Below are 979,378 nucleotides of genomic sequence, written 5' to 3'. Positions count from 1 at the left end.
AGTTTCCTCTGATTGAATAACTTCAGTGTCTTTAAGATCATAATTCTTTACTCCAGAGTGAGGTGAAGAATTTGAATAGAATCAGAAGATGAGATATAAATGATCAAATTCCATCAATTCCTTGTTTGAGATTTTGTGATTATACTCAGTGGGGTAAATTTAATTATTTGTTTCTAAATCAGATTTGCTGAAGCACTTTGCCTTTCCTGACAAATATTCTCCTGCAAACACTTCAGGTTTGCTCCAGTAGCAAATATACCTATTGTTATGTTGTCTCTATCCTTGTCTTTACAGTGTGAGGGTGCTCAGTTAAGAAGGTAAGTTAAATACTCTAAAATAATTCCTTTGATACAACTAAGTTTTCTGATCTTTGGAGTCTTTATTGACTGTGTTTTTTCTTCATTTTCCATTTTTCACATCCCACATCCTGCCTATTCCTCTTCATCCTCAAATTTGCCTTTTTTTTGAGAATATCCAGGCCACCACCCTCCATCTCTTATCACCTCACATGTGGACTATGACAACAGCCCCCTGACTGGCCTCCCTGACACAATTGTTTCCCTCCATCTAATTCTTCTTACCAGGTGCATGTTCCAGAGATTCTCCTGGCCTTAGTTTTTATTATGTGCTCACACAGATTTCTGCCCTTGCTAGCCAAATTTGCTCATCAGCTAAATAGGACTTACTTATTTCCCCCTCAGTCTTTACATGTGCTATTCTCCACATTTGGGAAATTGCCTTTTTTTCACTACTTGTTCCCTCTGTTCCAAACTTAACTCTTGCCCAATTCAGGACTGAATCACCCCACCTCACTTATCAGCTCTGTGTGTACGATATTAATTTTTCTACACTGGACTGTGTTTTTCAAATACCCCTTTCTTGCATTTGATGTGTAAAATACTTGAGAACAGGGACTTCAATTTTTTAAACATATTTCTATCATACTTTTTGTAGTGGACAGTACACAGTGGGCATCTAATATTCACAATTGACTTTGGTAATATCTGGAGAAATGTGTTTGATTAACTAGCAGTGAGCATTTGGGAAGACAAGCTTTGATGGGTGTAGGTGATTTTACAAGTTCTGATTTCACAGTAATTAGAGTGCTGAATAACCTTCTTAAATTGCCTATGGCTGATTTTAGTTCTAAAAAAGACAAATTTGATATGAAAGAGTTTGAAGTGAATTATTGTTTATCAAACAGCCCCATATATTCATCAGAGTGCCTTGATGTTCAACACTGTGACCTCCTATCAAACATCTTATAACAAAAATGCATGAGTCATAGAGAAATTTGAGCCAGACAATTTTCAACATTAAATTCTCTCCCAGAAAAGAGCAACAACGTTTGCAAGTGTTCAAACTTAACTGGACACTATGGAACTATTTTCTGTCTTAACTTCACTCTGGTTTTATCAGATCACTACCTCACCTTGGGAAATGAATACAAGGAGCGTAAAGATTTATATGTGCAATTTTCAGGATATTTCCCTTGGTCATTATTTAATTTTCTAGAAAACGCTTGGTGAAAACCAACTAATTTATTTAAAAATAAAAAACCAAAGGGCAGTAAATTCTTGAAACCAGTGGTTCTATATACTTGTAAGCCCTTCAACCACCAAGTGCGTCAGGGAGTCTCCTTCTTTTACTTGCCATAATTTCCTTCTTTCTCACACCAGCCATTTTCCAACTTGTTACAGAGGTAATCCACAGGATACTACTCATTTCCGTGTTCTCTTGAAAATCCTGTATAAATTTCTTTCATAACGGAACTGTTTCTCCTCTCACTGAAGCCTATTTCCTACTTTTAAACAGCCACAGATCTTCAACAAAATATCAACTTTTCCCATGATGAAAAGTTGGGTTCGTCTTATCAGAAGCCCTCAAGTGTCATTTTACCCATTTTTAAATGAGAGTGATTGATTGAAAGCAGAACACATTTGGATCTAATTCAATTAAGACTTAGAGGGGATGAGGAGAGATACCTTCTTACGTCTTTTCAAGAACCATCCAGCTACCTTTCAGAGTCTCCATAGTTAGATTGGAGCCCATAGTTTGCCAAACCTGCTGGATTTCACACTTTGTCGAATTAAAACCATGTATGTGTTGTTCATCTCCCTGAGCACTATTTTTAATGCAGTTTTCATTTCCTATGTATCTATTGCTTTTGTGCATTTCTCACTTGTCTCATAATTATTTCTGACATTTTCAGAATTTTTCACCTTAAATAGCCTCAGTTTTAAAAAGTAAGCATACTGTTGGTGGATGAGCTATATAAAGTTGTTATGAATGTATGGGAACTAGTTGCATCAGTATTTTTCTAAATTTCCAAAATCCATTTCAGTGAAAAACTGAGAAGAAAAATTTTTCCCACTGTGAAAGCAACTGGAAGAATGCATCATGTTCTAGACTAAATACTTATTATGCCCATATGGGCTATATCTTTTAAAAAAATCTCAGATGAAAATTGAATTTTGAATTGCCATCTAGAAATAAATTTTTATAGATAGTGTACACATTGGTTCCTGAAAATGGTAGAAAAGGTTTCTTGTCAAGTTCCCCAACACAAGTGTGAATGCTCTGTTTTTGACTACCTACTAGTAGTGAAAGGACACATTGTGGCCAGCCAACTCAAATTGCTACCCACGTTTAATCATTGTAAATAAAGGAAGCAGAGAGACCCATGTTATATTTTCAGAACTGGCATGCTCAATACAGAACTATTAGTTTAAAAATACCACTGAACATTCTGTTTGAATTAATCTAGACTTCTGTGAAAAACAAACTAATAAAAAGTACAATTGGTCACTTAAACATGTACTACTCATTTCATGCAGGTTATTAACTTAGTAATTACACATATCATTAAAGAACAATGAGAGTAAATACAACATTGTAACACTTGGAAAACAGTTCTGAATCGATAAATTTCCATTTTGAAATACCTAAAGTTTCTACAGAAGCAAAATCACTTTTCTCAGTGGAAAAAAAAAATACATCTATGAAACACCTATGTGTTGAACAGTACTTTTTAAAGGAGCAACTAATTGTCCCACTGTGAAATGAACATGTATCACTGCTAAGGTTTCACATACTGTTGGTGCATAATGCATTTTCTGAGCAGCTGGATATGGAAAAGCAGCAGAAAAACAAGTACTTTGAACAAAACCCATGGATTATAGGGAATCACTCATGTAAAGAGGTTGAAAGAAATAAAACATGTTACCTAATGTTCTCTTACACATTTGAGTTTCACAATTACAAGGACTGGGAAAATTCTTAATTTTTACACACTGTGTACATTTGTACTTGTTTATATTTGCCCCAAAACATGATTTAAGAACCATATACAAAATGCCAGAATGAAACTCATTAACAATTGACCCCCACAGGAATCTTTGTGGAGAGCACACCCAAATTAATTCGAAGAACATAAATTAGTAATTCACAATAAATACTAGAATAGGGGCACATTCCTTACAGCAAATTCACAATATTTTAGATTATTCACAGGGATTTTCTGATATGGTACAGTCACAGTCACAATGTGAGGGTAGAGAAGTTTAGTCTATAAAATATACTCATTGAAGCACCAGGAATAGAGATACTTCTGAAGGAGCCTTGCACACATGGCCAAGCAGATATTGTGTATGTACAGAATAGTCTGTTTCACAACTACATTTCAGATGAGAATCACTGCAATTGCTGCTCTACCACTAGTAAACTTGAATCATTTAGCACTTCATCTGTGAATATTGTTGTTTCACTTCTTTTCTACTGCTGACGCTTGCAGTCAATATTTATTTAAATTCAAACTCCAACGATGTTGAAATAAAAGTAGGAAGATGTGAGCATCTTCATATAAAGCTTATAGCAGGTCAAGAGATCATTTGGAAAAAATCCAAATCTGATTGTTAGCAAACAATAAAATGCATAACTTAAAATGTGTTTTCAAATTTGTAAAACTTTGTTAATAGGCTAAAATGCCATAAGGTTTGTTTAACACCATCCTAAAAGAACAGCCTATCTATTCATTTGCTTAAGAAATGCACATTGTTTATCTACCTACCAGTTTGCCTACAGAAGATGTGCTTGCTTAATAAAACTAAAGGCTCTCATTATGAGCTGTTGATTTAGTACACAGAAGTTGTCCATTATGTTGAAGAAGTTCTAAACGTTTCAATCACATTTTTTCTTAACTGATCTTCCTCTACAAACAATCTTCCACTTGGGATGCCTCAACACTTCTTTCTTGATAATTCCTGATTTTCAGTTACTCTATAGAAGTTCTCTTTTCCCCTTAAAACTTAGTTCAGAAATTTCAAATTCAGTTAAAGTCTTTAAATTTCCTGCTTTCAAATAACATGTAAGTACTGAAATATTCATAAATATTAACTTACCTACCAAACTTGCAGTCTAAGTGGTATCATAAAACCTACTCTATAGAATAGAATTTAATATTGTTTTCTTTTAAGGAAGAAATCAAAACTGTACATTGGAACAAGGTACTATACTACAAAAGCAGGTCCTTCTATCCCCCCACTATTCTGGAAATGTAAACAAAAAAATTAGATACAAAAGTGATTTCTGTGCCTTTTTCTTTGAACACCTTTTCAGCACCTCAATGTTATTAGGTGTACGTTTTGCTTGGTATAGCAGAAATTTTGTATGCTCACATAGCTGTTCAGAGGACTTCAGATTTTCCGCTACCAAATATCACTGGTGAAGCTAAGCTCTTTGGATGATAAAGGTAGCAGGGAACTGTTCCTATGAAATTCCTGGGTATCTTTCAGGGCATTATTAAGGGGTAGCTGTCCATTGAGTAGTGTCGGAGGCAGGTTACAATAAGTGTGGTGGTTGCCTAAGGAAGGTACTGGCAAAGTGGTGGTTGGCATCTCGTGTTTATAACCTCTGCAACAGTGCCTCATTTGCATCGAATCTGAATGGTGGAACTCTGGGAGATCAGCTTGAGATGACACCAGAGAGGCTGAGGTACTGGTCATGGCAATAGATGGTATAGGCTGGAGTTCTCCAAAAAGTCCTTGTTCTGCGGAGTCCAGAACATGACACTGAGAAAGCATTTCTTTTTTCCTGATGGGCATTTCATATACTAAGTGCTTCCAAAACTTAGAATTTAATTTGCTGCTCTTGGGTCCCTTCCACTTGATCAAGGACAGAAGTTTGATGCTGCGCTTTAGTGACTCCACTTCCTGGCAATTCACCTTCCCCTTTAATTCTGTACATTCAATCAAAATCACTTTGATTTCTCCACTGACTAGCATGTTATGGAGTCTGCTTTCCAATTCGAAAACACTCCATCCTCGTCTGAGAATATAGTCTGGAGTTAGCACGATAATAAGTCTTCTGCTTTGCTCAACACATCTTGTGAGATCTTCAATGTAGGCTACAAATCACAGAAAGAGAGAAAGAGTAAAACAAAGACATTTCCAGTCTTTAAAGCATTAGGTTTGCACCCTAGTATAGCAAAGATCCAGTCTTTCACTAAGGTACATCACATTTTCTTTTCTTGTATTGCACACTCAGAAAGCTCATTGCCTTAAAAATAAAAATGAAAAAAAAACCCAAGCTTCTAATACTTTTCTTTCCCCTCATCATTACTTACAGTGTTCTGTTAGCTATATAAACTCTGACTTCTTCAGAGCTTAGGTGTAGTTCAGTTATTTTTATTTACTTAATCATTTAATTCAAGGCAGGCTTCCAGGCTAGTACTCTAAGTGAACAAGCAATCAGCGGGTTGATGAAGAGAGAAATGGAACCTTTTAATGAAGGTCACTGTATTTATGGGTTTGGTTTGCTTTTCCCCCAGTTTCCAACTACTAAACAAGTAGAGGGTCTATGTATATATAATATATATATATTTTATATATATATATATATATATATATAAAATATATATATATTATTTATATGTATATATAAATATATAAATACTTCAAAGATAATGTGACTGATAGAGATGGTGGAAAATCTCTTCTACAATCCTAGCTTGTTTCTCAGAATACCTTCTGTTCTTTGCAACCTTACGTTCTCCATTTTGCCCTTCAAACCCGGAGATAGGGAAGTGGTGTGTGTGTGTGCCCATGACTTTAATTTGAACCAGCTGCTCTTTGTTCAGAGGAGGAGTGAAGGGTGGAGTCGGAGGTGGGGGATGGTGTGGAGTGAACAGTAAAGGGGGAGGAGTCTATCAACTGAGAAGTCTTTGCTCTACTTTGTGGAACAATTCTGAAAGTGAGGTGAATAAGTTATGTCCTTTTCCTAGTAGAAAAACACTCAACGAACTCTAGATTTGTTTATCGCATGGAATAATCCTTTTGCAACCGTGCTTCCCAAAGTCTTATCCGCCAAAAAGGGAAACACACACATGTGTTAACAAATGGAGACTTGGACACAGGTGCTGCAACAGAGAGCTGTCTTTACTAAGCAGAGCACAAGGCCTTGTCTAATGTACAGTGCCCTCTAGCAGAAGCAGTGCTTACAGAAGCATAGCAACATTTGTCACTGCAAATCTGCCCAAGGTTACAGACTGCTTTCAAGGAGTCACGTCCAGTACACAGTGAGGGGCCACCAAACAGCCCAGTACAAGCCATTTGAAAAGAGAAACTTATTTTACAGATGCATATTTTACAGATGATCTCTCTTTTCCAGGATTTTATTTCTACCATTTGGCAGCAAGAACACTTTCACAAGTGAAAAAGAGCAAATTTTCTATACACCCTACAGATAAACAAAAAACTTTTTGAGAGATACACAGAGAATTGCCCATTTAACAATTTGTTGTTATTGCTGTTTTGGTTTTTACTTAATACATTTCAGGACTTTTTCTCATGCAGTAGTTACAGAGACTGTATCTGAGGGAATAAGGCAACTTCTAAGTGGGGAGGGAACCCATTAAGAATTTTATGCATTTTCTTTTAGAGATCACGTTTTCAAGGAAATAAAATCAGCATTGAAATCTGCAAAAAATAAAAATGAAAACAAAAAAAACAAACAAAAATACCACACAAGTAGCAATGGGGAAGTTATCACTCTGTAATTGTCATTTAGAGAACTGGTGAAACAGAATGGAAGGAAAGGTAGAAAGTTTCAATAGAGTGGAAAAATATTATCCCAATGTATCAACAGCTCTGACTCTTCATTTTCTTCCTTTCTTTCTGCTCCCAAAAAGAAAGAAGTTATGTGGGAAGCTTCATCATTAGAAGTTGGATCTGTAAGATACAGTAAAATAAACTATCATGCATCTTTCCCATTATTCTTTTCACCTTTCCTCCAAACAAAACGAAACAAAACCAAACCCCAAACTTATACATGGTATAAGTGCAGGAGTCCATGAAAACACAATTTTACCAGGTTATGTATGAGTTAATTGTTATTTTTACAGAAGAATTCCTTACCAAATGATTTACCGAGGAATTATTCCAAGTAGCATTCTTCCCTCATTAATTGTAGCTTTACATTTAATTTTTAAAAATTGATCTGTACAAACCTTGGCAGGAGCACATTTGTCACAGAAACTATACCTCTATGAACAACATTGTTTCTATGTGTTGGGATGTAGTTTATTTTTAAACTATACTTTTAAAAACAAAAGGTATAAGCTATACATATCTCTATCCACCTCAAGAAAATTACAACTCAAGTGTTCAGTCATAAGAGAAACTATACACATACACACTAATGAATTTGACTGGGATGTCATACGCTTTGGCTTTATTATCCTCTTTCTCAATTGGGGAAGGGAACAGGGTACAACATTTTCCCCCATTAATATTGTTCTCCGCCTTCACCAGTCTATTACACTTTGCCATTTGACAGCTAAGCAGAATGCAAAATTTAGGGTTTGGGGGGCTTCTTAGAGATTCATTAAACAGAATTTTCACTTGCCCCCAGAAGGAATGCCTGTCAGGACGGATCCCACTACACTCAGCTGCACAGGGTGTGGGTGTTGAAGGGAACCTTGGAGAGAGGGAGTGGTCCCTGTCTCCTGCATACTACGCTGGCTGTGCTTATCCTGGCAAAGCCTAGTGGAGAGTTGAGGCAACCATCCAGATAATTCCGGCTGAAAACCTGCTCTGGAAGAAAAAAAGGTCTGAATTATCCTGGTTTGCCCTATATATACATTAATCATATGCACTGGAGTCAGTCAGTCAGTACATCTAAATTTTCCCTGGGTAGACACAGCCCAAGTGTCCCAAAGAAAACATGAGCCATTTTCTTGGGCCCTGAATTTCGTGTTCCATTTCACTTGGTGAAAAACCAAGTGGAAGTTTTCAGATGTGAAGCCCACATTTCACTTCTTGGGATGGTGATCAGTGGCTGGGCAGCAACCTCAATGTTTGAAAGCAGCTGGGGAGGTGCCTCTAAGGAAAAGAAGGCGAGACTGTGCCCTAGCTTCCATATTCTGGCTTGTTCTCTCTGTTTTTCTATGCTTTTTTTCTCATTCTCACCCTCTTTGCTCCTCTTTCTTTCTCCATTTCTTTTTTTTTCTTTTCCTGTGCTGTCTCTCTTGTCCTTTTACCTCCCTCTTTGCTTTCTTTCTCACTTTTTTCTCCCTTCCCCTGTTGTTTTACTCTCCCTTCCTCTTTTGCCTATCTCCCTTTGCCCCCTTTCTCCCTCCCTTCCTAAATCTTTTCTTTCTGTCTCTTTATCTTTGGGAAAAAACAAGGACCTAAACATCATGAAAAGTATAAATAAATTAGCAAGGGACCCAACAGGTAGAGTTAATATTTTTTACTTGCTAATCTTTAGCCAGGCAGTCGTTGCTGGCTCCTACACAGCAAGTGCCCAAAATAATTTTCCCCTTACCCTGGGGCTGCATGTCTGTATCCAATGACTGTGAATTGGAGCCTGATCCATTAGGACCATGTCCTATTTTTGTATGGCCTGTGAGCTAAGAATGATTTTTTAAAACATTTTTAAAGGGTTGTAAAAGAAATAAAGAATATGATGCAACAGAGACCATATATAACCTACAAAGCCTAAAATATTTATTCTCTGGACCTTTACAGAGAAAGGTTGCCACCCCTGAATTAGAGACCAATCAGGATGTTTAGGTTTGGAAAAGTTCCAAATAAACTAAGCAGAAACAGGCATCAAGTTAAGGCATTGCTGGTCCATAGCTAGTGTAGTCCATGACAGGCAGTGGTGTTTGTCATGGTAGGGCTGTGGTTTTGTGGGAGACATGTTAGAAAACTTCAGAAACCGTTTTAAAAGGTTTCTTACCACGAAGAGATAATAAAGAAATGTTTTTCAAAAAAAAAAATCCCTAAATCCACAGCACATAAGAATACTCGCTAAATCTTGCCCTGACTTGTTCAGGCAAATTTAGCAACTGAGTAGCAGGAATCCCTTAAAAGACTCTTTTTTTCCACATAAAAATATAAAGTATCACTTAAATGAAAGGTCATTATTTCTTTGCAGATTTTGGTTTGAAGTAACTTATGATGACAGAAAAAACTAAAGAGGGTTGTGTCTGACAGCATTCTGCTTCTCTAAACAAGGCTATGAAACCATGCTAGATTATCAGCCATGAAACAAAGCTATTACACTTAACCTATTTGTGATCTTCACAATTTTGTAAAAAAACAAACAAACAAAACGGACAGTTGTATAAACCAAAATTCCAGTGTATTTAGAAAAATAGAATTCAATCTACAAAAGTGACTTGAAAACAGGACACATTAACAAAGCAAAATGTAAACTGAAGGAAGAAATAAAAGGACAAAATAGAAGCAGAAAGAATATAATGGCAGCCCCAAGAAATTGCTTCTAATGGGGTGTATGTTCTTTCCCAAAGAACTCAGTACTCTTAAATGTCAGGCTTTGAATCTACTGCAGACGTAGGCAGAAGGACAAGGGGAGACCACTCTCATTAATGAATTTCTATGTGGTCTTGCTACTGCCTACTAACCATCTGATTTATCAAACTAATCAATTAGCTACTTATAAATTATCTTTGTGTTGACACTTCCACTTATGTCAGGATCATTATTAGGGGCAGATAGCATATTAAAAATTAAAAGACAAATAGTCTGTAAACAAAAGCGTAACTTATTACTTTGCCAGGTTCAAATAACAGAATCTTGGTAGGCTTATATTCACAGTTATGTACAACCAATATCAGTTAAACAGACAAATCATTAGGGTGAGATAGGATGCATCAAAACTGATAATACCCCACCAATTTTAGTGAATATTAGTTAATTGATAGCTATCAATGGTGATATTTATTAAACCTATGGATTAATATATCAATCCTTAAAATCAAGACAATTTCTGACAATGATTGAGATTGATCCACTCCTACGACTGGTGAGGAAACACCAGCAAAAATAATACAGATTTCACATGTATCAAAAAAAGTGTATTACTCTGCACTAAATATTTGGTAAAAAATTATTAGACCTCTGGTATAAATAGAGGCATACAGTGAGGTACTTTATAATGTAGTCTTACTGAAAATACTACCTGCATTTAAAATAATGACACTTAATACTAACCTATTGAAAGAGATACAGGTTGACAACCTCACTCTTTGTCTTGGCCAATGTTGCTAAAGCTTTTGGGCCTTGCTTCTGTCTCTGGCAGATGTAAGAGTCTGTGTTGTCTGCCACAGAGATTGAGGGTACAAAATTTTTTATTTAGCCAGGTGTGTGTGAGGGGAGTAGGGGGCTTTCTAAACAGTGTGTGATATTACTTGCCCTACAAAAACCTTCCCTGGCCCCTCCTCCCAGTCCTTGGCTTGATAATTCATAGTTCACTGGGCTAAATTTTTTGGCAGGATTTTTGTTTTCTATTGACTAGCGTAAATGTTCTAACTGATTCTGATTAAAAAGTTGATCAACAGTTAACATGGATTTGTTGAGTCCTTGTGAGTGCAGGGAACCACAATTTATTTACAGTTTTGACTTTGGAGGCTGTATTTCTGGTAGTGAATCCTTTACTTTTGCTATAGCATTTCACCAGTGGATGGACAGGGAAGCATGACGGTGGGCAGAATTTACTCTGGAATGTTGTCCACATCTCTAAATTCTTTCTCTTCCCTCTTTACCTCTTCACTGAGAATAGAGGTAAGTAATAGAACACATTCAGATAATACTAAAAGAAAGAAAATGTGGAGAGTAGCAAACAAAGAGAGTCTGCAAAATATCCTTCCCCTCCTCTTTTCCCCCTTAAACTCATGCCCTAAAAATTTGTAGGTATAACTAATTCTAATCAGTGAAATCTTGATAAATATGGAACAAGACAACTTGCTCCTTATATAGTCTTTTCTGTGGTTCTTTTGGTAATTAAGACAATTTTATCCTGGTCTTCTACTCTTTTTTAAGGTGTCTGTTCTTTGTGCTATCCAAAAAGTAGATTTCCTGATTGAAATTCTACACAATGGATTCTTCCTTTACCTCAGACTTTGATGAGAAACCTCAGTCCATTGACCGCAGTACTTTGCTGGGCATATTGGATACAGTTCCCTCTCTCTTGACTGTAACATGAAGGGGATGGTGGGCATATCTAATTTTATTCCATGTGAGTAAATTGTACACAATGTGTTAAATTTCCATGACTGTGCATGTCACCCCTGCCTCACACTTTTTAGGTCACAGACGTTAGATTGCCTGGAAAAGGAATTTATTACTCCCCAAGGACAATTTCCTTGAATGGTATCCAATATGTCCAGCTATTAGAGGAACTATTGGCAATGAGTAGCTACAGATCCATGTACAAAAATGTTTTTTGCATGCCTCACTTCAGAAGTGACTAGGGATCATGTGACACCAGATGTATTCTCTAGTCATTTGTCATTTCAATGTCAGCACAATCACATGGCCATTAAAGAACTGAAGATTAGAATAATGAGGAAGGTCTAGCAAATGCAAGAATGTAATCAGACATTATAATTTTTCCCTTAAATTACTGAAAGAGTCCTAGGATTCTTGAGTGAGAGAAACTCATAGAAATTTGAGCATGAAAACAAATGGAAAGACAATTTGATATTTGAGGCCAAATTCATAAATATAATTTCAATAGACATGGCTGATCAGCCATACGCACGATAATATTTTTCGCTCACTAGTGTCTTTCTCTGGTGCAATAATGCAGGAAGAACTCACACAGAGATCCTCATAGTCTTCCTATGATTAGAAGAGGAAACTGAGCTAAAAGACTTTGAAAGATTTTTTTCTCTTTAATGTGCACTTAATCATCTATAGATTTTTCTAAAACTTCAGCCAGAACTAGCTCAATTTATAATTGTTAATCAGTATTGCACATGCACTTTTAAGCACCTTGCTTGCTTTCTCTTAAGGGCAAACAAAAGCTACAGGATTGGGTTGTTTCTACTTTTAGTCTTGGAGTACTATTCTCTCCATCTGACCAGTTGATTAACTTTTATATTTTTATGTTTTTAAATCTCTGCAGAAACACTGAGATAAGATGGGCTCAAAAGCCTAAATGGTACTCATCCAAAAATGTCCCCAATCTCAGGATCTCAACTGCACAGCTGGGTTCTGTTGGTCACATGTCAGCTTCAGAGCACATCTGTTCATTCCTAAAGGATCCACTAGGCCCTATGAACACAATGTGCTCTGTGTAGAGTACTTTACACCACAAAACCCAGCAGCTGCATGGGTGAGAAAATCTCTACTTCTCAAGTTTGTGTCTCTAGGCAGTTTGAGTAGAGTGTTTTCTCTCTGGCTTTCTTTTGGTTGCTTGTCACTCCTGACATTCAGATGCCTGTTGGCAACAAAGTTGCTTTTGCTATTCTACTACAGATGTTTCTAGCCTGGGAAGAGACAGACCAAACTTTTACTGGAAAGTAGAAATTCTTGCCACATTCAGGCACCAAACCTGAGAAAACATAAGGAAGATCCTGGCCACAGGCTCAAGAATGGAAAGGTAGGTCACTGCCAGGAAAATGTCCAGATCTGAAGACTTTTAGTTTTAGCATTTAGGAAAAATGTTTGTGTCAAATCTTCCCACCTGTGCTGTTCCATGATGGTCAAAGGACACTTCTCTAGTAGGGCATGCGAGAAGGGTACAGTTACCTATACCTCACCTTGGAAAGTGAAATCTTTATATTGAAGCTTTTTGTGAACTCATGGTCATGTGTGCATTGGTGTCAGGGGGAGGGAGAAGGGTGAGGGAGACCCATTCATGTACTTCTGAAACTGTATACATTGGAAATATTTGTGTGTTGATGAGGTTGAGTTGGAATACCATGAGAGTGGTACAAAAGAAACTGAAGATACATCAAAAGTGAAGGCATTAAACATGAATGGGTTTATGTCATAGACTTCATTAGTTTGATTCATAGAAAATTATTGTTGTAGGTCAAGAATGATATTATGAAGTCTGCTTTTACAATTCTCAAAGGCCTCATTGCTAGTTTTTAGAGGAAGGAGCAGTCTTGGGTCAACATGTTTTAAATGAGATGTGAGGGACAAACGTAGCTTATAATATTGTAACTACTTCCCCCCCCCGCAGGAATGTGTCTATATTTATATAGCATAACCTGTTAAATCTGTACCAATGGCTGCAACTACAGACCACAGAAGCTTCTTTAATAACACACATACACCAAGTCCAAAATGTTCTACTCTGTCATTCATGTGTAAATCAAGTATATTATTCATATACTTCATCGACTTCCTGAATGCGTGCTAAAAATGCCAAGGAAAAACTCGTTAATCGTGACATGGTGACGGCTCAGCCAGCTCTGAAATGTTGATGGAAAAGAAAAATGGTCAAAGGGCCTTTTTAAGAACCTCTGCAGGTTACACTCGCAAATCGGAATTCAGAGAACATGAATTTCCTCGTTCAGGAAGGAAGGATTAAAATCAAACACCCTCCAGTGGTTGCATCTAAAAACTGCATAGTTGTCCCAAATGGCTTAGTTGTAAAAGGAGTCTTCCTGTGTACCACTGAGTACCCAGGATCCAAGTCCCTGCTCAGTCTAATTGTTGTGCAATCTCAAAAAAACTAAAATGATCTTCTATGGACTATAAAAATCTCTCTTCACCCTAATAACATCATCTTGGGTATTTTTATGTTGAGTTCTTTAAATGCCAGGGTATACGAGGTGACAACCTTCTATTATCTCTTGTGTAGTGTGTTATAGTCCTCAACTAAAATCTTGTAGTTTTGTGCTCGGAAATATGGCTTGTGTAAGCCTCATACCCCATGACCAAGGAGGACATTCAGACTTGTCTGTGATACACCAAAACAACTAATCGATTTCAATCAATTTAGCCAATCAACTAGCTGACTCAATGAGGTGTAAAATAGTCTACCACCTGTTTGGCTAAATTGACACAGCAGGTTGATTCAATTGACCTGTCGTCATCAAAATAGACTATCTGAGAGAACTAAGAGAACACGTTTGGGGATGCATCTCTCTCGCTCTCATGCTCTCTGGGTCTCACTCTCACCCATGCACAATAGCTGCTTCTTTATATAATAAACAAGTGTCATCTACTGAGTCTCAGGTAAAGTGGCTTGCCTGTGTTCCATGTTGTCCCTATTTCCTTTTCTGATGTGCACAATGTTGAAGCATTGTTTTCCAGGTCAGAAGAAAGATAATCAAATTTGATGTGTTCAGACATGAAGGGTGACATTTTTAAGTCACTTAGTGGGGTTGATAAAGACTGTCTATTGTGGTGCCAACAATTTTGTAATGCAATAAGGCAGAAATTGAATTCATATTGAATCCTACTGAAGGTGACTTGACATAGAGTATAAATTCCACTTTGGTAATGATATTACTTTAATACAATTTAGTACACTATCACTCTAAAAATCGATGTTGCAGAATTTTGATAGTTAACAAGATGCTCTTGGCAAAAATGCAAAAAATACATAGGAATCTAAGGAATTAAACCAAAAAATAGTAAAGGGATATTTTTGATATTTCATTAATGATTGATCAACCTCTTGTAGATATTATTTCTAATATCTGAAAAAAATAAAAGTAATATACACATTAAGACTGAAACTATTCCTATTAATTACATTTTTTTCTTTCAGCAGAAAGCTCCTTTTTTAGATTTCATATTCACTTTGTTAAAAAAATGCCTTTCAGATACTGTCATGTAAAAATTAAAATTTTTACTTATTTCATTCTTATTATTTCCTCTTGTCTTAAACCAATACTATTAAAACAAAATCAACAAGCATCTATGAAGCATATGCTGAGTTCAAGTATTTTGGTAGATGATAACAGGGGTATGAAGATGAATGAGAGACAGTCCTTGCCCTCATGGAGCTTATAGTTTTGCTGAGAAGATAAGACAAATAGCTGGAACACTACATTAAAAAAAGAAAATAATACAAAATATCACAGGAGTAAGGAGTACAAAATTTATAGTCAAACAAGTGATTATACACCACATACTCTAGGGCTAGAGAAATTATTATGGACTTTTCACAGAGGTAGTGTTATGGAGAGTATAAATAGGATTTGTAAAGGTGTAGAAGACTAACATGAACAAAAGTGTTGCACCAGACTGTAGCAGTGTTTAGCTAAGGGTTAATGGATTTTATACTGTAAGAAATGGTGAAGAATTTAAGGTTGTTGAATTAAGGGAGAGACATGATCAAGGAGGTATACATATTAGTGGGACTAGATGCGTAAGAGGAAAAATAGGGAAGGCAGAGAGTAATCAACATTCAGGAATGAGGTGATTAGGACCTATACTAGAATGGTGGAAGTGGTAATGGAAAAGATGCAATGGACACTGGATTTGGGAGAGAGATACAAAAGAATCAAAAATGACTCTGAGGTATCTGCATGTTACTTGGGGCTCGATCAATGTAGAAGTGGTATTTAAAGTCATGAAAATAAAGGAAATTACAGAAAGAAAAGAGGAGAGGATCATGGGAAGAAATCTGGGGAAATATTACATTTGTAGAAAGTAATGTACCAGAAAATATTGTCTGGTTTCTTTCTATGCATGTGTAAGTGTGCATACTCATGTGCAAACCCAAACATATACAGAAACATATGCACTCTGAAAAAAGAGATGAACAGCAAAACTCAGTTGTTTCAATTTGTTTCCTGTCAGTTTAGTGACCACGGTGGACTTCTGATAATCTGAATAAAAGTTATTGAGGAATAAATAGCGTGATCTAGAGGAGTGAGAACCAGAATCAAACAGATATATGTTCTTATTCCATCTCTACCATTTGCCAGCTGACTGGTCTTGGACTTCTTTCAGGCCTTATTTCCTCATCTGTAAGATGAAGATAACAGTACCTGCTCTTTCTCCACATAGGGTTATTGTAAAGATGAAATGAAATAATGTATGTGAAAATATTCTATATACTGTGAAGTACTAAATATATAAGCTTTTAAATTTTCGTAGCCCATGTGTATAAATTACCATATTCTGATTTGTGGTCACAGCTTAATCTCCCCCTCTCAAGGATATTAATATAGACATGCAAATGAATTCTAGCACTTTTATGCTCCCTCAATGGCATTTCAAGCTCTTCGAGGGCAGGGACCATATCTTTTCTGTATTTACCTCACACTTTACTGTGTACAGTACTCTGAACAGAAACAGGAAAAAAGTATATATTTTTACTTGAACCTGAATTTATTCTGTAAGCTCAAATATAGCTTTCAATACGTAGCATAATTTAAAAGTAGCACTCAAGCCTACATAGTCTAGAACTTCTTAAAAAGAATTTAAATACACAGTGAAGGTGCCATACGCCATGGCCTCACTTTCATTTTTAAGTGGATTTTCTTCTGCAAATCTGGAAATGAGTATTAAAGCATAAATTCAGAGTTATTAGTGACAATGATTGTAGGTATAAGTAGAAGCACAATGACAGAAGACCAGCCTTGGAACTGAAATGCATTGAAAATCTGAAATGCAAAAAATCTGAAATGCAAAAAGTCTGAAATGCAAAAAAAAATCTGACTTACACACATTTTTTTAAACGATCATCATTTTCTCAGAACACTAAGGCAGTATAATAAAGCACACCATTAAAGCACAATTTAAAAACCATACCTAAAATATAAATGAGAGTGCCTTTTAAAAAAATTTGGATGCTAGAAAGTCAGAACACAGGTATTGGGGAAAAAGTTGAATTTAATAAAATCTCCTATAAGAAAAACTATCTAAATACTTGGCTCTGACATTTGAAGTCTCCACATAACTTAAGTGAAGCCAAACTTTTAAAATATAAAACTTGAAAGTACTTACTTCCACTTGGAATTAGGTCTCTTTCTGGGATGAAGAGTTTATATCCATAGTGTTTTTCTAGCACATCTGGCAGTATTTCAAGAGCAAACTGCTCTTCTTCAGGGTTGTCACATTCCAAAGTATCTTGGTCCACTTTTGTGTAAGAGAGATAGGCATCATATTCCTTGTTGTCTTAGAAACAAAGAAAAACAAAAGGGTTGTATGTATCATTAGGTTCGCTTTAAGTACTAAATGTCTATAATCATTAACAGGCTGGAATAAGCACTATAATTAGTGACTATCATTAATAACTGGAAAAAATAAGTCACATGCAATGCTATAAGAAATCTGGTACATTTCAACATAACTTAGTTATAGTCATAGGGTATGAACTGAAACTGTTATGCAGTGGGCAACATATAGTCAGGACAGAATAAAAGAGAACTATTATTTGTGACTTTTGGTGTGAATGATCAGCTCAGTGTGTTTGAATGCAGGACTAAATAGACTCATGGATTTGAACTCTTTCTGTGCCAGTTGGCTTGGCTCTGTTACTTGGTCACAGACTATACCTTGTTTGCACAAATATGTGTAAGAGATCCAAGAGGGGCTGGGCCCTAGAGTGTGGAAGATCGAAATAATCCAGCCTCACTCCTGGAGACACTACTTGTAGCACATGCCATACTTCCAGTTGGTTAGTGTCGTCATCCTCATATACAAAATGCAGTTCATTACCAAATATTAGAGAGAGCAGCTGGGTTTTATACAAGTGCATTGCCTGTTATTCTTGTTCAATCCATGGCCAACTAATTTGACACAAGCTACCAAAAGAAGCCTTTGTTTCAGAATATACATCCTTCCAATATTGCCAAATTAGGTTTTCCCTTCACACATTTAGTCAGAGAGTTAACTGTGCTTTGAGAATGTATTTTTTTCTTCCTTTGCTGTATTGGCTCAGAGCCAGTCTCCCCAAAGAGAAAACTCTCTCTCTCTCTCTCTCTCTCTCTCTCTATATATATATATATATATGCAGTTTTTTCTCAAAGTATTAGTCCCCGCTGGTTTTAGAAGGAACACATTGGAAAAGTTATAGTGGTTTTCAAAATTCCCTTATTTATAGAAAAAAATTTAAAAGTTAATGTAGTGAACCTAGACTCATATGGAACTATTAGTATTTATTAAACCTAGTTACTTGCAAATAATAATTTTAAAAGACGAGCAAACATTTCAGGATTTGTTTCTAAAACACAGAAATATTTTCCATTAAAACAGACCTGATTAGAATATAGCTAAATCTTGACCAAAAGTTAATTTACAGGATGAAGCAGCCACTCACTTCCCTATACCACTAAAATTTGGTTCTACCTGCTGAAAGAGGAATATGTGATAGGCATATAAAGAGATATAAATACCCTATGGTAGGAGTACGCAGGACCCCCTGACTATCTAGTGATAACTGAGGCAGGATTATATTGTTCTAAGTCTAGTAAGATTCCAGGCTTCACTACCCCCACATGAAAGGAACTCTGCTTATTTATGTTAAGATGGTGCCTGAAGCCAGGAGGCTTCTCTTTAGCCTGTCCTCTAGCTGGAAAAGACTTCTGTGAACCTTGGTTGGGTACTTGATTGCCTAGAAGCAGATGCACATGAAGGACTGCCCTGATAGTTGAGATCACTTGGCTTACAAATGGGGCACATTCCGCTGTTATGCATAAAACACCACTTGGAAGTGAGAATGTTCATAAGCAATGCTAATGTAAGAACCTCCTGGTAATCCTAGCACCTCTGCCCCTGTTCCAATCAAGCTCAGGATGCATCTGCAGGCCCTTGACTTTCTCCAGCTATAATTACTCACCTGGGACTGAGAGCTGCCGATGATACACAGCTGGAAGAATAAAATAGGCCAAAGGACAAACAGATCCATTTCTATGAGCAGAATGTATTTCATTGTTTTTGATGGATGGTGTTGCTGCCTCAAACTCCATAATGTTAGACTAGACCCTAGTTTCCTCTGACTTTGATAACTCTATCTTACAAACCTCCTGAAATTCAACAACTTATTAATTCATTCAACAGTGATTTGTTGAGCATCTACTATGAGCTAGCCATCTGCAATGACTACCTGACTCTTTCACCCATCTGGCCAGAACTTCTAGACTCTTGCCACATTGCTTGTCCTGACTATGACTATTTGCCCTCCAACCATGCCTAATCTCACGTATTCCTGGTCCTATCCTTACTTGCTTCACCTATACTCTAATATAGGTGATGCTACAAAGACTTTTTTCCAGAAAAATATTGCTATATTTGCATATCCCAAGTCAAGTTATGAGAAAGAACATGGATGTCTTTGATATGTGTTAACACCCAACACATCTGGATAACAAATTGTACACAACATTCTAGAAACACATCATTCTTTGGAAAATGGTTGCTTCTGGTTTCAGTCATGTCCCTTTAAGGTGAACTAAAGGTGAAGAGTTTATGGTAGCTGGCCAGAGCAGGAAGAGAGCTCTTAAAGCCACCATGTCAGATGTCCCAGAAGGTCTAGGGTGCCAGCTAGTGAGCAAGCAGTGATGCAGATGCCACAGTTTTAAAAATGCACTTCAGCTCTATGTAGACAGCCAAGAAAACCTCATGAATAGCCACAGCTGTTGCTCACAAAGAGGAGCAAGATGGATAGAGCAATATCAACAATATGATGCAAGTAAAGTTTAACAGCAAGTCCTGAAAATTGTTTTAAAACCGAATGGCAATTCAGCAACACCACTTTGCTAGGTGAGGCTAATGAGCATTCCTCTGTGTTAAATCATGCTGACTAAGCTCAACTGAGGAACCAGAAAACAGCACAATGGAGACAGAACATTATAAGGAAGAGGGCTCGCACAGTAGTCACCATAGGTATGCTGTTCCCAATGAAGAGAGAAGTTATGACAAAGGGAACCAAACTCTCTGTGGAAGAATTTTCCTGTTATCACACTGTCCTTCCCATTTTAAAATCTCATTTTAATCCTGTTCACCATTAGGAAGCCATTCCTGTTTACAATGTAGTTCTTCTGGGGCTCTGCTAAACACAGTGCTAAATCCTTAGCTTCTAAAGTGCAAAGACTGTGTAACTTTGTGGATTATTGTGTCTTCAATGTCTACTATACTACCAGTGTGTGTGTGTGTGTGTGTGTGTAGGGTTAATCCAGGTGAAGAATATATATAAGTATATACATCATTCATAGTGCTTGGCACACAGTAGACACTTAATAAGTATTTAATGACTGCATAATTCAAAGATGAAATAAATGAAGCAATCATTGTTTGATGAATTGAAATGAAATGAATTATATCAAAAATGTTTAAGAAGTCAGTTTGATAGATTTTATTTTATAAAAAATATGGCCTTTTTATAAGAACTTTCAGGAAATGCTACTATAGATATGAATCCAAGAGAAAACATGAACAAAAAGTACATGGGTAAAACTATGGTGTGTCTATGAGATGTCAAAATATTTAAATAAAGAAATGAAAATTCAGTAGGCTATCTAGCTGACATTTGGAATCATGAAACTGGATATTTCTAGAAGGGCTTTCATATTCATTTATTCATCCTCACTACATATCTGCTGACTTTTTAGTATTCTATTCAGCTAGTACAGAGATTGTGTGTTTAAAGTCCAAGTTTCCATGTAGGAATATAAACTTTTAATTTTCCTTCCTGCTGAAAATCCTTGAAGTTCCCGCCCAATTGAATTTTTCCCTAAAATAATTGGTTTGGAACCAATACACACAATTCTCTAACCAAAATGCTCTAGATTACTTGTCATCTTTGGCCACATGGGTCACATTGGAGATATAGATGCAAAATGTCCTATGATATTAGCATGAATTTAATCTTACAAATATGTACTACAACTGATCAGTTAGTCTGGATTATTGGATGTGGGTGATGAAAGTAATTATTTCAGATTAACTTCATAAACTATATCACCTCTTGCAGAAAGTATTAACATATTGCTTGTAATCATGACCTAAAGCAAATGAATCAGAGCAGACTCCCTTTCATGTACTTTCATATAGACAATGCATCTTTAACATTCCCAGTTAGATACTTTAGCCATTTGTTGGCACTTGGGAACCAGTGAAATTTTCCTCAATAGCATATTTCATCTCATTATTTTATGTGTACAGGTTAAGAAGTCAGATTTTTCAATATTAATTATTGTACACAGAAACTGAAGGTAATTGACTACATTTTCATACATATTGTTGGAGCATGTAATTATCATCAGAACAGGCCCTAATTTCTCATATTGAAGATATATCTAAATAAGGGTCTTTGGTACTTTTGAATAGGCTGCTATAATCATTAGGTAAATACACTGCTTTGATAATGAGCATGCATCTGTGTTCACCAAACAGCATTTCTCGAATTTACTGTGAAAACATAAAAGTCAATTAAAACACACTCATATCATTGTTCATATCATAGTAACAATAAGACCAAAATCAAAGATTCTTCAAAAATTTTGATGTTACATTCACCACTCTGCCTTTCTCCTATCACTATAAAAATAAAACAAAATCATAAACTGCTCTCCTTTGAGGATCTCAAAACAAACAAGAGCTCTAACTTTCATTATTCCAATAGAATGAAAACTAAAATTGAAATCTGGCTTTTTAAAGGAATGACTTACAATTGAACTTCTTTTTTATCTTGGCTTACCTAAGGCATTCCATACACATGTTTCCAAGGCTTATAGTAGTTTGTGGGCGAGGACTGTATGCATAAGGAGTGATATGTCATGATTTCTTATTGGTATTGATTGGAAATATGGTAATTTGTTCTCTTGAAAAATTAAATCATTTTTGAATGTTCAAAGAAACAAGGCTCAACACAACGTTTTGTTGATATTTCATATATAAGATTTTCAAGGGCCATAAATGACAAACAGAAGAAAATTATAAGCCACATTCTGAATTTTTTTCCATTGAGGTCACCTTTGAGAATTGTGCTACAATCATCCAAAATATATCAGTCCAGATGTACTATGAGCTTTAAAATGAGTATCTCCATAGCTTTTAATATATTTTTTGAATAATTTGCTTTTTTCAATGCCAGGAAGAGCTAAATATGATCTGTGCCTAAATTTGAATCTTCTGGAAGAAAAAAATGAAATTGATTCTTAATTTGTTTCTTAATAAGGGAAAGGGCTTTGACAGCAATTGTTTGATCTCCTGACCAACTAATAGCTCCTTGTTAAACTATTTATTTTGGAAATAAATTTCAAGAAATAAAACTATTTTAAAGAACACCCATATATTCTTTACCCAGGTTCATCTATTAATATTTTCTCCCCTTTGCTGTCTTTCTTGATAGATTAATACCATTTTTTTCTGAACTATTTGAGGGTAAGTTGCATTAGTCATAGCCTTTTAACTCTAAATTTTTCATCATGTATCTCCTAAGAATAGGGATATTCTCTTACATAATCACAAATTCATGCCTTTTAATTGAATTTGAACAATAGGAGACAGCTTACCATCTGCAGTTTCATCACCTCCAAAATGCTGTCGGTAGAAGAGCATCAATTCAATATTGTAGCATTTGTAGATGACCACGAGCAGTACAAGGAGGAGGAAGATTGCTCCCAGGCCTCCTGCAAGTTCAATTTTGTAGATTAAATCTGGAACAAATAAAATAAACAGGAAAAGGTAATTAAATCAGCAACATTGAGGAACTTCCCATATTTCTAGTCTCTAAGATGTACAACCCATTCTGTTTTTCTTTACAGAAGATTCTTGCTTAATGCAGTAAGTAGATGTGTTCTTGATACATTTGTGTAAATCAATTTCTTGTTAAATTAACTCTCTTCTAAATATTTGAAAAATTTTACTGTTGAAAGTGATGTCTATCTGAAAAAGAATAGTCTCTCCCACTTTGTTTTGAACACATCTAGACCTCACATGTATACTTTTGCTTTAAATGTACTTCAGGAAACTATTAGAGCTGCCTTTTACTGGGTTCAGGTCCAATATTTTGTTGTTTCTGTTAAATTATCTTTTGGCTTAGCAAGATTACAATCTAATACTTCTTAGGCCACAGGCCCTATTCTTCTACAGGAGAACAGCATCATAAAATTATTCTCAGAATCAAATAAAAACCAATGAGCCTACAGGATTTAACTGTTTCATTTAACCACAGTAGAATATAATCCAATAGAAGGTAGGCAGGGGAAATTAGCTTATCCATTTCCCCTACTTATCTGAATAAATGACTATAATTTGTATGTGATATAATATGCCCAATGGTGCTAAAAGAGAATGAGAAATCTAGGCTAATCACTTGGCCTATTCAGCCAACACCAGGCTACCTGATAGCAGCCTTAGGCTCTTCCAGTGGGGCACCCCTAGTACTCTGAGAGTTGGAACAATTAAATCAACACATAATGGAAGGAGACATAGTATATCCTAGGCCCAGGACATAGTGACTTACCTGTAGCTTAATTAGTGATATTAACAAAATCTAGGGTGTATCATCAAAAGAGGGGATAGCATCATGGAATTTAGAGAAAGGGGAAGTCAGAGAAGAATTTAGAATATGAATTCAGCAATGTCCAGAGGAGAAATGCTGAATCTGAAAGACACTAGACCAGAGATATTTTCCACTGTGTGACAGGGAAATTCATTGGTCTCAACATAATACAGATAAAACTATCTTAAAAATTAGCTAAGCTCCCCTTAATCTAATTCCATAATTACCAAGTGACTCTTTTATTATTAATTCAGCTTACCACGTAACTACAAACTGAAAAAGGGAGTGGTATTTTAGTTTGTACATCAGTTGCTTATGAGTTTGCTTGGCATCAATCAGCCTCCCTGGATGGATCAATTCTGGGGTAATGCCAAAAGCAAATTGATGACCATGACAGACTGCCATTCTTGAAGGTCTCTTGACAATAAAATCATGAGCCTTTCCCTGGGATTGTCCCTTGTCTCTATATAGGCTTATTGCTCAAGATAAATTAGGCTCAATATAACAATAAGATTAAGAAAAAAGATTAACATATATAATATATACTACAAGTAATGTATATTATAGATAAAATTTTCTACCAGTCTACTATCTATTCTCTAAGTAATCCTTTAGGGCAAGAATTGTTGGTCCAAATTCATCACTGAAGAATCTAAGACTCAGTAGTTTAATTCACTTAACCAAGGTCATACACCTGAGTGGCCAAGATGGGACTTGAGCCCAGATATTCTAACTTCATATTTAAGGTTCTTTTTATTCACCACAGTTTTGTAAGCTCCTCTGGAAAGTGACAATGAAATTCCTTCTCCCTCTTCCTCCATAGAACTCTTGGTAATGCTTCTCGAGAACATGTGACCTGCAGTGAATTTTGGATTCTTCTGCCCTTTCAATTCCAAGGAAAGAAGCTAAACTACAATTGCCAGGCAGAACGATAGGACCGAGCAGATCTCAGACAGTTTATTGGAGGGTATTGAAGAATTCTGTAGCTATATCAAGAAGGAACGAGGGGCTCCTTGGAGTCCAGCATATGAGAAGTTTTAGGTTTTGTAGGGAGATAGAGAATTTGGTATTTTAAAAGAGGTGGAGTAATAGAGAAGATGGTAGTGGCCAGAGACAGCATGGCCAATGAGGAGAGTCGCTGAGTAGAAATGTAAGAAATATAAATGTATTCTTTTTCAGTAAGGAGAGAGGGAGAAGGATAGAAAAAAGAAGCGAGTGAAGCTGTTGTGAGAGACAAAATATATTAATAAGGAGCATTATGAGGGGCCACATAATGAGTAGGGATAGGAAATTGGAATCTATCTCTGTCATGCCTGCTGCAAGAGGTGGTCATTTGGAAAATTAGGCCGCAAAATTTCAGGTAAAAATAATCCTACCTCATATTAGCTCTGCCTCCTGCCCTCCCTATAGAAAGTGTCTCCCCAGGAACAACTCCTGCCTCTATGTGGGTGGTAAGGCAGGCTTGCTTATGAGACCTCTGTGGGGCTGCAGTATCACAACCTTTGCTTGTTTTCTTACTGTTTTATCAATTATGCATTCTTTTTTTATTCAAAAAAAAAGAATATCAAGTGTCTTTATTTTTTTTTAACATCTTTATTGGAGTATAATTGCTTTACAATGGTGTGTTACTTTCTGCTTTATAACAAAGTGAATCAGCCATACATATACGTATATACCCATATCTCCTCCCTCTTGCGTCTCCCTCCCTATCCCACCCCTCTAGGTGGTCACAAAGCACTGAGCTGATCTCCCTGTGCTATGCAGCTGCTTCCCACTACCTATCTATTTTACATTTGGTAGTATATTTAAGTCCATGCCACTCTCTCACTTCGTCCCAGCTTACCCTTCCCCCTCCTCATGTCCTCGAGTCCATTCTCTATGTCTGTGTCTTTATTTCTGTCCTGCCTCTAGGTTCTTCAGAACCATTTTTTTTTTAGATTCCATATATATGTATTAGCATAAGGTATTTGTTTTTCTAGCCAGTGTTAAATTGACAGGACAATATGATTTTTTTTTTGTTTACTCTGAAAACTGAATTCTCTTTGATCTTAGGTCATTGATTGACTTGATTCAACATGTTTTTCCTGTTGTAAAATGTTCATTTAATGTTGTAATTTTGTTAACTCTCTGTCTCTGTCTCTCTCCCTCTGTCTCACTCTCTGGTCAGAACAGATTTCAACTGTTTTCAAAGTCACTGAATGGGATTTTTTTCCACCAATTTCTATGTTATTTACAGAGTAGAGTTGCTATTAGATAGATGGAAAACTTCAGCAGCAGGAACAATTTGTGCTCCCAAGTAGCAGACACCTTTTTCAGCAGTAAATTTATGGAAGAAAACTGTGGTGTGAAAAGTACCTTTGTGGTTTTGGGGTCCATTTTATAAAAATATCTTTGAAAGATATGACCTAATGATGGCTGTTTACATTGAAAACTGTGGACTGAGTCCCTGAGACTCAACCAGTATTCTTTGATTCAGCCCAGGCAGTCACATTAAAAGGGAAACATGTATCCTATAATCAGAGGGCAGAATTGCCATCACCCAGTTGACACCTAGCTTTTCTTTTGTCTTCTGTTTTCAACTGCCATTTTCCATCTCAGCAGGATCTATACTTCTAGGGACATTTCCTGACTGAGAAGGTGAAAGTCATTTTATTTGGACTGTGTCGTGTATACGCTTCACAAGGATAGAGATAGCCAGAACAGCAAATATTTATGGGATTGTAACTTTTTCCAGGCACCCAAAGTACAAATATAGTTCTTTTTAACCTTCTTAGTTTGAACCCAGCTAGTTCTTCACTTTGAACATGAAGATCAGACAGTATAGAATGGGACAAATAATAGCTGAAGTCAAGGGACTGGAGAGCAGGAAGACTGGAACTATTCTAAGCTTGCTCATAATTTGGGAAGCAGGTTAGGAGATCCCACCTGAGGGTCTCCTATACAGGTTGGGGGTTCAGGGTGGGGCAGTAGCACTAGAAATGAAGAGAAAGAGAGAGTCATTGATATGTCTCTGTTTGTGGGAAAGGGAGTATGTGCAGAGAAGGCATAATTATCAGAATTTTCCTAGCATTAAGTTCAGAGTCTTGGTTCACAAAAAAAAAAAAAAAAAAAAGAATGAATTTCTTACTAAAATGTTAGTTGTACTTGTTGGCAAATAGTTCATTGGAGAGTGAGGGCATAGCAGGTTAGTAAATGAAGGTAGAAGATGCATAGGTAAGAGACATCTTGCTTTGAGAATGCCTGACCCTGTTAATTGCATATATTAGACATGAGTTTTCATTTTACGAAAGGCCTTTTCACTTTGTGAAAGGATTCATGAAATGTTTCTTCTCTATAATGATCACTTATGGCATTTTTGATATTTCACTTATAGATCATCAGGAAGCTATTGTTCCATAAAACGAGCCATACTCATATTCCAGGTGGAAATCCTGTGGCTACTGATGCCAGGCTATGTTGTGATAAAGCCTGAAAGGTTCAACTCCAAAGGAAATAACTGAAATTTTGCAATACGAGCCAGAGTTCAGTCTGATTTAATATGTTGGATCAGGACCATAGGGCTTCTTGTTATTTTCTGGACCTCTACCATATTGTCGAGAGCTCCTAAAGAAAATGGAGTAAGGGAAGATGAACTGCATCCTTTTGCAAAGCACAGTGAAAACATTTAAATGCTACCTAAAACAGAGAGTACAAACTGGTATACAATGGGCCAGAAAAAAGGTTTTTGTTGGTCTATACGTTTCCCAAAAAGTAGATACTAATATTTTAAAATAAAAATATTGCATATCCGGGCTTTCAACTTCACTTGAAAACCCTGAAGCTCTCATAACCTTAGGTTCACATTTTAGCAAGCATGGCAATAATCTAGAAAAGAATAGTGACTGCCCTTTAAAGCAAGGCATGTTTCCTCTAGCCTGTGTTTAATATCAAGCCATCTTTTTCTTTTAATTTCAATATCTGCCTGGCTATTGAGGTCTTTGAGTTTTTATCCCCCAATCTGGAAATTGAATGTTTTGAAAAGAGAAATGCATTCAGATAACCCAGAATAGACACTAGTCAAGACCAGATCTCAGGGAAATCCTCTCTTTACCAATCCCTGTTACCCATCCTCTATCCTATTGCACCTGTCCTCTAGGAGGACAATTTTCACCCAACAAATGTTTTTGAGCACTTACTATATTATATGTGCTAGGGATACAGCAGTAAATAAGGCAGGAAAAAGTCCCTGTTCTTATGAAGTTTATATCCTAGTGTGTGTGTGTGTGGGTGGGTGGGTGGGTGGGGGGGAGACAAGAAGAAAACAAGTATGTAATATGATATCAGATAGTAGTAAATACAATAAACAGAAATAGAGCCAAGTGAGAGGGAAAAGAAGGTGATGGGTAGTCCATCGATGGATGAATGGATCCAGAAAATATGGCATATATACACAATGGAATATTATTCAACCTTAAAAGAGGAGATTCTGTCATTTGCTACAACATGGATGAACCTGTAGGGCATTATGCTAAGTGAAATAAGCCAGAGAGAGAAAGATAAATATTATAGTGCATGGTATCACTTATATGTGGAATCTTAAAAAGAAAGCTGGAGTCACAGAAACAGAGAGGAGAAAAGTGGTTGTCAGGGGATGGACGGTGGGAGAGGAAATAGGGAGAGGTTAGTAAAAGGGTACAAACTTTCAGGCAGATGAATCTGGTCTGAGGATCTAATGTATAACATGGTGACAGTAGTGGATAACACTGTACTGTATAACTGAAATTTGCTGGGAAGGTACAACTTAAATGTTCTTACACACACAGAAATAAAATGTAGGTGTGTGAGGTGATTGATGTGTTAATTAACTCAATGGGGAGAGTCATTTCACAATGGACACATATATCAAATCATCACATTGTACACTTAATCTATCTATATATCTTACAATTTTATTTGTCAGTTTTACCTCAATAAAGCTAAAAAAGTTTTTAAAAGAAAGTGATTGGGTAGTACTATTTTATAAAAAGTGGCCAGGGAAAGGCCTATTGAGTAGGTAATATTTAAGCAGAGACCTGTATGAAAAGAGGGAATGAGTCATGGGAACAGCTGGGGGAAACAGCAGTGTTCCAGGCAGAGGAAATAGCAAGGGCAAAGATCATGAGCCAGGACTGTGCTCGGTGAGCATGAGAAATAGAAAGGAGGCTAGTGTGTGCAAGGTTTGAGGCAGATTGTGGTAGAAAATGAGATCAGAAATGTCTTGAAGGCCATGGAAAAGATTTGGGGTTTCATTCTAAGTGTAACAGCGAGGGTTCTGTAATTGGATGGTTCTAATTAGGGAAATAATATGATCTGACCTAGATATTAAAAGGATCACTCCAGATGCTGTGATGAGAATAGACTGTGAGGGGACAAGGGGGAAGCAGGGAGACTGTTCACGGGGCTATTGCAGTGAGCCACGCAATTGTTGCTGGTGGCTTAGACTCAGGTGATAACAGTGAAGATGGGGAACGTGCTCAGAGTACATATGTTTTAAAAGTAGAGCCATGGAATTTGCTGGTAGACTAGATATAGCGTATGAGCAGAGAAAAGAAGAAGTCAATGATGACTCCAAGGATTTTGGGCCTGAGCAACTGGAAGGATGGTGATGGAGATGAAGAAGGCAACTGGAGGATCAAGTTTATAGGGAGGAGAAATCAGGAATCCTGTGTGGGACAAGTGAAGCTTGATATGCCTGCTAGATATGTCTACTAGTGGAGTTTTTGAATAGTTGCTGAATAGGCAGTTAGGAATACAACTCTGGAGTTTAGGCGAGAAGTCCAAGCTAGAGATATAAATTTGGGAGATGTCAGCATATAAATCGTAAGCAAAACTGAGGTGGAGATGGAATTGAAATCATCTAGGGAGTGAGTGAGAAAAGAGGACCTGAACCCTGGGGAACTCTAATATTTAACGATTAGGAAGATGAGTATTAATATTCGCAGTTATTCATGACTTAGACACATTTCCTTGCAGAAACCATGGGAGGCAGCAGTTTTGCAGTGTACCTTGGTTTCTAGTGTCAGATTATTAGAAATTTGAAGGGCTGCTAGTGGTTGTTTACTTATTAAAGGGAAATGGATTTATTTTAAAACTCAAGGCTATTTCTGTCTCTACTGACTGACTATATGGTAAGACCCCCATTATTTTTCCTCAGAGCAGGCTTTTTTTTTTTTTTCAAACATCTTTATTGAAGTATAATTGCCTTACAATAGTGTGTTAGCATCTGCTTTATAACAAAGTGAATCTGTTATACATATACAATATGTTCCCATTTCTCTTCCCTCTTGCATCTCCCTCCCTCCCACCCTCCGCATCCCACCCCTCTAGGTGGTCACAAAGCACCGAGCTGATCTCCCTGTGCTATGCGGCTGCTTCCCACTAGCTATCTATTTTACATTTGGTAGTGTATATATGTCCATGACACTCTCTTACCCTGTCACATCTCACCCCACCCCCTCCCCATATCCTCAAGTCCATTCTCTAGTAGGTCTGTGTCTTTATTCCCGTCTTGCCACTAGGTTCTTCATGGCCTTTTTTTTTTTTTCCCTTAGATTCCATATATATGTGTTAGCATACTGTATTTGTTTTTCTCTTTCTGACTTACTTCACTCTGTATGACAGACTCTAACTCCATCCACCTCATTACAAATACCTCCATTTCATTTCTTTTTATGGCTGCGTAATATTCCATTGTATATATGTGCCACATCTTCTTTATCCATTCATCTGTCGATGGACATTTAGGTTGCTTCCATGTCCTGGCTATTGTAAATAGAGCTGCAATGAACATTTTGGTACATGACTCTTTTTGACCTATGGTTTTCTCAGGGTATATGCCCAGTAGTGGGATTGCTGGGTCATATGGTAGTTCTATTTGTAGTTTTTTAAGGAACCTCCATACTGTTCTCCATAGTGGCTGTATCAATTTACATTCCCACCAACAGTGCAAGAGTGTTCCCTTTCCTCCACTCCCTCTCCAGCATTTATTGTTTCTAGATTTTTTGATGATGGCCATTCTGACCGGTGTGAGATGATATCTCATTGTAGTTTTGATTTGCATTTCTCTAATGATTAATGATGTTGAGCATTCTTTCATGTGTCTGTAGGCCATCTGTATATCTTCTTTGGAGAAATGTCTATTTAGATCTTCTGCCCATTTTTGGATTGGGTTGTTCGTTTTTTTGTTATTGAGCTGCATGAGCTGCTTGTAAATCTTGGAGATTAATCCTTTGTCAGTTGCTTCATTTGCAAATATTTTCTCCCATTCTGAGGGTTGTCTTTTGGTCTTGTTTATGGTTTCCTTTGCTGTGCAAAAACTTTTCAGTTTCATTAGGTCCCATTTGTTTATTTGTGTTCTTATTTCCATTTCTCTGGGAGCTGGGTCAAAAAGAATCTTGCTGTGATGTATGTCATAGAGTGTTCTGCCTATGTTTTCCTCTAAGAGTTTGATAGTGTCTGGCCTTACACTTAGGTCTTTAATCCATTTTGAGTTTATTTTTGTGCATGGTGTCAGGGAGTGTTCTAATTTCATACTTTTACATGTTCCTGTCCAATTTTCCCAGCACCACTTATTGAAGAGGCTGTCTTTTCTCCACTGTATATGCTTGCCTCCTTTATCAAAGATAAGTTGACCATATGTGTGTGGGTTTATCTCTGGGCTTTCTATCCTGTTCCATTGATCTATATTTCTGTTTTTGTGCCAATACCAAACTGTCTTGATTACTGAAGCTTTGTAATATAGTCTGAAGTCAGGGAGCCTGATTCCCCCAGCTCCATTTTTCGTTCTCAAGATTGCTTTGGCTATTCGGGGTCTTTTGTGTTTCCATACAAATTGTGAAATTTTTTGTTCTAGTTCTGTGAAAAATGCCAGTGGTAGTTTGATAGGGATTGCATTGAATCTGTAGATTGCTTTGGGTAGTAGAGACATTTTCACAATGTTGATTCTTCCAATCCAGGAACATGGTATATCTCTCCATCTATTTGTATCATCTTTAATTTCTTTCATCAGTGTCTTATAATTTTCTGCATACAGGTCTTTTGTCTCCTTAGGTAGGTTTATTCCTAGATATTTTATTCTTTTTGTTGCAATGGTAAATGGGAGTGTTTTCTTAATTTCACTTTCAGATTTTTCGTCATTAGTGTATAGAAATGCAAGAGATTTCTGTGCATTAATTTTGTATCCTGCTACTTTACCAAATTCATTGATTAGCTCTAGGAGTTTTCTGGTAGCATCTTTAGGATTCTCTATGTATAGTATCATGTCATCTGCAAATAGTGACAGCTTTACTTCTTCTTTTCCGATTTGGATTCCTTTTATTTCTTTGTCTTCTCTGATTGCTGTGGCTAGGACTTCCAGAACTATGTTGAATAATAGTGGTGAGAGTGGGCAACCTTGTATTGTTCCTGATCTTAGTGGAAATGGTTTCAGTTTTTCACCATTGAGGACAATGTTGGCTGTGGGTTTGTCATATATGGCCTTTATTATGTTGAGGAAAGTTCCCTCTATGCCTACTTTCTGCAGGGCTTTTATCATAAATGGGTGTTGAATTTTGTCAAAAGCTTTCTCTGCATCTATTGAGATGATCATATGGTTTTCTCCTTCAATTTGTTAATATGGTGTATCACATTGATTGATTTGCGTATATTGAAGAATCCTTGCATTCCTGGGATAAACCCCACTTGATCATGGTGTATGATCCTTTTAATGTGCTGTTGGATTCTGTTTGCTAGTATTTTGTTGAGGATTTTTGCATCTATGTTCATCAGTGATATTGGCCTGTAGTTTTCTTTCTTTGTGACATCTTTGTCTGGTTTTGGTATCAGGGTGATGGTGGCCTCGTAGAATGAGTTTGGGAGTGTTCCTCCCTCTGCAATATTTTGGAAGAGTTTGAGAAGGATAGGTGTTAGCTCTTCTCTAAATGTTTGATAGAATTCACCTGTGAAGCCATCTGGTCCTGGGCTTTTGTTTGTTGGAAGGTTTTTAATCACAGTTTCAATTTCAGTGCTTGTGATTGGTCTGTTCATATTTTCTATTTCTTCCTGGTTCAGTCTCGGCAGTTTGTGCATTTCTAAGAATCTGTCCATTTCTTCCAGGTTGTCCATTTTATTGGCATATAGTTGCTTGTAGTAATCTCTCATGATCTTTTGTATTTCTGCAGTGTCAGTGGTTACTTCTCCTTTTTCATTTCTAATTCTATTGATCTGAGTCTTCTCCCTTTTTCTCTTGATGAGTCTGGCTAATGGTTTATCAATTTTGTTTATCTTCTCAAAGAACCAGCTTTTAGTTTCATTGATTTTTGCTATTGTTTCCTTCATTTCTTTTTCATTTATTTCTGACCTGATCTTTATAATTTCTTTCCTTCTGCTGGCTTTGGGGTTTTTTTGTTCTTCTTTCTCTAATTGCTTTAGGTGCAAGGTTAGGTTGTTTATTCGAGATGTTTCCTGTTTCTTGAGGTAGGCTTGTATTGCTATAAACTTCCCTCTTAGCACTTCTTTTGCTGTGTCCCATAGGTTTTGGGTCGTCGTGTCTCCATTGTCATTTGTTTCTAGGTATTTTTTGATTTCCCCTTTGATTTCTTCAGTAATCACTTCGTTATTAAGTAATGTATTGTGTAGCCTCCATGTGTTTGTATTTTTTACAGATCTTTTCCTGTAATTGATATCTAGTCTCATAGCGTTGTGGTCGGAAAAGATACTTGATACGATTTCAATTTTCTTAAATTTACCAAGGCTTGATTTGTGACCCAAGATATGATCTATCCTGGAGAATGTTCCATGAGCACTTGAGAAAAATGTGTATTCTGTTGTTTTTGGGTGGAATGTCCTATAAATATCAATTAAGTCCATATTGTTTAATGTATCATTTAAAGCTTGTGTTTCCTTATTTATTTTCATTTTGGATGATCTGTCCATTGGTGAAAGTGGGGTGTTAAAGTCCCCTACTATGATTGTGTTGCTGTCAATTTCCCCTTTCATGGCTGTTAGTATTTGCCTTATGTATTGAGGTGCTCCTATGTTGGGTGCATAAATATTTACAATTGTTATACCTTCCTCTTGGATCGATCCCTTGATCATTATATAGTGTCCTTCTTTGTCTCTTGTAATAGTCTTTATTTTAAAGTCTATTTTGTCTGATATGAGAATTGCTACTCCAGCTTTCTTTTGATTTCCATTTGCATGGAATATCTTTTTCCATCCCCTCACTTTCAGTCTGTATGTGTCCCTAGGTCTGAAGTGGGTCTCTTGTAGACAGCATATGTATGGGTCTTGTTTTTGTATCCATTCAGCCAGCCTGTGTCTTTTGGTGGGAGCATTTAATCCATTTACATTCAAGGTAATTATCGATATGTATGTTCCTATTCCCATTTTCTTAAATGTATTGGGTTTGTTATTGTAGGTGTTTTCCTTCTCTTGTGTTTCTTGCCTAGAGAATTTCCTTTAGCATTTGTTGTAAAGCTGGTTTGGTGGTGCTGAACTCTCTCAGCTTTTGCTTGTCTGTAAAGGTTTTAATTTCTCCATCGAATCTGAATGAGATCCTTGCTGGGTAGAGTAATCTTGGTTGTAGGTTTTTCTCCTTCATGACTTTAAGTATATCCTGCCACTCCCTTCTGGCTTGCAGAGTTTCTGCTGAAAGATCAGATGTTAACCTTATGGGGATTCCCTTGTGTGTTATTTGTTTTTTTTCCCTTGCTGCCTTTAATATGTTTTCCTTATATTTAATTTTTGACAGTTTGATTAATATGTGTCTTGGCATGTTCCTCCTTGGGTTTATCCTGTATGGGACTCTCTGTGCTTCCAGGACTTGATTAACTATTTCCTTTCCCATATTAGGGAAGTTTTCAACTATAATCTCTTCAAAAATTTTCTCAGTCCCTTTCTTTTTCTCTTCTTCTTCTGGTACCCCTATAATTCGAATGTTGGCACGTTTAATGTTGTCCCAGAGGTCCCTGAGACTGTCCTCAGTTCTTTTCATTCTTTTTTCTTTATCCTGCTCTGTAGTAGTTATTTCCACCATTTTATCTTCCAGGTCACTTATCCTTTCTTCTGCCTCAGTTATTCTACTATTGATCCCATCTAGAGTATTTTTAATTTCATTTATTGTGTGTTTCATCATTGCTTGGTTCCTCTTTAGTTCTTCTACATCCTTGTTAAATGTTTCTTGCATTTTGTCTATTCTATTTCCAAGATTTTGGATCATCCTTACTATCATTATTCTGAATTCTTTTTCAGGTAGACTACCTATTTCCTCTTCATTTGTTAAGTCCAGTGTGTTTTGAGCCTGCTCCTTCATCTGCTGTGTGTTTTTCTGTCGTCTCATTTTGCCTATCTTACTGTGTTTGGGGTCTCCTTTTCACAGGCTGCAGGTTCGTAGTTCCCGTTGTTTTTGGTAGTTGTCCCCAGCGGCTAAGGTTGGTTCAGTGGGTTGTGTAGGCTTCCTGGTGGAGGGAACTAGTGCCTGAGTTCTGGTGGATGAGGCTAGATCTTGTCTTTCTGGTGGGCACGTCCACGTCTGGTGGTGTATTTTGTGGTGTCTGTGGCCTTATTATGATTTTAGGCAGCCTCTCTGCCAATGGATGGGGTTGTGTTCCTGTCTAGCTAGTTGTTTGGCATAGGATGTCCAGCACTGTAGCTTGCTGGTCGTTGAGTGAAGCTGGGTCTTGATGTTGAGATGGAGATCTCTGAGAGATTTTTGCCGTTTGGTATTACGTGGAGCTGGGAGGTCTCTTGTGGACCAGTGTTCTGAAGTTGGCTCTCCCACCTCAGAGGCACGGCCCTGATGCCTGGCTGGAGCACCAAGAGCCTTTCGTCCACACGGCTCAGAGTAAAAGGGAGAAAAAATAGAAAGAAAGAAAGAAAGAGGCTATAATATAGTGAAGTAAAATAAAGCTATTGTAAAGCAAAGCTATACAGACAAAATCTCACCCAGAAGCATATACATATACACTCACAAAAAAAAGGAAAAGGGGAAAAATTAATATCTCCTGCTCTCAGAGTCCCCCTCCTGAATTTGGGCTGATTCGTTGTCTATTCAGGTATTCAACAGATGCAGGTACATCAAGTTGTTTGTGGAGCTTTAATCCGCTGCCCCTGAGGCTGCTGGGAGAGATTTCCCCTTCTCTTCCCTGTTCGCACAGCTCCTGGGGTTCAGCTTTGGATTTGGACCCGCCTCTGCGTGTAGGTCGCCTGAGGGCGTCTGTTCCCCGCCCAGACAGGACGGGGTTAAAGGAGCAGCTGCTTCGGGGGCTCTGGCTCACCCAGGCCGCGGGGAGGGAGCGGTACGGAGGAAGAGCAGGCTTTTAATTGTAACACTATATACATTTTGTGCAATTTTTTGTTTCATGTTTGAGCTTTGTCTTTCTTTGCACCCTCACTTCCCTGAAGACTATAAGCCCCACACAGACTTGGGGATGTCTATTCCCTAGTACCTAACACGATGCTTGCTATACATGATCCTCAGTAATAAAAGAGAACATTATTCATTTATTAACCAGAATGAGTTCTAAGTGCCTATTAGTGGCCGGACACTGTCCAAGTTGCTGAGGATACAGAGGTGCAGCAGAGTCCAGCTTGGAGGATCTCTAATCCTAAAATAAGACTGAGATGGACAGCAACAAAGCGATCCTTGCAACAAGGTATCTGGACATAATCAATGTCTGCCCTTCAATGTCTGCCCTTTTTTTTTTATATCCTTTGTTTTATTGAATCCTCTTAACAGTCCCCAAAATGAAAAATCATTACACCAAGGGAAAAAAAAAACTTAAGGTAGAGCCAATGTAGGATCTTGGGCCAAATATAGTATTAGGTTAGGATTCTGGAGACTGGTACTTAATATGCTGCCTATTACAAACTGAACCAGCATTCTAGAAGCAATGGCTCCTTTGTCCCCATGAACAAGTGGTTGCTTAGTGGATACAAGTTATCCAAATTCCATTTAATAACAAATCTTGTTTGAGCATGGTATATTTCACACCATATCATTATTATTTGAACCTCAAAGTGACTCTACAAAGTAGGTATTTTTACCCCTATTTTATAGATGAGGAAACTAAATTTTAGGATGTCTAATCAGACAAGTTAGTCCTACTGAAGTGGGTAGCCAAGGCAGTGACTGAACCGGGATCTCCTGAAACAGGGTCTCCTAGTTTCACTTTCTATATTAGACTCCTCTATACTTAAATACTCCATTATTTTAAGATGAAATCAAGTCCAACAGAGTAAGAAATGGTGCTAGAGAGATAAAAGCAGTATTCTCAGAATAATGACATTTCCCTGCTTCTCCTAGAGCTGCTGGTCAACGTTACGTATTAGGGCTGGTTGGAAAATAGAAATTCCATCTTGGCTACAAGGTACAACTAGTGACCTTGCTGATTGAGTCTGTTCTAGCTCTATAGCCTAGACAAAAAGAACACTGATTGAGAACATTTGTTCTGTTACATTTACAAAACCTTTGCCAGATGCACACATACAGAAAGTATTTAGCCTTTTGCAGTAATCAGGAGTTGTTTCAGGGTAAGAGCCAATCTCAGAAGTTGCTCCAGCAGCTGGGATTGTTGTTCCTATGTCTGCTTTTATCTCTTTTATTTGTAAATTTATAGTTTCTTTTCTTTCCTCATTGTGTACAATTTCCACCCCATATGGAATCAACTCTAGAGAGGGAGATACATAAATGCCAAAGTATTTAAAAATATATGCACCTGCTGAAGGCCTTCAACACCAGGTCATATCATGAAATATTGTTCATGATCTTTATTATAATAATTGTAAAAATTATATGATACTATCTATGATAAAATACTATTTTATTTATATTTTAGTCAGGGAATAAAGAAGTGATTTTGTTTCTCATCCAATAGTAAAACCCCTAGTATTTAATTTAAGCAATATAGGATGAAGTGAAATATAGAGAAAATGTTGAATATCAATGCCTATCAAATTTTATGTAACACTTATAACCAAGGTATATTTCATCTCACTGGATTTAACAAATAACAACATTTCATTTCATTTATCCACTTCCTAATGGTATGGAAGATCATAGGAATTTTATGCTAATATCCACAGCAAGAGAGAGATATTTCCTTAAAAAGACAAAATGTTTAATAGACATTTATACTAAATGATAAAATCAGGCCAGGAAACATACCTAACTTCAATAGTTACTTGGTAGGTAAACAAACTATAGTAACAGTTATTAAAAAAAATACCCTTTTTACGCAGCAGAACACTTGCATGTTTTCGTCCATTTCGGTTTTCCACATGGCAGGTATAATTTGCCAGGTCAGCCTCCACCACTGAATCAAAGATGAGTGCCAACTCAACTTCTTTTTCTCCAAGATGCTCTTTGAGGAGCCTGAAATAAAGGAAAGTATTCTTGGCTGAATTGGTTTCATCTGGGGAGAGCCCAGCCATGCAAGGACTAAAGATGGTTACGTAGCTTACTAAGGTCTCCAGTGGGCTGGAGAGTCCTGACAGGGTGTATGTGCAGAAACTTGAAAAAGAAAACACAAAAAGTGACTCAACGCAAAGATCAGATGGAAAAGGAAAAAAGTGAGGAATTCACTCAGCAAAGAGAAATATTATCATGCCACTAGGCTTTGATAAATGAAGCCAATATGATTTGTGTGGCAAACAGGAGGAGACGTTGGACTCCATATTCTAAGCTGAGCCTATGGAAACAAATTGGATTTTTGCAACACGGCATGAAAGGAAAAATGTCTGGAGAAATGTAGAGTTTATGTCAGAGGCTAGAGTTTTGACAAGAGGGGGTAAGATGGTAAAGAAATGGGCCTTGAAAATGACTGCCTTATGAGAAGTAAACGAAGGGTGTTTAGTGGCCTTTTATCCCCAAATATTGGTGAGAAGCCTGTTCTCTACTTTCTCCTGCCTTCTGTCCAATGCAGGTATATATCCCTAATCCTCCAATGACCTACCATGGCCCTGCTTTCTCCCGACATTGCTCGCCATTTGTCTTTCTCCTTCCCTCCACACCCTCCCATGCCCCTAGGAGGAACTGCCCTATGTGACATTTTCTCATAGTGCTGCCTTTTGCATTCTCAAGTGAAGTTGCAAAGGGTCTTGAATGGCCAGTAACAGTTGTTCTTCACAGAGGAGCTGAGTTGCCAGGAACCTTTCCTGAGGAGTGTGCCTCTTGTTTCTCTGGAGAGTTATATTCTTGCCAATGGCCAGCTGCCTCCTGGGTGAGGTGAAAGTAGGTACACTGCCTACTTTTACTTTCTATCTCCTGGTTTTGACCAAAGAAAGAGCAAATTGTGAGTCTAAATAGTGGAAAGCCTGCTGTTAAGTTCTGGGGTGAGGTTGTTAAATACATGAATTTGCAAGATGGAACATTTGGGACATTTAAAGTAATTCTCATCTCCTTTTTGACACCTGGTTATGAAGGTGGAGAAGAACATTCAGATTTACTGGCATTTAGCATAAAGTTGGAAAAGACAACTGTACTCACAGAAAACTAGGTTATAAATATGGGCCTCCCACTTACAAGCTCAAGCTGGATTCTTACAAAGTAATTAACTCAATGGCACCTTAATATAACTCATCTTTAAGTTGGGAAAAATACCTACCATACTTAACTTTGTTGTGGGGGTAAAATGATTTCAAGATTAAATGACATATGCAAATGCAAATGAATGTTATTAAACACCAACATTTCATTATCCAAAGGTGAACTGTTTATAAATTTTGGCTCCTTGAAACATATTTGTATTTATACTTATTGATATTTCAATTTGGTTTGGATTAATCTCTTCTGGCTCCCCTTTAAGAGAAGGAAAGGCTTAAAGTTGGGTTGGTGGGAAGGGAGTTCTTAGAATCTGAGACTCTCCCGTACTGAAATCCTAAACCCAGATTATATCCCAAATAGAGATGCTTTTAAAATTAACCCTATTTCTGTTACCTTCCAATAATATACATATCAGAGAGTTGACAATACTGGTATTTGTAACTTGAGTAAGTCTCTTTAGTATAATAACTTTCTTAACCATATTTTACTGGTAGTCTATTCATTTTTTTCTTCCTGGCTGAACTTGCAGTTTTCCTCTCTTTCTCCTCTCCCAACATGTACCTAAACAAGGAAAAATGGGAATTTACTGTCCTAATGGTTTATGTTGAATTTTACTCTATTTTCCCCCTGCTATGTGTATATCACACTATACACAATTCTTTTAGTTCTGTGTGACCTGCTATGGGATAACCCCCTTTAGGCCAGAAGCTGCTTAAGCACTGCAAATTAAGTTTGATTTAAAGCTTCACATGTAGGGCAGCCACAGCCTTTGCCAGGCATAAGGCAGAAAGCTGATCCTGTCCCTCCAGACAAAGCCTTTCCCTCTTCATTTCTAATGCAGTTTCCAAAAACAGCTCTTCACAGACTGCAGAAAGAATCTGGAGAGAGGATTTGAAAAATGATCCTTCATCCATCTATTAATATATATGAGGTGTCTTAATTATCAGCTCTTGAATATCTAGAGGAGACCTGCTTTTTTGGAATTAAAGAGCAAATTGGCGTTTATGTCTATAAATCATTCTGCAGAGCAGTCACAATTTCCTAGCAAATATTGATATGTAACAATCTATCAATTATTCTTTGTCATTCCCCTGAGTGCCTAGCTCTGGGATAGATATTTGGTGTAAGAGAAGTATAAGCACTAAAAGACCAGGTGCCTGCTCCCAGTAAGCATTAAAATTTAAACAAGGAGACAAAATCTACACAGCTGAAAAAATTATAGGCGGAATGAGGTAAAACAGGATGGTACAGTCATCCTTACAATGGAATTTCAAAAAAGGGAGAGATTATTATTTACTAAATTAGCTGGAGAAGCCTTGAGAAGACTCTGCCTAAACAAAAGGAAGAAGGAAGCATTTTCTAGGAGGGAAGATAGGAACAGGTTTTTGCAGAATGTTTGAAAGAGAGACACTGAAGGGACTGGTTTTGGAATGGAGGATACAAATAAGGGGGTCTTGGGATATACTTCAAATAACTTCAGAAGTATCTCATTCCAAGGATCAATATTGAAGGCAAGTTATAGGCAACAGTGAACACTGGCAAAATAAAAAATACTAAATTCAGGTGACAGAAATCACTAGTTTCAAAAGTTTTATTGTTGGGCTTCCCTGGTGGCGCAGTGGTTGAGAGTCTGCCTGCTAATGCAGGGGACGCGGGTTCGAGCCCTGGTCTGGGAAGATCCCACATGCCACGGAGCAGCTGGGCCCGTGAGCCACAATTGCTGAGCCTGCGCGTCTGGAGCCTGTGCCCCGCGACGGGAGGGGCCGCGATAGAGAAAGGCCCGCGCACCGCGATGAAGAGCGGTCCCCGCACCGCGATGAAGAGTGGCCCCCGCTTGCCGCAACTGGAGAAAGCCCTCGCACGAACCGAAGACCCAACACAGCCAAAAATAAATAAATAAATAAATAAAATCAAGTAAAACTTTAAAAAAAAAAAAAAAAAAAAGTTTTATTGTTAAGACCTATTACTAAAAAGTAATACTAGAAAATGTTTGGAAGTTGTCACTCACATCCTTACAAGAGAAAAAGCAAACAAAATGAAAGTCAACAACTTTTCATAGATCCATCAGAGAATTGAGGTCACAGGGCAAACTCCTGCCCCCCAAATTTGAGATAGCTAGACAAATACTGAGAATCACAGTGTACTGGGAGAAGAAACCCAGGAGCAGGAATCAGTATGAATAAAAACACTTAAAATGTAATTGATGAGTCACTGTAGGCCCAATATGGACTAGATTGAGAGTTAAAAAAAATTTAAAAAACTCCATGGGATCTAATCTTAGGGGTGCCCCGTACTTTCATGAGTTTTGCTTCCAAGAGCCTGACCAGAGTTTCAGGGTGAAGATCAGAGAATCCTTTATGCTTTTGGCAGGGGAAGGGGAAAAGCAACTATCTTGAAATGAGCCCAGAGCACTCTTTCTTCTTAAAAAAGGCACGCCCTCAAGTGAAACTCTTTAGCAGAACCTAAATTACTTGGGTTTTACCGAAACTGGAGGGAAGAGAAATATCCAACTCCAGCCTCCTCAAGCCTTCCTGTCTCATCTAAGAAAAGGAGGAAAGCTGAGGAATACTTGTAAAGGTCACAGCCTGAAGGTACAGGTTCATTGAAAGACTAAGACTTTACCATAGGATTATAGGATACTTACCACCACACCAATCAAGCTCCTGTATGATTACAAAGGTTTTCAGCTGAAAAAACTGCAAAGCTCAGACCCTATTTAAGAAGCAGTCTCTAGGAAAACTGAAAGAAACAGTGGAGACATAAACAAGTACATTATAGGAAATTTTAGCCTCTTACACCTACGACTACAGAAAACAGTAAACACAGCCTAACTCCTAGCCACATAAACATAAAATCTCACAATAAAGACTTATTTACTTCAGTTCCTTTTATCTGATACATCACATCTGGCTTTCAATCAAAAAATGATAAGGCATGTTAAAAAGAAAAAAAGTCTGAAAAGACAATGCAAGCATCAGAACCATATTCAGGTATGGCAGAGAATTATCAGAATGGGAATATAAAATAACCATTATTAATATGTTAAAGGCTCAAATGGAAAAAGTGAACAACATAAATCAATAGCTTGGTAGTATAACCAGAGAGATGGAAATTCTAAGAAAGGCTCAAAAGGAAATGCTAGAAATCAAAACACTGTAATAGAAATAAAGAGTGGCTTTCATGGGCCATTAACAGACTGGACGTGGCCAAAGAATCAGTGATCCTGAAGACAATCAACAGAAATCTCCTAAATTGAAACACAAAGAGAAAAGAGCATGGCAAAAAAGGAACAAAACATTGAACACCTGAGGTATAACTACAAAAGGCGTAACATACATGTAATCTAAATACCAAAAGAAGAAAGAGAAAGGAACAATATAAATATTTGAAGTAATAATAACTGAGACTTTTCCAAAGATACCAGACCACAGATGCAGAAGTTCAGAGAATACCAAGCAGAGTGAATATTGGAAAAGCTACACCTTGATGCATCATATTCTAACTGTATAAAGTGAAAAAATGAGAGAAAATCTTGAAAGAATTCAGAGGAAAAAAAATTACCTATAGAGGAATAAGAATAAGAAATACATCAGACTTCTCTTTAGAAACTATGTAAGCAAGAAGAGAGTGGAGTGAAATATTGAAAGTGTTGAAAGAAAATTACTACCAACCTAGAATACTGTATCCATTTATCCTTCAAATGTGAAGGAAAAATAAAGACTTTTTCAGACAAATAAAAACTGAGGGAATTTGTTGTCAGTAGAACTGTCTTGCAAGAAATGTTGAAAGAACCTCTTAAGAGAAAATGAAAATGATATAGGTCAGAAATTTGGATCTACATAATGAAAGGAAGAGTGTTAGAGAAGGAATAAATAAAGATGAAATATTTTATTTTTCCTATTCATAATTGATCTAACAGGTAACAGTTTGTTTAAAATAATAATAGCAATAAAAGCAGTTATAAGAAGTTCTGAGGATCTAATATACAGCATGGTGACTATAGTTAGTAACGTGTATTGTATACGTGAACGTTGCTGAGATTAGATCTTAAGCATTCTCACCACATTAAAAAAAGTTAATTATGTTAGCTATGTGAGCTTAACTAATATAATGGTATATGTCAATTATACCTCAATAAAATAAAATGAGAGTGAAAATGTAACCTGCAGAATGGGAGAAATATTTGCAAACCATGTATCTGATAACGGGTTAATATCCAAAATATATAAGGAACTTTTACAACTGAATATAAAAACAAAATCAAACAAATAACTTGATGAAAAATAAAAGGGACTAAGGACCTGAACAGACATTTCTCTAAAGAAGGCATACAAATGGCCAACAGGTATATGAAAAGGTACTCAACTTCACTATCATCAGGGATATGCAAATCAAAATCACAATATGATATCATCTCAAATCTATTAGAATGGCTGTTACCAGGAAGACAAAAGATAAGAATTGTTGGCAAGAATGTGGAGAAAAGGGAACACTGTATACCAATCGTGGGAATGTAATTTGGTGCAGCCATTGTGGAAAAGAGTACAGAGATTCCTCCAAAAACTAAAAATGGAACTACCATATGATCCAGCAATCCCACTTCTGGGTATATATCAAAGGAAATGAAATCAAGATCTCAAAAAGATATTTGTACTCTCATGCTCAATTTAGCATTATTCATAATAGGCAAGATGTGGAAACAACTTGTGTCCATCAGTAGATGAATGGAAAAAGAATATGTGGTTTATGTGTACAATGAAATATTATTCAGTCTCAAAAAAGAAAAGAAAAGAAAAGAAAATCTTGCAATTTATGACCACATAGGGGAACCTGGAGAATACTATGCTAAGTCAAATAGGTCAGACAGAGAGTGAAAAATACTGTATAATATTACTTATATATGAACTCTAGACAAGCCAAACTAATAGTGACAGAATGGTGGTTACCAGGAGCTGGAGGGTGGAAGAAATAGGGAGACGCTGGTTGGTAGATGAACTGGGGAACTGCTGGTCAAAGAGTACAAACTTTCAGTTGTAAGATGAATAAGTTCTGGAAACCTAATGTACAGCATGGTGACTATAGTTAACAATACTGTACTGTATCCTTGAAATTTGAGAGGAGAGTAAATCTCAAGTGTTTTCACCATACACACACAAAAGTGATAACTGTGTGGTGATGGATATGTTAATTAGTTGATTGTGGTAATCATTTCACAATGTATACATATACCAAAACATCACATTGTATACCTTAAATATATACAATTTTTATTTGTCAATCATACTTCAATAAAGATGGAATTTTTTAAAAATCAAAAATGAAATAGAGGAAAGAGATTGGATTCCCCCCAAAATAAAAAATAAATAAATAAAATAAAATAAAATAAAAGCTTGTAATTCTTGGAACATATGGTAGTTCTAGTTTTAGTTTTTTGAAGCACTTCCATACTGTTTTCCACAGTGGCTGCACCAATTTACAATCCCACCAACAGTGTACTAGGGTTCCCTTTTCTCCACATCCTCTCCAACATTTGTCATTTGTGTTCTTTTTGATGAGAACCATTCTGACAGGTGTGAGGTGATCTCTCATTGTGGTTTTGATTTGCATTTCCCTGATGATTAGCGATGTTTAGCATCTTTTCATGTGCCTGTTGGCCTTCTGCATTTCCTCTTTGGAAAAATGTCTATTCAGGTCTTCTGCTCATTTTTAATTGGGTTCTTTGTTTCTTTGATGTTGAGTTGTATGTGCTGTTCCAGTTTCCATTAACTGTAAATAGTCCCTTAAACCAAATTGAGTCCTCCTTTGATGACTAGGTATCTTGCAAGTCTCTGGGTCTTCATTCTGAGTATGAGTAATCATTATCCAGGAATAATGATTGAGAACATCAATAATAGGAGACAGTTTTTAAAAACCCTCTTAAGGAAACAAAATCTTTATTTTAGTGTCATTTGCTTTTTAAAAAATTCCTGTTAAAGCCTTATTAGTCAAAGACCAGGATCAAGCCCGTAGGCTGGCACAATCAGATTTGTTTACTGAATACACTGTGGAAAGAACGCTCCAGAGGAACTGTGGATTGTTTCTTGATTGAAGAGAAGAAGAAAGCATCTTTTGTAACATTTGGGTTCCCACTAAAGATTCTGAGGATGGTCTAAAGAAGCAGAAATAAGTTCTGGATTGACTGCAACTTCTGAGGCAGTTGGTGGTATGGGGGGAGGATTGAGTAGGAATTGTGTACTGTCATGAGGTGGAGATGGTTTACTAATTGGGTATTCCCAGTAATATGAAAATAGCAAAGCAGGTCTGGGCATCACTGGTAAGAAAGCAGTAGTCACTCCAAAGAGGTGGGGGTCATTATGGCATTATACAACTGCTGCATGACCTTGGAAGAAACAGTATTTTCTGTTAACTTTGCGGCTGGTTTTATCTGTCTGTCCTCCCAGCCTGATTAATAGCTGGGCTGCTTATTCTCAGTCCCAACTGATTTTTTACTCTTTCAGTCCCGGGCAGGTTTTGACTCTTTATATCCTAAATGTGGACTACAACAGATCATTCTGAGAGTTGATGATTCTTGCTAGCTGTGTTCTGATAAAGTCAACGTAGCTCCACTGGAACTGTGAATCAACTGCCCAAGGACAGCTCTTCCTCAGTCACTAAACCTCAGATTTTTTTATCTGTAAAATAAACTGATATGATTTATCTCAGATGGTTATCATAAAAATCCAATGTAATTTAGGATATCAAAATGTTTCTGCAATGTACTGTGTAGCATAGAAACATGGAGGAATTATTATTATTATTATTTACTAACTATAGTTTCTTGTCTCGAGCAGCTTACAATAGAAAACACCATATTTGAGACTAGGCATCTATAATCTGCTCAGTAAATGAAGAGAGATAACAAATATGTCTTAGGTAGCCTTTAAATATTTCATGCATACGTCAAGGCTAAGACCCACTGTGGAAGTGGAACTGTGGGTAGTAGAGTCACCACTCCTCCAAAAATCATCCTTCAGATAAATGGTCATTAAAGCTGCCCTTAGGTAAAACTATGCTGCTTATGAAGTTTACTTTTCCATTGAAGCCTCCTTATGACTTACACAATCTACACTTAAATATACATATGATGAGTTTTGAAAATTATTTAAGTCAAGGCAAAGTGATCAATCAATATTCCTCCTTCCAGTGGGATGACCTGAGAGTGGGAGAAAAGAAGAGATGATGTGTGTGTTGGGGGATTGTTTTGTTATGTTTTTAGCTCAATTTTGGGGCAGCCAGAGCAGGCTGGGTGTTTCAAGGCACTGAAAAAGCATGGTGGGAAGTTGCCAAAACAGAGCTCATCATTTTGCCTTGGGGCTGCCTGGGGAAAAATTAATATTCCCAGCTCCATATTATTTGTTTAAATTGGTGAGATATTAATAGGTTATTTCGGATCTTTAACATAGACTCACCCTATTTTAAGAATAAAATCTTTTCATACCTGTATCACATTCCCTTCTTTGTTAAGAGCATTTCACTCACTCAAGAAAGGTATGTTAAGGTAAAGGGATGGAAACAGAAGGCTGGAAAATGGTAGAAGCAGGAGTGAAAAAAACGAAACTTACAAGCGAACAAAGCCCATATGCAACTTGTAGCCTTTTAGGAATTGAAAGTAAATTAAATTATTTGCATTTTAAGAAGCTTGTCTGAAAAGCCTTAAGATAAATTGAATATGTTTTTCAGGTCAAGAATTATACAAGATTTGGTAAACTTGCTTTATGGTATTGCCTGGGGGAAAAACATTAGCTATTGATAGGGAGATTTGTAAAGTGAGATTTATAATCAAAAATTACTCTCCATTGGGGCAAAGCAATTGCACTGAAATTCATGCAGTCTCCATCAACTATCAGATGCAATTCACAACCCTGCAGGGAAGCTTAAGGACTATTATTTCTTGTTTAATAGGATTAGTTCAGTTTCTCTGGCATTTTTTATTAACACTGTGGAATATGTACCTCACTGTAATTTTTTTAAAAAAATTCTCAAGCCTCTGTTAAGATTAATTAAAAGGAAGGTCTGTAAGGGTGTGGAACTGGGTTGGTCTTGCTAGATGCTTATACCCAAAGACTACTGTTCATGAACTGTCTTATCCCACTTTGCAAGCCGTTCGCATTAAGTTTAAACAGAGGGACAGAAATTAGGAAGTCCTCTCCTAATGATAGTTTCCACTGGGTCTCCTCCAAATAATAATTTGACTTCTCTGAATAGACATGGTAGAGCTTGTAGAGAGCAGCTTGTTGCAAGGACTTTAAAATGGTAGATAAAAATAACCAGATTTGCACAACTGTAGCTTATGCTACTGCACATGCAAAATTCCCTTAACATCCCCACAGATGACATCTTTTGGAGTCAGTGGAAGCGTTGTGATGCAGTTGTATGGGATAGGCTGGCAGTTGTGATTGGATGCTACGTTTGGGTTCAAATTTCCTTAGGGCTCAGTCTCTTAGAAACATCATGGACTTTGGTAGGATTATGCCAATTTCTGCCTAAAGGGAGATAAAGGAGAATCTGTATGCCCAGAGTGGAGTTTGAGTTCTTTGGCAGCAGGTTGCAAGTAAGGAGATACAAGGAACTATGGTGGTCAAAGTAACCCAGAGAACAAACAAATAAGAACTCCAAAACCCTGGTCAGGATTCGATCAAATCTGCTAGTCAAACTGCAAGAGAACTGCTGAATACAGAGGTTGCACTGACTATAGTCTGAGCGGCATTATTTCATCAAGCCTTTGGTAAATATCCAAGCTTTTCCCTTAGGCAGATTTTTTTCTTCAAAGTCTTCTATTCCTCTGGGGCAATACTAAGAGATTAAAAAGTACAACACATACTTCTAGGATCAAGCTGCTGCCCAGGAAATGGAGAACCTAGGCAGCATGGTCAGTCGTCTTGCCAGATCCATTGCCTCTGCAGCAGCTTCTCCATAAGTTAACTTCTTAAGAGCAATTAATTTACATCCCCACTTCTTAGATCTACTGGGCAGTGCACTTCTGACATATGTGCACAACACAAGAGCTGTGATTCAATTAAAATATGAAGTAAATACAATACCCTTTGGGAGAGCTATGCATTCAGAAGGAAATTTTGTTTCCAGAAAAGCTTTTGAGAGGAATCCTCTACTTCACATCTCCAGCATTCTGCTGTCAGAACGGTTCCCTTTGGAGAATATATGTGGGCTATGAAAGAATGCAGATCTTTTCTTGATTGAACTAATGGTATGATTAGCAACTTTTTTTTCGATGAAACTACCAGATTTGTTCCAATCTACCATACTGTGTAAAAATCTTGTTTCAAGGACATTGCTTTTGGAAGCTAGAAAACAGAATCTAGTAATTAACTCGTGTGTTAGCATAAATGGTCATAGCCTGAATGAATTCCCACACCCACACAAACTCCCAAATAGATCATAGATCATACAATTAATATTACAAAATGGCCGACTATATGTTTCTCTTGGCCAGAAATTCCTGCCTTTTTGTTTGTACTTCTCTGAAAGTGTCTCCAGTTAGCTAGTAAGGTTTTGTGAAATTTTCAAAACAAATTCTATGTTACTTTCCTCCCCTGCAAAAATATAGGTATGCACCCTTTGTTACTGGAAGGGTTGCAGATGGTAGAGAAAGAGGATCTAACAGAATCCAATAAACAATGATGTTTTGCAAATCCTGAAAGTTTGACTTCCTATAGCGCTTTAATATCTGGGTGACTCATTTGGCACCTAATACAGTGGCTGGGACTGGATTAAACTGTTTCACATATGTGTGCTTTGTCTCCCACCACTCTAATCATTTGCTGCTGGAGCAGCAGCATGGCCTAACTTTTCTTTTGTAAAATGGTATAACCACTTTGGAGTATAGTTTGGAAGATTCTTAAAAAGTTAGATAACCCTGGAGAAAAAAAAAGACAGTAAGTAAAAACTAAGGCCATTTGAATGAAGTATTGACTTTAGTTAATAATAACGTATCAATTTTGGTTCTTTAATTGTAACAAATGTACCATAGTAACTTAAGATGTTAATAACAAGAAAAACTGGGTACTGGGGTATGTAGGAACTTTCTATACTATCTGCCATGGAATGAATGTTTATCCCCCCTCCCCCAATTCATTTGTTGAAATCCTAACTAACTCCCTAATGGGATGGTATTAGAAGGTGAGGCTCTGGGGAGGTGATTAGGTCATGAGAAAGGTGCTCTAATGAATGGGATTAGTGGCCCTATAAAAGAGACTCCAGAGAACTCTCTGGCCTCTTTTGCCATGTGAGGACATGTGAGGGTACAGTAAGAAAATGGCCATCTATCAACCAGGAAGTGAGCTCACATCAGCCATTGAGTCTGCTGGTGCCTTGATTTTGGACTTCCCAATCTCTAGAACTGTGAGAAATAAATATTTGTTGTTTAACCCACCCAGTCTATGGAATTCATAGCAGCTGAACAGAATAAGATGCTATCTTTACAATTTTTCTGTAAATCTAAAATTATTCTAAAAAATAAAGTTTTTTTAAAAAAAGCTTAAAAAGGAACTAAAACAGTTAAATGTACACTTACTGTCTAATTCATCCATTCCATGTCTAGACATTTATCCAGGAATAAAGGAAATATATATGCATGCAAAGATGCATACATGTATGTTCATAGCAGCTTTATCTGTAATAGCCCTCAAACTGGAAACAACCCAAATGTCCATCAACAAGTGAATGGATAACCAAATTGTTTATATCCATATAATGGAATAATACTGAGCAATGAAATAAAAGAATGAACTACTGATACATGTAACAAGACAGATGAATCTCAAAATAATTGTGTTTAGTGAAATAATCCAGACAAAAAGTACATACTGCATGATTCCGTTTATATAAAACTCTATAAAATGCAAACTGATTTATAGTGACAGAAAGATAAGTGTTGTTTTGAAAGAAGGGCAGGAGGGGGGCATTACCAAGGAGCACCAGGAAACTTGTGGGTAATTTATATGTTCATTATCTTCATTATGATGATGATTTCATAGGCGGATACATATATCAATCAGCCCTTACAGATTATACACTCTAAATTGTGTGTTTATTGTATGTCAGTTATGTGCCAATAAACCTGTTTATTTTTTTTTTTAAATCCAATTAGTCATGTATAGGAAAAGGGAAATAATTATCTTAGGCTCATATAACTACTACCTTTGATCATTAAACATAGCTCTGAGCTTTTTGGTAGTGGAAATTTTGCTTCTTTGTACCACTGTACCTACCACTGGCTGTCTGGGGACCAGTTTCTTTCTCTGAAAAATGACGAGTGACCCTTAAAGTCTTTTACAGGCAGATATATTGAGAATAATTCTAAACATGTATCTTCTGAAATAAGTTAAAATAAATTCATTTGCATTAATTTCATAAACCTTAACTTGAAATTGGCTAATAAAGTGATACCTATTAGGAACCTTAAAGATTAAATGGGAATTAATAGTTAAGAACTATTTGTAAGTAGTATACTGATTATTTTTTTCTGAGTATCTGTTTTATGTCAGGCAATCAAATAGAAGTATTTTTTTTTTAATAGCTTTATTGAGATATCATTTACATACCATACAATTCATCCATTTAAAATGCACAATTCACTGTTTTTTAGTATATTCACAGATATGTGCAACCATCAGCACAGTCAATTTTGTAACATTTTCATCACCTCAAAAAGAAGCCTTAGACTCAAAGGGCATAGAGATTCCTCTTGGGGTGATGAAAAATTTCTGGAACTAGATAGTGGTGGTGGTTGCACAACATTGTGAATGTATTAAATGTTACTGAATTGTACACTTTAAAATAGTGCATTTTAGATTACAATATTGTATCCAGCACACCAAAACCCACTCCATAAAACCCACCCATATACTTTAGGTACTTACCCTTATTGCTCCATTCTCCCAGCTCTAAGCAAACACTAATATACTTTTGTCTCTATAGATTGGCCTATTCTAGGCATTTCATATAAATGAAATCATATAATATGTGGTCTTTTGTCACTGACTTCTTTCACTGAGAATGTTTTCAAGGTTCAGCCATGTTGTAGTGTGTATCAGTACCTCATTTATTCCTTTATATGGCTGAACACTATTCCACTGTATGAATACATCACATTTTATTTATCCATGCATCAGTTAATGGTCATTTAGGCTGTTTCCACCTATTGTCTATTATGAATAATGCTACTGTGAACATTTATATACAAGTTTTTGTGTGGATATATGTTTTGATTTCTCTTGGTTATATACCTAGGAAGGGAATTGCTGATACCTCTTGGTTTAACCATTTGAGGAATTGCAGAAAGTGGCTGCACCATTTTACACTCCCACCAGAAGTGTATGAGGGTTCCAATTTCTCTGCATCCTCGTCAGCACTTGTTGTAATCTGACTTTTTGATTATAGCCATCCTAGTGAGTATGAAGTATTGGGTTGGCCAAAAAGTTTGTTGGGGTTTTCCATACCATCTTACAGAAAAACCCGAACTTTTTATCACATGGTTTTGACTTATCTTTCCCTGATGACTAATGGTGTCAGGTACATTTTCATGTACTTTTTTTCCTAGAAATATGCTCATATAGAGAATATTTTGTTCATATAGAGAATATTTTGCATATAGAGAATATTTTGAATATTTTGCTCATATAGAGAAAGGTGCCTCAAAGTTATGAACCCCTAGAGGGGAGTTATTACATAGACACATGAAGAGAAACTGTCATGGTAGTTATAAATTATACCTAATCATAGTGACTAATATAATGTGTACGTTTTTCTTTTACACTGCTATATATTTAATAAGAAAAGTAAAAGAACACATTTTAACATTAGTTGCACTGAAATACTGGTTTGCTTTCCATTTCATGATTCTTAATAGCGGTGGAGGGGGAGGGGTCCCAATTCCTACTGGAGTGAGAAAAGTACATTATATATCACCATTTCTGAAATCAAAGGGTAACCCCATAGACTGAGGTAGAACAAATTACCTCTTATTTGTACAATGTGGTCATATACATAGGATTAGAAAACCAATAGAATAGATGTCTATATATCAGGGAGGTATCTGTGTAACAGGAGAGTGAAAAGAGGTCTAGGGAGGTACTAACCTGAAAGTCACTTTCAGGATGAGCAGTGGGTACTGGGAAAAAGAAAAACTATTCAACAAGAGTCAACAGTTATTTTGGCGAGTACGGGCTTACTACTGCCAACACAGCTTTATACTTATGACATATGAAAGTTGTCTGTTCCCAGGGAGTAAATGAGCATTTGCCCTGTGGTCTGAAGAGTCACCTACAAAGTTTGGATCTTTTCTGGGACTGGAGAAACAGTGGTCTAAGCTTTGAAACCTTAAAGGAATTTGCTTAGGCAGCTTTGAGGGAATCATTATACCCATGGTATATTCTTAGAACCTGAGAAAACTTCCTTATATTGGAAGCTTATACATTAGCATTTCTTAAGGCAGTCAGCCTCACTCTCTCCACCAGATCAGCTTTTAGAAAATGGAATGATTTGGAGTTGCAATTAAAATCCCAGGCAGAAGCTCTTCTAGGATGTTCCATTGCTTAACTGCAAACACAGCAAAGAAAAGTAAGCAATTCAAGTTCTGTACCTTATTTCACCTTCTCTAATGTGACCTGCCAGTTCCTCAATAAACTTCTCCCCTTTCATCCAGTAGATCATTGGTCCGGACTCTCCACTGAATCCAAAGAATGCTTTGCAAGGGATGTTCAGAGGCTTACCTGAGAATGGCAGAGAAAAAAATGAGCAAATGGCTCTGGTTATCATTGGGAGACAGAAAAAGACCATTTAACATCCAAAGGAAAACTCAGAAGTGACCCATTTTTCAACTCTTCTTCCAATCACCTTATCACTGCAAATGAGAAAATTTTTAAATAGTTACAAGGGCCTCTGGGAAATTTTAAAATTCAATATATTATCAAAAATGAGAAAGTAAAGAAAGTTACTAAGTTTTTAAAACTGCTTATTTTTACTGCCTCCCTCCTAGGAACTAATATGAAAGAATCATATGGAAGGAACCCTCTTTTATTTTCCTGTTTTGAGAATATTAATAACTGCTTACTTGGACTTGCCTTTGAAGTTAACATTAATCAAAGTATAAGTTAATTTTTGATTTGTGAGAAAACATAGACTATCCACTATTACTAAGATTGCATAGGGAAATTTTGTTAATTCTTTTTTTTTTTTTTTTTTTTTTAAGGATTTTCTTATTTATTTATTTATTTATTTATTTATTTTTGGCTGTGTTGGGTCTTCGGTTCGTGCGAGGGCTTTCTCCAGTTGCAGCAAGCGGGGGCCACTCTTCATCGCGGTGCGGGGACCGCTCTTCATCGCGGTGCGCGGGCCTTTCTCTATCGCGGCCCCTCCCGTCACGGGGCACAGGCTCCAGACGCGCAGGCTCAGCAATTGTGGCTCACGGGCCCAGCTGCTCCGTGGCATGTGGGATCTTCCCAGACCAGGGCTCGAACCCGTGTCCCCTGCATTAGCAGGCAGATTCTCAACCACTGCGCCACCAGGGAAGCCCGTTAATTCTGATTATTGTATATTCTGAGAAAAATTGGATAATTCAAATCAAATAAGAATTTTATAATTATAAGAATATCTATAGAAAGTACATGGAGTGAAAACTCAGTCTAACCATATCTTCGATATTCCTTGTGTCACCTACAGTACTTAAATAATTCTAGGCAATACTGCAGTTTTTTACTATGCATCTTTGTGATTATAGCTAAAAACTTTGTTTTAATTATGAACTTATCATCAAATATATAAGCAATTATTTTTTTGCTGGCGTTGATTTTATTTTCTTCTTACAAAGTAAATCAGTAAGGGAAGAATGGTATAGAGAGTACAATCTTGACATTTCTGACAAAGGAATCCCCTAATTCATAAATCATAATATAACATATCATTTTCTCTATAACATGTAATTTTTGCCCTGGTTGGAGCACTAGATAAAGCAATTTCAAAAATATTTTTTTCCTTGTAGAGTACATGGTGAAGTTGTTCCCATTATAACTCTGAGCTGCGTAAAATTTCTCCTTTCTATTCTTAAATTGATCCAAAACTTCCATGTTCTAAGAACCATTACTTTTTGGGAACCTTTCTATTTAATCACCATAACTAGCAGATGGCTTGCTTTGAGGACCATTTTCACCAAGAAACAATTTTAATTGGAGTTAGGGTCTACATTGAGACAGTGGAAATTAAGAAAACCTCATACACATATGGATGCTGGGTGATAGGCTGGGCTTAACCACAATAAGTGTTACCAAATATTGGTCTTTTTATAGTGTAAATTTCTCTCTCAGCAAGATGACTTGTCACGGACCTTTGGGATCATTCAATTACTCTCAAAAGCTTTGATATCAACAGTCTTTCATATATGTCATGCTAATCTGAAACAATGTTATTCATTGTTTCTTTGAACATGTGTTTTGTGATACAAGCTTGTGTAAAAAATGGAAGACAGCCTGGTACAGCTAAGAGATGTGGGTCCTTGTTTTGGATCTATCATTAAAAAGTAGACTCTCTGGCCCTGGGTAGATTACCTAACCTTTTACAAACTGATTTCTCATATATGTAATACGGATGGTAATAATACTTTGGATGCTCAGATAAGACAATATCTACAAAAGTGCTTGGTGAACATGCAAGTCCCATCCAAATTTAGCATGGCTGTGTTTTCCTTCCAAGGCTTGGTCTTTCAAAAAGTCAAGTTTGAGACATAATTCTATATGTGTAATGAGATAGCTAACTGTTCATTTTGATCCTGCCAATCTCATGTCCTTCTTTTATTTATGAGCACCTATGGGGTAATATCCTTTTCTTATCAATGCTCTATAAATATTTCCCAGATTCTAGAGTAGGTGTGATTCATCCAAGCAGGCCCCGTGTTCTCTAAACCCGAACACAGGGTCTTTTTATGCCTTACTGCTCTTCATTCCCATGAAATTAAAGGTTATTATGGAATTCAAATTAGATGGCAAAAGATCCAGAGACTGTGATAAACATTATTATAAGGATCCCAGTTGCTAAAACTACCAGTATATACATTTATACAAATAAATTCTGGTTGTCATTCCTTTGGGCTATGTTGAAAGAATATATCAAATAAAATACCTTTTAGTGATTCCTAGCCTGTGGGTACTCAGGCCTGGTTTGATTTTAATGGAAAAAGACGATTATAGCAATGTGCAAAAAGGTGCCTCCTTGAGGTGGTCTATCAAAAATGACAGCATCTGCCCTTTCCTTGGCACTACACAATGGGTACTGACTATTGCAGCGATTTCTCCTGGGAATGTTTTTACTCTCCCATCAGACAGGTTTTGTTAAATAAATGCAAGAGACATATTTCAGCGGTCTAGTTTCTACAAATGCTGAACAAATATCCTGAAGCCTTTGTCAACGGCTAAAACAGGAAGATGGTCCAATCATCATATGCAGTACTCTGAGGAGAGTCCCAAAATAATCAGCTCTTGCGCCAGATAGTGAGAATCAATGTGTGCCAGGTTGTGAGTACCTCTTCTTTCAAAAGGCCTGGGAGGGATCTCAGCACTGATTGAGCAAATAACCTGAAACAGTCTCTCCAGGTTTTTCTAAAATCTGGCTTATGTGCATGTGCAAACTCATATCTACCATTTGTATCTGTTTGCTATTGTATTGTTTTACCTCCAGATGTTTTCAAAGTCATTCCTATGGTACTGTATATCCTACTAGTAGAGATGACCAACTCATATTTGTATCTAAAAAGGATTGTACAGTAGGTTGAAGACTATCAATACTAGCAATTTCTCTATCACTTTATTAAGTCTAGACCAGTCAACAAAACATATGTTCATACAAAGACTTATATATGAATGTTCATACCAGCTTTATTTGTAATACCCCAAAACTGGAAATAGTCCAAATGTTCATCAACAGGTGAAGGAATACTCTGGTACATCCATACAAAAAAATATTCATCAGGTATGGAAAGGATGAAGTACTGATACATACCATAACATATGATTTTTGAGATTTAAAGCAATTATACTAAGTTAAAGAGGTCAAACAAAAGAGTACATGCTTTATGACTCAATTTATATAAAATTCTAGGAAGTTAAAATTAATCTACAGTTTCTTAAAAAGTTGAACATCTGCCACGTGATCCAACCATTCTATATGAAAGCCTATGTCTATATAAAGACTTGTACACAAATATTCATATCAGCTTTATTTTTCCAATTGAGGTATAATTGACATATTATATTAGTTTTAGGTATACAACACAATGATTTGATATTTGTATATATTGCAAAATGATCACCAAAATAAGTCTAGCTAACATGTCACCACTCATAGTCATGAATTTATTTTTTCTTGTGATGAAGGCTTTTACGATCTACTCTCTTAGCAACTTTCAAAATGCAATACAGTATTAACTATAGTCACCATGTTGTACATTATATCACCATGACTTATTTATTTTATAACTGGAAGTTTGTACCTATTGACCCCTCATTTTGCCCACCCTCCACAAACCCCACCTCTGGCAACCACCGATCTATTTTTATCTATGAGTTTGATTTTGTTTACTTACTTGTTTGTTTTAGATTCCACATATAATTGAGGTCATACAGTATTTGTCTTTGTATGATTTATTTCACTTAGCATAATGCCCTCAACGTCCATCCATGTTGTTTCAAATGGTGAGATTTCATTCTTTTTCATGGGTGAATGATATTTCATTACACACACACGCACACACACACACACACACACACCACATTTTCTTTATCCATTCACCCATTGATGGACACTTAGGTTGTTTCCATATCTTGGCTATTGTAAGTAATGCTCCAATGAATATGGGGGTGCAGATATCTTTTTGAGCTAGTGTGTTCATTTTCTTTGGATAAATACTCAGAGCAGAATTACTGAATCATATGGTAGTTCTATTTTTAATTTTGAGAAAAATCCATACTGTTTCCCATAGTGGCTGCACTAATTTACATTCCTACCAACAGTGCACAAGGTTTCCTTCTTTTCCACATCCTCACCAACACTTGTTATCTGTTGTCTTTTTGATAATAGCCATTCTAACAGGTGTGAAGTGATCTCATTGTGGTTTGATTTGCATTTCTCTGATGATTATTTCATGTACCTGTTATCAATCTGTTGATTATCATTTCATGTACCTGTTGGCCATCTGTATGTCTTCTTTGGAAATATGTTTGTTCAGATCTGCCCATTTCTAAATCAAGTTTTTTTTTTTGGTTTGTTTTGCTATTGAGTTATATGTGTTCTTTATATATTTTGGATATTTACCACCTATCATATATATGATTTGCAAATATTTTCTCTTATTCAGTTGGTTGCCTTTTCATTGTTGATTGTTTCCTTTACTGTGCAAAAGCTTTTTTGTTTGATGTAATCCCATTTGTTTATTTTTGTTTTTGTTGCTTTTGGTTTGGAGTCAGATTTTAAAAATCATCTCCAAACTAACTGATATCAAGGAGTTTACTGCCTATGTTTTGTTCTAGGAGTTTTATAGGTTCAGGTGTTTCATTCTACTCTTTAATCCATTTTGAGTTAATTTTTGTGTATGGTATAGGATATTCATCCAGTTTCATTCTTTTGCATGTGGTTGTCCAGTTTTCCCAACAACATTTATTGAAGATACTGGCCTTTCCTCATTGTATATTTTTGACTCCTGTGTCATAAATTAATTGACCATATATGTGTGGGTGTATTTCTGGGCTCTATATTCTGTTCCATTGATCTATGTGTCTGTTTCTATGCCAGTACCATACTGTTTTGATTACTGTAGCTTTGTAATACAGTTTGAAATCAGGGAGTATGATGCCTCCATATTTGTTCTTCTTTCTCAAAATGTTTTGGCTATCCATGTCTTTTATTGTCCCATACAAATTTTAGGATTGTTTATTCTATTTATGTGAAAAAATGCCATTGCCATTTTGATAGGGATTGCATTGAATCTGTAGATTGCTTTGGGTAGTATAGACATTTTAACAGTATTATTTCTTCCAATCCATGAGCATAGGATATCTTTCCATTTATTTTTGTCTTCTTCCATTTCTTTCATGATGTCTTATAGTGTTCAGTGTATAGGTCTTTCACTTCCTTGGTTAAATTTATTCCTAGGAAGCTTATTCTTTTGATGCTGTTGTAAATGGAGTTTTAGTCTTAATTTCTCTTAATGATAGTTTGTTATTAGTGTATAGAAATGCAACAGACTTTGGTATATTGATTTCATATCCTGCAACTTTACTGAATTCATTTATTAGTCTTAACAGTTTTTTTGTGGAGTCTTTATGGTTTTCTATACATAATATCATGTCATCTGCAAATAGTAACAGTTTTAATTATTCCTATTCACTTTGGATGATCTTATTTATTTTTCTTGCCTAATTGCTCTGGTTAGGACTTCCAATACTCTGTTGAATAAAAATGGTGAAAGTAGACATTCTTGTCTTGTTCCTAATCTTAGAAGAAAAGCTTTTAGCTCTTCACCATTGAGTATGATGTTAGCTGTGGGCCTGTCATATATGGCCTTTATTATGTTGAGGGATGTTCCCTGTATAACCACTGTGTTGAGAATTTCTATCATACGTGGAAGTTGAATTTTATCAAATGCTTTTCCTGCATCTATTGAAATGATAATATCATTTTTAGCCTTTATTTTTTTTGCAATTTTATTTATTTTTTTATACAGCAGGTTCTTATTAGTTATCTATTTTATATATATTAGTGTATACATGTCAATCCCAATCTCCCAATTCATCCCCCCACCCCCCCACCACTTTCCCCCCTTAGTGTCCATACGTTTGTTTTCTACATCTGTGTCTCTATTTCTGCTCTGCAAACCGGTTCATCTGTGTCATTTTTCTAGGTTCCACATATATGCCATTACTTTTTAATGTGATGTATCCCATTGATTTGCAGTTGTTTAGCCATTCTTGCATGCCTGGAATAAATCCCACTTGATTATGGGGTACAGTCCTTTTCATAAATTGTTGAATTTTGTTTGATAATGTTTTGTTTTGCATCTATTTTCATTTGGGATATTGGCCTATAATTTTATTTTCTTGTGGTGTCCTAGTCTGGTTTTGGTTTCATGGTAACACTAGCCTTGTAAAATGAAGCTGGAAGTGTTCCCTCCTCTACAGGTTTTTGGAAGAGTTTGAGAATAATTGGTATTAATCCTTTCATGTTGGGTAGAATCCATCAGTGAAGACATCCGATTCTGGACTTTTGTTTCTTGGGAAGTTTTTGACTACTGATTCAACCTCCTTACTAGTAATAAGTCTGTTCAGATTTTCTTTCTTCAGGATTCAGTCTTAGAACATTGTCTATTTCTAGGAATTTACCCATTTCTTCTAGGTTATCCAGTTTGTTGGCATATGATTTTCATAGTAGCCTCTTAAGATCCTTTTATCTGCATTATCATTTCTAATGTTTCCTCTTTCATTTGTTATGTTATTTTTGTGAGCCCTCTCTTTTTCTTGGTGAGTATAGCTAAAGGCTTGTCAATTTTGTTTACCTTTTCAAAGAACCAACACTTAGTTTCAGTAATCTTTTCTATTGTCTTTTTAGTCTTTATTTCATTTATTTCCACTCTGATCTTTGTTATTTCCTTCCTTCTACTAACTTTGGGCTTCATTTGTTTTTCTTTCTCTAGTTCCTTGACGTATAGTTAGGTTACTTACTTAAGATTTTTTGTTTGTTTGTTTCTTGAGGTAAGCATTTATTACTATGAACTTCCCTCTTAGAACTGCTTTTGCTGCATCCCATAAATTTTGGTATGTTGTATTTCCATTTTCATTTGTTGCACAGTATTTTTTAATTTCTCTTTTGACTTCTTTGTTGATCCATTTGTTGTTTAGCAGCATGTTTAATATTCATATATTTGTGTATTTTACAGTTTTCTTCTTTTAATTAATTTCTAGTTTCATACGATTGTTGTTGAAATGATGCTTGATGTGATTATTTTTGTAAGTTTTAAAATGCTGTGTTTATTTATTTTTTTAACATCTTTATTGGAGTATAATTGCTTTACAATGTTGTGTTCGTTTCTGCTGTATAACAAAGTGAATCAGCTATACACACACACACACACACACACACACACACACACACATATATATGTACATATATCCCCATATCCCCTCCCTCTTGTGTCTCCCTCCCACCCTCTCTATCTCACCACGCTAGGTGGTCACAAAGCACCGAGCTGATCTCCCTGTGCTAAGGGTAAGCTTGATATGATTTTGATCTTCTTAAATTTATTAAGACTTATTCTGTGGCCTAACATATGATCTATTCTGGAGAATGTTCCATGTGTACTTGAGAAAAAATGTTTATGCTGCTGCTTATGTAATGTCCTTTGATTATATAATGAAGCTTGATTATTTTATTCATTGAATCCATGAATATAGAGCCCTCAAATATGAAGGGACGACTGTATACAGTTATGTGTCTTGGTGTAGGTCTCTTTGGGTTCCTCATACAAGGCACTCTCCAGGTTTCTTGGATTTGGGTGTCCATCTCCTTCCCCAGGTTAGGGAAGTTTTCAGCCATTATTTCTTCAAATATGTTGTATGGCCTTTTCTCTCTCTCTTCTTCTGGGACTTCCTATAATGCAAATGTTAGTCTGCTTGGTGTTGTCTCGTAAATCTCTTAAACTATCTTCACTTTTTTCCCATTCTTTTTCTTTTTGCTGCTCTGATTGGGTGAGTTCTACTGTCTTGTCTTCAGGTAAACTTTTCTTTGCTTCATCTATTATAGTCTGATGTTGAATCCCTCCAGTGTATTTTTCAGTTCAGTTATTGTATTCTTCAGCTCTGTGACTTCTGTTTGGTACTTTCTTACATTTTCTATCTCTGTGTTGAAATTCTCATCCTGTGCTCATCCTTTCTTCTCCCAAATTTGGTGAGTATTTTTATGACCATTACTTTGAACTCTATCAAGTAAATTACTTATCTCCATTTCATTAAGGTATTTTACTGAGATTTTATTTTGTTCTTTTGCTTGACACGTATTCCTCTGTTTATTTTCCCTCACCCTCTGTGTTGACTTCTATGAATTAGATAGAACAACCACCTTTTCCAGTCTTGAAGTGGTGGCCTCATGTAGGAGATGAACCTTGTTGCTCAACTCACCCTAGCTTTTGGTTGTCTCTCAAACCTTTGTGATTGTCCAAGCAGTCTATTATATTTTTAATAGCTCCCAGTAATTTAGGGTGTGCCAAGACTTGTCAGTGGCCTAAAGAGGGGAGAATCTCAGTCAGCACTTAGATTCAGGCTGATTGGAACTCAGATCCTCAGGAAGCAGCTTTTAAAGTATTCTTATATAACAGTCCTGTGGATCCACAAGTGTAATCCCTGCTAGCCACCAGAGCCAGGCAATCTGGTGGTGTTCCCTGGGCAAACTTGGGGCTCCAGATGAATCTATAAGCTCCTTACTGGGAGACACAGGTGAGCTGGAGTGAGTCAGAGGGAGAGCACAAAGATGATGTCACCTAGCACAAAGATGATGTCACCTAGCTTAAAGATGATGTCACCTAGCTTTCATTCCTTGAGAGTACCTCCATAGTATCTAGGTGTGAGCCAAATCTGAAGCTCTTGACTCAGGCTGAGGCCCCAGGACTAGCAAGTAGGCCTCTTTCACTGAAAAACTGGAGATGTGTTCCAGTCTGCTGTCTGTGCAGTGCCCTGGGGATGGTAGTCTGCCAATAACCCTCTCTTCAATTGTTACAGTCCCATGGGACTCAGGAACGCAAGCACCCTGACTCCCAGAGCCAGATGATCAAGGGGCATTTGCTGGGCAGCAACTTCAAAAACTGAGGCACCAGATGTAAAATCTGGGGTACCAGACACAGGTAAGAGAGTTCCCTTCTGAAAGATACTGGTGCTCTGGGGTGTGACAGAGAGAGAGCACAAAGACAGTGCTAGCCCTCTGAGGTCTCTGGGAAGGTTTATAGTCAGCCTTTAGATGTGTTTAATTAGAAGTCTGCCCCTCAGGCTGCAGCCATCATGATAAACTAACAGGCCTGTTTCATGGAAAGATTGAGCTTCTGGGTCTATTGTCTCTTCTTGTGCCCTGAGAGTGGTAGCTGTTTAAGAACTCTTTCTCTATTGATTACAGTCTTTTGGGACCTGCAAGCATAAGCCCCACTGACCCTCAGAGCCAGGTGATGTAGAGGTGTCCACTGGAAGCAGCTGCAAAAAGCAAGGCACCAGATGTAAAAAGCAAGGCACCAGATGTAAAAAGCAAGGCACCAGATGTAAAACCTGTGGTACCAGACACATGTAAAAGCTCCCGTCTGGGAGACACTGGTATTCTGGAGCAGGCAGAGGGAAAGTGCAAAGATGGCGCCCACTGAGAAAAGAAAAAAAAAAAAAAAAAGATGGTGCCTGTCACCTTTAGCAAGGAAGAAGGAGAGTGTGAAAATGGCCCTCAACAGCCTCTGCCCCTAGGAGACTGGTGCTTTAAGATTAGCTAATTAATCTCTTTCACATAAAGGCTGGGTGCTTTTCAAACAGCTCCTTCTCTGCTGGGTCCTGGGGTGAGTGAGTCCACATGTGAGCACTTTAAGAGCTCTTTCTCAGTTTGCTACAGCCCTTTGGGTCTTGGGGATATAAGCCCTGTTGGTTTTCAAAGTCAGATGTTTTGGGGACTCATCTGTTACATGCAGGCCTTAAAAGTTGGGGTGATTGATGTGGGGTATGAATCCTTCACTCCTCAGGAAGGAGCTCCAGGTTGGTGACTTCTCTCCCTACTGTGCATTGCCACACTTGGGGTGGTATTTATGGTGAGTTTGTATCTCAGCCTCTCCTACCTGCCTTCTTCTCATTTGCCTAATGTGAAGGAGTTTCTTAGCTAGTTTCTACGACTTTTTCAGAGGAAATTATTCCATATGTAGTTGTTAATTTGGTGTGCCTGTGGGAGGAGATGAATTCAGGATCTTCCTACATCATCAATTCAAACCACCTCCCTGTATCAGCTTTATTTGTAATAGCCCAAAACATCTCAAATTTCAATCAACATGTAGATGGTTACTGATACATTCTACAACATGAATAAAACTCAAAATCATTATGCTGAGTGAAAGAAGCCAGATGCAAAAGTCTGCATATTGTATGATTCCATTTATATTAAATTTTTAGAGAACACATGACTATAAAAACAGAAGCAGATCAGTAATTACTTATGGCTGGGGTCAGGGATTGACTGAAAATCTGAAGGAGGAAACTCTTAGGAAATGATAGCAGTGTTTTAAAGCTGCATTGGGATGATGGCTGCACTAATATGTAAATTTACTAAGAGCCATTGAATGGTACACTTTCATGGGTAAATTGTATGATATGTAAATTTCAGCTTAACAAAGTTGTTAAAAGTTAAAAAAATCCATGTCCTCAGGAAGTTTATGTCTGGGAGGGGAAAGAGGAAGAGGTGAAGGACAATACACAAAATGAATTAAATATAATGCAAGTTGCAAACATGTTATAGACATCTCAATCTTTGTGTTTTAAGAGCCAAAGTCATCACCCTAATCACTGAATTGTCTATGTATAAGTCTCCTGCTAGCCCAAAGAGACTCTGTTTTGCATTTCAAATCCATATAATTGCTCTGGGACAACTTTAAAGGAAACAGAGGCTGAATTATCTAATGTGAGAGAATTGCAGGTAAGAGTGGAATGATAAAATTTATTTGATTTGGCCACATATCTTAATCTCCCCCTGTACGTGGACTTTCCAAGAATTTCTCAAGGGCAAAAATTTGACTTTCAATTTCTTTATCTAGATAGATCTGCCCCTACCTGTATCCGTATCCCGTGATGGGCTATCTTGCCACACAGTTATTCTTCATTCTTTGTTTTTCTCTTAAAACAGTTTTCAACAAACCTCTTTCAAATTGTCCTATTATCTCTATTTCTTGGGATGCAATTTTTTTTCTGTTTGTGTCAGTGGAAGCACACATATGGTGGTTAATTTTCTTGCAAGGTTTGTAATTACTGTGTTTTAATCTACAGTAGGGATTGTTTTCTCTGGGAGTCCTGGGTGGCGAGTGCTGTGGAGGCATTCCCTCAGAGTGGTTCCAAGTTTGCCTCTGCCAAGTCCTTACAAGTTTCACTGGTTTGGAAACAGTTTTTCTGTTAATTTCTTAGCTTGGGGGTTTGTACCACATGTGGGTTGTGTGAATTTAAAGTCCACATCCATGCTTGGTACAAGTTTAGAGTTCCAATTTCTTTGGAGTGTCTCTTCATTCATGACCATGGCCCGGACAGAATGTGAATTTCCTGGTTACTTTCCCAGACCAACGAGCAGAGTTTTCTACTTCCTGTTTCATAGAGTTTCAGGCTTCATAGATTATTCAGGCTTCTAGATTTTTGCTGGGCTCTCAGTTCTAGCTCCACACTTCACACAGATCTGTGGCTCTATCATCTGACCTTGAGCTCAAGCCCTTAGACTCTTAAGATCCTTATCTGATTCTGATAGCCTCAGGAGGTATTTAGCTTCCGTTTATGCTCCCTTCTCTGGGTTTGAGTTCCCTTTTCATTCCTAAAGCCTAGGAATTTCCCTTACTTGCTTTCATGCTGAGCTAAGCATGTACAATCTTTATTTTGACCAGCATTTCTCTGTGTTTAGAACAAGAGATGATTCTTTACCATATCAATTCAGTCTATCATATTAACTAGTTGTATAAAGTTACACCACTGAAATCTATAAGCAGTATATCTTAGGCCTGAATGATCAAGTTAATTTTACATTCATCCAAGGAGTTGAAGGTAGAATTTCTATTCCTGTTACTGCTAACATAAACAAAGGTTTTCCTTTCTTCCCTGGGGTCACACTTAGATTTGACCTTTACAAGATGAGATGAAAAGAGGAGTGGATATTTGTGATGCCCAGTGTAAAAGCCATTCACCTTCTTGCTGTGCTTTATGTACTTAAGTTTGTAGTTTCAACTTTCAAGAGCTTTATTCTTTCAGAAGAGAATGCATAATTAGGGCACACACCTTTTGCTTATTTGCCCATGAAGTGCTGAGAGTGTCCTGGGCCACATGCTTCAGTCCAGTTGGTTAATATTAGGACACACGAAACATAGGGACATGTGTCTCATACTTTCAGTTGTGAGACACATTTTAAGAAGTTTGTTCTAATAATACACTGAATTTGTAAATTAGTTCCTCAAAAACTCATAGCAGAGCTGAGGTTATCACTATATTGATGTCGCTCTTACTCATATTCATTTGAACATGCCCTTTCTTGAGTGAAAGATAGATAAAGGATGGAGTCATAACTTGCGTATGGGGAATGTCCATTAAGAGTCTGTCTGATAGTGAATGTCATCTGTCCAGTGTGTTAAAGAGGGAAAAAGTTGAGAACCACTGATCCATGGATGTGGTTTTCTTGAGTTGAAGAGAAACATATATTCTCTCACTTTGAAAATTTACACACAAATACACACACACAAAGCAAAATAGCTCAGGTGTGGTTGAATCCCAAGATAGTTCTTCATTGCTCACACTGGCCCTTCCTATCAATCATCTAATATGCTAAGTAACCATTTGTAGCCCAAACTATACTGGTGAAAACTCCAGGGTCCTTGATTTCACTGAGATTACAGACTCAAATTGAATGGATCATTGTGATTTAGACACAGGCTCACACAGAAATAAACTGACTTTCCTGAGGTAAAATAATGATCTAGCTTCAATGCTGAAAAACTAATTCATGTCTTCTAATATGTTAATACAGTGTTCAATCTACTATAGACAATGTTGCCTTCCTATTTCTATGTATCTGGAAAAGAAAGAATCCTTGACATTCCAGAGTGATTTTTTTTCTTTATTTGTGTATAATTGCTTTACAATGTTGTGTTAGTTTCTGCTGTATAACAAAGTGAATCAGCTATACATATACATATATCCCCATATCGCCTCTCTCTTGCGTCTCCCTCCTACCCTCCCTATCCCACCCCTCTAGGTGGTCACAAAGCACCGAGCTGATCTCCCTGTGCTATGCAGCTGCTTCCCACTATCTATTTTACATTTGGTAGTGTATGATAATCTCAATAGATGCAGAAAAAGCTTTCGACAAAATTCAACACCGATTTATGATTAAAAACTCTCCAGAAAGTAGGCGTACAGGGAACCTACCTCAACATAATAAAGGCCATATATGACAAACCAACAGCCAACATCGTTCTCAATGGTGAAAAACTGAAACCATTTCCTCTAAGATCAGGAACAAGAGAAGGTTGTCCACTCTCACCACTATTATTCAACATAGTTTTGGAAGTTTTAGCCACAGCAATCAGGGAAGAAAAAGAAATAAAAGGAATCCAAATTGGAAAAGAAGTAAAGCTGTCACTGTTTGCAGGTGACATGATACTATACATAGAGAATCCTAAAGATGCTACTAGAGCTAATCAGTGAATTTGGTAGAGTGGCAGGATTTAATGCACAGAAATCTCTTGCATTCCTATACACTAATGATGAAAAATCTGAAAGAGAAATTAAGGAAACATTCCCACTTACCATTGCAACAAAAAGAAAAAAATACCTAGGAATAAACCTACCTAAGGAGACAAAAGACCTGTATGCAGAAAACTATAAGACACTGATGAAAGAAATTAAAGATGATACCAACAGATGGAGAGATATACCATGTTCTTGGATTGGAAGAATCAATATTGTGAAAATGACTATACTACCCAAAGCAATCTACAGATTCAATGCAATCCCTATCAAACTACCAATGGCATTTTTCATAGAACTAGAACAAAAAATTTCACAATTTGTATGGAAATACAAAAGACCCAGAGTGATTTTGTGCAGCTTTCCCCCCACTTCTTTCTAAAGAAGAAGAATCCTCTTGCCATAATTTTCTAAATTAATTGATACAGCTGCTGGAGTGAATTATAAATTATAGTTGAGAGCAAGCAATTATGAAGCTAAAGGCAGGAAGAAAGAATGCATTTCTTCCAGTAAGATTCAAAAGGAAGATGAAAAGTTGATGAGGCAGAGACAGGCAATGGTTATCCCAGATGGTGGAAACTGCAGCAAAGTAGGGTTTTCTACCCAGAAGAGATTAAGACTTTGTGAGAAAAGAAAGTGGGTACCAAAGCTAATTGACAACTGACTGGGGAAGGAAGAAGACTGGGAGAAAATCCTTGAGAACCCTTTAACTAATTATTTGGAAATGGTGAAAAATATGCGTGTGTGTGTGTGTGTGAGAGAGAGAGAGACAGAGAGAGACAGATGGAAACTTCCTACTGTTTCATGTTTCGCAAGGCATGTAAAGCCAGGAAATCTTTTTAGGGATGATGCCCACAGCTATTTGTCTATACGAGAGACAAGTAGCATAGCAGCAGGCCTCAAAGATGAGACAGAGCACTGTTTTCATGACTAAAAGTTTAAGCAATGAGGTTGCTTTGGTCTATAATCGGCTCTTAGGGATAAGTGGCACAAAGTTCAGTGGAAAATGAAATGTTTAGAGTTACACAGGACTTACCAAGCTGTCACATCAAGTAGCCTCAATCTCAATAGAAGTTTCTTTCACTGAATTTCATCAAGGGTAAATAAACAGAACTCCCTTTGTGACTACATAGCATGCCCATAAACCTTACTTACTTTACCTCTTTCATCTCCTTAGAACAGGGATTGGTTGGCTCAGTGTCTGAAGATGCTTGTTTTCTCATTCATATTTCTGATTCAAGGACACAAGGTATAGGCAAGGCAGAAACACAGCATGGGAAGAATACTGGAGTCAGGACACTGAAATTATAGACCTGGTGGTTTCACTAGGTTGCTGTGGGTTTTTTTGCTGTTTTTTGTTTGTTTGTTTTGATAAGTTCATTCTCCCAAGTAGCCTCAGTTTCTTCTAAAAAATGATAGTCAACTAAGAGAATTTCTAAGGACCCTTTCAGGTCTGACATTCTCATATTTCAAGAAGCTGGCATACAAGAGTGAGTGTTAGGATTTTCCAGGTGGGAAGAATTTCTTCCATTGGAGTACAAGCCCTGGAGTAGCAGTCGTTAGTTCTCTTTGTAAAAGGAAGAGGATGTGAGTCCCTCTGCCTTGGGTAGGTTTTGGCTTTAGCTCCAAGGTCCCTTGGCCCTGGTGTTTTGTGTCTGAGTCTGCCTGCCTGCTGTGCCTGGAGTCCTAGTTCCTGTGTATCCCCCCTTAACCTCTGTTTACTGCAGAGTGAGTTTCCTGCCTATGCACCCTACCTTGCCTTGAACCCTAGTTCCTCTCTGTCCCACTGGACCCTAGCTGCTTATGTTGGCTCTGCTGATCTTGGCTTATGGCCCTGCTTTCCTTGACCCAGTGCTTTCCATATCTCAGTTTGACAAAGGGATTTTAAAAAGTTCCCTATGGGAAAAGACAAAGACCTTGAGTATTAACTCACTACACTAGTAAGTCCAACTCATACTCAGCAAATTGAGATGGCAAGAGAGTTGAAGTAAGCAAATACTCTATCTGTGTGCGTGTATGCAAGTGTATATATAGTTGCAAAAGAATTCATTTGAATTGAATTAATTAATAGTTAAAATTAAATACACATGATTCTCTATAACTTGTTAGGTGGAAGAATAAACAGACAACCCTTTTAATCCTTTAATATTAAGTGACTTCATTTTTTAAAAATTCCCTTATTGATCTAGAAATCTAGGTTTGTAGGGTAGCCAACCTGTGTAATCATATCAATTGAAAAATGATTTAAATCCATGTGAGATTCATATTTAAAGTTATTTTCATTTGTTTCAAAAGTTATTTACTTGGTTTCCAACTATATGGAATTAAATGTTAAGGTTTATAATGTTACGTCTATTCTAGGAACCAAAAATAAAACACAGGGTAACCATTACTTTCTGTAAAGGAGGTCACTTTTGTCATTTGAGAACATCTGATTGGAAACAAATCCTTTTCACTTTCTCCCCTTCTGCATCATCAGAAGTACTTTTGAATCCCTTACTGATAAGATCACAACTTCTGGTACTAGGAATTACTGGCTAGTCAAATCCTGCTGTACCAGTTCAGAGGAGAAATGCATCAATACAACCATGGTAATTCTTACTGTGCATCTGAAGATTGATCCAGGTATTATATGGTGACTGAAGAAAATGATGATCTGTTTTCTGGGTATAATAGTGTGATTTAAAATGTGGTTGTGGAAAGCTTTAAAAATCTACAACAAAATAAAAATAAAAATAAAATGTGGCTGTAGTTTTAACATAGGTGACATTCACTTTGATAAGCCTTGCTGGCTGTTTGCAGGCTGTGACTCCAGAATCAATGTTTAAAATAATCCCACAAGGATCCTTTAATACTTCAGAAAAGGGAAATATCAAGGTTTAATGCCAGGTGAGAATATGAAACCTGAAGCTATCCACAGATTTCTGATCAGATTCATGTCACACTATTGATTTTCTGAAGTCCCACAAGGGTTCTTTTGGACTATTAATTTCCTTTGACAACAAATTCCCCTCGTCTTGCCATTCATTAAACTCTATTTTGCTGCCTACTTGATTGACATGCCTCTACGGTCCTCTTTTGCCCATTTAAAGCCTCACCATTCAAGGTCTAGCTCAAGTGTAATCTATACCATGAAGTCAGCCCTGACTACCCTAAGTGCACACTGACTTATCTCGTTTTCTCTAAAATCTATTTGCATATGTTCATAGGGAGTTAAACATCTAGTTGTGCTCCACTTCATAAATTATTACAGCAAAAATAAGCTAAGCGCCTAATATGTTCTAAGTTAATCCCCAAAGACACCCAGTGAGTGAGGTAGTAATATTCTCAGTTTACAAATGAGCAAATGGAAGCAGAGAGAAGTTAAACATCTTGTCCAAAGCCACAGATAATGAAAGTAGGAAAACTTAAAACCAGACAAGTTTAGCTCCATAGCCAAAGATCCTAACCACTCTTCAATACTGCCTTTTCACAGATGTTTGTCTCATTTACCAATTAAATGTTATAGTCTTTAAAAGTGGAAACCATATTTTATATTTCACTTTCATTTCCATAGAGAGACTAGCATAGTGCAAGGCATGCAGTTGTGCCCAATAGTACTTGCTTGTTTCTCAATATCTTAGCTCAAATTTCAACTTTTCTTATTTTTAAAATTTTCTCTTATGGCATTAAATGTATCTTTGTAAGCCATCAAAATCCATCCATTTTGGAATAAAGCAGCATGCAAATAATAATTGAATGCCCTGCAGTTCAAGTTTTTCCTTTCTTTCCCCAACTCTCTTAAAGTGGGAGGAGGGAACAAAGGAAAAGGAAGAGGAACAGATGTGATCCATCCGTGTTGCCTTTTGAAAAATTCCATCAAGGCACAGTCAACAACAAAATGAGAGGAAACTTCAACGGTTATATGCCTGTGAAAATCAGCCAATGTGCTGTGTCAGGCAATACCAATAAAAGAGGGCAACTGTCACTTTTGCTTTGGATTTTTGGATTTTTATCTTGAATTGTTCTGTGCATGGAATCTTTCTCTGCCCATGTCCATAAATTCCAGAAGAAAAAGAGAGTTGGTTCAATGAATCTAGAAAGGGAGAATAGAACAATTACATTCCTTTCATTTAATAAGTTCAAATAAATTTTCTATTCTTTAGACAGAAGGATACATGAACAACAGAAAATAAAGGATTTTGAAGTTAATTATTACAATTAACAATATCATAATACACAAGAAGTCACCTCCTCTTTATGCCTTTGCTGAAAGGTATGATGATTAATAGAAACAAAGACCCATCATTAAAGTCAGAAATCAAGTTCTGAGTCTTATGCCAGGAACAACATGAAATGAAATTCTGAAAGTCAGTGAAGTATATTTTGGGGATTTCATGTACCTTCCAGTAATTTATCCCCATTCCTTGAGCCATATAATCCCCAGTTCTGGGTCCTCACTTTGTTTATCCTGCAACAACAATGAGCCAACCACCTTGCTGGAGACGGATTCCCCACCCCATCATTCCTCTACCCTTCCCTACTGGTATCCTGCACTGCTCTTAGCCACTCAGACTTGATAGCTTAAACAACTCTTCCCACTGTAACTTTCCACTACAAACTCTTTGTACCTTCCATAGTGAAAAAATTGACTAATTTTAAAAAATAATCCATGATAATTTGCTAATATGGGGTAAAGCTAAAGAAGGGGGTTCTCCATATTCTTCCACATGATGTGTGTTTTTTTCTTTGAAAACTAGTGTACATCTTCAGCAAAGTTTCTCAAAGAGCAGGCCAATATAATATTTGCTTAACAGAGCAGAGCTTTCTAAAATTCCTCTCTACTCATCTATTGACTCTAAGTTCTCAAATCGCTGCTCACAATCTTTTCTCTCCCTCCTCTAAAATTCTTTCCCAATTACACAGGGAACTATCCTGTCTCCTCAATCATCCCCACTCTCTCTGCCCTCTGGATCTAGTCCTATCTTCCTTCCCTTTCCTTTCCCTGCCATTTCCTTTATAAAAGCTCTATAAAGCTGTGATTTTTTAGTATAAAATAATAAATGCTTATAAAATTCAACAGCGCATAAAATTTTTTAAAAATCAAAATCCCCTGTTTTCCCAAAACAGTCACACACTGCAACCTCCCAATTACACTGTTAATTGCTTTGTAAGTATCTTGTAACTAGGCTTCTGGAAACAATGATCTCCTTAGGTTTTGAATTTTCATAGCTTCTACAGTTCCTTGCACAAGTATGCCACTTCATTTCAACAAACATATAACAAGTGCCTACCATGGGCAAAGTCTTTTTCCTTGGTGTTGAGAGGATATAAAATTAAATAATACATGGTTGGTCTCTGCCTTCAAAGATATCATGGTGTCACTACGCATTCTTTATCAAGATAGTTTCATGGCGTTTCTTAGGTTGGTAGTTTTCCTCTCACCTGTTTGTATTCAGTATTATTCTGAACTATTCACATGCTTGCTAGACCAGGATGGTGTTTTATGCAGTCCCATATTTCCCACAGTGTGAATATTATACAAGCAGTAGGCCAGGAGTGACCTAGTTGGAAAAAAATCTCAGAGCCAACTGTTTCTGTCACACCCTCCTCTCTATTTGACTGGAGCCAACAGGGACCTCTCAACATCATTCCACCCTGGCCCATTCCCTACACTCTCTTTCACTTACTCCTTATTGTCAACACCTGATTGAAAACAACCTCTTTCCCCTCCATCTCTCAAGTAGATACTCAAAGATAATTTTCCTTGACCATCCAGCTCAGAAAATGAAGGAAATCACCTTTCCCAGTGCATTTGGGCAGGAAACTGGTTAATGTGAGTTATACCTTATGCACATGTACTGGCCCTCTGCCACACTAACATTCATGGCCATCTGATGGAAGAGACAGCCTATCTGTAAGAAGCCATGTCAGTTTTGACTGAGGAAAGGTGTCTAATTTTCCAGCTAGAAGTGGGCTAGGAAGTCAGCCTGTAAACAGAGGAAACAGGGATACAGCTTTTGGAAGAAATACTCAAGCTGACAATGTCAAATAGCCTCTGCAACTAGGAGTACAGATGGTGATGTAAAAGACCCAATAATCTTGTTATCTCTATTCCTTGTATTCATCATCACAACCACTCAACGAAGATCTAGGTTTTCTGCATATGATTTTCTCCAGAGGACAGACATTGAGCTCCTTGAGGATAGAGAACTGGGTCTCTTTTTCCCCATCCTCTTTAGTAGCTTGCACATTATTAGGCACACAGAAGGTTTGAATTGCTTTTCTGACTAGAATACCCCTAGTTTAAGGGTAGAGGAGATTGCATTCAGAAAAGAAAGGTATGCTTGTTTTAATTAAATCCCTTGTTTTATTTTTCTCATTCAGGAGATTGTGCTCTAGACCTCGGTTTCACTTTCACTGTTATCACTTTTTTAGTATCAGAAGCCACTACGACTTCTAGGTTTTCCTTTAGTAGTCTATTCCCAGTTGCACTTCCTTGTATTTCCTTATCCCTAATATTTATCCTAAACCTTTCTTTTCTTATCTACAAATGACTAGTCTTAGCAATCCCAAGTTATGTGAATAATTTCCTTCCTGCGTTTATATTATTGCCTTGAATATACATTCAAGAACAGCATCTTGTACTTAGCAGCTTCTTTCTCTTCATGAGTCTTTCCTTAGAACATTCTTGCCTTCTCTTTTTGTACTTTATATTGCAGATTTTCTTCTGTTTATCCTCACTCTTCCTGTATGTGTTACAAGATCTATATGCATCATTCCAGATGTTGCCTTTTAAAGGTCAAAATTACCTGAACATAATTACCCATGGTTATCTACAAACAGGCAACAGGGAAAACAGAGTTTACTGAAATCCATAAATGGTATGAAACCATGTTTTGTATATTAGTTTGAACTTCTCTTTATAGTTTTTCCCCCCAAAGATAGCTAAAGGAGCCAAACTGACTCGGCTGTTAATTCCATTCTCTGTCTGTTCACTAAATAAGGAAAGAAAAGCAGTGCAGTAACTTAGCAGGTAAAAGGAAGGAAAATAAGCCATTCAAATGGTGTAACTAATTCCTGAATAGTTGCCAGTTGTCTATATTTTTTCTCTTTGGCCTAGGCATACATATAGACACCTATTCACTCACATATATCCACTTACGAAGATATTGTTCTTTACTATGATCTCTATCTCTCTATCTGTGACAGGGCATTTTCTCCCTGAGTTAATTACGTCTGTCTCCACCATATTCCCCTCATAATATGTATGTATGCACATAAGTTTGTACCTCAAAAATGATCTCAAGTAGGACCTGTTAACCAAAGTAATGCATCTGCTATGTACACAGCTCTGCTGATAGCCTGAAGAGAGGGCAAGAAAGAAAATAATAGAAAATAGCTCAACAGGAAAAGTGTCCATACAAAATCTGCACTTAGTTTTATGGCATATAGTAAAACCTTAACATTAAAAAAATCTGCTGATTTAGAACAAAGATTGCTAAAGCAAGAAACAAAATAGTATAGATAAGATTTTAAGAAGGATATTTAATGTATCACAATCTTAAAAAAAGAGAATGATTTCAAGTTATTTAAAACAACCATTTACATACAAACACTTTGCTAGTTTCCAAACATTCTTGTCTACTTGTTAAGGCTCCACTGGCAAATGAGGTCAGCCTATGGGTGGAACAATTATGATAAGTTATATATTACTCAGGCACAATTGAGTTGACAGATGTTTGTTTGCCATGTATTTTTCTTAAAATTTTTAGACTCAATGAAAAAGTTGTATGTATTTTTTAAACATCTTTATTGGAGTATAATTGCTTTACATTGTTGTGTTAGTTTCTGCTGTAAATCAAAGTGAATCAGCTATACGTATACATATATCCCCATATCCCCTCCCTCTTGCGTCTCCCTCCCAACCTCCTTATCCCACTCCTCTAGGTGGTCACAAAGCACCGAGCTGATCTCCCTTTGCTATGCAGCTGCTTCCCACTAGCTATCTATTTTACATTTGGTAGTGTATATATGTCCATGACACTCTCTCACTTCGTCCCAGCTTACCCTTCCCCCTCTCTGTGTTCTCAAGTTCATTCTCTACGTCTGCGTCTTTAGTCCTGTACTGCCCCTAGGTTCTTCAGAACCTTTTTTTTTAGATTCCATATATATATGTTAGCATATATTTACAATAGCCAGGACATGGAAGCAACCTAAGTGTCCATCGACAGATGAATGGATAAAGAAGATGTGGCACATATATACAATGGAATATTACTCAGCCATTAAAAGAAACAAAATTGAGTTATTTGTAGTGAGGTCTATGGACCTAGAGTCTGTCATACAGAGTGAAGTAAGTCAGAAAGAGAAAGTTGTATGTATTTTAAAAAGTTGATTTATTTTTTAAGCCTGGGATTAAGCTGTATTCTACACTATTTAACAATTTGAAAATCAGCCTGTTGATGTGCGTGAGACTTGCACGTACAGTTTGTCTGGAATGTATTATATTCTGCTCTGTATTACAGTTGTGTATATTGCTGACCTTCCTTACTGTACTTCAAACTTCTTGGCAGGCCCCATAATTTATCTTTTTAACCCCTGCGAAGCCCAGCACAGTGTCTTACACTGAGTATGCTTTCAGCAAATGCTAAATTAATTAAACTAGATTCCAAAACACCTCGTCTAGGCAATACTTCAATCTCTATGTTCCAGGTACTTTATGTAATACATGTACATGTGTTTAAAATGCATTTCCTAATTCAGATTTTTCACTATTTCTGACTTGTCTTTTCACCCAACTAAATCTAAAAAGTGAGGTCATACTCTTTACCTTTACACAGCAAAGTCAGACACACATTTGGTACCACCAAGATTCTTTTGAAAGACATATGGAGAAGAGTGGATGTGGTTAATGTTAGTGATAACATTTGCATATCTATCTTTAACAGACTCAAAGTATATGGAGCTAGAAGGGAACTTTGAGATTATCATCTCACTCTCTCTCTGTGTAGATGAGTAATGGAGGGCACAAAGGTAAATAACTTGTCCAAGAACACATACTAACTGCTGGCAGAGCTTGCAGTGTAATCCAATTGCCTTGACTATAAGCTGAATGATCTTTCCAATACAGCAGCTACCTCTGGTCCTTACACTGAGACCATCGCCATATCTTCCGGCCAGACCTTTTGGCCTTCAATCTCTTCCCCTTTCCAATTTGTCTTGTAGACTTTGCATGTTTTTCTTCCCTAAGCATAGATTCAGTCATGACACATCTCTGCTTCAAAATCTAAAATGGCTTTATTTGGCATTATAAATATACCAATTAAAGTGCTTCTCAATGGGGGGAATTCTGCCCTGGAAGGGGATACTTGGCAGTGTCTGGAGACATTTTTGGTTGTCACAACTGGGGAAGGAAGTGTTATTGGCATCTAGTGGGTAGAGGACAGGGGTGCTGCTAAACATCCTGCAATACACGGGACAGGCCCCCACAACAAAGAATTCTGTGGCACCAACTGTCAATAAGTGCTGAGGTTGAGAAACCCTGTTCTAGATTTAGAGGACTTTCATGGCCTGATCTCAACTTTATTTTCTAACTTTATTTTCCACTACCTTCTGACAACTTAGAAAATGTAAACTACTTCTTATTTCTTGTATATGTTCCACACTTTCTCATTGCCTTGATTTTGCTTAACTTGAAATGTTTTTTTCTCATCTTTCCACATTCTTTCTATTTGTTAAAGACTAAACGATATGTGGCTTCCTCCATAAAAATCTTCCCTGATCCTTACAACTAGATCATTGTTTTCTCTTCTCAAGTCTCAGAAATTTGTATGTAAGCTATTAAAAATATACGTATTATTTTGGGAAAGTCTGGCTGTTAGACTATGAAGCAGCTGTGAGAAAAATACACTAAGTTTGGAGTCCAAAGACTTATGACTTCACCATTTATTAAGCGTGTTTGATCTTGGACATGCCATTTAATCTCACCAGGCTTCAAATTTTTCATCACTAAAACGGGACAAATAATGCCTACTTCCTAAACATGGTGAGAGGAGGAAGCAAAATTATATAAATGAAAGTGCTTTTTAAGTTTTAAAGCACTATGCCAACTTGAGGGATTGTTATTTTCATTGCAAGGGGAGTTAGCCCTTGAAAGGTAGGTAAAGCTTCCATTTAACCTTGTGTAGGGAATAAGAAATGCCATTGACCATACTGCAAGTTTTCTGGCTGACCTTGTGTGAGGGCTGGGAATATGCTTAAGTCTAATTTTCCTCATGAAGAGTACAGTATGTTCTTTATGACTCGTATCTACTCAGTGTGGTGGTAAGGAAAACACTTCCTTTCTCTGGAGAAGAAAGAGAACAGGTGAGTTCACCAGCCAATTATTCACAGCAGGATTGCCAGGGGCAACAGGAGACCTGCAAAACAATTTTTCTGTAGTCAAATACATCCAACTCATAAAGAAAGTCATAATTTACTTCCAGCTACTTGCAAGGGCATTTCTGGAAGTGTTGTCCTTGCCATTTCATAATCCCCACAATGCAAGTGTCCTTTGGTAGCCAAAGTTTGGGAATAAAATATATGAAAGCTAATAAGAAGAAACCTGACAGGGTTTTATTGTTGGATGATAATTTGTCACATTTGCGGAGGCCTGGTTATCTAAATTTTGTATAACACCAATACCTATGGAAATCAGGGCTGGATAAGAGGCCCTGGAGCTTGAGATCATAACTATACAGATGTTTCACACTAGAGGTCACTCTTGCAATCTAAGAACAAAATTCTGAAAATAAGAAAACACAGCAAAACAGAACAAAAAGCAAACACCCATCAACAACAACAACACAACACGGACATGACATCAATGCAAAAACTGAGGATACAGTTTTTCATTTGAAATCTATGAGGATGGTTTTAAAATGATCAAATGAATTGGTAATGTGATGGGCAGTTATTATTGAGTACAGGAGGGAGCTAAAAAATAACAACTGCTCTACCTGGCAGGCAGGCAGGTAAACAGCCTGTTCTTCCATGACTTGGGACATCAACCCACAGCTGCACTGAAGTGATCAGCTTGATACAGATCTAACTAGACTGGAATGACATACACATTTTAAACTGAGTTGCTGGTAAGAGGAATTGCAGGAATTCAATGCAGCAATATAGCAAAGAATAAATACTCTCTGTTCCTGGCTTTCTAAAGAAAAGTAGTTTTTATTGTGAAAGTTCATTTCTTAAACCGATGTCAAATGTCTAAGTGAGTAGATTAGAATCATCCTATGAAGTTGTCTCAAGGACCAGGCACATATTTGTACATAACAGACCACTATGTATTTTATGAGGGAAAGGCTCAAACTCTTCTCCTGCTTCTCCAAACCCTCATCTCTGCTGCAAACTTAATTGGCCTGCACAGTGCCTGAAATTCCAGCTATCATTCATTCCTCAGGTAAATGCATTTTACTTTCATGTGTCCCTTATTAAAACCCAAAATCTCCTGGAAGAAGAAGAGGGGAAAGAGGTAAAGTTTTTTTAATATAAATTTATTTATTTATTTATTTATTTATTTTTGGCTGTGTTGGGTCTTCGTTTCTGTGCAAGGGCTTTCTCTAGTTGCGGCGAGCGGGGGCCACTCTTTATCGGGGTGCGCGGGCCTCTCACTGTCGCAGCCTCTCTTGTTGCAGAGCACAGGCTCCAGATGCGCAGGCTCAGTAGTTGTGGCTCACGGGCCCAGCCGCTCCGCGGCATGTGGGATCCTCCCAGACCAGGGCTCGAACCCTTGTCCCCTGCATTGGCAGGCAGATTCTCAACCACTGCGCCACCAGGGAAGCCCTGAGGTAAAGTTTTTATCATCATTCGAACCTCACTTTTAAGGTAGATTCTCATTTGGGAACCTGGCAATAAAGTCCAAAGGAAGACAGGACATGTGGCACAGGAGGAAATATTGATGTGGTTCAGAGGAGAGGAAAGACAGGTATGGGTGGTAAACATGAGGCACCACTGGGGAGCACTTGAGAAGGGAGGGGAGTACTGAAAAAACAATGAGGTAATAAAGATTTCAAATTTTATCAAGCTAGTAGTATGAGAAAGATTTAAAAATCTGGCCTTGGGCTTCCCTGGTGGTGCAGTGGCTAAGAATCTGCCTGCCAGTGCAGGGGACATGGGTTTGAGCCCTGGTCCAAGAAGATCCCACATGCCGTGGAGCAACTAAGCCTGTGTGCCACAACTATGGAGCTTGTGCTCTAGAGCCCACGAGCCACAACTACTGAGCCCACATGCCACAACTACTGAAGCCCATGTGCCTAGAGCCCGTGCTCCGCAACAAGAGAAGCCACTGCAATGAGAAGCTCATACACCGCAACAAAGAGTAGCCCCCGCTCGCCGCAACTAGAGAAAGCCCACGTGCATCAACGAAGACCCAGTGCAACCAAAAATAAATGAATGAATGAATGAATGAATGAATAAATAAATAAATTTATTAAATAAATAAATAAAAATTAAAAAAATTAAAATCTGGTCTTTCATCTGCAAATTAAATCAATACAAGTATGAAGAAAACTTTTTTATTTTTCTCTATGAAAGAAAGGGATAAATAATGAATAATATTATTAAATAAACTCTAATATATATATATATATATATATATACTAGACTGGCAATAAATCTAAGGAATACTGACACAGTAAGTTTGATCTGCCCAACATATCCTCTTTCTTAATGTGTTTAACAAAAACAAAACCATAGAAATGGGGCTTTGGTTTCAAGACCTAGAATGTTTTGTTACCAAAGCACATTAGCTAAATGTCACCATAAAGCCCCACTGAGATTTAAGCACTTTTCAAGAACTTTGACCTCAAGCGCCTGGGAGAATGATAGGTAGCTATACTGGAATAAGGGAAATCAAATTATAGGACTTGAGTCCAGAAGAGTAGGTGAGTCATTTAGGGAAATTCTCTTTACAATGTACACCTTTGAAGAAAATCAGATGATGTATAAGGTTCTGTCTAAACATCGGGAATAAAGTGGTTACGTGACTCAGTTATCTCAATAATTCAAGCCCAACATAGCCCACTCTTGCCTCAGTTTCAGATTTAGCTCCCTGCCAAATCTGTCCAGGAAATTGACTTCAGAACTCACTTTTCTCTGAATGCACTGATGGAGCCAAAGGCAGTGCAGAAAAAGTGACTCTTACTGAACAATTTAGCCCATGCCAATTTATACTGCTACTTTTACTGTACTTCATAACCTTGGGAGAATTTACCTTTTCTTATTAGTACCAATCACTTCCACAGTGAGTTAAAAGTGGGAGAAATTGTTAGAGAGAAAAATTCTGTTGGCAAATAAAAACCAAAAACTAGGAAAAAATATATAATATGATACTACTGAGAAAAATTCAGTGGCTGCTGGAAGACATTGTAAGGACTAACCTCTGATTCTTTTACCTAGAAAGTAAAAATTGATGGCTAATAATCTGTTCTCTGCAACATAAGAGCTGCCTGACCTTGGAAACTCAAAAAATCTAAGCAGTGACCTAGAGAAAAGGACAAAAAGCCCCAACAAGTTTATGTCCAGGGTGTGTTTCATCCAAAAGAGGTACAATAAAGCCATGTTAAAAATAAGTAAGCTTCTCTAAGAAAAGCATCTCACTTCAATTCTAGGACCCTTGAGAAGGTCACAGGGAAAGCAGAGATTTGTCTAAGACTTGAAGAGGGTTGATTCCAAACCCCATCCCACAGAGGAATGTGGAAGAAGAAAAAAGAGCCATGGTAGGTTAAGCTAATCAAATAAAGAGAGATAAACTGGAGGGAGAATATCTGGGTTCAGGGCCAAAATTATTTACTCATTTTAAAATTCTATGACAGAGGATAAATATCTGTATAACCTGTTGTAAGTTCACTATAATGTATGATCTATGAGGCCAGAAATTTTAATCTGTGATGTTCATTGCTATATTTCCAGAGCCTAGAAGAATAATTGACACATAGTAGGTCCTCAATAAGTATTTGCTGAAAGACTGAATGGGTGAGGGCATCTCTCTAATCTGTATATATAAAATGTAAAATGTATATATCTAGGAATATTGTGAGGGTTAGGTGGCAGAATGCATGTACAGGTATCAATCCAGGTTTTGTGGCCCTAAGGTTTACACAGTTCAAGGGGGTGCCTTTAAGAAAAAGAATACAGAATTATAAGTACAGAATTAGGTATGAAAGTGAATATATTTTTAGAATGAGAAAATAAATCGCTTTATATTACACATTTTGAAAACCTGATAAATGCCACAAACATCATAGAATCAAAAGAATAGTTCCATGAATAAACTATCTGACACACTTTATATTTTTATTCCTTACATTTTTAAACTGCATATACCCTGCTTTCCTCCTATGACAACAAGTTTATAATATTTTCTTTAGACAGAACATAAAGATAATCCAATCTTTCCTCTAGCACAGTTGATTGAAATTTGCTTTTTATTATTGATAAGTTTAGAAGTTTCCTTCAGCTTCAGAACTTGTTATTATTAATGTCATGTAAAGTTTGAGAATTGCTGTCAAATTAGGGGGAAGCACGTACCAACTTTAAAATCAATTTTCTATCAGTTTTCTTGTAGATATAGAATAATCTTCCATAGACTGCTTCTAACCCTATATATGTCAAAGCTTATTTCTCTTACATTCACTTATACTTCTGTTGCCAAACACTTTGGGACGTGTTATTGTTGTAACAGGACTTCTGGTTCTGCAGCTTCAGGTCACTGGGTGAGTCAGCACAGGGGGTGGTAAGATGATTTCCTGGAAGCCATTCCATACTGGGGTAGCTAGCATAACAAAACTGTGAACCCTATGTCCTACCAAACCCAAATTCAATGTTTTGCTAGGTCAACTGAGTCTTCTCAGGTAGATCCCTAAAATGCCCATGTTTACTCCAATGCCATCAGGTAAGAGGGAACATGACTTAACTGAATTCAGGTAAAATATCTTCTACAAATTTTACAAAGACATAGGACACGGGGAGGGGGAAGGGTAAGCTGGGATGAAGCGAGAGAGTGGCATGGACATATATACACTACCAAATGTAAAATAGATAGCTAGTGGGAAGCAGCCGCATAGCACAGCGAGATCAGCTTGGTGTTTTGTGACCACCTAGAGGGGTGGGATAGGGAGGGTGGGAGGGAGGGAGACCCAAGAGGGAAGAGATATGGGGATATATGTATATGTATAACTGATTCACTTTGTTATAAAGCAGAAACTAGCACACCATTGTTAAGCAATTATACTCCAATAAAGATGTAAAAAAAAAAAAAAAAAAAAAAGAAAAACATATGACCAGAAAAAATCATTTCTAAGGCTATTCTCAGAGGTTTGGAGGGAGCCTATAAGGCTTATACTTCATTAACCTCACAACAAACCAACCTCCATGGATATGTGAGTGTACTTTGTAAAGTGCAGAGTGTAATAAAAACATTGATGATGGTGATGATGATTGTATTACAAAATATTTAGCCTAGTGATATTTGTAGAAAGTAACAAGTTATGGGAGAAGCCATACTGGTCTCTTTAAGAGTCATTTCATGCTGTGTGTACTCTACTCCCTGAAAATCCCTGGTAGAAACCATATCCTGATTGCCTGACCTGAATCTCAGGAAGCAGGAAGGAAAAATGTTGACTTGTATAACTATGTCATTCATGCAGTGATTCCATGAAAACGGGGCTCTAGAAACTAGCCCCAGTGATGTCAAAAATTCCCTGGATCACCCCCTTTTATTTTTAGTATGCATTTTTTAGAAAAATATATAATGACAGAAAATATCTACTAATTCACTAATGATTTGAAATAAGCTGCCATTTTATTCATCACAACAGCATTTGCACACAACTCAAAAATGTCAGTGGTATAAATATATGAATAAGACATAATAATGATTCAGTCTTCAGGTGTCGTGTGTGTATATAGCTTCTTCATAACCCCTATAGTTTCTAAGCCAATTCTGACCTGGGAGGAGCGTATGTTAGGACTGTTAATCCAACCCATAAATGGGTGAACTCTGGAATTCATCTTTCTGTCTTGATATTCTTTAAGCCACCGAGTCCACTGTAACTCCCAGCCATTCAGCTGGCACCATATAAACACAAGGCTCAGCCAATCTCTCACCATACACAACTGCAGCCCTAAACAGCTTGCTACTACCTATTCCGAGCACTGCCTCATAATTGACTGCTGATTCCTTTGCCCCCACCCCCAATATTTTTCTTTCTTCCATTGATGGTCCTGATTCAACATTCAGGTTTGGCCTTTGACACTGCATTGTTACTTAGGTTCTTGTCTTCCCTCCTTGACTGACATCTTGGTTTTCTTTTTCAGCTATGTTGCCTTAGGCCACCCAAAATAAATATCCTGTTTTGGCTATGTCTGGCTCCCAGGAACTCCTATTCTGAGGTCCCTAAGTTTTCTCTGGTCCTATGAGTGGAAACTGTATAATAGGACTAGTACATGATATCTTTAAGGTCAGCCCTAGGTGTTCACATGTGCCCTGAGTCAGTCATGGTCTTCTCTGTATCCCTGTCATGTTTACCCAGTTCTTACAACTTCCCACATGAGATTAGTGACTGACCTTGAACTCTAGTCCATTTGGCCAGAACCATGATCCTTTGCCTAATTTTTGCCGGTCCTTCAACTCTTGCTTGATGGGGGCTGGATACGGTGTCCCATATTCACTCATCAACAAGAATTGCATTGTTAGCACTTCATCTGCTTTGAAGTATTACTAGTCCTAAACACCAGATTGGGGCTCCTTGATTGTTTATTAACCATAGTCTGGATGAACCTCTTCCCTTTAGATAGTATATCTCTTTAGACATGACACACTGGGATGATAGCCAATCACCTAGAATCAAGATGTCCAGCTGTGTCAGTCCCATTAACCTTTGTCCTGGGCTGGCCTATCCCTCCTTCTTCACCTACATATGTAGCTGAAGACCCATCTGCCTTAGATAAAGTGTGACCAATTTGGGCACTTGTTTTTATTCAATCATCTATGATTCTCTAGTTATTTCATTTGGTAGCCTTATCTCTCTAACTAGATTATGAACTCCTTGAGGAAAGGAACCATGCCATATGCTTATATATTTCCATGGTCCTGGCTACATATTGAGTATTCTGTTTGAATTTTTCAAAGCAGAGTGAAGATACATGAGTTGGTGAGGTACCAGAATTGGGAGAGGAGTGGTAGTTAAGTGGGGATCCCATCCCAGTTCTCTAATTCTCCTCCTGGACTTAGATGGCACACCATTAGAGAAGACTGTATGCAGAAACTGCAGCACATGCGAAAGAGCAATTAAGTACTTGGGTTTGGAGTCAGTTGTGGGTATTTGGTCAAATCACTTATTCTTTCCACTTCAACTTCCTCATTTATAAAATTGTGAAGATAATATTACTTACTACATAATGCTTCTGTGGTAACTAAATGAGTCATTAAAATGCCTAGCACAGTGCCTGACACAAGTAATGCTCAATAAGGGTAGCTTTTCTATTGTTACTATAGCTACTTGCTTTGTAACTTTAGGCCTAAATAAAGCTATAACTTTTTACACACAGATAATACATATCAAGGAAGCATCTGCATATCTCATTTTACATTGTTTTCTACAAATGTCTAATATAATGACAATAATAATAGCATCTAGCATGTATTGAATACTTATCCTCTACTGGTTCGATTTCCCGCCATAGAAAAAGGCTACTACCATTTAGCTGTAAGACTCATGGAAGTAATATGGACACTCTATAATTCATAGCACTCTGTATTTGGTGGCATAGTGATTTTCAATATGAAAGTTTACTTTGTATCTGACATGTTTTCTCTAAAATATGGTATTTTTTTGGTTTAGTGACTACTTCATTTATCTATTGATTCATAAAATAATGTAAGAGTAATTGTCTACTGGGATTGAGACCAAAACCTAGAAGGTAGCTTTTTACGTAGAAATTAGAAGTAAGAATATTTAGAAACATTTTTTTGATAACTTTAAGAACACCATTTACCATATTTATCTTTGCAATTTTCAAGATACTATGTGAGGAGATATGTACATCATAGTTGCTAAGGAAACTAGCTACATGATATAATGGCTCTTAAGAAATGAAACTAACCTTCCTCAACTTTGGGTGTTTGTTAGTTCCTTGGTTCAATAATGATTCCCAAGGAGAAAGAGAGAGGAAAAAATATCATTTCCAGGGAAAGAAGCCATAAAGGACATCTCTTCCTTTATAAACCACAACGTCCCCCCCCCCCCAGATTAAATCTTAGTCAACTCAGCATCTTATACCTACTGTCCTATTAGTATGATTACTAACAGATGGCTTTATTTGGATCTGCATTTTCATTATTAGCTTCTCTATTGATTTTCACATTATCTGGCTGGGAACGTTTTGATGTTGCTGTACCAGTATATAAAAGCCCGAGAGTGAAAGTAAACATGGGTATCCATTCCAGATGAAAGAGTAAGCAGGGACATACTTCCATTAATCATCTAAGATCTCAGGAAAGAATGAGGTAAAAGTAGGGCTATTGGGATATGTAAGCAACATAGTCCAGCCAGGAGAAAAGATCAGGGGGTCAGTAGTCTTGTGTTCTAGTTCAAGCTATGGGACATCAGACAAATCATTTAATCTCTGGGCTAAATATAGGTGATAATATTTCTTCCTGCATTAAAAGTAGGTGATAATCAAATATGTTTCATCTCCCTCACCCTCTATATTCATTTAATCATCAGATTTTGATGGTTTTACCTACTAAATATCTTTTGAACTGCTCCTTTCCTTTCCATCTCTCCTACAGCAACTTAAAGTCCTTTTTACTTCTTACCTGGATTACTCTGACTCCTAACCAGTTGTAGTGGATTTTAAAAGGCAACACATTTCTTATAGTTCTTACCATCAAGAGATGAATTATATTTCCCTACCCTTGAATCTGGGCTGGCCTTGTGACTTGCTTTGACCAATAGAATGGGGCAAAAGTGACATTGTGCAACTTCTGAGCTAGGTCTCAGGAGGCCTTTTAGCTTCTGTTTTTATTTAATCTCTTGCTGCTTTGAGATTGCCATGTATGTGAACTTCCTACAGCTGCTGTAAAAATTAGCACAAATTTGGTAGCTTGAAATAACACAAATTTACCATATAGTTCTGAAGGTCAGAAGTCCAAAATCAGTCTCAGTGAATTAAAGTCAAGGTGTCAACAGATCTGGTTCCTTCCTTCTCTGGGGGAGAATCTGTTTCCTTGTGTTTTCCAGCTTCTATAGACTGCCTGCATTCCTTGGTTCAGTGCTCTTTTTCCAGCTTCAAAGCCAGCAGTGTAGCATCTTCAAATTTCTCTCCAACTCTCTCATATCTGCATTGTCTCTTTTGCTACTTAAGATAATGTATTCACAGGTTCTGGAGATTAGGACATGAGCACTTTTGGTGGTGTAGGGCATTATTCTGCCTATCACACCATGTAAAGGAACATGGGCTATCCTTCTAGAAGATGAAAAACCACAGGGAGAGGGAGGTCCAGGAAACAGCACAAACGATCAGACATGTGGATGAGGCCCCAAGAGAGATCTACAGAAGAACAGCCCAGCTGAGCACAGCCCAAACTGCTGATGGACAGAATCTTGAGCAAATAAATAGTCCACTAAATTTTGAGGTTTTTTTTTTTTTTTTTTTTTTAAGACAAAAGATACATCAGTCTCTCTGGATCCAAGCTTACTGACTATTTAATTCCTTTTCCATTCTGCTGCTGAAGCAATCTTTCTAAAATGCAATTCTTGCTTAAAATCTTACAATTTCTCCCCTTGGCCTTCAGGATAATGTTAAAGTTACTTTGCATGATATTCAAGGCCCTCCCCAACCTCATGCCTGCCCATTCTTCAACCTTTTCTTTCATTCAGTATTCGTTTCTTAGAAATGTGTATTCCTGCATCAGTGAACTGTTAGCTTGTGTTATTACACATTATAGTTGTGTGAGTACATGTCTGTCTCCCTTCCTTGTCTGGGAATTTGAAGCCATGAGTATTGCCTCACTTACATATTGTAGTGTTTCTTGACCCTTTTAGGGTCCCTGGCTGGGTGTGAAAATTAAACTGCAAAGACAGATGAACAGGAAAAATGCATGAAAATTTATTTAATATAAATTTTATGTGACATGGGAGACTTCATCAGAAAATAAAGACCTGAAGAAACAGTTAGAGCTGAGTATTTTATGCTATGTTTGATGAAAAGTGGGTAGTTGTATAGAAACATGATAGGTTAAGGAATATGAGGTAAGTACAGTAAACGGTGGAAATTTAGTAAGGCCTGTTTGTTCAGATTCCTCTTGGCATCATTTTGTTTTCAGGGATAAGGATGTTCCATTCTTCCAGGTATAGGAAGGGCACCTCTCACTTGAGAGTTTTATGACCCGTTTCTGTGAAGAAGGGTAGGGGTGGGGAGGAGGTCAGAGTGATTTTCCTCCTTCTTCCATTTCCTCAGACTCCTTCAACTTAAAATAATTAATATGCCAAGGTGCCATAGTTTGGGTTAGTGTGTCCTAAACCCCATCATTACGTACTTGAAGCACTTGGCACAGCATCTGGGATATAGTAACAATCAATAATTATTCAATGAACCAGTGAAAAAATAAAAAGTCATTCTGTTTTCGAGAAAGTTCTGTTTTCTGGCATTTTGTAGATTATACGAAACATCTCATTAAAATGTTCCTCCAAATACTAACTAGTGCATATCTCAATGGCTTACTTACTGGTATTTGCTAGTTGTGGAACCATACACATATTATTTTAATTTTCTGTGTCTTAGTTTCTTCACCTGTAAAATGGGGATAATATTAGTTATAATATTAGCAATATTAGTGCCTACTTCATAGAGTTGTTGTGGGGAATAAATAGATATATGTAAAGTGCTTAGAAGCATGGTTGGCACAGAGTAAGTGCTATGTCAGTATCAAGAATCATTAGGATGATTGTCACGGTGGTAGTGTTGGTGGTGGTTGTTAACCCCACAGTCTAGGAGAGTGTGTGAACTCAGTCGAAGATTAGCTGGAACAAAATTAGGTTAGAAATGTAATCTGTGATATTCCCAACAAAACTAATTACAGAACGCATTCTAAAAAAAATATATATCAAAAACAAAAAACAAAAAAACAGTTCTCAATTATTCCTATATGTAGAAAAAAATACTGTGTATCAGTGGAAATCTATGTTTCAGTGGAAAACTTGTGGCCTGTCTTATTCAATCCTGTTCATTTTCTTTGAGCTATTTTGCAACCATATGTAAACTGTAAATTCTGTCTTCCTGGTAGAGGTTTAGTTGATTTCCTTCCCTTCACCCTCATGGAAAAACCAATTTTATCTCCATTTGCAATTCATACCAATACTATATTCCATATACATTCGTGCTCTTCTGTCTTTTCCTTTAAACAGGTTATAACATCTGCTTGGTCCCCTCATATCATAAAAGTAAAATCTTTAGCACATGTTTATTTTATATCTATATGAAAATCATGTTTTTACTTTTTTCTAAAAATTATATTTTAATGGTTTTAGCCCAGTCATGTCTTCCTTTGGTTCCCAGAGGTGACTCTAGACTGGCAATGAAATATGCTGACTGCCTTTCTAATTTGAATTTTGCTCTCCACTAATCTTGTTTTTGGTTTGTTTACACTCAATAAGTTATTCCCCATTGAGAATGTGATCTTATGGTCTGACCATTTGGTGATTTCTGGAAATGGATTGTTTATAGAAATCTATTCTTTGTTAGGTGAAAGATGACAGAGAATATATTTTGTTAGCCTTTTTGATTGGGAATTTGTTTTTATGGTTTGATCATTTGATGACCCCCGTAAATTGATTAATAGTTGTACAGAGACCTTGTTCCTGTTGGGTGAGAGATAAGAGAGAATCCAGTTTGTTAATATTTTCTGATTGTCTATTTTGAACTCAAGTCAGTTATCTTACCCACTGAGAGGAGAATAGCTCTTTGATATGGATCAGAGAGTTATATGTGTTTGTTTACTTTTCACCCATGGCTGAAATTTTGGAATTGAAGCTATAAGTTCTACCTGTGTGAGAGTGTGCTGTGGATTAAAATGTATCCCCCCAAAATTCATGTGGATGTTCTAATCCCCAATGTGACTGTATCTGTAGATAGGGTCATTAAGAGGTAATTAAGGTTAAATGGGGGCATAAGGGTGGGGTCCTAATCTGATAAAACTGTGGTCTTTTAAGAAGAGGAAGACCTCTCTCTCTCTCTCTCTCTCCTTCCCCCACCCTCCCTCCCTCTTTTCCTCCACTGATTTTGCCTTCACAAAGCCAAATCTTAGATGCAGAATAAAAATAAAATAAAATAAAACTTCTAAGTTATCTTTTACACCTAAAACTATCTTTTTAGGCCTGGAAAGACACATAGATTTGTTTTTGGTAAAAAGACAGGTTATAGAAGAAGTAGGTTTATTTGTTATGTTGCATGGGGAGAGCTTTCAAATCAGAAGAGATGCTCAGCCTTCTCTAAGTTAAATTTGTGTGGGTAAGATGTTATTAGTATAAATATTTCAGAAATTGTATACAGTGTGGGAAGTTCCGAGAGATTTGTCAAACCCTTTGGTGCTTTGCCTGATATTAGATGATAGCAGTAGTGTTATCAGTCATAATTTCAGTTATTTAAAAAACGTTAACTGGGACTTCCCTGTTGGTCCAGTGGTTAAGGCTTTGCCTTCCAATGCAGAGGGTATGGGTTTGATCCCTGGTCAGGGAGCTAAGATCCCACATGTCTCACAGCCATAAAACCAAAATATAAAACAGAAGCAATGTTGTAATAAATTTAATAACTACTTTAAAAATGGTCTACATCAAAAAAATCTTTAAAAAAAATATTGTCACAACTTTGACTCTTTAATTTGATTCTTGCATCTTCTATGCCAGGGTTTTCTAATGGGGATTCATATCACTTACCTATGGAGTTTTATTAATATACAGATGTTTAGGATGTACTCCACACTGGATCACTTTACCCGATATTAATGTATTCTTGGTATATTCTTACTCTATGCTTGGAATGTTCATTGTATACTATGTCATGATTATTTTATCTCAAGATTATTTTCTGACTAAAATTATGTTCATCCATTTAAAAAAATTAGATGTAATGTTCACTGTCTTTTTTGAAAATAGGTTTCACCACCATATCTATAATTATTTTGTCTAAACTTTTTTTGGACTTTACTATCCTGTTTGCTTGTCAAAGAAACAACCGAATTTCCTTGACAGTTGCGTTATTCTTGTAATAAACTCAAATCAGATCTTTCACTTTTGAAAGTTATCTGTAATAAATTAAGCACAGCCAATTTACGTCTTTCTTTTGTCATGTTTACATGTTTTTGTTTGTTTTCCTCTGATGCTTCCTTGAAAGTACTTGCAATCAGCTACAGGCCTGAGTGCTTCATTAGCAACAAAAGAGAGACTATCTCAGAGCCCCAAGGAAAGGGATTATGCCAAGTATTCTTGAATACAGGCTTCTGCTAATACAAGATCCTGTAGAACAAGAACTAATTATATATAGACTGAATGAAATGATGTAATTAAAAAATATTCTTGATATTTTAATGTTCTGTTTTCTGGATACATAAGGAAGTCATTTCTCTTTCCTCTTAAGCTTTCTATCACCCTCAACAATTTAGTAGACTCTGCTTTTGTAAACCCAAATTAAACATTTGTAAATGAGATTTTATTCTTCTTATCTGATCCTCAGATTTCAGAAACTCTTATTAAATATTCTTATTTTCATATTGTAGTTATTTGTATGGGTTAAATAAGAATCTGTTCTCCTTTTACTAGGACATAATTAGAAACGTTGGTTATACAACTAAGGACTTGCCTGGGATGTTATATTTGAGAATTATGCTCATTTAATCATATGTGACCTGATGCTTTAAAGGAACTAAGGCTGACTTTATGAAGCCAAAGCATAAAACTCGCTCTCTCGGGAAACCTGGCCTGGAACCTGGCTTCCAGGGTTCTTAGTCTTACAGATGAGCAAAGAAGGTCATTTCCTGGTAGACCAGGAGCCTAGGATATTTTGAAGACCTTAAGAAGAGAGGAATTCACCCAAAAGTATGTGTACTACAGGTGGAATCTGGCTTGCTTCCTAGCTTCAGGACTGCAAATAATAAGAGGCTTGTGAAAGTCCAATCTAAGATGCCTCATGAAAATTTCCATCGAAACAAACTTCAGAAGGTCACATGGCAAATGAACATACTTGCTGCTGCACCTATGTAAGTCATCAGGTCAGATCTAATGACACACATCATATTTTGTGATCAAGATAATCTTTTTCGAGATTGTTTTTGATCAAAGGAGGGGGTAATTGTAACAAAAAAAGTTGTTTTTCACTGGAAAACTATGTATCATCTAGAGCACACCCTTCAGGCCTATCTGGTAGAAATTTAGTTGACTCCCAAACCTCACCCTGGAAAAACCAGTTTTGTCTCCATTTGCAATTCATTTCAACATTCCTTTACTCCATAAAAATATTTGCCCTTTTGACTTTTTAACCAGTTATAATATCTGCTTGGTTCCCTCATATGATATGAGTAAAATAAAATATTAACCTGCATTTATTTTTATGTCTGTAGGAAAATCATGGTTTTATCTTTTTGTGAAAATTATTTTTTAAGAAAATTGCATTTAATTCTTAATTACCTTTCTGAGTTTAGATTATAGAGTTGACTATGTTCTCTCTATCATGGAACTTTATGATTTAACAAAAAAGATTCATAAAAAGAAGTGACTGACCTGTCATGACATATAACTTAAGTGACAACTTAAGTAGAACCCAAGTGTCATTTTAGTTTCATATTCTGTTCTTCATTCATTTTCACTCTGATTCCATATAGCAAACAAGTCTAGGGGATCAGAAGCTGTGGAGAGTAAATAATGACTCTGTCTACCACATGCTAGTAAAACAAGATAGACTTTTTCAGAAGCCATCTTTTCACATATTTGGAGGATGTAATTCATCCCCTAACCAAATCTTATTTTGCCTTCTTGATTTATGCTCCATTCCCTCTTTTCCTGGTTGTGTATACATATTTTAAAACGAATGTTTCTGCCTGTTGGTTTAGAGAAAATTATTCCTTTTTTTAGTTGTATGCAATATAAATTAACTTTCATTATCTTCTAGTTTGTTAAAAGAAGACTTAACAGAGCTGTTGCTTTTTAATAAAACTTGGGTATATCTGTAGGGCCCTATATAGGGATTTTGTGTGTGTGTGTGTGTGTATGTGTGTGTGTGTGTGTGTGTGTGTGTGAAGTAATGTTGGAGACTCTTGATCTTACTCTTGTCACTGTGGTTATCACCCTAGTGACTCCTAATATGAGCTATTCAAAAAACAGGAAAAGACAAGGAAATCAGTGGTGATTGATTCTATAACCTGAAGGGTAGCTACCAACTATAGGTCTTCCTATAAAATATGGGGTTACTATCTCCTACCTCCAGCACGCCTATTGCTCGTCTGTTAGCCATGCATCATGACAGCACTGAATCTCACAGATTACAGTGTCTATGTGGTATTTGCACTTATCCTCTTTCTGTCTATTGTCCACCTTTATTACATATATGTTTTTGACATCTCTTAGTTTGGGTCACAAATCAGAAAATAATGTATCCATAATTTTGATATTAGGAAATGAATCAGAGCTTCCAGATATGATAAACACTCCCAGTTTGCACTTCACTAGTAAAGGGCAGGGGGTATAGCTTTTCTCTCAGTAAATTCTCCTGGAATAGCTTCACTTCTCTAATAAGTTGTAGAATTTGACTATTCTTCACTCTCCATGAGCACAATCTTTTTCAACTTCCACTAAAACTTCTCAGAGGGAGTGTTCTAATTTCATTCTTTTACATGTAGTTGTCCAGTTTTCCCAGCACCACTTATTGAAGAGGCTGTCTTTTCTCCATTGTACATTCTTGCCTCCTTTATCAAAGATAAGGTGACCATATGTGCGTGGGTTTATCTCTGGGCTTTCTATCCTGTTCCATTGATCTATATTTCTATTTTTGTACCAGTACCGTACTGGCTTGATTACTGTAGCTTTGTAGTATAGTCTGAGGTCCGGGAGCCTGATTCCTCCAGCTCCGTTTTTCTTTCTCAAGATTGTTTGGCTATTCGGGCTCCTTTGCGTTTCCATACAAATTGTGAAATTTTTTGTTCTAGTTCTGTGAAAAATGCCAGTGGTAGTTTGATAAGGATTGCATTGAATCTGTAGATTGCTTTGGGTAGTAGTCATTTTCACAATGTTGATTCTTCCAATCCAAGAACATGGTATATCTCTCCATCTATTTGTATCATCTTTGGTTTCTTTCATCAGTGTCTTATAATTTTCTGCATACAGTTCTTTTGTCTCCTCAGGTAGGTTTATTCCCAGGTATTTTATTCTTTTTGTTGCAATGGTAAATGGGAGTGTTTTCTTAATTTCACTTTCAGATTTTTCATTATTAGTGTATAGGAATGCATGTAAAAGAATGAAATTAGAACACTCCCTAACACCATACACAAAAATAAACTCAAAATGGATTAAAGACCTAAAGGTAAGTGCAGACACTATCAAACTCTTAGAGGAAAACATAGGCAGAACACTCGATGACATAAATCACAGCAAGATCCTTTTTGACCCACCTCCTAGAGAAATGGAAATAAGAACAAAAATAAACAAATGGGACCTAATGAAACTTAAAAGCTTTTGCACAGCAAAGGAAACCATAAACAAGACGAAAAGACAACCCTCAGAATGGGAGAAAATATTTGCAAATGAAGCAACTGACTGACAGAGGATTAATCTCCAAAATTTACAAGCAGCTCATGCAGCTCAATATCAAAAAAACAAACAACCCAATCCAAAAATGGGCAGAAGACCCATTAAATAGATAGACATTTCTCCAAAGAAGACCCATTAAATAAATAGACATTTCTCCAAAGAAGATATACAGATTGCCAACAAACACATGAAAGAATGCTCAACAGCACTAATCCTTAGAGAAACACAAATCAAAACTACAATGAGGTATCACCTCACACCCATCAGAATGTCCATCATCAAAAAATCTACAAACAATAAATGCTGGAGAGGGTGTGGAGAAAAGGGAACCCTCATACACTGTTGGTGGGAATGTAAATTGATACAGCCACTATGGAGAACAGTATGGAGGTTCCTTAAAAAACTAAAAATAGAACTACCATATGACCCAGCAATCCCACTACTGGGCACATATCCTGAGAAAACCAAAATTCAAAAAGAGTCATGTACCAAAATGTTCATTGCAGCTCTATTTACAATAGCCAAGACATGGAAGCAACCTAAGTGTCCATCGACAGATGAATAGATAAGGAAGATGTGGCACATATATACAATAGAATATTACTCAGCCATAAAAAGACACGAAATTGAGTTATGTGTAGTGAGGTGGATGGACCTAGAGTCTGTCATACAGAGTGAAGTAAGTCAGAAAGAGAAAAACAAATACCGTGTGCTAACACATATATATGGAATGGTTATGAAGAACCTAGGGGCAAGATGGGAATAAAGACGCAGACCTACTAGAGAATGGACTTGAGGACACGGGGAGGGGGAAGGGTAAGCTGGGACGAAGTGAGAAAGTGGTATGGACATATATACACTACCAAATGTAAAATAGATAGCTAGTGGGAAGCAGCCGCATAGCACAGGGAGATCAGCTGGGTGCTTTGTGACCAGCTAGAAGGGTGAGATAGGGAGGCTGGGAGGGAGGGAGACGCAAAAGGGAAGAGATATGGGGATATATGTACACGTATAACTGATTCACTTTGTTATAAAGCAGAAAGTAACACACCATTGTAAAGCAGTTTTACTCCAATAAAAACGTTAAAAAAAAAAAAAACTTCTCAGAGAGTATGTGTATTTCCATAGCACTGGGGGTGATTTTGTCCCCCTGGGGATGTTTGGCGATGTCTGGAGCCATTTTGAGTAGTCACAACTGATGAGGAGTGCTACTGGCCTTTAGCTGGTAGAAACTAGGGGGTGCTACTAAAAGCCCAGGACAGCCCCCTACAAAGAATTTTCTGGTCCTAAATGTCAATAGTGCTGATATTGGGAAACCTTGGCCTAGTGTTCGAACAATGCTATCTGCCTGATATTGAACTGCTTATATTTCAAATAAGGACTACCCTGAAAAAACAGTTTTCTGACTTTCTTAGAATAAGACTATTAATGTGGTCTGCAACTTAACCCAAGTATTTCTCTTTTCTTGTTTTAGGGCCTCATGATAAGGAGTGGGGAAATTACACAAACTTAAATAACACAGAATGAGGGAAGTAGTATGAGTTTGGGAATGTGCAATACACATAGATGCTTAGTGAAAAAAATCATTCTATAAAGTTAAACAGGTTTTACTTATCCTATGAGATTCAATAATTATGCATAATACAAACAGAGGAAATTAATCAGGAACTGTTATAACTGATGACATTTTCTTTCATCTGGCACTGTTCAGTGATAATTTTGCCTTGTAATCTAAATTATTGACTTTAAAAATCTCCAATGCACAAAACTGGGAACTAGAAGATAGAAACAATATTAAGTTATTTACATTATTCAATTACAGAATAAAGTGCCTCTTTAATGCAACATAAGTCTTAATAAAAAGCTGTAATAATCTAAACAACAATAACCCCGAGACATTTTAAACTTTAAAAAATGAGAGGTATAGTTTATATAGCAAACAGCAGAAAATAATGAAATTACTGTGTGTGTTGTCAAATATTATTTAAGAATAGAATTTTATCTCCTACCTCTTTATTTAGTAAATAAATATGTAGTCACTAAAGCATTATGACTTAGTATCTTACTGTTTTTCTCATATAATAGCATTAGTTGAGGGAAATGAAAACTACCATGTAATTATTATCCAGTTTTGACAAGGTGCCATGTAGTTACACATTCACTTGTTGCTATGTTATTACTGAGGAGGCCATTCATCTAACATTTTTTTTGTGCCTTGGCGGTAGCCCCTGCAATATGGTACCAAACAGAGTCTAATGGTGAAACAAATCTCCCAAGATTTGTAGCAGTAATCTTTAAAAAGCAGATCCCTTCAGTGATGTAGGTTTTCAAGTGATAGAAATTCATTTTGGCCAAAGGGGAAGTCTTTGGGTACGAGGGAATACTTTTCTCCTCCATTGCTTTAGTTAGCCCCATCTTGCTAGCCTTTGAGTAGTTACTAAGTGGATTCTAATGAGCCTAATGCCATCTAGAGAAAGACAACTTTCTGTGCAGTCTCTTTGTAATCAACTCTGACCACCTGTGGTGGTTCTAAACAGCCCTCCTGCCTTCCAACTGACCAGTAAAAGAGCAGTTGTGTCTGAGAGAATATTTATCACCAACAACAGCCTATATCAAACTACCATGAGATGATGAAAGTTAATGTGAATGAACTCCAGTCTGGCCTGTGATGTTTCAGCGATCTTGAAAGAGCTCATTATCTTTTACCAATAGGAGAGGTACCCAGGTGGACACAATGTTTATTTTAAAAAAATTGCTTTAGGAGGCTTTTGCTTCTGGGAAGATGGAATAGATGTACTTTCCCCTATTCCTCCTCCTATGTACAACTAAGCTCTGGATATTATGTATAAAACATATATAAGAAGACTCTTAAAGATGACAGAATAATAGGGACCTCAGGATCCATGGAACGACATGGTGGTGCGTTCTCTGGGTTGTCTTTGTGTCTCACAAATCACAGACTTATTGCTGACAAGCCAGCAACCTAGAAATATCAACAGGCACAGAGAGAAAAAGTTCAATGAAGACTTGCTCTCTTTAGCTAAAGGAGAAGGAAAAGGGAAGTCTACAAAGATAGAAAACTTTTAGACAATAATCACCCTACTCAAGCCATACATGACAGAAAAAACTATGGCCCCACTCATACATATGCCAGCAAAGGTTGATTGGGGAACCTAGACATCCAATCTCAGGATGCTGTCATAAATTTCCCTAACATTCCCATTGGAGAGGTATCAGAGACAGTCAAATAGGAAGCCAAGACTCTCACCCTCACCATCTGATAACAAGGACGACCCTGTTCCCCTCCTTCTGTGTTGTCAATGGACACCATGTGCGGAGTCTGGACTTCTGCCCCCACCCAGCTGTAATGAGGCACCCCTCCACTTTTCCACTGGGTTGCTGTCAGAAGAAGACTTTCACCATTGCCAAGTGATAATGAGGCCACACATACCGCGGTGTCAATGGAGACCATGGGAGAACCTGGAACTGCTACCCATATAGCAGTAGAGAGGAGATCCTCACTTTGGGTGTTAATGGAAGTTGAGTAGTGAACTCAGACTTCTACCTTTGCCAGGCAGTAATGAGATGACCCTCGTTTTCCTCTGATAACCAATGTCAGAGAAAGCTATCTAAAATGAAAAGTTTAAATAAGAACATAAGAGAAAAATGTCCAGATTTAAATTGAAAACTACTAGTCATAGCAAAAACTAAGAAAATCTCAACTAAATGAAAAAAGCTAGTCAATAGACATTAATACAGTAAGTCCCTTACATATGAATGAGTTCCATTCCGAGAGCACGTTAGTAAGTCCAATTTGTTCATAAGTCCAACTAAATTAACCTAGGTACTCAATTAACAATCAGCTATATAGTACTGTATAATACTTTTTACACAAATAATACATAAAAAACAAAAACAAAAAATAAAGAAAACATTTAAAATCTTATGGTACCTTGAAAAGTACAGTAGTACAGTACAATAGCTGGCATACAGGGGCTAGCAATCGAGTGAACAGGCAAGAAGAGTTACTGACTGGAGGAGGGAGGGGAGGTGGGAGATACTGAAGGACTGTCAGCAGTAGGAGACGGAGGGCAAGCTGCAATTTCACTCACACCTGACGGTGATGGCACAGGTTCTGGTTCCTTGCTGGATTCAATTCTATCTACTCTCTTGAGAAAACAATCCAGTATATGTCTGGGTAGTAGCTCTTTTTTTCTTGTCATAGATCACACGTAGCACTGGATTGCATTCTGAACGGCTGCTGCAACCTTCGTGTACCTTTCTACGTTCAGGTCCTATGCCTCAAAAACTAACAGTGACTCCTCAAATAAAGAAAATCCCTTTGCAATTTCCTGCATCGTGAATCTCTTTGGTTCTTCAGTTACTTCTTCTTCCTCTTGTCTCTCTTCGTCCTTTCTCCGGGCCTCCAATTCCATCAGGTCTTCATTAGTAAGCTCCTTGTGTTGCACAGCAAGGAGTTCAATGAAGTCGTCCTTTTACAGATCTAGCTCCAGCTTCTCGATGAGGGTCACTAAGTTGCTGAAGACCTCTTTGGACCTATCATCCACCTTCTCAAATCCATGAAAATCGTGAACTGTGGGCAAAGGTTCTTCCAAACCCCATTTATGGTGACAGCCATAACCTCACGTTAAGCAAAGTCAACGTTTTTTATGGCCTTGTAGATGTTATAGTCCTTCCAAAATTGTCGCAAGGTTGTTCCTGATTTCTCACTCGCCTTTATTGCCTGACAAAAAGTGTGATGTAAATAATATTTCTTTTTTTTTTTTTTTTTTTAAATGGTTTGTTAGAATTTTTAATTAGCTGCACTTTGAACTCCTAGTACCACTGTTTTTTTTGTTGTTGTTGTTGTTGTTTTTTTTTTATGAGGATCTTGAATCAGATGCGTATGTTTGATTGATTGATTGATTGATTGATTTTGGCTGTGTTGGGTCTTCATTTCTGTGCGAGGGCTTTCTCCAGTTGTGGCAAGCGGGGGCCACTCTTCATCGCGATGCGCGGGCCTCTCTCGTTGCGGAGCACAGGCTCCAGACGCGCAGGCTCAGCAGTTGTGGCTCACGGGCCCAGCCGCTCTGCGGCATGTGGGATCTTCCCAGGCCAGGGCTCGAACCCGTGTCCCCTGCATTAGCAGGCAGATTCTCAACCACTGCGCCACCAGGGAAGCCCCTAAATAATATTTCTTGAAAGTCGCTCTAAATCCCTGGTACATAGGTTGGATGAACGATGTAATATTTGGTGGTAGATGCACTACTTTGATGTTGGGATGAAAGTCGTCCATGAATGGGGGTGGCCTGGAACATTGTCCAGCAGCAAAAGAATGTTGAATGGGACATCCTTCTCCAAGCAATATTTCTCTACCTCTGGGATAAAGTGGTGGAAAAACCAGTCCTGGAAAATGGCCTGTGTAATCCAGGCTTTGGGGTTACTCTTCCACACAACAGGAAGAGAGCCCTTGGCTATGTCTTGTTCCTGATCTTAGAGGACATGGTTTCAGTTTTTCACCATTGAGAATGATGTTGGCTGATGTGGGTTCATCATATATGGCCTTTATTATGTTGAGGTAGGTTCCCTCTATGCCCACTTTCTGGAGAGTTTTTACCATAAATAGGTGTTGAATTTTGTCAAAAACTTTTTCTGCATCTACTGAGATGGTCATATGGTTTTTATTCTTCAGTTTGTTTATATGGTGTATCATATTGATCGATTTACGTATATTGAAGAATCCTTGCATCCCTGGGATAAATCCCACTTGATCATTGTGTGATCCTTTTAATGTGTTGTTGGATTCGGTTTGCTAGTATTTTGTTGAGGATTTTTGCGTCTATGTTCATCAGTGATATTAGCCTGTAATTTTCTCAAAGTCGTCTACAGATTTATGCAAGCCCTATCAAATTACCATTTGCATTTTTCACAGAATTAGAACAAAACATTTTATAATTTGTATGGAAACACAAAAGACCCCAAATAACCTAAGCAGTCTTGAGAAAGAAAAACAGAGTTGGAGGAATCAGGTTCCCTGACTTCAGACTATACTACAAAGCTACAGTAATCAAAACAGTATGGTACTGGCACAAAAACAGAAAAGATCAATGGAACAGGATAGAAAGTCCAGAGATAAACCAATGCACCTATGGTCACCTGACCTATGACAAAGGAGGCAAGAATATGCAACGGAGAAAAGGCAGTCCCTTCAATAAGTAGTGCTGGGAAAACTGGACAGCTACATGTAAAAGAATGAGATTAGAACACCCCCTAACACCATACACAAAAACAAACTCAAAATGGATTAAAGATCTAAATGTATGACCAGATACTATAAAACTCTCAGAGGAAAACATAGGCAGAACACTGTCTGACATAAATCACAGCAAGATCTTTTCTGATCCACCTCCTAGAGTAATGAAAATAAAAACACAAATAAACAAATGTGACCTAATTCTTTTGCACAGCAAAGGAAACCATAAACAAAACGAAAAGACAACCTACAGAATGGGAGAAAATATTTGCAAACAAAGCAATTGACAAGGGATTAATCTCCAAAATATACAAACAGCTCATGCAGCTCAATATGAAAAAAATCACTTTGCTGTACACCTTAAACTAACACAACACTGTAAGTCAACTATACTCCAATAAATTTTTTTTTAAAAATCAAGAAAACAAACCACCCAATCAAAAAAATGGGCAGAAGATCTAAATAGACATTTGTCCAAAGAAGACATACAGATGGCCAAAAAGAACATGAGAAGATGCTCAACATCACTAATTATTAGAGAAATGCAAATCAAAACTACAATGAGGTATCATCTCACACCAGTCAGAATGGCCATCATCAAAAAATCTATAAACAATAAATGCTGGAGAGGGTGTAGAGAAAAGGGAACCCTCCTACACTGTTGGTAGGAATGTAAATTGGTACAGCCACTATGGAGAACAGTATGGAGGTTCCTTAAAGAACTAAAAATAGAGCTACCATATGATCCTGCAATCCCACTCCTGGGCATATATCTGGAGAAAATCATAATTTGAAAAGATACATACACCCCAATACTCACTGCAGCACTGTTTACAATAGCCAGGACATGGAAGCAACCTATGTGTCCATCAGTGGATGAATGAATAAAGAAGATGTGGTACATATATACAATGGAATATTACTCAGCCATAAAAAAGAACAATACCATTTGCAGCAACATGGACAGAACTAGAGATTGTCATACTGAGTGAGGTAAGTCAAACAGAGAAAGACAAATATCATATGATATTGCTTATATGTGGAATCTAAAAATGGTACAAATCAACTTATTTACAAAACAGAAATAGAGTCACAGATGTAGAAAACAAACTTATGATTACCAAGGGGGAAGGGAGGAAGGGATAAATGGGAGATTGGGATTGACATATACACACTACATTATATAAAATAGATAACTAATAAGAACCTACTGTATAGCACAGGGAAATCTACTCCATACTCTTTAATGATCTATATGGGAAAATAATCTAAAAAAGAGTAGATATATGTATGTGTATAAGTGATTCACTTTGCTGTACAGCAGAAGCAAACACAACATTGTAAATCAACTATACTATAATAAAAATTAATTTAAAAAAACATATACTATAATGTTCAAGGATCAATTGTATTTCTATAAACTATCATGAATCCATGGATATACAAATTAAAAATACCAAATGAAAATAAAAAATGAATAAAAATACAATGTCATTTCAATCACTAAATTAGATACTTAGGTGTAAATCTAGGAAATCATGTACAAGATTTATGTGCTAAAAACTACAGAATACTGAAGAGATAAAGCTAAAAAGAGGATCTAAATAGATGGAGAAGCACTGTGTTTATGGATCAGAAGATTCAACATAGTAAAAATGTCAGTTCTCCACAAATTGATATAAAAGTTTAATTCATTCTTATCAAAATTCCAGCAAGACTTTTTGTACATATAGACAACATTATTCTAAATCTATATGGAAAGGCAAAGGACCTAGAATAGCTAAAACAATACTGAAAAAGAAGAGAAAAGTGGAAGGAATTAGTCTATGTGATTTCAAGAGCTACTATATAGCTACAATCATCAAGACTATGTGGTACTGATGGAGAGACAGACACATAGATCAACAGAACAGAAATCCAGAAATTGACTCACAAAAATATACCCTACTTAATTTTTACAAAAATGTAAAAGCAAGTCAATGGAGGAAAGATAGCCTTTTCAACAAATGGCGCTGTAATAATGGGACATACTTAAGCAAAAATAATGAAACTTGAAATAAGTCTCACAACTTACATAATAAAATTAACTCAAAATGGATCAAGGACTTAAATATAAAAGAAAAGAAAAGAAAAGAAAATGGTCAGAAGAACCTAGGGGCAAGACAGGAATAAAGATGCAGACCTACTAGATAATGGACTTGAGGATACTGGGAGGGGGAAGGGTAAGCTGGGACAAAGTGAGAGAGTGGCATGGACATATATACACTATCAAACATAAAATAGATAGCTAGTGGGAAGCAGCCGCATAGCACAGAGAGATCAGCTCAGTGCTTTGTGACCACCTAGAGGGGTGGGATATGGAGGGTGGGAGGGAGGGAGATGCAAGAGGGAAGAGATATGGGGACATATGTATATGTAGAACTGATTCACTTTGTTATAAAGCAGAAACTGACACACCATCGTAAAGCAATTATACTCTAATAAAGATGTTTAAAAATAAATAAATAAAAATAAAATAAAATAAAATATAAAACTATGAAACTTTTTGAAAAAAAGTATTGGGGCAAATCTTTGGAAACTAGGGCTAGGCAAAGAGTTCTTAGACTTGACACCAAAAGCCCAATCCATAAAAGGAAAAATGGGTAAATTGGACTTTATCAAAATGAAACATTTTGCTCTGTGAAATACTCTATTAAAAGGATAAAAAGTCAATTTCTTCCACAGATTGGGAGAAAATATGGGCAAACCACATATCTGACAAAGAAATAGTATCAAATCAAACAAAAAACTATAGTATCTAGAATATTTTTAGTAATTTAAAGAGTATTTCAAAATTGTACAGTAATGAAACAAAATAATAAATTAGAAAATGCGCAAAAGTCTTGAAGAGAGATTTCACTGAAGAGGATGTATAGATGGCTAATAAGCCCATGAAAACATGTTTAGCATCACTAGATACTAGGAAAATATAAATTAAAACCACAATGTGGTATCACTGTAAACCTATCAGAATGACTTACAAAATAGTGACACCACCAAATGCTGGGAAGGATGTAGAGAAACTTGACCATTCATACATTGCTTATGGAAGTGTAAAATGGTATAGCTACTCTGGAACAGTTGACAGTTTATTTAAAAATCAGACATGTAAGTACCATATAACCCAGCAATTATATTCCTGGGTATTTATCCCAGATAAATGAAGACTTACATCTCTACATATATATAAAAACCTGTACTTGAATGTTTATATCAGCTTTATTCACAATAGCCAAAACCTGGAGACAATGTAGATGACCTTCAAGGGATAATGGTTAAACAGTTTGGCCCATCCATACCATGGACTCCTACTCAACAATAAAAAATAACAAATCTATGGATTAATATACAACCTGGATGAATCTCCAGGGGATTATGCTGACTGAAAAAAGCCAATCCCCAAAGGTTTTATACTATATGATTCCATTTATGTAACACTCTCAAAATGAATATTTACAGAAATGGATAGCAGCTTAATGGTTGCCAGGAGTTAAGGAGGGGAAGAGGGTGGGAAGGAAGTAGGTGTTGCTATAAGAGAGCAACATGAAGGATCTTTGTGGTGATAGAACTGTTCTGTGTCATGACTGTATCAGCATCCTGGTTGTGGTATTTCACTACAGTTCTGCGAGAGGTTACCATTTGGGGGAAACTGGGTAAAGAGTACATGGGATCTCTCTATACTATTTCTTACACCTGCAAGTGAATGTATAATTATCTCAAATTAAAAAGTTTAATTAGAAAAATTGTTTTTAGTGGGAAAAATGAAAAGAAAGCAGCAAAACAATGACAATGTGATGTTTGGATTTATCTTTCAAGAAATGGAATCTGACGTGTTGTTTGGCTCTGGAAACCACACGTGGTTTTTGGATAGGACAAGCCAGGCTTTTCTATACGTAACTGATATAAAATGTTTGTCCCTTTCCTGTCCTTCAGGGGTAATGAGTTCATGTCCAGAAGACTGGGAAAACTTGAACAATGGAACACAAAATTAGAAATGAATGAGAGATCACTAACATGAAATCTTTTTTTTTTTTTGCTTGTTTGTATAATGTTGAAGACCCCATTTTTTTATCCTAAGGTATTTTGGAGTCTATACAATTCACAAAAATAAGTAATTTTATTTTTATTTAGACATTAATGTTGAAAACATTTAAAAAATCATAAAGAAATAAACTAATTGTGAGCTATAGCTTGATATTAAAATAAAGTTAGATAATTTTAAAGCTATTTGAAATGGATTACAAAAGTAAGCAGTTTTTATTGTTTTAAGTTTTAAGCTGGGGCAACTTAGTAAAAAATTCTATATTTTGTACTCCATTTTTGCTCAAAGAAGCAAAAACTCATTTTGAGAAAACTTCAAAAAGGAGATAAAAAATAAATTCAGTTCAATAAATATATACTCAGATAATGAATCAATATTTTAATTCACTAACTCAGTAAACAATTTACAGTAAAATTAATCTCTTCTAATATATCAAAATGAAGCATCTTATTATTTGTCCTTTTCATAAAAACAAGTTATATTAAATAGCATTATGGTGGGTATAATTTTAAAAAGGTCAAGTATTTTAGAAGTCCATTCATAAAAATGCAACAGGTGTGCTCTTGTAGTTTGGCTTTGTTCTCTCAAATGATAGGAGGAAAAATAGTACATCATATTGTTCTGTTAAGGTAACTAAACTTTTACACAGACACACACACAGACACACACACACACGCACACACACATACCTCACCCCCATACAAAATAAGGGCTTGTTAAATTTCCTTTTATCTGAGACTTAGCTCCTTGGGTTACAACTATTCAGGATAGGAATCAACGCATGAAAATCCATTCTGCTTCATGGCTTGAACTATCTCATCTATCAGGTACAGGTAAGTATTATACAGAAAACAATCTAAGCTTTTTTGAGAGATGTAATAATCTAATTGTTTAAACCTATTAATGTCTTCTTAATTATATATTTCTATGTCAAAAATTACCCTAAAACTTAGTGGTTTAAAATAACAAACATTTATTACTTCACAGTTTTTGTTGTTCAGGAGTTTGGGAGTGGCTTAGTTGGGTGGTTCTGGTGCAGCATCTCTTAAGAGTCAGACTCTCAAGATGTCAGCTGAGGCTGCAGTCATTAGAAATCTTGACTGAGGCTTTAGGATTCACTTCAAGATTGCTCACTCACACAGCTATTAGAAGGAGTTCTATTCCTTACATGGTAGGCCTTTTCATAAGCTGCTTCAGTGTCTTCACAACATGGCAGCTAACTTTCTCCACGGTGAGCAGTCTGAGAGTGAGTGAGAAAGAAGCCACAGTGCCTTTTATGATCTAGTCTCCAGGGTCACACACCACTGCTTCTGCCTTATTCTATTTGTTAGAAATGAGTCATTAAAGCCAGTGCATAATCCAAGGGAGGAGAATTAGGCTCCACCTCTTGAAGGGAGGAGTTTCAAAGAATTTGAGGATATATTTTAAAAGCTCAACTACAGCCAACTCCAGTTTATTCTGGGTATTTTCCCTTGCACAGAGTTGGTAAAACTCATAATTTTTTCACATCAAGTAAGATATCAGTTACACAGATGTGAACCATACACCACAAAGCTCAGTGCCAGCCGAGGAATGGAAAGCATAACGACTCAAAATCTGGGATTTTAAAACTGAAACTTCTAAGAGTTCTGCCTGAGGTGTGGAATCACCTTGTAAAGAGATAGCATGCTAACAGAGGCTTTCCAGATGGAATCCCCACTCATAAACATGGGAGTTCTACAAGTATAGCTGGAAGAGTTTTTGATATGCATGCAGAAAAAACAATCCCATTGTCTACAGCGGCGGTCCCCAAACTTTTTGGCACGAGGGACCGGTTTCGTGGAAGACAATTTTTCCACGGGGTGAGGGGGATGGTTCAGGCGGTAATGCGAGAGATGGGGAGCAGCAGATGAAGCTTCGCTCGCTTGCCCGCCGTTCACCCCTGCTGTGCGGCCTGGTTCCTAACAGGCCATGGACCCAGTACCAGTCTGAGGCCTGGGGGTTGGGGACCCCTGCTCTACAGGCTGTTACTGACGCCAAAACTAACATTTGGAGTAGCAATATCTCACTAGTATATTAACCGTACTAGGGAAAATGGGCTCAAGATCATGTAAATAAACAAGAACTCAAATGGATTATTTTTTCCATTTTTAAATGAAACATATAATAATTCAGAAGTATTACATTAAGAAATATTCATTGTGAAAATTCAGACATTACATATGAATCTGGTAAGAAGTTCAGAAGTTGGCCACTACCCCTAATCCTGGTTCTTTTTCCAGAAGAAGCCCATGGTTAACAGTTTCATGTGTTTTGCTTCTCAGATTTCAATGTATATATGACTCACCTGGGAATTTTGTTAAAATGTAGATTCTGATTCAGTAGATTTGAGATTGGCCTGATAATCTGCATTTCTTTTATTTCCTCCAGCTTTATTGAGGAATAATTGACAAAAGTATATATTTAAAGTGTACAACATGATGATTTGATATACATATACACTGTGAAATTATTACCAAGATAAAGATAATTAACACATCCCACCTTATATAGTTAACTCTTTTTGTGTGTATGTGATGGAATGCTTAAGATCTACTCTAAGCAGATTTCAAGTATACAGTGCCATATTATTAACTATAGTCACCATGCTGTACATTAGATCCTCAGAACTTATTCATCTTAGAATTGAAAGTTTGTACACTTTCACCTATATCTCTCACCCAGCCCCTGTCAATCAGCATTCTATATTCTATTCTCTGTTTCTATGAAAGCACCTTCTTTTTTTCTTTTTTAGTGTCTACATATATGTGATACCATATAGTATTTGTCTTTTTCTGTCTGGCTTATTTCACTCAGCATAATGCCCTCCGGGTTCATCCATGCTGTTGCAAATGACAGGATTTCCTTCTTTGTTATGGCTAACATATACATATACATACATATATATATATATATATATATATATATTTTTTTTTTTTAACTTATTTACTTACTTAATCTACCTACCTATTTACTTACTTACATCACATTTTCTTTATCTGGAGTGGATTCCTTTCTGAATTCTTAGCCCGTGTAGCTTTCTGGGAGAAGAGTGGGTCTTATGCATTATTAACTCATTAACAGTTTACATAGGGTAATAGTATTATACTCTAACATCTCCTTGGCCAAGCAAGTTATAATAATCTTATTAATCGGACTTACATCTGTTTTAGTAGTTTCTAGAAAGTCCATTTTCTTACTTGATGAAAGTAAGTGGCTTACTTTTAAGCCACTAAAATACAATAGATCCCCACTGTACAAGACCTTTAGAATGATGATGATGACGACACTGATTTAAATCTTTTAATGCATCATTACATGCTGAACTCTACTGGAAGCTAGAAGCAAAGTAAGACATACCTCTTAAGTCCAAGATAGTATAGCTCCAATTAAGGTAGATGTTTACAATATCATGACAGAGATGGAGGAGAAAACACAAAATTGGTGACCAAATAATCCAAGAGAAGTCAAAAGAGAACCGCTTCATAAATAATTTTTGGGAAATTAAACAGAACACTTACACTTCCCACAGTGGATAGTAGACACATAGAGCTTATTGTACCAAGAGGTAGAGCTGGCTCAAAATATAATTAGTTCAAGGAGAATTTAAAATAAATTCCTACATGATAGACTCATCATAAATTAAGGACAGATAGAAATATATAGGGATGGCTTTAACTGTTTGAGGTTGACATCATGGATAGCATCATCATAGCACAACTATTTATCTTGATGCTCTTGTCAAGAATAGTGCATCTGTGTGTGTCTGTGCGCAGTATCAGTAGCAGTAGTACGGGTGATAGTAAATAGTAGAAAAATAGGTTGTCATGTGAAGACTTGCTATTAAGTCATGCTGATTCTTTTTCTCCCATATGTCTACTCTCCACCCCAAAACAAAGAAACAAATAACAGGGACACGTATGTGCACAGGTCACTTGCTTCTTTCTTCTCTCTCTACCTGCTCCCTTCCACAACAACAAAAAGAGGAAAAATGAGGACAAAAATGTCAAAGACATAGGTCATTCTCCCAATATTTCAACTTGGACGATAACCTGATAATTGCGATGATGAGGAAAAGCTTCTGACAGATGTGCCATGTTGATACCAATGATCTAATTCCTTAATCAACAAAATACAGTTGTTCGAAGAATTAAAATCAGAAAGTAGTGGTCATTGCTACATACTCTACTGTTTGATTCCTGTTGTTTTCAAAGACCCAGGTTTATGGGTGAAATGGTAAATGGATTCTCTCCATCAAAAATGTGTTCTATTTTGTACCTTGACATTGAAGTAATACAGATAGTGATGAAATAGTATCAGTCTATTCATAACATTTTGCAGCCAAACATGTCCATTGGAATATAAGAAGAGCAACATGGCCTGGACAATATTATAAAGTCCAACAACTCAAAAGTTACCAAATAATTGGCAATAAAGAAGACAATTTCAGAATTAGAAGGGAAATGCTTATTATTTTGTAATTAAAGAAATTATATATGTAAACAGAACAGGATGGGTTAGAATGAGATGTAATATGGTAGGTCAGATGGGATGTCCCATGAGTTAGAACTGTGACAGACCAAACATTGGTGCTTGGTGACTGGGTCCTGGCTTAGAGCCCAGGATGCATGTTTGTCTTCAGTACAGAAAAGTGATACTTGGACACTTGTTAGGAACAGAATCACTGGCTTAATAGATTAGGGGTATGACATAATGTTACTTTCCTTATGTTGGGCTTGCAGCAGTAGGAAACATGCAAATACAATTCTAATGAAAAGAAGTCAGCCTACATGGTCCTAATGGAAAAAGCTTCACTATCAAAACAACATGAGAGTTTTCCACCATTTCAATCATTTCTAAAATTGCTTTAAATTTCTACATTTCCCTGGGGCTTCTGCCCACCCTCTACTCCAGCGATTGTCTGTCTATGGGTTAGTTGGGCAGGACAGGAAGTAAGAATTCAACTGAAGAGTCATCTGTACCTAGATCTCATGGACTGTCCAGATTTATTTTCTTTCAGTCCAAATTCTGATGACAGGAAAAGTTGATGTGTTTCTGAGAGCCATAGTAGCATGTTCTGAAAAGCAAAGCATTTTCCAAAGTGGGAAGTTGATAAACGCCAGAAACATGGCTTTGGGAGTATTGTATTAAAATGAAGCTTGCTTATTTGCAGAAGAACAAACAAAACAAGAAGCCAAAATAAGAAGCCTCTAGTCTGTTTGAGAATAGATGTTGGTACACAAGCAATGAAGGAAGACAAGAAAGGAAGTCTGGGGCTTTTTAATTGTTTAATAAGGAAATATGCTTACTCAAAGTGGTTTAAAAGGACCTTTTAAAATACAGTTTCCAAGGCAAACCACTTATCAGTTTCTCCTTGAATTAATATAGACATATTCCAGATTAATATTGGATATTAAACATGAGCTCTATTCAAAATATCAAAGAAAAAGTTCTCTTCATTCCAGGTTTAAGTCTTCATGTCTCATAAGCTAAGAGAAGAGATCACAGGAGGTAAAAGAAAAGTGGAATTTGAGCCTGTGAAGTGTTGACCTAGAGAGGAAATAAATGGCCTAAAAGAAAAACTAACTCTTGCTTCCCCATTTGGGTAGAAGGAGACCTAATTTCTGTTTTCCACTGACCTCTAGAGATCTAGACAAGAGTTCATAACACTTCACAAAGTTCTTCTGGAGTGAAGAGTTCAAAAGATTTGATCATCCAGCTTCAGCCATCACCTCAAAGGTCAAAGGATGGCTAACTCACAGCCAAGGCACTGGAATCTCCACGACTTGCTTTTGACATTTCTGTGGCTTCTTTTTCACCCCTGGATCTAGTTGGGCACATTTGAAGGATGTTAATTGTAGCCCTCCAATTCTCTAACATAAGGAGTGTGTGTATATGTGTGTATACATAAATATTGTATACACACATATTATGGGAATTAAAAAATAAGGCCCCACAATCAATTTATAAAGGAGATTGATATTCAGCCTCATGACTCATTTCCCCTAATATATGCACAGGCCAACACACATACACCTGCAATGTGCTGGATGGCCTTGTTCTCTTAAACTAAAACATTTAGTCTCAGAGAGAAAATAGTATTTATCTTGAGAAATTCTGAAGACATACCCTCAAGATAAACTTTATATGGATAATACTTATTTGAAGGTGAGGAAGGGAACATATTTTTCTCTTTCTAAGTTTTTAAATTGCTCTACTTCTGTGGGGGGAATAATAGTATGTCCACCTCATTAAAAGAAAAAATTCTCAGCGAAGAAGGAAGGAAGGAAGTGGGGAAGGAGGGAGGGAGGGAAATAAAATGACCCATAGCTGGAGATACATAAAATATAACTGTTATATCAGATATGGTGTGAATCTCTTTGCCTGGATTCATTAACTCATTGAGTTTCAAAAATTTTCTACTTTATACTGCATCTGTGATATGCCATTACTTTGCCAAACGATGGGTAGAGGCTCTTCTTTTGAGTATTACAAATTATTTCTATTATTCTGTTGTGTCAAATTCTCATGTACTTTTTCTTTTGAATTTTTGAATTTTATTTATTTTTTATACAGCAGGTTCTTATTAGTTATTTATTTTATACATATTAGTGTATATATGTCAATCCCAATCTCCCAATTCATCCCACCACTACCACCCCCCACCATTTTCCCCCATGGCGTCCATATGTTTGTTCTCTACATCTGTGTCTCTATTTCTGCCTTGCAAACCGGTTCATCTGTACCATTTTTCTAGATTCCACATATATGCGTTAATATACAATATTTGTTTTTCTCTTTCTGACTTACTTCACTCGTACTTTTTAAATGCCAGGTATAAGGAAAAGAGAAAACCCAAATTGTTAAAGAAAACTAAAATCCAAAAGGAGGGTATTTTCTCGGGACTCCAAAAGTATTCTTTCCTTATTCCAGTACTACACGGTACTACTCAGTTCAGCACCATGTTGGTATTGTGTCTTTTGATTTGTTTAGCTCCTGTTTTGTTTACTGAGCTTTATTATATTGTCCTCTATAACTGTGCATTTATTATTGTCTTCCCATCTAGATTGTGAGGTAAAATTTCCCATTCTCTCTTATTCATCATAGATCACAGCATGGTATTGGGTATACAGTAGATGCCCAATAAAATATTTGTTAATGAAGTGATAACCTACAGTTGGTGCCACAGGATACAACTTCACCAAATCCTGATTATCCCATCCTTTGCTTCCTTCCTTCCTCCCCCCTTCCTTCATTTTTCCTTTCCTTTCCTTTCCTTTCCTTTCCTTTCCTTTTTCTTAGAGTACTATATTTATTGTGGACCTACTATGTATTTTGCATTATAATGGCATAAAATTGTATAAGCCAGAGTTTTTCCCTTCAATGAGCTTACAGTTTTATCAGGAAATAATATTTACATGAGAAACTGTTTAATAAGATTTTGTGCCTTAATAAATGGTAAAGACAATAGGTATTATAAATTCAGAGAAGGGGGCATTACTATGATTCAGTTGGTTAAAGGAGGTCTCCTAGAAGAGACACTATTAGAAATGAGCTCTGAACAATAATATCTACCTCATAGTGTTCTTGCAAATACTAAGCCAGATGATAAATTTGAAGATTTAACACAATGTCTTAAACATAGTTAACAATCAACAAATAGTGTCTGTGATGATGACAATGATGATGATGGGAGAAAGGTGAGGAGAAGGAAAACTGTATTGATGGAGAGGCTGGTAGTTTTCAGGTGGTGGAAAGCATCTAGGCAAACAGTAGATTTTAGGATAAGCATGGTAAGATGGGAGCAGTTAAGTTAAAAGAGAGCACTCATTCTGAGGAATCAAAATAACAAAGAGGAAGGTCCATGTCAAGATTGAGGAGAACTTTGAGTGTCAGATTGATGCATTAAGACTCACTTTTCTATAGGCATTGAGGAACCATTGGCATATGAAAGATTCTCGTTGCAGTCTATTGGATTTTGAGGTCTTCTCACTAAGATTGCAATACCATGTACCTACATTTCCCCAACACAACCTAGTAAAAAGAAAAATTCAGGCAATCAAGTAAAAAATTTTTATCTAAAGGTGTCTATTAAGTGTACTGATGGTTTCTCTTTCTAACTCTAGCTTCTCACCCCATCTTACAGTGATTGAATCAAATGGTTTTCTTGAAGTAGACACAGCAAACATGGCTCCTAAGACATATACTCACTGAAGGCCAAGTGAAAAGATTATGGATTATACTGATTATCATTGTATGGGATCACATTCTCTCATATTGCATCACATCCTGAAATTATAAAACAATAATTAGCTATTAAATTGACCTCAGACAGTCAATGTGTTAAATGATGTGCAAAGCCTGCACATGCTCTCAGGAGGTCTTTGCAGGAGAGTGAACACACAACTGAAAATTGGGAGAATTAGCAAAAGGAGAAAAGAAATAGTTAGAAAAGAGAGGAAGAGCAGTGAGGCAGAGTCATAGTTTTCAACAATCTAACAGAGTAGAAAAGTTACATAATAAACTTTCATAACTGGGAATAACTGAGAAATTGAATCTTCATAGAGAGAAAATATAATGTAAAAAGCACATTGTAAAACCAGCACCTTAGGGGACATGGTGCAAATAAAGATACAGACTTCATAGAATCATAGAACTTAACAAAACTCTTGAAATATCATTTTGTCCTTTCCCCTGATCTTCAAGTAAAACCTCACCTCAATCATCTCAGACAAGAGAGAAACTATGCTGTTTGACACCAAAATGTAAAAGAGTCCAGAGTTCGTAACCTCCACAGTAATGTATTCTGATGTTTGACAGCCTTCACTGCCAGTAAATTCTTTCTCATGCTATAGTGTCATTTCCATTGGCTCCGCCCTCACTGCAGATGGGGAGCATCTGGTCCTAATGACTGCCCTTCAGATCCTAGAAGATCATTACTAAATCACCTCTTAGCCAGCTTTTCTATGAGCTGAACAATCTCAATTCCCTTTGGTTTTCTCTTCTTCAGTTTATTTTCCTGCTGTTTATCATCTATGCTCTGGGATAGCTTTATAATAAGAAAAACAATCTTGCTGTCTTCCATGCCAAATAATCATACAATTAAAGCTCTAACTTAAAAAAAAGAGCATATATCCGCCTTGGCTCCTAGGCCAAGAATATTTTAAAAATTAGCCTCTTTTCCTTTTCTCGATGACAGATGCCAGTGGAAAATCTTACTTAACCTAAAAAACAGTATTTCTCTAAGGAGTTGAACTGTGCAGAAGAATTATTTCTGCTGTGGACAGAGATCAACCTTTTTTTTTCCTGTCTTCATGGGTAAATTGTGAAGTTACATAAAAGGAAAAATTACTCAAAGTGCCACTGACATAGGGAGTTTTACCAACTTACATAGCCCCAAGCAAAGGTTATGTTCCTGAACTCTGAACCCACCTTTCCTAGCTTTCCTCAGTAACCCAACAGAGGTAATGATACAGAAAAATCTTCAGGCCTTCAAATGATAAAGTAACACTTTCCCAAAACCTAAGGGGAAAGTACTGTCAGAGGATTGATAAAATCATAACCAATTTTAGAAACATTTGACCCATAAAATATAGAAAGACAACTCTGAAATTCTTTCTCACTCCTGCAATTCAGATGAAAGTTTTAGGTATTGTTTCTAAGGCAATAGAGTTTACCAACTTAATTGTACATTATGCCATTTACAGAGTCTTGGTGGTTTGTCTCTCCACTTGGAAGCCAGGTTCCTGAGCCCCTGCTAGAATTTAGGTATAATTTTCATACGAAAGAGGTTAAGATTGTAACGTAATTTCTATGTGAGCTTTTTAGCTTTATTCTGTTATGTGGGCACTGGCAACCTCGTGAATTCATAATACGGACGAAGTGATGTACAAATATGGACTAAGTGATGTACAAACCTATTTAGAGAAGAGGTTGGCAAGGAATTCCATTCAGGGTAAAATGCTATCTTCCTCTAAGGGGAGTACAGTATTATTATTTCTATAAAGAGAAGATTTGGGGGAAAATGTCATTTTTTCAACAAATAGCAGGCATTTTCTCCATGCCCCATCAGTTTGATTTAGTAAAAATATGAAGAGTTTGAGTCCCAATAACACTGGTCACAAACAAACAAACAAAAACATATAAGGAACTTTGGTCTTATCCTCTAATAGGGTAATAGCTGGAACTCAACCACCCTGTGAGAGTGACATTGCCCTCCATCACCATGAGGTGGCCCTTGAAATGATCCTGTAAACCAGTGGCTCTCAACTAGGGGGCAGTTTTGCCTCCCAGGGGACATTTGGCAGTCTGGAGTAGTTTTTGGTTGTCACAACTGGGGGGGGGTGCTAGGGCTACTGCCATCCAGTAGATTGAGGTTGAGGATGCTGCTCAACATCCTCCAATGCACAAGATGGCCCCCCACAGCAAAGAAATACCCAGCCCAAAATGTCAAGAGTGCTGAGGTTAAAAAATCCTGGCTTAGTCTCCTGATTTACACCACTAAGGGAGAACAGCTCTTGTTGCAGTTTGGACCCTAGGTCACAGTCTGCCTTACCCAGGATGTTGCTTCTCTACCAACGTGCTGCACGCTTGTCCCTGCTATCTCTCTCCTCCTCCTTACTTTCTGAAGGATGGGAAGACCTGAGAAGACTCAAGATATCTTTCCTTATCTCCCTGGGAAGACAGTGCCAAGTTCTATCCCTAAGGACTGTGTTCTTTCTGTTGCCTATTCTCCAATCTCTAGTCTTGTGGAAAACTCCAGAGGGAGCATATGCCCTTTCTCCGAGGAGATGAGAGGAATACTCCTCTGGAGTTCACAGAGGGCCAAGCTGCTCTGCCCAGTTTCTTGAATACTTCCATTTCTACCCTCAGGCAGATTTCCTATACCCCCCATGTTTGGCCGCTACCTCTTTGTAGTTTCTGGCTACACTTGTATGCACTCAACTCAAGTATTTGTTGGGAAGTTGGGAAGTTACCTACATAGTGATTTAAGCTTGGCTAATTTGTTTTCAAGTTCCTAATGACTATAATTTAGTACTGGAAGCAATATGAATCACCCTGGTTAATCAAAGACTCTGGTTAACTGAGAGTCATCAGAGATACCATGTCAGAACCACTGATTGTTTTATCAAGGAGTTGGAAAGAGACCAAATACACTAAACACTAAAACCATAGCGAACATCATTTAATCTTTACTTGACAATTTAAATGACTCATTAGGATCTTTTATTGCCTTACAGTCATTATTAGAATCCTCTCTCTCTTTGTCTCATTTGCTTGACTGATGCTTGGTGAAGGAATTAGTTCAATTAAGGAATTCTGGGAGACAGAATCGGGCCCTCAATAAAAATTATATGCAGACTAATGCAAGCAGATAGAGGCTACCCCATTGTGGAAATCTATTGTCCAAATCTTGACATTTAAAAAAAAATCTAGAAGCATAAAAACACATGGAAAGCAGAGAGCTAAAAATGAATGCTACCCTCAGTTGCATATTGGATCTCTCAGTTGTAATTTCCTATTATCATCTACCAGTAACTCAGAAAAATGGTACTTTTGCAATGTGAAAGGCTTTAACTCTAGCTTTATTTAAATAACCTACTGACTTTCCTCACCCACCTGGTACTAGGTGTACTATATTCTGTTTTGCCTTCAGCCTTGGGCTCTGAGACCACATGTACTTGGGGATTGACTGCACTGGAAGCTTCACCCTGTTATGCTTTCCCTGACCCTTTCCCAGACATCACAGGAATTCTCTATACTTAGGCAAGTACAGGAACTTGGTGACCAGCTTGCCTGTGACTTTTGCCAAAGGAAAGATCACAGTTGTATTTTGTTTGCTTGGAAAACAGAAGACACTAATACTGAGGTGCCACATATGTTAAACACCTAATAGCTTTATTCTCAGTCCAGCAAATGCTACAAGGTCAGAGAGATGCAGCCCTGAGGGAATCAGAACTTGCCCTCTCTCTCCCTTTTTTCTTCTTGCAGAGCACTTCACTGCTCTACATATTCCCTGTGGTATCACAGACCTGGTGAAGTTGTTGAGGATAGTTAAAGCCATATCTGCACATCTGATTATCAATTTGCATCTTAGAACTTGAAATTCATTTTCTTGCTTTTCGTTTCTTTTTTTTAACTTTTTGTTCTTTTCTTGTCACCTCCCAGCCTGAGATAACCTGCATGAAGCAAGCAGGACAAGTTCCCAGCATTTTAGGCCATAGGCAGTTTCCAGGAGCCCAGACCCCCCGTACTGAACATTTTCTACCTGTTACCATTTCTACTAGAAGAGAACAAAGAGCACAATTCTGAGCACCAGAAAAATTCCTGATTCCCTTTTGAACACTATCTGTTTTTTCTTTTATTTTTTCCTAATGAGAAAGTGCTGTCATTCATTTACGAAGCTGCTGCATAAGATCTGCCATTAGTAGGAAAGTTATTTTCTCATTAATATGAATAAATGTATCAAGTGTTTACTATATTATAGGGATTCTGTGTTTATTATCATGATTTTCCCCAAGAACGCTGCAAGGTAGTATTCTGAACCCTATTTCATAGGTATGGCAACAGGATCAGAGAACTTAAGTGAAAAGTTTATGTTCTTTTTCTTACACTCTATGCTATGCTACTGAAGCACTGGAATGTTCATTCGGTCTAGCTTGTGACCTCGCCACTTATAAAGTCAGCTGACACAGCTGTAGGGTGTGTTGGTTCAGGTCCTCTGAGAAGCAGATGCCATGGCAGGATGAGACATGCCAGAGCTTCATTGGGGGAGGGAACAACCTGTGAGGGAAAATAGAGAGAAGACAAAGGAGGCTGGGAGAGCCAATAGACTGTGATATAGTTCTGACCCTTGTGGAGGAGAGAGGGAAGGAAGGAGGGTTAGTTAATAAGAGTTTTAAATTGCAGAGAAATTCTAAGAAAGTTTCGGCAAAGCCAACGAGGAATCCTTGAGCTAAAGTCATCCATCCAAGGAATTCTGCATCTCCCAGGAACAGGTCTGCCCTAGTGTCCTTGCGATGCTCAGTCACTGGCTGGAGGCAGCCTGTGAGAAGTGTGGCTCCTAACATAGTGGTAGATTCAGAGCATAGCAGCTGTGGCTACCTGTCAGTTACATTCCCTGAGAAGCAGATTTTTATTGTTGCCATGGGGAGATAGACTGGGCTAGGTTCAGGGGTTTATTAGAGGCCTTTGACCTATTTATGAAAGTCCATTTACCATATTTTACTAACCAAGTTCTTTTGAGGATAGGGGTTTTGTCTTACTCATTTCTGTGTCTTTCAGAGCACCCGGTTGGGTCCAAAATAGGTGCTCAGTGATTGATATGGACTGAACATGACTTGGCCGGCAGCAGTCTGCCCTCTTGCAAGGTAATAAAAATGATTTGATGTCACTTTGCAAAAATGAAATGATAATGTCCTTAAATGGATCTTAAAATGAATAGCTGTAAAAAAGCAAAGCTGACAAATACTGCTAATTACAATTACAATCATTAAGAAGAAGAGCAGTAATTATAATTCTTTGCCCTTCCTAACCTAGCCCCCCTTCACAGGATGCAAAGCCTCAAGATTTGAACTATTGGACAAAGCCTCACAAAATCACTGATAAACCAGTGCATACAAACCCAGGCAGACACCTACATATGCACAAACACTCACCCTTCCAGACAGAGCTGTGATCTAATTTCAACTGCGTGGAAGTTGACTCTGGAGTGCAAAGCAACTCTGAATGCATAGAAGAGCTTCCCTCACCCCCAGGGTCACCATTAAAGCAGAGAGAGAGAGAGTGTAAGAAAGCTCTTGTGTACCTGGGGTGAAATCAAGTCTATGTCATGGGCAGGCTAGGAAGAAAAAACAAGAGTGAGAAAGAAGTAAGGCATCTTTGAAGTAAAGAAGGGCAAGAGGGAGAACAAAAGAGGAGAGGGGAAGGAAAAGAAGGATAAACTTATGCTGGAGATCATAAGACATCTGTGATAATGATCTTGGGGTTGACAGGGCAGGCCCAGGCTGCAGATTACCCTTGCCAGCAACTGCAGACACAGGAATTCACTTGTTTAGGCAATTAATCTGAATGAACACCAAGCGTAGTATTACTGACCATGTGTTGAACACTCATGTGCCAGGCTCTGTGCTAAGCACTTTACCTGAGTTATCTCAAATAATTATTTTAATACAACCCTGTGAAGTAGATACTAATATGCTCCCATTTTCAGATGAAGCAACTAAGTCTGCAAAGATATTAATTACCTTGTGGAAGGCCACACAGCTAATAAATGGCAGAACTCAGATGGGAACCCAGTTCTGTCAGATGTATTCACCCTCTACACTAATTTATTCCTCACCTATCAAGACCATTTAGACTATCCAGACTATTTATATTACATTGTATTTGAGACTTTGGGTCCTTAGCTAAGATTAGACATGGTCCCTCCTATCAAAGACCACAAATTTTGTCATCTGATTAGAGAAAGTACACTCAACCTCTCAAAACGGACACACAAAAGCAACCCAGGATTCCAAAAATGACAAAAGTGTATTGAGAGAAGGGAATCATTATGGCAGGTTGGAGACTGGGCTGGGTCTATCGGGCAAAGCTTCCTGAGGATGTGGCAACCTTAAGCCACACAATCAAAGGGAGAAGAAAATACAGCATGGTTTGATGTTTAGGACAGAAATCTGACATCAATTTGTGAGAATAAATGATGCAGGACTTGCTGCAGGGCTGCCTGGAAAAGAAATGCTAAAAACTCAGACTTTAGGCCTGCGAGCTTGTTTCTGAACAAGAGGTATGATGGAAAAGCTTGCTTGAATGTATTATTGTACCATAGGACAACATTGTCAATATGAGCCAGACGGGTCATCATCAGAAAGTGTTACAACTGGGCGGGATCAAATCACCAGCACAAATGGCACCCTCTTGAGCAGTTTCAGCCAAGATGCCAAAGGCTGACTGGGCATGAAAGGTGGCAGATGGACAGTGCTGAAAAGGAGCTTGCCCAGCTGCTGACACTGTGTAATACTTTATCCAGCTGTGAAACTTCTTCTGGGCCAGAGTAAGTGGAATTCTGGGATCATCAACTTGAATCCAGTTTTCTTGCAAAGAAGCAAAGAGCCAGAAGCATGACCCAGGAAAAGCACATATTCGAACTGTTTTCTATCAGCCTGTGGTGTTGTTTCTGTCCTCTGTCGTTGGTCCTTTACATGGATTTGGCCCATCTCTGTAATATACTAAAAGGAACATGCAGAAGCCCTGGTGTAGGCAGCAGCCCTCTGCCTCAGGTCTTTATCTCATTACTCTCCTGCTTGCCCGTTTCCACCAGATCTCCTTTTTCCTGATTCTCAGACCCGAATGGACCTACTCTCTGGTTACTAATATGTGCCTTAGGTCCTCCTCACTCTGACAATCTATTTAGACTTATTTCCCTGGTTTATTTCCATCAGTTCTCTGTATACATTTTCAACTTTCAACTTTGTACACACCACGAACGTCATGAGCACCTGCAGGTGTGGGCAAGAGATAGTCCTGCCACCCACCCCAGCCCTGTAGGGCCCACACTAGTTATGCCAACTTGTTTGGAATCCTTGCCAAGATAGGCGATGGGACACCTGGCATGGAGGAACATTTCTCCCTTGAAAAGGCAGTTTAAAAAATCCAAAAATTATATTTGGTGGCATGCTCAGGCGTTTAAAGGCCCAAAGGGGAATTAGGGGGGACAGAGCCTTGTCAGTCAAGATGATTAATTGTAAGGTGTAAAAGGGGATTGTGTTTCAAGCAGAGCGGGTGATGGCAGCGTGCCCACAGAGACAGTTGTGTTATAGTGGAAAGAAAACTGGCCTAGGTGTCAGGAGACCTGGGTTCTCGCCAAAATCAACCATGAATAGTTGTGTGAACTTGGGTCAGTCCTGTCCCCTCTGAGCCTTGTTTTTTTATCTAGTAAAGAAAGTACCCGATTAAATGACCTTCTGGGGTCAATTCCACGTCTCATCATCTAGGACTAATTGGTTGCTTAATAGGCAAATAAAGAGGGCAGAATTTACTCTTTGTGGATGCCCTGAAACCTGATTTGCCAATGAAGCAGATTTATTGTTGGAAAATAAAAGCAATAAATTGAAAAACTGAATAAGAGAGATCAGGAATTGGACATTGGTTGTGTGTTGTGGGTCCGAGGCAGGGGAGTACAGTTGCTGAGGAACAATTTATGTGGAACAAAGGCTTCTGGTGGACTAAAAGTCCAATAACAGGGTTTTTAATGAAGCTGGAATATATGTGAGTAATGATGTTTAGGTGATAGTGTTTAAGGAATTGAAGGGGCTAAGTTGATGTCCACTGCCTTCTCTGCTATTCTACCATTATGTTGTAATTCCCACTTTTTTGGTGTCTGTTAAAAAGCAAATATATTGCTAGGGGCGTATGGCACATAAATCCACAGTTGATCATTTACACCTGAGCAAAACCTAATTTCTTCAGATTAGCCAGTCACCCAGTAGGGCACTGAGGGCATGGAATGCAAGATAGATAGATGTTGATGGGAGCAGGGGTGGTGGGGAGTGGAGGGCAGGAGTCTGGGTATGAAGAGGAAAGTGATTCAGAATGTGGGGGACTATTTAGGATAGAGATATGGTAACACATCCTGCCTTTCTTCCCTAGTAGGGATCCCTAGGCAGTCAGTGAATACTGTGAGGATATAAGGAACTTGAAGAAACCTTGTGGAATTAGAGAGGGAACAATACACAGAAAGGACCAGAAAGTGAAAGCAGAGGCACAAGCTTTCTAAATATCAATTATAGGCACAAAAACAAACATAAAGAGGTTCAAGCCTTTCTCCTGAGCTCCACACCCATGTATTCAATTACATAATGTACATCCACATCTAGGTGTCCCACCAAGCACCACAAAAACAAAACATGACCACAATAGAGTTATCATTGTCATCCATAAATATTCTGTATTTTCCATCTTGGTTGATGGGATCACCTTCTAATTACCTTGACATCCAAGTCAGAAATGCAGAATTTCTTCCAGAATATTTTCTTTTCCTCATCATTCCATCTCCCTTTCAACCATCACAAAGCCCTTAGATCCAAGTTTTTCCTTTTAAACAATTTAAATATTTTTTACCTCCTCTCTATTCTCTGTCACTGCCTTTGTTCAAGCCCACCTTGCTTAATGCCTGGATGACTGCCACAGCCTCCTAACCGATCTGTCTGTATCCAGCCTTCTCCCATGATAATGCTGTCAGATCCTCCATAATGCTGTCAGAGTAATCTAAGCTATAATTCTAATCACGTTACACCTTTGCATGTCACCATTGGCTTTCATTTGCCTAACGAATATACCCCACACTCCGCTACATGGCTTATAAGGCATGGTTTGGCATTTATCTATCTCTCTGCTCTTGTCATCCCTCACTTTCCTACGTGTTTCTTGTAACTTGCATCAAATTACTACTTATCTTTTCCCAAACCTGCAATGCTAATTCATGTCCATGTGCCTTTGAATTTGCAAACTCCTCTATCCATCACCCATTTTGAGCTAGCCCACTTCTCACCCTTTAGGACTTACTCAGGTATCAGCTCTTCAAGGAAGCCTATATCTCTGCCCTCTCTGACTATCCCCCCAAGAGTTGAGGTATGCTTCCACTGTGTTCTCACAGAATCTTATGCTTAGCTATGCTATAGTCATTGCTATGGTATCAAGAATTTTAGTTATTTTTCTGGTCTTTCAACTAGCTTGTGAGCTCCTCAAAGACTACATTTTATTCATCTCTATATCCCCTACCTAGTAGACTACCTAGCATAGGGTAGGTGTTCAGTAAATGCTTGCTGAATGTATGAATGAACAAAGGAACTTAAGGAATTTATTTTAAAATAAATTGTTGGATCTCATATTCTAACTAGGAAAAAAGTTTTAACGTGCAAATTAAGGATTTTTGTGGGTAGACATATCAACTTGAGAAAATCTCTTTCCCAATGGCCTCACAAACTTATAGGCTGAATAAATTGCAGAACTTGAGATGCCAGCCTAGAGTTCTCCCCTCTTAAATATTTAGAGCCTAAGTCTAGCTAACTTGTGCTTAATTTTCATGAGTTTACCATCTATTTTCAATACTGTATTTAGTCAGCCATCAATTCCCTTTATAAAGAGCTACCCAATTAGGACTCCCACATCACTTACATTGGCATTGTTGCACCTGTCAATCAGTTCCAGCCATTAACAGATTAGTTGGGAAGCAAAAGAGCCAGGGTTTAAGGGAGGGGAAGAAACACAAATGGTCAAACCTGTTTGGCTGTCTTAATTTTTTTTTTTTTACTGAAAAAGCTTTGTGTACCTTAATGACCAGTCCTTACATTATTTTTTAGAACTTTTGAAATGGTTTGTGGCTTTTAGGCAAATAGCTTGTTAGTCCACCCCTGTCTTTTTGGTCACAACTGTGCACAATGAAAGCAAACACTGTCAGCAGTTTAAGCTCCTAAGACAAAAATCTGGTTGATATGATCCTCTTGGATCCTCAATGGATGTGGGTATTTTGAACCTGCTGCAACATTATTTGTAGTTTACTGCACAGGATAAAATCGACTGGAGTAGAAAGAGGAGTCCCTTCATGGCTGATACAGAGAGGTGGGGGGACCTGGGAGAGGTGTCTTGCAGCAGGTCTGTGACTGCTCCATGTTGGTGCTAGGCATTCCTGAGCAGCTAGGCCAGTAAGAGTTTTCTGCAAGTTCATTTGTTCAAGTTAGTTCCTGGCCCTAATTCAAATCCCTAACATAAACCTGAATGAATTTAGATATGAGTTGTATCAACAGTAACAACTACTAAAAGCTCCTCCTATATATTTCACAAAACATAAGTAATTCCTATAGTCTTCAGCCAGATATAAAACATGATAGGGCTTCCCTGGTGGCGCAGTGGTTGAGAATCTGCCTGCCAATGCAGGGGACACGGGTTCAAGCCCTGGTCTGGGAAGATCCCACATGCCACGGAGCAACTGGGCCCGTGAGCCACAATTACTGAGCCTGCGCGTCTGGAGCCTGTGCTCCGCAGCAAGAGAGGCCACGATAGTGAGAGGCCCGCGGACCGCAATGAAGAGTGGCCCCCGCTTGCCGCAACTAGATAAAGCCCTCGCACAGAAACGAAGACCCAACACAGTCATAAATAAATAAATAAATAAATAAATAAATAAATAAATAAATAAATAAAGCATGACACAAATTAAGCAATGTGAATACCATCAAGCTTTCATCATCATAAAAAAAAATACACATGATAGACGTGGGTAGATAGATATGGTTGTGGCTTTTCACAGATTCTCTTTGGAGCTTTAGCAGATATAAATGATGGTAAAGGGCAGACTCCAAGTTTCACATGACTTGACTGGCTGTAATGAGAAACCAATGACTCTGCAGAGGACCATGAAAAATAGAATGCCATACGGTAGCTGTCACTTCTGCCAATAGGCTTCATATCTTGGGTACTTTAAACTCATGGCTTTTTTTGTGTGAGTCTGTGGGGTTTTTTTTCCTTTTTTTCTCTCTTTCTCTTTGTGTGTGTGTGTGTGTGTGTGTGTGTGTGTGTGCGGGGTGGTCAAAGCGAAAGGTGAGGTAAATAGATGACCAGGAGATTTTAGCTGGAAAAATGGAGCTGGGACTGGATATTCTACAATAAAGATGAGCAGTGATGATTACTGGTGTGAAGGTAGAGTAAACTGTAAAATTAAAGGCCTTGTATAGGGAGAAAAATTAATTCTAGTTTTCTATGAGGGTTCACGCTTTTTAAAGACTCTCTAGTTCTATAAGATATTATCTTTAATTCCAAGAACATAGCTCCTCTGCTTTCAGATGTGTTCTAGATCTTCTCTTACTCACCCTTTTAGAATTTCTATTTTCAGTACCTTAATGGTAATATTCTGAGTGCTGCACAAAGGTTCACATCTTCCCTGTGCCGGATTTCACAAGAGCAAGGATTTAACTTGGCTGTGTATGGAAAATGCCCAGTGGAAAGTTATGGCAGGTTGTGTCCCATGCAATGCAGTAAGTTCCTGATGGTCTTTATGGGGGGATTAATAAGGTTATAATCATGATATTAGATTTATTTAAGAAAGAAGTGTTTTGAAATCATATATTGATATAGCATGGGGATATCTAACATGATTTTACGTTTATTTATTTATTTATTTATGGCTGTGTTGGGTCTTCGTTTCTGTGCGAGGGCTCTCTCTAGCTGTGGCAAGCGGGGGCCGCTCTTCATCGCGGTGCGCGGGCCTCCCACCATCGTGGCCTCTCTTGTTGCGGAGCACAGCCTCCAGATGCGCAGGCTCAGTAATTGTGGCTCACAGGCCCAGCTGCTCCGCGGCATGCGGGATCCTCCCAGACCAGGGCTCGAACCCGTGTCCCCTGCATTGGCAGGCGGATTCTCAACCACTGCGCCACCAGGGAAGCCCTGATTTTACGTTTGAAATAATTACTGACTTTTCTCCTAAACACAAATCTGACAAAATCCATACTAAACTGAATACAACTTAATACTAACTGGGAAAATGTACAAGAAAAAGAAAAATAAACCTCCCCAAACAGAACTTGTATTTCTACTAGATTCCCTCTATGGCTAAATTATTAAGCATTCTATGTGCTAATCCAGGTTTAGAAATGAAATAGTGATTTGATCATTAATGCAATTTTCTTCTCTATTACTTTTCCATGAGGCATCACTTCTGGATGTTTCTGGACAAAGAATAAGAGAAAAATATAAACCAGGTCAACATGAAAGCCTGAGCCAGATCAGGGGGATCCCAGGATATGAATTAAAAAGCTCTGTACTTTTCAAAAGAATGTCTACCCAGCACCATACATGGTGCCCACTGTGCACAAAATCTCTGCTACCAAAACTGAAATATTTTATTTTTTAATAAGATTTAACTCAATTGCAATTCAATTTCTTCTAATAGTTTTAGCTTTAATTATTTAGAATTATATTGCTTTCTTTTTTTCTTTTCTCTTGAAAAACCATATTTGAAGCAGTGGTTCATTTCAAATGCTTTTGTATTGATTAGAATTATGCTTCTTCCATACCATAAAAGGGTCTTCTAAAGCAGGAAACCTTCCCAGGTACAAGATAAAATTGTCCATGTTGCTGGGTTAATGAATCTGTAGGCCATCTGAGGATGACAGAGCAGAATCTTAAAATTGTCAGGGTGAAAGATCTCCTTCTTCCCCCTTCAGACTGGCAAACCATCCAGGATAAATGACTGTCTCTTTGCTACTTCAAATTGTCTTTAGTAAAGATGTTTTCTTGTATTAAAAACTCCTTCACCAAAACAGCAAGAAGAACAACATCAAATAAACAAAACAAAACCAAACAAAACCAAACCAAGAACCTTCCAAAAATCTTCAGGGGTACAAAATCCATAATATTTTACAGTACAGCCAAACCCATTATTTTATTTACCTGATGTTCTTCCTTATGTCTAATTGTAGTCTTTCCTGCTTCAATTTATGGGTATTACCTTTTGTTAAGAGAAGGAAAATGAGAGGCAAATTTAAAAGGCAAACTGTTCAAGCTGAGTTTTCTCTATATCAAGTCTGCAAATGAATGAATATAGGGGGGAATGCCAAATAATTTAATACTAAAAACAGACAATTGCCATTCAGAGTTTCTTTGGAGGCTCAGCATCATGCCAGGACAGAGGGATGCAATGGAGTGATCAGACTGAGGGAGTCATTTCAGAATTTCCTCTTTATAAAATTTAAATTTAGCTTTCAGTTTCCTAGAGTGACCATTCCAGATGGTCCAAGTGGTTCAGATAAAATAGAAACTGACCTACAATCACTCTCTAGTTTCTAGGGAAGGGGAAATGGAGCTTAGTTGAGGTTGTTTTTCATTTCTAAATGTCTCTGCACTGAGGTGAGATATATGTACTCCCTTTTCATGTAGACAAAGGTGCAAGAATAAAGGCTGAAACAAAACAAGTGGTATATATACAGAGAGAACACTTTCTTCCCAGTAGGCAGAAAGATCTAATAGTGAGGTAGCTGTTACTGCCTTCCTTCCTTCTTCTTCTAGCCCCTCTCCACTTTCCTTTTCTGCTTTCTCACCATCCCAACCCTGGAAAAGGGAAAGTTATCCATTTAGATTATAATATGGAACTAATAGCCCTCATCTTCTCCTACTACCCAATAGCCCAGAGGTTAGATTTAGAGCCATTTTATATACCATCCCCCTTAAACTTTCAGCTCAGTGACCTTGATGTCAGACATTGAAGATGAAGCCAGGGTGGTGAGTTGCAGCTGTTGCCTGTAATGTGATCCCTTAAGGGAATGCCTGGCCCCTTGTGTAGGTCCCTATAAAAGCAACAGTACAAGGTCAAAACTCATCTCAAATATCACCTCCTTTGGGAAGTCTTCCCGGCACCCCGCCCCCTGTCTCCTTACCCAGTGCTCCAGGGTTTCATGGTTTTCACCTCTATCACAGCATTCATCATGCTACACTATACTGTGTTGATTTCTCTGCCTCCTCTACTAGGCTGTGAGATCTTTAGGGATGTAAACTCTTTTATCTCTGTATCTCCAATGCTTAACATAGAGAGTGGCACAAAACAAACTTTCAATAAATGTTTGCTGAATGAATGCCAGGTTCACTCTAACATGGTCTGTATCTGAGCATCACGGGCAGGTATGTGTATGAATTTCTTCACTGTTTCCAACATTCTACAAAAACTCAACTATCATAAATTTAATATATTATGTTATTATCTAACACCTTGGTACCTCTAATTTATTCATTACTTGTAATTTCTAATTAATTGTATCTAGTATATCATATTAATTTCACATTTTACTTATTATACTTATATAAATTATTCATATATTATATACCAATTATAACTAATAAGTAATTATACTTAACCAAGTAAGGTGTTAACTGAATCAGACACAGGGAAGTCACATTTTGATAGGATCAAAGAGAGGAGAAAAAGTTAAGAAAATGGGTTACCTAATAAATTTCTTTCTTCTTTCTAAATTGAACCTTTCCCCTTATCCTCTTAATCTTACCCCTCCCTTCTCTGCCACATTCCTCTTCCATAAATCATGCCCTCTCTCTTCCTCTCTGCTGGCTACTCTTCGACCAATGATAGGTTCAGTCCTCCCCTATCCTAAAAGAAACTTTCCTTGACTCTTCTATTCCCTTAAGCTACTCTCCCCTACTGTTTACCTTCCTTTGTGAACCCTTCTGAATTGTAAACAGAATAAGTTGATAGTTATAACCTCCACTGTCTTACCACCCACTCATTCCACAATCATTCGCAAATCTTTCCTCTCCTTTCCAATCAATCTTTGCTATTTGATTCCTATCCTTATTACTCTGCTGAAACCTCTCTCTCAAAGGTGACCATAAATTCAATAGCAGTAGATCTTAGAGATTAAGAACATGGGCTTCAGAGTTAAAAAGATTTGTGTTTATGTCCAGGCTGTACCTCTTAACTAGCTATGAGGCCTTGATCAAGTTTCTTACCCTCTCTAAACTTCAGTTTCCTCATCTTTAAAATGGGGGTAAATAACAGTCCTTAATTCACAAGTGGTTCTGAGGATTAAATGGGGAAATTTCCTGTAAAGTGCTTAGCGCAGTAACTGGAGCATAAGAAGTGACCAAAAGCGGTAGAAGTTTAGCATGCTATAAGTCCTGATTCTCTTCAAATTTTATGGTATTTGACACTAGGGACTAAACACCTTCTTCTGGAACCCTGACCTTCCATGGCATCTACAATACTTGAAACCTCCATCCACATTGCTGATGGCTCTTCCTCCTCCTACCCCATCAGCGTGATCATGTCCTAAGATTCTATTAACTCTTTTTTCCTTTCTCAATCTCTCCCTCAATGAAGATGGAAATATGGGTCTTGGATTCAGGAGAGAGGTTATTGCAAGTCCACAGCCACACTCATCGTCATTCCTTCTAAACTGGCTTTCCTCCTGACTTTGCTCTTTTTGTCACTAGTATCACAGATTTGGCTTTGCTGCAGCTACACTCTACCATTTGCAACCCTCTAAATATAGCATATATGCTTTACAGCCTCCACAATTTTGCTTGTATTGGCTTATTTGTTAAACTCCAACCCATTCCTCAAACACCATCTTAAATATTATCTCTTCTGTAAAATGTTTCCTATCAACATGAGTTCTGGAATAATTCTCGTTCTACTACTTTCTAGTTGCGTGACGAGGGAGAAGTTACTAAATCACCCAGCTTCAATTTCTTCATTCAGAGTATGAGGATAATCATGATCCCTAACTGATCAAGTTGATATGAGGATGAAATTAAATGAGAAAAATTTGTATAAAAGTGCTTTGCATAGCATCTCACATATAATAACCACAATAGGTGCTAGTGCTTACTGTTGTTTCTCCTCCTTCCCCCCTCCTCCCCTTCCCCCTTCTTCTTCTCCTGCTCCTTCTCCTTCTCCTTCTCCCTCTCTTCTTCCTCTTTGACTACTACCACTAGTATTACTACTACTATTGATATTACCATATCTTCATTTGGAACTCCAGAGCAATTGAGTTCTGCCTCTTCTATTGAATTTTTCTAATTCTAACTTTTGTTAGAGCTATTTATCTAAATAGTTGACAGCTGTCATTAACCTCCTCCAACTATTATCTCATAAGGACAAGAACCATGCCTTCCTTATCTTACTGTGTAGGGGCTCAATATGCTTTTGCTGAATTTAAGTAAATTGAATCCTATTTCCTGCTCGTCCCTTTTGGCATTAATTTTTGTTCCTTCCTCTTTTGTTCAGTTCCAAAGGAAGCAGTTGTGATTAGTGTAAGAATGTAAGACATTTCATTGTAATATTTTCCTTCTACCTTTGAATAGAGTCTTGCTTTCCTTTGTTTGGTCTCTCATGGCAAATTGTTTACTCAGGGATTGTGGTGACTGGGAGTAAGTGGGCAGGGGACTTAGCCATGCAGTTAATGGGGGAAATTATAGCCCTGATTATAAGGAGGGGAAGGCTTATCTTTCTTTTCTATATACCTTTCAGACACTATCATTTATGTTCTCTTTTTGAACTAGGAAAGCCAGTCAATATTATTCCTTGATTTATTTTGGTGTACATACCCTTAGGCACCCAAAAGCATATAAGAAAAGCAGCAGACACACTCTCTAAAAAGAGTTCAATTTAGCTCTGTAGTTTCTTTCCTGAGCTGTCACACAGAACCCTAAAAGATGAAGGAAGGGAAAGAGTAAAAACTACCCTCATTGGGAGCATTATTAGAGTAATATATAGGCAAAACCATGAAACAAAGTCATTTATGTCCTTGTACCCGGTCCCTCTATTTAACCCCTTCTGTGGCCCTTCTCAGGTGCTGGGCACCAAATGTTTTCTCCCTAAACTCAAATTCAAAATCAAGTATCCATCTCTCATTTATACTCAAGCATAAATTTCTGAGAACAGCTTAGGGAGTTTCATTGCATGTGTGTATGTAGGCATATATTACATTTTAAACAGCAATAAAAACTTTAAGTCTAAAAGATGTTACTTCGATGATTTTAAACATTAGTCAACAGGTATTGAATAGAAGTGGTGGTAGAAACTCTGAGGGTACAGAGAAGCTTTCCTAGGGCTTTTGAGTCCATATCACATAGGTCACCTTCTCTGCCTACATAGAAGGTCCCTACAAACTTGCTGTCAAATTGGTACAGGCTCAATAATAAAATTATTAGTTTTTCCCTTTTATTTGAAAATTTCAAGACCCAAGGTAAGCAGTTGTTCCTGTGTTCATATTATCTGAAGATCAATAAACAAAGAAGAAATGAGTATGCAATCAGATAAGCCCAACTAAGATAATAACTAGGGGTCACTTTGGGTTTATCATATATCCCTGGGGGAAAAATAAAGCAAAGAATAATTATCAATAAACATCTTTTTTTAGATTCCATATATATGTGTTAGTATATGGTATTTGTTTTTCTCTTTCTGACTTACTTCACTCTGTGGGAAGCAGCCACATAGCACAGGGAGGTCAGCTCGGTGCTTTGTGACCACCTAGAGGGGTGGGATAGGGAGGGTGGGAGGGAGACAAAAGAGGGAGGAGATACGGGGATATATGTATATGTATAGCTGATTCATTTTGTTATAAAGCAGAAACTAACACAGACACAAACACACACACACACACACACAAATAAATACATAAATAAATTTATATTAAAAAAATTTTCAAAACAAAAAAACACAAAGACGAAAAATTTTTCTTGAATATAAAAAAAGAAAACATCTTAAGTGAGGACTTATGAATGTATAAATGTGTTAGTTCTCTCTTACATCCATAACATGCTGCATGAAAATCTAGCTGACTTAGTTCTTGGTTGTCCCCTTTATCTACAAAGTCTCTTGGTCTTAATGACTGTATGACAGTGAAAAAAATCTTCAGCAAGGAATGAAATAGTGAAAAATGTTGGTAGAGAAACAGCATTGTAACGCTCAGTCCACTTCATCTATTTTCATGCTTGGCCTGTAGCCCATATTTCTCTTTTCTCTCTGAGAGGTGAGAGAAATTTCCTTGGCTGGGAAGAGAATGAAATGAATGAATGCGTTGATGGTGCACCTTCACACTTGAGCACTAACAGAAAGTTCTGTGCCAAATTCCTTTCCTTATAGCAGCAAGGAAGAGAAACTTAGTTTTGTGTAAAACTTGCACAACCGGGTGTGGCTGAAACTCCTCTCAGGGAGAACTGGCATGTGTGATTATATCTGTCTGGGACTGTGGCTTTCCTAAGTGAGAATGTTAACCATTTTGATTTGTTGTATTTGGAATTATTTCCTCAATAATGACAAGTTTTTACACAAATTATATGGCCTCAGTGAAGGCATATTATAAATGGAAGGGTGAAAGAGCCCACAGCCTATTAGAATTCAAGTATTAAAACTTCTATTCAGCAGAAATAAAACTGAGCTAACCTCTTGCATGATTTGGAATCATTTCCTAAAAGTGAGATGTCTGTTTGGGGGTAAAACAGAAGCGTGATGGTTGCCAAGAAGTGTTATAAAGAAGTTCCTCCAACCCTTTCCTCTACTACGTTCAGTAAAAAATGACAACTTTGACTTCCTCTTGGGGCTGTTAACAAATCTCATTCGATATTGATGGAATAGGAATATTAAAAATCTATGGTCTCTCCAGCAGGCCAATTCCGAGACCTCATGTCAATGTCAAATTCTATCAGCTGTCAAAAGCTAAAATGTCTTATTCCCAGAAATATGTGGAACCCTAGAGGAATGATTCACCCATTACATTTAACTAAAAAGGATTTATTGACCATTTCCTCAGCATCCTGCCCTAGACGTGGTAGAGAATGAAAAAGTATATGGCAGAGCCTTTAATCTCAGGGAGTTTATGAAGACCACACCTGAACATCCTGAAGGTCAGGGGCCAGTGACTTTTTTTAGTTCTGTGTGGCTGTCAGCAGAGTTAAGCCCCAGTGAGTTCAGACAGGATTTAGGCACAGGCAGAAATGAAAAAGAAAGGGAGAGGAATAAAAGAGGACCTGGGAGAGTATGAGAAGATAAAGGAAAGATTTGTGAGACTGAAAAAAGAATAAGATATAAAGAAGGGTGGTGGAAGAGAGAGCAATAGTTAGGAAGAGGGAAGATAACTTGGGGAACCTAAAGTTTAGTCTGCCTCGCCTCTTTAATTAATATCTACACTAACTTTAAAAGTGCTGAATTCCTTAAGTCAAAATCCAGCATCCACAGTTGGGTTAGCTGTGATTTTTGTACTGAATGAGTTTGAAGGAAGGAAAAAGGACAGGGGCTTTTGACATGCTTGAATCCCTTCATCTACCTATCACAATGTCAAGGTGTTGGAAGTTTCTAAGCCTGCACTGAGAGTGAATCTTGCCTTCTTATTGCATAAGACACCAAGGCTTGAATAGTGCCAGACCATCTTGTCTCTTCTAGGGAGGCTAAATTTCCAGTCAATAAATAACTGGGCTACTATATTGCACCCTGGAGAAGCAGGTCTGAGTTTGTTTGTTTATTCATTCTTGAAATTGGATTCCGGATGCTGGAGAAAGGGCGGCTGTTTTCTGAGGAAATTAGAGACTGTGTCAGGGCAGCATGCCCTCACCATCCCTCTCCATTTGCTGTGAAGAAGGACCAGACGGGATGATGGATAGCTGGGGCGTTCATGGCTGTTGAATATGCCTAATCTGAATTCTCGGCAATTAGGGCTATTCAGCTTTAACCCTTTGGCTGGACTATACATTTCACCAGATGCAGCAGAAGCACTGACTAAATCTGTCTTTACCTCTCTGGCACCTCTCATCTGTCTGAACACTTTCCCTCAGATACAAATGTGTTCTATTTAAAAAGATGCTGTGGACACATTTCAAAGTATAGTTATGGAACACACCATTCCCCCCACCCCCTTACCACAGTTAAGTTTTTGTACAAAAACGCTATGTAAGTTCTCTGGGCTGCTTTTCTGGAGATATGCATTTCCTTTCAAGAATTCTTACCCCATAACTGAATCAGATCCCTGCATGAAATCTTCATCGGTCTCCATTCTTCAATCCACATGATGTATGCAAGACTTCCATGTTATCATATAATCACAGAATCTCAGCCAGAGGGAACTAGAGACCATTTAGTTATCCTCATAACTTAAGAAGTGAGGAAATCAAGACCCAGAGAGAAAATGGGATTTACCCACATTCACACAGCAATTTATGGTAGAGCTGGGGCCTTTGACTTGGACAGGAGTAAATAAATGGGGTCATAAGAAATTTCATATTTAATATCTCTGCTTTCCTTTTTTAGATGATGTACTCTTCTAATATTTCAGTTTTCAATTCATTGGCATTTAATTCACTTAATGCTTATTTTCTAGATAGTTTTCTTTCTTTTTTTCCTGAAACCCAAATGAATAATCAATTTTCCACTTTGGTTAAAACCATTAAGGGCAGTTGTTGAATTTTGTACAATTTTTGTTCTTCATAGTGCCTTTCACAGTTCTGGTACATAACTCATTTGATAAATATATGGGGAAGCAGTACAGTTTAGCAAAAAAGTCCTGAATTTGAAGCCAGATAAACCTAATTTTCATCTCAACGCTGATGCTTAACCAGCTATGAGGCCTTGAGTAACTTATGTGCTATACTGGAGCCTTATTTCTGCATCTATAAAATGGAACTAATAATGGTACCTACGTCATGGGATTTTTGTGACAATTGAGGTAATTCATATAGAGTGTCTGCCCTAGTAAGTAGGTAATAAATGGTGGCCATTCATATTACTTAATGAAAGAGTGAGTGTAAGTGAGAGAGATCTACTCTCAACAGGACAGTCACAGGGGAGAGCTAAACAGAGGGTCAAGAGGAGAAATTGAATAGCTTCCCAGCGCCCCCTTGAGTTAGAGTTTGGATTGATTTTTTGCTTTACTGTTGGTTTAAAACCAATCCCTAGAATATCCTGAAGTTGTCAGAGCAAAAGGGGCTTTAGAGATCACTTTGTTCAAACCTCTCATTTTGTACTGTTGCAAAGTGAGGCCGAAAGATAAACTGAATTCACCTGGTCACAAACCTAGTTGAGGTGGGACCATACTTTGAGTTTTAAAGTGTTTCTTTCCAGAACATTTTCTCTATAATGCCTGCTTCCATAAGTCACATCTGATTTCAAACATCAGCAAAAAAATATACTTCAAAGCCACATTACATGATTTGGGCCTTACCTAGCATTTTGAATTAGCCATGCCTCTGCTCCTCTTCTTTAACATGAATAATTAAATGGATGATAACATAATCTGGGGGTAAACTTGAAGATTTAATTCCTAAAGGGTGTGCATATGATGTGTGTGTGTGTGTGTGTGTATCAAGCCTCCCTGCATGTAATCTTGGTGAATGAAATATATGAAAAGAAAAAGAGAATCTGTCAAATGGAAGACAAAACAATTTTACCAAGTCAAAAGCAAACTGCTGTGGCAAGCTGGGCTTTATGGTGTGGAAGAGAGTAGCACCTTGGAGTATTCTCTTTCTTTGGGGAAAGGGAATCTGGAGTGGAAACGGAATGGGAAAGTGTGGCTTTTTAGCCCCTGACTTTTTCTGAGAAGTGGCTAATCTCTTCTTCTGTTTCCTTGCCATGACACTGAAACTGTCCTGTGAACAAATTGTGCCATTTTAAAGGAACAGAGGGGGAAAAAAGAACTCAGCAGCAGGCTGAAGGCATCCTAAAACAAGTTTCAGGAAATGTTTTTGTAAATTGGTAAGTTCAGGATCAAGGAGACCTGGCAGCTGGAAGCCTATGGCTTTTAGCCCACTGGTTAGTCTTACCAAGGCCTGGGCCATTTCCCCCAACACAGTGCAGGAAAAAACAATTATCTTTGAATGGAAAACTATGCATTGTTTAGATCACACCCTTCCACTATATCTGATTCTAATCTTTCACTGTGTTTGAGCAATTTTATAACTTTGTAAACTGTAGAAAACTGATAGCAGTACAAAATACTTCTTGTCCATAGACATGTAAATTGTATCCACTGGATGCCCAGTGGTCTCCCCACCACACACGGACACACTTTGAAGGAGGCCAGTTAGCCTCCATTTACACATCCATTTCAATATTACTGATCTACAGTGTCCTTTTTTCTTGAATTCCCCCTCAGACTAGTTGTGTAACACCTCAACAGTTTCCTCAGTAATGAGTTAGGGAAAGTCTTTAATATTTGTTCATTTTTACAGCTGTAGGGGTGTCATGATTTTACATTCTTTTGTCAAATTATCTTTTAACGACAGACATGCCAAAGATATAAAAGTCCCTTATCCCTTGGCTATCTAGACAACATATACAACAGATAGCAGATTTTGAAAAAGGAAGGCTTTGGTTAATAATTCAGACCCTTCAGATGTAGTTATTGGCAAGTCGTGATTTCCTTGTGTTTGGTAGACTAATCTTTGTTGAGTTAGAGTAAGCAAGCTGGGTCTTTTCACTTTTGAAATGGGCAGCAATACCAATGCACCTTGGCATCAAAGCAGCTCCCCCAGGAAGGGCTGCAAGCCTATTTGCAAAAGGAGCAAAAGGCACAGTCAGCACCAGGAAATGCTCCTCTAACCCCTACTCCACCTCCTCTATCCCCAGACACACAAGATCCAGCAAAATAAAGGGATTCTGCTAACACAGTCTCGCCTGAACAGAGAAAGTAAACTTTCACAGAGATTCTGTAGTCAATGATTTCAGCAACTTAGGTGCCATTCCTGAACCTGCCATATGTAGAATGTCTGAGGAAAGCTGACTTTGTGAAGCCAACTAGCTTCCTTAATTATTGAATGGAGTTCTGGGATGTGTGCTCAGCATACACCTTTGGGCCTATTCACACCCTAGCCACAAAATAATGTGATAAAACTGTTTTCATCAGGGCTCAAGGATAGATCTGATTTCAAATGGTGAACAGCACAATTTCATGTCATCAAGAGAAGAACTTTCTGACTTTCCAAGGATTTCAAGCAACAAAATTAATTCTCAAAAAATGAAAAAAAGAACTTCAAGTTGAAGGTAGATGAGATGTGGTAGGGGTAGTGGGATGTGGGTTGACCAGATGGGGCAGGGAAACATTTTAGTATCCATGGCTCAAATGTCAATTCGTGGACTTCCATCCATATTTTCTAGCTTATAGAAGTACTACCTGATAGACTATTGCCTTGAGATTCAGAAAATATAGATTCTCTCCTTCTCTGCCAGTGGTTACTGTGTGATTTTAGGCTAGTCACCTAACTTCTTTGCATTTTTGATTGTTTTTATTTGTAAACTAGAGTTGTAAGTGTAAAATAGATAATGTTTGCTCTGAATTGGAAAAATCATAATCTTAAAAAGAGGATGTTCATTAGAAGATAATGTTTAAATATAAGTCATTATGGATGATATGACAATAAGTTGTTTCTTTTTTTTATAAATAAAGCAATAAGTGTTAGTCTGGCACAAAGAGCAGTCTTAATTTAGAAAATTAAAAATTTTTAAAAAGGCCATGTCAGCCCTTACTAAAGAAAGGAAGCCTTTTAAAGTATAAGACAGGCTTGCTCTTCAATTCAATTCCATTAAAAACAATAAGAGATAAATATAAAGACAGTTTCTAAGATGAACTGAAAAGCTGTTTCCCTCTTATTATTACTTTATGTTTTCTTGTCACTAGTCCTGCAGATTCCCAGGCCAAACCTCAGGCTTAATAAATTAGGATCTTTGGTGAGAGGGGGAGCAGGAGACTGAATTCTACACAATTTCTCAAAGTGTTTCCAATGAACACTGAAGTCTGATAAATGCTTGGCTTAGAAGACAGGAGCGATTTTAAGGACAGGTAGAGAATAATATTTCAATGGATTTTAAATGACTAGTGTGGAGAACTTTTCAATTTTTTGTGTTTTTATTTCAACACCTAATAAAAATTTTCACCTCTTAAACACAGTTGCCATTGACTATGTTTATATTTAAAACCTTCCCCCCAAACCGAGGAGTCTGAAATTTCCATTCATCATACTTAGAAGTAAAGGGTAACCTGGAAACCACCATCACATTTAAATACTTTCCTCTTTTTACATTGTTCTGGGTTGGAGAGGGAGTTCTGGGTATGTCAGCACAAGTTCCACCTGGGACCACTCTGAACTCAGACAATAGATTTAATGAGCTTGAAATGGGTTGGTGACCTTCTTCCAACTCATTAATGCCTTTTGGCAGCTCTCCTCATTTCTCACTCCCTGTCAACTTCTTTCCAAACACACCTTCTTGTGGCATTTCACTGACAAAAGGATGCATGTGCACCTCAAAAATTGAAAACATCCCTTTCAAAGGCTCATCTGACAAAAACCAGGGTTTGAAAGCATTTCACTGCATCCTTGCTTTTTTCTTATGTCAGGTTGCTCCTACTCTGAAATGTATACAGCTTTGAGAGCCTGTAAATCTGTCTATTATTTTCATTAATACATGCTTAACCTACCTGTCTTTGGACCAGCTAAGAGTATTCCAGCTAAGGTTTTTAACAGAATTTAAATAAAGCACTCCTAAAGCAATGTGCTGTAAATTCAGATTAATACACATTGAGAAAGATTCTGATACACTAAACTTATTTTTCTCTTTTGAGTTATTATGCAGTAGAGAATATTTGAATGGCTCTCTAAACATCTAGGTAGTTCAAGTCTGAACTGATGTTTGAATCTGCAAGAACAATGATTTCTGCTTTTTTCTAAATATTCCAACTCACCCTGAACTCTCTTCTCTGTATACACTCTGAGGCAGCTCCACAGTGAATAGTACTTTATTGTTCCCTAATTGCCATCTTGGGTTCTTTTCACTTCCAACTCTCTGGCCTGTAGGCACTTGAAGACAAGGATCAAATAATCTGTTTCTCTATCCCCCTCAAGCCCCCTAGCACAGAGTGAACAGTCAGGAAAGACGTGTCAATTGATCTGAGGAAAATACACTCCAAATCACAATGGGTTCAGTAGTTATAGGATAAAATGCAATTTTTTAAGTTGCTTTGAAGCAAGTGAGTCTAGAGATGTCAGCACGTGTATTGAAGTCAGATATACAAAATAAGAGGTCTAGTCACTGTGACCACATCCATAGGCAGAATTCATTGCCCCTTCCTCTGTGCTCCCACAGAATGTATTTAAGTAACACTTGTTTGATCCTGCCTAGTGATATAGATAGTTCCAAACAGATATGTCATACCCATTTGACTATGAACCTCTTGAGGGTATGGATTATGCTTAATCTTTAATACCTCCAGGACCTAGCATGGAACCTGGCAAAAAGAAAATAGTCAAGGAGTATTCTGTGATACGTATGTATGCATGTGTTGTGTATGATTCAGGATTAGGACTCTTCATCACTATTTTCACTAAAATGTAAGGATGCCAATGGTTTCCTAAAGCTCCTTTTAGATGCTAGTACTACGGTTCCATAAAAATAATGTAGGAAATGTTGGTGGGAATGTAAACTGGTACAGCCACTATGGAAAACAGTATGGAGGTCCTTAAAAAACTAAAAATAGAGTTATCATATGATCCAGCAATCTCACTCCTGGGCATATAGCCAGAGAAAACTCTAATGTGAAAAAATACATGAACCCCAATGTTCAAAGCAGCACCATTTACAATAGCCAAGACATGGAAGCAACCTAAATGTCCATCAACGGAGGAATGGATAAAGAAGATGTGGCATACATACACACACACACACACACACACACACACACACACACACACACACAATGGAATATTAACCATAAAAAGAAGGAAATAATTCCATCTGCAGCAACATGGAAGGAAATTATCATGCTAAGTGAAGTAAGTCAGACAGAGAAAGACAAATATATATGACATCACTTACATGCGGAATCTAAAAAAAATGATACAGGCAGTCCTGCTTTCTCAGCTTGGTGAGCCTGTGAGGACCTGAGGTGCCAGGGCTGCCTGGCCACCAGGAGCCAAAGCAGGTCTGAGGAGGGTACCAAGGTACCTCTGGAGACAACTCAGTGCTGGGCAAACAACCACTGCCCTTGGCCTCCATGTCCTCCTCCCCCACCTGGCCCCCAGCCCCTGCCTGTCCTGTCCTGTGTGGTGTGCTGGCCCATGCTGAGGTGCACTGTGAGGCAACATGCTCCTTTGGGTTGTGAAGACCAAGATAAAGGTGCTAAGTGGATAAAATCTAAGATAGAGGTCGCAGAATTCATGGGAGGAGACAAGCCATGTGGCTGACAGGGTCTTGGTGCTCTGGCCGGGTGTCAGGCCTGAGCCTCTGAGGTGGGAGAGCCAAGTTGAGGACATTGGTCCACCAGAGACCTCCTGGCTCCATGTAATATCAAATGGCAAAAGCTCTCCCAGAGATCTTCATCTCAACGCTAAGACCCAGCTCCACTCAACAACCAGCAAGCTACAGTGCTGGACACCCTATGCCAAGCAACTAGCAAGACAGGAACAAAACCCCACCCATTAGGAGAAAGGCTGCCTAAAAGCATAATTTCACAGACACCTCAAAACACACCACTGGACCTGTTCCTGCCCACCAGAAAGAAAAGATCCAACCTCATCCACCAGAACACAGACACCAGTCCCCTCCACCAGGATGCCTACACAACCCACTGAACCAACCTTACCCACTAGGAGAAGACACCAAAAACAACGGGAATTACAAACCGGTAGCCTGTGAAACAGAGACCCCAAACACAGTAAGTTAAGCAAAATGAGAAGACAGAGAAATACACAGCAGATGAAGGAGCAAGGTAAAAACCCACCAGACCAAAAATATGAAGAGGAAATAGGCAGTCTACCTGAAAAAGAATTCAGAATAATGATAGTAAAGATGATCCAAAATCTTGGAAATAGAATGGAGAAAATACAAGAAACATTTAACAAGGACTTAGAAGAACTAAAGAGCAAACAAACAATGATGAAAAACACAATAAATGAAACTAAAAATTCTCTAGAAGGAAGCAATAGCAGAATAACTGAGGCAGAAGAACGGATAAGTGACCTGGAAGATAAAATAGTGGAAATAACTACCGCAGAGCAGAATAAAGAAAAAAGAGTGAAAAGAATTGAGGGCAGCCTCAGAGACCTCTGGGACAACATTAAACACACCAACATTCAAATTATAGGGGTCCACGAAGAGGAAGATAAAAAAAAAAGGGACTGAGAAAATATTTGAAGAGATTATGGTTGAAAACTTCCCTAACATAGGTAAGGAAACAGTCAATCAAATCCAGGAAGTGCACAGAGTCCCATACAGGATAAATTCAACTAGAAACATGTCAAGACACATATTAATCAAATGATCAAAAGTTAAATACAAAGAAAAAATATTAAAAGCAGCAAGAGAAAAGCAACAATTAATATACAAGGGAATCCCCATAAGATAAACAGCTGATCTTTCAGCAGAAACTCTGTAAGCCAGAAGGGAGTGACAGGACATAATTCAAAGTGATGAAAGGGAAAAACCTACAACCAAGATGACTCTACCCAGCAAGGATCTCATTCACATTTGATGGAGAAATTAAAACCTTTACAGACAAGCAAAAACTAAGAGAATTCAGTACCACCAAACCAGCTCTACAACAAATGCTAAAGAAACTTCTCTAGCCAGGAAACACAAGAGAAGGAAAAGACTTACAATAACAAACCGAAAACAATTAAGAAAATGGTAATAGGAACATAAATATCAATAACTACCTTAAATGAAAATGGATTAAATGCTCCAAACAAAAGACATAGACTGGCTGAATGGATACAAAAACAAGACCTGTAAATCTGCTGTCTACAAGAGAACCACTTCACACCTAGGGACACATACAGACTGAAAGTGAGGGGATGGAAAAAGATATTCCATGCAAATGGAAATAAAAAGAAAGCTGGAGTAGCAATTATCATATCAGACAAAATAGACTTTAAAATAAAGACTATTACAAGAGACAAAGAAGGACACTACATAATGATCAAGGGATCAATCCAAGAAGAAGATATAACAATTGTAAATATCTATGCACCCAACATATGAGCACCTCAATACATAAGGCAAATGCTAACAGCCATAAAATGGGAAATTGACAGTAACACAATCATAGTAGGGGACTTTAACACCCCACTTTCACCAATGGACAGATCATCCAAAATGAAATAAATAAGGAAACACAAGCTTTAAATGATACATTTAACAAGATGGACTTAATTGATATTTATAGGACATTCCATCCAAAAACAGCAGAATACACTTTCTTCTCAAGTGCTCATGGAACATTCTCCAGGACAGATCATATCTTGGGTCACAAATCAAGCCTTGGTAAATTTAAGAAAATTGAAATTGTATCAAGTATCTTTTCAGACCACAACACTATGAGACTAGATATCAATTACAGGAAAAAAATCTGTAAAAAATCCCAAGCACATGGAGGCTAAACAATACACTACTAAATAACCAAGAGATCACTGAATAAATCAAAGGGGAAATAAAAAAATACCTAGAAACAAATGACAATGAAAATACGATGACCCAAAACCTATGGGATGCAGCAAAAGCAGCTTAAGAGGGAAGTTTATAGCACTACAATCCTACCTCAAGAAACAAGAAACATCTCTAATAAACCACCTAGCCTTACACCTGAAGCAATTAGAGAAAGAAGAACAAAAAATCCCCAAAATTAGCAGAAGGAAAGAAATCATAAAGATCAGATCAGAAATAAATGAAAAAGAAATGAAGGAAACAATAGCTAAGATCAATAAAACTAAAACCTGGTTCTTTGAGAAGATAAACAAAATTGATAAACCATTAACCAGACTCATCAAGAAAAAAAGGGAGAAGACAAATCAATAGAATTAGAAATGAAAAATGAGAAGTAACAACTGACACTGCAGAAATACAAAGGATCATGAGAGATTACTACAAGCAACTATATGCCAATAAAAGGGACAACTTGGAAGAAATGGACAAATTCTCAGAAAAGCACAACCTTCCGAGACTGAACCAGGAAGAAATAGAAATTATAAACAGACCAATCACAAGCACTGAAATTGAAACTGTGATTAAAAATCTTCCAACAAACAAAAACCCAGGACCAGATGGCCTCACAGGCGAATTCTATCAAACATTTAGAGAAGAGCTAACAGCTATCCTTCTCAAACTCTTCCAAAATATTGCAGAGGGGGGAACACTCCCAAACTCATTCTACAAGGCCACCATCACCCTGCTACCAAAACCAGACAAAGATGTCACAAAGAAAGAAAACTATAGGCCAATATCACTGATGACACAGATGCAAAAATCCTCAACAAAATACTGGCAAACAGAATCCAACAGCACATTAAAAGGATCATACACTATGATCAAGTGGGGTTTATCTCAGGAATGCAAGGATTCTTCAATATATACAAATCAGTCCATGTGATAAACCATATTAACAAACTGAAGGAGAAAAACTATATGATCATCTCAATAGATGCAGAAAAAACTTTCGACAATATTTAACATCGATTTATGATAAAAACCCTCCAGAAAGTAGGCATAGAGGGGATTTACCTTAACTTAATAAAGGCCATATATGACAAACCCACAGCCAACATCGTTCTCAATGGTGAAAAAATGGAACCATTTCCTCTAATATCAGGAACAAGACAAGTTGTCCACTCTCACCAGTATTATTCAACATGGTTTTGGAAGTTTTACCCACAGCAATCAGAGAAGAAAAAGAAATAAAAGGAATACAAATCGGAAAAGAAATAAAGCTGTCACTGTTTGCAGATGACATGATACTATACATAGAGAATCCTAAAGATGCTACCAGAAAACTACTAGAGCTAATCAATGAATTTGGTAAAGTAGCAGGATACAAAATTAATGCCCAGAAATCTCTTGCATTCCTATACACTAAGGATGAAAAATCTGAAAGAGAAATTAAGGAAACACTCCCATTTACCATTGCAACAAAAAGAATAAAATACCTAGGAATAAACCTACCTAAGGAGACAAAAGACCTGTATGCAGAAAATTATAAGACACTGATGAAAGAAATTAAAGATGATACAAGCAGATGGAGAGATATACCATGTTCTTGAATTGGAAGAATCAACATTGCAAAAATGACTATACTACCCAAATCAATCTACAGATTCAGTGCAATCCCTATCAAATTACCAATGGCATTTTTCACAGAACTAGAACAAAACATTGCACAATTTGTATGGAAACACAAAGACCCCGAAGAGCCAAAGAAATCTTGAGAAAGAAAAATGGAGCTGGAGAAATCAGGCTCCCGGACTTCAGACTATGCTACAAAGCTACAGTAATCAAGACAGTGTGTTACTGGCACAAAAACAGAAATATAGATCAATGGAATAGGATAGGAAGCCCAGAGATAAACCCACACATATATGGTCACCTTATCTTTTGATAAAGGAGGCAAGAATATACAGTGGAGAAAAGACAGCCTCTTCAATAAGTGGTGCTGGGAAAACTGGGCAGCTACATATAAACAAATTAAGTTAGAACACTCCCTAACACTATACACAAAAATAAACTCAAAATGAATTAAACACCTAAATGTAAGGCCAGACACTATAAAACTCTTAGAGGAAAACATAGGCAGAACACTCCATGACATAAATCACTGCAAGATCCTTTTTGACCCACCTCCTAGAGAAATGGAAATAAAAACAAAAATAGGGGGCTTCCCTGGCAGTGCAGTGGTTGAGAGTCCACCTGCCGATGCAGGGGACATGGGTTCGAGCCCTGGTCTGGGAAGATTCCACATGCCGCAGAGTAACTGGGCCCGTGAGCCACAACTACTGAGCCTGCGCGTCTGGAGCCTGTGCTCCACAACAGGAGAGGCCACGATGGTGAGAGGTCCGCACACCGTGATGAAGAGTGGCCCCCACTTGCCACAACTAGAGAAAGCCCTCGCACAGAAATGAAGACCCAACACAGCCAAATAAATAAATTAATTAATTAAAAAAAGAAAAAAATAAAAATAAACAAATGGGACCTAATGAAACTTAAAAGCTTTTGCACAGCCAAAGCAAACACAAACAAGATGAAAAGACAGCCCTCGGAATGGGAGAAAGTATTTGCAAATGAAGCAACTGATAAAGGATTAATCTCCAAAATATACAAGCAGCTCATGCAGCTCTATATCAAAAAAACAAACAATGCAATCCAAAAGTGGTCAGAAGACCTAAATAGACATTTCTCCAAAGAAGATATATAGATTGCTAACAAACACATGAAAGGATGCTCAACATCACTAATCATTAGAGAAATGAAAATCAAACTACAATGAGGTATCACCTCACACCAGTCAGGATGGCCATCATCAAACTGGATCTTATACCTAAATATAAGAACTGAATCTATAGAACTTCTGAAAGAAACAAAGTAACCTTGGATTAGGCAAAAATATCTTAAATGTGACACAAAAATAAACATGAACTCCAAAATTTAAAAAAATCGATTGTCTTTTATCAAAATTTAAAACTTTTTCTCCTTATATTATACTATTAAGGAAATGAAAGGCAAGTACCAGAGTAGAAGAGAAGATTTTCAAAACATCTGATAAAGAGTGTGGGCCTCGAACATGTAAAGAACTCTTACAACTCAATAATAAGAAGGCAAGTCCCCTGATTTTAAAAAATGGGCAAAATATTTGAACACTTACTTCACCAAAGATGATATATGGCTTGTAAAACTCAATATCAAAAAAGCAAACATCCTTATCAAAGAAGTGGGCAGAAGACCTGAAAAGGCATTTTTCCAAAGAAGATATGCAGATGGTGAAGAGGGACATGAAAAGATGGTTCAGCATCACTAATCATCAGAGAAATGCAAATCAAAACCACAATGAGATACCACCTCACATCTGTCAGAATGATCAAAAAGTCTACAAATAAGAAATGTTGGGGAGAATGTGGAGAAAAGAGAACCCTAGTACACTGCTGGTGGGAATGTAAATTGGAGCAGCCACTAAGGAATACAGTATAAATATTCCTCAAAAAACTAAAAATAGAACTATCATATGATCCATCAATCCCACTCCTGGGTATATATCCAAAGAAAACAAAAACACTAATTTGAAAAGATACATGTAGCCCAATGTTCATAGCAGCATTATTTATAATAGCCAAGATATGGAAGCAGCATAAGTGACCATCAACAGATGAATGGATAAAGAAGATGTGCACACACACACATACACACACACAATGGAATATTACTCAGCCATAAAAAAGAATGAAATTTTGTCATTTGCAGCAACATGGATGGGCTTGGAGGGCATTATGCTTAGTGAAATCAGTCAGACAGAGAAAGACAAATATCAATATTATACATTATCACTTATATGTGGAATCTAAAAAGTAAAACAAACTAGTGAATATAACAAAAAAGAAACAAACACACTCACAGATATAGAGAACAAACTAGTTGTTACCAGTGGGGAGAGGGATGGGGGAGGGGCAAGATAGGGGTAGGGGATTAAGAGGCACAAACTACTATGCATAAAATAAATAAGCTACAAGTATACATTGTACAGCACAGGGGAAATAACCAATATTTTATAATAACTTTAATGGAGTATAATCTATAAAAATATTAAATCACTATGTTGTACACCTAAAACTAATATAATATTGTAAATTAACTATACTTCAGTTAAAACAAAGATGATATATGAGTGGCTAATAAGTATTGGGTTGGCCAACAAGTTCATTCGGGTTTTTCCGTAACATGGAAAAACACGAACGAACTTGTTGGCCAGCCCAATACATGAAAATAATAGCATCGTTAGTCATCAAGAAAATGCAAATTAACACCACATTGAGATGCTACTTCACATGCAGCAGAATGGCTAAAATTAAAAATCTTGACAATACCATATGTTGACAAGGATGTGGGGCAACTGGAATGCTTGAGAGAATACAAGATAGTACATCACTTTAGAAAAGAGTTTGGTTGTTTCTTTCAAACTTGCACTTACCATATGGACAAGCAATTCTTTTCAAGGGCAGTAAAAACATATGCCCTCACAAAGAATGCTCACAGCAGCTCTTTTTCATAATAGCCCCAATCTAGGAAAAACTCAGATGTCCAGGAACTAGGGAATGCATAAACAATTGTGGTATATTCATGCAATTAAAAACATGGTTGGAACTACCAATACATATAATAGCATGGATGATCTCAAAAGAATTATACTAAGTGAAACATGCCATACACAAAATACCATATACTGTATACTCTCATTTTTATGAAATTCTAGAAAAGGCAAAACTATAATGCTATAAAGCAGGTCATTGGTTGCCTGGGGCTAGATAGGTAGGGGGGATTAACTGTAAATTGGAACAAGGGAATTTTGAAGGGTGATGGAAATATCCTACGTCTTGATTGTTGTGATAGTTACACAACTGACCATTACCAAAAATCATTAAACTGTACACTCAAAATTGGTTAACTTTATTTTATTTAAATTATTCCTCAAAGAAGCTGGGATAAAATTTGCAACAAATATGGCAGATGATGGTTTTATATCTTTGATATATATAGAAATATATGTGTATATATGTAGATAGATAAAAATATTAACATCCAAGTCAAAATTTGCCAAAGTACATGAATAGATAACTCAAGAAAAACTACAAATGGCCTATAAACCAAAATCCGAACTCAAAAGTAATACAAATACTAGTAATTGAAATACTATTTTCCTACATAAAATATGCATGTGTATGTGTATTCTAGACCTTGGAGGGTATGGCAAGATGGACACTTACATATACTGCCAGTATGGTTGTAAATATATACAATATTCCTGGAAAGCAGTTTAGCTATGTTATCAAGAGCCTCAAAAATATGTATTCTCTTTGATATAATAATCTCCACATCTAGGACCCTATCTCAAGGTCCTATATGCAAATATATGCTTATTTGCATAGATAATAATTTTAAAATTATTAACAGTAATATTTACTATACTGGTGAAAAATTAGACACAGCCTAAATATTCATAAAGAGTAGTATGCTTAAATAAATTATGGTATATCCAAGTGGTAAAGAAAATCATAACACATAATTCAATTTCCTTGTGAAGAATATTTAACTACATGGGGAATGTTCATAATAAAATATTAAATAAAAGATGGATAAAAACTTAAGCAGTTAGATCTCAAGTTCATAATTTCTCTATATTTATAACTTTATATGAAAACTGGTCAGAAATACACTGAAATATTAAAAGCCATTAACTTCAAACGGTGGGATTATAGATCATTATTTTGTTTATTATTCCTATACTTTCCAAATTTTCTATAATGAATATTTGTAACTTTTATAATCAGCAAATTAAAAACTGTCAACATTATTTTGAAAGTACAGAAACAAATCAAATTTTAAATGTTACTTTTTGGCTATGGAAAGAGAACTTGCATGATCATAGCAGTACAGTCAAGCCCAAATTAACTTTGTGCAGTTAATCCCTTTTGTAGTTCATCTATAGCAGATGGTACATCCCAGATTCTAGGTTAAGCTTTTGCTTCTAGGTTCCCTATCCTATACCAGTTGGTGTGTCCAGGGACTTTCAACTACTTTAGATATTAGTCTGAACAAAAACTAAGGTGGGTCCACAGAAGAAAAAAATATTCCAGAATGAATTTCTGAACCAAATGTTAGTGATTTAGGATTATCTCTCTCCTCTCCTCCCTTTTAAATTATGTTACCCTTCTCCCTCTTACTTAGCAGCATGCAAATTTAAGATATTTTCTAATTTTTTTTTAAATTTCCATAAAATGCTTTAAGTTGTACACAATGGGCCTCATAAGGCTTAGCAGAATTCATTCTAAACAGTCAAAAGGGTTGCCAAACCCTCTCCCTTTAAGGGTTATCCTAGGGATATTTCTCTGCCTTATTCTCTGAGCAGCCTTTTCTGGTAGAGCTTCAAAATCTTGGCTTCATAATGTTTTGGTTTGACAAATTTGTTTCCCTGCCCTGTCCTGCAACATTTAGGTACCTATGTTGTGAAATCTGTCTGGCTGCTGGCTCTTCTTTCTCAAAATTCATGCTATTCTGCTACTGTTGTCAAAGGTCCTACATGCACAGAATCCCCAGTTGTCCCTAGAGTGGGTGAGTCAAGGTGATTGCCCTGGGCCCCTTGTTAGGGGAAATGGGGGATACATATTCCTGGCAGCTGTACAGTTGTTCAGCTGGTGGATACAAGGGAAGTGACCTTTGCCAGAGTATGCCAGAAAACACATGAGGCTCACTTAACATTAATTCTTAACCATCCTCCTCCCGCCAGCACCAAGGCATAAACATTGCCTAGGAATATCCTTCTCCAGTTTTATTTCTCTCTATATAACTGAGGCTGCCTATTTAAAAGTTCTTTTCCATTTTGTGTTATTTTAGCCTGATTTCACTGGATACGAATATGGAACTTGGGTCAGGAAAGCACATAGGATGATTTTTCATCAATGCTCCATTGAATAGCCTTAATAATATAATAGATTTATTTACCAACATGTATCTATTAAGTGTGGAGTGCAAAAAGATGGTTTTATCTGAACAATTTACTTGCAGCAAATAAGCTGTACAAGCAACCTGCCTTACAGTATCTGGGGGAGGGGGAAAGAGAGAATGCAATATGGGTAAGTCAAGAGAATAAAACCTGGGCTTCAAAGACTATCTTGGTCTCTTAGCTATCAATGTAATGATCTGTCAGGACACTACAACAATTCCAAATCATTTATTTTGGGCTTAGGGGTATCCAATTTTTCTGATTTGCAGCATTATTACCAACCTATTGATGATCTGAGGCAATATGGACTGATGGATAATAACATAGACAGTTGTTAGAGCAGAATTGAGTATTGGCTTTCATATCTTCATATTTATGTGATCTTAAGCAAATTAATGTTCCTCTTTGAGCCTTAGTTCCTTATCTATTATGTGGAGTATTAAAATATATTGTACAAATTAATTGTGAAGAATTAGTGTGATAATTAATTTAAAAAGTAGCTTAGTGCCTGGCTCTTAGGAAAGTCTCAATGCTTATTAGTAACAGTAGCAGCAAAAATAGTAGAAGTGGCAGTAATAGAGTTGTTGTTATTATTATGTATTCTCAGCCTGCTATTTCAGTGAGTACTACATACAAATTATTCAATGACATGGTGGAGGCCAGTTTGATAATGTTTCCCTAGAGAAATAAAAAAAGCAAATGTGTTTGGTTATCTTTTTTCTAAGTCTTTTTAAAAAAAGTTTAAGATATTTTAAAAAGTTTTAGCCATGATTGTATTTAAACTTTCATCTTCCTCATGTGAATTTATTTTAGGGGTTGAAAAATTACCTTAGGGTTTGCAATTTTTCCCCTGAAAGTGAAGCTAAAGTCATTAGTATAAGACAGACATGAAAAGTTGATTGGAGGAAAAACAATTACTTTATTTTAACACCAATATTCCCAAATGCCAAGTGTAAATGTAACTAACCAGCAGAACTTTTTACCCCAGTGGAAAGCTCATCCATAAGACCTGCAAGTCAAGCAAAAGTTGTGTAGTAGGCAAACATTGAGAATCTACCTCTAACATTATTCCTGAGGGGAGAGGGCTAGATACTACTGTAGCTGGAGTCTATCCAGTGGGATTCAATTCCTGAAGAAGCAGATAGCCCTCAATATAAAATGGATCTCAATTATAAGGTAGCCCTACCACCTGGACCTTGAGGGCAACACAGACTCATTATTTTATTTATTTATTCAACAAACATTTATTGATCACATAGCTTTGGAAAGTCATTAAAGAAAGGGCCTATTATACAGACTTTAGAAAACAGTGATAGATTTTCAGTGTCTCCTAGTGATAGGGACAGGATGAATTTTTCTGATTGTATTGGGACTAGAGTTTGGCTTCGGTGCCCTTTGTAATTATTAGTGGTGTACTTTCAAGGGGCCAACAGCTTTGAAAGGATCTCACCCCACACTGTGCTCCAATAACACTTGCATCGGGGTTTTTTTGGCTTCTCTGTCTCCTTACCTTTGGTATTTGGAATTCCAGAAGGTTAAACTAAAAAGAAAATATTCCTATTCCAGTGATGTAGACTGTATTACTTCAGAAAAGGTATTAGTCACTGTGATTTAAAGTGATTTAAAGCATAATTAAAGGTACTTGTAGGAAAAATGTCAAATGTAAATAATAAAATATCAAACCAAGCTCAGCAGGCATGGTCTATGTCTTATATAACCCCTATGTTTGACATATCACTTAACCTTAAACATAGTAGGTGACTCCTCCCTTGAAAAATATTTTGTTTCAGAACCTATTCCCAGTGTGAGACAATCATATATACTTGCTAATCTATAAGCATATTCATGGAAGCTGGTCAAAAGCACTTACAGCTTTTCTGCTGTTACAGATGATTATAAAGTAAGTCTTGTACAAAGAAAGTGAAAAATTTCCTACAACTGGAAACATCTTGAACTCTTCAAGGCTGACATAACTTCAGAGCAATGGAAACCACATTTTTGACTGCATCCTAGGTCCTACCACAGAATGGAAAAAGAGATGGCGTTTGGTGGGGGGAGTGGAGAAGTGTGGTCAGCAGAGGGGAAATTATTATAGTCTGGCACTTTAAACTTCTTCAATATAGAGTTATGGGGTGGGTCGGGGGTGGGTACATGCTTTCTCATGGATAAGAGTAGTCTGGAAAATATGCCCTCAATTTTGGCTGAGGAGAGAGATATTTAATATCTTTTAAAAATCAATCAAATCAATCACAATGGTACATACCTAGTGCCTACTATTTGGGAGGAAAAGGGAAGCAGAAGAGATATACCACCTTCGATACAACTAAAACCTAGTTGAGGTGATAAAACATATATAGATTGTGGTAAATCATGTTTCACTCTGCTAGTGCCATTAGCATTTAGCATGAGGGCAAAGATGTGGCTTCAGAGTTACTGCGAAGAAATTCTCTGGCTCAACCTTTCACAGATTGCTCCAAGCAATATTCAATGAGAATATTAAAATAAGTGTTAGGCATCGTTTCTTTTTCAATTTTTCTAGAAGTAACTTTCCACTAATGTTAACTAATGTTACATAGGCCCATCAAAAAAGATGATGGGGATTTTTCAGTCTTCAGCTCCATTATCAAAGAAATCCTTTGCCCATAGTAGGTATTGATACTTGATGAAATTTTGTTGAATAAATGAATTTTTGGTAATTGCCTTTTCTAAAATAATTAATCATATAGCTGGTTTATATTACTCACTGCAATACTCTCATGGCATCTGCTACTTCTGGGGCATTTTGCAGTTTTCCCCATTAAGTCTACATAATACTAACAAGGTAGTAAGGTCATGTAGGTGTTGCACATAAGTATTCTATCATATAACTATGTCTCAGTGCCCTAACAGAACATAAGTTCCTCAAAGGAAGTGACTGGGCTAAGCTTTCTGAATACTTCCAAGGTGACTTCTGGAATCTGCATATAGAGCGTGAACACACTGTATCCTGTTGACCTACTGACCTACTGGAACTTGGCATATATATTCAGAAGGCTTAGTAATGCTAGACTGATTCCTCATCAACTTTTGTAACTTCAATTCTAATTTTGCACCAATGGGTGATTTACATTAGTAAATCTTACATTATTCTGTAAGATTCAGGGGATGTTTTAATAAATTGTACCTATTAGCATGTTGTATTGAATGCTTCTTTTTACCACCACACATCCAGCAATGTGCACTGCTGCAGTCTCACAAAAATGTACCATTTACCACAGAGAAGAACGAGCTCATGTTTCTCCCAAATATACTTAGCACTACTATTTTACTTCTCTAAACACAGTATTAACAGAGCTGATTGCACATTCAAGTACCATGACAGATAGCAAAGGGACCAGTTAACAATCCACACACCCACTTACTCTCTAACCTCCCTCTGGACCTTCCAGTGATTCCTGCCTGATGGAAAAAGAAATTAAAACATGTTCCTCTTAGTTGATCCTACTAAAGAAAGACAGATCTGAGAAAGCAAGTGTCATTGAGCTATGAATCATATTCTCAGACATGTGATTATCATCCAAAGTTTAAATGTCAGCTCTTTTTTGATTAGCCTGGAAGACAGTGACCTGAGGAACTAGAAGATGGGACTGTTATGTACAGACCTTGCTTGGCAAGGGAGCCTGAAGATCCAGTGGGCCTTTCTTGCATCTTCTCCCTCCTCTCTGGAGACTCCATCCCCCCAGCATAATTAATGCACTCAAGTCTTTCCCATCCTCAAGAAATACTCCCTTGATTTAAGAATCCTCTAGTTATTGGCTTCTCCAGAATTCTACAGAAAAATTAGTTGAAAGATTAGCTTACATTAACTGTTTCTTTTTCCTTCCTTCCCAATCACTGCTTTCACTAAGGTCACCAGTGACCTCCACATTTACAAACCCAGTGAATAATCTTCTGCCAAGGTATTATTTCATTACTTGATCTCTCTTAGGTATTTGACATTCTCTCTTAAATTTTCATTTTCTCTTGGCTTTCATGATATTCCTTTTTTCCCTCCTTACCAGTTGGAAGCTCATTTTCTTTCTTTTTTCTTTTTTTTAAACAACTTTATTGGAGTATAATTGCTTTAAAATGGTGTGTTAGTTTCTGCTTTATAACAAAGTGAATCAGTTATACATATACATATGTTCCCATATCTCTTCCTTCTTGCATATCCCTCCCTCCCACCCTCCCTATCCCACCCCTCTAGGTGATCACAAAGCACCAAGCTGATCTCCCTGTGCTATGCGGCTGCTTCCCACTAGCTATCTATTTTACGTTTGGTAGTGTATATATGTCCATGTCACTCTCTCACTTTGTCACGGCTTACCCTTCCCCCTCCCCATATCTTCAAGTCCATTCTCTAGTAGGTCTGTGTCTTTATTCCCGTCTTACCACTAGGTTCTTCATGACCTTTTTCTTTTTCCCCCTTAGATTCCATATATATGTGTTAGCATACTGTATTTAGTGTTCTCTTTCTGACTTACTTCACTCTGTAGGACAGACTCTAACTCCATCCACCTCACTACAGATATCTCAATTTCGTTTCTTTTTATGGCTAAGTAATATTCCATTGTATATATGTGCCACATCTTCTTTATCCATTCATCCAATGATGGACACTTAGGTTGCTTCCATGTCCTGGCTATTGTAAACACAGCTGCAATGAACATTTTGGTACATGACTGTTTTTGAATTATGGTTTTCTCAGGGTTTATGCCCAGTAGTGGGATTGCTCAGTCATATGGTAGTTCTATTTTTAGTTTTTTAAGGAACCTCCATACTGTTCTCCATAGTGGCTGTATCAATTTACATTCCCACCAACAGTGAAGGGTGTTCCCTTTTCTCCACACCCTCTCCAGCATGTATTGGTTGTAGATTTTTTGATGATGGCCATTCTGACCGGTGTGAGATGATATCTCATTGTAGTTTTGATTTGCATTTCTCTAATGATTAATGATGTTGAGCATTCTTTCATGTGTTTGTTGGCAATCTGTATATCTTCTTTGGAGAAATGTCTATTTAGTCCTCTGCCCATTTTTGGATTGGGTTGTTTGTTTTTTTGTTATTGAGTTGCATGAGCTGCTTGTAAATTTTGGAGATTAATCCTTTGTCAGTTGCTTCATTTGCAAATATTTTCTCCCATTCTGAGTGTTGTCTTTTGGTCTTGTTTATGGTTTCTTTTGCTGTGCAAAAGCTTTGAAGTTTCATTAGGTCCCACTTGTTTATTTCTGTTTTTATTTCCATTACTCTAGGAGGTGGATCGAAAAAGATCTTGCTGTGATTTATGTCAAAGAGTGTTCTTCCTATGTTTTCCTCTAAGAGTTTTATAGTGTCCAGTCTTACATTTAGGTCTCTAATCCATTTTGAGTTTATTTTTGTGTATGGTGTTAGGGAGTGTTCTAATTTCATACCTTTACATGTACCTGTCCAGTTTTCCCAGCACCACTTATTGAAGAGGCTGTCTTTTCTCCACTCTATATGCTTGCCTCCTTTATCAAAGATAAGGTGACCATACGTGCGTGGGTTTATCTCTGGGATTTCTGTCCTGTTCCATTGATCTATATTTCTGTTTTTGTGCCAGTACCATACTGTCTTGATTACTGTAGCTTTGTAGTATAGCCTGAAGTCAGGGAGCCTGATTCCTCCAGCTCCATTTTTCGTTCTCAAGATTGCTTTGGCTATTCGGGGTCTTTTGTGTTTCCATACAAATTGTGAAATTTTTTGTTCTAGTTCTGTGAAAAATGCCAGTGGTAGTTTGATAGGGATTGCATTGAATCTGTAGATTGCTTTGGGTAGTAGAGTCATTTTCACAATGTTGATTCTTCCAATCCAAGAACATGGTATATCTCTCCATCTATTTGTATCATCTTTAATTTCTTTCATCAGTGTCGTATAGTTTTTTGCATACAGGTCTTTTGTCTCCTTAGGTAGGTTTATTCCTAGATATTTTATTCTTTTTGCTGCAATGGTAAATGAGAGTGTTTTCTTAATTTCACTTTCAGATTTTTCATCATTAGTGTATAGGAATCCTTCATGGTCTTCCCATTCTTCTTCATGGGCTTCCTCCACAATCATTTAGACACTGGTGTTACCCCTGATGCTGTTTTTACTCTATAGAGTTCTTTCACTGATTTATTCCAAACCATGGCCTATATTTCCAGTTATGGCTGATGACTTCAAGTCTGTATCTCAGAACTCTTAATTGTGTTCCAGACTCATGTTGCAACTTGCTTAAAGACTATTTCCACCTGGATGTCTCACAAGCATATAATATTCAACACATACAAAACCTAACCCATTTTATTTCCCTGAGATTTTCCTCGTCTTATGGTACTAACATGCATGTAGTTTTCTAAGTCAGAAATCTGTAAGTCATCTCACATTCCTCCCTTTTCCTTACTGTTAACATCCATTCACCCATTCACAAAATAATGTTGTTTCTGTCTTGTTAATAACACTAGCATCTGCTTCCTTCAGCTTCATTCGGACTTCATTCTTTACCACATAAATTCAGGTATTCATCATTTCTTGACTGGTTAACAATACTTTCCTAATTGATTTCTTTCCAAATCATGTCAGTCCACTGAAATAAATACCTTCCATGGCTTCCCACTATTTTCAGGATAAAGTTTAAACTCTTTAGCTAAATACACAAAGTTCTTCATGACCTCTTTCCACTCCACTAGCTTTATCTCTATCACTTTTGTATATGTGCACTTTTCTCCAGCCATATCAAAATACATTTAATTCCTCCAAATAAATCACATTCATGCAATTTGAATAACACTAGAGTAATTTGAATGCACTAGAATAGGAGTTATCAAACTTTTTCTGTAAATGGCCTGATAGTAAATAATTCATGTTTTGCCAGCCAGAGAGTTTCTGTTGCAGCAACTTTGCTGATATAGTGTGTGTAAAAACAGTCATAAATAATCCCTAAACCTAATGAATGGGCATGACTGTGTCCTAATAAAAGTTTATTTACAAAAATAAGGGCTGGTCAGATTTGGTCCTTGGGTCACAGTTTGCTGACTCTAGAATTAGAGGACCATATATAAAGAAATACTGTCTTGAATCCTTTTATAGAGCTAAAAACTAATTTTGATTTTTGTGCCAATTGTAATTTTCAAAAGTTAAATTTACTTAAAACAAGGTATACCTGTACTTAAGACACATTAACCTCAGAGAGATATAGGATAAAAAAGTAATTAATTTCTATCCATGAACTATATTCCTGGCCATAATACAAACTTAAGCTTTCCTAAATATTACATAAGTCTGTGTTTTCACTTGGAAAATAAACAATATTCCAAGAATTATTGGCTTCATTGGATTTGACATATTAATTTATCCTTATGGTTCATTTTACCTTTTCCTGATGCTAAAATTTCTTGTAAATCACTTCTCATTTCTAGGTGTTTGTGCCTCCAGAGTAGGGGGAAATCCAGAGTCTGATAATTATTGGGCATGTCAGGGAAAGACTGATGTCACCAAATAAATGCTCCTATGACCGATTATGTCATGGGGCATGCAGATTGAGTGTCCTTACTCTGAAGGAAAAGTGAAATTAGAAATACTTGGAATGTCTTCATTTCTAGGTAAAGTTTTAAAAATCTGATTTTGAAGTTTGATCTAGGGACTGATAATTAAGGAAGGCTATGGTAATTTCCTCCTTAGTAGAAGAGGGAAAATTAGGGGCAAAGCAAGGGTTTAATCCTATATATAAGCAGAGTGGGTAGTTATCTTCTGTGGTCTAGTTCTTGTGAGCCTCCCCCAAGTCTCCCTTACCATACTGTCAAATTACCAAGCATTAGTAGACATGTATTATCATCTCCTCTTTTAGTGTTCTCCTTTCCAGAGAAAAATCTGGAAAAGCTTAGTGTGTTAATTATTCTAGGCAGCATTCCATTTGAATTAAGACAATGATCTTTAAGAATAAACCAAGTAGAGGGCTTCCCTGGTGGCGCAGTGGTTGAGAGTCTGCCTGCTAATGCAGGGGACGCGGGTTCGAGCCCTGGTCTGGGAAGATCCCACATGCCGCGGAGCAACTGGGCCCGTGAGCCACAACTACTGAGCCTGCGCGTCTGGAGCCTGTGCTCCACAACAAGAGAGGCCACGATAGTGAGAGGCCCGCACACCGCGGTGAAGAGTGGCCCCCGCTTGCCGCAACTAGAGAAAGCCCTAGCATGGAAACGAAGACCCAACATAGCAATCAATCAATCAATCAATCAATCAATCTTTAAAAAAAAAAAAAGAATAAACCAAGTAGAAATAAATTGTTATCAAAAGGGACTACTTACATATAGATGAACATGTGAGGGGGAAAACAAACAAACCACTTCAGTCTCGGTTAAGACAGTGGGTATTTAGTTATTTTGTTGTTGTTGTTATTGTTACAGCAGCCCAACTTCCTATATTATAATTAATTTGAATGATTTACCATCATCATCATCACCACCATTAATACTGTCATTTACCAATACACAGAGGATCTAGTTTATGCTTCAGGCTACCAAAACTACTTACAGAAAAGTTAGATACATTTAAGATTTCATTAAATAGATATATTATAAATCCTGACAGTCATATGTATATATCCAGGAAATGTAGATAGCTGTGTATGAAATGAGCCAAGTCTCCTCTTTCTGGGTCTCAGTTTCCTCATGTATAAGAGAGAGAGTTGGACCACATAATTTCTAAGGCTTCTTCCATTTATAAAGGTTATGATTCTAAGAGTCTATAGACTCTACCTTATTTTTCCTTGTGAGTGATTTGGTGAGCTCAACCAAGGAAAAAGAATGGGATTTTGAACATGGTGAGGGGAAAGCTATATTTAAGCCTGAATTATGGCTTCAAGAATTTGACTGTTAATTTTTTTTAATGCTGTGGAAACACCTAACATCTACACTCTCAGAAATGATCCAGTATATTCAGAGAAATCTACTTCTATCTTGACAGAAGGGAATATTGGTTCAAAGTGGTGCTAAAGATAACTATCCTCCCTTCCCAATCCCTATACATTCTCTTCCTTTTTCCTCTTTCATAGGTAATATCTGAAGTGCACTTTAGCTCAATAGGGCAAAAAGTTTCCAAGTGCATGGTATTGTGATCGCTGCCATGCTCTTCTTACTATTCACAGTCTTCCCCTTTCATGTCAAATATCTTCCTTGCTGATGCAAAGTAAAGAAAGAGAAAGTGCTCAACCAGCTTAAAAGTGGGAGGTAGAATTGCTGGACTCATGAAATTCCTTTAAGTTCTTAATCTGTGACTAATCTATCATTACTACACTTAAAAAGAATAGGGCATTGACTCTCATTCCAGTACACCTACCAAATCCAAAATTATTTAATCTGAGAGTGGTTATAAAATGTTGCTAATGTAGCTGTGCAAAAATACTGCTGGCCCCAAAGGAGCAAGTTTCAACAGATATGAAGCTATTAGGAAGACATACTTAAATGAGAATATACTGGTCATTCCCATTGAAAAAGTATATCCATAAGTCAGGATAAAATAGGTTATGCCTCAAAAACAAACAATCATCCAAATATCCTTATCTTAAAACAGCAAAAGTTTATTTTTTATTTAGGTTTCACATACAATGTAGGTTGATGGGGTGGAGACTCTGTCCAAGGTAATCATTAAAAGACCCAGGCTTAAGGAGGATCCATCTAAAAAAGAGCTTCCACAATCAGCAAAGAAAGATAATTGAAAGGCTGAAGCCAACACTGGCAATTAAATGCTTCCACTAAGAAATGACATGTGTCACTTCTGCTCACATTTCAATGACCAAAGTAAGTCATGTTGGCCACACCTAATTTCAGCTGGGCAGGAAAGCGAATTCCTACCATATGGCTAGAAGGACTGAAATATTTCTGACAGCCTTACTGACTGTCACAGAGTATAAGACTGTAAATAATGTGACCAGAATTTCAGATTTAGTTATACTGTCAGATATGTGAGCTACAGCTTTTAAAATCAATGGGCTTCATCATCTTCCACACTAGTTTGTTGTGAGGATCAGAGAGGTAATAGAAAATGAAAAGTATAAGCCATTAATGAAATATAATTTTTAATTATCCATAATTTTATGATGAATTATTTTATCTAAAAATAGGGGCATGAATGCTTCTTCTGTAGACAGTGTAAAATCTCAATTTGTGGGAATTTGGAATGGCAATCAAATAACAGCAACCAATCAGCAATAAGTTACTACTTATAAAAAAGTATATACACAATTACTTACTTGAAATGGTATGGGATTTGACTCTCTATAAAAAATGAAAATATTGCCAATGTAGCCCTGGGGTGAGTGACATACTCCAGAGATCAGGGTCTGTGTTGAGAGAGGGCTGGATGCAATGCCAATTATTTTATGCATTTAACAAAGGTATTAATTCAATGAATTACTGCAATTAAAATTGACCTTAACTGAAATTCACCCAGTTGATATTTCCTGGATTGACCTGTGTAGGGAAAGAGGTTAGGAGTCTAACAAGGCGGTAACCAAAAATTCCCTTCTTGCTTCTCTGAAGGAGCCAAATAACCATTAGTGTTTTAAATAGGTTAAACTTCAGGGATGTCCAAATATTTTTTTCAAATACATATCAGTCACATAATATGCCAGGACAGCCTAACCTGAGTTTAATGATACCCCCCTTTTCCTCCATCACCTGCACCAGGGGTGTTTTGAGTTACCTCAAAAGGTGTCATAAGATTCTAATAAGAATGTTCAAGTAAAGGGATTTTAACTATATTCTGATTTTCCTGTTTTAAACATCAGCTTTAGTGAGATATAACTCATATGCTGTTTTTCTTTTTAATAAATCAATGCTATATGGCACATTGAGGAGAGGCAGAGAATGCCACAAAATCAAAGGGTTTATAGGGGATACTGCTTAAAGAAAGAAGGCGGATATCGCCACTCATGATTCATCTTCTTGAGCAAGATTGTTCTTTCTGAGCAGGCAACAATAATATAAAACAATGTGGTAACTGCTGTGGTTATGGCTGTTATTTTAATTTTTGTCTTTTTCTGTTTCTCTGTGTCTCTGACTCTGAGTCTTCCTGTCTCCCTTACTTACACACACACACACACACACACACACACACACACAGAGTTTTAACGGTTTTATTATCTTCTCTTATTCTCCTATTCAAATTATGTTGATATGCCCTGGGGCCTGGTAGCAGAGGGTACCCTTTGTAAAATCTAACAAATGAGTGAAAGTACTAAAAAGAAGTGACTCCATGAGGGCAACTTTCTGATTTTTTTTCTTCTTTAGGACTTTATCTTCCTTTTAAGAAAACTCTCCACAAATCCCTGGATAAATGCCAAAGGATATAGATATTTAGCAAAAGTTCCCTGAGGAAAAATATGAAATTTTTAATGTATCAATAATGTTATATTTAACAGTCTGTAAAACTTTCTAGGCTGAGAAAATCCAAGACAAATTGACAAATGAGATTTTATATGTCAGTCTTCCAGATTCAACCACAAATAATGGTATGGTGGAAGATACCAAATAATTCATAATGACATAATCCTTTGCAGTGGAATTAATGATTCAAATGTAAATGAACTCTTAAGAAGAAAGGGAGAAAAGATAACCCATTACTCAGAGATCTATACCTTTGGTAAGATGCTGTTTTATTTAGCTGGAAGTCCTCTGGTCCTCTTATATTGTTGGCACAATTCTCCACGGGGTGTCTGGCTCATCTGTAATCCTTAAAATAAATTATTCTGATTTTCCACTAGAACCATGGTTTACATATGCACATTGTTTGCATATGAATGTTCCCTGCCTGTGTGTCAGAGTGTGGAGAATGCTTATGCCTTTCATAGTCCATGGACCTCAAATCTAAGCTACTTTCCCCATAAATCTACAGCTTTAGCCTTAAGGGAGGGTTCTGCTCTGGTTTCATGCTCAGTGAAGTGTTTGATTCATTGCTTTGCATCTCTCTATCTGTACCACTCTCCTCAATCCCCTACTTTGTCTTGGATAGCTAGTACGTTTTAAGTTCTGGATCTTACGTGCATTTTCCCCCCTAACAGGAGCTGGTCTTAAAGATTCCACTTAAAAAATACATTCAAAACTAAAGTAAGCCATTTCCTCCCTCTCTCATCTCTATCTTCAGTTCTAGAGTTATCAAATTAGATAATTTCAAGTATTTGCTGCACCCTTTCCCTCAATGCATATACACAGCCAGATCAATAGGAAGATAGTTCCTCCGGAAATATCTGGGGCAGAATAGAAGTACATTTGTAGAAAGGATGCTCGGAGAGATCATCTAATCCAAGCACCTGCCTTCAGGCTGCTGTCAAATTATTTAGGTCTCAGGATTATTGTATCTCCCCTTGAAGATCTACATAGTTTCCATCCAGGTGTCTCATTCTAGTCTGTTTCACTAGAATAGCTAAAAACCATCTTCCTTATACCCCACTGAAATATTTTTTAACTATAATTTTATCCCACTTCCTTGTTTACTCTTCTACATATTAATAGATAGAAATCAAAGGTTTAAAAATCTCCTCTAAAAATATTTCTTAAACATGCAGACATTATTTTGGTCACTCTTCAAGTCACAACATCTCAGGCTGTTTGGGTTTTCAGGTGTCCTTAATGTGTTGTGTTCTAGCTTTCTCAAACCGCTTTGAAAACTTCTTGTCAAGAGATTATCTGAGGTAAGAGAGGAAGGGCAGCCAATACTGAAAAAAGGAAAGGTAAATAAAGAAAGAGAGCAGACAGCTTAAGAAGGCATATACTTTTCCTGTACTACCATTCACCCATTCATCAAAATCGGAAACCTAGATATCAACCCCTACTCCTTCCTCTCCTTCATGCCACACATACAATCAGTTACCAAGTTTTGTCATTTCTATTCCTAACTATCTCTAAAACCAAGCCCTTTACTTCTCTTCCTCCATCTCTTGCTAACTCACCCCCACCCTACCTGCCAACACACAAACAAACCCTGTGTAATACTCAAGATCTACCCTTCAGCAGTTTGAATGCACATCACTGCAACAGCTCTTAACCAGTCTATTTTCAGTTTGCCATCCAATTCATCTTCCAGACAATACCACAAAATGATATCCCTAAAATGTAAATCTGAACACGATTTCTTCTGCTCAAAATTGTCAGATAGCCACTATTACCTAAGAATGAAGTCTATTTTTGTTTTTAATCTAATCCTAGGAGGCTGTACATGAGTTTGGTCTACCTTACCTGTTTGGCTTCAATAAATATCATTTCTCCATTCATATCAAATGTTCCCCCATTGTACTGGGTAATTGTGCTTCCTTAAACAGGTCACATACCTTTATGCCTTTGTGCCTTTTCACTTCTTGTTCTCCTCTGTCTAGAATATTTTTCTGTCATGTCTCTGTCTTTAACCTGTTTAAATATTATCATCTCTGTGGAACAGTCTCCAATCTCCCAGGCATAGTTTTGCATATGCCTCTTTTTAACTCTTAACTCATAATATTTCAACAACTTCTTTATACCTATACCTCTGGTACTAGATTGAGAGGGACTCTATCTTATTCACTTTGTATTTTCAATGCCTAGTACAGTGTCTGCTGTAGATTTAGTGCTCTGAAGACTTTTTACGACACGTGAATGGATGAAATATTTGAGGATGAAGAGAAGGAGTTGTGATAGACAGATGGCCAAACTGGAGCACATCCTGTAGTTGGCATCTGTACCTTTGTTTGGAAGGCTGGCTTATGTCAGGTTGAGAAATAGGGAACTTGAGTTTTTGAAGTCCTTAACACAATGAAAATGCATGAATACTCTTCCAGTTTAACCAGAAATAGATACTATGTTCCAGGTTTTCAATTCTGGCTTATTAGGAAAGAATGTAAAGGCCAGGGTCCCCTGGGTGAGTAGCTAGGTAGCCAAAGGCAGAAACTTAAAGGTAATTAAAAACTGTGGCCAAGAAGCACAATGAGAGAGATGGCTACATGCAGGTACCTCTTTCTGGGGCCCTTTTCCTGTCCCACTACTTCTAAGCAACCTGCCCTCTGGAGCTTAATACTAGACTCTTATGCCAGGCTCTTCCTGGGTTGCTGCCATTAAGAATATACATGTTCCAGTTGTAGAGTTGGCAATGGTTTTATTTCTCTGAGGAGACTTCTATAAACAAAGCACTTTGTTTTGTTTTCCTCTTGTCTGGCCTCCATCCATACTGGCTTCACCCTGCCCCCACCATTCCCACATGGAAACACTACAAGCCAAGTTAGGATGGCAGCTCTTAGATTCTGAAGCTGACATGACACTCTGAAGATCTTCATCAGCCAAATTACTCTCCATAAATTGCTTAATTTGTGGAATATATTCCATAATCACATTTTTCTCCTGACTACCCTACAACCTCTTCTTCTCCTTATCTCTTTGCCCCATTTCCTTTCCCTTGCTGACAGCAGGTGGTCAGTGGTGTCTTGGAAAGAGAACCTGGCACCAATTCAACCCAAAGCAACAGAAACTGTGATTCAGTTAACTATTATTTGCCAAGTATAGACTTTGATGGGAGACTAGGCTTTTCCTTACTGACTGCATAGATGGCCAGGGCTGAGGGTGGAGGTGTAATGTGGGGAAGTGGTACAGAGACAGCAATATCCAGATTTACAACCACACCATGTCAGTCCATTAAAAGTCAACTTGATTTTTCCATACTTTATTTATAAAATGAGATGAAAATTCCTGGAAAATATTGGCTCAGAATATTTATGGTTAAAATGGCACTGCACCCATTTTATGGATGGGCCACTGGTGAGAGGAGATGTCACAGAAGTCCCTCATAGCAAAGTTGGAAAATACATACCAGAATAGAATTCCTTGGTTTCTTGGTCCTCAGAGCCTATGTACTTGCCAAAATCTCCTCAAAATCAACTTCATTAAAATTTTATTTATATTCAACTTCTAGTTCTAGTTCCATTTTCAACAGAAAATAGGTTATAAACCCATTGCCTGGCTCTGTAGAGCCAAAGGTGAATTTCAGTGGATTCTCTGGTTCACTGGGTATATTCTAAAATGAACTACATTTTCCTTTTAAAATACCAATTTTCCCAACACCTAATGAGTTCACAAACATCTAGTTCTCAAGGATGTGTAATGAATTCTAGAAAGTTTTTAGGAAGCAATAGCCACTAACATAGCATTTTACAGCTGAAAAAAATGGAGGCTTAAAAGATTTACCTGAAGAATACAAATGATAGAGCCAGCCAGTCTCCCACACTGGGCCTCCCTCAGCTTCCCTTTGTGGGGAGCTACCTAAGGCCCTATTAAAGATAAAACAGGCAAGTTTCTTTGCTGCTTTATTTGTTTGTCTAATATTCAGCAAAAATCAAAGGCTTTGACAGTGTGTGGGAAAAGAAGGGGAGGGAAGAGAAAGACAAAGCAAGGCAGAGCAGGCATGGGGTCAGAGGGAGACTTGCTGCTTGTCCAGAATAATGAATGGGTGAGTCAGCCCCATCCCACAAGTGATCTGATCACATCCTGGCTTCCCCATACCACACAAAGGCTATGACACAAGACAGGCAGTGCTCTACTTGGCTTTCTTTGCTAACACTGCCTATCAGCCTATTATTCTGACATTCCCACAGTGTTACTACTGTACTATTAGAAAGGGAAAGGTTGACAGGCAAGGTATATCTAAAGTTATTTCATTAAAGCTGACAGCTTTAAAATGTGCTTCTGAAGGGAAGAAAAAGATATATATCAAATAACTGCATGCTAGTCCTCAAATAACCAATGGGTCTTAAATTTTCCTTCATGGCTTTACCAATTTTACGTACCATGTTTTCCTGGAGCACCTGATTCAATGACAGTAGCAGTTATAGAAAATGATGCACTGCCCAAGGGCTATTTCACATATAGATACCAGGTCTTGTTGAGAAACTTGACATGTCAATTCTTAAAATCCCCAAATCATAGAAACTCTCAAGAACTCACCGAAGTTGGTATGGGAGAAGAAGTTGAAGATGAAGATGTCATTAAAATTTCCTTAAGCCACTGTCAACTCTGGCCCTCCAAACTTATTAAGTCATTATTTTTCTGTCTCTCTCTCTTTCTCATTTGGCCTCCATGTATTTCCCTCTGTATTTCTTTGACTTTATTTTCTCTCAGGAGACAGCATGGTATATTAGAAAGAGTACGGACTTTGGTGACAGACTAACCCAATTTTATAACCTTGTTCCTTTGTGGCTGTGAGACCTTGGACAACAGGAATGCTTATAACTACCTCATGGGTTTGTTGTAAGGATTAAATGAGATCATATGAGTAAAATAGCTTACACATACATAGAAAACTCTTGAATGTTAGTCATTTTGTTTCCCCTTCTCTTTCCCTGCTTTCTCTGTCAGTTATCACCCTTACTCTGCTTCTTTTTGCATAGTCCTGTTGGTACCTCACAGGGTTAATGGGACAGTGTGCACATCCCTCTGCCTTTTACACAGAGTCCAAAATGCCAAGTATCACAGTGATTCCAAGCATGGGATTTGGTGTCAGACTGCTCGAGTTCAAACCCCAGCTCTGTTACTAGCTATGTTTCCTTGGCCAAGTTATTTAACTTCTCTAAGGCTCTATTTTCCCATTTGTAAAACAATAATGATAATACTCCTACCCCATAGGATTTCAGTGAAGATGTAATGAGTTAATTCAAGTTGTTGGCACATAATAGGTGCTAACTAAATGTGCATTATTAAAAATCAAATGTTACCTTCTCAGAGAGGCTTTCCTTGACTATCTATTCAAAATTGTAGCCATTACTCTTACTCCCCTTTACCTCACCATGCTTCATTTTTATTCTTAACAATTATAACCCTCTGACTAAATATATATTTATCAGTTTATATATTTGCTTATTTTTATCTTGCTTCCTCTATCACTAGAACATTACCTCCATGAAAGCAAGCTTTCTATTTTCTTTAATCCCCAACACCTAAAAGAGTACCTGGAACATAGTAGGCACTAAATAAACATCCACTGACTGAATGAATGTATTCTACCTAAGGCATTCCAATAAGAGGAGAATCTCAGCTCTTTCAGGATGAGGGTGGCCATAACCCGAGTGTGGGAACCTTCCTATTGTCTATCGATTCTCCTCCTAGGAAGAGAGCATCTGAAAGCCCAGCTAAGCCCTCTGGGTGGCTGCAACACTTGATTACTTCTCTTAAGTGCAGGCATAAACTCCTACTTACCTGGCAGCCTGGCTGTGAGGCCTGTAATTAAGTTCACTAAGACATCTTGTATTGTGTGGCTTTTTTTTTTTTTTTAGGCTCTTCCCCAGATTCCACTCTAAAAATTTCATCCCCATCAAGTCTTTGCTCAGATCTCATCTTCTTCTTTTTTTTTTTTTAATAAATTTATTTATTTATTTATTCATTTATTTTTTGGCTGTGTTGGGTCTTCGTTTCTGTGCAAGGGCTTTCTCTAGTTGTGGCAAGCGGGGGCCACTCTTCATCGCGGTGCACGGGCCTCTCACTATCGCGGCCTTTCTTATTGCGGAGCACAGGCTCCAGACGCGCAGGCTCAGCAGTTGTGGCTCACGGGCCCAGTTGCTCCGCGGCATGTGGGATCCTCCCAGACCAGGGCTCGAACCCGTGTCCCCTGTATTGGCAGGCAGATTCTCAACCACTGCGCCACCAGGGAAGCCCTGTGTGGCTTTTTAAAAAACATTCTGCTTCCTTTAAATTTTCTTCCCAGGTCATAAAAGATTTTAAGTGGTTTATTACCTTAATAGATCAACCCTGGATCTCAAATCCTGCCTTTTCCTTTTTAGTAGTATACTACTGAAGCAGATATGACAGGTCAGTGAGAGTCAGAGCAACTCTATACACAATGGGAGTGAGGAACAAGAGAGGTTCAAGCCAAGTGGTTCCAGCCAAGTGCCTCCAGGCATCTCCAGTACCCACGTCTACTTGTAAATCACAGGAACATTGAAATGCTACTCTGCACAGTTAGCTTGGTTTCTGCTTTAACCCTGAGATCTTCTGTTGATGTTATACCTGGCTGGGTGTTGTCCACTTGGTATTTGTGAATCTTTTCCCTCTTCTGATGTGAAACTCTGCATTGTCCCCAAAGCTTCCCTTCTGCTTATTTCTGCATAGCACTATTATTTTAAAGAAATATACTGTAGCAAAGGTCAGGAGAGAAGAGGGGATTAGGCTTTAGCTCAGGGAGAAGCCAGACTACTGTGCAGTGGCAAAATGAAGCAGAGGCACTCTATTTACCAAATTGTGAGAGGAAATAGCCCTGAGCCTTATCATTACTCATATATGCTTTATATGTGTGACCTTCAAATGGCAGTAATGAATATCACTTTTCCTGTTGATAAATATTTATTACTCTGTGCTGGTGGGAATCTCAAGTCCATTTGGATTTGATAACTACCAGCTGTGACTTATTAAGAGGCTACATGCCCCTCAGCATGTTTGGCTGCTTGGGTAACTCCTGTTTTTACCCACCTACCAATTTTAGGTCAGGGCTTTCAAAGCAAATATGGATCAAAGAAGATTTCTGCCAGCACTTCTTCACTTTAGACCTGACTCTGAAGGTGAAGCTGAATCTTAATGGTTTCTGAAGGTGAGTTGTGCACATAGCTATTTACTTGGCCACATCCTTATTAACTGCCAGCAACTATATCTCAGTGAGCATATACTACAAGGGTGTCCCATTCATATGAATATGGTAATATCCCATTCTAAAGGTCCATGCTGTGGGTCATTTTACAGGTAAAACATTCTACTGCTGACATTTTTCTGGAGAATAACATCTCTTTGTAGGTTTAAGACTTATCTGGTTTGGGGTTGATGGATTCTCTGGCTCAAGTGAATTATGATGAGCTAACTTCCATAATGTCATAGATCAGCTGTGAAAATAAAAAGCACCCTACTTAGAACAAGCCTGAAAATAAATAGAACTGTGGGGCCCTAAGAAGTATCTGCTAATGAAAACTGGGCCACTTATCTCTAGACTCTATTTTCCTCTCTATTTCTGCTTCTTTTGTTTGATTTTATGGAGGATAGGTTTATGGTAGTGTCTTTGCTCTATTTTCTTTTGTTGGTGGTCGTTTTATGATTGCAATAGAATATGATAAGAGAGGTAAAGAAAGAATGGGTAAAATGCCCATAGACAAGAGAGAGGGACAAAATAGCATCTTTTTTTTTTCTTTTTTTTTTTTTTATACAGGGCATCAAAATAACATTTGGAAAAGAAAAGGTTTTTCTCTTCATAGAGTAGGATGGAGAATGCAATGTCAGAGATTTGATTATCAGGCAGTGTATTTCATCAAATGTGTGGTCCTCAGAAAGCACTATGAACCCATGAAGGTTTATCTTCATACTGACAGTGTGACTGTCTTTCACCTTTTTTCCTCCCTCTGGAGTTCATACTCCATCTTCTCTCTGTGAGCTTGACTCTGTCCTGATCTTTTCCTATCAAAACCTGTGCAGTGCCTTCATTTTCACTCATCAGTAGATGACTGATAACAGTGTGGCATGTTCCCTCTTCCAGGAAGAATACTGTGTAAAGATCAAAGGACTTAAGTGAAAGGAGAAATCTCTGGGAGTAAAGTCTAGGTAATCCAACCAAAAGTTGAGGAAAGACTGAGATGTATGTGTGGACCACAAATGGATATCAGTATCCTCCTTGTTACCTTGAAATCCTACCAAAAAGTATATTTTACTCTAAGTTGCCCTCGCTCAGAAAAAGTCTTCGTACAGACTCTTGAGGAGATTTCCTTCTTTAAACTTGTGGTAGAGACCTCAGCTTAAGACTTGTTATGTCCACTGCTAGAGTTCAGGCAAGTTGGGATGATTACGGTGAACTAGTACAGTTAATTTGTATGAGGGATGAAGGAAGATGGAGGGTTTTGTCCATTTTTTGCACAGGTTACTGAGGAAATAAAGGGAAATAGAGAGGCTGTATGATGTCTGGTGTCCCACTCAGGCTCAAGGATTGCTATCTGAGCCCCATGGAGAACAAGACTTCAGACTGAATCCAAATGAGCTATTTTTACAATAGCAATAGGGAAAGATAACAAAACAAGCAATACTGCTTCAATGCCCAAGTGAAAAAATGCTATAGATTGGGGGCAGAGTAACACCTTCCCCATCTTACCCAGAGTGGCACTGACACAGTGAGACCTGAAAAGACCTTAAGTGTTATCTTGGCTCTTCACAAGGTGTGCTACTTTGAAGAGCACAAGAAGAAATTATCCTAAGCAAGAAATCATGGTCCCACAAGATGGCACGGCAGCAGTGACAGCAGTAAAGTGACATTTTCAAGTGTCCTCTTGCAGAACAGATATTGACAAAAGGCCTGAAGTGGATGAATATGAAAATACTATTTGTGGGGCTTCCCTGGTGGCACAGTGGTTGAGAATCTGCCTGCTAATGCAGGGGACACGGGTTCGAGCCCTGGTCTGGGAAGATCCCACATGCCAAGGAGCAACTGGGCCCGTGAGCCACAACTACTGAGCCTGCGCATCTGGAGCTTCTGCTCCGCAACAAGAGAGGCCGCGATAGTGAGAGGCCCGCGCACCGCGATGAAGAGTGGCCCCCGCTTGCCGCAACTAGAGAAAGCCCTTGCACAGAAACGAAGACCCAACACAGCCAAAAATAAATAAATAAATAAATAAATAATAAAAATAAAGGAATTCCTTTAAAAAAAAAAGTCTTTAAAAAAAAATACTATTTGTGAGCACAGGTGAGAAATGTCTAGAGATTCTCCTGTATAACTAACTGGGTGACACTTTGGGGGAGAGAGTCAAGGGATCCTGAAATATGCACGTGGAAATAATAAGACAGTGATATTGGTACTGATATTACAGTTCATGTGACCTGATTTATAACCATTGGTTGGAGAGGTCTGAGGTAGTCACACTTCATAAACAAGGATGGCTCTACTGATTCAGAACTTGTTGGGTGTGCATCTTGCATCTGAGTTTTCTTCTTTTTTTTTTTTTTAAGCAATGAATATGGCTTTTTGCTTAAGAATCTACAACCTCTTAACGAATCTCCCTTTTGGTCAAGAGTACACATCTATATCAGAGCTATCTTGGTGGAAAAGGGTAAAGCTAACTGGCCCTTATAAGAATCAAATTCACAGCCTTGACCTCATTAGTATGTTCCAACCATCTGAGTTAACTGGCCGTGATCCTGGGAAACGTTTTCCTTCTGAACTCTAGAAACTCAATAGTTTCAGTAACGTGATAAAGATAAGTTGGGTCATGAGTAAAAATTAGAACACTCTCTGAGTCAATGGCTTTAGGCTTAGAAGAGGCAATGTAAAATAAAGATAAATGTCTGCTCTGGGCAGGGATTAAAAACTGCACCAAGAGATAGAGTGGAACCTATACCCAGGGAATTAAAAAAATGTAAAGAAACGTGGTAAACAGATTTAATTAAAACACAGACTTCCTAAATCCATTTTCTGTGATTATTTGTTATTATTCTTAGGAGGTGATTAAGCAGTAGCAGATGTCACTAATACACAAATCGCATTACACATGTTAAATGTGTTCAGTACATAGAAGACCATGATTAGAACATTTCTGCAAGATACTGCTAACTACTTCCTACTTGATTTAAAAGGAAAATTTTACTTTAGAATTCAGAAAGTACATCAAATTTGAGTCAAACCTTGAGTCACTTTCTGGGAAATTATCAAACCAAATTGAACTTGTCCTTTTTATTCAGATAGACAAATATTCATTGAGTGTAAATACATGCACAACATTTAGAATAGGAAAATAACTATTTAAAAATGTTGGCCTTTGCCTTAAAGAATAAAGAGGGTAAAAAAATGAGAGTGGAGTGGAGGGCATTATTCCCTTCTGGCCAATTCAGAAGTTGCTTCACTTAGACAACATTCTGAAATGAAGGTAGTATGGAAGGAAAATTGTGAGATATGTCTTTTTTGCTATGAGGTACTTTCTATTTACAGCTAACATCTGAGTACCTGAGTAGTGTTTATCATGGGCCAGGCATACTAAGTACCTTGCATATGTTCACTTGCTACCACAACTCTATGAGATGGTACTACCATATCCCCATTTTATAGTAAAAGAAACTGTAATAAAAAGATGTGACAAAACTTGCCCAAGGTCAAGGTCATAGGACCAGTAAGTGGTAGAACTGGGACTTGACTCCAGGCAGTTTGATCCTAGTGTCCACACTCTTCACCACCACCCCATGCTGCCTCTCAGTACAGGCGCTGGAAGTATTTGGGTTGTGAATCCTTAAATAATCAGAATTACTTTACTACTTTGAATAAGCAAATACCTTTAATAAGAAAAACATATTAAAGAGAAAACATAACAAAGGCATAGTATGCATACTTTCTTAACTTCCGAAATAAATAAATAAATGTATGTGGTTCAGATTATTAGCAAGTCAACAGTTTCATAGAGTGCAGAGCAATCTCCTGTGAAAGCACAACACATACTTTTCCAGGGTCCTGAACTGTTCAAAACTATGTGAATTTCCAACTAGAATCTTTTTTATTGGAGAGTTGGTGGGAGGGCTACTGCTCCTCACTCTTACACAGCATTTAAATACTCCTTCTATAAGCTTCAATGACATGAAAATGGGAAATTATGTCAATGTTTGTACTTGTGTTTGAGGATGGAATTAGGAAAGGAGCCCTTTTATTGGTCTTCTATTTCAGGGAATGGGAGTATCATGAAAACTGCAAAGGAACAGTATAATTTGTTGCCCAAATTAAATGGTATTCGCAAGACATATTTTTGAATTGATGAAGACATAAGCATCAAGAACTTGTTTCCGTTCCCTGTTAAAGCTGCTAACATTTGTATTTACTCAAAAATATGTAGACTCCTGGTATTTCTTTCAGAATCTGGCAGAATGTAATATTTGTGTCAGAAAATACTACTTCTTTTAGGATCTCCAGAAGAAAAAAAAAAAAAAGAGTTGCTGGCTACTATTACATTGTATTATTCCACTGTCTCTATTTCATTTAAGAGGCTTTGGGACAATGGTCTCTCACCTCTTTGGAAATATGACAGCTCACCACTAACAGCAATTATGGGGAAGAGGAGGAGTTAGAACATCTGCAGGACAACTTTCTAAACCTTTTCTAAGCCACAGCACACAGTATAATTCCTTTTTCTAAAATGCTATGAAAAGGCTTTCAACTTCAAACAACCAGATAATAAACAAATATATCCCCATGTGAGAGATCAAAAGGAAATTTTATATAACCCTATGTTTTGTAGCAATTTGGCAGAAAGGTTATATGAAGCAGACCACTATCTTATGTATTTCCCTGATTCTCTAAAGAGTGATTTAGTAGTAAAGAGAGATTTTTGCTGTCTCATATTTCCTTATTACCTAATTTATTTTCTGTATTTATTTATATAATATTTAGTTAGCAAAGTAATTATTTCAAATTTTATTTTGATGGCTAAAAAGAGCTGAGCAAATCTTCCATTAAACATTTATAACATGTGGTAAGCAAAGTAAAAACTAAAGAAAACACTGAACCTTTTCTAGGAAATGCTAATTACAAGGCCAGTCACATATATGTCCTCAAATTTAAACAATATTTGAGATTATTGTTAATTAAATTTTTGCATGTATCATAGTTTTATCAATAGAGATTACTATGCAAACAATGAAATGAGGGGTTTAATGGGATGTAGTTATTCATATGCAACTTGGAAGGAATGATGGTATTGGGGGTGGGATGATGGTGTTGGGGATGCTGCGATGGGGTCGAAGGCAGGTTGCATTATTTTCATCAAAAATCTCAGGAGAAAAGAGCAGCTTGGCTTAAAGACTCATCAAGAGATGGAGTTTTGTGTTTTGTGTTCTAACTCCATTTCTTGATTGCTGGATGACCTTGAATAAACGTCTTATCTCTCGGCTCTCAGCTTCCCTGTTGGGGGAAGGGGACCAAGTGGTGGTACTATCATGTAGTTGTAGATAAATCATTATTTTAAATTATTTTTAAGACACTCTTCACAAGCATGCAGCAAAAGCCTAACAAAACAATTTCAGATAGGCCAAGAGAAAAAGCACGCATACAAAGCTTCTGGCAATGTCCCCCTATGACATGGCAAAATTTGACAGTACAAACACAATAGTCATTAATTTCACTTGCTCTTTTCTGTAAAGCACAATACTAAATTGTGGTGGGGTGAATGGTGGATAATGCCTCTAGTTTAAAGAAGAACAAACTAAATGACTAACATAATCTTGGCCTGTTTGTTCACTTCTTTGCAAAGGCCTCTGAAGCCCAAATTATTTTACTGATCACTGACTACTAATGATACATGATGTAAATGAGAGATGAATAAAATAAGACCTGCATTTCCAGTTCACAAAGGTCTAAGGCCTGCTTTTAAAGGAGGATAAAATATTTTTGTTCTCCATCTGGAACTCCCAACAATCTTTTAGACAAAAGAACAACTCTCAGATGTTTAGGTACTGAATGAGGACAATTGAATATACCTCTAATTTGAAGCTTTACTCTCAAAAAGCTTTTCTCCAAAGCCAAAGATTTAATGTAACCTCATAATATGGTGTGGGTTTGGTTGGACAAGAGAAGGAGTGTGTAAAAACAAGATACTATAAGACACTAAGAGTTCATCTATATTTCAGCTAATAAGAAATTATTATTGTCTGAAATATCCTTTGATCAATCTGGGACTATCAAGAGACCAGATGTTATGCTAAGCCATAGAGGGAAGCCATCTCTGAAGTATGATGGAGAGCTTTTAAGAGAAATGCAAATCAAAACTACAATGAGATATCATCTCACACCAGTCAGAATGGCCATCATCAAAAAATCTAGAAACAATAAATGATGGAGAGGGTGTGGAGAAAAGGGAAGACTCTTGCACTGTTGGTGGGAATGTAAATTGATACAGCCACTATGGAGAACAGTATGGAGGTTCCTTAAGAAACTAAAAATAGAACTACCATACGACCCAGCAATCCCACTACTGGGCATATACCCTGAGAAAACCATAATTCAAAAAGAGTCATGTACCAAAATGTTCATTGCAACTCTATTTATAATAGCCAGGACATGGAAGCAACCTAAGTGTCCATCATCAGATGAATGGATAAAGAAGATGTGGCACATATATACAATGGAATATTACTCAGCCATAAAAAGAAACGAAATTGTGATATTTGTAGTGAGGTGGATGGACCTAGAGTCTGTCATACAGAGTGAAGTAAGTCAGAAAGAGAAAAACAAATACATTATGCTAACACATATATATGGAATCTAAGGAAAAAAAAAAGGTCATGAAGAATCTGGGGTAAGACGGGAATAAAGACACAGACCTACTAGAGAATGGACTTAAGGATATGGGGAGGGGGAAGGGTAAGCTGTGACGAAGTGAGAGAGTGGCATGGACATATGTACACTACCAAATGTAAGATAGATAGCTAGTGGGAAGCAGCCGCATAGCACAGGGAGATCAGCTCGGTGGTTTGTGACCACCTAGAGGGGTGGGATAAGGAGGGTGGGAGGGAGGGAGACACAAGAGGGAAGAGATATGGGAACATATGTATATGTATAACTGATTCACTTTGTTATAGAGCAGAAACTAACACACCATTGTAGAGCAATTATACTCCAATAAAGATGTTATAAATTAATTAATTAATTAATTAATTAATTAAAAAATAAAAAAATAAAAAAGGATTCCTTGGGACTTATGCTTTTGGCCCTGAAGGAATAACTGGTACTTGACTTACTCTCTCACCATAGAAAACGAGGGAAGTGTACAAAAGATACGGAATAACTGTTTTCAAGTATTGGATGATGGGCAACACAGGTCTCTGACACCCTGGCTTTCTGCCTAGGGGAATATTTTGAACTGCAGAGTAGGGCAAGGGAACTCAAGTAGAAGATGGTGGTCTTGCTAAGTTGAGGAAACAGACAGTGAAGTTTGGGAAGACTGAAGGGGCTAGGATTTACAAGGCAGAGTGCTGGGGAGAATGGGGCTACTCAGAAAAATAGCTCCAGAAATCTGCATGTGGTCCTGTTTCATCTTCGTCATAATATTAAGCTGCACATGCATAGGGTAAAACTCTATACGGCTAGTCAAAGAACAACTACCAGAGAGCTGTAAGCTGAAAAATTCCCAAAACTCACACAGGGTTATGAAACGTTTGAGTCCTGATGTTACTGATTGGAGAAATCTCACTGAATGCCTAAGCCAATCAGCAGAGAATGTAGAAGGGTCTAGACTTAGTAGTAAAATGTCATGCCTAACTAGGAAAAATCAGTCAATAGAAACAGACTCCAAAATGATAGAGTGATAGAATTATCATACAAGGATTTTAAAAGTTATTATAAATATTATTAAGGATTTAAAGGAAAATATAAACATAATAAAAATAGAAATGAAAAATATTTTAGAAAGAACTAAATACAAATAGACATCAAAACATTGAAAATTCAATAGATGGGCTTAATAGAAAATTAAACATTGCAGAAGCAAAGAAAAATGAACTTTCAGATTAAGTAGTAGAAACTATCATAACTAAAGGACATTGAAGAAAAAAGCTGAAAAAATTAAACAGATAATCAGGGACCTGTGAAGCAATATCACAATCTACTATACATGTAAATGTCTAGAAAGGGGATGGGCAGAAAAACTATGTGGATAAATACTGCCTGAAAGTTCTCAAAATTAGATTAAAAATAGCAACCATAAATTTGAGAAGGTCAGTGAATCCCATGTAGAATAAACACAAAGAATAATACACCAAGACATATTATCAAATTACTGAAAATCAGCATCAATGAGAAAAATTTTTAAGCAGCCAAAGGGACAAAAATGTTCCTTGACCTCAAAGGGCACTGTCTTTCTAGAACCCTTGGTTAAACTGTAAATACTTCTTTTCCCCTCAAACTTTACTAAGATACAACTGACATATAACATTGTATAAGTTTAAGTTTGATAAACACTGTGTTTCTCAAACAACATGTTGATTTGATACACATGTATATTGTAAATTGATTATAGTCATAGCATTAGCTAACACCTCAATCAGGTCACATAACTATCATTTTTTTTCTTTCTTTTCTTTTTTATTTTGGTGAAAATATTTAAGATGTACTCTCTTAGCAACTTTCAAGTATATAATACAGTATTATTAAATACAAATACTCTTGAGGAGAGAATACATTATACAATTCAAACTACCCTGTGGAGGAGTTTCAGGATTATTTTGGAATAAGGCATCTGTTGAAGAGTAGGCCCTTTAGGCAATGGAGAACAGGTTAGATAAATGTGAATAAGCCCTGGTATGTGGAGCAACCCCACATGATATGTTACTTAGAGGGGATGTGAAAAGATACAGCAGACAAATTTTATCAACTTTGAAATTTGGACTCAGGATGATTGTGGCCTCAGACTAAGGATCCTGATTGGGGAATTTGGTGTTGAAGATGAAAGTTTTCAAAATTGGAAAGAGACTTGTAACCTTACGGAGTTAGATTTCTATGGTCAGTCCCTATTGAGTTAGCCTATTTTTCTTTAGGCACTAAGCCTGAAATTTCCAAGTCTTGCCCCCAAGTGATCAGTGGCACCTTGGGTAATAGAATATAAACCATGTATTTGGAGTTGCTTCAATAGTGGAAGATTGAGAAAGCAATAAAATATGAATATTTCATACTTGACATATTTTGTTTTAAAGGCAAATTATTAAAATAATAGCACAAATATTGGTTAACTAAACACCTCATTTAAGTTATCACATAGAATAATTTAAAAAGAAATAGAAAACTTAGAGATAAATGTTACCTACTTTTATTATCTAAACACACAGTGATTATTAATCACCTTGACGAAATTGGGACTTTCTTATATATACTATTACAAAAATATGTAACTTTAAAAAATCCATAGGCATTGTCTTTTTTTTTTCAAACATCTTTATTGAAGTATAATTGCCTTACAATAGTGTGTTAGCTTCTGCTTTATAACAAAGTGAATCAGTTATACATATACAATATGTTCCCATTTCTCTTCCCTCTTGCATCTCCCTCCCTCCCACCCTCCCCATCCCACCCCTCTAGGTGGTCACAAAGCACAGAGCTGATCTCCCTGTGCTATGCAGTTGCTTCCCACTAGCTATCTATTTTACGTTTGGTACTGTATATATGTCCATGCCACTCTCTCACTTTGTCCCAGCTTACCCTTCCCCCTCCCCATATCCTCAAGTCCATTCTCTAGTAGGTCTGTGTCTTTATTCCCGTCTTGCCACTAGGTTCTTCATGGCCTTTTTTTTTTTTTTCCCTTAGATTCCGTATATATGTGTTAGCATACTGTATTTGTTTTTCTCTTTCTGACTTACTTCACTCTGTATGACAGACTCTAACTCCATCCACCTCATTACAAATACCTCCATTTCATTTCTTTTTATGGCTGAGTAATATTCCATTGTATATATGTGCCACATCTTCTTTATCCATTCATCTGTCGATGGACATTTAGGTTGCTTCCATGTCCTGGCTATTGTAAATAGAGCTGCAATGAACATTTTGGTACATGACTCTTTTTGACCTATGGTTTTCTCAGGGTATATGCCCAGTAGTGGGATTGCTGGGTCGTATGGTAGTTCTATTTGTAGTTTTTTAAGGAACCTCCATACTGTTCTCCATAGTGGCTGTATCAATTTACATTCCCACCAACAGTGCAAGAGTATTCCCTTTCCTCCACACCCTCTCCAGCATTTATTGTTTCTAGATTTTTTGATGATGGCCATTCTGACTGGTGTGAGATGATATCTCATTGTAGTTTTGATTTGCATTTCTCTAATGATTAATGATGTTGAGCATTCTTTCATGTGTCTGTAGGCCATCTGTATATCTTCTTTGGAGAAATGTCTATTTAGATCTTCTGCCCATTTTTGGATTGGGTTGTTCATTTTTTTGTTATTGAGCTGCATGAGCTGCTTGTAAATCTTGGAGATTAATCCTTTGTCAGTTGCTTCATTTGCAAATATTTTCTCCCATTCTGAGGGTTGTCTTTTGGTCTTATTTATGGTTTCCTTTGCTGTGCAAAAGCTTTTAAGTTTCATTAGGTCCCATTTGTTTATTTGTGTTCTTATTTCCATTTCTCTGGGAGCTGGGTCAAAAAGAATCTTGCTGTGATGTATGTCATAGAGTGTTCTGCCTATGTTTTCCTCTAAGAGTTTGATAGTGTCTGCCCTTACACTTAGGTCTTTAATCCATTTTGAGTTTATTTTTGTGCATGGTGCCAGGGAGTGTTCTAATTTCATACTTTTATATATTCCTGTCCAATTTTCCCAGCACCACTTATTGAAGAGGCTGTCTTTTCTCCACTCTATATGCTTGCCTCCTTTATCAAAGATAAGTTGACCATATGTGTGTGGGTTTATCTCTGGGCTTTCTATCCTGTTCCATTGATCTATATTTCTGTTTTTGTGCCAGTACCAAACTGTCTTGATTACTGAAGCTTTGTAATATAGTCTGAAGTCAGGGAGTCTGATTCCCCCAGCTCCATTTTTCGTTCTCAAGATTGCTTTGGCTATTCGGGGTCTTTTGTGTTTCCATACAAATTGTGAAATTTTTTGTTCTAGTTCTGTGAAAAATGCCAGTGGTAGTTTGATAGGGATTGCATTGAATCTGTAGATTGCTTTGGGTAGTAGAGTCATTTTCACAATGTTGATTCTTCCAATCCAGGAACATGGTATATCTCTCCATCTATTTGTATCATCTTTAATTTCTTTCATCAGTGTCTTATAATTTTCTGCATACAGGTCTTTTGTCTCCTTAGGTAGGTTTATTCCTAGATATTTTATTCTTTTTGTTGCAATGGTAAATGGGAGTGTTTTCTTAATTTCACTTTCAGATTTTTCGTCATTAGTGTATCGAAATGCAAGAGATTTCTGTGCATTAATTTTGTATCCTGCTACTTTACCAAATTCATTGATTAGCTCTAGGAGTTTTCTAGTAGCATCTTTAGGATTCTCTATGTATAGTATCATGTCATCTGCAAATAGTGACAGCTTTACTTCTTCTTTTCCGATTTGGATTCCTTTTATTTCTTTGTCTTCTCTGATTGCTGTGGCTAACACTTCCAAAACTATGTTGAATAATAGTGGTGAGAGTGGGCAACCTTGTCTTGTTCCTGATCTTAGTGGAAATGGTTTCAGTTTTTCACCATTGAGGAGGATGTTGGCTGTGGGTTTGGCATATATGGCCTTTATTATGTTGAGGAAAGTTCCCTCTATGCCTACTTTCTGCAGAGCTTTTATCATAAATGGGTGTTGAATTTTGTCGAAAGCTTTCTCTGCATCTATTGAGATGATCATATGGTTTTTCTCCTTCAATTTGTCAATATGGTGTATCACATTGATTGATTTGCGTATATTGAAGAATCCTTGCATTCCTGGGATAAATCCCACTTGATCATGGTGTATGATCCTTTTAATGTGCTGTTGGATTCTGTTTGCTAGTATTTTGTTGAGGATTTTTGCATCTATGTTCATCAGTGATATTGGCCTGTAGTTTTCTTTCTTTGTGACATCTTTGTCTGGTTTTGGTATCAGGGTGATGGTGGCCTCGTAGAATGAGTTTGGGAGTGTTCCTCCCTCTGCAATATTTTGGAAGAGTTTGAGAAGGATAGGTGTTAGCTCTTCTCTAAATGTTTGATAGAATTCACCTGTGAAGCCATCTGGTCCTGGGCTTTTGTTTGTTGGAAGGTTTTTAATCACAGTTTCAATTTCAGTGCTTGTGATTGGTCTGTTCATATTTTCTATTTCTTCCTGGTTCAGTCTCGGCAGTTTGTGCATTTCTAAGAATCTGTCCATTTCTTCCAGGTTGTCCATTTTATTGGCATATAGTTGCTTGTAGTAATCTCTCATGATCTTTTGTATTTCTGCAGTGTCAGTGGTTACTTCTCCTTTTTCATTTCTAATTCTATTGATCTGAGTCTTCTCCCTTTTTCTCTTGATGAGTCTGGCTAATGGTTTATCAATTTTGTTTATCTTCTCAAAGAACCAGCTTTTAGTTTCATTGATTTTTGCTATTGTTTCCTTCATTTCTTTTTCATTTATTTCTGACCTGATCTTTATAATTTCTTTCCTTCTCCTGGCTTTGGGGTTTTTTTGTTCTTCTTTCTCTAATTGCTTTAGGTGCAAGGTTAGGTTGTTTATTCGAGATGTTTCCTGTTTCTTGAGGTAGGCTTGTATTGCTATAAACTTCCCTCTTAGCACTGCTTTTGCTGCGTCCCATAGGTTTTGGGTCGTCGTGTCTCCATTGTCATTGGTTTCTAGGTATTTTTTGATTTCCCCTTTGATTTCTTCCATAGGCATTGTCTTAACCCACACTAAGTCATTTGTAGCTGTGGAGTTAAAATTCCTTTTAGCTATTGTACTTTCTCCTTTTGCTAGTCTTAGTTGTCCTAGTGAGAGTTTCCTCTTGGTTTGCTTGCTGCACATTCCAGTGTGCCCCCCTTTAGGTAATTTCTGTGGCCTGATACAGATGGTTCTCTGCTTCAAGGTCTCTGCCAACTGATCACAAAAAAGCTCCTAAAATACACAGTCACTCATAATTCTCTAGGCCATGTTTTCCTATGATTATCTCTTTTTTATCCCAACCATCCCACTATGGTTTATTTCTTCTCTAAGGAAGCTCAGATTGAGTGACAGATCTTTTCCATACAATAGCTAAAGGTCACCTATTCACTAAGCTCTGCCATAGACATCCAGGAATGTCTACTAGGAAATTCTGGTTAAAACTGCTTCTTAAGAGTGAAGGGTATTTTTCTTCCTTTGAATTTTTCAGAAAACAATATGCCAGATATCAAAGCACTGTGATACATATTTTCATATGATACATATGAAAATAAAACCAATTTGAGTACAAAGAATACTTCACCCAATTTAAACTTAACAGAACAAAGTTTAAATTCAATAGTATTCCAACAAATGGTGTGAACCCTAATTGAAAATTTTGCAGACATTGAACAAGTACAATAACATACCGAAATTAAGTATTCTAGACATGTATTAGTTAAAGTAACATTAGCTGCAGCAGCAGTTAAACCAAGAAATCTCAATTGCTCATCATAATAAAAATTTCTCACTTATTCAGAGACCCAGGCTCTGCCACCTTCAACACATGGGTTCCAAAGTTACTTTGGGATCCAACATCTAATCAGCAGATGGGGGAATTGAGAGAGAGGACAGAATTGCATGGGAAGTAATGTGCCAGGCCTGGAAGTAAGTTGCATCATCTCCAGAAATCCACTGAAATGGCCACATCTAAGTTAAGGAAGGCTGTGAGTATATTCTAACTATGTGCCAAGGAAGAAAGGGAAACAAATTCAGTGAGTAATTAGACTATCTCTGCCACAAGGCATAATCCTGGGGAAAATGGAAGTGGTATTGGTTACAAAGAAATCCTTGTCACAGGTTTAAGAATACCACTTAACAAATATTTATTGAGTCCCTATTATGAGCTAGGCACTTTGTTAAGCATCAGAACTAAAGAAAAACTAGAATTTACTTACTATCCTTTGTTTATTATGGTACAGTGAGGGATAACACATTTAACTGATTTTTGCCATTCAGAGTGATAAATGTTATGGGAGAGGTAAATACAGGGAATCAAAAATCTTGTCTCTAAAGCGAATACTTCTCATTTACAATTTACCCACCCTTTAGCTCAGGAGAGATGACATTTTTCCCTGCATATTAAGGGAGTATGAGCTGGGTAGTTAGGAAGAAGTCATAACTTTTATCACTTCCTTGCTGCAATGTGGACATTTTTATTTGCAGCCTAGAAGTTACATATACTTCATGAGGCTAAATTCTTGCTTATTTAACATTCACTAAACATTCTGCCTTATATGTCTTAGCAACATTTTTTAAATGAAAAAAAAAGGATAAATTTTTTAAGCTATTGAGGCCTGCTTTTCTGCAGGTCTGCTGTTTTGAGGGACATGAAGGCAGTTGGAGGTGGGGAGTTGTTGTTTCACAGAAATGTCCAGAGATGAAAGAGAAAGAAATTCATGAATATAATAAAATTGCTCTTATCAAAAATGGGACATAGGAGGTTCTTAAAGGCCTCTTTTATCTTCATCATAAAGCAAAAGGGCATCTATAATGCTTTTTCTTTGGAAAATGCATTGATTCTGAGTGATTTTTTTGGCAAGTGCATTGATTCTCTTTCATTCCATTTGCATAAGTGATGCTGTTAGAATACTGCTAATGATAAGCATGTTCAGAGACATAATGGGATCCTGAAATTTTGAGAAAAATGTTCTTTAAGGCAACTTCTCCACTTCTCTTTAAAACTGGAGTAGGTTTGTGGAAAGAAAATTAGGCTAGGTGTCAGAAGAAAATTGTAGTCCCATTCTACCACCACTCACTATAAGAATCTAGATAGCATGCCACTTCATTTCACCTTGCTTCACTTCAGTCTCTGTAAGTACAAAGGATGATGAATAATGCTAGTTATATGTACGTGCGTGTATGTGTGTGTGTGTGTGTATATGTCTGTGTGTATAATAATAAGACATAATAATACCAGTCATATATATATGTGTGTGTTTGTGTATGTGTGTATGAAAGTGTAGCACGAAGATTTTCTAGAATGTAAAACCTACTTTGTTCTTCTTCATAAAATTCATTACAAAAGTGATATAACTTTAATGTATAGAATACAGCTAATCCAAATAAAAATTATCTGTAATCCCACTCTGCAGAGATAACCACTGTTTATGGAATAAACTCCCAAACTTTTCATCCTTTGGTAAACACTACTTCTCAGAATCTTTAACGCTCTTAGTATGTCCTGAGACCACACCCTGCATTAAAAAATTCTCTTCTTTGCACATCTGAAGCACATCCCATTTTCAGAAATAGTCTACAAGCAACCAGGGGAGTATTTTTTCTATTATCAGTGTAAGAGGCATCAGCTATTTCCTGTTTGAAAGACCCTGTGAGCTTGCAACAAAAAGAAAGGGAGTACGCTGATGACTTCATGGTAAGGAACAGGGATTGTATGGATAAGGCTGTAAATAATACTAAAACTAGTGAAATGACCTGAATGGGACAGAAAGATTTATTTCATAGTTTATCTGAACACTCTTGGGAAATAGACAATGGAATATAGCCTTAGTGTTCAATTCCATCCCTTTTTATTGAGTCAGGGGATGTTTAAAGAAATTTATAGAGCTCTTTTTAAGTCAGCATTTTTAGTAAGTGGCACTGAGAAAAGATTATACTGAGGGAGAGCCAGGTGACAATACAGAACGTGAGACATGAGGGAATTTATAATGGCTGAGCTAATTAAGGTGGAGGACACACAGGGAGGTGGCCCCCAGTGAATTATCTGCTCAACATTCTTACTACTGCCTATTCCCCTGCCTCTCTCTCTTTATCAATGACAATTTCAGAGTTCGCAGATCCTATCTTCTGGAACTGAACTGCTATGTAAAAGCCTTTGGTTTGTATAGCAGTGCCACTCTCAGACCCAGAAATCATTCCTGATATAGAAATATGTCTTAGGATAAATCCAAACAAATCTCATAGACTTTGGAACCCAGGAGGAGACCACATTTTTTCTGAGCATACAGAAAAACAACAAAAAAGAATTAAAGAAATGGAAAATGGAGCCTATGAAGAAAGATTTAATAAAGAAGGTGGCCAGAATATCTAGAGCCTAGATTTGGAATTAAGACTAGGATTCTGGATTCTAGAATAGATCTGGATTCTAGGTCCAGATCCACAAATAGATGTGAGCTACAGGAATTAAGAGATGTTACAGGTTGGGTTCTCTGGAAAGAGATACTGAAATGGAATTTATTAGGGCATGCTGGGTGTTTATTAGGGATCAGCACCTGTTGAAGAGAAGAGGAGGAAGTAGGATCATACAGATCAAGAAAAACTGTCGTGCTGGCCAACCCCACAGGGAAGTCTGGAGTATATATGGCTCCCCAGCATGTCTCACATTGGGCTTGGAAGGCTGGGCCTCTCTACTCCCACTGTAATTCATTATTGGATAGGAAGGGTAAGCCCATAGGAAAATTTGCTCTCTGTTGCTGAGACAAACCCTAAAGCAAGTGGCAGCACTCCCATAGATGGACCAACAAGTTCTTCCTTTAAGGGCAGTCTGGGCAACACATATCTCTGTCCACCACAAAAAGGAAGTGAGGTGAAAAAGAGTTAGATTAGATGTTTAAGGTTTCTTTCAGCCCTAAAAAATGATTTTTTTAAAGAATAATAACGTATATCATAATAGACTGGGGTCATTTAAAAAAACCAATCACTGCTGTCAAGAGAAAAGTATAACCACTATATTACAGAGAAAGACATTCCAGTCATTGCTATTAACTTGGTGAATATGACTAATTAGAGAGAGACACACACATATATACACAAACATGCACCTATACATGTCAGGAAATAAGTAAGAAGATACTTTGTGTCAGGGTTTGTAAGATAGTGTACTAACTGCATGTTCTTCATACCCAGAAAGAGCCAAATCCAAGGCACTGAGTTTATTTTATATCATAAATGAAGGACTCAGATTAGATTTTTTGATGATTTTCCTATCCAAAACTCCTTGTGGATAGTTAAAACAGGAAGCCCAGTTAAAACTCACATGTTAAGAATATATTTGGAGGATCATGGCCCAATATGGTTAAGGGAGCAAAAAAGGAATCATACTAATAACTATCATTTAGTCACAATTTACTATGTGTTAGAGATTGTGTTAAGCTCTTTACTTAAGTTATTCTACTTAATTCACATAACAACTCATGAGGTAGCTATTGTAATCTCCATTTTACAGGTTCAGGATCACACAGTAAATGGCAGAGTGTGGGTTCTTATCTAGAAAATCTGATTCTAGAGCCTATACTCTTAACTACTATCTTAAACTGCTATCATATAAAAGAGGGATCTGATTGTTCTCTATGGCTCCAAGAAATAAAATGACAAAACTTCTCAAGGCTCTACACAACTTGTCCGCTGCCTACTTCTTCAAGAGTACTTTCCATTTTACCCCACTATATTGGCTTGGAACAAGTAAAGTTCTTTCCACCTCATAGCCTTTGTATTTGAATATATACTCTGCCTGAAACATTCTTTCCTTTGCTCTTCACCTGTCTACCCTTTATGTCACTCCTTCAAGTAAGCTTTTCCTGACCCCTCTCCCTCAGACTAGTTTAGATACTCATGTTACATGCTTTTATGGTTCCCCTGACTACTTCAAGGCATATATACTTTTTTCAGAATACAATTGTCTCTTTACTTGTTTACTGTTTGTCTCCTCACAGTAAATATAACTTTCATGACAGAAAGGATCACATTTGATCTATTCACTATATTTTTCTATGCTATTTAGTACTTAGCATATTAGGTGCTTGTTTGCTGGCCGGCTGGATAACTGTGTACATAGATAAAAACTACAACCAATGAATGGAAGCTACAAGGAGTCAGAACTGAACTATAATGAAAGAAGCTACTTTGGAATGTACTAACTTCTTTCCATTGGAGATGATCAATCAAAAGATATATAGTCACAATAACAGAATCCATAGACCACTTAATAGCCACAAATTTGTTACATTGTGCTTGCAAGCACTGTGACTTTCCTCTTCCTTGTAAGAAGGAATAGTCTATTTATTCACCCCTGAAGCTAGGCTTGGTCATGTGATGTGCTTTTGTAATGGGACATTAACAGAGTGACAGAAGTAGTGACTTGGAAAGTGTGTGCACATTGAAACTTGTCCTCTCTGGAAACAAGGTTGCCACCATTTGGATTCTGAACTAAACTTGAGAATGAGAGAACAACTGGAAAGAGATGCAGTTGACAGCCAGTAGTAACCACTGGACATATGAGCGAGGCCATATTAGACCACTGCTAGATGATAAAGCCACCATATGACTACAGTCACATAAGTGCACCAGGTAAAACCAGGAAAATAATTGTATAGCTAAGCTTGGCCCAAATTGGTGACTTACAGTATCATGAACAAAAAAAAAATATATATATATATGCTGGTCACTAGATTTTGGAGAGGTTGGTTGGACAGTAATAGCAGAATCAGGGGCCACTGTAGAAGATTTTCCAATAACAGGTAGACGTGTTTACTAGGTGACCTTAAATGACCCTTTCAATCTTAAGAATCTATAATTGTACTGAATGTTTTTTTAAATACTTAAATGTCATTCAAAACAACTGAAAAGTCCCTTTGTGATAAAAATGCACCATAGAGGCTATTCATCCATTTGTTTGGATTTACTGTACATGTCATAATTAAAGAAGCATTTCAGCATTTGATTTGTACTTAAAGCTCACATAATTTTAAATACATTCTCTAAATCCTTCCTAGCAAGCAAAATAACATTTATGCTGAAATCTGTCTCATGGCCTGCTCTATATTTCCATGTATAGACTGCAGGAGTTATAATTCATCCATAAAGACAGCTGAAATACGCACTGCTTTGAATTGTTTTAATCTTGTGCACAAGAGACTGGAGGAGAAAATTAACTGCCGTATGCCACCTCATTCAAAGTATCAGATGGATAATAATAAAACAGAAAACATATAAAATCATTTAGAGCCATTTTAGGACCATATGCTCAACTTCATTGACAACAATCAACTATAATATATTTCAGAAAATAGAAGTGGAGAGAATATAATTCTACTCATTATATTGGGTGTTAGACTCAAAATCATTTGAAAATATCATGGATCTATAGAAATGTAGTTTTTATCTAGAGATAACTAGACTGCTGATTAAGATGAATTTAGTTACTCATGGGGAATGTTTTTCCTCTTTTCTTTTGCCATAACTCAAGCTTCTCTTCCTTCACATGTCACATCCAAGCTCACAGTTTTCAGGGCATCATCCCAGATGCAACAAAATTCATGCGGATTCCTCCTTCCCATTGTACCTATCCAATTCTGTACTTGTCTGTACATATATTAGTAGATAGTGAATATTATTAGCTTTACAAAAACTCACCATAGGTTTCCTTTAAGCAGAAGGAACCCCTAGTGCTACTTTCTTATTTTCCCTTCTCCCTCTCTCCATTTATCTTACTGTATTTTTTTTTGTTTATTTGCAAGAATGTTTTCCTAATTAAATATTAAGTTCCTTGTGGATGTGTGAATTATGTGACTTGAAATATTGGATTAAAATATGGCACATGTTAGGTTCTCAACAAATTAATAGTTGAATGAACAAATGATTGAATTTAAAATACTATGCTACTGACCTTCAAGATGGCGGAGGAGTAAGACGTGATCATCCTCCTCCCTACACATATGTCAGAAATACATCTACATGTGGAACAACTCCTACAGAACACCTACTGAACGCTGGCAGAAGACCTCAGACCGCCCAAAAGGCAAGAAACTCTCCACATACCTGGGTAGGGCAAAAAAGAAAAAACAGAGACAAAAGAATAGGGACGGGACCTGCACCAGTGGGAGGGAGCTGTGAAGGAGGAAAGGTTTCCACACACTAGGAAGCCCCTTTGCGGGCGGAGACTGCGAATGGCGGAGGGGGGAGCTTCGGAGCCACGGAGGAGAGCACAGCAACAGGGGTGCAGTGGGCAAAGCAGAGAGATTCCTGCACAGAGGATTGGTGCCGACCAGCACTCACCAGCCCGAGAGGCTTGTCTGCTCACCCGCTGGGATGGGCGGGGGCTGGGAGCTGAGGCTCAGTCTTCGGTTGGATCGCAGGGAGAGGACTGGGGTTGGCGGCATGAACACAGCCTGAAGGGGTTAGTGCACCACAGCTAGCCGAGGGGGAGTCCGGGAAAGGCTGGAGCTGCCGAAGAGGCAAGAGACTTTTTCTTGCCTCTTTGTTTCCTGGGGCACGAGGAAAGGGGATTAAGAGCGCCGCTTAAAGGAGCTCTGGAGACAGGTGCGAGCCGAGGCTATCAGCGCGGACCCCAGAGACGGGCATGAGATGCTAAGGCTGCTGCTGCCGCCACCAAGAAGCCTGTGTGTGAGCACAGGTCACTCTCCACACCTGCCCTCCCAGAAGCCTGTGCAGCCCGCCACTGCCAGGGTCCCGTGATCCAGGGACAACTACCAAGGGAGAACACACAGCATGCCTCAGGCTGGTGCAACATCACACCAGACTCTGCCGCAGCAGGCTCGCCCTGCATTCCATACCGTTCCCTCCCCCCAGGTCTGAGTGAGCCGGAGCCCCCGAAGCAGCTGCTCCTTTAACCCCATCCTGTCTGAGTGAAGAACAGATGTCCTCAGGTGACCTACACGCAGAGGCAGGGCCAAATCAAAAGCTGAACCCTGGGAGCTGTGCGAACAAAGAAGAGAAAGGGAAATCTCCCCCAGCAGCCTCAGGAGCAGCAGATTAAATCTCCACAATCAACTTGATGTACCCTGAATCTCTGGAATACTTGAATAGACAATGAATCATCCCATAATTGAGGCAGTGCACTTTGGGAGCAACTGTAGACTTGGGGTTTGCTTTCTGCAAATAATTTGTTTCTGGTTTGATGTTTATCTTAGTATTTAGAGTTTATTATCATTGGTAGATATGTTTATTGATTTTGTTGCTCTCTTCCTTTTTTATTTTATATATAGATATATATCTATTTTTTTCCTTTTTCTCTTTTTGTGAGTGTCTATATGTAGATTTCTTTGTGTGAGTTTGTCTGTATAGCTTTGTTTTTACCACTTGTCCTAGGGTTCTCTCTGTCCATTTTCTTTTATTTTACTGTAGTTTTTAGTGCTTGTTATCATTGGTGGATTTGTTTTTGGTTTGGTTCCTCTCTTCTTTCTTTCTTTTTTTATCAATTTTTAATATTTTTTATTTTAATAACTCTTTCTTTCTTTCTTTCTTTCTTTCTTTCTTTCTTTCTTTCTCTCTCTCTTTCTCTCTCTCTCTCCCTCCCTCCCTCCCTCCTTCCCTCATTCTCACTCTCTCTTTCTTTTTTTCTCCCTTTTCTTCTTAGCTGGGTGGCTGACAGGGTCTTGGTGCTCTGGCCGGGTGTTAAGCCTGAACCTCTGAGGTGGGAGAGCCGAGTTGAGGACATTGGTCCACCAGAGACCTCCCAGCTCTATGTAATGTCAAACAGCAAAAGCTTTCTCAGAAATCTCCATCTCAAAGCTAAGACCCAGTCCACTCAACGACCAGCAAGATACAGTGCTAGATACCCTATGCCAAACAAACAGCAGGACAGAAACACAACCTCACCCATTAGCAGAGAGGCTGCCTAAAATCATAATAAGGTCACAGATACCCAAGAACACAACACCGTATGTGGTCCTACCCACCAGAAAAACAAGATCCAGCCTCATCCACCAGAACACAGACAGGAGTCCCCTCCACCAGGAAGCCTAAAGAACCCACTAAACCAACCTTAGCAGTGGGAGCAGACACCAAAAACAAGGGGAACAACGAACCTGCAGCCTGTGAAAAGGAGACCCCAAACACAGTAAGGTAAGCGAAATGAAAAGACAGAGAAACGCACTGCAGATGAAGGACCAAGGTAAAAACCCACCAGACCAAACAAATGAAATGAAAAAAGGCAGTCTACCTGAAAAAGAATTCAGAGCAATGATAGTAAAGATAATCAAAAATCTTGGAAATAGAATGGAGAAAATATAAGAAATGTTTAACAAGGACCTAGAAGAACTAAAGAGCAAACAAACTATGATGAACAACATGATAAATTAAATTTAAAATTCTCTAGAAGGAATCAACAGCAGAATAATGAGGCAGACGAACAGTGAAGTGAGCTGGAAGATAAAATACTGGAAATAGCAACCGCAGAGCAGATTAAAGAAAAAAGAATGAAAAGAATTGAGGACAGTCTCAGAGACCTCTGGAACAATATTAAACATACCAACAGTCGAATTATAGGGATCCCAGAAGAAAAAGCGAAATAGACAAGGACTGAGAAAATATTTGAAGAGATCATAGTTGAAAACTTCCCAAATATGGGAAAGGAAATAGTCAATCAAATCCAGGAAGCTCACAGAGTCCATTACAGGATAAATCCAAGGAGAAACATGCCAAGACACATATTAATCAAACTATCAAAAATTAAATACAAAGAAAAAAATATTAAAAGCAGCAAGGGAAAAACAACTTATAACATACAAGGGAAGCCCCATAAGGTTAACAGCTGATCTTTCAGCAAAAACTCTGCAAGCCAGAAGGGAGTGGCAGGACATATTCAAAGTGATGAAAGGGAAAAACCCACAACCAAGATTACTCTACACAGCAAGGATCTCATTCAGATTTGATGGAGAAATTAAAACCTTTACAAGCAAAAGTTAAGAGATACAGCACCACCAAACCAGCTTTACAACAAATGCTAAAGGAACTTCTCTAGGCAGGAAACACAAGAGAAGGAAAAGACCCAGAATAACAAACCCCAAACAATTAAGAAAATGGGAATAGGAGCATACATATCGATAACTACCTTAACTGTAAATGGATTAAATGCTCCCACCAAAAGACACAGACTGGCTGAATGGATACAAAAACAAGACCTGTATATATGCTGTCTACAAGAGACCCACTTCAGACCTAGGAACACATACAGACTGAAAGTGAGGGGATGGAAAAAGATATTCCATGAAAATGGAAATCAAAAGAAAGCTGGAGGAGCAATTCTCATATCAGAAAAAATAGACTTTAAAATAAAGACCATTATAAGGGACAAAGAAGGACACTACATAATGATCAAGGGAGTAATACAAGAATAAGATATAACAATTCTAAATATTTATGCACCCAACATAGGAGCACCTCAATACAGAAGGCAAATGCTAACAGCCATAAAAGGGGAAATTGCCAGTAGCACAATCATAGTAGGGGACTTTAACACCCCAGTTTCACCAATGGACAGATCATCCTAACTGAAATAAATAAGGAAACACAAGCTTTAAATGATACATTAAACAAGATGGACTTAATTGATATTTATAGGACATTCCATCCAAAAACAACAGAATACACTTTCTTCTTAAGTGTTCATGGAATATTTTCTAGGATAGATCATATCTTGGGACACAAATCAAGCCTTGGTAGATATAAGAAAATTGAAATCACATCAAGTATCTTTTCCGACCACATTGCTATGAGTCTAGATATCAATTACAGGAAAAAATCTGTAAAAAAGAAAAACACATGGAGGCTAAACAATACACTAATTAATAATCAAGAGATCACTGAAGAAATCAAAGAGGAAATCAAAGAATACATTAAAAAATGACAATGAAAACATGATGACCCAAAACTTATGGGATGCAGCAAAAGCAGTTCTAAGAGGGAAGTTTATAGCAATACAAGCCTACCTCAAGAAACAATAAACATCTCAAATAAACAACCTAACCTTACACCTAAAGCAATTAGAGCAAGAAGAACAAAAAAACCCAAAGTTAGCAGAAGGAAAGAAATCATAAAGATCAGATCAGAAATAAATGAAAAATAAATGAAGAAAACAATAGCACAGATTAATAAAACTGAAAGCTGGTTCTTTGAGAAGATAAACAAAATGGACAAACCATTAGCCACACTCATCAAGAAATAAAGGGAGAAGACTCAAATCAATAGAATTAGTAATGAAAAAGGAGAAGTAAAAATTGACACTGCAGAAATACAAAGGATCATAAGATTACTAAAATCAACTATATGCCAATGAAATGGACAGCGTGGAAGAAATGGACAAATTCTTAGAAAAGCACAATGTTCCGAGACTAAACCAGGAAGAAATAGAAAATATGAACAGACAAATCACAAGCACTGAAATTGAGACTGTGATAAAAATCTTCCAACAAACAAAGCCCAGGACCAGATGGCTTCACAGGTGAATTCTCTCAAACATTTAGAGAAGAGTTAACACCTATCCTTCTCAAATTCTTCCAAAATATAGCAGAGGGAGGAACACTCCGAAACTCATTGTATGAGGCCACCATCAACCTGATACCAAAACCATACAAAGATGTCACAAAGAAAGAAAACTACGAGGAGCTTCAAGATGGCAGAAGAGTAAGATGCAGAGATCAACTTCCTCTCCACAAATACATCAGAAATACATCTACATGTGGAACAGCTCCTATAGAACACCCACTGAAGGCTGGCAGAAGACCTCAGAGCACCCAAAAGGCAAGAAACTCCCCATGTACCTGGGTAGGGCAAAAGAAAAAAGAAAAAAACAGAGACAAAAGAATAGGGACAGGATCTGCACCACTGGGAGGGAGCTATGAAGGAGGAAAGGTTTCAACACACTAGGAAGCCCCTTCATGGGCGGAGACTGTGGGTGGCGGAGGGGGGAGCTTCGGAGCCACAGAAGAGAGCGCAACAACAGGGATGAGGAGGGCGAAGCAGGGAGATTCACCCACAGAGGAATGGTGCCAACCAGCACTCACCAGCCCGAGAGGCTTGTCTGCTCACCTGCCGGGGTGGGCGGGGCCTGGGAGCTGAGGCTCGGGCTTCAGAGGTCAGATCCCAGGGAGAGGACTGGGGTTGGCTGTGTGAACAGAGCCTGATGGACTAGTGTGCCAGAGCTAGCCGGGAGGGAGTCCGGGAAAATGTCTGTACCTGCCGAAGAGGCAAGAGACTTTTTCTTCCTTCTTTGTTTCCTGGTGCGCGAGGAGAGGGGATTAAGAGCGCCGCTTAAAGGAGCTCCAGAGACGGACGCGAGCCGCGGCTATCAGCGCGGACCACAGAGACGGGCATGGGACGCTAAGGCTGTTGCTGCCACCACCAAGAAGCCTGTGAGCAAGCACAGGTCACCCTCCACACCTCCCCTCCAAGGAGCCTGTGCAACCCGCCACTGCCAGGGTCCCGTGATCCAGGGACAACTTCCCCAGGAGGACACATCGCGAGCCTCAAGCTGTTGCAACATCATGCTGGCCTCTGCCACTGCAGGCTTGCCCCGCATCCATACCCCTCCCTCCCCATGGCCTGAGTGAGCCAGAGCCTCCGAATCAGCTGCTCCTTTAACCAGATCCTGTCTGAGTGAAGAACAGATGCCCTCAGGCCACCTACATGCAGAGGCGGGTACAAATCCAAAGCTGAACACCGGGAGCTGTGCAAACAAAGAAGAGAAAGGGAAATTTCCCCCAGCAGACTCAGGAGCAGCAGATTAAATCTCCACAATCAACTTGATGTACCCTGCATCTGTGGAATACCTGAATAGACAACGAATCATCCCAAGTTGAGGAGGTGGACACTGGTAGCAAAGATATATATTTTTTTCCCTTTTTCTCTTTTTGTGAGTGGGTATGTGTATGCTTCTGTGTGTGATTTTGTCTGTATAATTTTGCTTTTACCATTTGTCCTAGGGTTCTGTCCATCTGTTTTGTTTTTGTTTGTTTAGTTTTTACTTAAAATTTTTTTTTCTAAATAAATATTTTTTATTTTAAAAACTTTATTTTACTTTATTTTATTTTATCTTTTCCTTCTTTCTTTCTTTCTTTCTTTCTTTCTTTCCTACCTTCCTTCCATCTTTCTTTCTTTCTTTCCTTCCTTCCTTCCTTCCTTCTTTCTTTCGTTCTTCCTTCCTTCCTTCCTTTCTTTCTCTTCTTTCTTTCTATTTTTTATCCCTTTTATTCTGAGCCATGTGGATGAAAGGCTCTTGCTGCTCCAGCCAGGTGTCAGGGCTGTGCCTCTGAGGTAGGAGAGCCAAGTTCAGGACACTGGTCCACAAGAGACCTCCTAGCTCCACGTAATATCAAACAGTGAAAATGTCCCAGAGATCTACATCTCAATGCCAAGACCCAGCTTCACTCAACAACCAGCAAGATACAGTGCTGGACACCCTATGCAAAACATCTAGCAAGACAGGAACACAACCCCATCCATTAGCAGAGAGACTGCCTAAAATCATAATAAGGCCACAGACACCTCAAAACACACCACCGGAAGTGGACCTGCCCACCAGAAAGACAAGATCTAGCCTCATCCACTAGAACACAGGCACTAGTCCCCTCCACCAGGAAGCCTACACAACCAACTGAACCAACCTTAGCCACTGGGGACAGACACCAAAAACAACGGGAACTAGGAACCTGCAGCCTGAGAAAAGGAGACCCCAAACACAGTAAGTTAAGCAAAATGAGACAACAGAAAAACACACAGCAGATGAAAGAGCAAGGTAAAAACCCACCACACCTAACAAACTAAGAGGAAATAGGCAGTCTACCTGAAAAAGAATTCAGAATAATGATAGGAAAGATGATCCGAAATCTTGGAAATAGAATACAGAAAATTCAAGAAACGTTTAACAAGGACCTAGAAGAACTAAAGAGCAAACAAGCAATGGTGAACAACACAATAAATGAAATTAAAAATTCTCTAGAAGGGATCAATAGCAGAATAACTGAGGCAGAAGAACGGATAAGTGACCTGGAAGATAAAATAGTGGAAATAACTACTGAAGAGCAGAATAAAGAAAAAAGAATGAAAAGAACTGAGGACAGTCTAGAGACCTCTGGGAAAACATTAAATGCACCAACATTTGAATTATAGGGGTCCCAGAAGAAAAAGAGAAAAAGAAAGGGACTGAGAAAATATTTGAAGAGATTATAGTTGAAAACTTCCCTAATATGGGAAAGGAAATAGTTAATCAAGTCCTGGAAGCACAGAGAGTCCCATACAGGAAATATCCAAGGAGAAACATGCCAAGACACATATTAATCAAACTATCAAAAATTAAATACAAAGAACAAATATTAAAAGCAGCAAGGGAAAAACAACTTATAACATACAAGGGAAGCCCCATAAGGTTAACAGCTGAACTTTCAGCAGAAACTCTGCAAGCCAGAAGGGAGTTGCAGGACATATTTAAAGTGATGAAGGAGAAAAATCTACAACCAAGATTACTCTACTCAGCAAGGATCTCATTCAGATCTGATGGAGAAATTAAAACCTTTACAGACAAGCAAAAGCTGAGAGAGTTCAGCACCACCAAACCAGCTTTACAACAAATGCTAAAGGAACTTCTCTAGGCAAGAAACACAACAGAAGGAAAACACCTACAATAACAAACACAAAACATTTAAGAAAATGGAAATAGAAACATACATATCGATAATTACCTTAAATGTAAATGGATTAAATGCTCCCACCAAAAGACACAGACTGGCTGAACGGATACAAAAACAAGACCCGTATATATGCTGTCTACAACAGACCCACTTCAGACCTAGGGACACATACAGACTGAAAGCGAGGGGATGGAAAAAGATATTCCATGCAAATGGAAATCAAAATAAAGATAGAGGAGCAATTCTCATATCAGACAAAATAGACTTTATAATAAAGACTATTACAAGAGACAAAGAAGGACACTACATAATGATCAAGGGATAAATCCAAGAAGAAGATATAACAATTGTAAATATTTATGCACCCAACATACGAGCACCTCAATACATAAGGCAAATGCTAACAGTCATAAAAGGGGAAATCGACAGTAACACAATCATAGTAGGGGACTTTAACACCCTACTTTCATCAATGGACAGATCATCCTAAAGAAAATAAATAAGGAAACACAAGCTTTAAATGATACATTAAACAAGATGGACTTAATTGATATTTATAGGACATTCCATACAAAAACAACAGAATACACATTCTTCTCAAGTGCTCATGGAACATTCTCCAGGATAGATCATATCTTGGGTCGGAAATCAAGCCTTGGTAAATTTAAGAAAATTGAAATCATGTCAACTATCCTTTCTGACCACAACGCTAGGAGACTATATATCAATTACAGGAAAAAGTCTAACAACAAAGAGATAACTGAAGAAATCAAAGAGGAAATCCAAAAATACCTAGAAAGAAATGAAAATGAAAACATGATGACACAAAACCTATGGGAGGCAGCAAAAGCAGTTCTAAGAGGGAAGTTTATAGCAATACAATCCTACATTAAGAAAAAATAAATATCTCAAATAAACTACCTAACATTACACGTAAAGCAATTAGAGAAAGAAGACCAAAAAACCCCCAAAGTTAGCAGAAGAAAATAAATCATAAAGATCAGATCAGAAATAAATGAAAAAGAAATGAAGGAAACGATAGCAAAGATCAATAAAACTAAAAGGTGGTTCTTTGAGAAGATAAACAAAATTGATAAACCATTAGCCAGACTCATCAAGAAAAAAAGGGAGAAGACAAATCAGTAGAATTAGAAATGAAAAATGAGAAGTAACAACTGACGCTGCAGAAATACAAAGGATCATGAGAGTTTACTACAAGCAACTATATGCCAATAAAATGGACAACCTGGAAGAAATGGACAAATTCTTAGAAACGCACAACATGCCAAGATGGAACCAAGAAGTAATAGAAAATATGAACAGACCAATCACAAGCACTGAAATGGAAACTGTGATTAAATATCTTCCAACAAACAAAAGCCCAGGACCAGATGGCTTCACAGGCCAATTCTATCAAACATTTAGAGAAGAGCTAACACCTATCCTTCTCAAACTCTTCCAAAATATTGCAGAGGGAGGAACACTCTCAAACACATTCTACGAGGCCACCATCACCCTGATACCAAAACCAGACAAAGATGTCACAAAGAAAGAAAACTACAGGCCAATATCACTGATGCACATAGATGCAAAAATCCTCAACAAAATACTAGCAACCAGAATCCAACTGCACATTAAAAGGATCATACACCATGATTAAGTGGGGTTTATCCCAGGAATGCAAGGATTCTTCAATATACGCAAATCAATCAATGTGATACACCATATTAAAAACTGAGGGAGAAAAACCATATGATCATCTCAATCGATGCAGAGAAAGCTTTTGACAAAATTCAACACCCATTTATGATAAAAACCCTGCAGAAAGTAGGCATAGATGGAACGTTCGTCAACATAATAAAGGCCATATATGACAAACCCACAGCCAACATCGTCCTCAATGGTGAAAATGTGAAACCATTTCCACTAAGATCAGAACAAAATAAGGTTGCCCACTCTCACCACTGTATTCAACATAGTTTTGGAAGTTTTAGCCACAACAATCTGAGAATAAAAAGAAATAAAAGGAATCCAAATCAGAAAAGAATTAAAGCTGTCACTGTTTGCAGATGACATGATACTATATGTAGAGAATCCTAAAGATGCTACCAGAAAACTACTAGAGCTAATCAATGAATTTGGTAAACTAGCAGGATACAAAATTAATGCAGAGAAATCTCTAGCATTCCTACACATTAATGATGAAAAATCTGAAAGTGAAATTAAGAAAACACTTCCATTTACCATTACAACAAAAAGAATAAAATATCTAGGAATAAACCTACCTAAGGAGACAAAAGACCTGTATTCAGAAAACTATAAGACACTGATGAAAGAAATTAAAGATGATACAAACAGATGGAGAGATATATTATGTTTTTGGATTGGAAGAATCAATATTGCAAAAATGACTCTACTACCCAAAGCAATCTACAGATTCAACGCAATCCCTATCAAACTACCTCTGGCATTTATCACAGAACTAGAACAAAAAATTTCACAATTTGTATGGAAATACAAAAGACCCCGAAGAGGCAAAGCAATCTTGAGAAAGAAAAACGGAGCTGGAGAAATCAGGTTTCCTGACTTCAGACTATACTACAAAGCTACAGTAAGCAAGACAGTATGGTACTGGCACAAAAACAGAAATATAGATCAATGGAACAGGATAGAAAGCCCAGAGATAAACCCACGCACATATGGTCACCATATCTTTGATAAAGGAGGCAAGAATATACAGTGGAGCAAAGACAGCCTCTTCAATAAGTGGTGCTGGGAAAACTGGACAGCTATATGTAAAAGTATGAAATTAGAACACTCCCTAACACTATACACAAAAATAAACTCAAAATGGATTAAAGACCTAAATGTAAGGCCAGACACTATCAAGCTCTTAGTGGAAAACAGGCAGAACACTCTATGACGTAAATCACAGCAAGATCCTTTTGACCCACCTCTTAGAGAAATGGAAATAAAAACAAAAATAAACAAATGGGACCTAACGAAACTTAAAAGCTTTTGAATATCAAAAGGAAACCATAAACAAGACCAAAAGACAACCCTCATAATGGGAGAAAATATTTGCAAATGAAGCAACTGACAAAGGATTAATCTCCAAAATTTACAAGCAGCTCATGCAGCTCAATATCAAAAGAACAAACAAACCAATATATAAATGGGCAGAAGACCTAAACAGACATTTCTCCAAAGAAGATACACAGATTGCCAACAAACACATGAAAGAATGCTCAACATCATTAATCATTAGAGAAATACAAATCAAAACTACAGTGAGATATCATCTCACACTGGTCAGAATGGCCATCATCAAAAAATCTACAAAAAATAAATGCTGGAGAGGGTGTGGAGAAAAGGGAACACCTTGCACTGTTCGTGGGAATGTAAATTGATACAGCCACTATGGAGAACAGCATGGAGGTTCCTTAGAAAACTAAAAATAGAACTACCATGCGATCCAGCAATCCCACTACTGGGCATATAGTTTGAGAAAACCATAATTCAAAAAGAGTCGTGAACCACAATGTTCACTGCAGCTCTATTTACAATAGCCAGGACATGGAAGCAACCTAGGTGTCCATCAACAGATGAATGGATAAAGAAGATGTGGCACATATATACAATGGAATATTACTCAGCCATAAAAAGAAATGAAATTGAGTTATTTGTAGTGAGGTGGATGGACCTAGAGTTTGTCATACAGACTGAAGAAGTCAGAAAGAGAAAAACAAATACCATATGCTAACACATATATATGGAATCTAAGAAAAAAAAAAAAGAAAGAAAACTACAGGCCAGTATCCCTGATGAACACAGATACAAAAATCCTCAACAAAATACTAGCAAACAGAATCCCACAGCACATTAAAAGGATCATACACCATGATCAAGTGGGGTTTATCCCAGGAATGCAAGGATTCTTCAATATATACAAATCAATCAATGTGACACGCCATATTAACAAACTGAAGGAGAAAAGCCATATGATCATCTCAATAGATGCAGAAAAAGCTTTTGACAAAATTCAACATCCATTTATGATAAAAACCCTCCAAAAAGTAGGCACAGTGGACCTTACCTCAACATAATAAAGGCCATGTATGACAAACCCACAGCTAACATCATTCTCAATGGTGAAAAACTGAAATCATTTCCTCTTAGATGAAGTAAAAGGCAAGGCTGCCCATTCTCACCACTATTATTCAACACAGTTTTGGAAGTTTTAGCCACAGCCATCACAGAAGGAATCCAAATCAAAAAAAGAAGAAGTAAAGCTGTCACCGTTTGCAGATGACATGATACTACATATAGAGAATCCTAAAGATGCTACCAGAAAACTACTAGAGCTAATCAATGAATTTGGTAATGTAGCAGGATACAGAATTTATGCACAGAAGTCTCTTGCATTCCTATACACTAATGATGAAAAATCTGAAAGAAAAATTAAGGAAACACTCCCATATACCACTGCAACAAAAAGAATAAAATACCTAGGAATAAACCTACCTAAGGGGACAAAAGACCTGTATGCAGAAAACTATAAGACACTGATGAAAGAAATTAAAGATGATACAAAGAGATGGAGAGATATACCATGTTCTTGGATTGGAAGAATCAACATTGTGAAAATGACTATACCACCCAAAGCAATCTACAGATTTAATGCAATCCCTATCAATCTACCAATGGCATTTTTCAGAGAACTAGAACAATAAATTTCACAATTTGTATGGAAACAAAAAAGACCATGAATAGCCAGAGCAACCTTGATAAAGAAAAACGGAGCTGGAGAAATCAGGCTCCCTGACTTCAGACTATACTACAAAGCTACAGTAATCAAGAGATTATGGTACTGGCACAAAAACAGAAATATAGATCAATGGAACAGGATAGAAAGCCCAGAGATAAACCCACGCACATATGGTCACCTTATTTTTGACAAAGGAGGCAAGAGTATACAATGGAGAAAAGACAGCCTCTTGAATAAGTTGTGCTGGGAAAACTGGACAGCTACATATAAACGAATGAAATTAGAACACTTCCGAACACCATGCACAAAAAGAAACTCAAAATGAATTAAAGACCTAAATGGAAGGCCAGATACTATAAAACTCTTAGAGGAAAACATAGACAGAACACTCTATGACATATATCACAGCAAAATCCTTTTTGACCCACGTCCTACAGAAATGGAAATAAAAACAAAAGTAAACAAATGGGACCTAATGAAACTTAAAGGCTTTTCACAGCAAAGGAAACCATAAACAAGACAAAAAGACAACCCTCAGAATGGGAGAATATATTTGCAAACAAAGTAACTGACAAAGGATTAATCTCCAAAATATACAAGCAGCTCATGCAGCTCAATATCAAAAACCAAACAATGAAATACCAAAATGGGCAGAAGACCTAAACAGACATTTCTCCAAAGAAAATATTCAGATTGCCAACAAACACATGAAAGGATGCTCAACATCATTAATCATTAGAGGAATGCAAATCAAAACTACAATGTGGTATCAGCTCACACCAGTCAGAATGGGCATCTTTAGCAAATCTACAAACAATAAATGCTGGAGAGGGTGTGGAGAAAAGGGAACCCTCTTGCACTGTTGGTGGGGATGTAAATTGATACAGCCACTATGGAGGTTCCTTCAAAAACTAAAATGAGAATTACCATATGACCCAGCGATCCCACTACTGTGCATATACCCTGAGAAAACTATAACTCAGAAAGAGTCATGTATCACAATATTCATTGCAGCTCTATTTACAATAGCAGGACATGGAAGCAACCTAAGTGTCCATCGACAGATGAATAGATAAGGAAGATGTGGCACTTATTTACATTGGACTATTAGTTCGCCATTAAAAGAAATGAAATTGAGTTATTTGTAGTGAGGTGGATTTACCTAGAGTCTGTCATACAGAGTGAAGTAAGTCAGAAAGAGAAAAACAAATACCGTATGCTAACACATATATATGGAATCTTAAAAAAAGAAAAAAATTGTTCTGAAGAACCAAGAGGCAGGACAGGAATAAAGACACAGACGTAGAGAATGGACTTGAGGACATGGGGAGGGGGAAGGGTAAGCTGGGACGAAGTGAGTGAGTGGCATCGACATATATACACTACCATTTGTAAAATCAATATCTAGTGTTAAGCAGCCGCATAGCACAGGGAGATCAGCTCGGTGCTTTGTGACCACCTAGAGGGGTGGGATAAGGATGGTGGGAGGGAGACGCAGGAGGGAGACCCAAGAGGGAGGAGATGTGGGGATATATGTATATGTATGGCTGATTCACTTTGTTATAAAGCAGAAACTAACACAGGATTGTAGAGCAATTATACTCCAATAAAGATGTTAAAAAAAAAGAAATTATTCTAGAACAATTGGACATTCAGATGTCCAATTGAAACTCAACCGTTATGTACACCTTACAAAAAAGCTAACTCTAAGTGGATCATAGACCTAGATGTAAAATGCAAAACTATAAACCTTTTAGAAGAAAATAGAAAATAAAATAAAATAAAATACTATGCTAATTAGAACATTCAAATTACAGTAAACAAATATTCTGTGAAAAGCAAGGTACTGTACATCTATTTATTCATTGAGATTCATGGGATGCTTTGTTTATTTCTTTAGTTTATTCCTTGTTTACATTATCCAATATTCCATTTAAGAATTTAGTCACCTAAAAAGCAAACAGGCGATGCAGGAGATGCAAGTTAGGGCTACAGCTGAATAAAGTAATTGGTAAATACTCTCCCAGCAAAGCAACTGTAATGATGGGCAAATTGAGAAAAATAACCATTCAAGCAATCTGGAAATTGACAAAAGTTGTACAACATTTATGCATGAAAAAAATGATGAACTTTGGGTAAGAAAAGTGGGAATCTATGGTGAGGCTTCTCTCATCCTTAAGACCTCTTGTCACCATCACCCTGCATAGCCAAAGCAGAGATTCTGTCAGGGGGTGGTGGGCCATGAGAACTGGCAAGTTCTCTGCCACTATCAATGGTGGCTCACTTGATTTGGAAAGGTGAGCACTGGCAACACTCATGTATAACAGTGTAGTCAGTGGAAGTGATAATCTCGGAGGCTGGTGAGTGAGAAGGACCAACAGCTCTATTAAATCAAGGCTGAAGTCATGGCTTGGACAAATCTATCCCCGAATGAGGGCCCAAGCTAGTTAAACACGTCTGGCCAACCCTGAGGCTGCACACATGTACATACTTATCAGAAGTAGATTCTGATAAGATGTAAAGAGCCCAGAAGGAAGTAAAATCTACAAAGCACCACACACACTGATACATCAGCAAAGGCTTATGGGTCTGAGGTGCTAAGTACAACCTATGAGAAATCATTGGCTAACAACAGAGCTATGTTGACCCAGGAGCAACCTCTATGAAACCAGGCTTAAAAATAAGAACAAGGAAGAAAAACTTAGCAGTGATTTCATAGGCCACAAACTGTGGCAAAATAGACTTCATGGACTTAGTTCAGTCGAGTCACTAAACAAAGAAAAAAACAAACACAAAATAGCAACAACAATAAGCCACAGTGGTGGAGGAGAGATCAAAACCCAGAGTTGCTACAATATTTTATCTAGAATGCTCAGTTTTCAACAGCAACAAAAAATACATAAAACATGCAAAAAAATATGAAAGTATGGCCTAAATACAGGAAAAAAATAAGTCAATAAAACTGATAAAATTGTCCCCTATAGGAAACGATGTTCAACATCACTAATCATCAGGTAAATGCCAATCAAAACCACAGTGAGATATCACCTCACACCTGTTAGAATGGCTATCAGCAAAAAGACAAGAAATGACAAGTGTCAGCAAGGATGTGGAGAAAAAGAACCCTTATGTATAGTTGGTGGGAATGTAAATTGGTGCAGCCTCTATAGAAAACAGCATGAGATTCTTCAAAAAATTAAAAATAGAACTATCATATGTTCCAGCAATTCCACTTCTGTGTATTTATCCAAAGGAAACTAAAATACTAATGCAAAAAGACATCTGCAAACCCATGTTCACTGCAGCATTATTTACAATAGCCAAGACATGGAAACAACCTATGTTTCCATTGATGGATAAATGGAGAAAGAAAACAAGGTATAAATATACAATGGAATATTAATCAGTCATAAAAAAAGAAGGAAATCTCATCATTTGCAACAACAAGAATAGTCCTTGAGGCCATTATGCTAAGTGAAAAGTGAAATAAGTCAGACAGATAAAGACAAATACTATATTATCTCACTTAGATGTGGAATCTAAAAAAACAAACAAAAAATGGACTCATAGATACAAAGGGCAGATTGGTGATTGTCAGAGGGAGGGATGGGGGGTGGGTGGGCAAAGTGGATAAAGGTGGTCAAAAGGTGCAACTTTCAGTTATAAAATAAATAAGTCCTGGAGATTATCATACTAAGCGAAATAAGTCAGACAGAGAAAGACAAGTATCATATTATATCACTTATATATGGAATCTAAAAAAATTGATACAAATGAACCTATTTACAAAAGAGAAACAGACTCACAGACTTAGAGAAGGAACTTATGGTTACCAGGGGGAAGGGTGGAGGGGAGGGATAGATTGGGAGTTTGGGATTGACATGTACAAACTGCTATATTTAAAATAAAATGCCTTTCCATGAAATAAAATAAAATAAATAACTCCTGGAGGTTCAACATGCAGCAAGGTGACTATAGTTAATCTATATATCTGAGAAGTTCAACAAGCACCAGTTAGGAAAAACACAAAGCAATCCACATCTAGATATATCATAAGCAAACCATTAAAAGTTAAAAACAAAGACAAAATCTTGAGAGCAGCAAGGGAAAAATAACTCATTACATATAGGAAAGCATTAATATGATAAATGTTGACCTCATAAGCATGAAGGCTAGAATGCCATATTAAAAGTGCTAGAATTAAATATATGTCTGTAGCTATATCTATATCTGAACAAATAATTCTATATCCAGTGAAACTATCCTTCAAAAATGAAGATTAAATAAGGATGTTCCTAGATTAACAAAGACTGAGAGAACAAGTTGCTAGCCAGAATGTCATATAAGAAATACTAAAGGAAGACCTTCAAAGCTGAAAGGAAATGACACTATACCCAGAGCCACAAGAGGAAATGTAGAATACCAGTGAAGGTTTTAGGTAGGTTAATATAAAACACTCTTTACTTCTTTAAAAGACAAGGTTACATGAAGCAATAATTATAATAGTATTATTATGTTGATCATACATAGATATACATATGACAGTAATAGCACAAGGAAGGAAGGAAATGGAACTTTATAGTTATTAAGTTCCTATATTTTTCTAGAATCATACTGGTATTAATCTGAAGGAGATTCTTTAAATTAAGATGCATATTGTAATCCCTAGAGGAACCACTAAGGAAATAACGTTTAAAATTAGATAAAAATATACAGAGAAATTAAGACAGTACATGAAAAAAAAAATTAACCCAAAAAGAAGCAGTCAAGGGAAACTTAAGAACATAAGAAGACATATAAAATAACAAGGTAAATTATAAATGTTAATCCAACCAAATCAATAATTATCTTAAATGTGGATTGTCTAAATGCCCAAATTGAAAGGCAAAGATTTTCAGAGTGGATTAAAAAAAAAACAAGATACAATTATCTGCTCTTTACAAGAGACACACCCTAATTAAAATACATAAATAAATTGAATGTAGAATGATGTGAAAATACATACCATGAAAACAGTAGCCATAAAAGAGTTGAGGTGGTTACATCAATACCCCCCCCAAAAAAAAGAGACAAAGATGAATATTTTATGACAAAATACATCAGGGAGATATAACAATAACAAGTTTATATGCACCTAACCATAAAGCCACAAACACAAAAAACAAAACCAGAAAGAATTGAAAAGAAAAATCACAATTCAGTAAGACTTGGGGAGCTTTCAGTATTTTGCTCTCAATAATAGATAAAAACAAATAGATAGAACATTGGAAGAAAACAGAAGATGTAAATAACACTATCAAATTACTCAACATAACTGACATATATAGAACTGTATACTCAATGACTACAAAATACAGAATCTTTTCAAGCATACATGAAATATTCTCCAGGGTAGATTATATATGAGCCCATAAAACAAATCAATAAATTTCAAAAGATAAGAATCATACAAAATATATTCCTGAGCCTAACTGAATTAAAGAAAAACACAGACCCAGATGGCTTCCTTGGTGAATTCTATTAAATATTTAAAGAATTGTTATCAACCCTTCAAAACCTGTTTTGAAAAAAATAGAAGAGGAGGAAATACTTCCAAATTTGTCTTCTGAAGCCTGTACTAGCCTGATTCCAAACCAAAAACATCATAAGAAAACTACATATTTTATATATAGTAGTGTGTATATGTTAAACCCAAACTCCTAATTTATTTCTCCCACCCCACCCTCGCTATCCACTATCCCCATTGGTAAACATTAATTTATTTTCTATGTCTGTGAGTCTATTTCTGTTTTTTGAATAAGTTCATTTGCATCATTTTTTAAAGATTCCACATATATAAGTGATATCATATGACATCTATCTCTGTCTGACTTACTTCACTTAATATGATAATCTCTAGGTCCATCCATGTTGCTACAAATGTCATTATTTCATTCTTTTTTATGGCTGAGTAATATTCCATTATATATATATATATTCCACATCTTCTTTATCCATTCCTCTGTCAATGAACATTTAGGTTGTTTTCATGTCTTGGATATTGTAAATAGTGCTGCTATGAACATTGGGGTGCATGTATCTTTTTGAATTACAATTTTCTCCAGATATATGCCGAGGAGTGAGATTGCAGGATCATATGGTAACTCTATTTTTAGCTTTTTTAAGGAACCTCCATACTGTTCTCCACAGTGGCTACACCAATTTACATTCCCATCAATAGTGTAGGAGGGTTCTTTTTTTCTCCACACCTCCTCCAGCATTTATTATTTGTAGACATTTTAGTGATGGCCATTCTGACTGGTGTGAGGTGACACCTAATTGTAGTTTTGATTTGCATTTCTCTAATAATTAATGATGTTGAGCATCTTTTCATGTGCTTTTTAGCCATCTGTATGTCTTCTTTGGAGAAATGTCTATTTAGGTCTTCTGCCCCTTTTTTGATTGGGTTGTTTGTTTTTTGATATTAAGCTGTATGAGCTATTTGTATATTTTTGAAATTAATCCCTTTTTGGTACCATAGTTCGCAAATATTTTCTCCCAGTCCATAGGTTGTCTTTTCATTTTGTTTATGGTTTCCTTTGCTGTGCAAAAGGTTTTAAGTTTAATTAGGTCCCATTTGTTTATTTTTGTTTTTATTTCTATTACTCTAGGAGACGGATCCAAAAAATATTGCTGCAATTTATGTCAAAGAGTGTTCTGCCTATGTTTTCTTCTAGGAGTTTTAGAGTATCCAGTCTTAGATTTAGGTCTTTAATCCATTTTGAGTTTATTTTTGTATATGGTGTTAGAGAATGTTCTAATTTCATTCTTTTACATGTAGTTGTCCAGTTTTCCCAGCACCATTTACTGAAGAGGCTGTCTTTTCTCCACTGCATATTCTTGCCTCCTTTATCAAAGATAAGGTGACCATATTTGTGTGGGTTTATCTCTGGGCTTCCCATCCTGTTCCATTCATCTATATTTCTGTTTTTGTACTAGTACCATACAGTGTTGATTACTGTAGCTTTGTAGTATAGTCTGAAGTCAGGGAGCATGATTCCTCCAGCTCTGTTTTTCTTTCTCAAGATTGTTTTGGCTATTCAGGGTCTTTTGTGTTTCCATACCACTTGTAAAATTTTTTTGTTCTAGTTCTGTGAAAAATGCCATTGGTAATTTGTTAGGGATTGCACTGAATCTGTAGATTGCCTTGGATAGTATGGTCATTTTAACAATATTGATTCTTCCAATCCAAGAACACGGTATGTCTTTCCATCCGTTTGTGTCATCTTCAATTTCTTCCTTCAGCGTCTTATAGTTTTCTGAGTACAGGTCTTTTGCCTCCTTAGGTAGGTTTATTCTTAGGTGTTTTGTTCTTTTTGATGTGATGGTAAATGGGATTGTTTCCTTAATTTCTTTTTCTGAAATTTTGTTGTTCGTGTATAGGAATACAACAGATTTCTGTGTATTAATTTTGTATCCTGCAACTTTACTGAATTCATTGACGATCTCTAGTAGTTTTCTGGTAGTGTCTTTAGGATTTTCTACGTATAGCATCATGTCATCTGCAAACAGTGACAGTTTTACTTCTTTTCCAATTTGGATTCCTTTTCTTTCTTTTTCTTCTCTGATTGCTGTGGCTAGGACTTCCAAAACTATGTTGAATAAAAGTGGTGAGAGTGGCATCCTTGTCTTGTTCCTGATCTTAGAGGAAATGCTTTCAGCTTTTCACTGTTGAGTATAATGTTAGCTGTGAATTTATTATATATGGCCTTTATTATGTTGAGGTAGGTTCCCTCTATGCCCACTTTCTGAAGAGTTATTATTATTTTTTTTAAAAAATTATTTATTTATTTTTGACTGTGTTGGGTCTTCGTTTCTGTGCGAGGGCTTTCTCTAGTTGTGGCAAGCGGGATCCACTCTTCATCGCGGTGCATGGGCCTCTCACTATCGTGGTCTCTCTTGTTGCGGAGCACAGGCTCCAGACACACAGGCTCAGTAGTTGTGGCTCACGGGCCCAGTTGCTCCGTGGCACGTGGGATCTTCCCAGACCAGGGCTCGAACCCGTGTCCCCTGCACTGGCAGGCAGACTCTCAACCACTGCGTCACCAGGGAAGCCCAAGAGTTATTTTTTTTATCATAAATGGATATTGAATTTTATCAAAAGCTTTTTCTGCATGTATTGAGATGATCATATGGTTTTTATTATTCAATTTGTTAATATGGTGTATCACATTGATTGATTTGCAGATATTGAAAAATCCTTGCATCCCTGGGATAAATCCCACTTGATCATGGTGTACGATCCTTTTCATGTATTGTTGGAGTCCGTTTGCCAGTATTTTGTTGATGATTTTTGGTAAGACACAACATATGGAAAAAAATGGAGCTCTTAAAATAACTTAGTAAAATAATTTGGAAAATGAAATGGTATAAAATGCTGTAACCAGAGTATATAAGTAATATACCTTCCAATAACCATTAAAGATGTAGTTATAACCAGAAGAAAATAAGAAAACTACAGACCACAATGTCCCTTATGAATATAGACACAAAAATCATCAACAAAATACTATCAAATCAAATCCATCAACACATGTAAAAAGAATTATACACCAGAAATAAGTGGGATTTATACCATAAATGAAAGGTTTAGCGTAACATCTGAAAATCAATTCATATAATATACCATATTAATAGAATAAACAATTAAAAAACCACATGATCATCCCAATAGATGCAGAAAAAGCATCTGACAAGATCTAACACTCTTGTGACAAAACTCAACAAACTAGGAACATAAGGGAACAACCTCAAATTGCTAATGTACATCTACAAATAACCCACAACTAACATAATACTAATAGTGAAGGACTGAATGTTTTCCTCCTAAGATCAAGAATGAGGCAGTTGTTTGCTTTAGTCATGTCTACTTGACACTTTACAAGAGGTTTTGGCTAGATCAATGAAGGGAAGCAAACAAACAAAAAAAGAAAAAAGAAAAAGAGAAAGAAAAGAAAAGAAAAGAAAAGAAAAGAAAAGAATGTAAAGCATCTAAGTTAGAAATGAAAAACTTAAACTGTCTTTAATCTGGAAATAAAACATCTATAAGAGACTTGGGATCTATTAAAAATGTGCAAAAACAAATGTAGCAAAATTGCAAGATGCAAGATTAATATACAGAAAGAAATTTTGTATCTACATAATTCCAATGAATAATTCAAAAATAAAATTTTAAAAATATTTTATTCACAATATTATCAAAAAGAATAAAATACTCAGGTATAAATACATCAAATGTAGTGTAATTTTTATATACTGAATAAACTACAGAACATTGTTGAGAGAGATTAAAGAAAATATAAATAAATGGAAATACATTCTATGTTCATGAGTTTTAAGACTGACAAAAAAAAAATGACAATTATCCCCAAATTGATCTATAAATTCGATGCAAACACTATTAATATTCCAGCTAGCTCTTTTTTCTCTCTCTCCTCCAGATTTATTGAGGTATAATTGACAAATAAAATTGTATATATTTAAAGTGTACAATGTGATGATTTGATGCACATATATGTTGTGAAATATTTACCACAATCGAGTTAATATATCTATCACCTCACATATTACCTATTATTCTCCTTAGTGAGAACACTTAAGATACACTCTCAGCAAATTTCAAATTTACAAGACAGATAGTATTATTAACAATAGTCACCAGTAACCTTTTTATTGAAATGGACATGCTGATCCTAAATTTTATGAGGTAATACAATAGACCCAGAATAGTTAAAACAGTCTTGAAAAAGAATAGTTATGGAGTATTCACACTTCCTGATTTAAAAACTTATTATAAACCACCAGTGTGGTATTAGCACAATAATGAACATATAGATTCAATGGAACAGAAATGAGAGTCCAGAAATGAAGCCTTACATTTATCATCAATTACATTTTGACTAGGGTGCCACAACAAGCACTAAAAGTCACTCAAAATGGATCATAAGTGTAAGCATAGAAGTAAATCTATTAATTTTCTAGACAAAAACATTAAAAAAAAAACTTTGTGATCCTGACTTGGGAAAAACATCTTTAGGGAAAAAGAGCTTTCTAGAAAAGAAAGCACAATCCATAAAAAAAATTTTGATACATTGAACTTTATCAAAAAAATTTTAATTGCACTTCAAAAGAAACCATTAATAAAATGAAAAGACAAGATGCAGACTGGGAGAACATATGTGCAAATCTTACATCTGTTAAATAACTGTCTCTAGGTTATATAAAGGACCTTTACAACTCAATAATAAAAAGATAAGTGATGTAATTTTAAGGAACAAAATAGTTGAATAGACATTTCTCCAAAGAAGATATAGAAATGGTCAATAAGCACATGAAAAAATGCTCAACACCATTTGTCTTAGGGAAATGCAAACCAAAGTTACAATGAGATACCACTATATGCAAACTAGGATGACTATAATAAAAAAATGTCAGTTAATAATGTATCAGTAAGGATGTGAAGAAATTGGAAGACTCATGGATTACTGGTGGGATTTTAAAATCTGACAAATTCCTCAGTTATACATAGCATTACCTAATGACCCACCCAGCAATTCTACTTTAAGATATATACCCAAGATAAAAGAAAACATGTCCACATAAAAAGTTGTACGTGAATGTTCATAGCAGTATTATTTATAGTATTCAAAAAGTGAAAAATACACAAATGTCCATCAGTTGATGAATGGGTAAACACCTGGTATATTCATACAAGGGAATGTTATTCAGCCATGAAAAGGAACAAAGTAGTGATGCATGCTACAAAGGATGATCATCAAAAGTAGTATACTAAGTGAAGAAAGCTAGTCATATGGGACCATACATTGTATAATTCCATAGGAAGTGAACTATGCTTAACTCATAGTAGGTGGTCAGTCACCACTATGATCTTTGTTGTCTTCAGATGTCTCATGCTGATTCTCCAGGAATGTTCATAGTCTCAGCCTCAGCCAGCCCTCCATGTTATGTGAGCATCAATGCCATCCAGAAGAAACCTTGCAAATGAACTCAGCATATCTCACACTCAGTGCATTTGCATAGCTCCAATGTGCTATCCAGGGAAGAAGGAGCCACTGTATGGTATGGAAAAAGACCAGAAGTGTTTATATTTGGATTTTTCTCCAACTGTACAGCACTCATTCAAAAAAAAGTTTAACCCATTCAATGCAGTGCTCCTGATATTGCTGAATATTTTTGTGTAACCATATTTCTTTTCTCTTATTCCTTATAGGATTGGGCCACATGGTATGTACTCAAGAATTACTATTGATTGATTGGTTGAACTCTGTGAGTCTACTGTTTTCACAGGATTTAGATGAAAGAAGATGCCAGGTCACTTCCTTGGAAATATATTTGCATAAGGAGTTATTGTCTCATGGTACCATAAAAGAGCAGTGTTTTCTTACAAAGAGACCAATGTTACAAATTCTTCTCAGAAGTCTGAAGAGGTTGCCTCCCCAATGAACTAACATATTTATTTCTGCTAAACAGTGGTACCTATGAGTGTAGCATGGTGGTTAAGTAGTAGACACTATGGGGCCAGACTGTATGGATTTTAATCCCAACTTCTCCAGTTCCTAGACTGAATTTGAATCCTGATTTATTCACTTACTCTATGCTTCAGTTACTGCATATATAAATGAACATAATAGGATCTATTTTATAGGATTGTTTTGAGGATTAAACAACACACAGGAAGCATTCAATAAATGTTGCTGACCCCACTCTTTCTCTTCCACAACACCTGCATTAAAGGAGAAAGAAAAAACACAGTGCTATTAGTGGCATAGAGATGATATATAGTCTAATTTCTCCAATGAAAGCCAGTTGTGTAGCCTATTTTCCATAGAGGCCAAGAGGGAGGTTTGTTCTATCAGTACATTCTTTGGAGAGAGTTAATCAAACTAGACTGGCTGACTGCAATGGGTTGCATCACCCATCCTCCTATATTCTTGATCTTTAAAATGTAGTATAGTATAAATAATAATGTAAGACTGTGTCTTATACACCTTTGTATCCTCAATGGCTGATACAATGTTCCTTACAAGAGAGGTACAGGTGAAATATTATGGAGATTCAGAGGAGGGAAATTACTAACAACCTGGGAGGGTGGAAAAGCAGTAAAAGCTTGGTAGAAAAGATGTTTAAGCTGCTCAGGATTCAGACATATCCAGCTTGAGAGAAAAGGAGCTGGGAGAATGTACTATAGGGGGAGGCAACTATGTGCAAAGGGAGAGAGGGAAAAAAAGCATAGGATGTGCAGAGAGGACAGTGTGAGGTAAGATTCATGAAGTGTGGGTGAAGGATACAAAGACTGGAAATGTAGTTTAAATTGCGTAATATGTGTGAAAAGGGAGTTCAGAGGAGTGAAGCTTGAACTACACTACTATGGAGTTTGGATTTTATCTTGTAGCCAACACAGAATGACAGAAGTTCCCTGAAGAAGGAAATGATATGACCAGAGCTGTGTATTAGAAAGATTGAACTGGTAAGAAGGTTAAGAGAAGAAGAGGAGGGTCCAATTTGTAAGTTGTTTGAATAGTCCAGGCAAGAGGTAACTTGGGTTAGAAACAGGGAAAAGGTAATGGGTAATGTAAAGGAGAGGATAGATTAAAGAGAAATTTCAGGAGAAAACATAAATGAGGATTTGACAATCTATCACATTCCTACTCTGCTTAGGCTATGTCACAGTTCAGCATTCAGTACTCTCCACAATCTGTTCCAACTACTTTCTTCAGATTTATCTTTCACTAAGCAAGCCACACGCTCATTCTCCAAGCTGTAGTGGATTGAATTCCTTTATTAAAGCATACCCTGCACTTATCCATTTACTCTCCTTATCTCCACATGTATAAATTCTATCCATCCTTGAAACTTCAGTTCAAATGTCATCTCTTCCATCAACCTCTCCTGATTCTCCTTCAACCAGAATTAACTCCCTCTTCTATTCTTTCCTAGCATTTTATTTTTACCTCTGGTTTAGCATGCACTCCACTTTGTACATACAGTCCACAGTATTTTATCACCAAGAGACTAAAGTTCAAAAGCCTTACCATGGCATCCAAGGTCTCTAACACAAAGAAGTATTTATTTGGTCATTGATTAATTCACTAATTAATTCATCCAAAAATATTTGCGTACCTAATTATGCCAGGCACTTTGCTGAACCCTGCAGATACAATAGGGAAGAAGACAGATATAGTGCTTAAGCTTATGGAACACATATTCTACTGGAAGAAGCAGGCAAAAACAAATAAGTAAATAAACTGATTGAGAGTTATAGTCAGTGATATAAAGGACATGCTCAAGGGGCTGATATTGAGAATGATGTAGATCGAGAGGAAGTTCTATGTCAACAAAGGCTTGACTGAGGATATAATATTTAAGACCTAAAGGATAGGAAGGAGGGAGTTTTGTGGAGGGTATGGAGAAGGGCATTCTAGGCAAAAAGAATAGCATACGCACAGGCACTGAGATAAGAAAGGCCTTGGTACAATACATTCAAAGAACTGAAAGAAAATTGATGTGGGGTTGAGCACAGTGAAAGGTATAAGATGAGGCTGGAGGCTTTGTGTGACATAAATAGACTGGAGAAAATTATTTCAGAATTGGATGAGATTACTTAGAATGCAGAGAGAGAAGAGGACAAAACACTCAGTCCTGAGGCATTCTACCATTTAGAAGGTAGAGAAGAAGAAACCTACACATAAGATTTATTCAAAGCAGCTATTGGGGTAGAAAAAACAACATGACAGAGCGTGATGTTGATGAAAGCAAAGAATATTTCAAGACAAATAGTGAGGTAAATTGTGCCATATGCTACTCAGCTCAAGTAAGATGATGACAGAGAAAGGTCCATTGGATTTTGCATTATGGAAGTTGTTGGTGACTGTGTCAAGAGTATTTTCATTTGAGTTGTAGAGAAAGAAGCCAGAATGGAGTGGGTTGAAGGGTAAATGGAAGCTCATAAATTAAAGAAAGTAAGTGTGGATAAATCTTCCAATGAGTTTGACTAGGATGAATAGCAGAGAAATAGAGAGATAGTTAGAGTAGAGGTGGGGTCAAGAAAGGTTGTTTCTTTTTACAAAATGAGAGACTGGGAAGTAGGAAGGCATGTTAATGTTGTTGGGATTGATCCAGTAAAGAAGGAAAAATTAATGATGTAGAACACGGAGAAGATAAATGAAGTAGCAAAATTTTTGAATAGGAGAAAAAGGATGGGAAATAAAGAGCAGATGAAAGAATTTGCCTGTGACAGAAGGAGGGCTACATCCTCATCTAGAAACTGTGGGAAAGGGGAAGAATATGAATGTGGACAAAGGTAGTATTGTATTGATAGATTTGGGCATGGGAAGATGAGGGAGTGTCTAGATGATGATGATGATGATAACAAACACTTACAGACACGTATTATTTTCCAGGCATTACACACCCACATCCACACCCACCCACATACTTAATCAAAACTATCAGTCAAGTACTATTATTATCTTCATTTTGTAGATGAAGAAACTGAAACACAGAAAGGTTAATAAACTTGCTCAATGTTATGCAGCTGGTATTCACATACAGCTGCAATTCATGCCTAGTCAGTATAGATTCAAAGTTCATGCTTTTAACCATATGTTACTTTTTCAGTGAGGTAAGAGATAAAGTAATCAGATATAAGCAAAGGTTGAAAAGCTTGGATGAAAGAGGAAAAGATATGAAATAGTCATTTTGACAAATGGAAAGGCGAGCATAAAGAGGAATATAGTACAATTACTATGTAGCATTACATGCCTATTTTAGGTTTGAGATTTAATTTAAACAGAATCTAGGCAGCTATAATTAACAGCAGGTTCAGGAAAGTGATGTATAGGTCTCTGTTTCCCAAGAAATTATGGATTCCTTGAGATGAGGAATGTGCTATTTTTGTCTGTATATTCACCAGAGCTTCCTGCAAATAATAGGTACCTAATGTCTATTTAATTGAGTTTGATCTATTGCTCCCAATTAAAATCATATGAGAGGATTGTTAAACAATCGCTCTATGATTCAAAGTCCAGATGCAATAAAATATTGGAAAATTTGATTACATAAAATTTTCTGCAGGGCAAAATAAAAAATCATAGCAAGCAAAAATACAAATTACAAACTAGTTCAAAATGTTACTTGCAACATGCATCACAAAAAAGGACTAATATCCCTCATATAGAGATATGTATTCTTCAAAATAGATGAAAACAAAAGATCAAAATTGGGTAAGAAATATAGGCAAAAACCATGGACAGTTAACAAAAAATATATAAACAATTATTCTTAAATATATAAAAAACAGAGCTCAAGTTTGCTTGTAATAAGAGAAATGCAAATCAAAACCACAATGAGAAAAACTTTCTAATCCATAAGTTTGAAAAACTTCAAAAGTTTGACAATACACTATTGGTGAGGCTGTGGGGGAAACAGGCACTCTCATATATTTCTGGTAAAAGTGCAGAATGGCATTAGTTCTTCAACGGGAATTTCAAAATACACAATGGTGTGGTAGTAAATGTTTGACAGCTGGTTCTCTGGAAACAAACCCAAACCCAAACCAAAAAGCTCTGAGGTATAGCATTTGTTGATTTCCTTGGTGAAAATAGTCTCACCATGGCCAATTTCAAGCTACTAAGTTAACGTCGCTGAACACCGATTGGAAAGAGATGCACATTAGCATACATTTATATAGATTTCCTACCATATAGTTATAATTAACATGAATATCTGAGAGAACATAGCAAATAGCAAAATGTAGTTTAAAAGAATTAGGATTAGTGATGAATTTAGAGTATTCATTGCCTTACTTTAAAATTTTTTTTAAATGGTGAGTTTATAGGATTTAATTTTTACTACTAGCTATGTTTTACAACTAGCTCACAAAATTCCTGAAAATGTAAAAATTTATTCTGAAAAGCCACTATGAACCACTTTGAGCACACTACTGAAATAGCTGAAAAGCTAAATGCACATTTATCCTTTGACCCAACAGTCCTACTTCTAGGAATTTACTTGAAGATATATCTTCAACATACAAAAATGAATATGTACAAGATTATTCACTGCAGGATTGTTTATAATCTCAAAATTTTGGAAACAATCTATGTGCCCATACATTAGAAATCCACACAATGAAGTTTTATGTGGCTGCAAAAATGAATGAGGATAAAGGAACTTGTACATGAATGTTCAGAGCAGCTTTATTTATTCATTATAGCTAAAAACTGGGAACTACCCAAATGTCCTTTAGTGGGTGAATAGTTAAACTGTGGTACATCTATTCCATAGTATACTGCTCAGCAATAACAAAGAACAAACTACTAATACACATAACTTGGATAAAACTCAAGGAAATTTTACTGAGTGAAGGAAAATATCCAGTCTCAGAAGGATACATATTGTATGATGCCATTCATGTAACATTTGTGAAATAGCATAATTATAGAGACAAAAAATAGATTAGTGGCTCTCTAGCATTAAGGATAGTGGGAGAGAGGAAGGGTATGTCTATAAAGAGGTAACTTGAGGGAGTCTTTTTTCTTCCAGCTTTATTGAGATTTAATTGAGATATTAATATGGCATCAATTTAAAGTGTACAATGCGATGATTTGATATATGTATATATTGTGAAATGATTACTAAAAGGTCAGTTAACACTTCCATCACCTCACACAGTTATCATGTGAATGTGTGTGTGGTGAGAACTTTTAAGATCTACTCTCTTTATATACTTTCAAATATATAAAGTTTTATCACATATATAGACTTGTATAACTACAAGTTATAGTCACCATGGTGTATATTAGATACCCAGAACTTATTCATCTTATAACTGAAAGTTTGTACCCTTTGACCAGCATCTCCTCATCACTCCCCGACCTGTCCCTAGCAACTACCAGTCTACTCTCTGTTTCTACAATGATATCATACAGTATTTGTCTTCCTCTGTCTGACTTATTTCACTTATTAGCATAATGCTCTCAAGGGTCATCCACGTTGAAAATGGTAGTATTACTTCTTTTTATGGCTGAATAATATTCCACTGTATGTATGTATGTGTATATATATATATATATATATATATATATATATATATATACAATTTTTTTGTCTATTCACCCATTGATAGATATTCTGGCTGTTTTCATGTTTTGGCTATTGTGAATAATGTTACAACGAACATGGGTGAGTGGATATCTCTTTGAGATAGTGATTTCATATCCTTTGGATATATACTCAGAGGTAGAATTGCTAGATCATATGGTACTTCCACTTTTAATTTTTGAGGAAACTTCATACTATTTTTCATAGTGTCTGTACCTATTTACATGCCCACCAACAGCACAAGTGTTCACTTTTCTCCATACCTTTGAGGAAATCTTGTGATATTACAGTTCAATATCTTGATTGTTGTGGTAGTTATACAAGTCCACATATGTGATAAAACTTCCAAAACCTGAACACACACAAATACAAATGAGTATATATGTAAGTGGTGAAATCTGAATAAGCTCTGTGGATTGTAACAATGTCAAATTCCTGGGTATCGATATTGAACTGCAGTTGTATAAGATGTTAACAGGAAGGCTGGGGGAATGAAATAAAGGACTTTCCTATACATTCTTTGCAACCACCTGTGAATCTATAATTATTTCAAAGTTAAATTTTAAAAAGAATGAGGTTTTCCATGAGCTGATATGAGCTGAAATATATGGAGTAATTTTCCAGGATATATTGTCAGGATATATATTTTCCAGGATATATTGTCAAGTGAAAAAAAATACAAAAGAGAATGCACATTTAATATACTATATTTCATGAAAGAAAGAAGGTGAAAATGTGAAAAAAGAAAAATATGTATATGTATAACTGATTCACTTTGTTATAAAGCAGAAACTAACACACCATTGTAAAGAAATTATACTCTAATAAAGATGTTAAAAAAATGTAATTATATATTTGCTTTTGCAAAATGTGACAAAGGAATAATGATGCAGAAATAAATGAAATTGTTTCCATAAAAGGGCAAAATTAACTGCACAGAAATTCTGAGCTTTAATTATAAGATTTATTGTGGATGTTTCAATGGGTGTAGAAATTCCAAAACTGTGTGTGTGTGTGTGTGTGTGTGTGTGTGTATAAATGCTTTAGGGAATCAGGGTTCACACTTTGGGTGGAGAGTACAAATATAAAATGGAGGAAAGAGAGAATGAAATCTGTGGTTTTGAGTGGAATTAGAGATATTGGTATCAACTCATTTACCTACTGAAAATGTCTAAAATCAATGACACCTCAATAGAAATGAGCACAGGGCTTCCCTGGTGGCGCAGTGGTTGAGAATCTGCCTGCTAATGCAGGGGACACGGGTTCGAGCCCTGGTCTGGGAAGATCCCACATGCCACGGAGCAGCTGGGCCCGTGAGCCACAATTGCTGAGCCTGCGCGTCTGGAGCCTGTGCCCCGCGACGGGAGGGGCCGCGATAGAGAAAGGCCCGCGCACCGCGATGAAGAGCGGTCCCCGCACCGCGATGAAGAGTGGCCCCCGCTTGCCGCAACTGGAGAAAGCCCTCGCACGAACCGAAGACCCAACACAGCCAAAAAAAAAAAAAAAAAAAAAAAAATAAATAAATAAATAAAATAAATAAATAAGAAAAATCCTTTAAAAAAAAAAAAAAAAAAAAAAAAGGTTCCTTTTAAAAAAAAAAAAAAAAAAAAAAGAAATGAGCACAACTGATGCCTAGACATCTTGGTTTCAAAGGGCCATCCCCCACTAAAATGAACCAGTGCTCCTTCCAGGGCTGGGAAAGGGAAAGTACACAGCGAGTCTAGAACACTATGTGCCAGATCATAAGGAAATATTAAAAAACTGATGGAGATATTTCAAAAGAACACAGAAGCTAGCTTGAAGTGTTTCCCACTGGCCTAATTTAGGAAAAAGGTGAGTATTGAAAAAGAATAATATGGACTTATCAAACTTCAAAACTTCTGTTCATCAAAAGAACATGATTAAGAAAGTGAAAAGACAAGCCACAAACTGGGTGAAAATATCCAATCTCAGTCTCTAGCTATATTTTTCTCTCTCTCATCCAGAAAATATAAAGAACTCCTAAAACTCAATGAGGAAAACAAATAATTTAAAAAACTGTATAAAAACTAGTCAAAAGCCCTGAAAAGGCAGCCCCCAAAGAAGATATCTGAATGGCCAATAAGCATATGAAAAAGTGGTCAATATCATGTGCAATCAAGGAAATGCAAATTAAAATCACCAAGAGATACCACCACACACACCAGAAAGGACAAAATGACAAAGAATTATAATACCAAGATCTTACAACTACTTTGAAAAATGATTTAGCAATTCCTTTTAAAGTTGAACATATACTTACCATATAACCTAGTTATTCCACACCTATGTATTTATCCAAGAAAAATGAGTCTATATGTTTACCAAAGACCTTAACAAGAATGTTGATATTAGCTTTATTTACAGAAGCAAAAACCTGGAAATACCCAAATGCCCATTAACAAGAGAATGGATAAACAAAATTTGGCATATTCATGCCATAGAATCTCTACAGCAATAAAATAATGAATTGCTGAACCAGGGACAATATGAATGCATCTCAAAAACGTATTGAGCACAACATACCTCTGCCTGTCCACCACTGGACTGAAAGACATCCAGCTACACTCTGGCAAAACTGACACCCCTACAGTTCTCCAAATGAGCCCAGCATGTCCAGGACCACAAAAGCCATATTATTGATCCAAGGCTGTCCATCCAGTTCAGTTTGCATCTGCTTTATACTACCACTTCAAGTGGTGGTAAGTTCTTTCTTTTATTAAACCTTAAGTTCCTTGAAGGTAGGGACTCTGTGTCATATTTCTGTGTATTCTTGACATGTTTACTTGACAAAATGTAGGCACTGAATAAACTTGTGTTCATTAAAAAAAAATGAGCAATAGGGTGTATACTGTTTGTATCTATTATATGAAGTTCAAACACTTGCCAATTAAATCTATGGTAATAGACACCACAATAGTTCTTAGGGAGTTTTAACTAGAAAGGAACATGAAAGAATTTTCTGGGATGATGGAAAAGTTCTAATCTTGATGTGTTGATTACATGGGTACATTTATATTTAAAAATTCACTGAGCTGGATAAAAATCAATACAAAAAATCAATTGTGTTTCTACATATTAACAATGAATAATCCAAAAAGGAAATTAAGAAAACAATTCCCTTTCCAATATCATCAAAAATAATAAAATACTTAGGAATAAACTTAACCAAAGAGGTGAAAGACTTGTGCACTGAAAAGTACAAATGTTGCTGAAATAAATTAAATACACAAATAAATAAAAAGACATCCTGCATTCATGGATTGGAAGAATTAATATTGTTAATATGGGAATAATACTCAAAGCAATCTACAGCTTCAATGAAATCCCTATCAAAATCCCAATGAGTTTTTTTTTTTTCATAAACAGGAAAATCCATCCTAAAACCCCATATGGAATATGGTACTCTCAGGGAACCCTGAATAGCCAAATCAATCTTGAAAAATAATAAAGTTGAAGGCCTCATACTTTCTGATTTCAAAAGTTACTACAAAGCTCAAGTAATCAAAACAGTACAGTACTATTATAAAGAGAGACATTTAAACCAATGGAATAGAATACAGAGCCCAGAAATAAAACTTCACATATGCAGTCAAATTATTTTGGTAAGGGTGCCAAGGCCACTTAATGGGGGAAAAGACAGTCTTTTGAATGATTGATATTGGGAAAACTGGATATCCACATGAAAAAGAACAAAGTTGGACCTTTACCTTACACCATATACAAAAATTCAGTCAAAATGGATCAAAAATCTAAACATAAGAGGAAGAATTATAAAACTCTTACAAGAAAATAAAGGGGGAAATTTCATGACACTGAACTTGACCATGATTTCTTGGGTACAGAAAGCACAGGCAACAAAAGGAAAAAAAAGATAAATTGGGATTTCATCAAAATTTAAAACTTTTGTGCATCAATGGACACTATCAACAGAGTGAAAATGTAACCCGCAGGAGAAAATATTTGCAAATCATATATCTGATAAGGGATTAATATCCAAAATATATAAAGAACTCCTGTAACTCAACAACAAATAAACAAACCCAATTTTTAAATGGACACAGGACTTGAGTAGAAATTTCTGCAAAGAAGATATACAAATGGCCAATAAATAAGTACTTGAAAAGATGCTCAATGTCACTAATCATCAGAGAAACATAAATCAAAACCATAATGAGATACAATTTCATATCCATTAGAATGACTATTGTGTGTGTGTGTGTGTGTGTGTGTGTGTGTGTAAACAACAGAAAAATGTGTGTGGCAAGGATGTGGAAAAATTGTAACCCTTGCATATTACTGGTAGGAATGTAAAATGGTGCAGCTGCTACAGAAAACGATGTGACAGTTCTACAGAAAATTAAAATTAAGTATATAAGTACTATATGATCCAGTTCTACTTCTAGGCATATACCCCCAAAAATTAAAAGCAGGAACTCAAACAGATATTTGTACACCAATATTTACAGAAACATTATTTATAATAGCCAAAAAGTGGAAGCGACCCAAGTGTCCATATAAAGATAAATGGATAAACAAAAAGAGATATATACAAAAATGGAATATTATTCAGCCTTAAAAAGAAATTCTGATGCTACAACATGGTTGGATCTTGAAGACACTATGCTAAGTGAAATAAGCCATTCCACTTATATGAGGTACCTAGAATAGTTAAATTTGTAGAGTCAGAAAGTAGAATGGTGGTTGCCAGGAGCTTGGGATAGGGGGAAATGGGGAGCTACTGTTTAATGGGTATGTAGTTTCAGTTTGGGAAGATGAAAATGTTCTGGTGATGGTTTTTTAAAAATGTGAATGTTCTAAATGTCCTGAAATGGAAACTTAAATATGGTTAAAATTGTAATAAAAATAATTCTCTGAGATTACATTGAAGATTTGTGCATTTCAGAATGGACAGAATTGGATGAAAAAGAGTCTATGAGTCCACAGTAATACTAATAAAAGAGGGAAGAGCTCCTTCTTATATAAGAATACCAACTAATATATGGAGAAGGACTTAGAAATCACCAGTTGGCCATCACCATTGTAATAGCTGATTCAGGAAAGAATCATCAATGAAAAGTTTTGTGAAACAGGGTATTTAAATTGGCTCAAGGTATCACCCAACAGATTATTCATTAGTTATAATCTGTTGGATTATAATTAATTACAGTGGATTAATCTGTCAGATACTTCCTCAAATAAATGATCAAACTCAGAATAATCAATAATGAGACAAAGTAAATCACATACCTACCTCTTGAAGTTAGGCACAGAGAAGGACACAAAAATCATGCAAGTCGTATTCTAGTCAAAAATGTATAATGTGAATCTAATCATGAGGAAACAATCAGATGAATTCAAATTGAAGATAATTCTACAAAACAATTGGCCTAGTTGCTTCAAAGATGTCAATGTCATGAAATCAATTTTAAATAAATTTAAATTTAAAAAGCTAGGGAACTGTTCTACATTAAAGGAGAAAGACATGATAAAAAATGTAATGCATAATTTTTTATTGGATTCTGGATCAGAAAAATACCATAAAGGACAGTATTGGGACAAATGGGGAGATTTGAATATAGAATATACATTAGATATAGTATTGTATCAAAGTTAAGTTTACTGAATGTGATAATTGTATTGCAGCTATGTAGGAGAAGGTCCTTATTCTTAAAAGGCACATGCTAAATTATTTAGGGGTGAAGTATCATATCTGCAGTTAACTTTCAAATGGTTCAGGAAAAAAACATACTGAGGCACATATGAATACATAGAAATAATACAAATGTGGCACCATGTTAACAATTGGTGAATTTAGATAAAAGGTAATTTTCTCACAATTTTCCCATTTGAAATGTTTGAAATGAACATTTTAAAATGTTTCCAAATAAATAAAGCTATAAAAAATAAAATAAAAATCTCTAAAAAGATATTCACTCTCTCTCCTTAAAGTCATCTACTATGCTGAGGCTGAAGCTGCTATATTTGAAGGAAGAAAGGAATGGCTGGATGACTGGATAAATAGAGTCAGATGCCCTAAATTCTAGTCCAGGTACTGTCATTAACTTGTCATTTCACTTGGGTTTTCTCATGGGTCAAATAGGGGGTGATAATACCTCTTTGCCATGCCTACTTTATAGGGCTGTTGTGAGGATTAAATGAGATAACAGATGGGAAAGTACACTGACAAGGGGAAAAAGTGCTATCCAAATTCAGAACACTCACTGTTATGTCATCTTAGTCAGAATATTTTTACATTGTCTACTACCAAATTCATTTCTGGAAACTGACAATTACTGATTTGCACATTTTCAATGATGTGCATTTACCCCTTTGCTTTTGAAATTCCTGTATCCTATGATGGGTATTCCCTAAAATGATTGATGGCCCTTGCATGCTATCATTAGCACTGAATGACACCACTGGCATCCAAGAGGATTCTGTCACATGCCTGCTTTCTGGGCAGCAGTTCTGCATATTTTCCATTTGAGTCAGTGGTAGTAGTTCTGGTTAAATCAAGTGTAACCAGAGAAGATGGTGAACAGAAGAGAGGTTGGTGGAAGGAAAGAGGAAGGAAAGGTGGCAGTGTCATGAAGAGACTCCTTGGTACATTTTAAGGGAGAGGACCAGAAAGTCTTGACACTGTTATATACAGGTATCTATCTCCCTGGGGTGTTCTTACGTTTCACTAGAACAATCACTTACTGCTGCTCACAAATTTGCCATATGGTTAGTGGCGGGAAGACTGTCCAAAAGTCAATGTCTCATTCACACTGTTTGGAAATACCCAAGTTAATTCTTTTTCAATAATCATTACATGAGGCAGGACTCATTTTTCACTTAATTAATGATTCAATATCCTTGGCATACAAAATGTGCCATAGATAATCTAAGGGTAACTTTTGGTTAAAAAAAAATTAAGATCTTCAAACTATTTCAGAAAGGATAATCAGACATATGCATGCACTTACATTCACTGAATGCCCTCTTTCTCTTGTAGGCTCTGGGAAGAAAGCCACATTTATGACCCATAATTGGCCATTATTTACTTGATAGAGACCTCGATCAACATGGGGACCTAAATAATAGAGACTTAGAAATACAGGTCCATTCAACTGTACCATCTTATGAATAAACGTTACTGGTCAATCTTCTCTAAATTATATCTGCTGCCATTCATTCATTCAATTCTTACAGCTGACTCTAGAACCTACTCTCCTGGCTTATAGTTAAGTGCCCTTTGTCAAATTCTCATTAATAGGAAAAACAAGTTAGATTACGAGGCAGCACATTACACTTGGCCACAGTTCAAGAGAGCTGGGCTCTCTTCCTGGCCTTTATGATCTCAGGAAATTAAAATTAAAAATGTTCTTAACATGCTCACCTATAAAATGGACCTATTAGTTCTTGCTCAACTTTAGTGTTATGATGATGATCAAATCTAGAAATGCATTTAAGGTGATCCATACTAGCAAACATGAACATAGTACTTTGCATCAAATTTTGACTTATGTGAAATACATATCTCCTTCCCAGAAAGCACTAAACCAGGAAAAAGAACCAGACAACACAAAGACAACTTAGTGTATTTTTCAGTTATGACTAATTCAACAGCCAAGATGTCAAATAGCACTCCTAAAATCTCTGTGCATCCAACTTGTAAAGCTTAGAAGAAAGTTTAGAGCCTGGCAAAGAGCAACTGCTAAAATGCCAGAGTCCCTTTTTCCTGGCAGCATTAATGGAGCCCATAATAGCAAAGAGTGACAGCAATCCTGTCAGTAACTATGAGCATGGGAATAAGAGCTGTACAGTGCTTGTCTAGGCATGATGGAACCCATGCTATTTCTAAATGTGATGTTTTGTCCAAGATTAAATATTTGACTCAAGATTTAATCTCTAATACATGGGAGAACACAATCAAGGAAGAATAAATTGAGGAAAACATTGATGAAAGATGTTATTAAATAATTAGGTGGATTTTCCATGTGGTGAAGCATTATTTTGGCCTGAGTTCCCCCAGAGAAGAATGATGTGATTAAATCATGTATTTCTTTAAAGAAACAAAACAACAAAACAAAAAGCAAAAAACAGGCAAAACCTCAAATGGACAATAAACTGATCACATATGATAAAATTCAAGGGGGTTTCATATCACTAGTATGCAGAGAATTATTCAATATTTTCCAAAATGATGAAAGAATTTTACAAAGCTAGAAAGGAAGGAGATGAAAATATTCTCTGTGGGAAAGGTGGGCAGAGATTGGGGCTAGTGGTTAACCTGGCTTGTCTTAGTGCTGTTAGAGTTGATATAGTAACAATTTTAATTATTACTAACACAGTTCATTTCAACTGTGGGATTAAGATAGCTCAGGGTATATATTGCAACTTCCAGCCATGAATCACAAATTATCTAACAAACATTAACTACCACAGTTCGTGAGAAGTCAGTGATTTTTGCAAGTGGGGAAAGAGTTATTAACTTGCCTACAGATGCAGGGTGCCAATGGGGAGGGGCAACCTGTATGAATTTACAGAGGGAGAGGAATTTAATTTGCCTCCATTCTTTTCTCTCTTGATGATTTGGGGAGGGGCAGGAATGAGGGAACAAGAGCAGCAGAGAAGGGTTTTCTACCTTTTTTGTTCTGGAGGAAAGAACTGAGCAAATACAATAAAACTGCATTAAGCAATTAAATGACTAGGCACTTCATGAGGATGCACTGAGCACATATACCCATTTCTGTGTCAGTCACTGAGATAAAGAATAGCAGAAGCCCCTATCCCTGCCCTTCAAGGAGTCCGTAGTCTTTTAAAATGCACTAATTCATATTGTTAATTTTGTCAGTTGTTTTAATAATGCTATAGTTACAAAAGAAAATGTCCTTATTTTTTAAGACATGCATGCTGAAGTATTTAGAGGTGAAACACCATGTATTTTTAATTACCATAAAATATATATGGAAAAATAAAGAGGTAGCAAATGTGGCAGAATATTAATAATTGTAAAATCTAGGTACTTGATAAATGGGTGTTCATTAGATTATTTTATTTGCTTTTCTGCATGTCTTCAAACTTTTATAATAAAGGTTACTTTTTTTTTTTTTTTTTTTTTTTAATTTTATAACTACTTTATTTATTTATTTCTTTATTTTTGGCTGTGTTGGGTCTTCAGTTCGTGCGAGGGCTTTCTCTAGCTACGGCAAGTGGGGGCCACTCTTCATCGCGGTGCAGGGACCGCTCTTCATCGCGGTGCGCGGGCCTCCCACTATCGCGGCCCCTCCCGTTGCGGGGCCCAGGCTCCAGACGCGCAGGCTCAGTAGTTGTGGCTCACGGGCCCAGCTGCTCCGTGGCATGTGGGATCTTCCCAGACCAGGGCTCGAACCCGTGTCCCCTGCATTAGCAGGCAGATTCTCAACCACTGCGCCACCAGGGAAGCCCCAAAGGTTACTTTTTTTACCAATCAGATTAATGGGGAAAAGCCAATTTCAATCATAAGAAAGTTTTTTTTGGCCACACCGCACGACATGCAGGATCTTAGTTCCCCGACCAGGGATCGAACCTGTGACCCCTGCAGTGGAAGGACAGAGTCTTAACCACTGGACCGCCAGAGAAGTCATGACAACAACTTTTGAAAGAGACTTTTAACTTTGATTCTTCATAGTAGCTGAAGCTAAGCTAATATGCCTTGTTTAAAAAGGAATTACAGAGGTTCAAGCAATTTAACAAAGTCAAATAGATTTAAAATAATAGTAAAAATGTAATAAGGAATCACAACGTGCAAGTTTTTATCCTTGTGTGAAGTGGGCCACAAAGTGAACCTTAAGCTGTCTGGCAGCAACATAAAGAGGGAAATATTCAATACAGTGTTTATTTGAAAAAAAATAAACTGGTTACTAAGAAAACATTATGATACTATTAGAGCTAACATTTATTGAGCATTTAACATGTTTGTCAGGAATAGTTCTAAGCACTTTTCACGTATAAATTCATTGAATCCTCACCATAGGGGCTACTTTTTTCCCCAATTTTACAGGTGAGGAAATTGAGGCTCATAGAAGTTAAGTGACTTGTCAAAGTTCACACAGCCAGGAGGTGAAAGAGTTAGGATTTAACCACAGCTAGTCTGGACTAGAAGACTTTAATCTCTCATTAATTCTATTACATTAAAACTATCACATTTTAATCTCTAATTAATACTGTCTCTTTTCCTGGTAAGCGTAACTTTTTCTAATAATGAAACCAGAGAGAAGCATATATTCCAGGAGTTTTTGTAGAGCAAATAATGAATAACATCCTCAGAAAACATCTTTACTGTAAACACAGTGACAAGTTTCATCGAGCTTGTCACGATGATTTATAATTATCCTATCTAGTATTTGTAGCAAATAACTTCTTAGGTACTTACAAGCAATGTGTTTTAAGTAGCTTAAACACACCTCCCTTCATCTGCTAATACTATTAATCTGCCAAGAATAATTGCACCCCTTTTTTTCAGAGAAGTCTTATTCACCACAAATTCTGAATTACTAGAGCCCGAACCTCTGAAACGTTAAAAGTGGTAAGGCTCATTTAGACTTAATTTATACTTATTCTAGATAGGCTCATGCATGTATGGCAGTCTTTGAATGTTGTGATAGATTAAATAATGAGGTCAGATGGTGGGAAATGATTGCTGAGCAGCCTGACAATGCTAAATTCAGCTATGATAGCATACTGTGAATTTGGTCTTGAACAAATCAACCAAGTATTCCACCACCTACATACCTCTATATCCTTTCCTCTACTTATTTCTTATTCACCCCTCTAAGTGGAACCTTTAAACCTAGAACTTCTGTTTAGAGAATATCTCAATGATGAATGTGCAATAAACATGATAAGCAGGACATGGATCTTTTCTTAAAATCTAGAATTATCTGATTATGTAAAATGCAAAATTGAGATAAGCTGCCATTAAATTACAGCATTATAGCACTTCAAAGTCTGGGTTTGTTCACTTCAGGAACACTAGTCATTCATGCACTGAACTGGGAAGGAGGCAGGGGAAACAGGTGGCCTATTAACTAGATCCATTAAACAAGAGATTTATGCATTATATATCCATCTTGAGGCAATTAGGCTGATCTTTTTTTTTTCTTTTATGGCTTCACTGAAAACTCCCGGCAGTAAAGTAATTATTATGTCAGTATCCTAGCATTTATCTATGATATCAAAGGCAATGGACTTTTCATGCATTAGAAGTAAAGTGGACCTCTATTCACTTTTCCCCTGTGAAATTCAGTACTTCCAAGGCAAAGTCACTCTTCTGAAAGATGTGTAAATATGAGAGGTCTAGTGTATGAATGGTAAATAAGATGGATGAGGTAATTTGTTTCAACTGCCAAATCATTGTTTGTTAATTTTAAACAAACTTTAATTATTACCTGTCAAATTTTCATTTGAAAACAGAGTTGCTAACATGGATTTAAACACGTAATATGTACCCGGCTCTGTGTGAAACATGTTATGGGTATTATTTAACTTAATGATCACAACCCTAATAATTATGATCATTATCTATATTGTATAGATGTGAAAATTGAGGCTAGGAGAGGTTACGTTAGTAATCCAAGGTCATCTAGTTAGAAAATGGTGGAACCAGGATTTAATTTCAGACAGCCTAACTCTGAATTCACTACCATGCTATACCATTTGTGATAGGATGATATCAAAATATTTGGGGGGAAAGGAAGAAACAATTCATAATCATTTAGATACCGATGTAAATCAATTTCTAGTGGTAAGTTGGGGCAGACTGCACAGGATCAGGACTCAAAAATCTAGTAAGATCTCTAGATTTGATTAAAGGTCAGGGGTCAGAACATAGGGAAAAGGAACAATATTCTGGAAAATAGGAAACCTGTCAACAAAGAACCAGGTTCCAAGACCTACTGTTTCTAGCAGGGCTGGACCAAGCATGTGATTGAATTTTAAGTGAAAAGAATTTGGTAGGAGTCCAAGTAGGGAGGTTACTGATAAGAGATAAATAATTTTCAGGGACACAGTCATTGAGAAACACTGGGGAATTGATGTACTAAATAGGAAATTGATTATTGGAGAAGTATTGAAGTACCAAGGGCAGCATAGAACCAGTAAGTGAATGAACTAGATCAGTGGTTCTTAACCTTACCTCTACATTAAAACTACCTAGCAAACTTCTAAAAAATTCTGATACCTACAGTATACTCCAGGCCAACTACATCAGAATCTCTGGGAGGTGACATCAGGTATCAATACTTTTCAAAGCTGCTCACTGACTATAATATCCAGACAAAATTTAGAACCACTAAACTAGGTACCAAGTCATGGAGTAACTAGAGCTCTTTATTTTCCCCTATGTAGACACATAAATTATCCCAGAAACTTGGATAGGATTGAACCTACAGGTATGTAATTACTGATCTCAACACTGAAAATTAGAGTAATGCACGCAGGCAAGCATGTCATGTTACTTGTTTCTAAATAATGTCAAATGTCCAGATGGTAGTAAATTTGATTGATGCATGGTTCTAAATATCCAGATGCTTGACATCATGTAGGAAATTATCTTGATGACTAAATAAAATTCAATTTTTTACCTAATGTGTTGATATATACACATTAGGTTGATACACATTAGTACTAACTAATATAGCTATGAGATTTATCATTAAGACTCAGATATACTTTATGTCAAATCACCTCTTTCAAACCAAATAATTCCATATAGCAAAGCTTCATGACACTACCTTCAAGCTTGCCATATTCATAGAATAAATTTCCGACTCTTGAAACCTTAGTTTTGAATTCAATTAAAATTCGTTGATGGTGCACCATGTACCAAATACTTGATTTAATATGTATTGATATATTAGGGATGTATGATATTAAGACCGCATAATTGCCAAGTCAAGAGTTTTTGAGAGGATCAATTGAAATAACATATGTGAAAGAGCTGGTCAATATTAAGTGCTAGAAAATGTTAAAAATTAAAACTGATTTAATGAAATTTCCACAAACCATGTATGTACCCTGTGGACCAGTGGGCTGTAGTTGTCTATACAACTATTACTAAGTGACTTCTTATATTACTTGGTGGTGAGGATGATTTACATCACCAAGACACATGCAGCTTCATGATGAGCACCTAAACATCAGAAGACGGACCTTTCTCTTTAAATTTCTTGGCGTCATATAACTGCAGTTAAAGAGTAAGTAAGTCACAGTCTATTTGCTCTTCCCTGGTTCCATTTTGTTGTTGTTGTTGTTACCCTCCAAATCTCCATGTGAGTTCCTGACCCATTTAATGCAGCTGGCAAAACCCAGATGCTCCAAACTTGAATTCCCTTGCTCTGTTAGAAATAGCTCTAATAGAGGAACTACCTGGTTAACATCACATGATCAGCTAAATGAAATCTAATGGAGGAGTCTAAGCAGTTGCAATTTTAGCAAGTACAGCATTCTAGCCGCATTCCTGATCTGTGAATTTCCCTTCAATTCATTTGGGTTCACCTTTGGACTCATTGAGTCTTTTCCCACTTAAGGTTCTGCATGAATTTGTAACTAAATATCTGTATGTGTTGGAGTAATTTAGGGAAATGGGTTGGCCATAAACTGTTGCTTCAAGAAGAAAAAAATATGGCACAATTTTAAGTTAAAAAGAGGAAAAAAAAAGTCTTGACTCTGTTGTGGTTTAAAATTGAATAAAGAAGAATTTAAGGCTTTGGGGATAGTTTTCTTATGCAGCTGACAGAACTCAAAATTGTATCATTTTTATAAATCAAACTTGACAGGTGATTAATATCTAATAAGTACTAATTAAAGTGGTTTGGAAAACAATTTATAAAACTCTATTAAAACACAGCCAAAAAGCAATATCTGAAAATCACCTGAGCATGATCATCTATCTCAAAATGCAAATGATGACACCAACTCATTGACAAATGTGGTGTAAGCTATATGGGTAGAAAGAAAGATTATTCTGGTCCAACCTGATGAAAAGGTAAATAGAATGATCCATTCCAGACACTTAATTCTTGTAGCACTAATGGGTCCTCAATTAAAACCTTTACAAGTCAAGAAGTTCTTATCAGGGAGAGCAATCATTATGTAGCATATAATAGAAGGAGCCTAGTCAATTAGACCAGCCATCAAAACAACTGCTAATACTGGATAAAGAAACTTGGTACCTTCCATTTAATGTTTTTAGACAATTCATAACTGATCAACTTCTGAATAAGTCCCCCAAAGTATGAATTTTAGGACAACAAATAGAATCCAGTTTTCTAGAATGTGCTTAAAGTAAAAACAAGGATTCTGTAGTCAGGTAGATGTTGAAAAAGTCTGGGTTAAATAAAGTAAAACAATTTTAATTAATGCAGGACTTCTTTGAGGCTTTAATATACATTGTAAATTGAAAACCAAACTGTTTACTTTCACACTCAGTCTGGACACTGAGAATCAAAACCACACCTTACTGTCTATATTAACATGACTTTGCTATTTCATTTTCTTTATTAGCATTTCTTCACTCTTCCAGGATTATCCTGTCCATGCAAATAGTTTGATTATTTATTATAGGAAATTCCTGAAAGACTCACTAACTCTTCAGTGGAAAGCATCCAACAGTTTGAGCCCTAAGATTCTTTGAATCCTATCTTCAAAATCCTTACCTTGCTGCTTACACCAATCCTGGACTGTTGTATCACAATTCTTAGTCAATACTAGTCAAACTCCCACATTTAAATACCCACCATAAACCAAATTTCCAGTTCTTAATAAATTCTGTCCTCACTTTCCCCACTCTGAAACACAGCCCAAGTTCTGTGAAGGTATTTAAGAAATAAACACAACTTTGTTTTATCCACAAGTTGTGTTGGTGATATTCCAGGAGACTTCATAACAGAATCTTCAAGAGGATGGCATAGCACACATAACTTTCTAAATTTGTTTGACTTTCCCCAACATATATATGCATGTACATGTACATGAATGTGTGTGCATGTGCACGTGTGTCTGTGTGTGTATATAACACTTTGCACATTCATACATTTTGAGAAAGGCTGATGTAGTGGAAAGGATCTTGGACTAACATCAGGAAATCTGCGTTCCTGCTTCTAACTACTTGTGGTTTTGGGTAGGTCCCTCCCCTTATCTGGGCCATAACTTTCCTCACCTGTAAATGAAATGATAGGACTAACTGATCTCTCAAGATGTGGTTGAGTATTAATCTTTTTGTTCTACCAGGGAACTCATGGTGAAAGAAATACAGATGTCTGAGTTGTAGCATAAGGCAGGTTGTGGATTATAAACAATTCCTGTCATACTAGCCTTTCTTTCTCATTCAAGAATTAAGATAGGGAACGGCTTCAAGATGGCGGAAGGGTAAGACGCGGAAATCAGCTTCCTCCCCACAAATACATCAGAAATACATCTACATGTGGAACAACCCCTACAGAACACCTACTGAACGCTGTCAGAAGACCTCAGACTTCCCAAAATGCAAGAAACTCCCCAGGTACCTGGGTAAGGCAAAAGAAAAAAGAAAAAACAGAGACAAAAGAATAGGGACTGGACCTGCACCAGTGGGAGGGAGCCGTGAAGGAGGAAAGGTTTCCACACACTAGGAAGCCCCTTCACGGGCGGAGACTGCGGGTGGCAGAGGGGGGATCTTCAGAGCCACAGAGGAGAGCACAGCAACAGGGGTGAGGAGGGCAAAGCGGAGAGATTCCTGCACAGAGGAGCGGTGCCGACCAGCACTCACCAGCCCGAGAGGCTTGTCTGCTCAGCCGCCAGGGTGGGCGGGGGCTGGGGGCTGAGGCTTGGGCTTCGGTCGGATCCCAGGGAGAGGACTGGGGTTGGCGGCGTGAACACAGCCCGAAGGGGGCTAGCGCGCCACGGCTAGCCGGGAGGGAGTCCCGGAAAAAGTCTGGAGCTGCCGAAGAGGCACGAGACTTTTTCTTGCCTCTTTGTTTCCTGGTGCGCGAGGAGATGGGATTGAGTGCCGCCTAAATGAGCTCTAGAGACGGACACAAGCTGCGGCTATCAGCGCGGACCAGAAACGGGCATGAGAGGCTAAGGCTGCTGCTGCAGCCACCAAGAATCTTGTGTGCAAGCACAGGTCACTATCCACACCTCCCCTCCTGGGAGCCTGTGCAGCCCGCCACTGCCAGGGTCCTGTGATCCGGGGACAACTTCCCCGGGAGAACACACAGCGTGCCTCAGGTTGGTGCAACGTCACGCTGGCCTCTGCCACTGCAGGCTCGCCCCGCTTCCATACCCCTACCTCCCCCCGCCTCAGTGAGCCAGAACCACCAAATCAGCTGTTCCTTTAACCCCGTCCTGTCTGAGCAAAGAACAGACACCCTCAGGCGACCTACACGCAGAGGCAGGTCCAAATCCAAAGCTGAAACCCGGGAGCTGTGCGAACAAAGAAAAGAAAGGGAAGTCTCTCCCAGCAGCCTCAGAAGCAGCAGATTAAACCTCCACAATCAACTTGTACCCTGCATCTGTGGAATACCTGAATAGAAAACGAATCATCCCAAATTGAGGAGGTGGACTTTGGGAGCAATGATATATATATATATACTTTCCCCTTTTTCTCTTTTTGTGAGTGTGTATGTGTATGCGTCCGTGTATGATTTTGTCTGTATAGCGTTGCTTTTACCATCTGTCCTAGGGTTCTGTCTATCCATTATTTTTTTCTTTTTTTTTACATAAAATTTTTTTTTTCTTAATAATAATTTTTTATATTTTATTTTATTTTACTTTATTTTATTTTATTTTATTTAATTTATCTTCTTCTTTCTTTCTTTCTTTTCTCCCTTTTATTCTGAGCTGTGTGGAGGACAGGCTCTTGGTGCTCCAGCCAGGCATCAGGGCTGTGCAACTGAGGTGGGAGAGCCAAGTTCAGGACACTGGTCCACAAGAGACCTCCTAGTTCCACGTAATATCAAACAGCGAAAATCCCCCAGAGATCTCCATCTCATGCCAAGACCCAGCTCCACTCAACGGCCAGCAAGCTACAGTGCAGGACACCCTACGCCAAACATCTAGCAAGACAGGAACATAAACCCATCCATTAGCAGAGAGGCTGCCTAAAATCATAATAAGGTCACAGACACCCCAAAACACACCACCAGACGTGGACCTGTCCACAAGAAAGACAAGATCCAGCCTCATCCACCAGAACACAGGCACTAGTCCCCTCCACCAGGAAGCATACACAACCAACTGAACCAACCTTAGCCACTGGGGACAGATACCAAAAACAATGGAAACTAAGAACCTGTAACCTGCAAAAAGGACACCCCAAATACAGAAAGTTAAGCAAAATGAAAAGACAGAGAAACACAGAACAGATGAAAGAGCAAGGCAAAAACCCACCAGACCTAACAAATTAGGAGGAAATAGGCAGTCTACCTGAAAAAGAATACAGAATAATGATAGTAAAGATGATCCAAAATCGTGGAAATAGAATGGAAAAAATACAAGAAACATTTAAGAAGGACCTAGAAGAACTAAAGAACAAACAAACTGTGATGAACAACACAATAAATGAAATTTAAAATTCTCTAGAAGGGATCAATAGCAGAATAACTGAGGCAGAAGAACGGATAAGTGACCTGGAAGATAAAACAGTGGAAATAACTACAGCAGAGCAGAATAAAGAAAAAAGAATGAAAAGAATTGAGGACAGTCTCAGAGACCTCTGGAACAACATTAAATGCACCAACATTTGAATTATACGGGTCCCAGAAGAAGAAGAGAAAAAGAAAGGGACTGAGAAAATATTTGAAGAGATTATAGTTGAAAACTTCCCTAATATGGGAAAGGAAATAGTGAATCAAATCCAGGAAGCACAGAGAGTCCTATACAGGATAAATCCAAGGAGAAACACGCCAAGACACATATTAATCAAACTATCAAAAATTAAATACAAAGAAGAAATATTAAAAGCAGCAAGGGAAAAACAACAAATAACACATAAGTGAATCCCCATAAGGTTAACAGCTGATCTTTCAGCAGAAACTCTGCAAGCCAGAAGGGAGTGGCAGGACATATTTAAAGTGATGAAGGAGAAAAATCTACAACCAAGATTACTCTACTCAGCAAGGATCTCATTCAGATCTGATGGAGAAATTAAAACCTTTACAGACAAGCAAAAGCTGAGAGAGTTCAGCACGACCAAACCAGCTTTACAACAAATGCTAAAGGAACTTCTCTAGGCAGGAAACACAAGAGAAGGAAAAGACCTACAATAATAAACCAAAAACAATTAAGAAAATGGTAATGGGAACATACACATTGATAATTACCTTAAATGTAAATGGATTAAATGCTCCAACCAAAAGACATAGACTGGCTGAATGGACACAAAAACAAGACCCATATATATGCTGTCTACAAGAAACCCACTTCAGACCTGGGACACATACAGAGTGAAAGTGAGGGGATGGAAAAAGATATTCCATGCAAATGGAAATCAAAAGAAAGCTGGAGGAGCAATTCTCATATCAGAGGAAACAGACTTCAAAACAAAGTCTATTACAAGAGACAAAGAAGGACACTACATAATGATCAAGGGATCAATCCAAGAAGAAGATATAACAATTGTAAATATTGATGCACCCAACATAGGAGCACCTCAATACATAAGGCAAATACTAACAGCCATAAAAGGGGAAATCGACAGTAACACAATCATAGTAGGGGACTTTAACACCCCACTTTCACCAATGGGCAGATCATCCTAAATGAAAATAAATAAGGAAACACAAGCTTTAAATGATACATTTAACAAGATGGACTTAATTGATATTTATAGGACATTCCATCCAAAAACAACAGAATACACATTCTTCTCAAGTGATCATGGAACATTCTTCAGGATAGATCATATCTTGGGTCACAAATCAAGCCTTGGTAAATTTAAGAAAATTGAAATCACATCAACTATCTTTTCCGACCACAATGCTATGAGACTAGATATCAATTATAGGAAAAAATCTGTAAGAAATACAAACACATGGAGGCTAAACAACACACTACTTAATAACCAAGAGATCACTGAAGAAATCAAAGAGGAAATCAAAAAATACCTAGAAACAAATGACAATGAAAACACAACCACACAAAACCTATGGGATTCGGCAAAAGCAGTTCTAAGAGGGAAGTTTATAGCTATACAAGCCTACCTTAAGAAACAAGAAACATCTCAAATAAACAACCTAACCTTACACCTAAAGCAATTAGGGAAAGTAGAACAAAAAATCCCAAAAGTTAGCAGAAAGAAAGAAATCATAAAGATCAGATCAGAAAGAAATGAAGGAAATGATAGCAAAGATCAATAAAGCTAAAAGCTGCTTCTTTGAGAAGAGAAACAAAATTGATAAACCATTAGCCAGACTTATCAAGAAAAAAAGGGAGAAGACTCAAATCAATAGAACTAGAAATGAAAAAGGAGAAGTAACAACTGACACTACAGAAATACAAAGGATCATGACAGATTACTACAAGCAACTAGGCCAATAAAATGGACAACCTGGAAGAAATGGACAAATTCTTAGAAATGCACAACTTTCTGAGACTGAACCAAGAAGAAATAGAAAATATGAACAGACCAATCACAAGCAGTGAAATGGAAACTGTGATTAAAAATCTTCCAACAAACAAAAACCCAGGACTAGATGGTTTCACAGGAGAATTCTATCAAACATTTAGAGAAGAGCTAACACCTATCCTTCTCAAACTCTTCCAAAATATAGCAGAGGGAGGAACACTCCCAAACACATTCTACAAGGCCACCATCACCCTGATACCAAAACCAGACAAAGATGTCACAAAGAAAGAAAACTACAGGCCAATATCACTGATGAACATATATGCAAAAATCCTCAACAAAATACTAGCAAACAGAATCCAACTGCACATTAAAAGGATCATACACCATGATCAAGTGTGGTTTATCCCAGGAATGCAAGGAATCTTCAACATATGCAAATCAATCAATGTGATACACCATATTAACAAATTGAAGGAGAAAAACCATATGATCCTCTCAATAGATGCAGAGAAAGCTTTTGACAAATTTCAACACCCATTTATGATAAAAACTATCCAGAAAGTAGGCATAGAGGGAACCTACTTCAACATAATAAAGGCCATATACGACAAACCCACAGCCAACATCGTCCTCAATGGTGAAAAACTGAAACCATTCCCACTATGATCAGGAACAAGAAAAGGATGCTCACACTCACCATTATTATTCATCATAGATTTGGAAGTTTTAGGCACAGCAATCAGAGAAGAAAAAGAAATAAAAGGAATCCAAATTGGAAAAGAAGACATAAAGCTGTCACTGTTTGCAGATGACATGATACTATACATAGAGAATCCTAAAGATGCTACCAGAAAACTACTAGAGCTAATCAATGAGTTTGGTAAAGTAGAAGGATACAAAATTAATGCACAGAAATCTTTTGCATTCCTACACACTAATGATGAAAAATCTGAAGGTGAAATTAAGAAAACACTTCCATTTACCATTGCAACAAAAAGAATAAAATATCTAGGAATAAACTTACCTAAGGAGACAAAAGACCTGTATGCAGAAAATTATAAGACACTGATGAAAGAAATTAAAGATGATACAAACAGATGGAGTGATATACCATGTTTTTGGATTGGAAGAATCAACATTGCAAAAATGACTATACTACCCAAAGCAATCTACAGATTCAATGCAATCCCTATCAAACTACCACTGGCATTTTTCACAGAACTAGAACAAAAAATTTCACAATTTGTATGGAAACACAAAAGATCCCAAATAGCCAAAGCAATCTTGAGAAAGAAAAACGGAGCTGGAGGAATCAGGCTCCCTGACTTCAGGCTACACTACAAAGCTACAGTAATCAAGACAGTATGGTACTGGCACAAAAAGAGAAATATAGATCAATGGAACAGGATAGAAATCCCAGAGATAAACCCACGCACATATGGTCACCTTATCTTTGATAAAGGAGGCAAGAATATAGAGTGGAGAAAAGATAGCCTCTTCAATAATTGAAGCTGGGAAAACTGGACAGGTACATGTCAAAGTATGAATTTAGAACACTACCTAACACCATACACAAAAATAAACTCAAAATGGATTAAAGACCTAAATGTAAGGCCAGGCACCATCAAACTCTTAAAGGAAAACATAGGCAGAACACTGTATGACATACATCACAGCAAGATCCTTTTTGACCCATCTCCTAGAGAAATGGAAATAAAAACAAAAATAAACAAATGGGAACTAATGAAACTTAAAAGCTTTTGCACAGCAAAGGAAAACATAAACAAGCTGAAAAGACAACAACTCAGAATGGCAGAAAATACTTGCAAATGAAGCAACTGACAAAGGATTAATCTCCAAAACATACAAGCACCACATGCAGCTCAATATCAAAAAAGCAAACAACCCAATCCAAAAATGGGCAGAAGACCTAAATAGACATTTCTCCAAAGAATATATACAGATTGCCAACAAACACATGAAAGAATGCTCAACATCATTAATCATTAGAGAAATGCAAATCAAAACTACAATGAGATATCATCTCACATCGGTCAGAATTGCCATCATCAAAAAATCTACAAACAATAAATTCTGGAGAGGGTGTGGAGAAAAGGGAACACTCTTGCACTGTTGGTGGGAATGTAAATTGATACAGCCACTATGGAGAACAGTATGGAGGTTCCTTAAAAAACTAAAAATAGAACTACCATACGACCGAGCAATCCCACTACTGGGCATATACCCTGAGAAAACCATAATTCAAAAAGAGTCATGTACCAAAGTATTCATTGCAGCTCTATTTACAATAGCCAGGACATGGAAGCAACCTAAGTGTCCATCATCGGATGAATGGATAAAGAAGATGTGGCACATATATACAATGGAATATTACTCAGCCATAAAAAGAAATGAAATGGAGGTATTTGTAGTGAGGTGGATGGAGTTAGAGTCTGTCATACAGAGTGAAGTAAGTCAGAAAGAGAAAAACAAATATAGTATACTAACACATATATATGGAATCTAAGGGAAAATAAAGGTCATGAAGAACCTAGTGGCAAGATGGGAATAAAGACACAGACCTACTAGAGAATGGTCTTGAGGATATGGGGATGGGGAAGGGTAAGCTGGGACAAAGTGAGAGAGTGGCATGGATATATATACAGTACCAAACGTAAAATAGATAGCTAGTGGGAAGCAGCCACATAGCACAGGGAGATCAGCTCGGTGCTTTGTGACCATCTAGAGGGCTGGGATAGGGAGGGTGGGAGGCAGGGAGATGCAAGAGGGAAGAGATATGGGGACATATGTATAACTGATTCACTTTGTTATAAAGCAGAAGTTAACACACCATTGTAAAGCAACTGTACTCTAATAAAGATGTTAAAAAAAAAAGAATTAAGATAGGGTTTGTGACCACCTAGAGCAGTGGGATAGGGAGGATGGGAGGGAGACGCAAGAGAGAGGAGATATGGGGATATAGGTATATGTATAGCTGATTCACTTTGTTATAAAGTAGAAATTAACACACCATTGTAAAGCAATTATACTCCAATAAAGATGTTTAAAAAAATAATAAAAAAATAAAGTAAAGGGCCTCCCTGGTGGTGCAGTGGTTGAGAGTCCGCCTGCCAATGCAGGGGACACGGGTTCGAGCCCTGGTCTGGGAAGATCCCACATGCCGCGGAGCAGCTGGGCCCGTGAGCCACAATTACTGAGCCTGCGCGTCTGGAGCCTGTGCTCCGCAACAAGAGAGGCCGCGATAGTGAGAGGCCCGCGCACCGCGATGAGGAGTGGCCCCCGCTTGCCGCAATTAGAGAAAGCCCTCGCACAGAAACGAAGACTCAACACAGCCATAAATAAATAAAAATAAATAAATAAATAAAATTTAAAAAAATAAAAAAATAAAGTAAAATTGCAAAAAAAAGAATTAAGATAGAAATGTAAGCCAGTGAATGATATTATTATAGGGCTGTACTTGGATCTGTTCACAAGTTTTACTTGTTAGCAAGTACTTGAAATATGTCACTAGTAAATAGTAACCTGGAGGATGAAAGTAAAATCAAATTCATACAATACCTGGTACTGAGCTCAATCCCAGCAGATGCACAGCAAGTCATGACAACTGTTAACTGGAGGTCTGCAAACTCTTGCCCCTAATATTTTTCTGGACTGGTGATTGAATGCCTCCTCATTTGTAGAGCACTTTAAAATGATGCTAATTATATTATCTTACATTTGTATAGAACTTTACATTTTGCTGGTCTCTTTTGCTCACATTCTTACTGAACCCATATGATAAAGCTGAGATGTAGATGAAGGAGTGGTTATTGCTCTCTTTTTGGAGATGGGGAAGGAGTTTCACAAAAATTAACTTGCTTAAGGTTATGCAGTAGAAGACCCAGTAGTCCAGTACAGATCTGCAGATTCCATTTCTTTCTTTCTTTTTTTCATGAAAATAATTTTTTCCTTTTTATTACTCATATTAATATCAGAACCTGGCATACTGGGGGCATACATAAATCTTTTTATTCCTTTCTTATTTAGTAAATTTGACATGTTATATTTTATAAATTTAAGGTGTACAGCATAATTACTTTGATACATTTACATATTGTAATACAATTGCCATTGAAGCAATATTTATCACATTACCTCATTGGGGACAACACGGATGGACCTTGAGCACATTATGCTAAGCAAGATAAGTCAGACAAATTCCAATTCTTTATCTTTTCTCCTGCCCTCAAAGTTTCTCCATATCGTCACTCTTTCCCCACCAAAGCCCTATTAAATCCAATGGTCTCTTTATCTGTTCTTTCTTCATCTTTCCATTCGTTCAACAGATATTCATTGTTCATTCCTCTTTCTTGATTTTTCTATCTTCTTCAACACTGTTAAGCATCCCGTTCACCTTGTTCTCTCTCACTGCTTTGCTACTTATCTGTCCCCTTCTCTGGCGCCTTTTCCCCTCAGGTCCCCTAAAATGTGTTTCCCTAAACTCTGACCTTGACATTTTTCTATTACCTCTTTGTACTTTGTCCTTTGGCAATTCCATTTTACTTTAAGATATCAATTATTATATCTGTATGGATGACACCCAAATCTCTCTTTCTAGTATGAGAGAAATACAGATAAAATGCTATAAAAGCTTGAACAAAGAAGTCACTTTCAGATTTTATTTTGTTTTTTAAGGGATGATAAAGTGGGAATCAGAAATTTCCTGGTGGGGATACAGGTTTCCAGTGGGGCCTTAAAGTCTGGAGTAAAATATGGATAAGCAGAAATGGTAGAAAAAGCTTTGCAATAGAGAAAGCAGGGTGGACAAAAGCACATTGGTGGGAAACGATAGAGAATGTGTGGGAAACAGCAAACATTTCAGTTTGCATTATAAAATGATTACAGTAGTGAGAATTAATGTTTGCTGAGATGTGGGGGGAAGTCTTAAGTGATAGACATGGGATTTTGACTATATTTGAACTTAAGGTACTAGCAGGATGACCAGGTTGAATCATCCAGTAGGGAGCTGCATAGGTGAAATTGGAATTAGGAAGAAAATTCACTACTACATTTACAGCATTATACCTGGTTGTTTTTTAGTTTCTTGAGAAAATGATCTGTGGACACTTCATATTGATTACCTACCCCATTATCAGCATTTAGTGTTGATATCTTGGAGTTAATAAAAGAATAAATGATGCCTACTTCATTACTGGCAACATTGCCTTTTAAAACACTCCTGGTCTTTGATTTTCTGACCTTACACAACATATTTCTTGTGTCTAGTGGAAAGGACTCTAGTCTGAAAATCTGGAGCCCAATTTCAAGTGTTCTACTAATACCATCCTAATTTCACTGTATCTCCTCTGTGCCTGGAGTCCTGTTCAACTCTCCAATCTGGGTCAGGTGCCCCTCTTCTGAAATATTTTAGGACTGTGTGCACATCTCTATCACACCACTACTCACTATGCACTTGGGCTGTGGGATCCTTCTAGAAAAGGACTATGTGTTTTATTTCTGTATTACCAGGCATATGCCTAGGACACAGTGGACACTAAAAACAGCATCCAGTGAATGTAGGAATGATTGTTGTTCCAAAGTCTTTTTTAAATATCACTACTTATTCTTGCATTATTGCATTTATTGTTTTCTAAGTGCATGATATTCCAATTAATATAGTGTGGTATCAGATGAATTCTGTCCTCAAATAGCTTTTCATCTACTAGGGGAGATGTGACCTGTATAAATAAATATATATATACATTATATATACACACACAAACTAAAAAGGTCAACCATTTCCAAACAGGTGATTTCACTGTCCCCTAAAAGTCTTTCATTGTAGCCAGGTGTTTGAGATCCTGGATACCCAACACCTGGATGATTCCTGACTTCTCCTCCAGATGTCATGCCATCTTGTAATTATAGGCTAAGTCTCCCCTGTGTTCTGGGGCTGCTGTCAAAGTCGACTCTGAGTGACTTGCTGTGACTTTTGAAAACAGTGCAGTAAGTTCAGAATGATGGATTAAATGAAAAATCTCTGCCCAGTGCAAGAGGAATAAAGTTCTGTCTTGCCAAATCACTGCTGTAAGAGTTACTTGCTGTCTAAATAAACAATATGCACTCGATGAGAACTTGGTCTGGCTTGGGAAAACCAGACAGACTACCAGCTGTCTCCAGACCCTGAATCACATATTCAAAAGAAAATGTTTGAATATGTGATAATATTTATTCAAATCCATTCCTGACTCCTTCCCCTGACTTTTGGGCTTTGAACTCCTCTCAGAAACACATTCTTACACCTTACAAATTTCTAAATCCTACTGCCAACCCAGCAAATTCTCTAGGAATAGATTTTCTGTGAATCCAAGCACAGCTCAGAAACTGTTGTTGTCACATATACTAAAACAAGTCACAAGGATAAAGGTGCAATACTTACAGGTTTATATTTTCCCATTTACTTTTATCAGGTAAGCTAGATCCACTTCCCTGATGCCAGGTCACAAAGCAGATGTCAAGGGATTCAGATCATAGCTGTTCCACCCTCCACTCCTCCTGGTCATGAGTTCCTGGTTTTCGTTTCTACCACACCCCTAGCAGTAATCTTTGCCCAGTCAAGACAGTCTTATGTAATAAATTGAGCAAGTCTTTTCTTCTCTCTCCTACTTTAAATGTTCCAAGGACAGCTCAGATCCTTGGGACTCACTGAAGAGTCCCTTGATCACTCAAGCCTGCAATGAACTCTCAAAACACTTATCAGCTATTGCATTCCAGTCACGCTCCATCCTGCTAATCCCTGACCTGTCAGTTGATTCAAATTTTAAGACCTAAATGTCCAAGTCAGAAAATACTCTAAAATCCTCACTGATTTTTCTTCTCAGTGGTAGAGCTGGCAAATGAGCATACAAGAAGATCCTAGAGTAGTCCAATGATAAACAGAGGTCTCTAAACTGGGTTGCAAGGCACTATGAACTTCCTGATATTACATGCACAATTTTCAGCTTACAGATTATTATTTTCTCTGCAAAGTTTGTACAGTTTTCATTAGATTCTCAAAATGATCTGTAATTGACAAATAGTTAAGAACTATAGGAGGTTTTGTCTTGTGGCCTTATCAGGAAAGTCTTAGTCTGAGGTTCTGTCTTCAGCTGAAAGGATGTTGTGATCAGTGAATGTACTTCCTCTCTGACTTCCCAGGGACTGTGAAGGAGGGAATGGCTACAAATCTATAGATGCCCCTAAAGAAAAGAACTCTGTGCTCAGAGCCTAGGAGCAGCATTATTATTACCATTCATATTTATTTTTTTCTGGGATGTTCATAGTGCTGGACAATTTACAAAGCTCTTCTTATGTACTGCCTCCATTCCTATCTTAACTCTGTCCTTTCTCCCACTTCTCCTTCTCCTCAACCTTGATTTGACTGGTTTGCTCTAGCAGGATCTGCCCTGGAGGCTGACAAAAGTTAATGTTTTAAACAAATTAAAGAAAGCAGGACTTTTGTTTAGTGGCATACTGGTGCGGCTGGTCTTTAAGGAACTTGATTAGGTAGAACTGTATAGCAAAACTTCTATTAACTCTTTCTTCCTTTTGGTGGGTACCACCATCCCACTACACAACAGAAGTTTCTCCTCAAAACCAGCCTTTTATTGCCCACCTTTGATTCTGGGTATACTTCTTATATACTTCTGGGAAATTTCTGCCCATATTTCTTAGTTACACTTAGTGTTGTGGGTTACAATGCAATGTCTATTTCTAACAACATTCTGTTTTTGGACTTTTATAGTATCTATTTCAAAGGTTTACTACATATATGACTTTTTTTTTTTACTTGCTCTGGCAGGCATCTTTCCTTTCATTTGGTAAATGAATAAACCAAGGCACAGAAGGTTCTAGGAAGTTGCTGAAGCAGAGTTGGAAGCAATCTCTTGTTGTCCCACCTGCCTCCAGATTACACTGGATCATATTGCTTCTCCTGCATTGGAAATATTAAACACAGGTGTTCCAGTGGTTATTGCTTCTAAATGATAAACTGGGATAGGCAACTTTTCAAAGTGTTGTCTGGTGAGAGAATCTGGTTATTTTGTCAAAGCCTGAAAGTAGAAAATGTACCAGACATCAAATTCTTCTTAGGAAATACCCACTGAGAGTAGATTGATGTTTGTTAAAACCAGATTGTTTTTGACTCATCACTTTTCTGACAACCCACAGACATGCAGTTAGTGACACTAGCCTTCCCTATTTTACTGTCATTTAATATGATTTGATAGAGAATCTAAATCAATTTGATGGACTCATCTTAAACTTTTAAACATTGCCGGTTTCAATCTAGAGTACAGCTAGATATTAAAAGTTTATACACATGCCTGCCAGCTGTTCTGTTGCCCCCTACTTAATTCCATAATCATCTGTTACTGTCAACAGGAAAGTCAGATATCTTTGTTTACTTTTTTCTAAAATTTTTATGAATTTTTGAGAGAATACCCAACACACAACAACAAAAAAAATGACAGAATTGTTAGGAGGCCAGATGCTTCAATGAAACTTTTTTTTTAGGGACTTTTTTTTTTTTCAACATATTTATTGGAGTATAACTGCTTTACAACGTTGTGTTAGTTTCTGTTTTATAACAAAGTGAATCAGCTATACATATACCTATATCCTCAAATCTCCTCCCTTTTGTGTCTCCTTCCCATCCTCCGTATCCCACACCTGTAGGTCGGCACAAAGCACCGAGCTGATCTCCCTGTGCTATGCAGCTGCTTCCCACTAGCTATCTAGTTTACATTTGGTAGTGTATATATGTCCATGTCACTCTCTCATTTTGTACCAGCTTACCCTTCCCCCTCCCTGTGTCCTCAAGTCCATTCTCTACGTCTGCGTCTTTATTCCTGTCCAGCCCCGAGGTTCTTCAGAAGCTTTTTTTTTTTTTTTAGATTCCATACATATGTGATAGCATATGGTATTTGTTTTTCTCTTTCTGACTTACTTCACTCTGTATGACAGACTCTAGGTCCATCCACCTCACTACACATAACTCAATTTCGTTTGTTTTTATGGCTGAGTAATATTCCATTGTATGTATGTGCCACAACTTCTTTATCCATTCATCTGTCGATGGACACTTAGGTTGTTTCCATGTCCTGGCTATTGTAAATAGAGCTTCAATGAACATTTTGGTACATGACTCTTTTTGAATTATGGTTTTCTGAGGGTATATGCCCAGTAGTGGGATTGCTGGGTCGAATGGTAGTTCTATTTATCGTTTTTTAAGGAACCTCCATACTGTTCTCCATAGTGGCTGTATCAGCTTACATTCCTACCAACAGTGCAAGAGGGTTCCCTTTTCTCCACACCCTCTCCAGCATTTATTGGTTGTAGATTTGCTGACGATGCCCATTTTGACTGGTGTGAGCTGATACCTCATTGTAGTTTTGATTTGCATTTCTCTAATGATTAGTGACGTTGAGCATTCTTTCATGTGTTTGTTGGCAATCTGTATATATTCTTTGTAGAAATGTCTATTTAGGTCTTCTGCTCATTTATGGATTGGGTGGTTTGTTTTTTGGATATTGAGCTGCATGAACTGCTTGTAAATTGGAGATTAATCCTTTGTCAGTTGCTTCATGTGCAAATATATTCTCCCATTCTGAGGGTTGTCTTTTCGTCTTGTTTATGTTTTCCTTTACTGTGCAAAAGTTTTTAAGTCTCATTAGGTCCCATTTGTTTATTTTTGTTTTTATTTCCATTTCTCTAGGAGCTGGGTCAAGAAGGATCTTTCTGTGATTTATGTCATAGAGTGTTCTGCCTATGTTTTCCTCTAACAGTTTAATAGCGTCTGGCCTTACATTTAGGTCTTTAATCCACTTTGAGTTTACTTTTGTGTATGGTGTTAGGGAGTGTTCTAATTTCATTCTTTTACATGTAGCAGTCCAGTATTCCCACTACTTATTGAAGAGGCTGTCTTTCCTCCATTGTATATTCTTTCCTCCTTTATCAAAAATAAGGTGACCATATGTGCATGGGTTTATCTCTGGGCTTTCTATCCTGTTCCATTAATGTATATTTCAGTTTTTTGTGCCAGTACCATACTGTCTTGACTACTGTAGCTTTGTAGTATAGTCTGAAGTCAGGGAGCTTGATTCCTCCAGCTTCGTTTTTCTTTCTCAAGATTACTTTGGCTATTCGGGACCTTTTGTGTTTCCATTAAATTGTGAAATTTTTTTGTTCTAGTTCTGTGAAAAATGCCATTGGTAGTTAGATAGGGATTGCATTGAATCTGTAGATTGCTTTGGGTAGTAGAGTCATTTTTCACAATGTTGATTCTTCCAATCCAAGACCATGGTATATCTCTCCATCTGTTTGTATCATCTTTAATTTCTTTCATCAGTGTCTTATAGTTTTCTGCATACAGGTCTTTTGTCTCCTTAGGTAGGTTTACTCCTAGGTATTTTATTCTTTTTTTCGCAGTGGTAAAAGGGAATATTTCCTTAATTTCTCTTTCAGAATTTTCATCATTAGTGTATAGGAATGCAAGAGATTTCTGTGCATTAATTCTGTATCCTGCTACTTTATCATATTCATTGATTAGCTCTAGTAGTTTTCTGGTAGCATCTTTAGGATTCTCTATGTAGAGTATCATGCCATCTGCAAACAGTGACACCTTTATTTCTTCTTTTCCGATTTGGACTCTTTTTCTTTCTTTTTCTACTCTGATTGCTGTGTGTAAAAATTCCAAAACCATGTTGAATAATAGTGGTGAGGGTGGACAACCTTGTCTTGTCCTGATCTTAGAGGAAATGGTTTCAGTTTTTCACCATTGATAACAATGTTTGCTGTGGGTTTGTTGTATATGGCCTTTATTATGTTGAGTTAGGTTCCCTCTATGCCCACTTTCTGGAGTTTTTATCATAAATGGGTGTTGAATTTTGTCGAAAGCTTTTTTGCCTCTATTGAGATGATCATATGGTTTTTCTCCTTCAATTTGTTAATATGGTTTATCACACTGATGGATTTGCATATACTGAAGAAACCTTGCATTCCTGGGATAAACCTGACTTGATCATGGTGTATGATCCTTTTAATGTGCTGTTTGGATTCTGTTTGCTAGTATTTTTTGAGGATTTTTGCAACGATTTTCATTAGTGATATTGGCCTATAATTTTCTTTCTTTGTGACATCTTTGTCTGGTTTGGCTGTCAGGGTGATGGTGGCCTCATAGAACGAGTTTGGGTGTGTTCCACCCTCTGCTATATGTTGGAAGAGTTTGAGAAGGAAAGGTGTTAGCTCTTCTCTAAATGTTTGATAGAATTTGCCTGTGAGGCCATCTGGTCATGGGCTTTTGTTTGTTGGAAGAGATTTAATCACAGTCTCCATTTCAGTGCTTGTGCTTGGTCTGTTTATATTTTCTATTTCTTCCTGGTTCACAGTCAGAAGGCTGGGCTTTTCTAAGAATTTGTCCATTTCTTCCAGTTTGTCCATTTTATTGGCATATACTTGCTTGTACTTATAACTCATGATCTGTTGTATTTCTGTAGTGTCTGTTGTTACTTCTCCTTTTTCATTTCTAATTCTATTGATTTGAGTCTTCTCCCTTTTTTTCTTGATGAGTCTGGCTAATGGTTTATCAATTTTATTTGTCTTGTCAAAGTACCAGCTTTTAGCTTTATTCATCTTTGCTATTGTTTCCTTCATCTCTTTTTCATTTATTTCTGATCTGATCTTTATGATTTCTTCCTTCTGCTAACTTTGGGGATTTTTTGTTCTTCTGTCTCTAATTGTTTTAGGTGTAAGGTTAGGTTGTTTATTTGAGATGTTTCTTGTTTCTTCAGGTAGGATTTTATTGCTATAAACTTCCCTCTTAGAACTGCTTTTGCTGATTCCCATAGGCTTTGTGTTATCATGTTTTCATTGTCATTTGTTTCTAGGTATTTTGGATTTCCTCTTTGATTTCTTCAGTGATCTCTTCATTATTTAGTAGTGTATTGTTTAGCCTCCATGTTTTTGTATTTTTTACAGATTTTGTCCTGTAATTGATATCTAGTCTCATAGCGTTGTGGTTGGAAAAGACACTTGATATGATTTCAATTTTCTTAAATTTACCATGGCTTGATTTGTGACCCATGATATGATCTCTTCTGGAGAATGTTCCATGAGCACTTGAAAAGAAAGTGTAATCTGTTGTTTTTGGATGGAATGTCCTATAAATATCAAATAAATCTATCTTGTTTAATGTATCATTTAAAGCTTGTGTTTCCTTATTTATTTCATTTTGGATGATCTGTCCATTGGTGAAAGTGGGATGTTAAAGTCCCCTAGTATGATTGTGTTACTGCCAATTTTCCCTTTTATGGCTGTTAGCAGTTGCCTTATGTATTGCGGTGTTCCTATGTTGGGGGCATAAATATTTACAATTGTTATATCTTCTTCTTGGATTGATCCCTTGATCATTATGTAGTGTCCTTCTTTGTCTCTTGTAATAGTCTTTATTTTAAAGTCTATTTCATCTGATATGAGAATTGCTCCTCCATCTTCCTTTTGATTTCCATTTGCATGGAATATCTTTTTCCATCCCCTCACTTTCAGTCTGTATGTGTCCCTAGGTCTGAAATGGTTCTCTTGTAGACAGCATATATATGGGTCTTGTTTTTGTATCCATTCAGCCAGTCTATGTCTTTTGGTTGGAGCATTTAATCCATTTACAGTTAAGGTAGTTATTGATATGTTTGCTCCTATTACCATTTTCTTAATTGTTTTGGGTTTGTTATTGTAGGTGTTTTCCTTCTCTTGTGTTTCCTGCCTAGAGAAGTTCCTTTAGCATTTGTTTGAAACCTGGTGTGTTGGTGCTGAATTCTCTTAGCTTTTGCTTGTCTGTAAAGGTTTTAATTTCTCCATCAAATCTGAATGAGATCCTTGCTGGGTAAAGTCATCTTGGTTGTAGGTTTTTCCCTTTCATCACTTTGAATATGTCCTGCCACTCCCTTCTGGCTTGCAGAGTTTCTGCTGAAAGATCAGCTGTTAACCTTATGGGGATTCCCTTGTATATTAATTGTTGCTTTTCCCTTGCTGCTTTTAATATTTTTTCTTTGCATTTAACTTTTGATCATTTGATTAATATGTGTCTTGGCATGTTTCTCCTTGAATTTATCCTGTATAGGACTCTGTGCACTTCCTGGACTTGATTGACTGTTTCCTTACCTATTTAGGGAAGTTTTCAACCATAATCTCTTCAAATATTTTCTCAGTCCCTTTCTTTTTCTCTTCCTCTTCGTGGACCCCTATAGTTTGAATGTTGGTGCGTTTAATGTTGTCCCAGAGGTTTCTGAGGTTGTCCTCAATTATTTTCTTTCTTTTTTCTTTATTCTGCTCTGTGGTAATTATTTCCACTATTTTATCTTCCAGGTCATTTATTCGTTCTTCTGCCTCAGTTATTCTGCTATTGATTCCTTCTAGAGAATTTTTAATTTCATTTATTGTGTTGTTCATCATTGTTTGTTTGCTCTTTAGTTCTTCTAGGTCCTTGTTAAAATTTTCTTGTATTTTTCTCCATTCTATTTCCAAGATTTTAGATCACATTTACTATCATTACTCTGAATTCTTTTTCAGATAGACTGCCTATTTCCTCTTCATATTTTTGGTCTGGTCGGTTTTTACCTTGCTCCTTCATCTGCTGTGTATTTCTCTGTCTTCTCATTTTGCTTAACTTACTGTGTTTGGGGTTTCTGTTTCACAGGTTGCCTGTTTGTAATTCCCGTTGTTTTTGGTGTCTGCTCCCAGTGGGTAAGGTTGGTTCAGTGGGTTGTGTAGGCTTCCTGGTGGAGGGGACTGCTGCCTGTGTCCTGGTGGATGGGCCTGGATCTTGTCTTTCTGGTGTGAAGGATCGCATCTGGTGGTGTGTTTTGGGGTGTCTGTGACCTTATTATGATTTTAGGCAGCCTCTCTGCTAATGGGTGGGGGTGTGTTCCTGTTTTGCTAGTTGTTTGGCATAGGGAGTTGAGAACTGTAGCTTGCTGGTCGTTGAGTGGAGCTGGGTCTTAGCATTGAGATGGAGATCTCTGGGAGAGCTTTCACCTTTTGATATTATGTGGAGCAGGAGGACTCTGGTGGACCAATGTCCTGATCTCAGCTCTCCCCCCTCAGAGGCACAAGCCTGACACCTGGCCAGAGCACCAAGACCCTGTCAGCCACATGGCTCAGAAGAAAAGGGAGAAAGAAAGAAAGAAAGAAAGAAAGAAGGAAGGAAGGAAGGAAAGAAAGAAAGAAAGAAAGAAAGAAAGAAAGAAAGAAAATAAAGTTATTAAAATAAAAACTAAAAAAAACTAAAAAATATATTAAAAATTTTAAAAATTAAATAGTAATTAAAAAAAGAAAGAAGAGAGCAATCAAAGTGAAAAACAAATCCACCAATGATAACAATTACTAAAAACTATACTAAAAAAACCCCACAAAAAAACAAAAATGCAGACAGACAGAACCCTAGGACAAAGAGTAAATGCAAAGCTATACAGACAAAATCACACAAAGAAGCATACACATACACACTCACAAAAAGAGAAAAAGGAAAAAATATACATATATCTATATATTTAAAAAAAAAGGAGAGCAACCAAATCAATAAACAAATCCAGCAATGACAATAAACTCTAAATACTAAACTAAGATAAATATAAGACCAGAAACAATATAGATGCAGAAAGCAAACCCCAAGTCTACAGTTGCTCCCAAAGTCCACTGCCTCAATTTTGGGATTATTCATTGTCTCTTCACATATTCCAGAGATGCTGGGTACATCAAGTTGATTGTGGAGATTTAATCTGCTTCTCCTGAGGCTGCTGGGAGAGATTTCCCTTTCTCTTCTTTGTTCACACATCTCCTGGGGTTCAGCTTTGGATTTGGCCCCGCCTCTGTGTGTAGGTTGCCTTAAGGTGTCTGTTCTTCGCTCAGACAGGATGGGGTTAAAGTAGCAGCTGATTAGGGGGCTCTGGCTCACTCAGGCCGGGGGGAGGCAGGGGTACGGAATGCGGGGAGAGCCTGCAGCGGCAGAGGCCGGTGTGACATTTCAACAGCCTGAGGCGCACTGTGTGTTCTCTAGGGAAGTTGTCCCTGGATCACGGGACCCTGGCAGTGGTGCGCTGCACAGGCTCCCAGGAGGGGAGGTGTGGATAGTGACCTGTGCTCGCACACAGGCTTCTTGGTGGCTGCAGCAGCAGCCTTAGCATCTCATGCCTGTCTCTGGGGTCCACTCTGATAGCCTCAGCTCGCGCCCATGTCTGGAGCTAGTTTAGGCAGTGCTCTGAATCCCCTCTCTTCGTGCACCCCGAACAATGGTCTCTTGCCTCTTAGGCAGTTCCAGACATTTTCCTGGACTCCCTCCTGGCTAGCTGTGGTGCACTAGCCCCCTTCAGGCTGTGTTCACACATCCAACCCCAGTCCTCTCCCTGGGATCTGACCTCTGAAGCTGGAGCCTCTGCTCCCAGCCCCCACCCACCCCGGTGGTTGAGCAGACAAGCCCCTCAGGCTGGTGAGTGCTGGTTGGCACCAATCCTCTGTGCGGGAATCTCTCTGCTTTGCCCTCTGTACCCCTATTGCTGTGCTCTCCTCCATAGTTCTGAAGCTTCTCCCCACCCCCCCATCTCTACCAGTGAAGGGACTTCCTAGTGTGTGGAAACTTTTCCTCCTTCACTGTTCCCTCCCTGAGTTGCAGGTTCTGTCCTTATTCTTTTGTCTCTCTTTTTTCCTTTTTCTTTTGCCCTAACCAGGTACGTGGGGAGTTGCTTGCCTTTTGGGAAGTCTGAGGTCTTCTGCCAGCGTTCAATAGGTGTTCTGTAGGAGTTGTTCCACATGTAGATGTATTTCTGATGTATTTGTGGGGAGGAAGGTGATCTGCACGTCTTACTCCTCCGCCATCTTGAAGGTCTCGCTTCAATGAAACTTTGAGGGAAAAGACTAGAAAAGTGCTGGATTGGTGCTCCTGGCAAGAAGTAGACTTATAGGTAATAATCTCACCTTGCATGTCAACTGACTCAAATCCTAAAGGAAAATAGTGTCATCAGGTCCTGAATGAATTCGTGTAAATTTAGAAACTATTCACAGAACAGTTTAGGAAAAAAGAGATGCTACAGTTTCAGAGGAGAGCAATTCCCAGTCAAGAATAATATTCAGTCTTGGGTAGGCCTTCCTCTAAAGGCAATTTTCCTGGGAAATCCATTTTTTTGCAATTGATAGAATTTAGTAGATTTTTTTAAAAGTTAAAACATTGAGTACTCTTGTTTGTTTTGTTTTCTGTGCCCACGTGTTTTCAGAAAAGTCCTATAAACCAATATAGCGTTGGCTAAAAAGTTTTTCTTTAAATTCAGTCATCTGTTTCTTTTGGCAATATGTTAGTATAAAGAGAAAAAGATCTGTAACTGCTGAATTTTTAAAAATCTGATGTGTTTGTGTATACTATCTGACCCTAGTTTGGAAAAAGACTCTTACTTGAATTTTCTAAAACTGTTCTCATCTCATGAATTTTATTTTTTTCAGTAAACTTGGTGTGTTAAATATATAACCAAATGTGAGTTTCTTTTTATACCTTTATAGGACTTTCTACGTAAGTAAATTCACAAATCAGAAAAAGAAAAACGATGCTAGATAATGCATTCTGTTTTTTGGTTCAGAAAATATGGGTATTAACACTTCATTGGGCTTGATGAGAGGAAGAAAAGCCATAATTGAAGTACAACTTTGTCCTCTCTGTTGCCAAAATATATAGATAAAGTGTCTTATCTGTAGAAAAACACCAGGAAAATATCTTGCGGACTCAGAGAGACAGCTCTGTTGTAATGGAACCTACCAAAAGAGTCTAGAGCTACTTCTTACCACTGACTTAAAGTCAATAAGAAACCACCAAGAGAGTCAACCAAGACAGCAAAGAAAAGTCCGGGACCAGATGGCTTCACTGGTGAAGTCTACCAAACATTTAAAGAAAAACTAATATCAATCCTTCCCAAATTCTTCCAAAAAATAGAAAAGGAGCGAACACTTCAAAACTCATTTTATGAGGCCAGCACTACCCTGATAGCAAAGCCAGAGGAGGACATTACTAGAAAAGAAAATTACAGGTAATACCCCTGATGAATATAAATGCAAACTGAATTCAACAATACATTAAAAGGATCATACAGCACGATCAAGTAAGATTTATTCCAGGGGTACTAAGCTGGTTCAACAGCCACAAATCAATGATTGTGATACACCACATTAACAAAATGAAGAATAAAAATCATATGATTACCTCAATAGATGTAGAAAAAGCATTGGACAAAATTCAACATTCATTTATGATTAAGAAAACTCTCCAGAAAGTGGGCATAGAGGGAACATACCTCAACATAATAAAGGCCATATATGACATGCCTACAGCAAACAACATTCTCAATGGTGAAAAACTAAAACCTTTTCCTCTAAGGTCAGGAACAAGACAAGGATGCCCACTCTCACCACTTTTATTCAACATACTATTAGAAGTCCTAGCCAGAGAAATTAGGCTAATAATAATAATAATAATAAGTAAATGGCAACCAAATCAGAAAGGAGGAAGCAAAGTTGTCTCTATTTGCAAATGACATGATACTATACATAGAAAATCCTAAAGACTCCACCAAAAAACTAATAAACAAATTTAGTAAAATTGCAGGGTACAAAATCAAAAAAGTAACCATCTTCCTATACACTAACAATGAATGATCAGAAAGAAAACAATTCTATTTACAACAGTATCAAAAAATAAACTACTTAGAAATAACAGAAACCAAAGATGTGAAAGATCTGTACACTGAAAACTATAAGACTTTGATGAAAGAAACTGAAGAAGACATAAATAAGTGAAAAGATATCCTCTGTTCATGGACTGGAAGAATTAATATTGTTAAAATGCTGATATTACCCCAAATGATCTATAGATTCAATGCAATCCCTATCAAAATTCCAATGCCATTTTTTACAGAAGTAGTGTAAACAATCCTAAAATTTGTAAAGAACCAAAATTGTCAAATAGTCAAAACAATTTTGAGAAAGAAGAACAAAGATGGAGGCATCACAATTCCTTATTTCAAACTATATTACAAAGCTACAGTAGTCAAAGCAGTATGGCATTGCTGTAAAAGACACATAGGTCAATGGAACAATATAGAGAAACCTAGAAATAAACCTATGCTTATATGATCAATTAATTTACAACAAAGGAGCCAAGAATATACAATGAGGAAAGAATAGTCTCTTAAATAAATGGTGCTGGGAAATCTGTAGAGCCACATGCAAAAGAATGAAACTGGATCCCTATCTTACACCATACACAAAAATCAACTCAAAATGGATTAAAGGCTTGAATGTTAGACCTGAGTCATAAAACTAGAAGAAAACATAAGTGGTAAGCTTCCTGACACTGGCCTTGGCCAAAGGAAGGGCAACAAAAGCAAAGATAATTAAGTGGGACTACATCAAATTAAAAGATTTATACACAGCAAAGGAAACTATCAACAAAATGAAAAAAAAAAGTTATGAAATGGTAGAAATATTTGCAAATTATACATCTGATAAGAAGTTAATATCCAAAATGTTCAAGAAACTCATATAATTCAATAACAAATATATCCAATAACCCAGTTAATAAATGGGAAAAGGATCTGAATAGATATTTTTCCAAAGAAAACATACAAATGGCCATCAGGTACATGAAAAAGTGCTTGACATTACCAATCATCAGGGAAATGCAAAATCACAAAGAGATATCACCTCACATCTCTTAGGATGTATGTGATCAAAAAGACAAAAGATAACAAATGCTGGCAAGGATATGGAGAAAAGCAAACCCTTGTGCACTGTTGGTGGGGATGTAAACTGGTGCAGCCACTATGTAAAACAGTATGGATGTTCCTCAAGAAATTAAATATAGAACTACCATAGGATCCAACAATTCCAATTCTGGGTATATATCCAAAGGAAATGAAATCATTATCTCAGAGAGACATCTGTACTTACATGTCTATCGCAGCATTACTCACATTAGCCAAAGTATAGAAACAACCTAAGTGTTTGTGGACAGATGAATGGATAAAGAAAATATAATCAGTATAATGTGTATATACACACACAAACAGGAATATTATTCAGCTTTAAAAAAGAAGGAAATCCTGCCATTTGTGACAACGTAGATGAACCTGGAGGGCATTATGCTAAGTGAAATAAGTCAGAGAAAGACAAATACTGCATGCTATCACTTATACGTGGAACCGAAAAGAAGTTGAAGTCATAGAAACAGAGAGGAAAACAGTGGTTGCTGGGGCTGGAGGGCAGGGAAAATAAGGAGAGTTTGGTGAAAGAGTAAAAACTTTCAGTTGTAAGATGTATAAAGACTGAGGATATAATGTATAGTTGATAACACTATATTATATAATTGCTAAGAGGGTAGAACTTAGATGTTTTAACTAAAAAAAAGAAGGTAAATATGTGAGGTGATAGATGTATTAATGAACTTGATGGGGAGAATTCTCTTACAATGTATATGCATATCAAATCATCATGTTGTACACTTTAAAAATCTTATCACTGTGTTTGTCAGTTATACCTCAATAATTTTTGTTTAATATCACATGCCAAAAAAAAAAAGAAAGAAAGAAATAAAGAAAAGAAGCCACAGAGAACAGGTGAAAGGCCCATGTCGAACTACAATATCTACCTTGAGAACTGTTTGATTGGAGCAAATTTAATTACCCATGAAAACAAAAGCTGCCTGTGACAATTTTTCACCCAGAAATGCCATATGGTTGTACTGAGATTAAGGAGAATAACTTTAAAAGTTTGGAATTAGAATCTTGAAGTATTTGCATCACATATATTATTTTAAACTTGGTTTCAGTCAAATTTCCTGTTCCTCTGTTAGCTGTTACTGTAGGAGCCAACCACCTGAAAAAAGGACTTGTATACATGTGGTATATAGTATATAAATATACAAGAGTTCAATTTAAAAAACAAAATATATCCTTTGTAAAACATTCAGTTCAGCATGAGATATTAACAGTCTCATCTACTTGGATGTTTATTTTAAGATGTTTGATACAAAGAAGAGATAGCCTTTTGCTCAATACTGTGCTAAACAGAAGATGCTAAGATAATAATTCTCAAAGCTGAAGTTGAAATATTATTCTTTTTTCTGTTAGTTCACCTGGCTACTAATGAGACAAGTTCAGGGGTCCAGGTGTTATAAAGGCCAATCAATTTCTCTCTAGTTCATCCACACAATCATTGTCTCAGTCTACATTTTGATCTTGGCCAATGAAATGCTGGCTGTTTATTTTGGACAGAACACTTGTGGTTAGGTGGGTAGACGGTTCAGGAAAATTCTTTATGGCTAGAAAAACAACTCAAAACATATGCCCTAGTGAGGCTAGGTGCATAAAGCTTGTTTTGTGTATACAGGACAGCACAAAATAGCCTATTGAAAAGAATTTTTCTAGAAAATTCCTTCCAGCTTTCAAGAAGCAGGACCCAAGAATACTTGGTGCAGAAATGAAATTAGTAAAAATAGACATCATTCATACTCATGACAATATGATGCTTTGTGGACCTGGAGCTAGTGCAATGGAAAACAGTTATCTCAAAATGCCCAATGATCTTTTCTAAGATCCTCAAGAGCTGGTTAAACAGAACCAGTGAAAAACATGAAAAATGCTTATAAGTGAAATGATCTCTAAGATTGCCATGCCTTATAAAGCTCAATCAGATCTTGATCTGCATCCACTCTCTCTATATATGTGAGTGGTCAACTTCAGTACTGTATCTAGTCAGTGTGGTTGAGGGAACTGCATTATTTTTTTTATTGAAGTATAGTTGACTTACAATATTGTGTTAGTTTCAGGTGTTCAGCAAAGTGATTCTGGAACTACATTCTTTATGTCATATCAACAGAATAATCTACTAAATGTGCCCTCTATATGGTGTTGGTAACACAGTACAATCTTACCCTAAGGTAAGGTGTATTTGTTATCTACTGTTGCTGTAACAAGTTATCACAAACTTGATGGCTTAAAATCACAAAAATTTATTATCTTTTTAGCTTTATTGAGGTATATTTGATATACAAAAATTGCTTATATTTAATGTATACATCTTGTTGAGTTTAGACATATGCATACACTCTTGGTACTATCACCACACAAGATACTAAACATATCCATCACCTCCAAAAGTTTCCTATGATCTTTTATGTTTTGTTTGTTTGTTGTGGTAAGAACAGTTAACATAAGATCTCTCCTCAACGTATTTTAAAATTCACAATACTGTGTTGTTAACTACAGGTACTTTATTATATAGCAAGCCAACCTCTAGAACTTATTCATCTTGCATAACAGAAACTTTATACCCAATGAGCAACAACTCCTCAATTTCTTCTTTCCCCATCCCCTGGCAACCACTATTTTATTCTCTGCTTCTATGAGTTTGACTGGTTTAGATATCAAATATAAATGAAATCATACATCATTTTTCATTATGTGATTAGCTTATTTTACTTAGCGTAAAGTCTTCTAGGTTCATCCATGTTGTTGCAAATGGCAGGATTTCCTTCTTTTAAATATTGAATAATATTCCATTGTATGTATTTCCACATTTTAAAATCTATTCACCAATGGTATTTGGGTTGTTTCCATATCTTGGCTATTGTGAACAATGTTGCAATGAACATGGGAGTGCAGGTATCTATTTGAGATCATGATTACAATTATTTTGAATATACACTCAGAAGTGGGATTACTGGATCATATGGTAGTTTTATTTTTAATTTTTTGAGGAACATCCATATTGTTTTCCATAATGGCCACACCATTCTATATTCTCACTGACAGTGTACAAGCATCCAGTTTTTCCACACCCTTACCAACACTTGCTGTTATCTTTTGAGTTTTTAAAAAATATAATAGCCATTCTAACAAGTGTGAGATGATATCTCATTGTAGTTTTGATCTGCATTTCCCTGATAATTAGTGAAGTTGAACACTTTTTCATATACTGGAGGCCATTTGTATGTCTTGTTTGGAGAAATGTCTGTTCAAGTCCTTGGCTGAATTTTAAAATCAGGGTTTTGCTTTTGTTTTTGCTATTTAGTTGTAGGCAGTTCTTATATATTTTAGATAATTAACTCGTTATCTTCAGATACATGGTTTGCAAATATTTTCCCCTATTCCGTAGGTTGCAAATTTATTATATTGTAGTTCTGTAGTTCACAAGTCTGACATGGGTCTCATTTGGGCTAAAATCAACGTGTTGGCAGGACTGCATATCTTTCTTGATACTATGGGGGACAATCTGTTTCCTTGCCTTTTCTAGCTTCTAGCACCTGTCACGTTCCTTAGCTAGTGGCCTCTTTTCTCCATTGTCAAAGCCAACAACAGTGAGTTGAACCCATCTCACATTAAATCACATCACTCTGACCTATTCTGCCTCCATCTTCCACTTGTTAGGACTCTTGTAATTACAATGAGCCCACCAGATAATATAGGATAATTCCAGCTGCAAACTTAATTTCCCTTTTTCATGTAAAATAACACCATCACAGGTTTAAGGGATTAGGATATGTACATCTTTTGAGGGAGCATTATTCTATCTACCACATGGGGTACAGTTCAGCACTACCAAACAGAATCCATTTGGTTTTCGTACAAAACTCATATCTAGATTGTTCTAAGGTGTGTTCAGTGGGATGTGTGTGGGTGCAATGCACACACATACATAAATACATGCATCATACCCACACATATATACACAAAACACACACATTCCCACAAAAATTATTCCATGGTGAAATATGTTACGCAAATGATAGATTAACCAAAATTCAATAGGTTTCCTTATTACATGATATTGCAGAGATTTTGATGGACTAATTAATATTCACTATACAATTCCAAGATGGGGAGAGGGTATGGGGCCATTCCCAATCTCAGCTGATTATAAAACTCTTGTTTGTGAGTGTATCACACTGGACTTTTGGGAAACACTACCCTAAGGTTTTTGACATCTGATTCCAGTTGCTTACAGAGACTGGAACTAAGGTGACTGGATAACAGCCCAACTGGTCTATTCTGTGGCTACAAACTACACTTACTAATTGATCATCCCCTTTGAAATTTTTATTCATTGGTTTTCACTGGTTACTGACTCACTGCTCACTGTCAGTAGAACTTGGAGGCATAGCACATACAAATATACATGTGCTAATATCTCTTACTTTATGAAATTAAACATAATTTATGTATTTTCAAACTTGTTAACTCATGAGAAAATTCTGTTACTTTTGTCAGCCAGAGGCTACAAATGAGACCCCGATTTTATAAAGGCCAATCATCTTCTCTCCAGTTTATGTCCACAGTCATTGTCCAAGTCTATAATTCTCATGTTGGCCAGTGAAAAGCTGGCTTTTTGTCATAGTTGCTCAAACTTTTTCCATGGTTGGCTCATTCATTTCCTTTAGTTTTCAGCCTAAAAGTCACTTCTTCAGTGAGGTCTTTTTTGATTACTCCATATGAAGCAGCCTTTCCCAGTTAGTTTATATCACATTATCTTGTTATTTTCCTTCATAGAAATTATCAGAATCTGTGAACATATTGTATACATATTTTTCTTACCTAATAATTGTCTCTTTCCCCAATGAAAATGTAAGCCCCATGAGGAAAGGGGCTTTATTGGTCTTGTTTACTGCTGTATCTCCAGTGCCTAGAATTGAACCTGACACAAATCAAGTGATCAATAAGTATATGATGACTGAATCACTGAATTCCTATTATATGTATTAGGAAGAAGAAGCTATTTACCGAGGCAAAATTATTTGCCTAATATCACCAAGCCTCTTTGTGACACAGCTAGGACCATATGCCTTGTCTGCTAATGCTTAGAGAATTGTTCTTTGCTTTATAGAACATGATTTGCTAATTACTGGTTTACTAATTACTGTAGATTTACTGTGATTTAGTTGGTAGTTACTAGTCAGTACTTTCTCACATTGCTTTGAGAATGAATCAGTAAGCACTGGTGCTTAATGTGTGAATAAATCTCCCAGGGCTGGACACAGGTAGAGAGGAATGGGAAAGTTCACATTTCTTCCTTTTTAGAAGTCATCAGTAAAGAAATGCTTTCCCTTTTTTTCTTTTCTGACAGCACCTGAGGGACCTCCTATGGGTTGCTCTACAACAATTGTTTCTAAATTCTGGAACCTAAGAACATCTACTGACGACTTTTTTTTTTTTTCTTTCAGAGCTGGCAAACATTAGCTACTTGAAGTAAACCTTATGATATGCAAGTAGTAATGTGAAATTCAAACACAGGTTTTCATTAATTTTGATGAAAGAGAAAGGGTTGAATGAATAAAGCAAAGTGATGTGAATAATGCAGCACTATGCCTATGACTTATGGCTGCATTCGTTTTGGTTACTGTTTCAGAAATCAGTTATTTATGCTTATCTTGGCAATATGATCTCTGAAAAGGACCCTAATGTTGACGATAGTCCCAGATATTGAATAGAATCTAACTGTGGGCCTAGTACTGTCAAGGTTGCTATATGGGGTCTTAAAGAAATAAAAAAATAACCCTCTCCTGCACGCAGGGAGTTTCTGAGTCTCATCTTTCCTTGGGACAAAATGATGACAGTTTGCTTTATAGAAGGTCAGTGGCTGTTTCAGGCAGCAGCACATTGCAATAGAACAGAGGTTTTCAGAAGCCACTCTTCAGAGCAAAGGGGATCTATGACAGTGTCTGGGCTTCAGTGGGATTGGGACCTCATTAGGAATTTCCTTCTTCACTAAAGTTGCCTCCTCTTAATATATTTTTATATTGAGATTCAATTTTAAATTGTTTTTCTAGAAATGGTTCCACTACTAAAAGGGGAATTCAACTGAAAGAGATAATAATTTTTAACTTTTGTGAAGTCCAAACACTACCAATTTGACTTCATACCCTGTGCTTCTTTCAAATATGTGCTAAATGTTCTTTTCAATGTTAACATTAAAATAAATTAAAATTAAATTTCTAATCAAAACTTTAGAAAATTGAGATAGTTAGAGATCCCTAAGGAAGTTTTAAATTAGGGTTGATAAGTGTAGCACTATCAAAGCCATTTCTGAAATGGATCTAAAGACTGCCCATACTCAGTAAAATTCCTTTTCAAAAATTCAACACCTATTTATGATAAAAACCCTGCAGAAAGTAGGCATAGAGGGAACTTTCCTCAACATAATAAAGGCCATATATGACAAACCCACAGCCAACATCCTCCTCAATGGTGAAAAACTGAAAACATTTCCACTAAGATCAAGAACAAGACAAGGTTGCCCACTCTCACCACTATTATTCAACATAGTTTTGGAAGTCTTAGCCACAGCAATCAGAGAAGAAAAAGAAATAAAAGGAATCCAAACCAGAAAAGAAGAAGTAAAGCTGTCACTGTTTGCAGATGACATGATACTCTACATAGAGAATCCTAAAGATGCTACCAGAAAACTACTAGAGCTAATCAATGCATTTGGTAAAGTAGCAGGATACAAAATTAATGCACAGAAATCTCTTGCATTCCTATACACTAATGATGAAAAATCTGAAAGTGAAATTAAGAAAACACTCCCATTTACCATTGCAACAAAAAGAATAAAATATCTAGGAATAAACCTACCTAAGGAGACAAAAGACCTGTATGCAGAAAATTATAAGACACTGATGAAAGAAATCAAAGATGATACAAACAGATGGAGAGATATACCATGTTCTTGGATTGGAAGAATCAACATTGTGAAAATGACTCTACTACCCAAAGCAATCTACAGATTCAATGCAATCCCTATCAAACTACCACTGGCATTTTTCACAGAACTGGAACAAAAAATTTGACAATTTGTATGGAAACACAAAAGACCCCGAAGAGCCAAAGCAATCTTGAGAACGAAAAATGGAGCTGGGGGAATCAGGCTCCCTGACTTCAGACTATATTACAAAGCTACAGTAATCAAGACCGTATGGTACTGGCACAAAAACAGAAATAGAGATCAATGGAACAGGATAGAAAACCCAGAGATAAACCCATGCACATATGGTCACCTTATCTTTGATAAAGGAGGCAAGAATATACAGTGGAGAAAAGACAGCCTTTCAATAAGTGTTGCTGGGAAAACTGGACAGGTACATGTAAAAGTATGAAATTAGAACACTCCCTAACACCATACACAAAAATAAACTCAAAATGGATTAAAGACCTAAATGTAAGGCCAGACACTATCAAACTCTTAGAGGAAAACATAGGCAGACACTCTATGACATAACTCATAGCAAGATCCTTTTTGACCCACCTCCTAGAGAAATGGAAATAAAAACAAAAATAAACAAATGGGACCTAATGAAACTTAAACGCTTTTGCACAGCAAAGGAAACCATACATAAGACCAAAAGACAACCCTCAGAATGGGAGAAAATATTTGCAAATGAAGCAACTGACAAAGGATTAATCTCCAAGATTTACAAGCAGCTCATGCAGCTCAATAACAAAAAAACAAACAACCCAATCCAAAAATGGGCATAAGACCTAAATAGACATTTCTCCAAAGAAGATATACAGATTGCCAACAAACACATGAAAGAATGTTCAACATCATTAACCGTTAGAGAAATGCAAATCAAAACTACAATGAGATATCATCTCACACCGGTCAGAATGGCCATCATCAGAAAATCTAGAAACAATAAATGCTGGAAAGGGTGTGGAGAAAAGGGAACACTCTTGCACTGTTGGTGGGAATGTAAATTGATACAGCCACTATGGAGAACAGTATGGAGGTTCCTTAGAAAACTAAAAATAGAACTACCATATGACCCAGCAATCCCACTACTGGGCATATACCCTGAGAAAACCAGAATTCAAAAAGAGTCATGTACCAAAATGTTCATTGCAGCTCTATTTACAATAGCCAGGACATGGGAGCAACCTAAGTGTCCATCATCGGATGAATGGATAAAGAAGATGTGGCACATATATACAATGGAATATTACTCAGCCATAAAAAGAAACAAAATTGAGATATCTGTAGTGAGGTGGATGGACCTAGAGTCTGTCATACAGAGTGAAGTTAAGTCAGAAAGAGAAAAACAAATACCGTATGGTAACACATATATATGGAATCTAAGAAAAAAAAAAAGATCATGAAGAACCTAGGGGTAAGACGGGAATAAAGACACAGACCTACTAGAGAATGGACTTGAGGATATGGGGAGGGGGAAGGGTAAGCTGTGACAAAGTGAGAGAGTGGCATGGACATATATACACTACCAAACGTAAAGTAGATAGCTAGTGGGAAGCAGCCGCATAGCACAGGGAGATCAGCTCGGTGGTTTGTGACCACCTAGAGCGGTGGGATAAGGAGGGTGGGAGGGAGGGAGATGCAAGAGGGAAGAGATATGGGAACATATGTATATGTATAACTGATTCACTTTGTTAAAAAGCAGAAACTAACACACCATTGTTAAGCAATTATATTCCAATAAAGATGTTAAAAAAAACAAATTAACAAAATGGACTCAAACATTAGTGCAACTTTGGTTATTATATTATTCATTTCTACCATCCACACCATCCATCATCATGTGAACAGTCTTTTAAATCAGATATTCCTATTTTATGTGTATGGTGGGGGAGAGAAGAAGGGGGGGGGAGTAATAAGACAGACTTATCCTGATTTTAATCCTTGCTTTGAAAAATAGACTCATGATTCATTATTTTGACCTTCTCAGTATTGTATATTTTGATTTGATGGCCATTCCACCTCTCTTCCACCGTTCACTGAGGCTGTAAACAAGAGAAGATGTACAATGGCATACCCTGAAAATTATACATTGTTGAAAAGGTCAAAATAGTAGAGGCGAATGTTGCTATTTGTAATTTACAGAATATATGAGGCATTCAAATTCAAATAACTCATTCTCTTGACAGACAGAGTAAGAACAACATAAAATGGAACACCATGAATCCATTTGGGAAACAGGCAAAAGAAATAAAACATAGCCAGAGCCCAATTTCTTTCTTGGTTTCCTAAGATGATGCTCCATTTACTTGTCCAGGCACTTAGAAACCCATGAGGTTCCCTAGAAAATAAGTTATATTTCCTTCAAATGTTAGCTTGAAAAAATGTTGAATGAAGGAAAATTTGAGACTAGATCACATTTTGTTATACAAAGAGATAGCAGGAATATAGTTTAAAAAGCACTTGAGATAACTGTACCTTCGATATCATGCTCTAATTAGCTGTATGACCTTAAAATGTCACTTTTATTCTCTGGGCTTGAGTTTCCTCACATGAAAAACAGTGTAATTAGACCAGAAGCTCTCTTGGGATCCCCCTAGCTCTATTATTCTGACCTATCATTTGATTTTGTGATTCATAATCCAAATCTTCTTTCAGACATTTCCATGGCAGTAGATTATTTCTGAACATTGTCATCACCTATTGATACATTGTGCATGTATCAATAGTTTCTCCTTTTGAGAGGTGGAATCGATTTCCCTTTCCCTTGAATTTGGGCTTGCATTGTGCCATGCTTTGACCAATAGAATATGGTGAAAATGATGCCCATTTCAGGCCTAGTTTTTAAGAAACCTTGTATCTTCTGCCTGTCTTACTAGTGAGTTGCTAAGTAAACAAGGACTAAAAAAGTGAATAATAAAACATCACGTGGAAAGAAAGAAGCTACATGGAGGAGAAATGAGGTGCTTTTGACAAAGGTCATCACCAAGGTCCCAGAAATGTGAATTAGGCCATGATGGGTATTCCAGGCTCAGCCAAGCTCTCAGCTGAATGCAACTGCATGAATGACCACAGTAAAAATCATGTGCAGCAAAAGAACCACCCAGCTGCCTATAACACCATAAAAAATAATTGCTTTTAAGTCACTAAATTTTGGAGGATGTTTGCTACAGAGTAATTCATAATTGAAATGCCCACTTTAGTAAATTACATCTCTACTCTCTCAACTGTTCAGAGTCAGAAACTTGGAAGACTTTCATTAGTTGACCCTCTTTCTCATCACCCCATATCCAATCCACTATTAAGTCCACTAAATTGCAGGCTTCTTGAAGACAGGAACCATGTCTCTCTTGCTCGCTACTGCATCTCCAGCAATTAACACAGTGTCTGAGACACAGTAGGTTAATTTAAGGGAATGGCTATTGATCTTACCTCCACCAACAGATTCAACTTCATCTTTTGCCTAAAATACTACAAATCCTTTTTAACTAGGGTCCACAATAAAAGAAGCTGGGTGAATGGTATACAAGAACTCTGCTGATTTTGCAACATTTCTGTAAGTCTAAAATTATTTCAAAATAAAAAGTTAAATATAGATGTATGCATATAAATTGCATCATGAGACTTTTTTTGTTTATAACATTATATGTTTCATATATACAATATTATATTTTGACTTCTGTATAGAAGACTTCTTTGATTAGAACCCTCCCATGAGGTTCTGCATAATGTGACAACTCCTTACCTCTCTGATGTCAATTCATGCCATCCTTACTTCCATTGCCACAGATTACAATGTTCAAGTTACACTGGATTTAAGTCTCTCAAATATTTCCAACTTTTCTGCCTCTGCAGGACCTTGACATATGCAATTCCCTTTGCATGAAACACATGCCCCTAAATTTTCACATGGTGCTTCCTTCTCATCCTATAAGTCTCAGCTTCTAAACTTTCTGAAACCATACAGCTCTACCCATCCACAATTTTACTGATATTCTCTCATAGAACTCTCTTCTTCCCATTCATAACACTTAATCACAATAAGTAATTTTACATTCACATAAAATAGTAGGTTAATTTACTTAACCTGTCTCCCCTGTTAGACAATAGTCACCATGAGAAAATAAACCATATCTGTCTTATACTCACAGTGTTTAGAACATCATTAGCATTCAATAACTCTTTGTTGAGTGAGTTAAATCTAATGGATCCTCACTTAAATTACCGATTTGTATCAAGTACTAATTAAAATATATGCAAGTTAGAATACATTGGCAAAGGTCATGTTTGTGGCCATGAACAGCATCCTCAGGTTAGGAAGGAAAGGTGAGAGGTTACTTTATGGCTCTAGACAGAACAAAGACCAAATCATCCCACATGACCATACCGGCACTAAAAGGACCTAGGGATTACAACAAAAGTAAATGTCACATCTTTATTTACTAGACCATAGTAATACTACATTTATTTATTCAGCACTTTTTGATCATCTATTGTGTGAACTGCCTATTGTCTACTCCGACTACACATGACATTTACACTGCCCTGTACTAGGTGCTAGGAGGAAGACACAGGTTGCATCATATGTTCAGACTGAAAGAAATTCCAATGATACAAAGTAATACACAAATATCACTCCTACACAGCAATAGTATAGAAATTCACTATATAATTATCTGTAATCTACTTACAGGAAAACAATAGATGTATGTCACCTATTTTGTTCCATTTTCCAAGCTACCCCTTTTCTCTATCATTTTTGGGCTAAGATAAGAAATGAACATAACCCTGAAACTGCACTTGCTTACTATACCACTTCTGTCATGTATGTATACCCTTAGATTAAATTGGCCAGATTTTGCTCTCCTCGGTGCTATGTTATAATGAAAGACTTTTATTCAATTTTTTCTGATCTATAAACTGATATTGCTCCATAAATACAAACTCAATAAACACATCAGGATCTCTGAAATTTCCCAGCGATGAGGAAATATTTCTGTCAAGGGAGACAGCTAAAATGAGTAAGACCTTATGGCCCTAGACAGGGAGGAAAAAACAATACTTGAAATAAGGCCCACTTTTGAAAGGGGCTTCATATGTACAAAAGGATTTCCTCTCCTGGACTTGGTAAGCTAGACTTATAGATTCAGCACTGAGACCACAACCTATTTTTAGATAAGACTTCCTTTTTAAGATCTGCACAAGTCCTGCCAATGTGCTTTTCTAGTAGTATATCTTTCCAGAGACCTCCAATGATATGAAAACTGAAATGTCCAGGCTTCTAAATGATCAGATTTTAGCACAGCAAACTTCTCATTTTGAGACTGAAGATCTTACATCCAGATGTTCACTGTCATATGAATATCAATATAAGCAGGTGTGGTGTTATGGATTGAACTGTGTCCCCCAAAAGCTATGTACTTTTAACCTGTGCTACCTGTGACTGTGACCTTATTGGGAAATAGGGGCTTTGCAGAGTTGAGACAAGGTTATACTGGAGTATGGTGAGACTTATAATCCAGTCACTCGTGCCCTTATAAAAAGAGGGAAAATTAGACACAGAAAGAGACAGACAGGGAAAGAACAGCATGTGGTAACAGAGACAGAGATTGAAGGGATGCATCCACAAGGCAAGGGACACCAAGCATTACTGGCAGCTCCAGAAGCTAGGAGAGAGACATGAACCAGATTCTCCCTCAGAGCCTCAAAAGGGAACCAAAACTGCTGACACCTTGATTTCAGATTTCTAGTTTCTGGAACTATGAGACAATAAATTTCTGTTGTTTTAAGACACGCAGTTTGTGGCATTTTGTTACAGCAGACCCAGGAAATTAGTGCATGTAGTAAGGCTAAAGGTGGGTATGTTAGAGTAAAATGCAACCAGCCCGCCTACATAGGATGCACCACTATATTCTTGGGGTAAATAATCAGAGAGACACTGTTAATTTTTTAGGCTCAGTCAAAACCACTATGTACTTTTCACTATCCAATATGGAAGCTGATTTCTTTCCTTTTTCCCTTATTTAGTAAACTGGAAAATCTGGTCTATCAAGACTGAAGAAAGTTAATATACTTCAAACATCACATAATATAGTTGCCTTTAACAGATTGAAGTAGTCCAATTAATTCATTGTGAACTATTTCAAAAGCTCAATATTTGAAAACACCGTCACATTCCCTATGGAGAAGTACAAATAGACTAACCAATTAAAATGACAGCATTAAAAATGTTCTGATCCTTTCATTATGGACTGTTAATCTTGGATTAAGAGATGGCTCTGATTTATGGGCTTGAAAAGTAAATGATCCAGAACATTCCTAGAGAGGGAGAAGAATATGGTGGAAAAGGTATGTTTTTCCATATTTCTGCTTTAACTATACTAATCGTGAGATTTCAAGGCTGCTATTATTTATGATTTCTGTGCTTCTGTATAATTTAAATTGGTCGTACTGTTTGCAAATTCCAAGAAAATGTGCAGTTCTTGACCACAGAAAGCAGTTAATGAAAACAAAACCATTAGCTACTAAAGAGGAAATCAAAAGTCTAAGGCCATTCCCACACCATAACCACAAATAGACAAAAGAAGCCTTAAATCAGGTATTTGTTGTCATGCAGAGAAAATTTTTTAAAAAAAAATGCTTAGCTAACTGAATTTGTACTTAAAAAAAAAAAAAAAACCAACACTGAATTTGGTCAAAGTGGTTTGTGTGGGTTGATAGGATTTAAATCTTATCAAACATTTTAAATTGGTAGTTACCCCTGGAAATCTAGACACTATTAAGCTTATTTTCTCAAAGGCAAAATATGAATGGCGTATTTATTACCGACCATGGAACAAATGATTATGGGGCTCTTTCATGTAGCAATTCCTGTGAAAAAGGTTTGGTGATTTAGCTGACCACAAGTTTAAAATACTGGCCAACAGTGTGACGTGGCTGCTGAATAAGCTAACGCAATCTCAAGCTACATTTATAAGAATAATGATACCTTCCACGAGCATGCTGCTTTACATTGTGAAAAGTGCTTTCATACAGACGATCTCATTTTACACAGTGGCCAACTTACAGGAAGTCAGTATCCTGTTCTCTACAAGAGTTTGGTCACATTCAGTGTATGGTCTCATAGTTTAAGAAGTTCACTGATAACCTTCATTAGAGTATATCCAGAGGAGGGTAGCCATAATAGTGGAAAGTTCCTATAAGAAATTATTAAAAGCTGGAAATATTTATCCTAAAGAAGACAAGATCCTGGGGGAATCTGCTACTTTATTCAAATATTTAAAGGGCTTAATGGAAGAAAAATAGTTTTACTCTCTCTTATTACAAGAGGGAGATCACAGCTCAGAATAAAGAACTTTCTAGTGATGAGAATTTTATAATAATTGAACAGGCTGCCTTGTGAAGATAGTGAGTGTTTCCCCTATCGTAGAACTCTCTTCTTCCAAAGAATCCTCTTTTAAGGATACTCTCATAGGACAAGATGACTGCTGTAGGGACAGTCAATGCTCACCCATATCATGTGTTCCTCTACATTCTACAACCTCCCTTGAAATTAGGTTGGCCATGTAGCTGAACTCTGAACAAAAAAATGTGGTTGGAAGTAAAATACACTACTTTCTGTTCTGGCACCTAAAAACATTCTTGTGATCTATCTATCTATCAATCAATCAATCTCCCTCCCTCCCTCCCTCTCCTTCTCTCTCCCTTTCTCTGCCTCTCTCTCTCTCCCTCCCTTCCCTAGATAAACAAAAAGTACTCAGCAGAAGGCTCTGAAAGGTCACTAGGAGATGGTAAAGCTACTATCACAGAAAATCATCTGAACACCCAGCTAGACTTTGTGTTAGCAAAAAGTAAACTTTTATTATGTTCAGCCACTGTGATTTTGTGGTTATTATACTTGCTGGAATTATTTACCCTTACTAATAAAACCACTAAGGTTCCTTCTAAGTCTAAGATTCTATGTTTCTTGATAGCATGAAATACAACCACAAGGTTCTCTTCTAAAGTAAATTTAGTTTTGGAAAGTATACAAAAGTTAATAGGAGGGCTACTGTGAGGGATAGTGCCATCTGGAATTTGGTAATCTCAAATATTCATTCACTTTTTTATTCATTTATTCATGTGTATGTGAAATTCACTGACCATCAGGCACTGTGCTAATTTCTAGGGAAAAATGTTGAACAAAATATCTAAGTATCAAATTCACAGTCTAGTAAATAGAGACTGGCATATCAACAAATAAAGGTATAATTAAGAGCTATATACGCTGGGACACAAAATTCATAAGATATAGTAGGGGTATTTTTTAAAAGGAGACATATCTTCTTGGAATTATGGATCAGGGATCAGTAAAAACTTCATTAGGAGGTGATGCTAAAATCAATTTTGCTTTATAAAAAAGTCTTTGACAGGTGGCTGGGGGTGCAGAAGGGCATGGGTTGCTTCACAAGTGAAATTAATGGAAACAGTTTGGTATATTTAGAATAATGGGTGCAAGGAGAGGATAAGACTAGAAAAGTAGGTGGCAGCCAGTAATCAAGGCAAAAAATGTGTTTTCTTTCCTAGATAGGTAATGGAGAGTTACTGAAGCTATTTAATTCGAAGATATAAATGAGATTTACATTTTTATACTTTACTGGTTATAGTGATGATGAGAATTGATTGAAGGTAAGCAAGACTGGAGGCAGAGACACCTGTTTGGAATTGATAATAATACCTGCCCCAGTGAGAAATATGGGAGACTGATCTGAAGCTGTTTAAGCAATGATACAGAATATTCTAAGTAGGGAGAATCCTAAGCACTGTTGGTATGATTTGCAAGATGTGGTAAAGGGAAGAGTGCATTTTAAGCCTGAGGTTTCTGGTTTGGAAGATCTCAGAATACTTCTTAACAACAACTCAGTAATTTTTTTTTAGTTTTAGCAACAAACATATAACACATAACCTACCTTCTTAACAAAGCTTTAAGGGTACGGTACAGTATTGTTAATTATATGCCTGTTGTTGTACAGCAAATCTCTGGAAATTTTTCATCTTGCATGACTGAAACTCTATACCCATTGAAGAGCAAATCCCCATTTCTCCCTCTCCCCAGCCCCTGCCAACCACAATCCTAATTTCTGCTTCTAAAAGTTTGACTCTTTTAGTTACCTCATATAAGTGTAATCATGCAGTATTTGTCTTCCAGTGACTGACTTAGCATAATGTCTTCAAGTTTCATCCATGCTGTTGTATATGACAGGATTCATATGCTTCTATTTTTAAGGTTGATAATATTCCATTGTATGTATATAACACATTTTCTTTATCCATTCATCTGTTGATGGACTTTTAGATTGTTTCCATACCTTGGCCATTGTGAATAATGCTGCAAAAAATATGGGAGTGCAAATATGTCTTCCAGATACGGATTTCAATTCTTTTGGATAAATAGAAGTGGGATTACTGGATCAAATAATAGTTCTATCCTTAATTTTTTGAGGAATATTCACACTGTTTCTCATAGCAGCTGCACCATTTTGCATTTCCACCAACTGTATAAGGGTTCCAATTTCTCCATATCTTCAACAGTACTCGTTATTTTCTGGGGTTTTTTGTTTGTTTGCTTATTGTTTTTAATGCACATCCTGACAGCTGTGCGATGATATCCCATTAGGGTTTTGATTTGTATTTTCTTAATTATTAGTGATGTTAAGTATCTTTTCATAAACCTGCTGACCATTCGTATGTCTTCTTTGGAGAAATGACTATTCAATTCTTTTGCCAATTTTTAAAATCAGGTAATTTGTTTTCTTGTCACTGAATTGTAGGAGTTCCTTCTATTTTTGGATATTAATCCCTTACCAGAAATGTTTTGCAAATATTTTTTTCCCATTCTGTAGGTTGCCTCTTTACTTATTATTTCCTTTGATGTGCAGAAACTTTTTAGTGTGTTGTGTCCCACTTGTCTATTTTTACTTTTGTTGCCTGTCCTTTGGTGTCATATCCAAGAAATTATTACCAAGACCAAAGTTATGAAGGTTTCCCCATGTTTTCTTCTAGGAGTTGTATAGTTTTAGGCCTTTATTTAAGTCTCTAATCCACTCTGAGTTGATTTTTGTGTATGGTGTGAAGAAAGGGTCTAATTTTATTCTTTTGCATGTGGCTATCTATTTTCCTCAACAAATTTATTGAAGAGATTATCCTTTCCCCATTGAGAGATCTTGACACCTTTTTGTAAGATCATTTGACCACATATGTATGGGTTTATTTCTGGGTTTTCTAGTCTATTCCATTGGTCTATATGTATATTCACATGCCAGTAAAACACTGCTTTGCTTGGTTTCTGTGGTTTTATAATATGTTTTGAAGTCAGGAAGTGTGAGGCCTCCAGCTTTGTTCTGTCTCAAGATTGTTCTGGCTATTTAGGTCCATTGTAGTTCCATATGAATTTTAGGATTGTTTTTTACTATTTCTGTGGAAAATGCTATTGGAATTTTTCACTTTGAATCTGTAGACTGTTTGGGGTCATAAGGACATTTTAACTATATTGTCTTCCTATCCATGAACATGATGTGTTTTCCCATTTATTTGTGTCTTCTTTAATTTCTTTCAGCAATATTTTAAGCAATATTTTATAGTCTTCAGTGTACAAGTAATTCACCTTCTTAGTTAAGTTTATTCCTAAGTATTTTATTCTTTTTAATGCTACTATAAATAGGATTTTTAAAATTTCCTTCTTGGATTGCTCATTGTTAGTGTATAAAAAATGCAACAGAATTTTTAATGTTGATTTATATCCTGCAACTTTGCTGAATTCATTTATTAGATAACAGGGATTTTTCTGGAATCTGTAAGGTTTTCTACATACAAGATAACACCATCTATGAACAGAGAAAATTTTACTTCTTCGTTTCTGACTTGGATGAATTTAATTTCTTGCTCTTGCCTAATTTCTCTGGCTAGGACTTCTAGTGCTATATTAAATAGAAATTTCAAGAGATGGCATCCTTGACTTGTTTCTGATCTTAAAGGAAAATCTTTCAGTTTTTTATTGTTGAATGTAATGTTAACTGTGGGATTTTGAAATATGGCCTTTATTATATTGAGGTAATTTGCTTCTGTTCCTAGTTTAGTCAGTGTTTTTATCATAAAAGGGTGTTGAATTTTGCCAAATGGTTTTCTGCATCTATTGAGATAATCATGTGATATTGATATTTGTCTTTTGTTCTGTTAATGTGGTATATCACACTGATCGACTTCCATATGTTGAACCATCCTCTCACCCCAGGGATAAATCCCACTTGGTCATGGTGCAAGATCCTTTTAATGCGATGTTGAATTCAGTTTGCTAATATCTTGTTGAGGATTCTTGCATCTATACTCATCAGGGATATTGACCTGCAGTTCTGTTTTCTTGTATTATCCTTGTCTAGCTTTGTTATCAGGGTATGCTGTCCTCATAAAATGAGTTTGGAAATGATCCCTCCAGTTCAAATTTGCAGTAGAGTTTGAAAAGATTAGTACTAAGTTTTATATAAATTTTTGATAGAATTCTCCAGTGAAGCCACTTACTCCTGGGCTTTTCTTTGTTGGAAAGTTTTTGGTACTGCTTTAATCTCTTTACAGTTATAGGTCTGTTCAGATGTTCTAATTCTTTATGATTCAGTTTTGGTAGGTTGTATGGTTCTAGGAATTTATCCTTTTTTTCCAGGTAATCCAATTTTTTAGTAGATGATTGTTCATAGTGATCTCATAATCCGTTTTATTTCTGTGGAATCAGTTGTATTTTCTTCTTTTTCATTTATTTTTTACTTATTTGAATCTTCTTTATTTTTCTTAATCTAGTTTGTCAATTTTGTTTCTTTCAGAAAAAAACGGTTAGTTTTGTTGATATTTTCTATTGTTCTTCTATTCTCTAATTGATTAATTTCCCCTCTAATTGTTCTTATTTCCTTCCTTCTACTAATTTTGGGATTAATTTGTTCTTTTTCTAGTTATTTGAGGTGTACAGTTAGGTTTTTTAAATTTTGAAACTTTATTCTTTTTAATGTAGGTGTTTATCACTGTAAACTTCCCTCAATACTGCTTTTGCTTCATCCTTTACAATTTGGTATATTGTATTTTAAATTCGTTTATCTCGAGATATTTTCAAACTGCTCTTTTGATTTCTTCTTTTGCCCATTTGTTGTTAAAAATAGTGTTATTTAATTTCTACATATTTATGAATTTTCCAATTTTCCTCCTGCTATTTGCTTCTAGTTTCATTCCATTGTTGTCAGAAAAGATACTTGGTATTATTTCAATCTTCTAAAATTTGTTAAGACTTATTCTGTGACCTACCATGGGATTTATCCTGGTAAATGTTCTATGTGTGCTTCAGAAGAATGTGTATTCTGACGACGTTGGGTGGATTGTTCTGTATCTATCTGTTAGGTGCATTGGTCTATAGTACATTGGCCAAGTCCTCTGTCTCCTTATTGATCTGTCTGGATATTCTATCCATTATTGAAAGTGGGGGTCTTTAAGTCCTCTGTCAATGATTGCTTTATATATTTGGGTGCTCTGATGTTGGGTGCATATATATTTATAATTGTTTTATATTCCTGGTAAGTTGAGCCTTTTGTCATTACATAATGTCTTTATGTCTTCTTTAAATCTCTTGTGACAGTTTTTGTCTTGAAGTCTCTGTTTTGTTTGCTCTATGTATGGCCACCCCTGCTCTCTTTTGGTTAACATTGCATAGGACGTATTTTCCATTCTTTTACTTTCTAACTATGTGTGCCCTTAAATCTAAATCAGGCTCCTGTAGACACCAAATAGTTTTCTCTTGATTTTTGTTTGTTTGTTGGTTGGCTTTATTTTTATCTATTCATTTTGATTTGAAGTAATTAGTGATAGTGCAAGACTTACCCTTGACATTTTGTTAGTTGTTTTCTGTCTGTCTTGTAGCTTTTTCATCCCTCTTTGGTTGCTGTCTTCCACTGTGTTTTGCTGATTTTTTTTTTGTAGTGACATTCTTTGATTCCTTTTTCTTTATCTTTTATACATATACTACAGGCATTTTATTTTGGGTTACCATAGGGCTGACATAAAATACCTTGTAGTTATAACAATATATTTTAGTTGATAATAACTTAACTTCAATTGCATGCAAAAACTACTCTTCTACATTTCCCCCCAAATTCTGTTTTAGTGATGTCACAAATTACATCTTTTTATATTGTTACCCATTAACATATTTTATAGTTATATTTATTTGTATAATTTTGTTCTTTAACTCCTATACCATAATTTAAAACTATTTATGCACCACCATTACAGTATTACAGTTTCCTGTATATGTCTGTATAGTTACTTTTACCAGCAAGTTTGATACTTTCATATGTTTTCATGTTGCTGCCTAGTGTCCTTTCATTTCAACCTGAAGGACTTCCTTCAGCATTTTCCATGCGGCAGGCCTAATGATAATAAACTCCCTCAGTTTTTGTTAATCTGGTGAAGTCTTTATTTCTCCTTTGTTTTTGAAGGACAGTTTTGCTGGATATAGTATACTTGGTTGGCAGTTTTGTATTTCTTTTAGCACTTTGAATATATCATTCCATTTTCTTCTGGCTTGCAAAGTTTCTGCTGAGAAATTCACTTATATTCTTATGGGTGTCACTTGTACATGATGAGTCACTTTTGTCTCGTAGCTTTCAAAATTCTTTCCTTGTCTTTGATTTTTGACAATTTGCTCATAATGTGTCTTGGTGTGGACTCTCTGCGTTCATCTTTATTGGAATGTTTTGGGCTTCTTGAATCTGGATGTCCACTACCTTTCCCAGATTTGGGGTTTTTTCCCATTATTTCTTCAAATAAAATTTCTCCTTTTTTTCTCTTTCTTCCCCTTCTGAGACTCCCATAATGCATATACTGATCTGCTTATTGGTATCCCATAAGTCTCAGGCTTTGTTTACTCATTCTTTTTTATTTTGCTCCTTTAACTGGATAATTTCAAGTGACCTGCCTTGAGGTCACTGATTTTTCTTCTGCTTGATCATGTCTACTGTGGAACTTCTGTAGCAAACTTTTCAGTTCAGTTTTTGTGTTCTTCAGCTTTAAAATTTAGGTGTTTTTTTTTTTTAATTTTCTAATTCTTTGTAGATATTTTCACTTTGTTCATGTATCATTTTTCTGAGCTTGTTGAACATCTTCATGAGGCTTATTTTAAATTATTTGTCAGGTAATCCATATTCCTCCATTTCTTTAGGGTTGATTTCTGGAGATTTATTTTGTTCCTTCAATTAGGCCATGTTTTCCTATTTCTTTGTGTGCCTTGAAACTTTGTGTTGTTATCCATGCATTTTAAAACACAGCCACCTCTCCCACTCTTTACAGAAAATCTTCACACAGGGAAATGCCTTCACTAATCAGCCTGTCTAGATATTCTGAGAGCCTCTCAAAACTCTTCTGGGAATGCATCTTCTCTAGCTATATTCACTGGTTTTTCTGGAGCCTGTAGTATCTTGCTTCCTCTGGTGTCTGTCTATAAGCTGTCTTGCACTGCCTCAAGCCACTGGGCTCTCTTTAATTTTCTGTGGCCCCTAGGCATCCCAGGCATGCTGATTCCCCATCAGTACCCTGTGTCAGGAGAGACAGAACCAGTCCTTTGCTCAGTCCCCCCAAAACCTGGAACACTAGATGTATGTTCTACTCTTTTCTTTCCCTCCCAAGGGAGAAGCTGTAAGTTGGGTTTTTCTTCCAACTGCTGGCTATGCCAGCTTGGGGGAGGAGGTGACATGGTTGAAATGTGATTTTTCTTACCTTTTCAATGTAACTGTTCTTGGCTTTGAGCTTGTCTGGGGTACTGTGACTTCCTATCTAATTTTTGGAGTTTTCATAAAGGCTTTTTGGATCATTTATTGTTGTTAAGTGGGTGTTTCTGTAGAGGGACAAGGTCTGAAGCTTCCTATTCTACTGTCTTACTGATGTCACCTCATACTCTGTATTGTTTGTTTATCTCAATCACATCAGCTAAATTCTAGTCTCCATAGGAACTATGTCTACATTTAACCATCTGTGTGTCTCCATAGGATCTTATACACAGTGGGTGTTCAATTAATATCTTAGTTACTGGAGGAATCTTATTAATAATCCTAGTTCAAAATGAGAGTCCTTGGGAGGAGATTAACCAAGATGGCGGAGTAGAAGGACATGCTCTCACTCCCTCTTGCGAGAGCACCAGAATCACAACTGGCTGCTGGAAAATCATTGACAGGAAGACCCTGGACTTCACCAAGGAGGATACCCCACGTCCAAGGACAGAGGAGAAGCCACAGTGAGACGGTAGGAGGGGCGCAATCAGAGTAAAATCAAATCCCATAACTGCTGGGTGGGTGACTCACAGACTGGCGAACACTTATACCACAGAAGTCCACCCACTGGAGTGAAGGTTCTGAGCCCCACGTCAGGCTTCCCAACCTGGGGGTCCGGCAACGGGAGGAGGAATTCCTAGAGAATCAGACTTTGAAGTCTAGTGGGAATTGATTGCAGGACTGTGACAGGACTGGGGGAAACAGAGACCCCACTCTTGGAGGGCACACACAAAGTAATGTGTGCATCGGGACCCAGGGGAAGGAGCAGTGACCCTGGGGGAGACTGAACCAGACGTACCTGCTGGTGTTGGGGGGTCTCCTGCAGAGTCAAGTGGTGGCTCTGTTTCACCGTGGGGATAAGGACACTGGCAGCAGAGGTCCTGGGAAGTTCTCCTTGGCGTGAGCCCTCCCAGAGTCTGCCATTAATCCCACCAAAGAGCACGGGTAGGCTCCAGTGTTGGGTTGCCTCAGGCAAAACAACCAATAGGGAGGGAACCCAGCCCCACCCATCAACAGTCAAGTGGATTAAGGTTTTACTGAGCTCTGACCGCCACAGCAACAGTCAGCTCTACCCACCACCAGAGCCTCCCATCAAGCCTCTTAGCCTCAACCACCAGAGGGCAGACAACAGAAGCAATAAAAACTACAATCCTGCAGCCTGTGGACCAAAAACCACATTCACAGAAAGATAGACAAGATGAAAAGGCAGAGGGCTATGTACCAGATGAAGGAACAAGAAAAAACCCCAGAAAAACAACTAAATGAAGCGGAGATAGGCAACCTTCCAGAAAAAGAATTCAGAATAATGATAGTGAAGATGATCCAGGACCTCGGAATAAGAATGGAGGCAAAGATTGAGAAGATGCAAGAAATGATTAACAAAGACCTAGAAGAATTAAAGAACAAACAAACAGAGATGACCAATACAATAACTGAAATGAAAACTACACTAGAAGGAATCAATAGCAGAATAACTGAGGCAGAAGAACGGATAAGTGACCTGGAAGACAGAATGGTGGAATTCACTGCTGCGGAACAGACTAAAGAAAAAAGAATGAAAAGAAATGAAGACAGCCTAAGAGACCTCTGGGACAACATTAAACGCAACAACATTCGCATTATAGGGGTCCCAGAAGGAGAAGAGAGAGAGAAAGGACCAGAGAAAATATTTGAAGAGATTACAGTCGAAAACTTCCCTAACATGGGAAAGGAAATAGCCACCCAAGTCCAGGAAGCGCAGAGAGTCCCATACAGAATAAACCCAAGGAGAAACACGCCGAGACACATAGTAATCAAAGTGGCAAAAATTAAAGACAAAGAAAAATTACTGAAAGCAGCAAGGGAAAAACGACAAATAACATACAAGGGAACCCCCATAAGGTTAACAGCTGATTTCTCAGCAGAAACTCTGCAAGCCAGAAGGGAGTGGCATGATATACTTAAAGTGATGAAAGGGAAGAACCTACAACCAAGATTACTCTACCCAGCAAGGATCTCATTTAGATTTGATGGAGAAATCAAAAGCTTTACAGACAAGCAAAAGCTAAGAGAATTCAGCACCACCAAACCAGCTCTACAACAAATGCTAAAGGAACTTCTCTAAGTGGGAAACACAAGAGAAGAAAAGGACCTACAAAAACAAACCCAAAACAATTAAGAAAATGGTCATAGGAACATACATATCGATAATTACCTTAAACGTGAATGGATTAAATGCCCCAACCAAAAGACATAGACTGGCTGAATGGATACAAAAACAAGACCCATATATATGCTGCCTACAAGAGACCCACTTCAGACCTAGGGACACATACAGACTGAAAGTGAGGGGATGGAAAAAGATATTCCATGCAAATGGAAATCAAAAGAAAGCTGGAGTAGCTATACTCATATCAGATAAAATAGACTTTAAAATAAAGAATGTTACAAGAGACAAGGAAGGACACTACATAATGATCCAGGGATCAATCCAAGAAGAAGATATAACAATTATAAATATATATGCACCCAACATAGGAGCATAAGGCAACTGCTAACAGCTATAAAAGAGGAAATCGACAGTAACACAATAATAGTGGGGGACTTTAACACCTCACTTACGCCAATGGACAGATCATCCAAAATGAAAATAAATAAGGAAACAGAAGCTTTAAATGACACAATAGACCAGATAGATTTAATTGATATATATAGGACATTCCATCCAAAAACGGCAGATTACACGTTCTTCTCAAGTGCACACGGAACATTCTCCAGGATAGATCACATCTTGGGTCACAAATCAAGCCTCAGTAAATTTAAGAAAATTGAAATCATATCAAGCATCTTTTCTGACCACAACGCTATGAGATTAGAAATGAATTACAGGGAAAAAAACGTAAAAAAGACAAACACATGGAGGCTAAACAATACGTTACTAAATAACCAAGAGATCACTGAAGAAATCAAACAGGAAATAAAAAAATACCTAGAGACAAATGACAATGAAAACACGACGACCCAAAACCTATGGGATGCAGCAAAAGCGGTTCTAAGAGGGAAGTTTATAGCTATACAAGCCTACCTAAAGAAACAAGAAAAATCTCAAGTAAACAATCTAACCTTACACCTAAAGAAACTAGAGAAAGAAGAACAAACAAAACCCAAAGTTAGCAGAAGGAAAGAAATCATAAAGATCAGAGCAGAAATAAATGAAATAGAAACAAAGAAAACAATAGCAAAGATCAATAAAACTAAAAGTTGGTTCTTTGAGAAGATAAACAAAATTGATAAGCCATTAGCCAGACTCATCAAGAAAAAGAGGGAGAGGACTCAAATCAATAAAATCAGAAATGAAAAAGGAGAAGTTACAACAGACACCGCAGAAATACAAAACATCCTAAGAGACTACTACAAGCAACTTTATGCCAATAAAATGGACAACCTGGAAGAAATGGACAAATTCTTAGAAAGGTATAACCTTCCAAGACTGAATCAGGAAGAAACAGAAAATATGAACAGACCAATCACAAGTAATGAAATTGAAACTGTGATTAAAAATCTTCCAACAAACAAAAGTCCAGGACCAGATGGCTTCACAGGTGAATTCTATCAAACATTTAGAGAAGAGCTAACACCCATCCTTCTCAAACTCTTCCAAAAAATTGCAGAGGAAGGAACACTCCCAAACTCATTCTATGAGGCCACCATCACCCTGATACCAAAACCAGACAAAGACACTACAAAAAAAGAAAATTACAGACCAATATCACTGATGAATATAGATGCAAAAATCCTCAACAAAATACTAGCAAACAGAATCCAACAACACATTAAAAGGATCATACACCACGATCAAGTGGGATTTATCCCAGGGATGCAAGGATTCTTCAATATATGCAAATCAATCAATGTGATACACCATATTAACAAATTGAAGAATAAAAACCATATGATCATCTCAATAGATGCAGAAAAAGCTTTTGACAAAATTCAACACCCATTTCTGATAAAAACTCTCCAGAAAGTGGGCATAGAGGGAACCTACCTCAACATAATAAAGGCCATATATGACAAACCCACAGCAAACATCATTCTCAATGGTGAAAAACTGAAAGCATTTCCTCTAAGATCAGGAACGAGACAAGGATGTCCACTCTCACCACTATTATTCAACATAGTTCTGGAAGTCCTAGCCACGGCAATCAGAGAAGAAAAAGAAATAAAAGGAATACAAATTGGAAAAGAAGAAGTAAAACTGTCACTGTTTGCGGATGACATGATACTATACATAGAGAATCCTAAAACTGCCACCAGAAAACTGCTAGAGCTAATTAATGAATATGGTAAAGTTGCAGGTTACAAAATTAATGCACAGAAGTCTCTTGCATTCCTATACACTAATGATGAAAAATCTGAAAGAGAAATTATGGAAACACTCCCATTTACCATTGCAACAAAAAGAATAAAATACCTAGGAATAAACCTACCTAGGGAGACAAAAGACCTGTATGCAGAAAACTATAAGACACTGATGAAAGAAATTAAAGATGATACCAACAGATGGAGAGATATACCATGTTCTTGGATTGGAAGAATCAACATTGTGAAAATGAGTATACTACCCAAAGCAATCTACAGATTCAATGCAATCCCTATCAAATTACCAATGGCATTTTTTACGGAGCTAGAACAAATCATCTTAAAATTTGTATGGAGACACAAAAGACCCCGAATAGCCAAAGCAGTCTTGAGGCAAAAAAATGGAGCTGGAGGAATCAGACTCCCTGACTTCAGACTATACTACAAAGCTACAGTAATCAAGACAATATGGTACTGGCACAAAAACAGAAACATAGATCAATGGAACAAGATAGAAAGCCCAGAGATTAACCCACGCACCTATGGTCAACTAATCTATGACAAAGGAGGCAAAGATATACAGTGGAGAAAAGACAGTCTCTTCAATAAGTGGTGCTGGGAAAACTGGACAGCCACATGTAAAAGAATGAAATTAGAATACTCCCTAACACCATACAGAAAAATAAACTCAAAATGGATTAGAGACCTAAATGTAAGACTGGACACTATAAAACTCTTAGAGGAAAACATAGGAAGAACACTCTTTGACATAAATCACAGCAAGATCTTTTTCGATCCACCTCCTAGAGTAATGGAAATAAAAACAGAAATAAACAAGTGGGACCTAATGAAACTTCAAAGCTTTTGCACAGCAAAGGAAACCATAAACAAGACAAAAAGGCAACCCTCAGAATGGGAGAAAATATTTGCAAATGAATCAACGGACAAAAGATTAATCTCCAAAATATATAAACAGCTCATTCAGCTCAATATCAAAGAAACAAACACCCCAATCCAAAAATGGGCAGAAGACCTAAATAGACATTTCTCCAAAGAAGACATACAGACGGCCACGAAGCACATGAAAAGATGCTCAACATCACTAATTATTAGAGAAATGCAAATCAAAACTACAATGAGGTATCACCTCACTCCTGTTAGAATGGGCATCATCAGAAAATCTACAAACAACAAATGCTGGAGAGGGTGTGGAGAAAAGGGAACCCTCTTGCACTGTTGGTGGGAATGTAAATTGATACAGCCACTATGGAGAACAATATGGAGGTTCCTTAAAAAACTAAAAATAGAATTACCATATGACCCAGCAATCCCACTACTGGGCATATACCCAGAGAAAACCGTAATTCAAAAAGACACGTGCACCCGAATGTTCATTGCAGCACTATTTACAATAGCCAGGTCATGGAAGCAACCTAAATGCCCATCAACAGACGAATGGATAAAGAAGTAGTGGTACATATATACAATGGAATATTACTCAGCCATAAAAAGGAACGAAATTGAGCCATTTGTTGAGAAGTGGATGGATCTAGAGACTGTCATACAGAGTGAAGTAAGTCAGAAAGAGAAAAACAAATACCGTATATTAATGCATGTATGTGGAACCTAGAAAAATGGTACAGATGAGCCAGATTGCAGGGCAGAAGTTGAGACACAGATGTAGAGAATGGACATATGGACACCAAGGGGGGAAAACTGCGATGAGGTGAGGATGGTGGTGTGCTGAATTGGGCAATTGGGATTGACATGTATACACTGATGTGTATAAAACTGATGCCTAATAAGAACCTGCAGTATAAAAAAACAAACAAAACAACTAATACTAAACTTTCATTGGGTTATTTGTATGGAAATATGTTAATACAAATGTTTCAGACATTCCATGAAATTTCTAAAAATCTTATATTTGTATTTGTATGGAAATATGTATGGAAATATGTTAATATAAATGTTTCAGACATTACATGAAATTTCTAAAAATCTTATATTTGTATTTGTATGGAAATATGTATGGAAATATGTTAATATAAATGTTTCAGACATTACATGAAATTTCTAAAAATCTTATATTTGTATTTGTATGGAAATATGTATGGAAATATGTTAATATAAATGTTTCAGACATTACAGGAAACGTCTAAAAATCTTATATGTTCTGGTATAATGTTATAAGTAATAATCCTAGTTATTACTTTAAAATGTATATCTCAGAAATAATTTTCTTGTCAACTGCATTATTATGAACTTTCATCAAATCTTTAACCATGGTCATTTTTAAGTCTTTTGTCATTTACAGACAGTTCTGGGTGTACTCTGATGATTTTGCAAATATGTTCCTATAAAAGGGTTTCATCTTCAAGAAATTCATGGAAAAGACTGACAAGTACAGGTTTCTGGTAACTGACTGTACTGCTGAGCTGAATGAATAAGCATTTTCAGAACTCTAATGAAAAACTGATGAACTCATAAAAGTGCTAACAAAAGATCAAGATGAAAAAAAAAAAGAAATTAATTACATGGGACTGAGTGAACTGATGAGGATGAGTATAATTTTTGTGACTTTCTGTCTGAATTAAAAAAAAAAAATCCCACAAGGACTCAGAGGAAAAGAATATACAAATCAATTTTCACTGCAAAGTAAAGGAGCTGTTACAGTGGAGGATTACTGGACTGAATGTCAATATTATGACATAGTATAAGTGTGTTTCACGTTTGGTAATTGCAATCATTGTTGCTTTTGTTGTGGTCATCCATGTACGATGCTTGGTGTCAGTCTATTTATCTCTTGTAAAAATAAAATACAGTGTGTGTGTGTGGAAAAAAAAAAATGAGAGTCCTTTCTTAAAGCTTTCATTAATTAAGACTAGGCATTCCTTTTTACCAAATAAATCAAAGCAGGCACTTCTATCTTATTTAATAAAGGCCTACATATTAGCCAAACCCATGTTCTCATAATGTAAATTTGTGAATATTTAAAAATTATCCTTATGGTTTAAACTTGTACTGATCCTATTTCCCACTAACACCAATTAACGAAGCAGTTGTAGGAAGAGAGATCAGAAAGAGAAATTGAGAAGAAACAAGAAGATAATTAGGTTAAGAACTAGAAGAGTAAACAGGAGATTTGGAAGAAAAAGGAGGTATTCTTCACACACTAAACATGTACTGTGTGCCAAGCAAGGTACTGGAAAAGAACATATTCAATGGTGCCAAAAGGTGTAAAATGATCCTAAAATGGAAGAGGCAATAGAGGAGGCTGCAGAATTAGATAATTATAAGAAGATAATTAATTAAGTAACTGAGAGATGAGCTTCAACAGAATTGTGGCATTGAACTCAGGTTCAATAAGGTGGGAAGTGAATGATATATGGTAAAACAGATGGTCTATGTATCAAGCAATTGAGTGTGGACAGGAAAAATAGAGATGGAACAGTGTATCTTGAAGAAGAAGCAGGATACAGAAAATGTTTTTTTTTTCTAATATATATTTTGTTTAGGATGGGAGAAAAATTAGTGCATTTACTTTGGGACAGAGTTAAAAATGCAGTTGAAAGAAAGAATAATTCATGGGTAACAAAAGACATGGGAAGGGTGGAATCAAGAGCAGGCATAGACAATTTAAATTTGGAAAGAATTCATGGCACCTCTTCTTCCTAGAATAGAGGAAAGGGGAGAAGAAAGGATAAAAATTAAGAGACATTTTGAAACAGAGGGGAAAAGTTTGAGACATTTTATACTGAATGATCTTGGTCTGTTTGTTCAGTGACTTTGGATGTGACACTGGTTTCCAGATCTGTAGAATGAAATAAATTGTACTAAGTTTACTTCTGCTATAAATAAAGGGATGTAATTAAAATGCTGATAAGAGTAGATTAAATACAATAAAACAATCCATTTGGAGAAGACAACTGAAGATGATTAATAGAATTATTCTTTGGCATATACAGACATAACAGAAGTCAAATAGAAGGTTTAAAAGAAACAATAGCCTAGAGGACTAATAGAACCATGGACTTGCCTTTGACAAAGAGAAGTTCCATTCTTACTGAGCTATTTCTACACATTGTATGAAGGCAGGGTCTCCCTCTTATCCTTTGCAAATGTTAACATGTACCCACTACTATCACCGTTTTATTTGCTTTTTTACCTGTCCTCTTTAAGAATACTTTGCACATCAGAAGAATGTAAAAACTAAAGTACCAAGAATCAACACATAGAGCCAAAGAGTAAATGCAAACACAGGCTACCAATCAAAGTTTAAGACCTACTAGTCTGATATACTAAGTGGTCACTCATGAGAACAGCTGTTACTAGGTTAATAAGCTAATTACTAGAGTGAGATAGAAAGTAGCAAAACATACAGAAGTGAGTAAATAGATCATCCCTGCTATATAATTGTACATATATAATAGCAGAGTCAACAGTAATTCTGAGCTGCCTGATAATTGGTCAGGCTAATAATCATTTATTTAATGAATAAATGAACATTTATTCATTTATTTACTGGTCCAGCTGATTCCTCACTAGTATGTTTAGTTAAAATGCCTGTGGGTGTCACAAAGAACTTTAATCCCAACACATGTCTATGGTTAATAATGACTCATCCTATTTTCCAAACATATTAAAGAAATTAAGTAAATAGTACCTGACAAAAAGCTTTGAGGTACTTAGAGAAGTATACTGCATAAATATGAGATATAAGTATTAAAATTAATCCTTCCCCCATAAGGAACTCTGCTCAGTGTTATGTGGCAGCCTGGATGGGAGGGGAGTTTGGGGGAGAATGGATACATACACATGTATGGCTGGGTCCCTTTGCTGTGCACCTGAAACTATCACAACATTGTTAATCAGCTCTATTCCAATATAAATTAAAAAGTTAAAAAATTAATCTTTTCCCTTCTGTAATTCTCTTATCTAAAATTATCACAATTCTTTCCTCTCTAAAGAACTTAATATTTTTCCATAATTGAGATAAGGGTTTTTCAGTTTGGGCCTTAACCAAAATTCCCTCTCCTCTATGGCAGGGTCTCACTCCAAATGTTCACATTCTTTCTGTTCCTTTGCTGACTCATCATCACAATCAGCCTTGAGACACACCTTGGTTATCATCTCACCAAGTAAAAATCTTATCAAACAGCTTAGCTATTAAATGGAAAATCATCATTATAACAATGGGAGGACTCCCAACACATTTGCAACGAAGGAAACAAACTACCTGTTATAGGCCCTCAGTGGACCAAAGCTGCTGTTCATGGAAAACAAATGTATAAAGCATATGCAAAATATCAATATATGGAAGCTCCGGGGTTGATACTGCATTTGTAAACAAAACTAAAATGTATTTTTGGGTATGATGCATATACTATTAATTCAATTTTAAAAATTCAGGTATTGGCAAAGACTAGACTGTTTCTATCAGAACTGGTCTCAGGCTAAGTTTGCCTTTCACTCTTTTTGATGGAGCTTCCTTTCTCACCCCTGTGTTCATAAACTGCTCCTAACTGTCAGGTGTGTCCTCCTCTGCATTACTCTAAGCCCCAGTTCTTTCCAACTTCCTTTTTAGGGACCATGCCCAGTGACAATACCTTTCTCTTATGGGAAACAAGTGCCAACTCTTACAGGTCTAATGCCACTGTTTCTGATTTTTCAGTATCCATGTGTTGCTTGATTTTGGATGGCTTCTCAGTCTTTGACTTTCTCACCTTGCTAGGAGCCCAAGATTGGTGTGTTCTTTGACCTGACCTATTTGCTCACCACCTTGCTGTAAGCTTCTGGACTTCAGGTTGTTACCTTGACTCTGGACTATCAGCTCTGTCTTCAGAAACCTCTGAGTTTTTCCTCCAGATCTCTTGCCTGGCCCTTATTTTGTGTTGAGTCGTATCTACAGTTGTCCACCATAACAGTGTAGGAGATAATTAGGGTAAGGATGTGAAGGAAAGTGGGAAAATTTCGGGTGTTCCCTAATTAACAGCAACACATGTGCCTATTAACAAAACCATATATTTATATAACACTCCTGATATCTCTATGTGATTTCTGAAAAAAAAACTATTTCTAAAGAAGCAAAAGATCTTCCAAAGTTTAAGCCAGATCTGTACAAATAAAGTGTATAAAATAATTAAGGGACTTATTTAAACGATGCAAAGCCACCCTTCCACCTCAATTCTGAAGACACTTAAAAGTCATTTATGTGTGAACCAGCCAGGTGATATTTCCCTCAATTTTCTACAAGTTTACCTATAATATAAAATCCACTTTTATTTACATAAAATAAGCTATTTGAGTTGGAAGGGGTGCCTAAATTATCCTTTTTTCCCCCAGTTCATGTTGGATGTTAAGACATAGTCAAAAGAGGTAGCTTTATTTTTTCCCTTTTCAGATATTTAAAAAGCATACACTATCCACTTGTTAAAATGGGTTAGAGGACAGAACTGCTGAAAATAATTATAAAGCTGATGGTATTGATATTAATACAGACAGAACATGCTATTAGGGAATAGTGTCCTTAGTTGGCACATATTCCTAATAAGTTCCAAAAGTAGAGAGTTTCCTAACGTATTTTTTAGTCTCTAATCTATCCCTCCTATTATTGAGTGACACAGATGAATTTCTTGGTATTTGTTCAGATGATGAAGCATACATGCAGCTTCCTGGTCACTTAAGTGTACATCCCTTTGGAAAGTTTTGTTATACTGCCTTGTGTTTCATAGCCCGTTTTCAGGTATGCCTGCAGGTTCTGAATTAGTTTGCCATTTGAAAATGTGTTTTGGCATGCATTACAAAGGTCAAAAACTCAAAATAATTCTCTTACTCATTCTTATTCTCCCACTGAATTAATTCACACAGGATACTCTTTTAACTTATAGGATCACTTGACTTCTGTCCAAAATCCATTTTAAAAAAGGGAACAGAACTAAGCCCCCAATGCAAGGAGACTGAGTAAACAACAGTACTAACATGAATGGACATTATGGGTAAGTGGTAAGAGTGTCAACTTACTTAGGCCTCACTATTTATAAACTGCTTACTAACTTGGGTAAGTTATATGACTTCTCTGAGCCAAATTTTCTCATTTTAAAAATGATCCATAGACATTTCTCCAAAGATATACAAATGGCAAATAAACACGCAAAAAAGATGCTTAACATAATTAACCATTACAGAAGTGTAAATCAAAACCAAAATGAGATACCACTAAATACCTACTAGGATAACTATTATCAAAAGAAGGGAAAACAACAAGTGTTGGTAAGGATGTGAATAAATTGGAATGCTTGTGTATTTCTACTGAGAATGTAAAATGGTGTAGTTGCTCTGGGAAAAATCTGGCAGTTCCTTAAAAGTTTAAATTTAGACTGACCAGTGATCCAACAGTTCTATTCCTAGGTAGAAATGATAACCCAAGAGAAATGATAACATATATCCACACAAAAAATATGTACACTAATATTTATAACAGCATTCTTTATAATAGCCAAAGAGTAGAAACAATAAAAATGTCCTTAAATTGATGTATGGATAAATAAAAGTGGTATATCCATACAATGGAATATTATTTGGCAGTTAAAAAAGGGATGAAGTACTTATATAAGCTACAACATGTTTGAACCTTGAGAACAATATACTAAATATAAGAAGCCAATCACAAAAGACCACATGTTGTGTGATTTCATTTATATTAAATGTCCAGAATAGGCAAATTTATAGACAAAGAACATTGATTAGCGGTTGCCTAGAGATGGTGGTGGGGGTGAAGGTGCGGGACTGAGAAGTGACTGCTGATGGGTTTGGAGTTTCTTTTGGGGATGTTGAAATGTTCTGAAATTGACTGTTGTGAGGGTTGCACAACTTTGAATATATTAGGAATAATTGAAATGTATGATTTAAGTTGATCAGTTGTATGGTGTATGAATAATATCTTAATGATTCTCTTAAAAATGGGATAAATAGTTGCATCCATCCCATAGAGTCATTGAGAGGATTAAATGAGATAACTCATGTAAAGTATTAATATAGTGTCAGTACGTGGTAAGCAATCAATAAATGATAGCTCTACTATCATTACTGCTACTACTACTACCACTACAACAACTACTACTACTACTACTGGCAGTAAAACTACTAGTAGTAGTAGAGCTATTATTAAATAATCATACTAAATATTATTATAAAAATAACAATTATTACTAGTAGAGCTATTGCTAAATAATTACCATTTCACATGTAGTTATAATACATATAATACAATTATTATTGTTGCTGTTATTATTATTAAAATGTCTCTATTGGCCTGATAGCTTTTTTGAGGATATAATTTTGGGCCTAGATAAAGTTACCATACTCAGTATGCTGCAATAAAAATGACACAAACTTTGGAGTCAGACAAATCTGATCGAAATCCCATTTTTACCACTTACTAAATATGTAACCTCAGGAAAATTATTTCATCTGTCTGAGGCCGAATTTCCTCATCTGCAAAATGGTTCAACAGTACCTACTACTACTTTAGGCTCTTGTGAGGAATAAATAAGACAGTGTATGTACAAATGCCTATTGCAGTGTCTATACATAGTAAATTCTCAAATTTTGTTTTGATATGTATAAAATCATCGTACTGGCATTAGTGAAAGTGTGATGCAACACCCTCAAGCTTATATTAATTATCTCAATGAGGCATAAACTTCAGCAATGCCCCAAAATAGCAATATATGGAATAGAGGTCTGGTCAACAATCATGTTATTCCTAAGATGTTCATAATTAACTCATTACATTACAGATAAATCTTAAGTGTTAACTTTTTTTCTTTTCATTGTCAAGTGCCTCAAAACAAGTATGATTAAGTTATACAAACTTAGACAAAGTAAGTAAACCAGATTCAGTCTCAAGCCTTAATATGGCAGCCAACTCTTAGGGAAAAGGCTTGGACCAGAATTTCCAAAGCTGTAAATAATGCACACATTGTACAATCTGGGGAATAGAATAGTTTGCAGTTTGGTGTAGCCCCAGGCTAAGCTTGTACATGTTATCCTGCAAAAAATAGATCTTTTGGAAACAGCTCACTAACCCTAGAATATCTACAAGGGACAGTGAACGCTGCCATGAACCAGCTCCAATTATGTGTGCCAAGAATGCTGAGTGAACTCATGATACCCTTCTTCTTCCTCTCCAAAGTCTTCACTTATTCAAGACTAAATTAAATGAAGGTTTTAAGGAGTTATTTGAAGTTAAAAGCATAGGAAGAGTATACAAAAACAAAAATAATTAAATAAATCCCTTGCTACCACCATTATATACATGACACATATACATGATTCGAGCTTATGGAATAATCATGTATAGCTATTTATATTGATATTAATTATGGCTTGACATTTTAGCTCAATTGGTTGGTGACCTGCTTTGGATTATTTGTTCTATGACAACTTTAGAAATAGTTTGCTACTTTTGCTAAACTGAAGAGACTCAGGGATATCATAAGTTTCCATTTTTAGTATTTACCATATTGAAGAAATGGTGGATAATTTATTATTATAAAAGGTTATATCTTGGCAATTTTTAATTATTTTCAAATAAATTTAGTACTTGGATTGAGGTTACAGAGATTTGTCATTATATTGAGTGAAAGTCAAAGAGTATAGAATTGTTAATTTATGAGGTCTTGCCACAAAAATGTCACTCTCCCTTTTCCCATCTCTGTTTTGGCCATTATCATATTGCACTGTAATTCTACTTACACATCTCTCTTCCCCACTAGACTGAGAAACACCTTAAGGCCAAGGCCCTCATTTTGTTAACCTCTATATCCCCAGGTTCTAACACAGTGTTTGGCATCAACTAAGAATGCAAAAAACGTTTTTAGGTATATTGAGTTTAAAAAAAAGATTGATTTGGCTAAACAGCTAATTTCCTAAATTAGGGTTCAATCAGTTATTTTTTTGCCTCGTAGTCCTGAGTATTGCATTAAATATTATATTTTCCCTTATTCTCTTGTAGTATACAGTGGTCTCTTAGGGGACCTAATATAATTTTAAGTAGAAACTGCTGGTGACATTGATTTCCGACGAAGATTAAAACTCCTTATACACACAGAGAAAGTTTGAGCCAGTAGCACATAACACAGTCATTAAGTATGAATTTAAACAGCCTATAAAAATAAAACAAATTCTGAATGAGAATAGAAGAGAAATAAAGAGACTCTTTCATACTGGATCAGATTCATCTGGTATTCAATTAGCTTGGAACTATTCCACTGGTCTGAGTTTTTCTTATATGATTGGGGCCCCCAGGCCTTCTTTTTGACTCTTTAACACAGAAAGAGAAAATAAACAGTGTTTATATTTATTTTTATTTTTTCTATACCCTGAGGTTTATTATCAAAACAATAGCCTTTGCTTAATTTTTAGAACCAACATAGGAAAGAGCACTAAAAAGTTGCAATTTACTAATTTGCATACATTAGCAAATATTTTTTGGTCGTTATGAGCATAATGATCCAAAGTTATCCACAAGAATTATTTTCATTTAAACTCCTCAGGATAATGTAAATAACCATATTAACAATTAGCGAGTAAACACTTTTACTCAACATGAAGTTGATGTTCAGCATCTGAGGCGCCTAGTACTTTTTTGCTTCTACACCAGGGATTATCAAGCTGCAACCCCGGGGACACAGCAGGCCCAACTTCTGTTTTGGTATGGTCCACATGCTATGATTTTTACATTTTTCAAATAGTTGAAAACAAATTGAAGGAAGAATAATATTTCATGACATATGAAAATTATGTAAAATTGAAATCCTAGTACTCATAAATAAAGTTTTATGAGGACTCAGTCATGCTTATATAATATCTATACTACTTTCACACTACATGATACTTATAATGAAGAACATATAGCCCACAAAGCCTAAAATATTTACTATCTAGGCTTTTACAAAAAGTTTGAAGATGCTTATTCTAAATCCATCGTTGGTAATCCATTTACCTTTGCCTGAAATTGCTTTCACTTGTCACAATCCTCAAAACTATTCTATTTTTTTTTTTTGCATCTTTATTGGAGTATAATTCCTTTACAGTGTTGTGTTAGTTTCTGCTGTAAAACAAAGTGAATCAGCTATATGTATACATATATTCCCATATCCCCTCCCTATCCCATCCCTCTACGTGGTCACAAAGCATGGAGCTGATCTGCCTGTGCAATGTAGCTGCTTCCCACTAGCTATCTATTTTACATTTAGTAGTGTATATATGTCAATGCTACTCTCTCACTTCGTCCCAGCTTCTCCTCCCCACCCCGTGTCCTCAAGTCCATTGTCTACGTCTGTGTCTTTATTCCTGTCTTGCTCCTAGGTCCCTCAGAACCTTTTTTTTTAATTCCATAAATATGTGTTAGCATACGGTATTTGTTTTTCTCTTTCTGACTTACTTCACTCTGTATGACAGACTCTAGGTCCATCCACCTCACTACAAATAACTCAATTTTGTTTCTTTTTACAGCTGAGTAATATTCCATTGTATATATGTGACACATCTTCTTTATCCATTCATCTATCGATGGACACTTAGGTTGCTTCCATGTCCTGGCTATTGTAGATAGTGCTGCAATGAACATTGTGGTACATGTCTCCTTCTTAATTATGGTTTTCTCAGGGTATATGTCCAGTAGTGGGATTGCTGGGTCATATGGTAGTTCTATTTTTAGTGTTTTAAGGAACTTCCATATTGTTCTCCATAGTGGCTGTATCAATTTACATTCCCACCAACAGTGCAAGAGGGTTCCCTTTCTCCACACCCTCTCCAGCATTTATTGTTTGTAGATTTTCTGAGGATAGCCATTCTGACCGGTGTGACCTGATACCTCATTGCAGTTTTGATTTGCATTTCTCTAACGATTAGTGATGTTGAGCATCCTTTCATGTGTTTGTTGGCAATCTGTATATCTTCTGTGGAGAAATGTCTATTTAGGTCTTCCACCCATTTTTGGATTGCATTGTTTGTTTTTTTGATATTGAACTGCATTAGCTGCTTGTATATTTTGGAGATTAATTCTTTGTCAGTTGCTTCATTTGCAAATATTTTCTCCCATTCTGAGGGTTGTCTTTCCGTCTTGTTTATTTTTTCCTTGGCTGTGCAAAAGCTTTTAAGTTTCATTAGGTCCCATTTGTTTATTTTTGTTTTTATTTCCATTTCTCTAGGAGGTGGGTCAAAAGGATCTTGCTGTGATTTATGTCATAGAGTGTTCTGCCTATATTTTCCTCTAAGAGTTTGATAGTGTCTGGCCTTATATTTAGATCTGTAATCCATTTTGAATTTATTTTTCTGTATGGTGTTAGGAAGTGTTCTAATTTCATTCTTTTACATGTAGCTGTCCAGTTTTCCCAGCACCACTTATTGAAGAGGCTGTCTTTTCTCCATTGTATATTCTTGCCTCCTTTGTCAAAGATAAGGTGACCATATGTGTGTGGGTTTATCTCTGGGCTTCCTATCCTGTCCCACTGATCTGTATTTCTGTTTTTGTGCCAATACCATACTATCTTGATGACTGTAGCTTTGTAGTATAGTCTGAAGTCAGGGAGCCTGATTCCTCCAGCTCCGTTTTTCTTTCTCAAAATTGCTTTGGCTATTCGGGGTCCTTTGGGTTTCCATACAAATTGTAAAATTATTTGGTCTAGTTCTGTGAAAAATGCCCTTAATAGTTTAATAGGGATTGAATTGAATCTGTAGATTGTTTTGGGTAGTATAGTCATTTTCACAATGTTGATTCTTCCAATCCAAGAACATGGTATATCTCTCCATCTGTTTGTATCATCTTTGATTTCTTTCATCAGTGTCTTATAATTTTCTGCATACAGGTCTTTTGTCTCCTTAGGTAGGTTGATTCCTAGTTATTTTATCCTTTTTGTTGCAATGATAAATGGGAATGTTTCCTTAATTTCTCTTTCAGATTTTTCATCATTAGTGTATAGGAATGCAAGAGATTTCTGGGCATTAATTCTGTATCCTGCTACTTTACCAAATTCATTGATTAGCTCTAGTAGTTTTCTGGTAGCATCTTTAGGATTCTCTATGTAGAGTATCATGTCATCTGCAAACAGTGACAATTTTACTTCTTCTTTTCTGATTTGGATTCCTTTTATTTCTTTTTCTTCTCTGATTGCTGTGGCTAAAACTTCCAAAACTATGTTGAATAATAGTGGTGAGAGTGGACAACCTCGTCTTGTTCCTGATCTTAGAGGAAATGGTTTCAGTTTTTCACCATTGAGAACAATGTTGGCTGTGGGTTTGTCATATATGGCCTTTATTATGTTGAGGTAAGTTCCCTCTATGCCTACTTTCTGGAGGATTTTAATCATAAATGGGTGTTGAGCTTTGTCGAGAGCTTTTTATGCATCTATTGAGATGATCATATGTTTTTTCTCCTTCAGTTTGTTAATATGGTTTATCACATTGATTGATTTGCATATATTGAAGAATCCTTGCATTCCTGGGATGAACCCCACTTGATCATGGTGTATGATCCTTTTAATGTGCTGTGGGATTCTGTTTGCTAGTATTATTTTGAGGATTTTTGCATCTATGTTCGTCAGTGGTATTGGCCTGTAGTTTTCTTTCTTTCTGGTTTTGTTATTAGGATGATGGTGGCCTCGTAAAATGAGTTTGGGAGTATTCCTCCCTCTCCTACATTTTGGAAGAGGTTGAGAAGGATGGGTGTTAGGTCTTCTCTAAGTGTTTGATAGAATTCACCTGTGAAGCCATGTGGCCCTGGGCTTTTGTTTGTTGGAAAATTTTTAATCACAGTTTCAATTTCAGTGCTTGTGATTGGTCTGTTCATGTTTTCTATTTCTTTCTGGTATATTTATTTTATGCATAACACTGACTGGTAGTTTAAGTCTTAGGAAACTCCCAGGAAAAATAGTTATCATCATCAATGAGAAGAACAGGGCACATTTCCAAATTCACCATTAACTGAAATGAAATGTCAGATCTCAAATCTTTTCATCCACATTTGTTCATGGCTTTTTCAAAGCTTCTAGGAGTCTCTTACAGTTTGTGAAGCATGCATTTGTGTTCTATAAAAAAAGCAGTATCCAAAAGAGAGTCTACCTAGCATCAACACATTTCAAGTGGGGCAGATATCACTATGATGCTTTAATAATTTCATATTAAAGTACAATATAAATTAATATACTGTGATGCAGTGTTATTTTTTCTTATAAAACTACTGAAAATATATTCCTTTTCAACTGCCAGAAACATAATTAGCCCTGGTACAACAAAGATTGTTTCATCAAATTTAAAGTTAAATTTACTTTCAGAGGGAGAAAATAAATGGAAGGTAATAGGGCCAGATTGAATTTGTGTGTGTGTTTTACACATTTCTTTTATCTTTATATTTCATACATTACCACAGGCAGCTTTAGCTGAATAGGCTTGCTTTGTGAGAACAATAATTTTAATATTATTTTGTTAAGAACATGTTTATCATCTCAAAATATATAGTTACTTGTTAAGATTAATCTTCTTTCAGCATTATAGTGTGAACACAATTTAGCAACAACCAAACTGTCATCACTATGTCAGCAAAAAGTATGTAAATTTCTATAACCTTGTGGATGACTAATGGATTACACTATAGGAGAGAGAAAGTCAAGATGTTTATTTTCCTCTAGAGACACAACAAAATATCTGTACTGATGCCAACTCCATGCACTAAAAAGTGTTCATCTGAACTGAAAATTTTCATTTACTGGATTGCCTTTACAAATGTGCAGAACTGATAACTGAGTGCAACCCTCAAACAAACACATAAATAATAATTCTAGATCATGTTTTCTAAAACTATCTTGAAGCTGATACTCAAATATTTCCTACAATATTTCTAACTTGGCATAAAATGCCTGCATGAGACTCTTGTTCATGGGTAAAATGGAATTCAAAATGTTCTAGAGAAAATTAATTAATGTTTGTTCTGGGTATCTATTGTTTAACAAACTATACCTAGCTTAGTGACTAGTGATAACCCTTTTTTTTTGTTTGTTTTTCATTATGAATTTTTGGGTCAGAAATCTAGGAAGAGTTCAGCTCAATGGTTTATCTCTGAACTACATGGCATAGGTCAGGGCATCTGGGACTGGAGGATCCACTTCCAACATGGGTTCTTACACTCACATGTCTGGTGCCTTGGTGTTTTATTGGCCTTTCTTTCTCCACATGGCATCTCAACCTCTAGGGTCTCTACATGTGGCTTGAGTTTCTCACAGCATGGTACTTTCAGACCAGACCAAGAGATCCAAGGAGAAATTACAAGATTTCTTTTGACCCAACCTCCAACATCTCAGAATATCATTTCTACCACACTCTATTGGTCAAGTATATCCTAGGCCAACCAGATTCAAGGGGAGGGGAATGAGAAACTATGTTTAGATTGTAGGAATAGGAGAAAATCTGGGGCTAACTTTAATCCACTACAATGTTATCCCAAATTTTCAAATATTGGGATTTGACAAAACTGAACTTGGTAATGTGCTTAGCCATTTAGATTGGATTGTTGTATTTTGGGTAGTCCTCATTTTAGTTCTAGTTTAAGGATGTGTAAAACTGCATGTGCTTGGTAAACTGTAAAAAATGAAGTAAAATAATTTCTAGAAGTTTTGAGAACTTACTTAATTCTAAAAGTTTTCAAGATATAGACAGGGATGTCCAATCACCACAGTTATCTTTCTCTAGCTCATTTTTATGTCTAGGGTTTCTAAGCCCTCATCATTCTGACTGCAGAGCCCCCACCAACACTGAAGAGCTCTCTGGCATTTATAGTGCTTCTAACATCACCTTACTATTGAGGTATGAGTAAATTACAAAATGATTTCCAGTTGTGAATAAACAGTACTAAATAAATCTGTGGAAAAGTTAAAATCACTTAAAATTAACCAGTCATGTGCTCCTTGAAATGCCAAAGATCTTGTTTAAGTGATTTTGTTTTTCTTTCTCTGAATTACATGGTCGATTTAGCATCTTGGAGAAACAGCCTTTCTGGAATGAAAAATGGGCAGGTCTCCATCTTTCTGTCAATAAAGTTGTTTCCAAATTGTGTAACAAACTAAAAACTGAAAAGTTCAGCCTTGCATCTAATGTAAATTGGAAGCAAATTACTTTAATGATTTTACAGGGTGGTGTTGGTGAGCTTTTTTGGTATACATACCTATGTTGGAATACATATTTATAAAAAGCACACATCTCTGTTCTATTAGAGATGTCCTGAATAGAACAGACAAGTGTGACACCCAGTAAATCTGAATGAAATTTACTCCCTACAAGGGTCTCCCTCCTTACTTTACAGCAACACTCCTCACACTTTTCTGTTGAAGTTTGCTTAATGGCAGAGGAGAAGTATCCCCCTAGGGGCCACAAACACAAAATTTAGTCATGTTTTAATTGAAATAGTTGTGTGAATTTTGCTTGCTACTCCTTAGTTTATGTTTTCATATAAAAATAACGCATTCACTTAGCAACTTATCATTTGTTAAATCTTCAACAAATGATACAAGATCATCTTATGGCTTCATGTAACCCCTGGCAAACCAGAGTACCCTCGAGGTATTTTATATCAGTGTGGATGGAAAGATGTGAGTATATAAAACTTACTGAAAGAGTGTGTCAGCACATCTAGATTTGGCTTTAACAAAATGTGATGACTCTGCAAAATAATATACAAGTGGTGGGGAGACAGCCATAGTCTAATCTTCAACATTACCGACAAAATATTCACCATTTTCACAGCTTACTCTTGACAACATGTTTATTATTTTCTTTTTGTTTTAAAATACTTAACTCTGGTACTCATACTGCTAGGCTGCATTAACTATAATGTGTTATATTTCATTCTTAAAAAGTGAACAAGCTCTTAGGAATGTAATATTCTCTCACCTATTTTTAAGATAGAAATAAGTCTCTAACAATCCAGGTTGCATTGGAAAGATCAAAAGTTGAGTCAAAAACTTCCGAAGTGACTGAAATATTGGGGCCAATTCATCTTCCTTAGCTATATAATTGGTAGGTACCACTGGTCACATATTTCAATGTCATATGCCCAAAGTATGACTAATACGTTGCCAGCATATTTACCCAGTTCTCTTGTTTAGAATTGAAGAAATTATTAGAACTGAAGAATAGAATAAAACCCAAGATAGGTGAAAGCTCACAGATGTTAAAGAATATAGTTTAGAGTAAAGGCCGTGGTTTGAAAGAGACACTAGCAGACCTCTGAGTTTCAAGCTTAAATTTCTTGAAATAGGAGCTCTGACCGCCACAGCAACAGTCAGCTCTACCCACCACCAGAGCCTCCCATCAAGCCTCTTAGATAACCTCAACCACCAGAGGGCAGACAACAGAAGCAAGAAAAACTACAATCCTGCAGCCTGTGGACCAAAAACCACAGTTACAGAAAGACAGAGAAGATGAAAAGGCAGAGGGCTATGTACCAGATGAAGGAACAAGAAAAAACCCCAGAAAAACAACTAAATGAAGTGGAGATAGGCAACCTTCCAGAAAAAGAATTCAGAATAATGATAGTGAAGATGATCCAGGACCTCGGAATAAGAATGGAGGCAAAGATTGAGAAGATGCAAGAAATGATTAACAAAGACCTAGAAGAATTAAAGAACAAACAAACAGAGATGACCAATACAATAACTGAAATGAAAACTACACTAGAAGGAATCAATAGCAGAATAACTGAGGCAGAAGAACGGATAAGTGACCTGGAAGACAGAATGGTGGAATTCACTGCTGCGGAACAGACTAAAGAAAAAAGAATAAAAAGAAATGAAGACAGCCTAAGAGACCTCTGGGACAACATTAAACGCAACAACATTCGCATTATAGGGGTCCCAGAAGGAGAAGAGAGAGAGAAAGGACCAGAGAAAATATTTGAAGAGATTATAATCGAAAACTTCCCTAACATGGGAAAGGAAATAGCTACCCAAGTCCAGGAAGCGCAGAGAGTCCCATACAGAATAAACCCAAGGAGAAACACGCCGAGACACATAGTAATCAAAGTGGCAAAAATTAAAGACAAAGAAAAATTATTGAAAGCAGCAAGGGAAAAACGACAAATAACATACAAGGGAACCCCCATAAGGTTAACAGCTGATTTCTCAGCAGAAACTCTGCAAGCCAGAAGGGAGTGGCATGAAATACTTAAAGTGATGAAAGGGAAGAACCTACAACCAAGATTACTCTACCCAGCAAGGATCTCATTTAGATTTGATGGAGAAATCAAAAGCTTTACAGATAAGCAAAAGCTAAGAGAATTCAGCACCACCAAACCAGCTCTACAACAAATGCTAAAGGAACTTCTCTAAGTGGGAAACACAAGAGAAGAAAAGGACCTACAAAAACAAACCCAAAACAATTAAGAAAATGGTCATAGGAACATACATATCGATAATTACCTTAAACGTGAATGGATTAAATGCCCCAACCAAAAGACATAGACTGGCTGAATGGATACAAAAACAAGACCCATATATATGCTGTCTACAAGAGACCCACTTCAGACCTAGGGACACGTACAGACTGAAAGTGAGGGGATGGAAAAAGATATTCCATGCAAATGGAAATCAAAAGAAAGCTGGAGTAGCTATACTCATATCAGATAAAATAGACTTTAAAATAAAGAATGTTACAAGAGACAAGGAAGGACACTACATAATGATCCAGGGATCAATCCAAGAAGAAGATATAACAATTATAAATATATATGCACCCAACATAGGAGCACCTCAATACATAAGGCAACTGCTAACAGCTATAAAAGAGGAAATCGACAGTAACACAATAATAGTGGGGGACTTTAACACCTCACTTACACCAATGGACAGATCATCCAAAATGAAAATAAATAAGGAAACAGAAGCTTTAAATGACACAATAGACCAGATAGATTTAATTGATATATATAGGACATTCCATCCAAAAACGGCAGATTACACGTTCTTCTCAAGTGCACACGGAACATTCTCCAGGATAGATCACATCTTGGGTCACAAATCAAGCCTCAGTAAATTTAAGAAAATTGAAATCATATCAAGCATCTTTTCTGACCACAACGCTATGAGATTAGAAATGAATTACAGGGAAAAAAACGTAAAAAAGACAAACACATGGAGGCTAAACAATACGTTACTAAATAACCAAGAGATCACTGAAGAAATCAAACAGGAAATAAAAAAATACCTAGAGACAAATGACAATGAAAACACGACGACCCAAAACCTATGGGATGCAGCAAAAGCGGTTCTAAGAGGGAAGTTTATAGCTATACAAGCCTACCTAAAGAAACAAGAAAAATCTCAAGTAAACAATCTAACTTTACACCTAAAGAAACTAGAGAAAGAAGAACAAACAAAACCCAAAGTTAGCAGAAGGAAAGAAATCATAAAGATCAGAGCAGAAATAAATGAAATAGAAACAAAGAAAACAATAGCAAAGATCAATAAAACTAAAAGTTGGTTCTTTGAGAAGATAAACAAAATTGATAAGCCATTAGCCAGACTCATCAAGAAAAAGAGGGAGAGGACTCAAATCAATAAAATCAGAAATGAAAAAGGAGAAGTTACAACAGACACCGCAGAAATACAAAACATCCTAAGAGACTACTACAAGCAACTTTATGCCAATAAAATGGACAACCTGGAAGAAATGGACAAATTCTTAGAAAGGTATAACCTTCCAAGACTGAACCAGGAAGAAACAGAAAATATCAACAGACCAATCACAAGTAATGAAATTGAAACTGTGATTAAAAATCTTCCAACAAACAAAAGTCCAGGACCAGATGGCTTCACAGGTGAATTCTATCAAACATTTAGAGAAGAGCTAACACCCATCCTTCTCAAACTCTTCCAAAAAATTGCAGAGGAAGGAACTCTCCCAAACTCATTCTATGAGGCCACCATCACCCTGATACCAAAACCAGACAAAGACACTACAAAAAAAGAAAATTACAGACCAATATCACTGATGAATATAGATGCAAAAATCCTCAACAAAATACTAGCAAACAGAATCCAACAACACATTAAAAGGATCATACACCACGATCAAGTGGGATTTATCCCAGGGATGCAAGGATTCTTCAATATACGCAAATCAATCAATGTGATACACCATATTAACAAATTGAAGAATAAAAACCATATGATCATCTCAATAGATGCAGAAAAAGCTTTTGACAAAATTCAACACCCATTTATGATAAAAACTCTCCAGAAAGTGGGCATAGAGGGAACCTACCTCAACATAATAAAGGCCATATATGACAAACCCACAGCAAACATCATTCTCAATGGTGAAAAAGTGAAAGCATTTCCTCTAAGATCAGGAACGAGACAAGGATGTCCACTCTCACCACTATTATTCAACATAGTTCTGGAAGTCCTAGCCACGGCAATCAGAGAAGAAAAAGAAATAAAAGGAATACAAATTGGAAAAGAAGAAGTAAAACTGTCACTGTTTGCGGATGACATGATACTATACATAGAGAATCCTAAAACTGCCACCAGAAAACTGCTAGAGCTAATTAATGAATATGGTAAAGTTGCAGGTTACAAAATTAATGCACAGAAATCTCTTGCATTCCTATACACTAATGATGAAAAATCTGAAAGAGAAATTATGGAAACACTCCCATTTACCATTGCAACAAAAAGAATAAAATACCTAGGAATAAACCTACCTAGGGAGACAAAAGACCTGTATGCAGAAAACTATAAGACACTGATGAAAGAAATTAAAGATGATACCAACAGATGGAGAGATATACCATGTTCTTGGATTGGAAGAATCAACATTGTGAAAATGAGTATACTACCCAAAGCAATCTACAGATTCAATGCAATCCCTATCAAATTACCAATGGCATTTTTTACGGAGCTAGAACAAATCATCTTAAAATTTGTATGGAGACACAAAAGACCCCGAATAGCCAAAGCAGTCTTGAGGCAAAAAAATGGAGCTGGAGGAATCAGACTCCCTGACTTCAGACTATACTACAAAGCTACAGTAATCAAGACAATATGGTACTGGCACAAAAACAGAAACATAGATCAATGGAACAAGATAGAAAGCCCAGAGATTAACCCACGCACCTATGGTCAACTAATCTATGACAAAGGAGGCAAAGATATACAATGGAGAAAAGACAGTCTCTTCAATAAGTGGTGCTGGGAAAACTGGACAGCCACATGTAAAAGAATGAATTTAGAATACTCCCTAACACCATACACAAAAATAAACTCAAAATGGATTAGAGACCTAAATATAAGACTGGACACTATAAAACTCTTAGAGGAAAACATAGGAAGAACACTCTTTGACATAAATCACAGCAAGATCTTTTTCGATCCACCTCCTAGAGTAATGGAAATAAAAACAAAAATAAACAAGTGGGACCTAATGAAACTTCAAAGCTTTTGCACAGCAAAGGAAACCATAAACAAGACGAAAAGACAACCCTCAGAATGGGAGAAAATATTTGCAAATGAATCAACGGACAAAGGATTAATCTCCAAAATATATAAACAGCTCATTCAGCTCAATATCAAAGAAACAAACACCCCAATCCAAAAATGGGCAGAAGACCTAAATAGACATTTCTCCAAAGAAGACATACAGACGGCCACGAAGCACATGAAAAGGTGCTCAACATCACTAATTATTAGAGAAATGCAAATCAAAACTACAATGAGGTATCACCTCACTCCTGTTAGAATGGGCATCATCAGAAAATCTACAAACAACAAATGCTGGAGAGGGTGTGGAGAAAAGGGAACCCTCTTGCACTGTTGGTGGGAATGTAAATTGATACAGCCACTATGGAGAACAATATGGAGGTTCCTTAAAAAACTAAAAATAGAATTACCATATGACCCAGCAATCCCACTACTGGGCATATACCCAGAGAAAACCGTAATTCAAAAAGACACGTGCACCCGAATGTTCATTGCAGCACTATTTACAATAGCCAGGTCATGGAAGCAACCTAAATGCCCATCAACAGACGAATGGATAAAGAAGTAGTGGTACATATATACGATGGAATATTATTCAGCCATAAAAAGGAACGAAATTGAGTCATTTGTTGAGAAGTGGATGGATCTAGAGACTGTCATACAGAGTGAAGTAAGTCAGAAAGAGAAAAACAAATATCGTATGTTAATGCATGTATGTGGAACGTAGAAAAATGGTACAGATGAGCCAGTTTGCAGGGCAGAAGTTGAGACACAGATGTAGAGAATGGACATATGGACACCAAGGGGGGAAAACTGCGACGAGGTGGGGATGGTGATGTGCTGAATTGGGCGATTGGGATTGACATGTATACACTGATGTGTATAAAACTGATGCCTAATAAGAACCTGCAGTATAAAAAAACAAACAAAACAACTAATACTAAACTTTCATTGGGTTATTTGTATGGAAATATGTTAATATAAATGTTTCAGACATTACATGAAATTTCTAAAAATCTTATATTTGTATTTGTATGGAAATATGTATGGAAATATGTTAATATAAATGTTTCAGACAGTACATGAAATTTCTAAAAATCTTATATTTGTATTTGTATGGAAATATGTATGGAAATATGTTAATATAAATGTTTCAGACATTATATGAAATTTCTAAAAATCTTATATTTGTATTTGTATGGAAATATGTATGGAAATATGTTAATATAAATGTTTCAGACATTACATGAAATTTCTAAAAATCTTATATTTGTATTTGTATGGAAATATGTATGGAAATATGTTAATATAAATGTTTCAGACATTACATGAAATTTCTAAAAATCTTATATTTGTATTTGTATGGAAATATGTATGGAAACATGTTAATATAAATGTTTCAGACATTACAGGAAACGTCTAAAAATCTTATATGTTCTGGTATAATGTTATAAGTAATAATCCTAGTTATTACTTTAAAATGTATATCTCAGAAATAACTAATTTTCTTGTCAACTGCATTATTATGAACTTTCATCAAATCTTTAACCATGGTCATTTTTAAGTCTTTTGTCATTTACAGACAGTTCTGGGTGTACTCTGATGATTTTGCAAATATGTTCCTATAAAAGAGTTTCATCTTCAAGAAATTCATGGAAAAGACTCTGACAAGTACAGGTTTCTGGTAACTGACTGTACTGCTGAACTGAATGAATAAGCATTTTCAGAACTCTAATGAAAAACTGATGAACTCATAAAAGTGCTAACAAAAGATCAAGATGAAAAAAAAGAAATTAATTACATGGGACTGAGTGAACTGATGAGGATGAGTATAATTTTTGTGACTTTCTGTCTGAATTAAAAAAAAAAAATCCCACAAGGACTCAGAGGAAAAGAATATACAAATCAATTTTCACTGCAAAGTAAAGGAGCTGTTACAGTGGAGGAAAAAAAAAAAAAAAAATTTCTTGAAATACAACGTTTAGTGGCAGGAGACTCAAAAAGGAGGCTCAACACCTTGTGTCTTTGAATCTGTAAAACAGCACTAGCACCCATAAATCAACTTGTTATTTTTTCCTACTCCAGATGATTCATAAATATTTAGGATCTCAACCTGAAAACAAGTTTTAAATAGCCCTGGATTGTGCCATTGGAAATAATATTATCAGATCGTTTTAAAGTCTGTACTGAGGGGCTCTTTTATTTTAAAAAAGTGATTGTTCTCCAGGAGTTAATGCTCTCTAAATAAAAATTTGGGACTGATAAGCATGAAAAGTTTTCTGTACCAATCACCAATTCATGACACCCAGGAATCTATCAATCACAGAGTTAAAAAGCTCTGTCCTACAGCACACTTAATACCCAGTGTAACCACTTAGTATTACCATTCCTTGATGCAATACAAACTCATTTCCTTAAACTGCTATTGCAATGAACTCCAGGGTTATAAATGAACAGACACAAATTGATTTGCATGTAATGACAGTAGCAATAAACCTTTCCTGTTTCATGCAATTTTCCCCATCTGTTAACAGAGAGGAAGTTTAGGACCTATTATTCCCAGAAGGAGACTTACCCAGCTGGACATCTATAACACTTGGCTGATTCTCCATGGGGAACAATGGCTTGGGAGGTTTGTCTGTGAGTAAAGCTAGAAGAGAAAATGAAAGAAGGTAATGGAAAAATTGAGATAAATTACAGGATGAGAAAGATTCTATCGTGTATGATATTTAATGTTTGTAGACTTGAGAGTACGTAAACATTTATTAGACAGTGTTCCTACTTGAGCTGTTACTCTATCCATACAATATCCACTTCCCAGCACATTTAGAACACCACTGATTCACTGTGAATAGGCCACTTTGACAGCTACACTTTCCAACAAGATCAAACGAATGGTCTATTTTGAGTGGTTTTATAAGCTTGTGAGTGTAAAGAAATACAGATTTTAAAAGTATAATCATATAAACATTAAATCTTCATACCCACTTTGTGGTACTAAATATTCTTAGTGAAATATAACCCTAATGGACATTTCTGGTGGACTGAACCTTCTATACCTCTGAATCATCCCTCACTCCCCACCTCAATCTCTAAAACAATATGATAAAACACTGGTACCTTCATTAGGATAAATGATCAAAAATACTGATTGAGCATCTTTTGTCCACTAAGTCCTATGCTAAGTGCTAAGGGAAAAGAAGTAAAATATTTATCTTTGCCTTCAATATATAATCTAGGACTACGAACACAGAATTAGCACATGAAAATAGATGAACAAAGAATACAATTTAGTAAAAATAAAATCGTAGCATTTCAGCTATAAGGCTATATGTGGTAAAGGAATGGAGAAAGGAGAGGTCAATATTTGTTGTCAGGGTCGGGCAAAGTTTTATGAAGGAAATGAGTCTCCACACAGACCTTAAGGAATGGAGAAGATTTGGAAAGGCAGAGTAAGGAATAAGAAATGCAAGAAAAATTAATAACACAAATCGAGGAATAGAGGTAGAACTTAGAGAGGCACCTAGAAGAAAGAAGTGTCAGGACTTGGCACACAGATATAAAATGCTTTATGACAAACCTTATATGAAGCTATTATTTATACCCTGAGTTCCTTTTACTTGTTCCTGTATTTATGCCCTACTTCAACTATCCAACTAGACTCTTACCTATCAAGGGGAAATGTTTTATAAGTCTTTGTAATTCACAAGAGACATAGAATAGAGCTGGGCACGAAAGAGATAATCATTAACCCATTGTTAATTGACTGGTTTAGGAATTCTGTGCCGATCTGAGAGAAGTTCATCTCATATTTGCAAAGATATTTAGAAGAGAAAGAGAGAAACAAAAGTTGATCACATGATAGGGAAGGTTAGGGAAATATACAAATTTGGTGATATTCCCAAAATAATTGTTGATAACAAACAAATGCAACAGGACAGAGCTTTACATAACATTAGCTTTATCTTCCTGATATCCAAACTGTTAAGGAAAAATTTTAGTGACTTGTTCTCATTTTTCCAACAAATCTTTATTGATGGCCTGTAACGCATCTTGTCCTTATGGAATTGAATGATATATTTTTCTAACTAAGCTAATTTTGGCATAATACAGGCAAACACACAAATATAATATCTATAGTCTTCATTTCTTCAATATCTCAGTTACTCTTAATAACCTTATATCAATATTTAAATATTATTTGAAATATAAAGGATATGCTTTTAAACAAAATTTAAATATTTGTATTCAAAATCCAGTCACAACAGATGTTCAGTTTTGTTGTTTGCTATCATTTGTAATAGCAAAATATTGAGAACTACCAAAATATCCATCAGTAGGAGGCTGGTTAAATAATATTATGTTACTTCCATATAATGATAGATTATGATACATCTACTTAAAAGAATCAGGTAAATCTGTACATCTATTATGAAATATCTCCAAGATATACTATTCAATGAAAAAGCAAGGTTCCAAACAGTGTGCACAGTATACTATCCTTTGTGTAAAAAATATATATGTGTGTGTGTGTGCATGCACATGTGCTGTGCATGTATATATATTTGTACAAGTGTGGAATATTTCTGAATGGATACATGTGAAACTCATAACAGTGATTTCCTTTGAGGAGAGGAACTAGGTGACTGGAGAATAGTGGTAGGTGAGGTTGGGTTAGGGCGGTACTGGCCAGCAGAGGAAGATTTAATTTTCACTGTATACCTGTTGTACATTTTGAACAACATGCATATACTGTGTATTCAAAACATGAATAAAAATTTTAAAAGTCCAGCCACCTACATTTTATTTATAAAAGAATCATTTTGGTTACTTGGCATAATTATTGTCAATTTGCCTTACACATCCAGATTATAGACACTTAGATTGCTGGAAACTGTTCTTAGTATTATTTTCAAATATGTCTTGCCTGTAAATGTATTAATTGGTAGGTGGGAAGTAACTGTAGGTAATGCATTTAATGCTCAAAGATGAATATCTTGTCTTACTTTCATCAGGATATGAATTTGGAGTCATTGTTGCCCCCCATCCTTACCTCCTGCCATGGACTATGGATATATTTACTCTGATTTTATTATTGTTAAATGTCAATTACTAAAACTTAATAATATTAATGATAATTTTAAGTGCCTTATGTTTACAGGTGGTTCATAATTTTTAAGGTGCTTTCAGATACATTAGTTCATGTGATCTACACAATGACCTTGGAAGGTAAGGAAGATAGTTACAATTATGGCCACCTTAGAGATGAAGCTAAATGAAGCTTGCATTGTCTCATTTGGTGCCCCCTTGCGACCAAAAGCCCCTATATGCAGAATGGATAGGAAGATAGATATAAGTTGTAGGCAGGAAAGAGGTAAAAATGCTCAGTACTGAATCAATGGTTTTAGCCTCTTTGACTACAAACTAATTAAGCTTAGGTTCCCAGGCCAGTGGGAGCGGCTTTGTGGCAAACAGCCAGCTGAAACACGGTTTCTGTAGAACATTCCATGCACATACATTTTTTTCCCCTAAACTCATGAATGAAAGGAGATGAACTTACACTTATCCTAATGCATCCCAGTGGGATGTATGGGCGTGGAACCTCATTAAATTCCAATATCATGTCTAGGCCTGGGAATTGCCAAGAAGTGCAAAACATTTGTGATGATAAAGCAGGAGCTGCAGCAGTTCATCTGGATCCTGACCACCAGCCCAGAGACAAATCTATCAGCGCCCAGCATAATTATAGCATTTGCAGATTAGCTAGAGCACATGCTGCCATGAGTAGGCAAGCTCATTTCATTTTTCTTCTTTTTAAAAAAATCTCATCTGAAAATCACAGTTACTGTTTGGGAAATGAAGGGGAGAACTGTCAATACTAGACCCCATGAACAACACAGTGGAGATTTACAATTTTATTAGAAAACTTATCCTGGACCCCTAGAGGGATTAACTGGGGTCTGAGCTAGTCTTTCAATTTTCTGCTCAAGCTTCATGCTTTGATTGAAAGAATGAGAGCAAAGGATGCAGTTTGGTACTAACATTTCAGTCCACAATTCCTCCCTGCATTTCCCTCTGTAGCTGCTTATGTTTAATTATCCTTAACTATAATTGCTCTACTGAGTATACCATGGTATTAGTCTTAATGTGCTAGTGAAGCTATGACTGTTACTGCCTGCTTCTTCCTAAAACTAGGTTTTATATGTTCAACACTAACTTTCCTGAGAAGAATGTCCAAATTAGCTCTTTCTTTCCTATTGCAGGCAAAGGTGTGTCTACCTATACAACCAGATCAATTGATTTGACTGAAATGATTGGTAAATTTCTATGAAGTTAGTATAAGAAATCAGTAGAATTAACTGTTTGAATAAATCAATTTATGTGACTATATTGCCTAAGTGTTACATACAATTATTACAAGTGTCATTGTCCTCTTTTGTTGATTTGTCTCTTTAATTAGACTTGCTAGCAAGCCAAGTGGAAGGGAATAGAAGGACAGCTTGATGCAAAGGACACTAAGTGTATGAACCCAGTAGAATCACAAAGTAGCTATTTAATTTCTAGGAATGAAGACATTATGAAATGTGTATGTTAAGGTCAATGAAATGGATCTCTCCAAATCCATTCAACGGATCAACACTGAAATCACATTCCAAAATCATTATTTTCACCACAACATTTAACCATACAAAATCTCCCAATGTCCCCTACATTTACAAGAGGATAAAATCTGAACCTGTCAGGTGTAAACATAAAGGCAGTCATGATATAGCCTTAAAAAAAAGCCTTCCTGTCTTCTTACCCACTCTTCTACTTTATCTGTGCTTTGTTTGGCCAAGTTACTTTCCTTATTTAGACATTGCATTAATTTCCAACTCTGCATCTTGGCTTAAACACTTTCCCTAAGCTTAGAGACAAATAATAATAGTTGCCTTAGTTATAATTTATTTAGTATCTGCTGTGTGCTAGGCCCTGTTCTAAGGCACTTTATATTACATTTTACAAATAACTTTCCCAAAGTCAAGGAGCTTGTAAAAGAGGAATCTGAAATGAGTAATGTCTGATCTCACCATGCCCACAGTGTCTAAGACCTTCCCCTTCCTTTTTGCTATCCCAAGTCCTATCTATCTTCCAAAAGTCAGTTTAAGTAAGTCCAACGTCCTCCAGAAAACCTTCCCTAATAAAAGCCCAAACAAACCTTTCCTCTCTCTGAAATCCTAAAGCATTTACTATTACTTTGAACCACTCAGTTGGTTCACAGCATACATTGCTTTGAAAACAAATTAAACTTCACCTTATATGGGTATATCTAGTCTCCCTAACTAGATTTTGAAGTTCCTAGATGACAAGAATCATGTCTCACATAACCCAATAATCAAGGTAGTGTCTGACACTGTGGAACAAATAAACACAATTTTCAAATTATTTTCCCATTGTATTGTTTCTCTAAAAATGGGTGCTTCCAATAGGGTTCTTAGGTTACAAGGAACAGAAAGACAGTCTTGCTAATTTAAGCAAAAAGGGAATTTATCAGAAGGATGTCTCAAGGATGGACAGGATGTCTGGGGAACTAAGTTTAGATACAGGAAAGAAACCAGGCTAGGTCTAGATGTACAGGCAAAAGGGACTGCACAACAATTTCATCTTGATCCCATCATAGGACTGAATTCACTCCAACTGGTTTGTGTGTGTGTGTGTGTGTGTGTATGTGTGTTTAATTTGTTTTGTCTTATTGTGTTGTATCTTGTTTTCTGTCCTTGTGTCACTTTGATCAAGATTCAAAATTCCAGGAAAGAGAGGCTGAATGGATAAATTTTTAACTCCAGCCCTAGCCAAGACTGCATGCACACACCAAGGAAAACAAGAATCTCCCTAAAGCAGGATTTCACAACCTCAGCAATATTAATTTTCAGTGCCAGATAATTCTCTCTTGTAGGTGGCTGTCTTGTGCATTGCAGGATGTTTAACAGCATCCCTGGCCTCTACCCACTAAATGCTAGTAGCACCTTCCCCCAGTTGTAAAACCCAAAAATATCTCCAGATATTGGCAAATGCCCCTGGGGAGCAAAATCACCCCAGGTTGAGAACCACTGTCCTGCAGGAAACTTAGGTTCTCTGATGTTCTGAGGGAACCAAAGATCTTCAGAAAGAAGACTTGGGAATAGTCTTCACATGGGAAAAGGAAATGGAGGTCCTTACTAAGCAAATTAGATCTAGGGAGAGTCAGGGATCTTGTTAATATCCTTAAAGGTTTCCTGTAATCATGAAGGGAGATTATCCAAGTCTGGCCAAAGTAGTCGACTAGTTTCAAGATTTCATAAATTGAACACAGAATGAATCCAGAAATTGCTGAGTTCTGGAAACATCATAAGCATTATTATTTCTTGGAAAGGAATATCTCTTTCTGAATTAACATTAGAGACTTCCTAATTCTGAATTATGAGGCACATATGTTACTGGCTACTTAGTGAATATAAAGTCCCATATACTGTGAATATTTCATTTCTAGGATTACTAAGCTGAGAATCCCCTAATTTAGGTGATCATTCAGGAAAAAATATACAATAAATATGATTATTTAATATTATCTTTAATCCTCCAAACTTATAAACCCAAACAGGATCAGTCTTAGATATAATGTGTCTCCTTTGCCCTAAGCTTCCTCGTTTTGTGTACCTTACTTCAGAGGAGTTTCGTCTCCAGCCTGCTTTTAGACACCCAGTGTTGTGTCTCTCTAATCAAAACTCACTGCAAAGAAATATCTGCAATTTAAACCTTAGAATGAACTTAAGGTATCTGAATCTCCTCTCCTAAGGCTAGTTGCTTTTGAAGGATTGTCTGGAAATGTGGAAGGGCAGGCTTTATTCCTTAGTAGGGGGTTAAACAGCAGGCATATAATTGGCCCCAGGACCCTTCTCTTTACTCCTGTCTTCACATTGGTGTTGGTCAACAGACAGGGTGGGCTTCAGCAGAAGTTAATGAAGACAGATACAGTTATTTTCCTCAAGATTCCAACCAGCATTATTATGAGTGATTTCTCCACTTCTTAACATATCTTAGGAAAGAGAGCCCAGCATAGTTTAAATTTAAAAATACATCAATGTTCATTAAAAGTCAAGTCTTGTTTTCACTTCAGCCTGTTACTACCTCCATCAACTAAGCACTATAGCAATTAATTTTTTATAAATATTTTCTCCACCAAAATTCTAATATATCTACCGCATTTAAAACAGGAGGGGTTCTTATTAGTTATCCATTTTATACATATTATTGTGTATATGTCAATCCCAATCCCAACTAATAAGAACCTGCTGTATAAAAAAAAAAAACAATAAAATAAAATTCAAATAAATAAATAAATAAAACAGGAGGAGGCAGACTGACATATATTATTTGTCTATTAATTCCATCCAAAAAGAATATGGATTCTCTAGGTGTTCCAACTATCGTAGAAAGGCTGAGATGGGGTCGGAAAATAAAATCAAGCCAGTGATTCCAAGAGTCATTTGGAGATTTGTTTTAAACCACTGGTGGCTAAACCTTTGGATATTTAGATACGTGTCTCCCACACCTCCCTACTACTGACTAAGAATAATTTCCTTTAGTAAGTCACTCCTATTGATGGTGTTGGCTCATGTTCCTCATGCGTGTATTTGAAAGATAAAATTATTGAGAAACATGGAGTCAAACAGACAGGAGGTAATATTCATAGGATTAAATTGCTTTTTAATACAAATACATTCTATTTGAATTAAAATACTCCTACCATAATTTAAAGCCATTCCAAGTATTTGTCTTTATTTAAAACATAAAGTCAGGTATTTTCTTTGAATCAATAGGTGATCCTTTAACAGGCAGATGCTAAGCTGCCAGGGAAGTGCTGGGCAACCTACCAGGCCATTGCCCCTGCACAGCTCAGGATCTTGCTAGCAACTGCTCTGGGCATCTGGCTCAAAGACTCTGTGCTGCCTTGCAATTCAATGGATGTGCCTTGAGGGTCCTGAATGGTCAGGGGTGCTGTGAAGTTGCCCTGAGGTGCCCTTTCCTCTAGATTCCATATTTATTTCCACTAATATTTGAGTTTTGAGCAATGCATGAGCTTTGGGAAAGCTTGAGCATAAAGGCAGGGCAATTTCTTCTTGATGCCATTTGACACAGGGCCGTTCTCTGGAGAGAACAATGTTTATTCAGCACAAATCCGCCCAGACATAAAACAACTTCTTCAAACTTGAAAAGAAAACAACCTTGGGGGAAATGGAAACTTAAACAGAGGTTGTGATGGTAGTTTTTTTTTTTTTTTTCTCTCTTCACAGAACATGCTTTTTCTTCACTTTTGCCTTTTCCCCCTCAAGAAAGATTTTTGCCTTCTCTCTATAAAACGGTACTCTCTGGGCACTTAAATGTTGATGTCTAACACATTCTAAATGTGGTTACTATCAAATAAGTTACCTGAGATAGTGTACTTCTGAGTTCCACACAGAACTTGGGATATAGTTAACACTAAAACAATGAGAGGTTACACATAGAAGATAGATCAGTTTTAATTTTTTTCAGGTTTATTGAAATATAATTGACATATAACATTGTGTAAGTTTACGGTATACAATCTGTTGATTTGACACACATATATTGCAATACAATTACCGCCATATAGCTAACTAATACCTCCATCAGGTCACATAATTATAATTTCTTTTTTGTGGTGAGAACATTTAAGGTCTACTCTCTTAGCAGCTTTCAAGTATATACAACAGTAATGTTCATTATAATCACCATGCTGTGTATTAGATCCCTAGAACTTATTCATCTTCTAACAAGAAGTTTGTACTCTTTGACCAACATTGCCTTATTTTTCCCACCTTCCAGCCCCTGGTAACCACCATACCAGTCTCTGTTTCTATGAGTTCAGCTTTTTTAGATTCCATGTATAAGTGATGTCATGCAGTATTTTTCTTGTCTGAATTATTTCACTTAGCACAGTGCCCTCCAGGTCCATCTATGGTGGCACAAATGGCAAGATTTCCTTCTTTCTCACAGCTAAATAGTATTCCATTGTGTATCTTTATAAGATAGATCAATTTTCAACTTGCATCAAGATCCTCATTGGCTTCTGTTGTTACTGATCTGTCAGATTCTAGAACTTTGGCCCCGATAGTTATGCTTAAGAATATAATAAGATACTCTGGGATGGATAATTTTAGAGCTAGACAGGCTCATATTTGTCTAATTCATCTGGCTATTTTGAAAGATGAAGAAACTGAAAGCTAGAAAATGAAAGGATTTTCTGAACATCATATCGCAAATTAGTGATAAAACAGAAGACTAAAACCCATGTATCCTGAATTAAAGATCAATATCCTTGCCGCTGAACCATGGCTAACATTGACTAAGCATGCATTCCATGCCAAGCTCTTTTACATTCATTCCATCATTAAATCCTCACGACAATACATGAGGTAGGTCCTAACATTATCAACATTTGACAGATGAGACAATTGAGGCTCAGTGAGATTAAGTGACTTGCCTAAAGTCACATTGCTGATAAATACATTATGGGTCCAGGAATCAACCTAAGTCTATTTGGCTCTTGAGTTTGAGCTCATAGACACTACTCTATACTGTTACCCCTTTTCCTTGTTTTTTGATTTAAGACTCTGTTTCTTTTATTCAAAGCATATCTTGTTTCCATATAAGCATCTCAGAAAATACTTATATAATTAGTGGAATTTGGGGATGAATTGACTGAATACCTTTTACTGTATCTATACAATTCTACGAGTCAAAGAGTGGGATGAAAATTCAATTTGGATTATTTGGTGTCATTCATTCTTTCAATCAGTTAACAAATGTTTATAGTTCTATTATAGAAAGTTACTGTACTAAATAGTGTATGTGTCTGTGCTGGAGTTGGGGATGTAAAGCACAAATTTGAACAATATGTGGAGTCATATAAAAAGGGTTAATCTAGTATGAGAGATAGGCATGTACAAATGGCTGACAAAAAGAGGAAATTGTCTATTTTAGTTTTTCTTGCTATTATAACAAGTTACCACAAACTTAGTGGTTTAAAACAACACATTTATTATTATCTTATAGTTTAAGACGTCAGAATTCTGACGTGGCTCTTACTGGACTAAAATCAAGGTGCTGGCAAAGCTGTGTCCTTTTCTGAGGCCTTAGGGGACAATTTATTTCCTTTCCTTTTCCAGCTTATAGAGGCTGCCCACATTCCTTGGTGCTTGGTCTTCTTCCATCTACAAAGCCAGCAATTGTATCAATAGGTTGAGTCCTTCCCACATTACATCATACCAACCTTCTCTTCTGCCTCCCTCTTCTACTTTTAACAACGCTTGTGATTATATTGGGCTCATTTTGATAATTAAGATTAATTTCCCCATTTTATAGTCACATGATTAGCAATCGTAAATCCATTTGCAACGTTAATTTGCCCTTGCTATATAACCTAACAGATTCCTAAGAGATTAAGATGTGGACATCTTTGGGGGGCCATTATTCTGCCTACTAAAATGCCACAACAGGTAATCAAATAAAATACAAATGGAATTTATAGAAGGATATGACGTCTTGGCTGTCATATGGAACAACAACATACATTATTGCATGCACCGTATTTTAATGAAATAAACTTTTATTTAGTGGTCTCATTTCAGCCAAATCAGTTTGTGAACAGGGACACAGTCTTTGTTTTCAAACAGAAGTCCATCCAGACAATTAATTATTTGAATAGATTGGGCTGGTATTGATACTTCTGTTTTCAGCTTAATGATTTATTTATTTACAAGTACTGAACTGATTAGGCATCCATAGCCTATCAATATAATGTTTTGTAATGCAAAAGAATAAGAAAAAGCAGAATATCACTTAAGCAATTTTAACCATTTGGATGTGCTTATAGTCCCTAATGAAGACTACAACTGTAGACATTAAATAAGGAATTGCTTTAGAATCAAAATTTCATGCCAAGAATAATTTTCTAATTCACAGAATAATCTTTTCGTGGACATTAAACATGATGTGATATTTAGAACTCAGGAATAAATTGTCCTCCTAAGGGGAGAACTTTTCTAACATAAAGACTGACTTTGGGGTCTGAAGTTGAAAAAAAACAGCTGGTATCAATCACAGGGCATTATCCCTTCATGTTAGCTTTGCATTTCCAGAAAATTTTTCATGATCATGATTAACCCATTTGTTTGCATGAAAGCAAGTCAAATGCATGGTCATCAAAAACACTATAAATTGCAGGGTATTATTTTGACTTTGCAGATGAGGAAACTGAGGTTCAGAAAACTTAATTTACTCACCTAAGGATACCCTGCTACTAAGGGACAGAACCAGGATTTAAAATCCAATTCCCTGACTCCTATTCTGTAGTCTCCTAGTTTCATTTAATCCTCACAACATTCCTATGAGGTGAGTACTACTATAATTCCTGTTTTATTGTTGAGGAAATTAAGGTTCAGAGAGGTTGGGTAACATAACCAGCTAGCAAAAGTGGCAGAAATGTTACCCAAATCTACAACTATCTGACATTAAAGCTGGGATCTTTCCCCCTAAAACTCTCTAGGATGAATATGTCATAGTATTTCAAATCAACTCGATCCTACTACAAATATATCTGAAAATAAAATCATTTTGCTTTCCATTTTCATCACTGAAGTCAGAACCTGGCCCTTCGAAATCTTGTTTGATTTCCCACATGATGGCAGCACTCTGGGAGTTTTCCAAGCTTGTTCCCTGTCTTCGTAAACACTGATGAGCACTAATTTAATTAATCAAATATGAGTTGACGTATGATGTTGAAATTGATTTTCAAATGAAGCCAATTATGATTGTTCTCAGTTCCAAGGAGAAAATATAAGCTGGGTGATTTCAAGACACAATTATTGAATGCAGAAGAATTGAAGACAAGAGAAGAAAAAACCGAATTTACAAAGCACTTTCCCTTTTCAATTATTATCTCATTAAATCCAACTGAGAGGCTAGTAGGGCAAGGATTGCTGTCTCCAGAAACTGAGATATGAAATCTCAGAAATTTTTCAAAGTAGGATCCAAGTCTCCCAAAACTGAATGCCTTGATATTTTTAATCAACCTCATAAACTTCCCCTCTAACTCTAGAACTTTAACGATAGACCCATATTTTCTGATAGGATAAGCACTTCCTCAGCTGTCATTATCATTCATCTCCTGATATAATTTTGTCAAGAGATTGGACTCAATGCTCAGAAGGAGAATCTGCATCTCTGAATAAGAAGCCTTTCATTACCATAAGGCAGGCTAATGCTATGACAGGATAGTCACTCCCTGGCACTCCACATTACAGTCTTCTTCATACTGGTTGAAATGAAGCAGCTTCCAAGTGTGGTTTAATCCACCTGAGGGTCTGCATGTACCCCCTCCCCACCCCATCATCCACTGATCTGGAGTAATGCTTCGCTGTGGAACATTCCAGTACAAATGAAACCCAGGTGCTCAAGGCTGCTCTGGCCTTATGCCGTATTGATCTGGTGTCACTGGATATTTCTACAGCAAACACACACTTTCTCTAATAGTGTCTTTAGTCAAGAAGTGGTCAGGTCATTTGTGAGAGAACAAAAGGCTTTTCAAGGAACTTTCTTCTGTAGGGGTGTTTACCTGGGGTTATCAACCCGTTACAACACTGCAGACCGATCTTGCTGTACTAGGTGACTCAGTATCTACTGCTCTGCTTTTAGCCTGCTAAGTTACTGACATGTCTAACCAAAACCCAGGTCTTCAGGATCTTTGTCTGAATGCTTCAGCCTGAGCCTGACAGCTGGAGCTCACTAGCATATAGCCATTTAGTCTCAGAGATCCTTAAAGAAGAAAAAAGCGCTGTCCATTTCTTGAAGAGAGAATTTTAGTTCCTGGGACAGCAAAAGCTCCTCATCCTTGCCTGTCTTATGTGTATCCAGACCTTGGAAATGTCTGTGATGTTCATCAGCACTGGGCTGATCTCACTCTAATTCAGAGCAGATGGCTGCTTATATGTTATGATTTTAAAAGGAAAGCCTCTTCCAACTTTCAGAAACAACTGCCACCCACTATCTAGGTCATAAACCCTATAATATTGCTGTTGAAAGCACAGACTCTGGGTTAAGAATACCTGAGTTTGAATCTGGATCTGCCACCTACTGTGTGACCTTGATCATGTTTCTTAATTCCTCCAGGATTCCATTTCCTTAATGCATAACTGTGGATGGTAATTGTACCCACTCTTTAGGACTGTTATGAGGATTAAATGAAATGATGCTTCTGAAGTGCAAAGTAGAGAACTGGCTCATAGTTAGTTCTCAATCAATGGTAGCAATTATTATTAATTTGCCAATTAAAGAAAACACTGAGCTGTATCTACTTCTAGGGAGAGAACCCAATGTAATGTATGACTGAGAATAGGTATGGCAATGAGAGAAAGGTTGAAAGGACAAGGGTAGGGTACTGAAGAGAAGAAGTGGGAGTAGGGTAGAGACAGAGCAACCGGATCACCAAAGCAATTTGCACTCATTTTAACAATCCCATTTTCCAGTACCTTGAGCAGTCACAGTACTTGTGTATAGAGATCCAGATCTAAAACTCACATGGCCAGCTTCTGCCTTGGTAAGGGGATTGGATTTTTCTTTACAAGCTTAAAAAATATCTATAATATTGTGTAGGAAATAGATGAGCTGGCAGGTGTGTTTCAATAATATCTATGTGGATAATACACTGAACCTAAGTCAGTGATTTTACTGACTCCTCCTACCGCTGCAAAATGAAAAGGAAATTGAGCTGGTTAGTTGGAGTTTCAGGCTGATGTCCATTTTGCTGCAAAACAGGTAGGCAAATTATTGGCACAATAATATAAGCCACTTCATCAGCTTAATGAAATGTCTTCCACAGAATGGATAGACTAAAAGCAGCTCACTCTCCATGAGGTATATTGTTTAAGCCCTGGCCTGAAATTTCAGAGAACTGAGTTCTAATCCAGACTGCTAATAATATACTGTGTGATCTTGGACAATTCAGAAAACTTTTCAGTTGCTTAGTTTCCCCATCTTCAAAATGGGGATGATAATCACCCTGTATAGTTTGTACGGTTAATATAAGGACCAAATGAAATAAAAAATATAAAAGCCCTATGCAGTTTTAAAAAAGAACTCTAAAAATATAAGCTATAAAGTGGGAAATGTCCTCCTAAAGTAACAACTTCCAACAATGTATCCCAGAGATATAGCTGTCTTCTGCCATTCCTAGAAGTATCCAAGGAGGAAATCTACAGGACCAGTTTGGTTGCTTGTTCAGTGTTTTAAAAGATTTTGTCACCATACCATTCTACTTTATGTCTAGTATAAATTTATCTAACTGCAATGAACGGCTACATTTACTAAAGAAAAGGGAGAAGAATCATCAACTATATTTCTGGAAAATAATATATAACACTCATATGGCACTTACTATAAGTCAGGTACTATTCTAAGGACTTAGATATTAATTCATTTAAAGCTTACAATAACTCTATGATTGAGGTACATACTGTTATTATCTCTATTTTATAGATAAAATACTGAGGCATCAAAAAATTAGGTGACCTGCCCGAGGTAACATATCTAGTAAGAAACAGAACTGAGGTTTGAATTTAGGCAGTCTGGCTGCAGAGTTCTTGCTAAGTACAAGCTTAATACAATCCCAATCAATTTGTCACTTCGACAAGCATTTAGTCCTACAAAATCATAATTAGAAATATACTAGTCCTCCTAACACATAAATTCCTTCTAAAGAGTCCCCAACATTTAGTCTTGGCTTGATAACTTTTCTGCAATAGGCTCACTACCTCACAAGGTTGATCATTTCAATTTTAAATAACTCTATTAAAAATTTATTCTTTACATTCATCTAAAATTTGTCTCTTTGTATGTTTTATCTGCTGGTCCTATTTCTGCTCTTTGGAATAACACAGAATAAACCAACACACCTTTTATATACCAATGCCTAAAATATTTGCAGACAGATCTCTTGATTTCTTTCACCTCCCTACCTTTCTGAAAATCTTACCCTTTCCAGGCTAAACACTCTCAGTTCCTTCAATTGTCCATTGTGTTTTAGGTGACATGTATTCCGAAACCCTTTACCATCCTAGACATCCTTTTTTGGGCAAAATGTAGTCTGTCAATAGGTCTCTTAAATAAGGCAAAATAAACTGAACACATGATTTCAGATGTCATCTAAAGTGCAATGGAACCAATACTTCTATTGTTCTGGACCCTGCCTTCCTGCGATGCAGACTAAGACTAAATTAGCATTTTTGGCAACCTAGTCATACTGCTTGTGTTCTTAGCCAAATAAAAACCCGAGACTGTACTTTTGCAGTTGGATTTTTGGACCTGAATGAAAAACTTTACATTTTTTTGATTAAATGTCATCTGGTTAGTTTCAACCCATCATTCCAAACTACTGAGATCTTTTTGAATAAGAATTATGTTCTCCAAAGAATTAACTGTCCCTCCCAACTTCCTCTCATCTGCAAATGTGATAAGTATAATTTATATGTCATCTAAGTCACTGATAAAAAATGCAGAACTGGACAGCACCCTGAGAGAGGGCTCTCTGGTGGTCAACAACATTGATTCACTAATCAACACTTCTGAAGTATAGTGCCTGCTGCATGCCCAATGTTCCCCACTGTGCCACATTTCTCTGGCTCTGTCTCATGCTCTGAGCCATTCTTCTCCAAATTGGACAAGCTAAGTATTTTGTGGAGGCCAGTGCAAAAGTTAAGAATTTTAAGACAGTAACACTAGATCATTAAACCAAGTGTGGGGCCCTTCTAAGCATGGGACCCTGTATGACTACACAGGTCCTGTGTAGCTACCTGCCCATGCAGCTAGCCCTATCCCCAAACATTCCTGTGACAGAGACTGCTAGCTGTTCTGCAAAATCTGTTTTCTTTTCTTTCTGAGCAGATACCTAGACTATATGTGCCAGCCTCCACTGCAGTTAGGTGTGACTATGAGTCTGAGTTCTAGCCAATACAATGTGAATGGAAGTGACATATATCAATTCCAGACCTGGCTCATAAAAATTTCACACATGAGTTTTTTCATGCCATTTTCTTTTTCATCAGCTTGATACAGATGAAAATGGAGACCTTGGAAGCCACATGCTAGAGGTGGTAAAATTTCAAGAATGAAGGAACCGAAGTACTTGAATTAAGAATACTTTTTTTAAAAGAGTCATGTACCACGATGTTCACTGCAGCTCTATTTACAATAGCCAGGACATGGAAGCAACCTAAGTGCCCATCGACAGATGAATGGATAAAGAAGATGTGGCACATATATACAATGGACTATTACTCAGCCATAAAAAGAAATGAAATTGAGTTATTTGTAGTGAGGTGGATGGACCTAGAGTCTGTCATATAGAGTGAAGTAAGTCAGAAAGAGAAAAACAAATACCATATTCTAACACATATATATGGAATCTAAAAAAAAAAAAAAAAAAGAAAGGTCATGAAGAACCTAGGGGCAAGATGGGAATAAAGATGCAGACCTACTAGAAAATGGACTTGAGGACATGGGGAGGGGGAAGTGTAAGCTGGGACAAAGTGAGAGAGTGGTAGTGCATATATGGACATATATACACTACCAAATGTAAAATAGATTGCTAGTGGTAAGCAGTCGCATAGCACAGGGAGATCAACTCAGTGTTCTGTGACCAGCTAGAGGCGTGGGATAGGGAGGGTGGGAGGGAGGGAGACGCAAGAGTGAAGAGATATGGGGATATATGTATATGTATAACTGATTCACTTTGTTATAAAGCAGAAACTAACACACCATTGTAAAGCAATTATACTCCAATAAAAACGTTGAAAAAAATAAAGAACTAAAGGAGAAAAAAAAGAATACTTTTTTTTAGAACTTTATGTGAAAAAAATTAATTTATATTAGGGTTGAATCATTATACGTCTTTGGGTTTGTTTCTTAAGCTGCTAATGTCACTCTAGAAAATACATTGCTTGAATATCAGGATTACGTAGAAGGCTAGTTAAAATTCACCTGAGTCCCCCAACTAGAGAATACAATCCAGTGGGTCTGAGGTGGGGACTAGAAATCTGTGTTCTTAACCAACTCCTCACAGCTCATTCTGATGATAAGACAAGTTTGGAGACCCATTGTCTAGGCTTTTCCTTCCATTTTCCTTATCACAATACCCCCATCCTATGTTTGATTTTCTCCTGGTTCTTATTTCCCAGGTGATATTTACCTCATTTATTTAATTAATCTGCTTCATGGAATACAGTTTTGATGTCTGGCACTCCAACAGCCATCTTGTAATTTGGGGATGGAAGTTATATGCAAAAAATGGAGGAGCAGAAAGATAGTAAAAGCCTAGATCCCTGAAGACTTCTTGAAACTTCCATACCAACTCTGGACTGTCTAACTCCTGATTCTTTTTGCTTTGAGAGAATGAATGCTTATGTGTTTGAAAAACTATTCAGTAGAGTTTTCTGTTATGTAGTTTTCTATTCTATGTAGTAGAAGCTAATCCTAACCCACAGGGAATTATGTTAGAATATGCTGTTCTTTCAGGGCCCATGATATACATTTCCTTATGCTGATGGTTGCTATTTATCTTCATATAAAACCAGGCCTTCTCTGAGTAACTTGTCCAAGCAATTGAGTAGTATGGTGGAAGCAATGGAAGTCAGTACTTCATTTCACTAGGATCTTAAATCAGATTGTATTTCTCTTTAGTCATCAAGAAATGCCTCTTACAAGGCTAGAGATATCACTGTCAAAGTCTTAAAAATCTCAGAGACAGTATCCTGTGTTTGATATTTTTCAATGAATTAATATTTACCTTATACCAGCTTGCTATGGTCTGAATGTATGTGTCCCCTCAAAATTCATATGTTGAAACCTAATGCCCAAAGTGATAATATTCAGAGGTGAGGCATTTTGGAGGTAGGTCATATGAATGGGATTAATGCCCTTATAAAAGAGACCCCACAGAGATCCCTTGCCTCTTCTGCCATGTGGCGTTACATTGAGAAAACCACTGTCAATGAGGAATCAGGCTCTCATCAGACCAAATCTACCGATGACTTGACCTGGAACTTCCCAGCCTGCAGAACTGTAAGAAATAAATTTCCGTTGTTTATAAGCCACCCAGTCTATATGGTATTTTTGTTATAGCAGCCCAAATAGACTAAGACAGAGCTCATGCTCTTCCTAATCTGATGAAAAGAAATAAGTGTGCTTTTGAGAAGCAAGATGATTGAGGCACCCCTTTTTGTTCAAGATGATTTTGAAAAGCATGGTTGCGGATAGTTCTTTCTTTCATTCTTCTTTCATCTATTAAAAAGTAGAGACGGAGTGACAGATGCACAGGATCTGATCATCCATCTTAAAGGGACAGTTGGAGTTTTTGCATACAAATGAAAGCTATCATTCTTGTCACCTTTAAGCTGGAGTTCTAAACACGATGTCTGCAGCCAATTAATGTTCCATGACCAATCAGAGCACTCATGCAGACCGTTCTCCCATCCCAAAACATAATCCCAATGCCCAAAATTATTAGTTACAGAAGATAGAGAAGTCTTAACTTGTGATTTCCAATCAACTTGACTCAATATATTATTCATTTATGCTAAAAGCATGTATTTTCCAAAAATATTTTGACTATGTCTTGACAATGAAAAGCTGCTGAATAAAAGGCCTAAATTATTTGAGATTAGGTGTTCTGTAATGTAATGTTACAAAGAAGTCCAGCCCCACAATGGTCAGCTTCCTAAGGATCATAGTCATGACGAGATACATGCAGAATTCTGATTTCTGATTCAGGAGACAAAATCGTCACTTGGCTGTGAGAATTGGACCATCAATTCTGTCTTTCAGTGATGCTACCTCTATCCCTCGCAAATCCTTGGAATATGCCAATTTGGATGGTCTAAGAAGATATATGTGTGACATCAATAATGTCAGGGATAAAGTATGCCCACTGAGTATGCTCAAGGGATCTTGTGCCCTTAAAAGAGAGAAAAGCTAGAGAACAAAGATAACAGGCTTACTGACAGCTAACAAGCAGCCACAAGCAGCTTTAAAGCTGGACTGAGTCAGAAGTAGTATTTGCTTAAAAGCCCATTGTCCTTGAACAAAGAGAGAAAGCCCCTTGCACAGAAGAGGCAGGTCAATTTTCCCACTCTGAAATGTTGACAGCACTTTCCTTGCTGGGTTAGCAATCTACTAAGTGGGAGAGTGGTTGATTTCCTTACTCCTCAGTTCTGCAAATATATCTATGGGTGGTCCCTTCTGGCTAGCCAGAGTCAGGTTAAAATTCAACAGTAAGTGAAGCATTACTCATTAGGATGGATTGATTGGTTGCCTACAAATGCAGGGTCCATCTCTATAAAAAGCTGAATTTTGAGAAGAATATTAACATCCTTGTACATTTATGTTAACACCTTTAACGTAAAAGCAAGTCTGTCTTTAAGTAATAACAGAGGAAAATAAATCAACAATAGTTTACAATGAATAATCTATGTTTAAAATAAAAACCAGCTCTCAAGTTCCATAATTATTCATTTCCATGACTTAATAGTACAAAATGAGAATGTGTTTTCCCATTCAAAGAAATTCTTGATACCAAGTCCACTTTACTTTCTTAGGAAAAAAGCCGTCTATAGAATCAGTTTGAAAGAGGGAAAACATGGATATCTCTCAGGATTGAAGCTTAAAAAGAAGTGAATGCTATGTTTTCTTCTTTCTAGATGGTATGGGAACTAAGGCAATACAACAGTGGTGAAAGGCTTATTAACTAAACATGAATTCCAATCCCAGCTCCACTACTTATTAGCAATATAAAAATTATGTAAACACTCTATGCCTCAGTTTCCTCACAAGTAAACGAGAATATTAGAATTTTTATTATATAGGGTTATTATAAGGATTAAATGAGATAATGTAAGCACTTATTAAATTAGAGCTGATGTGATTTTGATCATTACCATAGTCTTATTCTCTTGGCCCAATTTATAATCTTTACAAAATTCAAACAGGAATGTCCAAACATTGGTGCTGTATCTCAATGTCATTTCTTAAAGATATCTGTGTCAGAAGGGATTTACTGAGTATCTGTTATGTGCCTGGCATTGTGCTAGATACTGTAAAGAAGAAGGAAGATTTTACAGCTACTGCCTTCAAGGAATGTACAGTCAAAGTTGGAGTATACAGTCTAGTTTTGACAGAGTCTCTGGCAGATGCTAGAAATGCTTAATCTATAATGAGTAGTATACGCCCAGGACTAGGATATAAAACTAGCCTAGACTGCTTAAATGGGAGAACAGATACTAAGATCATGTTGAAAAGTGATTTATTCACAGATTTTAGATAAACCTGAAACTTTAGTTAAGGCAAAATTTCTCAGCACAACCATTAATCTGTACATTTAAGAGACAAAATAAAATTTAAGACTTAAATCCTAGAAGGAGCATTCTTTGACTCATTAGTCTCTCTCTTGACTGCTTACTTTGTGTTTTATTTGAGCACATGCACACATAAGAGAGAGAAAGAGAAGGAGAAATTAAGCTCAATCCCCTATTTTTATATAAACAGGAACCCAAAGTGGTAAAATGATCTTGCCTAAAGTCAAATACTTGTTTATTAGCAAAACCAGAATTAGAACCCTGAGCTAGAACTACCTAGCACCTCTCTAGGCTCTGGGAGGATTATCAAACCAATGATTCAGTTCCTTCAAAGGAAGCCAAGCAGGATCCACATCTTCAGCATCCTTTGCCTCCACCTACTCAACTACCCCTTACTGTCTATTGGTTGGAGAGCACACTGAGTGCTCAACAGATGCTTATCTAGTCAAGGGAAAGTAATGTGGCTTGATTCAACAGTTGTGGAAAAAAATCTGTGGACTTGACTATTCCATAGAGGGTAAATGTATTGTTGCTCAAGAAAAAGATAGTGATACTTTCTGCTATCCCTAACATGTCAAATTAACAAGATTCTTATCTGTTGTTATACCAAATAATCACATTTCACAGACTAAACCATTCACCTAAATGGATTACCCAGTGTTTTCAAGATAGTGGTTTCATGAGACAGAAAATGGAACCTTTCTAACACCTACCAGAAGGAAGAGAAAATGGGGGTCAGGCTGCAGATGGCAGATCAGGAGAGTGTTCTAGGTGTGAGCAGTGTGAACTGACTGAATTGGGCAAAAGGCCTCATGTGTTGTGGCAGGAGTATTTAACCTCTTAATTTTGATGCAGGGCTGAAAAATTATTTTGGAAAGAGGAGTAGGAAGAAAATGAGGGAAAGCATTGATGCTAAAACAACTGGGCTGCTTCTCTCAGAGGCCCTGGTTTGATGACTTGCCAGGTAGAAAGAGAATTCATAGATTTGTCTCTGAGAAAAATCATTCTGACCTTAATTTGTTCACTAGTATTTTAACAAACTCTTCCTTAAAACTTCTAAACTGATAATAGCTAAGTGCAAGTAGACAATTTTTTTTCTCTCTTCACACAATGGCAAAGTGCAATTAAAACCAACTGCTATTTCAAGGGCCTTCTTTAATAAATAAGCCCAGAATACAATTTTGTTTGTGTATCAATTCCAAGCATTCCTCATTTTAACTAAAATGACATGGGGAATGCAAATCCGTAGCTTCAGCAAATTTTCTCTTTCTAACAGTGATTTATCACCGTCAGATTACTTTGCAATTTCATGAAATGAGCTTCAGTGGCATTTTGAAAAATTAGGAAAGGGGGGATTGCAACTGGAATGGAATAAAGAAAATATTACATAACCCCAAGTGAGATATTAATCTCCATTCAGATGGCCATTGTGCTTTCATTATCAGGAAACAAAGCCTCACACATCTCCTTAATAACCCAACTTTTGATAGCACTAAGCAGCCCAGTAATAATATAATTTGGGAACTATCCTCAGGCAGGAGGAATTAATGATGTCCTATGAAAGATTTGTATGGGAAGGAGGCGGGGGTGGGGTATGGAAGCCAAGAGTACAGTTCAAGGTGGATGTTTTCCAGTGTCCTGTTTGTTTAGGAACCAAAAGAGCAACATCTCTAATAAGATACCTATTTCCTAAGGAGCTGCACTTTATAAATTATACACACACACACACCACACATATACCTAGAAAGAGCTTCTTTCTTCTGTATGTGAAGCATTCACATACCTCTTGCCTATAGTTCACCTCCACCACCTCTCTTGTTCTTCAAATATACTCTGCTATTATTACTCGCTTCATTTCTATTGCAGTGGATTTGTGACAGAATGCTTGCTCTCCATAATGAAAGGAACTACTTATGAAGGAAGGTTCAGTGATTTTCTTAAATATAGATTGCTTAAGAGAACCTAGAAGCTTACTCTTTTGACAGACTGAGCCTTCAGGGGGAAAGAAAAACAGGCTGAGATTAATTCGTGCAGATGTGTAGGGATTTGTGTTCAGATTACTTTTAGGGCCTAACATACTCTTATTTGGAAGTGGCATTAACCCTTTCAAGTCACTAGGGTGACATTTAGTAAGATGGACCCTCTAACTCAAATTGACTTTGGTGATGATTCAAAGACGTAAAGGCAAGTATCCATGGGGGTAAAAGTCATTAGCATAAGCTTCTTCTTGACTCAGTCCCTAATCATCTCCTTCTATACAGTTAACCTGAAGTAGACTGTGTTCTTCTCCTGCTAGAAGGCACTAAGGACAACTGACACTACAGAAAAAAAAATGTATAAAATATGAAGTAACTCCTTTGGGCTCCACAGGACTTGGGGCCCTGGAAACCCTCTTTGAATGTCAGCAACAGCCAACAATAATCACTGAGTGCTTACTATGTGCCAGGCACAGTGTTAGGCATTTTGCATATCTTATTTCATTTAATCCTCTTGACCTCAAACATCTCAACCCTCAATATGGCATAGGAAGCACATATATTTTATATATAAGGAAAAGAGCAAATATACAACAGAACATAGATTTAAACCTACATCTGTCTGACTCAAGTACTTGTATTCCTTTAATGTTCTCTTTCCAGAGACAAACTGAAATGAACGATTTTAAATAACTTTGTATGAACACAGACATGGCATTATTCTGGCTAAATGTGGGAATTGCTGCCTGCTATTTGGTCAAGGCTAGTAAGTGACTGAGTTTTAGTACACATCTGTGTAAAGGGTCATGATATGCTGAATACAGGTGATTTCCTAAAAGGAGAATTCTTTTAAAAACATGAAGATGGAAGAGACCAGTGAAACTCTTCTTGCCCATTGGTAACTAAACAATATAAGATGTTTCAGTCTATTTAGCATCATAATATTCTAGTCACAGACGCTGCCATTATATAGCTTGCTAGCCTCCATTGTTTGAAAAAATTCCCAGTTGAGCAGTGTGTCATTTTTTATGCACTTATGTGATTAATACTCCATATTTGAGAGCCATAATGTAAAAAGAAATGTTTCATCTGTGCCTGGAAGGGAGGGAGGGAGGGCTGGGAAAAGAAAGGAAGGGAGGGAGGGGAGGAGGGAGGCAGGCAGGCAGGCAGGCAGGAAGGAAGGAAGGAAGGAAGGAAGGAAAGAGACATCAGAGCATCAGCATCCTTTGTTTTACAAGGAGATACATAGTGAGATTCTTAGGGTTGGGTATATATTCCCTCTTGCTGTTTACATTTCCTTTCTTAAATGAGAATGTCTGTTATTAAAACATGTTTGTGGTCACTTGGAGAGCCTTATGTAGAGAAGGGTTACTTGCTTGCCCACGTACTGTGACTGAAGAAAAACAAGGAACTCGATCTAGGGGATTTCTGGGCACTGAAGAGAGTACTTTGCCTGCTTCGCCATTTTGACAAGATAGGCACTGAAAAAATATGATTAGCTGCTGGACAATCTGATAGCAAAGAATCCTTTAATATTCCAAAGGGGAATCGTGGCATTCCAACTTAGCGTGGCCAAAATAACTGAAGTACAACTTTATGTTGGTAAATTGGATATATTCACACTTAGGTTAGTATTTTTTGCCAATTGGATTTTCTCTACGGGGATTTAATGAGTATATAGTTATTTTTGCTTATATTTGTGAATTTGGATCCTTGGTTTGGATCATGATCCTGGCTGGGATAGCAGAGCAAATTGATAAAAGAAACTTAGAGAACATTTCTAATAAAGGTTTCTTGTTTTGAACAGAAAACATACATTCACACACATGTCCCAAACACTCATACTATTTATGTTGGATTGTCTTTAGTTTCTACATGAAAGGCTGTTATATATATTTAAATAGATTTTCTATTATTACAGCAAACTTCTTGCTCTCTTGAAGATATGTTGTATTATTATCCTGTGTGTCCTGCTCACATGCCCAAGCCTGAAAGATAAAGTCTTGAATATTGCACTGCTGCTAAAAGCCAAACACAAAGGTATAGATGATGATATAAGAGGAAAAGGAGGCTGATCTTTAAAGGAGAGCGAATAGAATTGTAAAAATAACATATCTTTAAAACAAATATTCCAGAACCAACACACGGCCAGAAGGTATACAGTCTAAGTAGATGAACAGAATTTAAAAATTACATATATATGAGATTAAAACACATCAGACACAGAGAGACATATGTACATGCACACACACAAACACACACATGCATTCTATGCTGAATTAAACATTTTAAAACCATTCATCCAAGATAGGCACTTCAGGAAGGGTGGAGTAAGGACCTTAAAAATCTACTCCTTCATAAAAGCAATGACAACATTGGTAAAAATTGTCAAGTAAAACTTTTTCAGAACACTGACAAATAACTAGGGCTTGCAACAATCCAAGCAGTGTTTATTAAAGAAAAATGGCCGAATCTCGTTAACAACAATGAGCTTTGTGGCATTTTAACTTGCCTTAATCCCAAGCTCCACACTAGCCTTAAAAACCAACAGCCTCACAATTATGGTAGCTTGAAAATCAGCAGTCTCGCTGGTATTGGAGAAAGCAGAACACGTTTGGAGCAATCCAAAAGCCTCATCCCCAGATAACTGATACTATATGAGATGTCTGGAAGTTTGATGAAAAGCTCCATTCTCAGGGCTTGACTTCTTTGGCCAGACACAGAGCCTACTTTGTGCAAACAGTTTTGTCCACAGGGACTTTATAAAAAATGATCAGTAGCAATTGTTTAACACTGCTGCTGCCTGGGGTAGCATTACTAGTTGGCATTAACAAGAGGCTGACCAAAAAATGTAAAAAGGAAAAACTGGGGAATGAGATGTCCATGGAGGGCTTTGAAAAGCTCTGAGATATTCATAGTTACCCTAAGTTCACACACATGAGCAAGACTGTTCACAAGCCCAGGAAAAGACCTAAAAAGATCTGCTGATGGGTATGGATTTCTTTTTAGGGTGTTAAAGGTATCCTAAAATTGATTTTGGTTATGGTTTCACAACTCTTTGCACATACTATCTTAGCATACAGTTTTATGATTTATCCATGTATTAATGCTTCATTCTTTTTTTAATTGGTGAGTAAGTAATACTCCATTGTATGGTTATACCATGTTTTCTTTGTCCATTCATCAATTGTTAGACATTTAGGTTGTTTCCACCTTTTGGTTATTGTGAGCATTTGTGTACAAGTTATTTTAGGTAGACATACACTTTTATTTCAGCAGCACCAGATAATCCAAGCAGACCAAAATAGCTCCCTAAAGGTTCTGAAAATTAAATTGAAACCACAGCCTACAAAAATAAACTAGCTTCTGAGTGCTAAATCTAAGCAGGTGACTGCCTGCTAGAGTAAAATATTTAAACAGGACCTAGACTCTCCTAATATAATAGACATAATGTCTAAGGAAAAATAAAAAATCACCCACTACACCAAGAACCAGAGAAACTACAGCTTGAATGAGAAAATGCAATGAATTGTCTCAAACAATGAGATGAATTGGATGTTGGGATTATCTGAAAAGGATTTTGAAGCAGGCATCATAAAAATACTTGAAAAATTAATTACAAATTCTCATAAAACAAATGAAAAAAATAATAAAATTTCAGCAAAGAAATAGGAGTAACTAAGAATCACAATCATAAAGCTAAAAAATACAAAACAAGAATTTATAAAAACTCTAAGGATAGACCCAATAGTAGAGTGGAGATATCAGCTGATAGAATCAGCAGATTTGAGGACAAAGTAATATAGTTCATACAATCTAAACAACAGAGAGCAAATAAACTGAATATTAACCAACAGAACCTCAAAGACTTGCAGGATAATAACAAAAAATCTGATATTTGTATCATCAGAGTCTCAGAATGAGAGGAGAAAAACAGTGAGGCTGAAAGAATATTGAAAGAAATAAGGGCTGAATCTTTCCCCAAATGGGAAAACTCTGTAATTCTATATCCAGTGAAAGAAACTTTTAATAATGAAGGATAAATACAGACATCTTCAGATGAAGGAAAACTAAAAGAATTGGTTGCCAGCAGATCTGCCCTTAAAGCTTGATTAAAGGATATTCTTCAAACAAAAAAGAAAATGATAAATGAAAGAATCTTATAGCATCCAGAAGGAAGAAGGAATAATAGAAAAGAGCAGAAATATGAGTACATACAAGTGACTATCCTTTTATTCATGAATTTTGTAAATCTTATTTGATGACAGAGAAAATTATAACATTTATAGTAAAAACAATGATATATAAAGCTGGGGAAGGTAAAGAGACCTAATGGAAGTGAGCTGTCTACACTTCACTCAAAGTAGTAAAATGATGACACAAGTAGACTGTCATAAGGCACATATGTATAATCATGATACACAAAGCAACCAGTTCAAAAGTTATACAAAAAAGATACACTTAAAATAACTGTAAGTAAATCAAAATGCAATCTTAAAAGGTGTTCAAGTAACCCACAGGAAGACAAGAAAAAAGAAATATAGAAATAAGAACTAGAGGAGGAGGATTAACCAAGATGGCAGAGTAGAAGGATGTGCTCTCACTCCCTCTTGCGAGAGCACCAGAATCACAACTGGCTGCTGGACAATCATCGACAGGAAGACACTGGACTTCACCAAGGAGGATACCCCACGTCCAAGGACAGAGGAGAAGCCACAGTAAGAGGGTAGGAGGGGCGCAATCAGAGTAAAATCAAATCCCATAACTGCTGGGTGGGTGACTCACAGACTGGCGAACACTTATACCACAGAAGTCCACCCACTGGAGTGAAGGTTCTGAGCCCCATGTCAAGCTTCCCAACCTGGGGGTCCGGCAATGGGAGGAGGAATTCCTAGAGAATCAGACTTTGAACCCTAGTGGGAATTGACTGCAGGACTTCGACAGGACTGGGGGAAACAGAGACCCCACTCTTGGAGGGCACACACAAAGTAATGTGTGCATCGGGACCCAGGGGAAGGAGCAGTGACCCTGGGGGAGACTGAACCAGACCTCTCTGCTGGTGTTGAGGGGTCTCCTGCAGAGGCAGGGGGTGGCTCTGTTTCACCGTGGGGACAAGGACACTGGCAGCAGAGGTTCTGGCAAGTTCTCCTTGGCGTGAGCCCTCCCAGAGTCTGCCATTAACCCCACCAAAGAGCCCAGGTAGGCTCCAGTGTTGGGTTGCCTCAGGCAAAACAATCAACAGGGAGGGAACCCAGCCCCACCCATCAACAGTCAAGTGGATTAAGGTTTTACGGAGCTCTGACCGCCACAGCAACATTCAGCTCTACCCACCACCAGAGCCTCCCATCAAGCCTCTTAGATAGCCTCAACCACCAGAGGGCAGACAGCAGAAGCAAGAAAAACTACAATCCTGCAGCCTATGGACCAAAAACCACAGTTACAGAAAGACAGGCAAGATGAAAAGGCAGAGGGCTATATACCAGACGAAGGAACAAGAAAAAAACCCAGAAAAACAACTAAATGAAGTGGAGATAGGCAACCTTCCAGAAACAGAATTCAGAATAATGATAGTGAAGATGATCCAGGACCTCGGAATAAGAATGGAGGCAAAGATTGAGAAGATGCAAGAAATGTTTAACAAAGACCTAGAAGAATTAAAGAACAAACAAACAGAGATGACCAATACAATAACTGAAATGAAAACTACACTAGAAGGAATCAATAGCAGAATAACTGAGGCAGAAGAACGGATAAGTGACCTGGAAGACAGAATGGTGGAATTCACTGCTGCGGAACAGACTAAAGAAAAAAGAATGAAAAGAAATGAAGTCACCCTAAGAGACCTCTGGGACAACATTAAACACAACAACATTCGCATTATAGGGGTCCCAGAAGGAGAAGAGAGAGAGAAAGAACAAGAGAAAATATTTGAAGAGATTATAGTCGAAAACTGCCCTAATATGGGAGAGGAAATAGCCACCCAAGTCCAGGAAGCACAGAGAGTCCCATACAGGATAAACCCAAGGAGAAACACGCTGAGAGACATAGTAATCAAAGTGGCAAAAATTAAAGACAAAGAAAAATTATTGAAAGCAGCAAGGGAAAAACGACAAATAACATACAAGGGAACTCCCATAAGGTTAACAGCTGATTTCTCAGCAGAAACTCTACAAGCCAGAAGGGAGTGGCATGATATACTTGAAGTGATGAAAGGGAAGAAACTACAACCAAGATTATTCTACCCGGCAAGGATCTCATTTAGATTTGATGGAGAAATCAAAAGCTTTACAGAGAAGCAAAAGCTAAGAGAATTCAGCACCACCAAACCAGCTCTACAACAAATGCTAAAGGAACTTCTCTAAGTGGGAAACACAACAGAAGAAAAGGACCTACAAAAGCAAACCCAAAACAATTGAGAAAATGGTCGTAGGAACATACATATTGATAATTACCTTAAACATGAATGGATTAAATGCTCCAACCAAAAGACACAGGCTTGCTGAATGGATACAAAAACAAGACCCATATATATGCTGTCTACAAGAGACCCACTTCAGACCTAGGGACACATACAGACTGAAAGTGAGGGGATGGAAAAAGATATTCCATGCAAATGGAAATCAAAAGAAAGCTGGAGTAGCTATACTCATATCAGATAAAATAGACTTTAAAATAAAGAATATTACAAGAGACAAGGAAGGACATTACATAATGATCAAGGGATCAATCCAGGAAGAAGATATAACAATTATAAATATATATGCACCCAACATAGGAGCCCCTCAATACATAAGGCAACTGCTAACAGCTATAAAAGAGGAAACTTAAAAGTTAATTTATAAAATTATAAAACCCTTAAAAGAAAACCTTCATGGCATTAGGTTTGGCAATGATTTCTTGGATATGGCACCAAAAGATTAGGCAAGAACAAGTTATATATATGTATGTATGTGTATATATGTATGACTTCACTAAAATTGAGAACTTTTTCACATCAAAGGACATGATCAAGAAGAAGAAAAGACAACTACAGAATGGGAGAAAATATCTGCAAATCTTATAAGGGATTAATATCCAGAATATATAAAAAACTATAACTCAACAATAAAAACAACACAATTAAAAAATGGGCAAAGGACTTGAATAGACACTTCTTTCAAAGAAGATACACAAATGGCCAATAAGCACATAAAATGATGCTCAACATCATCAGTCATTAAAGAAATACAATTAAAAAATCACAATGAGATACCACTTCAAACCCATAAGGATGACTATTATTAAGATAAAAAGAAAAAATAAACATAAAATAAGCATTGGTAAGGATGTAGAGAAATTGAAAATCTGTGCATTGCTCTTGGGAATATAAATTGAACAACCACTGTGGAAACTGGTAGTTTCTCAAAAATTTAAACACAGATCTACCACATGACCCAGCAACTCCACTCCTAAGAATATACTGAAATGAATTGAAAGCAGGGATTCAAAGATACTTGTACACTGATGTTTTAGCAGCATTATTCACAATAGCCAAAAGATGGAAACAATCCAAATACTCACTGGTAGATGAATGGAAAAACAAAATGTAATATATACATACAATGAAATATTATTCAGCTATATAAAGTAATGGAATTTTGATATATGCTACAACATGGATAGACCTTGAAAACATCTTGCTAAGTGAAGTAAATGAGACATTAAGACAAATACTGTATGATTCCACTTATATGAAGTACCTAGAAGAGGTAAATTCATAGAGACAGAAGATAGAATATGGGTTACCAAAGGATGGGGGAGAGGGGAAATGAGGAGTTAGCTTAGTGTGTACAGAGTTTGTGTTTGAGATGATGAAAAATTTGTGGTATAGATAGTGGTGATGGATACCCTACACTGTGAATGTATTTAATGCCACTGAATTATACATTTACAAATTGTTAAAATGATAAATATTATGTATATTTTACCATAATAAAATGGTAAAATAAATAAATAAATTTAAAAAATGATTATCTTAAATATAAATGGTCTAAATGCACCAATCAAAAATGTTATGGATAAAAGAGCAGGATACAAATATATACTGTTTACAATAACTCACTTGAATTTCAACAGCATATGTATATTTAATATAAAAGGATGAAAAGAGATATAATATGAAATAATTAATCCAGAAAAGAGCAGGAGTGCCTATATTAGTATCAGAGAAAGTAGACTTCAGAGCAAAGAAAATAACTAGAGAAGAGGTACATTACATAATGTTATAGTAACCTATCAGGAAGACATGATGATCCTAAAATGTGTATGGACCATACAACACAGCCACAAAATACAAGAAGCAAAAACTGATGGAACTATAGAAAAAAAGAGACAAATCAACAATTATAGCAACACCCCTACCTCAGCAACTGATAGAATTACTAGACATAAAATCAGCAATTATATAGAAAAACTGAAAATACAACCAGCCAATAAGATCTCATTGAAATCAACAGAGTACTCCACTCAACATGAGACTACATAATTTTTTTGTGTCCAAAGAACATTCATCAAAACAGACCATATCCTGCACCATAATACAAACAAACATCAACAAATTGAAAATAACTGAAAATTTTACAGATTATGTTATCTGGTCAGAGTGGAATCAAACTAGAAACCAATAACAGAATGAAAAGAGGAAAGATCTCCAAATACTTGGAAATTAAACAACACACATCTAAATAATGCATGAGTCAAAGAGAAAGTCCCAAAGGAAATTTAGAAATACACAAACTGATTATAAATAAATTTATACCATGGCAATATATGAGATGTAACTGAAGAAGTTCTGAGAGGGAAATTTATAGCACTAAGTTTATAGCACTTATATTAGAAACAAGGAAAGATCTGAAATCTATAGTCTAAGGTTCTATTTCAAGAAAACAGAAAAACAAGAGCAAAATAAGTCCCAAGCAAGAAAGAAGGAAAGAATAAACAGAAGAAATCAATAAAATTGGAAATGGGAAAACAAATCGAGAAAATTCATAAAACAAAAAGCTGGTACTTTGAAAAAAATTAACGAAATGGAAAATTGTGTAGCAAGACAGACAAACATTGAGAGGAGACATAAATTACCCATAGCAGGCTGAAATAAGGGATATTACTACAGATTATACAGCCACCAAAAGAATAATAGGGGAATATTATGAACAACATTACACTCATAAGTCTTACAATTTAGAAGAAACAGACCAATCCCCTGAAAAATACCAAAATCAAGTAAGATAAAATAGATAATCTGATTAGTCTTATAACCATTAAATAAATTGAATTTGTTAATAGAAAGCTCCTGAAAAAAATACATCTTTAGACCTCGAACCAATTTTACACAGTGTCTTCCAAAATATAGAGAGGAAGGAGCACTTATCAACTCATTACTTGAAGACAGTATTAATCTGATAACAAACTTAGAAAAAACAATTCAAAAATAGAAAACTACAGACCAATGTCTCTTACAAGCTTAGATGCAAAATCCTCAACAAAATATCAGCAACAGAATTCAACAATGTATAAAAACAATTATACACCACAACCAAGTGGCATTTATAACAAGTATGCCAAGATGGTTCTAGATCTGAATTCAATTAGTGTAATCTACAATATTAACAAGTTAAAGAAGAAAAGTGATAGGAACATGTCAATTGCTTGAGAAAAAGCATTTGACAAAATCCAAAACCAATTTATTATAAAAACTCTCAACAAGTTTAGAAGGGAATTACCTCAAAATGAAAAAAGAATGTGTCAAAAGTCTACATCTAACATCATACTTAATTGTGAAAGACTAAATATTTTCCCTTGAATATCATCTACAAGGCAAGAATGTCTGCTATTATCACACTTATTCAACATGGTACTGGACGTTCTAGTTACTGCAATAAGTCAAAAAAAGGGTATGTGGGGGGAAGCATACAGATTTTAAAGGAAGAAATAAATTTGAAAATGACATGATTGTCTAAATAGAAAATCCCAGGGAACCTCTTAACAAACAATAAAACTAATAAATGAGCTCAGCAAATTCACAGGACACATACAAAAGATAAATGCACAAAACTCAACTGTATTTCTGTATACTAATAATAAACATGTAGAAACCAAAATTTAAAATACAACACCATCTATAATCTCTGCAAGGAGCTGAAATAGCCACAAACTTAACAAAACATGTACAGGACCTGTATGGTGAAAACTACAAAGTACTCAGGAGGGAAATCAAAGAACACTATCTAAATGGAGATAAATCACCTGTTCATAGATTGGAAGACTCAACATAGTAAATATATCAATTCTCCCCAAATAAATTTTTAAGTATAATGTAAATTATTTCTTAATCTCAGCCAAGTATTTTTCATATTCAGGCTTATTCTAAAATTTATATGAAGAGTCACAGTCCCTAGAATAGTGAAAACAATCTTGACAAAGAAGAATTAATTGGGAGGAATCACTCTACCTAAAGTAAGTCTTATTATATAGCTACAATTATCAAGATGGTGTGGTATTTGTGGAGGGACAGACATAGATGAATGGAAAAGATATAAAACCCAGAAACAAACCTACAGAATCATGCAAAATAGATTTTTGACAAAGGGGAAAAACAATTCAATGGAGGGAGTATAGCATTTTCAACAAACGATGCCAGAACGATGGTACATTTGTAATAAAAAAAAAAAAAGAACCTTGACCTAAATCTCATTCCTTATATAAAAGTTAACTAAATGGACCGTGGACTTAAATATAAAATTTAAAAGTATAAAACTTTTAGGAAAAAAAAACACAAGAGAATATCTTTAGAATCCAGAGTTAGGCACAGAGTCCTTAGAGTTGACAACAAAAGCACAATCCAGAAAAGGAAAAACTAATAAATTAGACATCATCAAATTAAAAACATTTGCTTTGTTAAAGACCCTCTTAAAGGAGGAAAAGACAACTTACATAGTAGAAGAAAATATTTGGAGATTGGTTCAAGATGGCGGAGAAGAAGGACGTGCTCTCACTCCCTCTTGTGAGAGCACTGGAATCACAAACTAACTGCTGAACAATCATTGACAGGAAGAAACAGGAAATCACCAAAAAAGATACTCCACATCCAAAGACAAAGGAGAAGCCACAATGAGACATAGGAGGGGCACAATCATAATAAAATCAAATCACATAACTGCAGGGTGGGTGACTCACAAACTGGAGAACACTTATATCACAGAAGTCCACCCACTGGAGTGAAGGTTCTGAGCCCCACATCAGGCTTCCCAACCAGGGGGTCTGGCAATGAGAGGAGGAATTCCTAGAGAATAAGACGTTGAAGGCTAGCGGGATTTGATTGCAGGACTTCAACAGGATTGGGGGAAACAGAAACTCTGCTCTTGGAGGGGGCACACAAAGTAGTGTGTGCATTGGGACCCAGGGGAAGGAGCAGTGACCCCATAGGAGACTGAACCAGATCTACCTGCTAGTTTTGGAGGGTCTCCTGCAGAAGCAGGGGGTGGCTGTGTCTCACCATGAGGAAAAGGACATGGGCAGCAGAAGTTCTGGGAAGTACTCCTGGGCGTGAGTCCTCCCAGAGTCCACCATTAGCCCCACCAAAGAGCCCAGGTAGGCTCCAGTGTTGGGTCGCCTCAGGCGAAACAACCAACAGGGAGGGAACGCAGCCTCATACATCAGCAGACAAGCAGATTAAAGTTTTACTGAGCTCTGCCCACCAGAGCAACAGCCAGCTCTACCCACCACCAGTCCTTCACATGAGGAAACTTGCACAAGCCTATTAGATAGCCTCACCCACCAGAACCACAGTCCTGCAGCCTGTGGAACAAAAAGCACATTCACAGAAAGAGAGACAAGATGAAAAGGCAGGGGGCTATGTACCAGATGAAGGAACAAGATAAAACCCCAGGAAAACAACTAAATGAAGTGGAGATATGAAACCTTCTAGAAAAAGAATTCAGAATAATGATAGTGAAGATGACCAGGACCTCAGAAAATGAATGGAGGAAAAGATCGAGAAGATGCAAGAAATGGTTAACAAAGACCTAGAAGAATTAAAGAACAAACAAACAGAGATGAGCAATAAAATAACTGAAATGAAAATTACACTAGAAGGAATCAATAGCAGAACAACTGAGGCAGAAGAACGGATAAGTGACCTGGAAGACAGAATGCTGGAATTCACTGCTGTGGAACGGAATAAAAAAAGAAAAAAAACAATGAAAAGAAACAAAGACAACCTAAGAGATCTCTGGGACAACATTAAATGCAACAACATTCACATTATAGGGGTCTCAGAAGGAGAAGAGAGAGAGAAAGGACCCGAGAAAATATTTGAAGAGATTATAGTCGAAAACTTACCTAGCATGGGAAAGGAAATAGCCACCCAAGTCCAGGAAGCACAGAGAGTCCCATACAGGATAAACCCAAGGAGAAACACACTGAGACACATAGTAATCAAATTGGCAAAAATAAAGACAAAGAAACATTATTGAAAGCAGCAAGGGAAAAATGACAAATAACATACAAGGGAATTCCAATAAGGTTAACAGCTGATTTCTCAGCAGAAACTCTACAAGACAGAAGGGAGTGCCATGAAATATTTAAAGTGATGAAAGGGAAGAACCTACAACCAAGATTACTCTACCTGGCAAGGACCTCATTCATATTCAATGGAGAAATCAAAAGTTTTACAGAGAAGCAAAAGCTAAGAGAATTCAGCACCACCAAACCAGCTCTACAACAAATGCTAAAGGAACTTCTCTAAGTGGGAAACACAAGAAAAGAAAAGGACCTACAAAAACAAACCCAAAACAATTAAGAAAATGGTCATAGGAATATACATATTGATAATTACCTTAAACGTGAATGGATTAAATGCTCCAACCAAAAGACACAGGCTTGCTGAATGGATACAAAAACAAGACCCATATATATGCTGTCTACAAGAGACCCACTTCAGACCTAGGGACACATATAGACGGAGAGTAAGGAGATGGAAAAAGATATTCCATGCAAATGGAAATGAAAAGAAAGCTGGAGTACCAATACTCATATAGGATAAATAGACTTTAAAATAAAGAGTGTTATAAGAGACAAGGAAGGACACTACATAATGATCAAAGGATCAATCCAAGAAGAAGATATAACAATTACAAATATATATGCATCCAACATAGGAGCACCTCAATACATAAGGCAACTGCTAACAGCTATAAAAGAGGAAATCAACAATAACACAGTAATAGTGGGGGATTTTAACACCTCACTTACACTAATGGACAGGTCATCCAAAAAGAAAATTAGTAAGGAAACACAAGCTTTAAATGACACAGTAGACCAGATAGATGTAATTGATATTCATAGGACATTCCAACCAAAAACAGCAGATTACACTTTCTTCTCAAGTGCGCACGGAACATTCTCAAGGATAGATCACATCTTGGGTCACAAATCAAGCCTTGGTAAATTTAAGAAAATTGAAATCATATCAAGCATCTGTTCTGACCACAACACTATGAGATTACAAATCAATTACTGGGAAAAAAACGTAAGAAACACAAACACATGAAATCTAAACAATACATTACTAAATAACCAAGAGATCACTGAAGAAATCAAAGAGGAAATCAAAAAATACCTAGAGACAAATGACAATGAAAACACGAAGACCCAAAACCTATGGGATTCAGCAAAAGCAGTTCTAAGAGGGCAGTTTATAGCAATACAAGCCTACCTCAAGAAAGAAGAAAAATCTCAAATAAACAATCTAACCTTACATCTAAAGGAACTAGAGAAAGAAGAACAAATAAAGCCCAAAGTTAGCAGAAGGAAAGAAATCATAAAGATCAGAGCAGAAATAAATGAAATAGAAACAAAGAAAACAACAGCGAACATCAATAAAAGTAAAAGCTGGTTCTTTGAGAAGATAAACAAAATTGATAAACCATTAGCCAGACTCATCAAGAAAAAGAAGGAGAGGAATTTAATCAATAAAATTAGAAATGAAAAAGAAGAGGTTACAACAGACACCACAGAAATACAAAGCATTCTAAGAGACTACTACAAGCGACTCTATGCCAATAAAATGGACAACCTGGAAGAAATGGACAAATTTTTAGAAAGGTATAACCTCCCAAGACTGAACCCAGAAGAAATAGAAAATATGATCAGATCAATCACAAGTAAAGAAATTGAAACTGTGATTAAAAATCTTCCAACAAACTAAAGTCCAGGACCAGATTGCTTCACAGGTGAATTCTATCAAACATTTAGAGAAGAGCTAACACCCATACTTCTCAAACTCTTCGAAAAAATTGCACAGGAAGGAACACTCCCAAATTCACTCTCTGTGGCCACAATCACCCTGATACCAAAACCAGACAAAGATACTACAATAAAAGAAAATTACAGACCGATATCACTCATGAATATAGATGCAAAATTCCTCAACACAATACTGGCAAACAGAATCCAACAACACATTAAAAGGATCATACACAGTGATCAAGTGGGATTTATCCCAGGGATGCAAGGATTTTTCAATATATGCAAATCAATCAATTTGATACACCATATTAACAAGTGAAAGATGAAAAACAATATGATCATTTCAAAAGATGCAGAAAAAGTTTTGACAAAATTCAACACCCATTTATGATAAAAAACTCTCCAGAAAGTGGGCATAGAGGGAACCTACCTCAACAAAATAAAGGCCATATACGACAAACCCACAGCAAACTTCGTTCTCAATGGTGAAAAACTGAAAGCATTTCCTCTAAGATCTGGACAAGACAAGGATGTCCACTCTCACCACTCTTATTCAATACAGTGTTGGAAGTCCTAGCCAGGGCAATCAGAGAAGAAAAAGAAATAAAAGGAATACAGATTGGAAAAGAAGAAGTAAAACTGTTACTGTTAGCAATCGACATGATACTATACATAGAGAATCCTAAAGATGCCACCAGAAAACTACTAGAGCTACTCAATGAATTTAGTAAAGTTGCAGGATACAAAATTAATGCCCAGAAATCTCTTGCATTCCTATACACTAATGATGAAAAAACTGAAAGAGAAATTAAGGAAACACTCCCATTTACCATTGCAGCAAAAAGAATAAAATACCTAGGAATAAACCTACCTAAGGAGACAAAAGACCTTTATGCAGAACACTATAAGACACTGTGAAAGATTTTAAAGATAATACAAACAGATGGAGAGATATACCATGTTCTTGGACTGGAAGAATCAACATTTTGAGAATGACTATAGTACCCAAAGCAATCTACAGATTCAATGCAATCCCTATCAAACTACCAATGGCATTTTTCACAGAACTAGAACAAAAAAAAATCACAATTCGTATGGAAACACAAAAGACCCCGAATAACCAATACAATCTTGAGAAAGAAAAACAGAGGTGGAGTAATCAGGATCCCAGGCTTCAGACCATACTACAAAGCTACAGTAATCAAGACAATATGGTACCGGCACAAAAACTGAAATATAGATCAATGGGATACGATAGAAAGCCCAGAGATAAACCCATGCACCTATGGTCAACTAATCTATGACAAAGGAGGCAAGGATATACAATGGAGAAAAGACAGTCTATTCCATAAGTGGTGCTGGGAAAACTGGACAGCTACATGTAAAAGAAGGAAATTAGAACATTCCCTAACACCATACAAAAAAATAAACTCAAAATGGATTAGAGACCTAAATGTAAGACTGGACACTATAAAACTCTTAGAGGAAAACATAGGAAGAACATTCTTTGACATAATCACAGCAAGATCTTTTTTGATCCACCTCCTAGAGTCATAGAAATAAAAAGATAATGAAACAAATGGGACCTAATGAAACTTAAAAGCTTTTGCAAAGCAAAGGAATCTACAAACAAGACGAACAAACAACCCTCAGAATGGGAGAAAATATTTGCAAATGAATCAATGGACAAAGGATTAATCTCCAAAATATATAAACATCTCATGCAGCTCAATATTAAAAAACAAACAACCCAATCCAAAAATGGGCAGAAGACCTAAATAGACATTTCTCCAAAGAAGACATACAGATGGCCAACAAACACATGAAAAGCTGCTCAACATCACTAATTATTAGAGAAATGCAAATCAAAACTACAATGAGGTATCACCTCACACCAGTTAGAATGGGCATCATCAGAAAATCTACAAACAACAAATGCTGGAGAGGGTGTGGAGAAAAGGGAATCCTCTTGCACTGTTGGTGGGAATGTAAATTGATACAGCCACTATGGAGAACAGTAGGGAGGTTTCTTAAAAAACTAAAAATAGAATTACCAAATGACCCAGCAATCCCACTACTGGGCATATACCTTGAGAAAACCATAATTCAAAAAGACACATGCACCCCAGTGTTCATTGCAGCACTATTTACAATAGCCAGGTCATTGAAGCAACCTAAATGCCCGTCAACAGACGAATGGATATAGAAGATGTGGTACATATATACAATGGAATGTGACTCAGCCATCCAAAGTAACGAAATTGGGTCATTTGTAGAGACGTGTCTGAATCTAGAGACTGTCCTACAGAGTGAAGGAAGTCAGAAAGAGAAAAACAGAATGTGGAACCTAGAATAATGGTACAGATGAAACGGTTTGCAGGGCAGAAATTGAGACACAGATGTAGAGAACAAATGTACGGGCACCAAGGGGGGAAAGTGGCGGGGGGGTGGTGGTGGTGGTGTGATGCATTGGGAGATTGGGATTGACATATATACACTAATACGTATAAAATGGATAAGTAATAAGAACCCGCTGTATAAAAAAATCAATAAAATTAAAAAAAATTAAAAAAGAAAAAAAAAGAAAATATTTACAAACCAAATATCCAACAAAGGAATAGTATATAGAATGTATAAAGAACTCTTAAAGGAACAGTAAAAAAAAAAAGTTCAATTAGAAGATGACTAGAAAACATGGAGAGACATTCCACCAAAGAGGATATACAGATGGCAAATAAGCACATTTAAAAGCACATGAAAAGTCATCAGGGAAATCAAATTAAAACCATGATGATACATCACTACACAGTTATCAGAATGTCTAAAATAAAAGAAAACTGACAACACCAAATGATTGTAAGGATGCAGAGAAACTGAATTGCTCATAAATTGCTGTCAGGAATGTAAAATGATACAGTCACCCTGGAAAACACTTTGTTAGTTTCTTATAAAATTAAATATTCTATTACCATGTAACCTAGCAATTTTAGTTTTGGGCATTTATCCCAGAATTATGAAAACTTATTTCACACAGAAACCTGTACACAGAAGTTCATAGCAGCTTTATTCATAATAGCCAAAATGTGGAAAGAGCCCAGATATTCTTCAACAGGTGAATGGATAAACAAACTGTGGTACATCTAAGACATGGAATACTAGTCAGCAATAAAAAGAATTAACTTTTGACACATGCATCAGCTTGGATGAATATCCAGGGAATTATTCTGAGAGAAAAAATAGCCTTCCTAAAGGATTACATACTATATGATTCAATTTATGTAACATTTTTGAAATGACAAAATTTTAGAAATGGAGAACAGATTAGTGATTGGCAAGATTAAGTGCCAGTGCAAGTGGGGCAGGGAGCAAGTGGGAAGATGATGTAGTTACAAAAGGGCAACACAAGGTAACCTTGTCATGGTAGAATGGTCAGTATCTTGACTATGGTGATAGCTGCATATATCCACAGATGTAATAAAATTGCATAAAACTAAATACACACACATGACAAATAATTAAAAGTAAAACTGGGAAGTGTGCATAAAATCAGTGGATGATATCAGCGTCAAATCCTGGTTGTGATACTGTGGTACAGTTTTGCAAGATGTTACCCTTGGGGGAAACCATGTAAAGAGTATTTGGATCTCTCTGTATTATTTCTTATGGCTGCATGTGAATCTGCAATTATTTCTAAGTACAACAAGTATTTTTAAAAACGTACTGAAAGAGGCTAAGATGGTTGCAATCTAACTAAAAAGAATTGAGACAACAACTTGCCTAGACCCATTCCATTCCACATACTAGAAATATAATAAACATACAGTATTTTTGATATTTTTATGACATGGTATCCTAAAAAAACTTGTATACTTTTAAGTGTGTGTTTCTTCCCTGCTGAACTGGCACTCTAATCTCACTTCAGAGCAATTACTAAAGGAGTGGCAGGTACATATGGCAGAGAGGAAGTGGACAGGAAAGGAGAGGAGGGGGAGGGATGGGGGAAGAAGAAGAGAAGAGAGGTGAGAGCTAGAGATACAGATATAACATGAAGGTGAACAATATGAATGTACCAAGTCTTCTTTCCTTGCCCTAGAGGAAGGAAATTAAGAGGATCTACGAGGAAGAGGGACTTGCTATTATGAATCTGCATAAGGCTGCATCTTTGCTGCTGGCTGAATTGGCTCTTTAAAGGTCAACTATTAAGTGACTGATTAGACTACAAAAAAAGTCAATCTGATTTGACTTTTTGGACATACAAAATTACTAGGATACAAATTTTTTCTGGATTTTGTGATTTGCTTTAATGAGTAAATAGGACTGAACTAGTGGCTTGGATTAGATTCAGTGTCAATGGTCAGAAAGAATGAATGGAACTCAAATGACTGATTTGACATGGAGTATCCACAGTCTAAATTATTTTGGAACCATGAACCTAGAACTCCTCATGAAGCCAGACTTGTGCAAGGGGGAAAGTAGCTAAAATGAAGTCAAAGTGACCTTCATCCTCATCATTAGTCAATATTTACCAGGTGTTTACCTAAAGTTTTAGATGTGGAAGATTCTTTGTGTGGTCGTGTGTCAGTTTAAAGACCTAAGACTCTTGATTGATGGAAGTCCAAAAAAAAAAAAAAAACAGATATGGAGAGTGCGATGGAGGGATCCTAAAAACATACTTAGGCTACTTGACAATTTCACTTCCCAATGGAGGCAGAGAAAGTTGAATATCACAGCCTTCCTCCACAAAAGCATATATCAACCATTTAAAGACTTCCCACAATGTTCAACTTGTATTTTTGTAGTGGATGTGCACCATGCATCATCTTACCAGCCTTGCCAAGTCACTTCAAATCCGTGTTTTACAAGTTTTAAAAAATACTTTCAAAATGCCAATAAAAATGTCCAACTGCAGTGCTAAGGTTATTAAAGCCTAAAACCCAACACCAAATCTGTCAGGATTCTCAGTTTTCATTCCTTTGTGGGATAGACAATTGGTAAATACAAGGTGTATATGACAAGGTCAGTTGAGTCTGGAAAAATCTTCGATTGAAAATTTTGCTCCTTTAAGAGCTTCATATCATTATCTATGATATTTATTATCTTTAAGACAGTCAACGCCCCTTTTAATATCTATTAAATGTAAATACAAAAAGAAACAAAGTTCTTGCTATCCCAGGAACAATAAAGACAGAGTCCAATAAAAGTAGGAAAGATATTTCAGATACATCAACAAAGTCAAGTCTTCCCCACAAGGAACCTTTTACCACTGTTCTGGAGTACAAAACGTCAACATCAGATCTATCATATGGAATGTCAATTTCTGGAAAGGTCTCTGCATATGAGTGTCACTGGGGCTTCCATAAGCAGTGTTCCTAAATTATTAGTTAGTTGTATAAACTTACCCACTAGTTTGGGTAGGAAGATGGATGTGATCATTTCTTAAACTTTATTGAATCTGAAGTCCATGATTTCTGATAAGTGTATTCTGTTTTTCACCTTATCATCAGAAAATAATCAAGTTAAAAAAGATTAATAGAGATAGCCTCATCCACCAGAGGGCAGACAGCCGAAGCAAGAAGAACTACAATCCTGCAGTCTGTGGAACATAAACCACATTCACAGAAAGAGAGACAAGATGAAAAGGCAGGGGGCTATGTACCAGATGAAGGAACAAGATAAAACCCCAGGAAAACAACTATATGAAGTGGAGATAGGCAACTTTCCAGAAAAAGAATTCAGAATAATGATACTGAAGATGATCCAGGACCTTGGAAAAAGAATGGAGGCAAAGATCGAGAAGATGCAAGAAATGTTTAAAAAAGACTTAGAAGAATTAAAGAACAAACAAACAGAGATGACCAATACAATAACTAAAATGAAAAACACACTAGAAGGAATCAATAGCAGAATAACTGAGGCAGAAGAACGGATAAGTGACCTGGAAGACAGAATGCTGGAATTCACTGCTGTGGAACAGAATAAAGAAAAAAGAATGAAAAGAAACTAAGACAGCCTAAGAGAACTCTGCAGCAACATTAAACGCAACAACATTCACATTATAAGGGTCTCAGAAGGAGAAGAGAGAGAGAAAGGACCCGAGAAAATATTTGAAGAGATTATAGTCGAAAACTTCCCTAACATGGGAAAAGAAAGAGCCACCCAAGTCCAGGAAGCACAGAGAGTCCCATACAGGATAAACCCAAGGAGAAACACACTGAGACACATAGTAATCAAATTGGCAAAAATAAAGACAAAGAAAAATTATTGAAAGCAGCAAGGAAAAAACGACAGATAACATACAAGGGAACTCCCATAAGGTTAACAGCTGATTTCTCAGCAGAAACTCTACAAGACAGAAGGGAGTGTCATGATATACTTAAAATGATGAAAGGGAAGAACCTACAACCAAGATTACTCTACCTGGCAAGGATTTCATTCAGATTCGATAGAGAAATCAAAAGCTTTACAGAGAAGCAAAAGCTAAGAGAATTCAGCACCACCAAACCAGCTCTACAACAAATGCTAAAGGAACTTCTCTAAGTGGGAAACACAAGAAAAGAAAAGGACCTACAAAAACAAACTCAAAACAATTAAGAAAATGGTCATAGGAACACACATATCGATAATTACCTTAAACGTGAATGGATTAAATGCTCCAACCAAAAGACACAGGCTTGCTGAATGGATACAAAAACAAGACCCATATATATGCTGTCTACAAAAGACCCACTTCAGACCTAGGGACACATATAGACGGAGAGTAAGGAGATGGAAAAAGATATTCCATGCAAATGGAAATGAAAAGAAAGCTGGAGTACCAATACTCATATAGGATAAATAGACTTTAAAATAAAGAGTGTTACAAGAGACAAGGAAGGACACTACATAATGATCAAGGGATCAATCCAAGAAGAAGATATAACAATTACAAATATATATGCACCCAACATAGGAGCACCTCAATATATAAGGCAACTGCTAACAGCTATAAAAGAGGAAATCAACAGTAACACAGTAATAGTGGGGGATTTTAACACCTCACTTACACTAATGGACAGGTCATCCAAAAAGAAAATTAGTAAGGAAACACAAGCTTTAAATGACACAGTAGACCAGATAGATGTAATTGATATTCATAGGACATTCCAACCAAAAACAGCAGATTACACTTTCTTCTCAAGTGCGCACGGAACATTCTCAAGGATAGATCACATCTTGGATCACAAATCAAGCCTCGGTAAATTTAAGAAAATTGAAATCATATCAAGCATCTGTTCTGACCACAACATTATGAGATTAGAAATGAATTACAGGGGAAAAAAACGTAAAAATACCAAACACATGAAGTCTAAACAATACGTTACTAAATAACCAAGAGATCACTGAAGAAATCAAAGAGGAAAGCAAAAAATACCTAGAGACAAATGACAATGAAAACACGATGATCCAAAACCTATGGGATTCAGCAAAAGCAGTTCTAAGAGGGAAGTTTAGAACAATACAATCCTACCTCAAGAAACCACAAACATCTCAAATAAACAATCTCACTTTACACCTAAAGGAACTAGAGAAAGAAGAACAAACAAAACTTAAAGTTAGCAGAAGGAAAGAAATCATAAAGACCAGAGCAGAAATAACTGAAATAGAAACAAAGAAAACAATAGCAAAAGTCAATAAAAGTAAAAGCTGGTTCTTTGAGAATATAAACAAAATTGATAAACCATTAGCCAGACTCATCAAGAAAAATAAGGAGAGGAATCTAATCAATAAAATTAGAAATGAAAAAGGAGAGGTTACAACAGACCCTGCAGGAATACAAAGCATCCTAAGAGACTACTACAAGCAACTCTATGCCAATAAAATGGACAACCTGGAAGAAATGGACAAATTCTTAGAAAGGTATAACCTTCCAAGACTGAACCAGGAAGAAATAGAAAATATGAACAGACCAATCACAAGTAATGAAATTGAAACTGTGATTAAAAGTCTTCTAACAAACAAAAGTCCAGGACCAGATGGCCTCACAGGTGAATTCTATCAAACATTTAGAGAAGAGCTAACACCCATACTTCTCAAACTCTTCCAAAATTTGGAGAGGAAGGAACACTCCCAAACTCACTCTATGAGGCCACCATCACCCTGATACCAAAACCAGACAAAGATACTACAATAAAAGAAAATTACAGACTGATATCACTCATGAATATAGATGCAAAATCCTCAACAAAATACTGGCAAACAGAATCCAACAACACATTAAAAGGATCATACACAGTGATCAAGTGGGATTTATCCCAGGGATGCAAGGATTTTTCAATATATGCAAATCAATCAATTTGATACACCATATTAACAAGTGAAAGATGAAAAACAATATGATCATCTCAAAAGATGCAGAAAAAGTTTTGACAAAATTCAACACCCATTTATGATAAAAACTCTCCAGAAAGTGGGCATGGAGGGAACCTACCTCAACAAAATAAAGGCCATATACGACAAACCCACAGCAAACTTCGTTCTCAATGGTGAAAAACTGAAAGCATTTCCTCTAAGATCAGGAACAAGACAAGGATGTCCACTCTCACCACTCTTATTCAAAACAGTGTTGGACGTCCTAGCCAGGGCAATCAGAGAAGAAAAAGAAATAAAAGGAATACAGATTGGAAAAGAAAAAGTAAAACTGTTACTGTTAGCAATCGACATGATACTATACATAGAGAATCCTAAAGATGTCACCAGAAAACTACTAGAGCTAATCAATGAACTTGGTAAAGTTGCAGGATACAAAATTAATGCCCAGACATCTCTTGCATTCCTATACACTAATGATGAAAAATCTGAAAGAGAAATTAAGGAAACACTCCCATTTTCCATTGCAACAAAAGGAATAAAATACCTAAGAATAAACCTACCTAGGGAGACAAAAGACCTTTATGCAGAAAACTATAAGACACTGATGAAAGAAATTACAGATGATACCAGCAGATGGAGAGATATACCATGTTCTTGGATTGGAAGAATCAACACTGTGAAAATGACTATACTACCCAAAGCAATCTACAGATTCAATGCAATCCCTATCAAATTACCAATGGCATTTTTTATGGAAGTAGAACAAAAAAATCTTAAAATTTGTATTGAGGCACAAAAGACCCTGAATAGCCAAAGCAGTCTTTAGGGAAAAAAACCGGAGCTGGAGGAATCAGACTCCCTGACTTCAGACTATACTACAAAGCTACAGTAATCAAGACAATATGGTAGTGGAACAAAAGCAGAAACATAGATCAATGGAACAAGATAGAAACCCCAGAGATAAACCCACACACCTATGGTCAACTAATCTATGACAAAGGAGACAAGGATATACAGTGGAGAAAAGACAGTCTCTTCAGTAAGTGGTGCTGGGAAAACTGGACAGCTACATGTAAAAGAATGAAATTAGAAAACTCCCTAACACCATACACAAAAATAAACTCAAAATGGATTAGAGATCTAAATGTAAGACTGGACACTATAAAACTCTTAGAGGAAAACATAGGAAGAACACTCTTTGACATAAATCACAGCAAGGTCTTTTTTGATCCACCTCCTAGAGTCATGGAAATAAAAACAAAAATAAACAAATGGGACCTAATGAAACGTCAAAGTTCTTGCACAGCAAAGGAAACCATAAACAAGATGAAAAGACAACCCTCAGAATGGGAGGAAATATTTGCAAACGAATCAACAGACAAAGGATTAGTCTCCAAAATATATAAACAGCTCATGCAGCTCCATATTAAAAAAACGAACACCCCAATCCAGAAATGGGCAGAAGACCTAAATAGACATTTCTCCAAAGAAGACATACAGATGGCCAAGAAGCACATGAAAAGCTGCTCAACATCACTAATTATTAGAGAAATGCAAATCAAAACTATAATGAGGTATCACCTCACACCAGTTTGAATGGGCATCATCAGAAAATCTACAAACAACAAATGCTGGAGAAGGTGTGGAGAAAAGGGAACCCTCTTGCACTGTTGGTGGGAATGTAAATTGATACAGCCACTATGGAGAACAGTATGGAGGTTTCTTAAAAAACTAAAAATAGAATTACCGTATGATCCAGCAATCCCACTACTTGGCATATACCCAGAGAAAACCATAATTCAAAAAGACACATGCACCCCAATGTTCATTGCAGCACTATTTACAATAGCCAGGTCATGGAAGAAACCCAAATGCCCATCGACAGACGAATGGATAAAGAAGATGTGGTACATATATACAATGGAATATTAGCCATAAAACGGAATGATATTGGGTCATTTGTTGAGATGTGGATGGATCTAGAGACTGTCATACAGAGTGAAGTAAGTCAGAAAGAGAAAAACAAATATTGTATATTAACGCATATATGTGGAGCCTAGAAAAATGGTACAGATGAACCAGTTTGCAGGACAGAAATTGAGACACAGATGTAGAGAACAAATGTATGGACACTAAGGGGAGAAAGCGGCGGGTGGGTGGGGGGGTGGTATAATGAATTGGGCAATTAAGATTGACATGTATACACTGATGTGTATAAAATTGTTGACTAATAAGAACTGTCTGTATAAAAAAATAAATAAAATAAAATTCAAAAATTAAAAAAAAAATCAATAACAGCCTCAAAAATAAGATAAAGTTTCATTTTAGCTCTAAAATTGGCCAAAATTGCAGGGTTTTCTTCTTTAGATATGAACTTTTTTTTCACCCCTTATTTTAATGTACACATCAAGTTTAGATCATTACAAGATGACGCAAAATTCTTTCAATGGTGTTATTTATCATAACAAGAAGGATTCAACACTGGAGATTTTGCCAAGGGTGAAGCATAGTTTTAAGTACCTCATATGTCAAGAAGTACAATTGAAAATGTAGCCTCAGGAAACATCTAAAAGTGTTATAATGGGTTTTTTTTTAAGACCACATGCCTATATTTGGATTAGTAATTATATACTGGAGGACTTTTCACAGGACAATCAGAAAACAATGTCTATAAGTTCATGATTATCAGTGGGGAAAAACTCTACCCATCTCACTATTGAATGTGGCTAATGGGTTATTCACCAAATATCTTTGTACCTTTCCTTCAGCATACTCACAAAGGCAGCATTAAACTGAACTGGATGACATGGGTTCCTGCAGGCAATAAGTATGCAGAATTGGTTTTAACCTCTATAGATATTATGCTTACACACATACCTCATCTTTTCACAGATGTTATTATGGATAGACTAATCTGGGAAACAGGAATGTTTATGTAATCAAAGCACAGATGTTCATAGAGGGAACTGTGGAACTGCAGGCATGCCTAAAGCCAAAGGGAATCACTAAGAAGACTTTAAAAGGACTTAAAATATTGTCTTTCCTTTCTCTCACTCTTTTCAAAACTTAATATCTACATCCTACACTAGTAGCTACTATTTATTGAGTGCCTTTCCATGTGCCAGAAACAATGCCAGGCATTTTTGTATTCATTCTCATTCAACTCTCTTAGTCCTATAAAATAGTAATTATTATCCCCATCTGTCGGGCAAGAAAACTAAGAGAAAGATAAATCTGACACTTTCCCGGTGAAAGTACAATTCTGGGTACAGCCCGTCAGATAAGCCCATGGGAGAAAGCAGGGAAGTAAGGGATATAGATGTTTAAAGGCCATTTGTACAAAGAGAACAGCGCCTGTTTCATTCCCACAGTTTAATTTGGACAAAATGTAAGACAGGAAAAATTAAATGCTTTATTTTAGAGTATAAACTAGAAGTTCCATGGAAGTTCTGAAAAGAGAAAGATTCAGGAATAATCAGAGAAGGCTTCACGGAGGAAGTAGGATTTGTACTAGTCCCAAGAGAAAAGGGAGGAGACATTCTAGGCAAGAGAACAAAATGTGAAAGGATATGGAGATACAAATGAGTAATGTCATTAATTAATCCAGCTAATTAAAAAAAAACAATACCAACAATGATGATTGTAATTCTAACAGAGAAGTACAAAAAACAAAGAGATTTAGGATTGAGTTGTGCATCATTAATGTCTGTGTATCTTTGACAAATTTTGTAAAATTGGAATAACAAGGCCTGTCCTACTTTTCTCATAAGGTTGTTGTACAAATGAAATCCACAAATGTGTTTGAATGTGCCCTGTAAACATAAAAATTTACTTGAACAGAAGAGATTATTATTCCATATTATTCAAAGTTCATTTTCCTCACAAACATCCATTCTTGGAAAATCTCCAGCTACAAACTGAAAACTTCAATACAAATAGTTTTGCTTCCTCCTCTCAGAGTTCTTCACTGGGTATTTATAAAGTGCTCCGTGAGTAAAACTGAGAGTCTGAGGCTTGCCTTCAGACAAGCAAAGTCCACATTTATTGCTGGTTTAATGGATTTAACTGGTTACTGATTGGCTGTCAGACTGAATTAGAAACCATCCAAATAGGTTTGAATTACCAATCCAATGAAGACACTACATAAGAAGTGCTCATAGGTTATGATCTACCCTTTTGAATTGAAGATTCTTTGTTCTCCCTTAAAGAAGAAGGGACCCAGTATATGGGCATATGCCAAGACTGTCTAGACAGCGTCTGCTGCACAGTATGATGGGGTAGAAACAGTGCAAAAGTGGAGGTGTTAACAATGAAAATGTAGGCAGAGCTCTATGTGTGCTTCTGTCAGAGCTGAAAACTATAATCATGTAGGATATGGAAGGCTGGTATCATTTGGGGCCACCAGAGGCTAGAGACAGCTTTTAAATGTGCTGCCAGGTTTGGGAATACTAGGGAGTTAACATTTGTGAGTAGCAATAGAGGGTAATGCTGAAGGGATTAAACAAATTTGCCCCTCATACATTTGTTTGCCTGGGCCTATGATCAGGGGTGCATTCTTATACCCCAGGTATACAATTACCCAATTCATAATAATGAGTCTTTTTTTTGGTAGTTGTTGTTACTTATGAATGCTATAAATCAAATACTTTGTGTGGAAAACAATTATAGTAGAAAGAATCGAAGCCTAAGTCAGCATGGATCAGCTAAGGTACTACTATACTTCACTTGCAAAGAAACTCTGTCTCTCACTTCCAGGTACCCTGTTATCTCCCTGTACTGGATGAGGCCCCATCCAAAGCCTCTACAAAAACACATAAAAATTCAGATAAGTTTACACACTTATATAATCAACTTCACACACACATACACACAAACACACAAACATCTCCCCATGCACCGCCAGATGTAGAACAGAATGGAGGCTACTACCTGTAAATAAGTTTCAGCTCCCAGCATATTCATTAGTCAGAGTCATGTTTACATCACTTTGGGAACCTGTCATGTCTTAGTTTGACTTTAATAAACTAAGTATACCTCCGTTCAAGGCTGTCAGTATGAAAAAATGGCTTGAATGTTGTACACATAATACATATGAACTAGTATGTTTTAGGAGAGGCCTAGGTTCATTCAATATTAGAAATATTGATAGTTCTCTTCAAGGCCTAGAGGCTTAAGTGAATACTTCATTATCTGGCACTACAGAGAGATAACCCCATCTCTTATCAACTAATTTTCCCAAATTCTCTTTCTTCTCCATTTATAGAACTTAGCTATTGGTATTCACATAGCTTAGTGCCATACTATACTTGATGTGGTAGTTATATTGAAAGACACAATATGGGCAAACCTGTGTATTTTCTCCCCCACAGTAACATTTACTGAGTAAGAGTATAAACTATTTTCTTCACTGAGGAATAGACCAAGTAGAAAACAATGTTCACTAAACACAATTTCTTCTAAAGTTTTAGAGTACTCACCCTAAATCTGATAGACATCGGACTCCAAATAATACTGCCTAAGGTAAGACAGCAGCCCTACAGTCTACTGTAATTACTAACACTTTACATTGTGCACAGTTGTATTAATAAACCTTTAAACCGTTTAAATATTTCATAACCAGTTTGGGGGTAAGTTGGTCTTTGTGAACAAAACTGTTTCTTTAGCCCTATTTTTTATTTTAATATTACAACAGCTGGTGATATTTTTTTCCCCTCAGGAGCATGTTTGGCTCCAGCTGTACAAACTACTTAAGTTACTGTCAGTAGCATATATAGATTTTGTTAGTATTCAAAACTACAAAGGTATTTCATATCAAAGTGATGTAGCATTCAGCTTTTGCATCTCTGAATGATGAGCAACATTACTATAAATGACATCTTTTTGTCAGAGTTGCTAGGGATAAAGACAGAATGAATCCATTTGTATAAACTGTGGCTTTGCTATTGAAGGATGATAAAAATATATTGTGCTACACTTAAACCTAAAACTATTAAGATAGTTAAAATATTGCCATCTTTTCACTAGAAAAACTAGCAAGTGCTTAAAATGCTATCATCAATCACAACTAATTCACTAAATACAAAATTGAAGCAGCAACAGAAAAAAGAAAACACTGTTGGGCAGATCATCTGTCACTAAGTCAAATATCTCCATTTGTCATTGTATGAAGTGACTAAAGACTTTCAAGGACTACAGTATAGATAATTCAGAATTGAATTCCTTTTCCAAGGGGACAACACTTCACATGCTGTCATTTTGGGGGATGTTTTCTGGGTTGGTATATAAATTAATTTTGAAAGGTAAACTTCCATGACGTTTTCCTACATGAGTCTGTATGTTTCAATTTAGCTGTGGAAAACATTCACCCAGGAAGTTCTCACCTTGTTTTTGCTGTCACAAATAGTTGTCAAAAAGGAAATAATACCTAGATTCTTGTTCCTAAAGCCCCAAACCATCTTTTAAGTCAGGTTTAATTTAGTAGTTGCCTAAGGTCACCAGATGTTTTTCATTATGCAGGATAATCTTGGATTTCAACTTCCTATTCCATTCTCATTGATATTTTCTGTCCTCATTGGGCCTGGCTCCTTTCCAGACCTACATAACACTACTCTGGGCCAGAGCAATTATCCATCCTGTGCAGTATGTTTTTCTCTGACCTGTACCAAGAAACATTTTAAAGGAGAAGAAGGTTCTTATTCCTTGTGAAATAAAATACAAAATGCTAAGTAGAATCTCTGAGCTACCCTGTCTCCTTAGTATCATTTCCCTTCTATCCTCCTCCTCACCCCATTTTCCTCATTTAGCAAAAGTTATATTGCTAGGGGAAGGGTCTTGGGCACTTTTGGCTGAGCCACTGTAATGGGATTAATAGGAATCATAGCACAGTCCAAGCAAAAATTCCAAAACCAAACATTCTGGTAAGGGGCAATTAAGACTTGTGGTTGGGCTTTTAGGCTCAGAAACACAGGATCTAATCAGGATCTGAAGTAAAGCAGATGCAGCAAAAAGGAAGTGAGGTCATAAACATATAAGAACTGGGCCAATGGCCAAGCCAAGATCACAGAAGAGATAGGGTTCAAGCTTACAAATAGGAACAGGGTAGGGATAAAAAGCGGGTCACTAACTGACAGGATAGAGGGAACTATTTGGCTTCTCATTTTCTATATGAATCTGAGGTCAGCATAACTTCCTTATTCTCAGTTATTTGTCTTCTTTTTGAGGTCTTGATGATTAATGGGAGAGGACAGATGCCGTAGCAATACTCTACAATCCTGCCACTCTGATGTGTTGAAGGACTCAATTTTAAGCAAATCCAACTTTGTTGCAGGTCACCACAAACCAGCCCATCTGACAGTAGCAAAAGCTGGTATGATTTCAGCTTAGTACAAACTATGGACACTAAAAAGGATTCTATTATCTCTAGGATTCATTTTTCCCAACACAGCACTTCTCTCTGATGTACACAGATACCCCATCCCTAACTCACCTCTTAAGTCAACCCCAAACTGAGTTTTCAATAGTTACTCCTTTGGGTTACCAAGTTTGATCTTTTAGCTCTTTTCCCTAATTCTCTCCTGACTTAATATTCCCTTATCTGGATAAGGAAAGTGATAATAAAAATGATATATATATACACATATATACATATATATGCAAACAATGAGCTTGCATAGTTTCAGAATTTTGATGTAAGAAATTCATCAATTAAATGATTTCTTTTATTAAGAAGTTAAGATTTCAAGACATTTATTTTCATTCCAACAACGATTTCCTTTCCCGGCCTGAGTGTATTCAGTATGTGGGAAGGTCATATACATATCTATATATTCATCTGTATTACCACCCAGACTATGCCTCCAAAATAAAATTTGAAAAGCTAAGCAAATATGTTTCAGTGTCAGAAATGCATAGAAGGCCATCCTGGCTCTTCCCCACTAGAATGGCTTCTTTACTCAGTGGCCAGTGCTTGGAATACCACTCACTGAGATGCATTACTTCAACTTAAGACTTTGGTGACCTGTTCAAGTGAAAATCACCCTAGCAGAAGACACATGTGCAACTATCAGTAGTTATTTAAATTTTTATGTGAATTGGTTCACCAGCTCATATCCTGAAAGCTGAGAGAAGGAACTGAGATTAGAGACTAGATGCCTAGAGGAGTATTGCTGATAAGATAAAAGAAGTGTTTAATGCTTATTTCAAACCTCACTTATTTTTAAATTTTGGCTAGGGTGAATTTTAACTATAAGTATTAATGTGTAATAAATATTTCATTAACATTTTTACATGTACAATTCTATGAGTTTTAACACATGCATAGACTATGTAACTAGCATCATTGACAGGATACAAAACAGTTCCAACACTCCAGAGATTTCCCATGTGCTGTCCCTTTTTAATCTCTGTCCCCATCCTTAACCTCTTGGTAACCACTGAACTCTTCTCTCTCCATATAGTTTCACCTTTTCTAGAATGTTGTCTAAATGGAATTATGCAGTATGTGATCTCGTGTCTGGTTTCTTTCACCAAGCATAATGTGTTTGATATTCATTCATACTGTTGCATGTATCAGTGGTTCATTTTACTATTTCATTTTGTGGACACTCTACAGTTTCTTTATCCATTCACTTGTTGAGTGACATTTGGGCGGTTTTCCGTTTTGGGCAACTATGAATCATGCTACTATAAATATTGTGTATAGATTTTTTGTTCAAACATAAGTTTTAAGATCTCTGGGTCACATGGTAAGTATATGTTTAAATTTATAAGAACTTGCCAAGCCATTTTCCAGAATGGCTATGCCATCTTCCATTCCTACTAGTAGTATATGAAAATTTCAATTGTTTCACATCCTTGTCAGCACTTGGTATTATCAGTATTTTAATTTTAATATTAGCTATTTTAATGGGTAGGTAATGGTAGCTCAAGATTGTTTTAATTTGCATTACCCTGAAAACTAATAATGTTTAACTTATTTCATGTGTCTATTTGCCATCTTTATATCTCCTTTGTTTAAGTGTCTCTTCAACCTCTTTTTAATTGAATTTTGTTTTTCTCATTATTGAGTTTTGAGTTTCTTTTTAAAATATATTCTGGATTCAAGTACTTTGTTATATATGTGATCTGAAAATATTTGCTTCTTCTCTGTGACCTATCTTTTCATTATTTTAGCAGTATCTTTCATAGGGCAAAGTTTTAAATTTTGATGAAGTCTAATTTAATCATTTTTTCATGCTTTTGATGACATACCTGTATCATTAACTTTTCCACTTTACATTGGTCTATGTACTTGTACACAAGCGGTAGAATGGAAATATCAAAAGATTAAGTCAAAATACTTGCTATTCTGTCCCAGCTCCACAACTGTAACCTTTAGCAAATCACTAAATTTCATTGAGTCTCTGACTCTTCCTCTCTAAAATGGGGATAATAATCCCTGGAATGTCTACCTCATCTTTATATTCTCAGAACCTTATGACATTGCAGACACTTCGCAAGAACTCAGTAAGTACGTAAATGAATAGGGTAATGCAAGGATTGATTAAGCTCGTGTTAGTAAATTAGAAAGTGCTATCAGATGTAATGTATCATTGTTATGGAACCAAATCTAAACATAGATTCATAGATGTTTAGTGCTTGAAGGAATATTAGAGGATATAGCTATGGTACTTTCTATTCATCCCACCAATTTCATAATTTTGTAGGTGCAGCAACTAATAGAAGCATTTAATTCATTGAGTTTGGTTTATTTTGCTCCAGTAAAATGAACTAGGGGTCCCTACCAAATGGAAAGTAGTTTTAGTAAGCTAAGAGAAATGAGACCAGCCAAATAGTTGATTTTCAATTCTCACTGGGTAGAAATATAGTCACTGTGAGGGGAAAAGCACATTGGTAGTCACTACATTGTGCTCAGCAATAGACATATATGTCAATTTCATAACTAAGATGGCTGGACTAGAATATTAAACCTTGATCTATGTGGAAAGTAATAAAAAGGATAATAAAAATGTATCTGCTATACCAGTGAGCAAGCCATTTATTAAAGACAAGACGAGCTTTGTATATTAAAATTCTAGTTGATCTAAAGATTCATGCACAGACATGGTCCATAACATTACAAGTGTCAGTCTCCCATCTGTCACCAAGACAAAAAAATCAATTATTACACCCACTGCCAGATAATTGTTTGAATAGATAAAATTACTTGATGAAAAATTACTTTGGGTTAAAAACAACAAATTGGTCCTTTGATTTAGCAATGAGCCCCCTGGGTGTGGTAAGTAGCTTCCTCAAGGTCTGACTGGCACTTTAAAATTGGTGTCTCTATCCTAGGGTTTGCCCTGAACTCTCTGAATGCTCCCCCATCCAACTCCCCAAATAACCTTGTACAAAAAAATGAAATATACATTGTTTTTCTAGAAAGTCTTGAATAAGTCTTTCAGGGCTCTCTAGCATTCTTATAGAGTTTCATTTCAAGAGAACTAAATTCAAAGTGAATCAAACAAAAGCAAAAGAAAAACAACAACAAAGTACTTAGTGATAGTGCGGAGTCAAACACTGGGAGAGCCAGCTTCTCCCAACTTCCCAACATGTATTCCCATGGCCAGCCACAGGGCAGACTTTATAAGTGATCAATTGCCTATAGGTACTGCGATTTCAGTAGCAGTAAGAAGGCCAGCTACATCACCAATACCTCTTCAATTTAACTGAGGGATATTCAAAATTGCTCAAATAGGTCATTTACTGGACTCAAGATACATCCTCCTGGAAAGGAAACACAATGAACACTCTCATCCATCATTAACACTTTAGAGTGAATGAGCTCCCCAAATCTTTTTCAGATGTTGTAATTTCCAGAGGGAGGGGTTGAACACCTGGGGAGAATACTGAGCATCACATATGACAGTTACAGTGGTAGTGTTCTAGAGTGAGAAAAGTACAAAAAATGCAGACTGAGGATACTGAATATACTACCCAAATTTGCAGAGGGCTAGTCCTGCCTACCTAATCCTTGGAACATGAGGGTCCTTGGCTCGGTAAACTGAGCTTATCAATAAGCAGTTTATAAGCCTGGTCAAAGTTTGGCCAGAGCATATCCAAAAACCATCAGGGGAACTTCCCTGGTGGCACAGTGGTTAAGAACTTGCCTGCCAATGCAGGGGACATGGATTTGAGCCCTGGTCTGGGAAGATCCCACATGCCATGGAGCAACAAAGCCCATGCTCCACAACTACTGAGCCTGAGATCTAGAGCCCACATGCCACAACTACTGAAGCCCGCACGCCTAGAGCCTGTGCTCCGCAACAAGAGAAGCTACCGCAATGAGAAGCCCGCACACCGTAATGAAGAATAGTCCCTGCTTGCCGCAACTAGAGAAAGTCTGCTCACAGCAACAAAGACCCAATGCAGCCAAAAATAAATAAATTTTAAAAAGAAAAAAAAAAAAACATCGGGATCTGAGTTCCTGCAATATATTCTAAGCTCTCATCACAGATTTCTTAACCCTAACTTTCTCTTACAAGGCCCGCTTGACACCAACATTTCTTTTCCACCATCTCTTCTCTCCCTGTAATTTGCACGTGAGTTCCATGTTTTTCATTCTCCTACATTCACTTATAAACTCTCCCTACTTCCTATATGCTCTTGGTAAGCATCAGGACTAAAGAATATGAAGAGCAGACAGATTCTTATCTGTCTCAAAGACAGACATTAGAAAGGTGAGGAACATGTTATTTCTGGAGATGGCTCTCCCTAGAGTCTCTAACAAATGCCCTCTCTTTGCCTAAAACTGTTGACAGTTTTGTTGAGTAGCAAGAAGAAGTTTACCATATTTTAAGAGAAACAAGTTGGCTAAAAATAAACACAGTCAGATCCTGTTATGGAGATCTGGGAATTTCAGAGGTCAGATAATGTTTCCTGAGGCCTAACATGGGCCTGGAGGAAAAGCCTGAAGAATGTGGTTTGTCTGTAAGGGAGATTTTGGTGCTGAAACACACATAGTAGATATAAAGGGATGTCACTATTCATCTCTTTCATTTTGGTGTGTGAGCCTCTATCAAATTTACTAAAAGTCAGAAGCTGGGTGTCTGACGGACATTACCTCTTAGATGACATGTCAATGGAAAAATCCCAATTATTGGCTGTCTTACCTCAGAAACTTTGGGGCAAGCTACATAGTAGGACTGCATTAGTCCCCTGTACTGTTTTTAATACTATTCAATTTGAGTTTCTGGTCAAGCCTTCTTCATAACCAATCCTATCACCCCGTAAAACACTTACTACTTATTCAGTAAATACTTAAATGCAGTCATGTTACACATGAGCTTTATGTACCAGGATAAAACTGAAAATGCCTTGAAAACTGCTTTGCTTCATTAAATGGTAATTTTTCTTCACGTTTTACTAAACATGTTTTACTAAAACAGCTAGCATATGACATAATGAGTTTGCAGAGTCAGTACTACGCTATGTAACTGAGTCCATTTAATGCTATAGCCTGCATTGTACTTAGTAAGCAAACATTTTGATTATGTAGCTAAACAATGCCTTAACAGTATTAACCCAAATTGATCTAAAATGCTATCTCAAAGCATATGCTATAGTTTATAGATATCTGACCAAAAATCAGACTACAAGTCTCTAATTTCCAAATTGCCGATAACATCAGTTTTTATGGTTTCAAATGTTTTTTAACTAGTTAATTATTAGCAGGAGTTTTTAGTATACTAAACATTGACATTCTAATGAAAAAAGATGCTGTATAAACCTGGCAACAAGTGTTTTTGGAGGATATCACTGAGTAACATGATTAGGCATAGACCCTGAATTTAAATATCTATGTTCTAACAGGAAAACGATGGCAACTAATCAAAATATATATTATGGAACACCACTAAGCAAGGCTTATAATTACACTGATTGAGATATAGTAGAAGAAATATTATGCGACCCCAAATAGAATAGCCACAGATAATAAAAACACCACATAGCAAGACTAGTTTATTAAGGTATAACACATAGGTTTCATCTCACATATCAACTTTCGTTGGTTGGTAATGAGCAACTGGAATTCTTGAGAAAGATTTTGTGGCCATATAAATACCCAGGGGGAAAGAGTACTATAAATGGTTGGCAAAGTCTGCCATGGAGATAAGAAATGGAAAATGGCAGCTCAAATGCCAGGTGTATTCCATCCTTGCTCTATCAAAATGTTCTTGTTCAATCTTGTTGCCCCCTACTATTATCATAGGGGGGTTCAGAATTATCAATGTGAATTATAGAGATAACATAAGTAAGAGAATATGTTGGCTAACTGGAGATTGGGCTTGGTTAATCCAGGAAGATTTTTGGAGAAAATAGGTCATAAGAATTCTTCTTCATTTTGTGTACACAGCTCAAGGAAATTTGTTCTCCCCCTTATTTTGTATTTACAATAGTAAATGGGACTAGGCTTCAATACCACAGTTAGCCAATAGATGCTTCTCTCTAACATAAACTGTACACCAGCTACAAAAAAAAGAGAGAAAGAGAAGAAAATAAAAGATGAAGGAAGGAAGGAAGGAAGGAAGGAAGGGAGGGAGGGAGGGAGAAATCCTCCTGAGACTGGAAGTTGTAGGTTTGTAAGAAGAGTTAATTCTTTAGGCTAGGAGCCAGGGTCTGAAAACTATGTTTACTATATATGACCCATGGTCAAATTCAGCTCTATGCCTGTTTTTATAAATAAAGTTTTACTGGAACACAGTCACTCCCACCTGTTTACTTATTGTCTATGGCTGCTTTCATGCTACAACGACAGAGTTCATTAGTTGTCAAAGGCAGTTTATGGTCAACTTGCTTTGTTCATTAAAATGCAGATTCTTGGGCTAATACCAAATCCACTGAATGAAACTCTCTTTGTTAAGGGGCCAAATATCTGCATTTTATAAAGCATGACAGTTTATTCTGAAGCATATTAAATTGTGAAAACTATTGTTTTATGTTACAAATTTTATAAGTATAGTCTCTGAATCAAATATCTTGATGAGGGATGCCTACAGTATCTTTAATCTGCCAGATTGATTAAATATTTGCATAGTGTTCCTAGAGCCAAATAACAGAAATTCCATTTGTTTCTCTCCTGAACATTCAATATTCTGCCCATGTTGAGGTTCAGTTACAACTCATTTATAACTTGAAGCTCATTTTCACAATTTTTGATCAATATACTAATTTCTGTAGTCCCATTTTTATGTAGAATCTGCATAGCATTAGACCTTGTGCTAAGTAAGTGGTGAACAATTTCTGTGATAAAAAGTACGATTTAGGATAAGACTCTGGAATCATACCCTAATCTTATTTTCACATTCTAAGGCTTTCTTCGGTGAAGTCTAGCATGGCTTTCATTTCAGATCAAGACATTTCTGGGTGTTCTTGAGTTTCTGTCTTTTGGACAAAACGTGTCCCCATCTAATCCAGCAGACTGCCTCTAGGGAAAGGAAAATCACAGGTTTTTCAGATTTAGGGGAAAAAACAAGCACAGTCCCCCTATTTTTCAAGTCTCTCGCCCAAATCTGAATTCTTAAGGCAACTGATCTTTTGGAACTCATTTTACATAAATCATGATGATCTTGGGAGTAAGAAATAAATGAGGGTTAAGCACAAATGGCTAGTTCTATAATGGGAAAACTACATCCCTAAAGTTCTCAGATCAGGAGACTATACAAATGTACCACAGATTTAGTATTGACTAAATGTAGGAAGTCTGCTTTAAATTCCTTCTGCTTTGATTATCTCTCATTTATGTATGTTAGAAATTATAAAACTATTGGTTCGTATCATTTGCCAAATGCAAAAATAGGGCAAGTAAAGCTTCTTTTCTTTGTAGAGGTCAATGAAATGAGCAGGAGATGCATGGTGGAGGTGGAGTCAAGTGACCACTAGAAATTTAGGAGGAGTCTCAGACAGAGCTGGCTGCTGCTATCAAGAACTCTGAGGGGAATGGCTTCTGAGATTATCAAAGCAAATGGCAGTTAGACAAAGTAAATCTGAGTTAGCAAAGTCACGACCCAGGAATGAAAATAAAGCTGAGAGTTAGTTAAATTCAGTTTCAACAGAGAAAGAGAAAGCTGCCACATTTATTTGTATCCCTAGAGTCTGGAAGTGGGCAGTTTTTACAACTCACACAAATTTTAGACTACTCCTGCCTACATGTAAGAAGCTTTAGGCTTTTAGAAATCCTTGATAATTCAATTTATTTAGTGTATCAAATATTTTATAGTTTTTTCTTAAGATATTATTGTTTCTTTCATTTTTGATACTACATTTTGAAAATAGGGAATCCAAGACATTGTTATATTATTCAATTTTACGTTCTATTGTAACATTAACTAAAATATATTATTTATGATTCTTATTTTCTTTTCAATTTTCTCAGTTTTTGAATTTGTATATATTGAAAGCATATTTTTTTAATATTTTAAACCATAATCTTTTGTAATATTCCAAACCTCCAATATCTAGTTATGATGACTTTATATATATATATATATATAATTTTATATATTTTCAATAGTGAGTAAATTAGAAACTCAATCACAGATTTGCTAAATGACCCTTCCTGTTACAAATAGAAGCCAGCAGTTAGTATTAGTCTTAAACCATAACCTAAATCTAACCTACACATATTCCCTACACAAATGTAGTTCTCAAAATGTCAAAGGAATGAAGATGTTTCCTCCCGTGGAAGACAGTCCTTTTGGAGTCTACCTCCTCTAATTACACTAATAAGCTTTCAGATTTGATCCAATTCAATTAAACAATACTTACTGAATGTCTGATAAAGACAAGGAGTGGTGCCAGGAGCAGCAAATCAGCAAGGTCTATATGTAGTACACGCATCTGCTGCATTTATAAACATGACTGCAGAAAGTTTAGAGAAATGACACTTACTAGGAAGAATAGGAAGGCAGAAGTGATACATCCTAAAGTAAATAAAATATTTGAGGTGGCTCCATTTGGGAAAAATCATCTAAACCCCCCTGTTGGACACATGACTGACTCAGAGACAGAGACAACAGCTGCTCAAAATCATGGGATGTTAGAGAGTCCCAGAAGAGGTGGGAGGATGAAGAAACTGGAGAGACAGGGAGACAGTGCGGGCAGGAGAAGGCCTGACCAGGAGCCTGTACTAGCCCTGGCCCCCAACCCAGCAAGAGGAAGAATGGAGCCCAACTCAGGACAGCAACTAATCCAAGGTGACCCGATTGAAATGCCTTACTAGGCTCAGCTAGTCAAACTCCCAAAAGACTCTCTAGCACCCAGTTGGGAATTTCCTGCTTGTGACAAAAATAACAAGGTACATTGTATTGCTGCAAGTGTGTTATATTACAAAAAATCCAGTTTTAGACCCAAGCCACTGTGTATATAAGAAATGTAAATAAAAGTGATTCCTGTCCTTCTTAGTTCCTCCTTTCAAAATAAATTATTTTTGTAATTTCATTTCAAATCATTGAAGTATAATTGGGGTTATCAAGACATTTCTAACCCAAGGTTTCCTCTGGTGTGGACTGAGAGCCTATCGCCATACCTAGAATATCATAAGAACACCAGGCCACAGGAGGGCATGTCTGAATATTGAGGAATGGGGCAAGGAAAACTAGTAATGTATTTATTAGTTTCCTTACTCAGTTAATCAATCAACAAATATTTAACTGTCAACTGTGTACCAAAGATGTGTTAGGTACTGGGGATACAGAGTTGAGCAAACAAAGGCACAGTCCCAGTCCTCACAGATACCACAATGGGAGAGGCAGATAATAAAGAGTAAATAGATTTATAATTACAAATTATTTTGTGAAAAGCACCTTGAAGGAACTAAGCAGGGTGCAGTGAGAGAGAACAACAAGGTGGGGGGGGGGTGGTCTACTTAGATGGGATGTCCAAGGAGTTCTCACTTAGGTGCTTTTTATAATCAGAACTGAAGGACTGCCAAGCCAGGGAAGAGCATATAGGTAATGAAAAGGCATGTGTGACACCCTGAGGTAGGAAGAGCATGGTGTGTGAGAGGAGTTGAAAGACCAGGAGAGCAGACTGGGGTTGGGGACATAGGCAGGGATTAGAGGACACAGGATTTCACAGTCTAGTGGTCTGAGTCTCTCCCCAGGATTTGTTCTACCTGCTCACTGAGCCTCACCATTCATTCATTCATCCATCCATTCATTCAGTAAATGTTGAATAAGTTCCTGCTATGTCCTCTTCTAGGCCATGGGAATATATATCCTAGGGAAAAAAAAAATAGTTAATCCCTGCCCTCAGGGATCTGATATTCTACTGAAAGGAAGGCAGGCAGTAAATAAGAAAACAGGAAAAATAACAAGATAATTACAGATTTTGATATATGCTATGGCAGAAATAGATAAGTGCTATTACAGAGAATAACAGGGGGAAGGGATCCCTTTAATCAATTTCATCTCCTGACATAGGACTTTGCACTGGTTAGGTTTATGTTATTGTTTTTGTTGCTGTTGGGGGTTTGAGCATTTGTATTGAAATAAGCTAAATTAAGTCTGGAAAAGTATTGGTGAAGAGAAGACAGAAATTCACTCTTTTGCTCTCTAGTTCTCCAACTTAAAAAATACACCTTAAAAATTACATTGTACACCTGGGCTTCCCTGGTGGCGCCGCAGTGGTTAAGAATCCGCCTGCCAATGCAGGGGACACGGGTTCGAGCCCCGGTCCGGGAAGATCCCACATGCCGCAGAGCAACTAAGCCCGTGCACCACAACTACTGAGCCCACGTGCCACAACTACTGAAGCCTGTGGGCCTAGAGCCTGTGCTTCCCAACAAGAGACGCCACCGCAATGAGAAGCCTGTGCAACCCAATGAAAAGTAGCCCCCGCTCGCCGCAACTAGAGAAAGCCCTCGCGCAACAACGAACACCCAACGCAGCCAAAAATAAATAAATAAAATAAATTTATTTTTAAAAGTTACATTGTATACCTAAATATATAAAATTTTTGTCAATCATACTTCAATAAAACTGGGGGGAAAAAAGAAAAAAAAGAAATTCAAAACTTCACTCCAGTTCTACAAAGACCTTGTGAGAATAGTTAGGGGTTGGAAGAGGCAAGGTCATCACACTTTCTCAGCTTCCCTTTCCCTGATAAGGGGCTTGTGCACATAGACCAACAAAGGAAAGGTAGAGGATAGTAGGGGTTGACAGATATATTGAGGCAAAAAACTGGTTATCGTCATTTAATTTCAAACTTGCTGAATCCTTTCCATAGAAATTGGCTTAAAGAAGAAAAAGAGAAACAGTTAAAAGAATGACTGTATTACAATCCCTGGGGGGAATGCTGTTATCACCCTTAATTATATCCCTTTCCTTTTCCTATCTCTTCAGTTTCCCTTTTCCTGCCTGCCTCTTCCCTACTCTCATCTTCCTTATTCTCCCACCCTCTTTTTTTCTGTCCCTTCCCCTGCCTATTTTTGCCTTAGGTCAGCCAGATGTTTTCTTGGAAGGTGACATCTGCCTCCTTGGTTGCACTCAGAGCAAAGAGAGTTGTTGAGCTCTAACCCAAATAATCTCTATTCTGCCCACACCCTTCCATGGTTTAGTCAGAGTGTTGTTCTCTGTTCAGGGTCTGGATTGTGACAGCCTCTCCTCTCCAAGGTGAGATTTAATTTTCCCTCTTTCAGGTTAGCTGCACTCTGGAACACTGGTTTATCTGTTGGGGCAGACTCATAGCTGCCCTAAATTTCTTTTCAGTCTGACCATGTCCTGGTGCCTCAGTTGGATGGAGACCGAGAATCAACAAGCTAGCCCTTCAACCCCAGCTGGCCGCCTGAATAGGACACCCCTGGGTGGTGTTATACAGGATCATGAGGCATGGCAGAGCTGTGAACTGAGCTAAGCAAGAGACAAGTTTCCTGGGAAGGAAGACATGGTGGAAAGAAAAGGCTTGTCAGTTACACACTCAGACCTTTTGTTCACTGTTTAGCTTCCCACCACCCCCCCTTCAGTTTCAATGTAAACCCTTTTTATCATTCCACTTCCTACCCCAATTGTGTACTATTCTTATCCTAAGCAGTATGATTATCTTGGCAAAGGTTTCCCAGACTTGTCTTTCTTGAGGAAGTTCAGAAGTAGAAGGAGGTCTTTCTGTCCAGGAGCAGCCGTAGGCTGGAGTTAAATCCAATTGTAACCCTGCTATCTCTGAGTAGGCTAGTGGGGCTTTTCAGTCAAACTTCTCAAACTTCCCAGTACTGACTGAGTTGGTGCTGTCAAAGAGACAAATCTTAATCTTAAATACTCAGCCAAGATTTAAGTTGTTTTTGGAAGCCATTGCTGGGAAAGCATTTAAATAAAGCTTAGCTATTAACTACAGAGCATAAACCTATGGATGTTTTTGCTTTATCAATATAAATGTACCTTACATTATAATTTGGTTTCTTGATATATACACTCCATAGTCCCTGAGACAGAATTATCTAAGCAAAACAAGGAGTCTTCGATGGGCCAAACACATGTCTGACTGAGGAGGGTTCTTTGTGAGGCTGCTGGAAACACACTACTGGGGGGAAGTTTCTAGGACTTTGGTTTAATATGCAAAAACTTTCTCTCAATTATAATTGTCCAGAAATGGAATGGGCCACCTTGAGTCTGAATGACCGCATGTTAAGGACTTGTAAAGGGAATTCCACAATGGCTAAGGAATTGGAACAGATCAATAGTTCCAAAATAGTATATGGGCCAGTTATATTGAAAGTACCCAGTAGGCTTGTTTATAATGCAGGTTCTCAGGCCCCATTTCAGAGCTCCTGAATTGAAATCTCAGAGTAGAGCCCAAGACTGTATTTTCAAAAAGTTCTTGTAAGTGGTTCATAACGTGAAGGTTGGTTTGGGAGTCAGTGACCCAAATGACTTCAAAAATCCCTTTCAGATTCAATTTTCCTTTTATCTGTTGTATTTAAAGCAAAAAAAAAAAACAACTGGGTTTAATTTTCTCATCTCAAACCTATATTTTTTTAATGTGAAGGAGACTCTGAAGCACTGGATCATATACATTATCATTTATCAGTAACAAACATGCATTTGTAACTATTTCCTCCTTCAACGAATGGCCTTGCCTTATAACAAGGGGGAAAAGGCAGGGGGGCGGTGTGTGGAAGTCCCTGCATATAACATTTCATATTAATTCCAATATATAGGCCACAAAAAATGACAAGATGAATAAACGTCTAATGAAAGGAGATGTAACTGGTTTTAAAATTCCTACTTGATTTCATTTACTGAATCAAATATTATCCATCAGTTTGGAGTTGCCTCTGGGTTAGACTTGCTGATGCTGCACTCCAGCAGCTTTGTAGACCAAGCTGTCAGCAAAAGAATATATATAATTGTTGGCACAAATTTTCTGTGATACTTGCACTGCTCTCTGAGTTTGAAATAAATATGGCACTTTTTTCTTTACATCTGTTGCCTTCTCATGCGGATGTGTTTGAGATCATCTGTCCAAAATATAGTAGCATGCAAGTCTGTTTCTGGAAAACAACAAACAACATCCCCACTCTCAATTCAGTAGAATTCTGGCTTTGAAGAAGGCTTATCTAAATAGTCAGACGTGGAATCCTTGGTACATATAGAATGAAGGCAAATACTCAAAGTAACTGCATGTGATGACTGTAAGATGCTTGTTATGCTGAATGATATTTCTATCACAAGCCCCTCTAATACTTAAAAAAAATCGAAATAAAAAACAATAAAAAACAAAAGGTTATTACTGCCATATTTCTATAGTAATAGTGGACTGATAATACGGACAAACCCCATGAAAACAACTATTGTACCAGTGGAATTTTCCATTATAATAAATGGATTTTAAAGATGTGGCTGCTCACCCATATGTTTCATGATGAATTTTAACAAAACTGTCACACATTGGGGATGTCCACTTGGCAACTGTTATAACGTAATTTGCCATGTGTTATTCTGAATTTTTAAAGCACTCATACATATCAGTAGAAGCAATCTAATTTTGTGAGGGTAACTAGATGATATACTTCTGGGGAATTCTATATTTTCACTCCCAATCCAATGAATATAGAGATTAAGAAATCTGCTAATGTCAGCAAAACAAACCAGTGGTTCTAACTCAGGATGATGGGGCATATCTGTTATGGGTTTTTGTCAGTTATGGTCCAGTCACTTTCAAAATGCCTCATATTCTCAGATCCCCAAACAACTGGAAGGCAAAAGTAATTAGGATATTTTCTGCTTTTGATTTTATAATAATAAGGTAGATGACAAATAAAAAATGTGCCAGGTAATTTTTTAAAGAATAAATCCCTATATGCATTTTGGGATTAGTGTAGATTCAAATCAATTTTCTCCACCTGCCATATCTACCATCCAATGATCACAGAATGCCTGAACAAATACCAGATCAATATTCAACGATGTTGAGTATAATTGTAATGGTGAGTATATATTTCTGCATCTTAATTTCATGAAAATTAGTCAATGATTATTCTCGGCAAAAGGATTAATCAAAAGATGCAATTAACCAGAATATCCCTCAATTAGTTATGCATGTTAACATTATGCTTCAGGTGATGTAATTTTACCTACAGTTAATTTTGTTTTGTTTGTTTTTCTACACACATTCTGTGCTGGATGCTCACAGAGTTAAACATAATAACAATGGTGATGGCAAAGTCAAGGACGGACAGAAGGTACAAGAATGGACAAAAGTAAAGGAGGAGTGAGACTGAGGTAAAGAGAAATTTAACCATGAAAAGGGGGATTTGAACTTGACGCCTGGGACCGTATTACACAATATAACAATTGTTCATATCTTTTTACCTCTTTTAGCGTATTTTTTGGTAATTATTCACTATTGATTCATTTTTTTTTCACTTAACCCTGTGTTGAGCAGTAACTATATGCCAGACATTTTCATCAGCCCTAGAATTACATAGATCAACTATATAAATTACCATACCTTTTAGAGTCCATGTTAAAGCTGAAGAGATGATAAATAGGTAATTATGGTTCAATGTACTAAGTGCTAAGAGAGGTATATGAAAAGGGCTACAAGTGGGCAGGGAAGAGAGGTATTTGTTCTGCTTGGAGAGGATACTCAGAGAAGAATTCACTAAGAAGATAATATTAGAGTTATACTTTGACAAATGAATAACAGTTCACTAAGCAGAAAGTGAGGAGAAGGGCATTCTAGGCAGAGAAAATCATGGAAGAGAGATATAAATGTACAGGCCATATTCTCTGTGGACCAAGTGCATGAGAGATTAGAGGAGAGAATGGGCCAGAACGGTAGGCTGAGATGAGAATTACTGCTATTTATGTACACGGGTCGTCCTTTCTGCTAGACTGCAAGCTTCTTGAGGTTAAGATCCAAGTCTCACCCTTTTATCCTTCCATCTGGTCATTCAATAAACATCTTTTCAGTGTCCCCTACAAGACAAAGACTAGAGCTGGAAGACAGCATTACCAAGGCATTGACCTTGCCCTGAAGGAACTCATATTATGGTGACAGAGAAAAACATAAAAACAAATAATTGCAGTATATGTTTTGAAAGCTAGCCAAATGAAATTCCCGTCTTGCAGGATTTTCTAACAATTTAATATAAATTTTATACAAATCTAATTTCCTATTTGGTAGAAAGAAGAGGTGGTGCCGAAAATTTTATGTTTCATAAAAACTCCCCTGCTCCCTCTCAATTCCCTAACACAGGGCCAAGTGCTCATTAAATACTTGTTGATCCTGAATGAAATGAACTAACAATGGAAGAAAGAAGAAAGCTAGCGCTGCAATTTACTAAACTGAGCTAGATCACCAGCAAGACACGGGATAGGGAACAAAGGCAAAATATGAAGAAATACTGTGGCATGGGTATCAGGAAGCTGAGGAAAATGGAGTAATCAAAGAACCAGCTTTGATGTTCTGCAATGTTTCTTAATACATTGCTTTTTCGGTTAGGATTACGTTAGTCAAAGATATGGTCCTTTAACTTTGTCAGTCTCTTCCTCTTGACAATGAAAAGCAAATGAGACTAAGGCAAAGGTGGGGTGAGAGAACAGCCTTTATATGTTTTCTTTAATACAGGTAGGCTATGAGGAGAAGGATGCTTTAAGGATGTAGTTTAATAATGTAGGGTATTTGGAGGGCCAGTAGTAGAAAATCGGTAGTATCATTAATAGCATAATTTAAAGTAATAAAATAATAACATATTTATTTTGAGAATTATGTAAAAATATTTTACATGCATTACTTTTTATCTTCATAACAATTATATAAAGTAGTAGCATCATTATTCCCACTTTACAGATACAGATACTGAAGTACAGAAATATCAGGTGACTTGCCAAGGCCATATGGCTGGTAGGTGGTGAAGAGAGATTTGAACTTGGTCAGTCTGATTCAAGACACCATGACTGGTGAAGGTGCAGAGGCAGAGATGGGAGCACTTGGGGTATTGTGATAGAGATAAAATAGGTATGTGTGCTTGGGTAGAGCTGAAGGTGGTGGCAAAAGAGACATAGAGATTTATCTAAGGCAAACAATGTTAGGTATCCAGGAATCATATAATAGCACTTCTCTGGTTGTAGTTTTTTCAGTGATATCTTGTAATAATGACACATTCCCATTCTTTAAAGCTGTCTTAAGTCTATTTATATCTATACCTATAAGCTTATATCTCTGGCTATATATAATTCTCTCTCTCTCTCTCTCTCTCTCTCTCTCTCTATCTACCTATATTAAAAGGTTTTAGTTTGCTTTGGTTTTCCAAATCTGAAATGAGCAAATCAATCTTGATTCAGAAAGTATCAATTCTTGGGTATTACCTTTCAAATATAAAATTGGGATGTTCTTATTAAAGGTAAAGGATTGGTTATGATAACTGTTTCCCAAGAAGTAATTCAGTGACTTCAAAAACAGTGGTCTTAATCTTAGTCTAAGATACAGAGAAGCTATGCCATAAGGAAAACACAGAAACAAAATCCAGGAAAACAACTTTTCTAACATAAGTAATTTTTTTATATTGCTCTTTTACAACATTCCCATTTAAATGCAGATTGTAATGTGCTACTAAGTACAAGGTAAACATTTTTTGGCTATTAAAATGCTAATGGGAAGGTTAACTTTAAGTCAGAAACCACTGTTGAAAAGGTACAAAGGTAGGAAAATTTACTTTAAGGTAATTTAAGAAAGGCTAGGATTAAGCTCTGACTTTTTTCAGTGAAAAAATAAATTTCTTATTAGAAAAAAATAGAAAGAAAGCACAGTGCAATTATACTTGTTTATAGCAATACGGCTGACCATTACACTACAGGATGCATTATTTCATTTTGGTGTTGCAAAACCTAACAGGCTCAAGTAGACAAACATCTCTGGACAGCTTCACCTACAGTACAAATAGTGAACTGATAGACTGCAAATATTTGTTACTCCTGCACCTACTCTCCTAAAAATGATGAACTTCACAAGGCCCTAATACAGTAGTTGCAGAATAACTTCAGATATATTTGGGGCTTTCTGAATCTCCCCAAAGCTTTATCTTCCCCAATATTCAATTTCCTTTTTAGCCCAGAAAGTACTGACTCATGGCCTACTGCCCATCACAATGGCTTGTAATGGCATTCCCACACCCTCTGTGTATTTCCCCAAGGCTACCAGATGAACTGCTCCCACTCAATTCAATAAAAAATAGCTCTTGTGAATGGTGTTGCCAGTGATATATTCAGTTGTTGAAAAGACCAATAAGTGATAGGATAAGAGGAACAGGAGAGACTGGAAAAATAGGAACCTGAAAGTACCAATGGATAGTAGGAATGTTTTCTTCATTGCTCCTTTTGTGTTCTGATTTACTATATGAAAACTATTACAAAAATATCCCCAATGTTGTTGTTGCTTTTCTTTCTTCACCCCTCCCACTCCATTCCCATGGTGTCCTCTACTGTGGAAATAGAGATGTATGTCTTAGAGAATGCAAGAGGGAATCTGAGTCAGCAGCCAATAGTTTTGTGAGCTTCCTATAATAAGAAATTCTTTAAGAAGAAAAAAAGAAGAAATTTAAGAAGGACTTCATTTAAGAACTTCCTTTAAGGAGAAATGTATCTTTGAAAATACAAGCATTTTCAAAAGGCAATGTAGAGAGATTGGTTCAAGATGCTGGAGTAGAAGGACATGTACTCACTCCCTCTTGCAAGAACACCAGAATCACAACTAACTGCTGAACAGTCATCAACAGGAAGACACTGGAACTCACCAAAAAAGATACCCCACATCTAAAGACAAAGGAGAAGCCACAGTGAGACAGTAGGAGGGGCACAATCACAATAAAATCAAATTCCATAACCACTGGGTGGGTGACTCACAAACTGGAGAAGAATTATACCACAGAAGGCCACCCACTGGAGTGAAGGTTCTGAGCCCCACATCAGGCTTCCCAACCTTGGAGTCTAGCAAAGGGAGGAGGAATTCCCAGAGAAACAGACTTTGAGGCTAGCGGAACTTGATTGCAGGACTTTGACAGGACTGGGAGAAACAGAGACTCCACTCGTGGAGGGCACATGCAAAGTAGTGTGCAGATCAGGACCCAGGGAGAAGGAGCAGTGACCCCATAGGACACTGAACCAGACCTACCTGCCAGTGTTGGAGGTTCTCCTGCAGAGGCGGGGCATGGCTGTGGCTCACCGCAGGGACAAGGACACTGGCAGCAGAAGGTCTGGGAAGTACTCCTTGGCATGAGCCCTCCCAGAGACCACCATTATCCCCACCAAAGAGCCTGTAGCTTCCAGTGCTGGGTCACCTCAGGCCAAGCAACCAACAGGGAGGGAACTCAGCGGCACCCATCAGCAGACAAGCAGATTAAAGTTTTACTGAGCTCTGCCCACCAGAGCAACCGCCAGCTCTACCCACCATCAGTCTAACCCATCAGGAAGTTTGCACAAGCTTCTTAGATAGCCTCATCCACCAGAGGGCAGACAGCAGGAGCAAGAAGAACTACAATCGTGCAGACTGTAGAACAATAACCACATTCACAGAAAGATAGACAAAATGAAAAGACAGAAGAATATGTACCAGATGAAGGAACAAGATAAAACCCCAGAAACACAACTAAATGAAGTGGAGAAAGGCAACAGATGAAGGAACAAGATAAAACCCCAGAAACACAACTAAATGAAGTGGAGAAAGGCAACTTTGCAGAAAAATTCAGAATAATGATAGTGAAGATGCTCCAGGACCTCGGAAAAAGAATGGAGGCAAAGATCGAGAAGATGCAAGAAATGTTCAACAAACACCTAGAAGAATTAAAAACCAAACAAACAGAGATGAACAATACAATAATTGAAATGAAAAATACACTAGAAGGAATCAATAGCAGAATGACTGAGGCAGAAGAATGGATAAGTGACCTGGAAGACAGAATGGTGGAATTCACTGACATGCAACAGAATAAAGAAAAAAGAATGAAAAGAAATGAAGACAGCCTAAGAGAACTCTGAGACAACATTAAACACACCAACATTCGAATTATAGGGGTCCAGAAGGAGAAGAGAGAGAGAAAGGACCCAAGAAAATATTTGAAGAGATTATAGTCAAAAACTTCCCCAACATGGGAAAGGAAATAGCCACCAAAGTCCAGGAAGCGCAGAGAGTCCCATACAGGACAAACCCAAGGAAAAACACAGCAATCAAATTGACAAAAATTAAAGACAAAGAAAAATTATTAAAAGCAGCAAGGGAAAAATGACAAATAACATACAAGGGAACTCCCATAAGGTTAACAGCTGATTTCTCAGCAGAAACTCCAAAAGCCAGAAGGGAGTGGCATGATATATTTAAAGTGATGAAAGGGAAGAACCTACAACCAAGGTTATTTTACCTGGCAAGGATCTTATTCAGATTCAATGGAGAAATCAAAAGCTTTACAGACAAGCAAAAGCTAAGAGAATTCAGCACCACAAAACCAGCTCTACAACAAATGCTAAAGGAACTTCTCTAAGTGGGAAACACAAGAGAAGAAAAGGACCTATGAAAATAAACCCAAAACAATTAAGAAAATAATCAGAGGAACATACATATCAATAATTACCTTAAACGTGAATGGATTAAATGCTCCAACCAAAAGACATAGGCTCGTTGAATGGATACAAAAACAAGACCCATATATATGCTGTCTACAAGAGACCCACTTCAGACCTAGGGACACATTCAGACTGAAAATGAGGGGATGGAAAAAGATATTCCATGAAAATGGAAATGAAAAGAAAGCTGGAGTACCAATACTCATATCAGATAACATAGACTTTAAAATAAAGAGTGTTACAAGAGACAAGGAAGGACACTACATAATGATCAAGGGATCAATCCAAGAAGAAGATGTAACAATTATAAATATATATGCACTCAACCTAGGAGGACTTCCATACATAAGGCTAATGCTAACAGCTATAAAAGAGGAAATCAACAGTAACAAAATAAGAGTGGGGGACATTAACACCTCACTTACACCAATGGACAGATCACCCAGACAGAAAATTAATAAGGAAACACAAGCTTTAAATGACAAAATAGACCAGGTAGATTTGATATTTATAGGACATTCCACCCGAAAACAGCAGATTACACTTTCTTCTCAAGTGCACACAGAACATTCTCCAAGATAGATCATATCTTGGATCACAAATCAAGCCTCGGTAAATTTAAGAAAATTGAAATCATATCAAGCATATTTTCCGACCACAATGCTATGAGATTAGAAGTCAATTACAGGGAAAAAAACCCATAAAAACACAAACACATGGAGGCTAAACAATACCTTACTAAATAACCAAGAGATCACTGAAGAAATCAAAGAGGAAATCAAAAAATACCTAGAGACAAATGAAAACGAAATAAACGACAATCCTAAACCTATGGGATGCAGCGAAAGAAGCTCTAAGAGGGCAGTTTATAGCAATACAATCCTACCTCAAGAAACAAGAAACATCTCAAATAAACAATGTAACCTTACAGCTAAAGGAACTGGAGAAAGAAGAACAAACAAAACCCAAAGTTAGTAGATGGAAAGAACTCATAAAGATCACAGTAGAAATAAATGAAATAGAAACAAAGAAAACAGTAGCAAAGATCAATAAAACTAAAGGCTGGTTCTTTGAGAAGATAAACAAAATTGATAAACCTTTAGTCAGACTCATCAAGTAAAAGAGGGAGAGGACTCAACTCAATAAAATTAGAAATGAAAAAGCAGAAGTTATAACGGACAGTGCAGAAATACAAAGCATCATAAGAGACTACTACAAGCAATACTATGCCAATAAAATGGACAACCTGGAGGAAATGGACAAATTCTGAGAAAGGTATAACCTTCCAAGACTGAACCTAGAAGAAATAGAAAATATGAACAGACCAATCACAAGTAATGAAATTGAAACTCTCATTAAAAATCTTCCAACAGGGGCTTCCCTAGTGGCGCAGTGGTTGAGAGTCTGCCTGCCAATGCAGGGGACACAGGTTCAAGCCCTGGTCTGAGAGGATCCCACATGCCACGGAGCGACTAGGTCCGTGAGCCACAGCTACTGAGCCTGCGCATCTGGAGCCTGTGCTGCACAACAAGAGAGGCCGCAACAGTGAGAGGCCCATGCACCGCGATGAAGAGTGGCCCCTGCTCGCCACAACTAGAAAAAGCCCTCACACAAAAACGAAGACCCAACACAGCAAATAAATAAATAAATTTATTAAAAAAAATATCTTCCAACAAACAAGATGAAAAGACAACCCTCAGAATGGGAGAAAATAATTGCAAACGAATTAACAGACAAAGGATTAAACTCCAAAATATATAAATAGCTCATGCAGCTCAATATTAAAAAAACAAACAACCCAATCCAAAAATCGGCAGAAGAGCTAAATAGACATTTCTCCAAAGAAGATATACAGATGGCCAAGACGCACATGAAAGGCTGCTCAACATCACTAATTATTAGAGAAATGCAAGTCAAAACTACAATGAGATATCACCTCACACCAGTTACAATGGCCATCATCAGGAAATCTACAAACAACAAATGCTGGAGAGGCTGTGGAGAAAAGGGAACCCTCTGGCACTGTTGGTGGGATTGTAAATTGATACAGCCACTATGGAGAACAGTATGGAGGTTCCTTCAAAAACTAAAAATAAAATTACCATATGACCCAGCAATTCCACTACTCGGCATATACCCAGAGAAAACCATAATTCAAAAAGACACATGCACCCTAATGTTCACTGCAGCACTATTTACAATAGCCAGGTCATGGAAGAAACCTAAATGCCCATCTACAAACGAATGGATAAAGAAGATGTGGTACATATATACAATGGAATATTACTCAGCCATAAAAACGAACGAAATTGGGTCATTTGTAGAGATGTGGATGGACCTAGAGACTGCCATACAGAATGAATTAAGTCAGAAAGAAAAAAAAATATATCATATATTAATGCATATATCTGGAACCTAGCAAAATGGTAGAGAGGAACAGGGCAGTTTGCAGGGCAGAAATTGAGACACAGATGTAGAGAACAAACGTATGGACAGCAAGGGGGGAAAGTGGTGGTGGGGGGTGGTGGTGTGATGAATTGGGAGATTGGGATTGACATATATACACTAATATGTATAAAATGGATAACTAATAAGAACCTGCTGTATAAAAAAATAAATAAATAAAATTCAAAAAAAAAAAAATCTTCCAACAAACAGAAGTCCAGGACCAGATGGCTTCACAGGTGAATTCTATCAAACATTTAGAGAAGAGCTAACACCTATCCTTCTCAAACTCTTCCAAAAAATTGCAGAGGAAGGAACACTCCCAAACTCATTCTACAAGGCCACCATCACCCTGATGCCAAAACCAGACAAAGATACTACAAAAAAAGAAAATTACAGACCAATATCACTGATGAATATAGATGCAAATATCCTCAACAAAACACTAGCAAACAGAATCCAACAACACATTAAAAGAATCATACATTATGATCAAGTGAGATTTATCCCAGGGATGCAAGGATTCTTCAGTATACACAAATCAATGTGTGATTCACCATATTAACAAACTGAAGAATAAAAACTATATAATCATCTCAATGGATGCACAAAAGCTTTTGACAAAATTCAACACTGATTTATGATAAAAACTCTCCAGAAAGTGGTCACAGAGGGAACCTACCTCAACATAATAAAGGCCATATATGGCAAACCCACAGCAAACATCATTCTCAATGGTGAAAAACTGAAAGCATTTCCTCTAAGATCAGGAACAAGACAAGGATGACCACTCTCGTCACTCTTATTCAACATTGTTTTGGAAGTTTTAGCCACGACAGTCAGAGAAGAAAAAGAAATAAAAGGAATCAAAATAGGAAAAGAAGAAGTAAAACTGTCACTTTGCAGATGACATGATACAATACATAGATAATCCTAAAGATGCCACCAGAAAACTACTAGAGCTAATCAATGAATTTGGTAACGTTGTGGGATACAAAAGTAATGCACAGAAATCTCTTGCAATCTTATACACTAAAAATGAAAGATCAGAAAGAGAAATTAAGGAAACAATCCCATTCACCAATGCAACAAAAAGAATAAAATACCTAGTAATAAACCTACCTAGGGAGACAAAAGACCTGTACTCAGAAAACTATAAGACACTGATGAAAGAAATCAAAGATGACACAGACAGATGGAGAGATATACCATGTTCTTGGACGGGAAGAATCAATATTGTGAATATAACTATAGTACCCAAAGCAATCTACAGATTCAATGCAATCCCTATCAAATTACCAATGGCATTTTTTATGGAACTAGAACAAAATATCTTAAAATTTGTATGAGGACACAAACAACCCCAAATAGCCAAAGCAATCTTGAGGGGAAAAAAAGAAGCTGGAGGAATCAGACTCCCTGACTTCAGACTATATTACAAAGCTACAGTAATCAAGACAATATGGTACTGGCACAGAAACTGAAATATAGATAAATGGAACAGGATAGAAATCCCAGAGATAAACCCACACACCTATGGTCAACTAATCTATGACAAAGGAGGCAAGGATATACAATGGAGAAAAGACAGTCTCTTCAATAAGTGGTGCTGGGAAAACTGGACAGCTACATGTAAAAGAATGAAATTAGAACACTCCCTAACACCATACACAAAAATAAACTAAAAATGGATTAAAGACCTAAATGTAAGACCAGATACTATAAAGCTCTTAGTGGAAAACATAGGAGGAACACTCCTTGACATAAATCACAGCAAGATCTTTTTTGACCCACATCGTTGAGTAATGGGAATAAAAACGAAAATAAACAAATGGGACCTAATGAAACTTAAAAGCTTTTGCACAGCAAAGGAAACAATAAACAAGATGAAAAGACAACCCTCAGAATGGGAGAAAATATTTGCAAACGAATCAACGGACAAAGGATTAATCTCCAAAATATTTAAACAGCTCATGCAGCTCAATATTAAAAAAACAAACAACCCAATCCAAAAATGGGCAGAAGACCTTAATAGATATTTCTCCAAGGAAGGCATACAGATGGCCAAGAGGCACATGAAAGGCTGCTCGACATCACTAATTATTAGAGAAATGAAAATCAAAACTACTATGATGAATCACCTCACACTGGTTAGAATGAGCATCATCATAAAATCTACAAACAACAAATGCTAGAGAGGGTGTGGAGAAAAGGAAACCCACTTGCACTGTTGGTGGGATTGTAAATTGATACAGCCACTATGGAGAACAGTATGGAGGTTCCTTCAAAAACTAAAAATAGAATTACCATATGACCCAGCAATCCCACTACTGGGCATATACCCAGAGAAAACCGTAATTCAAAGAGACACATGCACCACAGTGTTCACTGCAGCACTATTTACATTAGCCAGGTCATGGAAGCAACCTAAATGCCCATCGACAGATGAATGGATAAGGAAGATGTGGTACATATATACAATGAAATGTTACTCAGTCATCAAAAGGAATGAAATTGGGTCATTTGTAGAGACGTGGATGGACCTAGTGACTGTCATACAGAGTCAGAAAGACTAAAACAAATATCGTATATTAACGCATATATGTGGAATCTAGAAAAATGGTACAGATGAACTGGTTTGCAGGCAGAAATGAGACAGAGATGTAGAGAACAAACTTGTGGACACCACGGGGGGAAAGTGGGGGGAGGGATTGGTGGTTGTGGTGGTGGTGGTGGTATGAATTGGGAGATTGGGATTGACATATATACATTAATATGTATAAAATAGATAACTAATAGGAACCTGCTGTATAAAAAATTGAAATAAAATAAAATTCAAAAAATAAAGAAAAAGTAAATAAAAGGCAATATAATAAAGTTGCCTATTGTGCTATTTTTTCCCAATGGTTTGAAGATATAACCCAAGATATCAAGAAAATCTATTTAAAAATTCACATATGACAAATAGTTTAAAACTACTTCAATTTCTTTTCTTCTTTCTCTTCCTTCTCATCTTCCTGCATCTCTTCCTATTACTATCACTACCATAAGCCTATCACATCTATATATTACATTACAGTTGACAAAGAGCTTATGTAGACATTACCTCATTTAATCATTCTACACCCATGTAATACACATTTACTGAGCAGCTATACCTTGCCTGGCCTTGAGTATACAGTAGTTAAAAAAAATACATTGAGGTGATCATTTGCAAAGGGAATTTTTAAAGATAAGCAAATAAGTTTATCCTTACAACTTGTGAAAAGTGACACTAAGGAAAAGAACACAATGTTTTGAATGAGAGGGCACAATGGATCAGTTTACACTGGGAGGCCAGAGAAGTTCTCTCTGAGCAGACTTGAGCTGAGATGGAAGAATGACAAGTCTTCAGTCAGATGAATAGTGGGATGAAGAGTTTTCTGGGCCTAGTGAACAACATGTGCAATGGCCCTGAGGCAGAAACAGGCTTGGCCCATTAGAATGGAGAAGAAGAGGCAAAACATGAAGTTAGACACGGACCAGAAGCCCGGTGATGCAGGATCTTATAAGTTCAAGGGTTTGAAGTATATTCCAAGTACAGTTGGAAGCTAGTGAAGGGCTTTAAATAGGGAAATTACAGTATCCTATTAACCTTTTATCTGGGCTATGTAAAAGAAATATAATTTTAAATTCTCTAGTAGCCACATTCAAAAAGTAAAATAGAACAGGTGAAGTAAATTTTAATATTGTCTTTTGTTTAACCCAATATTTCCAAATTATCATTTCAATATGAAGTCAGTGTACGAAATCATTAATGAGATATTTTACATTTTTTATACTAAGTCTTTGAAACCCAGTGTGTACTTTACACATATAGCACACCTCATTTTAGAGCAGCCACATTTCAAGTGCTCATTTGCCACATGTGGCTAGTGGCTACTGTACTGGACAATGTACGGTTGTAAAGTTTACTCTAGCTGCTGTATAGAGAATAAATTAGAGAGGAATGGGTTAAAGCAAGTATTTTTTTTTTTGATAGCTGCTCTTGCAAATTAGCACAAATTTAGTGGCTTAAAACAACACAGATGTATTATCTTACAATTTCACAGGTCGGAATTCCAACATGGGTCTCTATGGGCTAAAATCAAGGTGTTGACAGGGTTGCATTCCTTCTGTGGGCTTTAGGGGAGAATCTGTTTCCTTGCATTTTCCAGCTCCTAGAAGCTACCTACATGCCTTGGCTCATGGTCCCATTGCTCCATCTACAAACCTAACAGCCTTGGGCTGTGTCCCTCTTATGCTACCACCTCTCTGGTTCTCTCTTCTGCTTCTCTTCTTTTTGTAAAGACCCTTGTGATTACAATGGGTCCACCTGGATAGTTCAGCAAATCTCTCTAATCTCAAGGTCAGCTGATTAGCAACCTTAATTCCATCTGCAACCTTAATTACCCATTGCTATGTAACCAAACACAATCACATGTTCCAGGGATTAGGATGTGGACATCTACAGGCGAGTGGTGGGGAATGATTCTGTTTACCACAGCAAGAAAACATGTTATCTACACTAAAACAATAATGAATTTAACATTTTATAGAAACAATATGCCTTCTTATGACAAAATTAATGAAATAGAGAAAAGCACAAAGAATAAATTAAACAACAAAACACTTCTACACGAAATCTTAATACTCAGAAACATTTTTCTTAACATTTATTAAACATCATTTCAGCCACCTCTCTATGTACAGATACAGGTAGAAAGATGGAGAGAAAAATAATTTCACAAAAATAGGCTCACACTCATATTCTATTTTGAATAAAAAGTATTACCTTCAATCATTTTACTTGAATTTAACAGAAGAAAAATAAATTGAATGGAATTAGAAGAAATTACTGAACTTCAAATACATTTTTCTTCACCAGAATAGATATTAATTCCTAAAATATCTCTCTGGGGTTTAAAAAAAATTATAAATAGTATTGAGTTTGGAATCATTACACATTTAAATTCCATGTTTTAAACTTTAAACGATATCTTTTGATACTCACTTAAAGAGAAAAGAACCTAAAGCTAAGAGAGCCCAAGTGACTTGCCCCAAATCAAAGAGTACATTATTCTTCTGTTTCCCTTAGTAGGTTTTTTTCCCATGGTCCATTAATACTATTTTAGCCCTTCTCTTTTCTCCTCAAAGTTTCTACATCTGTTCATCTGGAACCCTGAATCTTTGGTTGTTGACCTTACCGTGCTTCATTGAGAAAATGGGAGTACTCAGACAGAAATTCCCGAACATGAATGCTCAGAATCTTCCTTCATTGCTATAGCTTTGCATAAAAAGCTTCTCCTACTTTAAAGGCCGGCAACTCCTTTGTGCAATGGATACTGCCACTTTCACCTCTTCATGAACTTTGCCCCTACAATTATCCCCTTTCTCTCCTCTGGCAAAATTTTTTCCTCTCTACTGATTTCTTTCCATCAATAAACATCAAGTTCTAGTATGTCCAGTCTTGCAAAAAATAAAACAAAGACCCTTCCATGACATATAATATGCCCGTTTTGCTACAGCCTCCTATCTCCCATCTCCTTCACAGCAAAACTTTTTGAGACAGTTGTGTGGAATAGTTGACTTCACTTCAGCATTCCACATTCTTTCCTCAGTCAATATTAATTGGGCTTCCTTTACCATCACTCAGTGATCTCCGTACTGCCACTTCTGATAGCCATCTCTCAGTTCTTACCCTAATTATCTTCTCAGCAACATTTGACATAGCTTACTACTCCCTCCCACTTGAAATGTGTTCTTTCTTTTGGTTTCCCTCATACCACAGTCTCTCCTTGTTTTCCTTCTACCTCACTGACCAATCTTTCTCTTTGCTAACTCCTCCTTCTCTATTTAAATTCTAAATATTAGAGTGTCTAATCTTACAATTCCTCAAACACGCTGGGCTTATTTTTGCTTTGGAAATTTGCATATCATCAGCCTGGAATATTGTCCCCACTCATCTTCATATGGCTGACTCCTTTGTGGCATTCAGATCTCAGCCTTTCCTTACTGTGTAATGCATCCCATCCTATCAATCTCAACCACATCACATATATTGTTTCTCCGGATGGCACTTACCACTAGCTGATATTTTTTTTCTTATTTATTTTCTTATCTATTTTATATCTCTCTCCCAAAGAATATAATCTCTGTAAGAGCAGGGACATTATTTATCATTTTTACAGTACTTGCTCCTAAAAGCAATGCCTAAAACCATAGTAGAGTCTCAAATTATAATTGTTAAATATATAGAGTTTTTAAAGAATATATTATCTATAGCATTTTTCATGGGACAATGTTTATTTATCCTGAATTTTGCATATGCTTTCAACAACTTCATTATACACAGAAATTAATTTACCAGTTTAGAAGAATAGGTACTCAAAAATTAGTTATGAAAAAAGTTAATAAAGGTAAATATGAATGCCCTTCTTGACACTTTAAGCTATATACTTGTGGACACACCTAAGCATTTCAAAAGAGAGAGAGATGTAGGAAATAAACTTAGTATCAGCCATAAGAAAAATTTTGGTACTATGCTCTGAGTTAGAATGATCTGTTGTAACTGAAATTTACAGATAGTGGCATTAAGGCCCAGAGAAGAAAAATAATTTGTCCAAGATTATATAACAAAGAAGTGGTAGAAGTATATCTAAAACCTAGGCTATATCACTCTTAACTTTCAGACCAAGTTTAAAGTAAATACTACACTATATGATAAAAGGGTCTTATCGTATTTTATATTTGGAAGCTACTTAAAGTTCTCATACAATTATGGGTTGTTAATGCAGGATTTTTACTCTTAGTGGTCTCAATTATTTCTTTCTCAAGAGCAACCCAAATTTATATCACCATTACTCTTACATTACTAAATCAAATCAGAGTGAAACCTAGGAATAAATAAAGGAAGAATATTTGAGTGTTTATATGTTCAGTGCAAATTCTGTACAGACTTATGAAAATACATGTAGATTTTATCAACTGTCTTACTTTTTATTATTCTGTGCCAAAACAATTTTCATAGCTATGAAATTCCAAAAATCAGACTAAACACATCTATGAAAACTAACCTAAAAATACAATACATTGTAATGACACTTACATGAACCACATATCATTTATCAAAACCATATCTATATCTATCACTATGTGTGACAATAAAGTCTCAAAACTACTTGCTTAGAATGTTTTCAAAACACAAAAAATCTGTATGGGAAATACATAAATTTGTTCATGGAATTTTTATTGGTTAGGGTAACATATCACCTAGGTATAAGTAGTAAATAATATTTTAAGAAGTTATAGTAAAATATATTAATATATGTTGATTTTATTCTGTAAGCCAAAATAATCTTTTCTTTTCCAGTACTACAGGCTGAATGTATACTGAGATCCTTGCTTTAACTTCTCAAGCTATGAGGAAAGAAACCTTGTTTAGATGACACACCATCAGTGCCAGAAACTGTAGGATCATTGCCTGTATAATTGTTGAACCACTTGAATATAAATATGTAAAATACAGAATTGTAAAATGAGGAGACCCAGCCATACCTACCAACCACCATATCTGCTCTCTTTGTCAGGAAAAAAAAAATTTCCTCCCTCCTGTCCCTCAAGAGGAAAGAAAAAAAAAAAACAGAAAGATAGAGTAGAAAATTTCAGGGAAGAAGAAAGCACAATCTTGCAGGGATAAGTTACATATTTAAAATCATCTGCAACAAGAGCAACAAATATTTACATTCTAGCCCATAGTAGTAAGATGAGGTAAACTAGGGGTTGGGAAAAGAGGCGAGGATATGTCATCATGACATTAGTCTAGTTGATCTGTAAGGCTGAACATGAGAAATGAGAATATGCTTAACATCACCTAAGAAAATCCTCTAGACCAGTCTCAGGTCCTGATAGACAAGGATGAAGCTTAAAGTCTGATCTTTTTTCTGGTGCTTCGTCACTAGGTGGCTCATATCTCTGTGGTTGGAGGAACCATGAGGCAGAATGAAAGACTCCCTGCTCTATTTATCTTCTAAACATAATGTCTAAGACTAGTTGAGTGACAAAACACAGGATCAATCAATTAATAAGTCTTTGCTGAACATCGATTTTATAACTATCACTGTATGAGGCACACTGGGAGAGAGAGAAGCATGTAACTATGTACCTACCTGTAAGAAGTATGTCATCTAAAACACTGCATGCAAATAGCAGAGTAGGAAGCAATATATTTTTGTTTTATAAAGAGAAATTAGTTGCCAAATTATTCCATTAACAAAGTAAGGAACAAAGAGCTTGACAGAAGTAAGACTACAAAACTTTATAACCCTTTGGAGGTTGAGAGAAATTGGTTAGGGCCAGCATGTGGAGAAGAGTCTCAAATCATGCAGGCTGAGGTGGGGAGTATCCCAGACCTTATCACATGAGATCTTTCTGGAAGTTTGACCCTGAACCATTCCTCATACATCTGAAGGTTACAAAGTGTGAGTCCCAAATACTCCCCAAGACATTAACATTAAAGCACATGACAAAAACATGATGAATGTGACATGTACTCCATGTGAGTTACCTAATGCCTTTGTTTTTGTTTTGGTTCTTTATACAGATTCTATTTCCATGAGCTTCTCTATAAATCACGAGCATCTGCAACCAAATTGCACCAGTAAATCTCATAAAACAGCTTCCCTGAGACTAGATTCAAGATGTTAACACAACAAGAAGAGTTTCCTCATTTTATATAATGGCTGGGTGGGTCTTTTTAGGGAAAAAAAATATTTCAAAATGTCATTTACTTGGTGGAGAAGTTCCAGGAAAACGGCACGGTTGAATATCTTTAATAAACTGTGTATTTGTACTCGTTCTTAGAAGGCATTTAGAAAGAAAAATGTTATATTAACCTCTAACTGTTTCACCAAATCCCCCATTGTAAAGAAATATGGCATTCTCCTCCCTGAGCTAAACAGATACTTTGAAATGCAGGTTCCAGCTAAAGAACTTAGAACCTTCTAATCATTACATGACTAGGTGAAATTGGCTAGTATAACAAACCAGGGAAAGAAAAATAAACTAGTATAAATCATGCGTTTCTCCATGAATCATACAATAGTTTTATTCTTCCCACTATGTTGCAGTACACTTTAATTGAGGAAGTCTCTCCTTTAACATATACAGGATTTTCAAGATTTGCAAAGCTTTAAGTGGAACAGGTAATAAGAAAAAAATAAATAAAATAAGCTAGAAATATGAACAGCTTGAGCCTCTGTTATGAGTTCATAAATGCCTTAAATTAGGAAGAATTACAGTGGGATTTAGAGCTATTGGGATATATTTGCATCTTGAGCTGGTCTTTTTACTACTAAGGAGAACAATTTACTGACTTATTCCTTTGTGGGAAACAAAGGCATATTGTCACCTACTGTAATCTGTTAGCATAAATTTTTTTTTAATTTTTTATTTTTTTAATTTTTTAATGCTATTCTTGTCTGCTTACATTCTTTTTATGTATGTATGTATGTATGTATGTATGTATGTATGGCTTTGTTGGGTCTTCATTTCTGTGCGAGGGCTTTCTCTAGTTGTGGCAAGCGGGGGCCACTCTTCATCACGGTGCGGGGGCCACTCTTCATCGCGGTGCGCGGGCCTCTCACTATCGCAGCCTCTCGTTGCCGAGCACAGGCTCCAGACGCACAGGCTCAGTAATTGTGGCTCACGGGCCGAGTTGCTCCGCGGCATGTGAGATCTTCCCAGACCAGGGCTCGAACCCGCGTCCCCTGCATTGGCAGGCAGATTCTCAACCACTGTGCCACCAGGGAAGCCCAGCATAAAATATTTTGAATGCACTATAATGTGGGCACACAGAGTTTGAGACATATGTTCAGAACTGGAATCTGCACAAGATTTTAATTTTAATCAAAGCCAAAGCAGCCCATGACTCGGGTCACCGTCTGTCCTCCAGCAACAAAGACAATGTAGTTACTCTCAGAGGTTTTGTTTCATCCTATTTTCATCATATAAGAGTACAGTTGCTAGGATGAAGACATAAAAGATACGGACGAAAAGGGACTTAAATTCATTCAGGGAATACCTACAATAGTACATTCTTACAACCCCCTGCCTTTTTTAATATTTATACATACTTTGAAAACAGGCTAGGAAAGTAGTTTTCTTGTTACCCTTATCTTGCTGAAAGTCTTGCCAGTATTCAAGTTGAGATATATGTCTACAGAAGCTCTGGCTCGTAATCATTAATATTGTGAAATGAGTGTATCATAACAGGATGGTGTACCCTATTTGAAAAATTCTTTTATTTTAAATAAATTTATTTATTTTTATTTTTGGCTGCATTGGGTTTTCATTGCTTCGTACGGGCTTTCTCTAGTTGCGGCGAGTGGGGGCTACTTTTCGTTGCGGTGCACAGGCTTCTCATTGCGGGAGCTTCTCTTGTTGTGGAGCACGGGCTCTAGGCATGCAGGCTTCAGTAGTTGTGGCGCACGGGCTCAGTAGTTGTGGCTCACGGGCTCTAGAGCACAGGCTCAGTAGTTGTAGCACACGGGCTTAGTTGCTCCACAGCATGTGGGATCTTCCCAGTCCAGGGCTCGAACCCGTGTCCCCTGCATTGGCAGGATGATTCTTAACCACTGCACCATCAGGGAAGCCCTGAAAAATTCTTATAATTTAATGATTATGCTGTGAGTCTGTATTTCTTTGAATAAAATAACTGAAGAGGTTAAAAAAAGATTATCAATGGATATGAGGTTATTTTTAAATTTTACTCTCATTTTTGCAATTTTGTTGATGGCTTCTCTATGAGATCTTTGAGCAGCAGACCCTGATGTGACATGCTCCACTGAATTAAGCAGTTAATTAATTAAACAATTAATTAAATTTGTCTAATTGTAGGAGCATGTTTCTTCAAATGTCTGCTCACAAAGCAGAAATTTTTTTCAAGCACCTAAACTCTGCTAGTTACCTTCAGGATGCTTAAAAATATATGCTGATTAGTAGAATACTTGGCTTTGCTGTGTCTCCTCCAATAGGACAAGTATTTTAGTCAAGTTTTAGTCAAATACAGGAATTAGGGTGAGTAATATTATTCTATATACTTAGCCAAAACCTTTTGCAAAGGAAAAAAAAAAAAAAGCTAATGCTCAGTGACTGATTGCTAATCTCTATCTGTGGACTTCTCCATAACTTGTTAGTGGCATAACAAAGAGAATCACAGACCTCAAAGAGTCCTGACTCTGCACTGCCTCACAACTGGAAGATAATTTACCTAGATTTACTGAAAAATGTAGATGAATTGTTATCCCTACAAGACTCTGCTTTTCACATTACTCATACAATGCCTGTGAAGAACTACAATAATCACAGAGGAAATTATTATTCTGTGTATTACAAAATTATTATTTTGTAGGGTGCATTGAACACACCCTACAATATCCAGACTTTGTATTCCTAATCTTACAGTGTGGTTGAATTTCCTATGAAAATGACATGTGTCATTTACAAACTGCTTAAGGATTATGACTGTCAACCAATTCATATTACTCTTTCAGGGAATTGAAATGTACTTATTCTTAGTAGCTATGGGTACCATCTCTTTGAGCTTTGTGATGGTCAAGATCATGTCATATTCATCTTTTAATCCCCAGTACCCACCTGCAAAATGGCTGCTCTATAACATTCATTCAATACATTCTTATTGAGTGAGTAAAGTGCTGATTGATAAATATAGTGAAAAGACAAGTCAACTTAGTGAAACAATTGTCATGATGTAACCAATAAAACCAGTTGATGTGATTTTTTTTCATTTTTCCAATTGCTGCTCTTGTATCATCAGAAAGAGCATTAGTATAAAAACATTTCCCTTCATCTCTTACAGGTATTGGTTTGTATTTGGTTTCATGCTCAGTGTATGCTGGGAATATAGTATGAATAGAGTACTGGGCTATGGATATCTAAGATGGGTTCAGAAGACAATTATTACACAGTCTCTTGAGCCAAAATCCATGTATGAAACTACTATAAAAATACAAGGTAGGATGATATGAGGCATTATAATGAGTGTATGAATAGCACAATTTAATGTAATAAAAATAAAAAGGTTATTCTATCTAGACTGAAGTAATCAAGGAATAATCTTGGAGGACATAAGATATGAACTACATCTCAATGTCTAACAAGAGTTGAATTAGTGGAAAGTAGTGGTGATTAGAATACAAGTAGAGGGTAGTATGGTTAGAAGTATGTAGACTAAGCTTCATAGTTTTGGAAAACAACAGAAAGATCAAGAGTTTTATAGGCTATATTTCCTCTTGCTTTTAGGATAAAGACAAAATCTCCTTAACATGGCTTTAAGTTGCTACATGATTTAGAATCTACCTACTTCTCCAGCCTCATCCCCCACCTTTTGCTGCCTCTGATCAAGCCTTGCATGGCACTGTTCTCACATCCTGGAAGATTTTCTTTTGCTTTTTACCTAGGCAATGCCAAGTCATCTTTCAGATCTCAATTCAAGTATCACTTTCTTTTGGATTAGGTCAACCTCCCACCCTGCCCTGCTATTAGCTATTATAGCACTATGTACCTCTCCTTAATGACACTTATCACAGTTGTAATTTTACATTTATTTGTTTGATTATGAGTGTGCCTCCTCCACTGGACTATTAGTTCTATAAGAGTATGGATCGTCTCTATTTTCATTTACCATACTATCCACAGTGCCTAACAGTGCCTGATGCATAATAGGTGTTCATACACGAAAGGAGTTGGATAATTAAAATAGGCTCAGAGTAGTGAAGGCCTTTACAATGGGCTAGCGAATTTACTATATTGAAGCATCATACATTAATTGGTCTAACAAATATATATTGAATACTGATTATACACTGGACTTTGTACCAGGTACAGAAGATACAAAAATGGAAGATACTTCTTGTCTGTGGTCTACTCAATATGAGGGAGACAGATAAAAATAACAGGCATTTACAATGTAGGGTGAGCAATGCTTCTATGATAGACAGAAATATAGTACTTTTGGAGCATTAAGGAAGAGACCTCTAAAAAGGATAGTAATGGTAAGGGGAGGCTGCCTGGTAGATACGGGTAATATTTAAATTGGTTTTTGACCTTTACTCTGCTTATAATATAAGAATGAATCTAAAAACTAACCAGTAAAGTAGCATCAGTAAATAATAGAATGCCTTTTAAAGTTTATAGATTAAAAACAAATAAACAGGAACAGAAATGGCTCAGAGAATTGGAACCCAGAGCATCGGTGGGGCCAATGAGAGAGCAGATGAGTTAGGAGGATGAGTTTACCAGCCTCCTATTCTTGTGGTCCTTTCGAGGGGATTTCTGAAGATTATACAAATTACCTCATCGATTTTCTGAAATTTTGTTCTATATGCATGTGAACTATAATGAGCATCTGTTCCACAGATATAACCTTGTCTCCAGACTTAGGCGAGAACCCATTTTCTAAATATAGTGTCGACAGGGATATTCTAAAGGAGGAAGTAGAGGACAAGATGTTGTTTTTGTAAACTTTCAAATCAAGAAGTATAGACTGAGTTTCTGTTTCTCCTGCACTATTCTAGGCAATATGGAGAAGAGAGGAGACGAAGACTATTCTTGCCCTAGAGGAAGATAAATGTGCTCTTTATAAGAGCTGACATTCAAAATCACTTTCTAGTTGCTACAAAAAGGCACTAAAAAGGAAATAGCCCTTATATTTATAATGTATTTCATTCACAGGCAACTATTAGAAATTTTAAAGTGAATATAGAAGGGTTAAAATTAAACATCCAAATCTTCCTAAAGCATATTGGTTCAGTCCCAAGGCATTTGCTAAAATTAGGCATAGAGCCTCACTTAGAAATAAATATAGCAAATTGCTACTTTGGAAATTGGGCTCTTGGGAATCTCTGCTCCTATTTCAAATGGTCATTCTTAATTACACACATGAAAAAAATCAAATATATCTTTAGATCAGATTTTTCTCTTAGGACAAAAATAATTATCCTGCTTCAACCTAAGTATAATATTCCTTCTTTTACTCTGAAGCTACTTACATCTTTCAGCAAATAACAAGTCAACAAAGTCAAAGCAAAGTCTATTGGAATAGGCAAGTTTACTCTGATGCATTTTAGAATCACTATAAAAAAGCTTCTAGGAAGCTCTTTCCAGATGAAGAAGGTAGGCAACAAGGGTTACTTTCTACTGGATGAACAGAGCAGGGGATGAAAATGGAACGTTCCTGAGTTTGGAGGGTTTGGGAAAGAGCCTGGCAGGAAGACTAAGAAGTGAAATGATATCCATCAACTATTTGCAACATATTAGAACATGACTTTCAAAGCCAATTGAATTCTACTTACCGTAGTTCAATGGGAAGGCAAACAGGAAGCCAGCGACAGTATAATTATTCAGTATTTCTCTGAGTATAAAAAGATCTAGTCACAACTCAGCATCTCCTGTCTCAGAAAGGAAAACTTTGGACATGGATGAGATCTGCTCAAGAGACTGAATATAGTGACAAAAAAGAGAGGTGAGGATGAAAAATAAGGGAAAAACCAACGAAGAGTAAGTAGATGAGAGAGAAAGTATCAAAAGAAATGGCCTTCATTCATTTAACAAACATTTCTGGAGCCTTGCATATTAAGGACTGAAAAAAACTGTTCACTTGAGGATTCTCAGTTAAGTCGAGAGAGGCAGATGATTTAATAGATAATAATAGCACGATATTCAAATCTAATATCTCCTCTTGTGCCCTGGATCTTATCTCCTCACTCCTCTGAGACCTTATTCCATCACGTTCCCCCTCTCTCTACTCTATCTTCAAACTTTCCTTCTTAGCTCACTCGTTTTCTTTTGGATTGTAAACATACAAAATTTTCTTGGTTAATAAAAAAAAAAACAAAACCTCCCACTGATGTTGTTTCTCAATCTGTCTGTTACTGCCCCTTTCTTTCCTTCCTTTCACATATAAGTTATATTTAAAGTTGCAACTTAATGTATTCCAATTCACTCCTCAATTTATTGCTGTCTTGTGCTCTCAAAATTTCCCTGAAGCTGTGATTACTAAGGACATCAGTGACTCCTTAAATGACAAATATAACTAATTAGTTCTTTTCTTACTTGACCTGTCTATGGCATTTGATACTGTTGACCTCATTGAAATTCTATCCTCCCGTCTCCATGATATCAATTTTCTGGCTCTCTCCCTTACTCTCTAGCTATTCCTATTTTCTCTGAAGTCCTCCCTTAAATATTGGTGTTCTTCAGAACTTCGTCTTTGGTCCTCTTCTCACCCTCAATGTTCTTCTGGGTTACTTAACCCATTCGGACAATATCTATTACCATCTAGTACACTGTTGACACCAAAATCTTTATCTGTAGGCAATAACCTCTACCTTGAGGTTCAGACTCAAATATCCAAACTTTTACCAAACATTGACAAATGGCACCCTAACACGACTCTCTCTCTCTCTCTCTCTCTCTCTCTCTAGATATATATATATATATATATATATATATATATATATATATAAAAGAGAAAGAGAAGGAAAGACAAAACATTAATTATTTTCTTCATACCCTGACCATCATGTTTACTTAGTGTTATAAGATCAGTCAACCTGACTACTCCCTCTTCTTTACCCTATGCATACAAATGGTAACATCAATCAATCAATTCTAACTCTTTAATATCTCATAAATCTATATTCTCTTCTCTCATTTTTTGATTTTTTGTATTCTACTAATTGGTTCTGCTACCTTAGTTTTACTCTCTTCCATTCCATCTTCCACATAAATTTCAGAATGACTTTTCTAAAATGCATATCCTACTAGGTCACCTGCCTGCCTCAAGCCTCTCAAAAATTCTTCATTGTCTGCAGCTGTGGCTCTTAAACTTTCCTGTGCATAAGTCTACTTAGGAGGATTTGTTAAAACATGGAGTGTTGGGTCCCATCCCCAGGGTATCTGTATCAGGATCTGTGGTGTTGGGCCTCAAAATTTACATTTCTAACAGTTTCCCAGGTTAATTTGGATGTATACTTAACAGAATTTATCACTTGGCTGTGCAGGGAGGGGAAGGAAAAATAAGGAGTGCATGGTGACAGCTGAATTTCTGACATCAGAAACTTAAGAAGTTGGGTGGGTGTTGGTGCAATCACTGAGAAGGAGGATATAAGGAGTTAGCTGGGAAGAGGACATCAAATGTGATGAGCTTAACTTTGAAATGTTAAGGTGTTGTTTCAAACTGTACCCTCTATTTCCATACCCTTACTTGCCTTGAACCAACTCTAGTTTCCAGCCACTTTGTACTATTTGTAAGTCACTGAATGCAATGAAGATATATCATGTCTCTCTTCTAATGAACTATATGTCTGGAATTCCTTTGCCTCTCCCTCTTCTTTCTGATGAATATTCAATTTATCCTTCATGGCCCAGCCTAAGCATTTCTTTCTCATTTTAGTCTTCCCTTCTCAGTCTCTACTTTCTCATCTCTAAAATGAGCTTAAGAAGAATATCATTTTTCTTTATAATGGTTACATGAGGACTTATATGAGGATACCCTTAGCCCCAGAGGAGGAAGACTGATTGGAGAAGTGGTTTCTAGTTTCATCTAGTGTCAAGATTTGCATGTTCAAAGAAACACCATACATTTGTCAATGGCAAAACAATATGCATCACCATATACACTATTCCTAATTCCATCTAGTCAAATTAGGTAATGTTAAATTCATGGAGTCTCTATACTTCCTAGCTCATAAAATAAACAAAGAAAATTTATTGAATTACTGTACAGTACTCTGCTGCTAGACTCTTTGGGGAGTTATATAGTCTGGTTACAGAGACAAAAGCAACATATATCAAATAATTAGAGAGCAATTACATACTAAAATGTGTGTTACAATTATAATAGGGTAATCAGAGAAAGTGGAACTGAGTATCACCGGAAGTAATAGAGAAGACTTCATAGAGAATTTAGAGCTTGAGCTGAATGTTGGCAGTTGGTGAGAATTGGATAGATGGAAAGAAGGAGAAAAAACATTGAGTGTCAGGACAGTGACAAGAACAAAATCTTGGATGTAGGAATTAGCATAGCCTATGTAGAAGACAATGAGAAAATCAGGTTAACCAGAACAGAATGTGAAAACCAGAGACCAGAAAGTGAAACCAGACTAGATTTGTGGTCAAGGGTCAGCATTTGAAAGATCCTGAAAACAATGCAGAGACATTTGGTCTTGATATGGTAAGCAATGAGGATTTTTTTTAACTTTTTATTTTATATTGGAATATAGTTGATTAACAATGTTGTGTTAGTTTCAGGTGTACAGCAAAGTGATTCAGTTATACATATACATGTATTATTTTTTAAAATTTGTATTAGAGCATAGTTGTTTGCAATGTTGTGTTAGTTTCTGTTGTATAGCAAAGTGAATCAGTTATACATATACATATATCCACTCTTTTTAAGATTATTTTCCCATATAGGTCATTAGAGAGTATTGAGTAGAATTCCCTGTACTATACAGCAGGTCCTTATTAGTTATCTATTTTATATATAGCAGTGTGTATATGTCAATCCCAATTTTTCAATTTATCCCTCCCCCTCCCTTACCCCCTGGTAACCATAAGTTTGTTTTCTATATCTGTAACTCTATTTCCATATACATGTATTCTTTACAGGTTCCTGAATTAAAGAAGTAGAGTTTTGGTAAGGTAAGTTTATAAATAGTAATTTAAAAGGTTAGAAGAAGAGAAAGACTGGAGAAAGGCAACTAGTTATGAGAGATGACTATCAAAGAAGGGTGATATTCTGAGAATTTGAGAAGGAAAGAAAAAACAGTTCTTTGCAGATTTTAGAAATGATGCATGATTGGATGAATAAGAGAATTCCCAAGTCCCACATATTCAACAAGGATGTAAATTAAGACATTTAGAGGTCTTCAGTACTGAATAGATAATATCCCCAAATATAGGTAATTCAAAGTAAACACAATTCTAAAATATAAAATAAGTTCTAGCAAACCAAAAAGATCTTTTTCTCATGACTACTTCTATACTTTAAAAATATTCATCAAGATTTATAGATATCTCTGCATTGTTAATGCCATAAGGACATGCTTTGTCTGCCCATTAAGCAAACCAGTAGCGCAAGTAAAATTAGCTAACAACAAAAAACCTCCCATGGTGGGTCAGAGTACACAAAAGCCATTTTACAAACTTCATCCCGTTTTATCAGACAATACTGTGAACTTGCTTATTTATCTTCATTTTAAAGAAAAGCACAAAATTATTAAAGGCATGGTCAAAAACCTTTTGATCAGAGACAGGTCATTATAATTCTCTGAGCCTCAGTTTCCTCATCTATTTAATAGGGAGGTTAATAATAATGCTCTCAGAGGGTAGCTGCAAACATAAAATGAGATGTGGTATATCTCAGTGTCTAGTATAGCCCACATATACATATAGATATAGATATATTTCAACAATATTTATTGAATTGACTCAATAAATGCTCAAAAGTACTTATTGAACTGACATCTTCATGAGATCAACAGATTCTTAGAAAATCCCTCATAACCATGCTTCATTTCTAATTATTTTTCATCAAGTACCCCAATTTTAAAATGGATGCCAATAAGAACCAAGGACTTAGAGAGTACAGCTAACAGGAATGAACTAAGATTTGTTAACTTGAAAAGGGGGTCTATTCGAGTTTCTGCATGTTTTCATCAAAGTCAAACTCTGGAGGAAACATACATATAGACATATACATATACATACACACTCATTCAACCCTTCAGCACAACCGATGGGAATACTAAAGGTACACATATATCTCCATACATGAATTTGAGAACATTGTACATTGTCATGGCTGATTTATGAGGCCCTTTCACTAAGAGGGATAAATGTATTATTAGGACTACTGAGAATAAGGCTCATAAGTCAAAAATATGCCATTTGTACCTTTAAAAATATGTCACTGTCAAAATTCTTCATCTTCTCCTGGGATTTGTGACATGCTGCACAATGTCTTAAATGTGAAAAATACTTGATACACATTTTGGTGACAATTCAGTAATTCAAATACTGGTGAAGTGCCAGGAGATTGTACCTAGAACTCTACTTATTTTTTGTCAACTGAGGCCAACATCAGAGGACATCATTTATTTATTTATGTATTTATCAATATATTTATTTATTTGTTTGTTTTATTTTGTTTTTTGGGAGGGGAGTGTAACACAAGATTTTTCTATACAATCTCTGCTTCCTAAGAATGTTTCAAACTAGCTCTGTGAACTGCTGTGATGAGAGGTCCTAAACAGACAAGTGAATAAAACCTCAGTGGTTTCTGATTATGCCTCTTAAGTATTCAGAGTCAGTAGCCAACAGAACCTGGCTAATCTTTATCACTCTAACCTTCAGATACAGTCAGTCTTCTTTAAGCCTAGTGGCCTGGTTTTGCAGAACAGCATATTTTTATTTATTTATTTTATTTTTTAAAACAATATTTATTTATTTATTTACCTATTTTTGGCTGCATTGGGTCTTCATTGCTGCGCACAGGCTTCTCATTGTGGGGGCTTCTCTTGTTGTGGAGCACAGGCTCTAGGCACGTGGGCTTCAGTAGCTGTAGCACGTAGGCTCAGTAGTTGTGGCTCGCAGGCTCTAGAGCACAGGCTCAGTAGTTGGGGCAAACGGGCTTAGTTGCTCTGTGGCATGTGGGATCCAGGGCTTGAACCCATGTCCCCTGCAATGGCAGGTGGGTTCTTAACCACTGTGCCACCAGGGAAGCCCAAACATCATATTTTAAATAAGCCAAAGTTATGCTAAGACTGAGACTCCTTAGGTATCATTAATTTACTGGAGCACCCTACAACATGATTATTATTCACTCTGGAGTCTCATAAATAATTGAAGCCTAACTACATTGGCTGAAATAAATGAACAAAGTATCACAAGCTAGTTTTCTCATGTGTAAAAAAATGGATAATAATAACTACCTTGCCTTGCTTAACTCACAGAGTTCACTCCATAAGCCCAAGGATTAAATGAAGAAAAGATCTGTGAAAATGTTTTGTATGCTGTAATATAAAGCATTATTGTGAGGTTGGTGATAGTAATTCCAGGTCTTTAACTTATTTCATCATATATTTTCCTTACCTATAGATTTAAAAAATTTAGTTTTTGTCAGTGGGTCTCTTACTCACCAGACTTATCTGAAGTAAAGACATCTAAAACACATATTTACAAGATTAGCTTTTCACCCTGGATGTACCAGAGGCAAAAACCTGTACCATGGATAGTGTAACTATCTGTGAAGATATTTCCCTCACACAGCATTGCAAGTGAAATGTGGTTAATTAAGGCCTTGGGAATTGGCTTGCTATTACTAATATATTAACTTCCCTTAAGCATGTTAAAGGCCCATAAGATAGTGGGGAATACTATTTTATAGAGCAATTTCTCTGTACTTTACTTAAAAAAACAATATAGGAAACTCTTAAACAAGCAGATTAAGAAGATGATAGTTGCTATATACTAATTCATATTACAAATAGATTACCTTAAATAAAATCCCCTATAGCATTTAACTCTTCATTCATTCTTTTATTCAATAAACATTTATTGGGATTTGACATGTACACACTGCTATATATAAAATGGATAACCAACAAGGACCTACTGGGGAACACAGGGAACTCTGCTTAATATTATGTAACAACCTAAATGGGAAAATAATTTGAAAAAGAATAGATACATGTATATGTATAACTGAATCACTTTGCTGTACACGTGAAACTAACACAACATTGTTAATCAACTATACTGTACTAGAAAATAGAAAGTTAAAAAATAAACTTAAATAACATCAAAAATAATTTATTGAACACCAATTATACTTTAGGCACTCTGCTGGATGATGGGACAACTTTGATATATACACACACTCCTTACTTCTAGGATTCAACAGTATGAATGTTTCTGTATTATTAGAATGCTAGCTTATGAATGGGGAGAAATTTGTGATTGGTGAAAGGAGGGAAGTAGAAAATGGTGGGATTTGAGGCAGGGGTCAAATCACAAAGGACTTGGTGATGGAGACTTACTGAAGTTTTAATGTAGTGTAGTGATGTGATTAGATTTGCATTTTAGAAAGAGCATGGTGTAATCTTCCTTTTTCTCTGAAAGTCTGACTATTAAAGGGGCACAACTGCAGAGGCGGGGGAACTGGAAACATATGATGAAAAACATTTTTTAATTGATTGGAAGACAGATGAGTAGGAGATGTTTATTTTTTAAGTGACTCCTAAAAGAGGAACACAAATCAATATGACTGAAGAGTCTCTGAGCTATGTGTGTCTCATAGACCATTTCCATAGGATAGGGGGAGGGGAGATGGGGAGGATGAGGAAGGGTAGGGGCAGGGTTGAGGCAAATCTCCATGTTGTCCCAAGTTGAGTAGATCATATAATGCAGTTGCCTGGGACGGTCCCAATTTATGCCAGTTGTCCCAGCATAATTTTTAGTAATTTATCCTCCTTCAGTCTCAAAAGTTATCTAGTTTGGAAGATAAATTATATAGGCACCCTACCTAAAGGCAGGCTCTACTAACAAAGTATTCATTCATCACCTTGGAAGTCACTGGAAAAAGAACTATCTTAGAGATCCCAGCTGCTGGTCTAGACAGAACAAAATAAAACATGCTCTGTATTCACTCTACACTAGAAGGACAGTAATTCCCAAAAACAACAACATGAGATGACTAATGGGATGTTTGTCAAACCTATGGCTGACTAGCCTCAAGTTCCTATCCTGAAAACATTGAGCACAATTACCCTGAGGAAACTTCTCTAAGACATTCACAGCTCCTGAATGGTACTTGCCTAACAACTGCATAATCCAGCTCAAGTCACCACAACAGTAGAATTTGGTAATTAAGAGAGAGACTCAATGGACATCTTTTAGGGAAAATGGCAATTTAATGCCTATGCCCAGCTCCTGGCTGTAGAAGAAAGTGAGGAGGCCAACAAATGGCAGCATCTAAGATTATACTTTGATTCCAAGACAAACAGAATCCAACTCAATCTGATGCTCCACTATATGTCAAAGAAACATAAAATTACAAATAAAATATTCTATAAATTTCAAATAGTAACAAAATAACACTATCAAGCAAGTGGTATATCTTAGAAGCCACTCTAGGAATGGTGTAGGAAATCATAAAATAATCTTCTACCAAAACTAAGCAGGAGGAAAATCACTCCTGTGAGCATATTTTAAAAAGACATTAAAATTAAAATATAATAATTTATGCTGATAATATATCATGCTAGGAACTCCTTTACAGTCAATTATTTATAATCAGAAATACAAACTTGCAACTCAAGTTGCAAATTTCAAATGACTCTAATAAGGAACTAATTCCCAAAGATTAGTACCCCTTTTATGTAATAAGACACAAAGCAAAGCAAATCAAGACAAAATGATAACAAGATGCAATCAGGATGTATTAAATAAAACTAAATTGTGGATAAAAGAGATGTTCTACACAAAAAACTCTGACAAATCTAGACATAAGAAAGTGCATATTTTGTTCCAATTAAAGGGTGATTTTAAGAACAATATAGTCATTGGTTACAAGATTGAGAGATGCAAGCCTTCCACTATTTTCAAAGGTAAGTTGGACCATTACTGAATTGGCCTCTTCATAGACTGTGCTTATTGCTCTTTCCTGTTTTCCATTTGTCAGACTAGCTTGCCCTTATAACATGGGGAAGTTAAGCTGGAAATTATAAAGATCTCTCAATTAAAAAGCATAAAGTTGCCCAATTTTTTTAATAATGGTTGCAGAAAATCTGTGGTCATAACAATTCATTTTGTCTTAACGGTATTAACTTTGAGTCACTATTAGTGAAAAAACCTTTTTGTTTTGGTAAAGTATTTGTTTTGATCCAAAACTTCTTGTGGTATGTCTCAATATGAGTATGTGTGTTCTAAATTTTTTGCTTAGGTAGGCAAAACTGTGGCAGGTGACATGGTCAGAGTTACTAATTTATGCTTTTATAGAATAGCTTGTTTTCTTCAATTACTCATGTACTAGAGACTCAATGCATAATATATACCAATCACTTTCTGCTTTTTAAATTAACCTGAGCTGAAGAGGTCTTAATTTTTTAAGTGTATTGCAAATGTGAAGTCCTTTATTCCTTAATTTGCAAAGATATCTTTATTAAATTAAATATTATGATGAACTAATTTCACATTGTAATTACATTTCACTTACAGTGTAGTTTTATGTTTCATGGTAAGGAAATAGTCCTGATTACTGTGATAGCATAAACAAAATAAAATAGAACTGTTCACTCATAATCATCAAGTGAGAATATTTTTACAAAAAATGTACACAGTGAAAGTTATGATGAAAAATGTATGCAGGTGACAAAGTTGACAAATAAGTATACAATTTCTGATCACAGGTGCAAAACAGCAACAAAAGAATAAATATTCTTTATAATGAATTTGGAGTTGTGCTCTGCCTTCACAAATGATCTAAGATCCATAGTGTTAAATAAATAATATATATTTGTGTGTATATACATATACAGTTACATATATATCATCTACTCTGAACCTCAAAAGGATGGTAGACTTGAAAACCAGAAGGAACCTTAAAGATCATGTTGTTCATCCTGTCTCTTTCTCCCCAACTCCCATTTTATGGATGAGAAAACTGAGGCTCAGAGAGGTAAAGCACTTTCATTTAGGTCCCGTAACAAGATAGTGGCAGAGCCAGCTTGAGAATTCATATCTCATACATCTCACTTTTACTGTATGATCATATAGGTAGGATTAAATCTAATAGTGCTAGGGAAATGTCCTAATGTATTAAGTCACAGCAAGACTCTGTATGTATCTCTTAACCTCACATCAGTACTTCTCAAACTAGAGGTTTTGGGGGGCAGAACTTTTTATGAGAATACTTGTGTGTGTTTCAACTGAACTAAATCAACAAAATGTATTTTCAATATGCTAGGTGATCACCTCAGAACTAGGTACTGCCACATGGCTTTAGTGCCAACATTTACATATTTGTGATTATATTGGCACCAACTAGTATTATATATAAATGCATACATATAAATGCATATAAATGATGGCTTTGTATTAAATGAGAACCAAAGGATATCGTGGTGCACCATAGTCCAAATAATAAATAATGGTAGGGAAACTGCAGTACCTCACAGCACACAGTAACCCAGCCATGCGCAACTCAAAAGAACCTGCACTTGTCAGCCAGTACATATTTCAAGCAATGATTTTTTTTTTAAATGCCAAGTGCTTTTTTTTTTAAATTTATTTATTTATTTATGGCTGTGTTGGGTCTTCGTTTCTGTGCGAGGGCTTTCTCTACTTGCGGCGAGCGGGGGCCACTCTTCATCGCGGTGTGCGGGCCTCTCACTATCACGGACTCTCCTGTTGCGGAGCACAGGCTCCAGACGCGCAGGCTCAGTAATTGTGGCTCACGGGCCTAGTTGCTCTGCGGCATGTGGGATCTTCCCAGACCAGGGCTCGAACCCGTGTCCCCTGCATTGGCAGGCAGATTCTCAACCACTGCGCCACCAGGGAAGCCCCAAACAATGATTTTATTTCAGTAAAATCTGACCACTTAATATGACTTTTAAATTTATTGGTTTTGTGGTTTTATTTGTTACTTTTGTAATTTTATTTCTGAATAAAAGTTATAGATCTAAAGATTTACAGCTAACTCGATATCTGTTTGCAATTTTATAAAAGGTATAGTGAACAAAATTTAAGATCACCATAGGGCTACACAGGAAGTTTTCTTCCTTTAAAGGTCTCATTTGTTAACCAGTTCCTTTCCTGAATGGGCTTACATTCTATTGTGGCTTCATATTTGTGCAGACGAGTCTGAGAAAGCAAAGGAACATCCTAGTTTGGAACACGTTACATCTGAGGTCTCATCTTATTGAAACACTAACATCATGGGGAAAGAGAAGGATGAAATGTCTACATGTTGTAAGCCTTTGCTCCTTCTAGGTTCTCATCAATTCTCTTGGCTTCCACTATCCTTTCTCCTCATACCTCTCCTTTGCCTTCAGAGCCCAGTTTTGATTTTTTTAAACATTTTTATTGGAGTATAATTGCTTTACAATGGTGTGTTAGTTTCTGCTTTATAACAAAGTGAGTCAGCTATACGTATACATATATCCCCATATCTCCTCCTGGTTCTGATTTTACATTTGAGCTTCAATTCCGTATTTCATCTGCTTAATAGATACTTCTACTTGGACATCTTACCATCAACCCAACCTCAGAATGTCAGAAACCAAATTAAGTATTTTTTTTCTCCCAAGTCTTTATCCCTTTAGATTAAAAAAAAAATCTCTATCAATGGTACAATCATTCCCCTTGTCACTCAAATCTGAGACTTGGCAAATCGCATTGCTTCTTTCTCCAAAATGGCTATTGCATTAATATCCTCGTTTCTGTTCTCATTGTTACTGACCCAGTTTATACATTTATCTCCTTACATCTGGATTATTTTAAACAATCATTCAATTGTGTTATTATGTACTATGTTGTAAGTACTATCCTGACCACAAACTCTGGAAACTGGTTGCATTGATTTAAAGCTCTCTTACATAAATTCTGCTACTTATTACCTGGGGGTTCTTGGCAAGTTATTTTATTTCTCTATGCTTTACTTTCTCCATCTAAATAACAGGGAGGATAATAACAACAAAACCTGTCTTATAGGGTTAATGTAAGAATTAGACAGATTAAAATGTATAAAAAGTGTACTGACAAAGGATTAATCTCCAAGATTTACAAGCAGCTCATGCAGCTCAATAACAAAAAAACAAACAACCCCATCCAAAAATGGGCAGAAGACCTAAATAGACATTTCTCCAAAGAAGGTATACAGATTGCCAACAGACACATGAAAGAATGCTCAACATCATTAATCATTAGAGAAATGCAAATCAAAACTACAATGAGATATCATCTCACACTGGTCAGAATGGCCATCATCAAAAAATCTAGAAACAATAAATGCTGGAGAGGGTGTGGAGAAAAGGGAACACTCTTGCACTGTTGGTGGGAATGTAAATTGATACAGCCACTATGGAGAACAGTATGGAGGTTCCTTAAAAAACTACAAATAGAACTACCATACGACCCAGCAATCCCACTACTGGGCATATACCCTCAGAAAACCAGAATTCAAAAAGAGTCATGTACCAAAATGTTCATTGCAGCTCTATTTACAATAGCCAGGACATGGAAGCAACCTAAGTGTCCATCATCGGATGAATGGATAAAGAAGATGTGGCACATATATACAATGGAATATTACTCAGCCATAAAAAGAAATGAAATGGAGGTATTTGTAATGAGGTGGATGGAGTTAGAGTCTGTCATACAGAGTGAAGTAAGTCAGAAAGAGAAAAACAAATACAGTATACTAACACATATATATGGAATCTAAGGGAAAATAAAGGTCATGAAGAACCTAGTGGCAAGACGGGAATAAAGACACAGACCTACTAGAGAATGGATTTGAGGACATGGGGAGGAGGAGGGGTAAGATGTGACAGGGTGAGAGAGTGGCATAGACATATATACACTACCAAATGTAAAACAGATAGCTAGTGGGAAGCAACCGCATAGCACAGGGAGATCAGCTCGGTGCTTTGTGACCACCTAGAGGGGTGGGATAGGGAGGGTGGGAGGGAGGGAGATGCAAGAGGGAAGAGATATGGGAACATATGTATATGTATAACTGATTCACTTTGTTATAAAGCAGAAACTAACACACCATGGTAAAGCAATTATACTCCAATAAAGATGTTTAAAAAAAAAAAGTGTACTGGCTGACATATAATAAGTAGTCAATAAATTTTGTCTCTTAACATAAAATGTTTCCTACCTAAATCTAACAGCTTCTGCATATCATCCCCTCTGTTCAGTGTGTGAGGAAGCCTATGCACCGCTTGTTTCATTAATATGAATGCATTTTGCCTTTCTGTCTTTGGTTTCCTGATTTTCATGTTTTCTGCACCATGACGTAAAGCAAAGATGGATACAAGGGGAAGTGGGAGTTGAGACTAATGGCAGAAAGAAATTCTCTGCTGAAGTAGCACAGTTAGGAGTAAAACTAGGAAAGAATAATAGAAAAACATGCATGTAAGAGACAAATTTTGGTTCAACTTCCAAACCTAATATTCCTGGCTGTGTGATCTTGACTAAGTCAATTATCAACTCTATCTTTACTTCCTCATTTGTAAATTAGGGATAATAACTACCAATCTTATAAGGTTGTTGTGAGGTAATGTAAAAACACTTGGAAAATAAACTGTGAGCTCCACGAGGGTAGACTTTCATCTGTCTTGTTTATTGCTATATCATCTTTTAGCACAGTAGGCACTCAATAAGTAGAGATGCATGAGTAAACTTCCTGGCACATGATGGGTGCTTATTAAATTATAGCTGCTATCATTATTCATCCCCTTTTCCCTCTGTACCTGTTGCATTTGTATGAACTCTGAAAAATGAAGTTGAACCAGAGAATTCTCAGTACAGCTTCAGAGTAGGAGATGGTAATCTGTACTGTCAAGTCAATAAAGAAGCCAAGCAATACAAAGGAGACTTTTGTATGTTAGCTGTCTGTAAGTCTCTAATTCCATTTTCATTCATCTTCTAACAAGTGTTTTCTTTGACTAGAACAGGTCAATATTAAAATCAGGCCTAGGGAAATTCCATTGTGGACACTCTGATGAATTCAAGACAGGATGACTATATCGCCTTGCTTTGGAGTGGAGAGATCTATGGAACTGGGAGTCATGAGACTGGGTTGAAATACTGGCTCTGCCACAAGCCGCATCTGTCAACCTTGCCAATTCTTTACCCCTCCTTGGGCCTCAGTTTCCTTGTCTTCTCCTCACAGGAAGAAACCACAAGTCATGTCCTCATTTTTAGCATACTTATTATGTGAAAAAATTACCTTTAGGATCTCAAACTCTGAAATTCTCTCTGACCACAACTTCTTATTTTTCTACCCTCCTTATTCCTCACTCTCCCTGAGCCAGGAAGGAAGCATGGTGTACTGCATTGCTTCTCAAGAGTTTCAGCAACAGGGGAATTTTTATTTTTCCTTCATGTTCTCCTAAGTTTTAAAAAAAATCACCTATATCAACTGCATTTATGATATAAAATTCACTTTTTCCATTTCCATTCATCAAAGACATATATAGCTGCCAATCAGTTTCCCATCAGTATGAGATAGTCACTATTACCAAAATGAGCTGATATAATTTCAGGCAAAAGCAAAGAAACTTGACATTTTAGTCAGGTTGTGTAATTTATCACAAGTAAATGAATGCTCTCTGTTAGGCTCCTTTCAAATATTGAAAATGATTCATAGATTCTCATTACTACCTTTAGAGATATCCCCAGGGAGAGGGAAGGGGCAGAAAACTCAGGCTGGGAATCACTGGTATAATAGAAAGAATGCTGGATTCTAATAAATGACACAGAATTGCAGAGCCTCAGTTTTGACTTTCTATTAAAAGAGAACAATATCTCACATACTACCTTGTAGCTAGCATTTTTGAGTATGCCCTATGTGTAAGTTACATTGCTAAGTGCTTTATATATGCAATCTTATTTAAACCTTACAGTCACTTCATGATGTTAACCCCATTTACAAATGAGAAAACTGAGGCATAAGTGGTCAAAAGAATGTCCAAGATTATATCACTTGTAAATGGCAGAGCTGGAGTATAAACCAATGTTTGTTTGAGTCCAAAGCCATCCTCTTAACATCTCTGTCATACTCTCACATGCTAGGGATAAGTGATATCAAAACACATTGCAGGTTAAACATTATACAAATACAAGGGACAATTGCTATTGGCATTTGTGGAAGAAGTCCATTCTTATAACCCCTCCCTATGCTCCCAGCCCATCATCTCTCTTTTAGCTTCCCTATCTATCACTCAAATATATACCCATTCGCTAACTCCTTCAAAAATAAAAGCCTTCAAAGGTTGACTTTCTGCCATCATTTCCTCGTCAGTGACAAATCCTAAGTAATACTCAGGATGGAGAAAGTCCACAAAAGAGGCAGAGTCATTCTCATGACCCCTTTTCCTGCCTATCAAAGCCTAATCCTTCAGGGCCACTACCTCTGTGAAGCAATTAATGATATCATCCATTGATATGATAGCTCCTACTTTTGAATCCCTATATCGTTTTGTTTGTAACACTTTTGAAATTATTGATATCATTCTGCTTTCTCTCATAGTATTTTTGTGTAACAGTTTCAACCTGAACAAAATACTGTAAACTTCTTGGGGATACAAACTGCTTTACTCACTGGATTGGACCATATTGTAGCTGAAAGGAATCTCAGAGATCATCAAATCCAGCCCCTAGGCCATAAAATTGGAAGTGAATCTCTAAATCGCATAACTAAGTGGCAGAGCTGGGATTAGAGGGCAAATCTCCTGACTCTAAGACCAGCGGACTGCCTTTTGAGTTTGCATTCTCCACAATGCCTACTGTGATGCTTTGCACATAGTAGCTATTCAAAAAATACTGGTTGACTAGAATAGAAAACTGGACAAAACATTACATTTTTGAGAAGCTGATACATTTTTTTACTTTATTACAGGTTAGAGCATATGTTCTTAGTTGGTGAACATGTTTCAAGGAATAGGAGGTAAATGGCTGACTGAAATATTTATTTGGATGAAAAAACTTTTTCACTAAATGTTTTAATGCTCAGATACAAAATCTGTTATGGGAAAGTCGTTCTTTCCCATCTACTGCTTTCATCTTAACTAAATGTACTCTATGAAACCTGCTCATTCATTCTGTTATCACAACACATTTTCTAAAATTCTGGATATCTAGCACAGCATGCTTTCCTCCAAATGTATCTTATCCCATTTTACCACTGTATCATTTTGCTCAAATGTTTATATTAGCACGAGGAAGCCTATAACCCACCAAAACATTGGATTCTAATCTGTACCTCTTCCATCTTTCAAAAGTTACTAAATTCCAGTTTTGAGATACAAGCTGAAACACACTGGTAAAATACAGCATTCTTCCTAAAGTGAAAATTATGATTCCTTTCTTCTCTAAAATGTATACCTGCTCGATTTTCATGTACAATATTTTTTTTGGAAACATGGCAATATTTATTCATAATAATAAACGATTTTTAAAAATATTTTTGAATTTTATTTTACTTATTTATTTTTTTATATAGCAATCAATTTTATAAATATTAGTGTATATATGTCAATCCCAATATCCCAATTCATATCACCACCCCTGCCCCTGCTTTACCCCCTTGGTGTCCATTAATTGGTTCTCTACATCTGTGTCTCTATTTCTGCCTTGCAAACTGGTTCATCTGTACCATTTTTCTAGATTCCACATATATGCATTAATATACAATATTTGTTTTTCTCTTTCTGACTTACTTCACTCTGTATGACAGACTCTAGGTCCATCCACGTCTCTACAAATGACCCAATTTCGTTCCTATTTATGGCTGAGTAATATTCCATTATATATATGTATGTACCACATCTTCTTTATCCATTCGTCTGTTGATGGGCATTTAGGTTGCTTCCATGACCTGGCTATTGTAAATAGTGCTGCAATGAACACTGGGGTGCATGTGTCTTTTTGAATTATGTTTTTCTCTGGGTATATGCCCAGTAGTGGGATTGCAGGGTCATATGGTAATTCTATTTTTAGTTTCTGAAGGAACCTCCATACTGTTCTCCATAGTGGCTGTATAAATTTACATTCCCACCACCAGTGAAAGAGGGTTCCCTTTTCTACACACCCTCTCCAGGATTTGTTGTTTGTAGATTTTCTGATGATGCCCATTCTAAGTGGTGTGAGGTGATACCTCATTGTAGTTTTGATTTGCATTTCTCTAATGATTAGTGATGTTGAGCAGCTTTTCATGTGCCTCTTGGCCATCTGTATGTCTTCTCTGGAGAAATGTCTATTTAGGTCTTCTGCCCACTTTTGGATTGGGTTGTTTGTTTTTTTTAATATTGAGCTGCATGAGCTGTTTATATATTTTGGAGATTAATCCTTTGTCCATTGATTCATTTGCAAATATTTTCTCCCATTCTGAGGGTTGTTTTTTCATCTTCTTTATAGCTTCCTTTGCTGGGCAAAAGCTTTGAAGTTTCATTAGGTCCCATTTGTTAATTTTTGTTTTTATTTCCATCACTCAAGGACGTGGGTCAAAAAAGACCTTGCTGTGATTTATGTCAAGGAGTGTTCTTCCTATGTTTTCCGCTAAGAGTTTTACAGTGTCTGGTCTTACATTTAGGTCTTTAATCTATTTTGGGTTTATTTTTGTGTATGGTGTTAGGGAGTGTTCTAATTTCATTCTTTTACATGTAGCTGTCCACTTTTCCCAGCACCACTTATTGAAGAGACTGTCTTTTCTCCATTGTATATCCTTGCCTCCTTTGTCATAGGTTAGTTGATCATAGGTGCATGGGTTTATCTCTGGGCTTTCTATCCTGTCCCATTGATCTATATTTCAGTTTTTATGCCAGTACCATATTGTCTTGATTACTGTAGCTTTGTAATATAGTCTGAAGCCTGGGATCCTGATTCCTCCAGCTCTGTTTTTCTTTCTCAAGATTGCTCTGGCTATTCGGGGTCTTTTGTGTTTCCATACAAATTGTGAAATTTTTGTTCTAGTTCTGTGAAAAATGCCATTGGTAGTTTGATAGGGATTGCATTGAATCTGTAGATTGCTTTGGGTACTATAGTCATTTTCACAATATTGATTCTTCCAGTCTAAGAACATGGTATATCTCTCCATCTGTCTGTGTCATCTTTGATTTCTTTCATCAGTGTCTTATAGTTTTCTGAGTACAGGTCTTCTACCTCCTGCAGTAGGTTTATTCCTAGGTATTTTATTCTTTGTGTTGCATTGGTGAATGGGGTTGTTTCCTTAATTTCTCTTTCTGATCTTTCGTTGTTAGTGTATAGGAATGCAAGACATTTCTGTACATTAACTTTGTATCCTGCTACTTTACCAAATTCATTGATTAACTCTAGTTGTTTTCTGGTGGCATCTTTAGGATTATCTATGTATTGTATCATGTCATCTGCAAACAGTGACAGTTTTACTTCTTCTTTTCCTACTTTGATTCTTTTTATTTCTCTTTCTTCTCTGATTGTCATGGCTAAAACTTCCAAAACTATGTTGAATAAGAGTGGCGAGAGTGGGCATCCTTGTCTTGTTCCTGATCTTAGAGGAAATGCTTTCAGTTTTTCACCATTGAGAATGATGTTTCCTGTGGGTTTGCCATATATGGTCTTTATTATGTTGAGGTAGGTTCCCTCTGTGACCACTTTCTGGAGAGTTTTTATCATAAATGGGTATTGAATTTTGTCAGAAGATTTTTCTGCATCCATTGAGATGATTATATAGTTTTTATTCTTCAGTTTGTTAATATGGTGTATCACACTGATTGATTTCCATATATTGAAGAATTCTTGCATCCCTGGGATAAATCCCACTTGATCATGGTGTATGTGCCTTTTAATGTGTTGTTGCATTCTGTTTGCTAGTATTTTGTTGAGGATTTTTGCATCTATATTCATCAGTGATATTGGTCTGTAATTTTCTTTTTTTGTAGTATCTTTGTCTGGTTTTGGCATCAGGGTGATGGTGGCCTTGTAGAATGAGTTTGGGAGTGTCCCTTCCTCTGCAATTTTTTGGAAGAGTTTGAGAAGGATGGGTGTTACTGCCTCTCTAAATGTTTGGTAGAATTCGCCTGTGAAGCCATCTGGTCCTGGACTTCTGTTTGTTGGAAGATTTTTAATGAGATTTTCAATTTCATTACTTGTGATTAGTCTGTTTATAGTTTCTATTTCTTCCTGGTTCAGTCTTGGAAGGTTATACATTTCTCAGAAATTTTCCATTTCCCCTAGGTTGTCCATTTTATTGGCATAATGTTGTCTGTAGTAGTCTCTTATGATGCTTTGTATTTCTGCATTGTCTGTTATAACTTCTCCTTTTTCATTTCTAATTTTATTGATTTGAGTCCTCCCCCTCTTTCTCTTGAGTCTGGGTAAAGTTTTATCAATTTTGTTTATCTTCTGAAAGAACCAGGTTTTAGTTTTATTGATCTTTGCTATTGTTTTCTTTGTTTCTATTTCATTTATTTCTGCTCTGATCTTTATGATTTCTTTCCTTCTACTAACTTCGGGTTTTGTTTGTTCTTCTTTCTCTAGTTCCTTTAGGTGTAAGGTTAGATTGTTTATTTGAGATGTTTCTTGTTTCTTGAGGTGGGATTGTATTGCTATAAACTTCCCTCTTAGAGCTGCTTTTGCTGCATCCCATAGGTTTTGGATTGTCGTGTTTTCATTGTCATTTGTCTCTAGGCATCTTTTGATTTCCTCTTTGATTTCTTAACTGATCTCTTGGTTATTTAGTAACATATTGTTTAGCCTCCATGTGTTTGTGTTTTTATGGGTTTTTTCCCCTGTATTTAATTTCTAATCTCATAGCATTGTGGTCGGAAAAGATGTTTGATATGATTTCAATTTTCTAAAATTTACTGAGGCTTGTTTTGAGAGCCCAGATGTGATCTATCCTGGAAAATGTTCCATATTCTCTTGAGAAGAGAGTGTATTCTGCTGTTTTCGGGTGGAATGTCCTATAAATATCAAATCGACCTAGTCTATTGTGTCATTTAAAGCTTGGCTTTCCTTATTAATTTTCTGTCTGTATGATCTGTCTGTTGGTGTGAGTTATTAAAGTCCTCCACTATTATTGTGTTACTGTTGATTTCCTCTTTTATAGCTGTTAGCATTTGCCTTATGTATTGAGGTGCTCCTATGTTGGGTGCATATATATTTTTAATTGTTACATCTTCTTCTTGGATTGATCCCTTGATCATTATGTAGTGTCCTTCCTTGTCTCTTGTAGCATTCTTTATTTTAAAGCCTATTTTATCTGATATGAGTACCGCTACTCCAGCTTTCTTTTCACTTCCATTTGTATGGAATATCTTTTTCCATCTCCGTACTTTCTGTCTATATGTGTCTCTAGGTCTGAAGTGGGTCTCTTGAATACAGAATATATATGGGTGTTGTTTTTGTATCCATTCAGTGAGCCTATGTCTTTTGGTTGGAGCATTTAATCCATTCACATTTACGGTAATTACCGATATGTATGTTCCTATCACCATTTTCTTAATTGTTTTGGGTTTGTTTTTGTAGGTTCTTTTCTTCTCTTGTGTTTCCCACTTAGAGAAGTTCCTTTTGCATTTGTTGTAGAGCTGGTTTTGTGGTGCTGAATTCTCTTAGCTTTTGCTTGTCTTTAAAGCTTTTGATTTCCCCGTCAAATCTGAAGAGATCCTTGCCGGGTAGCATAATCTTGGTTGTAGGTTCTTCCCTTTCATCACTTTAAATATATCGAGCCACTGCCTTCTGGCTTGTGGAGTTTCTGCTGAGAAATCAGCTGTTAACCTTATGGGAGTTCCCTTGTATATTATTTGTCATTTTTCCCTTGCTGCTTTTAATAATTTTTCTTTGTCTTTAATTTTTGTCAATTTGATTACTATGTGTCTTGGCATGTTTCTCCTTGGGTTTATCCTGCCTGGGACTCTGTGTGCTTCCTGGACTTGGGTGGCTATTTCCTTTCCCATGTTGGGGAAGTTTTCGACTGTAATCTCTTCAAATATTTTCTCTGGTCCTTTCTCTCTCTCTTCTCCTTCTGGGACCCTTATAATGCGAATGTTGGTGTGTTTAATGTTGCCGCAGAGTTCTCTTAGGCTGTCTTAATTTCTTTTCATTCTTTTTTCTTTATCCTGTTCCATGGCAGTGAATTCCACCATTCTGTCTTCCAGGCCACTTATCCATTCTTCTGCCTCACTTGTTCTGCTATTGATTCCTTCTAGTGTATTTTTCATTTCAGTTATTGTACTGTTCATCTCTGTTTGTTTGTTTTTTAATTCTTCTAGGTGTTTGTTCGTTAGTTCTTCTAGGTGTTTGTTAAACATTTCTTGCATCTACTCGATCTTTGCCTCTATTCTTTTTCCGAGGTTCTGGATCATCTTCACTATCATTATTCTGAATTCTTTTTCTGGAAGGTTGCCTATCTCCACTTCATTTAGTTGTTTTTCTCAGGTTTTATCTTGTTCCTTCAACTGGTACATAGTCTTCTGCCTTTTCATTTTGTCTATCTTTCTGTGAATGTGGTTTTCGTTCCACAGGCTGCAGGATTGTAGTTCTTCTTGCTTCTGCTGTCTGCCCCCTGGTGGATGAGGCTATCTAAGAGGCTTGTGCAAACTTCCTGTTGGGTTAGACTGGTGGTGGGTAGAGCTGTGTGTTGCTCTGGTGGGCAGAGTTCAGTAAAACTTTAATCCGCTTGTCTGCTGATGGGTGTGGCTGAGTTCCCTCCCTGTTGGTTGTTTGGCCTGAGCCGACCCAACACTGGTGCCTACCCAGGCTCTTTGGGGGGGCTAATGGTAGTCTCTGGGAAGGCTCATGCCAAGGAGTACTTCCCAGAACTTCTGCCATTGTCCTTGTCTGCACGGTGAGACACAGCCACCCCCTGCCTCTGCAGGAGACCCTCCAACACTAGCAGGTAGGTCTGGTTCAGTCTCCTATGGGGTCACTGCTCCTTCCCCCTAGGTCCTGATGCACACACTACTTTGTGTGTGCCCTCCAAGAGTGGAGTCTCTGTTTCCCCCAATCCTGTCAAAGTCCTGCAATCAAATCCTGCTAGCCTTCAAAGTCTGATTCTCTGGGAATTCCTCCTCCCTTTGCTAGACTCCAAGGTTAGGAAGCCTGACATGACGTGGGACTCAGAACCTTCACTCCAGTAGTTGGACTTCTGTGGTATAATTGTTCTCCAGTTTGTGAGTCACCCACCCAGTGGTTATGGGTTTTGGTTTTATTGTGATTGTGCCCCTCGTACCATCTCATTGTGGCTTCTCCTTTGTCTTCGTATGTGGGGTATCTTTTTTGTTGAGTTACAGTGTCTTCCTGTCAATTATTGTTCAGCAGTTAGTTGTGATTCTGGTGCTCTCACAAGAGAGAGTGAGTGCACATCCTTCTATTCCGCCATCTTGAACCATTCTCCCCATGTCCAATATTTTAAACCTCAAGAATCTTCCTTCTACTGAAAATCTCAATTTTCAGCAGTTTAACCGACATCAACCTCCTCTCATGTTATTTTTTCTCCTTTGCTTCTCTAAAATGAGGACATCATTTTTCCAATCAGTAGTTTACAGAGAAATAAGTAGAATGAATACCAGTTTGAAAATGAATTAGAGTAGTTATACCTATACAGTGGAGATAAGCTCATTCCTGTGCACTTCGGAAAGTCTATTATTCAGTTTTTGTTGTGGCAAAGTAGCCTTGATGTAGAGAAATATCATTTCAATCTGTAGTTTGTTTTTGTCAGATTTGCTTACTTCTTATAAAGCTGTTTGTGAGGAAAACAGCCTCATGGTCTTCAAAATTTGTCCACAGTCTTCAAATTTGCAATTAGTTTAAACCTCATATGTCCCAGAAGTGCAGGCCATATTCCCAGTGTGGAGTTCTTATGATGGAGAGAGTCACTTCAGCTGGCCTATACACACAGCCCGCTGCCATTCTGGGAGACTCCTTGTTTATATTGAGCCCTTAAGTGAGTTCACATTAGGGCACCTTTTCCAGTGTATCCCATCTCATATGCTTCTCTAATTAATTCATGTGTGGATGTCTGGTCTTACAACAAAGCAAATGTGTATGAGGATGAATTTTGTCTTATAAAAATTTTTTTATATACAACAGTGTCTAGCACAGTACTGGATACAGAATAAGCCTTCACAAATACTTAAATAATTGAACTGATAGATTTTTCCCCCACCTGGTATAACTGTAAAATATCAAGAAAAAGATCATGTTAACAAATGGTCATTCCAATCTGTTTGGCAGATTCATCCACTGATAAATTGAATATTTATGATTCTCTCTCTGTGTGCCTCTGTCTCTCTCTCTCTCTCACACACACACACACACACACACACAGACCCCTAAATATCCTAGATGGAGGTGGGGACTTGTTACATTCAGTAGTTTAAAAGGATGTTTAGGTCAATATATGCTGAAATGAAATGCTCTCCAAGACCTATTGTGAAGTGAGGGGGTGGGGGGCATGACACAAGGTGTAGAACTTCATGTCAAGTTACTCCCATTTGTGTAAAAGGGGAAAAAAGGATATATAGAAACATAGAAATACCCTCTATGCTTACATATTTATAGAAATTTGGGGGAAGTTTAGAAAAAAATCTGTTAAGATATTGCCTATCAGAAGCAAGACTGATGGTGTGGGGCTGGAGATATACTTACTTTTGTTACACCTGATGTTATAATGCTTGAACATTTTATTCACTTTCATTTTTCAGTTAATAAAACTAATTAAAAATTTTGATATATTAGTGTATCAAATGACTGATACGTATATGTGTATCTGATTTGGCATTTTTCTTCACTGTTTGACAATCAACATATAGATTGTTCAACAAGACAAAATTATTTACTGCAAATTTTACCTTAATAATTCTCTATAGGTTGATGTTCTAAAACAGGGCATTTAGAACTAAAACATATCTTTAATCAATAACTAGTTTCCTTTTTACCTACTCCTATTATGCTGATATGACTTGGAAAAGAATACTTATTTTTTAATACTCAGAGTAGGAACATCTCAGTGACTCTTTTACAGTAGTGATAATTTCTGCAAAGAAGTGTCTAAGGGTTTATCTTCTACCATGAAGAACAACAAAATCTCAGGTAATTTGAGAAATGCTGAGTAGCAGACTTAGAAGCATCAGAGTAAGGTGGCTGCCATTTTTCAGCTGATTGAAGCGAGCACAGCAGAAAAAAGGATTTTCTTTAGTAAAGATTGAAAAATAGGTTAATATAAAATCTTCATGACTGGAGACAAATTTCATATTTCTTACAAGAGGGAAAAGGAAGAATACTTGCCAGGAGGAAGAGTAAATCTCTCAAAGTAAACATGTAAAGCATGACTTGGGGGAGCACGTGGCCTAATTTGTGGACACTCTTTGTCAGTGGTCCACAAAGAGCCTGTTAAAGCCACACGTAGAGCCTTCAACTTGCTAGGACCAGCTAGCCTCAATAAGTGTACCATCTGTATGAGCTGGGGCGCCTGACATCTGAGCAGCAGCTTAGGAACTTTTAGTTTTTTCTTCAGCATTGAGGCCTGACTTCTCTAAGTCATCTAAACTTCCCTGCCCAGTTCTCATGTGACTGAAGTCTTCCTAGAAAGCTGGGTGGGGTTAATGGCATCAACTGGAATGTTAGAATGGAGCCAAGCTACACAGCCCACATGCAGATTTTCTCTAGTTAAGAAATAATTATTAAGTGCTTACTGTACTAGATGTTGTGGGGGGAGGAGGGGAAACCACAAAAGAAGACATGAGCCTTGGTTTCAAAAAGCTTATGAAACAGTTGGCAAGACTTGTGCACATGAACTAGAGAATAATAAAAGTCATTATGTAACCAAGAGCTAGGCTATAAAGAACAGATTATGAATGTTATTATTCAAATAATTAGTGCTTTATTTCAACAAACTGAGCTAGCTTTTAACATCTCATAAATGAGGGTAGATGTCAATTATCTCAAAACCAAGTAACATGGCAATAAACAGTTAACAGATTTCCTTTGAACAAGTTGACTAATTCCCAGAATGCCAAGTTTAGTTTTGAATAATTGAATGGGGTCAAGATATGCTACCCCAAAATATGCTACCTTGGCATATTGATTAATTTGAGCTGAATGCAACTGAAAAACAGAAGACCCAGAATGAGCTCTCTGTCCTCCTTCTTCCTGACTAAAAGCAGGGTATAAATTTCCCTTTGTAAAGGTCTCCCCCTGCCACGTCCCCTCCACTCCTTACCAGAAAGAGGACAAAGCTTCTTTTTTTTTTTAAACCTCTATTTGTTTTTTATTTATTTATTTATTTATTTATTTATTTATTTATTTATTTATGGCTGTGTTGGGTCTTTCGTTTCTATGCAGGGCTTTCTCTAGTTGTGGCAAGTGGGGGCCACTCTTCATCACGGTGCGCAGGCCTCTCACTATCACGGTCTCTCTTGTTGCAGAGCACAGGCTCCAAACGCGCAGGCTCAGTAATTGTGGCTCACGGGCCCAGCTGCTCCATGCTCACGGGCATGTGGGATCTTCCCAGACCAGGGCACAAACCCGTGTCCCCTGCATTAGCAGGCAGATTTTTAACCACTGCACCACCAGGGAAGCCCAGGACAAAGATTCTTATCACAAAAGACAACATGAGTTTGCCTGATAAACCTTACTAAACAATTCATATCCACCATACATTTCCTAGCCCCCTTCCCTCTTCCTTTCCCACCACTAGGCCCAAACCTTCTTTTTCCTTTGTCTAGTCACTTTTCCACAGTTTATCCCCCTTTGTTAAAATGGTATATAAGCCCCCTAGTTTGCCTCTTTAGGTTTTTACTTTTTTTCTGAGAAGCCCCAAATGCATGTAAAAATATTAATAAAATCTGTATGCCTCTTCCATTATTAATCTGTCTTTTGTCAGTTTCATTTGCAGGCCCCAGTGACTAAATCTGACGGTAGAAGAAAAGTTTTTCCTCCCCTACATAATAAATGATAACTTTTGCCTTTCTTTGTAATACCCTGTGAAATATAGCAAGTTCAGGTTGTTCTTCAGGCCATTTGGCACAAACCTGATTGCCCTTTGAGAATCTGACCCTCTCAGGATATAGGAGTTTGTGGGGCAGTATGCCCTGAATGACTTACCAGGCCTCCTCTCTTTAAATATTCTGATACTGACTGATCTAGTAAGAGGAGTTATTAGGAATCTCACCTCTACAGATTAAGTTAATTTTAAAAGAGGTAAGTAGTTAATTTGGCATTGAGTTGATGAGATTGTTAAAATTTGATGAAATATTTAAAGGTGAAGATTGCACCAAAACTGTGTCTGCAACAGGTAGAATGCAATTGTTTGTATGATTCAGCACTATGAGCCCTAACAAGAGCAACAAAAATTGGTTCCAATTAAATATCAGGGAAATTAAATTCTTATTAAAACGGGTCTAGTTCTGATACTATATATATATATATTTTTTTCTCTTATGGGTGCTAATACCTGGGATATTAGTATATAACAGTGTCTTCAGCGGGTCCCTGAAAATAATAAAAGGGTCTGAAAACCATGCCATCAATATAAAGATTCATTGAAAGAGCAAGGGCTTGAGTAAAGGGAAAATGTGATCATTTTATATTAAGATAGTAAGATATTAAGAGGATCGATGTGTAGAAAAGGAAGTAAATTTATTCTCTGTGGACCCAAAGAATAGAACTAAATCTAATGGATAGGAGTTGTAAGGACATAGATTTATGCTTATTAAAAAGAAGGCCTTTTTAATAGCTGAGCAAAAAGGTCAGGTTGTGGCTAATGGTCAAGGTAATGAGTTTTCTGTTATAGGAGATATTCAAACATAGACTTAGTAACCCCTAACAATGATGTTATAGAGAAAATTCCAGCACAGAAGACATGAAAAGGAAGGAATTTATGTGAAGCCTCAAGATTTAAGGGATATGCTAAATTTTGTACCATACTACTATAACTTCCTCATTTACATCCATTTCCTGAACAACCACCTCAGATATTACCAAATGAGGACATAAAGATTTTTAAATGTCCTGGTCTATAGTAGATAATTTCAATCCTAATCACTAGTTTATTAAGCAAAACACTGGAATGGCATATTTGGGTGTATCTTCCATGCCAAACACTGAAACAAAAGGTGTTTATGCCCAGTTTACTAGAAAATTAATTTGAAACTTCATTCCCTGAGCAGTCTATCTTTATTGCATTGAAATAAGGAAAAACAATAAATAATATTGATATATCATCATTACTATAACAATCATATTCTAAACATATCTATCTACCTACTAACCTATCTACCTATTTGAGAGAACTATCTGGAAAAATATACACTAAATATTAATTGTGGCTGACTCTGGATGGTGGGTCTACAAATGGTTATTATTTTTACCTTCTAATTTTCCTAAAATGAAAATTTATTTCCTGAACAATCATCAGGGTTTCCAAATTTAGATGCTATAGGAGGCAGACTGGCAAAATCAATGAATGAATGAGCCAAGGGTGTAAGACAATAGGGAAGAATAGTGACTTGTATAACCTGGAGAATATATTCTTTTGAAAGGAGGTGGCTGCTACTCAGCTCTAGCTGTGATTGACATAAAGGGGTTTAAGAGATTTTATGTGATTTTTAGATGTTTAAATAAATGTTGACAACTAATGTAAATTTTGAAAACACTGGAGATCAAACAAAACAGATATATGGACCCACACCTGGTCAGTTTACCACTTCTGAAATGAACACGCATATTGTAAATCAAAAAAAAAATTATCTGTTCATGGTTCTATAGCCAGTTTCACAGAGAACACCTAAAGACCCTTCATAGGAGACTTAAATATAAATTGAGAAAATACAGTGACATAGTGTGATCAACAAACACAAACACTCTGAACAATTAAAAATGGGTAATTGGGGAGGAGAGAAGATGGCGGAAGAGTAAGACGCGGAGATCACCTTCCTTCCCACAGATACAGTAGAAATACATCTACACGTGGAACTGCTCCCAGAGAACACCCACTGAACGCTGGCAGAAAACGTCAGACCTCCCAAAAGCCGTGTGGATGAAAGGCTCTTGGTGCTCCAGACAGGCATCAGGGCTGTGCCTCTGAGGTGGGAGAGCCAACTTCAGGACACTGGTCCACAAAAGACCTCCCAGCTCCACGTAATACCAAACAGCGAAAATCTTTCAGAGATCTCCATCTCAACATCAAGACCCAGCTTCACTCAACGACCAGCAAGCTACAGTGCTGGACACCCTATGCCAAACAACTAACAAGAAAGGAACACAACCCCATCCATAAGCAGAGAGGCTGCCTAAAATCATAATAAGGCCAAAGACACACCAAAATACACCACCAGACGTGGACGTGCCCACCAGAAAGGCAAGATCCAGCCTCATCCACCAGAACTCAGGCACTAGTTCCCTCCACCAGGAAGCCTACACAACCCACTGAAAAAACCTTAGCCACTGGGGACAGATACCAAAAACAACGGGAACTACGAACCTGCAGCCTGTGAAAAGGAGACCCCAAACACAGTAAGATAAGCAAAATGAGACGACAGAAAAACACACAGCAGATGAAGGAGCAGGGTCAAAACACACCAGACCTAACAAATGAAGAGGAAATAGGTAGTCTACCTGAAAAAGAATTCACAATAATGATAGCAAGGATGATCCAAAATCTTGGAAATAGAATAGACAAAATGCAAGAAACATTTAACAAGGACGTAGAAGAACTAAAGAGGAACCAAGCAACGATGAAAAACACAATAAATGAAATTAAAAATACTCTAGATGGGATCAATAGCAGAATAACTGAGGCAGAAGAAAGGATAAGTGACCTGGAAGATAAAATGGTGGAAATAACTACTACAGAGCAGGATAAAGAAAAAAGAATGAAAAGAACTGAGGACAGTCTCAGAGACCTCTGGGACAACATTAAACGCACCAACATTCGAGTTATAGGGGTCCCAGAAGAAGAAGAGAAAAAGAAAGGGACTGAGAAAATATTTGAAGAGATTATAGTTGAAAACTTCCCTAATATGGGAAAGGAAATAGTTAATCAAGTCCTGGAAGCACAGAGAGTCCCATACAGGATAAACCCAAGGAGAAACACGCCAAGACACATATTAATCAAACTGTCAAAAATTAAATATAAAGAAAACATATTAAAAGCAGCAAGGGAAAAACAACAAATAACACAGAAGGGAATCCCCATAAGGTTAACAACTGACCTTTCAGCAGAAACTCTGCAAGCCAGAAGGGAGTGGCAGGATATACTTAAAGTGATGAAGGAGAAAAACCTACAGCCAAAATTACTTTACCCAGCAAGGATCTCATTCAGATTTGATGGAGAAATTAAAACCTTTACAGACAAGCAAAAGCTGAGAGGGTTCAGCACCACCAAACCAGCTTTACAACAAATACTAAAGGAACTTCTCTACGCAAGAAACACAAGAGAAGGAAAAAACCTACAATAACAAACCCAAAACATTTAAGAAAATCGGAATAAGAACATACATATCGATAATTACCTTGAACGTAAATGGATTAAATGCTCCCACCAAAAGACACAGACTGACTGAATGGATATAAAAACAAGACCCATATATATGCTGTCTACAAGAGACCCACTTCAGACCTAGAGACACATACAGACTGAAAGTGAGGGGATGGAAAAAGATATTCCATGCAAATGGAAATCAAAAGAAAGCTGGAGTAGCAATTCTCATATCAGACAAAATAGACTTTAAAATAAAGACTATTACAAGAGACAAAGAAGGACACTATATAATGATCAAGGGATCGATCCAAGAGGAAGGTATAACAATTGTAAATATTTATGCACCCAACATAGGAGCACCTCAATACATAAGGCAAATACTAACAGCCATAAAAGGGGAAATCAACAGCAACACAATCATAGTAGGAGACTTCAACACCCCACTTTCACCAATGGACAGATCATCCAAAATGAAAATAAATAAGGAAACACAAGCTTTAAATGATACATTAAATAAGATGGACTTAATTGATATTTATAGGACATTCCACCCAAAAACAACAGAATGCACATTTTTCTCAAGTGCTCATGGAATATTCTCCAGGATAGATCATATCTTGGGTCACAAATCAAGCCTTGGTGAATTTAAGAAAATTGAAATCATATCAAGAATCTTTTCCGACCACAACGCTATGAGACTAGATATCAATTACAGGAAAAGATCTGTAAAAAATACAAACACATGGAGGCTACACAATACACTACGTAATAACGAAGTGATCACTGAAGAAATCAAAGGGGAAATCAAAAAATACCTAGAAACAAATGACAATGGAGATACGATGACCCAAAACCTATGGGACACAGCAAAACAAGTGCTAAGAGTGAAGTCTATAGCAATACAAGCCTACCTCAAGAAACAGGAAACATCTCGAATAAACAACCTAACCTTGCACCTAAAGCAATTAGAGGAAGAAGAACAAAAAAACCCCAAAGCTAGCAGAAGGAAAGAAATCATAAAGATCAGGTCAGAAATAAATGAAAAAGAAATGAAGGAAACAATAGCAAAAATCAATGAAACTAAAAGCTGGTTCTTTGAGAAGATAAACAAAATTGACAAACCATTAGCCAGACTCATCAAGAGAAAAAGGGAGAAGACTCAAATCAATAGAATTAGAAATGAAAAAGGAGAAGTAACCACTGACACTGCAGAAATACAAAAGATCATGAGAGATTACTACAAGCAACTCTATGCCAATAAAATGGACAACCTGGAAGAAATGGACAGATTCTTAGAAATGCACAAACGGCCGAGACTGAACCAGGAAGAAATAGAAAATATGAACAGACCAATCACAAGCACTGAAATTGAAACTGTGATTAAAAAACTTCCAACAAACAAAAGCCCAGGACCAGATGGCTTCACAGGCGAATTCTATCAAACATTTAGAGAAGAGCTAACACCTATCCTTCTCAAACTCTTCCAAAATATTGCAGAGGGAGGAACACTCCCAAACTCATTCTATGAGGCCACCATCACCCTGATACCAAAACCAGACAAAGATGTCACAAAGAAAGAAAACTACAGGCCAATATCACTGATGAACATAGATGCAAAAATCCTCAACAAAATACTAGCAAACAGAATCCAACAGCACATTAAAAGGATCATACACCATGATCAAGTGGGGTTTATCCCAGGAATGCAAGGATTCTTCAATATAAGCAAATCAATCAATGTGATACACCATATTAACAAATTGAAGGAGAAAAACCATATGATCATCTCAATAGATGCAGAGAAAGCTTTTGACAAAATTCAACACCCATTTATGATAAAAAGCCCTGCAGAAAGTAGGCATAGAGGGAACTTTCCTGAACATAATAAAGGCCATATATGACAAACCCACAGCCAACATTGTCCTCAATGGTGAAAAACTGAAACCATTTCCACTAAGATCAGGAACAAGACAAGGTTGCCCACTCTCACCACTATTATTCAACATAGTTCTGGAAGTCCTAGCCACAGCAATCAGAGAAGACAAAGAAATAAAAGGAATCCAAATCGGAAAAGAAGAAGTAAAGCTGTCACTATTTGCAGATGACATGATACTATACATACAGAATCCTAAAGATGCTACCAGAAAACTCCTAGAGCTAATCAATGAATTTGGTAAAGTAGCCGGATACAAAATTAATGCACAGAAGTCTCTTGCATTTCTATACACTAATGACGAAAAATCTGAAAGTGAAATTAAGAAAACACTCCCATTTACCATTGCAACAAAAAGAATAAAATATCTAGGAATAAACTTACCTAAGGACACAAAAGACCTGTATGCAGAAAATTATAAGACACTGATGAAAGAAATTAAAGATGATACAAATAGATGGAGAGATATACCATGTTCCTGGATTGGAAGAATCAACATTGTGAAAATGACTACACTACCCAAAGCAATCTACAGATTCAATGCAATCCCTATCAAACTACCACTGGCATTTTTCACAGAACTAGAACAAAAAATTTCACAATTTGTATGGAAACACAAAAGACCCCGAATAGCCAAAGCAATCTTGAGAACGAAAAATGGAGCTGGGGGAATCAGGCTCCCTGACTTCAGACTATATTACAAAGCTATAGTAATCAAGACAGTTTGGTACTGGCACAGAAACAGAAATATAGATCAATGGAACAGGATAGAAAGCCCAGAGATAAACCCACCCACATATGGTCACCTTATCTTTGATAATGGAGGCAAGCATATACAGTGGAGAAAAGACAGCCTCTTCAATAAGTGGTGCTGGGAAAATTGGACAGATACATGTAAAAGTATGAAATTAGAACACTCCCTGACACCATGCACAAAAATAAACTCAAAATGGATTAAAGACCTAAGTGTAAGGCCAGACACTATCAAACTCTTAGAGGAAAACATAGGCAGAACACTCTATGACATACATCACAGCAAGATTCTTTTTGACCCAGCTCCCAGAGAAATGCAAATAAGAACACAGATAAACAAATGGGACCTAATGAAACTTAAAAGCTTTTGCACAGCAAAGGAAACCATAAACAAGACCAAAAGACAACCCTCAGAATGGGAGAAAATATTTGCAAATGAAGCAACTGACAAAGGATTAATCTCCAAGATTTACAAGCAGCTCATGCAGCTCAATAACAAAAAAACGAACAACCCAATCCAAAAATGGGCAGAAGATCTAAATAGACATTTCTCCAAAGAAGATATACAGATGGCCTACAGACACATGAAAGAATGCTCAACATCATTAATCATTAGAGAAATGCAAATCAAAACTACAATGAGATATCATCTCACACCAGTCAGAATGGCCATCATCAAAAAATCTAGAAACAATAAATGCTGGAGAGGGTGTGGAGGAAAGGGAACACTCTTGCACTGTTGGTGGGAATGTAAATTGATACAGCCACTATGGAGAACAGTATGGAGGTTCCTTAAAAAACTACAAATAGAACTACCATACGACCCAGCAATCCCACTACTGGGCATATACCCTGAGAAAACCATAGGTCAAAAAGAGTCATGTACCAAAATGTTCATTGCAGCTCTATTTACAACAGCCAGGACATGGAAGCAACCTAAATGTCCATCGACAGATGAATGGATAAAGAAGATGTGGCACATATATACAATGGAATATTACTCAGCCATAAAAAGAAATGAAATGGAGGTATTTGTAATGAGGTGGATGGAGTTAGAGTCTGTCATACAGAGTGAAGTAAGTCAGAAAGAGAAAAACAAATACAGTACGCTAACACATATATACGGAATCTAAGGAAAAAAAAAAGGCCATGAAGAACCTAGTGGCAAGACGGGAATAAAGACACAGACCTACTAGAGAATGGACTTGAGGATATGGGGAGGGGGTGGGGTGAGATGTGGCAGGGTGAGAGAGTGTCATGGACATATATACACTACCAAATGTAAAATAGATAGCTAGTGGGAAGCAGCCGCATAGCACAGGGAGATCAACTCGGTGCTCTGCGACCACCTAGAGGGGTGCGATGTGGAGGGTGGGAGGGAGGGAGATGCAAGAGGGAAGAGATATGGGAACATATTGTATATGTATAACTGATTCACTTTGTTATAAAGCAGAAGCTAACACACCATTGTAAGGCAATTATACTTCAATAAAGGTGTTTAAAAAAAATGGGGAATTGAGGGTGTCATGAGATTTACATGTTTGACGGGGAGGAAACAATGGGAAGTTATTTAGTATTTTGGTTTCATAGGGAGATTTGGCATGTCTTGGGAAAGCAGATTGGGTAAGAGAGAAGTCAGGTAGGCTGGAATCCAAGAATAGGGAGAACAATTCAAGCTCTAGGTATATTCTAATTGCATGAAAAAGAGTTGATTGCCCGAGGCTAGCATTATAAGTAACAGGGAAGGCAAAAAGTGAGGAATAATGAATGGGCACCGTCCAGCTTTTGGAAATTATTTCTGGTAAAGGAGATTATTATTTCAACTACAGAATCATATATCGGAGACTCACTTATTCAGATTATTCAAATCATCTAAGTAAAATAATATGTTTGCCAGTTCAATGCTATTGCTCTTTCCTATATAAACCCCTCTGGTATTAAAGCGGCAAGGTTTAAAATTGGAAAAAAAAGTCATTTCCTAATAAAATCTTACTCCATAAGCATTCATTTGTTGTGACTCCCCAAAAGAAATGTATAAATGGTGTTTCTTTTCATTGAAAAGCCAAACTAATAGCCACGATCAAAATAGTGTCACTTTCCAACAGCCAGACATAGTAGACCCCTAGAAAAAGTCTTGATTTGTTTTCTATAAAGGGTTAATATTGATTGCAGCAGAGGTCAGTCTTGGGTACCTCTGGCTGCTGAGTTTCTCCACTGAGGAGACTGTGTGGCAAAAGCAACTGCCCGGGGCTTCCCTGGTGGCGCAGTGGTTGAGAGTCTGCCTGCTAATGCAGGGGACACGGGTTCGAGCCCTGGTCTGGGAAGATCCCACATGCCACGGAGCAGCTGGGCCCGTGAGCCACAATTGCTGAGCCTGCGCGTCTGGAGCCTGTGCCCCGTGACGGGAGGGGCCGCGATAGAGAGAGGCCCGCGCACCGCGATGAAGAGCGGTCCCCGCACCGCGATGAAGAGTGGCCCCCGCTTGCCGCAACTGGAGAAAGCCCTCGCACGAACCGAAGACCCAACACAGCCAAAAATAAATAAATAAATAAATAAATAAATAAGAAAATCCTTTAAAAAAAAAAAAAAAAAAAAGCAACTGCCCTTTAAAGCAGTGACACTCGAGTCAGCCAAATTTGGGCTTGAATCCTAGTTGGTGCTAGTGACCTACTGTGGGCAAGTCAATTAAACTCTTTGTGTCTCAGTTCTCTTATCAATAAACTGAGGAGGTGAATAACAGTGCCTACTGCAAAAGTTTGCTGTGGGTATCAAAAGTGAAGAACTTAGAATAGTGCCTACTACTATACAAATAATGACAATGATTTTTTTTTCTTATTCTCACCCCCATTAAAACTGACTAGCCTAATTTTCATTTTCCTAAGGGCATTTCTTTCCACTAGGAATGGGTTAATAGCATGCCATGTGTGTGCATGCATATTCATAAAACCTTTAAAAGTTAATGTTAATGATGGAATTGTATGCCAGGCCTGTGGAAAGACATTTAAGCTTGAGGAGGTCTTTCATGCCCCTCAAGGCACTTCTAACCACGCATGCCTAGTTGGTTCAAAAGTTGGGTTGGACCTATGGAAATAATTAACAATCATGCTGAAACAATCATGATGATAATTATGCTAATAAACTGCTACAACTAATAATGTTACTATTGTTAATAATAGTAGTGGATAATTGACTTTGAGCACTGATTATGGATAAGACATTGTACTAAAGACTTTACATGGATTGTCTCATTTAATGCTCACAATAACTAACATTATGAGGTTGATACAGCTAAGAACTCAAAATAAGGAAACTGAACTTTAGCAAGGTTAACTAACACCCCCCAAACTATATATCTAGTACCACAGGCTTGGATTATATATGAAATTATTCTATCTTCAAAGCTTATGATCTTATTAGTCTCACTTTATGGATAAGAAAACTTAATGGAAAACACAGTAGACTAGGAGCCAGGAAAACTGGCCTTTGGTCCTAATTCTGCCTTATTTACTACCCATGTGATCCTGGGCAAATTACTTAACTTCTCTGATTTCAGTATCTCTGAAATCAGTTTTGATTTCTAAGGATTTAGTGATGAAAAAGTTCTGGTTAATTGAGCTTCATAATGCTTTGGGTATTTATTAATCAAGATTTTACTAATGAAGAGGATCAGAATATGCCACCCTAAAACATGCCATTTTGGCATAAGGATTATTTTGAGCTAAAGAAACAAACAATTAAGAAACAACAGACACAGAAAGAACTCTCTTTCCTTCTTCTTTTGACTTGAAAGCAAAGTATAAATTTCCCTTTCTGAAAGTGTCCTCCCGCCCCTCTCCCATACCAGGAGGTAGGGAACGACACTTAACAGAGGAGGTGGAAACTCAGTACCAAGATGAGTCTGAATCAAGAAAAAGCTTATAAAATAACCCTTATTTTCCATTAGCTTCTGTGTATGTTTACCTTTCCATAATTTACTGCCCCTAGAAGCCCAAACTCCTTTTCCTTTGTCTTGTCACTTCTCAAAAAAATAGCACCCTTTGTTAAAGTGGTATATACGTTCTCAAGCCTAACCATTTCTTTGGGTTTTCACTTCTTTTCTGTGCATGCAAAATAAACATTTTCTCCTGTTAATGTCTTTTGTCAGTTTAATTCACATGCCTCAGATACAGAATACGAGAGAGTAGATGAAAAGTTTTTTCTTTCCTATGCTAATTTGGTGGCATTTGAATGCAAAGTCATTAGCTTTGTGAGAAATAAAACCCTACAAATCCCCATGTTGGTTTAGTCCTGACTTTTAAGCTGTAACTCATCCTGAACAAAATAAAGAACCAGTTCAGTGCCATATATCAAATTGATTATAACCTAAACAGTATATTTAGATTTATTTTCATTTTTGTTTATGAGTGATAGCCTCCTGATTCCACAAGATGTTTGCTGGAGAGTTGGGATTTTAGTGAGATAAGAGACTTGTTTATTCAAAGTATTTTCCTTCACTGATGACACAGTAGGGTTGTTTATTGTCGAAGATAAAACCTGTTGTCTCTTGAGAAGTAGAGTTTGCAAAAGTTCCTACCCCTTCAGGCTGTGAAGAAGAAAAAAAAAAAGCTAGACTCCCATGTAGTCTATAATAGAAAAAAGTTGTAAAATATGTCTTAAAACTTTATTATCTACTTTAATTGAGAGAATTATATAATTCCATCAGTCTCCTGCATGGGAAAACATATTAGTTTGGAATAAAAACAGTCCCTTTCCCTTTTAAATTAAATGGAACTCTTGACAGGAGCTGTGGGTTTTATCACATTGAATTATAAAGCAAAAAGCACCCATCCACCTTGACATTTTCAAGGATTCCAGCAAAGACTAGAGAATGATGAAAATGCTGCAGCAGGGAAATGATTCTGTTCCACATTTGCTAACACAAAAAGACAAATATATGTGTTAATTATAAGTTAAAAAAGCTTTAAAGACATTCTGAAGATCAGTGAGAATCTCACATAATTGTTTTTGAACAGATGATTATGTGTCTGGTGATAAAGGAATTCAACAAATGGCATTATTGTTTAGCAGTCAGTAGAGCAATTACATACTCAGTAAAAGCCTGAAGTGTTCAAAGAACAAAAGAGTATATGGATACCATATAAAAGAGAGTCTCATGTGGAGGGTGACAGACCTTATTCCAGAAGATTTAGATTGCTACATTCAAGTATCTCAAAACCAAGGTAGGGTTCTATATATGAGGAAAGATCTTCTGGAGATCTTAAAGAGTCATGAATCCCATTTATCCTGACTCTATATAGAACTGCAGCTAAGGCTTCTGTAAGAAGTGAAAAGTTTTATGGAAGTTATTTCCTCAACTTCCCTTGGAGATGTATCGAAGAGTGAGACCTAAGGGATGGCTTAAGGCACTGATTAGTAGTTTAAAACAGTACAAGTTGATCATATCATAGTTTCCATGGATGGAGAGTCCAGGCACAGCTTAGCTAGATCCACTGCTCCCAGGTCTCAGCAGGGTGCAATCCAGGTGTTGGCTGGTGCTGCAGTCTCATCAGTTTGACCAGGGAAATATCTCCTTCCAAGGTCATTCGTGTTGTTGGAACAGTTTATTCCCATGTGGTTGTATGACTGAGGTCCTATTTTCTTGATGGCTGTCATTCAAAGGTCGCTCTCTGCTTCTAGAAGCTGCAAGCTCTTCCTTTTCATGTGACCCCTTTCTATAAGCCTTCTCAAAACACGGCTGTTTACTTCTTAAAAGCAATGGAAAGTGTCTCCTACTGTAGTCTGCTTAGACAGAATCTCATATAACAATGTGTGTCAATCCAGAGTGTCTATCCATCACTTTGCTATATTCTGTTGGTAAGAAGCAAGTCACAGGTGTGCCCACACGCTAGGAAATGGGATTACACAGAGGCGTTAGCATTTGGATATGGGGAATCATTTGGGGTGGGCGGTTTACCTCAGGATCTGGCTGCCTCAGAGAGGACAAAATTTCTCTCTGGCCTCTTTAAAACTTTTAGTTAGTTTTTATCTTATGGGTACTATATATCAAAGAACTGATCATTTCCTGGGATCCTTCCATTTTTTTTCTGGAAATATCAAACCTAAATGTATGTGGCCTCCCCCTAGCTAACTGTGCAGGATCTTATGGCTGGCAGTTTAGGAAGTTTTACCATAATTTTATCATATCTTATTTCTCCTACTGCTATTATTTCCTCATAATTTCCTCTCTTACTTTTTAATCTTGTGTATTATATACATAGCTGTGTAGCCTTTTTCAACTCCTTTTTGGAAGAGACAAGACATAAATATGTACATAAATAAATAATTGAATGAATGCACCAATCAATCCTCCCTAGGAAGCCACTTTCAGGCTTACTCACCTTAATATCAAGTTCACACTTGTCTCTAGGACCATGTTACTCATGCAAATGACTCAGAACATATCAATAAAGCTGGATTTTTAGAGTTTTCCCCCCTTATGTCAGAACACTTTTTTTAGCTTGAAAACAAAATGGAAATTAATTCCCTTCCAAAATTGCTCAATTCAACCTCTTTTCTTTATTTTTCTAAATTTCTCACCTGTTGACTGAATACAGTCACCCTCCTGCCTCCTACTACCCACAAATAATTCTCATGTCACCAGAGGCCACATTCTCTCTTGACTGATTTTCTAATTTGTACCTATCTCCTAAAGGGAAGGGAAGAACTTAGTCCTCAGAAGGCTGTTCCACAGCTCCTTATAAAAGCCCTGCATGGGAATGCTAAAGATAGTCATTAAGTCGCCCATCTTACTTATTTCTTCTTGGTGAGTTGGCTTCAAACACTTTAATCTTTTCCCATTGGTCCTTTTCATCTTATGCCAAATCTGCTCTAGTGGGAAATACATAGCCAACTTTGGGAAAGGGCTTTTAAATCTTTTATATCACTGGTGAGTCATTTGGCAAATATTATAATAACATCTCATTAATTGTATTTTGGTGTTCCTCTAACACGCCAGGAAAGCTCCTGCCTCCAGGCCTTCACATTTGTGGTTCCCTCTGCCTGCAACACTCTTCCTCAGCATATCTGCATGGCTCACTTCTCTTCCTTCAGATCTCTGTTCATATATCATCTTACCAAAAAAACCCTCCTGGTTACCCTATCTAAAATATTAACCCTCTCTCCAACCCTAACCTACTCCCAATCCTCCTTACTAGGTTTAATTTTTCTCCAGAGCACTGATCACCATCTTGAGATATTACATATTTAAGTAATTGTGACTCACTTGTCTCCTGGCTCTAGGATATAAACTCTATGAGTACAGGGACTTTGCCTCATTTATTTTGACATCTAAAACAGTGCCCAGCACACAATAAGACTCAACATATATTTGTTATAATAAAGGATGGATGAATGATGGGCATGAAATGATGAATAAGGTCAACACAACTGACAGAGGCTACAGAGCCTGAAACCTGGAAGAAATCAAGTAAAGACTCACTCCTTTGAGCTCACCAGTTCACTCTCCGGTCTCATATAATATTCCTGTTAGCCACCTTTGTGAAAACTGTGGACACTTAAGGAGAGAGGCAAAGCCACTTATCCCAGGTTGCTAAGGTGATAAGTAATCACTAAGTATCAACAAAGTGTCCAGTGATGTACCAAGCACTATAGAAGATACAAAAAAAAAAAACAAAAAAGCTTAAAGTATACTGCTTAAAATCACGGACTTTGGGAGTCAAAGGGACCTGGATTCTAATCTCAGCTCCATCAGAGTTGAGCTATGTGATCTTGAACAAGTTTATTATACTGTCTGAGTTTCAGATACTTCATCCATAAAATAAGAACAATACTACCTTCCTCTGGTTTGTTGTGAGGATAAATGCTTTAATCCACAGAGAGAGGGAGAGAGGGAGAAAGTTTAACATAGTCTTGGCAAATAATAACCAGTACTAATAATATTACTAATAATAGTGAATGTATTATCATTAAAAGATTATAGTCCTGAGGGCTTCCCTGGTGGCGCAGTGGTTGAGAATCTGCCTGCCAATGCAGAGGACACGGGTTCAAGCCCTGGTCTGGGAAGATCCCACATGCCGCGGAGTGACCAGGCCCGTGTGCCACAGTTACTGAGCCTGCGCATCTGGAGCCTGTGCTCCGCAACAAGAGAGGCCGCGATAGTGAGAGGCCCGCGCACCACGATGAAGGGTGGCCCCCACTTGCCGCAACTAGAGAAAGCCCTCGCACAGAAACGAAGACCCAACACAGCCATAAATAAATAAATTAATTAATTAATTAAAAAAAAAGATTATAGTCCTGAGACATCTAGAGATCAACACAATAAAGTATGGGACCAAGGACCAGAACATCTCTTATAGACTGTCCACATCCTACCACCACCATTTGCAGGCATATTTCTCAGTTTCCAGTCATATAAACATGGTGTAATGGATGGAGAAGTCTTTGGAGACAGAAGACTAGAGTTTGAGTGCCAGCTCCACCACTTATTTCACGGGTGACTTTGTGCAATTCATAACCACACTGAGATGCATTTTTCTCATATATGAAATGGAATAAGCCTGAAGGGTTATAATAATGACTAAATGAGATACTACATTATAAAAATTCCCAGCACCTGTTAAAAGTAGGAATTCAACAAAAGTCAGTTGAATTAAAGTCTGATTTATTTGTTGTATCCAGAATACAACTTGCCCATTTCCATACCATTCCCCACCCAAGACTGCATATCTGTCAATTCTCCTCTAGTACACTTATATAAATCCTATTCAACCTCCAAAGGCCAGTTCAAATTGTAATGCCTTGTAGTAGATGCTCCAGTACTCTGCTCAGGGCAGACTCTTCAGGCCAATGCACCCAGCTGCCGGGAATATCATATTGCTGACCCTCAAAGCTAGACCCACACTGAGAGTTGCCTTTGATTACAAGGAGCTGCCTTTACTAAGGCCAACACCCTTGCAGGGAGTGGTCCATGGCCAAAGACTGGATGATACAGAGATTCAAAACCCCAGGTTCCTTGCCTCCATTTGGGATAACTTTGAAAACCCATCCCAGCTCCAGATCTCTCTGTAAGATCTGCTGAAGGCGTGTAGCAACCACATTATCGGTCAACTTCCCCCTCTGCTGAATCTTGCCTTTTGTCTTTCTTACTTTCCTTATAGGTGTAATTTCCCAAGAACACTCTAGAATCAACCTTAATCATGCAACTCCTTGTTTCAGAATCTGTTTTTAGGGAACCCAAACTAAGATACCCCCAGAAGACTTTTAAGATCATTAGAGCTTACAAGAGGTCTTTTTCCATGAGGACTCATACTGATTTGTCATTATAGTATATTCTGCCTTGTGTGATGAGCTGTATTTCCAGGTATGCATATCACATTTCCCCAGCTAGATTTGAGGTTCTTTGAAGGTAGAGACACAGTTTCATAGTTTCATACTTTCTCCATTGACACATAGTAGGTACTCAATGAAGATTTTAGATTGCTTATTGGTTTGTTAACCATAATATTTAAAAAGCAACTTGTTTTCATGATTAAAAAATAAGACTGAGTTTGTCAATAATGTCAGTTAGTTTTCTCCTAGATAACCACTCACAGTATATTGACATAAAATAAATGATATAGTGAAAGAGATAGTGAAATGAGATAGTGAAAGAAAAATTACTGTGTAGAAATAAAACACATGAAGTCATGTGGTAATTCTAGCTCAAAATTTTTAAGGAACCTCCATACTTTTTTCCATAATGATTGTAGCAATACAATAATCACCAAGAGTACACAAGGATTCTCTTTTCTCCAATCCCTCACCAACACTTGTTATCTCTTGTCTTTTTAATAGTGGCCATTCTAAGAGGTGTGAAGTGATATCTTTTTGGACAAAAAAGTGGTAACTATGTGAGGTGATGGGTATATTAATTAACTTGCTTATAGTAATCATTTCATAATGTGTATGTATATTAAATCATACATCATACACCTTTTAAAGAATCATGATGTACAACCTAAATACATACAACTTTTCTTTGTCAATTGTATCTCAATAAAGCTGGAAAAAATGCTTGAAAAACCCCCCAAAGCATGTAAGGTCAAATTAGAATATAAACTTGGAGAACAGCAGAGGAATCTTTCTAAAGTTTGCAAATTTACATTGGGTCAAACTGTGGCTACCAACAGTAATTACAATTTGCTTAAGCATCTGAACAACACTTCTTTCAACTATTCTCCATAGTGGTCCTTGGTAGGAAACATTTTAATATACATAATAAATATATAAACATATATGTATACTATGCACGCATCTATATACATACATACTTTTAGAAACTGGAGAAGTTATGTCAGGTTCATGAAGACAAGGATGTCCTTGAGTGAATTTTAAATATGGTTCAGAAAAGAAAGCAAAAACCATGTAGCCATTATGGCCAAATCCTATTTTATCCTGTCCTGATGTTTTTTGCAAGCTTCCAGTGTTAAAACAAACAAATCCTTCAGTTTGCCCATTTCTGAACAATTTACATGAATGAAAAGAGCAATAACCCTTATTGCTTTAAAAGCAAAGATATCCCATGTCTACTCCAAACAATTTAAAAGATAATACTTAGTGCAATTAAGACTACTAATCTGTGCCCAATATTAAAGAGAGTAATTTTGTCCCCATAAGCATTCCATCGAAAATAATCCAATTTAAATAACATAAAACTATTATAATGATGATAATTATAATACTTATAGCTAACAATTACTGAATATATACTATTCCCCAGATACCTAAGGGCATAACATGCTAAGAACACAAAACAACAATAATAATAACAATAGCTACCTCAGTGAAATAGTCTGCAGTGCATTGTTCTAAGCACATTAAATGTATTGTATCTAATCCTCACCACTATGAGGTTGGTATGATCTGATTTCCATTTTATAAGCAGAGAAAGCAAGGCTCATAGAGGTTAAGTAACTCTTGTAAAATCACGTAACTTGAATGGTGAAGTCAGGATTTGAACCCAGCTCTTCCTGAATTTCAAAACTATGGTCTTATTAACCATACATATGGCCACCCAGTGATAAAAATAACCATTATTTTTATAGTCTGTGTGTTGTAGCTGAGTGCCAAAATGTGTTTTATTCCCAGCTCTTTGTTCTTTAAAAATATATTTATTTAGAGCCTACCATGAGCAAGATAATAATGCTGGGGTTATAGTAATGAAGATATTCTTGATTCCTCCTCCCTTTCTTTCACCCACAACATCCATCCATTGCTAAGACCTGTTGAATTAGATGTAGGATCATAAATGAGAGATAAGGGAGCACTGACTTACATTGGAAGGTCAGAGAAGAATTTAAGGATGGGCACTGAAGTTTGTTACAGTTCCCACTCCTGACCCTAATGTGTCTTTTGGCACTGTCCTCTGCCATGTAACATGGACTGTTATTCAGAGAGCTTGCTTAAAATTATAACAGTATTCTCATCATTCTGTTTGTTTGCTCTGGACTCAACAAATCCAAATGGTCTGAGCAGGGAGAATGCTTACACACAAGAAGAGTGAGTCAGGCTTAAGGCATAACCTGTAAAAAAAAAAATATCACCAGTGTTAATGTTTTGTTCATCTTTTACAAAGAAAATTAGCCATTTAGGTTGAGTCTGTTGCAAACAAAAATCAGAAGAGAAGCTTCCTGCCTTTATAGGTTATTTTGATACACAATTCAGGTACTATGATGCATACAAAGAGGCTGAGATTCAAGCCCATTATTTGCAATATGCATCATCTGTGACTGATAACATCTTTATATGTTCTTGATGATGAAAATAGAATCAATAAACATTGAAAGTATATTCTCAATAAAGTACCCCACAAAAATCTGGAATGATGATTAAAGTAAAATATTTGCTTTCATTGTGAAGCTGTCACCCTAACCATAGCTTCCCGTAATGTCCACCCTGAATTCAGTCCCCAAGAAACACGCACACACACACACACACACACACACACGAAGACCTATACATCCTAGGTCACTTTAAGATTTTTACAATTTTTATTATCTAAAATGCAGCAGAATCCCTAGTTGAACAGTCATATAATACCTTGGTGAAGCTACAGTGTATTCCTCAATTTAAACCAGGTAAGGTAGGGATATTTTATGGAGGGGTGTGGGAAGACCACCTGAAATGCAATGTTATAAACAATCAGTGCTAGTATCAGCCTAAAATCCTTGGATTGTATATACTTGTGTTGCAACCTAGGTTTAGTAAAAATATGCACTAAAATTCTTATCCTTGACTATACCACGTTTCCTGGCCAACTAAGAAAAAATAGCTTGGTCATGTATTTACCAAATATTTACCAGCAGTCTATAATATATATGGTTCTATAAAAGGGCATTATATTATAAAAGACTTCTTTGACTTTCAGGAAATTATAATCAAATCAAGGAAATAAAATAGGCATGCAAGTCTTAATAGTGTAAGAGTAAATGTAATTTGAGACTTTCATTCATATAGCATGCATTTATTGAGTGCCTACTGTATGCCAGAGCTAAGAGCTAGAATAGAATAGTAAGCATAATAGATATGATCTCTGACCTCATGCTCATATAGTGTAGCCAGAAAGGAAATCAGTTAAACAAGGAATTATAACACAATGTGGTGTGACATGTGTGGCACAAGGTACTGGGCCATGGGGTGTCCAATCAAAATTAGGGGCTCAAGGAAGGTGTCCTAAAGAAAGTGTTCCAGGCAATGTAAACAGCATATGTGAAGGTCCAGAGAGGTAAGAAGCAATCAGAGTCAGCAAGCAAGAACATGCAAGAGTGAGAAAAATGCTTTCAAAGAGTTGAAAGTTTGGGAAGGCTGAAGGAAAGCATGCAAATGAAAGAAGAGTAAGGAATGAGGCTAGAGAAGTAGGCAAGGATACTATATCTTATATAACATGTTCAACATTCTAGACTTTATCTTGAAGGATATGGAAAACCACTGAAGGCCTTTACGAGGAGAGGTACCAGACCCAAAATTGGCTGCTAAATAACAAATGGATTGTAGGGTGGAGGAAGGAGACACAAAGTGACCTGTGTAGTAGTCTAGATAAAGGATTCAAGTAGACATATAGAAGATGAACTCTGGAGGTAAAGATGGCAGGGTTTCATGATTAATTAGATATTGGTGTAGGCAGTGGTAAGGGATGACTTCAAGGTTTCCAGCTTGAGCAGTTGGGTAGATGGTGATGCCATTTACTGAGATGGAGAACATAGAAAGGGGTGTAGGCCATGGATGATGACAGTTTGGTCAAAATACAATATGCTGATAAATGGTATATATTTGGCGGGGGAAGCACAGAAAAGAGAAGGATCCTTTCTGACATTGAGTTATTGTAAAAGAGGCAACGCTTGAACTGGGTGGGACTTTAGGAGAATAGTTAGCGCAGTGAAAGAATGCAAGGCATATTCAAGGAATGGCAAATGACTGTTCAGAGCATAAGTTTTCTTTTAGGGCACACTAACAATAAAGATGCAGAGGCATACTGGAATTTAAATACAGAGAGCTTTGAATATTATGGTAAAGAGTTGAAGCTAACATGAGGATTTGCAGTCCAAGATTGCTACTATCAGTATGGCCTTAGGCAAGTCATTTAATCCTTCTTTCCTCATTTATGAAATGAGTGGCTCCCAGAATTTTGGATTGCATGGATGAGTAAAATTGTAAAAAGGGGTGGCCATGAAGCAATAAATAGTTGCCAACATCATTTTACCAAGTATGGACATTAAGAAAAGCAAACGTATAAAAAACTATCATCTAGTACCATCACTTCATAAAATAAAAGATATTTCAAAAAAAAAGAAAGATGATTTCAAAGATATTTTAAAATGGATACATTTGGTTTTATGGAACGCTCACTTCATTGTTTTTATTTTTCTTTTTCCATTGAGGATTAGTGCAAACTTCTGGCACTGGTTCAGAGACCAGAGTTTGGCAACCACTGAATTATACTCCAGGATTCATTCCAATGCTGACATTCTAGGATTTCTATGATTCCTAAGAGTTTATTCATCAAGCAGTAGGGAACCATTGAAGGATTTTGGGGTAGTGAAATCATATTGTGAAAGCTATGGTTTAGGAAGTTAATATGGGAGGTCTTGGAAGAGGAAAAGCAAGCAGCCCAATCATGTGGCTAACACCAAAGCTGAAGCATAAATTAATAAAGGCACAAACTAAAGCATTGACAATGGCAATGGAAAATTGGAATAAATGTGTCCAGGGGCACAGATTCTGGTAGAGCTGACAGTGTGCTATGTCAAGTCAGACCTTGGTTGGAAGGGTTGGCTTCATCTCAGTAGGTCCATTTGTACCATCCTTTTGTTTAGTAGACTCTTCAGGAAGTTGACTCAAAAACGCCATTTTTTTTTCTGGCTCAACATATTTAAACCACAATTTAGAATGTCTCTGGGAGGAAGATAGTGTATTATTCATATTGTGCTGAAGAGACCAAGGAATCAATTGGTTGAATGGGGTGAATCATGCAGAGGAAGCATATGCAAATGAGTTGCTTAAAAATCAGTGCTTGGAGAGGTCACAAATGAAAAACAGCCCTATCATGCCACAAAATCAAAGCCACAGGACTCAAACAGAAAATCAGAGAAAATAGCCCTTTTTATACCCTGGGCTATTTTTACTCCAACCCTTTCCAAAGAAAGTTACAAAATAGAAAGAGCGGGTCATCACGTGAAATTTGATTGAAGAGCTCCTGTTCTGTAACATTATTGAGTTAAATTCTCATACCTCTACACTTGTGGGATTTGCTAGACTCTGAATCTTCACAGGAAAAAAAAATGCATACGTGTTTAACACTTCATCATATTCAATGGAACTTGCCTTTGTTTTATTTTGTCTACACTTCTTCAAATAAATCACAGAATAGCTATAGACCTTGTTAGGCCTGTGGACCTAGAAGATGCTGCGGTCTACATGTCAAAAACCATGAATCAGAATTTCTAACTGGGTCACCGTTTGGACCTTTCTTCTTTAATTTTGATGAGCCTGATGCAAAGCTTTCAAACCAGAGTGCTGTGGACCACTGCATGTCACAAATGGGTTACACACATAGCTAAGATATTGATCTCCTCAGCCCTCAGGTTGGCAGAGCCTCCTCCCTCTATTCCAGTTTGCTGGACAAATATTTATCATTTTCAGTATGCACCGTGACATGAAAAGTTTGGCAGCTTTTTTTGGAGCACTGTGATGGGGCCTGGAGGCTAGTTAACTCTTGGATTATGCTAATAGTTCTCCCATAGGTGTCTTTATGAGAGTAGTAATAATAATAGTTTACACTTACATGGTGTTTGCCATTGTGCCGGGCAGTGTTCTAAGTATGTTTTAACCCACCTGATCCTACAACAACCCTATGAAGTACTGACTATTAATATCCTTGTTTTACAAATGGAAGAAAATAGAGAAGTTAAGGTCACTAAGTGAGTAATTGACAGAGCTGGGATTCCAACCCAGGCCTCCAGAGTCCTCATTTCAACTGCCCTTTATACAAAAATTTAAAGGAAAGGCTCTGGTAGGCGGCCATTGGTCTAGCACTAGGGATTGGTAGATAAGGGCTGGAAGCCCAAAGTAGGGAACAATAAGTTGTTAGTCCAGAGATGTATTAAGGGTCAGAACTGGCTGTCACAAATTTTCAGGTTTAGAATAAGGCAAGAAGAGAATGTGATTTAGGTTCCAAAATGAAGGCCAAAGCCAGGGAACCTCAAGAAACCAAAATGAGAGTATAAGACAAAAATCAAAGTTGCCAGATGAAACCAGAGGCAAGATAACAAAGAGTAACAGGTATATGAATGGTAGAATGGCAGATAGTTTTCAGGGAAATTATTAACCCAAAGAATGCCTAGAGCAGTGGTTCTCGACTGGGGGCAATATTGCCCCCCCTGCCACCAGAGGCCATATGACAACATCTGAAGATGTTTCTGGTTGCACAGCTTGGAGTTTGGGGACAGGAATGTGTGCTACTGGTATCTAATGGGTAGAAGACAGGGATACTGCTAAACATCCTACAATGCACAGGACAGCTTCTTCCCGCCCTAACCAAGAATTATCCATCCCAAAATTCCAAGTGTCATTATTGAGAAACTCTGGCCTAGAGGTTTCTACTTGACTCCATGACCAACCCTGACCTTATAGGCAATGTTCACCAAGGATTATGATGATGGTGATGATGAAGAAATACAAATTAGAATACTCCAACAAAAAATAAAAGCAGAATCTATGACACATGTCTAGTGTTTACTAGACACTATACTAAGCTCTTTATTACACTATCTTGCTTAATCCTCAAAGCAAACATATGAAATAGGTGCTATTATGAGTCCAACTCTCCACATGCGGAAAATGAGGCTCAGAGAAGTAAGTACCTGGCCCAGGATCACATAACTAGTGAGTGACCCAATCAGGATTCACATCCAAGTCTGTCTGACCCCAGACACCACTACATTAAACACTTTACAGTATGTGTACAATTGGTTAAGGGTTAACACTTGGTCCAAAAGTCAGGAGCCAGAATTGGACACAAGATAAACCCTTTCCAGGTTCTGGGGTGGGGGTAGGTGGAGGAGGGTACTATGAAGAAGAGTTTGAGAAAAGAAACACTGATATAATTCAATGAATTTTCAAAAAGATTCATCACTTGACAAGCAGGTGTGTATGCCATTTTATGAAAGGAACCATCGGGAATCAGTTTATTTCAAACTTGATGCAACATTCACATTTCTTCTGGACTTGGCAGCCAGCCTTCTTTCTCACCAAGGACAACCTGTGTATTATCTCTGCTAAAAGTGGAGAAGGCTGTCTAAAATTGTACATTTCAACAATTCTACCTGGAGAAAAATAGCTACATTTACTATTCCTTTCAATGCTAAATTATTACACAATACAGTCCTTTAAAAAAAACCCTACTTTTAAACTACAGTAGGCCCCCCTTACATTAGAACTGCCTATGATATCCAGAGGCCAGGCTGCATCTTGGAAATATAACAGCCCCATTCAGTCAAAACCAGCTCTATCCCAGCTAGCTTGTGACACTGATGTTAGTCCTGTCCCCCAAAACCAGCATTACAAAGGCCTGACACTCTTCTTCAGGGCCTTTCAAGTCAAATCCTATTTTCCTGCTGTCACAAATTAAAGCCTCAGTCAGTACGACACCTACTTCCGCATTTGGCAGAAGGCTCTCTGGTGACAATAAAAATGAAGGTACTTTCTTTTCTGATAGATTTTAGAGCTTATTATTCATAGACAGAGCTTTTGTTTCCTTGTGGGTTATACTAGTACAGTGAAGTAAGTATCCAAGCACTCGAGTAATTTTCCTTTTTCTTATTTTTATAACAAAAAAAAATCACTGCTCATAGAAATCAAAAGTGAAACGCCTGGAGTTCATACACTGCATTGTGTGTTTAAAGCTCTCAATATTACCAAACTCTTTTCATTTCATTTTATTCTCCTGGGACATGGAATTGTTGATTCTTGGTTTAACTCCCTTGGTTTATGGGAGTTATTAAACTGCATTTCCTAATACAATCAGAGTTTATTAGGCCTAAGTGAGAGGCAGCTTGTTCAAAAGCCTTGTAGGCTTTATACTCAATGGTTTCTGCTTAAGATAAATCTTGTGTGTGTGTGTGTGTGTGTTTTAACTTTATAGTGCTTCATACTTAAGTGAGGGAGAGTTTGAGAAAAGCTGAGTGTAGGCTTGAGTGATGTCACAGTTTCTGGGTACACTCCCTGACTTGATGATCCAGATAATAACTTCCTGTCTGGAGCCTGTCACATTGCAGGCAGTAATTATGCCTGAGCATCAAGTGCCTTATTACGTTGTGTGTTGGTGTGATTTTCATATTACTCCCTAGAATAGAAATACAGACAAACGGGTTAAACCTATTCCTGTGCTTATGCCATGACTAGCATGTATCTGTAGTTGCTGTCTTTTGATTTCAGGGTTAGGGGAGGAGGCAAATTAAATTCCTAATTGCCGCCTGAGGCTACATTCTGTGGTATGTCCCAGGTCATGAAAAGAAGATGATAATACCTGAAGGAAAAAGGAAAAACACAATATTTGGTGAATGGCCTAAAATGCCATTATCATGCTCAGAACAAGAAGAGTCTAATTGGAAAATATTAATTTGTAGTCCATTTCATATATGCTATAAAGCTTTTGAAATGAAATAAAAATAAAACTTCTAGATAACTAGATGGATATTTACTCTGCTTTCTTCAAAGTAGCAAAGTATCATAAGACTGAAAAAGACTGCCATGGGTCTCAGAAAGACCTCATGTTAAAAAGACCTCATCCATGTGGTATAGTAGAAGTACATTATACGTTACATATATGAAAATCCTGCACTTAATTAACAGATGAAATAATGATTATTCATTGCATGAACTAGTCTCTCTGGTGATTCTTCACCCAGTGAGTTTCTCTACTATACTTGTTTGTTTATATATTGTTTTGGGAAATAAAATGGCAGGAAGCAGGTAATTGAGTGGGGATCTGGTAAATTATTTTTAAATGGAGGTGACTGTGATAAAAGGCATTGACTTCTTATATCCACTCAAAAATTTATAAATTATTCCCCAGAATTAAGTGTGAGTCTCTAGGTAGATTATTCATCCTGAAATTATAAAATAAATGCAACCCAGTTCTCATTTTTATATTTACTGATAGGTTGTATCTTGTAAATCTTTAGTATATGGGCCAGAAAATATGATAGTCAGTTTTGCAATGTTTGATGAAGTAAAAAAATCAATTCTGCTTGTAGGAGAAAGCCACCTTTGAGAATTATAGAGATTTGTACCAAGACATAGCCACTTCTACAAATTTTCAGATTTATATTTCACTGCACTCTACTTAAATTCAGTGCCAATCATAGATAAAATAGTAAGATATGTGAGGATTGTCTCTGAAATGTATACACTGTCCTCTCTGATCACAGAATAGTTTTACTGAAGGAGAAAGCAGAGTATCCTGAGAGCCCTGGGTGCTTGGACAAGAAAGAAATGGGAAGCAAGCTTTCAGAGACAATCCTCACATACCGGTGTGAGGAGTGAGAGGGTTGAATTGCTGTTCCAGTCCCAAATAATAATGATAGCTGAGATTTATGGGGTGTTTATTATACTGGACATTGTTCTCTTTACACGGAATAACTCATTTATTCTCAAAACACAGATATGAGGTCAACAGCTTTATGAGCTATACACCATCATTATCCCAATTTACAGACAAGAAGGTTGAGGCACAGAGAGGTTAAGTTACTTGTCTAAGATCACAGAGCTAATAAGTAGTTCAGCAGAAAATCAAACCTAGGCAATCTGCCTCCAGGGTCTGTGCTTTAAGTCATTACACTTTACTCTGATTTTGCTCTATTATCATTTCTTAATTTAAAAAGTAATATATATTCATTATAGAAAATTTTGAAAGTAACTAAAATTAAAAAAGAAATGAAAGTAGTTATTTATTTGCAAACCTACCGGTAGAAATAATCACTGTTAAATTTTAAGTATATATGTATCTTTCCAGACACACACACATCTTTTGCAAAAAATCAAACTGTAATATTTTATAAAAGAAGTATGCCCTTTGACCTAATGTTTTGATTTGTGGATGGCTATACTAGAGAAAAATATCCAGTTATGGAGGAATAATGACATGGATGCATTCCCACCAAATAGTTGTTTACATGGCCCAAATTGGAAAGAACTCAAATGTCCATCATCATGGTACATTTATTCAATGGACCATTATGGAACCATTAAAATCATGATTTGAGAATTTCATAACAGCTTGGAAAATGCTTATGATAAAATATTAAGTTTTAAAAAGCAGCATAGAAAATTGTAAAGACAGTTTTATTACAACTATGTAACCTTTAGGGATAGGAGAAAAGACTGAAATTAAATACACCAAAATGCTAATAGAAGTTGTATAAGCATAGTGGTATTGTGGTAAATCTTTTAAAATTCATTCTATATTTTATAAGTATTTGCAATATAGTTTTTCTAATTAATTATTTTCTATTTTAAAGACATAAAAGAAAAAATACTCCAAAGAACATATTAAGCTACATATAAGGCTAGCCTTACCTTGCTTGATAGAAAGTTCACTAGCTCTGTCTAATGACTTTCTGAGGATAAATAAGCCTTCCAAGGACCATGACTCTTCAACTTAACTACCCGACCAACCTTTCCATTTTAGAGGATTCCTCATTTTTTTTCAACAGAGTAGCTATGTCAGGTCTATTGCCTAGGTTTCAGTATGCAGCCAATTGCTATACTTTCCTGGTTTTCTTTTAAGATAAAACATGATATATGAGACCTTGGAAAGATAGAAATGAGGTCTTCCTTATTGCAGAGTAGGAATTTTCAAAATTTATCCCCCAAAGTGATATAGTGTCAGACCAAATTGCCAGGGCCTCCTGACTTAAAAGATCAATTTAATTGCAACATGCTTCTTCTTGTTTCTTTTTAAATAAATCAACAAATGGTCTGCTGTGCCTTAATTGAGATTAAATAAATGAGAAACAGGTTTAACCTTATTACAGAATTGATATTTTCAACATTTTGTCTCAGAAAGTTACATCCTGTTTTGACCATTGGCTCAGTTCCATAAATATAGCTGACTTGTCTGGTTCATTGATGGTTAAAACAGAATGTACTGAATCTGCTCTGAGGTTATATTTTCTACCCCATTCTACTTTGCCCTATGAAGCTAGCCAGTGATCTTTCCCTCTTCTCAACAAAAGCATTTGGGGACAATTGTACTAGATGTGGCCAAAAGCATCAGCAGGATTTCCTTGAGAAAGTGAAGAAAATTTGGACAGAAAAATCACGGGTAAAGATGGAAAAGAAAAAGATCATATAATTAAAATGCTTATAATGAAATATTTCAGTATAGGAGTCTCTAAGAAATTACTGAATTGCATTCTTTACCTATGAGGTAGAAATAACAATTCTTAACATTTGTCACGTAACGTAATATCTCATTTACAGGTCAGTTGGAGACTAAAAGTTAGTATAAAATGCCAGTTAAGAGTTAATTCAGGTAACTTTCTAGGTGGTTTCTCTCATTCACCTTCCTTTGTTCTTACTGGAAATATTTGTATGAATGAGAGGATAGGTAAACAATCATGCTGATGGAAAAAATGTCTTGTGTAATTACTTTCAAAACAGTCCTTAGTAAAGGACAATATAAACCACACAGACTGAATGTGCCAGTGTGTAGGAGGGAATTAGAGTAACTGACATTTGCTGAAGCAGGGGAATTCTTCCTACAATATATTCCTCATCTAGGTTGAGAGAAAGTAAAGACTGCAAATGTGTATGCACAAGCATTTACAATTTCTGTTAAGAATGAGGTTACAATCTAAACAAGATAATACACAAACATCCACAAATTCTACAGAGTGCAAGCAAGTCTATATTGAACAGCCCGGTTATGATATGTAGACCTGTCAGAAGACTGAATTTCCCTATCTCCAGGCAGTTAAGTTACTTTCATAACAAATGAGATAGATGTAGTTAAAGTCATTTATTCATTCAATATTCATTCAGTATTATTCATTCAATAATTTATTGCACATATACATTCTCTCACAAAGGAACTATTCTAGGCACTGGGAATATGTGAGTGAACAAGAGACAAAAATTCATGCTTACATTCTAGTGAGGGAAGACAGACAAGAAACAAGCAAAACTAATAAGTAAATTGCATAGACTGTTAGAAAGTCATAAATTATATAGGAAAAGAAAACCTTAGATCAAGGTAAGGTGGATAGAGAGTGTGGTGCAGTGATCTCTTTCTCTCTCTCTCTCAATTTTCCTCCGTGTGTGTGTGTGTATGTGTTGGGAAATAGTCCACTCTAGCAGCAGAGGAGTTTTTGTTACTAACATTGTTCAGAATTGCTGATACATGGTGATAATAAAAAACAGACCAACATTTAGTTAGACTTAAAATTATTTATACTTCTGTGCAGACAATGCATTCCTTTATTGTCTGCGCCCAGAGCGGACTGCTTCCGTGGTTCCACCCTTAGTATGCCACTGTGTTTTTGCACACTCCGCTTAAAATCTGAAATAATTAAGTCAAACTGGATTTTGTTGTACATGTATACTCCACCGGTTTTGCATCTGATTGCTATCTGCGTTTGTTCTCTTAATTCTAATTAGAAGCCTCCCTAACCAGGTTTCCTTTGAACTTTTGAGCAGGCAGGTGGTTTCTGAGATAACATATCTGCCCTGTGCCCAGCCTGGCATAAGCATAGGATACCATAGGATTATGATTACAAAAAAAATTAGGAGTTTTGATTTTTAAGAAGTGAGTTTTTGTTTTGATGATTTCATTTAAAATGCTACTTCCCTTATCCTCATGTACATACTTATCATATATTGACCCAACTTCCCCACCATCTCCCCACCTTTAGCTCCATTCCAAATGCTCCACATACTATTAATTATGAAATTCTAAAAATGTATCTGGTGAAAGAGATCCAACAGGTCAAATCTGAGACCAGCTATTAATTTGGAGGCTTTATTAATAAACAATTCTCTATATGTTTTGAGGAACTCCTAGACTTTCCAATAAGGAATCTACGTGGAAGATGACAGAGTAGAGCATCCAAGATAAACCATCAAAAACAATGCTAGCCTCCTGTGTCAAACAACTGGGATCTGTGCTGGCAGTGGCAGGCCGATAGTACTACAACCTCCCAGTGGGGGAGGGGGGCATCATGCCCAACAGTTTGCCATGTTGCTCTTTTAAATGAAAAGATAGTTAAACTGCTTCAGATAATCAGTTGTAGAGGGAGGTGGGGGCAGCGAACGATGCTGAGGGAGGAAAACAAGAACAAAAATGGAAAAGGTTATCCTTTAGAAGCGTAACTCTTCAGAAGCCCTATTGCTGGGCCCAGCTGGAGTAGGGTTGTTGCAGTTTGGCTCCCCTTGGCTTCACCATAGCACAGTCTGTCTGCCATGCTGTGATGATGGAACTGGGAGCACCTTCAAAAACAGCAGAGCACCAAGGGCTTTGGGGAGGTGGGCATGGTGGAAGAGAGACAGGCAGAAGGCAGTATAATCTGTATCTGAGCCTAGACAAACGTTTGGGCTCCAATGAACAACACTGAACTTTTAAATTCAGCTAGAGGAAATCCATCAAAAAGAGTTTAGGAATAGCCGCTATGTTTGTTGCACGATTCTAGGTGCTGTGACTGACAAAGAAGTAAGGCACAGTCTTTCTAAGTTGTTTGCAGGCTCACCTCTCTTCATCAGCAAAGAATATCTGAGTATCTATGGCTACACTCCTGGTACTAACATAACTAAGGCAAGTGCTCCACTGTATCTCTTCCTATGCAAGTAGAGAGTGAAGGTAAAGAGAACATCAAAACTGGGCTTCTAGACCTACAGCATGCACCACCCAACTCAATATGTTGACCTTTAATAGAGAAAAAAAAAAGTATGTGATGGGAAGGTATGATTAACTTCCAATCATCTTTTCCTGAAACATTTTGAGTTCTCTTAAAGTTCCATGTTTTGTCATTTATAAATGTATAGAATGGGTTTGTTTATTCAAAGTATTAAATTTATTTGAAGCTATTGATACTTTCAGAAATGTACCTCTCACCATTTAAAATAACTTTCAGAAATGTACTTCTCACCGTTTAAAATAACATCTCCATTTATCAGTTTTATATTTACTGCTTTCAATCATCAGGGACTCGCTTTCATTTGTCCCAGTGTTAGGAGTTTGAGTAAAGTAAGTACCCATTCTCCCTCTTCAACCTCTCTATACCCAGAGTATTTGCAGTGCAAGATGTAAAACATCAAAATAAAGCAATTCTATTTCACATTTTATATACTCTCTCCATCCTTCAAAGTTCAGATTAAATCCCTTCTCCTCTGTGAATCCTTCTCTGAGTATTCCCAACCAAAATGATCTATCTTTTCTTCCACTACATGGAAAACTTATTGCCTACTCCACTTTTCTATAATACTTTTCTATTTTCGGCTTTGGATTGTTACTAAATAATTTCACACACATATAAGTTTTCCAGTCATGTTATAAGCTTTTTGAGGAAAAGGCACTCAATCTAAGATATTGCTTGACTACCTGTTAGATGCAAGGTACTGGGTCAGTGCCATGGAGAATAGAGCTGAATCAGAGTGAACTAGAGAGTATACGTCTATCTTAGAGGCAGTCACATTTTAAAAAAATCAATGTTTTGCTATTTAAACAAACACATCTAGCTTGCAGGCTGCCAGTTTGTAAATACTGGCTTAAACTAAGGTGTTGGAAGTAGGAATGGAAAAGAGAAAATACACAGGAAAGGTAGAATTTACAAGCTGTGAAGGCTCATTTGATTTTTGACCGGAAGAAAAAAAAATGACATCAAAGAAAAGGATTAGGTAGAAGATAATATGTGTGGTTCATCCCATAAAGGTGTCAACAGCGTAACCATGATGATGTTGCCAGTAGGGCAGCTGGAAGTCCGTATCTAGAATTCAGGAGAGAAGCCAGAGGTCGAGATGTAGATTTTAAGAGTCATGCTGAATATGGGATGTTACTCAGAGAGAGTGTAGAACAAGAAAAGAAACAAGGACAAAGCCCTGGGGAACACATGTGTGTGGTCAGGACACTCAAGATGGCTATTTTCTTGCTCTCTCTACATCCCCTGCTCGACCAGCGCCTGCTTCATCTACAGTCATGCTTCATTTACTCACATGACTGACCTTCCTATGTACTTGCCCTGGCCCCAGCTAGTGATGGTTCTAACTTTAGATCAGAGCATCTCCACTATGATAGCTTATCAAAGGGGCAATGAGGGGAATGCCCCTTTACTGGTTTCCCTGGTAACTAATGAGCCCACCTGATGTCAATTCCCCTATAACTGGCCATCTCCCCTTCCCCCCTGGAGTAAAGCCTGCTGCCATGTCCTGCCCGCCATCTGTCACACACAGTGAGGTGTCACTCTAGCACCTTGCTTCAGACACGTAAACTCCCCCTTCCATTAAACCACTGATGTCTCTGTCGCTGACTCCAGGCTCTTTCTTCAGTCTTGAAGCTGGGCAATCACACGGCTTGTAATCTTGCGGGGTGCAGCCCAACAACATGTTACAGATAAAAAGAGAAAAGGAAGGCTGCATCTGTGACTAAGGAGCAGAACCAAGAGAATGTAGTGTCTCAGAACCCAAAGCAGAAAAAAGTTGTAGGGAATAGCATAGACTGGAAAGACTACCAAAGTGTTTGGCACATAGTAAGCATGCAATACAGATTTATTGAATGAATGAATGAGGCCTGAGAGGATCCATAGCAGAGCAAATCAGGCCACATCAGAGCCCTTTTCAGGACAAGAGCATCTCAGCTACCACCAGCAACTGGGCATCTCAGTTCTAACTCTGCAATGTGTAAGTGTGTGATAGTATTATTTTACAACTTCATCTGATCTAATCTGTAAGGCTTGGCACACCTCGTGCTTGGATGACAATCATTTTCTTTTGAGTTGAATGGCTCTCTGATAACTTGTATTTTCAGAGTGGAAAATGTGTGGCTATTCACCAGCACTATAACTCAGTTTCAGTTGGTTTCAATCAGTTTTGAGGTTTGTAAAGGGCTGCAGAAATTTTCTTCATAACAGCCATGAAAACTCTAAATGAGACACATTTAATCTCAACCAATAACTGTACTCATTTGGGTGTGCATTTTTATTGGCAAACATTCTCCTGTGTTACTGGAAAAAGATGTCTCCAGAGAAAAACTAAGGGCATTAACTTCTCCCACCCATGGTTTCCACTACTGTGTAGTGAGACCAGAATTCACAACATAAAAGGTTTGATAGAGCAAGGCAACATTAAAGCTCAGTTTGTGCTTTCCAGGGAAATCCTCTGTTTTCAGCCCTTTCAACACAACCTATCCCTTCTGGTCACAACTCAAGGGTGGTTTTCCCAAAACAGCACAACATTTATTAAAAATGGATTCAACTATTTGAGGTAGTCGACTGGAAAGATTTTCATCTAAGTTTTTTATCTGGTATAAATGAGTTTTGTATGTATGTGCCTGTGCTCTCACATGCTTGGATACCTCAGACATTCATTTAAAATCTCTTCCCTGGGCCTGATCTATGTCCTGGTTCAATATGGCTTTTTTACTAAGTTTGAAATAATTAGGCCAGGATCTAGGATCTAAAGCAATATTGTGGCTGGCAGATGAAAGGCATTGGTAATAACTGTTAACCCTTTTTTTGTTTGTTTCAGAGAAACCCACTGAGAAGAGCTCTGAGTTAGTTTAATCATCATTTGGCAGAATGCACCTTCAAGTGTAGTTGTATGTTTCTGCTGTGTGAAGGATGGTATGTGTGTGAGCACCTATGTACACACAGGATTTGAGTGGTGATAAGACACTGAGGTTCATCCCAGGAGAGATAAGACTACGATGCTAATTCATATACCATGAGCTCAAATCAATATGTGGAAGATTTCATGAGTAGTACACACTAAGTGTTTAGCAGGAGAGAGAGATTGTTCCTAACATCAGAATCTAGAGAGAGCGTTTTTAAGAAGAGAACATTTGAAAAACAAATAAAATAGTGAAAGATTTTTAAAAAGAGACAATGGCAAGATAAAGAATGGATCAAAGGCAGAAGAACTAGCATAAGCAAAGACAAGCAGGCAGAAAGGAGCAATGAATGTTCAAAGAATCACCATAGCAATCCAAATGAATTATAGCAGAAAGTTCCTGTCGGGGACCAGCAACAAATGCAGGTGAACCAAATCGAAGCCATAGCTCAGTGGTTCTCAAACATTTATGTGCATCTGCATTACTTGGGTGATGGCTTGTTAAAAATGAAGATTTTTGGATCCACTTCTAGGGATTCTACTTCATAGGTCTGAGGTACCACTGAGGAATTTGGAAGTTTAATAGGCACCTGCAAGGGAGGCTGACGCAGGTTGTCAGAGTCCACGCTTCAGGAAACATTAAGTTAGGAGGTGATATTCTGGTAGGATTCACTAACAGGTTCCTTTATTTTATTTTATTTTATTTTCAAAATAACTTTATTTATTTATGTATTTTTGGCTGCGTTGAGTCTTCGTTGCTGCGCTTGTGCTTTCTCTAGTTGCGGCGAGCGGGGTCTACTCTTCGTTGCAGTGCGCGGGCTTCTCATTGCAGTGGCTTCTCTTGTTGTGGAGCACGGGCTCTAGGCATGTGGGCTTCAGTAGTTGTGGCTCACGGGCTCTAGAGCGCAGGCTCAGTAGCTGTGAGGCATGGGCTTCGTTGCTCCGTGGCACGTGGGATCTTCCCGGACCAGGGCTCGAACCCGTGTTCCCTGCATTGGCAGGCGGATTCTTAACCACTGCGCCACCAAGGAAGTCCCAACAGGTTCCTTTAAATTCCAAATTTGCTTAATGATATTATGACAATATTTCATTTGAAGTAATTTCATTGAATTATATGTCTTCTAGAATAGATACACTTTGTAAAGCAAGTTTTGCCTGTAATTCCTTTTTCAAATGAAACAGGAGAAAAACACCAAGCAATAGTGCTTCAAAATTTTATACATAAACAGGCTGACCACAATCATTTTTCTTTAAATTATTCAGTGTCTGTTTGAAGGTCACAAAACAACTCTTTTTCCTCTCAGTTTGGATAAATTACGAGACCACCTGCTGTTCTGTTTACAAAAATTAGCTGTTCAATTCACCGTCTGGGAGAGCTTTGGTTACTTTGGTTGGAAAGTTCATGGGAATGAAATCTGAAATGTTGCCACATATTCCATTTGGACAACATCATACATTTATCAAATGGAATATATAAGCTTCCAGCATTAGATAATTACAGTTCACAGATGTATTTCAATATAAAAGCATGGGATATAGGTACATTTTTGCCATCAAAAAGAAGCCTTAAGTGCCAGGAACCAACTCAAGCAAAACAAAAAAAAAAATTCGAAGTAGGATTTTTCCAGGCACAAAAATAAAGTAAGTGTATTTCAGGCAGAGCAAACAGTATCAGGGAATATGCATAAACCATAAAATGCTTTGTGTATTGTAAGAAATAGAACACTGGTTTCACTAGAAAGGTAGGTTGAGGTCATATGTTATAAAGGGTCTTGAACAGCAACCATAATATAAGGTAATAGCTGCATAATGCATACTCTGGACCAGGCACTGTTCTGAATGCTTTACATACATTAACTTACTTAATTATCACAATAAACCTTTTATGTAGGTACTATTATTAGTCTCGTTTTACAAGGAGATTGAGTTACTAAGAGGTCAGGGAAAGGTTTTAGGCATGATCAGATTTGTACGTGAGAAAGGTATTTATGGCTTTAATATGGAAGATGCTTAGAAAGGAGAGAATAGAGGCAGAAGATTAAAAAAGATGCTAGTATAATAATTCAGGCAAGATTTAATGAAAACTGAATTAAAGACAGTAGAAATGGAAATCAAGAACATATTCAAGAGAGAGAGATCTGAGGAAATTGACCATACTCAGTAGCCAGTTGGATTTCAGGTTAAGGGAGAACAGTGAGAAAAGAATTATTAATTATGACTTCCAAGTCTCACTTGTGTGTATAGGTAGGTGATGGTGACATTCATCAGGACAGGAAATGCAAAATAAAGCATACTTTATAGGTAAGGTAGTTAATTTCATTTTGGACAGCTTGTATTGACATTCCAGTAGTACACCAGGGCTAAATATAAAACAGACAGTCTGCTGTCCAGATGTAGAACCAGGAGAGATATCTGAGCAGAAGATAGATTTGTGTATCAATAGCATTTGCACTTTTCATCTTTGGCCTTCTGGAGTTCCTGCCTTCATCACTGCTGTATGATTTATTAGTAAGAATCATGGTGTAAAAGGAGGGTAGGATTCTTTGAGAGCAGGAGACCTTGGCGTATAAAGGCAGCTTAAAAATATACCAAAGCTTAGAGCCAGCATGTCTTGGGTTGACCTGGCCCTAATTGCCACATGTCAAGGCCAAAGAGGTCTAACATGTTTTACGTGGGGAACTAGGAAGTATACGAATAAAGAATGCATGTGCTAGATCAGTATTTATCGAGCTTTAGTGTACATAGAAATCACTTTGAGAATCATGTTAAAATGCAGATTTTGGATTCAGTAGGTTTGGTGTGGGACATAAAACTCTGCATTTATATCAAGCTCTTGGGAAATGCCAATGTTGGTGGTCCATACGTTGAGTAGCAACAAACTAGATAAGTGCTGCCCATAGAAATATAATATTAGCCATATATTTAATGTAAAATTTTCTAGTAGCCACATTAAAAAGAAACTTGTGGTATTAATTTTAGTAATAAATTTAATTAACCCAATATATCCAAATAATATAATTACAATATGTATCTAATATTTAAAACATTAATGAGATATTTTACATCCTTTTTTGTACTAATATTAATATTTAGAAATCCAGTGTGTAGTTTACACTTACATTTCATCTATTTCAGTTTGAACTAGCCACATTTCAAGTGCTTAAAAGTCACATTCAAAGGACGGCACAGGCCCAGATACTCAGTTCTAAATCATGTGTTGAATCCATGATCAACAAACTGAAATCATCCACATGAAAATAGATCTCAATTTTCCACAATGCATATGAAAAATTTCATCCCACTCTGTTCATAGCTATCTGCTCTCTTAGTTTTCATTGTGAATTCAACAGTTACATAGCTCAGACAATGTTCACTTTCAATCTCCATGTAGCTACCAAATATGTGACAAACTCATTCCAGACCAGGTCAATTAAGAAATTGAACAGGTTAATTAAGAAATTGAATAAGCACCAGAGTAGAAGTCTGGAGATATAAATGCAGGCCCAAGAGAGCTTTGTCCCCATTTAGCTGCTTATAACTTGGACCACATAGTTCCCTACGTGGTAAAATGTGTATGTGTGTGTGTTGAGGTGAGGGTGGTTTGGACCAGATGATCTCTAAGGTTCCTCCCAGTTCTCATTTTCTACTAATCTGTATCTAATGCTATGCATTGTGAACACTTGGAGCAACAAATGGTCACAAGCCAACACTTCCAGGCCCTGAATCATTTCAACAATATATCAGTTCCATTGACAAATTAGCACTGAATGAGAATCCATAGCCAAATATTTTCTAATGACTGAACAGATAGTCAATCAACAAAGAAAAATAGCCTTTGCTATGGCAGCAGTGACCTGCCAGGAATAGAGCTTTGATAAACACCACCCAGTAACTCAATCATAATTAGCTGTCTAAATATTGAGCTGAATTCTGTAGGGTTTTGCCACTTGCAACAGGTCATTCCAAGGCTAAAATGAAGCAAGCAGATACAAAGCAAGAAGGAACAGAAGAAATCAGTATACTTATTACACCCACTCTCATGGAAAAACCATAAAAAGTTAAAATTTCTTCTTCATTTCAAGTTGGTAAAATTTTACTTAATACAATCTACTTCTTCCTGTAAGTATATTAGGATGGATTAGAGCCATGAAAATTAAGCTACTAAATGAAAATGGAATCAGAACAGTTGAAATCATACAGAGCACAGCAGAATTTTACTTTAAAATGGTGAGGTTCACCATGGTTTCCAAAAACAATTGATTACATTTTTGAAATGTTAATGACATTTTTCTTGAGAGTATGGGGCAATCTGAGGACTGTTACAACTTCCTTCTAGGCTCAGAAAAGAATTTGACAAAGGGGCCAAATTTAGATTAAACTAAATTCTTTGCCCTAGACAGGACTCCTGCTTCTTTCATAGTTGTAGTATTGAGATTTTATAAATATATATATATACATATAATACTATCTTAATTTAAGAACTTTCCACTTCATAACTCATCTTTTTCCTTTGCTGGAGGCTAAAAAGCCATCACAATGGAAAGGAGCTTAAAATCATATGATAGCATGGGGATCTTTGGTAAGTAACCCCCCAGAGAAGATTGAGTTTTAGAGATATAAAGAGATTAAATCATAGCTAAGAAATTATGCTTTCCTAATTTTTTTAAAATTTCAATGTATAATTCCCACATATATAAAGAAGATGAGATGCCACGGAAATGCCTACTACAGGAAAGGCCATGTTTTCAAGGCCATGCTTCTCATCTGCTTCCTTAAACTACCTCTTCCCATGACATTAACATCAATAGGTACAAAGTCCACATCCTATAAAAGAAACCCTCCCACAAGCCCTGTGGACTTCCTACTCAGTCTACTCTCGTGGTGTAAAAGCAAGGCATACAGGTTCATAGAGAGAAATCTCATACATAATTTATTTAGACCACTCCTTAGCAAATCTTAAATAATCCTACGGCTAGATCTTCAATAATCAATGCTGTTGAGGCCCAGTAAAATTCTCCTTGCTACTTCTCCAGGAACAACCATGACCTAGTCAAGTACATGAATGCAGTGACAGCCTGAATGTAGGAGAACCTATATTGAGTAGTATTAGGGATACAATAAGGCTGAGTATCAAGGAAAACTGGCTCTGGGCCAGAGTGATCAGGTCTTTCTATTAAACTTCTGGAAAGGAAGAAGAGTATTACTTAATCATGTATTGTGATGGCCATGAGAATGTACCTCACAGACTTCCAACTACAAAGAATATAATTGACCAGGGGCTTTACTTGCTGTATGCTAATATCCATCACCACACTGGTGTTGTGGTCATGTGTCCCATAGGCTTCTCTCAACCACTGACTGTGCATGGCAGGGACACTAAGGCAGGTCTGTCCATTCCTGGGAGACAGAAAACACCTTGTTGGTGACTTTGGCTTGAGGACTCACTGGTGGCCTTGTCCAACCTTCCTTAGACTGTTGGAAACTCTAGGATTCTTACTCCAAACCTTCTATCTCTCTCTCTTTCATTGATTCATTCAATGAATACATACAATAAAACACTCACTCAAATTTGGTTCTCCAAAAATGCTAGACAATATAATTTGTATTAGACTACAATTCAGCATTGTCTTTTCTTATGCATACAGCCTTTGCTAGAACAAAATTGGAAACCTATTTTACAAAAAGAAGTTTTTATTTATGTACTCATTGAATAAATATGTATTATTAAAGAAGACCTAAATGAATGAGGAGGTATTTGATGTCCATGGATTAAAGATTCAATACTATTAAGACTACAATTATCCTCCAACTGATCTATAAATTCAACACAATCTCTCTTAAATCTCAGTAGGATTTTTTGGGCAGAAACAGCCAAATTACTCCTTGAATTTTTATGGAAAGGCAAAGAACCTAGAACAGCCAGAACAATCTTGGAAAAAAAAAACAAATTCAGAGGACTTACACTTTCCTAAGGATAAATATATAGATCAATGGAAGAAAAGTAAACCCTTACATTTACAGTCAATAGATTTCTGATAAAGGTGAAAAGGCAATTCAGCGGGAAAAGTATAGTCTTTTCAAAAAATGGTACTGGGGCAACACAAAAAGATTAATTTAGATCTCTACCACACACTATACACAAACATTTACTAAAAATGGACTCCAGACCTAAGGGTAAGAGCTAAAACTATAAAACTTGTAGAGGATAATATTGGCATAAATCTTTGTGATCTTGGATTAGGCAACTGTTTCTTAGATATGATGCCAAACTCACAAGTGACAAAATAAAAACTAGGTCAATTGGAGTTCATCAAAATAAAAAAAATAATTTATGTGTCAAGGTCACCATTAAGAAAATGAAGACAAGTCACACAGTGGGAGAAAATAATTTGCAATATCATCTCCTGACTCTGTTACTTGCTAAGAGTAAAGCTTGGGACTTTCTGATTGTTGGTTTTATCATCTGCAACCAAGAGAACAATAGAACAATCTACGTTAAATTGCTTTTTACACAGAAATTGCAATATAAATTAAAGGGTTGTTTTTTTTTTTATTAGTGGTGGTAGAGAAGATAAAATGTACCTATACATAAACTATGCTAAAGAGCAGAAAATGACCTGAGAGAGTTATAGATAACATACTATGGGATTTCAAAGGAGGGAGAGTCTCTTTTTTGGCCTGAGTGAACAGAAAAGTTTCATGGAGATGCTGACATTTAAACTGGACCATGATGGATATTTGCATTTGAGCAAGTAGAAAAGGGATCTAGGAATCCAGTCAGAAAAATCAGAGGAAGTGTGGGTCACACATGGGCAGGTAAAATACACCTATTTACCTGAAGTATGGCTTTCTTGCTTCCTTATCTCTTCTTACACCTGAAAGGATTCCCCCCTCTGTAATCCTTTTCTATTCACACACTGCAAATTTCACCTCCTCTGCTTTATTCTTCTCTAACTCAGTACCCTTCCCAGCCCCCATTTCCACATATTATCAGATGTGACATGTGATCTGACCCCAGACTTTGCCCATGTCTCTCATTCCGCACAGTTCTAACCCAACATTACATTACAATCTCTGGGTTGTGATTATCTTATCCTCTCTAAATTGTAAACTTGAGGTACAGAGTTTTGTCATATTGTTTGTTATAGTTCCTACACACAATATCTTCTCAAAGTCATTCACTGAATCAAAGTGAATTCACTGAATATTTATTAAGGGTTTATTCTCTGCCCAATATCATGCTATATGGAATATAGCATAGGACTTGACTCTTGCCCTCAAGTTGCTTACAGACTAGCCAGAAGGTCCCAAGCTTCATGTGAAATAATTTAGAGAACAATAGGAAATTAAATATAATGTATTCAGCACCAGTGATTGTCTGCCCCAGCTAATGTCTAACAGGAACAGTAAAATATATCTGACTTAACTGTGCCTTGCCATTAGTCAAACTGTTATAGACAGTCAGGTGGAAGAGGAGAGTTGAGACACAGGCAAATGTGATAAAGAGAGTAGCAGATCTTCCATCAATGGTAAATTTTAAAACACACTAATAGCAAAATCTGTTTCAAATGTCCATTAGTAACTGGTTTAAAACAAAGATGTACAATAAAAGATATGTTTTAAATGAAAATTGAGCCATCTCCTGTCTCATCTTAATAAACACTACACTTGAAATATTTGGTTCTCAATGAGACACTGGTAAAATTCTTTCAGAAATAAGTATTTGGTTCTAGGTCATTTCTTCCCAATGCATATTAACTGGCCCATCAGTGGTTCTTAATGGCATTTGGGTCATGGACCTCCAATGATGAAAGCTGGTAGTTGCTGTGCTCAGGAAAAATGTACAATCACAAATTTTTACATGACATCTTAGATGATTTTTGGACATGCCTTCAAAGTTCATTCATGGACATTGTGGTAGGTAGAATTCTAAGATGGCCTCCAAGAATCCTGACCCCTGGTGTCCATACCTTGTACAATCCCCTCTGTGAATATGATAGGATATCACTTTCATGATTAGGTTATGTTAGATTGCAAAGGTAAAAGAATCTTGCAGATGAGATTAAGGTCCCTAATCAGTTGACTCTGAGTTAATAAAAAGGAGATTTTCCTCATTAAGCCTAACCTAATCATGTGAAACCTTAAAAGACTGAAGAAGTCCGAGAAACTCTAAGCAGCAGAGATGCTCTCCTCCTGGCCTGGAAGAAAGCAAATAACCATTTTAGAAACTGCCTATGTAGAGGGCCATGCAGGTAGAACCTGATGGCAGCCTCTAGAATCTGAGAATGACTCACAGGTGACAGTAAAGAAGAAAATGGAGACCTCATTTCTATAACCACAGGAATACAATGCTGCCAACAACCTAAATGAGCTTGAAAAAGGAGCCCCGAACTCTAGATGAGAACACAGACCACACATCAAGTTGATTTCAGCCTTGTGACACTCTGATCAGAGAAATCAGCTACACTGTGCCTGGACTTGTGACCAATAGAAACTGCGGGATAAAAATAGGTGGCTTAAAAGCCATTAAGTTTGTGGTGTTACCTAGCAATAAAAAACTAATACAAACATAAATTAAGAAACTATGACCTAAAGGGATAATATGGAACACCCAGAAAATATTCATAGCAGTTGTGACTTTCAGAGGTTCTGATGGCAGCATAAAGATTCCAGACAGTGATTTCAGATATCTCAGAAAAGTTTTTTTATTATTCTTTAGGCCTAAGCTTTACTAAGGGAGCTAGCTACACATCAATTCTGCAGGCAAATCAGATCTAATAAATTCAGAAGATTTATTTCTGTACTCTAAACCATTCCTTATTAAATGCGTACAGTTATCCAGTAGACAGCTAATTTTTTTTTTTCTTTTCCTCCCAGGTCCCTGGCCTGATATGACCATAAAGCCTTCTCCCCAGTCATGGTTGCTAAGTATTTGAAATTCATTCTTCTTACAAGTCAGAGACCCTGTGTTGATTACCTAGGAAGTGCTTATACTGGACAGTGCTTGTAGCAACCTCAGCTTATGTGTGAAACTCATGTGCACATCCCAATATAAATGTTGGTAACTGTGTCTCATGTTCCAGACTTATTTTTCTTCTCTCTAGTGCTTTCATCAAAACAAACTTGTCTAGTGTTCTGCTCTTATTTATTCCTGGCAGATGAGAGGTGTTAATTCAATCCATTCATTCATCCAACAAGTATTTACATAATGACCTATCACATGCAAGATACAGTGAACAATCTCGGTGGGACACAGCTAGCCTCATGAGTCTGTGACTTGTGTAGTTGCACAGGGCTCTGTATGTAGAAAGGCGCTGTGCTTGGTTTAATGCTCTGCTTTTGCCAGCTTGAAATTTCTAGTAATTTTGAACTAGCGGCCCTGCATTTTCATTTTACACTGGGCCCTACAAATTACATAGCCAGTCCTACCATGGGAATATACTATAATAGGATACATAATGGGACTACAATACAAACGGGTTTGCAACTACATGCTTGTCTCAGTTGTCTCTTCTATAAATTGAGGGGATAAGACTGGGTCAGAGTTTCTGAAACCTACCTGATAATGAGAATCGCCAGGGGTGGTTATGACTACGAAGCACAGATTCTGAATGCAAGCCTCTAATCCTTTCGGTCAGCTTGCTCCCATCCCAATGTCCCCAACACTCCCCTGCACCCCAGTGCTAATTGCCCATAACTACAGGGGAGGTCAGATCCCTTGGGGGTGCAGAACATGAAATCAGGGAAGGGTTCATGGAGGAGGTTGCACCTGAGCTGTACCTGGAGAGATGGGTCAAGATTTCCCAGGCAGAGATGAAGGGAAGGATTTTTCCAGAGAAAGATTGCATTTCTGTGCAAAACAAGAGGCAGTGTATAGGTGCAAGGCATGGGCTCATGAGTCAGGAGGAGGGGGTTCAAATGAAACTCTGGAACTAACTGCTTCTCCTCATGGTCCCCAGTCCTCTTCTCTCTTCTGTGTCAGGGTGAACTTCACAAACACACACACACACACTCTCACACACTCATACATACACAGTATGTATATGTATGTGTGTATGTGTGTGTGTATATATGTATGTATGTGTGTGTATGTATGTATGTATGTGTATGTATATATATATATATATATATATATATATATATATATATATATATCCCTCGATTTCACTTTGGTCCTCTTCCATTTTTGAGAACATAAGCCATTCTGGTATTTTGTCAGTTGAAATGTGAGCTCTGCCTTTTTTGCTTGCATTCTTTTCTATGGCAGCCCATTAAAACTGTCAGCTAAGGGTTCTCTGAGTCTCTTTAAGATCAAATTCCTACATGCTTGTGTGTGTATAAGTGTACGCAGTGTTATTTTCACCACATGTGCATCTTATTTGTGATATCCTGGCATCATTGACACATTTTAGAACATCTGCATATGTTGTACAAGCAGAAGTAAAATCACCAAATAGTAAACAGCACCAAATTGATTTGATATGACTGACATATAGTATATCATAAAGTAAAATAGGGGATAAAAATCAGTAGCAAGAAAGCAAACATGAGAGCACCCTTTTTTAATCCACCAATAGTTCATAATTGCATGGCACTTTTCAGGATCATCTTGCTTCTTTTATGAACACAGTCCCATCACAATGAGTGAAAATAGCCACGTCAATGCCAATAATTCCAAAGTTATGATGTTCCCACCCTTGAGCTCAGTTTCCTAAAATCACTGCCTGATGCTTCATACCAGGCACAATTCAGATGCCTGACTTTGCAAATATGGGTATCAACATTTAATACATTGGGAGTTTTGCACTAGCTTGGATCATTTCATGCAATTCGACAAGCTACCAGCTTTGTAAGTGACCTTGCTGTGGCATTAGAAGGAGCTAAGCTTACTGATTCTTAACCCTCTCACTGATAGCAGAATAGGTTGCAGGTCAACCTGGGATCTTTGTCAGGTTGAAACCTAAACATCAACCAATACAGAAAGAACAGCTTATCTCAAAGCTCTGTTTTTGGGCTGTGGGCAAGTTGGGGCAGTGGCACAATATCTAAACTCTGAGAAGGCTTTATTAAGTGTGACAGCAGCAGCTGGAGCTGCTAGAACTGGCAGAGCATTGAAAGAAACACAGGTCTGTTAGAGAAAGGAGAAAAATATATAATTTGAAATATGAAATAATGTATCTCTGGGCTGCTGGTAGGCATGAAAATCCTAGCAGCTTGAGTGGAGTTGTGTACTGCGTTGAAGGCAATAGTTATGAATCCCTGTGGACACTTTGGCTCATCTTGTCACATTTCCCCTTACAAATATAATCTATAACGGCACTTTGGAAAGCCAATGTATCTCATGCTCCACTTGATGGATAACAATAGTGAGAGTGCTTGGGACAAGCAGAAATTTGCTTATTCAATAAATAACTCTAAAGCAGAGAGAAACCCCAGAGGTTGGCATTCAAGGCCTTCTATCTGCTTAGATTACCCTGCCACACCAGACCTCATTCCACTGCTCTCTACTATGAACATGTCATGAATCCTTTTAGCACATACTATATACTTCTTCTCTCTGTGTCTTCACCCTATTTGTGACTCTGCTTGAAGTAACCCTCTCTCTCCTACCTCCAACTTCAAAAAACGTACTTCTTACATTTTCCTTTGAGAGCTACCTCAGGTCCCATCTCCTCCAAAAAGTCCTCCCTGACTTGACAAACCACAGTGATGTCTTCCTTCTCTTTCTTTCTTTCTTATTATTATTAAAGGTTATGATATTTATTTATTTTTAAATTGAAGTTTAGTTGATTTACAATGTCACATTAGTTTCAGGTGTACAGCACAGCGATTCATATATATATATATATATATATATATATATATATATATATATATACACACACACACATATATATATATATATATATATATATATATATATATATATATATATATATATATATTCTTTTTCAGATTCTTTTCCCTTATAGGTTATTACAAAATATTGAGTATAGTTTCCTGTGCTATACAGTAGGTCCCTGTTGTTTATCTATTTTATATATAGTAGTGTGTATATGTTAATCCCACCCTTCTAATTTATCCCTGCCCATCCCTTCCTCTTTGGTAACCATAACTTTGTTTTATATTTATTTCTGTAGTGCTTACTGGCTATACCACATAGCCTGGTCCCTGCATTTACACGATCTTGTATAGTTCTCTAATATAAAACTCCTGGAGGTCAAGGACTTATATTCCCCATAGTGCCTACAAGTGCTCATCACATAGTAATTTGTAAAAATACTTCATGTTTAGTTGTGTGACCACTAAAGCCCAACTCTAATGCCTATCTGTGTGACTCCAGACAAGTAATTTACTTTACTAAACTCCAGTTTTCTCATCTGTGAAATGGAAATAATAACAGCTACCTCACAGAATTAGCTCTGTCCTGTTCTCAAATTTAATTTCTGCCAATGAAGTCACATCAAAGCTTTTATTTTTTAGGAAAAAAAAAAAGAAAAATAGAAATATCACATCAGTAAGGTCTACCTTGCTTAGTAAAGAAGGCTGTTGAAGACAGACCCAAATCAGTGGGTGGAATGACCATCGAACATGATTTCTGACCTTAAATAGGGGACTGAAAATAGGAGATTTTTCATCCCTTTTTCCTCTTTCTTCCAAAATCTCATCGTCTGGGTGCCTATGGGCATGTAGGGAATCACTGCTGTTCATCCATAATCTAAAGGTGAGCTATTGAAAGGTGCTGAAAATAAGAAACATAGCCTTAGGTAGGATTTGTGAAAGATTTGTGAAAGTAGTCTAAAACTAATAGTAGTAGTAGTAGCACTACTACTTCTAGTAGTAGTACTGTAGTAGTAGTAGTAGTAGTAGTAGTAGTGTAGTAGTACTACTGCTACTACTAGTAGTAGTACTGTAGTAGTAGTAGCAGCAACAATAATAAACTTTTCTGACATTTCCTGAGCACTTATTAAGTGCCAGGCACCGTTCTAAATACTTTGCATAGATTAACTCATTTTGCACTCATCTGAATGTAATTGGGTATATATTATAGTTATTCTCATTTTATAGATGAGGAAGCTGAGTCACAGAAAGATTCAGCAACTTCCCTAAGGTTACACAGCAAGGAAAGAGTGGAGTCATGTTTTGAACCCAGGTCTATCTGACTCTACAACCTGTGTTCCTAATCATTTTATCATTCTGAGTCTCCAGCAGATTTAGAAAAGAAAGAAAAGAAAGGAAAAGAAACCTAATGACTAAAGTTTTACAAATAAATATGGTTACAGGTGAATTGGCTGTTTGTTGGTTGGTTTTTAACTTAAATGAATGGTACCAGAAACCTTACCTAATCTCTCTCCCTGACTTCCCACACCTAACCACTCACCAAGCCCTATTGATTCTACCTCCCAAATAGCTCTCAAATCCATTTATTCTATTCTTCCCCACAGTCACCACCCTAGTTTAGGCATCATCATCATCTCTTGCCTCTTAACTGGTCTCCTGACTCTAGTCTTTCCCTCCTTTAGTCCAGAGGGCAGCAAGAGTTATTTTTCAAAAGTGGAAACCTGATAACATCACACCTTGCATAAAACCCATAAGTGGCTCCCAGGTGCCTTAATAATAAAAATCTAAACTTTGTAACCTGGCTTATATCATAAAAGATACTTCATGATTTGGATTATATTTACCTCTCCAGACTAATCTCTTGTAAGTATACCCTTCCCCCAAGTGTGGATTACAACAATAAAAAAATAATTACAATTCTTTAAAAATGCTTTTGTCCCTCTGAAATCATAGGACATACAGAGAAAACATTATGGCTTGGGCTGAAGGGATATAAGAAGTTGCTAAGGGCTTTAGGAGAAACTAAGTCAGAAGCTCAGAGCAGAAAGAGTGGAAACCCTGTGCAAATGAATAAACATAATCAGTGCCTTTTTCATATTTGCAAAATACCTCCCAAAATAAGTTGAACTACTAGTGACTGCACTTTACAGAGGAATTCAATACTAGCAATTAAATCCTTTGAAATGTTTCGTAGGAAGGATTTTTTCTTACTTTTGCAGGTCCAGCAAACAGATATTTGTAAATATTCAAACTATAAGTTGTGAGTTCTATTTCAAAGAGTTTTTTCAACACACAGCCTACTTTTACTTTGAAAAATCACTACGAGATAGGGAGGGTAAGATGAGAAAATCAGATGAGAAAGGGTAAATTACTATCCTAAGGTCACCAAGTTAATTACTAGTGAAGCCCAGATTAGAGCCTATAGTGATTCCTAATCCAACTATCTCAAGTTTGAATTTATATAGATAATGCGTATTTTACATAAAAAAAAAAATATTGGAGACCTTCACCCTTGAGTCATGGGTTAAAATTGAACACTTAAATCAATGTTTTCCTCTCAATGTTTCTAGTGCATCTGTCTCCAAGAGACTTAAGAGTCACTGAACAGTAGAAGATAAATTGTGCCATTAGGCAGTGAATGCAAAATTGGCTCCTCCAGTTTATACCCATTGTCACTCCCATCAGCCTCTGCCTCCCAACAATATGCCCAAGCATTTGAATATGGATTAAGTTGAATTTCCTCCTTATAAGTAAGTTTCATCTTTGATTTTGTCTTCATTGAGCTATTTTACAGGGGAGAGCACTGTTTATATCATACAGTAACCAATTCTTTCCTTCTTATGGTGGAAAGTCTAAGCATTTAAATACTCAAGTTTCCTGATTCTCTTTTTTCCTGCCTGATTTCATCAATAACTGTTTGGCAATGTCTTTATTTTAACCAAATTGTCTACATATCTTTGCTTCACTCTTCTGGTTAAAGGCAGATAACTAATGAGTGCATGGTCCTGGCCGTCACTCATTTCATGCCTTTTTTCATTGATTAACAAGTTGATTTTTCTATGATGGCCCAGCACCAGCTATATTTATTTTTTAATACACTTGTTATTGCACCAGGCTAATTTTCCCAGCATTAGTTCCATCTGTTTTTCACCAGCCTTATCAAATAGCATACAGTCAAAATAGATGTGCAACAGAAAGCAAATTAGTGGTTGCCAGGAGTTGGGAGAGGTAGGGAGATGGGGAATGGCTGCTTAATGGATATGGGGTTTCCTTTGGGTGTGATGAATATGTTTTGGAACTAGACAGAGGTTATGGTTGTACAAAGTTGTGAATATACTAATGGGCACTGAATTGTACACTTTAAAATGGCTACTTTTAGGTCATGTGAATTTCACCACAATGTTTTTAAAAGGTAATAACAAATTATATACCCACGTGACACTTATATGCTAATGGGAAAAAGGCAGACAATAAACAAAATAAGAAAGTAAATTACATTCTATTTTAGAAGGTGCTAAGTGCCAAAGAGTAAAATCAAACAAGGTTGTACTGAAGAAAGTGGATGTGGTTTTAAATACAGTTGTCAAAGAAGACCTCATTGAAAAGATGACATTTAAGTAAAGACTTGAAGATGTTAAAGGAGCTATCCACTTGGGTATAAGGTAGAAGGGTACTCCACACTGAAAGAGTAGTAAGTGCAAAGGCCCTAAGGTCCTAAAGGTATCCTGAAGGCTATCTATTCAAAATTGCTATTGCCTGACTTTAAGGTCAACTGCAGGGGCTAAGACAACATTACCATCTTCTGGCAGCGTGGAAGGGCTCAGCATCTGAGGGCCAGTCATTTTCTGTCTGATGGCTGAGTTGCCTACCAAAGCTGAACAGAATGAGGGTAACACTCTGGAACAAGGAACTGACGTTTATCATCACTTAGACCTTATATTTCTACAAGTGAATGGAAGCCCATATACGTTTGGTTGAAATTCCAATTGTCATTTTGGTCATTGGCCATTTAAAATAAGTCAATAGCCTCTCAACAGAAGAGCTGAATAACTTTAAGGTGATACATTAAGATTCAAGTATGTTTCTGACAATATGAAAGTACCTGTATGAACACATATTCCAAAGTCAAGTATTTCAGTGGATGTGGTGGAATCTCACAACCTTAAATTTTCATTACCCTATACCTCTTGTTCATTTAATTGAGACTTAACTATAGTTTGAATCTAGGAAAGATATCTTGGGCATATGGGAAAAGAACAAAGGTCCAAAGTTGCCTTTTATCTTAACTATTTACCATGTATATATAAAGTTCTGAGAGTATCTATACAATTCTTAACATCCTGAATATGCTTTTACAATTCAAATATTTCACATTAATTTTTGAGTCTTCATGTATAATGCTATACCACTTCAGGAAATGTCATGCTAACTATTTCTGTATCCAAACAGATTTCCCAACAAAGAATAAAGAGTAACTTGTCTCAAGGAGCAATGGTAGGACATAAGGTTTCTGATTATATCACTTAGGGTTGGAAATTAAAGGCCGCTTTCCATAATGGAACTATTTTGAGGCATTGACATTACTGCTATAACAACACATAATTCACAGTCATCTTTAACTGACTTCTTAAAGTCTCTAGATACTGAATTAGATGATGTACACTTCCAATAAATGAGAACTGATGCATTGCATTGCTTCAGGTGAATTATGGATTTCATTTTATTTTTTCCTGGAGGGAGTATCATATTACTGCCCATTCTTTGCAACTAGGGTCAAGTTGTCTTGTCCTAACCTGAAACAATGCTTCTGTTTCACACTCTGCCCAGGTATTAAAGGAATAACTAAGTCTCAGATGGTCATTTTGCAAAAAGGGTGTTTAAATGATGTATAAAAGAGTTCACTTACTCCCAACCATGACCACCAGTAGAAGAGACACTTGCATTGATAACTCCCTTGCCCAATTTTCTTGTGAAAAATGTCACACAAATCAATATGCTCACTCATAGGGTCTCTATGTAAATGTGCATATACACATATACACACATTGATAGTAATTAATGAATTATGTTGAATTATCAAGGAATACATATATTCACCTAAGTGAAGTTTCAAGACAAAGCCTCAGAAATGAAAGCTTTCTAAAATATTATTATACATTTACCTGACTTTGAAAACTATATTTACAGATTGATACTTAATAATATTTAACACTATTTTATGTGCATTGTCATTTAGAATAGCAATTGTTATGCTATGTTGCTGTGATCTTCTTAGAGTTTTACTCAATACTACATGGTCTCAGTAAACTATCAATTTTTAGTCCCTGTGTCCGTTTTTCTCAACTTTTCTATCTCCCCTCTAGCTCTCAGTTTATTAACTGTCACTTTTTGATGCTCCTGTACACTTACTTGGAGATGCCTCCTAGCTCTTATATTTAAAGTTAAAAATTATAACATTTTATTGGGGTTACAATGTATATAAAATGGAATGTAAATACAAATATAAATATAAATTATATATAAATATATATATATATATGAAATACATATAACTGTCCACAAAGGATGAGGGTAGATAAAATATACTGTTATAAAGTTCCCATATTTTATAAGAAGTAGAAAATTAACTCTTAGCAAACTAGGATAGAACTAAGACACATATTGAATCCACAAACACCTAAAACGAATGGAAAGAAACCTAGTTAAATGGCCATAAAGAAATTAAAATGTAATAAAAAATATATTTGATTACCCCCCCAAAAAGAGCATGAAAGGAGGAACAGAAGAATAAGAAACCAGACTGGACAAATAGAAAATATATAGCAAATTGAAAGTATAGACACAAGTGTCTCAATAAGTACATTAAATGAAAAGAGAATTACATATATATATATATATATATATATATTTTAAAGGGGAGTAAATAGATATATACTATAAAATATGTCCCAATAAATTTCAAAATCTGAAATATTACAAATACATTCTCTGAACATAGTGGAATTCAATTAGAAATGAGTAACAAGAAGATAGTAAGATATCTTAAAAAGTCCTAATATTTGGAAATTAAACAACACTTTTCTAAATACACTGTTAACCAAGAAGAAATCATTATTATAGTAAGTGGAAAATATTTTGAACTGGATAATGATGAAAATACAGCACATGAAAATTTGTAAGATTCAACTAAAACAATTATCAGAGGAAATTTTGTAATTCGAATGCTTATACTAAAAAGTAATTCAATGATACATATTTCTACCTTAAGAAACTATAAAAAGACAAGAAAATTAAACCTAAAGTAAGTAGAAGGAAGGAAATAATAAAGATAAAATCAGAAATAAATTGAAGGTAGAAAAACATTAGAAAAATCAATAAAGCCCAAAAGTTGACTATCCAAACAGATAATAAAAATTGATAAACTTCTAGCAAGACTGATGGCAAAAAATAAAAAGAAAAAACACAAATTATCACTACCATAACATTACAAATCTTACAGATATGAAAAGCATAAGACAAAATTAAGAACTACTTTATACCAATTCAAAATTTAGGCAAAAGAGACAAATTCCTTAAGAAACAGATACCAAAACTGAAAAAAGATGAAATAGTGTTAGAAAATATGAATAGCTTTATATCTATGAAATAAATTAATTTCATCTCCAAAAGTCTTCCCTAAAGGATATATCCAGGCCCAGGTGGTTTCACTGTGAATTCCATGAAACATTTTAAGAGGAAATAATACCAATTTTATGTAAACAATTTCAGAAAAAGAGTTGGAGGGACCACTTCCCAACTTATGTTATAAGATCAGTATAATCATGATACTCAAAGAGACAAAGATATTAGAAGAAAAGTATAGAACAATATATGCCTCATGAACATAGATACAAAAGCCTTTATCAAAATATTAGCAAATATAATCCAACAATATATAAATATATATATACTTGACAAGTAGAAAGTACTTGCAAAATATATATCTGACATAGGACTTTCTTCAGAATATATATATTTTAAGAAACCTTTTTACAGCACAATAGGAAAAATCCTAATTTTAAAAAATGGAGAAAAAATTAAAAGGACATTTACAAGAGAAAATCTATGATTAGTCGTTGGGGAAGGGGTGGGATAGGGAGGGTGGGAGGGAGATGCAAGAGGGAGGAGATATGGGGATATATGTATATGTATAGCTGATTCACTTTGTTATAAAACAGAAACTAACACACCATTGTAAAGCAATTATACTCCAATAAAGATGTTTTTAAAAAAAAAAACACTACAATAAGATACCAACACTCATGCACTAGAATGAAAAAGAATGAAAGCATGAAAAAGAGAACACCAAATGAGGCAAGGATATAGAGTTGCTGGATTCTCACATGTTGCTAATGGGATATAAAATGATATAATCACTTTGGCAAAATATTTGACATTTTCTTTTTAAGATAAACATTCCTCTACTCTTTGAACCAGCAATTCCACCACTAAGTATTTACCCAAGAAGAATGGAAACATGCCTGTAAAGATTGGTATGAGAATGTTCATAAGCAGCTTTATTCATAATTGCCCAAAAATAGAAACAACCTGGATATCTATCAACAGAATGGTTACCCAGTAGTAAAGGAGAATGAACTGCTGATACATGCAATATGGACAAATCCCTCAGATACAAAAAAAATTACATAGTATATGTTTCCATTTATATGAAATTCTAGAAAAGGAAAAAATAATATTTGGTAAAAAAAAAACTCAGAACATTGGGTACATCTAGAAAGGAGAGAGGGATTGACTGGGAAGGGAAACAAGAGAACTTTCTGGAGTGATTGAAATGTTCTAAATCTTGATAGGGGTGTGCATCACATGGCTGTATCCATTTGTCAAAATTCATTGTACACTTATGATTTAAACATCTCAAGGGATACAAATCTTACATCAATGAAAATGAAAAGGACTGCAGACAAATATTGAATCCTTTTTGAGCTACCTAATTGTAGTGGAATGGGTTAGCAATTCTAAAATCTGTATATTCTAAATTCTGTATAACCTAGGCTTGAGCAAATGAGTAAATCTATTGAGGATAGTGGAAGCCATGTTTCTCTTAGTTATAAATATGGAAAAGGGGAAGACTAGAATGTTCTCTGTGATGCTGGAATGGAATTGGAGGTATCAGTACGAACTCAAAGTTTTTAATAGAGATATGTCTTTTCTCACTCTGTTCCCTCAGATGAACTAGAAACGATGATGCAGCTTATTGGAATGAGCACATCTAGTGCCCAGATCTTGGTTTTAAAATACTTCTCTTTACTAAACTAACCAGAATCCCATGAAAAAATGTCTGGTTTTAATTCTGGAGCAGGGAAAAGATAATAAGAGCCTGGAACAGCTTGTTGCATCTTAAATAAAGTAAAGATGTGCTCAACAAATAGAGATAAGATATGCTAAAAGGGCACTGGAGCCAGCTTGCAGGAGCTCCTAATGGTCAATTCTGGGGCAATTTGCACATCAAAAAAGTAAATATAAAGGATTGTAACTCATTGACTACATAAGAATCCATGACTTCACGGTGATTAAATGATGAAATAAATAGGGAAGAAAGGAAACCTCTTTTTGTGTGAAATGCCAACTAATAAATATAAAAGAAGTGCTGGAGTTAGAAAATTACCAGTAGATGTTAAAACTAGTAGTGAAAAGTTTGATAAGGCAAAGAATATACACATGGCCTCAAAGTGTTTCCTTACAAATTGCTAATTACTTACAAAGAGAAAATAAATACTAACTCCATAGTGGAGAAACCTGGAGGACACTACCTTAACCAAGTCTTCAAACTTAACCTCACCAATATTGAGACAAGCTTAAATCATATGCCACATAATAACATGCACTGAAAAAGACACAATCTCTATTTAGTGGTATTCCTACCAAAAATGCATAACCTGAACCTAAGTAGGAGGAAACATCAGGCAATCTCAAACTGAGGGGCTTTCTATAAAATAATTGGTATATACTTTTCAAAAATGTCAAAGTTAAGGAACACAAAGTCTTAAAAACTGTTCCAAGCTAACGATGATTAAAGAGATATGACAACTAAATGCAATGTGTGATCCTGAATTGGGAAAAAAAAAAACCAAAAAAACTAGCTATAAAAGACATGATTAAGACAATTACACAAACTTGAATATGGACTGCAGATTAGATAAAACTAATGTATTAGTGTTAAACCTCCTGATTTTAATAACTGTACCCTTGCAGGTCTCTAACTTAATATTTTATCCTATACCTTGATAAATTATCTCTAAATGTTATAAATTAAATTCTTTACCCCCCAGTGTGGAATATTAGCCATAATAAAGGATCAATCTTATTATCCAGCAACAGTAGTTTACAGTGTATATGTGTGTATATTATATATTTATATATATTCCCTAGCTAAGATCACTTGCTAGGTGCTCTTTATACAGTGACAGTCCTTGAAATTACATCTCCAGTATCTCTAGTACTGACTTCTCTTCAAACTCCAGACTCACATATCCAATCATATCTCTTATTTCTGCATTTGAATATCTAAAACATATTTAAAATTTATCATATCACAAACTGAACTCTTCATTCAACTTTTAGCCTCAACCCTCCAATCTATTCTTTCCCTCTGTTTTTCCCATTTTAGTAAATGGTATCACCATCCAACCCAGTTGGTTAAGTAAAAAACCTGAGTCATCCCTTAATTCTCTCTTTTCCTTTACTCCTCCATAACCAATCCATTAACAAGTCCCGTCCACTCTCCTTCCAAATTATATCTCAAATATATCCACTTCTTTCTATGTCCACTGTTACCACTCTAATCAATTATCATCTCTTGAAGTGACCTTTGTAATAGCTTTCTAAACAGTCTCCCTGCGTCCACTCTTGCCATCCATTCTCTAATGGTAGCCAGAGTGATCATTTTAAAACATAAGGCAGATCATGTCCCTACCCTGCTTAAAGTCTTACAATGGCTTCCCATTATGCTTAGAATAACATCTAACTTTTTACCCTGTTGAAAAGGCTCCATATGACCTAGTTCCTGACTACCTCTCTGTTTTTGTCCATCCAGGCTGTTACAACAAAATACCTTAGGCTGGATTGCTTATAAATAACAGAATTTTTTAATTTCTTACAGTTCTAGAGGCTAGCCATTTGCAGCAACATGGATGCAACTAGAGATTGTCATACTAAAGGAAGTAAGTCAGAAAGAGAAAGACAAATACCATATGATATCACTTACATGTGGAATCTAAAATATGACACAAATTAACCTATCAGAAACAGACTCTCGGACACAGAGAACAGATTGGTGGTTGCCAAGGGGGAAGGGGCTGGGGGAGGGATGTCATGGGAGGTTGGGGTTAGCAGATGTAAGCTTTTATATATAGAATGGATAAACAACAAGGTCCTACTGTACAGCACAGAGAACTATATTCAATATCCTATGATAAACCATAATGGAAAAGAATATGTGTGTATGTGTGTGTGTATATATATATATATATATATATATATATATATATATATATATATAACTGAGTCACTTTGCTGTACAGCAGAAATTTACACAACATTTTAAATCAACCATACTTCAATTTTAAAAATGAGAACAGTTCTAGAGGCTAAGAAATCCAAGATCAAGGTGCTAGCAGATACCGCGTCTAGTGAGGGCCCACTTCCTGGTTCATATTTTGGCCGTCTTCTCACTATACCCTCACATGTCCTCAAGTGGCAAAAGAGGGGAGAGAGCTCTCTGGAGTCTTTTTTGTAAGGGTACTAATCCCATTCCTTAGGGTTCCTCTCTCATGAGCTAATCAACTCCCCAAAGCCCCACCTCTTAGTACCACCGCATGGGGCATTAAGTTTCAACATATGAATTTGGGGAGGGACACAAATACTCAGTCCATAGCACTCTCTGACCTCAACTCCCACAACCCAACTGCTTGCTCTGTATGGCCCAGGCTTTCATTGTGTTCCTACAAAGAGCAAAGCACATTCTGACCTCAGGGCTTTTACATAGCAGTTCCCTCTGGCTGGTATGCTTTTCTACCCAGATCTCTCACTTTCATATAGACCTCTGTTCAAATGTTACCTCCCCAAAGAGACCTTTCCTGTCATTCTCCTTCCCTTTGCCTTATTTTATTTTTACTTTAGCATTTACCACTACCTTTCTATATTACATTTGTTTACTGTTTGTCTTCACTACCATAATGCTAGGTCCATGAAAGTATATAGCTAGGTTTTTTTTAACATCGTTATTGGAGTATAATTGCTTTACAATGGTGTGTTAGTTTCTGCTGTATAACAAAGTGAATCAGCTATACGTAAACATATATCCCCATATCTCCTCGCTCTTGTATCTCCTTCCCACCCTCCCTATCCCACCCCTCTAGGTGGACACAAAGCACAGAGCTGATCTCCCTGTGTATATTGTTCAATGCTGTATCCCCAGTAAGGCCCCAGTAAATATTTGCTAAGTGAATGAAATTTGCACAGTAAATAATCTAGGGTTAAATGTTAGAAAATACTTTAAGTTAACTAGACCAGTCCCATATTTTTATAGGACCAGTCCCTTAAGCCAAAAAAAGAAAAGAAAACCCCAGAGAGATCAAATGTCATATTAAAGGTGACAGAATTTTCTGGTGACAGAGCCAACACTAGTGTTGAGGTCTTCTGATTCCTAGCCCAGTGCTCTTTCGTCCGGTCCATTCTGTCTCATGCTGTCAGCAACACTGAGAAAAATATTGGGACAATACTTTGCTGAACTATATAATGTCATACTGCTTAGATGAAAACAAAAAGATACTGAATTGTGTCATGGATTCAGTATTCTTATTTATTTAGCAGCTGTTTATTGACCATCTACCATATGCAAAGCACTGTTTCCATTGTAGAGGTGAACAAGAAGCAACTCTAAAAAAGAGAATAAACCCAATTAATATACTGCAAGACAGAATGTGATGAGTCTCACGTGGGTGATAAAAAGTATTCTGAGTCCAGAGAAGGAATTAACTATGCACAGCTGATTCAGGATTATAAAAGTATTGATAGAAGAGGTAATATTTGACATGGGCCTTAAAGGATGAGAATGGCAAGTAAATGAGGAATGACATGAACAAAGACATGCGGAAATGAAAATACATGTATTCTGGAAAGAGCAAGGAGTACAGTTAAGCTGATCCATGGGGTCTCTGTGGTGCTACAGTAATCAGTAAAGTTGGAAAGATAGTTTGGGGCAATAATATAAAAGGCTTTGCATGTCTGACTAAACCAAGAGTTTGGGCTTCATTTCTTGGGGGTTCAATCATCACTTATTGAGTGAACATTAAATAAATGAAGGGAGGACCATTCTTTCTTTAGGTAAAGGAGAATGGCATTATGTGAGTAGTGCTATAGAAATATTGATCTGGAAGCTGGGTATGTGATGGATTGGTAGGGCAGTTTGTGATTTGTGGAGGAATCAGGGGAGGGCATTCAAGGTGAAGCAAAAATATGAGAACACTATAGAGGAAGAAACAAACAATACATCTTTGTGAGATTAATCAATCTAACTTGAACATGAGGAGTTATAGAAAATGAAGTTGGATAGGAAGGGTGGAGATGAATTATAGAGGACCTTGAAAGCTAAAGCATATACTTTAGGCATAAACTATGTGCTTGATATACTGAAACCATACAGGTCAGTTTGGTGGTTAGAAATGGACCACGCAACAGATAAAGAGGGCCCAAAAAGGAAAGTGATGATGTGACTTTTCAACTAATGTTCAAATCAATCATGTAGACTGACAATTTACATGGGAGGAAAAAAGACTAATTCAGTGTTCTGCTCTAGATCAGAGACTTTTAAACTTTTTTTTTTTTTTTTTTACCACAAGCCATAGGAATAAATGTATTTTATGTCATGACTCAATGCAAATGTGTGCACACATGTACATACACAACTGAAATAAAATTTCACAAACATACTTTCTTTTAACATCTGCAATGCTATTCTATTTTCTATTTCATTTAAAAATATCAATCACAAACTTTGACACTGATTTATAACCAACTAATGGGTCATATCCCACAGTTTGAAAAAATATTGCCCTAGATTTAGTCCTAGTGATTTAGATATCACTAACTCACATATACCTCCAGATCATGGGCTTCACTTTACATTTGTTTAACCATCTACCAAAAGTTAATCAATTTGACCTGAAGCAAATAATTCAAAGCCTTTGAAACCTATCTCTTACAATGCTATAATTTGAAAAGAGACTCATCTACCTCACATCAGACTACTTCAGTAACCTCAAATCTAGTCACTCTGCCACCAAACATACCAGTGTCAGAGTAATCTGCCTAAATCTTCTATGGTTCTCTACTGCCTAGTCCCAAAAGCCTTAACTATGTGTTGTAGATTTCAAGGTCCTCTGTAATTTATCTCCACTTTTCCTATTCAACTTCATCTTCTACAACTCCTCATGTTCAAGTTAGACTGATTAATCTCACAAACATGTACTGCTTGTTCCTTCCTCTATAGTGTGCTCATATTGTTGCCACTGTCTTGAATGTCTTCCCCTTATTTCTCCACCAACCACAAAAATGCCTACCTACCCTAGCCCATCTACGTCAGGAGGGATCTTCTGCTAATTACTCTGCTTCACAGTGAATTGCTTTCACACACACACACACACAACCACAGAGTGTTTGACTTTACCATCGTGTGCTCTCTAATTATTTCAACTGTATTAAATTTATCTCCATAACCTGAGAAAACATGATTAGTAGAAAGAGCATAAACTTTGGAGCCAGACAGAACTAAGTTTAAATCTGGAATCTGCCATTTACCAGTCATGCCTCCTTTGGTAAATTACTTCTGTAAGCCTTAAACCGCATGTCCATTAAGTACCAATAATAGTGCCTACTTCATAAGGTTATTTTGAGCATTTACATGAGATAGGATGTATAAAGGATCTATCGATAGTACAATGCCTGATATGACTCAACAACTATTTTCCCTTGCATGTTCTTTCACTAGAAAGGGGTTTCATGTCTTATACAGTATCTAACAGAGGGTTGAGTACATAGTAGACACTAAAATCTGGTTATTTACTGGTCAATCAATTCACTCTCCTCCACTAGCATTGTACAGTAATCCCCCCTTATCTGTGGTTTTGCTTCCCATGGTTTCATTTACCTGGGGTCAACCGTGGTCTGAAAATATTAAACAGAAAATTACATAAATTAAAAATTCATAAGTTTTAAATTATGTGCTATTCTGAGTTGCATGATGAAATCTTGAGTCGACTTGCTCCATCCCACTAGGGATGTAAATTATCCCTTTGTCCGGCGTATCCAGACCTTCAGTCACGTAGTAGCCATTCAGGTTATCAGATTGGCTATCACAGTATCACAGTGCTTGTGTTCAAGTAAGCTCTATTTTACTTAGTAATGGCCCCAAACCTCAAGAGTAGTGATGCTGGCAATTCAGACATGCCAACGAGAAACCGCAAAGTGTGTCCTTCAAGTGAAAAGGTGAAAGTTCTCGACTTATTAAAGAAAGAAAAAAAATCACATGCTGAGGTTTGCTAAGATCTACAGTAAGAACAAATCACCTATCCATGAAATTGTGTAGAAGGATAAAGAAATCTATGCTTGTTTTGTTATTGTACCTTACACTGCAAAAGTTACAGCCACAGTATGTGTTACGTGCTTAGTTAAGATGAAAAAGGCATTAAATGTGTACAATAAGATATTATGAGAGACAGACCACATTCACGTAACTTTTATTATAGTATATTTTTATATTTGTTCTATTTTATCATCAGTTATTATTGTTAGTCTTTTACTGTGCCTAACATAAATTAAACTTTATCATAGGTATGTATGTATAGGAAAAAAACATAGTATATATAGTGTTTGGTATTGTCTGCAGTTTCAAGCATCCATTGGGGGTCTTGGAAGGTATCCCCCACAGACAAGGGGAAACTACTGTATATAACTAATTTAAAATTTCCCCAGTCAGTATAGCCAACTAAACAGCAAAGCAAGAAATAAAGGTAAATCTTCATATTTTTTCATTTGGCTAACTTTTGTTGAAAATTAGCAGTGAGAGGTTCTCAAAGATAATTTGTGCTTTCCCCTGATCCCCTTTTGTGTTGCTGTGACTCCTCCTCTACTCTGTTCCTCTACTCTCTTCAGCAGTTTCCTTTGTTGTGTCCTCTGCACCCGCGGACTCAAAACAGACATTCCAATTATTTGGCTGTGATCTCTGTTAGAAAATTTTTATATCTGTGTTGGGTGAAAAGCTCCATCATATTAAAAAATATAGTAACTGTAATGCAATCCTATTCTCTCATGGAATAGGCTCATTTCTGAAATTACTCCAGTCATTATTAAACTCTAGGCTTTTTTTTTTTATAAAAGTCTACAGAAATTTCCTTTTGCCTTGGCTCCAAGAAAGCAGAGCTCTGGTGAATGAAAACTGCAGGATCTTGAAGAACTTGTCCACTGAACTGTGGGAAACGGTGACAAAACCAGGAATAATGTGACCCATTGTCTTCCACAAAGGACAGGTAAAGGGAACAGCACATCACTTACATGTAGGAAAATGTTTTTTATTACATTATGATCTATTGTTCCAAATTGCTTTCGCTCAACTCTCTAGTTTTAGTTATATCATATTACAAACAGTTCAATCAATGTGATATAAACCTGCTAAGCTAACTTCTAACATAGCTCAATTGGATCTGTTACTGTTTTGAAGCTGAATACCTGAACTGAAAGGGCTCTTAAAGTTTAAGGTACTGAGCACATTCCTAAAGGGAAAATTGAAGGTTTACATTAAGTTTTCTAAGAATTATGTTTAGAAATTTAAAGATTGCCTGTGCCAAGGTTCTTTTTAAAGAAGTGAAACTATATGGTTCACAGAAAAGTAAAATGTAATAGTTTTGAAATATATGAAAACATGTTTAACCCCAATCATAATAAGATAAATCAAATAAACCTACAATAAGATATAATGTTTCTGCCATATGCTTGGCAAAGAGCAAAACATTTGAGGAAAAACTGTGCTGACAAGGTTTTGGGGAATCAAGTATTCTCAGACACCTGTTGATGTCATTATACATATGTATAAATTCCCTGGAAATGGAATTGCTGGATATTTGTTAATATCACCATTCATTTTATCAGCATTATTAGGAAAATAGTCTTGAACTTGTATGGATCCCACAAAAGGGTCTTGGGGCTTCTGAGAATACTTGATTTATAATTTGAGAATCACTGTTACATGCAATTGAATAGTGGATAATATCCAAGAAACTGGAAAAAAAAATGATTGCATTTAAGTAAGGGGTTGGAGGTACGAGAGATTTTTCAGTGCATACATATTTGTAGTTTGTATTTTTTTGCTGTGTGCTAGTATTACATATTCAAAAATAAATAAAGACTGACAGAGGTATCCTCTTTGTTTCTTTAATAAAGCTAAGTGACTTCACCAATAATTCCTAACAGAACAAAAGGCCTATGTTTGAGAATTGTGGCTTATATTTCTGATGACTTTGTGATCATTTCATAAATGCCACAAATCCATTATGATAATTTGCAAAGCATTAGAATTCAGTTGGACACAGGCCTTCACGATAAAGTTTCACCCTTGTTTCCCCTTTCTGTCAAACAGTTAATGAAGAGTAAACAGATATTTAAAGGCCATAGGAAGGCCTTTTGCCATTGAAAATATATACCTCTAATACATCTGTTCTATAAGATTCTTGTTTCCTTTTTTTTTCTAAAGCACAAAAAATTGTACAAAGGTCCTAGTGAACTCAATTCTCAAACATCCTGTTCTATGTAAGAGGCTTAGACAAGTAGCGATTCAGCACAAAATGTAATAATTCATTATATTTTAAAGGGTTTTGATTTTGATCAAGCCTGGAGGAGGCTTTAAATAGGCAGAAATGGTCTTTATGAGGGACTAAGGGCCCAGCTGTGGATCTCATCTGATGGCCCTTCAGAGCCATGTGTCCCAGCACTTGACCCACTTTTGCCTTAGCAAAAGAGAAATGTTCCTATTAGAAAAGTAAAGTTCGATGAACTTGGACGGTTCACTTAGAGGAAAATCCAACTCCATTAAGCATTAGTAAAGCATCTGGTTTTTCAGTATTCACTTCTCTAGTGTAAGGATACTCGATTCTAATCAAATTTGAGCAAGAAATTTGTACTCCTTCCGACATACTCAATACTGGAACTTCAATGATCTTGGAGACTTTGGTATAACCATCAACTCAATCAGCCAAGCAGAAAATAAGGAATGTATTCACTTAACTTCTTTTCTCTTCCCCCTTCCCAATTTATCACCACCAAGTCCTCTAATATAGAAATCTTCCCCCACTTAAAGTCTTCAATGGCAATGAATCATCTGCAAGATAAAATCTAAGTTCCTTAGCATGGCACCCAGGACGCTGAATCATTTGGCCCTTTGCCTATCTCTCCGGCCCTTCTTCACTTGTCCACTTGATAAATTACAATCCATCTTTCAAAACAATATTTTGATGTTTCATACAGATGTTTCAACTGTATAAAGCATTTCAAGATAAATTTTGCTTATGGTTACTGGACCTTTACCCACTGCTGAATTCTCTTTGTCGAAAGTCACCCCCTTTGCAAAGCCTTCCACCATGCTCCACCTCCACCCAAGATGAATTCTGGGTTCCCATAATATTTTGTTCATATTTCTACTGCAGCACTAAACATGCTATATTATCATTGTTAATGTATCTCATTTATCTACTATACCATGGATTCCCTAGGGGCAGAGATCAAAGCTTATTTATCTTTGGGTTTTAGCACCTGGCACACAACAGACCAATGCCCAGCACACAACAGGCTCTTAAGTAAATGCTAATAAAGGAATGAAGAAATACTCTCAAGGACAAGAATATGAAAAGGCAGCATGGTATAGTGAAAGGAAAACAGATGTAAGGATTGAGATTTTTGTCAACTAACAATAGCCATGTTTCTAAATCAAAAGGTCAGTTCTTATCCCTACCTTACATGACCAGTCAACAGCATTCAACACAGTCCTCACTCTCTTTGATTCACTATCTTCACTTACTCCCTCTTGGTTTTCCTCTTGCTTCATTGGATGCTCCTCTTCAATCTCCTCTGTAGTTTCCCTCTTATATCCCCAGCCTCTAATGCTGGCATGCACTCACAGTTCAGAACTTGGACTACTTCTGTTATCTAACTACATTCCCCAATGATCTCATGAATTTGCTTATCATTTATATGCTGTTCACTCCCAACTTGATTTCTCTATGGTGGACTTCTCCCTTCAATTCATATACTCAACATCTCCACTCAGATGTCTGAGATGTCTCAAATTAAACATGTAGAAAACCAAATTCCTGATCCCTAGTCTTCCCCATCTCAATAATCAGCAAATCTACTCTTAGTTACACTAGCCAAGAAATCTGGAATCATCTGTGACTTGTCTCTTTCTCTCACACCCCACACTCAATAGAACCAAAAACAGTTGGATCTACCTTCAAAATATAACCAGAACTCTATCACTTTTAATTCCCCTTGCTGCTAACACCCTAGTTCAAGTCACCATCATCTTCCCTCTGGACTATAGCAATAGCCTCTTAATTGGTCTCCCTGCTCCAGTCCTTGTCTGTTAAGTCTGAGTTCCACCCAGAGTCCAGAATGCACCTTGTAAAATACACCATACCATGCCAAGTCTCTGCTCAAAACCCTCCAATGGCTTTTCATCTGTGAATAAAAGCCAAAATCCTTACAACAGCTTAGACAGCCCTACATGATCTGACCCTACCACCTCCTCAAGACATCAACTTCTAATTCCTCTCTAATTCTCCACTGTTCACTCTACTCCAACCACTCTGGCCTCCTTATTGTTCAGTGAAGCCTAAAGGCTCTCACCCAGGGCCTTTGCACTTGCTACCCCTCTGCCTAAAATAATCATTCCTGAGATATCAACATGACAAAAATCCCTCCCTTCTGCCAGGTCTCTGTTCAAATACAACCTTATAAATGAGGCTTGCTCTGACCATTCTGTATAATATAGTCAAAATTCCCTACCATCTTGCTTGATTTTTCTCCACAGCATGCTTCTCTCTCCCTCCCTCTGTCTTCCAAACACACACACACACACACACACACACACACACACACACACACACACACTGCTCATTTGTTTATTGTCAATCTTCCTATCTTCCTCCACTAAAGTGTGCACTCCATGAAGATAGTTGGGGTTTTTTGCCACTACTAAATCTTCATCCCCTAGAATAATACCCAGAGTATAGTAGATGCTTGATAAATATTTGTTGATTGAATGGATGACCAAACACACTGGTTGTTAACATCAAGCAAGTCACTTCGACCCTCTAGATTCTTGTGATCTCCAGTCAGATGAGAGTTTTAGACTAAAACTTCTTCCAGTTTCATCAGCCTATGAACTTATAACTTAATCTTCTTCTCAATCATCTCAGGCCTCCTTAGCACACTATCAGGAAAAGTATGTATTCAGTAAATTCTTATTTGTGTTCTATGATTTGGGATTAGAAGGACCTGCATTCATTAATAGCTCTTCCGTGCCAGGCAGAATTTATATGCAATATGACTTTTAATCTTCATGATAATCCTATAAAGAATATATTACTATTCTCACTTTACAGATGGGGGAAACTGACACTCAGAAAAGCTAGGTGCCTTGTTCAGGTTCATATACCTGACAAAAGGGTAGGACAAGGATTAAACTCTAGTCTGTATGGCAAGTCCTGTGCCCACTCCAATAAACTACCTTTGTCCTATGAAGGTTAAAAATGACAGTTTTAACAAAAAGAAAAAGACAGTACCAATACCTAATGGTAACTTAGTTTGTGTGGAAATGACTGACAGCCTGTGATGAAGGCACATTATTTTGTAGCCAGCCCCCCGCAGATTATTTTTCCCAGAATTCCCTCTTTGCAAACAGTTCCACCACCACGATGACTCAAGGATGCATACTAAAACAAGCATGATATGGTCACCATTTTCCCCTAGTCTATGTAGTCACTCATATATAGCCATAAGGTTAGGATATAAGAATTCTAATTTAAAGTGAATAAAAGGGGGAGTGGTTTTTCCCACAGTATATGCTCAGAACAACATTCACTAGAGGCCATTAAATGTGAGAGCCATGCCAAAACTAATCAAGTGACAAAGAGTAGATAGGTGATTTCCTGGGACCAGGAGTGAAGAGGATTAACTACAACTTTTTAGGGTTACATAGTAGCAGATATTTGTCAAAACTCATTAATGGGTGCATTTTATTGAATATAAACTTTATCTCAATAAAGTTGATTTAAAAATAAATGAATGTGAGAAAAATCTATTTAGAAGTTATTTAAATAAAACAATAAAAAAATAGGTGCTGCCTTAAGCAAAGCTGAGGAATTAAATGGGAGTATATGGAAGAAAATTTGAAAATAGTGTTTTAATTTATAAAAGTAAATAGCAAGCAAACTACCCTGTTTATTTAAAGCAGGATTTAATTTGCCCCAATTTGATTTACACACCACTTTTCAGGAGCCTGTTGTATCTTGTAATGAGAGAGGAACACTTAATAGTCTGCCAGAGACTGAGAAATCAGTCAGTGACACTAGAAATTGCCTCTTGACTCATAGGCATAGAATATACAGCCAGGTTGCTTATTGTACTAAGCAGAGGATAGAGAAGGAGGAAGGGGGAAAAGTGTATCTTTTCCTTTTCAAAGCTTAACGTCTAGTGAACATGGCTGACAAATGAGTGCATATAAATCCAAAATAACCCAACTCCACAATGACCCCTCTCTTCTTTGGCCTCCCTGAACACAGTTCCCTAACTCTGTCTAGTCTCTAGCCAATTCCCCTCCTCTAGGCTTCCATAGCACCTTGGCAGACGTCTATCAGATATTTAGTCCACTACTGAACTCACTGTAACTACATGCTGATTTTCTGTACCCCTCCCTGATAAGACTGTGAGATTCTTGAGGATAAACACCATAATTTATTCATCTCTGAATCTCCAACAACTATCATGATACCTAGCACATAGTAGCATATAGAAAGATCTGTGATTAAATGAACCTTGTCATACCTGGACCTCTCACTGAAAGACACCACAATCCATCCAGTTGAACAAGCAAGGAGCCTAAGAATTACTTAAGAGACACCCTTCTACTCATCTAATACTCCATATCTAATCTAGCATCAAGTCCTGTTGATTTTACGTTCTAACTAGCCCCTCAAGTCCATCTACTTCTCTCCATCGCCACAACTTCCACCTTAGTCCTAGTTACTATCACCTCTAGCCTAGACTAGAGCAATCCCATCTATTCTGGCTCCCCTCCAATCCATTCTCCATACTGAAATCAGCTGATGGGTTCATTGCCATACCCTTCCTTAAAATCACTTTAATGGCTTTCCATTACTCTTAGGATAAAGAGGCAATCTTTAGTGTGGCATAAAGGCCCTGCATTGTCTGTCTCCTAATCGCCACCTTAGCCTCATTTTATTCTAGTCTTTTCCTCCCTCACTTCACTCCAGCCAGCTGAAGTTGGCCTTATTTTAGCTGCTGGTATTTACCATGATCTCTACACAGAGCACAGTTGTACATGCTGATGCTTTTGCCAGAAAAGCCCTTCCTTTCTTTCTTTTCCTAGTTAATGCCCATTTACCCTTTGTATGTCTGCTTAAGCTTTACTTTCTCTAAGAAGCCTTTCCTGAACTCTCTGATTAGGTCAAATCCCCCTAATACATGTTCTATTAACACATGTAGCTCTTTCCTTCATACTATTTTCACAATTAAAGCTTTATATTTATTTTTGTGATTGTTTAAGGTCTGTTTCCCTCACTAGATTTTAAGCTCTTAAATGTAATAACTGTGTATGATTTTGCTCCGCACTGCGTTACCAGAGTTTTGCACAGTGCCTGTCACAGAGTTGGATCTCAAATATATATATATATATATATATATATATATATATATATATATATATAGTGTGTGTGTGTGAATTTTTGAATTTTATTTATTTTTTTATACAGCAGGTTCTTATTAGTCATCAATTTTATATACATCAGTTTATACATGTCAATCCCAATCGCCCAATTCATCACACCACCCCACCCACACCCCCACCACTTTCCCCCCTTGCTGTCCATACGTTTGTTCTCTACATCTGTGTCTCAATTACTGCCCTGCAAACAGGTTTATCTGTACCATTTTTCTAGGTTCCACATATATGCATACAATATTTGTTTTTCTCTTTCTGACTTACTTTACTCTGTATGACAGTCTCTAGATCCACCCACGTCTCAACAAATGACCCAAATTCGTGCCTTTTTAGGGGTGAGTAATATTCCATTGTATATAGGTACCACATCCTCTTTATCCATTCATCTGTCGATGGGCATTTAGGTTGCTTCCATGACCTGGCTATTGTAAATAGTGCTGCAATGAACATTGGGGTGCATGTGTCTTTTGGAATTATGGTTTTCTCTGGGTATATGCCCAGTAGTGACATTGATGGATCATATGGTAATTCTATTTTTAGTTTTTTAAGGAATCTCCATACTGTTCTCCATAGTGGCTGTATCAATTTACTTTCCCACCAACTGTGCAAGAGGGTTCCCTTTTCTCCACACCCTCTCCAGCATTTGTTGTTTGTAGATTTTCTGATGATGCCCATTCTAACTGGTGTGAGGTGATACCTCATTGTAGTTTTGTTTTGCATTTCTCTAATAATTAGAGATGTTGAGCAGCTTTTCAGTGCTTCTTGGCCATCTGTATGTCTTCTTTGGAGAAATGTCTATTTAGGTCTTCTGCCCATTTTTGGGTCGGGTTGTTTGCTTTTTTAATATGGAGCTGCATGAGCTGTTTATATATTTTGGAGATTAATCCTTTGTCTGTTGATTCGTTGGCAAATATTTTCTTCCATTTTGAGGGTTGTCTTTTTGTACTGTTTATGGTTGCCTTTGCTGTGCAAAACTTTGAAGTTCCATTAGCTCCTATTTGTTTATTTTTGTTTTTATTTCCATTACCCTAGGAGGTGGATCAAAAAAGAGCTTGCTGTGATTTATGTCAAAGAGTGTTCTTCCTATGTTTTCCCCTAAGAGTTTCATAGAGTCTGGTCTTACATTTAGGTCTCAAATCCATTTTGAGTTTATTTTTGTGTATGGTGTTAGGGAGGGTTCTAAGTTCATTCTTTTACATGCAACTGTCCAGTTTTCCCAGCACCACTTATTGAAGAGACTGTCTTTTCTCCATTTTATATCCTTGCCTCCTTTATCATAGATTAGTTAACCATAGGTGCATGGGATTATCTCTGGGGTTTCTACCTTGTTCCATTGATCTATGTTTCTGTTTTTGTGCCAGTACCATATTGTCTTGATTGCTGTAGCTTTGTAATATAGTCAGAAGTCAGGGAGTCTGATTCCTCCAGCTCGGTTTTTTCCCCTCAAGAGTGCTTTGGCTATTCGGGGTCTTTTGTGTCTCCACACAAATTTTAAGATTTTTTGTTCTAGTTCCGAAAAAAATGCCATTGGTAATTTGATAGGGATTGCATTGAATCTGTAGATTGCTTTGGGTACTATAGTCATTTTCACAATATTGATTCTTCCAATTCAAGAACATGATATATCTTTGCATCTGTTGGTATCATCTTTAATTTCTTTCATCAGTGTCTTTAGTTTTCTGCATACAGGTCTTTTGTCCCCCTAGGTAGGTTTATTCCTAGATATTTTATTCTTTTTGTTGCAGTGGTAAATGGGAGTGTTTCCTTAATTTCTCTTTCAGATTTTTCATCATTAGTGTATAGGAGTGCAAGAGATTTCTGTGCATTAATTTTGTATCCTGCAACTTTTATCAAATTCATTGATTAGCTCTAGTAGTTTTCTGGTGGCATCTTTAGGATTCTCTATGTATAGTATCATGTCATCTGCAAACAGTGACAGTTTTACTTCTTCTTTTCCAATTTGTATTCCTGTTATTTCTTTTTCTTCTCTGATTGCCGTGGCTAGGACTTCCAAAACTATGTTGAATAATAGTGGTGAGAGTGGACATCCTTGTCTTGTTCCTGATCTTAGAGGAAATGCTTTCAGTTTTTCACCATTGAGAATGATGTTTGCTGTGGGTTTGTCGTATATGGTCATTATTTTGTTGAAGTAGGTTCCCTCTATGCCCACTTTCTGGAGAGGTTTTATCAGAAATGGGTGTTGAATTTTGTCAAAAGCTTTTTCTGCATCTATTGAGATGATCATATGGTTTTTATTCTTCAATTTGTTCATATGGTGCATCACATTGATTGATTTGTGTATGTTGAAGAATCCTTGCATCCCTGGGATAAATCCCACTTGATCATGGAGTATGATCCTTTTAATGTGTTGTTGGATTATTTTTGCTAGTATTTTGCTGAGGATTTTTGCATCTATATTCATCAGTGATATTGCTCTGTAATTTTCTTTTTTTGTAGTATCTTTGTCTGGTTTTCGCATCAGGGTGATGGCGGCCTTGTAGAATTAGTTTGGGAGTGTTCCTTCCTCTGCAATTTTTTAGAAGAGTTTGAGAAGGATGGGTGTTAGCTCTTCTCTAAATGTTTGATAGTATTCACCTGTGAAGCCATCTGGTCCTGGACTTTTGCTTCTTGGAAGATTTTTAATCACAGTTTCAATTTCATTACTTGTGACTGGTCTGTTCATATTTTCTATTTCTTCTTGGTAAAGTCTTGGAAGGTTATACCTTTCTAAGAATTTGTCCATTTCTTCCAGGTTGTCCATTTTATTGGCATAGAGTTGCTTGCAGTAGTCTCTAAGGATGCTTTGTATTTCTGCAGTGTCTGTTGTAACTTCTTTTTCTTTTCTAATTTTATTGATTTGAGTCCTCTCCCTCATTTTCTTGATGAGTCTGGCTAATGGTTTATCAATTTTCTTTATCTTCTAAAAGAACCAACTTTTAGTTTTATTGATCTTTGCTATTGTTTTCTTTGTTTCTACTTCATTTATTTCTGCTCTGATCTTTATGATTTCTTTCCTTCTGCTAACTTTGGGTTTTGTTTGTTCTTCTTTCTCTAGTTCCTTTACGTGTAAGGTTAGATTGTTTATTTGTGATTTTTCTTGTTTCTTGAGGTAGGCTTGTATAGCTATAAACTTCCCTCTTAGAACTTCTTTTGCTGCATCCCATAGGTTTTGGATCGTTGTGTTTTCATTGTCATTTGTCTCTAGGTATTTTTAGATTTCCTCTTTGATTTCTTCAGTGATCTCTTGGTTATTTAGTAACGTATTGTTTAGCCTCTATGTGTTTGTGTTTTTTAGGTTTTGTTTCCATGTAATTCATTTCTAATCTCATGGCGTTGTGTTCAGAAAAGATGCTTGATATGATTTCAATTTTCTTAAATTTACTGAGGCTTGATTTGTGACCCAAGATGTGATCTATCCTGGAGAATGTTCCGTGCGCACTTGAGAAGAATGTGTAATCTGCTGTTTTTGGATGGAATGTCCTATAAATATCAATTAAATCTATCTGGTCTATTGTGTCATTTAAAGCTTCTGTTTCCTTATTTATTTTCTGTTTGGATGATCTGTCCATTGGTGTAAGTGAGGTGTTAAAGTCCCCCACTATTACTGTGTTACTGTCGATTTCCTCCTTTATAGCTGTTAGCAGTTGCCTTATGTATTGAGGTGCTCCTATGTTGGGTGCATATATGTTTATAATTGTTATATCTTCTTCTTGGATTGATCCCTTGATCACTATGTAGTGTCCTTCCTTGTCTCTTGTAACATTCTTTATTTTAAAGTCTATTTTATCTGATATGAATATTGCTACTCCAGCTTTCTTTTGATTTCCATTTGCATGGAATATCTTTTTCCATCCCCTCAGTTTCAGTCGGTGTGTGTCCCTAGGTCTGAAGTGGGTCTCTTGTAGGCAGCATATATATGAGTCTTGTTTTTGTATCCGTTCAGCAAGCCTGTTTCTTTTGGTTGGATCATTTAATCCATTCACATTTAAGGTAATTATCTATATGTATGTTCCTATGACCATTTTCTTAATTGTTTTGAGTTTCTTTTTGTAAGTCCTTTTCTTCTCTTGTGTTTCCCACTTAGAGAAGTTCCTTTAGCATTTGTTGTAGAGCTGGTTTGGTGGTGCTGAATTCTCTTAGCTTTTGCTTGTCTGTAAAGCTTTTGATTTCTCCATCAAATCTGAATGAGATCCTTGCCTGGTAGAGTAATCTTGGTTGTAGTTTCTTCCCTTTCATCAGTTCAAGTATATCATGCTACTCCCTTCTGGCTTGTAGAGTTTCTGCTGAGAAATCAGCTATTAACCTTATGGGAGTTCCCTTGTATGTTATTTGTCATTTTTCCCTTGCTGCTTTCAATACTTTTTCTTTTTCTTTAATTTTTGTCATTTGATTACTATGTGTCTCGGCGTGTTTCTCCTTGGGTTTATCCTGTATGGGACTCTCTGCGTTTCCTGGACTTGGGTGGTATTTTCTTTCCCATGTTAGGGAAGTTTTCGACTATAATCTCTTCATATATTTTCTCGGGTCTTTTCTCTCTCTCTTCTCCTTCTGGGACCCCTATAATGTGAATATTGTTGCACTGAATGTTATCCCAGAGGTCTCTTAGGCTGTCTTCATTTCTTTTCATTCTTTTTCTTTATTCTGTTCTGCAGCAGTGAATTCCAGCATTCTGTCTTCCAGGTCACTTATCCGTTCTTCTGCCTCAGTTATTCTGCTATTGATTCCTTCTAGTGTACTTTTCATTTCAGTTATTGTATTGTTCATCTCTGTTTGTTTGTTTTTTAATTCTTCTAGGTCTTTGTTAAACATTTCTTGCATCTTCTCGATCTTTGCCTCCATTCTTTTTCCTATGTCCTGGATCATCTTCACTATCATTATTCTGATTACTTTTTCTGGAAGGTTGCCTATCTCCACTTCATTTAGTTGTTTTTCTGGGGTTTTATCTTTTTCCTTCATCTGGTACATAGCCCTCTGCCTTTTCATGTTGTCTCTCTTTCTGTGAATGTGGTTTTTGTTCCACAGGCTGCAGGATTGTAGTTCTTCTTGCTTCTGCTCTCAAATATATTTTTAAGCAAATAAAAAAATACAACTATACAGAAACAACAGCAAACTAAAGAATATACAGTTTTACTTTTAGGAATTTCTGTCGCTTATTCAATAAATATTCTTTCATCTACTTTGTGTCAATCACTGTGCTAAAGAGATAGGAATGCAAAGGGGCAAGATTGATATAACTCCTGTCCTAATGGAACTTACCTGCTCATTTAATGAGAGGGTTATTTTTCTAACAATTTTATTTATAAAGTTATATTTTCTATAACTCAACTAAAGTGCTATTTTTACTGAGTAAGTTTTTTGCACTTTCTAACTTTTAATGTATTATTAGAAGCTGCTCTGTTCTATCCTGTGTCAAGGCTTTTCTGCTCTTCAGCTGATTCCATCTGCCAATATATTATGTGGGGGCATTTTCCTTCTTTTCAGCCTACTAAGTAGGTTAGTGGTAGTAATAGTAGTAGCAGTGGCAGTACTAGTACTAGTGGTATTGGTCACAGGACCAGTAAATAATAATCATAATGACAATGGCAATGATAGAAATGGGTATCATTTACTCTGTTATCTCAAATTCTCCCAAGAACTCTGCAAGGTAAATGTATACAATCAGATGTAGACATGCAGGCTTAGAGAAGTTCAATAACTTACCCAGGGTCACTTGGCAAGTTACTGGTAAAGAAAGAATTTGAAACCAAATATTTCTGACTTTAAATCTTGTGCTCTTTCCACTCACCATACTTTTTCTAGAGCAAGGGAGACTGCTGGGGTGATATTCTCAGTTCTGCTTCCTGGTATCTCCCTGCTAATAGATTTTAATGTTCATGACGTAGTTCATGAGTTGATTTTGTAGTGTATATAATCCCTAAGGAGGGGAGAAGGTTTTGAGGATCAAAAAAATCTTTGGAGTACAAAATTGACTTGTGAACCAACCAAAAAGGGATAAATGTGGAGTTTGTCAGGGCTAGTTTGAAAATTGTCCTCTTTTAGTGTACATTCTGAGAATTAGTGGAGAATATAAGTTAATAGCTTCTGGAAAATGTCAAAAATCCCACATACTTCCACAGTTTTGCTTGAATGACTTTTATAAACCAGATCAGCAGAACTCTCTGAAGTCTTTACATTAATCTGATTTAAATATTTCAATTATAATGAAGATATCAATTAAATTTGGCATAAAAAAAAGCCTCTGAGGCAAGATTTAGGACTAAGTTAGAAAGGCATTGTGGAGCAGAAGAAAATGGTAGAAAGCAGCATTGCATTAGGACAAATCCCAGCTTACCTACTCCCAAACTGTGTCTTTAGGGTACATAAATTAACCTCTCTGGATTCTGCTACCTTATCTAAAAACATGACGGGATCAGATCATATTCTCATCGAAGTCCCTTCTAGCTCTTATTCCCTCCTGAAGCTATTTCTCCTTCGCAAATGTTACTGGGCAAATCAAAAGTCTGTGTAGCTAAAATTCCAAGTGAGTAAAAATCAATCGGTCAGTCAACTGAAAAAGAAGCCTCCAAGAATTGGAGAATATTTGATTGACAGGACAGTATAAATGTATGCTCTCTCTTGCAGGAGCTCTAAGGAAATTATTTTGGCTATCTCTCCCGTACTTTCTTCTTAGTCCTTCCCATCCCCAGACTTACATAGGCCAGCTGGTATGGTGTACCTGCATGCTCCCAACAACCAGTGCAGCAGCAATTACTTTAGTGCCTTTGCAGAGAAGAGACTCAGAAAAATCTTCCTTGAATTGAGTTAAAATGAGGAACTATAAGAAGGAAAGTTGTGCAAACCAGGAAGCACAAGGGAAGGCAAGCCTTCTGAGCTCTAACAGGCACAGGCTAAGGAGCAGGGTTTATGCACAGTTGTGAGGGATTTCAGTTGGGAAACAGGTACCTAATATCCAAATGCTGGACCCTGCTTGTCTGTGAGGAAAGATCATAGGTCTGCCATTGTGCATATTCCCAAATATTCCAAGAATATGAGTTATTCTCCCTGGCACTCAAGGTCCTCCAGTAATCAAGTCTACTTTACTTATCTAACCTTACCTCCCAATGTTCTCTAGCGCAGTCCCGTGGCTTCACCTTCTCATTCAACTTGAGGAGGTATGGATTATAAGCTTAGAAATTAGAGACATTCAGAGCTTCTCTGGTGGCACAGTGGTTAAGAATCTGCCTGCCAATGCAAGGGACACGGGTTCGAGCCCTGGCCTGGGAATATCCCACATGCCGCCAAGCAACTAAGCCCGTGCGTCAAAACTACTGAGCCTGAGCTCTAGGGCCTGCAAGCCACAACTACTGAGCGCACCTGCCACAACTACTGAAGCCTGCGCGCCTAGAGCCTGTGCTCCGCAACAGAAGAGGCCATGACAATGAGACACACGCACACCGCAACAAAGCGTAGCCCCCACTCACCGCAACTAAAGAAAGCTCGTGCACAGCAACGAAGACCCAACACAGCCAAAAATAAATAAATAAATAAATAAATAAATAAATAAATAAATAAATAAATTTATTTAAAAAAAAGAAATTAGAGAGTGGCCTTCAAATTCCAACTTAGTTCCTTAATAGCCATGTGACCTTGGGCAAGTTACTTAACCTCAGAGTTTTGATTTTCTTACCAGTAAAATAATAACACCTACTTCACAGGGCTTTTGTGAAGTTATCATTCAATGAGGTGATGAAAATTATCATAATAGTTATCATTTATTGTGAACCAACTACATACCAGGTTCTATGCTCCTCTCATTGTCCTGCACTTAGGGAATTATACTCCTGTTGGAAGTAAACACCAAACTAAGAATTCAGAACAAGATATCCCAAAATTATAAAGACAGGTGCTAGTCTAGGTAGGCAGTCACCTTCAGAATGGCCAGCAAGCTTAAGTGTCAATTTTATCTCAATAAACCTGGGAGGGTGAAAAATGACCAGCCAGCGCTGAGTATCCCAGCAGCAGGATGTGTGCATGCACCAGGAATCAAGGGCCAGGCCCCGTGCAACAATCCAAATTAGCAGGCTTTTTTTATTCAAAATTGAGGAGATTTAGCAATAAGTTTGCACACCTCAGTATTTTCTTTATTTTCATTAGGGTGTAAAAGACTTAGGAAATCTGAAGAAGTTGAAAGGATATTTAGAATCACTCCTCCTAAAGTGTGGGATTGGAATAGGGAATAGACAGCTGCATACTTGCTGTGTAGCCTTGAGCAAGTCGTGTAACTTCTTGAATCTGAGTTTCTTTATATAAAAATTGGGGCCTGTACTTTGAAGGGCTGGGGTACTGATTAGAAATAAATATATGTAAAGTGATTTATACGGTATCTGAAATAGATAATAAATAGTGTCTGCAGTTATTATGGCAATAGTTATATTCCTCTAGTTCTGATGGATTCAAACGTCAGCTAAATACAGGATGTCATCCCCACATATCAGCAAAAATACAAGTACAGACATCATGCTTGATATTTAACAAGTTGATGAGGTTTGGAAAAATCATGATAAGTGGCTTTATTACACTGTCCTGATTCTGGAGAAAATATGTAACACAGGGCTTAGGAGCTGCAGTTTTCATTGATCTCCTATAGTAATCATCAGTTGCCACACACAATTTAGTATTTCATTGTATTCTACCCTATATACCATGCAGACTGCTCCCAAATTTATATCTCTACCCCAGACTTCTCCCTGAATGCAGGACTTACATATCCAACTGCCTATTCAACATCTCCTCCAGGATGTCTAGCGGGTATCTCAAATAAAAGATGGCCAAAACAGAACTCTTGGATCTTGCCACAAAACCTTGCTTCCCCCACTCTAATTCAGTTCAGTAAATACAACTAGTGTCTACTCTATTACTGAAACCAAAAACCTAGGAATCATCATGAGAAAGTCCAGTCATTTTTATCTCTATAATATCTCTTGAATCTGTCCACATTTTACTATCTCTATCACCACCACTCTAGTCCAAGCCATCATCATCTTTCTTTTGGATGCTGTAATAGCCTCTTAACTTGTCTCCCTGACTCCTTCCATCTATTATCCATGGAACATCCAGAGGAAGATTATTTTTACATAAGTCAGAAGGAATGTGACATTGTTCTACTTAAAATCATCAAAAGGTGTCCTCCCACTCTTAGGATAAAGACCAAAACCCTAAAAGGCACTGTGTCATCTGGTCCTTCCCTACCTTTCCAATCTCATTTTGTCCCACTCCCCGCCACTACTCCCTGTGATCCAGCCCCACCGCTCTCTTTCTGTTCCCTAAGCATGCAGGGATCTTTGGCACTTCAAAGCCAACACATGCTGTTCCCTCTGAAATATTTTTCTGTTCATCCTTCACCATGACGGCTTTTTCTTAACCTTCAGGGTCCAGCCTAAATGTTATTTTGTTTCAAGTAAACCTTCTCCAATGGTCCAACATAAAGTAACGGCCTACCTACTTCTCAGTTATTTTCCTTTATATCACTTACTGCAGTTATTAATTATATACTTATACATGTGTTTTTTGTTTTGTCTCTTATCTATTCCCACCCCACATTACACTACAAGCTCTATTAGGGCAGAACATGTCTCTTTTAGTTCAATTCTACTCACTCTGCACAATGAATATTTGATGAAGGTTAAAAAAAATCAAATATATTCATTGTGGATCCAGGGTTGATAATCACTGAATTAGATACTAAATACTTGTTCACTTGTCCCAAAATGTCCTTTTCACCTTTCACCTCATATTGTAGACAGGACGTAAATTAAATAGCATTATGAAGATAATTTTACTGGCACAAAATATAAGGATACTGATATTAACAGATGTCTGTTTTAGAAGCAAGGTGGATTAGATGATTTAATTATAATGTTAAACACCTTTTATCAGAAAAAAAAATTCAAGCCCAATTATTTCTCATGCAACTTTTATGCCAAAGTTTATAGTGAAGCTATGATGCCCTGAATATCAAAATTGAGCAAACGACTCAGGGTACTGATCCAATATCTCTGAACATTATTATTACAGCCTTTCCATCCCATTTTCCCAGAGTACAGCTGAAGAGAATTATCAGAAACTACAGGTAGGGTCTGATGCAAAGAATTCAAAACACACAAAACATTAAAATTCACTCATCCAACAAATATATCAAATGATTAGTATAAGCCAGAAACACAACTGGGTGTTTTTTCTAACCAGTCAAAGAGGATCAAGGCAATGTGCCCCAGAAATGAATCAACCTTCTCTGCCTGCAGACCCATGCCTAAGCATCTCATCACTTAGACTTCTGCATCTGGTGCTTCCCAATTATTTCTTAGGATCCCCACTGGAGAATGGTGCCAAATCATGGGGAGATTTCTAGCTATATAAAGTTCTCCCGGCACCAAGAAATGATCTATGGACTTGAACTGATGAATTATTTTCCTATTTGACATCCAAAGGAGGCCATTTCACTGCCTTTTATAAACCACCAGTGATGAACTATAATGACATAAGGAATTGCTGGACAGGAAAAGGCCATTCTCCTTAACATGCCTGTCCTAGGGACTCATTTCCACCTCAGCTTTGTCTCTGCAGCCTTTGCTATTGGCTCACACATCATTAAAATGTCTTGCTGGCTGCAAAAGCTCATTTATACAGACAACATTTGCTCTGACCACCTTAATTGACAAATTATTCCACATGATTGTATCTCCTTGAATGAAATAGTTTTGCCTAAAATACCAACATATGTAGCCCTTTGCTTGAGTTTGTCATAGCCCCTAGTTAACTTCCTAATTTTTAAAATTCATCCCCTGTAAATGAAGCACCCTATTAAAAATATCAATTTGTCTTAGACAATTTATCAGACTGTTTTCTTGTGGTAAAATGGCTGTGAGGTCATTTTTGCAAGTGTTCCAGTAATAATAATGATGATGACAATGATACTAATCATAATAATTAATATCATTGATTGAATACATACTATTTCCCAGACACCATTGTAAGTGTTTTTCATATATTTTCTTCACTCAGCATAGCTAATACACCTCCCCATTTTGCATGGAGAAAAAACTGAAATTCAGAAGAGTAAATTAAAGTTCTCAAAGTCACACAGCTACAAGGATTTGAATCAGATTTTTCTGGTTGTAGATCAGGACATAAGGGAGCAAATCAAGTTTTCAGAGTTTTCCAAGGGTCTTCTCTTAGAATCATACTCTTTGTTTTGCTAAGATTCCTGTGTGTGTGTGTATGTGTGTGCTCATCTGTATCTTAACCATCTACATATAAGAAAATTTTTTGTTGTCAAATCAGATCATAGTACTATGAGCAATACATGGTTCTATAAGCATTTACTAGTGGAAGGGACTCAGGCTTTGAGCATGGTTCTATAAGCATTTACTAGTGGAAGGGACTCAGGCTTTGAGAAAACAATAGCCACCTGAATCTTCATTCTAGCACCATTGTTCAGTTGTTGTAAAACACTGAGAGAAATTACCTAACATCTCCAAATTTCAACTTCAGCATCTGTAAAGAGGGGCTAAGGTGACAATACCACACAGGATTTTTTTGATACTTAAATGAGATCATATCTGTGGAAACATTGAGCCCAGCTCCTAGCTCCATAATTGTATTTTGTGTCTAAATGTCAAGATAAACCTTTGTATGGGGAACCAAGAATCTTGGAGAACATTAATCTAACTGGTGAGACAAAACCTAAACAAAGATGTCTAAGATAATTAATTATAAATTAGCATCAGTCAGTGTGGTGAAAACTTTTATAAAATTGCCAGGGGAATTTAGGAGAAAGAAACAGGTGATTGTAAAATAAAGTTAATCTGTGAAGACTTCCTGGAGGAAGTCCAGAAGTGCAAATATGTCCTGGCAGAGAAGAGTATGAAGGCCTGAAGTAGGCAAACAAGCAGGAAGGTAAGGAGTTAATGGCATTTATGGAGCACTGTTGTGTGCAAGAGCCATGCAGGTAGTCTGTAGCATGTTGCTTTAAGAGCAAGGTTTTAGAACAAGGTGGGTTCATATCCTATCCCCACCACTTGCTAGCCGTGTGACCATAGACAAATAACTTATCCTGAGTCTCCATTTCTTCCCTTATAAAATAAAGACAATATTGGCAACCTTCCAAGGTCGTTGTGAACTTTGACTGATTGTAAAGTACAGTACCTGACCCAATAAATGGGCATTCTCTGAGCATCTACTCCACTGTGTTGGATCTAGTTCATGGATAATCTCCCACCATACTAAGCTTCTAGTTTTCATCCCTTTACAAGGGTAGCTTGATAGAATATTCTCAGCCTTCTCAAACCACTGCTTTCAGGTTAGCAGAGAGCAAGGTAGCTGAGAGTCTCACAAATGAACATAATGGAACTAGGGAAATCTGTGCCCGTGGATCTCAGGTGCCTATACACCTAGGATTCATAATGTAATTCCTTCCTAAGAACTCCTTCCCCCACCCCTAACTCAAGTCAGAAAAGTCAGTCAAGGAGTCAATGATCACCTCAGGTGCTGGAATAGAGCCACTGGAGCGGAACTGGCCTAGACTGGGCACGTTTGCCACATCCTGCTGCCACGGTGCTCTAACTTGCTCACCCCCAGCCCTCCCAGCAAGCTGGTCTCCCGCACAGCTACTTGCGAAAGACTCCCACGGGAATGAATGTTCTCATAGTCCCTGACTTTGCAAAGGAACAAGAGTGTCTTTCTGCTGATGGGACAGTTTAATAGTGTTCGTTCATCTCCCTGTAGGGCATAGAAACACGACACAAAAATTTTCCTAGGACAGAGACTGGAAATCTCTTTGACCCTGGCTGTCACTAATAGGGTTAAGAGATAGCACTGTGTCATAGGTTGAGGCAAAGGAGGGTAATAAGGGGGAGAAAGGAGAGACAAAATAAGAGTGGCAGAAGAGGAAGGGAAAAAAATCACTCTTTAGACTGACATTCAAGGCCCTCCTTCCCACTAATTCTAAGTAGGTTTTTTTTTTCCTCCTTGTCCCCCAAGGTCATGAGTAGAGCTGACCTTGTTTCTAGAGGAAGCAAACAGCCACCTGCAGGGTATGAATTGTGACACTCTGGGAAAGGCCCCCCACAGGCACTGCAAAGCTGCCAGAAATTCCCACCATTAGTCATGCCTATGAGTTACAGAATTGAAATATCTATTAAATTGCAAATATGCTAGCTTAGAAGGGAAACATTTTGGCCATTATCAGTCATGAATTCTTTATCTCTTTGAGGTATTAGATTAGCCCCACCAGAAAGCAAGGATCTGGGGAGATGGGCTACAGAGAAGACATGACATTAGGACATTTAAAAGAGCTAGAGAGGGACAAAGATGTCATTCAGTGTGGGCTGGGTAGAGTAGGAAAGGCCAGGGTGACCCAGGAAAAGAGGGAGGCCTAGGAGGAAAGGCAAAGGAGCTGCTGCAAGCCGGTTTGGGTCATAAGATTTCTGCACCTGCAACTGTGCAAAAGAACAGTCAATTATGAAATGCACAGTCAGTCATGTGAAAGTTCCATTAATGTAGCCAAGAACTATTGACTGCTGAGGTCTTTCCTCATTAAGTCACAGAAAAGGTATAAATGAGATATATTCTCATACGATAATCGGGATACAGACATTCAGATCATATCAACTGGCTGCTGAGAGGGAACAGGAAGGAGAGCGAACACACGCCAATGATTTGTCCCCTTCGGTGCTTCACATAGCACTGCTTCGATGCTACTCTAAGGCGGGTGCTTTATCCCCGGGGCTCTTCATTTATCTGTAACATTTGAGACCAACTTGTTTCATCATCTAAATCGCTCTTCTCTGGAAGGTGATCAATTTGTCAATACCCCTCCTGTAGTATTACATCCATAAATTGTGCCCTTCACTCTCTGCTTGGATCGACCAGTCTGTTGGATGGTGTGATTAGGATAGCTTCTGAGTGCTGTTCTCAGTTTGTCTATTAACTGCTCTCCAGACCACTTTAAGATTTTTTTCCCCACTTGCTGCTGGAGATGGAAATCGTGGAGCAGAGTCTGCACCAGCCACACAGCCAGTCGCTTGTTTAAAAGTGTTACTGAACCAAATTCTTTAAGGCAAAGGCCACAAATAGGCAGCCCTCAAACGGAATTTAGCCTACAGGCATGTTTTATTCGGTCCACACAATGCTCAACAAGCCAGGGATTTCCACATAAAAATCCAGACTTCTAGCATCTCTTCAAAAATTAGAGGGCCTAGCAGCACTGGATCCTTAATTTCATATAACAGCAATCAGCTAGGGCTGAGTTGGTACTGCGAGGACTCTCCAACTTGCCCCCCTCTGTGGCCTCACACACTCACTCAGGTATATGACCTGCCTGGCTTCTAGAAGCATTTTGAACATTGATTAGGGAATTACCCCTTCACTGGCCTAGCTTCAGCCATCAGCAGTAAATGCTTTTCCTTTTATAGAAGGAATCGAATCAGGGCTATTTCTTCTTAAAGCCAAAACAGTGGATTGGCAAATAAGCACTTTAAATAACAGGTTATTTAGGGATCCTTAGCTCTGGAGACCTGAGCTCTGTAGTCACCATCTTTGGAGTCCTCTTTGGGTTGCATCTCCTTTTTATCTGGCCCAGAACCCAGGATTAAGGGACTGTGGACAGAGTAACTGGGGGGGGGGGGTAGGATAGGAAAGTACTATGTTAGGAATCAGCATATATGGGTTCTAGTCCTGGCTATGCCATTTACCAGTTCCCAGCCCAGGGCAAATGGTTTAAACACTCTGAGCCATAATTTACTCTGCTGAAAAATACAAAATACAAATAATGATAACAACAACAACAACAATCTTTGCCAACTCCATAAAGTTCTTTGAGAAACAGAATGAGATGTCAGAAGTGAAAGTGCTTTGAAATTATAAAGTTCTCTACAAATACCAAGCTGTCTTATTTGTGCCCAACTGAAGCACTCATCAATGAAATAAGCACCCAACCAATCCAAGCTAGACATAATGTCTGAGTACTTACTATATGCTCAGCACTTGGGGAGATGCAAAAGAATTGGTCAACAAATCCCTGTCCTTAAGGAGCTTATAGGCTAGTTGAGAAAATAAGATAAACAATGGAAAACAAGATTATAATTGTAACATAAAGTTAATGCCTGCTAAGTATCTTACTGAAACCGTTAAAGATACAGTCATCAGTAGGATGCCAGTAGACCCACTTGACTACTCACTTAGCTTTTGTTTTCGTTTTTTACAGTTTATTCTGTGGAAACAGCATCTTCAGATACTCTCAACCAGGGGAAAAGTGTTACGTGGTCATACAGTTTAGGAAATGTTCTAAACTATGGCCCATCTTCCTTTCAGAAAATTATAATATATATTAGAATATTATATACACTAAGATGCCCTGAAATGCCTTGCAAGAAGGAAAGCTATATAACTTTGACCTAGCAGATAAACACATTGCCACAGAACTTCTCACCATTCTCTCTTCCTTTCCTTTTTCTCTCCCCAAAGTAACTATTAACATCTCTTAGAATTGGAGCTCCATAGAACACAGTTGGGGAAACACTATTTGCCCTAATGAACATATTTTAAATTTTCACAGGTTCCAAAGGGAACATAATTCTGCCTCTACCTGTCTCCTTCAAGAACCACATTAGAAACTTGGATCCTATGCTCCTAGTTGCACAGAGTAGACACTGATTTTTGTGATGATTGGTCTTTACCAACTGAATCAATGTTGTTTAACTAGACTGTTCTCTATTGTTTCACTTCTACTAACTTGAAATTGTTGCCATAACTGCAATGAACCTTACTGGAATTGATTTTTTTTTCTCAGTACGGATTTTCTATTAATAGGGCCACATGGCACCAAAACATGCAGCCTGGCAAATTCTATCTTCTGTACATTCTTGCTTTTCCTGGCACCACACTGTTCCTTGTTTCTCTCCTGGGACTGTCCTAAGCTCAGATTTAATTATGTGTCCCATTACTACTAATCTCATCTAAGGTGCTCACTGAGAGCTAAGGACTAGGCTCCAAAATGTCAAGTGCATTCTTTTTAGGGTTATCTAAACTCCAGCAGGGACTTCAAATTGAAGACCAAATAGTTAATGTCCAAAAAGGCCATTATAGTGGGGTGATGTACACTGTGATCAATATTTTGGCATCTTTTTCAATGTACATAATATGGGTGAAATTGTATGGTTTGTGCTTGGTGATGGTTGAAAAGTTATATCTGAGAGTCAGAAAGGCCTAGATTCATATTTGTGCTTGGCCAATTACAAAGTATGTGACCTTGGAACATAGCCTCTCTAAGTTTTAGTTTCTTCTATAAAATGAGGACAATAATAGTATCCACTCTCATATGGTTGTTCTGAGGAATAAATGAGAAAATGAATGAAATACACTAAGCACAATGTCTCCTTCACAGTAAGCTGTCAATAGACATTAGCTCTCAGGGGGCCCCTATTATGATAACTTAGTTGTTGGCTTAGAGATCACTTCTCCTGTTGCATTATTATCACTCAGTCAGAATCTCCACTTCTTTTTATTCCCCCAACTCTCCACCATATCTTTAAATTCCACTGTTTTTCTTAAACCTTAAGAAACTCTTAAGGTTTAAGAAACTTTCTTAAACTCTCACCCCAGTGTCTCAGGATTAACCATAGAGGCATGAAAGAACAAAGAGCCAGGGCCAGGAAAAGCCCGTTTTCAAATCCGATGGGAAATTGCTTCCTCGGTGTGTAAACAGATGCCATTCTCCACACCAAAGGAAGGTGTACAGCTATACAGTCTAAGTGACACCTTCAACAATGCACTACAGTTAGTTTTAGCTTTGCAAAGTGAAATTAAAAGCACTTACTGAAGCCATGCATTTGAACATCTTCACCAAAGACTGATTCCAGCTTCCAGTTTGCAATTTAATCAAGCTTTGCATGACCAGATTGATTTGCTGCTATTATAGTAATCCAGCAGCAAATCTTTGCAACCTATCCATAGAATAAATCTCTCTTTCTAGCCATGACATTCAGACACCAATGGATTAAGAAATCTCTCATCCCTAATAAGTGAAGAGTCTCAAGTCACGAACTCTAGAGCTATCTAAGATAATCAGGAGTAGGGGTATTATTTGCATATTCACCAGAGAACAGGTTAGTGTTTTTTTCTAAATAGTCAATATGCTTTTCTGAAAAGGCATAAAATCATGTATTTATGAATGATTTGTTAGGTGAAGGGTGAATTATCTTCTAAATAAAGTTAATTAGTATTGGCTTCCTGCTTGGGTTCATTTTTGGGAACCCCTATAATTTATGTCTGTCATTGACCTTCTCAAGGCAGACATTCTCCTCTATTATAATAGGAGACCCTATTCCATTATCTTATCAACCCTCTCCCACTCCTCTTCTCCTTCTTCTATTATCACCTGTTCTACATTCTCATGTAGTCAACCTTCCCTTCTCTCCTTATCACTTTGACTAGGCTTCTACACAAAATTCAGTGTGAGAATAAAGGAAAAAAAATATCTTTAAAATAGCAAATAGCCACCTGAAATATGCTGTGGGAAATACAACCGTTAGTTGTTGGTATCTTTGACAAATGACCTAAATACCCTATTGTACATGTCTATATGTTGTTAAACCACTCCCTATTTATCTGCAGCCTCCAAAAGTATAAAAAAGAAATGTCTACAATAACATTACACAGGTCTGCTATGATTTAAATATTAAAATGATTCCAGAAAAGTTGCATTTAAATCAAATCCTACTTAAATGCAGCTGGCTATTTAAAGAAATCTCATGACAAATTATTTTATATTGAAAAAATAATTTCATAAAGCCAAAGATTACCTTCTAATTAATCAGTTTTGAATAACTGGATCTTTTTACAACCGATCTATTTAAAGCAAGTAGTACCTATACACTTTAAGAGAGCACTTGTTTCACTGAAGAAATATTTCTGATTTATAAATTTAAAAGAACAGTGAGAAAATAATCTTTTAAAATTTTAATAATCTTTTAAAACTTGCATACTTGCAATACACAATGTTAAAAACCTCTACCTACATGATTTTGTAATTAACCAATCCTATGATTTTTGTATTAATATTCCTAGCCCATGCCTGCATGTTGCTAAACTCAAAACAAGTATGAGTGGGTTACCCTTTAAATAATCCCAGCCTTATATTTTGAAATATAAAAGGACAATCTGTTAATTGCTCTTTTTTTTTAACATCTTTATTAGAGTATAATTGCTTTACAATGGTGTGTTAGTTTCTGCTTTATAACAAAGTGAATCAGTTATACATATACATATGTCCCCATATCTCTTCCCTCTTGCATCTCCCTCCCTCCCACCCTCCCTATCCCACCCCTCTAGGTGGTCACACAGCACTCAGCTGGTCTCCCTGTGCTATGCAGCTGCTTCCCAGTAGCTATCTATTTTACGTTTGGTAGTGTATATATCTCCATGCCACTCTCACATTGTCCCAGTTTACTCTTCCCCCTCCCCGTACCTCAAGTCCATTCTCTAGTAAGTCTGCATCTTTATTCCCATCTTGCCCCTAGGTTCTTCATGACCTTTTTTTTTTTTTTTTTAGATTCCATATATATGTGTTAGTATACGGTATTTGTTTTTCTCTTTCTGACTTACTTCACTCTGTATGACAGTCTCTAGGTCCGTCCACCTCACTACAAATAACTCAATTTCGTTCCTTTTTATGGCTGAGTAATTGCTCTTTAATCAAGGAAACAAGGAATAATATAGCTTAGACAATATTGCAAATAAAAATAAATCTTCACAGAGCAACCTCTTGAACTTCCATACTGAGAAGCCATTTTGTCTCTACATCAAGTATAACATTTGAACTCTGTGAATAAATAAACTTGATATCTTCTTATATGAACAATGACTCAAGGATAAGTTTGAATTATTTTTTCTAGTATGTAATACATATTCAGTGTATTTTTATTTAAATAGCAAATGAATAAATTACTGTTTCAGTGGCTGAGGTTTTATCCTCACCCTCCCTTGATAGATTTCCCTTAGTGACCAAAACTCTGTATTTTCATGACAGCTCTTAGGAGCTTAGGTGAAACAATTTGGGACCTATGAAAATTAATTTTGGTGTGTGTGTGTATGTGTGAACTAACATGCTCACAAGGGAATCATACCTGTGACTGACTTCTTGGCACCATTTTCTCAGCTAGTATTTCTCAAAGCATGATCCTTGAAAGGCATGCAAGAGATTCCCCAGGACAAAAAGATAAATTCCCTGTCTTACTGATGTACTAAATTAGAATCTGGAGGAGATAGATGGGAATCTATATTTAAGGAGCCTCATCTTTACCATACCTGGGTTCTTCCATGTGATTCTGATGCACATTAAATTTTGAGAAACTCTGAGAGGTAGAGTTCAGGTGAAATTTTAAAACCCCAGTTCAACTCTTCTTAAAGTTTAGGGCAAGTGAATTAATGCCTTATAAGACACCCAAAATAAGCTCCAGAATCTAAAAACAAACTAAAGAAACAAATGTGTTGTCACCATAACCCAACAGATGGAAGCATAAAAGAGGTTTGGTATTTACTTTATTCTGGTCCAACTTAAAATATAAGCTAAACACGATAATGTTACAAACTTTACTAAATGACCTCCAAATGGAAGTGTTCTGAAAGCATCAGATAAGAATTGTGTGACTGTGGTCAAAGTGATGATGCTGCAAGGATTTGTGCATGGTCAGGCCACTTATTAATGATGTATAACTGCCTATGATTGACTCTTCTGCTTGAATGAGGCAGGAAGTCTAGTTCATACTAAGGGAATCAGGAATTAAACAAAAGCAGATCTTTGCTATTTGGATTGGCCCAATATGGTAGTTATTTTGAAAGCTCATGGAGAAGCAACGCGCAATTTTAATCAAAATAATAATTCAAACCATCACAGAAGGTACTTTACAATTCAGACTAAGAAGTAGAACTGTCATGTATCAGAATAGAGAATGAACTAAAGTATATATATTAATTTTTAATTAATTTTAAAGTGTATATATTGATTTTTATTTTTACTCCTTTTGTTAATATTTAGAATTTAGAAAAAGATGAAAAAAGAAACTAGTTGACTCTCAGGGATCAAAAATTAAATCAAATATATGTTATAGAAATGAACTTACTAAGCAAGTATCATTATTAGTAGACTGATTTTAACACTATCCCAAAAGGTCAGCTAGCCATAAACAAAAACAATATAGAAGAAAATCCATATTCCTAACATTAATGAGAGTATGTTATAACTAAACAACTAGTTGATGTCAACATTAGATGGTTAAACAGGTAATGCTCAAGTTAATAAGTGCAATAAATATTACACTTGTCTGGATAATGTCAAATTTTACCATGGCTCAGATTTTACCCACAATACAAAAATGTGTGTGTTTACTTATACACACACACATACATCTGAAACATATATAAGAAGAATAAAATTAGTCAAGATTTGCTCAGGCACAATAGTAGGTGGACCTTTTGTCACACAGTTTCTTAAGGTCCATCACACCCATTGTCAGGGGTAACTTTTATGTCATTAGGGTCTGTCCTATTTTGCTGAAAATTACTTACTAACATTCTCCACCAGGTAAGAATATTCTGAGTCTCTCTCTTCCATTGCGAGTAGAATTACTAATTTACAATTTGCTTGTACTTCTGATGTAAAACATATGTGCATGCTATTCATTTGGAGTTGCTCTATTTAAGAATCACTAGAACCTCACAATAACATCACTCATTTATGAGCAATTCTATATAAATGATATTTTGGATGCAGTCCAAGAAGATTTCATTACAAAAGCCCAACAGAACCTCATTCTGAGGCAGCCTTCTCCTGCAAGAAGACTCCACATATGGGTTAAGTCAACATTCTAAAGTGGTTCCAGCATATCTTTTCTGAGACGCTTAGTAACAATCAATGATACCCTGAAGAGTTAAGAACCTTTCATAAAAGCAGAGAACAGATATGCAGTAACTGGTACCATGTTCCCTAAATTAATTGTCCATATTCCACATATAGCTAGCTTATCAGTACAACTTATTAATAGTGAGCTTCACAACTATTTTATTTGTAGCTAATTCTAAATTCACAGCTAGTTTACTCTTTGTTTGGAAACTTTTTCTTCCTGTACCAAATTATACTTAAAATCGCATTTGCCATGATTTGGTAAAACCAATGCTTACCTGTAACTTTCAATTCAGTTGTTCTTCTTACAAGTTTTCCTTCATACTTAAGCTCACAAGTGTAATTTCCTCCATCTTCTTCTTGAACTTCCTGGATTAGAAGGGCATTTCCTTTCTGTATTATGATGCTTCTCCACATTTTTGGCTTGCATTCCTGCAGAGAAAATATTTTCAAGTAAGCAAAAAATAAAAATTCACATCACTAAGTCTTAGTACTGGCAAGTTAGTACTTTCACTTTTTTGCACTCTTCTCTTTAGTTTTCAAAATATGTAGATAAAGAGTTAAGTCAATGACCAGAAAACATCACAAATGCATCTTATTGTATCCAATTGAAACATCACAACTATCACCCTAAGAACCACATTAAAGGCCTGATCCCAAGAGCAGAAAGTCCTTAGAGACATTCTGCAAAAACAGAAAAGCATACAAGATCCCCAAACGCAAAAGAGGTAGAGCAGTCACTAAATAGCATTTTAATGCCCTGGTTCTTTCTATATGACAGGAATATGTCCTAAGAGTTCTAAGAGGATAGTGTTCACTTAGCAACATAATATAAACAAGGGAGTCTTAGGCATTATTTTAAAATTCTAGTTGGCTTTTACACTGGCAATGGTTTAATTAATTTTTATAGTAAAAACTAATAATAATATTCAAGAGTCTCTCTCCCCATAGTCAAGAGATCTATTGTGGGGAGGTTGAGGGGGTAAGGGGATCAAGAAAATGAGGCTTGAGGAATTCTCTAGAAACATAGCTAGGTAAAATGAGGACACACTTTGTTGTAGTAAGGTAATGGGGAAATTATCCACTTATTTTCTGAGTTCAGTGATCTGTGACCAGATAATAAGATTTGGGTTTTGAGGTCAATTCTTTTACTCATCTGGTAAGAATGTGTTGCTACTGGAATTGGACTTTACTAGAAAGGAATGGTTAACGCTTTTGCATCGACCGACAGAGATACAACAATGGCAGAGTATGTAAGAATATTCAGCCAAGTGGCTTTGTCTTTTGGGAATTTTCTCAGACTACTTTTTACATATTGATCCAGTTTGTCTACCACTTATCTCAAGTGCTCAAAGAAAGTGGTGGCCAAAAGCTGTGCAAACATCAGTGAAGCTGTGGGGGATAGGTGTGAGGGGGCTCTGAAGTATTTTATCATTTAAATTCTGGATCTTTCAGTTAAGGAATTAAAAAATTGATCATGAGGCAGTTGACCTGAATAATAATTGAGGGCAGTTTCCACTTTCCCCATGGTATATACAACATCTCTTCTACCTCTCCTTCTCCCCACCCTTACTCCCACCCTCTTCACACACATCCTAAATATTCACGTAAAAGTAAAATCGGTGCTGACTCTCAATCCCCAGCTCTGCATGCTTGAGTGTGTGCATGTGTGTGTGCGCACATGTCGTAAAATGATTTGGAAGAGTGAGTACCCATTTATTAGATTTTACTGTAACAAAATTTCTTCTGTTATGATAGCAGAAGTTTTGACAACAAAACACAAAAACTGACACTTAAGTTCACAGGTATAATATTTAAGAGATATGCTTGCTTTATGTCCAATACAACTACCCACACACATTGTCAGAGAGTAAATAAAAGTAATACTGTCTAGGGCATCTAGATATAGAGCTGCTTCACTCCCTAGGGTCTTTCCAAAGAACACTTAAGGGTCTGTCTGAAATTCTATTACATACCATGTCTGGCAAGGTTTATCACCTATATGAGATTTGCTTCTGAGTTAAACCTTGGGATATAAGGTTTCTGGGAAAATGAAAAAGAGAGACTGAACAGAAAGAAAAAAAATAGCCCAGCTGCCACTATCGTCATACAATAATAATCCACAATTATTTTCGCATTGCTTCCAACTCTGATAGCCTCAGATTTCTAAAGAATCATTCTGAAGGTCATTAAACAAAAATATGGTCCCTCTGGGCATTTTGAGAGGAAAGGAAAATGAAAACTGAGCTGCTTCACTTTCACATAGCAGTGGTGGGGGCAGGCAAATGAGCCCACACACTCACTTCATTCAAAGACAAATGGCATCATTTTCTAATATCATTTGCGGGGGAAAGTCCATATGCAATTAGCTCTGACCATTTTCATTTTCTCTGCACACTGCTTTGTTTTTTTTCCCTAGGAAGTAAAATCTAAAGAGTGTACAGGAATTACAAAATAACTCCTGATGAAGAACAGCCTGGAATCTTCACATGTTCTTTGGGATAGATACAGATAGTCCCAAGTGCTTTTCAAGTTGTCATCTAGCCTTATAAAGGATTCCTTGTACCCAATAGAGTTTTTGTTTTTAACTGTGTTATAGGAAAATGCCATCTTCAGGTCACCTCTATCCTTCTGGAACAATGTAATATAGATGAAAAGGCAAACTAGCTTCAGAGCAAGACAGCTCTAGGTCAAAATCTGGGGTTCACCCAAGTTCTGTGATCTTGGGAAAATTTGCCTAACTTCTTTAGGTCTCAGTTTTTTACTCTGCATATGGGGATACTATACACTACCATATGAGCAGCCAGAATCCAGAGCCTTGCAGAGTTTACTCATTACACTCTTGTTGGGCAGCACTATATTTAGTGGTCATCCAACACAGAGAATGCTTTTCATCCCTAAACTTTCACAATCCTGGATTATATCTCCTCCAAACGTCTGATTCTGCTTGGTGAAACTTGGTGCTAATGGACTAATCAGATAAAAACAAATATTCACTAATTGGTTAACCATCCCCCAGCAACATAATACTTTAACCCACTGAAAATGTATAGCTCCTAAGAGGCCACTCCAACACTAATCCTAGCAGGTGGGTAGAGAAACTATATTTTGTTCAGAAGAACCTTGTAGATGATATCCTGCCCCCACCAACCCATCCTTCACGAAGTTACCTCATTGGCTATCCTGCCCACGTCTGGGTGCCTATATCAAATCTCAGAAGTCTTCCAGGTTTTTGGCTCCATTATTTGCAGCATCTCTGCCTTAAGCTGCTGGCTGCTAAGCTTACTACTGTCACTGCTTCTCTCCTGCCTCCAGTCTTCCCATCATCTCTTTCTTATTGGACAGACAACATTACCATACTTCACTCCCTCCAGACCTGTTTAGTTTAGTTCTGACAGCCTGGTGGGCAACAAAGTTTGCAGCACATAGGTCAAGTCTCAAGATGGTTGTTTATCTGAGGCAAGGACAAACTACCAGAACCTCAAATGGGAACAGGCCCCTAATATTGTCCTCAGTGTGTAATGCCTCTATTATTTAATGCCTCTGAGACCATTACATTGAACTTAATCAACTGGAAGTTTTCGCTGAGGACCAGTTTTACTTAAGTTTAACAAACAGCTTCAGTTCATGGTCCAGCTGTCCTCTCACAGAACAGTTTGCTGTAGGACATCCTTGCTCAGTCAAAATCACATCAGCCTTTAAATTCCAGCTTCCTTCCCTTCTTCCCAGCCTTCCTGAGTGGAAGATGTTATTTGCCAGCAGTTGCTAGGTTGGGAGCCTAGGATGTTCAACAGAAACATCTGTTGACCAAGCCCCTTGAAGCTGCCAGCCATATTTGGATCTTGGAGTTCCCACCCTGAAATATTCACCACTACATTCACAGTCTACTTCTGAGATAGCATCATCACAACCACAGGTGTATTTCAATCAGTTTGATTTGTTAGTCATGGTTACTTCAGTGCTATTCAGAGCACATGACTCATTTCTCACAGCAAGAACACGAGGAAGATTCATTTAATATTTATTCTGATTCTGAAGTTCAGACACAAAGCAGCTGTGCAACCATAAGGCAATCACATAACCTCTGGTCCTCTTCAAATACCTAACACACATTCCCTCACACCAAACTTCTCTCCTTTCCCCTGGAGACTGGACTATTCCACAGAGCATCTAGGCTCTGTCTAACAATTTGTAGGAAACCTGAACTTTCTTCACTTTAAAGATGGAAGAGATAGGAGCACAATTGTGAATTGGGTATCAATCTTGTACTTCCACTCCAAATGCCTAGGATAACCCACTGCAGGGAGTCCTTCCCCTCCCTAGTGCTTTTCCTCTAACTTTCTATCTTCACAGTCCTAATGTTGAATTTGGTACCCCCACAGTGGTTGAGTACAAATCCCACATTCAAATACTTGGGATGAAATCCCAAGTCATATGTTCTTGAGCATGCTACTTAACCAATCTAAGCCTCAGTTGCTTCACCTATTTTTAAAAAGTTGGTGATAATCATAATATATACCAAATAGGGGTAATTATTAGGATTAAGTGAGGTAATACATATAAATCCTCTGTAATATAGAGCACCACATGCTAAAACCACTCAATAAATATTAACTATTATTCTATTATTGTCATTACCCTCAGTATCCAGCTTTCAAATTACATACACAACTATCTTGATATGTTAATAACTATTAGGAGTTAATGTGACTCATATTTCTATAGGAGTCTGGAAACAATCCAAAAGATTCAAATGAAGGGGTTGATTTACTGTTTCTTATCTGACACATAAAGGACTTGGAAGTTGTTACTACCATCCTAACAACAAGAAAAAAGCTGAATAAACTGAAACTCAATAACTTCTTTTATTTCCATCAGGTAATTGAAGTCACAGTAAAAGCCACTGTCCCAGAAACTGGAGAGACAGGTAGATACAGAGAATCACAGTTTACTGGGAGCAGAAGTAGCCTCAGGAGCCAACTGGTAGGAACACTTAAAGGATAATTGACTAATTTCTGGAAACTAAGTGTGAACTAGCTTGAGAAATAAAAAATCCCTGAGGGCCCAGTCTTGGAGGGTGGCCCACACTTTTGTAAGTTTTACCTCCACGAGTCCCACCAGGTTCTTCTCCGGCTGAAGATCAGAGAAAAATCCTGCTTCTGGCAAAGGATGGGGAAAGTAAACCATTTTGAAATATACCCAAAGAGCCTGCCCATAAAGGACGTGGGGTACAGGATATATACAACCCCAGCCTCCTCTAGCCTTTGAAGTGGGGGAAGAAATAGCCAGCTCCAGTCCTCTCTATCTTTCCTGTCTTACAGGAAGCCGAGAAGCACATATGATGGTCACAGGCCAGGGACTAGGCTCACTAAAAGACTGAATCTAATCACAGGATTATAGAATGCTTTCCCTTGCCCAACACCTTACCAGTACATCAATAGGGCTCCTGTATAATAACACGATATTACAGTTGAAAGAAATACACAACACCGACCTTATTTAAGAATATGTCTCTAGAAAAATAGAAGGATAACAGGGAAGTAAAAAATAAGGACACCAGAGAGACTTTTAGCTTCTAACACCTACAGCAAGTAGTAAAAACAGCCTAACTCTTAGCCAGATAAACATTAAAAAAACCTCACAGTAAAGGCCTATTTACTTCAGTTCCTTTTACCAAGTACATCACGTCTGGATTTTTAAAAATATTTACAAGGCATACTAAAAGACAGAAAAAACCACACTGTTCAAAGAGAAAGAGGAAGCATCAGAACCAGACTAAGATAGGGCAGAAATTTTGGAATTACTAGTCTGGGAATTTAAAATAAGTATGATTAATATGTTAATGACACTAATAGAAATAGTGGACAATATGTAAGAACAGAAGAGAGATGGAAACTCTTAGAATCAAAAGGGAAATGCTAGAAATCAAAACACTGTAACAGAAATAAAGAATGTCTTTGATAGGCACATTCATAGACTGGACATGGCCGAGGAAAGAATTAGTGAGCTTGAAGGTATACCAATAGAAACCTCCCAAACTAAAAAACAAAGAGGAAAAAGAATGAAAAAAAATTGAACAGAATGTCCAAGAACTGTGAGAGGAGTACAAAAGATGTAACATAAATGTAATGGGAATACCAGAAGGAGAAGAAAGTGAGAAAGGAACAGAAGAAATATTTGAAGTCATTCTAATGCTGGCTCATCCAGGATTACCAGACTAGATCATACCAGACTAGGTAAGACAGAGAGGTTTGGTGTACAGGTAGGTTACTATAAGCAAATGAGCTGAGTTTTGAATGATATATAAAAGTTAGGCAGGCAAGCAGGACATACAGGAGAGAGGGAATAACATGTGTAGAACTCAGATGTGAAAAACCATGGAGTGGACAAAAAAATATGAATAGTTTTGCTCTCTTGAGAGTGTGGCAATGAGTAGGCTGAGGCCAGATACTAAAAGCCTTAAATTCCATTCTAAGATATTTGCACATTGTCAGGTTTCAAATCTCAGCTCTGTCACTATATAACCTATCTCATAAGACTGTTCTAAGAATTGAATTATTTAATTAATGAACATGTGTGGCACAGTCAGGCCCTGTAAATACTCAACAAAAAGGAACTACTAACTAAAAGTTTTTATAGAATCACTGGAGTGCTTTAAATAGTGGCACACTATGATCAGATGTGCATTTCTAAAAGATCATTTTAATGGATATATAGAAGGTAGTCAGATTATAAAAAGAGACATTGCTTAAAAGGCTTTAATTTACTTTGATCTGTTTTTATCCCTCGAATGTCATTAATGCCATTAAGGATACACAGGAAGACCCTTTAAAGTCTGGATTCTTATAACAATTTAGGAAAGATCAATAGCAAACTCCTGTTAAATTTGAGAAAAACAAACACATCAAAAATTATAGAAGTTGACAAAAACATATCATTTTGATAAATCCAGAAATTGGGCAGTCAAAACTCAACCTTATAAGATCTTTATTCCTAATCACCAAAACCCAGCAGCAAATGGTCATCAATGGGTGAATGGTTAAACAGTGGTACATCTCTACAGTGGAATATTGGACTATTATTCAGCAATAAAAGGAATGAACTATTGATATATATCACAACATTGACAAATCTCAAATGCATTATGCTAAGTGAGCAAAGACAGGCACAAAAGGCTACATATCATATTATTCCATTTATATGACATTCTGGAAAATACAAAACCATAGGAATAGAAAACAGATATCTTTTTAGCAAGGACTGGGGCTGGGAGGAAGGGACTGAATACAAAAGGACATGGAGAAAATTGGAATGATGAAAATGTTCTGTATCTTGTTTGTGGTGTATATATTTGCCAAAACACATCAAATTATACAAGTACAAAGGATGTATTTTATGTTTGTAGATTATACAGAATAACAGGACTTAAAAAACCCTCAATCTTAAATTCCCAATTGGAGTTTGAGATGTCCTAGGTAACTTTGCTTCTAGCTTCCTATGTAACTTTTTCCTTTCTATAGTAGCAGCAAATATCAAGGACTTTAGTCATTAGATGTTTATAACATGTCTGATATATATGGCACACATTGTTATACCTATTTTATATGTGGGAAAATAGAGGCCCAGTGTCATCCAATTACTCATCCACATTAATGGTGTAATGGTGACCAGAATCCAGGTGCCCAGACTCAAAGACCAGTGCTTCTTACACATATTAAATACCCATTCCTCAAATAGCAACCCATCTTCTTTATAATTTGCAAATAATAAATAACCATTGTCCCATTTCTAATGCCATACCTAAAAATAAAAACAAGGATAAACGGGTCTTAAATCTTGTGTCACTGACTGTGGTTTTAGGGCACACAAAATTGAAGCCTTCGTGGGATTCCTAGCTCATTCCTTCTGGATAAAAGTATCTTTGAAAATTCTAGTTAAATAGATTAAGATTTTCAGGATGGAATGTAATTTTATGGTTACAAAATAAGGCACATATTAATATCATTACAGTTTCAAAAGGGATTCAAAAACCCCAAGCATTTTGCCAAACCATTTTTTAGCCAAAATGTGTTGGTCATTTGGGCTGTGGTATTACAAGGTCTTCAATGACCTTCTTTTTCCCTCTTTAAGAAAATTGTCAGGATTTTCTGAGAGACAAGATGGCGGATTTGAAAGACTTGAGCTCACCTCCTCTCATGAAAACACCAAAATCACAATTTATTGCTGAACAATCATTGACAAAAAAGACTGGAACCTACCAAAAAAGATATTCTACATCCAAAGACAAATAAGAAGCCACAGGACGGTAGGAGGGGCACTTACATGATATAATCAAATCCTATAACCACCGAGTGGGTGACCCACAAACTGGAAAATAATTATATCACAGATGTTCACCCATAGGAGTGAGAGTTCTGAACCCCATGTCAGGTTCCCCAGCCTGGGGGTCTGGCATCAGGAGGAGGAGCCCCCAGAGCATTTGGCTTTGAAGACCAGTGGGCTTGTGTTCAGGAGATCCACAGGATGGAGGGAAACAGAGACTCCACTCTTCGAGGGCACACACAAGGTTTCATGTGCACTGGGACCCTGGGCAAAACAGTGACTCCATAGAAGCCTGGGCCAGACCTACCTGTGGGTCTTGGAGGCTCTCCTGGGGAGGCGAGGGTCGGCTGTGGCCCACTGCAGGGGCAAGGACACTGGTGGCAGAGACGCCATGCAATTTTCCTCAGAGTGAGCTCCCCTGGTGGTCACCATTTTGGCACTGAGACCTGGCCCCACCCAACAGCCTGAAGGCTCCAGTGCTGGGACACCTCAGGCCAAACAACCAACAGCGTGGGAACACAGACCCACCCATCAACAGACAGGTTGCCTAAAGTTGTCCTGAACCCACAGCCATCTCTAGACACCCCCCTTGACACAGCCCTGCCCATCAGAGGGACAAGACCCAGCACCACCCACCAGTGGGCAGGCACCAGTCCTTCCCACCAGGAAGCCTGCACAAAACCTTGGACCAACCTCACCCACCAGGGGGCAGACACCAGAAGCAGGAAGAACTACAATCCTGCAGCCTGCAGAACAGAGACCACAAATACAGAAAGTTAGACAAAATGGGATGGCAGAGAAATATGTTCCAGATGCAGGAACAAGATAAAAGCCCAGAAGAACAACTAAGTGAAGTGGAGATAGGCAATCTGCCTGAAAAGGAATTCAGAATAATGATAGCAAAGATGATCCAAGATCTCAGAAAAAGAATGGAGGAACAGACTGAGAAGATACAAGAAATGTTTAACAAAGAACCAGAAGATTTAAAGAACATAGATGAACAATACAATAACTGAAATGAAAAATACACTAGAAGGAATCAATAGCAGAATAAATGAGGCAGAAGAAGGAATAAGTGAGCTGGAAGACAGACTGGTGGAAATAATTGTCACAAAACAGAATAAAGAAAAAAGAGTGGAAAGAAATGAGGACAGTCTAAGAGACTTCTGGAATAACTTCAAACGCACCAACATTCACATTATAGGGGTCCCAGAAGGAGAAGAGAGAGAACCTGCCTGAGAAAACATTTGAAGAGATAGTAGCCGAAAACTTCCTTAACATGGGTAAGGAAACATTCAAGTCCAGGAAGCACAGAGAGTCCGATACAGGATAAACCCAAGGAGGAACATGCCAAGACACATTTTAATCAAATTGACAAAACTTAAAGACAAAGAGAAAATATTAAAAGCAACAAGGGAAAAGCAACAAATAACATACAAGGGAATGCCCATAAGGTTAACAACTGATTTTTCAGCAGAAACTCAAATGAGCATATTTACAAAGTGGAAACAGACTCACAGACATCGAAAACAAACTCATGGTTACCAAAAGGGAAAGGTGGGGGGAGGCATAAATTAGGAGTTTGGGATTAACATATACACACTACTATATATAAAATAGATAATCAACAAGGACCTATTGTATAGCACAGGGAACTCTATTCAATATTCTATAATAACCTTTGTGGGAAAAGAATCTGAAAAAGAATAGATATATGTATCTGTATAACTGAATCACTTTGCTGTACACCTGAAACTAACACAACATTGTAAATCAACTATACTCAAATATAAAATAAAAATTAAATTAAAAAAAAAACTCCATACTACCCAACTTAGCACTTAAAAACAAGAAAGACAATTGTCAGAATGTTTAGCAAGATAAATAACTGTAAAGCTCTTAACTTTGGAAGTTTATCTCATTGTAATGAGTGACAGCATTTAGAAATGGTCATTCCTAGACTATTATTTAGGAGATGAAATTAACTCCTCACAATCCATCTGGAATTATCTTAAACATGGTATGAGTCAGATATCTATTTTTTTGCAAGTGAATTGTCAATTATGTGCACATCATTTTTAATAAGCTGTTATCCTCCCTCCACACCCATTAAAATGAAATGTTATCATATACTAAATTCTCATATATACATACTTTATCTGTTTCTAGATTCTCTATTCTATTTAACTGATCTATTTATGCTTTCTTAAACTTACTATTTTAATTGCTACTGTTTTGCAGTAAGTTCAGTATCAGACTAAGTCCCCTCTCATTAATGTTTTTTTTCCAAAATTTCATTTGCAAAGCTGATATATTCATTCATCCATATGAATGGTATAATGTTTATCATGTTGTCTAATTTTTAAAAATTCATATGTTAGCAAATTGGATTACTTATTTATATAATATTGGGAATAACTGATCTTTTTTTCTATGAGATCTTCCAATGCAGAAATATGTTCTGTCTCTCCATTAATTTAGACTATATTTTATGTCCTTCAACAAAATTATATTTTTATATAGGTCTCCTCCCATCTTTGTTAAATGTATTCCAAAGTGTTTTTCAGTTTTTCATTGTTGTAAATGGGATAATTTCATTTTTTCCTTTACATATCTAACTGATTATTACTGGCAAAAATAAAAATTATTAAATAGTTTGTATATTTTTATTAAGCTACCTTATCAAGTTATCTCATTAGTTCCATTTTTTGTTGTTGTTTAATCTCTTGGGTTTTCTTGGTATACAATCATACAATCTGAAAAATAAGATTATATTGTCTCTTCTTTTCCAATGTTTGTATAGCGTATTTCATTTAATTTTCTTATGGCATCAGCTAGAACCTCCAAAACAGTACTGAATAATAGTACTGACAGAGATCATTCCTATCTTGTATGCCATGGATGTAAGGATATAAGTATGTTTACAAGGATGTTTACTATAATACTGTGATTATTTTTTAAAAACTAGAAAAAATTGAATATCCATCTGAAAAATGGTTGAATAAAGCAAGGTTATATCTAGCCTATGAACTATGATACAGCTATTAAAAATGAATTAGAGGGACTTCCCTGGTGGCGCAGTGGTTGAGAATCTGCCTGCCACTGCAGGGGACACGGGTTCGAGCCCTGGTCCGGGAAGATCCCACATGCCGCGGAGCAACTAAGCCCATGAGCCACAACTACTGAGCCTGCGCGTCTGGAGCCTGTGCTCTGCAACAAGAGAGGCCGTGATAGTGAGAGGCCCACGCACCGCAATGAAGAGTGGCCCCCGCTTGCCGCAACTAGAGAAAGCCCTCGCACAGAAACGAAGACCCAACACAGCCAAAAATAAATAAAGTTAATTTTAATTAAAAAAAAAAGAGGAGCAGATTGTGCTTCTCAAAATACCCTATTAAAAAAAATGAATTAGATATATATAATCAACATGCACATAGTAGGCACCCAGTATATATATACTAACTGAATGAATGAATTTGCACTGACCCATCCATAATGCCCTCAACCACCCCATTATAACCAATGGCAAACATCTGAAATTAAGATAATTGTGGCAAGAAAAAGGAGGATTCAAACTGGAAGCCTTGACCTCATTAACATCAGCCTTTTATCAGCTGAGGTAACTAATGACATAGATATGTGTTTTACCCCAAGGAACGTATTTGTATTTTCATTGCTAATGTCCTATTAAGGTTAGGGAATTCTTTTGTTTAGAAATGGGATAAAGGGACTCTACACTCTTGTGTCAAGTATTCTCAGTGAATAATGAGGTTGTTCTCATGTTCTTAGTTCAATAAAGAAAATAATCTTTATCTCTCATTTCAAAAATGTTTCCAAAAGCATTGACATAATTGTATATTCTGTTCTAATGTTTAAGCCCCATACATAGCGTCAGGAGGAAGAGCTGAAAGTGTAGCCCCTCTCCTCACTTCCTTTTGCTAACTAATAGAGTTCAGATAGAGGAGTTACAGCCCCCTTATGCATATCTCTTACATTCCAAGGACAACCAGGATAGGCTTACTCATTCATCTTTATGAACACGCCCCAGTGCCATATGAGCCACCTCTACCTTCCTATTCAGCTGTGATTACCTGCAGGCATGGAAGAATAGTACTCAAAGGCCTGCCATAACAGGATGGTTGGAAAAGAAACAAGTTTAAAGATTACATATATTTGAAAAGAAGACTGGGAAAAGGATCATGCAACACATACTTTTCACTGTTAAAACACTGGAGATGGGCTTCCCTGGTGGCGCAGTGGTTGAGAATCTGCCTGCTAATGCAGGAGACACGGGTTCGAGCCCTGGTCTGGGAAGATCCCACATGCCACGGAGCAGTTGGGCCCGTGAGCCACAGCTGCTGAGCCTGCGCGTCTGGAGCCTGTGCCCCGCAACGGGAGGGGCCGCAATAGTGAAAGGCCCGCGCACCGCGATGAAGAGCGGTCCCCGCACCGCGATGAAGAGTGGCCCCCACTTGCCGCAACTAGAGAAAGCCCTCGTACGAACCGAAGACCCAGCACAGCCAAAAATAAATAAATAAATAAATAAATAAAATAAATAAAATAAATAAAATTAAAAAAAAAAGGCAATTGACTGTTTAAAAAAAAAAAAAACACTGGAGATAATACATTGTACATTTCTAACTTTGGATATGCACCAGAATTAACTCTGGACAAATGTGTCCTCCTCTTTTCATTGCTGTAGCCAGAGCAAAATCACTTCATGTTCAGTCTGATAGGAAATGCACAGACTACAGGGCAAGCAAGGCAGATTATCGAAGTATTGGCTAAAAAGGAAACGTTTTCCCAATACGTCAATACATTTTTTCAAGGATTTACTTAAAACCCTGTGTGAAAAGTGGGGTTAACAATGCAGTTGGGAGCTTCAGAGACTCTTTAACTTTTGGTTTTAATTTCTAATCCTGATCCATTTGTATAGTGTAATGGCTAAGTGGAAAGACCCAGGAGCCAAACTGCAAGTCACAAACAGCTGTGTGACATTTGTTGAGTCACTTAACTTGTCTGAGTCTCCAGTCACGTCTTTTGTAAAATGGGGATAATAATAATACCTACATAAGACAGTAGAGATTGAGATTGAGAAACTAGAAATTGAGTTAATCCATCTAAAGCACTTAAAATAGAGTCTGGCATATAGTAAGTACTTAATAAATATTACTTATCATTATGCTAATTATTTATCAATTATAAAATGTTATACAAATATTAAATGTTATTATCCAGGCAGAGCTGGAAAAGCCCTTTGTTTCACCATCATTGGTCCATTTCTAAGAAAGAGTGAGGGTTAGATTTTTCCAAGGAATAAACTGCTTTGGTATACAATGACTATGGTGATGTATAGAGATGTGAAGAAAGGGGAAGAAAGATTTTAGTGAAAAGACAAAAAGATGAGATAGAATGAACACTGTAAGAGAAAGCTGATGACCTGGATTTTACTCGTAGTTGCTAACCCTTGAGCTAGTCAACCTCCCTTCCTGAACTATAAAATTGAAATAAAACCTTTTTACTCATCTTAAAGAAGTGCCTGAGATCGAGGCTGGGTTTAGCTCCAGGCCTATTGCAGGAGAGGGTAGTGATTAAGAAAATGGACTCTGGAACCACACTGCCTTGAATATAAAATGAGGCTTTGTTAGCTGAGTAGCTTTGGACAAGTCTCTATATTCCTGTAAGACTCAAGTTTTTTCCTCTGTTAAATGATGATAATAGCACCCACCACACAGAGTTGCACTGAGACTTAAGTGAGATAACATAGAGACCAAGCTTAGCACAGCTAATGGCACATAGTAAGTGACTAAGAAATACTAACAAGGCTAGGACTTCCCTGGTGGTCGAGTGGTTAAGTACCTCCACTGAAGGGGGTGTGGGTTTGATCCCCGGTCAGGGAACTAAGATCCCACATGCCGTACAGCATGGCTGGAAGAAAAAAAAAAATTGAAAAAAAAAAAAAAAAAGAAATACTAACAAGGCTGATGATGGCATGAAGGGTCCCACTAAGTATGGATATTCTATATTTATGCATAATGAACATCATGTTCCTTTTTATCTGTCAGAATATTAAGAAAAAAAAAGGAGGATGACACTTCACAAAGAGACTTGAGGTTCTAGTTCAGGACATGCTCTTGCTGTCTCTTTTCGAGTTCTCCCAGGTATGAAGATAGAGGAACTTCCAAATGTAAAAGCACCTGACAACTGTAGGAGCTAGGGGTTAGGCTTTCCTGGAAACTGAGGGTCTGTCAGATACTACAGAAACCACCTGTCCTACCTTTTATGTGTGTTTGGTTGCAATAATGTGCACACTACCTGTGCAGAAAACCTCCTTGGTCACCTCTGGCCACCATATATGGTCATATATGGTCACCGTGGGCCAACCAGTGTGGCTCAGAGGTGGCAGAGGGTGCTCAGTCCTCTTTTAGAACCACAGCGCCCCAGGCTCGCAGCCAGAATATCATAGTTGAAAGGTTCTATGTTTATTTCTCTGCTTCTTGTCCTAGATCCATGCTCTGCCCTTGTCTGACCTACTCTGTGCCCAGAGAAGCTGAAGACTATTGATTCTACCCCCTGGTTTTGCTCTCTGAATTCTGTTTGAACTCGCATGGTGTGAGGGAAGACGCTAGCAAGAAACCAGAAGGCGGGAGTTAAGAGGGGTTAGGGTTTCCGTCCTATCCACTCCCTCTCTGTTTTCCACAGTTAATATGCTCCTCTAAGGCCACAGCTCTTGACAGGCCTGCTCCACTCTTGCCAGTTTCCAGAGATACAGTTCCTTCCCCTTGCCACCCTAGACTTAGGAGCGGTAATTTACAGCTTCTTCCCTTTTTGGTTCCCTTAACCCTAACCACACCTCTGTAAACAGTTCCTTCATTCAACTCTCATCTGTACAACCTTTGAGTGTGGTTTATTTCCAGATAAACACGTTATTTCCAGTGTTCACACATCCTGCACTGGGCCCATTTCTCTCCTCTGCACTGACTGCAGTGGTTCTCACAATATAGACCATGATAATCGTTGTTATTTTTTGTAAGCACCATTACTTGTAAAGATGGGCCTTTGTTCCTAACAGTAAATAATATTTCTATGTCCCTCAAATACTTTCTTTCATGTGTTATTTCAGTCTTCACTCTTCTTCTCATTTGCTCTCATGAGTTGGGGTAAAGGGATATTTTCCTTATTTTTAGTCTTTGGAGAAGCTGGGATTGCTTCTGACACCTGCTGATGGAAGTACATGAAAATCAGTAATATATAGGAATCATAGATCTGAATTATTTAGCTGTGGATCTGCTGATTCTTCTCAGTGAAACATCTAATACCAAAAACTCAAAATAAAATCTCTCCCTTTTTATCTCCCCAAGCCAGCTATTGACTTAGGGTAAAAAAATGCATTAGACATCATTCTGAGTTACCTTGTACCACACAACATCAGGCTCCTGATCGGACTTTTTAAAGTCATCCATGTCTGGGCAGGATATCTCCTTTCTTTTAGTGACTTCAGATTTTTCCAAATAGCGGATCCTGCTATTGTAGCACAGACCTGATTCATTCTCTGCAACAGTCAAGGACATTGACACCTTCATGCAATATGTCGAGTTTCTGTAGGAATAGAGAAATAGCAAAATGGCTTTATTGGGTGCTTACACCTATGTTTTTACTCTGTATATTTCAAGAATATTGACTTTTCCATTTAGGACCTTGCCTAGAAATCAGAAACAACATGGAAACAACACAGAAAAAATTTCTACTTCAACTGACAGGGATATATGGAACAAAATGCTAATGTGGACATCTCTGGCCATGAGATAGCTACATAGAGCAGCTGTACCCATCTTCTGAAATGTAAAATAGTCAGACTTCTTTCCCAGTGGTAAACATTGCTATGTTGACAATCTGATAGCAAAACCTTATGAGAAAGTCTATAACTAGGGCTATAGCCATTTCTGGTTTGCCCTTATGGCCAGTCCCTTAACAGGTATTCCAAGGATTGTTAATTTTGCCATTGGTTTCTAAGCCAACATTTTCTTTTATAGGATACATACCAAAAAACAGATCAACAACTTGTATGGGTATAACTGAATCACTTTGTTGTACACCTGTAACTAGCACATCATTGTTAATTAACTATACTCCAATATAAAATAAAAATTAAAAATAAAAACAGATCAACATACAGAAGATACCCATTAACTCACATAGCTTTTTAAGGTGTTTACTGAGGTATGTCAGGGGTCAAATTTGGGTTCCTACAAAGAACAAATCCTAGCAGAGTGGATTAATTTTATCCATCAAAACTAGAATTATAAAGGAATTTCAACATTGAATTTTACCATAAAGCTGCTTTAGAAATTGGACATTAATGGGCTAACCCATAATAGAAGGGTATTTATGAAATTGAATTCTGCCTTCATTTCCCTATGTATATCTCATGACATTTCCCTACCCTACTCTGCCTAGACTCCAGAAGGTATCAAACACACAAAAGAAATCTGGAAAGTATTAGGAAGAGACCAGAAGCAGCCTGGTAAGACTTAAAAGAAGGTCAACTGTAAATCTCTTGGTGAGACATTTCAGAATATGTGTCCTAAACATCAAGGGATACCTGCTGTTAAAAAACACAAAGTGCCAGGGATAATTCAAAACCGAGTATTTTTACAATTAAGTAATAACAATCCTGATAAATGGGATTAGCATGCCAACCAATAATTTTAAGATGGCCTCAAATGACTGTTACTGTTTGTACTTCTTAGTATTCATTGAAATTTCACAATATGCCAGACACCATACAAAACACAGGAGTGAAGATGGCTGCTGCCCATTGAGTTTACAAACTAAGTTAATCAAAATGACTGCTACTTGGATTTCTAGTGAAGTTAATTGCTGGCAAGTACTCCTGACTATGCGATGCCTGTGTCATCTGAAGATGCACTTCCATTCTGATGTTCAGATGTAACCCCATTATACAATGTAGATTGTGAGCTATTGCTTTTCTCTCTTCCTCAATGAAGGTTCTTAGAAAGGGTATAATATATGCCCACTAGAGATCAAATGTAAGAACATTTAATTCTATTAAGAAATGTTTGACAGCTTCTTTAAGAGCCATGAAGCTAAAGCCACCAGAAATGTTTTTAAGTCTCAGACAATAAGGTAAAATTTGGTTCAATCAATTTGGCTCCTCTTGACTCCATTTTCAATACTTCAGTGTTACACATGCCCATGTCTCCTTGCTTTCTTTAACACCCTAAATGATGTGGCCTATTGTAACATTCTGTCCTTCACTCATTAGGGTGCAGTCGCAATCGTATTTACTCTGTTTCTTGAATATACTAAGTCTATTTGAGCCATGGTTGTTTATACTTGCTCTTCTCTTTGATTTTCTATCATGTGCTTTTTGTTAAGTGTGAGCAAAGAATTTGTTGCTCTTGTTCATCACTCTATTCCTGGAATGTAAGTTGATAGTAAGTGCTTAGTAAATGTTAGTTGATTAAATGTGTGGGCATCAAAAGGTATGTATTCAAGAGACACGTCCTCTCTGCTCTACTTTTGCATAAACCCCATATGGTACTAACCACCCCATCCCCATTCTACAGATTCATGTAAGTATGTGGCTGGTCAGATATCACATTACCTGTTTAAATATGACTCAGGATAATTCTGCATGTATTCTTGTACCACCAGGGTAAGGATTAGCCAAATTTGGTGCATCAGCATACCAGCAAAGAAAAAAATATAATGACTATATCTGGGAGACAAGAAGGACTAGGGTATGTATAGGGGATGGAAGGAAGATAAATGGTCACAGTTTTTAAAAAGTTTTTAACGAAGAAGAAAGAAAATCACCTCTGCTAAGTATGTAAAATATTATGAACAGTTCTTAATGTCACAGACTTTGATCATATCTGTTCCATGGTGTCCATCCATACAGGTGAAAGAGACTTACTTTTTAAATATCTTCCCATTTTTGTGTTACAAACCCAGGGAGAGAGAGCTGTTGACCAGCAGTCTCAACAATAGAAGTATTAGACAGAATGTCCAGTTCCCTGAAAGGAGCTTACTATCCCAAATCTATTTAGTCCTGAGGAGAAAATAGGGTAGACTAAGTAAGGGACCAATATAATATAGTGGTTTCATAACAAAGCACTAGCTTTGAACTAAGATCCACTAGGTTCAACTAGCTCTGTGTCCTTGGGCAAGTTATGTAACATCTCACAGTCTCAGATTCCTCAGCTGAAAAATGAGGATAAGAAATCCTTTACGGTGGCTCCACTGGAGTTTGGAGGAAGAAGTTATTTTTATTATACAAACTTAAGCAAAAATAAGTTTACTGTTTTCAGTTGGAATGGTTATAATATCTGACCTCTCCAGGCTGCTATAACTATTAAGCAAATATAAAACATATAACACAGCATCTGGCCCATAGTAAATATTTAATAGACTGTCATTAGAATTGTTATTACCGCTTGTATTAGTTTGTACATATATTGTTGATAAATTAATAATCATAATTTATATGTGATGTAGTAATTGTGAACAATCACCAGTATAATAAAAACAACACATTGGCAGCGATGGGTTAAGATATGCCACTGGCCTGGGGTGCTACTTGAGAGAAAAGAGTCTAGAAGAGGTCAGTTAGGCAACAGGCCTAGTACCAGTGCACCATGAAGGTCTGAAAGGATCAAAAAGATATACTGACCTAGGCACAAAAAGAAGTTAATCAAGAGAAAGCAACTAAGGCAAGAAGGAACTACCAAGTACTGTGAATACCAGCTATTAGGCAAAGGCCAGAACTTTGGAGGTCGAATTGTTAGTAAGAGTTCCACTAAGACTTTTGCAAGTTTCTTAGACAAACACCTTCTATAATAAAGCCCAGACCCCTAGGCAAGGTTTCATGTTCCCTCTCCAAACTGCCCAAAGTATACACTATGTAGGTCATGCCAGCAGCACCTTCATTAACTTGGGATGAGGATGAGGGAAGGGAACCCACCCTGGGAATGGTTGATAGGTTGAAGGAGGAAATATTCTCTCACCCTTACCCACAAACAATCTTGACCAGGGCTCTGCATGAATTCACTCTTGCTCTGGTCTTTACCATGTAAAAGGCTGCTGACATACTGCTTGTTAGCCCACGAGCAAGCCCTAGTATGAAGTCCTTGATGACGAGCAAGTTCTCCGGAACTCAAAACAAGGCCTGGTGTGAGTCCTGTTGTTTCCATTGCTGACTTGGGGGAGGTGTGATCAAGGATGCCTGACAGTCTGACACTCAGGTTGATTTTTATCAGTTGTTTAATCCATCCCTGGCACAGTTCCTGCTAACAGTCTTGCATTATATAGATTTTACTTTGAAAAATGCCGCAGGCCAGTTCTATTTAAAATGTTTCCTGCAACTGGGACCTAAAAATGTTACTTTTCTTTCATTAGGTACAATTAGAGCTGTGCAAGTTTGAGGAGGCAGACTGACGAGTGTGCAAGAATGGGAATTGTACTTTTTTTTTTTCTGTCCTCCTTTCACATCCTGAGGAGGACAAGGAGCACATTCAGGTTCAACATGAGCAAAGGGCCTTCACAGTGATGTTGCAGCAATGCCTTACAATTGTATACATTTGTAATCTTTCAAGTATTTCCATATCTCCTATCTTACTTAATTCTGGCAATAATCCAGGAAAAGGTGCAGGGTAAGTATCATCTACATTTTGTATAGGAGTAAAACAGAGACACAGAGAGGATAAATAACTTAGTCAAGATCATATAGCTGGTCAGTGGCTTAGAACCAAGGTTCTGGCTGTTAGCCCCTGGCCACTCTCAGAACTTGATGCTATCAGCTGAAGTAACTCATGGCTATCCACACCAACTTGGGGATGCTCACCAAAAGAAATGCAGATGTGTAAAGATAACACTTCAAGAACACTGTTATTAAAATGCACAGCACAGAATTTTCAAATTTGTAAATAAACCTTGCTTTCTATTCCAAAGGTTTAATGTTAGCTACTTTAGGTCATAATTTATACACTTTTTTGCAGAAATATTTCTAAGGGAAAATGTTGATCATCTTGGGTTCCCTAAGGGGAAAAGTAAAACCTAGGATTTAAAACATACATGAGAAATACAGATGCCCCTTTCCAATTCCCATTTATAAAACATGCTAATATTATAAAATCTAAAGTTGTACTTCAAAATTTGAGTTTAAGTGCATTTGTTGTATCACCAGGGCTAACCTACTGAAAATAAACTAAATAAATTAGGGAACTCTTTCATATCTAAAAGCAGAAGCCCAGAAAAAAATGCCTCAGGATATAGTTGAAACTTTTCTAAATAGTTCCTTCAACTGTCTTATCCTCATTTCAAAATACTTTCCTTGAAAATCACAGAACTATCTAATAGTTAGTAAACTAAAACAAAGTTTGTTTTCTGATATTTTTGAAATGTGAATTGACCACTATGCATAACTATCAATTAATCAATCTACCATTACTGGATGATATTGTCCTCAAACCAAAAGAACTATGAACTGATATTATACCAAATTCAGGGAAGGGAAACAAATGAATAAACAAACAGGATATTAGGTCCTTTGTTGAATTCCATTTCTTGAGAATCATTATAAAATAAGAAGATTTTACTGAAAAACATATTTGTGTGGAAAAGGAGACTTTCAGATGAGTGCAGAAATAAGTACATATAACTGCAAACATGCAATGTTAATACTTTAAAAGACCAAGAGGAGGAAAAAAGGGGGAGGATATAAATTACTAATATCAGAAATAAAAGAGGGGATATACAAATCCCATGAATACTAAAAGGATAACATAGGAATACTGTGAACAGCTCTATACCCACAAATTTGATAACCTAGATGAAATGGACCAATTTTTTGAAAGGCAGAATCTGCCAAAACTCATAAAAGAAGAATCAGACAATATGAATAGACACATAGCTATTAAAGTAATTGAATAGATAATTAATAACCTTCCAAAACAGAAAGCACCAGGCCCAGATAGATTCACTGGTAAATTCTATCAAATATTTAAGAAAGAAATTATATCAATTCTTTATAATCTCTTTCAGAAGATAGAAGCAGAAGGAATACTTTCTAACTCATTCTATGAGGCCATCATTACCCTAATACCAAAACCAAAGACATTAAAAGAAAACTGCAGACCAATATTTCTCATGAACATAGATGCAAAATCCTCAACAAAATGTTAGCAAATCAAATCCAGTAATGTATGAAAAGAATTATACACCACAACCAAGTGAGATTTATCCTGGTTCGACATTCAAAAAGCAATTAATGTAATCCATCATATCAACAAGCTAAAGTAGAAAAAATCACATGATCAGATCAGTAGACACAGAAAAAGCATTTGACAAAATCCAAAACCCATTCATAATAAAAACTCTCAGTAAACTATTACTAGAGGGGAAATTCCTCAACTTGATAAAGAATATCTACAAAAAACCCTACAGCTAACATACTTAGGGTGAGAAAGTAGAAGCTTTCCGACAATGACCAGGAATAAAGCAGTATGTCCTCTCTCACCACTCCTTTTCAGCATTATACTGGAAGTCCTAGTTAATGCAGTAGACAAGAAAATTCACAGATTACATGATTTTCTATGTCGAAAATCTGAAAGAATGGACCAAAAAAAAAAAAAAATGCCTGGAACTAATAAGCATTTATAACAAGGTTGCAGGATATAAGGTTAATACACAAAAGTCAATTGCTTTCCTATATGTCAGCAATGAACAAGTTTTAAATTTGAAATTAAAATCACAATACCATTTATATTTTGGAAAACCCTAAATGAAACACATAGATATATATCTAACAAAATATTTACAAGATCTAGATGATGATAACCACAACACTGAGAAGAACAAAGCTGGAGGACTGACACTACCTGACTTCAAGGTCTACTATCAAGCTATAGTAATTAAGGCATTGTGATAATGGCAAAATAATAGACAAATAGATCAATGGAATAGAACGTTGAGCCTGGAAATAAATCCACATAAATATAGTCAACTGATCTTTTTTTTTTTTTATCTGAGAAATCTTTCCTTTGCCTTCATTTTTTAAAATTTATTTATTTTATTTATTTTATTTTTGGCTGTGTTGGGCCTTCTTTGCTGAACGGGGGCTTTCTCTAGTTGCAGCAAGCAGGGGCTACTCTTCCTTGTGGTGCGCGGGCTTCTCATTGCGGTGGCTTCTCTTGTTGCGGAGCATGGGCCCTAGGCTCATGGGCTTCAGTAGTTGTGGCTCATGGGCTCTAGAGCTCAGGCTCAGTAGTTGTGGCACATGGGTTTAGTTGCTCTGCAGCATGTGGGATCTTCCCGGACCAGGGCTCGAACCCGTGTCCCCTGCATTGGCAGGAGGATTCTTAACCACTGAACCACCAGGGAAGCCCTCAAATGATCTTTGACAAAGAAGCAAAGGCAATACAATGGAGAAAAGACATTCTTTGCAACAAATGGTACTGGAACAACTGCACAGCCACATGCAAAAAAAAATGTATCTAGACACGGATCCTTACACGCATCACTAAAAGTAACTCAGCATGGGTCACAGACCTAAATGTAAAATGCAAAACTATAAAACTCCTAGAAGACAACATAGAAGAAAACCTAGATGACATTGGATATGGCAATGATTTTTTTTTTAATTACAACACCAAAGGCATGATCCATGAAAGAAATAATTGATAAGCTGAACTTCATTAAAATGAAAAACTTGGGCTTCCCTGGTGGCGCAGTGGTTGAGAATCTGCCTGCCAATGCAGCAGACATGGGTTCGAGCCCTGGTCTGGGAAGATCCCACATGCCGCGGAGCAAATGGGCCCGTGAGCCACAACTACTGAGCCTGCGCGTCTGGAGCCCGTGCTCCACAACAGGAGAGGCCGCGACAGTGAGAGGCCCGCGCACCGCGATGAAGAGTGGCCCCCGCTCGCCACAACTAGAGAAAGCCCTCGCGAAGAAACGAAGACCCAACACAGCCATAAATAAATAAATAAATAAATAAATCCTTCCTTTAAAAAAAAAAAAAAAAAAAAAAAATGAAAAACTTCTGCTCTACCAAAAACAGTATCAAAAGAATTAGAAAACAAGCCACAGACTGGGAGAAAATATTTGCAGAAGACACATCTAATAAAGTTATCCCAAATATACAAAGAATTCTTAAAACTTAACAATAAGAAAATAACCCGACATAAAAATGAGCCGAAGACCTTAACAGACACCTCTCCAAAGAAGGTACACAGATGGCAAATAAGCATTTGGAAAGATGTACATCATATGTCATCAGGGAAATGCAAATTAAAGCAACAATGAGATACTATTGCACACCTACCAGAATGGCCAAAATCCAGAACAAGTGACATCACCAAATGCTGGTGAGGATGCAGATCAACAGGAACACTCATTCATTAATGGTGGGAAGGCAAAATGGTACAGCCACTTTGCAAGATAGTTTGACAGTGTCTTATAAAACGAAACATACTTTTACCATATGATTTAGTATTCATGTTCTTTGGTATCCATCCAAAGGATTAAAGAAATTATGTCCACACAAAAACTTGCACATAGACATTTATAGCAGCTTTGTTCATAATTACCAAAACTTAGAAGCAACCAAGATGTCTTTCAGTTAGGTGAATGGATAAACTGTGGTACATCTAAGACAATGGCATATTATTTAGTGCTAAAAAGAAATGAGCTATCAGGCCAGGAAAGATATGGAGGAACCTTAAATACATGCTACTAAGAAAGAAAAAAAAAGGCACTCTAAAAAGGCTACAAACTGCAGGATTCCAACTATGTGACCTCGTAGAAAAGGCAAATCTATGGAGACAATAAAAGATCGGTGGTTGCCAAGATTTGGGGGGAGGTATGAATAGGTGTGGTACTCAGGATTTTTAGGGTAGTGAAAATACTCTTCATGATACTATAACGGTAGATACATGCCACTATACATTTGTCCAATCCCATAGAATGTACAATGCCAAGAGTGAACCACAATGAAAACTATGGACTTTGGGTGATAATGATGTGTCAATGTAGGTTAATCAATTGTAACAAATGTTCTACTCTGATGAGAGATGTTGATAATGGTGTATGCATGTATGTGGGCAGGAGGTATATGGGAAATCTCTGTATCTTCCTCTCAATTTTATCATGAACCTAAAACTTCTCTGAAAAATAAAGTCTTTTTTCAAGAAAAGACCAAGAGGGCCAAAGCTCTGACCAATTTCTTAATATTATCATTTTATGAAGAGCCACAACGTTTTAGATGCATTCAAATGACATTTTTGAGAAACTTCTATGTGCCATGCTGCTTGGGGATATTAAAAAAGCAGATGTAAACAACACAATAACAAAAAATATCTGTGCTATAATAAGTTGAGGGAATACAAGATCTTTTGAAAATTTCACTTTTCTACTTTTCAGTCTATAAGCAAATAGTCTTATTTATAGTTGTGAAGAGTTCAGGGCTTTTTGTGTTTGTGTTTTAATAAAGAATGTTATCTTTCATGGGTGATATCTCTAGTCTATAATAATGTCAAAATAATAGGTTTGAATTTATGTACATTTGTTCCATTAGGCAGAAACACAGTTAATAAACAAACAAGGATTCATTGGAGGTATGAACAGGGAATACTTTATTAACTTCTTCTCCCCTGCTGAAATGAACACTCAGCCTTTGGAATGACATTGATAATCTACAACCCAGGACTATTCAAACATAATTTCCTAATGGTTCATGATGCAGTCCGAAAAAAGGTCAACCCAGGGACTTGAACTGAACTGGACTTGAGAATTCTCACTGCCTGGGAACATGGCCACTACAGTCAGAGAGGCTTCGTTTCAAATCTCTACTCTATCATGCTCTAACCATGGATCTTTGGACAGGTCACTGAGCTTCATTTTTGTACATGTAAAATGTGAATAATAAAAGTTATCCTAATAGGGTTGTTTTGTTACACAAGTGTTAAAAACCAGGTAGGTCTGAGATTTTTACCATACTTCCAATTTTCATGGGTGTTGGTAGAAGACAAGAGACTCTTGGGTCAGAAACAATGGACAGTTAATTATTCACAGCAATAGAAATAGCCAGAATATCAGCATTTGTTTTGCTTCTCCAAACCCAGTTCCCACAAGGCAATACAAAGAGGGCCAGATGACACCAGCACAAGCAGTAGGCTGAATTACAGGACAGGAATCCCAAGCTTAGGAGGCACAAGTCCTTAATAATGGGACACAGGCATGCCTGCCTTTTGCTCCAGAGGGAGATACTATCTATATTTTCCAAGGCTGCAAGCAAAACCGTCATTTGCTCTGGTGGGAGGTGCAATTTCTACCTTTTAAGACTGTTCTCTATACATACATCCCTGAAAAGATAATCTGGGACAAGGGACAGTGCCTCTGTGCATAAGTCATGCAGAAATGCAAGAGATCCATAGGGAATTGTCTCTCAACAATGAGCTAATTTAAAGCTCTTAGCATAGTACCTGACATGTGGTAAGTGCTCCATAGAAAGTAACCCCCTCTTACATCATCACCACTGTATAATTAATACATTATCCACTGACTCCCAAGCCAAACTGTAAAGTAAATCTAGATGTTCTGTTTTGTTGTTTAAAGAAAGAGTAGCCAATGGACCAGGTTACAATAGAAATTATATATATTCTAAAAACTACTGGCTCAAGATAAAATTTTGTTATCAAAATGTCATTCACCCTGAATTCAAAACAAACTATAATTTATCTGGGGGTGGAGTAGTTAAGTCAGATACCTACTCAAGAAAAATATTGTCTGTGTGTGTGTGTGTGTGTGTGTGTGTGTGTGTGTGTGTGTGTAAAATAACCCACTCATAGATAACTGAGAATTTTGGATCTTTCCAGTGGCAAGTTCGTCACCATTCTCAAGGAAAGCAATTGCCATCTGCCACCTAGGGGTGTGGGTAGCTAGTTAAAAATCTGTTGTTGCTAGTGACTGACTGACATGTGGGTAAAGGTAAGGGAATAATCAAGGGAAATTCAAAAGATTCCCTGCCACTATCATAACCCACATGTTACGAGTGACCCCTGATTTATTGTTTGGTTGAAGACAATTTTTCACTGACTCTATAACTACAGTTGAACAGTGAGGAGGTTAGGGGTGTCAATGTTCTGTGCAATCATAAATCCACATATAACTTATAGTTGGCCCTCCATATACATGGTTCCTTCATCTGTGGTTCTGCATCCATGACTCAACCAACTGTGGATTGTGTAATACTGTAGTATTTACTATTGAAAAAAACTGGCACATATGTGGACCCATGCAGTTCCAACCCATGTTGTTCAAAGGTCAACTGTATTTCTTACTTCTTCACTGCTTCCTATTTAGATTACACTGATATTTTTGTATATGTCAAAAAGTAGTTTTATAATTATTCTTATAATATTCACAAGTTTTGCTTTATCGTCCAAGTTACATTGCAAATACTTCAAAAGCACTGAGTTTCCTTTAAACGTGGTTATCTTCCTCCTCATACAGAAGCCAGAATATTCTCTCTATCTTTGTGTTGACAATTATATAAGTTAGTTGTCTTAGCAACTAAGCTGTCATTCCCTATGCCTCCATGATCTATTCTCTGATCCCTGCCTACCCACCATAACTGTCACTGTCAGAGGTCTTAAAAGACTGGTCAACATTCAAAATTTCTGCATGCTGCTCTAACTTCACTCTATGACCCACTAACATTTGGTTTCTGCCCCATAATTCTTTTGAATTTCTATCATTAGACTCAAGGACATCTTACTAGCCAAGTCTAATGACCTCTTGCTCACCCTCAGCCTATCTTACCTCCATGCATTGTTTGAAACTTGTAACTCTCCTTCAACTTTCTAAACCTCTCGTTACTTCTAAGATATCTCTCACTTAGGATTGTCTACTTCTCTGACCACTCCTTATAACTCTACTGCTGGCTTTTCTTCCCTGGGCTATCTCCAAAATGTTAGCCATCTTCCCCTAGGCCTCAGGTTTCCTTCCTCTGTTTTGTTTGCTTGCTTATTTGTGTTTGTCTTCTCTCCCTCCAAACTTCATCTCCAGAAATTTTGTTCAAGCGCTAGATTCCAACTACAAACTAAGTACTGAAGACATCCAAATGTATAATATTTTTCTCTAGTTCTATCCTCTCTCTTAAGATCCAGCCTAGTACATCCATCTAACTATGATTTCATATTACTGTCATGAAGGCACTTATCAGTCCCAAACTGAACTTAGTACCTCTTCCCTACAGTCTGTTATTCCTCCTGTATTATCTATCATGATTAGAGGCATCACTAACCACACTACCTAGTTGCTCAAGTCAGATGCCTCAAAGTCATCTCCACTCCACCTCTCCGTACTTATTTCCCTTATACAATTGGCTAACAAGTTTCACTAATTCTGTTTCAAAATTCTCTCCTTATCTGATCTTTCACCTAGGTCCTGCCACAGTTCAAGCCCTAATCGTGTCTTGCCTGTACTACTAAAGTAGGATCTTAACAGGATTTGCTGTCTTCATTTTCTCCCTCCTCCAATCCTTTGGCCAAAAGAAATTATTTATTTTTAACTTCCTAAAAGTGTTTATAAGCAGAAGTGGAAGGATGGTAGCATACAGAGACAAGTGATCACAAGCTGAAGTTCACATTTAAAGTGTTATAGAAGGAATAAAAAAGGTAGAGCAAAAGATGTTCTGAGGCTAGAAGAAGGGACAGCAAAGAAGTAAGCAGGTAAGCTATAAAACTGTCGATGAGAGTGGACAGTGCCAGAAAGGAAGAGGTCAAGGGAGGAAAGCTAGGGATCTGTCCTAGGCACTCTGTTTTTCTTGTTCTATATCCTCTCCCTGGGTGATTTTAACCACTGCTTCAAATCCTACTTCCACTTCTCAATACTACATCTCCAGCCCTGATGTCTCTCCGAAGGTCTAGACTCAAACATCTAACTGCCTATAGGGTATCTCAACTGGTATGTGCCACAGTCTCCGTATGTTTAAAGGTGAACCCACCCCAAACAGTTTCTCCTTCATTCTCCATATAAGTATACAGAATCACTATCTACGTAGTTCCCTATAGTAGAAACCTGGGAATTACCTTACTCATTCTCTCATCCCTGCCCCTGTCTGGCATTCCCATGAATTCTACCTAGCAAAAAGCTGTGTACATGCACCACTCCGTCCCAAATTCCACTGCCCTTAGTTTACATTTTGAATTACTGTGGCATCCCTCTAATGGGTCTCCCTGACTCCAGTATCTCCCCTTTCTTCACCATTCCAATTTCTACATTATGTTTTGAATGCTCTTTCTGCAGAAGTCCCTCGAGAACAAGGGAAAACATGAACCCTTCCCACTAAGGTCTGATAATTAAAATACAAAAATTGAAATGGAAAGAAGACACATGATAACATTTTTAAAGAGAGCTAAAACAGTGGGATTTATACCTCTGGTACTTAACCACCTTCTTATGCAATACTTTAATGCCTGATTTATCATTTTTTTTCTCTGTCACTATCTGACATAAACCCTTAAAGAATAAATGTTGTCTTTTTCAAACTAGTTCATAGAACAGAACATAATGCTCATATAACAAATAATGAATGTCTGATTTTTCAGATGGAAAAATAAATTAAAACCCACGAGTGTCTCTGCATGGCTAGTCCCTTGGGTACATAAATAATGGGTGAGAAGAAAATAGAGAGAGCTAGCCTGAGATGAGACCCTAACATCAAGCCAAGTAATTTGTCACATGAAGCCATCAAATATTTTTAAGCTTGAAAGTAACGTGATCATAGGAAAGGTTAGGAGGATATTAGGAATTAGAAAGAGATTAAAGTCAGGGAGATAAATTAAAAAGCAACAGGGGCATTCCCTAAATGGGAATGGATGTCAAAAAAAGTTCCTCAGGTATTAGCAATAAGACTTGGTGACTGATTTGATTGTTATTAAAGGGAGGTAGTCTTGGTGATTTTGAGATTTCTATGAACAACACAGGGATACAGGAGGAAAATCATTTCTTGGGGAAAAGGTTGACTTATGAACATTTGATTTGGGATATCTATGGGACACACAGGAAATATGAATCTAGATCAGGAGTTGGCCAACTACAGGCCAAATCCTACCAGTTGTCTGTTTCTATAAATAAACATTTGCTGGAACATAGCTACTTCTTCGAGTATTGCTTATGATTGCTTTTGTGCTACAAGTAGTCGGGACAGAGGTCCTTTGCTTACAAAGTCTCAAATAATTACTATATGGCCCTTTAAAGAAAGTTTCCTGACCAAGTATCAGAATCTGGCTGTGTCTAGAACAGGACCTACAGAACCTTCCTAGCGAGGGGGGCGCCAGAGGCTACTGAGAGGTTGGGGCTGTTTCCTGTTCTAGAACATTCCATCTCTAGGAGGGGAGGGCCCCCTGAGTGGGACAAACCATTATGGTGGTGGGGGGGGGGTGTTTGAGACTTTTTGTACTTGATTACAAGCGCTTCACGTTCTTGGTTCTGAATCTTTTCTAACCACTCCTGCTTCTTCCGACCTTCAAAGACTTTCAACAGTGTAGGGGGTTCTCTTATGTCCTGGGGGGGGGCAGGAATCTTCCTCACGCACCCCTCCCACCCCCCACTGTTTCTGGAAGCTGGAACAGTCCCATGTTACTCTGACTTGGTCCCTGGCCCGTCCCCCGGCCCGCCCCCAGTCCCGTGCCCAACCCCACCCCCAATCCCGTTCGCCGCTACGCCCCCCCCCCCCCGCCCCCAGAACAGGTGTCAGATCTGCTCACTTCTCTCCAGGAGCTAGTTGCAAAGGGACGAGGCCTGGCCACTGCCAGTGGGACCGGGGCAGAAAGAGCAGGTGAGGAGGAAGAGGAGGCAGGGGCCACTGCTCCTACTGCAGCCGCTTCTGGAGCCACAGAAGGAGGAGGAAGACAGAAGGGTGTGGAAGGGTCAGAAGCTGCCGAGGGAGCAGAGGAGCTGCGCGGAGACCTTATGCAGCTTCCCGGAGTTGGGAACCAGAAAAATTACACCTCTGGTGGGCAGAGGGAGGGAGATCTCAGGTCCGTGGGCCCACCCATGCTTTATTTATCTGGGATAGCAAAGTCCGGGTCCACAGCCTCACAGGAACCCCCTCCTGTCCAGCTCCCTGCCTCATTCCCATCCTCACACTCACGCCCCTTATTCCCCTTCCCAGATGCACCCACACCATCCCCACCCACGTCCTCCCCACCAGCAGCGCCGTTCACAGCAGGAGCTCCATCTCAGAGGTCTCCCCGCTGGGGGCCCTCTGATTCTAGCCTGCGGTCTGACGTGGGGGGCCAGGGAGTGGGCCCTCAAGAACCACAAAGAGACGGGAGGGACTCTGATTCCCACCAGCAGGGGACACCTCCAGTACTTCGAAGGCCAACGGGCTGCCCTTGGTGTCAAGTGAATTTTTCAAGGCAGAAAACTTGCTTCCACTGTGGGAGGGGAATCTGGCTATAAAACCTTTGAATTCAGAAATGTACCCTGATGGGAAATCCGTTTTCAGTGGGAGGGGGAGGGGGAGGGGAGGGGGACGGCTTGGGAAGAGTGGAAGGGGTGGGTGGGTGGGTGGGTGAATGGGGCAAGGGAGCTGTGAGAGAGGAGGGGAAATGGGGTGGAAGGTAGGGTATGGGGTGGTGGCTGGGGAAGTTGTAGATTGGGGACTTAGGGGGAGAGAGACCTAGAGAGACAGACGTGTTTTGATGACCCTCTTTGTGTTCCAGAGCACTAGTACTCGACACTCCAGAACTACTGCCGCTTCTGTGTGTGTCTCTCCCCAACTCTAGCATCTGGTGGACCTGGGCAGACAGTATATAACACCCCCGTCTCTGCTTCCCCCCCCCCACCCCTGAAACTAGACTAGATGACTGGAGCAGGAGTGGACATTTGACCCATCCTGAGCCAAACAGATCCTCACACTAGAGAATCTGAACAGAGAGGCAGATTTCATAGCCAGGATGGTGTCGGGCAATGAAGCAGTGGGTCACTGGGAGTCGGGGGCAAGGTCGGAGTCATGGACACCGAGGCCACAGCTGAGGCCTGGCCTTGGATGTGGGGGAACAGAACCGCGTGCTTTACAAAGGCCCAGTGCCCTTTAGAGAATCACAGTCTGAGGCCCCAGGGAGCAGAGAGACAGAGAAGCAGAGAGGAGTTGATCCCGTGACCCCAGACGTGCAGAGTGGCAGCCCGACCACTTTTCACTTCCTGCAGTTGTGCTGAGTGAAAATCCACTTTACACAGATCCTTTTTTCTTTAAGCTAACTTGAGAGGGTCCTTGGTCTGGGCAACCAGATTATTGCCAAGCCAGAAATTTACACCAGAAGAGCAGTTGCAAACCACAAACCATCAAAGAAAATGTCGGAACTGGCAGGGGCGGTGCATCAGGGAGTGATGGGTAGTGAGTGGGGATTCCTGCATTCCCAAGTCTCCAGCAATGAACTGGTCAGGAAGCTCATTCATGTTCTGAGCGAGTTATATCATGAGAAACAAAACAGGCCTGGGGTTAACCCCGGGCTTACAACAGGGCCACCCCTAGAGGAATCCTTCAGGGCTGCATACAGAGGACGCCAGCACCAGCTGCAGACGAGGACTGCTATGGTCGTTCAGCCCCATGACAGGAGAAGCCTCCCCAGTCCCCAGTGGCAGAACTGGGCACAGATCTGAACAGGGAACTTGTGCCACTGCCAAGGAGGCGAGTTAGCAACTTGACAGTGCCTGGAGGGTTTGCTGGTCTAGACCACTGACCACAGTATTTTGCCATCCTGAGATTTTCTCTCCCCCATCACCAGGATAACAGTGGGAGAGGAATCTGGCTACAAAGCTCCTTGTGAATTCAGAAATGTAGAATATAACATACCCCGGTGTGAAATCAATTTTCAGAGGGAGGGGGTGAAAGGGGGAGGGGGAGGATGGTCTGCATCTCCCCCTCTGATGACTAAGCTGTGTTGATGGGGGCTAAATGTATGGTTTAGCCCACAGGTGGAAAGATGCTGAGGAGTCATACCTGGACCAGACTGAGACACAACTGGAGGAGCCCTGAACATTAATTGGGGACTGTGAACCTAGTCACTGAAGCTTTCATGGCCCTGATCCTAACCCTAACCCTGGGACATTTCTGCAGCGGCTGGATGTGACTCTGAGTTGTCTCTTTTGGGGGCAGATGTACATAATCATTATCAGGATTTAGGGCCAGATCCCTAGCTCATTATTAAAGGGCCTGCACTTGACAGAAACCTTCTTGGGCTTATTTATATCCCTACAGAGTAGGATTTCACAGCTTCAGCACTCCTGACAGTTGGGGCTAGATTTCCAGAGGCTGTCCTGTGAATTGTAGGATGTTTGGCAGAACCCCTGGCCTCTACCCACTAGATGCCAGTAGCACACCCCACACCCCCAGAAAATCGTGACAACCAAAAATGTCTCCACATGTCCACCGGAGGGCAGAAGCGCCCCTAATTGGGAACCATGGAGACAGTGAAGTACTTAGGAGTACTCAAGACAGGTGGAAGAGAGTTGCAAGGGGAGTGTGTCCAGCAGTGCTAAGGGCTGCAGGGGGTGGGGCGCTAAGACAGGAGGTGAAAAGTGTTCACTGGGTCTGGCCATGTCTGATCTTTGAGCAGATCGGGGGAGTGGGGGGGCAGAAGCCGGCAGAAGCCTAAGTGCAAAGACTGCGGAGTGAGTGAAAGTGAGGAAGCGCTCAGTGAAGGGGGGGCTCTTCTTCAGGGACCTTTGACTGTGAAGGGAAGAAGTGAAGTGGGGTACAAGACTGAGAGAGAGAGAGTACTTTTGAATATGGGAGAAACTTGGGCCATAGGGAAGGAGATAGCTGCAGAAATCTTGAAAACACAAGAAATATATAAAAGAATGAAGTAGATCCTGCATACTCTATTGGAGGCATGTCCACTGCACTGCTCAATGAAAAAAAATATGACGGCCAATTGTGTTTTTTTTTGTGAAACAAAATCTCTCCCCAAATTTTTCATTATTCTGTGCGTGTATGTGTGATATATAATATATATATATATATATATATATATACATATATATATATATATATATATACACACACACATATATATATACACACACACATATATATATATACACACACATATATATAATGGATTTATGTAAGCATAGAAATGTTCTGGAAAAACTTTTTTTTCCAGAAAAATGGAGTAGGGTAGGGGCAGTAGGATAGAGGGCTTTTACTTCTTTATATACTTCTTTGTTAAGAAAGTAAAACAATTAAATGTTCACAAATATACAAAAAACAAAAGGAATTAATTTGCTGGCTTGGGTAGGTTTAGAAAGGTAACCTTTTCCTTTGGGACAGGACGAGAAGAGAGCAGACACTGATCTCTGACACAAAGGGATGCGAAACCAAGAGGGCTCCTGCCTGTGTGTGCCTTAGACTAAGGATCTGAGAGTGAGTAAGGAAAGGAGGTCAGGGTGGGGGTGGGGGCTTCTGGACAATGGCACGTTTAGGAATAACTTCCATAAGTGGGGAATGGGGAAGGGGAAGAAAAGATCATCTGGTTGCACAGAGGGCCCAGTTGGGTCCAATGAAAGAAAACCAAAGGGCACTGAAACAAGAGCCTAGGAGGGGGCACTGGAAAGGAAGGTGAGTAGTTCCAGAAGGGGCGCCAGACACAAATCTCTATGTTACAGACTGTTTTCATAACTTACTTTTTTCAGTAAATGATTCGGTTTGTTTGGATTTGGGTTTGATAGGATTAAGGGAAGATGCATGATTTTGTGTATCACACCCAAAATAAAGTTTTTTTTTTTTCCCTCTGTACGTCCAGAGGAAAGGATTTAATAAAGTTAATTCCACTTCTACCACTAAATATCCTCAACAGATCCAACAGAGGTGATATGACTTGGCCTTTGAGCCCTTGGGCTAACATGCATAGATGAGCAGCTCAAGAGTAAGACAGCTGTAAAAACGATGTTGCTGGAAGAAAGACCCAGCTTCAGTGGGCAAGTGAAGGGAATGGAAATTTCATAGGTGCCAATAGCTTGGTCAAAGTCATTGATTTTTATATCTAGAAAAATGGTAGTGAGCCTCTCTGGGCTTGAGATAATGGCAAGCAAAGTAGTGAAAGGGAATGAGTAGCGAAGGTGTCTCTGTTGACCACTCTCTTTCAAATGACTTGTCCACACACTGGGCAGTCAAACATGGCTACACCTGTCTCTAAAACAATGGAAAGTAAAAATAAGTCATATTTTATTTAGAAACAACAATGCTTTTCAATGTTTGTTTTATGTCATGTGGGATCAAAGTTGAAAGTTTGCCAGAGTGTTTATATAATACAACAAAACTACATAATAAGAAATTTCCCTAAATGCCTTAAAATTTAGAATTTTCTGTGACATTGCACCATGCTATAAAATACTGATGTTCCCAGCATCATTCTTTGCACTGTCATCTCATAATAAGTGCCTTCCTGCTATCTATCTCTGTTTCTATTGGTAACATTTAACATATTAGAAAAGATTTCATGGGACGAAATTAAAAATCCGCAGACCCTAATGATCTGAGGGTTACAACCAGTAAGTCAGTAGCCCACATGTATAGAAAGCCTGCTCTATGTGTGTAGAAACTGTGTGAGGGGGTAGTCCAGGGGTAAGTTTTAGACCCAGTTAAAAAGGAAGAGATAGACCAACAGAAAGAAAGGGAGGGAGGGAGGAGGAGGGCGAGAGGGAGAGAGTGGGGTGGGGGAGAGAGGGGCAGAGAGAGAGAGAGAGAGAGAGAGAGATCTTGCATGATAATAAAACAGATGAATGTAAATATAAAATCTAGCCAAACCGCTCTCCTTTACAGGGAGTCAGAGAAAGGTGTTGGGAGGGGGCAGGGTAATGGGGCTGAAAAATAAAAAAAATGCATATGGCATCTCTATATTGCCTTAGTATTGAAGAGTATGATCCAGTCTGGAAATGAGTGGGTGTAGATTCATGTTAATCTGGGTCTTGTTTTATTGAGACCAAGGCCCTGGAGTGGAACTACACATCACCATCCTACTTGGCTTTTCTCCGTTTCATAGCCATAGATAGAGACTGTACCCACTGAACCTTAACCAGCTATCTTGCCAAGGTGGATCACTCTTCAGAGTGGCCAGAGAGTGGGGATGGCTCCATATGAATTCATTCCCATCCCTGAGAAAACTAGTTGGAGTGCATGTTCTGACTGATAATGCTGAGATCAGCAGCATCTCCTTTGTTAATAAGGGTAGAGTCATAGAAGGGAATTTACTCCCTTTAAATATTCCATTTTCTCCATGGAAACATCACCTGTTAAAAACATGCATTATTATCTGACTGCATGTGAAGGTGCTCATTAGTTCTGTCCTTTATCTTATTTTCTAAGAATTGGTCGATGTCTTAAAGTCTCACATTCCAAAAATATATCTGAAACCTCTATAAAGCAAGGGTTAGTTATTGTTATGTTCATATTTAGAAAAAAATGCCTTGATAAATGCAGGTTCCGGCCACAATGACCTCCCTGTTTTCCTCTGGACATAACCCATGTTTTACTGCATCCTTGCTCTTGAACTCTGCTTCATCTGCCTGGTAGTTCCTCTACTATTGCCACCTGTTTAGATCATCAAGAACCATCTCAAACACCATGATTCTATAAGTCAAAAGCTATTTTTCCTTACTCTCTACTACTACTTTATCTCCATCTTTCTTATAGCACTTTTCACTTCCTCTCATGTGTGATGGAATAAAAGACATGAAGTTAGCGTTGGCAGTTTTCCCCTTCTCCCTGCCCTCCAGAGATAATCCTTTTTTGGCTGCAGGGGTCTCTCCAAATTCAGCAACTTCTATGGAGATTCTTGGTGTGCCAGATCAGTATCTGGGCTTTTAATGTGCAGAATAGGTGTAGGGACGAAAGAGCTGAAAAATTGCAAGGAGCAATGCTAGTTTAATTAAATTATATTAGAACGGGGAACAAGAACTTCTTGCAAGGAAAAAAAAGAAGTGACAGAAGACAAAAAAGGGCAAAAAGAGGAAAAACTTGCAGGGGATGCATTCCAGGGTGAGTCTTTTAGTTGGGAATGAGAATGAGGAGTGATGAGAGAGGTTTCTGGGCAGCTGCCTTATGTAATAAATATTGAGCATGAAAGTAATGGGAAAAGATGATTTCAAATGTTGCCGGGGTGGGGGTTACAGACTGGCTTCCCCTTGATGTTTTTCAAAGGACTACATTAAATACCTAAATATTCAAACTTTAAAATTATGTTTATTTGCTGGACTGTTTCCTAGGATACAATGCTCTGATGAGCCATATGGGATCCTCTCTTTTACTTGAGTTATACTTGTTTGCTTGTAATTTGTATATATGTCCTAATTCCCGTTTAAATTTGTTAGGAGGCAGGAGCCCTGTCATTTGATTTTGCCTTTTTTGGTACCTTTTATAGAATAGGTGCTCAGTAAATATTTGTTTAGTGAAAAATAGGTACCTGAGACCTGAAATGATATCAGCTGAAAAATATCCCTTTTATTAAAAATAAACAAAATAATATAAAACTGTACTTAGGAAGGAATACACTCTCAATTTTCTACTTCTATGAAATACCTTTAGGGTAAGTGGAGGGAAGTAGTTACATGCAATAAGTTCTTGAAAAACATAGCCATGCATTTATACACCTGATTATATTCATTCCAGTACTTTGTCACAGACTGATGTATATGCTTCTCTAATTGATTCATTGTGAATCTTATACCTTGCAGGTTTGGGAGTGAGAGTAAATGGACAAAAGAAAGCCAGTTAAGGACATACATCCAACAAGGTTCCTCCATCCCTTTTCTTTGGTAGCAAACAACTTTTAAGCACTTCTGTATAATGTTTGGAAACTGATAAATGATTGCAAAGGGTTCCAAACTTTGTAAGACAAGTAGTCTGGTTTTTTATCTCTGGAAATTTCTGCTTTAACTTGATCCTCACTTTTCATGAATTTAGGATCTCTATTTCACTGTCTTCTGTTGTCCACCTTTAATCAGTAGAATTCCATCCTCATCTCCAGACAATACTGTACACCATGGAACCTGAAAACAGACGGAATCACAGAACTTTCTACAAACAGGAATTAACCGTATCTCATTTGTTGTGATATACAGATACAGGTACCTACAAAGAACAGTAAACATAGGTAATAAACAAAAAGACGGTAGAGGAAACTGATTATGTGCATGAGCTAGGTAGACCTGGGTTCAAGTCTTAGCTCCATTATTTACTAGCTGTGTATCATGGGACAAGTTCTTTAACCTCTATGAGTATCAGTTTTATCATCTTCAATAATATGACCTACCTAATAGGGTTACTGAGGATTATCACAGTGTTTGCCGTATAATGAGGGCTAAAAATCATAGATAGTAGTAACAACGGTAGCGGTAGTAAAAGTAGAAATAAGAGATAATGTGTTGAGTGCTTACTCTGTGTCAGCATTGCTGCTGTGCTTGTCAGCATTCCCTGAGGTAGACACTGTTATCCTTGCTCTTCTCCAGGCCTTCTCTTACCTCAGTTACTAGCACCATGATTCACTCAACTGCTTAAGTCAGAAACACTTGAGTCATACTTTATTCAACTATTTCTCCCGTTTCTCACATCCAGTGCATCAGTATGTCCTGGTGCTCATCCTTCAATGCATATCTAGAATGCATTCACTTCTCCCCATCTCCAAGTTACCACCCCAATCCAAGCTTACCATCACATATCTGTTCAACTAACACAATTCCGTCCAAACTTTGTCTCCTTGTTTGTCTCTCTACAGTCCCTTCCCACCAGGGCAGCCAGAGTCATCTTTTTAAAATGGAAATCTGATCATGTTACTCCCCAGTTTAAAACAAACAGACAAAATACAACACTCCCTCTGCCCCTGATTACTAATAAAAATCAATTTTTATCCTAGCCCACGATATGCAACAGGATCTGGCCTCTGCCTGCCTCTCCAGCCTCATCCAGTACCATTTTCCTCCAGCTCACTGCATTCCATCCAGACTGGGCTTCTTTAGCTTCCTTGAATACAAAAAGTCTGTTCCTGTTTCATGACCTTTGCACTTGCTGTTCACTCTGACTGGAACACTGTTCCTGTAGATCTTCACAAGGCTGGTTCCTTCCTTTCATGCATGTCTCAGCTTATAAGTCCCTTTCTCTGGGAGGCTCTCTAGACCACTTAACCAAAAATGGCCTCCCAGTTACTCCTGCAACATGACCCTTCTTTTTTTTTTTATTCTCATAATACACATTACCCAATGTAGTCTTGTGAATTTGTTATTTGTATGTTTCCCCCCACTCTAGAAGGTAATTTCCAGGAGAGTAGGAACTTTAATCTGTTTTGTTTAATGCTATATACCAAACACCTAAAGCAAGTGTTCAATGTATCTTAAGCTGAGTAAACAAATTAATCTTCATTTTCCAGGTTAGGAAAGCAAGGCACAGGTCACACAATTATAATATACCATCACTCCCTAGGTTAATGTTAGAGTTAGGATTTAGTAGTTCAGAGTTTGCCAACTGTGAATACACTGGTTGAATCTGAGTAGGGACTTTTTTGGGAGGAGAGCCCTGAAAATTTTTAAATTTGAGAAATTTCACATAAATATTCAGATTTAAAGTTTTTCTTTAAAAAGTCAGAAGATCTGGCAATACTTGGGCCTATATTCTTATACGATAAAATAATTTATATCTGTCAGGCAGCTACCTGACTTTAACTGGAAAATAGCTCATTCATTCATTATTTATTTACTGAGTGTCTACTATGTGCCACACACTATTCTAGGCCCTTGAGATATATTAGTGAACAACAAAAACAAAAAGGCAAAGATTTCTGTCCTTCAGGACCTTACATTCTAGCATGGGGAAATAGACAAATAAAAACAATAAATACAATACATAAATTATATATATTATATATATAATAAAAGGTGATAATTGCTATGGAAACAGAAGAAATAGAGGAAGGCAAGTATCAGTATAGAAGATGGGGACTGAGTGAAAGAGAATCTTAATATTACAAATAAGGTAGTCAAGGAAGGCCCACTGATAAGATTAGAATAGAAAAAAATATACAATTGAAGGAAATGAGGGAGTTGGTCATGTGAATATAGAAGAGGAAAATGTTCTAGACAGAGGGAAGAGCCAGTGAAAAAACCCTAAGGATGGAGTATACTTGACATGTTTGAGAAACAGCAAGGAGGTCAGAGTGGCTGGAGTAGAGTAAGCCAAGGAGATAAGAATGGGAAAGTAGTAGTTAGAGTGGTACCAGGGACTAGATCACCTCCAGGGCCCTAGTAAGGACTTGGCTTTTATTCCAAGTGAAATGAGAAGCCATCAGAAGGTCCTGAGCAGAACAGAACACAGACATATGTGACTTACATTTTTAAAAGACCACTCTGACTATGGTGTTAAGAATAGATTGAAGGGACCTACTGTATAGCACAGGGAGCTCTACTCAATATTCTGTAATAACCTATATGGGAAAAGAATCTGTAAAAGAATGGATATATGTATAACAATCACTTTGCTGTACACCTGAAGCTAACACAACAGTGTAAATCAACTACACTCCAATATAAAATAAAAATTAAAAAAAAGAATAGATTGAAGGGAGACATGTGCGAAAGCAGAGAAACTAATTAGGAGTTTATTGTAACAAGAGAGATAAGAGATCTTGGCTTGGGCCAGCAGTGGTATGGAAGGCACGGATTATGCAATTCACAACATTCAAGGTGGTTAAGACCCTGTGGAATAACCCCTTGAACAATGGGAGATGGGAGCTGAGAAATAAATTGTTCCCCATTTCTTCTCCTGGATCAAGTTTGTCACAATATCCTTCCTTCACCCTGCCTCACTTTCCTTTTCCTTCACTCCTATTTTTCTGGGATTACACTCCCTAATACATATTAGCTTTTTGCCCCAGAGTTTACTTTCTAGGAACCAATGATAAGATAGGAGAAAGATCAGGAGTTCAGTTTTGGACATACTGGTTTTGACACAAGTGGGGATGCTGAAAAGTCTGTTGGATAAAAAAGACTGCAGAGAGATCTGGGCTGGAAGGTATACATGTTGAAGTTACCAGTGTACAGATGGTATATAAAACTATAAGACGGTATAAACAGGTTATGGAGGGAGGGAGCATGGGTAGAGATGAAAAAACCTAAGGACCAAGCCCTAAGGGCCCTCTAACATTAAGAGGTCAGGGGGAATATGAGGGGTCAGCAAAGGAACTTCAGAAAGGATAACTGATGAAATAAGAGGAAAACTAGGAGGGTGTGATTCTCTGGAACTCAGGTAAACGACATATCAAAAAGAAGGGATGATCAACTGTGCTAAATGTGCTGATCATGTAAAAAGTTTCCTTGCAATATGGCATAAAGCAAGTCCCATGACTGTTGACAGAAATATAAGACGTGTTTAATATATGCTACATAGGCACTTTTAAGTCAGGATCATTTAAGAGCCATCAAAATCAGGCAAAATTACTGTATACTTATATTTATTTCTTATTCTTTTTAATTATGGAACATTTCAAATATATTCAAAAATAAAAAAATGTAATGGATCCTCATGTACTCATTGTACAGATTCAAAAATTAGCTATTGATACATACTACATTTCTTGTTTCGGATATCTCCAACTCCCCTCAATTCTTCTGGTAATGTTGTTTTGTTAGAGTAATAATCACTCAAATGTGATGAATAGCAAGGCAAATGTCATGCCTCAGAACTGTGTAAATGCATTAAGGAACCCTTTAGAAGGAGTTTGTAAGGCAGTCAGATTTTGAGAACCTCATTTATTTCAATGATTACGAAAGACCAAAAATAGTTGGATTATCTTCCTGTTTAAGAAGAGGGTTCCTTATTCCATTTACTTCATTGGAGAGGTAAATAGTCGTGATGGTTTTGAACTTATTACTGATTCTCTGCACTTACTGATTCTCATCCCCAAACACACAGGTTTCTACAGATATTCAATTATATTTAATCACTCTTTTCAATATCTGTGAATTCAATTCAGGATTATAGGAATACATCTATCTTCATCCACAGCTTAAGTTGCCCCTTGTTCCAAGTTGTTGAGAAAGTGACATGTGGGATTTTGTCAGATAAGATTACTCTCATCATTTTTATTCTACTAAGTGCCTCCACTGAAAAGATCTGAGTGGAAAGGGGAGTAGACAGTAATTCTTGGATTGGCACAGCTCTCAAAATATGACTCACTTCTCCACCATTCCTCTGTCACTAACCCACCGACATGCTGGGAAATTCAAGTAATCACTCTTGAGACTGGCCAAAGAAAAACACAAAAATGAGTAATTGGCTACTGAAAGGTCACAAACAGTAAACTTTTCTTGCTGTGACTTAAATAGGTGGAGCATATTACTAAATATTTCATATCTGCATTTTTAACCACACTGAAATCAATAGTAACTTTTAATGAGGTCGATAAAGCACAGAAAAATCATTCCATAATTACCTTAAAATAGTATCAAATTTGGGATTTTAGGTGACATAGACATTGCCAAATTCAGAGCCTTTTTCACTATAGATGTCACTCTCTTGCCATTCTGAAAGAGATTTCTATATCTCTGAGTTGACAAAAGACGGTTGCATCCTTTAGAACAGTGATTCCCAAATATTTTTTCTCCTTACCAAGGCACACATGAAGGATAATATTCAAAATTTTCCCCCACACCATCAGTCCCAATCGTTCCCTAAGACCTGCTGCACGAATAAAAGAGGTTGCCACCTATGCTTGCATCTAAGCCTCTGCTCAGTGGAATACCACTCCTTTCTCTTCTACTGATCTAGATGTGAGGTGAGAATTACTGACTTAGATGATATCTACAAAAAATACAAGTAAGGTCAATCTAATATATACTTGAAAGAGGGGGCCACCTATAGGAAAGGATTTCAGGGGCATTGGGAAATCCCCCTTGTGTATGAGGTAGTACAAGGCTTTGTTTAAAAGCAAAATAGGCTGTCAGCTGAGAGGGCCAAGAAGCAACAACTCCCCAGTAGCAACGAGCACACCTAGCACCCAAATCTTGGTGTCTAATATCATTCTTCATTAAAAGGAATCAAGGCTCCTTGGGAAAATGCCTGATTCTAGGACTGGGGGCAGGGAATATATAAGATAAGCCTGGAGCATCTTAGAGTGTTGAAATATAAGAAAATACTAAACAAACAAACAGACAACAACATAAAACACTGAGGAGGTTATGCCAGAGGGACAGAGCACCAACTGAAAGAGCTCCCAGTGGTCAAAGGTGGATGAATTTGACCCAGAAAATACAATTGCATTGGATTATTACCCAATGTATAATATAAATATCCATGAGTCCATGGTGATATAAGTAAATGATTGAATAAATAAATAAATGGGAGAAAAAAACAAATATCCCACGCAGAAGAATTCTAAATAATTTTATGTAGATACTTTGGTCTTAATGAAGTGGAGCATAACTACCACTCCTTATGTATGGACTGTGAATAACTACTTTCTTCCAAAGAGGGCAATTTGAAAAGGGGGTGGAGAAAGAACAACTTTACAGTGGAGAAAGACAAATACTACCTTGAGCCAGATGATCAAGGTCAATATCAACAATGGAAAAGCATACTGATACTCCATATCCTTGTTATGATGTGATGAAAATAGTATTGTATCTCTGTGTTCTTCCTCCCCAAAACACATTACCCCAGTATAAACATGAAAAAAAGTCAGATAAATCCCAACTGAGGGACATTCTACAAAATATCTGAATAGTACTACTCAAACTGTCAAGGTCATCAGAAACAAGGAGAGTCTGAGAAACCACCACAGCCAAAAGGAGCTTAAGGAGACATGACGATCAAATGCAAGGTGGGGTATCCCAGATGGAATCCTGGAACAGAAAAAGGGCATTAAGGAAAATCTGAGGAAATCTGAAGAAAATGTGGACTTTAGTTAATAATGATGTATCACTATTGGTTCATTAGTTGTAACAAGTGTATCACAGTCATGGAAAATGTTAATACTAGGGGAATTAACTAGGGGAAATGTTAATACTAGGGGAATTAACTATTAAATGTTAATACTAGGGTGTAGGGCATACAGGAACTTTCTGTACTATTTTTGCAATAATTCTGTAAATCTAAAACTGTTCTAAAATGTAGAAGTGTATTTAAAAGCAAATTGGGAGCTTTAATTGCAGCACTTTTTATAGGGACAAAAACACTGGAAACAAAGTATATGCACATCAATAATGAAATGATTGACTAAATTGTGGTATCATAGACTATTAAACAACACAGAATATTATGTACTTAAAAGGATGAGTGAGCTCTCTATCAATTGACTTGTAAATATTTCCACTATGTATTTTTAATAAGGAGAGAAAATGCAGGGAAATATGTAACTCTCTTTTTATTTTGTAAAACATTAAGGAGAAATCCCCATGTAGATATGCTTGTATAATTAAAAGAATAAGAGGAAGGTATGCAAGGATACACACTATATTGTTAGCATTTCTCAGGGTAGGGAGATGGGTGAGAGGAGAGGAAGGAAGAAAGGAGAGATAGTCAGACCGGGGAAATAAGCAGGGCAGGGGAAGTAAGCAGTAATTAATTCAATAATTCATTATAAGTATAGCACCTGTATATAGTAGGCTGATGCTCTACAAATAAAATTTTAAATTTGTGAAAACAAAACAAACAGAGCAAATGGAATAGGGGGAGGAAAAGAGATCTATTTTAGATTGGCAGGATTTAATGAGGGTGGGAATGAAGAGGGTGTAAGCAGGGAAAGAGTAGCAGCACTGTAAAGAACAGAGTGCCAGACAGTGGAACCGAATTACACCCACTTCTCATTTCTGCCAAGAGCTGTCCAAGGAGGTGAAAATACTGATTATTGCTAAGGGTGTGATCAGAATGATTGCTATTTTTGCCAATATCCTGGGGCTTTTGCCCACCACAAAGAGACTAAACTTGTTCCCTCAACACTTCCTCCCAATATACATACAAAAGTGATTCTTAGAGCATCAAGAAGGTTCTCTATTTATATACCACCTTGTTCTCCTGCCCTTTTGAACAATGAGGCCACACCAGGGGCTTCCAAGTGCTTTTGATGAAGAGGTAACATAGCTTTGGCATCAGACAAAGTCCACAGGAAACAAAAATGGAAGGGTCTGCATTTCCAAGAAGGTAAAATCACACAGTAGAGTGCAGGTCCCTGGTGAGCAAGATCAGACACTTCTAAAATGGCAGTGTTGAAGAGCAGTTTAAAGGTCACCTCAGCTACTTACTTCAACACCTAATGCAGTCTCTATCTGAGATTTGAGATCCTAGATCCTGACACTGGGGTGGAGGGGGGAGGAAGGACATATTGTGGAATCGCTGGGGATAAAACAGACTGCTTTTCACTGTAAACTTCTTGCAAGTAGGAACTGTATCTGTGGCATCTTCCCAGAATAGTATATAGGAACACAGGATGACCATGTGTTTATAGGGTCCCATGTTGAATATTTAGATACAGTAGACTCAAATTCACATTGTAAATCCCATGAAGAATTTCACCAGAAGCATTTGAAGCTATTTTCCATCAGTAAGAAAGGAAAGACCCTGACCTAAATGATACTTTAGGTCATTTTCGTAGCCAGATATCAAGATCATTGAGCCAACTGGCTCTATGCAAAAACAATTTTTAATACAGATTTTCCTGTACTAACAATTGGGGTTATGTCCCGATAAACCCATAGTAAGCTGAAAATATCTTAAGTCAAAAATGCATTTAATACACCTAACCTACCGAACATCATAGCTTAGCCTAGCCTACCTTAAATGTGGTCAGAACACTTACATTAGCCTACAGTTGGGCAAAATCATCTAATTCAAAGCCTATTTTATAATAAAGTATGCATATTTCATGTAATTTATTGAATACTGTACTAAAAGTGAAAAATGGAATGGTTGTATGGGGACAGAGTGATTTTAAGTGTATCAGTTGTTTACCTCATGATCACGTGGCTGACTGGGAGCTGCAGCTTACTGCCTGCCACTGCGCAGCATTATGAGATAATATCATACCGCATATTGCTAGCCTGGAAAAAGTTCAAAATTCAAAATCCAAAGTGAGGTTTCTACTGAATGCGTGTCACTTTTGCACCATCGTAAAGCTGCAAAATTCTAAGTCCAACCATCGTTAAGTCAGGGACCATCTATATAAGACCCTGGGGCAGGGGTGGAGTTGGGAAATAAATGAATCACAAAATTTTCTGAATTAAATGAGCATACATAGTAAATGGGAATCTTATTTTATGAAAATGTGATAAGAACTTGCTATATTGTTCCAATAAATAATTAGAATTGAATTTACTGAAGCTCCACATGCACTGCAGCCTTTCAAGAATATATTCACTGTATAACATGAGGCACACCCATACACACTCCAGTCCCAATCAAGACTACCATCCGTGACATTGAGCAGTTTTCACACAGCACTTACCTTAAAACACAAGTGTAGAATCCACTGTCTTGTGCCTCAGCTGAGTGAAACCATATTGAATCTTCCTCTTTGCTCATCCTGACCTCTGAAAAGATGATGGGCTCTTCCAAATCACCTTTGTTTTTGTACCACATCAGCCTGAGCCCAGTGCTCTGGGCCATGCTATAGTTGGTACGAATGTAACTGTAGAAAAGGGCACATTTCACTCGGACTGGTTCACCTGCCAAAGCCATGTATGTCTTGAGATCCACTGACCAGTCAATGCAGCCATCCACTGAAAGAAAACCAGATTGGGCATGAGATGCAGTGAGCATTGTTGATAATAATGAGAAGAGCAACAATTATTGCCAACATGTACTGAGGACGTGCGATGAGCTAGACACTGAGTCACGTGCTTTACATAGATTACCTCATTCAATCTTCCCAGTGATCCTATGAGATAGATCAGTATCCTCCTTAGACCCGGGCAAGCAGGATTCCTGCCCTAGCCCTGTGCCTTTGGGGTATTTCCAGTCCTCTGCAGTAAACGTTGGGTTGACTAGATCCTCCAAAGAGCTCCAGCACTCATGCCTATGGGGTTTTCCTGGGGCCCCACAGATAGGTATCAAGTCCAGTAGGGTGGCTGGCCAAGTGGATCACTCCTGCCAGTCACGAGGCATCCGCTTAACAGGATTTTGTGAGATTGGATGGCTACAATGACACTGACATGTTGATTTTTGGTGACTCAAATTGTTTATATAGACAGGAGCCCCACAAAACAAAGACTTCCTTAGGACCCATATAGAGCCTAGGAGCAGCCCTGAGATTGACCCTTTTATTATTCTTATGTTATAGATGAGAAAACTGAGACCCAGAAAAGTTCAGCAACTTTGCCTATGGACACAGGGCTAATAAGTGGTGGAAAACCAGTCAGTCTCTGATTCCCGAGACTGTGTTCTTAACCACTATCCTATACTGCCTCTGCCTGTAATTGTGACAGGAGCCATTGTTTTGTTTATTTGCCTTTGAGAAAGTAGATGCCTGGGTTGGAAGCAGTGGATACCTAAAATGATTATTTGCCATTATCTACATGCCAGTTTTCCATGGTATGACCTATTAATAGCAGATATTTAATCACACTTCAATTTCTTTTTATACCCTTAGGTCTCCCTTGCTGCTCAGCTGGTGTGCGCTCATGGGAATATATTATATTAATGTCAAGTTTAATCAAATAATATTAGGTGGGTAAATCTACCATTAAAGAAAGACATATACAATAAATTCTCTCTTTTCCAGAAGGGTTGGAAATGAGACACTGTGGCTAATTTTATATGCTAATTTTATATGCTAATCAATACAATTAACATAGTTATTCTACCTCCAATTGCTGATTTTCAAAGAATTTCATCAAATTGTGCTACATTATATTACTTGATTACCCTTTCTAAAATAATCCTTTCATAAACTGTTTAAACACTGCCATTTTAAAATTATATGTTTCGCTTATCATTTTGTGAACTGATCTGCTTCCTTTTTTAGATGTTGAGAACTCTGCAACCCAGTGTGCTTATCTTTTAACCTCAGTTGACAGGAAGCTCAGAGCTAAATACAATGCTCAAGTGAAATAACTATCTTACCTCAGGATTTTGCTTTCTCTACATAAGGGGTTCTTGACCTGGGGTTCAAGGACACCCAGGGGCAGAGTGCCTGGATAGACTTCAAGGTTGTGCCTATTTGCATAGCTATACTTTTCTGGGGAGATGTTCCACAGCTCTTTATCAGATCTTCAAAGAGGTCTATGGCCCAAGAAAGTTTTTGAACTCTGTGGTTTCTGATGTCTCTTTGTGACTTTATTTTTCACTGCCTTGCTGCATATGAGCTTTTATTATAAGTTGCCTCAAATCCTCTTATAGTATGTGAAGTATTCATTAGAAATAAATCAATAACCAAATAAATAACTCATCCTAAATTTATAATGAAGGACATTTGAACTTTGAGTACTCACAGGGCACCAGATTCATCACTGTGAATTTTGATGACCATTGTGCACTGTTGAAGTCAAGAAGGTACAACTGAATTGGACTAAGTACGTACTGATCTCTGGCTATCTCTTGGGGGGCTTTTTTAGTCACTCCCAAGTATCAGTTGTTTACCTGTCATTTGTCATTCTCACAACTGTCAAGAACAGAGAGGGGGAAATCTGCATTTGTTAAACTTTCTGGGTCATGGTAAATTACTGATGATACATCTCTGTAGTAAATGCAATTTTAATATTTATTGTTTTATCATCTTTAAATTAATTTTATATTATTCCTTTTTATGGACTATTTGTGATACTATTCCCATGCATTAACACAACTGAGAGGAAACTGTTTTTTTTTAGAGAATATATTTTTTTCTCATAGCTTTATTTTAAAAGTTGGTTAATAGAAAGAAAATATGGGGATAAATTTTTTTAAACTCCTTAATATTCCAGTTTTTGTTTTCTCCTAACCCTAAGATGCACAGCAAGTGTTTCTGAATTGACAAATTTGTCTTGGTAAAGTAGTTTCAAACCTCTATAACTACCTACTTGATAGAAAAAAGAAATCTGGAATGTTTTTTTCATTTGCACCCTAAACCCCTTTAGTTACTTCCTCTAAACAATCTGTTGCATAATCTACACCTGTACAATGTTTAACAGGCTGGTTTGTCCCATTAGTGACAGGACATGGCTGGTATAGAAAATAATCAAAAATCTGCTCCTGGGACACAACCATCATGTTCAAAGGCAGTTGAAGACATTTAACTGCCATTACAACTAGCTTTGTCATACGGACCTTGCGAGTACACTGAGAATTCATTTCCTTCTAAGTACTAGCTGAGCAAAATGTATTTGACTTAATAAATTTATGGTTCCTTTTCTTCTGTTCCCTTGCTTTAGGTAGCAGAGAGGGAGTCTTTAGTTATAAAGTAGTCAATAGACAGAGAATAGATATTCAATAATAAGGACAACAATTTCCAAACGTTATTCCTTTATTCTTTTCTCTTAGTATAGTCATACCTCAGTATCTGTAGGGGATTGGTTTCAGGAGCCCCATGGATATTAACACCTGTGAATGCTCAAGTCCCTTATATAAAATGACATAGTAGTAGCATATAACCTACATATACCTTCTGATATACTTTAAATCATCTCTAGATTACTTATAATAGCTAATACAATGTAAATGTGATGTAGTTGTAAATGCAATGTAAAAGTTGCCAGTGTGCAGCAAATTCAAGTTTTTCTTTTTGAAACTTTCTGCAATTTTTAAAAAAATATTTTACATCCACGGTTGGTTGAATCCAAGGATGTAGAACCTGCGAATATGGGCAGGGTTGGGGGCGACTGTATTCACAATACAGGTTACAATATAACGTATCTCAAGAGACCTCAGGTGATTTTCCCAAAAAAAGCAGACAAAGTGTATGATACCAGGGATCCATGAAGGCCCATCTGACACCGAATAGTTTCCCATGATGAACTTTACTCATGGGAAATCCATTCCCATGAGTAAAGGCCTTGTAGCCTTATGTCTAGAGAGTGTAGGACCACTACTAGATTCCAGCAAGGTGGTATGATTTGTTTTTAATGGATTGCTATTCCTAGGAAAACCAACAGAGAGGGGGGCAAGATGGGATGAAATACTACAATGTGGTGCATTTATCTTTAGATCTGGGACTGATGAAACAACTAAAAAGGGTCTACTGAGGTAAGAGGCCTGGAAACTCAGGTGGCAAGGGAACATGATGGGATTGAAACCTTGAGGTTAAGAGAGAAGGTTAAGAGAAAAGCATGAGAGGGTCACAAAAAGGCCGGAAGAGGAGAAAGCTCACATAAAACTCAATTTGCCAAGGGCCATTCCAGGGATCAAAGATGGTGCCATCAGAAGTCACTCACATTTCTGTCCTGAGAAGGAGTTTGTAATACATGCCACACGTTCAGAGCCCTTTGCACTTTGACACTCTAGATATATTTGGCAAATAGGTGAATGACTAGATCTGTGTTGCAGCTGACAAGGGAGCATGCTATGGCCAGGTTGGGGACATAGTGGAACTGAGTAGCCCACAGAGGAAGCCCACCTGCAAGCTTGACCTTATCAGCAAGGCCTCTCATTCACAGAGGGATCCAACCCTATTCTGTTCACAACTCCAGTCGCACCTGTGTAGGTTTGCCCCCGAAAGGCTCCTAAGAAAAGTGGTTTCTAGACAGATTGGCTTCTCCCACACATGGTTTGATAACTACGTTTCACCAACCAGCCACAAGTGTAAATAGAGGCACTGTAAGAAGGAAAATAGTTTTCCCCCCAAAAAACAGCAACATTCTGCAGTTGGATTGAAATTTGCTACAGAGCAAACCCATCAAAAGCATCTCTCAGTATGGCTATAAATATTCCCATCATTCCATTAAAAAATACCTATTTCTAAATTATCCATTCCCTGTTCACTCTTGAGTCTTGTTATGAACAGCAATTCAAGTACTTAAAGAACAATTGTGTTTCTCTCGATGCTCATCTCTGTTCCCTTGATTTAGGTTTCTGTAAGGCTTAAAAATTATTACTCTTAGTTTGGTCTTGTTGGTAGAAATGCTTTAATATCTGAGCTATACAAAACAATTACAATGCAGCAAAGAAAGCCACTTCTTTAAAACCCAGGTCTCTATTTTAATCATTTTCATTTCAAACTGCAAAACAAGTGTATGCTTAGTTTGACATGAAGATTCAAAAAAAAAAAAGGAGCATATGAAACATATAAAGGGACATGCCAATGTCCACGCAATTTATTTTACCAAGAGGAGATTCCTAGGGGTAAACCTACTGCAGTATCCTGGAAAGTGCCCTGGGTGACCAAAGCAAACCTATTTAGCCTGCTTATAGACAAGCCTCGGCTTCCTCCTCAATACATCTGGAAAAGCAAATCCTGTCACACCTACCTGCTGTGAAAACAAAGTCCTGAGAAAAGTTTTTAATCCCTAGAAGAGGATAAGATGTTATTATCAACAACAACAATTATATTATTTTAGAAAAAAAAGAATATTGCATGCAGTAAAATTACAAGCTCTAATGGCTATGTATATTACAGTTTTTATTGGGGGATAGGATATATAGGTATGCATAGGATTGCCAACTTTGGATTTTTGCCCCAAACTGGGAATCTCTTTAGGTAAAATGGCTAATTAGCATATGAAAATATGCATCCTCCAGATATCTTGATAATGTTCACTACAACTAAAGTCCTTTGCCTGAGATGTACATCCAATATTAGTTTATTATGTGTTCTTGATTAATAAATTGATTTGTTAAACCAGGTGTTTTCTGGTAACTATGTCAGCTGTTTATATCCCATTCATTTTTATGGCCAGCCCTCCTATTTGTGAATCAACGGGGCAATTGTTGGGGGCAATTCATCAAAATACCACTAGAGGGCGGGCTGTCCAAGTTTTTGTGTAGCACGGTAGATTTTCCCCACCTAATTTCTGAAAATAAGGATTTGCTATCTGCCAATCACTGGTTGCTGAGGAGGGATCACAGCAACCTCTGGGGATGCGCCCTTGGGGGTGGGTGATAGGCGGAGCCAAAAGTTGAGCATGTAGCTAAGATCTTGCTCAAATTGGATGACCAGGTTACATATGCCAGGTAAATGACCCAGCTTAGAAAGGTGCAACAGCAGCTACTGGCATTCATTGAGCCCTTAGTACAAAACAGGTAGGTACTGTGACAGGTGCTTTGCATGTAGTTTTCTCATTTCATTATCATGTCAACTCCGGGAGGTAGGGACTCTTGCTATTCCAATTTTACTGAGGAGAAAAGAAAAGCTCAGAGACTTTAAGTGAGTTGCTCAAGGTTACTCAGGTTGTGATGGCAGAATTTGGACCCCAACGCAGGTGAGTTAGACTCCAGAACCTATATACTGCCTCCTATACGCCTCATCCCAGTCCACGAGACATTAAAATATTAAAATTTGCTTGGTGCTATCCAAATTGTCATATGTTTTCCAAAGAGCACATCCCTGTTCAGTAGAGTGGACCTTTCCAGCTGAGTAATAGTCTATCCCTAAATAATAACCATTGTGGGAATAATAAGCATCAAATAATGTACGCCAATTATTTACCTCTGAATTATGCACAGTTTTTACAGAGTAATGAATTATTAACAATCTGTGTACTTGATTTAACCTCTGAAGATCAGTCCTAAAACTTGGATAAATTTTATCTGACCCATATTGACTCATTTAAAATTAAATATCTAAGGATGATCACCCAATTCCTAACATTACAGTCTAGAAATAGAGTTCTATGCTTAATATTTGTACTTATTATATATTATGCCTATTGAATACATTACTCTCCTTATTTCTAATATTTTAATGTGGGAGTTGTACACCTTCTGTTTCTCTCTCAGCTCTCCTTCAAACACATGCCTAAAGACAAAATTCTTTTTATTTATACCCATCACAGTGTACGCCGTCTGCCTCTAGTGGGCAGCCTCCGAGCACAAAAAGTCAAGCTCTCCAAGAAGTGAGTGGCCTGTGCCCCAGCTGCTGGACATATGCCTTCTTGCCCCCAGCCTGGAAATATGGACAGAGCTGTTTCATCATTTTTAAAATAAAGTTCTGACAGTGGGAAAATTTTCTTCATTTTTAAAATTTCATCTGCACATCCGTATCTATCAATAGAGAAAATATCCCCCACTCCAGCTCTATAAATACAATGAATGATTATTGCTTCAGATTTTAAAAAGCATTTCTACATTTTTTATGGATTGGATTATACGCTTTCCTTTCACTCTTTTACCCCCCACTATTCGTCAATGGGAAAGTTCTGCCTAAATGAAGTCCTTCATCTCATTTCAACCCAGTTATCACACTTAATAATGGGCTGGCAACCATCTTCATTACCCTTTCATTACAGGATCTGTACTATGCTTTGTCAAGATCATTCCTTCAATCTTTATCCGACAAATGACAGCCTCAATTATGTTCTGGAGGTGTGGCCACGTGAGGCATTACCACCAACTCTTCACCTCCTGATTACCTCAGGCCTGATGAGCCTCCCTGGGTATTACCCACTAGTCTGAAGCTCTTCTCAAATGCACTGATGTTAATTTGAAGGCTGCAGCCACAAATGTGTCTGTGGGAGACAGGATACCAGCACTGCCCACCAAGCCCTCTAGCCGACTTTCTGCTACTCTCTCAAATCCAGGATGCTTGCCAGTGAGCTTATCTCCAATGCCAAATCTTCTCTGTCTCTCATGTTCACAGTCATCCAAGCCAAACATTTTGGAAGTCATCCCTGAATCTTGCCTTTCCCTTCCCACTGACCTCCCCCTGCTCCACCCGTAAGACATTTGTGAAAAGTTACTCAAATTCTTCCCCTCCTCTCCATCCTCATAGACATGAAAGTCCAGGCCCTTCTCATATCTCGCTTTTGGGAGTAGAAACTGACTTCCCAAAGTCACGTATCTCCTTGAGGAGGCAGAGGTGGAATGTAAACCCAGGGTTTCAGATCCCCAGCTATCTCTATGCTCTCTACTGCCATACGCTTCTAAATGATCTTCCAACTTTTCCATTCCAGTCTGTTCTTTAAACTGCTACCGAAGTGATGTTTCTGATGTACAAGACCATGTCCCTTTACTGCTCAAAACCTGCAGTGGCTCCTGGTACGCAAATCCCTAAGCCCAGCTCCCCTGCCTCACCAGCGACTGCCTGTCTTTCCTGTCCCCAGACACAGCTCTGCACACACCCTACCCTTCAGTAAATACTCACCACTCCCCGACATGCCATTCACTTCTCTGCCATTGTTCTCTGGTTCCTTCCACTTTGCCTCTGTGCCTATCGATTGAGATTCTACTTATCGTCCAAGACAGCTTCAAATGCCACTTCGTCCAAAAAACTGCACTTCACTGCCCTGTGTGAATTCTTTCCCCTGCAGTGCTCTGACCACATGTTTGTCTACAGATCTCCTTCCCAGTTAGATGGGTGCCTCATTTCCTTTGTATCTCTAGGACAAGGCCCAGTGCATTGCACATAGTAGGCACTCATTAAATCTTTATGGGATGAAATTGTGTGGGGATTCCCCCCCCCAAAAAAATTCACTAATAATCAAAAGTTGTTTGCATTTGTCGACCCTAAGATTCCTCCTACTGCTTCCCACCAGAGCAGGGATGCATCCAAACTCTGATGGAAATGCTAGGAGCCAGGCTCCAAGGTACAAAATGTGTTCACAATAACAAATGATTGCTACTTTCCCATTAGCTAGCATCACAACAAACAGGAATCACAAAATAAACTCACTGCCATATCCCTGCTCCAGAACTCATGATTCTATGGTAAGTCAATCAAAATCACCAAGTCTATCACCCAAGCCCTTTCAAATCAGGCCCCATCCTATCAAAATGGCTGCCTATCACTTTCCAAGAGAAATGTTCTTGAAGCAGACCTCCTCCCTCACAGAGCTACCCTAACCCTCCTTGTTAGGAAGCAGTTATGTTGTGGGCCCTTGCCCATTCAACTCTTTCCTGTCTCCACCCTCATACCACTTCTCCCAATTTCCATGCCTCTCCCAAACCAAATCTTAGTCAAGTCCTGAGCTTAATTTACCTAGGTGTCAAGTTAGAAACGGCAGCTTGGTTTTCCAATCGTATTGACTAGCACATTAGTCAAGGTCAGAGACTTCTCATGTTTTTTTTTTTTTTTGGTTTGTTTTTTCTTTTTTTCTTTTCATCTCTCCTCAAACACCTCCCAGACCAGACACTTAGTAGGTCTTACTAAATATAGGTTGGTATATTCTCATCTCATGAGACTTCACTTAATTAAGTACTATTACAGTGAACTGCTTTGGTTAATTCATTTTTGCATTAGCTGAAGTTTAACCTTTGGATTGTTGAAAATCTTTTTCTAAAAAGTCCGAATCCATTTTTTTGCCTAAGTAGAGAATCGTGATGAGAATAAAATTTTCTGGATTGACTAAAGATTTGTCAGGTCCTTAGGGTCATCACCCTAGACCTTGATGCCAAGGCAGTATAAGAATAGAGCCTGGTGGTGTGAAAAGAGCATAGAGCTAGCTGGGGATCTGAAACCCTGGGTTTACATTCCACCTCTGCCTCCTCAAGGAGATACGTGACTTTGGGAAGTCAGTTTCTACTCCCAAAAGAAATGAAGACATTAAACTAGACAAGTTCTAACCCAGCACCAAGAAAACAGATTATATGATGGTTGCTGAGGTCTTTGGTCAAGAAGACCAGCTGCATATGTGCTAAATTGGAAAATCTCTCCCTGGCAATCTTCATTTTTTTCTCTCTTAATTTCAAAGTTACAGAGAAATAAAAAAGAGTACTACTACAAACGCCCATGATCTCAGCATCCAAAGTTAATAATGTTAACTTTTTTCCAATTTGCTTTCAATAGCTTTGTTTTATTAAAGAAATAAAGCATTGCAGATATAGCTAATGTCCCCTTTTAACCACCACACACAGTCCCATCCTTATCTCAAACCCCTGCCTGGATGTAACCACTATTCCTTCCAACTTTTAGACTCTTACATACATAGGTGGATACCCTGAAGAAAAAATATTGTAGGGATTAAAAGTTTATCTTACAATAGGGAGTAGAGGTGGGAATAAAAGCCAGTTAACTGAGGGCTCTTATGAGGTGGGTTCTAGTCAACTGAGGTCTAAGAGAGTATACTTAACAACTGCGCACACACCCCACACATGTGCAACCTGCACCTCTAACACACAGAGCCTGAGTGGGGACCAACCTCAGAGTCTACAGGGGTTTTCTGCCTGAAGTTAGTTGTTTCCACACCATGTGCAGCCACACAGACTTCAGGAGGAGATCTCTGGTCCTGTTGGAGTTCTGCTCTGTTGTGGGGATAGTTCTGATTCACGGCAGAGACACAACTGTTACTCATCAAATAGCCAGGCTCTGGAAGTTACAGGCATGAGGCAGGGTCCACATCTTATGTTCTACACTTGGCTGCCTCTATTTTAAATCAAATTCTGGGTCAACTAGGATATACAGACTCCAAATAAGTGCCCAATAGGGCTAACTCTTATTCTTTAGATAACTTATTTCCTTCTCCATTTCTAAGTTTAGCACACCATTCAGCTACCATAAACCCCTCCTCTTTGTTTTTTTCACATCTTTACTGGAGTATAATTGCTTTACAGTGGTGTGTTAGTTTCTGCTGTATCACAAAGTGAATCAGTTATACACATACATTATCCCCATATCTCCTCCCTCTTGCGCCTCCCTCCCACCCTCTCTATCCCACCCCTCTAGGTCATCACAAAGCACCGAGCTGACCTCCCTGTGCTATGTGGCTGCTTCCCACTAGCTATCTATTTTACATTTGGTAGTGTATATATGTCCATGCCACTCTCTCACTTCATCCCAGCTTACCCTTCCCCCTCCCTATGTCCTCATGTCCATTCTCTACGTCTGCGTCTTTACTCCTGTCCTGTCCCCACGTTCTTCCGAACCATTTTTTTTTTATATTCCATATATATGTGTTAGCATACGGTATTTGTTTTTCTCTTTCTGACTTACTTCACTCTGCATGACAGACTCTAGGTCCATCCACCTCACTACAGATAACTCAATTTCTAAACCCTTCCTCTTAACAAACAGTGGAAGCCCTCTCCAGGCTCTGACTATCAGGGGACTGTGAAGATTAAATACATTAATGTACTTCAAGTCCTTAGAACTAGAACAAACGGTGCCTTGCACACATACAATGATCATTAAATCTTTCCTTTACTACCTCAACTACTACTATTTCTTCTTTTAATTATATATCTATTTTTTAAATTATTCTATTGTACTTCTCAAGTCTTTACATACAACGATATACATTATTTCAATGAAAATTGTCCTTTACACCATCTTTATATTAAAGTTATGTCATTAAATTGTTTTATAATTAAATTGTTTTTTTTCAAATTTGGGGCATAGGTAAGTCATATTACTTATAAATTTCATTTCAGGACAGTAAAGGGCCATTAAGTAATATTTTAGCATAATATATATGTTTCAATATTAACTGTAAATAATAGTATAGAGTAATATGTGTGTATCACTCTACACTATTATAATATGTATACTTGCTATATTATAACAATATTATATTATTGAAGACTGCATATATTTATATGTATATATTATATATACATTTACTCTATTACAGATTGCTTATCGTAGTTTATAAATTTGCATATATTTATATGTGTTTATTTTAAGTTTATGTAGTTAAATAATGTGTATTTATAATATAAAATAAATTGTTGTAACTAAATATATATATTTATATGTTAACTATAATAGGTTGAATCATATGAAATTGCTGTTTAAGTCAAAAAGATCAAATACTGGGACTTCCCTGGTGGTGCAGTGGTTAAGAATCTGCCTGCCAAGGCAGGGGACACGGGTTCGAGCCCTGGTCCGGGAAGATCCCACATGCCGTGGAGCAACTAAGCCCGTGCTCCACAACTACTGAGCCTGCGCTCTAGAGTCCACGAGCCACAACTATTGAAGCCTGTGCGCCTAGAGCTCGTGCTCCACAATAAGAGAAGCCACCGCAATGAGAAGCCCGTGCACAACAACGAAAAGTAGCCCCCGCTCGCCGCAACTAGAGAAAGCCTGCATGCAGCAACAAAGACCCAATGTGGCCAAAAATAAATAAATAAATAAATTAATTAAAAAAGATCAAATATTGACAACTTCATATGATTCATCCTAACGTATATCTTATATAAGATGTCATAAATTCAAATAAACGTTTGTTATATAAAGTTGCAAGTATCCTCAAAAAGGAGAGTAGAACCAGATAGAGTTGAGAACTACTCTGTTAGTTGGTTAATATTGTTATTATTTGTCATTACAAACTGGTCCATGCTAGGGCCCTTCAGATAGTTCATAAAATCAGCAGAGCTTCTTTTAACTCCAGGCCTTTGCAATGGCTGTGCCCTATGCCTAGTACACTGTTCCCTCAGACATCCACATGGCTCACTGGCTACCAACCTCCTTCACTTATCTGTTCAAATAATTTTGGGTTGAGGAGAATTTACTGATTCCAGGATTGATCAGACAAAGGAATGTGTAGCTTGATAACCTCCTCCAACTCACTTCATCTCCAGAAGAACCTTCCAGACCCTGAGCACGTCCTTTCCTTCCCCCCATCTCCCAAGTGCATCTGATCCTTATCCACTTGCAAAAGAGTTTGTGGTCTGTACTGCGAACCCCCGCCTCCCCCAGGTAGGTGTCCAGGAAAGGAGGAAGGGCGGTAATGGAAGGGGGAAGCAGTTTTTCCTCTCTGTCTCTACCCAGTTGTTCCCCCCACCCCCAGTCTGGTCCTCCAATCCACCCCTGTGGCTGGGGGCAGCGGCAGCCTTGGGGCACCTGGGAGTGCCCATTAGTGGATTAGTCCACATGGCCTTGAGGAGGAAATGTCCATGGCTTTGGTTCCATGGAGTGCCACTCCTCAGTGACTACCAGAGGATAGCACTTTCTGGGGAGAGATGCAGAGGGGCACTGTGAGCTGAGGGGATGCTGGCAGGGTGTCAAAGCCGGTGCCTGCACTCCAAGTGACTGGGAGGTACTGTGCAGTGCACGTACTTACCTATAGCATTGATATGGCCTAGGTGGTGCTCAAGGGGGTTCCACCCACTGTGGAGCTGGCCCTGCCTTCCCTGCCAGGGAAATAGCCAAGCTCAAAGCACTTTCTGGGTTCCTGGGTATAGACTGTATCTGCAAAGTGTTAGCACCATTATCATAGTTTCACTACCTAGGATGCTGGTCTTTGCCTCCCAGAAATGGGTATGGTTACAGGACATCCCACAATGTTGCTATATGCATTTAGGTTAACATTAGAGGATTAATATATGTCTCAGTGTACAGGTACTGAATGTCCCCAGGGTAAAAGGGGCATAATTATTGCATATCCATAATATTATTATTTATAATTCTACAATATTATAATGTTATAATATTAGCCAGGACGCACCACCGGGGAGGCTTGTGTTATACTTTACTTGCTGCTAACTGGGGATAATTACTGTGCATTATTATTATTTGTGTTTACATTATTGTTAATTACTTATATTATTTAATTATTTTACCTTTATAATACCCATTATTATAATTAAGGTCATAATTAAATGATTATATCATTAATCATTATAATGATTAATAGTAATACAATCACAATTGTATTACTATTACTATGTATACTGTAATTGTATTAAGTATTACAAGTATTATAGTATTATAGTAAATGTAACACAGGTTAATAATTCAGTAATAAATATAATTAGTAATAAATTAATTCTGTACTGCTAAGAAACCCTGCTGTTCCATACTGCTAAGAAACCTTTTATCTCATCAGAATCAGGATAACTGAGGTAGAGCATTAATGCAGTTACTTGCATTATTGTGATATTTTTAAAACACTATAGTAACTACCACTCCTGGTAATGCTGGTGTGGTATTTTCTTCCCTGGGAAATGGCATAATTATATCACATGGTTAATGTTGTTATTGCTGTTGTTGTTGTTTTTATTATCACTAATGTTATTTTATCATCTATCCTAACAATGGACACCAATATACAAATAATGGTATTATCTGTTCCTGCCTGTGAAATGGAGATGATTTTGGAATATTGATAATTTACATTCTATTGATATTATAGTCATAATTAACACCACTACTGAGAATCTTGGCATGCATCTGTAAAATGGACATAATTCTGAGGCATCATTGATACTGTTATTATTTGCATTTATGTTAGTGCTAGAGTCACAATTACTATTAGGAATGAGTATTTCTTGTAAACTATGGAGAAATTCACACCTCAGAGGGTTTTTGTCAGACTTAAATGACTTTGAACCTGGTACACAGTAGTAAGGATAATAATATTAATAATAGGAAAGTTTAACTCCTTACTGTGTATCAGGCACTGCTTTAAGTACTTTACATGCATTGACTCATTTAATTGTCACAACAACCTTATAAGTAAGATAGGTATTATAGATATGCCCGGTTTACATCTGTGCAAACTGGGACTCAGAGAGGTTAAATGTCTTGCCTGAGATTCCACAGCCACTTTGAGTCCATGTTCCATTCTTTTAACCACTACTACTCTCTTGTGTATTAATGGGAATAATTATCACATGTAACTAATAATTTTAGGCAAGTTATTATCTTACTATTATGATGTATCAGACAAGAATGAGGATTTCTTTCTTTTTCATCATAAAACGGTCACAGGCACAGGCAGTGGCTAGTGTTGGAGGTTCTAATGTTGGGGATCCAGGCAGGGGTGGGATGACCAGTATAAAGAGGGGCTGAATCTCTCCCTCCTGATGTTGTCAGGAGACACATTTAAAGTAGCTCAAGCCAAAAGTACCTGGTAGAGTGTTGGTGCACAATAAATGCTTCTCAAAAATTTGTTAATCCTTCATTATAGCCTTTAGCTCCTAGTAGCCCAGGTAAAAAGCGTGAGCAAATTTTAAAAAGGAGAAATGCAAAGGAAAGATATTATTCCCGGTGCTCAGTCAGTGAGTGTTCTTTTCTCTCTCCATCTGTGGCACCCCCCCTCTCCACTTTATCCACCTGCCCTGCCCTCCCTGCTCAAAGGAAAACTCATCATGTCAACAGTCTATTGTTCATCGCTGTTTATGTAGCCAGTATTTGACATCACACAGTGGTACAAGACTTCTAGGCTGCATGTGTCCGATATGTACTTGGAAAAGGCCCAGCTCAATTGATGTAGCCTGGAAGACTATGGAGGGAATGGAATGAGTCTCCATTCCCTGGGGCGCTGAAGGGATGAAGGATGATGATGTCTGGGTGAATGAGGAATTGAGAGAAGGAAGAGGGGAGATCTGTTAATGTCAGCAAGAGTTCCCTCTAGGAGTGGTGGGAGGTTGAATGTGAGACTTACCAATAGGATTGGTTAGAAGTCTGCTTAAGAAGCAGCCAGAACCCCAGGCACAACACCCCAACATCAGTTCCACACACTAGTAGAAGGCTGGATAAAAGATCTCTAGAGGGTAAAACAGAAAGGGTGTGATTTACATGGGCATACCTACCCACACCAGGTCACGGTTTCCTGTTAATGATTATTTATCTGCCACTGAGCTTGGGAATTTTACAGAAACTTGGAAAGTAGCAAAGCCCAGACTGCCAGCGTTCGGACCATTGGGACAAAGAGCCCCCGATTCAGAACCCCTTCCCTCCACCAGACCATGGAGGCCTGACCACTCATTTCCCTTCCTGCATGACCCCTGGAAAACCAGAGTTAGATGCCAGAGACCACATTTTCTTGTTGGTCTCTGCTTTGCTTCTGGCTCTGTCCCAAACCACTCCTGAATAAGCCTGCAGTTTTTACCTACTGTATCTCTAGCTCATTAAATGTGACTCAGACAAAGATGTGATCCTGGACACCAGATACATCCCTACCACATAGGTCTCACCATGCAATTCCAGAGGGGCAAGGAATGCCCCCATTTAAGTGGCTAGGTGGGGAGGAAGGCTTTTCATACTCTTTTTAGGAGACTTGGGAATGGGAGAATCTTAAGTCCCAGAACCCTGAGATCCCTCCTGACCCATTTCTCCCTCTTTCAGTCCTCACCTCCAGTCACTGTAGCTCAATTTCTGGGGCCCATCAATATCACTAGATATTAAGTTGTTAAGAGATAACCATTGCCAGGGTATGTCTACCATCTTCTCCCTACATCCATCTCCCCAGCCAAAACATAAGCTCCTGGACCCTGCTTTGGCTGAGGGTGTGGGGTAGGTCTTTGGAGCCTGATGTTCCTAGTGAAATCCTAATTCCCTGCCCCCGAAACCCATAAACTCTCTTGTAGTACAATGACCCCCCAAAAGATGCCCCATCCTCATCCTCAGAACCTGCGAATAGGAAGAAATATCACTTATGTGATAATGTTATGTTATACAGCACAGTTGACCATAAAATAGAGAGATTATTCAGATGGACCTGATCTAATCACATGGGGGCTGAAAAGCAGCGTGTTTTCCCCAGCTATAGCAGAAGGGGGAGTCAGAGAAACCTGAAGTGTGAAAAGCACACGATGCAGGATTGCTGGCTTTGAAGAGGGAGGGGGCCACTCGAGAAGGAATGACAGCAGCCTCAAGGCACAAAAAGGGGCTCCCAACTGACAGCTAGCTCAGTCCTCCAGTCAGCAAGAACTGGATTCGGCCAGTACCCTGAATGAGCCTCCGTCCAAGAGCCCAGCTCGGGTGCCATTTGCCTTTGGCCTTGTGAGACCCTAAGCGGAAAACTCAGGTGAGCCCAGCTGGACCTACAAAACAGTGAGTTAATAAATAGGTGTTGTATTAAGCTGCTAAAAAATGTGTGGTAATCTGTGATGGCAGTGGTAGAAAACTAACATAACTTCTTAATCCCTACCCCTTTTCTTTTCCCTTCACAGATTATTAGGGCCCTGAGGAGGCCTCACACATCAGCTCCTCTCCTTGTCCATCCAGGAGGATGACTGGTTTTGTCCGTAAGGTAATGTCCCCAGCCTCTTGCCCTTGCTGCCTTTGCCCTGCTCAAACTCTTTGCCCTCAGGCCTTCCACACATACATTTCACCCACCGAGTTTCCTCCAACTGTCCTGCCAGGACTGCCCAGCACAGCTGATGCTCTCCTCACCCGAGGGCATCCTGCCCTTCTGGTACTGATGGTTGGCAGACCACAGGGTGTTCTTGTCCTGGCGCACACTGTGCTGACCCTCTCAGCATGGTCTCTGCCCCTCTCCAGGGTCCTTGGGGGTTGTGAATATGCAATTCTCAAAAACACAATAAGGTATACTTTTGTTCGAGCTTAGCCGAGATAGGGTCTCCTGGAAAGGATGTGACAATTCTGTGAATGTGTCCTTCCCAGGTGATCCCACAGCCTCAGGGGCTGCTCCCTGTGACTTCCAGCTGTCCCTGATCCCTCTAGCTCTCTTCAGGTCCCTGTTGTTTCCCCCTTTTCAGGATAGAGAATAAGGAGATGAGGTAGTGGAGGGGGGAGCGCTGTGGCCCTTCCACCCACAGGTGCTGCCCTGCCTCCATTGCCCAACCTCATGCTCCAAAGCCAGTGAAGCATGCTGCCTATGGGTGGATGCATGCATGAACCACCCCATCAGCTAAACAATGCCACATGCTTCAGCTGCCTACCCAAGAGGCCTGGGAAATATGACAAGATCCTCATAGATCCCAGTTGTCAGCTTCACACTTGACTAAAGACTCACCAAGACTGGCTCCCTTCGCGATGATGATCATCTTATTATTATTACTATTATTACTTGCGGGATAGCAAACAGCATGAACATCAGCATATTTGCGTAGGTTTCCCGTGTCCCTCAACTCCCACAGGAATGACACACAACAGTCCAGGAGGCTGCTGTGCAGCAGAGTCGAGGAACACTGAGCTTGGGGAATCCACCAATTCGCAGCAAGCAGCAAGCCCAGTCTTTACCCTGAGAGAGACTTTACCACATTCCTTAAGGTTGTGTGCTGCAAACACAGCACTGAGAAATGGTCCAGGTAAAGGACCTCAATGCCTTGCATTCTTGGCATCCCCAGCAAGATATGTGAGAGCATGAGAGTCTCCCCCAACAATTATCCTTCAATAAAATTTCCCCCCCCCAAAAAATACCCTGACTGACAACACCCCCCACCATTAACAAATCTTCCTCCTCCTCTCAACTCCTCATTCACTTCTTTCTTCTCTCTTTCACCCACTGCCCGCACGCCTGGTGCTATTCCTTTTCCAAATGGTTCTCTCTCTCCTCACTCCAGCCAGGGCATGAACTCTAAGCCAGAGAAGGGGCTGGATTCAGAGAGATCTGGGATTGGACACTGTCACATTGTGAACCCTGTGGAAAGATTTCCCGAAACATGAATCACCTGTGGTGGTGGCAGCCAGGGAGGGGTATTCCCTGTTGCCCCAGCACTAGTCTCCACCCTTCAGCATTCATATGTGCCAGGCAGACATAAGCAGGTAGGCAGGCCAGGAGAGTGGGGGTAGAGAGTAGAGGGAGCGTGCTCAACAGGATCTGCCCAGGCCACACTCACACATGCATACACATAGAGGTGCTGACTATTTTAGTTAGCATGGAGCTTAGCAGGCTTGCAGCCTAAATAGGAGCAAATGGGGATATTGGGACCAATGTCCCCAGGTATGCTCCCTAACATATGTTGGAGGCTAGATCACCTTCTTCCACAGACCCCCCAAAATACAGGGCAGTGGAAAGAGACTACCCCTCAAAATACAAACCTAGCCTTATCCTCTGTGCTGCAGAAAGATAGGGAGTGAGGGGACAAAGGGAAGATGAGGAGCAAGCTGGCCTGGGGGGAACCCTGTTGTTTCTGCCACGTACCATGAGCCCCACCTTCTTCCTGACTTCTGCAAGCCTGTGCTTCAGTTTCCATATCAGCAAAACAGAAATAATATTTGTGCCTACTTCATAGGGTCATCGTGAGGATTTAAAGATGAATACATGTCAGGCACTTAGAACACACAGTACCTAACACCTAGTAAATACTCAATAAGTATTAGTTATGGTTAATAGTAGTGATAATAAATATAATTTGATTTATAACTATAGCAGTGATGATTATTATCAGTAATATAATTTATGATATTGGAAATAATGTTTAATGTTAGAAATGATACTGCATATTATTAGAAATAATATATAATATCAGTAGTGATAATTCAATTCTCACTGGTAACCATAACAACTCATTTTCTTGCTAATCCCCCCTTAAGATGTTATACATTCTTATACTCGTTTGTAATTTCTCCTATTATTATGATGTTTGCATAGTACTTATACAAAAGATTCAAAAGACTCTCTCCCTTTGTTATATATGTCTTTGGATGGGGTCATATTTAGCAAGCTGCATGGAAACTCTTTGTAACAAGGCAGAAGCTGTGGCTATGTCTTTTATGACATTGACTTCAATATAATGAGGTGGCTGGGAATGGGGACCGGAAGTGGACTCGTTTGTATCTGCTGACTTTCAAAGATGCAGCTGACAAAGCTCTTCCCAATTGTGCCTGGAAATCAACTCAATTTATAGGAGGAACAAGCAGAATCCTGCCCCCTCTCCTGCCCCGCAACTTCTATCTATTAGGTCTTGTTCAGTTTGAGAGGCACTGAAAAGCTTCCCAGCCAAAGGGATTTACCTGGGTTTATCTCCTCTGTGTCACATTTTATAGTGTTTGGAATCATGCAGTTTTACTGAATTAGAATGTCTTGCTCCCTAGGAGTAGTGTCAAACTTCCTAACAGAGATATTATATATAAGCACAAATTCCTTAATCTGATTAACCCATTACTCCCTATCATCACCCAGCACAAACCTATTGATAAAATACGACCCTGAATAGTTTTGATTAAGTAGAGATGGGAGTAGGAAAAAGGAAAGAGACTTGGTCTTTGGGTGTTCTCTGGCCCTTAGTAAGTCATGTCATCACCAAAGAGTGGTATGGGGCTTCCCTGGTGGTGAAGTGGTTGAGAATCTGCCTGCCAATGCAGGGGACACGGGTTTGAGCCCTGGTCTGGGAAGATCCCACATGCCGCAGAGTAACTGGGCCCGTGAGCCACAACTACTGAGCCTGCGCGTCTGGAGCCTGTGCTCCACAACAGGAGAGGCCGCAATAGTGAGAGGCCCGCGCACCGCGATGAAGAGTGGCCCCCGCTTGCCACAACTAGAGAAAGCCCTCACACAGAAACGAAGACCCAACACAGCCATAAATAAATTAATTAATTTATTTATTTATTAAAAAAAAAAGAGTGGTATGACGGTTAGATGGTAGAGGCCAAAGGGCACAACACTTGAGGATATCTGGGTTTGATTCCATTTTATTATCTGTAAAATGGAGATATTAGCTCTACTTACTGTATAGACTTGTTGTAAAGATCAAGGAAGTAGACCTGAAGGGAAGAATCTTTTATTAAATCCTTACCAGGTATCAGGCATCATTGCTAGGTGACTATGATGGTTAATTTTATGACTGGGCCACAGAGTGCCCAGCCATATGGTCAAACATTATTCTGGGTGTGTCTGTGAGGGTGTTTCTGGATAAGATTAACATTTGAATCAGTAGACTGAGAAAAGGAAATTGCCCTCCCTCATGTGGCTAGACCTCATCCAATCTGATGAAGGCCTGAATGGAACTAAAAGGCTGACCTTCCCCTGAGTAAGAGAGAATTTCCCCCTGGCTAATTGCTTTGAGCTGGGACATTGGGTTTTTTCCTGCCTTTAGACTCAAACTGAAACATCAGCTCTTCCTAGGTCAAGCCTGCCGGCAATAGGACTGGAACTTACACCATTGGCTCTCTTGGGTCTCTGCTGACCATAGATCTTGGAACCTGTCAGCCTCCATAATTGCATGAATCAATTCCTTATAATAAATATCTTTATATACATATATAGGGACAGTCTGGGGATAGGTAAGTAGGTAGATAGATGATAGATAGATAGATAGATAGATGATAGATAGTCTCTGAGAAGTCCTGACTAATACAGTGACTTACGTGTCTCATTTCATATGCACTAAAACCCTAGCACATAAATATGATTAGTCCCAAAATATAGATGAGGACACTGAAATTCACTGCCATAACTTTTTCATGTCATCATACACATAGAAAATGATAAAATGTGTTTGTTCATTGGGATAAAATGACAAGGTTTCTAGCAGCTTGAAGTAACTGGCCATCCCGGACCTTACTGGCCACCCAAGAGCTGAGGAATCAATGTGCTGGCACCCCTGTAGCTTAGCCATGGTCACATGTTTGCTGGAGAAGCAGAAGAGGAAAAATGTTAAGAATTTAGGCATTGGAATTAGACATACCTATGTTTGAATTCAGAATCTGCTATTGTTTGTGGCTCTATGACTTTGGGCAATTAGGATAACCTCTCTGTGCCTCTAGTTTTCCCACCTATAAAATGGGGATCATAATAGTACCTTTCTCCTGGGTCATTAGAGGATGAAATGTAAATTATATAAAGCACCCAGCATAGATTTTGGTACCTAGTAAACACTCTATACATACTAATACTACTACTAATAACAATAATAATAAGATAGAAAACAGTATCTTGCTGTTCTTTCACTGCCTTTTCTGAAGACACACATCCCCAGCTTTACAGTTTTGAGATAAAGCTGCCCCCATTTCCATTGGAGGCAAGGCTGTTCTAGAAGCTGCTGTGTTGGTATGTGTATGCATCCAGGGGATGGGATGGGGTGGAACAGTGCTATGCTTTCTCAGTTCTGTCTGCAACTGCCCCAAAGCCATTTTCACATAATTGTGTTTGTTTGTCATCTCCTGTTAAAGTGACTGACCAGTGGATTGACTGAATCAACCAAATCAACCAGGTGCTTTACCATCATTAGCAACAGTCTAAGAGTGTGGTGTTGTAGCTAGAACAAATTCATGAGGAAAATGTCTAAAGGAAAAAAAAAACAAAACTGACTGAATAAAAGTAATGTTTATCTCCTGAAAATTGTGTGTCAGCCCATAGAGCCGGCTCACAGAGTTAGGGAATCATTCCTTAGGAAGAGGCCCCTTGCGGGGGGCCAGCAAAATTGTTGGTCATAAAAGATAAATACTTCCACCTCTTCATCACAGAGTATTGGGCCAACCCTTCCCCACCTCATTATCTCTGAATATGAGAGTTCAAACAGCTATCTCAGTCCTCTAGTCAGTGATCTGGGACGCCTTAATTGTAGGTTCAGACAAGAGGTGAGATAAGTTGGAACACAAAGCCCAGCTTGCCTAGTTATCTCCTTGAAGAAAGGCAATATCAAATCCCACAGAATAGTAACAATGATAAAGAGAATCGGACTGAAGTAAGGTAATAATTTATAATAAGGCTTGTAACAATTCGATGGCATTTTAAAAATGGTCTTGCAGTGAGTTTGGACTAAGTCTTAATTATAGAAGAGTTGCCAGTCAAATAGAAGATTCCTCTCCACTCCCCATTAACAGCATCACCAAGCAGGCTTCTCTTGTGTAACTGTATAGTCTCAAATCTAGGTCAGCCTGTCTCCATTAATGCGAAGCAGAGATGTTCTTTTTGCTGTTCTGTCAGTCATCCCGGTTCATGTGCTTTCTGATTAATCTGGAATCTGGCAAATTCTCGAAATCATCTCTTCAAGTGTCTAGAATGAGCAGGATGGAGCACAGCTCCATGACTAAGAAGCCTTTCCACTTTTTTTTTTTTTTTTTTCTTTAGCGATTTGCTAGGATTTCACTTTTGGAACTGGGATGGTGTCATCCTTTGATTATTTTCCCAAGTCTTAAAAGTGATAACAAAGGTAAAAACTCCTGGCATTGAAAAATGGAGCTAAGCCTGCATACCTTCCCCCAAATAGCACAGTAGACGTTGCATATGCCAAAAGAAAGGGCCAGCTGCAGACATTAGCCTCTGCCTCTTCCAGGTACATGAGACTAAATGGGGATTGGTGAGTTGAGATGTTAAATGCTTTTGGTGGGGAAGGCATTTCAGTTCTCCATTTCTTTATTTTTTGTTCATTCATTCACTGGATCATTTTTCAACAGGCATTTATTGAGCACCCACGTAGCAGACACTAGAGTAGGCCCTGGGGCTATACTGTAAGCAATACATGGTCCTTACTCTCAGGAAGCTTACAGTCAAGTGGGATTATTAAATTAAAAGGTATGGCAATAATGGTATCAATAAATGACACAAAGTGCTTACCACGTGCCAGGCACTATTCTAAGCATTTTACATGTATTAACTCATCTAATCCTCACAACAACACCTTGAGATAGGTTTGATTATTTTTATTTCCCCAATTTTTAAACAAAGACACTGAGAGTTAAGTAACCTGCCCAAAGCCACATGGTGGTATGTGTGAGAGCCAATAGTCAAATCTAGGGAGACTGCTCCTGAGGCTATGCATTTAACCATTAAGCAGACTGCCTCTTCAGTGTGATACCACAGACGCAGACGAAAAAGGTGTCATAGGAGCCGCTAAGCCAGATTGGGTGGTCAAGGAGAGCTTCACAGAGGAGGTGACCCTTGAATTAAGTTTTGAAGAAGGAGGAGCCAATAGCTAAATGAATACAGAAGAGAAAACATTCCAAGCAGAGGAAACCACACGTGTGAGGTCACAGAGGGCTGAAACAATGTGACATGTTCAGGAAACTACAAGTAGTTCCATATAGCTGGAACATATGGGTAAGTGTCAGGAGAAGGTTCCAGTGAGGTAAATAAGAGACAGATCATAAAAGCACTTTGTATGGTAAGCCAAGAAGTTTGACAATTATCCTGAAAGCTATGTGGAGTCACTGAGGGATCTTTAGAATAGTTTTTTACAACAGTCATTCTGGTAGTAGTATTGAGCAAAGACTGGGAGAGGTCAAGACTGGAAGTAGAGATGATTTATGAAATTACCACAGTTCAGGTTAAAAAAAATGTGAACATGGTCGAAAAGAGACTAGTAAAGGATATAAGCAACGCTAAGGGGGTAGAAAGTCTGGCCTTGGAGAATGAGGGAGAGCATGGGGGTAGTGGCTCCCAGGTTTCTGCTTGGTTGACAGTAAGACCAAGCTCCCAAAATTTATAGCACAATAAGTGGCACCCAACAAATGTTTTATAATAAATGAAGAATATCTAAATCAAAGAATGAATGAATGGTCAGTGTTTGATATTTAGGGAGTATGAAATATCATTGTCTGGATGTAAGGGGTGAAGGAAAGGAAGGAGTCACGAACGGTCAAAAGTTTCTGGCTCACGTGACTTTCTTCCTTCACTGAGATAGGCAACACGGGAGGAGGAGCAGCTGGGGACAAGGATGAGGAGTTCAAGTTTAAATACATTAAATTGGAGGTGCCTATAAGACACCCACATGACAGTGATATGTGCAAAGAAGAATACAGATGGACATAGATGTATCATAATAGTAGCTAACCCTAAGTGCATGCTAAGCTCCAGACACTGTTCTAAGTGCTTTGTAATGACTTGTTTAATATTTCTCTAAGTCCCACTATTACTAATAGCTATTACTATTAGTATCCTTATTCACAGATAGCGAATTCAGAAACAGAGAGGTTAAATAACCCATTCAAAGTCACACAGCTTATAAGTGGTAGGGCCAGGATTTAAACCCACACTGTCTGATTCCCAAGACTGAGGTTTTAAGCATTGTGCTATATTGGCAATCCGTAGCAGAGAGAGCACATGAATTAAAAGTACTTAAAGGAGAATGTGGTTAAGCCAGGGAGTCCCTGTTATGTGACCCACTGCAGTAACCCAGCAGAGCTTTTATCATTGCTCTGTTCACTTTGCTTGTTAGCAGATCTCACTTCTGCCACTAGCTGGCATTTGATCGCCTTTTTCCACATTTCTTTGCACAGTATCTAGGGTTGAACTATTGTTTTCTCCAATAATCACACCTGGGGTGACCAACTTGTCCCAGTTTGTTTGGGACTAAAAGGTTTCCCAGAACATGGCACTTCTACTTTGAAAACCAGAACAGTCCTGGGCAAACCAGGACAAATTGGTCACCCTGGACACATTTAACCATAATCAAAAATGGGAAGCTTTGGGATCAGCTCAGGCCACTTCCAATCTTGCCAACACCTCTCTTCCAAAGAAGGATATGAGAACTCCATCAATCACTGCTTCTGAAGCACAGCCTGATTACCGGGCAATCTGCTGCCAGCTAAGGATTGGTGTATTCCAATATAGTACAAGATTTCTGTTTTGTTTTTCAAAAGCACTTAAAATCCTTTTAGATTATTCTTCCCCACCTTTAGCTGTTGACAGGAACAGGTGAATGTCCTCAACTCATTACCAAAAGTGTCTAATTCATCAGTTTCCCTGATACCTTATATAGAGTTTGATATCTTCAGAAGAGTTCTCTTAACTCTCCTCTTTAGACCTTAGGTGGGGCATGGGAGGGGGCTCTTAACCAAATGGCAGGCCTCCAGATAGAGATCAGTGATGTGATGGACAAGCACAAGGAGGAAAGGACCTTGGACCAGTCTCTTTATACCTTGGGCCAAGCCTGACTCTGAACAGTCCCTCCCTTTCCTGAGCCTGAAATGGTCACCATTTTAGGAATGGGGTGTGAGTTGTGCAGACACCTGCAAGACCTAGGGATCCAGAAACGATAAAAGCTCACAGACACCAGGGTAGAAAGCACAGAGGGTCTCTGTTGTGTATTGTACTTGCAGGTTCTGCTAATTCGACATGAAACATGAATGATATATTAGCAGAGATATATCAAAGGTACTAGAAAACATGAATTATCCCCCTACAATATTTGTACATAAAGTAAAATCTTTCAAATTTGCTAGGGAACTCCGGTTAGTGAAGATTAGCTACTGTTCTTATTGGCTATATGGGCAGAGTTGGAAAGAGAATTGGAAGGAACCAAAACCAAAAGCAAGAGCCTTGTCAGCTGATCCTTGCAGCTTCTTTCATTGGGTAAAATTAAGCCCTTAAAAAAGCTGGTGCACATCAGGGGAAAAGGATGCATTTCATTTGAAAAGGGGGAGAAATTTTTTAGAAACCTTTTCTGCAAGGTATAGAGCAGGAGTCAGCAAACTTTTTCTGTAAAGAGACTGATAATAAATTTTTTCAACTTTGTATGCCATACTGTCTGTCAGAAATACTCAACGCTCCCACTTTAATGCGAAAGCGGCCATAGACAGTATATAAACAATTAAGCGTGGCTGTGTTCCAACAGAACTTTTAAAAACAGGCAGTGTGCCAGGTTTGGCCCCTTGGTTATAGTTTGCCTATACCTGATCTAGAGGCTAAAGGAACTCCAAGACAATTGCCTAACTCTACCACCATACACAGCATTAAGCATAGTGTCTACATTTTCATAAGTGTGAGTTTGTAAAAGAGAATTCATTAAGTTTCCCTCATTACGTATTTTAAAAAACATGATAATTCAGTTACATAAAATAATGGATGAAACATTGGTCATATTATCATTCAAAACACAGAAATAATTGTTTAGGGAAATTTGTGTTTATTTTCTCTTCAGAAAATTGTGGCCACTATATATATAAAACATGCCCTGGAATATTTCTGTGCCTGACTTTGAGTGAGTCCTAAATTCCAAAGTTGTCCCTGGCCATACACACACATCGAATAGTCTTATAAAGCAATTGATCTTCATTTCAGCAGCAAAAGAAACATTTTCCATTCTACATTTATGAAGCATTTTCCCACGAATTTGCATTTCTTCCTCACAACAGTCGTGGGTGGTGGACAGAGTACATGGTTATTCCAAGTTACATGGGAATCTGAGGCTCAGAGAAACTATGCAACTTACTCATATCACACGGTAAGGTGAAGCCCCATTCTTGACTTCACAGCCAGTGCTGCTGCCACTGTAGCATAAGTAAGACAACTAAACACTTTATATTATTATATAACTCTAGACTTACAGTATCATCTAACAATGGTGAGTGGACATAAACTGGGTTGAAGAACTAGACATTTATTCTTGAGTTAAGGAAATTTATTCCAATCATGAAACACAGTTCGAGAAGATATGCAGAGATAAACCTGCCGAAGCCTCCTGTAACACAGTTTTCAGGATCAGAGCCCGGAGAGCCACATTATAAGGGAAAGTACCTTATGCCATCCAGTAACTAAATCCCCTTGGAGAGGGTCCAAGGCATACCTATCTTATAACGAACTCTAATTTACGGCAAATGATATTTTAGTGAGATTTCAGTGTCAGATATTTCTGTTGTGGTTTTGCAAGCAATGGGGTCTTAAAAGCTGTCATAAAATGAAGACTTTGACAGATAGGTGATAACAAATAAAAAAGTCACACACAAATTGCCATGTTCCAAGGTTAATATTCATTTTATAATGCAGATTACATTTTCCAATTCCTAACAGTTTGCATTTTTCTTATTTAAAATAAAAACATGTGGTATAGACAAACTGGGTGAACTTTAGCACGAACCACAATAATTTATGAGCAATTATAGAAGCACATGTACACAGTCTCTGAGTAATTTGTCTTTCTGCTCGCTGTCAAACAAATAATTTTTGTATCTTGAATCTGCCTGTAGTAATCGTGCTATGGCACCGTCACCTGGAGCAATTTATACTGTACAGTTGTTACACCTATTTGTCATATATCTTGTTACCTAAAATCCAATTTTAAATTCAAGTAAATGAGAAAAACCATAGTAATGTGTTGATGTACTTTCTAAAACAGGCTAGTGACTTAAGTAGCAACTTCTTTTAACTACGCACAGTTCAAAGGGAGCTCAATCTATCAGGTAACAACCAGAGGTTACAATCCAAATGGAGCATTTCAAATAGTTTTATGTCTTGGGCAAGAAGCACAAATTCTCAATTAGATATTCTGTTGAGTTTCCTTTCTTATATGTTTATGAATTAAGTTGGTAGACTTCTCCAGTTTGAAAGCAAAGCAAATGGGAAAACTTGATGCCTTTTTGGTGATCTCAGATAAATCAAAATCAAGTAATCAATCTCAATCAATATCGCTCCATCCCTCCCTCCCTTCCTTCTTCTCTCTTAGATCTATGGCTTATTTGTTAAATTCCAGATGACTAGTTTTGGGGAGGATGAAAGAAGGACAGATGGATAAAGTAGTTTGTGTGTATATATACAAACATTTATATAAATACTTGAATATTTCTGTGTGAATATATATATATATGTTCACTTTCTCTGAATATATATATATATATATATATGTGTGTATATATATTCAGAGAAACTTCAAAACACTTGCACAATCAAAATAGGGAATTAAAGGTATAAAAGCATAAATTAAAATATATATCATATCAAGGCCATTCTCACATTCTTCTCTTGAGTTGTAGTACTTCCCCTAAATGGTGCAGTCATCCCAGGATGTGGTATAAACACACTTATACTATTTCATCACATTGTATAACAGAAATAATGTGGTAGAATGCATCCAGGATGCCAGAACAATTTCTACATCTGCTTGTACTGGGCTGTGGAATGAATGCAGGAACCAATGAGTCATTAAAACAAGCTCACTCAAAATCATCCACGAGAAACCTAGAACTGAATTGCATATTTGTAAATGGACTGCAAAGAAAGTTTAACAGTTCTATGGATCTTCATTGCCAACTTTTGTGGGAAGGGAGGAACACAGGCAATAGAGTTGGTAAAGGCTCTAGAATAATAGCAAATGTTCAAAGCAGCACGGGCCACAGGCTGGATCACTAGGTCAGGCCCTAATAGATTATGTTCTGTGAAAGTAAGTATTTACATTACAAACAACAAGTATGTTGGCTATTTAAACTAGTTCTATGTAATTTTTAACTGACTAACCTTAGGCAAGTCACTTAACCCATGTAGTCTGTTTCCTCTCATGAAAAAATGAGGGGCTTGGGCTCCATGAACTTTAAGGTCTCTTTTAATTCAAAGTCTGTGATTTTATGATGAGGGCAAAATAATCACCTGTCCTCAGGTACTGGGTTAAGCCAAATGTCAGGGAGCATGGCAAGGCTTGCAGAAAGCAGAGTAAACTGCAGTGTATGTGGAATGAAGAGCAGCGATCTGCCCGAAGTACTTCACATGTCAGTCCACAAATGGCTCTTCCACTGTCCAGCCTTGGCACTTAAAATTCCCCTTCTATGACAGTAAGGGCTTTGTGTGAAAGTAATGTGTTTCCAGGAGGCCAATTTGGAAATTTATGAGAGGTGCAACTTTTTAGCCCACTGCCACCAAGTTAGTGCAGACTAGTTTATTCCTAAAGAAAAAGAAGATCCCTGAAGGGATTTGGTACAGGGCAAGGCTAATGCCGTATCTTATTCTCTCATTCTCCCCCCTCCCTTCTTAACATTTTATTTATTTTGGTAGTAAAGGAGGCAGAGAAAGACCTCTAGTAGGAATCTTTAGGAGGAGATGGGGATTTCTCACTTGCTTGGCTTCTCAATCTAAAGGGAATCATGTCAGCACTTGATATTTTTCCCGCCTCCACTCTGGGCCTATATTATCAAAACTTCCCACCAAACTTTAGGCCGTAGAGAAATGGAAGGATACTCCCTCTTACAGAGAGCCTGGAAAAGCCTGGTGTAACTCTTATTAACTTTATAAGTTGGGTAAGTCATTTAATGTCGCTAGAGCTTAGTTTCTTCATCTCCAAAATGGGGAAAAAAAAAAACCTACTTCACAGAGTTGTGGAGAGGTTTAGACAAGATATGTATGTAAAGTGCCCAGTATAATTCTTGGTACACAGTAAGTGCCATAAGTAGTGGAATTTCCTCTCCCACAACCACCAGCCTGGAGCACTGGGTGTTGTGAAGGGAGAGTCCCTCCAGATAGCCAATGGATAGGATCACAGGGGATCTAGAAGCAAGGTGATGAGGGCAAGTAAGGTGGGGAAACACAATGTTGAGGGAAAAATATCCTTTAGAAACCCCTTCATGTTGCAGAGAGGTGAAATGACTTGCCCCAGTTTGCACAGTTAGTTAATGGAAGAGATGAAACAAGAGCCCATATCATCTGACTCATTCTAGAGTTCTCTTCCCTAGTCAAACCACCTCCTAAACAGCTACTTTAGCTATTGCATTATACAGCCAAAAGCAGGCAATCACACAGGCTCTCACAATAGTCCCAGTAAGAGATGATGATGGCCTTGACCAGCAAGATAGCAATGGAGGAGATGATGGAATTTGGAATCTATTCTGAGGAACTGGGTGGTAGATTGGATATGGTAGAAATAAAGGAACCAAGAAAAACCCTTAGGTTTTATGCCTGAGTCAAAATGAATGGGATTATCATTTACTGAGAGAAAAGAAGTGACAAGTTGCACATGAGGGAAAGGTGAGAATCAAGAATTCAGTTTTGAATATGTTAGGACTGAGATGCATTACTGAGCGCCTTGTCCAGACTTGGAAAGTAAGTTGTAAAATGGGGCCTAACCATAGATGAAACTTATTTGTCAGTCCCCCATAGTTCTGCTCTTTTTTAAACTAGTGCTTGATACTAGCTCCCAAGGAGTCCATATTCATACTTCTCAAACAAAAACCTCTTTTTCAAGAAGGAAGCTAAAACGCATCCACTCTAAAGATAACTAATTAATAACATCTTGAAATATACCTTATATTTACAGCAAACTTTGTGTTTTAACAATAACAACAATGAAAATCTCTCCCACCCGCTGGTTAATTTGTGAAATGTTACCCATTAAGCACTATCTCTTACTGTTCAATAAGAAATGGTACTTAATTTTTGATTCATAGAAATTCAGTGTTGGAAGATGTACTGGGTACGGTTCAGGGTATCTGTATGCCTGTTCATACACTTTTCTGAAATATATCTTTTGCTGTCCTTAACTCCTATTTTGGTTTCATATGAACCAACGTCCTACCCCCAAAAGCCAAAACTAATTGGACCATTGTGGACACAACACAAAAACATTCATTACATAGGCTGGGCAACAACATATGACTTATGAGCTCTGGCTTGAAAAGAGCTTGACCAATCATTTTCTCTCCTGAATTAACTGGAAATTGAGAGGATGAGGCTGATAATTGTGGGGGCTGAGTTAGAAGGTCATGGGAGACTTAGAGCTAGAACCTTAGTGGGCCATGTGTAAGCCAAAGCTACAAGTGGTAGAAAGACAAGAATACTAAGAAGAATACTGCAGATATGTGGAGAGAAGAACAGAGAGATGGAGGGAGGGAGAAAGGAAAGGGAGGGGGGAAACTGAAGCAGAGAGAGAGAGAATGAACAAAGTAGCTTTGTCATTAGCCAGATCCTGACAAAAAGTAACTTCCAATCTTGATGGCTTCCTGTCCCCATTCCAATTTCCATGAGGCCTGGGTGTGCTGGAGCAGAACCTGTTCTTAGAGTCCTACAAGTCCCTGACATTTCCATGTTATATGGTTTTCAAAAGGCTTTATTTTCACCCTTGATCTAACTTGAAGCCCAAAATAGTGCTAAGATAGAAGGTGATTTAGTTCAACACTCTGGTTTTGTAGATGGTGGGAAAAGAGACCCAGGAAAGTCAAGTACCATGTCTAAGTTCTCATAACACTTAAGGGGCAGACCTGGCACTAGAATGCAGGGCTCTCAAATTTAGCCATAACAGAGAAATTCCTGTAACAATTTCCTCTAATGGGAATTACTGTCAAATACATTAAGTCTTTTCAATATAAATTGTATAAATCTTATCAATATAAATTGTATAAATCTTATCAATTTAAGGTAACATTTATATGTATGTAGAAATCGGCATCAGTATATGAGGGAAAGGTACTTGGGGAAAGAGTCTCAAGGTCAAATAAATATTTTGTTTACAGAGATATTCCATTCCCTGGTTGCTCTATAATATTAGGCTCATAAAGCAAACTGTATTTTTCAGGCAATAGCAAATCTCTTTAGAGATGAGTAGCCATATAGTTCACTTGAATAAAAATATTTTGAAAATGGAAAGAAATGAACGAAATTTTAAACAGTTTACGAAATTAAATGAAATCTATCATTTCTGCAAATACATTCACTTTTTGGAGTGTAGCTAAAGTATGCAAATGGCATTAAAGCTGCATGAGCTATGAAGCAGAGCCCACACCACAGCCCGGAATGTGAGAATAAATCAATCAACATTTACCAAGCACCCAATGAAACATAAAATACGTGCTTTCATTCAGTAAACACTACCAGAAGAAGAAAATAGACTATGGAAGAAGAAATACTGAAAGTCTCTGTAAGTACCTGAGGTCCAGATGTGATAGTATAGCTAAACTGCAATCCTCATCAGCATAACGGACAGGGAAATATGCCTGTAAGTTAACTGATCCAAGCCCCCTGGGAGAATAAAAGGACACAATCAAGGAAAATGTTTTTAACAACTACTATGGGTCTAGAACTGGACGAGGTAGGATGGGGATCTAAGGAACAAGACATGGTTTCTGTCCTCAAGAGGCTCCTGATTGCTCTCACCATAGAGGTAAAACATACTCAAATTAAAAGCCAGTTGAATAGAAGGCATGCAGTTTATACTGAGTACTGAGTACTCACTAAAAGTACGATCATAAGGTCTCTAGAACTTCAAAGCATGCAAAATCACTGCCAGCTGGAGTGGGCATTCACTTCATCTTGTTTGAGCATCTATTATGGGCAAGGTGTCTTGCTCCCAGTGCTTTTTCAGGACAAGCCCTCTTACAGGAGGAAGCACTGAAGCTTGAAGGATAGGAACATTTTGATAGATACTTTCCTGGTCATCTGGACTCTAACCCTCCCACTCTCCTCCCTCAGCCCCCACTCGGGGGATGGGGGCAAATTCAGCCTTTCACAAAACCTTATCAAATTTCCTGCCATAATATTTCTCACATCTGCATCCATCTCATCAGTTCTGTTCCCACTGCCATCCTATTGAAAGCCTTCATTAACTCACATCTGAACTCTATTATAACCTCCTAACCAGGCCTCCTCTCTCCAGTCTCTCCTCCCACTAATCTACCCTGCACACAGCTGCCAGATTCATCTTCCTGAAATGCCAATTTCATCATGTCTCTATGCATTTTCTACAGGATACATTTTAAATTCCTTTGCCTGGTATGCAAGACGCCCTACAATCAGAGCCCAAGCTGCATTTGCAACCTCATTTTTCCTGCAATAATGTTCTGGTTCAGCCAGGACTACTAACTGTCCCCAAACTTTTCTTACATTTCTATCTCAAGCTTCTGTTTACACATTTTCCCCAATCTTAAATGCCTCCCTCAGGCATTTTTTATTGATATAAATTCTAAATTCCATCTCATTCATAGAGTTTTCCCTGATTACCCTGGCCAACAATGAGAGCTTGCTGCCCTGACTTCAAACTATTCTATTGGCACTTATTTTAACTCTACTTTATTATGGGTGTATTCCTCCTCCCTAACCTCAGCACACAGGTGATGGGGATATGAAATTGGAAAAGGCACCAGGTGGTAAGCACCATGGAGCCAGGAGACCAGTTAGAAAGTTATTGTACTCTTGCAAACAAGAGACAATGATGACTGGAAAATCTTTAGGTCCCAGGAATACAAAGGAACTAATGGTGAGATACATTACCAGCAAAAGGATCAGCAGGAGTAGATTGAGGAGATAAGGGAATCAGAAAAAGGAATAACGATGAGTTTTGAGGCTGAATCACACCATTAAAATTTAAAAAGGAGAGTCAAACTGGTTTGGTAAAGAAGGTGATGAGTTTGTCTTAGGCCAGTTGAGCTCCTATCAGGGTATAGTAGATGGTTAAAGAGAAAAGAGCTTGTAAAAGTGATTAGAGCTGGTGATACTGGTTGGAGAGAAAGCTGCATAGAGGTAGTGACTAAAGTCATGATTATAAACACATTTATAAAGAGCAAGGATGAATGAAGAATGAGAAAACAAGGGGGAACAAGAGAAGAGAATCCAGGGGAGGAGACACAGGAACAATAGAAAGAAACTGGAGAGTTAAATAATCAAAGAGCTTGAACACAACAAAGAAGAAGAAGAAGAAAAAAAAAATTCAACAACCCTAATTCGCATCCTTAGAAGATCAATAGTAACATCTAAGATACCAGATTTAGGGACCAAAGCCATCGGCATTGGATGTAGGATGCCCTAAGTGGTAAGAAAATGAAGGCAATAGGTGTTTGGCACTGAGATTAAGAGAAGAAAAAAAATGGGACAGAAGCAAAAGGGTACAGAAGGGCAAACCAGTAATTTTGGTGTAATGGGGCTCTACCATATCACGTGCGACATTGCTGAGTTGTATGGTTTAGTGATTAAGAGTATACATACTAGTGTCAGACTAGCTGAGTTCATCCCAGGTCTGCCACTTTTAACCCCTGCAAAATTGGACATTTAACCCCCCGCTTCATGATTCACTTTCCTCATACATTAATTGGGGATAATGAAAATAAAACCTACTTGATTGGGTTGTTGTCAGAATTAAATAAGGTAATATAGATCATGTGATTAGAATATAAACCGTGTTCAATACATGTTAGCTATATCATAATGGTAGTTCATCGTGATCCAGTTAATACTGGGGTCCTTTGCAGATACCTGCACATTTGCTCAGAAGGCCTCCAACTTGGAAGAATTATTAAAAAATCAACCATGGTGTTAATGCCTGTTGAAAGAGGACTAACATACAGATGTCAAGTTGTCTCAAAGGTCAGCTGACCTAAATAAACAAAACAATTAACTAATTAAATTATATTTTGCTGTTCAGAAATTGAGACATTTTCTAACTAGACTTTTAAATGCCCTTGAATTGTGCCCACGCAAGCTACCTATGAATAGTCAGGATTTTGTATATAATCTCTAACATGTATGATGTTTTAAATGAATTGCAGGATACATAAAATGCCTCATTTAATTTGATTAGAGAATTTAGTAAACAACAAATGAACTAGATGTTGCTATGAAGTGGCTCCTTAGAATAATACTGTATCTAATAATAAAAATGTTCCTTGTTTTTTATGGGCTATAGAGCACATTCAGTGAACTGTGAATAGGATGATAATCAACCAGCTGAAAATTCTATCTTTTGCAAGATGAATTGTATGCACTCATAGTCAGCAGTATATAACTGAACAAATAATATTTCTAGGAGTTAAAATTTGTCATGTAATCATATAGCCCATTTTATAATACTTTGAAATAACATGGGCTCTGGGTACTGTCCCAATTTTGTATTTATCATCTTACCCCCATCCCCAGTAGTCAGTAAAATAGAGGAAGTAGAATTTTCCTTCTAGGTGAATTCTCTCCTGTCCACTATGATAAATCTCCAGACTTTAAAAAACCTTCTACATCATAAATGTTCCCATAGAATGTACACCATTTTGGTTATTGTGATCTCTCTCTCTCTCTCTCTCCCCTCCTCCTCCCTCCCTCCTTCTCCCTCTCCCTCTAATTTTTCTACTAGAATACAGTCTTGATTAACCAGATCACAATTATCACAATTAAGAGAACTCTCAACTCATGATTTGAATACTTAGAAAAAGAAGTGGCAAGTCACATGGAGACCGAAATCATGGCAGTAATTTCATTAAAAATACTTCTAGGGAATGAATGAAGAACTCAGTGCAATTCAGCTCAATCTCCTAAACCATCTCCATCAATGACTATGGACATTGTTCACTGATGGTCAAAGCAGTGGTCCAGACACACTGAGCACCATAGTTGCATTATGAAGTTGCTCAAGGACACTACAAGAGTTGCCATCATTATACAAAGGTTTCTTTCAATTTGATCAACTTTTTATTAAGACAGGAAAGTAAACACAATTTAGAAAGATATACTAATAATTTGAACTCTAAAGCAAACTTTGAAACAGTGACAAATAATTCTAACAATCTCTTTAGAAATATAATGTGTGTGTGCATGTGTATGTGTGTGTGTGTGTGTGTGTGTGTGTGTATCCCCTAAAAAATACAGTGATGTTCTCTGTTTCTCCACAAATTTAGGACATTCCTATCACTTGATTCTTTTGCCATTTTCTCACTTTTCAAGACAGGTCAAGGAAATAGTGTGGCAAATGGTTTAAGCTCTGTTTGTCACCTGTGGTGATGTACTTCGACATTTGGTTGCTATATTAGTAATACAAGTGTTGTTTCTAAGTGCATAACCAAAAGGGTAATTTATTAAGATCCATGACAGATTGAGTGCTAAAGCCTGAGCCATTATAGAGGAACCAACCAACAGGAGAAGTGCTTATTAACCTCCATGAAAGACAGACTACTTAGTTCTTTCCCTAAAGGCTGAGGCAGCCTGAGAACTGTCAGCCCAGTCCAGTCTGAGACAGACAGTGTACATCCTTTCTACTGAGGCAGCTGTTCATTTACTCAAAGGAACGAAGATGTTTAACAAGATCAGGAAGTAAAGAAACGTCAAAAAGAATGCATTGAGTAGAGAATGAAAGACACCTGGGGGTCCTTTAAACAAGCAGTTTCCAGCTCCAGTGAAATATTTGAATAGATGGATTTTTAACCCTCAATGGTCCTGGTGAAAACAAATCCAGCTGGGACTGGGCTTGTTATTCAGGACCCTGAAGGTAGAGGCTGCTCCTCCTTGCTATCACTGCCACACTGGCAGAAGAGAGTTAAATGTTGAACGCTGACCCAGTTACCAAGGAGAATAACTAAAATCAAGTCCTGAGGGCACAGTGTGTCTTTTGATCATAGTATTTGGATGTTTTAGTGCTTTGTTAATTAAATAGCATTTGATTTAATTGTGTTTTAAGTGATTTCCCTGCTTGGCTGGTGATTCTATATTGATGTTGAGCCTACTGATACTTGAGCGTCTTCATTTCATATATTTTACTGTGAAGTAAAGGGAAATAGTACAAAAACCTAGATTTTGAAAGGTACATGTGTTAACTGATACAAATTTAAATTCATGTAAATCTAGGCTTCCCCTTCACCTCATCCAGATACCGTAGGATCTCCTTTCTACAAAGAACAATGTATTATCATTATTAATTAAAATTTCAATTTCAGTTTTAAATAATTACTTAAATGCATATCTGTTTTCTGGTTTACTGTTTGCATAGTGCTTTCATATACATGTCCCCATTTGATCTCCACAACCTTATAAGGTAAGTATCATTATTATTTACCCCCATCTTACAGATGAGGAAACTATAGCACAGAATAGTTAAGGAATATACTCAGGGTCATATATATACCTAACAAGTGGCAGAGGTTGGACTTGAATCAGACGCTAAGTCCACTGCTCTTTCTCCCCTTTTCCTGCTACTTTTTACAGATTTTGCAGTTTAATTTAAGGCTTTCCATACATTCCTTTTTCCTGGTCCTCAGGTCCGTCAAGTGAAATTTCACTCTATGGGGATCATGCATATAGATATACCTTAAATAAATGTTTGGTATTTTATTTTATTTTTTATTTTTTAAAATGATTCCATAGATGCTATCACAAAAAAAAATCAAAGAAAAGGGCTTCAGACTAAAAGAACAGTGTGGTTTGTTGTCTTTAAATTCTCTTTCTCTGAGAAGTTGGCTTCATCTTTTCATTCCTCATGAATGCAGTGTTTTGGCTTTCTTTTCTGCTTCACAGACAGAGCCAAAGAGCATGTATATCTAATGACCTATGAGAATATCCTTGCTAATCAAGGAAACTTTCTTTAAAGAATGTCAGATTCAGGAAGAAACTCAAACCCATTAGTGTGTATGAAATAGCAACTCAGAACTCTCTTTAAGGGGAAATTATAAATCACTGTTTTCCCCACCCTCACAGGATTGTGGAATCCTTTGCACCAAAACAGGTTTCCTAGATTCCAATAAAATGTTAAGTAAATTTAAGAAGAAAATCAGTTTTATGAAATCTATCGGGTGGCACATCCATAGCATACTATTTATAAAATCCAAACAGTTTATTTTCAAATAAATTACTTTGTATACTCTCAAACCACTGTTGCTGTTCAGGTGTAAGCTGAAAGTTAAAACATTACATTTTTCATCAGAATTGTAATTTGTAGAGAGTCTTGAGAAGACAGAACGTGTTATAATTTATCATTGACTTTTGATAAGCAAAAAATCCACAATTACTTCATTACATGAGGTTTATAGACATAATAATTCCATGCTTTGATTATTTTGAAGGCAGGAAAAAAGCAACTTCCTCTTTTCCTTGCAACTTTCCTTTAATAATTAGGTTTGTTTACTGATTTAGAGAGTGGGGGTGGCAATGTGTTCCTCCTCCCACCATCATAATGGAACATAGTGGGTATTTGTGTTTCTATAGACGTCTGGAGTCTTAATATTAAAAGTGAATTAGCAATTCCACTCCGAGGTACACGCACAACAGAAATAAAAACATATGTGCACACAAAAATGTGTACATGAACATTCACAGAAGTTTTATTCAAAATAGCCAAAAAGTGGAAACAACCCAAACGTCCATAAGTAGATGAGTAAATAAACAAAATGTGACATATCCATACAATGAAATATTATCACCGTAAAAAGGAATGAAGTTCTGATACATGCTACAACATGGATGAGCTTTGAAAACATTACTCTAAATTGAAAGAAGGTCCCAAATCCACCTATATGATTCCATTTGTATGAAATGTTCAGAATAGGCTCAGAGACAGAAAGTAGATTTAGTGGTTGCCAGGGGCTGATTTGGAGGGTGGGGAGGGATTGATTGTTCTAAAATGTTCTAAAACTGATTGTGGTAATGGTTGCACAATTCTGTGAATACACTAAAGACCACTGAATTGTACACTTTAAACGGCTAAATTGTGTGGTATGTGAATTATATCTCAATAAATGTGTTATATTAAAAAATAAGTGAATTAGAAGACAGGAAGGGTGGTTTCTGAAGTACAATTTACAAATATAAGATTTGTATTAGCCAGATAAGATAATTTGGAAAATTCTAGATTGCTCATATAGAAGGAGTGGGGGGGGGGGTCCAAGACTCTCCTCCCACCCTCTCATAGACTAGGGCTGTAGAATACTTTCTCAGACTTTCTAATCTTAGTAGAGCAGGAACAGGAAGGGGAAGCTCTATGAAGGACTAGAGGGAAATTCGGAACCAGAATAGGGCATACAATCAGTACCAGAGGGATCAGAACCTGCTTGGACCAGGCCAGCTTAAAGGCAGAGCAGGATATACCTAGTTTTCAGGAAATGGCAGAACACACAGCCCAGAATGAATTTCTTAGGAGTGAGAGGTACTCTAGTCTTAGTAGCAAAGGAGATAACTGACAGCAGTGCAGGCTGGATCGCAGTGGTAGACTTGGGGCCCCAAAAGAAAGTCTGTCTCTGACTTCTACAGAGACAAAGAGGAGAACATTCTATACCTCTCAAACACTCAGAAGCATATTAAAAGGAAGTGACCATGCTAGGTGCACCTAGTGAATCTGTTTAGTGTTTGAAATCTGAGTCTGCAGGGCCATCTCTGCAGCTGGGTGATTCTGAATCTAAGAAAGTTGATCATAACTAATGCTATTCTTCTTTGCAAATAATCCCCACTCTGACAGTCCCTCACCAGTCTGCCTCCTTCTCTGTACTGAACTACTGCAGGAGAATTCTAGGAGTTTTAGGAATGAAAGGGAACAGGGCAAGGTTGAAGTAGGAAAGTGCAGGGTTCTGGCTTTCACTGGAAGTGCTCTGAGTCGTTTCTTTCATTCGACATGTACAAAACAGAAAATAATGCAACTCATCAGTTTAATACTTTAGAATTCATAAAGCAGCTTTATATCATAAAGCACTATCTCAATTTAATATCCACAATAGTGACCACTATTAAAAGGACTTAAGAGTTCTGGCTTCAGGAGTCTGGTTTGGTGTTAGAAGAGCAGAAATTAGGTTTCCCTTGACCAGGGATTTTCTTATCCTTATTCTCCAAAATAAGATTTGGGTTCAAGAAACACTTATTGAGCATCCTTTCCCGGAAAGGCCCTTTATCAGGTGTTGGAGACACAGAACAGAATAAAACATGGCCCTTGCCTTTAAAGAAGTTCACAGCTCTCCTCTATGGTAAGTATTATGGGGGGTGGGAAAGTATGGGATGCTTTGGGAGAAAAGAGAGGTTCCTGCCTAGCCTGGATTGGTAGAGAAGGTATGTGGATGTAGTCAGTGAAGGAACCCCTGAGCAAAGTCTTAAGAGGTACATAGAAATCATTCAGTCATTCAATCATTCAACCAATATGATTTTAGCAGCTACTATGTTTCAGGTTCTGTGGTAGGCACTGGCCATGGGTAGTTGGCCAAAGAATTAGAATAAGAATGCTCCTGGTATAGGAAACACTGTGAACAAAGACAGGGAGGCTCCAAGCCACAGAGGTCTCATGGAGAAAGCAGAAACCATTCTGTAGGACTAGAAAGCAAAGTGAGAAGATGGTGAGTGATAGTGAAAGATAGATAAGAGGTGCTAGGACCAAGTCCTAAAGGATCTTAACTATGCCAAGCAGCAAAAATTTTATCCCATAAACAAGGGGGAGCCACCAAAGGTTTAAGCAGGTTATGTGAGTTTTAACACCACCACTCTGGCTGCAGAGTAGATGATGAATGTGAGGGATATACACTTGGGAAGCTATTGAAAAAGAACTTGCATAAGGACAGTGGCATGAGGAGATAGATTATACTCTTCTCGAGAAGACCCCATGCACTGGCTCCTTCCTTCCCCCTTGGCACCCAAACTTATCTATCTTTGGCCTCACCCCTTAGAGGTTGACTGATAGTGAGGCTGACCTCTAACAACCTAATTAGTATAGAGGAGTTAATAGCTGAAACTGGTTTAATGTGCAGCCCTCCCAAGTTTTGCATCTGATGTAAGAGCTTGAACTGCCTGTGATTCAAAGGAGTGAAAAGAAAAAAACAAAATGTTTTAGCCCAGAATCTCCCAATATTAATGGTAAATCTTTTGATTTACCTATCATAGGTAGATGGAAAGAAGAACACAGAAAAGTGAAAAGTAACTCAGAAAAAAAACCTGTTGCTAATGATGAAGGATTGGTGTCAGTAAGTGGTTGCTTCCACCAAGGCAAGAAGGAGAAGAAGCCATGTGCACTGGAAAGGTTGGCAGGAGCAAATAGAGAGGCAAAGAAACAGAGGGAAGACAACAGATTCACACACACTCCACACCGTATGTCCAAAGGAGATTCTGCCTGTAATCTCTGGGTACAGGAGGTATACCAAGATAACTAAGTATTTTGTATAAAGGTATCTCTATGCAAAAAAATAGAAAAGTCCCACACACTGGAAATGTCTTCTGAAAGTTACAGATTTAAACAACCCTCACTGAAGCTGCAGAGGGACTGTTTCCTCGGCTCCACCTCCCCTCTCTTCCCCCCTTGTGCCTAATGATGGAAAAAACATAGCATCTAGAAAGGGCCTCTCCAACAAGAAGTGAAAGATGAAATGAATCCAGGTGAATGAAGTGGAAATTGCTGGAAAAATGAACAGGACAAAACTTTATTCCTGTTTAAGTGATGAGGAAAAAAATGAGACACCTGGGAAATAAAGTGCAATAAGATCACCCAGTAGATAAGAATAAAGGTAGTTACATGAGTACTTTATGGCAAAGTCCCCTTCAAAGGTGCAATTTGTCTTATCAAAAGTGTTGTGCACCCATAGGACTATTGGGATACAGATGAAGACTAAGGAGAAAAAGCTGAATGTCAAAATCCTTCAGTGATCAGTTCAATTCTTCTTCTTCTTTCTTTTTTTTTCTGAGGTTGGGAGGAAAGAACACATCTGACACATCTGAGAGAAAAAGCAAGCAACTTCAGGGAAAAGAGAATTTGTTCTTCCTCTTATGAACTTAACGATGAAAGCAGTCATTTCTCTTACTTTGTCTGATGTGCTGGGTTGTAAAACAAAGAACCAGTATTTGAGCTTGCATTTGACAGTGTAATAAATGCAATTATAATCATTTGCATATTAAAGGCATTATTATTACTTCGTGGCAAATATTTCCAACAAGATTGAATTGAAAAGAATTCCTCCTCCCAAGTGGGCTACACATGTTTTGTAGGATTTGACATAATCTGAAACCATGCTGTGTCAAACTGTCAATTGCAGAAATTCTCCAAAGCTACCACAGATCTTGTCCTAATCGCTTTTAAGACTCATTTGATGCCACATAATTGAAAATAACCGTTGGTTGTGATGTGTTAATTTTATGCAAGGAAAATAATAGGGTACTGATGTTATACTTTCAGCCAACTACTTTTGGGGGAAAACTGTACAAAATTTTAGTCTCTATGACAGCTCACCTTAGTCTATATAACCCTTTATAATGTCATTTTGGGGCCCTATTTAAACCCAAATATCCTGAAACATGGCATCCAAAATGATGAGATCTAAGGTTTCCTTTCTCTGAGACATAGTAGCTTGCCTTAGGTACTCTACATAAAATTATAACCTAATTTATCTCGACTTACAAACTTAAGATGGGAAAAGAATCTCTCTCTCTCTCTCTTTCTCTCTTGATCTCTCTGTCTCTACCTTTCTCTTTCTCTCTCTCTCTAACTTACAATATCACTGGTTATTTCACTTGACATCACTTAAGTGACCTATAAAGATAAACCTCATCATTCAAAGGCTTGCAACACTCTAAGCCTTCTAAGCTAATGTTCACCTATGGGTTTCAAATATTTCTTCCTGTCTATCTGGGGTATTTCAATAAATTACATATAGCCTGTAGCTTAAAATCTTAATGAAAGATGTAGCTTAGACAGAACCCTGGAAAACAAGGTGAAAAGTTAATGAGATATAAATTAGTAACAGCTAAAGCTTTCCCTTAAAGAAAACATTATTGATTTTAAATAACTTACTAATGAAAAAGAATGGCACTCATTTAGGCCTGAGATATATCATAGATTCATTTATAAGAATAAATGAGGATGTGGATCCCAGGGAAGGGGCTTTGCATTTTGGCCGCGTCACTCCCCTGCAACCTCTTTTTAGGCCAATTAGGTTGGAGGATTTTCTAGTTATTGTTTGGGCCCTGTGATATCTGATGTCCCCTCTACACCACTTGTACCTTTTTACACACCTACATACACTTCTCATACCACTAGTATTAATGTATTCCACATTTGGATTTCTTTAAAATGCCTTCCTCTCATGAACATAATTTTATACTACAACCCCACATTAGCATTTGCTATCAAACATATGAAATTGCTCCTTTAATCCTTCAAAGCTTCCACCTAAGCTTAAAAACTCTTCCATAAAGCCTCTTAGGGTGTTAGCATTACATATTAATTTGCACTTTGGGGTAGTCTACTCCATGAGTATTGTATCAATTGGGTTTGCATTTGGCTTTGAGCAGTAACAGAAAACCCAAATTCAGTGGCTGAAACAAATGGGTGGTTTTTTTTTCCCCCTCTCACATAACGAAAACACCAGAGGTAATCAGTTCAGGGCCGGGGACAGCTCCTTCACAATGTCATCAACATTCCAGGTTCATTATATCCTTACACTTTATCCATGATGTTTGATTTTCATCCTTGTACTTGTCATTTCCTGGTCCCAGGATGGCTGCTCTACATCCAGCCTAATAGTGTCTGCACTCTAGTCAAAAAGGGAAGGAAAGCAGGAAGAGGTAGTTCCTAATCTCAGTCTATGTGCCATTCAGCAGGAAATTATCACACAAACCACCATAGCTGCAAGTGAATCTGAGAAGGCAAGTTGCTGTCAACAACAAAATTGGGGTCCTTAAAAAGGTAAAAAGTAGAATGACTATTGAGGTTTCAGTGGCATTTTCTGCTACAGTGTTCTTCAGTATGTTGTGTGACTACAATCTATCCCCTAATTAAGCTATAAACTCTGAGATCAGAGGTCATTAATTAAGTGTATTTCTTTTGTATCTTCTTCCTCCCATTGTCATTCTTGAACCCTTTCATGCCTAATGGTAACTGAATGAAGCAAGTAGGCAGCTCTACCACATGTCCTCTTCTACCACATACCTAGATGACATTTGTCTATGTCAATATGAGATTCATCTATAAAAAGAGAGAGCAAACAATATTTCTCATTTTTAAACAGCTGGGGTAACATTAGTTGATGGTTTGGGTTTTTTTTTCTACCAAATAAATTCCAACCACTTACTTAGCTTTTCAGACCTTCCCCAGCCTAGTCTCTTTCTACCAATCTCTCCTGCTTTAGGTCCCACTGCTCCCTTCCATATTCCATTTCCTTTCTCAAACTGAACTACACACTGTTATGAATTTAATCTGCAAATGACTTATTTTGTGTAATATGCTCAAATGAACAACAAAGAAACAAACAAGCAATGACAACAACAAAAAACCCTGGCACTTGAATTTGTCAGTGTATATACAGTGTCCTCTTAGCATATTCAATATCCAAATTCTTCTATGTCTTCCATAAAACCTTTTCTGATTAGGTGAGATATTGTGAGTATTGGGAGAGGGCACAGGATGAAGTGTCATGCCCCTATAGCTCCTTTCCAGTCTTACCCCTCGTGTATAGTAAGGGTTCTTTTTAGCACAATAGGCAAAGTTACGCACCAAAAATTATCAGTATTAGCAAGAAAGAGTTTTATTTGTCTTTGTACTGATCCAACATCAATAATCCAAGAGCATTTAACCTTATTTCTGTGGAAGTCTAAAAGAACCGGCACGGATCCAGGAAGGATAGTTTCACAGGCTTCCACCATATGGGCTACTAGCATGATGGAGCCAGGACTCTGGGGAGAGGGCAGAGGAGTGGAAATGGGAAGAGGGGAAGTACTCCCAAGTACTAATTAGAGTCTGACTTTCTATGAGTTACAAAGTCAAGAAATGATGTATACCATCCTGTGGACTCTAAGAATATTCATATTTAGCTACTACTGAAAATGTATGATTTCTATAACAGAATGTACCTTTTTAGACATGGTGGAGTATAACATAGGGTTACATAGGTTAAAAACCTGACATGTACTAGGTTGCCACTCAATAAACATGTTATTCCTGCCCATTGCTTTAGAACAGCGCTTCCAATAGAATTTTCTGGGGTGGTAAAAATGTTCTGTATCTGTGCTTTCCAATATAGTAGTGGTTAGCCATATTGAGCACTTGAAATGTAGTTAGTGTAACTAAGGAACTTACTTTTCAGTTGAATTGAATTTTCATTCATTTACATTTAAATAGACACATGTGGTTAGTGGCTATTGCACTGTACAGCACGACTCTAGAATATGTAGAAAGACCCCTTTCTTACAGGGCTGTCCACTCTCACTACCTGCCTCAGGCCATCTTGCATTCCTCCCTCTCCATTCATCAAGATTCTCCTCCTCTGTAAGTCTTCATTCTCCCACTAGAAAGCACACAATGACTCTGATGGACACCACATTCCTAACTTGGTTTACTTGGCAGGGCAGGGGACAGCTCGGGGTGCGGGAGTGACTCTATCCACTATGAGTTTATATAGCTTTATCTCTGCCCAAGATCTCTCCATTCCCAGGCATAGGAAAACCCAGCAGGACATAGTAACTTGGCTCTACTGCCCTCTCACCCATATCACTCTCGTAAGTTAATTTAGAAGTTGATTTCTCCAGAAAATTTCCCTACCGAATCCTACCCGTTCTCTATTCCTCCTCCTCTAATCTCTTGCTACTCTATTTTCATATGCAGTGTACACAGTGATGCAAGGGGGAGGAGTTAGAAGAAAATAGGAGTTTGTTGTTGTCACAACCTACTTTCAACTAAAATATTGAGATAATACTGTAATTTTCTGACGATGGCTTCAGTTTTTCCAAATAACCTGAATACATGCACCATGAGCAAATTATGATGACACTCTTGAGTCAGTTAGTGCATGTAAATAAACACTACACTTGAGCACAGCCTCCTTAACGGGTGTCTCACTATAGTCAATCAAATGCTCATTTATTTCATTGCATTTGTTACACTGCATGTAGCAGAGTGTGACAGAAAACACAGATCACATTTGCACGTGCCTCCGTGAAAGATATTTACTGCACCCATTTGCAACTGCCCAAAAAGGAGGGTTTAGGAGAAACAGACAATAAAGGTCAAAGTAAACAAAATCAGCACTACGGAAAATCTAATATAAGCCTGGGCCTTATAACAGTTGTTGGCTGTAGAAAAATCTATACCACCTCCTGAAGTCAGCTGGATAAACGTGAATGAGCACTATCCTAACAAAATCTCCTTTCAATAAGAAAACAGTAACCTGGATGCATATTCAGGTGCAGTGAGTAATCATCTTGTTAACACTTGGATACATTCGATAATGCACAAGTCACAAAACACTATCCTCCCTGATGCCCCTGGTTAGTCTTAATTCCATGCTTTATTTGACATACATTGAGCTGATTCCATTAAAGATGATGATACTACTGCCTTCTAGACCCACTGTGGCAATCTCTCTCCCAGGTCTCATTGTGATGGCAATCTTAAGAAAGTGCTAAAGTGTGGAGTTAGTTCCAAATCCACAGCTTGAGTTTTTAGAACCTCTGCTTAAGGTTTCTCTAGAGCAGAACAGTAACTAGTAATTAAAAACCCTAAACCCCTCCTGACACAGTGTGCAAAGGCAGTAGTCTTTGGGAAGATCTGGCCATCTGCATAGAATATCTTCTTGTGGAAGACTATGAAAGGTAAATATTTTCCAAGCTTCCTCTGAAATCCCTAAGCTAGAGCAGTAACACATTATCAACTTTTTGATATTTTAAGTTTATCAAATCATTTTTGAGCATTTGTGTGCCCATCACTATGCAGTTATTAAAGATTACAAATATGATTTAAGGTACAACTCATATCTCCAAAGACCCTAGAGTTTAGTTCTCCGCTCTAGTTCTCCTATCATGTATTAGTAATGGCAAAAATATTTATTTAGCAATTACCTGTACTATTGCAAAATGAGTCTTTCCATGTAATGCAGTCTGCAAATGGATAATGAAATGCTTGGATGGCATAAAGATTTGCTTTTAAAATTCTACTTTTATTTTAATCTAGATAAACAACCAACTAAATTGGCATTTTGCTAGCCTTTGAAATAAAGAAATGCAAAAACAGTAACTTGTTTCTAGGAGAGTCCTACAAACACACCAAATCATTTAATGGCTGCTCTAAGTACTGAACCACCAGTCACCAAATACAGCAGTTAAACTCATGAGATGAACTGAAGTAAAAGCACTGGGAGGAGTCTCCTCATGCTAGTGTATCTCACAGGGTATGGCAAGGCATACTTATTAAATACATTAAATAGTAACGACCATTACCTGGAAATGTTTAATTGTGTTACCCAGGAGATGGCATAGGCAAATAGCACAAATAGTACCAAGCTGGGGTTCCACTTTTTAGCTCTGAATCCAAGTAAGATATGACTTCTCCAAAGTAGCACCCCTCATTTTTTCTGCCCCATGTTGGCCCCAACCAGTAGAACAATTCTGGTACAGAGATTAGAGAGATAACAAACTCCAGTTGGAGAAGCAGGGATATGGCAATTTTACAGTAATTTCTGAAGTTATGGACTTAGAATGAACAGTCTTACAAGAAAATAAAAGGCAGAGATTAGACTCAGTGGAATACATACAAACATAGGGCACACACAGTATCCATACCTGGCCAGGACTAGCACTAGATTCTTTCTGAAAAATAAGTGGAGGCTGACATTAGAATTCATTGTAAAGTCTTGTAAAATGTATATAGTCCTCATTACAGAGTGTGGGGCCTCATAATTATCAATTCTTTATTTTACTGTCCATAAAATCTCCCCTGCCACTCCTCAGATTAAAAACCCTAGTAAATAGTATTAAGTACCTGACCTAGTGAAACCTACTTGGCTATTAGAATCACAGTGTTGATACCTGAGTGGGGAAAACTAAGCAAGCAACTGCTCTTGAATAATCCTTTTTTTTCTTTTTTTATGATGTTGGCCAAAGAATTTAGTGTTTAAGTTTTCCTGACAAACTGATTAACAGTTAACACAATACAGGAGGGTGGAAGCTCTCTCAACTTAAAAACCTCTGCTGGCTCTCCCTTGCCTATCAAATCAATTTTGATCTCCTTAGCATGGCTCATCTGCCTGTTGTACAGACCTCATCTTTTGCCAAAGACACCCCCACCCTCCAGCTCGTTTCAACACTTCCCACCACACTTTCTTAAAAATGAACTAACATGTTTTCAGCATATATTTTAATTATTTTAAACTATTTATTATTTTACTAGTGATAGAAAGAGGCTCAACAAAGCAAAATATCCTGCCTGAGGTCACCCACCCAGTAAGTGGCAGAGCTGTAATTCCAAAGCCACTCCTCCTTTCCTAAGCCCTCCCCTCCTGTGTCTTGGCTTACATCATTCCCTCTGCCAAAAGGGCTCTCAAACTCACCTGGCAGTGAGCACTTCCTGGCTCTCTAATGCCAGCTCAGTCTTCTCTTAGTACTTCTTCATGTCGACCCTGAGACAAAACAAGCCACTGGTCCATTTGTGTACCCAGGGCCCCTTGCCTACTTCTATTAGGGGAAGAGTAAAACCCTCTGTATTTATACCTCTGTTTACTCCAATGCCACACAGCTCTTGAAGGCAGGGCCCTCATGCCCTTGAATAATTCTGTCTATAAGCATACTGAAAAGAGGGACACTGTCCTATTCCTCACTGTATCTCTAGAACTTAGAGCAGTGTCAATCACATAATAGGCAATCAATAAGTATTTGCTGAATGAATGAATGTGCAACACATTACGCTGGTTCAATGACATGGAGTCGGGGGATGGAAGCCCATAGTATGGCTGTGTCTATGTGAAACTACTTTTGCTACAATTTTGATTTAATTGACCAGAAATTTCATTCAAACCATTGGCCAATTCCATCAGAAAAGAGGTTGAATTGAATTTGCTCACTAGATTGATCAGGTAATTAACTAATATGACTGAATCAACTTTGGATTATTATTGCATCACAGGTAAATGTTTACAGTTAATAAAAGCTGTTGGTGGCATCATAAATCATGCAAGTTGAAGAGGTCAATCAGAAAATGGAAATAAAATGCAGTTGGAGATTAACAAGACAGTTTTACAAACACTAGGCAATAATATATCTCACAGAAAAGTGGTAGAATGTCTTATTTTCTGATAAGAATACATTTAAAGGTCTTTCTGTGATGGTGGAATATAAATAAATATATCATTTGAAATTATTTGATCGTTGGTCCTGAGAGAAAATTTATATGAAAGACACTTGGGTTGTATACACACACACATATGCACACACTCTTATACACACACAGGTAGAATTCATTACATAAAATCCTAAAATTAAGAGCCCATAAAATGAGATGGCTATTTGTGTAAATATTGTTTCCACCATACTTAAAATATTAAAGTTGAATTGCCTTAAGTTCCAAGTACATTTAAATATTTGCTTATAACTTGTTATTTCACAAAAGTTAGGAGTAGGACGGAAAAGATACAATGCCAAACTGTTAGAAATCACAGTCACTGAAGATCAATAAAAATAACATTAAATTTCTCTCTCAAATCATGAAAATCAGTGGGGAAACAAAATTTGATTTAGAGGTTTTATTTACACCCAGTATTTCCAGTAATGTCTTTACTGGGCAAAATTAATTCTACCTCCACTTCAATATCTTAGTAGGTTTTTAGATAATTATAGATATCTTCAGATTTGTAAACTTGTGGATGTTTACAAGAAAAGAAACAATGGTGGTGATTCTGATGCTCGACTAGTGCCAGTGAACTAGGGAGAGCAATGTAACTTCATAGAAACATTTTCATTGAACAAACTTCAACTCCACAAGGAACTCTACACATATCACGCTTTTAGCTGATTAAAGTTTCCTATGTTCAGAGCAGCAGTTTTTACTCATTGCTTTTTCCCATATTGATTTCAATTAAGTTTCACCTCTGAGAACCCAAGAAACTTCAAATTGTGCTCTTCTCCCCCTAATGAGTTTGATCAAAATGTCTTCTCTCTGCTATAATCACAATACAGGGAATACAAGAAACAGCATGGCCAGTTCTTAGTAAATATTCTGAGAGTTTAATTCTTTCTTTTACATGTATGCCTAGTAAAAATTCTTTTCTAGGTTTCCTTGTGGGATAACTTTTTATGAGGGAAGTCATGGGTTTGGGAAAGGAGGAAGGGTAGGAAGCCAGCCAGGCACATCATCCTCCTTCCTTGGCCATCTTCCTGTTGCAGCTGGTTATTCCAAGGCTGGGCAGTCTGCAAAAATATCATGCTGGAATGGACAAATTCGGGCTTGTGTTTTCTCCCTGAAACCTATTTTTTTAAAGAACCCTGAACTTTGCATTGATTGTTATTATTATATACACTTACTGACTTTTAAATGCTGAAAATTATCTTAATTGAACCATTTTAAGAAGAGGAAACCTACCCACCATTTTCAATAAAGCATACAAAGGCTAATGACATTTGATAGCATTCTGGTTGGATTTCCAACTGTGATTTCCCTTTGATTAAAATAAATAAAGAAAGAAATGGTGGAGCACCAACTTTGTCACCTAAGCATTGTTAAATCTGACATTTGCAAAACATCTATGCTAATATGACATTTTCCCTTTTTTTCTTGGTACTTTGGTGTGATCTGACAATGAACCAAGAGGACTTTCCTTGAAACCTTTGGTATTTCACCAATTGCCACCTGTACATCAGTTGCTTTCAAACTATTGTCATTTTCCTGCCTCCCTGTCATGAATTAAAGGAACAGACTGCATTAAAATTTCAGCATATTCTGCATCCCCTAAACTGTGAGTTGGATAGACCATAGACTGCTTTAAAAGAACTGCAAAGTCCTTTTAGTAAAAAAGACTACTATGGCTATGGTGAAGCAAATTGCTTTTTAGCATGCATACCTACTTGGGCTTTCCCTATTTCTGCCTGGAGATTAGAAATAATTTAGCAACGCATAAATATCCACTCATAAGCAACCATATGCCTCTTTCTGACTGTTGGCTTTCTTTTGCAAATAAAATTCCTGCAACACCACTAACTGTGCAAGTGAACTTTGAAAGACTACTTATTTTCCACGTGATACTCAAGGAATAAATACCTGCTCAATTTGAGGAAATATTATATGAGCATTTGATTGGAAGAACTAATTTATAGGCGAGATCAGCAAATTATGGACTTTGGGCCAAATATGGCCTGCTGCCTTTTTTTTTTGAATTTTTGAATTTTATTTTATTTATTTTTTCATACAGCAGGTTCTTATTAGTTATCCATTTTATACATATTAGTGTATATGTGTCAATACCAATCTCCCAATTCATCACACCACCACCCCCTCCCCCCGGCCCCTTTCCCCCGCCTTGGTGTCCATAGGTTTGTTCTCTACATCTGTGTCTCAATTTCTGCCCTGCAAACCAGTTCATCTGTACCATTTTTCTAGATTCCACATACATGCGTTAATATATGATATTTGTTTTTCTCTTCCTGACTTACTTCACTCTGTATGACAGCCTCTAGATTTATCCACTTCTCTACAAATGACCCAAATTCGTTCGTTTTTATGGCTGAGTAATATTCCATTGTATATATGTACCACATCTTCTTTATCCATTTGTCTGTCGATGGGCATTTAGGTTGCTTCCATGGCCTGGCTATTGTAAATAGTGCTGCAATAAACATTGGGGTGCATGTGTCTTTTTGAATTATGGTTTTCTCTGGGTATACGCCAAGTAGTGGGATTGCTGGATCATATGGTAATTCTAGTTTTAGTTTTCTAAGGAACCTCCATACTGTTCTCCATAGTGGCTGTATCAATTTACATTCCCACCAACAGTGCAAGAGGGTTCCCTTTTCTCCACACCCTCTCCAGCATTTGTTGTTTGTAGATTTTCTGATGATGCTCATTCTAACTGGTGGGACGTGATACCTCATTGTAGTTTTGATTTGCATTTCTCTAATGATTAGTGATGTTGAGCAGGCTTTCATGTGCTTCTTGGCCATCTGTATGTCCTCTTTGGAGAAATGTCTATTAGGTCTTCTGCCCATTTTTTGATTGTGTTGTTTGTTTTTTTAATATTGAGCTGCATGAGCTGTTTATATATTTTGGAGATTAATCCTTTGTAGGTTGATTCGTTTGCAAATATTTTCTCCCATTCTGAGGGTTGTCTTTTCATCTTGTTTGTAGTTTCCTTTGCTTTGCAAAAGATTTGAAGTTTCATTAGGTCCCACTTGTTTTATTTGTTTTTATTTCCATTACTCTAGGAGGTGGATCAAAAAAGATCTTGCAGTGATTTATGTCAAAGAGTGTTCTTCCTATGTTTTCCTCTAAGAGTTTTATAGTGTCTGGTCCTACATTTAGGTCTCGAATCCATTTTGAGTTTATTTTTGTGTATGGTGTTAGGGAGTATTCTAATTTCATTCTTTTACATGTAGCTGTCCAGTTTTCCCAGCACCACTTATTGAAGAGACTGTCTTTTCTCCATTGTATATCCTTGCCTCCTTTGTCATAGATTAGTTGACCATAGGTGCGTGGGTTTATTTCTGGGCTTTCTATCTTGTTCCATTGATCTATATTTCTGTTTTTGTGCCAGTACCATATTGTCTTGATTACTGTAGCTTTGTACTATACACTGAAGTCAGGAAGTCTGATTCCTGCAGCTCCGTTTTTTTCCCTCAAGACTGCTTTGGCTATTCGGGGTTTTTGGTGCCTCCATACAAATTTTAAGATTTTTTGTTCTAGTTCTGCAAAAAATGCCATTGGTAATTTGATAGGGATTGCATTGAATCTGTAGATTGCTTTGGGTATTATAGTCATTTTCACAATATTGATTCTTCCAATCCAAGAACATGGTATATCTCTCCATTTGTTGGTATCATCTTTAATTTCTTTCAGCAGTATCTTATAGTTTTCTGCATACAGGTCTTTTGTCTCCCTAGGTAGGTTTATTCCTAAGTATTTTATTCTTTTTGTTGCAATGGTAAATGGGAGTGTTTCCTTAATTTCTCTTTCAGATTTTTCATCATTAGTGTATAGGAATGCAAGAGATTTCTGGGCATTAATTTTGTATTCTGCAACTTTACCAAATTCATTGATTAGCTCTTGTAGTTTTCTGGTGGCATCTTTAGGATTTTCTTTGTATAGTATCATGTCATCTGCAAACAGTGACAGTTTTATTTCTTCTTTTCCAATTTGGATTCCTTTTATTTCTTTTTCTTCTCTGATTGCCCTGGTTAGGACTTCCAAAACTATGTTCAATAAGGGTGGTGAGAGTTGACATCCTTGTCTTGTTCCAGATCTTAGAGGAAATGCTTTCAGTTCTTCACCATTGAGAACGATGTTTGCTGTGGGTTTGTCGTACATGGCCTTTATTATGTTGAGATAGGTTCCCTTAATGCCCACTTTCTGGAGAGTTTTTATCATAAATGGGTGTTGAATTTTGTCAAAAGCTTTTTCTGCATCTACTGAGATGATCATATGGTTCTTATCCTTCAATTTGTTAATATGGTGTATCACATTGACTGATTTGTGTATACTGAAGAATCCTTGCATCCCTGGGATAAATCCCACTGGATCATGGTGTATGATCCTTTTAATGTGTTGTTGGATTCTGTTTGCTAGTATTTTGTTGAGGATTTTTGCATCTATATTCATCAGTGATATTGGTCTGTAATTTTCTGTTTTTTGTACTATCTTTGTCTGGTTTTGGTATCAGGGTGATGGTGGCCTCATAGAATGAGTTTGGGTGTGTTCCTTCCTCTGCAATTTTTTGGAAGAGTTTGAGAAGGATGGGTGTTAGCTCTTCTCTAAATGTTTCATAGAATTCACCTGTGAAGCCATCTGGTCCTGGACTTTTGTTTGTTGGAAGATTTTTAATCACAGTTTCAATTTCATTACTTGTGATTGGTCTGTTCATATTTTCTATTTCTTCCTGGTTCAGTCTTGGAAGGTTATACCTTTCTAAGAATTTGTCCATTTCTTCCAGGTTGTCCATTTTATTGGCATAGAGTTGCTTGTAGTAGTCTCTTAGGATGCTTTGTATTTCTGCAGTGTCCGTTGTAACTTCTCCTTTTTCATTTGTAATTTTATTGATTTGAGTCCTTTCCCTCTTTTTCATGATGAGTCTGGCTAATGGTTTATCAATTTTGTTTATCTTCTCAAAGAACCAGCTTTTAGTTTTATTGATCTTTGCTATTGTTTTCTTTGTTTCTAATTCATTTATTTCTGCTCTAATCTTTATGATTTCTTTCTTCCTACTAACTTTGGGTTTTGTTTGTTCTTCTTTCTCTAGTTCCTTTAGGTGTAAGGTTAGATTATTTATTTGTGATTTTTCTTGTTTCTTGAGGTAGGCTTGTATTACTCTAAACTTCCCTCTTAGAACTGCTTTTGTTGCATCCCATAGGTTTTGGATCATCGTGTTTTCATTGTCATTTGTCTCTAGGTATTTTTTGATTTCCTCTTTGATTTCTTCAGTGATCTCTTGGTTATTTAGTAACACGTTGTTTAGCCTCCATGTGTTTGTATTTTTTACGTTTTATTCCCTGTAATTGATTTGTAATCTCATAGTGTTGTGGTCAGAAAAAGATGCTTGATATGATTTCAATTTTCTTAAATTTACTGAGGCTTGATTTGTGACCCAAGATGTGATCTATCCTGGAGAATGTTCTGTGCACACTTGAGAAGAAATTGTAATCTGCTGTTTTTGGATGGAATGTCCTATAATTATCAATTAAATCTATCTGGTCTATTGTGTCATTTAAAGCTTGTGTTTCCTTCTTAATTTTCTGTTTGGATGATCTGTCCATTGGTGTAAGTGAGGTGTTAAAGTCCCCCACTATTATTGTGTTACACTCAATTTCCGCTTTTACAGCTGTTAGCAGTTGCCTTATGTACTGAGGTGCTCCTATGTTGGGTGCATATATATTTATAATTGTTATATCTTCTTCTTGGATTGATCCCTGGATCATTATGTCGTGTCATTCCTTGTCTCTTGTAACATTCTTTATTTTAAAGACTATTTTATCTGCTATGAGTATTGCTACTCCAGCTGTCTTTTGATTTCCATTTGCATGGAATATCTTTTTCCATCCCCTCACTTTCAGTCTGAATGTGTCCCTAGGTCTGAAGTGGGTCTCTTGTAGACAGCATATATATGGGTCTTGTTTTGTATCCATTCAGTGAGCCTGTGTCTTTTGGTTGGAGCATTTAATCCATTCACATTTAAGGTAATTATTGATGTGTATTTTCCTATGACCATATTCTTAATTGTTTTGGGTTTGTTTTTGTAGGTCCTTTTCTTCTCTTGTGTTTCCCACTTAGAGAAGTTCCTTTAGCATTTGTTGTAGAGCTGCTTTGGTGATGCTGAATTCTCTTAGCTTTTGCTTGTCTGTAAAGCTTTTGATTTCTCCATCAAATCTAAATGAGATCCTTGCCTGGTAGAGTAATCTTGGTTGTAGGTTCTTCCCTTTCATCACTTCAAGTGTATCATGCCACTCCCTTCTGGCTTGTAGAGTTTCTGCTGAGAAATCAGCTGTTAACCTTATGGGAGTTCCCTTGTATGTTATTTGTCGTTTTTCCCTTGCTGCTTTCAATAATTTTTCTTTGTCTTTAATTTTTGCCAATTTGATTACTATGTGTCTCAGTGTGTTTCTCTGTGGGTTTATTCTGTATGGGACTCTCTGTGCTTTCTGGACTTGGGTGGTTGTTTCCTTTCCCATGTTAGGGAAATTTTTGGCTATAATCTCTTCAAACATTTTCTCGTGTCCTTTCTCTCTTCTCCTTCTGGGACCGCTATCATGTGAATGTTGTTGTGTTTAATGTTGTCCCAGAAGTCTCTTAGGCTGTCTTCACTTCTTTTCATTCTTTTTTGTTTATTCTGTTCCTCAGCAGTGAATTCCACCTTTGTGTCTTCCAGGCCACTTATCCGTTCTTCTGCCTCAGTTATTCTGCTATTGATTCCTTCTAGTGTATTTTTCATTTCAGTTATTGTATTGCTCATCTCTGTTTGTTTGTTCTTTAATTCTTCTAGATTTTTGTTAAACATTTCTTTCATCTTCTCGATCTTTGCCTCCATTCTTTTTCCTATGTCCTGGATCATCTTCACTCTCATTATTCTGATTTCTTTTTCTGGAAGGTTGCCTATCTCCACTTCATTTAGTTGTTTTTCTGGGGTTTTATCTTGTTCCTTCATCTGGTACATAGCCCTCTGCCTTTTCATCTTGTCTGTCTTTCTGTGAGTGTGGTTTTTGTTCTACAGGCTGCAGGATTGTAGTTGTTCTTGCTTCTGCTATCTGCCCTCTGGTGGATGAGGCTATCTAAGAGGCTTGTGCAAGGTTTCTGATGGGAGGGACTGGTGGTGGGTAAAGCTGGCTCTTGCTCTGGTGGGCAGAGCTCAGTAAAACTTTAATCCACTTGTCTGCTGATGGGTGGGGCTGGGTTCCCTCCCTGTTAGTTTTTTGGCCTGAGGTGACCCAACACTGGAGCCTACCGGGGCCCTTTGGTGGGGCTAATGGTGGACTCTGGGAGGGTTCACGCCAAGGAGTACTTCCCAGAACTTCTGCTGCCAGTGTCCTTGTCCTCACAGTGAGACACAGCCACCCCCTGCCTCTGCAGGAGACCCTCCAACACCAGCAGGCAGGTCTGGTTCTGTCTCCCATGGGGTCACTGCTCCCTCCCCTGGGTCCCGACATGCACACCACCTTGTGTGTGCCCTCCAAGAGTGGAGTCTCTGCTTCCCCCAGTCCTGTCGAAGTCCTGCACTCAAATCCTGCTAGCCTTCAAAGTCTGATTCTCTATGTGGTCCTCCTCCCATTGCTGGACGCTTAGGTTGGGAAGCCTGATGTGGGGCTTAGAACCCTCACTCCAGTCAGTGGACTTCTGTGGTATAAGTGTTTTCCAGTTTGTGAGTCACCCACCCAGTAGTTATGGGATTTGATTTTATTGTGATTGTGCCCCTCCTACCATCTCATTGCGGCTTCTCTTTTGTCTTTGGACATGGGGTATCCTTTTGGTGAGTTCCAGTGTCTTCCTTTTGATGACTGTTGAGCAGTTAGTTGTGATTCCTGTGCTCTTGCAAGAGGGAGTGTCCTGCTACCTTTTTTTTTGTAATGGTTTATGAGATAAGAATGGTTTTTACAGTTTAATTTAAAATGGTCTTAAAATCAAAAGAATAATAATACTTCATGAAAATTCAAGATTCTGTATCCATAGCCGTGGTCATTTTATACACACACACACACACACACACACACACACATACATATATTATATATTACTGTTTCCGTTCTACAGTAGCAGTTGCGTAGTTGTGATAGAGATGATATGGCCCACAAAGCTAAAATGTTTACTACCTGGCCTTTACAGAATAAAGGTTTCCTTAACCTGGTCTAGAATCATATTTAATTAGGGGAAAACAGTTATAAGTGTTGACCTCTTTCTCCTTAAATAAAGCAGTAAAAATACAGCTCTCAAACACTCAGGCCAAGATAGAACTGAGGATACTTTTCAAAAACAAAAATTTCAATACGGAAAAACAAAACTCTAACCAAAATAACATTTGAGTTCCAGCTCTGCCACTAATTCCCTGTGTGAATTTAGTCACACTACCTTGCCTTTCTTGCCTTTCTTTACATATCTTTAGAACTAAAAGTTTAAATAAAATTATCTCTCTGGTCCTTTTCAGATCTCAGAACCTAAGATTTTCTTCTCTTTTTAAATTTCTTATTTACATAAAAAAGATCATTCACTTTACTAAAGAACTCACCACTGGGTTTCTGTATTTAGTAAGCTCTTCCTTCTTAAAGTACTTGAGTATTTGTGTAAGTGGTCATTCCTTACTAAGTACTTGACTGATAAACAAAGTTGAAGTGAATGCTGTTAGAGATCTGTAAGAAATAAATAACGGCAGCACCTGAAATTATCATGAAAGTCAATGTGAAAAAGGAATTCAAGTAACAGAAATTAGACTTGCAGGTGATTTTTCTGGGATATATCTATCGTGTAACCTATTATTCAACTAAAAGTAATTCCATGTTTATGCTAAACTCACATTCTATCTTGGTCCACTGACTAAAGCATGTAGTAGTGTAGATCTTTGGACCAGCAACATGAGTATCCCCTGGGAGCTTGTTAGAAATGAAGAAAGTCAGGCCCCACCCCAGACCTTCTGAGTCAGCATCTGCAGTTTAAGGAGATCCCCAGGTGATTCGTATGCATAGTAAAGTTTGAGAAGCATTGGTGTAGGACAGTACTTCTCAAACCCTGGGCTGTGATACCTCAGAATCACTTGGGGGTGCTAAGTGTGCATATTACTCAGCCTTGACCCTAGACCTATTGAATCTGAATCTCTTAGATGAGATCTGAAAATCAGTCTCTTTTAAAGCACTCCAGGTGATTATTATGCATAATAACATTTGAGAAGCACTGGAATAGTGGTTAAGAATGTGAATTTTTTTTTAGTGGAACATTCCTAGTTTTCTCACTTAATAGCTCTGTAATATCGTGTTACTTAGCCAATGTGATTCTCAATTTAGTCTTCTATAAAATAGGGATAACAAAAATACCTACCTTATAGGTTTTTGTGAAGATTTAACTAGAGAGTGAATGAGTCTGGCATACAGTAAGCACTCAATACATATTAGCTATTATCATCAGAATTATCATCATTGGGGTTCCCTGGCGGTCCAGTGGTTAAGATGCTGCGCTTTCAATGCAGGGGATGAAGGTTTGAGCCCTTGTGGGGAACTAAGATCCCACATGCTGCGTGGCCAAGATAAAGAAAAAAAAGAATTATCATCATTGCCACCACTACCACTACTACCATGAGGAGTGGTGAAAGGTTAAGCTGAATATGTAGGTGCCTTGTTTCCATACAAATCAACTTGTTCTTTAATCTGCACATACTGGAGAGCCATTGAAGGCTTTTAAGCACAGGCATTACCGAAGCTTTGATGAACTTGGTTTTGGAGGATGGTGAGGGAGTCTAGACCAAAACTGGTCAAGAAGGATCACTTAGTTCTCAATAGGCTTGTGGTGTTCAGTTGCATACTAAGAACTCTACTCCTAGCCATCCTCAGTATGTAGGCTAGATAGTAATTGATGTGGGGCTGAGATATACCTCTTCAGCAATTCCAGAGTTATCAGAGATTTGGAATGGCCCTAGATCTAGAACTCCTGAGGTCTTTCTATTCTGTCAATAAATCAGTCACACTGGTTAAGAGTCAACAGAGGGATGAAGATAAAAATCAAAATTCCAAGAGGAAGCCATAACTTAATGGAGACCAAAAAAATGCACAGAACTAAGCATCATCACAGAAGAGATATAAATGAATTAAATGTCTGACAGAAATAACAGTACAAAGAAAACTTAAAGGCTCTGAGATTCTTCTATCCTTTCCTTGTCTAGAGTCAGAGCTCTAAAACTTCTACTCCACTACTGTCAAATTATCAGCTGACACTCTTGCTCTGTGAACACACTTGTTTTTTTTTTTTGTTTTTTACTGTGGCTGATATTAGACAAGATCCACGTATGTCCTTAAGGAGCTTACAATTCATTTAAAAAACTAAGGCTGAAATACAAGAAATCACTAGAGGGCAATGGAAGACAGATTAGAAGCAAGTGTTAGAAGAGGTGGCTTAGTCAGGGCAATAGCAGGAAGAGACGTGAGACTTGGAAGATATATAGAATCTGGAGCAGAAGTAAAAAGAGGGTGGGTCAGCAACATTATAAAATGCATGGGTTCAGGAAAACACTATAGGAATGGTTGAATAAATTATGATACACTCACACCTTATAACACTACAAAGTAATTTTAAAAATAATGAGTTAGACTTACCAGCTAACTTAGAGAGATTTCCAAGGTGTACCATTCAATGAGAAGGCAGAATATATAGCATAATCTTACTTGTGTAAAACAAACAAAATCTCTTATGTGTGTGCTTATGTATAGAAAGTTACATATGGATATACACCAGCTTGTGAAAATTGGTTTGAGGGTAGTGGTAGGTAGGTGGCTCTGACAGGAGAGGGTAGTAAAGGGTAATAGGAAGGGGAAAGAGTAAGTAAAAGACATCACACAGTCCAATTTTTGAGCAAGTGATTTAAAAAAACAAAATCCAGAAACTAAGAGTGAGCAATAGGAGATATTTCGCTAAGGTATTTCTTGAAACAAAAAGGAGGTATTTCACTAAAACCTGGTTGGAAGAAACCCAGGGACACAAAAAGGAGGAAGAATTCTGTTAGATCCTTTTCTTAGCCACTGCTGTATAAGTTCCCTAAGCAGAAGAAATCGGAAGTAGAGAGCAGACTGTTGGATATTATTTTGATTTAGTTGCATACAAGTATACATAGCAAATCACAAAGTATTCTCCTCTCTCTCTCTCTCTCTCCTCTCTCTCTCTCTCTCTCTCTCTCTCTCTATATATATATATATATATATATATATTTATATATATATATATATATAAAATTCCCCCTTTCTCTAAAGGGAATGAAGTCTAGATTAGACTGAATATGTATGTAAGCAGTGCCAGTGCACTCTGGAAGTTGACTGTTTTCTATTTGCAGTTGTTGTTTACTTGTTTAAAATTCTCAATAAAAATTTTGTTTTTGTTTCTTTTTCCAAAATGAAACATTTTAGTTTGAGCTGTCCTTGTGGTATTCTCATGACTTAAAAGTTAACACAGCTATTAAGGCACCAAAGAATGTCTTTTATATAAGAACTATTTAGCTTGATACAACTTATTTAGAAAGGCTCAAATTTGTTATAAATCTTGAAGGGTTATTTTGGTGGCTTTTTTCCAATCTTTTGTATAATGACTTCTAAAAAGGGTAACATAAAGAGTTCTATCACAGTTTCCCATGAACCAGCTGTGAGACTTTGGACAAGTCACTCTACTCCTCTAAGTGTACAGTTTTTCTTAGTCTAGTTTGGCCTAAAGCTCAAAATATATTAGTTTCTTCCAATTTTAAAAATCTATTGTCCTAAAAAAATCACCACATACAACTTACACTCATGCTCAAACTAAGGTACTAATAGCCCTCAGTCACATAACTTATTCAGGATAAAATGCACACACACATAAAATAATAAAAATCCATGATAAACATATTGAACAAATATTTGGTTGACAGTTGTTGGGGGGAAGTAGTTAGCAATACAGTTCTTCCTTTGCTGGAATGAAAAAATCTATTTCCAAGGCTGTCAGTCTTTCAAATATTGAAAGTATTGCTTGGGAAAAATGTTATTGGTTTCTAACTGCTTTATAACTTCACTGATTACCCTGTCCTTATCTGAGATCTACTCAAATGCATCTAGCAATTACATCCCTTTCCTTGCTTGCTCTTTGGTGAGTCTCTATAGCATACATGTAAAAATGGGAGGAAAATCACCAGACTCAAATTTTCAGAAATAAAAAAGGAGGCAAAGATGAAGCTTTAGCTAATGTTCATAGCTTTTTGCTATACTGTAATTAATTTCCAACTCTCAACAACATTTCTGGGCAAAATATCAAAGGTCATAGAGGGAAGGCTTATGCTCATTATTATAATATGGTGATGCCCTTCTGGTAGAACCTTACAGCAATACCTGATCAACTTGGGAAGAATACCGAGTCTCTGGTATTCTTCCTTGCTGTGTTTGTTAATAAGAAAATATTCTGCTGGCATTCAGAGAAAATTAATACACTTGACATCTACGTCACGACATAAACCTTCCCTGCCTAGTCATCTGTAATGAGAACTAAGATGAAAAGAATAGTTTCCACAATTAAAATTTCTGGCCCATTTCAGAGGCATATTAATTCACTTTGATGCACCTGCTACACTCAACTCCAGCCAGTAAGAATAACACTTTCACATCTTTAACAAATGGCTAGATGGGGAGCTTATTTAATCCTTAGCCAAAAAAAAAAAAAAAAAGGCATCACAATAAAACAGCATTGATACCACTAGCTTGGAGCTTGTAAAATTTCAGAAAGGAAGCTTGATGAAGTTTGCTTTTCAATATATGCAGGGAGGAAAAAGGAACACACTAAACAAATGAATGGTGGTCATAAGCTTACATAGAGAACATCTAGTGTCAACTATCTAGTGTCAACTATGTAGGAATGTTCACCAGCATGATTCCATGTCCATATTCTCATGATCAATGAATCTTGAGAACTGATTCCCTGTGGAGAGGGGGCAGATCAGGGAGAAAATTGTGGATATAATCTCTATTCTCCAAATGACTTCTTACAGCTTATTCCTTGCTTAAAAGTTCCCAGACACGAGCTAGTAGAGATTAGTGTAGAGTTACATACTAGGTCAATAGGTAAGTCTGTCAGCTCCACTTGATGTCATCAAATAAATGAAGCATTTTCATGTGGAAAATAAAGTAAACTTATGTTGTGTGGCTACAGAGGCTTAACTAGGACCAAATACAGAACAATTACAGGGAGGCAGAATTTGAGTCAATATTAGTGAAGAACTTTTCAACAATGGAATATACTGCCTTTAAAAATAACATGCTTGCTGTCATTGCAATGGATACTGTCAAAAGATTTCCTATACTGGGTGGGACCTTGAACTAAATAGTTTCTAAGGTCCTTCTAATTCTGAAATTGTATTTTGTAGGAGTATATTTAACTATTTGAAAGAAATAATTTTAAGTACCTTGTAAATACCTACTGAGAAAAAAAGTAATAAATTATTATTATCTACTTCTTAAATATGATCAAACATTTGGAAACAGTTTTTCTTAGCTTAGTTGGAATTTCTGTGCTTGAGTGAAATAAAATTGAATTCCTGTCACTATAATCACGATTCAGCCAGAATTAGTGAAGAGTTAGCACATGACTTTGAGAAAAATGGATGAGCGTTGAAGAAGCTTGCAGGATTAGAATGATTAAATGACTTTTTAAAACATTAAGCTTTTTTTTTTCCAAATTAGCAAGCTTGGTGCCTTATTATACATTCCACACACATTTTTTGAGCAACTTCTGTCTGCCAGGCACTGTGCTAAACTCTGGGAATAGGCAAAGGAAAACAAAACAGAGACAACCCCTTCCCTCTCGGAATTTATAACATTAACCACTATAACTTTAGTGAGGAAATTTATTCATATTTAACAAACAGTATCCACTATTCTAAATGCTTGGACATCAATGACAAGCAGTTGTGAGAGAAAGTAACACAAGCTCTATGTCAGTGGAACAAAGAATATCAAGACTGTCCTCAGGCAAACATATGGCTGTTTAAGGTGTGGGGTGCATAAAAAATTATTCTTTAAGTAAAAATAAGTGAATAAATAAATAAAGCAAGATAATACATTTAGGAGTCATAAAAACATACTCTGAACATTTTATTCAAAATATACACACTTGTCACTATAACTAACTTAATGAAAAATCAAGCCTTTCAAAGTAGGTGAGAAAATTCAAAGAGAAATTCAAAGAGGAAAAAAAATAGAAATAGACACACTGTTCAATAATTTTAAAATATGATTATATAAATGAGCCTATAAGTAGGCATACATAATGTTTACTTCAAATAAATAAGCTTGTGACTCATATCATCGTGACACTGAGACCTTGTAATCTGAGGTCTATGGATGGGCTTCACAAGTCTATAAATCCCCTGAAAATGTATGTAAAACCATGTGTATATGTGCATTTTTCTTCTGTGGAAAGATTTCACAATTTTCTCCAAATTCTCAAAAATGACCTGGTCTACTCCCCTCCCACCCCCATCCACTGCAAAGTTTAAAAATCACTGTTTTAAAAGTAGCATGGCGAGAGACCCCCAGAAAGGCAACATGGGCTATTGGCAGCATAAAGGCTTTGTAGTACAGGGAGGAATAATGACTAGTTAAGCACTTTAACGAAATGCCAGGGTTGTTATGAGCCAATTTGCAAATGATGGGAAGTCAAGGTTGTGCCTTAAAAAAACTTGAAATTGTCCTGATGATGCCACATTTAGATACATGATTAATAGGAGTGAAGTTGATGAGAATTTTCTGCCTCCAAAAAGAAACTATAAATGATTATAGCTCTGAACTAAGCCAGGTTTGAGGCTACTCATCTCTAAATCATCTTGGGAGAGGCCCAGGAACAGATATGTTGATTAGTTATGGAGGGTCTTTGTTTAAAAGCCTGTAGGTTTTGAAGGACTGTAGAGAGGGATAAAATGAGAACTTTGATAAATGTAGCCCTATCTCAAGGTCACACAAGGAAAGAGAAATATTAGTTCACGTGCATTCCAGAATGCATAGCTTTAGCTTTGAATATTTAAACATGTATTTAATAATCCCCTTCCACATTACCACAACTATCAACACTCACAAAGAAATCTCTTTCAGTACTCTCTTTTTTCTGAAAGGTCTGGCAGTATTCATGGTTCTAATTCACCAACTAAATCTCAGATAATGTATCTACCAATTATTCCCATGCATCGCTGATCAAACAGAAAGGGGATATGGTTGATCCATTCTTCTTTCCAGTAGTGGGGAATATGTACTCCTGCTTGTGATTTATGGCTTGCATTTGTATGATGACCTGTTGGGGTAAGAATTTGGGATAGATCTAAGCTAACTGGTTCAAAGACTGAATCTTTCACTATGAGGCCATCCTAAGATGGGGCTCCCACCAACTAACCTAAGCTACTTGGAGATTGTCCCAATATTAAAACAAATCCTTAAATATGATCACAAAAATAAAAATTTCCTGACCCCATCCCCTCATCTTTATTTCTCTGGCTCAGCCTCTCATTTTAATTTTTATCTTTTTTTAGAGACCACTGTTTTTCTCCACCAGGATATAAGTACCTTAGGTTTGTAGCAACATGGATGGACCTAGAGATTATCATACTAAGTGAAGTAAGTCAGAAAGAGAAAGACAACTATCATATAATATTGCTTATATGTGGAATCTAAAAAAAGAAAAGACACAAATGAACTTATTTACAAAACAGAAACAGACTCACAGACATATAAAACAAACTTGTGGTTACCAAAGGGGAAAGGGGGGAGGAATAAATTAGGAGTCTGGGGTTTAATATACACACTACTATATATAAAATAGATAACCAACAAGGGCCTACTGTATAGCACAGGGAACTATACTCAATATATTATAATAACGTATAATGGAAAAGAATCTAAAAAAGAATATATATATGTGCGTATGTATAACTGAATCACTTTGTTGTACAACAGAAACTAACACAACATTGTAAATCAACTATATTTCAATGAAAAATTTTACAAATAAATAACTTCTATTTTTTAAAAAAAACATACTTTAGGTGAAGGTGTCTTGGCAGAATCTAATCCTGTATTCTTCCCACTGCACCACAATCAAGTACTATATGGACTTGGGCAAAACAAAAGGAAATTTCTCAAAGTAAATGGCTAACATGTACATTATTTCATTGAAATGAGTGTATGTGTTCCATTGCATTTTTACTTATCAACATGCTCTTTGGAATCTCAGGAAAGCATCACAAATATTTGTCTTTGAACCAACATCCAAATGCTAGACTAATTAACAGGTCCTGAGCACTGTACAGAACAGATAACAGGTTTATTTGCTTATTGTCTGCCTTCCCCCCACTGGAATATTTGCATTATGAGAATACAAACTTCATTTTGTTCACTAACACATCCCCTGAAACTAAGACAATGGTGGGAATGTATTAGATGGTCAACAAAAGTTTCCCCACTGCATAAATGGATGAATATGATTCTTGCCTCTTGTAGATACACTCAAATACATTCTGCTAGGAAATTCCATTTGGATTTTTACTTATAAATAAGATCCTGTATACAATGTGATGATTTTCACATTAGCAAATTAAGCTCTCTTATTTGATTCAGAAACGGCTGCGTCAAGGTCATGCTTCCCCAGAGAGCAATGGGTATTTGCCTGATTATCATCCTCTTTAAACCCTCCAGCCTCTTATGTGAGTTAGTCTGACTCACTCCGTGGATACTGCTTGTCCCTTGTTGTGGTTCAAATTTTATTTAAGGCGTTTTAAAACTGGTGTATATTTTAAACCTTGGGTTTCCAAGCACTCTCCATTACATCACATGAGTGTAATTTCTCTCTTCCTTTTTTATCTTCCAAACCCAAAGAGGAGACATTTAACAACCCCCTCCAAGAAGTTGGGAGTTTAACTAGAGCCGACCCTCTTGTTAGAATTTGTACTGTTTGTTCAGAACAGGACAAAACCATAATCTTCTAAAGTTCACCCTGGTTTCAAGGGTTACCAATTTTTCCCTTGTGGAGTTCTAATAACAGAAGTACATATACTGTTGAAACAGAGACACTCCAAGGACCAGAAATTAAATAGACTATCACAAGATAACCTGGATACAAACAGATGGACAAATGCTGGATCTTTAGCTGCACCATTTGGTGGGGTTTCCTTTAGCCAATTTGAATGTCTCTGAGGATGAGAGCCTTTACACCTGACACATCTGTGTTCCAGATCCCCTGCCTTTAAAATGACTTTCCTGAGTGTTATTGGAAACAACAACATTAAGATAATGGCAAGAATGACAATAAGGCATGCACAAGGGAAGTAAAATAAATGAAATCAATTAGTATTATAAATATTGGTTCCTCATTCACGTCTTTCTTGTCAATTACATACATGCAACATCTTGAGGCTCCAAGTATGAACCATCTTGCTTTGATCAGATAACAAAAACTAGAAAGCAAAAAACATGGGTGCTTCTATTTTGCTATTTTTATCACTGTCTCTTTTTAATGCCACTTAAATTTATAGAACAAAATGAAATTTTTAAAAACTCTCCAATATAATCTACTGCTGTGAAAACTGAAAAAATATTCAGAAAATAAAGTAGTGCTTTAAATAAACTCATTTAATAGAAAAGCAGATGCTCCATTTTACTTGATTTAATGGAAAACCACTCAGAGCCCAGTATAAATGAAGCCAAAATGTGCATAACTAACAGCTCTATTAAAATGGGCAGTAACAGAATGTATCATTTTGAGGTCAGCTGTCATTCTGTTTGAATGGGTCCCTTAACAGATCACAGAGCAGATGGAAAAGGCCAGTATGACATGACTCTCTGACTTAATTATAGCATTACCAAGACAGCATATGGACTTTGTATGTACTAGATAATTTTTATTCAATGAGTTTATTTGCACATAAATTCCGTGATGTGCCTCATTTGGTTTTACATTACCGTCAATATTTATATTTCACTTTAATTGAATCATTTTTATCTATGGATTAATAGGTCAGGCTGTTCTACCAATTACAGTTGATGCTTGTTGAAGCCCATATAAAAAAGGTATAGAATTTGGATTTATATCTTATTCAAGATTCCTCAATTTAGAGCACTATTACTGCTCTGCACACAGCTGTCATTCCTGCAATTAGGGGGGAAGGGTCTTAATGCACTAGGTATTTGACACCTTCTAAGGTACGGGGGAGAGCAGCCATCTTTTGCTTTCAAGAAGCTGATTGGTCTGCCAGACGGTAAAATGCACAGCAGGACAAAACTACACTGAAGAGAACTCAATCAGTTTTGTGGGAAACACATCACCTTACAACCCATCCCAAAGTCAAATCCGTGGGAGCTACTGATCTAATTTATTACAAAAAGGAGTTGGAGAGCTCCGAGATTTTACTGCAAATCTGTCACACACAACTCTGCATGGACACGGTATGCACCACTGGAAAATAATTTAAAACTTCTGCAGACATAGGGGAGTATAGTCTAAGTGCTAAATTTAGGTGACAGCACAGATAAAACAGGAGATGAAATACTGCCCAAAGAAACCAGCCCTTGACTTGGTCAAAGTCAGAATTTAGATCCACAATCCACAATATATCAGCAGCTGTAATTTAACTGGATTCCCAGAAGAGCAATAAAATGGTAGCTCAGGAAGAGGGCAGTAACATCACATACACCAGCTTCGGCTTCCACTCCAAAGTGCTGGATTTTACTCTTGGTCTCTGCTAAAAGGCATATTTAATTTGAACTCAGATAAATATTAAGGCAAAGAGACAAATGGGTAATGCTCTGATCACGAATATTTAAAGGCTATTTCATTTACCTGAAAGCTCTGGAATAACTCAAATCAGAGAGAATATTTATTCTCTTTCATCCTCATAGGCATAAATATTTCTTGAGGTTCTAATCCTTTTCTCCCTCTATATGAACGTGGGAGGAATATATAAATTATGTTATTATTATTAACAATTTATAGATTTATTTATATTATTATTATTAACAATTTATAGATTATGTTATTGTTATTAACAATTTCTCTGTCAGTAAAAACTGGGATAATAATAATATCTACTTTACAGGGTTGTTGTGAAGATTAAATAACAGCATATGTAATATGCTTGACAAAAGCTCTGTAAATGTAGATTTTAATTACTGCAGTAATTTAATGACTATAGTCATCATTATCATCATTGTTACAATAATGTCTGTTTCTGACACATCAATTTGTCTGCAGTATCCAACTAACTCTTTTAGCTTAAAATGCATTGTTCACAGCTGTACATTCTTTTTCTAAACCTTTTCCCCCCAACACTGCTTAGGTGGACACACACGCTGGGAGTGAGTTGATTCATTGACCAGAAAAGCCAATCCAATTCTCTTAAGAATTTGAAAGAAGAGAAACAAGACTAAATAGGTCAGAAGTTACAGTTCAGAAGTTATTGGGCACCAGAAGTGTAAGGTCCAAAACATTTGAGAGCAGAATAGGTAAAGCCCCAGGTGAGCTGGAGATATGGGAAAGTAGAAACTAAGAATCAGACTGGTGAAAGCCATTCTGCAAAAGGCAGGATGAAGCAGCACTGCCGAAAGAAGCAGAGATGACAGATTGTGTGGCTACAGAGAATGAGAATGGATAGATGAGCTGCCTGACAATTTCCAATTCTCTGTGAGACTGGGTTCCATGAGACTCCCTTTACCTTTAAAATGCATTTTCCTTTACTTAGCTGAGCTTGTGACAGTTTCTGTTCCTTGCAATCAAATAGCTTCTAAAGACACAATGACATACCTCAATTTGTATTAAAATTCTTCTTGCTTGCTTCGTCATTTCTTTTAAACCTGGCCTAAGTTCTCCACCACACGAGACATAGGTGTTCAAGTTGATTTATTGAACTGTGTAAAACACAACAGAACCCTGTTATGACAGGGTTTGTAGCTAAAAACCTTGGCTATATCACAAGTCAAAATGGGTCCTATGAAATGTAACAACTGCACTGAGCTTGGTTTCTCTGCAAGACTGACATCTATAAGGTCTGTCCCCAAGACACTGTCTGGGCTAACCAGTGTATCAGAAGATGTGGCACATATATACAATGGAATATAAACTCAGCCATAAAAAGAAATGAAATTGAGTTATTTGTAGTGAGGTGGATGGACTTACAGTCTGAAATACAGAGTGAAATAAGTCAGAAAGAGAAAAACAAATACCGTATGCTAACACATATATATGGAATCTAAAAAAAAAAAAAAAAGGTTCTGATGAACCTAGGGGCAGGACAGGAATAAAGACGCAGACATAGAGAATGGACTTGAGGACATGGGGAGGGGGAAGGGTAAGCTGGGAGGAAGTGAGAGAGTAGCATGGACATATATACACTACCAAATGTAAAATAGACAGCTAGTGGGAAGCAGCTGCTTAGCACAGGGAGATCAGCTCGGTACTTTGTGACCACCTAGAGGAGTGGGATAGGGAGGGTGAGAAGGAGACACAAGAGGGAAGGGATATGGGGATATATGTATACATATAGCTGATTCACTTTGTTATATAGCAGAAACTAACACAACGCTGTAAAGCAATTATACTCCAATAAAGATGCTAGAATAATGTACATAGTTGCTGATAAGAAAAGAAAAACAGAAACACCAATCCATTTTAATTTTTTGCATCTCATTTTTATTAGGGTTCTGTACCACATTGTTTTGAACTATCACACATGATGGATATTTCCTAATATACTCAAACATCTCTGCTTACAGGGGAATAGCTATCTGTGAGTGAGGTTCCCCATACAGGAATAGTCAGCTGGCACTGAAATGCCAAATCCAGAGAAAAGAAAAGCAATATATTTCAGAAGAACAGAAATTGCATATAAGCCCATGGAGATTTTAATGCTTTTGTAATATGTTTTTCTCTTTCTTTTTTTATCTTTTCTTTATATGGTTAGATTGGTATTCTTTTTACTTTTTCTTTTCTTAAACGTAACCACAGAGCTGTAGTAGTAAAAGGCTGGTCTGCTCAGCCACCTCTTTGGAATAATTTAGTCCTAACACAAATTGGCTTCAATTTACTTGCACATTTGTGAATGGAGTAAGTGTGTTACTCAGTTGGTGTTACCAGCTGCCCCTGAGACAAGAAAACAGGCCAGTAGCTGCCTGGGGCTGTTCTCTCCTCTCAGCTCACCAGTCCCAGTTGCCAGAGGCAATGTGCACTATTGTCTTCCTTCAGTTATTGGGGCTGATGGCCATGACCTTTGGTGAATAACAGATTAACTCCTCATCTGTTGGTTTTTTGGTTCTGGCTCACCAAAGGCCCCATTTAAATTGTTGGATAAGTCCACCTGAAATATTTTCTTCAATCAGTCACAGTACGTATAGATAGACTCTTTTGTTTTCTACAGTGGTGTGAGAACTTAGTCACATTCAACAACTATTTCAGAATTTCCATTTGAATATTTGCTGAGGTTTATGGGTCCAATATTTACTTTAAGGTTGGCAGGCAACAATGAACAGAAAAAGTTGAAAAGCGGAGTTTATATCTGTCTTTACACAGTTCTACAAAGTAGAAAGTGGGTCACTTACTTCATGTGCCTAAGTGATGTTAGTGACCTCAACAACAACAACAACAAACTTTAAACTTTGGCTTGTTTATCCAGTAGTGTGGCTGGGTTACTCTCCATCAGTCCCTCTTGTGAACGGGATAAGTTGGTTGGAATGAATGATACCATCTCAAGACCAGTGCCTATTCAGTCACGTGCTGAGTGCCTAACTGTGTCAACTCTGGGAAAGCAATTTTTCCTTTTTAAGGGTTGAACCCAAAGGGTTGCTACTCTTCCATTAGAATCAAGATGTCAGGAAAAGAATGTTTCTAACGATCCCACCAGAAAACCCCAAAATCCCCAAACAAAATACTGCATTCTCTCTACTATACCAATCTCCCCATCCCACCCCTGATCAAACCCACTGGTTTCCCACAAGCAACTGGGCAATCAAGTCTTGACTCTAAGATACTGAATCTCTACATTTGTGCTTGACTTATAAGAAAGTGTCATATTCTTTTTAAGAAAAATCTCCTACTTTTAAAACACAAAATGTTCTAAATAGTGATTTTGATGTACAAGATACACCAGAGATACACAGAAATGATGTATGACAGTAAAAAGTTCACCAAATTAGAAGTCCTAAAATGGTTGCAAATAATTGTTTCAAGAAGATGTCATTTTATCAGATCGCTCTTTAGGGAAAAACTTAATTTTTAAAAAAAGGAGTTTTCTGAAATATCTTGGCAATTATTCTCTGGACCTAGGTGAAACTGAAGTTGTCCCACAGGTACATTTGTCAGGAATGTTAAGTTAGCCAAGAAAAAACAGGGCTCCAGATAGGGGATGTTTTATGGGCCTGAGAAAGAGTGAAAGGCATTAATGCCATCACTCTACAACTCTAATTTCTCACCAAAAAATCAGTTCTATATTGGAAAAAAAAAATGTTTTGGCAAAAAAATGATGTTTAAAAATAATCTTCAAAAGCATACTTAAAATTTAAAAAGATATTTTATGCTGTTATTTATGGTAGAGGAAGTGAGGAGAGAGGCTAGGAGAAGAATGTCATTCCCACTTAGCATGAGCTACACAGAGCAGAGCCCAATAGCAGCACACAACAGCATTACTGCTATCCCTAATGAAGCTCCCCAAGGGAATAGCTGTGCTCCTTCAAGGTAGATAAGCTTATTTCCCATTTGCTGGTAGTCAGACTCTGGAGAATGCACTGCTAATAGAGCTCTGGGCTCTAAGTAGAGATTTGGTGTCATCCCCACATAATTACAGCCATCTGCCCTTGTACCAATTGCAACAGATGCAAGGTTTGCTCCAAGACGCTTGCCTTTGGTTACCAGTTGTGAGATCTGTGCAGACAGCTTTTTTCTTTTATTTACCTGTTAGGCAGGCTTAGCAATTTTTTCAATGCCACTTCTAATGTAGGCGTGAGACCAGTACGGCCCTTTACAGATAATATGATCACTTTAGAGGAAAACAGTAAAGAATGAACCTGCATAATTCCCTCAAGGAATACTTGCTGCTCTTGAGAGCATCTAGAAAGCTAAAAGCAGAATTCATCTCTTTTAACACTTTTCTTGGTAGCAATGTTGACTGCAGAGGATGCCTACCTCCGCAAGAGGGTGGAGTGGAGATGTGGGACTTGACCCACACAGAGCTGTGTTGCATTTGAGGGTTTCATGTTCACGAAAAATGCAAGTGGGCACATACATTCAAAAACGTAAACTAATATATACTCTGTGACCTTGTGCTTTTGACTAGTAGACTACATACCGTACATTCCCCAAACTGTCTTATTCAAATACTTTTCCATTTACCTTTGTATATAATGCCTTTATGTGAAACATTTTAATTACTGCAGAGAATAGTATAAGTCCAGTTCCAGAGTCTTGTTTTTCTTTTTAACCTATAAAAGCCCTACTTTAATTGTCCAGAAAACCCACAGAAAGTTCAAACAAAATTTAACTAAGTATCTGCATATATTTGCATATTTGCTTGTGTGATCTTTTTTTTGTGGGGGAGAAGAGCAAGAAAAGAGTATGTAGTCAATCAACATTCTTTTCTTTAAACAAGGCTCTGTGGAAACAAAAAAAGATTTTGGAAAGTCCCTGACAACAGCAATATAGTCACTTTAAAGAAAATTAATAGTTTTCCTAGAGGCAAGTGCTCCTGTAGTTAAATTGTCTACAGACTAATTTAACTTGTCCCAGGCTGCTGGGTAATAGAATTCCTCATGCTTCAGAAAAGGGTGTCCTCTTCACACAGTGGATACAGACAATAAGGTTTGGGGCCAGAATCACTAAAATTTAAACTGTTCCATTTGGCAGAGCCTGAGTTGGTTCACTGTCCTGGGAGGTAGCTCAGTAAAGTACGTAGATGTCAGAGTTGGAAAGCTCTAGACAATTCTGACCAAAGATGAATTCCTCCTATAATAGTTAAACATCATCACTGTCTTAATTTCTTTCTTTTCATGCATGGGAGCATGAAAAAGGAGACCAGCCATTAATTTATGTCATCTAGAGAGAGATTCAGAAAGAATGCATTAACTACCTACCATATAATTTCCTTCTTTGATTCTCAGTTTCAAAACAACAACAACCAAAAAATATGCCCAAGGAAACTTTATAAGTTAATTAGAAGTCAGAAATATTTTCCTGAAGACTGTCGTTGCTTCTTGGGTACTCATTAAAATGTCTCAAAACAACCCATGTTATCTAATATCATTAGCAGATCAAGAAACTTGAAGCATTCTTCAGGGCAGATAATTAACTTATCTAGAGGAATTGTTGTCATTGCGTGTTCTTCCCTGCAAATGGACAATATTACATAACGCTTGGGGTTGATATGAAGCTAAGTCAAGAAAGTAAAAGGGATCCTGCAGACCTGGCTTCTTTATCACAATACAGCATACAGGAGAGAACTAGCCACACTTTCCTTTTTGTCCTCAACCTTCTAGGTATTTTCAGCACGATTAACATCTATTTCCTTCGGGAAAACTGTTGCAAACTACAAGAGAAAAGAGGCTGCTATACCATCTGCAACCTAGACCTCTCCAATATGATTTTAATTTAGAGAGGTTGCCTCCCACAAATAGAGAAAACAAATAGAAAAAATATGAAAAATGCTGTCAATCACTTCTTATTAAAAGGACTACTACTATGGGCGGGGAGCTTCAAGATGGCAGAAGAGTGAGACGTGGAGATCACCTTCCTCCCCACAAATACATCAGAAATGCATCGACATGTGGAACAACTCCTACAGAACACCTACTGAACGCTGGCACAACACCTCAGACCTCCCAAAAGGCAAGAAACTCCCCACGTACCTGGGTAGGGCAAAAGAAAAAAAGAAAAAACAGAGACAAAAGAATAGGGACTGGGTCTGCACCAGTGGGAGGGAGCTGTGAAGGAGGAAAGGTTTCCACACACTAGGAAGCCCCTTCACGGGCGGAGACTGTGGGTGGCGGAGGGGGGAAGCTTCAGAGCCACGGAGGAGAGTGCAGCCACAGGGGTGCGGAGGGCAAAGCAGAGAGATTCCCGCACAGAGGATCAGTGCCGACCAGCACTCACCAGCCTGAGAGGCTTGTCTGCTCACCCGCCGGGGCGGGCGGGGGCTGGGAACTGAGGCTCTGGCTTCAGTCGGATCCCATGGAGAGGACTGGGGTTGGTGGCGTGAACACAGCCTGAAGGGATGAGTGCACCACAGCTAGCCGGGAGGGAGTCCGGGAAAAAGTCTGGACCTACTGAAGAGGCAAGAGACTTTTTCTTGCCTCTTTGTTTCCTGTTGCGCAAGGAGAGGGGATTCAGAGTGCCGCTTAAAGGAGCACCAGAGACTGACGCGAGCCGCGGCTATCAGCGCAGACACCAGAGATGGGCATGAGATGCTAAGCCTGTTGCTGCAGCCACCAAGAAGCCTGTGTGTGAGCACAGGTCACTATCCACACCTCCCCTCCCGGAAGCCTGTGCAGCCTGCCACTGCCAGGTCCCGTGACCCAGGGACAACTTCCAAGGGAGAACGCACAGCGTGCCTCAGGCTGGTGCAATGTCACGCCGGTCTCTGCCACCGCAGGCTCGCCCCGCATTCCGTACCCATCCCTCCCCCCGGCCTGAGTGAGCCAGAGCCCCTGAAGCAGCTGCTCCTTTAACCACGTCCTGAGTGAAAAACAGACGCCCTCAGGAGACCTACATGCAGAGGCGGGTCCAAATCCAAAGCTGAACCCCGGGTGATGTGCGAACAAAGAAGAGAAAGGGAAATCCCTCCCAGCAGCCTCAGGAGAAGCGGATTAAATCTCCACAATCAACTTGGTGTATGCTGCATCTGTGGAATACCTGAATAGACAACGAATCATCCCAAATTGAAGAGGTGGACTGTGGGAGCAAAAATATACATATATATTTCCCTTTTTCTCTTTTTGTGAGTGTGTATTGGTATGCTTCTGTGTGTGATTTTGTCTGTATAGCTTTGCTTTTACCATTTGTCCTAGGGTTCTGTCTGTCCATTTTTTTTTTTTTTTGCCTTTTTTAGTATAGTTTTTAGCACTTGTTATCATTGGTGGATTTGTTTTTTGGTTTGGTTGCTATCTTCTTTCTTTTTTTCCTTTCTTTTTTGTATTACTTTAATTTTTTTTAATAATTGTTTTTTTATTTTTTATTTTAATAACTTTATTTTATTTTACTTTATTTTATTTCATTTTATTTTATCTTCTTCTTTCTTTCTTTCTTTTTTTTCTCCCTTTTATTCTGAGCTGTGTGGAGGACAGGCTCTTGGTGCTCCAGACAGGCATCAATGCTGTGCCTCTGAAGTGGGAGAGCCAAGTTCAGGACACTGGTCCAAAAGAGACCTCCCAGCTACACATAATATCAAATGGTGAAAATCTCCCAGAGATCTCCATCTCAACACAAAGACCCAGCTCCACTCAATGATAAGCAAGCTACAGTGCTGGACTCCCTATGCCAAACAACTAGCAAGACAGGAACACAGCCCCATCCATTAGCAGAGGCTGCCTAAAATCATAATAAGGCCACAAACACCCCAAAACACACCACCAGATGTGGACCTGCCCACCAGAAAGACAAGATCCAGCCTCATCCAGCAGAACAGAGGCACTAGTCCCCTCCACCAGGAAGCCTACACAACCCACTGAAACAACCTTAGCCACTGGGGACAGACACCAAAAACAATGGGAACTATGAACCTGCAGCCTGTGAAAAGGAGACCCCAAACACAGTAAGTTAAGCAAAATGAGAAGACAGAGAAACACACAGCAGATGAAGGAGCAAGGAAAAAACCCACCAGACCTAACAAATGAGGAGGAAATAGGCAGTCTACCTGAAAAAGAATTCAGAATAATGATAGTAAAGGTGACCCAAATCTTGGAAATAGAATGGAGAAAATACAAGAAACGTTCAACAAGGAGCTAGAAGAACTAAAGAGCAAACAAACAGTGATGAACAACACAATAAATGAAATTAAAAATTCTCTAGAAGGGATCAATAGCAGAATAACTGAGGCAGAAGAAAGGATAAGTGAACTGGAAGATAAAATAGTGGAAATAACTACTGCAGAGCAGAATAAAGAAAAAAAAATGAAAAGAATTGAGTACAGTCTCAGAGACCTCTGGGACAACATTAAACGCACCAACATTCGAATTATAGGGGTCCCAGAAGAAGAAGAGAAAAAGAAAGGGTCTGAGAAAATATTTGAAGAAATTATACTTGAAAACTTCCCTAATATGGGAAAGGAAATAATTCATCAAGTCCAGGAAGCACAGAGAGTCCCATACAGGATAAATCCAAGAAGAAACACGCCAAGGCAAATATTAATCAAACTATGAAAAATTAAATACAAAGAAAAAATACTAAAAGTAGCAAGGGAAAAACAACAAATAACACATAAGTGAATCCCCATAAGGTTAACAGCTGATATTTCAGCAGAAACTCTGCAAGCCAGAAGGGAGTGGCAGGACATATTTAAAGTGACGAAGGAGAAAACCCTACAACCAATATTACTACCCAGCAAGGATCTCATTCAGATTTGACGGAGAAATTAAAACCTTTACAGACAAGCAAATGCTAAGAGAATTCAGCACCAGCAAACCAGCTTTACAACAAATGCTAAAGGAACTTCTCCAAGCAGGAAACACAAGAGAAGGAAAAGACCTACAATATTAAACACAAAACAATTAAGAAAATGGTAACAGAAACATACATATCGATAATTACCTTAAATGTAAATGGGTTAAATGATCCAACCAAAAGACACAGACTGGCGGAATGGATACAAAAACAAGATCCGCATATATGCTGTCTACAAGAGACCCACTTCAGTCCTAGGGACACATACAGACTGAAAGAAAGGGGATGGAAAAAGATATTCCATGCAAATGGAAATCAAAAGAAAGCTGTAGTAACAATTCTCATATCAGCAAAATAGACTTTAAAACAAAGACTATTACAAGAGACAAAGAAGGACACTACATAATGATGAAGAGATCAATCCAAGAAGAAGATATAACAATTGTAAATATTTATGCACCCAACATAGGAGCAACTCAATACATAAGGCAAATACTAACAGCCATAAAAGGGGAAATTGACAGTAACACAATCATAGTAGGTGACTTTAACACCCCACTTTCACCAATGGACAGACCATCCAAAATGAAAATAAAAAAGGAAACACAAGCTTTAAATGATACATTAAACAAGATGGATTTAATTGATATTTATAGGACATTCCATACAAAAACAACAGAATACACATTCTTCTCAAGTGCTCATGGAACATTCTCCAGGATAGATCATATCTTGGGTCACAAATCACGCCTTGGTAAATTTAAGAAAATTGAAATCGTATCAAGTATCTTTTCCGACCACAACGCTATGAGACTAGATATCAATTACAGGAAAAGATCTGTAAAAAATACAAACATATGGAGGCTACACAATACACTACTTAATAACGAAGTAATCACTGAAGAAATCAAAGGGGAAATCAAAAAATACCTAGAAACAAATGACAATGGAGACACGATGACCCAAAACCTATGGGATGCAGCCAAAGCAGTTCTAAGTGGGAAGTTTACAGCAATACAATCCTACCCTAAGAAACAAGAAACAGCTCAAATAAACAACCTAACATTACACCTAAAGCAATTAGAGAAAGAAGAAAAAGAAACCCCAAAGTTAGTGGAAGGAAAGAAATCATAAAGATCAGATCAGGAATAAATGAAAAAGAAATGAAGGAAAAGATAGAAATGATCAATAAAACTAAAAGCTAGTTCTTTGAGAAGATAAACAAAATTGTTAAACCATTAGCCAGACTCATCAAAAAAAAAAAAGGGAGAAGACTCAAATCAATAGAATTAGAAGTGAAAAAGGAGAAGTAACAACTGACACTGCAGAAATACAAAGGATCATGAGAGATTACTACCAGCAACTATATGCCAATAAAATGCACAACCTGGAAGAAATGGATAAATTCTTAGAAATGCACAAGCTTCCATGACTGAACCAGGAAGTGATAGAAAATATGAACAGACCAATCACAAGCACTGAAACTGAAACTGTGATTAAAAATCTTCCCAAAAAAAGCCTAGGACCACATGGCTTCACAGGCAAATTCTATCAAACATTTAGAGAAGAGCTAATACCTATCCTTCTCAAATTCTTCCAAAATATAGCAGAGGGAGGAACACTCCCAAACTCATTCTACAAGGCCACCATCACTCTGATACCAAAACCAGACAAAGATGTCACAAAGAAAGAAAACTACAGGCCAATATCACTGATGAACATAGATGCAAAAATCCTCAACAAAATACTAGCAAACTGAATCCAACAGCACATTAAAAGGATCATACACCATGATCAAGTGGGGTTTATCCCAGGAATGCAAGGATTCTTCAACATACACAAATCAATCAATGTGATACACCATATTAACAAATTGAAGGAGAAAAACCATACGGTCATCTCAATAAATGCAGAGAAACCTTTTGACAAAATTCAACAGCCATTTATGATAAAAACCCTCCAGAAAGTAGGCATAGAGGGAACTTTCCCCAACATAATAAAGGCCATATATGACAAACCCACAGCCAACTTCATCCTCAATGGTGAAACCCTGAAACCATTTCCACTAAGATCAGGAACAAAACAAGGTTGCCCACTCTCACCACTATTATTCAACATAGTTTTGGAAGTTTTAGCTACAACAATCAGAGAAGAAAAAGAAATAAAAGGAAGCCAAATCGGAAAAGAAGAAGTAAAACTGTCACTGTTTGCAGATGACATGATACTATACATAGAGAATCCTAAAGATGCTCCCAGAAAACTACTAGAGCTAATCAATGTATTTGGTAAAGTAGCAGGATACAAAATTAAGGCACAGAAATCTCTTGCATCCCTATACACTACTTATGAAAAATCTGAAAGTGAAATTAATAAAACATTCTCATTTACCACTGCAACAAAAAGAATAAAATATCTAGGAATAAACCTACCTAAGGAGACAAAAGACCTGTATGCAGAAAATTATAAGACAGTGATGAAAGAAATTAAAGATGATGCAAATAGATGGAGAGATATACCATGTTCTTGGATTGGAAGAATCAACATTGTGAAAATGACTACACTACCCAAAGCATTCTACAGATTCAATGCAATCCCTATGAAACTACCACTGGCATTTTTCACAGAACTAGAACAAAAAATTTCACAATTAGTATGGAAAGACTAAAGACCCCGAATAGCCAAAGCAATGTTGAGAAAGAAAAATGGAGCTGGAGGAATCAGACTCCCTGACTTCAGAGTATACTACAAAGCTACAGTAATCAAGACAGTATGGTACTGGCACAAAAACAGAAATATAGATCAATGAAAAAGGATAGAAAACCCAGAGATAAACCCACGCACATATGGTCACCTTATCTTTGTTAAAGGAGGCAAGAATATACAGTGGAGAAAAGGCAGCCTCTTCAATAAGTGGTGCTGGGAAAACTGGACAGCTACATGTAAAAGAATGAAATTAGAGCACTCCGTAACACTATATACAAAAATCAACTCAAAATGGATTAAAGACCTAAATGTAACGCCAGACAATATCAAACTCTTAGAGGAAAACATAGGCAGAACACTGTATGACATACATCACAGCAAGATCCTTTTTGACCCAGCTCCTAGAGAAATGGAAATAAAAACACAAATAAACAAATGGGACCTAATGAAACTTAAAAGCTTTTGCACAGCAAAGGAAACCATAAACAAGATGAAAAGACAACCCTCAGAATGGGAGAAAATATTTGCAAATGAAGCAACTGACAAAGGATTAATCTCCAAAACGTACAAGCAGCTCATGCAGCTCAATATCAAAAAAACAAACAACCCAATCCAAAAATGGGCAGAAGACCTAAATAGACATTTCTCCAAAGAAGATATACAGATGCGAACAAATACATGAAAGAGTGCTCAACATCATTAATCATTAGAGAAATGGAAATCAAAACAACAATGAGATATCACCTCACACTGGTCAGAATGGCCATCATCAAAAAATCTACAAACAATAAATGCTGGAGAGGGTGTGGCGAAAAGGGAACCCTCTTGCACTGTTGGTGGGAATATAAATTGATACAGCCACTATGGAGAACAGTATGGAGGTTCCTTAGAATACTAAAAATAGAACTACCATACGACCCAGCAATCCCACTACTGGGCATATACCCTGAGAAAACCATAATTCAAAAAGAGTCATGTACCAAAATGTTCATTGCAGCACTATTTACAATAGCCAGGACGTGGAAGCAACCTAAGTGTCCATCAACAGATGAATGGTTAAAGAAGATTTGGCACACATAGACAATGGAATATTACTCGGCCATAAAAAGAAACAAAATTGAATTATTTGTAGTGAAGTGGATGGACCTAGAGACTGTCATACAGAGTGAAGTAAGTCAGAAAGTGAAAAATAAATACTGTATGCTAATACATATATATTGAATCTTAAAAAAAATTGTCATGAAGAATCTAGGGGCAAAACGGGAATGAAGACACAGACCTACTAGATAATGGACTTGAGGATATGGGGAGGGGGAAGTGTAAGCTGGGACAAAGTGAGAGAGTGGCATGGACATATATACACTACCAAAGGTAAAATAGATAGCTAGTGGGAAGCAGCTGCATAGCACAGGGAGATCAGCTCGGTGGTTTGTGACCACCTAGAGGGGTGGGATAGGGAGGGTGGGAGGCAGGGAGATGCAAGAGGGAAGATATATGGGCACATATGTATATGTATAACTGATTCACTTTGTTATAAAGCAGAAACTAACACACCATTGTAAAGTAATTATACTCCAATAAAGATGTTAAAACAAAAAGTGTCATGTGCACTGGGAAAGATGGCTTAACCAGAAAAAAAAAATGGACTACTACTATGGCCAAGAATAAAGTGGAGGATTAAAAATAGTTAAATCCCTGCCATTTTTGTTGCAATCTAGAACAATTTGGGTTTTTTTAGAACAATTTTAAATAGAAATATTATCTGTTCTTGTCAACCCTTTCCTGTAAGCTTCTTAATTAGATATAGCAAAGAAGTACAAGTAAGGCAACATTTTGAACTTTTACTGTTTTTATTTATTTATTTATTTTAAATTAACATTTATTGATGACCTAACATGTGTTTTATTTATTTATTTTAAGTTTTTTTTTTTTTTTGGCTGTGTTGGGTCTTCGGTTCGTGCGAGAGCTTTCTCTAGTTGCGGCAAGCAGGGGCCACTCTTCATCGCGGTGCGGGGACCGCTCTTCATCGCGGTGCGCGGGCCTCTCACTGTCGCGGCCCCTCCCGTTGCGGGGCACAGGCTCCAGACGCGCAGGCTCAGTAGTTGTGGCTCACGGGCCCAGCCGCTCCGCGGCATGTGGGATCTTCCCAGACCAGGGCTCGAACCCGTGTTCCCTGCATTAGCAGGCAGATTCTCAACCACTGCGCCACCAGGGAAGCCCTTTTACTGTTTTTAAAAAAGACAACAAGAAGTCTCTCAGTATTTTTACATTCCAGGTTGCAATTTGCATTCAAAAAGTGTGTTTCACCTTCTGTCTTTATTCCAGGATAGTGAGTGTTGCCTTGATATGTTTCTAAAGTAAAGTCACATTCATTTGAGCCAGTGATGCCTTGCAGCCAGTCCCTGCCAAATTCAATTTACTCAGGAACTGCTGAGCCTCTTGACTGGTGCTAGAGACGTTTATCAGGAAAGGGGTTCAATGTGTGACTTTTGCATTCACACTCTATTGGAAAAGATGATGCTGACTTCAGAAATAACCTCAGAGAACAATGGATTCTTTTAGGTCTAAATACTGGCCTATCCAAAATTTCCAGCAAAAGAATCTGTGGTAGAAACTACAAGTTGCCTCCTCAAGGTCCATTCCTCCTTTGTTCCTTACTAAGAGAAACTACATTTCTCAGCTTCCCTTGAAGACGGGGGTGAATAATAATTTATAAGAAGAAGTTGTCATGAAGGGCTTCTGAGAAAGTTCTTAAGGAGACCGATTTGGATGGGTATAATGGAAAGAACCCTGAAATGAGACTCAGAAGACAAAGGATTTAGTATGGGTCTGGTTATTAATTTGCTGTGTGAACCTGGTGAGTCACTTTACCTTTGTACCCCCATTTACTCACATGTAGAGTGAAACAGTTGAATTACAGAGTCTCTGAGGTCCTTTCCAAATTTAGGTCCCAATGCTTGCTCTCTCCCAGGTGCAAAGTCCCAAGGAGATAAAAACAGATGCATGAAATGGGTGTGTGTAATTTGTAAGGAGATCTTTATTATTTCCTGTTTCTTTACCCTCCAGCAAATTAAAAATCACTCAGTACAGTTTACATTGTTTACACACTTTCACAGTGATATGTGGTTTACATTACATACACACACTTTTAAGAACTTTATCAAGATGTAATTCACATACCATCAATCCCCTCATTTAAAGTGTAAACTTCAGTGGTGTTTATTATATTTACAGAGTTGTAGATCCATCACCACTATCTAAATTTTAGAACAAAAAGTAACTTCATACTCTTTGGCAGTCATATTCCCTCCTTTTCCTAGCCTCTGGCAGCCACTAATCTACTTTCCGTGTCTATGGATTTGCCTATTTTGGATATTTCTTCTTAAATAGAACCATATATTGTGTGGTCTTTTGTGACTGGCTTCTTTCATTTATCATAATGTTTTCAAGGTCCGCTTGTGCTATAACTTGAATAAATAATTTATTATTTTTATGGCTAGATAATATTCCATGGTATGGATATACCACAATTTCTTATCCATACATAAGATGATGGACATGTGGGTAATTTCTATTCTTTGGCTATTATGAGTGATGCTGCTATGAACATTTGTGTAAGATTCATTTTTAACAAGTATCTACTTATATGCCAGGTATTGTGCTTGGCGAATAAGATAGACACAGTCACTGCCCTCAAGGAACTTACTGTCTAATATGGAGGACAAACATTGAATAAGTAATGAAATGGGTTCTGAGTAGGAACAAAGGTAAAGTGCTGGGTTCTACACAAAATACGTAGACTAACCTACCCTGGGTCAAGGGTTGGTTAAGGAAGTTTTCCTGGTGGAAGTGAAACTTAAATTATAACCTGAAATGTGAGGAGGGGAGAGAGAAAAAGCATGCATGAAAGCACTGAGAGAGCAAGCTCAGTATGTTTGTAGAGTGAGGAGGGAAGTGCAGTGGGAGAAAGGTAAAAGATGAAGTTGGAGAAAGGTAATGATTTGGGGGCTTTATTCTAAGGGCAATGTAAATCTATTAAGGAGTTTCAAACAAGGACATGAAAGTATTCAATTTACATTTGTAAACAATCATTCAGGTAAATGAACTTTGGGTGTGAAGAAGGAGTGCATGTGCTGGATTCAGTTAAGAGACTATTTCAGTGATCTAGCACAGACACAACTGAGGCTTAGACAAGGGTGGCAGCACAGAAGATTAAGAGATTTTAACATAGACAAGATATATTTGGGGACTTCCCTGGTGACACAGTGGTTAAGAATCCACCTGTCAATGCAGGGGACATGGGTTCGATCCCTGGCCTGGGAAGATCCCACATGCCGTGGAGCAACTAAGCCCGTGCGCTACAACTACTGAGCCTGCTTTCTAGAGCCTGCAAGCCACAACTACTGTAGCCTGTATGCCTAGAGCCCATGCTCCACAAGAGAAGCCACTACAACGAGAAGCCCGCACACCGCAACGAAGAGCAGCCCCTGCTCGCCACAACTAGAGAAAGCCCATGCACAGCAATGAAGATCCAATGAAGCAAAAAAAAAAAAAAAAAAGATATATTTTGGTGTAAATAACAACTGAACTTGCGAATGGATTAGACTGGGGAGGGATGAAGAAGAATATTCTCAAGGGTGAAACCTACATTTCTGGCATAATGGGTGGATGGTCTTACCGTTTATTGAAATGGGAAAAATTAAAGGAGTAGCTGAATGTGTTGCAGAAGAGAGATTAGTTGATAAATTCATCTTGTGACATTTTGAGTTTAAGATACTTGTAGGATATGGACATCCAGATTCAGATGTTGACAAGGCAGTTGGCTATGTGGGTTTTTAGCCCAGGAGAGCTTGGCTAAAGATGAATAGATCTGGGTCACCTTTATGTACAGATGGTAACTGAAGCCTAAGGAGGGTAGACTGGTGTGAAGAAAAGAGGGTATAGATATGACTGATCCTTGAAGACTTCTGTCATATAATTTGTAGATAATGGAAGAGGGGCTTAAAAAGGAGTCTGAGAAAAAGCAGCTATAAAGGAAACTAGAAGACTGTGTCACAGAAGCACAAGGAAAACACTGTGTCAAAGAGGGACTGGCCAAGTATGGAGAATACTGTTGAAAAGTCACATAAAATGAGGATCCAGACGTGACCATAGGAATGATAAACTTGGCAAAATAAAATTTTGGTGCGATGGTAGAGGATGGGAGAATGGGAAGCAAGTTATGGCTTTTATGTCTTTCTAAATCTTCTCAAAGAAAATGAGTTCTTTTTAAAGAACCAGATTTTAGTTTCATTGATCTATTCTGTTGGTTTTTTTAGATTCTATTTCATTTATTTCTGCTCTGATCTTCATGATTTCTTTCCTTCTACTAACTTTGGGTTTTGTTTGTTCTTCCTTCTCTAGTTCCGTTAGGTGTAAGGTTAGGTTGTTTGAGAATTTTCTTATTTCCAGAGGTGAGCTTGTATCACTATAAACTTCCCTCTTAGAACTGCTTTTGCTGTGTCCCATAGGTTGGACTGTCATGTTTTCATTTTCATTTGTCTCTAGGTATTTTTTTGTTTCCTCTTTGATTTCTTCAGTGATCCACTGGTTGTTTAGTAGTATATTTTTTAGTTTCCATGTTTTTGTGTTCTTTGCAGTTTTATTTTCTTGTAGTTGATTTCTAGTCTCATAGCTTTGTGGTCAGAAAAGATGCTTGATATAGTTTCAATTTTCTTAAATTTACTGAGCCTTGTTTTGTAGCCTAGTATGTGATCTATCCTGGAGAACGTCCCATGGGCACTTGAGAAGAAATTGTATTCTGCTGTTTTCAGATGGAATGCTGTATATATATCAATTAAGTCCATTTGGTCTAGTGCGTCATTTAAGGCCTATATTTCCTTATTGCTTTTCTGTCTGGATGATCTGTCCATTGATGTAAGTGGGATGTTAAAGTCCCCTACCATTATTGTGTTACTGTAGATTTCTCCTTTTATGTCTGTTAATATTTGCCTTATATATTTAGGTTCTTCTATGTGGGGTGCATATATATTTACAATTGTTAGATCTTCTTGGATTTATCCCTTGATCATTATGTAGTGTCCTTCTTTGTCTCTTGTAACAGTCTTTATTTTAAAGTCAAATGCCTTCTGATATAAGTATTGCTACTCTAGCTTTCTTTTGATTTCCATTTGAATGGAATACCTTTTTCCATCCTCTCAAGGGAAATGACCTCATTTAAAGCAGAGACACTTTTGTCTTCTGCTGAATGAAGGAAAGACTGAATAACAGGAAAATTCTTGAAGCCAGCTGCTTTCCATTTTCTAATTCATTTAATATTCTCAGCAACACAGTTGTTAAATGACTCATCCAAGGTCACTCAAATGGTCAAAGTCCTTACCCAAACTCAAATTTTCTGATTTCAAGGCTGGTACTTTCCCTAAAGCCCAATAGCTGCATTCCTTTTTATATCATTCCCAAGGTACCCACTAAGAATAAGTACTCTAAAAATGCTTTGTGAATGGTTTTCTCATTAAGATACTGTGTTAAAAGTAAGATAAAGAATGAACTTTTACAACCGGTCCTAAAATAGGCAGTTTAACACCATCTGGTCTTTAAAATTCTGTATGCTGAAAGCCTAGTGATAAAGAGAAGGAGATAAATGGTGGCAAATAATACCTGTGGTTGGAAATGTTCACTGAGAAAAAAATGGCTTTATATAGTTAGTCTGTATCCTCTTAGACTGGACACCTCTTGAGGGCAGGGGAGGCATCTCAGCCTTCTTTCCTGTGCCTAGCACAGTGCTTGGCTCAGAGGGGGGCACAATAAATGTTTACTGAATCACATGGTACAGTATAAGGAAACAAGTTTTAATTTTCTGATCTTTTCTCCCATACGACAACAACAGTAATTGTTACCATTTACTGCTATTCCAGACACTGTTCTAAGCCATTTCTTCAATTAATCTCATTTTGTATTTAGAAAACTCCTAGGCTGTAGATATTATTATTAGCCCCATTTTATAGATGGAGTAACTGAGGCTCAGAAAGGAAAAGTGACTCCTCCATGGCTGTGAAGGTAGCAGATGGAAGAGCCAGGCTTTAATGCAGGCAGAATGAATCCAGAGGCCAAGCTCTTAATCATGAATACTTCCTCTCATCTAAATTTAGCTCTTCTATGTCACATTCTTTATACTTTTCCTATGTGACAGCTGCACTGATAAATGAGCTGGTAACAAATGGTTTGTGCCATTACCTTTCTATATTTCCTTACTCTAGGTATTCTTATATTTCCAAATTTAATAAAAGTCATATACAAATATTTTAAAGAGCAAATGATGGGACTTCCGTGTTTTGAGGTCCCTGAAATCTGCACCAAGTAGGAAGCTCTTATTCACTATATCTGTACTGGTCAAACTTCAGTGAACTCATTCTGTCTAGCTGTTCTTAACACCATGTGCTTTTATTTTGGATCTTCTTGACTACATCTCTTCCACAAATTGGCTATGAATTTTTATGACTATAAAGTTGAGGATAGGTCTTATTTGTTGTGTTTTCCTTGCTGCTTTTAGTATTGTTTCTTCGAATTTACTTTTTGTTAGTTTGATTAATATGTGTCTTGGTGTGTTTCTCCTAGGGTTTACCCTATGTGAGACTCTCTGCTCTTTCTGGACTTGGGTGGCTATTTTCTTCTCATGTTAGGGAAGTTTTTGACTATAATCTCTTCAAATATTTTTTCAGACCCTTTCTCTTTCTCTTCTTCTTCTGGAACCCCTGTAATTCGAATGTTGGTGCATTTAATATTGTCCCAGAAGTCTCTAAGGCTGTCCTCAATTCTTTTCATTCTTTTTTCTTTATTCTGCTCCTTGACAGTTATTTCCACCATTCTATCTTCCAGCTCACTTCTTTGTTCTTTATGACTATAAAGTTGAGGATAGGTCTCAAGGAGACCTTACATTCTACTTTGCTCAGGCCATTTCCCTTCTCCTCAATAGAAAGTACAGAATTGGAAGCTGCCCAGAAATGGATCTATACAATCATCATTGTCAAGGTTCCCAAAATACAAGGAGGCTTTAATATTTGTAGCCCCATTCAGAAAACAAACCTTTCTAGGAGGAACTAAATTTAAAAGTCACTGAGACAAGGGAGGAGATAACATGGCTGTATCAAACAAAACTGAACTGCAAGTCAGGAGCTCTAGTTCTGGCCTTAGCTCTATCAGTGAGAGACCACGTAAGCTTGAGAAACTAACATTCTCTTTCTTGTTCTAGTTTCTTTCTCTGCAGTACTCAAACTAAAATAATGAGTCCAAGTGCCAGTGAAATAAGTCAGAAACACACTATTTGGCATTCTCCTACAGCACAGATAAAGCTCAAGCAGCCCTCACAGCCCCAGGCAAGCACCTTGGTGTAGTAGAGAGAGCATAAGCATTGAAAACAGACACTGGAATTAACTCTGGACTGTGTCACCTCCTAGACGTATGACCCTGGATGAGTCACTTCACCTCAGACTCCTCATATATAAAAAGGGGGTAATAATAGTACTTACCTCACAGAATTGTTGTGAGAATTCAACAACGTAATCTATACAGGGAATCTAGCACCATGACTTACATATAGTAAGCATTCAAAAAAACATTATAATAATTATTAGTAGTAAGAGAGTCTTTATTTTATTCTTACCCCCAAGTCTATATCAATCCAAAGCCTCACATTCTTATCTTATAGAGTCAGTATGATAGTTTCTGTATTTCCCACCTAACAGGGCTAACGTGAAGATAAAAATGCATGCATTCAATCACCAAACTAATAATTACTGAACACTGAGCAAGCCCCTGAAAATATAGCTGTAAACAAGGCATCCAAAGCCCTTGCTCTCTTGGAGCTTTGAGTAAAGTTGGAGGAAACAGAAAATAAATATATAAATGAAGAATTGAGATCATTTCAAGTAATGAAAAGTGCTAGAGTGTGGCAGGATCCATCCAGGCTTTGAAGTATGAAGATTAAATCACCACAACAGTGTCTGTGGTCAACATTCAATAGCATTTATCACAACCTTTTATTATTGCATTTATTTACTGGCATATTTGTCAATCTGAACCACTGAGATGTGAATTCCAGAAAAATGGATCATGTCTGTCTGATTTATCATTGTAAACTAAGGCCCTCATAGAGCCTAGACTGACTAGTCAATACATATGTGTTGGGGGGTAGAGTCAAGATGGTGGTGTAGGAGGACGCAGAGTTCACATCTCCTCACAACTAGGGCAACTACCAGGCGCTGGTGGGGGACCTCAGACACCTAAGGGGATGGGAGGAATCCCCAAGTGACCGGGTAGGACGTGGGGGGAAAGAGAGGGGAAGAGAAGTGGAGGCTGGATGGGACTGGTGCCCCTGAGGGGCGGCTGGGGGAGAGAAGGGATTCCCACACTCAGGAGGGGTCCACTCACGGTGAGGAGATCGGCAAGAACAGAGAGAGACCCTCCGGAGACAGGAGGATAGGAAGGAGACAGGCCAGAGTTTCCACCACCCACTCGGGCCCTAGGGAGCCTGCCAAGGTCCCAGGCCTGACCCTTCTCACTCCGAGGTCCCCACTAGCCAAGCCAAGCCTAGGCCCCACCCTCCACATTCCCACAGGGCCTTTTCCAGCCACACGGGTCCTGAGACTAGGCCCCACGCCCTGCCTAAACCCTGCTCCTGCGAAACCCTCGAAGCCCCAACCCCCCAACACCTATTCCAGTACCACAGGCCCTGAGACTAGGGCCTCCCCTGCCTAAACCATGCCCCTGCCTAAGCCCTGCCTCCCCACAGCCAAGGCATTTTCTGGCTTTTTTTTTTTTTTTTGCTGTTGTGGTTCTATTTTATATTGTTGTTTTTGTTTCATTTATATTTTTATTTTTTCTAATATTTTTTTTCTAGTTTTATTTTATTTTTATTCTTTATTATTGCTCTGCTTTTTTTTTTTTTACCATGTCACATGGCTTGTGGGATCTTGGCTCCCAGGCCAGGGGTTGGCCCAGAGCTCCTGTGGTGGGAGCACTGAGTCCAAACCACTTGACTAACAGAGAACCTCAGACCTCAGGGAATATCATTCAGAGTGAGGCATCCCAGAGGTCCTAATCTCTGCATCAAGACCAGGCTCCACACAACTGGCTACAAACTCCAGTGCTGGACACCTCAGGCCAAACAACTAATAAGACAGGAACACAACTCAACCCAAAACAGAAAAAATGAGACGACGAAAAAAATATGTTACAGATGAAGGAGCAAAGTAAACACCTACAAGACCAAATAAATGAAGAGGAAATAGGCAACCCACCTGAAAAAGAATACAGAGTAATGATAGTAAAGATGATCCAAAATCTCAGACACAGAATGGAGTCATGGATCAAGAAAATACAAAAAATGTTTAACAAAGACCTAGAAGAACTAAAGAACAAACAAACAGTGATGAACAACACAATAACTGAAATGAAAAGTACTCTAGAAGGAATCAACAGAGAATAACTGAGGCAGCAGAACAAATAAGTGAGCTGGAAGATAGAATGGTGGAAATAACTGTCAAGGAGCAGAATAAAGAAAAAAGAATGAAAAGAATTGAGGACAGTCTTAGAGACTTCTGGGACAATATTAAATGCACCAACATTCGAATTACAGGGGTTCCAGAAGAAGAAGAGAAAGAGAAAGGGTCTGAAAAAATATTTGAAGAGATTATAGTCAAAAACTTCCCTAACATGAGAAGAAAATAGCCACCCAAGTCCAGAAAGAGCAGAGAGTCTCACATAGGGTAAACCCTAGGAGAAACACACCAAGACACATATTAATCAAACTAACAAAAAGTAAATTTGAAGAAACAATACTAAAAGCAGCAAGGAAAAAAACAACAAATAACATACAAGGGAAACAACATAAGGGTATCAGCTGAGTTTTCAGCAGAAACTCTGCAGGCCAGAGGGAGTGGCAGGATATATTTAAAGTGATGAAAGGGAAAAACCTACAACAAAGATTACTCTACCCAGCAAGGATCTCATTCACATTCAATGGAGGAATTAAAACCTTTAAAGACAAGCAAAAGCTAAGAGAATTCAGCACCACCAAACCTGCTTTACAATTGCTAAAGGGACTTCTCTTGGTGGGAAACACAAGAGAAGAAAAGAACCACAAAAATGAACCCAAAACAATTAAGAAAATGGTAATAGGAACATACATATTGATATTTACCTTGAATGCAAATGGATTAAATGCTCCAACCAAAAGACACAGACTGGCTGAATGGATACAAAAACAAGACCCATATACATACTGTCTACAAGAGACCCGCTTCAGACCTAGGCACACATACAGACTGAAAGTGAGAGGATGGAAAAAGATATTCCATACAAATGGAAATCAAAAGAAACCTGGAGTAACAATTCTCACATCAGAGAAAATAGACTTTCAAATAAAGACTATTACAAGAGATAAGGAGGGACACTACATAATGATCAAGGGATCAATCCAAGAAGAAGACATAAAAAATTATAAATATTTATGCACTCAACATAGGAGCACCTCAATACATAAGGCAAATGCTAACAGCCATAAAAGGAGAAATCAACAGTAACACAATAATAGTGGGGGACTTTAACACCTCACTTACACCAATGGACAGATCATCCAAACAGAAAATAAATAAGGAACAGAAGCTTTAAATGACACAATAGACCAGATAGATTTAATTGATATTTATAGGACATTCCATCCGAAAGTGGCAGAATACACTCTCTTCTAAGTGCACATGGAAAGCATATTCTCAAGGATAGATCACATCTTGACTCCAAATCAGGCCTCGGAAAATTTAAGAAAATTGAAATTGTATCAAGCATCTTTTCTGATCACAACTCTATGAGATTAGAAATCAATTACAGGAAAAAAACTGTAAAAAACACAAACACATGGAGGCTAAACAGTGTGCTGCTAAATAACCAAGTGATCACTAAAGAAATCAAAGAGAAAATTTAAAAAATGCACAGAAATAAATGACAGTAAAAACACAATGACCCAAACCCATACGTCACAGCCAAAGCAGTTCTAACAGGGAAGTTTATAGTAATTCAATCTCACCTCAAGAAACAAGAAAAACCTCAAATAAACAATCTAACCATACAGCTAAAGCAACTAGAGAATGAACAACAAACAAAACCCAAAGTTAGTAGAAGGAAAGAAACCATAAGGATCAGAGCAGAAATTAATAAAATAGAAAAAAAAGAAAACAAGAACAAAGACCAATAAAACTAAAATTGGTATTTTGAGAAGATAAACGAAATTGATAAACCTTTAGCCAGACTCATCAAAAAAAAAAAAAAATGGAGAGGACTCAAATCAATAAAATTTGAAATGATAAAGGAGAAATTACAAGTGACACCAGAGAAATACAAAGGATCATGAGAGATTACTACAAGCAACTATATGCCAATAAAATGGACAACCTGGAAGAAATGGACAAATTCTGCGAAAGGTACAACCTTCCAAGACTGAACCAGCAAGAAGTAGAAAGTATAAATAGACCAATCAAAAGTAATAAAATTGAAACTTATTAAAAACCTTCCAACAAACAAAAGTCCAGGACCAGATGGCTTCACAGGTGAATTCTATCAAACATTTAGAGAAGATCTAACACCTATCCCTCTCAAACTCTTCCAAAAAATTGCAGAGGTATGAACACCCCCAAACTCGTTCTATGAGGCCACCATCACCCTGATACCAATACCAAAGATATCAAAAAAAAAAAAAAGAAAATTACAGACCAATATCACTGATGAACAAAGATGCAAGAAAACCTCAACAAAACACTAGCAAACAGAATCCAACAAAACATTATAAGGGTCATACACCATGTTCAAGTGGGATTTATCCCAGGGATGCAAGGATTCTTCAATATATGCAAATCAATCAATGTGGTACACCACATTAACAAATTAAATAATAAAAACTAAATGATCATCCCAATAGATGCAGAAAAAGCTTTTGACAAAATTCCACACCCATTTATGATGAATACTCTCCAGAAAGTGGACCTAGAGGGAATCTAACTTAACATAATAAAGGCCATATACAACAAACCCACCGCAAACTTCATTCTCAATGGTAAAAAACTGAAAGCATTTCCTCTAAGATCAGGAACAGGACAAGGATGTCCACTCTCACCATTATTATTCAACAGAGTCTTGGAAGTCCTAGCCACAGAAATCAGAGAAGAAAAAGAAATAAAAGGAATCCAAATTGGAAAAGAACAAGTAAAACTGTCACTGCTTGCAGATGACATGATACTATACTTAGAAAATCCTAAAGATATCAGCAGACAACTACTAGAGCTAATCAATGAACTTGGTAAAGTTGCAGGATACAAAATTAATGCACAGAAATCTCTGGCATTCCTATATACTAACAACAAAAAATCAGAAAGAGAAATTAAGGAAACAATCCCATTTACCACTGCAACAAAAAGAATAAAATACCTAGGAATAAACCTACCTAAGGAGGCAAAAGACCTGTACACAGAAAATTATAAGACACTAATGAAAGAAATCAAAGATGACACAAACAGATGGAGAGATATACCATGTTCTTGGATTGGAAGAATCAATATTGTGAAAATGATTATACTACTGAAAGCAATCTACAGATTCAATACAATCCCTATCAAATTACCAATGGTATTTTTCACAGAATTAGAACAAAAAATTTCACAATTTGTACGGTAACACATAAGACCCCGAATAGCCAAAGCAATCTTGAGAAAGAAATAGAGAGCTGGAGGAATCACGTTCCCTGACTTCAGTCTACACTACAAAGCTACAGTAACCAAGACAGTATGGTGCTGGCACAAAAACAGAAATATAGATCAATGGAAGAGGTTAGAAATCCCAGATTTAAACCCATGCACCTGTGGTCACCTAATCTATGATAAAGGAGTCAAGAATATACAATGTAGAATAGACAGCCTCTTCAATAAGTGGTGCTGGGAAAACTGGACAGCTACATCTAAAAGAATGAAATTAGAACACTCCCTAACACCGTACAGAAAAATAAAGTCAAAATGAATTAAAGACCTAAATGTAGGACTGGACACTATAAAACTCTTAGAGTAAAAAACAGGCAGAACACTTTGACATAAATCACACCAAGATATTTTTTGACCCACCTCCTAGAGTAATGGAAATTAAAACAAAAATAAACAAATGGGACCTAATGAAACTTAAAAGCTTTTGCAAACAAAGTAAACCATAAACAAGATGAAAAGACAACCCTCAGAATGGGAGAAAATATTTGCAAATGAAGCAACGGACAAAGGATTTATCTCCAAATTACACAAACAGCACATGCAGCGCAATGTCAAAAAAACAAACAACCCAATCAAAAAATGGGTGGAAGACCTAAATAGACATTTCTCCAAAGAAGACATACAGATGGCCAAGAGGCACATGAAACGATGCTCAGCATCACTAATTATTAGAGAAATGCAAATCAAAGCTACAACGAGGTATCACTTCACACCCGTCAGAATGGCTATCATTAAAAAATCTACAAACAACAAATGCTGGAGAGGGTGTGGAGAAAAGGGAACCCTCTTACACTGTTGGTGGGAATGTAAATGGGTACAGCCACTGTGGAGAACAATATGGAGGTTCCTTAAAAAAGTAAAAATAGAACTACCATATGACCCAGCAATCCCACTACTGGGCATAAACCCTGAGAAAACCATAATTCAAAAAAAAAGAGATATGTACCACAATGTTCATTGCAGCACTATTTACAATAGCCAGGACATGGGAACAACCTAAATGTTCACTGACAGATGAATGGATAAAGAAGATATGGTACATATATACAATGGAATGTTACTCAGCCTTCAAAAGGAAGGAAATTGGGTCATTTGTAGAGACATGGATGGACCTAGGGTCTGTCATACAGAGTGATGTAAGTCAGAAAGAGAAAAACATATATCATATATTAACATATATGTGGAATCTAGAAAAATAGTACAGATGAACCTATTTTCAGGGCAGGAATAGAGACACAGATGTAGAGAATGGATGTGTGGACACAGTGGGGGAAGGGGAGGGTTTGATGAATTGGGAGATTAGGTTTGACATAAATATACTACTACCATGGGTAAAATAGATAGCTAGTGGGAACTTGCAGTATAGCACAGGGAGCTCATCTCGGTGCTCTGTGATGACCTTGATGGGCTAGATGGGGGGCGGGAATGGGAGGGAGGTCCAAGAGGGAGGGGATATATGTATACATATAGCTGATTCACTTCGTTGTACAGCAGAAACTAACACAACATTGCAAAGCAGTTATACTCCAATAAAAAAAACAAATGTTTGTTGAATACACACATGTGTACGTGTGCACACACATTCACAGATACACTCACACATTTACAAATGCATATATGCACATGTATGCTCATAAGTAAAAAGGACATGGTGAAATTTTAGCATATGAAGAATAAGGCAACATTCAGCAAACTTTCAAAAAGCAAAAGTTAATTACAAAGGTGAGAATTATACAGATATTAAACTTATTAGCAACAGTGGAGTAATATAATAAAACATTAGGAAATCTGTTATAAAATAAATACCGCATCATATACAATGAGAATTTCATATCAGGGAAATGTTACTCAGACCTTTCAATAGTTTCACTCTTTGAAATAAATATTGAATAATATTGTAGACTTAAAATTTTGCTAAATAAGAAAGACAGTAATCAGATGTAGCAATGCCTTAATTTGTATCAGGAAAAATTATTTTCAACCTAGAATTATATTCAATCAAGCGTAAAGCAAAATAATACTTTGGTCATGCCAAAAACCAAAAAAGCACTTGGGAAAAACTGTTTGTTGATTGAATGAATAAATCTTCCCTTTCTGGACCTCTAGTTACATCGACCATTGCCCAGGGACCAATGAGCTCTTCTTGTCCCCTGACTGTTCCGGAGTCCAACTAAGAACTTCAGCCCTTTTTTCACCATAAAAGACTATTCATATTTATGTTCACTGTCCATTCAGCTATACTCACCAGATTTCAAAATAAATTTGCTCCTTGCTTCCCAATTCTTATATTCTTTGAATTTAATTTTTAGATCTTATACCACTCATGCCTACACACACACACACACACACACACACACACCCCTATAACAAAACAACTCTCTCCCTCCAATATCTGCTATAAAGCTTCCTCGCTGTTTTGGTTTTTTTTCTTGAACTTTTCTCCAAAACAGGGAGCCATAATCAGTAGGAGATGATGATCCCTAAATATTCCTCTTTGTGGAAATAAAATTGTTATAGCCAATGACATCTTTCATGGCCCAAAACCCTTTTCTGGGCCCAGAGCTAGTGCCACAGGGCAGGTCTCAGAAGGAGCTTCTGGTTCTGCTCAGCCTGCAACTCTCAGCAGCACTAGAACCCACCAATGGAGAGAAAGGTCCTGGAGCTCAGGACCTTCTCTGACAGAAATATTGTTTGCCAACTTTACACTATAGCCAACCCAGTTACTGGATCTTCTGGGTAATTTCTAGTGATTAAGGCAATCCCTTCAGGAGAAGAAGCCACCACAGCAGACTTCTACCTAAGCATTTAAAAACCACCCTACACAAAAGAATTATCATTTATCTTTTATTAAGGAATAAGTAACTTAATCTTCCACCTAACCCTCAGGATGGCAGCACTAATCTTGGGTCACTGTGCCTGCCCTCAGGTTGAAAGGACTTGTCTGTGCTGGTGATAGTATGTAAACCTCTGTCATATAATCTTTGTTAAAAATGTTTATTGGAGTATAGTTGCTTTACAATGTTGTGTTAGTTTCTACTGCACAGCAAAGTGAATCAGCTATATGTATACATATATCCCCTCTTTTCTGGATTTCCTTCCCATTTAGGTCACCACAGAGCATTGAGTAGAGTTCCCTGTGCTATACAGTAGGTTCTCATTAGTTATCTATTTTATACATAGTATCAATAGTGTATATATGTCAATCCCAATCTCCCAATTCATCACACTCCCCCTTTCCCCCTTGGTTCTCTATGTTGGTGTCTCTATTTCTGCTTCGTAAATAAGATTGTCTGATCAGAATGGCCATCATCACAAAATCCACACACAGTAAATGCTGGAGAGGATGTAGAGAAAAGGGAATCCACTTACACTGTTGGTGGGAATGTAAATTGATACAGCCACTGTGGAGAACAGTATGGAGGTTCCTTAAAAAACTAAAAATAGAACTACCATGTGACCCAGCAATCCCACTACAGGGCATATATCCAGAGAGAACCATAATTCAAAAAGACACATGCACTCCAGTGTTCATTGCAGCACTATTTACAATAACCAGGATGTGGAAACAACCTAAATGTCCATCAACAGAGGAATGGATAAAGAAGATGTGGTACATATATACAATGGAATATTACTCAGCCATAAAATGGAATGAAATTGGGTCATTTGTAGAGACATGGATGGACCTAGAGACTGTCATACAGAGTGAAGTAAGTCGGAAAGAGAAAAACAAATATTGTGTATTAATGCATATATGTGGAATCTGAAAAAATTGGTATAGGCAATCTGTCACATAATCTTAGAAGACACTCACTCTCATTGTCTTTCTTGGACCCAGCACCCCTGTTCTGCCTTGTCCACCATCAAGTTGCAAAGATGGGTGTATATACCCAGTTGTACATATTTATGTACCCAGAGACTGTAAGCCCACAGATGTACACACATATACATTTATTAACATTAGTGAATTGTGTGGATATTCTGGAATTTTCTGGCTTTGCTATAAAATCTGGATTGGGAGGTATTTGAAGAACTGCAAGGGAAAGTTGGGCAGATCATCTTATTACAAGAAAACTTGCATACTAAGTCCATTAGTCAAGTCAGTATAATTAGTCTTCTCTGTGACTAATCAAAGAAGATGGCATACGTTTACAATGTAAGTATTGATGTAAGAAGATTAATAACAGGCATCCTAGCTGTTTTCCTTCCCCACAGAAGGGAAATCAGAGCAAACAGGGCTTTCTTGATACTCCCAGAAAACAGAATGTGTGAGACTAAATAGAGATACCTTAGAAAGAGGTCAAAGGAAATTATCAAATTTTTTAAAAGTCTCACTTGATATCAAATGTGAGAATCCACGGAGAGAGAGTAGAATGACTTGGTAATATGAAGTGGCTGTGACTGAGAGGAGGTAGAGGGAAGTTAAAGGGCATTCATTCATTCAGTTAAAAATATTTATTGAGTGCTGACCCTATGCTTGCACTGTTCTAGGCACCAAAGATATTTTATTTGTGTCTCAAAATGATGTCTAAAAGATGTTGAACCAAATATGTTTAAGACTACACTCACAGTTCCTCCATTCCCAGAAACCTCTCACAGTCTTCCTCATCATAGTAAACAGCAACTTCATCTGTTCATTTGCTTGGGGAAAAAATGCCCTCATCTTTGTTCTCGTTCTCTCACATCCCTCATTCCAATCCATTAGCAAATATTGTTGCCTGTGTTTTTAAACACATACAGACTTTACTCTGACTACTTCTCACCAGCTCCACTGTTACCACCCATTCTATCAATACATTCCCATCATCTCTTACACCGTATTATTGCAATGGCCTATTAATTAGTCTCTCTCCTTCTACCCTTGCCCTCCTACTGTTTATTCTCCATCCAGAAGCCAGATTGATGTTTCTAAAAAATATGTCATGCCACTCCTCTATTCAAATTGAGCCACTGGCACTCCATGTAGCTTAGAAGAAAATCCAGAGACCTTACTATGTCCTACCATGCCCTACATGATGTGACCACCCCTCCCGTCACTCCCAGCCTCATCCACTTATTCCATTCCAGCCACACTGTGTTCCTTGATATTCTTTGAATATATTCTGTGTGTTCCATATCCGGGCATTTATATTTGATCTTCCCCCCAAAATACAGATGGCTCCAACCCTCGATCCTCATGTCTTTTCTCAAATGTTCCCACATCATTGTGGCCTCTCCTAACAATCTTTTTAAAAATTGTCACACACACAGACACATCACCATCACCACCACCACCACCATCACCACAGGGCATTCATTAACTTCCTTTCCTGCTTTTCATCCTCTGGTATAGATACAGTTTACAATTTCTTTTCTTATTGTCTATCTAAACCTAGTAGAAAATAAGCTTCAAGAGAGCAGTGATTTTTACCTCTTTATATACTGCAATATCTCCAGGGCCCCTAGAACAGTGCCTGGTACATAGTGGGCCCTCAATAAATAAATATGAAATGAATAAAGTGGTGAACAATAACCCTGTTCTCATAAACATTACATTCTGGTAAGAGGAGACAGACTATAAACAAACAAACAAACAAACAGAGACCTATAAGATTGGTAAGTACTATGCAAAAATTTAAAACAGGCTGTTGGGTGGGTAGTGCTTAGGTGGTTCTTTTAGAGTTGGTGGCCCAGAAGGTCTCTCTGATGAGGCAAAATGACAAGGAGCCAAGCCACATAAAAATTAGAGGAAAGACTGTTCAGGCACAAGAAACACCTTGTGCAAAGGCTATAATGCAGGACATGCTTGTATGATTTCAGTAACAGCAAGCAGGCAAGCACAGCTGGGGCTCAGTGAGAAAGGGTGGAGTAGTAGAATGGGAGATCTAAGGGGGAGGATGGATCAGATCACCTAAAGCTCTGTAGACCAGGGAAAGAAGTTTGGGTTTTATTCTAAATAAAGGAGAGTTTTTAAATAGGAGAACACCTTGATAGGATTTATGTTTTAAGATTATACTTATTATACTGTTGAGAATGAATTTGGGCAAAAGGTGAAAGTGACTTGGATTACAGCAGTGGTGAAGAGGGTGAAAAGTGGGAGGGGGGATTGGGGCTTTATTCGAAGGATAATAACAAGACTAACATTCATTGAGTGATATCTATGTTTCAGGTACCGTGCTAAGCATTTTACATGGATTAATTTCCCTAATCCTCACAACTACCCTATGAGATTGGTACCATCATTAATCTCCATTTTACAGATGAGGATACTGAGACATAGGGAGGCTTTGTAACCTGTGGTTCCATGATTCAAACCTAGGTCACATGAGTCCATGTTCCTAATGACCACAGTACACTGTCTCACAAAGTAAAGAAAGAAAACCTGATTTGGTCCTTTGAATCATCTACCTGCACTTTCTTAACCATACCACTTAAGCACTAATGCCTAATTATTTGCAGGCAGGCTAGATAGAAGGACATAATCACTAAGGCTGTTGGAATGGCACAGTCATCGCCAGAATTAGAGGAACAGACAACTATCACCACACACATTCATGCTCAGATAACCACAGATGCATTTACATATGCATTATACTGGTTATACGCATATCTGAATATGCCTCAGATCAAAGATGTTTAATATTGCCCAGACCAAGTAGATACTGGTGACAGCTTATGTGCAAATGGAGTCAGAATGACTCTCCCAAAAATGTTATCTCCAAAAGATCTCAGAAAGACTCTATGTGCCACTTAGTCTAAAATAGGGCTAATCATTAAAATGTAGCATTCTCAGGCATAAAGGTGTGCTAGTCACCTAGCATTTGGCATCTGTCTGGCATAAATGCTACGTAAACTCTTGTGTTTACTTTAGGCTTGTCCTGCCCTTGCTGATTGGAAAAGACCTGAGTTTTTAAACTTGACTTATCCAAGTTTAATGAGGTAGCACCAAATAAACTCTATCTAGATTTAAAACCTAACCTTCTGGGAGCCCGTTGGAGCTTAAGTCTGTGTTGAAGACATTTTTACTATGAAGCCAATTAATCACATACCCATAGGGGTAAGAAAGGGGCAGTTACTCATTCTCTAAGTTGAGTATAATTACACTAAATTGAGTTATGAAAACTGTGAGCACATTTACGCTGGGACCCTTGAATCAAATATAAGCAATTTCCCTGTCTATGTGACATACACATAGGAAGGCCCACAGAGCTAAGAATAAATTGGCACCAGCAAGTGCTCTTTAAATGCACATTTAAGGAAAGTGGAGTTGGCATTCAACAATTCTTCTAGTGTCTCAGCAAGTCAAACTTCACAGAATCCTATGCCTGAAGATATCTGCTTCAGGCCCCCTGCCTTCAGGCTGCTAATAACCTACACCATCCAGAATAAATAGGAACCTATTCACTTGTTGAATTCTCCAGCCTCCTCATTCAATCTTTTTGATATTTTTAACATCAGGCAATCCAGAAAATCCTTCCTATTAAGAATGCCTCTCTGCCAGAGAACTGCCATCACCCCCCCACCCCTCCCACCAGCATTCACTATCTACCAAAACAGGCTGTTCTTGATCATTTTTACCAGTCAGTCTTCAGGCCGTGTTCAATGAGGACTGGTCTCTCTAAAATAAGCACCAGGGAAGCAGAGATTGGGATTAGGAAATTAGCTGCACTATACTACTGAAGACTTTCTTTGGTTGGAACATGTTGTCTGATACTCTAGACTCCAAACTAGGGTCACTTAAGACCTCTCACTGCATCCCTGAGAAGGAATTCCTTTATCCATTATTTACTTATGTCTTAAGACTTTATGATATACAGAAGGGCATAGAAAGCTTTCAAGATGTTTCCGGGCTTTAGTTTGAATAGTAGTGATCTTAAGGTTGTGGAAAAATCCAGTTAGCTGAAGCTTATTATGGAAGCACTTAAAATTATAATTAATGAACTATGTGTGTGACTGTTTAATATTGGTCTCCCTTTTTAGACTATAAATTCTCTCAGGTGTCACAACATTCTTGTACATGGCTGCACCCCTAGTGCATTGTACAGTGCCTGACCAAGTATTTGCTCACTAAATGTTTGCTGAATGAATTAACACAAACTGAGAGCAATGTATAGAGAACACAGTTGGCTTCATCATAGTCTTGACTACAGATGTGAAGAGAGAATTTTCTCCCCCACTACCTTGCCCTAATATCAGCCCTGTCTTGGAAATAACTTTTTTCAAACCACACCTTCGCCATGTTACATTTACCTCATAGTTTTCTGCCATGACGTGATTTTTCTTGTCAGTCATTCATTCCAGTCACATCAGAAGAACACAGAACAAACCATAACTGAAAATGGACAACTTCCCAAATCAAATGTGACTATGACCCAAATCAGGAGGGGAAGAAACAGTAATTCATTCTGGCACCTTAATTAATTATCACACAGATTGCTTATTGATTTTCTTGTATTCAGTCTGATGCTTTATGAAGCACATTCCTTTCAAACAAAGTGTGGACAGCATAAGGAAGGCCTGCAGATAAAAATATATCTAAATATTTGGGAACACACGATCAGAGATTTTCCTAGGAGTCTTTTCAAATTGTGCCCAGGAAGACACCCTGTATTTGAAAATATATTTCCTTTACTTAGGTGACCAAATTTCTGTGACTCAGAGACAAGACAAAAAAGTGTTTCAAAGTGAAAGATGTCCCGTGGGGATTTTTCCTGGTAGGTGACCAGTAGCAGGATCAAGTGGGGAATCCAGCCAAGAATTACAGGTAGAACCAGAGAGCAGATTAGGGAGGCCATAAAGGAAGGGACTGATCAAGAGAAGTAGGCAGACCTAGTTATGAAAATCATGTCTAGATAGTAAAAATGAAAGAATTGTAAACTGTTCTTTATCAAGGAAACAGAGTAGAAAACAGACAAAGAGAAATTAAAAATAAGGATTAAGGGCAGGAGACAGAAGGAGGAAATTGAAGGGGACAGTAAAAGACAAAAATTCTATAAGAGATGTATGGATGCATCATACTATGAGGAGGGAGATAATGTTAAAACTCAGAGCTGTCCAGCCTTAAAAAGGACACTTTGCTTCTCAGGGGTCCCAATGAAGGTGTAGATACTTCTACCACATGCTATCTCAGGAAGTATTTTTCACTTATCTTCTGGAATGAGCATTGTGTTCCATTCTTAGAGAAAGGAAAAGGGACAAAATGCGAACCCTTTTCCCTATATGATGGGTACATTTCCCAGCTTTGTTTTCCACAGTTCCAGGCATATAGTTACATATCTCAAACATAGCCCAGACCAGGAGATTCTGTAGTAGCCTCATCAATACTAAAATCTATTCTGGAAACCCTATTTACATTGCTTATATTTCTATTGAGGCAGTTTGTATGTGGGGCAAGGAAAGGATTATGTTAAGGGAAAGTAGTTCGAGTTAGGGGAGAGGAAAAATCACTGAGAATTCAGAGAACCATAAAACAGGACATTTTCCAATTATAGTTAATTACTGCTACACAACAAATAACGTATGCATGTCTGAATATACTGAATATAACACACTTTTTTTTCCCATTCATCAGTTGATGGACATTTGGGTTGTTTCCACTTTTTGACTGTTATGAATAATGCTGCTATGAATATTCATGTATGAGTGTGTGCATGGATACACATTTTCATTTCTCTTGAGTATATATCTAGGAATGTAATTGCTGGGTCATATGTAACTCTAGGTTTAGCTTTCTGAGGAACTGCCAAACTATTCTCCATAACGGCTGTACCATTTTACCTTCCCATCAGCAACGCATTAGGTTTCCAATTTCTCCATATTCTCACCAACACTCATTATTTTTTTTCTTTTTTTAAATTAATTATAGTCATTCTAACTGATGTGAAATGGTATCTCATAGTGGTTTTGATTTGCATTTCCCTAATGACTGATAATATTGAGCACCTTTTCATGTGCTTATTGGCCATTAGTATATCTTCTTTGGTGAAATGTCTATTCAAGCCCAACCCATAAAAAATGGGTTATCTTTTGTTGATTTATAAGAGCTCTTGATATATTCTGGATATATGACTTGCAAACTTTTTCTCCCATTATGTGAGTTGACTTTTCGTTTTCTTCATTGTATCCTTTGTGCACAAAAGTTGTTCATTTTGATGCAGTCTAATTTATCTACTTTTTCTTTGGTTGCTTGTATTTTAGGTTTCACATCTAAAACCCACTGCCTAATCCAAGGTCAAAACGATTTAAACCTAAGTTTTCTTCTAAGAGTTTTATAGTTTTAGTTGATATATATATCATATGTATATATATGATATATATGATCCATTTCTTTTAAAGTTTTGTATGTAGTGTTAGATAGGTGTCCAAATTCACTCTTTCACATGTGGATATCCAGTTGTTCTAGTGCCATTTGTTGTAAACACTATTCATTCCCCATTGAATGGTTTTTGCACCCTTATTGAAAACTCAATTGACCATAGATATATGGGGTTTCTTCTGGACCCTCAAATCTATTCCATTAATCTTTATGTCTATTCTTATGCCAGGATCACATAGTCTTGATTGCTGAACCTTTGTAATATGAATAGAATAAAGAGATAAAAACCCACATCATCATCTCAACAGATACAGAAAAAACATCTGACAAAACCCAATACCCTTTCATGATAAAAAACACTTAATAAACTAAGAATACAAAGGAATTTCCTTATCCTGATAAAGGTAGTCTATGAAAACCCAGAGCTAGAAGAATACTTAGTGGTGAAAGACTGAAAGGTTTTTCCCAAATGTCAAGAATGAGGTAAGAATGCCCACTCTTTCTACTTTTACTGAATATTGTATTGGAGGTACAGGGTAATAGCAGGGCAATTGGGCAAGAAAATTAATTAAAATAATCCAGATTGGTAAAGAAATAAAACTACTTTCAGATGACATGATCTTCTATTTATAAAATGCTCAGGAATCCACTAAAAATCTATTAGAGACAACTAATGTATTCATCAAGGTTGCAAGATAGAAGATCAATATACAATAGCAAAAATAATCTGAAAATAAAATTAAGAAAAAAATCCCATTAATAGCATGAAAAAGAGTAAAATCCTTAGAAATATATTTAGCCAAGGAAATGTAAGAATTATACACTGAATACTGTAAGACATCACTTAAAGAAATTTTAAAAGACCTAAAAAATGAAAAGACATACTGTATTCATGGATTGGAAGACTTAATGTTTTTAAGATAACAATACTCCCCAAGGTGATGTACAGACTCAATGCATTATCTATCAAAATTCTAACTCCCTTTTTTTTTTTTTTGGAAGAAATGGACAGGCTAATTTGAAAGTTCTTGTGGAAGTACAAGGGACTCTGAATAATGAAAATAATTTGTAAATGAAGAACAAAGTTGGAGGATTCACACTTTCTGATTTTAAAATTTACTGCAAAGCTACAGTGTGATAGTGGCGTTAAGTATAGACACATAGATCAATGGAATAGAATTGAGAGTCTAGGAAAAAACACATACATCTATGGTCAATTGATTTTAACTGGGGGAGGGCAAGGTCATTCAATGGGGGAAAGAGAGTCTTTCCAATGTATATGTGTATATGTTTATTTATTTATTTATTTATTTATTTATTTATTTATTTATTTATTTATACATGTACCCATTATGTATGTGTGTGTGTGACAAGTGGTTTGTATAAAACTATTTTATTGTATCTATTGTTTATCTGTTAAAGAAAATGCTCATTCTTTAGTCTCTGGAAACACTGAGGGGCAAAAGAAAGTAATACATTGTGATAGGTCCTTTACATAACTTGCAAGGTATGTGCTATTACTACTGTTTTACAGATAAGAGTACTGAGTCTCAGAAAGTCTAAGCATTTTCCATTTTCTCTAGGAGAATGTGTAGGTCACACAACTTGAAAGTGGCATACCCTGGATTCAAATCTGTATGTATGACCCCCATAATGCAAGATGTTACCATTGTACCAAGCAGGATAACAAAACTTTGCTAATGTTTTTGTCACACCTGAGAGAATGGCTCAGTACATACTCCAGTCATCAGCCTTTTATGCACTATCGCCCATTGCCAAATGAGGATTAGAGGCAACAATGACCTCAAAGACCTGTTAATACACTTCTTGGAAAGCATTTTCACATTCAGTATAGCAAAAGATTTTCCCATAGCCCTGTGATATAGCAGGACAGTTATCTCCATTTTATAGATGAAAACAGTACATATCATCATCATCATTATTATAACTCATTTATTGGATGTTTGCCTTGTGCCAAACACTGTGCTAAACACTTATTTAATAACTGTAAATGTCCTATGAGATTTGTTCTATTATTAGCACTAGTTGTACTGGTGAGAAACGGAGGGTTAGAGAACGTATATAATCTTCCTATGGTCACATAGCTATTAGTAGAGTTGGGATTTAAACTCTGGTGTGCCTGTCTCTAAGGCTAGTGCTGTTTCTACTGCTAGCCTCTATAATAAATTAGCTGTAATTTTGCATTATTTGTCCCTTTCCATTAGAAAGATATAACCAAAAAATGGGCTATATCAAACTCCTTACCTTCGTTTTGTTAAATCTACCCTAAGCTTGCTCTAGTTTATTTAAGCTTTGGATGTTCTTCTGTGTGATGTGGACCTTTGAATTCTGTTTCCCCACTTCTGAACAGGTGCAGGTTATTTCAGAGCTTCAGAGTGTCTCTCCTGCCTTCCTTCCCTGTTTCTCTCTCCTCTTAGTACTTGCCGTTTTTCCACCCCTGTCTCTGGCCCCTAGCACCACACGAGTGAATGGGATAGCTGGCCATATTGTGAATTTGAGGATATCCAGGAAGATAATATAGCTTCACAAACCCCTGTTTTAAATCTCATCAAATGATATTAATTTCTTTGCCTTCATGATTGTTCTATGTTCAAGAGCCTCATATTTTTTTTTTTTTTAAATGGCCCTGGGAAGAATTTTCAAATTTTATTTAACACTTAAGATGGAATTTCTCAAGTAAGCCATGGAGAATAGAGCCCATTGTGAGAAGACGTGTGTGTGTGTGTAGGGGGTGCACTCTTGAACATGTGCATGTGTATATGTGAGTGTGTTTTTGAGTCTAGTGCATAAGAGAGGAGGTTTGTGGAGTAGGAGTATACCCTAGACAAACTATCTATCCACCTTCATCTACTTTACATTTTTCCCAGTGTGGACCTAGGTTAGGGTTCAAGGCATAAAAAATGGTTCAAGTTGGAGAACGGTGGGAGGGAAAAGGTAGATGGGGGAGGAGTAAGATTTCTGCCTTCTGCCCATTATTTTTACCTCTGGTCAAGCCTTTCTTTGATCTATATATAAAAGTACACATTATTTTATAGCACATTAAAACATCATTTGTCAGACACACAGGGAAAATAATAGAAACTAAAAGCATGAGTACTGGAGGGAGGTTGATGCGTTTACATGTACTAGCTCTGCAACCTCTGGCAAGTTGATTGACATCTCTGCACTTCTATATAGTAAAGAATCTAAACTTGTTCAAAAAAGAGGTCTGGCCTTTTCCTTCAGTTTCTGGAAGATAATCTTTCTTTGCTTGGGCCTTTGGGCTAACCAGACAATAACAATGTGATTTAGAGTAGGGGCTTTGGTATCAATCTGGATATTGAAATTAACCATGTCGGCAATCAATCAGTCATGTCTATATAACAGAGTCTCAGTAAAATCTCTGAGCACTGAGCTTGAGTGAGCTTTCTGGTTTGGCAATGCTCCATGCATATTGGCACACATCAATGCCAGGAGAGTAATGTGTCCTGAATCCACAGGGAGAAGATAATGGAAGCTTCACATTTGGTATTTCTCCTGGATTCTGCCCTATGTGCTTCTTCCTTTAGCTGATTTTAATGTGTGTTCTTTCCTTGTAATAAACCATAACTGTGAATATGATAGCTTTCAGTAAGTTTAGTGAGTCCTTCTAGTGAATTACCTTACATGAGGGTGGTTTTAGGAACCATCTAAACTTGCAGTTGGTGTCACAAGCGAGGTTGATCTTGAGGACTATGCCCTCTAACTTTGTAGTTGACCATAACTCTTTGCAATCTTAGTTTCCTCATTTCTAAAATGGGTATAATACCTACCTACCCCTATTTGAAGGATAATTATAAGGATGAAACAAAATAAAACATTGATAGGGCCTAGAACTCAGTATATTCCTCAGTAAAAGGCAGGTATTTTTATCAGGCACACATCATAATCACAATCATCAGTGTTTTTTTGTGTGTCCTATGAAATATATACACTGTCTCTCTCACACATAGATTGTCTCAATTCTTGGAAGTAATTAATATTTCCATTATGGATGAGAAAATGGAGGGCTAGTGCAAATACATGACTTATTAACTCATTCATTCATTAGGTAAATGTTGAATGCCTACTTCATGCGAGGCATTGTGCTAAGTGTTGGAGATGCACCAGGGAACAAAGAAGACATGATACTAGCACTCATTGGGTTTACTCTCTAATACTATAGAGAATAATATAGAATTAAAATTTTGTTAAATACTATGAAAAAACTGAAGAAGATATGGTTAAATATAATAAGTGACACTGGTAGGACTTGAACACAGATCTCTGAAGACCAGTGTTGTTTCTATTGTACTATATGGCCTAAGACAAGTCTAGTAGGGTAACCAACCATCCTGGTTTCCTTTGGATGTAGGGGTTTCTCTTGACGTAGGATTTTCAGTGCTAAACCTGGAACAATCCTAGGCAAACCAGGATGGTATATTCAAAGGTCTAGTGTCCAATGACTTGTTTTTTCCTATTCTAAGGCAAATTCCCATATGTGTGGACTTTGCCAGGGATCATGTCTAGTAAGTCAGTAACAGAAGAGAATCAGAAGGAAGATGACCCAGAAATTCTTAACCTCAAAGACCACTATGGGAAAGTCACTGCCAGGTGCATCTTTGAGACCTGGCTGTCTTTGCAATGAACCCCAGGCCATCTCTGGTGAAGGGCTGCTCCAGCTGGAGAAGAAAGCTAGAGTATGGTCAGGAAGTGAATGCAAGAGTACATATTTCAGGTTAGTTTCAGAAGGTATGGTTCTCACTTATACTTTTATTAAAGTAAAAGTTTGTATCTTAAAATCACCTGCAGTTCCCAAATTTGCTAATTTATATAAGTCACACACAAACACAGTTGGGGAGCAAAACAGAGCTTTCAACCAGCAAAGGCAATTGCCACTAAAGCAGAGCTGAACAGTTCCCTTAAGTATCTAGGGCCAGCTGGATCCTGAGCTCTTACGGTTCATATTAAAGAAAACATTTTTTTTTACATTCAGGGAGTCAGACTCACGCAAGGCTAATTAGAAATGGGAGTTGAAACCCGTAAGACCCCAGAGTGTACCCAGCAGAGAGCAGTGGTTTTGGAAGTGGGGAATAAGCATAGGTATAGCAGCAAATATTTCAGTGCATAGTCTTTGGGTTGGAAGAACTCTTATACCCAGGACAATGGCACTCTTCCTATCATCTGGAGGCTGGGTCCAACTTTTATATTGTCCATCATCTGATTTATCCCTAGGAGAATCATACAGATTTGTACTCAGTAGGCTCTAGGAGAAGTTGAGGTAACCTCAGAGGCCTGCTAGGCCTGTGTCTATAGACCTTTTAAGGAAAGTGTCCTGAAAAAGTTCTTGCTTACTAAGTTACTATGACTTGTGTTGAGTAAAACCAACCCTGCTACCCTGGCCACAAATGATTGGGCGAGGAATTTGTTCATGAACGCAGAAGGGAGATGGGGGATATTTATGTCATTTTCATTACATCACCTCAGCTTTGGGTGGCACACACCTTACCAAAGAGCATGAGAAGCCTAGAGGTTATCCATTTGGATTCTTGACTAGGGCAAACTATTCACTCCAGGATGAGAGTTAATTATTCTTCCTCTTCCATCCCTTCTTTTCCTCACCTACCTTACCCACTCTCTCTCTCCCCACCCTGCACTTTTCCAATAAGACAGAACGCAGCAAAATCTGATAACAAACTATAAATACTTAAGAGGTAACAACCATTAAGGACTTTTTTCAAAACACTTTCAGGGATATTAACTCTTATTGTTTTTCCTAAATCTAGGAAGGCAGTCTAGAGTAGTAGCAGTAAAGAGATTGGACATTTGGAATTAAACAAACAAGAGTGAGTCTTCTTACTCACTGTGGGACCTGAGACAAGTCATTTAATCTTCCTAAGTCTCAATTTCATCATCTGTAAAAGTGAGGATTAAATGAAGTACTGAATATAAAATGCTTGAAGAGCACCTGGAGCGCAATAAAATAGTCATTATACTCAACACTGGCTATTGTTTTCATTGTTACTTTACTTTACTTTACTTTCATTGTTCCTCCTACTGCCATTACTACAACTAACAACACTCTTGATAAACATCAGTGGTCTGATAAAATGGACTCAGAACAAGTAAGTTTTGTGGCATCAAAGACAGAAAAGGAGTGCAGGCTTGTCTGGGGCATCATACTAGAAGAACCTGGGCTAGGGAGAAGACCACTGGGCATATTAGAGTTGGGAAGGTTGGAGAAGGAGAAGCATGCAGAGAGTTGGAAGAACAATGGGGAGCCACTTCACCTGTCTCGCAATTTAGTTTATCTGTGCACTTGTTGGAAATTTTGGCACATTCACTTCTATATGTTTCCTCTTCTCTTGCTAGACTGAAAAAGGTTTTGGGCTTGAGGATGGGAAAAACAAGGGACATTTAAACATCCTCAAATGTGGGGGGAGGAGTGCTTAATCGTGCGTGTAGAAAGAGTATCATGGCTGAAACTAGGCTGGAGGAGTACAGAACACTCCCTCCATTTAAGGAAGAAAACAATGGTAATCTACTTAAATGAAAATCAATTTTAGTGACTCCTTTATTACACTTTTATGGTCTACAAAGTTCCATCATTTTCATGCTGCAGAGTGAATGGTATGTAATTCTATACCAATGATAAATTTTCTGTTAGAAGAGAAGGGAAGGTTTTAACTTTTTAATAAGAATTATTTCCCTAGACTTTTTATCCGGTATTCAAACCATTTAATTTGTAAGGCCATATCTCTGATTCACAAAACTTTAAATGACACTAATTGCACTCAGCTATTTTCATTATTAATGTACAAGAATGCTAATCTAGTGTGACTTGACTCTTTAGCCATAGTATTAAGGTTTTTCTTTACCTTAAAGCAGAATTTAAGATTAGCAATAAAATTTAACATTTTTGTATTATCTACTTACTTTACTGACGTTACATTCATTGGAGATTAACTGGCACTAATAAATGGGTCTCTATTTAAAAATACACATTTAGTTCTGGTGTTTTCAGGGGACTGTTCTAATCCCAACATCACATGTAGAGTGGCACTACAGGTGAAATTTATAATAAGAAAAAACAAAGCAGTAAAAGACAGCATAATCTAGAGCCTTCTCTAGGTTTTGCTCTTCCTAGATTTATTATTGTAATAAGTCCTCATTAATGTGGACCTGATAAACTCAAGTTTTGTGATGATTTGGACACAGGTTGGGCTTAAGTTGACCTTGTATTATGTATGAAGAAAGGCTTTGCTAAGCATATAATCAGTATAAACAGAAATGCTGGAGGAATATTCAAACTACTTAATAGACCAAACTGTGCTTTCAAATACTTTAATACCATCCTATTATTACAGTGATTACAATTAAAAATGAATCTTATCTTTCATTAAAGCAGGCCCAGCATGATTCCTACTCATCACAAACTACCCATCACTCCTTTTCACATATTCTACTGTTTAGATTCATCACCAGTTTAAACTGGTTTCTCCTACAATTAGACTGAATTAATAGTGACAGACCAACTAACACAACATTGTAAATCAACTATACTCCAATAAAAAGTTTTAAAAATAGTGACTGACCATTTGGATTGATGTTATGATTTACACAGTATTCTTCCCTGGAAGAGCTTCATAAACATTATGTTAAAGTTTAACACCTCCCTTTAAACAGACTGACATTTCCAGTAGATCTTGGAGAAAGAATCATGCAACAGAGTATGTTGCAAGCTTGTGTTTCAAATGTGTTACAAAATTACATTACTCCAAATGAACTGTGTGTGACAAGGTTCATAAACCACATAGTCAGAAGTGCCTACCTTTCTTTCAGAGCTAAGAAAGTGAATGGAGATTCAAGAATACAAAAGTAATCCCAGCACTGAATCTCAAGGAAATAGCCTTTAAATATTTTCTTTCCTCAAATGTTATAGGACATTACGTAGTTGGGGGTGAGGTTACGTGGAAAGAGGGCCCAGTAAAGATATTGGATATTTCATGAAATCTAGACTAAAGTCAGGACACTCCCAGTATATCAAAGAAACTGTCTCCTTTGTAGCTACTCTAAGAAAACACTTTCAAGTAGATGGATCCATATGTCCTAGGTATGCAAGAGATTTGCTAGCTGTTCCTAATTAATTACCACAGCAACCCTATAGGAAGTTTTCATTATCCTGCTTGGATAAAGTAAACACCTGAAGAGCATTTGAAGAAATGACCTCTGTCTCTGAGGGTGTTGCAGAGTTGAGATCAGAACCTAAGTCCCTAGCATCTGCATGCCCTGGTTGGTGGTGGTGATGAATCAGCCACTCAGTTGCTGCTGTTAATAGAAGTAAAAATGGTAGTATCAGCGTACCTTGTGTTAGGCATTAAGTATTTACCATGAAATTTTCACTGAATCCTCACAATACAATGAGGTAGGAGGTAGGTACTATTATTACCCCCATTTTATAGATGAGGAAACTGATCAAGAAAGAGGGTAGATGACCTTCATAAGTTCACACAAGTAGTAAGCATTAGAACTGGGACTTGATCCACAGTCTGACTGTAACTCCTAAGCATTAACACATTTATCTCCAGCAAACCAAACTGCTCCCTGCCTTTAGCCTTATACTCAGTGAGGTAGTTCAGGAGACTCCCTTGTCTCCCTTGAGGTAAATCCTCCGTTATCTCAGCTGGCTAGAATTCTGTGCTTATAAGGTCTGGCCCACAAAGACCAATGCACATGCTTAATTTTAATCTATTTTAAACTCATTTAATTTTTATCTGTTTCATGGCCCTTGACCATATCCCCAGCTACAGGTAGTCATCACCCAAAGGCAAATAAATATTGTTGATAAGGAGGATGGAAGAGGGGAAAGCATGTTGCTCTGTCTTAAGTGAGTGTCCCATTGATGGTGGGAAAGAAAGAATTATGAGTCTCATTTTACATACTTGATAACCAAGACTCAAGGAGGCTAAGTGACTTGCCCAAAGTCACACAGTTAAGGAGCCCAGTAAGTGGCAGGATCAAGATTCAAACCTAGTTTTGTGTATGCTAAAGCTCATGCCATTTCCAGTTCACCACATGGTCCTCCACATGCTTAAGCTCAGGGAGGTACTTTCTGGAGCTAGACTGTCTAGGTTTGAATCAACCCTCTAACATTTTGTGTCTTGGATAGGTACCTAATCTCTCTGTGACTTGCTTCTTGTATCTGTTAATAGAACCTATCGCATGGGGTTGTGAAGATTAAGTGAGATGATGCATCTCCAGGAAAACACTGGTATCCCAGTACCCAGAGGTATATTCCTCACACCGTTGTTGTTTTCTTGTCTGAGTTCCTGGTTCCTCCTATTTCGATTTGCACTGCCCAGTAATAGCCAATGGCCACATGTGGCTATTAAAATTTTAATTTAAACTAATTAAAATTACTTAAAATTACAAAACTCAGTTCCTCAGTCACACTAGACACATTTCAAGTATTCAACAGCCACATGTAGCTAAGAGCTACCATATTGGGTAGTGCAGATTTATAACATTTTCCGCATGGCAGAAAGTTTCATTGGACACGAAGAAAAATCACATAGGCTTATATATACATGTTTATGTAAATATATAGAAAGGGAACTGGAAAGATGCAAATGAGACCACTGAGGATGGGATAGGAGGTTAAAGAGGGCCTTCATGTTTTGTTCTGTATGCTTTCATATTGTTTGAAAGGTGAATATATTCATTATGACTTTTGAAATCTAAGAAAATACAAAAACTCTCTTTAAAAGTAAGCAAATTTGGGAGAAAAAAAAAGATTGCTTTCAGATCTTAGGATAACGAAGGCCTTCCTAAGCAAAGGAGAAAAGCCTGAAGGGGTAAGGGCAGGTGCCCTTCATGGTAGAGGATATTCGCCTAAGGACTCTGATTGGATGTTTCCTCAGTGTCTGGCACACAGCAAACATTTGCTGCCAAATAAAGTGTTAATTAGAAAACGGCTCTGTTGAAGCCAGGGGCAGAGGAGTGTATTTTTTCTTTTTGCCCAGATAATAAGGAGCCTTTGTAAGATAATATTCTCCAAGGGGCAAAACAGTCTCTTCAGCCTGGCCTTACCCAGTCCTCTTGGATTCCCAAGCCACATTTAGAGCAACTCTTGAAATATCAGGCAACAAGCATATCAAGAAAATCACAAGCCATCCTATGCCCAGCAAAAGAAGTTATGGTGTGCCCTTCATCACCCAGGCAAGGGGCCAATGATCAGGGGCTAGACATGCTGACTTGTTTGATACCTTAGAGAGAACATCTTGAATTATTCCATGGCTCCTCACCAAAAGGTTGACGAAGTAAAGCAAGAAACAGAAAATCAATTCCAATGAGAACAATAGCTTTTAACTTTTAGATTAAAGGAGAAAAGCTGATAATGCAAAGGCTCTGACAATTCAACTCCTGTTGGAAGAAAAAAATGATTACCTCAAGCCTCCTCCTTCCTAACCACCACCGCTACCTGGCTCTTTCTTGAGTCACTTTCCCTAGGAGGAAGTTTTCCTCACCTTCTTCTATCTTGGAGGACGGATCAAGGAGCAGTGTGGCTAAAAGCACAAAGAGGCTCAGTAGTGATTGCCACATTAAGGCTTTCCAGAAACCTTTTCTTCTGATCTTGACAAATTTTAAAAGATGGTAAAACCAGATGCAGCATCAACAATCTCAAAATGGAAGCATTAAAATGCAAAGGGAACAATTTCTTGCATCCTATCAACAATTTTACATGTCTTGCAGCATCCCTAATTCTCAGGAATTTAAAGAGTAGAATGCACTGCCTCTTTAGAACCCTGGTGTAATTGAATGTTAGCCTAACACTTCTTCTGGTGCAATCACTGAGCATGATGTTACCTGACAACACCTAATGAAAGTTGACAGATTCATTTCTGCTAGGTAAGAGAAGTCAGCTGCCCACCACAGAGCACTACCTTCTTTCTAATTGATGCTCACTCATAGATCCAGGAGTTAGGCATGAACTCATTGTTACTCTGAAGAAATAGAAGTCATGAACTTCCTGTCACAATGCCTCTTAACAATGTTAATACTGGTAGAGACTTTGGAGAGATCATCCAAGGCAAACCCATCCACCGTACAGATGAAGAAACTGAGGCTTTGAGAAGGGAGAGAACATAGATCTCATTTGTCTCAGAGCTGAGACTAGAACTCAGGTCCCTTTATATGTAGATTACTCACTGATCTAACTTACTGATAAAAGACTGTTTTGAAAGGTCAGCACAGCAAAATGGATTAGCAAACAGAGAAGACTAAATATATGGACTAGTTTCTGAAGTTCTGGTTGCTGGATTTAGTGGTAACAGGTCATAACACTGGTATTACTGGAGTCCATTTCAAGGTCATCAAGAAGGCCAGGACTTTTCTTCTTCTTTTTTTAATTTATTTTTATTTTTGGCTGCACTGAGTCTTTGTTGCTGCACGCAGGCTTTCTCTAGTTGCTTCGAGCGGGGGCTACTCTTCATTGTGGCGCCGGCTTCTCAAGGCGGTGGCTTCTCTTGTTGCAGAGCACGGGCTCTAGGCGCGCAGGCTCAGTAGTCATGGCTCACGGGCTCTAGAGCGTAGGCTCACTAGTTGTGGTGCACGGGCTTAGTTGCTCCGCGGTATGTGGGATCTTCCCGGACCAGGGAATGAACCCATGTCCCCTGCATTGGCAGGCAGATTCTTAACCACTGCACCACCAGGGAAGTCCAGGGTTTTTCTTGATTTGTAAAAATGCAAGAAGGGAAGACTACAGTCATATGTTTAAATGATAATAGTAAACACTCACATGGGTTTGATTTGTGTCCTGTTTTTCCCTTCCCCTCCCCTGGAATAAAGTTTCATGGCAGAGCCTATTCTTCAGCTATTCATCTTGTTTTAGGAGAGAGTAAAGTTGATTCATGTACTCCTTAATATTCATAAACCAGATCGAGGTGTCTTCTCTCACTCTGGTTAATGTCATAAGTTATCATCATATACAGTTATTTCATAATGTTCAGAGGATTTTGATATACAATTAACTTAAGGATAATCAGTAAATTTCTGTGATATAATTTCTGTGCCTTTTTACTTATGATAGAAGATTATTGGTAGGATTTTGAACAAGCTAAGTACCTCTCTTTACCTTGATTTGTAAAATGGGGATGGTGATAACAGTACCTACCTCATAGGGTTGATATGAGACTGTTAAATGAGTTAATATTTTAAAGCACTTGTAACAGTGCTTGGCAAATTGTATTTGTTAAATAAATCAGTTACACAATAAAGCATCAACCTCCAGACAAAATTTAAACATCTGGGGCGGGGTTTTTTTGATGTTGGCTTTACAGCAGAATGTCCTGTGGAGCATTTAAAAATGCAGATACTTAGGCTCTACTCCAGATCTATGAAATGTGAACCTCCAGTGGAGAGAAAATGTGGGTGGAAAGGGTCTCTATAATTTGTCTCTGTGTGTGTGCATGTGTGTGTCTATGTGTGTATGCATTTGCCAGCATTTTAAAATTTCCTAGATACTCCTATTAAGAACCACTGGTTTAGACACTGGTGACCACGTGAGGCAATTTCTAACTTTCTATGGAATGCTGAAACCTGAACTTACCAAACTGGTACTCCTTTTTAATTCACCAGCACCAACCAATCCTTCCAAATGGTTTATATGTGGTCTATATTTAAAGAAATAGCGCATTAACTCAGATAGCATTTCAAAGAGGATTCTGGGAAGGGAGAGTTTTGGCATATCATTTAGAACTCTATTGCCTCCTCTGCCTTAGCTTTCGAGCAAATTTCACCGTGATATTGCCAGTGCTATTTTTATACCCTGCCCTAATTTGCCTTCTTTGCACTGAAGCATATTTAATAAAAGCTAATTAAAAATGTATTTTGAAGGAGAAAAAGAGAGCCATAGTATTAAAGAAAAGGCTGCCCACCATTATAACACTGATCATTTTGAGTATACAGACTTAAGAGTTCTCAAGTTCCTCCCATAAGCCACATTGGTATTTATTAAATCTATGTTGGTCCTTGATGAGTTTCACAACCCTGAGACACCAATCAAAAATACATTTCCATGGGGCTGGTTAGTCCAGGCATTTATGTAACTGACAAAAGTCTACTTGCTCTGTGCCTTACAACCATCATATTTTTCAGTCAAAATGTCAGCAGCTGCTCCTAGGACACATTTGAGTTTAGTCAGTATCACAGTTGGTACTAGTAGGCTTTGCTTCAGGGAACTGTTACTCAGGAAATCAAGTGTAATTTTGGATATAAAGTGGTTAAAAATTAATAGGCAACAAGGGTTGGGTGTGGTAAGCAGGCAAGATTGCTAGGGAAACTGATGAAGACATGTTCTGGGACCAGAACAAAGGCAACTACCTCACTGAAGTACTATGGAGAAACAAAGAAGAGATCAACTTTCAAGAATGGGGACAGAGAGGGAAATTTTTGCATCAATGTTCAGTAGAAAGCCTTTCAGGTTTCTGTGCCAATGCATTTCAGCCTGCCCCCCATTCAAAGTCTCCACACCTCCCTTCATCTATGTTCCCTGATTCTCCCACCACCAGTAACTTGCAGTGTTCAGCTAATTCCAATCTCCCTTTCACCCCATGGGTGAATGCAACACTAATCTGAAAACCACCTCAGGGAACTTCCCTCCAGAGTTGGGAAGCAAGGGATGAGGGTAGGAGAAAGAGACACAAACACCAGATTAACCTAAAAAGAATCACCTCTCAACAGCCAGATATCCTATCATGGTTACCAAATTTAATACAACTCCTGCCTAAGGGAATATTCTATGCTGTAGGCCCTAATCACTGCAACTTGTAAAACAGCAATTAAATTAAAACAAAGTACAGGAAAAAAACACATTTCTTCAAACAACAATGGCAACACAACCCTGCTGCCAGCATTTTACGTAAAAGGAATAGCTTTTCTGTATTTGAACACTGAGAGTCTTTTATATTTTTTGCAACGTCCTTCATACTCATCAGTTCTAGCTGTTCTCCAAGATTGAAGGTAGGTTACTAACTTGAGGCCATATTTCCAATCTTTGATTTTTTCCCCAAATAGCTTTAGTCCTGACTCCCTGCTCCTCCATACCTTGCCCACTTCTTAGGCTAGCAAGGAACAGAAAGGGATGCCCAACCAGAGTTCAAAACTAGTATTTTTAGGATGAGATGCCAATAAGAGATATTTACATGAGTGTGATAGAAATGAATTAATATAAATAATCATGGAACTATGAGGTCAGGTCTCAAACCACCCAGGAGCCATTTTTATAACCCCCCGTTTCATCAAGCTCCATTTGAGGAGTTCTATTTTATGTCAAAATAGACACCAAACAGTATTATCTCCAAATATGTGTCGTTTGAACCCTCAGATCCTTACCTTCCTAGTTGACTTTTCTAACTATTTAAATTGGACTTGATGCTCTTCAGGGGCCAGTCTTTTCATTACCAGCAAATTTTGGTTTTGTTTCACTTTTTCCAGTCAAATTCAATTACTATATTGAGCTGCCTATTTCGTCTTCATAGCTTTGTTTCCAGAAGACTATATCTAAATCATTTCAAATGCTTTCCTCACAGTTTCAGTACATATGGCCAGTAGGTTTTAGAAACTCAACAGGTTTGCACTTCCTTTGACTCAAAGGAAAGTGGCTGACAGGTGACTGATGAGGAAAGTTCACACCTATTTAGTGGCCATTCAGACCAGGTGGCTCCAAATCTTTGTCAGAACGGTTGAAGCAGAATATTATTCAACACTTTCCATGAAATAAATTGAAAGTTTCTCAGAATTTAGTTGCAATGAGTTTGGTAAGTATAAAATGAAGATACAAAAGCCAGTTCCTTGATTAGGGGCTTTGGAACTGAGATCAAACATGGAAACATGAAGCCCTCAAAGACCAACTCTGAATTCTGCTGGCCAAAGGGCCTAGCTTGTATACTGTTGATGGAGGCAAGAGACGACTATCCTTGTTTACCATGGGGTGAACCATCAACATTGTAGCTGATGTTAATCAGATTCTTCTCCTTTACTCAACAAAGAAGCAGAAAGCAAGCTCTTCCAACATGAAGAGCATTTTCAGCACCTCAGTTTTTGGTCAATCAACAGACTGTCATGAAGCATGTCCCTAGCATGCACATTTGCATTTACCTCTGAAGCAGACAACTGTTCATAATTATCTGCCAACAATTTACAAACATCTTTGCTCTTGGTTGTCAGGATTACACTTGGATATAAAATGGCCTTGATCCTACTCTTGCATTTTTAAGCTTTGAAGTAATTAGGCAGAAAACTGCCTGTGTGATTATCTTCATTAAATTATTTGGCTTTCATCGTGGAAACTGACATGGCAGTTCCCTCACTTGGTGCTGAGTTATGTTCATATTTAAGAGAAAATCATTCGTTTAGTGTGTCAGCTCTTCCCTTCTGTGGGCACACCTTCTCCACTTTGTCAATGTCATCATCTAAACTGAGTTAATTCTAAGTTATAAATTTGGTGTTTTGTTTTGTTTTAAAACAAAGGAAAAAAAAACCCTGTAAAATGGCTCTCTGTGTTGTAATCTGCCTTTGTTTCCTATATACTCAGTCAACAAATTTAACTGAATCTCTACTATACATGTCTAAATATGAAAGACATTTGTTATCAAAGATTTGGCCAATTTTCTCTTACTGACAGCAGGGGGAGTGAAAGAGAGAAATAAGTTTCCAAATACATTCAGATAACATGCTGTTTCATCTTGGCTAAAATTGGTTGGAGGGATCTAATTTAATATAACTACAAACCTGGCCCTGAAAGAGCAACCTATTAGTCAAAAATAATCCCCAGTTCCTGTTCCATTGTTTAGTTCATTACTCATTTATGAAGCATCTACTATTTGCTAGACTCTGTATTCTGTGCCAGAGATGCAATGATGAAAAGCCCCAGTTCCTTCCCCACAATAGAGAGATCCTACCGTTCACTGCAAGGGAAAGCTGCTAAATGGAGGGAGCTAGATTTTGACTTGGCATAGGAAACAAGGCCAGAGAAGAGAACTGACTAGCAACTGTTCCTAGAAGTAGGTAAGGGGCCTCAGTATCACTGACTGAGTTGGCTGGGAAACTGGATAAATGTGGTACCAGAAATTTCAACTACTTCTGCTAATGCCTGACAATGCTCATCATATAAAAAGTGTCTTTGCCTTAGCCAAACCTACATATGTCACTGTTCATGCAATTTGCTCTTTACTAAACAGAATAATAAAATGCAAGCGATCACATCAGTGCAGACATCTAGCCAGGCCAAACAATCCACTTGCTCCAATTAATTAACTTACTAGCTGGTTTAAAGAATGCACAGTAAAATCTTGATTAACTGGTATGCTTGGGGAACAGAATATTGTAGGTAATTGAACTATCTAACCAAAAGTTGAGCAGAAAGCATTTTTGTTGTTTTTAATCCTTGTTGAAAATTATCTTTAAATGGTCAAGGCAAATTTCCAGCTCATGTGAGTAAAATCTAGCATACAGAGTTGCATTTTTACTGGGCAATTATGATTATTCAGGATTTCATGGTCATCACTGTGCACATCAGCACTCACTCACCAGAGCAAGAGATGGAAAATTAGAATGTCTAAGACTGTGGTTTGACCTAAAAATATTTCTTGGAAGCCATTTTTGAACGAATTCCTGATACTAGCTTGCTTGGGTTTTCCCCAAAATTAAATTAACAATAACAACAATAGTAATAATAATAATGTATTCTGGCTAATTCAGTGTTGTAGTAGAGTCTGCGAAAATACTAACAAGCTGTTTAACCTTTGGCAAATAACAGGAAATCATACATAGACCATAAGACCTGAAAGGAGTTTTAACTTTTTCTTTTCTTTCACAGTATACTATTTATTTTATTATTTTTTCATTAACATCTTTATTGGAGTATAATTGCTTTACAATGGTGTGTTAGTTGCTGCTTTATAACAAAGTGAATCAGCTATACATACACATATATCCCCATACCTCTTCCCTCTTGCGTCTCCCTCCCACCCTCCCTATCCCACCCCTCTAGGTGGTCACAAAGCACCGAGCTGATCTCCCTGTGCTATGCGGCTGCTTCCCACTAGCTATCTATTTTACATTTGGTAGTGTATATATGTCCATGCCACTCTCTCACTTCATCCCAGCTTACCCTTCCCCCTCCCCGTGCCCTCAAGTCCATTCTCTACGTCTGCGTCTTTATTCCTGTCCTGCCTCTAGGCTCTTCAGAACCAATTTTTTTTTGTTTTTTTAGATTCCATATATATGTGTTAGCATACGGTATTTGTTTTTCTCTTTCTGACTTACTTCACTCTGTATGACAGACTCTAGGTCCATCCACCTCACTACAAATAACTCAATTTCCTTTCTTTTTATGGCTGAGTAATATTCCATTGTATATATATGCCACATCTTCTTTAGCCATTCATCTGTCGATGGACACTTAGGTTGCTTCCATGTCCTGGTGATTGTAAATAGAGCTGTAATGAACATTGTGGTACATGACTCTTTTGAATTATGGTTTTCTCAGGGTATATGCCCAGTAGTGGGATTGCTGGGTCATATGGTAGTTCTATTTTTAGTTTTCTAAGGAACCTCCATACTGTTCTCCATAGTGGCTGTATCAATTTACATTCCCACCAACAGTGCAAGAGGGTTCCCTTTTCTCCACACCTTCTCCAGCATTTACTGTTTGTAGATTTTCTGATGATGGCCACTCTGACCGGTGTGAGGTGATACCTCATTGTACTTTTGATTTGCATTTCTCTAATGATTAGTGATGTTGAGCATCCTTTCATGATGTTAGGGAGTGTTCTAATTTCATTCTTTTACATGTAGCTGTCCAGTTTTCCCAGCATCATTTATTGAAGGGGCTGTCTTTTCTCCTTTGTATACTCTTGCCTCCTTTATCAAAGACAAGGTGACCGGGCTTCCCTGGTGGTGCAGTGGTTGAGAATCAGCCTGCTCATGCAGGGGACATGGGTTCAAGCCCTGGTCTGGGAAGATCCCACATGCCGTGGAGCAACTAGGCCCGTGAGCCACAACTACTGAGCCTGCACGTCTGGAGCCTGTGCTCCACAACGGGAGAGGCCACGACAGTGAGAGGCCCGCACACCACGATGAAGATTGGCCCCTGCTTGCTGCAAGTAGAGGAAGCCCTCACACAGAAACGAAGACCCAACACAGCCAAAAATAAATAATAAATAAATAAATAATTAAAGGTGCTAATAATTTAAAAAAAAAAGATAAGGTGACCATCTGTGCATGGGTTTATCTTTGGGCTTTCTATCCTATTCCATTGATCTATATTTCTGTTTTTGTGCCAATACCATACTGTCTTGATTACTTTAGCTTTGTAGTATAGTCTGAACTCAGGGAGGCTGATTCCTCCAGTTCCATTCTTCTTTCTCGAGATTGCTTTGGCTATTCGGGGTAGGTATTTTGTTATTTCCTCTTTGATTTCTTCAGTGATCTCTTGGTTATTTAGTAGTGTACTGTTTAGACTCTATGTGTTTGTATTTTTTACAGTTTTTATCCTGTAATTGATATCTAATCTCATAGCATTGTGGTCGGAAAAGATACTTGATACAATTTCATTTTTCTTAAATTTATCAAGGCTTGATTTGTGACCCAAGATATGATCTATCCTGGAGAATGTTCCATGAGCACTTGAGAAGAAAGTATATTCTGTTGGTTTTGGATGGAATGTCCTATAAATATCAATTAAGTCCATCTTGTTTAATGTGTCATTTAAAGCTTGTGTTTCCTTATTTATTTTCATTTTGGTTGATCTTTCCATTGGTGAAAGTGGGGTGTTAAAGTCCCCTACTATGATTGTGTTACTGTCAATTTCCCCTTTTATGGCTGTTAGCATTTGCCTTATGTATTGAGGTGCTCCTATGTTGGGTGCATCAATATTTACAATTGTTATATCTTCTTCTTGGATTGATCCCTTGATCATTATGTAGTGTCCTTCTTTGTCTTTTGTAATAGTTTTAATTTTAAAGTCTAATTCTTCTGATATGAGAATTGCTCCTCCATCTTTCTTTTGATTTCTATTTGCATGCAATATCTTTTTCCATCCCCTCACTTTCAGTCTGTATGTGTCCCTAGGTCTGAAGTGCATCTCTTGTAGACAGCATATATACGGGTCTTGTTTTTGTATCCATTCAGCCAGTCTATGTCTTTTGTTGGAGCATTTAATCCATTTACATTTAAGGTAATTATCGATATGTATGTTCCTATTACTATTTTCTTAATTGTTTTGGGCTTGTCATTTTAGGTCTTTTCCTTCTCTTGTGTTTCCTACTTCGTGAAGTTCCTTTAGCATTTGTTGTAAAGCTGGTTGGGTGGTGCTGACTTCTCTTAGCTTTTGCTTGTCTGTAAAGGTTTTAATTTCTCCATTGGATCTGAATGAGATCCTTGCTGGGTATAGTAATCCTGTTTGTAGGTTTTTCCCTTTCATCACTTTAAATATGTCCTGCCACTCCCTTCTGGCTTGCAGAGTTTCTGCTGAAAGATCAGTTGTTAACTTTATGGGGATTCCATTGTATGTTATTTGTTGATTTTTCCCTTGCTGCTTTTAATATTTTTTCTTTGTATTTAATTTTTGATAGTTTGATTAATATGTCCTTGGATTTATCCTGTATGGGACTCTCTGCACTTCCTAGACTTGATTATTTCCTTTCCCGTATTAGGGATGTTTTCAACTATAATCTCTTCAAATATTTTCTCAGTCCCTTTTTTTTCCTCTTCTTCTGGGACCCCTATAATTCAAATGTTGGTGCATTTAATGTTGTCCCAGAGGTCTCTTACACTGTCCTCAATTCTTTTCATTCTTTTTTCTTTATTCTGCTCTGCGGTAGTTATTTCCACTATTTTATCTTCCAGGTCACTTATCCTTTCTTCTGCCTCAGTTATCCTGCTATTGTTTCCTTCTAGAGAATTTTTAATTTCATTTATTGTGTTGTTCATCATTGTTTGTTTGCTCTTTAGTTCTTCTAGGTCCTTGTTAAACGTTTCTTGTATTCTCTCCATTTTATTTCCAACATTTGGATCACCCTTTACTATCATTACTCTGAATTCTTTTTCAGGTAGACTGCCCATTTCCTCTTCGTTTGTTTCCTCTGGTGGGTTTTTACCTTGCTACTTCATCTACTGCATATTTCTCTGTCTTCTCATTTTGCTTAACTTACTGTATTTGGGGTCTCCTTTGCTCAGGCTGCAGGTTCATAGTTCCTGTTGTTTTTGGTGTCTGCCCCCAGTGGGTAAGGTTGGTTCAGTAGGTTGTGTAGGCTTCCTGGTGGAGGGGACTAGTGCCTGTGTTCTGGTGGTTGAGGCTGGATCTTGTCTTTCTGGTGGGCAGGACCACGTCTGGTGGTGTGTTTTGGGGTGTCTGTGAACTTAATATGATTTTAGTCAGCCTGTCTGCTAATGGGTGGAGTTGTGTTCTTGTCTTGCTAGTTGTTTGGCATTGTGTGTCTAGCACTGGAGCTTGCTGGACATTGAGTGGAGCTGGCTCTTAGCATTGAAACAGAGATCTCTGGGAGAGCTCTTGTCAATTGATATTATGTGGAGACGGGAGGTCTCTGATGGTCCAATGTCCTGAACTCAGCTCTCTCACCTCAGAGGCTCTGGCCTGACACCCGGCCAGAGCACCAAGACCCTGTCAGCCACTTGGCCAGGTACGTTCAGATTTTCTTGCCTTTTTGGAAGCCTGAGGTCTTCTACCAGCGTTCAGTAGGTGTTCTGTAGGAGTTGTTCCACGTGTAGATGTATATTTTTGTTTTGTTTTGTTATGTTTTTAAGAAAGGAGGAAGCAGAGGTCCAGGGAAAGTGAAACTGACTTACCCAAAGTCCCACAATTAATCTTAGAGCTGAGCTCTACATCCACATTTCATCTTTCAGAATTCAGGATTTGATCTATATAGCCACAGTCAATACTAAGTTCTCTCGGGTTATGTTTTCTTTTCTCTCAAAAGGACTGGTCTTAATGATGCTGTCTCTCCCACCCCTAAATTTCTCGATTTCTTCAAATCAAGACTGTGATTTCTATACCTGCTTTAGAATGCTTGTTTTTTTTATTTTTTTAACCAGTTCAGAGGTGTAGGCATTATAATGACAAAGGATATTTTTGGATTTTCTATAGTACCTCAAAGTAGACAATGCAACACAGGGTGCTGAAAATTGTCAGAACACTCCTTTTATCTCAGAGGTGCACTGAAATGGAACTTTGAAAGATCATGTCTGTTCTGTCCCATGGCTGATGTTCTTTGACTGAAATGCAAATCTATTTTTTTCCAGAATAACTGTTAGTGCTAAGAAAACCTTTCGTATACAGAGGTGAAAATATATGCTTCTTTAATATGACTTTTTATTACTTTCAGTTGGAGCTCTTTATTCAGAAGGAATACAGGTAGGAAAATTACTGGTTTGACTGTGATGCTCAGTAGAAGAAACCTGTCATTTTTCTTTTAAAATTTAAATAACCTAGGTGTTTGCTAATTTATCTTCTGAAAGAATAGATATTCAAATTACAGAAAAATGTTGCTTTTTAAAGTTAAAAGTTTCTGCTTTCACCTTTGAAAAAAAAATTGGCCTAAGTGTAGGCGGCGGTATATTAAGTCATGTTGGTGCTCTTTCCCTTGCCAACTACCAGAGTACTCTTTTAATATAGTATTTTCAAATAGGCAAACCCACTGGGTTTTTTAGTAAAAGCTGGTGTGATTTAGTGAGACTGAGCACTTTTACCACAAAGGTTTTGAAGTTGTAACTACTGACTATTCTAAAGGATAGGATTTTGCATTTGATTGTATATCAAATCCACAGATGAATCCAGTTTCTTTTCTAAATACCCACCTTTCAATCTTTATCATAAATTTATAAAATAGCAAAGGATAAAGATTAGAAGCAATTGTATTTGGCTCCTACACACCGATATATGCATCTTTGTGTTTCTCATTTTATTTTCACCATTGTCAAAACATTCACTGCACAATACTGAAAATAATAAGAAGCAAGTTATTCCATTATAATTTTAAAAGGACTAATAGATGCCATGTAGGGTAAAGCTGTGCTATATCAGACACTGACTGTAGAACTGATATTATGTGCCTGACACGATTTCACCATTTATATAACAATAAGAAAGGTTATAAAGAGGACATGATAATGGATTGGTGATGATTTCAGACACGGTATTCAAGGAATATTCACATTTTTCTCTCAACTGTTTGTTTATAAATACAGAATTTCTGAGGTAAAATGATAAACTCAGTCACTATCTTCTTAAAGATGTTCTACCTGTTTCACTTTGCCCATATCTACACAGACAGATAATTCAGGGTATAAGAAAATCCAAGTTAGGACCTGAGTTATCTACATCAGTACTCTCCAAGAGACTCTCTGTGATGGTAGGCATGTTCCATATCTGCACCATTCAATATGGCAGCCACTAGCCACATGTGTCTAAGGAGCACATGGTAGGTGGCTGGTATGATGAAGAGCTAAAATTTTAATTTTTTTAAAATTAATTAATTCCAATTGAAATGTAAGTACCCATATGTCTCTACCATATTGAACAGCACAGATCTAGATTTTTTTCATATGGAATAATGTCAACCAGTCAGGGCATACTGTGCTTAAGCCTGGGCTGAGGGGGGATCTGGATTCAGCTTTCCTAGGTATGAATCCTGGATTCCATCACTCACTAGCTGTGGGGATTAGGACAAATTATGTTCCCTCTAAGAGCTTCAGTTTCCCCACTTGAAACCTAAGGACAATAATAATAGTCCTACTTCATAGGGTTGTTCTGAAGATTTAATGAGATAATATAAGTAAAATCCAGAGCACAATGCCTGGCATAGAGTAAGCACTCGAAGCACAGTGGCTGTTATTATTATTACTTGATCAACTCCAAAACTTCAATTAATTTTGTGTTATATAGACAGTTTTAATGTCAGCAGAGGTGCTTCAATGTGTGGCAACAAAAAACATGCAGAATGGAAAAGAATACAAAGTTCAGGCCTATAAGAAAAGAATTCAACGTTTTTTCTCCCCATGACAGACATATTATGCCAGAGTGGAAAACTGGAAGGTGACTTCTTATCATGAGAGTGTAGGAAGTTTCAATAAGAAACAGTTGAAATCCAAGGGATTTTAAGACCTATGAGAGTAGCAGAAATTTTCGTATGCTGTGGTGAGAGAGGATCTGAAAATACAGTAAGCCAAGGGGGAAAAAGGCATTATAAGTAATTCTTTGGGGAAGTTCTAGCAGAAACTTAGTCACTTCCTTTATTTTCCTAGCAGCAGCTGCCAGGCTCATGAAATGGTCTTTTGCTGAACAAGAATCCCATGCCAGAGAAGAGTATGGCACAGACATCTGGTTTTCCCCCAATATTCCCTTTGTCCTCTAGTAACAGAATTCCAAATTTTTAGCTGATCATATGGTTACCCAGCATAAAGATTTCCCGGTGGTCCTTGCAGCTAATTGTGGCCAGGAGGCTAAGTCCTGGTCAATGGGATATAAGTGGAGGTAGAGTATACAAACCCTGGAAAATGTCTTTAAAAGGAGAGGTCTGCCTTTCTCTTTCCTTTCCTCCTTCTTGCTGGCCAGAATGGCTGGAGGAAGCCCTCTTTGACCACGAGATATCCTTCAGAGTGGAGGTCAGACATGGAAGAGCTCTGAAACCAACAGGCTAGACCATATCAGCCCTGCTATGGTAACTCTGCACTTGAACGCATGAGAGAAACAACCTGTTTTGTTTAAGCTACTCTTATTTAAGGTTTTCTATCCCTGTCAGCCAAACTTAAGTCTAACTAATCATAGTTGTTCTAATGTAGACTGTGTAAACATCTCTTTGTGATAAACAAGAGTTCCAAGGCAGATTTACTTAAGTTTTACCTTTTTTTTTTTTTTTAAGTGAGGGACACACTAACAGGGGGTACTCAAATAAGAATTTAGTGTACTTTGAAACTCATCCTTACAGGATTCAGGGGATCAGTCAAAAATCAAACAGGCTGCTAAAGACCATATAAAGAGGGGATAACAAGGAACAACAGAACTATGGATGTCATGGAAAATGTAGCACCATCTTACAGCATCCATCTGTTGAACAGCAAGAGAAATGGAAAAGTGAAAGCTACATTTTTCAGTGTAACTAAGTCCTGCTTCCAAAAAGCTTCCTTCACACTTAGATGAGATATTTAAATTAATCATGCTGTGCCTATGGGCAGAAACAGGATTGCTTTTCTGCCATGTCATGCTAGTGAAACTTTGATGAGGACTATCTGCTATTGAAAATCTACTGTTGGGCTCACAATGCAAGTACTTGGTGGTAGATTGTGGAAACAAAGCAGCCAAATGTCTCCTAATAATTTTATCCTATTAGAATGAAACGGATTCCTTTTACCTATTCTTTGAAGGATCAATTAGTATTGCATTTTAGGGAGAAAAGATCATTAATCAGAACCATTATTAGGACAACTCAAGAATTGGTTTTAGAATTCAACAGCTATTTGGTTTATTATTTTTTAGAACTAAGAACTTGCACAGTTTTGGGACAAAGTACTCCCACAGGCCTATAAAAAGAAATCAATAGTTCCCCCCAATTTAATACTGGATTCGTTATTCAGAGTGCAGGGAGTACTTAATTTTCAAGAGCCATGTGTGAGTATTGACATTTCAGCTATATAGACATAACTTTATTTACTGTAGTAAAAGCATATTAATGTTGATTTATTTAAACACTTCAGTGAAGTGGCAGTTCAGTTTAATCAAACACCAACCTAATTGGGTTATGTTTGATTTAAAAGTTTCAAAACACTACTATAAGATTTGTTAAAGGCTGAATTTAGAAAAGTTATAATCATTAAAAATTTACATTATGTGCTGAGGCTATACTGAGTTTAGTGGCAAATTTCCAAGCAGCAGACCTTTTAAAAGACTAATTGTCTGTGACTATGTAATTCCCTCAGCGCTGAGCAGGCCTTGCCGTTGACTTGCAAATATGAAGTTAGAACACTGCCCAGAGCATAGACAAGAAAAAAATGCCTAAAATATAGAAGGGGGAAAAAAGAGTATTGCTATATGTTTGCATCTTTCTTTCTTTTTAATTTCCAAATTGCACATTCTACAATTGTCATAGCACCAGCTAAAATTATGTTTTGTAAGTTACGTCAGCATACTCAGAAATTCACTCCTCACAACTCTTTTCAGATGTGTCATATATTCTCAACACAGGATGTCACACAGCCTTATGGAACTTGAAAAAAGGCAATTATTGAGGGAGAAGGGGTATCAACGTAACTGAATTGTTCAAGATTCTCTTGAACAATTTTGCATCCTGTAGGCAAGGCCATAGTAAGGTTTTATTGAGCAGAGGGGGAGGGAAGAAGTTCATAAAGTGAAAGAGGATTTTGGACTGAAATGAAAAAAGAGAATTTTTTTCATCAAAGGTAATACAAATGCCCTGTAATTTAGATATTTTTCTCTAATTTTCAGTTTAGATAATAGAAACATTAAGTCTAAACCTGTGGTGACTAATAGGGTAGTCACTTGCTTAATAACATATGGTTATTGAGAACTTGAAATGTGGCTAGTGCAACCAAGGTACTACATTTTTAGTTTTAATTAATTTTTATTAATTTAAATTTAAATTGACACATGTTGCTAGTGGTCACGTATTAGACAGTACAGATCTAGCAGCTTGATCAAATTCTCTTTTGTTTTCGTTTCAAGACAACTTCATAGGTGGTGATGAAAAGATGGGTTCCTCTAAACCTGTACTGTCCAATATGGCAGCCGTTAGCCACACGTAACTTCGAGCACAGGAAATGGGCCTAGTGCAAATTAAGATGCACTGTAAGTGCAAAATACACACTGAGTTTCTATGTATTTGTATGAAAAAAGAATGTACTATATCTTATGAATAATCATTTAAATAGATTACTTGGTGAAATTATGATATTTAATACCTTATGTTAAATTATTAGTTTAATTTCACCTTTCATTTTATATATTTTTATTTGGCTACTAGAAAAATTTAAATAACATATATAACTCACATTATATTTCTATTGGACAGTATTGCCCTAAACAAACCAGGCCAATGATTTAGTTTACTAAGCATGAAAATATAGCATCAGTGAAAAAGCATTGAAATAGTACTACAACTATACTACAATTAAAATTAAAAAAAAAATAGTACTGCAAAATTTTGCTATTCTTTGACTGATTACTCCATTTTTAAATGAACTTTTTCTTTACCATGTGCCTCATGACACACAACATGAAAATCTCATTAATATCTTACGGTGAACTAACTTGTCCCCTCACAGCTTTGGTTCCTCTGCCTTCTCTACTTAGACTGTCCCAATGGATACTCTTCCTGGTGTGCTGTCTTTATTCCTTCTTCTCCCACTTTGCTGTCTCCTTACCTCCTCGTTGGAGCCTTAGCTTTGGTCTTAGTGGTGGTCTGTGAAGTTGTTTCAAAAACAGATCCTTCAGGCTACTGAGTCACCATTCTTTGATCGGGTTTGCTATACATCTGCCATCTCCTTTTCTCTCTTCTTTTTCCCCTCAATCTATTGACTCTCATAAATAGATTTTCTTTTCTGAGATTAAACACGTTTTAGGCATGATTTGTTACCACAGATTTGCTGTGATGCCATCCAATCTTTCTTGGTGAAAGACAATGACAGCTGTTTTTCAGTTAGCATCCCCATTTCTCATCGTATTGTCTCTTTTTCCAAATTACGATGATTGAATCAGGGGAGACACCATGGCTTGCTCACAAATCCTAAACTGCTAACTCTGAAAAGAATTAGGCTAGAGCTGGCATTTTTATTTATTTATTTTTTGAATTTTATTTTATTATTTTTTTATACAGCATGTTATTAGTCATCCATTTTACACACATCAGTGTATACATGTCAATCCCAATCTCCCAATTCATCACACCCCCACCCCCACTCCACACTGCTTTCCCCCCTTGGTGTCCGTACGTTTGTTCTCTACATCTGTGTCTCAACTTCTGCCTTAAACAGGTTCATCTGTACCATTTTTCTAGGTTCCACATATATCCGTTAATATGCAATATTTGTTTTTCTCTTTCTGACTTACTTCACTCTGTATGACAGTCTCTAGATTCAACCACGTCTCTAAAAATGACCCGATTTTGTTCGTTTTTATGGCTGAGTAATATTCCATTGTATATATGTACCACTTCTTCTTTATCCATTCGTCTGTCGATGGGCATTTAGGTTGCTTCCATGACCTGGCTATTGTAAATACTGCTTCAATGAACATTGGGGTGCATGTGTCTTTTTGAATTATGGTTTTCTCTGGGTATATGCCCAGTAGTGGGATTGCTGGGTCATGTGGTAATTCTATTTTTAGTTTTTTAAGGAACCTCCATACTTTTCTCCATAGGGGCTGTATCAATTTACATTCCCACCAACAGTGCAAGAGAGTTCCCTTTTCTCCACACCCTCTCCAGGATGTGTTGTTTGTAGATTTTCTGATGATACCCATTCTAACTGGTGTGAGGTTAGACCTCATTGTAGTTTTGATTTGCATTTCTCTAATAATTAGTGATGTTAAGCAGCCTTTCATGTCCTTCTTGGCCATCTATATGTCCTCTTTTGAGAAATGTCTATTTAGGTCTTCTGCCCATTTTTGGACTGGGTTGTTTGCTTTTTTAAATATTGAGCTGCATGAGCTGTTTATATATTTTGGAGATTAATCCTTTGTCTGTTGATTCACTTGCAAATATTTTTTTCCCATTTTGAGGGTTCTCTTTTCATCTTGTTTGTAGTTTCCTTTGCTTTGCAAAAGTTTTTAAGTTTCATTAGGTACCATTTGTTTATTTTTGTGTTTATTTCCATTACTCTACAAGGTGGATCAAAAAAGAACTTGGTGTGATTTATGTCAAAGAGTGTTCTTCCTATGTTTTCCTCTAAGAGTTTTATGGTGTCTGGTCTTACATTTAGGTCTCTAATCCATTTTGAGTTTATTTTTGTGTATGGTGTCAGGGAGTGTTCTACTTTCATTCTTTTACATGTAGCTGTCCAGTTTTCCCAGCACCACTTATTGAAGAGACTGTCTTTTCTCCATTGTGTATCCTTGCCTCCTTTGTCATAGATTAGTTGACCATAGGTGCGTGGGTTTATCTCTGGGCTTTCTATCCTGTTCCATTGATCTATATTTCTGTTTTTGTGTCAGTACCATATTCTCTTGATTACTGTAGCTTTGTAGTATAGTCTGAAGTCAGGGAGTCTGATTCCTCCAGCTCCGTTTTTTTCCCTCCAGACTGCTTTGGCTATTCGGGGTCTTTTGTGTTTCCATACAAATTTTAAGATTTTTTGTTCTAGTTCTGCAAAAAATGCCATTGGTAATTTGATAGGGATTGCATTGAATCTGTAGATTGCTTTGGGTAGTAGAGTCATTTTCACAATATTGATTCTTCCAATCCAAGAACATGGTATATCTCTCCATCTATTCGTATCATCTTTAATTTCTTTCATCAGTGGCTTATAGTTTTCTGCATACAGTTCTTTTGTCTCCCTAGGTCGGTTTATTCCTAGGTATTTTATTCTTTTTGTTGCAATGGTAAATAGGAGTGTTTCTTTAATTTCTCTTTTAGACTTTTCATCATTAGTGTATAGGAATGCAGGAGATTTCTGTGCATAAATTTTGTATCCTGCAACTTTACCAAATTCATTGATTAGCTCTAGTAGTTTCCTGGTGGCATCTTTAGGATTCTCTATGTATAGTATCATGTCATCTGCAAACAGTGACAGTTTTACTTCTTCTTTTCCAATTTGTATTCCTTTTATTTCTTTTTCTTCTCTGATTGCCGTGGCAAGGACTTCCAAAACTATGTTGAATAATAGTGACGAAAGTGGACATCCTTTTCTTGTTCCTGATCTTAGAGGAAATGCTTTCACTTTTTTACCATTGAGAATGATGTTTGCTGTGGGTTTGTCATATATGGACTTTATTATGTTGAGGTAGGTTCCCTCTATGCCCACTTTCTGGAGAGTTTTTATCAGAAATGGGTGTTGAATTTTGTCAAAAGCTTTTTCTGCATCTATTGAGATGATCATATGGTTTTTATTCTTCAATTTGTTAATATGGTGTATCACATTGATTGATTTGCATATACGGAAGAATCCTTGCATCACTGGGATAAATCCCACTTGATTATGGTGTATGATCCTTTTAATGTTTTGTTGGATTCTGTTTGCTGGTATTTTGTTGAGGATTTTTGCATCTATATTCATCAGTGATATTGGTCTGTAATTTTCTGATTTTGTACTATCTTTGTCTGGTTTTGGTTATCAGGGTGATGGTGGCCTCATAGAATGAGTTTGGGAGTGTTCCTTCCTCTGCAATTTTTTGGAAGAGTTTGAGAAGGATGGGTGTTAGCTCTTCTCTAAATGTTTGATAGTATTCACCTGTGAAGCTATCTGGTCCTGGACTTTTGTTTGTTGGAAGAATTTTAATCACAGTTTCAATTTCATTACTTGTGATTGGTCTGTTCACATTTTCTATTTCTTCCTGGTTCAGTCTTGGAAAGTTATACCTTTCTAAGAATTTGTCCATTTCTTCCAGATTGTCCATTTTATTGGCATAGAGTTGCTTGTAGTAGTCTCTTAGGATGCTTTGGATTTCTGTGGTGTCTGCTGTAAGTTCTCCTTTTTCATTTCTAATTTTATTGATTTGAGTCCTCTCCCTCTTTTTCTTGATGAGTCTGGCTAATGGTTTATTGATTTTGTTTATCTTCTCCAAGAACCAGCTTTTAGTTTTACTGATCTGTTTTCTTTGTTTCTATTTCATTTATTTCTGCTCTGATGTTTATGATTTCTTTCCTTCTGCCAACTTTGGGTTTGTTTGTTCTTCTTTCTCTGGTTCCTTTAGGTGTAAGGTTAGATTGTTTATTTAAGATTTTTCTTGTTTCTTGAAGTAGGATTGTATTGCTATAAACTTCCCTCTTAGAATTGCTTTTGCTGCATCCCATAGGATTTGGATTGTCGTGTTTTCATTATCATTTGTCTCTAAGTATTTTTTGATTTCCTCTTTGATTTCTTCAGTGATCTCTTGGTTATTTAGTAACGTATTGTTTAACTTCCATGTGTTTGTGCTTTTTACATTTTTTTCCCTGTAATTGATTTCTCATCTCATAGCATTGTGGTCAGAAAAGATGTTTGATATGATTTCAATTTTCTTAAATTTACTGAGGCTTGATTTGTGACTCAAGATGTGATCTATCCTGGAGAATGTTCTGTGCACACTTGAGAAGAATGTGTAATCTGCTGTGTTTGGATGGGATGTCCCATAAATATCAATTAAATCTATCTGGGCTATTGTGTCATTTAAAGCTTCTGTTTCCTTATTAATTTTCTGTTTAGATGATCTATCCATTGGTGTAAGTGAGGTGTTAACCTACCCCACTATGATTGTGTTACTGTCGATTTCCTCTTTTATAGCTGTTAGCAGTTGCCTTATGTATTGAGGTGCTCCTATGTTGGGTGCATATATATTTATAATTGTTATATCTTCCTGTTGGATTGATCCCTTGATCATTATGTCGTGTCATTCCTTGTCTCTTGTATATTTCTTTATTTTAAAGTCTATTTTATCTGATATGAGTATTGCTACTCCAGCTTTCTTTTGATTTCCATTTGCGTAGAATATCTTTTTCCATCCCCTCACTTTCAATCTGAATGTGTCCCTAGTTCTGAAGTGAGTCTCTTGTAGACAGCATATATATGGGTCTGGTTTTTGTCTGCATTCAGCAAGCCTGTGTCTTTTGGTTGGAGCATTTAATCCATTCACGTTTAAGGTAATTATCGATATGTATGTTCCTATGACCATTTTCTTAATTGTTTTGGGTTTGTTTTTGTAGGTCTTTTTCTCCTCTTGTGTTTCCCACTTAGAGAAGTTCCTTTAGCATTTGTTGTAGAGCTGGTTTGGTGGTGCTAAATTCTCTTAGCTTTTGCTTGTCTGTAAAGCTTTTGATTTCTCCATCGATTCTGAATGAGATTCTTGCCTGATAGAGTAATCTTGGTTGTAGGTTCTTCCCTTTCATCCCTTTAAATATGTCACACCACTCCCTTCTGGCTTGTAGAGTTTCTGCTGAGAAATCAGCTGTTAACCTTATGGGAGTTCCCTTGTTATGTTATTTGTCATTTTTCCCTTGTGGCTTTCAATAATTTTTCTTTGTCTTTAATTTTTGTCAATTTGATTACTATGTGTCTCAGTGTGTTTCTCCTTGGGTTTATCATGTATGGCTATCTCTGCACTTCCTTGACTTGGGTGGCTATTTCCTTTCCCATGTTAGGGAAGTTTTTGACTATAATCTCTTCAAGTATTTTCTCGGGTGTTTTCTCTCTCTTCTCCTTCTAGGACCCCTATCTTGTGAATGTTGTTGCATTTAATGTTGTCCCAGAGGTCTCTTAGGCTGTCTTCATTTCTTTTCATTCTTTTTTCTTTAGTCTGTTCCGCAGCAGTGAATTCCACCATTCTGTCTTCCAGGTCACTTATCCGTTCTTCTGCCTCAGTTATTCTGCTATTGATTCCTTCTAGTGTATTTTTCATTTCAGTTATTGTGTTGTTCATCTCTGTTTGTTTGTTCTTTAATTCTTCTAGGTATTTGTTAAACATTTCTTGCATCTTCTCGATCTTTTTCTCCATTCTTTTTCCGAGGTCCTGGATCATCTTCACTATCATTATTCTGAATTATTTTTCTGGAAGGTTTCCTATCTCCACTTCATTTAGTTGTTTTTCTGGGGTTTTATCTTGTTCCTTAATCTGGTACATAGCCCTCTGCTTTTCATGTTGTCTGTCTTTCTGTGAATGGGGTTTTTGCTCCACAGGCTGCAGGACTGTAGTTTTTCTTGCTTCTGCTGTCTGCCCTCTGGTGGATGAGGCTATCTAAGAGGCTTGTGCAAGTTTCCTGATCTAGAGCTGGCACTTTTAAATAAGAAAATTTCTTGTTATAAGAGAAGACAAGCAGATGAAGGGGTATTCACTCTTAATTACTTCTAAAATCTTCTCCCTAGATCATAGGAATCCTACATCACTACCAGCTGGACTAGAAAACATAACACCCAAGCTAATACCAAGAATTATCAACCAGAAGGAAATATTTCAGGGAATTGAATTCCCCTTCTTGCTAAAAATAAATGAATAAGTGAATAGATTAATTACTTAGAACAAAAGAACAGCCATTTTCTGTTTTTATTGGCTAAAACAGCACACTAACCTTACACAGAGTAAAATGGCATACCAAACATACAAAAAGGGTTCAAAATTATTAGAGGTCTGAAAGATAAAAAGAAGCCTGAAGAAAATACAAGTTACCAAAGCTGTGATAATATTCCGATATAATAATGAATGATGTGAAATAAATATGTTTAATCTTCCAAGCCAAAATTAAAACATTCAAATTAAGTTCTACCTTCAAAAAAATAAGAAAGAACTCTCTATACAAGGAAAGTATACAACTTCCTGCACATAGTGAGACATGAATGGCACCAGAAACACCTCTCATTCCCCTTCTCCCTTGCCTTCTGTTATTTGCCATCCCCCTCCTAAACAGACACATACATACACAGACACCTGTACCTTCTTTGGGTACTGTAGAATGAAGGAGCCCATTAAGGTACAGCTATTACCTGGGAGGAGAATTACATTAAAGGAATCTCAACCCTTACCACTTGAATTAGGCTTTCAGTTCTATCTCCCTAGCAGAGAACATAGCCCAAGCTGGACTGAAATGTATACAGTTACATTTTGTTAGGTATGAGAGGGCAATATAGGGCTGGATACGGTATGCTTTCTCACATGTGGAAAGAATCACACCAGCAATCTCTAGATATTCAGGAGTAAAGGTAGAGGACAGGATGAGGATTACGATCATATGAAAAGATTTGATGTGACAAATAGGAGAAAGGGAGAAGAGTAAGGGAGATGAAGAAATATCCCAGAGACAAATTCCTTGTGCTGGCCTTTTACTAGGTCTGGCACCCCCCCCCCCAAAGCTCTTAATGCTTATGAGGGTAAATAAAGCAGAGTGGAAAATGGACAATGAAAGATGGATGGCATCTAACAGAGAAACCACTAGTAAGAATATAAAAAGAAATAGCACTGTGTTCAAACCTACCAGTAAACAAGACTTACACGCCATTTTGATGGTCACCAACCTGATGTATTTAAAATTATAACTGAAGTTGTTAGTGAGTCAAGTATAATTTATTTCTTATTAGAATACACTGGATACTAATGCAGGGACTGGACAAAGACAGGAATGAGAGATAGAGAAGAATCGGCACTTGGATTTACCAAGAGGCAAGAGATGGGTTCAGTCTGGAATTTCAGCCTTACTATCAGTGATGCCTGTAAGAACTGGTAACTGAATTTTTAAAATAAACACCAAGAACCAAGTAAAGAGAAAGATATACAAATTGTAATCCAGGGAGAAATTATAACCAGGACACCTCTTATCTCACTCTGGAACATGAGGTCAGTTGTGGAACATAAAAAATTCTCTTAATCAGACTAGTACTATTCATGGTAGCTTTCACTTACTGGTTGGTTATTTTCACATTTGCTCTCCATCTATTTTTCAGAGGACCACATACGTGGTCATGCAATATCCAAAGTAAAAATTGCCTTATGTCTGTGACAAGGAGTACATTCACAAACAGATTTTTTTAATTTATTTTATTTTTTTCATTCATAATGATTTTTTTAAAAAAAATTATTGGAGTACAGTTGATTTACAGTGTTGAGTTAGTTTCAGGTATACAGTAAAGTGAATCAGTTATACATATACATATATACACTCATTTTTAGATTCTTTCCCCATATAGGCTATTACAGAGTATTGAGTAAACTACCCACATGAGTAACTTGAGTGCTTCATGTACTATGGAGTCTGGGAGAGCCTGGAAGATTTAATGTAACTTCTTCCTTCGTAGCATCTAATCTAATGAAGGGGAGTGAGGCTCAAGCTCTTGGGAGAAGAAAGTATTAAAGTTTTTCATAGTCGTTGAATTTTCAAAGCAGCAGACTTTGAAGGTTATTTAGTCAAACTTAACACTTTCTTAAAAATTAATTTCACTCAGTAACAAATGTCCACCTTTAAAGACCACCTTTAATGTCCACCTTTAGTCAACTAGTACTACTAGGCTTATAACGACAAGAACAATCCCTGCCCCATCCTCTGCAAAAGCAAACCACATCCAACCCTTTGCTCTGTTTCTTCTGATATTTACCTCCCCCTATCTAAATTACACACTTACACTGTTATTTTAACATTTTTTTCAATTTCAAATACTATCTGCTGACTTCCTATTATAAGATGAGAATTCAGCTTTCCTAAATTCCCCCTTCGTCCAACACATACACCGTATTTGGTTAAATCAGTTCAATGTTTACACTATTATGATGATATAACATTATTTATAGCTGAACTACTCAATGTTTTATGATTACCTTCCTTTTCTTGTACTACTTTTAAAAAAATTTTGGAGCTCATTAATTGGCTCATATTTTCATTTGCTTAGTTTTTTATGTGCCAAAATTAATTCACTCCCAAATTCTCTAAAGAATCGAAAAACCTCTGAATATGCATTCAAAGATATCAGTATGCTATCAATGCCATGTTCTTGGAGGAATCTCTCTTAGAGCTTTCTGTCTTCCTGCTTCAATGTATACTGGGTGAGAAACCTGGCTGCCAGTTTCTTGGACTTCAGTATGGAAAGGCGATTGGAGCTTTTACTGTTCAACACATAGACTTCCTCTTATTTCCCCTGTTTTCAATAAAAAGCATCTCCTCTGTCCTCAGTTGGGCCTGGTGTCTCTGAGTGCAGAGCCTGAGTGGTTAAGCCGTTCCAAAGAGTAAACTTTCAGTCTCCAACCAGAATAGGATTGGGAGAAGCAGCTCTCTGGGGGGACAGGATGGGAAGGGGACCTGGGGTGGGAGTCTAACTCCATGTTTTAAGACATTTCATCAGGCAGCCTGTTTTCAGTCTCACCAAATGCCCTGACTGAAGAACTATTTGATATTTCTAGTTTTTGAAACTTTCTGGGATTCTCTGGTAAAAATGTGATTGCTTTCTGCTTCCCAACCCCCCTCCTTTGCAGGCTTAGGTTTCACTTATTCAGGGTCTGTTGAATCAGCATAACACTTGTCCGTCTGCTTTCCAACCTCCAGTTTTTGTTTTTGTTTTTTTTTTTTGCTATCTCGTCTGCTGTCATCTCCTAGCCAATTGGGGTTGTTTTCTCTTTTGGTAAGCTATGCCTTTTTTACTTCTTTAATATCATTTTAGGGGGGTTAGAAGATGGAATGGAGGTACATGCTTGCATTCAGTTCACCATGTAAAGCTCATTCATTTAAAAATACTATTTAAGGGGACTTCCTTGGTGGCGCAGTTGTTAAGAATCCGCCTGTCAATGCAGAGGACATGGGTTTGATCTCTGGTCCGGGAAGATCCCATATGCTGTGGAGCAACTAAGCCCATGTGTCACAAGTACTGAACCTGCACTCTAGAGCCCACGAGCCACAACTACTGATGCCTGCGTGCCTAGAGCCTGTGCTCTGCAACGAGAAAAGCCACTGCAATGAGAAGCCCATGGACCACAACGAAGAGCAGCCCCTGCTTGCCACAACTAGAGAAAGCCCGCACACAGCAATGAAGACCCAATGCAGCCAAAAATAAATTAAAAATTAAAAAAATAAAAATACTATTTAAATACTACTTAAAATACTTTAAGATTTGGGAAGATCCAGTAGGTCTAAGTCCATAATATCTGCAAATGACAGAACCAGGTCCAGAGAGAACCCAGAATTCCTAAATCGTGGTTCTGTGCACTTTCCACTTATCCTACTGACTCCCTCATATATAAAGACTATCTTCTCCATTGTTTTGACATTCTAATAAGTGTTTAGATGTTTCTATCAAGTATTCTGAGTACAAGGTTTAATGCATTTAGAGGCCTGTTTATTACAGGTTGACTAATTGCCCTAAGAGTGGTTTCTTTTGCCAATTTTTAAACAGTACTCAACCCTAGGTATGTTTAGGAATACATAATTAAAACGCTGTAGTTGATATTCATAAAATTAGACTCAATAACTCCAGAATCTTAGTTTGTTATTACTAATTAGACTCAGCAATTTCAAAGAGATTATAACTCTTTGCTTGTGGTTGGGAAACTGTGGCTCTTTCAGGATGAAAAGAACAACCTAAATATGAACTGGGCAAACTTCCATTGGTCAGTTTAAGAACTTTATGGCAATAGCTTCCCCTCCATCTGAATGTGTAAAGAGTAGTGTTAAACTCAGATGCCTCTTAGAGAACTGGAAAAATGCCCAACTGCCTCCTAAGGATATACTAACTATGGCTCTGATTACACATTGTAAGGATTTGGGGAGAAATCATTTGGGCTATAATATTAAAGCAATAACTGGGTAGAGAAGGGAATGGGGGAAGGGAAAAGAAGGAGGGGCTTATTTCACAGCAGTTATGAGAAGGTAGTGAAAGAGGGGAAATGGAAGAGGGGATTGGGAGTTGGAGACTGGCTGCCTTCCTTGCCTGAACAAAAGGTTTTAGGACAGTGCTCCCTAATCAGTGTTTTAAAGAACACTGATTTGCCAAGAATGGGTTCCAGGTTAGCCAACATATTGATCCCCTCAATCCTTGGGGTGGTTGAGCAGAATCTGAGGCAGCCAGAGTCCCTGCTGGTCTCTGATATCTGCCACACACATATTTTTGTTTTCTTTACGTGCTCTGATGTGGAAAAAAAAAAGTTGGTAATCATTGTCTTTAAAAGATCAAGGGATAACTACAGGCAGAAGTTGACCTAGAACCCATTTATAGATATGTTGGGAAGCACAGGTACTGTCATCCCCATTAAGGCCACACAAGACAGAGAAGTAGTGTTCTTTGCTGCTGCACAGACTTGGAGTTGAGGATGTCACTGATCTTGCAAAATAGCCGCTTGTTTCATTGCATAGAGTTGGTCTCCCTTTATTAATAAAGGCTCTCTTTAAAGGACATTCCATGGCTTACTCCACATGTTTATTCTAATATTTCCATCACATCTTCTCTGGTTTCTTTAAGCATAACTTCATTATTCTTAGTTACAGCCCCTTTGTATCTTTTACTAAGCTAAATCTACCTTTTCTCTTGCTAATGTTTGCACAATTGGAGACATACGTAGAACTTTAGACCTCCCCCTAAGCCAAGTTATATGTATTATATTCTTTTAATCATCTTTATAAATTACCCACTCTCATTCCTTAAGCCAAGGAAATCTTATTTCCTCATACTATTGAAATATGGCATATTTTCTCTGCTATGACACTGTAGTTTATAGACATCAGTCCTATATTATATTCCCTCTCTGTCTTTTTTAATCTGCTACTTTAGTTAAGTAAGATGTGGATTCAGAATGATAAATTTCAAAGGGCACATTCCTATAGGGACACAAAATGCAGATAGAAGGCAGAGGTGCAAAGAAGGGACTAGAAATTAATGCAAAATGTAGATAATTAACCTTCTAGTACCAGGAGACAGGACACTGGAGGTTCAGCCACTAATCATGAACCTAGAAAACATTCTATAACCCCTGTACTCTTCTACGAACGTAGTATGAGATACAAAACACCATGCACGCTTCCTCTGCCCCAATGCCCTGAAGTCTAAGAATTAAAGGTCAGGAGAGTCAGAATGACTAGACAGTAAAGTAGGAGAAAAATCAGGCCAGTATAATGTCAAGCAATCCAGGAGAAATAGTGGTTCAAGAAGACATGATTAACAGGATCAGATACAACCAAGATGTTGAGTAAGATGAAGACAGAGAAGTTACCAGTGGATTTTACATCATGGTGGTCATCCATGATTTCACCAAAAGCTGTTTCGGTTGGTTGGAATGGACAGGGGCCAGATTGCAGTGGATTGAATAGCAGAAGTGTGAGCATGATGCTGTGGGTGTGTCCTGGCTGGAGGGGCAGGTTTGGGGCAATTGGTGGGGGATCAAGTGCATTTTTAAGAGATGGAAAACCTTTGACTAATTTCTCTGTTTCATGGTCACGCTTTCCCAAAGCTTACTCTAATAGTTTTTCACCATAGTCTTAACAACAATTATGACAGCATAATACTTTTGCAGAATTTGCCTCAAGGGGAAAGTCTGTTCCCCTTGCTCTACTCTTAGCTGTGTTCACAAGCCAATTAGAGATGTGGAAATGGAGTCAATGATTGTGAAAAACTCTTTCAAGTTCTTCCAGGAAAGGGAGTAGAGAAGCAGAGCCGTAGATAAGAGAGATTTGCAGGTTGAAGAGTTTCATTTGCTTATTTCTTTAAAATAGGAAAGAGTAGAGCATGTTTGAATGCCATTGGAAATGTTTCAGTCAAAAAAGAGAGATTAAGGTGATGGGATCCAGAGCACAAATGGCAGGGCTGGACTTTGACAGGGGCTTGAACTCTTCAGCCATTGTAATATGAGGGAAAACAGAGCATGGATATGGATTCAGGAATAAATATCACTTAGAGGGCCACTAGGAAGATTTCAGTGAGATAATAAACGTGACTCTCCTGGCCTACCGACTGGCAAATGGAAGGTGCTTGATGTATACTACTTCCCCTGCCCGGTGCTCACCCTGCCATCTCATACTCTCTTGTACCCAGATCACACTCCCTAGTCTGGAATTGCTGACCCCCTGTAACTATCCAAACTTTCCTCTCTCCCTTCACTGACAAGAATCCTTCATTCTATTGAGGCCCATTCCCCCCCGATTAGCGCCACACACCTTGCTCAGTGCTCCCTCACAAGTCACTATCACACTACACCTCAATTTCCCTGTAGCCTTTTTCAAGTAACATCACCATCTTCCCTACAATTTCTCTATCTTTCCTTCCAATCCAACTATCAATTTTGACATTAAAGTAATCAGGGTCATCCCACAAATTCTTACTCAGCCTTTTTTGGTTATTATCTACTTGTGCATTTCCTATTCTTCTTGCAAATTTTCTCTACTCCTTTCGTCTTCTAGGAAATTAGCAAGCAGTATACATCAGCAAAGTTGTACATATTAGTATCCAAAAAGAACGACTCCATCTTCTAGATTACAGTGCTTCCCACAAGCACATACAAAGTTAACCTGTGAGTTAAAGAGTTCCTCCATTATCCCTGACAGGACTCTATGGTGAAGATAAAATGTAGTAATTCTGTTTTATTTTATTTTTTTCAGCTTTACTGAGATATAATTGACACACAACATTTTATAAGTTTAAGGTGTACAATGTGCTGATTTTATACACATATATACTGTGAAATGGTTACCACAATGAGGTTAGTTAACACATCTTTAACCTCACATACTTACCATTTGTTGTTGTTGTTGTTACGGTGAGAACACTAAAACTCTACTTTCATAGCAACTTTCAAGTATACAACACAGTACTGTTAACTGGAGTCACCATGATGTACCTTAGATTCCCAGAACTCATTCCTCCTATATCTGAAAGCTTTTACACAACAGCTCCCCATTTCCCCCACCCCTTAGCCCCTGGCAACTACCATTCGATTCTCTGTTTCTATGAGTACAATGTTTTTAGATTCCATATATAAGACAAATACTATATTATCATATGATAATATAGTATTTTTCTTTCTATGTCTGACTTATTTCACTTAGCATAATGTCCACAAGGTTCATCTATGTGTCACAAATGGCAGGATTTCCTTATTTTTTGTGTCTGAATAATATTCCAGTATATATACACAATATATATTATATATAATATACATAATAGATAATACTCCATTTTATACACACACACACACACACACACACCACATTTCCTTTATCCATTCATCCGTTGCTGGACACTTAGGTTGTTCCCATATCTTGGCTATTATAAATAATGCTTCAAAGAACATAGGAGTGAAGATATCTCTTCAAGAGAGTGATTTCGTTTTCTTTAGATATATACCCAGAAGTGAGATTGCTGGATCATATAGTTATATTTAAAATTTTTGTAGAAACCTCCATACTGTTTTCCATAGTGGCTGTACCATTTTGCACTCCTACCAATTGTGCAGAAGCGTTACCTTTCTCCACACCCTTGCCAACTTATCTCCTGTATATTTGATGATAGCCATTATGACAGGTGTGAGGTGACATCTCATGTGGTTCTGATTTGCTGTTCCCTGATGATTAGTGATGTTGATCATCTCTTCATGTACATGTTAGCCACTGAAAATGTAGTAACTCTGAATAAAAGGTCTCATCATTTAGACATGGATCTTCATTTTTCTCCCTTTATATTGTATATTATTATCACGCTCATCTGCAATAGCTCCAAAAGCACAATCATGACCAACTTTTGTGAATAAGAGTTGAGAGTTCAAGTTCATACCATAAAAGTGTTATTGTCTGTCACATTAATGAGGTCTAAGGAATCCTTCAACATATGAGTTCTTGAGACCAACCAACTCTTCAGGTGGGCTATGATGTCAAGGTATGTGCTAGACAGAAAGGCAATTCTTCCCAATAAACCTTATATATTAAAAAAAATATATTTGGTTTTCCAAAGAAAAATGTTTCTGACATTTTTCTTTTAATTTAGTAAATGGCCCAAATAAATGTCTCTCTGATGTCATTTTACAAGTGTGGTATTTATTTGGCTTGTGTGTGTGTATGTGTATGTTGTAGGTAGTAGTTGTTGGTTTTGGAAACTCCAAAATATCTGGGATTTTTCCATAAGAAAGAGAAGCCAGGACTAGGTTGAATAACTTATTTTTTCTACGTTGCGAACTAGCTGTGTGATCTTGGCTAATTAGCTTAAACTTTCTGTGCTCTCATTTCCTACAATCTTAGTGAGGGGATTTGGTTTGGATCCATGGTTGTCTGTGCTCCAAGGTGTTTCAAAAACCCATATTGTAGGCTGCTGGGATTAAAGAGGGCATTGAGCTAACCAGAGGTTTAGAAATAAAAAGCCCTAAGATAAGGTAAAGTGCCTTTCTCATAGACATTGGTCAAATTCCTTTTAGTTATTTTTGGTTTTGCCTCATCACCAAAAGAATGATAATTATGCTTCACGAACTTTCATGGGGAACATGGCTAGTGGAGGGAGCCATATAAGCTATATGAGGCACTGGATTCAGAAATGAGGGATTCATACACAGAAAAGGAAACTTCATTACTATATTAAAGCATCATAGCAATACTTTGTAATACCCGTTCAGTGGAACAGAGTAGATAGTTAATGTTGGATTGAAGAGAATAGAGAAGAAATGCTCAGTAAACGTAAGTAAGAGTATAAGATGGAAAAAAATTGAATTTAATTTCCTCATGGAAAAAAAGGACAATTTGTTATTGGTATAATCTATGTATAAAGATGCATTAAACACAAATGTAGTTATGTGAATTTTTTCTCCCTTTAATGAATAAATCTTTTATATTACTTTTCTGGGAATAAATGAAAATGTAAAAATACATAGGATTCTTTTGTTTTAATGAACATTAGATCCATAAGATATAAATAAGGATTTGGTAAAAAGTTAGTTCAACCATCATATAAATCTGTTTAAAGCCACATTAAAGGGGAAGGGCGTGGGCTCTCCGTAATGAGACAGCAGGTCAGTGCCTAGTTTGCTAGGACATGTCTGTGAGTGCGAGCGTACCCCTAGGAAATCCGGTGGAACGCCGAGGGCTGCTGTAACTACCTGCTGACATCCCTCTATAAAGAGATGACCTCCTTGTCAACTACCAATTTCCCTAAGGAACAGCAGATACAAGAAAAGTAAGATGAGAAAATGGAGGAAAAGGGAGTGAGTTATCTGCCCAAGGTGACACAGACTACAATTGGATGAGTCAGGATTTGAACCCAGAGCCTGTGTTCTTTATCGCTGTTCTGAATTTCTTCCAATAAGGCTCTTCTTAACATAGACTGTGTGGGATACATACAGGAGCACATTGCTGGCAATGAACAAAGAGCTGCTGGACTGTCAGATAAAACAGCCGTGTGGATGAAAGGCTCTTGGTGCTCCAGCCAGGCATCAGGGCTGTGCCTCTGAGGTAAGAGAGCCAACTTCAGGACACTGGTCCACAAGAGACCTCCCAGTTCCATGTAATACCAAACAGCGAAAATCTTTCAGAGATCTCCATCTCAACATCAAGACCCAGCTTCACTCAACGACCAGCAAGCTACAGTGCTGGACACCCTATGCCAAACAACTAGCAAGAGAGGAACACAGTCCCATCCATTAGCAGAGAGGCTGCCTAAAATCATAATAAGGCCACAGACACCCCAAAACACACCACCAGACATGGACGTGCCCACCAGAAAGTCAAGATCCAACCTCATCCACCAGAACATAGGCACTAGTTCTCTCCACCAGGAAGCCTACACAATCCACTGAACCAACCTTAGCCACTGGGGACAGATACCAAAAACAACGGGAACTACGAACCTGCAGCCTGTGAAAAGGAGACCCCCAAAAAAGTAAGATAAGCAGAATGAGAAGACAGAAAAACACACAGCAGATGAAGGAGAAGGGTCAAAACACACCAGACCTAACAAATGAAGAGGAAATAGGTAGTCTATCTGAAAAAGAATTCAGAATAATGATAGTAAGGATGATCCAAAATCTTGGAAATAGAATAGACAAAATGCAAGAAACATTTAACAAGGACGTAGAAGAACTAAAGAGGAACCAAGCAACGATGAAAAAAACAATAAATGAAATTAAAAATACTCTAGATGGGATCAATAGCAGAATAACTGAGGCAGAAGAACGGATAAGTGACCTGGAAGATAAAATGGTGGAAATAACTACTGCAGAGCAGAATAAAGAAAAGAATGAAAAGAACTGAGGACAGTCTCAGAGACCTCTGGGACAACATTAAACACACCAACATTCGAATTAGAGGAGTCCCAGAAGAAGAAGAGAAAAAGAAAGGGACTGAGAAAATATTTGAAGAGATTATAGTTGAAAACTTCCCTAATATGGGAAAGGAAATAGTTAATCAAGTCCTGGAAGCACAGAGAGTCCCATACAGGATAAATCCAAGGAGAAACACGCCAAGACACATATTAATCAAACTGTCAAAAATTAAATATAAGGAAAACATATTAAAAGCAGCAAGGGAAAAACAACAAATAACACACAAGGGAATCCCCATAAGGTTAACAGCTGACGTTACAGCAGAAACTCTGCAAGCTAGAAGGGAGTGGCAGGATATACTTAAAGTCATGAAGGAGAAAAACCTACAAACAAGGTTACTCTACCCAGCAAGGATCTCATTCAGATTTGATGGAGAAATTAAAACCTTTACAGACAAGCAAAAGCTGAGAGAGTTCAGCACCACCAAACCAGCTTTACAACAAATGCTAAAGGAACTTCTCTAGGCAAGAAACACAAGAGAAGGAAAACACCTACAATAACAAACCCAAAACATTTAAGAAAATGGGAATAGGAACATACATATCAAAAATTACCTTGAATGTAAATGGATTAAATGTTCCCACCAAAAGACACAGACTGGCTGAATGGATACAAAAACAAGACCCATATATAGGCTGTCTACAACAGACCCACTTCAGACCTAGAGACATATACAGACTGAAAGTGAGGGGATGGAAAAAGATATTTCATGCAAATGGACATCAAAAGAAAGCTGGAGTAGCAATTCTCATATCAGACAAAATAGACTTTAAAATAAAGACTATTACAACAGACAAAGAAGGACACTATATAATGATCAAGGGATCGATCCAAGAGGAAGGTATAACAATTGTAAATATTTGTGCACCCAACATAGGAGCACCTCAATACATAAGGCAAATACTAACAGCCATAAAATGGGAAATTGACAGCAACACAATCATAGTAGGGGACTTTAACACCCCACTTTCACCAATGGACAGATCATCCAAAATGAAAATAAATAAAGAAACACAAGCTTTAAATGATACATTAAACAAGATGGACTTAATTGATATTTATAGGACATTCCACCCAAAAACAACAGAATACACATTTTTTTCAAGTGCTCATGGAACATTCTCCAGGATAGATCATATCTTGGGTCACAAATCAAGCCTTGGTAAATTTAAGAAAATTGAAATCGTATCAAGTATCTTTTCCGACCACAACGCTATGAGACTAGATATCAATTACAGGAAAAGATCTGTAAAAAATACAAACACATGGAGACTACACAATACACTACTTAATAACGAAGTAATCACTGAAGAAATCAAAGGGGAAATCAAAAAATACCTAGAAACAAATGACAATGGAGACACGACGACCCAAAACCTATGAAATGCAGCAAAAGCAGTTCTAAGAGGGAAGTTTATAGCAATACAAGCCTACCTCAAGAAACAGAAAACACCTCGAATAAACAACCTAACCTTGAACCTAAAGCAATTAGAGAGAGAAGAACAAAAAAAACCCAAAGCTAGCAGAAGGAAAGAAATCATAAAGATCAGATCAGAAAGAAATGAAGGAAACAATAGCAAAAATCAATGAAACTAAATGCTGGATCTTTGAGAAGATAAACAAAATTGATAAACCATTAACCAGACTCATCAAGAGAAAAAGGGAGAAGACTCAAATCAATAGAATTAGAAATGAAAAAGGAGAAGTAACCATTGACACTGCAGAAATACAAACGATCATGAGAGATTACTACAAGCAACTCTATGCCAATAAAATGGACAACCTGGAAGAAATGGACAGATTCTTAGAAATGCACAACCTGCCGACACTGAACGAGGAAGAAATAGAAAATATGAACAGACCAATCATAAGCACTGAAATTGAAACTGTGATTAAAAATCTTCCAACAAAAAAAAGCCCAGGACCAGATGGCTTCACAGGCGAATTCTATCAAACATTTAGAGAAGAGTTAACACCTATCCTTCTCAAACTCTTCCAAAATATTGCAGAGGGAGGAACACTCCCAAACTCATTCTATGAGGCCACCATCACCCTGATACCAAAACCAGACAAAGATGTCACAAAGAAAGAAAACTACAGGCCAATATCACTGATGAACATAGATGCAAAAATCCTCAACAAAATCCTAGCAAACAGAATCCAACAGCATATTAAAAGGATCGTACACCATGATCAAGTGGGGTTTATTCCAGGAATGCAAGGATTCTTCAGTACACGCAAATCAATCAATGTGGTACATCATATTAAAAAATTGAAGGAGAAAAACCATATGATCTTCTCAATAGATGCAGAGAAAGCTTTTGACAAAATTCAACACCAATTTATGATAAAAGCCCTGCAGAAAGTAGGCATAGAGGGAACTTTCCTCAACATAATAAAGGCCATATATGACAAACAAACAGCCAACATTGCCCTCAATGGTGAAAAACTGAAACCATTTCCACTAAGATCAGGAATAAGACAAAGCTGTCCACTCGCACCACTATTATTCAACATAGTTTTGGAAGTTTTAGCCACAGCAATCAGAGAAGAAAAAGGAATAAAAGGAATCCAAATCGGAAAAGAAGAAATAAAGCTGTCACTGTTTGCAGATGACATGATACAATACATAGAGAATCCTAAAGATGCTACCAGAAAACTACTAGAGCTAATCAATGAATTTGGTAATGTTGCAGGATACAAAATTAATGCAAAGAAATCTCCTGTATTCCTATACACTAATGATGAAAAATCTGAAAGTGAAATTAAGAAAATACTCCCGTTTACCATTGCCACAAAAAGAAAAAAATATCTAGGAATAAACCTACCTAAGGAGACAAAAGACCTGTATGCAGAAAATTATAGGACACTGATGAAAGAAATTAAAGATGATACAAATAGATGGAGAGATATACCATGTTCCTGGATTGGAAGAATCAACATTGTGAAAATGACTCTACTACCCAAACCAATCTACAGATTCAATGCAATCCCTATCAACCTACCACTGGCATTTTTCACAGAACTAGAACAAAAAATTTCACAATTTGTATGGAAACACAAAAGACCCCGAAGAGCCAAAACAATCTTGAGAACGAAAATGGAGCTGGAAGAATCAGGCTCCCTGACTTCAGACTATATTACAAAGCTACAGTAATCAAGACGGGTTGGTACTGGCACAAAAACAGAAATATAGATCAATGGAACAGGATAGAAAGCCCAGAGATAAACCCACGCACATATGGTCACCTTATCTTTGATAAAGGAAGCAAGAATTTACAGTGGAGAAAAGACAGCCTCTTTAATAAGTGGTGCTGGGAAAAGTGGACAGGTACATGTAAAAGTATGAAATTAGAACACTCCCTGACACCATACACAAAAATAAACTCAAAATGGATTAAAGACCTAAGTGTAAGGCCAGACACTATCAAACTCTTAGAGGAAAACATAGGCAGAACACTCTATGACATACATTACAGCAAGATCCTTTTTGACCCAGCTCCTTGAGAAATGGAAATAAAAACACAAATAAACAAATGGGACCTAATGAAACTTAAAAGCTTTTGCACAGCAAAGGAAACCATAAACAAGACCAAAAGACAACCCTCAGAATGGGAGAAAATATTTGCAAATGAAGCAGCTGACAAAGGATTAATCTCCAAGATTTATAAGCAGCTCATGCAGCTCAATAACAAAAAAACAAACAACCCAATCCAAAAATGGGCAGAAGACCTAAATAGACATTTCTCCAAAGAAGATATACAGATTGCCAACAGACACATGAAAGAATGCTCAACATCATTCATCATTAGAGAAATGCAAATCAAAACTACAATGAGATATCATCTCACACCGGTCAGAGTGGCCATCATCAAAAAATCTACAAACAATAAATGCTGGAGAGGGTGTGGAGAAAAGGGAACACTCTTGCACTGTTGGTGGGAATGTAAATTGATACAGCCACTATGGAGAACAGTATGGAGGTTCCTTAAAAATCTAAAAATAGAACTACCATACGACCCAGCAATCCCACTACTGGGCATATACCCTGAGAAAACCATAATTCAAAAAGAGTCATGTACCAAAATGTTCATTGCAGCTCTATTTACAATAGCCAGGACATGGAAGCAACCTAAGTGTCCATCATTAGATGAATGGATAAAGAAGATGTGGTACATATATACAACGGAATATTACTCAGCCATAAAAAGAAATGAAATGGAGGTATTTGTAATGAGGTGGATGGAGTTAGAGTCTGTCATACAGAGTGAAGTAAGTCAGAAAAAGAAAAACAAATACAGAATGCTAACACATATATATGGAATCTAAGGAAAAAAAAAAGGTCATGAAGAACCTAGTGGCAAGACGGGAATAAAGACACAGACCTACTAGAGAATGGACTTGAGGATATGGGGAGGGGGATGGGTGAGATGTGACAGGGTGAGAGAGTGTCATGGACATATATACACTACCAAGTGTAAAATAGATAGCCAGTGGGAAGCAGCCGCATAGCACAGGGAGATCAGCTCGGTGCTTTGTGACCACCTAGAGGGGAGGGTGGAAGGGAGGGAGATGCAAGAGGGAAGAGATATGGGAACATATGTATATGTGTAACTGATCCACTTTATTATAAAGCAGAAACTAACACACCATTGTAAAGCAATTATACTCCAATAAAGATGTTTAAAAAAAAAGCTACATTAAATTATTTTATTCCCTCTGTGATACCTTTTACAGCCATTACTTTATTGATGTGAATTGAGAATTTGCACTTGGTAGATTCTGGTTTAGTGTTTCCCAAATTTGTTTTAACATGATTCCCTTTCTGAAGAGGATTAGGTCTGTCAGAAAACATGCTAGGGAATGCAGTGCTTACTAGGGATCTTATCATCAATTAATGGTAGTATTATAATCATTAGTTTGAGAATTCAAATAAAAAACAGCTAGCAGATTCACAGAAAGATAGACAAAATGCAAAGGCAGAGGGCTATATACAACATGAAGGAACAAGATAAAACCCCAGAAAAACAACTAAATGAAGTGGAGATAAGTAACCTTTCAGAAAAAGAATTCAGAATAATGATAGTGAAGATGATCCAGGACACAGGAAAAAGAATGGAGGCAAAGATCGAGAAGAAGCAAGAAATGTTTACCAAAGACCTAGAAGAATTAAAGAACAAACAAACAGAGATGAACAATATAATAACTGAAATGAAAACTACACCAGAAGGAATCAATAGCAGAATAACTGAGGCAGAAGAACGGATAAGTGACCTCGAAGACAGAATGTTGGAATTCACTGCTGTGGAACAGAATAAAGGAAACAGAATGAAAAGAAATGAAGACAGCCTAAGAGACCTCTGGGACAATATTAAATGCAACAACATTCGCATTATACGGGTCCCAGAAGGAGAAGAGAGAGAGAAAGGACCAGAGAAAATATTTGAAGAGATTATAGTCGAAAACTTCCCTAACATGGGAAAGGAAATAGCCACCCAAGTCCAGGACGTGCAGAGAGTCCCATACAGGATAAACTCACGGAGAAACACGTCAAGACACACAGTAATCAAATTGGCAAAAATTAAACCCAAAGAAAAATTATTGAAAGAAGCAAGGGAAAAATGACAAATACCATACAAGGGAACTCTGATAACGCTAACAGCTGATTTCTCAGTGGAAACTCTATAAGCCAGAAGGGAGTGGCATGATATAATTAAAGTGATGAAAGGGAAGAACCTACAACCAAGATTACTCTACCCGTCAAAGATCTCATTTAGATTTGATGGAGAAATCAAAAGCTTTACAGACAAGCTAAAGCTAAGAGAATTCAGCACCACCAAACCAGCTCTACAACAAATGCTAAAGGAACTTCTCTAAGTGGGAAACACAAGAGAAGAAAAGGACCTACAAAAACAAACCCAAAACAATTAAGAAAATGGTCATAGGAACATACATATCGATAACTACCTTAAACGTGAATGGATTAAACACTCCAAGCAAAAGACACAGGCTTGCTGAATGGATACAAAAACAAGACCCATATATATGCTGTCTACAAGAGAACCAATTCAGACCTAGGGGCACATACAGACTGAAAGTGAGGGGATGGAAAAAGATATTCCATGCAAATGGAAATCAAGAGAAACCTGGAGTAGCTATACTCATATCAGATAAAATAGACTTTAAAATAAAGAATGTTACAAGAGACAAGGAAGGACACTACATAATGATCAAGGGATCAATCCAAGAAGAAGATATAACAATTATAAATATATATGCACCCAACATAGGAGCACCTCAATACATAAGGCAACTGCTAACACCTATAAAAGAGGAAATCGACAGTAACACAATAATAGTGGGGGACTTTAACACCTCACTTATACCAATGCACATATCATCCAAAATGAAAATAAATATGGAAACAGAAGCTTTAAATGAAACAATAGACCAGATAGATTTAATTGATATTTATAGGACATTCCATCTAAAAACAGCAGATTACACTTTCTTCTCAAGGGCGCATGGAACATTCTCCAGGATAGATCACATCTTGGGTCACAAATCAAGCCTCAGTAAATTTAAGAAAATTGAAATCATATCAAGCATCTTTTCTGACCACAACGCTATGAGATTAGAAATCGATTTTGGGAAAAAAACGTGAAAAGCACAAACACATGGAGGCTAAACAATATGTTACTAAATAACCAAGAGATCACTGAAGAAATCAAAGAGGAAATCAAAAAATACCTAGAGACAAATGACAATGAAAACACGACGATCCAAAACCTATGGGATGCAGCAAAAGCAGTTCTAAGAGGGAAGTTTATAGCTATACAAGTCTACCTCAAGAAACAAGAAAAATCTCAAGTAAACAATCTAACCTTACACCTAAAGGAACTAGAGAAAAAACAAACAAAACCCAAAGTTAGCAGAAGGAAAGAAATCATAAAGATCAGAGAAGAAATAAATGAAATAAAAACAAAGAAAACAATAGCAAAGATCAATAAAATTAAAAGCTGGTTCTTTGAGAAGATTAACAAAACTGATAAACCATCAGCCAGACTCATCAAGAAAAAGAGGGAGAGGACTCAATTCAATAAAATTAGAAATGAAAAAGGAGAAGTTACAACAGACACTGCAGAAATACAAAACATCCTAAGAGACTACTACAAGCAACTCTATGCCAATAAAATGGACAACCTGGAAGAAATGAACAAATTCTTAGAGAGGTATAACCGTCCAAGACAGAACCAGGAAGAAACAGAAAATATGAACAGACCAATCACAAGTAATGAAATTGAAACTGTGATTAAAATTCTTCCAACAAACAAAAGTCCAGGACCAGATGGCTTCACAGGTGAATTCTGTCAAACATTTAGAGAAGAGCTAACACCCATCCTTCTCAAACTCTGCCTAAAAATTGCAGAGGAAGAAACACTCCCAAACTCATTCTATGAGGCCATCATCACCCTGATACCAAAACCAGACAAAGATACTACAAAAACAGAAAATTACACACCAATATCACTGATGAAAATGGAGGCAAAAATCCTCAACAAAATACTAGCAAACAGAATCCAACAAAACATTAGAAGTATCATACAACACGATCAAGAGGGATTTATCCCAGGGATGCAAGGATTTTTCAATATATGCAAATGAATCAATGTGATACACCATATTAACAAATTGAAGAATAAAAACTATATGATATCTCAATAGATACAGAAAAATCTTCTGACAAAATTCAACACCCACTTATGATAAAAACTCTCCAGAAAGTGGGCATAGAGGGAACCTACCTCAATATAATAAAGGCCATATACGACAAACCAACAGCAAACATCATTCTCAATGGTGAAAAACTGAAAGCATTTCCTCTAATCTGGAAAGAGACAAGGATGTCCACTCTCACCACTGTTTTTCAATATAGTTTTGGAAGTCCTAGCCACAGCAATCAGAGAAGAAACAGAAATAAAAGCAATACAAATTGGAAAAAAAGAAGCAAAACTGTCACTGTCTGCAGATGACATGATACTATACATAGAGAAACCCAAGGATGCCACCAGAAAACTACAAGAGCTAATCAATGAATTTGGTAAAGTTGCAGGATACAAAATGAATGCACAGAAATCTCTTGCATTCCTATACACTAATGATAAAAAATCTGAAAGAGAAATTATGGAAACACTCCCATTTACCATTGCAACAAAAAGAATAAAATACCTAGGAATAAACCTACCTAGGGAGACAAAAGACCTGTATGCAGAAAACTATAAGGCCACTGATGAAAGAAATTAAAGATGATACCAACAGATGGAGAGATATACCATGTTCTTGGATTGGAAGAATCAATATTGTGAAAATGACTCTACTTCCCAAAGCAATCTACAGATTTAATGTAATCCCTATCAAATTACCAATGGCATTTTTACGGAACTAGAACAAATCATCTTAAAATTTGTATGGAGACACAAAAGACCCCGAATAGCCAAAGCAGTCTTGAGGGAAAAAAACGGAGCTGGAGGAATCAGACTCCCTGACTTCAGACTATACTACAAAGCTACAGTAATCAAGACAATATGGTACTGGCACAAAAACAGAAATATAGATCAATGGAACAGGATAGAAAGCCCAGAGATAAACCCACACACGTATGGTCAACTAATCTATGATAAAGGAGGCAAAGATATACAATGGAGAAAAGACAGTCTCTTCAATAAGTGGTGCTGGGAAAACTGGACAGCTACATGTAAAAGAATGAAAGTAGAACACTCCCTAACACCATACACAAAAATAAACTCAAAATGGATTAGAGACCTAAATGTAAGACTGGACACTATAAAACTCTTAGATGAAAACATAGGAAGAACACTCTTTGACATAAATCACAGCAAGATCTTTTTTGATCCACCTCCTAGAGTAATGGAAATAAAAACAAAAATTAAAAAATGGGACCTAATGAAAATTCAAACGTTTTGCACAGCAAAGGAAACCATAAACAAGACGAAAAGACAACCCTCAGAATGGGAGAACATATTTGCAAATGAATCAACGGACAAAGGATTAATCTCCAAAATATATAAACAGCTCATTCAGCTCAATATTAAAGAAACAAACAACCCAATCCAAAAATGGGCAGAAGACCTAAACAGACATTTCTCCAAAGAAGACATACAGATGGCCAAGAAGCACATGAAAAGATGCTCAACATCACTAATTATTAGAGAAATGCAAATCAAAACTACAATGAGGTATCACCTCACACCAGTTAGAATGGGCATTATCAGAAAATCTACAAACAACAAATGCTGGAGATGGTGTAGAGAAAAGGGAACCCTCTTGCACTGCTGGTGGGAATGTAAATTGATACAGCCATTATAGAGAACAATATGGAGGTTCCTTAAAAAACTAAAAATTGAATTACCATATGACCCAGCAATCCCACTACTGGGCATATACCCAGAGAAAACTGTAATTCAAAAAGACACATGCACTCCAATGTTCATTGCAGCACTATTTACAATAGCCAGGTCATGGAAGCAACCTAAATGCCCTTCGAAAGACCAATGGATAAAGAAGTTGTTGTATATATATACAATGGAATATTACTCAGCCATAAAAAGGAACGAAATTGAGTCATTTGTTGAGACATGGATGGACCTAGAGACTGTCATACAGAGTGAAGTAAGTCAGAAAGAGAAAAACAAATATCATATATTAATGCATGTACATGGAACCTAGAAAAATGGTACAGATGAACTGGTTTGCAGGCCAGAAGTTGAGACACAGATGTAGAGAACAAATGTATGGACACCAAGGGGGGAATACCGCGGTGGGGTGGGGATGGTTGTGTGCTGAATTGGGCGATTGGGATTGACATGTATACACTGATGTGTATAAAACTGATGACTGATTAATTAATTAATTAATTAATTAATTAAATAAAACAGCTAGCAATATATATCTAGTGCTTCAGCAAAGATATAGAGTGATAGACTTCATAAATCTAAAATACAAAATGGAGCCCTCAAAATGTAAAGGTACTACAAACAGATCTTGAACAACTTTATTTAAAGACAGCAAATCTGACCAAGTACAATAATGAAAATTATATAAAATCTAAATATGTAACTATTCATAAATTTACCATGTACCCAGGGTGTGTGTTTATGCTCATACTCCCTCACATATTTAATGTCCTTAGTTCTCTAGCCTTCCAGACTAACTTTTTCTTTTAATATCAAATGAAAAATATTCAAGTCCCTATTCTTGTACAATTGCAGGAAGTCCAACACTCTTCTCAATATTCTCTTGTTTTTCCTAGTTGTTGCTAATACCTTTAATTCTGAATTCCAGCTTCCAGTTCAATTCTTGATCTACTTCAGCCATCTTGGCACTATTATTACTGATATCTGTTCTCTCTCTTCACTGATTCACTCCACGTGTAGATACTGGGTTGGCCAGAAGGTTTACTTGTTTTTTTTTTTCCTTAAGATGGCTCTAGTAGCATTTAGTTGTCTTTAATTTCATTTGAAACAATTTTGTTAGATTGTATTGTGACAGCTGTCATATCAGCGTGCAGTAAAAAAAACTTATCAAAATTGGTGAATTTTTGTGTAGCCATTTTAATATTGAAGATGGAAGAAAAAAAGCAACATTTTAGGCATATTATGCTTTATTATTCCAAGAAAGGTAAAAACGCAACTGAAATGCAAAAAAAGATTTGTGCAGTGTATGGAGAACTGCTGCAACTGATTGAACATGTCAAAAGTGGTTTGCGAAGTTTCATGCTGGAGATTTCTCACTCGATGATGCTCCATGGTTGGGTAGACCAGTTGAAGTTGACAGCGATCAAATCGAGACATTAACTGAGAACAATCAACATTATACCACACGTGAGATAGCCGACATACTCAAAATATCCAAATCAAGCACTGAAAATCATTTGCACCAGCTTGGTTATGTTAGTCACTTTGATGTTTGGGTTCCACATAATTTAAGCACAAAAAACCTTCTTGACCATATTTCTGCATGTGATTCTCTACTTAAATGTAACAAAAACATTCCGTTTTTAAAACAAATTGTGACGGGTAATGAAAAGTGGATACTGTACAATAACATGGAACAGAAGAGTTCATGGGGCAAGTTAAATGAACTACCAGCAACCACACCAAAGGCCGGTCTTCAACCAAAGAAGGTGATGTTGTGTATATGGTGGGATTGGAAGAGAGTCTTGTATTATTAGCTCCTTCTGGAAAAACCAAACGATTAATTCCAACAAGTATTGCTCCCAATTAGACCAACTGAAAGCAGCACTCAATGAAAAGCATCCAGAATTAGTCAACCAAAAGCACATAATCTTCCATCAGGTTACCGCAAGACCGCATGTTCCTTTGATGAACAGGTAAAATCTGTTCAGCGTGGCTGGGAAGTTCTGATACCTCCGCCGTATTCACCAGACATTGCACCTTCAGATTGCCACTTATTTCGGTCTTTACAAAGCTCTCTTAATGGAAGAAATGTCAATTCCCTGGAAGACTGTAAAAGGCAACTGGAACAGTTCTTTACTCAAAAAGATAAAAAATTGTGGGAAGATGGTATTATGAAGTTGCCTGAAAAATGGCAGAAGGTAGCAAAACAAGACGTTGAATATGTTGCTCAATAAAGTTCTTGGTGAAAATGAAAAATGTGTCTTCCATGTTTACTTTAAATCCGAATGAACTTTTTGGCCAAGCCAATAAAACCCACTCTGCATGACCCCTCAAGGTACCACTAACACAGTGCTTTTGCATGCAATGGAGTTTTTACTAAAGTTGGCCTAGCAGAGGGAGATTACTGGACAGAGCAGGTATCAACTTGTAAAAATTGAGTATCAGACATAAGTTCCTGCCATAGTGATGTTTTGTTATTGACAATCTACCATGATTCTGGAGCCCATTCTCCCATTAACTCTTTTCCACAGACTCCTGATTCCTACTCTTGTCTCTTTGGCTGCTTGATAGAAAATTCAAAATGCTTATAGAGGACATCAATTTAGCTCCTATTTATTTCAACCACTACTTTCAGCTCAAAGTCTTACCTTCATAACTGAAAGCCTCATTAATGTGTTTCCCCAAACAAATCAACTGTCTTTGTTCTTCCCACCTTGACTACAGAAACAGCTGCAACTATTTATTTATTTACTTATATATTTGGCTGCACTAGGTCTTAGTTGCAGCATGCAGGACCTTTGCTGCCGCATGCAGGACCCTTGTTGCGGCATGCGGGATATTTTAGTTGCAGCATGAGGGCTGTTAGTTGTAGCATGCAGGATCTAGTTCCCTGACTAGGGATCGAACCTGGGTCCCCTGCCTTGGGAGTGTGGAATCCCAACCACTGGACCACCAGGGAAGTCCCAGCTGCAATTATTTAAACAACACTTTTTTTTCATAAAATACTTTTAGCCAAATATGAAAGAATTTTGTGGCTAATAATGGATTCCTGAGAAGGTGAAAAGGGACTACAAGAAATACTGGCAACCATGTGTGAATGACTTTGCCTTGTAAAATAACCTATGAACATCCTTACACAATTTGTTTTTATTATTTTCTTTTGAAGTAACATAATCTAATAAGTTCCATGTTGTGATCAAGGTGATTCTTTTGTGCTTTAAGAAATAAAATCTAGATTGGTTCAAGATGACAGAGTAGAAGGACGTGCTCCCACTCCCTCTTGCGAGAGCACCAGAATCACAACTAACTGCTGAACAATCATCGACAGGAAGACACTGGAACTCACCAAAAAAGATATCCCACATCCAAAGACAAAGGAGAAGCCACAGTGAGACTGTAGGAGGGGCACAATCACAATAAAATCAAATCCCATGACTGCTGGGTGGGTGACTCACATACCAGAGAACACTTATACCACAGAAGTCAACCCACTGGAGTGAAGGTTCTGAGCCCCACGTCAGGTTTCCCAACTGGGGGTCTGGCAACAGGAGGAGGGATTCCTAGAGATTCAGACTTTGAAGGCTAGAGGGATTTGATTGCAGGACTTCAACAGGAATGGGGGAAACAGACACTCCACTCTTGGAAGGCACACACAAAGTACTGTGCTCATCGGGACCCAGGGGAAGGAGCAATGACCCCATAGGGGACTGAACCAGACCTACCTGCTAGTGTTGGAGGGTCCCCTGCAGAGGCAGGGGGTGGCTGTGTCTCACTGTGAGGACAAGGACACTGGCAGCAGAAGTTCTGGGAAGTACTCCTTGGCGTGAGCCCACCCAGAGTCTGCCATGAGCCCCACCAAAGAGCCCGGGTAGGCTCCAGTGTAGGGTCACCACAGGCCTCGCCTCAGGGAGGGAACCCAGTGCCACCCATCAGCAGACAAGCAGATTAAAGTTTTACTGAGCTCTGCCCACCACAGCAAGAGCCAGCTCTACCCACCACCAGTCCCTCCCATCAGGAAACTTGCACAAGCCTCTTAGATAGCCTCATCCAACAGAGGGCAGACAGCAGAAGCAAGAACAACTACAATCCTGCAGCCTGTGGAACAAAAACCACACTCACAGAAAGATAGAAAAGATGACAAGGCAGAGGGCTATGTACCAGATGAAGGAACAAGACAAAACCCCAGAAAAAACAACTAAATGAAGTGGAGATAGGCAACCTTCCAGAAAAAGAATTCAGAATAATGATAGTGAAGATGATCCAGGACCTTAGAAAAAGAATGGAGGCAAAGATCGAGAAGATGCAAGAAATGCTTAACAAATACCTAGAAGAATTAAAGAACAAACAAACAGAGATGACCAATACAATAACTGAATTGAAAAATACACTAGAAGGAATCAATAGCAGAATAACTGAGGCAGAAGAACGGATAAATGACCTGGAAGACAGAATGCTGGAATTCACTGCTGTGGAACAGAATAAAGAAAAAAACAACGAAAAGAAATGAAGACAGCCTAAGAGACCTCTGGAACAACATTAAACATAACAACATTCCCATTATAGGGGTCCCAGAAGGAGAAGAGAGAGAGAAAGGACCAGAGAAAATATATGAAGAGATTATAGTTGAAAACTTCCCTAACATGGGAAAGGAAATAGCCACCCAAGTCCAGGACGTGCAGAGAGTCCCAAACAGGATAAACTCACGGAGAAAAACGCCGAGACACATAGTAATCAAATTGGCAAAAATTAAAGACAAAGAAAAATTATCGAAAGCAGCAAGGGAAAAACGACAAATAACATATAAGGGAACTCCCATAAGGTTAACAGCCGATTTCTCAGCAGAAACTCTACAAGCCAGAAGGGAGTGGCATGACATATTTAAAGTGATGAAAGGGAAGAACCTACAAGCAAGATTATTCCACCCAGCAAGGACCTCGTTCAGATTTGATGGAGAAATCAAAAGCTTTACAGACAAGCAAAAGCTAAGAGAATTCAGCACCACCAAACCAGCTCTACAACAAATGCTAAAGGAAATTCTCTAAGTGGGAAACACAAGAAAAGAAAAGGACCTACAAAAACAAACCCAAAACAATTAAGAAAATGGTCATTACATATCAATAATTACCTTAAACGTGAATGGATTAAACACTCCAAGCAAAAGACACAGGCTTGCTGAATGGATACAAAAACAAGACCCATTATATGCTGTCTACAAGAGACCCACTTCAGACCTAGGGACACATACAGACTGAAAGTGAGGGGATGGAAAAAGATATTCCATGCAAATGGAAATCAAAAGAAAGCTGAAGTAGCAATACTCATAGCAGATAAAATAGACTTTAAAATAAAGAATGTTACAAGAGACAAGGCAGGACACTACATAATGATCAAGGGATCAATCCAAGGAGAAGATATAACAATTATAAACATATATGCACCCAACATAGGAGCACTTCAATACATAAGGCAACTGCTAACAGCCATAAAAGGGGAAATCAACAGTAACACAATAATAGTGGGGCACTTTAACACCTCACTTACACCAATGGATAGATCATCCTAACAGAAAAATAATAAGGAAACACAAGCTTTAAATGACACAATAGACCAGATTGATTTAATTGATATTTATAGGACATTCCATCCCAAAACAGAAGATTACACTTTCGTCTCAAGTGTGCACAGAACATTCTCCAGGATAGATCACATCTTGGGTCACAAATCAAGCCTCAGTAAATTTAAGAAAATTGAAATCATATCAAGCATCTTTTCTGACCACAAAGCTATGAGGTGAGAAATCAATTACAGGGAAAAAAACGTAAAAAACCCAAACACATGGAGGCTAAACAATACGTTACTAAATAACCAAGAGATGACTGAAGAAATCAAAGAGGAAATCAAAAAATACCTAGAGACAAATGACAATGAAAACACAACGATCCAAAACCTATGGGATGCAGCAAGAGCAGTTCTAAGAGGGAAGTTTAGAGAAATACAATCCTACCTCAAGAAACAACAAACATCTCAAATAAACAATCTAACTTTACACCTAAAGGAACTAGAGAAAGAAGAACAAACAAAACCCAAAGTTAGTAGAAGGAAAGAAATCAGAAAGATCAGAGCAGAAATAAATGACATAGAAAGAAAGAAAACAATAGCAAAGATCAATAAAACTAAAAGCTGGTTCTTTGAGAAGATAAACAAAATTGATAAACCATTAGCCAGACTCATCATGAAAAAGGGAGGACTCAAATCAATAAAATTAGAAATGAAAAAGGAGAGTTTACAACAGACCCTGCAGAAATACAAAGCATCCTAAGAGACTACAAGCAACTCTATGCCAATAAAATGGACAATCTGGAAGAAATGGACAAATTCTTAGAAAGGTATAACCTTCCAAGACAGGACCAGGAAGAAACAGAAAATATGAACAGACCAATCACAAGTAATGAAATTGAAACTGTGATTAAAAGTCTTCCAACAAACAAAAGTCCAGGACCAGATGGCCTCACAGGTGAAGTCTATCAAACATTTAGAGAAGAGCTAACACCCATCTTTCTCAAACTCTTCCAAAATTTGGAGAGGAAGGAACACTCCCAAACTCACTCTATGAGGCCACCATCACCCTGATACTAAAACCAGACAAAGATACTACAAAAACAGAAAATTACAGACCAATATCACTGATGAACATAGATGCAAAAATCCTCAACAAAACACTAGCAAACAGAATCCAACAAAACATTAAAAGGATCATACACCATGATAAAGTGGGATTAATCCCAGGAATGCAAGGATTCTTCCATATACGCAAATCAATCAGTGTGACACACCATATTAACAAATTGAAAATAAAAACCATATGATCATCTCAATAGATGCAGAAAAAGCTTTTGACAAAATTCAACACCTGTTTATGATAAAAACTCTCCAGAAAGTGGGCATAGAATTAACCTACCTCAACATAATAAAGACCATATATGACAAACCCATAGCAAACATCAATCTCAATGGTGAAAAAGTGAAAGCATTTCCTCTAAGATCAGGAAGAAGACAAGGATGTCCACTCGCACCACTAGTATTCTACGTAGTTTTGGAAGTCCTAGCCACAGCAATCAGAGAAGAAACAGAAATAAAAGCAATACAAATTGGAAAAGAAGAAGTAAAACTGTCACTGTCTGCAGATGACATGATACTATACATAGAGAATCCTAAAGATGCTACCAGAAAACTACTAGAGCTAATCAATGAATTTGGTAATGTTGCAGGATACAAAATTAATGCCCAGAAATCTCTTGCATTCCTATACACTAATGATGAAAAATCTGAAAGAGAATTTAAGGAGACACTCCCATTTACCACTGCAACAAAAAGAATAAGATACCTAGGAATAAACCTACCTAGGGAGACAAAAGACCTGTATGCAGAAAACTATAAGCCACTGATGAAAGAAATTAAAGATGATACCAACAGATGGAGAGATATACCATGTTCTTGGATTGGAAGAATCAATATTGTGAAAATGACTCTACTACCCAAAGCAATCTACAGATTTAATGCAATCCCTATCAAATTACCAATGGCATTTTTTACGGAACTAGAACAAATCATCTTAAAATTTGTATGGAGACAAAAAAGACCCCAAATAGCCAAAGTGGTCTTGAAGGAAAAAAACAGAGCTGGAGGAATCAGACTCCCTGACTTCAGACTATACTACAAAGCTACAGTAATCAAGACAATATGGCACTGGCACAAACACAGAAATATAGATCAATGGAACAGGATAGAAAGCCCAGAGATAAACCCATGCACCTACGGTCAACTAATCTATGATAAAGGAGGCAAGGATATACAATGGAAACAAGACAGTCTCTTCAATAAGTGGTGCTGGGAAAACTGGACAGCTACATGTAAAGAATGAAAGTAGAACACTCCTTAATACCATACACAAAAATAATCTCAAAATGGATTAAAGACCTAAATGTAAGACCGGCCACTATAAAACTCTTAGAGGAAAACATAGGAAGAACACTCCTTGACATAAATCACAGCAAGTTCTTTTTTGATCCACCTTCTAGAGTAATGGAAATGAACACAAAAATAAACAAATGGGACCTAATGAAACTTAAAATCTTTTGCACAGCAAAGGAAACTACAAACAAGACGAAAAGACAACCCTCAGAATGGGAGAAAAAATTGCAAACAAATCAATGGACAAAGGATTAATCTCCAAAATATATAAAGAGCTCATGCAGCTCAGTATTAAAAAAAAACAAACCACCCAATCCAAAAATGGGCAGAAGACCTAAATAGACATTTCTCCAAAGAAGATATACAGATGGCCAACAAACACATGAAAGAATGCTGGACATCACTAATTATTAGAGAAATGCAAATGAAAACTACAATGAGGTATCACCTCACACCAGTTAGAATGGGCATCATCAGAAAATCTACAAACAACAAATGCTGGAGAGGGTGTGGAGAAAAGGGAACCCTCTTGCATTGTTGGTGGGAATGTAAATTGATACAGCCACTCTGGAGAACAGTATGGAGGTTTCTTAAAAAACTAACAATAGAATTAACCTATGACCCAGCAATCCCACTATTGGGCATATACCCAGAGAAAACCATAATTCAAAAAGATATATGCACCCCAATGTTCATTGCAGCACTATTTACAATAGCCAGGCCATGGAAGCAACCTAAATGCCCATCGACAGAGAATTGGATAAAGAAGATGTGGTACATATATACAATGGAATATTACTTAGCCATAAAAACGAACGAAAGTTGGTCATTTGTAGAGACGTGGATGGACCTAGAGACTATCATACAGAGTGAAGTAAGTCAGAAGGAGAAAAATAAATATCATATAGTAATGCATATATGTGGAACCTAGAAAAATGGTACAGATGAACCAGTTTGCAGGGCAGAAATTGAGACACAGATGTAGAGAACAAACGTATGGACACCAAGGGAGAAAAGTGGTGGGGGGGGAGCGGTGTTGGTGGTGTTGTGATGAATTGGGTGATTGGGGTTGACATACATACACTAATATGTATAAAATGGATAACGAATGAGAATCTGCTGTCTAAAAAATAAATTAAATAAAATTCAAAAAACAAAAAAGAAAAGAAATCCTATGCAGCCAAAAATAAATTATTAAATTAAAAAAAAAGAAAGAAAATGTAATTTATAGCCACTGTACCCAAAAAGAGGAAAAGGGCATAGGGAATAGTGCACTATTGCTGAGCTAATAGAAAAAAAAATGGATCAATTTTCAACATTAATTCCATGGGCTTTTAAGACTAATTTGTCATTTAAGGGCAGGCCAGAAATATGCTGAAGTCAAAGACAAAGTCTGGTCAGCCTACTGGTTAAGGAAAGTATAGCAGCCCAACTACTTGAGGGCAGAGGAAACAATTTCCACTTGAATTTTTTTTTTAAAGTGGTCCTAATGACAAGACTGAGTAACAATTAGAGTTATAAGTTTTCAAATAAAATCATAATAAAGGATTTACTTATCTTAAGTAAGTAAGTGAGTTTTACTTCCTCCTTGGATAATAGTCAGGGAAAACTAGAAAAATATGTTTTGAGACTCCTTCTCTCTTTTCTTCCTGGATCCTACTTAAAGATAAGAAGATTAAGAGTGTGTGAAACTGATAACATTTCTAGGCAGGAAAAAAACAAGATCCCTTAAAAGCATTTTTCTTTAATTTATTTATTTTATTTTTGGCTGTGTTGGGTCTTGGTTGCTGTGTGCGGGCTTTCTCTAGTTGTGGTGAGCGGGGGATACTCTTTGTTGCGGTGTGCGGGCTTCTCATTGCGGTGGTTTTTCTTGTTGAGGAGCACAGGCTCTAGGCATGTGGGCATCAGTAGTTGTGGCACGTGGGCTCTAGAGCGCAGGCTCAGTAGTTGTGGTGCACGGGCTTAGTTGCTGTGTGGTATGTGGGATCTTCCCAGATCAGGGCTCGAACCCGTGTCCCCTGAATTGGCAGATGGATTCTTAACCACTGCGCCACCAGGGAAGCCCCTTAAAAGAGTTTTTGTCTATAATCCCCCTACAGTACACAGTCGAAAACATTGCAAGTTCATTTTCAAATGTCACCACAGAGAAGAAATGGTTAAGAAAAAGCCTGACGTGATAGCAATAAGCATAGAAAACACTTTTCCATCCAAACAAACAAACAAAAAAAGGCATCATCACTGCTACCAAAGAAAAGCAAAGGAAAAGTGTGAAAAACAACATAGCAAATCTACTGACAAATCAGCAGAAGTTGGAAAGAAGTTAGACAGACAACAACTAATAATCCCTTAGAGGAAAACATAGGCAGAACACTATGACACACATCACAGCAAGATTCTTTTTGACCCACCTCCTAGAGAAATGGAAATAAAAAAAAAAATGGGACCTAATGAAACTTAAAAGCTTTTGCACAGCAAAGGAAACCATAAACAAGACCAAAAGACAACCCTCAGAATGGGAGAAAATATTTGCAAATGAAGCGACTGACAAAGGATTAATCTCCAAAATTTACAAGCAGCTCATGCAGCTCAATATCAAAAAAACAAACAATGCAATCCAAAAATGGGCAGAAGACCTAAATAGACATTTCTCCAAAGAAGATATACAGATTGCCAACAAACACATGAAAGAATTCTCAACATCATTAATCATTAGAGAAATGCAAATCAAAACTACAATGAGATATCATCTCACACCAGTCAGAATGGCCATCATGGAAAAATCTACAAACAATAAATGCTGGAGAGGGTGTGGAGAAAAGGGAACACTCTTGCACTGTTGGTGGGAATGTAAATTGATACAGCCACTATGGAGAACAGTATGGAGGTTCCTTAAAAAACTAAAAATAGAACTACCATACAACCCAGCAATCCCACTACTGGGCATATACCCTGAGAAAACCATAATTCAAAAAGAGTCATGTACCAAAATGTTCATTGCAGCTCTATTTACAATAGCCAGGACATGGAAGCAACGTAAGTGTCCATCGACAGATGAGTGGATAAAGAAGATGTGGCACATATATACAATGGAATATTACTCAGCCATAAAAAGAAATGAAATGGAGGTATTTGTAATGAGGTGGATGGAGTTAGAGTCTGTCATACAGAGTGAAGTAAGTCAGAAAGAGAAAAACAAATACAGTATGCTAACACATATATGTGGAATCTAAAAAAAAAAAAAGGTCATGAAGAACCTAGTGGCAAGATGGGAATAAAGACACAGACCTACTAGAGAATGGACTTGAGGATATGGGGAGGGGGATGGGTGAGATGTGACAGGGTGAGAGAGTGTCATGGACATATATACACTACCAAATGTAAAACAGATATCTAGTGGGAAGCAGCCGCGTAGCACAGGGAGATCAGCCTGGTGCTTTGTGACCACCTAGAGGGGTGGGATAGGGAGGGTGGGAGGGAGGGAGATGCAAGAGGGAAGAGATATGGGAACATATGTATATGTATAACTGATTCACTTTGTTATAAAGCAGAAACTAACACACCATTGTAAAGCAATTATACTCCAATAAAGATGTTAAAAAAAAGAGAATCCTTTGCCAAGTTTATAACTGCTTCATCTCTGTCAACATCAATATGCTGTCTTCTCTTACTGAACACCACCCAACACACCTCCCAGAAGCTGTTACAAGGAAATTGAAGAGGGAGTTGTAAAAGGTTGCAGTTAATGGTCAAGATTCCTCTTTTTGCTTTTGTTTGTAGAATTACACGCCTTCTGCTCAACCAGTGAATCTTTCAGAAACCACCACTTGCCCCAAACCACAACAAAACCAGTAACACCTAATTTTCCCAATCTTTGTTATCAACTTTCACTCCTTACCTGTTTCCAAACCTCTAAGTACCTCTAAGCAATAATTTGATTCTCACATCATTTTTTGTTATTTAATCATGTCCTATTCCACACAGAATTTTGTGCTATTATTTCTGTTCACATCATGGTCATACACTACTATCTTCTCTTGTGCTACTTGAAACATTGTAAAAGCATAAGTTTATATCTGTCTGTACTTGATAGTGTCCATAACTAAATCCATAGGGTGGACTTCTGAAAAAGAAAGTGTAACATACACATCATGTGAAGATAAGCCTGGAAGATGAAGGGACTATTTCTAGTTCTAGATTAAAAGCAGAATTTGATTCTAAGTCTCCCTATATTGTCCATTGCCAAGGTGCTTCAAGGCAAAATTATATGATAGGTAGAAAGGTATTTGACTGGGAAAAGTGCTAAATGAGAATTTGAATTTGACACAAGGGACTATTCTCATTAAGCTCTTAGATGCAGGACATTCAATAAAACAAGGCAAATACTCTCCTTTTGGTGTTAAAATACTCTTTCTGTTCTTTGATCTTATTTTAAAGAAGTATAATAATTGCCAAATACATGAAGCGGTCCATTGCACAGTTTTAGTTAATCATGAGCTATATACAGCTCCTCAAATATGTTCTCTATCCTCAGCATGAAGTCAATGTCCTTGAAAATATTTCAGAAAATGAAGATAATTGAAATGGGAAAAATCACTTTTAGGTAGGGTTGTAACTAGTAAATTAATTTAAATAATGCCACTCTTGAAATAAACAAGCACTTACAACTACTACCTGCCCTAGTAAAATAAAAACATAATATACTGATGCTGCCAAGAGGATTTCTTACTCAATGTCTGCTCTAATTTTTTTTATTCTTCTTACCATTTTATTGACTATTTGAAGTAATGAAACCTGGAATTAGAAGAAATTTTTCTCTGCCTAAGGGTCTGTGTTTAATATTGTCTTCCAAACTTATCGGATGTTCTTTGGAATCCAAATTTAACAAAAATTAATGGAGTAAAACTATTTGGGAGCCCATTCCTAGAACTGCTGGTACATTCTTCATCAAATATTTATTGAGATGCTATTTTGTGTTGGACACTATTCTAAGTACTGGAGGTTCAGCAGTGAATAAGCAAACAAGGTCCCTGTCATTATGAAAGTTAGATTCTAGCAGAGGAGAGAGACAATACACAGAATAAGAATTAATTATATAATATAATTTCAGGGAGTGATAATTGCTATAGAGCAAAATAAAGCAAGTAAAGCAAGTAAGTTAAAGCACTGGATCATGAATGTACAATTTTAGATAGGGTGGTCAGGGAAGACATCTGATTAGACATTTGACCAGAATAAAGAATGTGAGAGAAGATTCAAAAGTTTCAGAAACCTGAAATGACATTCTTTTTTTTCACCCAAAATTTATTGAACATTTATCATGTATCAGGCCATACCTAGGGACAAGTGATTAAAAAAAAAAAACTACTAAAATCTGGGTTCCTACCTTCCAAGGGCTTACAGTCAAGTGGAGCAAGAGAGACACAAAACTCAAGGACTCTGATTGTTATACTATGATTAGCTCTATAAAGGAGGGCAGTGTCAGCTTAACAAAATTATGAAATAAGAAAGGTTGCCTTAGGTTACTCACATTCTATCTCCTTTTCATGTTCATTTCCCTCTAACTTAGTGCCCTATGTTTTTTTTTATTTTCATGTATATATAACTCAACTTGCAGATGGTGTCAAGAGGTATCAAGATTCAGTGGCCTTAGCATCCACTGATCTTAAAGCTGTAGAAAACCACCTGAAGGCATTTCAGATTTTGGACCTTTTCTGAGTCCTTCTCCACAGGGGAAAAATCTACTAGCCCACTAACCATCTCCTCCAAGGAATGAGACTATGTGGTGCTGCCCTCTCAGAGCAGCTATTTGACATTCAAATATAGACTTACATAGACCTCAAAGTAGTCACTGAAATGGGAGAGGTTTCTGTTTGTGTGGAGGCTGGCCACTGAAACTTTCAGCATCTCTCACATCCTCTTTAACAAGCAGTCTCTTATGCCATCTACCCATGGGTGTTAGCCCCCATTAATGATCACAGAGCTGAAAGCCAGGCGAGCCTGGGATATCCATAAAAAGACTTTTCTTATTTCCCTAGTAACTTGGAGTACGAAGGGGGATATCACTTAAGTTTTAAATTTCTTCTGCTTCTTGATTGAGCCGTTCATTAAGATAGAGAGGGGAAAGATGTATCCATAAGTCATTTAGCACATGTCACTGGGAAATCTTTAGAAAAGGAGCACTTAAAAAGTAAAATAGTAGTATCTTCAGAAATTAAAGATTATAGTCTGGTTCATCTTGATTTTCTCTTGTATCAGAGTAAGACTAAGTAAACTGTTTGGAACCGGTCACATTTCTTAAATCCCCTCATTCCCCCACATGCTGGCTGCCTATCTTTACAAGAGTTTCAGTAACCTTGGACTATACATATTTCAAATCTATAAAATGTATATATATATATATATATATATATATATATATATATATATAGTATTCTGCATCTAAATATGTTATTTAGATTTCTTAAACGTTCCTCAAGAGAAAAGAGAACATAAATCTCATAAAGGATAAGAATAACATATAGAATGTTCAGAAATGTGCATTAGGGAGTCCCCCCATTCACTGGTCACTTTCTAGAATTGTATGACTGCTATCAATGCTCATATCTTAACTGTACTGACTAACCAAGGGCAAGGGCCATGCATGTTTTGATTGCCATAATGTATCTCCATCCCCACCCTCTGTCTGTCATATGGTAGGTATACACTCAAGTATTATTTACTACTTGAATAAATGGGGAAAAAGGAAGGAATCAAGGGAAGAAGGAGGCTCAGGTTAACTTACCACAGGCAAATGCCCACTTACTGCCTTGGGCAGTCCAGTCTAGTTATGAACAAAATCATCTAAAGAACAAGTAAATTTAATAGAATGAGAGCAGTTGTGGCAAATGAAAACAGATGAACTCTACCTTGAATATTTGAGCCTCCTGAAACAATCTTCTGAGAATCCTCCTGTTCACTAAATAAGTACCAGTGGCAGAGATGCCCTCAGCCCTGGCTGGTGTTTTGGGAAACCCTATACTGCTGATGGACTGAGCAGCAACCCAGAAAGGCAGACAGAGGAGAGGTCCTCAGTTCCTTAGCTATCTCATATGTTTACAAGCCCCACAGCCAACAAAAACGCCCAGGATCATACCCAAGAATGGGTTTTCCCTCCATTCTCACAGATTGTTTAGATTTTTTTAAAGCTGATTTATGGGGATAAAAGTGTGAAGGTCACTTCCTCAGTATAGCTTTCCCTGATCCGCTCAGTCCCTTAGATGGTCCTGGAGCTGCAGCACCCTAGAATTAACATCAACAGTCTTGCTGAGGAAATAAGCATGAAAGGATGGGAATGACAGCTGTGTTGGAGGCCCTGACCTTGCACTAGAATTGAATGCAAACCAGGACTTTGACTTGAGTACATCTCAAGGGATTTGTGGAATGTACACATAGGTTATCTGGAAATGATTCAAGTTTACCTCTCCAAGTTAGATCTGACAATTAGATTAAAACTGAAGAGAACAGGACATCAGCTTATTTTGCAGTGTGGCTCTCTCTTAGAAAACTGCTGACACTGTTCTAACAACCATGATAAATGATGTAAAAAAAATGGATATGCTAAGGTAGGGATGGAACATCTTTAAATGTATGCATGGTCACCTTAATTTAGCATGAAGTCCTCATTGTCCCATATCTAATCTACATTATATAAGAGGTATCATTTCTTTTACCTCTGCTCTGTCCACCTTGCTGAGTCAATGCTCAAGTCTAGCAGCAGTGTAAGTTTTCCTCAGACACTAGCCAATGCTGGGGAATCTCTGCCCTCTGATAATCAAACGGTGAACAGGGGGATTCTTGGGAATAACAATAAGAGCTAATACCATTCAAAAGCCTATGTGTCACTGTGCTAAATAATAATAATAGTAGCTAACGTTTATTGAGTGCTTACTACATGCCAGGTACTGTGCTGTTTTACCTCCATCAGCTCCTTGCATTCACATAGCCCTGTGTAGTGAGTATTAATATTATTAATCCTCATCTTACGGATCTCAGATCAATCTGCCTCCATTAAGTAAAGACATCAGACTGTCATTTGGGATAATCCCTGGTCTATCCTGCCCAAAATTCTGTCACAGGAATAACACCACCACCATCAGCAACAACAAAACAAAAACAACAGTGGCAGTAGCACTGGGCTAAATGCTTGATTGAATTATTTCCTTTAAACCTTGCAATAACACTATGAGCTGGGAAATATTACTTCCATTTTATAGAGAAGGAAACTGAGGTTTAATGAAATTAAGAAACTGCCCGGGCTCCCACATGAAGTGGGGAAGACACAACTTTAACACTCAGGTTTCTCTGGCTCCAAAGTCTGGACCCTTTCCCCTGCTCTCCAGGGGCCCCTATGACTCCTCATGGTCTGCTACATTCAGGAGGTAAACCAAATATCCTTCATGTGATTTTCATACGTGAGTTAAAGATATTTTTAAATTCAAAGTCTATTGTAATCATAACCAGAAATCGCTTTCTTTAACAATTAACAGTTGAGGTCTACAATTACTTTTAAGGGAGTCCCTGAACATGGGAATAAGGTCAGAGGAAAATTGTTGCCAGTTCTTATTTCTAGCTCAATTTTTTAAAAATCAGAACTTTTATTATTATTGTACAGCTCTTTTGGGGGAATTCCCAAGAGTATTTTTAGCAGGCAACAAGACATTCTTTTGTTATTCTTTAACTATTTATTATGTTTCAAGAAGAGAGCATCTATTACCTACTGATTTTGAGGGTTGGATATTTCTCTCATAACAGATGGTCTTTTGTTCACATCTCCATTCCGCTGACTTTGTAATTGCTAATATATGTGTTACTACTAATTATACCTTAACAGTAACCTCACTCCAGTAAGAAGGCACTTTTGGCTGTTTTTACAGAGCTGGTGTTTCAACTTTTATAGCCTTCCCTCTGAACTATCTTCCAGACTTGAACAGGACTTCAAACAATGGTTGAAGGTATAGTTCTCTTCTTATTGCTTTGAAAAAAGAAAAGTCTAGAGGAACAGTGAGAGAAGAAAAGACAAAATAAAAAATAATTCTACAAGAAAGCAAAAGATGCTACTGAAGAATAGAGTCATATACCCTCAGGCTACCCAATTCCATACTTGAATACTATCATTGAATGTCTGCCCAACTTAAATGCATTGCTTCTCCATGATGAAAAACAGAGAACTATAAATAAAATACTTGGCTTAGTGCCTGAGCACATTAGAAGTTAGCCCTCAAGAAATGGTAACAATTGTGATTAAGATTATTGGCTATTTCTCAGATGGCCACAGCAACACCTGGCATTTCTCAGCTACCTCACTCTGAGAAGCTACAATCTCCTTCTAGTTTACTCCCTCTGTTGAAACTCAGTGGTCACATAAGGAAGGTGGAAGACCAGTCTCTTGATGATGTTTGTAGGAAATAGGAAAAATAGGAGTTTTGGTAACTTGCTGGGAATAAAAAGTGATTCAGTGTAGAAACTCAAAACAGCACTCAATATTTTTGACTCCTAGTCCTGTTTCTTTTGTATTTTTCCATAGATGGAGGCTTAAAACATCTGAGCTGACTAAGGACTTTCATGCACATGCAATATTTTATTTAAATCTCTCCATAATACTATTAGACATTATTGTTGTTGTTGTTAACTCTTTTTTAAACAAAACTGAGGCTCAGAGAAATTATGTAACTTATCCAAAATCACCCAGCTAGGAAATGCCAGAACAGGAATTCTAATCCAAGTTTCTCTGACTGCAGTACCCCAGATTTTAAACACAGTACCACCTCTACCATGTGATACACATGATTATGAAATAAGCATCAGTTGTTTTAGGAGCATGAAACTATGGTCTAGAGAGGAACATAGATACTGAAACTACTAATTACAATACATTAACAGTATTGCTCAAAGTTAGGCATATGCAAATTGCAGTGGAAGTACAGGAGAAGGCAACACAAGGAAAGCTTCACAGAGGAGACATTTTTGAGCTTAGGTTGGTAGAAAGGTAGGAGGCGGGCATTTTCAGCAGAGGGAATGGTACATAAAAAGGTACAGGAGCACGAATGTGTGTTCATTTATGGCTGGAGTGTAATGAGCAAGGGGGTAGGGATTAGGAAGAGATGAGGCTGGGCAGGTCATATCATGTTATGCTTTGTTCCTCTAGAATAGCGGGCACATTTAAAAGTATTCTGAAAGACTTTCTGTGAAGGGTTCATTTCCCATTTCAAAGCTGTAGGTATTTTAACCCTTCCAGTCAATTTAAATTGCCCTTTAAGGAATGACACCTGGAAATACAACACCTTAAACCAAATAATGAGTTTAATGGTGGGGATTTCAGGCACATCATGGGGTTTGGTTCTACTTTTGGCCAAGAGGCTTCTCTTGGTAAGCCTTTGTGCTACACTCGGTAGCTTGCCTAAAAGCAGATGAGGGTCAGCTTGCTTTCTTGCATTCCTGAGTAGTCATTTTTTTTTTGCTGGGGCATATGAAATGCTTGGGTCTCTGCCATGGTTTCCCTCTTAGTCACTTTCTTCCAGGCTTCCTACTACAAACTGTTTTCCTTTTACCTCTGTTTTCTATTCCATCTGTTTTTCTTTTTGTTTTCATTGCTAGACATGATCTGCTCCCTCCCCAACCAGTTCCATTCTATTCATACTCAGTTCTTACCCCCTCTCTACTCAGTGTTATGCTACCAGTGCCACCTCTTTGGTTTCTTCTCTCTTTTTTAGTAATACTCTAATTACATGCTGAAATCTTTTTTTGTGTTGTTTGTTTCTTAAAAGCTAGAGTCCTTGATGTTTTTAAAAGCTATGCCCTTTCAAAGACAAATTCAGAAACTTAAAAGTGCGAGCCAAGTGCTCAATTATTTTCCTTTGGTTGTGAGGGACCCCCTCTCCCTTATAAACAAAATCTGACTTACTTGCAAAAGTTTGTTGGTTGGTTTGCTGTGAGTTCAAATTTATTAAACTTACAGATACTTTTCACTTAATAAAATGCCTTTTTTCTGATGTGAGTTTCCCATTTCTTTACTGGCATTCTTCCTACCTCCCCTATAGAACATTAGCCTTGAAGATACTCTATACAATTCCAAGAATAGAATTATAAATAATTGTAGGGAAGAAAAAATTTCATTCTACCCTCCCAAGTTCTCTGGCTGAGCCTAAGTATTAAACTGACCTAAGACAGTGTAAAATGAGAAAAACATACAAATTTTATTTAATATTTTTACATGCACACAGGAGTCTTCAAAAGGAAAATGATGACCCAAAGAACCCATTAGGCCCAAAAGCTTGTACACCTTTTGAAACAAAGAATGATAAATTGTGGGGATGTGGCAAAACTAAGGGACTTAGGCTAGGGGAAGTAATTTGTCGGATAGTGAATAAGAAATATATAGGGTAAACTATTGGAAAATAAGGGTTATTTCAGAAGGTCTGTTGGTACAGATACATTTTAGCATTGACTCTAGTCTCCAGTGATAACAATGTTCTTCTCTCCCGGTGTAGGGAGAGCACCTTTCTCATGGGAAATTTTATAACCTGCTTTTAGGTAGAAAAGGGGAGGTCAGAGAGCTGTTTCTGCATCTGCAATTTCTCAAGTGCCTTCAGCTCAAAATAATCAGTATGCCAGAGCAGCATATTTTGGGGTGATATGTTCAAAACTCCTAAATCAACATCCCAGGCATTTCAGTTCAGGTGACTGAATGCTTACTATACGCCTAGCACATATTATGCTAGATTTGCTGAGTCAAATTGTAGGAGTCAAAGCAGCTTCTTTCTCATAACTTCCTCATAACTGATGCAGATAAAGCAAAGATAATATCAAGGCCTCCACTTTGGTGTTCTCAAACCAGTGTGTATCACAATCACCTGGAGAGTGAGATCAAAATGACTACTGTGGGGCCCAACTTCCATGCATTTTCAGCATGTGCTCTAGGTTATTTGGTTGAAGGAATTTCCTTAGACCACACTTTGAGAAACCCTGCTCCCCAGTTACCTGACAGAATCCTTCTGACTTGGCACACTGTTCAATGGGTTTTACTATTACAGTTCAAATCAGAATAACTCATTTCCAGCAGGTTCCCACTAGCTATCTGTTTTACACATGGCAGTGCACATGGTCGGGGGAGGTTCAAGAGGGAGCGGATAAATGTATACATATAGTTGATTCACTTCACTGTACAGCAGAAACAAACACAACATTGTAAAGCAACTACACCCCAGTAAAAAAAGAATAACTCATTTCCCTCTTATAAAAGATGTGAATAGGGCAAGCACTAGGAACCAAACAAAGAAACTACAATGATAGAGAATGTAAATATATGATTTCTTTGACTACTTAACCTGAATACTGCAGCCTACCTTGCTTTTGTTGAAATCCTATGGTATATAAATTAGAACTTAATAACATTGCATTTTATCATTCTCTGTTGGAGTGTGTGGGTGTGCGCATGTGTGTATTTAGCCCTGCGTCCCTGTTTAAAGAACTAGTTCTACAAGCTGGGCACACAGTTGGTACTGATATATATCAATAGTAGGCCCACAATATGAGCATCACTTACTTTTCAGGAACTCACTTATTGCTTTAAGTGAAGGGCAACTGAATATGACCCCTAAGCTGGGAACCTAGAAAGCCCTGATGCCTTCACTGTGGACAACCACTGTGTAGCCTTCTTTGCCATAGAACTGTATTTCATTCCACTGAATGGTGTGAAAGCATTCCTCTGCTAAGGGCTGATTTGTGTATCCCAGGGAAAAAAAAAGGCAGGGATGTCACAAGATATATTTTCCTTGCTTTGATGCCCAGATTCAGACACCATTATTTATACCCCATATTAATCACTGGGAAATCTGCACCATCCTGAGACATCATATGCCCTATTGACATTCAGATGGTTATCTTACAAAAGTGGAAATAAGACAAAACTTGAGGTGTTAAAAAACAAAAACAAAACAAAAACATTGTTTTTAGAATTCTCCCAAAGGTAGTGTGAATAAAATGTCTTCAAATGATCCATTCTGTGACTAAACTTGGTTTCCAGGGATCTTTCAATTTTTTATTTATTTAAGGCCGATTGTTTTTTGTTTTGTTTTGTTTTCCATTTTCCGGGATGCTTCTTTAATGGGCATCTGAAGTTAGTTACTTTGTTTTGATGTAGTTATCAATGCACCTGTCAGGTGAATTATGATACAGTAGTAAACACTACTGCTAATATTAATAGTAATGCCACCACAATTAAAGACTTGCACATAAATGTTCATAGCAGTATTATTCATCATAGCCAAAAAGTGGAAACAAACTCACATGCCCATCAACTGATGAATGGATAAAAATGAGGTGTATCCACACAATGGAATATTATTCAGCCATAGAAAGGAATGAAGTACTTATTGATGTTACAACATGGATATTTCAACATGAACCTTGAAAACATCATATAAGTGAAAGAAGCCAGTCACAAAAGACCACATTTTATATCATTCCACTTATATGAATTGTCCAGAATAGTTAAATCCACAGAGACGGAAAGTAGGTTAGTGGTTGCCTGGGGATGGCTATGATGAAAATGTTCTAAACTGGATTATGGTGATGGTTGCAAAGCTTGTCAAATTTACTAAAATTCATTTAAATATATAATTAAAATAGGTGATTTTTATGGTGTGTGAATTTATACCTCAGTAAGTTCTTAAAGCAATTCTAAAAAGCAAGGGAAAATCTGAAACAACATTTTTAGATACTTCAATAAAAGGAGAAACCTGGGGGTGGGGCATAATAAACATTGAAAATTAAATATTAATGCATTTTCCATTATTGAACACTTACTACGTGCCAGTCTATGAACAGTACTATGAACTGCTTTACATATAACATCTCCTTTGAATCTCAGAGCAACAGTATGAAGTTGAATTATTGTACCACCTTCACATATGAGGAGGCAGACTCATAGAGTTTAAGTGAATTGTCAAAAATCACACAACTAGTAAGGGGCAGAACTAAGATTTGAAGACAAAGCCCAAGTCCTTAACCATATGGTGTAATTTTCAAGTAAATTTATTACTCCTAATTCCCATTCAAGACCCTCCCCTCAGGTTTCCAAGATTGCCACCTCTCCAACCCCCTCCCCTGCCCATTTCTCACTCATCTCAGAAGGAAAGTGATTTATCCTGAGTCACCCTACCTCCTTCAGTCTCTACTATGGAGCTGTAAATAATTTGAGAAATTAAAAAAAAATAATTTAAATGCTATGGTTAAAAATTGCTTTGGAGTTAGGACTTATCCAATATCATAAACCCTTGTTAATTCTGACTTCTCCAGAACTCTCTGATTGCTTTTGTTAATTTCTTTTCAGTTCACCCTTCCTCTGGCCTATGCCATGCAGCAAATGTCAAACAGCAGGCCTAGAGTCTTTGGTAAGCCCATTTGGTGAAGGCCCTGAAAACACTTATGAAAATATAAGAATGAGTGAATCAAAGATGAAGCGGCACAAATGCCTTTTGCTGAACATTGCTACCTAAAAAAAGAACTTCGCTCTGGAATGCTATTAAGGCAGGGGAAATGACCAATTACCACAGTGATATTCTCTCCCTTCCATTAAAGTTTCTAATATAAACATTAAAAGAGAGGAGATAGTTCCCTTGTAGATCTAACAAGGAAACTTGTGAGTCTGGTAAAAAAAAAAAATGATAATAAAAAGCAAAAGTGGATCTTAAAAATATATAATCAATTACCACTATAATAGGCATGCAAAAGAAACACTCAAAGTCCATCCCAGAATGAGAGTAAAACTCTTGCACCATGGTAAATAGGTAAGTAATAAAACTGGCTGAAATGCACACACTGCCAAGGTACCAAGTGCTATTTTGGGAAAAAGCCTCTATTTGTACTACATCAGACTGGCATTTCTGGGTTAACAGAATGTACCCTAACTTTCGGGGAAGCCATTCAAATATGCAATTCATTATTTACTCTTGAGACTAACCTGCTCTTAAAATAGTTTGACTAAAAATCAAAAACAAAATTAAAAATACCTCTATAGAAAAGATATGAATCACTTTGCAAGGTAATACAAAGCCCTTGCTGACAAAGCTAAATGATTAAAATATTAGGCACAGTTAATTTTTCAAAACTGAATTTAAAAATCGCATGTAGGTTATTTCCAAAGAGTGTATAGATCTCAAGGATAAGCTTATTTAAGGTAACAGGCAGAGGTTTCTGCAAGAGGATGGTAAGGATCCACCCATACTCAGAGGGAAACACTCCATTAAAAGCACAGTGTTGGAAAGTGTGATTTACACACAAACCAAAACAGTATTACAAAGAGATAAAAACACTATTTTCATTACATTTGTTCTCTAATTGAAAATCTGTTCAAACAATATTGAGTGCCTCTCATTAGTCAGAGCTCTGTCACTCTCTTTTGTAATCTTGGACAAGTTGCTTTCTTTCTTTCAGTCTTGGTCACATCTGCTGAAGTTCCTTCTAGCTTTAAAAGTCTATGAAAATGTCTCCTGATTCTTCTGTTCCCCCTACAGCATCTAATGATATGACACTAACCTTCACTTCCTAAACCCAATGAATTGGGGGGGATCAGCATTATTCATTCACTTGCCTGATAAATTTTGTTACTTGCCTCTCTGACAGGCCCTCCTGAGACAAAATTGTTAAGTAGGCTGTTTACCTGTCCCTACCTAGCATCCATGTTCTAGACCCTTTATCTGCAGTAGAGGCCTAGGACTCTCATTGTTGTTCCTCCTCTTCCCTTTATAGATAGAGGCTCAGACACTCCATTTACATGAAGCTGCCAATGATTAGTGACAATCTGATGCACGGTCTAGGAGGACTGTACCAAAGACTAAGGTCTTCAACTAACAGAATAACATTTAGACAGTAGAATTTCATATGCTCATTGATAGAGCTATGAGTGAGGGAAGGAGAAGAAATGCCTGACCCTTCCTGATACCTGAAGTTGTGTCATATATTGGTTACCTATTCCACATATTCTGGACAAGGATTGTGTTCCTTAAGCCAAGACCACACATCCAACTCTATTCACTTAATATTCCTTTACTTGATGACCACAGACTTCATCATACGCCTATCTACATGCATCTTGCAAATGCACACTACATGAAGGAAAATAAAGACCCAGAGGAGAAGACATGAGCTCCAAACCTAGAGAGAACCATCTGAGAAGGCATAGTATAGGAGGAATAACCCTATAACTTGTATATGTTGAAAAACACCACCTTAAAACCAGTGTGTGGAAACAGGGAAGATGTTTCTCTCTTTCATTAGAAAGTGCAGTTGTCACTTTGAAACATTACTATTGCCTTTATTAATCAGTTTAATTAGTGAGTCAGTCAGTCAGTTGAAGGTATAGTGTTTATGATCCCAAAAAGCTTCTGACTTTTTCTCCTTTGCCTTTGTAGGTTCTTTCCATGCACTTTTTTCTTCTTGGCATTTGCCTTCTCACTTCTCCAGGTCTTTGCATCATTTCTGACCTCAGCATTAGATCTCTGTAGCCTATCTACATTATCAGCTCACATTCCCACTGTGACTCTAACACAATTACCCTTATTAAGAAGAACATTTCAAGAAAAACACGACTAGGTAGAATTGAACGTTCCATCTTCTTGAAAAGGGAGGAGCAATGCTACGGTGTGCGTGGCACTCTGCTTAGTATGAATCACTTTCACCTTCAGCACTGGTGGATTTTGTGATCGTAGCATCTTAGCACCAGAAGAGACTTTACAGATTGTCAGGCCCTACTGCCATCCAGTTTAAATCCTAAATCCTGTTTTATGTCACTAGGATTTTAATTAAGACAGAGTTTCCTTTCTCAGCACAAACAGGAGGTATCCTCCTAGACTGAACCAAATAGCGGTAGAGATGAGTTGGCCTATGGAGTACTAGCCATACCTCATACGGGAAAAGCAGTACCAACCTGTATGAAATGACCTAGGCTTAGTTCAGTTCTGGACAAATCATGCTATCTGGGCCAGTTTCTACATCTACAAAATGAAGTTGTAGACTATGCATCAGCATTCCAAAGCTGTTCCTAATGAGGAACTGTTCTTTTTGATTTCCCCCAAAGTTTGAAAAACTGTTCAATTGAACAAATAGCTGAGCACCTCTCATTAGTCAGTTCTGCCATTATCTTTCACAATTGAAGACAAGTCACTTCACTTCTTTCAGTTACAGTATTACTCTCATCCATCTTTGTATTTTTGTATCTGCTTCAGCGTCTAGTCAAGCATTTCACTTACAGGGGAGTTAGAGATACAAGTTGCTGGCCAGAGTGAAAGGCAGTTATGAGAGTGAAGCACAGATAGGGAATAACAAAAGCAGCTGCCAGCTGGATATTTTTTTCTTGGCAGAGAGCCCCCTTGAGAGAAAGCTGTAATTGCAATAATTCTGTTTTTACAATTGACCAGGTAAGACTTTACAGAACCACTGGTATCTTGAAACTGAATAATTGTGGGTCCTGGTTCTATCCTATTCACTCTAAGCCTTGCAAATCTACCCTCTTCTTTTGAGAAAGGAACTAACAAGGGCTTCAGTTATCCTGACTAGGTGGTGGTAGAGATAGGGGGGGTGGTAAGATGATACAACTGGAACTCAACAGTGACACAATTTCAAAATGCATCCTTGGTTCATTCGTGGAGACCATAGTTCTCAGGGTTCCAGGTGAGCTTAATTGCTTAATAATTGATGAGCTGGATTGGAATTTGGGGGGTATAAAATGTATTGCTTACATGCATAGAGGAATTGACTGAGAGTCAATTTGATTTCTTTAATAGATCTTGGAACTCTGGAGCTAATTATCTATCTCTTCTTTGAAATGTAAGACCTACATAGGGGTCCTGAGAAAGTCATGTACAAGGAGCTGATGTTGTTTTAATTTAATGAAACACATGTTTTAATTCAGCAGAAAATATCCATTACTATATTCCTTCTACAAATTAGTATATTATATCCATCTATGAAGATTTAAACTTTCTTCTCTCCAAATGATGTGAATTTCAGTGAGATGTTTCCTCCCAGGCTCTCATAAAGGCCCACATAAAGTCCGTCATAAAAAGCCTTATTCCGAACACCCATTTGCTTGCCCCTCCCTTCTGTAGTAGTTCAGGTCAAAGTTCACAAAGTAAGAGTGACACAAATACCCACAAGGAGGGGAAAAATAACACCCAATACTGCTTCTCCGAAGGGCCAGGATTAATCACAGCTGATAATTGTATTCTCAAATGATGGTAATATATCATATAATCTCATTAAATTTTGAAACACCACGGCTTTTAGAGAGGCAAAACACAGCACAAATCCACATTAGGTAAAGATAAAAATCCCTTATGTGTCTGAAATCTCAGAATAAATTTCTTTTAGTTGATTTGCACTTTATCTATATAAAACATAAGTAATATTCCATAGTTATGAGAATCAGAAATCATTCCCTTTGGGGAAATTATCTCCCTACCGAACCTTTGCTCATCATTTAAAGGGAATAATATTGTACTCCATGATTTTTGAGAGAAAGGACAAGTAACTTTGGTCTAGGAGACATAAGACTGAGCAGGCTGAAAATTATCTCCTCTGTTAATATAATTTCAACAAACCTATCTGAGGAAGCAGAGATGATTAGATGTTACTTTTTATGAAGAGTTCAAAGCATTATAGTGAGGACTAACCCTTAAAAAACTTGGAATTATATGGTGAACTAGAAAGGTAGAATTAGGAGGTTTCTAATGTAAGCAGAAGAGGAAGAAAGAGGGAAAAAAAATAGCTGGGGCACACAAGAAGAAATATAAGATAAAGAGAAAGAAAGAGGTGTTCACGGTACGATTAGTCAAGTACAGCCCTGAATGCAATAAAACAATGCTTCAAGACATTAATGTGCATACGAATCACATGGAGATCTTTTTCCAATGCACACTGCAATTGAGTAAGACTGAGGTGGGGCCTGAGATTCTGCATTACTTATGAGCTCACAGGTAATGCTCTTGTTGTTGGGCCATGTACCATAGACATGAACATAGACATAGAAAGGTTCATAGACAACAAAGTTGTTGAGTAGTCTGGGGTGTTACTCATCACGCACACTGGCTATTTCAGATCAACATCCTTAAACCTTTATTAAGCACCTCTCCTATGTGAGGCACTGTAGGAGGCCACGTGAAAGTAAATCTCTGTCCTTGTTCTTATGTATCTTACACTCTAGTTCAAGAGGAAATACTCAAAAGGAGTAGTTTTCCCCAAAGTCATAGAAATGATACTTCATGTTTAGATCTCTTGATTTATCCTCTGCACAACATAGTATTTAAATACTTTCTTGGGGGAATCCAAAGAGATCACAGATTGGGGTAGAGGGAGGAAGGCTGAGGGAGTGAACATAGAACATAGATAGGGGATTTAATTTCACAGTTTAAAGCTACTTCACAGGTGAAATTTTTCCATTAACATTGAACAAAGCATTTTTCCTCCCCACCCTCATTGAGGGAGGGGGGATAGTTTAACCTTGAACCAAAGGTGTGAATTGAATTTAAATAATATCATCTCACATTCTGCAGAGGAAACTTCACAATATATAAAGGAGGGGTATGGTGAACCCCATTTTAAGACAATTTGTAGTAATACCCTGGCTCTTGAGGTACCACAAGATCCTTATTTAAAATGAGTGGGAAGAGGACACAGGGTCTCCTCAATGTTTTCATCCTTCAATAATTTTTTAACATTACATATAAGCATAATTTGATGAAAATCAAATTATATTCCTGAACCTCAAAAGGTACATACTCCTCAATATTTTCATCCATAGTATAATTTCAATGTTAAAGATAGGTAGGATTCTAATAAAAATGAATTTATATTGCTGAACTCTAAGAGCAAGACACCAATTTTTATCACAGATTCGACCTGTTCTCATTTCACTAACTGCATGTTTCCCATACCTTGTAAGAACTCAATATTGAAAATTTTTTAAAAGTCTAGATCCAGGACTGTAAAAATCTTAAGAAATAAGAAAGAAGTTTCTTCCATGTTTGTGATATCAGCATCTTTTACTATGACTTCAAGATGCAGCTGCTAGCTTCAACCTCTCCCTGCCCATTTTATTTTCACTTACTCTTCATAATGTTTATCCTGGTCATTCATCACTTGAAACCCAAGTCGCTTTCCTTTTCTGATGACTTGGAGCATTAAAACCACCTCATCAGGAGAGATATGTATGTTGAAAACAGATATCAAGACATCCAGGTGGAATAGTAAATGGACAACCCTTTCGGGTTGTAGACAGATGATCTGGATCTCTAAAAGTCTCTCCTGTCTAAAGATTCTTCAAGCCCTGAAGAAGAAAATCTCAGGAGCGAGAAGTCTGATTTTTTCCCATTTTGTAATATTTCTGAAACGCTCTTGAAATTTTGGAATAAATTTGGAGAAAGCCTAGTGTCTCATTTTGGGAATCTTTGAGACAGCTCAACATATTAGGTTTCTTAGGTTTCTTCACTTAAACACAATATATTGATAAAATGTGTGCCTTCTGGAGCCAGACTATTTGTAATTTGATTTCTGTCTTTGCCGCTGTGCAAATTTAAGAAATTTATATAGTCTACTTCAAACTTAAGAAATTTATGTAGTCACTTTCCTCATCTGTTGAGTATGAAAAATGATAATAAAATAATAATTGTACATATCTCATAGGGTTATAATGAGGATTAGATGAATTAATATCTATAAAGATCTTAGAATAGTACCTGGGACATAGTAAGCACTCAATAAACACTAGCTACTTTAATGTCAATTATTATCTTTCATCTTGGAAGTGAGGAGGAATGACTTCTGCAAGTATGGATGTGAGTGCATGGGGATGGAGGGAGGAGAATGGGGGAGCCAGATATACAGAGGAAGGTAATATTAGTAATGTGTGAATGGAGAGATGAATAGAGCAGAGAGCTACAGAATCAGGTACGGAAGATGTGAAGAAGAATGGTTCCTTCTCTCACCCTTACCAAGTGACCCAGTGTCAGACTGACAGCAGTAATAAAAACCTCCTCCAGAGAAGGAGTTGAAATGTGGGGAAGAAAATTATGGAAAGATAAACAGAGGATAAAAAAGTACTTATCTTTCTTTAAATCTGTGTGAGAATGAGAATGAGAATGAGAGAGAGAGAGAGAGAATGAATATGACCTAAATAGGATATGAAAAATTGCTAAGCACTAAAAGTTAGGGCTTTGTTATGTTCACCTGTAAAACCAAATCTATAAGCGGAAGATCCCAAACATTTGCTATTTTAAGAAGTATCTATATTTTGGGTGATAATTAAGTACTCTAAACTTCCATCAAAATTATTGTCAACTCTTTGATGGCTCATTGATTTTTAGAGGCCATATCAGTTTTCACTCTCTCCCTGGATGCTTACAGTAATGTAGAGTAATAAAAATTAAACATGCCGAATGGTGATTTAAAAACAGCTGTGCATTTTATATTTGGGAGAGACAGAAGGGGCAGGAATATAATTTAAGCATATCCTGGGTGATTTTCCTACCAAACACTGATATAAAAATAAATCTATCATATATAAATACCAGCACAATGGTGGGGAGAAAAAGAACATTTAGAAACTCCACTGATTACATCCTCCCATCCATAATAATACCATTGTCTTAAACAATCAACCCATTTCTTTACCTATCTCAGCAACTCTCAGGGATATGAAAGACCTTAGAACTCTAACATACCGTCTCAATAAAACATTATGAATGGAATACATTTTGATGGTGTTTATAGAACGAGATCACCTGAAATTGAGTCTTAATATCATAGACCAAAGTTTTCTTTACCCCATTCTCCCTCCTTAAAAATACTCAATTTTAAAAGGACTTAATTCATAGACTCTCTTTAGAAAAAAAAAATTCTTCTTCTATAGTACTGATACATAATGACGTTGGTGTGTGTGTGTGTGTGTGTGTGTGTGTGCGCGCGCGCGCGCGTGCATGCATGCTACAGGGGTTGCGGTAATGGCTACTGACATTCTTCACTCTAGGAAGGAAGGTTTTATATGTAAACAACACAAATTCCACCATTATGAAAATAAAGTTTAAGATTTTCTTTCCCAGAGAGTTCATGGACCACCATCTACAAGATTTAAAACAATCAGTTCCTATGACTTCAAAAAGGATTCCAAGACCTCATTCCTCAAACCAAGGAGAAATTTCAAAATATGTAAAACACGACTTCCAGATCACAAAAGGTGCTATTTAGGTGGAGGTCATGTCTGCCTATGATTCAGAAAACCAAAACTGTGAAATGGATGGACTTTCAAGGCATCTTATGTACGTTAGCTCTTCTTTTCATTCTCTTCCTTTGATAGGCTTATCTTTATTTTACACTCAAACTCGTTCTGTGGTATTTTCCTCTCTCCCTGTAAACCTGATGTTTTATTCCTTGAATAGACCTCCCTTTGTCCTGCCATGCTTTTTGCATACAGCAGTCCGACACAGAAGGCCTCTTTAGCTCCTATTATTGTTATTGGTGGATGACAGGCGGAACCCTTAGGAACCTATTGAAGGATCCTTAATGCTTTGCATTTCTATTCTGTGCCGTTTCCTGCTTGCACTCATTCAATTTCACACAGCTCTTGCTGCAGTCTTCCCAAATTCGTTCTGCAGAAACTCATCACTTTTATTTTTACCCCCTTTGCTTTCACTTTGGTCCCAATTACCAACCTAACTAGATTCTGATTTCTGTTCACTTCAGGAGTACCCCCACTTTTCACATAATCATTTTTCACATCGTCTTTCACTCTTTTGATATGCAAACCCGAGCCTATGAATTTCTTCTGCTTTTTCTCTCCTGAGTTTACCTACTGTGTAATAAGAAAGCCCTTTACCATGTCACATTGCTTGGTGTATCCATTTATTAAGATCCCATGCTTAGAACTATCGTCTTCAAACTTCACTTTAAAAGATGCCCAATTTTCCCATGAAGTTCACTCTACTAAGAATCGACACTCTCCATATGCCTTTCTTTTGGTTTTCCCTCTTCAGAAGCAAGTATTTAAATGTTCTTTTTTTTTAATTGTTAGGGTTTTTAAAATATTTATTTATTTATTTTGGCTGCACCGAGTCTTAGTTGCGGCATGCATGTGGGATCTAGTTCCCCGACCGCGGATTGAACCCCGGCACCCTGCATTAGGAGTGGAGAGTCTTACTCACTAGACCACCAGGGAAGACCCAGTATTTAAATGTTCTTTAGTCTTTGATTTCGGCTGAACCAAGTTTCATCCTCACAGTTCTGGTTAGAAAGGTATGTCTAGAAAGCCTCAAATAGAAACAAGATAATCATACCTTAATGATGAAACAGGTTGAGCCTCCTGATGGCCAGCTTTCTTATCTCGATCTATTTATTGTTTAGTGAACAAAGTGAAAGAACTAAGTTCTTTTGCAAATGATTACATTGAGTAAGTATTGCCAAGGGCCCAAAGAGAATGACTTTCTATAGAAGAGACTAGAGAAGAGATGTCCAGTATCCTGGAGACTAGACGTACTCACCCAAGTCGTATAGGTATTCTGTGCAGATCACAGTAGAAGGCAATGTTAGGATGTCTAACCAGATAGGCAGTTGGCATTAAGAAGACCCAATGTTAGGTAACATAGGACATCTCAACCGGTGGCTAGGGCCAATGTTTAGGATAATTTAGGAGTAACAATTTACTTGGTAGTGCCAGAAAGGGTCAGGTACAGGGTCAGGAGAGCAAGTGGTGGGAACCCAGTTACTTAAACTGGGGTACCAGCAAGGATTTGGTCAAAAGGAACAAGCAAGAGTAGATGAAGGCTGACTTGCTGCTGGTTTAAGGGCTCCAATGGGTCTTTATATTTCCTTCATTAAGGGCCAGATTGATCTTCAGGTGCTGGAGCAAGCTGGGGCCATGGAGGCTGAAGGCAGAGAGGCAGCAAACCAGGCTTGTCATTATAGCTGGAGTTCAACACTGACAGATTCTTATGGTTAATAACTATAATTTAATTATAATCAACTTTTAGTTCTTTGGACTTCATATAGCACACTGGAACTAGTGTAACTGTTGTTCAGCAACAGGTGCCATTTTAATATAACATTTAATATTTGGAGTATTTAAAAGTATCAGAGATTAGACTTTCTTGAAAGCATAATAAAAAGTTTCTTAATTTAAATTTAATTAGATTTTTGTACTTCAGTAGATGTAGTTATTGATTAGTGAGAGTGTTTCTTTAAAAAAGAGCCAGGGTTAATGAAGGAATCATCATACCACTTTCGAACATTAAAAAAAGAATATTTATACCAACAATGAGACTAGAGACTGATGATGTTATGATCAGTATTTTTAGATTACCAGAACCATCTCAGGTAAGAACCCTGACATCTGTCATCTTAGCAGAGAGCAAACAGACCCCAGTCTCCCATGCCATCAGTGCCATCCATGAAAGATCTCTAGCTTGCACCTATTTTTATGCTGTCCCAAGTCTTCAACAATAATTCTCTAATTTCAGTTGAATTACTAACATCAAGTGATCCAAAAAATCTATAGCTATACATAGAAAGTAGATTTCTAATTGTAATTCCATAGTAATGAAAGGTGCTCTTTTTCTGGAGTTGAGGCTAGGTCAGGAAAATAATCTTCACAGAGGAACTTTTAAGAAATAGTAATAAGAACCTTGCTGAGAGAATATATTTTATATGAAAGGAATAGCACAATAAAATTTACCAGTGCATGATGTGGTAGGGAGTGAATCTACAACTAAGAGGTTTTGAGAAGGAAACAAAAGAGGAAGAAGGAGCTGAGGAAGGATGGAGGAACCATAGAAGAACATAAATACTTAAAGGAATGAGAGACAGCAGAGAAATGTGACCAAAGTTGTGTGTGGAAAGGAAAAAGAAATGGTATGAGTGGGAGGGGTAACAATTTTGAAGTATAAGATTAACTGGTAGAAGACTTAGTAGGAAATTGGAAATACCAGACATAAAATTAAATGTTTGCCTTATACATAGGGAAAAGTGTCATTTGGCATTATGACCATCATAGGACAGGATGTACACTAGCACTAAGGCAAGCTTGGGGACATTTTTTTAAGCTAGCCTAAGTGAACATCAAGCAACATTAAAAAAAAAAAAAAGTAAGCAACAAGTAGGTTCCTATGACCTTAGCTATAGAATATCTTATTAAGAACATCTTTTAGCTCCTTCTTTCAGTTCCAAAATATTGTTGCAGAAAACTATAACTGTGCAGATTGGTCACACTTTAAATGCATGGCCACAAATCTCAAATGTCACAAACACTGCCACCCAGAAATGTTCCTACACTTCCCTAGTATATTTACTTTTGCACTTTGAAAAAAAAAAAGTTTCAAACGTTGTCCACTCTACTCAAACTGCCTGCAATAGCTCATTTCACTGCTCTTCTCCCCTCCATACTCTCCCACCTCATGTACACATAATCTCAGCTGGTGGTCTTGCCACACTCTCAGCCTGCTACTGCTACAATGGATGATGCGTCCCTGTTCCCATTAAAGTTTCATCTAGATTGCTCAAGACGTCATTCCTGCAATTGTCTCTTTTTTCTCTTGTGTTATCAATACTGCCCTCTATGTGATCATTCCCCTCTGCATTTAAAATACTCTAGTACCTCTTGTTTTAATAAAACACACAAAGAAATTTCTCCTTATTAACATTCTTTCTCCAGCTACTATCCCATTTCTCTGCTCCCCCTCACGGCAAATCTTGAAAGAGTTGTCATATACACTGTCTCCACTTCCTCACCCACATTCTCCCCTCAACCCACTCCAATGGGGCTTCTGCCACTGTCACTTCACCGTCAAGGTCACCAATGACTTCTATCTTACCAAATAGAATCATTTCTCTCTCTTTACGTGAATTGATTTCTCAACAGCATGTAACACTATTGACAACTCCCTCCTAGTATACAACACTTTCTATAGTTCTTTCTTCTGCATTACTACTTTTTTTCTTCTAACTCACCAGATGTTCCTTATCTTTTTTGATGGATTCTTCTTCTTTTGCCCTTGATATTATTACAACTTTCTGGGATGTTCCTCCCCCAATTCTCACTTGACTGGTTCCCTCTTATAATTCATGTCTCAGCTTAAATTCACCTCCTATCTAATCAAAAAGAAACCTCCTAGTCTTTTTAATTTTTAATATTTATCAGTATCTGGTATCTCCTCACTTATTGTCTTGTTGTCCTTCTCTTTCCACTAGATATAAGCACCCTGATAATGAAGACATTGTCTGCCTTATTAGCTATTATATTCCTAGGGCCTAGAGCAGTGTCTGGCATATAGAAGGCACTCAATAAATGTTTACTGAATTACTGAATAAATTCATTCAAGGTATGACATTCTCTCCATATCCAACTCTTTGTTATCTACTTAAGAAACAAGCCAATGGACTTTGGCATGACTGCTTGTTAGCATGTATGCTAGAATCAAAGATGTGGTCATTTAATGTAAAATATAATAACCATTTTCAGTCTGTCCATGGCTAATTTCCACTTATCTTACAAGTTTCAGCCTAAACATTGCCTCCTTAGGGAAGCATTTTCTGATACTATAGACTATTTTTTCCATGCTGTTTTTACCCAGCATATCCTCCTTTATATTACTCATCATACCTGTAATTACTTGTTACATACTTATGGGCTATATTCTCCATGAGGGCATAGGTTATGTTTTTTTTAAATCTCTTTATCTAGTTCAGTGTCTAGCATGGAGCAAGAGTTCATTAAATGTTTTCTGGATTGAATTAAACAGACCTGGCTCACACTGGCATTAAGGCTAGTAAGTCTGAACCTCAATATATACTTTCTTACTGAGTGAATCTAAGTTCCAATTATGAAAGAAAATTGAACTGTCATGTTTGTGGGATGACTCTATGATAGGAGAAAAATATTAAAGCATAAAACCATGTATTGCTCTGGTAGCATAACTTCCCTTCTTTTATTAACCTAAATTAAGAATCTGATATTCAGACATTTCATTTCAGAAAATCCGAGAAGGTTCAAACCACTAAAATAGCCATATATGTGAGTGGTTGGGTAGATATGTCTCTACTTAAATTAAAATAGTGCCTTGTTTGGAACTCTGCAGGTTGCTAGAGAAATGGTAAAATGGTGACACCCTTTCAGGAAGAGAGATAAGAGAGATCAAAGCCAGCTTATGGGTGGAAAAGAAGATAATCCTCTATCGCATGAAGGATTGATCTCTTTCAGTATGAAAGGAAACTAGCTCTGACAGATGTCAATACATAGAAAAGCAGCACTTCCTGCTTCTATCATAAAGATAAATTGGAACAAATGCCTTAGCTCTTGAGGCTATTTGAACTCCACAGCCCAGATGGCAGAAACTACAATGAGAAGACTACTCAATTCAGCCCAATAGCCCGCCTGTTATTTACCTCTTCTTGATAATTGGCTGATTAATTAGTTACAGTAAGCACTTGTTATGAAACAGACCAATGTTTTTGAGTATCATACGCTAACTCTAGGCATAAGTAGTCATACTCTTATGCCACATAAGAGGCAGGCCTTTCTCTCACTGGGATAAACCTGTACTGTTTTCTTTTGATCAGCAGGTTTTATAATTAATGTCTTACTTTTAACAAATACTTATTGATCACGTGCTTTGTGCCAGACACTTTTCCAGACACTGAGGATATAGTAGTGAGCAAGACATATAAAGCCCAAGTCCTCAGGGGGCTTATAGTCTAGTGAAAAGAGACAGAGTAATTAGATAAAGCAATAATTTTGTAGCATAATATAAGGGCTATGAAGAAGAGTAAAGCAAGGTAAGAAGACAGAAAGTGATGGTGAGGGTAGGGTGTAATTATTGTAGATAATATGGTCAAGAAAGGTCTCCCCAAGGAGGTGTCATTTGAGCAGAGACCTGAATACACTGAAGAAGAAAGCCAAGGGAATAGCTGGGGCAGTGAGTTTCAGAGGAAACAGAAGCTTATCTGCTGACGTTTTGCTCAAGGCTAAAGCCTTGAATGCTCTAGGACAATTTTCAGAAGCATTATGGGGGCCTTCCAGCCTGCCTCTGTACCTCTTCTGCTTGGGAAGTCTGAAATGCCCAGACTTTTTTTTCTCCCACTCTAGACCAGGTACCCAGAAGAAAGTCATCTGGCATCCCAGCCACATGACTGGGTCCTACTTATTTTTGCTCTAGTGTATTAAGCACTGTTATCAATATTACAGAGATGACAATCCATGGATCTTCCCTCAAGAGGACCACAGTCATTTCCTTGGGGACAGGCTTGGGCTATAATACCATTTTCTTAAGTCCTTTTGGCCAAAACTCTTAGAGTCACCTGGCTAGGAACATTTCATCATTCCACTGTGGATCTTCAAAGCTTCATCCCAGTCTCCTCAGAGTAGATGGCCTTGATTCTGGATTCTTGGCCTGATAATGGATTTGGATATGATCTACACATTTGAACTATGTAAAAGTTTTTTTGAGGGTTAAATTTTGCTCTTTTTGTTTGCTTATTTTACATTTTTATGGGGTATAATTTCTAAGGAGTGAAATGCACAGATCTTACATATACAGTTCAATGAGTTTTTCCAAATTTATAAACCTGTGTGTCCCACATCCCAATCAAGTTAAATGGTATTTTTAACATCCAAGAAATTTCCTTTCTACTCTTTCTAGTCAATCCCTCTCCAGAGGTAACCACTATTCTGATTTTTTTTCACCACAGTGCAGTTTTGCCTATTTTTGAACTTTATATAAATGGAATCATACAGTATATACTCGCCCCTGTGCCTGGATTCTTTCACTCATCCTTATGTTTGTGAAATTCATCCATGCTGTATGTATTAGCAATTCATCTTCTTTAATTGTTGAGTGATATTCTATTTTATGAATATACTGTAATCCATTTACTTATTGATAGAAGTTTGGATTGTTTCCAATTTTGGGCTATTACGAATAAAGCAGATATAAACATTTGTGAAAAAGTCTTTCTATGGACATATGTTTTCATTTTTCTGGGGTAAGTATCTAGGAGTGGAAGTTGGATCATAGGGTATGATGGCATTAAGAATTTTAATATATACAAAATGTTGGCTCTGAAGCCAGACTACCTGTTGGTAATGGTATGAACCCTCTTCTGAGCCTTGACAATTTTGATTCTGGCTGAAAAACCAGTGTATTAAGATAGTATAGCACAGTGGTTATGAGTAAGGTTTGTGGACTTGGACTGCCAAATTTCACATCTTGGCCCCATTACTTAAAAGTTGTGAGGGCCTTGGGCATATTATTTAATGACCATGGACCTTGGATTCCTTATGTGTAAAATACACTTGTTTCATAGGATTGTGTAGTGAGAATTCAATGAGGTATTCTCTACAAAAGTAGTTAGTACAGTGCCTGGGCACTTCATAAAGTTTCAGTAAATATTGACTTGGGAGTTGGGGGAACTTAAGTCCTATCTGCACTTGCCTGAATGCTTCATTGAATATAACATCAAAATGAAAGGCAACCATACACCAAAAGGTATGTAATTAAATCACAAGGAAAGACCAAACTTGGAGCTTAATAAGAAACCAAATTTAAGTTAAATGATTGGCCTTAAATAATAGTGCACAGGGCTTCCCTGGTGGCGCAGTGGTTGAGAATCTGCCTGCTAATGCAGGGGACACGGGTTCGAGCCCTGGTCTGGGAAGATCCCACATGCCACGGAGCAGCTGGGCCCGTGAGCCACAATTGCTGAGCCTGTGCGTCTGGAGCTTGTGCCCCGCGTCGGGAGGGGCCGCGATAGAGAAAGGCCCGCGCACCGCGATGAAGAGCGGTCCCCGCACCGCGATGAAGAGTGGCCCCCGCTTGCCGCAACTGGAGAAAGCCCTCGCACGAACCGAAGACCCAACACAGCCAAAAATAAATAAATAAATAAATAAATAAATAAATAAATAAATAAATAAATAAATAAGAAAATCCTTTAAAAAAAAAAAATAATAGTGCACAAGCAAATATTGATTAATTGTTCACCTTTACCCTTCAGACAAACTTCATCTTCAGCAACACTGTATTTTCTTGTTAAATGATATTAGTCATATATATATATACCTAATACATTCTCACTTCCTTGTAACTTGTTAAGATTCACAGGGGTGCCAATAATAACAGCTGAACTTGCAAAATATTAATATAAGGATCAATTCAGCAACATCATTAGGGGCAATCAATGTCAGACTCAAGCATACAGATGCATAAACTATAAGAAACATTTTATGACTTTGCAGTTACTAATTTATATATGTTTTACTTATCAATTTCAATAAAACCAATATCCTGACTCTCTCTGCTGAATATAGTTTTGGTCAGCTAGCATTAGATGATGAAAAACACAAATGTATGAATATTGGAGGAACTTTTCTTTCAAGTGATTCTGCTAGGCTTGCAATGTCAAGGTACCCAGCTGTTTGATTTCATAACTGCAGCAAATGCCAGGGCCACAATTCAAAACAGGTAATGATGACCTTTGATTTCATTTCCAAAGGAAACAGTAATCACTGATGCAGCTGTGGATTCTAACCCAAGAGAAACTGAAAATCTAAAATTAAAATTTTCCTGTTCTCCCTCAAGCTAAATCATTGAACAATATTGCTTGAGCTAGGGGTGTCCTTGATATTGGTATAAACTTAAATTCATTTTAAGGAGAAATTGAAAAGTTGTTTGAATTTTGTGGCCTTTTCCATTATTTGAATGGAAAAAAACAAAAATATATTCATATTGAACAGAGAAGGTGCAAAGAGAAATATCAAATTCCTGATTTTCCCTAATGACATTGCTGGTGATATGAAATGTCAGTATTCTTCCTCAAACAAAGCCATGAGGGCCATGTTGGAGCTGACATCTTTCTTGATGTCATCCTCAAAGGGTCAGAAAATGCCCCCCTCCCCACATCTTGGTAGCTCTCTCTCTACATTCTGCAGCTGTAATATATGGATGTGTTGGAAATCACTATGTCCTTCCATCATCACATCATGGCAAGTGTCCTGAATTCCTATAAACTTAAAAAGTACTCAAAATTCTGGAGGAAAAAAATAGAGCTCAAATTAAATAACTCTGCATTCCACAAATGGTTGTACCAGTTTTATGGGCTTATTTAACCTGTCAGTTATTAACTGAGTTATGTGCACCTTTCTGTGTACCTCCCCTGTACTCCTTTAACTCAACTGCTTACCTCTATTATAGTACTTACCACACAGCTGTCAGTTTGATTTTTTTCTAGCATGCAAATCTCATTATGTCAGTCCCTGTTAGCATCCTTCAGTGGTTTTCTGCTGTTTCCAAGGTAACATCAGACTCTTTTACTTTGGCCTCCAAAGACCCTTCCTGATCTGACCCTTGTTTATCTTTCTAGCATCATCTCCTGCCATCTTTTCCCTTCCATCTCCAGTGTTAGCCAAACTGCCCTACCTGTAGCTCCTCCAAGAAGCCACACTTGCATCTCTCAATGTCTTAGCACATATCTTTTCCTGTTAATTTAAATGCCTTTCCCCCGGCTCCATTCAACTGGTCAATGCTCCTTATTTTTAAAAATTCAACTCTAGTGACATTTTCTTCTAAGATCATTTTTGTTTTTGCTCACATATGACCAACAGCTCAAACCTCCTTAAAATGCAGGTGTCTCTCCATTGCTATCCCTCAGCTCCTACTGAATAATATTATCATAGCACTTGATGCTTTCATAATAGTGGAATTTTCTCAGTACTCTTCCCCAGTATACTGTGAGCTTGTGGGAGGCAGGGACACTATTTTATAAATTTCTGTATTCCTTACAGCCTGTCCCAGAGCCTGGCTCAAAGTGGGTGTTCAATAAGTGTTACCTGGGGACTTACCTGGTGGTCCAGTGGTAAAGAATCTGCCTTATAATGCATGGGACATAGGTTTGATCCCTGGTCAAGATCCCACATGCCGCGGGGCAGCTAAGCCCACGTGCCACAACTACTGAGCTCGTGTGCCTCAACTAGACAGCCTGTGTGCTACAACTAGAGAAGAGAATATCCACACACCACAACTAGAGAGAAGCCCATGCACCACAATGAAGAGCCCGTGTGCCACAACTAAGACCCAATGCAGCCCAAAATAAATTAAATAAATAAATAAATAAATCTTAAAAAAAATAAGTGCTGTCTGAAAATGCGACAAAGGGAAGAAAAAACCCTTGAAATTCCAATTGATACACTCATTTTTTTGAGTTCTTAATAGACATAGCTTTGGCCTGTAAACCTTCAATGTCAACACAATGTGAACACTCTGAGCCTAATTCATTATCATCTGTGACCCTCTGGACAGTCCTGCTGTTTTCCTGCCTTTTGGAAGGCAGTCCTCTGGCATTCTGTCAATTCTGTGAAAGGCTTTCTAGCCTCCTGTCCATGTTCTACTTACCATCTCAATTTCCTGTTGGGGTCTGATTCCAAGACTCTTATCCTTCCACTGGCCACTGTGTGGACCTCTCCTCTGAATCTCCCTTTGACCAACTCAAGTAACTTGTCTGGTCCCTTGATCACTGATCCCGAGGCATGTACAGCATGAACTCTTCCTTTGCCCAGGTTGTTTAATAACTTAAATGTACTAATACATTATCATTTTGTAAAAAAAAAAAAAAACGAGACACTGAGTAGAGCCAAAAGTATCAATAATATGTCTAGAGCCATAAAATACTCAAGGTCTTAGGGAGAGGGGTTATGAAAGCATGGGTAGCAAGCACTCTCACTACTCATTGCTCCCCAGTAACACCACTTCCTTAAATCTACAGGGGAAAATTCTGTTCTAATGTCCTCTACTGGTAAACTGAATTTCAGGCCAATTTCCATGCAGTCAGTGATCTTACGGGATTTTTTTTTCCACCAGGCTTCACTGGAGTTAATAAGGCCAAACATTCCTACTAAGGTATTTTTTCTCTAATAGGCCCTAAACATCTTGCATGGGTAGGCCAGTATCCCTACAGTAATTACCATTCCAAAAAAAAAAAAAAAGATGTGTTTAAACAGCTTTAGAAATAGAATGCATCTAGGCATCTAGAATAAAACAGCTGTTGACCTTTAAATATAATTTTGAACATAGGTCTTTCAACTGCTACTGACCCCAAAGAAGGCATCAAATAATGCATTTGCCTTATTGAATAATAATTTGCAATATGCTTTAAAGGTCTTTTCCCTCTCTTGGGCCATTGATGTTTTCGTGCTTTTGAAGAGTATTCAATGTCTGTTATGTTTTTATAATCCTTAAATCACCTTATATTCATCTGCAAGATCCACTGTGTTTCATGATTTGCTGTGGAGATTAGTGCACTAATGATACTTTTCCTTTCATATGCCTTGTAAAGAAAAAAGAAAAAGAAGCATGGATGCAGGACTGTTTCAGTGTCATTTTGAAATCTCTCATTATGTATTGCTACCATTTAAAAAAATATATCCATCCCATGCTGGGGGTGGGGGCATTGGAGGTGGATAAGTCATTTGTAAAATGTTATAGAGTTTTTATTGTGTCAATAAAATGAGGAAGAAACTTCTAAATCTCCCATCAGCCAAGCAAAATAGCAATACTTTCCTGCGACTTTTAAACCACACAAGGAAAGACATGACTGCATATTTTTATAGTGTTTTCTAGTAACTCCTTATACAGGGAGAAATCGTCAAAACTTCCTATTTTGAGTGACGAGGTATGCATTGGTCTTAGTTTGCCAACCTACAACAGATTTTGGTGATGCAGGAAGTAGACTTCAAAAGAATTCATCCTTAGCCACAGCATTCAACTGCCTAGTGCAGAAAACAGTTGTGATTGAGAGACAGCACATACGATGGTCAAGAGCCAAATTGTTTCTAACTTCTGTACAGAAAACAAGGAGTGATGAATTAACTACCTGAAATGTGAACTAAAACAGGGGAACTTAGGCAATGCTTCTAGCTCCTTTAAAGGCAAGAGGGCACGAGAATAAAAAATATGGCAGTGGCTTCTGATATCAGAGGTAAAAAAATGAAAGAGATGAAGAAAAAAATGAAAGAGAGCAAAATAGTGCCATGATATAATGAGTTCAAATATCTAGCCTGAGGTGATTCAGGAAATAGTTATATATTTGGTTAAAACTAATTTTAGGGTTTCCATCTGAAATCCAGACTAGAGAGAGGATATTTAAACAGTTTTCAGTCAAGCAGAAATATAGTTTTTGTTGATGCAGGAAACAATTCTGTGATGAGAGAATATGGTCATATGTCCATTTCACCCCCAAACTTGGAATATCTCAAATATTAGACAGTAAAAGTCATTGTACAAGAGTAAATAACAGGCATGATACTTGTCCTATGAGAAAATATAGTCTAAGGGAACAAAAGCTGCCCGTGATGCACAAAACAGTCTCAGAAACGTGAGACTTATTCTTGCCAATATTATGATTCTTTATTCTCTTTCACATACTGCTTATTCCCAGGATCAGGTACAAACTGCATTCTGAGTTGGTCTCCCAGATATGATGGTAGGTTGGGCCATCTACACTCACTCATCCAGTCCTCTTTGGGACTAGAAGTGCAGATTTATAAGACGACCTATTCTAGGGGACATTATAAGAATGTTAGAGTATTCAGTACCCAAAGTATAACAAGAAAGGCCAAATCCTATACTTTATTTGCCACCATGGCTCAAGATGTACACTCCAGTATGCCTGCGGTGAAAGTAACTACAAGGGAATGAGAGAAAGAGGGAACACATTTCTTATACACAGCATTTCCAGAAGGTCACTAGGGTTTTCTAAGGAAAGATATATACAATTTTTCCGCCAACTTCTCACTGTGTCACTGTGGCTGAGGGGAGATATATGTAGTTGACACTTCCCTCTGTAGCCAGGTGGGAAAGGAAGAACAATAAAGTAATAAAATGGGAGAAATAGAATTCAGTTTATGAAAACTCACTTTGTGGTTGGCTCTGGATAAGACTCTATTACCTTAAGTGTAGTGCAAAAAGTATCAGCCGTTCCCTTACCGCCATGTAGTCGGTAAGTTTGTATATCAGAAAATTACATGTCCATATTCACTAAAAAATCGCATACCTAACTGAGAACAAAGGGTAGCTTTCCTTAATCAGTGAATTTGCTGGACGCAGTTTTGAAAACATAACTTCTCAACAGCATTTTAGTATGTGTGTAGTGCATGTTTTTAAATTTAAAAAACAATGGGCTTCAATAGAAGCAAAATAAAAAGTAAAACAAAAATGTTTTAAGTGGTAGTATTGTCATGGTAACTTCTCAAGGCTTAACTAGAATGAGATTAAAGATCATGTGCTAACAAAAGATGGCAAAGTGTCTATATTGATGCCTTGCTATCAATAAAGCTATAATAAGATGAGCTGCCGTATGCCTGTGACTTCAATCTTTGATGCATACAGAGACAGAATACTACATCCAGTTCTGTATGAAAGATTACTATTAGGATGGATAAAAACTACTATGTCCCATAATTCATTTATAAAATTTTACATAACTAGGCATTAGCTCCTAACTATAAATCAGTCCCAATTTCTTAGTGTTCAGTGAGCAAGTAGAAAATTTAACCTTGATCAATTAAATTAACCTCTAAATTGCTACCTGAGCATGTTGGTGACAGCTGTCAATTCAGAAGCAGTTTATAAAAACTGAAAGATGACAAGAAAATGCTGAGTTGATATGACAGTGATGACAAAAATTTGCTAAGGCATGTATCCCTGTAGAAAATGTCTCTGCACCACAACAGATGGCCAGTGGCCAGGGAAAAACCATTAAAGCCAGAACTGTGGAAACTTTAACTCTTCACTCTGGGAGACTAAAGACTTACTACAAATCAAATCTTAAAAGCAGAGCTTGGTCTTAGAGCCTCATGGATGTTGGCAAAGGTATCTGTACTATGCCTTGGGTTGGCAAGATAAACTAAAGCACTTAGAAAGAAAAACACTGAAATTTTCCACTAACAGTCTATAAAATTTATCAGACATGCTTTACTACGGGGGCTGTGCTATCAATGCCTATTGCCCGGGGAGAGACACATCATGCAGGTAATGAATGATACACTGAGAAACACACACGCAAGCCATACCCATTTGTACTTGCTGTCACAAAGCAGCTGAGGACTGCTCTGCATCATTCAGTGGGTGCTGCCTTGATCCCCCAGCACTCTGCTCCTGATGAAGCTACATTGTGGACCACCTCTGAGGGTGACTTTTCTGAGCAGTAGGAAAGGAGAGGGGCAAAAACATGAGACCACCAGTGATCTAAGCAAACAATGAGAGGGCCTGAAAATTTTCATTTAGGGCCTAATTTGATATAGGGCACAGAGCAAGGAAAAAACAAACAAACAAACAACTCTCACTGATTAAATAAGTAAGGAACAGTACATTTCCATAGTTGAGAGTGGCATAGCTGTACTCATTAACAGTATGGTCACTGTTCTGTCTTAATTCGTAAAATTGTTCAGTTTTTCTGCATTATGCTCAACTTATAAACTACTTCAAAATCCTCTGAAAGAAATCAGGGTATAAACTCCAAATAAATAAGTTACTGCCGCTAAGCTGTGTATTTGCCAGAAGCATATATCACGTTGAGTCACACTGTCGACAAGCCTGTGCTATCCCTTGGCCTTTTCAAAAGCTGCATTGACTCATGTCCCTGGAACACTACTTTCAGTGTTGAAAGGGTCATTCTCCTGCATATCACTGACTGCTGAGTAAGATATTTGCTCACAGGCTGGAGCAATTGTGTGCTTATTGTCTAAACAGTCAGCGAAGTCCACTTCAAAATGGAATGTATTTCTTACCACCAAAATGTGAAGAGATGGGAATGTAGAACAGACCACCATATGGAAGAATATGGGGAACAAGGTCACTATTCATGTAATGCTGCTTTGCCAAGCAAAATACATATTAGCACAGTGCCTGTGAGGCTGACAGACACTGCAAGTGCCTTTTATGCCATTTCTTAATGCTTTGTTGCAACCAGAAAAGTCCCCACAGAGGAAAAAGGAGAGTAAGTAACTGTCCATGTATTTGACACTTTAATTAGGGCAGGACTAAAAGAGACTGAAGCTGTTTCTACACACAAAAAAACTAGGCAATTTAATCAAACTAGAGAGCAATTGATGAAGTCAGAAAAACTTTAAAATGTGTGCCAAATAGTTGTTTTACTAAGTGGCGAGTCTATGTAAATGCCTCACAGGCGTGACTTCATTCCTCACCTTCTTTTATTTAGCAATGATTTTTGTGGAAATTTATGTATTATGTACATTCTGATGCCAAGACATCTAGAGAGCCATTTCACTCAGATAATCCAGCTAAACTAGTTATTAGTGGTATTGTAGAGGAAGCAACTAGTTGGTGGGATTTTCAATTTTTAACTAGTTGTTTTGTTTCTATAGACATGGTCTGAGGCTCTCTCTAGCAGACAAATAAGTGTATTCTCTTAGAATGCAGACTTGAAAGGAAGCTTAATCAAACTATCAATTACTAAGCATGTATAGAGTACATAATAAGAGCTATAGTTTATTGGGTACTTACTGTGTGCCGGACTCTGTGCTATACAAATTAACATGGTTTATCTCATTTAATCCTCCAAATAAGCCTTTAGGTGGCTATATTATCACCCTCATTGTATAGATAGAGAAACAGTTTTGCTGAAGTGCCAGGTCCTAGAACAGCAGGCACTATGGTGAGGCATATCAGAAAAAAAATCTAGAGACCAATTTTGAGTCCTTAATGCTTCAGAGACATTCAGAGAAGTGGAAGGAGAATATGGAGATAAACAGTCAAGAAAAGTTTGGGATGTGAGCAGAACTCTAAAGGACAAATAGCAAGAAGGGGAGAAAATATGGTGAAAAAAGATGCCAAAGACCAATGGGTGATATTGACTCATATAACATTAATGGACTGGTTTGAATTTATATGACTGGCATAGGGAGTCTACTGCCAGCTTTTCACTTCCTTTTGCATATCACAACTTTCGAAGACAAAATGTCAACATTGAAATGCAGGTACACACAATGGGGTTGTTTGTAAATGTGCTGCAGCTGGATCTCAGGAAAAGACAAATATTTAATAGCTCCAAAGACAGGGAGATCAGCTCGGTGCTTTGTGACCACCTAGAGGGGTGGGATAGGGAGGGTGGGAGGGAGGGAGATGCAAGAGGGAAGAGATATGGGAACATATGTATACGTATAACTGATTCACTTTGTTATAAAGCAGAAACTAACATACCGTTGTAAAGCAATTATACTCCAATAAAGATGTTAAAAAAAACGCACGTTATATATTGACTGTCTTTCTATCGCCAAGCTAAAATCTCCTTCATTTTCTCGATTATGACACTTTTTGCTAAATTCTGGGAAATCCATGTGGGTAGGATAATTCTGACAAGAGGCAGTAATTACAAGCTGACACCTGTGTGGACAGTTACAAGTTGCAGTAAAACACCTACCCTCCCAAGCATGTACAATCTCTGTTACCAGTCAGTTGGTCATTTAACTTAGCAGTGAAACATCAATGGGGTCTTTTCAGTGTTTATTTTTGTAATTAAAATATTTTGATATGGGATTCTGCTCTTTGATCAGTATTATCTGCGAACACTCGAATCTATTCTAGAAACAGATAAGCACTGATGCTTTAATAAATTTACAGATTTTGAAGCTGAAAAGTCATTTAATTCAATCTTCTGTAAACATAAAGAAAAACTAGGTGAATTTGATTTTTTATATGCTTTATTACTTTTCTTTTTATTCCTATTACTTGCAGTCAGTTCTAGTCATTTTCTTTCTATTTGGTCCTTAACCACAAGTTAAAAATATTAAGACATCACTTTCATTTCTCCTCTCTGCTGCTTTCCAACAACAAAACAATAAACATTTTTAAATATATCTGTATTAAGGAACTATTTTAAAACGTATTTTCTGTAATCTGAGAATATTCCTCTGACCTCAAGGGAGGATGGAGTCTCTAACCCATGATTAGCATTATTCTGCACTAATATTTTTGAAACACTAATGTTGTAATCCATCCTACAAGGCCCACCTACACCATACGACCTGCTCTGATTACCCCAGTCCATTCGAAATTCTATGCTTCTATCATATTTGTCTGAGTCACCCAATGCAGTGCTTGTTTCCATGTTAATTACTACCTCCAGAGGTAACCTGAAGGCAAAGATCAGGTCTTATTCTACTTTTGTGGCTCCCTTACATACTATCTAGCAAAGTAACAGGTAGGAACAGATAAGTAAGATAGCTGCCAATGGGGAAGTTTGAGAGCAGGGGTAATGGGAATGCTGTGGGTCATGTTTCCTCAAAAGTGCTTTTCATATTTTTTTCTTAATTAAATGTTCTGAAAATCCCATATGTGTGATTAACTCTGTGCTCATAAATTATTCTGGAAGAGACTGAAAGTTCTTAGTCTGGACACTATAATTAGCCATGGCAGATTTTCTTACATTGGCTTTACACTTAAAAAAAATAAACTAATTATTTCTCCCCCTGCTTCCTTCAATTTATCCAAGGTTGAAATCCAATAAACATTACAACTGGCTAAATTAATAACGGTAATAACAGTACCATCTGGATCTTATATTTTTTCTTCTGAGAAGCTAAAAGTTAGTTCTAGATGTTTGTTTGTGTACACTTTATTAATGTGCCCCCAAAATGTAGATTGCTAAATGGCTAATTCAATGGGGTCCTTGTCAAGGAAAATACCTGTAGAAAGGTCAGAGGATCTTAAGTTTCTACATCTACCCTTGCTAACGTGATTTGATTTAAAATTTGAAAACAAGTGAAATTGCTGTATAGCTAGAATATTGTTAGAATAGAAAGTGAGTTCACTAACTTTTTTTTTTTGAAGTATAGCTGCTTTGCAATGTTGTGTTAATTTCTGCTGTATAGCAAACTGATTCAGTTATATATATATATATATATATATATATACACACACACACACATGTATGCATATATGTATACATTCATTTTTATATTCTTTTCCATTATGGGTTATCACAGGATATTAAATACGTTCCCTGTGCTATACAATAGGACCTTCTTGTTTATCCATTCTATATATAATAGTTTGCATCTACTAACCCCAAACTCCCGATCCATCCCTCCCCCACTCCCCCTCCCTATTGGCAACCACAGAGCTGTTCTCTCTGTCTGGTGAGCTCACTAACTTTGCACTAGTTTGGATGAGGTTGAACTGAGGAATGAAGGTGTGTTTAAGCAACAGCATATACACTGAAGTACAGTAACCACTGTTAAGTGGGTTGTCAATGGCTGTAATAATGCTTCACAGGGGGAGAAACCATGGCCCATTTGTATTAGATGCTAGAATTGTGTTAGGAATAGAGAATGCTATATACATAGGATATTAGATAATGCAGAATAATTTCCCCCCTCTAGTAAAGAAATCAGAGCTATAGTGATAAATATATCAAATTCTGACTTGAAAACACTTATGAATATGTTCATGTATGGAGGACTAGTAAGACACCCAGAAAGACTAGGATATGGCAAGACTCAGTACTGTCACACCTTCCAACCAAGCCCAAATCTGATTTTAAAAAGTTTTTGGAGAATGCAAAATGGCTCAAAAGACCAAGATCTTCTAATTCCATAATAAAACTCCTACTGTAGTTTTACCTTATCACGGGATGTATGAAACGGATGATGCATTCCTCAAGAAACAACCTAATGAGTTTCTCTACTATACCTCATGTTATTCCTAAAGAAATGGAGGCATGATGATGAGGGACATGTTTCATCCTCATGAATATCTGAAATGCTGCTTTTCAGCAGAATCATACAATCATTAAGAAACAGAGGCTAGAGAGGTTAAAAGAAGTGTCTCATTTACTTCTAGAATTGATGTGTCATGTGTAAAATAAAAACAAATAGTATTTTCCCCAGTGAGACATATAAAAAATGACTGACACTTAAAAGTAGCAATTACAATTTCAGTGGAACTGCTATAAGAATTGAAATGATTTTATTAAAGGAAACAATACAAAAACATTACCTAGGTATATTATATTATACAGGGTTGGTTTCTGTTCAGAAAATGCAGTATATACTCAAATGTTAAGCTCAAAAACTACTAAACAACACTAGAGTTTAGGCTGCTAACAGACAGAAAAATCTTATTTTTTTTCTATTTGCTTTTGGTTTTCTGCTTACCTATTTATAGTTCCCTATATATTATAAACCCTCATTCAGTTCAATTCAATCTAACAACCATTTATTGACCAATGATTATGCCTTAGGCACTCTGGTGCACATTGTAACTGGTTCAAAGATGAATACCACATGGTTTTGCCCTTGAAAAGCTCACAATCTAATGAGGGTTCTTGGGGTGGAGGCAAGAGGAAAACCAAAATTTCATAAATCACTACAATACAGGGTATGAGTGCCCTAAAACTGAGGATACTAGGAAAGACTGGATTTAGAAAGTTGTCTTCGAGATGGGACTTTCCCTGAGGGATTTGGGTTTTTTTACATCTTTATTGGAGTATAATTGCTTTACAATGTTGTGCTAGTTTCTGCTATATAACGAAGTGAATTAACTATATGTATACACATATCCCCATACCCCCTCCCTCTTGAGCCTCCCTTCCACCCCCCCATCCCACCCCTCTAGGTGGTCACCAAGCACCGAGCTGACCTCCCTGTGCTATGCGGCTGCTTCCCACTAGCTATCTATTTTACATTTGGTAGTGTATATATGTCCATGCCACCCTCTCACTTCGTCCCAGCTTACCCTTCCCCCTTCTCGTGTCCTCAAGTCCATTCTCTACATCTGCATCTTTATTCCTGTCCTGCCCCTAGGTTCTTCAGAACCATTTTTTTGTTTTTTTAGATTCCATATATATGTGCTAGCATATGGTATTTGTTTTCCTCTTTTTGACTTACTTCACTCTGTATGACACTCTCTAGGTACATCCACCTTACTACAAATAACTCAATTTCGTTTCTTTTTATGGCTGAGTAATATCCCATTGTATATATGTGCCACATCTTCTTTATCCATTCATCTGTCGATGGACATTTAGGTTTCTTCCATGTCCTGGTTATTGTAAATAGTGCTGCAATGAACATTGTGGTACATGTCTCTTTTTGAATTATGGTTTTCTCAGGGTATATGCCCAGTAGTGGGATTGCTGGGTCATTCCTTGAGGGATTTTAAAATTTTTTTAAGAAGGCAATTGGGAGAAAGACTTCATTGGCAGAAGATACAGAGCAAAAACAAACAGACAAATAAATCTTGGTCTGTCTTCCCTGGAGAGCAGGTTTTGTTTAGGGAGAAAATGGGTAAGAAGGCTGGGGAAGGTAAGATGGAGTAATATCAGCCTGGATTTCTTAAAAAAGTATGGAAAAAAAACCCACTCATAAAGTAAAATATCAAATGGAACAAAAGAGAACACAATAAAAAGTGAGTGTCCCAGCCTAGACCCATTACCCAAGAGTGACTATTTTCAATAATTTCTTGTGATGCTTGTAGATTTTCACATGTATATGCATATATATATTCATGTATACCCTTTTCTATTTCACAAATGGGGACATATATTGTATACATGTTCTGAATCCTGATTTTTTCTTTACTTAGCATGTCTTGTAAATATTTTCCTATCAGCATATATGTACTTTATTATTTTTATAGACTGTATAATAGCACTCTGTGAATATGTCATAGTTTATGTGATCAGACTTCTATTGATGGACATTTAGGTTGCTTCCAGTCTTTTGTTTTTACAAATGATGCCGCAAAGAACGCCCTTGAACGTACATCTTTTTATGCTTGTATATCTATAGTAGGATTTCTCAACCTCAGCATAATTGACACTTTCAGCCAGATAATTATTTGTTGCAGGGTATTGTTTAATGCACTGTAGGATGTTTAGAAATATCCCTGGCTTCTATTCACTAAATTCCAGTAGCACACCCACCCCTCTTGTGACAATCAAAAATGCCTCCAGACATTGCCAAATGTCCCCTTTGGGGAAAATCGCCCAGGTTCAGAACCACCAATCAGTAGGACAAATTTCTAGTAACAGAGTTGCTTCTAACTATGTTATCTGTTCACTTGCCAACACTGCATATTATACAAAATTAATATTTACTACTTACTTTAATCTGCATTTACTCATGAGTGAAACTGAAGATTCCTATGTTTATAAGCCATTTCTATTTCTCTTTAATTGAATTGCTTGTTATCGCTTTTCTTTTGTATTAAATAGTGATCTTGTACTGATTCATAAGAATGCCAGTTACTAGGCTTTTATCTGTTATATGTGTTGAAAAATATTTTCTAGCTTTTCCCTTTGATCATTATATTTTTTTCTCCCGTGAAGGATTTTCAAATTTATATAGTGACATTTATTAATATTATTCACTAGAGCTTTTATATTTTATGTCTTAGACCTTTTATATTTCAAGACCCCTACCCACCTTCTCCATGGCCAGTGTTCATTTCCAATACTTTTATAATTTTACTTATTTCATTTTCTATATTTCTACAGATATGTACTTATATGTTGTATAATTCTAATAATTTCCAGTTAGTACACTTGGATTTTCCATGTATAACAATCATATCATTTGTAAATGATGATCATTTTGCCTTTTTTTTCCAATTTTTAAATATTTTACATCTTTCTTTCATCTAATTGTATTAGCTGATACATCCAGAATTGAGTCAAATAATAGTGGTGATATTGCCTTGTTCCCAGCTTCAATGAGAATACTTTTAGTTTCATAATTAACCACAATGCTACATTTTTGTATTGGTATTTTATTAATACATTTTTATCATATAAGGAATTATTCTGCTCTTCCACTAACTTTAACTGGAGGTCTAAAAATGGGCTGTATTAGACTAATCATGAAGCAGTGTAGTTAGAGCTAAAAGGGTCTAGATCAGTGGTTTTCCAAAAGTATGGTTTCCAGACCAGCAGCTTCAGCATCACCTGGAAACCTGTTAGCAATACAAATTCTTGCTGTCTTTCCTTATCTACTGAATCAGAGGAGCTCAACAATCTGTACTTTAACAAGCCCTCCAGGTGATCTGATGCAGCCTAAAATTGGAGGACCATTGACCCAGTACAGGGGTCAGCAATTACAGCCCTCAGGCCAAATCTGGTTTGGCTTCCTGTATTTGTAAATAAAGTTTATTCAAATATACCACCCTCATTCATTTCTGTATTGTCTAAAGTTGCTTTCAAGCTACAATGGAAAAGTTGAGTAGTTGCAACAGACATTGTCTGACTTGCTAAGCCTAAAATGTTTACTATGTGGCCCTTTACAGAAAATGTTTGCCAACCTTGACCTCAAGCAATGATTCTCTGCCTTGGCTGAACATTAGAATTACGTGGGGCACTTTAAAAAATACTCATGTCAGAGTCCTATAACCTACCATTTAAATAGAATCTCTAGGGTGGGATCCATACATGGGGGCTTTTTCTTTAGAGCACCCTACTAGATTCCAGTCTGCCATATTATCCAAACTAACTAATATTCATGAATCATAACTGCATGTCTTTGATGTTGATTTAGGTAGAGATGGATAAAGAGTTATTTCTTCTTTTTCATGGATACACAAGAAATTAATCCCTAGCACAATGTAATACTATGATAAAGGCAAGTAATGCAATAAAAAATGACAAGTCAACCATTATGCATATTTCTCAGAGAAAGCCAAAGGAGCTTTCTTCCCCTGAAGGTTTTGTTTAGGAATTGGCTGAAATGAATGAATCTAAATTATATTAGTTCTATAAAGCAGTTATTGGGCAATTTTCAAACCCAACTTGGATTAATCAATGAATTTTGAGTAACATGCACTCACCATCAAATTTCATAGATCATCAAAAATACAAGTGAACCTATCATAGATCCATAAAAAGTATCTGATTGCATAATTACACACACACACTCAAACACATGCACAAATAGATCCTATCATTAAGTTATGGTATATGTGGAAAATGAATCCTATATACTTGAAAGATACTTATATTTATGTCTTGTTATTTGCAAAGATACCCTGTTTACTTTTAATCTTATACAAATAACCTTTTAAAGCAGCACTGAGAGAAACCTGGTGTCAAAAATATTAGAATAGGAGCAGAGGAAGAATAGGTGAGTCAAAAAAGAAGACATTTTGTTTCTCCTCTTACCCAACTTAAACTCCAAACTTAAAAATCATCATCTATTTCAGGAATTATAGAGATGGCCCAAGGAAGGTAAAGGACACTGCTGAAACATTATTTGAGTCCCGGGGCATGGAATCCACTTACTAGCCCTAAGGGCACAACAGGATCCAGGGGTGATTTCTAATTCGGAATGGCAGGTGAGAGCACTGACCCCATTAATGTCCAGGAGAAACACCTAGACTCAGAGTGTTTTCCATAAAGCCAAACTGATGTGTGTAGGACATGCTCAGCATTCCTGAGGGAAATGATTTCTTGTTATGCAAATAGCATTACTGTGTCAAATGTGTGAGATACATATGAATAATTAGATTTATAGTGAAATCTCCTGGTTGGAAGAGCAAATGTGTTAACTACTGCCTTAAGATGATTCAAAATATTTTTCTTAATCAAAATAATGTGAACACAATACATTTTTGTAACTTTTTAAAAATAAAGTCCAATATACACATCCTAAAACCTGGAAAACTCTATAATAGCTCAGTTAAATCCAGATCTCATTTCTGAAATCCCATCGCTACCACTACCCAACTATTCAATAACTGATCACTGAGACCCCAAGGAATCGTGGGTGCTTTAATCCTGGTAGTCAGCCACATGTAATGAGAAGAACTGGTTACCATTAGCACCTGTCCAAGATAAAGAAACCCAAGTAAGTAATAATGACCATTAAGATGACCAAACAATGCCGCATTTATGAACTTTTTGCCATATAGAGAAAATTAGATAACAGCCATTCAACACTCCTATTTCGGGATAGAGCTTGTAGCATCAACCTCACTGTCCAAATAGGGGATGCAGAGTCCCAGAGAAGGTAAGTCAGTAATTTAAAAAGCACAATTAAGGTCTTTAAAACAGCACTTTCTAATATCCCTAAACAAGGATGTTGATGTGTCTTATCCCAGTAAAAGAAAAGGTCTAATGACGTACAGCAAAAACAAAGTTCTCTCAGCTTCAACCCTAAAGTGTCCTTTTCTTCCTTAGAGTAAATGCATGTAAAGCACTGAGAATGGTGCCTTGGAGGTGGCTGTCATTAACAGCGGTTGCTGATTTAGTTTCCTACCCTTTGCACTTGGGGCAAATAAGTTTTCTTCTTCCCAGTGCTTCCTCTTAAGACTTAACATCTTTCTGTATAGAAAATAAGTCAATAAGCCTAAAGAAAATTACTATAACACCTAAATCACTATGAAGAGGTCAACTTAGCCTCACTGTAGTTTGCCTTTAGGTGCACACGACAAAAATCTTGGCAAAACATCAGCTTCCCAAGTGTATTTATTTACCTTCAAAATCAGTTTGGGCATATGTTAGGAGATAACCATGCCAACATTTTTAGAACTCAATGATCTAACAGTGAATTAGGAGGGAGCAAGGTGGCTGGAAATATTCCTGAAGCAAGTCAAACCAAACTCTGCAGCTCTGAAGAGCGCCTTGGAAATAACTTGTCCCATGAACCCTGAAACAGTACTGAATGGCTGCTGCTGCGAAAGCCACAGTAAGAGGAAACAACAAGAAACACAGCACACATCAACATTTCAAAGTCTGGCATTTCTGTTGGTAAACTCTTCAGGAGGCCAGCAGTGTCTTTTCTCCAAAACAGGTAATCAGGTGGTAAGTATATAATGGGTGTTTAATAAGTACCTGCCAAATTCAGTCATTCATTAACTCATTCATCCATCCAGCAAATATTTATCGAGCACCTACTCTGAGCCAGGACTGTGTTGGGAGCCTGGGAAAAAGTGCTGACTATAAAGCAGACAGGGCCTCTGCTCTTAAGTAGCTTACATATCAGTGGGGGAAATCGGACAATAAATGAGTAAACAGATTAGGTAATGTGAATTAATAATATGCTCTATGGAAAAATAAAACAAAATAACGGGACTGAGAGTTCTTGAAGGGATGGGTTGGGGGAGCTATTTTACATGTGTTGGTCAGGGAAGAATTCTTGGATGAGATGACAACAGAGCTGAGACTGAAAGGAGACTTGAAAAAATATTATCCGTGGGAAGGGGAGTCAAGTCATGATAATGGCAACACCCTCTAGCATCAGCACATGGCTGGCAGCAAAACAGACATCATTTTACAGGGGGGATGGAGACAAGAGATCCAGCGACTCAGGCAAAGCTAAAAGGAAATTCACATCTTTGATCCAACAAGACAATAAAAACCAGGCAAGGGCTCAGGATTCAGAAGGTCAGTTCAAATCTCCAAATGTGATCTGACTCCAAGGCAGCAATATTTGACCTGTGACTTCTTTTCTTTTCTTTTTTTTTATTTTCTTTCCTTTCCTTTTCCCTTCCATTCCCTCTTTTTATTTTTAATAGCAACCACCATTAAGCACTAACTATGTGCCAGACACTGTGCTCAATCTTTATATATTATCTCATTTAATCCTCAAAAAAAATCTGATGACCTAAGTACTTATTATTCCCATTGTACAGGTGTGGAAACTGAGATCCAAGGTCACACAGTTAGAAGGTGGTGAAGTTGAGATGTGAACAAAGGCAGTCTGAGTCTAGAGCCCAATCTCTTAACCTCTGTGCTTTTATATTTCTATCCTAAATGCTGTTACTTAGAGAAGTAACTGAATACACAGGAATCTGAGTCAAGGACTTTGATACTAGCTCTGGATCAGCCATTACAGCCTGGGCACCTTGTTTAATCTCTTCCTGCCACACTTTCAATGATTCTGATTTGCCTTTAGGATAAAAATCAAAGCTCCTTAGTCTGGCATTCAATGCCCCTATTCAATTCTGCTTTGTTCACTGGGTTTGCTTCTTGTGTTTGCCTTTTTGGTTTTGTTTTGGTCTACTCAGGCAGCTTCCTTTGATTTTGAAACATATAATTTCTTTTTCCTTTCTTCTGAGCACAGGTGACACTGAGGCTGATAGGCACATGAAGCGCCACTGTAGGTAGAAGGATATGTCAGAGGCCCCCAAATTACTCTGATTATTACCCTAGTAGGTCAGAGAAACTAGAGTTCTCAGGAGGCTTTTACAAACTTTTTTATACCTTCTCCTCTGCCTCTTATCCAAAACTCATTATTTTCTGTTACTGTAGAGCAACATGCTTTTGTGCATTTTTCAAATGCAAAGCAATCAAAACATGAAGCGGTATCATTCTAATTTGTGTCTCCTTTTCAAAAACAAAGTTAGAAAAGTAGGCAACTTATTCAGGAAGAGCAAAGTCATAAATGCACAAGATCAAGGAGCCGCATTGCTGAGCTTTCAGTTTTTCCCCCTCCATTCTACTATTTGGTGTTGCTATGGGAATGCAACGCAAAGTGGTACTGGAGCTTGATTCAGTAAAATCAATGAAAATTCCAGGTGTGAATACAGCAGTATGTAGTCTGTAATTTTTCTTGCAAAACTGTAATTAGATGCTTGAGGGGAGGAGGGGAGGGAAGGTGGGATGTGAAGAGGACTGAAATAGGGGGAGGAGAGGAGTTGTTAGAAGAATGAGGGGGAAGATGAAGAGAGATTAACATTTCAGTTTTAGCTCACATACTGTAATTAGCCAGCACTCAAATTTCTAAGGAGTTGATAGCTATTCTTTTTCCCCCCACTCCCCTTCCCCATACACACACATATCTTCTAAGTGCTGCATTTTAAGAGAGACACAGAAAAAGTGAAGGACCCTTACCCACCCAAGGTTGCCAGGATATCATGTTTCAGTGGGGAAGAGCATAACATTAGTCAGAGAACTGGGGTTCCAGTTTTGGTTCTGTTGCACACTCGATGTGTAATCCTGGGCAAGTCAGTTAACATCTCTATGCCTTAGTTTCCTCATCTTCAAACAGGAATGACCTTTTTTTGGGGGGATGATAATTCTAAGCAACACCTTTGGTACTCTTCCTTTCCTCTTTTTCTCCAATAGATTACCCCAGATTTGTGTCCTAGGTTAACCTAACAAGCTAGTTTACGTAAAGTAAATGGCTGCCCTTTTCAGATAATATTTACATTCTTAATGAAGCCATCAAGGATTTAACCCTTCCAGTGACTCAATAATCAATAATGTATTTATTAAGTTGTACCAGTGCTCTGCAGGATAAAAAAAACAAAACAAAAAAACAGATAAATAAATATGTACACTATAGGCGCTATATAGCTAAAGAGACCTAAAACAATAATAAGAAAAGGCAACTTAAGATACAGGATAGATAAGTGTAAAACATGGTACAGAGCTCAAGTACCATCTGAATTTCAAGGACAGGATGTTTGGTTTGAGAGGAAGTACTTAGAAAAGGCTTCATGGAGATGGTGGCACAAGAAGGAGTCATGAAGGATGGGTTTGAGCAGGGAGAGGGAACAGAGGAAGGCATTCTGGTCGGTCAAGGAGAGTCATAGAAGCAAAGGAAAGGCATAACATGGGCTTTTCCAACATTCTAGCAGGCCAGAGAGGATGAAATCTTAAGGCAGAGGAGTTGGGCCCTTTGATGTGGATGGTTACTGACTGTACCCACACATGTAGTCAGTTGTACTCATGGGGCATAATGCCCAGTTGGTACCTTCAAATGCCAGAGAAAACCTCAAGAATGAGGCACTAAGTCAAACAAGCTTAGATCATATTGGCAAAGGGGCCAATCTTCCTGGCAGCCCTTAAAAAAGAGTCAATTAAAAAAAATGTTCCAACTTTAATTTTTTCAGTGTAAATCAATAACTCTAAATGACTGTAGGAGGGAAAAGCTGCAAACTGGGTGGCCCCATTTCAGAGCAAGATTGATTTCAGAAACTGCAAGGGACCACTATAAGTCCCTGAACACCAAGAGTACATGCTGGTAGAAGACCCACATACCTACTCTGCCTGTACTAAATGTAAGTAGTAGCTTAGAAATGAGAAGGCACATGACAGTCCATTTCCAAACAGGGCAATGTAAGCTGCAAATAATAAGGGCTAATTCAAATAAACTTCACTAAGCTAATGTATTCTTCTTAAAGCTCTTTCTCTAGTATGAGAGAAGTTAGGATATACACGCTTTCTTTGGAACTTTTTTTAATAGACCAAGAAAATAGAGATGATTCTTCACCTGATCAGAAGAGGCACCAGAAAAGCCTTGGTTATTGATTAGCAAATTCATTTGTGTTAAAACTTTCTACAGCCACAGACTGCTCCCATAGAGCCACCATATCTCTGTTGCTAATTCCAAGAAGATCCTGTGAGAAGAAAAAAGACCCAGTGTTTCTCATGGAGAACCCCGCAGAGTATGCATCCTAGTGATGGTGGGTCAGTACCTAACAACTCTATTGGCGTCATGACATCCAGGTGAAACAGGCTTTTAATCTGTCATGATTGTTAGCTTGGAGCTTACCTCCAGGTTGCTAAGCCTGGGATGTATATATCTTCACTCTGATGCCTACAGCTCTGCAATGTTAATCATCATATTAGGCCTCATCCTGCGGGCTTCATAAGAATGGCATAAACAATAACAATAAATAATCTCAATGATGCTTCAACACCTCTCCTAAGGGGGAGCCCAAGGCATATGCCAGCATTCACTTATTAATCTGTACTGTATATAGCATTCCAGAGTGATAGGAAGCTGTTAGCAGGGTCCTCTTTTCTTATCTGATGGCAGCAGTAAATCCTCCTAATCCAGCACTCTATCTGCCCTGCCTCTGTAGCCAAGTTTACAAGAGAGCTCACATCAGGCACCTTTAAAATAATTCATATATGACAGACATGAATTACCTAGGCAACAACACAGAAATGACTATACCTAGGCCTCAGGGAACTTCACACTTCACCTCCCAATCTCAAGTATTAGGGCCAACTCAATTTCCAGCCAGTTCAACCTGGTAATCAGGCTGGATGACAAACTCTGGGTGTCTAGGGCCTAGAACAAACCACATTACTCCCTTTCTGTCCATTTTTCTCCCTATCACGAACATCTACGGACCATATAACATAGTAAAATTAGGATAAGATAGATACCAAGGATCAGGATTGGTTACATAATTTGTGGAACCTGGTACAATATGAAAATGCAGGATCTCTTGTTCAAAAGTCATGAAGAATTTCAAGAAAGCAACAGAAGAGCAATAAACAAAGCAACTGCATGGGTCGCACATCCATGATGCCAGCCCTGCCAAGGATGTTCCTAAAGAAATACATTCCCTTTGAAACATAATTTAGATGATGTTTTCAAAAGCAACTTTAGCAAAATGAAGAGGAAACCAAATTAAATAATTACAATAATAAAAAATAGTAGAAATTCAAATTTCCAAAGTCCAAGTTTCTGATTATAAAAATCCCAAATAAAAGTACCTTGGATGTTTCCTTGGATCTTAAAGCCCCTCAAAGTCCCTTAAAATGATTGTCTTAGTTCAGGCTGCTACAACAAAGCACCACAGACTGGGTGGCATTTAAATGACAGAAATGTATTTCCCACAGTTCTGGAAGTTGGAAGTTTGAGATCAAGATGCCAGCATGGTTGGGTTCTGGTGAGAGCTCTCTACTGGGTTGTAGACTGCCTCTTATCGTATCCTCTCTTGGCAAAAAGAGGGCAAGAGAGCTCTAAGGGATCCTTTAATTTTTAAAATTTTAATTGTTTTAATTAACATACTATATTAGTTTAGATGTACAAAATAGTGATTTGATATTTGTATACATTATGAAATGACAATCTGGGCACTCACTAATCCCATTCATGTGGGCTCCACCCTCATGACCTAATTACTTCCCAATGTCCTACCTCCTAATACATCACATTGGGGATTATAATTTCAACATATGAATCTTGAGGAGATGAAAACATGAAAGCAGATAAAAGCTGAGCTACTCTTGTTGAAAACAAGGGTGTGTGTGTGTGTGAGTGAGTGTGTGTGTGTGTGTGTGTGTGTGTGTGTGCATGCAGTGACAAATCCTTGGCCACTGGAATTCCTCCTAATGATATCTCCATGGAATGCCTATGGCTATGAAGAAAGCCCCAGAATTACAGTTGAACCTTCTCAGATTTACAGATGGTGAAACTGAGTCCCAGAAAAGAGAAATGAGTTGCCCAGGGTTAGTGTCCGTTGCACAGGTTTGGCAGCACAGTTGGGACTATTAGAACCCAGATTTCCCTCCACAATTCATCATATCCCAAGGGTGCCTTTCACCTGCCAAGTCAGCCAGGTCTGGGTGTGAAGGAAAAGCAGCACTTTCTCCTCAATGCCCTTTACTCAGGCCACAACAGGACAGACCTTCAGAAAGACAACTTACCATGCTTCCTGAGGAATACTTTGTGGAGCAAAGTACTGATCCCCATTTTTTTGTATATACTTCCTTTCACCCAAGAAAGCAACTTTGAATCCCTGTAAGTTCCAGAATAAATACTGTTGTCTTCACAGTCCCCCTGACACATCACTTTTTTAAAAAATTACTTTCTTGCTCTCTAGGGAAAACTAACTCCTACTGACAATGCACTGCTTGGCCCAGAAGACTCTCAATGAATAAACTATAGAACTGGCTAAAACCAAATTTAATTCCATACATTTTGTCCTGAGAGACAAGCTTCTGAAGCCAAATGGAAGAAGGGTAAAGACATTGCACTGGGCCTGAGAATGTCATAGAATTCCTGGAAAACATACCTAAGTTCCTAAGTGATGGGTAAGGGTTAACCCTTCTAGAAGGGTTACAGAGCATGGGGAGTTTAGCACAGAGCTGAAATGGTTACATTATCTTTGGGGGGGGGGGAATGTAAAGAGTAACAAGCATTGCAGCTTAGAGAGGAAATACCTACATATAAAGCATGTGAACCAGGCAGAGACTGCCCCGCACCCAAATCCCTAGAGAAAGTGTCCCAGCGACTCTGCAGCATGTTTCAGCTATAGTAAGAATTGCAGACAAATAATAAGGGCTGACTATTCTCTCTTTTGTCTTTCCCATCTCCAAGATACAGGCTAGGTGAGACTCCAATCATATCTACCTTCTCCAAGGCTAAATTAGGTCCCCTCTTATACTCCCATAATCTTGTCGACTTCTTTCATAACAGTCATACCTGTAACTACTTGTGCAATACCTGTCTTGCCTGCCAGACTGCAAACTTCATGTCTTTCTTGTGTATCACTATATTTCTAGCATGCCTCCAAGAAATATATATTAAATTGAATTGACTCTATACTTTGAAATATCCATGGTTTTGTGGGTTATGATGACAAGAAGGGAAAAAGTATTTCTTCATGCTTCTTGTTTATGATCTGAAGACTTATTCCTATCATGATTGAAAATCACTGTGGTTTTCCTCTTCTCTAGAACCAGTGTCTGCTGTGTGAAACAATATGCTTAGCTACAGAGTGCTTTGGAGGTAACACTCTTTTCCTTTGAATCCATTTTACACATACAGCATGTTTTAAATAGTTTGCCAGCTGAATTAATTTAGTTAGACCTATTGGCCCAGGGCAGAAAGGAAGAATATCCCCTCAAATCTGTCTTCACTGTAACTGTCCCTGGACACCTTTTGATTTCCACAGACTAATTCTGTCAGTTTGGAACACAGCCTAACTACCATCCTCCTCACTCTTGTTCAATTCACTGTCCAACAAGAATAGTCATTCTACAGAAAGTACAAAGAAGAGAAATAGAGAGGGAAGAGAAAATATTATTAGTTGTGCTAAGAAAACATATATTAAATGTGCTAGTGTCCAGGTTGGCACGTTTGGCCGTTGATTAGGATAATTGAATCTATGATTCACATCACCAGGAAAATCAGAAACACATTAAAACACATATTATGGCTGCAGTTTATGGGAGAAAAATAAACAGTTATACTCATAATGATGAATACCTCTGTTCCATTTAGAAACTTAACTCTATTTTCTTGATTTATTGTTCTTATTATACAAAGCCAGTTAGCTTGGCTTCAGGGTATCATTACAGAGAAGCCAAACAAAGTTCCTCAACCTTCTTTCTGAGCCTGGGTATGTGAATACCTTGGAAGAGAGAAAATAAAACAATTCTGTAACTCTTTTTTTCCATCTGGGATGTTTCATTAAAAATTTTGTCATATATGGCAAAATATGACATATGGCATGTACATCTCAGAACTTATCGATCCAAGTATATGTTTTCATACTAATTTATAAAGGCTTCTCTAACTTGGTTATCTGTTCCACATCTGTCTCTCATAGCACCTGTGTTCTCTTCTGTAAGAGCACTTACCACATTGTACTATAAATGTCGATTGGTTCATTTAATTTCCTCAACTAGACAGTAACATCCTTGAGGGCAGGGCCAAGACTTCCTCATCTCTGTAACCTCTCAGCCATGCACAAAGTAAATAACAAAAGTGACCTTTCAATGGCAGTAGCTGTGGGAAGTATGCACATATCCCTAAAATATGTATGCAACTGCCTTTAGAATCCATTTACAAGCCACCCAAGAGGAGCAGTCACATTATTTATAATCACATCTAATATGCCATCTAGGAATGATGAATTGCTAAAGAACACATCAAAATATAACCCATACTTGAATATTACATTGGACATTAATGAACCTCCTCTTCTGATTCAGAAGAAACTTGTGAGCCTTGGGAGTGACCATTGTGAGCTCTGATCAGAGTATGGCAAGTATGGATTGCTAGTTGACAGAGAGCTCTGTCTAAATAAAATGCTAAATTAATTGGAAAACTGAATTGTGTAAATTGGGCATAAGAAGGGTTTGTCATCGTCCTAGTGATACTCTTGTACCTCTGTTGGCTGATGGATACAGAAGGGGAGAAAATGATGTAGAAAACACCTACCTATTTTTACTCATCTACTGTATAGGTTACCTTTAACTCACGAATGATCAGGGCCCATGGCACACCCCAAAAGCTCTTCTTAATTCTGAGAAATTAACACATAACTCTCAATGAGATAATTACATTGTTTTGTATATTGATGTTTCCTCTGTTAAAATAAATGCACTCTTTGCATGAAAATAAGTCATGTTGTGTTCTTGTAATTTATTATATATTTGACTGCATTCTGGAGGGCTTGCTCTTTTAACTATAAAGCAATCTACAGAGATTGACCAACAAACCTATAGAAGGTTAAGGCATGCTCTTTTGACCTCATAGAGGTTTTTCATGTGAAGCTTCTAAGCAACAAAAAACACCTATTTTCCAAAATGTCAATTTTATTTTAAAAAGAGTCATTTTAGAGCAAAGCAAACTTCTCTCTTCTTACATGCTAATCTCACTCTGAAGATGTTATGGATATAATAAATTTCCCCAAAATACATTTTATAGCTAGCATACTTTGTAGTATAAAATCATAGCCAACTTATGCCCTATCAGGAATTTTATATCAGGGTTTGAGAACCCATATACTCTTTGATATTTACACACAGAGAACTCATTTAGCATTGCTTGTATAGTATATATTTTCTGTAATATGTACAATATGGACAACTAAGTAATGTAGCTCTTTGGTATGTGTTAATTGTCAAGCCAGCTGCATTACAGCCATGTCTCAACATATACTCTGCTTATAGTTTACTCTACGTTCAGTAACAGATAATGTTTTATCTGTCTTTGTATAAACAATATACAAAGTCTGACACACAGTTTGTATTAGTGCTTATCACTTATTGAGTGCTTACTGTACCAGGCACACACACATACTTTCCTGTTGAATCCTTGCTGCATCCTTGCAAATAGGTAGGAGAGCCCAACTACATAGTTGAAGAAACTAAGACCATTAGCAGTTGTAACTCGCTCAAAGTCAGACAGTAAACTGTGCTCTGGGAAACCAACCACAGCTCATTTGATTATAATGCCCATGCTCTTAAACACCATGGTAGACTGCTCAGTGTAAATGTTTGTTGAACTGAACTGTTAAACTGAATATAAAAATTTAAAGTCACTTGCATGAAATGAGTTTTATTTAGAATTTTCCAATTGAAAGCCAAAAATTAATTACTTTCATTAGTTTGGGCAACTTCCACTCAGACAGTGTAATATAAATGGCTCCATATTCACCTTAAGTGAGTTATGCTTTTCTGTTATAAAAGGAAAAAAAAACCCAAATCTCAAAACTTTAGGTCTTACCTTCCCTGACCATTTGGTTTAGTTATTTTCCCACCCATTTATTTCATTTTTGGTAAAGAGTTTTTAAACACTTTTCATGTTATTTTATTTTCACAAATAAGTACCTCCTCACTTGTAGATCTGGAATTGTAGCAGATGCTATGTCATTATACATCATACTTCCTACACTTAACTTGGTCAAGAATAGTAAAATCAGCATACATCTTACAGTTAAGCCATATTTATTCACCTTTTTAAAAGGCCAGAGGAATATAACTACCCTTACAATCCTAAAATAGAAAAAAAAATACCCATTTGATTCTAAAATAAGGTGAAAGAAGACAAATTATACTGTATGAAGATCAAAATACCAAGGGCATTTTTCATAGAACCAGAACAAATAATTTCAAAATTCATATGGAAACACAAAAGACCCTGAATAGCCAAAACAATCTTGAAAAAGAAGAACAGAGCTAGAGGAATCATGCTCCCTGACTTCAGACTATACTACAAAGCTACAGTATCAAAACAAAACAGTGGCACAAAAACAGACACATAGATCAGTGGGACAGAATACAGAGCCCAGAAACAGACCCATGTATCTACAGTCAATTAATCTAAGACAAGGCAGGCAAAAATAAACAATGGAGAAAAGTCTATTCATCAAGAGGTGCTAAGAAAACTGGACAGTTACATGTAAATGAATGAAATTAGAACATTCTCTAACACCATATACAAAAATAAACTCAAAATGGAATGTAAGACTAAAAATCATAAAACTCCTACAAGAAAAATTTGTGGAACACTCTTTCACATAAATCATAGCAAAACTTTTTGGATCTGTCTCCCAAAGCAAAGGAAATAAAAGCAAAAATAAATAAAAGAGGCCTAATTATACTTAAAAGCTTTTGCACAGCTAAGGAAACAAAAACAAAATGAAAAGACAACATACTTAATGGGAGAAAATACTTGCAAATTACATGACCAATAAGGGGTTAATATCCAAAATATATAAACAGCTCATACAAATCAACATAAAAAAAAACATGATTAAAAATGGGCAGAAGACATGAATAGATATTTTTACAAAGACATTCAGATGGCCCACATGCACATGAAAGGATGCTCAACACTGTTAACCATCAGGAAAATGCAAATCAAAACCACAGTGAGATACCACCTCATACCTATAAGAATGGTTATTATCAAAAAGGCAAAATAACAATGTGCTGGTAAAGATGTGGAAATAAGGAAACCCTCATGCACTATTGGTGGGAATGTAAATTGATTGCAGCTACTATAGAAAACAGTATGGAGGTTTCTCAAAAAACTAAAAACAGAACCACTATGTGACCCAGCAATTCCACTCCTGGATATATATCTGGAAAAAAAAAAAACACTAATTCGAAAAGATACATGAACCCCAATGTTCATAGCAGCATTATTTACAATTGCCAAGATGTGGAAACAACCTAAGTGTCCATCAACAGATGAATGGATAAAGAAGATGTGGTATATATACACAGTGGAATACTACTCAGCCTTAAGAAAGAATGAAATTTTGCCATTTGCAACAACATGGATAGACTTGGAGAGTATTATGTTAAGTGAAATAAGTCAGAGAAAGATAAATACTGTATTATATCACTTATATGTAGAATCTAAAAAATAAAACACACTAGTAAATATAACAAAAAAGAAACAGACTCACAGATTTAGGGAACAAACTAGTAGGTACCAGTGGAGAGAGCAAAGGGGGGAGGGGCAAGATAGGCGTAGGGGATTAAGAGGTGCAAACTATTATGTATAAAATAAATAAGCTACAAGGATATATTATACAACATGGGGAATATACTAAATATTTTAAGGTAACTACAAATTGAGTGTAATGTATAAAAATAGTGAATTACTATGTTGTAATTACACCCATAACTTACATAATTTTGCGCATCAACTATCCTTCAATAAAAATAGATCTAATAGGACATAGTAAATGTAAAAGGAATCATGGAAGTAGAATATCATTGTTTGGCAACCACTATAGGGAAATAAAATTCTTATTTGAAAGTGTAAAAAATAAAATAAGCTGAAAAAAGAGAAAGTAAATTATATGAAGATCAAAAAATGGTCTATAGCGGCTGGAGCACATTACCACTAACATATGAGTAATTGTGAATTAAATCAAGGCAAGATGTGTTACAAACAAATACTCATTGCAATAGAACCATAATCAATGAACTTGCTAATGGCCTTTCCTTCTCAAGACATTAGCAAATGTTCATCTTTAGTATTCACATACACCATACATTTTACTTTGGGAGCATATAAAAGGAGGCATACATGAAGTTGTTAAAATTAACTGGTACCTGTTTATCAAGACACACATTCCCCTAAGATTCTTATTTCCAAGGATGTCAATGAGCCCTGGATATTGTACATTTGATTCCAATTAGCAGCAGATAATATTCTGTTAAACATGTTGGGCAAAGTGATAGATTTGATAATTTAAACATTTTTCTTAATTATGAGTCTATATCACTTATCTTATAAAATGTTTGCCAAAATGTAGGGCTGTTAGATAATGGGCTCATCCATGCAGCAGAGACTTTAGTTTTTGGATATTTTAGGCATTTGGGAAGGTGAATATTCTCAAACCAATGGGACACAACCTCAATCCACTGCCAGGACAGAGGCAGATGGAGGAGCAAAAAGAAAAAGGGAACTGAGATGTGTGCTGGCCACTTATGCTAAGCACTTTTCAAATTACTTATCCAATCCTCACAACCTTACCAAGTAGGTCTTATCACCATTTTGGAGATGATAGAAATAAGGCTCAGTGATCTCGACTTCCCTAAAGCCACAAATCTAGTTAGTGGCTGAGGCAGAATTTGAACGCAGACCTTTATGACTTCAAAACTTGTGCTCTGTCCAGCATACATTAATGTCTCCTCCTCTAAGACATGTACAGCAGAAGAGTATATCTCTGAATTATTAGACTTAAAAGCTCTGATGCACAGAGAGACTAAATAATCAGTCTGAGATCACATAGTAATTTAATGAAATAGCTGGAACTAAGACCTAGGAAAAGGAACCCTAAAGCAGTGTTTCCTACTGGACATCACATAACTTGTAGACTATATGTGCTAATTCATGGAGGCAGTAAAGTCTTCATCAATTAAATGTAAAATTTAAACTAATGAGACTCTGAGGTTTATAACTCAAATAAAAGACTCATTTAAGTTCCAAAATCTGAAATTAAAGTTCTCATAGCAAGATTAGCTTGTGCTAATTGTGTACATATATTATTTTGCTTTATTTTCTAGGCTGTAAACTACCTGCTTTTAGAGACAAGTTAATATTGATAAGAGAACAAAGCCTTGAGAACTTTCAAAAAACAGTGTGAAATATGAATGATAATTAAATGTTATCATAATACAAACTTTCATAGAAAATGTCTTTGATTTTACTTTTGAAGCTGTATAGCGGAGGTGTTTAGAAAAGAAAGAAGAGAAAATCCAGAAATCAAGGCCCTTACTGACTTTCTAGTAGAGAAAGATAAATTGGAAATACTTTCAGTAAGTGATAAAAATCACAATTTGACAATGTGAGTTGGAGATGGCTGTAGGTAGAGAAGGCATGTGGTTAAATAATAGCTGCTTGGATTGTTAAAAGGTGTACATGTTGGTCCAGTCAGAAAATACATCGTGTATCCTACAAAAGAAAGTGACTTGTATGTTTTGGAAAATCCACATCAGTAACTTCCAGACATGAAGAACCACTTTTAGGGTCATTAAAAATAATAGAGACCATATGCTGACATAGTATCATTCTTTCACTGAACAACTATTTATTGAGAGCTACATATACTGGTCACAGCTTCTGGCACTGTGTATACATAAAGTGAACAAAATAGACAAAAATTTCTGCCCTCACAGAGTTTACATTCTTGTGGGGAGAGACAGTGAAACATTAACATAATAAGTAGGTAAATTTTATAGTATGTTAGATGGTGGTAAGTATCATGGAAAAATAGAGTAGGCAGGGGAATCAGTGGTGCTGAGTGTCTGCAGTTTTAAGTGGTGTGGTTGGTGTGGCCCTCACTGATGAAAGGGGCATATGAACAAATAATTGAAGGAATAAGTGTACCCAAGCATATGGATTTCAGGGTAAGAACATTCCAGGCAGAGAGAACAGTCAGTCCAAAAGGCCCTAAGATGGACAACATCTTGAAATATGAGAGAAGGAAATCAATCAAAGTGACTCAGTGGTTTAAACTTGAGAAACAGGAAAGATGGAGTAGCCAAGTGGAGATGATGAGTAGGCAAGTTGTCTATACAAGTCTGGAGTTCAGGGGAGAAATCTGGTCTGGATAAATTATAGAGTTATCAACACAAAGATATTTAAAGCCATGAAAGTGGATGAAATCACCAAGGGAATCAGTGCGGAGAAAACAATGAGTCCAAAGACTGAGCACTGGAGCATTCCAATGTTAAGAAAACAGAAAAGAAGAGGAACCAGCAAAGGAAACTGAAATAAAAGAGCCAGTGAGATCAGAACCAGAATAAACAAACCTTAAAATGCTAAATTGGTCTGACTTTTTTTTAACATTCACAAAAAAATCTTGAGGCCTGAATTCTCCCAAGTGTCTTCTACTGGGTTGTTCATTTTTTTTTAATTGCCACATAAGGGATAATATTTATGCTATTTTACATTTCTTTTTTTTTAAATTGAACTATAGTTGATTTACAATATTGTGTTAGTTTCAGGAGAACAGCAAAGTGATTGAGTTATACCTATTTTTTTTCCAATTCTTTTTCATTATAGGTTATTACAATATATTGAGTAGATTTCCCTGTGCTACATAGTAGGACCTTGTTGTTTATCTATTTTATATATAGTGGTGTGTGTATATGTTAATCCCATACTCCTAATTTATCTCTCCCCCCCTTTCCCCTTTGGTAGCTATAAATTTGTTTTCTATATCTGTGAGGTTTTTTTTTGTTTTGTCAACAAATTCGTTTATATTATTTTTTCAGATTCCACATATAAGTGATATCGTATGATATTTATCTTTCTCTGTCTGACTTACTTCACTTAGTATGATAATCTCTAGGTCCATCTATGTTGCTGCAAATGGTATTATTTCATTCTTTTTTATGGCTGAGTAGTATTCCAGTATAAAAGTATACAACATCTTCTTTAGCCATTCATCGGTTGATGGACACTTAGGTTGCTTCCATATATTGGCTACTGTAAATACTGCTGCCGTGAACGTTGGGGTGCATGTATATTTTTGAATTAGAGTTGGAATTAAAGTATGCTGATAATATGACTGGAAATACCTCTACATATTACTCTAACCTAGGTTATTTGAAAATATGCATAACCTGCACATGAACAAATATCCATATATAGACTATATAATCATATAACATACCAGTTTTGAAGTGTATAATATTGCTATTAATGATTTAAGTTTAAAAATCATAAAATGTTGGGCAGTTTTCTAAAGATAACTCCATCTTTTACAAGATATCCCTTATATTTAAGAAGAATTTATGGATATTTAAGTATTTACTGACTGATAGCAACCATTCTTTTTTTTGAACATCTTTATTACAGTATAATTGCTTTACAATGGTGTGTCAGTTTCTGATTTATAACAAAGTGAATCAGCTATACGTATACCTATATCCCCATATCTCCTCGCTCTTGCATCTCCCTCCCTCCCAACCTCGCTATTCCACCCATCTAGGGGGTCACAAAGCACCGAGCTGATCTCCCTGTGCTATGCGGCTGCTTCCCACTAGCTATCTATTTTACGTTTGGTAGTGTATATATGTCCATGCCACTCTCTCACTTTGTCACAGCTTACACATCCCCCTCCCCGTATCCTCAAGTCTATTCTCTAGTAGGTCTGCATCTTTATTCCTGTCTTGCCCCTACTTTCCTCTGACCATTTTCTTTTTTTTTCCCTATTTTTTTTTTTAGATTCCATATATATGTGTTAGCATACAGTATTTGTTTTTCTCTTTCTGACTTACTTCACTCTGTATGACAGTCTCTAGGTCCATCCACCTCACTACAAATAACTCAGTTTCATTCCTTTTTTATGGCTGAGTAATATTCCATTGTATATATGTGCCAAATCTTCTTTATCCATTCATCTGTTGATGAACACTTAGGTGGCTTCCATGTCCTGGCTACTGTAAATAGAGCTGCAATGAACATTTTGGTACATGACTCTTTTTGAATTATGGTTTTCTCAGGGTATATGCCCAGTCGTGGGACTGCTGGGTCATATGGTAGTTCTATTTTTAGTTTTTTAAGGAACCTCCATACTGTTCTCCATAGTGGCTGTATCAATTTACATTCCCACCAACAGTGCAAGAGGGTTCCCTTTTCTCCACACCCTCTCCAGCATTTATTGTTTGTAGATTTTTCCATGATGGCCATTCTGACCGGTGTGAGATGATACCTCATTGTAGTTTTGATTTGCATTTCTCTAGTGATGAATGATGTTGAGCATTCTTTCATGTGTTTGTTGGCAATCTGTATACCTTCTTTGGAGAAATGTCTATTTAGGTCTTCTGCCCATTTTTGGATTGGGTTGCTTGCTTTTTTGATATTGAGCTGCATGAGTTGCTTGTATGTTTTGGAGAGTAATCCTTTGTCAGTTGCTTCATTTGCAAATATATTCTCCCATTCTGAGGGTTGTCTTTTCATCTTGTTTATGGTGTCCTTTGCTGTGTAAAAGCCTTTAAGTTTCATTAGGTCCCATTTGTTTATTTTTCTTTTTACTTCCATATCTCTAGGAGGGGGGTCAAAAAGGATCTTGCTGTGATTTATGTCATAGAGTGTTCTGCCTATGTTTTCCTCTAAGAGTTTGAGGGTGTCTGGCCTTACATTTAGGCCCTTAATCCATTTTGAGTTTATTTTTGTGTATGGTGTTAGGGAGTGTTCTAATTTCATTTTTTTACATGTAGCTGTCCAGTTTTCCCAGCACCACTTATTGAAAGGCTGTCTTTTCTCCACTCTATATTCTTGCCTCCTTTATCAAAGATAAGGTGACCATATGTGCGTGGGTTTATCTCTGGGCTTTCTATCCTGTTCAACTGATCTATATTTCTGTTTTTGTGCCAGTACCATACTGTCTTGATTACTGTAGCTTTGTAGTATAGTCTGAAATCAGGGAGCCTGATTCCCCCAGCTCCGTTTTTCTTTCTCAAGATTGCTTTGGCTATTCGGGGTCTTTTGTGTTTCCATACAAATTATGAATTTTTTTGTTCTAGTTCTGTGAAAACTGCCAGTGGTAGTTTGATAGGAATTGCATTGAATCTGTAGACTCCTTTAGATAGTAGAGTCATTTTCACAATGTTGATTCTTCCAATCCAAGAACATGGTATATCTCTCCATCTATTTGTACCATCTTTAATTTCTTTCATCACTGTCTTATAATTTTCTGCATGCAGGTCTTTTGTCTCCTTAGGTAGGTTTATTCCTAGATATTTTATTCTTTTTGTTGCAATGGTAAGTGGGAGTGTTTCCTTAATTTCACTTTCAGATTTTTCATCATTAGTGTATAGGAATGCAAGAGATTTCTGTGCATTAATTTTGTATCCTGTTACTTTACCAAATGCATTGATTAGCTCTAGTAGATTTCTGGTAGCATCTTTAGGATTCTCTATGTATAGTATCATGTCATCTTCAAACAGTGACAGCTTTACTTCTTCTTTTCCGATTTGGATTCCTTTTATTTCTTTTTCTTCTCTGATTGCTGTGACTAAAACTTCCAAAACGATGTTGAATAATAGTGGTGAGAGTGGGCAACCTTGTCTTGTTCCTGATCTTAGTGGAAATGGTTTCAGTTTTTCACCATTGAGGATGATGTTGGCTGTGGGTTTGTCATATATGGCCTTTATTATGTTGAGGTGAGTTCCCTCTATGACTACTTTCTGAATGGTTTTTATCATAAATGGGTGTTGATTTTTGTCAAAAGCTTTCTCTGCATCTATTGAGAAGATCATATGGTTTTTCTCCTTCAATTTGTTAATATGGTGTATCACGTTGATTGATTTGCGTATATTGTAGAATCCTTGCATTCCTGGGATAAACCCCACTTGATCATAATGTATGATCCTTTTAATGTGCTGTTGGATTCTGTTTGCCAGTATTTTGTTGAGGATTTTTGCATCTATGTTCATCAGTGATATTGGCCTGTAGTTCTCTTTCTTTGTGACATCTTTGTCTGGTTTTGGTATCAGGGTGATGGTGGCCTCGTAAAATAAGTTTGGGAGTGTTCCTCCCTCTGCTATATTTTGGAAGAGTTTGAGAAGGATAGGTGTTAGCTCTTCTCTAAATGTTTGATAGATTTCGCCTGTGAAGCCATCTGGTCCTGGGCTTTTGTTTGTTGGAAGATATTTAATCACAGTTTCAATTTCAGTGCTTGTGATTGCTCTGTTCATATTTTCTATTTTTTCCTGGTTCAGTCTCCGAAGGTTGTGCATTTCTAAGAATTTGTCCATTTCTTTCAGGTTGTCCTCTTTATTGGCATAGAGTTGCTTGTAGTAGTCTCTTAGGATGCTTTGTATTTCTGTAGTGTCTGTTGTAACTTCTCCTTTTTCATTTCTAAATTAATTGATTTGAGTCTTCTCCCTCTTTTTCTTGATGAGTCTGTCTAATGGTTTATCAATTTTGTTTATCTTCTCAAAGAACCAGCTTTTAGTTTTATTGATCTTTGCTATCATTTCCTTCATTTCTTTTTCATTTATTTCTAATGTGATCTTTATGATTTCTTTCCTTCTGCTAACTTTGGAGGTTTTCTTGTTCTTCTTTCTCTAATTGCTTTAGGTGTAAGGATAGGTTGTTTATTTGAGATGTTTCTTGTTCCTTAAGGTAGGTTTGTATAGCTATAAACTTCCCTCTTAGAACTGCTTTTGCTGCATCCCATAGGTTTTGGGTTGTTGTGTTTTCATTGTCATTTTTTTCTAGGTATTTTTTGATTTCCTCCTTGATTTCTTCAGTGATCTCTTGGTTATTAAGTAGTGTGTTGTTTAGCCTCCATGTGTTTGTATTTCTTACAGATTTTTTCCTGTAATTGATATCTAGTCTCATAGCGTTGTGGTCGGAAAAGATACTTGATACGATTTCCATTTTCTTAAATTTACCAAGGCTTGATTTGTGACCCAAGATATGATCTATTCTGGACAATGTTCCATGAGCACTTGAGAAAAATATGTATTCTGTTGTTTTTGGATGGAATGTCCTATAAATATCAATTAAGTCCATCTTGTTTAATTTGCCATTTAAAGCTTGTGTTTCCTTATTTATTTTCATTTTTGTTGATCTTTTCATTGGTGAAAGTGGGGTGTTAAAGTCCCCTACTATGATTGTGTTACTGTTGATTTCCCCTTTTATGGCTGTTAGCATTTGCCTTATGTATTGAGGTGCTCCTATGTTGGGTGCATAAATATTTACAATTGTTATATCTTCTTCTTGGATCGATCCCTTGATCATTATGTAGTGTCCTTCTTTGTCTCTTGTAATAATCTTTGTTTTAACATCTATTTTGCCTGATATGAGAATTGCTACTCCAGCTTTCTTTTGATTTCCATTTGCATGGAATATCTTTTTCCATCCCCTCACTTTCAGTCTGCATGTGTCCCTAGGTCTGAAGTGGGTCTCTTGTGAGCATATATACGGGTCTTGTTTTTTTATCCATTCAGCCAGTCTACGTCTTTTGGTTGGAGCATTTAATCCATTTACATTTAAGGTAATTATCGATATGTATGTTCCTATTACCATTTTCTTAATTGTTTTGGGTGTATTATTGTAGGTCTTTTCCTTCTCTTGTGTTTCCTGCCTAGAGAATTTCCTTTAGCATTTGTTGTAAAGCTGGTTTGGTGGTGCTGACTTCTCTTAGCTTTTGCTTGTCTCTAAAGCTTTTAATTTCTCCATCAAATCTGAATGAGATCCTTGCTGGGTAGAGCAATCTTGGTTGTAGGTTTTTCTCTTTCATCACTTTAAGTATGTCCTGCCACTCCCTACCATTCATTTTTTAATATCCTCATTGAGATATAATTCACATACCATAAATTCATTCATTTTAAGGGTGCAATTCAACAGTTTTTAGTATATTCACAGACATGTGCAACAATCGCCATGGTCAATTTTACATTTTCATCACCACAAAGAGATACTCTGTATCATTTAGCTGTCATTCCCCAACTCCCATCTCCCCAGCCCTAAGCAACCACTAATTTACTTTGTCTTTATAGATTTGTCTATTCTAGACATTTACATAATATCATATAATATGTAGTTTTATGTGACTGCCTTCTATCGCTTAGCATGTTTTCAAAGCTCTTCCATGTTGTAGCATGTAACAGTACTTCATTCTCTTTTACAGTCAAACAATATTCCATTATATGTATTTGCCTTATTTATTTGTTTGTTCATCAATTGATGGACATTTGAGCTGTTTCTACTTTTGGGTATTTTGAATATTGCTGCTATGGACATTCATGTATAAATTTTCATTTGGAAACCTGTTTTCAATTCTTTTGAGTATAAGTCTTACCTTTGGTTTTGGAAACAAAAATATTTCTGCCCTTTAAAAACTACAAGCATTATTTTTCACCTTTTTCTTATAAGAAAACAAAAAGTCTGGGCAGAGATCAAGGGATTAGGGTTAATACTTACTGAACAAAAATTGTGGCTTAAAATAAATTGAGATCTCTAGGTTTAAAAAGTCAAATAGTCTTCCTACCTATAGGAAAGGATTCAGTGTTTCCCTAACTGATTGTCTTCTAAAGGGCTTTTTTTGTGGAGTTTTTCACAGGACAAATATTTCAATGGAATTTGTGTTGCAAAACACTGATGTAAAGTAATGCCTAAGTTCATAATGGTTATTTATCAATTATTTTTGTAATGAGAAAATGCTTTTTTCCCCATGTCACCATTTTCTTCTTTTCCTTGGTCATTTGTTAGAAAAGAATCAACATTCTGATGGCCAGATAACACAAAGAAACCAACATCTCCCATGTTTCCAATTAAACCTCATGGCCAGCCTTCTACCTTGCCATTTAATCAGCAGGGCAGACGCTATTCCTTTTTTTGTATACTCCAGTGAATTTAATATTAGCACTTAATTAACCTGCTCACTAAACTAGAGCAGAAAACAAAAAGGAAAGAAGAGAGAGTAATTCATTATATAAATTTAGTGTTCGAATCATTTCAGTGAAGGCAAAGCCATTTTATCAACAGTAATTTATCAAATCTATTGCATTCATTATTTTTGAAGATATTTGCACATTGCATTTCAGACATAGGCAACACAATTCTCCATAGTCACACTGTTGACAGGTATCTTTAAAGAAAACTCTAGCTGCTAATAGGAGATTCCAAATTTTAATATTTTGTTCTGATTACCAGAGGAGAATAAAGTGAAAATCAAATAATAGTACCACACAGATACTGAGCAAGAATTCTAATAAAGCAATAATGCCTTTGCTAACAATTGTTATCCATAATCATGAACTATTTTGATATTCAGAAGCCTAAATAAAAATCATAAGAGTAATTTCTAAGTAAGTGCTTTCTGCCCAAAATAAATGTGTTTATATCCAATTCATTCAAATGATTGTTTATCTAAACCAGATTATAATGTTTTCAATATTACTGGCTTACTGTTTAAACCTTTTCAAGATTTCTGTTTAATCAAAACTTAAAGCCAATCTACTGCATCCAAATATCACAAATCATAGAATGCAAAGTGCTCTGCCTGGTCAACCAAATGGAAATCAAGCAGCTGAATAAATGAGGTAGCTGCTTACAATTTAGGATTTACTATCTTATACACTTCATGCTTGCTAACTACATTCATTTAAACAAAGAGTAATATGCAGCTAAATGTGAAGATGCCAAAATCACTACCTTAGTAAGATAGAAATGAAATGGTCTATTCTTATCCAAAAAAATGTAAGTGCCAATAATCAACACAACCTTGTCATAATGCAAAAGAGCATGGCGATGGTAAGAAGAGGAACAATGTGTTCCAAATATCTGTGTTGGCAATTTCCAGAGACGCCTTTATGAGTACTGTAACTTGTGACTGAAAGAGAAAGCTGTTCACCAAAAACACATGCCCCTCTTTACTGTGTAGTGGTGTTATTCAGAGGCAGGTGCCTAGTCAGGGACTACATTTCCCAGTCCCTCCTTGGTTCCAGGTGTGGCCATGTATCACATTTTTGCCAATGGAATGTGAACAGAAGTGATGGATATCACTTCCAGGTAAGAGTTTTTAGTAAGGGTGTGTTTTCTTCATGCTCTCTTTCCCCATCTTCAGGCTGGATGCAGAAGACTCTGAAAGCCTGAAGAACCACCACATGGAGGAAATCTGACTTCCTGAATCATCATTTGGAGGAAAGCTACCCACTGACTTGCCCACACCTGCAATGTAATTTACATGAATAAGAAGAAATCTTCCATTGTGCTATGTCACTGAAATTTTGAGTTTTATTATTACAGAAGCTATTACTGTCTTAACTAATAAACACATTTTTTACAACAGCTTTTTTTTCTCTTAGTTTAATGTCTACACAGACTTGAGTCAAGACACATAAAAAAATTCAGCAGGCTAATGATTTGGTGCCCCTTCAAATTAAATTCATTTAAATATTTGTTCAACCTGGATTAAAATGGCAGTCTGAGCTGTGTGTGGAGATGGGAGAACATGAAAGAAAGGACTCAGTCTTTGCCTGCTGCTCTAAGCAATACAGTACTATATACAAACTCATCTACCTTACCCACATATACTACTCCCCCACTAGAGTCCTAGTAAATGCAACTTTCTCCATCTGCTTATAGTATCTGTGAAATATTTTTATATCTATAGATTGGCACTCAGGGCAGCTGCCCGGTTGATAGACTACTTAATCTGGCTCTAAATATATGTCTTGTACCCTTTAGTATGCTTTATAGTTGTGTTTCTCAAACATTTTTGAGCTTGAGTCACAGTACAAAATGCATGTTACACGGGACCCAGTACCCTCCTATGTTTGTTTCATGAAAAAGTAATTGCCTTTCTATACATGATATTCTCTGATATTTTCTTTTTTTTTCATTTTAAAGAGCTGGTTGTAACCTACTAAATTCATTTCACATACACTAATGGGTCATAACACACAGTCTGAAAAACACTCTTGGATGGACCCTTCTGACTGGTATTTGGCTTTATTTTTTGGAATGAGAGAAGGGAAATGAAAACTGACTGAAATGGAGGAAGAAAGGTATGGTAAAATGGTTAAAAGTGGGAGAAGCAGAGGAAGAAATAATGGCATTTGTGAAAAGGGAAGGAACACATAGTATTAAGGAATGTACAACACACCATTAGCTATGCTCAGTGTAGAATATATGTTCAATGAACAAGTTTGGGTTCTGTTTATAGTAGAAACCATAGAGTTTGAGGAAGTCCAACTGTGGAAGTACAGAAGCACAGTGCTCAGGTATGAGTAATGCCAGAGGTTTCACTTCTGAATATATAGAGACAGACGTTGAAAAAACTTGAGAAGAGCCAGGGACACCCTAAATGAGAATTTTATGCTCTAACTATTCTACATTCTCACTCTGTCACAATAGTTACATACACATTCACAAAATTTCCAAGAACTGAGATCCTGTAAGATCATATTTAATTTCAGCTTTGGAAAGTGTCCAGTCCATTCTTGGCCTACCAAGACAGGATAACAGAACAAATGAAAAAAGAAACACTTGGGCTCTGCAAGCATGGCACTCTCTTCAAGTGAAAATGATTGCTGAAAAGTATATTTATGGATTAAAACAGATGATATGTTATGTTAATTTTCACATGCTTAGAAGGAAAGTGTTGGCTAGAAGTCATAAAGCCTCTCCAGAGGAACATTTATATATCATTCTATGAATCTCTTTCCTTTTTCTTTTTGCCATAAAAATTATAGTCTCTAGTCACACTGATCAAAAATATTGTCAACTTTTACACACTTTATAACAAAGTTTTCTTTTTTTATCAAATTTATTTTTAGAGCATTTTTAGGTTCATAGCAAGATTGAGGGGAAAGTACAAAAATTTCCCATATACTCCCCATATATCTATGTACAGGTTTTTATGTGGATATAAGTTTTCCACTCCTTTTGGTTAATACAAAGGAGTGAAATTGCTGGATCATAGTAAGAGTACATTAATTTTGTAAGAAACTGCCAAACAATCTTCCAAAGTGGCTGCACCATTTTGTATTCTAATCAGAAATCAGTGAGAGTCCCTGTTTCTCCACATCCTTGCCAGCACTTGGTGTTGTCAGTGTTCTGGATTTTGGCCATTCTAATAAGTGTGTAGATGTATCCCATTGTTGTTTTAATTTGAATTTCCCTGGTAATATATGATGGGGCATCTTTTCATAGGTTTATTTGCCATCTTATATCTTCTTTGGCAAAGTATCTATTAAGGTCATTGGCCCATTTTTAAATTGGGTTGCTTGTATTCTTATCATTGAGTTTTAAGAGTTCTTTTTATATTTAGGATAACAGTTCTTTATCAGATGTGTCTTCTGCAAATATGTTCTACCAGTCTGTGGCTTGTCTTCTCATTCTCTTAACATTCTTTCACAGAGAAGAAGTTTATAATTTTAATGATGTCAGCTTATCAATTATTTCTTTCATGGATCATGCCTTTGGTGTTATAGCTAAAACGTCATTGCTATACACAAGGTCATCTAAGTTTTCTCTTATGTTATATTCTAGTAGTTTTGGAGTTTTTCATTTTATACTTAGGTCTGTAATTTATATTAATTTTTAAGACGGGTATAAGATCTGTGGCTAGATTTTTTAATTTTTTGTTTTTGCACGTGGATATCCAGTTGTTTCAGCACCATTTGGCAAAAAGAGTATTTTGCTCCATTGTACTGTCTTTGTTCCTTTCTCAAAGTTCAGTTGACTGTATTTATGTGAGTCTACCTTTGGGCTCTCTATGTTGCTCCACTGATGTATTAGTTTATTCTTTCAATACTACACTGTCTTGATTACTGCAGGTTTATACTAAGTCTTGAAGTCAGGCAGTGTCAGTCCTCCAACTTTGTCCTTCTACTTCAAGACTGTGTTGGTTATTATGTGTCTTTTGACTCTCCATATAAACTTTGGAGTAACTTTGTCAATACCTACAAAATAACTTGCTGGGATTTTGATTCGGATTGCATTGAATCTATAGGTCAAGTTGGGAAGGACTGACACCATGACAATGTTGAGACTTCCTATCCATGAACATGGAGTACCACTATTTATTCTTTGATTTAATTCATCAGAGTTATGTAGTTTTCCTCATATAGATCTGATACATATTTTGTTAGACTTATACCTAAGTATTTCATTTTGGAGGGTACTAATGTAAATGATATATTTCAAATTTCAAATTCTACCTATTCATGCTGGTATATAGAAAAGAAATTGACTTTTGTATATTAACCTTATATCCTGCAACATTGTTATGATTTCTTATTAGTTCCAGGAGGATTTTTGTTGATTCTTTTGAATTTTCTACATAAATGATCATGTCATCTGCAAACAAATTTTCTTTCTTCTTCCAAATCTTTGTACCTTTTATTTTCTTTTATTGTCTTTTTGCATTAGCTAGAACTTCCAGTGTGATGTTGAAAAGGAGTGTTAAGAGGGGCTATCCTTGCTTTGTACTTGATTCTGGTGAGAAATCTTTGAGTTTCTTAGCATTAGTATGATGTTAGCTGTAGGTTTTTTATAAATATTCTTCTTTGGATTGAGGATGTTCCCCTCTATTCTTAGTTTACTTAGAGCTTTTACCATAAATTTATTTTTGTTTTTTAATGTGCAAAAATCTTCAGAATATATAGGGTTATTACAAATAATAAAGAAATAACTAAGAATACAAAATAAAAAATTGACAAAAGTCACACATGGGCAATTCATAAAGGAGGAATTACAACTGGCCAATAAACATATGAAAATAAATGTTCAAGTGAATATGTAAGCAATGTAATGGAAGTTAAAACAACTAAAACTGATGTTTGCTTATGAAATTAATATAGATTTAAAATATAAAGTAATGTTACTGACTGAGGGAATGGTAAGACTAGAAAGTTAAGAGAGTGGTTGGAAGAGGAATATAAATTGTTACAACCTTTATAGAAAGCATCAAGATTCACCAAGAGTCTTAAAAAATATGTATCCCTTTTGTCCTAGTATCTCTGTTTCTAGGAATCACCTTTAGGCAAATGATCAGAAAGTCAGAATAAGAGTCATACACATGTATGTTTGTTAGAGCATTAAACATAACAACAAAAAATCATGAATGGCCTATATATACCACAATTACATAATAGTTGAATCATCTGAGCAACTATTAAAAACTATGTTTAGGGAGATTTCAAATGCATGGATGAATCCTCTCAATAAAATATTAGGTTATAAAAAGCAGGATATGGAACTCCATAGTTGGTATGATCTCAAGAGTACAATAAACATAGATAAACATAAACACACAAAATGAACACACAAATGTGCACACAAAAAACAATATTGGTCATTTCTTGGTAGAAAGGACACTGAATATTTGTTCTTGTACTCATCTGCAGGGTCCTAACTATCTATAGTGAGCATTTGTAGCTCATACAACTCTTAAATAAAATAAGCTTTTAAAATAAAATAAAGTTTTTTTATTATAGAATAAATGCTTGTTACCTAAAATTAGCAAAATTTAAAAATTTTACATTGCTACACTTTCTGCAGCCCTGCCATGCCTCTATGTTTGCCCTGCACTCTATATATCAACTTGTATATAGTTATTTTTAAACAACGTATTCTTCTGATTACAAAAGTAACACATGCTTATTGTAAAAAAATTGGAAAATATAGAAATAATAAACTAAAAATCATCTAGAATCCTACTACTGATGATGATGATGATAGCAGCAATATTGGTAGTCACAGACAGTTCCTCCTAAGTGCCAGACTTTTTATTAAGTATTTTGAATAAATTATCTCATTTAATTTTCACAATAGTCCTATGAGGTAACTATGAATATTCCTGTTTCAGAGATGTGAAAACAGATTCAGAAGAATTAATTACCTTATCCAAATCCACACAACTGCTAAGTGTAGAACTGGCCTGGCTCTACAACACAAGGTCTCAAGCACTACACTGTATTTTTTTCTGCTTTTATTTCTTACTATTTACAGTCCTTCTTGGCTATCTATTTTTATATGCCAAATAATCTATGTTTTAAAAAAAACCTTTAGAAAGTGTGGCTCTCTTCTCTCTTTCTTCTAATTTTGCTTAGACTGTGATAGGCCAACTATTTTTTCAACTAAGAAAAACTTTTCTTTTTCTTTATATATATATCATTAATATTTTAGTTTTCTTTTTTTTTCCTGAGGAATACTTAAAATTATTAGGATGGATAGCCATTCTTCAGATTTATCATCTTCTCCCTCAGGGGTCTCATCTTTGTCTTTTTCATTGCTTTCTGACAATATTTTTCAAGTATGTATGACATTCTCACTGAGCTGATTGTCAGCATTGTCAATTCTGCTCTCTTCAAGCCTTAACTAATGATATAAATTTGTGACTGAGTTTTAATTGTTGTAATCTTTCTTTATCTTATCTCCCATTTTTAATAAGTTCATTCTATTTTCTAATCCTCATCTGTTCTTTGATTATGGCATGGGTTCTGAAACAGAGGTTCATAAACAGACTGCAGAGGTTACGTGAAAGCCAAGAAATTAAATGGAAAAATGAGTATATTTGTAAATTTGTTTTATATGGAAAGAAGGTCCAGAAATTTCATCAAATTTTCAAAGTGGTGCATGACGCTACAAAAGGTTCTGAATACCTTCCATTTTATACTCTGCTTCTTCATAGTAGTAGCTATGTCATCTCACATTTTCGTTAAAATAACAAAATATTTTCTAATATTTTTGTGACTCCTTTAAAAACTCATTTGCAGAAATGTGCTCTTTCTTTGAACATACAGAATAATTTTGCCTTTAGCCTGTTTACAATTTTTTCCATGTGTTCCATATTATTTTTTCTTTTGTTGCTTACTTTCAAAGAAGTTGCAGTCTGTCTTGACCCTATGTTTGCCAATAGTAAGGAGACAGTAATTTTCCTTAGGCTGCACTCAAACTAGGTGTTATATAAATCCCTTTCTCAGATACACAGCTGGATGATAGTTTGATGTATATTATCTCCTATTCTCAACTGTCTGTTCTCCAAGTCTAAATTGATTTCATCTAACATATCACTTTTTTTATAACACCTTTATTGGAGTATAATTGCTTTACAATGGTGTGTTACTTTCTGCTTTATAGCAAAGTGAATCAGTTATACATATACATATATCCCCATTTCTCTTCCCTCTTGCATCTCTCTCCCTCCCATCCTCCCTATCCCACCCCTCTAGGTGGTCACAAAGCACAGAGCTGATCTCCCTGTGCTATGCGGCTGCTTCCCACTAGCTATCTATTTTACATTTGGTAGTGTTTATATGTCCATGCCACTCTCTCACTTTGTCCCAGCTTACCCTTCTCCCTCCCCATATCCTCAAGTCTATTCTCTAGTAGGTCTGCATCTTTATTCCCGTCTTGCCCCTAGGTTCTTCACGACCATTATTATTTCTTTTTTTTTAGATTCCATATATATGAGTTAGCATACGTTATTTGTTTTTCTCTTTCTGACTTACTTCACTCTGTATGACAGACTCTAGGTCCATCCACCTCACTACAAATGACTCAATTTCATTTCTTTTTATGGCTGAGTAATATTCCATTGTATATATGTGCCAAATCTTCTTTATCCATTCATCTGGCAATGGACACTTAGGTTGCTTCCATGTCCTGGCTACTGTAAACAGAGCTGCAATGAACATTGTGGTACATGACTCTTTTTGAATTATGGTTTTCTCAGGGTATATGCCCAGTCGTGGGATTGCTGGGTCATATGGTAGTTCTATTTTTAGTGTTTTAAGGAACCTCCATACTGTTCTCCATAGTGGCTGTATCAATTTACATTCCCACCAACAGTGCAAGAGGGTTCCCTTTTCTCCACACCCTCTCCAGCATTTACTGTTTGTAGATTTTTTGATGATGGCCATTCTGACTGGTGTGAGGTGATATTGCATTGTAGTTTTGATTTGCATTTCTCTAATGATTAATGATGTTGAGCATTCTTTCATGAATTTGTTGGCAATCTGTATATCTTCTTTGGAGAAATGTCTATTTAGATCTTCTGCCCATTTTTGGATTGGGTTGTTTGTTTTTTTGATATTGAGCTGCATGAGCTGCTTGTAAATTTTGGAGATTAATCCTTTGTCAGTTGCTTCATTTGCAAATATTTTCTCCCATTCTGAGGGTTGTCTTTTCGTCTTGTTTATGGTGTCCTTTGCTGTGTAAAAGCTTTTAAGTTTCATTAGGTCCCATTTGTTTATTTTTGTTTTTTTTTCCATTTCTGTAGGAGGTGGGTCAAAAAGGATCTTGCTGTGATTTATGTCATAGAGTGTTCTGCCTATGTTTTCCTCTAAGAGTTTGATAGTGTCTGGCCTTACATTTAGGTCCTTAATCCATTTTGAGTTTATTTTTGTGTATGATGTTAGGGAGTGTTCTAATTTCATTCTGTTACATGTAGCTGTCCAGTTTTCCCAGCACCACTTATTGAAGAGGCTGTCTTTTCTCCACTGTATATTCTTGCCTCCTTTATCAAAGATAAGGTGACCATATTTGCGTGGGTTTATCTCTGTGCTTTCTATCCTGTTCCATTGTTCTATAACATATCACTTTTTTTTTTTTTTTTTAGAAATTCACGGTCTTTATTTATTTATTTATTTATTTATGACTGTGTTGAGTCTTCGTTTCTGTGCGAGGGCTTTCTCTAGTTGCGGCAAGTGGGGACCACTCTTCATCGCGGTGCGCGGGCCTCTCACCGTCGCGGCCTCTCTTGTTGCGGAGCACAGGCTCCAGACGCGCAGGCTCAGCAATTGTGGCTCACGGGCCCAGCTGCTCCGTGGCATGTGGGATCCTCCCAGACCAGGGCTCGAACCCGTGTCCCCTGCATTGGCAGGCAGATTCTCAACCACTGCACCACCAGGGAAGCCCTAACATATCACTTTTGAACTAAGATTGGATCCAGCAATTCCACTCCTGGGTATCTATCCAAAGAAAACAAAAACACTAATTTGAAAAGATATATGTACCCCAATGTTCATTGCAACATTATTTACAATAGCCAGGATATGGAAGTAACCAAGTGTCTATCAACAGATGAATGGATAAAAAAAGAAGTGAGTATATACATATATACAATGGAATACTACTCAGCCATGAGAAAGAAGGAAATTCTTCCATCTGCAACAACATGGATGGATCTGAAGGGTATCATGCTAAGTGAAAGAAGTCAGAGAAAGATAGTATTTACTGTATGTTTTTGCTTATACGTGGAATGTAAAACAAAACAAACTTACAAATATAACAAAACAGAAACAGAGTCACCGATACAAATAAACTAGCAGTTGCCAGAGGGGAGGGGTGGGGGATGGGTGAAATAGGTGAAGGGGTTTAATAGGTACAAACCACTATTTATAAAATAAATAAGTTACAGGTTGTAATGTTCAGCATAGGGAATACAGTCAATAATATTTTAATAATTTTGTATGGTGTGTAATCTATAAAAATATTAAATCACTCTGTTGTACACCTGAAACTAATACAATATTGTAAATCAAATATACTTCAATTAAAACAAATCCCCCCTCCCTCCAAAAAAATGATTAGATCCTCTCCTGACCCAAGTGCCTGCCTTGTTGATAATCTGAACTGAAGGAATACATGAAAAAACTATAATCCTTGGAATACCCTCCTACCAAGATTCTTCTTTTCTCTGTTCCTACCAGAGAAGTTTGTTTGTGGAGACCGATCCTTATGGATATGATTCACCACTGCTTCATACTCAAACTTCCAAAGCCATCACCACCATCTGCCTTCTTTCATTGTTTTCTGGTAGTTTCACTTCCCGAGTATATACAGGAAGAATGACGATATTTTAGGGGATAATGGCCAGCCTTCTAGGCCTCTAAAACAGTACCTTCTATGCCCATTAAACAACTACTCCATTTTGCTGGGTATAGAATTTGTATTTTGGAACCAGTATTTAGACTCTATGGGAGGAAAGAAGAGTTTTTTCCTACCTAGTCTCGATGTATTGGATTACCAATTTTCTATCAACATAGTGTGAGCGGTCCAATGATTGTTCTTTTCAATCCATTTCTTTCTGATTTTTAGCTAGTGGAAATTTCTCCCTAGTTCTGGCAATAATTTGACTGCCGGTCAAAATTTTTAGCATTATTGTGAGTTCTCATCATTTTTCATGTCTTCATACACACTTTAGCAAAAATTCAAGAGTGTCTGTGTTAAGGGACTGCCAACCAGATGCCATTTTTCCAAGTTAGCATTGCTAGGGCTATGCCAGGGGGAAAAGTTTCCAAGAGAAGCCTGGCAGCAAATTCTAAATCCCTGCTAACATCAGTATGTTAGGAAGTAGAAATTTCCCAGCACAAACTCTAGAATTAAAAATATAGTCTTTTAATTTCTTTCAGATAATTTTAAGATTCTCAGGAGTAGAAATAAATAATACCTAAAATTAAGGTTAACCAAGATCAAAGTTCTGAAGCAGATATAACATCTGTCTCTGAGTATGTCCGTATCTTTTCAGTGGGCTTCTCAAAATTAATGCCACACTTTCCCCTACTACCTAGGGCTTTCATGCCTATCACTGTGGAAATCCACCCTGGCCTGCCTTCCTTGGGCAGCAGCTCATATTCCTAAATCATCTTTCCTATCTTCTCCAATCAAATATCCTGTTTCTTCAATGTACCAATTTCTCCAACCAAGTAGACAGTTACAGATAGATCCTAGCAGTTCACTGGCAGGTTGTTTTTTAAGGGTGGGGTATTATAAGAGTGCAGCTACTTAATTCACACTTCCTCTTGCTATGTTGCTATTTCCACTGTAATACACATTTATATATATTCACTTTTCCTGGGGGTACATGCCACATACTACTCCACCTCTCCTTACTGCTACTTCTGACAAGACAGTTCTGGAATTCTTTGGTAAGCCAAATACCTTAATGAAGAAACATAGTGATTCCATGCTTCGGGGGAAATCCTACCATTTTTTAACATCAGGAATAACTATGCATAAGTTATTGATATTGGTTATATATCCCAATATCTTCCATTTAACAGGTGCTGTAAGCAGCAGGATTAAAGATATGATTTTTGCTTCCTGCTGTAGAAACCCATAGATCAGCTTTTCTGTTTATTGGTTTTTAATTCTATATTGATGCAATATAACAGAGTGGTTATGGATATGACTTCAAATCCTTTCTCTGCTACTTACTCGCTGTATCACTTTGGAGACACTACTTATTTTCTCTAAACCTCAGTTTCTTCATTTGTGAAAGAAAAATAATGATGTAACCTGTCATGAAGGGCTGATGAAACAATTCAATAAACTACTGAATACATGGTGGCTAACTATACTGTGTGCCTGGATCATCATAATTGCACAATAAATATCATTATAAGACAACTGTACAATGTGATGTGAAAGAGAAATATGGATGCTGAAGTTATACTACCTAAGTTCAAATACCCTATCTACCACTTATTGGTTGTATGTGTTCAAACAAGTCATTTACCCTCCTGAGTCTCTGTTTTCTCATCTGTAAAAGTGAGATAATAATAAAACCTACCTTGAAGGGCTACTGTGAATGTCACATAAAATACTTCACATGAAAAAGAAAAGATACTTCACATAAAGCCCTTAGCAGAGTGCCTAGCACAGAGTGAACACTCAATAAGCATTAACAATTGTGCAACAATGGTGACAACTATGTAAACAAGGAAAACCAATATCTCTCAAGTCACATTTACAGGTCAGGCCACAATCTACTAACCTGGCAATGTGGCTCTCCCAGGATTCCCTGCTGATCTTCAAGTAAGCAACTCATAATTCCTGACCATAAATCTTAAATTAATTCCTTAAAATTAGCAACACTATCTCCTCTTCAATGCAGGTTTCTGATAACTTAACATCACTGATGCATTAAGAGCTTAGGAAATGTTCACAGAATTGAAGAACATCCAAAGTAGAAGAATGTCTGTGACAGAAATAGCTCTAAACTCAATAAACATAGAGAGGAAGCATTCTCCTGAGGCAATAGCTCAGCTGAATTTGACTAATTGAAAGGACAATAAAAAAGTGGTAAGGTAGTTGTAGTTAATGTCAAAAAAAAAGAACACGGGAGTACAGAATACAGGCAATAACATGAGAAGAAGTTTACAAGCCCTAAAGAAAACATTTCAGGATAAGTGCAAAAGCTTACAAGCTGACTGAGAATTTGTGAGAGGTCACTGACAAGCTATGTTTGGATACAGACTTGAAAAGGCGTCATTTCTATAAGGCATATGGTTCCATGGCAGAACATGTGAAACGTTTGAAAAAAGTGGCATTTACATGAAATATACTTTGTGGCAAAGAGCTGGATGCAGAAGGAATACAGAGACACCAAATAGATCTGGAATCTGAGAATCTGTGCTTGGCATTAATGAAGATGTCAGGTGTGAAAGTCAAAATGAATGAATGAATCGCTGCCCCATACACACATGCTGGTTAACAACCTGCCAGAGATTGAGCAAAAACTACCTGGAATTGAGTCAGGCAAATAAAAGTTGATGAATCAGTAGCAGAAATAAACACTGCAATAAGAAAACCTGGGTTGCACAAGTGACACTTGAGGCACGATGCTAGAAATCTGGAACCGAGAATACACACTGACATTGGCAAGCCAAGCTCCTGGGACTAGTACTGCTAGAGAGAGCCCAACTGGGCCAGTGAGCACCAGGAGTATGAATCGTAGATGTGAGTAGGTGGCATAGAAAGAGCCCTTCTGCAGTGTTGTTGCAAAGGATCCTTTGGGGCATAGCATTTAATATAAGGTTGAGTCTTAGGTCAAGAGAAGTCAGCTCATGAACAAATAGAGGGCTAAATAAGGAGTTTTTTGATGCGTCTGACATTTTTCATAACTACAAAAAAAGTCATGAATTCCACAAATTACGCCAATGTCACATTTGTTAAATCTATTTGCAATAGTCTGAACCCCCTAATCGTGCCAAAGGGGGCACAGGGACAAGATGCATTAATTTTTGAAAATCTCGATTTTTGCATATAAGCCAACTCGGGAGCATGCCACACCTTTTTTCTAGTAAAATGGTAAGAGGAGCAAATCATCTCTTTCTTTACTGACACCCCAATTAGAACGGTTACTGTTTCCTTAAGGAAATGAAATGTAAATGAATCTGAGATCGGTTTACTTAATTTTCAAATATCCTTTATCAGAAATATATACAATCTATATTATTACCATCAATCCTGCCTAGATAGAGCAAAGCCAACCCGTTCTTCTCACCAAAATCACTAGCACCTACCTTACAAACTCACACAGAGAAGCCCATTATTCCTTAAAATACCAACTTAACACAAGTCTTTCCAATTCTACAGTGTAACATCACATAGCACATATTTAAGTTCCCTTTCCTCACATGGTTCCCAATACACATCCAGTCCAAGTACATTTTTGGCCAGTACTTATTTCCATGGCTACTTGAGTTCTGGAAGTTGGGAAGCCTTGAAATTTCTTTAAGCAACATCAACTTTGCTTATTACTTAGAGTCTCATTCTGGCACAGAAAAGAAGAGAAAAAGACATTTTGTTGGAATAACTAATTTCTCTAAGTGTGGCACATCCCGAACCTGATAAAGGAACAACATGGCTCCCTCAGCATGACTAAATCTGAAAGGATTACTTCAAGTCTCCTGGCCCAGATGAACTTTGAGTTGCTAGGCACTGTGTTCCAACAAACTCCCTATGCAGGCTAAGAGAGAGAAGAAAGGATTGACAAGACACTTACTGGCAAATGCTCAAGGAACTGGGACAAGCAAGGCTAATAACTATAATGAATCTAATCAAATGTTGCCCTGAATACTGAGTTTAATTTGCACCTCTCTATACCTATAGACTACAGATACACTTAGTGGTTGAAATGCTACCATCTATTTTCATCAAACACTAGAGATCTGGCTCTGGTGCTTTCAAGTAACCAAGCACTCCCTTAAATACTGACATCCTTTGTCATGTTTCTTAGGAAGGTAATAGAAAATAATGTGCCAGTAATACCTGGATGATTAAATCTTCTTGTATTCTATAGAATACAGAAGGAAAAGAGTGCCATGGGAGGGAACTCAAATTCAAAATGAAGTATTCTTGACTTTATGTAGAGGAAAAACGTGGAGACTAGCAGGGAAGGGGTTCATATGTAAGATAAACTGCAAATTACATTTCATACTTCCTTAAATATCTACAAAAATATGTATTTTGTTGAGAAAGAAAGGTGGGAAAATTCGGTCACACTTTGCATTGTGAATTTAGGACTATAGTTTCAGAGGTATTTTAAACTGTCTTCATCCATTCAACATTCATTCAACAAATCTAGAACCTATTTTTCATACAAAATACTGGGCAACATGCTTTGGGGAATACAAATGTTCATAATTTATCATCCCTAGCCTCAAAAGCACTAAAGTTAAACAACATTACAAATAGATAGAGGAAGACTAAAAATGTAGTAATGATAATAAATACTATATTAAAAAAGAAGAAGAAGAAGAAATCACTGGTAGTTGCTGGCAGGGTCAGGGAAGTCATCATGGAGGTGATGGAGACTGTGTTGAACTTCATAAATGATGTAAAATTTAAATTGCAAGAGGGGTAGAAAGAGGCATGGACTTGGGGATGGTAATATTTTAGCTTTCTCTTCAATAGGAGAAATGAGCTCGCATTAAGTTCACCAAATTCTTTCACTTGCTCCACCTTGTTAGAGTCACAGGATCTTAGAGTTAACATCACCTAGTGCAAATATTTTCATTTACAATTAAGGAAACTGAGGTCCAGAGGGCTGTGTAATCTTCCCAAAGTCACACACTTAGTTAAAGGTCAAAAGAAAGTTGATTTCTGGTATAACACAGCTTGGTATATTGGGTAGAGTCTAAAGCCTATCAAGCATCTTTTCCGACCACAACGCTAAAAGATTAGAAATCAATGACAGGAAAAAAACTATAAAAAACACAAACACATGGAGGGTAAACAATACAGTACTAAATAACTAAGAGATCACTAAAGAAATCAAAGAGGAAGTCAAAAAATAAATAGAAACAAATGACAACAACAACAAAAAATCCAAAACATATGGGATGCAGTAAAAGCAGTCCTAAGAGGAAAGTTTACAGCAATTCAATCCTATCTCAAGAAAGAAGAAACATCTCAAATAAACAGCTTAACCTTACACCTAAAGCAACTAGAGAAAGTAAAACAAACAAAACTCAAAGTTAGCAGAAGGAAAGAAATCATAAAGATCAGAGTGGAAATAGATTAAATAGAAATGAAGAAAACAATAGCAAAAGTCATTGAAACTAAAAGCTGGTTCTTTGAGAAGATAAACAAAATTGATAAACCTTTAGTCAGACTCATCAAGAAAAAAAGGGACAGGACTCAAATCAATAAAATTAGAAATGAAAAAGGAGAAGATACAACAGACACTGCAGAAATATGAAGGATCATCAGAGACTACTACAAGGAACTCTATGCCAATAAAATGGACAACCTGGAAGAAATGGGTAAGTTCTTAGAAAGGTACAACCTTCCAAGACTGAACCAGGAAGAAATAGAAAATATAAACAGACCAATCACAAGTAATGATATTGAAACTGTGGTTAAAAATCTTCCAACAAACAAAAGTCCAGGACCAGATGGCTTCACAGGTGAATTCTACCAAACATTTAGAGAAGAGCTACCACCCACCCTTCTCAAGCTCTTCCAAAAAATTTCAGAGGAAGGAAAACTCCCAAGCTCATCCTACAAGGCCACCATCATCCTGACACCAAAACAAGAAAAAGATATCACACAAAAAAAGAAAATTACAGACCAATATCACTGATGAATATAGACACAAAAATCCTCAACAAAATGTTAGAAAACAGAATCCAACAACACATTAATAAGATCATACACCATGATGAAGTGGGATTTATCCCAGGGATGCAAGGATTCTTCAATATATGCAAATCAGTCAGTGTGATACACCATATTAACAAATTAAAGAATAAAAACCATATGATCATCTTAATAGATGCAGAAAGTTTTTGTCAAAATTCAACACCCATTTATGATAAAAAGTTTCCAGAAAGTGGGCATAGAGGGAACCTACCTCAACATAAAGAAGGCCATATACAACAAACCCACAGCAAACATCATCCTCAAAGGTGAAAAACTGAAAGCAATTCCTCTAAAATCAGGAACAAGACAAGGATGTCCACTCTCACCACTATTATTCAACATAGTTTTGCAAGTCCTAGCCATGGCAATCAGAGAAGAAAAAGAAATGAAAGGAATACAAATTGGAAAAGAACAAGTAAAATTGTCACTGTTTGCAGATGACATGATACTATACTTAGAAAATCCTAAAAATGCCACCAGAAAACTACTAGAGCTAATGAATGTGGTAAAGTTGCAGGATACAAAATTAATGCACAGATATCTCTTGCATTCCTATACACTAACAAGGAAAGATCAGAAAGAGAAATTAATGAAACAATCCCATTCACTATTGCAACAAAAATAATAAAATACCTAGGAATAAACCTATCTAAGGAGGTAAAAGAACTGTACTCAGAAAAGTATAAGACACTGATGAAAGAAATCAAAGACAACACAAACAGATCATGAGATATACAATTTTCTTGGATTGGAAGAATCAATATTGTGAAAATGACTATACTACCCAAAGCAATCTACAGATTCAATGCAATCCCTATCAAATTACCAATGGCATTGTTCACAGAATTAGAACAAAAAAATTTACAATTTGTATGGAAACACAAAAGACCTCAAATAGCCAATGCAATTTGAGAAAGAAAAACGGAGCTGGAGGAATCAGGCTCCTGGATTTCAGACTATACTACAGAGCTACAGTAATCAAGACAGTATAGTACTGGCACAAAAACAGAAATATAGAAGAGGAGTAAAGGAGGATAGAAAGCCCAGAGATAAACTGATGCACCTAATCTATGACAAAGGAGGCAAGAATATACAATGGAGAAAAGGCAGCCTCTTCAGTAGGTGGTGCTGGAAAAACTGGACAGCTACATGGAAAAGAATGAAATTAGAACAGTTCCTCACACCATACACAAAAATAAACTCAAAATGGATTAAAGACCTAAATGTAGGGCCACATACCATCAAACTCTTAGAGGAAAACATAGGCAGAACACTCTATGACATAAATCACAGCAAGATCCTTTTTGACCCACCTCCTAGACAAATGGAAATAAAACCAAAAATAAACAAATGGGACCTAATGAAACTTAAAAGCTTTCGTACAGCAAAGAGTACCATAGAGAAGACGAAAAGACAGCCCTCAGAATGGGAGAAAATATTTGCAAACGAATCAATGGACAAGGGATTAATCTCCAAAATATACAAATAGCTCATGCAGCTCAATATCAAAAAAACAAACAACCCAATCCAAAAATGGGTGGAAGACCTAAACAGACATTTCTCCAAAGAAGACATACAGATGGCCAAGAGGCACAAGAAAAGATGCTCAACATCACTAATTCTTAGAGAAATGCAAATCAAAACTACAATCAGTTATCACCTCACACTGGTCAGAATGGCCATCATCACAAAATCTACAAACAATAAATGCTGGAGAGGGTGTGGAGGAAAGGGAACCCTCTTGCACTGTTGGTGGGAATGTAAATTGATACAGTCACTTTGGAGAAAAGTACAGAGGTTCCTTAAAAAACAAAAAATAGAACTGCCATATGACCCAGCATCCCACTACTGGGCATATACCCTGAGAAAACCATAATTCAAAAAGACACATGCACCCCAATGTTCATTACAGCACTATTTACAATAGCCAGGACATAGAAGCAACCTAAATGTCCATCAACAGATGAATAGATAAAGAAGATGTGGTATGTATTTACAATGGAATATTACTCACCCCTAAAAACGAACAAAATTTGGTCATTTGTAGAGACATGGATGGACCTAGAGTCTGTCATACAGAGTGAAGTAAGTCAGAAAGAGAAAAACAAATATTGTATATTAAGGCATATATATGGAATCTAGAAAAACGGTACAGATGAAACTATTTGCAGGGCAGGAATAGAGACACAGATGTAGAGAACAGACATGCGGACATAGGTGGGAGATTGGGATAGACATATGTGTACTGCCATGTGTAAAACGGATAGCTGGTGGAAACCTGCTGTTTAGAGCAGGGAGCTCAGCTTGGTGCTCTGTGGTGACCTAGACGGGTGGGATGGGGAGGTGGGAGGGAGGTCCATGAGGGAGGAGATATATGTATACATATAGCTGATTCACTTCGTTGTACAGCAGAAACTAATGAAACATTGTAAAGCATCTATACCCACAATTTAAAAAAATAATAAAATAAAGTGAGACTAAAGCAGGAAAAAAAAAAGATCACCTAGTGCAAATATTTTCATTTACAATTAAGGAAACGGAGGTCCAGAGGGTTGTGTAACCTTCCCAAAGTCACACACCTAGTTCAAGGTAAAGAAAAGGCTGATTTCTTGTGCAGCACCACTTGGTATAAGGGTAGAGTCTAAAGCCACAGAAAAGTGAGACTCACTGGTTCATCAAATTGAGTCAGCGAGTTTTAGCTCATTAATATTAGTTAGCTGTAAACCATGGTGTTTACCTGCCACAAAGAACCCTTCACAATGGAACAATTCAAAAGTAAATGAGAGAACTATGTGTCAAGCAGAAGTCCCAAAGTGACATAAAATTGAATGCTAATATTATGTCTACAGGTCTGAAAATACCCTCATGTGATGGTCTGCATCAACTATGATGCAAGGTACTTGGAGAGGAAAAGAGTGGTCATTTCAACATTGTACTGCACTCATATGATTTTAAAAGATGTGCTTTTTAAGTGAACACAGTCAGATCACAATGACTCCCAATATATGACTCAGATCGGCCAAAATCAGGAGAATCCAATCTTCACATCAAATACTGACACTGCATTACAGTTTGACACACAGAGATAATGTGAATTTGGGGCTTGAATATATTTTGAAAAGCAATAATCAGAAATAATAAATAATTTATTTGTGGAAACCATGAACAAAATGATATTTCCATAGAGTTAATATCTTTATCTCTCTATAGTTTGAAAATTTGGAAATACCCATGAAATAATTGTGCCATGAAATACACCTGAACCTCAATAACATATCCAGTCCACCTTGAGCAATTCAGCAATTAACCCATATAATTTTATCAGGTTTGCTTCAAATATTGGAGCTGTTTCTCCAAGAGGATTCTAAATATTTATATCAAGGTAATGACCAGAGTGTCATCTTTATATCTCACCCAATGCTCCTCTGATGGAACTAACTTCACAGAAGATGGTCAGGAACTACTTGTTGCTCACTTGTTTATAAAGGATTAAGAGTGGTCATCTTCAACTTTGATACTAACCAATGATAAGGTGTTGGTGGAAGAGCTATGTTATTCAAATCCCAACATCTGTCTTGATCCTCTGATTTTGTTTGCACAAATCGATAAATGATAGGGATGAATTCTATCTTGGCATATTGGTGGAAATTATAAAGCTGGGGAGGACCATAAAGATCACCAGATAGAGCTTCCTCTCTTTGGTAATGGAGATCCTCCAACCTCCAATAGTAACTCATTAATTTGCTCATTTAATGCATTCCATGGAAGTTTTCCTGCTGGTCAAAATGTTCTCCTTGGGGTTGGATCAGAGAAAGTAAGGACCTCCAAAAATCTTCTCCATAGAACAATGAGGGCACCAGCAAACGTTGTCAGAATCAACTTTTTCACAGATGTGGAAATAAATCAAAGGCTTGCAGCAATCTGGAGAGGATTCATTTAAGAAAAATGAATGAATCTCAATAGCTTTGTGGCATTTTAATTTGTCCTACTCCCACAGTCTCTCCAACTGTGCAGTAGACTTGAAAATCAAGAGCCCATACACACAATCACAGGGAAAATGAGCAGCCTGGCAGTCACTGGAGGGAGAAGAATGAGTTGGAACTCCTTCCAAGCCCAATTCCCAGAGTATATAACAATAAAAAACCATGATAATTATCTCATTAAATATAGAATACCAATAAAGATATAGAAATTATAAAAATGAACCAAATAGAAATTCTGGAGCTGAAAAGTATGATAACTGAAATGAAAACTTCACTAGAGGGGTTCAACAGCAGATCTGAGTAGGCAGAAGAAAGAATCAGTAAACATTAAGATAGGTCAATTTGAAATTATCCCATCAAAAAACAATGAAGAGAAATGAAGAGAGCCTAAGGAACCCATGGGAAACAATTAAGCATACCATCATGGGCACTGTGAGAGTCCTAGAAGGAGAAGAGTAAGAAAAGAGTAGAAAGAATATTTGAAGAAATAATGACCAAGAACTTCCCAAATTTGATTAAAAACTATAAGATACACATGCAGGAGGCTGAAAGAACTCTAAGTATGATAGAATCAGAGATCAACACTTAGACATGTCACATTCAAACAGTTAAAAAAAAAGCAAAGAGAGAATGATGAAAGCAGCAAGAGAGAAGTAACATATCATGTACAAGGGATGGGCAATAAATTAACAGTTGATTTATCATCAGACACTATGGAGGTCAGAAGGGCTACATAAACAAAACCAGACAAGCTGTCATTAACAAGCTTCCTTTATAAGAAATAGTAAAGGAAATTCTTCAGGAAGAAATGATAGGGCACTAGACATTAACTTGAATCCCCAAGAAGGAATAAAGATAAATATATAGATAAATATAAATATATAGATTAATATAAAAAAGTAAACACCTATTTTTTGTAATACTTTTCTTCTCCTATCTCATTTAAAAGTCAACAAGCAATCTGAAAATTTCTATGTAACCACAAAAGACCCTGAATAGACAAAGCAATCTTGAAAAAGAAGAACAAAGCTGGAGGTGTCACTCTCCCTGACTTCAAACTATAATACAAAGCTATAGTGATCAAAACAGTATGGTATTTGCATAGAAACACACATAGATCAATGGACCAGAACAGAGAGCAAATAATAAACCTACACATATATGGTCAATTAATCCAAGACAAAAAAGCCAAGAATATACAATGGGGAAAGGACGGTGTCTTCAATAAATGGTATTAGGAAAACTGGACAACCACATGCAAAAGTATAAAAGTGGACCACTATCTCACTGCATACACAAAAATTAACTCAAAATGGATTAAAGACTTGAATGTAAGAACTGAAACCATAAAAGTCCTAGAAGAAAACACAGGCAGTAATCTCCTTGACATCAATTTTGGCAATGATATTTAGATTTGACAGCAAAAGCAAAGGCAACAAAAGCAAAATTAAAAAGTGGAACTCATCATACTAAAAAGCATCTGCCAGCTAAAGAGATGATCGACGAAATAAAAAGGCAACATACTGAATGTAGAAAATATCTTTAAATCATGTATCTGATAAGGAGCTAATTTCCAAGATATATAAAAACCTCAAACAACTCAACAGCAAAAACAAAAAACAAAAACAAAAAACAGTTAAAATATGGGTGGAGGATCTTAATAGACATTTTCCCCAAAAAGACATATAGATGGCTAACAGGTACATGAAAAGGTGCTCACCATCAATAATTATTAGGGAAATGCAAATCAAAACCACAATGAGATATCATCTTACACCTTTTAGAATGGTTATGATCAGAAAGACAAGATATAACAAGTGTTGGTGAGGGTGTGGAGAAATGGAATCTTTTTGCAATGTGTGGAATGCAAATTACTGAACCTGCTGAGAAAAACATTACCAAAGTTCCTCAAAAAATTTAAAATAGAACTCTGTATGATCCAGCAATTCTACATTTGGGTATTTATCCAAAGGTCATGAAAACACTACTTCAAAAGGATATATGCACCCCCATGCTCATTGCAGCATTATTTATAATAGCCAAGACATGGCAACAACTTAAGTGTCCACCAACAGATGAATAGATAAAGAAGATGTGGTATGCACATACAGTGGACTATTACTCAGCCATAAAAAAGAGTGAAATTTTGTCATTTGAAGCAAAATGGATGAACCCTGAGAGCATTATGCTAAGTGAAATAAGTCAGACAGAGAAAGACATGTACTGTATGATTTCACTTACATGTGGAATCTTAAAAAAAAAAGTAAAAAAAAGTTCATAGATACAGAGAACAAATTGGTGGTTACCAGATTCAGGGTGGGGGGTGGGCACAATGGATGAAGGGGGTCAAAAGGTTATAAAATAACCTCCAGTTATAAAATAAATAAGACATGGGGATGTAATATACAGCATGGTAAAAAAATAAAATAAAAGACAACCGCATAAAGAAATAGTTATAAATTTGTGTTGTTAGGTAGTATTTAAATATAAATGGGTTAAATACTTCAACTAAAAGGCAGAGGTTGGAAGAACAGATATAAAAACATGATCCACCTATATTCTGTCTACAAGAGACACACTTTAGATTCAAAGACTCAAACTGCTTGAAAGTGAAAGTATGGGAAAAGGTATATCACATAAACAGTAATTCAAATGGAGTTGGAGTTGTTATTCTGATATAAAATAAAATAGAATTTGCGTCAAAAATTGTTACTAGAAACAAAGAAGGACATTTTACAATGATAAAAGGGAAACTCTCTCAAATAGATATAACAAGTATAAAATATACGAACATAACAACAAAGTCCCAAAATAGATGAAGCAAAAACTGACAAGCTTATAGGGAGAAATAGACAATTCCACAGTTACAGTTGGAAACTTCAATATTTCACTTTCAACAGTGGACAGAACAACTAGGCAGAAGATCAACAAGGCAGTAGATTTGAGCAACACTATAAACCAACTAAACCCATAAACAACTATAGACTACTCCATCCAACAGCAGCATTATAAATGTTTCTTAACTGCATACAGAACATTCTCTAAGATAGATCATATGTTAGGCCACAAAACAAGTGTCAATAGATTTAAAAGGACTGAAATTACACAAATTATCTTCTTTGATCACAATGGGTTGAAATTAGAGTCAATAACTGGAAGAAATTTGGGATATTTATAAATATGTGAATATTAAACAACACATTCCTAAATAATCAGTGGGTTAAAACAAGGGAAAAGAGAAATTAGAAAGTACTTGGAGATAAATGGAAATGAAAATAACAAATGCCAGAATGTATATGATGCAACTAAAGCAGTGCTTAGAAGGAAATTTATAGTTATTAATGCCCATATTAAAATAAAAGACCACAAATCAATAATCTAGCTTTCCATCTTAATAAACTAGTAAAAAACAAGGTGTTCAATATCACTAATCATCAAGGAAATGCTAATCAAAATCACAATAAGATATCACCTCATACCTTCTAGGATGGTTATTATCAAGAAACAGAAAAAGAAGAGAGAACAAGTGTTGGTAAGGTTGTGGAGAAAAGGGAACCCTTGTACACTGTTGGTAGAATGTAAATTGGTACAGCCTTTATGGAAAACAGTATGGAGTTTCCTTAAAAAACTAAAAATAGAACTGCAACATGATCCAGCAATCCCCTTTCTGGGTATATACCCCAAAGAAATATACCCCAAATATACCCCAAAGAAATCTTTCAGTATCTTGAAAGATACCTGCAACCCCTTGTTCACTGCAGTATTATTCACAATAGCCAAGATATGGAAACAACCTAAGTGTCCACTGACAGATGAATGGATGAAGAAATTGTGGGGGATATGTTTTATATATATACATATGTATTATATGTATATGTATTATGTATTATATATATTATATATTATATTTATATGTATTATATGTACTATGTATTATATATGTACTAATATTATTATATATTAAACATATGGAATATTATTCAGCCTCAGAAACGGAGATCCTGCCATTTTCAAAAACATGGTTGAATCTGGAGGATATTATGCTAACTGAAATAAGACAGAGAAGAAAAAAAAACTGCATGCTCTCACTTAGATGTAGATTCTAAAAATGTTGACTACACAGAAGTAGATAGTAGAACAGTGGTTACCAGGTGCAGGAAGTGGGGGAAATGGGGAGATGATGGTCAATGGATACAAAGTTGCAGTTATATAGGTTGAATAAGTCTAGAGATCTAATGTACAGCATGATGACTCTAGTTTATAATACCAAATTGAGTACTGGAAATTTCCTAACAGAATAGATTTCATGTACTGTCATCACACACACAAAATGCAAACTACGTGAGGAGATGATATATTAATTAACTTGACTGTAGTAATCATCTCACTATGTATATGCAAATCAAATGATCATGTTGTACACCTTAAACATATACGATTTTTTATTAAACAGAATAAAATAAAAATAAAACAGTAAAAGTATACCCCCAAAGCCAGCAAAGGAAGAGAAATAATAGAGTGGAAATAAATAAAATTGAAAATAGAAAAATAAGACAGAATGATCAAAAAATTGACAAACCTTTATCTATTCTCACCAAGAAAAAGAGAGAAGACTCAAATTACTAAAATCATGAATTAAAGAAGAGAACACCACTATCAAATTTACAGAAATCACAAACATGATAAGGGAATATTATTATATTCTAACAAATTAGATAACTAAATGAAAAAGACAAATCCCTAGAAAGACACAAATGACTGAAACTGATTCAAGAAGATATAAATAATCTGAGTAGATAGAAAACAAGCAAAGATGTTGAAAAATTAAACAAGAAACTTCTCACAAAGAAAAGCTCAAGACGAAATGATATCACTGGTGAATTCCTAAAATGTTTAAAGTAGTATTAATACCACTACTTCTCAAACTCTTCCAAAAATAGAAGTGGGTAGACCACTTCCTGTGTCATTTTATGAGGCCAGTATTACCCTCATACTGAAACCAGACACAGGCAGCACAAAAAAACTGTAGACAAATATCAGTTATAGAAATAGACACAAAAATACTCAACAAAATACTAGCAACCTGAACCCAATAATATATAAAAATGATTATAATCTATGATAAGCTGAGATTCACCCTAGGAATGCAAGGTTGTTTCAACATTTTAAAATCAACCAATATAACACATCATATTAAGGGAAAAAAGGGAAAATACATGACCATCTCAATAGATGAAGAAGTATTTGAAAAAACTCATCACCCTTTCATGATAAAAATATTCAACAAAAATAGAAGCAAACTTCCTTAACCTGACAAAAAGCATATATGAAAAATCCACACTTACATCATACTTAATGGTGAAAGACTTAAAGCTTTCCCTCTAAGATCAAGAATAAGACAAGGATGTTTGCCTCACCATTTCTACTCAGCATTGTGCTAGAGGAACTAGCCATGGCAAGCAGACAAAAAAATTAATGAAAGGCATTCAGATTGGAAAGGAAGAAGTAAAAGTATCTCTATTTGCAGATGACATCATCTTTATATAGAAAATTCTTGAAATCCACTAAAAAATGATTAGAATTAATAAACTAGTTAGGCAAGGTTGCAGGATACAAGAACAACACAGAAAATTCAACTGTATTTCTATACAATGGCAATGAAAAGTCCAAAAATACAATTAAGAAAATAATTTCACTTATAATAACCCATAAAAATAATAAAATAGTTAAGAATAAATTTAACACAATAAATGTAATATTTGTACACTAAAAAGTACAAAACATTGTTGAAAGAAATTCAGACCTAAATAAATGGGCAGTAGTCCTTTGTAAATGGATTGCAAGTTTTAATATTGTTAAGGTGTCAATACTTCTAAAATTGGTATATAGATTCAATTTAGTAACTATCAAAATGCTAGCTCACTTTTTTAGCAGAATTAAATAAGCTGACCGTAAAATTCATATGAAATTTCAAGGGACCCAGAATAATCTTGGAAAAGAAGAATAAAGTAGGAGGACTCACACTTCTTGTATCAAAACTTACGACAAATCTACAGTAATAAAAACAGTGTGGTACTGGCATAAGGATAGACAGACATATAGGCCAGTGGAATAGAACTGATATTCCAGAAATAAATCCATCCACCTCTGGCCAATTGCTTTTAGACAAGGATGTCAAGATCATTTAATGGGGAAAGAATAGCCTTTTCAACAAATGGGGCTGGAGCAACTTGATATCCACATGCAAAGAATGAATTTGGACTACTACTTCACACCATATGCAAAAATGTTAACCTAAATTGGATCAAAGAGTTCAATGTAAGACCTAAAACTATAAAATTTTAAAATGAAAACCTAGGGGTAAATCTTCATGATCTTGGATTAGGCAATGGTTTCTTAGGTATGACACCAAAAAGCATAAGCAACCAACGAAAAATAAGTTGGACATTGTCAGAATTAAAATCTTCTGTGCTTCTAAAGATATTTTCAAGAAAATGAAAAGACAACCAATAAAATGGGAAAAAATGTTTAGAAATCATTTATCTCATAAGAGACATGTATCGAGAATATATAAAGAACTCTTCTAACTCAGAAATAAAAGGACCAATAAACTGATTTTTAAATAGACTAAGGATCTGAATAGACCTTTCTCCAGGAAGCACATGAAAAGATGCCCAACATCATTAGTCATCCAGGAAACGCAAATAAAAAACACAGTGAGATACCACTTCAAACCTACTAATTCGGCCATAATCAAGGAAGACTGTTATTGTGTTAGTGAGAATGTAGAGAAATTAGGACCCTCAGATATCACTGATGGGAATGTAAAATAGTGCAGCCATTTTGGAAACAGCTTGGGATTTCCTGATATGGTTAAACACAGAGTTACCATATGAGTCAGCAATTCTACTCCTAGGTATATACCCAAAAGAAGTGAAAACATAAGTCTACACAAAAACCTATATAAGAATCTTCATAGTAGCATTATTCATGAGGTCCAAAATGTGGAAACAATCCAAATGTCTATCAACTCCTAAATGGATATACAAATGGGGTATATCCATACAAAAGAATATTATTCAGCCTTAAATAAATGATATGCTGATATATGCTACAAAATGGATGAAATGTGAAAACATTATGCTAAGTGAAAACCAGACAGAAAAGCCCACATATCATATGATTCCATTTTTTTTGAAATATCAAGAATAGGCAAATTCACAAAGGACAGTACATTAGTGGTTTCCAGAGTTAAGAGGCAGGGGTGCTGGAGGTGGGGGCTGGGTATGGGTAATGGCTGCTAAGAGGTTTACTTCTGATGTAATGAAAATATTCTGGAGTTAGAAAGTGGTGATGGTTACACAACATTGTGACTATACTAAAAACCACACCAAATTATACACATTAAAAGGTGAATTTTACGGTATGTGCATTATATATAAATTGAAAAAAACTCCCCCTTTCAGGTAAAATAAAGTTAGATTTGGAATGGATCTTAGAGTATAAAGTTGAATGATATCTTTAACAAAAAGCAAAATATACAAGAATGTAAGAGATAATGTATTCACCACCCAGATTTTACAAATATAAACAAAGTTTTGCCATGTTTACTTCATATTTTTCTCCTTCTCTTTGTATAAATAGGATATTATTAATACTGTTAAAACATTTCCTCATCCCTTCTTTTACCTAGAGGTACCCACTCCACTATTCTGACATTGTTGCATAGCTGCACCATGAATGTTTTTATAATTTTGTTACTGATAAGTATAAATATTTTGTTTTTAAAATGTATGTAGATGGTCTTTTAGTCTGGTATCCTTAGAAAGCACAGCCTGAGGCAAAATCTTATGTGCCACTACTACTATTTGGTAGTGTAATCTCATAGCAGCAGAAGTAAGGGAAAGGGGGAGAGAAGCAGGGGAAGAAAACAAGAGCTAGGAGAGTATGATGTTGATTTGGTCATGGCTTGATATCAAGCACAAATGATTACTTGATTTCTAGGGGCCATTTACTCAGAGACTATACCAACTACTGTGATTCAGAAGAGTAAATCTGGGTGAGAGGGAGGACATGAAATTATATGCCAGCAACAGTCTCCACTGCTCAGAGTCTCCCCATGGACCATGACTTCCCTCACACTTCTGGGTTATGTAGACAAGGGTGCTGAGTGAGTCCCATGGCATCTCAGGCTTCAGAGGCAATAGGAAGGCCTCAAGGTGGTAGATATGAGTCACTTTGCACAGACATGAAGCAAGGTTGTACCTCTTGTAAAGTCAGTATGAGTCCAAACAGAATTAATCCCTAAAAAATTGGCTGGGGCAGAAGAAGTGCTAAAGAGCCCCTAGAGAATTGTAAGGCAAAAAGGATCTGAAGTGTGACATAAGAGTTGTCTAATGTAGTGTGCTACGTTATTTGTTCTTTTGTAACTTATTTTTTAATTCAATATTATACTTGAAGCTTATTCATGTTTCACATATGTAGATCTAAATAATTCATTTTTCCTGCTTAAAGTTATTTCCTCTTAGGGAAGTATTACAGTCTACCCATTTTCCTATCAATGACCATTTAGCTTCTTTTCAGTTATCTGGTTCTTTTCAAACCATGATCATTGAATCCCTCAAGTTCTGTGGAGATAGCTTCGGGACCACGGAGGAGCTCCATAGGCTATTTTGTTCAAAGGGCATTATGCCTTTAAAAATAAGTTTGAAAGTCAATAAAAAATTATCAGGTATAATATCCAGGTTTCCAAACTGTGGTCCAGTGAGCTTTCTAACACAGCAGGATACTCAACTGAGATTTTGCCGCTTAATTTTAGTCCACTTGTCTTCCTAAATACTGAGATTTACTGGTCAGAATACTCAGTCTTATGATCCATAAAGTAAAATCAAATTATTTCACTTGTATTTTGAACAGTAATATCTGAGCTAGCTGTTACCAACAGAAGTGAAGACCAGAGGTTGTGGAATTCAAATGCTAAGGCATGCAATCTATGCAAACTTTCTTTGCTATGCAACTCTCCAAATGTTAAGTGAATGTACTAAATATCACATGTTAATATAATCCTATCGGTCCATCATAGACAGAGTATAGTTTTTCAACACCCCGCAATTTTTCTTTTGTATTTTTCAGGCAACATGCCATGATTATGGTATGTGCTTAATCATTATTTGTTGTATGAATGAGGTAATGTAGAGCAGACACATAGCTTTTCAGTCCCCCTTATGAACTTTATATGTGGCTAGGATGTGATCTGTGGTCATAAGGTTACTATTATAGGAAACCAAACCTAGACTCCTGGCCTCTTTAAGAACATGCTCTATTATGCCAAGATGGCCAGCCATAAATAGAAAAACTGTTACACAAACTTTCTTTTGGAGTCTAAAATGATCTTATTACCTAGGGTAGTAATTAATAGATCTGTTCAAGTGAAATCAGAAGTCACTGGTACTAGAAATCAACATAGATCATGCAGAGAGAAAATAAGAGACTTTCTGAACAGCCACAGGTCTTCTTGCTCTGCTAAATTGAGAAGTTGCTTCATGTTGTATAGAATTCAGTCAGAAACTCATAATATGCAGGTTTCCATTAACTGTTTCTAGGACATTTTAAGCCAGTTTTTCTTTCGAGCAATTTTTAGCTGCTGGCTCAGCTAGACTGGGTACACTCACTTGTAAATCCTGGTATTTAAATTTTTATCTTGCAAATAGGGTTAGAAAGTTCCAGAGGGTAATTGGGCATTTCCTTTAGCGGCAATGAGATAACCTATTCTAGTTCTGGGAACTGGGGTGGGGTGTGGGGTTGCATTTGCCTGGTCCACCTAGTGAAGTTACTCCACTCCTGCCTGTTAGGACTTGCTTCATCAAGGTCCTCACTTTAAAACCCATAGCTAATTCATCAATTGGGCGATTGGGATTGACATGTATACACTGATGTGTATAAAATTGATGACTAATAAGAACCTGCTGTATAAAAAAATGAAAAATTAAAAAAATAAAATAAAATAAAATAAAACAAACAAACAAACAAATAACCCATAGCCAATTTGGGAACTTCCCTATCTTAAAAAAAATCCATAGGCAATAATCAAATGAAGGGGTTCCTAGTTTCATTTTCACTCAGGACCGCTTCTGACCTAAGGGATCTTCTTTTGCAATGAGTTAGTTTGCTCCTTTTGAATATTGCATCAGAAATCTGGTGAGAAATTAATAGTTTCCTGACATCTGAAGAATGTGGAAGACCTTGAGCATTTCATATTCTTCTTCTCCTTCTCCTTCTTTCCATAAACTAGGAAATGGCTACTTATTTTCATCAGGGACAGTTATTTTGCTTCATCAGATATCTTGGTTCTCTCCTGTCCAATAATATTAACAAAGAACATTTTAGACCAAAGGTTTAAAAATAAAAATAAAAGGTGTCAATCTCGTTCTCTTTTACTGCCATTTCAATATTCTAGATTAAATAACATAGTTGACACATTTTTATTTTCTATGACTAACTTCAAACACTCCACAGACTTTTAAGCTCTTGCTAACAATTCCAGAACATGTGACATAAAGAAACCTTTACATGTGAATTAGAGAGGATTCGCATCACTCTCAGTGTTCAGGATGTCAAATGACAGAATCTGGCTTACCAATACAAAGCTGAAAGTTTACTGGGGAAAGAGAAAGTTTAGAATGGAGAAATAGGGTGACGTAGGCCCAGATGGGGAAAATAGTTATTCATATCACCATTTTAAAACCCAGAAAGACCTTAAAAAAGAAGCAAAGATGATAAGCATACATTGAAGGTTACAAATAACACAGAAGGGCATTGGTTTCCCACATTATGGAGCTGAAGTATTTTCAATTATACCACTCTAAAATGTGAAGCCAGATTCTGTTCACAGATAAAGTCACAAAATTTCCAGTTAACACAAAGACAGTTTTTCATTCTCTGTCAGTAACAGTCTGCAGAACTGAATTTTTCATTAAAAAAAAAATTTATTCTAGCAATGGGAATATATATATCCAGACAAACATTCACATTTATTTTTCTATCTCTCCATTACTTTGTCAAAACTTCCCTCTCTTCCTTCAGTTGTTTGAGTCTTAGTGGGATTTTTTTTTTGTAAATATTTTTGTTGAAGTAGAACATATATTCAGAAAAGTGCACAAATCTTAAGTATACAGATAGACAGGGAAATAGATATAGATATTGATGAATGTAACTACTACCCAAAAGAAGATACAGAATATTACCAGCATTCCAAAGGGCTCCTTGTGCACCCTTCATGTCAGTACACCTACAAGGTAACCAAAAACCTTGATTTCTATTACCAAGATTAATTGTATCTATTTTGAACTTCATATAAATATTATCTCTTTTATAAATATAAATATGTACTATTTTGTGTATAAATATATACTCTTTTGTGTCTTATTCGCTCTATATGTTAAGCCTGTGAGATTCATCTGTATTGTTATAAGTAGTTTATTATTTTTCATTGTTGTATATTATCCCATTTAGATTGATATACTGCAATTTATTCGTTATTTGTTGAACCAAGTTTTTTTTTTAATTTTTATTTTATATTGGTGTATAGTTGACTTAAAATCTTGTGTTAGTTTCAGGTGTATGGCAAAGTGATTTAGTATTCATATACATATATCTATTTTTTTTCAGATTCTTTTCCATAGAGGTTATTACAGAGTACTGAGTAGATTTCCCTATGCTATACAGTAAGTCCTTGTCGATTATTTATTTTATATATAGTAGTGTATATATGTTGATCCCAATCTCCTAATTTATCCCTCCCCTTGACCTTTACCCTTTGGTGACCATAAGTTTGTTTTCTAAGTCTGCAAGTCTGTTTCTGTTTTATAAATAAGTTCATTTGTATCATTTTTTTAGATTCCACCCATAAGTGATATCATATGATATTTGTCTTTCTCTGTCTGACTTACTTCACTCAGTATGATAATCTCCAGGTCCATCCATGTTGCTGCAACTGACATCATTTCATTCTTTTTTTACGGCTGAGTAATATTCCATTGTATTGATATATATGTACCACATCTTTATCCATTCATCTGTTGATGGACATTTAGGTTGCTTCCATGTGTTGGCTATTGTAAATAGTGCTGTCTTGAACAAAGATGCCACTGGCATTTATGTTCTTGACTTTTGATGCAGGTAGGGGCTTATTTTACTTTTCTAGGAATAATACTGCTGGGTCATGGGATATGCATATGACTGGCATTCAAAAATTTTGCCAGTGGTTATGACAATTTACGCTTCCACTCGCAGTATATGAGAGTTCAATCTGTTTAATATTTTGCCAATGCTTGGTGTTGAAACCATATACAAGCCCCTGTGTCCCTGTCCTTTGAAGTAGAAGGCTTTTGCTTTAGTCTCCCAGGCCTCTCCTGAGTCTCAAAAAGCTGGCTCAAAATTTAATGATTAGGAAATGTGAAGATGTAGAAACGAAGAATAGCTGTTGCGCAGGGAAAGTGGTAACAACTTAAGACTATAAACCTGCAACATAGCAGAATCACCAAACTCCCAGTTCCCAAAAGATATAGATACAGGCCTGATACACATCCCCAAGTTGTTTTTACAGGAAGCAGACCCCCACCAGATGAAAACTGCTGACCGCAAGCTCAGAGATCTTAGATCAGTTGAAACCAGGTTGATGATGCTTGAAACTTCACCTTGATGCCAACCAATCTGAGAATTTTGCATAAGCTGATCATGTACCCTGCAGTCCCCTCCCTCACACTGCCTTTAAAACCCCTTCCCTGAAAGCCATCAGGGAGTTTGGGTCTTTTGAGCATGAGCTGCCTGTTCTCCTTGCTTGGCACCCTGCAATACACACTGTACTGTCCTTCAACACAAGCCGGTGTCAGTAGATTTGCTTTACTGTTCATGGGCGAGCGGACCCACTTTTGGCTCAGTAATAATGCTATCAGTCTTTCAAATTTTATCTGTTCTGGCATGTGTGTAGTTTAATTTGCATTTCCCTAATAACTAATAATACTGAACACTTTTTCATATGATTCTTGGTTATTTATTTGAAGTCATACTTTGTAAAGTGCTCAAATTTTTGATCTAAGTTTTAAAAAGTTGAGCTTTCTCTCTTTTTCTTATTTGTATGAGAGGGTTCCCTGTATATTCTTTATGTATAATGCTGAAAGTCCTTTGTCAGGCATATGTATTGCAAATATCTTCTCCTACTCAGTGCCTTGCCTTTTTACTCACATAATAATGTCTTTTGATAAACACAAGTTTTAAAATATAATGAACTGCAATTTGCAATATTTTCTCTTATGATTGGTGCTTTTTGTGTCCAGTTTAAGCAGTTGCCTAACACAAGATCGTGAAGCTATTCACTTATAATTTATTATCTTCTAAGCTTTATTGTTTGCCATTTAAATTTAAAATTCATTTGGAATTCATTTTTTCATATGATATGAGGTAGAGATCAGGGTACATTTGCTTGCCACAGGGATATCAAATTGACCTAGATCCATTTATTGAAAAGACCATCTCTTACTCCTCTGCATTTCAGTGTCACCTTTGTCATAAACTGAGTGACCTTATATGTTTGGGTTTGTTTCTGGACTCTATTCTGTTTGTTTGATCTCTTTGTCTGTCTTTGCACCAATAACTCACTGTTTTAATCACCTTACCTTTATAATAAATATTTCTGTTTTGTAGTGTAAATTCTCCCAACTTTTGCTTCTTCTTCAAGATTCTCTTGTCTATTCTTGGCCCTTTTCAGTTATGTATCCATTTAGTAAGTTAGCTATTGCTAAAAAATCCTTTTGGGATTTTTATTATGATTTTTTTGTCTATAGATCAATTTCCAAAGAATATATATTTTTTTTCAATATTGAGACTGCCAAATCATGAAGATGGTATGTCCCTCTATTTATTTAGATCTGTAATTATTTTCAATAATGCTGTGTAGTTTTCTATGTAGAGATCTTTTTTAAAGTTTTTTATTTTATGAGTATGTGATGGTTTTTGATGGGACTATAAATGCTGTTTTTTTCTTCTCTTTCCCTTATTTCACTGACCAAGACCTGCAGGTAAGGTTAAATAAATTTTTAATGTTAATTTAACAGGAAATTTAGCAGTACAATAGGGAAAGAAAAGTGGACATCCTTCTCTCTTTCCCAATCACAGGGGACATATCCCATATATTTCAGTTTTAACAATATTTATTATAGTATATTATAGTTGTCCTTCATTAGACTAAAGAAAATGTCTTCAAGTCTTAGTCTGCTAAGAATTATCATGAATCTGTATTAAATTTATTTCTGCATTTATTGAAAGCATTTAGGTTTCTAACCCTCTTTATTCCATTAATATAGTGAATTACATTGATTAGTTTTTAAATGTTAAGCTAAACTTCCCATCCCAGAAATAAACCCAAATTAGTTGTAATGTGATTATCTGATATACATGTATTGCTATAATTAATTTGCCATTATTTTATTTAGGAATGTTTGTTTCTGTTTATGACAGAAATGGCTTTTATTATTCTCTTGCAATGTTCTTGTCAGATTTCATGTCAATATTAGGCTAATAGCATAAAAGAAATTGAGAAATATTTCTTCTTTCTCAGTGTTCTGAGTTTGTGTAAGAGTGATATTATTTCTTCTTAAATGTTTAGAAGAATTTACTGCTTGCCATCTGGGCCTGTTTTTGTTATTTATTTTAAAGTAAGGTTTTAAATTATGGCTTATTATTTTAAAATAAGTATATCAAATTCAACTTTTAAATTTCTTCTTATGACAGTTTTGTTAGGTTGTATTTTTCAAGGAATTTGTACATTTCATCTAAATTTTGAAAATCTTGGGCATAAAGTTCTTCATAATATTTTAATGATGTTTTTAATTATCTATAAGGCATTTCATTATTTTTTTATACTGAGATATGGTGTACAACATTATATAAGTTACAGGTGTACAGTGATTCACAATTTTTAAAGGTTATACTCTATTTATAGTTATTATAAAATATTGGCTATATTCCCTGTGTTGTACAATATGCCACTGTAGTGTTATTTATTTTATACATAATAGTTTGTACCTCTTAATCCCCTAAATGCCTATCTTGTGCCTCCCCACTTCCCTCTCCCCACAGGTAAACACTAGCTTGTTTTCTATATCAGTGAGTCTGTTTCTTTTTTTATATTCACTACTTTGTTTTGTTTTTTTAGATTCTACATATAAGTAATATCATACAGAATTTGTCTTTCTCTGTCTGACTTATTTCACTTAGCATAATACCTTCCAAATCCATCCATGTTGTCACAAATGGCAAAATTTCATATATTTATATACATACATACATACATACATACCACATCCACTTTACCCAGTCATCTGTTGATGGGCACTTAGGTTGCTTCCATATCTTGGCAATTGTAAATAATGCTGCTATGAAAGCTAGGGTGCATATATCTTTTCAAATTAGTATTTTAGGTTTTTTTAAATATACACCCAGGAGTGGAAATGTTGGGTCATATATATGGTAGTTCTATCTTTAGTTTTTTGAGAAACCTCCATACTGTTTTCCACAGTGGTTGCACCAATTTACATTCCCACCAACAGCATACGAGGGTTCCCTTTTCTCTATATCCTCACCAACATTTGTTATTTATGGTCCTTTTGATGATAGCCATTCTGGCAGGTGGGAGGTGATATCTCATTGTGGCTTTAAATTGCATTTCTCTGTTGATTAACAATGTTGAGCATCTTTCCACATGACTGTTGGCCATCTGTAAGTCCTATCCACAGCAATCAGGCAAGAAAAAGAAATTAAAAAAAAATCCAAATTGGAAAGGAAGAAGCGACACTCACTGTTTGCAGATGACATGATACTATATATAGAATATCCTAGACACCACCAGAAAACTACTAGAGCTCATCAATGAATTCGATAAAGTTACAAAATTAGTGTATAGAAATGCAACAGATTTCTGTATATTAACAATGAATTATCATAAAGAGAAATTAAGGAAACAACCCTATTCACCATTGCATCAAAAAAGAGTAAAATACCTAGGAATAAACGTACCTAAGGAAGTAAAACACCTGTACTCAGAAAACTATAAGACACTGTTGAAAGAAATTGAATATTACACAAACAGATGGAAAGATATACTGTGTTCTTGGACTGGAAGAATTAATACTGTTAAAATGACCATACTACCCAAGGCAATCTACAGATTCAATGCAATCCCTATCAAAATACCAAGGGCATTTATCACAGAACTAGAATAATTTTAAAATTTGTATGGAAACACAAAAGATCCCAAAGAGTCAAAACAATCTTGAGAAAGAAGAATGGAGCTGGAGGAATAATGCTCCCTGACTTCAGACTATACCACAAAGTTACAGTAGTCAAAACAGTAGGGTACACAGATCAATGGGACAGAATAGAGAGCCCAGAAATAAAACCACATAATACAGTCAATTAATCTATGACAAAGGAGGCAAGAATATACAGAGGAGAAAAGGAGGCAGTCTCTTCAATAAGTGGTGCTGGGAAAACTGGACAGCTACAGGTAAAATAATGAAATTAGAACATTTTCTCACACCATATACAAAAATAAACTCAAACTAGCTTAAAGATTTAAATGTAAGACTGGAAACCATAAAACACCTCGGAGAAAATGAGGCAAAACACAGTTTGGCATAAATCATAGCAATTTTTTTTTACATCTTTCTCCTAAAGCAAAAGAAATAAAAGCAAGAAGAAACAAATGGGACCTAATTAGACTTAAAAACTTTTGTACAGCAAAGGAAACCATCAACCAAATGAAAGACAACCTACTGAATGGGAGAAGATATTTGCTAATGATATGACTGATAAGGGGTTAATATCCAAAATATATAAAACAGCTCATACAACTCAACATCCAAAAGACAAGCAACCCAATTAAAAAGTGGGTGGAAGACCTGAATAGATATTTTTCCAAGGCATCTCATTCTTGATTTGTAATTTGTATTTCACTTTTTCCCCTTGATTAGCCCTATAGAGGTTTATCTATTTTTTTTAATCTTTTCAGATAATCAACTTTTAGCTTTATTGGTTTTCTTTATTTTATGATTATTTTCTTTTTTTACTGTAGCTCTTATCCTTTATAAATTTCCTGATTTCTACTCTTCTTTGAGTTTTTTAAGATGAATAATTAGGCTATTGATTTTATTCTTTCTTCTTTGCTAATAGATGTATTTTTAAGGCTATAAATTTCCTCCTAAGTACTGTTTTAGCCCTATTTTGAAGTATTAAAATGTCATTTTTACCTATGTTTAATTTTGAAATGTTTTACTTAATTTCCAAACATTTGGGAATTTTCTAGTTTAATTCCGTTGTGTTAAAGAACATGCTTACAATTTAGTCCTTAGAAATTCATTAAGATTTCTCTTATGCCCCAGCATAAGATCTATTTTGGTAAATATTAATGTGCATTTGATAAAAAGAAGGTGCATTCTGTAGTTGTTGGGTGTAGTTTACTATACATCAATTAGTTCCACCTGCCATTTTTTCACTCAGATGTTCTATATATTTTTTTCTGTTTCTTTTATCAATTACTGAGATGTTCAGATGTTCTATATACTTTTTTTCTGTTTCTTTTATCAGTTACTGAGAGAAGTATCTCAAAGTTTAAACTATGATTGTGGTTTTACTTCTACCTATTTTTCCTTTATACCTGTTGAGGGTATTAGGTTAATTAGAATATAAGATATTACCTTTGTTCTTCCTGCTGGGTTGACCTCTTTTTATCATTATGAAATATTCCTTTATCTTTAATAGTAATATATCTTTTCTTAAAGTTGACTTGGTCTGATATTAATATAACTACACCAGCTTTCTTTTGGCTAGTATTTGCATGGTATATTTTCTGGACATTTACTTTAAATCTTTATGTCTTCTATTCAAGTTGTATCTTGTAAACAGTTTATAGCTTTTTAAAAAAATCCAGCTTGATAATCTTTACCATTTATTTGGAGTAGTCTAGTTACATTTCATGCAATTATGATATATTTTGGTTTAAGTTAACTATCTACTTGTCCTTATCTGTTTTTTTAAATTTCTATCTTCCTCCCTTCTTTCTTTTGGAGTAAACAAGCTTTTTGTTGTTGTTGTTGCTGTTATTTATTATTCTGTTTCACCCAACTTTTAACTTGTAGTTATTCCTTCTTTTAACTGGTAGTTAGTATTTTTCAGTTATTACCTTAGAAATTACAGCATGCACTCCCGACCTATTACAGTCCATTATAAATGAACACTTTTACCACTTCCCAGATACTGCAAAGACCTTAAAATACTTTAACCCTTCTTATTTTTCTCATGCCATATATGTTATTTTTGTTATGCATTTTATTCTACATATATTTAAAGGCTCATGAGATATTATCATTATTTTAAACAATCAGGCTTCCCTGGTGGCACACTGGTTAAGAATCTGCCTGCCAATGCAGGGGACATGGGTTCAAGCCCTGCTCCAGGAAGATCCCACATGCCACGGAGCAACTAAGCCCATGCACCACAACTGCTGAGCTTGCACTCTAGAGCCCGTGAGCCACAACTACTGAGCCCACGTGCCACAATTACTGAGGCCCGCGCCCCTAGAGCCCGTGCTCCACAACAAGAGAAGCCACCACAATGAGAAGCCCGCGCACCGCAACAAAGAGTAGCCCCGCCTTGCTTGCAACTAGAGAAAGCCCTCACGCAGCAACGAAGACCCAACGTAGCCAATCAATCAATAAAATTAAGTTAAATTAAAATAAGCAATCAATATTCCTTTAAAATATTTATTTCCTCACTTATTTATCCTTTCCTGTGCTCTTCATTCCTTCTACCTTCCCATTCTTCCATGTGGGATTATTTTCCTACTGCCTAAGGAACTCCCCTTCATATATCTTTTAGTGTAGGTCCACAAGTTCCAAATTCTTACTTAGTTTTGCCTGAAAATGTGTTTATTTCACTTCCTTTAAAAATGAATTTTTACACAAATGTAATTTGCCTTCATTTCTGGAGAATGTTTTCACTGAGTAAAGAATTCTAGATTAACTGCCTTTTTTCAGTACTTTAAAGGTATCACTTAAAGAACTTTCAACAATTAGTTCTCAAAAAATTGTTTCTTGCATACAAATTTTATTTCTTTAGCTAACTTAACTGAGAACAACTAAGCATCACTCTAAGTTTTAAGGAATCTTTTTCTCATAAGTTAAAAACATACTGCTACTTTTTCAGTGACTATTAGAAAGTTCATCCTTATATTTTAGCTGAAATCTTTCTTTTGGTAGCTTCTTATGGTTCATCCTATTTCTACTCTTTGTGACCTTCTATAATGAGTTTAACCCCTCTACAACATGACAGCTCTTAAAATATTTAAAGATAGCTATCATGTTTCTGCCTCCCCCTTCAGTCTTTTCTCCAGACTAGACAAATCCAGTCTATTCATGTGTTCTCCATATATTGAGCCAAGTTCCCTTATTATTTCAGGACTTTGCTCTGAATGTGCTCCATTTGTTTGCCTTCAGCAAGCAGGTGACAACTTGCCTGATCTCAGGCAATTTGCAACAATGTTCTTCTATATAAGACCAATTCCCAAGTACAATTCAACTAACTCTGAATTTAGAAATAGATTCTGGGTCAACCTAGTCATGTTTTCTGTACTAGCCTTTGAAATTGATACAAAGAAAAAAGAAGGAAGAAAAGGAAGGGAGGGAGTGAGGGAGCGAGATTAGCACATAAATTTAAATTGTGTTCAATTTATTTTCTGTTTATGGGCAAAAGTATTCCATACATCCCAGAGTGTTGCATAGTTTTGTTCACCTAATCTAAGAAAATTAAAAAAAAAAAAATTAGTCGGGAAGCTATTTGAGAGAGAAAATTTTAAAGTTTATTAAGTGAGCATTTGTAACTACAGCAGATACAAAGGAAGGGAATATATCCAACAAGGTGAACCAGCAAAATATGATTTTGTGCAGCTTTTCAGTTACCTTCTGCAAGTCTTAATAGCAGGAATGATTCATTTGCTTCATTCAAACTTACATTCTGAATAAAGCTTCATGAAGTGAACTGGTGGTATTTAGTCTTTGAAAAATCCATTTTATTTATAAACCCTCATGAATACAAGCATATTAACATAAAGAAAGTATAATTATTACATTGTTGCATGGCAGATTATTTAAGGTTAAAAGCCAAGAATAACCTTTCAGGACTAACTAAGCCTTGAAATATAATTACGCAATGTGGCAAACAAAAAAAATATTAAAAGGTTTGAAATGAAAGACATGCTAAAAGTACAGTTGCAAATTGTTTTTGAAAGCTTTCAGTGAAACCCAAGAGTGGGTCAATAATCACATGGGAAGCTATTTATATTGCTGCTTCTGTGCCCTCCCAAGGTTCTGTCAAAATTCTTAATATTTGGAATTTATTCTGTTTCTTCTTAGCAATCTGCTAGCTTTCATATACAAAGAGAATGCCACTGGGTCACTGTCAGAAGGCTATAGCCACCCTAGTGGTGGGAGTGGCCTATTAGGTCTTTCAAAGCTGAGGGCTAATCAATATTCCTCCCCAAGAATAAGGATGGGTCTACTAAAGCATAAGGTAACCATCTTGGGAACATAAGTCAAGACAACAAACTAAGCTAAGACACTGGTTTAAAAAAATTAGCGCACCCCCGCGCACTGCGATGAGGAGTGGCCCCCGCTTGCCACAACTGGAGAAAGCCCTCGCCCAGAAACGAAGACCCAACACAGCCATAAATAAAAAAATAAAATAAACAAATACTTTAAAAACAACAACAACAACAATAATGCCCAGTGCTTACTTATAGGGCCCAAAATATAATGGCTAAAAAAAAAAAAAAAAATTAGCGCACCAACTTAGCAAACTTTAAAAATTCCAAGACTGTTTCTTGCTTCTGGCCATAATGGAGTAGCTTACTTCAGACTGGGGACAACTATAAAAGCTGTATAAAAATTTTAAATATGTGGTTCGAAGGCATCAGTTATTAAACAAGGAAAACATAACTTAGAGGGGCCAAGATTCTGGATAGAAGGAAATTACACTGAGGTGAGCTCCACATTTATCTCTGCTTTTATCCCTGGGGCATTCACCTATTAACAATGTAGAGAAGAGAGTCAGGAAGCATCAGTGTGGGGCTTGCAGCAGTCTCACTGTAAAAGGGAGACAGAAGCTGGAGTTTGGGGCTGCCAAGATGGCAGGGACTTGAGGAGTCATGATCCAAGAAAGAGGTAAGCCAGAAACTCTGCAGGCAGTTTCCCCTTTAGGTGTTTGTCAACTCATAAGCTGCCCATATGCAGGGACAATGTTATTTTCTTGGTTCAAACACCACATCAGTTTACCCCACTGGTTAAATATTCAAGATCAAACTCCTTAGCATAATATATATAACCTCTACTGTCTGGTCTTCCTATTTGTGACAGACACACCCTACAATGACCCTCCCCTGCCATGAGTCATTCACTTGTGAAATCTTTTCCCTGTAATCCCTTCCACTTGACCACAGGTATAACCTGTGACCTGCTTCTCACAAATAAAACATAGCAAAGGTGAGAGATATCACTGCCATGACCATGTTACATAATATGGCAGAGATGAAGGAATTTTGCAAATATAATTAAGGTCCCAAATCAGTTGACCTTGAGTTCATCAAAAGACTGTTCTTGAGGGGCCTGACCTAATCAGGTGAGTTCTTTAAAAGAGGACTTAGGCTTTCTCTAAAGCGAGAGACGTGAAGCAGCTAAGACTCCTTGTTGCTGGCTCTGATGAATTCCACAACCACAAGGAATTAATTCTGCCAACAATATGAGCTTGGTAAAGACCCCTGAGATCCACATGAGAATGCAACTGGTCAACGAATTGATTATAACTTTGTGAGACCTTGAGTAGAATCCCCAGGTAGGCTGTGCCCAGACTTCTGCCCTACAGAAGTAGTGATATCATATGAAGTTGTGTTGTTTTAAGCTGCTAACTTTGTGTTGTTCTGTTATGCAGCCATAAAAAACTAATACACCACTGGTGGCCTCAAATCCCATGTGGCAGTCAGTGAGAACCACTAGTACTGCTCTGACTTTGATATGCCGTTTTATACATTCATGTGTTTATAAATATTGTTCCTTTCCCATTAAACGCCCTTTCTTCATTTTTCTGCCTACAAAAGTTCCACTCATATTTTATTATCCAGCTCAAACTTCTACTCTGAAGACTTTGTGACCCATTTGACGTCCTTTGGGCCACCACTATAGGTATTTTTTAGACACCACACTAGCACCTATCACACTGTATTGCACTCAGTTGTTTATATGCGTTACTCATCTATCCATTCCATGAGGTCAAGGAATATAATTCATTTTTGTATTGACAACTGGCCTAACTTAATGCCTAGCTAGAGTAGAGACTCAATAAACATTTGTTAAATGAATGGATTTATATTTGGTTATTGCATTGATTCTTCTTGATTTATAGCCAGCTTCTTCCTAAGTACAGGACCATATTTGATTTGCCATTTTTTGGTAAATGTATTCTTTTGAGATTTGAGAGTATGTATCTGGGACTGAGAATGAAATCAGTAGACTTAGAGAAAGGACCTATATTCTTCTACTCTACCTCCTTCATGATTTGTATGTATTAATCATATCCTCTCTCTCAGCCTTTGGGTTTTCCTTTCTAAGAAGATCTTGTCTTCTTGTTCACATGTTTCCTAGCCGCTCCAATTCTGGAGCTTCCCCAATTATGTAATCCCTTATAATAAAAGGTTACAGACCTTTTATTGTTCTTCTCCTAGCTCTTCTTTTCATGATCTTCAAGTTCTTGACAATTCTTCACTGACAAGATGATAGCTTCTCTTTCAGTACTCTTTAGCTGTTAGGGCATTCAAGTTAAGTGGCTTCAAAGCAGTTCACTTAAAAGTAACTTGCTTAAATATCAAACATTCACAAAATGATGTTAGGGAAATTTCCTACAATTAAGTATTTCCCTCTCCCAACCCTGTTCCCCTAATTGAGTTATGAAAAAGCCAAAAGATCAGAAAAGACAACCTCCAAAGTGCCACTTTCTTTCTTTAGTATTGAACTGAGAACCATAGATCAAAAATTGTAAGTTCTCAGTCTGGCTGGTATGATCTATACTATTCTGCCTACTATTGAACCTCTCACTCATTAGTCTGTTTCTTGAAGATGGCATAAACATTTCAATTTACCTTCTGGGGAACTTATCATAGGACGTGGGAAAGGGAATTGAAGAGCAGTAAAAATCCTGGAATAGCAAATAAATCATTCTTTGGATTCATTAACCACTCCCAAACCTCTATACAGCTTGCTCTAAACTCAACATTTGAACCAGCTTTGAGTTCAAGGTGACAGTCTTAGACAAGAGTGTGCATTATGACGAACAGAGAAACAATGAACACATTCACAGAGTATCTTTATACATGTGTAGCTTATATAGTAATTTAAGGCATGATTTATGCTTTAGTCATTAATATATGAAAGTATTGATAAACCTGTTTGCCTCATATGAAATTGAAACCTATAGCACAGGGAGATCAGCTGGGTGCTTTGTGACCACCTAGAGGGGTGGAATAGGGAGGGTGGGAGGGAGACACAAGAGGGAGGAGATATGGGGATATGTGTATATGTATAGCTGATTCACTTTGTTATAAAGCAGAAACTAACACACCATTGTAAAGCAATTATACTCCAATAAAGATGTTAAGAAAAAAAAGCAATAAATAAATAAATACAAACAGCTACTTCTCAGTAAACATGATAGATTGAATACACACTTTTTTCCTTAACTCCTCTCCAAAATCCCATTACATTGACATTAAATAAATAAACATGCACAAATAGAACAGGATAGAATGGCAAAAGAAATGTCAACAAAATTTTGGAAGCTGGAAGACAAATAAATGAGTAGTAACTAACTTAACATACTGAAGAAAGGGAAAACTTAAACCATGTCAGGAAACCAACAAGAAATAAGCCTATTCTCCCTATGCAATTCCTGAAACACACAGATATTGAAGATATCAGGTATATCTGAAAACAGGGCTTGGTGTGGGGCTCAAGAGAAAATTGGTGAAAAGCCTACTAAGAAACTCTTCTAGATACCCCCATCCACATCCTTAATCTTTACCCAGGTATTCCAGGTAGGCAGGCTTGTGTGAAATGTAATGAGACTTCATACCTGAAAACCAAGGGTAAGGTTTGCATTAAGTACACTACAGAGGGATCAGTGTTGGTGAGATCAGGTAGTCCACCTACCACATGGAGATATTTGGACAAAACTGGAAGAAATAATAAATTTGAGAATTATTTTAAAGTCCATGTATGAAAAATGAATTTAATTGCAAAAAGGTTATGTGTCAATCCCAAAGCAATCTGAAGAGAAATCAATGGGCTATACAGGAGTTCAGCAAAACAGAATAAACTAACAACTAGGAATGCAAGTAATTCTCACTGCAATACAAATAAAATGGGTCTTTGTGTATGGTTCGCCAAAGGCTCCTTAGAAAAGAATGCTTCCAAAGTATCAAATGTATGTGGTGGGAAGGAAAGGACTCAAGAGAAGAAGAAATCCACACAGAAACTCAGAAAAAGTACTACCTAGCGTTCTAGAAAACAGGAGAGAAAATAGAGAGCTGAGAAAAAGCAAAGCAACTAATACTGATACCCTATTTACTCCTATCTGATTTACTTATTTTGGTGAAAAATTCTCTAAAGATTTACAACTTCTCCCTGAAAAATTTAGTTGCATTCTTATAACTCTTTATTTATTTATTAATACATCTTTATTGGAGTATAATTGCTTCACAATGCTATGCTAGTTTCTGTTGTACAACAAAGTGAATCAGCCATATGCATACATATATCCCCATATCCCCTCCCTCTTGAGCCTCCCTCCCACCCTCCCTAACCCACCCCTCTAGGTGGTCACAAAGCACCGAGCTGATCTCCCTGTGCTATGCTGCTGCTTCCAACTAGCTATCTATTTTACATTTGGTAGTATATATATGTTGATGCTACTCTCACTTCGCCCCAGCTTCCCCCTCCTTGCTGTGTCCTCAAGTCCATTCTCTATGTCTACGTCTTTATTCCTGCCCTTCCACTAGGTTCATCAGTACCTTTTTTTTTTTTAATTCCATATATATGCGTTAGCATACAGTATTTGTTTTTCTCTTTCTGACTTACCTCACTCTGTATGACAGACTCTAGGTCCATCCACCTCACTACAAATAACTCAATTTCATTTAAAGCTGAGTAATATTCCATAGTATATATGTGCCACATCTTCTTTATCCATTCATCTGTCGATGGACACTTGGGTTGCTTCCATGTCCTGGCTATTGTAAACAGTGCTGCAATGAGCACTGTGGTACATGTCTCTTTTTGAATTATGGCTTTCTCAGGGTACACAACCACTATGGAGAACAGTATGGAGGTTCTTTAAAATAGAACTAAAAATAGAACTAACCCTTTATTTATACTTCTAGTTTAGCTGTTTGTAGTCAAGTGTCTGTCTTAACAGATTGTTAACCACATATTCCTGGGCCTTGCTTCCAAGTTTTCGACTCAGTGGGCCCAATCATTTTATCTCTAACAAGTTGTTAGGTCACATTGCTGCTGCTGGCCTAGGGACGAGACTTTGAGAAGCCCTACTGTAAACCAAATCTGGTCTCAGGCTTAGTAGCCCTACCTGGCTTCCAGGCAAGCTGGGTCATCCATAAGGTTTCCTTCAAAAATGTGATGTCTAGACTTGAGCAGCGCTGTCTCATAGACAGATAATGTAAGCCACGTCTGTCATTTAAATTTTTTAGTAACCATATTAAAAAAGTAACAAGAAACCGGTAAAGTCAATTTTAATAATATATTTTATTTAACCTGATATATGCAAAATATTATCATTTCAACATGTAAGCAATATCAATATTTTTGAGTTATTTTACATTTTTCCAACTAAGTCTTTAAAAGAAGTTGCGTATTTTATACTTCTAACACATGTGAAATCAGACCAGCCATGTACCAAGTGCTCAATAGCCATGTGTGGTTAGTCACTACCATATTGGACATTGTAGTTCTAGATGCTCTACCTCTCTCTTTTAAAAATTTGTTTACAAATAAATGAAAAAAAAAAACCAAACAGAAACAAACATGTAGATACTGAGAACAAAGTAGTGGTTACCAAAGGGGAAGGGACAGTGGGGAGGGTGAAATGGGTAAAGGGCATCAACTGTATGGTGACAGACGGAATCTAAAATTTTTGGTGGTGAGCACACTGTAGGGTATATAGAAGTAGACATAAAATGCTGTACATGTGAAACTTGTATAATGTTATAAACCAATGTTCTCAATAAAAAGTAAGTCTAAAAAATTGTTCAAAATCAGACATTTTAATTTATTTCGGGCTGCAATAAAAATATTTAAAATACACATACCCAACGGTGGAAAGTAATACTTTTAAATGAAGGTAAGGTAGGCCAAAGCAAAAACAGTATTGTCCTCCATTCCATCAAGAAATAGCATTCAGGGCTTCCCTGGTGGCACACTGGTTGAGAATCTGCCTGCCAATGCAGGGAACACGGGTTCGAGCCCTGGTCTGGGAAGATCCCACATGCCGCGGAGCAACTAGGCCCGTGAACCACAATTACTGAGCCTGCGCGTCTGGAGCCTGTGCTCCGCAACAAGAGAGGCCGCGATAGTGAGAGGCCCGCGCACCGCGATGAAGAGTGGCCCCCGCTTTCCGCAACTAGAGAAAGCCCTCGCACAGAAACGAAGACCCAACACAGCCATAAATTAAAAATAAATAAATAAATAAAAAATAAAATAAAATAAAATAGCATTCAATGACCAAAATGCAATTTATATACATCTTCTTCCATAGATTTATATTTTGTAAATTTATATTACTGTATAACAAATAACCACTTTTTATTTGCATAACAGTAATATCTGAGGTGCTAAAGTACTAGAGAATATGGATCTGAGGAGGCTTCAATAAGATGTTAAAATTATATTATGTCATAAGAAGTGGATACTTTCTTCTTGTTATAACAACTTTGGTATTAATTTTGTAGTAAATGTTTATTATTGAAAATAGAGAAAATGCAGATGAGCGAAAAGACTATAAAGATTACCTGTAATCTTATACCATTAATTCCTTTTATGTGTCTGCCCAGATACTTTTCCTTGCCTATAGTTATATACTATTTTTGAAATCAATTGCAATGTACATAATATTTTGTGACTTGCTTTTTTCGATTAACAATATGGAATGAATATCTTTCCATGCATTTATGTATCATTCTATAAAATCATATTAAATGGTTGTATAGTATTGTAGGGGCACGCCACAATATATCTAGCCCACTTTTATTGGACACTTAGCATTTTCATCCTTATAAACAACAATGAGATGCAAATGAGATAAAAAGCTGTCAAATTTGGCTAACACTCCCTATGCACACTATCCTTCTGCTGATCCCTTTGTGACAAACCTCGCCCCTAAGTAATTACTCTCCAATTTCAACTTCCAGTGCTACCAAACTTTAGAGTATATCAAAAACATCTGGTCTATTTTGTATATGTTTTTGTTTTTAATGAAGATCTCTAGGCCTTAGCTTCAGAGTCCAATTCAGCAAGTCTGGTATAGGGCCTAGGGATCTGCATTTATCATAGGCTCTCCAGGTGATTCTATGGCAGGCAGTCCATATTTTGAGAAACACTGCTCTGGTCCTTCTGTCACATTTATAATAAATTCAATAGTATTTTTCATTTACCTGCACACATTGCTCAAGGAAATGCTCTGAAATAAATAAATGCAGAAAATTTATCACTGTGAACCAAATTTCCACTCCCAGCAGCCAAAATCTATTTTTAAAGTCCCTATAGTTCTTATTATAACAAAACTAATATTCTAGTACATAATTTCTTCCCTAATACATTTTTAAAGAAGAAATGTGGTTAGTGTTTTGCCTGTTGCAAATGGAAGGCTCTATTTTGCAGCTGGTCTAAAGGCCTAATTTCCTGCAGACATGGATGGCATTTGCAATGTTTTGAATAACCTCTGTAGCCACCATCTCAGACTGCTCTGTTGGTTGAACTGCTCTCACCAGACATGGTGCCCATTAGCTTTAATGGGCATTACTTGGTGTTGTGGTTTGTAGGATTATTTCTTGAAAGGGCTGAGTAGTTTCCATGAGAATCCCTTAACGCTGTTTAAAATTCTATCCAGAAATCAAACGCAGTTAATCAGCCTCTCTCTAGTGGCAGTTTACAGGAAACAGACAATCCAGAGACATCGGCTGCCCAGAGCAAACAAAACAGAACATATTCCTTCCACTTTGTTCAGAGGCCTGAAGTGATAAACCAAGAAGAAACTGATATTCTGAAACTTTGATGAAACCTTGTGAAATATTCCACAGTGGCAGGACAACATCCATACTCCCACTTCTGAAGGGAGACAAAGGGTACTTGAACACTGTGCTTCTGCCTAGAAAAATCAAAGGCAACTACCAGACCTTATTATCTTCTAAGAATTATTTTAAAGTCCTAGAAAACTCTGTCTCCTCTGGTCGATGGCTTTCAGCCTGAATGCAAACAAAATAAACTATTTTTAATGATATATCGATACACCTTGAGCCTTGCCAAGAAAAGCAGAAAGAAAGGCCACACATAGTCTTACAAGACGTAGCCTCTGTGTTACTTATACAGATAAACTCTACCTCATAGTGATTTTTTTCTTATTCTGAATCACACTGGCCCTGATAGATATAGTCTTACTCTTACTATCCCCCATTGCTTAAATAATGTATCAGAATAATTTTCTAGTTCTTTCAAGATCCTATATTGGAAGATTTCTGACTATAAGGATTATGCCTGACACTTCTTTCGTATCTCTGTTGGCACAGTCACAGGTACATGGTACTTGCATAATAAACAAATGAAATTGTACCACACATGCATGTATGCGTACACACCCTCATTCTGTGACCTTTTCTGGTTTTTTTTAAGCTGTAAAGCTTTTGGAATAGTGGTGAATAATGGGGCTTTAATCTGGGCCAGTGGGCTCATGACTTATTTGGGGTAAGTTAATTTCATTAGCCCAGCCTGCTTGGCCCTAACATGCTTTATCATATTTACTAATAGACACACACATAGAAAATAAGTATTTTCACTGCTTCTGAAAGGAAGGCACTCCTGAAATGAAACCTAGCCACTACTGGAAAGCCACAAAGTAATACAGTATCCATATCTAAGTCTCATGGTCATACTAATTTGCCTGCAGCATGCTTTATAAACATTTTTCACAAAATAATACTTACACTAGTCCACCAGGGAAAGGACAGGATTGTCTTTTAAAACTAGAATTATGCGGCTAGAGGTAGACAGAGATATGTGGTAGAGTAGAAAGTGTACTGGCCTGTGACTCAAGGGATAGTGTTCCATTCCAGGATGGACAAGTGACCTTGAACAAGTCATATTACCTTCTTGGGCTTCAGTTTTCTCATCTGTGAAATGAATTATGCACTAGATTTACTCATTCAGTATATTTTTAATGCCTACCAGGACCTCTTCTAGGTGTTAGGAATACAGCAGAAAACAAGAAAAAAAATCCTTGCCCTCCTGAGCTTACATTCTAGTGAGAGAGAAAGACAATTAACTTCTAAAAGATTTGAAAATGATCATTTTAGATACTGGCAGGTGATATGAAGAAAAATGAACACAGTTAAGGGGATACAGAGGGAGGGGAGGAGGGAGGGAGAATGAAGAAATGGCAAGATAGGTTGGGGAAGACCTCTCTGTGGAGGTGATTTCTGAACAGAGGCTTGAATGATAAGAATGAGATGACTGCAAATAGCTAGAGGAAGAGTATTCCAGGCAGGGGGAAGAGAAAATATAAAACCTGTGAGTGGGAAACGAGCTTCGTCTTTTCAAATAACGGGAAGAAGGTCAGCATAGCTAGAGTGGAGTGAGCCAGGAGGAGGCTGGTAGAAGATGAGAGGTAGGTGGAGGCCAGATCATACAGGGGCTTTTAGATCATGGTGAGAGGTTTGAATTTTATTCTATTCATCATAGAAAATCTTTACAGGGTTTTGATCCAGGAATGACATGATCTGATTTATGTTTATAAAAGACAATGTATTATAGTTAGGATAAGAGTGGAAAGATGAGTAAGGAGGCCACTGCAGTGAGACATGGCTTGGCCTGTGGTCATGATAGTAGAGAGAGAAAATAAAACAGATTTGGGATTTGTTTAACTGAGGCTGAGTCAATAGGACTTGCCAACTGATTCATAGTTGTGGGATATGAGGGGAGAAAGGAGGAATTAAAGATGACCCTTAGGGTTCGGACCCAAACAATAATTGTCTAATGATTTTTGTTTCAGACATTTCACCCATGTTCATAAGTGAGATTGGACTATGCTTTTCTTTTCTGCTTCTATCCTTTCCTGGTTTTATGATCAAGGCTACACTAGTCTCATAAAGTGAGTTGAGTGGCTTTCTTTCTTTTTTCCATTTTCTGAAATTGTTAATGCAATTTGGATTGTATTATCCTTGAAAGTTAGGGGAAATTTGCCAGTAAAATCATTCAATCACCTGGATCTGGAGTCTTTTTTTGGAGGGGGGTGCTTAATTTTTATTACTAATTCAATATATTTAAGCATATTGGTTTATGAAGGTTTTCTAATTTTTCCTGAGATAATTTTGATAAATTTTATATTCTATTAATATGTCCATTTCATTTGTTTTCAATTTTAAATTTGCTCTGTAATATTCTCTTCTGATTTTTTCAAATCTTTGTTTTATCTATCATTACTTACTATTTTCATTCCTAATATTACTTGCATGTGTCTTTCTCTCTTTTTTTCCCTTCCCTAGGTCAATAAACCTCCTGATTCAGTCTTAGAAGTAGAAGGCTGCAAGGAAATTATTCAAAGAAGATCTGCAAATATATCAGTTTAATAGAACACCCCAGTCATTCCCATTCTTTCTTTTTTTTTTTTTTTTTAAATTACAGTTGTGTTGTGTTCTTTTTTTTTTTTTTTTTAATTTTATAGCTACTTTATTTATTTATTTATTTATTTTTGGCTGTGTTGGGTCTTCAGTTCGTGCGAGGGCTTTCTCTGGTTACGGCAAGTGGGGGCCACTCTTCATCGCGGTACGGGGACCGCTCTTCATCGCGGTGCGCGGGCCTTTCACTATCGCGGCCCCTCCCGTTGCGGGGCACAGGCTCCAGACGCGCAGGCTCAGCAGCTGTGGCTCACGGGCCCAGCTGCTCCGCGGCATGTGGGATCTTCCCAGACCAGGGCTCGAACCCGTGTCCCCTGCATTAGCAGGCAGATTCTCAACCACTGCGCCACCAGGGAAGCCCCCCATTCTTTCTTTTTGTGTAGTGGTCTCACAAATTAGATGTGTGGGTGGGTATATAGCATGGGATGCTATGAGAGTGGGGAGGGTTATACAATTAAAAAAAAAAACCTTTAGGAACAAAAGAGAAACAAGAAACCCCAAGATATCACTTTATAAGGTTCTAAAAATGCAAGTTTGCTATGCTGACCACATACAAAGGGGAAATTCAAATATTTAAAATACATTCAGAGAAGTATTTTTCAATTTAGAGCAGAACTATCAATAGAGGAACAATTTACCCAGTGACCGTCAACAATGGCCATTAGTTGGTGATAGGATAGATTACAAATATAAAGAGAAGAGCATTTGCAAATTGAAGGCAAGAATACACAGGCAAGTTTTGAGTTACTTTCTGACCCAACCATCTTTGTCTCCTTGGACTCAATCCACACAATAGATGAAAGCTTAGAATCGAATGTTCTGAGTTTTAATCCTGACTTTGACACTCACTAGTTGTATGACTTAGAACAGAACACCACTTAGCCCTTCTGTGTTTCATTATCAACATCTGTAAAATAGGGATAATATAACTGACTTTAAAGAGTCCAGGAATCCTAGAGGATACCCATTATTTGCCCTCTGTTACAAGCCAGCTCAATCACCTCCTGAGAGAGTTAGTTATTTAGCTTTTACTGTGGTGTTTATATTTCTAAGTGTTTCCAGAGTTCATTTCCATTGAAATCCTAAGGGAGATTTATCTTAGAAGGTTTTATTTTTTTTAAGAACTCATCTTGGGTAGAACTAGAATTATTGGGGAGAGGAGAGGTAATAACATCTAACCAACATATTTAAAGGTGACAATTTAGTGTGCTAGCTACTGAGCTGACTACATTTAATGAAAAAGAAATTATCACAATTGGTTACTTAGCCTTTTCTAAATAAGAGCCCTTAAAATAGCTCACGTCTCCCCTTTAAAGATTCACAAATTAGTAGCAAATCCATAATGGAATAAAAAGATTTGGGGTATTATACTGAATACCATCAACCTTTAAGGCCCCTCCCCAGCCAAAAAAGCTACAACTCTAATAGAACAATGAACTTGATGAGCAGTATTTAATTTCCCATTGTATAGTATTTAACTAAATTACCTCACATCAATTTTAAAATGTATTGATGCTCTTTTAAAGAATACCCTTTTCAGTCCCTTTGGATAGTGTATATACTTTATCATCAGTTTATCTCCTCCAGAACATTTACTACAATTTATAATCTGTTTTCTTCCCTTATTTTGTATCTGTTAATTGCCTTTCTCACTAGAATTTAATGAATAAAATACAAAAGCATTTAAGATTTTTAACCTGACATTTTTATTTTCATTGGCCAGGCTAGGAATTGACTGTTATCTATAACACCAGTAATATTTCTAGAATAGACAGATAGATAGCACATATCATAAAAGTTATTATTCATTAATTACAGAGCTGCCATTCTGGAACTGCAATGTCATTTTGTGATAAATATAAAACCAGTTAACTTGAAGCTGAGAGAAGTTTTAAAAGATAATTAAATACTTAGATACTGGAGTACTTCATTTTAGATCCAGATAGAATTTTCAAAGTTAACATCATTTTTACTAGCTGAAATGGATTCAAAATAGACCAATTCCTACTAACTTAGAGAATTATTTTTCTTATTCCCTATGAGGACTCACCCAATCTGTGTCAGAGTTCAAAGAACAAAAAATTGTCTTGGTTGATGTAATTTGGAGGTTAACATTGGTAATTTGTGAAAAACAACATCTCAGAACTTTTTCCATTATTGCTTAATCTACTGTGTCAAAAAGTACTTCACTTGCTAAGAATTATTTTTCACCTCCTCCATCTCTGTTATGTCAAAGGTGGCTAGGAAGACAAAGTTCAATTTCCTTTTGGCCTCGGCAGTTCCCTCCGGAAAAACAAGATGCTACTTCACTTCCATAACATTCATACCAGGAGAGAAAGGTTGAAAAGAAATTCATGGAAATGGCAAGTATAAAGAAGCTTGGTCCTGGGTTTGGAATCTGATGATAGAAGGGAACAGCTAATTGGGGTTCTCAAGAGTCAAAGAATAAGAAGGAATAGGATGCAGAAATTTCTTCATTAATATCTCACAGGACAGGGAGATACTATTTATATTATAATGCAAAGATAAAAATATCAATGTAATATAGGCAATCTTGGGAATAAGAAACACTAGCATTTGTTGAGTGCCTAACGTGTGACACATACTATACACACTTTGTGGTATTTAGTCCTCACAATGACCTTGTAGCATGGGAATGGTTAGCCCCATGTTACAGGTAAAGAAACTAAGATGCATAGGATTTAATTTACTTGCCTGAGATCACACAGGTAATGAATGGCAGGTCTAGATTTTGAAACTAGGTCTTTCTTGTTTCAATGTCCCCACACCAGCTATGTTGTTTCCATAAGGAATTCACTAACATATCACTATGGGACAAAGTGTAAACTAAATTTTGGGCAATGAAGGATTACCAGGTGCTGAATAGAGCTCTGCCAAAGCAAGTGGGCTCTCAAAATACATAGCCTGATGGAAAGTAACCAACTTCCCTATCGCCTGAAAATTAGAATATACTCAGATAAGTCCTGGGTCATTAAGTGGGGCACATTAACATAATGAAATGAATAAACAAATGAATAACAAAAGGCACCACAGTTAAGTGGTTCTCAAATGCAAATGGGTGGAATTCCATTCCCTCCTTGAGAATCTGATTCATAGTAAGAATTTGCTCCCTAGAAAAATAGCCCTATATGATACAACATTTTAAAAAACAATTTTAGGTACATTTTGGTCTCCCTGAAGCCCCATGTGGTAGACTGAATCATTGCTCTCAATTCTTTTCCTTTCCTTACATTCATGTCCTTTGCCATAGGACTTTGTAGCTCCCCCAACTAGAGGCAGAGAATATTTCCTTGCGCCATTGATGTTGGCCTTGGCCATCTGATTTGCTTTGGCCAATGTAAGTGGCATAATGTCACTTCCAACTACAGTCTTTAAGAGCCACTGCATGCTTCTGCTTATCCCTCTGGCATTCCTGCCATTACCATGAGAAGAAAATACCCCAAGTAGGCTTTTGGTCCAAGAAAGATGATAAACATGTCTGGGAGACCTGGGCTCAACCTGCAGCTTAGAGCTCAGCCCAGCTGAGCCCAGCCTAGATCAGCCAACATCCAGCTGACTTGAAAATGTATAAATGAGAATAAACGATTGTTGTTTTTAAGCCAGTGAGTTTTGCAGTGGTTTTTACTGCAGTATTATTGCAGCAATGGTTTACTATTATACTCATTCATAGGACTTCTCCCCATCAAGGGTCTACATAAGCTAAGAACGTCTGCTCTAGAATGTTTTATTATGCAAGTCCAGTGTGCTTCTTTATGCTGTACACACATTTTTGAAAATTAGTGTCTGAGTTCAATTTTATATAAATCAAACACTATGTTTCCCACCAACATACATTATAATGTCTCAGGGTTTTATCCTTATTTCAATGATCATCACCTGGCAGCAATTCCTAACACTTCAGCTTTTTGTCTTTCTGCTCCTCACTTTTTTCTGATGAGTATTCAATGACCAACAAACATATATTTTAAGTATGAAGGGAGAACCTATTTAAAGGAACCCTGCAGTGAATCCATTTGTAAGTTGAAGAATCCTTCTGTAATGGGAACAATCTTCTCCTTGTTTATCTCTTTGGTAAGCTTGAATTTTTGACACTTGGGTCTCTGAAAGCAGGGTACCTAAATTACCAAGCCTGCTTCTAGGCAAAGTGCAGTATTTATCTTGATATAAAATAAATAATACTATTTGTTACATTTTGGTTGCTGAAAATTTAGTGTGATACTTGGATCTCATTCCATGTGAGCAGTGTTTGTATAAATATCCCTGCAACAGAAGTCAAGGTATATGACTGAGAAGCCTCCATTTCTGGTTTACATTTCTTTCTAGGAAGAAAGGAAACCAAACAGACAAGGTATGGTTTGGCAGAGCCCATTGCATTTAGATGCCCAATTTATATTTATGGAATTTAATTGGCAGAAAACTAAAATAGGTTCTGGTCCCAGCTCTGTCACCTACTAACTGTCTGACTATGGGAATTTGGATAGGTTGTGAGGAAGAGGAAGGACATTATAGGCAGAGAAATGGTCTGCACAAGGACATAAAAGAAGGAATGAGCATGAGGTATTCAGTGAGCAAGGAGGAGACCAGCCAAACCAGAGAAAGATTGTAAGGGTAAGAAGGAAGGCTACAAGAACACATAATTATGTATGGCATAAAATGTTGGACACATCACCTACAGATTCACAGTCAATACCTGAAATTTTGGGTCAGTTTTCCTCAGAACACAGAAAGAACCAGGTGGAATCAAAGAGAGACTGTCTTTTGTATTTCCATTCATACTCTTAATTTAAACTCCAGAGGTAGTTTCCTTTTCTATGAAACTATGAATCTATGAATCTATTCCTTTTCTATGAATCATTCCCTACGGGAAGATAATTCTTTGAAGCTGAGAACAACAAGCAAAATAAAATGTATAATGATATTCAAAATAAAAATGTCACTGAGATTATAGCATGTATGTCACTCAACAGAAAGACACAGGAAAACATATTCAGGAGCAATAAACTTCAAGTTAAATAAATAGCATTAAAGCTTATAACAAAATTACAGACAAGTAATTCAAGCTCTCTCAAGGGCCTTACATGCTTCAAGGAAAACATCTTCCAATTATCATAAAAAGCCCTTTCCAATTTTCACAGTTCATCTATAATAGGCTGATTGTAAATGTAAAATGTATGGCTCAGGTAGTGCTATATAGTCAGCTGTAACCATAACCTCCTGTGTAATGACAAGCAATTTGAACAGCAATACTACTACTTAAGCTATTTAATTCAGATTGCTTGGCATTTATGCTGATACTCCCGTTGAAGGGAAAAAAAACACAAAATATGGTAATAAACAAGTATATTCTGATTATTAATCTTTTATCACACAAAACATCCACCGAAAAATAAATCAACAGCAGAAAAAGAAACAAAATAATTCTTTGACTACAGTGTTAATAGGAGAGTAACATTTTCTTAAATGTATTCCCAACATTATCAATGGAATGCCCACAGGGAAAAATTAAAAAAAAAAAAAAAGAACAAAAGAAAATGTTCAGCTCAGAGGTTAAAACAAAGAATCCAAGAAAAGGTTTGTAGATGTCTGATCATTAAGAGCTTTCATGGAGGGAAAAAAGTCGATTTCAAAATTTCATTATATAGTGTCATTATGCAAAATCAGCAGGGAATAAGGAGATCTGGCTTCATGTCCAGTTTGCTAAGAGTTAAGCAAAGTGCAGACTTTTCTGCCTAGACACGGAGGTAACAGTGCAGGCCGATTTTGGACAAGTCAATTGGTTTTTTGGAGCAAACTTGAGTTTTACAGGGATGCCCATAGCCCCAGGGGGCCCAGTGGCCTCTTCATCAACATATGATTTAGTCTTTTGAGACCCTTCTCTTTTGTTATTCCATTCATAAACCCAAACACTTATTGACTCCCTACTATATGCCAGCCTCTGCTAAGTCTCTTCCTTCAAGAAGCTTAACTTCTAGTAAGGTAGACAGCTATACAAGTAAAGGAAAGAGCGATCACACCTACCTAGAAGAGGGGGGTGAGGGGAGTTGGGAAGAAGTCAGTATTGTCTTCAGAGATAAAGGGACCCTTGAGTTAAATCTTGAAAGATGAATAAGGGTTCTCCAGGCAGCGAAGAAGAAGAAATTCCAAGTAGAGGAGATAACAAAATCCTAGAAGTATGACCAGTCATGGTGTTTTGGGAGAACTGCAGTTATGCCTAATTAATAGGTCTTGGGTTTAATCCAAAACCCTCATTTACCTTGAGAAATTCAATACAACCCAAACACCCTAATATCTGGCAATTCTCAATAAACAAGGTTTTACAATATCCAAGTCCTATCTATGCAACATTGTATCACAGATAAATAACTTGATTTACTAAAGAACAAAAGAAACAGAAGGATAAATATCTTCTACCAACATCAAATATGTCCTGATCCTATGACTTGAAGACCAGAGGCTATTGATAACCTTCCATGTTAAGGCTGAGGTTCCAGCTCCCCTCTATAGTGGCTGCTCAGGAGGGAGAGCTTCCTTATAGGACTTCTACTGGCTTACAAGTAAGACCTTCTCATAGAGTTTGAGGAATGCTACCAAAATCTAATTTTAATGATACCTATTTCTTGTGTGCATACATGCAAAGCCTCATGGGCCACTGTTCCTGGAAATTCTCTCTCCCTCTCTGGTTAGGGAAGTAGAGTCATCACTTCTTTCTTCCAGTAGCTCTAGAGCCAGGGGCAGGTAAATAGTGTGTAGAACTTCACAACAGTACCCTCTTAGCCTAGCTGTCTTCCAAATCACTGTACAATTCACTCACTGTTGGAGTTGTCTTGTCCTAAAGAATATATAGCTAGTTCAACATTCACTTTTCAGTCAATGTCAGAAAGTATTAGGCTAGCTAAAGATCTTTTAAAAAAATGTGTTCACAGCAATGTCATGTTGCTAATGTAGTCCTTTGGGTAAAGTTTATCATTCCTGACTCTGTGTCTTTTTACCTCAGATGAACTGTGAGAAAGTACTAAAAAACAATTTGGAAAAATGGTTGTTGATTATATCCTTCACATAGCCAAGCTCAGTCCTGATATGTGGAGTTTCCAGTGGTACAGTGGGTGGACAAAGACAATCTAGTGGAGATCAAACTAGCTTCTCTTTTTACTCATGGAAGGCAACCCATAGTATGATTTAGCCAAAAAGATTCCAAATAGCCTTTTTTTCAATGGCCATTCCAGATAAACTAAGAAAAGGTTGAGAGCCTAACTTTACCACATTATTCCTATATGGAACTCCTACATTCTCTCATCCAGGGCCCTCCTCCTCTCCCTGGCCCCAAAATAAATGTTTCTGCAGAGTATGGCATACACACTTTGGCCTTTGAGTTGCTGTTTTTAATGCACTTGATCTCTTATATGTGTGTTCACAGTAGTACTATGTCTCTTAGACATGAGGTTCCTAGAGAGCAGAGATTCTTTCTCTGCTATTTCTTAGTATAATTAATGTATCACAAAGCAGCATGAACAGCAAGGTACTTAATCAATGCCTCAATGTTTTGGGATTAGTGTATAACTAAGGTGACCATGTAATTGATCATTCAAACTGGAACACCTGTGAGAGTGAATGGGGACACTATTAATTATGCTAGGACAAGAGGTATAAACCAGGACTGTTCTGGGCAAACCCTGATGATATTGTCACTCTTCTGATCCAAAAGAAGGATTCCCCTTTGCCAATAGCCAAATTAATTCCTCATGATCATGAGTAAGACAGTATTTTGAGTTGGATATTTCTTTCAAATGGAGAAAAAGTATATCCTTCCAGAATGACTCCAAAAGAATAAAATTTGGTGTTTCCACTCACATATACTGAATTCTCTTTGTAGATATTGTAAGCTGGTCAGATGCCTCTCTTACACTAAATTTTTTATTTATGTCTATTAGTATGACACCTCATCCAAAATATGATAGAAGTAGGTACATATAAGCAATGAGTAAATAGTTAGGAAAAAACAATGGAAAGTTCTTGCAATAGGCATCTATTCAGCTTTTTTTTTAAAGGTTGCCACATAGAGTCATTAGTTCATCAAGCATATTTGCATTTCCAGGAATATAATTGGTGTTTTTTTTCATAAATCTGCCATTTGAAGCCAAGCAGCCAAATCTTAATGCATTTATCAAAGGAGAAGCCGTGAATTAGCTTTTTCAAGAGAGGGTTAACAAGTTTAAAAAAACCCCACAGATCTGATATCTATTCTTCTCTCTTTCTAATTCCTTGCCATATTTATTTTATCTGATTATCCATCAAGTACTCTAGCAGTTACATGCTTCAACTCTCTAGGAAAATCTCCCAAATAAAACCTTTTGCTGAAATTGAGTTAACAAAAGATATATTTGTTTATATGACAGTAAGCTGAGAATGAACACTTAAAGATGTATCTCAGACTCGAATCCCCTTTTGTTTATTTTCTGTTTGTTCTCTTCCCTGCTGTTGCCATAGTACCAAAGCAACAACAGATCATAAGACTAACAGAAATAATGGAGAGAAAATCCAGAGTGTGATTAAAATCATTTGGTCCTGGCACTGGCTGTATAGACAAAAGATGATGTCTGAAGTAATTTTTCTATTATATTATGCCATTTTGTTAACGTCATTTTAGTAACTGGATATGGATACATTAAGTCCTCCCCTGATTTATACTCCTTCCAATCATGCAAGCATAAACATCTAAAATTATCCTTTTTTTTCTTTTTTTGACAACTTACAAAGGGGTGAGGGAGAGGTGGAGAAACAATATTTTAAATCTAATATTCAAATTAATTCAGGACAAAAGTCCAAAGCTTCAGCCAAGGTACACGAAAGGCAATACAGCAAAAGGTCAACCCCAGAACTTTGTTTTCCTAATTCTTACTTGAAATAAGAATTAGAAAATATATACCCTTTATTCCATTTTTAAATTCAGTTTAGCTTGGTGTCAGTTGCAACTGTGAATGCTAGCATACCCATACTCACTTGTCTCTCATTAGGCATGCTACATGAGGTGTATGTGCCTCACAGTAGTCCTTGTAGCATAAAATCAACACCAGTGACCCCAAGGAATCTCTTTTGTTCCACCAGCCCTGTACTGATCTTTCCAACTTTTATTAACACCATCCCACTCTCATTTATATCCTCTACTAAAAATCTGTGCATGGCGGCACACAAGCACACACCCAGTGAGATTCACCACCCAAACCAGTTTCCATGGAAACCAAATAGCTCACTTACAGAAAATTAAGGCCTCAGGTCTCCTGCAGAATTTTCTTTGCTAACCTCTTCCCCTACCCAACCCCACCACCGCCTATCACTTTCAGATCCCAAAACCAAAAACTGGAGCTTATATTCAAGGCTTAAGACTAGCCCAGTTAAGTCTTAAGATGAACTCAATTTCGCTTTAAGAAAACTCAAATGGAATGACACAGGCAGAATAAAGTTAACATTTATCATCGCACTTCCTGTGTGTTCAATGTCTTTAAATTTTTCTTCACTTTAAAAAAGGTTCTTCTTTAAATAGCCAGCAACCCTAGTAAATGCAAACAGAATATGACTTATAAAAGTGATGTCTACGGTACTTTTTGTGGGCAAGGTGGTTCTAATGTCAAAGTGACAGGCACTATGATGCTTGGAGCTGCTTTTGATGCACTTACTGTTGACTCTGTCTCTGCAGAAGTAGATCTGCTGGCTTTAATTTCTTGTCCCTGCTACTTCAGCAAAGAAAACATAAGAAGCATCCAGCTAACCTATCATGCATAACTTTTATAGTAGATTAATGATGGCTACAAATTCTTTGACACATCTCCCATTGAGAGGTGGGGTTCATGTCCTTTTTCCATGAGTTTTGGTAGACTCTGTATTTTGACCAATATAATATGAGGAAGTGACTGTGCCAGATTCTGAGCCCAGGAATTTAAAGATTGGCCGCTTTCATTTCTTATGTCTTGGAACACTTGCTCTAAGGGAAACAACTATCGTATAAAAATTCCAACTAGGGACTTCCCTGATGGTCCGGTGGTTAAGACTTCGCCTTCCAATGCAGGGGGCGCGGGTTTGATCCCTGGTCGGGGAGCTAAGATCCCACATGCCTCGGGGCCCAAAAACCAAACATAAAACAGAAGCAACATTGTAACAAATTCAATAAAGACTTTAAAAATGACCCACATCAAAAAAAATCTTAAAGAAACAATTCCAACAAGGCTGAGACCACCACCATTCAGTGATGAAGCCCGTGCTACCATGTGGAGAGGCCACATGGAAAGAGAAATGTCCAGCCTGCCCTCGGCTTTCCTGCTGTCCCAACCTAGGCCCTAGATACATGTGTGAAGAAGCTATCTGGACATTTAGTCTTCAGATGATTCCAGCCCTAGTCATCTGTAATTGTATGAGATCCCAAGTGACAAGTGATCAACAATGACCAGTTAATGCATAGAACCATAAGAGATAAATTATTGTTAAAGCCATAGGTTTGGGGATGCTTTGTTATTCAGCAATAAATAACCAAATAGCTTCCAACAAAAGGGAAATATTTTCCTTGATTGATCATTGAAAATGGGTACTTATTTAGAAGGAAAAATTCACCTCGTCAATTTGTTTTTCTCATACTCCTTACACCAACCTATGTCACTTCCAATCTTCAAATTCCTCTTAAAATGTTTTAAAAATATATATCTGATACCAGGACTTACCTTTGCATTATTCTCCTGCATTTCCTCAGCATTTGTGTATTATATTTGCATATTTCTGTAAGCATCTTGCAAATAGTAGCATTTACATCTTGCAAATAGTAGCATTCTTTTACAAAATGAGATGTTCATTTTTTTTTAAGGAAAACAAGTGTTCCATAAAGGAAGTATGTAAACCTGAATATAAAAAATAAGACTTCACACACGGTAGAATACCTTTCCTTTAGTATTAAACTTGGGTTTTTCACAAAACTGGCATTTTTAAAAAAAATAAAGTTTTACTGTGTCCCTCTTTTTTTTTTTAAGGCCACTTATTTCTCAGTTTCTCTAAGAGTAACAGGAGATTCACCTCCTTCCCTTGTCTCAGGCTTTCCTGAGCATACATGTGAAGTCCACCTTCTCATTTCAATAGCCCTGCATGGGGAAATAGAGAGCAGCAGATACTCCCTGAGGTTGTACTGCATCTCTTTTTTTTTTTTTTTTTAAATAAATTTATTTATTTATTTTTGGCTACGCTGGGTCTTTGTTGCTGGGTGCGGGCTTTTTCTAGTTGCAGCGAGCAGGGGCTACTCTTTGTTGCCGTGTGCGGGCTTCTCATTGCGCTGGCTACTCTTTGTTGCGGAGCACAGGCTCTAGGCATGTGGGCTTCAGTAGTTGTGGCATGCGGGCTCACTAGTTGTGGCTCGCGGGCTCCAGAACGCAGGTTCAGTAGTTGTGGCGCACGGACTTAGTTGCTCCGCAGCATGTGGGATCTTCCCGGATCAGGGCTCGAACCCGTGTCCCCTGCATTGGCAGGAGGATTCTTAACCACTGCGCCACCAGGGAAGTCCCCTGTATTGCATCTCTAGGTGTGAAATAAGATGGATAATTTAACTACATGTTTATTCAGGAAAACAGCCACTTTTCAGTAGATAAGCATTTTCCATACACTCTCCCTAGAGGCTATTTAAATCTTAAAATAAATCACTGGCTTGGTACCTGCATACACCTATACTACAGAGCAGGGCATGCAAAACAAGATCAGATTGCTGAAAAGCAGACCTTAATCTATGGAAACTATTTCTCTTTGTTCCGTGTATTACAGCATTAATTCAGTAACATTTCTAAAATGGAACTGTGCTTTTATAAGCAGATAAATAATTAGAAAGCATATGAATCATGAATACTCCCATGTTCACTGGCAAAGAATATAATCGTAAAGAAAGATAAATCTCATTTTTCACCCATTTAAAGTACTCCCTGAGTGAGGGGGAAATAGCTGGAAAATTAACATGTTTACTCTTAATTAATAAAATGTCATCTTAAGATGAGAAGATAACCCTTCACTTTACTAAAATCTCACTTTATGTGGAATAAAGTTGAAATGATCAAAATGACTTTGTGTAAAGTCTGAGTTTTAAACTGCTTTTAAAAGGATATAGTACTGTTGGGACTTCCCTGGCCGTGCATTGGTTAAGAATCTGCCTGCGATGCAGGGGACACGGGTTTAAGCCCTGGTAGGGGTATATCCCACATGCCGCGGAGCAACTAAGCCCATGCGCCACAACTATGGAGCCTGTGCTCTGGAGCCCGTGAGCCACAACTACTGAAGCCAGTGCGCCTAGAGCCCGTGCTCCACAACAAGAGAAGCCACTGCAGTGAGAAACCCACGCACCGCAACAACGAGTACCCCGCGCTCACCACAACTAGAGAAAGCCCGCAAGCAGCAACGAAGACACAACATAGCCATAAATAAATACGTACATACATACATATATACAGTTATTAAAAAAAAAGATATAGTACTGTTAAACTTCACTGCACATTAATAACCATTAGGTAAAATGAGGTCATTACTGAAACATTTAAGACTCAAAATCAGTCTATGTCACTGAATACTGTGAGATATAAATCATAAATAACCTATAAAAATCAATCATGGGACCCAGAAGTTGAAGGCACTTTGAAGGATTGCTTATTTTATTGGGGCTTTGATTTGGGAAAACAAAAAGCTATAGTTTTATGACATAATTGTTTAATTGATAGACACTATACTTCCATAAAAACATATTATTTCTAATAGTTTACATTATAAGAGTCACAAAGACCTATCCAAACTAAAGGAAATTTTGATTTTTGTGATTTACTAATTAGTTAGTTTCTTTTTTGTAAAATGTGTCATGAAGTTCTGTCTTCTTGCTTAGGAAATGGCTCTAAGTGGTAAACTTGGATGATGAAAATAAGTAGAAATTTGGAGGAAAGACCATCCCCTTGGAAAATAATGGATGTAGGAAACAGTCTTATTGGTCCAGAGTCTCTACAAGAAAATGCATCCCAAGTCGGTATAAGAAGTGAGTGGAAAAATGAATGTTATCTAATTCCTGGAAGGTCTATGTATGGGATGGCAGAGCACTCCAAAGGTTATATATTCAATGGGACTATGCTTTTTCTCTGAAGAAGTCCTAACTCCTACTAACATCTTGGGGGGGTTAGGAGGGTGCCAATCTCTGGCAGGACTTTCCTATAGAAGCCACTCAGTAGCCATGGGAGAATCTGACCAACTTATTGAGCTAAGGCTATATGTCCCCTATCCTAAGGTTTTCCTTCATAATTTGTTCCAGGCATTCTTTGAAGAGAAACCCAATCCTAATTAACAGAGAAGATAACTGGCATATTTGTGGCTGACCACAATTACTTAAAGAAGTAAAGAGTAGCAGAGGGAAAGGAAAATGTTTCAAAAGAGATTTCGTGGACTCAGCAGGGAAAAATGAAAGGTACTACAGTTTGATTACCAAGCAGTCAACTCACTCTACACACTTACTACTATACTTTTCACATTATCCTAATTGATTGCCAACTTCACCATCATTCTCTGCTACCTGGAAACCATTCCTTAGGTAATTCAGTCTAGACTTAGTCTGTCTTGAACAAGCATGTTTGTAATTTTGAATATTTCTCACTGTAAGTCTCTACTTTCCTCCCATCTCACCAAAAAGAACCCACACAAAGCGTACGACTGTAACCTAGAAGACAAAAGATGCTGTCATAAAACAACTCATGATATCTAAACTCATACCTGCTTAGAGGATGAAGTCAAATGGCTACATTTACAAAGTACAACATATTATGCCAACAAGAACTAATGCCATAATTTGCACCAGATCTGGGGAGCTTGAAGTATCTGGAAGAAGTAGGCTTCAGGCAAGAATTTAATGTTGTATAGCCTATTGCAAAGGAAAATAAAGTTCACTCAACAAAGAAAGCCCCAAGTAATTCAATAAAGAAATCAACATACTACACTTGAAATTGAAACTGCTATGTGTTGAACAAGTTGTCAATTGACACAAATGTGATACTTGACTTTCTAATTAATATTGCCAGAAAATGCACATGCAAAAGAGCAATCAACTGTATGGAGCAAGACTGTATTTTGTTCATTCCTATATTTTTTCCACTAGTTCTGCTTGGTTTCTTTTATAGATTAATGTGTGTGTTTGTTTTCTCAACTTTGCATTCAAAAACAGACAGAGAAAAGGTGGCACTAAGGAGAATTTTCAATAGTTTGGAGTCACATGCCCTTAGGGCAATTCCAACTAGCAATGAATTGTTACACAATTATTTACACTGACTATGACAATAAAAATAGTGAATCTAAAATCAAACAAAAGCATTAATCACAAAGGATCCCATTCTTTCTGAATGGTATGTTTTATACAGCTTCGTGAGTAACTCCTAATATATATCACATCAGTAAAAAGAACTTATTAACTGTGGGGCTGGCTCAACTGGAAATCAGAATGCAGTTGATCGTTTGATTCACTTAACATCTTCCTCTGCCACATTTCCCTTGATACTGGCTTTGTCTTACCAATTTCAGGTACGCAGACCCCATACATTCTTTGAACGTACTCCCATCAAAATTTGTTCATTTAAAAAGAGAACCGACAAAATACATGTATGTTAATGCCCAGTAATATTTGTTATAATTAGACTTCCAGATATATCTGCCCTTTAAATAGAGACCAAGAAGCTTCAAGCCAAAATAAAGTGTTTCTAAATTTTAAGATTTTAGCCATTAGCAATCCAGTAGGAAAGATATTTGGGGAGCAAAGAGACCTCCTGGAGCCCCTAAAATTACTTGGCATACTCCTGAGATTAACCATGACTGTCTAGATGTACATAACAGTGTTTATGTTTTAGTTTAGAACCAAGCTCCAGAAGAGAATTCCATATCCTATGACACCTACCTTTGGGAAAATCATAGCAAAGCTGATAGCATAGTGGACAAGAACATAAATGAGGCTGAGCAAGTTATTTAACTTCACTGTGCCTTAGTCACTTTATCCTTGAAATGTGTGTAATCAGAACATCTACTTCATTGGGTTGCTGTGAAGACTAAAACAGATAGTAATATATAAAGCACAGAGCACAGTGCCTGCAGGATAAGAAGCACTGGACTAATCATGGTTATTATTATAATTATACTCACATATAAGAAATTCAGAAAACCACTGAACTGTCATATCAAGAGATAATGACGTATTAATGGAAAGCCAGGTTGAAAGGAAGGTCATTACAACCTGGCACAGAGTACAGTCAAACCATCCTTCTAGGGCTTCCCTGGTGGCGCAGTGGTTGAGAATCTGCCTGCCAATGCAGGGGACACGGGTTTGAGCCCTGGTCTGGGAAGATCCCACATGCCGCGGAGCAACTGGGCCCATGAGCCACAGCTGCTGAGCCTGCGCGTCTGGAGCCTGTGCTCCGCAACAAGAGAGGCCGCGATAGTGAGAGGCCCGCGCACCGCGATGAAGAGTGGCCCCCGCTTTCCGCAACTAGAGAAAGCCCTCGCACAGAAACGAAGACCCAACACAGCCATAAATAAATAAATTAAAAAAAAAAGATAAAGGGGCCATGTTTATCAGTTAAAATTTGAAGGAAAAAAAAAAACATCCTTCTAACTGACCCAATGCCCCAGGGCCTGTGCTAAATGGTATCATGGTCCGGAGGCAAGGTACCACACCTCAGTCTGCACAGCCTGATCATGCACACAAAGATGCGCTGAAAAAGCAGTAAGCGCAGCGTAAAGCAACTTGGCAGGGAGATTCCTGTGTGATAAATGCCAAAAGAGTCTTAGTCCACCAAGTTTCCTATAAGCCACCTCCAACAGAAGCTGCTAATGATACGCTACAATATGGAGGCATAGATTTTTACGAACTATTTCCCACATTTCTTTGGAGCCTTACTTCATTTTTTTCCAGGTCTTGTACATGCCCATTACTTCTCTATGAGTTTGTTTCCCAATCTCTTCCAGTAAACAATGTTGTTTGTTCACAGGCTGTATTTACTTCATCTCCTTTGCCCTTGGGTATATCTCAGGAAAAATATGCTCTGTATGCATAAACGGATCAATTGATTAAAGTTGTTGATGACTCTGTTGCACATATTTGATTGAAAATCTGGCTCAAGACATTATTTCCAAGTTGGTTCTGGGTTCTCTTGAATAGCTACCTGTGTAAATTCTTTAATAATGCTGATTTTAAATCTTTGCCAAAAAGACACCCAGATATCTTAACAAGAAATTTTATCTGAAGTTAGATGCTGGAAAGGAACATATATGACAGTGATGTGTGTGTGTGCATGCGTGCCTCTAAACCAGGGTTTTTCTTTTTTTTTTTTTTTTCTATTTGGGGAAAATAATCAAGAATCTTTAAACAGAAACGTGCCATTTTTCAACCTTTTCCCACTCTCTGCCTTGGAACTAGCCAAATATTTTCCCAATTTTGAGATATAGCTGACACATAACATTGTGTAAGTTTAGGGTGTATAATGTGTTGATTTGATTCATTTATAAATTGCAAAATGATTACCATCACAGTATTAGTTACCACATCTCCATCACATTTATAGTAAACAATTCTTTTCTGTGGTGAGAATATTTAAGATCTACTCTATTAGCAACAATCAAGTATATGATACAGTATTATTAGCTCTAATCACCATGCTATACATTAAACCACCAAACTTGTTAATCTTATAACCGGGAGTTTGTGCCCTTTGATCAATATCTACCCATTTCCCTCAGCCCCTAGTAAGCACCACTCTACTCTCTGTTTCTCTGTTTGTCCTGTTTAGATTCTACATATAAGAGATATTATAGAGTATAAAATATTTTAAATAGGTTTTAATAATTGACATCAAGAATAAGAAACACATCTTGATTTTAAGTGGAGCAAGAAGAAAGAAAAATCTCTGACTTCCTAAATATGAAATTTCCCTAGCTTGTGGAGGATCCCAAATAAAAACAAATGTATATGATGAAACTATCATGATCATAAACAAATTTTTAAAAGAAAGTTTTCATGAGTTATATCAGTGATTCTCAAAGCATAGTTTATGTACTGGATGAGGATCGAAGCTAACTTAGTTAAGGCAGCTGGTTGTGACTGTTACTTCAAAGTTATGGGAGCTGTGATGTGTAGCCAGAAGAGCGCCAACTCCTCAAAGTATGAGTGGCTGAACAGGCCCTTCAATATCAAGCCAAATCAAAAGTTGAGGTAGTAGTAGTGTAGTATGATTCAAAAGGGAAATCATTCAGCCAGTTTAAAAAAAAAACAAAAAAACAAAAAACTAGTATTTCTTGAGTACCAACTTGAGCTGTTACCACTTCACTGTTAATTCAACAAATATCTTTTAAGTTACTATGATGTTCCCTGTACTGTTCTAGGCCTCTCCAGAGGTAAGACGATGAACAAGGGACTTCTCTGGTGGTGCAGTGGTTAAGAATCTGCCTTGCAATGCAGGGGGCCCAGGTTCGATCTCTGGTCAGGACCCCTGACCCACATGCATGCCACAACTAAGGAGCCCATGAGCTGCAACTAAGGTGCCCATGAGCCGCAACTAAGGAGCCCACTGGCCGCAACTAAGACTGGGTACAACCAAAAAAAAAAAAAAAAAGACAGTGAACAAGACAGATATGATCCCTATCTTCATAGAGCTTATATTCCAGAAGGCAAGATAAAAAATAAATAAAATTAAATAAGGAAATAATGCACTATGTCAGATGGTGATATATGTTAAGTAGAAAAATAAAGCAAGGAAAGACAATGTGTACTTACAGAACGTGACTATATGTGAGGGGGGTGATGCAATTTTGAATAACATAGTCAGCTCAAGTGTCTCTGAGAACCTGATCTTCGAACAAAGGCTTGAAGGAATAAAGATAGCAGAGTGAAGATATCTAGGAGGAAAGATTCCAGATCAAGGGTAGAATAAGCCAGGCTCTATGGGGAAAGGGAGAAAAGTGGAAGATATGGATCTTGTCCTAGAGGAACGCAGTATCTGGTTGAGTAGGAAAAAAAAAAAAAACATATACAACTAAATATTCCCATCGTATCATATGCTTAATGCCTGGTACTTTTCACATAGTATTAACAGTCCAGTTACTTGTCTATCTTCCCGCAATAGACTGTGAGCATCTTGAGGCAGGAGTCGTGGTTTATCCATTTTTTTGTGTCTTCATTGTTAAGCACAGTATCTGACAGAGCAGGTGCTCAATAAACTAATGAGCATGTATCAGTTTAAGAAACAATACTGAAGTGCATAGGGCAGTAGTACCTTTCAAGTTATAAAATTCCTCAGAAGCTCAGAAAATTTTAAAAAAAAGTGACAGCTGGAATCATCAAGATAGGCTTCAAGGAGGAAAATGCCCCTCAGATTAGTAATGGGAGTGGGAGTGAATTGAGATGGGAGAAATAATTCTCTCCTTCAGCCTCACAAAGTTGGAAAACCTCTTATTTTATAATAGGCCAGAGAGGTCTCAGAACAGTATTCCATTTCTCAGATGTAACACTGAAGAATTAGTGACTGTGAGATTAAATTCACCATAGAAGATGAACTTTAAGCCTGAAAAATAGAGTCCTCCATAAGTAAGCCCAATAGAATCCAGATTTCCTAAATCCCTTTAGCACAAAAGTTTTTGGTTAGTCACTCCTTCCAGGAACCTGTATCTCCTTATATCGGTTCTGTGAAATCAGTGAGGCTAGAAAAACCTAATGACAAACTTTAATCAAAACTTTAATTCCAAAATTTAAACTGACAGACTCCTGGTTCAGTGACTCTGAGAGGCAGACATTCCTCAGGGCACTAAAACATTAGGAAAGAACCATATCAAGTGCCTTTCTAGTACATTTATCTAGTACATTTATCTTTTTATTTAGTTATTATCTGGTCAGGGAGCACATTTATATTCCGGCCCCTTCTATGCTTAAATATAAAAATTCTTCCTGCCAATTTTGTCGATTTCTATTTACCAGCCATTGAGTTTTCTAGTGTGTTTCTAAATAGAGCTTGAAATTAACATGCCTTTTCCTTTTATTCACTTTCCTCTATCCTGGCAGCATCAATAACCAGTCTGAGAAGTGGACCTGATTTGTGGCTAGAGGATGACTGTTACCATTGGAACTACCCTGCTCTGGCATTCATTGCAAGGTTAGTGAAAATCAGATTACCCTGGTGTGTAAAGAAAAACATGTTCCACACCATTTACCCTGCTCATAACCCTGTGTACATCCTAAGTTTAAGAGAGAGTTTTAAAAAATTAAATATAGTTTAGAGATCTGCACATGGACAAAGTAAAAGATTGGGAAATAACTTTGGTTTTTTTGTTTTTTTTTTTTACATCTTTATTGGAGTATAATTGCTTTACAATGGTGTGTTAGTTTCTGCTTTATAACAAAGTGAATCAGTTATACATATACATATGTCCCCATATCTATTCCCTCTTGCGTCTCTCTCCCTCCCAGCCTCCCTATCCCACCCCTTTAGGTGGCCACAAATCACCGAGCTGATCTCCCTGTGCTATGCGGCTGCTTCCCACTAGCTATCTATTTTACGTTTGGTAGTGTATATATGTCCAAGCCACTCCCTCACTTTCTCCCAGCTTACCCTTCCCCCTCCTCGTATCCTCAAGTCCATTCTCTAGTAGGTCTGCATCTTTATTCCCATCTTGCCCCTAGGTTCTTCATGACCTTTTCTTTTTTTAGATTCCATATATATGTGTTACCATACGGTATTTGTTTTTCTCTTTCTGACTTACTTCACTCTGTATGACAGTCTCTAGGTCCATCCACCTCACTACAAATAACTCAGTTTCATTCCTTTTTATGGCTGAGTAATATTCCATTGTATATATGTGCCACATCTTCTTTATCCATTCATCTGTTGATGGACACTTAGGTTGCTTCCATGTCCTGGCTATCGTAAATAGAGCTGCAATGAACATTTTGGTACATGACTCTTTTTGAATTATGGTTTTCTCAGGGTATATGCCCAGTAGTGGGATTGCTGGGTTGTATGGTAGTTCTATTTTTAGTTTTTTAAGGAACCTCCATACTGTTCTCCATAGTGGCTGTATCAATTTACATTCCCACCAACAGTGCAAGAGGGTTCCCTTTTCTCCACACCCTCTCCAGCATTTATTGTTTCTAGATTTTTTGATGATGGCCATTCTGACCGGTGTGAGATGATACCTCATTGTAGTTTTGATTTGCATTTCTCTAATGATTAGTGATGTTGAATATCCTTTCATGTGTTTGTTGGCAAACTGTATATCTTCTTTGGAGAAATGTCCGTTTAGGTCTCTGCCCATTTTTGGACTGGGTTGTTTGTTTTTTTGATATTGAGCTGCATGAGCTGCTTGTAAATTTTGGAGATTAATCCTTTGTCAGTTGCTTCATTTGCAAATATTTTCTCCCATTCTGAGGGTTGTCTTTTGGTCTTGTTTATGGTTTCCTTTGCTGTGCAAAAGCTTTAAATTTTAATTGGGTCCCATTTGTTTATTTTTGTTTTTATTTCCAGTTCTGTAGGAGGTGGGTCAAAAAGGATCTTGCTGTGATTTATGTCATAGAGTGTTCTGCCTATGTTTTCCTCTAAGAGTTTGACAGTGTCTGGCCTTACATTGAGGTCTTTAATCCATTTTGAGTTTATTTTTGTGTATGGTGTTAGGGAGTGTTCTAATTTCATTCTTTTACATGTACCTGTCCACTTTTCCCAGCACCACTTATTGAAGAGGCTGTCTTTTCTTCACTCTATATTCTTGCCTCCTTTATCAAAGATAAGGTGACCATATGTGTGTGGGTTTATCTTTGGGCTTTCTATCCTGTTCCATTGATCTATATTTCTGTTTTACTGCCAGTACCATACTGTCTTGATTACTGTAGCTTTGTAGTATAGTCTGAAGTCAGGGAGCCTGGTTCCTACAGCTCTGTTTTTCTTTCTCAAGATTGCTTTGGCTATTCGGGGTCTTTGGTGTTTCCATACAAATTGTGAAATTTTTTGTTCTAGTTTGGTGAAAAATGCCAGTGGTAGGTTGATAGGGATTGCACTGAATCTGTAGATTGCTTTGGGTAGTAGAGTCATTTTCACAATGTTGATTCTTCCAATCCAAGAACATGGTATATCTCTCCATCTGTCTGTATCATCTTTAATTTCTTTCATCAGTGTCTTATAATTTTCTGCATACAGGTCTTTCGTCTCCTTAGGTAGGTTTATTCGTAGATATTTTACTCTTTTTGTTGCAGTAATAAATGGGAGTGTTTTCTTAATTTGGGAAACAACTTTGAACTGGAAGTGTAATTGAGGGAATGACATTTATGTCTATATATTTGGATGCAGCTAATTTGAAAGTAGTGATAATAATCCTTATCATATTATTAAAGAGGTTTTAAGAGTACCTAAAATTACAGGGAGAAACTACTTAACATATGATTTTCAAGCCTCCTTATACATACCAGGATGACTCACTTGTCAATATCAAATATATATATATATATATATTTTTTTTTCTATTTGTGAAATCAAGTTTTATAACCTTTGTTTGAAATATTCACTGCCTCTTCCTACAGGAATATTATACACCTTTTACCCTATTGTCTTCTGTCCTAGACATATGACTTGCTTTGACCAATGTAACATGAGTGGAAGTGATGTTTACTGATTCCTAGAACTTTTAAAAGCAATCGAGTGATCTAACACCTTGCTCTTTTCCCTCAAATTAAAATGCCAGTGTCCTGGATGGGGATGGTTCTTGAGCCTAGATCCCAGAGTGAAGAGAAAATGGAGCAGAGCTGCAGTCAACTTGCAGAAAACTCCTGAGTGATAAATGAATCTTTCTTTTTGTAAGCCACTGAGATTTGGGGGTTGTTTACTACCACAGCATAACTTAACTGAAGCTAACAACTGTAACTTCCATGAGGCAAAATAGTATATATGCTTGAATTTAATGGGACTTTGTTAAAAACCCATATATTTACGTATATAAGTGTCCCTACACACACACACATTTTAAATTTTCTTACTTGTAAGTCCCATTTATATTGCTCTACTATCTCTCGTTGCTTGGATATAAATTCACCTATATGTTGCTTCTGTGGTATATCTTTTTTGGTGTTAAAGTTTCTAATATGTTTTATAATTTTTATTTTTGAGCTCAAGTTCCATGGAAATGTGAGCATATTTTCTGCATAAGACACAAACAGACCACGGGTTGTGATGGCCTCCTCTTTCATGATTTCATAGATGCTTCTGCCTAAGTACTAAAAGATTCACCATTTCCAAACCAGTTTTTAAATCTATTTATTAGCTCTAGGTCTTTAAAACTCAAGGATAAGGTTCTAGTTTCTCCCATATGACCTGAAGCTTAGGGTAATTAGTGAATTATCCTACGCCAGCCAGCAGAGATTTTCTGATAGCTCTTCATAAATGATACAGTGCTTTTTTGGCTCTGGGAAGCATGTACAAAAATGAATTCCTGTTCCTTTCCCTTTAAAAAGCTTGTGATCTTGATAATAGGCCAGAGGCAGATTTACCACATAGCTAACGAAGCTTAGGTCTCAAGGCCTCACTTGTATGGGCTCCTTCCATGGTCCAAGGAATAGCCCTAGAAACGTGTCCACAGGATCATGAATTTTGGTGAAATTGGAAAGATAATTTTTAAGGAGAGCTTTTGAAATTGTATATATTTTCAGGTCCCAGAAAACTTGAAATTACTCATACTACCAACCTGTGAAGCATTTAATTCCCAGCCCCTAAGATAAGGTACGTTTAGAACCCAGGTCCTTCATAATCTGTGCAGCTTCAACAATCACTTCCCCATTTAGCTGTGGTTTCTTCCTCATTTCCAACATCTATAGACACCCCCCCCCTTTTTTTTCTTTCAGGTTTGGCTATAATCCGTTTTAAAATATATTTTATCTAGCATTTTGTTTGTTTGTAGTAGTAGAGTATTTCCTTTCTGCTCAGTCCACCATCTTGGTCAGAATTTATTCATGACACTAAATTATACATTATTTCTCAACAGCAGATACAACTTAAAAATGGTCTGAATGCCCACCATGAGTTCTTTTGGAGGCCAGGCATGTGGAGAATACAATGTAAGACAAAGCCATGATTTCTGCCCTTAAAGAACTTATAATTTAATTGAGACTATAAGTTTAACTCCCACAAAAGAGTTTAAAATAATTTCATTAAAGTGAACAAAAGTGTTCCTTCAAGATGGTAATTGCCATAAAAGTCAAGAAGTTCTGATGTATAATGGGGATTAACTAGAAGAGAAGGAATCATTCACACCAATATTTTGTTAACATCTCAGATGTCTCAGTTTGCATTCAATCACCTTTGTGTGTCCTATCTGGAATCCTTCCAAGACCTTCCTGTCCCTTTTACACAGGGGAGTTTAGAATTAGGTACAGTAGACTAGTAAAAAGTATAAATTTTTTTCAGGAAAAAACCCCAGAATGACTATAATCACTGAGGATTTTAAAATAATGGAAAATGTTATTTAGAGCCAAATCACCCACGGTAAGGATAAAAAATGATGTCAGAGTTGGAGAGGATCCTAAAGGTCAACAAGACAATCTTTTTGTTTTAAAGATGAAGAAATTAAGGACAAAAGAAACTAAATGGCAGTACGTGGTTCTATATTTCTACTTTTGTGTCCCAGACTTGTATTATAATGTGACAGCAGAAAAATATATCATTTGGAAAAATGGAAGAGACTATGTGCAGGTTTCCTTCTACATTTTAAAACAGTTATAAAGGCAACTTCCTTACAAAGGAAAAAATTAGTAGAAAACTTGAGTATAAAATATTTCTAAACAAACCGACTTTTTGAGTAAACAGTCTGATTTAGTGAGATTTATATGAATAGGGACACACTTATCCAGAGGATTTTTACATACTCTGAAACTTTTTCAAATCATACTTGTTTCCAGTTTGAGTTTCCCCCATATGTTTATCTTTTTGGAGGATCTGAAAATGCTGTCCAGAGTCTCAGGAGAAAGTCCACAAAGGGTCTGGTTACACAGTTGGGGTGATTTCACAGTTAGAGTATTTTCACAGAGAACTCAGGACCTTGGTGTCATTTATATAGAGAGAAAGGAAGTGCTCCATAAGGCATACGAATGCCTTCCATACTTACAATTGACAATTTGGAAATGACAGGAAACAAAATAAAAAAGACTTAAGTTTTCCTGAAGACAATTTTCTCTCTTAGGAGGAGAGGATAGAACAGTTCCAGGAGAGCCAATAAAACAAGGCATTCTGAGAAAAATCACAGAGAAAGGAAAAATAATGCCACCCTGACAATTTCCCTTAATAGTGTAACAGACAGTTACAATGATTGCAGTATATGGTGGGGAGATGTGTAGGACGGCAAGTAAAGGGAGGTAAGAGTTAAGAGCACGGACTTTAGAGTCAGCCAAAACAAGGAGTGAATCCCAGTTGCCCAATTTATGATGTGGCCTTGAGCCAGTTACTTAACTTCTCTGATTCTCAGCTGCCTCATCTGTAAATTTACAGTCTCTCGTTTGTAATAATCCAGATAAGGCGCTTAATATAGCAGCTGGCACATAACAGGCACTCAATACATGCTAGTCATTATTGTTATTCACAGTTAAATGTAACTATAAGAACACATTCCAATGCCATATACTGATCCCACCACCATGTGACAGTCATGAGTAATCACAAATCTATTATATTTTTAAATAAAGTAAGCTTACTTAGTATTCCCCTCATGGAGTTGTTGTGAGGATAAAATGAGATAATGCATATAAAGTGCTTAGCACAGCACCTAGCACATTGTAAGCACTCAAGAAGTAGCCACTGTTCTTACTCACAGAGCTGACTGCTGGCTCCAGACTCATCTGATCTATACCCTTATTCAGGGAAGTGATTGTAAAATGGCTGCAAGGGCAATATATTACTGTTGTGATAATGGAAACAGCAACACCCCAGGGATATGTGTTACCATGGGGTCTCTGTGGGATGCATATAAGAAACAGACACTCTAATAATCCCATCCAAACAGAGATAAATTTTTAAAAAATAGGAGTCATTCTACATCCAGTGAAATAGATGTTTTTCCAACTATTACCAGAAATGTGCCACAGGGTAGGAGTGATGGAATAGATCTTAAAGAAGAAATGACATTGGAAGGGTGGGAACTAAACCTCACCAATACAACTTTCTTCCTATTTTCTATCTTTGAACGTCTGCATCTGACTGATATTCCTGCAGATTTATAGATAAAGTTTGGCTCTAGCTCCTTCTGGATGAAACTGGTCACTAATTCAACTCAATAATACAGTTTGGTTAGAACTCTCCCAAGAGTAGGAAAGACCAAAAAAAAAAAAATTATAGGGAATCATGAAGTGTCACATGAATTTTAGGGAAAAATTATTTTAAAAGGAAGAGACTTTTACTAAAAATGTATTTACAGTAGCTTCTCAGAGCCTTGAGTGAATGACACTAAAGATATACAAGATACTTCCCCACAAACAAATAAACCAACAACTTGCATTAAAAGAACTTTAATAAATAACTGGCCAGAAAGTTATACCGGGGTCCAAGAAAAGTTGATATTTTTCTTGAAGCCCACAGAGAAAATACAAGGTAGGATATTTGATATTAAAAGAAATGAATGAATATTTGATGGTAAACATATGTTCAGAAAGAGAGAAAAGATCATTCAAGGCATCTTCAGACATCAAAGTTAATACAGAAGGGTAAGGAAATATGTCTGAACCTAGTGAGTTTGCTCTCCTGTGTGAGAAAGAATGGCATAACAATTTGATTGGAGACTTTTTAAGGGAATGAATATATATAGTATTCAGAGCTGTGCAAGGCTGACTCATGTATTTGGCCAAAAAAATTGATTTGAGTAAAAGTTAATTAGCAGTGTAATTTACAGATGACTACAATCCCTTCCCTTTGCAAAAATTAATTGGAAAGGTATAGCTTCACAGGAGATCTTGGGCTGTGCAAATTTATGCTGTCACAGAAGCAGCACTTATGTTTTTGAAGGGATCAAATATATGACAATTATATATACACATGATGATGTCACAATGTCAGATGTCCCAGTGGGGACAAATCATCAAGTTCTTTCCTGCAGTCAATTGCTGTTGTAAATATCTCTGGTACTAGATTTCAAACAAAATGAAAAGGAAGGAGCGGGACCATTGTTTTTTTCCCCCAGTTCTCTTTAGAGCAGACAGGTAATTTAATACCCTAAGGGAGGGAAAGTATCCCTAAACGATAATCTACCTCTTCAGAAGAGTATCTCTCAAAATACATGTCCACATAGAGAATTTCAGAGCTTTGCATGAGAGAGCAGTCTAATACCCTGCTACTGGTATGTCTAGAATATCTTCTCCTCAATCTCACAATGTAGCCAAAGTTTATACTCTTAAAACTGGATTATTCCACTTGAATCCAGGAGAAGACAGGAGTAACTTAATGTAATGAATATACTCATAGACTCATTCAAAAGCACTTTCTAACCAGGTCTACTGGAAGTAGCCTCCTGATGGGTCTCCCTACCTCTGGGCTTGTCTACCTTCAATCCATTTTTTACACTGCAGCAGAGTGATTTTCCATCAGTGACTCCCTAGTACCTTTAAGGACAAAGTCTAATTTTTTTTTAGTAGATGTTTATTGGAGTATAATTGCTTCATAATACTGTGTTAGTTTCTGTTGTACAACAAAGTGAAATCAGCCATATGCATGCATATATCGCCATATGTGGCATAAATGGCCCTCCATTAGAGGCTCCAGCTTAACTTCCAGATTAATCTCTTTACATTTCTCTCTACAAATGTTATAATTCTCCCTCCTAAATATATTTCAAATCTATGCCCATGAATTGGTCCACATATGCATTGCAGTCACTGTGGGCCTTTATTACTTTTTAGCTAGATTGGTAAAATAACCTCCTAACTGGTCTTCCTTCCTCCAGTCTCTACCCCCTCAAATCCCCGAGTCAGACTATGAAGAGTGCACCTAAAATGCCAATCTGATTATCTACCTCCCCTGGTTAAAAGCCACCCAGAGCAATCTCTTTCTTACAGAGCAGAGGCCAAATCCTTCTTAGCTTGGCTAACAGGGTCCCTCTCATATAACACGTGGACATCATCAACCTCTCTAGTCTCATTGTCTCACAATTCACATACCCATGCTCCAGCCATGCTGATTGTTATACTCGCCAGCATCCAGCATAGTTCTTGTATATATGACACAAGTTTTAAACAAACACAAAGGAGTATAAGAAGCAATCATTATTGCTTGTGAATAACTTAAACAGCCAACATTTGGGGAAATAGAAGAGGCAATTAGATGCTACTTGCTCTGCTTTGTTTCTTACACATACACATTCCTCATGTCTACCTCCCTGTGGTACAGTTTTTAGTTCCCCAACTCAAAATGGCATTTTTATTTGGGTTTTTGTTTGCATAGTGATACAGTTTTGAAAGCATATATAAAGGCTGTAAGTTGGATTGGTCATATTACTGGTTTCTAGAATCTTCTTGAGTAGTGGTTGCAAAGTTTACACAGGGTGAGGAACCTTTACTACACTATACCAGATAGCCTCAACCCACTATCCAAGAACATGGCCATGTTCAGTAAACACACACTCATTTTTGCCCCAAATTTTAAAATTATCTTCCATTAGCTCAATTAAAATACACTTACAGGCATTTAAACCCTAGTAATGTTTGCTCTGAGTCCAAACAAACAAGATAAACTCCCAACTATGTATAAATTGATTATATTAGCTTTTATTTTCTTCTAAAACCACAAAACCAGGTTCTCTAGGCTGAAAGGTCTCCTGTATCACTTAATATAGGGGGTCGGCAAACTTCTACCACAAACAACCAACGAGTAAATATTTTAGGCTTTTGTGGGTCATAAGGTCATAACTATCTAGCTCTGCCATTATAATGCAAAAGAAGCCCTAGAAATATGTAAATGAAGAACATAGCTATGTTCCAATAAAACTCTATTTACAAACAGAGGCTGCTACAGATTGAAGGTCAGTTTCCTCTCAAAATCCATATGTTGAAATCAGTTCCCCCAAGTGATGGTATTTGGAGGTGGGACCTTTGGGAGGTGTTAAGTCATGAGGGTGGAGCCTTCATGATTGGGATTTATAAGGGCATTCTCTTATTAAAAAAAAAAAAAAAAAAAGGTCCCAGAGAACTCCCTTCCCCCTTAGAGATGTGAAGCCAAAGAAAAAGATTGTCATTTATGAACCAGAAAGGGGACTCTCACCAGACATTGATTCTGCCAGTGCCTGATCTTGGACTTCTCAGCCTCCAGAATTGTGACAACTAAATTTCTGTTGTTTATGAGCAACGTGATTTACAATATTCTGTTATAGAAGCTTGAACGAACTAAGATAGAGGTGGTATGATAAATGTGGTTTCTGGGCCACAGTTTGCTGACCTCAAACTATTTTGACTGTGATTCACATTAAGACATTTTACTCCCAGTCCAGTATATATTTACATACACGTATATAAAACAACATTTAGCAAAGACAAAATTATCCTTACTATGTGCAGTGTACCCCAATATCTTCCATCTGCTTCCATTTTATTTCTTTAAAATGCTGATTTTAACCTACCAAATTGATTCTAAAACCCACTGATGAGTTGTGACTCACAAACTTACAAAACATGTTCCCATGGATTTCACTGTCTTATTCATTGTCTGAGTCACATCAGAAGTAACTTTAAGTAACTAGCATTCGAATACTCATTCTTTCATTCATTCATCAGTTCAATGCACATTTATTAAACAGACACTGTGTGTCACATGGAAAACACCATTACAACTAATATACTAATTGTGTGGTCTGTAGAAGGAAGGCTACTGCCAATTCAGGTTCTGAATCCAACTGAGTGAAGATTCCAGAGGTACTCTGAATAAGTACTCAAATATGCCACTTTGAATGTTCTGGCTTTGCATCTTTTCCCAACTTAAAGCAGTTTCTCTGCCACTTTCTTCCTGCATTGCTATCTCAGGATATGTTCCAGAAACATAGTGAATCCTCTTGAAGTTTTAAGAACTCAAGAGCAAAGAATGCAAGACTTAATAAGTGTTTCTGAATGAGGACTATCTTTAGCCTGAGCGACTCTCTTTATCTCTGTTTGGCCTCTGAAGTTAATTGATCAATCTATAAAATTGAAAGGAAAAGGAAAGCACACTGTGGGGATCCAAAGGCTCTTTATAACACAGCCTAGAGGCTAAGTGAATGCCAGGTAGCAGGGCAATATCCAGGACTCAAGGAAGGTAATTGGTTGTTTGGTTTACATCCCCTCTGCGTTCTGACAAGAGTTCTTAATGACAGCTCCACATCAAGCTTCTCCCAAGTACGGGACCCTTTAGGGGCCCAAAAGCTAAAGAAAGTCATATACTATTCCAGAAAGATGGCTTCCATGTTAAGACAAGTCTTGCCACCCAGAGTGAGAAAATGGCTGAAAAATATGATCATTTTACATTTCAGAGTTTGAATTGAAGTGGTCAATGTTATTCAACTCAAAATATGAACTGTACTCTTTCTTGACAGAGGAGTTAAACTGAGGGACCAAAGATGCCCATAAAATAGTATTAAACTAACCATTTTAATAATAAATGTGGTGACAGAAGCTAAGTCTTAGTTCTAGAAATCAGTTCCTGATTAGCTGGGCCAAGTGGCAAAGGGAAACTATTCTTCACAGCTTAGATGGATACTTTGGGAATTAGCAACTATTCCATGAGCTTCTGACCACAGCCAAGCTGTTTGAGACAGTGAAACAGTTTCACAGAGCATAGGGTCACTGTTGTCTGAGAAGAATCACTGCATTCACCCTGGTTCTTAATTTAATCCCAAGATTTATCTCTATAATCTGTCACTGGAAGCTTTTGAGGAGGAGAGAAATGAAAAAGATATTGGGAGTTGCAAATTTCTAATTTATCATCTCATTTGAAAAGGCCTACCTTGGGTAGCAGAAATATTGATAAACAATGCAATTTGATAACCCTCAGGATACTGTAATAAATCTAAACAACTATCCCCCTTTCTATCATGTCCCAAAAGAAGTTTTTACAGAAACTCATGGGTGGTTAAATGATCCACATTCCTCAACTGGGTGGAATAGAAGATTTGGTCTCTTTTGCCTTCTTTTCTACCTAGACCAGTGGGCGGCAGTGATCTGAGCAAGTGTACTCTGTTTCACAGATTAAAATTACCCTTGACTGGGTTGTTCCAAGTTCCAGCCTGGGGCACAGAGAATTAATAAGCCTATTTGATTCTCACACTCAACGACATTCTCCAACCACCTTGCCTTTATAGTGTTATAGGTGTTATTTCTATCTCCATCTCCCAGTTTTGTGTTTTATTTCTCAATTGGTTTAGAATGCAAGCAGGGAAAAGGTGTGCTATGGGATTTATTAGCCCCCATAAAGACTCCCAACATTTTCTTAACTGGTTTTCCTGTTTCTAGTCATAGTGTCCTCCAATCCTCCCTCCACAGTCCTTCAAGAATAATCTTCCTAACACACATCTGACCTTGTCACTACCTTGCTCAAAATATTAAGATGGCTTCACTGATTTCTTACACTTAATAAAGCAAAGTAAATGGGAATCATGTTATTATTATAAAAATGAAGTCAAATGTATTTTTGCTTATTTTAAAAAACAAATTATGAATAAAGTTTACAACTTTATTCCTAGTAACTGTATTAGCTTTCTAGACTGCCATAACAAAGTAACGCAGACTAGGTAGCTTGAACAACAGAAATTTATTTTCTAACATCTCTGGAGGATAGAAGTTCCAGATCAAGGTTTGGGCAAGACTGGTTTCTGCTAAGGGCCTCTCTCCTTGGCTTTTAGATGGCAGTCTTCCTCCTGTGTCTTCACTTGGTCTTCCCTCTCTGGCTGTCTGTGTCCCAATCTCCTCTTTTCATAATGACAGATTGGATTAGGACCTCACCCTAATTGTTTCATTTTACCTTAATTACTTCTTTAAAGGACCTGTTCCAATTCAGTCACAATCTTAGGTACTGAGGGTTAGAAATTCAACATATGAATTTGGGGGGAGACATGATTTAGCTCACAACAATAACCAACAAGTTGTTCAATACAAGCAGGTCACAAATTGCCGTTCACCTATGCGCCTTGAGATACAGTACAGATCTTTAATATAACATAAAAGGGCTACCGTGCTCAAGTCTATGTCAGCCTTTCCAGCAACATTGTTCACTTCTTCTTCTTACACTAAATTTCAGTCTCAAACTACATTCAAGTTGTACCTTGCTGTTTCATGCTGCAGAGCATTTATGTAGGCTGTTCTATGCCTGGAACGCCTTCCCTCCCTTTGTCTAACAAACTCTTATTTATCCTTTAGACCCAACTCAAACTTCATCTCTTTTCTGGCTACACTTTTCCCTGTACCTATGTTTGACAGAACCTACCACACTCTTATCTTTTAGTATGTCTGTCTCTTCTGCGATATAGAGAGCTCCTTGAGGGCACTGACTGCATTTTATTTGCATTTATGTCCCCAGTCCTCCCAGGTGCCTGGCACATAGTGGACAGTCAATAAATATTTGTTAATAAGCAGACAAATAATTTAGTTATTAAAGAAAAATTAGACTTGTTCAGGGGTCACTCTTAGCCTTATGAAACTGAATGATATAAAGGACAACCAAAATGATTTTCCATGAAGCATTTTTGGAATCTTTGTCAGTTAAAATACTAACAAGACAAACCACTGATCTGACCTGTAATAGCATTTTGTCAAGGGAGGGGATTTTAGCATTTCTTTCTAAACCTTCTAGGTGTTTGAAGAATCCAAGTAATACAGTTAAGAGTAAGGCCCTGGCAATAAAGGTGGAAAATACTAGGCAGAAGTCTAGGTCAAGGTTTGTCAGTATGAGATGATATGTACCAAGGCCAAAGTCCAAAGAGAGGGAAAGAAAAGGAGGAAATGAGACAGCTAGAGTCAAGATCTAGGAAGACCATCTGAGGGTCTTAAGTCCTTGACTGCAGTTGGCAGTAGTCTCACATCATTCTTATCCTGGATTCCAATTTAACTAATTTCCTCCCACTTGGCCAACCTGGCCTCTCCTGAGATAGTTTTTATTTTCCAGTCATATATCGTTTTTCTAGATGCTCCATGAGGCAAGGGTGATGTTTTATACATCTTTGGTGTGTCATATATCACACAGAGTTCCAATTCAGATGAGCAAGGGGAATAGCTGTTGATTAATTACGTTTGAAATTCAGAAGGAACATCATATGGCATGCAAGGACAAAGGTAGATACAAAGAAACAGAGGGAAAAAATAGAAAAAACAAATCAACTGAGCAAGTGAAAATAACAATGGTGGCATTTTCCCCACCATATCTACTTTACCCTGAGATACAGCCAGGGGGTAGAAAGAGTTTTTTCACCATGAGCTATTTCTTTATATTCATTACAGAATTACAGGGCAAGGACTGCCTGTCTCCAGCCTCCATCTCTGATAAATGGGTCAGCTCCATTGGCTATAGTTAGTGACAGTCCTTGGTCTTGACAGCTTGACTTAATTAATCTATTTAATTTATTGATCAAGCAGACAGCAAAAGAACATTCTCCATTAAATGGGTTTTTATCATCTGGAGTTATAGAGCTAAATGTCTTTTTAAAATCTGAAATTTAGTTAGCACATGACATGCTGTCTGTCTTACAAACTACTTGCAAAGAGGAAAATGCAAAGATTAGAAATGGCTCTGTGGCTTTAAGTAATGACCAAGAGGTCAGACTGTAAAATTGAACTCTATTCTGCCTGTCGACTTCACTGAAACTGCAACGCAAAGCAATATTGCCTCCAAGTAGTTTTAGGCTGATGTCTGAAGTTACAGTCATTAAACTATATTACATATGTTGTTCAGAGCAGGCAGATGATAGGCTATGATTTTCTGAGGCCCATTATGTTCATTATAGAGAAGGCGGTTACCTTACACCAGTTAGAATAAATCCCCGTCCTATCCAGATCCAATAACTTATTGTTTCCCCAAATTACAGCTCCATGGCCAACTCCCTAATACCAGTCTGTGATAATCACAGCACCCATCATTAATTGGGATTCAGGAACTGCATTAGGCACTTTAACATGTTTTTCCTTTGCATCAATACATCCTTTCCTTTCCTTTCCTATACATCAATACTGTCAGGAAAATTTCATTATATAAGCACTTCTTACAACTGAGGAGACTGAGGCTTAGAGACATTAACAGATAGGGCTGGAGTTTGAACCCAGGTCTGTGTGATTCCAAAGCCTGTGCTCTTTCCACTGTACCTTGCTGCCCCACTCTGACCTTGCTTCAGCACATAATTTAGCACTTGATTAGAGGTGTCTTTGTGTCACTTTCAGGTTGTTTCATGTCTCTTTCAGCAAACTAGAAGCCTTTACTTTATCCTCTCCCTTTACTCTTGGCCTTCACACATCCAGAAGATTCATAGGTAAATAAATGCCCACAAGTAAAGGCACCCATAGATATCTCAGTAGAACAGCTAGAAACAGTGAACTCTTTAAGGCTGACACAGCATTCAATATGGAGGGAAAAACATATTAGCAATAGAGCACACACCCTAGTAGCCTCATTAGAAATAAATTTAAAAGCCATTTGAACAAAACCTCAATGGGAGAAGAGCTGAATAGGATAGGTCAATCAAGCCATTATCTGTATAAATTTAGTACCATATTACTGTTTCAGAGTCTCAGCAATGTGGGAAAGAGATTAATCTCTGGTCTTCCTTACAATCCCATTTTTATTTATTTCTAGCCAGCTGTCTAGCTAAAGAATGACTCTTCCAATTCAAAGGCTAAATGAAAGGTCATTGGCTCTTGACAATATTTTCAGATCCTTTGGGGAAACACTTGGCTTTTGCTCATCTCTATATGTAATACCACTTCATTCATATTATTCTGATTTGTGCATTTTCTGTTAAACTGTTCTCTATAAAATGCAATAGTCCTTTATTTTAGACCAGACACATGCTTCACACTTAACCTAAACCAAACAGATGAGTGAAGATGGAGTGCATGGTGGTTTAAATTTTTTTTAAGTTTACATTTCTCTTGATCTATGAATTCTTTGGAAGAGGTAAGAGCTCCTAAAAGCTTTAGGCAAATGAATTTGAGTTTTATTCTCTTTTAATTACTAGTTTTAATGAAATACAGAAGTTGGGTTTTGTTTTGAAACAAATTTGTTCACAAGTTTACTTGTTTGTGTTTAACTTTGCCTTGGTTTATGGCTCACCAAAAAAAATTAGCAATTGGTCTAAATTAGGAAAATGGTGAAGTTCATGCCAATAGGAGCTCTGCAGTTGAGGTCAAGTCCCTCTGCCAAAAATTCTGTAAAGCCTGTGCTGTAGGTAACTTCCCAAATGCTTAATTAATATGAATTACAATCATTTAAAAATTTCTTCTGAGCATCTACCATGTACAAAACTCATTGCTAGACATTAGGGATACCAAGTAAATATAGTCTCTACCCTCAAGGAACAAAGGAATCCCAAATCTTGGGCACTGCATTATTTAGCAATTAAATCTAGGAGCATTTTGATTTATATTTTCATCATGGTACCAACACATGCCTTTATTATCATTATTAATAACTTTATTAAAGTCCAAATTCATCCTTCAATCTTAGGATCTGAGTGATGAAAGACTATGTGTACTGGGTGAACAAAAAACTTTTAGAATATTGCCTTCTGCAATATAAAGGTGAGAGAACTCTAAATACAATGCCCCTGATTTTCCTCTAAAACTACAGGATTCTAAAAATTAGCTAAAAGAATGAATATTTGATTACAGGCATACCTTGGAAATACTGTGTGTTCAGTTCTAGACCACCGAATAAAGTGAATATTGCAAAAAAGCATGTCACACAAATTGTTTGGTTTCCCAGGGCATATAAAGTTATGTTTACCCCATACTATAATCTGTTAATTGTAAATACCATTATGTCTAAGAAAACAATGCATATACCTTAATTTAAAAATAATGCTGTTGGAAAAATGGCACAAATAAGCTTGCTTGACCCAGGGTTGCCACAAACCTTCAATCTGTAGAAAATGCATTACCTGTGAAGTGCAATAAAGCAAAGCACAATAAAACAACGTATGCCTGTATGTGTAGCTGTATGATTGCTACCAGCAGCAGGTACTATAGGGACAAGAACATAAATTCAGGGTGAAGAAAGCAATGACATTCAATATGGCAGCCCTGATTAACCCGAAGAGTGGGAGGACTTAAAGCTACTACCCAGGCAATAGTGTTCTGCAAGCCATCCAATAGCCACTTGTTCTCAGCTCTAAAATTGTGGCCTGAGGACTGTTGATAGACTACAAGGGTCCTCCATAGAAAATCCACACTGGCCCCTAATTTAAATATTTATGATAAGGCCACACAACACCACTTTCCATCACAAAAATGTAATAGCAACATTTAATAAAGAAACAGGTCTCACTATATTGGAATCTCATAGAAGTGGTTCCAGTCTTTCCATTAATTCTGGGGTGAGAGTTTTCTTTGTGGAGGGCCAGATTTGGGATAGTATGTACACTACGGGAGATGATTTGTTGCATCTGTGAACCAAAAAAATGTTTGAGAATTACTAACCTGCTGTGATCTGGTACATCTTTATAATTCTTCACCCCCCAGCCCTTGGAGCCTCAAGAAAGGACAAAGAAATTTACACACAGAAAGTATTATGTCATTCCTCAACACCCTGTCACCTGCAGGTCTAATATCTTAAGTCCTAAACCTATATGCCCCAACCTGTCTGACTTTCTCTTACCACTAGGGAGGCCCATGACCTTTTCAAACATTCAATAAAGAACTGACTTGTCAGTATTTAGGAGTCAGGCCGGGCATAGGAGTTCTAGCCTCCAGAGGCCAAATAAGTTTTTTCTCAGTTGCCTGTAAGATAACCAGTATTTTTTTTTTTAAGTTTTGAGGAGTGCTAAAGTGAACAACAGAGGATTGTCACACGTAGAAGTTCTAATAAGTAATATAGAATTATGGGAATTTTCTCGGCCTGTCTTATAAACAATATAAGACAGCCCATTTCACTCAAATAGAGAAAGCAAAGTTTAAGGGCAAAGGTGAAAACCTGACAGAATTGTTTTGAAGCCCCTGGAATAGTTAAAAGCAGATTTATATTGAAATCTCACTTTCTGATTAGAAAAAATTAAACCACAGATTATAACGTTTTTATATAGTATTGCAGAAAGCATTTCCTCTATAAATTTTATCTGTGAATCAAAGCTATTAAAATCTTTTATTCTTAATAAATTACAAAATGCACACATTAATTTTGCTTTTGAAGATAAGTTTTACAAAGGCCAAAAAAAGCTACCAATTTCTATGAGCTGAACCAATCTGTATATGAGCACCCACTACCATTCTATATAAGACACTGGTATTAAGCATAGCAGGAGTAGAGTAGTTAAAGAAGTATAAGAAATTATTCCAAAATTAAGTGTGCATACTCTCTAAACACGCAAGAATTCACAACAAAAAATGTAGCCCTATAAAGGCATTTTAATCATTCATGACCTTTCAAGGTCGTGTGGAAAATAATTTCTTATTAAGCCATTCCCTTTAGGTTAGAGACTAATTTCTGTCACCCATTTTCCATGTGAGCCTCTGCAGAATTTGTCCTGATTTCTTGTTGTGAATGTGAAAGTTGTCTTGTTGACATATCAAATACAAAGCTGAGTTTCAGCACTTAGAATGGTTTGGGCTCTGAGATAATAAATATTTGAATAGCAGGTAACTGAAATTTTCCGTCTCAAATATTTTACAATCTCTAGTCTAGAGAATGTTCCCAAAAGAAAAAGGTATCCCAAATCATTTGGTTCAATCTTTGTGGACTACCATATACTGTTGTTTTGCTTCTCCAAATTGTGTTAATGACCCTGTGGTGGAGGAAGGGAAGCAGCAACAATAGTAATTCCAGCTACTTTATATTGAATGTTGACTCTGTGCCAGGCACTGTGTCAGATATTTAATAAATGTTATTCCATTTAACTCATACCACAAATCTCTGTGGTCAAATACTACAGTTGTCCTAATTTTCAAAACTGAGCCTTATGACAGTTAAGAAATTTACTGGTACACCAGGGTACCACAGCTGGTGGTTGGCATAGTTGAGAATGGTGTTCAGGCTATCTGATTCTAAAACTTGTACTGTTAACCCTGTGCTCAAATATACAGGCTCTTTAAACATGTGAGACACTTTGCTAAGAGAAGTCTGGGCAATCGCCCCTAACTTTGGCTTAACCTCTGCTATACTGACCTTTTAACTTCCCCCATTTTGAATCACAATTTTCTCATCATACATCAGCCTTGGTTTCTAGCCCACTCTGTTCCAGATTACCATTCCCTCACCCCATCCCTTCCCCTTGGATTACATATTCTTGCTCCCTAATCCATATGAGTAAGTAGTTGCCAGCTTCGGCTAAGATTAGTCTGACTCAGTAGCCCCAAGCTCTGCCACCCCATCCATCACCCTGGCATCGCACATCCTGTCTTGTTTTCTGGACACGCATATGGACCTCAGTCTAAGAACCTCCATTTGTGAGTTCAGAAGATGGGGATTTGCTTAGAGTCTAGGACAGAGGTCAGTCCCTTAGCCCAGAGTGAATAGACATGCTGGCATGAGGAACAGAGTCTCACTCTGTGATGCTAGAGTCACTTATAAAAGCCTCTTGTATAACATACAGTAGTCCCCCCTTATCAGGGGTTTTGTTTTCTGTGGTTTCAATTACCCACGGTAACCTGTGACCAAAAATATTATATGGAAAGTTCCATAAATAAACAATTCATAAGTTTTAAATTGTGCACTGTTCTGAATAGCGTGATGAAATCTCGCACCACCCAGCTCCATCCCACCCTGGACATGAATCATTCCTTTGTCCAGCATAACATGCCCATTAGTCCCTTAGTAGCTGTCTAGGTTATCAGATGGGCTGTCCTAGTATTGCAGTACTTGTGCTCAAGTAGCCCTTATGCTATTAGTAATGGCCCCAAAGTACAAGAGTAGTGATGCTGGCAATTTGGATATGCCAAAGAGAAGCCATAAAGCGTTTCCTTTTCATGAAAAGGTGAAAATTCTCAACTTAATTAGGAAAGAAAAAAATCGTGTGTTGAGGTTGCTAAGATCTATGTTGAGAATGAATCTTCTATCTGTGAAATTGTGAAGAAGGAAAAAGAAATTCATGCTACTTTTGCTGTCACACTTCAAACTGCAAAAGGTACGGCCACCGTACATGATAAGTGCTTAGTTAAGATGGAAAGGACATTAAATTTGTGGGTGTAAGATGTGAACAGAAAACATGTTCCCATTGACAGCAACATGTTGTGCATGGAGCCTATACGAAGACTTCAGCAAGGAATCCCCTGAAATGAGTGACACCAAGCCATTTGCTGCAAGTAAGGGATGGTTACACAGATTCAGGAATAGGTTGTGATTGAAAAATATAAAAATTACTGGAGAGGCTGAGTGTGACAATGAAGAAGCAACCGTCTTGCTTCCGGCAGAGTTAAAGAAGTTGACTGAGAGACCACATTCACATAATTTTTATTACAGTATAGTGTTATAATTGTTCAATTTTACCATTAGTTACTGTTGTTAATCTCTTACTGTACCTAATTTCTAAATTAAACTTTATCGTAGGTATGTATAGGAAAAAAACATAGTATATTTGGGGTTTTGTACTATCCAAGATTTTAGGCATCCACTGGGGGTCTTGGAACATATTCCCCATGGATAAAGGGGGCTACTGTTCCTCATTCACAAAAGGTTTTGGCTCTTCTAGAAAGATGTGATGGTTTGCCACTAAGGAACCACATTAATAGAAGGGACATTTTCAAATCTGATGCAACTGAAAGTGCTGGCCAGGAAGGAAAACAGTGTCCCCTTCTCTTGTTAACCCACACCATGTGAGGGAAAATTGGCTCAGGTCAGAAAATTATAATGCTGTGACTCCCCCATGACTCAACCCTATTTTGTGACTTCTAGCTCTTTGGCACTGACTCTCAGTTTGTATCTTATTTATCCCCTTTAGATACTGCTTTACAAACGTTCTCATACATTTTTCAAACATTCTATTGCCCACTTTACACCGCAGCATCCTCAAAGGCAAAAATATTTTCTTTCTTTTGTAACCAGTCCCCATTTCAGGTTTTCTGCATACAGTGGGCACTCGACACATGCTGCTTACTGAATGTACTCTTACTGCAGTGTCCTTGGATTGTTAGGATTCCATATTTATACACAGGAAGTCAACATAAAAACGCAGACTATTTCTCTGAATGCTTTCCCAAATAGCCTGTGTAGAATTATGTTGTGCTTTTTTTGTGCATGTGTGGTTAAACCTAGATGGTGACTCATGAAACAATGTCACATTTCACACTTAGGAATTATTATGAATAATTATCTCTGGGCTTTGGTTTGAAAAGCAAACTGAAAGCTTTGAATGAGTCTTTTCTCCCTCATCACTTAATGACACCTTTTAAAAGAAAAGTCAGGGCTGCCTGATGACCTACACAGCTGTTTCTGAAAACCTGAACCTAATCAAGTGGAAGATCTGAGTTAGCTAACTGCATTCCAAATACAAGTCACTAACATGAAGAATTTAAATACACTATTTCCTAAGATATTAAAGACTATTTATCCATTTAAAAAATTGAGCATAGATTAATACTCTGATACTTTCTGATAATACTCTGATACTTTCTTCATGTTGCCCAGATGACCCTTCCTAAAATGCCATTTAATTAGACCAGTCTCATGCTCAAGGACTTTCAGTAGCTCACCTTTGCCTAAGAGATGAATTCAGATTACTCTGCCTGGTTCTCTACTTCTTTCATAATCCAGTGCCACCTGTCTTACTGTGTTCTTTCCACTACCTTGCAACAGAAATCCTCTGGTCCAGCTAATCCATGCTCTTCGATGCTCCCTCATAACACATATAGTGTATAATGCCCCAGAGAGTTTACACAGGTTTTTCACTCTGTAAACATCTCTTCCCCCATATAACTGCCACATTCTTTTTCATTAGTCCTTGCGGACTTAGCTCAAATCCCACTTTCCTCCATGACGCTTGTCCCTACACCTGCCCACTATAATGACCCACTGTCCCTACAAAGGAGTGCCTTGGCACTTTGGATCCTTACTCAAAGTCACTCTACTCTGATCACCTAAGAATGCGTCCTCTGAAACCAGCTGATACCATTCATGTAACACATAATCGCATCCTTACTTTTGATATTTTACAATATTATGTACACTGTATTCATCACAACAACAAAAATGTAAGCTTTTCAAGAGCAAGAATAATGATCAATTTTTCTTAATATTCTCCAAATTACCTAGCATTATGCAGTTTGACTAATAGTAGGCACTCAATATATACCTGACTTGAATTATATTTAACAACTGCCTTTTCTTTGGAACGTATCTGTTAAGTGTCTACAGGCAGAGGTGAAACCAAAGGGAATTTTAATTCTCCACAATTAAGTTATAGCGGATGCTGTTAGCGCTCTGACCAGATCCCCCTTATGGGGCCAGCTTCTAAAAGGGCTGGCTGCTAACAGTTTACAGCTGCACCCTTCTCAGGAACCATCTGCATATGCCAGGGAGGTTACGCCTCTCATCCCAGAGGCAACTCACTGCCAGTGACTGACAGGTGCAGGGGTAAAGTCCATTCTCCTTTGCCTCTGGGCAGGACAAACTCTGCGATGTAATTCATGTTCCAAAGGCCTCAGTGGGATCAGGCTATACTTCTGAAGCCACACTCCTACTTAGCTTCTTCTGTTTCCTATCCTGCTTCCCTTACTCCCTTACACATTTTTCTTGAGCTCACTCTCTCAATAAACAATTTGCACAAGAATCCTAATCTCAGGCTTAGCTTCTAGGAAACACCACCTAAGACAACAGTATCTCTAAAATAGACAAGTTGTGGATGTTTATAACTGCTTCTAAGTAGCAGAAAATCTCTGATGAACTCAGTTATCAAGGAATATAACACCAGCAAAAAACATTGTCCTTTCAGAGAGCCATACACAATTTTGGGGCGCCTGAATTTCAGTAATATAACTGGTATGTGTGAGGTGGAAGTGAGCTCAAACAGGATCCAGTCCTGTGGTTCTCAACCTCTGCTCTCCATCTCAGCACAGATAAGTAACATTCCACGCTCCCAAGGTAGCACTACCTTTGAACTTCAAAGAGGTCAGAGGAGCATGTTAGACCTTGGTTAGGAGGTTGGGAAAGCCTCAGAGTTGATTCTGATAAATAATTCCCACCCCTAACTCTAATCTCGTTCAATTTCATAATTTTTTACACATCAGGAAACACAAGAAGCATGAAGGCAACTTCTCCAAGATCACAGAACTACTCTGTGGCAGAGGAGGCACCAGAACTCATATCTCCACATACACAGTACACAATTTGATTTAACGTAGCATTTCCTAAAATGTGCTTTGAGGAACACTAGTCACTAGGTGTATGAGATGTACCATATGAAAGAAGTTCCAAATAATGCCTAATATATTCTTTCCTGGAAATTCACAAAGAACATTAGCATATTAAAGACTGAAAAAAAGCATACATTAAAATATGTTTCCCAAATTTACTTAATCACAGATACTTCCTCTTCTTTCATATAATACCTGTTAACCAACATGCCTCAGAACTAGTGATTCAAGGTACTTACTTTGGAATAAGCTGACCTAATTGATTATCCTAGGGAGTCGCTAGGTACTGTAAACATTTATCTGAGCCACTTGGTAAAAATCATCTTATTCTTAACGTTTAAAAGGAAGAATAGAAAACGTTAGCACCGTGATTTTAATTCCCAAAAAGAAATGGAAGGAAGAAGGATCAGAAGGTTCGTGGAAGGTTAGCAACTACTTGAAATTATCATTAAAAAACACATCAATACTTGGGCACCTATAGAAATCTCCTAAATACTAGATTACCACAAGTTAAAAGTCATGAGAACATTTAATAGAAGAAATAAAAGGTAAATGGAAATACCTTTTCAAGCCTACATGGTAAAGGCCAGATTATAGCTCAAACAAACTAAGCAGAGAAAATGCCCATGTTAAATCTTATATGGAGTTATTACATCCCACGCATTCCTCAGACCAAAATCAGAAATAGCTACAACTCATATGTTCTTTTCTTTCACCTATATATAATAATAATAATAATAATAATAATAATAATAATAATAATAATAAAATTACTAACCATTATGTAAGTAAGATACAGTATTCATTCTTAAACATAGCCTACTGGTCACTGTGGTTGTTTCTTGATGTGTATAATAAACACCATCGGGGCTTCCCTGGTGGCGCAGTGGTTGAGAATCTGTCTGCCAATGCAGGGGACACGGGTTCAAGCCCTGGTCTGGGAAGATCCCACGTGCCGCAGAGCAACTAGGCCCGTGAGCCACAATTACTGAGCCTGCGCGTCTGGAGCCTGTGCTCGGCAACAAGAGAGGCCGCAATAGTGAGAGGCCCGTGCACCACGATGAAGAGTGGCCCCCGCTCGCCGCAACTAGAGAAAGCCCTTGCACAGAAACGAAGACCCAACACAGCCAAAAATAAATAAATAAATAAAATTTAAAAATAAATAAATAAATAAACACCATCAAACATAATGGATCATCCCATTAGCCTCTTTCAGCTGACCCCGTAATGTCAATGCTTGAAAAACATTTGATGTAAGGAAGCCAAACATGACTGCTACTACAATGTGACGTCTGGCTGTGGGAAATGAGATTGAAGTCAGTGTAACTTAAGGCAAGTTCTTCTGTTTTGAAACTGGCTACGGGTTTCATCCACAGAAGGACTTTTTCTAATGCATTCTTAGCATATCAGGTAAGGCTTCAACTGGGACAGATGAGGGAGAAAAGAAAACATCAGTTTTAATAACGTCTTGGTATAAATAGTGCCAGTATTAGTTGCATAAATTTCTACTATACCCAAGTGGGAGATATTGGATTTTTTAATTTAATTTTTTGAGTGTATAGTATGCATAGCCCCATACCAAATGCTGAGGAACTGGGGATTTTTTTTAAAGTAAAGACATAGCCAAAAATTTCAAATGTAAATGAAATGACATCTCAAAAACATATCAAACAACCAAAAAATAACTAATATGACCTATATGGGACCTATAATGAAGAGATAAACTTGGCCATATAGGGTTGAGCCAAGTTGTAGAGACTTAAATACAAAGGTCAGACTTCTTCTTTTCCTTGTAAGATCAATTTATGGAATCTTTTTGTTTAACCTGGAAATATTTTTACAAGAAGAATCACAATCCTCACACACATTTGTTTCATGAAACACCTAAATAGCTTAAAAAAATCACTTTCCCTCTCTGAATCTCAGATTTAGTGGTTATTACACAAGTTTTTGAGTTAGTATTCAGTCAAAATCCAAAGTCATACTGTAACTCAATGGCTCAATAATGAAAACAACAGATTTATTAGAAAGTGATTTTTAGGCTTTTAGAAAAGGACATTTATAGAACAAGGGAGTTAGATTAGGCTAATGTGATCAATGACCAGTCTAACAATACACTTCAAAAAATACACATAAACATTGACAGAGATTGATTTTCTACCCAATTTCCCATTTTCAGGAGCAAATACTAGGGCCCTGTCTGAAGCAGACTGAAGATAGTCTCATCTTTCATGTTCTAAAAAGATAAGAACCAGAAGATACATGTTTCAAAAGGAGTAAGGAGAAACACCAAAAGAAGAAGCTTGGTTGGGGGTCAGGTTGGTAGCAAAAACTACCTTTGGCCAATTCCAGCTTGATTTCAAGGCCATCTAAGCCCAGGAATATAGTCATGGTGAGCAGGAAGAGTCCAGGTTGCATTACCCCATATGCTGTAGACCCAAGAGCAAAACTGTTACTAATGAACATGAAATTCTGCCAAAGCTCTGCATTCTTTATATTTTTATTCATCAGTATGTCTCTCTAAAGTGTGTGTTTATCTCAGAGGCTATGAATGAGAATAACAACTCTCAGTCACTACAAGTGAATCATTTGTTTGTGTGTAAAATATTTATAACCGATTTCCTCTTATCTCCCCCACACAGCTTTGGGGCCATTTTTCTCTAATGTTCAGTGGTGGGTGTTCAGGGAACGCAAACTGACTTTAATATTATTATGTATTATAATCCTCCAAAACCCAACAGAAGCCATTTTTCAATTATTTGTTATTACAGGTGATTCATCACTGTAAATAGTTAGGAGATAACCAAAGAAAACCACAGGCCCTGCTAACATCTAAAAACTTTAGAAAGCCAATAACAATGTAGACAAAGAGCCAAAGGACAAGCTAGATAACAGAATATTAAAACCACTGCAGAGGTGGAGGAGCTTCAAGATGACGGAAAAGTAAGATGTGGAGATCACCTTCCTCCCCACAAATACATCAGAAATACATCTACATGTGGAACAACTCCTACAGAACACCTACTGAACGCTGGCAGAAGACCTCAGACCTCCCAAAAAGCAAGAAACTCCCCCACGTACTTGGGTAGGGCAAAAAAGAAAAAAAGAAAAAACAGAGACAAAAGAATAGGGATGGGACCTGCACCAGTGGGAGGGAGCTGTGAAGGAGGAAAGGTTTCCACACACTAGGAAGGCCCTTCGCGGGCAGAGACAGCTGGTGGCAGAGGGGGGAAGCTTCAGAGCCACGGAGGAGAGTGCAGCAACAGGGGTGCGGAGGGCAAAGCGGAGAGATTCCCGCACAGAGGATCCGTGCCGACCAGGACTCACCAGCCCGAGAGGCTTGTCTGCTCACCCGCCGGGGCGGGCGGGGGCTGGAAGCTGAGGCTCGGGCTTCGGTTGGATCCCAGGGAGAGGACTGGGGTTGGCGGCGTGAACCCAGCCTGAAGGGGTTAGCGCACCACAGCTAGCTGGGAGGGAATCCGAGAAAAAGTCTGGAGCTGCCGAAGAGGCAAGAGACTTTTTCTTGCCTCTTTGCTTCCTGGTGCGCTACGAGAGGGGATTCAGAGCACTGCTTAAAGTAGCTCCAGAGACGGGCGTGAGCTGCGGCTATCAGCGCGGACCCCAGAGATGGTCATGAGACGCTAAGGCTGCTGCTGCCGCCACCAAGAAACCTGTGAGCAAGCACAGGTCACTATCCACATCTCCCCTCCAGAAGCCTGTGCAGCCTGCCACTGCCAGGGTCCCGTGATCCAGGGACAGCTTCCCCAGGAGAACACACGGCACGCCTCAGGCTGCTGCAACGTCACGCCGGCCTCTGCCGCTGCAGGCTCGTCCCGCATCCGTACCCCTGCCTCCCCCCGGCCAGAGTGAGCCAGAGCCCCCAAATCAGCTGCTCCTCTAACCCACTCCTGTCTGAGTGAAGAAAAGATGCCCTCAGGCAACGTACATGCAGAGGCGGGTCCAAATGCAAAGCTGAACCCCAGGAGCTGTACGAACAAAGAAGAGAAAGGGAGATTTCTCCCAGCAGCCTCAGGAGCAGTGTACTAAATCTCCACAGTCAACTTGATGTACCCTGCATCTGTGGAATACCTGAATAGACAATGAATCATCCCAAATTGAGGAGGTGGACTTTGGGAGCAATGATATATATATTTCTTTCCCTTTTTCTCTTTTTGTGAGTATGTATATGTATGCTTCTGTGTGTGATTTTGTCTGTATAGCTTTGCTTTTACCATTTTCCTAGGGTTCTGTCTATCCGTTTTTGTTTGTTTGTTTGCTTCTATTACTTAAAAAAAATTTTTCCTTATTTTTTATTTTTTATTTTAATAACTTTATTTTAATTTACTTTAACTTATTTTATTTTATCTTCTTCTTTCTTTCTTTTTTTCCTCCCTTTTATTCTGAGCTGTGTGGAGGACAGGCTCCAGGTGCTCCAGCCAGGCATCAGGGCCGTGCCACTGAGGTGAGAAAGCCAAGTTCAGGACACTGGTCCACAAGAGACCTCCCAGCTCCACATAATATGAAACGGCAAAAATCTCCCAGAGATCTCCATCTCAACACCAAGACCCAGCTTCACTCAACGACCAGCAAGCTACAGTGCTGGACACCCTATGCCAAACAACTAGCAAGACAGGAACACAACCCCATCCATTAGCACAGAGGCTGACCAAAATCATAATAAGGCCACAGACACCCCAAAACACACAACCAGACGTGGACCTGCCAACCAGAAAAAAAGATCCAGCCTCAACCACCAGAACACAGGCACTAGTCCCCTCCACCAGGAAGCCTACACAACCCACTGAACCAATCTTAGCCACTGGGGACAGACACCAAAAGCAACGGAAACTACGAACCTGCAGCCTGCGAAAAGGACACCACAAACACAGTAAGATAAGCAAAATGAGAAGACAGAGAAACACACAGCAGATGAAGGAGCAAGGCAAAAACCCACCAGACCTAACAAATGAAGAGGAAATAGGCAGTTTACCTGAAAAGGAATTCAGAATAATGATAGTAAAGATGATCCAAAATCTTGGAAATAGAATGGAGAAAATACAAGAAACGTTTAACAAGGACCTAGAAGAACTAAAGAGCAAACAAACAATGATGAACAATACAATAAATGCAATTAAAAATTCTCTAGAAGGGATCAATAGCAGAAAAACTGAGGCAGAAGAATGGATAAGTGACCTTGAAGATAAAATAGTGGAAATAAATACTGCAGAGCAGAATAAAGAAAAAAATGAAAAGAACTGAGGACAGTCTCAGAGACCTCTGGGACAACATTAAACACACCAACATTCGAATTATAGGGGTCCCAGAAGAAGAAGAGAAAAAGAAAGGGACTGAGAAAATATTTAAAGAGATTATAGTTGAAAGCTTCCCTAAGATGGGAAAGGAAATAGTTAATCAAGTCCAGGAAGCACAGAGAGTCTCATACAGGATAAATCCAAGGAGAAACAGGCTAAGACATATATTAATCAAACTATAAAAAGTAAATACAAAGAAAAAATATTAAAAGCAGCAAGGGAAAAACAACAAATGAAACGTAAAGGAATCCCCTTAAGGTTAACAGCTGATCTTTCAGCAGAAACTCTGCAAGCCAGAAGGGAGTGGAAGGACATACTTAAAGTGATGAAGGAGAAAAACCTACAACCAAGATTGCTCTACCAAGCAAGGATCTCATTCAGATGTGATGGAGAAATTAAAAGCTTTACAGACAAGCAAAAGCTAAGAAAATTCAGCACCACCAAACCAGCCTTACAACAAATGCTAAAGGAATTTCTCTAGGCAGGAAACACAAGAGAAGGAAAAGACCTACAATAATAAACCCAAAACAATTAAGAAAATGGTAATAGGAACATACATATTGATAATTACCTTAAATGTAAATGCATTAAATGCTCCAACGAAAAGACGTAGACTGGCTGAATAGATACAAAAACAAGACCCGTATATATGCTGTCTACAAGAGACCCACTTCAGACCTAGGGCCACATACAGACTGAAAGTGAGGGGATAGAAAAAGATATTCCATGCAAATGGAAATCAAAAGAAAGCTGGAGTAGCAATTCTCATATCAGGCAAAATAGATGTTAAAACAAAGATTATTACAAGAGACAAAGAAGGACACTACATAGTGATCAAGGGATCAATCCAAGAAGAAGATATAATAATTGTAAATATTTATGCACCCAACATAGGAGCACCTTAATACATAAGGCAAATACTAACAGCCATAAAAGGGGAAATCGACAGTAACACAATCATAGTAGGGGACTTTAACACCCCACTTTCGCCAATGGACTGATCATCCAAAATGAAAATAAATAAGGAAACACAAGCTTTAAATGATACATTAAACAAGATGGACTTAACTGATATTTATAGGACATTCCATCCAAAACCAACAGAATGCACATTCTTCTCAAGTGCTCATGGAACATTGTCCAGAATAGATCATACCTTGGGTCACAAATCAAGCCTTGGTAAATTTAAGAAAATGGAAATCGTATCAAGTATCTTTTCTGACCACAACACTATGAAACTAGATATCAATTTCATGAAAAAATCTGTAAGCAAAACAAACACATGGAGGCTAAACAACACACTACTTCATAACCAACAGATCACTGAAGAAATCAGAGAGGAAATCAAAAAATACTTAGAAAAAAATGACAATGAAAACACAATGACCCAAAACCTATGGGATGCAGCAAAAGCAGTTCTAGCAGGGAAGTTTATAGCAATACAACCCTACCTTAAGAAATAAGAAACATCTCAAATAAAAAAATCTAACCTTACACCTAAAGCAATTAGAGAAAGAGGAACAAAAACCCCCAAAGTTAGCAGAAGGAAAGAAATCATAAAGATCAGATCAGAAATAAATGAAAAAGAAATGAAGGAAATGACAGCAAAGATCAACAAAACTAAAAGCTGGTTCTTTGAGAAGATAAACAAAATTGATAAACCATTAGCCAGACTCATCAAGAAAAAAAGGGAGAAGACTCAATAGAATTAGAAATGAAAAATGAGAAGTAACAACTGACACTGCAGAAATACAGAGGATCATGAGAGATTACTACAAGCAACTATATGCCAATAAAATGGACAACCTGAAAGAAATGGACAAATTCTTAGAAATGCACAACCTTCGGAGATTGAACCAGGAAGAAATAGAAAATATGAACAGACCAATCACAAGTGCTGAAATTGAAACTATGATTAAAAATCTTCCAACAGGGCTTCCCTGGTGGCACAGTGATTGAGAATCTGCCTGCCAAAGCAGGGGACACGGGTTTGAGCCCTGGTCTGGGAAGATCCCACATGCCGCGGAGCGACTGGGCCCGTGAGCCACAAATGCTGAGCCTGCGCATCTGGAGCCTGTGCTCCGCAACAAGAGAGGCCGCGATAGTGAGAGGCCCACGCACCGCGATGAAGAGTGGCCCCCGCTTGCCGCAACTAGAGAAAGCCCGCACACAGAAACGAAGACCCAACACAGCCATAAATAAATAAATAAATAAATAAAATTTTAAAAAAAGATTTATTAAAAAAAAAATCTTCCAACAAACAAACTCCCAGGACCAGATGCCTTCACAGGCAAACTCTATCAAACATTTAGGGAAGAGCTAACACCTATCCTTCTCAAACTCTTCCAAAATATAGCAGAGGGAGGAACACTCCCAAACTCCTTCTACGAGGCCACCATCACCCTGATACCAAAACCAGACAAAGATGTCACAAAGAAAGAAAACTACAGGCCAATATCACTGATGAACATAGATGCAAAAATCCTCAACAAAATACAAGCAAACAGAATCCAACAGCACATTAAAAGGATCATACACTGTGAACAAGTGGGGTTTATCCCAGGAATGCAAGGATTCTTCAATATATGCAAATCAGTCAACGTGATACACCTTATTAACAAATTGAAGGAGAAAAAACATATGATCATCTCAATAGATGCAGAGAAAGCTTTCGTCAAAATTCAACACCCATTTATGAAAAAAAAACCCTCCAGAAAGAAGGCATAGAGGGAACTTTCCTCAACATAATACAGGCCATATATGACAAACCCACAGCCAACATCATACTCAATCGTGAAAAACTGAAACCATTTCCACTAAGATCAGGAACAAGAAAAGGTTGCCCACTCTCACCACTTTATTCAACATAGTTTTGGGAGTTTTAGCCACAGCAATCAGAGAAGAAAAAGAAATAAAAGGAATTCAAATTGGAAAAGAAGAAGTAAAGTTGTCACTGTTTGCAGATGACATGATACTATACATAGAGAATCCTAAAGATGCTACCAGAAAATTACTAGAGCTAATCAATGAATTTGGTAAAGTAGCAGGATACAAAATTAATGCACAGAAATCTCTTGCATTCTTATACACTAATGATGAAAAATCTGAAAGTGAAATTAAGAAAACACTCCCGTTCACCATTGCAACAAAAAGAATAAAATATCTAGGAATAAACCTACCTAAGGAGACAAAAGACCTGTATGCAGAAAATTATAAGACACTGATGAAAGAAATTAAAGATGATACAAACAGATGGAGAGATATACCATGGTCTTGGATCGGAAGAATCAATATTGTGACAATGACTCTACTACCCAAAGCCATCTACATATTCAATGCAATCCCTATCAAACTACCACTGGCATTTTTCACAGAACTAGAACAAAACATTTCACGATTTGTATGGAAACACAAAAGACCCCGAATAGCCAAATCAATCTTGAGAAAGAAAAAAGGAGTTGGAACAATCAGGCTCCCTGACTTCAGACTATACTACAAAGCTACAGTAATCAAGACAGTATGGTACTGGCAGTAAAACAGAAATATAGGTAAATGGAACAGGATACAAAGCCCAGAGATAAAGCCACGAACATATGGTCACCTTATCTTTGATAAAGGAGGCAAGCATATACAGTGGAGAAAAGACAGCCTCTTCATTAAGCGGTGCTGTGAAAACTGGACAGCTACATGGAAAAGAATGAAATTAGAACACTCCTTAACACCATACACAAAAATAAACTCAAAATTTGATTAAAGACCTAAATGTAAGGCCAGACACCATCAAACTCTTAGAAGAAAACATAGGCAGAACACTCTATGACATAAATCACAGCAAGATCCTTTTTGACCCACCTCCTAGAGAAATGGAAATAAAAACAAAAATAAACAAATGGGACCTAATGAAACTTAAAAGCTTTTACACAGCAAAAGACACCATAAACAAGGCAAAAAGACAACCCTCAGAATGGGAGAAAATATTTGCAAATGAAGCAACTGACAAAGGATTAATCTCCAAAACATACAAGCAACTCATACAGCTCAATATCAAAAAAACAAACAACCCAATTCAAAAATGGGCAGAAGACCTAAATAGATATTTCTCCAAAGAAGATATACAGATTGCCAACAAACACATGAAAGAATGCTCAACATCATTAATCATTAGAGAAATGCAAATCTAAACTACAATGAGATATCATCTCACACCAGTCAGAATGGCCATCATCAAAAAATCTGGAAACAATAAATGCTGGAGAGGGTGTGGAGAAAAGGGAACCCTCCTGCACTGTTGGTGGGAATGTAAATTGATACAGCCACTATGAGAACAGTATGGAGGTTCCTTAAAAAACTAAAAATAGAACTACCATATGACCCAGCAATCCCACAACTGGGCATATACCCTGAGAAAACCATAATTCAAAAAGAGTCATGTACCAAAATGTTCATTGCAGCTCTGTTTACAATAGCCAGGAGATGGGAGTGTCCATAAACAGATGAATGAATAAAGAAGATTTGGCACATATATACAATGGAATATTACTCAGCCATCAAAAGGAACGAAACTGAGTTATTTGTAGTTAGGTGGATGGACCTAGAGACTGTCATACAGAGTGAAGTAAGTCAGAAAGAGAAAAACAAATACCGTATGCTAACACATACATATGGAATCTAAAAAAAAAAAAAAGTAAACAAAATGGTTAGAAAAATCTAGGGGCAAGACGGGAATAAAGATGCAGACCTACTAGAGTATTGACTTGAGGATACGGGGAGGGGGAAGGGTAAGCTGCGACAAAGTGATAGAGTGTCATGGACATATATACACTACCAAACGTAAAATAGATAGCTAGTGGGAAGCAGCCGCATAGCACAGGGAGATCAGCTCAGTGCTTTGTGACCACCTAGAGTGGTGGGTTATGGAGGGTGGGAGGGAGGGAGATGCAAGAGGGAAGAGATATGGGGACATATGTATATGTATAACTGATTCACTTTGTTATAAAGCAGAAACTAACACACCAGTGTAAAGCAACTATACTCCAATAAAGATGTTTAAAATAAATAAATAAATAAAACACTGCAGAGAGAAATGACCAGTGGGGGCAAGGATTCTGAATAAAATAGGGAAGGGACTGAGTCACCATGGTAGCTCCATTGTCTCTCATTCCATCAAATCAGGAAGATTTTGTAAAAGAGGTTTTCAGCATCATATTAAACGACAAGGAGAAGTGGCATAACAAATAGAAAAAAAATAGATGGAAAAAATCTTGCCCCAAGATAGGATCAAAACAATTCTAAGTGAACATGTCTGCAACTATTTAAGAGTTGGGCTTGGTATTAGGGATCAGTTAGGATGCATCCTAAATGAACTATTTAGTTTCAAAGATAATGTCTAAATTTACTTTAGTTGCTATTACCAAAGATCAGTGGTTCCTCTGTTTAGAGAAGCAAAGCAGACTCAGAGGTTCAAATTAAAAGACTTGTAGATTATGAATGAAGAAAACCAACTACATTACCAAAACCAACCAACCAACAAACAAAAGAAAAACAATTAATATACTTGTGTTATATTAAAGAGAGCAAAGAACAAAGAGGAAAACATTTTCAAAGAAAGAATGGAGTTGATTCTTAACTTCATAAATTTCTTCTCACTTTTATATTGATTTAGCTCTCCCAATATTAGTTTATCCTCACTAGATAAGTCAAAACCCAGTGTTTACAAACCTGACTTACAAACCTTTTGACCAATAGAAGTCTCTATACTCCAACTAACTTTACTGAATTGTCCTTAACTAACTCTTGCTATGGTCTTGGCACAAATAGTGCAAGGTTCTCTTAGGGCAAACCTCCCCAATGGGACTCTTTCTCCTATAGGCTTCTGATGGCACCATATGCACTCAGCTGTTTCTAATTTACCCAGTCAGTCTAGCTTTGAGTGGATGACTCAGAAGGCTGATTTTTTTCTTTGAAGAACCAAAGGATTTTACACCAAATTCAGATTTAATAAACTTAAACGATTTCATAAAATGCTTATAATTTAAACATGAAAGGATTTCTTCATGGTCACCCTGAAAATTGCTTTCACCATTCAAAAATGAACAGCACTTATGCTGTATATTAAAATGCAAGTGAGTGGAGGAAGTCAGATGACAATGAACAATGTACTGAAATGATAGGAAAAAAAATGTGCAGGAATAATCTTGTATTCATAAAGAATATATGATATATATTTTCTATACAAATTACCATTCTTATAATTCTCATTTCATATATTAAATGTATATGTAAAATTTCTGAGACTCAGAATACAAATAGAGCAAAATGAAATTGTCTGGGAACCAAACTCAACTTTTCAACTGATGTTGAGCCCATGTGTATAAAGAGATGCACCTTTAAAGCAATGAAATCCAAGGCAGAGCTAGATTAGCAGAAACAGAAATCAGACTAAGGTGAAAATGAATTACTTCTATGTGTTTGAAGGAAAGGGGGAAAAAGTACTTTTTTAGTGAACCTCAAGAAATTCTTCCATAAGCATTCATTTCAAACTGAAATGTTCCTGTTTAAGGTTTCACTGTAGTCAGAACACCTAAAGAACAGGAGCTCTAACCTATCCTATGAAAGAAGCAATTTATTTCATGAAAATCTCCATAAAGTAGGGGGAAGAAAGCTACCCATCCAATACATCAAGTTCTCCAAAGAAACTGTGCCACCTCCTCAGAAAATGCTTCCTTTTTGTTTTCAATCTTCCTGCTCAGAAAGACATACCAAGAAGAACAGAGACTCGAGTTTAAGAGAAAAACCAATGTGAAAGTAGACAAAATCAAATATTCCACAATGAACAACTGGGGCTTGAAATATCAGATATTAGCTACCTTTAAATAATATTTTTGAAAATATCATAATGATTAATAAAAGGCAACTGGAGTTGAATAGGCATGTTTAATGTTTTAGTTTCTGGAAACCAAAGGAATCACTCAAATGTTATGATGAAAATACTTTACATTTATCCTCAAAATATCTTTTGTCTGGGAGGAATACATATCTGTTGGTTTTTAAATTCATATGACAAGTGCGTTTCTAAAACAGTATGTAGCCAAGGCTATAAAAGGCTAACACATTGTATAGAAATGTCAAATAACACTGAACACAGCAGACAGATTCCTATACAGGCAGACAGGCAAAGAGATACTCTTGAAGAAAAAAATTTAAAATTGCTCTCTTTTGACTGCATATCTAACTGCATATCAATGTCAAGTTTCCATGAGACAGACATCTGTGAGCTTCAATTTCACATAGGCAGAATAGTAAGAAAATATCAGAAAATGTGGATGGATAAATATATAAGTATATTTATAAACATATCTTTAAAATATAGGAACTGTCCAAGTGGAATATTTTAATTAGGCAGCACATGAAGAAAGGTAACTGCAATAGATTTTTTATTGAGGTATAATTGGCATAACATTATATTAGTTTCAGGTGTACAACATAATAACTCGATATTTGTATATACTGAAAAGTGATCACCATAGTTAAGTCCAGTTAACACCTGTCACCACACACAGTTACAGTTTTTTCTTGTGATGAGAACATTCCACATCCCTGCAATGGATTTTGATGCAAAGTTGGTAAAAACAAAACAAAACAAAGTTTTGGATTCCCAGCTAAGAGAAGCAAAGCAAATTATAAAGGAAAAATCCTAACTAAGGTCTATGAATGAGACCAAGAACTGGAATAAACGCATAATATTTCAGAATCAGTGATAATGACAGCCAGAGTTCATTTCATTTAAAAACCTAGCACCAAGGTATAGTAAGAGGCAGCATAATTTTGAAACTAGGAGCAGATTCTGGAATTGGATCACCTATGTGTGAGTCTCTGCCCATGTTAGCTGTGTGAGCTTGGGCAAGTTACTTAACCTCTCTGTGCCTTAGTTTCTTTATCTGTAAAATGGGGATCACAGCAATATTCTACCTCACAGAGTTATTATGAGGATTAAATAATTTAATGTGCACAGAGGACTTGGAATAGAATCTGACACATAATTACCACTTGATAATTGTTAGTTAGCTAGTTTTAAAATACCGTGTTTACTAAGAATCTTTAATTTCAGCTATTTAAATAGGAATTTCCATCTTTGGAAAAAAATATTTCTTCAATAAACTACTCTTGCAGTAAAAGGCTATTAGTCAAACCACGTGACATAATGAAAGAGTCACTCCCACCTATAGCTTTCATTAATTGCAGACAAAATACCTAGTAAAAATAGCTTAAAATTTTAATAATTATCTTCAAAATAATATATCTTCAAAATATAACTATATAACTTTTCTAGGATAGTCACTGCAAAGAGCTATGGAAATAAATAAATAAATAAATAAATAAACGAATGAATGAATGAATAAACGAATGAATGAATGAATGAATGAATGAGGAGGCCTAAAGAAGCTCCATCTCTGCATCAGCTTTGGTAGTTTATGGAATGGAATGTGGAACAAAAAAGAAAGGTGATCTGAATATTGTTGTTGTAGGCATAAACCTTGTAATCATTATGAGCAACCGCCATATATTAAATACTTATGAAAGGCCCTAGAGATACAAAAATGTTATTAGACACGTTCCCTGTCCTCAAGAGAAAAGCAGTCTAGATGTGGAAACAAAACACATACATACACACATAATAGCTGCCATGAGCAGTGCACAGCTAGTGGAACTTAAGCTACTACAAGAGTGTTGTCATTATCATCAATGGAACTGGCTTTCATTCATCTCCATGTAACAGAATATAAGGGAATATGTACATATATTTTTCCTCATTTCCTCTTTATTATACATCTATAAGGTAGTCTTAGCCCTATTTGATAGAAGGAATTGAGATTCTGAGAGATTAAGTAATTGATCATGGGTACTTAAACAAAAATGGAAGAGCTGAAATATGAAATCTGATCTACACTATAACATTATGGATGTCGTGTATGTTAACAACAAGAATGAAACTGATGGCTGAATTGTCCTGGGGAAAGTTATCTGTAGGATGCATGATAAATGCATTAAAAACCTATACAATTCTCTTAGGGGCATAAGACTATAGCATTGCTGATTTATTTCCCAGTGAAAACAATAGCACACATGCACACATTGAGTAAAAAACACTGCTGCCATCCCCTAGTAAAACAGTAACAGGAATGACGTGACACTAAAATGATTTACAGATCTCATTCCACATATGATATACTTCCTCAACACTGACCTTCCCTTTTTTGAAGATGGCAGGCTGTAATCATTGAGTTTTACATACCTGCAGGTCCAATGTGCAGTGTTTATGAATTAGCTGAATACAGCATGCCTCTGAATGTGAGCTATTCAGCCTTTGCCTGTTCTCTGTTCCCTTACTAACCTATCCTTTTACACTCAGTTGTATGTGTTCACTGCCAGGAATTGGATTAACCATTGAACAGCTCCAAGTACAGAGGGTCTTCCCTACCATTCTGGTATCAGGAGACAGGAGTAGTTTACCTCAAGTAGTGAAAAGGACACATAGAACTGGAATAAAGAAGACATGAGTTCGAATCTCAGCTCCACTCTGAACTAGCTGTATAACCATAGACAGGTTACTCAACTTCTCTGAGCTTCAGTTTTCACATCCGTAAATCAGGAATAATGATATTTGCCTCCCTGAACATTGAACAGAATGCTGTATATTAAATACCTCTCTATGCACTAAGTACTCTAAAAGAGCTGATTTACTTTCCCATCTTCTTTATGGTTAGATAATGTGACACCAATCATTTTAATCACATGAAGTTGTATTTCAAGAGCATGACTTCACCAAAAATATATAGATTAAAATGCCACGTTATGTTGCTGTTTTAATGAATGGCACAGTGAACATAAGAAGCAAATCACATCTTATAAGTGGACAAAAGTTCAAATTATTTCTTGGATAACAAAAAGCTTCACCACCAAATACACAAATATTTGTTCTTATAATCACTGTCATGTTTTTGTTCAGTTCTAGATATACAGTTTCTCTGCAAGAAATTTACAAGTTGTCATATTAATTGTTTTCAGAAGGGACATAATGCAATTGGTAATCAGGATACATAAGAATTGAAGATAAATTAATTGGGAAACTTGGGATCATTGTTAAAATGAACTTGTGTGGTAATTTCTTTCTGACTTTTAAGCAGGAAACTTTTGTCACTGATACTTTTTACTTATGGGCTAGTATTTGCTCTGAAAACAAAGTACTTGCCTATAAAAAGAAACTAATTAATGAAACAGAATTGTGTATGAGAATATCAGATTTAACAGACATGTGCTAGTTATCATGTTAGGGTTTTATTTTTAACATATGATATCTTATTTTTCATTTTGTCCTCACAAAAATGAATGAAGCAAAAATTATTCCTATTTTACAAAAGAAGAGACTGAATTCAGAGAAGCTAAGCTATTTGCTCATAGACATTTAGTGAGTTTCTGGAAGTGCCAGAATTTAACCCCAGAGATTCAAACATCAAGCATGGCATCCTTTACATTCTATGACTACTGCTATGAAAATCAGAAATGCTGTACTGTGTCAGATCAGTGATTTATTCAGCTCTCAATGCCGGTGCTGGGAGTTACAGTATAGCATGGAGGCCAGGGTATAAAGCTGGTACTCTAGGACAAAAATCAGTCCCGGGCTCAAAAGTCAGAAGGCATACCTGATTGAGCATTTGAGAAAAGTTAGTGAATTAAACCAGGCAAGCACACACATGTCTGAAAACACACAGGACAAAGCATGACAGGCCAGACCAAGCAAAGATATGGGAACTAGAAAGGCCTAAATCCTAGAGACTAAGGCAAATATGCAGGAATCTGGAAATTCACAGAAACCAAAGGGCCAGGCTCAGTATTTAGGAGAACAGACATATGGTACCAATAACAAGGCAGGTTCAAAACCAATGCAGCCCACTTCCTGGCCAGGTAGCTTCTTATACACTTTAACCAGGACAACAGATAGTTGTTGAAAGAGCCTCTCTCTCTAATACTGATCTCAAATAACAGTTTGAAAGTTTTAAAGCGTATTCTATCTTTCATCTCTAATACGAATCAAACTCTTTTTTTTTAATCTAAAAAACATAGGGTGAAAAAAAACAATCAAACATTTAGACTTCTATTGGTTGCATAAAGACCATTTGGGGAAAGAATTAAAAACCACACATTTATAGGAAATTCTGAAGCATTTTTGAAAAATCACAAAGCTTGCATTTATGCTCAGAGATGATTAGGCAAAAAGCATTTCAGGATGCTGGGAAAAATCAGACCTTAACAAAAGGTACTTGTCTCTAAAGGAATAATAGCTAAAACGCCTTCAGCTTATTGTATTGAGAGCACAGACAATGACATCATAGAAACAGCATAAATCACAAAGCACTTACTGCTTAATGTCATCATATGGAAGCACATTTTGCTGAGGTAAATATAATGGACGGGAACACTTTCTCCTTAATTACATGTGTTACAGGGACAACACACACTGTGAGAGATGCTGATCAGTGAATCTCAATGGAGCTCAATCTGCCCATTTCTCAGAGCCACGTCTTTGAAGTATACTCGATAAAATAAAAGTACCTTGTCTTTTGTCCATGTCATAATCAGAGGTGCCTCGTACCCTCCCCTGATATAAAAAATATGGCTAGGTTAGGTGGGACAACCTAGCCAAATGCATTTATATCTCAGAAATCACATTTTTTGGGTCTTTGTTTAGAATAGCACACCCTAAATGCCAACTCCTTACCCAGGCTTTCCTTCCACTGAGGCTTGGGCTCTGAGCATACTCAAACTGCCTTTTCCATGTCCAAGTCAGCATGGCTCTTGAGCTTACAACAAAAACAACAAGCATAACAGCTACTAATTACTGAGCACTTACTATATGTCAAGCATTGTGCTATGTGCTGTATCTCATAGAAATAAAGGCAATGTTCCTGCTGCTGTCAAAAGCCAACCCCTCCATTTATGCTCTGGATTCTATCTCGTCCTGTTTTCTCTTCCTTGATCTCTCCTTCTCTAACAGATCACCTCTGCTGACATATAAACATGTGCTAGAATTTTTGATATTTTAAAAAAGAGATCCTTCCTGATGACACATCCAGCTATCATCCTCATTATCTATGCTTCTTCATAACCAAACTTCTCAAAAGGGTCAAATTCAATGGATATTTCTGCCCTCATTTTATACAGTTGACCATGCCCTCCTTCTTGAAACCTACTTAAAAAGTAGGTTTCTTTCTTTTATTTTTGCCATACCTCTTAATCTCCTTTACTGGTTCTTCATTATCCATACCCCCAGAGACTGATCCTGGACCCCCTCATTCCTTCTCTTTCTAAATTCTCTCTCTTGGTTATGTCATCTAGTATCATAATCTTAAAAATATAGTATATTGACTACTCTCAAAAGTATATCCCTGGTCCATAATTCTGTGAACCCCAGACTTGTAGAAAAACTGCCTAATTTGAAACTTTTATATTCATATTCCACAGGCACCTCACATTTACATCAAAAACTAAAGTTTGCCATTCCCAAAACTTATGCCCAAATCTACTCCTCTCCCAGTTTTCTCCATCTCAATAAATGGTACCACGACAGAACCAGTTGCTTAAGCTAGAGACCAAGGTATCATCCTTTATCTCAATCTCTACATCTATCATCTTTACTTATTTATTTATTAGTAGTAGTGTTAACAACACTTGTATCAATAATAAGAGGAGATAGCCCTTCTTGAACACCTAGTATGTGCCAGGCACTGTGCTAAGTATTATAGCTGTATTAACTCATTTAATCCTCATACCAAGCTTTTGTGGTATGTACTATCATTTTTTTTTTAACAGGAGAAAAAGAAAAAGTTTAATTCATGAGCATGGAGGCCTCATAAAAATGGGAACTAAGAAGTGGCCAGAGCAGACAGCTTTTATATTTTTTAGACAAAACAAAAAACAAAAAACAAATTTATGAGGAATTGATAGGACAAAAAAACTTAGGTTTTGGGTGCCCAATGAGTGAATCATCTAAATAGAGTTTGGGATTGGGGTAGTGAATTAAAGAAGTAACAAGGTTTTTTATACAAGTTTCTCAGCCCCAAAATTTATATCTGGCTTATTAAGGGTGTTCTTCTATCTCCAGATACAGGGAGTGTACCTTTCACATGAGAGATTTATTAAGTAACTTTAATTCAAAAAGTCAATATGCCACTGAAACACATTTTGAGACAGCCTACCCTGGGCCACAACGAGGTATGTACTATCATTATTCCTACTTTATAAATGAGAAAACTGGAGCCAAAAGATGAAATAAGTTGCCTGAAGCCACACATCTATTAAATGATAAAGCTTGGATTTGAATCCAAAGCATCAGGCTCCAGAATCCATCCTTTTAGCCACTACACTAGGCTGCCCTATTTCAGTTTGATGTACAATGTGCCTCTGTATTTATTAGATTTTTTGGATGGGCAGCTACCCACTTGCTTAGGGAAAACAGCCTTCAATGACAACCTCCCTGTGATTCAGTTAACCTTCTAAGATATATATTACTACATATGTAGAAAGTTAAGCTCAAAAAGGTAAAGTAATTTGTTTAACAACATAAAGCTAGTAAGTGTTGGAGTTAGAACTTAATCCAACTCTTCATGAGTCCAGAGACCAAAAATTTAACCACCAGACTATACTCAACCTTGTTGAGTTTGCCACATGGACAGATTTAAACAGCCATCATCCATTTCCTCATCACCACACCTCAGACTATCAAATCACAGGCAAGCTCTTATGGTACAAAGACGACTTTGCCTTAGGATCATAAAGTCATTAGCAGCTATGCTCAGTTTTTTTTTTAAACATCTTTATTGAAGTATAATTGCTTTACAATGGTGTGTTAGTTTCTGCTTTATAACAAAGTGAAACAGCTACACATATACACACGTTCCCATATCTCCTCCCTCCCGCATCTCCCTCCCTCCCACCCTCCCCATCCCACCCCCCCAGGCGGTCACAAAGCACCGTATGCTCAGTTTTAAAGCCATGTTTCTTTGTTAGCCATTCTGAGAGACATGAGGCCATCCTGGTAAAGAAGGACTAGTAGAGAATAAGATGAAAAATGAAAACACTCTTTGTCTGCAGGGCTGGCTGTGCAGCTTCCTTCATGTACAAAGATGAGAGTATTGACCCACCATCAGTAGGGAGGAAACTCAGGAATTCTTTCTCTAATAGCAGACATGGAAAGCTAGTATACATCTAGTCACTTTTTTGGGGGTTCCTCTGAACAACTTCTGTAAAATAACCTCCAGGATAAAGAGCACTGACTGTAGTAATGAACTAGAGTTACACTACAGTCCATGGGAAAATCAAATCCATAGCTCTGGCCAAAGTATGTTAGAGAAAGTCATACAAGTTATATAATATCCTCAAAAAAAGCTATTTTTTTCCAATCAGGCCACATGTCAAAGCACAGAAAGAGTAAAAACATAGAGGGGCTCTAGGAGATTGGCTACAGGGAACCATTAAAATTTCATCTATAAACATGAAATCTAACTAGCATGGGATTAAATTTGAAAGGGTTTCCCAAAACAGAAATTCTGCCTCCAAAACGTATATATGCTGGGCTTGACTCTATTTATTCTATTAATTGCTCAGCTAAAAATTTATATGATGTCAGTAGAAGGACAAAAGGAAAAGCATAGGAACCAAAAACAATAGGAAAAAATAGGAAAGGGGGAGGGAGGGAGGGACGGAAGTGGCCCAGAATGAAACAGAAGGACATGAAGCAGAGGACAGAGGAGATATTAAACAATTAGCTTTGGGATTAGACAGCTAAATGTAAAAACATTTACAAAATTGCTTACATGGACTTTATCTTATACTACATCTTAAGTCACAGAACTAATGCAAACACACTGCATGTGCAAAGCAAGATGTATTCATATGCACTATAAATCATAATGAAATTATTTTAAATAGCATGACTAGGCTCTTAAGCTGTTTCTGATAATATTTACATAAGTTTTTACATCTTTAGAAGGGCATTGGCTCTCATTCAGTGTTTCCTGGCCCATGTCTCCTATGTCATCTACATACTTAGCACCCAAGTTTGTCCACATATGGTTACTTGGTTCTTTGTAGATGGAAGGGCACCACAAGCCGAGGAATGCAGACAGCCTCAAGAAGCTGGAAAAAGCAAAGATACAGATTTTCTCCTAGTGCTTCCAGAAAGGAATGCAGACCTATACACACCTTGTTTTATCCCAGTGAGACTCATTTTGGACTTTTGGCTTCAAGAACTGTAAGATAATAAATGGGTGTTGTTTTAAGCCACCACATTGGTTGTCATTTGTTACAACAGCCATAGGAAACAAATACATTTCCTTTCCCATTTCTTTGATTTCTAAGCCCCTTCTCTTTCTCCATTACTAATTTCATGCAATTTTTTTCAATGGGAATATCAGCAACCTAATCTCTTATCTTGGTTTACCAAGTGGCAAAACCAAGGAATGTTTTCATCTTCACACACGGCTCCTCTCTCAGCTCTTGCCATTTAGTCAAAACAATCCAAAGACCTGATGGATTAATTTGTAGCCTCAAATGACATCTGTCCCCTTCATTTATACCATATTCCAACTTTCTCATGTTATTTTCCTCCTACATTATTGTCCTCTCTTCCTCCTGGGCTGCTTCAGAGGGTAAAAGAACAAAAAAAGGGATACAACCCCTCATTAAAAATATTATTTGACATCTGATCTCTCAGCAGAAACTCTGCAAGCCAGAAGGGAGTGGCAGGATATACTTAAAGTCATGAAGGAGAAAAACCTACAACCAAGATTACTCTACCCAGCAAGGATCTCATTCAGATTCGAGGGAGAAATTAAAACCTTTACAGACAAGCAAAAGCTGAGAGAGTTCAGCACCACCAAACCAGCTTTACAACAAATGCTAAAGGAAATTCTCTAGGCAAGAAACAAAAGAGAAGGAAAACACCTACAATAACAAACCCAATACATTTAAGAAAATGGGAATAGGAACATACATATCGATAATTACCTTGAATGTAAATGGATTAAATGCTCCCACCAAAAGACACAGGCTGGCTGAATGGATACAAAAACAAGACCCATATATATGCTGTCTACAAGAGACCCACTTCAGACCTAGGGACACATACAGACTGAAAGTGAGGGGATGGAAAAAGATATTCCATGCAAATGGAAATCAAAAGAAAGCTGGAGTAGCAATTCTCATATCAGACAAAATAGACTTTAAAATAAAGACTATTACAAGAGACAAAGAAGGACACTATATAATGATCAAGGGATCGATCCAAGAGGAAGGTATAACAATTGTAAATATTTATGCACCCAACATAGGAGCACCTCAATACATAAGGCAAATACTAACAGCCATAAAAGGGGAAATTGACAGCAACACAATCATAGTAGGGGACTTTAACACCCCACTTTCACCAATGGACAGATCATCCAAAATGAAAATAAATAAGGAAACACAAGCTTTAAATGATACATTAAACAATATGGACTTAATTGATATTTATAGGACATTCCACCCAAAAACAACAGAATACACATTTTTCTCAAGTGCTCATGGAACATTCTCCAGGATAGATCATATCTTGGGTCACAAATCAAGCCTTGGTAAATTTAAGAAAATTGAAATCGTATCAAGTATCTTTTCCGACCACAACGCTATGAGACTAGATATCAATTACAGGAAAAGATCTGTAAAAAATACAAACACATGGAGGCTACACAATACATTACTTAATAACGAAGTGATTACTGAAGAAATCAAAAGGGAAATCAAAAAATACCTAGAAACAAATGACAATGGAGACACGACGACCCAAAACCTATGGGACGCAGCAAAAGCAGTGCTAAGAGGGAAGTTTATAGCAATACAAGCCTACCTCAAGAAACAGGAAACATCTCGAATAAACAACCTAACCTTGCACCTAAAGCAATTAGAGAGAGAAGAACAAAAAAACCCCAAAGCCAGCAGAAGGAAAGAAATTATAAAGATCAGGTCAGAAATTAATGAAAAAGAAATGAAGGAAACAATAGCAAAAATCAATGAAACTAAAAGCTGGTTCTTTGAGAAGATAAACAAAATTGATAAACCATTAGCCAGACTCATCAAGAGAAAAAGGGAGAAGACTCAGATCAATAGAATTAGAAATGAAAAAGGAGAAGTAACCACTGACACTGCAGAAATACAAAAGATCATGAGAGATTACTACAAGCAACTATATGCCAATAAAATGGACAACCTGGAAGAAATGGACAGATTCTTAGAAATGCACAAACTGCCGAGACTGAACCAGGAAGAAATAGAAAATATGAACAGACCAATCACAAGCACTGAAATTGAAACTGTGATTAAAAACCTTCCAACAAACAAAAGCCCAGGACCAGATGGCTTCACAGGCAAATTCTATCAAACATTTAGAGAAGAGCTAACACCTATCCTTCTCAAACTCTTCCAAAATATTGCAGAGGGAGGAACACTCCCAAACTCATTCTACGAGGCCACCATCACCCTGATACCAAAACCAGACAAAGATGTCACAAAGAAAGAAAACTACAGGCCAATATCATTGATGAACATAGATGCAAAAATCCTCAACAAAATACTAGCAAACAGAATCCAACAGCACATTAAAAGGATCATACACCATGATCAAGTGGGGTTTATCCCAGGAATGCAAGGATTCTTCAATATACGCAAATCAATCAATGTGATACACCATATTAACAAATTGAAGGAGAAAAACCATATGATCATCTCAATAGATGCAGAGAAAGCTTTTGACAAAATTCAACACCCATTTATGATAAAAGCCCTGCAGAAAGTAGGCATAGAGGGAACTTTCCTCACCATAATAAAGGCCATATATGACAAACCCACAGCCAACATTGTCCTCAATGGTGAAAAACTGAAACCATTTCCACTAAGATCAGGAACAAGACAAGGTTGCCCACTCTCACCACTATTATTCAACATAGTTTTGGAAGTGTTAGCCACAGCAATCAGAGAAGACAAAGAAATAAAAGGAATCCAAATCGGAAAAGAAGAAGTAAAGCTGTCACTATTTGCAGATGACATGATACTATACATAGAGAATCCTAAAGATGCTACCAGAAAACTCCTAGAGCTAATCAATGAATTTGGTAAAGTAGCAGGATACAAAATTAATGCACAGAAATCTCTTGCATTTCTATACACTAATGACGAAAAATCTGAAAGTGAAATTAAGAAAACACTCCCATTTACCATTGCAACAAAAAGAATAAAATATCTAGGAATAAACCTACCTAAGGAGACAAAAGACCTGTATGCAGAAAATTATAAGACACTGATGAAAGAAATTAAAGATGATACAAATAGATGGAGAGATATACCATGTTCCTGGATTGGAAGAATCAACATTGTGAAAATGACTCTACTTCCCAAAGCACTCTACAGATTCAATGCAATCCCTATCAAACTACCACTGGCATTTTTCACAGAACTAGAACAAAAAATTTCACAATTTGTATGGAAACACAAAAGACCCCGAATAGCCAAAGCAATCTTGAGAACGAAAAATGGAGCTGGGGGAATCAGGCTCCCTGACTTCAGACTATATTACAAAGCTTCAGTAATCAGGACAGTTTGGTATTGGCACAAAAACAGAAATATAGATCAATGGAACAGGATAGAAAGCACAGAGATAAACCCACACACATATGGTCAACTTATCTTTGATAAAGGAGGTAAGCATATACAGTGGAGAAAAGACAGCCTCTTCAATAAGTGGTGCTGGGAAAATTGGACAGGAACATGTAAAAGTATGAAATTAGAACACTCCCTGGCACCATGCACAAAAATAAACTCAAAATGGATTAAAGACCTAAGTGTAAGGGCAGACACTATCAAACTCTTAGAGGAAAACATAGGCAGAACACTCTATGACATACATCACAGCAAGATTCTTTTTGACCCAGCTCCCAGAGAAATGGAAATAAGAACACAAATAAACAAATGGGACCTAATGAAACTTAAAAGCTTTTGCACAGCAAAGGAAACCATAAACAAGACCAAAAGACAACCCTCAGAATGGGAGAAAATATTTGCAAATGAAGCAACTGACAAAGGATTAATCTCCAAGATTTACAAGCAGCTCATGCAGCTCAATAACAAAAAAACGAACAACCCAATCCAAAAATGGGCAGAAGATCTAAATAGACATTTCTCCAAAGAAGATATACAGATGGCCTACAGACACATGAAAGCATGCTCAACATCATTAATCATTAGAGAAATGCAAATCAAAACTACAATGAGATATCATCTCACACCGGTCAGAATGGCCATCATCAAAAAATCTAGAAACAATAAATGCTGGAGAGGGTGTGGAGGAAAGGGAACACTCTTGCCCTGTTGGTGAGAATGTAAATTGATACAGCCACTATGGAGAACAGTATGGAGGTTCCTTAAAAAACTACAAATAGAACTACCATACGACCCAGCAATCCCACTACTGGGCATATACCCTGAGAAAACCATAGGTCAAAAAGAGTCATGTACCAAAATGTTCATTGCAGCTCTATTTACAATAGCCAGGACATGGAAGCAACCTAAATGCCCATCGACAGATGAATGGATAAAGAAGATGTGGCACATACATACAATGGAATATTACTCAGCCATAAAAAGAAATGAAATGGAGGTATTTGTAATGAGGTGGATGGAGTTAGAGTCTGTCATACAGAGTGAAGTAAGTCAGAAAGAGAAAAACAAATACAGTATGCTAACACATATATATGGAATCTAAGGGAAAAAAAAAAAAAGGCCATGAAGAACCTAGCGGCAAGACGGGAATAAAGACACAGACCTACTAGAGAATGGACTTGAGGATATGGGGAGGGGGAGGGGTGAGATGTGACAGGGTGAGAGAGTGTCATGGACATATATACACTACCAAATGTAAAATAGATAGCTAGTGGGAAGCAGCCGCATAGCACAGGGAGATCAGCTCGGTGCTTTGTGACCACCTAGAGGGGTGGGATGGGGAGGGTGGGAGGGAGGGAGATGCAAGAGGGAAGAGAAATGGGAACATATTGTATATGTATAACTGATTCACTTTGTTATAAAGCAGATGCTAACACGCTATTGTAAGGCAATTATACTTCAATAAAGATGTTTGAAAAAAAAAAAACCCACAACATTGTAAATCAACTACACTTGAAAATATTTCTTAACTGCAAAAAATTTTCTGAATGTAAGTTTTATTGTGTGTGTGTGTACCACAGGTTCAATATATGTGAATTATGTCAAATTGATTACATTGCTTTGCAAAATAATTTTTGATATATTACATCAGCTTCATATTATAAATGCAGAAAAACTAAAAAAAAAAAAATTATTTGGCTTTCTCTTGCCCTGATGTAGAGATAAAGCAAAGGCATACATGTATAATGGAAACTGCCACACAAAGGGACAGAATTTGACATGAAGAAATGGATGTTTCATCTTAATCTATGCCCCCTTACTGGTTTACAAAGAGAAAGACAAATGAGGGAGGGTGATGATGCAAGAATTATTATCAAAAATTCTATTACCCTCTAACAATCAAAGAAAGGCAGGTAGGAATCCAAAGGTCTTCCTCTATGTACAATAATGTGACAGGTCTCATTAATTCAATCAAGTGCCATTGCATGGCTAAACTGTATGCCTGCCATTTTGCTCAGTTCTAAGGGTGATAGAAATTAAGTAGGGTCATAGTCCCTTCCCTGTGGGAGTTTACAGTCCTATCCTGTTAGGGTAACAAAATCAGCATCTATTAAAGAATTAGAAACTAGCCCAATGCAATATATTATCAAGAACTAAATCTTATGATTCTTATTCAATGAAGTATACACTTCAGAAAAAGGTGAGATCAATGAAGGCCAGAGTATGTGGAGAAAGCTTCTTAAATTGGTGTCCAGATGAGAAAGCCACTTTTTTGCCACTGACTTAATTTCTTCAGCATAAGTACTCTTTGTGAATGAGGATGAAGATGAAGATATCTGTAAAAGTTCATTCCTAGGTCAGGGCTAGCCCATATGAGTCACTCTGCTTTCCCTGCTACTGAGAGCAGAGTCTTTACTCCTGGTACTCATGCTGAGAGATACAGCTAGGATAATGGAATAAAAGAGATGGAAAAAAATGGAAAGAGGCAGTAGGTGGGAAAAAAAACAAAAACAGAGTCTAAATAAAGCAAAGCTAGAAAGAGAGAGAAAGAAAAAAGTGGCATCCATCAGTCTTCAAAATGACAATTATCGGCTCCTCGTCAAAACTCATAGAACTGAGGATAAGACAGTAGTGAGAACTAAGCCTAACATCTCCCCAAATGCTGCTTCAGTGGCACAAAGACACAGCTCTAGTTTCTTTCCCTCTCTTGCTCTTGCCCACCAGGAGCTTCAGGACACCCTTGGAAGATGTATTCCAGATTGCTGGCAGCAGAACTCACTGACATTGGGCCCTGTTCTCCAAACCGTCAATAATATACCCAAGATAATAATAATGAAAAGAAGCTAAATCTGACTCTATCATGACAGGACTGACAAAGTGACCACATCGTAAGTGGCAGGCTGTAATTTACAAAAGTCTGGGATGTATACAACTCTGGCCCAAAGAACATGGCATAGAGTAGACACTCAATATATGCTTGGCAAATGAATGCTCAAACGAGTGACTGTACAGTACAACATAAGCTCGAGAATACGGAGACGTTCTAGTATAATACCTCTAATAATATCATGAACTTGCTTTCAATGAACGTTCATGGGACTCAGGACACTGTGTCCCACAAAGGGTATTCTTAGGCTTCCAGTTCTTGCCTATCTCTTCAGTCTCCTCTGATACCATCCTCCCACTTGCTCACCAGGCTCCACTGACCTTCTTTCAAATCCCCAGATGTCCGCTGCTTTCTGCCATCTCAGGGCAGTTGCATATGCTTTTTTCTCTGTCCAGAATACAACCTCTTCTCCTCACCCCACCACCACTGACTAGCTCCTACTCATCCTTGAGGTCCCTGGATTTTTCAATCTCCTATTTGAACCAGTATGTAGTTTATAATATTCATGTAATTAAGAAAAACAGTTGATGTCAGGAAAGGTCTGTAATAGCATGTCCTTAGTGTCATTGTCATAGTTGGAAGAATAAGCTGATCAGACCATGAGTCTTGCCCATTGTACTAATTCTTAAATGTTTTGCCTAGTGTAGCCTAGTGACAAAGAAAGATACAACAAAGGTAAATTAAACAGAGTTGAGAACTACTCATTCTCTTTGATTTTTATTCTACAGTCCAAGAATCAGCCCCATTCCTCCCTGCACATTCCCTCCTGCAGCAGAACATTTCCCACCACCACACCATCAATCCCTTCTCTATATTCTGACCCCATTCAAAATTCAGAAAAATGAACCCGCTGAAGTAATGGAAAAGTAACTAAAACCCCAGAAAAATGGGGCAATGAGTGTAATTTTGTTTCTATCCTCCAGTCTCTTCCAAGGCAAATGAACCTATGGCCACCTACTATCAGAATCTATCCCAAGTACCCTCCCCGTCAACGTGCCTTCACAAAACAGAGTTTACCAGCTATAGCAGCATAAATGCTGATGCTTTTGTTAAGGCAGGAAAAAAACCCCACTATCTTATTTGCTTTCATTCTCCACTAAGACTCCACTAGAAATTCATTCCTTGGCAATACTCTCATTGTGGTCGTAGTGGGAATGACAGCATGGCCTCCACAAACATCATGATGCACAGTGGTTTCTCTCTCTTTGCTGTGTGACAGGAAAGATCTATAGGTCAGTTGTTGTTTTTTTGGTCCAAACCCAAGCATGATAATGAGATGCTAATGTAGCATAAGTAAATCCCTATTTTATGTCATTAATAGAAATATAGACACTGACATATTGTAAACACTAATAGTATAAGGGCCCAGTATGCAGACCACCAAGAGGGTCTCCTGGGGGTCTAGGAGCACAGGCTGAAAATTACTGACTTTAGCATATTTTGTCATTCTATATTCCTTCTTCAGAGGGTGCTGTTTGATGAGTGGTATGGTTGCCTCTTGAAATGAAATTCAAAGCCCTTAGTTGCATTTCAAGTTTCTCAGTTGCCATTTGCATTGCCCTTCCTGCCATCATAATAAACTGCATTTTTTTCCTTCTCAAACTCATTAACCTATGGGAGATAAGAGACATTTCTTAGTGCAATTGCAGAACTGACAGAAAAGGGGGCCAGAAAGGCACCAAGATTCTATCTGGGCACATGGCTCGGGTTCCTGCCACAAATGGCTTTCAGTCTCTCAGTTATCAGATCCTTCACTGCCTGTCTGCTCCTCATTCAAGACTGTAACCAGAGAGAGCAGACCTTCTCTGAACTACTAGACAAGGTCATCATTCTTCCATTACCCCACCCCCACCATGGAACCCAGATACTGCTTTCTTCTGAGTTACTGCTGATGATTCATTAGGACCCCATATTGCACACTAACAGACTTAGATGAAGGTCTATTATCCCTTATTTCCAAAGCTAGCTGCTTCACCCGTGTTCTCTATCCATTACTCCTAGCCACCTCCCAAACTTCATTCCCTCAGTAACCTGGTTCCTTTTTACTGGCTCTTTTGCCAATGCTTTTCAAACATGTGCTGCCCCTTGCCCTTGTCCCCCAAAACAAGAAGAGGGAAAAAAACACATTCGGTTTGATTCCACTGCCATTTTAGAAACCAATTATTTTTCTCCTTCCATTCAATAACAAACTTGTGAAAAAATTTATCTCAACACCTCCATTTTCTCAGCAGCTCTTTGCTCCTTAATCTCCTATCTTCTGTCTTCCACGATAATCAAAACACAGCAATTATTCTCTCAAAGGTCACATATGACCTGCTTTTCTCACTGTCTTTATTCTTGAACTCTGTAGTTTTCCCTGAGGTTGACCATCCCCCCTTCTTGACTCGTCTCTTCCTTGTTTTTTGTTTGTTTTGGTAACTGTCCAATTCTGGTTTTCTTCTTCCTTTTCTAACCAGTTATTAAATGTCTCCCCACTGATTCTTTTTTTTTTAAATAAATTTATTTATTTATTTATTTATTTATGGCTGTGTTGGGTCTTTCGTTTCTGTGTGAGGTCTTTCTCTAGCTGTGGCAAGTGGGGGCCACTCTTCAGCGCGGTGCGCGGGCCTCTCACCGCCGTGGCCTCTCTCGTTGCGGAGCACAGGCTCCAGACGCGTAGGCTCAGTAGCTGTGGCTCACGGGCCCAGGTGCTCCGCGGCATGTGGGATCCCCCCAGACCAGGGCTTGAACCCGTGTCCCTCGCATTAGCAGGCGGACTCTCAACCACTGCGCCACCAGGGAAGCCCTCCCCACTGATTCTTTATCTCATCCACGCAGGTGGGTATTAACTAAAGTTCTATCTTCAGTCCTCTGGGTTTTTTGCCTCTAGCATTTTCTTGCTGAGGGGTGGGAAAATTTGATATAAAGTCAGAGTGGCAAATTCAAGTGCTTACAAGGGCCAGACAGGTAATGTAAATAACTGAAGAAAAAGATGGATAGGTGTAAGATACAATTAGGGAGTATAGGATGCTGGGGATAAACTATAGCGTTAGCTTCTATTTCCAAGGGGTAGATGCTATACAGCTCCAGCCAATGTGTGCCAGGTTGGCCAAATGTGTCAGCCCTGCCAATTTTTCATCAGAAATCTGAAGTCTGGATCTTTCTGCTAATTCTCAAAATTTCCAAGTGTTAGTCACTGATTCATTTTTTTTAATGATGTAGATTGTATCAGTTAGGATTGACTAGGTTATACTGTATTTACACATGACCCCAGATTCTTAGCTTACAGCGAAAGGTTGTTCCTTACCCACATTATAATCCCATCACAGGTTAGTTGTATCTCTGCTGCACATCATGTTTAGTCTAGGACTCAGGCTGACAAAGCCACTTCTATCTAGAATATTGATGAACTCACAGCAGAAGAAAAAGAAAACCTGGTAAATCATGCACTGAAACTATGTACTTAAATCATGCTTTATAGTTCCTCTCTGGAATACTGCACATCACCTCTGCTCACATTTCATTTGCCAAAACAAGTCACATGGCCAAGGCTGACTTTAATGGGAAGGAGTTTAATCCTCTCCTAGAGAGAGGCGGCAAGTATTTGTGATCAATAACACAATCTATTCTACTGGCCAAACACAACTATCAGTGGTCCATTACCAGTTTGCAACCTCTAAAGTTCAGGAAAGAGCAAGGAACAGAGACTCAGGAAATATGATTTGTCATTGCTACTCAGGACACTGGGCAAGTTACTTCACCAATTGGTCTCATCTGTAAAAGGAGGGACTCAGAATAGATGATATTTAAAGTCTCCTTACAGACCTACTATACTGAGTGTGTGAACAGCTCTGTAAAGACAGAAAACTATTGAGCCTGAACCTGCAGAACTGCTTTCATCCAAGTCCCAGTACTACATTTTCTAAAAATAGCTGCACATTTTTACTTACATATCCAACCACCAGCATCCAGCAAGTCTTAATCCAAGCTGCTCTTCACTCCAACATTGATTTTCTTATTTGTAAATGGTTCCACTAACAATCCAACTAATATGTTTGGAATCATCCTTATCTCTTTTATTTCTCTAGTCCCCCATCTCCAGCTAGTCATGAAGCTCTAGAAATATTGTCTTCCTGATATTTCTTCCATCCATCCCTTCCTCTTCAGTCTGATTGCTATCAATAGTATCCATGCTTCTTATCTATTCATATCTGAATAGCTGACCTCGCTTACTATCTTGGCTCTTGCCACTCTTATTTCTGAAGTGTTAGTGCTATCATACAATCATCTACTTACCCCATCCACCTAACTCTCACAACCTCACCCCTATTCAAAACCTTCAGTAACTCCTTGCTGCCTTCAGGTCAAAGGCTGAAGGTCAAAACTCCTTCACCTGCCATTCAGGTTGCCTTCAGTAACTGACTATATAACTTTAAGCTGTTTAATAAAAAGATGCTCAACATCACTAATTATTAGAGAAATGCAAATCAAAACTACAGTGAGGTATCACCTCACACCAGTCAGAATGGCTACCATCAAAAAGTCTACAAATAACAAACATTGGGGAGGATGTGGAGAAAAAGGAACCCTTTTCACTGGTTTCATCCCCACTATTGGTGGGAATGAAAATTGGTGCAGCCACTGTGGAAAACAGTATGGATGTTCCTCAAAAAACTAAAAATAGAACTACCATATGATCCAGCAATTCCACTCCTGGATATATATCCAGAAAAAAAAAATGAAAACACTAATTTGAAAAGATATATGCACCACAATGTTCATAGCAGCACTATTTATAATAAAAGAAGCAACACAAGTGCCCATCAACATACTATTGGAGTAAGATGTAGTATATATACAATGGAATATTAGTCATAAAAAGAATGAAATACTGTCATTTGCAGCAACATAGATGGACCTAGAGAATATTATGCTTAGTGAAATAAGTCAGAAAAAGACAAATACTGTATAACAACACTTAAATATGGAATCTAAAAAATAATGCAAATGGAAATATATGCAAGACAGAAACAGACTCACAGATATAGAAAACAAACTAGTGGTTGGTTACCAAAGGCGAGAGGGAATGGGGGAGGGGCAAGATAGGGGTATAGAATTAACAGATACAAACTACTATATATAAAATAGATAAGCAACAAGGATATACTGCATAGCACAGGAAATTATATCCATTATCTTGTAATGACCTACCATGGAGTATAATCTACAAAAATACAGAATCACTGTGCTATACAACTGAACCTAACATAATACTGTAAATCACCTATACTTCAATAAAAAATTTAAGCTGTTTAATTTCCCTGAGCCTAAATGTCCCCACTTGTGAAATGGACTTAATAACAGTTTACCCTACTTACTCCAAAGTGTTAGCATATCATAAGAAAAAATGTTGATATAAAATATAAAGGTTGTAAGATAAACAATTGCTTAAGCAATCCAGAGTTTCTACCACTGCAAATGCAAATAATTTAATGAAGTTTTATATCACCAAAATTAAGTTTTGGAAATGATTTTTCCCAAAGAGGAACCATCTAATGATTTGCTTGTAGAGTCAGAGGTTGGAATAGATAACCTGTCTCAAAGGTTGTGAAATTTTGTTGATACCTCATAACTACTGCTTACCTTAGAAACTGAGGGTAAAAGTAATTAAGTTACGGAAACAAAGGAATGCCTAGCAGTTAATATCATGTGTTCTGGAGTCAGCCAACATGGGTCCAAATCTTGACTCTCCCACTTAATAATTGTGTGAACTTAATAAACTTCATTAACTTGTAAATGGCATTACCATCTAAAATCTGTTTTGTTCATAAAGACAAAAACTGAAGTTAACCAAGAATCCATCTATATTGTGCACTTGCTAAAAAAGGAAAAAGAGTTTGATGTATTGACACAGAAATAACTCCAAGACATGCTATTATGCAAAAGGGGAAGCAGATCAATATTTACGATAGAATCCAATTTCTGGACATATGTTTATATATGGATGGAGAAAACCTAGAAGGATACACAACAAAGAGTTAACAGTGGTTATCTGTGGGGTAGGGATTGGCAGGGTAGGCACGTGGATTAAGAGGCAGGCATTTTTACTTCTCTATTCATACACTACCATACTAATAGAATTTTTTACAAGTCTGCATTATTTTATATTAAGCATTTTCCAAGGGAAAAAAAATCCCATCTAGAGATGTTTGTTCCAATTTGAAGCCAAGGTCTTACCACTTCAGAATAAAAATAAACCCTATTATAAAGCATCACCATAGTCCAACAGAAGTAGACCTCAAACAGGCCTTAGCCTTTTCCTGCTAACTGACCTTTCCAGGAAAGTGACCTTACCCTCACCTAGTTTTCCCATAAATACTTAGGAATGTGAAGGAGTTATGATCATTTATTTGCCCCTGGTGGGTACATAGGTAGATTTGTAGCCAGAATCTGCAGAACAGTTGGGTGGCACCAGGAGAGAATTAAAAGAAAAGAAAAGAAGAATGGCAAAAGGATCTTTTAGAGCCTGGTAAAAATCCTTACTCTATGCAGATGGTGTAGCTCAAAGCTGCACATCCCTAGGGGGAACTATGGGAACCTGAGAGCCATGTTTTCATCTGGGAACATAATGCCCCATCTACCGCTATACATAACAATCCCTCTATGTCTCTAGATCCTTTGCCATGAAAGAAATATCACCTCAACCTGTGTTTTTAGTGTCTTTCTGCTAGTCTCACCACTATCCTGTTTTGACAAGTACAGAGAAGTAAAAGCAGCCAACATTTACAGAGTACTACCATAGACTAGGCACTGTGTTAACTGATTTACATGGATTATCTCACTTAATCCTCTCAGTTGAAGAAATAAGCCTCACAGAGGTCACCTCACTGATAAATAGTGGAGTCAACTGTCATGTAATAGGAAGCATAAACATAAGGATTCAATCATAAGGATTGAATCAAAGGTTGGTAAGGTTTTAGGATAGAAAGAAGGTCTGGATCATGGTACTCACTCTACAGGAGAGGTAGGACACTGCACTGGGGGGCAATGGGAAGCCATCTGGGATGAAGGTAGCAAAAACATGTGGTAGTGATGGAAGTAATAAAAAAAATCACAGTCTAATAATAACAGCCAATATTTATTGAGTGTTCACTACCTACTAAACAAATCATATGCAGCATCTCATTAAATTCTCCCAATATAGTCAGCTGAGGAAATGGCTCAGAAAGCTAATGTGGATCATCCAAGTTAGCAAGTGGTAAAGCCAGGATTCAAACTCCAGATATGCTTGATTCCAGAATGCCTAATCTCTATAGATATTTTGTCTTTTATAATTGTCATGACTCCCTAATATTTAGCATCTTAGCAATATTCAGACCATCCCATCTTTCATTGCACAGGACAGGTTTTACCATTGTTAATAAGAGTATAGATGTTCTGCTTCTCAGAGCATCCCCTCTTTTCCAGCCAAGTACCTAGTTATCAATGCTATGGGTGCAGAGAAACTGGAGACAGCTGCTTCAAGGTAGATTCTAGCAAGGTGCAAAGAGTTACCAAATCCAAACACCATTTGCCACAATCTATTTTGATGCAAGCAAGCAGTCAAAACTGAAAGGGAATGAAATGAATTCTATGGGTCTGGGTTTGACCCAAGGTGATCTTCTTCCCTTTTCAAGCACCATAAACCTCTGCAGCTAAGACATTTAGAGGTAACCTCGCCAAGATGCTGCACAACAATTTACTGAGTCCCACAGTCCTCCTCTGGAGCCTGTTTCCAGAAAACCCCAAAATGGCCCTTCCCAGCTGGATAACCGTATTTTTAAGCCAGTAGTTAATCTAGCCAAAAGATTAAGTCGTCAGCAGGAAGTGTATCGCCAACAGAGTTTAAGTGGTATGCTTATAAAAGGCAAACAATTTGAGCACTCTGAAATGTTCCTAATCAAGGTGTCCCTTTCCTGACAATTCCACTGCAATGAGTCTATCAGAACACTCATTAGTTACTCAGCAGCTGGTTTACTACCAATTTCTTTCCAGTTTCCTATCCCCTCAGGGATACCGTCCTTAGGAAGCCACCCCCAACATCAGCAGCAGCCGCTGCCAAAACCCAAAATAAGCCACTTGTTTTGATGCACTGGCCAGAGAGGAAGGTTTTCAAGAGTGCTGTAAAACCAGCCCCGTGACAAGTGTTGTACCGTAAAGCAAGGAGAGATCATTTCATGTCTTTTTCTAAGATTCTTTTCTTTCCAGCTTTCTCAATCAATCTGATTCACAAATTCCAAATGAAAACCATCGTGTAGAAATGGACAGGTGGGCAGTCCAGTGTACGGGTCAAAGAGAACCTACTGTCCCCATGCAAGGAAATAGCTTGTCCCATTGACCTTTGGCAGAAAAATGGTGGCAGGTGACCCAGTATAAGCCAGTGCAGAAGCCATTTCTCTCTGAAACTGGGAAATTGCATTGAAACTGTTTCGAAATCCACTTGCAGCAGGGATGAAGTCTGGTCTATGCACTCATGTCTTAGTAGCTTTGATACAACAAAGGACTCTTGCTTCAAAGAAATAAGACACATTCAGATAATTGTGCATCACCTTAAAGCTTAAAAAAAAAATTCCTATCCAGAATGTCCTCCTTTCTCTTGCCCATCTAAACTCTACCATCTCACAAGACTCGGCTGCAGTCTCAAAGGCTGAATAATATAATGCAGGCGTTCTCAAACTTGGTGGCACAATAGAATCCCTCAGGGGAGCTTTTAAAACGGCCAATGTTCAATCCACTCCTCAGACTAAGTGAACCAGAATCCCAGAAGACTTGGGCCTGGCCATCACTATTAAAAAAAACCAAACAAACCAATGACTCTAATGTGCATTCAGGGTTGAGAATGACTAGTGCGGTTGTCAAGAGCATAGACTTCTAGGTTCAAAAATATTTGAACTAGAATCTCCATTTCAATACTTTCCAGCTGTGTGACTCTGGGCAAAATTAGTCCACCTCTTGGAGTCTCAGTTTCTTCATCTGGAAAATGAGTGTAATAACACTGACCACATAAGCTTATTTGGAAGGTTGAAGGAGATCAATTTTGATCTATGCTTAGCACATAGCAGGTTTGCCGTCAACATTAGCCATTGTTGTTGTTGTTGTTGTTGTTGTTGTCAATGGCGGTTATGGGAAAATTTAAGAACCACTCCCAGTCTAAGATTACACAGTTTTAACCATTATAAAGAACTTTAGAGATCATTCTAATTTAGTCCACAGAGGTGACATGACATGCATTTCCTAAAAACATTTCCTAAGCTAGGCACTGTTGTCTTTGACTCCAAATCCAGTGCTCTTTCCACTGCACTCATTTTGTTTCATTTCATCAAATGTATTGAACACTGACTATACAACTCTAAGGTAGGTTCTTAGGACAGAAAGATAAATTCATATCAAATTGACCCTACCCTTGAGTTTCCATCTAGTGGAGGAGTACAATGGGTAAACAGCAATATAATGTGCTTTTATAGACTCAGTGAGTTTAAGTTTCTATGAGCTCACGGGAGATAATGTGGTTAACTCTGGGTGGGTTGATGAAGTTTGAACTGAGGAAGCTATGATTGAACAGTATGTCAAAAGATAAATAGGGGGGGCTTCCCTGGTGGCGCAGTGGTTGAGAATCCGCCTGCCAATGCAGGGGACACGGGTTCAAGCCCTGGTCTGGGAAGATCCCACATGCCGCGGGGCAACTAGGCCCGTGAGCCACAATTACTGAGCCTGCGCATCTGGAGCCTATGCTCCGCAACAAGAGAGGCCGCGCTAGTGAGAGGCCCGCGCACCGCGATGAAGAGTGGCCCCCGCTTGCCACAACTAGAGAAAGCCCTCGCACAGAAACGAAGACCCAACACAGCCATAAATAAATAAATAAATAAATAAATAAATAAAAGATAAATAGGGGTTTTACAGGTAGGGAGGGATGTATGGAATGGATATTTCAGGCACAGAGAACAGCAGGAGTGAAGGTACTATATCAGCATGCCTTTCAGCTCTATCTTCTTGGGACTCTTAGAACACTTGTCTGTAGCATTCATTTGTCAAATAATAATGTTTTGTCTCATGACATCTCTTCTATTTTAACCTTGAACTATTTATCTCCTGTTACCTAATTTTTCATGTCTTGTCACCTCAACTAGAATTTAAGCTTGAAGGAAGAAGAACCAGTTTAATAGATCACCATATCTTCCACAGTGCTTTCCACATAGTCTTAAACAGAGTGGCTGCTTAATGAATAGTTTTTGACTTGTTGATATAAAGGGGGGAAAGCAGAATAATCCTGAACATATCTGAAATTCACTACTCATTACCAGAACCTCCTGTGAAATAAAGTTTTTTCACTCTCTCCTCCTGATTGTTCATATCATGGCCATCAAAAAGAGTCCTTTGAGCTCCTTCTGCATGCCCACTAATGAAGAATACTATGATATGCTAAGGTTAGCAGATGCCCACATGGTAGCAGCTCCTTGCATATTTCAATACCCTATTCTGTTTATACTGAGCAAATTCACAAAGATTTCAAAGTTAGTCCTAGGTAGTCATTGCTGAAAACTGCTGATAACAACAAGCCTGGACCAATTAGCCTGGGTCCCTGCACGTTTCAAAAAGGCATCAGGCATTCTGATGAAATTGCAAAGAATGGAAAAACTATGATGCCATTCTCTAGTAGCATCCCAAAGAAGTCTTCAGGCTGGGTGGCCTGGGGAAACAGAATAATCTAATGCTCGAGCAGGATGAAAAATTTCTACATTTCTTATAAACAGGGGGGCAGAATTTGAACTGAATGAAAAATCAGGATGAGCAGAGGGAATTTCTTCCACATAGAAACATTTTGAATGTTGACTTCAAGAGTGGAAAAAAACATGTTCTTACCCAGACCAGTCTTAGCCTCCATTGTGCACAATTGAGAGCCCCAAGTAGTGAGAAGCTGGCAAATCTAGGGTGGGAGAAGGAAAAGAAGATATCCTAACACATTTACCCTCCTGCAAGGACAGCTTGTTCAGTGTTTAGTAAATGCATTACCTCCATTATTCTCTCCTTTCTTCCTCCCCACCAGTAGGCAACTTTTCCTACCCACCTATCATCTTCCTTCATCCCAAGTGTCTGTTAATACTTCAAGACCTTCTTATAGACATATTGAGAAAATTAAATGAGATAATGTCAAACACCAAACAGAGAGCTTACTGCACTGTAGCTGTCCCCTTGCAACCTTATACTATGTGGAAATATCTTGCACTGGGTGACCATCCTTTACCTGGCAGAGTTCAGACCAACTCAGGTAGAAATGGGAGAGATGAGACAGTCAAGCAGAAACACCTAGGGACTGCTATTGTAGAAAATGGTAATTGTAAAGTCAAACTTTTGCTTGGCCACTCTAATAGAAAATGAATGCATAACACAACAGACAATCAAAGCACAACAGATAAGGGAGTGACTAAGTAAATTATGCTAGATAAACAAGAAGGAATATTAAGCCGCCATCAGAAATTAGAATCCTGAGTACTATGGACAAAGATGGAAAAGTATTGATGGGTAAACGGAAAAGGCAAAACATAAAACTCTGCATAAAATGGCTGAAGTGACATAAAATTATGTAGGCATATACAAAATGAAAATAATTATGTTAGGTGGGTAGATTATAGTCATATAACATTAATTATATTAACAGTAGAAATATTAACTACAAAAAACAGATAAAGTATAAGTTGGTTCTATTCAGCTTTATGATATATGATAACTTTCCTTTGGAAGTCAACTTATTTTTCTGATGCTGTTTCCTTAGGATGCTGTTAATATGAGTTTGCAGTCTCTGAGCCCTCATTAAGGGATGGTAGGAGGGGTAGGTAGGAGCGCAAAGTAATTCAGGAGTGTTCTGTTTTGCAGGGGGAAGCTATTTGAGAGTAAATATTTGTTGTAAAATCTATTGAGAGGAAAATTTGAAGACATTTTTTAATGGTTATAGAGATACATTTTTAAATGGCCTATATATGAGTGGGAGAAAATGAAAATGAAAACGTGGAAGAGGAAACTATAAAGAAATGGTTGAATAGCTGTGTTTTGAGTACCAATTACACGATCCTGAATTCAGCTATTGCTAGAAATAAAGACATAAAACAGAATTGTTCCTTTTCCCTCTGAATCAACCCTAAACTGCTACCAAATCCCATACTGTTACCATGACCAAACCACCTCAAATAATGAAAGCAAACTTAAGCTTGCACTTCTAGACTAGGAAAATACACATAACTTTATCTGATTTATAAATATTTATGGCATGTATGAAGTTCCAGCAAGATATTATGAGTACCAACTGCCCTCTTCCTCTGACATGAAAACAGAAAAACAAAACAAAAACCCAACTTAATGTTCAAGTCAATGAGGAAGTAGACAATTAAGAGGGCATGGAACATTTATCTGAATAATGGATATAATTTAATGATACCAACCACAGTCCCCTTAATGACAACTTGAATTTGCTCAGCACCTTATTCAGCAATATTTTCACACAGTCTAAGTAGCGACCAGAGCCCAAATCCCTGGAGATAATTATTTTATCAAAGTGACTTGAAATTTCACTCCTGCCACCAATTCTTTCCTATTTCAGGGACCGTTTGCTGGTCATTTTAGAGGAATTTGACTGGAAAATGTAATCAGAATAAATCAACAATGCATTTTCCTGCACTAGGCATAAAAGTCCCCCAGGGAGATGCTGCCATCCTAATGGATTTCCAGAGTCCTTCTGGAAGGCTGGATACATCATTGGTGTGGGTGGTTGTTCACTTGAGACACTCAGTTACCTAAGAACAGATAAGCTGGTCAATGGATTCTCTGACCTTTTTGGCAAAAACTATTGATGTCTTTCTTCTTCCCTGATATCTTCACATAGGCCCTTAGATTCTCAGAGTGCCCCACTACAGCAGCTCTCTAGATCATGCCCTCCTTAAGCAATATCCCAGGCTCTGTAACTTCCTCTCTCTCCTCTGCTTATCAAAACTGACCTGGGCTCCCCTCTTTCAGAGGCCTGCTTTTTGCTGGGGAATAGTGAATTATTATTCAGATAAACAAGTGCCTCATACCTTTTTAAAAACTGTGAGGATCCTTCTTAAATGTCAAAAAGTTGATCTTTTAATATCTGTTGATAAAAATGTAAAGACTGCATAATGACAGAAAATTATTAGCAATTCAGTAACATTTATGAATTAATTTGTATTTTACTAATTAAATCAACATCTATATACATTGGAAAATAATTGTACATATATATGTGCTATTTCTCACTGATTCCATCTGTAGACACCAGTGTGCACACAGTGCCATGGATCCTTTGCAACAACTTTATGGTGCCTCACAGGTCTGAAGATAAGAGGTTAGCAACCACTAATATAAATTAGGCACTATTTATTGCATTTGTTTCATGCCTCTCATGGTAGACTGTGTTATCTATACATAATCTTATTTACAGCATCATGAATTTGATACTATCATCATCCCCTATTGTAAAGGTAAAGAATAGAGTTCAGAGAAATTGCATTCCTTGAGCACAATTACACAACTAGTTAAGTGGCAAACTTGAGATTCAAAACCAGATCTAATTACAAAGTCCATGCACTTAATCCCCAAGCCATATTGCCTCCCATTAAGTATTCTTGTAGTAAATATGCTTCTACTTATCATCTTCTTAATCAAGTTAAATGTCACAAGGTATTTAAGAGATGATACTAATGATGGGGAATTACTTGGAGGTGAATCCCCAAAATCACACCTGTGTGCCTAACTACTTCTGCTCAAGAATATGATCATGACATAGTATGGGGAAACTGCTTTGAAAAAAATAACTTGGAGATGTGCATGTTTAGAAGATGTTTTAAATGGAACAAAATAGAAATATTTGGTTTGTTTTAATAAACAGTGAAAAGCAGTCTTGCTCAGGAGAAAACCAGCTTATAAAAAAGAGTGGGTCCAAGTAGTAATTACAGCTTGTCAGTGGTTCTCAATATAGTCTTTGGACCAGCACTTGGGAATGTCTCAGGAATGCAAATTCTCAGCTTCCCATCCTACCCCCATAGCTCCTACCCTACCTTCTAAAGCAGAAGCTCTGATAATGGCACTCAGAAATCCATGTTTTCACAAGGCTTCTAGGTGATTCTGATGCACGCTGAAGCAAGTTCAAAAACTGTTGAACTAGATAGTTATTGACCAGAGGGACAGAGCTGGAAGGAGGGTAGGAATATGCTTACTGCAAAGGCAAGATTCTGGTTGAAGAAAGACTAATCCAGGTGTATCAGGACTAGTATAATACAGTGATTAATAGTACATGCTCTTGGGTCATACAGACCTGGGTTTGATACCTAGCCTATTAGCTGTGTAATCTTGAGCAAGTAACTTAACCTGACTGAACCTCAGTTCTTTCATCTGTAAAATGACAATTACAATAATACCTCCTTCATAGGGTTGTCTTGAGGATTAAATGAGTTAATCCATGTAAAACACTTAGAACATGCCTGACATATAAGGAATGTGCAATAAAAGTAAGCTATAATTAAGTGGATGTCATCTTTGTTGAGTTGGAGCCAGTTTTGTCTGGAGACATGGAGGTGTTTCCATTAAGTCCATGAAAGGAGGCTTTAAGCTGCTTCTCTAAAGTGATAACAAAGGAATGGATAGGGTTCTAGTGAGGGTGAGGAGGGACTATTAAATGTACTTCACGTGAGGGACGTTATATTTATAATCACCTAAACAAAGGGTTTAAAAAGATGACCACCAGCAATGACGGTGTAAAAAGCTAGACATGGGCTTAAAACTTAGTAACTGGGCAAAAAGAAGTTTGCAAATCTAAAGATATCTATGCCTATGATCCTCAGGCACTTTAAACTGACCAGCTATTCTCCAGTTCAATGATACATATACTACTATTCAGACTGACTCTGGCAATACTTAACTGAAAGACAGACTCCTGAATGCTGTAGAATCTTGGCTGACACATTGTTCAGTTACAGAACTGTGAAATTTTTGGCACGTCATTTTCTATTTAGGAGTCAGGGTCTCACTTTAAATATTTTAAATCCAAATCATGGACTCTGGCATTCAACAGACCAGCATTCATATCCCAGATCTGCCTCTGATTAGGTCTGTGACCTTGGGTGAGTTACTTAATCTCTATCCCTCAGTTTCCTGGGTTCTAAAATGGGGAATCACTCAACCTGTATTGCAAGGTTGTTGTTAGGCTGAGAAGTAACAGAAGAAAGTGCTCAGCACAGTGGCTGGCTCAGAGGAACACATGAAAAATGTTGATTTGCTTTCACTGTTGAACTATCTTATAATGGAGAGGTTGTCGAATTATTCTAGTATTTTAATAGCTTCTTTGGAAAGAAAACATCACGGGCCTGATTGTACCTTTGTCACAGTGCAATGATTTTAATTTTGGAGAAGGCTAAGGAGCAATACTGAATTCTATCACCTGAGGCTTAGCTATCTAGTGCAGCAACCTGAGTTATGGTCGTAGTAAAGAATGAATCTGCCTCTTAAAGGCCTTCTATTGAACAAGAGCAAAAGGAGGCTCCCAAAAGGAAATAAGTTTATGAAATACTGGATTAAGCAAAGTTAAACAAATGCCTTTATCATTAGATTTCTCAAAGTTTTCACTAACCTAACATGTGTGGTAAATTTCCTAGAGGGAACCATACTATGGAAGCATTTCCCAGTGTGTTTGACCATGTAACACTTTTTCTGAAACAAACAAACAAACAAACAAAAAAACACAGAGATGAGTATTGCATAGAACACACTTTGGGAAATATTGCCCTCATCATTCTATACCTTCTTTCAGTGACACAGGGGGAAATACAAGGAGGCAGAGCTCTCACAAGTCAGCTATCCTCCCTTTATAGCATAACTTAAATTGCCTTGTACCAAGTCATAGAGAAGTCCAAACTCCTCTGGACATACTGTAATCCTGTTGTAGAAAATGTTGCTCTGGGGGGTTGAAGAGATAATTACAACTTAGGTAGCAGGATTTGGTCTTTATGGAAAAAGAAGAGATTTTAAATATCTGTAGGGGAGAGAAGAAATGGGAAGAACCACCCTCTTCCCCCAAGCTCTTACATTTCCTGGCTTTACCCTAAGCACTGGCCACCTTTGTGAGGATTTCTTCCCCCTGCTGTCTCTTTCTGCCTAGGACAGGGAAGGAGGAGTCACCATGATGAAGTTTTCTGATAGCAAGCAACCTTTTTCACTGGAAGCTTGGGAGCACTTTACTTCCCATCCCTGCACAACATGTAAATCAGGGTCCCAGTAGCCTTCTTTACTCTTTGGGCCAGCTCTCTTTCCTTCATCTGTTCAGCCCTTCCAGAAAGGTCCAGCGTCTCTCTAAGTCCTTCCCTGTTTGCATTATTACTTATTATTCTCCATAACATCTATGGCACTGCCTCACATCAATTTTTCTCTTTTCTCAGGGCAAAGGCACCAAAGAGCTTATTCCCAAAAAGCTATTAAAAATATTAAACAATAATAATTTCTCCACAATACCTTTAGTTTGAATATGACTTTTGTTTACAACTCTCAGAGGACACTAGGATGCCCGTTTTCTTGTTGCATTCTCACTATATCCCTATGAAATAGCTAGAGTAAGTATTGTTACCTTCATTTCATAGACAGGGCAAATAAAATGCAAAAAAAGTGAAATAAGTTTCTCAAGGTTATTCAGCCAGTTAATGTCAGGGATGGAATTAGAAAGCGGGTCTCCTGATTCCCAGTCTAGTGTTCTCCCTGCAAATGCCACCAGGATCAGTCTTGTTCTACTGGAAGTGAGATCTTTGGCTGAGGTCAGCAGCACACAGAGAAAAGTAGGAGTTCAGTCAAATGCCTTCCCTAGCATGGTTCTCATACAGGGCAGACTTCTTCATTAGTCTTTTTGTTGGAAATATCTGCCTGGATATTGAAACCACTGTAGGAACTTCAGACTGTTATCTGTTTCAACGTTACTTGCCCACTTAAGTCAATGAGGACTTGAAGATGACATCCCTTTTTGTCAGGAAGGACAAGGCTCTAGCAGGTTCCTTACATACAGGAGCAATTTGTTCACACAAATTATTCTTAGAGACAGCTACGTCCCAGCTGCAAAAGCAGAAGTTTATCTGAGTCCCCAGTGTAAGCAGAGTAATTTTACAGCAGACAAATGTATACATACCCCAGCACCTAATGGTTCACGAAGGGAGAATTCATACTCCTGGAGAGATCCAAATAACAGAACAGGTCCTCAAGGTGGGGCCCTAAAAAGCCGCAGTTGCTCCCTTTTCTAATAACCCAATCCGTCATATTTTATTGCTAAGATTTGTACACTGTGAAAGAAAAAAAACACACGCAACCACAGCTTCAGATTTTGAGGAATTAAGATTTATTGGTGAGGAAAAAGCAGCTGCGAAGTAAAAAAGAAGAAGGGAAGAGGTCTTTCCTCAAAGATTACTTTTTTCTTCCACGAAAACAAATGGTTTCTTCTCAGGCCTGCTCAGCAATGAGGCTGCTGAAAGTGGCTCTTTCCTCAGAGTTGACTTGCTCCTAAACCTAGTTCTGGGGTCAAAAGAAATCTATTTTTAGTCAATTACATCAGTCCAGAATAAATGCTATGCAGCCCTGATGTAAGCCAGTCTGGGGAAGGCACAAAGGAACATATTTTCCTCTCTACCCATCATGCTCCAGGCCAAAATGGTGAAGCATTTGACTACAAAGAAGGGAAACTCACTCCCAAATCCTCTCCTACAAAACCACTTTATGTTTTCCTAAGGGGTAGGTTCATTTGGAAGGAGGGGCTAATGAGAAAAGAAAAGCCGTCTTTCCATCAAGTTTCTGAACTATTATTCTACATCCAGCAACATCTGGAGGTCCGTAAAGAAATGACCCTACAGCAGAGCCAGAGAGTCCTCATATAGGAGATGCTAAAGAACACAAAGGAAGAGAAGAGGAAAGGGAACACAATTACAGAGAAACTACTCTTTAACTCAAGTAAAAACATCTTATTTCAAGTGTCCTTTGCCTGTTATGAGCTATAAGAGAAAATATGCATTAATTCTTATCACTGGGGAAATCTTCACCACTATCAACACTTCCATTCACCTATTCCTTCATGGAAATACTACCTACAAAGAGACACGTATTTATGAAAACACAAAATTTTGATATCAAGGACAGCATAACTCCCTCCACATACACCACACCAGAGCTTGCTCTTTTCTGAAACCGTTCTCAAGATGAGCTTGCCTATTTCCACAATATCCTGTACAAAAATGTCTGTCCCCAAGATGGAGCCATCCAAATATTTATCACATTAGGAACCTCGTCACCCGTCTTCCTCCCTGACGAGGCACAGGGTAGGAAATCAACAAAATGAGATAGCGGTACAGATAGGTACTTATCTAATTAACCACCACCATGAAACTTGTTGAAAAGGGCTGTGAGTGGGAAAGGTGGGAGTTGCAAAGGAAAGAAAATGCTGAAGTCTGCTCTCAAAAGCCACTATCTTGTCATCACAAAAAATTTACTTAATGATAGCTCCCTCGCCTATACTCCGCCACCACTTAAACACTGTGCCACATTCCCAGCATTTCTGTATTAGAGTGTGTTGTTCTCTGAAGATGTCAGGCACTTTCCTGTTATCTCCAGTAGAAAACTGCAAACTGCTGAAAAGCATGGACTGTTTCTCTACACTTTCCTATCCTCTATGCTGCCTGTTACATGCGAAGTGGGCAAGAAACACCTGGTAATATCATATTCCTCCTCTAATATTTATTAGCTTGGAAATGAAGTCAAACCTTTATACTTGGTGGGATTTTCTTGAACACAGTTGACTCTGACATACATGTAAATTAGTCAATGGCTAATGGCCCATCACACATTTTGTAGAGTCCCTGAGATATTTTCCAGCACTGAAATCAAGTTGCCTACTCCAAGGCAAATCTTCCCATTGCTAATTAGTGGTAACAGTAAGGGGTGGTGACAAGAACACTGAACTGGAAAACAGCAGATTCACCTTAGAGTTGCAGCTGTAACATTAACCAGTCGGTGCTCCTGGTAAGTCACTGACCCTGGGTTTCTTCATCTGCATAATGGTGGTGGTAAAGGGGAGTGATTAATACCTGCTGTTTTGAAAATCCAAATGTAGGATAGCACTTTCTCTCTACTTCAATTCTACAGACATTCACTGATCTAGTATGTGTCGTCACTAAGAGATTCTCGTTAGAAAAACTATCATTCCTACCACCCAGCTCTGCCTCCTACCCAATCATAGAACCTAAACAGCAGCTAATTAGCTTCTATAGATTAGGTTTTGCAAATTAGACCCAATTATCATGACAAACATCATCAACAAACAATGATTGTCTACTTTGAGTAGACTACAAAGAGGTACACAATTTCTGCCTATTACCCATTTACCTTTCACTACAGAATGCTTACTCATTCAACGCTAATTTACTGAGCACATATTATGTTGCAGCCCCTGTGCTGTACGTTGTGATATAATGGTGGAGAGGACTGGCACAGACCCTGCCCTCCTGTCCTCCTGAATTTATTTATTTATTTTCATTTTTTTCTTTCGTTTCTGTTTTTGTTTTGCCCTCCTGAATTTAGAGTTTAGAGGCAAAAAAGCAGATTCTCAGCCTCCCAATGGGCCTTATGGAGGAAACATACCATTAAGTTCACCCTCAACCTGAATTATAAACAATAAAAAGCAAATCTACATATGAAAACGATGGCAGCCCATAGCCTGAGCCACTCAAGAATCCAGAAGGTGGCCTTAACAGTGGCTACTCCCATCACAGCCTCAGTTCCTCAGCTGGAAAATGTGAAATGTAAAATATGACTTTCAATCACCTGGAATAAAGAACCAAGGTCTTAACAATGCCAACATTTAATGGGATAATGAGCTTTCAAATTTTTAATGAATTTTGACCGGGAGAAATAATATGAGACTGGTTTAGTGACAGTTACTTTATGGTCTTGCTTCTCTTGGGTATTTATTAAAGCAAATTCTCTTCACTGATGGATGGAAACTAATTTAAAAGGTCCCTGATACTTAAAGTCCCTTAAAATTTTTCTTTTCTTTTCTCTTTGCGGGAGTTTAGAGGTATCCTCTAAATAAATTAAAACAAAATGAAGATTAAGCAAGTTGATTATGAGGGCCATGCTCCAGATCACCAATTTTATTCTAATAACTCCAGGACTATTCTCTTAACCTCCACAACTATTAGCCATTCTTTTCTTTGTTTTCATTGCTACACTTCCCCCCACCCCAGCCCCACGATCCACTGTCTATGTACCTTTGATCTGTTTCTCCTATCATACCACTAAAAATGGCTATGAAAGTGCTCTGAAAGCCATAAAATGCTATAACAATGTTAGTAGTGTGTTCCTGTATGCAACAAAAATGTGTTTAGTGCCTACTCTATGTTGGAGACACCAGGAATCAGATCCTCACATCATCTTGCACAAATGGCTGCCTTTTCCTCCTAGGTATCCAGCTACTCCTCTGTACCCCTTGTGTGTCTTGGTGTCACCTTCTATAAGTTCAGGGAATAGGAGAGATAATACATGTGGCCCTCAATTTCCTCAGTGAAGAAGCCTAAAACTTCTGTTATTCCATTGTCCAAAGATTCCTAGTAAATAATGCCATTGAATTGGGGATTAGGAATCAGGAGCCCTGGGTCCTAGTTCCAGCTGCCACACACCTGGAGCCAGAGACTCTCCCCCCTGGCCCCAGACTCCTCCTCTGCCAAGTGAGCTGATCTCTAATTCCATTCCAGCTCTGCTATTCAAGAGATCTATGATATCCATCTAACCTCATTTCACAGTACATACTGGAAATAATTCTAGAGCAGTATTTCCTAACACATGTTGCTATGGCCTGAATGTTCATATCCCTCCAAAATTCATGTATTGAAAGCATAATGCCCAATGTGATGGTATTAGAAGGTGGGGCCTTTGGGAGGTGATCAGGTCATTAAGGAGGAGCCCTCATGAATGGGATTAGTACCTTTATAAAAGAGGCTCCAGAGAGATTCCTTGCCCCTTCTACTACGTGAGGACACAACAGGAAGGTGCCAGCTATGAACCAGAAGAGAGCCCTCACCAAAATGCTACCAGGCTGGTACCTTGGACTCTCCAGCTTCCAGAACTGTGAGCAATAAATTTCTGTTGTTTATAACCTACTCAGTCTGTGATATTTTGTTATAGTAAACAGACTTCTTCCTGAACAGACTAAGATGGATGCTCTTAAAGAACACTGATTCCTCAAGATGTTAATAGGGTACTGCATGCAAAAATGTTTCTGTGGTAAGCTGAGCATACTGATTTAATAGCCCAGGCTCTGGAACCAACCTGCTTCAGTTGAAATCCCAGCTCTGTTCCACACTAGTATGTGACCTTGAGCAAATTACTTTATCTTTCAGTGCCTTGGTTTTCCCCTCCAAAAAAAAAATGGGGATGATGAAAACTCTCATGGGGCTTTCATGAGTATTAAGCATGTCAGTTTATATGAGGACTTAGATCAGTACCTGGCATACACAGTGACAATTCAATAAATGGAAACTACTATTATTGGTATCACCTCATCATTGTTATTCACGTATTTGAGAAACTTAGAAAAATAAAGCTTATAAGGATTCTATACTGTAGGACTTCTCAAGAGTCTTCAATGTGCATATGAGTTCCCTAGACAGGGCTACATTTCCCAAACTTATTTGACTTCAGAATCTTCCTTCCCATGTTCCCACCCCCACCCAGAATATTTTGAGAGACTTGTATCAAGAGGAATAGACTTTGGGAAACCCTGTCTAGGGTTTAAGAGATCTGGGTTCTATCCTGTCTCTGCTACTAATTAGACAAGTGACTGGGCAAAAAATCACTTACTGTCTCTGTGCCCCAATCACTCTTGTAAAAATGAAAAACTCTAACAATCTTATTGAAAGTCCTTTGTGATGTTGAAAATTCAAAAATACTATGATAAGCTCTCTTCTAGGATCATAGGAGCCTAATGGTTCCCATTTGATAGACTATGAAGTGATTCACATTTTTATCATGCAGTATTCCACAGAACAATTTCTAGCAACACTAGACAAGGTTAGGCAGTCTTGAGAGGTCATGAAAAATTAAAAATAAGAGAGGTCCAGGAGAAAAATCCAAAGTCAGACCAGTTAGGAACTCGTAGAAACACAGGCTCTTAGAGCTCAAAAGACCATCAGATTTAATTTAGTCTCATAGCTCTCTTTTAGAGAAAAAGCAACTGAGGCCCAGAAAGGGGAAGTGACTAGCCTAAGGTCACACAGAAAGTTATTCACATGTTCTGCTACTTCATGAAAAGTGCTGGCAGAATATAATGAGAGACCTTCAATTCTCTATCCAGCACTGTGTTTATGAACATTTAACCACCCACTCCAGTTTAATGCTGGAAAATTGTGGGAGTGCTTCATGTGATAAAGGTTGATATTACTCTTGGTATTCTGGCCTGAGGAAGAATAAAAAGTAAGATTCAGAGCCAGAAAGGGGTTACTCTTTTCCAGGTACATGTCTGTCTGTGTGTGTGTATGTTTGTATGTGTGCATTTGTACACACGCAGAAGTGTATCTATAACTGCCTCTATTTTTCTTCATTGGTTCAATTTCAGCTCATGAAGCTCAACATTGGAGAGAAAGTTCTGTTTGGTTTATTTAGTAACGAACAAAATGCAAGGACATCTTTCCCTAGAACTCCTAAATTTGAAGATTCACAGCTGTTTGGGACTCCCCCGGCTCTTTGCTTACCCACTAGGCTCCTTATTTGTTCCTTCATTGGCTGTTTCTCTCTGGGTCTTGCTGTTAAAAAAAGAGAGAGAGACAGGGACAGGGAAGGTGGAGGAGGGAAGCTGTTCCTTTCTCCTATACCAAGGCCTGATTCAACATTGTGGTTCAACCTCATGACTAGCCTTATAACTTTGCTAAACCTCAGTTTCCACGAGACGCTAATAACACCCATCTAGTGTGGTTATTGTGAGGATTAGATGAGTTAATGCACACCAAAGGCTTAGAGCAGTGCCTGGCATATGGCAATTATTCAATAAATGGAGACCGGTGGCTTCCTTCTGCACTTTCACACACTGGTGCTGCAGTGTAAATTAGCCCTGTCTTGTGAAGGGCCATTTTTATGGAGGAATCGCAAGTTCTGAAAATGTGGATTACATTTCTAGAAATTTATCTTGATGAAAATAAACAAACCACTTTTTCAAGATTACAGAGACAGACAGGAGATAGATATATCAAAATGTTAACAGATGTTAATTCTGATGTGTGGAGGAAGGGATTATAACAGGTGATTTTTACAGTTTTAAAGCCTTCTTTGTGCCTTTTTGTACTGTTTGAAGATTTTAGAATGAGTACGTTACTTTTATAACAGAAAACAATAAAGCAGTTTTCCTTGTGAAAAACTGTTCAAAGACTCCTTCCATTCCCCATCTGATCCTATCCTAGTGATTTCCTTTTAACCAGTCACCATGCTTGAGGGCAAATGGTAGAACCCTTTCCATAAGGCTGGCTCCTGTTTATTGCAACAAAATTCATGTCATGATTCTGGTCACCCTTTATTCATTGTGGTCTCTCTTTTAAAACGAAGGTGAAAGCATGGAGAACAAAGAGACACCAAGGGAAAAAAAAAAAACTACATTGAGCCAAAGCATTCCAAACAAACAGCCATGTAGATGAACATTCCATCATGAATAGAGACTCTCTCCCAGCATCTATCCTTTTCATCCCCTCACCAACCTGCTCCCTGGGTAAGTTAATATCCCAGTGTCATCATTAACTCTCCTAGCTTTGGTCAGGTTGTGTCACAACCCTGGTATTATTTAAACATAGGGTTTTTGTGTTTATTATAGAATTACAGTCTGATAAGGGAGATCACTGCATGCATGCAGCACCATAAAAATTTTGCAGAATGCCAGCTTCCCCAGCCCGTTGTGCCCTTCAGACAGCAGTGACAAATGGAGCAGTCCGTAGAGAGCTTCTCCTGGTGACATGAGTTACCTCGCCAACTAGGGCTCATTACAAAACACAGACCATTGCATTGGGCTGGAACAGAAGGCAATTTTCAATTCATTTATAACTCATGCCACTCAGTTGTTTAACCTCAGCTCTTAAGGGGACGGCTTTGCAAACGAAAGTCCCCTTGGCCATATTAACTAGTGACTAGTAAAGATGAGCTTACAATCAAAGCATTTTAGATATTTTAGTTCTGTTTGTTTGTTTTAAATTGCCATTAGAAATGGTACCTTTCTGACTTTAACTTTACATGGGGGTCTTAAAAATTAGATTACTAGAGTCATATGCCAAAATCATATTGCAAATCACAAGGCATATTTCTCCTTTATATTCACCATTTAGATATTTGCAAACAACAGAAAAATGCAGCTTGAGTGGTTATTTTTTCTCACATTTCATTCCAGAAACCAATAGTCTACTTATCAATTGGTGTTTCTCCTTTCAAATACTTTTACTACAGGCACATAACAAATGCATATATAAGCTAGAGACTAAAATTGTCCAATTAACAGAGGATAACAACTAGTAAATACATTAATTAGAATCAAACTCAATTAAAAAATAATTTCACTTGCTACAGTGAGAATGGGAAGGGCATCTAAAGAAGATCTGGGAAAAGAGTCAACCTTTATTGAGCCACCTACTATATGCCATGTGAATTTATATACATTGTCTCATTTAATCCCCACAATGGCGTGAAGAAACTATTATTATCCTTATTTTATAGAGGAGGGGACTGAAACCCAGAGGAGTCACCTACCTCGACTAATGGGGCACAGTGCTAAGTATCAAGGACCAGAAATCAAATTCAGGCTTGTCTAACATTAAAACCCCAGGCTCTTTCCAAGATTGCAAATGATGATGATATTAATAAAAATCACTGACCCATATACATGTCTCTTCCGTTATTTAAGTAGGGCCTGTAAGTTTGGGGGTGGGGGCTGGTCTCACCTGCCTAGGGAAAAATCTCAGACTGAATGAAAGCTCCTGATAATGTTTACCTCAAAACCAGAATGAATCACTATACCACAAAACCTCAAATATTCAGAAAGCATTGTCAAATAACTGCTATTTTCCCCAGTATCTGCTTTTAGAAGAAAGTAACATTTCTTTCTCAGCAGGTAGGATAAGAACACTTTGCAAATAATCAATGTTGAATCAATTGCTTTTTTTTGTTGCTGTGTATACTACTAGGTCCAAAAACTCTCAGAGAAATGCTCTAGGTTTATCCACATCATTTTACCAAAAGGCAGGCCCATCTTATAGAGGTCTGCCCAAGCTATTTACCCAAGGTCTCTCTGAAAAGCAGAAATGGAACTAGGGTCTTTGTCTCCTAAGCACAAGGCTGACTGTATGTCTAGGTGGACAAGATATGTAACTTTGCCGAATTTTCCTGATTTCAGATCTACCAAACAAGCTATGATGTCCAGGCTTTCCTTCTGTGTAAATCACTCCAAACTGCACACTGACGTCTAAAATCCTACATAGACCCTAATTGGTAGAAGACTTTGATCACTCTTTCATCTTTGCGTAAAGCCCCTCCTTTTCACCACCTGACACTTTATTCTATATCCACTTGTCACCACCTGACACTTTATTCTATATCCACTTGTATATTGGTTTCTTGTCTGTATACACATTATAAGGTAAAATCCAAGGGGGCAGAACTTTGTTTTGTTCACTGCTTTGTTCCCAGTGCCTAAAACAATGCCTGGTACAGAGTGGGTACTCAATAAACTGTTGTTAAGTGAATAGATAAGATTAAAAAAAAAAAAGCACTGTGACAGAGATATGCAAAGGACGTATAAAGGGAGAAAGAAGACCTATCTAATCTAGAGATATAAGGTGTGTGTGTGAAAGAGAGAGTGAGAGAGTCGGGGTGAGGGGAGAGAATTAACAAATCTGAATGAATATTCTCATTCTGTGAGACAATGTAACCTAGGCTGGGTTAAGTACCCCATCTCTGGGTTTCCATAGTACCATCTGTATGTCTCTACTCTTACACTTATTTTTAAGACATTTCATTTATCTGTTTGTCTCTCTCCCCTAGCATATTTGATATTTACAAGAAAAGGCACTATGTTTTTGTCTTTACCCCAAAGGTCCAGCATAGTTGAAGTCACAAGATAAAGCTCAATAAATGTGTGTGGCCTAAAATTAATAGGAAGGATTAAAATTTTAAGCTACTATCAGCCCTAGATTCTACATAGTCTAGCCATGTGACCTTAGACAAGCTGCTTAAGCCCTCAGAACCTCAGTTTTCACCTTCCCCACAGTAATTCTATTGGGATTAAGTGAACTAATATAATATATGCACAATAGCTAGCACAGCATCTGGCATATGATGAGTTTTAACTATACCATGGCATCTACATTAGGCTTTGGAAGCACTTTGGAACAGATATTGATAAGAGAAGGAGCAGAGGACATGAGATCACTGGGGAGCTTAGTGAGGCACCTCTGAGAGTGGACAAAGTCCTGGGAGACCAGTAGGGTTGGTCCCACCCCAATCTTTGCACTACAGTTACTGGTACCTGAGGAGAGAGACTCTGTGGGTTAGAAATAGGTAAGGGCATATGGTGACTGTCAAAAGGGAAAAGAAAAAAGAAAGACAGCTTAGGGTTGCCACTGACCTTGAACCAGGCCATCTTACTGTAGATAAAAGAACTAAGAAAAGTTTTTCATTAAGACCCTGACACATCAAGTGCAGTATTAATGGACTGCTTCCGAAAAGCAGATGTCAAAGTAAATGCCCTCTGCTCCTGGTGGGTTTGAAGAGGACAAATTGTAGTGCATTCTGATGAGGAGATAAGCCAGTCAAAGCCTCATATAAAGTGCTTGAGAATCCCATGTGACAAATCATAGTAAGCAACATGGAGGCATGCATGACATTTGCTTCTGCAAGCTAAGCAAATGTCTCTCAGAGATAACATCAGGCTAGTTTCCAAGTAGTTTGCTTTGCCAAAGTTGCTGCTTAGGTTCATCTTTCCTTTTGAAAAGAGATAAGAGGTAACTGCTACAGTAGCTGCAACAAGGTAGGACTGCTGAGCTATTGGAATGGATATCTCGTAAAGTCAATGGCATTCAAAACACTAACAGTGGGGATTTGCTAGAGGAAGAAAAAAGAGTAAGGACTGTGAAACTAAAGGCAGATGCAAGGTCAGACACTGAGGGCAGAAGGAAGAAGAATCTGAATAAGGAGAGAGAAAGACAGGACTCAGAGCCCAACATTCAAAGCCCAACTATTTTACAGTAATTGAAATAATCCAGTCATCTTCCCACTCTAGAGAAAACACCAACATAGGCTAAATTAGTGCAGGAATGTCATACCTGGCAGTTATAATTATAATGAAACTCGTCTGTCTTAGGATTTGTTTTACATTACCCAGTAGCTATTATTTAATTTTTTAAGTCTAAAACACCACTTCAAGAAAAAGAGATAACCCTTGAAGTTCAGAGCACTTCTCCACTTACAGCATAATGCCGGACATAGAAGAGATTCTTAATAAATAGATTGTCTTGTCAATATAAATGTCGATTTTCCATATTTTGGTCTCTTTCCTCTTTCTCACAATTTCTCCTTCTGCCTCTGCCCTGGTTCCTGCTTAGCCCTCCTTGGGGGTCTTCAGGGATAAGAGATTTCTGAGCACAGTTCTAAATTTTTAGAGATGTCCACTGGATAAAGATGTCAAAGAAGACATAAAAGAAGTACTAGATAACTCCAGAATAAGATGAGAAGAGTTAATGCCCCAGCACATGTACTAAAATGGAAAAGACAGTATCCAGAGGACAGAGGAGAGAAAGAGGGAGAGAATGAGAGGTAGACGAGGCAAGCAAGAGGGTGAGGGAGAGGATGGAGGGGGAGGGGAGAGGGGGGAAAGGGAGGGAGGGAGAAAGAGAGAAGGGGAGGAGAAAGCAGGGGAGGGGAGGAGAAAGCAGGGGAGAGGAGGGAAGGGAGGAGAGAAGAGGAGAGGAGAGAAGGAAAAATCAGAAAATACAGGAAGGGTGATGTGTGGATAATCCATAGTTAGCTAGAGTCTACTTTCTCCTCAGAGGCTTCCACTATCATTAAGCACTTTTTTTTTTTTTTTTTTTTTTGCAGCATGTGGGATCTTTGTCCCCCGACCAGGGATCAAACCCACTTCCCCTGCAGTGGAAGCACAGAGACTTAGCCGCTGGAACACAGGGAAGTCCCTCATTAACCACATTTTAAACTTGTTTTACAATCTTTATATTCATTTTATCATCACCACAACTCTACAAGGCAGGCATTACTATTATCCCCTTTGTACAAACGAGTAGACTAGCAACAGTCTCTGTCCTCATACCTTGTTACTTCACATTCATACTGCCTTAGAAGAGAAGCAGAAATGAGAACAATGAATTGGTGTTACTATCTGACATTACCTACCTCAGAATGCAAGCTACAGAAGAAAACACTGTCCTTTACCTTCTTAATTTCAAATATGTCTCTCTAGAGATAAAATCATTCAATAAATTCTGAACAACCCCATGGTAATATAGCCCACTACTGTATGAATCCAAGAGTACACAACTGAAAACACATCCTTTGAAATATAATCAATATAAGATTATGCAGTAAAGTTATGCTAGGAAGTACTTTTGTATCTCATCACCCAATTTCAGCATGAAATTCCATTGTAAATAAAATCTACCTTCCAGTAACTACAACAGAGATTATATGAGGCAATGTTCCTAGGAATCACTGTCAGTTGGAGGAAGGAGCAAATCAGTAAGTAGAAGAGTGTTAGAACTTAGGTATTATGGTAATATTACAGTATCAACCAGAGTTTGACCCTTACAGGGTTAACCGGTTAAAATCTTTTCTCAAAACTGGCCAGATCTAGTTGGAATGTTTCTCAATACAATTGTCTACACTTGCCAAGAAAGCTTCCCATTAAATGCAAGGGGATAAAATTTGCTGGTTGTAGCATATTTTCCTCGGAGCAGATTAAGAGCTGTTCAATAGAAGTATAATAGAATGTGTAAATCTAGTGTGACTTGGGAGCAGTGTATCTGACACTGAAGATACAGAGCTGTCATAGTGGAGATAACCTGTACATTGAGCAGTAGAAATTCTGGTAGAGATAATGCATCTTCTGACAATAAAAACAGATTTAAGCCAGAATAAAACACCGAACAGCTCATAAAAACAGCCACCAGCAGCCACATTTTCAGCATAAGTGAAAAGTTCAATAGGGATCATTGCCAATTAAACAGGCAGCCTTGACATTTAAGCTATAATGTGATAAATAAAAATTAATCCTGATATGGATGGAGAAGGATGTAAGCAGAATACCTTCTGGTCCCTTTGGGCAAAGAAAAAAGTCAGTTGACTTTGGTTTATAGATGTAAACCTGGACAATTACGTTGGCTTCTCCATCTAATGACTGGTCCCTTTCAGCAATCTGTTTCCAGAGAAACGACTTCTCACTGAATTTGAAGAAGATATAGAAAGTTCTGGAAAACAAGAGGGATACCTGCCAAATCTATTAACTCCACATTTCTCCTCATATCAGATTCTATAACTCATCTACCTGCCCACCTATTCACATTAACACTCAAATGAGAATTCACGCAGTGAAACATTCTCTACTACTTCTATGCTAATTTTCTCTGTTTTCCTATATAATCCACACTTCCTGAATGGCTTTTTAAAATTCTCTTGAAGAAGTATTTGCACTTGCACCAAGCTGTGGAGGAAATTTTCATTCCCAGAGTGAAATTTTCCTCAAGGAAGCCCAGAAGAGCTACTCCTCCTCCTAGCAATCTCTTTATCACATACTCTTCTGTGAGATGAATTGTCATCTGTGAATCCATAACCTCAGTGGCTACTATGGGAAGGCATCCATATACCATTCACATGTGGGACTCAAACAGGGCTGCTATAAATCCATGGAACCTATTCTTGATCCTTTACCTTAGCAACTGCTAGCCTGTACACTTACACACACTGAGTACAGAAATGAGTAAATCGAGAATGATCTTATCAAAAGCATTACCAATATTCCAGGAGCCAAAGTTCTCCTTTCCAACTGAGCAAGATGCTCAGCAAAAAGAAAAAAAAAATGTGGAGCTAATACATGTTTATAAGAATAAGAGTCTAAAGAAAGAGATTAAATTGATGATTCAGGTTGTCAACATTATAATAGAGAAACAACTGAAAAATTACTAAAGACAGAGCAAAACTTTGACTACTATATAAATACTAAAATAATCAATGTCCCCTAACCTGAACCTCTCAAGAAGGGTTATAAAAACCAGTAAATTTTTAGCATGAATATGCAAGTCAACACAGTTGCTATATAAAGCTCCCCATCCTTGAACCTTACACCTACAATATTCAGGATATCTGACTTTAGGCTGTTCTCTGCTCTACAGAAGATAATCTCCTATTGGCACCATCTACCTGACTTGGAAGGTGATGATGAATAACACCAGTCATTATAGTGCTGTGGCAGACTTCTGGTTGCCCCTTGAAATTTTTTCTTTCCTTCTTCATTTTAGTAATATAACCCCTCCCCAGTTCTGGACAGGCAGATGCCTACCTAGTTAGGGACATATTTCCCAGTGTCCCTTACAACTAGGTACTGCTGTGTGAGTAGCTAAAAGGATATAAGCAAAAGTCATGTATGCATCTTCTGGTTCACATCCTTAGATATGACAATACTTGACCTATACACCCTCTCCTTCCCACGGGCTGGAATGCAGATGCAAGAGTGATCCAGGTGTGACTATGCAGATGGGGGGCATTCCTAGCTCACGATGGAGTCATAAGATGGGAGGAATCTGGGCCCCTAAAGTATCCCATGGAGCAGAGGTGTCTTATCCCCAAAAAAATCAAAGAGAAAGATATTTCTATATCATTTAAACCACTGTATTTTTGCGTCTCTTTGTTATAACACTTTAGATTATATCCTAAGTAATATCAGTGAATCATTAAAAAAATAACAAACTGCTCTAGAGTCAGGCTGATTCTGAATCTCGGCTTCCATATTACTAGCTGTAGACCTTTAGGAGAGTCTCTTAAACACTCTGAGCCTCAACTCCTTCATCTGTAAAATGGTGCTAATAATGTGCTGAGGGTATTGTAAAGATAACGAATGCAAAGCATTTAACACAATGTCTGTTTCACTTTAATTGTTCAATAAATGTTACCTATAGCTATATAAACAGTGGTTCAATAAAATGGAAAATGAAAGAAATGCTGTCAATTAAATTAACAAATGGGAGTCTACCTAGCTAACAAAAAAACTCTAAGACAGCTTTGCTTTAAAATTTCCTATCATTTTGTGCCAACATTGGGAAACATCTTGAGAGACTACATTTCATTGTGACGTGTTACAAATGATGTGGAAGTCCTGTACCTTAGAAATTTGTTGGGAAAAGAGCCTCCAAATGCATAGGTGATTCTGTTCAAACCTAATAGAATTCCATAGAATGTGCAGATGAGAATAAGTCAGTGAAGAACTGACCTGTTTAGGTGACCAATCATTAGCACAGGTAAATGGCTTCCAAAACACCTGGGAGATAAAAATTTACCAGAGGAGCAACCCAAGAGAAGTCTGCTTCTCCAAAGGTCAAGCCCTTGTCAGAATGCAAAATTCACAACCAATAGACAAATAAATAGTAACATGTTGTTCAGCTAGGACTGGGATGGCTGCATTACTTTTTTTTTTTGTTCTTTTTGCCAATTTCCAAAGCCAAAGGGTGTTCCCTAGAAGCAAAGAGAGGGAAAGAATACCAAGCCTTAGGGTTCCCTTTTCTCCATATCTTTACTAACACTTGTTTTGTGTTGTCTTTTTGAAAATAGTCATTCTGACCAGTGTGAGGTGGTATCTCACTGTGGTTGTGATTTGCATTTCCCTGATGATTAGTGATGTTGAGCATCTTTTCACGTATCTATTAGCCATGCATATGTCTTCCTTGGAAAAACGTATATTCGGGTCCTCTACCCATTAATCAGATTGTTTTTTTTTTGTACTGAGTTGTGTGAGTTTTTAATATATTTTGGATATTAACCCCTTACCAAATGTATCATTTGCAAATATCTTCTCCCATTCAGTAGGTTGCTTTTTTGTTTTGTTGATGGTTTCCTTTGCTGTGCAAAGGTTTTTTAGTTTGATGTAGTCCCATTTGTTTATTTTTGCTTTTGTTGCCCTTGCCTGAGGAGGCAGATCCAAAATTATTGCTAAGGCCAATGTCAATAAGTGTACTGCCTATGATTTCTTCTAGGAGTTTTATGGTTTCAGGTCTTACCCTCATGTGCTGTTGGTGGGAATGTAAATTGGTGCAGCCACTATGGAAAACAGTATGGAGAGTCCCCCAAAACTTAAAAATAGAACTACCATACAATCCAGCAATTCCGCTTCTGGATAGTTATCTGAAGAAAACAAAAACACTAAATTGAAAAGATATATGTACCCCTATGTTTCTTGCAGCATTACTTACAGTAGCTGAGATATGGAAACAACCTAAGTGTCTATCAATAGATGACTGGATAAAAATGTGAGAGGTACACATACATATACACACACAAACAACTCAGTTTGACAGAAGAATTAAATAAAATTGTATTTGTAATTGGAAAAAATACATATATAATAGAATTATTACTCAGACATAAAAAAGAATTAAATCTTGCCATTTGTGAAAACATGGATAAACCTAGAGGGTATTATGCTATGCTATGCAAAATAAGTCAGACAAAGACAAAAACCATATGATTTCACTTATACTTGGAATCCAAAAAATAAAGCAAAGCAGAAACAGACTCACAGATACAAAGAACAAACTGGTGGTCACTGGGGGTGGGGGAATTGTGTGACATAAGTGAAGGGGATTAAGAGGTACAAACTTCTAGTTATAAAATGAATAAGTTACGGGATGTATCGTACAGCATAGGAAATATAGTCAATAATACTGTAATAACTTTGTATGGTGACAGATGGTTACTAGGCTTACAATGTTGATCAATTCCTGATGTATATAAATGTTGAATCACTGTGTTGTACACCTGAAACTAATATATTACTGTATGTCAATTATACTTCAGTTAAAAATAAAAAAATAAAGAATATCAATTCTTAGAAATGAAATGGTATTAAGAGAAACACTGCAATAAAGATACGAAAACATGGCCCTGTGAGACTTGTTGGACCACAGCAGCCCACAAAGGTTAAACAATACTATAACACCACCAAACCTGAAATAGGCCTCCTCTTCCTAGTCATTCTGGGAAGTGGCTTACTAAGTCCCTACATATGAGGCCTTGTTTTGGTCACAGAGATATATCAAGGTGACAATCTCTAGCTTGAGCTGTGTCCTGTGATTGCATAGGCACGAGCATTATCGCTGGATTTCTCAACCTGGCAGTGACTTGTCAAAACTACAGAAGCTGTCATTGGCAACTGTCTAAACAGTTGGATAAACATAAAATAGTTTAGGTGTCTCCAGAAATAACATAAAGTAAGCCATCCTGGGATGTGCTAGGAATGCATGAGCAAATACTGTTTTTCATGACATTTGTTTGATGTTCTTTTTTTTTTGATTTCCACCTATGTGATCCTACCTGACTTTGTTTCCTGGCCTGTGAACTACTCTTTACGACTATCTTAACCTATTCATTAATGGAAGAAAAACACCTTTATTCTTATTTTGAATTGAAAAATCATTTTTAAATCATTTTCATTTAGTCTTTGTTCATATTGAAGAAGATATAGGAGACACTAAGACATTAGGTACCAAATATTTTCTTTCAAGTGTCCCTTTAACTGCCATCTAACTCTTCTCCCTCTCTACCAATTCTAGTTTTCTTTCCGGCACCATATGTCCCCATACTCTCTTTTTCGCTCTCATGTCACAGAACACTTTTTTTTTTGCCTTCACATTATCAACCAATTTGCTTTACCCTCTGCCCACTATTAAGCAAAACAAAAACAAAAAACTGTTGGGTTAGTACTAGGAAAAGTTATGGAGTCAGAAAATTTTTCCTGATCCCTAAGTTTTCCTGTATAATCTTGGGCAACTCACACAACTTCCCTATGTCTAGTTCCTTCCTTTGTAAAATGAGGGTGGTAATAATAGTACCTACATCATTGGGTTCTCAAGAAGAGTAAATGTGATATTATAGGTACAGCACCAGGCATTGTGTTTGGTTTCATTACTCTAAACATTCTGGTCTTCCTAAACATTCTGAGCAAGCAGGGTGCTCTGGACACTATGTGAACACCCAATCTCATCACTGATGGAACCCTATCACTTTCCATTTTATGCACCTCTTTCCTATCCATTCCTTCCTTTCTTTCCTGTGTCTTAGCCCTGCTAGACCCAATTATATCTGATAGGGACCCTCAGTGGTGAAGAGGCTGACTATGCCCTGAAGATGGTGTAAACATCAGTCTGATCAGTATGGAGATGTTGCTCACTGTGTCCAAGCACATGTGCTCAGAACCAATAAATGGTTCCCAGGAGGGAAGCTGAAAGTTCCTTGATAATTCTCTTCCTGATCTTCAAATTCTGTCAAAAAACACATTGCTATCCTTTGGAAGGAAGCCTACTGTCAAGTTGGAATTATGAGCTGCAGGTCTAAGCCCAGTTCTGCCAAGTAGTACTTTAATATGTCAGTGGGGTGGTTTCGTCTTTTAAAAAGGGAGGAGAAGAAATCAATGGAAACTAGAAGAGTAAGCAGTCTGAAAAAAGGTATAGAAGAAGAATGGACACAGTGTGGGTTGGAATGGTGAAGGGTTATAATGATCACCCCTAGCGACACTCACTGACATCCATCTGTTCCCTGGGCTGCCTGCCCCTGCTTCACAAGGACAAATTCCTCTTTCTTGAGAAGACATTTGGGCAATTTGAAACTTGGTCTAAAGGAATCTGGTCCTGGGACTTCCCTGGTGGTCCAGTGGTTAAGACTCCATGCTCCCAATGCAGGGGGCCTGGGTTCGACCCTTGGTCAGGGAACTAGATCCTGCATGCCGCAAACAAAAGACCCCGCATGCCGCAACTAAGAGCCTGCACGCATCAACGAAGATCTCGTGTGCTGCAGCTAAGACCTGATGCAGCCAAATAAATAAACAAACATTAAAAAAAAAAAGGCATCTGGTCCCTTCTGTTCATGGAGATGGGAATAACTTTTAGGAAAGGTAACAACGGGCTACCTGTTCAGTGACTAAAACCAATTTTAATTGGCTAGTAAAAGTGTTATATTTTCTAAAGGAAAAAAAAAATTAAATCCAAGAAAAATCTTCCGGATACTTTGTATGGATCAGAGGTCTGTTGGACAGAAGCCACTATAATTTCATTCATTCACTTATTTTTCATTTTTGTCTCTTTTCATTGCACAGCAATTCTTTTCTGCATCAAAGGCCTCTAAGTCATTCTAAGTTGAGTGTGGGGGTGAACAAGTAGGAGGCACTAACAATAAGGTGATAGGCTTGAAAATCTGTTTAAAAAACTAAAATGTCTGATTAGTTGAGTACTTATGTCAAAACACTTTGCAAGTCTCTTTAAAATTGGTATCTTCAACAACCTACAGAATGAGAGAAACTATTTAGAAATCATATATCTGATAAGGGGTTAATATCCAGATTAAATTAAAAACTCCTGCAAGTCAATAGCAACAAACACTCTGATTATAAAATGGACAAAATACTTGAATAGATGTTTCTTCAGACATGTACAAATGGCCAACAAGCACATGAAAAGATGCTTAACATCACTAATCAGGGAAATGCAAATCAAATATTACCTCACACCCATTAGAGTGGCTACTATAAAAAAAAAACAGAAAATAAAAATTGTTGGCAAGGATGTGGAGAAAAGGGAACCCTTGTTCACGGCTGCTGGGAATGTAAAACAGTGCAGCTGCTGTGGAAAACAGTACAGAGGTTCCTCAAAAATTAAAAATAGAATTACCACATGATCAGGCAATTTCACTTCTTGTTATACACCCAAAAGAACTGAAAGCAGGGACTCAAAGAGATATTTGTTTACCTATGTTCGTAGCAGCATTATTCACAATAGCCAAGGAGTAGAAGCAATTCAAATGTCCACTGACAGAAGAATGGGTAAGCAAAACATGGAATACACATACAATGGGATATTATTCCACTATAAAAAGAAAATTCTGATACATTCTACAACATGGATGAACCTTGAAGACATTATGCTAAGTGAAAGAAGCCAGACACAAAAAGACAAACACTGTATGATTCCACTTACATGAGGTACCTAGAGTAGTCAAATTCATGAGACAGAAAGTAGAATGGTGGTTACCAGGCACTGGGGGAGGGAGGATGGGGTGTTAAGTGTTCAATGAGTATTGGAGTTTCGGTTTTGGAAGATGAAAAGAGTTCTGGAGACAGATGGTTGTGACGGTTGTACAACAATGATAATGTACTTAATGCCACTGAACTATACACTTAAAAATGGTTAAGATGGTAAGTTTTATGTTATGTATACTTTACCACAGTTTTCAAAATATCAAGGTTATCAAAAATAAGGAAAGTTTCAGAAGCCAGTACAGCAAGAGGAGCCTAACTAGACACACAACTAACTGTAATATGATATACTGGATGTGATATTTTGGAACAGAAAAAGGGCATTAAGTAAAAACTAAGAAAATCTGAATAACATACAGAATTTATTTAATGTCAATGCATACATAAATATTGATTCATCAAATATACCATACCAATGTAAGATGTTAATAATAACGGAAATTGGGTGTGAGGTACATGTGAACTGTCTATAGTATCTTAATTGTTCTGAAAACCTAAAGCGATTATAAAATATACAGTTTACTTTTATAAAATAGCATTTTCCCTGGTTTTCACAAAGTGACCCATTTAAAACAAACCCCAATTGCAGCTCTATAGCTGACATTTGAATTGCTATTCGTCCTGCTCACTTGGTACCACCCTCTAAGGAGTTTTAATGTGCTTCACTGATCACCCCTTTAATCTAATTAATCCCAAGTTCATCCACGTGCGGATAGGGCAGGCAGCATTACAGAATCATCCTCTTTTTTAGACAAGGAGACTGAGGCCCAGAAAGCTTATGGGCTGGCCCAAGGTCAGTCAACTAACTTGATGTCAAAGCCAAGAGAGTAACTCTATTGTCCCCATTTCCCAGTATAGCATTCAAAGGCATTGTTCCCTAATCAGCCTTTCAGGATGTACAATTGGAAGATTTCAAGAATGTGACCAAATCTTAGCTCTGTCTCTCAGTAACACAGATTCACTACTGCAAGGAGTCCTCCAACTTTGTGCCCTGAAGATTCACTTTCCCCCAACAGTCTCCTTTCTTCCCCAATTATTGTATGCCTCTGCATCATAATTGCTCAGCAAAGATACATCCACTGAATGGATAAAGGAATACATGTAAGAATGAATGAGTGAATGAATGAGTTGTCAAAGGCAAGGGGCATCAGTGGACTCTAGTGAGAATAACTCCTGCTCCAAGTCAACGTGGTGGCCGGACAAACAGTGGCACATCTTCCCTCTCAGCATCCCAGCCCTCCCCCAGATACCCTTTATTGTAATCAATCAAATTATTTTCTAATACCTCTCTTATCCTCTCTCCCCTTCTCCCTCTCTCCCTTTCCCTCTTTCCTTCCCTCCCTCCCTCCCTCCCTGTATTCATAAACTCTTTCACTTATGCCGCTTGCTTCTTTGAACTAATTATGTGGGGTGAATACAATAGCATGTTATGTCTTTTGCTATTACACATACAGAGATTCCCTTCTATGGCCTTCAAAATACTAGTGCCTCCTCAGATGTAGATACTTTTCTCATTGTAAATTGAATTATTTGCCTCATTTATAAGTTATAATTGTAGGGATGGTCCCTCTCCATTTTTCATTTGATATTAGTATTAAATACTTGACTTTTGTTTCCTTGATATTTATCTCCAATCTATAAAAGCCAACACTTAAAAGCAGCAAATGCATTACATATTTTAACAACTCTTCCTTAAATAAATCCTTCAGTAATGCAAATAATCACCCCATTTTTAAATTTTGGTTTTTTTTAAATGGGAGATTTTCCAAAATGTAGGCACACCTATATAGCCTGTGAGCCATAACAAGCTATATTTCCCTACTACTATTTTTATGTTCCCTTTGATTTAAACATTAAAAAATTCCCAAACACAGCTCCCCTGTGTATTTTAACTGCCACATATCATTTGATCATCTACAGCTATAAGCTGTTTTTCTATTTTAAAGCACTATCGACCCTGATTGCAGGCAGTTTGTAACAAAGCACATGAGAATCTGGGTAGTCTTTATACTCAGCTTTTGGAAAGTAGCTTTAAGATGGTAAGGTAGCTGGAAAATATAATTTGAATATTGTCACAATTGAGCGCTAACCTTTACGCTTAATTTAAAATGAATGCTCAGGCAGAGCTCTTCTTCCTCTAGGGCACCTAGAAGACTGCTGACACTCAGTGCACATTAAAAGCCATTTAACTAGCAATGCAGTGATGGAGTAGGAAGACTGGCAGTTAGGGGTAGGATGTGTATAAGATTCCTAGCATGGCTGGATAAAATAAAAAAAAAAAAAAAGAAGAAAAGAAAAACCTGATATTTCCCCATGAGGAGGAATGGCATTCTTTAGTTCCTTAAAAATATAATAGAGCATGATAAGGGAGAGGGATGAGACATCATATTTTATCAGAAGAGAAAGATAGTTGACTACTATATTCTGCACCTGAAAACTTTAAAGATACTCACCCATTCGCTATCCAAATTACATACTTTTATTTGCTTTCCATTCTGTACAACACACTTACCCATGACTTGCAAATGAGGTAACTATCCAGTCACATATCAATGAAATAAGTAAGTTTTGCTCAATCAAATTTGTAAATTTTCCTTCCTTAATCCCACCCTTCTGTCTCCTATCAAAGTGGCCATTTCAGCTTTTACCCTCCTTTAAGGCAGGGATCACATCTATGGTATATTCTCTGTGCTGCAATGGCACCCTGCTGGAGGCATGAATACACATTCAGGTAATGTGGTTTGGATCCTAAGGAGGAGCTAAATTCCACTCTATCATTCTGACCCAGATCTGGGTGCTGGCATCATTTCTAAATAGGAGTATCAGCCCTTTAATTACTGTCTCAGGAACCCAAGAGTCCAAATTAGTCATGCACAAAACTTTCTTCCAATATAAATCCCTAACACCAGGGCCAGTAGCTACATAAGGCACTCAAAGCTCAGGAATTCCTAAAGGGCATGCTTTGTGTTATTTCCTTTGCAGCAGCCTTCTCCACTTGGCTGCCTGGTATTCACATTACAGAGCAGAGTTCAAGTTTCTTATCTTAGTTAGATGTCTCTTGAACATCCTTCTATTACCCTATTCCTTGTGTTGGAGTCATTGGCTTGTGGCTTATGTACCAATCTCCCCACTACTTCGTAAACTCCAGAGTTGAATTATCTTTCAACACTGAATGCCCAGTGCCTAGCACAGTGCCTTGCATTGTTCATCACTAAATAACTGTGAAATAAATTACCACATAAAGAGAAAAAAATGTCTCATTTTAACCAATTCTGCTAATCTAGGCCAGAGTGCTTAAACATGTTTCTCTTTCTCTCCCCCAGCTCTCCCCCTCCCCCCCGCAATTCATGTTGAAAGATTTGGCACCGTGAGTGGCTATATAAAGTAAAGCCTGGGACTTGGATTGGATGCGAATGGTCAACTAGATGCTTTTAGGTGCAAGTGACAGAAAATAGAACTCTTAAGTGACTTAAATTAAAAAAAAAAGAATTTATTGGATCAAATAATGAAAAATTCCAGGTGAACAGGTCTGTATTGATGGCTCAAGCAAGTATCCAAGATCCTATGCCTCATTCCTTGACTTTATCCTCTGCCTCTCATCCATTTCAGATTTGTCTGTCATGGTCTTAAGATGGCTATAGCAACTCCAGAACTTACATTCACACAACTCTAAGTCCATTGACAAGAACATGAACCTCTTTCCCAGAAGTGTCCATGAAAGTCTCATTGCATCTCTTTTGCTCTATTCAGGTCATATGCCCATTCTTGAACTAATAATTGATGCTTAGGAGAATGCAAGGCTCTAATTGGCTTAGGCCTAGATCATGTGCCTACTGTAAGCACATGGCTGAGAGTGTGAAGAAGTGATCAAAGAGTAAATAAAAGTACGGTTTCAAAAAGAAAAGTGAGTGAATTCTGGATGGCAAAATAAACAATGCCCATTAATATACACAAATAAAAATTACCTAAGAATTCAATCAAGGAGACACGTGGTTGCAAATTAAAATAGCTGAGTGGAAATACATTATAACAATTTTATTATATGGATATGAGAAGGGGAGACACACACATTAAGTCATTTTCTTGATTCCATGAACTCATGTATCTTCCACTCCTCAAAGACTGGAAAATTGTACCTCCCACGGTACACAAGTGTTTTTACAATGCCTTCATAATGGGCATGTGAAGGGCAGGGATTGGTTCTACAAACTCAAAAGGCTACTATAAAATAACCTAGTAATTTACTCAATAATATAAATGCAATTACCTTGGCTTGAATATTGAAACACACACAAGATTGCTTATTTGTCTGTAGTCCAGACAGAATGGTTTTCATATGACCTTAGAAAAGAAAATTTAATATTTACATAGGATTTTGTATTTTATAGACAAAGTAAGAATTATATTTCTCCGTGCTTTAAATATGTGAAAATTGCAGCCAAAATGGATCTTACAAACAGGTCTGCTAAAGCCCAAATCATCTTTAACAAGATAGATCTATCTTCACCCAATAACCAATTAACCAAATAATTGATAGCTTTATTTTTTGAATTTTTGGTGATTTAAATGTCTTTCATATAAGAGCTTTAAGTCTGAACAAAATAAATTTCCACTCTTACAAACCACTGTATCAATGAGCATCTCTAAGTGGTTTAACAAAGAATAGAGGGAAGAGATTGAGTAGAAATAAAGACAGCACACAGAGAAAACAAATTGTGATACTTAACATAGTAAATTTTATTTTGGCCATATTAAAATAATCAGGCATATAAATATGATTGTGAAAATGTTATTGGAGGTATTCTAATTGGAACGACAACATGGTCCTCATTCCTCAGTAATAATCTGGCTCAAAATACAACCAAAGCAGCAGCTAAAATCTCATCCTGGAAAATGACTAAAGACCATGGGAATACCCTAGGAGAAAGGTTTTCAAATAATAAGCATAAAATAAAACTTGAAATTGCACTTTAATTAGTCTATCTCTCTCATGCAAAAAACTAAGGTCCAGATCATATCAGAGACTTGCCTAGGGTCACACAAAGTATAACTCCTAAATCACTAGTTTTCAAAGTAGATCATGTTTACTCTGTGGTTATAAAAGAGATCCACAGAGAAAAGAAAAAAATATTAAATGTCCATAATATTTTGTGTGTGCGTTTTATTTTGTACATAATATGTTTGCAGAGCCATGTGCACTCAATTTTTTCTGATCATTATACTCATTCAAAATCCTTTGTAGAGAGACCACTGTCTTAAAATTATTACCCAGACCTGGACCAGACTTTCCCGCATCACCTTTCTGACCCCTCCTCAAATCCAGACATATCTGCTACTAAGCAGTGCAACTCTGCCAATTAACTGAACACACAGTCTCTTTGTCAGCTGGGGACTGGGAATCAAAATTATTTCAGCTAGGATTTTTAAATTCTTACTTCTTTACCTGCCTGCTTCAAAATATCATCATTCTTCCTTAAAGCACACTGATTAAAAAGAAGAAAGAACCCCAACTATTAAAGTTACACTGCTTCTTCTGCTGTGAATACTCAAAGGAAATAAGAAATTTTAATAAAATATAAACAACAACCAAAACACCTCTCACACCTTATCTAATACAAAATACAAAATCACCTTGGAGGATTTTTTGAAAGAGATATAGTCAGTATCTGACATGCTAATTGAGTTATCAGTCCTCAAAGGCTGATGAAGAGTGAATCAATTATCACATATACTTTATTTTGCAGCCTATACACTGATAAATAACACTGGGGCCACCCTCTATTGGGCTTCTGCCCAACATCCCTGGGACTGACACTCTGCTGGAGAGAAGATATAGATGGTAAAATAGAAAGTGTGGGGGAGTAAATCTACACTGATTACAACCTAAGTTTAAAAGTTAAATTTAGGAGATCCTACAGCTCAGTTTTCCTCAAGTATGCAGCATTTTCAACAAGGAAAAACCTCAAGACATGGCAGAAAGAAGCAGTGACCATGGGGATATTGTTCTTTCTCCCTAGGTTTAAAAAGAAGCTCAAAATATACATGAGCCTCTGTAGAACACTTTCCTTAAAAATTTATAGTGCAGGACAATCTTCAAATGAGTTATTTGGGCATTTCAGAAGTCTACATTCCCTTGGATGGTGATCAAAATAGGTGGGCCTCTTCAATGCACTCCTCCCTATAACAGAGTGCAGCACAGCACAATAGTTAAGGGAGAGGTCCTAGAGTCAGACTCTGACTTTGAATCAGGGCTCTGACACTTACTAGTTGTACGATCATAGGCAAGTTATTTAATTACTCTAAATCTCAGTTTCTCCATCCACAAAATGGAGATCAAAATAGAGTCTAATAGGGTTGCTGTGATAATTACATGATTTTATAAACTGAACCTGACAAAGAGTACCTGGTAAATTGTAGTTGCTATGGTGGTTGTGATTGGAGATGAGCATTACATCAAGCTTCCTGAGGATTTAAGTTGCTATCTAAAATACAGGATGACCAAGGTCTGTCATTCTTTTGGGTTATTCTTATTTAGCATTTCCTTTTTCACTCACTGAGTATAACAAGTAGGGACCTGTACAGAGAATCATATCAAACCAGACTCCTGCCTTCAAAGAAATGACTCTCATTTGGCTTCTGTATTGCACACTTATGATTGTGAAAGGCAGCACTCTCACTTCATATCTTCCACAGTAGTGACTGAAATTCAACTTACCAGACTGAATCCTGACTCTGGCATTTCCTTTCTAAAACATGGGTGACAATGTGGAGAAAGGGCTAAGATTGTTCTGGGAATAGGTAGAAATGAAGAAAACAGGAGCCCCATGAATTCAAAAGGTCATTATTTAAACCTGGGATAGGAAGAAGAGGTGCTCAAAGCCTAACTCACCTTTTTGCCTCAAGGTAGATGATTGGCCTTGGGCGAAAAATAATCCTGGATGTCATGACAATTAGGTAATACATTTATATGACTTATTAAAAGAAAAGAAAAGAAAAACATTGGTCAGCAATGACTAAGCAGGTGTCCAAATCTTTCAATGAAAATGACGACAGGAGAGAAATACCACCTGATAACATGATTGGCTTTACCAAGTTAACAGCTGAGGCAATTCTGAGATTCAAACAGAAACCAAGCCATCATGCTCAAGTTTAGTGATAACCCTTTAGAAAGGCTTAAGAAAAACCCTGCATATGGGAAAGATTATGCTAACTAGGTACTTTGCATTATGCTCACACATAATAATGCAGACTCACAGCTGTGAACACACATCTGGATAGCATGGATGTGATTCCAGCCAATCTCTAAGGGAACTATTATATCAAGGCAAGTGCCAGTTGAACATGCTTGAAGCCTACAAAACTTCTAATTTTAAGACAAACAGCCTGTTTCAGACAATAGGATTATAAACCTACATGATATATCTTTTATAATTATTGCTATTTTGTCAGAGAAGACTTTTCTATGTATTGCAAAAAAAAAGGAAATCTACCACATCTTTTAGCATTCATTAACTGTCTGTGATCTTTTCTATATAGGTTTAAGAATAGTAATAATTACCCAACAAAACAATTACCCAACATGGCTCTTCGCTGTCTTATTAAGTGACCTCAGAAAACTGACTCTTGCCCCTTCTTAACCAACACATGCTTATTTCCTGGATTAAGTACCACAAAGTTATATCATCAATGGCCAGTGCCATCTTCAACAAAATACAAGGAGTATAAAGTCCTCTGGACTGGTAAGGTCAACAGCTATTTGAGGCACATGATGTGCAAGGTTCCATGTTGAGGAATCTAAAGATGTCCTAGTCTGTTATTAAAATAAAATGAGATATGTGCTAAGCAGCCCATAGAAAGTTAGCAGCTGAAGAAACCTTAAGGAATGTCAAGTTCAATCTCCTCATTTTTTAAATTTCCTCATGTTACTGATGAATAAGATAAAGCTCCTTTTTATGCACTTGGTTAATGGCAGTACCAGGGAAAAGTTTTGGGTCTCTTGATTCTCATATTGGTACTTTTTCTACTACATCACAGTATGCTCAGCAACTCTGGGAAGGAAGGGGTAGAATTTACTTCTCAGCAGAGATCTGGAAAAGCTGCAATGGAAAATCTACACTCTGAAGATTGTTCAGAATATTACAGGTAAAGGTGAACAAACAGTCAAACACAGCAAGGAAAATGAAGAACAGAAGCATGGGTGTATTACTGGGAAAGAATGAGTCATTTCTGGAGATCCAAAAGCAGTCCAGTTTAGGTAGAAATTTGCAGTTCCTTGACAAGGGTGTTATTGGCCTTTTTGGTGGGACAGTTCTGAAATGGTGAGGGTCTATTTCACTCAATACAAAGATGCTTGGCATCCCTTGCTCCAGATCACTAGACACCCATATCGTCCTCACTCACTGTGACAACCCGAAACACCCCAAGAGATTTCCAAACGTCACCACTCCCAGTTTAGAACCACTGAGCATAAATATGGGGTGTCTAGGGATAGGAATAGTACTTGAGAAGGCTGAAAGTAGGGTGGGTTCAGATAATGAAAAACCTTAAAGAAACTCATACCTTTTTCAATAGACTACAGGGAAACACTGAATGTAGTAGGGATGAGGTCTTATTTGATAAGTTCTTCAGGAAGGATTTTGGTAGCAATGTAGAAAATAATTAAGGTGGGTAAGAGATGAAGGCAAGGAGTCAAGTTAGTTCCAAAAATAACACATGGTTTTCTTTCCTTTTTCTACTCCTACTACTGTGTCTACCTGGGCTTTGATGTCTGCTTTGGATTCTGACTCCTGGCCTCTATTTTGAGCCTTGGAATACGAAGTTGGCCTCTTAAAGTTAATCATAGTGTATTTCTTTGACACTCACTTATTTTATTCTTATTAACCAGGCTTAGTTCCCAGTCCCATTGTTGGCTCTAAGAACTGAGGGCAGGCTCTGCCATTCAAAGGTATCTTTCCACCATGTCCTTTTGAAGTGTTTTTAACTTGAGCTCTGGTTCCAATATGCTTACAAAATGGTTTCCAAATAAAAACACCTTGTTTCAAACTTTTTGCCTGCATTATCTAAAGTTTCACTTGTTCCCAGGTGCATTCAGCTTAGCTGAAAAGAAAACCAAAAGGTGATAAATATGTTCGTTGCAAGCAGATGTTTGGTATTTTATAGGACACAGAAATACTACTTTACTGAATGGCAGGCTGTTCAAAACCTTAGCGTTAATGAGACTGTCAGCATTTTCATTAAAAACCCCTATTTTCCTAAGCACATGTATTTTCAGTTTTGGAGATAAGTTGGAAACCATCAGATTAGTTGTTTCTAAATTAAAGCAGAGACATTAGAAAAATACCCCTTTTAGTCAAAGACATTATGCCAAGATGCCATGTAAAAGAAATCGCAATGAGAACATGAATCAACTTCCAGGGACACTCCAACCACACAAAAAAAGGTTATGGAGTCCTCTCATGTTTTGAAATGGCAAAGCAAAGAGCCTGCTAGTCGGTAACAAATCAGCATCTGATGATGCACCTGATGGATGGCTCCCAGAAATCCAACTGGTTCTAATTTTCTGACATGTACTAGTTTTCAAAAAAAAAAAAAAAAATGAAAATGCATCTCACATTACAGAAACTTCTAGATGGATCCTAGGGAGGAAAAAAAACACACCAGGGCACACCTAGCAAGCTAATATTCTCCATCCAAAGATCACCTGCCAAGGTCATTGAATTGACATCCTGCCACATCAGTCCCAAGGCAACAGACTATACTAGCACTAGCCAGTCACCTTGCAAATGTATAACCTTAGTCAACTAAATAGCAACTGAGAGACCGTTATTCGTTGCAAAATCAACCCCAATATTAAAAAACAAAAATATAAACGGACCTTGGCCTGAAAATAATTGTTAATTTGTGTCATCTTTTTATACATATCACTTGAGGTTGGCATCACAGTGGTTAACATGATGGACTCTGGAGCCAGATTCCTTAGGTTTGAACCTTGGCTGCACTATTTACTAGCTGAGAGGCCTTAGTCATGTTGTGTCTCTGTTCCTCCATGAGAAAAACAATGATACATACCTCATAAGATTGTGAGAATTAGCCAATACATGCAAAGCACTTAGAACAGTGCCTAGTACATAAATGTCCAATAATGTTAATCATAGTGATAATGATATCATATGATGGGAAAGGTATCTAAAAATCAATGAAAATAGAATCTGGAAGGGACAGTTAGTTCTCTATCTGATATGAATTAAAAGGAAGGAGGGAAGGAAGGAAAGGAAGACCACAGATTATTCTAAGGGGATATCATAGGATTTCTACACTTTCCTTAAATCCTTTAAGCATTGAAATGGGGTTAGAATCACTGATATCTAGGAAGGGGTCCTCTAAGGCTGGCTTTCCCATCTCAGTAGGGCAAATTAAGCCAACTGCTTTCCTTAGACTTTCTTCTCTGAGTGAAATGTTGATTTATTTGCAGCAGCTACTACTGCTGTATTTGTTTGATTTCCAGTTAACTGACCAATAAGTGCTGAGCCAAGATCCCTCCAACCATGTCAATGCAGACAGTCAGTTCTCACTGTATACCCTCCCCAACTATTATCAAGAAAACAATGTGATTAAAAATCTTCCACCAAACAAAAGTCCAGGACCAGATGGCTTCACAGGCGAATTCTATCAAACATTTAGAGAAGAGCTAACACCCATCCTTCTCAAACTCTTCCAAACCACTGCAGAGGGAGAAACACTCCCAAATTCATTCTATGAAGCCAACATCACCCTGATACCAAAAAAACAGAAAAAGATATCACAAAAAAAGAAAAGTATAGACCAATATCACTGATGAACATAGATGCAAAAATCCTGAACAAAATACTAGCAAACAGAATCCAGCAGCACAATGAAAGGATCATACACCATGACCAGGTGGGATTTATCCCAGGGATGCAAGGATTCTTCAATATACACAAATCAATCAATGTGATAAACCACATTAACAAATTAAGGAATAAAACCCATATGATAATCTCAATAGATGCAGAAAAAGCTTTCAACAAAATTCAACACCCGTTTATGATAAAAATTCTCCAGAAAATGGGCATAGAGGGAACCTACCTCAACATAATAAAAGCCATATGTGACAAACCCACAGCAAGCATCATACTCAATGGTGAAAAACTGAAAGTATTTACAATAAGATCAGGAACAAGACAAGGATGTCCACTCTCGCCACTCTTATTGTACATCGTTTTGGAATTCCTAGCCACAGCAATCAGAGAAGAAAAAGAAATAAAAGGAATACAAATTGGAAAAGAAGTAAAACTGTCATGTTTGCCAATGACATGATACTATACATAGAAAATCCTAAAGATGCCACCAGAAAACTACTAGAAATAATCAATGAATTTGGTAAGGTTGCAGGATCCAAATTAATGCACAGAAATCTCTAGCATTCCTATACAGTAACAACGAAAAATCAGAAAGAGAAATTAAGGAAACACTCCCATTTACCACTGCAACAAAAAGAATAAAATACCTAGGAATAAACCTGCCTAAGGAGGAGAAAGACTTGTACTCAGAAAACTATAAAACCCTGATGAAAGAAATCAAAGATAACATAAACAGATGGAGAAATATACCATGTACTTGGATTGGAAGAATCAAAATTGTGAAAATGGCTATACTACTCAAATCAATCTACAGATTCAATTCAATCCCTATCAAACTACCAATGGCATCTTCACAGAATTGGAACAAAAATTTTACAATTCGTATGGAAACACAAATGACCCCGAATAGCCAAAGTAATCTTGAGAAAGAAAAACGGAATTGGAGGAATCAGGCTCCCTGACTTCAAAGTATACCATAAAGCTACAGTAATCAAGACAGTATGGTACCAGCACAAAAACAGAAATATAGATCAAAGGTACAAGATAGAATGCCCAGAGTCAACCCACACACATATGGGCACCTAATTTATGACAAAGGGGCCAAGAACATACAATGGAGAAAAAACAGCCTCTTCAATAAGTGGTGCTGGGAAAACTGGACAGCTACATGTTAAAGAATGAAATTAGAACACTCCCTAACACCATACACAAAAATAAACTCAAAATGGATTAAAGACTTAAAGGTAAGACCAGACACTATAAAACTCTTAGAGGAAAACACAGGAAAAATATACTTTAAAATAAACCACAGCAAGATCTTTTTTGACCCACATCCTAAAGTAATGGAAATAAAACCAAAAATAAACAAATGGGACCTAATGAAACTTAAAAGCTTTTGCATAGCAAAGGAAACTATAAACAAGACAAAAAGACAACCCTCAGAATGGGAGAAAATATTTGCAAATGAATCAACGGACAAAGGATTAATCTCCAAAATATACAAACAGCTCATGGAGCTCAATATCAAAAAAACAAACAATCCAGTTAAAAAATGGGCAGAAGACCTAAATAGACATTTCACCAAGGAAGACATACAGATGGCCAATAGACACATGAAAAGATGCTCAACATCACTAATTATTAGAGAAATGCAAATCAAAACTACAATGAGGTATCACCTCGCACCAGTCAGAATAGCCATTATCAAAAAATCTAGAAACAGTAAATGCTGGAGAGGGTGTGGAGAAAAGGGAACCCTCTTGCACTGTTGGTGGGAATGTAAATTGATACAGCCACTATGGAGAACAGTATGGTGGTTCCTTAAAAAATTAAAAATAGAACTACCATACAACCCAGCAATCCCACTACTGGCATATACACTGAGAAAACCGTAACTCCAAAAGTCATGTACCACAATGTTCATTGCAGCTCTATTTACAATAGCCAGGATATGGAAGCAACCTAAGTGTCCATCAACAGATTTATGGATAAAGAAGATGTGGCACATATATACAATGAAATATTACTCAGACATAAAAAGCAATGAAATTGAGTTATTTGTAGTGAGGTGGTGGACCTGGAGTCTGTCATACAGAGTGAAGTAAGTCAGAAAGAGAAAAACAAATACCATATGCTACCACATATATATGGAATCTAAAAAAAAAAAAATGGTACTAATAAACTTAGTTGCAGGGCAGGAATAGAGAGGTAGACATAGAAAATGGACTTGAAGACATGGGGTAGGAGGGTCAAGCTGGGGCGAAGTGAGAGTAGCATCGACGTATGTACACTACTGAATGTAAAATAGTTGGCTGGTGGGAAGCAGCAGCATAGCACAAGGAGATCAGCTCAGTGCTTTGCGATGACCGGGTGGGATAGGGAGGGTGGGAGGGAGGCTGAAGAGGGAGGGGATATGGAACATGTGTATGCATATGGCTGATTCGTTTTGTTGTGTAACAGAAACTAACACAGTATTGTGAAGTAATTATACTCCAATAAAGATCTATTTAAAAAAAAGTAAAGAAAAGATAACAAGCCCTGGCTGAAAATCAGGGCCTGAATAGCTTCAGTAGGTTACTAGACATTTGGAAAGAGTTTGATAGAGCTTTGAAATAATTCATCAAGATGATATGCCATGAATGGGCAGCATTTTTCAGGGGGTATCCCTGCCACTTATTCAGAAACAGAGGACAAATATTTTTAGCAAAGTATGGGGGAATGGAGGTCTCTAAGATCAATACCACTGATGCAAGTACTTTTAATTTTCAGTTCTACTCAAGACCTTGCAAACACTTTACTTTGACTTCAGCTGCAACAATCCACAAAACAAAGTACAGTGTTTTGTTCTCACTAATGCAAATAAGTGGTCATTCCAAAGATATTTTTCATGTGAGGGTCATGTGGTTATACCACATAGACCAGAGAAAAATCTAAAATACAAGTCATAAAAATATATGCAGGGTCAGTGTGTGTGTTTCTTATGTGTTCACAGTGTCCCTACTAGGGGAGTAGGAGACAGTGGCCTTTACTTACATGTGAATTTGTACCAAGAAAAGCACAAAGTGGAACATTTTAGAAATATTACCGTATTAATAGCTCCTCAAGCAAAAGCTTAAATTGATTTTTCTTTCAAACTCCAGTCCAGTTTAAAAGACTCAAAGGTCTTCTGATGCGTTTTGTTTTTCCCAGTGTGCTCAAAGACCTTATTTATTCTTCTACAGATATTTACAGTGAGAAAAAGCAGGGGGGGGGGATACACATACACATGCACACGCACACGCTCACACACACACACACACACACACACAAATGGCAATCCACTAAATATATAAGCTCTCTACAAATTGGTAGTTGACTTTAAAGGTAAGATATTTGCTAAGCTGATGGTGGGGCATGACAAATGGAATCCTATCTCCTTTGACATTAGGTGGAGCCTACAAATCAACTCTTTTCAAAATACCTTTCACTAATTTTATTTAATAAATGTTTCCATAGGACGTACTGTGTGATAGATACTGTTCAAAGCACTTTACTGTAGTTAATTAATTTAATCATCACAACTCTATGTGGCAGACAGTATTATTATGATCTCCATTTTACAAATGAAGAAGAGAAGTTAAGTGGCTTTCATAAGGTCATGTAGCTAGTAGGTAGCAAAGTTAGACTTTGAACCCAGGCTATCTGGCTCTAAAGTCCAAGCTGTCAACCATTATGCTATCCAACCTGGTCACAGTACATAAAATGAAGACAAAATGAGGAAATGAGTGTGGGACATTCAGGCTCCTTACAGAAACGGAGCCAAGTTGCCTTTATCTTTGTGATGTATAATGTCTTGTTTTTTGTCCCAAGAAAAATTCTAGCTGTGGCTTTACTCCCATTCTTTCAGTGGCAAAATTTAACCTTTTTAGTCTCTTACTACTCTCACAAAGGTCTTTTAATTGCTCTACAATTAAAAGAGATTCTTCTAGCTCCTTCTCAAATTTTTCTTCCTGTTCATTCACTTAAGTAACAAATATTGTTTAACTGATAGCATGACTTATAAATCTAACCTTTTTTCTCCTGCTACAGGCTTGGCTTGACTTAGTGAAAGTCTACTGGTTGTCACAGGTAGGAGAATACTTATACTACAAAGAAGCAGAACAACAACAGCAATAGTAACAACAGATAAAACATTTTAATATATCATATGTCCCAAACTGGTCTGAGACACATTGTCATTACTGACTTATTTAATTCTCACAAAAATCCCTGAAAAAGCAGGGTATTACTCTAATACCATCGGCAAGGATACAGAGTCTAAAACAATAAGCCACTTAGCTCAAGTTGTCCAAGTAGTAGATTTGAATCGAGGTCCATCTGACTTTAATGCCCATGATACTGGTTACCATCAGAACAAGTGTTACGCTGTTTTAGCATTAAATAAATGCTTAAGTGGTTTGCCAGTGGTTGCTCAGCTAGTACATGGTGGATGCAGGGTTTACACTTAGGTCTTAAAACCCCAAGACCTGTGCTCATTCTATAAGATCCTAAGTCTGGTTTTAGGCAAAAAGTTTATAACTTAATGCCTTTGATTACACTGTTGATCTAAGTTCAACAATGTGTGGGTCCTCTTGCGACTCAATCTCTGTAGTTAATAATTGAATGTACAGGTAGAAGTGTGTGTGTGTGTGTGCGTGCATGCACACGTGCATGAGTGTGCACTATGTATGTCAGAGCAAGAGACTGGCAGTGAATGCAAATTACATTCTCTGTTATTCTAACTTTGATGAAAATCACCAAAATTAATAGAATATTGGAGGGATCCTGGTCTAACTTTTGGAATCTAGAAGAGGGAGTAACATATCTCATTTGTTCCATGAACCCTTTAGAGTTGGTCAGGGCACTCCTAGGAAGGAGAGGAAGAAGTAAAGTAGATCATCAAATCATCAGGGAGAGGATTACACTTACTACTTAATGGAAAGACAGGCATATGCAAAAATAAATTTCTGTACCAATTTTCCAACTTTCTGCTTAAAAATCTTACCATGCATGTACACACTTTTCACAAAGTGTTAACACTCACAGTAGCAAATGCTACAGTTGAAAAATGCAAATGTCTTTTCCATAACAATTCCTTTTTCAGTCACTCATAACTGCATCAACCATCCTGCATCTTAGCTAAAATATTCTCTGTTTGACCTCAGGGCAAACACTGACTTTTTTCCCATTTCCGAAAGAAGTGTGAAAAAAGCCCCCTTTAGCTATGTCTGAGTCACCACCAGGAAAGGTAGGGGAGATCCTTATTATAATCAAATGGGAAGAGGAAGAGAACGTAAAGGGAACTGTTAGAGTTTGTGTCCAAAAAAAAAAAAAAAAAAAAGGAAGTATCTGAACTTTAAAACTCAAGATGATAAGATGATACTTTCCCATGTGTGAAAAATTGGCCAAGAATAAGTTATTAACATTTCAGAGTGGTTTGCTGAACTAGCAGATACCCTGTTCCCTGAACGGTAACTGCTAGAGGAAGAAGGCAAAAGGCCTTCAGGGAAGAGAATGTCACAAGAGAGTAGAACAAGGGTTCAGTTAATTCTCTTTTCCCAAAGGATATGATTTTGACTCAGCCCCAAGGGTCCCAGTCTATTCTGGTTGGATGTAGTCCTGTTGGACTGAACTGTCCCCAGGTCTTCATATTCTTTACTGTCCAGGCACATTTTTATCGAGTTGGACTAATTTAACTCTGTGTAAGGACAGAAGCATCTGATGGCAAGCCCCAATTATGTCATATATACTTTGATTCAAATAACCTTTTTTCAGCCTGTTTTCTCTGTGGGTGTATGTGTATGTGTGTGTGTGTGTGTGTGTGTGTGTGTTGACACAAATAAAATGTTTTACTTTAGACACTGGAGAAGGATGCTAGACAAAAGTCTTCTTAATTGTGTTTATTTTTCCATTCTGCGTTCTAGTTATAAAAGCAATCCATTTTCATCAAAGAAAATGTGGGAAATATGGGAAAACATAAAAGGATAAAATGAGAATCACCAATATTCCAAGAGATGACTTTGGTATATGTCCTTCTATTCTTCTTTCTAAAAACATTCTCTTTCCCAAGAAAAGAGACTATTCTACACATACTATTATGTAACCTGTTTTCTCATGTCACCAGACCTGTTCCTTTTTTTCTATGTATAATAATTCCTCAGGTAAACTCACCCAACCTCATAGTTTTAAATACAATTTATTTGCTGATGATTTCCAATTTTATATAACCAGCATAATGTCTACCTCAAATTCAGACTCATTCATCGACAGCCTATACAACATTTCCCTTAGCTGTTTAATAGGCATCTCAAGCCACACATGCTCAAAACTGAGCTCTGATGTTTGCCACCCTCTCCAACCAGCCTCCTTCAGTTTTCCCCATCTCACTAACACTGAAAACCATCCCTCTAGTTATGCAGCTCTTCAAAAACCTTGATTCCTTTCATTCTCTCATATCCCACATCAGATCCATCAGAAAATCTTGAGAACTCTACCCTATTATCACCTGGAATCACCAATCATTTCTCACCAGGATTATTGCAAAGCCTCTGAACTGATCTATTTCTGTCCCTGCATTCTTCAGTCTGTTGCATTCATTGTAATTAGAAGGTTCTCATTAAAATGTAAGTTAGATCTTCACACTCTGTCTTCCATTCTGTCTCTTGGATAGAAGTCTTTACCAGGACCTACAAGGCCCTCTCCAATCTAGACCTCCATCTTTGCCCCAGGACCTCTGTTACCTCTCTTACCTGTCCTTCTCTTCCACTTGTCTATATTCATTCTGTGCCTCTGAACACACTGGCCTTGTTACTATTCCACAAATACCCCAGGTATGCTCCTGCCTCAGGGCCTTTGCACTTGCTGTTCCCCCTGCTTGGAATATTCTTCCCCCAGGTATCTTCATGTCTTGCTCCCTCATATCCTTTAAAGGAGGCATTCTCAGTGAGGCTTTTCCTGTACTCTTTATCTAAAATTTCACCCATATACTTTATATCCCACTTCTCTGAATGTTTCTTTTTGACATTCTGTATCACATACTTTACTCATTTATCTTGATAATGGCCTGTCTCCCCCACTGAAATGTAAGCTCTATGAGGGCAGAGATTTTTTTTCCCACTTTTTAAAACGGTTATATACCCAGCACCTAGAACAGTGCCAGGCAGATAATGCATGCTCAGTAAATATTTGTAGAATAAATAAGTAAAGGCTTACTCCATCTTCCAAAAAAATGATCATCTGGGCATTTTCTGGGATGAGGCCTAACTCCCTATCACTATTAAAGTGACTCCATATCCTTCAAGATCATTCTAAAAGCCAACCACTTCACAAGAGGGTCTTTCCATTTTTGTCACATAATATTTAGGGCTTTATTTGGAGGCCATTTAAATAAAAAGTTATCCTGAACAGAAAATAAGTTAGATGAAAAGCACTAGAAAGCAGCCCTTTGTTAACTGGCACCTCACATCACATTCCTTCTACGCTACACATTTTCCTGTACACTCCAATATGAAGATACACAAGTAAATCTGTTTGACGCTATTTTGCTGTAAAAATCCACAATCAATTGTCATCATGTATATGCCAAATGTAGGTGAATATTAGGGAAGAGTGCTACATCACTGTAGATATGTAGAAAATCACACAAGCAAGAGTTAAGACTTAGTTTGAACAACAATCTCATTTATCGCTTTTGCATGACTGTTGGGTGGTATTGATGAACTTTGCCTTACATAACAGGTGTGTTTCCCTCAAGCCTCTAGAGATGGATAATTTGATGTAAAATATACAAGTGGAATCTCCTATTTAAAGCAACTCTTTGCTATATTATCTAGGTTGTAAGTGTGGGTTTAGTTATATTGCATTTACTTAAATCAAGGCCTATCTGCTCTGGGTTTAGTGCAAAGTAATGCCAGTAAAATCTAATCTAGTGGTTTGTCTTTGTAAAATTCTTACTAGCTGGGGACACTAAGGGTGACAGACACTATTTTTTAAGCCATGAATTTTTCAGACATTTGAGAACAGAAACCTAAAAAAGACTAAACTGAGGTAGTAATGTAACTTTGAGTTGAGAATTTTAACTACAATTCTGTGACCCATGTTATTCATGCATCATAGAAACTGAACTGAATTTAGGGGCAGAACATCTAGGTTCACATTTTGACTTTGTCATTTACTCACAACCTCTTGGCACCTCAGTATCCTAACCTACAAATTGTGGATAATAGTCCTTGCCTTCATCCCAGGGCTGCCCTAAGATCAATGAAAAAAGAAACCTCTGGGAAAGTTGTCTGTTATGTTCCCCTGCTATTCCAGACAGAAAAGATTGTTGTGATACTCCCTGCCCAGACTGTGGCATCTGTTACAAGATACCCAGAATGTGACACTGTTGATCTTTTCAGAGATTTGGTTAGGTTTGGAATAAACACGTAAATTGTGGGAAGGAAAAAAAAATCAAACATTGTGTGAGCTTTTAAAAAATGACACTTTAAACGATTTGTTGCAGGCTCTAGATTGTGTCCTGGTATCCCAACCCTTGTAATCACTCAGGCTCTACAATTGAGTATGCTCAATGCTGGTTTAAGCCCAAACATTTCTACATCACAGTCTGGCACACTCGGGCTCAAAGGAAACAAGCGCGTTATACTACCAATTAGCTAATGGAACTCATGTTTGATAATCTACAATTTTTAATTTGAAAGTAATCCAATTTAGTCTACTGTTTAACATTTACAATTCATATAAAATGGCATTGCACATGGACATCTGATTAAAGAACACATTATAAGTGCTAAGCTATTCCCATAGTAAAAAGATCTAGCTTCCACGATAGTATAACCAGATACATCATAAATACCGTATTATAATGTCCATTGACCTACCAATTTCATTTTAATGGGAGAAATCATTTGTGATACTGCCCTTCATGAATTCTCCAGCCCTCTGGTTTCATTAGTGAGCTTTCCTAGGCTGGCAGAGAAATTGCCGTGACTGCCCCTGCTCTCTGTCCCTAATTTTATAAGTGGTCTCTCTTCAATCAGTTCATCATTGAATCAATGCTAATTTTAAAGCACTATGAACTTCCTAGGAAATAGGCACAAATGCTAACAAGCTTTTTGATTTTCAATTTTAAAAAATTATATTTCAATACCCAGTAGTCACATTTTCATTTAACAGCAGTGGTGCCAATCAGATTTAAATTGTAAAAACCATCTCCTTGATCTACACATTCAAAATACATTTTGGCGAAAAATGTGAAAGAGATGGACATTTATTTTAAGTCAAGATGATCATTCCCTTTATTTGATGAGTTACTTGGCTACTTTCAAACATTGAGGGACTGCTCCATTGCAGATTCATTGGTAGAGTGTATCTGAGAGACAACTGGGAAAAAAGGACAGGAGTCTTGTCTCAGTCCCACTGGTGACTTTCTCCTGGGCCCTAAGCCAGTCATTTAACTTTCCATTTATCCACTGCTACTCAAGGCATCAGCAAACGCTTTGAAGTTACTCAATGTTTTTATTCCTTAAACTAAAATACAAATTGGGTCTTAAAACCTAAACAGAACAACAAGAAAAGGTAAAGTTAAGTCTTAGAAATTGAAAAGGAATTGGCTAGATTTGCTAACGTGTAAAATTCTCCAGAAAATAGGCTGCAAATACATGCACATGAAATATTTCAATATCCCACAGCTGCATGTGTTTTGTTTCAAGTGCCTCTAATCTAACAGAAGGAATTTAAACTAGATCCTGTATTGACACATTAGAGCCATTTCTAGTGGTTTCAAAACAAACACAATTTAAACAGTCACGTTGTTTGCTCTCCTAACCAAGACTTGAGGGTCCTGAAATGCAGAATCTGTAGGAAAACTTACACTCCAAACTGTTGCTCTTAAATTTACAAAAAATAAGTTTACTGGAAAACAATGTCAAATCAATTCTTCTGGCCTTCTGATTCATCAGTATACAAACTAAGGTGAAATCATGAGGTATGATGACAAAAGGGAAAGACTCAGATGTTCCAAATATTGTCAGTACCAACCCCATAACCTTAAGAGTCTCAAATCCAGCTGTATGAGGGCCCACACTTGCCTTTAACCAGAAGAAAGTGATGGCTCTCTCTTTATATGACTAGTAAGGATTTGAAATGTGCTCCTCTTCCTTTCTCTGAATAGACATAATTGTGAAGAGATTAGGATACAAATGCTCTGTGTATATTGTTTCCTCTTATCTCCCATTGAGTCTTCTCATGTTGCTCTGCTTCAGAGGACAGGATTCAACTCATTATGTATTTGTTGAGCATCTGCCTGGAGAGCAGTTATGTGCTAGGTCTGGAGAGTGAGGGGCTCTCCAAAAAATGTGGGTGTTATAGAGCCTTATATCCTATTAGGATTTTATATTATAGTAGAAAAGCCCAGTGTGGCCTAAGAATAGTTGATAAGGACTTTGAGAAGGAGAGGAACTTAATTGATGGGATAGAATTGTCTAGGCTAAAGGGGTTTGGGAAATTATTCCATGCATGTAAGGCATGCGAACAAAGGTATGGGTGACAGTGAGATGACCAAGATCCGTGTGGAAAGGCCATGACTTTAACAAAGGGCACGTGTTGGCAAAGGAGAGACATAAATCTGAAGGACTGGGGCACTAGTACCAAAAGAAAGATCTCTCTGAGTTTCAGAGTAGAATACAGAACAATGTTCACTCAGCACTGAAGAGAAGCATTGTGGTAACAAAGCCAAAGATACAGAGATGATTATGAGCCTACAAATTGCAAGGAAATGCATCCATACCTGCTTTGAGGGAAAAAAAATACAATTAAGTTCTGCCTTTTTACTCCATAACATACCTAACAGAGACCCATAGAATACGTAGCAAGAACCATACAAAGAAAATTGGAAAATATTTTCTTGGATATTAATTGTCAACATTAAGCCATATAATGTGACTCAATAGATCATTATTCTCCTCATAAGTGATTATATACTGAAAATGTTATATGTGTAATGCTTGTACTAGGACAGTTGAATTATAGCCACGATTTCAAGGAAGGATATTAGAACGTTTGCCATAATAAGTGAAGCCTACTTTAAGCAACTCCAATATATGATAATCCAAAACTTTTTAGAAAGATCAATTAGAGACTGCCTCTCTCTCTCTCTCTCCCCCATCCCCCCTCCCTTCCTCTCTCTCACGTGCATGTGCACACACACACATATTACTACCTCCACCAAAACAACATTATTTTAAATAGTAAGCAAACTCAGTGCCTTTAAAGTTAGATTACAATGACAGTTAAAACTTGCCTCTGAATTGCCTTCAGCCTCTTTCCACACACAACTACATCAGGAATTGTCCTATTCCACTGACATTTTCCTAAAAGCCCTAGCGACTCCCATTCCTCTTTTTTCTTGGTCAAGTTGACATCCATTATTCAGGGTAGGAAGTATATGGGGAATGGTTATTTGGTATATTTCTTGTGTATTATTTCCAGAAAGATGGAGGAGGAGATGATGATCATTGTTTCTGTTAAATACTATCAGCAATAATAGTTAACATTTATTGACTTTCACTTGGTGCCAGGTACTGTGCTACACCCTTCCCATGGATTATCTCATTAATTTTCATGTTTTCCAGAAAGGTTAAATAACTTACCAAAGGTTACATAGCTAGAAAGTTTGAGAAGTCAAGATTTGAACCCAGGTAATCTCACTCAATAGTCCACACTTTAAATAACTACATTATATGGACTCTTGGGCTCAGTCCACATGTATCCACAAAATTTTAATGTATCTTACAAATTCTCCTTGAGAAAAATGAAAATTTACTATGCATTCACATTAACCCTTGCATGTAGAATGTCCCTTGAATGTTACGTTATCATGTGACCTTTCTGAATTTTGTTTCTAATTACAGATATGGTTTTCTATGAGCCATTTACTTGTTCTATCCCAAACCCATCTGGACAAACAATGAAGATTTGGAATTTGTTGCCCGGAGTTAAAGCCATGGAACAGAGCAAAAACCACCAGTTCAGTAATCAGATCTCCAGTGTAGACTTCTTTCTTACTGAGTCCTATAATGCTTGGGAATATATCTTTTTCAAGGAAGCCTTCCATGACCTCACTCTAACCCCCATTTCCCAGTAGGATAGGTTCACCCTTCTTGATTCTCCTTCTTACCAATTAATCTCAGTTGTAATTATATAATTACAGTATTTATTATTTGTGGTTTTTCAACTAGTCTTTAAACTTCCTGAGGGCAATGACCACGTATGATTTGCTTACTGTGGTATTTTCAGCACCAAGCACAGTGCCTGGTATATAACTTATAATTAATATTTACTGAGCAAATATGTCTCCAAACAGTGATATACATGAAAATTATGCCCTCAGAGCGCTGGTTTATTGTTATAGTGATTATTCTGCCAGTAAGTGAGGAGTTCTACATTCCTCCCATTTTCATCAGTGCTCAGAGATAGAGAGAGAATTTATAAATATTGGTCCCTCTGGCTCATGAGTTTATAGCTTGGGTCCAAATAAATCATTAACTCTAGAATTGGAATAGAGCTAACATACCATCTAGTTTATTTTCTTTCTCTTCTATATCAGGAAAGTGAGGCTAGAGAGAGGAAGGACTTACCAAAGGTCATGCAACCAGTCTATGATGAAAGCAGCTATGAATTTCTAACTATTGGGGTTTTCAAAAAATGTGATAAGTAGAGACAGAAGTGTGTTTAAAAAAAATAGAAGTAAATCAAACCCACCATTACCACAATAACAGCAAGTTGTGACAAGATTAGTTACAGCGCCAGACAGTTTTCGTACAAAGTTCAGTAGACTAATTAATGACTAGATCTGTCTGAAGTTACTTTAGGGGCTGGGAAGTAAAAAATTTCTAAGTCTATTTTTAGGCAGGTGTACGCCCAAGTCAGGCGCTCTCATCTTTGTTCTGAACTAGCTTCCCTCCCAGTTTTTCTCATTGAATGCCTAGGAATAGTTTCCCAGAATGGGCTCCTCTCTGCTAAAACATCTGCTTGTTGTTTCTCCTCCTGCCAGCAACACTGCACAATCTTTGGCAATCTTCTGAAAACTCCTCTGTATCTGACATGTGGGAGTTTTCTGGAGCTCCTCAAATGGAAATTCATCCAAAATGCGGTAGTGTTCATACTGGTTTCTGTTTTTTCACAAGATCCTAAAATGGGAATACATAGATGACTTCAAGGAATCTGTTATTCAAGCTGACCTCATGCCCCTACAATTGCCCTTTGGCTTCATTGCCAATAAAAGACTGAATAGTGACCATTAATAATATCTATCCCAGTAACAGTCATCTCCATGACATCACAGCTATTAAAAGAACTGGAGTCACAAATAGTACAAAGCCTGGACTATCAATAAGTCATTCATCATCTGGATAAAATGAATGTGACATATGTCTGGAATCTGTAAAGCACTCCATTTAGAATAGCACCCACACTGGGGAGGGAGCCTCAGAAAAGGATAAATATTCACTTCTCAGGAGCATCAGTTGATCCAAAATACTCTCAAAATTTGTACTTTCTATTGCCTTTTCCTAGCCAGGCAGCCATTTCACCTATCTGGCTAACACTGAGGTTTCCTGAACTAATGACAAATGAAGTGACTGCCCTCCCCAAGGCCTAACTTAATCAAACATGAAACCATTTTTGGTCATAGTTCAGCATTTATACACTATTCATTTCTCAACTGTCTTAATGTATTCTATATATTCACCTATTAAAATGAATAGGCTCATCAAAGGCAGGAACTAACTGGTACCAGCTATGGTATGAATTATTTACTCCATGGTTTTAGTCATGAAAATTTGACCCAAAAGCTCTTAAACAAACATATATCCCATCTTTGCTAAATGAAGAAATGACTCTTTTCTGGACCTGGTTTACCCTCAACTCTGACTCTAAATTACATCAACTCACCCTCTCTCCACAAACAGCTCATGGCAAAATTGACGTTGCACGTAAATGAAGGAGAATTTTATGCACATATAAGTAAACCCTACTTTCAGACTTCAAATCCTATATTTGACATGCAACGTTGAAATATATCAACTCTATTCTTCATCTTGTTAATTTTCAAGCTCAGATACATGGACTGAAGGGGATCTCAACCAGGTTGTGCAAACTGAAGCCATCAGTGCCCCTAGAGTGCTTGGAAAAGTATGTGTCAAGACACTGTAGAAAAGCAGATGGGATAGCCATGCAGGGCTAAATTGTGAGCCAGAGTCAGGTTGAGGAAGAGACACTACCAAGGTGCAGCCAGATATTCAAAGACCTCAGGAACTCAACTCCTTGCTAGTGACTTGGTTTTTGGCCCTCTCCTATTTTACCTATGTACTTACACAGGTAATTTGCCTTCTTGCACAGTCTAACTTTACTCTCCTGGAATCCTTAAAATGATATCTAGTTCTTCTATACCTTCCATATACTCACCCTAAATCAAATCCTTATTGCTACAATTTCCTTGGGACCCCATAATTGCTCCCTCTGACTGATGAATGTGTTTTGGTGTTATTTCAATTTACCAGGTTGTTCTTAGCTTCTGCAATTTGCCTTCCACTTTTAAAACTGAAGGGCCTTTTATGAGAACTGAGATCTTTCGAACTTGTCAAATGATCAGCAGGTCTGAAAGATCTTTCCAAAATGTACTGATCGGGGGAGACCTTCAAGAGGGCGGAAGAGTAAGATGTGGAGATCACCTTCCTCCCCACAAACACATCAGAAATACATCTACATGTGGAACAACTCCTACAGCACACCTACTGAACACTGGCAGAAGACCTCAGACTTCCCAAAAGCCGTGTGGCTGACAGGGTCTTGGTGCTCTGGCCAAGTGTCAGGCCTGTGCCTCTGAGGTGGGAGAGCTGAGTTCAGGACATTGGTCCACCAGAGACCTCCCAGCTCCATGAAATATCAAACAGTGAAAGCTCTCCCAGAGATGCCCATCTCAATGCTAAGACCCAGCTCCACTCAACAACCAGCAAGCTACAATGCTGGACACCCTATGCCAAACAACTAGCAAGACAGGAACACAACTCCACCCATTAGCAGAGAGGCTGCTTAAAATCATAACAAGATCACAGACACCCCAAAACACACCACCGGATGCAGTCCTGCCTACCGAAAAGACAAGATCCAGCCTCATCCACCAGAACACAGGCAGCAGTCCCCTCCACAAGGAAGCCTACACAACCCACTGAACAAACCTTATTCACTGGGGGCAGACAGCAAAAACAACGGGAACTACGAACCTGTAGCCTGTGAAAAGGAGACCCCAAACACAGTAAGATAAGCAAAATGAGAAGACAGAGAAACACACAGCAGGTGAAGGAGCAAGGTAAAAACCCACCACACCAAACAAATGAAGAGGAAACAGGCAGTCTACCTGAAAAAAGATTCAGAGTAATGATAGTACAGATGATCAAAAATCTTGAAAACAGAATGGAGAAAATACAAGAAACATTTAACAAGGACCTAGAAGAACTAAAGAGCAAACAAACAATGATGAACAACACAATAAATGAAATTAAAAATTCTCTAGAAGGGATCAATAGCAGAATAACTGAGGCAGGGGAATGGATAAGTGACCTGGAAGATAAAATAGTGGAAATAACTACCTCAGAACAGAATAAAGAAAAAAGAATGAAAATAATTGAGGACAGTCTCAGAGACATCTGGGAAAACATTAAACACACCAACAATCGAATTATAGGGGTCCAAAAAGAAGAAGAGAAAAAGAAAGGGACTGAGAAAATATTTGAAGAGATTAGAGTTGAAAACTTCCCTAACATGGGAAAGGAAATAGTCAATCAAGTCCAGGAAGCGCAGAGAGTCCCATGAAGGGTAAATCCAAGGAGAAACATGCCAAGACACATATTCATCAAACTATCAAAAATTAAATAAAAAGAAAAAATACTAAAAGCAGCAAGGGAAAACAAATAGCATACAAGGGAATCCCCATAAGGTTAACAGCTGTTCTTTCAAGGGAAACTCCGCAATCCAGAAGGGAGTGGCAGGACATATTTAAAGCAATGAAAGGGAAAACCTACAACCAAGATTACTCTACACAGCAAGGATCTCATTCAGATTCGATGGAGAAATTAAAAATTTTACAGGCAAGCAAAAGCTAAGAGAATTCAGCACCACCAAACCAGCCTTACAACAAATGCTAAAGGAACTTCTCTAGGCAGGAAACACAAGAGAAGGAAAAGACCTACAATAACAAACCCCAAACAATTAAGAAAATGGTAATAGGAACATACATATTGATAACTACCTTAATGTAAATGGATTAAATGCTCCAACAAAACACAAAGGCTGGCTGAAGGGATACAAAAAAACAAGACCCATATATATGCTGTCTACAAGAGATCAACTTCAGACCTAGAGACACATACAGACTGAAAGTGAGGGGATGGAAAAAGATAGTCCATGAAAATGGAAATCAAAAGAAAGCTGGAGTAGCAATTCTCATATCAGACAAAATAGCCTTTAAAGACTATTACAAGAGACAAAGAAGGACACTACATAATGATCAAGGGATCAATCCAAGAGGAAGATATAACAACTGTAAATATTTATGCACCCAACATAGGAGCACCTCAATACTTAAGGCAAATGCTAACAGACATAAAAGGGGAAATTGATAGTAACACAATCATAGTAGGAGACTTTAACACCCCACTTTCACCAATGGACAGACCATCCCAAATGAAAATAAATAATGAAACACAAGCTTTAAGTGATATATTAAACAAGATGGACTTAATTGATATTTATAGGACATTCCATCCAAAAACAACAAAATACACTTTCTTCTCAAGCTCTCATGGAACATTCTCCAGGACAGATCATATCTTGGGTCACAAATCAAGCCTTGGTAAATTTAAGAAAACTGAAATCGTATCAAGTATCCTTTCCGACCACAACGCTATGACACTAGATATCAATTACAGGAAAAAATCTGTAAAAAATACAAACACATGGAGGCTAAACAATACACTACTAAATAACCAAAAGATCACTGAAGGAATCAAAGAGGAAATCAAAAAATACCCAGAAGCAAATGACAATGAAAACACGATGGTCCAAAACCTATGGGATGCAGCAAAAGCAGTTCTAAGAGGGAAGTTTATAGCAATACAATCCTACCTCAAGAAAGAGGAAGCAGCTCAAATAAACAACCTAAACTTACACCTAAAGCAATTAGAGAAAGAAGAACAACAACAAAACACCCAAAGTTAGAAGAAGGAAAGAAATCATAAACATCAGATCAGAGATAAATGAAAAAGAAAGGAAGTAAACAATAGCAATGGTCAATAAAACTAAAAGCTGGTTCTTTGAGAACATAAACAAAATTGATAAACCATTAGCCAGACTCATCAAGAAAAAAAGGGAGAAGACTCAAATCAATAGAATTAGAAATGAAAAAGGAGAAGTAACAACTGACACTGCAGAAATACAAAGGATCATGAGAGATTACTACAAGCAACTCTATGAAAATAAAATGGACAACCTGGAAGAAATGGACAAATTCTAAGAAAAGCACAACCTTCTGGGACTGAACAAGGAATCGAAAATATAAACAGACCAATCACAAACACTGGAATTGAGACTGTGATTAAAAATCTTCCAACAAACAAAAGCCCAGGACCAGATGGCTTCACAGGTGAAGTCTATCAAACATTTAGAGAGGAGGTGACACCTATCCTTCTCAAACTCTTCCAAAATATAGCAGAAAGAGGAACACTCCCAAACTTATTCTATGAGGCCACAATCACCCTGATACCAAAACCAGACAAAGATGTCACAAAGAAAGAAAACTATGGCCAGTATCACTGATGAACAGACATGCAAAAATCCTCAACAAAATACTAGCAAACAGAATCCAACAGCACATCAGAAGGATCATACACCATGATTAAGTGGGGTTTATCCCAGGAATGCAAGGATTCTTCAATATACGCAAATCAATCAATGCGATACACCATATTATCAAATTGAAGGAGAAAAACCATATGATCATCTCAATAGATGCAGAAAAAGCTTTCAACAAAATTCAACACCCATTTATGATAAAAACCCTCCAGAAAGTAGGCATAGAGGGAACTTACCTCAACATAAAAAAGGCCAGATATGACAAACCCACAGCTAACATTGTTCTCAGTGGTGAAAAACTGAAACCATTTCCTGTAAGATCAGGAACAAGACAAGGTTGTTCACTCTCACCACTATTACTCATCATAGTTTTGGGAGTTTTAGCCACGGCAATCAGAGAAGAAAAAGAAATAAAAGGAATCCACTTCGGAAAAGAAGAAGTAAAGCTGTCACTGTTTGCAGATGACATGATACTATACATAGAGAATCCTAAAGATGGTACCAGTAAACTACTAGAGCTAATCAATGAATCTGGTAAAGTAGCAGGATACAAAATTAATGCACAGAAATATCTTGCATTCCTATACACTAATGATGAAAAATCTGAAAGTGAAATTAAGGAAACACTCCCACTTATCACTGCAACCAAAAGAATAAAATACCTAGGAGTAAACTTACCTAAGGAGACAAAACACCTGAATGATGCAGAAACCTATAAGACACTGATGAAAGAAATTAAAGATGATACAAATAGATGGAGTGATATACCATGTCCTTGGATTGGAAAAACCAATATTGTGAAAATGACTATACTACTCAAAGCAATCTACAGATTCAATGCAATCCTTATCAAACTACCAATGGCATTTTCATAGAACTAGAACAAAAAATTTCACAATTTGTATGGAAACACGAGAGACCCCGAATAGCCAAAGCAATCTTGAGAAAGAAAAACAGAGCTGGAGGAATCAGGCTCCCAGACTTTAAAGTATACTACAAAACTACAGTAATCAAGACAGTATGGTGTTGGCACAAAAACAGAAATATAGATCAATGGAACAGGATAGAAAGCCCAGAGATATACCCATGCACACAGGGTCACCTTACTTTTGATAAAGGAGGCAAGAATATACAATGCAGAAAATACAGCCTCTTCAATAAGTGGTCCTGGGAAAACTGGACAGCTACATGTAAAAGAATGAAATTAGAACACTCCCTAACACCATACACAAAAAATAAACTCAAAATGGATTAAAGACCTAAATGTAAGGCCATACACTATAAAACTCTTAGAGGAAAACATAGGCAGAACACTCTATGACATAAATCACAGCAAGATCCTTTTTGACCCACCTCTTAGAGGAATGGAAGTAAAAACAAAAATAAACAAATGGGACCTAATGAAAGTTAAAAGGTTTTGCACAGCAAAGATAAACATAAAGAAGATAGAAAGACAACCCTCACAATGGGAGAAAATATTTGTTAATGAAGCAACAGACAAAGGATTAATCTCCAAAATTTATAAGCAGCTCATGCACCTCAATATCAAGAAAACAAACAACCCAATACAAAAATGGGCAGAAGACCTAAATAGACATTTCTCCAAGGAAGATATACAGATTGCCAACAAACACATGAAAGGATGCTCAACATCACTAATCATTAGAGAAATGCAAATCAAAACTAAAATGAGGTATCACCTCACACCGGGCAGAATGGCCATTATCTAAAAATCTACAAACAATAAATACTGGAGAGGGTGTGGAGAAAAGGGAACCTTCTTGCACTGTTGGTGGGAATGTAAATTGCTACAGCCACTATGGAGAGCACTGTGGAGGTTCCTGAGAAAAGTAAAAATAGAACTACCATACGACTCAGCAATCCCACTACTGGGCATATACCCTGAGAAAACCATAACTCAAAAAAAGTCATGAACCACAATGTTCATTTCAGCTCTATTTACAATAGCCAGGACATGGCAACAAGCTAAGTATCCATCGACAGATGAATGGATAAAGAAGATGTGGCACATATATACAATGGAATATTGCTCAGCCATCAAAAGAAACGAAATTGAGTTATTTGTAGTGAGGTGGATGGAACTAGAGTCTGTCATACAGAGTGAAGTAAGTCAGAAAGAGAAAGCAAATACCATATGCCAACACATATATATGGAAGCTAAAAAAAAATGGTTATGAAGAACCTAGGGGCAGGACAGGAATAAAGACACAGATGTAGAGAATGGACTTGAGGACACGGGGAGCGGGAAGGGTAAGATTGGACGAAGTGAGAGAGTGGCATGGACTTATATAAACTACCAAATGTAAAATAGCTAGCTAGTGGGAAGCAGCCACATAGCACAGGGAGATCAGCTCGGTGCTTTGTGACCACCTAGAGGGGTGGGATAGGGAGGGTGGGAGAGAGACACAAGATGGAGGAGATATGGGGGTGTATGTATATGTATAGCTGATTCACTTTGTTATAAAGCAGAAACTAACACACCATTGTAAAGCAATTATACTCCAATAAAGATGTTAAAAAATACATAAAATGCAGTTAATCAACATGAATTAAGTATAATTTTAACAAACATTTATAAACATCTATTATATGCTAGGCACCATTCTAGGCGTTCAATATCCACTCCATGCCTAGAACTATTCTAGTTTTCTTTGAGCATGAAAGAAAATTCTTAATAAAGACCCCTTTCCTAGATGATACATTGCAAACAACTCAGTCGCACCTTTTTATTAAATCAGCCACGTCATTTAGCCCAATCTTTCTTTGTCTGTATTTCTCTAGTGCCACTAAAAAATTGCCTTGTTTGGGATTTCCTTCTTAAAAAAAAAAAGATTTTGTTTGGTCTGTAAACACCAAAATTATCATTAATACATTAAAGCTTTCTTTGTGGTATTTTACAAACCTCAAACAGATGTGACTTTTGTTAAAAGCTTTAGTCTTTCCATTAATATTTGTACCTGATTAAACTTCAATGCAGGTGCACATGGCTTGGAATCACACTTTTATATTTTGCATGCAGATTAGTGGCATGGGAATTTGCATAAATTTGTTATGCACTGCTGCAAAAGTGAATTCTCAAGCAACTTTTATTTTTATCTAATCAAATCACTGCTTAATGAAAAACGATTGACTGCTTTCAGAGGTGCACTGAGGTACACTCTGGGGATCAGGGCATTTACAATTCAGCGGGGGTTCCCTGCAAGCATTTGACTCCAGTACCGCTCAAGTACTAGTGAAAACCAATCTGATCTACCCTGTTCATGGGGAGAGAGCTAGAGATGGATCTTTTTTTAAAAATCCCTTTACAGAACAAAACATGTAAAAGAAAGTCAGAGGAGGTCTGTAGCAGCAGCATCAATAGTCTCAGTTAAAAGCATACTTTTAACCCACAGGGAGGCTTAACAATCACTCTCTGTCCGAAAGCAGATGAGCTTTGGTAAAATGGAATGAGAGACCAGAGAGAAGAGAAACCTTTCTTTTTTTAATTTCCATTTTTCGCATTCTTTCTGATCCATCTGGCTGTTACCATTCTACTTTCTGGTGTGAGGGGATCCAGTCATTCTTTGCTACTATGTGAGCAGTTAATCACAGTCCCACCAAGGATGATAAGTGAGTACAAATAGTAACACCACTCTGCATGTATACACTGCTTTATACTTTTTAAAGTGATTCCACATATATTATGTGTGAATGATAACTCACCTACATCCAAGGAAACTTTGAAATTAATTCTAATGGCTAAATCTAGATAAAGAAATACGAAGTAAAGTTTTAAAAGGCAGAGGGAGGTTGAGAGTTTTGAAAAAGAGAGAGATCTTGATACTATTTATTGGTTTTAACAATACAGAGTAGTGTTCAATAAATGTTCTGAATGAATAAATTGTACTGTGAAGTGCATGGCGCACATATGAGGTTCTCAATACTTGTTGAATGAATGAATGAATAAGTAAACAAATGGATAAACAAACAGCATATATTGTTCAGTCTTATAGTCTGAGAATGGTAGATCTGCCATTAAAAACCCACAAAAAGATAAGTTACTTGATGAAGGCCACACAGGAGAATTAAGCTACTATGCTCTGAGAAGCCTGTCAGTGTTGTCTGGATGGCCAAAGCCTCCCAAGAGAAATTTGCATAAACAAAAAATAGACATAGAGATTAATACATAAATAAAATTTGAGACCATCCCTTTGATTTCCTGAATGAGAGAGAAGATAATCTAAATAAAATATTTTATAAGTATTTAAATGCATTCAAAACCAGCCATAGTACATAATATTCTTCCTTTCCAAAGTACAGTCACTCTTGCTATTTTCTCCCCAAAACAATCAAGACTGTTTAAAATGTATTCAGCCCACATTTCTGCCTTCCACATTTCCCAGTTTCACCCTCTCCTGTCTCCTGACCCCATCTCCACCCCAGCCACTGACCCCTTTGTGTACAGCAAACACATTCACTCATTCAGTATCCTGCATTCTAGTTCTCAACATAGAGCATACCCCAGCCCAAGAACCATGCACCTGTCCTATGGTTAGTTTAGTGGGTTATCTGTCTGCAAGTAGGTGTTAATGAGGCCAAAGCTGTTTGTTTGCTTCCTGCATAGGCTTGGATTCCTCTGCTCCTCTCTCCAGTCTGGATCTGAATCTCTGAACTTCTGTCATCAGCCATCTTAAAAATATGTGCCTTGGGTCTAAAGAGCAGTAGACAAGAGGGTACCATTGGTTCAGCACAATTTATCCAACCGCTGGAAGATAAGCACACTCTCTACAGAAAGGAAGTCTGTAAAGTTATCTGTATATGAAAGACTTTGCATACTGTGTTTGCACAAGATTTTCTTTTGCCCACTATTTTCAAGCCCAATGAAGCAAGCAGCAGGATCCTTTTGAGCCTCAGGCTAAAGGAAAGCTCAGAGGCTATTAAGTTTCCAGAAGGCACAGAGAAGTACCAAATGACCATAGGAACTCTCTTACAGTCCTAAAATTTTACTCTGTGTAACCAGAGAGCATTTGAAGTTTCTTTGAATTAATGATAATTTTAAAAATTTTAAAGTGGTAATTATTATTATATAAGGCAAAGTGTTTACTTTCTCTCCATTGCTCTACTGTGGTTTTCAATCAGAGGGAGGTAAACTCTGAGCTTGAAAAGTGTTCTTTAAAAGGCTCTCTAAACCAATTTCAATTACCTTTGTGTAAGAATAATAAAAATGTTAAAAATAAAAAAAGGATTTTGAAACCAATATCAGAAGAGGCAGAAAAAAAAGTCTGAAGCAAACAAGTGGCCTCAAAGAGGGAACATAAGAGCAATAATAACTTTGAAAAATGTATTACTGTATAAGAACATTGAAAAGAGGCACCCAAAGTAAACACAACCACTCAAACTGAGAGTAAATACACACACACAACTCATTGCATTTCAAGGTCAATTAAATCGTTTAATGAACCATGCCAGCTACTACTCAACCTTTTAAGCTGGTCTCAAGCAGATTCTAAGCAGAAAGTAATTTGTCTATATTTCTATAAAACTTATAAGCAGAATAACAGGCTTCCAAGCAGGTCAGCTGGATTTCAGAGACACTTAAGAGACACTTAGAATTGGCATTGAAATGTGTTAAACTGAGGTCACATTTTTTTTTTTTGGAAATTCAATGGTTACTTCCACATCTCCTACTTGCCTTTGAAATCTAAAAGTGAATTCTCCTGCCAGATTCTGTAGCCATATCAAAAGACGTTTTCCCTTGCTTCACGGATGCTCCATCACCCTGGGTCAAAGTTCTTCCTTGGGGGTTAGAAACAGTTAAGCATCAACAGTTTGGGGTTAAAATGTCAGATGCACCTTCTGAAGTGTGAGCAGTTAACCTGAACACATGCCTTTGGAATGTCAACCAAAAACTCAAAGCAATGAATGACTTGGTTTACTATTTTAAAAAAATCAGCTCTGTATTCTGGCTATGAACTTGGCACGAGGCTCATTTTCTCAGTGTTATTAAATAGATGCTTACTGAGTGCCTACTATGAGCCAACTTAGTATTACTGTAAAATTCAAAATAAATCTAAAACTGAGATCCTTGCCCTTGAGGCATTTACAATTGGCCAAAGAAACATAATTAATTCACATGTTTACAAACACACTCAACCTTTAATGAAATGAAAACATTGTCTAAGAGGCCTCGTGATTTCTTTCCTTTAGGCCACTAAACCTCAGTTATTTACTTCAAAATATATCCCAAATGTAAGGTCAGTGAAAGCCCTGAGGAAATAGCAGCAAGAACTTCCAAATGCTTATAAAGCAAGAAAAATGTTTTTTAAAAAGTAGTTGGCCCTTTTGTCTCATCAAATAATATGAACCTAACTCATCGTTGCCATGATTACGCTGGCAATAAGCAGATTTTGTGGTTATCAGGCTCAGGAGTGTTGCTTCAGTTTTTAATCACACAAGCTGTCATTAAATTGCTTGGTCTCCTCAGCCACCCAGAATATTACCCTGTGCCTATAATTTATTTCAGAGATCTGTATTTCGTGATAGAGAGAATGGAAAATCTCTGGACATAAAGAGAAAATTACCTCTTACTGTTTCTTACCAATCGACTCAGTAGATCAAAATAGCTGTGTGGTGTCATGAATTACAGGTTTACAGGAATCTCACTATTTATCTGCCATAATATTTCATTATACAAAAGTGATTTTTCCTACACTGAATTTCAAAATTGATACTCCTAACTACAGTACTTGAAATTTACTCTCATAACTGAATAATTTAGTCATCCGTCCGTGGATGTTAAGTCATTTTGCTGATCCTCAGTGCTGAAACAACAAAAACAAAAAATTGTCCTTGATTTTGTTTCTTTGCCCCCTGGTTGACATCTCATTTGATTGCCATCAAAATGTGAAATGTTTATGAATACTACAAACAAAAATTTATAGATATTATTGCAAATGAATACTGCGGCTAGAGACAATAGGTCTACTTCCTATCCTGCTATACATTTTCCTTTAAATAAAAGTTAAATTATTAGATAGCTAAAGGAGGCAGTCTTTCATTAAAAAATGGCAAGACTATTAATCCAAATACAAACATCCATCACCCTGTGCAATAAATGTGCTCCAGAAAATTTGAGTCAAAAATGAATTTTTGTAAATGGAATCATTTCCCCATTCGTTTATATTACAGTATTAGAGATTATTTGTTTCCATTTCTGGACTTTGGTAGGCTAAGGTGCTATAAACTACTGCCAATTTTTCTTGCCTCCATTTTCTGTCAATTACAGATTTATAAACAAATATTTAAATGCACTAGGGGAACTCTAATTTAAAGAAATTCTGTGGAAAAGTATTTCCAAAAATATGAAGACGACTTCAGTAATGTGATCACTTGCACCACAACTAATTTATTTGGTAAATTTGGGTCTGAGTGCAAAGGCTTTCTTAAAGGGAGCTACCGTACATGAAGGGAGAGCTACATGTGAGATTCGTATAAACACCCTTCCTGTGCAGTGAAATCCACCTCGGGACACATTAGGATCAAAGCAGGAGAAGTGATCTTTTCATACAGGCCTGCTTTCTAAAGAGTTATGCACAAGGGCACTCAACTGGACACTGCAGTTTAATAACCCTAGAGTCACCACTACAGATGTCTACATTAGCACAAGTTTTGAAAGAGAAGCAGATGGATAGAAAACCCTTACTGAGATTCTCCAACAATTTCCAAAGGTAGAACAGCAAGTAGCTTTTATGTATAAATGATGTTCACCATATGGTAAAGCATGACTTAATATTTTATATAAAAATCAAATTATTATAGCTAGATTGAATAAAGTCAGGGCCAATTAAAAGTAGAGTTGAGTTTCCCTGATAAATATTCGACTAGGTTTGGAGCAGTAACTCTAAACCAAGCTGTAAAAAGAAAAAAATTAAAAAAAAGGAAAAGTAGATAGAATAAATGGATTTTCATAATATCAAAGCCCTTAATTTCTCAAGTATGAATCCTAATTCCATTAAAGCTCAGGTTACTGCTTTGAAAATATACTTCGGGGAGGTAAATCTGACATTTCTAGGCAGATTAAAGATAATATAAAACGGACACTAATAAAATAGACAGCAATTTTCCAGTCTAATGTTTGAGGTCCTATAAAAGTTGAAAAATTTTCATAATACAACTTCACTTCACATGAAATGAGTAATGACTTTTGAAACCACAGTCCCCAGATCCTGGCCAGCAAATCAAATACATTGTCTACCCAATGACATCTCTACCTGACAAGTGACGGAACCACTCAAGTCACAGGTCGCTGATGACCTGCAGCCATATACCAGGACTTTGCAAAGAGGATGTTTATGTCACTGGTGCAGGCAATAATAGATAAGCAATAGATAACATAAGTAGTGACTGGTCTTATTGATCAAGAGAGGAGAAAAATATAGGTGCTCAAAACAGATTGTTTACAATCTGCTTCCTGCTGTTAGTTTCTAGTAAAATACTACTTCTATCCACTTCCTAAGACACTCTATCAAACAGGTGAAACAGGAAAGTACGATGTTCCTCACTATCCCACACTTAATAGTGAAGCCACACTTCACTATTAGCCATGACAAGATAAAGGTGTATTGCATTACTTGGCCTAATTAGATTTATAATGCTCTAAAACAACAGGTGGGCTTCAACCTGGGGAAAAAACCCAATAAATATCCAAATATACAGAATGGAAAAAATTAGGAGTGTATTATCATGATAAAATGATTAAACATTTATTCAATTTTTGATTATTTATGGATTGTAGGGAGTAGAATATAAGACACGTAAATTGTTAGAAGCAGTGCTGTAGTTCAAATTCTGGTCCATGGAGCAAAATTTCACACAATTCTCTTTCTCCTTAGCCTTTGTTTCCCAGAAACAGGAAAACCCTCTCTATGCATCCAACCCTCTCCTTCACATAGTTGATTGGGAGCTATCTATATGGTCAAGAGCTCCTTTGAATTAAACATATATCAACATCTCTAAGAGTAAGATCAGTGGCTCTCAAACTTTAGAATCATATGGAGAGGTATTTAAAATCTTGATGCCCAAGCCACACTGTATATTCAATTAAATCAGAATCTCTAGGGGATGCATCCCAGGCACTAGTATTTTTTAAAACTACCCAGATGATTATAGTGTGAAGCCAAGTTTGAGAAGCATTGGGATAGATCCTAGGAAAATAGAGCCTGGTTTAAAAAAATAAGTAAAATCCACATTTTCTTTTCAGAAACACATCTCTGCTTAAAGAAAAAAAGACATAAGCCAGGATTTCCTGGGGATTTTCAATGAGTTGTTTCTACCTTTACCACCTGATATGCCACCTGCTGCTACTGAAGTCAACAAACCAAAAGGTCTGCTTCCTGAGGGTATGTGCTTCACAGAGGCCTGGCCTCTGTGTAGCCTGGCTTGGTGCTACATAAATAGTGCCAGATTGGAGGCTAATGTAACATCTTCTCCTATCTGGTCCTCCTCCCTAGTCATATCATTGCTCCCTCCTATGACCCATTTTAAAATGTAATGGTGAAAAGCTTCTATATCACTGTAAGTTTCAGAAGAATGGAATGTTACTCTTGATGTTAAAGCCAGGATCCTAATCCTAGATCTTAAATTCATCTATTAGTTTACACCATGGCTACCCATCTAGCTATATTGCTTCTTATTCCTTCCTTTTCATCCCTCTACATACTCATGCTTTTCTTTTTGAAATCAATTCTGCAATAACTCCAAGCTAGCATGATCATACATCTTGGTTTACCCTCTTGGTCCCAGCATAATTATATTTTTTCAGTTTTTTCTTATGAAATCTTTTAAACATACAGAAATGTTGAAGTGATTGGATAGTGATCACCGTCTAAAAAACAAAAAAAAAATCTGCCATTAGGGAATTCCCCAGCAGTCCAGTGGTTAGGACTCCGCCCTCTCACTGCCAAGGGCCAGGGTTCAATCCCTGGTCGGGGAACTAAATCCCACAAGGTGTGTGGCATGGCACAGACAAAAAAATAAAAATAAATTAAATTAAATTTGCCATTAATATTTTACTGTACTTGCTTTATCACATATCTATTCATTTATCCTCCTCTTTCTACCCATCTAGCAGCCCATCCTATTTTCTGATGCATTTCAAAGGAAGCCCACAATAATTATTAATGGTACCCTCTTTTACTCTCAGAAGTGTCCTGGTTTAGACAATAAGTGTGCTATGTGTGTATGATGTAGCTGTATAGAGTGGTACTAGCCACTATGGAAGCATCAAGACAAATATCTGAGTTTTGATATTCAACTTAAAGTCTATTTGAATGAGGAAAGTCAAGAAAGATGATAGCAATGACTGAATACTGATGGGTATTTTACTGCTAAAGGAGGCTATAGGATGAGAGCAAGCAGGAATAAACATGTGCACAGGAATAATCCACATGGTGCTTTGTAGGAAGATCAGATTTATGCTAAGCCTTCAAGGATGGGTAGAACTTGGATGGTTAGAAAGTGAGAAATCATCTGGAGTGGGGAAGGGAGAACAACATATGCAATGACTGTGATAGAAGAACAAAAAGAAGGCTACCAAGACCTAGCCAAAGGATTCATGAACTCATAAACTTTGCCTGATATCCAGGAATAATAAGAAACTTCTCATCTCTACTTGCGAGAATCAACAGTCATCTCATTTGCTGAAAGGGGAAGTCACTAACAGGTCTAGAGTGTCTACCCTGCCAGACACTACAAGAAAAACATTACATACAGCAACGGTCATCTATTCACATCCTCTGACATGACTTTAGCATTCAGATGGCCCACTTTTTTAATTTTAACTTCTGTTTTATTTTTATTTTTATTTTTTTAAAACACCTTTATTGGAGTATAAATGCTTTACAATGGTGTGTTAGTTTCTGCTTTATAACAAAGTGAATCAGTTATACATATACATATGTCCCCATATCTCTTCCCTCTTGCATCTCCCTCCCTCCCACCCTCCCTATCCCACCCCTCTAAGTGGTCACAAAGCACCAGGCTGATCTCCTTGTGCTATGCGGCTGCTTCCCACTAGCTATCTATTTTACATTGGGTAGTGTATATGTGTCCATGCCACTCTCTCACTTTGTCACAGCTTACCCCTCCCCCTCCCCACATCCTCAAGTCCATTCTCTAGTAGGTCTGTGTCTTTATTCCCATCTTGCCCCTAGGTTCTTCATGACCATTTTTTTTCTTTTTTTTTTGATTCCATATATATGTGTTAGCATACAGTATTTGTTTTTCTCTTTCTGACTTACATCACTCTGTATGACAGTCTCTAGGTCCATCCACCTCACTACAAATAACTCAATTTCGTTTCTTTTTATGGCTGAGTAATATTCCGTTGTATACATGTGCTGCATCTTCTTTATCCATTCACCTGTTGATGGACACTTAGGTTTCTTCCATGTCCTGGCTATTGTAAATAGAGCTGCAGTGAACACTGTGGTACATGACTCTTTTTGAATTACGGTTTTCTCAGGGTATATGTCCAGTAGTGGGATTGCTGGGTCGTATGTTAGCTCTATTTTTAGTTTTTTAAGGAACCTCCATATTGTTCTCCATAGTGGCTGTATCAATTTACATTCCCACCAACAGTGCAAGAGGGCTCCCTTTCCTCCACACCCTCTCCAGCATTGACTGATTGTAGATTTTTTGATGATGGCCATTCTGACCAGTGTGAGACGATATCTCATTGTAGTTTTGATTTGCATTTCTCTAATGATGAATGATGTTGAGAATTCCTTCACGTGTTTGCTGGCATTCTGTATATCTTCTTTGGAGAAATGTCTATTTAGGTCTTCTGCCCATTTTTGGATTGGGTTGTTTGTTTTTTTTGATATTGAGCTGCATGAGCTGCTTGTAAATTTTGGAGATTAATCCTTTGTCAGTTGCTTCATTTGCAAATATTTTCTCCCATTCTGAGGGTTGTCTTTTGGTCTTGTTTATGGTTTCCTTTGCTGTGCAAAAGCTTTAAATTTTAATTGGGTCCCATTTGTTTATTTTTGTTTTTATTTCCATTTCTGTAGGAGGTGGGTCAAAAAGGATCTTGCTGTGATTTATGTCATAGAGTG

General features: G+C 37.3%; 1 protein-coding gene across 1 annotated transcript; it reads right to left on the bottom strand.

The window, feature by feature from the left end:
* Positions 1–4,706: 4,706 nt before the first annotated feature.
* Positions 4,707–554,427, bottom strand: IL1RAPL2 (interleukin 1 receptor accessory protein like 2). The gene is given in 11 exon segments (XM_057537682.1): positions 4,707–5,404; positions 17,226–17,396; positions 22,736–22,879; positions 37,950–38,095; positions 52,905–53,034; positions 304,638–304,712; positions 506,096–506,249; positions 521,549–521,735; positions 551,654–551,985; positions 551,987–552,028; positions 554,266–554,427. Coding segments are annotated over 11 exon segments (2,241 nt in total).
* Positions 554,428–979,378: the final 424,951 nt, after the last annotated feature.

Source organism: Balaenoptera acutorostrata, chromosome X (assembly GCF_949987535.1).
Source record: "Balaenoptera acutorostrata chromosome X, mBalAcu1.1, whole genome shotgun sequence".
Lineage (NCBI taxonomy): Eukaryota > Metazoa > Chordata > Mammalia > Artiodactyla > Balaenopteridae > Balaenoptera > Balaenoptera acutorostrata.
This window is presented reverse-complemented; position numbering and strand designations above follow the sequence as displayed.